The 1,153,433-nt window shown below is 31.5% G+C and overlaps 31 protein-coding genes, 4 long non-coding RNA genes and 2 other non-coding genes across 50 annotated transcripts in view; 20 read left to right on the forward strand and 17 right to left on the reverse strand.

Annotated features, from left to right (window-relative positions):
- Positions 1 to 8,847: 8,847 nt before the first annotated feature.
- Positions 8,848 to 41,874, reverse strand: LOC126736765 (uncharacterized). Its single transcript, XM_050441296.1, has 19 exons — positions 41,638 to 41,874; positions 37,399 to 37,525; positions 37,203 to 37,346; positions 36,983 to 37,145; positions 36,816 to 36,931; positions 36,561 to 36,765; positions 36,212 to 36,504; positions 35,968 to 36,156; positions 34,815 to 34,956; positions 34,698 to 34,733; positions 15,537 to 15,627; positions 15,353 to 15,479; positions 15,145 to 15,288; positions 14,757 to 14,919; positions 14,568 to 14,698; positions 14,318 to 14,510; positions 9,363 to 9,643; positions 9,121 to 9,309; positions 8,848 to 9,065 (listed from the first exon to the last, which is right to left on the reverse strand). The coding sequence occupies exons 1-19, from the start codon at positions 41,752 to 41,754 to the stop codon at positions 8,911 to 8,913; spliced, it is 3,006 nt and encodes a 1,001-aa protein (XP_050297253.1). The 5' UTR covers positions 41,755 to 41,874; the 3' UTR covers positions 8,848 to 8,910.
- LOC126736500 (monocarboxylate transporter 12-like) lies at positions 28,825 to 34,472 on the forward strand. Its single transcript, XM_050440878.1, has 9 exons — positions 28,825 to 29,033; positions 29,088 to 29,214; positions 29,268 to 29,411; positions 29,468 to 29,563; positions 30,360 to 30,545; positions 30,603 to 30,696; positions 30,749 to 31,035; positions 31,092 to 31,280; positions 34,334 to 34,472. Exons 1-9 carry the CDS (start codon positions 28,923 to 28,925, stop codon positions 34,456 to 34,458), a joined length of 1,359 nt encoding a protein of 452 aa, XP_050296835.1. The 5' UTR covers positions 28,825 to 28,922; the 3' UTR covers positions 34,459 to 34,472.
- A 21,832-nt stretch (positions 41,875 to 63,706) lies between the features above and the next one.
- LOC126736170 (cilia- and flagella-associated protein 298) lies at positions 63,707 to 65,971 on the reverse strand. Its single transcript, XM_050440407.1, has 4 exons — positions 65,697 to 65,971; positions 65,435 to 65,644; positions 64,072 to 64,328; positions 63,707 to 64,013 (listed from the first exon to the last, which is right to left on the reverse strand). Exons 1-4 carry the CDS (start codon positions 65,875 to 65,877, stop codon positions 63,786 to 63,788), a joined length of 876 nt encoding a protein of 291 aa, XP_050296364.1. The 5' UTR covers positions 65,878 to 65,971; the 3' UTR covers positions 63,707 to 63,785.
- A 124-nt stretch (positions 65,972 to 66,095) lies between these two features.
- LOC126736171 (neo-calmodulin-like) lies at positions 66,096 to 67,179 on the reverse strand. Its single transcript, XM_050440408.1, has 4 exons — positions 66,876 to 67,179; positions 66,578 to 66,813; positions 66,380 to 66,501; positions 66,096 to 66,319 (listed from the first exon to the last, which is right to left on the reverse strand). Exons 1-4 carry the CDS (start codon positions 67,033 to 67,035, stop codon positions 66,121 to 66,123), a joined length of 717 nt encoding a protein of 238 aa, XP_050296365.1. The 5' UTR covers positions 67,036 to 67,179; the 3' UTR covers positions 66,096 to 66,120.
- Positions 67,180 to 72,942: 5,763 nt separating this feature from the next.
- LOC126736447 (ribosome-releasing factor 2, mitochondrial) lies at positions 72,943 to 84,427 on the reverse strand. The gene is made up of 8 exons (XM_050440793.1): positions 84,260 to 84,427; positions 83,938 to 84,204; positions 76,729 to 76,917; positions 76,390 to 76,643; positions 74,173 to 74,520; positions 73,515 to 74,123; positions 73,365 to 73,460; positions 72,943 to 73,310 (listed from the first exon to the last, which is right to left on the reverse strand). Exons 1-8 carry the CDS (start codon positions 84,417 to 84,419, stop codon positions 73,002 to 73,004), a joined length of 2,232 nt encoding a protein of 743 aa, XP_050296750.1. The 5' UTR covers positions 84,420 to 84,427; the 3' UTR covers positions 72,943 to 73,001.
- On the forward strand, positions 76,198 to 77,950 carry LOC126736448 (uncharacterized). The gene is made up of 2 exons (XM_050440794.1): positions 76,198 to 76,359; positions 76,977 to 77,950. The coding sequence occupies exon 2, from the start codon at positions 76,994 to 76,996 to the stop codon at positions 77,906 to 77,908; it is 915 nt and encodes a 304-aa protein (XP_050296751.1). The 5' UTR covers positions 76,198 to 76,359; positions 76,977 to 76,993; the 3' UTR covers positions 77,909 to 77,950.
- Positions 84,428 to 84,610: 183 nt separating the features above from the next.
- Positions 84,611 to 85,455, reverse strand: LOC126736449 (ADP-ribosylation factor-like protein 6). Its single transcript, XM_050440795.1, has 3 exons — positions 85,132 to 85,455; positions 84,812 to 85,075; positions 84,611 to 84,758 (listed from the first exon to the last, which is right to left on the reverse strand). The coding sequence occupies exons 1-3, from the start codon at positions 85,307 to 85,309 to the stop codon at positions 84,631 to 84,633; spliced, it is 570 nt and encodes a 189-aa protein (XP_050296752.1). The 5' UTR covers positions 85,310 to 85,455; the 3' UTR covers positions 84,611 to 84,630.
- Positions 85,456 to 87,409: 1,954 nt separating this feature from the next.
- On the forward strand, positions 87,410 to 175,845 carry LOC126735914 (intermembrane lipid transfer protein VPS13B). Its single transcript, XM_050440037.1, has 59 exons — positions 87,410 to 87,648; positions 87,699 to 87,876; positions 87,932 to 88,013; positions 88,065 to 88,249; positions 88,301 to 88,421; positions 88,472 to 88,561; positions 88,611 to 88,753; positions 94,405 to 94,571; positions 94,627 to 94,852; positions 94,906 to 95,140; positions 95,189 to 95,504; positions 100,219 to 100,487; positions 100,545 to 100,759; positions 102,909 to 103,092; positions 103,145 to 103,312; positions 103,365 to 103,560; positions 109,057 to 109,186; positions 109,247 to 109,408; positions 109,468 to 109,656; positions 115,638 to 116,039; positions 116,109 to 116,327; positions 119,012 to 119,153; positions 119,223 to 119,416; positions 119,475 to 119,602; positions 125,488 to 125,644; positions 125,707 to 125,850; positions 129,831 to 130,047; positions 130,106 to 130,289; positions 130,343 to 130,498; positions 130,550 to 130,768; positions 135,589 to 135,735; positions 138,965 to 139,133; positions 139,193 to 139,447; positions 139,501 to 139,775; positions 139,855 to 140,118; positions 147,482 to 147,748; positions 147,799 to 148,192; positions 152,356 to 152,668; positions 152,737 to 152,935; positions 152,985 to 153,171; positions 155,997 to 156,157; positions 156,222 to 156,351; positions 156,406 to 156,619; positions 156,680 to 156,832; positions 158,632 to 158,747; positions 158,798 to 159,050; positions 162,030 to 162,210; positions 162,381 to 162,547; positions 162,597 to 162,718; positions 162,791 to 162,939; positions 162,999 to 163,100; positions 166,506 to 166,718; positions 166,771 to 166,896; positions 168,681 to 169,065; positions 169,121 to 169,331; positions 173,981 to 174,165; positions 174,217 to 174,401; positions 174,858 to 175,044; positions 175,130 to 175,845. Exons 1-59 carry the CDS (start codon positions 87,562 to 87,564, stop codon positions 175,762 to 175,764), a joined length of 11,850 nt encoding a protein of 3,949 aa, XP_050295994.1. The 5' UTR covers positions 87,410 to 87,561; the 3' UTR covers positions 175,765 to 175,845.
- A 250-nt stretch (positions 175,846 to 176,095) lies between these two features.
- Positions 176,096 to 179,660, forward strand: LOC126736766 (tigger transposable element-derived protein 4-like). The gene is made up of 2 exons (XM_050441297.1): positions 176,096 to 176,158; positions 178,626 to 179,660. The coding sequence occupies exons 1-2, from the start codon at positions 176,096 to 176,098 to the stop codon at positions 179,658 to 179,660; spliced, it is 1,098 nt and encodes a 365-aa protein (XP_050297254.1).
- A 2,300-nt stretch (positions 179,661 to 181,960) lies between these two features.
- LOC126736685 (diuretic hormone receptor-like) lies at positions 181,961 to 403,899 on the reverse strand. 5 transcript variants are annotated; one of them, XM_050441183.1, is made up of 13 exons: positions 403,635 to 403,898; positions 301,232 to 301,553; positions 292,118 to 292,308; positions 274,423 to 274,600; positions 273,804 to 273,894; positions 268,660 to 268,756; positions 250,232 to 250,312; positions 249,881 to 249,969; positions 230,572 to 230,844; positions 188,826 to 188,992; positions 182,879 to 182,971; positions 182,463 to 182,803; positions 182,267 to 182,406 (listed from the first exon to the last, which is right to left on the reverse strand). In XM_050441183.1, the coding sequence occupies exons 2-12, from the start codon at positions 301,357 to 301,359 to the stop codon at positions 182,488 to 182,490; spliced, it is 1,704 nt and encodes a 567-aa protein (XP_050297140.1). In that variant the 5' UTR covers positions 301,360 to 301,553; positions 403,635 to 403,898; the 3' UTR covers positions 182,267 to 182,406; positions 182,463 to 182,487. The 5 variants fall into 5 exon arrangements, with proteins under 5 accessions (XP_050297142.1, XP_050297140.1, XP_050297137.1 ...); XM_050441180.1 differs by having other exon boundaries at positions 182,463 to 182,971; XM_050441182.1 differs by lacking the exon at positions 403,635 to 403,898 and adding an exon at positions 302,310 to 302,449 and having other exon boundaries at positions 182,463 to 182,971.
- Positions 191,017 to 191,596, reverse strand: LOC126736689 (uncharacterized). Its single transcript, XM_050441190.1, has 2 exons — positions 191,353 to 191,596; positions 191,017 to 191,295 (listed from the first exon to the last, which is right to left on the reverse strand). The coding sequence occupies exons 1-2, from the start codon at positions 191,552 to 191,554 to the stop codon at positions 191,141 to 191,143; spliced, it is 357 nt and encodes a 118-aa protein (XP_050297147.1). The 5' UTR covers positions 191,555 to 191,596; the 3' UTR covers positions 191,017 to 191,140.
- On the forward strand, positions 192,457 to 192,978 carry LOC126736692 (uncharacterized). The gene is made up of 2 exons (XM_050441192.1): positions 192,457 to 192,727; positions 192,784 to 192,978. The coding sequence occupies exons 1-2, from the start codon at positions 192,493 to 192,495 to the stop codon at positions 192,882 to 192,884; spliced, it is 336 nt and encodes a 111-aa protein (XP_050297149.1). The 5' UTR covers positions 192,457 to 192,492; the 3' UTR covers positions 192,885 to 192,978.
- Positions 198,009 to 198,629, forward strand: LOC126736695 (uncharacterized). The gene is made up of 3 exons (XR_007660740.1): positions 198,009 to 198,141; positions 198,195 to 198,375; positions 198,469 to 198,629. It is a non-coding gene; the product is annotated as an uncharacterized LOC126736695 (long non-coding RNA).
- LOC126736696 (uncharacterized) lies at positions 200,984 to 201,636 on the forward strand. The gene is made up of 2 exons (XR_007660741.1): positions 200,984 to 201,437; positions 201,497 to 201,636. It is a non-coding gene; the product is annotated as an uncharacterized LOC126736696 (long non-coding RNA).
- On the forward strand, positions 203,157 to 203,752 carry LOC126736697 (uncharacterized). The gene is made up of 2 exons (XR_007660742.1): positions 203,157 to 203,547; positions 203,607 to 203,752. It is a non-coding gene; the product is annotated as an uncharacterized LOC126736697 (long non-coding RNA).
- LOC126736694 (uncharacterized) lies at positions 208,640 to 210,170 on the reverse strand. The gene is made up of 2 exons (XR_007660739.1): positions 208,869 to 210,170; positions 208,640 to 208,807 (listed from the first exon to the last, which is right to left on the reverse strand). It is a non-coding gene; the product is annotated as an uncharacterized LOC126736694 (long non-coding RNA).
- On the reverse strand, positions 215,353 to 216,443 carry LOC126736693 (serine protease HTRA1-like). The gene is made up of 3 exons (XM_050441193.1): positions 215,772 to 216,443; positions 215,549 to 215,711; positions 215,353 to 215,489 (listed from the first exon to the last, which is right to left on the reverse strand). The coding sequence occupies exons 1-3, from the start codon at positions 215,802 to 215,804 to the stop codon at positions 215,377 to 215,379; spliced, it is 309 nt and encodes a 102-aa protein (XP_050297150.1). The 5' UTR covers positions 215,805 to 216,443; the 3' UTR covers positions 215,353 to 215,376.
- Positions 218,696 to 220,379, forward strand: LOC126736687 (uncharacterized). Its single transcript, XM_050441187.1, has 3 exons — positions 218,696 to 218,940; positions 219,974 to 220,110; positions 220,176 to 220,379. The coding sequence occupies exons 1-3, from the start codon at positions 218,756 to 218,758 to the stop codon at positions 220,277 to 220,279; spliced, it is 426 nt and encodes a 141-aa protein (XP_050297144.1). The 5' UTR covers positions 218,696 to 218,755; the 3' UTR covers positions 220,280 to 220,379.
- LOC126736688 (uncharacterized) lies at positions 260,454 to 261,062 on the forward strand. 2 transcript variants are annotated; one of them, XM_050441189.1, is made up of 3 exons: positions 260,457 to 260,559; positions 260,602 to 260,782; positions 260,838 to 261,062. In XM_050441189.1, exons 1-3 carry the CDS (start codon positions 260,485 to 260,487, stop codon positions 260,954 to 260,956), a joined length of 375 nt encoding a protein of 124 aa, XP_050297146.1. In that variant the 5' UTR covers positions 260,457 to 260,484; the 3' UTR covers positions 260,957 to 261,062. The 2 variants fall into 2 exon arrangements, with proteins under 2 accessions (XP_050297145.1, XP_050297146.1); XM_050441188.1 differs by having other exon boundaries at positions 260,454 to 260,782.
- Positions 371,463 to 375,937, forward strand: LOC126736690 (uncharacterized). Its single transcript, XM_050441191.1, has 3 exons — positions 371,463 to 371,598; positions 371,654 to 371,840; positions 375,720 to 375,937. Coding segments are annotated over exons 1-3 (336 nt in total). The 5' UTR covers positions 371,463 to 371,596; the 3' UTR covers positions 375,867 to 375,937.
- Positions 393,045 to 393,770, reverse strand: LOC126736686 (uncharacterized). The gene is made up of 2 exons (XM_050441186.1): positions 393,379 to 393,770; positions 393,045 to 393,276 (listed from the first exon to the last, which is right to left on the reverse strand). The coding sequence occupies exons 1-2, from the start codon at positions 393,737 to 393,739 to the stop codon at positions 393,158 to 393,160; spliced, it is 480 nt and encodes a 159-aa protein (XP_050297143.1). The 5' UTR covers positions 393,740 to 393,770; the 3' UTR covers positions 393,045 to 393,157.
- A 5,439-nt stretch (positions 403,900 to 409,338) lies between the features above and the next one.
- On the reverse strand, positions 409,339 to 610,755 carry LOC126736684 (1-phosphatidylinositol 4,5-bisphosphate phosphodiesterase epsilon-1-like). The gene is made up of 33 exons (XM_050441179.1): positions 610,578 to 610,755; positions 571,602 to 571,644; positions 517,632 to 517,827; positions 491,218 to 491,351; positions 483,423 to 483,563; positions 482,949 to 483,094; positions 469,827 to 470,103; positions 462,157 to 462,332; positions 453,856 to 454,039; positions 453,622 to 453,741; positions 453,393 to 453,565; positions 444,382 to 444,579; positions 435,153 to 435,306; positions 434,851 to 434,982; positions 434,601 to 434,791; positions 434,426 to 434,542; positions 433,280 to 433,637; positions 433,164 to 433,225; positions 432,944 to 433,109; positions 427,153 to 427,377; positions 426,802 to 427,102; positions 422,576 to 422,931; positions 422,326 to 422,524; positions 422,134 to 422,275; positions 421,475 to 421,640; positions 421,251 to 421,420; positions 420,455 to 420,597; positions 420,200 to 420,400; positions 419,952 to 420,096; positions 419,751 to 419,895; positions 419,492 to 419,698; positions 419,245 to 419,385; positions 409,339 to 416,581 (listed from the first exon to the last, which is right to left on the reverse strand). The coding sequence occupies exons 3-33, from the start codon at positions 517,714 to 517,716 to the stop codon at positions 416,306 to 416,308; spliced, it is 5,631 nt and encodes a 1,876-aa protein (XP_050297136.1). The 5' UTR covers positions 517,717 to 517,827; positions 571,602 to 571,644; positions 610,578 to 610,755; the 3' UTR covers positions 409,339 to 416,305.
- On the forward strand, positions 575,806 to 576,540 carry LOC126736767 (piggyBac transposable element-derived protein 3-like). The gene has a single exon (XM_050441298.1). It carries the CDS (start codon positions 575,806 to 575,808, stop codon positions 576,538 to 576,540), a length of 735 nt encoding a protein of 244 aa, XP_050297255.1.
- A 92,494-nt stretch (positions 610,756 to 703,249) lies between the features above and the next one.
- On the reverse strand, positions 703,250 to 730,097 carry LOC126736273 (F-box/LRR-repeat protein 6). 2 transcript variants are annotated; one of them, XM_050440552.1, is made up of 11 exons: positions 729,932 to 730,097; positions 728,887 to 729,479; positions 724,115 to 724,532; positions 719,034 to 719,203; positions 718,847 to 718,972; positions 718,622 to 718,789; positions 715,450 to 715,526; positions 715,247 to 715,389; positions 710,847 to 711,006; positions 710,543 to 710,792; positions 703,250 to 705,769 (listed from the first exon to the last, which is right to left on the reverse strand). In XM_050440552.1, exons 2-10 carry the CDS (start codon positions 729,397 to 729,399, stop codon positions 710,558 to 710,560), a joined length of 2,010 nt encoding a protein of 669 aa, XP_050296509.1. In that variant the 5' UTR covers positions 729,400 to 729,479; positions 729,932 to 730,097; the 3' UTR covers positions 703,250 to 705,769; positions 710,543 to 710,557. The 2 variants fall into 2 exon arrangements, with proteins under 2 accessions (XP_050296509.1, XP_050296508.1); XM_050440551.1 differs by having other exon boundaries at positions 703,250 to 710,792.
- A 3,667-nt stretch (positions 730,098 to 733,764) lies between these two features.
- Positions 733,765 to 862,019, reverse strand: LOC126736792 (uncharacterized). The gene is made up of 17 exons (XM_050441333.1): positions 861,506 to 862,019; positions 858,619 to 858,889; positions 832,491 to 832,664; positions 830,393 to 830,708; positions 828,403 to 828,513; positions 828,031 to 828,346; positions 818,419 to 819,400; positions 813,959 to 814,285; positions 803,691 to 803,819; positions 803,189 to 803,587; positions 791,260 to 791,642; positions 785,373 to 785,540; positions 746,909 to 747,668; positions 744,453 to 744,581; positions 736,005 to 736,321; positions 735,430 to 735,817; positions 733,765 to 735,375 (listed from the first exon to the last, which is right to left on the reverse strand). Exons 2-17 carry the CDS (start codon positions 858,752 to 858,754, stop codon positions 734,990 to 734,992), a joined length of 5,421 nt encoding a protein of 1,806 aa, XP_050297290.1. The 5' UTR covers positions 858,755 to 858,889; positions 861,506 to 862,019; the 3' UTR covers positions 733,765 to 734,989.
- Positions 862,020 to 862,915: 896 nt separating this feature from the next.
- Positions 862,916 to 864,010, forward strand: LOC126736791 (protein TEX261). Its single transcript, XM_050441332.1, has 5 exons — positions 862,916 to 863,083; positions 863,140 to 863,219; positions 863,284 to 863,505; positions 863,564 to 863,666; positions 863,732 to 864,010. Exons 1-5 carry the CDS (start codon positions 863,014 to 863,016, stop codon positions 863,845 to 863,847), a joined length of 591 nt encoding a protein of 196 aa, XP_050297289.1. The 5' UTR covers positions 862,916 to 863,013; the 3' UTR covers positions 863,848 to 864,010.
- Positions 864,011 to 867,448: 3,438 nt separating this feature from the next.
- LOC126735845 (E3 ubiquitin-protein ligase UBR4) lies at positions 867,449 to 954,346 on the reverse strand. The gene is given in 71 exon segments (XM_050439928.1): positions 867,449 to 867,765; positions 867,825 to 867,981; positions 868,041 to 868,188; positions 871,089 to 871,256; positions 871,323 to 871,481; positions 871,557 to 871,779; positions 873,410 to 873,686; positions 875,221 to 875,647; positions 877,687 to 877,820; positions 877,883 to 878,024; positions 880,229 to 880,790; positions 883,623 to 883,925; positions 883,986 to 884,166; positions 884,225 to 884,616; positions 886,858 to 887,193; positions 888,277 to 888,586; positions 888,644 to 888,736; positions 890,606 to 890,941; positions 891,026 to 891,250; positions 893,247 to 893,412; positions 893,468 to 893,640; positions 893,703 to 893,911; positions 894,076 to 894,385; positions 894,438 to 894,601; positions 897,422 to 897,699; positions 897,770 to 897,989; positions 899,432 to 899,623; positions 899,676 to 899,850; positions 899,902 to 900,242; positions 902,475 to 902,579; positions 902,636 to 902,810; positions 905,607 to 906,108; positions 907,331 to 907,619; positions 907,674 to 907,835; positions 909,426 to 909,726; positions 909,964 to 910,083; positions 912,563 to 912,707; positions 912,896 to 913,061; positions 913,118 to 913,295; positions 913,357 to 913,565; positions 913,622 to 913,778; positions 917,282 to 917,437; positions 917,491 to 917,750; positions 917,943 to 918,083; positions 919,530 to 919,811; positions 919,870 to 920,012; positions 922,473 to 922,730; positions 923,622 to 923,789; positions 923,903 to 924,246; positions 926,657 to 927,105; positions 929,214 to 929,374; positions 929,426 to 929,745; positions 929,797 to 929,961; positions 930,021 to 930,194; positions 930,363 to 930,557; positions 933,134 to 933,496; positions 936,555 to 936,716; positions 936,771 to 936,997; positions 937,056 to 937,182; positions 937,243 to 937,427; positions 941,233 to 941,410; positions 941,616 to 941,779; positions 944,911 to 945,142; positions 945,200 to 945,385; positions 946,485 to 946,640; positions 946,694 to 946,819; positions 948,108 to 948,485; positions 948,545 to 948,723; positions 953,534 to 953,779; positions 953,944 to 954,041; positions 954,177 to 954,346. Coding segments are annotated over 71 exon segments (15,729 nt in total). The 5' UTR covers positions 954,308 to 954,346; the 3' UTR covers positions 867,449 to 867,700.
- Positions 954,347 to 956,069: 1,723 nt separating this feature from the next.
- Positions 956,070 to 974,677, forward strand: LOC126736207 (peroxidase-like). 3 transcript variants are annotated; one of them, XM_050440457.1, is made up of 12 exons: positions 956,070 to 956,173; positions 961,974 to 962,104; positions 964,467 to 964,636; positions 964,695 to 964,825; positions 964,877 to 965,083; positions 965,144 to 965,352; positions 967,628 to 967,821; positions 967,874 to 968,548; positions 971,241 to 971,408; positions 971,507 to 971,654; positions 974,131 to 974,287; positions 974,354 to 974,677. In XM_050440457.1, exons 2-12 carry the CDS (start codon positions 961,984 to 961,986, stop codon positions 974,448 to 974,450), a joined length of 2,277 nt encoding a protein of 758 aa, XP_050296414.1. In that variant the 5' UTR covers positions 956,070 to 956,173; positions 961,974 to 961,983; the 3' UTR covers positions 974,451 to 974,677. The 3 variants fall into 3 exon arrangements, with proteins under 3 accessions (XP_050296414.1, XP_050296412.1, XP_050296413.1); XM_050440455.1 differs by lacking the exon at positions 956,070 to 956,173 and adding an exon at positions 961,593 to 961,696; XM_050440456.1 differs by lacking the exon at positions 956,070 to 956,173 and adding an exon at positions 961,595 to 961,754.
- A 3,840-nt stretch (positions 974,678 to 978,517) lies between these two features.
- On the reverse strand, positions 978,518 to 1,005,275 carry LOC126736391 (protein vav). 2 transcript variants are annotated; one of them, XM_050440720.1, is made up of 15 exons: positions 1,005,077 to 1,005,275; positions 1,004,490 to 1,004,763; positions 1,004,265 to 1,004,440; positions 1,003,851 to 1,003,916; positions 1,002,339 to 1,002,459; positions 998,082 to 998,240; positions 997,831 to 998,031; positions 989,419 to 989,538; positions 989,210 to 989,364; positions 989,033 to 989,156; positions 988,780 to 988,973; positions 985,805 to 986,185; positions 983,019 to 983,174; positions 982,782 to 982,953; positions 978,518 to 979,185 (listed from the first exon to the last, which is right to left on the reverse strand). In XM_050440720.1, exons 2-15 carry the CDS (start codon positions 1,004,727 to 1,004,729, stop codon positions 979,120 to 979,122), a joined length of 2,331 nt encoding a protein of 776 aa, XP_050296677.1. In that variant the 5' UTR covers positions 1,004,730 to 1,004,763; positions 1,005,077 to 1,005,275; the 3' UTR covers positions 978,518 to 979,119. The 2 variants fall into 2 exon arrangements, with proteins under 2 accessions (XP_050296677.1, XP_050296676.1); XM_050440719.1 differs by lacking the exon at positions 1,002,339 to 1,002,459 and adding an exon at positions 1,002,594 to 1,002,735.
- An 818-nt stretch (positions 1,005,276 to 1,006,093) lies between these two features.
- LOC126736049 (40S ribosomal protein S23) lies at positions 1,006,094 to 1,007,631 on the forward strand. Its single transcript, XM_050440246.1, has 4 exons — positions 1,006,094 to 1,006,249; positions 1,006,584 to 1,006,743; positions 1,007,120 to 1,007,318; positions 1,007,509 to 1,007,631. Exons 1-4 carry the CDS (start codon positions 1,006,246 to 1,006,248, stop codon positions 1,007,575 to 1,007,577), a joined length of 432 nt encoding a protein of 143 aa, XP_050296203.1. The 5' UTR covers positions 1,006,094 to 1,006,245; the 3' UTR covers positions 1,007,578 to 1,007,631.
- Positions 1,007,632 to 1,013,237: 5,606 nt separating this feature from the next.
- LOC126735863 (probable E3 ubiquitin-protein ligase HERC1) lies at positions 1,013,238 to 1,125,223 on the reverse strand. 3 transcript variants are annotated; one of them, XM_050439953.1, is made up of 56 exons: positions 1,124,801 to 1,125,223; positions 1,124,505 to 1,124,703; positions 1,124,170 to 1,124,384; positions 1,122,393 to 1,122,565; positions 1,122,186 to 1,122,337; positions 1,121,962 to 1,122,122; positions 1,118,589 to 1,118,754; positions 1,118,322 to 1,118,534; positions 1,118,061 to 1,118,257; positions 1,113,646 to 1,113,897; positions 1,109,700 to 1,109,933; positions 1,109,441 to 1,109,643; positions 1,108,972 to 1,109,376; positions 1,104,519 to 1,104,675; positions 1,104,244 to 1,104,460; positions 1,095,028 to 1,095,265; positions 1,094,668 to 1,094,971; positions 1,092,407 to 1,092,825; positions 1,087,502 to 1,087,962; positions 1,084,415 to 1,085,083; positions 1,082,434 to 1,082,553; positions 1,082,188 to 1,082,379; positions 1,081,930 to 1,082,130; positions 1,080,279 to 1,080,584; positions 1,067,957 to 1,068,067; positions 1,065,726 to 1,066,160; positions 1,058,995 to 1,059,340; positions 1,058,809 to 1,058,940; positions 1,053,944 to 1,054,267; positions 1,053,637 to 1,053,875; positions 1,051,472 to 1,051,652; positions 1,051,109 to 1,051,285; positions 1,050,834 to 1,051,058; positions 1,048,344 to 1,048,711; positions 1,048,083 to 1,048,248; positions 1,047,872 to 1,048,023; positions 1,044,870 to 1,045,055; positions 1,044,603 to 1,044,815; positions 1,041,992 to 1,042,222; positions 1,041,610 to 1,041,806; positions 1,041,415 to 1,041,547; positions 1,040,656 to 1,041,178; positions 1,040,440 to 1,040,602; positions 1,036,026 to 1,036,209; positions 1,035,731 to 1,035,966; positions 1,032,389 to 1,032,527; positions 1,032,228 to 1,032,332; positions 1,032,034 to 1,032,176; positions 1,031,847 to 1,031,978; positions 1,020,261 to 1,020,526; positions 1,019,584 to 1,019,923; positions 1,018,406 to 1,018,604; positions 1,018,116 to 1,018,354; positions 1,015,111 to 1,015,218; positions 1,014,769 to 1,015,056; positions 1,013,238 to 1,013,563 (listed from the first exon to the last, which is right to left on the reverse strand). In XM_050439953.1, exons 1-56 carry the CDS (start codon positions 1,125,062 to 1,125,064, stop codon positions 1,013,348 to 1,013,350), a joined length of 13,215 nt encoding a protein of 4,404 aa, XP_050295910.1. In that variant the 5' UTR covers positions 1,125,065 to 1,125,223; the 3' UTR covers positions 1,013,238 to 1,013,347. The 3 variants fall into 3 exon arrangements, with proteins under 3 accessions (XP_050295910.1, XP_050295909.1, XP_050295908.1); XM_050439952.1 differs by having other exon boundaries at positions 1,084,415 to 1,085,053; positions 1,121,962 to 1,122,337; XM_050439951.1 differs by having other exon boundaries at positions 1,121,962 to 1,122,337.
- A 310-nt stretch (positions 1,125,224 to 1,125,533) lies between these two features.
- Positions 1,125,534 to 1,127,483, forward strand: LOC126735864 (leucine-rich melanocyte differentiation-associated protein-like). 2 transcript variants are annotated; one of them, XM_050439956.1, is made up of 5 exons: positions 1,125,534 to 1,125,837; positions 1,126,302 to 1,126,529; positions 1,126,618 to 1,126,757; positions 1,127,084 to 1,127,304; positions 1,127,361 to 1,127,483. In XM_050439956.1, exons 1-5 carry the CDS (start codon positions 1,125,790 to 1,125,792, stop codon positions 1,127,438 to 1,127,440), a joined length of 717 nt encoding a protein of 238 aa, XP_050295913.1. In that variant the 5' UTR covers positions 1,125,534 to 1,125,789; the 3' UTR covers positions 1,127,441 to 1,127,483. The 2 variants fall into 2 exon arrangements, with proteins under 2 accessions (XP_050295913.1, XP_050295911.1); XM_050439954.1 differs by lacking the exon at positions 1,125,534 to 1,125,837 and adding an exon at positions 1,125,918 to 1,126,231.
- A 1,625-nt stretch (positions 1,127,484 to 1,129,108) lies between these two features.
- LOC126736575 (2-acylglycerol O-acyltransferase 1-like) lies at positions 1,129,109 to 1,138,902 on the forward strand. Of its 2 annotated transcripts, none has more exons than XM_050440973.1 (6): positions 1,129,109 to 1,129,543; positions 1,131,204 to 1,131,474; positions 1,132,847 to 1,132,983; positions 1,133,038 to 1,133,288; positions 1,133,340 to 1,133,565; positions 1,138,543 to 1,138,902. In XM_050440973.1, exons 2-6 carry the CDS (start codon positions 1,131,224 to 1,131,226, stop codon positions 1,138,701 to 1,138,703), a joined length of 1,026 nt encoding a protein of 341 aa, XP_050296930.1. In that variant the 5' UTR covers positions 1,129,109 to 1,129,543; positions 1,131,204 to 1,131,223; the 3' UTR covers positions 1,138,704 to 1,138,902. The 2 variants fall into 2 exon arrangements, with proteins under 2 accessions (XP_050296930.1, XP_050296929.1); XM_050440972.1 differs by having other exon boundaries at positions 1,129,112 to 1,129,520.
- Trnai-aau (transfer RNA isoleucine (anticodon AAU)) lies at positions 1,131,559 to 1,131,632 on the forward strand. Its single transcript has one exon. It is a non-coding gene; the product is annotated as a tRNA-Ile (tRNA).
- A 4,030-nt stretch (positions 1,138,903 to 1,142,932) lies between the features above and the next one.
- On the forward strand, positions 1,142,933 to 1,148,627 carry LOC126736292 (2-acylglycerol O-acyltransferase 1-like). The gene is made up of 6 exons (XM_050440579.1): positions 1,142,933 to 1,143,108; positions 1,143,230 to 1,143,508; positions 1,147,532 to 1,147,668; positions 1,147,725 to 1,147,975; positions 1,148,027 to 1,148,252; positions 1,148,308 to 1,148,627. Exons 2-6 carry the CDS (start codon positions 1,143,258 to 1,143,260, stop codon positions 1,148,466 to 1,148,468), a joined length of 1,026 nt encoding a protein of 341 aa, XP_050296536.1. The 5' UTR covers positions 1,142,933 to 1,143,108; positions 1,143,230 to 1,143,257; the 3' UTR covers positions 1,148,469 to 1,148,627.
- Positions 1,143,586 to 1,143,659, forward strand: Trnai-aau (transfer RNA isoleucine (anticodon AAU)). The gene has a single exon. It is a non-coding gene; the product is annotated as a tRNA-Ile (tRNA).
- A 1,648-nt stretch (positions 1,148,628 to 1,150,275) lies between the features above and the next one.
- The window catches only part of LOC126736285 (pyridoxal phosphate homeostasis protein-like), a 3,963-nt gene continuing 805 nt past the window's right edge, over positions 1,150,276 to 1,153,433 (reverse strand). Inside the window, exons 2-3 of the mRNA XM_050440571.1 lie at positions 1,153,111 to 1,153,433; positions 1,150,276 to 1,151,137 (exon numbers count right to left, since the gene is read on the reverse strand). The exon at positions 1,153,111 to 1,153,433 is cut by the window's right edge and continues 26 nt beyond it. Of these exons, the coding sequence (XP_050296528.1) occupies positions 1,150,885 to 1,151,137; positions 1,153,111 to 1,153,433 (576 nt within the window). The 3' untranslated portion in view covers positions 1,150,276 to 1,150,884. The remainder of the gene's footprint in view (positions 1,151,138 to 1,153,110) is intronic.

The raw sequence follows: 1,153,433 nt of genomic DNA on the forward strand, positions 1-1,153,433 counted from the left end.
TTCCTTTTTTTTGAGTCACAAGGTTAAAGACCAGAATCTGCACTACAAAAATCTAAATTTGTAGGCCCTATTATTTGCATATATATATTTTTATTTTATATATTCAACTATTTTATGTATTCTATATTTGCAAATAAAAAAAAAACAATAATTTAAACAAAATTATTTAATGGAAAACTAAATAGGTTAGGACTTAACTTCTTTCTAGTCCCCTTTATTTTGTGAAAAAATAAATTTAACAAAGTCACATAACTCTAATCTTGAATTTTTCTGTTTAAACACCCCTCCCCTAGTAAATCATTATTTATGTAAGAGTAGTGTTAGTGCAGCACCGTATCTTTATAGCATCTAATCACTTACCGGGGGTATTTCTTTTGCAGCCCCTTTTGTCTCGATCATTTCATCCTACCCCAACAAACACCTGCTCTGCCTCCTTGCCGGATCCCCCCTGGACGTTCTCCTTCTTTTTACAGGTCCGGAATTGTGCCTGGTTTATATTGGGTAAACAATTAGTAGATTGGATTTGAATTGATTTAATTTGGATGATAGGGGTAACGTTAAATTCAGAGTGACTTTTTAGAGGTTTATGTTCTGATTAGTTATGGTTTTATTAGTTTTTTTTTAATAATTTTAATGTTCCTTCCTCAGGAATTTTTTAATTTATTAAGCTTCCCAGTTTTTGATCCAGAATTAAATTAATAATTATTTAAAAGCCATTAAATAGCATTTTATTGTGTCCATTAACAACGGTTTAAAAATTTATTAAATTTATCATAAATGTAAAATAATAAATCGTTTCTCTACAAATCGATCAGGAAAAGAAATTATTAATATTACCGAACATTAGCTTATGGTTTACATATAAATTAATTCGGGTTTGATTGCGAATAGGAGTGACGAATTTACATGTGAAATAATTTGAAATTTAATTAGGTAAAATATATTTCTTATTTTCTTTATTGTAATTTCAATATCTAATCCTTTCAAGCCGCAGACCATTTTTTCTAATTAGTTCGAAGAAACAGTAGAATTTTTTTGGTTGAAAATTTGATTTTATTATTTAAGGGCTAATAAATAAACGTTTGAAATCCCTGATATATTAAACATTTGATAATTTTCATACTAGTAAAGAAATAGTTATTTATGTAGAAAGTGTGTAAAATGATCAATGAATGATGTAAAAACAGTAAAATTAAAAATACCAAATAAGTTTACGCATTAAAGCATGAAAAATGTCAAGAACATTTTTGACAATAAATTTCTAAAAAAATTTTTTGTGTTTCGTGTCAACCAACCTAAAAACTCACCGCTAACTAAAACTATTACCGTTTCTATGGCACTCAAAAATATAATTTTTTTTTTTTATATTAATGAAATTTTCAAATCACTGTTGAGATAATTAAAAAAAATTGATTTGTAGGATCCTGTAATAATTATGAAAAAAAACTACTGATATGACTTGAAAAATAATAAAAAAGTATAGAATTATATAGCAAAAACCAGATTACATTCTTTGTGATTAAAAAACATAGAGCATCTGACGACTCTGTATCCACGAGCTCGATGATTTCCTTATTCAGTTATATAATAAACTGAAGACAATAGTTGTGTTTTCCCTTTGTCTTTCTATTTAAAGGCCACTTCCTGGCTATTCTGCTGGCTAAGATACCAGGAAATTGAATACGGTTATCCTATAAAATATGTATATATCGATCTAGTGCAGTAATATAAATATTTTTATAATAAATATATAAGGTGATTGAGGACCGATGGTACGTAAGCCGTATATGGAAAACGGAATATACCTTATAGCAAATGAATTTGTTTTTAAATCATTGATGAGATAAATATATCATGATTTGTATGCTGTTGAATTAAAAAATATTGTTTTCCTGATAGTTTGTGAAATTACTGCTGAGATAGATATTTTACTATTTTTAAGCCAATAAGGAAATTATTTTATATATTTATTTATTATATTTATTTTATATTTTAATTTATGAATTCATGAACCTTTAGAAAATCACTCCTGAGATGCATTTTTTTATTTATTGGGAAAATGGTTTGACAGACAATAATTTTTCTCTGGATAATGAGGAAAATCTTTCAGAAATATTAAACTTATTAAAATTATAAATTAAATGCTGTGACAGATATGTGTCATCTTTAAAAGTATTAGATTAGAAATGGTTTAAAATATGTTTGTAATATTCCTTCTTTGTTTGTCATCAATAAACATTATTATTATTGATTGCTATTCATTGTCAATGCTATAATTGAAATTTAATGTACTTTGTTTCCTGTAAAAATAAGACAGCACATTTAGAGTGCTAATTCTAACTTTCTCTAGATCATTAACAAACAGAATAAAAAGCAGATAATAATAATAGACTTTTAATAATTATTTTAAAAACTACAAGAAACAAAACCGTTGATAAGCGAAGTCTAGCAAATCTTGCTATTCTCACTTAACTGTATCGAATTTTACATAATTTGATAAATTATAAGGCATTTATGTAAAAGCTACCTTCATAAAAAAATTATATGAATTAAATTGTGGATGCTGATAGCGTTATATATAAATGGTCTGTCAACCATTTCAGTTTGTTGTGTCGGTATAGTATAGCGATGCCAGTATCTTCTATTTCTGTAGCTTGAAAAACCATAGATAAAGCAAAAATCCCAAGTTTCCTCCAGACTTTCCAGATATTTCCAATACAACTTAAACATGCACACTTTCTTTTTATTTTGAACTACCCCTGCTCAATCTAACCACAAGTGTCAATCAAAAGCACCCCTCACTCAACCCACTCCCGTGGGTTTTGAAGGGAATGAGGAACGACGCCTCCCTCTCCCCCCGCACTCCCGAATATGTCGACGTAGCAGCGTCGTCGACATCACGTCGTCGGCGTCGGAGAGGCATCAGATCACATTTCGAGCCTGAAGTGGGTCAGATACATTAACGTAAAATTGATTTCCATCCATGCATAATTCAGGCCGCAATCCGAAAATTTAAATGGCCGGATTAGGATCGATCATCGGCGCTAAAATTCGGCTCGAGCTTTTACCGAATTATTATTTATTGGAGCGGAGTGGAGGTGGAGGAAGAGGAGGAGTAAATGGAAGCGACAAAAAGCGGCGGCGGTTTGCCCTTACCAACTTAAATGACACCATTTTACTATCATTGTCTTATGCTTCTATTTTAATATCGTTCTTTTTCCCATCTCCTTTGCTCTTTATATCATTAACCTCTAATAGATGCTCGAACTAAAAGTTGGTCATCTATTTGGCTTCCATTCACTGCATTTTCTATAATGACGATGAAGATGATACGATGGTTCTGACATCATAAATGCCAGGAAATGCTGATCTGGAGATATCAGAAATTTATATTTTAGAAATAATAAGAGATAAAGAGAAATTATGGAAAAAAACATTCAGACCAAATCAGAGCAAACTTGTTGGAAAATTTATCAATTTGTTTAGTGGAATAACCAAGGATAAAGACAAAACGGGGATTTTTCTTCCTAATCATCAAATATTCAAGAGGAATATTACTGATTGGTCACCTATTACCGAGAACATAATAAAAGTGACCATCGTCAAATATGGGTGAAAAATCACATTACTTGGAGTATACGCGCTATTGGAGGATGAACTTCTGTATCAGCAAAACATGATTTTTTAAATAACTTAATGAAGTGTTGTCAAGTATAAGAATCACGAAAAAAATTAATTCGTTATAAAATTATATCGTTAGTGTTATTCATTTTAAATTACTCTTTGATCCTTGTCTTGATAAAATAACCCTGCAACGTGTACAAAATACGTGTTGTCGATTTGTGTGTAATTTACGAAAATTTGATCATGTGTCTACATATATCTATCGATTGCAGTGGCCAAAAATGTCATAACTTTTTAAGTTTCATTTTCTTACATTTATGTATTAGCTCTATAAAAACCAAAAGTCAAAATATCTATTAGAGAAATTAATTCCAAGAAATGCAATTCACGATAGACATGTAAGACATAGAGTCTTATGCCATTGCCACACCATAGCACAGCTCTTTTCTTACAATGCCGTAACAATTTATAATCGATTTAGACCTAATTTTTCAATTGTAATATCTCGCGTTAAAAATTATTACAAAACTTTGTTCTTGAAGGACCAATTGCATAATTAGTTTTTATTTTTTCTCTTAATTGGTTCTTTGGTTAATTTTTATATTACTATTACTGCTTGTTTGTCAAAACATTTATAATTATTATTATTATTAGGGTTAAGAGATAAAAGTAGCTTTAGCTAATCTTCGCTTTTTTGGGCAAATAACGGGATGTGACTAATCGACATCTATGCACAAAAACGATTGTGAACAATGAATGGTTTCTTCAAACATAAAATGATACATAAATATAAATGGGTACAACTCGAAAACTGAAGTCGATAATAGATTATGTGATTATGAAGCAGTCAACGCACCTAAAATTACAATTACGACGAATTACAATTAGTTTTATCGCACTTCAGAATTGATTTAAACATTGATGCCTGGCCACAATGTCAAAAGGTAAAATTTCCTATATGCCGGCTTTTTATTATTATTAATATTATTAAATATTGAAGCTTATTATAAACATAGAGTAGCCAAAGAGTGCCGTTTATCCAATGGATGTTTAAAATCAGTCCAATTATTATTCCAGTATATCCAGTGAATATTCATTGAACATCCAATTTTGAACATCTAATGGATTACCGGCTGAGGGTATTCATTTGTATTCTTATTATTGTCCAATGTTAAAAGTATGGATTTCTAAAAGAGCATTAAAATTGCTTTTGCAACGGCTGATCAATTTTAAATTATTTTCAAACAGTGATTATGGCTGTTTGACACGACTATATTTTTATAAGAATTCTTGAAGGGCAGAGAATTAAGTAAATTAATACATTAACTTTTAGTTCACCGTCATGTTGTTTTCGTTATGTATTAGAGCTGAAAGTACAAGGAGAGTTTTCGAATTACGAACCACATCCTAAATGGCGGATTTCAATACTAAATGTAAAAAAGCGCCTTAGTTTAGTTAGATTAATTATTAGTGTGCTGTTTTGTGATTAGTAAACGTCCATTGAGTCTATAGTACTATTCTTTGTAAAAGGTAAAATAATAATTACTTGTCATGCCAAAGATTCATTATTAAAAATCTAAAGGACTTATTTGTTTAATATAAAATGTAAATATCCAGACACGTGAAATACTTAATAATATATTTGTAAAAATTAAGAAAATCTTACTAAAAATTAATTTATTCAGTTGCCAATAAGAGATAAATTATTTTATTTCTTCCAGGTACTCCAGTGAGAAAAATGTCAATATCTTAATTTTTAGTCCATGAATTTTAGTAATTTTTTCAAAAACTGCTATAAATAAAGTTAAGTTAGAGCTGATAAGAATTCCATAGAGACAGCCATAAGAAAATGGCTCCGAGCTGCAAACAAAGGATAAAAGTAAATAGAGAATAAATGATATTTACTAATTCAAATGCATTTCTTTGTTTAATTTTAAGGAAACTCAAAAAATGTCATTAGTGTAGTAATAGTAGTAGTAGTAAGGGTGGGGGAGCAAGAGCTCGGCAAGTAGGCCTAAACAGTCCCTTTTCTCCAACCCCAGAATCACCCACCCCTAGGCCTCCATTCATTCCTCCATAATATTCTAAGATGGACTACCACAAGGAAAATAAGGAACACTCAGTATGAAATAGATAATGGATTCGTGAATTACCCGAAATATAAATTGGAAAGTCTCTTAGAAGACCGGCAAAAGACCTAGATAAATAAGTACTTAAACTTGTCTAAGAATATGTCTTCTAAAGAAAGATACAATAGCATAATACAAAGCATTCACAAAGCTGCACAGGAAGTATTAGGCATTAAATAACAATAGGAAAAAACCATATAACAGGGCTAAAAAAGAAATACTACAGGAAAGTTAAAAGAAAATGTACAGAAGCATGACGACTCATCAATAGAGTTAGATCAACGGGCACTGAAATGATACTTTTGAATGATACTAACAGTGGTTGTAGCACTATAAGAACCTATTAACAGAAACAAGAAGACAATATAGACATAAAAAAATACCAGTTAACATTGACGGAGAACAAGTGCAAATAGAAGTAGAAATGGTAAAAGCAGCTATTAACGAACTAAAAAATTAAAAGTCATGCGGACTAGAAGGAGTGTAGGTACCCTGAATTGGCATAAATGATAACATTTTTAACTCAAATGTTAAACAAATGTTTTAATGAACAGGAAGTTCCTAGCCAATGAAAAGTGACATAGATATCCTCTGTTTTAGTGTTTACCTATAGAAGAAAACACGAAGAGATAGAAACATGCTTCATTTTCTTTTAAAAAATATTAAAATAGTTGTATTAGGACTTGTATGTAGTTGTATGCCTCTGATATTGGTATTTACTAATTGCTCTCAAGGACTCTCAAATTAAAATTACTAACAAACTTTATAAACAATCTGTAATGATATCTTAGAACTATGATTTGTTGATAGTCGTATTATCTTATCTTATTATCTTAATTAGATGATGAATTCATTGGAATGAAATGAAAAATTTTACTAGACCACAAATTAGAGCTCTGCTTAAAATTTTTTATTTCCTACATTGATAAGTAAAGTTACATTATTACTGTATTTTTATATGGTATTTAATGTACTCTTATATTTTAAGTTGTAAATGTAATTTGTATAACTGCTATGGATACTGTAACAAATAAATAAATAAATCATTAGTACCAGGCAATACTGATCTTGAGATATCAGATATTTTTTGAAAAATTAAATTTTGGGAAAAATGTAGAAATGGACGACTTTTGCGGAAAGAAACTTGATTCTTAAAATTTAGAATTAAAAATGTTACGATTATTTTTCCGTATTTTTTTGTATACTTATTTCCTTCGTTTACTTTCTCTTTTCAGACTGTATAAAATGTAGTTTTATTTTAATCTTATTTAATTTTTCTTTGTTTTTCATCTCCTTTCTCCTTGTCCTTGTATCGAATTTGTCTATGATTTGTCAAGAATATTTTTTTCTGGACATTTGATATTTTCTTTTTATTGTTTAGCACTTAATAATAATTCAAAAAAAATTACACATTAGGAGTAAAAAATTTACTTACTCCTTTTTATATTAGATTTTAATATTAGAAAATGGACAAAAATTGAATAACAACCTTAAAAAACGAAAGATTTGTAAAAAATAGAAATTTGAAAGAAAACATCTTCGAAACTGAGAGCTTAAAAATTGCAACGAAATAAAAAAGTGATTTTTCAATCGCAACAAAGTTTGAATCAATTATCAGTAATAAATTCGTCATATTCTCAAAATAAGAAAATGAATCAGAAAGGAACGAAGAAAAATCGATAAAAATTAAATATCAAAAAATATTATCAAATTGATATACCCAAATTGCAAAAGAAATAATTAAACTAATATAAACTAAACAAAAAACGATCAAACACGTTAATTAAAATACGAGAACATAAAGAAAATTTACCAACAATTTAAAAACAAATTAAATTCCAATCGCAATGGAGTCAGATTCAAAAATAAATAATCACAATGAAATAAATGTAATTAATTATTTATTTATAAATTTATATTAATTTGCCCTAAAGAAGTCGGTATATTTAGCGAGTTTCTTTTAGGTTATTGTATTTTTAATCCAACAAATCAATCACGACAGATTAATCATACAATGAAGAAATAAAGAGATAAATAAATACAAAATAAAATGAAAAAATGCAAATATTTAAAAAGTAAAAATTAATAAAGTGACTAATAAATATATAAACGCGATGCCGTAGCTTGCCAGGGATGAATTAAAAAGTCGCGTTTATAAGAAAAAAAAAATCTTATTCTCACTCCAGGAATATATTCCTTAAATATTTATATTGCATTTTATAATACTCTATGTATAAAATATGTTATAGTAATAAAAATTAAATTCAAAACTGAAAGACGCAAATGAATGATGAAATAACTAAAGTCCTTAAAATTATACAAAAAATGATCAAGAAAATTATTAAAATACGAGAAGAGAAAAGAATTTCAACAATTTAAAACAAATTTAACTCAATAATTATTCTAATCAACCCACTAAAATTAAATAAAATAATTATTTATTTATGAGTGTGTTTAACTTGCCTTAAGGAAGAAGATATATTTGGCGAAAGGTCCGACTTTTAATAATTGATCGTGAATTAAATCCTTAATCTAACAAATCAACTGCTATGACAGATTCATTTTTTAGTAGCAATCAATAATAGGATAAAATAATATGGAATAAATAAATGCAAAATTACTTATAAAATTAAAAAAGTTTTCTAGTTGCAATGACGATTAATGTTTCACTGGTCTGTTAGACACTCTGAAAAAACAATATGGAAACAACTATATAATTAAATTAAAAGAAAATTTTAATGTATATAGCGAAATATAAATAATTTAAACGTTTATGACTTTACAGAGCAAACAACTAAAAACGTAAAACTCCCTCGACTACCATTAAGGCAATTTAAAAGCAAGTGGAGTAAGAAAATATTAAAAAAGTTTCCTCGCAGGCGTACGTACACGGGGCGAGCTCACAAAGACTCTCCATAGAAAAGTTTTGGCAACTAAATGATTTTTTTATGAAAAGAGAATGCAGAGAGAAAACTTTCTAATATCCGCATTAAAAATTAAAAGTTTCTCTTTATTTTCTTTTTTTTGGTTTTATAGTGTTTTTTCGTCTACGTAGCACATTTGCACCTGCCCCAGTAGGAAAACAACAAAAAAATACAAAAATAGTGATTTTTAATTAAAAAAAATAACCTAATATTTACAGAATGTATATCAATACTCATATTTTGCTATTAGGGCTTTCAGATGCACGTTTATCCTTCTTTTTCGCATCTAAAATCATCTCTGTTCCCCACAAAAATATACAAATAACGTAGCAGCTGGTTAACAGATAGCAGACCATTTCATTACTGCCAGTCAATGATTTGGTTATACCTAAAAACATAAATAAATTTCTCATATTGGTTTACAAATGTGTATTAATACTGACTTATTAGGGGCCCAAAAGCCAACATTAGGATCCCAGTGAAGACCATAAATAAAGAAAATGCGGTGCTAAAATTGTCAGGATACTCCTCGGCCATAACCAATCCAAAAGGCGTTTGAATGAGACTTCTTAGGAACCCCAATATGCTTAACATAACCAGTTTCGTCACAAAAGTTGTGCTTAAAGCGAAACCTAAAAATTATGTATTAAAAAAAATGTTTTAAATGAAAAATACACATATCTACCAAATCTAAATATCACAGATAAAACAGATCCATAAAACACCAAATGTCTACTTTTTATTACGGTAAAACTGGATACGGCTGCGAGGACGATCCTGGAAACCAAGTCAGATCCAAAGAAAATTGATACGGTATTAGCTATGGTAGTGTGCTCGAATCCCAAATCACCCAATACCACCGGCAGTATCGTTATGAAGTAGATGTCGCTTGTGTAACTTAAGGCCAGGCCTGTACAAATGTTTAAGTACTTGCCTGACTTAAAGAGGGAAAAATCCATTAAGTTTCTGAAAAGAAAAGAAAGATTAATGGTAAGATTTAGTAACAGAAATAGAAAAAGTAAAAGAAATTGATAGAGAAAAGAAATAATTGAACTTATTCAGAACATCGAATAAATATGATAAATCTATACGGCGTTTAAAAAAAGTGTGGTATAGGCTACAAATAGGAAAAAACAGATTACTGAGAAAGTGAAAGTGAGAAAGATTAAATCGGAAACATGGACGAAATACTTTGAAAACCCATACATAAAAAAGGAAAGAAAACTTAATAATAATTTTAAAATCATAAGGCTACTGACCTCGGTATTTAAGATCTTGATTAAAATCTTTGCTACAATGCTCGTGAGAAAGGTGCCAATATCCAAAAAACAGTAAGGTTTTATGTTCAACAGATCAACGGTGGACGCAATATTTGTATTACGCTAAATGACTCTTGTTTGTCTGTTTTGTTAATTTAACCCAAAAATTCGATAGGGTCCCACTAGATGATGCAATAAAGATTCTAGACCAGGACAACATCGATTACTGGTACTAAAGAATTAAACAACGATAGACTATCTGAGGAAGAGCAAATCAATATGGGCATACCACAGGGTTACAGTTTTAGACTTACCTTTTAATATCATTATAGACCAAATCATTAAAAGTAAAAAAAAATTAACACCGGATATAGGATCAGCAATCGCACCAATAAAATATTATGCTATGCAGACGATGCAATCCTCATAGCAGAGAGTGAGGACGTCCTACCATGCCTATTATACAAGACGAAAATAACAACACACAAATTTAACATGAACATCGCAAGAGGAGAAACACAGTCAATGCTTTTCTCTTAATAACCCATAAGGAGCAAACTGGCAGTTGACAACAAGATAATCCAGCAGGTGAGAAGATTCAACTAGCTTGAAGTAGAGGTATAAAACGAAAGAAAGCTTATTGAAGAACCATGAATGCAAGCCATAAAAGCAACAAGAGTCAGCGGATACCTGAGAGATATCTTATGGAAAATTTAAATGATGAGTGCAAAAAGCAAGCTGAGGATGCATGTTAAGACCTATTTTAACGTTCCCTACAAAAACCAGGGCTGAAACACCAAGAATTATCCTAAATAAACATATAAAGAACCACCAACAAGGGCATTACCCTCGATGAAAGAGTAAGAGGCGAGGATATAATGATGAGTTAGTTATAATGTGGTAGAACACATAAGATCATATGGAAAAGATGCTAGATGAAAGATGGACAAAGTTAGCCATGTGGCAAAAACCAAAAAAGAAAAAGAAGACGAAGAAGACGAAGAAAAAGAAGAATTATTATTTTGTCTCCCTTTAACATATATAATATAGAGAGTTCTTATAGGAAAATCGACTAATATAAATTTTTCAATAAGAGCGATGCATGGTTAGTTTACGAACGTAAACTAGTTAAGAATAGGAAGCTTTCAGATTACAAAATCAGCTTATGATGACAAATTTCTTATTAAATTAATTTAAGAAATGATTAAAAAAACAATTCAGAACCATTCCTCCCACTTTTCTCTAATGCGCTTATAATATTATGCAGTTTTTTTAAGGGCCTTATTAATATTTTCTAAAGGCTTTAAGGAAATGTTCTTCTTTAATCTTAAGCTTTATAATACACAAATTCATATACAAAATGTTTTGCAATTATAATACAAATTATAATAGTATCTCTGACACTTAAACTAAATAGTAGATACACATTTAAGGTAATACAGACTGATGCTCCCAAATTAACGCATATTTGAAAGTAGTTGCAGAATTCTACGTCGATATTAACAGAGCTCTGCAGCAGACCCCTTTTTACTACACCTTAATTATATGAGATTTCAATGGGAAACTAGAGTAAAAGCAAAGTGACTGTAAAACTTAGCTGAGAGATCATCGGTTTGCAATATGGAACCACAAAGGATAGACACTGGTTAATTTCATGCAACAATACAACTTATATGCGATGAAAAGCTTCTCTAAAAAGACTCTTCATTGTACAAGATATCATAGTTCTAACAATTTATCTATAGAAAGCGATCAAAGAGCAGTCAAAACAAAAATCTTAATAAATTTAAGAAAAGGATAGGTCGAAGCAAATAAGGAAAAGAGGAGACAAATCAGTGGCATCAATGAAGAAAGCGAAAAATAAATACAACTTGGCTAGAATTGTAAAAAGAGAACAGATGAGCAGTGATTCTAGAAACCTGATGAAGAAAAACAATCAGGGAACATACTACATAGCTTAGAGAAAATATTAAAGAGGTATACAAAGTAATTCGAAGGCTACATAACACTGCAGAAATAACCAAGGTAATAGAGGAGAAGAAAGTTATCAGAAGGCAAAAAGACAAATATACAAGATTACAGATAGTAACCCTGGACTGATAAATAGGAACTATGAAAATTATAAGAGAATTCCATGTGGATCTCTACAAGAAAACAATAGTATCGAAGGGCACAGTACAAAACTATCAGGGGTCAGATATTCCAAATATCACACAAGAGGAAATTAACAACATCGGACATGAAAAAACCAAATTACCAGGTGACAACGGAGTAAGCATTGAAAATATCAAAATCGGAAGAACAGCACTACTAAAAATACTGTACAAACTTGCATTTATACAATACATGCCTGAGAAATACGACATACTAAACTATAGACCAATCAACTTAATTTCGGATCAGATTCTTCTACTACCAAAAGGCTAAGAATGAAAGTTGATCTCTACCAATCAAACGAACATGCAGGACACCGTAAGAATTCTGACAGCAATGATCACCTCCCCATGATAAAAATTCTCATTTAAAAGTTAACAGAGTACAATAAGCCTTTGGTGCTCATTTTCGTGGACTACGGAACTAAACTACGGACTAAAAAATTTTCGATATGTGGATCATCGTAGTATGCTCCAACATCTCGTGTAGTATTGAATCAACCATCGTTACACCAATCTTATAAAGCATATTTACATAGAAAGCGAATGCTCTCATTAGACTCCCTGAATATACTCCTGACTTTAAAATAGAGCGAGGTGTTTGGCTAAGTGATGTTATCTCTCCCAAATTATTCGCTAACCTGTTGGAGTATAAGTTCAACTTCAAGCGTTATAAGATCGAAAACTTTTGTATAAACATATATGGCGGAACTAATATCCCTCAAAGTTGGGCCAATTATCAACATCAGCAAGACCAAGTGCATGACCAATTGAGTCACCAGTGAGTTTTACTGCTGACTTTTACGGGTTGAATATTGAGCAAGTATCCTTCTATAACTGGGCCACAAAATTCGATTGGGGATAGACAATCAAACTTGTGAAATCGACAGAATATCACCCGGACGGCCTTTGGAAAATTGTCTATTACCAGTTTCCGAATGCGAAGTTGAGAAGAAGTGGAGTTATGGATGCCATCGCAATAATATAAAATCTCTAATGGAACTGGTGGCTAGAATAAACAATGGCAGATGGACGATAAAAATAACCAAATGAAGAGACTTATGTCCAGCATGTTGATTATTAGCTCACAGATGAAATCACATTTGAAAAAGGAACTAAGATATTGGTTCCTCTTTTCGGACTGCATTATGTTTAAGAACCATTTTAACTATGATGTACAAAGATTTGCAGATAATTATTTGATGAAATATACGCTGACAGTATGCTCTACTATTTTATGTACTTGGTGAAAAACAACAAGATTATAGTTTTATAGATTTTTTTATATTAGTGGATAACTTGCACTATATATTGCATAATTGGATTTGATATGCATTTCAACATATTGTTAATTTACTTTGATTTAGTGTAATATTGGTATAAAGTAAATGTCACTGGTGTAACTTAAGACATGCGTGTATATATTTCTACTTTTTCTTTCTTTTTTACGCATAAAAACCCATCACACGTACAAACCTGAAATCCAAATAATTGTATACTTTTCCTATGAAAAGAGTGAAACTGCGTCAATAAATAACGACCATAAGATTATTCAAGCAGTAATGAATAAATAGAATGCGATAAAGGTAAATACAGTTCTGTTATTTTTCTCTTCATGTTTTGTGTTTTTTTTATTTATTTTTTTAGCTATTTTAGCTCAAGCTGGTGAGACAAATGTTTCGAACTATATCACGATAACCATTTTTTTTTTAAATTTTTTTTAGGTGTATGCTTTTGCTCTTTTTTTAAAAAAACAATAAAAAAATGTTTTAAATTTGTTTCTAAATCCAAGAAATAATTGGACTAAATAAATAAATGTAAGTTAAATATATAAAAAAAAACAAATATATGTGTAAAAATACTAACAACTAAAAATTGAACGTGTTGTTCCAACATACTGCAACACCACGTCATACGCTCACCTTTGGCGAATTTTTTATTATTATCGAGTAGGTAAGTATCATACCGAATCCTCTAGCGCTATTGTCAAATCATGCGAGAAGAAGTGGTATTTTTTAAATTTTATTTACGTTTACTTATATACTTACGAAAAAATACGTATCAGATAAGAAACCGCAGTCCAACCTTTAATAATTTACTCCATGTCAAGAAATCTACTTAATAATGTATAGATTACGTGATAATTTCACAAATTTCTTAAAATTTTTCCCAATTCACTAATAATACTTAAATTGAGCATTAATGACAGTCACAACTGCAACACTCACCTTTTATTACAGGAATTCTCAACCCCTCTATTGATTTTTAGAGCCGATATGGCTTTATAAGGAGACCTAACATCTTGCTCAAAAATCAGCTCCTTAAGACTGTTGTGCTTCTTCAATAGAGGATCCCTCGATTGTTCTATCCTAAGATCAATTACAGATTTGCTTTTTACCGACAAATCATACTTCCTCCCAGCTGAAACGTTTAGAGAAACCTCTAATAAACGTTAAAGATCTCCAAAAAAAGCCTTACCAGAACTTTCCCTAATATTACTTATTAAATATCTGCCTCTACTACCCTCTTTGCTGCATTTAAATTTAGTTAAGAACATGGCTGACGGTATTGACAAAACGGTCAATCCGGAGAGAAACAATACGGTTGTCCTGTAAACGAAGACTTAAGTAAAATCCGGATCGATACAGGTGCATTAATAAAACTGACCTGTAGCCGCAGGTGGTGATTATGGCCGAAACACAGGGTGGCAGGACCATGCAGCAGGCCACCATTATAGCCTGGGACAGACTCATCATTAACGTTAAACGTTTGTCGAATGCGTCCGTTAGGGCTGTAAGGGACGTTGGCAGTAAAATGCCGTATCCTAAGCCTAAAATCAATGCTACTGTTTTAGCTTAAATTGAACAAAGAGAAGAGAGGCTTTAAATATTTTATTTCTATCCTATTACCTCGATTTTTTTAAAATTTTGACTATGACACAAAAAATAAATTAGTTTATATAAAGAATGCGATATAAGAATAAAAATTGACTTTTTACACTTTCGAAACTACTGTCTAAAAGCAGCACTTTTTTCGCGTAGTTTTTACCGCTTACCTTGAAAAAATCCATACATAACCAAAAACGTTATAAAATCGTTCACCAAAAGCAAACTAAAGCTGCCAATAAGACAAAATAGAGCCCCAAGCAGTCCTACGTTCCTACAGGACCAAATATTCAATAACACATTAGTTAATAGACCTGAAAATAAAATTATAATAATAATAATAATAATAAAAACATTGAAAATTATAAAATTTTGTACCTGCCATAGACATGACAGTATTAAAGGCTGCATTGGCTAGTGAAGTCCCGGTGGTTTCATCCCCTAAATTGGCCAAAAAGGGTCCATAAGTTATACCAAAAATGCATAGAGGCACTGCTCCTAGAATCTAAGAATTTTAATAAAAAAATAATTATTTTTCTTTTAATTTTTTTATTATACTTACAGCAATAATAGTGACTGAAATAAATACGGCATAACTGAAGATGTCTTCCTTGGACATATTTTTTTTTAAAGAAAACCTCACAAACCTGTTTTACATATTCACAATGTAACAACTGGAAGCTTCTTGTTTATATATAAAAGTTGTTATCTTTAAGATCTTAGATAGAGATTTCCATGATATCACTAATTAGGGAAACATTTCTATTTAAATTTGCACGTAAGCCCCCCATAAAGATATTATAGCAGGTTTTCGAAAGACAACAGAAGTATAATAAAATTATTGATAAAAAGACCAGATGTCTGGTGTCAACGATTAGCCTTAAGTAAATGTTAAATTTGTCGTTAATCGTTTGTTTTCGAACAATATATTTTTTTAGGAAAATTCTTTTAAAGTTTTGTAGATTTCTTTGCCTGTACAGATAAATTAAAATTATTTTCTTTATCTATAAAATCTGCAATTGATGATGATTAAAGCTCGATTCTGAGCTTGTGTTTTGGTTTGTCCAGAAAAAATTACGAAGGTGGATTAATTAGGAAAGTGACGCATTTTTCTGCTGTTTAATAGCAATAAATTGAACGTCATGTTAAAGTGAGACAATATGAAAAATTACATGAGTTTTTAATTTTTTAGTATGCCTAAGACACATCGGTTCATTGGTTTTATCAAAATATGAGACTACTTTTTATAACTAAATGATAAGTGTGTAGGGGAAATTAAAACCAAAACTAAAATAAATTATGAATGTGTTCTAACTGAAATTATTGACAGTAGGCTTAAAAGAAATCTACTAATTAAAAAAGCATCATCATATTTATACAATAGTTAAATATGAAGTTAAGGTTAGATTTTTATAGATAAGGTTTGAAGGATAAGTAATTATTTGTTAAAATTAGAAAAAACGGTTATTATACATATGTACTATACATAGTTTATGTTCATTATATGCACAAACTAACAAAAAATTTTAATATTTGTGTAAAAACATAAACATCAATAATTCTGTATTACTAATAATGCCATATACGATTTTATTTTATTACCATTTGTTGAAATATCCATTTTTTCTTAACATATCTAACCTCGATTCTATATGATGAAATATAAAGTAAATTGAATAATAAAGTAAATATACAAAACATAACCAAAATTGAATATTTACTCCCCTTAAACTAAAAAAAAATATTCCGAAATAGGTGAATAAAAACGTTAGGAAGACGGTGAACTCAAAATTGGGCGCTTCTTTTTTTATACGGTTTGAAGAAATACATTTTTAAAGAATGTATCTAGATATCTGTTGTTTCACTTTTTTGAATTTTAATTTTTTTTTTATTCAAACAGAGAGTCTAAATATAGAGTCTAAAATTAAAAATTCAGATATAAAACCACAGATGGCTTTTAAGAATATACCCTCATTGTAGATTCACATATTCATTTAACATATTTTATGTCGAATGCACCTTTTACACCCATATGACCTATGGCAATTTTATTTAATAAGATATTAAACATAAATTTGTCAGTGATAAAAAAATCCTCTATGGAAAAAACATTATACTAATAATTCATCTTATAGTCCAGGCGACTCAGTAGTAAAAAATGGTTATTTTTTTATCAATTTATTTTTCATTTGGCACTTGGATTATGTAAGAAGAAAACGTAGACTACGTTTTTGCTTATAGTCCAGGCGTATCAAAAGTTCAAATCCATTGATAAAACAAAATTAAGACTTTCGTCCTCAGACTATGATCGCATGGTCTAGGTGTACTTATACTACAAAAAGCTTAATAATGTCTATGAACATATAATTTCCAATAATTACCAAAAAATTATTCTTGGTAGGTATACTTGGTTTTGCTAAAAGTCAAATATTAGAAAAAAATTAGACCTACACATGCATAAAATAAACTTCTAGTTCAGATGTGCCTATACTAAAAAACTGATTTTTTTCCTATAAATTTAATAATTGAACCTACATTCTTAGACTAATATTTATGATAATAGCTTAGGTGTGGCATTAGTCCTATGGTTAGAACCTTTGGTTTGATATTCAAGAATTTTGGTTTGTGGTAAAACTGTCTGCAATCTGGTATTTGCAAACTTATAGTGCAGGTATTCCAGTACCAAAAAAATTGAAAAATTAAAAATTGAAATTATTTAAATTAATTTAAAATTTCTTTAAATTCAACTTCTATTAATGAATAAAAGTAAGAATTAGACACTGAGTATAGTTGTAATTAAAAAAAAATCCATTAAATCAAGTGAGAAAAGCGAATTAAAAGTTTTTTTTTGTTTTTTGATTTTAAATGCTCTGTCTTAAGAGCCGATCAACTGAAAAACTTTCAAAAACTTCAAACGAATTTTACTGCTTAATTACCTGGAATTCTTAGTTTAAATTAATTCAGTAGTCTAGGTAGTTGAGGCATAATTTTAATTAAAGTGCCTGACATCACTAATTAATTAATAAATTAATTACTCCAGGCAATTGAGGCATAATTTTTATTAAGGTGCCTAAGAACTTTAGCAGCCAATTTATACGGCTGAACTGCCGGGAATTCTCATGACCTTTACATTAAAAAATTAATTAATTATTCCTGACGGTTAAAGCATAATTTTAATTAAAGTGTCTGATATCAATTAATCAAAACTCTCTCATTATTTTCAGATAGTAAAAGCACTTGAAATATGTCTTTGTTTATAGTCTAGATATGCCAAAAATTAGGAAAAAAAGCATTAATGAGCAAAATAAGGTCTACACGCTCTGTTTACAATTTCATAGTTCAAGTGTTGCAGTACTAAGAAATACAGCAATTTCTAATTAATGGGAGATAGTTGGAATTATGCACTGAGTATATATATAGCTGTAATCCAAAAAAGCTATTAATTCTACTATTAATAATTAATCCTATATGTGGGTAAGTAGAAAAAAAAGTAGGAAAAACTGCCTGAAGCTTCAAAGAAATTTTAATGCTCAATTACCTGGAATTCTTATTTTAAAATAATTTATAAATTAATTAATTAGTCCAAGTAGTTGAGGCAAAATTTTAATTGAGGTAAGCGAGTCAAAATTTACACAAGAGTCATTAATTAGTTAATAAATTAATTATTCCAGGCAATTGAGTCACAATTTAATAAAGATATCTGAAATTTTAATAGATAAAATTTTTGACAGCTGAACTGCCTGGAATTCTCAATTAAAGGTAATTAATTAATTATTTTAGTTAAAACGTAATTTTAATTAGTGCTTGACATATCAAAAAAATAGGCCAAATATGCTAGTAATAAAAATAATAATAATTTTAATAAATTTCACAAAATTCAATGAACGCCTCAGGACTACATTTATGACCAGAATTCAGACGTGGCAGTAATAAAAATATTAATAATTTCCATGAATTTACCTTTACACTTGGACTAAATTTTAAATTGCATTCCGTTTGTGCATGTATTAAAAAATGCTTTAACTCTTCTTATAGTCCAGGCGTCTCAGTGTTAATAAATCATCTATTCAACTTTCATTAATTGAGTAATTTATACTTTTGGATTATCTAAGGAATTAATCTATCTAATTAGATTACAGCTTTGTTTATAGTCCAGACGTACGGTGTTAATTAGCTATAAATCTATAGTTCAGGTGTGCCTGTACTAAAAAACTGATTTTTTTTTTAATAATTTTAATAATTGAACCTACGTTCTTGGACTGTAATTAATGATAATAGTCCAGGTGTACCATTATTTAAAAAAATCTATTGACGGAACAAAGTTTGATTTACCCATTTTGATTACAATCTTATATAGTCCAGGACTAAATAGGTTAGTATATCCTCTTAAAAATTTAAAATATTGTATTCTGGATAGTGACGGCTTAATCAAGATATTTCCCTAGCTGGTTTAAGAATGAATATTAAACTGACTTTTTCGATTAGAAACTTAAAAGTACCAAAAAAATACAGTAATTTCTTTAAATTTAACTTCTATTAATGAATGAAAGTTGTATTGAAAAAAATCCATTAAATCAATAAGTGAGAAAAGTGAATTAAAAGTTTTTTTTTTTTTTAATTTTAAATGCTCCGTCTTAAGAGCCGATTAACTGAAAAACTTTCGAAAACTTCAAACGAATTTTACTGCTTAATTGCCTGGAATTCTTAGTTTAAATTAATTCAGTGGTCTAGGTAGGTGAGGCATAATTCTAATTAAAGTGCCTGACATCACTAATTAATTGATAAATTAATTACTCCAGGCAATTGAAGCATAATTTTTATTATGATGCCTAAGAACTTTAGCAGCCAATTTATACGGCTGAACTGCCGGGAATTCTCATGACCTTATTATAGTCTAGATGAGCCAAAAATTTGAAAAAGAAGCATTACTGAGCAAAATTAGGTCTACACACTCTGTTTACAATTTTATAGTTCAACTGTTGTAGTACTAAAAAATACAAAAATTTCTTTAAATTAATTAATGGGAGTTATATCCAAATTGAATCTATTAAAGGTTCGCTTAGAGGATCTACCTAGTGTATGTTCCTACTTTGATACCTTGCAATTAGATATTTTATCTTGTTCAGATGATGACAAATAGGATGAGCAATATTCCATTAGACACAACTTCGATGAAATCAAGTATACAGTTCATTCTTTAATTAGAGATTTAAGTACTCTAGTGGATGTTATCCCGAAAAGTGGCTGTAAGAGCAGCAATACTTTTGTTGGTGAATTACCAAGTAAAGATCATGAACATGATCTTGATCTACGTAGAATCAGAGTCCCTGTGTTTTCTGGAAATAGAAAAGATTAGCCTGCCTTTTATGATCTATTAAGAACCCTTGTACATGAGAAAAGATTCCTCTCCGATATACAAAAATTTCCAAATGGCTGTTCAAGGTGAAGCAGCTGAAATTATTAAAAATATTACTATAACTGAAGCCAACTACCATGTAGTATTTAATGCTTTTATTTAACCTTTTTTAGAATAAGAGAGCCCTAGCAACTGATTATTGGCTTGCTATATATAATGCACCTGTAGCAAAAACTCATTCTGCCTATGATCTAACACAGCTTATCACCACATTTTCTCAAAATATGGAAGCTTTAAATTCTTTGCAGGGAATTGCTTTGTGGGATTTCACCAAATTAAATTTGCTATTGCAGAAGATTGATTCTTCTATAAAAACCCGATTTAAAGTTGAGTGCAGTGACAAACCCATTCCTAGTTATGTTAACTAAATTTCTAATTAAAATGTAGGGCTTTGGAAAATATTGTTCTTCTGAATGAACCAAAAGTATTCTCCAAACCCACTTTAAGACAAAGGGAATCTTATGACCCCAATAAATTAAAACAAGTGGTGCCAACGAAAACTTTTATGACCAGTGTCGATCATGGATGTTTGTTTTGTAAACTAGATTCACACCCCTATATAAAGTATGAAAAGTTTATTAAGGCAAAAATTTCAGAAAGAAATTCCTTTGTAAAACAGCCAACGTATGTGTTTCAATTATTTCCTAAGACTCACACACGTGTGTCTGGATGTCCTGGAACCTGAAAGTTGTGTAAAGTTTGTTCCAAAAAACACCATACTTTGCTGCACTTTCAACCATCAAATAATGTTCCCAATGTATATGAATCCCCTACTAATAGTACGTACCATTTCCCCTGTTGTTCCTTGTTTGACAAGTCTGATTTCCCGTGAAGATTCTACCTTGTTAGCTACAGCTGAAATATCAGTATATTCTTGCCATTCTTGATTGTGCTAGTGTAACCAATTCTGTGACCTTATCTTATGTAAAGCGACTTGGTTTACCCATTACACCCAGCCGTATTACTATTCAAGGTATAAATAATATGTCTACATCTTTATAATTAGGTTCTGTTAACCTAAAAGTATTGTCCAAAATTGGCGTATTTTTGGAGTTTGAAGCCATTATTGTGCATTCCATCTGTGAAAATACACCAAACTATCTCATTAATACCACCAAGTGGAAATATTTGAAGGGTCTGGACTTAGCAGATAAGCATTTTAGTTTATCTCACAGTGTTAAAATGCTCCTAGGTATTTCGTTGTTTTCTCAGATTATCCTTCCAGGTCTTCCAGAAAAGGGACTAATGGTGGTCCATATGCTATTAAAACCATATTTGGATGGGTTTTAGTACGTGGAAATACTATTCCCACCAACGAATTTGTGTCATTGTGTACCTCTGTGCCAAGTAGCATCCCAATTCCTAATTCTCTCGATGTAAATTTGCATAGATTTTGGGAGCTTGAGAACATACCTGATAGGGTACCATCACCCGTACCAGTTGGAATTATACACTGAGTATATATATATATATATAGCTGTAATCCAAAAAAAATTAATTAATTCTACTATCAATAATTCATCCTACATGTGGGTAAGTAGGAAAAACTGCCTGAAGCTTCAAAGAAATTTTAATGCTCAATTACCCGTAATTCTTATTTTAAAATAATTTATAAATTAATTAATTAGTCCAAGTAGTTGAGGTAAAATTTTGACTCGCTTACCTCAATTAGTAAGCGAGTCAAAATTTACACAAGAGTCATTAATTAGTTAATAAATTAATTATTCCAGGCAATTGAGGCACAATTTAATTAAGATTCCCGAAATTTTAATAGATAATTTTTTACAGCTGAACTGCCTGGAATTCTCAATTAAAGATAATTAATTAATTATTTTAGTTAAAACGTAATTTTGTAATTTTGTTAGTAATAAAAATAATTTTAATAAATTCCACAAAATTAAATGAACGCCCCAGGACTACATTTACGACCAGAATTAAGACGTAGCAGTAATAAAAATATTAATAAATACCATGAACTTACCTTTACACTTAAACTAAATTTAAAATTGTATTCTATTTGTGCATGTACTAAAAAATGCTTTAACTTATCTTATAGTCCAGGCGTCTCAGTGTTAATAAATCATCTATTCAACTTTCATTAATTGAGTAATTTATACTCTTGGATTATCTAAGGAATTAATCTATCTAATTAGATTACAGCTTTGTTTATAGTCCAGACGTACGGTGTTAATTAGCTATAAATCTATAGTTCAGGTGTGCCTGTACTAAAGAACTGATTTTTTTTTTAATAATTTTAATAATTGAACCTACGTTCTTGGACTGTAATTAATGATAATAGTCCAGGTGTACCATTATTTAAAAAAATCTATTGACGGAACAAAGTTAGATTTACCCATTTTGATTACAATCTTATATAGTCCAGGACTAAATAGGTTAGTATATCCTCTTAAAAATTTAAAATATTGTATTCTGGATAGTGACGGCTTAATCAAGATATTTCCCTAACTGGTTTAAGATTGAATATTAAACTGACTTTTTCGATTAGAAACCTAAAAGTACCAAAAAAATACAGTAATTTCTTTAAATTTAACTTCTATTAATGAATGAAAGTTGTATTTAAAAAAATCCATTAAATCAATAAGTGAGAAAAGTAAATTAAAAGTTTTTTTTTGTTTTTTGATTTTAAATGCTCCGTCTTAAGAGCCGAGTAACTAAAAAACTTTCGAAAACTTCAAACGAATTTTACTGCCTAATTACCTGGAATTCTTAGTTTAAATTAATTCAATAGTCTAGGTAGTTGAAGCATAATTCTAATTAAAGTGCTTGACATTACTAATTAATTAATAATTTGATTACTCCAGGCAATTGAGGCATAATTTTTATTATGGTGTCTAACAACTTTAGCAGCCAATTTATAGGGCTGAACTGCCGGGAATTCTTATAACCTTTACATCAATAAATTAATGAATTATTCCTGGCAGTTAAAGCATAATTTTAATGAAAGTATCTGATCACAATTAATCAAAACTATCCCATTATTTTCAGATAGTAAAAGTACTTAATATGTGTCTTTGTTTATAGTCTAGATGTGCCAATGATTAAGAAAAAAAGCATTAATGAGCACAATTAGATTTACACACTCTGTTTACAATTTTATAGTTCGAGTGTTGTATTACTAAAAAATACAACAATTCCTTTAAATTAATTTTAATTTAATCCTACATGTGGGTTAAAAGTTTAACTTTGTTGGATTTTAATATGCCCCGTTTTATGAGCTCAGATTAACTGAAAAACTGCCTATAGCTTCAAAGAAACTTAAATGCTCAATTACCTGTAATTCTTATATTAAAGTAATTTATAAATTAATTAATTAGTCCAAGTAGTTGAGGCAAAATTTTGACTCGCTTACCTCAATTAGTAATGAAAGTTTTTTTTTGTTTTTTGATTTTAAATGCTCTGTCTTGAGAGCCGATTTAAAAAACTTTCAAAAACGAATTTTACTGCCTAATTGCCTGAAATTTTAAAGTCATTTGTAAATTAATTTAGTAGTCTAGGTAGTTGAGGCATAATTTTAATTAAAGTGCCTGACATTACTAATTAATTGATAAATTAATTACTCCAGGAAATTGAGGCATAATTTTTATTAAGGTGTAAAATAGGCCAAATATGCTAGTAATAAAAATAATAATAATTTTAATAAATTTCACAAAATTCAATGAACGCCTTAGGACTACATTTATGACCAGAATTCAGACGTGGCAGTAATAAAAATATTAATAATTTCCATGAATTTACCTTTACACTTGGACTAAATTTAAAATTGCATTCCGTTTGTGCATGTACTAAAAAATGCTTTAACTCTTCTTATAGTCCAGGCGTCTCAGTGTTAATAAATCATCTATTCAACTTTCATTAATTGAGTAATTTATACTTTTGGATTATCTAAGGAATTAATCTATCTAATTAGATTACAGCTTTGTTTATAGTCCAGACGTACGGTGTTAATTAGCTATAAATCTATAGTTCAGGTGTGCCTGTACTAAAAAACTGATTTTTTTTTTAATAATTTTAATAATTGAACCTACGTTCTTGGACTGTAATTAATGATAATAGTCCAGGTGTACCATTATTTAAAAAAATCTATTGACGGAACAAAGTTTGATTTACCCATTTTGATTACAATCTTATATAGTCCAGGACTAAATAGGTTAGTATATCCTCTTAAAAATTTAAAATATTGTATTCTGGATAGTGACGGCTTAATCAAGATATTTCCCTAGCTGGTTTAAGAATGAATATTAAACTGACTTTTTCGATTAGAAACTTAAAAGTACCAAAAAAATACAGTAATTTCTTTAAATTTAACTTCTATTAATGAATGAAAGTTGTATTGAAAAAAATCCATTAAATCAATAAGTGAGAAAAGTGAATTAAAAGTTTTTTTTTTTTTTAATTTTAAATGCTCCGTCTTAAGAGCCGATTAACTGAAAAACTTTCGAAAACTTCAAACGAATTTTACTGCTTAATTGCCTGGAATTCTTAGTTTAAATTAATTCAGTGGTCTAGGTAGGTGAGGCATAATTCTAATTAAAGTGCCTGACATCACTAATTAATTGATAAATTAATTACTCCAGGCAATTGAAGCATAATTTTTATTATGATGCCTAAGAACTTTAGCAGCCAATTTATACGGCTGAACTGCCGGGAATTCTCATGACCTTATTATAGTCTAGATGAGCCAAAAATTTGAAAAAGAAGCATTACTGAGCAAAATTAGGTCTACACACTCTGTTTACAATTTTATAGTTCAACTGTTGTAGTACTAAAAAATACAAAAATTTCTTTAAATTAATTAATGGGAGTTATATCCAAATTGAATCTATTAAAGGTTCGCTTAGAGGATCTACCTAGTGTATGTTCCTACTTTGATACCTTGCAATTAGATATTTTATCTTGTTCAGATGATGACAAATAGGATGAGCAACATTCCATTAGACACAACTTCGATGAAATCAAGTATACAGTTCATTCTTTAATTAGAGATTTAAGTACTCTAGTGGATGTTATCCCGAAAAGTGGCTGTAAGAGCAGCAATACTTTTGTTGGTGAATTACCAAGTAAAGATCATGAACATGATCTTGATCTACGTAGAATCAGAGTCCCTGTGTTTTCTGGAAATAGAAAAGATTAGCCTGCCTTTTATGATCTATTAAGAACCCTTGTACATGAGAAAAGATTCCTCTCCGATATACAAAAAATTCCAAATGGCTGTTCAAGGTGAAGCAGCTGAAATTATTAAAAATATTACTATAACTGAAGCCAACTACCATGTAGTATTTAATGCTTTTATTTAACCTTTTTTAGAATAAGAGAGCCCTAGCAACTGATTATTGGCTTGCTATATATAATGCACCTGTAGCAAAAACTCATTCTGCCTATGATCTAACACAGCTTATCACCACATTTTCTCAAAATATGGAAGCTTTAAATTCTTTGCAGGGAATTGCTTTGTGGGATTTCACCAAATTAAATTTGCTATTGCAGAAGATTGATTCTTCTATAAAAACCCGATTTAAAGTTGAGTGCAGTGACAAACCCATTCCTAGTTATGTTAACTAAATTTCTAATTAAAATGTAGGGCTCTGGAAAATATTGTTCTTCTGAATGAACCAAAAGTATTCTCCAAACCCACTTTAAGACAAAGGGAATCTTATGACCCCAATAAATTAAAACAAGTGGTGCCAACGAAAACTTTTATGACCAGTGTCGATCATGGATGTTTGTTTTGTAAACTAGATTCACACCCCTATATAAAGTATGAAAAGTTTATTAAGGCAAAAATTTCAGAAAGAAATTCCTTTGTAAAACAGCCAACGTATGTGTTTCAATTATTTCCTAAGACTCACACACGTGTGTCTGGATGTCCTGGAACCTGAAAGTTGTGTAAAGTTTGTTCCAAAAAACACCATACTTTGCTGCACTTTCAACCATCAAATAATGTTCCCAATGTATATGAATCCCCTACTAATAGTACGTACCATTTCCCCTGTTGTTCCTTGTTTGACAAGTCTGATTTCCCGTGAAGATTCTACCTTGTTAGCTACAGCTGCAATATCAGTATATAATACTACCTGCCATTCTTGATTGTGCTAGTGTAACCAATTTTGTGACCTTATCTTATGTAAAGCGACTTGGTTTACCCATTACACCCAGCCGTATTCCTATTCAAGGTATAAATAATATGTCTACATCTTCATAATTAGGTTCTGTTAACCTAAAAGTATTGTCCAAAATTGGCCCATTTTTGGAGTTTGAAGCCATTATTGTGCATTCCATCTGTGAAAATACATCAACCTATCTCATCAATACCATCAAGTGGAAATATTTGAAGGGTCTGGACTTAGCAGACAAGCATTTTGGTTTACCCCATAGTGTTAAAATGCTCCTAGGTATTTCGTTGTTTTCTCAGATTATCCTTCCAGGTCTTCCAGAAAAGGGACTAATGGTGGTCCATATGCTATTAAAACCATATTTGGATGGGTTTTAGTACGTGGAAATACTATTCCCACCAACGAATTTGTGTCATTGTGTACCTCTGTGCCAAGTAGCATCCCAATTCCTAGTTCTCTCGATGTAAATTTGCATAGATTTTGGGAGCTTGAGAACATACCTGATAGGGTACCATCACCCGTACCAGTTGGAATTATACACTGAGTATATATTTATAGCTGTAATCCAAAAAAAATTAATTAATTCTACTATTAATAATTCATCCTACATGTGGGTAAGTAGGAAAAACTGCCTGAAGCTTCAAAGAAATTTTAATGCTCAATTACCTGTAATTCTTATTTTAAAATAATTTATAAATTAATTAATTAGTCCAAGTAGTTGAGGTAAAATTTTGACTCGCTTACCTCAATTAGTAAGCGAGTCAAAATTTACACAAGAGTCATTAATTAGTTAATAAATTAATTATTCCAGGCAATTGAGGCACAATTTAATTAAGATTCCCGAAATTTTAATAGATAATTTTTTACAGCTGAACTGCCTGGAATTCTCAATTAAAGATAATTATTTAATTATTTTAGTTAAAACGTAATTTTGTAATTTTGTTAGTAATAAAATTAATTTTAATAAATTCCACAAAATTAAATGAACGCCTCAGGACTACATTTACGACCAGAATTAAGACGTAGCAGTAATAAAAATATTAATAAATACCATGAACTTACCTTTACACTTAAACTAAATTTAAAATTGTATTCTATTTGTGCATGTACTAAAAAATGCTTTAACTTATCTTATAGTCCAGGCGTCTCAGTATTAATAAATTATCTATTCAACTTTCATTAATTGAGCTAAAATATACTCTTGGATTATCTAAGGAATTAATTAATCTAATTAGATTACACCTTTGCTTATAGTCCAGACGTACGGTGTAAATTAGCTATAAATCTATAGTTCTGGTGTGCCTGTACTAAAAAACTGATTTTTTTTTAAAAATTTTAATAATTTATCCTACGTTTTTGGACTATTTATGATAATAGTCCAGGTGTACCTAAAATGTTTAAAAAAAAATGGAACAGAGTTAGATTTATATTTTTTGATTACAATCTTATATAGTCCAGGACTAATTAGGTTAGTATATTCTCTTAATAATATAAAATATTGTATTCTGGATAGTGACGGCTTAATCAAGATATTTCCCTAACTAGTTTAAGAATGAATATTAAACTGACTTTTTCGATTAGAAACCTCAATTGCCTGAAATATATTTTTTCCAAATAATTGGCCATTTCGTAAATAGACTGAAACTGAAACCTATATTCAGTATATTGAAGGACGTTTTATGCTTTAACTATCTAAAAGTTAATTAATATTTAAGTTGACATTTTTATTGAGTCAACTGTCTAGGACTATAAAAAAATAAATATTTTATTTCTTAGTTAAAAATATTTGATGTATCTTGATTTTGGCATTATGAGTGAAAATATCCATCCCGAACGAATTTATTGCGATACAATTCCCACTAGGTTTTAAAAATGTGCAAAAATAATTCGCATTTAATATTGACGTCACCTCAAACTATATTTGATTTTCTACTCAAAACTATACAACAATGGCAGGTAGGACTTATCTTTTCAAAAAATATAGAATCAGGAAAACAACCTTATAGCCAAACTTTGTTTTGTTTATCGCAATATCTTTATTGTAATCAAAAAATAAATATAACTTATCGTACTTCGATGTCTACGCGAGATAAAATATATACAAGATGCATGCGAAATTCAGTCTACACTACAGTTTTTTCTTAAAAATTCGAGGGTACAGGAGAGTACAACTTCCCTGAGAACCAATTTCCATGTGACCTCTTGAAAATGTATCAAATGGATAAAACACACCTACATAATGAAGGCCTATTATCCCTATTATCAGATACTTAAATTAATAAAACAAATACCCACTTGACACATACAGTGATATTTAGTCTAATCATTCTATATAGACACCTCCCATAGGTAAACATTATAGTTATCCATAAATAAAACCAATAATTTACAAGTGTAACTTATGGGTGAAAAAGTCTATAAAAAAATCACCGTTGATGGGGTAGTTTATCAGATTCAACCTCCTGATGGGGGTTGGGGTTTATTAGTCGCACTGGCCACCACAATTATATATGTACGTAAGTAATTATATATTTTTTAAATTAATTTCTTATCAACTTCTGAATAGATTTGCACAGTGGTTCCCATGGCAGGTTTCGGTACAATTTTTAAAGATTTTCTTAAAAAATTCGGGGATGAAACCAGTAATGCCGCTTTAACAAATGGCTTATTTAATACCGTAAGCTTTTTCACCGGTAAGAATATTAATTGAACATTAAAATGGTGATTTATTTAAAGAATGTTCCAGGTTTATTAGCGACCATCTTACTGAATAAAATATCATTTAGAAAAGTCGCTTTGTTAGGATCAATGTTTCACTTAATAGGGACAATTGGCACCATATTTGCCACCAACATGCCGCAACTGATCACGTTTTTAGGGATTTTTCAAGGTTTGTAAAACGATTATTTTTTAAAGTGGTAAATAATAGTAATTGGGGTTCGGTAGGCATGGGATTTGGTTTGCTTCTACCAGCAGCATTGTCAGCATTTAATGCTTATTTTGATGAGAAGTTACAGATGTGGATGAGCATTTCCCAGACAGGTAAGATTTCTCGTGAATATTTTCATAAGTGATTTTTACATTTTAAGATATTTGATAATAATAATATGTAGTATTTTTTTAGATAATGCACCTAATGACTCATAATGAGTCAAGTAATAGGTGTTTATGATTGCAGGAGAATTTGTGGTTTTTAGTGTTTATTTGTTATATAATGTTTTTTTTCTATAGAATTAAAATATAGAATATTCTTTTTTAAAATTTTTATGAAAAAAGGAAAAAATACTTTCTTAATTTTCAACAAAAAATATTTATTTAGTTGTTTTTTCAAATATACAGGGAGAGATATTTAGGAAATAAACTAAAAGCTGATTTAAACCATAATTAGGTTAATTGTCATCTGCTAAATAATGCAAACGTACGCACAACTGTCGGATAATGGTATTTTCTTATCTGTTATCAGTTTTATTTATAAAAGCTGACTTTTCAATTGAAATTTCCTAGACAGATATTTTTTTGATATAAAAATATGATTTTACACTCCTAAGTGCCTATTTCCATATATGATTTTATTCAATTAATCTTTTATGACGAATGAAATATTAAGATTATTACACGTTCTCGTAAAATGTACTCGTGATTAACAACCTCGTAATGGATTTATATTTTACGATATTTATATATTTTCTATTTAAATAAGTAGAAGATTTATGTGTACTTTACGAATTTTATTTTGTAATGAAAGGGTTGTGTTTTTAAAAATAGATTTTAGTGGTGTATTTTTATAAGCAATGTTATCATACATAACAAACTCTTGTCCTTTTAAATACATTTGTAGGTATGGTAATCGGTTACATTCTAATGCCCCCGATAGCAGCCTGGTTCATTAAGGCACTGGAATTCCGGGGTAGTTTGATCTTTTTGGCGGGACTTAGCGCTCTGACTGTTCCTGCTGCCTTAATTCTACAGCCTGTCAAATGGCATATGAAAATGACCATCCATAAAGAGACTGATAAGGAAATAGGTATAGAAATCTCAAAGAAATCAATTGTTCTTTAAATTATATTAAATTAAATTGTAGAACTCTCTGTTATTAATAAACAAATAGAAGAAGAAGAGGAGCCGCTTAATAAAGGGGAAAGAAAAGTGGATAAACCAACTAAACCATCCTTATGGTAATATTTTTGTCATTAATATAATATTCGTATATTCCTTATCCTTCTCTAGGCAAGCAACCAAGGTCTCACTGTCTCTTCTTACAGACCCGAAGTACCTGAACTTAAGCATTGGGCTTGCGCTATGCTTCACAGCTGACATACAATTTTACCCAATCATACCGCTTATACTTGGCAACGTCGGTTTTACTAGTTCTCAGATTGCCCTTATACTGAGCGTGTATTTTGGGGCGGATTTGGTAGCCAGAATCTGCATGTCAATTATTTCTATTTTTGTCAAGTACCAGTGTAGGCGTCTGTTTTATTGGGGGGCCTTATTTAGTGCCCTTTTGAGAATTGGTAATAGTTTTTTTGTTTTTTTTTTTTTAATTTTTTTTAATGCTTATTTTTCACAGTTTGGCTCCTAAATGACAATTTTTGGTATAAAATAACCGTTATGGCAGTTTTGGGCGTTCTAAGATGTTTTATAGAGACCCTGGTTTCTTTGGTGATATCGGAGGCGTATCCAGATAAATTCTCGTCGGCGTTCTCTTTGTACATGTTTGTCAATGGGTTTACGTGTCTCATATGTGGATTTCTCATGAGTAAGTTTTAATTTACTTTATTTTCTTTAGTATACTGTTTAACAGGAACACCCCAGTTACAAAGCAGAAGAAGAAATCTAAAAAGTATTAAAATAATTAATATTTAATATTAATCACTTAACAATAATTCACAATTTATGAATATATTATAAGGGACAACCAACATTAAGGGAAGGGTTAATATAGGAGCATGAGGAGTAAAGATCTAATTCTTCTGATTAAAAAGGATTGTATAATAGTTTAGCAAACTCTTCTTTGGGGTATAGCAGCTTCCTCTAAACCCTTTCAAGATATTTAATATGTTGATCACATTCAGGTGATCAGACTTTTGAGCTATATACTCCAGTCCAAATCTAATAAAGAAAAAAAAAAGATATTTAAGAGTTGCTACATTAATAAATTTACAAATCAGAATAGAGATGAAGCCAAATGCCTTGCTTGACTCAGATATTTTGGATCCATAGTACTTGGTGAACAATAGTTTACTGCCAAATGTCACTCCAAGATCCCAAAAAGAGTCTGCCCTAGATAATCTTACATTATTTTAAGTTACAGAATGGGATTTGTTTTTAATGACAATAATAGAACTTGACACTTGTTACATACAACGATAATCTGTTATTGTTACACTATATAGTTAGAGTATCAAGATCTTCTTGGAGTTTTCAGCAGTCATTAATTGTCTTTATCTGAAAGAGGAGTTTAAGATCTTCAGCATAAAGAAGTACTCGGAGTTAAGCCTGACACACCTATCATCAATAAAAATACCAAATAAAGGTGGGCCAGGTATTCACTTCATCTGTAATCGTTCTGATAGCCATCAACCTAACACCAATATAAGACCCTTAAATAGACCAAATGGCTTTAGCTTATACAACAGGATTTGTGGATCAAATTTGTCAATTGCTTTTGACAAATCTTGAGCTATAGTCTGTGTGGTTAGTTATAAGGTTAGGTGTTGTGGAGCGACATTTTCGGAACCTTTGTTTAGAAAAAGATAGTCTGTTGATTTACTGGATGGTAAATTCTATTGTGTTTTGTAGTAGAAAAGCTTGTTTTATCGAAAAATGTGCATTAAATCGAAGATATAATCTAGGATTTAGCAAGTTTACTTTCATTTAGGGATATAAGTAATGTTTTGCGTCAGGTAGCACATACCATCGTTGCCTTATTGTGCAAATTATCTTAAAACACATAGTAACTTTTCCCTGACAAAATTTCTAGATGGATTGGACGACAATACACCCACTTTTTTAACACCAAAAGTTAACCATAAAAGAAAGTGCAATAATCGTAAATAAAGAAATTTGAATAATTGTGCCTTTTACCTCAGAACTTTTCGCCTTTTTTCCTCAATTTTGATCTAAACTTCCAAGTTCAGTAAGAAAAGAAACTTTTTAAATTTCCCTCGGTAAATTAAAGGCGGAGTCTAGTTGACCTGACCGGTCACGTAACATGGGCTATTCAAAAAGGATTTTTAAATTCCAGGACCTTTTAGATAAAGTTTGCCTTTATTTTGGTATTTTAAATATATATTGCTAATTTTCGAGTTAAACAGCGTAAAATATCAGCAAATTAAAAAAAAAAACAGAATAAAAAGAAACTATTTGCATTTCCCCGGTATGTCACTTTGAAGCGCCATCTTGGATCGTCATGTCAAAATTGTAGGCGGAGTTTAATTTTGATAAAACAACCACGTGACCGCCTATTTATTACCTCGTAATTGGTCATGTGACGTTTCTGCTTAATAGAAGGCCATGGATTTGGTTCATTTTTTACCAGGGTTATGCAAAAAGAATCATTCAATTATTTTAAGTGTTTTCTTTGCTTAAACTTTGTTGAAAATATTTACTTTACTTTGCTTTATAACAATTAGGAGTTGAAATTTAAAAAAAAAAATGTATCTGCATAATACAACTCTTTTCGGATCCCTGGTACGTCATTTTCAGACGTTCTTCCTTATTAACACATGATCGGTCACGTGACGGATTATTCAAAGAGTATTCTTTAATTCCAGAAACTTATAAAATAATGTTTTAATTATTAAACGCTCTTTTTCATGCCAGTACTAGCAAGCATTTGTCGTATTTTCAGGATATTTTCATCTGCTTTTAATGTCTTTGGGTCTTTGTCTTCAAGCACGTATTCTTGTAATTTTATATCTTAATTCCATTTTTTTCTACTCAGTGTCTGCTGTTGGTATTCAATTATATGTTGCGTATAATTTGGACCTAATCTGATCTGCCAGTCTTTAAGTAGTTGTGGAGATTCCAAGCTTTCCAATACAACGTCATAATCGTAGGCGGGGTTTAGTTTTGACAGAACGATCACGTGACCACCTGTTTAATATTACATGATCGATCACGTGACATATATGCTAAATGAAAGAGAGTGGCTTGAGTTTGTTTATTACAAGGACCATGCAAAAAGTAATTGTGAAGTTCGGACTTTGTAAAGTAATATGGCGAAAACTTTTGGGTTTATTAGCTTGGAATAATTATAGCGATTTTCAATTTCACAGAACATTTTTTTTTGTTAATGTAATAAAAAAAACCTCAACGTCATGCACGTCCCTGGCATGTCACTTTCGTGGATCCTCATGACTGTTTATCACCACATAATTCGTCACGTGACTTACCTACCTAATGGGATGACTTGAATTTGGACTGGTTAATAGAAGGGTTATGCAAAAGTGATTTCTAAAATATTTTAACTATTTTTTTCTGAACTACGTCAATTTGTTTTCTGGCAATTTCTAGACAAAAAAATAAACATTTTACAAAGTTTCCGGCCTAATAGAACACGTTTTAGGAAGAATACAACCGTTTAATTTTTGCATGTCCCTGGTATTCTTGGATCTCACGTCATAATTTTAGGCGGAGCTTAGTTTTAACAGAACAATCACGTGACCAATGTTTTAGCAACAGCTACTCGACCACGTGACGAATCTACTAAACGGAAGGCGTGGCGTATGTTTTATTACCGGGGTCAATAACAATTCTTTTTTTGTAATTTATGATTTATTTCTTCTAATAAATAAATTTTTCTTTAAGGTGGTGTTAAGGACTACACCCACAGCGACACCATGGTTTGTCATGTTCTGACGGCAGCGTTTGCCATTAGTGTCATTAGTTGGACAATAGAAATGTTTATCCTAAGGAAGAAAAATAAAAAATAAGAACAAAAAATGTTTTTTAATTTATATTTTAATGCCAATATAAATAAAATTAAATTTATATTAATAAAATATTTATTTTAAAATAATAAAGTATAAAAAATGGACAATTAAGAACATTTGAAAAGTCATTACACTATATGCTTTCAAAGGAGCTATGCTCAAGTAATTTGACTTTTCAGATTAAGGTTACAAAGAAAACTTAAACATTACTATATATCATCTATGGACTGCATGTGAACTTCTGAGAAAGCAAGCTCTTCGTATGATAATCACCACTTTATAATATGTAATACACTCGGTTGCTCATAAAATTAAGCAATTCACTACTACTACACCAGTCTTCTGATATATTTCACTATTTGCCCTCCTTAGGATGTTCTTCAGTCTTCCTTTTACAGAATGTCAGCTCTACAACCCAAGCGATGACGCATATGACATAAGCTACAGTCAAGATGTGACACACCAGAAAATCACTTCCGGTCACCGATTTTACCACACCTAAAAAAAATATTTTAATTATAAATCACATTAAAGAGTCAAAGGAGTTTATTATTGAGTGGTCATCATTAACAGCCTACTTAACATCTATAGAGCTTTGAGACTCATTTTTCATTTACAATTTACTATTTAAGCACGAGTTTCTTTCATATCAGTGGAGTTCCATATCCAGAAACTAAATGTGATTCAGTAGTAAGAACGTATCAGTAGTATACGGTAGTAAGAACTTTGGATTCATCAAAAATTGCTGATGAAAGTTGTTTTCATTAATGTTTCATCTGGATCTTCGTCCTGATCATTAAGAAGCCTTAAAATTCAATATTTCAACTTTACCTATTATTCTTTTTTATGATTTACTTGTCCTGCTTCTGGATAATGGTCATCTAGATATTTCCTAAAGTGAGTTTCTGAAGGAAATTGCATTGTCTCTCTATTTTCCAATGAATTTAAAAAATATGGTCTGGACAATAGGTTGGAGTATGAATTTATAAAATATAAAACACGTTTACCCCTTCTTTTCAAAATATCCATTATAATAAATCAAATTTTAAAAAGAAAAATTGAGAAGTATCTTCATCCGATTGACCCAAGTTTTTACATTGCCCTGGTACATCATACTTGGATGCCATCTTGGATTGCCACGTCAAGATTGTAGGAGGAGTTTACTTTTGGTAAAGCAATCATGTGACGCTATATTTAGTAGCAGATGCTTCGTCACGTGACATCTACAAAATCGATAGAAGTGGCTTTTGTTTATCTATTACCAGAATCACTTAAAACGGACTTTTCAATTTCTTCTTCTTTAAAACTCATCATTGTTTAGTATCTCTTTTTCTAGTATATCCTTTAACTAGCATTTTATTCTAATCTTCATAGTTTTCTGGACATACTGTTGTTTACATACTATTTAATTTGGAAAGAAAGTTGCTTGTCTTAGTGTTAAACTGCTGATATCTTGAAACACTTACTAATTATTTATTCTTTACTATTGATTTGGCTAAGGATACTTACTCATGAGTGGTCCAATAACCAAACTAACAACTCCATTAACGGCCATAAACAATGAGTAAGCAGTGGAAAATTGATCCTGATACTCCTCAGAAAATACTAATGGCAGCGGAGTTTGAATGAAACATCTCAAGAATCCCAGGATACTTAGAACTGATAAGGTCCACATGTAGGTGTTGTTCGAAAGCAGTGCTATAGAAGTTCAATTAATAATTAAATAAATTCGATAATCTTTTAGGAGACTTACCAATTCTTCCAGCGATAACGCACACGCATGTTGCCAAAATTAAGAATCTACTTCTAAATTTGACTAGGCTGGAAACGATTGTTAAAATAATCCTGGCGACTAAGTCGGACGCGAAGAACACTGACATCATTGTGGCGATTTCTGCTGGATTAAATCCACTATTTCTTAAGGTTAGAGGGATTATTGAGATAAAAGTCATATCTCCTGTAAAGGCTAGAGCCAATCCTATGCTGATGTTAAGATATCTGCAGTCTTTTAGCAGAGACATGTCCATAGAGCTTGCAAAAGATTGCCTAAAAAGTTATATTCTTCATACAAACCATATAGGGGAAATGCATGGAAAACTTACCAAAAACTCTCAGTTTCTTTATGATCATCATCTTTTAAGTCGTTGATATTCGTAACAGAGGCTCCGTGATCTCCAAGAGATACAATGGACTTCCTGGCTCTACCTTGATGGGAATGCAAGCTTCTTTGGCTGCTACCAATATGATTCTTCTGATAATGTTTCAATAAAGGTTCTTCATGTGGTTTTTCAGCATCCATTGAAACAACTTTAAAACAACGATTATCTCTCATAAATGCTTAAGATGTAAAGACTTACCAGTGCTGTTAATAACCTCCACACAAACCTTCTTCATGTGCTTTTTAACTGGTTGTAAAGTAACTGATGCCAAGATGGTGAGGGATGCAAGGCCTGATAAGCCAATCAAGGTTCCTCTAAAATAGCCTAATTAAATAATAATCAACGGAAATAAATAGTTTTTATACCTGAATCCAAAATTTTTCATACTCCACTCTGCTAGCTGTGGAACGGCCATATTGAAAGCGATCATCAGAGCCTGACACACGCTCATCATAACCGCCATTTTCTTGTTGAAATATGAATTGAAGGCGGAAAGTGACGCTGGCATAAGCAGACCGAACCCAAGCCCTAACAAGAAAAATTCCATATCATATTTATGAAGGGCATTTATTTTGGAATCATTACCTTCGATTATCCCGAAAAATATAATAAGGTGGATTAAGTTTTGAGCGAAAATTAACCCAATAGTACCAGCAATGAACAAGAATGAGCCCATAAAGCTTACTTTTCTGTAAGAGAACTTGTTCAGTAAGCCACTGGCAAGTAGACCTAAAAAAACTCTTTTTAAAAACGAATATTGTAAATTTGTTAAGGGTTTTACCTGTAAAAGAGTTAATAGTGTTGAACATGGAAGTACTCATGGTGGTACCAGTGGTCTCGTCGCCGATTTGTCTTAAAAATGGTCCATAAACTATTCCAAAGGCTGCCATTGGAATAATGGTCACACCCTGTAAATTAGTACGAAATATGTAAGAAAATAGGTAAGTAGGAGATGAGGATATATCACTGGATGTACAGTGTTGATTTAGTGAGGATGGATTTGTTTAGTTTAGGTTTAAAATGCTTGGATTGAAAGAATCTATAGCACGTGAAAAATTATAACTTCTGGTTTGTGGAAAGAACTCAAACCTTGCATTCTTATGTAGTACCAATAATTCAATTTGGAAAATACAAATACTGTGGAAAATTTCCAGTGCGTCTACCTGGATTTTAAGAAGAATGTTCTTGGATTTGATCATCAGAAGATTTTCGCATAATTTTATAAAAAGAATGATTTCAAATGTCTGGAAGAAAATTCTACATACAAAAGCTCCTTAACAGTTAGATAATAGAAGTTTATGGATTCTGGAAGAAAACTTTTGTTTTATCGATGATTTGTCTTAAAAATGATTCATAAACCATTTCAAAAGTTGCCAATGGAATACTGGTCACACCGTGTGATTTAGTACGAAATATAGCAAATAGCATTAGCAGGTGAGAATGTATCACTACACTGATATCGATAAAAGCATATTTATCACCTTTCCTTCTGCTTACGTAGATCTAGCCAAGGAATATGGTTCGGAATCAGAATACCAATAGTTGGGGTTGAAAAATATGCCCAATATAACAAAAGATATTGATTTAGAGATGATGGATGTTACGGTTTTTACTTAATAAATGATACACCGATGCATCTCTAAACTCAACTGTTTTTATTCTCTAGGCTTATAAGATATTTACAGCCAAGTAGAAATTAGATATATAGTCGCAGGATCTGAACTGAGATGCGCATATTATGAGAATGGATTTAGTTAAGTTGGGTGGCAAATACTTGGATTGAAAGAATCTATGGCACGTGAAAAATTGAAACTTCTGGTTTGTGGAAAGAACTCAAACCTTGCATTCTTATGTAGTACCAATAATTCAATTTGGAAATTACAAATACTGTGGAAAAGTTCCAGTGAGTCTACTTGGATTTCAAGAAGAACGTTCTTGGATTTGATGATGAGAAGGTCTTGGTATAATTTTATAAAAAGAATGATTTTAAATGTCTGGAAGAAAATTCTACATACAAAAGCTCCTTAGCAGTTAGATAAAAGAAGCTTATGGATTCTGGAACAAAACCGTTGTTTCATCGATGGTTTGTCTTAAAAATGATTCATAAACCATTTCAAAAGTTACCATTGGAATACTGGTCACACCGTGTGATTTAGTACGAAATATAGCAAATAAGATTAGCCGGTTAGAATGTATCACTGGATATCGATAAAAGCATATTTATCACCTTTTCTTCTGCTTATGTAGACCTAGCCAAGGAATATGGTTCGGAATCAGAATACCAATAGTTGGGGTTGAAAAATATGTCCAATATAACAAAAGATATTGATTTAGAGATAATGGATGTTATGGTTTTTATTTAATAAATGATACACCGATGCATGTCTAAATTCAACTGTTTTTATTCTCTAGGCTTATAAGTAATTTACAGCCAAGTAGAAATTAGATGTATAGTCGCAGGACCTGAACTGAGATGCGCATATCAGGACAATGGATTTAGTTAGGTTGGATGGAAAATACTTGGATTGAAAGAATCTATGGCACGTAAAAAATGGAAACTTCTGGTTTGTGGAAAAAACTCAAACCTTGCATTTTTATATTGTACTAATAATTCAATAATTTGGAAATTACAAATACTGTGGAAAAGTTCCAGTGAGTCTACTTGGATTTCAACAAAAAGGTTCTTGGATTTGATGATCAGAAGGTTTTGGTAGAATTTTATAAAAATAATGATTTTAAATGTCTGGAAAAAATTCTACATACAAAAGCTCCTTAGCAGTTAGATAATAGAAGCTTATGGATTCCGGAAGAAAACTCATCGAAGTTTCATCGATGATTTGTCTTAAAAATGATCCATAAACCAGTGGTCACACCATGTGATTTAGTACGAAATATAGCAAATAGGATTAGCAGGTGAGAATGTATCACTGGATATCGATAAAAGCATGTTTATCACCTTTCCTTCTGCTCTTATCTCTTCTGCTTATGTAGACCTAGCCAAGGAATACGGTTCGGAATCAGAGTACTAATAGTTGGGGTTGAAAAATATGCCCAATGGGTCAAAAGGTTATGATTTAGAGATAATGGGTTTAGTTATATTGGGTGGAAAAAGCTTGGAGTGAAAGAATCCATAGCATTGTATTCTTATGTAGTACCAATAATTCAATTTAAAAATTAAAAATACGTTGGAGAATATTTCCAGTGAGTTTACCTGGTCTCAAAAAAAAGTTTCTTGGATTTGAAGATCAAAGGGTTTTGGTACAATTTTATAAGTGTGAATATCTAAGAAAAAAATTTACATACAGAAACTCCTTACCAGTTGAAAAATAGAGACTTATGAATTCTGGAGAAAAACCTTCGTTTCATCGATGATCTGTTTAAAATGGTCGATAAACTATTCCAAAGGCTTGCAGTTGAATAATCATTTTTTTTGTGCACAAGAGGTGAAAAAAGCTATATTTTAAAATTGTTTTGACTCATACAAGGTCTTCACAAAAGGCATAGCAGTTGAAATTTATGTTTTTTTTACTGGAAGACCGTATATATTATTTGATTGTAAGATTCTTCGTAAAATTTAAAAAAAAATGATGTCATGCATGTCATATGTTAATCAAGTACTTTTTGACAGTTGAAATTTGGTTTTTTTTAACTTTAAGACGCTTCAGAGCCATATCTACTTGTCATAGAGTAAAACGATTGTTACTTTCCCAGCTTAACTTTTTAAGCTAAATTTAATTTAAAAAATGCTACTATCACTTGTCTTTGTTTTTCCTTAAATTATCAAAAAAATTTAAGATAAGAATGTAAAAATCATTTTATCCTATAATGAATAGTTATAGATCTATAGATTCTTAAAGCTAAAAGAAGTCAATTTTCAACTGTCTCTAATTCAAAAACTACTTTATTAAAGTATAACATCAAATTGTTTTAATTTTAACGCAGAATCAGAGAATCAAATATTATATAGGATGTTCCATTTAAAAAAGCATAAAATTCTTTTGCCACACTTTTTGTGAACACCCTGTATATATCACACAACACCCTGTATATAATAATATTAAAATATAGCTTTTTTCACCCCCTATCTACAAAAAAATGAATTTTTTTGCATCAAAAATATAGCCACAATGAAGGAAGGTAGTACTAAAGCAAATACGTGATTAGCAGATGAGAATTTATCACTGGATATCGATAAGAGCACGTTGCTCTCATTTGCTTGCATACATTTAACCAAGAAATGTGGTTGGGAATTAGGATACGAGCAGTTAGGGTTCAAAAATATGCCCAATGGGTCAAAGGGATAATTTAAAGAGGATAGATTTGCTTGGATTGGGTGGTAGAAAATTCTTGGAACGAAAGAATCCATAGCATGTAGAAAATGTAGTAAAGAACTTAAACCTTGGATTCTTATATAGAACTAATAATTACTTTGAAAATTATAAACACTTTGGAGAAGTTCCAGGGAGACTAACAAGATTTCAAGAAAAAAATTCTGGGATTTGAACATCGGAAGGTTTTGGTACATACAGTAAGTTCCAAGCAGTTGAAAATAGAAGCTTATAGATTCTGGAAAAAAAACGAAAACTTTATATTGTTAAGAACAAATACCTAGAAGAAAATCCTTCAAAAACTACACAAAGTATGAGAAAATAAAAAATTTGTATTCTGGAAAAATGAATTGAATTATGTGCCACTAAGTTTATAAAAATATTTAAAAGCTAAAAGATTGAAAATAAATAATTTCACCTTAAAGATGGTTAAATAATAAAGATGATCCGCTCTCCAATTCTGGTAAATACCACTTATAGGCAAAGAGTGCCTCTAAATCAAAAATAGATTAAATGCCTGGAATAAAATTTCCAATTCTCGACTCTATTGGGAAACAGAAAACTTTTAACCAATATACGCATTATTTAACAGCCTGAGGGAGTAAAATAAGCTCCAGATTATGCAATAGAGTGGATCCTCCCACCATTACACTCCGTTTAGAGATTTAACTAAAACAAGTAAAGTTACTTACAAAGATCACTACGGTTGCCAAAACGATCACATACCCCCAACCCCCGTCGGGGGCCTCCATAACGTAGTTTCGCTCCGCGGTATCTTCAGGCTGTTTACTCTCTTTCCTGGATACCATTATGACCTCCCTTAAACCAAAAACCTTAATATGGTATTAAAGATCCCGCTCAGTCAAGTCAAGACTGAAGCTACTTTCAAAAAAGAAAAAAAGTAGGTTTCCGATATTATCTTATATCGGCCACCGAGATGATGGGAAACAAACAATCTTTGCATAAGTTAAGTATTAAGAACTATTTACTCTTATCTTGTGCTTTGTCTTTAAGTAAACGTAAAATTCAATGTAAATATATCAGAGAATAAAAGTAAACAACGTGGAAGATAAGTAGATAATATTGTTGCCGCTAATGTTAGGGCTTAATGTGACGTTTAGTTTTAATGTTATTTATTATATCATTTTAGTAGAATTTGCTTAATGGGTTTACCGAGCATATTGCTTTATCTTAATTAAGGGTTTTGCTAAATGGGCCTGATGGTCTATAGATAAGAGATTTATGAATGAATGTAAACCCATTCCATTCCGATTTCCAATACCCTTGATATGAAGCACGTGAGGTCAGGTATACTCTGAGAAAAGATAAAAGAAGCTACTTCAGAGACGATACACGTTCTTCAGTTGAAATTCATTATCATATTGAAGATGTTACCTGTCTTTCTTTGCTTTTAAAGAAACTTTGATTGGCTTTTCAAGATCTCGATCCCTCACCATCTTCACATCAGTTGTTTTACAACCATTGTATATAAAGAAGGTTTATGTAAAGAAAAGTATTTGGATTTCAAATATTTATTAAAAATAATCATGATTTTATAATTGTCTCAATAGGGGTTGCAATATGACATTAACAACCTTGATTGAAACTTATGAGAAGAACTGTATCAGTAAAACTGCCAAAGGAGCTTGTACTTCTATCAGGATAGAGCCATAAAGCGTATTGTGGCCTTTGGAAACTGGAATTTATTAATTTTTTAGATAATGAATACTTATTGTATAGCTAGATATTTTTTTCGATAACCTACCCTAACGTTTCTATTCATCGCTAAATTTATTATTTCACTTATTCATAGTCCTACACTCGATATACTTGGGTCGGAAATGATTTGAAATCTCTGAATTCATCCAAGGACTATTTATGATAACCATTAACTATTTGTGATATATGAGCTTTTAAACCATTCGGATCTTCTTGTGATTAGAAGAATTCTTTAGGTCTATATAAGCAGAAGAGTGGTCAGTAAGAAAAGTAAAGAACAAGTGAGATCAGGTCTGAGGAAAGGTAAAACAAGACAGAAACCCACTGCAGAGATGACACGTGCTCTTATTGATATCCAGTTTTATCACATTAAGGACGTTGCTTATATTCATCTCGGCCAATAATTAGTCAAATAGATTTGCATATATAATTTGTACTTATTTGAATGGTATACAGGACAACTTTTGGAATAATCTTTAAGGGCACTACCATGACTACTTTCATGGTTGCTACTATTAACTGATTCTCAAGTAAAATGATCACTGTTCGCAGTTAGCTTGATATTTTATTTTATTTTGGATGTCGTGTCCTTATACGAGGGTTGCTTCCGTCTTCAATTCTTATTTCAACAAGGAATTATGTGATCCTTGATCCCAAAAAATGATGATCGCTTTCAATTTGGCAAGCTTCCACTCCTGTCAGTCAGTTGAGCAGACCCTTGGGGCTCCTTGAAGATTGAATTTTGTTGTTTGATTTGATTTTATAAATAATGTATACCTACTGTATGGTTGTATATTTTTTCTCAATATCCCTCTCATTCTTTCTGTTTATCACTAAATTCAATCTTTCAGTTATTCAGAATGCTACACTTTACACTTTCCCCAATATGGTATCTAGGAGGAAATTCAATATCGTCATCGCCTTTTGTCATGTTTTCATAAATCTCCTCTTTAGCACCGATGTGCATCTTCATGTGATTGATCAATCACCCCTTAGCATCAGAGTTTTTCATAAAGTTTCCAGAAAATTGCAATAATTTCAGGTCAGTCTTTTCTAAAGATATTATAGTCTTCAAAAATAAAGTTTAGAAACTTATTAGCATTTGACTCTTATCTTCTTACGAGTTTTAAATGTGACATAAATATTGGAATCCTAAGCACGTTTCCTCAATGTCTCTTCAAATGACTGGAATGTGATTTAAGTATAAATTAAAAAATTACACTAACACCTGGAAGAAAATGCTTCAAGTAATCCGCTGCAATATACTTTAATTTATTTCTTTACGTGAGGAGTCAGGAAGGCATCAGCGCATGATTTGAACCAACTCCTGGAAACCAGTCTGGTCATAGCTATGACTTGATGGGAAAGTGAGACAAAGAAAGAATGCAAATAATATAATAGTATAAGGATAAGTATATATGGTGGATTTATAAGTGAAGTTCAGTTGGTTGTTTCAAGTTCAACAGAAAACTTAGAAATCAACTTATCAATTTCCTGCTAAATTTTTATAACTTCAACTTTATAGTCAAAAAAAGTGTAACTGTGGGCTAATGCAACGGAAATACTCTCGTACCCCTTTGATTTAACTGCCAATAATTTTTGCCGAGCTTCAGGTTTATCCAACTCTTTATTTACTCAGAATTGTTGGCCACTTTTTCCAGTGATTCGCAGGAAGTTCACATTTTCTAACCAGAGTTGATATTAGTGTACAGGCGATTTCCACCACTTTAGAGTAAAGAATTTCTGGCTGAGGAATGTTCTGAAAAGGAGTTTTTGAATAAGTTGAAGCCTCATTCCGCTGCTACTTTCTGATCTTAAAAGCTACTTAATCTCCTAAGCTACTTAAGTAAAGAAGATCATTTTAGAAGATAATGTAGGAAATTTGAAAAATTAAAGCTTCAGGATTGTAAACAAAAATACTTGGTCCTCCGAGTCTGCAATATTAGGAAAAAAAGATGCTGAAGAGAAAAATGATATTTAATTCAATGGATATGATTTAATTTGGGAAGTATGAGCTTCTGGCCTTTCTTGGGACAATTAGGTTGGATTATGAAAAAAAAAATTTATTACCTGGAAGAAGGTACTATAAAAATTCTGAAAATAATAGCAAAAACCCTAGATTAGAAAATTAAAAGTATCCCTTTTAAGATAAGGTTTTATACTCTTAGGTCAGTCTCTTTTCTGGATATAATATTTATAAAAAAATTTTAGTTAAATTAAAAAATGGCATTAAACGCCTAAAAGAAAGTGCTCCAAGAATTCACACAATTATTGAAAACCTCAGGATTTTGGAAAATAAAACAAAATCCTTGGTTCAATGAGTTTACAATATTAAGAAAAAATCTGGATTCTAGAGTGAAAAATTTATTTTAATTGCCTGGAAAGAAATATTCCAAAGTTTCAGCATTTGAGAAGTATGAGTTTCTGGATCTTCTGGATCTTCTTGTAATTGGTAATGAAAAAACTACTATAAATTCCCGGAAATGTATACTTCTAATATTCTGGAGAAAGCTACAAAAAATTTAGATCGATAATAAGAAGACGTAGTAAGATTATGTGATGCAAAAATGGAATATAGTATAACTACACAACTGGTATGTCTTTGGATTCCAAACATTTAGATAATAAATAAAAGCTTCTGGACCTTCTGGTTATTCTTATGATGAGAAAAATTGGGTTCGTGGGTGAGAGAAATACATCAAATGCATGGAAGAAAATACTTAAATAATAATAAAAAAAACTGTGTCAAATTCAAAGAATCAAAAGAACTGAATTAGATTATGCAAGGATGGACGTTATCAACAGAACGGGTAAGCCTTTAAATTTCAAGCATTTATTGCAAATACTCGTGTCTTTATAGTTGTCTCACCAAAGCCTAAAGAACCACCTTTAATAAGATGAGAAAAATATATCCGTGGCTGCCAAAGTAGATTGTACTTCTAACAGTAAAGAGCCAGGAAGTCACTTGGAGATTCGTGTAGTATCTGTTACTTGTTATTGAAATTTTTGACCATTCAAATATTGATAATACATAATAGAAAATACACCATACTCACCTCCTTTGTTGCGCTATCTCCAATTCCTCCTTAGCATAATTGATTAACCAGTAGCAACTGATTTACATCTTCTTATGACTGATCACTGATTACTTACCACAAAAGATTTTCATAAAGTTGTCAGATAAGTTCTAGAAAGTTGGAATACTCTCATTTCATTCTTTTTTCTGAATATAGTCTTTATAGCTGTCTTTAAAGAGATGTCTTATTCAATCAGCATTTGACTTTTATTTTGTTTTTTGTATAAGAGTTTTTGCGTGAAATTTGATCCTACTTGGTCTTGAGACAGTAAACAGGTTTCTAGAATGTTCCTTCTCATGAAAGTGGTACTAAAAAGGAGATATGTTCAAGTAAATGTTTAGGAATACGCAAATTAGAGTCGTAATTTTCTTGGAATATTTAATCGAATATTTTAATATTGAGTCAAATAAAATTGTGTGATGCAAGTGAAAAAATATGACTTATGGAAAATCCTGATGAAAATGAGTGATGAAAAATGACAAAATTATATTAAATGCCTGGAAGAACACACTCCAAAGATGCTAGCCCATTTGGAAAATTAAAACTTTTGGATTCTGGAGAAGAAGCATAGGAAAACCGTGGAAAATGACAGTGATCCCTTTCAAAATCGTCAGAGGAGTTAATTTGGGTTATGCAAAAAAAAATTACCCTAAATGCCTGAAATAGCTCAAAAGACCATACAACAGTCTGAATTTAAAAAAAATAAAAAATTACACTTAAAAATAGTAAATTAAACATTTATTGAGACTATTATTAGGAATAGAATTCAATTAACTATCATCTGGTTTAATTTACAAACTTACGCGAAATTAATTAACTACCCTTTCTGGTATACAATAAACAAAGGCCTCCCCTCCCTATAAATATTTACAACGCAAAACCCCAAACAGCACTAAATCGTGCTGGAATTTACGCTGTCAGAAGCATAATGAAAATTCCTGGTAAGGTACATATTTTACAAGTTGCTTCACATTTTGTTTTGATTTAAGGTTGTCTAAGGGACCCAAAATGGTATTTTATTGTCTACATTAACGTTTTACATGATTCTTGGATAAAAACGTCTTGTTTTATTGTTGGAAAGCCAATTGAAAAGTGAGATAATGAAATGTATAAAGGGATTCGAGTTAGATTGAAGCTAGAAAAAAAAAGAATGCTTTGAAGATGAAGAACAAGGATGAGAGAAAGGTAAAAGACGGAGAGAAGAAGAAGATGGTCTTTGGAATTTAGGTGTTCCTATAGGAAGAAATAGAAAAAATTACACTAAATAAATATTGGGAACGTTCGAAGGAAAAGAACATAAAAGCTCTAAAAGCATCTTCTTATTACGATGATTTGGTCAAGGATTATTGACCTGCCAAAAAGAAAAAATTAATAAATTTCAAAGAAGAAGAGGAAGAAGTTCCATTATACAAAACAACTTAGAATACAGTAAAGAACGAGAAGTAGAAGAATTATTTTAAACAAATAAATATTATACAAATCTTCAACAGTTAAATAAAATTGTCGTTTCAAAGAATCAAAGAAAATGTTCTTCGAAAGAAATTTCAAGAAAAAGAAAAATCAGGCAGTATGTCAAATAAATTATAGAATTATTCTGAGAATTATTGATCATCACTGAAAATAATTTCCTACGATGTGATGATTGAATCATCACAATGACCATTAAGTGAAAGTGGTCTCTAAACTAAACTATATAGATTCTAAATCTTACTGACCAATCAGCTTTACCAGTATATTTAGTGGACCTTATGGCTGTTGTATTTAATGTTAAAATAAAACACTTGAAAACAAGTTATGATAGCAACAATAATACACTCTGTTTACATTTATGTTTGCTGAAACCTAAAGTTAGAGTTAGCTCGAAAAATAGAATCCTGATATCCAGATTTATTTTCTTTGGTGAACATTTTTGGTCCTAACTTTGCAGCCACGTCAAATATTTTCAAGTTTTCTTTACGTCGATATAAAGGGGGTTTCTGGGAATGAATTTGATGAGTAAAACGTGATTTTAGTTTTAAAGATTTAGGAAGTCAGGATTTTAAGGATTTAGGACAATTTTGATTAGGAGTTTTTCGATGCGCATTTTCATTATTTTATTATTAATAAATCAATTTTAGCACCCTTCGATATTTATTATCAACTACTATAGTTTCTCAAGTCAATTCCAAAACAGGAATTAGGTAGACATTTGCAATAACCATATTGATTATTTAATTAATTTCAAGATCTCTAAATCAAAATAACTACTTAAGTGATTACGAAGCAACGATCATTTAAAATCAATATGTTATTTTTTTAATAAATTCCGGGTTCAGGAAGACTTTATTTCAAAGTCAATTATCAACCATTCTATTTATTATTATTTAATCAACTCCAAGCTTGTTCAGTTTTGAATTGATAAAGCAACATGAGAACTTGAATCTAAATTTAATCGATCAGGCTGACGAGAACTTATCTAAATCGTATTGATTATTTTATTGATTCCAGATCGATAATCTTTTCAAATGAAAATGTCATTTTTAAAATCAATGCTAACTTTGTCCTGATGACCATCAAAATTATTATTTACTCAATATCAAGGCTTTTAAAAGCCTATCATTTTTATTTAATAATCCTTCAACTTAGTCATCAATAATTATGTTACACTAGATCATACATTTTTTTCATTGATTCTGACCATTTATTGCTTATTTAAGTCTACATAAACTAATATGAATTATCAGAACTTATGATTAATAGAAACATAAAAGAAAGTATCTTGATTAAAAGACTGTGGCATGTGCCTAGCCTACCAGATTAACAAATCTATGGACACTACAGAGATATAAAATTTCTTAAACCAGAGCACCTCATTTGCTGTTCCAAGGCTTTTGGCTTCTGAAGACCCCTGTGTCTTGTCCCTCCAATTCTATTCACTTCAAATTAAAGAAGCTTGAAGAGAAAGAGGAAGAAGAAATGAGGTATATATGTAGTAACCAAATGGAATAGAGTACTCCTAAGAAGAAGAAGAATGAGAATGATTTTAGAGATATTACTCAATGATTTGTAGATGAGGGATTTGATATAAAAATAATGTTGAGTGTTGCGTTAATAAGACCATTGATCTATAAACACGCAGTTAAAAAACTAATGAACTGAAAGGAATTATAAGAATAGGAGCAATAAAAAAAGAAACAAGAAAAATGCTTACACAATAATTTTGAAGAAATAATAAAAAAGCAAAAGTTGAGAAAAGTAAAAAAAATAAGAAGAAGGAGAAGCGCTCGTAGAAAAATAAGCAAAAATAGAAAATGATTCACATATGATTCATATCACAGATTTTGTGTGAAGTCATGATGCGTCAGTTTCGAATAAAGTATCCATAACACCACTTCTTTAAATTCACTGGATTCAGTCAATTATTTGTTCCATTAATTACCTTAAAGACGTAAGAGACGCTAATCTATCTTGTCTCTCAAACTCTATTCATTTTAAGTTAAAGAATCTTGAAGAGGAAGAAGAAGAAGGAAAAATATATGTATGTAATAACGAATTGGAATATAGTGTTTCTAACTGGTAACTTTCTAGAAGGTTTTTCAGTATTGCGTTAATAAGACCATTGATCTAAAAATAGGCAGTTAAAGAAAAGAAGAAAAATGCCTACAAAATAATTTTGAAGTAATAACTGAATTATATTCATGAGCAATAGAAAATAAAAAGTAGAAAAAGGTACAAAAAAGAAGAAGTGTTTGGATAATTATTCACAGATGATTCATATCACAGATTTAAGGTAATGTCAAGATACGCCAGGTCCGAATAAAGCATCCATAGAACTACTTCTTTCAATTCACTGAATTGAGCCAATAGTGTTTTTTGTAGAAATTATATTTTTAAGTGTCCATCTAGTTGAAAATAGGATAAATTTTCGTGTAATGATTTTTTTAATTGAAATATACCAAATATCAATATCGTTTCCTCCACTTCTCCTAAATGACCTGAAAAACCTAAAGTTCATATGTCCACTTTCTATGAGCATCAGTAAATGTATTTTTATATTCTAGTTTAATTTTTTTAATAATGTAACAACAATAAAACTATTTAGAAAGTCAAGACTATTCTCACGGATATGGAGTGGGCAGAGTTTTAAATAAAAATATCAACCAATCAAACAGAATCTTAATGGTACAACTAAATACAAAGCCAATTTGTTAAATTAAAAAAAAAATAAAAAAATAAAAAAAATAAAGAATTAATAATTATAATTAATCAATAAAAATTTATTACTTTAATATTGCTTTAATTATACTTGGATTAAATGAAATTTGAATGGAGGGATGGGGAATAACAGGAAGGAAAAAGGAGAGTAAAGATATGGGGAGTGAGGGTTAGAAAGTGGGTTACATGGGAACCAATGGAAGGAGGGAGACTTACCATAGGCTATAGAGACAGCTCAGGGGATCTTCTCAAAGGGAAGCCGACTAGCACTAACCACTTTGGTAGAGTGGCGTGGATTCAACAAGAGATCAATAAAATATAAGCGCCACCTGTTTTATCCCAGATGGATAAGAAAATCCCGATGACCAAGAAAACAGGAAATTACTAAAAGCACTATACCTATAAACCTGAAAGAAAATCTCACAAGGAAGAACAGACAGTTTTAAGTGAATCTATATTAAAAGAAAAATTAATAATCAAACTTATTATTTTAAAAACAAGTTATGTTGCCCTTCCTAAATATAGTGTTTATATCAAGACTAAAATCTTATATTATGTTGTTTGGGGCTAAAAGTTTGCGTGAGTACTTTCGAAATAGGCCTATTTATCCAGTTTACAAGATCTATACGGTCTATTTCAATAAAATAACTAATATGCACCTAGTTGTTATGAAACTATTCAAAACAATGGTGTGGTAGTAAAATCTAATGATGAGATTGGTAACAATGTAATTTTGAGGTTAGTATTCAGTCTAATATACTACAGTAAAGCTAATGAATGTTGACAGGACTTTGGTTTACTGGTTAGGTTGTTTTACTGACTGCATGGTTCACTAAACGTCACAAACATTAATCAAACCTGGCTCCAAAAGGGCTGCATGATTGCGATGGGGGACCTGGGTGGATCGGTTTAACAGTGAATGTCAATGTAGATGTTGTGGACGTTATTGGAGTAGATGAGTGGAGATTTCTACCTCTTATAATCGTGGATAAAGACTATACCGGGGGATAAGGGACCTTATTGTAAATACATAATATTACGTTTTTTAGGAAAAAGTTTATTTAGGAACACGGGTTGTACAGCACATGTACAAGTAATCTATGTACTTGCATGTGTATCGGTTTTTTTTTAATAAAAATCGCGTTGCACTCCGGTTACCAAATAAATTGTTGTAATTTTGTATATTCATGGAATTTTGTTTTGTATATTCTGTAATAATGTTTAATAATTTTGAATGGTAATAAAAGTTTTTTTTTTTTTTTTTTTTTAATACAAGTAATACAAAAGTAAATATCATATAAGTTTATGCTCCTACCACTGACAAACCAGACAACAACATAGATCATTTTTACGAAGATTAAGATAACGTCCTAAAATCTACCAAGACACCAGATGTGACAATTATAATTGGAGACTTTAATGCCAGGTACGAGGTGGGGAAATTACATGAATGCACAAGTAGTTATGGACTGAAAGTTAGAAATTAAAAGAGTGATAGACTTAATGAATTCTGTCAAAACAACAACGCAGACTGTCAGCAAATAAAGGATAGATCGTAAGAAAATAAATTGACTATGGGTTGATTAGATATAAAGATACAAAAACACATCCAAGTGACCACATAGGGTAAGAGAATTATCCGGTAATAACAAAAATTAGGCATAAAGTGAATCAAATAATAAGAAGATCAGAAAAGGACTCGAATCGATACTACCAGACTAACAGATACAAAAACGAAACAAGATTTGACAGAGGAAATGAACAAAGAACTAAGGAAGTAATAACACCAAAAATATACAAAAATTAAAAATGGATGACAAAGGAGATCCTGGCATTGATAGACGAAAAACGACAGTTCAAAAACAGAGATGATGAAGAAAACCAGGAATACTCAGAGATGCGAATGGGAAGCTAACATTGGATACAAATTAGAAACTAATAAAATCGACAAAATATATTATCAATAAGTTGTTTGGAGATAATACAACAGGGCAAATGAAAATCGCGAGTTTCTAAAAATATTGAAAATGGCACTGAAAAACAGCAAAAATAGGAAAGCAGTAAGTCCAGATCAGATCTACGTTGAAACATTAAAATGCATTACCTTGGATATACTACTAGATTTATTTAACAAAGCATACAAAACGGGACATATACCGGAATAATTATTACTTTTCACCTTCTACCTTATCCCAAAAATCACAAACGACTAAAGAACTTCACTGTTGTGAATACAGCACAAAATTTATTAGGTTATGCACTCAAGGTATTTCTAAAAATAATACATGGACGCATTCATAAAAAACTAGAAGACGGAATCGATGACAGTGAATTTGGTTTCAGAAACGTACTAGGTACTAGAAATCTGTTATATGCACTAAATGTGTTAGAACAGAGTTGTCTAGATATGAATATGCATGTATGTTACGCTGACTTCGAAATAGGCCTTCAATAAGGTAAAATACGAAAAACTAATTAAAATCTTAGAACAAAAAACATAGATAATAGAGACTTTAGTTTAATAACAAATCTTTACTGAAATTACGGGCACGAAAAATAGTCAACAATGAACAAAGCCCAAAAATAGAAATAGGGAGAGAAGTGAGAGAGGGAGGTATTATGTCACCTCTGCTTATTAATATATAGAATGGCCAACTTTTGAAAAGACAGTACTATTTAAAGATGAAGGAACAATATAAAATGGAAAACTATCAAACAATATAAGATTTGTGGATGACACAGTGATTATGGCAAGCTTTGCGGAAGAGGTTCAAAGATTATTAAATACAACCAGTAGATTTTGTGAAAAATATGGATTAAACCTAAACATAAAAGAGACTAAAAATATGATAATACTAAAGAAGTCAAGCATACAATCAAACATAAACAAAGTGTGTAGAACTAAAAACAATTCTGTGTTCTAGAGACTTCACAATAAAACTAAGAATGAGAACATTAATGTGCTGGACACTTAAGGGATTGATTTAACTGTAGCTCAATAGAACTTTTCAGAGTGGCGACAAATAAAGTAAGAATAGTTGGTTCATCAACCGCTAGTTGAAGCCAACAATATTCATTTAATATCATCACATCAAAGTTTCTATGAGGTTGAACTTTATATTATTTCAGTTCCTACATCATTCTACAATATTTTATTTAAAATTTGTCTAGATTGATCCAAACTTATTAAAACACTTTAATCATTTATGTCATGCATATAAATAGTAAATCAATTTACTACTAATTAAGCCCCTAGAGAGATAGATAGCGTTCCAGTTCCCATCTCTGTCGGACGGCCTATATTCTAGGATAGCGCTAGATGCTGGCCGTAGCTGAGATGGAAACTAGCGAGTAGGCGCTGACAAGCGGTCAATGACGTAAACGCTGGTCGTCAGGGAAACCACGAGGAAGCGTAGTACTCGTTGGGAGGAGCGGATACGCGACGGGATCCATTCAGGATGTGGAAACAGGACCGTAGTTTCCAGTTTTTTTTTAAATTTTTGTCTCGAATTTAAACATTGGTAGCAGGGAGTTTATTTAAATTAGATCGTTTAAGCCGTCCTCCTAAGATATACCCTGAATAAATTATGAATAACGTAATTTATCATTATTCAGCCGTCAGAACTCATTGGTCTGGCTCTATTAAACTTCGAATAGCTTGAAGCTATTTATTACATAATATGAAACTCTGGACATATTTCGCCTACAGGCAGTTCTGTTCCGTTCTCGGATTAAACTCGAATTTCTGGATGGAGGCGAATCAAAACCAACAAGTAAATAACTGCCATTGTAGCAGACCGGATTCTGTGGCCCGAAGTTATATTTTATTTGTTTTTTGGATTATTTCTTTTGTTTGGGTATAGAGAATATTTTTCTGTTCTTTTATATAGAAAAATAAAAAGAAAAAAGAGTTGTTTCTTTAGCTGAATTGGCTAGGCATAGTAATTTAACTCATAGTAAAGATCATTTTATTACGTCTAAGATTAGGCCTTAAAATAAAAAAAAACATCATTTACAAACGATTGAAATATTGAACGTTTTATTATTTGTTTATCATACCAAATTTAGTTTCTTGCTTATTGGTTAAGGAAGACAATTTTCTTTAACATTTACAAAAAATAAACATTTCGCAAAAAAATTGGAAAATTTTCAATTTGACCACATGCAATAATTATCATCATTAACATCTCTTACGTAAAAAAAATATAAACTGCTCTATCTGTAATAGTTATAGTTACAAACTTGATAGTTATAAACCATTTTCCAATGGCAATCTTCTGCATAGTAAATCAAGGCACAGGAGTCAAAGTTTTTCGTTTTTTCCACAATTGATCTTTTATGTAATAAAAATTAAATCAAATATCTATCTATAATATAGTAATCAAATTACAAGCGATTTTGTAATGGGAATTTTCTGCAAAGCAAGAAGAGTCCTATGCAAAGGAGTCAAACTTCCTAAATTTTTCCCAAAAGTGGTAATTTATCAAAAAAATTATAAAATTTTTGAAATATTGCATAATTGATATCTTATAATATTGATAATAATAAATTATTTCTTTACTAGTACATTTCATTCTTACAATACATAAAAAAAACTTCCATACATACTATATTTTTGTGTATTAACAAACACATACACTTTTTATTAACACACAAAAATAGAAATGACTAAAAGGAGGTAAAAGGCAATTTTAAAAAGATGCTATGTTTAAGATCCTATTAAAGTAAAGTAACTTAAAATAATAAATTAAATATACAAAAAATTATCAAATTAGCAGCCAAACCTTTGACTAAATACCATTTCTCTTTTATCAAAATATGTCAAAATTATATGCACTCTACGAATTATTTTATGTACGTTTGCTCAAACCCAAACCTTATATTAAATTAGAGTCTACAAAAACAAAATCTTAATAAAATACATAATACATTGCATGATGCAAATATACCTGCTAAAGTTTTTCGCATTAAAATTTATTTTAATGACATTTAGTTCCCCCCACAGATAAATTCTTAGGCTCTGTTGAAATTTGATTATATAGTAAGTAAATATTGTAGGTATAATGGTAGGTAAAATATTGTATTATGCGGAGGGGGAATGATAAGTCCTCTATGACTAAAAGACTAAATATCTGAAATAAAATGGAAAATTTCTTAAAATATGAAAAATTATATCCAATGCCTGGAAGTCAGAAGAAATCAACGTCAAGCTTCTGGAAAACTGAAACTGTAAATCAATAAAAAATTATATTTTAAATCCCCGGAAAACTTGTGTCATATGCCTGAAAAACATGAAAAATTACAACAAATTTCCGAAAGTGTAATACATCTAAAACTCATATAGAACCACTGTCAAATTCCTTGAAGGTATGCAAAATTAGTCAGAAGGCCTAGATATGATAAAAAATCAGATTTCTGGATAATATAGAATACGATATTGACTGCCTGACAGGAAATCAAAATTACTTTAAATCGTCATATAAAAAAGACTGCCAAATGCCTGGAAGTCAGAAACAGTGACGTTAGAATTCCGAAATAAATTAAAAATAGTTCAAATCCCTAAAAAAATATCGTCAACTGCATTGGAAAAATAAGGTAGTTAAATCATAGAAAGTAGAAAATCCTTTTGAAATTTAATGTGAAATGCTCGAAAAACTAGTGAAGTTCCTATGGAATATCTAATCTTTTAACCAGAAATAACTTGTTTTCTTTCAGATAGTAGAAGAAAGATTACAGACTTTGCCTCTACGCTTTGTCGTGAAAGATTGGCATCAACTCTTTCGAAGAAGTTTATTGTTTTTTTCATAATGTTTTTCACACTTGGTGAGGGTCCTGGGGAGTATCTAGACTCCAGAGAACATTTTAGCTTTCGTTCAGGCAAAAATTTCAAGTTGAAATTCTTCCTCAAGACTTCTTCTCTTCTGCTTCTTCTCTTGTTATTCGAAGCTTTGGAGTTTTTAATTCATGAAAATATTTCAGTTACCTGGAAGAATTAATTAATGTTAAGCTATAAATAAATATAAATACAGTATTTGTTCCGTAATTTTAATAAATAAATCACCATAAAAGTCCCTAAGCAAAATTCGCCCTTAAGTCGAGATTTGGTTCTAAGAAATCTCCTCTGTCCTCGCTCTTCACATTAATCGTCCCCGCTCTTCAAGTATATGTAAACCACATGTATGAAGCTTGTATGGTAGTTATCGGAATCGTATGTCGGCCATCTTGCTTGGCAAAATTGACAGAATGCTGACAGAAATGACGTTGTTGACATTGACTGATGGAACATCATTTGTCATATCATTGGAGTTTGTTTTCCAATGTATGTCATAAGCGTGGATTAGGTTTGTTTTAAGTCTCTTTTAATATCAGGGTAATGTTTTAATTGATTTGCAGCAATTCCAGGCTTCCGGTAAGAAAATGTGATGTTATTTATTGTGTCTTTTTGTATTGTCAATTTTTAGTCTTTAATAAAATCAAATGCACTTGGTTTCAATTAAAAAGTTTAACCCAAAGACTTGGAGCTATAGTATTTTTTCTAAACATTTCTCTCCAACAAATTTTGATAACGCTGATGCCACTGATAGTGCTGGCTTTACACTACAATAGGGAATAATTATTTAACCATTAGTTTTGTGAGTACTTTTCGCATGAATCATTTAACGAATTAATTTATAAAGTTTGACCTGCCTGTCTTTTAATTTTATTTTATGCTCATGAAACGAGACGGATGTATATAGACTAAGCTAGAGAGCTGAGCACTCAGAATGGATCAGATTGAATGTTTTTGTTAAAATTTGTTTTTTTTTAAGAATTTATTTTTATTTTATGTACAAATTTGTCTTTCAATTAAGTTTTTTTTGTAGTATTGAGTTATTTTTATTTTCAAAGGTTTTATTTTGTATTGCAGATAGATATATTGTTTTTTTAGATATTGTTTTTTTAGATAAGTACTTTGTTATAGAATTTTTAATTAGGTTTTAAAGCCTGTTTAATTTTTCTTTAGGAAACAAAAACAAGTGCATATTGATTGAGCAAGATAATTCATCCTCTATTGAATCTATGTTTGTGTTAATAAAATAGGGATATCTTAAATCTAACGGTAAGGTTTTTAAATGCATGATAAGAAAATTGCACAAAAATCTTTACAACTTTTTTTTATCTGTTTTAGTTAAGGTAGCTCAATACTTTTGAAATTTTTTGATTGGTCCTATAGTTTACGTTTGTTATATTAAATTATTATAAATTATGTGGATAATTTTAAATAATATTTCTTTAGAAAAATTAAATAATAAATATATTAAAGAAAAAAATTGTTTTATTTCCATTATGAAAAGGATAATATATAGTACCCTATTTTTAACTGATTATGCTGCAGTACATTAACTGAATTACATACGTAAAATAAAGCTGATCAATTTCATTTTATCCTGATTAATATCTGATGCTAAGGCTGACACCTAATCAAAAAGGCCCTATTTCCTAGCAGTAACCTTTTTGATTAGATGTTTGCTTTAGATATTGCAATTTGATTTTCTTTTGAATTTTGAATGGTCCAATTGGCACCTCAAACCGTTAAGTTAGTTGCAACGGTTTCCTTTGCCAAGTGGGAGGACTCTAGCAGATCTGTCAGAAGAATTTCTATCAGTTTGTACGCAACCACCACTTCTCTATAGTTTTGTATTTTGTGATGTAAATGTTTAGTTCGGTATTAACGTTTTACGTCTCGGTTGTTTGTGAAGCAGCGGTTTTTTAATTAGCGTAATAAAGCCCGAATTTCCCGCGTTTAATTGAATTGTCAATTTGCATTTGCTTGACAAATGGTCACGCCTTCCTTCAAATCTGATTGGTTTGTACAAATGTCAAAATTAGTTCTAATTATTGCACCTTCATTAGAGGGCCAATTTCTCCGAGTTAACAAGGCAACCCGCATTTCTCTATATTTGTGTTATGTCGTAATAAGCATGCTCGTCAGAATATAAAAATATATACTGTTAAAAAAAGTGTAATAAGTTTGATTATTTGTGTAAGTTATAAAAATTAATAAAAAGTAACATTTGGACTTTAAATGAAATAATAAGTAAATGCGAGAAATAGCAAATAGAAACCAGTGCAATTTCGGTTCAATCTTGCACAGTATTTTAAATTATAAATATAAGTACTTTAACACTACTTTAATTGTATATTTAATCTTCAATTTTTTATGAGCAGTTTGACACAACACTATTTCATAGCATTAAATAAAATGATGTGCTTATTCCAACTTAAGCGTTGACTCAAAACAGTTTTTAAAAAATGTGTTTAAAAAGTTGAAGATTAAATAGTGTTAAAGTACTTAGTATATATCTATAGTATAAAATACTGCATTCATAGTTATTTATAGTTTAACAATAACTAAATATTTGTGTGCAACTTTTCGTAATTAAATATGTATGTTATTATGAAAATGTAAATACGCTAATTGTTCTTCTAGGTTTTGTAATACTTTATTCCTAGTTTGTAGTTAAAATTGATTAGTAGGGTTAATATAGGGTTCTACTCACGTTTAGTTTAATATTTTCATTCGACCTAGTATTCTCTTGAAATTATTGTTCATTAGGCAAAAACATTGAAGAAAATTCTAAACATTTCTAAATTGTTTCATGGGTCTTTAAAAGGGCCCGTGTCACGACATATTATTTTTAATTGTATCCAGTTTTAATATTGTTTAGTCAGTTTTTACCTTGAAAATAATTAAACGACAATCAACGCGAGTCAAATTAGAGGTTTTGACTTTGTCAATAAAAGCGTGTTCCTGAATTTCGTTACAAAATATAATATTAAAAGAGAATATTATTTATTTCCAATATTCCTAGAATATTTGCCTCTCAAATAATAACAAAATATATAAATAAATAATGCTACTAGGACAGTTTCTATCTATAATAACAATCAAGTTACGGGCCATTTTGTACTTGTACTGAAATCTTCTGCAAAGCAAGTCAAGCTAAAGACAAACGAACAGTTTGTACTCTTACACTCTTAATCAAGGCACAAACAAAAAATTTTGTTATTCACTTTGTTGTTGACCAATAAACCTAACGGCAAAATCCACCCCAAAAACCATTTTCAATCCCGAAATCCGAATCGACTTATTTTTAAATATAATGCGCCTGCACTTGAGAGGGCGGAAAGCCTCCACTTGGAGAGGACCTTATTCTTTATTTCCTCATGACGACGTCGACTGGATAAAAGGGAAGGAAGTGGGAATCATCAAGTGGCCTCGGAATCATGGACGGGCGTCAAGAGGCACACGTTCTCTTTTGTTTCCTTTGGACGAGGTGGCTGGCGCTCTGGATGCCGAGATGTGGATAATGTTTGTTATATGGAAATTTCGCATCGGGAAACGAAAGGACTGGATTTATGACCCTTTGTACGTCGCTGGAACGAAGTTATGGAGGTCGATTTTGATTTTTCGAACTTTTGTGTTAAATAAAATATTTATGTTATTAAACGAACATCTTAAAGACAAATCACAAAACAGATTTACCACTAACCAAAGCTCTTTATTTTATTCTCGATACTAGAGTGCGTTTTGAGTGTCACCCGAAAGCTTTTCAGCCACCACATTCTCTCAAGAGTAAACTGATAAAAGGGTATAAGAATGCATAAGTCCACAAAAGCTGTCTATGATTAGCCGTATAACTGAGACCAGTCAAAACCCTAATGGTCTTACTTTGAAAATCGACAGCACGTTTAGCTTCAGCTACATGCCAAAATGGCATATGTCAGGTAACAATTAAGAACAACGATTTAAATTCCATAATATTCTTACTCAAATACACTTACTAACAATGGACTAAAATTAAATCCTATTAACTCGGCAATTATGTCTTTTTGGACCTGGGTCTGGATTAAGGATAATGTTATAATAACTTTAAATAATATACCATTGCCAAATGCAGATACATACAAAAAATTAGGTATTATTGTTGATGACAGCCTAAAGTTTGAAAGTCAGGTTGTGAAGGTGGTCCAAAAATCTTTCTGTGCATTGAGAAATTTGTACAAGAGTAGAGAAATTATTAACACAAACCTGAAAATAAAGTTAACGAAATCGCTTGTTTTATCACACTGCAATTATGGTGACACAATTTATTGGCCTTTTCTTATTAGAAATTCAAAATACTGGCTTCAAAAAATACAAAATGCTTGTGTACGGTTCATCTTTCGAGTGAGTGTAAGAGAAGGTATCACTTCAAAATATTGGGAACTTGGTTGAAAATATGCGATCGTCAGAGGTTTAACCTGAGTTGTCTAGCAAAACGGTTACTTGATAGTTCCTGTCCAGGCTAAGCTTTATAAAAAATACTCTTCATAACAGAGACATACACTTTAATGATTTATTTAATGTTCCTAGGCGTAGAACAGAACTTTTCCAACGTTCGTTTTCCTATTTGTTACTTAAGTTAGCCAACACTGATATTTTTCGCAAACTGTATGACCTACCATTTTTGACATTTAAGAAAAAATATTAGCAACATTTACTTAGCCAAGTTTAAATTGTTAGTTGGTAAAAGCAATATACTTACGCCATAGAATGTCAAAATTTTTTAGTGATTTTATAAAATGTTATTCCTACGCTTGTGTTACCTACCTTGTGTATATCTTTAAAAATTATAAAAGTATCATTGCTTAGTTAGTACCTTAAGTTGCCAATATGTAAATTTAATTTTATGTATTTTGTATGTATGCTCGGTTAATAACAGCTTTTTCAGAACTTCGCCAAGTTAAAAATAAAGGCTTATTATTATTATACTTATGCTTATTAAGGCAAGATGATTTTGCTATGGTAAATTTAGGAACCCTCGAACAATGTTGCATGTGTTCAGTATAACAGATTTCTGTATAGTGACAATCATCCAGGAGGAAAGACCCAATGCTTTAAGATTTTTGGACAGTGTTAAAGGGACAATTCCAGTGGATGAAATAACTAGAGGGAGTATACATTATCTTGCCTCCATTGTTGTTTTATCTCGTGTGCCAGATCTGCGTATTTAGCTTTATTATTATTATTAAAGATTTCGACAAAGAAATACACTGCTGGAACACTCAGGAAGCTAACTAGTTAACATGACCCTCTAACATGATCATGACTGATGATCCAGGTGAATCTACAGAATATTTTTAGGAAATTCCTCCCCATATAGACCCCGCATCGAGAACACTATTTTATCAGCATTCACCATATCATATCAATCACCTCTCAATTCTTTCATTGGCCTTCAACGATCAGCATGAAAGGATGTTGGAATTATTAGCAAAGAGTGTGAATTTTATGTGGTAGATCATTGGTGAAAGATGTTTGGTTTCTATAATCTTACGAACGCCCTTCAGTTATTCCGAAGTTAAGTGATGTATCTTTTAAAAGTAAATCTCATTTTGCCAAAAAGTTTGACCGAACATTTATATAGTCAACGTAGCATTTTAGAGTTGCAGCATGCACACATTTTAGGAACCCCACTTTTAGACAAATTGATTTGGAGTATCAAGCATGGAGTTATTTTTAGAAAAACGAAACATGTGAATGATGGAATTTAAACAGTTGGTGAGTTCGAAGGATAAACCAGAAAAAGAAAAACCAAATAACATCGTTGAAAATCAGTCCTCTCAGTTTTTTAATGAGAAAGAACTTGATGGGTATTTTATTAACTTTGCACCAGTTTCAAATTGCAGAAACAACCTAGAGAAGATTATAGTAAGTGTTAAATCAATAATTTAATACTTGCCAGTCTTTAGAAGGATTTGCTAGAGGAACGATTCACAACCAAAGAAAGAAAAGACCTCTGAAAAGAAAGAAATCTGACCAAATCGAAAAACACATCAGGTTCTAATATTGTTAAACGACTGAGAGAAAAAGGTTGTTTCTAGTTAAAAGCTAACAAAGGAAATGACGAGTTAATCTTATTGAACATGGCCCACATAAAAAGATTCTTAAAAATCCTTTATCAAAAAGGATCTCGCAGGTTATTCCACTAGCATAGCATTCAACAATTGCAAAATTTAATTGTTTGCTAAAAATCTAAAAGCCTGGCAGGAAAATGAGACCACTATAGGATCTCTAATTTACAACATTTTAAAGTATTTCGTAGCACGTTTCAGACATTAAAATTACCTTATGAATGTTTGTCAGACAAAAAAGGTCAACAGTTTCTTTCACAAGTCAATAATTTCATTTTAAGTGAAGATAAAATTCTTGTTTCTTTCAATCTATCTTCTTTATTCCCAGGCATAGATTGACATGTCACAAAATATTTATCAATACCACAATTTGTTTTATGAACAACTTAAGGTTACAGCCATAGCAATATTTAAAAATCTAATAACCATTGTTAATAGGAATAAAGGTCCAAGCCTTTATTGGATTATTTGGTCAATTAGTTACATCTTTAGTATATTATAAGGCCACCTGTAAGTAGTTTTAATTTAGTTTTATTCCTCTCCCGACGATGCTAGCAACGTTAGCGCAATACGTGTCGAGAATAAAATAAAAAGTTTTGGTTAGTGGTAAAACTGTTTTTTTAATTTGAATATAATGGGGAGGAAAATAAACTCGAAGTCAAAGTCTCACAAATGTAGCGTCTGATGGCTAGGTCTGAAAATAAATATAGTCTAGACGCTGAAATAAATGCTTGATAATTTTATTTAAGCAATTTTCATATTTTCGTTATTTTCAGATTTTTCCCAGAGTCGAATGAGCAATCCCTGTATAATTTTTCAAGAGTCTACTGATCAGTCTCCGTACAAATTTTCAAGAGTCTATTGATCAATCCCTGTACAAATTTTCATTAATCTAATGAGAAAATCCTAGACAAATTTTTGAGAGCCTACTGATCAGCCCCTGTACAAATTTTCATAAGTGTAATAAGAAAATCTTTGACAATTTTTCAAGACTACTGATCAGTCCTAAAATTTTTTATGAGTCTAATGAAGAATTCCCTTTCTAATTTTCAAGAGTTTGCCTTTTTTTGGATCTTCTGGTACAATTAGGAACAATTCAAGGGTCCCGTAAAGTTAAAAGACGTCTAAAACCGATTTTTTTTGAAAATTTTACATAGAATGTTGACTGTGTCAAAATATTGATAAGAAGGTGAAGATGATTGGAAAAAATACAAAACTTTGGAAATTATGAAGATTTTTCTATATACGTTAAATACATAATTATTGCATAATATTTGTTGACGTAAGTGACATTTGACAGTCTTTTTTATTTATGGATTAATCCGTATTTACATATTTGATATTCCTGAATTGCGAGTGAAAAACTGTTTTTTGATTGGAATATAGCAGGGAGGAAAGTAAACTCGAAGTTAAAATCTCACAAATGTAGCGTCTGTTAGCTAGGTCACGCGTTTCGCATTTTGGCATCATCAGACTTTATTTTAAATACAGTAACACACATTAAAGAATACTTATGATAACATACAGGTAAAAATTAAATGGTAACTACATCGTGTATCGCTATTAACTGAGGTGTGATGATGAAAGTGAAAAGCGTAACTTAACTAATAAACGCTACATTTATGAGACTTAAAAATGGCTTCAAGTTTATTTTCCTCCTTGTTACATATTACATAAATCTCTTTGAGAATAATGAATGAATATTTTGAATTTCAGTGTCATTCCAAAGGTGCCAACCATAGGACTGTCTATGTTATTAAACGATCATCTTAAATACGTCTTAAATGCCATGTGCAGAACATCTTTATATTCTTTGAGCAGAAAAACAACAGCCTTGTTCATTTAAATCATTTATTCCATACATCAAACTATTCTTATTTTAAATAAAGCCATTAAAAAAATGGACCAAGTTCTTATTTGGCTCTCCAAGAAATATTATGAAGTCCGTGGAACGACTTCTTCAAATTTCCACTATCCGCCCACTCGGAGTTCAAGTAAGCATCATCGTCGTCCTCGTTTAACTTCTTCAACTCTTCCTGTCTCCTGTAGGCGTGCAACATCAGCTGTTTCCTTTGCTCCTCCGACATGATCGGCTCACGGCCTGGAGCACCTTGTCCCCTCTTCGTCAACTTAATTATCACCTTTGACAAATAACACTCAATTCAAACTCCCTCCCAGAACCTGTTTTATAGTACCAACCTTGCAATTTTCAATTTTACCCACGTAATCTCCAACGGTTTTCCGATCCCTGTACATTTCCTTACCGCAGAACCATACTTGAGCGGTTGTGGGATCGATAATGTCCAAGGAGGCTTGCGTACCTGAGAGATCCTCGATATTCTCGAACTCCTGACGTATGATGTCGTGAGGAGGCAACTTCATTGGATACACGATGGTTACTGCACCTTTAAGGATGTTCATTGCTTCCTGGATCACTTTCATTGTTAAGGACTTTCCTGGAATATCATATAAGTAGTGAGGATGTAACCAAACAATAATGTCCTAAGAGTATCAGGACCTGAACGCTGTGTATAGGAGGTCAGTAAGGTTTTCAATTGGAAAATGTTGGTTTTTGATGGTACAGATGAAAGGACGCTTCAAAGGTTTATGTGGGATTTTTTCTTTGGAATTGGAAAAAGGTTTTTCCAATACCCTGTATATTTTTCAAAAAACGCTGAAATAAATGCTTGATAATATTATTTTAGCAATTTTTATACTTTCGTTGTTTTCAGAATTTTTCCAAAGACTAATGAGCAATCCCTTTATAATTTTTTAAGAGTCTTCTGATAAGTCTCCGTAAAAATTTTCAAGAGTCTATTGATCAATCCCTATAGAAATTTTCATGAGTCTAATGAGTAAATCGTATACAAATTTTTAAGAGCCTACTGATCAGTCCCTGTACAAATTTTCATGAGTGTAATAGGAAAATCTTTTACAATTTTTCAAGACGTTACTGATCAGTCCCTCTAAAAATTTTTATTAGCCTAATGAGAAATCCGCTTTCTAATTTTCAAGAGTTTGCCTTTTTTTGGATCTTCTGGATCCCTTTACCTTTAATTTTTTGAACACCTGATAAATGTGTTTTGTTTATGTAATGTAAAATCTAACTATATTATGCCTTTATTATCTAAAATTGAGTCCACAGCCAACCCATCCAACTACAAAGTGTTCCAGGCAAAATCAAAAAATACTACTGGGGACATAGTAAAGCCGCTCCTATTTTTGTCAATAAGTTTATTGTTTTATTTTTCGTGTGTGTAAATTACAAAATATGTAATTATAGGGGTACAAAGCGTTAAAAAATCCTATATATTTACAATTTTAGCTCCTAAAAAGTCACGAGCTAAAAAATCTTGTGCAAGCCGACAATAATTACGTATATAACGTATGTAGAAAAATCTTCATAATTTCCAAAGTTTTGTATTTTTTCAAATCATCCTCACTTTTTTATCAATATTTTGACCCCGCTCAACATTCTATATAAAAATGTTTAAAAAAAATCGGCTTTTAGACGTCCCTTTAACTTTACCGGACCCCAAATTATGAACAATTCAAGAATTACCTTGAAGCACCAAATTTTTATGAACCATTTCCTTTGCATCTTTCACTGCCTTGGTCAACACCTCTTGCATGGCTTTTTTGGGTTGTTTACCATTTCTTCTACCAACTGGATCCTTATTCATGGTAAAACCCCCACTAGGGATGCACTGATCGCCCCATTCGTCTTTCAGCTTCAGTTCGTCCACTTGGTCTTCTGTTAGGCCCAAAATTTCTAAAAAATCACCCACTTAAATAGTTTTTTTTTTCAAAATTCAAAACCTCACCTGGTGGTAAAAGTGTTCCATGCTTGGCCAACTCTTCCATCTCCATCCCAACCCTGTTAATTTTCAATCTTCCATTATAAATGGCCACCACTTTCGTTACGAGGTCATCGACTGGTGTGGCCAAGGGGGTTTCATATAAAAACTGACTTTCGTCGCCATGTTTTATGTGGATGATCACCATTTTGAAAAAATGCGTTTTTTTTCTCGTAAATACCAAGAAACCTTAAGTTATTTGTCAGTTTGACTTTGAAGAAACAGCGTAAAATGATGATTGTTTAATCGATTATCAAAACGGTTTCCATGGCGTAACTCGACAACACAGAACGTTCAGCACTGTAAAGCACCTTTCCATCATTTTAAATGTTTAATACGTCATTCATACGTGAAAAATGCAACTGATAACAAGGTTAATTTAATTTATTATTTAATCAATAGGTCGTTCCCATCCGGGCGGCATCATCATTTCCATAAAATCTCCTAAAGTAACTTGTCCGTCGCCGTCCAGATCGGCGGCCCTCACCATGTCCTCGTACTGTTCTTCTGGAATTTTTTCTCCAAGACTGGATAAGGTCTCCATTAGATCTTTTACTGTTATATATCCTTTTCCGTCCTTATCGAACACTCTATAAATTAAACCGAGATCGTAAAACCAACTTTACAATACAAGCGAGAACAGATTTCACCTAAATGCTCCCTTGATATCATCCTCGTTGTCACATTCTTTAATAATATTTTTCATAACGTCCGTGAATTCTTCAAAATCTATTAGGCCGTTACCGTCCTTATCCACCTCAGTGATTATGTCCTTGAATCAATGACAAAATGAGAAGAAAGCAGATATAGATGAATAAGAAACTGTAGAAGTGCAGTATGAAACTAACCAACAGCTCGGCCTCTGTAGGGTTTTGCCCTAAAGCTTTCATAACGGTTCCCAGTTCTTTTGTAGATATAGTGCCGTCATCATCTTTATCAAAAATCTTAAAAACTTCCCGGATTTCTTCCAAATGCTCGGCAGACAATTCCTCCTCCGGTTGAGCCGTGGAATCCATTGAGTCTCTTTTCATGCTTCTTAAGTCTAACTTGTCTTTTGATCTACGTTTTACTGGCTGAGAGGCACCTACAACAGTAAAAAGAAATTCAGTTAATAAATCTACTGTTGCCGGAACTAAAGTGATCTACTTTGTATGATGGTCGGTTTTGAATCGTTCTCGGTTACTGCCGGAATACTTTCTTCTTTGGTAAGATCCGGTTGGTCTGTCGAAGCTGATGGTGCGCCTGCGGCATCTTTTATACTTACTTTGGGTGGATGCAGGGTAGTTTCTTGACTTGTTTCAGACATGGGTGTTGTATTGAGTGCGAGAGTAATCACGTTAAATGATGATTAATATGTCAAATGTGTCATAATATGTTCCGTTGTTGGTAGGTGTGGAGGACGTTTAATGCTTATAGTTGAGATGTTTCGCTTACAAGTGGTGATAAGCATTGGGTGATGACTGTTGTCACAGCAGTAATTTTGTTCGTTAGAACGTTCACTAAATGTCAATTGTCACATATCTAGGAATGACTTGACTTTTCCACATTGTCCTGCGTACCCATTCACTTTTGAACAGAATTCTGATGCAGTCGATTAGAAAATATTAAAAGAGGTTACCGTATTGGTGAGCAGGTGTAACAAAATGTTTAAAAGAACCTGGAGATATAGGCAGATAAAGAAGTACTGATTTTCTAGGATAAGCGTGTTAATTATACAATGATAGAATTTCAAATAATCCCTTATATAACCTCGAACAATCTAATTGTGGCAAAAGGAGATCTTAAAAGCTCTTTTAAATGTTTTCAACCTTTTCCTTAAAAAGTTTATTTTCAAAAACATAATGTTTCGTTGATATATTTCAGGAGCCTTTGCAAACTCAATTTCTTAAATTTTTCTAGACAGAGAAATTATTGTCCAGAAAAATCCAGACATGCATTTAATAAACATCAATTAAATTTGGAGTGGAGCAAAGCAAGGGAATTTTGTTATATTTGGAGAAAATGCCACATTACATATATTATGACTGATCACAAAAGCATTTGAAAGAAAATGTTAGGGAAAAAAGAACCAATAACGAATTTCATATTAGGTTGTGGATACATTAGTACACTGGAAAATCTTGAGGATATAAACTACTATACTGGTGTCCTAGAAATGGATTAATACATGTTGTATACATTGAGAAATGTATTCAAGTAGTCTTAAGGTATTTGAGTGATGTTAAACATGTAAAAAGTTGTTTAGGTCGTAGGTATGGAGGACGTTTAATACTTGTAATTAATATAATTCGATTACAAGTAATAATAAACAACAAGTTTCCTAATGGTTACTGCAACCACAGTAATGATTTTGTAGATTTACAAGAAAGATTTTATTGGACCGTTCACTAAATCTCAATTCTCATATGTCTAGGCATCACTGCTGACTCTTCTACCTTATTATCTGATATATATGATTTATTGTTTTACAACACATAAATTATTATTAACAAATCAAAGAGAAATAATGTACTACAGAGAATAAAACAATAGATACAAAAGCATTTAGAACCTAATAATCAATAATCCCTCAATACCTCAATAATTTCTAATGAAAGTCATGATATAATATATGGATTATAGCGACAACATTAATTTTATTTATTGGTGGAAAATTTATGTTGCAAAAATGAGAAACTTGCGTAGATCTATAAACACAGCACAAGGTTCTTGGCAATGATATCAATCAGATCCAAATTTGCACTAAGCGTTCTACTATTTTTGTGAAAACAGTACTGATATGGGTCCAATTTTATTTAACAAACCAACAAACCAAAAACTCTCGTTTTACGCACATTTTCTATACTATTTTTGAAAAGACACTGATGAAGCTTATAAGTCTATAATAGCTCGAAACCGTGGCATTTCTGACTTAAAGATTGGACATTCTTTTGTCACCTTAAGCTCCTCTGGAAAGGTACCTCCAGTAAATACTTTATTGATAAGGGGCCTGGATCAGCATTATATTTCTCTAAAGGTCTAAAAAGAGAAGCCCAACAACGTAATTCCGTAATATACCAGCCTACACATTTATTTTTTCTGGGTATTGTGTGTGTGTTTGACAAAATATGTAGAGATTTACGTCCCTCTAATAACGGACATTTTCTCTATGAACATAACCATTAAAAAAAAAGTACATTCATCACTGAAACAAATGTTACTTCACATTGGCAGGTTGGCGTCCTATTCTTTCGATCATTATTACTTTGCAGAATTCCATACATATGGAATTGGTCGTCGAGGGCCTACCGAGTGGCCAGCCAGGTCACCCGATCTTACACGCGAGATCGGCTTACGGGCGAGATCTTCAATCTAAGTCAAAGAATGATTGATGCATGTCGCAATATTGATGTTGCCACTTTCCAAAATGTTCGTCAAGTTCAAGTTCTCCAATAGATTATTTTACTGTATTGAAGTTAATGGTGCACATTTTACACATCTTTGTAGTGAAATAGTTTAGTCTTTTGTAGTGAAATAGTTACAGTCTCTAGTCTAGTCTAGTCAGAGTCTGTTACCTACAGTTTAATTATTTAAAATAAAAATGCGAAAAATAAGATTTTGAAAGGCTGCCATTTTGCATGGGTAGAATTAATGACTTAATATTCTAGGACTATAAAGCGTTCAGTAAGAGCTTTCAAACGATGTATCTCATGACCCCCTTAAATACTTTGTACTTAATAAATCATCTAGAAATTCTGACATATTTTACCTATCTAGACCTAGAACGAATATTTGTAAATATTCTCCAATGCGTAGAGCATGTGGCACTTTTAATTCTGTTCAGGATTAATGTGACATATTCAACTGCAGTTTGTCCGAAATTAAAAGAGTACGCTTTTCCTAGATCGTAGACATAAACAAAATTATTTTTTATTCAAGTATTGTATAATATTGTAGGAAACTATTGCTATTAATAATGTATTCTTTTTTTTTCTCTAGTTTTGGATTGTAATTTGTATAATATTGTATTTTTTTTCCCCACTCAATAATTGGAATTTCTTCTGTGGAGTGGTGTAATTAAAATAAAAATTAAATAAAAATAAAAAAATACAAAGATATTTTGAAATAAATAAACAACGCTCTACTACTTAGAATATTTATTATACATATGACCACCTCACGTATATTGAACACAGGTATATTAAGAGAGCTGTTGCAAATTTTCAGTTCCCTGCCTTTAAAGCTTCTTATTCAATATTTTTGGCAACATCAATATTAGGAAGTAAAATGTTACTAAACCTAGATTGGAAAATTCAACTTCGTAGCCACGTTTTAATTTTTCGCATTGTCGAAAAATGAAAATGATCTTTTGCATTTGATTTAATAAGATGTATCAGTGCTACTTGAAGCAATGTAAATGTGTTGAAAAACATGCCTTTCGTCACAATAGATTTTAAGTTTGAAAACTTATCAGTTTCACTGACATTATCCTCCATACAGTTTTTAATTACCTGCATCTTCGCGATTAGGAAATATTTCTCAATATTAAATAATTTTCTATGGTACTGTTCTATAAAAGTTTCATACTCTACTGGATTCTCATATTTCGACTACTCATTTAAAAAAATATAGTTGTTGCGATAGCGAGACTTTTTGACTGATTTCAGATAATCGTATAGTCGGTATACATTCAAATTAGTTGAAACAGAGTTTTTTCCCTTGGATGATCTTCCAGTTTCAAGAATTATAACATTTTCATGCAATTTTTTAATATATTTTTCCTTAGTTTATTATATAAATCCAAAATTAACTTGTTGATTCTCATAATTAATAAAAAGGAGACCAAGGGCTTGAATTTTCTTCGACTTCGTTTTTTAAAACTAAAATCATTGAGGAATATTTCTTTTAACTGCTTGACAGTTATTAGTTCTACAATCCCATCTTGGGTCTGAAATCCTACTTAATTTAAGTGTACTTATTTCCAATTCTTTTTTTATATCTTTGAATGCCTTATCCTTGTCCAAAAAGTGACCGAAAATTAGATTCTATCACATTAAAAAACTCTTCGGTTTCCTAAATGTCACTTCAAGTACACACATCCACTACAGCGAGATTAAGTCCATAGGCCATACAATGAATACGAGGTCTGGCTATTAAATAACGAGACTGGTTACGAAAAAGGGTTTTATTATAAAAATTATTATACATTCGAATGCTCCCTTTCAATATACTTCCCTCCCCTCGGCACACATCTTTCCATACGTTTTTTCCATTGATCGAAGCAGTGCTGGAAATCTCCTTTGGTGAGCACCTTTAGGAGCTCTGCCGTTTTTTGGTTTACCGCTTCCATCGACTCAAATCGGGTCCCTTTCAAAGCAGATTTTATCTTCGGAAACAAAAAAATAGTCGCAGGGGGCCAAATCTGGCGAATACGGTGCGTGTTCGAGCACTGGAGTGAGTGCGCTTACCGGCCAAATACTGTTTCACAGATAGCGCGTTATGGGCAGGTGCGTTGTCCTGGTGCAAAATCCACGAGTTGTTTTTCCACAACTCGAGCCGTTTCTTACGAACTCGTTCTCGCAGTGTTGCCAAAACTGACAAATAGTAAGTCTGATTGACAGTCTGACCCTCTGGAACCCATTCAGTCATCACGATACCGTTAATGTCGAAAAAAGCGATCAACATTGCCTTGAATTTTGATTTGGACATCCTTGCTTTTTTTTATTCTGGGCGATTCAGGCGTCTTCCAATGCATCGATTGCCGCTTGGTCTCAACATCGTATTGAAAAAAAAAACCTTTCAAGGAAATCTGAGCAGACCGGTTGACGCGAGAGCTTTTTGTCAGGAGTCAGGTTTTTGGCACCAACTTCGCACAGACTTTTGTCATGTGTAATTCCCCGTGTAAAATTTTTCTAACCGTTTCTTTATCGGCGTTAACAGCCTCGGCAATCATCCGGGTGCTCATTCGACGATCTGCACGCACAATTTGGTTGATTTTGGTCACTGTTTCCGGAGATGAAACAGTGAAAGGGCGACCTGACCGCTGGTCATCTTCAGTGCTCTCTCGGCCCTCACTAAAGCGCTTACACCACTCCAAAACACGCGCACGAGAGAGAGAATTTTCCCCATAGGCCTCTTGCAACAATTTATAGCACTCAGTCGGAGTTTTTTTCAATTTAAGGCAAGTTACTTCTTTTTACAGCCAAACACACCGCACAAATTATGGTCACAATTCTTTTCTGGCAAGGACTGTTAGGCAGGCTAATCAGTATTTTGATGTAATTGATTGCTTTGAGGGGCGCACAGGGTTCATTAAGAAATTAAATCTTATTAATTGATAATGCTGTCTTCAACTAGAACTATAAGGTGTTGTGAATTGTGATGGTAATTGTTCCTTTGTCATAGGTAATCTTTATATTCTAAGCTTTAATTGTATGTTAGGTTAGGTTAGTTTAATCATCCAACTATTATTCTTATATTTTTTTGTAATATTGGGCCAAAGCCCGTTGATATATTAAATAAATAAATAAATTTACCGAGAAATTAAGATTGATGCGTTGCTCTTGTTTTTCGTCACGAGAAAAAAACACCTTCATTTCAAACCGCTACTGCACGAATACTATAATAGTGACGAAAACGTGTTTTGGTACGTGCATAGACAAGATATCTAGATACCCAACGCACTACTCGTTTTTTTCCCCACCCGTCTAGGGCACCCAGTCTCGTTATTTAATAGCCAGTCCTCGTATACACCGCAGGATATCTTTCATCATTTACATCAGGACATTTTTCTTTAATCTTGGCTTGTAGGCCGTTAATATTTTCTAACATAATACTTGCACTAGATTTGCAATGATTGCTAGATTTTTTAACATTGTGCAATTATTGGTATACCCACTTTATCCAAAAATTCTATAATTAAATTACCCAAGCTTGATGCGTCATGTTCATTGTTGGGAACATTCGATGAATCCCAAAAAGCGTGCTTCATCGACTAATACCTATTTACTGTTTTTCTTTTTGCTAAAATTGAAGTATTTATATGTGCCTATGTTTCTTTAATTTTTTTTACTCCTAACTCCGGACCACGGTTTTACTCTCAAATCCAGCCTCAAGAATTCCTCTACGTTGTTGTTAAAAGGAATAAAAGCAGAAGAAGGAATAAAAGGAACTAAGAACTGAAGTTTAATTATGAGAGCCGATAACGCAAATAAAAAAAGAGGAAAACAACGAATAAAATAATAACAACATGAAAATATATTTTATATACACACACACTATCCCTCTTAAAATCTAAAATCCTCTCACGCTTTTAATCGCATTTTCCTCATCGGAGGGTGACATCCTTTGGTACTGCAAGAATTCGGTAGTAAAAACCGCTGTGCCGGAAGTTATCGTTCGTAAATCTGTCGAATATCCCATCAATTCTGACAGAGGCGTTGTTGCCGAAACGACTTTCGAGTTCCCGCGCATGTCCACGTTGTTTATCGCACTTCTCCTTCTGGACAAATCTGACATTACCGCTGATAAATGCTCGGGCGGAGTGACTATTTCTAGTAACATCACCGGTTCCAGTATACAGGTACCTGATTCTTTCAGAAGCTGAAAAACACTAAAATTATTTTCAACTAAAAAAAAAAGCAAATGTAAAATTACATTTTGTATTAGTTGAGTCACAGTGGACACTATAATAGTGTCTGATGTTCCCCGTCCGACTTCAAACCAATGCAACATCACGGTGGTGTTAATAACCTAAAATATTATTACAACTACTTTTTTTGTGGAGATTATTCCATAATATTTTACCGGTGAGCTAATTTTTGGACCTTGGCCTAACCCAACCGCAATTCCTTGCTTTATTGCCGTCAAGTTCCTACGCGACAACCCCGATAAATTGCTAGCGCTCTCAGGTGACTTGTCAAATTTCAAACTAACACCTCCGACTCCCTCTTCTGGTATAATAGACAACTTCACAAAAACCGAATTTCTTATGCTGCCAATTTTAACGTCCGTCCGCAGCTCTTCGGTTAATCGTTCCAGTGGTTCCTCCCTATAAGAGATCTGCAAGGGTCCCAGATCAGCATCGATTTTATACTCCCTAAGGATCCGTTCCCGTATTATTTCCAAATGAAGCTCACCCATGCCGCCCAAAACAGTTTGCGCCGTCTCACTGTTATAAGTAACCCTGAGACTCGGATCTTCTCTCTGTAGTTCGGCCAATGCTTGATCCAAAGCGTTCTGGGTGGCCATAGAGGGCGGTTCGATCGAACAAAAGAATACCGGCTCAGGTACCCTAGCACTAATGCCAAACTGAGGCTCTAAGGAATCCTGAGATGATGTTTTTTTCAAGAAGTTTTTTTTGGCTTTTTCATATGCTGACTGGGAAGTTGTCAAGAGGTCACCGCATATAGTTTTCTAGAAACAAATAATTTTAGTGCCATAAAACGTGACATAACTGACTCACCTTAAGTCCACCGAGTACAGCGATATTGCCATTTTCCACCTGGTCGACCTCGCGATAGTCGTCCGCGTAAGCTACGTATAACCTGCTGACTTGTTCGGATTCGCCCCGTTGAACGCTATGGACTTTTTGTCCTTTTTTTATTAGTCCGTTGTACATGCGGACGAATACCAAGGGACCTCTTTGTTTGTCATGTTTCACTTTGAAGGCTCGACCACAGAAATGGTCCTCGAAATGCGAAAAGACTTTCGTGGTGGACTCCGGGGATGGTAGGTAGAGTATTATGGAGTCCATCAGCGTTTGAACTCCGAGGTTTTTGTAGGAACTTCCTAATAGTACCGGAACGGCACGCTGAAAACGAAATCTTGGAAAAAGTTGCTTGTGGTAGAGGAATTAAACATTTTTTTAATCCTTGGAGAAAGTTGTATACTGTCTAGTTCTCGCCAGGGAAAAAACGAATTTCTTATCCTTATCGCGGTTACATATGTAAAAGGGCCTTTATCTGAGTGACAAGTAAACTGTCAAAAGAGTAAGGCTATATCAAGTAAGTTTTTTTTTAGATTTAAGAACAAGAAAAGTAAACATTTTGAGGAACTGAATAAACCGCTGCGTCTTATAAAGCAGATAGCGTAAGCATATTGCAAATATAAACGTCGCTGCACTGCGCCTATGTAAAACGATCTTTAAATACATGACAAGTATGATTGGTAGATTGTCAAAAAAAGTAAGGTTATGTAAAAGAAAATTTTTCTTTTTCTTTTAATGAAGTAAAAAATTTTAAAGAATAAAATAAGTCGATAATATATACCTTATTGGCGTTATATAGTCTGAATCAAGGTACATCATAGAAACTATCGCCGCGAATAAAAGAGAGCGCCACGATAGTTAGTCGCCACAAATCGCACGTGTAAAAGCAACTTTAAATGAGTGACAAGTATGACAAGTGAATTGTAAGAAAAAGTAAGGTTATGTCGAATAAAGTTGTTTGGTTAGATTCTCTTTAGATTTAATGAAGTAAAAAGCAAAAATTAACGGGAACTGAATAAGCCGATATCTACATCATGGGTCTTAGGAAGCCTAAGTATATAGCAGCTATGGGCGTCATTGAACTCTTCCTATGTAAAAGGACCTTTAAATAAGTGACAATTATGACACGAGAATTATCAGAAAATGGAAGATTATGTCAAATAAAATTGTTTATTCCAGTTTTATTGAAATTAAAAGTAAAAATTAAAAAAAAAGATGAATAAGCCAATATCTACATCTATAAGAAGTATAATGTATAAACTAAGTCAAGGCAAATAAGAAGCAGCGCCGCAATAGTTACACGCCACACATTGCACGTGCAAAAACACCTTTAAATTAGTGACAAGTATGACAAGTGAACTGTCAAAAAAAAGTTGTTGAGGTTATTATATCAAAAAAAGCTGTTTTCAATTTTTTTTTAGAATTTAATGAAGTAAAAATTGAAAATGTAGTGCAAATTGAATAATTCGATATTCACTATAATTATGCGTTTTATAAAGCTAAGTATTTGGCAGCTATCGTCGTCGTTGCACTGCGACTATGTAAAAGGACCTTAAACTAAGTGACAACTATGACAATTCGAGTATCAGAAAAGGTAAGGTTATGTTAAAGTTATTTGTTCTTGTTTTCTTTTTAGACTTAATTAGTTGAAAAGTGACCATTCGAGAAACTGAATAAACCAATGCGCTATCGTAAGTATATTGTAGCTATCGTCGTCGTTGCATTGCGTTTATGCAAAAGGACCTTTAAATGACAAGTATGACAATTCAATTATTAGAAAAGTAAGGTTTAGAATCAGATAAAGTTGTCTTTTTAACGAAATAAAAAGTAAACATTTTAAAAAATGTAATAAGCCGATATCTACATTATGGCCCTTACATCGTCTAAGTTAAGGTACGTCATAGAAAGTATCGCGGCGAATAAAAAGTAGGACCACGATAGTTACTAGCCGTGCGTGTAAAAGCACCTTTACATAGGTGTCAAGTATGACAAGTGAACTGTCAGAAAAAGTGAGGTTATGTCAAGTAAATTTGTTTATTGTTTACGTTTTGAAATTATTTTAAAAAATTCAATTTTTTAAAGGCTAAAGCATCTAAAAATACAAACCATACAAAAGTAGAACAATATCCGCATTGTTGGCCTTATAACACCTTAATAAGTCAGGTACAGTAAAACAAATAATGCAGTACATACCCTTTCCTGTGTAACATTCCGTAGGGCCTTAACAACTTCTATGGTAGAAATGCTGTCAAATGATTCTAATGATATTACTTTATTAGCGAGTTCATCATCAAAATCACTAAGTTGCTCTATAACCTTTATTCGGGCTTTTTGTGCCTTATCAAACAGTTCTGGATGCTCCTTCTTTGATAATTGTGTTCTAGAGATGTTTTTATTTGTGGTAGATCCATAACTAATTAGTTCTTGGGATAAAACATCTATTATACCTAAGTGAATGAAGTAGGGTATTACATAAGGCTAAGCATGCATCATTTTGAATTGAATTTCAATTCTTAAACAGTGTTAACTTACCAACTAACCTATTATTCTCAACCACAGGCAACTGTAACAAAATAGATGAAACATCCAACTTTTTCTCTATAGATTCACAGCACATATGAATATTTGAGTCAGTTCTATCCATTTTATTGACATAAACTATCCTAGGAATATTATATCTATCTGCTTGTCTCCAGACTGTTAGGGTTTGAGCTTCTACACCTTTAAAATAGAAGCCAAATAAATTTATTTTAAAAAAATTTTAATATTTTATGTTCTAGGTTTGGTCTTCAAAAAAATGGATCCTACAAAAATGGCTTATGAATGTTACAAACCACGTAAAGAATCTCTATATATTTCATACTGTATAGCCTTATATACAGCAGTAAAAGAAGATATTGACACATTGCTTGCCCAATTCACCAAGAAGCAAACCCTTAACTATGTAGATTTTGCCCTTGTCTGGCAGTCCATGCAAATGACTTGCATATTTTGCGACCAAAAAAACCTCAGGGCCCTAAAAGTGCTTTGTGATGTATGTTTTACTTTACTAAAAAAAGGAATCTTTGATCATCCCGATATTTATAATAAAATTGGTTGTTTTTATTTACTATATGGTTTATACTACAAACAACCCTTAAAGGATTTTGTGAAAATAAGATTGACCCTGGAGGAATACCGAAGTCTAAAGGCATTAATGCAAACCATGTGTGATAAAGGGCAATATGATGCCTTGTATATATTCGCCAAAATGAAGTCTGATGAAGCATTTGTCTTTGTGGCACATCCAAAGCCAATGGCTATAGTGTCAGGGCAGAAATTTGATATGCCTGAAGAAACTGACAATATTGTACTCCAAACGTTTGACAGGCCAGTAAATTCATTTAAAGATATTGTTAAGAGTGAAAATATCCAAAATTTAGATGAGACATGTAAGATTTACAATGCAAAAATGCAAGAGTTGGCTAAAAAGTATCCCAGTGTGTCTACATTTGAGTCATCCCTAGTAAGTGAAATAAAACAGGAATATGATGATTTGTTTGGTAGCCTTCAGGTAAAAAGTGAAAATGAGGGTAATCCTAAAATTGATAGTACCATAATGAATATAAGGCAGAATATTAGAAAACAGGCTTTTAAGAAAAAGGGTGACTGGTTAAAGAAGAAACTGGGGTGTTCGTCAAATAATGAAAGTAGTGATGGTGATAATTTTTGACCATAAAGTGTTTATTTTGTTGTCAATAACATTTAGGAAATATATATAGTTATAGTTAAATAAGTTGCCTATGAATTTTTTTTTAATTATAATTTATTTTATTTATTTAATATTTAAAGAGAAACATAAAGTAATTTACATCGAGTTTTAACAAAATAGAAAAGCTATATAAATATTGGCACCTAGGCACGCAGTACCTGTATGTGCTTGAAAAATACAACAAATACTCTAAAAATTACAACAATTGCCTTATTTTCCAAACGCTCTAGTTACTTCTAACGCGCTTAATAAATTTATAATACACAAGATAAACTTAATTTTGATTTATGGTAAATCGTTTTTAATTATTATTGAAAATTTCTAAAAAATTTAAGATGTTACATAAAATGTATTCTTTAGATTTCTTCTTAAATGTGCCCAGGATTTCTATAGTTCTTATATTGTGAGGTAACAAATTGTAAAGTTTCGATATTTAATATTTAGATATTTCTTTTGAGTATAACTTGTAAGTAGGGTAGAGTTTTGGTTTTTTCAAAATGATCTTAATTATGTAATTTTGTATAACCCTTAACTGTTCCATATTCATATTGTACATACCACCCCACACCAACATACCATACCTAAGCAACGGTTCAACAAGTGCCTTATACACTACAATTAAATTTTTTTTGTTTGAGAACTGTCTAAGCAAATAAAACTTAGTAATATATATAACATGTTGGTTCCATTTTAAATTGTTATCTAAAATAATTCCTAAGTATTTTATTTTGTTTTGCCCTTTTATTAAATTGTTATCATTTATTTTAATGTTACTAAAATTTGGTATATTTGCTGCTGTAAGTGAAAAGGCTACATAATATGTTTTAGAAATATTTAAACTTAGTTTGAATGTATCCAGAAAATTTTTAATTTTTTTGAAAGCAACCTTAAGTTTTTCTCTCACCCCTTCCCAAGTTTTATCCGAAAAAATTATTACCGTGTCATCAGCATAAGCTATAACCTTCCCACCCACATTAAGATTACAAAGCATGTTTATGTAAAGAATAAATAAAATTGGTCCGAGAACAGTACCTTTAGGCACGCCATGTTTAATTTTTTTGGGAGAGCTTAATATTTATTTTGACAAATCGAGTACGATTTGTGAGATAATTCTCAAAGATGCTCAAAACCGGTCCCCCCACACCATTTCTTTCAAGGACCTTAATGAGGAGGGGGAATGGGATACGCTATCAAATGCTTTTTGCAAGTCCAGGAATAGAGCTATCGTTTTTTTGCCTACTTTTAAATTACCAGTAACATTTTTTACCAATTCATACATTGCATCAGCTGTCCGCTTACCTTCAAGAAATCCAAATCTTGATTTTCTGATATGCCGTCAATGGTATTCAAAAAATAAACAAGTCGTGATTTAAGGCATTTCTCGTAAATTTTAGCAAAATTTGAAATAACGCTTATTGGCCTATAATTTCCTATATCAAGTTTATCTCCTGATTTATGAATTGGTGTAACGATTGAAGCCTTAAAGTAAGATGGTACAATGCTTCTTTTGAAAATTTGGTTTATTATATGTGTAATTGGATCCTTAAGTTTTAAAGATAAAAGTTTTATTGTTTTAGAAGTAATCTGATCGATACCAGGGGAGCAATAATTCTTTTATAGGGGTTGGCGTTTCTGGGATATTAAGGGCACCAGAAATTTGAGCACCAATATTAACAAAATAATCATTAGCATAATCAGCAATTTCATTGTTTTTAGTCAGAATCATATTTTGCTTTCTAATTTGTAATATCTGTGGTTTTTTGTCATTTTGATTTGTGGCCTCATTAATTAATTTGTACAATTTTCTAATGTCATGTTCATGCTTAAAAACTTGATTTTTATAGTATTCATTTTTGGTGACAGTAATTAACCTTTTTAATTTATTTCTGTAATTAGTATATTCTAATTTATTTTCGTCAGTAGGATTTAATCTCAAATTTCTTAGAAACAATTAACCCAGTTGAAATCCATGGTTTTGCTCTTTTGTATTTTAGTTTTATTTCAGTTTTTTTTATTATGTCAGTGAGGTTGTTTATTAAATATTTGCATGCTTCTTCTGGATCATTGATGGCTAAAATAGCATTCCAATCAACTAACTCAGCTTCATGTCTTAGTCGTGTGTAATCAGTTTTTGTGTCAGTGCTGTCTATATTTTCTTTGTCGTGACTTGAGATATGTATCATAATAGGCAAGTGGTCAGTAATGTTGTGGTTAATAATAAATGTTGTGGCTTTTTTTACCTTGGCTTTCATTTTATTTCTCATAAATATATGGTCTATACAAGTATTACTAATTTCTCTTGTAGTTTTGTTACACATGGAAACAAATCCAATTGAATTCATTAAGGCTAGGTATTTTATAACTTTTTGATCACTACTTTTCAAAAAATCTATATTTATGTCGCCCAAAAACAGATCTATGTTAGATTTTTGACAATTTTTAAAAAATAAATCAAGGTCATCCAAAAATTTAAGTACATTGGTTGACGGGGATCGGTAGGTAGAGAATATATTATAATCTAGATGATCTAAGCGAATTTTCATAGTAGTGACATTACTACCTGATTGCAGTTTGTTATTTGAAAATGCAGGATTTAGATGATTTTTGTAGTAAATTACATAACATTAAACATAGAGAATTTGACATTTATCTATGTTTAATGACATTTTATTTTCTCTGAACCACTGGGCCACCAAGTTCAAATCAATTTGCGGCTCAAGACAATCAATCAGAGATGTTATGTGCATAAATAATTTAAAATCATCAGCAAACACGAGACATCCAGCATGCTTTATAGAGTTTGGCAAATCGTTCAGAAAAATTAGAAATAAGAGAGGCCCAAGGTTACTGCCCTGAGGCACCCCAGATGTTACTATATATATTTTTGACAATTTTTTACCAACTTTAACTTATTTATTTATTTATAATACGGGAAAACCCCATTAACTGTAAATTTTACAAAGCAATAATATTTACATAAACAACTGTCATAATCTAAACCTACTTAAAAAATTAATACTAGTAAAAAACACCTATACTACATACACTAGAAACAACCTTAATAATTTATATGCAAGAATGTAAATACAAAATTTTATGCACAATTATGAAGTAAGTGACCTCTTTAGATGCATTAAGGAACTTATGTTAAACACATCAATATTCGAATTGTTTAACAAATTCATATACCTATCCATAGGATTATTAATTCCATAGGATGTTCTGTGGAATTGAATGTTAAAGGTTACATTATGGCGCAACCCGTGATGAGGAACATTAAATCGTATGCGACCCAACAGAGCAGGGCAATCAATAAGCCTATTAACGATCTTATATATAAAACTAGCACCAGAAATATTACGGCGTTGCGACAGTGTCGGAATAGATAATTGACTTTCAATATAAGAATAGTCATGGTTCTCAATAACAGTTAAAGTTCTATGAGCACAATATCTCAGGAATTTATGTTGAACTCTTTCTAAAGCATCAATATTAATCTGGTGGTACCAAAACTGGGAGACCAAACTACAGAGCAGTACTCCAATATAGTTCTTACTAGGGAGCAATAAACTCTTCTTGTTGAAGAGACTGAGAAATATGAACAGTTTCTCATAACAAACCCTAGCAATTTTAATGCTTTTACAGAAATTGAATTAATATGATCAATAAATGTGAGTTTCTTATCAAAAATAACTCCCAAATCCCTAATAGATGCAACATAATTCAGTGGCTCATTAATAATGAAGCAATTGGATTGAAACCAGTTGATCCTGTGAGTGAAACTAATAACACAACATTTCTTAACATTTAAATGAAGATTGTTTTGTTCACACCAATTATTTAAGCTATCCATATCTGCTTGTAGTAATTCTTGATCCACAATACTACCAACCACCCTCCAAAATTTTAAGTCGTCTGCAAACATCAAACACTGACTATACAGGAAACAGTTAACTATATCATTAATAAATAAGTTAAATAATAAGGGTGATGTATGCCCTCCCTGAGGGAGACCTGATTTTACGCTGATAGGATCAGAAAGATGTCCACCTACCCTGACCCTTTGAATACGGCCAGTTAAAGAATTTTTAATCCAACTCACAAAATCAACATGAAACCCTACGGAGATCAGTTTTGACAGAAGAATTTGATGATCAATACGATCAAACGCCTTACTAAAATCGGTGTATATAGAATCAATTTGTTTATGATCCTCTAATTTACTCATAAGATCAGATTGATAACAGATCAAGTTAGTGGCAGTAGACTTATTCTTGCAAAACCCATGCTGTGAATCTGATATTAAGCCTTTGCATAACCAAGAAAGTTGATTAGCTATAAGGCTATCAAAAAGTTTAGGTATTGAAGATTGAATGAAAATACTTCTATAATTATCTATGACATCCCTATGGCCAGCTTTAAACAATGGCACAATAAAACTTTCCCTCCAGGCAATTGTAAATGTGGATGTTTGTAAGGAAGCATTAAATAACAAAGATAAAGGAATGGCAAGAGTACATACACATTTCCTCAAGAGAAAATTCGGAATCCCATCTGGGCCTGCAGTAATCTTGTTAGGGAGTGAGCTAATACCTTCAAATATATCATATGTTAAGATCTTACTAATGTTTAAATTTAAACCATTAGCGGGACCATTTTGCAGCTGATTATTATCAATACCAGGAGAATAAACAGTTTGGAAAAATTCTTTAAACATGTTTGCAATATCCAAACCACTGGACGCTTGCTTGTCACCATAAAAGAGGGTATTGGGAAGGGTATAATTGGACCTCTTATCATTGATATATTTCCAAAATGATTTAGGGTCATTCTGTAAGCCGGAATCTATCCCTTCAATATATTGTCGAAAGCACAAATCAGACATACATTTGCATTCAGACCTAAGGCAAGAAAATTTTATATAGTTTTCGTCTGTATTATCTCTCATAGATAATGAATGAGCACTCCTTTTGTTCCTAGTTAACTTTCTAAGTTCAGGGGAGAACCACTTAGGAAATGAGGAAGTTCTATATTTCTTTAAAGGAATAAAATATGCAATCCCCATAGAGAGATATTCATAAAAAACGCTGATTGATAAGTTAAGATCACTATGAGATAAACACTCGTTCCAATTAATTGAGGATAGAAAGATATTAAGCTCATTGTAGTTACCGTTTCGGAAATCATAAAAAAATTCTTCATAAGCTAGATTTGAAAAAATTGAGTTATTTGCTGTTGAAATATTCAAATGACACTCATATCCAATATGATGAAAATTAGCTTCAAAAAGAGGGTCAGAAGCTTTAAGAACACTTAAGTCCTTAACATTAGAAAAAACTAGATCTAAAAATACATTTCTTACTTGCTTAGGCCTTCCGGTAAGATAAGATACCATAAATCTACATGCTTTCAGCGAGAAACCAAATTTACCCAACTTATTCACCAACAGCCCATGGTCAACCCGATCAAAAGCCTTTGCACAATCTGTCAAGACAACATCTAGCTGCTCTTGGCTATCTACTGCATTGGCAGCTGCCTCAGTCAAAGTGCTGAGGTTGGTGACAGTTGAGGCATCTGGTAGAAATCCATGTTGTTGCTGAGAGAATTTATTCATGAAAGAGCTCAAAATATCTTGGTATAAAATGTTTCCAAAAATTTTTGCGAGTGAATTAAGAACTCTAATTGGTCTGTAGTTGTCAACCAAAGAATTATCTCCTGATTTGAGGATTGGAGTAACCAAAGCATATTTAAGCACTTCTGGAAATGTGTTTGTTTTTAGACACACAATTAAAAATGGTTTTTAATGGAGTGCACAAGATATCAGAACAACCTTTATAAATGTATGTATAAATGTATAAATTTTTTAGCTATAATGGATTTTTGATATTTTATAGTCTAGACAGAGATGAAAAAAAAATGATCCTTTTAATTAAAAAAAAAATATTTAAAAAATTAAAAAAGAAACCCTGTTAGTTCGAATTCTTTCTTACCTGCAGATCCATCAAGAATAACCACAACTCCATCTAGCACATTTAAAGTTTGTTCAACTTCCATGGTAAAATCTATATGACCTGGCGTGTCTATTAAATTAAACTGGTGATTCTTCCAAAAGAAAGATACTGCCGCAGAAGTTATTGTTATCCCTCGTTCCCTTTCTTGGTCCATAAAATCTGTAACAGTGTTCCCGTGGTGCACTTCACCCATATGGTCTATAAGCCCTGAGTAATAGAGCATCCTTTCCGTGGTTGTCGTTTTTCCTACAAGGTGTTAGGGCACATTTTTTCTAAAGAGAACCTAATGCAAAAGTGGTACCTGCATCAATATGAGCGCTTATTCCAATGTTTCTTATTTTAGCCAAATCGTGTTTCGGTAATTTGGCTGTGCTGAAGCGCAGCTTGGTCATGTGGTGGCATTTTAGGCATAATCGCTGAATTTTTATGTTAAAATTCATGTTTTCCAAACAATTGGACATAACCTAAAAAACACAAATGTCAGCAATATAATGTAAATACGGGGGTGTCAAGAGTTCAAAATGATTTCACGTCTACGCATGTGTTTCGATAGTGTGACATCTAGCGACAGACAGTATTACTAATAACATAATTTAAATTTATAATTAATTCTAACAAATTTTGGATAATCAATAATAAAACACAACATAAATAAGTTTGTATGCGATTTTATTAACTTCTAACACTTAACATCTCCCTTATTTGTTGCGTTAACCATTCGACTCCTTCTTGTAGACCCTCGCCTGTAATAGCATTACTGGCCGCTATATGCCATGGCTTATCCATTATTTTATCCAAACCTACAATGTTTAAATCATAAAAAAATATTTTTTAGCCTTCCAAATACTCCTACCTAAAGCAGCAGCAATTTTAACACTACTTAACGAGTCCTTACAGTCCATCTTGTTAGCAAAAAACAAAATAGGGGCTCTTTTCTGGCAAATATCTGGATGCTGTAAAAGTAAATCTAATTCCTCTTTTACCACCACCAAACGTAAACGATCGCTACTGTCTATAACGAAAATAATTCCGTGGCAATCTTTGTAATAATGTTCCCAAAGATCCCTGTATCTTCCATGCCCTGACATATCAAAGGCTGTGAAGAGCAAACTTTGATCTACGAATAAATTATAGTGCACCCCCTATCAATTAAAGTACAAATAATTAACTTACTTTGAAATCTCTCCACACTGAACCCAACCGTGGGCACAATTTCATTAGTTTGGTTCTCTTCATTTTTAAAACTGTTTACCACAGTTGTTTTACCACTATTATTCAAACCGACCACCAAGACATTGACTTCTTTCTTTCTCACTCCCAGGAAATGTGCCAATTTTTGAAACAGTCCCATTTTATCACATTATGTGCAGGAATTGTTGGTAAATATGTAATTGCAGTATTTACCTTTTTTTTTTTTGTGGTCAGTGAGATACAAACATCAGTTGCCATGCCAACAACCTTATACCTTATATATGAGTATATAAGGAGATATGTGCAAAATAAGGTGGCAGGACGATAAATTAAAATCTGTATATAAAAAAACCAGTGGTTGTTTATTTTAACAATAATTACTCATCACAACAGTCTCCCACAAGCGAAACATTTTATTATGTTACAGGTACTATAATAATTAGTCTAATCATATATATAAACTGGAAATTCCCACTCTAATCACTTATGGTAGTCCAATAATTCTGTTCTAACAGTCTCACCTTTTTCCCTAAGTATTTCCTCAATATTCCTTTTACCATTCAAGTCTGTAAACCATTTTAAATTGTCTGCTATTAAATGGTTATTTTTGCACCCGCAGCACTCCACTATAACAACTCCCTCCTTGTAAGCCACCTTGGAAATATGATGGTGGTTTCTTGCATTGCACACTTTACAAGTGTACTCCAAACGTAGTCTACCCTGGAGTTTTCCTAAGGGGGTTGAACAGGTTGGCAGAGGTTTTGTGGAAAAAACCGCTTTTCGAAGGGCCTGGGGTCCCAATTGGTTCGGCAGAATGGAACATACGTGACGGGTTGTTATTAGGGCTGCCAACCGGGCAAAAGCCATATTTGTAGGGTATTTATTTGTTTTTTTTTGAGGATTTTATGCACAAATGGTAAAATTTGCCAATTATACAACTATAAACAAACTTTTCAATTGACAGTTTTTTGACATATGGCCGTACATGAAATGTCAATATCATCAAGCCTCCCTTATTCTGCTTTTTTATAGCGTTTTCCACTTGTAAGGAGAGTGAAGGACTTGGAGGGCACTGCCACTTTTTTTGTGCTGTAAAATTGTGAACGAGTGTGCCGTAAATGGAACGCTATTAGTAGAGTTTAAATTGTCCCTTTTTCAGTTTTTTGGTTAGGTTTGAATTAATTTGGCAATTAATTTATCGGTAGGTATATTTCCTTTCCAATCTGAAGTATTTTTAAACCTTAAAACGATAAACGCTGATATATAAAAAGGTAAAAAAACGAATTCTCATTTATATATCCTTATCGCACTTCAAAAATTAAAAGAGGATGGAAATGAAGTGATGTTTTTTGAGTATAATTAGATACTTTACGCTAGTTCTAGGCGATTCCGACAATATTCGTAACATGAAACTATGATATTAAAATAAGAGGAAAATCCGTTCAAATAGGTGAGATTTTGCCTCTTCTGAGACCTATATCCTGGACATAGTTTAAAAATGGGCAAAGAATTATTATAAGATGAGTGTTTTTATACGTAATTGGAAAAACCACAATAGAAAAGGACATTTTTAGAATTATACCGAGGATATTAAAGAACTAAGACAGGGATAAGTCCGAAAAACCGGCCAAAAAGTCGAAATTTTGCCTCTCCTGTAAAGTTTTTCTTTTGCATCTATACCGCTGTTATCTAGCAAAACGTTTAATCAACATATTTCTACATTATATAATTCTAACAACAGATACTACACACTAAACACACTAAAAAAATTCATATGGAAGGAATAACAAATTCTTTAATCAAGAGACATGTATGGCAACGCTGTCACCTTGCGGCGTTATGTCAAACGTCAAACACGTCAATAAAAAAGAATACTAACAGAAAGATGAAAGAGAATTTTGTTTTTGTTATTTATATGAAAAATGAATTTAATTTTATCCTATTATTCATATTATTTTTAATTCGGACCGAAATCTAAAAATTACCAAAATAATAATACATTATGGGTGTCTTCGGTATGTTTTTTTTTCAATAATAAATATCATATTACTTTATTTTACGCATAACACAGAGACTAAAAAAATACAGAGTGAATTATCCACTTTAGAGAAGGCACTCATGAGTCAGCCACTCTGGGGACAAGGCTTAAACTGCAATTTCCTTATGTGACAACACTGTGTTATTTCCCCCATTTAGCGGTTCCTTGTACATATTGTCAGTTGTCAAAGTCATATGTTCTCTATCAATATTGTCAACCGGTTTGTTTATTGTCATCAGGAAATCAAAAATAAACCACAATTTTACCAATAAATTATCCGTTTTGCATTTATCGTCTTTCCTTATCATTAAACACGTAAATTCCATCTTATCGGCCGAGTTTTTTAAAAATGTTATAAAAACCCTCCGTTTAAAATGTTCAAATTGGAGTCTTATATTACTCCCATTATCTTGAGCTATGTAAACAGATACATTAATAACTTTAAACCAGAAGATTCACAGGTAATAACTCTATATATCAAAAAAAAGAAACGTTTGCAATCCTCATTCAGGTCTCATTATGGGGTGGAGATGCCACATTCCACAACTTGGAACTTAACCTAGAAGTGCTTGAGCAAGAATTACAATTGCCATTCAGTTTTATATCCGGCAGCATCAGGGAACTAACTATTCATGTGCCATGGACTAAAATTGCCTCTGAACCCATAAGAATCACTATAAATACTATAGGTATTAAATTAATCTCAATAACTGAATTTGACCCTTCATTTATCCTTCGTTTTAGAATGCATTTTAAATTTAAAAGGAAAGGGAGTTAGGCCTTCTACCCCAAAGAAAAAAGGCAAAGAAAAAGTGGCAGGACAACAGTAAGTCCATGCTGTTTTTAAATTAAACTTGTAAATTATTGTTTTTTTTAGCAAAGATTTCAAAGAAGCCCCTCCAGGTTACATACAATCTTTAATAAACAAAATAGTGAGCAATATTAGTATACATTGCAACAATTTAATATTGAAATATGTAGAGGAGGACATTGTGTTGTCAATTAATGTTAAACTATTGAAGTTTGAAAGTGCAAATGAAAAGTGGGAGCCAGCATATACAGGTAATAAAACCATTTAAAAGGTTTCTAATGCTCCCTAACTATCACATTTAGATCTTTCTCCCGCTCAAGTGATCCTCAGGAAAGTGATAAGTGTTAACGATCTAACCCTCTGCTTGGACAAAAGAAATGCTTCTGGAAAAATTGAAGTTTACCAAGAACCAATGCTTTACAGGTACAACACTATAAAATCCTTTATAAATAATTCTTAATTGGTATTTTTAGATGCTCAATGACTATGCACTTACTAAGGAACTATCATTCCGCCACTGCCAATGTGGCCTCAACAACAAGACTAGACATTTATTGCAACAAGTAAGAAATGGTCCATACATGAAAAAAAAATTATTTTTTTAATTTTTAGCATGGAATTCAGCATGACGGAGCAACAAGTGCCAATGCTCATGCGGTTATTAATGCTCCTCTATGCTTTGCAACAGAAACAGCTGAAGCCAGAGAGTGAAACTGCCATCGATGGGGCCACTACTTCTTCTGAGAACAAAGGTGGTAAGTAGATTTTAATAATTGTTTATTTTCTAAATATTACAATTGACAATATTTAACAATCATAGAAGAATCGTCAGTACATCATTTAGCTGAAAAATCAAAGAAAAACTTAAACTAATAATCCTTACAAATCTAAGTTTATGATTACAATATATATTCAAATTTAAAAAGTGCTTTATCATCATAAAATTTTGTTAACAAAGCATAGTATAATAAAAACCTAAGCACTACACACATAAATACTAAAACTAATTTATTAAAATTTACTATACAAACATACCTAAATTAAATCATACACTTAATGAGCACTACACACATAAATACTAAAACTAATTTATTAAAATTTACTATACAAACATACCTAAATTAAATCATACACTTAATGATAACAAGCAATCAAAGTTTAAATATTAGAGCTCATCCTGATAGAATTCACCCAAACTGTAATAAGCCCTATTTAAAAGTAGTTTTTTTAGTTGACAGTGAAAATTTTTAAGAGAAAAAGTTGTTCTTAAATTGATTGGCACATGGTTAAACATTTTTCGACCCTCATAAATCAGAGACTTTTTTACTAGAGAAGATTTGGGAATTGGTAAAGGAAAACAGTGAATTTGATGTGTTTTGTGTTGAGGAATAAATCAGATCAAATCAAATAAAGCTTTATGCGTCTAAAACACCAAGGTGTTGTTATCAAAGCTGTGGTAAAAAATACATATATATATTTCTTTTTGAAAACAATCAACAACTGAGACAATCAATCATTTATCCAAAACATATTAGTGTAACATCAAAATAAATAGCACAACACAAATATACAAGTAAGAAATCAAAATCTAAAATATGTCCATTATTATTGCCTAAACAGTACTTACATTACAAACTCAAACAAATGACATTACATAGTGTATATTAAAACATAACTAAGTTTAAAAATGCTCTGTGAAGTATTCCTCCAAGCTATAAAATGCTTTATAAAGCAGGATTGTTTTTACCTGCTGTCGAAAACGTTTTTATGTTTGAATCTTCTGTAATCACATGTGGGAAGATAATTAAATATTTTTTTGCTCTTCTAAAAAATTGAATTTTGTGTCAAACCAGAAGTAGGTATTGGCAAATGTATGTTAAAAGATGACCTGGTATTATTTAAGGGTTAGAATTAAGCGCACTTTAAAAAAGAGTAAAATAACTTTAAAAAGAAATGAATACACATCAAAAAATATTTCAAACTTTCATGAAAGGTGATGCACAAAAATTAATATATACCACTTTTCATAAACAAAATGCACTTTAAGAAAATAACATTAGCTCGAGATAAAATCTGATACAATACGAAAATAATCGCAGCCACTTATTGTAATAATTTTCGACTTTAAAAAAAAAAATTCACTCTTAAATTTTTTAATGCACTTTTTAAATACGGTTTACACGAAAAAACGATACATTGCACTTTGAATAATAGGGCCGAACGTGAACGAAAAACGCTAAATCGCAGATGCTCGCAGTCCGGGCCTTTGCATGGGCGTGTAAACACTAGACATTTTTATAGGTTAGTTTCCGACAACAAACAAGTGTGGGTGCGTAAAATAAAGTAAAATAATGAATAATATGTGTAAAGAATTTATCGTCGATCCGCAATCCGATGACTCTGACAGCGACAATGCAATACCTCTAAAGCGGAAGCCAGCGAAAAAAAAAGTGTGACGGCAACAAATGACCTTCAATAAGTAAGTCAAAGTGCGAATGTGCCATTTTATGGTTTGTTTGTTTAAAATAGAGTTACGTTCACTCCGTAGATAGTGGAAGTGTTATGATAAAGTCAGAAATCAAGAACATTTTTATGTGGTTACATTGGTGCGTACGAATCACAGATTTGTTTTTGAGTCAAAAAAAAATGTAAATGTGAAAAACTGGCCTTATTCCAAATTTTCTTCTAGTTGTATGTCCTTTTCCAACAGACTAGTTATTTTTACATCAAAACTTATGTACATAAATCCTAAAACCAAAGTTTCGGGGTAGGGATTGGTATAGGTGGTAAAAAGAGGGATCAGTGATATCTCGTTTTAATAATTTAGGGTTTTTTTGGATATTTATTTTAGGGGAAAAGGGTAAGGATCTGTCATAATTTTCAATTAAAGTTGAATAATTTTCGGGAAATTTGTCTTTTAAAATTTTTTAGATATCCCTCCCTTTAGGTATCCCTCAAAAAAAGTACTAGTACGGAGTGGAAGTACTGATTCCATCCATTGGCAACAGTATTTCTAATGTGTAACTCCCCTTTTATTATAGTGGAAAGGATGCTGAGAACTTCATTCAAAGCGAAAATATGTGGAAAAAAATTACTTCTTATAAATCAATGGAAGGATTAAAGGTTACTTTCAGATGTACATGTAGATATAGGAAGAATGAATGTCCTGCAGGAAAGTATCTATTGTATCACTCTGAATGCATGAAAGTGAGTCTTTTTTAAACAGAAGATGAGCATGCAAATCACGAAGATAACAGCAAAGCGCTTTCATCATCAGCAAAGTTATTAGTGCGTCAGCTCTATAACGATGGCATCAAAAAACCTAATGCCATAATTGCAGCCTTCCGTAGTCGGAATGAACAATCACCTGTAAAATCACAGTTGAAAACATTTTTGACTTAATTATGCTCAAAAGCTCTTGGATCATCTACTATTTCTGCAGGAGAATTACAGAGCTGGTGCATTACTAATTCCAAATAATGAAGATCAACCGTTTGTACTAGATAAGTCTCTTATATAATTTTGATATAAAAACTAACATATTTTTATCTTCAGATTTTAAAATTGAAGTTGATGACACGGACTCTCAAAACCAGGATTTGAAAATTGTTCTATCCACCAAGAGACTTCTACAAATATTAACGCATATCAAGAAAATCCAAACTGATGCCACATACAAATTAATTTGGCAAGGTTATCCAGTTCTGATAGTTGGAACATCAGATGTTTGTAGAGTATTTCACCCACTTGCTGTTGCAGTTTGTTATAGCGAAACAGAAACTGATTTCTCCTTTATATTTAATTCACAAAAAAATCGTGTTTAAGTCTACATGGAACAATTTAAGAACCAAATGTGCTGCTTGCTGATGCTTCTGTTGCAATCACAAATGGATTTAAAGCAGTATTCGGAATACCAGATCGAAGAATTCAGTGTTTTTTTCATGTTTTGAAAAACATTGAGTTAAAAATTCGAAATATAAAAGAAAAAAATGAAATTATTCGAGATATTCATGCCCTACAAGTCAGTATAGACGATGAGACTTTTACAGCTGCTGTACTTCTATTCCTAAAAAATGGCATGGTGTGGGTGACGATAACCCAAGTATAAAGAACTTCGTAAATTATTTCGAAAAGACGGAGAAAATCAATTTTGGTACGAAGGTGCCAGTGATCAATTTCCAAGCACGACTTCCGACTTCCTGTAGGCCAGTTTCTGGAAGTTTTGAGAGTTTCATTAGTTGAAAAATGGTCATATGAACGTAACCCATCGAACCCCAATCACAAACCATTTGCTGCAACCATTAAATTAACAACAAAAATATGGACAGAAGTTTATCAGTGGGTAAAATTAAAACCGAAAATGTTTGAAGAAAAAAAAGATGAAAGAACTTTTTTTATTATACAAAATCAACGAATGGAGCAGAAGTGTTAACCCAAGAAGACATGGGGTATTTTTCCGCAATGTGGAAAAATACCCACTTGAATTGGGAATGTTTTGAAAGTTTTCGTAAATTTTAGAAAATAGTTAGAATAACTGTCTATTCTGACAATGACAAAGTAAAATCTCAGTGTACTTACTCAAGTTTCTTGAAACAGAATGTATGCCAACATTCTTTGGGTTTGTTAGTCATTTTGAAGCGAGAAAAGGTGCCAATCGAAGCGAAAAATCTACCCTTGGCCTAAAAAGAAAGAGAGGAATGCCGTCCGGAACAAAAAAGGCTCTAATAATTCAGTAGTATTATAGCCTATTTCACACATATTTGTTTTATGATACTTTTTTATTCATACATAATATACATAGTTATGTAATAATGCCAGTACCCTTTTATTTTTTTTTAATAAAAATATACAGAAATTATATTATAAACACGTGTATATTATATACAAGTCCATTAAACTTTGTTAATTATTATTTCCAATCGAAACTTTACTTGCTTGCAAAAAATTTGTAAAGTAACTTTCTTGGCAATGTGGAAGCGCTAAAATTCGATATAGATACAAGTGAACATTTTTATATATTTTTTTAAATAAAAAAGATTGGCTCTTTGAAACAATCTACTTAGACTTACATAGAATTTTAACTAAATAAACCGGGAGAGAGAGGCTGAGAAAGTCACGCTACAAATTATGTGCAAGTAACCCAGCCAGCCTAATCCAGAGTGCGATTCTGTTATTTTATAGTGCGCAAGCCTTAGGTTTAAATGTACCCATTCCATAGTGCGAATGTATCATTTTGCAATAAAAAAGGTTAAAGTTAAAACGTATCTAATTCAAAGTGAGATTATATCATTTTATTAGGCTAGGCTAAACGTTAACATTCGCCTACCGCAAAGTGTGAATCTGCCTTTTTTTAGTTTGTAGGTACAAAGTTAGAAGAATTTTCAAAAGTGCAATTATATATTCCCCATTATTTAAGTTAACAGAGTTAAATACAGAGTAATATTTCATATACATTAAGTAAGCAGTCTCAAGAATAAAAATTGAAGGGAGAGTCAATATATTTTCCTTTATAAAATAAGGCCTACATGAGTCCCTTAAATTAAGTCCACACAGATATCGAACTGCACGCTTCTGTAAAATGAACACAGAACTAAATAAAGAAAGAGATAAGTTGCCCCAGAAGCAAACCCCATAAGCCAGGTGAACCAATCAATTAAGGCAAAGTAAGCTTTTCTAGCAATACTCTTATTTATCTTGCTTACTTAAATGTTCTAATCGCAAAACAGTCAGATGCCAATTCAGTGCAAAGCTTCTCAATGTGTTTATCAAACTTTAGCTTATCATCAATAAACACCCCTAAAAATTTATTACAATTTGTGACATTAACATGGATGATGAATAGGCCCTTGGAGTTCATCACAGTTTTTAAAGATAAGGGAACATGTTTCCAGTATGAAAACGGATGTAAGAGTTAAAATTCTTTGAGTCACAAAGTGTAATCTACATGATTCTCTTTGTGTTATATTAACAATAAAGCGGACTGCTTCTATTTGAAGAACAAAAACTAAGTTTAGTAAGCCCTGATTAGCAACACCCCAGAATGGTATACCATACCTAAGGTGAGATTCTGAGAGAATCATGAGAGAATAAATTATCTTTGATACCAAATAGGACTTTTTTAAGATTCGTACATTCTTTTATATTTGGTGGCAAGGTATTATACATTTTAAGGCCACATTAGGAGATTAAAATTTTATTTGTGTGCTATATGGAGGTATACATTAACTATTTGCATTCCTGGCATTAAGAAAATGCTTTTGTCCATATATTTCATAGCTGTTTTAATGTTGATGAATATTTAAACTTGTGTCTATCAAATGTTTTTATGACTAAGTAATATAATGCAATTAAAAAAACTGTAACATTCATGATAACAATAATATTTAAAATTGTGTTTTTTACAAAGAATACCATGATGATAATGTTTCCTGGACGGGCTGGGCATGGTCCTATGTATCCTCAGTATTACCAGCCCCTTGGGAGGACGAATGGGACAGTGAGGACTTAAAAAGTCACCGGGGACATACTTTACATTTTGGCATTTATATTGACAGAGCCCTCATTACTTTTAAGGTCATTTTCCCTATGTGTTTTAGAGTCTTTTAACTTAGTTTTGGACTTTTAATAGGTCTCAGAATCAAACTCAGAAAGGGGCTATTATTCACACAAAAAAATTAAGTACCATCCAATGCTTACTTTAGACCTGACGGGCATTTATAGTGACACATTAATCCATGGGATCCAGTGGTTTAATTGCACCGGAGGCATTAGCGAGGCTCGTCTGGTTCCCGTCGGCAATTGTAGCTGTGGCAATGCTGAGGTTAACGAGAATACTGTGCCTTACTTGAAAATTGGTGAGGGATTGGTAATTTCTAAGTAAAGTCTTTAAATGTGAGATTTGTTTCAGGTGCATTAACTAATACACATAAAATTGACTCGCTTTTTGACGCACAAGCTATTGAAAATAAAGGGGGTAAAAGGGAGTATAATACTTCTTGGGAGTACCATATGACCACCACAAACGAGTCGATTTTATTGGAGAAAACGCCCGCTTTTGCTTTTGATTATGTGTATCAGCTGGAGATACCTAATGATTTTAGTAGTGAGATGATTTCGGACTTGGGAAGCAATTTCGAGTTTAGGTAAAAAAGTATTATAGAGGTCTCCTCAAAATAACCGTTTTTCTTTAGTAACCTTACTGAAGAATCGTCTTTACGCCTGTGCTTCGGACCTTTCAAACTTCGTATCTGTTCTGGTCTATTGCACCGATTTGCAACCCTCAATGTGGCCGCTTCTTACTACGATTATCCTCCTTACTATGTTCCTAAGCCAGATCTCCCTTTGGAGGACTTACTCCCGCCCTCCTCAGAAGATTTCGATGCCCTCAGTGAGTTTATTCCGCAAAGAAGTATAAGGATCACGTTGTTCGCCCCTATGATCGAGCTGGAACTGATGGACCATCAACTTTTTGAACCTGTTAAAGGTTTTTTGTTTAGAAAGAGTCAGGTAAGTGTAATATTTCATGATTATTCCGGAAATGTTGAATGATGTGAATATTTTTAAATTTTTATGAGTATTTCTAGGCAGATTTAGGTAATAATTTGGGTTACATTTTTACGCTGTTAGCTGTTTTCAGGAAGTTCTCTATATTAATGTAATTAAAATATGCACATATCTTAAGTAGGCCAAAAATCCCAATATGCGTTTCAAAACTACACATTTGTTGTGTCTCAGATCTTGATCGACTATAAATCTCTCTAAAGTTTTTAAGATACAAAAGGCGTTCTTACATCAGATTATTCGGTAACAAAAGCTCTTTTATTCAAGGTTCATACGAGGCTTTTAGGTGGGTTTTTAGTTTTTACATATGTGAAATTTTATATTATCTCAAATTCAAATAAAAAATTATAAATATTTATTATTTATTTACAAGTATGCTTCTTAGTTAACTAAGATTTTTTAATAACTTTGGTATTTATAGTTAATTAACACGTTGAAGGACAGAGACGCTGAGCAGCGTCTTTTCGTAAAAATGTGATATGACACAACGCTGCTCTGCGTCCTTTGCTTGATGGCTAAAAATGGCAGGACGCGGTGCAGCGTTTTGCTTTATCGTATATATCGTATAATATAATGGGTTTTATTAGCCACTGTCACAAGGCATTCGAATATTACCAGGGTACTGTCACCCTATTACAGTACCCTGCAGCGTCCCAGGAAGCACTTATGTTGCATTTAGTTACCCATTTACTGCCGTACTGCCATGTTGATAAACTGATTTGTGTTGTGATTAGTGTTATAAAATAATAATATCGTAGCGTGGTGATTTGTGTAAAATAAGGTTAGTATTGTTAGGAATTATTTATAATATGTGTTAAAAATAAGTGGGTAAATGGGGAAATGGATCTTTTCATTAATTAGTTTTTATATATTTTAGATGGAAGACACAAATAACTATGATCCATACGAAAGAGATCAGCAACGGCTTCTTCAGCTTTTCGATGAACTATCGACAGATGAAGAACCAGATCCATTTGCAGATGTTGATGGTGATGTGCTATGATTCTGACAAAAATTATGAACCATCTTCCGAATCTGATGAAAGTGATGAACTGTCTTCAAGTGCTCCAAATATGGAAAGACAGTCACGTACAAGCAAAAAAAAAACACAGTACCTGTATTAGATGACGAAGTTGTTCCATCAGAGGATTCTCCATCACACACGCCAAGACCTTCTTCACCATTAGTCTCGGATATAGATCCCTGGGAACCTACGATCGCTCCAATTCCTGATTTTAACTTTGATGAGGGCAGCAACGTTTTAAAAATAAATATTGGACCACACTCAACAGTTATGGAAATGTTTGAATGCCTGTTTACTTCAAGTATATTAGACTACCTTGTTGACTGTACAAACAACTACGGTATATCATTAACAAATACTAATAGACCTAAAACAATAGCAGATATGCAAGTTTTCGCCCGGTAAGCAACCAAGAAATGAAGAGGTTTTTGGGTCTGTGCCTATTACAAGGACAAGTTTTTACCAAGAACATGCGACGCTATTTTTCTTATTCGGATACATTGTATTTTCATCCCATATTTTCATATTTAATGTCATCCAGAAGGTTTGAGCAAATTTTAAGGGTTCTATGTTGTTCTCCAGTGAATTCTAAAGGCAAGGATAAAATCCAGCCCCTAATAGACATGCTAATTCAGCAATTTCAGAGTGTTTATAGCCCTTCCAAGGAACTTTCAATTGATGAATCGTTATTGAGTTTTCGTGGAAGATTAAAATTCAGAGTTTACATAAAGAATAAGAAGTCCCGATATGGACTTAAATTTTTTGAACTAACAACATCTGACGGCTACCTCCTAAATATGGAATTATACAGTGGTCCAGTAAACGAAGATGACGAGTCAAACAACACTAAGACTGAAGCTCTAGTGCTAAGGCTGAAGAAACCTTATTTAATAAAAGCTCATGAACTGTTTATGGATAACTATTATAATAGCTATGAGTTGTCCGAAAAATTGCTAAGTTTCAAGACGCACACCAATGGCACTTTACGTTCAAACAGGAAAAGTAACCCAAAAACTTTAATTAAAAGAAAACTAAAAAAGGGCCAACATTTTTGGGTTAGGAGGAAACAAGTTTATGTGTCTAAATGGCGGGATAAGCGTGACGTGTTGGTGATTACTACCCGAAACCATCCTCAGATGGTCTGCGTAAAAAATCGTTATGGAAAAGAGCAAATGAAACCTAAAGAAGTAGCCACGTACAATGATCATATGACCGGCATTGACCGCTGCGATCAAATGACATCGACCTACTCCACCCCAGAAAAACCATACGGTGTTACAAAAAGGCTCTTTTTCATTTACTTGATGTAACGGTGTGGAATGCGTATTATCTTACTCGTAAATTCGGCAAAGGCAACTCCAGAAAATTCCGATATCTTCAATTTAGAGATGAATTAATAAAATGTTTAATTCAATTGCCTAGGGACATTGAAGCAAAAGATTTAATACGTAGTCAAAAACATGACAATCGACGCTCAGAGAAAAGTTTCTCTGAAGTAACTTATGCACAGGAACCTGCACTAAGTTCAAATGGCCACTGGCCAGAAAAAAATGCAGGTGAGCCTACCGCAAAATCAAACAAAATCTGTTTTTTTTTTTTAAATGCAGGTTATGCACAAGCAAGAAAATACGTAAGGAGACAAGTTACCGGTGCAAAGGCTGTGCTGAGAAGCCACCATGATCCAGACTGTTTCGAGGAGTGGCATGAAAAAAAATGCTAATTAGTATAAATTAGTCTTTCTTAAGCCATTCCCATGTATCTTTTCAAATAAAGAAATTTCTCTTGAAAGTGTTAACTTTCATTTAAAAAGAAAAACAAATAAAGCTGATCAGCGTTGTGACACAGTCACATTATTATGTGGAATTATGATGTGGCTCGACGCTGATCAGCGTTAGACGCATATCAGCGTTGTGTCATTATCGCCTCTGGTAAATTCTTAATATTGTGACAGAACGTCCATCAGCGTCAAAATTTAAACTAATTTAAAATGTTTTTTTTTTACTTAATTCAAAGTGTTAAAAATATTTTGGTATACTTAAAAACATGATATCTAAAAAAAAATAAACTGCCAAAATTGACAACTTCTAAAATGTGTTAGTGTTCTTCAACGTGTTAATACCTACATTTTAATAAAATTTATTTTTGGTATCCTATATCTGACTTGGCTATTTACGATATTTATTGTAAAGTTGTAGAACAATTAAATGAAATAAGTTATCCTGGTCATAGATTTATTTTGGCAGGTGATTATAATATGCCAGAAGCAGTTTGGTCACATCGAGAACTAATTGTCTGGTGTGGTATGATTGCAATATTATCAATAAAGACAAAAAGGAGCTTTAGCACAGCACCATTCTTCATTGGGCCAGAGTAAATTGTAGAATAGACACCCAAAACCTTATAACCCAATATACTCAGTTACTGTACATCTATAAACATGATATTAAGCAATCAATGAAGGGACATAATTCTTATTACACTATAAAACAAAATCTACAATTTTAAATAATTTTACTAATAATATTCAGGCATTTATTGGTATCACTGGTGCATAGCTCGATGGATTTCAACAGCAGTTTCCGCTGAGCGTATTTACGAGCTGTTCTGTTTTGTCACAAGTGTTTTTTATTTATTTTGTTAAATTTGATAACGTAGATGTAAAGCGCAACACTTCATAATGTTTGCTTATTTTATCACTGGACATATACTGTAGGTACTTCTTAACACTATCCTTTACTGTAAATATTTGGGATTGAGATACATGCTTTCGCCTCGTTTTTTTTTTAATTGTATTAAATAAATATGATGTAATTATTAATTCTCCAGCATTTATGGTAATTTTCCGTATTTAAATCTTGGGAAAATGAACAGGATTTCTAACAGACAAAATAGATTTTTAGATGTTAGACTAATGTTGTCCAATTTACCTGCACTTAGTGTAAGTGTAGCTATTAATAGCCTTATTGAAAATAGTCATCATCACATATTAATGTAAAAGTTAAAGTAGATTCTCCTTTAAAATTTGATATTCAGGATTAAGATCTTAGAAATGCCAAATATGTAGGGTTAAATGACTTTTTGCATCTCAGAATAGGAGTGAAATTCTTGACGTAGATAACGTAGACATCACTTGTGAATGGTTTTATGATTTAGTTTATGCTGCGCTTGATACTTTCGATTCCATTGAGTCATAAAAACTTTTTCTACATAATAAAACTTTCGCAACATAAAAATGCCAAAGATTAAAATTGTATTACTTACTTGGCAATATTAAGAAAAGTTTATTTTTGTTATTATATCAGAAAAAGTTTCATTTAAATTTTACTTTTGTATCTATTAAAGCTGTTAAAAGCTATTCTTTCTGTAGTCCTGATTTTTTTTTATTTATTTATTTTAGGTAATCAAGCTAATTAAACGTTGGTTGTCCCTGTATTGTCCTTGATATATTTCACCCAGTTGTTTTTTTTAAATATTTTTTTAAGCAGTAAATTCATTCTTTTCTTGCAGGTTTTTGTGTCAGTAGGATTTTGTGTCCAAAATTAGCAAAAATACGTTAGGTAGAAATTGTTTTATGCTCCCCAAATAATCATTAAAAAACCATAGTAAATAGTTAAAGATCTTAATATTCTTTTGTAGAAACTGTCGACGTCATCGAGCATCCCCATCAGTACTGCGGTGTTGCCGAAAGTAACCCTCGAAAGTCAATTTATTGACATAAGTCAAACCTATCCGATGTACGTGAACCGTTTGGTGCACACTACTTGTCAACTGCCCGAACCGCCCCAGAAATTATTCGATGCCTGTTTTGTGAAAAAATCGGTCAAAGTTGTCGGTTTATTAAGCCGTTTGGTGACCAATCCGGTTTGTCAGAGCATCATTTTGGCCCCGAGCAGTATATCTTATGGGTGAGAAGGAAACATTGATTTATCAAGAAAATTACATGAAACTTTTACAAATTTCAGGGCAAAAACGATTTTAAGCCCACAGTACTGGACCAATTCGGATATCCCGCACGAGGACGTCGTTTTCGAAAGCGAAAGTCTGAATTTGAATGGCACCAAAGCGAAAATGTTGGTGGTTTATAATATTGTCGAGCGGTTTTTGGCTCGGGAACCGGACGCGTTTGGCAAGAGCATTTATAGTTCCAGTTTGTTAGCGGATGCCTGTAAAGATTATGGTAAGTAGGACTTTTAATTCATAAATGTTATTATTTAGTCCTTCAAGGAGTCTAAATCCTGGAAGACGTTCTGTCTTAAATGCGACGTTATTCCCTCATGAAATAAATAAAATATATAATAAATATATTTGAAATAAATAAATAAAAATAAATAAACCCCTGGATTTTTACTAAAAGTGGCTGAAAAATTTAAGAATTTTAAAAAATCGATTAATGAAAACGCTAGGAAAAATCATTCATTTCCATAAAAATGTTTCTCCTAAATTATTCCAAATACCAGAGGAAGTCTAAAGGAAATACGAAGAAATTCATAAGAAACGCTTATGTTTTATAGGAAATCCAGCAATTTTTTTTATTCATTCACGATTTTCTTTAATTCGGATACTCTACATAAAATTTCTCTGTTATTTGATGAGCAGCACTTGCCATTCGACCATCCAGTTCAGCACCTTCTCCTTTCTACTGTCTTAATTTTTCAACAGATCAAGATATTGCAGTCATATCTGGTAAGTCATTCCTGCAAGGCAGTTGAGATTTTCTTCCACGAAATTAAAATAATTTTAAGTCACTTCAGGTAATTTGACGCCATTTCGGGTAATTAAAATCGTTTCTTCGAGGCAATCGAAATCATTCTTTTTATTTCTTACAGGAATTTAAAGTAATTTCCTATATATTCCAGACTCTTGGAGTAATTTCGTAATCCTTCTATAAACAATAGAGACTATTCATTTTCTCTTATTTATACAGGGTGTTTCATAACTATGGGATCAAACTTTTAGGGGTTCTTCAGTGTAACAATAGAAAACATTTTAGTATAGGGACCCATGTCCGGAAAAGTGTCAATACGGCCCTACGACGCGTTCAAATGTAGAAAGACGATGAAGTACCTAAATAGGATTTAATGCATATAATTTTTCCCATTTGTACATGATAGCAACATAACAATTGTTTAAGTTGTCAATGTCAATGTTTAAAAATTTTGGCGCTTGTGAGTTGTGTATTTTTAAAAACGATAACATTGGAGCAGTTTCTTGGCCTCCTAGGTGACCCGATTTAAGGTCGCTAGATTTTTCCTGTGGGGACATATAAAGTCTTATTAGGTCTACGAAACTCCAGTAGAAACAGAACGAGACTTATTTGGACGAATTATATCTATCTGAAATCCTTCAAAACGAGTATCAAATTTTTAGTCAAATCCGCCGAAATCATGTGCGACGGATTAAATCGGTGTAGTGAGATTTTGAACAATTATTGTGACGGTACAAACGGCAAAAATTAAATGGATTAAATCATATTTAGGCCATTCATGGTCTTTCTAAATTTTAACGCGTTTTAGGGCCGTAGTGCGGTAGTGACACTTTTCCGGACATGGGTCCCTAGTCCCTAGAAACATACTAAAATGTTTTCTACTGTTGCACTGAATAAACCCTAAAAGTTTGATCCCATAGTTCTGAAACACCCTATATACTCTATATAAAATTTCTATTCATTTCATTGCCATTCCACTGTCAAACTTGGCACCTCATCGTTTCTGCTCTCTGAAACTTTTAGCAGATCAGTAAAACCTTGGTGCCGAATTCTATGGCAGAATGGCAAATATAATTCCAATAAATTAAAAAGAAAAATTGTGTTTTAGGAGTTTTAAGCCAAGTTTTTATTAGTTAGTTAAGCAAACGTTTCGAAAATCCACCAGAATCCCCTTTTTTTAGGAATTTTAAACTAAAACTGACTGAAAAATTTAAGAATTTTAATAAATCGGTTAATCAAAACTTATAATTTTTTTGATATTAATAGGACAATCTTCTTTTCCATAGGAAATCCAGGAAAAACCATTCATGTCCATAAAAATGTTTCTCCAATTTGATGTCTGTAAAGAAAGAAGAAGTCTTGGATAATTTCCAAAAAACTACCAAAAAGTACTTTGTGTTCACATTTTCTTGACCACTGAGAATTTTTACAGTAGGGCATTCATTTTTCTATACCTGGTTTGTTTACTTTAGATTAGAGCATGATCAGGCAAAAGACAAAATTATACCATGAAATAAGTATGTAAATCTTCTACTCTTGTTTGATTGATTCTTACCAGGACCCTAATATTAATGATTATTAATCAAATAATTCGTATTTTAAATTCAATCTTCCTTCACAGGTTTCCCCTATATGGAGATATCAATAGAAGGCATCCGATTTAAACGAGTAGTAACAAACTCAACCCAAACCCTTGACGCGAGCGTAGACTCAATAAAAGCATTTATATTCGAATCTGGCGACATAAAAAGTAACAATCTCCAGCAAGTTTTGTTTATTAGCGGCCCAGAAACCACCGTACCGCAGTAAGTTTATTAAACGTTTCAGATATACCATATAACTTAATAATTTCCAAAGCAACTTAGAGAGTTCCCCACTGCTGACGGCAACAATACAGTTCCCGCTAAAACCCGAACGTCAAGCGCATCCCCCCATAGTAATTTTCAATTTGCAAGAGATTCGGATCTGTATTGACCCGTTACTATGCAAATGGCTACTGTACGTGCCAAGGAGCTACTTGTTCAGGTAATGAAAACCCCTTCTCTCCTCCCCATTAAATCATTAATACATTTTTTAGCGATATATTATTGGATCCATGTCTAGGCAAAACGAAAAATTACTCAGAAGCGAGCGGCAGCATAAAGGACACATCCAGACGGCTCAGTGGGAATCACCTTGAGTCCGTGCACAGCAGCTCAGACCGGGAACACCATAGGGTAGCTCAGAAGCAAGTTGTTTCTGAGCAAGTTGCAGGGAAACAGGAGCCGATTGACGTAAGATTTACCCTGTATTAAAATAGTAATAATATTTACTTTACTCAATTTAATTGGAGGAGAAGTCTATACATTATATTAATTAATTATATTAATTAATTTTTCTCAGTAATGTTTAATAACAGACACAGAGTGTAAAAGTTAAGAATAATTATTTGTTTATTTATCATAACTTTTAATAATAATAATTGTCTCAAAACTGCGAGGTGATAAAATATTTTTTTTATAAGAAGTCAAATGTTAGATTCTCCAGTCAATTTGGAAAAAAAAGTTACTTTTGCAAAATTATGATTTAAGGCACTGTTTTTCACAAAAAAGTCCCTCCGTATGTTACGCCACTGGCAATTTTTTTCAAAATTAGCTTCATCAGTAATTGACATTTTACTACAATAATGCGATGCATGCGAAATTTATTTATCATAACTTTTAAACTACCAGCTCAATTTTAATTAAACAAATAATAATTCTTAACTTTAACACCCTGTATCTTTGTTATTAAACATTTCTGAGAACAATTTTATAATGAAAGTCTATTTCACCCTGTATAAAGTAAGCTGGTTAATAGGATATAATTAAACTTAATAGGATTATTGAGAATATTTTGTTTCTATTATTAGTGGACTCAAATACTTCTTCAAATACTTCCTACTTCAAAGGACTTCAAATACTGATTACATACAAAATAAGACTACGTTAAATTCGTTGAGATATAAATCTTGTTATATTGAAATATTAGTTGGATATGGAGTGTGCAAATGGCTAATTTAAACAAATGGAATAAATAATAGATTTTATTTAAGGATGAGATTGTTGGCTAGATGCTATCACACTGTAGGTAGAGGTATTCTGGTGTATATAGAGGATATACTAAAACATTCTGTTCTAAATAACTTCCAATGCAATTTTGCTACACAAATATGGATTGGATTTAAATGATGAATGGCATTCTAAACGCCTTAGGGATCTTTTGTAGACCTCCTAGCTTTACCAATATAAATTAATTTTTGACTGAGTTTTAATGTAATGTTTATTTATTTCAATATACGGCAGAGCCAGTTTATAAAAATAATATTAGATAATACAAAATACTACTAGATTACAAAAAAAAACATATCAAGATAAAACCTTAGACGCCTAAATCAGAACAAACAATCATTAACAAAGCTAAAAACTTAACACTATACAAGGAACGTAGGTTACAGTCTTAGAATAACAATTTTTGATTTTGAATGACTATAAGCTGTTGGATAATGAATCCAAACTATTTTCGTTAAAGAAACGCAACGTTACACATTTCGTTAAAGTCCTAGTGAGTGGAAAAATAAACCCATAGTTGACAGAATGAAAAGGTAAACGAGACAGGTCTTTGACAGGTGTTAAAAATAATTACTTGCAATATAGAATGCCAATGATGTCAACCATTCAAGAAAAAAATTTTAAAGCATCAGAATGATGCCATCTGACGTCAAGATTAGGGGTATTAAACTGGACACTGATAGCATTATAGTAGTTTTGAAAAATATGAATATCAGCTCTATGAGCAAGGTATCTTAAGAATCTTCTCTGTACACCCTCAATACGTCCAATATAAGAATCATAATAAGGGGACCCAATTACAGACGCACACTCAAGCAAGGAACAAACCAAAGCCACAGCATAAAGAAACCAGCAGTCGCACTTCAATAAAAATACATTGGCTTGAATAAGCGAGTTTGGTGCATGTGTACTAACGCAGGCGCGGCATATTTGCTTATAGTAGGGATGCCGCTGACACTCGCTACGGTCCACGCGGCTTTTGCCTTGGCTAGAGCCGGACTTAAACATTTTTTTAGATATTATTATCTTGTAAAATAAAAATACCTACATAGTACAAATATTTATTTTTTAATATTAATAAAGTTCATACATTAACAAAATATTTAAACAAAAATAAACATCGCATTTCTACATCTAACAACGACGATATAGAAGAATACGTGCAGGAAGTTAATTAGGTATGTACCATAAATTTAAGAGACCATTCTTTGAGTAATTTTAATCAAAATCACAAAAGTTTTTATAAAAAACACTACGCTTTGTAAAAACGCTATCAAAATAGTCACTAAGTACGGCGCTGAACTAGGCGATACACCTATGAACACAGTTCGATAAACAGTGAGCTCGGCATCGGAAAGACAGACTCGGAAAGACAGATACTATTTCTAGTAATAAATTTAAGACTAAGCATACTCTAATCCTATTAATGATATCCAAAATGTGCGGTAAAAAAAAACATCTAAATATTGAACTGTAGCAACTGGCCTAGGTTCATTATTGTTGATCATGTATTGATTTTTAATGACCAAACGAAATAATTATACACTTATATACATTGAGTTCCAAACTACTGCTATTACACCACTCAGCAACACTATTTAAATCCAATTGACGTAGCTCAACATCTTAATGCTTTTGTAATTACCTCAATTTTATATCGTCATTTATAATTTACACATTGGAAATTTTAATAGTAACATTATTATTATCATTACTATCTGCGATTTGCTACAGGATCAAGGCTTAAATTATGATTTTTTCAATGTAAATCACGATTTAAGTAATTTTTATTCATTTTTTGGTCAATTTTTGTTCTTAAGTATCGAATATAGTTCAATTATCTTATTAGCAAGTTCAAATAATTTCCCAGCCTTTTTTTCGCCGTACTACCAAGGTTAAAAAACAAGATATTTTAGGACGTTGGTTTTTTAAGTTTTTTCTTACATATTAAGTCAGGGAATTAATTTAGGATATGAGGCAAGCTGATCAACTAATTAATAATAATTAGTTGATAGAAGATACAAAAATTTGAACAACTAAAAGATAAGGAAATTATATAGGGTGATTCATGAGGAAATCACAAATCCTCGTTTCCGAAATGCAGTTTTTATTTAATCTTTCTATTTTTTAAATAAAATTTATGATAATGTAAATATTGGAGTAAACGTTGGTATCCGGAGGCGCCACCTACACGCCTTTTTACTATTTTAAACGATCACAACTTTTCTGGAACAGTCCTGTATACCATTTTTAAATAAATTAAATAATACTTTTTTGATTTTTAGGTCAAAAAGGTATACATGTTAATAGTTGATAAGAGCAACCGTTTTCGAGATATTTAATTTAAAAAAAATAGGACGCATCTGATTTTATACCGCAAAGTTTAAAAAAGAATTAAACGAAAGATATAACTAAACAATATGTATTTTGATTTTCAATTGTCAGTTCTGTAGATAGATTCGGGAAAATTTCTTAGAGTTTGTGCTGCGTTTGTTATCCGAATCAGTAATGCTTCTCTTGTATTTACTTAACTGGAAGTCACCAGTGAGTTGAACCACCTCCAAAGGCATAAATCCAAAGGGTTAAGGTCTGGCGATCTAGGTGGCCAATTATACGGATCACTCCGAACAATCAGCTTAGAAAGTTTTGCTTTAAAAAATCTCTTACATATTAATTGTAGTATGCAGGGGCAACGTGTTATGCTGCAAATGAATGTTTCATCTTCAATTTTCAAGGCAGTTGATTAGTTGTTATTGCCAATTTTTTTCCAGGCAGTTGAGGTCGTTATTCAAGCAGTTTAACGTTTTTCCTGTTTTAGTTTTATTTTGTTAAAAAATAATATCAAGTTTCTTAAAAAAATGTCGGGAATCAATAATAATGACTGTGGAATCGTTGATAAATAACATCCTGTTAATAATAAACGATATCGATACGTCTAAAAATAATGTAATTTGCCTGAAAAAAGGAACTAAAAAATTATTTAAAATGTCTGGAAGTAATTGACGTCAACTATCTTTAAATAAGTGAAAATGAAAGTCGGAAAAAACCACTTCGAAAGTTCTGAAAATACCGTTCTGAAAGTAATTGAAAACCGATTTTAAAAATAACGTTAAATTATCAGTTTTTGAAAACAGTTATTACCAGGTAAAGTTGTTTTTCAACTTTTTCTACTTTCCTAGTCTCTTCCAGGCAGTTGACATTAGTTTTTAATTTTTCCATTAGTTTCAAATTATGATTTTTTAAAGATTTTTTATCACTTCCAGGCAGTTGAAGTCATTTTAAATTTTTACTACCTAGTTGACTTTTAATTTCGTCCAGGCAGATGCAGTTAATTTGTTTTTCAAATAACCAGATTTTTCTTAATTGAAATAATTCGCCAACTGCATGAAAAAAAAATTAGGAAATAAATTAATATAGCCTGAAAAAAATGGTGACAATTGCCTGAAACTGTCTATGAAAACATTGAAAATGAGGTCTTGGAAGTCACAAAAATCTACTTCGGAACGCTGAAAATGTATTCTAATATATTTCACAAATGATTTTCTAGAAAGTCTAAATATTTTTCTCCTGTAAGACTACCGACGATTATAAATGGACCAATTAAATGACCATTTAATATTCCACAGCACACATTAATGTTAAATTTATCTTGGAAATGATGTTCTACGATAGCATGAGGGCTTTGTGCTTCATCAGAGCATTATTGTAATTACAGAATTGCATTGTCAAACTTAAAATCATCCTGTTGCAAATGATGAACCGGTTGTAAATGAAATGTGTATAAACAGTTCATGTGAAGATTTTTCAATACTGACGATTGTGTAACCTGATAAGTATCTACAAGCCATCTAGAGTTTATACTTGGATCTCGCTTCTCTTTCAGATACAATTTTCATACTTAGAAATATCACAGGTTTGTTGAAAAATTCGTTTTGTTTGGCAACCTTCTATCTGGAAAACGACGCTGGTACTAAACGACTACTTGAATTGAGACTCCGTTGCAGACTCACGATGTGATAATTTTGCAACCATAATAACATACTTAGATCTAATGTTTCTTAAATAATAATGTAATAAAAGTTTTGAACAGAATTTGATAATGACAAAATTTGATCTTTGAACGCCAGTCAATAGTTGTTCTGGCAGGCAAGGCACATTTCTATTTTTTTACAATACATGCATAGGCACTTTATGTGTATTTGATAAAAAAAAATCAGATGCGTCATAATTTAAAATCATGTAGTTTTAAAACCTCTGGATACCAGTTTTTACTCCAATATTTACGTCATCATTGATTTTATTAAAAAAATTAAATTCTTAAACGAAGGCCTTGGGGACCCATATTTGTATATACTTTTATGTTTATTTTTGGGTCCTGAATACATACCTGAAGAATTGACATTTCCTCATGAATCACGGAAATAGAAATATGTTCTGTATAAAATTGTCTTAAAAATTGTATGCAGCACCCTGATAGAGTCTAATTTACGTTTTCTGCATTATAATATGGGGTTGCACTTATAATAACTTTTTAAAAAAGGTATCAATAACAAAATGCTGCTTTATAAAAATTATTTGTGCAGGCCCTTTTTTTTGTAGCAATTTATAATAAGATAATAAAGCTATGGGAATTCACACTTACAATAACATTATACATATAACACAAATAACCATTTACAGATGCAGGAAAAAATCTACAATTTCTTAAAAGTGTGGTTCGAAGTGTGGAAGGGCATGTACTTATACGGAGACGTTTCTCAGTGCACCGTTTATTGCCCCATGGACTCTTTATCGGCCATTGGTTCTCAGGGTAAATTACACCTCGTTCTCTATTATTATAACAATAAACATTCCTTAAAATATTTTAAAGGTATTCAAGAAGCAATCGAACAAGCTATAAACCGCAACGACCCTCCGGACATACTGGTCATCACTTTACCGTTCGCCAACATTCGCAGTGCCCAAAGGCAAAACGTCGCCGAATATTTGAACAAGCTACCGGTGACCCTACCGGACTCTATATGGACTCCCGGTATAGTACAAAGTATTTTTCTGATTTGTTTTTGTTGAATATTGTCCGTATTGTTTAAGAGAAGTCCAGTTTTCCCTGGACAATGTCTATATCGGAACTGAGCTGTTTCACGATGCAGCGTGGGGAAAAGTTGATTTTTTTAAAGCCGGTTTCTCTGAGTGCCACCGTGGGACTCTCGACCAGGCCTTCTAAGGGTGCGAATCCCGCTCAGACCCCTAAAAGTCCTGAAAGTACTGCCAAAAAAGTTGGTAAGATCGTATATTATATATTATTACATTAGGAACATATATTAAATCAGCGAAATTCTTGTAATTTTAACACAAAGTCGACAAAGCAATTTCGATACAATAGTTCTAAAAATAAATATAAATATATATATATTTTGTTTACTTACAGTTTACAGATCGCCCAAAGGTGATCTTAATATACTTAAGAGTGTAAATGTAATAAGTAATTTTAATGTAGTCTTTCTGTGACTTACGATCTACGATACTACTTGTAGAATGTGTTATTTTGTTGTAACTCGGTTTGTAAGAAAAAAAAAGGCTTTGAATAAATCATTTAAGGTGGTACCATTTCAATTAACGAAAACATTGTAGGTGGAAGAGAACATTTTGGATTTTTTACTAAATCAATTTAATGGGCTGTTATAGAGTTTCCAACTTTTCATTAGTTTACTCTTCAGAGGAAAGTGTAAACAATTCTGCGTTTGTTATTTCATATTTGAAAAAAAATTTGCATTCACTAGTCACAACTTTAAATACAAGAAAAATGTCACCATCAGTGTTCTTTCCTAAGTACGACCTTGTTTTTTTCGTACAATACGATATTTTTAGTTTTATTTTTTTTTATTAAAATATCTTTGGAATTATTAAACAGCCAACTTATTAAGAAAAGAAAACTTATAAAGTCTTTAAAGTTCAAATTTAAATTACTGCGCCAATATATTTTAAAGTTTCTTATGTTTCGTGAGGATGGAATATATCCTGTTAGGGGACATGATCATGATCTGATGTTAGGTAGATTTAATCTGCAATCTCTGGCCATGATGAGAACAATTTATTTTGTAACATTCTTATGGAAGTTGGTCAATAATCAAATAAATTCTCCTCCTCTCTTGAACGATATTCTATTTCATGTACCACGATTTGCTTCTAGAGCAAATATCACTTTTGCTTTAGATCGCGCCAGAACTAACATTAGGTTTCAGGATCCCGTATATCAAATGTGCAGAATTTTTAATTCAGTATCATCAACCTGTGACATATTTGTATGCTCCATAAAGGATCTAGTTTTGTCTCTGACAAACCAACAGTTACCATAATTCCTTTTCTCTTCCTTTTTTCCCTTGTCCCATGAATCCCTTTCTTTGTTCATTCTAATGTTAATTTACATTTCCTTTAATTTTGATATATACATGATGTTACTATAGTAATTTAAGTTTTCCTTATTTTTCTTTATTTTTCTTTCTTTTTGTTATTTAATTTATAGTAATTTAATACTTGTTTACACTTTCAAAACATTAATTGTAGATTTTCCTGTAACTGGGCTTTGCCTGTTGGAAATAAACTGCTAAATAAATAAATAAATAAATAAATGACAGGAGTGAATATCCCTGAGTTTAGAGTGATTTCTATGAAAAATAGTTGCTTTTGGAAAAACCGTTGGTGGTACTAACAATCTGATTTTACCATTAAAAGTAACTTAAAAAGGGTACCATATCTATGGGTTCATGTTGATTTTTTCATACTATTGGTTCAGTATACAGTTAAAAGAGCTTTCCTAAGCAAATAAATCCCTTTTGATAAATTATATGTGTGTTTGCATTTTGTACAGATGAAAATGATTTAATTTAAGTACCTTACAAACAGATTCATGAGAAATTTCTGTTTACTCCTAAAACCTTTAAAAGCCTTGTGTTAAAGGAATAACAAAATGTACTAATACTTTTATTGTCGGACAAGGATTTGTAAGTCTCATAAAGAAATTGGTAAGTCGTCACAAATTTTTAAACAAAATAGTCAAATCAACACTCTACACCGCAAATTCGTTTTTTTTTAAATATATTTTCCGTAATGTTTCTTTTAGTATCTAATTCTTTTAGTATCTAACTACTCTCTTAGTATCTAACTAATTTTTTTTTTACTATAAGAGGATAAATGGTGTCTAACATTTCCAAGTACAATTACCGTGATTGAATAAGGCTCAATAATAGCATCGCCCAATATTCCCAGTAACAGATTTATGAGAAATTTCAAATATTGTTACCTTTTATAATACAGTGCGTTTTTTTTAATGCGATACATAGGATTTTACATGGTAAAATGTCAAGTGCATGTTAGGCACATTTCTACTGTAGTTATAAAAATTAACACAGGCCAAGTTTGGACTCTTAGCAGCATACTATTCCCAGCTCTTAGAATAAAAATGCTTAAATTTATTCTAAAAATTAATTTAAAAATTTAATCGGCTCTTTTGAAATACCCCGTACAATACATGACCACCGGCTACAGACATTCATTAGTTGTCAAATGTTTTGACATAACAACAAATAAAAGCTCAATTTTTTAAAATTATTTATTAATTTTTAAAATTATTTATTAAAAAATGACTCTTGTTTATACGATTGGAGTAATATTGAAGATTGTATCAGTCTCATATCAGGAAATGGCAAATGTATTTACTGGCTTTTATATCCAGATCGCCCAGTTCTACGCAAATCAATTAGAAAGCATGTATTAGAAAGATTATCAATAAGTAGTACAAAGATTTCTTTTAAGAGTAAACAAAAACCCTTCGTCAAATTTACGGTCCTTAAAAGAATGTGATGTAATTTGTTCCTGAAGTAGCTGCTTAAAAGCATTAAAATATAAATTATTAATTTAATTTCTTTATTTTTTTTATATGGATTTATTTTTACTAAAATTAAATGCTTATTTTGTAAAATAAATTTCGTTTTTGACATCCTTTTTGACATTGTCAATGTAATGATGAAATAGCTGGTATTAAATCAATATACAAGGCTATGAAAAAGTGTTTATTTTCTAAGATTAAATTTGATTTTTCTGAAAATCTAGCAAGTTTTTAAGAAGAAACTAAAGCTTGTTATGTTTCTAGAGACCTAAACTTTGCCTATGTAAATTTTGGTCTGCATAAGCTTAGTAAAAATAAACTTAACATGCACTTGAAATTTTACCATGTAAAATCCTATGTACCGCATTAAAAAAACGCACTGCATAATAAAATCTAGTGTTTACTCAATAGATCAAAAGAGTATACTGTAGCCAAGAATACCAAAAAATGAGTCATGGTAATTGTTTTTAAAATAAATTGGTTTAACCTTGGTCAAAGAGAACATGCTACAAAGGGCAAAAAATCCACATTTACAAAAAGAAATTGGAACTGTTGCCCAAAAATTAAGGAGACGCCCTTCAAAACTAGCTTGAACATAAACGAGGCCGTTGTGCCTACTGCTCAAAAACAAAGAGATAAGGATGTTTTTTACTCATAAGGAATGAAAAAATTAATTGAAATAAAGAGAGAATTAAATAAAATAGTTTAAAAATAAAATTGAAAAGATGTATAGTTACAAGTTATTAACATATCTATCATAAAATACACACAGTGACCACTCGATCTTATCAGTTACATTTACCAGCCGAATGAACAAAACACTAATATCCAAAGATCTTTTAAAAACTATGATTGCGAATAATTACAACAAGCTGATGTTTGGAGGGAATATAAATATATCTGACGTAAATATATTAGCTGACTCTTTTGTCAATGATGTGAAAAATATCATAAATGGCATGTGTCCAATAATAAAAATTATACAAAGCTTAAATATTTGCACAAAAAATGGATTACTGCGGAAAGGGATGATAAAAATGTGAGCACATGGAATGAATATAATGCTAAAAGAAATAACATTTTTTAAGAAAATTAAACCAGAAAAAGAACAATTTTACCCACAAACTATAGACTTAAATATAAAAAATCCAAAGGAGCTATGGTGGAATCTGAAAACATTCAAGGAATCAAAGTAACATTTAAAATATTGATAATATGTCTCAAACAGCTAATTTGATACCAGATTTTCTTATGACGGAAACTAATATTGTATTGTCTGATTTTAAAAAAAATATCAATGGCAAAATTGGAGGAAACCTTAAAAGGTCTGAAAAAGGCATAAAAGTGCAAGTGAGAAGCGTAATAAGTACTTTGCGATACTTTACACCTCCCTAGAAAATGCTATTTTTCCAGAATTTTCAATGATTATTCCTGTTTCTAAACTCCCAAATACTAAATGCTACAATGAGTTTTGCCCAATTAATATAGTTCCTATATATAAAAAATTACTGTAAAAGAGCAATTGCATGACCTTTGTTAAAAAATTAATATATTGGTACCCAATCAAATTCGGTTGTTGTTGGTATTTGTGATGATTTCCTCGAAGCAGTTGACTGTGATAAACTGGTGTTTTTAGATTTTTTTTTTAAATCCTTGAGAGAGACTTTGAGATGTTGCAATCGAGCCCAATGTATAGTGTACAAACGTTGTGTGTTTGAATCTGTAAAGATACATTATGGAGTAGCTCAGGGTGCGGTATTGGCCCCATTATTATTTTTATTGTACAACAATGATATGGCACATACAATATGTAAACTGATCTTATTTGCAGACGATACAATGTTTTATATAATTAGCAAAGATGTACAAAAAAAAATTTAAGAATTGGAAAAATTAAGTAAGTAAGTATACAAAGCAAATCACATATACCATTAAATGTTTGAGGAAAAAGCTAAAAAAGAGTACCATGTCGATGGGTCGATAAATATTTTTAAGGAAAATGGTTGATTTTGGGAAAACTCTTGTCGGTACTAACAATCTGATTCTAACATTAAGCCTTTTTTGAAAAAATTAACTAAAAATGAGTACCACGTCAATAAGCCTATGATCATTTTAAGAAAAATAGCTGTTTCTAAGAAAACCCTTGATGAAATGGAAAAAATGTCTACCATTAAATTATTGAGGAAAAAATATCTGAAAACGTGTATCATGTCTATGGGTTCATGTTGATTTTTTCATACTATTCGCTTTATATCCACTTAAAAGAGGTTGTTTACCATAATACTGATAAAAATTCTATGGCATTGAAATTAGTTTATTGCAAAAAATGTCTATATAGAAATCCCACTGTAGGTAGTAGGCAAACCTACCTTCCAATGCCATAGAAATGAAAACATACATTCTAGAATCTTAAGCTACTTAATAATAATAATAATAATAATAATAATAAACGACTTTTATTTGCAAAAATTCATTACATAATATTTGTATAATATGTTTCTTAACCTATCAGTTGGCGAAGTCTAGCCTAGGGCTATTCAAACTCAACCCTCTAACAGATTTCAAAAAATGCTAAATAACACACATGTGCCAAATAATTATGCACTTGAAACGCACTTTAAATAATGTAATCTTAACTTATAGTTAACAGTAATTAAAGAAAAAAAAATGCTCAAAAAAGCAAATATAAAGGAACCTGAAAATGTTTCCGTAATACACCTAACAAAAAATAAATAAATAAACAAAAACATCAAAAAGAAATAGTCACTTTGCTGAGAAAATCTTTTACGCTTCGGGCAGCAGGCAACAGACTAGCGGTGGGTCAAATTATAGTCCTGTACTTGCTTACTCATTATTATAGACTTTAACACAGATTTAAATTTTTTTGTTGTAAATACTTTCATATAATCGGGCAAAGAATTATAAAGATGAACAGAGGTATACAAAGAACTTTTTTGAAAAAAGGCTGTTTTATGTTTAGGAATCACGAACTTTGTTTTATTTCTAGTATTTCTAGAGTGTACACTGTCATTGGTCTTGATTTTTTCTATGAAGCACGTTGAAATATATTTGCGTTTATTTATAAGTTCATGAAAAAAGATTCCAAGATGTAATAGCCTTCGATTTGTCATATTTAACTATTTAGTTTCATTAATTTTATAAGATATGCTATCATATTTTCCAATATTGAATATTAAACGGCAACACTTAAACTTCAACTTCATGAAAAAAAAACAAATTGGGTTTTACTGGCCTGTTTTTCGCTGCAATAGAGACTTTTTCTCATTATTCTCAACCAAAACATTACTATTATTTACTTATTATATAATTTATATGTTATAAAAGCTATTATCGTATTAATAAATCCTTATTCTAGGCTCCGGACCTAAAAAAGAACCTTCGACGACAGACCAAAAACGTAAATTAACAAAAACCTCCGCAATAACAGTGCCCCAAAGCGGGGCGAGCAGTTCAAAAGCCCAATACAACAAAAGTCACACGAGTAGCCCCCCAAACAGCCCCGTCGGTAGAAAGGGGCCACCAAGAAAACCGCAGAGCAGCCCTAAAAGTTCCAAAATCGAAATCGGCTATTTAGGGGTGTGCGTCCATATCGACACCACTCCGGTAGTAATATCGACCTCGGAGGTGCAAGTGTATTTATTCGCGAGCATTTTATATGGAATTATGGAGGTTTTTAGTAATTTATTGCCCGCCGGCGGGGGTGAGAAGCAACTTGGTAAGATCGCGAGGGATACATCCGCACCAGTTTTCACTAAGGGTAAGTTTACCATTTTTACAAAACTATTGTTGACTTAATACACAAAAACTGATTAATCGGAATTTTTAGATAATTCCACCTTATCGGCTTCCCTGCTAAGAGAAACCGCCACTGCGGATGACGTAAGCGACAAAAGCCCCCCGCCACTCAACGTGACGGTGACAAGTGACAGTTTTGACAGTAGCGATTCGGTGAAATTAACGGCGTGGGTGCAATGGACCATCACCAGGTTCACCGTGGAGCTGTTGTCCAGCGAGTTTATTGGTACGAAATGTAAAAATACTCAAAGTAAGCTTTGCAACTTTTCTGTTGTCAAATGGGGAAACATGGGCCTGTTAACTAACTTTTTGGCCAACAATTTTTTAAATTTTTTTGGTAATATTTGGCTTGTAATAAAGCACCTGTTAATCTCGAACGGACCCTTGTGGAAGTACCATATTCATTAATTAGGATGATACTGTTAGTATTATCTTGTCTGACATATTGTTGCTTTTAAGTTTCTTGATTAATAGATCTAGCCTAACAACATCGAATGCTTTTCGCAGGTCTACAAACACTACTATACAAATCTCTTTATTTCTGGGGGCTCTGGATATGTAATGTACAAAATCAGTTGTATCGCTAAGAGTACAGCTGTTTTATAAAAAACCATACTCATACTGATACTGATCAGTTAAATTATATTTATTTTTAAATGAGATCCATCTTTTTTTTATATAATTTTTGAAAATATACTATACTTGGGTTACCGAACAGATGGAGTGGTCACGTGATCGTTCTGCGCCGGAGGTGTGGCCTAGAGCCTCGAAAGGGTTCATGACTTGGGGTTTTATTTAATTTTATTAGTCGAGCGGCTTTAGATCGTTTTGGTTGAATTTTCTGCTATTCGAAAGTGATTATGAACATATATAAAATATGTGATAACGAGCATCCACCATACAACAAAGTGCAAAAAGTCCAGTTTATAGCAGAAGCAGCAGGTAATAAATATTTTTAATATACAGGGTGTCCCAGGATGAGCGAATTTATACGTGAAAATGACAAAAAATGTTGTGGTTAAAATTTGACCGTTTGGCATCCAGCCCTGCTTGATTAAAGAATGAAATTTAGCATATTTTTATTTTTTTTAAATCAAGCCTTAGTATGAGCATTTTTAAAATTTTATGAGTAGGTAAAGTAGTATTTCTAGGCATGATGTAAAAAAAGTTTATAAGAAAAAGTTGTTTAGAATGCAACATTATGCCCGAATACCGCATTTTATAACCATAGACCTACTTTGATTTTTACGTTTTGTGTACCAATGAATTTTTTTATTCATATTTAATTATTAGAGATTGAAATTTATTAAAATTAAAGTAGGCCTATGGTTATGAAATTTGGATGAAAACCCCAATATATTAAAATAACTTTGCATAGCAAAATACTTAAAAGGGATTATTATATCATTACCTGGCACAACCTCAAAATCGGTTTGGACCCATTTTACAGGTGACCGTATTATATTTTAAAAAAAGCTGCTTACAAAGCAAAGCTGTACGGTAAAATAATTTAAAATAAGTAGGCATAATTCTCCTCGTCTAAATCTGCCAAGGTTGCATCGATGGGCGGCCTATATTTCGCGTACATCATGTACTCCATCTGTTCGGTAATCCGACTATAATAGTGGCTTTTAGTCTATAGTTATTCATATCCTCTCGATTCCCTGACTTTAATACAGGACTAATTCTAGACACTTTAATTCTGTTGGAAATTCTCCATCTCTTAAAACATTAATAAATAATTATTCCACTAATATATTTATAAGGCAGTCTTTAAGTTCTGATATAACGTCGTTAACTTCATGCTCACTAGTATCCTTAATATATAATAGTGTTATTACAGAAAATTACATCAAATGTAGGATTTTGAGCCAGACTATGTATATCATTATTTAATTGCTTTACTATATTTTTTCCTACTGTTATAAAGTGCCTGTAAACTATTTACAATATCCTCTTTTGTTTTTATAATTAAATTATCAACTTCTCGTCAATAATACCCTCTCCGTCTTTAAAAAACTTATTTATAAAATTCCATTGTTTTGTTATGTTATTACCAATTTTTTCCCTTTATTTCTAAAATGCTTGTTTTTTAATGTTATGATTTTTTGTTATGTTTGATTGTGTGTATACTTAACTTTTTTATATAAATTACTTTCTCATATAAATTTTCTCTTTTTGTAATCATTTCAATTAATTCATTATTTATCCATTCATTATTTTGCCTAATTTTAATTCTTTTAGTATACTCACAATTTTTCTTACATGTAAGTATTAAATTAATTGGATCTTCAAATCATTTAAAGTGTTTATTATTAGTTTTTTCTTCAAATGTTTGTTGACATTTTTTATGGTTTAATATTTTTATTTCATGATAAAATTTAGGTTTGAATTTTTGTATGTAAAATTTTATGGAAAATCTCATTAACTTTTAATCCGAAAGACAATAATCTTCAATTTTAATTTGGCTAAAGCTAATAATCCCTCTATCTAAAATAACGTGATCAATAAGTGTTTTTGTACACAGGTTGTTCTGTTACACAGGTAGTCTGCTTCTCAGTAATATTATTTAAAACTCTAAAATTACTAAAAGCTAAAGCATTTAGGATGATTTAGCAAGGATTTTCCACCATAGAGTTGTTGTTTGCTTTGTTTGCCCTAGTTTGAAATTAATCTTTTTTCCTTATTTGGGCCAAGGTTGTCTGCCAAGAGTCAATGTTTCCCCATTTAGCGGTACTGTCAAAACATCTTGGGCGTATGCCCGCCCTCCTTTTATCTAAAATTTCTAAAGCCTACTTCGTCTACATATTAGTTTGTTGTTGGTCACCCTGTGTTTTTGAAATATCTAAGACGTTGCCAGACAAGTCTTTTCGCTGTCAGGCAACGTTGCCAATATTCAAATTGATCGTTTTTTTTTACGTGGTTTAATTCTAGGCCACGAAAGGTCGGGTCCAATTCAGCCGAGACTAAAACTAGTCCTGGACGCCGAAGATATCGTCAGCTCATTGGACTTTCAAAGCATCTACTTAAAAGTCAAAAGCAAAATCGGATCAGCTTCGATACAGCACTACGAAAGGTAAAAAAATGAAACGAGGTTAAATAATTCGGGTCGCTTATTGGCTATTTTTTAAACGGGAATGTTTAGATTATCGCCGGTGTCAAAGTGGCAACCGGGCGCCTTTTCCGGTATAGTGATGCGGCTGCGGGACGATCTGGCAACGGGACGTCATCATCCGCAACGTCAGGAGCAGGACAGCAGTTTGGTGTCGGTAACGATCACTAGGGCGAGCTGTCAGCACACGCACACCCTCTGGGGCGCAGTACAAAAAAGGAACAAAGGTAAATAAGGGAAAAGTAAATACGGGAGTGGATTCGATTTACGTTTCCTGTTTTATAGAGAAGAAACCGGAAGCGGATCCGGAACTGTTGTCGAAACACCGATACATTACGGAAATTGTCGTGAATGTGCAACCGTTGGATTTTGTCGTCTCGTTGTATACTTTGAGGAGTTTTTATATGGTTTTGGTGAGTTTACCAATGAAACGTATGTAGGAAAAAAATATGTTATCGAATATTCTAAATTCAAATTCAGCATTTTATGCATCAAAATTTACTTTTTAAATGGACAAATAAAAAGTGCCGAGTTCAATGGCAGAATGACAAATTTACGTTTGGCAGCCAGTCTATGGCGTTAAAACATATACTAAATATGATACAGGTTTAATAGAACAGAATATGGAATTTATAGTTGTACTTTATAATAATTATCTATTTGGATCCTATTTCTTACCAGAGTGAGTTAATGGTGAAATTTTTAAAAATTTCCAATGGCAGAGCATGCCAATATGAGTTAGCATGGGCTGCGACGAGTAAAGTAGTTTATACGTCAGTTCTTTAAGGATTTAAAATTTTAGGCCAAATATTTTGTGAGAAAATATTTAAAAAGTGTTTATTCTGTGACATTAAGTGAGGTAAAATGACTCTAAGAGCTATTAAACGGGAGGAATCCTCTAAAAAAGCTAATATTGCTAAGAAAAAGTTAAGTGATCGCATAGATGAAATGGCAGTCAAGTTTCTGCTGACATTGCAGTATCAAGAAAGAACTGCAGGATGAAGCCAAAATAAAGGTGAGTCTTGCAGTAATTGCAATCTTGGGTACTGTATTAATTTCGAAAATAATTTAGTGTCTCAACCTAATAACTTTTGGCAACTTATTCAGAGTTCACAAAACAATAACTTGTTACCTCAAAACATGACCGATCAACGTGGAACACTGTTGTCTGATTCTCAAACAATAGCAAATGCGTTTGCAGAATTTTTTCAAAGTTCATACGGTTCTTCCACACATACTCAATTAACCACCTGTAATGATCAGGACATATACAGGGTGTTACAAAATTCGGTGCAAATATTTTAAGAGCGTATTGTTGGAGTTAAAATAAGACTTTTTTCCTATAAACATGTGTCCTATAATGCACTCCCTCAGAGCTACAGCCCGCGCAAATTACTTGAAGAAAATCGATTATTTGGAACACTGACCACAGTTATACGTCAAATCTTTTGGAAATATGCTAGTTTTCGAGTTTCGTAAAAGTCCTAATTGTCCTGGGTCTCTTGATATTTTCTGCCGCAAGAATGGTATAAACCCAATTTTTGGAAAGGATTTATTTTTTTATGGCCCATATCTTATGTTTCCCATAAGAAATTTTAAAATGTAGAACACCATCTAATTAGCCATGAAAAAATCTAAAATTATATTTTTTGCATTTTTGGATAAAATTAATTTGATTTGAAAAAAAAAATAAAACGGTCACGGCCCAGTTCTTTTTTTTTAATTTAATAGTTTAATCGGGTTTAATAATGCTCCCCTTCCGTTTATCACCGATTTTCTCGAAAACGCTTAATTATATCTATATAAACTTATTATTATTAAATAGATGGTGTTGCTAGATTTTTAAATTTCGTATGGGAAACATAAGATACGGACTATAAGAACAGTAAGCTCCCCTGAATCCTCCCCTAAAATTGGATTCATATCATTTTTGAGACGGAAAATAAAAAGAGCATCCAAAAAACAAAGACATGCAAATTTTTAGAAGAATTGATACATAATTGTAGTTAGGGTTACAAATAATCGATTTTCTTCAAGTAATTTGCGCGGGCTGTTGCTCTGAGGGGGTGCATTAGAGGACACATGTTCACAGAAAAAAAAAGTCTTATTTTAACTCCAGCAATACGCTCTCAAAATATTTGCACCGAATTTTGTAACACCCTAGTATAATTTAACTATAAATAATTTTTAAGGGCTGAGATGTTAGGAGACCTTTAGACAATTAAGTCAAAAGCAACCGTAAATTTCCTGCTTTTCTTATAAATGACTCGTGCTTATGCTTTTGTGAAACCATTGATTGTTCTTTATAGTTTAGCGTTATAACAAGACTGCTTTCCTGGAAACATCTAAAATTATACTGGTATACAAAAAATATGATAAAAATCTTTTTGAGAATTATCGACCTATAACAATAATTATTAACTTTTCTACATGTCTCGAACGAGTACTGCATTCTGCTTTATATCCCTTAATGGAAAATCTGATTAATACGAAACATTATGGCTTTGCGAAAGGTAGATCTACCATGACAAACCAGTTCTCTCTAACGGAATTTAATTCTAATTATGGCTTTTCCACGTATTTAATTTTTTTTTCGTCTTACTTAACTCCACGACCTCAAAAAGTCTATTATAGGACGATACAAAACTCTATCATAATAATTTACAATATAATAAATTGTATACTTCAAATTGACCTAAACATACCTAATATTTGGTGCAAAAATAGTAGCTTAAAAGTAATAAGGTGACTCAGGACGTCACTTGTCTTTTTACCGAAGTCACTGTCATTGAGAGTAGAGTTTCTCAAAAACGACTGGAACGATATCAATGAAACCAATTGCATTGAATTTTGAATTAAATTCCTCAAAAATTATTCTCAGGGTTCAACAGTCTCAGAGTAATACTTTTTGAATTATCCAGGCTTAAACTTACTAAACCTGATTTGTCTTTTTACCGAAATTACTACGATTGAAAGTAGGTTTTCTCAGAATTTACTAAAGCGATCTCAATGGACCAATTTTATTAAATTTGAAATTAAATTTCCTAAAATGACGTTTAGGGTTCAAAAGTCTCAGACTAATATTGTTCCAGTTATCCAGACTTAAAGCAGATGGTGACTCAGGACGTCACTTTCCATCATTCAAAGTAAATTTACTCAAAAACTGCCAAAGCGATCTCAGTGAAACTAACTGCAATTAATTTAGAACTGAATTCCTTGAGATTGTCTCTTAAAGAATTAGCTAATTCTTTACCATTATACTATTAATAATGTAAATGTACCCAGATCAACAGTTTTTAAAGACTTGCGGGTATTTTTTGACAGTTCCCTTTTCTTTGAATAACATATAACAGACATTGTCAAACGTAAGCTACAGAATGCTTAAAAACGGTATAGTAATTTAAAACCTGTATATTTCTCTGATGTCAGATCTATACTCCAGTATGCTTCTCAAGTCTGGTTCTCCCATTTTCAAAACTATTAATGATATTCAAATTTCTATAGTTCAAGTGCGACGAAAGTTGTCTTGAACTGTTGGAAAGATTTTTATTTTTTGCTCTAGGGAAAAGGGGGACATTTGCTGATTTGCAGTTTCTATATAAAATGGTAAATAACTTGATTGATTTGCCTGAAATGTTCGAACTGCTTTATATTCATGTGCCTCGCATCTAAGCCAGACACCCACAAACACTTTACTTATCAGGACCTAAAAGAAACATCAATTAATTTTCGCTACTGCGTAAAGTGTGCAACACACATATTCGATCAATGTCACATTTTTAACTGTATTATTGCAGCTATTAAAAATTACACTTTTCTTAATCACAAATGTTTTTATTTTGTATTCTTGTTTTTATATAACTGTAATTTTATCTAATTAATTTCGTTTTTTTATGTGGAGCTTTTTTTGTATCGATAATTTTTAAGTTGTTTCATTAATATTCTTTATTGTCTTTTTTCTTCACAATTGGATGTGAATCTGTGGAGAGATGTAAATAAATAAATTCGCATTTGAGTGTCGCTGTTTCGCATTTCATTTGAGTGTCGCACGTTTTTTTTAAGACCATCCGCGAGGTCGTAGCTCTTTTATAAGCTTAGATATCGCATTTTTTCAGCCCATGTTTGGCCTCAAAAACGAGGTCGAAAAGTGACTTTTTCAAAATTTTCAAAGTGCTCTCATTCAGTTAGTTTTGCGCGAATCCCATTATAACCCGATGTTTTCATGATGTGGGTGTTAAAAGCAAGACGATGGTATAGTTAGTTCGATTTCGAAAAAAATAAATTTTTGGTGAAAAAATTCGATACGGGGGAGTATACCCGAAAAATGAAAAATCCCAAACTTTGGAGGTCGATATCTCGGCTTCTATGGCTACTATCGGGAAAATTCCAACGGTTTTATCCTAGTGTCCTCATTCTGAATTTACCGAGACCATCCGCGAAATCGTAGCTTTTATATTAGCTGAGATATCGCATTTTTGGAGTCCATTTTTGGCCTCAAAAACGAGGTCAAAAAGTGACTTTCTCCGATTTTTCAAAGTGCTCTCATTCAGTTAGTTCTGCTTGAATCCCATTATAACCCGGCGTTTTCGTGATGTGGGTGTTAAAAGCAAGACGATGGTATAGTTAGTTCAATTTCGAAAAAAATCAATTTTTGGCGAAAAAATTCGATACGGGGGGGTATACCCGAAAAATGAAAAATCCCAAACTTTGGGGGTCGATATCTCGGCTTCTATGGCTACTATCGGGAAAATTCCGACGGTTTTATCTTAGTGTCGTCATTCTGAATTCAACGAGACCATCCGCGAGATCGTAGCTTTTATATTAGCTGAGATATCGCATTTTTGGAACCCATTTTTGGCCTCAAAAACGAGGTCGAAAAGTGACTTTTTCCGAATTTTTAAAGTGCTCTCATTTAGTTAGTTCAGCTCGAATCCCATTACAACCCGGTGTTTTCGTGATGTGGGTGTTAAAAACAAGACGATGGTATAGTTAGTTCAATTTTCAAAAATATCAATTTTTGGCGAAAAAATTCGATACGGGGGAGTATACCCGAAAAATGAAAAATCCCAAACTGTGCAGGTCGATATCTCGGCTTCTATGGCTACTATCGGGAAAATTTCAACGGTTTTATCTTAGTGTCCTTATTCTGAATTCAATGAGACCATCCGCGAGGTCGTAGCTTTTATATTAACTGAGATATCGCATTTTTGGAGCCCATTTTTGGCCTCAAAAACGAGGTCAAAAAGTGACTTTTTTCCGAATTTTTAAAGTGCTCTCATTCAGTTAGTTCTGCTCGAATCACAATATAACCCGATGTTTTCGTGATGTGGGTGTTAAAAGCAAGAAGATGGTATAGTTATTTCGATTTCTAAAAAAATCAATTTTTGGTGAAAAAATTCGATACGGGGGAGTATACCCGAAAAATGAAAAATCCCAAACTTTGGAGGTCGATATCTCGGCTCCTATGGCTACTATCGGGAAAATTCCAACGGTTTTATCTTAGTGTCGCCATTCTGAATTCAACGAGACCATCCGCGAGATCGTAGCTTTTATATTAGCTGAGATATCGCATTTTTGGAGCCCATTTTTGGCCTCAAAAACGAGGTCGAAAAGTGACTTTTTCTAAATTTTTAAAGTGCTCTCATTCAGTTAGTTCTGCTCGAATCCCATTATAACCCGGTGTTTTCGTGATGTGGGTGTCAAGATTAAGACGATGGTATAATTAGTTCGATTTCGAAAAAAATCACTTTTTGGTGCAAAAATTCGATACGGGGGTATACCCGAAAAATGAAAAATTACAAACTTTGGAGGTCGATATCTCGGCTTCTATGGCTACTATCGAGAAAATTCCAACGGGTTTATCTTTTTATTAAGAGATTTTATTGAATGGGAATTTCAAGAAGTAATTTCTATTTTTGGAAAAACCAGTGGCCTATCATTTTTTTTTCTAAAACTATTCAATCTCGATGCAATACGCACGCTACTGGTAGAATTGCAAAAAGTGGTCCTTGATGCTTAAAGGCTATGTCCCAACTTTCATAGAAATATTTCAAGCAAGTTATAAATAAAAAACTTTTTTTCTCATAATTTTAAGACCATGTATCTCTAAGAAAAAGCATTTCTCGACATACGTTTATATGATAAACTAGAGTCTATTTTTGATGTGAGGCTTAAAATTTCTTAGTTAAGATCTGGACAATAAAATAACTCGAATACATTTTTCATGATATTCTCCTTCATTTGCAAGAGGCTTGTAAAAGTGACACTACAATTAATATCCATAAACCTATTTATAAAGGTTCCGCTCCTAAATATCCCCGGTCATACACCAGAACTTCGAAAGACCGACTCAACGAACGTCAATTTTCTGTCGTCTGTTAGCAATCAAACGCTCCCGCTGGCCTATCTTGATTGTCAGGATGTCAGGGTGATCATGCCCTCGAAAGAACTATGCGGTAAGAACTTGGTGTGAAAATAATTGTCGTTATTGGAATAAATTATAATTTTTTTAATGCAGGTAGTGGTACTCTACACGACGTGCTGGTGTTGCAATTGCAAAAAATCAGCTTGAACCCTCAGGCGGTGAATCCCATCTGTCGGAATCCCATAAGGCCCGATATTTATGATCAGGCGGCTCATGCACGGATTTTACACGTGCCAGGTATGCGTAAAAAATATGTTTTTTATCTCCTTCATGATTTTACAAATTAATAATAACAAGAATTCTTAAAATTAATAGTCCACTATTTAAGACGTTTTTACTTTTGTGGTTAGTTTTGAATTTTAATATTGTCAAGACTTCTGAAAGACTTTTTTACTCTTTCAGGCATTTGAAGCTATTTCGTACTTTTTCTTGAGTTTTTGGTTCAATGCAAAAGTACTATTTAGTTAAATTATTCAAAAATCCCTAATCATCATCACATTTAATCTTAACAATTTTTGGATTAATTTTCAATTTTATTCCAGGCATGTGAAAACACTTGTAGGACTCTCTGGTATTTAAGCTAATAATTGATTTTAGGTTAAGTAGTATTTTCCAGGCTTTTGAAACCGTTTTTCATATTTTTTACCCTTCCTAAGCCATTTTGTATGCCTTGTATAGATTTAAAATAATTTTTCATATTTTTAAGCTTTCGGAAGCAATTTCTCTATTTTCCAATGATTTTTTACGTTGGCCACTATTTTAGAATAAATTTTTATGTCTTTCAGGTATTGAATATATTTTTTCATGTTTTTTTTTACACTTTTGGAGTCTATTTTTGTGTTTTCCATGGATTTGAGGCAATTTTCAATATTTTTACGCTTTTCGAGTTATTTTCCATATTTTCTAGGCTTTTGGACTAAAGATCTAGGTCGTCCTAGCAATGAAAATAATTTTTCTTTAGTTATTAGGCTTCAGGAGCATTTTTTTGTATCTTACAGAAATTTAACATAATTTTGTATGTATTCTATGCGTTTTTATGATTTTCAGGCGTCCGGGGTAATGTCTTATGTCGTCCAGGAATTTGACGTATTGCAGGGAATTTATAAATATAAATTTTCATTATATCAAGTCCTTTGGATAATTTTTTATTACTGTTAGAAATTTGACTCTATTTTTTGACTTCCAGCAATAAATTTAACTTAGTGTGTGTCTATGGCCATTATCGGGAAAATTCCAACGGTTTTGTCTTAGTTTCGTCATTCTAAATTCTATTTCTAATCTATATTCTATAAATTTGATATATTATGAAATATATCAAATTTTAGCGATTTCTTCATGCATGAGAAGTCATGAGATTTTATTGAATGGGAATTTCAAGAAGTAATTTCTATTTTTGGAAAAATCAGAATTCTTAAAATCAATATTCTACTATTTAAGACGTTTTTACTTTGGAGTTAATTTTCGATTTTAATATTGTCAAGACTTCTAAAATACTTTTTTATTCTTTCAGGCATTTAAAGCCATTTCCTACGTTTTCTTGAGTTTCCGATTCAATGCAAAAGTACTATTTAGTTAAATTATTCCAGATTCCCTAATTATTATCACATTTAATTTTAACAATTTTTGGACTGATTTTCAATTTTATTCCAGGCATGTGAAAACACTTGTGGGACTCTCTGGAATTTACACTAATATTTGATCGTAGGTTAAGTAGTATTTTCCAGGCTTTTCAAACCATTTTTCGTGTTTTTCACCCTTCCTAAGCGAATTTGTATACTTTGCATAGATTTAAAAAAAAAGTGTATTTTCAAGCTTTCGGAAGCAATCTCTAGAAAAGCAATTTCTTTCGTGTTTTTAAAAATGTAAATGTTTTCTACTATTTTAGAATAAATTTTAATGTCTTTCAGGTGTTGAATATATTTTTTCATGTTTTTTTAGACTTTTGGAGCTATTTTCCATGTCTCCTAAGCTTTTGGACTACAGATCTAGGTCGTCTAGGCAATGAAAATATTTTTTTTTAATTTATCGGCCATCAGGAGTAATTTTTTATATATTACAGGAATTTCACATAATTTTGTATGTATTCTATGGATTTTTCATGATTTTCAGGCGTATGAAGTAATTTTTGATGTCTTCGAGGAATTTGACATATTCCAGGGAATTCAAATAAATATTCATATATATCAAATCCCCGGAATTATTTTTTATTACTGCCAGAAATTCGACTTAATTTTTTGACTTTAAAGCAATAAATTTAACGTACTGGGTATCTTCTAGAGATTTAACATAATTTTTCATGTATTTCGTGGATTTTTCATGTTTTCTGAGCCTTCGGACTAAATATTGACGTTTTTCATGAATTGGCAACAATTTTCTATATTTGTCAGGCTTTTAGTGTCATTTTTTAAATCTTCCAGAGGTTTTATGTAATTTTGTATGTGTTTTATTAATTTGAAATAATGTTTCTAGTTTTCAGGTTCCTGAAGTTATTTTTATAAGCTTTTGAAAGTTTCACTGTATTTTTTGATTTCCAGCAATAAATTTAACTTATTGGGTGTAATCCGAAGATCTAAAATAATTTTCGTTAATTTAATAATATTACCACAGGTTTATAAATAATGGGATTGAGTCTGTCTTCAGAAAACGATGTATTAACCATACAACATGTTCCATCATTTTATTCAACTAAATGTTTATGTAGACCAAGAAAAACGTTCTAAGAATATCCTTGAATATTTAGGAGACTTTGTCATTTTGCATATTCAAATGGTTATCAATGCTCAAAAAAATATTTTGTGATGTTATGATATTATTCTTACATGGTATTATTGGGTGAGAAATGCTCTTTCTTTAACCTTTAAAATTAGCAAAAAGATTACCCCATTCAAAACAGCTACAACTGCCCAAATCCTGAATTAAGAATCACTTTTTTACCTTCAAATCAATCTTCAAGAACTCCTACTCTATACAAATGTAGAAATTCAGAGACCATAAATACCTCCCGGGCTCAAATTTTCAAGAGAAATTATTGAGTATAAAACGATATTTTTCAATTTGTTCATAGCGTTTTTTTGTGTGTAAATGTCGTCAACATTAAAAATGGTCATATTTAGTCTTGGACAAAAGATGGTGACTTTTTCAAAAGCTTGTTTTGAAGGAGAAAAAGGCATACCCTATACATAACCTCCAATGTAGCTAAATCCTTATTTTTGCAGTACATTGGCTTTAAATTGTTGGACTCAATTAGCTTGTTGTTGCTTATTGGATAATTCAAATTAAGAGATTGGTATACTTATCATAAATAAGCTGTACTGGATCTCATCTCGCACCTATACGTCGAAATTAAGTTGATCATCAAATATCATAATTCAAAATCTACAAAATCTGTAGCTACTTCTTTTAGGTATATTTTTATGGTTTCAAACTGATTTAAGTACTGGAATTCCATGCTTCTTTGCTTCATCTTCCTTCACTTTCATTATTTCTTAAATTCCAATAAAGGAATGTAGAGAGGCATATACATATACATTCATCTGTAGTTCTTGCATCTTTTTTTTTGTTCTTGCCCTAATTCTTCTTTAATTGTCACAAAGTTCGTTTTTGTTTCGTATCAAGATTTTCTGTAAGTTGTAAATCTCGTCCTTCTTTTCATGTTACATATGTTACTAGTAAGTAGTCTCCGTCCGATTTTACCAATTTGAACTTAATTTCTACCCTTGATTTGTATCATGTAGTATTGTTCTCTGTTTCTTTTTTATTGTTTTTTATTAGTGAATACACAAGGTAGGAACTAGCTTGTAATTTTAGTGTAAATTAGGTTTAGCTGGCAAGTTTTTATAAAGCCTATTGTTTCTGTTCCTTTTTACAGTGGATCTGATGATGCCTAGTATGGGCAAAACACGTCTAATCTCTGACTTTAATTTAATAAATTTGAGACCTGTGACTTGGAGTTTGTTTTCATTGCTATTTAATTTAATGATCTTGTTTCGCTATTCTTATTTACAGTCTCATTCCTCTTGTTTCTTATCCTGTCCGTCAATAAACTTCTTCAACCTTAATTCCATTAGCTTCTCCATCTCTGGTTAATCTTCTAAATTGAGCGCCCAGATGTCCTTACTTCCGATACTCTCTGAAGCATACTTACCACCCAATTTTGAAATTTTTAATCAGAAAATTAATAGCTATTGTTTAATATGATATTCTGATGTTACTCTCAGGTAGTGAAGTGGAAGACAGACAATACCAACTGGACATAACGGGTATATCAATCTGTACCGGCCGATGGGAAGACATAAGTGCGATTTTAACGCCCTCAAGTGACTTATTATCGAATTTGCGAGGCATGAGCGAAAACCCCGCGTTAGAATGGAACATTCTAGAGCAAGGTCAACCTAATACGATGCCCTCTTTAAATTTGAAAAGCATTTTAGAGAAGTAACTCTTCATATATGACGTCAAAGTGTTCTCTATATATAACGGTGGTTTTTTACAGGTTTGACTTGACGATAGTGGTGGCTCCCTCTATGGTATACAAGGATAACACCACGATATGCGGCCACGCGACGGAAGTGAATTTAGTCAGCGATATTTTCGTTTATTTGTCCCTACAGCAGATCAAGTTGGTTTCGACGATTTTTACCGAGTTTGTTTTACTGATTACGCCTTTAATAGTCGAGGTAAGCTCAATGTTATATATATTAAAAACGTTTAAGGTGGGTCTTTAATATAGGATGGGATATACAAAAAGCCGACCATAAGATTTCCATATTCACGATTTGAATCTGCACCGAGCGACAAACTGTCCGAAAAGGAATTGGTTGTGGTGCGGGCCAGTAAAGATTCCGGATTCGAAACGTCCGACGTCAAAAGTGTCCAATCGTCCAAGGTACAGGTGGATTTATCAATTCAATTACTCAATAATCACGTTTCATTTTAGGTTATAAACTCCCTGACGAGACAACTGAGCGCCGACAGTAACAATGAGAAACAGCAGATTTTTCCACGACCCCCGAACACTGTTCCCTACGTTTTGTCTGTGCCGCTAGAGGTCACCTTTACGGCGGGAAAAGTTGCTGTTACGTTGTACAATTGCGAGGATGAACGTAGCGGTGGTGGTGTTGTCAAACACAGGCGGAGGAAAAGGATATCGAAAAGGGTATGGCGTTTATATTGTACGTCAGAAAATATTAGGAAGAGGGTTCTAATAACTTATATGCCACTGGTTTTTGATATATCGCGGGTGTTTCACGGCTATCTAGTGAACTGGGATAATAAAGAATAGTTTTGCTTTTTTAGGGCCTAGGGTATAAATCTTGGTCAGTAGCTTCCCATTTTTAGTAGGAGGCGTTTTATTGTACAACTTATAGGTACTTTTTGGTACTCTGGGATATGTTTTATACTCTATTTCAGAAGTGTGTAGAGCAATAAAACCTCATTAGGTATGCAAAAGTGGTACCTGGTGATCCACCAATATTTTATGCCACTACCTTAGTTGGGTATTAGTTTCAATGTAAAATTCTTTCTTTTCGTTGATTGCAGGTAGTGCCACCCGGTTTTGGGTCAATTTATGAGTTTTGCCCATTGTTACCCACTGATAAACATTGAAAACGGTTCGCCAAAGGCGTGCAACTGGGACTTGTTTTTTACCTTATAATTAATGTACTTAAATGCTATTTTATTTTAGAAAGTTACTTTTGTTTAAATGGAATAATATATTTTTTTCACAAATTTATTGAACATAATATGTAGAGTAAAACAGTTGAAAATGTCACTTTTGGATCTGGCACTTTTTGAACAGTGTATAACAATTTTAAATTATAATAGATTGTAGTCTTCTTCGTCATCTGACGAACTGTCATCACCTCTTGACATTATAATTAAAGGATCGACTGTCTGATCGATGAGGTTGTCAAGATCCCACATTTTGTCCTCTTGCTTAATTACATGCTGGACTGCTTTTCGCCAATTCTCTGGTGTCGCTTCCGTAATGGCTTGATCAAACAGTAGCTTAACATATTTCATTTTAAAAGTCGTGTTTTGTCTTGCTACAAATCCTTTTACCTGCGCCCATATCAGTTCTTTAGGATTTAGTTCGCAATGATATGGCGGTAAGCGCAGTACAGTTATATTATATTTTTCGGCTATATCTTCCACGGCGTATTTCATGAAACGAGTTTTGTGTAAGTTTGCTATTGCCAGCAGTTCTTTTTTTATCAAATTTGCTTCAAACGCAATACCTTTTGCAGTCAGCCAATCGATAATTTCTTGCTTTCTCCAACTTGAAGTTGGCGTCTTCTCTATTCGCCGTGAATGATAGCTTGCGTTATCCATAACCACCACCGAATTAGCCGGAAGAAATTTTATCATTTCACCAAAATAGTCCTCGAAAACGTCTGAGTTCATGTCTTCATGGTAATCTCCTGTGCGAGTCGACTCAAAGGTTAGCAGACCTTCTTTTAAAAATCCCTCTTCGCTTCCAATATGTGTGATTATAAGTCTTTTTCCTTTTCCCGAAGGTACTTTAATACCCGTAGACAGGCCTTCTATGAAAGCTTGGCGAGCACTGGTTATATTTTTGTCTTGCCACATTTTTTGGACTATATAACCTTCGTTAATCCACGTCTCATCAAGATAAAAAACTTTCTTTTGCTCCCTGCGGTACTGCTTGATACTTCTCAAGTATTGTCGTCTCCAACAAACAATTTCGTCGCTCTCCAGTAAAAGTGCTTTGCGGTTATGCTTTTCCCAGGCAAAATCCATATTTTTTTATAATCATAAGTTTTCCATAAAAGTTTTCTACTTATCAACGGAATACTGTCATCTCGGCCAAGCTCCATTAAAATTTTGTCTAGGGTGGGTATTTCCTTTTTAAAATAAAAAGAGTGAACTTTTCTTCGAATTATACATTTAGCATTTTCATCAAGGACTTTTGTAGGTCGTCCTGGCTTTTGCTTGGGAGATTCCACTTGACCTGCTACTTTTCTTTCCCGCAACAATATGAAAATGGTGGACTTTCCAATTCCACTCATTCGAGAACATTTTTCAACAATTTCTTTCACAGTAAAACTAGGGTAATCGTATTTTATGCAATCATGTACATTTAAAATAATAACTTTTTCACTCAGCGATAGTGGAGAATTTTTAGTACATCTTTTCGTTGGACTGAATAGCTCCATTTTTTAAATATTGGGATAATAATATTGTGATTACACTACAGCGTAGCAGTGACTACTAACGTTTAAAATATGATTTAAAAGTATTTATAGTCTGTATATATTACCTGACCCCATTTTTGCATGTTACAAAGCGTTAAAAGATAGGTACCTATACAAAAGGATTAAAAGTATTTATTTAGTATTTAATCTCTTTCAAAATAAAGGCATTTAATCCGTGAAAATTAAATTCATAAATATTATAAGTACCTGCGCCTATGAACTACCACGAAATGTAGCCAAACAGAACGGAATTCCCCAGTTTATTGCTCTATACACTTCTGAAATAGAGTATAGGTATTTTTATGTATTTAAGACGAAAGAAGAAACCTTTGATAAAATTAGATGTTTTTGGCTATTTTTTGTAAAGAAAATCGCTTTTTTGAGTATAAACTTTCGGCAGTAGTTCAAAAGTGCAAAAAATGCTGTGGTATTTTATTGTACAATTAGTAGGCAATTATTGGTTTTCTTGTGTATTTTTATGTGTCTTTTGGTATTCAAAAAGAATTATTGATGAAATTGGGTATTTTTGGGCAATGTGCACACCTTAGGGAGTGGTTTCTTTAATGGAAGAAAATGCGTAAGTCAGTAATTGAAAATCTGTACGCAATTTTTAGTATTTTGGGTTATTTTTATGTATATTCTCTAATATTCAAAGGAAATTGTTGATAAAATTAGGTATGTTGCTTAATTTAAAAAAAATATTGACAGAGAAAATGTTATTGGATAACAGTTTTGGTGTTTATGGATAAGTTTTCGTTTTCGCAAGAACCAGGATTACCCAACAAGTGACCTAGTACTAAAGTATTCTAAATGAATTAGTCTTAACAGACTGAAATGCACTATTAAAAACATCAAACCTCACTTCTCTTTTAAAAAAAAATGAAAACTAATACAAAACAAATCGTGTTGTCTCAGTGCTCTCTAAGGAATAGCAAATTCAACTTGGGCAAATATATCTGGACAGGATTTAATTTAATATTTTATACATAAAACAAATGTTAAAGATGGTTGGTCCTTCTTTTGATCAAAGAAAGTAACTTTAGATATTCCAATATTTAAGAATTATCATAGTTAGCAATGAATTTAAAGTCAAATAGTATAGACACGTCTTTAGCCATTACATTCAATTTAAGTTTCTATAAAGTATGGTTTTTTCTACGTTTGTTCCTATAAAATTAAGGAAAATATTTAATAACACTGGACTGAGGTGTGTGGATGAATTTTTTTTTGGATATGGTGTCATGGTATTTGTGTCCAGATTTAATCCAAAAAATATTTTTCAACCCAAATAAGCCAATAAAAAATAATACTTTTTGGTGAATAAGAAAGATGAAAAAATATTTTTCCGAAGTATTTATGGATAATTTAATTGGATATTATACTTTTTTTACCATCTATGTTTAAATTATCACTTTTGTATTTTCCAAAAATTAGACTATATTTTATAATTCAATGCAGTTGTGGTATAAGTGTTCCCAAAGTTTTTTTTTTACATATCTTAGGAGTTCAAACGATAATTGTAACAAGATCTAAAATATAAGAGAAAATGTGTTCTTCCAAGCAATTAAGTTTAAGAATGTCATTTTTTCTGTCAATATTTTCCAAAAATTAGGCAATATACCCAATTTCGTCAATAATTCCCTTTGAATTCGAAAAAACCACTAAAAATGCCCCAAAATTACAGAAATTGCCTATATATTATACAGTAATATACCTCAGCATTTTCGCCCAATAAGGAAACTACTACCCCAAGTTTGTACAATAAAATACCCTAAAATGTGTTTATTTTTTCAAGAATTGCCAAAAAAACATTTATATTCATCAATAATAATTCCTTCTGAATAAAAAAAAATCTATTTCCCATTAAAGAATCCATCTTGGGAAGGATTTCAGTTTAGCTAAAGTTATAAAAAAAAGCAATAAAATACCCAAAAATATGAATTTCTTTTCAAGAATTGTCCAACAACATTCAACTTCATCAATCATTCCTTTTTTATACCAAAAATTACATAAGAATAACAATAATTGCCAATAGATTGTACAATAATTTACCACAGCATTTTTTGCACTAAGGAAACTACTGCCTAAAGTTTGTACAATAAAATAAGTATGTACAATGTAATATAATAATTATTATTTATAGTATAAAGATTTAATACCTCCCAAAAAAAACATTTAAATTAATTCAATCTATTAACAAAAATAAATATCAAATTTTTCTCTAATTAAACATCTTTCTCTATTTCCTTTCTCGTGCATTTATTGGAACAAAATTCATATTTTGAGTACTATATTGCACAAACTTTAGGCAGTAGTTTTCCTAAAGGCAAAAATGCTGTGATGCAGTCTATAAAAATTAAAATGATTGAAAATAAACCGAAATCCCCAGCTCGCAACTCCAGAGTATACTACAGACAATAGAAAATTAAATAAAAAGTTTATATAGAAAGAGAGATTTCATCAAACCATTGCTGAACAAAGTAATTTAGATTAATTAGGCTATTACATAACGACTGTCCGACCTTTTAAAGTCTTTTCTTTTGACTTAATTATAAAACAAAGAGTTTACAAGGAAGATGTAACAACTTCATGAATATGTTTGTTAAATGTGAGTTTGTTTATTTATTATGACCCATTCCATATTAATATTATCGTGGATGTTGTCATCGATACGGATTTTTGCGTGAAATTCACGTATGAAACTACACCCTTAAAAGTAATCCAGTATTTTCTTCTGAGCCTGGTGGTATTTTGTTTTTAGACAGACGAGGATCAAGGATACGAGGCGTCTGAAGAAAGTACGGACGACAAAAGTGACAGTTTTAACAAATACGAGCCCCTCTTGTATCTTTGTTTTACGCAGCCGAACGCGTTTTATTCAAAACAACAACTGGGAAGAAAATTTCAGGTAAAAAATGCAAGTTTTGTTATAATTTTTTGTATTCACCTTTAGGAAGAATAATATATTTTTTTAAAAATAATATATTGTGTAGTGAAAAATACTGTGTATAGTATAGTATAGTGTGTATTCTAAAGTGAAATATATACAAGCTTTTACCTTACTTTATTTATATTATTATAAAATATTACTCACACAAAATAAAATTCAAATGAATCAAAAAAAAAATTAAAAACACATAACAATAGTTGGCTATAATAAGACTATAATATCAGAGAAGATTTCTTAGACATTTTGATTTAGCAAATATGACTTAATTTTTTGTTTAAAATGTTTAATATTTTATGATTTAGACTGGTCAGGTATTCCCTTGTACAAGCGAAAGGCATTATAGGATAAGCTTCGTTGGAATAGTGGTATGCTGAGGAGGAGTTATTAGCCCTTTAAATATGAGATTTAGGTTGTGAATATCCGTTCGATATGTAATTTTTTTAGCAAGATATGGAGGAGTTTTAGTTTTAATTATTTTATGGAAAAAATTTAAACAGTGCAAGTCTCTTCTCTTTTTCATATCCAACCATTTTGCCTCCTGTAGTTTATATGTTACTGGTTGATACTTCTTTAAAAAAAATAAACCTAAGACATGATTTCTGGACTTTCTGTATCCTATCTTGCTGATCCTGATCTAAACAAAAAAACCCAAAACCAAACTATCTGTAAGCTCAATTTTCTGCCGCATTGGCAGTAAATGTCGATGAGGGTAGAGAAGTTTTTAATGACGCGTAGGCTTTTCTTATATTAAGGCTGTGTGAATAAATTATGAATTTCCCTTAATTTTCACAAGTTTGGGCCTATTGGCGCCCACTTGTAATTTTCAGTTTTGTTCTGTCATTTAACTGCACAATAATTTCTAATAATTGGTATTTATAATACGTAACAAAAACTAGTGATCGATCAGTTACTTTTTCAATTTCCTTTTAAAATGTTTTTCAATGGTAAAATCATTATCTGGCTTGTTATATAATCGCATGTTGTTCATATAGTATTGATCTGTGTCATTGGTAAATAAGGCACTGCGCTCTTGTATCATAATTATGAGTAAAAATTAGATTTTCAAATGTATTTTTGTTCTTTAAAACAAATAAAATTACTTCAAATATGTATAGAACATAAATAGTTAATATCCCCTTAATTCTAAAAATACTTCCAGATGATTGAGTTCTGAACATTTTATAACTTGTTTCTGTATTACAAAAATATTTTGTATCTTAGCAAATGTTTTGATACTGTACTCAAACAGTAACAGATTTTATTAAGGCGATACAAAGATATGAAAATCTTGTGAGCAGTGCTTAAAATAATCTATATGACTTCCTAAGAATTTAGTTCTATTCAATATATATTTATATATAATATTTAAAAAGATTATAAACAGCGCCTTGAGGAATACCCAATGCACTTTCTGATATCTCTGATTTATAACACAAACCCAGTATTATACGTTTGCTGATAGTAATTGTGATATACGAATAAGCTTTAAATCAATTTGGACCAATTTATCTTCCTAAATAAATGTAAAATTTTTTTTTTGTTTTAGAAATTATTCTTTTTTAACAAAAAAAATCAATTTAATATAAATCTAAATTTGGGTTTTGACTAGATGAGAATCTGATTGGAGTAACCATATTGAACATACGAAAAATAAAATAATATCTTTCACTAAAGCTTTTTACAAATCTAAACATTTCCTAAGTAATGCAGTTAAATATAAAATATATAACGCGTATTAGCCTTTCAATTTTGCGATATCTTGTACCAGTATGGGGCATCTGTTGTCAATCAATTTTCAAAAAGTTGAAATATTACACAATAAGCTACATATAATTTTGTTTGATTTAGATTATCTTATGCTTTCAAATTATTATTAAAAATTAATTGTATTGAATAAATTCTTAAATTAGAATAGGCAAAACTAATGTGTTAAGCAGTGCTAGAACAAATGTTGCTCTAAGAAACTCTATTGATAATGTTGCCATAGATAACATTCTGGATTTTTGATGTTTCTTTTTCTGATTTGATTATGCAACTGTTGCTAAAGATCCAATACTAGAATTTTATCTCAATTACTTGAATTATACTCGAATAGTATATTATCCATGACAATTGTAGATCCTTTCCATGCGACAACAAGTTACTCTCCAATATGTCAACATAGTTTTGAGTATTCATACGTCTTTCAATTCTGACTAGTGAGTATTAAAGCCCACTGATTTAGCGTCCAGTCTTTGTAATATTTATCAAACTTTAATCTGGTCATTCTATGCCTTTTCAACAGTGTTTTTTTAACGGCACGTCCACTATGAAGATTTCCCTTTATAAGGCAACATCTAGCACTTATGTCATTAAGCTTTACGTGCAGGTATCCCTCCTTAAGTTCTTTATTTTTTGTCGAGTCCCTTTTGGGCCTTAATAAATTTGCTTGGTCTATTTCTTTCACTTTTAAGTGCAAGTTTACAGTTCCTCTTTATAAATAAATAACGCTTAATATTAATATCTACAGTACCCTTTTTATGTTAAGATATTTAGAAATGTCAATTTGTTTTACACCTTTTGGAATAGTATAATTATTTTCTGTTTAACGTCAGCGTCATAATACTTGCACTTTGGCATTGAACTTGCTAATACTTCAATAAACCACAAGTGATTAAGGTGGACCAATAACCAAAGAAAATTTTATAGAATTAGTAAAATGTTTCCACTCTTTTGTATAACAAAATCTCAAGACTCTATGACAATCTGCAAAAACAAGTTTTAATTTTTTTATGTTTTATCGCTAAAATTTCTGATGTTAAACAAATATATGTAACTATCAAAGGAATTAGGAGAATAAGTTTAATTGTTTTGAGAATACATGCATTATTTAGTTATTAAATAATAAATAACTGTAACAGAAGCGGGGAAAGCCTGACGAACAAGACTTGCAGGAATTTCACTCATCATCAACAAAACTATGCTTTTTACTAATATTCAAAACTATTTTTTTAGTTTCATTTGGCCTTACTGGAGTTAGTAGGATAGTTCTAGGGTTTTCTCTAATATTTATTTCAGTAGTGATATTAGGAATATCCCTAAGTAACTTTGGTATTGAGTCCAATAAGTGTTATTATATTTGTTTGCCTGCTCGTCAGGTCTTCCCTTTTTATAACTTTACTATATTATAATATAAAAACCATTTTAGGTGTCCTGCTTTGACATAAACTTCAAACTGAGCGGTCCGGAATATACCTACGTGACTCACATCCCTTGCCCGAACGATTTCCCAATAAGTCTGTTGGAAACGAAACTGGGCACTCCGAATCCCCAGAATGGCATCCTGCCCGCCTTTTTCACCCTAAAATACATTAAAGGTTCTAAAATCACAAAACAATTATAACCTTATGACTAATAAATTCTGGATTGTTTACAGGCGTAGGTAAAAACTCGAAAATCGAACTGGAAATCCTGAAACCGACCAAGGTGCTTTGCCAGATGTCCAAATGGAGCCATCTGTTGTCGATTAAGGATAAACTGGTGGATACTTTTAATAGCGGCGGGGGTTCTGAGAGTTTTTTGGCCCTATTAAAGGCTGCCAATAGCATGAAAAGAGAGGAAACCGCGTCACTGAGAGCGGCGAAAAACGTGGAAACTTTCAACAAGTTTTACCGCATTAAAACCTTATTAGGTAGGAGGGAAAAGTTTATTTATTGATTATGACGTTATGGAATAACATTTTAGGCTCGACCAACTCCCTCTCACTTAAATTCGATCAACTAATTTTGGCGGTTACGTCAGAAAGCGGCCACGAGTTGCACGTGGGCATGCGCGAACTGAAAAGTCAACTCTTCTTAGCCACCAGACCGGAAAAGTTATGTTTGATGACCACATTCGATTGTTTAACTTTGACAGTTATTTATGACAGTTTTCGCAAGTTACTGCTCAATCCGTGGACTGTCACTTTCGACGTGTGCGTTTTTTGGGAGTCTTGGCAGGACTCTGATAGCGAACCGCAGGTAATAATTCAAAATTTCCTCAAATATGATTTACATACAAACATCAAATTTATATTTTAATTAATTTATTAAAATATAGATTCAGCTGACCGCGGAGAGCGAATGTATTTTAGTAGACGTCACGGCTGAACAGATCCGATGTCTGGAAATGGTCATAAAAGATCTGCAAGAGTTCACGGCCATGTTGCCAAATCGCGAGGATAAACCTGATGAGGAGCTGGCAACGTTTGATACCAAAGCTGTCGAGAAAGATCAACATTATAAGGACGATTTGAGGGCTGGGGCGTTCCAGTTTGTCGACTCGAATAGCGATAATACCGATGAAATGCCTTTGCCCTATCAGGTAAGGTAAAGTCATAATTCTAAGGATTTAACGTCTGTTTTATTATTAAACGAGCAGTAATTTTAACCTTCTTCTAGGTCATTCCTTAACTCGAATAGATTCCAAGAAAAATCCTGTGGAATCCCAAAATATTTCGAAAATTTTCCAGAAAAGGCATGCGCCATTAAAATGGACGCTCCTGGAATGATTTTCCTTCAGAGTTCTTCCAGATTTTTGAAAAATTAAATTTTGATTCGAAATTTCTTACTTCGAATTCTTTTAAATATACCCAATTTTCCTTAAGAATTCTTATTGATTTTTCTGGATACTTTGGAAAACTTAATTTTTATCGAGCATTTCTCAAATCGAACGAATTCGCCGGAAAATGTAGTAAAATTCCAGAATACTTGAAAGAAAAATGGCATGTGTCCTTAAAATATACGTTACTCGAAACATTTTCTTAAATATTTCCAATGTCTCTTCATCCCCTTATTCCAGTTTTTCATGAATAAATAAAAAATCAATAAAAAATGTCTTTTTTTTTAATGAACTCCCAGGAAAATCCTATAAAATCTCCACATTTTTTAATGAAAAAAATGAAAATGTTCCAGTAGTACATCTGAGATTCATCTCTTATGTTCCATAAGGTTGCCTTACAATACCATTCGAGGATTTAAAAAGGGAAAACAAGCATAGACACGCTTCTCGCTCTGTAGCTTTCAGAGCATTACAGACTACTAGCCAGGATAAAAAGGACATAGCTAATAATTCAAACAATCAAAAGTTGTACCAGCATTATATAATTACATGCAGAGCAAAGCAGAATTTTTGATTCCATACGGTGCCTCATTTATTTATGAAATCCAGGTGTCATGGATATATATGTCTTGGAGCATTCTCCTATATTCATCCTAATTTCCATATTTAGTAGTCCTGCTGTGGTTGGATAATTTGTTGTACTATATCAGTCTAGTCTGAGGATTATTGGGAGGATCACTACTGCTAGGATCTTTATGACACTTAAAGTGTCAGTGGAATGTGTGCTGATGCCATTGTGAGGTCTGGACAATTCTTTCCATCCTGTGTAAGTCTTGCTCGACTGCCATCATTCAGGATAACCATAATATTTTGAAGGTTTGCAGCTTCCATTTATGCCTGTGCCTCCATGTCCTGGTCCATTTGGTCTGTCCTGTCTTTCCAATGTATAATTCCTAAGATTAATAGTTTTTCCTAATTTGAGTCTTTATCAGCGCTATATCCACTTGACATGTATTCATTATATTTTTTAGTTCTTTTTTCGTTTGTGTATAATACCATTTATATTTGAAGTAATAAGTTTAAGGTTAAGTTTGTTCTTGTCAATGTTCACTGTGATCATCTCCTACTATGGGTTCTTGTCATTTCAATATCGTACATTAATTTCTTTTTAACATTTGTTTCTGTCCCTGTTATTTCTGGATTTTAAATAAGCCAGTTTGACTTGTATTCGTTTGACCTTTATTTCTAGTCAACCCTGTGAAATTTTGCTGTGATACAATTTGACATTCTTTCGTATCCTGCTCATGTTTATTTTGTGATAGAAAGCTAAAGATTGATGTTGGTGATCCAATATGGGATGGTGACTTCTTTGATTGACATTTATTATCTATTGGTGGGGCTCTATTTGAGTTTTCATAATGATATGTGCATAGGCTAGGATTCTGCTTAATTAACATAAAGTATTTCTTTTAATTTTCAGTTGAACCGGAAATACCTACAACTTTCTTATTTTTAATGAATCCCTATTTATTTGTTTATGCCATTCGCCCCGCATTAAAATTCTATTTTCATGGACATATCACAATTGAAAGAAGTCGTCCATATTCTCAAAGAGTGTCTTGAGTGTGTTTGTATATTTGACACAGTCGGGAGTGAAACACCACTTTCACAAATAAAATAATTTTTTGAGACCAAGACTTTGTGTTGTTCTCTTTTGATTTATTGACATGACACAAGTTGACATTTATTTGACAAGTGAAAGTTAAAAGTGATTTTAATGTAAATCATCTAGATGGTCATGGACATCGCGTTATTTTAACTAAATATGCTGGTCTTTAGAAATTGTCGATATGCGTGTTTAATTACCATTTTTTGTTGTTATCAATAACCATTAACTGTTTTGACTTAGCTGGTAGAAGCTGAAAAATTTTATTTAATATACCTACATAAAATGCATTTAGTAGTTATAATATTTTAAAAGTATAAAATATTATAAAATTATCTTAATTTTTTAATATTTTTTTATAATTAATTTTTATGATAATTAATCTAACCCAAAAAAATTAAAAGCTGTTATATGGTTGCTGTGCCACCCGGTATATGTTTATAGGTTGTTACAGGTTAAAATTGGCATTTTATACTCTTTATTAAAAGCACTGATTATAGTTATATTTTCAAAATAGATATTTTACAAATATTAATGATTGATACTAGTAATGCCCTCTCTGTAATAGCCTCCCAAGTAACCCATGGTTCTGTTCTCTAGCCATTTCAAATTGCAGTATTCTTTTTTTTAAGGACACATTTAGTTTTGTACATTTCAGCTTCATATTGTACTGGTTGTCAATGAAATTTTATTTATACTCTTATAAAACCCTGTTCTGGACTAAAGAAATATTTTAGAATTTAAATTATGTCCCATATTGATTATTCCATACTTTATTTAATTATTTTATAACGAATAATGATTAATTGGGCATGTACAATTATTGTGTATGTTGTACTGTTCATAGTACAATATCTGATTTTGGTTTGACCATACCAGATATGCTGGTTGATTTTACTCGGACTGACCTATCTAATTTTTGTCTCTTTTTATCTAATGTAAATATTAGTTTTCTTGGAAGATAGCAAGAAGTTGCTGGTCTAGGCAAAATCGAAATTGATTGTCATAGTGACACATATTTTCATTGCCAACTTCCTTGGGCCACAAATTTTGTTATTTATTTTTTATAAAAGGTTTTATGGTACTTATAAAAAAAGTTAAGTTATTTTGTTATATATTTCGATTGGCAATACACTTTGTGCGTGATTGCTTAAATACGGGTTTGACCTCTGCGGTCGTTCCTTTTTCCCAGACCGCCGTCATGAAGTGAAGAGTGCTTTAGTTCTTTTTGAAATTCGTGTGAATTTTACCCATATGGGGATATAATTGACTAAATGTGGTGATAGTAAATCAACTTTTTGGGCGTAATGCTATAATTTGTTGTTTTGTTGAATTTACTGGCCTTTATGGCGATTTAAAACCTAATAATTTTTCACGTGCCCTCGAACATCGGCAAAATAGCGGTTCTGATTGGCATTGGCAGGGGACAATTTAATTAGCAAAGCTACATAACATGGATTTTGGACGGATTTTTTTTGTACGGACCTGATTTCTTCAGGCCACATGGTGCTTTCGTTTTGGGGTTATGTACTCTACTGGCTCTAATCTAGAAGGAGATTTTAAGCAACTGTGAGCTAACGTCTAACCTAGACCACTACCAGAGCTTGTGAAGTGGAAGAGGTGAAGCTTGGAAGCCTGCAGTTTTTCTTGGATGTCTGGGAGAGTCTCGAATCTGAAGTAGTCTGCTGTGTGTGGAGCTAGGTGACACAACATAACATTTTTTTTATTCACTTATTTTATTTTTATTATCACAACTTTTATCTTTTGAGTTGAGATACATACATAAGCTTATTTAAAATTTTATTGACATTATTTAATCGATGCTATTTTATTATTGAATATTACTGATAAGAGTACATATATATGTGACAAGTGACTCCTGTGAGGTAAGACGCAGCCGGCTTCGTAGTACTACGAGTATATACTTGAGTTATATTATTTATTTTCAGACTACTCCTAAGATGTCAAATTTTCTCAGATTAGCTAGTAAATATTAGAGTAAACTAATAAAAGGGTAATTTTAAGTGGGGAAGCTTCAACAGTTAGGGTTGTTATTTTTTTTTTTGCTTAGGTCAATGTCCGTGGCGGGATATACCGGGCCATGTAAGTTATTAGTTTAATTGAATTGAAGCTTCATTCCCCAAAGTTTGGGTGTAACATAATTTGTTTTATTTCGACAACCACACTTTGATTGTGTATTTTTTGTGTGATGTTGTGGTTCCTTATTACCAACTTAAATAATTATTCCTCTTAACAATAAATAACATAACATAATTCTCTGTGATAATCAAGACTTAAATAAATTGTTATTTTCTGTTGTTAATTTGTTTTTCACTTGAGTTGAGTAGGTTGGAATATCATAGGTAATTTGGAAACAATAGTGTATACTGATTTGACTTTGATTTTGTTTTCCAAGTTTCGTTTTGAACTTGCCTAAATAAATTTTGATAAATATTGGGCGTCCTTTGGGATTATATAAAATCCAAAACTTAGTGGCGCCATACTGATTTTGACATTTAGTTGGGTAACTCTTGGGTAGTTACTACCTAAGAAATTTTGGTTCATTTGGTTGAGAAAGAAGCTAGAACCCACATCGGCTTGAGCTAGCAGCATTGTGAAGGATTCCTTCTCTGGGCGTTTCAGGTAAGAGGGGTTAAGTTCCTCCGGGCATCAACAACTTTTGGAGACCCTCTTAAGGCTATAAACTTTCAGTATTTTTAGTACTTCTTTGCTTTTGATTAACTTGGCATTCATCAAGGTGACAAATAGTAGTCAATTATAACCTCTCTTGGACGTTTCTTGCTCTCAAAAGTAACTATTAGTGTTTGTGTCGGCATATATCCCATCTGTCCCTGATAATTTATTTTTCTTTCGTTTTTTCACGTTTTTTCTTGCTGACGTAACCCTGACATCTGATTCGACTTCATTTACAAAATCGTTTACTATCATGTCAATTAGGATTCCTTTAATGACAACTTAACTTGCTGGAATTGTTCCTTCAACATTTTTATTTTCTTAAAAATTAGATTACAAAAACTCGTTTGCTCTTATGTATCTCTTGTATATTTGCTATTTTTAATGCTCTGCCTTATTAGTTTTATCGAATGCATTTTTGTTTTGAATAAGGACTATGAAAGACCATCAACTGCTGTTTGCTAATTGTCAATTTTTTGGTGAGTTTTATTGACTTGTGTGGTTGTATTTGGTGCAGAGCGTGTGTTGCGGCCGGCATTATTGCTGCTCCCTCTATCGGGGTCCGTGTCAAGTATCAGCTATTTATAGTCGTCGAAAACAAGAGCAGCTTAAATTTTTATTTAGATAATTATAATAGCATTTACACACACAAATTGTCGCTCTTATACATAAAACCAGTACATGTTAATAAGAAATGCGTACTGGTTCCAAATTTATTTTGGGGGGTACCTTTTAGCCTACGGAATATTTGAAGCAGCCTATATCTACTTTAAAGAAAGTTCGTAGTCAGCGAAATTTTTTGTACTTAAATTGATATTGATCGACGACGGTACAGAGGTCGCAACACTGAACGATCGATTTCTTTTCGACCATTAACGTTGCCGTGCCGAAATTTGTTATAGGTCGACAAGTTATCTGAAGCTTAGGGGTGTAGGTGAGACGGGAGATAAATATGACCACTCCATTGGCCTGCTATTTTTTATTTTTCAGAAAATTTAAATAACTTAAATTTCATAAAGTCTCATAAACACGTGTAGCACAAAACAAATAATAAATATATCTACGTCTCTGTTTGTCGTAGCGGACCGCCTCCAAAAAAAACCCGAGGATGACGTAAAACACATACGTCTCGAACACATCAGGGCCCCAATTCTTGAAAACCGGGGAGTAGAACAGCTAATAGAAAGGGGCGTGGCTCTACTAAAAACACAAAATCAGTATTCTTGAACTTGGCTCTACTGAAAATCGATAGGAAGGTTGCTCCCTGGAGATCAAAATTTCTTCTACTGGTTTTTTTGCGGGGAACGATTTATATATCGCATGTAACGCAAGCGCACTAATTTCACTTTGCATGTCATGTGTAATTTTGGTAAATTTTGTTTTGTTTTTATTATTTTATGGGGTGGTGGTGTTTATGAATGTATATTGTTTCTCTTGTCTTTGAATGCGGTTATTTCAAGTAGTTTTTTTTATCGCATTTCTGCTTTTCTAATTTGCTACCAAGATGAACTTAAATGCTTGGTGCGTGATATTGTTGAGCAAAACCAAGAAGATGCTAATGAATATTGGAGAATTCCGAGAAATAATCTTTCACAAAGTGACCCCTTTTTATCAGTCTTAAAAGATGAAAAAAAAATGAATAAAAACAAGAAAAAACACCAAACTAAATAAACAGCCTTAAATGAAAACACTAAACAGCAAGAAAACCAACAGCCCATAAAACTATCCCCACTACTAAAAAACAAGCTCGCCCACAATCTGAAATGTCAAAAATACCCTTCTATAATTGGTTCGAATATTTGGCAACACGGCTACGCTTTCCCTTGAAATTTGCTCTGTCCTTTTCTGTCGAGAATACAAATTTTAAGATGTGACGCGAGGGCGTAGAGATAAGTTAGGGATCGATCCTCAGGGATGCTCTATTAATCGTTCTATTCTATCGCCGTCAAGAATTGGGCCCCAGGGCCAATCAGTTTAAAAATTGGCTCGGCGCGAAACGGCCGTGATTTTACTGTTGTAGTAACCGAGCCAATCAGATAACCTGTCGATTGCGCGACGCACCTCTACCGTGCTATGTTGTCATATTGGTTTTATTTTAATAGATATGCGAAAATAGTTGTCGTATACAGCATTGGCAATCTAAATTATTGCCAATCCAATATCATAATTTTTTTATTCAAATTGAATAAGATTGAACCTATAAAAAGATCTTTTTTTTTAGTTTTTAAAGAATTAATTAGCATATACAATGATAAATTAATTAATAGCATATACAAGATTAAAAAAATATTGTGTTTTTAGGGGATCAATATGACAGCTTTGCTTTAAAACTTTTTAATAGATACGGCACGCCCCATAAATTCCTTTTCGAGACACAGATAAAGTTGTCGAAGTATCATAGGTATAATAATTAATAATTAAAGAGGAGAAATTGTTGCCGCCATTGAATTTCGTTCCCTCTTTTTTTGCCTCACTTGGCGCATCCTAATGCTAAGAATGAGTCACTGGCTATTATAAATGACTTCGACTATAGATAGATTACATGCAAAATAAGAAATAACAGAAAAAAATCTATGTAAGTATGGAAAAAGCTGAGTAACAAAAAGGGTGTTCACTCTTACCGACTTAGATTTTCTATGCACTTTTTATAGCGCTCTAAATGGGTAAATTCTAATAAAGATTTAACCCCGCCACGTGCCTACGTCTTATCGCTAAGATGGCGCTGATCACTTCCTGGACAATATTTCTAGGTTCTTTTTTTTCTAGGTCATGTTTTGGACAAAGAACATCTCGGCAATGGCGTGGCGCTACCCCCAACCGCGGGCCCTAACAAAAGTCCGTATTTTCCCCGTGCCTTATAAGATGGCGCTGAACACACACGACAGTTTATCCGTTTTATGTCATTTGGAGTATTGGTCCGAGTGCCGTAATTGCTACTTACCCTACACGCAGTTTTGCCTCTCCGAAAGCGAAATTTGCCACTTAACTTTACCCGATGGCAACCCAAAAACCGTAGTGGCTAGCACCTGGAGGGTAAATTAACCAAACTCATTTTTAAACATCATTTAATTAACCCGTTTTAGGTGGTAATAAACACCATCGATGACACCTCGGATGAGCCGATTTTGGACAAAGGTCAAATTTCACCCAGAGCTTTGGCCGCTTGTATGAGAATCGACTCGTATTTCAATAAAACTCTCATTCCGAATCTGAATGTCGCCCTCTATATCACCAAACTGGAACTCGCTCTATATAATTACTTCCCCAAAGGCACCAGGGTGAAACTGCCGGAGTGCTTAAGGAAGTACACGTGCGACAACAGTTTTCCGGAAAGTCAAAAGTTTTTGACGGTCAGTTTGGAGAATGTGAGTTGCTACACGAGCACGTGGAACTTTGAGGTCGTGTTGAGCGAGTTGAGTTGCTCGGTGAGATCGGAAGTGTTGGATTACGCTTATTTGACCGAGCAGACTTTCATTGGTAAGAATATTGCAGAACATTTCTGTAAATGCCCTGTTTTAATATTAGTTCACCAATAGGCCATAAAAAGTGATATTTTTTTTTTACTCAAGATAATTGAAGGGTCTTGAGAGAAATTGGGTTAAGTACGCCATCTAGTAGGTTTTTGCTATCTGCTAATTTATGCAGAAGGGGAGAAAAGTTTGAATGAGTTAAGTTGAGTTATTAAGTATTTTAAAATCGCTATGCCAGAAAAATCCGTGCATATCCGCTCGTAAACGGTTGAAACAACGAATTTCCATTCCGCACCTGGTCAGTTCAGTGAAGCTATATAAGTGTATTAAAATAAATTTTATTAGTTGTTTTCATTCTTTTTTACAGTATATACCTTATGTTTTTTTAGGACAATTTAGTGTTTGTTTTTGTTTAGTTTCAATATGGCTGATAGTAAAAGTCATAGACTTATAATCAAGGATAAGGTCAACGTATTTAAAAAAATCAAAAATATACACACAGATATACCGTATCAGATTGCACTCCCTATAAGAAACTATATCATAATTTGAAATGTATATTTATTAAATATTGATTTCCTAATTATTCAAGCTTTACTCTAACAATTAAAAAATAGCTAATTATATTTACTATAAGCCATAAACCTAAAAATTTTAAATATTTTATTTTAAAAATAAATATATTATGAAAAAGCATATAAAGTCACCGCCTATGTCTATGTTGTGACAATGTTGCCATTACAGGCGAAATTAGATTTCCTAATTGTCAATGACTGATGGTCTTAGATTTATATTTATCAATGAGTAGTTTGGTCTACACTTTATACTTTATGGTTTCTACTTTGGATTATATGGTAAAAACCTTAGTGTTAAAAAGAAAATGGGCCGCTTAATAGTGGCGTGTCGTGAGGTTTGTGCCAGGAGGGGCACAGTAAAAAAATAAATTTTTGCAACGCCACGCCTAAAACTCGTTAAAAGATGGTCTCTTTTTTTTTAATAATGATATCATATGAAACAAAAAAAACGAAAACAATGGCACGTTTTGAATAAAAGTTTACCTATCTCTTTTACCTTAATTAAATCCAGGATTGATTGAACTCAACGAAAAAAGAAACTGTAATACCAGAGTAGTCTTTTAATATCATATAAGTCAGTTCACTAAGAATAAAGGCATTTTCTTAGTACGAAAAAGGAGGCATAAAAATAAGGTAAGTATTTACTATTTACATGGATTATTGTTATGTTTAGGTATATTTTAGAATACTAATTTCGAGATCATTTTATTATAATAACATATTTACACATTATAAACAAGCGAGAGGAGCTATTTTTTAAAACAGAAATCCGCTCTACGGTCCTTCATGGAAATAAATTTTTCTAATACTTTGTCATCAAAATTATTTATTTCATGCACCAAATTTCGATTAATGGACATCATAGCCAGAGCATTTAGTCTATCATTAAGCATGGTATTTCGCAAAAATGTCTTTATGCGTTTAAGCGTAGAAAAAGTACGTTTTGCTTCTGCCGTGGTCATTGGAGTTGTCACGATAATTTTTAATATTTTTGACGTTTCAATAAACGTCTCATGAAGGGTATTGTCCATGATAAATGAAAGAAGATTCATTGCTCCAACAATTTCTTTTCAATCATCTGTCGAATAGATTACCTCTAATTCTGTTCTTAGCCTTGATTTGGTCAGCATTGGATAAAATGAAGCTACATCATCTAAAACTGCTACAGGAAACTTTTTTGAAAATTCTGAATATTTTTCTGTATTAAACAAGTAAGCGGCTTGGAAATGACCCCGATAGGAAAAACGATCCTTCATTTGAGTTGTAATTGTATCACAAATTTCTTTGGCAATAACACTTCGAAAATTATCATCGGTTCGTCTTCTCTTAGGCGTAGGAAATTCGGATTCGATAATTTTTTGAATCGAATCAGTTTTATTTCGGATATTAGAAATATTTTTCTCAAAAATTAACAATTCTTTTTGCAACTGAACGCTGTCTTTATTTTTAGATTGAAGCTGATTGTACAGTATATCAACGTGTGGTAAAATTCTGTGAAAAAGTGTTAACCAAAATACAAACTCTGGATCTTCCAATGCTCTTCGTAGACCGGAAGCTTCATTTGACGTAACGCCTTTTTCACACCTACTTTCAATTTCTTCAAACACTTCTATAAGTTTTTCGCGATTTTCATAAACAAAATTAACTGTGCGAATATTATAGTTCCATCTAGTAACAACCGCCCTTGGTAATCTTTTATTTATGATTTCTTGTAAAACGTCACACCGATGAGATGAGTTTGAAAAAAAAAAACGGGTATTGCTGAGAGATTACTAAAGAACACGCGAACTTTAGCATTTTGTGATGCCGATTTCTGCATTATTAGGTTTAATTGATAGGCATAACAATGAAATGAGCATTTGGGTATTTTTTTTTAATTTGAGCTTGAACACCGTTGTTCAAGCCGCTCATAACATTTGCATCGTCATAAGTTTGTGCTATCAATTTTTGAGGAGTTTTTAAAACTAGGGGATCAATTTGATCTTCTATGCATGTTTTTAATCCAGTGGCTGTTTTATCTGTAACCCTTAAAAAACCACAAAAATGTTCACGGATAGATCCTTCATAAAAATACCTTAATATTAACACCATTTGACAATAATTCGAGACATCGGTGGTTTCGTCGTATTGGATTGATAAATAGTCAGCATTTTCAATTTGCTTGCAAATTTCTTCTCTACATACTTGTAACATACTATCGAGAATTTCGTTTTGGATAATATTTGAGGTCCCTTTAAAAACAGTAGCCGTACGCAAGTGTTCCTTTAATGTATTGTCGAGCTCTGCAGTAAAGTTAATTAGCTCTTTAAATATTCCTTGATTTTCTGAGAATTCTCTTTCATCATGACCTCTAAGTGCTAGTTCAAAAGTACTACAAAATTTTACACAACTAATTATCCTTTTTAAAATATGACGATTTTTCTCGACCTTATTATTATGTAAAATAATACTTTCTCTATAAGCAGAGCTTAACTGTGTCATAATATTAACCTTACCGAGTATAGCTAAAGCAGTGCAAGAATTGATGTGGTCACGAGACGATTCATGTTTTCTCATTTTCTCAGGAAGATGGTGTAAATCACTGATTCCTTTCCTTGCCCAGTTGGAGTCCATTCTAGAGTCAGCTTTAAAAAACAACAGACACGGGAAACAGAATAACAAATTTCTTATTTCACACCCACATATCCACTTATTTTTTTCATAAATATCCTTTGAAAATCGTCGGGTAAAAGATCTGTTCTCGGCTTTTCGCGTACTAGTTTGCGTTAAATTTAAATTTGGCAAGGGCCTTCCCAGTTCTTTAATTTTGACCTTATCGGCCAACGGCAGTCTATCAAAATTGATTTCAATAATATTCATATAATCCTCAAGGCCAAATAGGTATAACGATACCACCAACACAAAAATTGATAATATCGACAAAACAGTACCTCGTTAACAACGAATTGCCGAATAAAACGCGCCTTTCCTTGCAGAATAAAAACACCAGGCCGCAGAAAATCCGCGCCCTAATTGACCTTATGCAACCTGAATATTACAGGGCCTCGTGCATGCTCGCGCCGCCGAAATCCTACATCGGTACATGTCGAGGCGGGCGGCGCTGTTTTCGCGCGGCCAAGCCATATGATTCAATCTTCTCACGTGCGCACGTGCCAACGAGGACGAAGAGTTAGAGATAAGAGCGAATGTGATGGTTAGATACGATTTTTTTTTTGTTTAAATTTTTACTTAGTAACACAATGTAAAATGAAAAAAAAAATTGGTGTTGCACATTGTCTTGGAGGGGCGCGCGGCCACGCGGCCTTATGGAGCAACCGCCACTGCCGCTTAACATAAAGCAAGTGGACATGCAATGATATCTCCCATTTTTATTAAAATTCATGTAACCAATATGTTTATTTATAACTAGTACTTTTATTTTTAAGTATTACTAATGTCTATACATGTTTTGTATTTATACGCGCCATCAGTATGAATATATACAGTATTAAACTTTAAAAATCGATTTTCTCAAAAGCAAATGTTTGTGACATCCATGGTTTTCTCCTGAGATTCTTCAATTTCAAAATAAAAGCCAGGTGGGTTTCTATTTCAGAGCCATTCACCTCGAAGTTAGAACTCTGCCTCTTCAAGGGTCTACAAGTGAACTTCATTTCCAAACCGGTTCAAATGAAGTTCGGCCCGTCCATAGCCCACACTTTGGCCATCAGCGGTCAAATGTGGACCCAAAACTACATCAACGAAAATCAGGACTTGGATTTTGTTATCGTTACAAGATACGCGGTGTGTAACGACACTGACGTTTGTATACGTTTCGGGCAAGAGGGGACCGACGAGAATCTACTGGTGCCTTCCAGAACGTTTCACTTGTATGCCTGGAAGAGTCAAAAACAAAAGCAAACATTTAGGTAACGAAAAAATCGACTTTTCTATCGACTATGAGATTGTCGCGTATTGCTAATTTATTTTTTTACAGGATCAGTTTGGAACAAACCAACTGGACATGGTCCAAAGGTTTTTCCATTTACAGCGAAGGAACGCGCATGATTCACTTCCCAGATAGAAATTTGACGGTTTTCGTGACGGTCAAGAATGTGTCCAAGACGCAGAAACAAATCACGTTTTTCGGACAACTAGTCGTTTGTAATATGTTGTCCGAGCATTTCGAAATGAAGGTCAGTTAACACTTGACGTTTGTATGTTTTCGAGCATTTTCTATCGTAGATAATGGAGGCGGTGCAAGAAAACAAGGAGCAAGAGTTCAAAAACGCGCCCAGTCACATCGTGGGCGGTCGTACCGCAGCCCCCAGCATGTTCGTCGATAATCGGAAAAATTACTTTTTGCGATTGCGCTTTTTCGGCTTGGAATCCGCATGGACCGGGGATATACCATTGAGAGAACACGCCACTGGTATGTATCGTTTTATGTTAATATTGAAACGAAATTCAGGAATACACTACTTTCTGGACCACACTTACTCCATATGTGTCAGGAACACAGTTTTATTGGCAACGTCAAAACTCTAACCTGACTTCGGGTTGACTATCGTTTAAATGTTTCTTAGGTAAAAAACGAAACTAATTAAAATGTTACGAAGCGTGGTTCCTTTTAAAGAACTATGGAGAAATGTTTAGAATTTTCTGCATTGTTTTGGTCAGTGGAGACCAATAATTTTAAGAGAATACTTGATACAGTCAAAGCAAGTAAGTATACAAATTGTAAAAAATTTAAAATACATAGATTTACAATAATATACCCTTATTAACCAAAAAGGGGAGATATTTAAACAAGATATACTATTTAAAAACTAGACAATATACGTGAAAATAATGAACTAAATGTAAGTACAACTCTAAACAAACTTAACTAATTAACTTAAACTACGAAATACGAGTAAAAAAACAGTACAAGAACTATGAAAATAATAACTAATGTATTTACATTTTCAGTATATTACTTTTAATAGCTGCCAAGAATACGGTCGCTTAAATTTGTCATGTGTCATTTTGGTCCCGTTAAATGAAATAAACAGATAAAACACTGAAGCAACATAGACGCCGTTTGTTAGTGTTTTCGTAGTCGTATCCAGTTATAGGAGTCTATTTGGGATTATAAAGTCAATTCTAGGTTCACGACACAATCATATTTAAGTCACTTATCGATTTCTTTTACACAAAACATTTTTTTTTCTTATTACCTAAATAAGCTATACCTACTATAAGAAAATATTAAAAGCTACTCGTTCAGATATAGCAATATCAATCTAGGGCAGTGTTTCCCAACCTTTTTTGTGCCATGTCCCACCTTAGCTTTTATAAAATTTGTATTTCCTCTTATGTAACATACATAATTTTTAATATTAAAAAAATTGAATTGTTCACTTAAGAAACTTAAATGATAACGTCTTTGGTATGAATTGGAAAGAAAGTTTCCTAGGTTTACTTCTTTAAATAAAACTGATTTTATTTTAGAAGAAATGCCGACGTTTCGGCCTTTATTTAGGTCATCTTTAGAGCTGGAAATGGCACGTTACAGTTTACACTTAAATAAAGAAATAAACGAAGAAATTGAAACATTAAATAAAAAACACTATAAAACAGGCAGTCTTATTTTTTATGTTTACATGTTTTTATAGATTATAATTTACAAAATAAATTAAAAAAGAGGAGGAGACAGGATGTATTTAAATCTCGAATACTTACACTAAGGGATACTGTTAAGATCTACATACCTTAAAAGTTTTTCAAAATTTGCTAACGTAGATGTAAAACGTCACACTTTATAATGTTTGTCTACTTTTTTACACGAGAAATAGGCTGATTTTTTAAATAGAAATAGATATGTACATCTTAACGCTATTCACTACACTTTACTATACTTATTTGGGATTTAAATACGTGCTGTGTCCTATTTTTTTGCTGCAAATTATAATCTATAAAAATAAACATGTAAATATAAGAAAATAAGACAGTCGGTTTTATAGTGTTCTTCATTTAATGATTTAATTTATTTGTTCCAATAATTGTAGTCTATTGTAAACTGTAACCGTTCATTTCCAGCCTAAAAGGCCTCGCATTTCTTCCGAAATAAAATCAGTTTTATTTGAAGTCCTTAACATGTGACACTTTCTTTCCATATCTCACAAATGGTTTTTTACCATTGATTGTTAACAGATACTTCATTTTAGGTTTGACTCCTAAAAAATCACCAAGAATATCAAACTGTTTCATAATTTTTTTTTGAAGCAGTTTCCCTTAGATTTCCATTTTACTTCAGTATAAAGTAAAAGTCTCACATGGTCTTCATTTTGTTCTTTATAGAATAGCTTGAAGCGACGCTCACACTTGGCACTACCGTAAATAGCATTAAGACACTTTATTACTGAACGTACTACTTCATTTATAACAGGCAAGATGTTTTAGCTACCAAGTTATCCTTATGAATACCACAGTACATAAGAACCATTTTTGGATTTGCATCTTTCATCTATTTTAAGCAGACTTTTATATTAGGAACACCATATCCAGCACAAGATGTTATATGTTCCATTCCTATATCATTGACATTTAAGTGTAGCTCAAATCTTTGGAGGTTGTAGTGCTTTTCAATCTTTAATAGAACAACATTTCTTCAGCAAAATACCATTTATCAATATATCTTACGTAAGTTATTAATACTGCCTAACTGTCTCTCAAAGTTGATTTATCCATTTGCACTAAGAAATTTCTTGTTTTCTGTTTTTCAATGAGTTGGTTTTCAGCATCTTCACCTATTTCATCTCTTGTTCTGATAACAATATTGTTATTGAGTGGCATAGTTTCTTTTTCAAGAAACTTGTTGCTGTAAATGCTGATATTGTCGATCTTATTACATCCTCTCCTTTAGTATGTTTTTTCCAGTTTTAGCGATGGATATAGAAATTTGATAACTCGTTTTAAGAACTCCATTATTAGTGGTGATAAATATTTTTTTACTTTCATTATTTTTACGGACTTTAGTCTTATTGTCTTTTCAAAATCTTTCTATAAAAACGTTGATTTAGACAAATGTTGGTCCCGAGTAAATGTCAAAAAAATATCAGCTTAGTCCCGTTATTCATGACGATAATATTAAATTTGACCACTTTATGTCAGTGTAATCTCGTTAACCTTGCTGGAATGGCATTCACACACTTAAATATTAAGCAAAATTGTCCAATTTATCGATATCTTTATTTATTTGGTAAATTATTCCAGGTTCACAACCCTGGCTGGTAAAAGTCCCATTACAGGAACGCGGCCAATTCTTATCGATCTGGTGCCGCATCTTGATCCAGGACTTCGGTAAATCGCGCAGAGTGTTGGCCATGTTGTGGCCCCTGTTCATGGTCAAGTCGAATTTACCTATGAGCGCTAAGGTATTTACCCCTCTCTCCCTAGCAAAAAACAGAAATTTGCTACAATAACCTTTTAAATCATTAGGTGCATATCGAAACTCCCACTTTAGGGGTGCATTTGGACTCGATGGTGAACGGCAGGGGCGAATTGCAGCAGTTGTACTGTCCCGGTACGATAGATCATTCCCATCAAATCACTTTTCAGTTGGAAGAAGGTGAGTGGAATTAACTGTGACGTTCTTAAGGCGATAATTTAATTCTTTTTTCAGGGAATTCTTCAACAAGCAACCCTTATGTGCCTTTGAACTATACAGTGGTAGACCAAAGGGAATTTTTCAAAAAATATCCCAACGAAGACGTGGAAGTCATCTTGGAGTCGCTAAATCACTGTTTCGAGTCTAAATGGCCGTACTTTGAGGATGAATTTAATAACATAGAGTGGATAATGGACGATAGTCAGCCGTTAACGCACGTACAAGTTAGGTGAGAGGCAGTTAATTAATTATTGAAAAGATTGGAAAAATCTGTTTTTTTTCTCCTCAGATATCAAAATGCATGTCAGTATTCGTGCGCCCTCTTAGTGGAACTGTTACCGTGGTGTCTTATGGTAAACACCCTGGGAACCCCCGTGTCAGTGATGTTAAATGGTATCGAACTCTGCAGGGTGCAGCATCACGGTATTATTGCGCCACCTAGGTGAGATTTATTAAAAATAATTTTAAAGCGTGTGAATCAGGTTCTTTTGAAAATTCTTTTGTGTTTTTTTTTGGGAAAAGTGCTATCATATTTAGTTGGGATAAGTATCTTTCTGGGCACTGAGGTTTAATATGTTCTTTTCTGACTTATAGCACAATATACGCCAAAAACATTCCAGTCGAATGTTTATGTTGCTGGAGTATTTTATTGGAACATACACTAAATGTTAATTGTTACATGTTGGGTTAATAACATAATGCTCTTTACTGCACAATTAAAAATATTCCTGAAAATAATATCGAGGATAGTAAAAATTCGTTAAAGAAAATTAGGAAAAAAACTGACCGAACCAAAATTAGCGAAATGTTTTAACCCAGAATCACATTTTTACCCTCTGATTCATTTTCAGGAACCTCCATGTTTTAATGTAAATGCTCTTAGTGAACAGATTCAAAGAATGTTGATGCTGTCAAAGATTCAACTATTCAATGTAGAAAATTTCAAATATTTTAAAAACTTATTTAGCAATATTATTCATTTTAGTTTCATCTGAAAGCTGATGAGTTTCTTTAACAAAAATTTCCTCATAAGTTTCCTTGGAAATTCAGCTGTTTTGGAGTTACTGAGTAATTTATCAACGAGTTAAAAGAATCTTGATGCTTTCAAAGGCTTTACAAAAATTTAAGTATTTTGAAAACCCGTATAAAGATTTTATTGATTTTAATTTTATATTAAAGTTAATGAGTTTTTTTACTAAGAAGTTGAATATAAAATTTTATTAATTTTTTTCGTTTTTTTTTTCGGCAATATTCGAAATTTTTTAACGGCCTTTTAATCATATTCTCTTTGACTTTTCCAGTACATTTTGGGTATCGTTTAAGAGCCACTAATGCATTTTCTTGTTAAATTGGGGCATGCATAAATTAAGAATATAATAATTATATAAATATAGCGAAAACTTTGTATAAAAATAAAACACATTATCAAATATTTATATATTTGGAAAAAATCCTTATATATACAGGTATATACTCTTTTACATAACAAAAATTTAAACTCATTATGTATGTATAAATGTCTACAAAAAAAATAAATACAAGTATGTATAGAGTGCCTCCGATTAAGTCGGTACTACTGGTATCTTTGTTAATATTTAAGATACAGGTCGGGTAAATTAGCTAACTAGTAGATTTTTTTCTGCTGATTAAAATGGTGAAAAATGAACATCATGTTTTCGAGACAATGTCAAAATTGTAGTTTTATTATATGGAATCCCCTATATAGCCATAAATCAAAATAAAATAATTTCGTAATAAAAAAGGTTATTTACACTAATAGCCTAAATCTAAAAAGAATTAAGTTACAGCAATATTAATAATTTTACCACATTTAGGCCAGTTGGCTTTGAGATATAAAAATAACGTCAAGTAAACCTACTCAATTTACAATAAATAAGGAAAAACATCGCCATCTTTTGAATACATTTCTGAGCACACTTAAGTACGGGTCTTGTAGCTTTAAATATTAATTTTTCATCTATTGACCCAAGTATTGGGCTAATATTCGTTTAAAGCTCATCAACTGTTCTCTATTTCTTTTTATATACCTCATTCTTTATGTAACCCCAAAAGTAAAAGTCCAGAGGGGTTAGTTCTGGTGACCTAGGTGGCCAATGAATCGCACACGTGTCGCAATCCATTTATCGTTAAGCAGTTTATTAAGTAATATTCTTATATCATTTAGTTAATGCTTAGACACCCTGTATATTTCTTTAATTGGGAATATTTAATGCATTCCAGACTAGACGAAAACTTCCACTTGGGCGTATGCAGCAACAGCAACTGGTTCTTCTCCGGCCCGTTACAGCTGGCCAAAAGTGATTGGGCGCAAAGCTTTTACATGCCAAAAATCACTGGTAAAGTTGCCACATTAAAATTTCCATTAATTTCCTCCTGAATTTTTAAGGAAACATCCCGTTGGAGGGCACCATAAAGACCCACATAAAATGCGACCTACACTTGTGCATGCTCTCGATAACCAGCACGGTATCGAATGAAATCCGACTGTTACGTGTAGGATCGACGCACGTGCTGTCAAACCATTTGGCGAGTCAGGTGCACGTCGTTTGTTACGCCGTGCCTGATTCTAAAAGCACTTTTGACGTGCCCAGCGATGTGGAGCAACAGTGTTTTACTGTGGTGCCCCATTTACAAAAAAGGTTGGTATTACTCTCTTAGATTACTACATGTACCTCATTCTATCCTCTACTCATAATACTACTATCATACCATTAATTATCCTAGTAAATTGATCAAAATTATACAAAATTCCTTGTAAGAATGTTGGCAAAAGTTGTGTAGAACAAATTGGTAGATATATTGAAGAAGTTATTAAAGAAAAATGTTATTCACCCTACAGCACTAGTTGAACTGGATCATTCTTTCGACTTTAACAATATACAAATTCTTGACCGAAAAAAATCTGGATCTTAATTAAATACAACATAAGTTGTGCTACATATTAAAAACATTATACTGATAACTTTGGACATGAAACTGAAAACCAAATTTAATATGTAAATTATTTTCATAGCTCAATCAAGCAGCAACACTGCAATCCTAAGATCTTAAATCATATCTATTTATATCAGTTATTTATATATATAAAGGGTTATACTTTATAGTATGTCATAATTTGAAAGGAACATTCCTGGATTGATTTTAAGTCGAGGTTCACATACAGGTGGGCACTAAAATCAATAGTTTTTAAGATACAGTGTGCTAAAGTTTTATTTAATTTCTAATTTTGTATAAGTTTCTCAAAAGGATATGTTTTTAAGAAATGGACTGGATTTTGTCACAGGATATTCTGGTGTTAAAACACTCTTATTAAATGTTCATTCGCTTTTTTTCAATGACGTAGCTATGACGAATTTTTAATACAATTTTACAAAAAAAAAACTACGCCATTAACTAAAAAAGTTATGATTTTATAATAAATATCAGTCAATTATTAATTAAAAGATCGGTGTTTGAGCAATTTAAGACTCAACGATTTTCCGAAATTTTGTTTGTTTAATAGAAAGGGTACAGCCTATAGAACATTTTAAAACGAAATTTTTGGATAAACCATATTTTGTACTAAAAGCGACAACTCTCAAGTATGTCAATTTTCCACAAGGATATTTGGCCATACTTGACAAAAGTTCATGAACTTTAGCTAAAAGTTGGCAGTTATTAACAAAGCTAATGATACATTCTTATTTTCACTTGAAATTTCTTTTAAGTCAATTTTTCTATTGTTCAATCTTCGTATTACTAATAAAAAATTATTAACATAATTACTCTATTTTAATATGCACTAACTGATTATATATTATTATATTATTATATAATATATTAATATATATTATATTATTATATTTAATGATAAATGGTAAGAGTCCCTGATTTAATATTTAAAATTGAATCCAATCCAACGAACTCCTACCTTATTCGTTATTCATTCAATTAATTTTGATTTAAAAAGAAATATTAGATAAGAGTAGTAAGTTACTATAAAGTACTTGTATAAAAAAATCGATATTGAAATAAAACTTTAAATTTAATAAAATAAACCCATTCACCTAACACATTCATGTAATGAAATAATATCTAAGGAATGAGACCTAAGAAAATAGCTTTACAATCCGGCAGAGGTAATTAGTTTGATTCGCCTGAATAGATTATGTGTATGAAATGTCAATATTCTGACAGTTAATTCTTAACGTCAACGTTCTTAAATAAATCAAGGCAATTTGGTAAATACCTTTAAAAAAGTGTTAAATTGTTAATTATTTTATTTTTATTTTTTTAATACAGGACAAAGTAAACATTTTTTTAGATCAATATAAAAGATATTAGCCCGCAATAATACCATAGTATATTTTCAATATTTGTGTCTATAAGTATATCAATAGATTTAAAGTGTAGTAAAGACTAAATGTCGCATATCGCTCAATAACCTAAAAGATCTTTTTACATTAACAAAAAAAAATAAATAAGCAAAACAAATAGTGTTACAATAATTACAAAAATAGTGTAACAAACAAAGGTAACAAAAAGCAATAACAATTAAATACAATACTATTTCATAATTTACAAAAAAATGACCAGCTTTCGCGTCTATGGAGGCTTCTGCTATTTTTCTCATAGAATTAGGAACTCTTTCCAAAATTCATTACGTATTTCGTATAGTTTCACATCCGTCAATAATTCTATTTCTTAGTTCTTGTAATGTCACAATAAGTGTATGCTAAACCTCCACAAAAAAAATGTTAGGCTTTTAGATTAGGTGATCTAGGTGGCGACAATTGTAATACAAAAAAACTGCGCAGTTGATTTGAGTTGAATTTTTCGATGTATTTATAAATTCATTCGATGTATCTTGAAATGAGGTAATTAAACCGTTTTTTACAAAATTGCGAAAAAATATAATGGTAAAGTTAACAAAAAAGTAAACTTAAAAAATGGATATATCTACTACCTCAAAAAAAAGATGGTAAATTATTTTCATAAAAAAGTACAAACTTTTAATAAACATATGAAAAAACATGAAAGTTTTTCTGGCACCAAATCACCATCTTCAATCGCCCACAAAAAAGTTCTTCATAAAAATTTTATATTTTGTGTTCACCAGATAAGTATCTTTAAAAATTTTTGATAATAATTTTTTTTATTCTTAATAAGTATTTTGACATTAAGTTAAGCCGGTCGATCCTGTACAAACTCCCCGAGCTTAGAATATCTAATGCCAATTGCCATATTATAATATAACCTATATTATAACTGTCCCTTTTAAGTTTTGAATGTAAGAAAGCTCATGAATTTGGATACGTTAAAAGAAACTTTTTCGCTTTTTACAGGATTTGTACTTAAGAATAAAAATACTCTTTATAATATCTAGACAACCAAGATTAAAAATATTTCCATCGTAAACAAACTTTGCCTCGTTCATTACTAAATCACCATAAGTTTAGAGCTGGCAATTTGTTTCAGAAACCCGACAAATCCTGGACAGATCGGGTTTTAAAAGCAAACATAATATTCAGTGGTGATTAACTGTGGTTTATAAAGCAAATGATGCGTATAAATAGCAACGATTTATTGGATTTCTCAAACCAGAGATTCATTTAAGAAATAATTAAATTGTTTTTTAGTTACTCGGGGATTCCTATAATGCAATGGTACATGTTGAAAAGTGACAGCGAGACCTCCGGCACGGATTATGTGTTGTACGTTAGTTTTTCCGCGGATCCGGAATTGGGGTGGTCTAGTCCTATCAGTGTGGATAAGCCTTTAATTCGGAAGGCCTTCGCTTTGAGCTGTAAAGGGGTGTCGGTGAGTTTTTTTTGCATATTTTTTGTGTTTTTGTGTATTTATGGTCCTATTGTTAAATTGTTAGATCAAAAAATAACCTTCTTCCTCTTCTTAAAACAGCTATTAAGATGTTTTAAGACAAGGAAGTAACTATACTTATTATTAAATAATTTTACTTAAAAAATTTTCAGATGCCAGTAGTACTAACTGCCCAGGAACAAAAAGGCCAAATTTTCCTCTCCTTACACAACGACCCCAGACCGCAACTTTTAATTGATAACAAAACAAACGTGGACTTTTACTGTGGGCAATCTTTACCCGACGACAGCGGCGTATATAAGGAATCCGAACACTTTAAGTGAGTTTTTCTATGGTCTACTTTAGAATTTCATTCATATATTTTTTAGTTGGATTTGCAAGCTAAACAGCCACTTCAGCACTTACTACTCCATGCCAAAATTATCCGAAAAGTTTCCGGAGTTGCCACAGGTTTATTTTGCTGAGAAAATTTCCTTGGCCTATGAAACTGGTACGATCCCTAGATATTATAAATCGAATTTTTTGTTTTTAACTGAAACTCTTAACCAATTGTAATTTTTAGGTGACAATCTTTCCCTAGAATGGTCCGCTGGTGTAAGCATAGTGAATAATAACGACTTATTCATACGTGTACCGTATTACGGAGACGTCAAGTTGACTATAGTCAACACGGCTTGCACCACTTTTTTGACCATAGAGAGTGTTAGTCAAGTAAATTACACTCATCCATTAAATACTCAATTTTTTTAAAATTCAATAACCATTTTAAGGTTGAAATAAGTGCGAGGGATATCAGGGTCAGATTATCGATGAGGGAAATGGAGAAAATGTCACATTTGAAGGGCGGAAAGGAAGTCGAGACGATTGTTAAGGTAGGTTTGATTATAATGCTTGATTTGGGTTTTAAATTAATTTGGTCAAAGGGCCATTAAAGTGGAAGAAATTTATCTTAATGGGATGGTACTACTGGAAGAAGCCCTATCTCAAGGAAACATATTTTCACCATAAATATTATATTATATAACTAAACACCTTATTACACATTTTAATAAACATTTTAAATAATTTTTTGGGAAATTATCCCTTATTTTCCAACTTCATTTGATTACTGTTTCATTTCTAACTGTTATTTTTTCAGTAAGTTTTAGGTCTCAAATGGGTCTATTATTAGAAAAAATATGGAATATCAGAGCAATTTATTTTTGGGGGCAAATGATATTCTTCAACACAAATAATCTGGGTTTAGAGCTGGATACAGTTACAATACTGCCCTAATTGATATCGTTGTAATGATTAAGATCATAACGTTGCTTTTATACTCATTTTATTACACTAAAGCATTTGATATGATTAATTATCAACTATTGCTTGCAGTCTTACGTGATATTAGTTTTGATGAGTCTGCCATTGAACTTATTTCACTACAGAATTAGTGTTAGTGAACGCTTAAGGTTATTTTTTCTTTTGATTTCTTAAGGTTTTATTTAGTTTTATTCCAGGTATCTGAAGTAATTTTATTCTCAATTCAAGAGCCACTTTTTTTTTAAGTAATTAAGGATTGATCTCCTCGAGGCATTTAAAGTCGTTCGTTTGATTGATGTTCAATCCACATTTTTCGAATTATTTTCAATTTTATTCCAAGCATCTAGCTACTAATAAAGCCAGCTTTTCTTTTGGATCTCAAAGTCTTAGACTAATTTTTAATTTTATTTCAGGTGTTTTAGATCATGTTCTATTTTATTCTAAGCCTTTGAAGCCATTCTCAGTTTTTTACTTCTATTTAAAGCCAATTCACTTAGGCATTTGATAACATGGCCAATTTATTCCAGGCATTTAAAGTCGTTTATTAGATAGATGTTCCAGACTTCTAGAATAAATTTTAATACCTTCCAGACATTCAAAGCCACTTTTTCTTCTCAGGTGTATAAGGGTCGATGCCTGGAAAAGGCATTTAAAGTCATTTATTTGATTGAGGCTGCAATCTTCTACAATCAATTTCAGTTTTATTTCAGCATTTATAAACTATAAGAAATTGCTCTAAGAGCATAAAAACCAAACGAAACCTTATTACATGCCTTGGAAATAATAAGTACAATAACATGTCTTGAAACTTAAGCCCTATCATCAATTGTTAGACCCAAAAATTTGCTAGAATGGTGCCTTGGAATAGGCTAGATTAAAACAGAGATTATTTACTTTACACCACTCCTTAATTGTTTCACAATCAGTCTTCACAGTAATTTCGAGATCTATCAAATTCCTCTCATGCCATAAAATGTGTCACCTGCAAACATTGTCACCTTGCCTTTTATTGTTAGAAGTAGCAAGTCATTAATATATAACAGGAAGAATAGTTCCAAGACAGAACACTGGGGATCTAGAGTGGAAACTTGCACGTATTCCTGTGAGGCACAATTGTCGAAGTTGACCGTCTGAACACGACCTGGCAAGTAGGATCTGAATCATTCCAAGGACGACCTTAGAAAGCGATATCTCTCTAGTTTCGACAGCAGTATTCAGTGATCCATATAATTAAATGCTTTGGATACATCGCAGAACACGAGTGTAGCCACATCATCCGCATTGAGACCGGTGTAGATTAACTCGAGAAGAGTAAACAAAGCATCTCCTGTGCATTTCCCTTCCTGGAATTCAAACTGGTTAGGATTTAACAGATTAAACCTGCTCAAAAATTAAACCATTACATCACTAATCTCTCGACAATTTTAGACATGGCAGTTACATGTTTCGTTCAAAGAATTGAGCATCATCAGACCTGAATGGCGGAAGACTAATAACACATACACATGCTATCAACCAGCTATATGATAATGCTGGAATGACTTATATAACTTTTGATACCGAGACTTTGTGTTTTTTTGCCTATTCAAAATCATATTGGGGTCTCTTTGAGTGAAATGGACGAATTTTTTCAATTCGGACATGCCAAACAGAAGAGCTATGGACCTAAAGTTAGATGGATTGTTGTGGTCACCGCCTTTATACAGATGAACAATCATTGCTCTTTTAAGACAGACAGGAAATGTATTTTTTGTAAAAGAATCATTTATAAAAATTAAAATTTTTGTTTCAAGACAATTCTTCAAGGCAGTTGGAATAATGTCGGATGTCTTCCAGGCATTTCAAGTCATTCATTTAATTGATGTTCCTGAATCAATTTTAATTTTACTTCAAGTACCTGAAGTAATTTTTTATGCCTTGCAAGCATTGAAAGTCATTTATTGAATTAATATTCCACGCCTCTAGAATCAATATTAATTTTATTCCGGCCATTTGGCTACTATTAAAGGCACTTTTTTTGTCTGTATCTCAGTGAGTCTTAGACCAGCTTTTAATTTAACTTATATTTAATAAAAGTTAAATTAAAAGCTAACTAAAATTATACTTACCTTTATTTAAAGCCAATTTTCTTAGACAATTGGTTAGTTCCTTCCAGGCATTTAAAGTCATTTATTTGATTGATGTTTCAGATATTTCAAGCCTAGCACTCGTACTTTTCAACTGATCTTTAAAAATATTTCAAGAATTTGAGGTTTTTTTCAGTGAGTTCCAGCCTAGTCTAAATCGATGCCGTTTTTTATTTCCTTTGGCTTCTTGGAACCTTTAAAGAGTCTCGGTCTTTCTAAGAGTATTTTTATATATTTTTCAGGCATACAGAGTCAATTTTTCTGCCATGCCCTTGTCGTAATTTTCCATTTTATCCAGGTATTTTTTTAACGCTTAAATAAGTCCCAACACTTCGCGAATACTTATCCTTGGGATCAAAATGCAGGTACGTTCAAAAAATATTCAGCTTGTTAAATTAAGCAAGATTAAAAATCTTATAAATATTTTCTGTCTTAATTTTTGAAATGTAAATTTTTGAGAATATTAATTTATGAAACAAAAAAATATAATTTTTAACGGCTAATATCACTAGAACTTACCTTCTTTTAAAGGAGCAATATTAATAAACTGATTCGGCCGATTAACGGCCTCAAAAATGAAAAAGTCTACTTCTTTGATAATATAGCGCCGGAACTTTGGGATACTAATACTAAAACAACACCAAAAGAATAAAAAACCTTCTCCAGAACCTTAAAAATCTCATTAATATCACATTTAAATTATTTCTTTATGGCTAACAAATCAAAATTTAATACAAATTACTATTAAATATCCAAGTAAAGTCACAAAACAAATATATTGCTGCAGCAAAACAGTTCCAAGAACCTTTTTCACCCCATTTTAAGAAATACTTTTAATCAATTTTCCAGTCACCTAACTACACAACCGCTGAGAGCAGTTCGTTCCTCAACATAAACGAACCGATTGTACCATTACCATGTATTGCGGAACGACACCAATCGATGCCAAACTTACCATTAAACTCCCCTACCGCCGAAGAATTACAATACAGGGTGTCCTCCAAAATTAGCGGACTAGTGGTGAACACTTTGAGTCTAAAGAACGGATGGGAGAGCATTAATGTAAGTTATTCCCTTTTAGTTATGATTTTTGCTTAATGACCTTTTTTTTTAGCTAAAAATATTCGTGAAAAGTTTCGGAATCACTTTAATATCTGACATAGACGAGGCCAGGGACGAACATTGGGAGATCGCCAGTCTGGTCTGCGATGACGTGACGGTTATCGCCAACCAAACGCAGGTTTGTCCTATACTACGCTTCACAAATGTATAGAGTATGTACACAAATTGGGATAAAAAAGCTTCTAATGTATGAATTCTTTTGATTTTTTCCAATGAGAGCTAAAGAACATTCCGAAAAAAATTTAAGATAAAAATTATCCCGATCTCAAGACTAGAAGTCAAGCTATGAGTTGCTACTTGAAACTGTTTTTGGTCTTGGACATGATTTTCAAAAATTTGAATAAAGACGCGTTCTAGTGCATGGATTTTCGTAACTTTGTCAATGAAAGCTTTTAAAACACTTAGTGAAACTTTTAAAATAAAAATCAAGCCGATCTAAGCACCAAAAATTTAGCTATGACTGAAGTTACCTGAAACTGCCTCTATTGTTGAACATAATTTACAAGAAATTAGATGAAAACGCTTCTAGTGAATTGATTTTTGTAATATTTTCAATGAAAGACATTCCATAAAACACTCTAAAGAAACTAAGATAATCAAGCTTTTCTGAGCCCTAGAAGTTCAGCTATGACCCAAGATATCTGAAATTATCTTCTACTTTCGGACATAATTTTAAAAATGTAGATAAAAACGCTTCTAATGCATGGATCTTCGTGATTTTCTCAATGAAACCTAAATAAACCTAAAAAATTAAGTCCATATGAGCAGCAGAAGTTAAGATACCAGAAACTATCTCTACTCTTGGACATAATTTTTTTAAATGTAGATAAAAACGCTTCTAGTGCATGGATTTTCGTGATTTTTTTCAATGAAAGCTCAAAAACACTCTAGAGAAACTTCTATATTAAAAATCAACTCGATCTGAGCACCAGAAGCTTAGATGTGACTCAATTTACGTGAAACTACCTCTCTATAATTTACAAAATTCTTAATAAAAACGCTTATAGTGCATGGATATCGTGTTTTTTTCAAGGAAAGCTTAAAAACCTTAAAGGAGTTTCATAAACAAAAATCAAGTGGATCTAGCCACTAGACGTTCACTTATCAATAGACTTACCTGAAACTGCATTCCCATTTGAATATAATTTACAAAAATTGGGATAAAAACTATTCTAGTGCGTGAATTTTCGTGGTTTTTTAAATAAAAGCTAAAGAACACCCCAAAAAAACCTTTTAAAATAAAAATCAAGGCAATCTGAGGACTAGAATTTCAGTTACGGCTTCAGTTACTTAAAACTTTCTTTTTTCTTGGACCTGATTTTCACAAAGTTATATAAAAAAAATTCTATTACATGGATTTTTGCTGTTTGTTCAATTAAAGTTTAAGCTTAACACCCCGAAAAAACGAAAAAGCTAATCTGAGCACTAGAAGTTTAGTTATGCCTCCAGTTGAAGCCTGAACTGCCTCTTAAACATAATTTACAAAAATAATGATAAAAACGCTTCTAGTGCATGGATTTTTGTGATTTTTTCAATGAAAGCTTAAAAACACTCCAAAGACATCTAAAAATTGAAATCAAGCTGACCTGAGCGCTAGAAGTGGACTTATGACTCAAGTTACATGTAATGTAAACAATTACTTGTGAATGTAAATAAAGAAGCGTCTAATGCATGGATTTCCTTTATTTTCAAATGGAATTGGTGTGAATATCTATTTATTTATTAATATTCTTATAATACTATTAACATTAAGGCAGAATAGCAAATACTAACATGTTTAAGATCAAAAAGTTTACCTACTTGTACGGAGGACACAATTCCCCATTATTTATTACTCGATACATTTCTGAAATGTACAATAATAATCGTAATTTTTCTCTTTTCACCCCATTTGAATTTTAGCAAATGAAAGTCAAAGTGACCCTCTCAGACATCCAGTTAGACAACCAACTGTACGCGAGAGAATCGTTCGATTTCCCAGTGGTTTTGGTGGGTCAAGACAAGAAACCCCCCAAGAAAATCAACATCCTCAGTGTACCCATAAGCACTTTAACCGAAAATACCGATGAAAACGCTTTAATAGTTGCCGAGTTCATATTGGAAAGTTGGAGAAGTCACTTGGCCAGTTCCAAATGTCATACGGGTATAAAATCCCTGAAGTTGTCCATCAATCCGATATCCTGTTACGTGGAAGACATTTATGTTACCAGACTGATGAATTACCTAAAAGACTTGAATATTATCGATTTAGTTATATGGCCGAAACATACACAAATTAGGAAAATTGGTTAGTGGTACTAAAATGTTAATAATCGTTATAATAATTCTTGTGCGCTTTCCAGGGTTCAACACCATAGCGGTAAATGTACCGGAATTAGTACAGTGGCAGTGCGCCCTTTTGGCTTCACCGTTAACAATAAAATCGCTGTATATTAGTCCCGTATCGATGCTGTTGTCTGTACATAGTTCGGTTAAGCTGTACATCGCGCTGGACCAGAGTCCTTTGAATTTTGCAAGGTTTGAGAGGAAAAGACTGTTTACTTCGTCTTACAGGTAATTGGATTTGAATGGTTAGGTGTGCGAAAAAGTGTATAAATGTGATAGGGTTGAAATACCACTAACAGTTTAACCCTGTCCAATGGGCCCAGTGGCGTGCAGTGGCATTAAGAGTAGGGTAGGCACTAGGCAATAAGGTAGCATAATTTTTTGTAATGTACTTACCATTAGAAAATCGTCGAGAAGAATCGTTTTCTTGATGAAGTGGAACATTGTCTTTATTTACACAAATTTATTTAAAAATGTCTGACTAACTGAGAAACAGAAACAATCATTTTTTATAAATTAGTTCAATACGACGATTTTTCACCAAAAATGCATTAATAACATCCTCATAAAAAGTCAACCAGCTAGCGGGTATTGTTACGATTAATTTTGCTAATTTGATTAATTGAGGGAACACTTCGCACATTTTTTTTCTTGGCAAAAACGTATGACTTCATAAGCATTTATGCCTTTGAATTCTGATAATGAATACAAACAATTAAGCTCATTTTTCAATCTCTCAAAATCAAACTTTTGTCCGTATTTCAATTTTAATCCATTGAATATTTCATCTGGAAATTTATTTCTAAAAGTTTCGAAACAATCAGAATCCAAAAGACGGAAAAAATCTAATAGTCTAATTTCCCTGTAGCGATCATCAATTTCGCTTTTGATGTTGTCAACTATTTCTCTGAAAATTCGCTTGTAATGCGTTTTAACATCATCCATATTTCGTTTTCTTCGACGTTCGCCATAAGCATTCGCACATTTACTATATATTTTTTCGAATTCTATGAAGAAATTCTCCAAAAATGCTTTGAAACTCTCATTTTTTTTTAATACAATAGCCAATATTAGATAGTTTCGACTGTATTATATATATTATACAGTACATCCGTCTAAATAAATGTTTGATTGAAAATTTCCAAAAAATAATTGAATTCAAAATCTTCTAGTGTCAATACTAGCTGCCGAAAGATTCTCCTCATCCCAGTTTGATTGATTTTCAAGCATATCATTAAATAGGTTTTTCAAATTAAAAAGTTCACTGAAAATTACGTTTACAGTTCTGGAGTTATAGACCCATCGAGTCTGTACTACACGTGGTAATTTTTTTAGAACAAAATCTAATTTAATTAATTTCGTTCGCTTGTCGCGTATAAGCGCTATAATAGGTGCTGCCTTCGCATCTCCATATATTTTTCTTATCAAGGCAATGTCCACCTTACGAAGCCCGCATATGGGCCACCTACATGGGGAATAGCAAGTGCGCTTAAAAGCAAGATTGCACTATTTTGGATTCCTGGAAATGGTTGCGTTTGCTTTATAATGCAGATGAAAATGATATTTGATATTTTTGATAAAAGGAAGAAGTGAATATTATATTGTAATTTATTTCTCTAATTTTACAAATATTGCTAGGGTAGGCAATGCCTTTTTGCCTACATTGTTTGCACGCCACTGAATGGGCCTTAAAGTGAGTTTTAGTGTTTTTTAAGAGTAGTTTTTTGAGAAATTTCGGTTTCTCCTCCCTGTATATTTTGAGAAATTTTTGTAATAAGAGATTAATTAGCCCTAAGTATCAACTACCTTATCCTAAAAGTCCCACCTTGTCCACTGGTTCTAAATATGAATTTTAGGGCTTTTTGAAAAGCAGTTTTCTGCAAATTGTATTAGTTTTCAATGAAGTCTAAGATTACTTGTGTAACTTATGTTAGAATTCTATTTTAGAGTAAAGGGAGGTGCTACCATTGCCCTGTACTTCATAGTCAATATTTTTTTATTCAAAATTTTTGCAAAATATAAGATTTATAAATTAAATTTTTTTTGCAAATAAAGTGCAGTACTTAAGATGTGTTGAGGAAAATGCAATATGTTGACTTTTCCAATGTTTAGAAATAGTTTAAATATTTCTAAAAGATTTTAAATATTACATAATATATCATTATTTGACTATTATAAATGAAAATTGCATAATTCCACTTCTTATTTTCTATATCCCCATTTTACCTGTATAATATTGTCTAGACCGTCTAGTAAATTCTGTTTTTTTTTAATACATAGACAAAACATATATTATGTTATAAATTACATATAATACTTAACAACTAACAATATAATACTTTATGTTCCAAAGATACACTTAAGAATAGATAACTATGGCTTATTTTTCACCAATAAAACTCATTGAATATACCAGTAAACTAAATCGTAGAAGAGTATAATAATGTAATAAAAAAAAATTTATATAGACTTTTTTAATTCCTCTATTGAACAAATTAAGCAACCATTTAAAAGGAACTGTTGTTTTATTTTAATATTTTTATTTGCTTAACTGTGTAGCCTTAACTGATAATTTTTTACTTCACTTTTGCTTTTTTAATTCTTTTATTTTAGATTAGATATTGATTATTTTCTCTTTTAATAATTATTTATTTTAATTGTGTTCATAAGTATAGGTATAACGGTTTTTAGATATATTAATAGTTAACACTCTTTTAATGTAATTACCAATGATTTCGTAATTTAAATGAGTATGTATAAACAAAACATAAATTAGTTTACTTTTACTTGATTTTAGTTACTTATGTACTCCGCAAAATGAATTGGCAGGGATTAAAATATAAATTCCTGCTATTACACATACTTCTAGTATCTCATTCTTTTCTAGCATACAAGAAATAGAAAAATGTAAAAGTAAGCATTATGGGTCATTGATAAGGTTAAATATTGGGTTGAAAGAATATTCCTGATATATTCTAAATATCCTTATGATATTTTTGGCACATATTTACATTATATAATATAACATATGTTAACTCGTTAATGGTTAGTAATAAATACATACAAGAAAATGGCTTAAGGGATAAGGAAAGAATGAACAAATTTTATTTTTAGAAGAAAAAATTATCTATAAATTTTGGTTCTTTTCAGTGGGTTGTTTTGGCTCAATTTTCTGAGACTTCCTGTACAATGTGGGAAATATTTGTATTAAAAGACAGTGTAGCTCTAGCTTACATTTCATCGTCACTTTCAAGGAGTACAACTCCGACTCAAAATGAATATGAGTATGCGCTAAATATGAATTCTATAACTTTTAAAAAAACAGTTTTCTGCTATTTGTAGTAGCTTTCAATGGGCTAGTAGCCTAATTTTTTGCAACTCCCTGTATATTTTGAAAAGTTTTAGTTTCCAGAGATTAATTGGTCCTAACCTTGAATTTCTCCATCCTAAAGGTTGAACCCTGTCCATAAGTCCTAAATATGAATTTTTGGGTTTCTTGAAAGGCAGTTCTCTGAAAATTGTAGTTGTTTTGAATGAGTTAGTTTAGCTCAATTTTCTGAGAATCCTTGTACATTTTGAGTAATTATCATTGTAAGAAATTAATTAGCCCTTAGCCTTAACTACCACATGCTAAAAGTTCAAATATGAATATGAATTTTAGTCTTTTTTGTAACTTGTGGTTGCTGGGTTAGTTCGGCCCCAATTTTTGAGACTCTATGTATTTAGGGAAATCTGTGTAATAACAGATTAGTTAGCCCTAAGCTTCAACTACCTCATCAAGTTCAACCCTGTCCATAGACCCTAAATCTGAATTTTAGGGTATTTCACAAAGGAGTTTTCTGAAAATTGTAGTTATTTTCAATGCGTTTTGGTAAATTTTCTGAGATTTTCTGTACATTTTGGGAATTTGTCATACTAAAAGAACCAATAGCCCTAAACCTTCACTAGCACAACCTAAAAGTTTAACTCTATCCATAGGTTTTAAATAGGCATTTTAGGGCTTTTCGAAAAGCACGTTTTTTCAAGATGTGTTAGTGGTTTTCAACGAATTAATTCGGCTCAATTTTTAAGACCTCTGTACCTAAACCTGGACTACCATATCCTAAGAGTACAAACTTTTCTAAGGAGTCTATATTTTACAAATACGACAAAAATTTACTTGAATTGTTGCAGCGACGCGTTACACGATCTACGTATGATTTGCGTATGCCAAAACCTACCTACAGCGAGAGACTTTCAAATGCAAACTAGCTAACTTTTGATAAACGAAAGCTTGGTGGTTATTTAATTTTTATATTCAGAATCATGTATAATTATTTGGGTGTGATCTAAACGAACTATTTGAAATAAATTAATATATTACTTCGCGGTCACACTTCAAAATTTAAAAAAATAGATGTATAAAACAAAAACACGTCAAACGTTTTTGCCTAATAGAGTGTTTGATGTTTGGAATTCGTTACCCGTAGATGTCATAACTGCTCCCTCTGTAAACTGTTTCAAGAATCGTGTGGATACATTGGACATTTTTAGTGTTTAAATTTGGAAGCTGACATTTGGAGATTTATTCAAATATATTGTAATGCCTACTTAGTTTATAGAGCTATACAGAATGTAAATTCTTGGCTGTTATCCAATAAAATAAATAATAATAATAATATTATTATTTTAGAGTTTTTTGAAAAGTAGGTTACCGTAAAGCATGACTATATCAATTTGTACTTACATAGGTCCCAAATATAGATGTTTTAGCACTGATCATGCACTGTTGTCATATTTTGCCAGAAATATCCACACTAAATCAATCCATTAAGCTACCTACAGACCACGTAAAAAGGCGAGAGAAAGTTTTTAAATTGAAATTAACATTTTTCTAGGTTAGGCCACGCCCTAACGATGCACTACCTCTCCGGCGCCATCTTTGGAGCCGGTTGGGTAGTGAGCTCCCTAGAGCTCCTGGGAAGCCCCGGCGGGTTGGCCAGAGCAATGGGAACCGGACTTAGGGATTTCGTTAGTTTACCATATAGAGGTCTCGTGGAGGGACCTATGGCCTTTTTGAGAGGTACATAACCTATTAAAACCTAAAAGGTGGTTTATTTAAAACGTTTCATAGGCATTACCACGGGCTCGGCCTCCCTTATGAGACACGTTACAGCTGGAACGTTACAATCGGTAACGAAATTGGCATCCAGCGTGGCCAGGAATTTGGATAGACTGACGCTGGACGAGGAACATCAGAAAAGGACGGAAGAACAGCGGAGGCAGAGACCTCAAGGGGTCGCCCAGGGATTTATGCAGGTAAAACCGATATTGCCTGTAAAATTTAATAAACATCTTGTAAAATACTCCGAAATATCAATCAATCAATCATATGTTCTATTGTCAAAAAATTACAAAATTTTGTAGACAAAGCTAATAAAAAAAAACATATAAAAACAAAACAAAACACACAAAATAAAAATAGAAATAAATATACAAGCAAAATAAATACATGCAAAACTATACAAAAACAATGTACCTGGTCAATATACATGTATATAAATATCTGTTAACATTTAGGGAATGTTTTCGTTATGCTTCATACATATTTGCTAAAAATTTGCCATTCCTCTACTCAGAATCACGTGTTTACCATGACAAGGAATCTCTCTATTCTAATTACTAGTTTATTCAGGAAGACTCTTGCTTATCTTTTAACTTTCGCAACTGCAACTAAGTAAAACCTGTTTGTATAAGATTTGATTATTCTTTCAGGGGATGACTAGCTTTGGAATTAGCCTCCTGGGGGCTGTAGGGGGCATAGCCCACCATCCCTTACAATCCATGATTAATTCAGGGGCTTCACCAAGATCCATAGCGGCCGGAGTCGGTTTGGGTTTGGTGGGTGTGATTACGAAACCGCTTAGCGGAGCTGCGGAGCTTGTGGCTATGACCGGTCAAGGTTAGTGTATTTTTAACGTAATTACCCAATCTATGGTTATATTTTTTTCTAAATACCCATCATTAAATCCCACTTCTTCTTTTAGGTTTGCTTCAAGGTGCCGGTTGGAATCCCCTTCCTGATCCCCGTGCCCGTCCTCAAATCCTGAAAATCCAATTGTCCAACAATTCCACCCTGAAATATCCCTGGAAACTCGTCGACGTAATCACCACGCCGATTCTGTTGGTCATTGAAGCAACCAGCATCACGCAAACGTCGATTTTCGCTGCCGTCGCCCTAATTTTAACGGTCGACAGCGTGTTCGTTATAAATCTGGAAGACGACGAAGTATCCAGGGTGTTTCCTTTAGAAGAAATCACGGTGGTGCCGAACAGTGATCCGACCATATTGGTTCTGAAACAAAAACCTCCGAGAGTGGCGCAGAAAGACTTGGAAAAGATAGAGGACGAGTTGGCGGTGAATATGGATCCGGACATGCGGGCCAGGGTGGCGGATTACGTCAGGAGTACCGTCGGACTGTTAAATCCACCTGAAGATGTTTCCGTGCATTCCGGGATCAGTATCAGTCCATTATCCAGTCCGGAATTAACGGAGGAGCAGAATGAAACCGAGGGGAGCGTTATAAATTTTTACGTTAGCGCACAGCAGTCGCGTTATTTTATTTGTTTACTTAATTTGGCAACGCAGCAGCGGAGCGGCAATCATTTTCCCGTTTTGTAGTAGGGGCGCTTTACCAGGGAGTATTTGCTAGTGATATGTATTTTTGATACTTTTGTTAAAATATATGATAAGTTGTTTTTACCAGTTTGAGGACTTCTTGTAGTAGCAGTTGGCTTTAAGTTTTACCTACCACATCCTAAGAATGCAATTCTTGTCTTTAGACATTAAATATAAATTTTACGACAGCATTACGAATCCCAAACTAAAATTTAAATTAAAAGTATTATTTTATGGATATATTGGTTAATTGTTACAGAAAACTATTTGTTTCTGGCCAACGTTTCGAATTATATTTAATTCATCTTTAGGGCTCTACAATAGATGTAAAGAAATGGGGAAAGATACTGTACAGCGACCCTACTACAGATCCGTTAACCATCACCAGAGCCACAAAGTAAGCGTACTTTAGGATTCTGTATATTAAAAGTTTAACGGATACTCTCAACTGCGAAAAAATTAAAATCATTTGCAGTAATATCAATACTATAGGATGCAGATTATTTAGCAAAAATAAAAGTAAAATTTCTTTGTATTTGCAGTCAGCTGTTATATACAAAATTTCTTGCAATAACTATGGCAAGAATTATGTAAGAGAAACTGGTAGATATCTCGAAGAACGTATTAAGGAACCCAAAAGAGATGTCCTAAAGAAAAAAGGTTATTCACCCTACAGAACTAGATGAACATATTAGGAAATTGGATCATTCTTTCGATTTTCATAACATACATATTCCGAACCAAACAAAAATTATTAATTAAACGCAACATATGTAAAATGTTACATATTAAAAAGCGTTATACTGTTAACTTTAGACAGATGAGACAGTGAAGCCTAAATTATATTTATTACCATATCCATACATGTAGTTTTTACAGCTAGTACTAAATTTAATAAATAGTCTACCAGTTTGTTCCACTTTATATATTTTATTATATTTCATTATATTTTAATTGTAATATCTCTTCATTGTAACATCTACGTTTTTAAATTGTTATTTAAGTGTTTTTGAAAACATGCATACCGTCATTTTATGAGAAAAAAATGTAAAACACCATTTCTTTCTAACTATTGTAGTCCTGAAGATGAATTTAATATAATTGTTTTCTTGAACAATTGACCAATAGACCCACAAAATATCACTTTTAATTCACGATATCTGGTCACAAATTCGCAAGGATTGAATTTGAATTCGAATTTTTATTCTTGTGAATTTGTAACCAAAACTTGTGTAACAATTTTCTCGATTTTAGATTTTTATTTAATGTAATATTAAGGGTATATCCAATGGAGATCAAACAAAATGAGACACGTTGAAATCTCCCAATTCTTCCAGTTTTACACACGAAAGAAAGAGAGAGAGATAGTCTTGGCATTAGAACGAAAGGACCAATTACAAATAATTAAATATTCATTTCAATCATTGTACGAGCAAAGTTCCATTTTTTTAAGGAAATGAAATCGGTATTTACATGATACATAAGAAGCTTTAAAGACTTGTTTTGATGAGTGCGCATGCTTCATTTTGTCATTCTGTAATTGATTTCGGCACTTAAGTAGTAATAATGAATGGCAGAAACTATTTAATAAATGAAAGTAAAAGTAGGTAGGTGTAGCACTCAAGTGAATATTAATGAAATAGAGCGTAGCAGAGGCCACTAGAAGGTATGGTCCATGTAGAGATCGCATCTTATTTTATCTTTATTCAGTGTGTTAATTAGAGTAGATATAAATATATTTTAAGTGTAACGCCTGTTTACATTACGTCATTGAATTCCGCACCTACAAATTGCAATGAGATTAGACAAAAAAGTGAGGTTTTAGAGTTTAACACAAGCAAGAGAGAAAGATGATAGGGTAATAAAAATTCATAATTATATCAAAGGTTATTTTATCGGCACATAAGTAAATCAGGCCTCTAACTTTTAATTCCTCTTTAGCAGTTCATGGATTGCGGTCGTGGATGGAAGCATCTGAGAAATAGTCAACAAAAACTGATTCTCTCTTTGAAATGTTAGCGACATATTCATCTGATATTTATGTCTCTGTATCCAGAAGCAGTTGCAAGAACATATGTTATAAACATATTCTTTGATGAGGAGTTCCGAGGCTTTGTGCAAAATCTGAATAAGCAATTGACGGTATTTTCGCGGATAATTTTGGAAAAATCGGTCATTGAAACGAGAGTTGAAGAAGAGCATTTGTGGCAAAGCAATATGCACAACCCTTATGTTCTTTTTAACACCATTCTGTACCGCAATATGAAATACAGTGTACTCCGTCTATAACGTACATGGTATGTAACGTATTTCCGGTTATTACGTACTTATAATTCGGAACCCGCCCAGATAGTCTTTTCATTTTACTGGATATAACGTACCAACTAAAATTTTAACACCGGCTATAACGTTCAATATTTTTGCCCGATTGACAGTAATTTTTCGATTGCAACGTACAAAGGTACGTTATAAGCAGAGTAATTTTCCACCTCTGTCGGGGATTCCCATTAATCTGAGAAGTTTCTCTGTCGTCGCGCGTTGGCACCGAGGCCGCCGGGGATTTCCAGTTCTCGACTCTGAGAATTTTTATAGAACATGCAAAATGAGATGACCGGTAGTTTTAGATTGGACATTGCGTGTTATGGTGCGAGTGCGACTTTTAGTAGTTTTTTTGGTAAAATGACGGATAAGCGCAGAGCTATAAATTTGAAAGAAAAAATAGACATCATTAAAAGTATTGAAAGTGGCATAACAAATCGGAAATTGCGAGAAGGAAAAATATGGCAAAAACAACAGTTTCTACAATTTGGAGCAATCGTGAAAAAATCAAGCAAGCAAGTGAAAATAAATCGCAAAGAATTAAGAAAATTAGGAATCCCGTACGCCTAGATGTGGATCAAGCTCTTATTCGATGGTTTGAGGTGAGAAGAACCGAAAATATTCCTATAAGTGGACCACTTTTAAAAGCAAAAGCGGAAGATTTATCTAAGAGATTACACGGTGGAGATTTTAAGTGCTCTACGGGTTGGCGTTTTAAAGTTCGTCGCAACATCAATGTCGGCAAAGTGTCCGGTGAAGCAGGAGATGTTAGCAGGGAAGCTGTGGTGAACTGGTTAACCGAGAAATGGCCAAGTATTGCACAAAATTACAGCTGTGAAGATATTTTTAATGGGGATGAGACCGGACTATTTTACAAGATGACTCCAGACCGTACACTGAAATTTAGAGTAGAAAAGTGTGTGGGAGGCAAACAATCAAAGCTAAGATACACCGTTTGGGTTTGTGCAAATATGACAGGTAGTGAAAAATGTAAACTTCTTGTCATTGGTAAATACGAGCGACCGAGGTGCATGAAAAATATTAAAAACCTGCCTGTTATTTATAAATCGAATAGACGCGCATGGATGACTTCAGACATTTTTATTAATTATTTGAAAGAGTGGGATGAAAAACTAAGACGTCAAAAAAGAAAAATATTGCTTCTAGTGGACAATTGTGCAGCTCATCCAAAGAATGTAGATCTGACAAATATCAGATTAGAATTTTTGCCTCCCAATTGCACTTCTGTCATACAACCAATGGATCAAGGCATAATAAAATGCCTGAAAACCTATTACTGTAGATATTTTATGTATCGCCTAATTCAAGCATTGGATAGTGAGGAAACGTTCAATCTAACAATTCTAGACTCGATAAAAATAATTGCGAAATCTTGGAATGAGGTTTCGCAAAAAACGATTCAAAACTGCTTTCGACATGCTGGTCTAGTGAAATCGATCGAGGAGTTTGATTCAGATGATGACTTGCCTCTGAATCAGTGGTACGAAAAATATAAAAGTGTTGATGATGATGATGAGTGGGATATTCCGCTAAGTTATTGGTTGCAAAATCACTGCTAAGACGTAACTACTGTAGAAAAATAGCTTCCTGAACTAGATAATTTTACGACCATCGACGATAATCTGGTAGCAATGGAGACCTTAACGGATTGCGACATTATTGCCGAAGTTATAGAATCAAACTGTTCATCGAATGATTTAAGTTCCGATAACGAAAGCGGCGATGATGATGGACCAGTGAACGAACCCATTCCAAGTTATTGTGAAGCACTTTGTGCAATTAAAACTGTTACGAATTTCTTACAATATACTGATTACGGATCTGATGATACAATTTTACAAGCCTTGTTAAAAGTTGAGAAGCACTTCGAGAATTTCAAATTGTGTAAAAAAAATCAGCAAACTAAAATAACACGTTATTTTTTTGAAGAATCGTAACTAATAGTACAGATTTATTTTGATTACATATGTATATGTATCCTATTTCAATGTTATATGTTACATATTAAGATTATATCTTTTTTTGTATTTAATACTTAGAATGTATTTTTTGTTAATTTAGTCCTTTAATTAAAACAAATAAATCTTTACATATTTATTTTTATGGGTTTCTTTCATAGCGTACCTCCGGTTATAAAGTACTAATTTTATTTACCCTAGAGGGTACGTTATAACCGGAGTTCACTGTACTTCCGAATGGTAAACAAGTCGGATAATGATGGCAAAAGGTTCAGCGTGAAAAAAGCGATTTTTTTGGGGCTGTTGACTAGTATGTTAACAATCTAGCGATTTTGGCATTCTGCAATTTGATTCGGCACTTTAGAAATGTTATTAAAATATTCATTAGGAAAAGCCATTTGAAGAGTTAAAAATGTAAACATACGAAAGTAGTTATGGCATTCCGTTATTAAATTCGGCACTATGGAAGGCATTGAAACCAGACAAATAACTTGCCAATAAGAAAAAGGGAGAAAAAAAGATAAAAAGGTGCTTTACTAATAATTAAATATTTTCTTCAATTATATTAAGTCGATATTTTATTGATACATAAGAAGCTTTAAAGCCTTGATTTCATAGGTGCGTATGCTCCGCTTTGGCATTCTGCCATTGGATTCGGCACTCAAGAAATTCTAATGAAATATTCAGTTGGAGAAGCCATTTGACGGCAAAGGAAAGATATGAAATCTGATCTGAAGTTTCTTTACCAAAAACGTCCGTACAAGTTTTCTTATAAATATAGCCGTTTTGGAGTTGATTGACTACCTTGTCAATGGATTAAAAGAATCTCGATGCCTGTGAAAGGCTTTACAAAAATCTAAATAATTTAAAAACTCGTTTAAGGATTTTATTGATTATTTAGTTTCATATAAAAGCTGACTAATTTCTTTAACAGAAAGATCCTTACAAGTTTCCCTGTACATACGGCCAGTTTGGAGTTATCGAGCAGTCTGTAAACCGATTAATGCAGATCTTGATGCTGTTAAAGGCTTTATAAAAGTCTAAACATTTTGAAAACTCGTGTATCGATTTTATTAGTTTTAGTTTCATATGAATGTCAATGAGTTTCTTTATCAAAAAAGTTATTACAAGTTTCCTGATATATACAGCCGTTTTGGAGTTACCAACTAGTTTGTCAACGGACTTCAAGAATATTGCTAGTGTTAAAGGCTTTAGAAAAATCTAAATATCTTGAAAACTCGTGTAACGATTTTATTGATATTAGTTTCATATTATAGCTGACGAGTTTCTAGACTCAAACAGTCCATACAAGTTTCCTTGTAAATATAGCCGGAGTTATTGACTGATTTGTTAGTGGTTTTTAAAGAATTTTAAAGAATGTCAAAGGCTTTAGAAAAATCTAAATATCTTGAAAACTCGTGTAACGATTTTATTGATTTTAGTTTCATATGAAAGCTGATGAGTTTCTGTGCCAAAAATACAAGTTTCCTTGTAAATACAGACCTTTAGGAGTTATTGAACAGTTTGTCAACGGATTGAAACCATCTTGATCTTGATGCTCTTAAAGCTTTACAAAAATCTATATTTTTGAATACTCGTGCAACGATTTTATCGATTTTATTTTCATATAAACGCTAATAAGATTTTTAGGAAAAAAATATCCAACAATAATTTGGTTACTTTCCATAAGATGAATGATTGATAAGATGAAAAAGGGAAGAATGAATAAAATATTTTATGAATAATGTTTGTTTTCTTTTTGAATTTCTCATGAAACATTGGACATTTTAATCATATTCTCCATGCCTTTTCAGGTACCGTTTAAGTGTACCTGACACATTTTTTTTCTTAAATTGCGACAAACATGTTTATGTAGCGAAAACTTGTATAAAAAAAACACATTTTAAAACATTTAATATTAATATAATTGGAAAAAGTCTTTAAATAGTTATATACTCTTTTACATAACAAAACTTTGAACTCATTATAATTTATACAAATCATATAGGTATTTACAATAAAAAAAATACATGTATATATAAAATTATTTGGTTGGGAAAAGACGACACATATTTTAATATAAAATACGACGACAGTACAACGGCAGGAGAATAATATTGCCACATTTCGAAAAAATCATTTAGCTCACCGAGAAGTACATAGAGACATTTATGAAACATTAATAACACATAATAAATTTTAAATGATCAGCTGTTGCTGGGGCTTAGGGTGATAATAGGGGCTGCGATTGAACCCCTGACTGCTCCCGTTCATAAAACTGGTCGTGGTAATGTCTGACCTGCACGATTCCCTCTTGTAGTAAATGTTCATCGGTTGCCCGTTAATCCTGCAAACAGAGTCTTGATTTACGTCGTTTTATACTTTAGTCGCGAAACCCATTACCATGCAGCATAATCTACCAAAAGACTTAAGCGTCTACGAATCTACCAGAATCATCCCTGTTCCTCCCCCCGGTTCTCATTGGCATCACATTAACCGTTCCGTTTTCTTTATACGACACCATCACAGCGATCTCAAACAGTTTCATCTCAGTTTCCGGTGATGACGATTCTTCGATTTGTTCCAGCAGTGGCTGATTCGCCTGTGATTCCTTCCTCAACGGTACTGTTTCCACATCGGGTGACAACGAATCTTCGTTTTGTTCCAGCAACGGTTGATTCACTAGCGACTCTTTTCTCTGACTCACCAGCAGTAGTGACTCTTTGGGGATCACGTTCGTCTCGCTGTAGTACTTTTTAGAGTTGTGGGTCATTGGTGGGAGAGGATGATGATGATTGGGTGAGGTTGGGGTACTGTACCTGCGCTCCGGTACGGTGAGTTGCGTACGCTGATTGTTCGCCTGGGGGTAATCGGCGAGATCTTCGGGGGCGACCAGGGTCCATTCGGTGATTCTGCGCGATTGTGGTACATCGAACATGCAACAACATGCACAAATTAGAATATACTTGTTTTGGTGGGTGGTAAGGGGGATTTACTGGGGTTTGTTATGTACTAAGTGAGTCAACAAGTATGAACAGCAATTATCCATAATATGCTTCTCCACGTTTACCCAAAAATAAATATGTACATATTATGCGGTATAATAAATTGAAAAAATATACCCTTATCCGTGAGCCAGTTGAAGGTTATAAAACACAGCGTGTTCTAGTTGACTCACCCTGCACACCTATATGAGGTGTCCCAAATGTTTTGAGCTTTTTTATTTATTTCAAGTATCGTACAATTGTTACAGAATAAGATGCTTATCCTTAAGAATGTTAATCCTTAGGTAATTTTAAGAAGAGAAGGTCACATAACTTTTGAGCTACAAAGGTGTTAAAATCTTAAAAAAAAACGTTTCTTCATCATAACTTTAATAACTTTCTAGAGATGTTTATGACATTTCGCACACACCTACTGAGTATCAAGGTTTGATATTCTTTTTAAAGTTTAAACAGTGGTGCAGAAATGCGGACTAAATATTTTTGAAACATATTATATTATATTACGCCACTGCGTTTCTGTCAAATAAAATAGTTATTTATGTAACAAGTGTGTAAAATGAGCCTTTTTTGATTAATGGGAAAGTCCCATGGGAAAGCCGTAGGCGAATGCGACAATTCTCATGAATGAAAGAAAAAAATACTTTTTCCACTACCGTGCGTAAAGTGCTCACTTTACACACTTCCCGGGGTGTGTAAAGTTTTTTACGCACTAGTGCGTAAAAAGTAATTTGACGTTTATTTGAGTGCGTAAAAAGTAATTTGACGTTTAATTTATAATTTGTCAACAAATGTTTTGACTTTTTTTTTACCGTAAAGTCAATTAAGTGCGTAAAGTAATTTGATATTTTTGACTTTTTTTAATGTTTTCTTCGGAAGTAGAAAAAATTTTGTATGTTACACGTGTGTATAATCCCCTTTTTTATCCAATTAAAAAGTTTCCCATTTATCAAAAAAGGGTCATTTTACACACTTGTTACATAAATAACTATTATGAATGGACTTTTTTTCGCGGAAAAAAATAAAAAGAAAATTTTCTACTACCGTGTGTAAAGTGCTCACTTTACACAATTCCTGGGGTGTGTAAAGTTTCAGTTTTTACGCACTAGTGCCTAAAAGAGTCTATATGTTTAATATGTTTTCTTCGGTAGTAGAAATTTTTTTTATGTGTCTCGCCTGTAAAATCCCCTTTTTTATTCATGGGAATTGTCATGCCATTGTTTTATTCATGACAAGTTTCCCATTCATCAAAAAATTATCATTTTACACACTTGTTACATAAATAACTATTTTACTGCCGTGCGTAAAATACTCAATTAACACACTTCCCAGGGTTCATAAAGTTTCACTATTATAGGATATACATGTATTTAAAAAGATTACCAAAGTAATTTGGTATTTTTGTTTCTTTTTTAATATTTTTTCTTCGGTAGTAGAATAGTTATTTATGTAACAACTGTGTAAAATGATACATTTTTTATGAATGGAAAACTTGACAATTCTCGTGAATAAAAAAGGGGATTTTACACATGTAACGTACAAAATTCTTACTGCCGAAGAAAAGATAAAAAAAATCAAAAATACCAAATTACTTTTCGCACTAACGCGTCAAAAAATTGTTGACAAGTTATAAATTAAATGTCAAATTACTTTTTAGGTACTAGTGCGTCAAAAATGAAACTTTATAAATCCTGGAAAGTGTGCAAGGTGAGTACTTTACGCAGGATAGTAGAAAAAAATGTTTGTTAGTTATTTATGTAACAAGTAAACACTTAGTGTTTACTTGTAAACACACAGTGTTTACTTGTTACATAAATAATTATTTTATGCATGATCAATTTATTTATTTAAAAAAATTAAATCTATTTTTTTTAAATAAATATAATTATGTACAGACAATATTTTACCATTAAATTAAAAGAACAATATGTGAACAAAAATAAAAATTGTTTAGATTAGTTGTTGAAAAGTGGCCACCACTTGCTATTGTGCATGCTTCAGGTCTTCTCCTTATTGACTTTCGTACCCTTTGAAAAATGCCTGCAGTATTTCTGATAGTGTCACAACAAGCTGTTATGCGGTTTCTTAACTCCTTCTTAACTCCTCTTTGGTATGTACCGAGTGCTGTAAACCAGCGTCTTAAGATGTCCCACAGGAAAAAAAAGGAGATTGCTTAGATCTAGGGATCTAGGTGGTCACTATTTTGATCCTCGACGCCCTATCCAATGATTATTATAATGTTCATTTAAAAACTCATGCATAAACCACATACGATATTTCTACGATCTAGCCCAATTCCTGATAAGAGCATATTTACTCATTTTAATAGTAATACATTATTTAATTGATCACTTGCTTATTTTAAAATATTATTTTTAAGTTGCAGCACTACAAGCAGGAATTGGAAGCACAAAGAAAATTGAAGAGTGTATTTTACAATGGTTGCAAAGAATATATGTTTTTTTAAATTTTCATAAATGTTCATTGTTTGTTATGTTTTTTAGACATAATCATGTTTTGTTTTATATTCTTTTCTTTTTATAATCAATATATTTTAAGTTTTTATAAATGAGTTATATTTTCTCCCAAATACATTTTACCACACAAGAAAAGAAGTTTTTTAAATATCCTAGATATTTCATATTAAATATACATAAATTTTAATTAATCTTTTAAATGCATTAAAATTTTTACATTATAAGATATTTTTTGGCAATCGATTAAACTCTAATAAACCTTTATTCAGAATACTGTTCGACAACTGTCAAGTGTTGCATCGATTGACTAGGATAAAATCATGGAATCATTTCAGGATTGGGCGCATTGCTCTGTTTTGTACTATCTGAAAATCAGCTATTTCATAATTGGATATAATTTCGTATAAGTTGGTAAATTTATGCCTATTCGAGATATAAAACCAATTAATATATCATAATTATATTAATATTAAAATTTTCTATATTCACTAAACTTAATATTTTTGTTTGCCATACACACAAAATTTCGATTTTGCGACATTAATACTAAGACTATTTCTACACAGCTATAAAAACACTCGACTCTAGTCATTATTTATATCTTGTTGCATTTGTTCGATATTACTACCGACGGCTCATATTATTGTATCGTTATAAAATGTAATTTTACTATTTTTTACAACTTTGACTATATGATTTAAATACAGAAGAAGCAACGATGGCCCTGAAACAGTTCCCTATGGTACCCCATATTTCTCCAAGATAAATTCAGACACAGCTGACTCATACTCTTCGTGTCCTTTTATTATGTCCAATAAATAGGATATATATATGTATTTCAACTATGATCAAATGTATAGACTTTGGTAATACTTCTTTTGGGGCAGGTACTGTGTACGTACATTATGGTGTACGGTCAAAATACGTCTTCAGTATATATTGTTTTTAATTTCGCCATTTACCTTTCTTTTTACAAAAGGTATGGGGCTTATAAACTTTGTTAATTTTATTAGTCTTCATGAGTGTGATAAAATAATCTCAGCCCAACACAAATTGTATTGATTGAAATATTTATATTTTATAATTGTATTTATAAAGTCTTAAAAGTTAGTAATAAAACAATAATATTATATTAATAAAATAATTTTTAAATGTTTTATTATGGACTGGAATCGATTTTATAATCTTATATAAAACTATTAAACGAGTCTAATGAAATGAAAATATTTTATTAGCATAGGTCCCTTTTGAGCTTATATATATAAATACTTATAAGACCAAGTTTAATGACATTTTGATAATGTTGTATAGCGTGCTATGATAATTTCAAGCATATCTGTGCTGCTTGGGCTGTAGATACTCATAAAATGGCCATATTTCTCGTTTTTGGTAAATATCTTCAAAACGGCCTAGATTTTTAACATACTTGTAATAAAGTAATAAATTTATATTTAAATTCCGTAGGTATACAGAGTGACGCAATTGAAAATCTTAACAAAAACCGATTTGAAAGCTGTCACCAAGTTTGGGATACCCTGTATGAAATTTTTAACAACTATTTAAAATTAAAGTACCGCTAGCCTTCTAGAATTAGAGTCGTTACACTGTTATGTTAAAATAATATACATATACATATGTTTATATTTTTACCTATGCATGTTAATGAAGTAATTAAATTTAATTTTTTTTACGAATAAGCTGACCATGTCAGACAAAAAAAGTAAAGAGATTAAATTGGCCCTAAAATGAATGGGTAACTTTAAAAAAATCTCCTATATCAAAAAAAGGCTGGAGTGTATTAAATTTCATTAAAATAAGTTGGAGGTTACTAAAATTATGATAAAGAAACGATATTTGCTTAAGATTTTAACACTGTAGCTTATTTGAAATTTTCTTCTTAAAATTATCTAAGGATTAACACCCTTATTGATTAGCATCTTATTCTGTAGTACCCTATATATATCGTCGCTTCTTCTGAGCAGCATTAAAATCTGAAAAAATTTTCTGAGGAAAAGGGACAAGGAAGCACAGTAAGTTAGAAGAATGAAACATAAACGCTAATCCCGCGCTTAAACCTACTATTTCATCCCATTTTTCTCTCTTTTTATCATAATCCATTATAACGATATTATGAACTGAAAAATATGATAATTGGTGGCACGAAAAAAGAAGCTGATACACTAAAATTAAACAAAACCAAGATAAGAAACTTAATTTAGTAACATAAAATATATAAAAACAGGAATGTTGTAACGACATTGACGAAAATGCGAACCAACCAGTGACACCAGTACTACCTACACAACATAGGAGTTCAAGATAGCCCTAACTGTATCTGTGGACAAGTTGGAACACTAAATCAGATCTTATTCAACTGATTGAATTGATTGTTATATAAGATGCTGAGCAGTCATCAAAAAACTAAAGGGAATAATAAATATAGAATATATTTTAGCGAAACTTCATAATTTATAGTAGAGTACCTATACAAAAAATATTCTATAACTTTAAAAACAACATGAAACCATTTGCACTCGCTTGAATAACAAAGCATGATAACAGTTTAATGCAGGACCCATATGTATATACCTACAGCGCTATGAAAGGCATCGACAAGTAAATATTTACTCTCCATGTTTGACATATGTGACATTGACGTGGATATTGAATTTACTTTTTTTTTAATCTACAGAAAGTTACTAAAAACAGCATTTGTAGCTGTTTGAAAAAAAACTCATACCTCATTGGCTAACAGTCCATTTTTTCCCATCACAATTTTTACATACTATTCGATTGGATGAGTCACAGTTTTGCACCAAAAAAGGTTGCTTTATGTTCCTGCAATCATTTTTGCAAAAAAAATCACTTCATTGCTTCTTTTGAGGTTAGCTTTTTACTTTTCCTTAAGCTTGGCTCACTGTCCATACTTTTTCATAGAGTTATTACAGTTTCTCAGCATTTTTGCTATTTTTTTATCTACAATAATCTCTATTAAAATAAACCATGTATTCACGTTGAAAGCTGATAACACTTTAAGGATTAAATTTTAATTAAATCAGCAATGGCTGGAGTAGAGATGCTTTATGCCTATGTTTTATCTGTTTTATTTTCACGCGCAATAAAAATTAGATTTTCATTACACCTGTGACCGATTTCACGCTAAAATTGTCCAGGGACACCTCGTATAAACAACCCAAGTTAACCCAAGCTGACAAAAATCTACTTAAATAATAAATAAATCCGCTCTAATTCTACTAAAGAAATAAATCTCTTCTATGGATACATACCTTAAGCTCTCGGTTCTGGATCGGGGCGACCAGTCTTTGCTGCGGCTGCTGGATCTCAGTCGGCTCGGGCCGAGGCTCCTTTGGGTTTTCCAGTTTTCAAAGTGATGCTTCACGGTGTTTTGGACTTCTGCGTTTAGGAAACAGTAGAAGATCGCCACCATAAAACCCTGAAACCAAGACAAAAATTTAAATAAGTGAAGAAAACTTTACAACTTCCAGGGAAAATTATTGTCTGTACTAAAATGAGATACCGTGTTTGTGGTAGTTCATATGGTAGTTGTGTGATCAGCAAACTAAAAGAATTTTAAGTCAGGACAAGAAGGGAGGAAAGGTATATTTTTCCAAGCAAGTGAGTAAATTTGAAGAGAGCGTTAGACCGTAATTGAACTACCTGGAGAAATACTTTTATTTATTCCAGACACTTAGATTGGTATATAGAAAATGTCAGGTTAAAATTGAACTGAGGACGTTTTTATTTATTCCACGCACTTGAGTAAATATATAAAAAACGTCAGGCCAAAATTAAACTGCCTGAAAGAATTTTTTTTTTCCATGTAGTTGAGTGAATATAAAGAGAACTTTTAATCTGTTGTGCTAGTGGCTAGTTTAATTGTGTTGACGATTAGGTTGGATGTGTAGTCCATTAAAATCCAAGCTGTTAATACTTTTTTTTATTGCCAGCGTTTCGGCCTATATTAGGCCTTCTTTAGGACTAACAGAAATATTACAGTTTTCATTATATTCGGTATAATGTTCCACTTTATGCTGCATTTTTTGGATCATTCCATTTAGCTTTTGAGTATATCAAATTTATTAATTTCATCAATTCAAATTTATTAATTTCATTAAATTGTTTGGAGGACGTTTTTATTTAGTCCAGACTTTTAAGTAATTATATAGAAAACGTCAAGCCAAAATTGAATTCCCTGAAAGATTTTTAAAATTTTTCTCTAGGCAATTGAATGAATATAAAGACAACGTTAAGTCATAATTAAACTGCCTGAAAGACATTTTTATTTATTCCAGGCACTCGAGTGATTATATAGAAAAGGGCAGGCTTAGATTGAACTGCCTGGAAGAGGTTTTTAATATTTTTCCAGATAGTTGAGTGATTATAAAGAAAACGTTAGGTCATAATTGAACTGCCTGGAAGAGATTATTATTTATTCCAGGCACTTGAGTGATTATAGAGAAAACATCACGTAAAAATTAAATTCCCTGGAAGAGGTTTTTATTAGTTCTTCAAGTAGTTGAATAAATTTAAGGTCTACGTCAGGCCAAAATTGAACTCCCTGAAAGAATTTTTAAATTTTTTCCAAGGCAACTGAGTGAATTTAACGAGAACGTTAGGGCATAATTAAATTGTTTGGAGGACGGTTTTATTTATTCCATGCACTTGAGTAATTATATAAAAAAGGTCACGTAAAAATTGAATTAACTGAAAGAATTTTATATTTTTTTTCAGGCAGTTACGTGTTTATAAAGAAAACGTTAAGCCATAATTGAACTGCCTAAAAGACATTTTTATTTATTTCAGGCAGTTGTATAAGAAGATCGTTAGATTATACTTAAAATCCCTGCAGAAACTTACTAGCGAGCTTGCTGAAATCAAGAGAAATTAACGATATTAATGAAATGCATATACTTATTTAATAAAATATATAATATTCCTAGAAACATATAACAAAATTAACATTATAAAAAAATATTTTTAAATCTTTGAGTAATTAATCAATTTTTCTAGGCAGTTCAGGTATTTTAATTATTTAATTGACCTTTCCAGGCAGTTTAAAATAAAAAAGAACAAAAATTGCCTTAACTGATTAATGCATTGAAGTTGATAAATTGACGTAAACTAAATGATTTCAACTGCCTGGAAGGGTCAATAAAATACCTAAAATGTCTGGAAAAATTCTTTAATGATTCAAAGATTTATATAGTAACTGCCTGAAATAAACCATCTATTTTATCCAATTTAAATTGATCAAAAAGTGAGTTTATCATCCACTTGCCTGAAATATTTAAATAACAATAGCTTTTAGATATTTGAAAGAGAGAGACCACCTTAGTTTTGACACAGATCTGAAGATTGTCTCTCAATTATCTTTTTCCTAATTGGTTCAAAAATAAAGAACATCAAAATCGAGACATATCAGTGAGATAACCATAACCTAAATAAAAAATGGCGAACTTAAATCACACACCTCGTATATTTAAGACTTTATTGTTTATAGAGCTTATACAAGAAGACACGTGGGACGCATTTGAAATTTTTACATCCACCTTTAAAATACTTCCTACAAAACATTATGATATTATTGACCAGTAGTCCTAATTGGACAATGCTTAAGAGCATCAATGCACTTCTTCAAAATGGCGCAACATTTCTGATCTTTTGCGCATGTGATGTTCTTCACTTGGTCACCTTCGGTATAGTAGCAAGTGCTTGGATTACTATCTACTTCAAAACCTTCGAAACAACAAGTTTATTAAAAATTAAAAAAAATATAAAAAAGGAGAAACTTACTCTCCGTGAAAACGCAAGAGTTACAGCAACGTCCACATCGTCCATTATCAGCGGGTATTAGCACTTGGCCATCTTCGGAGCAAGAAGTGACATTTTGACAGTCCACAGTGTTACAGTCAATTGTTGCATAACAGATTGAATTTACATAGCATACAGAGGTAACGATGGCCACTAAAGTGGCTAATAACCTTCCGAAAGACATGGTGAACTATATCGGTATAGACCATTTAAACGCTTATGCCAATAATGGGGGTAATTATTTGGTTAAAAGCAATATAATTACAAAATGTTGCTGATAATATGTGGAAAGTAGTTGATTGGTTTTAGAAAGGGTGTATACAGGGTGTCTTTCAGGAATTGCATCGATGAGTTATAGGAAATGCTTTGAATATAAAAATTTGGGTCATTAGGAGATATTCCATTCAACCGAATGTGAATGTAAATAAAAATAAAAGAACATTCTATATAAGCTAAACTAACTAAGAAAGTAAATTTTATTTAAGGCGTACATGTAGGGAGTTCTGGGACACTTTAATTGTGACAAACTGCATCGAATGGTCAAATAAACAGCATTAAATAAATATAGGGGGTCAATTTAAAATTCGTAGTGAGAATATTGCCTGTAAGGCGGCATTGATTGCTTTAAATTTGTACGTAAGATTTCCAGAATTAATTCAAGTATTTTTGTATTTCTCTTATTCAGAAGGCGCCTTATTTTTTTTGCTATATTTCAGGCGCTGAGACACCTTTTTCTATAACCAACTGCGCCAAGCGGTCGAATATATAGCATCAAATGGTCGAAGATTATTACTTCACCAATCATAATGGGAATTTTGCCTGTAAATCTGCCTTGATTCCTTTAGATTTTTGAGATAGGTAAAGTCACATTTTCCAGAAATTTTTTGCTGTTTAATAATCCTTCACAAAATATTAATTTAAAGAAACATAAATTTTGAATAAAAAACAGATTTTTTATTCAAATTGAATATTTATTTAGCATTAAAAACTCCCTATTATGAATCAGACAAATTTTATATTGTTAAAAAAAAAAAGTAACGAGAAGCTAATCTCCGTCAAACACCATAAAAATATATAAATAACCCAAACAAGCTCTACATTAAAATCAGTGTCGGCCCGACCATGAACCACATTATAATCATAGGTCTCACCATAATTTCTTTGTGGCAAACCACGTTTGCAGATGATACCATCTTAATTCCTGATGATACCACGTTGATTCCCGACGATGATAACAATTGCGAAATATGGACCTGTGCTGCCACCCTGTGTCTGAATGTGCTCCCATGCCCTAGTGGGACTACTTTGGTCGGAGGACGGGGCTATTGTGGATGTTGTAATGAATGTGTTATCCCACGTAAGTATTTTTAGGGAGGAATTTTGCATCTTTTTAATTTTTTGTTTTTTTTTTAGAGTTAGGTGATCCGTGTTATGAAGACGGTATTACTAGACTGCCTACCTGTGGTAAACTGCTAAAATGTGACTTAAGGAGCAAGACTTGTGTGCAGAGATAAACCGGGAAAAATAATGCAAAATGTCATACGTTCTTATGTAAATAATTATTATTAAAAATTGTAAACTAATAAAGATTATATATACGCAATTTTATTTTTCTGTTTTTATTAATAAAAGAGTTGTAGGGTCAAATTTCAGAAACTAAAAACTTTGAAAATTGAACTGAGAATGAATTGAATTGAAAGTCATCTTCAGTCAATTTTTTATAAAGAATTCAGATATTTTAGTTTTTGGTTATTCATGGGTACCCATAAAATATGCGATCTATTAGAATCTAAAAAGAAATTTAGAAATAGGAGCATTTCGAAGTTTTTTCATCGAAAATTTTACTAGTTTTCGGGAGTAATATCTCACAGACTTAAACAGATACCATCTTTTCAATACTAGGAATCGCTTCAACCCTTCTAAAAAGGACATCAAACCTCCTAAAAACGTTAAAATACATACCTAAAAATGATATTTGGGTAAAAAACCTCAAAATTGGGTAATTTTCGACCTCAAATTTCCACTTAACGTCCGGTTTTATGTCACTTTGAATTGCCATATTTTTGAAAATAAAAAAGCTACAATTTTGCCATTGGGACCAATCAATTTAAAATATGTTATAGAAACTTAAGAAATAAAAAATAAAATTTATCGATTTTCTCCAAAAAAAATCACCCATTTTTACTACTATTTTTGTTTAATTGTTCATAAGGAATTCAGATATCTTAGATTTTGGTTATATGTCTCTCGGCTATTTATACAATTCAAACGTATAAAAAAGATTGGGTTTCCTAGAAAAAAGCCTTAATTTGACTTTAATTTAGTCACTTTATAGTGTCATATTTTAGAAACTAACTGAGATACGCCTTTGCCAATGTAACTCATCGATCGAAAAGCATTAAAATAAATAATTGGAATTAGTTGTTCTCTAAAAAACTGCCAAATTTAAACCTTTTTTTTTGATGTCTTATTTTTCCTAATGTCAACAAAATTAGGCATTGTACCAGTCACACATTTAGTTAGGAGAACAATTTTCAAGGGTCTTAAAATTGCCTTTATTGTATAAGTTATTTATTTTAGTTTATTCTGAAAAATGTTACATCTTATTCTAAAACTTTAAGCATTTAACGTTATTTTTTATTTTTTTTGCAGGAATTTAAAGAAAATTTTCAAGGGCTTGGATCTTCTAGAGTCCTGTTGTGTCTTCCAGATCTTCGAAATAACTTTTAATGCCTTTTATGAGTTTAAGGATAATGTCCAATTTATTCCAGACATTTGACGGAATTTTTTGTATCTTCTAGTAATTTGGAGAAATCTTCCATTTATTCCAGGAATCTGACGCCATTTTTACTTTCTTTCAGACTATGAAAACTGATTTCCACCCCTCCCAGAAATTTAAGGAAAGGTTCAATTTTATTCCAGGCATTTGACGTAATTTTTTTATTTCTTCCAGGAAGTTAAAGAAAATTCTGATGGTTTTCGATCTTCTAAAGTCTTGCTGTGTCTTCCAGGTCTTGAAAATGTTTTTTGATGGCTTCCTAGAATTTGACGTCAATTTCCATTTGACGTAATTTTTTGTGTTTTCCTGGAGTTTAGAAAAACATTTAATTTTACTCCAGGCGTTTATTTATTTGACGTAATTTTTTATTACTTCTAAGAATTTAAAGAAAAATCTAATAGTTTTCGGACTTCTAGAGTCTTTTTATGCTTTCCAGGACTTAAAAATGATTTTTGATAGCTTTCAGAGAATTGACGTCAATTACCATTTTAGTCCGGATATTTAACGTAATTTTTTGTGTCTTTCTGGAGTTTAGAGAAATTTTTCATTTTATTCCAGGTATTTGACGTCTTTTTTTATTTCTTCTGGAAATTTAAAGAAAATTCTCATAAAATTTGATTTTCTAAAGTCCTGGTGTGCCTTCTAGGTCTTAAAAATGATTTTTAATGGCTTCCAGGAAATTGATGTTTAATTGCATTTTATTCCAGGTATTTGACGTTATTTTTTTTTCTTCTGAGTATTTAGAGAAAATTCTCAGTTTTCGGATTTTTAAAAATGATTTTTCATAGCTTTCAGCAAATTGACGTCAATTTCCATTTTATTTTGGATATTTGACGTAACTTTTTGTGTCTTTCTGGAATTTAGAGAAATCTTTTATTTGGTTCTAGGCATTAGACGTAATTTTTTATTTCTTCTAGGAATTTAGAGAAAATTCTCATGATTTTCGATTTTTTAGAAATCATTTTTGATAGCTTCCAGAAAATTGACGTCAATTTCCATTTTATTACAGGTATTTGACCTGCTTTTTTATTTCTGTTGGGAATTTAGACAAAAATTCTCATAAAATTTGATCTTTTAAAGTCCTGTTGTGCCTTCTAGGTCTTAAAAATTATTTTTAATGGCTTCCAGGATTTTGACGACAATTTCCATTTTATTCCAGATAAAATGATAATGTAATTTTTGGCATCTTCCTGGAATTTAGAGAAATTTTTTGGTTTATTCCCGGCATTTGACATATTTTTTTATTTTTTCTGGGAATTTAAAGAAAATTCCCATAGTTTTCGGTCTTCCAAAGTCCTGTTGTGTCTTCCATGTCTTGAAAATGTTTTTTGATGGCTTCCAAGAATTTGACGTCAATTTCCATTATATTTTAGACATTTGACGGCCTTTTTATTTATTTTCCTGGAATTTAAAGAAATTTTATTCCAAGAACTTGCCATAATATTTCTTGTTTCTGCCAGGTTTGAAAAATTTTTGTCTCCGCCTTCTATAAACTTGAGAAAATGTTCCAATTTATTCCAGATATTTGACGTAATTTTTTGTGTTTTCCTGGAGGTTAGAAAAATATTTAATTTTGTTCCAGGCGTTTATTTGACGTAATATTTTATTTCTTTTAAGAACATAAAAAAAATTCTAATAGTTTTTGGACTTCTAGAGTCTTTTTATGCCTTTCAGGACTTAAAAATGATTTTTGATAGCTTTCAGAAAAGTGACGTCAACTACCATTTTAGTCCGGACATTCGACGTAATTTTTTGTGTCTTTCTGGAGTTTAGAGAAATTTTTCATTTTATTGCAGGTATTTTGACGTCTTTTTTTTATTTCTTCTGGGCATTTAAAGAAAATTCTCATGAAATTTAATCTTCTAAAGTGCTGTTGTGCCTTCCAGGTCTTAAAAATTATTTTTAATGGCTTCCAGGATTTTGACGATAATTTCCATTTTAATCCAGATATTTGATGTAATTTTTGGCATCTTTCTGGAATTTACAGAATTTTTCTTTTATTTCAGGCATTTGATGTAATTTTTTATTTTCTCTAGAAATCTAACGAAAATTGTCATAGTTTGAACTTCTAGAGTCCTGCTGAATTTTCCAGGTCCTAAAAATGATTTTTGATGGCTTCCAGGAAATTGACGTCAATTTCCATTTTATTGCAGGTATTTGAGTTGGTTTTTTATTTCTTCTGGGAATTTAAAGAAAATTCTCATGATATTTGATCTAAAGTCCTGTTGTGCCTTCTAGATCTTGAAAATAATTTTTAATGGTGTCCAGGATTTTGACGTCAATTTCTATTTTATTCCGGACATTTGTCGTAATTTTTTGTGTCTTTCTGGAATTTAGAGAAATTTTTCATTTTATTCCAGGCACTTGACGTAATTTTTTATTTCCATCAGAAATATTAGGAAAATTCTCATACTTTTTGATCTTCTAGAATCCTGTTGTGCCTTCCAAGTCTTGAAAATAATGTTTGATAGCGTCCAGGAAATTGACGTCCATTTCCTTTTTATTCCAGACATTTAAAGTAATTTTTTGTATCTTCCTGGAATTTAGAGAAATTTTCAATTTTGTTCAGGCATCTGACGTCGATTTTTTCTGTTTCTTTGGAATATAAAGAAATTTTTTATTTCATTCCAGGCACTTGACATAATTTGTTGTTTCTTTTAGGAATTTAAAGAAAATGTTCACGGTTTTCGGTCTTCTAGACTCCTGTTGTACGTTCCAGGTCTTGAAAATTATTTTTGATAGCTTCCAGAAATTTAAGGAACTTTTTCATTTTATTCCAGGCATTGAACGTAATTTTTTATTTTCTCCAGGAATTCAAGTAACATTCTCATAGTTTTCGGTCTTCTAGGGTCCTTTGCTGTCTTACAAGCCTTGGAAATTATTGTTTATGACTTTCAAAAGTTTAAAAAAACGTTTTATTTTATTCCAGAGATTTGACGTAATTTTTTTAGAATTTTCTGTAATTTAAAAAAATGTTTATTTTATTCCAGGAATCTAACATAATTTTTTATTTCTTTCAGGCCTTGGTAATTGTTTTTTTATGTCTGCCAGGAATTTGAGAAAATGTTCCAATTTATTGCAGATATTTGTTGTAATTTTTAATTTCTTCTAGGCTTTGACAATTGTATTTTACTACATCTTCCAGAAATTTGACGAACTGCTCCAATTTCATCCAGTCATTTCGCGTACAAAATTGTCAACAAAATTGTTCATGCGCACAATATATGTACACGTACGCACAGTCTTTTAATGTTCTGTCCTCGTCATGGACAAAATTTATATAGATTACTCTAAGGCATTTGATTAGGTGAAACCCCATATTACTTTTAAATAAATTAGAGCAAAAATTTAATCTGTTGTAATAAGAACTGCCTGGTTCAAGTAGTAAAAATACATTTATGCGCTTTTAAAAAAAAAATCGACCTCGGTCAATCAATCAATCAAAAAATGCTTTGTTATAAAAAATAAATGATTTCCAATTGACTCAAATACAAGCTTAGAATTTTGATATTGATTCTTTTCTTCCGTTAAAAATATAATCTACAATTAGAAATTATAAACCACATTTAGGTTCTCGTGAAAAGCATTGGGGTTTAAAATAGTTTTTCAATCAAAGAATTAAAAAAAAAAATTCATTTTATTTCAGGTATATGATTACTTTTTAAACTCTCCAGGCATTGAAGGTTTTATTTTTTACCCTATAATAGACATGTAAGGAAGGTTTTTTCTACAGTCTCTAGTTATATGGTGGTAAGTTTGAAGAAATTTTTTTTTTGGACTCAACTTGAAGAGGAACTACTGATATAGAGTGATGCAAAAACTGACAATTTGATGGTATTGTTGTTGCTGTGTTATGAGTAAAAAAGCACTTTAAATTATCTTTAAATACACTTCTAATTATTATAGGCATATTTACGCACGATTAAAGCCGTTTTAAAAGCAGTTCTCAGCCAATTTACTTTAACAGTCGTCACATAATTTTACCAGCAAAGGTACTAAAATAAATAATATTCCCTTTAAAAATATTTTACTTGTAATTTTTCAGATGTGCCGTTTTTACATGATCCCACTGCTACTCATGCTAACTGTAGCAATAAGTTCAGCTCATCAACCTATACCATGTTTGAAAATTAAGTGTTCCCCAGATTGTCCTATCCCGGAATGTCCTGAAGGAACGGTTTTAGGACGATATTCCGATTGTCAATGTTGTCCTTCTTGCGTAACACGTAAGTAGCATTTTTCACCAATGTATTTTCAAACCTTTTAAATCAATTTTTCTAATGATATTAATTAAATAATATATTTTCAAATTTTTATAGCTGAGGGGGGAAGTTGCCCAGTGGAAGACCACCCTTGCGAACTGGGTTCGCATTGCTGCAAAGAAAAATGTGTCCTGGATTCATCGTGCCCAATGAATCACTGAAGTAATTACTTTTGCTATAAACCTCGTATGTGCAAATAAATATAAATGTAAACTTTATTTAATTTGTTATGACTTGTTATGTCCTTCAGTTGTCACCTGAAAGCTTACTTTAAAGATCTATTTTTTAGAAACTAAAGAAGGTACGGCTTTATTTATTATAAAAATTTGATTATAAGATACTGATATTGAACTATTCCTTAATACCTTAAAGGAGGTTTAAGAGAAGAAGTAGACTATGTAAAGACCCAGTCCTAAAAATATTAAGAGTGAGTAGAGTGATTAAACTTGCAAAATAACTATACAATTTTATTACAATAAGACAAAACCCAGTTAATAAGGCAAAAAAATAAATAAAAACACCACTAAACCTATTATCTTTAATTCATTTCCAAGCAATGATGAAAAGTCCATTTGCATCACGTCTTTAAAAAATTAAAAGTTATGTGAATAGTGTTAAAATCTCAGTTAAAATACTAAAAATATAGAGCATTATTGATAGCTAAACCTTTAACACATATCACCAATAACAGAGAAAGGAAAGATAGAAAACTACAGACCAGTATTATTACTGTCAAATGTTAATAACATTTTCTAGCGATTACTTTTAAATTTAGTTCTTTCCAGGAACTTTAAAAATATAAAAATTCAAGAATTTAACAATCTACTCAACAATTGAACCAAGTTAAAAAAATTCAAAAAAATTTGACTTTTTGACTTCTGCATATGCTTGCTATTGTAGGAATTGAAATTCAAACCATTAAATTCATCAAAATCGATTTTTCCGGAGATGAATATGCAAAAATTTGAAATTTTTGAATAGCTGTCCATTTAATTTTTCTTAGATTTCAAAAATTCAATAATTAAAATATTAAAAAAAACTGAATTCAAAATATCAAAAATCCAAAAAATTTTTATTAATTTGCTATGGGTTTCTTACAGAAACTTTAAGAATATAAAAATTCAAAACTGTTGCAGGAAACTAAATTCCAAATTTTTTAATTTCTAACAAACAAAATATACCAGCAAGCCAAATTTGAAAATTTAAAAAATTGAATTTCTGGCTTCTAGACATTTTCCTTTGGTAGATTTTTAATTATCTAAAGAAATCACAAAATTAAAAATTCATTCCAGGAATTTTTGAATGACTGTTTATAATAACTGTCCACTAAAAATTCTATAATCTGTAGATTTTGAATTACTGAATCTCAAATAATCAAAAATCCAAAAGTTCGAATCAAATTTCTATCCATCTCTTACAGAAATTTCAAAAATACAAAAATTCAAAACTGTTTCAGAAAATTAAATCCGAAATTTTTGAATTTTTAATAAACAAACTATACCAGCAACACAAATTCAAAAATCCAAGGAATTTTAAATTTGGATTTTAGACATATGTCATTGATAGATTTTTTAAATAACTGGAAAAATTCACAAAATTTAAAAGTCATTCCAGCAATTAAAATTCAAACTATCAAATTTATTATTGAATATGCATTTAATTCATGAACTTGAATTTAATTTGATTTTTTTCCAGGGATCAATATGTAAGGATTTTGAGTTTTTGAATGACTGTCCATTTCATTTTCTTTATTATATTTCAAAAATTCTGAAATGAAAATATCAAAAATCCAAAATGTTTCAATCAATTTTCAATTGATTTATTAGAAAAATGCCAAAATTGTACATTGTTGCATAAACTGTTCCAGAAAATTAAATTCGAAATTTTTGAATTTTTAATAAACAGACTATACCAGCAATACAAATATAAAAATCCAAATTTTTTGGTTTTCGACATACGCCATTGATGGATTTTTTAATAACTGGAAAAGTTTACAAAATTTAAAATTGATTCCAGGAATTCAAATTCAATTTATCAAATTTAGGAATAAATCTGCATTTAATTCATGAGCTCGATTTTAATCGATTTTTTCCAGGGATCAATATGCAAATATTTTGAATTTTTGAATTATCGTCGAAATTTTCATATTTCTTATTTTAGACATTCATGTAGTTATGATAATCTATACTTGTAAATTTGCAGAAGTAAGTCTAATTCCATAATTCTTTTAAACTCTTTTATTATTTGTCTATTTGATTATTTTTCTTTCCATCTGGTCATTTGCTCTTATTTCTTTTGCTTTTTTTTTAATGATTTTACCATCTTAATTCAAACTCAGTGGGATTGGTGAAATTCAGCTTTTCGGTTTCAACTCAGTTCTTTAATCTTTTCAATCTCAACGTTTCAATGTTTTATCCTCAGGACAATATAAACACATAAAACCAATTTATATTAACTATTTTATTAAAACTAATTTATATTAATAGAAGGAAATTATTGAAATCCTTTGTGTTTTTGTTTTTACTATTATAAATTAACTTTAAAGGGGCATATATCAGGAACTACTATCTGTACGATTTTTGCACATTTATATATAACGTGTTATCTATACACCTATTTACGTCAACTGTTTTTAATATTCCTGGGATTTTTTTATCTGGGAAAGTGCACTTTAAATAATCCATAATTAATGTTGCCGGTTGTCAATTGTTATTCTACTTATAAATAGTTTAATTTTTTCATTTAGCAATCGTGAATCAGTTTTCTGAGAAGAAATAGCGAGAAAACTTATTATAAATTTTTGTTCTCTTGAGTTTGTTCTCTCTGTTTTCAAATTTTATTTCAGATGTGCAATTTTTACCTCATCACCGTGTTACTTACCCTAACCATATCACCGACTTTAGCACTTCCACCTATAAGATGCTTATTTATTTGCCCTCCCGATTCTTGTCTAATACCTGTCTGTCCTGATGGGACGGTTTTAGGACGGCAATATGTTTGTCAATGTTGCCTTACTTGTATAATACGTAAGTACAGTCAAATTTTGCACTAATTAATAATAGTATTGAAATATTAAATCTTTTAGCCGAAGGAGGCAGTTGCCCATTGGAAGATTTCTCTTGTGAACTCGGTTTGGATTGCTGCGAGGGAAAATGTGTTAATGGAACAATATGCGCTTCTGATTAACTTGATATATATAAATTAATAAATATGATTATGCACTAATTATTTATTTATTTATTTATGGTGAAGTTTCTTAGGTGTAAATTAATTATTAGTTTTTAGGGAAAATAAAATAGGTATTACGATTACTTCTACATCATCCTGACTTAAACTGAAGTCGGTTTAAGCTAAATCAAAAAATATTGGCCAAGGAAAACGTAAACTTTAATTTTGCTAAGATTATACAATATTCTGATGACACAGTTGTTGAAGAATTTATTATTTATTCAGATAAAAAAGATACAGAGAATTATACTAAAAACAGAAAAAGGCAGAATTATCTGGAATAGAAGAACTAAATGAAGATGATCAAGTACAAAGTTTTACCAGTAAAAACCATAAGGCTTAATTGAGAAGGTAATCAAGAATCCAATCTGGAACCAGGCAATATTATAATAGTTCTAGATGAAATGGAGCATTTTGTTTCTAAGAGTAATGAAAGTAACTTAATCCTAAGAATAGAAGTACAGTTAGTGCAGGCCGTTTGTGAAGTTTCGAAAGGTTATTCGCACTTTAGATGATAGGGCTTTAGTAATTACACAGGTCCTAGAGAGGTGGTTGAACATGCTGATGTCAAATGTTTTCAAAACGAAGATACAAGAAACAGTTTGAAAAGTTACCTCTTATCGTACAGTTTCTAGGTTCTCTCAATCATCTGCATAATATAAGTGGCTGAAGTTTTCAATTAATACAGTTTCCTAAACACGTCGTCCAAAGCCAATGTGAACAGTTTGGGTGCTAGAGTGTCACCCTGTTTAATTCCTCTTTATTTATGGAAGCTGATTTCGAATTTCGTATATTCGGTTTTCGTATTTTGCTATTGCTTCGTTGTTAGTCTTTTGTATTATTTGCGAGTATCTACTATCGATCCTGCAAGTTGGCAGTACTCTCTGAATGGCCAAAAGCCAACACAAATAATTTAATTTTTTTTTAATCCAAAGGCCAATACAAATAATTTATATTATGTGTTAATTATATAGCTAAAAATTTTCTTTTAGAAAATATATATAAACTTGTCAACCGAGAATCGGTAAATATGTTTGTAAACAAAACAGCCCCTTGCCTCTGAGCATATATTAAATTCAAAGTTGTTATTTACTGATTCTAGTCTTTTAATGTTCTAAGATTTTAATATTTCTTAAAACGCTAAGATCTTCAAGCTCATCTAGAAATAGTAGTTACCTAGATAACTCAGTTCATAGCTTTCTATTATTGCAATGGATTTCATTTCAATGTTACTTAAGATAGTATAAAGATTCTTTGTGGAAAACATTCCTAGACAACCATTTTCATCTATAATATCAATTTTTCAACCTCCATAAGTTCATCCTCAGGACAATATTAACACGTATAAATTTAAATTAATCTGAGGATGGCATAATATAAGGAAATGCTTGTTATTATTGGAAATCGTAGGTTTGTGTTTTTTCTACAATTGCAATTAACTTTGAAAGGTCATACCTCAACTACGATTTGTACGATTTTTTCTATCGTTTAGATTAATATTACGAGGTATTTATACACGTACGTACGTCAAATGTTTCTAATTTTCCTGAGAATTTTTTATCTCATAAAGTGCACTTAAATAATTCACTATTATTGTTACTAATTGTCAACAGTAATTCGACTTAGAAATAGGTCAATATAGCAGTAGTGAGTCCGTTTTCTGAGAAAAAAATAACGAGAACAGTTATAACAAATAGGTAATTTGTGTTAAAATTTTATTCTAGATGTGCAACTTTTACGTCATCACCGTGTTACTTGCCCTAACCATATCACCAACTTTAGCGCTTTCACCTATAAGATGTTTATTTCTTTGTCCTCCCGGTTCTTGTCCGATCATCCCTGACTGTCCTGACGGGACGGTTTTAGGGCGTCAGTCCATTTGTCAATGTTGTCCTTCTTGTATAATACGTAAGTACAGTCTTATTTTGTATTAATTAACAATAGTATTGCAATAATTAATGTTTCAGCCAGAGGAGGGAGTTGCCCATTGGAACACTATCCTTGTGAACTCGGTTTGAATTGTTGCAAGGGACAATGTGTATATGATGGAATATTATGCGAATCTGATTAACATTATTTGTGAAAATAAATAAATATTATTATGTATTGTTTATTTATTTCCTATTTCCTACTATATCAGCAGTTAGTGTTATTTGCATTTCATACAAATAAAATATTTTTTTTTTACATGTTGTTGACACAATTTAATTCTTTCAATATGATTTTTTGAATTTGCCTTCATTTTCGGGAAAACCATTGATGATATCCAAAAATTGGATTTTACCATTAAATTAGTTGGGCAAAAATAGCTGAAAAAAGTATCATATCGATGAGTTTATTGTAATTAAAAAAAATATGAAAAAATCGAAATTATTTGATCAGCATCTGTTCTGAAATCTCTGCTTACTTTTTTATAGTTAGTACAATTGTAAAAGTAGATTTGTTGAGCCATATCTCAAAAATGATCTAGTCTATTTAGTATATTTTGAACCATAAAAAAGCATTAAAATAAATATTTAGAATCAATTAGTTTTTCCCTCAAAAAATTCCAAACTTTTTTTTACCACCATGTCCTATCAATTTTAGAGTCTATACTTTTAAAACTAAAAGAGACTTTCCCATTAGTTTTTTTAATAAATATTGATAATATGCAATTATTATATATGGTAACTTAAAAACGGCCCATAAGTTTCTTTTTTCTATAGAATCTAAGGACCTCTATCTATTTCACAGTGATTTATGGTTTTGTTGTTGCGTTTTCCGTGAGTTAAAACCACTTTAAATTATCAAACAATTAATGGCGGCACTTACTGAGTATCATCTAATTAGTACTTGTTTTCAACAATCACCAGTCGTGATATGATTTTACCAGTAAAGGTACTAAAATTCCCCTACAAACACACTTTTCATTTTTAAGAGATTTAAAAAATTATATCTTCCAGATGTTCCACTTTTACATGATCCCAATACTATTCATCTTAACTTCAGAAGCCAATTCGGCCTATAAGGTTCCGTCTATATGTGACATTGCTTGTCCGTTTTCTTGTCCAGCAGTCAGATGTCCCAAAGGAACAGTTGCGGGACAGTCTCACCCTTGTCAATGTTGTCCATCTTGCGTCATACGTAAGTATACAGGGTGAGAATTACATCGGAAGCGGATATAGATTTATATTGATCAGACTTTGTAACTTATTGTTAAAGCTGAGGTATCTTATTTGAAATATTAGATAATTTGAACAACATTTGAAGTTTATATTGAATTCCAATAACTTATCATATTTTTATTTAATTTTTATTATACAAATTTGTTGATAAATCAATAGACTATTGCATATGTTTTCTTGAACAATTTATAGTAACCAGGCCTGGTAACGTTTTGTTCCAATGCATTTTCAATGATAAATTACGAGGCCTGACCAATATATCGATCAATTATTATTTGAAATAAAGAAAAAGCAGAAACGTTTATTTTGTATTTTTTGATATGTATGACAAGAAATGCAAGAATACAATTTTTACAGCTGATGGTGGACGTTGTCCATTGGCGAACTACCCTTGCTCACTCGGTACGAATTGCTGCCATGGACAATGTACTAAGACCTAAACTTCTTAAAGAACTTCTATTCTATTGAAATAAATAGATGAATATGCAATTGTAAAAGATGTAGTTTCATTTGAGGTTTCCTTCGATTCCAGTGTATTAGGAAAAAATGAATGGTTAAAATAGGATATGAAATCGAAAAGCATATTTAAATGATTAAAATGTTTGTCTAGCAATACTTTGTTTTAAGATACAGGGTAAATAATTTAAAAAAAAATATTTCTTTTTGGCATTAATTAGCTTTTTCCTCATCCAGGTAAAAATTATTATATCCAGTATCATCATGGTTCTTAAAGCACCTCCTGGATCTTAAGACTTCTGTAAAGTTATTTATTACCTCTTTCAGAAAGTTCCAATTTATTCGAGATATTTGGAGCATATTTTTGATTTCGCTCTAGGTATTTGAAGTCATTTTAGGTATCTTCCTATTTTTTTAAAGCCATTCAGTCAAGGCAATTGAAATCATGGTCTATTTCTTCCAGGAATTTGATGTCATTTATTGTTACTTCCAGGCAATTAAAACTATTATTAATTCTTCCTAAATTTTGACAAAAGGCATTTGAATTTTATGCTATTTAAAATTTTAAAGAATGACCAGTTAAAATATTGATTTATTTTTGTTCAGATCGCATGACAGATCTTTTTTAAATGTTTTAGTCTATTGGAGTCATATTTTATTTTTTTCTACTTGTGTAAATGTAAAGTCATTTTAAATTTTATTCTGCTATTTTAAACCGTTCTCTTAAGGTAGTTGAACAGATGAAAAATACAAGAAACATCTTGTTACATCCGTTGAAACCACTAGTTTGTTCCTTTATATACTTTGCATTATGCTCAATGCATGCCATGTAATATTCAATGATGATCTACTAGTTATTTTTAGAAACCTCTAGTTTTTTTCATGATCAACTCCCTATCTTTCAGATATTTACACTCATTCGAGTCATTTCTTTTATTAACTAGGGGTAAAATAATCCGTAATAATAAAATAATAACTAAGAAGTTAAGCTACTAGTTTTGTTCAGAAACTCCTAGTTTGTTGCTTCATATATTTAGAATTGATGACCTACTAGTATTTTTTTAGAAACCCCTAGTTTTTTTCATAATCAACTCTCTATCTTTAAGATATTTACATTCATTCGAATCATTTCTTTATTCTAGGCTTTTAGTATTTTTTTAAATTCTAGGTACTAAGCTATTTAAAGTTCCCTTACTATTATTAGGTTTCATCAATCATTGAGTATCGAGTATCGAGTACGAGGGAACAAACCCCTGGTTTCGTCTTTCATACACTTTTGCATTATGTTCGATGATGACCTACTAGTAATTTCTAGAAACCTCTAGTGTTTTCATGATGAACTATTTTAACTAAAGCTAAAGGATCTACTAGTAATTTGTTTAGAAACCTCTAGTTTTTCTTTATGATCAACTCCCTATCTTTCATATATTTATACTCATTCGAGTCATTTCTTTTATTAACTAGGGGTAAAATAATTCATAATAATAAAATAATAATTATTTTATTATTATTAAATAGAAGTTAATTTACTAGTTTTTTAACTCCTAGGTTGTTGCTTCACATATTTAGATTTGATGACCTACTAATAATTTTTTAGAAACCCCTAGTTTTCATGATCAACTCTCTATCTTTCAAATATTTACACTCGTTTGAATTATTTCTTTATTCCAGGCTTTTAGTATTTTTTTAATTCTAGATACTAAACTATTTAAAGTTCTCTTGGACTCTTGGACAATGCTTTGGCTAGTGTAGTTATTATAGGGTGATACGAATGCATTTCTTTTTTCAATACAATTATAATGTATTTCAGAAATTTAAAGATTTCCAAAAAAAGCCACTGGAGCATATAATCCAAAATCCTGCTCTTTTAAACTTTTGCTTCCATTTATTTGAAGGGATTTTTATTTCTTCTGCATTGATATTTGGACACTTCTTACTTATGATATCTCTATGATTGTCATTTGGTCCAGAAATTTGGATTAATTTTGCATTTTATTCCAGGCATTTAAAATCGTTTTAAGCATCTTCCTTGTTTTTGAAGCCATTTGTTCAAGACAATGGTTAATTTCTTCTAGGAATCAGAAGCCATTTAATGTATCTTTCAGGCAATTGAGTCATTTATTGAGTTATTTATTTTTCCCCGTGTGTTGGTCAGTCATTTTTTATATATTTTAGTCTACTGGAATCATTCTTTACTTATTTCGAGCCTTTAATTTGAATTTCCATTTTTTTCGACCTATTTTAAGTCATTTTTTGTATCCTGGTATTTTAAACCGTTCTCCTAAGGAACTTAAAATGATGAAACATATGAAAATACGGAAATATCTAGTTATATCTGTATGTTTGTCTACTTACTTGTATGACCTACTAGTAATATTTTTAGAAACCCCTAGTTTCTTTCATGATAAGCTTTTTTAACATTTCAAATTTTTTCTTAGAACATAAGGCTTAACACTTGAAAAAATGTTAAGCCTTATGTTCTACGCTTAGCACTAGAAAAAATAAATCACAATCGTGATTTATTTTTTCTAGATTATCAGGAGCCATCTGAAGTGATTTTCGCCTTTATGCCAGTCATTTGAGCTTAATTTCCATTTGCCTAATTTTAAATTTTATCCTGGTTTTTTAAATCGTCACCTTAAGGCAGCTGAAATGATGATGTGCTTCTTCCAGGTATTCTCAGTTAGTTTTAATATGCTCCAGATTTTTAGTCTAATGTGTTTTTCTAAGAATTAAACTTCATTTTTCTAGGCTTCCAGACATTTTAAAAAGTAGTTTCCTCCTGGTAATTGAAATTACCTCTTTTTGTGTATCAGACCTTCAAAGACATTTCTTATATATTTTGAGTCATTTTGTCTATTAAAGATATCCTCCTTAGCAACTCTAAAGAATGACATTTTTATTTAAAATTCTAAATAAAACTAAATAATAATTTTCAAGTAAACAACTGAAACATCTTTCTTTGAAAGAACTTATTGAAAAAAATTTTTACATTTTCCACACCCTGAATCAGAGGGTTGTTGGTAACATAAGGTTGTTAAAATTCCGAAGACATCTGATTATTGCCAGCTATAACATGAAGGTGGTTTCATCGAAATTTTGATGTTATTGTTTTTTATATATGCCAAATTCTTCTAAATAAGACAAACCAGGAGCAAATATATATTTAACATGTACCACCGAACGGGATCATTATTGAACGGGTCAATATAATCGCGCAGTAAAATACACAGTTGTATAGAGCCTATAACAACCCTGGAGCGTAGCTCCTTCATTTCCGGTTACAGCAAAGTACATCGTAACACTTCCGAAGTAAATACCTGAACTTACAAGAACGATAAAAGAGGTGGAAAGTAGTCTTGGGTTAATAAAAACCAATATTTAAATGAATACTTTTATTTTATGATATGTTAATACGTATTCCTTTTATAAACATCTTTAAAGGGGCATGGTACCATCCAGCTAAAATAACGTAGTACATTTATTATTAAGGCACACATAGGGGTAGGCACATCTATAGTTATCCAATGGGCATTTGCCCCCTCTAGCTAAAATTTTACAAAAAATAAAGAAGAAATAAAATCAATAAATTATACAAAAACTACTTACGTATGACACATTCGTTATTGCAACAATTACAAAAAGAGCCACTCCCCAGAACAGATCCTGGGTTACATTTAGGTACGTTCCTGGGGCACACCGTAAAACGGCAAATTATTGGGCAAATAATTGGGGATATGGGGGTAAATGCGGTGCCATTATTCGGTTCAGTTGTTGAAGACTCCTGGCCCCATGTTGTGGATAACATGATCAATAAGAAATATAGTGCTAACATCTTGACAGTTGGATCAAAAAAGAGTTTTCGGTTCAATGGTGCTACTGGTTTGGATATTCTATTTAATGCGGTTTATATAATAAACCAGATGTGATAAAGATTTTTTTTTGATGGTAATTAAACACACTAATCAATCGGCTTAACTAATGTTTTAAGTGATTTCCGTTTGGTTTTTAACGCGTTTTGCGTCATTTGAAAAAGAAAATTGTGACTAATGTTTGTATTATCAAGCCATTACTGTAATATAAGCCGCTGAAAAAATTTAAATTACTTATCTTTAAATGTATTTTTAGATGTATTATGCCGTTTTATATACTATAAGACAAAAACGAAAACAGGTAAAAAATTGTACATTTGCGTTATTCAAATAAGTATTTTTAATACAATTTTTAAAATAAATCTTTTACTAACTGAGAGTAAAGGATAATGACAAACTGGGATTATTTAAATTTTACTAAAACTGACCTGTGGATATTCGATGTACATTTCAAGTAAATAGGCACTACTATAAACATTTTAAAATTTTTAATTAGTTTAATATAGAAAAAAATCAACTTTTTATAATTAACACAATTTAGTCGTAAATAAAAGTATGTCAAAAATTCTGGCTACGCATAAAGCCATTTTAGTACAATTTTAAAAATTTTAAAAAGTACAACACGCCTAAACCATTAAAATGAGTAAAACACGATTAGACTCTTTAAAAACAGCACAAAGGATGGCTTTTCTATTTCTTTGAAAATGCTTCGGAATTTTTAAAAAGTAAGTGCGAAAAATAAAGAGGATAACTATTACTATAGAGGGAAATACTGTCAACCATGTTTAAAACCTAACAATATTTCCGAAACCAACCCCACAACATCCACTAAGTAATGTACAATTTCTGATAAAAAAAATTAATGAGCTTGAAATGTTTATTGTAGACAAGGAATTCCAGATTCTGTATCCCACAGACCATTGGTTAAAAGAAGAAGAAATAGTGTCACTTCATCTAAACGGGTTGAGTCTTGCTGCCTACTCTACCAGAACAAACTCAGATGATCAGTCAACTCAATTTATTAAATGTGAAGGTAGAAGAAGTTATCCAACCCAACCCAACCCAACCACCTCAATTTTTATTTTCAAAAATAAGCTACAATACTGTAAGAGATATTATTTATGGATCAAAACATATTATAATAATATAAACAGTGACATATTTGGTCTAAATACTACAGGGTGTTTCAGAACTATGGGATCAATCTTCTGGGGGTTGTTCAGTGAAACAGAAGAATCCATTTGAGTATAGGAACCCATGTCCGGGAATGTGTCACTGTAAATAGGATCTGATGCATTTATTTTTACCTTTTGTATATGATACCACCACAAGAATTGTTCAAAATGTCTTCCTCCAACCTCAATACACCGATTTAAACGCCGCACATGATTTCGACGGACTACACTAATAATTTGATCCTCGTTTTGAATGATTTAAAATGCTGCTGTTATTCGTCCAATTTAGTCTAGCTCTGAATCTACTGGAGTTTTGTAGACTAAAGACTTTACATGTTACAAGCAAAATCAAGCGACGTTAAATCGGGTGACCTAGGAGGCCAAGAAACTGCTCCACCTCTGGCAATCCAACGGTGCCCAAACCGCTGAGCCAAATACTCGCATACTCGTACAGCAAAGTGAGCCAGCGCTCCATCATGCTGAAACCACATGTTCTGTCTAATGTTTAGTGGAATATTTTCAAAGAGTTGTGAGAGAACTTCCTTCAAGAAACGCAGATAAATAGGTTCTGTTAACCGTTCCGGTAGAAGGTATGGCCCAATTAAATAATCATCAACAATTCTTGCCTATACGTTGACACACCAACGATTCTGATGTTTTCTAGGAAAAATTGCATAAGGATTTTCTTCGTCCCAAACATGGCTATTCCTACTATTAAAAATACCGTCTCTTGTGAAAGAGGCTTCATCGGTCCACAAAACATATCGTAAAAAATTTGGTTGTGCAATGATGTGATCCAGAAGCCATCGACAAAATTGAACTCTAGGATGATAATTGGCTGCAGTCATTCCTTGAACTTTCTGGAAGTGGTAAGGATGGAGTTGTTGCTCGTGTAGTACCCGCCAGACAGAAGCGTTACTCGTATTCATATTCTTAGCGACGTCACGTGTGCTATTTGATGGTTCATCGGCAACTCACTGAAGTCCCTCTTCTTTAAATTTGACCGTTCTTACGGTTCGAGCAACACCAGTATCATGCATCTTGGTCTTAAACATGCCTGTCTCAGCGAGCCGCCGATGAACCGCAATAAACTTTTTGTATCCAGGATGCTGTCGTTCGGGATAACGTTCATGATACAACCGCGATGCTACTCGTGCATTGCAGTTTGTTGCTCCGTATGCCAAATGCATATCCGCCAATTTATGATTGGTAAAGTTTTCCATTAGCAATAAATGTTTAAAAATTGTAAGCTATAACATTTTTAAACATGACATTTGGTGATACTCGTAATATTATAAATTGACATTAATAAGCGTTGATTTTAAACAATTGTTGTTATGGTATCATGTACAAAAGGTAAAAATAAATGCAGCAGATCCTATTTAGGTAATTAATGTTTTTTGATAAATTTTAACGCGTCTTAGGGTTGTAGTGGCGTAGTGACGCATTTCCGGACATGAGTTCCTATACTCAAATGGATTCTTCTGTTGCACTCAACAACCCCCAGAAGTTTGATCCCATAGTTCTGAAACACCCTGTATATTAGTAAAAACCATAATCCCTCTTACCAAGCTAATAAACTTATGCTATTCATCTACAAGATACAACTACAGACCGATTTAATCACTACCTGTTGTTTTTAAGATAGTTGAAAAGTCCATGGTTCTACCAATGAAAACAAACATTGAAGATAATATTCTATTATCAAATAATCAGTTTAATTCAGAAAAGGCAGAACTACGACTTTGAGTATGTTATTGTCCTTGTTATAATGTTATTATTGTTCTGTTCCTTTTTGCGATTTGAGTAAGGCGAATGCCTTACAATCACACTATTCCAAATCAAAAGACATTTTAATAAATTACCCAACCTCTAAGGGAAAGTGGTAGGCGAGTCCACTTAATAAAGTATTATTGACGTTCTTTAATGTAATTTTAGGATGCTTTGAGAAGAAAAGTACTGATGCTGATCAAAGAAGAACAGTACTTACGGTACAAGAAAATAATTTGGATACTGTAGCTAATACTCCTTCAACGAGCACTCGAAAATTGAGCGGTTAATTATACATAGCGGTTGTTATTAACAGCTTATTTCACCAAAAACAATAATACATAAAGTACTTCAAGAACAGTTGTTATATCCATATCAACTACAAAAAGTGCAAGAACTAATTCCTGAAGATTTTTGTCGTAGAATACAGTCTGAGAAAAATTCTCATGCCGTTGTGTGTCATTATCAACGTCATATTGTGAACGAACGTGTGATTCATGACATCCTAGTAAAGGAAATTAGAAAAGCATGAATTTTCCAGACAGAGTTGTCAGTCAGTCAAATACACTCTTTTTGCTGATTACGATCATATAGGTCCATTGTAATACTGGTAAAGTAGCTGTGTTCCTTGAGGGTTCTGTGGAGGGTAAAAAAAAAGCAGGGATATTATTATAAGCAGCAAATGCACTTTCCCTTAAGGAAAATTCATGAGAATGGTTTCTCACTGTGAAACCTAGAAGAGGTAAATGATGCAGTAATTGATAATGAAACTACATTTCTTGGAGTTTTCTTCTAGGTGTCTCTTCTAGATGTCTCTAAAAACTGCTTACTCTGCTTCATTTTATTCTCATCTCTGATATTCCTCATAATGCGGTCAGGCAATTGACGTTCAACGCATTTTTTCGATGCAAAGAAAATCTCTTAGAGTCACTTAAAGCCATTTCTTTAAGCCATAATGATATCCACCAATATGAAACAAGACACAAGGATAATCTACTCTCTTTGGGTTCCAGGCTAAGGAAGTATCAAATGGGCCCGGGGTATTGGGCAATAAAGCTTTTTAATATTTTACCACCGGACATTAAAAACCAGAATATGAAAGAAATATAAAAGAGGTTCTATTAAAGAACGCATTTTATAGTGTCGAAGAGTTCTTAAATTTCAATTTTTCGATTTTATATAGTAATTTTAACCAGTTATTTCCAAGGCCATTTTAATGTATTTATATAAATATACTTTTTCCAATTATTTTCATTTAATTGTATAGGTATATTTCATTTTATTTTTTCATGATAAAAGGAACAAATTAATGTTTTATTTTTCGGACATGCTCATTAGCATTATCACTTGCGTGTTTTTTTGCAATCAACATTTCCTACACAGGGTACCTCAAGTAGAAACTAAAGCGTAAACATTAATTTGTTTAAATGGAACACCTTGTATATGATGACGTTTTGCAATTCTACCATATATTCTGAATACTTTTTGTATAGCATATATCTATAAGTCAGCGGTTTGTCAGCAATTTCTTGTCGAATTATTTGCTTTAAGTCATCAATATTATTCACATACATTTTCGATTTTAAATAGCCCCGTAAGAAAAAATCTAATAGGGTTATATCCGGTGACCTTGCTGGCCACTCACTTCGTCCTTTTAAGAAAGTTGACGTTAACAAAAATTTTTTTTTTAAAGAAAAGTTGCCTCAAAAAATTGTCGATCGGCGATAGCAAAGTGAGGAGTCATTGTTATCCTTAAGAATCTGCTCACAAAACGACACTCGGCAATCAAAATCGTCTTTTTAATACAATTCATGTATTACTTGTACTTTATAAGGATGATATTTATTTATACGAAGTATTTTTACCACTAGTGATAAATTCCAACTCCTGGAAATTGTACTAATCGCAACCATTTTTCCACGCGATTAAAACATTTTATTATTTCTTCGAGTTGAAGAAATTTCTTGTGTAATTAAAGGGGTTAAAGACTTTGATTTCTTCCAGACACATGAGGAAATTTCTGATATTTCACAGACAGTGACAGAAATATCTTGCTTATTCAAAGTATTCCTTTAATACCATTAACAAAATTTCTCATCTTTTTAAAACACTATAAAAAATATGTTATTTCTTTAAAACTTTTAAGAAAATTCCTCATTTTCTTCAGGTATTCAGAGATATTTCTTATTTATTTAAAGCAGTTTAAGACATGTATTATTCTGCTGGAAGACTTAAAATGATTTCTTATTTATTTCGGTTACTGGAAGAAATTTCTCAATATTCAGATAGTTACAGAATTTTTTTGTGTATGAAAAGTAGTCAAAAAAAATTTAAAAAGTGAAACAAATTTTTTTCCAGGCATCCGAAGTAATTTTTCTAAATTTCCCAATCACCTGAACAATTATTTACTTTATTCCAAGCACTTGAAGAAAGTTCTCAAAACTACCAAGCGCTTAAGGAAATTTTTAATTTACTTCAGATAGTTGAAAAAATTTCTTGTTTATTCAAAATGGTTAAATACCTGAAAATTTTCTTATTTCTTCTAGGCGTACGAGAAAAGTTCTGATATTTCACAGATAGTTGCAGATTTTATTTGCTTGTTTATTTAAAGTATTCAAAAAATAACTAAATCGTATGATATTTGAACATTTTTTGTCTCTCTTCAAGGTTTTTACAATTTTTCAAAAAATTTCTTTCTGGCATATAAGAAAATTCCTTAATTGTCAGGTATTTAAATATTTATGGCATTCAATAATGTCCAATGCTAGTGAGAGATTTAAAACGATTTCTCATTTATTCTAGGTACTAATAGAAGCTAAGGAATGTTCAAAGAGCATATAAATTTTTTCAAAAAACATACCCTAACTCCTTAACTATACCCACAAACTTTATTTATTAAAAAAAAAACTAGTGCCACTCAAAACTGTCAAACCCCAATAGCTCCATTTACAACCCAAAAAAGTAAAGTCAATTTAACACGGTGGTACTAGTAGCGAATTTATAAACTTAATTCCCCTATAAATTACAAAAAAAAATATCTTAAATGACGAGTTTATACGGCCAAACAACCCAAACCATAATTACTAAAACAGATTCATTCAAGTACTTTTTTTTTTAAATTGTATATTTCCTACGCCTATGTCCCAACTTTGCTCACTCCGCCCACTATATTCGTTCAAACGCAAACGCTTAGACTAATAAACGTTTAGCAAGAACAATAGGGGCGGAGCCAACTAGGCAGTGCCGTACATATTAAAACATTAAAATTTATAAAAATTCAATTAAAATGTTTAATAATAATTAATTATCAGGTTTACATATTAACATACACTTGCCTTCGCAGCACGTGAGGCCCTGCTCACACGCACCTTCACGATATCCTGTAGGTGTAGTGAAGCAACTTCCACCTTCGGCTAATAAAGTTAATTATTAATTTAAATTAAATGATTTTTTTTTAGATTGTATTACATACGTATAACACATGAAGTGCAACAACCACAATTGGCTACGCCCAGCACCAAATGACGAGGGCATCTATACACATGTTTACACTTGGCTGGATCGCACTTTGGACAACCGATTTGCGCAGACGCGTGGGCACAGATTATGGCCAAAATTGTACAAAAATAGTACATCTAAAGTTTTTTTTTTAATTTTTTTTTTTATATATTCATATTAGTATTGATATAGCTTACCTTGCAAAGCATATCGACGGTATATTGCGACATTTTTTTTTTATAAACTAAATTGGGGTAATTTTTTACCAATTTACACGCAGATACGATAAAAGTTAAATTAAAAGCGTATTAGCGATAGTAAAAAGTTAACTAACATTTTTAAAAGTACCAATTAATTATTTAAATATTCAAGGGCGGTCCTGTTGCTTTAGATTGCACCTGCATGGGCGTATAAAGACAGATCTTAAAGGGCAGAGCGGTACTAGGATTTCTTTGAATTTCTTTTTCAGAGGGAAATTCTCATTTTTCAGGAGAGTATTTAGAATTTTATGGAATGTTGCAATCAAATAGTTTTTAATTAACCAAAAAAAAATTACTGCGCATATTTCATTGCACGTAAAACAGTACATTTATATGGCGAGGGTGGCAAGGACAGAGGCGGAGTTGAAAGGGTACTGTACTTTAAATTTTGTTATTTTTTTTTTCTATTTAATGGATATTCCAAGCTATTTTTATCTAAAAATAGAATATAAACTTCCAGGGTGGTACTCGAACATTTATTTTTTTTAAGTCGTTTGCCACTTCATGTCCGTCAAATTGATAATAAATTTGATTAGTAACAAGTAGAACTTAAAAGTATGAGAACGGAACTTGAAAAGCAGAGCAGTACTTTGGGCAATTTAATTTCTTCTAGATTATCTTAATATTATTAATATTTTTTTACTTCACTCTTATTTTGGAAACAAATAAAAAGTACTATTTCTTTTCATTAAATGCGTTTTTCTAAATCATCGAGGAATCTTTCCAATCTGAGATTTGTTTAATTTAAGGTGTTTTTAAATTTTTTTAGATTTTTGAATGAAATAATTTTATATTTTTAAATTGTAATTCTTTTCTTTCATTTAAAATTTTTTTTTTAGTTCGAGGAATTTTTTCAATTTGTTTGAATTTCAATTTTTTTCTTTGAATTGAAGATCTTGTTTATTTTAACAAATAATTTCAATTTAATTGTTTTTTTATTCTTTGAATTTGAGGAATTTTCTTCAATTTTAGTTTGTCTTTCCTTGAATTCTAGAATTTCCTTTAATAAGGATAGTTTCTGTTAGGAATTCTAGGTTTTCTGTTAATTCAATGTCTTTTTTAATTCACCAAAATCTTCATTTTAATGAACTTTTTTAAATGCAATTTTCTTTCAATGAATTTGAGACTTTTTAATTTGAGGAATATTTTAAATTTAAGTTTTTCTTTTAATTTAATGAACTGTTCCAATTTAATACTTTTTCAAATTCGACAAATTCCGTTGAATTTAAGATATTTTTTTTTTAAATTTGAGGAATTTTTTAGAATGTGAATTTCTTTCTATTATTTGCAATTTTTTTCTAAAGTATTTTTATTGTTGACGAATTTTTTCAATCTAATGTTTCTGCGAATTCAAGAAAATTTTTTGAATTTTAGTTTTTTTCTTAAATTCCAACATTTCTTTAAGTTGAATTATTTTCGTTTAATGCATGCAATTTTTTTTAATAAATTATGAGGCTCTTTCAATAAGTTCGAATTTTTTTTAATTTGAGAAACTTTTAAATTTTATTTTTTTTAAGTTTCAATTTCTTTTCTTAAATATAGCATTTTTTTAATTCGTGGATTTTTTTTATTTAAATAATATTTTTTTCAATTCAAGGAATTTGCTATTCTATTGATTTTTTTTTAATTTGACTTTCTTTTAATCCAAATTTTTTTTTATTTGAATAAATTTTTTAATATGTAATATTTGAGAATATGTTTTTTTCAATAAATTCGAGATTCTTTTTGATTTAAAGAATTTTTCAAGTTCTTTCAATTAAATGTTTTTTTTTAAATAAAAGCGTTTTTTACTGCAAAATTTGAGGTTTTCTTTAATTTCTTTCTTTAAATTTAATTCTTTTTAATAAGATTTTATTTTTTTAAACGATAATTATCTTTAAATTTAATTTTTTTTAATTCATGAAACTTATGATGATAGACCATAGTCAATTCAACAAATTTTTTAAATGTGAGTTTCTTTCAACGAATTCGAGATTTTTTTGAATTTAATGAATTTTTCCAACATTATGAGAGAGGCGTTAAAGCCTACATATTTAAATAATTTTTTTATTCCAGGCAATTCTTTAATTACGTATTCAGGATGTTCGAACCTGGAAAATACTTTCCAGGTATTTGTAATAAATTTTTTTATTCCAGCTATTTAAGATCATTTCTCATTTTTAGGAGTTTTTTTAATAAATTTTTCGGTACAATAAATTCAGTCTTTAAAATCTTAAAAAATTTTTAGTTTGGTACCAATGAAATTTTATTTAAAGAAGTATAAAAAACAGGATTGTACTGCGACTTTTTATTGTTTTTAAGTTCCAATACCAAGCGTTTTTTTTATAGAAAGATTTCAATAACATAGGGTGTGATATAAAGAGCAAGACCTAACTCGAAACTTTTTTTATTCTGTATTTCTTTTTTACCATGCTATTTTTATATAAATAAGCAGAGACGGGGGTAAAAAGAATTACCATGCTTACAATTTTTATTACATCCTTTAAGAAAGAACCGTTATATAAAAAAAAAATACAAAAAAATAGAGAACAATTAGGTTTCTTTTTCTAAAACCCTTGTTTCTCAGAAAATAGGTATTTCTGCACATTAACCAAACCATAAAACAACTTTAAATTTACGACGAAATTTACTTATTCTTTTTTTAAATGCTGACCTGAAACCATAAACACGAAAATAGATAATCCCAAGTAGTAAAATTAATTTTCTACTTAAAATAAAACCGTAATAATTCAACAATATTTACTGGCAAACATCATAAATTACCAGAACAATGAACGAGTTGCTAGCACAACGAACCGTAGCAGGTAAAACCCAGGCAATGCCGGTTTTTTTAAAATACATTTTCACCTGCATAATCTCTTAATTATCGTCGCATACGCATATAAAAACCCCGTAAGCAAAAATATAATCATTGTAAAAATATGATGAAGTCTACGTTGGTGGTGTTCTTCGCCATTTTGGTGGCCATGGTGGCCTCTCAATCGGCGCCATTTTGTCAAGACTGGACCGTTTGTATGAGGGTAAGATGTGCCTCACCACCGGACCCTTGTCCCGCAAATAAGCCCAATTTACTTTATGGTGAATGTGGATGCTGTCAGTATTGCAGGTAAGTAATTTTTTAATTTATTACTAATGCAATTCGCCCAAGGAACTTGTTTAAATACCAAGTCAGGATATTTTTATTTCGCTGCTTTGCCAAAGTAAAAAATTGTATTAAAATTAATGAAAACGGTCCTGTTATTTTAAACTGCGCCTGTGTGGGCACGTTCGATGGGCGTGGCCCAGCTGATAAAGGTGGGGTTAAAAAGGCAGGGTAGTATTTATTTATTTTTCAACGGCCTAATGCAATTTTACAAAACTAATTTGATAAAAAGGAATTAATACAAGATGCACTAAACTTTCCCCATAAATTTATCTAGATATTCCATAATAATTAAAACAGCAAAAAAAGAATTATTACTATACAACAGAAATAAATAACTAATTTATTACTGGTGATAATAAAGGTACTTAAACGTTTAATAATTTTTTTATTATTGTAGGAAAATCCATTGAAAACAACAGTAATCTAAGTATTAAGTATGAAAATAACTTAGATGCAAGGTTTTTTCCCTCTAACAATTAACGAACTCATTAAACATATAAATTCATTGAAATGATAAAATTACCATAGTGTTAATTAAAAGTTTCATTAAAATATATCTTAAAATCTTTATAACATGTAATTAATTTATTCTATAGCATCTCTGTTATTTTATCTGAGTGGAAAACACGTACATATAAATCTGTTAATAAAAAACATATAAATGATATTTGCCAGTATCTGTTAACAATTTTGCGAAATATGAAATTTTTAGCATCCAAGAACTTGCTTTACTCTAAACAATTTAGGTTTATTTAAAACAAAAATACTAAAGTTGCCATTTTTAAACTGGTTAATATAATCCCAAAATAAGAAAAATTTGTCGGTCTTAATGGACCTAACAAAGGCTTTCGACACATAAAATACTTTTTATTAGACTTAGAAATATTGGCATCAGAAAAGGCCCATTACACTTGCTAAAAAATTACCTCTCCAACGCGTTAAAATAAATGACATAATGTGTTAATACAGGTGTGTAATGTTTAAATTTTTTTAGTAAAGAGCCAAGAATAGGTCCTTGTGGTAAGTGTAACGTCGATGTAGTATGCAAAGAACCAGACCCAATTTGCAGCGAAGGACAAATAGTGAGCTTGGACTATTGCGGCTGCTGTAGAGTGTGCATGGACGTATTAGGTAAAATAAATTACTTACCTTCGAGCCTTTTAGTAATAAAAAAAATCGTTTTTTCTTTAATTTAGAAGCCGGCCAAAATTGCACCGGTGGCACCGAACCATACTTCTCCGTCTGCGCATCGGAGCTCAGTTGCATCGACGGAACCTGTCAGATTCCAGACTCGGACTAAGAATTCTCCCAAAAGGACCAAATAAATTACAAGAGAAATGTATATAAAATAAAGCCTATTTAATAAACCCTAACCTTAAACATAACGATTATTATAAGAGTTTAAGATCTACACATCTGTGATTGACGCATTCCAAGCCGGTTCTGCACATGCCGTAAGTTTCAGTGTCCCTGCTGCATTCTTCCCCCTTTTCTAAAAAAGGAAAAACTCAAATAATGCTTAATTTTTTATTTTTTTGTTGACTTACCCAAAAGGCTCATACACACCAAACAACACCCACAATAATCCAACGATATCACTTGGTGTTTGGAGCATATGGGATAATTATCTTTACAGATTCGATCGACCCCACAAATTCCGCAATTCGTTTCGCCCCTAATAGCCAAAAAGTGCCCGCTGATAAACAAAACTGCTAAAAGTCGAAACAACATTTTCGTGCTAACGGTTGTTTTATTATAAACAATTCAAGGGTATAACGTTCAAAATGATTAATAATTGTTCATTCTTTAGTTGGGATGATAAAGGCTTCTGGGTATTTCGAGGAGTTTTCGCAAATTATGTTTTTTTTTTCCGTAAATGTCGACAAAAGTGTGAATTGAGGTTATTTTTTGAGATTACGAATTTTTGGTGAGCTGAAATGTAATACACAATAATTTCATAGAAAAATAATTTCTAAGAACTCTGACATTCGAAATATTGAGCAACGCTTGACAAAGACCATTTATAAAAAAATATTCAAAATATTTAAATTAAAGTGTCTGCAAAAAAAAAAACAATTTTGGCGCTTGATATCCCGTGAATAGTTCAAATATAATTTTATTAACATTTCTACAGAGAATCTTTTCGGTCAAATTTTAGCTAAATACGTTGCTTAATGCTGATAAATATTATCGTTTTCGAAATATTTGCTGAAAAGGCAAGCAAAGTTTAAAAAAATATATCTAAATATAGATGGTAAAAACTGTTTTTAATTGTCATTGATAATTTGATACTTATCGTGGAAAATATATACTTATTCCTGGTTAAGATCAACTCGGTCCTTTGGAGGTGGATCCCTATTACCCTATTAAAATATTTATTGCCCTTAATGAATCCTTAATATCATGTTACGAGATAGTGAAAACCATTTTTAATTATTGTTGATAATTTGATACTTATCATGTAAACTATGTGCCTATGGCCAATTAAGAGCAACTCGATCTTCTGAAGATGGGTCCCTATGAATTAGGATAAGTTCAGAAACTCGTAGCTCATTAAAATATTTAATGCCTCTGATGAATCCGTAGATATCATGTTAAAAGATAGCGAAAGCTGTTTTTAATTATTGTTAGTAATTTTAGACTTATTCTAAAAACAATGTGCCTAGATCCAGTTAAAAGCAAGTCAATCCTTTGGAGGTGGGTTTCTATAACTTAGAATAGCTTTAACATGTCGCAGCCTCTTAAAATGTGTAATACCTCTAATGAATCGTTATCATCATCTTAGTATAGTTTAAGATTTATCATCGAAAATATATGCCTATGCCCAGTCAAGAGCAACTTGATCCTGTGGAGGTAGGTCTGTATAATTTAGGATAAGTCCAGGAGATATTAGCCTATTAAAATGTTTAAGGCTTCTAATAAATCAATAAACATCATGTTAGGAGATTATAATGTGAAAGTATTATCTTTTCATGAAATAAGATTAAAATAAATTATCAACATAAAATTAATGCTAAAGTGAACTACTTACGTGATTTGGGAATTATATTGGACTCTAAATTGATGTTTGACATTCATATTGATCTAATATTAACAGAATCCTCTAGATTTTGGGTTACATTTTTCATAAATGTGAAATGTTTTCTAGGTCTCGAGCTATTAAGTGCTTCTTTAATACATTTATTCTTGACAAATTAAACTTAGTATTTTACATTGATCGATTGGAGAGCATCCAAGTGAAATTTTTAAGATTTCTTTATTTTAAAACCCGCTTCGGTTTATATCAAGATGTCAATTCAGTTCGAGAGCATTTTGGCGTGATTTCACTTTTCGACAGACGTTTGATAACTGATGTTTCATTTTTATATAGAGTAATGAGTTGTCAGCTGAACACTCCTCCTATTTTATTATATATCTTCTTAAATTTAACTCAAGTCAACATCAGATAAAGCCAATTATTGTTCCATTTAATTATTATTCCACTAAGATCGTTAAATGTCCTAAACTCAAATGATAGCAAGTTATCTCCTAATTTAACAGATCCAAACTTAATAAACCAGCATTTTTCATAAATTTTTAACAACCGATCTAATGACTGTCATGAAACTATAGAATTTCACGAAAACAACAAAGTCAGCGCATCGAAAAAATTTAAACTTTTCATGTGTTCTATAGAAGATGTTCATAAAATTATTCAAAACATGAAAACTAATGCTTGTGGCAGAGATAAAATCACGTCATCTATGTTAAAATATTGCAGTCCATTTATTGATCCTTACATAACTAATATTATTATCAGTTGCATAGAACAAAATTATTTTCCTCAATGTTGGAAAACTGCAATAGGAATACCTTTACCAAAATCAAAAAAACCAGAGACATTTAATGACTTACGCATTACAGCAATTTTACCTGCCATTTCAAAAATAATGGCGAACATTTTTTACAGCCAGATGTACTCATATTTAAATGATACTGGTATGATCTCAGAATTGCAAAACGGGTTTCGTAAGGGGTATTCCACATCCTTCGCCTTGGCTGTGGTAACTGATGATATAATAGAGGCACTGGATCATGGACTTGAAAGTATTCTTATGTTATTAGATTACTCCAAGGCATTTGACACTATAAATCATCGACTCTTGTTGGCAAAGCTAAGATATTACGGTTTTGACTCACTGTCACTCATCGCCTCATACTTCTCTAACAGGTCACAAAAAGTGTTTGTTAATGGTGTGTACTCGGAGTCTAGAGCCATACTATCAGGAGTACCTCAGGGCTCTATCCTTGATCCCCTTTTCTTTATTATTTACATGTCTGAACTTATAAGCTCTCTTCATGTCGGAAAGATACAAGCTTTTGCTGACGATACCCAGATGTACTATCACTTCTCTTTAAAAGACTTTGTTACTTGTTACGAAACTATTAATCATGAACTAAACAACCTAAAAGATCTCTCTAAAAAACACGGCCTTCAACTGAATCCATCAAAATCGAAACTTATGCTGTTTGGCAAAAAAATCAAAACGAATATTTAAAAAATAATATTAAAATCAAAATAGGTGACCAAATATTACCATTTTGTAATTCTGCTCGTAATTTGGGTGTTATAGTTGATTGTCAGCTTAATTTTTCTGATCATGTTAAGCAACTTCTACAAAGGACATATATATCGCTTAAACAACTATATTCCAATAGAACCCTTTTAAGTACCAAGTTAATGACAATGTTATGTGAAACTCTTGTACTTTCCCACTTTAACTATGCTGATTTTATTTATGGCCCTTGTCTTCGTCAAGCGGAACAATATCGTATTCAAAAGGTGCAGAATATATGTATTCGTCTAATTTTGAATGTAAGAAAATCAGATCATGTATCACATAAAATTAATGATTTGAACTGGTTGAATATGTCAAATCGTAGAACTCATTATTTGGGTGTTTTTATGCATGGTTTAATTACTAATTCAAAATTCATATCTAAATCTCTAAAAAATAAATTTACAACCAACTTGAGCGTCCATGATATAAATACCAGAAATAAATGTAAATATATTTATTTTTCCTCGACATAATACAAGAACATACAAGAAGTCTTTTACTTACCATGGGATTAAAACATGTAACTCCTTGCCAAACAATGATTGACTACTTCATAATTTAACCAAGTTTAAGTCAGGATTTAGGTTGTATTTATTTAGAGAACAGTTGAGCTCCTATTTTTTAACTCACTAGTATCGTGTGCTCCAGAGGTTGATGATGGTTGTATACGATTGCATACAAGGGTGTTTGCTTATGTACAGTATTGTTTTGGTGTAGGTTGTGAGTTATATATCTCCCCCGTGTTGGGTATAAAGAAGGGTATAAGTATTTTTTTGGTGGGAACAATAACTTTTTTATAATATTTCATCTTTGTATTATTTTTTTAAATTATTATTATGTATGTTTACAGAAATTTATTTATTATTTATTAGGGTTAAGTTTGAGTAGCCTTAGGCTAGACTTCGCCTTTTTTTCATTTGTAATATTTGTGAATCTGTTGTTTTTTTTTAAATAAAAAGACGATTATTATTATTATTATGTAGAATAACAAAAAGTTATAATTTGTACCGCCGTTCATGTTTATGAGGCTTTTAACTTTAAGAACTTACTTTTTTTTTAAATCTTTTATATTCAAGTTATTTTGATTTATCTACTTAACCATTTAGTCTTTATGTCTTTATTTAGTCTTTACTTCTGTTAGGAGATAATAAAAACTGATTTTAATTATCGTTGGTAATTTGAGATGTGGCTATTCCCAGATAAGAGCTACTTGATCCTTTGGAGATCGATTTTTATTTCTTAAAATAAGTGTAGTTGTATTTTGTACCCTAATAAAACTAAAGCTAATAATCTTCTTCTCAATAAGTCTGAAAGTCAGCTTGTGGTCTTTGAAAGTGGTAGACTTAAAGTATTAATAAACTGTAGCAGAAATCTGGGATATGCACCAAAATTTGCTTACGTGAGCCATTAATTCTATTGCCTGCAAATACGATCTTATATTCCTTCTGTAATCCGCATGGCTAAAAATCCATGAAAGATTTAACTTGCATCTAGCCTGCTTTGTTTACATAATTAATAGTCAAAAAAGCCGCTCATATTTGTATAATAAACTGCGGAAAATGTCTGACTTCCATCAAATGTTTACCCGCTACAATAATCTCTACAGTGTTCCTAAGCATAACCTACAAATTGTTCGATCGCTGCTTTAGTTATACGGCTGTTAATATATTTAATAATCTATCTGCACTGGGCGACAAAGGAAAAAACCGAACACTCAATAACTTTTTTACTTTTCGTGATAAACAAATGAAATTTGACCTATTGATAGAATGGTTATAATAGCATCTTTTGACATATTCAGTTGTTTTCCGTCTCTAGCCTGTATGTAGAGTAACCGAAAAACACAGGTACAAGTACAACCTTCGTCAATATCTTTATGAAGGCATCTTTGAAAGAAGACTAGAATTCTGCAATTGCCTTATAAACAAATATCAAAAAAATAAGAGTTTTCTTTAATTTTTTTGTATACCGATGAGTTTTGATTTTTAAACAATGCTGTATTTAATAGTCAAAATAACAGATATCGGTTTTAAGAAATCCAAGAATTGTGTATTCTGGGCAGTTTGGAATAAATGTTTCGTAAAGAATTCGATTATATTGATTAACTTGACTACTTTAGATGTTTTTCTGTGATCGTTGTGACTATCTGGATATCGTGTTGAGAGATAGTGGAAGTATTTTTTAATTATCACATGACTTATCATGGAAAATATGTGCCTATGAAAGAGGAGCAACTCGATCCTTTGAAGGTGGGTGTCTATGACTTAAAATAAGTCCAGGAATTCGTAGCCTGTTAAACATTGAAATAGGATTGTAAAAACCGTTCTTAATTATGATTGATAGTTTTAAATTTATCAGGGAAAATATATGTGCCTATGCCCAGTTAAGAGCAACTCAGTCCTCTGGAGATAAGTTCTTATGACTTAGGATAAGTCCAGCCTAATTACCGAAATTGTAAAAGCTCCCTATGAATCCTTAGACATCATGTTGGGAGATGGTGATAATGATTTTTAATTATCATTGGTAGTTTAAGACTAAAAAAAAAACGAAAACTCTCAGTCTCAAAATATCTTTTTATGTAATTAATCAGGTAACATGTTTCGCTAAAATTTTCTCTAGTTACGTAGGTCTCTTTGAGATAATCGACGAGTTCTTTCAATTTGAAAATGCTAGTCAAGCCAAACTTGTCCGACTGTACAGATCCCACCTAATTGCAAGAAAGAACCGTTTACTGAAAATTTGATTCCTACAAAGTTGCCTAAAATCAGGTTTAACGCCAAAGTTCGTTAACATCAGATGCGGCTCACAAACTCCATCTTCACAGAGAGCTTTAAACAGGGGAAGACGGATTTGGATTAAGGAGGTAATAAAACAACATTACAAAATACTTAACAGAGTCAACTCTAAACTCAAGTACTTTTATTTTACATTAACGTTAACGTTGTCCTTTGCGGAGTTTCTATCCTTGGATTCTAAATTGAGAGAAGATGTAGAAAATGTTGGTGCCAATACTTGCCGTAGGCTTAGTAGGAAATTGTACAACTTAAGAATTTCACAAAGACCAAAGAGTCCTGACCATATAATAGAGCAGAAGCGAGAGCTGGGTAAGAGCAATACTAACTTCTTTCATAAACGTTTTCTTAATTTATCTAAGGTTTCTTTTACCCCCGAGGAGGAAAATATCCTAAATTTAAATTTAAAATTTAATTTTTCGCAACAAATAAATCGAAACACTAGAGAGGTCCTGGCAGTGGAGGCTGAGAACATCATTCAGTCTGTTAATATTCCTAACAAAAACATTTTACGATCAAAAATAATTAATTTTCTTAACTCTGATAGACATAACTCTGTCCCTAATAATTACAACAAACAACACCTTAATTCTGTTAAAAACAACATTAAAACGCATGATCTTTTAATTTTCAGAGCAGACAAAGGCTCTTGTTTGGTAGTCATGAATAGACTTGACTATGTGGCTAAAGTGACGAAATTTCTATCGACTGACGACTTCGTGGCTATTACTAGGGATCCAACGATTAGTTTTTTCTCAAAACTTAAGCATTCTCTAGATCGATGTCTTATAACTCTGGAATACTTTAACACCACTAAATCCAACCTATACCCTATGAACCCACGTACTCCTGTGCTCTATGGCTTACCTAAGATTCATAAGTAGGGGAACCCGATAAGACCAGTAGTTTCCTTCGTAAACTCTCCTTGCTACAAATGATCCTCTTGGCTTAACAATACTTTAAGAGAAGTAACTGGTTTTCGGAACGAATTCTCCATTAAAAAATCAATTGAATTTTCCAATTATCTAAAGCAAATAGATGTTCCAAGCAATGCCATTTTGCTTTCCTTAGATGTAAAGAACTTGTTCCCTAGCATACCCTCGTCAGATTGTTTAACATTGGTTGAGATCCTGCTAAACAATAATAGTACTTTGCCAAAACTGGTGGTAGATAATCTTATCCACCTTTTATCACTAGTTTTGGAACAAAATTTCTTCAAATTTAATGATCAATGCTTTAGGCAAAAATCTGGTCTCGCCATGGGTTCTTGTCTTTCACCTTTTTTGAGCGAGGTCTTCATGAGTCACTTGGAGGAGAAAATCATGAAAAGTCGTTTTGCGGGTTTTTTGAGAACTTATAAAAGGTACGTGGACAATGTGTGCGTGTTATGGATTGGTGATGAGAATGATTTATTGGATTTCTTGTAATTTATTAACTCCCTTCATAATCAGATCTCTTTTACGCTGGAAAATTACCCTTTTTAGATCTTCTTTTATATCGAAATAATAACAGTATTTCTTTTGAAGTATATCGCAAACCGTCTGCAACAGATAATATAATCCAATTTAACTCCAATTCCCCTTATCAACACAAATATGCAGCCTTTAATTCAATGTTCTAGCGTTTATTTAAATTACCTCTATTAAGCCTTTCCATAGCTTTCAAAACGACTAACTCGCTAAGAAAGAACCTGGTAAAGACGTTGGATAAAAGTGACCCTTTATCTAAATCGGGTGTATATTGTCTTAATTGTAAGGATTGCCCTGCTGTTTATGTGGGACAATCAGGAAGGAGAGTATCCACAAGGGTACAGGAACACCTAGACCTCGTTAATAAGTTCAGGGACACCAACACCACAGAAACTAAGTCAGGATTTGTTAACCATTTATTATCAACGGGTCATAGTTTTTCCGTCCCTAAAAATGTTTCCATTGTTCACGAGTGCCCTAAGGGTAGAAAGTGGGATCTCTTGGAGAAAATATAAATCACCAAAGCCAAAAAAAGTCCAATTTTGACATGCGTTAATGATGTTTTTACCTTTGAGCCTGGACTTATCTTTAATAATCTTATCTAACCTCTTGTTTCTGCTCACGATACGCATATATGCCTTTGACTCTAATATTCATAAGCAGGGCTGGCCGAGATCAACTTTAGAGCGTGGGTTCTCAAATACTACACCTGTCACGTTTTTCCCTTTTTATATTTTTTGTTGAATTTTTGTGCCGTGTTATTATTTTTATTACAAAATATGTAGGTATTCTCAAATTTAAATTTTATTTGTCAGTACTTAGCAGGTCATCTAGCTATAAAGGTAATTTTAACTAATTTTTAATATTTGATTTTGTTTTAGTGTCGGGTTTTATTGTAGTTACGTGTGTTTTTCTATTTATTGTAGGTCTGATGATGCTTTATTAGCGAAACCTGTTACCTGATTAATACATAAAAAGATATTTTGAGACTGAGACTTAGAGTTTTAATTTTTTTCTCGATCCTTTGGAGGTTGATCTTTATAAGTCCAAGAATTCGTAGCCTATTAAAATGCTTGATATTCCTGATGAATTCTTAGATATTATGTGAGCATAACTTTACCGTTTTTGAAATATTTGCTGAAAATGCAAGAAAAGTTCTTAGCAGGTCACCTAGCTATAAGGTCTGATGATGCTTCGTTAGCGAAACATGTCACCTGAATAATAAAAAAGACATTTTGAGACTGAGACTTGGAGTTTTCATTTTTTTCTCTGGTTACATAGGTCTCTTTGAGATAATGGACGAGTTCTTTCAAAGCGAGAGAAGTTAAAAACTATTTTTTTACCTTTGATGATTATCAACAATTGTTCTGAGAAAAAATAACGCATTTATGTTTTTATAAGAAATTTTCATGGCTCTAATTTAGCCTTATACATATGAGCTGATAAATGTTTTCGTTTTCGAGATGTTTGCTGAAAAAGCAAGAGAACTTAAAAAAATATATTTTCCAACTTTGACTCTCTACATCTCTGACAAAAAAAATTAATCTTAATATTTTTATAGAAAATCTTTTCGGCTATCATTTATCTTTATACCTATAAGGTGATAAATCTTACCGTTTTCGAGATATTTGCTGAAAAAGCAACGAAAGTTAAAAAAACATATTTTCCAACTTAAATGCTCTATATCTTCGTGAATAGTTAGTCTGAAAAAAAAACTTGTTCATGTTTTAGTAGGAAATTCTCTTGGCTATAATTTAACCTAATACATGTTTTTTTTTTAAAAGATAACCTTACCGTTTTCGAGATTTTTGCAAAAGAGGCAAGGAAAATTAAAATTTTTTTTTCTTACTTTGGAGCTCTATATTTCGTGAACAGTTATTTTGACAATAAAATATATTCTAAATTTTTTATAGAAAATCTTCTCAGCTACAATTTATCTTTTTATATATAAGCTGATAAGTTTTACCGTATTCGAGATATTTGCTAAAGAAGCAAGAAAAGTTGTAAATTGATTCTTGTAAAAATATATTTTTTAACTTTGGAATTTCATATCTTGTAAACAGTTGCTTTAACAAAAAAAACCATAATTCTTTTTATAGAGAATGTTCTTGGCTTCAATATAGCCTAAAATATCTAATTATAAAAATCCCTTAATTTTTGAGATATATGTGAAAAATCAAGAGAGCGTCAAAAACCAATAACTGTAAAAAAAAATATTTTTTTGGTTGCTTTAACTAAAAACAATATACTTAACATTTTGTCGGCTCTAATATAGCTTAATTACATAAGCTAATACACCATTTTTTATCTCGAAAATATCCGCTAACGTCTTTCGTGCAAGTCATCTCTATTCACCAACTATTACGTATATAAAACAAAAGATTTATTTAAAAAAAAATAATTTATTAATACTTTACAATGTTTCGTTTATCTGGCGAGTCTATTTATATGCCGTTATCGCGGAAGAGCGATTTATATAAAAGAGTCGTTGAAAAAAATTAATGGCTATTTTCGTATATAATAAAATATTCACGGTTCAAAGGTCAAAAGTAGAAGTAATAACCTTTTATTGAAGCCATAAAAGACAGGGACAAATCAAACTTTCTTTTGACAGTTTGTAAAGGAATTCAAGCTACGGGGTTTATAAATATATAAAGGCAAAAAATGAGAAAGTTACTATTTTACTTATTGATCGGCCATACACAAGTAGATTGAACAAAAAAAACTTACCTGTACAGATAACAAAGCGCTCCGCAACATGTCCCATATGGTCAAACTGGGGGCGTAAATGGTGATGGCATAAGTAACCCCTAAAAGAGGAATCAGCACCGCCAAAGCTTTCACAGCTTTCCTATACTGCTGGATTTCCACGGTGTTAGCTGACCGTAGCTTAGTAACCAGCACTATCATGATGGACACCATGAAAATTAGATTTATCACCAACACTAGGACCGTCGGCACTTGGAAGATGTAGTCTATATCGTGGCCTATGAACCAGGGACACTGTGAAAAAATAAAAGAAAATTCGATATGAAAGGGTTTGCAATAATTTATTGGAGCAAATTAAGGCTTAAAGGGTGGCATTCTAAAAATATACAGAAAATAAATCAACGAGACGCACCCCAACAGTGAGAGCGGCCAGTGGTTTAACCGAAAAACTGTTTTTCTCGGTGATTAATCGCTTTTTTATTCGTGTAGGTTGCAAGAATGAACCTCGTCGGTTTTTGCGGTTTAGAAAGCGGATAATTCATTTGCCACTAAAGGCTTTGATGAAAATTCATGAATTTGAAAAAATATCAATGAGTCGAATGAAAGAATTTCTTAAAAGTTTAAAAAATGTTGGAGGTGGAGACAGTGGTATTTCTAAACAGGTTCTTTGTGACGTTACTTCTGCCATTGGAGATCGACTATTAGATATAATCAATACATCACTTGGATCAGGTGTATTCCCAGAGACGTGGAAATTTTCGACCGTAATTCCTGTTCCCAAAGTCCACAATACTAATCTTCACAATGAATTTAGACCAATAAATAATACAATGCCGGTTTATAAAAAGCTATTAGAAATTTTTGTAAAATAACAGCTACTTGAGTTCTGCGTTAGTAATAACGTCATTGTCCCGAATCAATCCAGTTTTCGCGAAGGGCACTCCTGCGAGTCTGTTGTTTTTGGTATCTGTAATAGTTTCCTTAGAGCCGTTGACAATGGTAATTTTGTACTAGCCGTATTTTTAGATTCCAAACGAGCATCTGAAACAATATTTATTTGTGTGGAGTTGATTGGGACTATGTTTTGAATGTAATTAATATTGATAATGCGATTTCAGAGTTCTATCATATATTGAATATGGCTATAGCTTTGTCTGTGCCTCTTAAGAGATTCAAAACCTCGTCTTTTCCTAGTTGGTTTTCAGGGGAGTTAAGGTACTTGATCCAGCAAAAGAAAATTTCACACAAAAAATATCAGTCTAGTCATACTGTTGCAGACTACGAAGTCTTTTCAGATCTTAGAGCTAGGTGCAAAACTCTAACGGAGACTTGTTACCAGAATTTTATTTCAAATTTGGAGCAGTTACTTTATACAAACCCCAAAAGTTTTTGGTATAAGTTTAATAACAGGAGAGCAACGAATAGGCTTCCTGATTTGATGACCTATAATGATGGGGAGTTTGTAGGTTGTGAACAAATTGCAGAGAGGTTTGACAGGTTTTTTTCTACTGTCTATAATAGAGATAATAATGTCTTACCTTCTCGGCAGGCTGGTGTAAACATGACTATTCCAAATCCTATAAATTATCTATTGGATTAATTTTTGATAAGATCTTTCGATTACTCCCTAAACTAAGTGATGGCCCTGATCGTATTCCCAATTATTTTTTGTGAAAATGTGTATGTGCCCTCTCTTATCCCCTCTTTGTTTTATTCAGTAGGTCTTTAGACTTGACAGTTTTTCCATCCGAGTGGAAACTCAGTTTTATTACGCCTATATTTAAATGTGGTGCTGCTAATGAAATGATCAATTACAGGAGTGTGTGTGTACAGTCTGCCATCCCAAAACTTCTAGACAGTCTTATTTATGACCAAATTAATTTTTATTGCAAAGAACTTCTGTTAAGTGAACAGCATGGCTTCAGTCGTGGCAAGTCTGCTATTACAAACTTGTTGCTGTATCAGGGTGCTCTGTTAAGTGCTTTGGAGAGGGGTGAACAAGTGGATGTAATATATACAGACTTTTCCGGGGCATTTGACAGTGTCAACCATAGCTTATTACTAGAAAAATTGAGACTTTTTGGTTTTTCAGATTGTTTGGTGGCCTGGTTTACAAGTTTTCTTTCTGACAGATTTCAGCAGGTACAAATTGGGGATGCTAGGTCGCATCTTATCAGTGTGACCTCTGGGGTTCCACAGGGTGGTCATTGTTCTCTCCTGTTGTTCAATATTTTCATTAATGATATTTTGGTTTGCTTTAAAAATAGTAACTTTTTGTTATTTGCCGATGATTTAAAGTTTTATAGGGTGATCAGTTCAGAACAAGACATGGTTCTCTTGCAAGATGATCTAAATAGATTGTGTGAATGGTGTGTTGGTAATAGTTTGGCTCTGAATGTGGGTAAATGCAGTTACATTAGTTTGTACAAAAGAAACAAACGGGTAACTTCCTCCTATACTATTGATAGTGTTAATCTTAGGTACACTGAAGTAGTAAAGGACCTTGGTATCTTTTTTGATGAACAATTGAATTTTAATACCCATGTAAATACTATTATAACTAAAGCATCTAAGGTCCTTGGTTTTATCCTGCGCAATTGTAAGGATCTGTCGGTTGAAACTTGCAAACTTTTGAATGGCCTTGTAATTTGTCCCGAACTACTTAATAGGATTTCATTCAATATTCCATACCTTAATCTGAGGGCAAATCGATTGTTTTCTTTGCCTTATCATCGTACCAACTATGCTATGCACTCGCCTGTCGAAGGACCTTGAGGCTAGTAAACTCTACTGGAATTGAAGTTGAATTGGGAATTTCCTTATTGCATTTTAGGAGTCTTATTAAGAGTTTGTAGGATTTTGTTTTTTTTGAATTAATTTTGCTTCATGATTAATGATTTGAAATACATTTGATCATTGTCATTGATAATAATATATATTTTGTTTTTTTCTTAGCTAATTTTGCATTGTTAATCGTTCTGATTTTGAGAGAATATTGTTACTACTTGTAAAACGGTTTAATTATCCTTGGTATTAAGATTAAGTCTAATAATTATTGTTAATTAGTAATTAGTGGTTAGGTAGTATAGCTTTTATTTCTTTTTCAGAAATATATATATTTTTTGTAATGGGGTTGATCCCGTGTATATAAATAAATAAATATAAATAAATAAAATAAATAAATAAATATAAATACAATTGATAGGACTATTTTATTGAAAAAATTTTATAGTCTTGGAGTTAGAGGTAGTGTGTTGGACTGGTTTAGGTCATATTTATCTAATAGGGTACAACGAGTTTTATTTAAGAATAGTATGTCTGAATTCATTAATGTAGAATATGGTGTGCCACAAGGAACAGTTTTGGGGCCATTGTTTTTTCTGTTATATATAAATGATATAGTTAGAGTAGCTACTAAATGTAATATTGAGTTGTTTGCTGATGGTATAATGCTTTTTATTAAGGGAAATAACTTGCAACAAATGCAAAATGAAATTAATAGTGATCTTAAAAACCTACATAAACAAATGTAAATTTTGTGTTTTCACAAAAAAAAACTAAAATGGCACAGTTGGACATTCAGGGTTTGCATATTATGGTAAATGGGGAAAAAATCTTATACGATAAAGAAATAAAGTATTTGGATTGTAATCTAAGTTTTTATGGGCATTTGATTACATATTAAGAAAATTTTCTAAAAAAGTTGGATTTATTAGCCGAATAGGCAAAGAATTATCCATAAACACAAAATTGTCCCTGTATAATGCAATAGCATTACCCCATTTGCAGTTCTGCTCAACTTTATTGTCCAATTTGCCGAAATTTTAAATAAATTGGAAGTAATACAAAACAGAGCTTTAAGAGTAATTTTGCGTTGTAATCGTTATACTCCTATAGAAACCATGTTAACTATCCTAAATGTATTGTCAGTTAAGCAAAGAATCGCGTATAATTCATGTATTTGTATTTAATTCGAAACATATCATACACCCAAAATATATCTGTGATAAAGTTAAAGTTTGTAGTGATGTCCACACATATAACACCAGAAATCGTAATGATTTTATATTACTCGACAGATGCCAGACAGCCCAATTCGGTGCTACATAAGGGTATTATTGAATTTGACAAGTTACCAGTAAATATTAAAAACTGTGATAACTTAAACCAGTTCAAACGGCTCTTGAGGGCATATGTTCAAAATAACTATTAACTGTTTATATTTATTTTTTAGCTTTATTTTTTAGGTTTAAGTTTTATGTTCTTTATTATGCGGTGATTGTTATTGTTAACATTTTATTTATTAATATGAATATTTTTTTCTGATTTTCATTAAAATTTTATTTTAGAATTAAGTTTTTATCTTATTTTTATGTTTAATGTTAAGGATATTTTATTTAATTTTTTAGGTTTTATTTTTACAATCTTTTATTTGTTTAAGTTTAGGTCTAAGGTTTATGTACTGTTTATACAATGCACCTTTATCGTATAACATTTATTTTTATTTTAATCTGTGTCCACGTTAGCTAGGCCTCCTTTTCGATTCGACATTTGCACATACGTAGATTGATTTTTTTAGTTATTAATTATTAATCAAACATCTTTGTATATTTTTATTTTTGTTTTTTTTTGTATGTAGCACTCTTTGCTAAATAAAGAAAGATTATTATATTATTATTTTCTATATGCCCGTGGGCCTAGAGCTTTTGTGAATTAAAATTTCATTGTTTTAATTGTAAATTTATTAATATATACAGTGTGGTGACTTTAACTGGAATAAATTCAGTTAAAACTAATCAAATTTTTTCTCGCAAAATTCCTGAGACCCGTCGATTTTTGTTTATTTTTTTTCACATTTCAAGATAGTTTTTGTATTTTTTCACCTACAGGAAGAGTTCAAATTAACCCAAACTTTTTTTTTTAAATGGAAAGCCACTTTTTTTAAACTATCATTGAAAAGAGCCCTTTTTCCTGATTAAATTAACCTATTTACTTTTGTGATTATTTAAAGGAAAAATACGATATACGAGATAAATTTTGATAAGTTTTAACTGAATTTATTCCAGTTAAAGTCACCACACTGTATATGCCTTGACTGTGCTTAAAATAATATTACTTACACAAACCACTTAAATAGTTAAAAGTTGAATTGAATTTTTAGAAATATCCTATCGATCTTTTGTTTTACTTATTTGAAGACGTTAATGTTTTTAAGGTGACGGAAGAAAATTATTGAAACAAAGTGATGTTTTTCTGGTATTATTTGATGAATCTTGAAAGAAAAACACCATTTTCGATCCAAACACTAATAAAAGAAATGAAACGATGATATAGGCAATGATACATTCTCATTAATATATCCGCATCTCAGTCTGAGCATTAAAAAAGTATTGGAACAGAATGATGTTTTTCTGGTATAATTTGAGAAACTATGCTAGAAAAACACTAAATCTAGGGGATTTAAACTCTATTAAAGAAATAGAACGATGATATAGGAAATGAGTCGAAAAGCTGCATTTTCATTTATATATCCTCATCTCAGCCTGAGTATTAGAAGAGTATTAGTATAAAATTTTATTTTTCTAGTATAACTTGACAAACCATGCTCGAAAAGCACTAAATCAAGGCGACCCAAACACTATTAAAAAAATTAAACGATTATATAGCAAATGGGTGGAAAGGCTGCATTCTCATTTATAATTCCTCATCTTAGTCTGCGCATTAGAAGAGTATTAGTACAAAGTGATGTTTTTCTGGTATAATTTGAAAAACCATTTTAGAAAAACACTAAATCTAAGGGATCCAAACACTATTAAAGAAATGAAAGGATGATATAGAAAATAGGTGGAAATGCTGCATTCTCATTTATATATCCTTATCTCAGTCTGAGCATTAGACCAGTAGATATTGGTACAAAATGATATTTTCCTGGTACAAATTAACAAACTATGCTAGAAAAACACTAAATTCAGGTGACTCAAAAACTAAAAAAAAATTAAACGATGATATAAGAAATGGGTGGAAAAGCTGCTGTATTCTCATTTATATATCCTCGTCTTAGTCTAAGTATTAAAAAAGTATTGGTATAAAATGATATTTTTCTGGTATAATTTGACCAACCATGTCCGAAAAACAATAAAGCCAGGGAATCCAAATACTATTAAAGAAATAGAACGATGATACAGGAAATGGGTTGAAATGCTGCATTCTCATTTATATATCCTTATCTCAGTCTGAGCATTAAAAGAGTATTGGTACAAAGTGATGTTTTACTGGTATAATTTGACAGACCTTGAAAGAAAAACACTATTTCCAGACAATCCAAACACTAGTAAAGAAATGAAACGATGATATATGCTCTTGATATTTAAATGACTATATAATTGCATTATTTGTTGACATTGAATTAATTTTCAAAATGGCGGTATTGAAGATATTACCGCTATATTGGAATTTCAAATGTCAACTTGACAACATCATATGTAAACACAAAATCTTCATCAAACTTGTAATTTTAAGAAATATTTGACTAAAATTGCATTTTTATTAGGAGCTTAAAAAGTGGAAATTTAAAAATTTTTGGGAATACCAATATGGCCGCCGTGACGTTGATATTGAAATGACATTTTATTTTAATTATTTGTTGAGATTGAAGCTATTTAACTGGCATGGGTATGATACCGACTCTTTGAGAATAGCCATGTTGGCTGATCTTCAACTTATATATGAGTGGTTCAGGGCAAATTTACTATCATTAAATCCAGAGAAGACCAAACTAATTTGTTTTACAAATAACTGTAGTCTTGATAATATTCTTATTGGTAACTGCCCTGTCCCGCCTTATTCTAACAATAAGTTTTTGGGTCTGGTGATTGACAAGGAACTTAAGTTTGAGGACGGAGTCTCAGCAATAGGGTTTCTGCGGGTTGTTTTGCTGTTAGGGTGGCCTGTCGGGAGCTTGGCATGGGGATTGGGAGAGCCGTGTCCTTTTCCCTGATTGAGTCCCATCTCAGGTATGGTGTCTGCTTTTGGGGTAGTGCAAGCAACTATCTTCTACAGATGTTGTTTGTTCTACAGAAACGTGCTGTGCGTTATCTATGCGGGATATCACCTAGGGAATCATGCCGACCATATTTTATGAGGGAGGGCATTCTTACAATCTACTGCCTATACATACAGGAGGTGGCATGCCTTATTTTCTCCCATCAATACAGGTTTGTCCTACAGAATCCACGATATGTCACCCGCCAGCGGATAATTTGCGGCTTCCTATTCCAACATCTGCCTTGGTAAAGAGATCAATTTTTTATGAAGGTATAAAAATCTTTAACCACCTACCAGAGGACATTAGAGGGGCAAAATCTCTCATCAAATTTAAGTTTCTCTTGAGGAGATTTCTGAGTGGTCGAGCTTATTACTCTGTGGCTAAATATTTCAACGACAATCAGATTTTAATTAATTAAGGGAGACCTAGCTCTTTTCCTAACCTGTTTGTTTTAAATGTTTTTCTTTTTTTTTATCCCTAAATGTTAAACTGTACTTAGTTAAGAAAAGTTAGATATAGTTGATTTTATTAATTCAAAAAAAAAATGTAAATTTTAACTGTTTAACTTTGATTCGTCATTGTAACTTGTATTTTTAAATATAATTTTAACCTTGTAACTCTGTCTCTTTAGGATTAGGTGAAGCTTTGTTTATAACAATATTTTGTTCAATAAAGCATATTTGAATTTGAATTATTTTCAAGATGACCGCATGTGAAATATTACCGCCATATAAGAATTTCAAATGTCAACTTGACAACATTCTATGTAAAAGACACAATCTTCTTGTAACAATTAAAATTGTATTTGTATGTTTATTATATGTTTGTCATATGTATGTCATTATATGTTTAAAAAATGTATGAATGAATATCAATATGGCCGTTGACATTTATATGGCGCCGCCATCTTGGTTTTTGTTTCTATCGCCATTAAAAAAAAATATGATGGTTTTGTTAGAAGGCCACAGGCGGTTGTTTGTTTTAAAAATATCTTGTTGTTGTCCGAAATTTGTTGTAAATATTGAATTGTGTTAAGTTTTTTACATTAAAGTTATTTTGTCAAGATGGCGCTATTTGAAGACATCAGAACACATTTTTTAGAATTAAACTAAGTTTTAGTGGTCGCCATATTGGTTTTTTAAGTATCAACTTGACGTATATTCCATTTTATTTATATCTATTATTGACGTTGAAGTTGTTTTTAAGATGGCGGTATCTGAGATATTTTTGAACTTTGTCAACTTAACGTACGTCAGCATATTAAGTTCATTTAAATCTTGATCTAACCCTTTATTTTTTAAAATTATTCGAATAAAATTGCATTTGTATTATTTATTTAAAAAGTGGAAATAAATTAAGTTTTTGAGAAAAACAATATGGCTGCTGTAACGTTGACATATACTGTCACCATTTTGTAAAAAAATTATATGGTGGTTTTTTTATAAGGCCACAGGGGGGAAAGTTTTAAAACTATCTTCTCTTAATCCTACATTTTTTGTAAACATTGAATTTTGTTTAGTATTTAAGTTAAAAACTGTTTTTTAAGATGGCGATAAAGAAGATATTTTTTCAAATTAGTTTAGTTGCCGCCATATTGGTTTTTCAAGTGTCAACTTAGCTTAACGTATATTCCATCGACATTTTATTTTATTTAATTATTAAACATTTTATATAATTATTGTCGTTGAAATTGTTTTTAAGATGGCGATATTTGAGATATTTTCAAACCTTGTTAACTTGACGTGCGTCAACATACATATTATGGAAAAATGTTGATGTACTCTATTTCTTGAAAATATTCCATTAAAATTGTTAATCATGTTGTTTAAATGGAAGAGTTTTTTGGAAAAAAGCAATATGGCCGTTATGACATTTTGCCATTTAATAAAACTGTCTCTTTTCATTTTATAAAAAAATTAATTTTTTATAGGGCGTTTTTTTCAAGAAAATCTTGATCCAATCCTATATTTTTTTTTAATTGATTTTTTAAGATAGGTGCATGGAAGACATTTTGCTAAAGTAAAAGTTATATTCGCCGCCATATTAGACTATTAAATGTCAACTTGAAGCACGTCATCATAGTAAAAAAAAATAATTGTATTATTACTCTTTTAATTACTTTACTAAGGAGGCAATAGATTACAATATGGAAAAATATTAACAGCTGCAGTTGACATCTAAATAGCAAAGTTATCTTGGTTTTTAAGAAATTATAAAACACCTTAATCCAACTGTGTATATAAAAAGAATATATTGCATGTTCATTATTCCTTAAAATTATTTTAAAAATTTGCCGCCACAGTTTAAACTGGTATACGTAATCTGTCAAAAAAAATCAATTTTTTAATTTAATTAAGGGTTTAGGGTCTAATATGTTTCAAACACAGCAAACATACCCGCGACGTTAAACAATGGCGAAACTATAACAGGACATGAAATTGAGGTTAAATTAAGCCATAAGTCAACTAAGCACTCCCCGAGTAACTTCTCAAGCGTATCCCATTAACAATTAAAAGTTTCAATTTAACTTTCCGGCTTAATAATTTCCTTTGTAGCTAGCTGCTCGTGTAGAGCTAGCCCGAGGGCAAATTTTCCGAAACCGAGATTCTTCCGATCGCAAAAGTGATTTTTCCACAAGTGGAAATGTATTGAGAGGTGTCAAGATTGGGAAACTCGATATCTATTTTTCCAATTTCCCATTCTAGCAGATAAACGTATCTGATATGTGCCAGTCAGTAAGTTAGATTTATGTCGAAGAACACAGCAGGGAATTACTTTGTCGAGTATAAAAGGGCAAAATCAATTAACTTTTTGCAATAAGCGTCTTTTTTCGTCATAAAAGTTTACAACCTCCGCTTAGTAGTTTTCGCATCATATAATGGAAATTTAATTTTTATTTATGATGGCTAGGATACAGCAGGAGCACGAATTTCCATTTTAATTAAAAAAATTCTCTTCAATGTGATCTTTTCCGTCCAAATATAAAATTAAGCTAGTGAAAACGAATAGTGACATCACGAATAGTAGTAGCCAATCTAGGGAGATCTAAATAATTTCATCACATATCTTAAAATTTAATAAATTATTCACAAGTACTCAATTATATATGGCCTTGTCTAAATTACCTCAGGCTGGGTGTAGTAATGATAATTATGACTGTTGATTATAAACCTAATGACTCAGTAAATATTATTGCCAACTACTTTATTTTAATTTTTTTTGAATAACTCTCTTTTGGATCTGATATTTATTAATTCAAGTTCTATTGATGTGTTACCTACTAAAGAAACAATTTTTTTAAGAAAAATCTTTAAAAAAATATTTATACATTATTATTGTTTGGCCAGCTTAGATTAGGAGGTTGTGTTTAGCAATAAAATAACTAAAGTAATCACTGTGTAATATAATCAGTAAAAGATTCATCCCTCCAAACAAATTTAAAACTTCGACTTTTTTATCAATGTTTTCTTCACAACTTCGCCGTTTGATTATAAAGACAAACAAATATATAAGAAGTTGCTTTATACTGTAGAACTCTTTTTTGAAGATTTTTTTTAATTGACTGGAAGATAAGCAATTATTTAAGAGATTAGAAGTTATTTTAAATTTTTGAAAACATAAAAAATTTACGTGCACTGGAAGGCATACAAAGAGACTTAAAAAACAAATAATCAAATATATCAAATCTGTAGAGTTACAAAAAATCAAGAAAATTAAATGTGTTAGTGAGTTGCTAATTGATCCAGGTACAATCACGAATTGCCAACATATCGCTTTCCACTAACCCCTTCTTGAAAATATATCATTCAGGTGCGTTTCCAGACTACGCGGTATTCCAGTTTCCCTCGAATGCCCGTTTAGCATTCTAGGATTTGTCCTATGTAAATGAAGAGTGTTGATTTTTAGGCTTATTGTCCTTCAGTGGTCGAATAATCTCCAGCTGAGGTATGTACACAGAAAAAGTGCAGTTTCCTTTTCATTGTACAAAAGTAACACAGCTATGTTTTAATGCTTCTGGCTAAAATTCCAGTTGAATATACTGTAACTACAAATATTACATATAAAATTACTAACAACGTAAAAACTCTAATTTAACCGTAAACTACTCTCTAATTTAACCGTAAATTTTAGGACACTAAGTAGATAAAGTGTAGATATGACCTATATGAGAGTCGTTCAAATCAGGCCAATAAGTTTTTGACTGTTTTTGAACTTGTTGGTCTTCAAAGATCCTTGTTTAAATCTTCGAAAAATATTACACCGTCATAAAACAAAACTGACCTACTTAAGATATCCTCCAAAAAATCAAGAAAGTTAGATGTATTTGTGGTTCACTAATTATTATTCTAGGTACAATCACGAGTGCCCATCATATCGCTTTCCACTAATACCTTCTTGAAAATGTATCATCCGGCTGCCTTTCCAGGTTACGCGGTATTCCATTTTCTCTGGAATGCCTATTTAGCGTTGTAGGGTTGGCTCCATTTAAAACAAGAATGTCGATTTTTGTCTTATTGTTCTTCTTCAGTAGTCGAATAATTTTTAGCTAAGGTATAACTAACTAATTACTAATAAATATAGACTGATAAAGAGCAGTTTCATCTTTTTCATTGTTTAAAAGTAACACAACCATGTTTTAATTCTTCTGGCTGAAATTCCAGTTGAATATACTGAACATTAAATGTATTGCTCAAAAGTGAAATTTTGAAATATATGTTTTATTGCATATAAAATTACTAATAACGTAAAAAAGCTGAGTACAGATGCATTCTATGGTATATATTTGATTTTATGCATGTGCAATATGATACTCTCTAATTCAACCGTAAATTTTAAAACACTAAGTAGATAAAGTATAGATATGACCTATACGAGAGGCGTTTAAATTAGACTAGAAGTTTTTGACTGTTTTTGAACTTATTGGTCTTAAAAGATCTTTATTTAAGTCTTCAAAAAATATTACACTGTCATAAAACAAAAGTGATAAAAATAAAAAATCAAAAAAGTTAGATGTATTAGTGGTTCACTAATTATTAATCTAGGTACAATCACGAGTGCCCATCAAATCGCTTTTCACTAATACCTTCTTAAAAATATATCATCCGGCTGCCTTTCCAGGTTACGCGGTATTCCATTTTCTCTGGAATGCCTATTTAGCGTTCTAGAATTGGCTCTATTTAAAACAAGAAAATTGATTTTTGTCTTATTGTTTTTCGTCAGTAGTCAAATAATTTTTAGTTAAGGTATAACTAGCTAAGTACTAATAAATCTAGGCTGATAAAGAGCAGTTTAATTTTTTTTATTATTTAGGAGTAACACAACCATGTTTTAATGCTTCTGGCTAAAATTCCACTTATATGTACTAACCTTTGAATGTATTGCTTAAAAGTAAAATTTTGAAATAAATGTTTTATTGAATATTAAATTACTAATAACGTAAAAAAGCTGAGTATAGATGCATTCTATGGTATATATTTGATTTTATGCATGTGCAATATGACACTCTCTAATTTAACCGTAAATTTTAAGACACTAAGTAGATAAAGTGTAGAGATGATCTATACAAGAGGCGTTCAAATCAAGCCAGAACTTTTTGACTGTTTTTACCTTGTTGGTCTTAAAAGTTCTTTGTTTAAATCTTAAAAAAATATTACACTGTCATAAAACAAAACTGACATACATAAGATATCCTCCAAAAAATCAAGAAAGTTAGATGTATTAATGATTCACTAATTATTAATCTAGGTACAATCACGAGTGCCAATCATATCGCTTTCCACTAATACCTTCCTAAAAATATATCATCCGGCTGCCTTTCCAGGTTACGCGGTATTCCATTTTCTCTGGAATGCCTATTTAGCATTCTAGGATTGGCCCATTTAAAATAAAAATATTGATTTTTTTAAAAACAAAGGTAAGGACACAAAGTCACGGTCTCATCCAATCTATATAATTTCTTAAAAAAGCTTAAAAGCTACACGTGTTTCGCTCCTGTCGGAGCATCATCAGGCCTAGACCTACACAGATCACATTACAACTCTAGGCCTGATTGGATGAGACCGTGACTTTGTGTCCTTACCTTTGTTTTTGTTTTCGTTTGGTCTCTTACAGAAAAATGGATGATACGTTTCTATATTGATTTTTTGTCTTATTGTTCTTCTTTAGTGGTCGAATAATTTTTAGCTAAAGTATCGAGACTGAGAAAGAGCAGTTTCATCGTTTTTATTGTTTGAAAAATAACAAAGAGCCAAGTTTTAATGTATCTAGCTGAAATTCTGGTTGAATATATTAAATATTGAATAAATTACTCGTGCAGTAAAATCAATATAATAAAATCATACTTGAGCCAACATCAATTGGATAAATTAGCAATTCTAGAATTAAGAATGAAGCGGCACTATTTTTAGATCGACGAATACGCGAAAGAAAAATCAAAAAGTGAAATTCAGAAGTATATGTTGCCTCGTCGAATATATTGCATATGAAATTACTAATAACATGATTTTATGCATGTGCAATAGGAAAACTACACAAAGAAAATCATTTCTAATTTTTCAAATCTTATATGGCAACACGTTCTTGGAGAAATGTAACTAAAATTCCCTAGAAGATATTAAGTAAAAGAAAAAATTTGAAATAAAAAAAATGAGATAAAAGTTATGTTTAATTTAAAACCAAAAAAAAATACCCCTTTAAAAGCAAAAATAAATTTTTATGACACATTTTCCAAGAAAAATTCCCCCATAGACCAGAGTTATTAAACTTTACGGTCCATAACAAGTCTCCCAGTGAGTTATTATAATGGAAAATTGCTTGAGTGCTTCTGAAAGGTTATTCTCAAGTTTATGAAAAACACTAAATTTTAAATGTTTTCCTATAATTAATTCTGTTATAACGCAATTAAGAAAGTGTATATATATATATGTTCCCTGGAAAATGTAAACATATTGTTAACATTTGCTCTTATTGCTGAAATGTTAATAATACAGTGTTTCCTGATATGTCCGTACATGTCATGCTGCGTTATTGGCAAAAGCGAATAATCAGGGAATAATTTGAACCGACTTGTTGTCCATTACACGTCCTGTTATATGCCTTGGGGCGTTTGAAAATATGAAAATTTATTAGAATTTTTAGGAACAATAAATCTAATATTAAAGGTTTGATTTCACTTTATAATTTATGGAACAAAGTTAGTTAAAAACCAGTACGAGAACTTTTAATATTTCAAGTATTTGTCTAAATGTGCCAAAATTCTTATATATGTATAATAATATACTATCAATAAATTTTCCGTTAAAATTCCAGAAAAAATGTCAACATATCCCTGAGGCCCTTTCTATACTCCCCCGTTAAAACCAGAGAATCTTTTGGCCCTTTGCCAAGGAAAAAAATAGGGCTTATAAGAGCCCTTTTATTAGCACCCTCCCCCTGAAATGAAAAGGAACAAACTGCTTATTTGCTACTTTCTAAACAGGGATGTATGAGCTGGACTCGAACCTTTCAATCGGTTTTTTATTTTCTTTTTTTTAAAAAAAGACACAAAGGGATAAGAGTGTAGAAGCAACAAGTCGGTTTAAATTGACCTAATTCACTTTCGCCATTATTGTAATATGATATGTGTACGTTATTATTTTTATTTCAGCAGTCTTTACATTTTAAGATCAATAAAAAAAACACTTTTTTTAATGAAAGTAGATCTATCAATATGGTACTTACCTAAAAACATCTGCGATTGGTACTTTATTAGTAAAATAGGTAAAAAAATAGTAGAAAAATAGGTACTTTCAAATAAATATTACTTACTCTGTATAAGTGATAGCGTTAAGGTTAATACGCTGTTGTGTTCAGAAAGAATGCAGTTTTATTTAAACAAAACCATTTTTTATCTAGCGAAATTAGGTAGATTGTTTAGTGTGGTTATTGATGAACACAGTATTAGTGATTAGAAAGCCATCTGTGGAGTAGTGCAGTACTTTTTTAAATGCTTTCTCTGAATATACCTTAAATAATTTTTGTAATATTAAAAAAGATCAATTGTTATAATAGGCAAGACAATACAGATCATTCTAGTGATAGTGAAGATAGTGCACCTTGTGTTACTTGGCAGTTCAAGTATTACGTTGGATAGGGAAAACGAAGAAAATTAATATAGTGACACAGATGAAAGTTATGCTGATCACGAACAACTTAAATCTGATAAGGAAGAAATGCCAGGTCATGGAATGATGAGAAAATTTAAGAAAAAGGTCAACATTAATGTAGTTGTTGTATTTGTTAAATAGGAGATAATTGTAAAGTGTTTAAAAAGAAGCGGTTAATATTTTGCAAATGAATGTTCTGTACTGTTTGAATAACGATGTTTTAATTATAATTTTTTGTGTAGCAATCAATTTCAAATACATCTTTTTTTTCAACAACCAACATCAATAAAATTATGCAAAAAAATTTAAATTCGCATGCAGTAAGTAACAAATGTATCTTTTGAATTTTCTATTTTCTACTTTTACGGTAAACTGTTGCATTTCACAAAAAAACACAAATATACTTTTTTTTTAGAAAATTGGTCTAAAGATCTACAAAAAAAAATTTAAAGAATTTTTTTGCAAAAAATATTAATTTTGCAATTTAATTTAGTAATAATAAATTATATGTACCTCGTATGTTCGTATGGACTATAAGTTCGTGATCTATGGAAAAAAATACAAAAGAAAATATGTACAATTAAAAGTACTTACGAATAGTCCATTTTAAATGTACTATATATTGACCATAAGAGTATGACATTCGTTAATTACCAGTATTAATGTGCAAGGTACACGACATGTAATAAAGAATGAAATACAGCTTCTTCTGTATTTTTTCCTGTAGAATTCAATGGTGCAATCACTTTCCTCGTTTTTTGCACCTTTTATTTGCATACCTATTTTTTTTTAGTTTTTTTAAAATCTAAAGCCAAAAAAATGGGTAATTTATAATCTTTTAATTTTTTCCGAAAACTGAATTTTTTCCGAAAAAATTGAATATCTCGGAAACTTTTAATTTTACAAAATTCGTGGTTATTAAAGACACAAAAAAAAACTATTTATACCATGTATCACAAAGATCGCAAAAATTTTTTTACGTTAAAAATTCAAAGCTGAAAAATCGGTTTTCCACGTTTTTCTTGGAAATTTTGAGGTTAGATTCTAAAGTCACGTCTTCAAAATTCGCAGATCTCTGTATTAATTTTTTTTTAACTTTAAATCTCGTAGTAGTTTAAGTCGTAATTCTTAAAAATGATGACGAACGATTAAGTTGAGTGATTAAATGAAGATTATCTGGACCTGACTAATATATTTACGATTAAATAAAGTAAAGCGGACGATAATTTGATGGAAGCGCTATTTATTGATGTTGAAACGTCTTTAATATGCTTATAGAAAAAAACTTAATTGAATTCTTGCTATTTTATCGCAAAATACATATTTGGACCAATAAATTATACAAAAACCACTAAAATGTATATGTGCTCATATTTTTCTATTGTTATGTTAAAGTAATCGAGGAAAAGGGTAAGGGGGTTAAAGCAGATGTGACAAAAAAAGTTGGTAAGGGTTGGTCAAAAATAATTGAAATTTGCGTTACGTAATTTACGGATATCCCTAAGAATTTTATTTTGTAAATAGATTTTAGTCACTTTTTCAAAAAATATTAAAAGGGTCCTCAGAGTAGTCCAGAAATTCATATTAACATTTGACTATCAGAACCCGAGATATTAACTTGCCAATAAGAGACAAATTATTTTGTTCCTTACAGGCATTTCTGGAACACGAATTCCATTATCTTTGTGAATGGATTTTAGTCATTTCTTCAAAAGAGACTAAAAAAATCTTCAGAGTAGTCTACAAATCAATAATTTTTGAGATTTGACTACCAGAACCTAAGATATCTGCTTTCCAATAAAAGACAAATTTATTTGTTCCTTACAGGCACTTCTGGAATAAGAATTTCATTGTCTTGACTCTTTGTAAATGGATTTTAGTTACTTCTCCAAAAGACACAAAAAAATCTTTAGGGTAGTCGATAAATCAATAATTTCTGACATTTGACTCCTAAAATTTAAGATATTCACTTGCCAATAAGAGATAAATTATTTTGTTCCTTACAGGCACTCCTGGAATAAGAGTTTCATTGTCTTGACTTTTTATGAATGGATCTTAGTCATTTCTTCAAAAAAAAAACTAAAAAGTAGTCGATAAATCAGTAACTTCTAAGATTTGACTAACAAAAATCCAAGATATTCACTTGCTAATAAAAGACAAATTATTTTGTTTCTTACAGGCACTCCTAGAATAAAAATTCCATTATCTTGACTTTTTGTAAATCGATTTTGATTATTTAAAAAGTAAATACTAAAGGAGTCTTAAAAGTAGTCTACAAATCAATGATTTTTCAATTTTGTCCATTAAAACACAAGATATTCACTTGCCAATGGGAGACAAATTTACAGCTACTCCCTTTCTTTACAGCTACTCCTGAAATATAACTTCTATTATTTTGTCAATTTTTGAATGAATTTGAGATACTTCATCGTAAAATACTTAAAATGTCTTTAGGATAGTCAAAAAAACAATAATTCCTAAGATTCGACTTTTTGAACCCAAGATCTTCGCTTGCCAATAAAACACAAATTATTTTGTTTCTTACAGGAACCCCTGGAATAAGAATTCCATTGTCTTGACTTTTAGTGAATAAATTTAAGTCACTTCTTCAAAAGAGACCAAAAAAGTCTTCGGGGTAGTCCACAAATCCATAATTTCTAAGATTTGACTACTAAAACCCAAGTTATTCGCTTGCCAATAAAAGACAAATTATTTTTTTTCTTACAGGCACTCCTGGAATACGAATTTCATTATCTTGACTTTTTGTAAACGGATTTTAATTATTTGCTGTGGAGTAGTTCACAAATCGATAATTTTTAATTTTTTTTAGAACCCAAGATATTCACTTGCCAAGAAGAGAAAATTATTTTATTTTTTTCAGGCACTCCTGGAATAAGAATTTCATTATCTTGACTTTTTGTCAACGGATTTTAATAATTTTTTCAAAAAATACTAAGAGTCTTCAGAGTAGCCCATAAATTAGAGTAGTCTAAAAATTAATAGTTTCTAAGCTGCCTACGTAACGGAAAATTTCAAAATAGCTTGAAATTTGTGTTTTTACTTTTATATTTTATCAATTTTTCACCAAAAATTTCAAACTTTTCCAAAAAACGAGTTAACCCATTGATACTGTACTTTTTTTGACATTGTATTTTTAACATTATATTTTTTTCAAAAACTCTCGCAGAAATTTTATCGACATGGTCTCTAATTAACTTTTTCTCACTAATTTAACGGTAAATTCATACTTTGTTAGTATCAATTTTTTCCTACAAAATCAAAAAAATTTCTCAAAAATGATCGTTACGAGTACTATACTGGTTTTCAACCAACACTTTCCCCCAAATTTATTATCAAACTCATTGCCAATACGTGCTATGTATAATTTTTAATACCAACTGTGTGACCCAAATACCTAAAAGAAATTAATAACGACTCTCGTTTGTAATACGTCAATCCGAACCCGACCTAAACAGGAATCGAAACCAATTTTCAAGAGTATCCAGATATTTCACCGGGGCGTTTTGTTGACACATTCCAGATAACGGCTCCCTCTCCCACCCGTTGTCCCTCTCACACTTTGTAGAGAAATTCGATGAACGTCCAAAGTTTATAAGTAAAAGGACTTGCTGACTTGACATTTTCCGAATTATCTTTCATAAGTTTGTTTTAAAATTTAAATAGATAAAGAATATATGTATTGTAAAAGGCAATAAATAACCCCCTGAATCTCTCTGTTCTCCCCAGTTTGACATAATTTATTTTCCTGTAGTTCCTGTGGCTTTGGGGATTACATCGTTGTTTTAAAACGCCTACTTTTTCCTCCATTTGATCCGATTCTAAGGTGAAATATAAAGCAATCCCTTTTATCACAGACAAGTTTACAAGTAAAAGGAGATGCTGTCTTGACATTTTGTAAATTATCTTATATAAGTTTGAACTCGTTGTTTTAAAATTTAAATAGATAAAGCATATATATATTGTAAAAGGCAATAAATCACCCCCGAATCTCTCTGTTCTAGCAGATTTATTGAGGAAAGACTCCCTGGTTTAGTCGCACTGGGATAATTTATTTTTCTGTACTTCCTGTGGCTTTTGTGGCATGGCAAATATGAAAATTAGATTTATTGAATATACCCACCTTTTCTCCCATTTGATCCGGTTCGAAGGTCGCATCTAATGCAATCCCTTTTATCACAGCCCATATAATGATGAATAGCAAAGGAGTTCCTATAAAGAAAAAATCCATATAGCAATTTTTTTTTATTAAAAATAACAGATAAATAAATAAATATGGCGCAGAGAACTTTTTCAATTTAAACAAGTTGGCCCAACTACGGACATATTTTTTCCACATCCACAGGATCCGGACACTTTTATTAAAAATATCATATTTATCTTGCAGAGTAAACTGTAAGCGACAGTGTAAAGTTTGTTTTTCTTTCGTTATTACTTTTTTAATTAAAAGAGAAAATGAACTCTAGGTACTCACCCCAACCTATAAGAGCGTAGACCCTTAGTTTGAAGCTCTCCCTCGTCAGCGTCCTCACCACTAATATGTAGAGGTACAAACCTAAAAAATAGAAACTAGACTTTAGTTTTTGTTTATATTTAAATTCAATTCACTATAACAGGTTAGAGCTTTTATCCCTTAAGAGCCCTGGGTTATGAAGGAATTTATGCCAGTTGGATAAAATGCTGCAAAGTAAATTATTTTTGGTTTTTTCAATGTATTTAATTATTTGATCCTTTTTTTAGTCATTTAGGGTGATTATTTATTCATATAATATTTTCTTTTTAATTTCAATTTTTCTTCCGGTTTTTTATTTGCAATAACCAATATTATCGCTTTTTTGATTACTGTGTTATTAGACTTAATTATTAATTGCATTTTAGTTCATTTTTTCTTTCCATTTGCAGAAATTCGACTAATAAAAAAATATAAGAAATATATTTTTAATAAAATAAGAATGAAGATAAAAAAATTACATACGATGCATAAATTTAAATAAAAATAATCCAAAAGAACTCTTGAGAAATTTGAAGCCCATAATGCACAGAAAGATCCAAAATATGCTCAATTAGATAAATTTTGATAGTATCACTTGCACACATGAGGCTGACATTGCACAGAGATTCAATAAATATTTTGTAAATAGTATTGAACATATTATTAGAGGTATTTATTGCTCAAGTACTTAATAAGCTAATGGTACAAGAGTTATCAAATAATTTAATAACAAAAATTTGAAAAATAAAGAAATACTTAAAGAATATCTAAAACATGTTGGTGAAGTGGAGACTGGTTATTTAAAGCAGGTTCTGTATGATGTAGCTTATGTTGTTGGTAGTTTAGATATTATTAATACTTCCTGTAGTATTGGTATCTTTCTTGAACTGGTACAGGAATAATAGTTGACAGTTTGCAGGGATTATCTACTGTTGTTCCTGTTCTTAAAGTACAAAACCACAGAACAAATTTAATATTTGACTGCCATAGCTCAAGATATTTATTTGTCAAAAAAGTACAAATTATTTTGCTTCGTACAGGCACAACAAAAATAAGAATTCCATTATCTTGACTTTTTGTCAATGGATTTAGTCACTTCCTAAAAAATGAATAAAAGAATCTTGAGAGTAGTTCATAAATTAATAATTTCTAAATTTTAACTACTAGAAATCAAGATATTCACTTGCCAATTATGGACAAATTATTTTGTCCCTTATAGGCACCCCTGGAATAAGAAATCCATTATCCTATTTATTGTGAATGGATTATAGCCACTTTTTTAAAAAAATTCTAAGGGAGTCTTTAGAATAATGCACAAATTAATAATTTCTACAATGTGACTATAAGAACCTGAGATATTTACTTGTCAATAAGAAACAAATTATTTTGTTTCTTACAGGTAATCCTGGAATAAGAATTCCATTATCTTGACTTTTTGTTAATGGATTTTAGTCACTTCTTTAAAAAAGAATAAAAGAATCTTCATAGAAGTCCATAAATCAATCATTTCTAAACTTTAATCATTAGAAATCAATATATTCAATTATTATTTTGTCCAAATTTTTTTGTCCCATACAGGCACTTCTGGAATAAGAATTCCATTATCAAGGCTTTTTGTGAATGGATTTTAGTCACTTCTTCAAAAAAAATAAAAGAATCTTCAGAGTAGTCCATAAATCGAGGGAGTCTTCAGAGTAATTCACAAATCAACAATTTCTACTCTGTGACTATAAGAACCTGAGATATTCACTTACCAATAAGAGACAAATTATTTTGTTTCTTATAGGCAATCCTTATATGAGAATTCCATTATCTTGATTTTTGTAAATGGATTTTAGTCACTTTTTCAAAAAAAATAAAAGAATCTTCAGAGTAGTCCATAAACCAATCATTTCCAAATTTTAACCACAAAAAGTCAAGATAATCACTTGCGAATTAGAGGCAAATTATTTTGTCCGTTACAGGTACTCCTGGAATAATAATTTCATTATCTTAACTTTCTGTCAAAACATATTAAAGCCACTTTTTTAAAAAAATACTTAGGGAGTCTTCAGAATAATTCACAAATCAACAATTTCTACACTGTGGCTAGAAGAACCTGAGATATTCACTTGCCAATAAGAGACAAATTATTTTGTTTCTTATAGGCAATCCTTAAATGAGAATTCTATTATCTTGACTTTTTGTAAGTGAAGTTTAGTAACTTTTTTAAGAAAGAATAAAAGAATCTTTAGAGTAGTCCATAAACCAATCATTTTTAAACTTTAACCAATAGAAGTCAAGATATTGACTTGCAAATTAGGGGCAAATTATTTTGTCCCTTACAGGCACTCCTGGAATAAGAAGTCTGTTTTCTTAACTTTTTGTGAACGGATTATAGCCACTTTTAAAAAAAGATACTAAAAAAGTCTTTAGAACAATTCACAAATCGACAATTTTTACACTGTGGCTACCAGACTCTGAGATATTCACTTGCCAATAAGAGACAATTTTTTTCGTTTCTTACAGGTAACCCTGAAATAAGAATTTCATTATCTTGACTTTTTGTAAGTGGATTTTAGTCATTTCTTTATAAAAGAATAAAAGAATCTTCAGAGAAGCCCATAAATCAGTCATTTCTAAACTTTAATCACTAGAAGTCAAGATATTAACTTGCAAACTAGGGGCAAATTATTTTGTCCCATACAGGCACTCCTGGAATAAAAATTCCATTATCAAGGCTTTTTGTGAATAAATGTTAGTCACTTCTTCAAAAAATATTAAAATATTCTTTAAAGTAGTACATAAATCAATAATTTTTAAATTTTAACCACTAGAAGTCAAGATATTCACTTGCCAATTATGGAAAAATTATTTTGTCCCTTACAGGCACTCCTGGAATAATAATTTTATTATCTTAACTTTTTGTGAACAGATTATAGCCACTTTTTCAAAAAAATACTAAGGTAGTCCATAAATCAATCATTTATAAATTTTTAACACAAGAAGTCAAGATAATCACCTATGAATTAGAGGTAAATTATTTTGTTCCTTACAGGCACTCCTAGAATAAAAAATCCACTATCTTAACTTTTTGTGAACGGATTATAGTCACTTTTTTAAAAAAATTCTAAGGGAGCCTTCAGAATAATTCACAAATCAATAATTTCTACAATGTGACTACCAGAACCTGAGATATTCACTTGATAATAAGAGACAAATTATTTTGTTTCTTACAGGCACTCCCGGAATGAGAATTCTATTATCTTGACTTTTTGTAAATAAATTATTGTCTTTTTTCAAGATGTATTAAAAGCGACAAATTACTTTGTTTCTTCTTTTTGTGAATGGATTTTAGTAATTTCGTCAAAAAAACTAGAGGAATCTTTAGACTTCTGTTGACAAATTAATCATTTTTAACATTTAACTACCAGAACACAAAATATTCACTTACCAATAAAAAAAAATTGTTTCTTACAGGCACTGCTGGAATAAGAAATCCAATATCTTGACTTTTTATAAATATATTTTATTCACTTTCTCAATTAGTACTTTCTCAGAGTAGTCCAGAAATCAACAAATTTTAACATTTGACTACTAGAATCCGAGATATTTATTTGCCAATAAGAGACAAATTATTTTATTTCTTACAGGCACTCCTAGAATAAAAGCTTATTATCTTAATATTTTGTGAATGGATTTTAGTCACTTCTTCAAAAAAAATAAAAGAATCTTCAGAGTAGTCCATAAATCAAGGGAGTCTTCAGAGTAATTCACAAATCAACAATTTCTACTCTGTGACTATAAGAACCTGAGATATTCACTTACCAATAAGAGACAAATTATTTTGTTTCTTATAGGCAATCCTTATATGAGAATTCCATTATCTTGATTTTTGTAAATGGATTTTAGTCACTTTTTCAAAAAAAATAAAAGAATCTTCAGAGTAGTCCATAAACCAATCATTTCCAAATTTTAACCACAAAAAGTCAAGATAATCACTTGCGAATTAGAGGCAAATTATTTTGTCCGTTACAGGTACTCCTGGAATAATAATTTCATTATCTTAACTTTCTGTCAAAACATATTAAAGCCACTTTTTTAAAAAAATACTTAGGGAGTCTTCAGAATAATTCACAAATCAACAATTTCTACACTGTGGCTAGAAGAACCTGAGATATTCACTTGCCAATAAGAGACAAATTATTTTGTTTCTTATAGGCAATCCTTAAATGAGAATTCTATTATCTTGACTTTTTGTAAGTGAAGTTTAGTAACTTTTTTAGAAAAGAATAAAAGAATCTTTAGAGTAGTCCATAAATCAATCATTTTTAAACTTTAACCAATAGAAGTCAAGATATTGACTTGCAAATTAGGGGCAAATTATTTTGTCCCTTACAGGCACTCCTGGAATAAGAAGTCTGTTTTCTTAACTTTTTGTGAACGGATTATAGCCACTTTTAAAAAAAAATACTAAGAAAGTCTTCAGAATAATTCACAAATTAACAATTTTTACACTGTGACTACCAGACCCTGAGATATTCACTTGCCAATAGGAAACAATTTTTTTTGTTTCTTACAGGTAACCCTGAAATAAGAATTGCATTGTCTTGACTTTTTGTAAGTGGATTTTAGTCACTTTTTTAAAAAAGAATAAAAGAACCTTTGACTTGCAAATTAGGGGCAAATTATTTTGTCCCTTACAAGTACTCCTGGAATAAGAATTTCATTATCTTGACTTTTTATAAATTTATTTTAGTCACTTTTTCAATAAGTACTAAAAGCGTCTTCAGAGTGATTTAAAAATAAAACAAGATATCAGTAATATTATCAAATCAATAATAAATACTCCTAGAATAAACATTTATTATCCTAATATTTTTTAAATCGATTTTAGTCACTGCTTCAAAAAAAACTGAAAGCGTCTTCAGAGTGATCCATAAATAATTTCTTACAATTTTTACAAATTTTGTCATTATGTAGTCGTCGTAAACCTGAAAATTTAATTTCACTCAGATATTTAATATATTTTTCATTAAGAATATTTTTATTACTATATACGTTTTACTATAAAAATGTATATTGTCAATGTCCTCTTGACTTATTTTTTATTTCTTACTTATTACTCCAAACTTTATAATTTATACGTTGTTAAGTTTATTGTTTATTATAATAGTTATTGACAATTCATGTAGATTTTATCGAGTTACTTATATCATTATGCCATTTGCGAATAATAAAATTCTATATATTTTAAGCACTTACAGTTGTGGTCACATAAATAGCACACTTAACCTTTTCATATATTACTTACAAAAAACAAATTCCTGACTGATAAGAAAATATTTAAGCAGTTACTCTCCTCCTAATATGCAAGACTTTGTTTATTTTAAAAATATATGCACATACAGAATTTCATTCCAATATTAACGTTTTAAGGCTGGACACATAAATAGCACACATTTCATTCTTATTAAATATATCGAGTGTTAATTAATAAGTATTATTTTAACTTTTAAATTTTTGAATATTGTCAAGAGTAGTTTTGTTTTTAGTGGGCAGAAACATTGTGGACCAGAGAGGAGAGCTCTTATTATAGAAAAGAAAAATCAAGGCTTTTCTATTTCTGCTATAGCAAAAGATTTAAATTGCTCTAGGAAAATGGTTTATAATGCTCTGGCTCTCTATGAGACCACTCAAAGCACAATGAACAAGAAAAGATTAACAAGGCCTCGAAAAACCACGTATAACATGGATAAAATTATTATTCGAATAAGCAAGGGTAATCCATTTTTAAGTTCCGCCCAAATAAAACGTGAAATAGCAGACCAATATAGCGTCAATATTTCTGCAAGAACAATAAGAAGAAGATTATATGAAAAAGATCTCAAAGGTTGTGTAGCTAGGAAAAAACCACTTGTTTCAAAAAGAAATATTAAAAAAAGATTGGCATTTGCTAAACAACATATAAATAAGGACATTAATTTTTGGAAAACCATATTATGGAGCGATGAAACCAAGATTAATAGATTTGGAAATGATGGAAAATGCTATGTTAGACGTCCTCCCAATCGTGCCTTAAACCCTAGGTACACAATTAAAACTGTTAAGCATGGAGGAGGATCAATTATGATATGGGGAGCAATGTCATGGCATGGTGTTGGACCTATTCATCGTATAGAGGGAATAATGGACCAATACAAGTATAGGGAGATTTTGCAGAATGTTATGGAACCATACATGGAGCATTTTATGCCAATTACATGTAAGTTCATGCACGATAATGATCCAAAACATTCTGCAAAATCAATAAAACGATGGTTTACTAAAAATGTGGTAGATGTTTTGGAATGGCCGCCACAAAGCCCAGACCTGAACCCTCTGGAAAATTTGTGGGATCACGTTAAAACCAAAATTAAGGTATTAAATCCCTCAAATCTGGATGAACTATGGCAAAACTTCCAAGAGGCTTGGAACAGTATTCCGGCAAGCGTGTGTGCAAAATTGGTGGAGTCAATACCCAAGCGATTAAGTGAAGTTATAAAAAATAAAGGATACCCAACAAAATATTAAATTGGTTTTGAAAGTAAATATTTTTTAAGTGTGCTATTTAAATGGCCAGCATTTCTTTAGTTTTTTTGTTATGTTTCTTATATATTTAAAATAGTCTTTTAATTTTAATTAAATACAACTCTTCGTAGAACATCTAAGCTAAATATATTATAAAAAAAATAGAAAATGGTATTTAATATTTTTTATCGCAATTTAGAAAAGTGTGCTATTTATATGACCATAACTGTATATAACTAACATTCATATAAAGCTAAAATCCCAAATCTGTTGGAACACCAAAGATTACACAGATAATATCAGACCTATAATTCATAAACTTAACACGTTGAACTCTATAAGATAAATAAGACATAAATAAACTACGTTAAAACACTTCCCCTGATTTCGAACGTTTAACGACGTTTTGTGTTTAGAACTTAATAATAAAAACAAGGCTCCAGAAAGACTAGTTTCCAAAACTCCGGAACAAACCATTGCTCAAAGACGCATTAATAATATCCAAAACCTAATTTACTAACAGGATAAGATATAGCACAGGTTTTTGAAATGGTTTGATCTCTTTATATTTTTATGAGTTTAGTTTCTATTTTTCTTCAAAATGACAATATACCAATATATAATATTCACATAGTCTTTATATTTAGCTAACCTTTTTCTATTAATTTTAAATAAAATAATAATTTTCTTTCAAAAAAAAAAAAATTATAAGATCACGGTAAACCCATGTACATGGTACTCATTTTCAACTTACTTTTTTCCACTAATTTTGTGATTGATTGATGATTTTACTGATTATCTAAAATTGTCACATCCTTCCAATGAAGTCAAAACACCTTCATACAAATCACAATCAACTCCTTTTTTTTAACCTTGTTTTATTGGTTACTCTATATTTTAATAATATTTTTAATAGTGGCTTTCTCTCTTCTATCTATGTAAATATTTTTTCTTCAAATGACGCCTCCATTTACGTTTGTCATATTATTTAAAAAATAATTTCCTCAATTTATCATTAATAATATACTCTAAAGATTTTAACTCCTAAACAATAAACCAGATAATCTAAAAAACTGTAGACTATACTTCTCAATACACGATATATAACATTTAAAGTGAAAATTCCTGAACGTAGGCTCTGGCATTTCGCAAGCAACGCGAACCTCATAAATAAACATACAATAGAGGACGTAAAGAGTGAATATTTCCTGGTAAAAACACCCTTCTTTTACATAAATATGTATTTTCCTTTACAGCAGCTCAAAAGAGTGCATTCGTTTTTATATCCATCATCCATATTAAATCCTACCGACTGCGCCATTATCATCCTACGCCTTGAAGAAGTCCAGACATTATCCTGTATTTAATTTACCAGGTACAACGTAAATAGAGGGTCTTAGAGACGTTTATTAACCGGTGGATAAAATTTAACTGCCCGTATAATTTTAGCATTAGCCTCTGTGTATAAGCACTACAGTATGTTTAGCAAAGAATGGCTTAGGGAATAATGTATTTTTACTTTTTCGTCGAATGAAAGTTAAAGTTTTTGTAAATAAACGTTTTATCCTTAAACTGCCCAGTAATATGGTTTCTTTGTCCTGTTTAAGAAGCATGAATAAAACAAAAATTGATATTTAAATTATATGTTCTTATTCATAGTTAAATATTATAATTTCTCTGTTAGAAATGCGAGGAAAAGTCAAGAAAGGACGAAGGAAAAAAGAAAAGCTTTCTCGTAAAAGAATTATACGCCAACGGCGAAATGCTACGACAGTTTATTTCAACATTTCATGATTATTCAGTGACTGAATCCAAAGGAAGAAAAATATTGTTCTTCCTCATACTAGTTCTGAAATCTCCGTATTTGGTTTAAAGACTCGTATGCAACATCGGTCTAAATAATATTTAGTTTTACTTCAGATTGATGATCACTAAACTTACTAAAATTATAGTGATTATTTATTTAATGAGAGCTCCATGAATCAAAACAATTTTTTTAATGCTTGAATTGAGATTGAATTCTTGATATAAGTCGGCAAGAAATGCAACCCTCAATAATAGGGTTGGTTAGTACATTTGCTAAACTAAAAGGTAAAATTCACTAGATGCGAATTTTTAAAGTGCTCGCACACCCTTAGATCTGCTCATACCCTGTTATAACCCGGTGTTTTCGTGATATATGGGATGAGAATAAGCCGCTGGTGTAGTTGTTTTGATATCGAAAAAAATACATTTAGTACCTGAAAAATGAAAAATCTGAAATTTTAAAGGTCGATATCTCGGCTTCTATAAGTAATAACGTGAAAATTCCAACGGTTTTTTTTAGTTTCATCGTTCTCATTTCAATGAAACTATCCGCGAGGTCTCCACTCTTTTATTAGCCGAGATCTCGCATTTCTAGAGCCCATTTTAAGGGCAGAACATATAAATTCAATATGTACACAAATCAAACAAGAAATTTATAATATGTAAAGCAAACAACGCAACAATTCATTAATAATCCAAAAGCCTATATAAAAAATCACCACCCGATAAATTAGTTATGATTGCCAATAAACAATAATGATTTTCATAAACCAACAAGATTCTTATTATTTTATATAATTTATTTTTTAATCATATTTGATACATATTTTAAATTGGCTCCTGCATCTATAACTTTATATATTCTTTAAATTTTCTTAATATTAAATTAAAATACGTATTATTTTGTTAATCTCTCCCGACAAAATTCTATAAACCTCATTATTGTTATGTTTATCCTATAAGTATTATATTATAGTTTTATAAAATAGAACCTTGATTTTATTATTGTTAGGTTATGTAATTAAAAAAAAATCATAATATGCTATTTTTTCTTTCTAGTAGCCCTTAGGGCTAGACTTCGCCAATATTTTTAAATCTTGTCTTTATAATGTATATTTATTAAAATAAAAGTCTTTATTATTTTTATTATTATTATTATTATTAAAGTTACCAGAATATAATCGAGTAACTTTATTTTTCTCTCAGGTAGTCGAAGTTCATTTTTCTTTTTTCTAGGTAAGTTGTAGGCTGTGGGACACTTCTTTTTTCTATAACAAACTGCATCAAGCGGTCGAATATACAGCATCAAATGGACGTATAACATCAATTTAACAATCATAATGAGAATTTTGCCTGTAAATCTGTCTTGATTCCTTTAGATTTTTACGTAAAGTTACCAGAATTAAATCAAGTACTTTTTTATTTGTCTCAGACAGTTAAAGGCCATTTCTATTTTTTTGTTAAATTTCAGGTTCTGAGATATATTTTCCTATAACCAACTGCACAAATTGGTGAAATATACAGCATCAAATTAACGTAAATTATTGATTCAATAATCATAATCGGCACTTTGCCTGTAAATCTGCTTTGACCTTTTTAGCTTTTTGAAGCAGTCAAAGTCATTTTTTCCAGACATTTTTTCTTATTTCGTAATCCTTTGCAAAATATTAACTTAAAAAAACATAAGCCTTGAATATAAAGTGCATATTTTTAATCAAATTGAATATTTATTTAGCATTAAAAATCTCTTATTAAATATAAGTCAAACATCCTTATTATTATTAAAAAAAAAGTGACGAAAAGCTAATCTCCCTCAAACACTATACAAATATATAAATAACCCAACCGAGTTTCACGTTACAATCAGTATCAGCCCAACCATGAACCAGATAATAATCATCGGTCTCACCATAATTTCTCTGTTGCAAACCACGTTTGCAGACGATACCACTTTAATTCCTGATGACACCACTTTGGTTCCTGATGACACCACTTTGATTCCTGATGACACCACTTTAATTCCTGATGATACCACTTTGATTCCCGACGATGATGACAATTGCAAAATATGGACCTGTGCTGCCACCTTGTGTTTACATGTGTTGCCATGCCCTCGTGGTACTACTTTGGTCGGCGGACGGGGCTATTGTGGATGTTGTAATGAATGTGTTACCCCACGTAAGTATTTTTAGGGAGGAATTTTGTATTTTTTAAATTTTTGTTTTGTTCTTAGAGTTAGGTGATCCGTGTTACGAAGACGGTATTACTAGACTGCCTACCTGTGGTAAACTGCTAAAATGTGACATAAGGACCAGGACTTGTGTGCAGAGATGGATAAAGTGGGAAAAATAATGATGTATGATGTTTCACTTGCTCTTATGTATATAATAATTATTGTCTTAAATGCATTATATTATGTACCTATAAGGGTAAACTAATAAAGATTATATACATGCAATTTTGTTTTTTAGTTTTTATTAATAAAGGAGCTAAGATAAGAACAATGTATCATCTTCTTGTCAATTTTTCATAAAAAACTCTGATATTCTAGTTTTTTGTTATAAATCTCTTGGTTATTCTTGAACACCCATAAAATATGAATCTAAAAAGAAATTTAGAAATAGGAACATTTCGAAGCTTTTCATTTAAAATTTTACAAGTTTTCGAGAGTAATATCTCAGAGACTAAAACAGGAGTCGATTAACAAGGTATCAAATCTCCTAAATACTTACCTAAAAATTATTGATATTTGGTTAAAAAACCCTAATATTGGGTTTTGACCTCAAATTTTTTTCTTAACGTCCAATTTTATGTTATTTTGAAGTACTATATTTTTGAAACTAAAAAACCTATAGTTTTACCAATGGTACCAAAAAATAACAAAAAACTATCTTTTTAGGAGTTTTCAATGAGCTCGCATACCCTTAGATTTGCTCATACCCCTTTTTAACTCAGTGTTTTAATGATGTACAAAATTAGAACAAGACGCTGGTATAGTTAATTCGATATCCAAGAAAATGTTTTTTTTTCTTAAGCTTTGGAGGTCCATTAGCCTGTGTGTATGTATACTACAGTATGTTTAAACAAAGTTTTAATCAATGATTCAGAGCTATTCTTTTACTTTTAATAATAATTGAAAGAAGTCGTCCATATTCTCAAAGAGACCCTGATATAAATAAATCAAGTCTCGGTCTCAAAAAAATTTCTTTAATTTGTTAGAGTGGTGACACGTGTTTCGCTCCTAAGAGCATCGTCAGATCTAAAAAATAATGTAAACAAAACCAAATAAAATTACAAAAAGACCTTAAAGTAAAACAAAAAAGTATACCTCAAGAAGGTTAAAAACACGCCCGACTGGGTCAAATATTCACACACTACTGAATGGTAAAATATAAAATAAAAAAAAATGACGTCACAAATATGTAAAAAACAATAACATAGAACTTGAATACAAGAAAATAATAGAAAAGTAAAAAGCAACTATCGAGATTTGAACTTACAACCTTGCAGCAAGACTGTTACCGTTTGCTGCGTTGACCGCTAGGCCACACCATTCACGCGATAGCTTGAAAAGAAAGGAGGGAACCACAAGATGTTATTAAAAATGAGTCCCGGCTTAAAATTGAACACGTTGTTAACGCAAATTAAAACTGGACTCTTCTTCGCTCTTGTAAACGTTAGCTTCTCTAGAAGATCCAGCTTTTTGCCCTTCTGGCAGTCATGAACCACTGCCACATTATTGGGGTAGGAAAAATTATGACCTGTTGACAATAAATAATTGACAAACGCTTACTGGGTCTCGACAATATTGGTGACTTTAAACTTGTTCACCAGACCTAGATGTTCTTGTACCCTTGTTGAAATTTTCCTCCCGAACTGTCCCACATAAATCGTAGGGCAATCGGCACAATGCAAACTATAAACTCCCGATTTCGAAAGCAGATCTGGCTTATCCAATGGTTTAACCAGACTTCGCTTTACGGAATTAGAAGTCTTAAAAGCGATTGAGATGTTAAAAGGTTTAAAGAATTTCGCCACCCCCTGGGAAATACCTCCAAAGTAAGTTAAACATCTAAAATTTTTATTATTACGTTCCCTTTCCTCCTGATGTACAATGTGGTACGAAAGTTTATACTTATTAAAAAACTTAAAATATAGTTTTTTGAAACTTGATAGAGGGAAGTTATTGTTGATTGCAATAGATTGTATTATATTGTACTCTTTTTTAAAGGCTACATTGGAGAGAGGTAAATTAAATAATCTATAAAAGAATGAGTTAAGAGCAGCAAACTTGTGTTGGCCAGGAGAAAGGGAATTAAATTGGATCATATTATCCGTAGCGGATGGTTTTCTGTATATGGTAAAATGAGGTTACTTTGCACTGCGCAAGGAAACTTTGCACCGAACATGTAAAATTATATTTTCTGTAATCCTCCTCATAATTTTGTTTAAATATTTCTACTACCTCTAGAACACATAGGCAACATCGCAATACGTCACTAACACGCGCGCGAATATCCTCCTGGTCGCCAATTGTTTATCAGCAACCGTCCGAATATTAACCTAGAAATTCTATGATTTTCTGGCTTTGCAAAATCATACTGCGCAGAAAGTCCAAGAGTACAAAAATTGGTAAGTAAACGTCTAAAGGCTTATACTATAACCGATTGCGATTTGTAGTTGTTAAAATAACGGGTTTAAACAAGGATAGCAATTAAAAAAAAACATTGTTGACATGTGCACTTATCACGTGGAATTGGGTATACTTTGCACCGCTCAAGTGGTGCAAAGTATCCCCAACTTGTTACGTCCAAACTATTTTCATTCGCAAGAGTAAAAGTTAAATAGGTAAATGGTTTTCAGAAAATGCCCAGACGTTATAAAAGGAAACTGGGATCTCGCAGATATGCAGACTACTCAGAAGAAGAATTGAAGGCATGTTTGTCAGCAATACAAGATGGCATGAGCACAAGAGTTGCCGCTGAATCCTTTAACATTCCAAGGAGAACTATTTTTTACAAATTAAAAGGAACACACGCTAGAAAACCTGGATACCCATCAATATTCTCTTATGAAGAGGAAAGATGTTTCGTACAATGTATTCATAGCCTTAGTAATTCTGGTTTTCCTGTTACTGGAATGGAATTGCGACAAATAATCAAGGGCTATTTAAATCGCAAAGGAAAAAAATAACTCGTTTTAGGGATAATACTCCAGGTATTGATTGGGTCAAATCATTTTTAACTCGTCATAAGGACCTTACTGCAAGGATAGTCTCGAACATAGAAAGAAGTAGAGCAGCACTCAATGCAAACCAAATGACTGAATACATAGAAAATCTAAAACAAACATTAACTGGTGTAGAGCCGCATGCTATTTTTAATTATGACGAGACAAACTTAACCGATGACCCCGGTCAATAAAAGATATTAACTAAACGTGGTGTTAAGTGTCATGAACCAATTTGTAATTCCTCAAAGTGTAGCATTTCTCTTATGATTTGTGGAAATGCAGCTGGTGAGCTTCTACCTCCTTATGTGGTGTACAAATCCAAGCATTTTTGGGATACCTGGATTGAGAATGGTCCCCCTGGTACGCGTTATGCAAATACTGCATCTGGTTGGTTCGAATAACAGATATTTGCAAATTGGTTCAGCACTCTCCTATTGCACAGGCTTAAAAAAATTCAGGGAAAGAAGGTCGTTTTAGGAGACAATTTGTCTTCTCATATTAATGATGAAGTCCTCGATTTATGTCGAAGACACGACATTGATTTTGTATGTTTGCCTCCGAACAGCACCCATGTTACACAACCGCTAGATGTCGCAATATTTGCCCTTATGAAAAGAGCGTGAAGAGACATTTTATCTCAATATAAGGAAACCCATGTGGGGAGTAGATCAAATGTACTTGAGAAATAGCATTTTCCAATGCTTTTACGATCCTTAATGGAAAAAATTCACAAGAATAGCGCTGAGATATTAAAGTCGGGACTTAGGAAATTAGGCTCTTGGAGCGGTTAAAAACAACTAAGCAATCTAATATGACAACTGCTAGCGACACAAATAAATGAAGTTTGTCGGATATCGAAAACACTTTCATTAAGTATTTAGAAGATAAAAGACAGGAAGCCACACAGTTTAAGCCACGTAGGAAAAAGAAAATAACGGTTTCAGCAGGATACAGTATTGCCCATTCTGAAATTAGCTTAACAGATCTAACTGGAGCATCTACATCCACACCTCTTCAAGCTGTTGAACCAGAAATCGTAGATGATTCAGAGGAGGACATTGTTTTGGACGACCACTTTCCACTAGGCAGGGATTCATTAGATGATGAAATAAATGAGATGCAAGAGATGGAAGAAGAAAAAGAATTTAATGAAAAACTCGTCTTAGGTTCTCTTGGAACAAATATTGTCGAAAAAGTAAAAAACTCTGGATTAGATGATGTTAAAAAAGTTGTTGGTGAGTACGTTTTATTTTCCTATGAAGATCGTGTTTATCCTGGAATGATAACAGCAATAGAAAACGATGGAGCGATGATCAATGCTATGGCCGGATCGATAAAGTTTTGGAAATGGCCAGAAAGACGTGACGAAATATGGTATTCGTGGGACAACGTAATTAGCGCCATTAGCTCTCCCAAGAAAATGTCCAAACGAGGATTGTACATTGTCCCAGAATGCGACAAATTGTGGTGGGATTAGTTTCAAACGTTGTTCATTTAAATTGTAGCAATTTTCTTTACTTTTATGCTTGTTTCATAAATATCTGTACGTAGGTAGATTTAAATTCACAAAACTTGGCCAAGAAAATTTTTTCAATAAGGGTCTTCTATGCACCAGCAAGCATTTAGTAGCCAAATATTAATAAAATATTGAGTGGTGCAAAGTATGACTTTTTTGGGGTATACTATGCACCACTAATAAAACTAGGTTGTTCTCTTGATTAGGCAATATACATAACAAATAGCTATAATCAGAGTTATATTACAACCTGCTCAATTGATATTTATAATAAGAAGTTCAGATCTTCTTTCGAGTGACGTTACATCCTAACCAATAAAATAAAGCTAAAAAAAATGGTGCAAATTAACCCCATTTTACGGTACTTCAAAAATTATTTAATTGTTGTACCTAGTCAGAAGTAAATCCAACAATGGTAAAGTTTTATTAACTCCTTTTTCCAAAGTAAAAATTATGTTACTATGAGGAGAATTTACGAAATTCAAAAATCCCGCCAAATCATCGTCGTTTCCTCTCCAGACTAGAAAAATGTCATCGACATACCCTTTGTATGTAAATATAAATTTAAAAAACTAACCATAATTTGATTTTCTAAATGGCTCATAAATAGGTACTTCGCTTAATAAAGGTGAAAGGCATGAGTCCATAGCGAGTCCTGCAGCTGATTGATTAAAAATTTTCCATTAAATTTAAAAAAGTTTTGTTCCAAAACCAGCGATAAGAGACATACGAGGTTGTCTATAACTAACTTAAGGAGGTTGGCAGTTAAGCAATTAAAAGTGGAGTTAAGCAATCTTTCAACTAACGTTACACATTCTAAGGCGGGTATGCTGGGAAAGAGATTTTTTACGTTCAGGGAAATCAAAATAGCATTATCGGGTATATTAATATATTTTACAAAATTTGCAAATTCTATTGAAATTTATTGAGAGTAGTGTTAAGCCAAGAGGACAGTCTATACCAGGGCGAACTGACGAAAGAAATCACTGGTCTCATAGGAATACCTTCTTTATGTATTTTTAGTAAGCCGTACAGTGAGGGAGTTCTAGGGTTCATAGAGTATAGGCTGGCTTTATTGGACTCGAAATATTCTAAAGTTATGAGGCAATGGTCCAGACAGCTCTTAACTTTGTTAAGAAAGCTAGGAGTGGAATCTTTATTTCTCGAAACAAAATCATTGCCAGATAGAAATTCCGAAACTTTATCCACATAATCAGCCTTATTCAAGACCTTACCAGACAAGCGCCTTTGTCTGCCTTAGTTATTAAGAGATTGTGTGTTTGAATTTTATTTTTAAGGGAATTTAAATGTCTTTTGTTAAAGTTATGCGGTGTTCTATTTATCCCTTTTGAATTAGGCAAATTTATAATTCTGGCTCTAATTATGTTTTTATTAGGTATATTATTAGATTGAATTATATTCTCAGCCTCCACTGCTAGGATTTCTTTAACATTTTTATTTATATTTTGGGTTAAATTAAATTTTAAGTTAAGGTTAAGGATATTTTCTTTATCTTTGGTGAAAGATCCATTAGTGAGGTTAAGAAAGCGTTTATGAAAAGAAAAGCAGTTCTTTCCCGGCCCCTCCTGTTCTTCCAAGTTTACCGTTGCTCAAAGATTATTTGATGTTACCAACATTTTTAGATTCCTACTTATTCTATTATAAGTATTTCTACGTCATCTCTACACTTGTAATTAAAAAAAGAAAACTCTATAAAGGATAACCTGAGAGTCAAAGTAAAACATAGGTATTTCAGTTTAGAGTTAACTACATTAAGTGACCTATAATGTTGTTTAATCTCTTCCTTAATCCACGTCGTTTTTGCTAACTTCAGAGCTTTTTCGGATGCTGTTGTTTGTGTGGTGCACTTGATATTAATGAATTTAGGTGTTAGTTTCTGAGAAAGGCATCGCTGTAGGAACCATATTTTCAGGCAGAGATTCTTCCTTGTAATCAAGTTTGATCTGTACATCTGGACGAGTTTGGCCTGACTGGCATTATCAAATTGAAAGAAGTCGTCCATATTCTCAAAGAGACCCTGATAAGCAAACTAGCTGCAGCAAACGGTAACAGTCTTGCTCGAAGGTTGTAGGTTCAAATCTCGATAGTTCCTTTTTACTTTTTTATTATTTTCTTGTATTCAAGTTCTATGTTATTGTTTTTTACATATTTGTGACGTCAGTTTTTTAAACTTATATTTTACCGTTCAGTGTGTGTGTATATTTGACCCAGTCGGGCGTGTTTTTAACCTTCTTGAGGTATACTTTTTTGTTTTACTTTAAGGTAATTTTGTAATTTTATTTGGTTTTGTTTACATTATTTTTTAGGTCTGATGATGCTCTTAGGAGCGAAACACGTGTCACCACTCTAACAAATTAAACATTTTTTTTTGAGACCGAGACTTTGTGTTGTTCTCCTTTGATTTATTTTTTAATAGCGAATAATTTATTTGTTGATTGAAAATTGAACTCTATATGAAGGTATTTTGTTAAAGAACTCATGTGCAACATATGTCTGATTAATATTTAATAAATTTCTCATTAATTCCTCGAACTATCAATAATTTTTAATTAACAGGTGGACGAACTCTTACAATAATCACTTCAATATTCAGTAAGACTTCCTTGAATCGTAATATTAATTTATTGATTTGTATCAAGAATCACTAACTTAAAACAGGGTACTTAAGCAAATCTAAAGGATTAAATCCAGTAAATAAAATCTCTAATTACCCTCATATTGCGACAAATAAGTTTCTACAAAAAAAAAATCCCATTACCTCCGCCAGTAAACTTAATATTTTCAAATAAGTTTATTTAAGTCCCGGACCGCATAAAGTCAGGAAAACCGACGACTTTACCCTCTAAATAAGTAATAAGCCCCCAGGGTCGGAACTGCATTAACTGCCGACGGGGATTTTAAAAAGGAAAATCTAGAAGGCAATTCCCCGTTTTACCCTGTAATCGCCTGGAAATTGCTGAAAAATTGAATGCACTTTTATTGAGCAAGAACATTTTAGCGTGGGAAATGTCGGTTTATGCACAAGATGATGTCCCGTTAATAATTAAAAATCACAGTTTATTAAAAAGACAATAAAAAAAGTACTAGAAACAAGTCTAAGCGAGAGGACTATAAAAAGGAAACAATTAATAAAAAAAAAACACTTCTATATCCTCGGTTTTAATGTTATTAAAGGTGTATATCTTCTACAGGTCATTTACTGCTCAAAAACCAACCCTGAGCCGTGTTTTTCGCCCTAATGCACCCCAAAAAGAGAAGTAATAAATTCACAGAGAAATCCACTTACCTTCGACGAACATCCAGAAAAAGGTAGTGATGTGGAAGTAATGGAGCAGGGTCACGACAAACACACACGTTACGGCAATATGGTCCGTGAAATTTAACTGGAAAAAGAAGAAAAATCGTCTGAAAAAAAACTTATAATTAAAAAATAAAACGGTCGCATATAGTGCGATTTCACTCGTGTTTCCACAGTTTCAGGGTTCGTCATTTAATGTTTTCTTGGGCAATATGGGGTTAAATTGGCGAGTGGCCAACGTGTAAACGGGCAGTGTTTACCCGTTGTTTCTTTTATTTTAGGTTTGGAAATAAAGGAGAAGAAATGGAAAAAATAGATGTTATGGTAATTTTTAGACTTCAAATTAATCTTCTCAGGAACAATAGACAATTGGGTGTTTGTAGTAGGGATAATTATGTAAGAAATAAATTTTTTAAAGAGTTTTAATAGGGTAGAAGTCTTGTCTCTCTTTGGACATAATAATTTATAAGAAAATTTGTTATCAACTATCGTCTATTGTGATTATAATTTGATGGGAAAAAGGACATTTAATGCAGATTTGGGTTGAAATTGAGAAATTAAATGCAGTGAAATCGTAAAAGAATATAAAAAATAAACAACTTTAACCCATTTGTGGTTATGTAAATCTCAGAGCCATTTATCCTTGTGAATTGTAATAATTAGATCATTTTTGTTAAATATCGGCCTAACATTGTCGAAAGAGCGCTATTTTAATATCATGTATTTCAAACAAGATGATAAAACAAATCTCTACTTTGACCATTTGTGGTCATTATCATCTATTATCTAGTTATTTTAAATTATGTAACAAAAATGAGGGTTTAAAAATTTTTAAGTAGTAATTGAGCAAAAATAAAACCCAAGGTTTTGTCAAGTTTTAGTCAGTATTGTTCAAATAAGAGCCAATAATCCTTAAGGTTGCAATGTAATAACTTAATTATTGTCGCCTATAGTAAGGGAAATTCAGTTGAGAAATTAAATGCGGTCAAAATCGTAAAATAGTGCAAAAAAAAAAACAATTTTTGAAAAAAACTATTTTTAGTTATCATAGAAACAAGAAATTCTCAAAATTGCAATGATTTGGAAAAATTACGTTTTACTCTGATTTGTACAAAATTTCTTATTAAAACTAATTCGAAGTAATTGTAAATAATGTTTATGGTTATATCTAGTAGTAACGAAAATAATTAGAAAAAAAAATGAAAATAAATAATTTATTACAAAATATGCAAACAAAATTTATTTTCCCTAAGAACAAAAATGGAGAAACTTTTTATTTTTATGACATAATTATGTTATAATACAAAATGTGGATAAAAGCACACTAATACTTTGTGGCATAACCATTATTCTTTACAACTTCACTACACCGTCTTGGCATAGATTGAAGAAGATTGTGTATAATATCTCCGGAAATTTCACTCCATGCTTCTTTTAGGACTTGGAATAATTCGTCTTTATTTCGGAACTTATTCGGATTTTTTTGTCGAACTTTTTTGTCTAGGTGCTCCCACAAGTTCTCGATGGGATTTAAATCTGGACTTTGAGCTGGCCACTTCAGAATTTGTTGAGAGGTTAGAAAATTTTTAACAATTTTAGAAGTGTGCTTGGGGTCGGTATCATGCTGGAATTTCCAAGTCACCAGTGGACCAACGCCATGCCCGGAAAAACATCCCCACACCAACACATTACCGCCTCCATGTTTGATTGTGGGAATAGTGTACTTTGGGTTGAATTTTTCATTCTCGGGACGTCTAACCCATCTCATAGCATCTGACCGAAATAAATTGAATTTACTTTCATCTGACCACAAAACGTTTTTTCATTGATTATAGGTCCAATGTAAGTGTTCTTTTGCGAATCTTAAACGAATTTGTCTATTTTTCGTTGAAATGAAAGGTTTTTTTACCGGTCTCCTACCGGCTTTTAGGTTGGCGTCACATAAACGTCTTCGAATAGATAAAACTGAAAGGAAAATGCTGGGATATGCCTTTTTTATATCTTCGGCGGAGAAAAATTGATTTCTTATAGAAGATCGTCTAATTAGCTTGTCAGTTGCAGATGTTGTTTTTTTGGGTCTACCTGGCTTAAAGATGCTGGCAGTAGTGCCTCTTGTTTGTCACAATTTGATTTGTTTACAAATGATACTTTTATGAAGATCAAGTTCTCTAGCGATTGTTACTTGTTTCACTCCCGCATTGTGCTTCTCAATTATAAGTTTTTTTATTTGTTCCGATAAATTTATACCTCGGGGCTTAATACTAAACAGGCTTCTTCACAATCGAACACGAACTGCTTCAAACGACCTATTTAATTTAAAATATTTAATACAAAGAGTTTCTTTATTTATGTCCTCAAGTAAAAAAACATTGGTTACTATTTACATTCTTATTCATCTCTTTCTCTCTATTACATCTTCTCATTCTCTCTATTACATATTTTGAATAGATTATTAAATTAGAAAATAAATTTAAAGTTGCTCTACTTTTGGCCGGGACTGTATATTATTATTGTTAAATACATATTTATTCAACGACTTTTCACAAAATTTTTGGTTTTGGTATATTTAACAACCATACATGGTCAAGTAATGTTTATTAAACTGTAGAATATACGTATATCATATACGATTCTGTTTACAAAAAGAAGAAAATTTTGGCATTTAAAAAAATTTACATAGGATTTACATATCTAGTTTTAAAACTCGATTACTACACCTCAAATAATGATGAAATTCTTCTGAAAAATAATTGTTTTTCATCAATATTATCCAATCTAATAACGCTGTTTTTATACTAAATATTTATATGTCAAATTATATCAAATTTAAGCAAAGTGTTTTTGATCCTTGTTTTGAATGATTTCAAATGCTGCTATTATTCGTCCAATTAAGTCTAGCTCTGATTCTACTGGAGTTTCGTAGACTAAAGACTTTACATGTCCCCACAAGAAAAAATCGAGCGACGTTAAATCGGGTGATCTAGGAGGCTAAAAAAACTGCTCCACCTCTGGCAATCCAACGGTGCCCAAACCGCTGAGCCAATACTCGCGTACTTGTACAGCAAAGTGAGCCGGCGCTCCATCATGCTGAAACCACATTTGCTATCTAACGTTTAGTGGAACATTTTCAAGGAGTTCTGGGAGAACTTCCTCCAAGAAACGCAGATAAATAGGTCCTGTTAACCGTTCCGGTAGAAGGTATGCCCATACGTTGACAGACCAACGATTCTGATGTTTTCTTGGAAAAATTGCATAAGGATTTTCTTCATCCCAAACATGGCTATTTCTACTATTAAAAATACCGTCTCTTGTGAAAGAGGCTTCATCGGTCCACAAAGCATATCGTAAAAAATTTGGTTGTGCAATGATGTGATCCAGAAGCCATCGACAAAATTGAACTCTAGGATGATAATCGGCTGCAGTCATACCTTGAACTTTCTGGAAGTGGTAAGGATGGAGTTGTTGCTCGTGTAGTACCCGCCAGACAGAACCGTTACTCGTATTCATATTCTTAACGACGTCACGTGTGCTATTTGATGGTTCATCGGCAACTCACTGAAGCCCCTCTTCAAATTCGACCGTTCTTACGGTTCGAGCAACATCAGTATCATGCATCTTGGTCTTAAACATACCTGTCTTAGCGAGCCGCCGATGAACCACAATAAATTTTTTGTTTTCAGGATGCTGTCGTTCGGGATAACGTTTATGATACACCGCGATGCTGCTCGTGCATTGCAGTTTGTTGCTCCGTATGCCAAATGCATATCCGCCAATTCTTGATTGGTAAAGTTTTCCATTAGCAATAAATGTTTAAAAATTTTAAGTTATAAAATTTTTAAACATGACATTGAGAATTGACATTGGTAAGCGTTGATTTTAAACAATTGTTGTTATGATATCATGTACAAAAGGTACAAATAAATGCAGCAGATCCTATTTAATGTTTTTAATAAATTAATGGCAATTAATGTTTTTTATAAATTTTAACGCGTCTTAGGGCCGTAGTGGCGTAGTGACGCATTTCCAGACATGGGTTCCTATACTCAAATGGATTCTTTTATTGCACTGAATAACCCCCAGAAGTTTGATCCCATAAGAATAGGGTTAATGAGAACCCGTTTTTTTAGCAGAAAATAATTGCCTGAAAAAAATGATTTCTAAAGAAATTATAAGTAATAAAAATCTTTGTAGTAATTGTGTCATTTTTCATAGCAAACCCTATGTATTAAAACATCGTTGAATAAATAAATATTTAACGATAGTAACATATGACGGGTTGCTTGGGTACTATGTAAATTTAAAGTTTTTAAAATGCAAAAAGTGCAATAGGAATCAAACTAATGGTTGTAGACCTTTATTTAAATAATTAAAATTTTTTACAATGCTGGGCTTGTATATTTACCAATGCCTATTGTATATCAAAAAAATCTGAATTTGGTATAGTTGGAGTTAGATATGTACATTATTGCTTCCATAAAATCAAACAACTTCAAAAGAGCTCTACAACTCCTTGTCACCTGTTATGCAAAGTTTCTTACTACTAATTTTTACGAATAATATAAAAAGGCATCTCTTGCATTTCTCCCATATAATTTAAAAAAGTTTCATTCACATTTATTTCACTCACAAGCTTAATTTCTTAATTATTAATTTTTTCAAGTAACACTTTGAAGTGTTCCTGGAGTATACAAGGGACTCCATATAACTATAAACTAGAAAATAAAAAAGAAATAGAAGAACATATAAAAAAATAAGCTCAGTAATTTCTTTTAAGAAAACAAGACCTATATTAAAAAAAGAAAGAAATAATAAAAAATAAAATAAAAAGAAAACATAGACTAAAACAAAATTTTTATACATAAATTTATTTAGCTGATAAGCGCCTTCTTCGTTTTCTTCTTGACACTCCTTTACTATTCCCGCAAAATCACTCCTCCCCTTATCAAAACTTATATAACTTAAAACCCCAAAGTAAACTTTCCTTACAAAAGAAAAAAGTGGAAAAACTTTAAATTATTACATCGCCAAAACCCGCAACTGAGATAGAAAAGTTCCAACTTAAAATGGGATTTGACAAACTTTTGAAAAAAATTTAAATATTCCAGTAGTACGTGAAGTTTTTGTTTACTCACCTCTATAAGAATAATAATCCACATGAGGTAAGTAAGTAGATAGGACCACATTAGGTTCATATGGATTTTATTTCTCAGACATCGCAGCTCCCTAAAAGCAACAAAAAAAAACATGTCATTCGGTTTCCTTATCTAAATTGCACGATAAACTTGATGAAAAAAAATACGCTTTTTAGGTAAACATAAACACTGTAGAACGTTATCGAGAAATCCAGGGAGAAATAAACCCGTGCCAAGTGAGCCCATTACCCAGGAATTGCAGGGGTACGTTCCAACGGTAATTTCCTGCTGTAATAAATTTAATTATTCATTGGACAAAGATGTCGGTTTATCCAGTTTAATGTTGCATTAAAGCTTGATAAAAGCACTAATTACTAGGAAGGGTATTAGACGGCATATTTCTAAGGATGATCCAGAGTAGAGTTTTTCGAGTGATAAGGATAAAAGGGCGTTTTATTGTATGTATCCTTATTTGCTACGACCAAGAAAAATAAACGTTTTTATTAGACGATTTATGGCTCCGACAATAAACGAGAGAGTCCATATTGGCGCCAAAAGGGTGACCCTAATAGTTATACACAAACAACAGTAAATCGTATCAATCGACCGATATACTTACTTGAAATAGGTGAATATGAAAATGGCCAGTGCTAGTGTGATGGAGCTTATGACGTAACCTATTAAGTAAATGTTACTTTGAGTGTCCACGTCCAATGAGTAAGGATTTAGGGCGGTGCAGAAGTCGTAGAAAGGGGTGCTCCATGTGCCGTTGAAGGTGCATTCTCTTGTGGCATTCTCTGCAATAAATATATAGAAAAAAAATTCAAACAGCTAAAAGTATACGAGGGATAATTATTAAAGCTGTCAAAGAAGTAAATTTTGACTTTTTTTTAAATGTTTCTGAAACCTAAAATATTCAAAAAAATTTGACCTGAAATTTGACTGAAAGTCTTTATTAAAATATAGTCTTTTTAAACGAATTTTCTATTTATTAAGACACTAAGATATAACAGTTCCAACACTGTTTGGCTATTTTAAATTATTGACGGGAAAAACTGATACTTCCAGAATTAATTTCGAGAAAATTTTCTCAAGGAGAGAATCAAGCATTAAAAAATTTTTAATTATTTCTCTTTTTTTCCTCCTTCAAGTAATATCACCCATTAGAAGGTTGACTTTCATCATAGCTATTTTCACTTCTGAGGCTGTACCTTTAAACAACTTAACAGAACTACAGTTGCATCATTTTCTTCATGATTGATTTTGCTTAATTTTCCCTTTGCAATCTTTGCAATAATACAGTGTTGCTAACCGTAATAGTATGTGTACTATTATGATTATGTACTAAGTACTATTCAGACCCGTAATAGTACGCCAAAAATACTAATATTTTTATACATGCGTAAAAATCTTTAAAAATGTTCGATATCAGCAGCAAAGCTTTTGTTTCGTGTTAAAAAATACACTGTACATTAAAAAATAAATAAAGACCCTAGAAGTAAAAAAATTATCATGACTATCTCGTTCTCCTTGCATTTTTTCTGCGATAAACCAAGATAGATATATATGCCAAGCACTTCATGACATTTTAGTTAAGCGATGCTGAAGAGAAAATAATTATGATTAAATAGATTATTATTACAACACCTTAGTAATCTTAATATATATCTTAATATGTATATGTCAATATATAGGACAGTTGTAAGTCTTTTACTTTAATAAATACTTTATTTTATTTATATGAGGTAAGTAGTGAGGGTATGCTACGTTTGTATCTTTAGTTATAGTAAATGGTAAAACATTTGTCTTTTGGTCACCAATGAAACAAGTTTTATTTTTGACGTCACGAATTTAATAAATATACCTGGACTGCCAATTTAATAAAAAGTAAATGACCGCCATTTTGCGTGATTGTGTCCTTTTGATGTTGGTCACTCTGACAAATTTCAGTTGTGCCAATTGTAGGGAAACAAAACAACTAAAGTTTGTTTTTGGTAGGTTATGTTTACGAAAACAAAATAAAAAGTTACATTTAGTTAAGAATTTAAGATAGTTGCATTAAATCTGAGATTTTTCTTGTACTTCAAGAATTTTGTTAAAATTAATGAAAGAAAGTAATCCTCACTTAAAATGAGACAAAGTTTCAACTTCGGATAGATGCATGAACTTTAAAATAATTGTTTTATTATTTTGATTAAGTTGAAACTTATAAATCCTAAAACCATGAAAATAATGATCTTCTTTTTGCTTGTATTTACTTAACAAATTTAGTTAAAAACAGTTTATTTTCTCTCTGTTTTTACTTTGCGACTTTCACTATCCTATGTACAGTGTTTCTACATTAATAGGTACAACCATCTATAAAAATCAAAATATAGATGATTTTATGAGGGTACGTAATTAGCAAGGGTTTATATAGTAAAAATAAACAACTCTATATATTATTTTATGATAGTGAATAATACAGTATTGTGCATAAATATAGCAACAAGGGATGTTTTCAAAAATATTATTTGCTCCTTTATTTATTCCATATTATTTCTTTACTTTTAAGTACACGCCTCTGTATTATTTATAAATATACCGAGATATCATAAGAATGCCAATGCAGAGTAAGGAACTTTATGTTTGTTTATTTAGACAATGTGCATAAATATAGCAACATTCTTGTTTCGCATTTATTTTATCAGTTAAATATCGATTTACCTGCTGTAAAGTTGTTATTTTAGAATCTCAGAATCAACTTAAAATGGGTCGCTCAAAAACCGTCTCTGGTGATGTAAGAAAAATTATTGTGGAGCATTACGAAAATGGTGTTAGGCAGAGTGACATTGCAAGAAGCTTACGGCTTCACAGGTGAATCGTATCCAGAGTTTGCAAAAAATTTCGCCTTACTGGAACAGCTGCACCGGCGCCCATTCCTGGTAGACCCAGAAAAACAAATTTAAGGATGGATAGGCAGCTGCTACGAATTTCCAAAGAAAATCCTTTTTTGTCTTCTTCCCAAATTTTGGCAAAATTAAAAAAGGGTGGAGGAGTAAACCTCAGTTCCAGTACCGTAAGGAGAAGATTAATTGATGCCAACTTACCTGCTCGTCGCCCCGCCAAAAAACCGTTACTCTCAAAGAAGAACGTCAAGGCTCGTTTTCACTTTGCCCAATCTCATATCTACTGGTTTGTAGCTGATTGGAAGAAAGTCGTATTTAGTGATGAATCTAAATATAATTTATTCAGAACTGATGGAGTGAAGTACGTCAGACGCCCCAGTGAACAAAGATTAAATAAAAAGTACATTTGCCCCACAGTTAAACATGGAGGGGGAAATATTCTTACTTGACCCATAGTAAGAATAGTGGGCAAAATGGATCGTTTCATGTACAAAGACATTCTGCAAATACATTTAGTGCCATATGGATGAAGTCATGCCAGTAACAGCCATATTTCAGCATGACAACGATCCAAAACATGCTTCTCAATTTGTTAAGAAGTTAATTAATCCGATGAAAAAATAAATGTAATGGTCTGGCCATCTCAATCGCCAGACCTAAACCCTATAGAGAATTTATGGCATTACATTGACACCAAAATCAGGCACCTAACATGCTCTAATACAAATATTCTCTTTGAAATAGTGGAAAAGGCTTGGAAAGAAGTGAATGACTATATTATGAAATTAATTGAGTCAATGCCAAGACGATGTGCAGATGTTATAAAGGAGAAGGGGTACTACACGAAATATTGAATTGATTTTAATTTAGTTGGGTTATATTTTTTTTAGAATCAAAACTATTTTTTGTTGCTATATTTTTGAATAATAAATTTGCATAAAACAATTTGGTGTTTTATTTATTATGATACAAAAAATATGATAATATAAAAATATAAACAGGCTCTAACTATTCTTGTAAATAATATATAAACCTTACTTATAAAATAGATACTAAAAGATATATAACAGGAAAGTTCAATGTTGCTATTTTTTTGCACAAAACTGTATATAGAGAACAGTGAATGAAAAAAATAAATTTAGTTCGTGATAGGTCACACGTCAAATGTCAGCATCATCAACTTCATTACCATTATTTACTATATTTTTTGTTGCCAATACTGAAAATGTTTAGAGTGACCAACATCAAAAAGAGACAACCACTATAAAAATGGCGGCCACCAGACAGCGGTCATTTTTGGGTATGGGGGCCATATGAATTAGCAGTCCAGGTGTATTTATTAAGTTCGTGGTAAGAGTCTTATATCCAATGAAAAATGTACAATTTTTTTACCATCTGTACCATTATTTTATAGGAACTTGTCCTATTATGCTCAACATATAAATTGGCAACACTGCGACCGGTCCTAATTATATCAGTTCGAAGTTAATCTATTAAGAGCACGTGTACCATAGTATAATTATGGTCTTATAATTATATGGTGATTTTTTTTTATTTTAATATTTAATATACAAGTGACCTAGAAAACAGTTGTGTCATGAAGAATATGTATGTAGTATGCATTCCTAAATTTTTTATATGAAGTAAAAAATCTAAACAATTGAAACAAAAACTTTTTTTTTAATTTCTTAATTTTGGGCTAGACTCAAAGTTACATATCCCGTAAAATCCCACATATTTTTTTATTTCAGAAAATAAGGTCAGTTTCTGTACTTTACGTCATGAAATTCTGCCCCAATTTGTCCCCCTAATTATAAATTAATTTATAACATTATGTATGACTTCTTTAAATGCTTACCATTATTATAATATCATTCTAAATTTAAGTCGAAATTACTATAAAATGCTTTGACCAAATTTATATGATTACAAGAAAATCAGTTATTTAAAAAAATCAAGTTCAATCCAAAATGGCCGCTGCCACAAAATGGCTGACTGCACATTTTTGTAAAATCCACCCAAAAAAGGGGTATCAAAAAAAGAGCATGAACAACACACTAATTCAAGATGTTCGCCATTACAAAATGGCTGATTACATATTTTTGTTTTATTCACTTTAATCTTGTTGTAATCTCTTCACAAACAATACACAAATTTATTAAATCAAATTTAATTCAATAGTTAACTTAATTTTTAGCAGAAAACATTTATACCTACTTTAAAATGCTAATTAATCATATTCTTTTAGGTTCCTCATGCAAGCAGTTGCATTTCATTAGAAAATTTGTCTTCGAATATTAGACTCTATTTGCAAACAGATTCTCCAGAAATAATATTTTATTTTCAGGCAGCCATAACTGAAATAAGCGATAGTATTGTTAAAATAAATCCAGAAGCAAGACAAGACTTTTCAAAATTGTTTTGAAAAATGCCACTGATTTTCCAGAACTAGATTAGGACGAAACAGCGTTTTTTGCGAAAAACAAGTCTCGGCTGAACAAAAACCTCGTATTTTTATTTAAAGATACTACCAAAAAAATACTACCAAAAAAATAGAAGCTATAAGTCCATCTTATACTGCAGACACATCACAATTTATTAAAGAAGCAGCTTTTAGCACTCCTTTAAGAGCAACCAAATTTATAGAAGCCTTTGAAGCAAAAAGTGAATCAACATTGCCTAAAGAAGCAGAAGCGCTGTCAATGATTATTGAAAGGGGTTAAGAACAATAAGTTTTTAAAATTACTGAATTATACCCATCTTATAAATAAAAAAATTTGTATTATTAATAGTATAAATGTCACAGAGAGAAGTAAAAGTACAAGGCTTATTAAATCAACGCTTACTGCTCCACGAATGTTATGTCTCAAAAATTAGAATTACTCTTGAATTTAGGTAAAACAGATATGTATTTAGAAGTCATCTGCAAATGGGGATCTGATGGTACTTCAAGGCCAGCAACATATCATATTTCTCTAAGCATGTTCTTAATATCTCTAGTTCCTTAACAAATTGTCTTTGTTAGCAAACCAGAGCTATTGTTTGAGAAAATCCACGAACGTCTTCACCTCGAAATAAAGAAGATATAGAAACAATTAAAAATTATGTTCAATATATCGACTACGAAATCAGTCTCTTAGAACCATTTCAATTTATCATGATTGCTTACAATGATTGATGGAAAAGTCTATTAGTTAGGTTACTCATCTTGTCTTACGGCATCATCAGACTTAAAATAAAGATTAAAACATGCAACTATTATTTTAAGTCTGATGATGCCATAAGGCGAAACGCGTAACCTAAATAATAGACGCTATATTTGTGAGACTTTTTAGACAGCAATTTTTCGACTCAACAACGTGGCACATTACAACGCAACGTTGCGTTGTTACGTTGTCTTAATCATAGAGTCAACCACGTTTTACACCAATTTGAAAGAGATTTTTTTGGTTGTCTCAACGTTACGCAGTGACTACCCGTTACATTTTTAAACGCTTTTGCAACATTTTAGAGTTACTGATTTTTAGACGGATGATCAACTAATAAATAAATCCAGTAGGCAGCTACTTAAAAAATAAAACCTCTTTGAACAGTATTTAATTAATATTTGTTTTCTATGTAGTTTATTATAGTAAATTATATGGGTAAAGTAGCCGTTTTGAAGGATTTACAAGCACTTAATTTATCAACGGAAGGTAGTTTACTATGAAAAAAGGATGTTATTTTACCCCTAAATAACACAAAATACATAAGAAACATACATAAATACAATCCTTTTCATTACTTTAAAAATAATAAATTATAAGAATAAAAATGTAGATTAAGTAGGTTATGTTGAGTTGAATATTTTTTTTTTCTCTTATTTTCTCTACCTTTGTTTTTCATCTTCTTCCTTAAATTCTTAACGTGTCAAAAAGCCTCTGCAGCGAAAAATGCTCAGCAGGCAATGTAATACCCATTCGCTAACGATGAAGTAACGTTGCTGTTACTGGGTTTTTGATTGAAAAATTGTACACGCTTGGACGTCGTTGTTTTAAGTGTAAATTACTACTGCTACCATCTATAGTAAAAAAATACGTTGTAAAAACATCAGAGTTCTACAACAGTTGCGACACAGGTGCAGTACATTGAAGCTTGGTCAAAAATAAACGTCGTTGCAAAACCAACTAAATTTTGCAGCGAAAACAACGCTGCAGCAAGTGAAAATAAGAGTAATCGCAACTTAGGTGACTACAAATTGTTACTTGGGTTCGACTTTGAGTTTGTTTTCCTCCTTGTTACATATTATTATTGATTCTTTGAGAATAATTGATGATTTTTTTCAATTTCTTATCTTAATTTCCATTTCATTTCTCATTTTTCCCACTACCTCCTCATTTATGACCATGTCCACTCAACTTATTTTTAAGATCCTTTTATATGACCACATCTCAAATGAGTGCTTCCACTCGATATTCTTTTTTAACATTCAGACTTCCATCCCATATAGCAACACCGAGAAAACGTAGCATCTTATTATTCTGACTTATTCTGAAGTTAAGATCTCTACTGCATAACGCATTTATCATTCTCGTAACTATAGTTCTGGATTGTCTAACTCTTGAGTTAAATTTCTCATTTACTTTTATTAACTAATTTATATTTACTGACTTTTCTATTAGTTCTCCATTTTTGATATTTAAGGTAAGTCTGATCTCCTCGCTGTTCGTCATTTTTTGATTAACCAAGCTCTGTAAATTGTTTCAGCCCTGAGTATAGTGTAACCTGCATTCAGGATATTGTAAAAAGGGATATCATTAACCTTTACTCCCATTGTTGTTTCATTCAATTCTCTGAATGATTTCTTCTGAATAAGATTAAGTAATAGCGGCGATAGTACACATCCTTGCCGTCGACCACATTGTATTTTTATTTTATTCTGAGAGTTCATCTTCTACTTTGATTGTAACCGTTTAATTAATATTTTTTAAGTCTATATTTTTACTTTTAAGTAATTGAATAGGGTGATTATGACGAACTTAACAGGATATGCTTGATATGGGAGCTGTCAATAACGTTCCTTACTTGAACATGATTGATTGGAATCCCTTTAATGTAAATTGATTTTTCGTGTTATGCAAATTTAAAGGGAGAAACTGTGACTACAGAAGGGCGATGAAATAAATATCCGAATGCTTGAAATTGCTTGAAATGCGAGGCTTGAAACTCTCTTATTGGCTTTCTACTTTATTAATAACTCTAAAAATTCTCTGCTCTTTAAATTTAATATTAAATAAATATTTGGAAAATGGGAGATATTAAATAATTTATATCCTCATGCATTATTAGATTCTTCAGACTAAGATGGTATAAATATAAATATGAACTTTAACTTCTACTAAAATTGTTCCTTAAAGGGAAATTTTAAACAAACAATACTCCTTTAGAAACATGCTTAAATCACAATTAAAGGTTCAACGAAATTTAAATGAATTAAATTTACACGTGGATACAGTAAAAAGCTAATACTTGCATAAAATTAGTTCGTCAAAGCAATTTATATGTATCTATTTGCTGGAATAGAAATTAAAAAAGAAGAGTTTACATGTACATTTTTATTGTTTATTCAGTTTGTTAATGTTTACATGAAAAAATAATGGATTATGTGTGGATATTGTAAAAATTTGTGTTCTATAGGAAAAGCTTTGAATCATGGCCTCAAAAGGTGCCTCTTAAGGGAAGAGAGGAAAATGTGGGAAGCAAAGGCTTCACTTTCTCTATTACAAAGGGTCTCAATTTGTTCTCTCATTACAAACCCTCTCAATATAAAAATAAGAGTATTTTCTTTATTTTTTTAGGTACCTCAGAAATATTGAAAGAAATAATTGATTGAAAATTAAAAAAACCTAATTTTTATCAGGCAAATAATTTTTTTTTCAATATAGAAAAAATATAGTAATCACCTGTTTCGAAGAAAAAAAATTTTTTCTAGATTTAAAGCTGTTTTTGATACACTTTGAATTATCCTCTATATATGAACCACTAGAAACTTTTTTACAAACCCATAGTTTGTTTATTCATATATTTTAGATTTACATATATACAAGTACAAAATTTTCCTAGTTATATCTAAAGAAACCGCCATGCCAGTTACTTTTTAGGTAAGCTAATTTTTATCCACAAGCAATTTTTCTACAAACACATAGTTTCTTTTTGCATTTATTTATATCTTTTTATAATCAAGTACAGTATTCAAGACTTATAAGCATCTATATGTTTTACTACCCACGTCTACTTTTTTCTCTGAAGCGTTTTATTTTCAATGATACAATTACGGACCTATACAGTGCATTTTTTTTTATCTCGGGTCATAGGGTTTTACGTGTAATATTTTCAACCCCATGTCAGAACCTGTTCTATTTAATTGATAGGATTGAAACTTGGAACAAGTGAAGTTTAAGTTAACAGACTTTAAAAAATCCCATTATTTTGCAAAAAAATTTGCGAAAAACCTATTTAAAATACGTTTTTTTGATGAAAAAGTTTGCTTTTTCTGCACCTCGTAACCTTCATTACCTTTACACTTCAAAGCAGGTAGACAAATATCTGACAGTGACACAAAATAATTTCCTCAAAATCTCAAAAATATATTTTCAAAAATCAACAATAAATAAATAAAACCTTTCAAATAAATTGTTCAAAGTGCCCTCCAAATTGAGCCAAACAAAAGCCCAGACAGTTGTATAAATGTCTTTTAACATTTAGGAGCTGCCGGAGAGTTCTTCGATATTGTTGAGTCTGCCTCTAACAATATCAAACACTTTCGATGATAGATAGCCCCAATAAAAATTATCTAAAGGCGAAAGATCGGGGTTTCGCGCCGTCCATTTAGCTGATGGCCCAAAACGTCCAATCCAGCGTCCTGGGAACGTGGCATTCAAAAACTCGGTAACAGTCGCTGCACTATGAGCGGGGGCTCCATCATGTTGAAAAATTATCCTGCCATTTTGAACAGCGTTTCCTAATGCGGGAATGACCTGCACCTGAAGAAATTCTAAATATTTTGCAGTATTCAGGCTACCCTCTATGAAAAATGGTCCAATTATTCGATCTCCAAGAATTCCTGCCCACACGTTAAGTTTCTGTCTTGTTTGGGTATGCGTTTCCTGGATGACGTGAGGATTTTCTCGCGCTCGTATTCGAGTATTTTGTTTGTTGACTGTACCATTTGTACAGAAAGTACTTTCGTCTGAAAATAGTATTTTGTTTGTAATTGTGGTTGACGTGTTCGACCACAAATGTGTCGTTAAAACGTGTAACGTGTTAATTCGTTCCATCCACTGTTCACAAAACGGAATTCTAAGAAAATAATCATTAGGCAAGAGTTCTTGAACATTTCTAACTTTAAAAGATTTGTATTTTTCTTTTCTAATTGCCTTATAACAACTACTCCTACTTTTTCCGGTAACTTCAGCAAACTGAGTAAGACTATTTGTTGGATTTTCTTCAACGGCCAAGCATACCTCCATTTTAAATTCTTCGTCTACTACAGTTTCGGTTCTTTTTCGTTTTAAGTGAGAACTGGCGATGCATCCAATCGTAATAAATTTTTTATGAAACCGTTGTACAATTGATCTAGACGGGACGGGATGGTTAGGATAAGATACGGCAAAATTATCTACCACTTCTTGCGCCGACATTCCTCTAATGTAGTTTGAAACCATCTCAATACGTTCCTCCGTAGTGTAAATCGACATTTTAAAGAGTTTTTGAACAATTTCAATGGAGCAATTTAAAAATTATTTTGTGTCACTGTCAGATATTTGTCTACCTGCTTTGAAGTGTAAAGGTAATGAAGGTTACGAGGTGCAGAAAAAGCAAACTTTTTCATCAGAAAAACGTATTTTAAATAGGTTTCTCGCAAATTTTTTTGCAAAATAGTGGGATTTTTTAAAGTCTGTTAACTTAAACTTCACTTGTTCCAAGTTTCAATCCTATCGATTAAATAGAACAGGTTCTAACATGGGGTTGAAAATATTACACGTAAAAACCTATGACCCGAGATAAAAAAAATGCACTATAGTTATTTTAATAGATACTCCTACTTATAAATTTCCGACCTATTTTATCCGATGAAACCCTATTTATTTTATTACAAACCTCTGCATTTACTGATAGGTAATACTACATATTTTTTTCAAATTTGTTTTGTTGTATGTTGGAAGTTGTAGTTTGGAATGTACCAAAAATCATATGTTCAAAGAGTAAAAAAGTTAGTTACTACGGATCGTTTTTAAGCTGTTTAATTTTTTTTGACATGAGTAATTAATTAAATTTCCACCTGAATGAAAGGACAAACATTTTAGGCAATTCAACTTAATTTTTTTTAATTGTTTTTTAAATGTGTGTGTAAAAAAAAAACTTAAAAAATTATCTGCCTGGAAGGAAAAAATTATTTTTCAGCTTAAATCTTTTAAATTTTAAAACTATAATAGAATATTATTTTTTTGACAAAATATGTTCATGTTCAAAAAAAAATTTTTCAATTCAAAAAGTCAAAATTTTTGTTTTTACCAGGAAAAAATTTTGAGGCTCAATTTTTCATTTATTATTTTAAAAAGTTTGAATTAAAAAAAATGAAATTTTCAAAAAAGTGGAAAACTGTACCGAAAAAAAATTATTAATTTCCCAGATTAAAGTACGAGAATGTTTTGAGAATTTTTTTTTTAATTTCTACTATTTGGGGAGAGAATAGTAAATTTAGAAGCAAGATCCCAATAAATTAATTTTTGGTTTTTAAACAAACTAAGCCCTTGAATTCAAAAAAAAGGAAAATGCAAAAACAATTCAAAAATGACTTAAAAATAAACAAAAAATTTGTCAAAATTATGGAAAATCTCAATCTTTCAAAAATAAAATAAAAATATTTCTCAGAGTTTTTGATTTTATTATATGTGAAAAGACTCTTTTGAAGCCCAACTTTTCGTCAACTATATTCAGAAACTTCGTTTAAAAACTGAAAATTTAAATCTAATTCGCTAATTATTTCCAAACGAACTTTAACTAAGAACTGAAAACAACAAGGCAGAAACTACTCAATCGAGCGCAGAGAAACTTCCGAATTACCCCGGAAGTCGAGTGGGGGGAAACTTTTTAACAAATTTCCTAGGGAATTCTCGGGCCTGGAAATTTGCAAGTTCCACTTTTGGGACTCCAATCATAAGTAGTCTTAACTCGGTTATATTTATTACTCGCTCCGGTTCACTGTTAATAACCTTTAACTCGACTTATGCTGGTTTTTAATTTTATTCTTAACTACAATAATCTCCTTGAATATTGCGAAGCGAAGAAGATGTTTTTTTAATTTTCCTTCTAACTCCCGAAGTTCAATAAATTTCTCTGTCTGGAAATCTATTTAGTCAGGCTTCTGACTTTATTATCTAATTCCAAATTAGCCAGAAGTCAAGGAATGAAATACGTTTTGAATTATTTAATATATACATTGTAAGTTGAGAAAACAAACCGTTTTTTAAGTATTTAAGAAAGAATCTTATTTGAAATTTTTGGGATATTTTGATTTTTATACGCAATATGTTCAGTCAAAAAAGTCCAAACTTTGGACGATGTTTTACATGGAAAAATAAGAAAAGTGTATAGATTCAAAAAATCTTAAGAAGGAATACCATAAATTACAGAAAATTAATGGAAAATTTAATAGAAATAAAAAGTGATTTGTTTCCAACAGATAACTCACCCAGTTACAGTAATAATTTTTAAATACAAAAAAAATAAGAAATTTTAGAAATAATTTAAAGTTATAATAAAAGAAAGAAAAGAACAAAAATAATTAAATAAAAAAATCACAACATATATCCAAATCCATAAATATTACAATAAATAACCTAAATAAAAATATGTCTAAAAAGAAGTACAGTTTTAAGTATAGTAACTAATAAGACAGGTCATATCCATAGAGCGCAAAACTTGAACTGAAATAGAATTACTTAGCTAGGTATATTGTAAGTATTTAAATAATGTTATTAATTATAACTTTTAAAGAATCATTAAAAACATCATAACTGTTTATTCAAATATTAAATGTACTACAACAAAAATTTAATGAGGCTTTATTAAGCATATTAGATCTGGGACGATTGCAATAAAAAGTTAACGAAGGTCTAGCGTTAAATTTAGGAACAATATATTTTATATAACTTAAAAAATTCGTACAATATTTGATTGTGTATTAGTTAATGCCGCTTCATGTTTTCCTATTTACTAATATGAATTATTATTCTCAGTGAAATCTCAGTGAGTGAAAAAAAGTGGAAATAAGTGAAGACTCTTGAAAACTCAACTAAGAAAATTTAGGCAATCTAATTGAACCTAAAGGCATTTAAAAGACCATCAAAAAAATTGGTGGAAATTAAAGAAAAATTCAAGAATGAATGTGAAAAATGAATTTGAAAGAGAGAATGAATATGTCAATTAATAAAAATACATAGATAACATTTTTCAAAATTTGCTTGATATGTACTTGAAGTTCATTAAATAATTAAGGCAACCTTTTTTGGGATTTTTGATTCTTTCACATTAAAAAATGTGGTCAAAATTCTCCTGAAACTTTAAGTTTATTAAACCTCAGAAAATTTAAAGAAAATCGATATTCTGAGAATAAGTCCAATTTCTCTTCTATTATTTAAAAAAAAAATCGAAATAGTTCGAAATTATAATGGAGTAATATAAATAAAAATCATTCAGTATATCGATATAATTAATTAATATGCTAAGGTAATTGATATATTTATCAGTTTACGCAATTTTGCAAAGTAAGCAAGTGCGATGTCCGGTCGACATACGGTTAATGTTATAAGCAGATAGGTTCAATAAACGATGTAGAAAAGTTGTTTTAGAATTTTATTTTGATAGCCTATAAAAGAACCTGAGACCTAAGTTATTACAAAAATAATCGAGAAAAAAGAAATATGTACTGTGACCTATAAAACCACAAAACTATGCCTAATTTACCTAAAGAAAACGTGCCACAGATACATTTAAGTTATGCCAACAAAAGACCGTTACGTTAATTTATACAAAACCATAAACAAATTTAAACTAAAGTTAACAAACTTACCCTCCTAATCTAATTAACCCCATTTGTCATAAATGCAAATAGGTTGAGCAATTTCAGGTGATTGTCTTTAAGATTAGGGAAACTGCTTGGAAATAGGGCGGTTAACTTCACTGCAAACTGCTTGAAAGTTATAATTAATTTTTTAAAAACCCTTATAAAATCGTTAAGGGGCCTATAAAGTTTAATTGGATATTTTCCAATCAATGAGTTTGTTTTTTACAGATTTAATTGTTAAAAAAGTAATTTTTATTTTAATAAATTCCAGTTATGTTATAGGTAAAAAAAAGGCAATTTTGCAAATATTTTACTTATTCATCCTGGGCTTCGTACATCCAATACATTTCGTGACTTGTTACCGTGAGGTATGAGCTATGAATAAACGATTTCTTCCAGACGACACATACATTTTTCCTGGATTTTACGTAAGGAACAGTAAAAAAAGTCCTTGTTGGTATTTGGCCATTAATTTTTAGAGCTAGAGTAAATAAATAACTCAAAACAAGATAAAGAAACGTAAAAAGTCATAAAAGCACATATCGCAGACACACCCCCGCAGTTTTACAACGGAGGACGTAAAACCCAGATTCAAATATTCACGTTTTATAGTGTAATTTGGGCAAATTAAAGATTTTCAAGACGCGGGTTTATGTCTTTGTGGTTACGTGATACATTAAGAGCAAACGGTCGAATTGAGAAAAGTAGGAAAAATGCAACAGTGAATACTTATGTTTGTTTTGGTCCTTCGAATCGAGAAAATCTAGTTATGTTAATTATTTGCTGCTATTTATGGTTTGGTCCTTTGAGCCGGAAGATTTGCTGACTTTTTCTTTAAGATGTTAAGGACACGAATGTACAAAAAAAACATTTACAATACTTAAATAGTTTGACGTTGGGAATATTTGAAAATTTTTCCGCATCGAAGAACCAACTAATCAAAGTTATGCACCTTATTTTAAAAGTTAAATTAAAATCTTAAAGCAACTTAACTATTAAGAAAATGTCAAAGTTGTACCAGACCGAAGGACCAATTTATAGAAGAGTCATTTGAGAATATTTATTATAAGTTCAGAAAATTGACTAAAATTTAGAGGAAAAAACATTTTCTTGTCAAACTAAGTGGAAAAATGGGGTTTAAAGCCTGAAAACAAAAAAAAATATTTAAACAAGTTATAAACTTTTTTCCGATATTACTAAAAACGTCTGATATTATCAAAATTTCATTAAGATTCATTTGAACTTAATACAACATTTTTTTTAAACATTATGTGTTTTATTTGATGAGAATATTCCTAATAGTTTTAGAGATTTTGGACACTAGAATGAGTCGTCACCTAGTAAGTCAAACTTCTTCCTTAGACCTTAAAAGTCTGAGCTTTCTTAAAATTTGGCCTAAAATAGTTTGAATCTTTGACGATATTTTTTAAGAATGTTCTTTTGAATATTATGTTATTTGCTTGTTAAGAATATTCCTAATAGTTTTTGAGATTTTGGACTTGGTATTGAATGGTCCCTCTGAAGATCAGCGTTTGGCCCTCGAGCTTACTACTTAATACCCCCAATATTTTCTATGCTTTTTAGTTTATGAGAATATTCTCAATCATTTCTGAGATTTGAGACAATGAGACTACAATAACTCGTTGCCTGAAAACTCAAACTTTGCCCTCAGACCCTGCCACTGAAAAAGCCTGATATTTCTTGAAGTTTTGCCTGAAATAGTTTGAATATTTGGTAATATTTTTTAAGAATAGTTTTTTTAATATTATGTTCTTTGTTTTTTGAGAATATTCCTAGTTATACTATGTTAAAATAGTTTTTAAGATTTTAGACTAGAGGAAATAATATTTTTTCTTTCAGGCACTCTAAACACTTTAACTGCCTGAAAGAAATTAAAAAAAAATTCTTGATAAAGAATACTAGTATAATACTATACAATTTTTCGATAATAATAATTAAAATAAAATTTACGAAAATCTAAAAAAAAAAGGAGGAAAGCGTAAAAATAATAAGAAAATCGAGAAAGCCAACAAAAATTAAAGAAAAGTCACAATAAAATTAAAAGAGAAGGTCTAAAGCGACGATTTTAATGTTTTTGGATTGTCAAGTGTCATTTCTGTAACGCAGAGGGCTCAAATTTCTTAAAAAATTCAATATGAGTCTAATTTTCTGTTTTTATTTAGGCAACTCAAAAATTCCATCAAGTGGTATTGGAAATTACTTAAGGTGATGAAAAAGTGCTCAAGAAACTAAGTTAAAAACCGAAAATGTATAAAAACAATAATAAAGTAAAGAAACTTTAAATTTTTGTGGTTTTAAGGACCAAATTATATTAAAAAATATATTCAAAGGTATTCTATAACTCGACACTTTTGTAATTTAGGAAAATTATTAAATTCAGAAGCTGAGAAACTTAATTTCAATATACTGGAAAAAATAGGCAGACCAAGAAGTCGTATTTTCAATTCTCTGGATAGCATAACGAAAAATTCTGGATAAATATAACTATTTAAACCAAGTAAAGTGTAAAAATAATAATAAAATTAAATAGAAAAATCAAGAAAGCCAACAAATATTAAAGAAAAGTCGAGATAGATCAAAAAAGAATTCCTGAAGCGACAATTTTTGATATTTTTGAATTGCTATATTTTTGTATTTTTTTAATTGAAATTTGTTTATTTTTGAGTTTAATATTTTGTTTTTTGTCCAGCCGTTCCAGGATGTCCTTCAACTGCCTTGAATAAAATAAAATATAATCTGCTGGAAGTGCACAAAGAATAACAGGAGATAATCTAATAAAGTATGAAAACAGTAATTTTATAGTTTCAAGTACCTAGTTCTTCTGGGTCAATCAAAGGACCAGAATGTATTAAGATTTTCAATATTTAAATTGAAAAGCGTTGCAACTTATAAAAATTATATTTTTTCTTCCAGGCACTCCAAGTACTTAAACTGCATGGAAGAAAATAAAAAAAATTGGATAGAAAATATTGGTATAATAAAAAATTTTCTAATTCCATTGACTGAATTTTAATAAAGCTAGGTAAAGTATAAAATTAATAATAAAATTAAATAAGCAAATTGAGAAAGCCAACAAATATTATAGAAAAGTCGCAATAAAATTGGAAAAAATGACCTAAAGCGACGATTTTGACGTTTTTGGATTGTCAAGTTTTTCTTGTAATTCAGAGGGCTTAAAATTCTTAAAATAATTAATATGAGTTTAATATTCTGTTTTTGTCTAGACAACCCCATAATTTCTTCAACTGCTAATAAAAATTACTTAAACTGCTGAAAAATTACATAAAAAATAAGATAAAAACCAATAAAAAACTTAATTTTTCTAGCTCGAAGGACCTAAATGTATTAAAAAAACATATGTAAAGGCATTTTATACTTCGAATTTCTTTATTTAAAAAAATTATTAAATTTAGAAGTCCTAAAAATATGGAGAAAATACGCCAAAATTTATGAGTTTTTCCGGCTCAAAGGACCAGGAAAACTGTTAGGTTGTTTGCACAGATTTAAAAAATTATTGAATTTTGTGCTTGAGAAATAAGATATTATGAATATTTTAAAATTTTTAGAATTTTAAGGTTTCTAAAAATATCATTGCTAGCTTACAAGTGTGAAAATTACTCAAAGGACCGCAATTCATTAAAATTACATTTAAAGGAATATAAGTCCTATAAACAAGAATATTAACAAATATACTAAAACATTGATTGTAATTTCTTTTTCACAAATTAACACAATTATTAAATTATTGAATTTCGATGCCTAATTTTAAAACGAATAACGTCAAAAAATATAAAAAATAAAACATTTTCTTCAGCTTAAAATAAAGAAAATCAAAATTGGTCTCCGCATTAAAAGAACAAAAATTAAAGAAAAAAACAACCAAAATATTCACAAAAAATTCTGTTCAACGAACGCACTCTATGAACAAACAAATTCAGTTTAATTACCAACTAAACTGATCGAAAATCCTGTTCAATCAATTATTCAAAAATTATCAACCCGGGGACAGAATATTAATAATAAAACAATTAAATGGTAAATTTCAAATTTTCTGATAATAAAGTTAAAATATTTGTCAAACACTGTATATCCCGGCAAATATCAAATTTCCGTATCGTTTAATTAAATTATTCCTGGCCCATAAAACTGCATACAGAAAACAACATACTCGCATGAAAACTCGTGTTTTCTCTCCATAAACGTCACGGATAAACCTCAATAAATTACCATCACCACCTTTGTTTACGATCGAGTTTTCTTTAATGAAAAATTTTCGCAATATAAAATGTGTTACTTACGGGTGTCGTCATATTTAACTCCATAAAACTCGGAAAAGCATTTGACCTTCGCCAACGAGTTATAGGGGGTAGGAGGCCAACACAAAATGTTATCGAAGGCCACCCTACAGAAACCATCGGGGTGGGTTTTTAGCAGTTTGATGGTTTCATTAACGTAGAGCCGTTCGCAGTCTTCTATTGTCTTATTAGGCCTAAAAATTAAAAAAAAAGGAGCAACATAAATATTTGGAGGCGTTTTATGGCTTGAATTTTGTTTAATTGGAGAAGTGTATTAAAATCAAATAAACTGGACCATAAAACAATTATACCATAAACCATAAAACAGTTATTAATATAGGAGAAAATAGTGAAAAATTATTGTTAAAATACAGGATCAAAAAACTGGTTGAAACTTTTAAAAGTTTTTTAAAAACTAGTGATTTATCTTAAAAAAAAAAACTGAATTTCCACTTCTTTGCGATAAAAAATGGCACAACTACTGCGATATTCATAGCGATACGTTTTGCTTTCGAGAAATAAAATGGAGTTTTTTCACATTTCACTCGAATACCTTAAGGTTATGTGAGAAAAGTATAGATATAAAAACTATGGATTTCGTTATCACCTATAATTTTCTTGAAACGCATATTTTTCAGGCAATTATTTTCTACAAAGAAACCATTTTTAATTAACCCTACCCTTACCCCCCCCCACCCACCCCACACAACTTACCAGTAGAAAATTATTTTCAAAATTAATTGCTTTCCAAAATAATACGCATGAATAGCAGCTGGTTTCGTCGTTAATATATAATCTAATAACACAGTTTTATTATCTAACTGTGATATAACTAATTATATTCAAATTCAAAAAGTCAATTCTTGATAAAGAATAACTCTCTTTTTTTGGATATTTTAGGATTAAAAGATGAAGTCATTATATAGTATCATTTCAAAGATTTTTGCCAAGACAATTATCAAACTTATTGGACGATAATTTTTGATATCTTTCTTACTACCACCTTTAAATATAGGTGTTATTTGTGCTGTTTTTAATGCGTCAGGAAACTGATTACTAGCCAATGAAAGATTAAAAATATTTGTTTTAGAGGTTTCACCATATATTCAGCAAGCCCTTTATAAATAAAAACAGAAATTATGTCTGGCCCAGTTGATTTCTTAGGTTTTAATTTCTTTATACTATTTAATATACTGTCTTCTTTAATTTGTCAAAAATTAAAAGCATTATTTGTAAAAACTGTGTTGTTTATGTCATTATTTGATGGTTTTTCAAAAATGGACTGGAAATTCTCTGCAAAAGCATCAGCAATACTTTTAGCATTGGAGTATGTATTTTCATTATTCATATTTTATTGTTGATCACTTCACTGGGCAAGTCATCTTTTTTTGATTTACTGCGCAAAAACTGCCAAAATGCATTTGCAGGGTCTAAATTTAAATTGTGCTCAATATTCTTTTTATAATTATTGTACTTTAATATTGTTTGAGATTTAATGATTTTTCTTAAACTGGTTTTGCAGAGTCAAGTCAGTCTCTTTCCTATTTTGTCTTTTTTGCCTATTTTTTTTTCTTTTTTGCCCTCACAATTTAGTAAAACCATCCTTTTTCTTAACTAGTAACTTTGAGATGGTTTTATAGTTTCTTGTGTCCTCACCTCATTTCTGAAAGCATTAAGGGAACTTTACCCTGTTTAGGTACCATAATCCTTCAAAGTGCTTATTTTGCAGAGCACTGTGATTAATTCGATTCTTCACCAAATTAGTACTTGTTTTCAGGTCATTATCGTCAAGATAACATAACTTGATTTTTTTCAACAAGAAGTTGCAATTTACTCCTCTGGTCCATAGTCAAATTGGCAGAAGATTCTTCAAAAACGTTTTGAACATTTAGGAATAGATCTGCTTTAATGACGAATTCCATCTGCATTTGTCAAGACTGCGACTACTTAAGTCAATGTTCACTACTTGTTTCAAGTGTTGATCATATATAGCCTCTAAGTTTACTATTCACTACAAAACAGTAGATTCGTTCTGGGTGAAAGAATTCCTTAACCATATACTTTGCAGGTTTTCATGAGTACAATCAAAACAGAATTTCCATCTTTTCCCCTAGTCGTGATATTAGCCACATCCTCTGAATAAGTTAGTATGGTAATATACTGTTTATAATGTAACGACTCGGGCATTTCCATTACTTTCATGTATCTTCCATTGAACGGGTGTAGCATATTTTTCTTATTTCGTGCGATATTATAGTACCTACATACTTGGCCTGCCAGACCACCTGATTTAACATACCTTGACTTTTTATTATGGGGTAATGTAAAAGATATTGTGTACCAATCTCTACCAACAACTAGACATGATATGGAAATGATTGCAGTTGGAGAGTAGTTTGGACATCTATTAAGAGAATAAATACCTAATATGTTTGGCTTTAAAATTGATCGTTATCAAGATCATAATTTAAATATAAAAAGAAATTTGTTAAAAATCATTGCTTTCATAATAACATATATCAGATTCAATAGGGTTGCTTTTAGAGTCGCATCTTTTTACTATCTAGAGCTGGATTTTGAATGTTCTTCTACATCTAAAAAACTTTAACTTCTAGAGCAGAAATTAAATTAGTGAATATATATATATATATATATATGTTACGGGTAAAGTTAGAATAACGGTTAAGCTTAGGTTTACCCGGATAAACTGCACAATACCCATAAAACATGGGTAAAGTTCAAAATATTAATAAAATTGTACACGTTTCGGGCTTTACCCGGGTAAACCGCGTTCTATCCGCCTTGGCGTGGTTAATGTTAAAAAATAACGCCATAAATATTTGGAGAAGTTTCTTTAATTAAAAAAACAGATTTTACAAATCAAAGGTAAACACTAAAACTGTATCCTAACAAAGTAAAAGATAATATAATCTATTTGTTCAAACAAAACAAGCTGCTGTGACATTTCGAGTTACAAAGATTTCCAATAGCTTTACATTTACATTTATTGGTCATGCACTTAGTTTTACAGTTGCATCGTTTATAACCTTGACCTCCTAAAAGTGACTGTTCGTTTGCAAGTTGTCTTAAATTTTTCTTTTCCGGTGATACACTTTCCATCTCTTTCCATATCAATAAGCTTCTCACTGCACACAGAAAATTGGTTCCTGGAAAACATTTCTTCGATAGTTCTTCTCTGGTTCGCTAGCTTATACAAATTGTCGTTAATTTTCTTGATAACTGTCATGAAATGTTTGTCTAAATGTCTAAAATCACCCCTTCCTCGATCAACGTCTGAAATTTTTACTCTCACTGTATCTTTAACAGAACATGGGGAAACTTTGAATTAGATAAAGCTTTCATCTTCTTTGCTTGATTTTCTAAATTTCTTTTTGCGTCTAGTCTGTTTGACTGTATATTTCTTTGGTACAAGCAAAGTTCACACCATATATTCCCTAACGTATTTAAATTGTCACATTCTACACACTTGCTCTGATTGTCTGAAGTTTCTGTATTACTAGCGTTTTCTCGATAATTATTGTTGCCATTTTCCATATTGCCACCTTCAGTAATATCTTCTTGCAAATTGTCTGGTTCTGGGTCACTATCCATAGACTGGTTTATATTTATTTCTTGTTGAGGCTGTTCACCTAAACCAAATTCCCTTACCACTTTCTCGAGTTCTTCTTCGGTCGTAGATCAATAGCTTCTTTTGGAAAAGCTGATGTGGATAGGCCGACTAATATGATTACTAATGATTAGTATCATGCCCAAACATGGCAGCATAAGGAGCTTGATTTATCACATCATGGTATGCCCTATTTTTCATTAACTGAACAAATCTTAGACCTTTTGATCATCGCGTGCAGTTTTCATCGTCCATCCACGTCATAAGCATGTTCTGTATATCTTGAAATACAAAATATGTCTACCAGGCTCTTAGCTACTTCCTCAGCTCTTTTCGACGTTAATGGACGTGTTTAAACAAACTTAGTTAAGTGGTCCTGATAAACCATAATAAATTTGTATTATCTATCCGGATGGGATTGCATGTCATTTAGATCCACTTGACAACGGCTGTTCATCTCCGAAAAAACCATTGGTTTAATCACAAGTCCTTTTTTGGCAGATTTCAGTTTCTTTTGGCACCCTTCACACAAGCGCAGATATAACTTAATAACATCTTGAGTTATATTCTTGTACTTTTTTTTACATTCGCTTTCCATACGGTGCTTACCGCCATGTCCTATAGCTAAATGTGCATTATGCAAAATGTCAAACATTTCGTCGTTTGTAACGTAATATTTAATGCTAGATTCACCTGACGATAAACGAGCAATAAGCTTTTTAACGCCTTTAACAGAACATATGTCAAACCTCTTTAACCGCCCATTTTGTAGCGTAGTCTTAGTTTTAAAGTTTTTTGCCAACTTGACTGATTCTAACATTTCTTGTTATTGTTCATTATTAAAATAAAAACTATTTGCACTTTTCGTAGACACCAACTCGTTAAAAACTTCATAAAAACGCTGTGCTAAACGCGCACGTCCACTCTCTTCAGTTGCCATTTTAGAACTGAACTGAACGTGGTGAAAGATGATGCAATAATAATTCCTACATCCAACTTTACCCACGCAAAAGCAGATAGAACGCGGTTTACCCGGGTAAAATCTGAAATATGTGTAATTTCAATATTATTCGGGTAAACCTAAGTTTAACCCTTATTCTAACTTTACCCGTAACATATATATATATATATATATATATATATATATATATATATATATATATGGGTGTCCCGAAATTACATCGCAATATTTTACCAGCTGCATCTTTGTCTAAAGATAAGACAAAAACTTCATTTACAGGAATCTTGAAGAAGAAAGTGAATCGTTTTCATGTTACAGGGTGTTTTATAATTCCTATTGAAGATGGTTTATTGTTAATATTTTCGAAACGCCTAGTCATTACTTTTCGAAATTTTTATCGTATACTACAGTTATTGTTGCTAACTGATTTTATAGCATTTTATGCTAAAATGTATACAGAGTCGATTCAAATTAGTGGTCAGCAAAGATAAAAATGTCATAACTTTTTTTCTGGTTACTTTTTAATTATTTGGATAGTAAAATTAAAAAAAACCAACATTTTTACATAAAAAAGATACTCTTGTCCTATTTTGATAGGAGCGCTAATTTTTGAAATAATCAGACATAAATGTTTTGCAACCTACACTCATTAAGTATTTTTGATCATGTTTAATAAAATTAAAAGGTATGTTAGAAATCGTCAGGTAAAAACATGACATAATACTATTACAAATACTTAATTTTAAGATCAAAAACTATTTCAAAATTGTAAATAATCGAAAAAAATTAAGACAATTAACTCATTAGCTAAGAAAAATAAACTTAAAATACCAAATAAAACAAACAAAAAATTAATTGAAACCAGAGGCGTCTAACGAAATAAGACTTCTTTAGAGTATCTTTTATGTAAAAATATTGGTTCTTTTTAATTTTACTATCCAAATAATTAAAAAGTAACCGGAAAAATAGTTATGACATTTTTATCTTTGCTGACCACTAATTTTATACGACCCTGTATACATTTTAGCATAAAATGTTATAAAATCAGTTAGTAACAACAACAATAGTATCCGATAAAAATTTTGAAAAATAACGACTAAGCCTTTCGTAAATATAAACAAAAAACCATCTTCAATAGGAATTATAAAACACCCTGTAGCATGAAAACGATTCACTTTTCAAGATCCCTGTATATAAAGTTTTTGTCTTATTTTTAGGCAAAGATGCGGCTGGTAAAATATTGCTATGTAATTTCGGGACACCCTGTATATAAGCTACGATTTATCCCTCGCAGCAATATTGTACTGTTAATAGTTTTCCTTGATATTAATTGAATAACATTCCAACCTCCAATCTAAAATTCCACTTTCTCAACTGCTTATATCTGGAAAAACCGTTGTGCAAAGTATCAAATTCATGAGAATTTCATATCGATTCCTGGCTTACCAGTGTAAACCCATAATACCCCTCTGTCAGTTCTCTAATAACCCAAATATCATTTTAAAAAGTTGTTTTTCTGTTGTAGCTTATCCAATCACGTACGAAAACAATCTTTTTATTGAGATTCGTCGCTTATTTTGCGACTGCGTCCCAGATATAGGTCTAACAAGGGAGAACTTTCGATTTATTTAGGGAGTTTTTTTAAATTTATATACATTTCAAATATGCGTGTAAAAGGACATTTACAGGATCAATTTTATTTATACTTTTGTCATCCTACCGGAAACTGCACGTATAAAATATAACGAAAAATAAATATAAATTAAATTGGAATTTACAATTGTGATTTATAAAGGATTCGGTTATAAGACAGAGAGAAAAAGATAAATTCAATTCAATATGTATATTTTGGTTTAATATTTAAATTTTTTAGAAAAAAAAGAAACCGTTAACAGCAAAATAATTTTTGTAATGTTGTATTGTTTGTTAACTTTTAATAATATTGGCAAAAGCTCTTTTTAATTATACTTTATCGCTATCCATACCTGTGGCACAACCTTGAATAAATAAATTTCAAATACATAAATAAAAGAATATCAGTTTACACGACAACACGAATTGTGTTTTTGGCATGCTAATTGTGTTGGAAATAATTAGTGTAAACAACGCAAAAACGAGATGAAATAATTAAAAGTTAGAGTGGAATTTTCAATTATTAAATTGGTTGTAAGATAAAATGGTAGAAAATAACAAAATTTTGTTTTGATTGGTTTTTATTAAAATTTTGTTACATTTTAGGAAAAAAGCCCATTTTACATAATTTTTTAGCTATATTTTTTTACTTCTCCGACTGAGTTGAACAAAGTGTAAATATTTCTATTTATTTGGTATGTCATTGTATAATTTTCCTATAAGTGGTAAGGCACTTGCAGGAGATACGCAAAGATAACAGAATCAAATGAATCAAATGCATGAAATCCAGCAATAAAGTAATAAAAGAGCAAAGAACTTGGAATTAATTGGAAAAGGGAAATTGGAATTTATTGGAAAGAAAATGAGGCCAATAAAATCCGTCCTTCGAAATGAAATATTAGAAAAATTCCACAATTTTTCGCAAAATTTCTAGAAATTACTGGCTTAAGTTATAAGTCTAAAAACTCAATGAAAATTGGGAAAGTTTTATGGCTTGAATTTTTTTCTTTAATTTGGGAAAAATTATACCTAATATCAAAAGTCTGGACACTTCAAAAACATTAAAAAATATTTAATTTTTGCCAGTTCAAGGGACCTAAAAAATTAATAAGAAATCATAAAAAAATTATTAAAAGGCCTTCGGAGTATGAAACTCCAACAAATCTAGGAAACTATTGATTGCAGTTCATTTTCCATGAGTTATTGTTTTAAACCTAAAAAAAGAGAGAAGTTAGATGCCTAAAATAAAATATGCTGCCAAAAAATGAATTTCTTATCTTTAAAATACAGAAAATAAATAACTTTTTTGGGTTAAAGGACCAAAAAATTATATTTACACAAACGCAAAGTAACGCACTTAATCAACAAACAAATTTACTTTAATTACCTACTAAACTAATCAAAAACCCTTTTACAATAAATTATTAACACATTTTTACCCGGGTTCCAAGTATTAATAATAAAACAATTAAATGGAAAACTTCAAATTTTCTGATAATAAAGTTATAAAAAGTAATAAAATAGCAAACAACCTTGTTAAACTGATGAAAGAGGTAGATAGCCTAAAAGAATTTATTGGAAAGAAAAAGAGGCTAATAAAATTCGTCCTTCCAAATAAAGAAGCAAACAAGAGAAAACTTGATGTGAAAGGACCAGAAATTTACATAAAATCTAACTAAACCAAAAGCCAAAAGAAATATTTAAAGCACGTTTTTATGAAGCTGGATGAGCAAAAGAGTCAAAGAACACCATACCTAATTATAAAATATTTCAATAAGATTCCTAAAATTGTAAAAAAGACTTGTATGAAAAGTAAGCAGCTTAGGGGTTAAAATAAATTTTTGGTACACCAATCAATAATTAATACCAAATAAAATTGATAAGTGGAAAGTTAGAGTTTTGATAATATATACAACAAACAACAATCACGCTTACAGAAACATGGCTTAGTAATTATACTAATGACAGCCTAGTAAGTCTAGAGTCAAAAGAAAAGTAAATAGTTATAGTATGAGCTGCCTACTTTTCAAAATGACCCTATTGACGCACCAGTAGATCCTACTAGTTGGATATTTAAGTAGACAAAAAAGCTAATTTTTAAATTGCATGCATATATTTTATTGAAACAACATAGAAAGAATCAAAAATATTCCTTTACTTGCATTTACGTGAACACATTAACTAGAAAAGTACCGTCCAATCAGTCCATGTTGTAATCCACGTAGATGCATGAAAAAGATAGTAGCCCAATAATTAACAATATTCATCTACAACATTCCATCAAATATTCTACTACAACAAATTTATTAAAATGTCTAAATGATTTGACTGAATATCATTATAGCGATTAGCAAACAGACGTTATGTGTTTGAACTGTGAGGAGGCATTTTACAAAATCCCACAAAACTTGTCATCAATAAAACACTCAAAAACTTTGGAATAAAAGGAAACCTACTGAGTATGATTGATGATATACTAATAACCCGATACTACCAAGTAAAAGTCAAAAAAACATCTCGTAAAAAGCGTAGTTATCCAGGAGTCGGTGCTGGGACCATTACCTTTAATCCTGTACCTTATTGACCTTTTATTTTAAATCTTATAGACATATTAATTAAACTTATTGCTGATGATATTTATAAAAATCCTTAAGCAGAGCAGCTGAAACTAGATCTTCAGCCGATAGAAGCATAGTCAATGTATAATTATGATCCACTATACTGTCTAGTATACAAATACAATCTTTAAGTCATGAGTTACTGATTTTTCTGGGGTTTCTTCCAACACACTTTCTTAAATATTAGAAATTGTAAGGACTGTTGCACCAAAGTAGAAATATGATCCACGCAGAATTCCATGTAGCAATTTTTATAATTATTGACTTATTTCACTCACCTAAATCTCATCATGTCATCCAAACTACTACCATTAACTCCATATCCCATATAACTGCTACCTTCCACCTCGTGGTCCATTGGCCCTTGGTCCTGTTGCCAATTGGCACCATACCAGTTATAACTCATTATTGTTTACAATTTTTAACACTAAATTAACACTAATCCAATTGTTTTCAGATTAGCATCCCTCTGTTCCTAAGGCTGTAGTAGACCTCGTAGAGAAATGGTCGGGAACTAAACTCTTTGAAGAGGGTTGATGGTGAAATTGCTTGAAGTTGACGTTTAGGCATCGTTGGGGCTTAGTAAGGGGTGGTTATTGTCTACAAAAAAAATTGTTAAAGGTTAGAGTTAAAGAAAAACGAATTAGGGTAATAGTTAGTAACGATGATATTGCCGCCATAATTGTGAAAAACAGTAAATAATTTGCATTAAGTCTTATATTTTATATTATAAAAGTCTATGATGAATGAATGAATTTTGAAGTTGAAATTCTTGTTCCTTTCAATATATTTACTTCACTTCCACGTAATATATAACAGAAACTTTGGAATATCTGATTACATTTTTGGAAAGTAATGCTAGCATGCATTCCTTAGTATATGGTTTAGTCCCATTTCCTATATGTAGTAACAGATTTAATAAATAAAAAAAAATAATTAAAAGAATTGTTACATTCGATGGTTATAACAATGTATATTGGTTATAAGCTGTTCAGAAGACAAAAGTTTAAAATTAATCTTAAAATCTCTACCACATATCAAAATGATAAAAATAAACAACGATTGTGATAAGAAATACATAGGGCAAATAAGAAGATCAATTATTGATTGCAGGAATCATTCTTAATAGGGATAAAGGTCCGATTCCTTAAAGTCAATTGTATTAGTTAATGTTTGAGCTTCGTTAGCTCAGTCCTGTCAAGAATAAAATAAAGGATTTCGGTTAGTAGTAAAACTGTTTTGTGATCCAAAACGTTTTAAGCAAAATTGGACGCCATTTTGTTTTTTTTATTATATTATTTTCCTATGTAAACACTTGACAACTGATTCAAATGGTCTAATAAAGTCGAAACTTACTGAAAAGCCATTGTTTAATATGATCCACTAAAAATCCATAAAACTGGAAAAAAATTATTGCCGAAATGCACTAAAAATTTTAATTCATACTCGCGTAGTAAGTTAATTAAGCAAACTGAGCGCGTTATCGTTATTAAAACATTGCGAATCCGTTTAGTATATTATCAGATGTTTATTGTTACAAAATTGTTTAAATATTTGAGCGACTAATTCGGTTCAGGGTAATACAATGCTCTTCTTTTCTACTATCCAGGCGTACTACGTTTTATTTGGACACGACTTTCTTTATTTTGAATTGTTTGAATTTTTATCGTTATTTTCAATTAAATTATGGTGAAGTTTTATATGTAGTTTAGGAGCTTTAGGGATAAAGTCAACATGAACTATATGCAACTATATTTTTTTTATTAAATTTAGTTTTTTCTTTCAGATATTTGAAAAAAAATTAAATTTTTTTTACTTTAAATTTAAGTTTAAAAACGAAAATATTTAGAGATAAATTACTCATAACTCATGACTCTTGTAATTTTTTCCTTTTTTTTCTAATTATAAACTTAACACTTGTTACATTTGGCGTATTTAGAATTAGGAGAATATTAGTCTAAGAGGTTTAAAGAAATAAATACATTTAAAATCAGGCAAACTTTAAAACTATGTAAGTTATGAACAAGTATTAGTCCAGGAGCTTTGTATAAATAACGATTTTTTCAATTCTACATTTAGATAAACCAAAATTTAAATTGTATTTAAATAATGAAAAAAATATTAAGTTAGGAACATGAGAGAAAAGGAATTCATTTTATTTAATTCCATCTTTATTAACACAATTACAAATGTAAATATTTACCCTCCTGGTCATGTAAAAGCTACATAGAAAATTGTGTAAAAAATCATAGTAAATCTGTGGCTAGGATTTAAGTTTCCACCAATAATTTTTGTAAATTTATACTTTTATTTATTTACAGTAAAGAAAATCACCACGGGTGTATGTAAAATCAACTTTTTTTACACGAAATATAGAAAAATTTACGTCTCACATTAATCAACAATAAACTATCATGGAAATGTACCTTTCTTTGTTAAATTAAGAAATCATAAATATAATTTAGCTCAAAGGTTAACGGCCTTTAGTAAAGGTTAAAATAATAAAAAATGTAAAGATTTACATTTTTACTCATATATAAATTACAAATAAATTCTGTAAGTTTTCATCAAGAATTTATATACTAAGACTCTCAATGATGCTACATTAAAATCTGATCAAATTCAAAAAAAACACAAGTATAACTGACCAACGTGGAAAGCATATGAATCGCCCAAAAAAACTAACAGATGCAGAGAAAATATGTGAACATATTAATTCATTTTCACAGCAGGAAAATCATTATAGCAGAAATGCATCCACAAAGAACTGCCTCCCAGCTGATTTGAGCATCTCAAAAATGTATAGACTGTTCTTGGAAAAATACCCACAAAGTAAAGTCTCATTAAGGACTTATCATGATATATTTAAAAGTAAATTTAACCTACGTTTTGGACTTCCCAGATCAGACATCTGTTCATACTGTGACAAGATGTTCATGAAACTTTGCTCAACGAACGATGAACACGAAGTAAAGGAAATCGAAAATGAAAGTAAAATCCATCACATGCGAGCTGAAGCAGGCTACCAGGCATTAAGACAAGATACCGAAATGGCTAAGATAAATCCTAATTATGTGATTTTATGCACAGATTTGCAGCAAGTACTTTTTTGCCCAAACCTAACTCATTCGTCCATTTTCTATCAAAGGCAATTTTCTACCTATAACTGTTGTGTTCATAACATGGAAAATAGTATAGCTACAATGATGTTATGGCATGAAGTAATGGCACATCTAGGGTCTACTGAGGTTGCATCGGCATTACTATTTTATGTCATCCAAAATTTCAATCGTCTTGGTCGAGGGCAGGAAGGAAAACTTGTGTTTTCTTTGCTAAAATTGTTTGAAGTTATTGGAAATTATATATTTTTTAATTCAGTTATTATTATTTTTAGGTATATAATTTGTATTCATTTAATTTTGTATTAGGCAATAAGTACATTGAAAGATTTATAAACAAATAAATTTAATCCAGAAACTTTTTAATAAAAGCAAAAAAAATAATTTTTTTAATAATTATAAATTAAAATTACAAATTTTAAAATAATTATAAATTTTAGGACAATATTGGTCTAGGAGCAAAATGCAGTTTTTTTTTAATTTTAAATCAAAATCTGGCAAAATTTGAAAATATATTTAAGTTTTGTAGAAAAAAATCTATTTTTTAAAAATTTTGAATTGAAATAAGCCAAATTTTGAAATTAATTTAAATTATACGAAAATATTAGTCCACAAATTAAAAACTTAAATTATCCAAATTTTAAAATTAAATTAAAATATGCGAAAGTATTAGTCTAGGAGCTGTAGGGAAAATATTGGCCAAATAACATTATGATTATTGATTCATTTTCAAAATATTGACAAACCCTTAATTTATCATTACTAAATTAATTTCAGGTTAATATTGATGCATCTGAATCACAATCAATTCTTTGTGGAAGAGTATCACTATTTATAAAAATCTTAATCAATACTTCATTTAGCATCACTAAATGAATTCCAGGTTATTATTGATGCATCAAAATCACAATCAATCTAACATTTTAGTATCACAAATTAATTTTGCTATGTTAATTTCATTTCTTTTAAAACTACCTTTTTTTTAAACAAGAAATTTTTTTTTTTAAAATATAGAAATATTTTTAAATTATTGGTAATTTTAATGGTATTTTAAAGTACGGTAATAGTCCAGGAGTTTTAGGGATAAATCTAACATCAACTTAATGTGTAAAGGTCATTGAGGTCGTAAACTCTCCATTTGGGAACAAAATGTTGTCCAAAATCATGAATTAATGAACCAAATTTTGATCGAAATTTATATAACAAAGTATATTAGTCTAGAAGCTTTCAAGATTTTTTTTCCAGGGTATGAATTAAAATCTAGTCAAATTTTGAAATTAATTTAAATTATAAGAGGCTATTAGTCCAGGAGCTTCGTCGAAAAAATAATCATTATTTCGAGAAATAAAAAAAGTAAAATTTGGCCAAATTTTTTAATTAATTTATAATTTAGGAGACTATTAGTCTAGGAACCGTAGGGAAATATAAATGTTTTTTTATTAAATTACGTTTTATGAAAATATATTAACTTTTTTACATTAATAGAAATTGTTAACGCTATTTCAAATTCTGATGATAGTCCAGGCGCTTTGTAGACAAATTTAACATCAAGTTAATTATTAGCAAATGCAATCTTCAATGTATCAAGGTCATTTAGCTCATAAACTTGCAATTTATGATTAACATATTTTTATCAGAGATTCTCAAAAAGAAAATATTTTTTCAATTATAAATTAAAATCTGCTTGACTTTGAGTAAATATACATTTTTTTCATGGTCAACTCTAAGCCCTCGATAAACAACCTTAACTTATTTCAGAAATTAATAAAACTCTAATGCTTAATTTCCTTCATAATTTTCCCCAAAACTCCTGGACTAAAAATCACCTTGTACGGCAAATATTTAAGTCATATAGAGCTTTAAGGCTTTATTAGACAAACATCTTGTAAGTATAAATAAAATTAACTCTCTTTACATACCTTATAATAAAAGCACGTCCTTCTTCAGAACATATGTTATCAAGTACAACCAAAAGATAAAAACCAAGTTTCTACGTTTTATTATGTTTATCATACACGCCGGTCTTATGAATAAATTTATGGTTTTTCTACTGGGATAATATGTGAATCGCTAATCGCATGCCATTATATTGAAACGCTAATTAAATATACTGAAACAGGTATTTTAGAATATTATTCATATCAATTAACTATTTAGCTTGATAAATAAAAAAATTAAGTAAAAGTTTTTAATAACTCAGTATTGGTGGCCCTTGAAAGTTTAATCTATTGTTTGCAGTTTCAATTATCCTAAAAGGTTTTGTGAACTCATAATAACAAACTTCATTTTAATATAAGCCGTTTTGAATTTTCCAGAGAGGCTTCTTACTATTGTGTGTTATTATTGTATTAAGCTATTACAGTCCAGGCTGGAAAAGTTCCTCCGTTTTACATTGACGGAAGAAGATTTTATGCATTAATTAAGTGCCTTTGAAAATCCTTTAATTAGAAGGATTATTGCGATGTTTTAGAGGTATTTGCCTCTAAAATTTGGCTAAAAGTCGATAGTTATCAACGTATTTGTATGGATAGAATTTTATTAATATCAATGCGGGGATCATTTAAGGTCACTTTTAAGGTTTTATCATTGTTAAGCTGAAAGGGAATAAATTGCGGCTAAGATAAATATTCCCCTAAGAATTTTTGTTGCTAGGATTTGGTTCATTTTAAATCAGTAAGGGAACAAAATTTTCATAACAATAAATATTTTTAAACAGCTGCTTTTAATTTGTGTAAACTTTAGTTTTTTAGTAGTGTTTATTGTATCTTAACTCTCTTTCCCTTTCGTTACTAACTCTGTATTAATTTAGACTCCCTTCATTCTTCTGATATATTTTTGACGCGCTTTATCTCTGAGTTTCATTAAAACTTTTATATTGCCAATAATCCATAGGTGTAAATGGTCTTTCTATTATAAGATTTATATTAACAGGGGCATATTTATTAATTAAATAAGTAAAGTAATATCATTGATTAAGGTCACTTTTTCTTTAATATTATAAGTATAGTATACATTATGCCATGGTAGTTAATTATCAGTATTGTCATAGTCGCTATATTTTATGACTTGTATGTAGGGATATTTAAATTTTCATATATTAATTTATGATCAGTAATACTTTCAGGTATAAGAACAAATTCCGATGTTTAACATTCAATATTTTGATTAATAGTTATTATGTCCAAGAGAGTAGCTGTATTTAAAGGAACATTATATTAATATATTATAATAATATTATATTGCAATAAAATGGTAGTGACATACTTAAGATATCCTCCAAAAAAATCAAGATAATTTAATCTATTAGTTATAAGATTTTTTTATAAGTTTGTAGAAAGACTATTTTTATTATTTAAATTAAGATATTGAAAAACTTGTGTGGCATTTTCAAATACTACTAATGTATATTTTATATACTTGTTTGCATAAATATATCCTTCTTCACGACTATTTCAGTCTCTTTTTATAAAATTATATTCATGGATTTTAAAAATCAATCTGTAAAATGAGCCATGTCTCTGAAACCTCAAATATGTCAAAATCAGATACGTAATTTATAAATCCATAGAACCCCATTTGAATTGAACGTATATTTATATGACCTTGATGTTCCAAATTAGAATTAATACCCTCCATTATTAAAAACACACCGGTTCCCTTTAGGTCACGCTCATACACATCAACGAATACAAAGATATAGACACATTTCATCCATATTTATAATATAATAAATAAATATACTATGAAAGAAACCTATAACAATAAAGAAAAAGACAATACCTCTACTATGACAACAAAAATCATTAACGATTTTGCTTTTCCCTGATTAAATTTATTTATTTTAATAGAATGAACTACAAAAGAAAATTAAATACAATAATTACTTTAAAATAATCAATATTGACTCGAAAAATTTGATGTGATGTGATATGATATGATACCTATAGTCCAAAAAAAACTTAGTCCAGTCTATTTAAATACTTACAAGGTGAAACCATGGGTATGAAGGTTGAAAAGTCTGCTACACAAGATGGTTTTTGACGCCTATCAAGTATGACAATAATGACGTAAATGACATTTTATCTATCGTATTTGACAACTGTTTTTTTATGTTCCCTTTAGGTGGAAAATGCTAAGCCTCACGATTTTCTTCTAATTTAAAGTTTTTGATTAATTCTTTTGACTATTTATGCAAACATTAAATCATTGTACTTCTACATAGAGCAGAAGACAGGTACACTTTTCAGTTATGACATAACTAAGTGGTTTCTTATAAGGTTGAAATGCATTTTAGATGCATTATTATTTTCCAAGGTAGAATTACAGATGCAATTTTATTTTAGTCATATCTATGTCATAGTTCTTAATTTTTTCAATTTAATTCTAATTCTTAGACCTCTATCTTCTACCGATCAGAATTTTGGAAATAGATTAAAATATTCTTGCAATTATTTTTTATACATATTAGTAATTGCCCATATAGTCATAGATTTTTTAAATTTCCGTAGAATCCCCTTTTAAACCCACTGGCATCTTTACACTATTGTGACTAAGCAAAACCATCCTGTAGGAATTTGGCAATAATGCAAACTTTTAAGGTTGCATTTAGAAATCTTTATTTCATTTATTTTCTTGTTAGAGTTTCTATTTTTTTTATTGATTTGTGTTTACAAAAATCAAAAAAAATATAATGGTATTTACATCATTGTATATATTTATATACCTTGTGAAAAACTTGCATATTAATTTGTACATATGTGTTTGTTTTATATCTAGTCATTATTAATTAATTTATTCACAAGCAAAGACAGATTTATTTTAAGAAATCGTTACAGTTTTTGTTTTTGTTATATGAATTCATATTTTGTTTTCATTCTTATTAGTACCATGCTTACAGTATTTAATTTAGAATATATAAATGAGAATTCGACTTATGCACCTTTTTATATAGGGTGATTTTCAACCTATGTGCATAAACTTGGGAAATGATAGATCAAGATCAATAATGAGTAATAATGAGAAAAAAATGTAGTAAAATATTTTTGGTTTCCGAAATAAAGTTAAACAAATGTCAACAGAACGTATACCAGACGAACTTATTTTGTTTATTAATAACTGATAGTAAACAAGTCATAATGTTTGAAATCTTTAGCAGTAGTTAGTTTGTAGGTGGACGACATTTAGATCGTGTGTTTCCCAAACTATGGATAGACCGTGATGGTCCAGTTGGGTGGCCCCCTCGCTCGCCTGACATTAATCCATTATACTTTTATTTGTGGGGTCATATGAAGACAATGGTGTATGTAAACGAAGTTGATACTGAGCAAGAGCTACGCCATCGCATAAACGCTGCCAGTGACGCAATTCGCCTACAGTCTGGTTTGGCCCGTGCATGTACGTCTTCATGGATTCGACGAGCTCAAGTCTGTATCGAAAATAATGGAAACAACTTCGAACAGTTGCTTAAAATGATTTTAAATTAAACACGTGTAAAAATACACGTTCTTTATTTAAAAAAATATGGATATCTCTAAAACTAAAAATATTTTACCACATTTTTTTTTCATTATTACTCATCAGCTATCATTTCCCAAGTTTATGCGCATAGGTTGAAAGTCACCCTGCATATCATCGCTTCATTCATTTAACAGTGTTTGAATTGCTTGGAAAAAGTGTTTTTCTTTTTAAGTTTATCAAATTATTTACGAAAAATATCACTTTATTGCGATACTTTTCTAATTTTCAGACTGAGATAGGGATATATAAATGAGAATTCGACTTTTCGACCTTTTGCTATATCATCGCTTCATTTTCTTAATAGCGTTTGGATTACTTGGAAATAGTGTTTTTCTCTTTTAATCTGTCAAATTAAATATGAACAAAATTAGTTCTTTCCGATATTTTTCTAATTTTTAGACTAAGACTAGATAGGGATATATAAATGAATTTATTATAAATATAATAAATTCGACTTTTCCACCTTTTGCTATGTCATCGCTTCATTTTCTTAGTAGCATTTGGATTGCCTGGAAAAAGTATTATTATTCTCTTAATAGTATTTGGATTACTTGGAAATAGTGTTTTTCTCTTTTCATTTTTTAAATTATACATGAACACATCACTTTATTCCGATATTCTATAGAACTAACTCTGACTATAGGATTAGAAGATGAAGTTCATGCTTCTAATTCTTAAATGGGTAGTTGTGAGTTGATCTTTCTGGAACTGCTAATATGGACTTCAAACATAAATAAAGAAGGAAAAGTTAATATTTTATATTTTTTTAAGAATTCTTGATAAGAAGTCCTACTATTAAGTATCAGTAAATAACGTACAGCTCTCTTTTATAGTTTAAAAATGCGGCTCTAAAAAAATATATTGTTTTTAAATTTTAAAATTAGTAAATTTATTAACCTAAGTTCTAGGGATAAGAGAAAATGATTTTATCCTCCTTGTGAGTAATTTTGAGCCCTTTAGAGTAAAATTACTAAGTATATGGATTAAAATAGAGCAATTTGACGAAATTCAAAAAAAAATTATTTGTGTGAGGCATTCAGATCCAATTTAGACTCTTAACAAAAACCAAGTCCTTTAAACAATTAATTTTTTAATACTAAAATTAGAGCTTTGTAAAGTAATTTAAGTTCTAAAGTTCCTAGTACAAGCAGAAATTTATTTAATTTTAAGACCTTTATGTATAATTAGGAGTAACCCAAGAATTACAAGGATTTGGAAATAATATTTAATTAATATAACATTAATATTTTTAAATATGTAAGTAATTTTATTAATTAAGAGCAACTCAAGAAATGCAAATGATGCCTTTAGGAGTCATTTAGCAAAAACGTCTATAGAGAAAATAAAGCAATTTGAACTAACTAAGAAATTGATTTCAATCTAACCAAGTCCCTCAACCAGTCAATTTCTTGTTACTCATGGAAATTGGAGAGATTTTTAGGTTTTAAGGTATTTATGGGTTGATAAATAATTTTACCAACATGCAAACATCCAATCGTTGTGGTAAACTTTTCAATTATGACATAATTAAGCGTTTTCTAATAAGATTGAAATGGATTTTAGATGCAATATTATTTTCTAAAGTAGAATTACAGAGAGAACTTAAGAGCACTATTAAAGTCACAAATGGACTTTATGTATGTTAATACACACAAGCTGAAGCAAATTGAAATTGCCTAGGATTATACAATGAAAGTTAAGCAAGTTGAACTCGACACATTGGTATAATCTACGATAAAGGTCCCGCCTAGAACTAAGAGCAAAGTAAAAAATAACCGCATATACGAGCCCTGTCCCACTTCAGTTAACCCAATTGAAAATTCTTAATAATTTCTGTTTAAACCACCAAAAATAGACAAATTTTATAGTGTTATATAGTTTTAAACAAATAATAAGCTTTACTTATTCTATAAACACAACAAAATGGGAAAGTAAACACATTTATATTAAACATATTTTTATTTTTCAAAACAGCCGCAATTCTTTAAGGCATGGTGTTTATTAAGTTCTGGTACTACCCCTGATTATACTACCCAACTACTATAGGGGTACTACCCCTATCCCAAATTTCTTGCTAGTGGATTTCAGACCTTATGAATAGAACCCTTGTATATGCCTAAAGAGTTAAAATAAAATAAAAAATAGAAACAAAAAATTTATTTCTACTATTTTAAATATGATTAAAAAATTTATCAATCAATTAAAATCTAATTTTATACATGACACATAATGTTTATATGAGATACTTTTTGGTATTGTAATATTGTGGAATAAAGATTCGATAAAAGAATAATAAATTCGTTTTTTACTAAGTGGGCCAACTGAAATGAGACGGGGCTCGTATGTATCTATAAAATTGATAATTTTAATACGAAGTTCCTGGAAGAGAAAAACCCATAAAATGATTAAATGTCATTTAATTTAGAGGCAGTTGGGATTATTTTGGAGCAACTTGTATTAACTCAAATGCCTGGCATTACCATATTATTAAGTAAGACTAAAACTCTTTTAACTGTAGATATTTAAAGTTTAAATTACAACATTCTAGATCGGCCTCTATTAACCCTGGCACAAAAAAATACTTTGGAGATCATTTTGCTTCTTAGAGCAATTGTGTTTTTTAAGAGGAGATATTGAGGACCATTATGGCGTAAGTTAAGGGTGGATTAGGATCACTTAAGACTTTAAATCAATATTGAATTGCTACTTCCAAGTTCCAAGGGAAGAACAAAATTGATTTTAAAATTAAAGTTTATTTAAAATGAAGTATTTGACGACACTTATATAAACCGTAATTGGTGGAATTTGAAAAAAATATTTAGAAACTTTTTTAGGTTCACAAAATAAGCCGCATAAATTCCTTTTACTTCTTAGTAAAAAGAAATTGATTTTGCCACGCCCTATCAATTTTTCAGAAGTGTATAACTTTTTCCTAGCCTTTAGAATAGTTTAATAAAACTTCATTGATCCCGTCATGGGAAAACTTTACAGTTACAGTTTTATAACTAAGCAAGTTTATTGTCAGACGGAGCCTTAAACATAATATTTATTTTTCATGAAAACTTTTAAGCGTTTCGTAATAATAATAATAAAGCGAAAACTCACTGCATAGTAAAAAATATAATATTAACTCTTAATTAAAAAAACATTTCGGTTAAACTTTTTTTTGGGTAAATAAAATGACCTTTTTGACTCCACGTGCCTCAACCTCTTTTCATACACTCTGAAGGAAATTAAATACACGTCGAGTCCAAGTTTTATCTGTGGAATATTTCCGGATATCTGGAAACGGCAATTAATGCGGGAAACGCCAATAATTAGCGACACCTGTCGAATGCCGATCGTACGCCGTAATACGGGTAATTATGGAATTGCATTTCGGGATTTAATTGCTAGTTCACTATTCCCTCTGGATGGGACCGGGCTATTCATGATAATAATTGAACGATGGATTGGAGGATGTTTTTTTTGTTTATAAGTTTGACGTAGTAGCTGGATTATTTGGGACAATATTAATAAGGGAAGGTTTTTACAGTGATTGAAAACTGAGATTAAGGGATGAAGAAGTTGATTGGAGTGCAGTAGGAGTATCGGAAAAATCAATTTTGTGCGCCTTTTTTTATGTTTTTTGAGAAGAAAAAGATTGATGCTTTAAATTGCTCTAAATTGTGCCACAATATCTCAAAAACCTCTATATATTCTAAGAAGATCAAAACTATTACCAATTATTTCAGGGTTAATAGAAGGCAATCCAGCAAATTCAATCTTTAAACGTCTAAAGTTAAAAAAGTTTTAGTTTTATTTATTAAATCTGAATTGTTCCAAAAATGCACCAAGAAGTTTAAAATAATTCTTTTAAATTTTTTTTTAATTCCAGGAATTTGGGTTAATACAATTGCCTCTCAGATTAATTTTTTTTTGAGAAAATCGTTAAAGGATAAATTTTGAAAGCAATATTAAATCATAAAATTTTCTTTGTAAACTATTAAGCACAAGAATGCAATAAAAAATGTCTTAAGACAAAAGTCTCGATTAACCATAGTAAGGTTAGGAACAATGTATTAAGGTAAAAATTAATATATTTTTATTGCATTATTTTAAATTGTTTTATGGAAAGTCTACGGGTATAAAAGAAAAATTGTTTATTTAAAAACTATTTAGAATAACAAGGGCGACCACTGGCAAAAGAAATTTTGATATTATTTTCCATACAACCAGAGAAAATCGTGAAAAATCGTGTTTTTTTCAAAACCTATGGAAAATTTTATAATTTGTATTAATGAAATATATGCCTCCTTTGAGACCAAACTAGAAGTAATTTAGACAATTTGTTAAAAAATTACTAAGAAAGAAGTTATTGCCATTTTTAACATACAGTGGGAGTAAATCATGAAAAACTAAACACAAAAAAGCCAATTTTTTTAAAATGTAATGTTTGTACTAGATAGCTTTGTCAAGTACAAGATAAAAATTATTCTAGCCTCTACGTTAAGTGAAATCTAATGATTTAATTGAGTTTTTTTTTCTAGGAACTTGGAAAATATAAATTGCTTCAAATGTCATAAACCATTGCTCTGAGTGGTGTTAAAGGAATCCAAGAGGCCTTTAAGTAACGCAAATTTTAATTTAATTAACAATTGTTTCAAAAACTCAAAACCTATTAGGTTCTAAGTAAATTTTTCTTTTTCCAGGGATAACGCAGATCGATCTAGGAGGCTCTAATTTAAATATTCAAAGCTCTTAAGTTACAAGAATTGTTGTTTTATTTATTAAACTTAAATTGTTCTAAAATTGATCCAAGAAGTTTAAAATAGTTTCTAAATAGATGTTTTTCAATTGCAGGAATTTGGATTAATACAAATTGCTCTAAATTAAAATACCTCTAATTGAAATGACATTTAAACTTTTACTTGATTTTTTTTTCAGAGAAAATCGTAAAAAATTAATTTAAAAAATCTCAATTAAATACTCTTTTTTGCAACTAGGCACAAGAAAATAAAAAATTTTTATGACATAAGTCTCGATTAACCATAGCAAGGCCAGAAAAAAATAATTAAGGCAAAAATTTATATAGTTTTTTTTAATTATATTTTATTTTTTTATAAAAATTAGTTAAAATAATAAGGACCATAACTGGCAAAAAATATTTTGATTTTATTTTGTATACAACGGGGGAAAATCGTGATAGACCTCTAATCCAAAAAAATATATATTTTTTTAAATTTATGGGAAATTTAATAATTTTTATTTATTACATGGATGCCTCCTCTGAGGTCAAACTAAAAGTATTTTACATATTTTTGTCAAAAACGACCAAGAAGAATTGCCATTTTTAAGATACAGTGGTTCAAATTCATAAAAAACTAAATACATAAAAGCCAATTTTTTAAAATTTTAATGTTTGCACTAGATCGTCTTGTCGAGTGCAAAAGTAAAAGTATTCAAGCCTCTAACTTAAATAATATTTAATTATTCAATTGAGTTTTTCCTTCTAGGAACCTATAAATTGCTCTAAATATCATGAACTATAGCTCTAAATTGTTCTAAGGGAATCTAAGTTGTACTAAGGGAATCTAAAAAGCCTCCAAGTAACACAAATTTTAATTTTAATTATTCCAAGTTTTTCTTATTCTGAGGTTAACGAAGGTCAATTCAGGATGCCCTAATATGAACCCTTAAGGCTCTAAAATTACAAGATTTTTGGTTTTATTTTTAATGAACTTGATTTAATCCAAAATTGCTCAGCGTAGCTCTAAATAATCTCCAAATATAGTTATTTAAATTCTTGAATTTTGGTTAATATAGCTTGCTTCAAATTAATTTTAAGTGCTTCTAACCTAAATAATATTTAAACTTTCAAATAATTTTTCTTTTTCATGAATTTAAAACCCCTTAAATGGCTTTGAATGACATAAATTGTTGTTGCAACCACTCTAAGTTGCTTTGGGTTATTTCAGGGCATCCTAAAAGCCTCTAAGTAACATAGATTATATTAGAATTTGCTCCAGAAAGCTCTAAACTATCCTTATGGGCCTCCAAATATTTTTTTAATGCCAGGAATTTGGATTTATAAAAATTGCTCTAAAATCGTTCCCCTATGTAAAAGTTCTTCCAAATTAAAAGACTTTTAAATTAATTCTTCTTTGCCAGGAATTAAAAAGGGATAAATAATAGCTCTAAATAACATGAAATTGTTATGAGCACTGTGAGTAACATACATTTTAGTATAACTTTCTTTAAGAAGCTCAAAATTGTCCTTAGGTAATATTTCTTGTTCCATGGTTAACAGAGGTCAATTAAAATTAAAAGCGTTTTAGTTTTATTTAGTGAATTGTTGTAAAAATGATCCAATAAGCTTACACATTTTTTTTAAATGCCAAGAATTTAAGTTAATACAAGTTGCTCCAACTTAACCCTAGGAGCTTAAAGATTAAAAAAAATTGACTTCTAATATTTATCAATTAATTTATTTAATTTAAGGCATTTTAGGGATTTCAGATACAATTTATTTACTCGTAACCATCAAACGAAAAATCTAGAAATTTATGGCATATTTTAGTCCACCTATGCGGCAATTTCCGTCAGATTATACGTTAATTAGCACACACGAGCGACGAATTAGATCGACTAAATGCATAATTTAAATGGTCACGTAGCACCGCTTTCTATCATCCTGCCGGATATGAATTATGAAAGGAATTCGGTTCTGACGATTTTTTTTTAATAAAAAAAATAATAAAATCTCCCCTTTTTGGACGAGGGATGAGAACGAACAGCATTAGCCTTATTAAAGGCTGTGTTTTCTCTTTTATTTTTACGTTTATTTTAAAGAGGGTCATTGTGTGGCAGGCCTTTTAAATAATTATACAGCTAATTGACAAACTATTGTTTGGTTTAAAATAAATTGTTTTTTTAGCAAAATAATTTTTTAAATTGCTCTTCGTTTCACTGAATGCATGTTAAATGAGGAATAAAAAAAACACGGAAAAATTACTTATTCCGGAAAGGCTGTTTCTTGTTTAACCAAGATAAAATTTTAATTAGAAAAGTTGTTAAGGTAGGACGAGCTACGATTACACAAAGGTCTCATGACTGAAAGGCAGCTTTCGAAAGCCCACATAAATATTAAATTTGCAGGCACGAATTTTTCGTTTTAAATAAACACGAGAAAGTAACAGCTCTTTGCTTTTAAGCTTTTTTTAAAGGAAAAAATATTTTTTTACGGTTTTTAAATAATATAGGTGAAAACGGAGCGGCCCAAAGGCTCTTATGGCCTTAAAATATTTTTTTTTATTCCAGGAATACGGATGACTCCTTAGAATTGTAGCACTTTAGTTTTAACATCTGGATCTTTTAAGAATTGTGTTTTATAGTGTAGTTTATCTGTTTAAGATGCTAAATCAGCATTTTGTTTCTACTTATGATGAGTACTACTATTCACTCTTTTTCTATATCACACTTTCATTTCTAAATCATTGTTTGGGTTTTTTGAAACAGTATTTTTCTAGGATAATTTACCAAATTACAATAAAAAAGCATCGTTTCATCACAATTCTTTATAAAATGGGTATATAGTAATGAAAATTAAACTTTTCCCCTTTTCTGTATATCACCATTTTATTTCTAAATCACTATCTAGATTTTCTGGGATTTGCATATTTCTGATGTAGTTTATATAGCATAACTTCATTACTATTCCTTAAGAGATTCAAAGTGAAATATCAACTAAGAAAACGGCTTAGAGAGAATCTGAAAATTATTTTTAAGTTTGAAATTCAGCCACTAAGGAGCGTAATTAAAAGGTCAAATACATAATTCTAATTTTCTCATAAAAATGTCAGCCTAAAATATTTTTTTAACATAATTAGAAACTTTGGAATATTTTTATCATTTTGGTCAAAATCTTATAAGAGAAAATAATTTTTTTCGGTTAATTCTGGATTTTTTGTGATCGGCAATAAACCAAAGAGAGTGGAAGTTTGGCGCCCAACATGTGGGTATCTCGAATGGACTATATTCGACAAATATCTCAAAAAGCTTGAGAAAAATATTCAAGTTTAAGTATTAAAACTATAGGCAAAAAACATCCTTTCTCCACAAAAATTACTCCCTATAAAACATCCTTATATCCTTGAAAAAGTATTTTATTCATCGTTGCAATATTCAAATACACGAGAAAATAACAGCTCTTTGCTTTTAAGCTCTTTTTAAAGGAAAAAGCATTTTTTTACGGTTTTTAAATATTATAGGTGAAAACGGAGCGGCCAAAAGGCTCTTATAGCCTTTAAGTATTATTTTTTTATATTTATTATTTTTCTTTAAGAGACTCAAAGTAAAATAGCAACTAAGCTTTTAATTTACTTATTAGCCTACTGATTTTCTCTCTCAGTCCTTTGCAATATTGATTATCTTAATAAATTTAAATCAACCAAAATTACTTTTATTGGTCGATTACCTGAACAAACACCTTGATTAGGCTGTATCAATCAATATGAGCATAACGTACATGACTATGGCACTTACTAAACATATGCGTTTAATATGTCTTATACAGGTTATTTCACTATGCCTGGATCTCAGGAACTGTCAATGTGATATCATTGGAATTTTTTTATCCAATATAAAAGTAGCTTAGAGAGAATCTGGAAACTATTTTTAAGTTTGAAATTTAGCCACTAAGGGGCGTAATTAAAAGATCAATTATTCAATTCTAATTTTCTCATAAAAATGTCAGCTTAAGGTACCTTTATTTTTAACATTATTAGAAACTTTGTAATATTTTTTATCGTTTTGATTAAGGTCTTATTGGCGTACTGACCGATACGGGATTAGCATTTCATAAGCCCTGGCACTGGTGTCATTTTCACAATATAATATCCTGAATTATTATTGATAATTATTTAAGGTATATTGACATTTAGCCACAGAGTATTTAACTGCTTGGAAAAGAGAAACTCAACTTTAACTGCCTGGAAAAAAATTAAAGTGGCTTCATGTGCCTTGATATAATTTTTTAAAACCAGGCAGTTGAAAATGCTGACTCACCATTGGCTGCAACTGTGTAAAAACTAGTTTTGTTGAGAAAAATTCCATGTGAAATATATTTTTATTACTGGAGAAATATTTCTGGAGTCCTCTAAAAGAAAACATTATTTTTCGGTAAATTCTGGATTTTTTGTGATCGACCATTTACCAGAAAAAAATGGAAGTTTGGCGCCCAACATGTGGGTATCTTCAATGGACTATATTCCACAAATATCCCAAACAGCATGAGAAAATATTAAATTTTCAGTATTAAAACAGTATAGGCCACAAACACCCTCTCTTTAAAAAAAATACTTATAAAACATCCTTATCTTCTTGAAAATGATTTTTTTTCATCATTAGGCGTTTTATAGATTTGAAAAAAAATTGTTAAACTTTGTCAAGTACTTGCTATAATAATTAGCTAAAAAAGGTGCAATCATATTTTTGAGAATTGCAGCTTTTAGCTTTTAAAGGTAAAAACATAAACAATTCTAATTGATTAAGAGTTTCTTACGAAGGGTTACTGATGCAGTTAAGGACTGTTCTCTATTATTCCATTATTTTAAAAGCAATAATAAATAGACTCTGCCTTAATTAATTATTGATGTACACTTGTAACTGTTTCTTTGAAAATATTGCGATATTTTCGTATTATGACAGTGATATATCAAGGTGAGATAACTTGAACTTTCCCCTTTCTTTCTATGATATCCTTTTTAGTGTATGATTTTTCTATAAATACAATTTTCCTGGCATATTTGACCCAAGTACAATAAAAAGGCACATTTTATTACCAAACTTTTTTTTTTTATTTTTCTTTATCAAACACCACACTGCAAAGGCCGATATAAGATACAAACCGAGCGTTTTCATTTTTTCTTAAATTATTTTACGGTAACATTATCCTTATGTGAAATTTATCGAAATACGAAAAAAATTATTAAAAAAAAAAACTAAAAAAATATAGGATACAATAAAATCAGAATTTTGTGTAAGGAAGCCTTCTAAACTCCTCTAAATAAAATCAACTTTTACGTTGCTCCCGTGGCTTTAAACTGCCTCAAATGAGTTTTTTAGAAACTTAGAGTTTAACTTAACAAACAACCAATCCAATCTGAAAACTGCCCTCAAAATATTTTATAAAAAAAAATATTTTTTCCAGTAACTTGCTTAGAAAGTTCTAATTGAAATATTCTTATTATTTCAGGTACTACGAATTGGCTACAAAAATTACTACGAATATTTTGCAAATAGTTAATTAAATTTTTTGTTTGTCTTCGAAAAGTTTAGTTACTTGTAAATTGTTTAAAAAAGCTTAGCTCAAAAAATTCACGAAAACTTAAAATATTCCAAATTATCCAGACTAGCATCATGCATTTTCATATCCTCAATAAAGTTTCAAAGATGTTTGCTCTTTTTCCCATTTAAAACCAACATAAAGTTTACATGTTCGTTGCCAATTACCTGGTCTCCATTAGACTATTTTATCGCATCAGTTTAGCGAAAAGGACCGTAAAATAAACCGTTTTAATTCGGAATAAACTTTTATAACTGAACCAAATTACTTTGTCATATAATTTGATCTATAGTATTAATGTTACTTTTTAACATCTTACTTCCCGTAGCTTAACTTCAATTTAATTTAATAGTAAGTTATTTAACCTAGATACGTTTCGAAGATCGTTTATCTTCATTAGGTCTTAGACAGAGCCTTGGAGACTTAAAAAGCTTACAGGTAACGGTTGAGTAATCGAGTTTTACTGTATTTTTTAAATGGTAACAAAATTTAAATATTTATTTTCAAATTATTATATATTACTTCAAGACATTAAAAGGCATCGCAGACATCACACATCCTCTCGAATGAATAACCATGTACCTACGATGGAGAATAATTTTGATCAATTTATTGAACTTAAACGTAAATAAAATGGAATGCTTTGAAAAGTATAATTACTTTACTGGAGGCCAGGGGATTTATTTTTTTAACCATTATTTAAGATGTCGATCTCTTGTCGGATAATGTTTACATCTGTAAACAGCACAAAATCCTAATTGTTTTTTACAAATGTGTTAATTTAAAAAAAAAGCCGGTTTTATTACGAGCTACCATTTATTTTTATAATTTTTAAGGTATGTTTAAATAAGCAGCAACAACTTATATTATATTATAAACCTCTACTTTTTTTATGGTTCTATTACGATACGAACTTTCATATTTATTTGTAATTTTTAAAGAATAATCGAATTATCCAAAAAAAAACTTTTAATTTTTGGATAACCGTGGTCGAATAAGTAGCAACAAATGAATTTTATTTCAAAATTCTACTTATTTCGTTAAAGATATTTTAATTAAAAAAAAACAATTTAAGGAAGGTCGAATAAGCAGCAACAACTCGGTTCTATTACAAACTTCCATTATATTTTTGTGCAACTTTTAAAGACCAGTCAAATAACTAGCAACAAATTAAATCTATAATGAATCTCCATTACTTTTTCTTCAACTTTTAAGGAAAATGGTCAAATAAACAATTTTTTTATATTACACACTCCATTTTCTTTTTCCAGTTTTTGGATGGTCAAGTAAGTAGCAACAAGTGAATACTATTCCGAACTCCTATTTATTTTTTATACATTTGTTTCAATTAAAAAAAAAATTATTCTATTATAAGCTTCAAGTTATTTTTGCAATTTTTAAAGGCTATTTTAATAAGCAGCAACAACTTGATTATATTACAAACCCCTACTTATTTCTTACAGATTTTTAGTTGTTAAAGAACGGCGGTCAACAAAAGAAAAATCTTAACATCCCAGACATGAGGAATGACAAATAAGCAGCAACAAATCGATTCAACTGTGAACCCCTATAGATTTTTTATTGATTCTTATATTCCATATATTCTTATAGTTCCATTTTTTTGCAACCTTTAAAGAATGGTAAAATAGGTAGCAACAATTGAATTCCTATACGAACCGCTAGTTATTTTTTATAGATTTTTCAACTGCCTGTAAGATATTGAAAATTACTTAAAATGCCTGGAAGACCCGCGGTCAAATAACATGCAACAAATTGATTCTGCTATACATTTTTAACGAGTTTTTGTAATTTGCAATAAACGGCGCGGTCGAAAAAGCAACAACGTCATGGTTTTATTACGAACTTCCATTTTTGTTTTTAACTTTTAAAGAATAATTCGATTAGCAACAATGAAGCATTTATATTATACACTCCAAACTTTCTTTTAAAACTTTTTTTCAATTTTATGATAACCTTGGTCTAATAAATGAATTTTATTACGAAATCCTAATTTAAAAAAAAACGATCTTATTAAGAGCCTGAGTATTTTTTTAAATAATTTTTAAAGTTAATTTGGTCTAATAGCAGCAACAAGTCGATTATATTACAAACTCCGAATTACTTTTTATTAGTTTTCAAGTGTTGAAGACCCGCGGTCAAATAAGCAGCAACAAGTTGATTCTACTATGAATCCCTATATAGTTTTTATTGATTTTTGCAATTTTCAATGTACGTCGGTCGAATAAACAGCAACAACTCGATTATTTTACAGACTTCTACTTATTTTTTTTTATAAATTTTTATATTTTCAAAAACCATTATCTATTCTAGGCATGTAAGATGGTGAAAATACCTTCAAATGCGTGTAAGACCCGCGATCAACTAACCAGCAATAAATTGACCCTTCTATGAATCCCTATGCATTATTTATTGTTTTTTGTAACATTCAATAGTCGAATAAGCAGCAACACCTCGGTTCTATTACTCACGTCCATTTTTTTCTTCAACTGTTAAATAATGGCCTGAAATCTAAAAATTCTGAAAATCTCAAAATATATTGTTCGAATATCTTGTATTATTGACGAGACAAAATTTGCTTCATGTATTGGATGACTTCATCTAGGCCCCTGAAAATGCTATTTTATATGTCCCTTTACATTGACAAATTATTCGTCCAGTAGACAAGTTTATTCAATAGTCTTATGGCAGTCTACTTTTGTGACATTTGAATGATCCTATGAACATCTATTAAATTTTTAAAAGAAATTTACGGATGTCTATCGGATATTTATATTTTCAAAAAGAGAAAACCTTTGGATGTCCATAGGACATATTTGTACTGTCTTTGATTTTGGGGCATATTGGGGAATTGGGTATGGTTCCTTTATAATATGGGATAGGGGGTCATTTTGGGCATTTTGAAATTTCTGGATAAAATGCAAAGTGAGTATAAGTAATATATTATTCTTATACTATGTTTTATTAAAAATTTGGAAAAGTCTCTGTTAAATTTTCCTAAAAACTTATGCTAAGCCAACTTAACCCAACCCAACCCAATGCAACCCGACCCAACCTTACCCAATCCAACTTAAATTAACCGAACGAAATTTAACAATATTCATTTAAAACCAACCCAGCCAAACCCGACTAAACCCATTCATGCCTAAGCAAATATAACCCAATGCGAAATAAATAAATAAAAATGATAAAAATATCACAGTCTGGCAACATCATCTTCTATAACTCCGCCTTGAAGGCAGGTTTGTAAACCCGAGCGTTTCCGATCTTTGGGTTCAAGTTATTTCGATTGACTTTTTTTAAGCATAAATTCCTTTGATATTTGGCAACAATGTATTTGACATTAGCTCCACCTTGAAACCGTGTAAATATGTCAGTCTGCTCATTTCATTTAGAAATATATGGAAAGTGCTAAGAACATAATACAGCCTGGCAACGTTGCTTAAATTCTGACTCCAACCAGAGGGAGGGTTTTAACGTAAATGTTGTCAAAAAAACCATTTATAATTGGCAACACGGCATCAAATCTCCGCGATTAATGTTTAAGATTCACCCACCAGTTTTATAAGGATAAAAAGCTGCCTTGAAGACAAAATAGCTTTGCCACTCTAGTAAATCTAAAACAATAATTAATTTTTAATGCTTTAACTATTTTGTCATCATAGTGTAGTAACAGTGTTAATAACTTTAGCCTTGCCCAAAAGGCTTATTTCTTTAATTAATCCAAAATCGTCCAAGATTATCCGATATCTCTTGATTGTCAGGCTAAAAAAAGCACACAATGTTGTCATTTTAATACACATTGTTGTCGTTATTGGTGCACCACGAATACTGTTTCTCATTTTTCCTTCTGTGTCATCATAGTTTGGCAACAGTGTTTACAACCTTAGCCCCGCCCAAAAGTCTGGTTCATCCAATTAATTCCATGTCAGGAGCTTACCCGATCTGTCCCGATTGTCAGGCTCCACCCATATAACCACACACAGTTGCCAGATATCTAAAAATTCTCACATTTTTCATTCTATGCACTTCATGCAGGTTTATATTGTCCATTTTCATCTCTTGAGTGATATTAAACAATGACGCGCCGTGTTCATTTAAGTTATGCATTTGAATAGTTCTTGGATGCTAATTACTGGGTATTTTCCTGGATATTATAAATACATAAGAACAATAATGTTCAACTGAATAAAAAGTTTGCCTTAAGTCAAGTTTTTTTTTTTAGGAAAGATACAAAATTGGATTTTTCCAATTAGGGCAAGTAAGCTTGGGGCAGTGCATGCTGCAAACTAATAAATCGAACGCAACCGAGAGAGACAGAAAGAGTTTAAATTACTTTGTATATCCGGATTTTAAGCTTAAGTCTGTTCGACATAAATTTAATTTGTTGTTCCGCAAATAGTCTTCAGGGAAAAACGGGTTTTCTTTTATGAAACTATTGGAAAATCTGTTTTTTATTAATATTTATAATAGGAAAAAATTATTTTCTATAATACCTAACAGAACATAAATAATACAGTAACATAACCATTAATATTCCAAAGTAGAATATTTCACTCAAATTACTTGCCACAAGGCTGTTTGTCACAAAAGCTTGGATGGATTACGATGTTTCATCAAATTAATGAATGCTTTATGAGAATCCGTAACAGTATATTTATGTTATCATGATTGTTAATGATAAATATGCTAGCGAGCATAGTTTAATACTATATGATCCCCTAGTTATTTCTAATGCTTAAAAAAAAGAAAACGCGATTTTTCTTTAAACTTTTAATGACAAATAAAATTGCTGGCTGTCGATAACGTTCTTTACAAGAACATGATTGATTGGCATCCCTTTCATCGAAATTTGTTTTTCATGTTATGCAGATTTAAAGGGAGAAACTGTGACTATAGAAGGGGATGAGTTAAGTATCGGAAATTTTTTTTTTTGCCTTTCTACTCCATTTCCTTTTTAAATTTCATAATAAATGAATCTTCGGATAATATATTATTAAAGACGGGATGAATATAAATATGAAACTTTTTTCAAAATTGATTCTCTGAAAAACAGGAAGTTTTGAATTAACAATACTGCTTGGGAGACATGCTTAAATCCCCAATTAGAGGTTAAACTAAATTTTAATTAATTAAATTTCCACGTGTATAGGGTAAAAAGCAAATATTTGAGTAAATGGAAATTAGTTCGCCGAGGCAATTTGTATGTATCCGTCGTCACTTGATGGAATAGAAATTAACATGCCTGGTACAATGAATGTTAAGCAATAGAGATAGGAATTCAAAAAGCAAAGTTCACTTGTAGATTTTTATTCTTTATTAGCTCGTTTATATTCGCATAGAAAAATTATTAATTACGAGTGAATATTGCAAAAGTGTTTGTTCTATTGAAAAAGCTTTGAATCATCGCCTCAAAAGGCGCCTGTTAAGGGACAAAGAGGGAAATGTGGGAAGCAAAGGTTTCAATTTCTCCATTACAAAGGATCTCAATTTATTCTCTTATTACAAGCTATGTCAATATAAAAATAAACATATTTTGTTTGGGAAAAAAACTCTTTTATTCTTTTTGCCACCACAGAATAATTGAAAGAAATAATTTGCTAGAAAAGAAAAACATTTAATTTTTTCAGACAATTGAAATTTATTTATTGAATTGTTCCTTTGTTGGAAAGATATATGCCTAAAAATTATTCCAGATTTAATTTTTTAAGCTGTTATATTATATTGAAACGGCATTGTTTTTTAATAGATTTATTAATTACATTTCCACCTGGATAAAAGGAAAAAAAAATCAAGCAATTGAGATTCATTTTTGAATTCTTTTTTTATATCTAATAAACAACTGCTTGCAAGGAAAAAAACGAATTTTTTTCCAGGTACGTTTTTTCAATTTTTAAACTATAATGGAACACATATTTTTTGACACGAGGAGGCAAAAATAATCGGTCGAAATATCGTTAATTAAATTTCCACGTGGATACAGCAAAAAGCAAATAATTCACTTAATGAAAACAAACGTTCTCGATGTAATTTAAATGTATCGGCTGTCACTTGCAGAATATTCAAATTCGATTAGAAATTGGAATAACCATATTGAGATAATAAAAATTCAGAGATTGGAGGGACACAAAGTCAATGGTCTTAAATTATGTTTATTTTTAAAAACGATTACACGTGTTTCGCTTTAAGGCATCGTCAGATCTAAAAGAAAGAAGGCATACTCCCTTAACTGCGGGGACTGTAATGCCGTTTACATTGGTCAGTCTGGAAGGAAAATAAAAACGAGAGTGCCGGAACACTTAAGAGAATATAATAAACACAAAGATACCGAAATATCATCGAGATGAAATCGGCTTTGGCAAGCCATTTATTGTCCTCAAAACACTATCCTTCCATCCCGGAAAATGTAAAAATCCTTCATGAGTGCCCTAAGCGAAAGAAGCTTTACTTATTAGAGAAGATGGAGATCCCAAGGGCAAAAAGGAGTCCTGTACTGTCCTGTGTGAATGATGTTTTTACCTTTGAACCGCATTTAATTTTTAACAATATTCATCACAACCTGGATAGCACGTAAGTTTAGCGCTTGCCTACGAACCCGATGGTCGCTGGTTCATTTCTCGACCAAGTCATATTTCTGCTTTATTTTCTGCTTTATTTCCGTTCAACTTAACCTCATTCTGCTTGTTTTGTTTACCTTTATTTTATTTAGTTTTGATACCGGATTTAATGTGAACGTCAGCATTATTTTTTAAGTAAGTAGTAAGTCATATCTTAACATTGTTGCCTTGTCTCTTTTAGAACTGACGATGCCTTAGGGCGAAACACGTGTAATTGTTTTTAAAAATAAACGTAATTTGAGACCATTGACTTTGTGTCCCTCCAATCTCTGAACTTTGATTATTAAGAGGTCTCTTTGAGTAAAATGGACTACTTTTTTGAATATTTAGGTAAATTTAAAAATAAAAGTTAAAGGCGCTAATTCTGCTTCAAGGGTCTTAACTTAGGAAACTTTATTTTTGGTATATATCAAGCAACACTCGATAGTTTAATAAACGTTTATATTTAGGTTACACCTAGTGTACATTTTTTTAAATTTAATATTATTTTAATTCATAAAAGTTTAATGTTAAAGTATGGTATATTAGATACTAATTAAAGATGTTAAATAATTGTTGATATGGAATATATAATAAAGGTATCTATTTGAACTTGTGGTATACTCCGGATATACAGGGTGTTAAAAAGTAAGAAAAAAGTTTTTTTTTTAATTTGCAGATGTGTTTTATGCATTAGGGAGCAATTTTTGACGTGAAATTTGTACCAGGTTTATCGTAAATATTTTTTAATAGCAAAAAACTACAACCCATAATTTTTTGTTTATTTTTTTTTTATACCCTTGTTTAGTTTTAAGCAAATTTGTAGTCTTAAGTTTTTTTTGTTTGAGGCGCTATTTTTATGTAAGTTAATAAAAACCAATTTTGGAATGGTGTTTATATTTACTATTTTAAAATCTATCAACTTATAAGTTAACTTTTTTTAGTTTTTAGTTTTTGTCATTTTATTTTTAGCCCACTAATAAAGTTAAATAAAAAATTAATGATAGTGAAATATGTCGCTATAGCGATATGTCTTTTGATACTTTCTATATCTGGACAATTTTGTTTTCTAGGGACGGACTAGCAACAACTTGATCCAGGCAATTAAAAATTAATTTCTTTTGTATCTAATGCCTCAATAGAGATTAGAAAACAAATTACCTACAAAAAGTGATTTTTGTAGTGTTTTTTCTGGAAAAAGTAATTTTTCAACACCCAAAAAAAACTTAAAAAAAAACAACTTTTTGTATTATGGTAAAAATTTGCAAAATTTTCTTTGCATTCCACTTTTTCTTAAATATATGAAAAACGAAATGGGCATACTAGCTTACTAAGTTATGCACAACATATTAATTTTATAGTCATTTATTTTTTTTTAACCATTAATAATCCTGTCTAAAATACATTAATCTTTGATCTCATGCACTTTTATAAAAGGTAAAAACACGAAAGATTAGATTTCGTGTTTTTACGGTTAAGGAAAATGGATGAATTTTTCGAGTTTGATCTCATGACTTTTATGAAATAGTAACTTATGAATAAATAAAATACGGTTTTAAACAACTCGTATTAAAAAAAGATAAACACAAATACTTCCAGGTAATTAAAACCAGTTTTTATTGTTGCACTTTACCAAAAAAAACTACCCGAAATAACTCTATTTTTAGCTCTAAAATGGCTGGTAACTGGATATCGCAAAGCTATAGAATCGATGGATCACCCCGGACAGCTTTTGATATCCACTCCGATTAAAATAACCGACTGGAGGGATTATTTTATGGCGTGTACACTTTGGTTTTAGTTTTCCAGCCCATGCAATAACGGATTGCTTTGGGTCATAATAAATTGAGACTCGTAGCGTATCAAGTTATGCATCGACGATTTAAATTCTCGTCAATTTTATATGAATATATAAGATCTATTGAGTTATATTGGGTATTGAGAGTTTATAAGGCTGAAAATAAAGTTGTTATTAAATAAACTTGTTAAAAGTTAGTTGAGTTAAACTTTATGAATATTTCATATTACTAGGAAGTAACGAACTTTAGCGGGTAAAAGCATCAAAACAACACACACGTGAAAATCGAATAATTGATTTATCAAGGCTGTTCTGTAATAATTGCAAAATTCAGTTTGATATCTGGGTAATTACTAATTGGATTCTGTTAGAAACTGCTATGGATTGAATTAGACTTGAATACATAATAAATATTTATCAGTAGGATAAATGGGTTTGTGCTAGTCAATGGTTGATTGGCTAATACAGTTTTTGTTTTGGATAGTTTCGGTAAGAGTGATACCTGTCAACTCTTAATTAGAAGCCCACGTATAGCTCAATGGGAAAAATTATATAACTATTGAAATTAGAGGTCGAGCTCAAAATGCTTGGAATAGGTTGAAAAGAAATAATAAGAAATGTTGCTTAAAAATTACGCTGCTGACATAAGATTTCTTTAAATAATTTTGATGCGATATTCCGAATAATATGGAAATGAATGGAATTCTTAGAATGTCTTTTATAAAATATTTTGCAAATGCTATACTTTAAAATTGTATCAAATGTTTGTGTAAAAAAAATTTCTGGATCCACCAATGCATCAAGCACCTGGAAATAATTAAATATTAATTTACCTAGAAAAAACTCAAAAATTATATAAAAGTTATAGAAAAGCACGTATTTACTTTTTCTGATGATTTACTTTATCAAATATCTAAAAACTATGTTAAATACTTAAAAACGACCAAAATTTAATTTAAAGCTTAAAAAAATTAAAACAGTTTTTCATTTACCTAAAATAATTTAAACATTGATCCAATTTAGATGCTATTTAAGATGGCGTATACCGAGTAGTGTATATGTTATTCGCAACGGCCGAAATCGCCCCCTGCCCGATTTTTTTGCACACATTACGAAAATAAAAATTTATCCAAGATGCGATCAGCTACTTCTTTTTCGAGTACTAAGTAGACCTAATTATCCAGAATACGTTTTGGATAAATTACGTCACCCACAATGCGAATGATGGTTTCGTCCGCCGTGGTTTTGCTTTGTGGGCAATTCTTTTGCCCACGTCGCGTTCTGTCTATTGCGCTATACCCAGAATACGTTTCAAGTAAAACAATGAACAATATAAAACGTTTATTAAAAGGAACACACCTATCACAGAGTAACAGTATATGATAAATATTATATTGAAAACAAAACACTAAACGAAATGTAGAAATAGGAAAATAACAATTATTTCAAAAACACTATTTATTCTTACAAGAATTACTCTTGTGGCATTTGGAATTACATTTTATATTTAATTTTACACATGCACATGCCTTAGTTTGACAATCTTTCAAACAGTTACATTTAACAAAACCTTATCCCGAAGACAACATGGCTTTCTGGCGCACATTGATAGAAGAATCTGCAGCGATCTCACATAAAGATAAAAATACTGAAGGAGATAATTGCAACTCATTTCTGCTGTATAATCGTGTCAATTTTCCGTTTTTGGTACCCAGAACGTACTATCCTTGATCGTTTTTTTCCATAATGACTTATAATACGTTTCGAGGAGCAAAACGCTTGCGATCTACCTCTGGTACGTTTATCAAAACATTGTCACCTACATTAACAGGTGGAAATTTGCTTTGCGATTGGTTAAGCATTTTATCAGCTTGTTGTTCAAGCCCCCGTTTGCAATCTCTTCTCTCCGTATCAGTTGCCTTTTTATTACCACAAGTTTGCATAATGGTAAATCCCAATCAGTGGCATAGGACATATGCAATGACTCATTACATTCAATGCACTTATTGCGTGGGATGTACATATTATCACAAACAAAACAATTCATCATATCGATATTTCCATTTACCAACCTTCCCTCGTTCGTATTATTTTCGACTTATATCTAACTTAACTTATATCTAATTCGGTTTCCACATGAAATTGCGTTTCGTTTTCTCGTTTCTTTTCGATATTAAATTCGATGTCGTTGTCTTGTTCTATTTCTAAAGATTCTTTTATTAATTTCAGATGCTCTTCAAGGTGTTCTTCAGTCTTAATTTCAGTTGCTACACAGGTGTCCAAGCATGAATCCAAAAGTCCATTTCTCTGTGGAGTTCCAAACATGGCTTCATAAGGTGTTCGCTTTATACCTGTATGGAAACTGCGGTTTTTTGTACTCTGAATAATCCGAAGACCTTTTGCCCAATTTTGACAGTTATTATCTGACATCCAGGCTACAAGGCTATCGTGAACATCTTGATTTGCTTTTTCAACGGAGACCTGACTTTGGAGTGTCGTAGTTTACCGTGAATGATTTTTATAGCTGACCAACTTGTTGCTAATTGTTTAATGACCTAAAATTTACTCAAATAATGAAAAGCTTTTGTATAATGCAATCAAATTTACCTGGTTGCTGAATTCTCTTCCATTGTCATTGTGCAAAATATTTGGGTCTCCAAACAAACAGAATATATTGAGAATAACATCTGCCACATCATTTGCTGTCTTTGTTTTAAGTGTGTTTTAAGATCTTGATAATTGAGAATAAATTTATATTCTCCATCAGTCTCACTTTGCATATCGATAAGGTCAACCTAAAGAAAAACATTAAGTTAGTGGTACTGTGATAATAAAGTAACAGCAAATCACAATGTCATCAAGGTAAATACGATACGAGTATAACGTAACAGAACACAACCATGGAAATAATAATGAGAAATGTTAATTAACATTACCTGGCAATGTGAATTCATTTCACTCATAATCATAGGTTTCACAACTAATCCTTTACTTTTTGCCTTTTTCTTTAGAGCACACGATCGACACAGGTCTAAATATGTATGAATTTCCTCTCTAGTAACATTGCAGTATTTCTTTTTTATTTCATTTTCCATTGCCTTTTCTCTTGTGTGTCCTATTTGTAAATGAGCTTATATCATACATTTCACTTGCTGCACAATAAAAAATTAAACCTGATTTCCTAAATATTCCTTGTTAACTAGTTTATCTTTTTCGCCAACTGTTAATAGATAATATCGTTTTAGTCTATAATATTGTTTGGACGATAATTTTAGGTCATCCCGTCTCCTTTCAAGTTCTACTTTTGTCTCATTTACAATTTCTAAGTAACGTTCGGCTGATAATAACAACGACCTGTCTTTGTTCTTTGACATTAATTCCCATAATCTTTGTTTAAACTTAGTTTTCATCTTGGCATATTCTCAAAGACACACACAATGAATCACAAATCACAAGACATAAAAACACAATACTTGCATCTGTCATCTATCCATACGTGTCACACACAGACTGTCTCCGACAACCGCCAATCACTTCCAACGCATTCTGAATAAATCTTAATACCCATAACGCGACGTAGGCAAAATGAATGGTTTACAACGTGAAATAAAAGCGCGCTAAAACTTCATTCGCGTTGTGGCTGATGAAATGTATCCACAATACGTTCTGGTCAATTATCTTTACTCTAAAAAATATATCTGGTTGCATCGTGGGTAAATTACTATACCCACAACGTGTTGTGTGTAAAACATCGGGCAGTGGGCGATTTCGTCTATTGCGAATTACATATATACATTGCGCTCTATAATATTGTATAAATTCACAATTTTAACGTGCTTATTTTGTCTGATGTTTTATATGACCCTATACAATAGACCCCCTAATTTCAAAAAAAGACAAAAGGTTATGTTACAGTCACAAATCGTCCAGTAACATAAAAAGTGCCGAAAAGAAAGACATACGTGAAATTTAAAAACACCGGAAATAATAATGAACAAAAACAACGATACAGTCAAAAATTGAGGGCCAAATAGAAAACATGACTGAATAGTATGTGTGTTTACAATCTACCAGAAGTGGTTATTGAAAATACCAGCAAACCTTTTTCGGAGCTGTGTAAATATCAGCTCTAAATTACATTTAACAGTGACAATATTGTGAGGTGCTATCGCATGTGTGCCAATAGAAAAAATAACAATAAATCACGGCCAATTATCAATATCACATGAAAAGGAACATTTTCAAAAATGTAAGTAAAGTTAGAGAGCCTCTTATCAAAAGAAGACTATATAAAGAGGCTCAAAAAAAGCTTGAGAGGAAGAGCGTTTTTACTAGATATGCGAATATTTTTGCTAAAATAAATGGAAAAAATCAGAAAATTTTTAGTAATATGAATTTGATAAGCTTTAAGTAGTTTACTAGACTTTATAGATATCATAAGCTAATCGGTTAAGAAAAGGGAGAAAAAAATTGACACGATATTTATGTAAGGTAGGACAAGGCTTGTTGATCCACGCACCATATGACAAAAACCTAACACTTTTTAAGGAATCCGAGTGAACACGAAGCTACGTAGACCGGCCGTATTTGTTTATCTCATGAATTTAGTAGAAGTTAAAGCGGAGGTATCGTCAATTTTCTATTTGTGCACGCGAAAGTAAAAATCGATATTGAATGTGTTTTTGGTCCTACTTCGTTATTTTAAAGTTGTGGACTTCAAAGTAAGTACAATATTTGTTCATAACCGTGTTATTTTAATAATATTTAGTTAAAAAATAACAGTTCTGAATACATTTTTTATTATGTGTTGAATTGTTCCAAAAACGAGTGTGGGGTTAGTTGAGCCAAAATTAACGGGGCAAGTTGAGACATGGCTCAACTAACCCCCTTTCATGTATTTGTTTTATTTTATGTATAAAATAATATTTTTGCTATATTCCTGTTTTATTTTCAGATGTGTACTTACAAGAGGACGACTGCAGTTGCAGCAAAAGCAGTTGAAAATGAGGGAAAAAGTATTAGAACCGTAGCAACTGAATTTGGAATTGATCGAACGACACTGGGCAGATATATAAAAAAATTAAAGAGTGGAGATGGACCAGACGAAGTAACAATGGGATATGTTGCATCTTGTCAAGTTTTTTCTTTAGACCAAGAAGAAATTCTTAAAGATTACTTGCTCAAATTGGCATCCATTTTTTATGCTCTATCGCCAATTGATGTTAGACGCCTAGCCTTCGAATATGCAAACAGAATATAACTTATACGTTCCTGAACCTTGGAAACCCTCAGCTCTCAATAAGAAAACCAGAACCGCAGCAAGGTAGAGCAACCTCGTTCGATAAACATAATGTTAATATGTTTTTCGAAAAACTTGCCAACGTTATGGACAAAAATAAATTTTCGCCATCAAGAATTTGGAACACAGACGAAACGGGCGTGTCTACAGTAACAAAACCTTCAAAAATAGTAGCAGCGAAGGGAAAAAAAAACATAGGTGCTGTTACTTCAGGAGAGCGTGGAACTAATGTAGCTCTAATTACCGCCGTATCAGCAATAGGGAATACAATACCGCCCATGTTGTCTTTCCCATAAAAAAATTTAAACCCTATTTTATTTCAAACGGTCCTCCAGAATGCATCTGCGCAGGAAATGCAAGTGGCTGAGTGACTGATTTAGAATTTTATGATTTTATGAAGCATTTCGTTAAACATACAAGCCCTGCTAAACAGTCTCCTGTTTTACTTTTGGACAATCATTCATCACAATTATCAATTGAGACCGTAGAATATGCAAAGAACAACGAAGTGGTAATACTTTCATTCCCACCACACTGCACCCACAAACTGTAACTGGACGTGTCAGTCTTCGGGCCTTTCAAGGAGTATTTGGCTTCTGCCCAGGATGCATGATTTCGTAACAACCCCGGACAGACAATTAGCGTATACGAAATACCAAAAATTGTTGCCACAACTTTGCCATTAGGAGCTACAAGTTCCAATTTATTAAATGGATTTTCAAAAACGGGTATATATCCTTACAATCGTGATATATTTTCTGATACAGATTTCGCGCCATCATATGTGACTGATCGTCCAGTTCCTGAATCTATATCTCAGCCGGTGTCGACAGAAAATAACAGCACTTCCCAAACCATAGCTCCAGAAACACCTGATGACAACGCCATACCATCTACTTCTACTGGAGTTTTTTCGCCTGAAAGCTTGCGGCCTTTGCCTAAGGCAGGACCAAGAAAAACACAAAACCAGAGAAAGAAGAGAGCTTGCGCGATTTTGACAGACACGCCAGAAAAACAAGCACTTGCTGAAGAACAAAGGAAGGGAAAATGAAAAGTTCTGGTAAAGTAGACAAAAAGAAGAAAGAAGCTGCTAAAAAAGCTATTTTAACAGATGTGTCCTACTCAGGTAATACACCATTGAAAACTAAAGAACGACGGTCCAATTTTACTTCTTCACATTCAGACGATGAAAAGACTCTAGGAGCCGTTGCTAGAGAAAAAGAAAATGAGTTTTCCAAGAACATAAAACAGCATAAAATAAATAAGAAATCTTTTTTTCCATTGCCGTCAGCTGAGTCTGAAGATGATGAATGTTTATGTCTGATGTGCCTAGCAGCATTTACAGATAGCGTTCCGGGTGAAGAATGGATACAGTGTTCCAATTGCAAAAAATGGGCTTATTTAAGGTGCACTCCGGGTACTAGTATATATTATATGTGTATAAACTGCGACAGCGATTAATTTTTAATTTCCAAAATGTTTAATTTAGTAATTCTAAAATTAGATTTTTATTTTTCATCAGAAAACTGACTTAACCAACCATTATGCTAGTTTAGTTTGTGTGGTTCAACTGATCCCATGTGTCGGTTCAAGTTGCCCCATATGTGGGGTAAGTTAAGTCAAATGTACCCAGCCATATTGCAGTCATCTTTACCTAAATAAAACAATATTTCGTCAAACTTATTAATTGCTTTTTAAAAACAAATATATACATCAATAATCCCTAGAATGTTTAATTATTTATATTAAATAATAACAACATGACTCTTAATTTTTCCAAACGTGGCTCAACTAGCCACACCCTACCCTATTACTACACTTCAAATATTTTATAAATTTTCCTATAAAAAATCACTGTTTTTCTTCCATATTAGCTAATCTAAGAACGATTTTTTAATAGTAAATATTTAAATATAAATTTATATCAAATTTAAATAAATAGTGTTATTATGGCAAATACTGCATAATATATATTTTCTGCAAAAATATTGTTTTTTATCAAAAGAACCCTTAGCCCTCCACCCACCTAGTAAGAAATTCTTTTGAAAAATCACTGTTTTTCGTTCATAATATCCAACCTAATAGCACTGTTCTTGTATTAAACATTTGTTAATATACGTATATGTATATAATTATATCAAATTTAAATAAACAAACTGTGTTATTATTACATTGTATATTAAAGACGACTATAACTAGCTTTTAGTCATACGTATTATTTTTGAAAACAAATTCTTACTGATGAGTTGTGTAGGGTCGGGGAGTATTTATTATAACCCGGTGTTTTCATGATGTAGGTGATCTGAATAAGCCGCTGGTATAGTTAGTTTGATGTCGAAAAAAATCAATTTGGTGAAAAAGTTCGATAGCCAAAAAATTAAAAATCAAGGTAGATATCTTGGCTTCTATAGACACTATCTAAAAAATTCCAATGGCTATGTCTTAGTTTTATTCGTTTGAATCCAAGGAGATCATCCCGAAGATCTTACTTGCCTAGTAGCCGAGATATTGCATTTTTGACCTCAAAAACGAGCTCGAAAAACGAGTTTTTTCCGAATTTTCAAAGTGCTCTTATTGAAGTAGTTCTGCTCGAATTTCATTATAACCCGGTGTTTTCATAAGGTAGATGATGTGAGTAAGCTGCTGGTATAGTAAAAAATCAATCTTTGGTGAAAAAATTCGATGAAATAAAAATTACCTTACCCGAAAAATGAAAAATCCCAAAGTTTGGAAATCGAGATCCATGGGTTCCATGGATACTATCTGAAAAATTCCAGGTACTTATTATTAGTTTTGTTTAAAACTTATTGCTTCCTTTTTCTATGATTCATATTTTCCTTGGTGAAGAATTCCATTTTGATTCATTTATTCTATAATAAAGTTTTGTTTGTTAATTTCTTGAGAAAACACATATTTAAACTATGATCAAAGAAACACAAAGTAAAAAAGAGCCTAAATAACTTAAAAAACTTACATCACACACTAATAAAATGCATAAAAAAATCCCCGGATGGCTGTAAAAGGCCATAAAAATTACCTGAAAAAAGAATACTTAAGTTATCTGAATTCAAAGCAAAAATTAGAGCTACTGGCTGAAAAAAGTGAAAAGTTGATTTAAATGCCTGCGACATATTTTTTTTAATTAAATCTTTTAAAAAAATTACGACTGAAAAAAAACACAATCAATCCGAACTGTCTGTAGCATCCCAAACGAAAAAAATAATGATTGATCGCCTTTCATGTAAATTTGTTTTCGATTTCGACAGAGCTCAGAGGGGAAATTCGACTTTAATAGGATGAAACCCTATTGTAAGATTTAAGTACCAACATGACCCGAATTTATTTTTAATTCGACATTAAAAAACGACCGAATGAATTAATTTACCATTAAATATTACCTTAAAAAAAGAATTTGCTTATAATTGCATTTTTATAGGTAACAATACATGGCTTGACTGATTAATTAAGGTGACACAAGTGAAATTTTATAATTTTTTTTTTAATTTGATTTTTTTAGATTTTATTTAATTCCCAAATAATAGAAAAGCTAAAAAAAAGCCCCTTAGCACTAAATAACTTTATAAGAAAAAAGTGAAAACTGCCTCGAAAAAGGGCAAAAATTACTTCAATTAATTAAAAAATATTCCATAGATAGATTTTTTAGTAGATATTTTTAGTTAGATATATTTTCTTTCCACTATTTTAGGGACCTTTACTATATTTTTAAAAATAATTTTCCCTTAGATAGCTAATCTGATTATGGACGAGTTTTAGTAAGATTTTTAGTAATATGTTGGACTAAGATGTGGATGATATGTTAGAAAAACAGAAAACTGACTTGATTCCAAATTAATAGCGACCAGAAAAAAATACAGACTGCCCTAAAAATATTAAAAATAGCTTAAGTTCAGATGAGATATAATAATATATATTTAAAAAAAAATCCTAAAAAATAAAATAACAACTTCAGTTTCCTGGAAGTAAAAAATCGAAAAGGACTTGGAAAAACACATAAAATTTATCATTTGCCTAAAAAATGTAAGTCAAAATATGCTTTATTATATAATTATTTATTAACATTTAAATTAAACTTAATTTTTATATTATTGTTAACAAAGCCCAATAGAGTACTAGTCCTATACGTATATAAATATTACAAAATTTTACCCAAAAGGGTATAAATTAAAAAAAAACAGTCATAGAAAACAGTAAAACATACATTAGAACAAAGGCTTATAATATTTACAATTGTATCACTAAACAAATATAATTTATTCTTTTTTAAACACCTATGTATTCATGTGCAATTAAAATTTCAATATTTCAGTAAAACACTCTGTAAGGCTCTAGTAGCCCTTTTTTAAGAAAAAATCATAGCTTCTAAATGCCAAGCTGGTATTAATTTGTCGTATAAAGGTAGATAATTAAAAGGCGTCTGACCATTGTATACCCTTGTTTCTTTTATTTGGTCAAACCTAGTTTTTTTTACATAGGATCAATGCCGAATAATATAACCTACATTTGCCTCAGTAAGTATATAAGGCGACAAGTCTCTCGAGAACCAACCCTAAATAAACATCCAATAAGCCTCCTTTTATCAAATAAAAACCTTATTTAAGAGGAGCACACACCCCAAAAATGAGACTCTCTGAACTATTTAAATTAATGAAAATAAGAGCATAACAGTCAGAAATTTTTTTTTATTTATTACATATTGTGATTATATGAGTTTCAAATTTTAACCCAGAATCAATATACAACCCAAGAAATTTGCATATATTAGGAGACGACATTAGATCATTACTCAAAAAAAACGTCATTTAAGGCACATTTGAATTGTCATATATTTTTTTCAGAAATATTAAAGCATAACTTGTTAGCATCACACCACCTATTTAGCTTTCATAAATCTGTCTGAATCTTTGCTTAAGCTTTTTCCCACAAAATGATAGTATCATTTGCAAAGATGATATTAGATACTATTATTGACAGTTGAAAAATACAATAATTTTTTAAAAGTATTTGTGAGAAATAGATTATCTAAAAATATAACAATAAAAAAAATTTCAACCATATTGCAGTTATTTTTGTAAGTTATATTCAATTTCAGAAATGTACAAGGTAATGAAAAGGGAAATTCCATTAGTTTGGTTAAATTTGGTGATTGTTTTATAGTGAAGATTCACTGCAACTGCAATAAAAAAAATCACAAAAAAACTGCTTCAATACTCTTCATAATTCCAATTCTAGTATTCAGATCGGCTTTATTTTTCCTATTTTTCTTAAATTATTAAAAATTATGCCCAAGAGGAAAATCAGTTTTAGGTCCCTTGTATCGTAACTCGACTTTCTTTGGAGTATTCTATAGCTTTCATGAAAATTCATATACCCACTCCCAAGCTGTTAAAGTGACATTCATTTCATTATAGTTGAGGTTTTATTTCTCTAAAATTGTAAATCAAACGTGGTGTTTTATGCGTAAATTGGTCAGAAGAAGGAACTATGTTTCATTTTTTTATAAAGTTAAACCTATAGTTGTTTTACCTATTTTTTACGTTTTGCAGAACCTTAAGAAAAATATCCACTGACACCTTCGTAGTACTCCTGATACTGGAATCTTGGTAGTGAATTGGGATTGCCTTTTGTGCAAAAGAGCTCTTGTAAAACCCTATAGACAAATATGCATTAACTACTTTATATTTTCAGTCAAAGTTGATTTTGAATGCAGTATCCTCACATATACTAAGTAATACTGGCTTTATAACATTATTTTTACCCTTATATATAAAGTAGTCAACATTAAAAAGATTTTTTTTAATATACGCTGGATCGATGGAAGTATATTCAAAGAGAAAACGTGTAATAAGTAAAAAAAGAAAATGAAATGAATTTTTCCTTCAGTTCGTTTTAAAAATGGGACGAGCCAGGAACGATGAAAATATGTCCCGGGAAACGTTTAATTTCACGCCGGGATAATTAGGTTAGCGTTCATTTCAAAGGGAAAGAAAATGTGTGTACACGTCGGAAATTTATTTCGCCTATAAATCGATTTACAGATATTTCATGGAAATTTTTGAAATGCAATAAGTGAGAAAATAGAGAATTTTCTTTGTCGTAAAAGTAAAAAATTACTGACGTTTCGATGGTTCACTTGGTGATTTTCAGGATACTAATATTTAAGAATTATACAGTATGTCCATTTAGTGCTCCCTTCTTCGATAGTGACTATATTTTAAAAAAAAAATAATTTTTTTTCATTGACAGGAGGTAAAAAAAGGTTCATTTTAACATTTAAAGGGTATTTATAAAAGGCGTCGCAGAAAAATTTTTAATTTTCTTAAATGAAACATCCTATATAATATTTGATCTACTGATTCGGCGTCAAAATTTAAATAATTTGATATATTACATGTTATACTTTAATCAAATAATTTTTGAATTAGAGACAGGTGAAAATCCACTTTTTTCAAGCACGATAGATCCATAAGTATTCCATATAGGATAAAATGATTTTCACATTCCTATCTTAACTTTTTAAGATTTATCTCATGACGTAAATTTTTAGCTAGGTTAACTCTGAAATTTTTTCAATATTTTAAGGAAAATAAAGACAAGTCATAGTAGCATTTCTTTTTTTATTAAACATATCTTAAAAAATTAAGACAGAGTGTAAAAATCATTTTATTCTATCATGGTGAAAATGTAGGTAGCGGGATTAGGGACAACAAATCAAACCTCAAGTTTTTAATTGGCTAACGTTTCGACGATATATATTTTTCGTCTTTATTAATGCTAAAAAGAGATAAATTTCCTTTGTTGGTTTTATCAAAAATAAGTTGCTTTCATTCTTTTTTTCCCTTTTTTTTCCTTTCCTTAATAAAAACATAGAGTTAGCAAAGACACAAAAAAAACAACGAAAGAAAAAAAACAAGAAAAAAAATATAAATGATAATAAATTATCCTACAACTCATACCCTTTGTACATTAAAAAACACAAATTAAAATTAAATAAACATAAATGTAAATAAATTGGATGCTGAGGTTAATTTTCATCAATAATCTAATTTGCTATGTATATTAAAAATAAAAATAAAATGTTGATATTTTATGTATATACACATAAAAAAACAAAAAATCACATAAAAACTATCCAAATCTATGTTCAACGCTTAGGAACTTGCGAGTATGCAACAAAACAAAACATACACATTAAAATAAATGAATAATAAAAAAATAAACACAAATAGGCAATATGACTACGAGCCTCCATTGCACATGTAAGAATTGGCAGATAACAACGACCAGGAACATTAATAACATTAACGTAAAAACAAGAAAGATCAATAAAATTGTATATACATAAGGCAATCTGCGAACAAAAATTATAAAATACTACATGCAGACAATAACAGATAGAGATAACTAAGTTACCATAATCTCAAACAATTTGGGTCTTATCAACAAAATTTTTTTTTACTTTTTTTTTATGACAAGCAGTTATGGCTTTGTAGCCGCTTAAACTTGGAAAAAATGAAATATCAACTGTCTCTAATTCAAAAACTGCTTGATTAAAGTATGACATGCATAACATCAAATTTCTTAGAATTTAACGAAGGATCTAAAAATCAAATGACATATCTACTACCACGAATAATAATAAAGTCATGCTTTTTCATTGTAGTTGCATAAACTATGAGTTCCAAAAGATCCAAAGAGACGATCGTTAACGGGTGCTTATTCTGTCCTTTAATATTTATTTTTGTTTTTATATGTAAGTTAAGAAAAACGTATTTTCTTAAATAAAAAATTATTCAGGAAACCTTGCTGTAAGTTTTCATGTTTTTTAGGTAACTGAAGCCTATTTCTGTTAATTCTAGGTCATTTTTGTATTAGTTCCAGACGAAGCTATTTTTTGGCTTTCTTCCAGAAAATCATTTTATATACATATTTCCAAGTTGGAGTTTTTAAGCTTTTTTCAAACAACTGAAGTTATTTTTGAATATTTTTCAGACTATTGATACCACCTTTAGATTAGCGGTTCTAGGGTCATATGAAAAATCACCAAAAATTTGATCTAAGGGCCATTTTTTATGTCACGGATTTTTTAGAGAAAACTTAATAATAATAATGTATTTATTTAGCTTGAGCTACAAAAGGTAATACATAATATATAGATAACATAATAAACATTTAAAAAAAAAACCTAAAAATTTAAATCAATAAAAATAAAAAATGCAAATAAATTGAAAAAAGTGTGTGCTTGTACAAAATGACATACATTTATACAAAAAACACAAAAAGTCCCACATACAGAAAATTTATAAATAAAATTTAAGCCTAAAATAAAATAGCAAAAATAAAACAAAGTACGAGTGGAATTGTAAAACTAAAATAAAATAAATATAAATACAAAACAACAACTACACAAACAAGAGTAATAAGGATAAAACAGTAAAAGAAAGTATGTATAAATGAAATTTAAAAATAACTTAAACTACCGTTTAAAAATGTATAAATAAAATTGAACAACTAAAACTAAGAATAAAATGTTAACATGTATAAAAATAAAAATAAAATAAGATATTCACATACTGATAAATTTTCTCAATAGCCTCCTAAACTGGTTTAAATTATCACAGATTTTGATTTCAGTTGGCAACTTATTAAATTCAATTCAAGTCCCTTGCTGAGTACAGAATTTAACATCTGACTAGTATTGCATCTATCAAGGACAAAGTTTGTATAATTTTTGGTGCAATAATTGTGGACGTATCCGAACACTCTTATTTTATTACAGATATATGTGGGTAGCAGACGCCGTTTTAATTAAAAAAAAATACATTCACACTAAACATAATCCTTTGCCTGACAGACATCATACCTAGCACACTTAACATAATCATAACAGGAGTGTATCGATTGCATTTTAGGATTAGTCTCATTGTTATATTTTGAATTAATTCAAACTGTTTCACCTTGTATTTAGGCAGGTTGAACAATAATGTGGAGCAAAACTTCAAATGGGGAGCAGCAATGGCATTATATAGCAGGAGCTTTGTATGCATCGATAAGTTTTTTCCAACTCTATTAATAAACCCAACTTTCTTGGAAAATTTCTCATTGCGTAATCTGCATGTGCGATAAAATTCAAATTTGCATCCAAAATTGTACCCAAATACTTTATTTCTTTTTCATAAAAAATACTCTCCCCACCTGCACTGATGTTCACATATTTATTTGATTATTTTTCGATTTTTTTCTAAAAAGGCAAAATTTAGATTTACTTGTATTTAAACATAATTTGTTGACACAAAGCCAGCTGAAAATTTTGGTTAAGTTACTATTTATATCAGTTACCATCTGATCAATATTGTTTCCTATTATATAAATCATTGTGTCATCATGCAAATAACACAGTTTTACTTTTTTATATAACTTTTACAATATCATTTATATATAATAAGAACAATAATGGACCCAATACTGTTCCCTGGGAAACACCAAATACAACATTAAGAACCTGAGAGAGACTATTCCGATACGTTACACGTTGGACTCAATTACGCAAATAAGATTTAAACCAGTTCAAGACATCACCTCTAATTCCCAATTGGTTTAATTTATATAGCAGAATTTCTCTGTCTATCGTTTCGAATGCTCGTTTAAAATCTAAGAATACCGCTAAAACATATTTATTATTATCAATGGCTCTGAGAAAATTATCACATATATTAACGACAACAGACTCACGCGAGTGACACTCACGAAAACCAGACTAATTTTCAATAATTATCGAGTTTTCGTTACAGTAATTTAGGAGTTGCTCTTTTACACATATCTTAAGGAACTTTTCATAGACAGGTACCGTATTAATTGGTCGGAACTCATTATGGTCGATGGTATTTGCCACTTTGGGAACAGCAACAACAGTAGACAGTTTCCATTTTTTAAATTTTTAAGAATTTCTTTCATTTTCTTCATTGATACTTGACCAATCTTGGAAAATAGTTTACTAGGTTCAGGGGCTCTAGTACCATTATTTATTACATTTGGTGACTGTGAGATATTGGTGACAATAGTGTGTATACTTTCTATAAAATATTTATTAAATTCTTGTGGAATGCTTGCTTCAGCGCTGACTAATTTCCGTTGAAATTGATTTGTTTGGTCAAAATATGCTTTTTACCTGGTAGTAGAGCTTTAAGATTTTTCCATAATTATTTAGACGTTATCCATTTTTTATCCGCATATTTTTGATTCTGGATAATCTGAACCTTAGGGCACATTTTGTCTACAATAATCTCAATATCAGTGATCAATGAGTCAGCTAGTAGATTTATGTCCGAGCTATTCTTGTTCCAATCAATAGCAAGAAGTTTTTCTTGTAGTAGATGCGAGTCGTAGTTTTTAAACGATCTTTAATGTTTAACGGTTTTGATAGTTTGCTTGTTTTCCCGATTAAGAGATATAGACAAAATTGAGTGGTCACTAATTTTAGGTGTTAGATGTACCCTGTGCGCCAGATGTTTGTCATTGGTGACTATAAAATCGATTAGTGTTTGGATCGTAGGAGCTATTCTGGTAGGTGTTCCCACAATTTGTGTAAAACCATTTTTGTAAATTATATTTTTTATTTTGTTACTATAAAACATATTTTTAAGAAGATCAATTTAAGTTAAAATCCCCAACAATAATATTAATTCCACTAAAATTACTAACTTCATCCAAATGCTCAGAGAAAAAATCTAAAAAATTGGCTTCTTCTTTTTTAGTTGGATGATATAGTACAGAACACAAATATTTCACGCCACACACAGAAAAGTCTAAAGACATTAACCAGACAAAACTATTAACAGACAAAACATTTTTAATTTTAACGTACATCAGATCTTACCAATGCCATCACTCCCCCTGTTCTACTGTTGTTACTAATAGATTGTTCCATTCTGTACCCATCAATGTCCATCTCACAAAGTTCAATTTCAGCTGTAACGTGGGTCTCACTTAAAAGCAGGATCTTAGGTTTCTAGTCATTGACTAATAGGGTAATAATATCCTTATTATTAAGATAACTCTGATAACTAAAGTAGACAGTGGTCGTGTTAAGTACAATTTGAATTTAATTGCTGCTTTATGTATTTATTTCTCCAAATATCTTCATTTTGTTTATATGACTCGCATTTATTAACATCCCAAGAGACATGGTTAATATTTAAATTAAGACCATACTTTTCATTGGACAACACACAATTAGCACATTTGACAATATTTACGTTACATTCCTTTACATCATGATTACCGCAACACCTAGCACACACTTTATTTTGTTTACAATCCTTAATAATATGACCGTAGCGACAACATCTAAAGCACCTACGTATCCCATACTCATTAAAGACTGGACAACAGTTTCTTGACTAAAAAATTTTTTTTTACGTTTTAATTCTTTACTTGCTTAATAGTCAATATGTATTAACTTTAACGCACTTTTATGTATGACGTCGGTTAAAATGTTTTTTTTACACAGTCTACTAATTTACTACTGAAAAAATTAAAAAAAAACTCACTAGTTAAAAACAAAAAAAATTATTTTTTAAATTTATATATGCATTTTTCAAATATTTAAATGGACACATGTTTTAGCGTTTTTTAAAATATGTAAAAGGTGTCAAAAAAAATGATTTTGGAGGAGAGTATTTTCATCTAAAAAATTGAAGAAAATGCTCGTAACTCAAAATCTAGTCAGAATTTTAATTTTGAAAATTTGTATATGTATTTCTAAAATAATTCCACTGGATAACTTTTTTAGCATTTTTCAAATTAGGTACAGGATATTTCACAAAATGTCTATAACTCAAGAACTAGCAAAAATAAAATTTTGAAAATAGGTACACATATTTCTGAAATAATTTGACTGGATAGCTGTTTTAGGATTTTTCAAAAAAAAAAAAACAGTAATAGGAAAAGAAAGTTTTTTTAAGGAAGGTAATGTTTTTTTTCTAAAATTATTACAAAATGCCCATAATTTATTAATTAGCCAAGAAAAAATTTTAAAAAATTGTACACATATTTCTAAAATAATTTGTCTGGATAATTGTCTCAGTATTTTTCAGAAAATATATAGAATAATGAGAAAAACATTTTTTTTTGAGAAAAATTATGTTTATTTTCTGAAAATTTTACAAAATGCACAGAACTCAAAAATTGGCAAAAATAAAATTTTAAGATACGGTCCACGTATTTCTGAAATAATTTAACTGGATTTCAGCATTTTCCAAAAAATATATTGTACTGTCGTAAAAAAAATTTGTTTAAGAATATTTTTTTTCTAAAAATTTCACAATTTTACTTCTTTACTGGAAATAATTAGAGCCCATTTCAGTTTATTGCAAATTTAGCAGATGACTTAGTTTCTTCACATTTACATAAAAGATTTCAAATGCCAACGCTACAAAAGGAAAATTAAAGAATTAATAAAAAGCATTCTTGATCTACTCGCAGAAACAATTTTTGAACATAAAGAAAAACTTGCGTTATGAAAATTCGCATGATATATCCATTAAAATTAAGGAGAAAAACTTTATATTTACGTACTTATTGTCAGAAAACGAAAATGAAATGTTCTCCAAAAATTGTGTATAAATTACACTAAGAAAGAACGAGAATAATTATTTTGTTTATATACAGATTTCCTGAATTTATGTTTTGATGTTTTCTTATACTTTTTATATTAAATATATCAAGGTATTAAAATATATTCTAATATTTAAGATAAGAAGCAGAAATAAAACAGAAGTAAAACGTTAAAAATGGAAAAATAATATTAATCAACTCAAAGCCTGACAAGAAACTACATAAATATTAAATAATTTAATAAGAAACAAAGGAGTAAAAAAAAGCACATTTTTATATTTTACCAAGGCGATTTTTTTAAATAATACTCACAAAATAATTTATAATTACGCAAATGCATAATTTAAACGGATACGGTATATAAGTTCTTTTTAATGAAATTGTGTCTATTAAAGTTATGCAAATTTTTGGCCTAGATTCTCTTATTTAAACCTAAATTTAAGGCATAAAGTTAGCCACAAAAACACACTAGAAAACCACAACAAAGTTAAGGAATTTTTTCAACTTATTATTTAATTTCGTTGTTTGGCTGTAAAAGGCACTCAAATCCTATTAGGAACAATTTAATAGATTTACCAAATCATCCATTTTTTCTTCATATTTTTTTTGTACTCCCATGAACAACAAATACACTTTAAAGTATAAGAAACTGCGATAATTAAAAACTTAATTAAATGAATGTATAATTTAAATGGACACAATAAATGTTTTTGTTTTTGTGTAAATTTGGTTCCATTTTTATATAAATTTTTTATCGTTCCTGCTCTTCTTTTCAATTTTTTTTTCTTTTTATTTTACATTAAATCATTTATCATTCATTTGCCTCTGCCAAGCATTTGACGAAGTTTTTCCTTCTTTCTATACAAATAAAGTAATCATTAATTACTCCCAATGAAAATGCAATATTTGCTTTTATCAAACTTAAGTAACTTTAACGTTCTTCTAGGTAGAGTCTAGTAAGCTAAATTCTCTTACATTTCATACATTAAATAAGTTTTTATATAAATATTAATATACAACAATGCATATAACGACAAATTTCAATTCCGCGGTAAAATATTAACCGTTCAACGGCGTAACGCATGCAAAACAAATAACTGGCAACTGATGATACAAAATTTGCATGAGAAAACAACCGGACTCGTTTCCGCACGATTAAATAACGTATATTCCAGTTAAATTGACGTTGGGCAGTTATAAACATAATGGGGGTAATTTGAAATAATATTATTTCAATTTTAACTGGATTTTTATAGTGCTAGAAACGGGTTGAGACCTTGTGTGTTGATGTTCTTAAAGTAACTTTTGTATTTTCCAACTGAGGCATTTTTTAAGCAATATAAAATAAGTTATGACTATGTCCAATATTTTAATTATTAATTAATCTTAAATAAATATTAAAAAAAATTAATTTGATGATATCATTAATTATTAGAATCAATATTTACCTAAAACCTTATCATTACCACTACTGCAAATCCTTTTTTTTAATTAACGAATATATTAAAAGGGATTCTTTGATGCACATGCCTCAAGTTTAAATTCCTTTCATGTAACTTTTATGATAATAACGTCAGCCCTTTTTCTAATTTAACTAACAAGGACTTTAATTCAGTTTTTTTCACGATGCATATAAGCTTTAATTTTAGATACTCAAGTTATGATATTCAAAATTTGATAAAATTTACATAAAAGGCGCTAAGAGCTCTAATCTTATTTTTACCACCACCTATCTACGTTTAATAATAACGTATTTGAGTTTATATAACTGTAGCTCTTCTTTCATTTTCTCTCTAACATCTTTCACTAATTTGCTAGATCATACTTTTATATTTATCTTTTTTTTTATAGTAAATTTAGATTTACCTTTAAATCTTGTTGATATTGTGGCCTCAATAGCCCTTATCTTGGTTAGGATGCTGAGGAAATGGTTTTTTATTCTACATATTTTGTTCCACCGATGTACGGTTTATATGAATTAGCGATTCAGTTTATATGAGATATTTCGTTTTCTGTATATTGATTTTTAGTTCTCAATTATTTTATTTTTCCTTCAATTTTTGCGCCTTATATTGTACGTCGTCTTTATCACATTCTTAATTTGGTCAATATTGTATCACCCTATACTATCACCTATATAAGTATGTTGTACAAATATTCTTTAAAGTCTTTAGTCACAGAGCTTTTGATAATGATCGGTCCATTTCTTTGTTGATATTTGCCTTTTAAGTTTTTATGAATTTTCAGAATTCTGAACAATTTGTTCACACTTAATTTTCCTATGTTTTTTTATCTCATTTGTGAATGTTTTTCTGGTTGTTCTTTTAATTCCTAAAAATTGGTCTATGTCTTCCAAAGTGCTTTTTGACCACTTTTAATATAGTTTTTTTTTTATATACCAATTCTTCAATCTCATCATTACAGCAGAGTTTTATATTACGCTATGCAGTGTTTATTCTAATTCACTGTTGTTGATGCACGGTTTACATCGTTTTTGTCTTATGCTTATATATTCAATAACAGATTTAAGGTTTCTTGTATGTTATATCTATTGTTATTGTTATATCTATATGTTGTATGTATCTATATCTCACCACTATTATTCGCATTAATTTCTCCGAGTGGACCTACTCTACTATTAGTTATTAACCTTCCGAATAATCTAAATTCTAGAACTTGTTTATTTCCTGATTTGTCTATTTTAATAAGTTAATCACTTAGCTGCTCAATTTTTAGCAAAAAAAAATATCTTTTTTATTACATTTCCTTTTTATTAATTTTATTATTTTTAAATCATATTAACAAGTTAATTTAAAAAAAAAACTAAGCAAGTTCAATTTACAAACAAATAACATGGGATGTACAGGAACTGCTTCTAAAACGACATCATAAGTTGATTAGTAATTCTCATCATTAAAAATAATTTTTCTCTAAGACAAGCCTCAAACAGATAATAAGATATTTAAATCAAGTCCAAATTACATGATAGTAAGATAAAGCGTACAGGTATAGCTTGCAAATCTATAGAGAAAAGCGTCAGTCAATTGGTATATTTCTTTTCAGGATGATTAAAAAAAAAAAAAGCGCTTCAAAATTTAAGATAATGAATTTATTTAAAAAAAGATTTATAGATCTATAGAAAAAACTGTAAGTAAATTGATATTATAAATCGACAAAAAAGACTAGTCAGTTAATTAACAAACTAAAGACAATCTAGAATTCGTGCTCGAAAATCAAGTCCCATTTTTATAAAAACTTATTTAAATATTGACGAAAAAGATTGCTAGTAAATAAGTCTTTTGTTGTGTTTTGAGTAACAAAGTGTACAAAGCTAAAATTTCTGCTTGAAAATTCATTAAAAAATCCAATCAAGTCCAATTTATATGAGAATTATAAAAAAATCTCCATAAACATTAAAATTTTTTGTTTTCATACTTGAATATGTTTTTTTTGTCTTTCTATTATTTATTTTTTTATTTTTTGCATGTAAACTATTAACAGAAATAAACACAAATTACATAAATAATGAAGAGCAAAAAATACTGGAAGAAAATAAGGTAAATATAACAGAAAAAAAACATGTTTACCATTAGGAAATAATAAAATATAAATTAAAAAAGATAAAAAAAATTAAACGAAACTAATATATGTTTCGCTATTTAACAAAATATTTAATTATCATTTTTTATCTATTTAACAGTATCCTTTCTTGTTTTTCATTTCTCTTTTGTAAAATCTCTTTCATTTTCTTTAATCTGTTTATGGATTCTTTAAACGTTTTCTTCTCTGTATTTAAGAGGATTGTGTTACAAAAACCAGGTAATAAAATATAAAATAATTATTAAGGCAAATAAATCCAGGAAAATTATATTATGCAAGAATAATTAATTTAAAATTGGTTATCAAAAGAGCTAAAATTCCTTTGAATTTCATCCTGTTTTCCAGTTCAAACCTTGACAATTAATTTTCAACCTAAAATTAAATATTAAGGGAAGCTTTCAAAGTACTTGACACAGCAACTTTAGCCCTTACACCCTCTTAAGACATTCAAAAAGGGTTCCTGACATTTAAGACCTTTTCAACTGAAAAGACCTTTCTTTGTTATTTACATGAAAAAAAAAACAAAGAAAAACGAATAAACTAGATATTCTTGGCAAGTCTCTTCACGGACTTCTATATCATGCCTTTGACAAATTCTTTTATTATTTAATGATCATACTCGGATACCATAGAAATCGTGACTTTAATACAGAATCTCATAACATTCTCGTTAATTTCAAATTGAAGTAATATAAAGTTAATCTCGTATAAATTGCCACTTATTAGCGGGCGTCCCATTAAGGGACGCTTAAGCCCTTATTTCACGGTTTAATGGAATTTAAGTTAATTGCCGCAGTCTTAACTTGAAATTAAAGTGTCGTTTTATAGGCCCTTTGGTTACTCAAATTACTAATGAGATTTAATAGGAATAATTAATTAATATACTGGGTGTGACTTTAGGTGAAAGGTTATCGCAATTATTAATACAAAATTTACAGAGATAGATAATATAAGTATTCTTCTACTATTCCTTTTACAATTAAATTAATTTTTTTAATACAATTAAATTCCTATTTATTGATCGAATAAGTATACAAAAATAATGGGCTATTAAAGGTTACAAAAAGAGTCCATCTAAGACTCAAAAGCGAAAATCAGGCATCAAAAAGCTCTTAGCTTACGCTCGAATAAACTCGATATTCCCCACACGATCAAACCGTTTTTATACCGACACGTTTTTCTCCAAAAAAAAATTTTTTTTCACACCTCACTAGAAACCAAAACGAAAAATACTCAAAGGGGAAAGAAACGAAATCAAATTGAACCATTTTCCACTTTTATTGGCAATTTGAATGAATGAATATCACGCATATGCATTGAGTTGCGTGTTAATTGGTTCACATTTTTTATCAAATATCCTTATCATGTCTTATTTTAAGCGTTGAGAGACTACATTTAATATCCTTCCTTGGAGATAAGTAAAGCGTTTTAAGAATGTTATCATTTAGTCGCGTATTAGCTATTTTTCAAAGATAAACCTAATACCCTTCTTAAAAATCCTTTTTACAAGGCCCTTTTTGGGGATTTAACGTACCAAATATGATTTAGGAAAAAAAGCAAAAGGACATCTTTTGTGCAAAGATTATGGGGGAAAAAAATGGTTTGGAGCAGAAGAATTTAATATTATATAGGAAAATGAGTATTGTATTTAATAATTTTTTATTTATATCAGTTTTTTTACACTTTTAAATATATTTTTTATTCGTGGAATTGCAAGTGAAAAATGATTTTTAGAATAATTTATCAAATAATTTATGTTTCTAAAGATGTTTTCATCTTTGATGTTAAATGATAATATTGGGGCTAGAAATATATTTTGGTAAATCTATGCATAACTTTAATAAATATGAGTACAATTTCGTTCTTGTAATTATTATATTTGTGAAGTCTCAGTTTATTTTTCTGGCTAAATGTATGCACCAAATTTAGGTTTAAATAACAATATCTTTGCCAGAAAAAGTATACATATATAAAGTACATAACTATGATATCCATTTAAATTATGCATTTGTGTAATTATAAATTATTTTGTGAGCATTATTTTAAAAACTCGCTAATTTAAATAAATAATTATAAAAATATTTATTTATCTAAATTAGGCATAATTATTTACATTTCTAATGAAAATTTTTTCCCTGGTTTGTTTGATATTAAACTACTTAATTTTTGCGTAATTTAAAAAAACTTTTAATTTTTTTTCTTATATATTTAATCTTGTTTAATTTAATCCTACATTTTTTAAGCCTGTTTATTTTTTTTTTAAATTAACAAAATTAAATGAAACTTCAATTTCTTGTAAGAAGATAAAAATGAACATATTAAATATTAAGTATTTCTTGAATTTCTTCTTAAATGGAATTGTCTATTAAAAAATATTAAAGAAATATAAATAACTCAATAAATTAAAAAGAGTTTCAAGAAAATAAAGAACATATTGTCAATACAAATAAACTGCTTAAAATATTTAAAAAAAAGATTTAAATAATTTTTAAATAATTATGTAAAATACAATATGATTTAGTTTCAACACATTAAAGCTTAAAAAATTACAGAACTTCCTTTTCTATCCTTAAGTAAATAAGAGAGAAAAATATTAAGGAAATAAATAAAGAGCCCAATAACAAAATCTATTAAACTAACGTTAAATTGCTAAATGTTGATTATAACAAGGTGCTTCAATCAATTTAAGTGAATCAATTTAAATTATGCATTTATTAATTTTTTTTCCAATGTATTGTACTCAGATTATAAAAGAACTAATTTAGCAGAGGTTATAAGGTAAAGCAAAATTAATAAAACCTAAACTAAACTATAAAGACAATTACATTTTTATAACGCGATAAGAGTGAGACAAAACTAAATAATATAAAATAGGAAAAGTAGAAAAAGAAAAGTTATTTGAAAAGAATAACATGAACGACGAAAAAGATTTATATAAAAATTGAGCTAAATTTATGCTAAAGAAACTTAAATAACAAACGGCTCATCGAATCCATTTAAATTATGCATTGATCTAATTGCATTTTTAATATATATTTAATTTATGTAAATATAATTTTTGGACCTTTTATAGTATCCATTAACCTAAAATTCAATGTTCTATGTAACTGAGAAAAAAGATTATTGGGAAAATAAAAAATTTAAAGGTTATTAAAAAAAAATTAAATATCCTTATATTTTCAAGGGTCTTTTTAATAAATTTAAATTATGAATTCTGTTAATTTTTTTCTTTTAGTAGTATTTAAATTAAAAAGAAAAACAGAGAAAGCAGAAGTGATAGGAATAATAAATAAAATTGAAAAAAATAATATAAGAAAACAATAGTGAAGTGTAGTAGGAAAATAATTTTAATAGAAGAACATGATAAATTGATTTCTTCTTCTGATATCTTAAATTGATCAAAATTATTTTTAGGAGTTATTCGAAAAATTGACTAAAATATAAAATGATTATTGCATCTTTTTCAATTATGCACTAATCTAATTATATTTTTAATATATATTTAGTTAATTTAAATGTAATTTTTAACACTTTTCAATATCTATGAACCTAAAATTGCCTGTTTTATCTCTATGAATAAAGATAAGGGAGGAGTTTGTTTCTTATTAAATTTAATTTTTTAAATTAATTGGAATATATTATTATACTTTGTTTCTTGGATATATTCTTAAATGGAAATCCATGTAAAGAAATACTGATAATATATTAAAAACTAAATTAATAAAAATAGAATTTTAAGATAATAAGAAAAGAAACTTATCACCATTACAAGTAAAATAAAGTAAATAGAAAATAATGTCTAAAATAAAAAATACTATTCCTATCCATTTAAATTATGCATTCATATTATTATTTTTAATATTTATTTTATTAATTTAAATGTAAATCTTTACACTCCTAATCTCTATTTATCCCTTTTATCCCATATTAACAAAAGAGAGAAAGACGAATATATCTAACAAACAATTATGAGCCCAATAAAAAAATCTCTTACCATAACATTAAATTAGTAAATATTGACGATAAAAATATGTTCGTTTAATTTTTGTTCTTTTTTGTATCATATAAATTATAAAGAGAAACAGATAGAGAGAATAAATTAGATTTAAAAAAATATTTTTTTGTAAAAAAGGAAACCAAACAACGGAAGCATAAAAAGGCAAATAAACTATATCATATTTTTTTAAATTATGCATTTATTTCATTTGACATCATTGTAAACTGGCTTATGCTCAAATCTTAATTTCTCGAAATATTCCGCTATTTTAAAATCTTATACAAATTTACGTATTTAATTAAAAAAACACGGCAGAAATTCATAATTAAATGTTCAATTAGTCGTTGTTCCGTTAAAACCCCAATCCGGAAAATTAAATTACAAATCTGGTCGCAAAAATAGCAAAATTTAAAAGCGAGTAATTGCTTTTAATAAGTAAAAATAATAAAAGGTTTTAGCCTAATTTAAAAAATAAATAAATAAAAGAACACATAGTAAAACTGTATACATTTTATATTTATGTATGTATGCTATAAAAAACAGTTTTATCTGGGAAAAGATAATAACAGTAAAACCCTGTATAGAGCCAAAATTAAAATCGACCATAGGGGAGTTTGTTGGCTTTATCAGGGAAAATACACACACATCGTTTGTATTTTGTAAAATTTTTTGTACCTCATATGTGGGCGTAAAAGTTTTTTTTAATTAAAGCAATTTTACTAATTAGATTATAAATAAATGGACCTTAAAATAGCATTTTAAACTTTCACAGGTACATGCTTGTGCTAAGAAATCTTGACTCATTTTCTCACTTTAATATAAAGATTGACGTAGGAAATATATCTATAATACAAACACATACACCTTAAGTATAGTATATGAATATGAAAAAGAAGTAAAAAAAAATAACCTACCTAAAATTAAATATTTTTACGAAACATATTTTAAAAATATTTTCTATAATCTGGTAGAGCTTTGGATATAAATTAACATGCATAAGGAGCACTCTACTTTTCTCGAATTTACTTTAAGCTTGAACCTGCATACTAAAAGTCCTTAAGGACCTCAAGGGTCCTTTAAAATGCATAATTTTGACCTTGCATCACTTTTAAACCCTCTTCAACTTTTGAATAATATTTAATTACATTTCAAGTAAATTTGCATTAGCTATGATAGGTCTTCTGTGATGGAATAACTCAGAATTTATTAAAAATAATATGAAAAACATAACAAATTTAAATGAAAATAACGAAAAAAAATTTATTTTTCTTCTTCTGTTTATTTTTTCTTGACTTTTATTCTGTATTTTTTATTCATTATTGATTTGTTCGATTGTTTAAAAAAATGTGTTATATTTTACTGTTTATACCTTTAAAAAGACAAATATTAAAAATATAAAAGGTGTGTCAAATCTGTTTTAATTATGCATTTATTTAATTTCATTTTTATTAATTTTAAAGGTATTTAGAAAGAGAATACAAATCTTTTTGTATATAGCAGTCAAAATATGCTATTCTGTCTGTAGATGCAAGAAAGAGCGGAATATTAGAAAAAGAAATCATTGAGGCTACAATTTAAAACAAAAACTTTTCATATAAATCATTAAATATAAAAAGGGGTAACAGGGCCATTTAAATTATGCAGTTATTTTGTTACATATTTAACATATAACATTTTTGTACTATTTGAGTAAAAGTACAATTAATTTGACATTAGTAGTTCTTGGTTGTTTTTTCAATAATTTTATTATATAGTTTACTATCCTTTTCTTTAGCACTTCTATTATGATTTTTTTCTTTATTGACACGTTTCAATATTATTTAATTTTTTAATTCATATTTGTTCCAAAAAAACAAATTTATTTGCTTAATTAAATAAAAAGAAGTTTTTGTTTAGTAAAATTAAGTAAAATTAATATTCAAAAAGGAAATTATAGAAATACATAAAAAATAAAGTAGGCAAGCAAGACACGTATTACTTATTGACGTAAAAAAGTAATTACAGGAGAAAAATCACAAAAAAAAATGTTTAAGAAAAACACATCATTTAAATTATCTATTAAATTGCAATTAAACAAGAAAAAGAAAAAGCAGGAAAAACAGTGCACTGAATTTTTTTTTACTCATTTTCATCTCCATTTAATTTATTCTTTTAAAATAAAATAATTTCTCGATGTCCAAACTCATGCCTACTAAAAGAACATAAACCCTCCAGGCCTTGAATATTAAAGTACACAAATACCACCTGCTGCTGCACCTTATTTACGGATATCGTCTCTACTAATGCAATATTTACCCAGTTTTATTGAAAGTAAACTGCAATTTGTTGCACATTTTCATATGGGGAAAATTGGAATTTTATTGCAGGACAACGGGTGCAAGATAAAAAAAAAACTTTTTAATTGATTCGTTAATCTGACAATGGATTTAAAAATTAATTAGATACATTTTCAAACGTGTTTTGAATTAATTTTCATATTCAAAACACGTTTTGCTTGAACTGATTTGTTAATTTTCTTCCTATATTTTTATATATTCTTTTCTAAACCCAATATTTTTTAAACACAATTTTATTTTTTCTTCTGTTCTGTCTTTCTATTGTTTTGTTTTTCTTTGTAGTTGCTTTAGTTTCTTTTTCAATATTTAGTTTTATTTGTAATTGATTTTTTTTAATTAATAGTAATAAATGTATTTTTCTTAATTCTTAATCTGCTTAAAAATATTAGTAGATCCTACAAAAATTAGCATTAATTTATGTATCAAATAATAATAGAGGAACCTTGTAAAAATTAATGTTTTAAATATTAAAAAAAAAATTATGATTTTTTTTATTGACAAAAAAATTACAAAGAAGAAAATATTAAAAAAATTAAAAGTGTAAAAAGGAAGAAATTATTATAAATAGAAACCAATGGATATCGATTTATAAAAAGTTTCTTAACATACATATCAATAGGTAAACTGTTCGCTTACTTTTAAATACAATTTAATTACATTTACGCATATAAAATATAAAAAGGTATTTCGGATCTATTTAAGTAATGCATTTATTTGGATATATTTTGATTAAATTTAAAAACGAATTAGGGTTTTATACACCTTTCGTAGCGATTTTGTATATATTATTGATGATTGAAAATACCCTATTTTACCTCTAAGTGCAACAGAGAGGAGAAAATTAGCAAAAACGTTCTAAGCAGGATAATGCAAAAAAAGAGAAAAACTATTCACATACCTTGAAATGGACTAATATTAAATATTAAAACGTGCATTATATCCATTTAAATTATGCACAAATTTAATTAAATTTTTATGTTCTTTTTTAATTTAAAATCCTATTGAGATATGTTTTTTCATAACTTTTATAGTGATCGTACTGGAACGCAATATACCCTATTTTATCTATATTTATTAAGTGCAAGAGAGAGGAGAATATTGGGAAAAGAAACGTAAGTGGTCCATGAAAAAAAATGGTGCACTTAACTTGACATGGACGATTATTAAATATAAAACAGTTCATCACATCCATTTAAATTCTGCACTCATTTAATTACATTTTTATTATTTTTTAAAATATAAAATTTTATTAATATAGGGTGTAATATAACTTTTATAACGGTTTTTGTATATCCCATCCGGGACTCATAATACCCTATTTTATCCCCAAGTACAAGAGAGAGAAGAGTATTATAAAAATAACCATTGAGAGTACAATTTACTGTTCACATACTTTGAAATGGACGAATATTGTCCCCTTTCTATCACCTTATTGATAAATCTTGACCTATATTTGACATTCTACCTTTAGTTGCAGGTCTTTTTTAATGTTTTGTTATATTTGTTATAATAGTATTGAATATCGTTTTCTAAATTCTATCTGCTTGTTTCTAGGTTCTTATTTCTTTCCATGTCAATTTTATTGCCAATTTTATAATTTTTCCTTTATTTACATATAAAAAAAATCATTTTAAAAGCAAATTCTCAAAAAAACTTATAAGATTTTATATTTAAAATGAAAAAGGTGAAAACAAAGCACAAAATATAAAAATCAGAAGAAACCTATGCAAAACGATATTATAAGATTACCATACATTTCTCCAGGGTGAAGTACCATTATGCAAAGCAAAATAATAGACGAAGGGTCCTGTTTATTACTTCACAATCTTTATTTCAAGAATCCATGTTATGTGTGTGCCGTTTTTTTTGACATTTTTATGGACATTTTGTAATAATATCATTTTTCCCTTGACAATGGTTTAACAACCGAAACGCGTCGGGATTCTTGAAATAAATATTGTGAAGTAAACAGGACCTTTTGTCTATTATTTTGCTTTGCAAAACGATATTATTTGGTACAGTAATTTTAGACATAATCATAGTTCTTTGAAAGATCTGAAAATCTGCTAGTTTACTATTTTATTAAAGGTTTTATTGAGGACTTTAAAGCAAACGTATTTTGCGGTATTTAACCAAACTTCTATTAATTTTTTTTCTATTATTAATTTTTTGGTATTTAACTTAAATAATGTAATAAAAAACGAGATGAGAAAGGCAGTGGTGCTGCTTTAAATTAATGTTTAAACTGACAGATAATACAGTTAATTAGACATGCTATAACTGATCATATGAATTAATATGGGTTTGCTAAGTCTAAATTAAGTCAAGTTATCGAATTCTTTGAAGTTTTTGATATTTTAAGCAGAATAATATATAAGAAATTTTAGAATTTCTGGCATCTTTGTAAGTTTTTCTTAATTTTTTTTAATAAGTCTGAAATAATTGATAAACAATTTTCCTTTTTTTTTTCGAGAAATTTAAACCTTCTTTTATAAAGTTAAAAGTGTAAGAAGGAAGAAAATATTATAATAAGAAATAAAAAAGGATACATTTTATTAAAAACTTCTTACATATTCTTATTATAAAAGGCTGTATCGGATTCATTTAAGTTATGCATTCGTTTACTTAAGTTTTTTCTATTTAAAAAGTAACATATACTATTTAGTACAGGGTCTAGCTTATCTTAAAGTGGAAATAGTTGAAAAAATTGAAAAAATAAATCAGTTTCATTTATGGATATTAAATATAGAAAGGTGTATTCAATCTATTTAAATTACGCATTTAATAGGTCACATTTTTATAATTTAAAAACGAATTTAGAAGAAGATTTTATACTTTTTTTATAGTGATTTTTCTATATCCCGTATATGATCCAAAATTCCCGATCTTATCCGTAAGTGCAAGACAGAGAAGAATATTGGGCAAAGAAATACTTAGGGGAATTATGGAAAAAATAGTTCACATATCTTGACGTCGAGTAATAAAAGATATTAAAAGGTTCATCATATCCATTTAAAATATGCACTCGTTTAATTATATTTTTAATTCTTTTTTTTAATATAAATTATATAATTTTTATACTAGTTTTTCTTTATAAAATATAGGACCTAAAATACCTTATTGTATCCTTAAGTGCAAGAGAGAGAAGAACATTGGGCACACAATTCCTTAAGAGGACCAATAAAAAAAACACTACATGCCTTAAATTAGACGAATAATAAATTTAACGAATATTTTTATTAATTTTTTTAAATTTATAACTCTATGAGGATATTATAGGGTTTTTTTAATTTTATATAGGACTCAAAATAACCTATTTTACCACTAGGTGTAAGCGTGAAAAGATTATTGGCTAAGGTAGTCGTTAGGAGGACATTAAAAAAACTGTTCACCTTTAAATAGACGAATATTTTAATATGAAAAAGAGCGTCCTCTCAATTTAATTATGCATTTACTTAATAGCATTTTTATTATTTTTGAAATTTATAACACTCTTAGGAGATCATTTTATATATTTATGGACTCAAAATATCCTATTTTATTCCTTAGTACAAGAGAATATTACTGCTTTATCTTTTACACATTTATCTGTACCATGTTCTAGCTGCTTCGCATATTGAATGAAATAAGTAGTTGGGCATCACATTCTATTGAAGCGTATAGATATTTATTTTTTAAATGCAAATTACCAATATTAATTTTCCATAGGTTATTATTAATTAATTGTTCCTCATTAATTAATATTGTTTTTAAAACCACTGTACCATTAAAAATAAATCGGAAACGAAGATATCCCCCTTGGTACACTTCTGAGATCATTCGCTTAATTGAAAATAAAGAATTAGCTTACAAAAAATATAAAAAACACAAAACTATCTATTACTATGAAATATTTCGAAATGCTAGACTAACTCTTGATAGTACATTTCTAAATTATTTACGTCAATTACAAAATAATATCCACGCTGACAATTCTCAGTTTTGGACATACATACAGATGAAAAAGGGCGACTCCAGAATATCAGGAGTAGTGAAAGATGGTACTAATGAGTTCTCGGATCCCAAGACAATAGTCGAGGCTTTTGCTAATTTCTTCCAGAACGTTTCCATTGATTCAGATGCAAGCAACTTTGTTCCTCATACTTTACTGCATAATCAAAACACAGTCTTAATTAATCCTGTTCAAGAGTCCGATATAATCGAAGCATCCACAAAACTCAAAAACAGATTAACATGTGGTACCGACTCTATTCCAAGCTTTTTAGTTAAAGACTGCGTTACACCTTTAGCGAAACCATTAGCTCACATTTTTAACTTATCCATCAAACAGGTTCGTTTCCGTCTTGTTGAAAGATCGCGCGAGTTATTCCAGTTTTTAAAAAGGGCGATAAGTCAGAACTTAGAAACTATAGACCGATATCAATTCTATGCAATTTTTCTAAGCTTTTTGAAATTTGTATACACAAACAATTACACGCACAAGTAAGTACACTAATATCGCCCGATCAACATGGTTTTATGGAACGAAGATCATGTATCACTAATTTATGTGGTCTTTTCGAATACATATGTCAAGCCCTAAACAACAGAAGTCAAGTGGATGTTCTGTACATGGATTTTCAGAAGTTCCACAGGGTGCAAACTTGGGACCGCTTCTTTTTTTGTTGTTTATCAATGACCTTGCACTGACTATTTTATATCTTAAAGTGCTTTTTGCAGACGATTTAAAAATTTATAGAAAAATAGAATGCAGATATGGTTCTGATTGCCAACTGCTTCAATCTGAACTAAATAATATATATGACTGGTGTCGGAATAACAGACTTTTTCTTAATGTGTCAAAGTGTTTTCAGGTAACTCTTTGTAGAAACAAAAATTTTATTCAGCATAATTATGAAATACAAAATTTTCCTTTGACTAGATTTGGGTGTCACTTTTGACCAAAATTTCAACATTAAAAATCATATCCATGATACAGTTATAGCAGCATCCAGATCTCTGGGTTTTATAATTAGAAATTGTCGCAATTTTGATAAAGTTAGGGTGGTGCAGTTCTTATATTGCTCATTTGTTCGCTTCAAGCTTGAGTACGCTTCAATTATATGGCATCCAGTATATCAGGTGGAGATTGATAAAATTGAGTCAATTCAGCGTAGATTTTTAAAATATTTAATGTACAAGACCGATGGTGTTTATCCAGCAAGAGGAATATGTCAAGATATAATGCTTGCACGTTTTAACATGAAAGCCTTAGCCGACCGCCGCGCCGTGTGGTAGCGGCCGTTATTACTTCCAGGCATTCAGAGTAAGTTTTCAATGTTTTCCAGGTAGTTGATACATTTTTCTTTTGTTTTCAACTGCATGGAAGAAACAATTGATTACGCAAATAGTCTGGAACATATTAAAAAAATAGTTCTTCAATTAATTCCAGGCATTTGAATAATTTTTCTCTTGTTTTCAACTGCCTGGAAGAAATAATTGATTACGTTAATTGCCTGAAAAATCAAGAAACACTTTTTTGACATTTTTATCCAATTTATTGCAGTGGTTAAAAAAACTGATCGTTTCTAAGCACTTTAAGTAATTTTTTAATTTTTCCAGGCATTTTTTTAATTTTTCTATTTTTTCCAGGCAGTTGAATAATTTTTCTTTTGTTTTTAACTAGACAAAGGTAATTAACGTATTGCCTGGAAATTTAGGAAGAACTTTCTTGACATTTATTACTAGATTTATTCGTGGTTAAAGAAGTGGTGATTTCCAGACACTTTAAGTAATTTTTTAATTTTTCCAGGCAGATGAATAATTTTTTTATTATTTCCAACTGTCTGGAAGAAATAATTGACTATGCGAATAGTCTGGAAAATAATAAAAAAATAATAGTTTTCTACATAATTCCAGGCACTTGAATAATTTTTCTTTAGTTTTCAACTGCCTGGGATGAACAATTGATTACTCGAATAATCAGAAAAATATTTAAAAAATAGCTTTTCAATTTATTCCAGGCACTTGAATAATTTTTCTCTTATTTTCAACTGCCTGGAATAAACAATTGATTACGTTGATTCTCTGGAAAATCAAGAAGAACTTTTTTGACTTTTTATATAAGTTAGTTAATTATAAAATCGACTGTAGCTCATTGTTAAATCAAATTTACTTTGTTGTTCCCAGATTAAAGTCTAGAAACTCTCAAACATTTCAGTGTAATAGAGCAATAAATAAAATTTTTAGAAGGTCGCCGATTTATTATATGTGTAACTTATATAATACTCTTTGTAACCACAACTTGGACCTCTTTGTTGCTTCAATGTCTTTCTTAGTAGGATTTTTTTAAACAATAATCTTAAATCTTGAATTTCTCTTAGAGATTTTGTGAGTAGGTAATGTTTTGAGTAAATGTTTGTTTTCAAAAATTTTTATTAGCCTATAAGCCTCTTCCATAACTTTTCCTTTAGCTTAATAATATATTGTACAATGTTTTTTTTATTTTCTGTATTATGTAACAAACAATTAAGTTATATATATTTTAATATTTTATGGCCATTTATGAATGTAAAACAAAACATACCCACACGGGTTTCAGGACTTCGAAAGCTTCATTTATTTACATGTTTACTTTTTTTAAAATCTAAATCAGTATTGTTGTATGCCAATAAATAAATGTAAAACTGCAAGTAATTATGCATTAATTTAGAGAAAATTATATAAAAAAGATATTGCTAAAGGTACAATTAAACAAATTATCTCTTCCAATTGAATTATGCATTAAGTTGTATCCAGTTAAATTATGCATTAATTTAATTAATTTTTTTATCAAAACGCTATCGCCAAGAGCTAAATTTATATCTAAATAAATTTAAATACAATTCTTTGCACTCTATATAAAATTAAAAAAATATTTAAATACAAGATGAAAATGCAGATTACATCCGCATACATTTATGAATAAAAGGGATAACGTTATCTCCAAAGCATCCCTTGAACCCTTTGACATAAAAGGGACGCGTCCGTTGAAATTCTTGAGATATGGCCGGTCATACCTCAAGGGATTTTGCGAATTAGATTGGGAGATAAGTCTGCGGTTAAAACCTTTCAAACCGTGGCACGTATATTAAGATTAAGTTGTCGCGTGTTTAAACTATTAATAGCCCTTTGTTGCTAAAAATACCGATTTACCCTATATATAAGTTTGGTTTGGGTCAAGGGTAGATTTTAAGTCAAAACCCTATAATATTAATCAGGTAAATTTCCAGGGTGTCACGGGCAGTTATACATAAGTGGGCTTTAATGGATGTTTATTTTACGCAGGTCTGCCATGCCGGAGAATTTATCGAGGCGATCGAACTATTTGTTATTTAAGATTAAATAAAGCTCCATTATTATTACTTAATGGAACATTTTGCTATAATAAACGGCTTGATGTGATAGGTAATAAATTAAATATAATAAACTAATATATTTATGACAGTGTTCGTGCGATATAAATAGTAGAAACTGAATATGGAATCGATATTTTTGAGAAATGAAAACATACATACTACACTTTGTTTTTTCTTTCACTTAACCTAAATATAAGCTTTCTGTTATTTCTAGCTACATTAAAATGTCCCACACGTGTACCAAATAAACGAAAATTAAAATGATAACCTGAATAAATCCAGAGCATGGACCGCTTTATGCAACGATGCACTTTCCAAAATAAACCGCTCGTATCTCTTAACTAAGTTAATCCGGTTTAAGTGGCTCCCCTAATGCACTTTCAATGGGAAAATTTATGTTTCCATTAAAACTACCGAAAATATGATTTTCCTTTATTAACTCGCTACCTTCTTTGTTGATCTTTTTCAGCTGTAAACTGGAAATTTATTCGGCGAGAATCCCAAGAGTGTTTTGGAAATTTAATTGGTTCTGGATTTGCATCGCCATTAGCACTAAAAATTGACTAAAACGCCATTCGGTTGTCTGGACAGATGTTCTGAGCCTTCAATAACTGTCCGAGGGTGTTTTTAGGAATAAATCAAAATGCACTAAAGCTGTTTCCATAGAGAAAAAAATGGTTGAGAGTTAATTGTCAGATGCTAAAATTTATTAAAGTCGGTGTTAATTTTTAAGGAAAAATTCGTTAGGTCTATTTATTAAGTCCGGGAGTGCTGGCTGGCATAAAAGGTAAACCCAATTAGCCAATATCAACTTTGACTGGAAGAATATTCAATTTTGGCGCTCGCGAAATTAGATTTCGATTTTATTAAAGCAAGGATAATTGCACCCGGAAAATGAACGCGTTAAAAGGGAAATTTAATTATGAAGCTTAATTTTTTTTTTAATTTTTCGCTTTTGAGAAGATTCTTCTTTCTTATGGAGTAAAAAATCCATCTTTTTACGTCATTTTATATTTTAATATTTATCTTTACTTTGATTCATCCTATAGCAGAGCCAAAAAAAATGTGTTGCTTTTTTATGTAATATACATAGTGCTTAACAGGATATCCCAATTATAAAGAAAGTAGTAAATAACAAATTAGACTTGATACCAAATATGAAAGTTAACAAAAAAAAACTTACATGGTAAAAAAACTTAAACACAAGTCATCAGACACTAATACAGACAAAAATACTGACAATGCACCAAAGCAATGGTGATCATATTAGTATAAAAATTAGACTTATATTTAAATTTCAATATTCAGGACACAAATTTAAAACAATTCAATAATTATAACAGACAAGTTATAAAAAAACTCAATCTAGGTAAAATGCATTCGGATTGAGCAAATAAATGTGTTAAAAATGTCAAGGTAGTTACTTTACACATAGCATGAATAGGTAAGCTTTTTCGTTTATCGATTTTAGGTCGAATCAAAAAGATTAATGGATTTTGGTGTTTTATTTTTTGCAAAAGCTAAGGGCAGTTTGGCTATTCAACAACTTAAATAAGAAAACTGGCGAAAAAAGGTTTCTCTTTGTTAAAAGTGACTGCCTATTAAAGAACTGCATTAAATTGTCATCAGGGTCTTTTCCCAAGGTGAATAAATGCCCTGAGTTTTGAGGAATAGTTGAAGAGACTTAAACCCTCTCCAGAGCCTCCAAAACAATGTGTGTTAACTTAATGAACTATTATGAAGATTATGCATTAGAAACTTTTTTATTCAACTTTTTAAAATATTGTCCAAGAGGACAGAGAGTCCAAGAGACATTTACAGGTAACTTGAGTCCTAGATCCCCGTACAGTCTTAAGATCGGCTAGATTTTTGTTTCAAAAGTTTCTTTGGAATATTCTTAAGCCTATATTAAAATAGTCATAAACATCTATGCATTAGAAGCTTTTTTATTCAACTTTTAAAAGTCTTGTCCAAGTGGAAAGACAGCTGCAGCTTGGGTCATAACTTCACGTCTAATAGTCGGATCATCTTGATTTTCTTATTTTTTCTTACTTTCTTTATTTCTTTAAGTTTCCCAATGATACAAGTACCCCCATGAAATTAAAAATATTTATCCAAAATTTTGAATATCATGTCCAAGAAGAAAGACAGTTTCAGGGTCATAACTTCTAAATGGTCAGATTGGCTTGATTTTTGTTTTTAAGTTTTTTGTGATTGTTCTTCGGCTTTCATTGAAAAAATCATGAGAATCCATGGATTGAACGTTTTTTATCCAAAATTTGGAAAATCATATCCAAGAGAAAAAACCTCTTCAGCTAACTGCGGCCTTAACTCCACGTCTAGTGGTCAGATCAGATTGTTTTTTATTTTAAAAGTATCCTTTTAATGCTCTTCAGCTTTTATTAAATGAATCAAAAAGCCTTCGAGTTCAATTAAATCAAAATATAGAAAAATACACTTACTCTATCGTACACAACCTGAACATCTAATGATTTCCCGAGCCCTTGGTGCTCTTTTAACATCTGTTCCGTATAAACTGGTCTATTCTTACTTGGTCATTTTCTGACTATGATTGACCCTCTCTGAAGTCGCTAAAGAGTTTCCTTCCATATTTTTTTTTATTTTTTGCTTCAGTGTTGCTAAAATTTCTTTTCTCTAATGGAGAAATTATTACTCATTTATTAAATAGAATATGTAACGGCACTAACTATATGCAAGTGGAAGTTCTTAAGAAATATGAACCAAAATTGAACATACCAAAAGCACATATATACGGATAAAGAGATTTTTTTGCTACCAAGGTTTAGGACTAAAGTTAAAAATACGTCGCCTGAGATGTTATTTTAATTTCTTCAAGGCAGTTGAACTTAGTCATTTTTCAGTAAATAGAGAGAAATAGACTTAACTTCCCAAAAAAGTATTTTAGTAGTACTCAAATCGGCTTGATTTTAGTTTCTTTGGGATGTTCGTCAGCCTTTATTGAAAGAATCACGAAAATCCATTCATTAGAACCCTTTTTATCAAAATTTTTAAAAAACTTGTCTAGGAGTAAAAACAGTTTCAGGTAACTTTGGTCATAACTTTACGCCTAGTGCTCAGATTGGCTTAATATTGGTTTTAAAAGTTTCTTTGGAACATTTTTAGCGGTCATTGAAAAAATCATAAAAATCGATGCATTTGAAGCTCTTTTATTCGAATTTTCGAAAAGCATCTTCGTTTCTAAGGGGAAACAGTTTTACGTTAACTCGACATTTAGTGGTTAGATCGGGTTGATTTTTATTTTACAAGTTTTTTTTTCTAATTTTCTTCAGTTTTCATTGAAAGAATCGTAAAAATCCATAAATTAGAATCTTTTTTATCATTTTTTTTATAAATCATATGCAATAGAAACACAAATAAAAAAACGCGCACTAAACATAAAATGGCCAAATACAATTGAGCTTATTTTTTTGACGACACTAATTTTTAATCATCCTATACAACATAGAGAAAATCTTCCTAAGAATAATTAATATACAGGGCTTTTAAAAGTGATAGTGATTTGGGATCGTTCACTAAATAAGAAAAATTTACAGCAAACCAGTGTGAAACGAACCTGCGGTTCTTGCAAGAAAGATACTTTTAACCTTTGCTTATGTAGGCGAATGTGGGTGTAAGCTTTATTGGTGGTATTGAAAATTTTTAATCTTTTGGTAACACCGGCCTGGAACGTTAACAGTTTTGGCATTTAATATGTATTTGAGACCTGATTTTTTCTTCAAATAACTGTCGTAAAGTATGTAAAATATTATGAACATAGAAAAAATTTCTTAAGGCACAATCAGTTTTTAATGTTTTTAAACTAAGTTTTAATAATTTAGATGCTACCGATAATATAAAACGCCTAAATTAATGTTTTTTGCTATGCATGGCTCCTGAACTTTCTTACGATTATTTTCTTTAAAGAATATGATTTCGGTGTCTTAATACTGCTATTACCTAATTCCGTCAACTACAAGATATTTAATTTCATCTGTTTTTGGCTATTAAATGAAATCCACAACATATATCTAAGTAAGTCTACAATATCAAAGCTTATTTGGTTAATTTGCAACAAATATGTTAAAAATACTTGTAAAGGAAGTTTAATAATTACGAAATTTTTTTAATAAATCAGAGGAAATAAACTGGAAAATATAGGGACAAATTTGACGTTAAAGACGTTCAATTTTTGCTTGGACAGGCAGAAAACGATAAAAATGATAAACTAAGAGATTTGTGTTGATTTGTAAGAATTTCTCTCACTAGATCGCCTAGAAACAATTATTGGATTTTATTATGAATAATTTATTATTATGCTGAACTAAGCTGAGTCGACAAGAAATCGTATTAGATTCAAATAATCTCAATAATTCCACCTGCTCTATAGTTCATAAAAATGCAAATGTCTTATATCTGATTTCCTCCATACCAAGAATTCCAGTTAAATTTATTAAGATGAGAAACTCAAATATAACTGACCGTTATGACTTTTCTTTCGCAAAAACTGCCTGAAAATCCATTCAATTTCAAACTTTCAGTCTTATCCTAAAATCCCAACACTTATAACCTTGAAATATTAACTTATTTCAAGGAAAGACATCACTGGAGAGTCAGATAGTGCCGCTATTAAACTATATGTTGCAAATACTGACTATTTAATAGAGAATCAACAAATATTGCTTTATATGCCTCTAAAATGCCATTAATCATCAATCTGATAAAAGAAGAAAGAAACTCTTCGGCAGTGACTCCTTTTTTAAGGTCATCTTCCACCTAAACATTTTGAAAATTTTTATGCCCTTATAAATAATTTTTAACCTTAAAAAATTACTTTGTTCCCTTCAGAAATATAAATGATAAGTTTTAGGAAAAAATCACTATAAAACATTTATCAAAACATTTAATAAATATGTTATATCAAGTCGATTTCTTCAGTAAATTATTAATAGAATTAAATCCACATTCAACGAAATATGAAGACGACAATTATAGTAAACGTACTCTTGCAGATTTGGTTGCATTTTGAGTATTTAGTTCCAGTTTCTTCACAAAGCCACGCCACCGCTCTTTATTTATATTAAATAAAGTTTTTAGTCACAATTCTGTGAGTTCTTTTTGATACGACATATTTAATATATCAGAAAAATCCACTTATATTGGCTCCACCCAAGTGCAATCCAACCCAATGCAACATGAATTGCACTTTCTTTGATCTTTACCGACACCTAATATTTAACATAAAATATGCTATATAGCAAGAAAATTGTTAAATAACATTGTGTGATATAATGTTTTTAACAAGGTTATAGTTTTGTCACATAGTCCGGCTTAAGAATTTGTCATTTTTGTTAAGTTTGTCACCGATATCAAGCATTGCATTTAAATAATCCAAAAAGTTCATTTTTATATTTTCCCCCTCAACTATCAAATTGCCTCCCTGTGGGCCGTGGTCCCACGTTGAAAAATACTGCTTTACAATATCTATATTGTGAAATGCACACCCTTACTCTAGGGTATACCCTAGGCTTACCCTAGAGACAAAGCCATAGGTTTTGGTTGATTCAGATATAATGGTTTTAAAGTGTTTGTGATGAATAAAATTTTACAAATAAAAACTACTCTCGGATTTCTAAATGAGTCCGATTTAGATAATACCACATTGCTTATGGAATAATTGTATATGGAATAGACGTAACACCTACAAACCAATATTTTTATGCAAAAGAACTAGGGGGAGGGTATTGGTTTAATGTTTTTCCTATTTACTCAAAAACTATGCATTTTTAAAAAAATGCCATGAGATATTTCTTAAAGAGAATTTAATTCCCTGTAACTTGACATGCATTACAACTAGAAATTAGAAGAATAATATTTTTAGGCAAAAGAACTAGGGGGACGTATTGGTTCAATTTTTCCCCATTTACTCAAAAACTATAAATTAAAAAAAAAAATCATAAGATAATTCATAAAGAGAATTCAATTCCCTGTAATTTGATATGCATTACGAGTTACAAAAGGCAGACAATATTCTTATGCAAAAGAACTAGGGGGACGTATTAGTTCAGCTTTTTCCCATTTACTCAAAACCTATAGATTTGATTTTGTCATTAGATATTTCTTAAGGAGAATTCAATTCCCTGTAATTTGATATGCATTACAACTAGAAATAAGGCAAATAACATTTTTAGGAAAAAGAACTAGGGGGACGTATTGGTTCAATGTTTTCCCCATTTACTCAAAAACTATGCATTTTCAGAAAAAAAGTCATAATAAATTTTTTAAAGAGAATTCAATTTACTGTAATTTGATATGCATTACAACTAGAAATAAGGCAAATAATATTTTTAGGGAAAAGAACTAGGGGGACGTATTGGTTCATTATATACATTTACTCAAAAACTATACATTCAAAAAAAAAGAGCATAATATACTTCTTAAAGACAATTTAATTCCCTGTAATTTGATATGCATTGCAATTAGAAACAAGGTAAATAATAGTTTTATGCAAAAGATTAATGGGGACGCCATCTTAAATTGGTTCAGTTTTTTCCCATTTCATTAAAAAGTAGACATTTTCAGAAGAAAAAGTCATGGTATATTTCATAAAAAGAATTCAATTCCCTGTAATTTAACATACATTACAAGTAACAAAATGCAAATAATATTTTTATGCAAAAAAACTAGGGGGACGTATTAGTTCAATTTTTCCCCATTTACTCAAAAACTATACATTTTTATTTAAAAAAATCATAAGATAATTCTTAAAGAGAGTTCAATTCCCTGTAATTTGATATGCATTACGAGTTACAAAAGGCAAATAATATTCCAAATCAAAGGAGAACAACACCAAGTCTCGGTCTAAAAAAAATTCTTTAATTTGTTAGAGTGGTGACACGTGTTTTGTTCCTAAGAGCATCATCAGACCTAAAAAATAATGTAAACAAAACCAAATAATATAATAATAAAACAATAAATAATATTCTTATGCAAAAGAACTAGGGCGGACTAGAACTAGGACGTATTGGTTCAGTTTTTTCCCATTTACTCAAAAACTATAGATTTTATTTTGTTATTAGATCTTTCTTAAGGAGAATTCAATTCACTATAATTTGATATACATTACAACTAGAAACAAGACAAATAATATATTTGTGAAAAGAACTAGGGGAACGTATTGTTTTAGTTTTTTTCTTATAATTCTAAACATTTTTCATGTAGCATGTGCTATAAGTCCAAGCGTTTTGGAGCTATTGTAATTGAAAATTGAGAAAAGGTCGTGAAGAAAAGAAAAAACAAAATAATTTTTATAAATATACCATAGTTAAGTGTTTAACTTTTATAAAATAATAATTGTATACTACTAGCATTTAATAACTCTTCTTGTTAAACAAGAATAACATAAACATAATAATAGATTCCTTAACGTATAACACGCGAACATTTTATCCGATATTTATCGTTGAAATGCAACTTAAAATATATCCCTAATATCGTTAACTATCATGTTGTGTGTGCATACATGTTTTACTGACAACTGTTCTATATACCATACATAAATGTTTTTTTAATCTCTATTTTAACGGTAAATTGGAGGTACTGAAGTTGTTTCATCCATTTACATATTACTCCATTTAGTATTGTTTATAAAAATTTTATTTAATAACTTAGAGAGCCTGTTTTGACTTTGACACAGAATGGGTAAAAAGACCATCTTTAACTTAAGAAAAAAATTAAACATTTTCTTGGTTGCCTGGAAGCGAACATTTAATTCAACTAAAAAAGACCTCTAATGGGTTTACTCTATCCACTCAAGAAGAGATTATTCTGGACATAAGGTTAAAGTAAATCTAACAAAAATCAATAAATCCACCACTGTATAAGTTACATAATTCCCCACTAATCACCCAATTAATAACTTTTAATCGTTTTAACCAAAACAATGCATCAATTTACTATTTAAGAAGATAAAATCCGTGCTGCAACATCATTACGGTCTGCTGTTTTATACCATGTAAGTACTATAATTATTAATGTATCATTTAAATGCTGAATCTTGTTTTTTATAGGAAATCGGTTGTTTTTTTATTGATGTTGACGTGGTTGGGGTGGTCAGTCGGTAGTCAACTGGATTGCCGTTGTTGGCCCGACTGGAAACCAGTGCTAACCGAGGAGGGAGATTGGATTTGCAAAGATGCCAATTTGGATAAGACTTTTCATTGTAACATCGATGTTCCACCCAAGTGTGTTTGTAAGGTAACGAAAAATCATTAATATGTTTTATTTTTAAGAATTTGGGAAATATATTAATTTTTGATGTTGCCTAGACATCTTTTTCAGGCAATTGTAATATCAGATTTTTCTATATAATTTTTTTTTTCAAATATTCGATTATCATAACGATATGATCCCTTAGGGTGATTGTAAGGTAAAATTACATTTTTTCAAAAATAAATTATAATATTGGTATTTTAAGTTTCTCTTTGAAGTATTGAGACGACATGACAGATTATTCTCAAGTGTCTGAAGTACAAAAATCCCTCAGTTGTTCAAAATTTGATTTTTCATTTATACAGATATGCGTCAACTGCCTGAGATAAAAAGACGTAGACGTATTCCAGGCAGTTAGGACAACGGCACCCATTAAGTTCAAGTACCTGAAATTAAAAAAAAAACACTCAAATGCCTAAAATTATTTGTCATTTTAAATGATTAGGCCTTCAAATTTTTTATTTATGACTCCAGACAGTTGAGACAATATTTGTAATATTTCAGGCACTTCATGAAATTCCGAGGTTTGACTGGCAGGAATTCCAAATTTTTCTTTTTATTTCAGGCACTTAAAACAACGTTACATAGATAAACTTTAATTGCTTGAAATACAAAAAATCACTTGTATCCAAAATTACGTTTTGAATTCAACCACTTGATTTAACAAAAATATCCCAACTATCTGAAATGAAAGATTTTTTTTTATTCCAGGCAGTTGAGACCACGTTACAGAATATTCTGAACTGCCTGGAATAAAAAAAAATCACTTAATTGTCTGAAATGTTGTAAAAAAAATATTTTTTTTTATTCCGGTTAGTTGAGACAATATTTCTGTTATTTCAGGAATTTTAAACTTTTTTTTAAATTCCGGGCAGTTGAGACAACGTCACAAATAAAGCTCAAGTGCTTGGAGTAAAAAAAAAACTCTATTGCCTGTAATTTTAATAAAAAAAATTTTTATTCTAGTTTGTTGATCACAACATTGCTGTTATTTACGGCAATTCAAATTTTCTCGTAAAGTATACTTAACTGTCTGAAATTAATTTTTTTTATTCCAAAGACAACGTCACTAATTAGCCTCAAGAGCCTGGAATTAAAAAACCACTCAATTGTCTTAAATTTTATTAAAAAAAATATGTTTTTTATTTGAGGCAGTTGATCCAACGTCATAGATTAACGCTAAGTGCCTAGAATTCAAAAAATTACTCAAGTGCCCAAAATTTTATTTTTAATTTAGCCCTGTTGAAACGACTTAACAGACATGACTCAAGTGACTGGAATAATGTATGTTCTTATGCTCATATAACTTATTATTTTAACTACTTAAATATTTTTTTAATGACATTTTAAGTGTTATTTTATATTCCAGGCATTTTAGCTTATTTTGTGAAGTTGTCTCGATTACTTGGAATGAACAAATTTTTTTGAAATCCCAGGCAGTTAAGCCTACGTCACGAAATTACAGCAAGTTTTTTTTTAATTGTTTAAAATGCCAAAATAAATGTATAGTCCAGAATAATAATTAATTATATAATTTAAAACAATTGACATTAATTAAGCCTACGAACGCCTAAAAATCTTATCCTAATTACCAAATATAATAACAAAAAACCCGGAATAATAAAAAACTTGTAATTATAGGCAGTTTATTGCTTTTTTTATTCTAGGCACTTGACCTAATAATCTTGACATAACCATCATCTTAAATGCCTGGAATGAAAAACCGGTTTTGTTTCGGAAATTCATTTTTATTAATACATTTTTCTTTTTATTCCAGGCGGTTGAGACCATGTCACAAATTAACCTCAAGTGCTTGGAATAATTTTTTTTTGTAATTACAGATAATTTATTGTTTTTTATTCCAGGCACATAACGTAATAATATTATATTTACAATTCCAGGCAATTAACATTTTTATTATTTTAGGCATTTGACGTAATACTGTAATGTAGTCTTAACTAGTAGGAATTCTGAATTTCTTCCAGACATTCAAGGCGTCACAAATCAACTTTAGGTACCTGGAATACATTTTTTCTTTGTAATTAAAAGCAGTTTATTGTTTTTTTAGTTCCAGGCACTTGACGTAATTATTTGATATAAGCATCATCTTCTTCGCAAAATTATTTAGGCAATCAAGTGGTCTAATATCTGCACCATCACAATAAAGTGTTTTTTTTTCTTGCAATACCATCGTTTTTTAAAGGTTTTTTTTTGTTTCATTTAAAATCAACTGCCTAAAATTAGAATATCTAATATTGTATTTATAATTCCAGGCAGTAAAGGTAATATTTTCATTATTTCAGCAAGAAGTAGGCTTAACTAGTAGAAGTTCTAAATTTTTTACCGGAACATTTCTGTTATTTCCCGTACTTCAAATTTTCTCATGGCATACACTTAATTAACTGAAATCTTAAGTTTATATTCCAGGCAGTTGAGACAACATCGCTGATTAACCACAAGTGCCTGAAATAAGAAAAAAATCACTTAATTGTTTGAAATTTTGTTTAAAAAATATTTATTTACTCCGGATAGATCAGGCAAACTTTTTGTTCTTTCGTGAACTTCAAATATTTAGAAAACATCATAAATTAATCCCAAGTGCCTGGAATAAAGCACGTCACTTAAATGTCAAAAATTATTTGTCATTTCAAACGATTAGGTCGTCAAATATATTATTAATGACTGCAGACAGTCAAGTAAATATTATTATTTCAGGCACTTATATAATTTTTTTTCAGGCACACAATATAATTCCGTGACGTAGGCTTAACTGGTAGAAATTCAAAATTTTTCTTTTTATTTTAGATAGTTAAGACGATGTCACGGATTAACCTGAAATGACTTACATTTACACTGCCTGGAATAAAAAAAAATTCTAGGATTCCAGGCACTTAACCTTAGGCTACGGAATGCTTGAAATCACATAAATATTATATCAACTACCTGGAATACTTTTTTTTCTAGTTACAAGCAGTTAAATGTTTTCTTTTATTCCAGGCACTTGACCTAATCATCTCAAATGCCTGTAACAAAAAACTGTTTCTTTTTTGGTAATTCAAGCAGTTAAGTGGCATCTTAAAATGGTATTGTTCTTGCAGATCTTACTTTACGAAAGTTTTATTTTCAGGCATTTGTAAAATTGTTTATCCTGTATTTTCAAAAACTGGAAATCAAAAGTTTTACATGCTAGTAAAATTACTTAGACTTTAACCAAAAATCATCAAGTTTCTCAAGCAATTTTTTATTTATGTTTCGAGTTACTTAAAGTCACTTGTCGAATTATCTGGACAATTTACAATATTAACTAAACACACTGAAACAACAGCACTGAAACGTTGACACAAAAACTGATTTTATTGATTTTTTTTCCAGGCAGTTGATGTTTATTTATTTCAGAACTTTAATATGATCTCTGAAATAGAGACGACGAGTATGAAAAATAGAAATTTTCCATTTCATTATATATCATCTTTTTTTATTTTTAAATTACTGTCTGGATCTTCTGGATTCTGAAATTGTCTTTTTCTACCATAATTTACACAACTTTATAAAAAGAATTATTTACTGGCTATTTAGATGCATTTAACATAGTTTTTTTTGTAAATATATGATTTTTGATGATTATCTTGAGCTTCTTATGGTATATAAATACTTTAAGAAAAAGTAATTTTTTTGTTAAAAAATTTTAAACTCTCCATTCTTTTTTTTGTTCCAGAAATCCTTGAATTGTAAAATAGCGTCAAATAGGTTCTAGATATTTTTAATAATTTTTGGATCTTCTTTTGGGACAGGTATTTCTTCTAAGAGCTTATAACTGAAATCCAAATTACTTAAAAAAAAAACAGTTTTTCATGTCTTTTTTAGGATAAAGGCGTAGAAGTGCAACTGCCCCTAGGGGAGATCAACTGCGTGGGCGACATCCAGAAAACCTACGACAACATCAATTGTAACAGCAATCCAGAGTGGGAGGCGTGGTTTGGAAAATACCCTCAATACAGGCTGTACCATTAAGTCAAAAACTGTTAAGGCAGCCTTAAGTAGTCTATTTTTAAGTAGTCTTAATAAAAGCAAATTATTAAGTAGCTATCAATTTTTTTTTTAATTAAGATAAGATGCTAATTAAGGGAGGAGAAACGCTGATATGCTGGAAACGTTATCTATAAAGGCAAGGAAAATTTAAGAAAGTGCTCTTATCTCAGGCATTTATGGCACCTGAGCAGATAACCTAATAATCACCTCATTGGTCTTGAATTTTCCATTAAATTGTTTACTATCCTGATACGATATAGCAGGGAAAATCTCATGTTTTGCTGTTGACCTCCGGTTTAATCTGTGTCGCAGCAACAGGGTTTAAATTAACGACAATAGAGTTGACTTTATTAAGGGTTTGCGGAAAATAAAGAAAAAAAATTATGATTATGGAAAGCGGATGATCAGACTGCTGCATCCATCGCTCCGATGTCGTTAAATTCTCGTTAGCGAATGAAAAATCCATAGAATGCCGATCTGTCGGATAATTGGATGTGCTAGGAGGGTCGTCCTTTTTATTTTCGTAGAGGATAATATGGAAATTTACTGGATTTTTAATGAGTTTGCTTAATAGGTGTCTTATGGCATATTACGGTTTTAATTTGATGAGGTTATTCCTGTTTGTTTTTAAGGTATTGGACTTTGAAGCCACCGTTTGGATCTATTATTTTTAGACGCTGCTAAAGAATACTGATATCTAAGTTTATTCTATGATTGGTTTACAATTATATAAAATATTTTTTTATATAAGTTTGTTTTTGTTCCTGCTTTGATCAATATTGAATCTGTTGTTCAATAAGAATATTTTATTGGGTTTTTTATGTATTAAAGATTCCAGGCAGTTGAGTCTTTATTATTTAGTTAAGTTTTTATTATTTCAGGCACTAAATGTAATTCCGTGAAGTATCCAATTCCAATTTTTTTAAATTCCAAGCAGTTAAGTCAACGTTGCAGATTAACCTTAAGTACGTGGAATAAAACAAATCGTTTAAATATCTAAAATTTCATTTTTAATTTAGCCAGTTGAGCTTACTTAACAGATATGCCTTAACTGCCTTAATCTGTGGTGTTGTCTCGACTACCTGGAACAAACAAAAATTTATGGAATTCCAGGCAGTTAAACCTACGTCCCGAAATTGCATAAAGCGTTTGATATAACGAAAAAAGAGTCCCAACTGTCTGGCATTATAAAAAAATGTATCCTTGTCCTTATGGTCTGAAATAAAAAAATAAGAAAGTTCAGAATAATAATTTTGTAATTTTAGGCAACTGAGTGTTTTCTCTTTGTTGTTCAAGACATTTTACGTAAATGTGCACCATTGTCTCGACTGCCTGAAATTAAAATAGAATACGTGTGATTTCAGGATATGGATTAAGGATACTTACGTTATGAAGTTACTTTAACAGCCTGGAAGAAACATAAAAGTTTGGGATTTCAGACAGTTAAGGTTACGTCATAAAGTGGCTTTAGGTGCCTACAATTACAAAAATATTAATTTAACGACCTTGAATAATAATTTTTTTTTGATAATTATAGGCAGTTTATTGCCTTTTTTATTCCAGGCTCTTGACGCAATAATCTTAACGTAAGCATCATCTTGAATGCCTGGAATAAAAAGTGGTTTTGTTTAGGACTGACATAGGAACCATCTTGAAATGGCATTTTTCTTGTAGTAACAATGTTTTTCATAAGCTTTTTTTGCATTTTATGTCAGCTGTTAAAAATTAGGCTATCGAATATTTTATTTATAATTCCAGGCAGTTGAAACAACATTTTATTATTTCAGGCACTTCATGTAATTCCGGCGTAGGATTAACTGGCGGAAATTCAACATTTTTCTTTTTATTTTAGGTAATTAAGACAACATCACAGATTAACCTCAAGTGGCTTAAATAAAAGTAAATCACTTAGCTCAACTGTCTGAGATTTCATAAAAATTAAACTTATTTTTTTGTTCCAGGCAGTTGAAACAGTATATCTGTTATTTCAGGCACTTCAAAATTTCTCACATAACTCCCTGGAATTCTAAACTTTTCTTTTTATTCCAGAGAGTTGACTCCACGTCATAGATTAACCTCAAGTACCTGGAATTAAAAAAATCACTCAAATGCCTAAACTTGTTTTTGTCATTTCAAACGTTTATGTCATCAAATATTTTATTTATAACTCCAGACAGTTGAGAAGATATTTTTATCATTTCAGACACTTGATGTAATTCCGTGATGTAGGCTTAACTAATAGGAATTCTAAATGCCTGCTGAAGTCTAAATTTTTTCAAGTGCCTGCACAAAAATATTATCCTAACTACCTTGAATAATATATTTTTTTTATAATTACAGTCAATTTATTTATTTTATTTATTCCAGGCACTTGACGAAATAATCTTGACATGAGTATCATCTTGAAACCCTGGAATGAAAAACTGGTTTTGTTTCGGAAATTCAGGCAGTTAAGTGGCCTAAGGTTTGTACCATCTTGTAATGGTATTTTTCTTGTAATATCACAGCTTTCAAAAGGTTTTTCTTCCATTTTATGTCAGATATTTAATATTAGGCAATCGAATATTTTATTTATAATTCCAGGCAGTTAAGACAACATTTTTATTATTTAAGGCACTCGATATAATCCCAACACGTGGGCTTAACTGGCAGGAATTCTTCATTTTTTGTTTCATTCCAGGCAATTATTATAACATCACAGATTAACCTTAAGTGGCTGAAATAAGAATAGATCAACTGTCTGAGATTTCATAAAAAAATACAATTTTTTTTTATTATTAATTTTTTTACTTAACTCCTTGGAATTCCAGTTTTTTCCTTTTATTCCAGGCAATTGACACAACGTCTTAAATTAACCTCAAGTGCCTGGAATAAAAAAAATCACTTAAATGTTAAAAATTATTTATAACTTCAAACGATTATGTTATCAAATATTTTATTTATTACTTTAGACAGTTAAGACAATATTTTTATCGTTTCAGGGACTTGATGTAATTCCGTGATGTAGGCTTAACTGGTAGGAATTCTAAGTTTATTTTTTGATTCTAGTTGAGGTGACTCAACATATGTCTCAACTGCCTGGTATAAAAAATATTTTTTTTAATAAAATTTTTGGTTAATTTTTTATTCCACGTACTTAAGCCTAATCTGTGATGTGGTCTCCTCTACCTGGGATGAACAAAAATGTTTGGAATTCCAGGGAGTTAGGCCTACGTCACGGAATTACATAAGTATCTAAAATAACAAAAAAATTGTTTAAACTAGAATTAAAAAAATGTAATTGTTTTAAATGACAAAATAAAATATACACCATCTTGACTGTCTAAAATTAAAATACAATACGTGGGATTAGAGATAGTTAACCCTACGTCACGGAGTTACCTTAACTGCGTGCAATAACAAAAATATTATCTTAACGACCAGTAATAATAAATAATTTTCATTTTGTAATTACAGGGAGTTTATTGGTTTTTTTTTTAAATTTCAGGCACTGAACGTAATAATCTGGACATAACCATCAACTTAAGTTACTTTAACTGCGTGCAATTACAAAAATATTATCTTAAGTACCAGAAATAATAAATAATTTTCTTTTTGTAATTACAGGCAGGTTATCGTTTTTTTTATTTCAGGCACTGAACGTAATAATCTGGATATCAACGATCAACTTAAAGGCCTGAAATGAAAAACTGGTTTGTTTCAGAAATTCAAGCAGTGAAGTGGCTTAAACCAATTTTAAATGGTACTTTTCTTGTAGTATCAGAAACTTTAAATCAACTGCTTAAAATTAATCTGTAAAATATTTTATTTATAATTCCAGGCAATTGAGATAATATTTTTATTATTTTAGGCACTTAATGTAATGCCGTTACGTAGCCATAACTGGTAGAAAATTTAAATTTTTCTATTTTTTCAGGCACGTGACACAATGTCAAAATATAACCCCAAATGTCTGGAATTTAAAACAATTACTCATTTATCTAAAATTTCATTAAAAAAGAACATTTCTTTAATCCGGGCAGTTAAGACAATCTTTTTCTTATTTCAAGGACCAATTTTTTCTTGACGTATGTACACTTAACTGCCTAAAATTTCAATTTTTTCATTCTTTTTTAGACAGTTAAGACAACGTTACAGATTAACCTCAAGTGCCTGGAATTAAAAAAATCATTTAAATGCCTGAAACTATTTGTCATTTTAAACGATTAGGCGATAGTTGTTATTATAATTTTATTATTTCAGGCACTTGATATATATCCATGATGGCAGCTTAACTAGCAGAAATTCTAATTTTTTTTTTATTCCAGGCAGTTGAGGTGACGTCACAGATTTACCTCGAATGTCTAGATTAAAAAAATCACAGAAATGTCCAAAATTTTTATTCCAGGCAGTGACGTAACTCAATTATTCCAACTTTATTAAAAATATTAGAAAAATATTTACATTGGCAGCTCTCTGACTACTTCGTAAAAAAACTAAATAATTTGCAATTGGCAATCTGGTTTTCAACAATCAATTAATGTTGTTCGATAAGAATATTCTTATATCGAATATTGGTTTTTTAGATATTGAAGCAGTCTTTGTTCAAAAATCAGACCTTGTCTAAAGTTTGTATTTTTGAACTAATTTATACCTTAAATATAGTTTATAATAACTTTAAAAAAAAACATTGTTAGTGTCTTAGTCTCTGAAACTATCCCAAAACCAACAAAAACGTAAATTACCTAAAAATAGACCTCACTAATGGCATCTAATTTATCATGAGTATTCCCACAGATATAATCGGCTTCCATTACCAATAATTAAAGCGACTATTTAACAATAGTTCATTCATCAGAATATTTAATACATCTTTGACCTTCAATTGCAATTTATAAATCGTTGTGTTTAGACGTGTTATGGATTCACGTGATTGTCCGATTTCCTTATGCCAATTAATTGATTATTATTATTATTATCATTATTATTATTACGATAATAGTTGACCAAGATAGAGTTTGATCGGATGCACACTGTTTAGTTAAGTGAACCATTTATTTGAACTATTATTGCGAATTTATTTTTGTTCCTGATGTTTGTTGCTTTGATGAGAACGAATAATTGAGAACAATTGAAAAAATTTCGTCTGTTAGGTAAAAGTATGAAAACTTAGGAATTGTGGAACCACGTGCTTAGATTTTAAACGATTTACTTTTGATGATTTTTTTTCGTATAAAATAAAGCACAAAAAATAATAAATGTGCGAATAATGGATCGGATAGAAGTAAACCGAAATAGCTTTAACTGCCCCGATGAATTATTTTCTCAGCACTTAACGTTAATGGACGGCATAATAAAATTTCTGTTTAAGTGTAGATTACGTTAAAGGTGTAAAAATTAACGTTCAGAATGTCAATTTTTTACCAGTAATTTTTTTGCGAAATTTAATTATTTCATATGTAAATTTATATAGGGTGGGCTTTTTTGTTTAGTACAGGTTTTCGGTAACTATGGCACATGGAAAAATGTTTAAGTAGAAAGAATATTAGTTTTCTGTAATCTAGACGGCCGGTAATAGATATTTGAAAAAAAAAAATTTAGTTTTCTTATGTTTCCATTACTTTATTAAAAAAAAGAATTATAGGAATTTCATTTTTGTTTCAACCTCAGTATTACAATCAAATTTAATATTAAGCTTGTTCATGTTCACAAGTTCATATTTTCATATTGCATATCATATTTCATATATATCATTTCATTGTTCATATTTTTTTGTTTATTATATGCTTTTTTATTTCATTATGAAGTCGTATAAGACATACTTCCAGTAGGAAACAGTTCTTGCACTTAAGTTCTTTTAATTTTTATAGTTTTTACGTATTACTCAAGTTACACAACCTACATTTTTCTCTCGACCTGCCGTTGTTTTTAATTGCCTATTTTTACTTCCTTTTATCAATCTTCTCCTGTATTTATTCCTATAATAAAATATAAAAATAAAGGTAAATTAAGAAAAAGACTCAATATCCTTACTGGGTGAGTCGAATTTACATTACTATTTATTAATTTTTCTTTATACAGGGTGTTTCAGAACTATGGGATCAAACTTCTAGGGGTTGTTCAGTGCAACAGTAGAATCAATTTGAGTATAGGAACCCATCTCCGGAAATGTGTCACTACGCCACTACGGCCCTAAGACGCCTTTAAATTGAGAAAAAATATTAATCACCTAAATAGGATCTGATGCATTTCTTTTTACATTTTGTATATGATACCATCACAACAATTGTTCAAAATGTCTTCCTCCAACCTCAATACACCAATTTAAACGCCGCACATGATTTCGGCGGACTACACAAAAAATTTGGTCCTCGTTTTGAATGATTTCAAATGCTGCTGTTATTCGTCCAATTAAGTCTAGCTCTGATTCTACTGGAGTTTTGTCGACTAAAGACTTTACATGTCCCCACAAAAAAAAATCGAGCGACGTTAAATCGGGTGACCTAGGAGGCCAAGAAACTGCTCCACCTCTGGCAATCCAACGGTGCCCAAACCGCTGAGCCAAATACTCGCGTACTTGTACAGCAAAGGGAGGCGGCGCTCCATCATGCTGAAACCACATTTGCTATCTAACGTTTAGTGGAACATTTTCAAGGAGTTCTGGGAGAACTTCCTCCAAGCAACGTAGATAAATAGGTCCTGTTAACCGTTCCGGTAGAAGGTATGGCCCAATTAAATAATCATTAACAATGCCTGCCCATATGTTGACAGACCAACGATTCTGATGTTTTCTTGGAAAAATTGCATAAGGATTTTCTTCGTCCCAAACATGGCTATTTCTACTATTAAAAATACCGACTCTTGTGAAAGAGGCTTCATCGGTCCACAAAACATATCGTAAAAATTTTAGTTGTGCAATGATGTGATCCAGAAGTCATCGACATAATTGAACTCTAGGATGATAATCGGCTGCAGTCATACCTTGAACTTTCTAAAAGTGGTAAGGATGGAGTTGTTGCTCGTGTAGTACCCGCCAGACAGAAGCTTTACTCGTATTCATATTCTTAGCAACGTCACGTGTGCTATTTGATGGTTCATCGGCAACTCGCTGAAGCACCTCTTCTTCAAATTCGACCGTTCTTACGGTTCGAGCAACACCAGTATCATGCATCTTGGTCTTAAACATGCCTGTCTCAGCGAGCCGCCGATGAACCGCAATACACTGTTTGTATCCAGGATGCTGTCGTTCGGGATAACGTTCATGATACAACCGCGATACTGCTCGTGCATTGCAGTTTGTTGCTCCGTATGCCAAATGCATATCCGCTAATTCTTGATTGGTAAAGTTTTCCATTAGCAATAAATGTTTAAAAATTGTAAGCTATAAAATTTTTAGACATGAGAATTGACATTGTTAAGCGTTGATTTTAAACAATTGTTGTTATGGTATCATGTACAAATGGTAAAAATAAATGCAGCAGATCCTATTTAGGTAATTAATATTTTTTATAAATTTTAACGCGTCAAATGGATTCTTCTGTTGCACTGAACAACCCCCAGAAGTTTGATCCCATAGTTCTGAAACACCCTGTATTTAGGATTTAAAATTATTTGATATTACAATTTTGCGCAATCTATTTATAAACGAAGGGGTTCAGATTAAAGAATGACTGAATTTAGATAAATGGCTAAGGCTATAAATTATACTTACCACAAACTAATTAGCTTTTTAATTATTTAAGAAGTTTCTTCACAATTCGATTCGTTTTTTACAAACTGGAAATCGGGAAAAAACAGATAAAACTGATATTTTGAAAAAGTTTGAAATATTTAAAAATAATTTAAATTCTCGAAAAAAACTAAAATTATAGAAAAATCATATGAAATTGGCACTGAAAATATAGAAGAAATTAAAATATGGTAATAAAATTAAATAAAAAAAAAAAAATGTATGTGTATTTTTTTATGGCACCTGTCTTTTTTGACGTACTGAAAATCATGATCTAAAATTTATTAATATTGACATCTAAAACAAATACCAAATTAAAAAAAAAAATGTGTGCGTTGTAATTTTTACAAGTTATAATCAAAGCTGAAAATTGTGAAAAAATTTACATATGGAAAAAATTAATTTTAAGAATTAACCTTTTTGCAAATAAAAAACTAAAACTTTGAAATTTATAATTGGTACAAATTTTAATCAGCACTGAAAATCGGAAAAAAAATAAAGTTTTGAAAAAATTTCAACATTTTGAAAAGTAAATTAAGTTCTGAAATCAAAATATAATTTTTAAATGTAATTCATATTATTTTTTGTTTTTAATTAATAAAAAAAATTATTTTTAATTCTAGGAAAAAAACAAATTATTTGGCAAATTTTATTTTAGGAATAACTAAAATTTTTAAAAAGGAAAACCCCTTTTTTGAATTTTGAAAAAAACTTGAAAATGGCACAAGTTCCAGTGCGATACTAAAAAATGTAAAAATTATCAAAATTAAAAAAAATTTTTTCTTTATTTTTATTTATCTTAATTTTTTCAAAAAATAACTTTAAATTTCTTGGAAAAAAAAAGAATTTTTAGAAATACTTAAAGTTATAAATGACACAACTTTTATTCAGTGCTAACTAGCAATTGAGAAAAAAATTTAACATTCTATAAATAAAAGAGAAATTTTCAAAATATTCCATATTTTAAAAAATAACTTACATTTTGACAGCAAAATTCTTCTAAAACTTTAAATGGAAATTATGTTAATTAATATTTTTATAAAAATTATCAAATTTCCCTTAACAAATATTTAGCACTTACAAATTATTATAAGTCGTACTAGAAATTGTGAGAATTATTAAAATTAAATAAAAATTAATTAAAAGAATTAAAGAAAATTGAAACTTTAAAAAATAACCGAAAAAAAAATTCAAATCACTTTGAAACTTGAAGGAATAACTTGCAGGAAACTAAGTTTTAACGAGTAAAAAAAATGCGGAAAAAATTCAACATTTTGAAGAAAAGAAGGATATTTTGATAACATTAAAAATTTTAAAAATAGCTAAAGTTTTGACAGCAAAAATAAAATTTTCATATGGAAACTGTTATATTTTTTGTTTTTATTAAATAGAGAATTATTTTTTGATTCAAAAATTATAGCTAAAATCCTAAATATCATAAAATTTTGAAAAATGCTTAATAAGCAAAAAACAGTTAAAAGCGTTAATTATTAAATGAGAACTTAAAAGAAAAACCTTAAGTAATGCACTGACAAATAAATTAAAAACAACATCACCTGCCAACCTGTCATTGCCTTCTCAGTGAGTATTGAATAAATAGCAAAAAATCAACACATATTTAAAAAAATTTAAATTTCACAAAAATGTGAAAATTTAGATATAGGAAAAAGAGTTCATTGTCACATTTATTCGTGACATAAAATGCAGGGTATTTAAATTAAGCAACTTATCGCCTTGTAAAAATGTAATAAATAGTAACTTTATTATAGATTAAATATAAAATTTAATGATTTAGTTCTCATCAGTGCAAATATGGTAAAAAAAATAGATATCAAGGAATTTATCATTGAAATTATCTAGAATTTTTAGAAAACACAAAATATTTCTGAAAAATTTAATGTTTAGGCTGCATAAACCTTAATAAAACCTTATTTTATTTACGATGTAGAACCAAACAATCAAATAATACACAGGGTGTTATATAAAAAAAACATAACTTTGATATGTTTCTACTTCTGGAATGCCTATGATAATCGCCTTTTTTTATTCTTTTTCCTTTGTAGCCATAATATTCCGAGTCCTATATAGTCAATAATTAAAACACGTTTGAACCTTCTAAACAATAACGAAAATTGGAAAAACATGTAAAATAATTGAAATTATTAAAACTGAAAAGCAACAATGGTTCTACTAAAATTTTTAATAAATATTCATTTTTGAAAGTCGTATTTAGCAGACATTAGATCCTCGTAATTAATATTGAAAATTGGGAGAAAAAGTAAAAAATGTTGGAAAATAATTAAAAATAAATTTAAAAAAAATCTGTATGGATAGTAAGCAGTAATTGGAAAATAAATGCGAATAAATTGGATTTTTGATAGTTGAAAATAAATTAAAATGTAATAAAATCTTTTTAAAAATTTGAGAAAAAAATTGCAGAATTATGTTTTTTTTTTAAATTTCCCAATCAATAAAAATTATTCAATTTAGTGAACAATACATTACTAATCAAAAACTCTTCATACTAAAACCACTTAGGCTATGCTTACCCCAAAACGGGCCACATGTGCTATCCAAAAAAAAAAAAAAACACCAAAAAAATCCACACAAAAAAAACCGCTTTTTTCCCTCCCTTTAAAAAGAAAAAAACTTTTTAAGAACTTTCTCCGCAATCCGTAGCGCCGTCTTAAATCCCTCAAAGAAACCGCAAGCGTCTATGTATAAACTGGATGGCGTCGCGACGCCGACTGCATAAACGGACGCGTCGCGTCCCGACGTTCCCCCCTAGTAAAATCCGAAGGCTCGTGGGACGTTTTCCCAGGGAACGGACGCTCCGGGTGGCTCCGGGTTCCGTCGTAGTCTCACTTGATACGAGGGTTGTAATTAGAAATTTGTTTTCTTTACACCTTTTGGATAAGGGAATTTAACCTGCTACTGCTGCTACATGGATTTCCTCTCAAGGAATAACAATTGACTAATTGAGATTTTATTTATTTTAATAGCCATAAATTGAAGATAATTATAAAAAAAGGCAATATGCCTTAAGCGTTACATGAGCCTAATAAGGGGTTGCAAGTTTAAAAAAATAGTAACCAAAGCCGATTAAGACACTATTAACGGGTTACCAGAATACTAGTTTCAATTCAGTCACCAGAGAAAATCGTAAAATAATATTTCTCCTGTTCATAGACGACCAAGACTCCTCAAAATACTTTGAGCTGCAATCGCTATGATTCAAACCCTTTGTCACAGTTTATGCCTCAAATATACCAATAATTTTTAAAAGGAAGATTAAGGGTTACAAATTTGACCCTTGTAACTCAGTATACAGTGAGTAAAGTTCCGCATAAATTCGATAAAAATTAGAGGCATGATTTTTTGAGAAAACGCTCGGACTCGTCAATTTTTATTTTAAGTTGCCCATTATTTCACATAAATTTTTGTATACAGGGTTGAAACAAAAAAAAAGATATGACGTCATCGGTCATTTTTTTAAAAGGAATTTTATTTTTTTATTGCATATATGAAATATAGCAAAATTCCAAGCAAGTTTCGTATGACACATCTCTCAAAACTCAACTGTTTCCGAAATATTTACATTTAAATAACAAGAAAACAAATAAGTACGTCTATTTACAAATTAAGGTAAAATCGAGGATAAAAATAATCTTATTAACACTGCCAATTGTTTCTATTTCCATGATTGCACTTGTAAAGAATCTCCATTTTCGAATGTCACTGTCAGTTCGAAAATTAGTAGTTTTTATCAGAATAAATTATGGCTAATTTAACGGAAACCCAACGAATTAAAATTTTGATGATGCTAGGGTACGTGGATCGAGTGCGCACGCAAAAAAAAAGTAAGTGAACTGTTTAATGCCAAATACCCAAACCATCCTATTTCTCAGTCAACATTTAGTAGAATAGAGCGCAAATTCATAATTTCAGGTCATGTTAGGGATTTGCCAAGATCAGGTCGTCCAAACATTTTTGAAGGAACAAAATTAAACGTTCTGCTCTCCGTCGAAGAAAATCCAAACAATGCAACTTCACAAATTTCAGTTGATAATAATATAGTCAGAACGTCAGTAAGACGCATCTTAAAAGATCTTAAAATAAGACTAATACACGAATTAAATGAGGACGATCCTGATCGAAGATTGGATCAGGATCGTCCAATTTTGCGAGCAAATGATGAACATTTGCAATAATAACCGTCAGTTTGTGTTACGAGTTTTGTTTTCGTATGAAGCAAATTTTTGTTTAAACGGTGTCGTAAATCGACAAAATTGTCGGTACTGGTCAGTGTCAAATCCTTACTGGGCAACTGAGGCTCATACACAGTACCGTAAATCTATTAATGTTTAGGCTGGTATCGTGGAAAATAAAGTAGGGCCATACTTTTTCGAAGAAAACTCAACAGGACAACGCTATTTGAATTTTCTTCAAGAAGATCTTATCCAGGTCACCAGACCCAAATCCCTGCGACTATTTTCTATGGGGGTATCTGAAAAGTAAAGTTTATATTGAGAAGCCAAACAACGTAGAAGATTTGAAAAATTGAATTAAATATGAAATTAGACGTATATCACCCGAAGTAATTGATAGTGTTTTACATGAGTTTGTAAACCGTCTTGCTTTCTGCCAAGAAGTAAATGGGGGAACACTTGATACATTAATAAGAGTTTTCACAGTTTATAAACATTTTATCCTCCATTTTATCTTAATTTGTAAATAGACGTACTTAGTTTGAGTTAAGTTGTTTTAAGATGTTGTTCTAAGGTGTGTTATACGAAACTTGTTTAGAATTTCGCCTATATTTCATAAATGCAATAAAAATATAGCATTCCATTTAAAAAAATGACCGATGACGACATATCTTTTTTTATGTGAAATAATATGCAACTTAAAATAAAAATCGACAGGTCCGAGCGTTTTCTCAAAAAATCATGTCTCTAATTTTTATCGAATTTATGCGGAACTTTAGGTGGTCACTGTATAGCGGAAGCATTGGACAAACAAAGCAAAGTAGAAATAATTTACCTGGATTTTTCTAAGGCTTTTGATCGATTGGATCATAGTCTTCCCTTAAAAAAACTTTAAAGCTATGGTTTTTCCTCTGATTTTAACTCTTTATTTGAAAGTTATCTGTTAGGCAGAAAACAATATGTTTTTCACAGGGGCTTTCGTTCACATAAATATATTGCATCTTCGGGGGTGCCACACTGCTCTAACTTGGGACCGTTATTCTTTCTGGTATTTAAAAATGATTTATATACTACCCTTATCAATAAGAAACTCCTCTTTGCCGATGACCTCAAGATATTTTCCACTATCGAAAACATAAATGATTGTTATTCTCTGCAGAGCGACTTGAATTGTATTGGTTTGTGGTGCACTAAAAACAATTTAAATCTTAATGTCTCGGAATGTAAAGTGCCTACTTTTTCACGGAAAAAAAAATCCAATTGAATTTAAATATAGTTTATCAACAAATCTAGATCGGTGTAAATCCCTTTTTGGATTTGGGTGTACTCTTTGACCCTAAATTAACATTTGTGGATCAGGTGGAGTCTGTCTCTGATCGCGCTGGTAGGGCACTGGGCTTTATAGTACGCAACTGTCGGGGTTTTAATAACATAGAAGCAATAAAAACATTATTTTCTATCTTTGTACGTTCTAAACTTGAATACGCTTCTGTTAAATGGAGCCCTTACTATGAAATTCATTCAAGTATTCGATGGAAAAAGTTCAACGAAAGTTTCTTAAGGATATATACCTTTCAGGTTGATGGTCTTTACCCTCCACAGAGCATTTCATATAATCTGCTTTTAACTCGATTCTCCGTGGAATCACTTGAATTCAGGAGAAACAAAGCCTCAGTTGTGTTGTTGCATAGAATTCTGCGCGGGGATATTGACTGTTCTGAATTGCTAGATAAATTAAATTTTTGTGTACCACGATTAAATTCTAGGAATACTAAAACATTTTACTGTACCAAGGCAAATACGAATATACTCTTATATTCACACCTGTATGTAATGTGCAATAACGCTAATAGAGTCTCACAATATTATGATTTATTTGTATGCTCCGGTACTGAAGTTGTAAGAGTGTTTTTGGTATTATCCAATTAACTTTGCTGTTTGTATTGTTTATGTTTTTTTTCTCTCTTTGAGATTTAGGTATACGGTGTTTATAGTTTGTGGTTGCTTATTTTTATATAGGAAGCTTAAAATTGTTGCTATAAATTGTTACAACATAGTTTATACTATGATGTCGCGGCAAGTATTTAAGTTTTAATTTATGTATGTCTTTATTATATCTTAAAAATTGTTAAAACATTATTGTAACCTTTGGCTCTGTAAATGGTTTATATTGTTGGGCTGTATTGCTAAAAATAAATAAATATTAATATTATCTGACTTTTATTAAGAAAGTTTATGATTTTCAAAATAACCCCTTTAAGTAATTAAAATAGGTGAGTAAAACAAAACTTGCATACCAAACTAAAATATAAAAACAACTTCAACGGTTTATTTAATATTTCCGGCAAGCGACAAGTAGTGACATTCAAGAAGTTGTTTATAGAAATCCACCTACAACGGCAGTAGACATAGAGCAGAGAATACGAGATGCTCATGTAATTTCACAAATGTTAAATGAAGCAAAAAAAAAGTTTGTAGGATTAATTTATGTTTTGGATAAAACGAAGGACATACACAATGACTAATATTTTTAATATGCCTTTAGGCATATTTTAAAAATGACTAAATTCAACTTTGGCAAAACTAAGCAAATTAGGGAAAAACTAATTCCAAGTATTTATTTTAATGCTGGTTGAATCGATTGGTTACATTGGCGAACGCGTGTTTTAGTTTCTAAGATATGGCACTTCAAAGTGACTACATTAGGGTCAAATTAAGATTATTTTCTAGGAAACCCTTTTTTTTCTATATCTTTGAATTGTATGAATGGCCGATAGACTTAGAACCAAAATCTAAAATGTTTGAATCCTTTATTCGATCAATTGATTGAGTCTCTATCTTTTTAATGGTCATCCTATCAGAGAAATCTACCTTCAGTTCTTACAAATTAATTGCTTAGTTGACTTGCGAATATTTTATTAATTACTAGAAACCGAATGTGGTTTCAACAGGACGGAGCTCCTACACATTTTTTTTTAAATGTCAGTGAACTTTTAAATGAATTATTATTTTAATCATTAAATGAACATTTATTTAATTATATCAAGTGCCTTAAATAATAAAAGTCAAAATTATTCTGTCAAGTGCTTGGAATAAAAAAAATAAAAAAACTGCCTGTGATTAAAGAAAAAAAATTATTATTAAAGGTAGTTAAGATAATATTTTTGTAATTGCAGGCACTTGAAGTAACTCCATGACGTAACCTTAACCGCCTGAAATCCCAGACTTTATTATTTCTTTCACACAGTTGAAGTAACTTCATAACATAAGCCTAACCATCTGGGATCCCACATATTCTCTTTTAATTTCAGGCAGTCGAGACAATGGTGCGCAACTACGTAAAATGCCTTAAACAATAAAGAGAAAACACTTGATTGCCTGAAATTACAGTATTTTTATTCTTGACTATAAATGTATTTTGTTATTTAGGACCATTAATACATATTTTTTTATATATCCAGGCAGTTGGAGGACCATTTTTACGTTATATCGAGACACTTTATGTAATTCTGGGACGTAGGTTTAACTGCCTGGAATTCCATAAATTTTTGTTTATTCCATTATTTAGGTAGTCGAGACAACATCACAGATTAAGGCAGTTAAGGCATATCTGTTAAGTCATCTCAACTGGCTAAATTAAAAATGAAATTTTGGACACGAGCAATTTTTTTTATTCCGCATTCTTGAGGTTAATCTGCGACGCCGTCTCAACTGCCTGGAAAAATAAATGGGAATGCCAGGCAGCTAAGTGTACGTCACTAAATTACATCAAGTACCTAAAATCTTAATACAAAAAATCTAATAAAAATATTTTCATCAAACAAAAATCAGGAACAATAACAAACTTATATAAAAAAAATTATATAAGTGTAAACCAATCATAGAATATACTTAGATATCAGTATTCTTTAGCAACGTCTAAGAATAATAGAGCCCAAAGGTGACTTTAAAGTTCAATACCTTGAAAACAAATAGGAATAACCTCATCAAATAAAAACCGTAATATGCCATATAACACCTATTAAGCAAACTCATTAGAAATCCAGAAATTTTCATATTTTCATATTATGATGGATGCAGCAGTCTGATCATCCGCTTTCCATAATCATAATTTTTTTTTCCGCAAAACCCTTAATAAAGTCAACTCTATCGTCGTTAATTTGAGGGACCTTTAAGGAAAATGGATTGGACCACTTCATTGGCCTGCCAGATTGCCTGACTTAACAAAATTTGATTTTTTCATATAGGATTTTAAAAAAGAAGTAGCTTATAGAAATCCACCTACAACGGCAGTAGACATGGAGCAGAGAATAAGAGATGCTTTTGCTCAAGTAACTCCACAAATGTTACGTGAAGTAGAAAGAAGTTTGCAGGAACGTATTAATTTATGTTTTGAATAAAACAAAGGACCTATTGAACCCTTGATATAATATTAATAAAATGATTAATATTTTTAATATGCTTGTTTAATTATTATCGGGAATATTTTAAAAACGTCGAAATTCAACTCTGGCATTTTTTTAAAGAAAAACTAGTTCTAAATATTTAATTTAAGCCCAATCAATAGGTTATAGGCATAACTTATTTATTTTCTAAGATATGACACTTCAAAGTGACCACATTAAGGTCAAATTAAGGTTATTTTCTAGGAAACTAATTTTTTTTTATACGTTTGAATTGTATGTATGAAAAGACTTACAACCAAAATCTAAAATATCTGAATCCCTTATGAACAATTAATCAAAATTGGTAGTAAAAATGGATTAACTTTGATTTGCATGAAAATGTATGATTTTTTATTTCTTAAGGTTCTATATAGTTCAGGATGTTTTAAATCGATTAGTACTATTGAAAAAATTTAGGTTTTTTTAGTTTCAAAAATATGGCACTTTAAAATGACACAAAAATTTTACGTTACTAGAAATTTGAGGTCGAAAATGACACAATTTTGAGGTTTTTACCAAATATCAATAATTTATAGGTATGTATTTTAATATTTTCAAGAGATTTGATGCCTTAATTGATTCCTATTATTGAAAAGATGGTATTTGTAAAGTCTCTGAAATATCACTTTTAAAACCTAGTTATGGGTGATCGTCATATCAAATACATGAGACATTTAACTAAAACCTAGAGTATCTGAATTCTTGTGAAAAATTTACCAAAGATGATAGTTCTCAAACGTTCTTAGTTTTTGGACTATGACCCTCTAACTTTTTTATTCGTAAAAACTGAAAAACAAAATTGCGTATATATATTCTTTATTTGTTTACTCTCATAGGCACATAACATAATACATATAAGGCATTAATAATTATATACATAAGAGCATGCGAAGCATCATACATGATTTCACATTATTTTTCCCACTTTATCCATCTCTGCACACAAGTCCTGGTCCTTATGTCACATTTTAGCCGTTTACCACAGGTAGGCAGTCTAGTAATACCGTCTTCGTAACACGAATCACCCAACTCTAAAAACAAAACAAAAATTTAAAAAAACTACTCCTTAAAATTCAAAAAAACTACTCCTTAAAATTCCTTAAAATCCAATATTCCTCCCTTAAAATACTTACGTGGGGTAACACATTCATTACAACATCCACAATAGCCCCGTCCGCCGACCAAAGTAGTACCACGAGGGCACGGGAATACATTTAAACACAGAGTGGCAGCACAGGGCCATCTTTCGCAATTGTTATCATTGTCGGGAATCAAAGTGGTATCATCAGGAGTTAAAGTGGTGTCATCAGGAATCAAAGTGGTGTCATCAGGAATCAAAGTGGTGTCATCAGGAATTAAAGTGGTGTCATCAGGAATCAAAATGGTGTCATCAGGAATCAAAGTGGTGTCATCAGGAATTAAAGTGGTATCGTCTGCAAACGTGGTTTGCAACAGAGAAGTTATGGTAAGACCTATGATTATAATGTGATTCATGGTCGGGCTGATACTGATTGTAACGTGGAACTTGGTTGCGTTATTTATATATTTGTATGGTGTTTGACGGAGATTAGCTTTTCGTTACGTTTTTTTTAATAATAATAAATATGTCTGATTCATATTTAATAATGGATTTTTAATGCTAGATAAATATTCAATTTGAATAAAAATATCTGTTTTTTCTCCAAGGCTTATGTTTCTTTAAATTAATATTTTATGAAGGATTATTAAATAGCAAAATATGTCTGGAAAAAATGACTTTGGCTGCCTCGAAAAGCTGAAGGGGCCAAGGCAGATTTGCAAGCAAAATTCCTATTATTATTGTTGAAGTAATATTTGACATCCATTTGATGGTTTATATTCGATCGATTGGTTATAAGGAAAGATGTCTCTGAAATTTAGCAAAAAATATAAATTACCGTCAAGTGTCTTAGAGAAATAAAAAAATACTCGACTTAATTCTGGTAATGTTACGTAAAAATCTAAACGTATCAGTACCGGTTTTCAGGCAAAATTCACACTATAATTGTTAAATTGATGCTCTACGTCCACTTGATGCTGTATATTAGACCGATTGATGCAGTTTGTTATAAGAAAAAAGAAGTGCCTTCAATTTATCAATAAAAAATAAATTGCCCTCAACTGCTTGGAAAAAAAAATTTTCACTTCGACTACCTGAGAGAAATACAAAATTATTCGATTATATTCTGGCAACATTACGTAAAAATTTAAAGGAATCAAAACAGGTTTACAGGAAAAATTTCCTTTTTTATTGTTAAATTGATTGTATACATTTGTTTGATGCTGTATATTCAACCGGTTCATACAGCTTGTTACAGGAAAAAGAAGTGCCTTACAGCCTCTAATATAGCAAAAAACATAAATATCAGCTTTAGAGTGCCTGGAAAAAAGGAAAAAATTCACATCGACTGCCTAAGAGATATCAAAAAATTACTCAATTTAATTTAGGAAACTTTTCGTAAAAATCTAAAGACAAATTTACAGGCGAAATTCCCACATTTATTTGATGCTGTATATTCGACCGATTGGTTCGGTTTCTTAAAACAAAAAGTGTTCCAGAGCCTTCGATTTAGCAAAAAACTTAAATTGCCTTCAATTGCCTGGAAAAAAAGGAAAATCTACTTCGATTGCTTGAGAGAAATTAGAAAATTAATCGATTTAGCTCTAGTAACTTTGCATAAAAATCTAAAGGAATGAGGGCAGGCTTATTTAAGGTAAAACACTTATTACAATTGTTGCGTTGATATTCTACGTGTATTCGATGCTACATATTCAACCGATTGATGCAGTTTCTTAAAAGAAAAAATTGCAGGTTCCAAGCCGTCCATATTTAATGCATATACTAAGTAGCCTAAGATAGTCCCAAAAATGAAATAAATAGAATGGCACTCCATTTTAAAAAAATAGCGTTTATATCGCCACACCTGTATATTTCAATATATTTTCGAGACAAGCGCTATCACGTCCCCAAAAGTTTTAAGAGAAAATGTTAACCTTTTTTTTAGGATGTATGGAATACCGACGCACTATTGCGGGATATTGTATAATATTTAGGAATAAGGTTCATTTAAATATTAATCATTTCTAGGTATCATGCTTTAGAGAACCATGATGAGTTTAATACGCTCCTCTCCTCAGTAAAAAGTAATATATACTTTCAAAACCTTTATATATTAAAATTATGTCAGTGTTCTGAAATGTATCGGCAAATCCTAAACCAAATCAATATTGCAAATTGAAATTGAAATCCTGAAAAGAACTTTATTTTTCCAGGCGTTTATTTATAGTTCCATCTGAAAATCATATCCTCTATCATTTCCCCTAATGGGTATCTGCAAGAAGCTTCAAAAATATGGAATGTTGAAATAATGCATTTGACTGCCTGGAATAATTTTAAAACTTTCTTTCAGGCACTTAAAAAAATTTTTAAATGGATTGAGGTGAATCTTAATTACAAATTATTAAAAATACTTCTGTTAATATAATTTTATTTATTTCATGCACATGCTTTGACTAATTCTTCAGATATTGGACTCTAAAGTCTTCACTAGATAAAAAGTTAAATATATTTAAAATTATCATTTAAAATAAAGTAAACCTTTATTAAAAAATGTTAAGAATACTTCCTTTAATATATATTTTTTTGATTTATAGATATGGTTTTGCTAGTTTTTGAGATATTGAATTTTAAAGTGAGTAATTTCATTGAAAATCAAACTTATTTTTTTTTTTCAACTCTGGAAGCCTAGAAAAATGCATTTAATTGCCTGGAATAAGTTAAAAATTTCTTCCAGGCACTTAAAAATATTTTTAAATGAATTCACCTAAATTTTAAATAAAAATGATTAAAAATACTTCTCTTAATCTAATTCTATTTATTTCATGCAAATGCTTAGGCTAATTCTTCAGATATTGGACTTTAAAGTCATCACTGGGTAAAAAGTTAAATATTTTTAAAATTATTGCTTAAATTAAAGTAAACCTTAAATAAAAATTGTTAAGAGTACTTCCTTTAATATCTTTTTTTTGATTTATAGAAACGCTTCTGCTACTTTTTAAGATATTGAATTTTAAAGTGAGTAATTTCATTGAAAATCAAAATTAATTTTTTTTAACTCTAGAAGCCTGGAAAAATGCATTTAATTGCCTGGAATAATTTTAAAAAATTCTTCCAGGCACTTAAAGATATTCTTAAATGAATTGACGTAAATCTTAAATAAAAATAATTAAAAATACTTCTCTTAATCTAATTCTATTCATCTCATGCAAATGCTTTGACTAATTCTTCAGATATTGGACTTTAAAGTCATCACTGGATAAAACGTTAAATATATTTGAAATGATCACTTGAACTTAAGTAAACCTTTAATAAAAATTGTTAAGAATACTTCGTTTAATCTATTTTTTTTATTTTATGGGAATGCTTCTACTAGTTTTTGAGATATTGGATTTTAAAGTGAGGACTTACCTTGAAATCCAAATTAAATTTATTTAAAACTCTGAAATCATGGAAGAATCTTTTGACTGCCTGGAAGAATCAAAGTATTTCCTTCCGGGTATTTGATGAGTAATTGTAGATGAATTGGAGATTATTTAAGTTAAGTTGCTACACAAAGGCAGATTGTCTTGGAACCCTGGAAAATGTATCCAATTGCCTAGAAGAGTAGAAAGAGCTGGAAAATCATATTCAACTGCCTGGAAGAATCAAATAACATTTTCTTTTTAAAGTCTATATGCATGCACTAGAGATCTATTGGGTCAAACTTCCTTGTACCACTACCTGGGAAAAACGCTGGCAAAATAAAATTCTGCCTGGAAAAATCAAATGATTTTTTTTGAGGCACTTTTGGTGTATTATGGATCGTTAAACTTAATATTCTTTTAAGGACTGACTGGATAAAACAAATCTGATAAAATGTTTAAAAAAAAATAAAGTGTTTTTACTTATAGTTTTATCTGGAAAGTTAATTTTTTTTTCTTTTAAAGTCATTTTTGATGCATTAAAAATCTGGTGGTTCAAATTTCCTTTCACCTCTAACTAGAAAAAAAAACATAAAGATTCATTCACATCTGTATATTTCAATATATTTTCGAGACAAGCGCTATCACGTCCCCAAAAGTTTTAGGAGGTTAGAAAATGTTAACCTTTTAGGATATATGGAATACCGATCCGCTATTGTAGGATCCTCTATAATATTCAGGAATAAGGTTCATTTAAATATTAATCATTTCTAGGTATCATGCTTTAGAGAACCATGATGAGTTATAATATGCTTTGCTCTTTAGTTAGTAAAAAGTAATATATTATACTTTCAAAACATTCATATATTAAAATTATATCAGGGTCCTAAAATGTACCGGCAAATCCTAAACCAGGTCAACATTACAAATATTTAAAAAAAGTTGATTTTGTCCAATAAAAAAAATTATTTTTAGTCACCATTACTCGGTAATAAATATAAAGCATAGAATTTAACGCTTAAGCATCAATTAAAATTTATTGATTAATTTTTTCCTCTAAAAAAAGAATTTACAACGTTGGAATTGTTTGGCAGGTAAACAGATCAATTGCTTTATGTAAAGCCACCTTAACATGTTTTTGCATGCATATCACTCCCACGTCACGATTGGGCAATGATAAGCAAAAGCCTCGTTTCCTCTAATTTAGTTAATACTTTCCAACTCAACAATTCCAACATTATATTACCTATAAAAAATTCATAAACCTGGTAATAAAATAAGACCAATATAGGATCTTTATCTTATAACATTTCAAAGTTTTTGGTACAGCAATTTAACTCCCAAGCATTCCTATACCAGAAACTTTGGATTATCTAATAGAACTTATAGAAAGTAATATTTTTGATAATATCCGAGAAGTAAATATTAACAAAACTGTGCATGTCAGAAAATATTTTATTATACAACAAGCATTTCTATTTTGCACAACTAGACGGTACATCCATTGGTTATTGCCCCTCTTACTTTCTAGCAGAGCTGCATGAAGCGTTTTGAGTTAAATGAAAATAATACATTTCAATAAGTTTGATTATGATATGTTATCACAAAAAAGTTTCGCAAAGGCAAATGCATTATCAAAAATTTTGTAAAACGAGAATCAAATAACCAACTTCCATTTTTAGATACCTATGTCATCAAAAATAATAGTCGATTGGAATTTGATATTTATAAATAATACTCTAAGATTCATAACTAATAAAAATTTATAAAAAGACACATAGGCTCCAAGTTAAAAAAACTTTGATTAAACCCAAAAAATTTAACGAAGACTAATGAAAAGTCCGGGATCTAAGAGATTAATTGAAAAGATTGTGATAATTAGAACATAGGGGCATATTTAAATATTAAATAGGTAATATTATTATTAATTATCGTAACTTTTTCATTAATATTATAAGTATAATATACATCGCCATCACAACCCTTAATAAAGTCGTCGTTAATTTGAGGGACCTTTAAGGAGAATGGATTGGAAGGAATGGACCATTTGATTGGCCAGCCAGATCGCCTGACTTAACAAAATTAGATTTATTTTAGGGGGTTTTAAAAAAGATGTTACTTATAGAAACCCACCTATAACGACAGTAGACATGGAGCAGAGAATAAGAGATGCTTTTGCTCAAAAGAAGTTTGCAGGAACGTATTAATTTATGTTTTGAATAAAACGGAGGACATATTGTACCCTTTATGTAATATTACTAAAATGATTAATATTTTTAATATGCTTGTTTAATTATTATCGGGAATATTTTAAAAACGTCTAAATTCAACTCTGGCTAGCATTTTTTTAGGGAAAAACTATTTCCAAATATTTATTTTAATGCTGGTTTACGATATGCCGAATCCATAGAATTTGAATTGTATAAACTGGCCGAAAGACTTATAACCAAAATCTAAAATATCTGAATCCCTTATGAGCAATTAACCAAAATTGGTAGTAAAAATGGATTAACTTTGATTTTTTGAAAGAAAATCAATAAATTTGGTAGTAAAAATGGATGATTTTTTATTTCTTAAGGCTCTATATAGTTCAAGATGTTTTAAATCGATTGGTACTATTGAAAAATTGTAGGTTTTTTTAGTTTCAAAAATATGGCACTTTAAAATGACACAAAAATTGAACGTTACTTGAAATTTGAGGTCGAATATGACCCAATTTTGAGGTTTTTACCAAATATCAATAATCTATAGGTATGTATTTTAATGTTTTAAAGAGATTTGATGCCTTAATTAATTCCTATTATTGAAGAGATGGTATTTGTTAAAGTCTCTGAAATATCACTTTTAAAACCTAGTTATGGGTCATCGTCATATCAAATACAAGAGACATTTAACTAAAACCTACAGTATCTGAATTCTTTGTGAAAAATTTACCAAAGATGATAGTTCTCAAACGTTCTTAGTTTTTGGACTATGACCCTCTAACTCTTTTATTAGTAAAAACTGAAAAACAAAATTGCGTATATATAATCTTTATTAGTTTGCTCACATAGGCACATAACATAATACATATAAGGCATTAATATTTATATACATAAGAGCATGCGAAGCATCATAAATGATTTCACATTATTTTTTCCACTTTATCCATCTCTGCACACAAGTCCTGGTCCTTATGTCACATTTTAGCCGTTTACCACAGGTAGGCAGTCTAGTAATACCGTCTTCGTAACACGAATCACCTAACTCTAAAAACAAAACAAAAATTTAAAACAAATACAATATTCCTCCCTTAAAATACTTACGTGGGGTAACACATTCATTACAACATCCACAATAGCCCCGTCCGCCGACCAAAGTAGTACCACGAGGGCACGGGAATACATTTAAACACAGGGTGGCAGCACAGGGCCATTTTTCGCAATTGTTATCATCGTCGGGAATCAAAGTGGTATCATCAGGAATTAAAGTGGTGTCATCGGAAATCAAAGTGGTGTCATCAGGAATTAAAGTGGTGTCATCAGGAATCAAAGTGGTATCATCAGGAATCAAAGTAGTGTCATCAGGAATTAAAGTGGTATCGTCTGCAAACGTGGTTTGCAGCAGAGAAGTTATGGTAAGACCTATGATTATAATGTGATTCATGGTCGGGCTGATACTGATTGTAACGTGGAACTTGGTTGCGTTATTTATATATTTGCATGGTGTTTGACGGAGATTAGCTTTTCGTTACTTTTTTTTAATAATAATAAATCTGTCTGATTTATATTTAATAAAGGTTTAATGCTAAATAAATATTTAATTTGAATAAAAATATCTATTTTTTATCCAAGGCTTATATTTCTTTAAATTAATATTTTATGAAGGATTATCAAATAGCAAAATATGTCTGGAAAAAATGACTTTGGCTGCCTCGAAAAGCTGAAGGGGTCAAGGCAGATTTGCAAGCAAAATTCCTATTATTATAGTTAAATTAATATTTGACGTCCATTTGATGGTTTATATTCGATCGATTGGTTATAAGGGAAAGTATCTCAGAGCCTGAAATTTAGCAAAAAATATAAATTACCATCAAGTGTCTTAGAGAAATAAAAAAATACTCGATTTAATTTTGATAATTTTACGTTAAAATTAAGTAAAAAGAAATAAAAAGTGTCTCACAGCCTCCAATTTACCAACAAAAAATAAATTGCCTTCAACTGCTTGGAAAAAAGAAAATTTCACTTTGACTACCTGAGAGAAATACAAAATTATTCAATTATATTCTGGCAACATTACGTAAAAATGTAAAGAAATCAAAACAGATTTACAGGCAAAATTTCCACTTTTATTGTTAAATTGATTGTATACATTCGTTTGATGCTGTATATTCTACCGGTCCATGCAGCTTGTTACAGGAAAAAGAAGTGTTCTACAGCCTTCAATTTAGCAAAAAAAACATAAATCGCCTCCAACTGCTTGAGAGAAATCAAAAATTACTCGATTTAGTTTTGATAACTTTACATAAAAATCCAAAGGAATCAGGGTAGTTTTAAAGGAAAAATTCTCATTACAATTGTTGAATTAATAATCTACGTCAATTTGATGTTGTATATTTAACCGATTAATACAGCTTCTTAAAATAAAAGTCCCAAAACCTCCAATATAGCAAAAAACATATTAAATTAATCGCATTCAATTGCCTGAAAAATTTAGGGAAAATTTACTTCGATTGCTTGAGAGAAATTAGAAAATTAATCGATTTAGCTCTAGTAACTTTGCATAAAAATCTGAAGGAATGAGGGCAGGCTTATTTAAGGAAAAACTCTTATTACAATTGTTAAAATCGATATTCTACGTGTATTTGATGCTGTATATTCAACCGATTAATGCAGTTTCTTAAAAGAAGAAATTAAGGAAAGTGAAAAAATTACCTGTTGAGGTTCCAAGAACGTCGACATCTTAGCCTTTTATTCTGTATAATATTTAGGAATAAGGTTCATTTAAATATTATTAATTTCTAGGTATCATGGTTTAGAGAACCATGATAAGTTTAATGCGCTCCTCTCCTTAGTTAGAAAAAAGAATTTAGAATTTACAACGTTGCAATTGTTTATAAGGTAAACAGATCAATTGCTTTATGTAAAGCCACCTTAACATGTTTTTTCATTCGTATCACTCCCACGTCACGAATGGGCAATGATAAGCAAAAGCCTCGTTTCCTCTAATCTAGTTAATACTTTCCAACTCAACAATTCCAACATTATATTGTCTACAAAAAATTCATAAACCTGGTAATAAAATAAGACCAATTGTATCCACTATAGGATCTTTATCTTATAACATTTCAAACTTTTTGGTACAGCAATTTAACTCCCAAGCATTCCTATATCAGAAACTTTGGATTATTTAATAGAACTTATAGAAAATAATAAGTTCACATAATAAGACAAAACTGTGCATGTCATTATATTATTTAATACAACCATTTCTATTTTGCACAACTTAACGGTACAGCCATTGGTTATTGCCCCTCTTATCCTTAAAGAATCAAATAATCAACTTCCATTCTTAGATACTCTTGTCATTAAAAATAACAGTTGATTGGAATCTAATATTTATAGAAAAGAAACAAATAATACTTTTAGATATATAACTAATAAAAATATATATAGACCATTAAAAAGCTCGTGATCTATGAGATTAATTGTAAAGATTGTGATAACAAGAACATAGGAAAAACAAGAAAATCAATCATGTCAGATTTAAAGAGCCTATAGCTCATGTGAGAAGGTTGAAAAGTTAGGTTTGGAAGAATGTGTTTTAAATACTGGCCACTTTGTAAAAATAGATAGCAATCGAAAATTAGAGGCATAAGAAAGGTAAGCAATTTTCAAAAATCAAAAATCTATTCTTAATAGGGATAAAGCTTCAATCCCTTATAGTCAATTGTATTATTTAGTTATTGTTTAAATGTTTTTGTGATTTAAAGTACAAACATAACGAAATAATTCAAAGACAATAAAATGATTTACTTCTTATGTTAAATTATATTTAAATTAAGTTACTATTTAAATAATATGAATGTTTTCTCCATATCGGTAATTAAACCAAAAAATGTTAATTATAGAGACATTACAAAAAAGCACTGGTTTTTTCCTGTTATTTAAATAGTTTTTCGATAACCGTAATAGCTTCTACGAAAAGTCACAGAATTTAAATAAGAAAAATTTCCACGTTAATTTCCGCCTTTTTATATCGCGAGGAAATGACTGCAATCCCACGTAATTTCCCATTTTATGAAAAATTTCATATTTCATCCCCATCAGTCGAACATAAAATTTTCATCTTTTTTACAATCGTTCATAGGCCATTTAATCGAATACGCCTGCAATTAAAACGTGCAAAATGCAGTGAAATAAATAAATTAATTAATTTAGTAATAAATAAATAAATAAATCTACTGGAATTATATTTGTTTAAAATTTAATCGTGACCATGCAAGAGAAGGGTTTATTAATTGTTGTGTGTGAATGTGCCTTTTAATCAAGGTTATAAATGTAATTATGGGTTAAATTACAAATTCTAAAGGTCATAGACTCTTTATTGAAAATTTATTAATTTTTATTTAAAATAAGTGCTTTCAAGAAAAAAACTCAAAAAATTTCAAAACAATCACATATTAAGTAAGTGGTAACTTGAGCATGTTTTCCAATTTAATTAATTAATAAGACAAACCCAATAAAAAAAATAATCCCAAACCGACACAGTGGAATTCTAAAACGAGTACCGTGTTAACAATAAAAAAATCATTTAAAGGAAGCAAGGCGCTATACAATTTTTTTAATGTTATGTGACATTGGTATTAATTGGCATACAATGTAACACGGTAAATTGTACTAAAAATAACTCAATTATGATTGACAATTACCTGTTTTGGACTTTAGTAAACATCCCTGAAAGTCACTTAATCACTAAAACACAAAATCCACTTTTTCACAATATTAAATTTGGCGCGATAAACCCGCACCAATCGGACAATACCGACGTAGTGACCGTCACATCCAAGTTTTATTATTATAGTGCGGACTAGTTCGATTGTGAACGAATCCGTTTTGTGCGTATGAATGGAGCCCTTAAGGCAAATTGCATGGTGTAAAGTACAATTCCTGTTTACAAGTTAATCAGGGACAAAATGCATGGATTATGTTTGTTTCTAAGTCGTTTGACCGGAACCTTGACCCGCGCCGTTATCTTTTTGTTATTATTTACGATTTTAAGCTATGGTCCAAAAGTTATTATTCTTAATTTTGTAGTCCGGACTATTAATGATTTTTAGCGACATTTTCGTAATATTTTTGTACAAAACGTAGTACAAGATAACTCCTCTTTGCATTTTGAATGTAGTCAATAAGAAAAGGACCTTAGCACTCAAATTATTTTGAAATAGATAACCAACTTTCTAAGTTAAAATAATGAATAAAATATTTGATTTTGATACACATTTTCCCTATTTATAGCGAATTTTAGCTCTGATTAAATAATATTTATCTACAAAATGTTGTACAATGCATCTTAAACCTAAGTGTTCTGCCTGTAACTTTTGAACCTCCCAGTTTGCAAAAATTCAGTGGGGTCAACATAAAAAGGTACTTAGACCGTATTAGTACTAAATTTTGTACAATAGATTTTAAGTAAAAATATTGATAAAAAATGTATTTATTAATTTTTTGTGTGTTGCCACTAACTAAAATTTTAAGCTAGTCTTTGGATTATGTACTGAACTCTCTCCTGCTTAATGTCACTTCAATTGCTTTTTTTTATTTAAATAACTTCCTTATTTGTTTGCTACAATTTTCCATGTCATCTGCAAAGTTTCGTCCAAGAGAGTTTATGAAAACAGAAAGAGCAGTATCTATTGACTTATATAATTATAACAATTTTGTCAGATTCCATTCATTGATCCTGATAAGTACCTTCTCTATAGATAAACAGGAAAACCAATAATAATAAAACAATAAGACGCTTTAAAGAATTTAATATTTTTAAAGAGGTAATAAAGTAGTGGCAACTCGAGTGGAAAAGTAAACGTCCCTGTACTATTCACTGAAGTTCTTATTTTTCTATTTAAAGCCAACCTAGAAAAATAAATGGATATAATCTTTTAAGAAATAATAGAAAGTCAAGAGGTGGAGGTGTGTGTTTTTATATTATTGATTTATTTTCGCTTAATAATTTATCTACACGATTCCATAAGAGTTTTGAACAGATCTGAAGTAGACATCTATAAGTGAAAGGACGCTCTAGGTTTCTTATACAGGCCACCACATAAGAGCTTTTTCGAATTTATAGATGTTTTCGAGGATAAGTTGACAGAATTGTTGTTGACATTTAGTCTTGGCTAATATACATTTCTTAGCATTTTATAATAGCATGTCTTCTTTTAGTTTGAGACAACTAATTATTAATCCGACTCGAGTACGTAAGTACGACATCTATTACCTTGTTAACGGCAAAGCTCTTATCTTAGGGTGTCCCTTTTTTCGCCGATTTTCAGAACTTTCTATAGCAATTTTTTTTCTATTTTTGGTGTTGGATTACAGCACGTGAAAGAAAAACAAAATTATCAGCTTTTTTTGAGAATTTTTTTTTTGAAAAAAACAGTTTCTTTGAGAAATTTTCAATTACGATTTATTTGCTTCGGTATGGCATTTTCTAATTTTTTGAAACTTACAGGCATAAAAGCCCCCGATAAAAAGATTTTTTTTCGCTTTTTTAGATCATCCTCCGGAAAATTGCTTTTTAGGCACTATGAACTTTTCAAAATTTTCCTCGGGTACTAAAACGGCTCTGAAGCCTAAACGGTTTAAGTTATGATATTATAAACTACTGGTATGTTTTCTACGTAAATGTAGCTTTCTTTTTTATAAAAGTAATTTTTTACAAAAAAATTTACTTCACGAGATAAACAGTTCTAAACAAGAATTTTACTTTCCAAAAAAAAGTGGATTTATACAGAAATGATTTTTTTTTCAATACAAAAAAAATTACGTAAATCGATTTGTTTACATAATTTGAAAGCCTAATCCTTTAGATTTAAATGGAGGTATCATTCATGGCGCTAGATAATATATAGGGTGAGCTGCGTTAAAAAATATGAACCTCTTTTCGACCCAATTTTTTTTCCTAATAACTCTTTATTGGCGGTAGTTAAAGGTTTCAAGCTACTAGCATTTTAATAACATTTTAAAACTCATTTTTTGACGTAATTTACAACCCTTTACATAGGGTAATTTTTGGTCTATACCTTTTTTGACTTTAACGCCTAATACTGGCATGCCTATGGCACCTACGAAAGCCATTTTTCCCTCAGACACCTGTAATTTATCTGGCTATTATCCACTGAAACCGTTTTTATTTAACTGTTACCGTTTTAGTGAAAAACGCAATTTTGTACAAAAAAACCCAAAAATAGCGATTACAATCACTCAGTCATTCCGTCAACACCACATGAACCAGCGTACCAAACAATAAATTAGTGGTTCAGCACCCAATGTAACAGCATATGGACGACGTATCTGCATGGTGCAAATGGCGGCCATTACTAAATTGGGTCGGAAGCAACTTTTTAATTTCGAAAATTAGAGGCTTAACATGGGTCGAAACGATCAGGGAATGGTATCAACGATATCCAGAAACTTTGAATTTTCCGAATAAGTGCGTATCTTTTATCGAATGGTCTTTATTAAAGCGGAAAAATTCGCTGTGTGATGACGATATACAGGATTACATTTTCAAGGGCAATGAGTGGAAAAAGGACAACTATGAGTTTGAGTGGGAGTAGGATGGTAGTGTGGAAAAAGGATGGTGATGTTTAAGCGGCTTTATAATATATATTAAAATAAGTATAAATATTTTTAAGATTTAGGTTAATGTCAAATGTATATCAAAACTTTCTTCCTATTATTCCGATTTGAATGAAATTAGGTATTTGAGGTTTATTAGGAAAACAATTATTGACTTTTTGCAAATTTTTGAAATATTAAAGGTCACGTGACTATCAAAAGTTTTTCTTATTGGTCCGATTTAATTAAAATATGATATTTGATGTATTTAGGTTTATATATCATAAGGAAAATAATATTTATAACAGCAAGTATCTGTAAAATAAAATATCATATATTAAATCTGCAAAACGTCATCACAGGGCGAATCTTTCTGCCTGTAAATTCATATTTGAAATTATTTGTAAAGAAAACACCAATAATAATAGTAATAATTTAAGTGTATGGAGATCTTTTTAATAGAAGTTGCTAAGCATATTAATAATGTGAACCCAGTTTATAAATTATGTGCATAGTTATAAACAATTTAGAAAAAAAAGCTGTATAAAAAAACGTGTATTTTTTGCTTTTTTTATATATTTACTGATATCTCTGCTTCTATAACTTCCATTCAATTCGTTAACGGTTTCTTAAATTCTTTTTATATTTTATTTTAACTGCTTTTTAAAATATAAATAGAAAATTTAAAAAATATCGACGTAAAAACCCTTTAGTCTTATCCCAGTACATAGATTCTTATAGGACCTAATTATTTCCCTTTATATTGTAGCACTCGTATGAATCATGGAAAATGTTGTCATAAAGCTTTTTTACTATTTTATAGAAGGTCTTTAAGTAGAAAAAGAAATTTTGAATTCGGAGCATATTTTGAAAAATGCTCGGTTTAGCCTCGATTTTATTCCAAAATCGAAAAATGCAAAGGAAATAGGTTTGCCGTTCATCTTAAGGTCAAATCAATAATAATCTTTTTTAAAGGAACTCTGCAATAGTACAAGTTACAAGAATAGAATATTGAAAATTTTCTATGTATTAGTGTATTAGAAAGAGTATATGTATTAGAGTTTCTTAAAGCAAATTTAATTCTCTTTGACTTAAGATAATAAGAAAAAAAAAATCATAGGAGTAACAGCAACTGATATACCAAGCAAAATGCCCAGGTTCAAGATTCAGGTCAGGATCCACTTCTAAACTTAAATTTAGGTTATCCAGACAACGTTTACTGTTAGAGTAGAGTACCTGTATCAGAGTTTTTAAAGTAATTTTGATACTCTTTAACTCTGATAATGACAAAAATTCCATATGATCAATAGGAACTGAGATATCAAGCAAAATATTCAGGTTCAAAATTCAGGTCAGGATCCACTTCTAAACTTCAGGTTATCTAGATAACGTTTACTGTTAGAACGGGGTATATGTATCAGAGTTTATAAAGTAATTTTGATTCTCTTTAACTTTGATAATGACAAAAAATTCAATAAGATCAACAGCAACATAGATATCAAGCAAAATCTCCAGGTTCAAAATTCAGACCCGAATTCATTTCTAACTTTAGATCTAGGATATCCAGATAATTGTTTACAGTAGAGAGTAATTATATTAGAGTTTTTTAAAGTAAATTTGATTCTTTTTGACCTTGATAATAACAAAAAAATTTATATGATCCACATCTACTACAGCACCGCATAAATATCTAACATCACGTTTTTGAAATAAAAATATGAAATTCAAAAGATACTGACTACAAAATCCCCAGAAGAAAATTTCATATTTTATCCTAGATTTCTTAAGGGTATAATACACATTTTTTCCATGAACGTTCCTACTCAACTAAGTAGAATAACTCTGAGTTATTTAAAAAAAAATCCTTTTTTTTAATTTTTAACACCCTGTAGATCCAAAAGTAAGACGTTTAGAACATACATTAATAAAAAAAATTCTTACTTTTTTGTTGGAGAATCACCTTGTAAAGTTTGTTGGTGAAATTCCTGCACACCCGGTATAATATACCATAATTTAAACTTAAATTATAGATTCCATTTCAACAATTACTTAACGATTAAAATAAAGGTTTTATTAATTATGGTTTTCTATAACTAAAAATTCAACGTCTTGTTGATGGTAAGTATATATTTGCTCAGAAAGTCATTCTATTAAACGTCTTTAAATAGTATATATACCATACTTAAACGTTTAATTGTTATGAAATAATAATTGTATATTAACATGTAATAAACCTTATTAAACGTGAATAACAAATCACGCGGATATTTTATCCGATATTTATAGTTGAAATTCAATAAAAAATTTACACCTGGTGTAAACCAAAAATAAACGTTTATTTAACTATCGCGTGTTGCTTGAAAAGTGTATACTTTTTTGATTAATATTGCAATTTTGACTCATATCTAAGAAATTAAAATGTCCTTGCACATAACGATAAAAATATGTTCAAGTTTGTTGCTATATTAATGAACCTTAAAGCACCTTGTCTAGATTTGCTACTATTATCATTGATTTTTGTTATACCATATTCTTTTGTACAAAATGTTTATATAATTTTACTATTGTTGGAACCACGCCCTAATTAATTATCATTCTGTTGCAAATGTCCTAAATTTTCATTACCTGCGCATCGGCCACGCCTATATTCAAAATGACTCCACCCATATCAAAGATATTTTATATTGAGCGCAGTGTTGTTAAATAGACTGAAAAATCCGAGTCTCTACGATATGCTCATTAACCATGCCTTAAACTAAGTACTTCAGGGTTGCCAATAAGACTTCAAAATCCTTTAACATTTGTTTTATTTTTATAAATTGTTAAATATTAACAATATGTTTTTTTTTTTAATTTGTTTAGTTGTACAATAAAAACAATAAAATCTCCATTTATTTTGTACTGAAGTATACAATAGTGACGAGACTTATTATAAATGATATTATTATAGCAAATTTAAGGTTACGTATACTTTACAACAATAAAAACGTATTTAAATATTATCTTTTATATCATTAATAGCAAAAAGGACACGCAAGATGTATTAATAAATAAATGAAATACTGATACGTACAGGGTGGCTCGAGTATATAAGACACCCGGTATATAAACAAGACACTTGGTGACGTGTGTAATTAAAATCAAACAAAGATATGACAGTTATAGGATAAAACCCTTAATTCTATCTTAATGAACTTATTTATAGTATGTATGGTGGAAAATTAAATTGACCACACTGTTTAGTATTGAAATGTTCCTTATCAGCATATACAGGGAAACTTTGAATGACAAAGAATGAATTTCTTTGTTATTCTCCCTGTATATGACTTTTAAAGTGCGTAATATGTTAACAAATTTCACCCTAATATTATGTACGTTATATAAATATTATACAATTATAGGTAACATTCAAACGTAACTTATATGTATTTTTTGGTTATAAATTTAACGAGTTAGATTATATATATAGTAGATTGGGGTTTTGAAATTTAAAGCTTTAACTTAAACAATTGTATTTGGCGTTTTATTTATGTAAAAATATACAGGGTGGTTCTTTGATTCTCGCTTCCTTCCTACCAAAGTTTTATGTCTTTGTAATTTATTTGTTTTTTCTTCTCTTATAATTAATAATTGTGTTTTTTTTCTTTTTATTCCTTTATGTATTTCTCTCTTTATTTATACTAAAAAAAAATAATGTGTCCTTGTTTTTTTATTTATTACTGGTCGTTTTCTCAGGTGTTTTTTGTGAATTGAGTTTCTCAAACATTATTAATTATTTAAAAAAAAGTAGATACGCAATTAAACTGCCTTGAAAAAAGTCAAAAATATCCAAGCAATAAAGAAATGACTTCAAATACCTGGAAAGAATGGCTTCAACTGCCTTTAGCAAATGAATTCGTATAATTGAAAGCCATAAGACATTGATTTCTAGATAGTTAAAGCTGTTTCTTACTAATTTCAGGTACTGGAAGTAATTTTATATCAATTATAGTAAGCATTTACCCAGATAGCACACCTCATCCTATAGATTTCAGTATTGGTCCAAACTAAAGCAAACTGTCCATGGATTAATGGACATTCTATGGATAATGATTTTGAGCCATCCATTGGACTTCAAATATTTTCATAAATTTAAAGCGTCATAAACGACTTCCAATGACTAGAACATATTAAAAAATTAAACTTTTTCAAATGCCTGCAACAAAATTAAAAATTATTTCAAAAGAAATACATTTTTGCAATTATCATTTCTCTGTTTTTTCCAAATTAAGCACGTAGTTTATTATCAAATTTCAAGACTTTGCAAAAGCTTTGTAATTAGAATATCTCATATACGATTACGAGTAATACAGTTTTTTTTTAATTTATGAATCTGCGTATTTTAATGTAATTTCAGGCATTTTAATTTATTTTAAGTTCCTTCCAGATACCTAAAATTATTATGCCAAAATAAATAAAAAAAGGAATAAAGTTAAAAGTCTGGAATTTATAAGACATGAAAAACTATTTACAATGCCTGGAAGGCATATAAAAATAAACCTGATATGCCTGAAATATATTAAAAAATATCTTTCATCTATTTTATATTAGTATTTATATCTCTGAGAATTGCAAATATTTGTTCATGCTTGTCAGGTATTTTATGTAACTTTTTATTAAGTTTTTTATACTCCAGGTCTAAGGTTAATTTCAAATTTTATTTCAGGCCTTTGAAATAGATTTTTCCAGGTTTTTATGCATATTTTCAATGTTACTATAGATTTTGACATATTTTAGAATTTTTGTCAGTCATTCACAATACCTGGAAGGTATGAATAATGGCACCAGATGCCAAAAAAAAATATTTTTCAATCATTTTTCATTTTATTTTTTTTATGTTATTTTATTAGGTCTCTGAGATATTGCAACTATGCTTTCATGGCGTTTAGGTATTTCCAAAAAGTTTTTGGGTTTAGTAAAAACATAAATGATGATATTTGTGTTAAAGAAACTTTTATTGTTACATTAATATAAACTTAAATATTATAATGTGAATGAATATGCTTAGAACAAGCTTAGTATTTTCTCTCTAAATATTGAGTCTCTAAGACACAAAACTGACGATCTATTTCTTTTGTTAGAAGAGCTTCATTTTCCTGATATCGTTGCCATATCTGAACATTGGTTAAAAATCGATGAGCCCGTTTTTATTAACAATTACTCTACAGTGGCCAGATTTAATAAAACAAATGTATCTCATGGAGGTACTTTGATAATGTCTAAAAGCAACGACTTTTAAGTAGTAACCAAGTTCGATAATTTAATAACTGAAAAACTATTTGAATTTTCCATTATCTATAGTAATAAATATGATCTTCATATAATTTGTATATATAAACACTTGACGCTGATGTAAATATATTCTTTCAAAAATTACTAAGCTTGCTCGAGTCTCTGCCTTTAAACAGCAAAATCATTTTTGTGGCGACCTAAATATTGATTTTTCCAGTGTGTGTGCGGCTCAAGAATCTCTTCAGTCCATTTTCGATTCTTTTGGCTTAATCATGCACATTAAATCACCAACCATAACTAAAATCAGCTCGAGTACAATAGACTATATCGTATCTTCCTTCGATCCGGATTTCGTTGGCTGTAAACTCAGGCTTTTCAGATCATGAGTATTAACAAAGTTTTCCATAATATCAAAAACTAAAAATGTTTCCCACAAATTAGGCCGTATCTTCTCAGATCTAAATTTTCTAAATTTTAAGCACCTGTGTCTAACTACTGACTGGAATGTCCACTCTTCTGATGTTGATTCAGAATTCTCTGGATTTATAAAAACGCTATCTAATCTGTCTCACAAATCCTTTCCTTTAAGGCCTCTCAAACTGAAAAAACATAAACCTTGGTCTACCCAAGGCTTACGTACATCTACTAAGAACTTGCGTTCATTATTCAATTTTGGAAAATTCTCGGACAGCGCTTTCTTTCATGACTATGTAAGCCTATATAAGAAAATTTATCAAAGGACTCTAAAAGCGGCAAAAGACATTTACTATAACAGGAGACTGGCAAAGTCTGGTAATGTCGCTAAAGAATCATGGTCGATTGGTAATAATCTGAGAAATAAACCTTCTAAGTCCAATACTATCTCTACCTTTCCTGAGAACCTCAACAATTATTTTGTAAATGTAGCGAAGAATCTAATGAGTACCATAGCTCCTACCCACGATCCACTTTCTTATCTTTCTAGTGCAGATGAGAATTTAGACAGTTTTTTCTTTACGCCAATAGTATTACCTGAGCTTCGCAGTACGATTAGGGAAATCAAAAAAAAGAGCTCTTCTGGAACTGATGGACTCACGTTAAACATGTTTCTAAACCTGCCAGAGTGTACATTAAACCATCTTACAAATTTTATCAACCTGTCGTTTCAAAAATGAGTTTTTCCCAACTGCCTTAAGAAGGCAATAATAATCCCTCTACATAAAGGAGGAGATAAAGATCAGTCTTCCAACTACCGCCCAATTGCTCTTCTTCCCACACTATCAAAAATTATTGAAAGATGAGTGAAAAAAAGGCTCCTATCATTTCTACTGAAAGTTAAAATACTCACTCTTCAACAATTTGGATTTTTTAAATAACAAATGCACAAAAGATGCTATGTTTTCCCTTTTTAATAATGTATTCTGTAGCTTAAACCACCAACATCCTACGGCAACAATCTTCTGTGATTTTTCTAAAGCTTTTGATTGCGTAAACCATGATATCTTAATAAAAAAGTTGCAACACTACGGGTTTAGAGGTATGCCCCTCGAATGGTTTAAGTCATATTTCAATAACAGGAGTCAGTTTGTGAGGATTGATGCTACGATGTCTTCTTGCAACCCAATAGAATGTGGAGTGCCTCAAGGTTCAGTGCTTAGCCCTATTTTATTTCTCATATTTATCAATGATATCGCTAGTCTGAATATTAAAGGAAGAACCTGCCTATTCGCGGATGATACTAATTTTACCTGGAGTAATCCGGATATTGCCGAACTTCATAAAATCATATCAAGTGACTTAACTTCTATCAAAGCATGATGCGACTCTAATCTTCTCTTCCTTAACATCTCCAAAACTAAATATTTGTCCTTTAAAAATAATTTGCAATCTTTTGTACTGGATAACGCAACCATTGAAGAAGCCGACTTAGTGAAATTTTTGGGGCTTACTATTGACAAGTCGTTAAAATGGGACATGCACATTAACCCTTTAACAAGAAAATTAAGCTCCGCTTGTTTTGCGCTAACATCAATTTCCAAGGAGCTTAGCCTCTCAACCTCTATAACAGTGTATTTTTCCCTCTTTGACCTTTTGACCTCTCACACCTTCGTTACGCCCTTCCTTTTTGCGGTGTGTGTAGTGTCACTCAATTTGACAAAATTTTCAGACTTCAAAAGACAGCTTTGCGTTATACACTTAGACTTTTAGATATAGAGGTCATTGCCAAGATTTCTTTAAAAAATTTAATATGCTAACTTTGCCGTCACTACTTATATATGAGTCCGTTTGTCTAATTCGCAAGCACGTTTCATCAAATTCAGATAGGCCATCCCATAATTATCCTCTCAGAAACGCGGAGTATGATTTATATCTGCCTACTCCACATTCAGAATTGGTAAAAAACTCTATATTGTACAAAGCAAAAAAAATGCACAATCTTTTGCCATTGAACATCAAGTCCATCACATCTTTTCCTACTTTCCGTAAGGCATTAAAATCATTCCTACCGGAGAGAGCCTTTTACTCGGTAAACGATTTTTTTAATACTTAATTTTAACTTCACACACACAGACTGACTTATTGTTTTTATATGTACTATTTTATGTAGCTATATCTATATCTTACTTTTCTTTCATACTTTTTTAATGAACACTTTTGTATATTTATATATATATACTTTTTTGCTTTCTTAGGTTTCCCTTTTTTTTCTTTTTTTGACATTGTATACATGCAATTGTATATTTTTTAATTTTTAATTGTGTTTTATTTATTTATTCATACTTTTGACCACATACAATTATTGATTCGTATAATATTATTATTTTTTCTATATTTGTTTTACTAGTTATAGTTAGATAACAAAATTATGTTTGTCATTTTTTTTTATATAAAAATTTGCAATATTAAAATAAATACTTTTTTGAAACCTCAATATTGTAAAAAAAAGAGTCTAAGGTTTTCATTTTTTGCTTTATAATAATTTAGATACAATACACAAAATACATTTGAACATCCTGTATTATAGATAAGACAAAGTTTGCCTTTGTATTGACAATTATTCGTCCAGTGGACTAATTTCTATTTTTGTGACATCATCCTAATAACGTCCACTGTATTTTTTGAAGAAATTATTGGATATCCATTGGATCTTAATTGGAAGCAATAAGAAATTAATTTCCAGAAAGATAGAGCAATTTTTCACCTATTCCAAAAAAATATTTAAAATAATTTCTTACTTATTCCAACAATTTGAATCTATTTTATTTAATTTTTTATAGTCGTTTCATTATTATTTGTTATTTTTGTCTTATTTTTATTGATTTTTGGCTTATTCTTCGTAATTTGTCTGCCCCACATGTTCCTAATTATTAAAAATATATATATATTTTTTTATTATAGTTATTATTTCTACGCTTATTCTCCTTTTATTTTTATTATTTATTCGAGTTTGTTTAATAATTTTGCACTTAGTTTTGTTTAATTTTCATTCTTTCTTTTTACTTCTTTGCACAATCTATTTGTTTTCTTTGCTTTCTATCATTTTTGAACTTAATTTTTTAAGAAAAATATTTATCATTATCATTACCATCTTCAGTGTCAATTTATTGTCATTATTTATTCTTAGAATGTAACCTGTGTAAATTGTTGTTTTTTTGTTCTTTTTTTCAGTTCTTACTTATCCAAAAAACATAAAAGAAATTAAAAAAAATTAATTTTTCTAAAGAAAAGGACAAAATGACCAAAAAAAGGGGTTTAAGGCTAATTAAGATAAAAACGGAAAATCTATTCATTTTATAATTTTTCATGATTTTTTCCCATTTATTTTATTTATTATTATTGTCTCTCTTATTTTTGATTTTACTGTTTAACTGAAATCACTATTCTTTTTAATTTATTTCTATTCTCTTTTTCATCTTATATTTTTTTTAATGTAAAAATTTGCTATTTTTGTCTCACCTTTGCTATAGTTTAGTTATCTCACTTTTTTTTTTACTTTTTGTATGTATTGTTTTTCAGTGTCTCTATTTTTTTTATTCTTCAAATTTTTCTCTTTTTCTTAATTAATTCTTATGCTCATTTTTTACTAGTTAATAAAAAAACGGAAAAGATTATTAATAACAATATATTAATTAAAAATTGTTGAAAAACAGCTTAGTGTAAAAATTAAAATTCTAAATAAATTCTATTACCAATAAATAAAAATAAAAAAGACAGAAGAAAGAAAGAAGAGAGAAAAAACAAAATGTTGTAATAAATAAGGAAAGAAACTACAAAAAATACATGAAAAGTCACACCGAAACTTACTAAGAAAGTTATAGAGAGGAAAATCGCTCAAAGAACCACCCCGCATATACAGGGTGTGACAATTTTAAAATTAATCTGTAAACTTGTTACACTCTGTATTCTAATGATACAATTACTCAGAAAAAAAATAGTTATTTACAACAGTAAAAAACAAACTCTGTGAGTATATTGCCGATCGCACTCTGGTACCTTACTCGCTTAGTCAGGACTTCCACTCTTTAAATTTCCTGAGGGAAACTTTCTTTAAACGTGAGACGGCCGATAAGACTTCGACGTCTCGACTCTGTAAGTCTTCATCTGAAAGAGTTTCACCTTCCGAGTGAACCTCTCGGGATTTCTTTGAACTTCCTCCTCCTCCTCCTCCTCCTCCAATAGCGGTAGTGAGGTCTTTGTCCGAGTGAAGTTTCGTTCTGGAGGGAGTTCGGGTAGTAGCGGTGGGAGGATGGTGCTTGGAAGTAGTCGGATCGCTTAGCGCCACCTACGGAGGACCCGTGAAACAGAAAAAAATCATTTTGAGTGAGGATTATTTTGTGAGAACCTTGGCGTGGGGTGGAACATGTTTTCGCATATTGTGAGCAAAACTGGTGCTTTCTGAAGTGGGGTTTTGATTAATTTTCTCCCACTGCATGAAAGAAGACATTGACGTGAGGGGTTTAAGCGAGTAAAACTTTTGCACTAAAGGAATTATTAATTATTAAGTCTAGTGTTTGACTACTATAACCAAGTCGTCTGCAAAGCCCTAAGAAAGCATTCTTTCATTTCTTATTTTTATTTGTAGGTAGTCTAGAATAACTAACTAATAAAATACCTCTGATGACAGACTTGGATCACTCTCGTTAATAGCGTGCTTTCTTCAAGGTTGCACTTGTTGTCTTGGAATAGCCTCAATGCAGTTGTAAAAACTGCATGGAATTCTCATTCGCTTAAGTGCACTAAGAAGTTACATATTTGCGACAATACTGAATGCCCTTTGTATGTCTACCACTGAGTCTATAGATACCTAATTTCTCCAGTTTTTATGCTCTCCTCGACATAGTATATATACCATACCGTAATCCTGATCTCTTTGATCCGATCCGTATAGTCCAGACGTTTAAGAATTTTTATAGCCTATATAACAATATTAATGCAAATACCAATTATACAGTGGTTCATAGTTCAGATGCTGTCTGAGCGATTAAAAAATATATTTTTTGCCTTTTGTCTTTCTAAGCAAATAAATTTTTAATTTAGTCGAGGCAGTCAAAAGCAACCGAAATTTAACAATATTTAACCGTTTGTAGCTTGGGAGCTATTATTAGAATTTTCTGGGCATTAAAAAGAAAGTTTTAGACATTTTCTTGCTCTACATTTTGTTTCTTGTTTTATGCCTCTATCATGAATACTTTCTGAGTAAACTAGTTTTTAATTTAGTCGAGGCAGTTTAAAGCAACGAAAATTTAACAATCTCTAACCGCTTGTAGCTCGGAGGCTTTTATTCAAATCTTTCTGAGCATTAAATAAAAGTTTAAGACATTTTCTTGCTCTACATTTAGTTTCTTGATTCATGCCTCTATCATGAGAACTCTCTGAGTAAACTAATTTTTAATTTATTCAAGGCACTTGAAGCCAACCAAAATTTAACAATATTTAACCGTTTGTAGCTTAAAAGCTATTATTCAAAACTTTCTGAGTATTAAAAAAAAAGTTTTAGACATTTTCTTGCTCTACATTTAGTTTCTTGATTTATGCCTCCATCATAAGTACTCTCTAAGTAAACTAATTTTTAATTTAGTCGAAGCACTTGAAGCCAATCAAAATTTAACAATATTTAACCGCTTCTAGCTCAGAAGCTATTATTCAAATCTTTCTGAGCATTAAAAAAGAAGTTTAAGACATTTTCTTGCTCTACATTTTGTTTCTTGATTCATTCCTCTATCATGAGCACTTTGTGAGTAAATTAAATTTTAATTCCGTCAAGGCAGTTTGAAGCAATCAAAAATAATTAATTCTTAAATTCATCAATGTGGTTAAAAGCAAACAGAAATTTAACGGTCTTCAACCGCTTGTGACTCAGAATCTTTTATCTAAGTCTTTCTGAGCCATTAAACAAAGTTTTATGTTATTTCTGGCCTTATAAATTGTTTCTTGTTTTATCCATTAACGGTCTTCAACCGCTTGTAGATCAGAAGCTTTTATCTAAGTCTTTCTGAGCCATTAAACAAAGTTAATTCAAAATCGTTTTGAGTCATTAAAAAAACATTTTAGATTTTTTTTGCTCCTCAATTTGTTTCCTTGATTTGATAAGTACTTTCTGAGTAATTTAATTTTTAGTTTAGTCGAGGCAGTTGAAAGTACCCAAAATTTACTACCAAAACTTTCTTTAACCATTTGTAGCTCAGAAGCTTTTATCTGAATATTTCTGATCCATAAAAGAAAGTTTAGGCATTTTCATGCCTTACAGTTTCTTCATTGTTTCATCTATCTGCCATAAGCACTTTCTGATTAAGATAATTTTTAATTTTGTCGATGCAGTTGAAAGTAGCTATAATGTAACGGCCTTCAACTGTTTGTAGCTCAGAAGCGATTTTCTGAATATTTATGAGCCATTAAAATAAAGTTTACGCTTTTTCTTGCCTTATAATATATTTCTTATTTCATCCCTCTACTATGAGTACTCTACGTAAATTAATTTTTAGTTTCGTCAAGGCAGTTGAAAGCAACCAGAATTTCGATCTTTAATCGTCTGTAGCTCAGAAGCTTTTATTTGAATCTTTCTGAGTCATTAATAATTTCCCCGCCCTGCGATTTATTGCCTTATTGTTTTATGCCTCTACCATGAGTTCTTTTTGAGTAATTTACTCGAGGCAGTTAAAAGCAATCAAAATTTACCAGTCTTTAACCGTTTCTATCTCTGAAGTTCGTATCTAACTCCTTCTGAGCCATTATGAAAAGTTTTAGGCATATTTTTGTCTTACATTTTCTTTTTTGTTTCATCCATTTACCATAAATACTTTCTGAGTAATGTAATTTTTAAGTAAAACTAAGAAGTGCAAATGAGTGAGACTATTGAACTAGGGAACAAAAAATGGACCAAGATGGAAGAAAACACTTGGAAACAATGGAAGAACGTTCTGATAATACAAACTTAAAAAAATCTACCTGTACAGGTACTTTGATGCTGTTACTAGCCACATTTCTTGCCACACTGAGCCCCCTACTGATCCGATCCAAAGTGGCTAACCTCAGGCTTGAGGTTATCTTGTTCTTTCTTAAAGCTGTCGGAGTAGCGTTCGCTCTTTCCTGAAATAAACATATCCTCCAATATCCTCTCTGCTAACAAAAAAGCATCGCCATATGATTTTGAACTGTCATTTTTACGGCACAACCATAAGCCACGCCCTATTACCTGCAAAATGAATCTTCCGATAGTCTGCCAGGACGACTGCGCACTATAAACGTTTTCATAATCCGCGAGCGCCCTCTGCTGTATATTATGGGAGGCGCCTCCCCACTCTAACTCCTCTACGATGACAAAGTTCATGGGATCTTCGAGTCTACGCGCTTTCAGTAGACCTTGGGCGAGCACGTCTTGCGCGCATGCATTGACTGGAACCTAGAAACCAACATTTCTCTCTCTGGTTTGGTCTAAGTTTTCTGCTACTTACCTTTAAAATGGCATAAGGTATTTCCGGTGAAACGTTGTAGATGCACACCAGAAAAGTATCGTTTTCTTCCCAGGCGTTACTGGGTGCACCCTCGGATTTTCTGGCTTCTCTTGCCCTATTGGCCACACTTCTTATAGAAGTTAACCTGGAAATTATTTTGATTGTTTTTTCTCATGAACTCGTGGATTATAGATGACTTACCAGGCCCTACTGCTGGGGTCATTACCCATACGTTTCAAAATGAACTTGCCCTCGCCCTTCCATTGGCTCTGAGCTTGCAGGGGTCTCTCTTGTAAGTCTAGGATTCGCTGTGTGGCCGGTAAGTTGTGATCCTTCTTTTCCCATCCTAAAAGAATACGTTTCACACTTAAGTACTTAACAAATTGTGCATAGAAGAAAATGTCAGTGTTCATTCCTTCATCATCTTATCTTATGATTAAGCTTAGTACCTCTTGCAACCTCTTCTACCAATATGTAATCGTTGACCTTCTCAGGAGGGATACCAGCCTTTTGCAAGCAAAGTAACAGTACGTCTTGCGTGGTGGACTCCTGAGTGATCTTCAGGATCGTGGATGGTTCGTCTGGAATCACCCCATACACCATCAAGAAGAACATTTTCCTTTTCACACAAATAGGGGTTCCAGAGGTTGCTGTAATAAGAAACCATCCGAACTATCTCTACAAATAGTTGCTTAAGCACTTACCGACGTAATTGTCCGTTTCTTTGGAATCACTCTCGGTTTGAGGATCGTCTCGGTTCTCAGTATTTTCCAGGCTTTCCTCCTCAATACGGGAGTAAATGAACAGAGTGGACATGTTAAGAAATCGGTTTTGAGGGTTCTTCAATCTGAAATGTGGGGTTGGGATATATTTAGAGCTGCTGGAATGTGTGGGGGTGAGATGGAGTGGTGGTTACAATAAAGGAGAAAGAATACCAAGTAGAAACTCTCAAGTTGCTTGATTTCGTTACAGTTAAAGATTCAGATAGCAAAAGTTCGATAGAGTAAACTAAGCTGGGAATAGTAATAGTATAGCGAAAGGAGAATGAAGGCAGTTAGGTTAAAGAAGAAGGAGAAAGTGAGAAAAGGTGTTTTTTTAAATGGACTAGTGCTGATGAAAAAAGAGAAAGAATACTATGAAAAAATTGACAAGTCATTTAACGTTGATAGAGTTAAAGGTCTAGATGATGAATGTTTTATAAGGTTAGCTAAGAAAAGATGGGAATACCAATAGTCAAAAAAGATTGTCATGTTACAGTCATGTTAAAGAGAAAGGAGAAAGTAAGAAAGGAATATCTTTAAATGAAGTAGTATTTATAATGGAAGAAAAAGAATACTAAGTAAAAGCTCCCAAGTCATTTAATTTTTATTAAGTTGAAGAAATATTGATAGAGTGAGCTAAAAAAGGATGTGAATACCAATAGTCAAAAGAGAATAAAGCTAGTTAGGTTGAAGAAGAAGAAGCTAAAAAACAGAATTACTGATGGGTTTGAAGGGTTACCTTAAGTGTCTGTATCCAGGTTTTAAACCCTTCAAAGGCACCACTCTCTGTGACAGCAGATGATTATTGGTGGAATCCAGGACGGAAAACCTTAAAAATGCCAAATCCTGGAACATCACCCTGAAGTGAAAAGTCTCGTTCCAGATCGGATTTAGGGCGTTTTTATGTACCTTAAAACGATCAGTTATTGCACACTAAAATTGAAAATTAACTTTTTTACTCACAATTTTGGTTCTTTGCTTGGCACAGTCGATCTGGATCCCGATTATTTCCACTTCGACGTATACGTTCAGGGTGACATTGTTCTGAGCTACATACTGTCCAGAGAGGACACTTAGGACGAACTGTGAGGAGTGTATGCCATCGAATTGTTTGTCCCAGGGGTTGAATCTGGAATAAAAGTGTAACTTGTCAAGAGAATAACCATTTGTATTAGGAAATGTATTGTTGCAAATGTTGGTATAAGTGCAACATAACAACGTTGGTATAATAACAACTATTGTTGTTGAAAGTTTGAGTTGTCAGTTGTCCTTTAGACGTAAAAACTGATTTCTTTTATTTCCCAGTATATTTCGTTAATTTTGTCGTTACCAAGTTGATTAAACTAATTAAACACTACCGAACTCTGTGAAAAACATCAAATATGCTTTACATGGATACAATTTTCAATAAAGGAAGAGCTTCTTTCAGCATGCAGTACGATAATTTCATTCTCGCATGTAATAGGTACTTGTTGCACCATCTAAAAGTCATGCTTCGAAACGCAAAGTTATGTTTTCACTTCCATACCCTAATGCCATCTAACTATCACACTTTAAAGCATATATTAAGGTAAGTAGAATCAACAAGATGAACACGTACAAAGTCTTCCTGGTTGACTTACCTTCTATACATCACGTGACTCTTATCCCACATAACCCTTGGCTTACTGACATATCCACAAGTGCCGTTGGTCTCAAATAGAGCATTATTAAGGGTCATGGCGGTGTCTTCAGTTTGATAGTTAAGGGCCGCCATCTGGATGCCTACCAAAAACCCCAAATAACAAACAATTAAAAAACCCTGATTGACTTACCAAAAGACCAAAAAATCACCGGATTAAAGTTACTAGAGTCAATACGCATGGGCGCAGGGTACGTCCGCATCAGCTGCGTTTGCGTGTGCGCCACCAGAGCCAACGGTTGTTTCCTGCACAGTTTCTTGGCGGTGTTTTCATTGATGGAGGAACATTGGTAGCAGGGGTAGTTTGTGTTGGGACGTTGAGACTTTTTGTCCTATATAAAGCCATATTCAAAAAAAATCCAAACTCCCTTGAAACCTCATACCTGAATCTCACTTTCATACAAGGTACTATCGGACTCGCTACCGATACCCGAGGTTGATATGTTGGAGGCCGAGCTACTACCAGTGGTAACAATCGAACTCCCTGATATTGATACGCATGTCTTTTGTCTCTGCTTCACAGAGCTACTTGGCGATATGTTGTTCAGTCCACGGAATTTGATCGCCTGGATGTACACCACCAGGTCGGAAAGTTCTTTGGATATCTGACTGCCTTTCTTTCGTAATTTGTCGTCGGTGGGTAGTGATCGCTTTGTGGAGCTGGTTTTCGATATGGGGTGTGGTCCGTAAGGTCTTGGTGATTCGTTCGGTGTAGTCAGGATTGAATGGATGGTCTTTTCTATATAGAAAATTATCATTTAGTCGTTAATCGGTCTAGCGATAAGTAAAATAATTGGGAGGAGTCTGGGGATGGACTTGAAGGTATGAAAAGACAATAGGTTCATCAAGTGGATACAATTTATACTGATTTCTCCAAGGCATTCGACAGGGTATCCCACAATATTTTGTAGCATATACTAAAAATGAATGCTATTGTGAGTGTCTTAAGGTTCTCATATCGGATCACTTCTTTTTATTAATCATCTAGATGAATGCTTCAATATATGCCTATATTTGTTGTTTGCTGGGGATCTGAAATTGGCTGTATAATCAAATCCCTTGATGATTGTGACGAATTACCTTATGATCTTAATACCTTAGTAATTTGGTGCAAAAAAATGATACGGAACTTAATCTAGCTAAATGTAAAATTATGAATATTTCTCGTTGTAGAAATACTATTGATTTTAATAATAAGATATCAATAAGGCTTTCTAAATGCTCGTTTTTGTTGGAAAGTGTACTCAAGGCTTCAGAAGTACTGCCGCTGTAAAAATACTCTACTGTCCTCTGGTCCGTCCTTATCTGGAGTAAGCTTCTTGTGTTTGGTATCCTTTCTATGGGCTACATATTGATTCTCTTCAGCTAACTGAACAAATTTTAAAATAAATAGCATACAAATTGAACATCATGGATAATTACGATGATGCAGATATACTTAATATAGCTCTCATCACTACCCGCTATAAGAGGAAGGAGGGATCTTATTACTTTTTACAATATACTACATGGAAAACTTGGAGCTTTATAGCTACTTCAAAAAATCAATATGCTCCACTGAGAACAAAAAAAGCTTCTGATAGTTTTTATTTAATAAATAAAAATTAATAACAACACGAGCCAGAGCTAATAGTTATAGAAACTGCGTTTTTCAACTTTCTCTCAGTTTTGCAATTAGGAATTCATTGAATCCTATCTATGGAAACTAAATTTTAATATTAAAAACGCACTAGAAAAAGAACAGCTGAAATCAAACATTTAATGAGTAAAATGCTCGAAGAATATACAAATTTATATATTAATGAAGAAAACAAAGAAGAAGAAAGAGGAACAGGGGGCGAAGAAGAGGAAGAAGAAAATGAAGAATAAATTTAAAAACAGTCAAGAGTTGTCATCCAGATTGTTTTCTTCAGAGAAAGTGACTTGATAAGAAAAAGAAAAAGAAGAAGGAGAAAATAAGATGACGAAAAAGAAGAATAAATTTAAAAAATAGTCTGTTAAAAAAAAATTAAAAAGAGCTGTTCTCCATATTCTTTTTTTTAAGATCGGTTTCAAAAAATTGATATTTTTGGAAATATTTTGCTTTCTTGATTTTTTCCCATTGTATATTGAATTAAATTAAAATGCTTTTTGTTTGGGTTTTCAGGTAATTTTTACCTATCCTTTCTTATTATTCAATTTCCACAAAAATCAGTGGGAAATTAAGAGTTATGGCCAAAACACTTTATTCCCGTTAAATTTTTCTTTATTATTTATTAACTAGGAAACTATTAGAACAATAAAAATTTTTATAGATACATTATTTGTTTAAAATTAGAAATCCTTTCGTACCATTCAAATTTTATGAAAATCGGTGGGTAATTAAGAAAGTTATGGTCAAAACACTTTATTCCCGGTAAATTTTATTTATTATTTATTAACTAGGAAACTCTTAGAATAATAAAATTTTTTATAAATACAATATTTGTTGAGAATTAAAAATTCTTTCCTATTACCTAATTGTTATGAAAATCGGTGAGAAATTAAGAGAGTTATGATCAAAACACTTTATTCCCGTAAAATATATCTTCATTATTTATTAACTAGGAAACTATTAAAATAATAAAATTTTTTATAGATACATTATTTGTTTAAAACTAAAAATCTTTTCTTACTACATAATTTTCACGAAAATCGATAAAAAATTAAGAGAGTTATGGCCAAACACTTTATTTCCGTTAAATTTTCCTTCATTAATTATTAACTAGGAAACTATTAGAGTAATGAAATTTTTTATAGATACATTATTTATTTATGAATAAAAATACTTTTTTATCACGCAATTTTCACGAAAATCGGCGAAAAATTAAGAGAGTTATGGCCAAAACACTTTATTTAAGTGGACAAGCCTTGATCTCTCTTATACTCGAGTTTCTTGTCTTTCTCTTTTATTTTATTCGTCTTCTTTTTTTTCTTATTTAACCTAACAGTCTTCATTCTCCTTTGACTATTGTTATTCAAATTATTTCTTAGCTCATTCCATCAGCTTTATTTTATCTGGACCTTTATCTCAATTACAGTCAAATAAATTGGGAGTTTTTACTTTCTTTCATTGTAAGCACTCCTCCACTTAAAGTTTTTCCTTTCTTACTTTCTCCTTCTTTTTTAACCTTTTTTTTACTTTATTTAATTTAACCATCGTCAGCCTCTTTTGACTATTGCTATTTACATCCTTTTTTAGGTCACACTATCGGCCTTTCTTCAACTGGACTTTCAATTCAATCAAATTTAAATAACTTCCTTAGTATCCTTTCTCTTTCATTGTCAGCACTACTTCATTTAAAGGAATTTCCTTCCCTTTTTCTTCTTCTTCCTTTTCTTCAACCTAACTGTCTTTATTATTCTTTGACTACTGCTATTCTTATCCTTTCTTAACTCACTTTATCAAACTTTATTCATCTGGATTCAATCAAAATTTAATGACTTAGAGGTTTTTGCTTAGCATTCTTTCTCTTTCATAGTTTTTATTTAACGCTATTCCTTTCTTACTTTCCCCTTCTTCTTTAACCTAACTGTCATCATTTTCTTTTGACTATAGCTATTCACACTTTTTCTTATGATCTTGAATTTAATTTATAAAGTAATATAAAAAATTATACAATATTTCTTAAAAGTCATTTCAGCAAGACATATTCAAAGGTCCCTAAGAATAAATTGATAATACCATAAATAAATCATTCATTATTATGTTGAAATTATTACTGCTTTTATTGCAGTGGGAATGCTTTTTCTTTTTTCATCTAAATCTTTAATTCAATCAAAATTAAATGCCATGGAAGTTTTTACTTAGCATTCTTTCTCTTTCATTATAAGCACTACTCCATTTAAAGGTATTTTCCTTCTCACTTTTTCCTTCTTCTTCAACCTCACTAACTTCATTCTTCTTTTAACCAATGCTATTCCTGTTCTTTCTTAGGTCACTCTATCAACTTTTATTTATCTAGACTGTAAATTTGATTAAAATCACATGACAGCAAGTGTTTACTTAATATTTTTTTTCTTTCATTCTAAGTACTTCATTCTTTTTTGACTACTGCTATTCCCTTCCTTTCTTAACTCTTTCTATCAACTTTCAATCTAGACCTTCAATTCGATCAGAAATAAATGACTTAGTATATTTTTTGTTTCAGTGTAACAATACTCCATTTAAAGCTGTTTCTTTCTTACTGTCTTCATTCTCCTTTAACTGTTGCTATTCCTTTCTTAGCTCCAATCTATCATCTATCAACTTTATTTTATTCTCTCTTCTTCAAGCTATCTCCCTTCATTCTTCTACAAGAGAATCTATCTCTCGTTGCATCTATGCTCTCAGGACGTCTGTGATATAAGAATAGATTCAGAATAGAATGTGGCTCACAAAACAGAGAGTACAGCAACTGCCATCGAACTTAAGAAAGGGAAATCATTCATGAAAAGGTTGGTGTGGAAACTGACTCAAAATATAAAGGACCTAATGAAAGGAAGTGAAATATAAAAATATTTTTGAAATCAGAGTTAAAACTAGCAAAGAAGCAGGATCTGGATCTGGAAGAAACTTTCCGAAAAGTTCTTTACGGATCTTTCCACTTACCATCAATATTGTCCTCATCATCATCATCATCATAATCATCATCACTAAAATCATCATTAAACGAGCTGCTGCTGGCGTTACTGATGATCGAACTGGTCCTACCTGGAACCGAATGTCTCATGCCACTACCAGGTCGTATTGGGGTGGACATGGCGGACAACGGAGCCGGTATATCAACAGACAACTTCTTGTTCTTTATCAATATTCGATTCCTCAATTGTTCCGGTGATGGTAGTGACGGTTCGTCGCTGTAGTCGCTTTCAAATAGGAAATTCGTGACCAGACGTTCACCAAATACACGCTTAAAAACCTTTAGTTAGTGAGAGTTATGATTTATAATAAGGGACTTACTTGGAAGATGTGAGCCATCCTGGATTGTTGCTGTAGAGAGCAGTGGTTTTCTATTGATAGAATCACCGGATATGGTGAGGTTACGAAGGCGTTTTTGTAAATCGTCTCTACTACTGAGGTGAAGGGTATCTTGGTCGTAAACGTGTGCCCATGATAGATCATTGGGTAGCCATCTTCGCCATCCCAGCAGTCGAGTTCGACACAACGGCAACCCGAAAGTAGTACCTGCAATGAAAGACATAAGAATTAAAACTTCACAGTAATTTAATGTTGATTGAGTGGAAGGTCCTGACGATGAAAGTTAGAATAAGCTAAGAAAGGATGGGAGTAGTAATAGTCAAAAAAGAATGAATACAGTGAAGTTGAAAAAGAAGGAGAAAGTGAGAAAGGAATACTTTTAACTTGAAGGTTAAAGGAACACCTATATTAGTTTAAGCTTATGATTTAATGAGTCAGAGACAACAGCAAGTGAATAAGGTTTAAAAGATATATACAGTTGAGTGTCAGAAGCATAAGCCAACGTGGCATTTTTTCAAGGACGTTAAAATATCGGAAGTATAAATTATAAGAAGTAGTAGCCCCAATATCGACCCCTGTGGTACACCGGACGAAATATCGAGTTTTTCCGAAATATTCTCTTTGATATATCTCAGACAAATATGACCCAATCAAAAAAAAAATACTCTTTTAAAAACCCTAAATATTTAATATTAAATACTAAAATACAATGGTTGATTGTATCAAATGCCTTTGACTAATCAAACAGTGTAAGTACTGTAACGTTGCCCTGATCTATACTTTCAAAAATATCATTGATTACTTAAGCAATAGCTTTACTAAGCCCACCGCTAAATTCACTCTATTAGGTAACAGTTTGTTATTAAAAAAATAATCGAAAATTTATTTTTAGAGACTAAGGATTCTAAGAGAAATATCATCATAACCTATGCAATCGTTTTTTAGCTTGTGCAAAATTTGTATTAATCTTTGTGTTTTAACTTTTTTTTAGGTTAGGGTGAAGAAGTAAAGCAAAGAAAAACTTTTAAATGAAGTAGTGCTTATAATGAAAGGGAAAGAATATTCAGAAAAAACTCCCTAGTCATTTAAGGTTAACTTGGTTGAAGGTCTAGATGATGAAAAATTAATACAGCGAGATGAGAAAGGATGGGAATATAATAGTTAAAGAAGACAGTTAGGTTGAAGCAGAAGGAGGAAGTGAGAAACGAATAAAATCTTTAAATAGAGTAGTGCTTACAATCTTGAAAAAGAGTATGTAGAAGAAACTTATTAATCATTTAATGTTTATTGAATTGATTGGAGGAAGGTCCAGATGAAGAAAGATTGATAGAGTAAGCTAAGAAAGGATGGGGAATATCAATAGATAAAGGAGAATGGAAATAGTTTCGGATAGAAATAGGAGGAGAAACGAATACTTTTAAATGGTGAAGTCTTCACAATCAAAGAAAAGGAATATTGCTATACTAGAAGCACAATATAATGAATATGGATATCATTATAGTAGAATGCCATTTATTTTAGAACTTAATTATATTTTAAGCTGTTCTATTATGATTATCGTTACTGGTGTGAGGTGGGGATCTTGGTCTGGCACAGGAGCTAATAATGTCAGATCTAGAAGCAGCATCTTAGAAATTAATAAAATAATAGCGCCATACGCGTAGCATTTGGGCAGCAACCTAATGATTTATGCATGTTTGCGCATCTAAATTTACGCTCACTAAATATGGGTTTCAATGAAATTTGTCACTAATTTTTTTGTTACTATGTTTATAACAATAAATTTGATTTTTTTGGTGAAATGATTTTTGTTTGAATCTTTCCATTTAGGCTAAATGAATACCAATTTACAGAGAGGTAGGCAGAGGTAGAGGTGTGGGTATTCACTTAAAAAATCACATTAAATATCAAGTTCTTTAACTTCAACTAAACTCAGAATCATGCGAATATATATGTATTAAGTTTAATATTGGTTAAAAAAGTGCTATTTTCACCGCTATATACAACACGTTCTTCGAATGTTGCCAATTTTTTAGACACATTTGAGAACATTTTGAGCCTTACTGTACCTTTTTGTGATCACCCTACTTTTGCTGGAGATTCTAACATAAACTTTCTTAATCAAAGCACAGGCAAAAATGATTTTGTATAATATTGATAAATATAACTCTAGTCTATTGGACTTTATCATATCCAGAAAGGCAGTGGCTTCTTAAAGTTATGATGCACTTTATATTTCAGAGACGGTTTCTAATGATTGTTTCATTTACGCACATTTTAGGATAGAATCAGATAAACCACCTAAAAAATTTATATCTTTCAGAGATTACAATGATGTTATTGGAGATGCATTTGAGAGGCTCTTGTATTAAATTGGGATCTTATTTATTACAATGATCGGAATAAAACAAAATATTTTTTTGAATAAAATTTCAGAAAATTAAGTGATTTATTTTATTCTAGGCACTTGAGAATACTCTGTAATGTTTAGCTGCATGGAATAAAAAAAAAAATTTATTTTAATATTTTTTATAATGTTTTCTAAACATTTGAAGTTCACGAAACAACAAAAAGTTTGCCTGATCTAACCGGAGTAAATAAATATTTTTTAAATAAAATTTCAAACAAATAAGTAATTTTTTCATATTTCAGGCACTTGAGGTGAATCAGCGACGTTGTCTCAACTGCCTGAAATATAAATTTGAATTTTCAGTTAATTAAGCTTATGCCACGAGAAAATTTGAAGTACGGTGAATAACAGAAATGTTTCGTTAAAAATAGAACTTCTACTTGTTAAGCCTACTTCTTACTGAAATAATGAAAATATTATTTTAACTGCCTGGAATTATAAATACAATATTAAATATTCTAATTTTAGTCAGTGGATTTCAAATGAAACAAAAAAACCCTTCGAAAAACGATAGTACAACAAGAAAAATATCATTTTAGATGGTAGATATTAGACCACTAAATTGCACAAATTTTCCGAAGAAGATGATCCTTATATCAAATAATTACGTCAAGTGCCTAAATTTAAAAAAAAAAGCAATAAACTGCTTTTAATTATAAAAAAAAATTGTATTCCAGGTTGATTTGTGACGTCTTGAATAAAAAGAAAAATTTAGAATTCCTACCAGTTAAGACTACATTACGGTATTACGTCAAATGCCTAAAATAATAAAAATCTCAACTGCCTGGAACTGTAAATATAATATTATTACGTTATGTGTCTAGAATAAAAAGCAATAAACTGCCTGTATTTACAAAAGAAAATATTCCAGACATATGAGGTTAATTTGCGATATGGTTTTAACTGCCTGGAATAAAAAGAAAAATGTATTAATAAAAATGAATTTCCGAAACAAAACTAGTTTTCCATTCCAGGCATTTAAGATGATGGTTATGTCAAGATTATTAGGTCAAGTGCCTAGAATAAAAAAAGCAATAAACTGCCTGTAATTACAAGTTTTTTATTATTCCAGGTAATTAGGATAAGATTTTTATAATTCTAGGCACTTGAAGTAATTCCAAGGCGTAGGCTTAATTAATGTCAATTGCTTAAAATTATATATTTAATTAATATTCTAGAATATACATTTATTTTGGCATTTTAAACAATTAAAAAGATACTTGCTGTAATTTCGTGACGTAGGCTTAACTGCCTGGGATTTCAAAAAAATTTGTTCATTCCAAGTAATTGAGACAACTTTATAACTGCTAAGAATTTTGGAAAAATGCTCGTAAACTAATCTTAACTAAAGATACCAATTACAACTGCAATATTCTTCAAAAATTTCAGGATGCTATAGTTCACATATTTGCATTTCCATAATAATATTCAGAAAAAACTCCCTAGTCCTAAAAGTTAATAAAGTGAGATAAGAAAAGATCGAAATAGCAATTATTGAAGAAGAATGAAGACAGTTAGATTAAAGAAGAAAGAAAAAGGAATACATTTAAATGAAGAAGTGCTTACAATTAAAGAGAAATATTGAAAAAACTGTCAAGTCGTTTAAAGTTGATTAAGTTAACATTTAAGATGAATAAATGTTAATAGAATAAGCTAAGAAAGGATGGAAATAGCAATGGAGTATGAAGACAATTAGGTTAGGGAGGAGAAAGTAAGAAAGAAATATATTATGATACTTGAGTAAAAGTGAGATAAACAGAAATTCCAATAAATTATCATATAATATTGATGGAATTGATGAAAAGGTTGTTACCTGTTACCTCCTATAGAAAATTGTAAATTTTTGGTACCCAATATCCGTGGAATATGCTAGCTATATCTCATTTGACGAAATATATTGCAATACACCTGGCATATCCCACGAACATACCAAATATCGTGTGTGCAAAAGCAACATTCCTTATAGAAAGAATATAATATGGAATTTGTTACATACTATTCGTACACAGTCGTTGTTTCTCAATCCCTTTATGTAAAGTAAGTAACATTTAATTCTTTTTTGTGCTTTAATTCTGCATGATACTTTTTTTAATTTTTATTGCAAAAGAGTATTGACGCGAAATTATCTTTAGGAAAAGAATAAGAAATTGTCTCATAAATTAAAAAAAAAATAAGAAGGAAACTCAATTTGACACCTGTCAGTTCAGAAAATATTTGAGTTAAAAATGCAGTGTGCAATAAGTTTTAAAGAAATTGGTGGAACTGTAAAACCAGCATATATTTATAATAGCCTCTTTTGTCAAACCTTCAATTAAAGGCCTCATTGAGTTCATATTCACTCAATACAAAAATCATGTCAACAAGTTCGTCCTTTTTAAAATGCATTTTATATGCAATTTTGGTTTAGAAATCTGTTAAAGAAAACTTCGTTTAGAAGCAGCGTTACGAAAATTTAAATAGGTACCTGAATATTTATTTGACAATAAACACACAAAAGTGGTGTTGTCATCAAAAATGTCTCACACAAATGTCAAAAATGTATTTAGAAAAACAGTTGAAATATTTTGCTTGGTAACAAAAAATACTATTGAAATACCTGTTTTGTTAAGAATGCAGATTTGCTGGTTTTTATTTTATATTTTTATATTTACAGATAATTATCCGGATTATTTTAAAAAACGAGTAAAGATAGCTAATATGTTTACGTTATAAAAAATTAACTTATTAAATTTTTTAAATCTGCATTAAATGCATAATATAAAATATATAGAATGTCCGATATGAAAAAAGCGAGAAATGAATCTTTGAAATTTAAATTATGGCTTCGAGCAGCCTGTATATGACAGAAAAGAACCATTTAAGTCAAAGTAATCCTCCATTCTTCTAGAATCCGAATTTAACTTAATATCGACACTACACATTCCTGATGGCAGGATGAAGTAAAATGATGTAGTGACTTTTTATTTTTTTTTTGTAAAAAAAATTATTGCAGTCAAATTGCGCATGACAAAGTAGCCATGTTTAGCACGTATACTAATTAGCCTAAGGTGGTCCCAAAAAATGAAATACAAAGAATAGCAGAGCTATTATCGCTACATTTTTTTGAAGCACCCTGTTTATTTCAAAATATTTTCCAGACATGCGCTATCACGTGCCAAAAAAAATTTAAGAGGTTGGAAAATGTTAACCCTTTTTTTCGGCTTTACGGAAGACCGACGTACTGTTACAGAACCCTCTAAATTATATAAAATAAAAAGAAATTCATGGGATATATGTATATGTCAATTAGATATTCTGGGCATATGCATGCAATGTGTTTGTGCTGTTTGAATATCCGACAATTTTTTTTTTAATTTGCCTCACCTGACTATAAAGTTCAATCGAAGATTCTCCCTTAAGCTGATGTCCAGTCAAGTAAGTGTTATGCGAGGAGGCGATGTAGTAAGTAGACAACGGCCTGCGCATGTCCTCCTCATTGGGAGCCTCACACTCAGGCACAAAAGCGAAATTATCCTTGTCCATAAGGTACCTACGAAAAAGGCCATTGAATCACATTTAAAGCAAAAATAAAAATTATTATTACCTGGCAAACCCTTCGAAAGAGAGACAGTGCTGGGCCCTTAGGGATGCATCTGGCTCATGCCTCTATAAGAGAACTTCATTAAAAAAAAATCCCTAAATGGAACCTTTATCACTTACATCTATCAACGCTTTCACTTCCTCCTCAGTTCTCGTCTCCATTTGTCTAGTATCCAAGAACTTGGTGAACGTGGACAAGGTGATCACTTGGGAGTTATTGGTGTCGATACCGGCGCAATTGGTGAAGATGCTTGCTGCGGCAATGGCATCGAAAACTTTCTTTTGGGTGTTCACCACTTGGCCTTCAAGTTCTTGCGTGCTATTCCTCGTTAACAGTCCGAACTTATTAGGTTTCCTCGGATGGTGATCGGACGTTTTCGACTTAACGCCGTTTAACTTACTAGTATTCACAGCCATACTTCTATATGATATTGCTAATTGCTCGAATAAATCTCGGAGATCCTTTCGTATTAACAAACTGAAAGAGAAATTGAAAGTTTCTATCGGGCGTCAGGAAACCTCAAAATGTCTTAAAGTGAAATTTATAGGGTCCGCTTTCGCCTTGATCTATTAAGAGTCAAAGGCATTAATTAACTAGGATCGTAGAGGTTTATCTTTGGATGGAGTTATTTATTGAAATTGGGGATTGATTTGGGGTTATAGTTAAAGTTAGGGAGACCCTTCAATTGTTTTATTTTGCTTGATAAGATGGAGTTTCTTGTTCATCAAAGCACTTAGATTTATTACATATAAAGTGCAGATATCAGTGTAAGACACCCAAAGTTTTTATTTATTATCCGTATATTTATTTTCACATTTATTTTTTGAAGTGGAAGCATGGAAAACTACCTGGCTGTAGGTGCGATTGAGGAGGTTACTTTAAGTCTTCTTGAGTTTGTTATAGGGAAATTTATAGTTTAAAATAGCTTTTTTTTTGCTTATTTTTAATTCTACATCATGTTTTTAATTTTCAAAAAAAAAGTTATCTTCTAAACCAAAATCGGACTAACTATAACAGCGTTTTGTTTTTATTCCATACATCACGAAAATACCGTATTGACATAATGCATGCCCAAAGGCACCAATGGGTTATCTAGGCTACGTAGCTCCTATGCGCCTATATTTATGATCCAATTTTGCAACATGATAAGCTAAATGGAATAACTTCGACTTTAATAAGAAATAAATAAACATGTCTTTAGAGAGAGAGACACTGAATGATATTTTAATGATCACATAAATTACGTTACAAAATAAGAAACTTACCTAAACGAACGAAATAACGTAACGAAATCTACAAAATCTAGCTGAGTATCATACAAGATCGAGCCGACCCTGGGGTGACGTCCATGCCACAGGTGCTCAGTTGAACCGTGTCTATCCCTAAATTAAAAAAGTATATTGAAAAACTGGAAAATTGGGAAAGTGCTAAAAAAATCACCTCTCAAATTTAGCCGGTCCAGAGGTCGCAGTATAAGCCAACTGTCCTAAACTGTGATGCCTCGCGACATCCGGTTGGTGTTCCGCGAACGTGGTGGGGGTAGACTGTCTATGGTGACTCGGATTCCGCCAATATGAGCTCTCCATTACCATCGTTGCCGGTTCTATGAAGGACGACTTCAAACTTTTATCCTAAAATCCGAAACATTCATTATGTACCGTAAAATCTCCCCTAAAAAGGCATCACTGACCTTAAAAGCTTGATTGCTTAAGATCTGTTTCTTTTTAATTTTCATTGAGACTTCGCGCCTTAGGCCTGAGGTCTCTCCTGATTGGGTGCCAGGTTTCGTGCCGGCCAATGACCAGTCTCTACCACCAAAGGACTAAAGAACAATAAGGGATATTTATGTCTTTTATTGTTTTTAACTAGTAAACCTAATAATAAGTTATCTCATCGAAATACGTCACTCTTAAATCAAGATTGTCATTTATTTTGTGGAAAAAATACTTTATTTTGAAAAAAAACTCATCCCTAGTTTACTATTTTGCTTACCCTGATAGCGTCAGCAGCCAAAGGTCCGCAACAGTACCCGTCTTCGTGGTAGAGTTGCAAATATTGTTCCCTTAACCATAACAATCGTTTATCACAGAGAGAATTAAGTCTAGATATGCCTCGGATTAACCAGTAGAGACCTGAGTACCATACCCTAAGAAAAAAAGCTACTTTTAACTATTTAATCTATGTTACGCATGATTTGCAAAATTTATTTTCAGCTTCAACACTAAAAGTCAGGAAAAATCAAGCAGATCTTAAATTGTTTTACAAACTAATTAATTATATGGTTGTCTGCTCTACATTAATTTCTTGTCTAGTCTGTAAGTTTTAACAACTATTTAAAGGGACCAATGTTAGGTATAATTAATTTATTCCAAGTGAGTCTTTTCTTTGATATTAACTTTGAAAGATTTTTGAGGTTGTTGAGGATTAATTTTTTTTTTGCTAAATCAAAGTTACGGAAATTACATTGAAAATGTATTAGTCCTTATATTATATCTCTAGACATAAACTATATACATTTGCAACATATGTAACTTATTATTCCTATGCAATATGGATTTTTTCTTGGCAGATAACATGGACAATCGAGATCCCCAGGTAGATTTTGTTTACACTGACTTCACTAAAGTGTCATATAAAATTGATCATCCTTGGATCTTGGCTTGTGGAAAAATCGCCTGACTTGGTATTTCTGGATGGCTCCTTTTTTTCTTAGAACACAAGTGGTCTCGTTTGGTGGATCACAATCAATGAGTTTTTTTTTTGGCAATAGGTATGTGAAAAAATGGTGATGGACTCGGGTGGGATGAATTAATTTTATATGCACAGTTATTATGCACAAATATTTGCTTTATTTTTTATAAATATGTGAAAGATTTGTATATGAGAAGAATGTGTGAACATTGTGAAAGATATACTTGTAAATAAGAAGAATGTGTAACTTTATGAAAAAAGTTTGAAAGCCATTTGATGTTAATGTATTTAATTTGAAATAATACACAACCTTAATTTACGAGAGTATATTTTCGACTGGCCTGAGATAAAATAAATTCCGTAAATGCCGTCGGTTTCAAGCCGGCAAAAAAAAAGGTATTAAATAATAATACAGCTATGCGGTGTAATGTAAATAAACAGCGGATATGGAACACCCTCCCCCAATAACAAAAAAAAAAAACCATCAACCAGTCAAACATCAAACTGTCATCTAAACTAAGACATTTGCAAACGATCCGGCATTTTAATTTTGCTACGTCTACGCAACACACGTGTACCCGAATCACTTCTTCTAAATCAGATTTATATATATATCTGATAAAACCACCACTTCATCTTCACTAGAGCTAAAACTATTATTATCAATCGAAGTAGATCTTGGAATTATGGTTGTATTTGTCTTATTATGTTCAGGCTGAAATGTTACATAATTTTTTTTTAACTGGCTGAGGTGCCTCTTCCATTTTATTCCATCATCTACCTCTATTACGTAAGTTCTTCGACCAAGAATATCTTGAACAACCCCTTGACACCACTTACTTTTGTCTGCATTTGGACGATAATCTTGAGCCCACACTTTTTCTCCAATACAAAATGATATATCTCGAACCTTTTTAAAAATTTTCTCCATTTTATGCTGTTTATTTTTAATTACATTTTCGGTGAAAGGAAGCAATAAGTCAAATCTAGTGCGTAAAGAGCGACCAAAAATAATTTTGGATGGACATTCTTAAGTGGTTGTTTGAGGCGTATTGCAATATTGAAAAAGAAACGTATCTAAAATAAGTTGCAGATCAGTTTGCAGATCAAAGATCATAATCTTTGTAACCTTTAATAAGCGCTTTTTTTTAAATTTTAACACCGGACTTCGCCAATCCATTAGTCTCTGGATGAAAAGGAGCACCCGTCTTGTGGATAATACCCAAACTCTCTAGAAAAGAACTAGATTCAACAGACATAAAAGTTTGTGCATTATCTGTAGCTATTTCTTTGGGCAATCCAAACTAAGAAAATAACTTTCTTAGAATTTGTATTGTTTTAGAAGAAGACATATTTTGCACAATAAAACATTCCAACCATTTGGCGTCTTCAACAACTAAAAATGTTTTATTGAACAATGGGCCAAAAAAATCTACATGCAAACGAGTCCAGGCATTTTTAGGGCAATCGTAAATTATCAAAGAAGGTTTAGGTGAATTATCCGCATACATTGAACAAATTTTACATCGCCGAGCAATATTTTCGATAGCCTCGTCGATTTTTGGCCACCATATGTATGAGCGAGCTAAAGCCTTCATTTTGACAATGCCAATGTGGGTTAAGTGTAGCTCTTCCAAAATACTCGTTTGAAAACTTGAAGGTACAATTAAACGATACCCCCACATTAAACAACCGTGTTCAATAGATACTTCGTTTTTTCTTATAAAAAATGGCTTAAGTTCTACAGAAGGATAAGTTTTAGGCCAGCCATTTTTAACATAAAAAAAAACTTTGCTAAAGATTGGATCTTTACCAGTTTGCTCTTTAATTTTTAAAAAATTTACTGGAAAATCGGAATTTTGAATATAATTTAAATATGACACTTTATCATTGTCACTTGATGAAAACACAATGGAACTACTATTATAATAATAGTGAATATTTTCAACACTAGTTCCTAGTCGAGATCAAAAATCCGAGTAATTATTTTTTGTGTTGACGTATTTAATTTCAAAATTAAATGATGATAAAATATACGCCCACCTTTGTAGGCGATTAGCTGCAAAAACTGGTAGCCCTTTTTTATCTCCAAAAATGGCTAAAAGCGGCTTGTGATCGGTATACAAGGTAAATTTTGTCCCATACAAAAATTGAAAAATTTTTTTTACTCCAAAAATGATGGCTAGAGCCCCTTTTTCAATTTGTAAAAAACCTAATTCGCTTTTACTTAATAATCTGGAAGCAAAAGCTATTGGCCTCTCAGAACCGTCTGGATAAAAATGACTAATAATCGCTCCAAGCCCTACACTGCTAGCATCCACCAAGAGTTTAATGGGTATTTTGGGATCAAAATGAGCCAGAACCGATGGAGAAATTAACATTTCCTTGATTTTAGAAAAACTATTTTGACATTCTGCACACCATTCCCAAGGAACGTTTTTTTTTTTAACAAATTATATAAGGGGAAGAGTATTGTTGATGCATTTGGTAAAAATTTAACATAATAATTTACCCCCCCCCCCCCCCCGTAAAAATGGTTTCAGTTTTGTAATATTTGAAGGATTTTTAGTTTTAATGACGGCTTCTACTCTTTCTTGGGTTTTATGTAGCCCAAATTTATCGATTCGATGGCCCATGTACGTCAAAGAGTCTTGCATAAAGCTGCATTTGTTTTTTTTTTTACTTTAAGGCCGCGATCACTTAATTTTGTAAAAACCCCTTCTAACCTCTCTAAATGTTCAAGGTAATTTTTTCCGTTATTAGAATATCATCAAGAAACGCTATAACGCCCGGTATCCCGTTAAATAATTGTCCCATAATAACTTGAAATATGGAGGGTGCACAATGAATGCCAAAGGGTAGCCTCTGATAAGAAAATAAACCTCTATGTGTAGAGATTGTCACCAACTCTGTAAAATTTTTATCCAGAAGAATTTGCTGGTATGCTTCTGACAAATCGATTTTTAAACCCCCTTCCAGCCGACTAAATAAATATTCTATTCGCGGAAGCGGAAACTGTTGAAATTCCAGTTGTGGATTCAAGGTTACCTTAAAATCTCCACAAATTCTTAGACCACCATTTTTCTTTAATATGGGAACAATAGGGGTGGCCCATTTAGAAAATTCTGTCGGAATTAATACCTTATTTTTAATTAAACGATCTAATTCTTCGTCAATTTTTGTCTATTACTATTGTTACTATCTATTTTACATAAACCAATGTTCAACAGTTTTAAGCCGTTACGACCTATTAATGAAGGTCCTCCATTTTTAATGACATATGTTTTTAAAATGTAATTGTTGTCGTCATAGATAATATTTAGGTTAAGATAACCTAAGGGGTTAAATGATACACCCACATAATCTTTAAGAGACAGATCATTACAAATGAAATCATATTTTGTAAAATAATGTTTATACAAATTTTCAGAAATAGCCGCATGAGCAAATCCAGAATCAATTTCAAAATCAAATTGTAAACCGTCAATTAATAGCTTAATAATTATAGGTTTTTCGTTACCTTCAGGATTATAACGCAACTTATTATAATATGATGAAGAATCTTGCAAAGAATTACTCTTAATGTTAAAGCACATCTCGTCATTCTCATCAAATGAGTCTTGCAAAAGGTTTTCTTGCAAAAATTATGACCAGATACCTTGCCAAATGGTCTTTGATTCCACATTTGTGACAGAAACAGCTACGATAAGCACAGTTAGAAAAAACGTGATTTGCACGCCCACACACCGAACATTTTGGTAGGGTCCCTTTTTCTTGGTGGTCTCTTTTAAAAGTATATTTAGATTTTGACTTATTGCTTCTTTCCACCGAAATTTATCCAAAATGCGGTGTAATGTAAATAAACAGCGGATATGGAACACCATTACTTTTTTTATATCCAGTAAATTATTTTAATTTTTTTATTTTAATCGTTAAATTAAGAAATGACTGAAAAATACCGGGTATAAAATTGTAAATCTTTTGATGATAATATGAAAAAACATGGTGAAGGCAAAGGAATAGAAAAATAATTTTGTAAATATTTCAAACAAAATTTGAGAGCCACAGATGTTTGTTTTAAATTTTTGCCCCTTAGCATTTCCAAAATTTTCTAGATCAGTTTCAAACATATTACCGGTTGAAAATTTTATGTGAAAAAATAGTGAAGGCCTTAGATTATGTAAGATAGTTTTACGAAGAATGCTTGAGAGCCACTGTTTTTTTTTAAATCCTGTTAATGATTTCTTATTGTAGTATTTAAACTGAGAATTATTATCATTAAGTAATATAATACTGAAGAATATTATGTAAAAATATTTGGAAGATCCAGGAATAGAAAAATACGTAAAACCTACCAATATTTTTTTAAATATTTCAAAGAAATAAAACAGAAACCTGTTTACTTAAATGTCGACGTTTCGACTTATATTTAGTCATCCTCAGGACACTAAGTCTAGGTTTCTTTAGTTATATTTAAAACACATTTATAATAGGAGCGTAGAATAATTTTTAACATGATTACACGAAACTGAAAATTTCAAACAAATCCTTAGAGTTACTGATTTTGTTTTAAAATTAATTTTGATTTATACCCTTAGCATTTCCAAAATTTCCAGACCATTTCCAAACATATTACCGTTTGAAAATTATATGTAAAAAAATGGTGAAGGTCTCAAATGAATGAATTTATAACACAGTTTGAGGGCCACCGATTTTTTTCAAATGATTTTATGGCATTAATATCTATTTCGGCGCATGTTTATTATTTCTACTGACTTTAGAGCTTTGTTTAATTTTACCTTATACTTGTGTAAAAAATGGTGAATGCCCTCGATTATGTAAGTTAATTTTACGAGGAACGTTTCAGAGTCACCGATTTTTTTTGTAAACTTTTAAATGATTTTTATTTAATGTTTTAAATTAATGCCTATCGCTAAATAATATAATATTAAGCACAAAATTGGAATTCGTTTGAGAATGATATGTAAAAATATGGCGAAGGTCCAGGAATAGAAAAATAATTAAAAACTCCAGATAATTTTTGAAATATTTCAAACAAATTTTTAGAGTTTGAACATTATACGCGAACAAATGGTGAAGGTCTAGGATTCGATAACATTAATTTATAAGCACTGTTTGAAAGCCATTGATTTTTGTTTAAATTCTATTCACGATTTTTTCTTTAATATTTAAATTGAGAATTAATGACAATCACTAAATATTATAATACTGGGCGCAAAATTGTAATACGTAATTGTACAAATTTGGTGAAGGTCTAGGAATAGAGAGACAATTAAAAACTACAGATATTTTTTTAAATATCTTAAACAAATTTTTAAAGGCATTTATTTTTGTTTTAAATTCATACTCCTCAGTATTTACAAAAATTTCCAAATCATTTCGAAACATATTAGCGTTTGAAAATTATATGCGAAAAAATTGTGAAGGTCTCGGATTGGATGAATTAAATTTATAAGCACAGTTTAAAAGCCTCCAATTTTATCTCAATGATTTTGTGCCTTAATGTGCTTAATTTCAACATATATTTTTTATTTCCAGTGTTTTTAAAAATTTGAAAAAATTGAAAGCCACTGACTAATGACAATCACTAAATATTATATTACTGGGCGCAAAATTGTAATACGTAATTTTCAAAAATTTGGTGAAGGTCTAGGAATAGAGAGAGAATTAAAAACTACAGATATTTTTTTAAATATTAAAAAAAAAATTTTTGAGGCATTCATTTTTGTTTTAAATTCATACTTCTCAGTATTTCCAAAACTTTCCAAACATATTAGAGTTTGAAAATTATATGCGAAAAAATGGCGAAGGTCTCAGATTGGATTAATTAAATTCATAAGCACAGTTTGAAAATCTCCAATTTTTTCTTAATGATTCTGTGATATTAGTGTGTTTAATTTCCACGTAAATTCATTGTTTCCAGTCCCTCTAAAAATTTGATTTACAATATGTGAAAAAATGATGACGATTCCATATTATGTCTTTTACCTATGTTTAAACGCCACTGTTTTTTTTAAACTGAGAATTGCATATTGGAAACAAAAATGTAATTTTATAGAAAATTGCATATGTATATAAAATATGGTGGAGGCCTAGAAGTAGAAAAATAATTCAAAGCTACAGATAATTTCTTAGAAATTTTAAACAGGTTTTGAGGGCCACTGATTTTTTCTTAATTTCCAAACATGTTACAGTTTTGGAAATTATATGTTAAAAAATGGCGAAGGACTTGGAATAGAACATTCAATTTATTACATCTCATTTAAATCAAAGTGATTCCGAAATGATTCCGTTTTTGGTTGCGATAAAGTGCCTTCAATCATTTCCTATTTAATTTGAAAATTCGTAATTATTGATCAGTAAATTATTAAAGGAATACACAGGTAGTGGAAACAATATGTGAAGAAATGGTAAATGACTTGGGCTAAAAAACTAATTTAGTAACCTATTAAATAAAATCTGAAACAAAGTTTGAAAGCAATCATAAATTTTTTGGTAAAATATTTAATTAATTTATTGCAGAATTCGTGTCCTTCGTCAATCAGTATAATATTGTGCAGAGAAAAACGGTGACAAACTTGGAACATTTATAAAATTTGGCCTAATTTGGAAGTTTGAGAGCCACTGATAATTTTTTTTGCAACATATAGAATGTTTTAAAAGTAAAATCATTTTCAAAATTGTCTCCACTTGCTCGATTAACACCCACTCTTGCTCCGCGAATCCACCAACTCTCTACAAGCTTCGAAAACAACATCTTGGTGTCAACGAATTAAATTACAAGACTTTTCAATACGTATTTGGTGTTCCTCCAAAGTATTTACTACTCTATGCTAATACACCAACTTTTTCAAATAATCCTACAGAAAAAAATTAAAAGTCGTTAAATCTGGAGAGCAAGGAGGTCAAGAAATAGGATCTTTGCGCCTTATCCATCTATTCGGAAATTTATTTAGATGTTGATGAATTTCTCGCCTAAAATGTGGTGAAACTCCTTCACGTAGGGATTACGTATTATGTGCCACATTTAAAGAAATATCTTCTAATATTTGTGGCAGATTGTGCCGAACAAAATCTAAGTAAATTTCACCGATTAGTCGAGGTGGAAAAAAGTTGCGTCGAATAAGCATGCTAATGTCCATGGTATTGGACCAAATATTTGACGAAAAATGAATTTTCTAGTGCACAAGCGTGATTATTGTGAAAATTTTGCATTCTATCTCGTGTAAATATAGCCTCGTCTGTACAAAAAATTAATTTCTTGAAATTTCCATTTGTGCTTAATTGTTCTAAAAGCCATTGGCAAAATACTCCAGTATGATCTTTCGTATATAACGCTTGTACGCGTTGGTATTGATAAGGATTAGACTGGTTTTGGTGTATTGTCTTCCATAGTTTACTATGAGAAACATCAACTTTAGCTTCTATAGCTCTAGTACCCATTGTTGGGTCGTCTTTGACCACTTACCAACATACGTGGATGATTTCTTAAAGGAAACTTTTCCGCATACAACCCTCATGCTACGGCCTCATTTTGTTGGTTTTCTTCAAAGATAAGTATTATGTCCACTAGTACATTATTTTCGTAAACATAGGGCATTTTTCTGCTCCAAATAATCAGACATATTAAATACGTACTTTTAAACGGCTGATCGAACCAAAGATTTGTACTGAAAACCATATTATAACAGCAATTTTGATAAACTATGAGAATTTACACGCCATTCGCCAAGAATATGAAAAAAATTGTTTATTCAGATTCTTATCTTTTCAAATTTTTAATGTTTTACTTTCTCTTTAATTACGCAACTTTTATATATATGTTTTTTGTTATATTAACTCCTTTAACGAGTCCTACAAGCATTTAAATTAAATGACGAGGTCTCCTCAATTAGTTATTGGAGAATTCAAATCCTTTGTCGATCAGTATAACCTTCTAATTTTATAAATAATTTGAAAAAAATGGTGAAAAACTTGGAAAAAAGAATATATAAAAATCAACTAAATTAGAAATACTATGGAAGCATTATCATAAGGAGCACATTCATATTTTTTTTAAGTTTACCATAACTTTTCCAGGGAAATTTATTGCGAGATTTAGCAAAAGGAAATTTTAAAATACTTTCATAAAATTGAAACTATTTGCTTTGCTCCTGGCAAATATAAGTTATTTATTATAACCCGAAATACTTTCCTTTCAAAAGCCTTTCGGCGGCTCCCAAAAGTTCTCGCCGCGAACTTCGCACAACTAATTAAAAGGCGAGAGAGTAGGAGTCTTCAAAAACTTCGCCAACTCTCTACGGTTTATTATACAAAATCGTGCGGAAAGTATTTTTCGCTAAGAAGTTTCCCCTATAAAGTTTCGATGGGGTTTTACTTTACGGTTTCTGATGACATCCGATGGCCTTTTTGACTTGAAAATGGTTAAAATTAGGTTTTGCAATGTAGCGCCTATAAAACTATCTGATAAAATGGTGAATGTTTAGGTACGTTTTTTTGTTCTTCTTACCTGCATTCGGCAGGCGGACAAATAATGTACAAAAGTCGATTATCACTCAAACCATTTCCGTGCAAAATGGTGAAGGCGCACTCTTTTCCAGGTTCGTGTGTTAATCCGTATTTCCTGGCAACGGCGGCCAATTCGCTGTCCTTGTCTGAGTCCCGTCCACCTAAATGGACTTCTTTGATGGACATCAGATCCAAAAAACTAAAAATTAAAAAAAAATATATTTTTTCCAGAAAAATTGCCAAAGATGATATAATAAATTATCGTTTTATTCTGTCGTTTATTAATTGACATTGTTATGCCCGAAGTAATCCAAGGTTTTCTTTTTCTAATTTTACAATTGATTTTAGTTGTTTTAGTAATGATATTAAATTTATATAATTTACAAGTTTATTTTTAAATTATACATTGAAGCACGAAGTAACATTTTCCAACACTTCAGTTTCACAAGTTAGTACTTTATAATGAATATGTTTTTTTTTCATTGTTTTATTATTATTATTATTATTATTCTGTTAATTTTTATATTTCGTCGCCCTAAAGTGTAAACCTGCCAAGTCACATTTTACCTATTTTACAGGAGAGTCAAAAAACCGCCTAAATCAACTATATTTTACCTAAATTATTGTATGTTTGCCTTGTTTTATTGGTTTTTATTAAATAAATGATAATATAATAGAAACAATACAAAACTGTGTATAACAAACTGTTTTAAGTCAATAAATAAAAATAGGCAGGTTTGCATTTTGTGAACTCAAATTTTGGCTGGACTTGGCAGGTTATCCCCATAATAATAATTAATACCCTAATATTAAAGAAAACCAAAATACTAGTAATCGTTTAATATTTTATTACAAAAAAATACTAAAATAGTTTGAATTAACAAAGTAAAAAATAAGTGAAAAATAATATTATATTCTTAACATAATTATATCCTAAATTACTTTGTTTTATGGGGCAAGTCATCATAAAATGTGTGGTAGTCCCGGGGCAAAGTTTTTTTTATAGCCTGTAGATTTTCATATTTTCGGGAAGCTATTTTAACTCTCTCCAAGTAAAGTGGACTTAAATCTATTCATAAATATGTTCTAGATATTCGGCTTTTCCTTTGTGGAAGAATTTCCCACGATCCCACGAGTCCGGCACGAATATCAGTAACTTTCAGGTCTCCTTTAACATTACCAGGTCTGATTTTTTTATAATATTGCACACAATTAAAACTTTTAAAAAAGTCGTAAGTAAGATAGTTTACATCATACGGCGCAGGAATTTTTCTTGCCTGTTTGCAAACAGAAATATAATCAGCAGGTATATTAATTACTCTATCTTTAAGCTTTTGCTCAATTTTAGCATGTACAGAATCAACTTCCATCTGCGCATGTCCAGGTTCAAGATATTTCTGCTCTATTATAATGTTATGGGCAATAGCAATGTTAAGTAAAACATTCGACATAGTGCAATTGCGATTTTGGTATCCGCATCCATCAGAATATATAATAAGGGTGACTTTTTCATTAGGATCTTCTGGAGGTGTAATATTTGGCAATTTTTTTTTTCTAAAAAAAATTGTGCACTTGAAGTTTTGTTTTATAATATAAAGTAGACACTTTAGATACGGGACACATTAGCACAACTTGCAAATCCATCGTAAATACATATTTTTGTGTATTTTTATCCTTTTTCTTTTCCTCCCTTGCTGCATTTTTCTTTTGTATGTGACTCTTGTATTCATCTTCCGAGATGTCGCCAACCTTGTAACTAACGCATTTTTCGCATTGATCTTTTGTCGGGTGAAAAATGGCATAATTTTTTTCTTCAAAAGCCTTGGAAAATGTTGCTATAGAAAGCGGCTCCACATTTTTTGATTCGCACCAATTATTGATGTAAAAATCATAAAGACTTTGTTTAGATTGCCACTCAGCTAAAAGTTTTTTTTTTCTGATGTTGATCTGCAGTAATGAGACTCCATGACTGGCAATGATTTTAAAAATTGCAGTAAACATTCACGACGCAATTCGAATGGCTTCTTTTGACCTTCCATTGACGTTTCTCTTTGAACATTAGGCGAACGGGAATGAAAAGACCGTTTCCAATGGAGTATCGTCCAGCGACCTATTCCTAAAGTGGTAATGAACATTGTCCTACAAACTCTAAGGTTTTCTTCTCCTACACTTAAAAAATATTGAAGGGTTTGTCCCCTTTTACTTTCATTTTCTTTTTGTCGGTTTTTGTGTCTTTTAGATGGCATAGAAAAGACAAGAGTGTTTACATAAACTTTCTTTTCCGCCCAAGTAATTTTCCAAAAATTGTTAAAAATAAGTTGCCTTTGACCTTCATTTACTGCAGAGCATTTTAACATTCCTTTAGGGTTTAGTTTACATTTGCACCTTTCCTTCATTGTACGAGGTTTTTTTTGGATTGTTATAGGTCCATTTTCCATTTTTTTTGTTTCGTCCCAAGTAACTTTGACCCCTTTCTCTTAACTTTCTATTTTTTTCAGCAAACCACGTTGATTCTTGTACTTGAAAGCGCTTTTTACGTTTTTTACTTTTTGTCGGATAACTATAAGATGAGCCTGAGTCGGAATCCGAATATGGTACCAACCTGCTAGCTTCGTCATCGGAAATATCAGAAATTGTAGATTCTATATTGGATTATTTTTTAATATGATTGATTCCTGATGTAGAAGCACGAGGAGCTTCATTTAAATTGTCCAGTAAAGGAATTTTATTCAGTACAATAACTTCTTCACAATTATCTAATTTTTGCCCATTTTTATCAATAAAATCAATTTGCACATTTTCGGCTATTTGGAAGTTTTCAAAGAGTTGATTTTCTTTTATAGGAGAGTCTAATATATCCATTGGTAACTCCAACGACAGGGGAATTGAGTCTACACCACTGCTTTCCCCAAAAAAATACTCCCAAGTATTATACTCAGAGTCTTCTCCCAGCTCTGAGTCTTCGGTTTCATTTGCTGTTTGGCCGATGGCCATATCAAGGATTCGTTTGGCACGTGACATCTTAAATTTAAAAAAAAATCATTTATCACCTATTATAATTTAAAAAGGGTTTACATAAATATATATTTTTTTGGCAAACAATTCATTGCTTATTGTGGTTAACACGCTTTTCTATAAAAGTAAATATCATAACACTAACTTATTGCTGTACTAAAATATTATATTTTATTTAATTTGTCTAATAAATTGTAAGAAAATTAATTAATAATATTATTTAATTTTGTAAGTTTTTTGGTAAGTAGAAAAACTGTTTTCTCCTCATGATATTTAAAAAAACATTTAAGAATAACTGCCAAGTCCTATTAAAACAATAAAAAAAAAATATTTCAAACACCCAAAATACTAGAAGTAACTTAAAATAATACACATTAAACTCAATTGTGACACGTTCTCACAAGATCACCATTGAAAATGCATATGGCTGTGTGGACTTGGCTGTGTTTACAAAGTGGATTTGAGTCGGCGGGAGTTAGCTGTTATTCTCATCGTATAAAATAAGGATTATTATTACACATTTGTAGTTGGCAGGTTAACTAATCAACGTAGAATATATAGTGCTTCCGGTTTTTCGAAAAAACGCATTTTAGTCAAAAATGGACTTTTAAGCAGGTTTACACTTTAATAATAGATAAACTTATAAAGTATTATTTAAAAGTTTTTCTGGCGTGGTTTGTCAGATTATGCCAGAAAAATATTATTTCGTTGCATTATTTCTTTTACTTTTCTAATTATTAAACTGACATGAGGATATATAAATGAGAACCCAGCTTTTCAACCCATTTTCTATATCATTGTTTCATTTATTTAATAGCATCTGGATTGCCTTAAATTAGTGTATTTCTTGTCTGGTTTATCAAATTATACTAGAAAGACATCACTTTCTCTCAATACTTTTTTAGTTATTAAACTGAGATAATGATATATAAATGAGAGCCCAGCTTTTCAACCCATTTCCTATAGTAATTTTTGACGCCGATTTTCGATACAATTGCTTTATAAAAATGCAATAAAAATTATTTTTACAAACAATGAAAAATATGTAAAAGCAATTCCGAATTACAACGTGGGTATCAACAGTTGTCACAGAAATATTTACAATTAAATCCTAATATTGTGTCGTCAAATCAATCAGTTCATGAGCATCTCATAATAAATGATTTCAATGAATATTGATCGATACAAGTAGAAGAATTTGCAAAATTCCAGTCGATAAATAATAATAAAGTCTGTTAAATAATAATGAAGCTGCATCCCACTTGGAATTTTGTTCGAATTTTTTATACAATTTACCGAACTACAAAATTCAAGAGTTTTAAAAGATTCAAAACAGAGCTATGAGAGCGATTCTGAACTGTGATTGATATATATACATTAATAGGTAAGATGTTACATATTTTAAATATATTTTTTAATAAAGAAAATATTGTATTTAATGTTTTTATTCTTGTTTTTAAAATTATAAATAATTGGTTTCCAAGTTATGTTTGTGTTAGAACTAAATTATTTAACACGTTAACCCCTATGTGTATCAAAAGTAATACGCAAAAAGATTTGTATATTAGCCTGTGTGTATATTTTTTGATACACGGATATTTGGCGTATTCAACGTGCTGTGTATTTCATCCGAACACAATTACCACGTATTTGTATGAGCTTTTAGTTTTTTTTTCCTAGGTTGTTAAAAATTGTTATGTAAGTTCGGCACCATGGCAAAAATGTCGTTTAACCTAAATACCGGCAAATATTATTTTTAGGATCAGTGTTTGTTTACTGTTCGGTGATCGAGTGTTTGTACGTCTTGCTAGTGACGATTTTCGCGCGCAAATATGCCGGGTAGAAAAAAACGTGCTCTTTTGGAGTTAGAACTTGCCAATTTAACTGAAGTTTAAGCGATGTTAGCGATATTGACGAGCCATTTGATGATTCAGATGCAGATCCATGGTACGCTGAGAGTTCGGAATATAATAGCGAGGAATCAGCCGAAAATAATAATCAAAAATATAAAAAATTTAAATATCAACAGCAACCTCAAGTACCGAAAAACCAAGACCAGCACAACAGGTAATATTTGTATTTTTATATTATATCCTCAATAATAAAAATTATATCTATTTTTAGGGTACCAGTAGTGATGACGAATATCAAGATATCAATTTAGTTGGTCCCCAAGTTCAAGCGGCCAACCAAACGTAATTTGGAATGATGTTGATGAAGAGAATCTAAATAAATTTCCAAATCCACAAGAGGATAGTACATTAGGTCCGATTGTCGAAACGCGTCATGACGACAGCCCGGTTTCTTTTTATAGGCTATTAGTTTCTGATGAATTGCTTGACCTTCTTGTAACCGAAACAAATCGGTACGCCCATCAAAAGATTATTGCTGGTATTGTCAATGAGTCTATCTCAAAAAACTCAATTCTCGCCAACTGGAATGACGAGACAAGTGAAATTTATTGGAATCCTTATATGGATGGGCCCAAAACCTCGCCTAAAAGATTTTTGGAATACTAGTTTTATCAATAAAACTGATATATATAAAGTTACACAGATATCACGATGTGGATTTGAAGCTTTGCTGTCTTGTTTACATTTTTCGGATAATGAGTTATGTCCAGAGGGAAACAGATTATTAAGACTGAAAACACTTTTAAAAATTTCCGGGCAGCTTTGGTTCAAGGAAACTCCGTTTGTATAGATGAATCCATGGTTCCTTTTCGAGGAAGGCTATCATTTTTGCAATATATACCTGGAAAAAGCCAGAAATATGGCATAAAAATTTTTAAGCTTTGTGCTCAAGGTGGTTACACGTACAACTTAAAAGTTTATGCTGGCAAGGAAGTCCGACCCACGGATCAACCAGTAGCAACTCAAGTAGTAATGGAGTTAATGCAACCTATTTTGAACAGCGATAGGACCTTAGTCACCGACAACTATTACACTAGTGTTAGTTTAGCTCACCTACTGAACGACAATGGGACTCATTTAATTGGAACACGAAAAAATAGAAAATACAATCCTAAACGTGTCTTTGAGCAAAAATTAAATCGCGGAGAAATGCTGTGTCAAGCAAGCAACACGAAAGTTGTTGTTGGCAAATGGGTAGAAAAACGAGATGTTGCTTTTTTGACAAGTAAATCGCCTCCAGTAATGACTGAAATCCAGACAAAAACTGGAATAAAAAATAAGCCATCTACCATAATCGAATATAATGCTGTTAAGTCCTACATTGATGTCTCGGACCAAATATCTTCCTATAGTAATCCCGTGAGGCGTTCTTTGAAATGGTATCGGAAAGTGGGGCAAGTACTAGCGTTGTCAATGCACTAGAACTGTGTGATAAAGCATTAGACAAAAAAATGGATATTACGACTTTTAGGGAGAGCCTTGTTGAGAGTTTATGCAAGGACAATGAAGATGTTCCTCTCCTGCCAGCATTAACTCATTTTTGAGATTGGAAGAACAAGCAAAGAGAGGAAGATGCGTGGTTTGTTATAACTATTACTCAGAAAGATACGGAAGAGCGCATGCATCCAAAAATTCGAAACAATGTAACACTAGATGTTCAGGATGTAGAGACAAAAAAATTTTATGTTTAAATTGCTTTTTTAAAACACATAATGTATCCAAAAAAATGTAAATTTAAGTCCAATGTAAGTTTTTCTATTTTTTGAATAAACTTATTATAAAAAAATTGTGTATTGGTTTTCATACATGCAGGTTAATATAACCGTAATGAGTAAATTTCAGCTTCTGTAAACTGCGTGTATCAAAAATATACACGTATTCTAAAATCACTACTTTAAAAAAAAATACTCTTATTGTATCCTTATTGTCTTGACAAGTAATTTTCAAAATAAATTTATGAAAAAAAAAATTTAAGTTCGGGTACATAATTTTTTTGAAACCGGGTGCAGGGGTCAAAGTGTTAAGCAAGGCAAAATATATGTGTTCCTATAAAAATCCCTGTTTAAAAATCCTCGAAATAGATGAAGGAAATCTATAGTCTCTTTCAAATAGGTAGAGAGTAATAAAACCTTATTAAGTATGCAAAAGAGGTATAGGTGCTCCAATTATGTATGCTACTTCCATCGTTTGGATTCTGAAGTCAATTTTTTTTGCGGAGTTACTACCTTTAATCGGGTTTGACCTCTTTTTCTATTGTTTATAAAGAACAGAAACAAATAAATCAATTTTTAAATTAAAGAAAAACAACAAGTGAAAAAAAAAGTATTCCTACTTAAAGCGACCGATACAGATCAAAAGCAACTTTGCTCCATCGATACGAAGTAAAGTAAAAATTTTATTAGTCTTGGGTTATTTCAGGATCCATTTGAATCACTAAATTAGGTTACACAATACTTGATTACTAGTTTAACTTAAATGCACAATAATCCCGGCAGATTTACCTCTGTCTTTAACGTTTTATTTAGGAGGGCAACTAATCACAAATCATGACACTTGATCTGTGTATTATTTAGTGATGTATTATTAATTTAATATTTTTTCTCGGACTTTGTTTATATAACATATTACTAAAATAATAATCTTCATAAGATATAAAGAATTCTTTTAGACAGTACAAGAAATCTTTCATTATTTAAGAATATAAATAAATCTTCTATTCCAGGCTTCTGAAGTTAATTTTAGACATTACAAACTAGTAGAATACCAGAGAGTTGGTTTGGGCACTGAAAATTTAAGTTTCAAGTTGTCATTTTATTGTTGTTATTTCAAATAATATATTTTCAGTTGTGCAATATAGAATTTAGGTTAATATGCATAATACTCGATTTAGATTTATTCTGCTCGGAAATATTTTTTTAAGTAATATCAAGAGGTTTTACAACACCAGATAAACTACCTTAGAAAATTATTTAGACTTTTAGTGTTTGGACCATGCTATTCGTTATTTAGGTTATACTTCAAAGGTTGGCAATGTTTTAGATCTTCTCCATAAAAAGGTGAAAGTATTCTTAAGATTCTTTTGTTCCGGGTCATTTTTCCCCGATACCTTTCCTTGTATTATGGTTTGTCATAGGGAGTATCGATATTTATTTCTCACAGCATGCCAAGGTATTCTAGTTTTATTTTTTATTACTTCCAGATCTTTTTTCATTTTAGCACATCCATGTTTGTAATGTGAGCTGTCCATGGTATTCGGAGCATTCTCCTATACAGCCACATCTCAAATACTGCTAGTTAGTGAAGGCTTCTGTGAGTGTTCAGGCTTTTACGCCATACAATAAAACAAAAAAAACATAGCATCTTAAGCGCCTTACCGTTGTTTTAAGATTTGTGGCGACTTTTCAAGATAGCACTCATTTTGTGAAATACCGTCCTTGCTTTTCCTATACGATATTTCTTGTGCACTGTTCCATTGTTTATTTCGAGTTCAATTCGTGTAAAGCACACGTTCAATTCGAGTTTCATCGACAAATAGGTGATCTTCTTTAATATCCATTTTGCTTATAATTATTTGTTGTTGAATGCGATCAAATGCTTTCTCATAATCGATTAGACATGTGTATACATCATAGTTGACGTTTCTGCATCTCTGGTTCCAATTGCATTTATAAAACCAAACCGGTTTTTCCCATACCTGTTAGTCGATTTTGGTGTAAATTCTTCTGTAGATGATTTTAAGAAATAATTTTAGCATACGACTTATCAGACTGATGGTACGATATTCCTCGCACCTCTTTGCTCCAGGTTTTTTGGGCAACGCTACCAATTCTGATTGCAGCCGTTTGTCGGAGATGTTTCCAGAGTTATGAATTCTGTTAAAGATATCGGTAGTCCATGCTATTCGTTTATCCTTCAACAGTGAAACTTAAATTTTCAAGGCAATTTAGAGAATTGCAAGGTCAATTTTACTCTCAAGCAATTTTGAGATCATTTCTAAATTTTTCAAGGCAATTAAAGGATTTTATAAGACATCTTCAAGGAAATAGTTATATGAAAAAATAACATCTTAGAACATAATCCTTACCCGTCGTCCAAAGTAGTCATTGTACTTTGCTCCCCACTACTCTGTAACGCCAGTTTGGTCAATAGTCCGGGCGCCAAGGTATCCTCAGGGTTAAAACTCAAATTGAAATCTTGAGAAAACGGGTCGCTCTCGTTGGTGTTTCCTGCCTTAAGGGCAGACCAACTGGGCCTAACCTAAATTTAAAAAAAAAATGCATATTCTTTAAATTTTACATCTAAAATATAGTTACCCATGTAAGCACCGTAGAAGATCGATCCAGTCTCAAATAAAGAAAGGTCCCTTTGGTGGTTAAAGGGGTCTGATTCTCTTGGCTTTCCCACAGGACCACTGTGCTGCCGTGGTGTAAAATCTAGAAAAATTAACTGAGTCCGGAAAGTGGGTCAAGGTCATTTAAAATTGTGCCAGAAATTTTCCATGTTCTCACTTTTATCCCTCCCCCCCTGTTCCTAATTTGCTGACATACCTGCATGACATGCTGGTCAATTTTCGTATTGGGGGATGAGAGACACACAAAACTGACCCCATGGTCATGCACTAAGGGTTGAACAGGGTGATAATCATCCACGTCAATTTCATATTCCGTGTCGGATTCTGCGGTCTGTGGTGGAGCTGACGACAGCACTCTGGGTTCACTTGGAGTAGAAGACCTATGTGAAGAACATACTAAATGAATCTTAAAATATATTTCAGAACATAAAAATATTGACAATGTTGTAGTTTATAGACACCTTGATCGATTGAAATATATTCTACATTGACTTAGTGGATAATTTTTACGTGATGATCATGCAAATTTTGAATTACAATTTTCATCACCAGTCCTGCTTACATTTTAAAAGCAAAGTAAAATCTACATTAATTTAGTTTATAAGCGTTTACTTTACTTATAATTTGCATTGACAGTTCAAAAGTATGAACCATAAGAGGTATAGGAAATAGTTATCAAGCCTACTCTATATAAGGTGCTTTTCATGCATAGTCAATTGATTAGTAAAATAAAATAAATTTATCTATTTTATAAACATATGTACATGCATTATTTTACTATTAAATTAAAAAAAAATATATGAACAAAAATAAAAAAAGTTTAGATTAGTTAAGATTGAACATTTTTTCTTAAAATTATCTAAGGATTAACACTCTTAAGGATCAGCATCTTATTTTGTAACACCGTGTATAGAGTCGACTTAGCACCTATTTTCTATACTTCTTATGATCCATATTTTTGAATATTGAGGTATTAAAGAAACTAGAGAAATGTCATTGTAGATTATAGGCAAAGTAAAGGTTTATAAACTAAATCAATGAATAATCTGCTTTGCTTTAAAAATGTAAGCAGAACTGGTGATGAAAATTGTTATTCAAACTGATCACGTAATCATCATGTAAAAGATTATCAATTTTTACATTGGTTTAAAATGATGATTTGATTTTTGTTTTAATGGTGAACAGCCATTTTTTGATGTAGAAGATTTTTAAGATTTAACCAGTGGCGTCCGTCCACGTATCTAGACTAATTATTTTTGAAAAATATACACACACTGCTTTTCCGTAAAAAAAAATTGTTTTTATAATTTTATTAATATTATTATTTCACTTTTTTCATCTAATATGCTATTACCGCAGAAAAAGAACTTTTTTATGCACGGTCAATTTATATATAAAAAAAAATTTAATTTATTTATTTTATAAATATATGTACATACATTATTTTACCATTAGAATCAAAGAAGTGGCCACTACAAAACTTCAACGCTCTGTAGTTTTTTTAATACTCTTTAGTTCAAAAGTGAAGGAACTATTAGCTTATTTGAACTTTTCTTCTTAAAATCATCTTACCTTTAAGGATCAGCATCTGATTCTGTTAGACCCTGTGGATTAAATAAATCTCAACATTTTCCCCGGTCTATTAAATGTAGCTACTGATGAAGAATCTTCTATTGGTCTACAAATATATACACTAGGTCAACTCCATTCATTTTCTTATTGAATACTCTTGAACACTTATTGTAGATTCCAAAGTCATAAGTAATAGTTGGTGTATGAAGATGTTTGGAAAGAATTTTGACCCAAACTTATAGTTTCATTGACTTCAGTGAATATTCCTTCTGCTGTTTTTATTCTTCAAGTCAACTTTATTTTATTACAGATTTCTTGTTATATGTATCATATAAATTGTAGTTCTAAATATGACATCAGAAGACCTTCCTAAAGTTGCATGTGAAGGCGTTAAATTTGGATTTTTCGGACCATATTCAGTAAGCTATTATTTATTCTAAAGTACGTCTTTTCGAGGTGAAAAATATAAAACAAAATAGATTGCACCCATTCATCAATACTCTCATCGTTTATTAAGTTCTTTTCTAAAACTCTTAGTTCACCTCTATTATTACTTCAGCTTTTATGGCATTAATTCGAAATTTTTTTAGTCGTTGTCTTCGTCTGACACTTGTATTAACGGCAATCATTCTTAAATAATAATATGTTAATAACAGCCTAAGGAGTAAGTTTGACCTAATTTAAAAGTAGGAATTCAAAAGTCGGAAGTTAAAGATTCCCAAAGAAGTTACTAAGTTACTTACTGAATACTAAGTTATTCTAGTGACGTACTTTGGAATTTTAAAATCGGCAAGCTTTAAGGTGGTTCTAATTAATCTTATTTAGCTTCCTTAGATCAATATTGCGTAAAGAGCTATGGAGCAAGATAACTGAGTTGTATCAGAGTTGAGTTCCCCTGAGTCTCCCCTTGGATTTCTTTGAATTTTTGAGAATAGTCGCCTAATTTTTCTCAACGATGCAGCAAATGATCACACTTTCATTGCATTTCACGAGGCTGTGACGTCTTATGTAAAAAGTACGTAAAACTTGAAAAATTATAGTCGCTTTGGCAACGTCGCTTTCATATTTTATGAAAGGAACATTGCCAAATCTAATAACATTTTTTTCAAGTGTTTTCGATTATTTTGATACAAACAGCATAAAACAGATACAAAATTGTATTTTTTTCTAAAATTTTCTAAATATTTAAAAAAACACTGAAATATGTGTGCAACTAAATTATCCAGAGAATATTTGTACAAAATTTTAAATTTGTATTCAAGAAAGTTTTTGAGTTGTGGAGTTTTGTACAATTTTTAGAAAATAAAACATTTTTTCCAAAATAATTGTTTTTTATATGTAATACGTATCTAATCAAATTAGCTAGAGAATATGTATACAAATTTTTAAATTTTTATCTTGTCAAGGTTTTATGCTGTGAAGATTTTGAACAATTTTTAGAATGTTTTTTTTTTCCAAAAATATATTCTTTTCAGAATTTTGTAGTACTTTTTTTTTGTACTACTTTTTGTAGTATTTTGTAAGTACCTTTCAAAGTATTATATACTTTGCTAATATCAATAAAATTTTATATTATTTTCTTCTCTAATCTAAAAATTGCAATAATTGAAAACATTTGTGCAAAAAGTCTAGAAGAACAGGACTTTGATACAATCATAATAAGTCACTATTTTTACAGTGTTCTTTACTTTACTCTTGAAATTCCTTGATTCATTTATAAATTACAAAAGTTGAAGATTAAGAAGAAAGTGGAAAATAGTAAATGATACTAGCTAGTAATCCTACATCGCTAAAATGAATCATGATGTAACACAAAATTCAAATATCTTTTAAGTATGTAAACAACTTACGAAGATCAAGCTCTTATCCCAACAGTATGCAGCTTAATGGTTTATTTGCTGAAGATGGTCAAGATACAATTCACATACAGATTATGGTCAGTAGTTGCTTGGCCGTCACTTTTTAGACATTTACAAAAAACATTAATATTGATTCCCAAATATAATTTTGGATTCTATTCTTATTTGGTTCCCTAACCAAACATTATCTATTTTGTCTAACTTTTAAATCAGTATATTTTCCAGACTTCTGGAAAGTAACTTTCTTGGCGCCTTTATATAAAAGTGGAAATAGACATTACATTTCTAACTTCAGGAGTCTAAGCAGTCAATCTGAAATTGCCAACATTATTGATAGCATTTTAACCAAAGAGCTCTCAAGGCATAATCGCAATATACATGAGCAATACAAATTTTCTTAGGGTAAATCTACCATTACTAATTTGCAGTACTTGTTGGATGTGTTTAAGCAGCATAGTGAAGTAGACAGTATTTACACTGACCTCTCAAAGGCCTTTGATAGAGTGAGCCATAGACATCTCATTTAACGGTTGCATGCGATGGGTCTTAGTGATGGGTCTTTTGAATTAGATTGATAGATTTTTGTCGAATCGTATTCAATTATATAATTTCTAAAGAAATTATGGTCTTTTCCGACAGATCTCTCTTTTGTCGTGTTTCTCGGAATTTGTATTATTTGCAGGTGACGTGAAATTGTACAAGGTAAAAACTTTTACAAGCTGATGTGTTATAATCAGTAAATAATGGTTTGGAGCTTAATATTAAAAAATAATTAAGCATTTCATTTGATTGTTTCAAATTAGCTCTTTCATTCTTTCAAATTAGCTCCAAATCATTACATAATTAAGACCCTAGTTCTCAAATCTATTCCCATATTGCACATACCCTCCAATTGATGTCCAATATTAAAGTCGAAATGTCTATGTATTAATAATATTACTAATATATTTAATAGTTTTAGGCAATTCAATAATTGACTTTAAACCAACATTATCCAATGGAATTTCATTGATCTTCCAAAAGATGCTTTGACAAAGTATAATTAGTTTACTTGAGTTATTTCATTTCATTTCATTTCATTTATTTATAATCCAAAAATTTCGTTACATAAATTTATATAAAAATGCAAAATAAGCACCTAGGTAACTTAATACTTGTATATGCATATATATAAATATATTATTAAAAAAATCTGTTAATCTTTACCATGTTTGGATTCCAGGTCTTTAAATGAATAATTTAAGTATAATAAAAGGACAAGATATAAAGAATTCAATATAAGGTAGAAAAGAGAAACAATTCAGAAATTAGTTGGTAATCTGCACTATAATCTATTATTTTTTGAATAATAAAATTACCCTAATAATGGCCTAAAACTATTAAATTTTCATGAATATAATTCTTGACCTTCCGATTCGAGACTTTTTGATTTGTTATATTCTTAATATCAGAGGGGGTTAAGTTATAAAATGTTGCTCCTAAATAATCTATAAAATGAAGGTTACTTTGCTTATGATTCTGTGGCAAAGTAAGATTGTTATGCATATTACTCCTGGTACCTTGGAAATGCGTGATTTGTTTTTTTGAAATATCAGTACTATGTGCAAAAGAACATACTTTTTCTATATAAAGATGATTTATATTGCTAATATTAGAGTTGTATAGTAGCTCAGTTGAGTAAAGTCTCTATTTTTCTTATAAATTACTTTAAGAATGTAATTTTGGACAACTTTTAACGGTTAAAGAGTATACTTGTAAGTACCACCCCATACTATTATGCAATAAGAAAGGAGAGACTTCACTAAAGATTTATACACAAGCAAACACAATTTATTGCCCAGTATTTCTCGGAGAACTTAAAATGTTTGTGTTAGGTTTCGGAATTTACCACAAAGATAATAAATATGATCATTCTATTTTAAGTATTGGTCAATTATAATTCCAAGATATTTTATTTTGTTTGTTTCTGTGATTACTTCGTTTCTTGTAGTGTTGACAATGATACTAGTAAAAAGTAGTCTGCTCTTATTACTTAAGGAAAAAGCTATATAATTTGTTTTTTCCATGTTAATTGTGAGTTTCTGGGTACATAACCAATCCTTTACCTGCCCAAAACCCAGTTCAGTGGATAGATTTTTTTAAGCAGTTAATGGATTTATAATATAAATAATTGTTAATGATAATAATTTCTGGTAAAAAAAAATCTTAAATATACAGGAAATACGATGTATTTACGAATTTTTTAATGAAAAAAGAAAAGCCAATTACAATTCTAAAAATAATTTAATTGAAGATTTCAGGATAGAAAGAGAAAGAACACCAGTGATCCATAATAAAAGAGCGCCCAGCCCACAGGCTATGGTATATAGAGGAGATGAAAGAACAACTACCTCAACACCTACTTTAACGCAGCAACTTATATCCCCTAAGGACATTCTCCCCCTTACGATAATCAAAATACAGTTAAAAAAGCAGCAGTCATTTTTAAAGGAAGTGTATTGAAAAACAAGAAAAAGATTTTAAAAAATGCAAGTAAAAGAAAAAAGATCAGCAAGCGAAATAATGATAACACAAAAAAAAGCAAAGAAAAGTAATAAAAGAAAATCAAAACGGTCAAGCTCGTCAAAAATTAAATATTATAAGTGAAGGAATGGGTTTTTTTGAATAGACTTAAGTGCTGTCTCAAATCCGGATCCTATCTCAAATAAGGACCTATCAAATTTAATAGATTCGCTAAAAATTATATTTTTTTTCATTTTAGGTTCTTTTAAATGCATTTTCTTACTATAGCTGATATTCGTTAAACTTCAATAAAAAGTTATATTTTTTTCTCTCTAAAAATAGTATTTTATTGTTGGTTTCAAAAAAAAATGTCTCAAATTTGACTCTCTTCTACCCTTCTGTCTACCGAAACTGTTTTGCCCTAGGACCACCGAATGACTAGATTCGAATGTAAGTACAATTTAATGCTAAGATTTAAAAAAAAAATAATTTGAGACCATTGACTTTGTGTCCCTCCAATATCTGAATTTTTATTATTAAAAGTTTTTTTTGAGAAAATGTATTTAATGACTACTTTTTTGAATACTAGCTTTTATGATACAGTGGTTTCATGTACACCTGCAAAGTGTTATTATTTTAAGAAAACTACAACAAGAAAAAAGTTCAATGATAATACTATTTGGAAATTTGATATAGTTCTTGGTGTATCAAAGCTTTATAATTAGAGATATCACGTACCTATTTACCTATGTGTAGGAAAACAGATATTGAAACAGCATTAGAGTTCCATTTTTGCTTAATCTACATCTGAAACTCATGATCATTCCACATCTTAAAATGACTTTTTTCATCAATTTTTTAAATTAGCGGAATTATATACAAGGTGTCCAAATAGGGTATCAGCACTTTATTTGTGCATTTAATCTCAGACGTGGCAACGCTGCCACGTACGGTGGGAGTCAAAATGTAAACGGGTTCAAGGAATTTCAGTTGCAATGGAGCCGTTTACTGGAGAGCGACGCGCTTTTTGTGTACGTGCATTTTACCAAAACAATAATTCAATCGTGACAGCACGCCGTCTATATCGCGCTCATTATCAATTACATGATATTCAATTATCACCTAGCCCTGATGTTATTAGAAAATGGATCAGAATGTTTGAAGCTACTGGATCCACAGTGAAAATTCATAATCCAGGCCGCCCATGAATCGTAAGAAGTGCAGAAAACATCGAACGAGTACGTCAATCAGTCAGAGAGAATCCAACCTTATCTGTACGGAAGCGAAGTCAGACGACTACTCTCAAAAGATCATCTTTACATAACATTTTGACCAAAGACTATCTTATATGCATCTGCATGCATATAAGATACAGTTAGTGCAGGAATTAAAACCAAGGGATTACAATACACGGTTAGAATTTGTCAATGAAATGATGGAACGATTCGTCGATTTCAATAACATTTTATTCAGTGATGAGGCTAATTTTCATGTAAATGGCCACGTAAATAAGCAAAATTGCAGGTACTGGTCTGACGTTAATCCTCGCATAAAACACGAACATCCACTGCATAGCCCCAAAGTGGTCGTATGGGCTGCTGATGGCATAATTGGGCCGTATTTTTTGAAGATCAAAATGGATGGCCACTTACCGTTAATACCGAGCGATATTGTGCAATGTTACAAGATTTTCTTGCACTATCTCTTCGACAGTTTCAAGGTTTTAACTTAGAAACCTGGTTTGGTGCAGGATGGTACGACATGCCATACGTCAAATCGGGCAATTATTGAAGCTGTTCAACAATTATTCCCCAATAAAGTCATTTCAAGAAGAGGCAATATTAACTGGCCTCCTAAGAGCCCGGACCTGTCGCCACTTGATTATTTCTTATGGGGTTACCTCAAAAGTAAGCTCTACGAGAATAATCCAGCTGATACAAATCAATTAAAGCAAAATATCCAGGAGCAAATAAGATTAATATCAAGGGAAATGTGTGGACGGGCTATCAATAATCTTCGTTCTCGATTGGACATTGTTTGTCATTAACAATGTTTCAATTCAAACAAATTTCCATTGAGTGTACATTAATTTGCCATAAATAAATGATCATAGAAATATAATGTATTTGGTTTAGGCAAACATCACATTGCTGATACCCTTTTTGAACACCTTGTACATAAGATACAGTATGATATGATTAAAGAATGATATACAGATTATGTCAATTATCAGGAAGTTCGGGTTTACATTTTACATTTTACACACAATTACATTTTATAAAACTTTAAGTAGAATATTTTATTATTCGGATATTTTAGAAATTATTTCATTTAATGTCGATATCATTCTAATTATCATGCTAAATTAAACGGTTTTTTTCTCCAATTACCAGAATGATAAGAGTATTTAATGAACTTAATTTTGACCCTTTTGTAGATGATCCTTAAAGAACTTGAAAGACTAAAATTGCTAAAAGGTTTCGTTTCGGATTTTTTGTTTTTTTATTAGTTTTGCTATAATTTTATACAGCATTTCCATATTAACAATTATGGTTTGTACTTACTTTAAATAATTGATAAGGCAGGTAGGACTGATCCGGTTTCTCGTGTGATAGTGCTGATGACACAAGGAGATGTGATCCATCACCGCTTGGGTGCGGTAGATCTTTTCCAAGTTGATCAGACCTCCCGGTCCGATTTTCGTGAAGTGATGATCTTCCCCGTTGTAATCAGATATAAACTGAAAATAAATAAATTGATAATCCATTGAAGAAAAAATACTCCAGATTTAAATCTGAACGGTGACGTAATGCAATTTTCCATTGTATCCCGTAAATTCGAATTTATTCCCGCCTCGGGCGTCAATAAAATTCCCAAAATGTAACGCGAAGCGTTTTTATTATCGTCGTTTTTATCGCGCTCGCAGTTCGTCATTTATTCATTCACATCAGATTTTTATCCAGACTTACAATGTTGCCGAATTGAATCTGGAAGAGTATTATTTCTTGTAATTTTTCTTGCTGATTTTTTAAGTGTTCTCTCGTCACATATTTACTGCTATGGCAGCACAAAATGAACTTTTGAAAAACTGGCATGAAACGAACGATATTTTCCAGCGCGGCTGGATCGTAAATCTTCATAACGGCCCCCCCGGCTTTTGGAAGTATATTGAAATAGGTTAGCGGAACAACGCAACGCGCCATAATAAAAATAAGAAATGATGTTGCGGCACAAAAATTAAGATCTAACGGCTGTTGTTATACAGCTTTGTTTGGCCGAGGGTTTATTTCAAAGAGAGAGAATTTTGCTACTTCTGGGTTATAGCACTGATCAATCGTTCAGTCCTCCGTGCGCTTAAATCTTAATGTTCAAATATTAATTGAAAGACCACTCAATCTTCGGTCAGACACATTTGATAGTCTTAAAAAAATTACCGTTCAGTTCTCCATTCGACCTTTTAATTTAAAAAAATATCGGTCGGTTAAATAAAGGCAAAGCTGCGCAATTTGGAGCTTAATAAAATTACGTTTAAAACATTTTAAAATTCCTGATAGTTCCGGAATTATCTAAAAAAAATCAAAAATTGTCAAAGTCGTTTTTACCTTCTTTCGACTTTATTTAAAGATACTCGGAAAACTAAAAACAGTTTTTTATTGCCACTTTTTATGTCCTACAACATGACGCAAAAAAAAAATTAATCCGACGTTTCGTTTTTTTTTTCGATTATCATCAACTTTATTTTTCCTTATGGGCGCCATATGGGATTTTTTCATTTTTAAAAAGTATTTATAATCGCCTTTAAATAGAGGTATCGCACTTGCATGTCCTACTGCTCTTTTTTACTACTTCCCATAAGTGCAATCTCTCCATGAGTGCAAGAGAGAAAAATATATCAATGGGATGTACAAATAAATTAATTTTATATAGACTGAAGCTATAAAATACTCTGTATTTGATAGAGTTTTTTTTAAGCCAATTCAATGAAAACATATCATTTTCTAACCTAATATTTTGATTTTTTTTAATTTATATAGTAGGCCATGACAAAATGACATTAGCCGGTTAAACTTAATATAATGCAAGAAAAAAATAAAGTTGATGATGATGAAAAAAAACGAAACGTCGGATTAATTTTTTTTTGCGTCATGTTGTAGGACATAAAAAGTGGCAATGAAAAACTGTTTTCAATTTTCCGATATCTCTTTAAATAAAGTCGCTTGAAGGTAAAAACGATTTTGACAAATTTCGGTTTTTTTTGGATATCTCCGAAAGTATCCGGAATTTTAACATTTTTTAAACGTCATTTTATTAAGCTTTGCGCAACTTTGCCTGCATCTAACCGACCCCGTAACTCTTACGGTTTCCGAGATTCCGATGGTAATCCTCGAGTTTTAAGAACACATATCTATGAGAAGCATTATTTGTAACTAGACAAAGAGGCCAAATGTAGAAAATAAGATAAAGTTGGCGAATGTATTGAACATATTGCAGGAAGAATCGAAGCTTTAACAACCACGCCTATTACAGCGAAGTAGCAAAGATTCATTTTAGGCAGTATGAGTCTACTGAACTTGTTAGCTTAGGGATTTTTTTGAAATTCAAACAGTTAACTCACTAAGTTTCTTAGATTAAGGGACTCTTGATAATTGAAACTTAATTATTAAATTTCAGGCAAAAAATGTATGAATTTCTTAGATTACGTGGCTCTATTATTTCAAGGAAATGATATCTGCTTTTGAACATTTTAGGTAAGCTATGCATGAGTTTCCTAGATTAAGTGATCCGATTATTTCAGGCAGTTAACACTTTTTTAATTTAAGACAAGAAATATAAGAGTTTAGAATTTCTTAGGTTTAGGGATTCTATTATTTCAGGCAGTTGAGTCTTAATTATTTAAATTTCAGGCAAGAAATGTATGAGTTTCTGAGATTAAGTGGTTCTTTTATTCCAAGCAAATGAGACTTGATCTTTTATTTAAGGCAAATAATGTCAGAGTTAAGAGTTTCTTCAGAATAATATAATACTAAGAATACACTCCTTTTATTAAGTCAAATTATACATCATAAAATTTTAAAAGTAAGTTACAATTATCTTCCGAGAAGGCGAAGTCTTAATCTATGCCTTCTCAAACTTAACCTCCAATGGAGTATTTTAGTCTCAATTACAAAAAACAACTTAATACTATATCTTAGAAGTCCCACATTAAAGTAAAAATTTTTTTAAATAAATTTTTTACTAATTTTAATCCTTGAGATGCCGCAACAGGGCCAGATGATAAGTCTCTTATTTTAAAAAAAAAATATTGAGTCTTTGAATCATACTTTAATCTGCTTGTTTTAAATTACAGGATATTAGAAGATAATTAATTGTATATCTTTGCAGCATTATATAATATAACGGTTTTTTTGAAAACTGTAGTCCTGTGCCTTGGAATGATAAACTTTTCTTTATTTCTAGTATTTATACAATGGATATTTAGGTAGGTTTTAATACAAGTCTCTATCTTTGGTTAAATGATTCATTTATTACAGGCCACTGAGACTTGAGTTCTTAAATTTTAGGCAAGAAATTCATAAATTTCTTAGATTAAGTGATTTCAGGCAGTTAAGACTTGATTTTCTAAAACTTCAGGCAAGAAATGTTAGGATTTCTTAGGTTAAGTTATTTTATTATCCTAGGCAGTTGAAAACTAAATTTTTTAAATTTTAGGCAATAAATATATAGATTTCTAAGTTAAGCAATTCCTGGTAATTGAAACTTGATTCTCAAAATTTCAGGCAAAAAATGTATGAGATTTTTAGGTTAAGTGATTTTATAATTTTAGGCAAATAAGACTTATTTTTTCTCTTAATTTTAAGGCATTAAATATATAATCTTGTTAGGTAAAAGCATTTTAGGCAGTTAAGATTTAATTTTTTACATTTTACGCAAGATATGTAAGACTTTATTAGGTTAAGTCATTTTATTATTCTAGACACTCGAGACTTGATTTTTTAAACCTCGGGCAAAAAATTTATGAGTTTTTAGGTTAAGTGATTCTATTATCCCAAGTACTTGAAATACAATTATTTGAATCTTAGGCAGGGGCTGTATAATTTTCTTAGATTTATTGATTCCAGGCAGTTAGATTAATTGATTACTTGTTTTTTTAAATTGAGTTTTTAAGCTAAATGATTACTGATATTTTCACAGGCGATTAAAACACAATTTTTTAAATCTTAATCAAGCGATGTACAATTTTCTTATATTAATTGATTCCAGGTAGTTGATACTATATTTTTTCAATTTCATGCAAGAAATGCATGAGCTTTGTTAGGTTAATTCCAGGTAGTAGAGACTTGATTTTTGTTTAATTTCAGTAAGAAACGTTTGTCTACTGCTGTTTCGGATTTGTTGATCTAAATAAATTTGTATATGACTCATAAGCCAATGCTTTTAATTTCCACGATCGGGTCTTCTGAGTTTTCTATTAATTATGAAACCAGCGCCCCTCACTACAGTTTCTTCATGTGGCAAATAAATGGTATTTGCTGATTTGAGTTAAATCCTGTTTTCTCCTATTTGTAGGACTTCACTAATAAATGCCTATGATACTATGACTACTATGTCCCATAATACCTAATTAATAATCATAATTTGATCTTAATATTAAGTTCGTGTTATGCATCTGGCTTGGATAGTCCTAGTCAGTTTTAAAATAAGCGCTTGTGTTTTCATTTATATATGTTTTTTTTTATTCGTAATACTTCCTTTATATTTTCTTATACGTTTATTAGGTTAAGTAATTCCAGACAGTTGAGGCTTGATGATTTGTTTTAAACTAAAGACTTGTTTTTTAAAAATCAGGTAAAAAATGTATTACTTTTCTTATTTTAAGTAATTTTATTATTCCAGGAAGGTAATACTTGATTTTTTTTAATATTTAGGCAATAAATGTATGAGCTTGTTAGGCTGAGTGATTCCAGGTCAGAAAAGTAAGAGTTTCGTAAGTTAAAAGTGACTCTAGTTCCGGCAATTGAGACTTGATTTTTTAAATTTAAGGCAAGACATATATAAATGTATTAGCATAAGCAGTTCCAGATAGTTGAGGCTTAATTTTCTGAATTTTAGGCAAGAAACGTGCTCCTTTTAAAAATTTAATGATTCCAGGCAGTTGAGACTTGATTTTTTAAATCTCAGACAAAAAAAATTATGATTTTTTTATAAAAGGCAAAAATACAAATTGTACAGCATCACAGAACCGTAAATTTTGTGTTTTTGCCTTTTATGCCATATGTTTTTATGATCAGCATCTTTGGGAAAATGGATCAATTTTTCGAGTTAAAAATTGTATGAGTTTTTAGGTCAAGTGATTTTATTTTCCCAGGCAGTTAAAATATAATGTTTTAAGTGACAATATATCACAATGGAATCAAAGCTGTAAACTTATGAATTTCTTGGGTTAAGTAACTTAAATGCAATTAACTTTTTTCGTAGGTTAAGTAATTTTATTATTCCAGGCAGTTGAAACTTGATTTTTTAAATTTCAGGCAAAAAATTTATGAATTTTTAGGTGAAGTGATTCTATTATCCTAAGCAGTTGAGATTAAATTATTTAAATTTTAGGCAAAGGATGTATAACTGTCCTAGATTAATTAACTCTAGGCAATTAGATTAGTTGATTACTTGATTTTTTAAATTTCATGCAAAGAATGTCTGATTTTGTTGGATTAAGTAGTTGTATTATTCCAGACAAATGAGACTTGATTTTTAAAATTGTAAACAAGACATATATGAGTTAGATCAAGTGATTCCAGGCAATTGAGACTTGATTTCCTGAATCTCAGTAAGAAATGAATGAGTTTCTTAGGTTAAGTGCTTTGAGGCAGTTGAGGCTTGATTTTTAAAATTTTAAGCGGTACATGGACTTTCAGAGAGTTGAGTCATACACTTAAAATTTTAGGCCATGACTCAGTGAACATGGTAGGTTAAGTGACATTATATCACAATGGAATCAAGGTTGTAAACATGAATTTCTTAGGTTTAGGATTTTGAGTTTTTTAAATCTCAGGCAAAAAATGTATAAGTTTTTAGATCAAGAGTGATTCTATTATCCCAAGCAGTTGAGATTAAATTATTTAAATTTTAGGCAAAGGATGTATAACTCTCCTAGATTAATTAATTCCACGCAATTAGATTAGTTGATTACTTGATTTTTTAAATTTCATGCAAATAATGCCTGATTTTCTTAGATTAAGTGGTTGTATTATTCCAGGTAAATGAGACTTGGTTTTTTAAATTTCAGGCAATTAATTTTTTTCGTAGGTTAAGTAATTTTATTATTCCAGGCAGTTAAAACTTGATTTTTTAAATTTCAGGAAATAAAAGTATGAGCTTGTTAAGTTAAGCGATTCCAGGCAGTTGAGACTTGATTCGTCAGTAATGATGGTTAAGTAACTTAAAGGCAATTAATTTTTTTCGTAGGCTAAGTAATTTTATTATTCCAGGCAGTTGAAACTTAAATTTTTAAATCTCAGGCAAAAATGTATGAGTTTTTAGGTCAAGTGATTTTATTATCCCAAGCAGTTGAGATAAAATTATTTAAATTTTAGGCAAAGGATGTATAACTCTCCTAGATTAATTAACTCCAGGTAATTAGATTAGTTGATTACTTGTTTTTTAAATTTCATGCAAAGAATATCTGATTTTCTTGGATTAAGTGGTTGTATTATTCCAGGCAAATGAGACTTGGTTTTTTAAATTTCAGGCAATTAATTTTTTTCGTAGGTTAAGTAATTTTATTATTCCAGGCAGTTGAAACTTGATTTTTTAAATCTTAGGCAAAAAATGTATGAATTTTTAGATCAAGTGATTCTATTATCCCAAGCAGTTGAGATAAGATTGTTTAAATTTCAGGCAAAGTATGTATAACTGTCCTAGATTAATTAACTCTAGGCAATTAGATAAGTTGATTATTTGATTTTTTAAATTTCATGCAAATAATGCCTGATTTTCTTTGATTAAGTGGTTGTATTATTCCAGGCAAATGAGACTTGGTTTTTTAAATTTCAGGCAATTTTTTTTTTCGTAGGTTAAGTAATTTTATTATTCCAGGCAGTTACGACTTGATGTTTTAAATTGTAAACAAGAAATATATGAGTTTGTTGGATCAAGTAATTCCAGGCAATTGAGACTTGATTTCCTAAATCTCAGTAAGAAATGTAATAAAAATGTAAATTTCTTAGGTTACGTGCTTTCAGGCAGTTGAGGCTTGATTTCTAAAATTTTAAGCAGTACATGGACTTTCAGAAAGTTGAGTCATACACTTCTTAAAATTTTAGGCCATGACTCAATGAACATGGTAGGTTAAGTGACATCATATCACAAAGGAATCAAGGCTGTAAACATGAATTTCTTGGGTTTAGGATTTTGGATTTTTTAAATCTCAGGCAAAAAATTTATAAGTTTTTAGATCAAGTGATTCTATTATCCCAAGCAGTTGAGACACAATTATTAAAATTTTAGGCAAGGGATGTATAACTCTCCTAGATTAATTAATTCCAGGCAATTAGATTAGTTGATTACTTGATTTTTTAAATTTCATGCAAATAATGCCTCATTTTCTTAGATTAGGTGGTTGTATTATTCCAGGCAAATGAGACTTGCTTTTTTAAATTTCAGGCAATTGATTTTTTTCGTAGGTTAAGTAGCTTTATTATTCCAGGCAGTTAAGGCTTGATTTTTTTTACATTTTAAGCAGTACATGGACTTTCAGAGAGTTGAGTCATACACTTCTTAAAATTTTAGGCCATGACTCAATGAACATGGTAGGTTAAGTGACATCATATCACAATGGAATTAAGGCCGTAAACTTATGAATTTCTTGGGTTAAGTAGCTTTATTATTAAATATTTTGTGACATCTATGAAATAAATCAATAAAATGATCATTTCGTCCTTCACTATATGCGAGTTATCAAAGTAGGTTAATTTTGCAAATCCGCTTAGTCCTCCATCCGACGAATACATGACTTTAACATTAAATATTTTGTGACATTATATCTGTAAATAAAACTAACAAGGTGACCGTTACGTCCTTGGACCGACAACATAACCTATAAGCAAGTTATTAAATTAGGTTAATTTTGCAAATCCGTTCAGTCCTCCGTCCGATCAATATAAATGACCTTTTTAAAAAAGGAGCACCTATGCAATCACGGAACCTTTAAATGATCTTCATTTCTTTTCTTACCTACCACTTGTCTCTGTTGCGCTTGTTCTGCCCTACTGCTGCCCTTCGGGGGTTTCCCGCAGGTGTTCGGCTGCCCTTCCGGAGTGTTACTCGCGAGTATCTCACGTAGTTCTCTGAGGAAGGCTCCGAAGAAGGGCACCACCGGACATTCGGCCATTGCGAGGGCTCGACTAAGGGCTCGTTCATATTCGGCAGATAACAAAGCGGCCGACAGGAAGTTGAGAATCGGCAACGTGTCTTTCTCGGTGATCGACAGCCAGAACGGTTTGAGTTTGTTGGATCTAAAACAGAGGGAAAAAAATTAAAAGAAGAAAAATAATTTTATAGAATATCCTGGGAATGTACGCAGTACATGGCAGGTCCTTCGAAGTTGTTCTGTGAAAAAGCAAGTAGTTTCCGCCGGCCTACAACTTTCTTAATCTGCTGGAGGCCGAAAGAAACCCCTACTTTTCCGGAACAGATCCACATTAGGTCCAGGGGTGTCTGAATTTTTAGTTAAGTTTTTATTATATTCCAGTAAAGCACAGGTTGCTTCTGTATGCCATGTTTCTATGCCTATATACCTAAGAAAGTCATTATTAATCAGTACTTAAAAGATCAAGCTTCGACAAAATGGGGGTACGAACGTCGAGGTTTGCTCCACTTCTAAATGGCAAAATATTATCTATAAATATTACTATTTTTAATTTAATTAACCCTCGTAATTGAAAAAATATGAATCAATCTATTCTCCCTCACTGTTCGTCAAAAAATAACTTTCCTTTTGTCGATACACGCACTCAAGAATTCCTTAACATTCCTTTTTATTTTGGATAAATTGTAGATTTGTAATTGTAAATTGTTGACATCAAATCTGACCTGTGTCAAAACTCAGTCAACTTTTGGCATTTATTTGATGCCTCTAGATTCTTTCTAATATTTTATTATTTGTCAGTACCATAAAAAATACGTCGTAAAGCCGCCTAATTTAACCTATTTATTGACTTTAAGAAGGTACTAACATTATAAGAAGGACCATCATTATACTTCTAAATTTACTTATTACAAATGAAATCTTGATTGCTTGCAAATTGTTTGCTGGTGGCTGGTGTCTGGTTTTACCTGAACCGAAAATTTGGTAATTTTGCAATTACATTTAATTGAATAATTCAAGATTCGCTTATTAAAACTTTTTAAAACTTCGCACGAGGGTTTGCCAGATTAGTCTCTTTAAAAAGTTATCTTACATTTTTTCTGTAAAATGTACAGGGAAGCCAATAATTGACCCCCTTAAAATTTACATGGTATTTCCTATGTTCCGCTCGGCGACGCACCACCCGGTATAAGAAAGATTAAGAAAAAAAATTGTACCTTGAAAAGGGTTTTTATTTTGTCTCTACTTACGTAGGTCTCTTTAAGATAATGGACGAGTTTTTTCAAGATATCATCAAAGTCTATTCTTAGTTGGTTACCCGATACAAATTATAGTTATAAACCAAGAACATTTTGAAATATGAGCGTGGAAATGTTGTCGGAAAATGACTCTAAATGCCTCCCTTATAAGAATCCAGACATAAAAATGAATGGGAAAAATTAAGCAACCTCTCGCCACTCCTCAGATTAGTATTTATCTCGCCTTAAGGCGCGAACGGGCCATTTTTCACGCCCTTAATAACGTTTTCCGCACGTTTCCTCCTCCACTACTTAATCAGAAAAGTGTCTTGTAAATATTACCGGGATCCTGAGAGCTTTAAATTTCTTACACGTGCTCCCCCTTGTTCACCCTCCCAGATGATCCCACTTTTATGGTTGATCGATGGAAGGACTGGGGGGTGTCTTTTTTTAACGGTCGCTTCGGTTTTTGTGAGCCATAAATGTTAATCCTTTTCTACGACCTGAAACTGACAAAAACGTCCCGAAATGACCGACAGGGGTTGAATGGGCGGACAAAAACTGGGGTGGTTAGGGATTTAGCCAGAGTAAACAGTTTTACTCAGTTTTACATATAATCCATATTTCATGAGGGGTGGGTGTTGTAAGCGTTCGCTCGTAAAGTAGGATGATACGTGTCGTGCTACGAAACGTACGTGTAATGGGTTGGGTACATAAAGGGTTGCTTTGTGTAGTTATGTAATAAATAAATATGAAATTTTCAGTTTTTTTTTATAGGAAATTGGATTAAACGTAACAATTTAAAGGGTTTTAGGTAATGCTTACAACTTGTATGAGGAACTGATGGAGGTATAGCCTTAGCAAAATTTATTTGGGACAGTGAAAAATTTTATTTGGAGTTTTGATTAGGGTTTCCACACAGTGGAAAAAAATTTTGAAAATTCCAAAAGAAAGAAATTTTTTGTAAAATGGATTTAATAGAACTTTATGTATTTCTTCAAAAAATTAAAAAAAAAATCCATAGGGCTTTTTTTTAACTCTGACTGAGCCAGCATAAAAAACTGGATATTTTCGAAAAATTTGCCAAATTAAATAAAATAATTTCTTATAGAAAAGCGAGGAAAAAAATATGAAAAGCATATAAAAATTTGTGTTTTACCAATTTTGGAAAAGTTGTCAAAATTCCAAATATCAACGAATTTTCTTTGAAAAATATATGGATGTCAATTCTTGTTATGAATACTTCATTTAGAAACTCTCTGTGTTGTACAAATTTTGTATATCTTTTAAAAATTTCGCATACCACCGATTTTTTAAAAAATATTTGGAGGAAATATTGTGTGTATTCATTTAATTCTTGTCATAGTCAGTGTTTTCCTAATATTTTGTCTTTACTAATTTATATTATCATTTTAAGTTGAAAATTGTATCTTTACCTTTTGATATTTACAATTTTAAGCTTTTTTATGCTTACAATTTTTAATCTAGTTTGTTTAATTTTTTAATATTTAGTTTTACGTGCTTTTCAAAATTCATGTATTTTTTTCTTGCAATTATCTTATATAGGGTATTTTACAATCTTTTTTTATAACAGTTTTTGTATGTATGCTAAATAAACGATATTATTATTATGTATGAAATTTAAAAAATGTTGATTCTTGTAAAATATTCTTCATTTAAATATAAATTAAAACAGTTTTACATACTTTTTTCAAAAATTACCAAAAAAAGGACTTTTTTTGGTTTTTTTTTGTACCTAAGACAATGTGGAAACAAGATATTTTCAAATCAAAATAATTTCTATAAATAATGTTTAAAAAAAAATATTAAATTTCCATAAAAAATTGTGCTTTCCAGATTTTGAAAAAATTAAACGATGCTTTTTTTATATAAATGAGAAATTTTAACATTTCTAATTCTTACAACTTAAGCTTTTTCTAAAAATTATTGAAAAGTACTTTACATATTTATTCAAAAATGACTAAAAAATTGTTTTTTGACCCTCAATTCGGTTTTTGACCGAACCAGTCTAGGTAACTGAATATTTTTCCAAAAATTGATTTAAACAAAGAAAATATTTCCCACAAAAAACCTAGGAAAAATTATTAAGTTTTCACAAAAATCTGGATTTTATATATATTCTGATTTTTCCAAATTTCTAATAGCAACCAAATTTTTTGAAGTATATGGCAATTTAAAAATTTTTCATTTTTGCAATAGACGCTTTATTTAAACCTAAATTAGAGCCAAACTACACGAGCGGAATAATCGCGGCGTATTTCACGCGGCGGGATTTCCGTTGGAATTGGCAGCAAACAGAAAGCGTTTTCTCCGTCGCGGCATCGGGCATGTACATCCACAGTTAAAAAATAAACCCCAATGTGTTAGGTTGCGCTGCTGTTGTATGTGCAAGTTTATATTTAAAAAAAAGAAAAAAGAAGCGACGTTGGTGGGTCCATCCAATATTAAGAAAGACATTATCAACAGGATATTTCCAGCAAACGTTTCATCAGCACAGAACGTATCCAGAAAAATTTTATTCATATTATCGAATGTCCATAAAAAGCTTTCATGAACTTTATGGCCTTCTACGCGAAGACTTACAGAAAAATAATACCAACATGCGGGTTGCAATTGGTCCAATGGAAAGACTTGTAATTACATTAAGGTAAGTATGTTTTATTTATTCATTTTCATAGTTTTGTGAGTTTGGATACAAATCAAATGATGTAGAGTCTTAAGACATATACATATAAAATGTAGTAGTATTATTTGACACTTGACTTTGTACTGACATTTGCGATTCAAATGCATCCGATGCTGTTGTTGATGGTCTATCTGTAGCATAAGACTGAGGCTCAGCAGGCTGAAGCACTATATAGGAATTATAGTCCATTTCTTAATCCGTAGGATCACACGAAAGGGTCTATAGCCATAAAACGGTCGTAAACCATTGGCGTCCCACTTTTCAAGTACATTAAGACCTGAATGTTTTCATTTGTTGGGTTTATTAGTGCAAGAAATAGGCCAATTTTAGCCATAAATTCTTTGAATTACTTAAGTAACTAATGAACAAGTTCTTTTTAACCCTTATAAGTAGATATTGTCTAGGTAGGTAAATATGGAGGTATAAGTATTATAGGTACGTAAATTGTGCAATCTTAAATGCAAACAGGTAGCTATATTTTATGGTATATAATGTAGATATATCCTAAAAACTTAATTTATTTTTCAGTATTGTTGCGCATTTGTTGTAAGAATGTCAAAGTTTAGCCCCGTAGTGTGTAAAGGTGTTTTAGATTTTAAAGCAAGGACTATAGTACTAAACGTACATGATGCACAATTGTGCATTAAATGCCTCTAAGTACTGTTAGAAATCTAGTTTCTACATGTGCCAATATGACAGGCATAAGTAAAGCAACAATTTACAGACTTCTTAGTGACAGAAAAAGTGAAAACCGTGAGAACTTGCCTAAGAAGAGTGTAAAGAAAACTGCCGGTAGGAAGCCGATAGCAGTTGATGAGACAGCAAAGCATATCATCAGGAGGACAGTACATTCATTTTATTTTAAGAATGAACTCCCAACTATCGACAAAATTTTGACACTTAGAAGACGAAAATGTACCAGAAATGGGAAGAAAAAAATTATGGAAAATTTTACACGAATTACATTTTTCTTGGCAAAAGCAAAATAGAAAATCTATTTTAATAGATAAAGAAGAAATAGTCTGTTGGAGAAGAAAGTATTTAAGGCAAATTAAGGAGTATCGAAAGGAAGTAAGAAACATTTATTATGGACACACCGTGAGCAAGTGCTGGCAGGATAAAAATGTTGGAAGCTCCCGTCAGGCTTTTTTAGAAGGTTTATCGACTTTGGCTTGAAGTCTCTTTCTGGAAACTTCTCCTTTCTTTTTCTAAAAATCTTTATCTAATAGATAATAGATAAAATCCAACATTATTTATAAATTTTTCAGATAATTATTTAACCTAAAAATTAAAATCAATATCCATAGTCGGGACGACACTGGCAACCCGTTTGTCATAAAAATGAACTCAAAACCATTGTTCCGAATTTTACGACCTATTGTATTTGAGACCATACAGGACTTGAAATTGGTAAAAACAGCCTGGTTTATCATTTTGTTACATGTAGAAAAATGGAAGACTCACCCTTTATTTATGCTACTTCTGCATAAATAATAAGGCACTGTGCTCTCACCAAAAAGGAAATAGAGTATAGAAACCTTTGACATCGAGCTTTGTACTAAACTTGGCGCTTGGAATGATGCGTCTGATCCTGGTGTTACTGGTCTACTTCTAGATGGAGACTTAAGCCCAGCAAACTGAAGCACCCCATATGAAGTAGATGTATTTTGCAGCGAATGTTGTACTGGACGCGGAGACCGGTATAATCGAATAGTGTCCATAAAAGACACCCTGCACTCGAACATATTGTCTTCTGATATCGCATCTAAGAATGGCACAAGTGACATTAAAAATGCTTTGTTGCCAAACGTATCTTTCTGGTCGTTCTTACTTTGAAGTGCAAAATTGTCAGACAATAGCTTCGTCATTTCCCGAATCTCAGTTACACCCAAAGAATCATTCCTTGGTCTTTTTCTTGTGATTCCCTTAGTTGCGGCTGTAGGTGTCTGAACAGGAGATGAATGCAATGGTGGTGTCTCATCTGGAATAGCCAGCTCAGTATCAACCTTTTGCACTGTTGTTACTATTTTATTGCTACTTGTATCATCGCGGAAGTTAGATGCAGTTTCTTTTATATCTAATGTAGGCAATAGAAAAAGGAGGTTATCAAAATAAACATATTTCTTCTTTTTCTTTGCTGATTGCCCACTTTGGGTTAGTTTCATCGCTCTTACCTCTTTTCGAAATTGATCTCGTAACGATTTCCAGCTCTTTTCCTATAACAATAGAGAATCCGTTTTATTTATTGTTAAAATCTATATCTATTATGCAGTGTGGCCCAATTTTTTTTTTCAAAATATTCCAGGAAAATTACAAATAATGGTGCCACATTTTTGTTGGCCCACCCTGTACTTATTAGCGAATAATATTTTACATTACTTAATAAAAACAAGAATTGTTTTAAATATGTTTTTATTGTTTTAGGTATATTGCAACGGGAGCAGATTTTGCAGCTTTGGAATATGTATTCCAAGTTTCGAAAAGTGCAATCAGATTGATTGTTCGGCAAACTTGTGTGGCAATATGGAATAAACTACAGCCGTTGGAAATGCCACAGCCCAATACTGAATTGTGGACTAAAATAGCCGAAAAATTTTACAGAAAAAGTAATTTCCCAATTGTGTGGGAGCCATCGATGGCAAGCACATCCGACTTGTTTGCCATCCGAATACAGGGATGCACTATGTTAACTTCAAAAAATATTTCTCCATTGTTTTATTGGCAGTATGCGATGCAGATTATTGCTTTACCGCAATTGACGTGGGAGCTTACGGCAGAGAAGCAGATAGTAAAATCTTCGGTTTTCGGTCGAAGGTTGGCACAACAGAATCTTGAACTACCAGGAAACAGACCGCTTCCAAACGCCCCAAATAATTCAATCCCTTATGTTTTTTGTAGCTGATGAAGCATTTGGTTTGGGTGGAAACCTGATGAGACCTTATGCACGAAATAATCTATAAATTGAAAAGAGAGTTTTTAATTATCGATTAACTCGGGCTCGCCGATATGTTGAATACCAATAAGTGAAGGGTTTTTCATACCAACATACTGGTTTCTGAAGATTTTGCCACTGACGTTACAAAAGCTGCTTGTGTGTTACACAATTTTGTACGAAGAAGAGATGGAGTTGATTCAAATAACGAATCGAGTTGCTTGATGGAAAACAATTCAGCCATTGGCACAGGAGGGCCGTCTGTGGGGATTGCGATTAGAGAAGAATTTAAAGATTATTTTGTAAGTCGAAAGGGAGAACTTTTGTATCAGTATGACGTAGTGTAATTACTGCTTTTACCGTAATGTATAAATTATGCAAAAAAAAGAATAAAGTATACCTAGTTTGTACCTACCTAAATTATTTCTTTCCTGAACCGGTAACTCGTTCCAGTTTTCGTACATAACCATGGCCACTTCTTCCCACATTTTCGCCTTAACATCACTATTGCTATAGTCTTTGCTTTTCATATCGTAAATTCCAGGCCGTTTTTCAATTTCGCAAATAAACATTTCCATGTTAAACATTGTCTTCGCCTGTACTCTTAACGAATCCGTCGCACGCACCCTCACCTCGTCTAGTTTACTTCGTACTGAATAACGTGTTGCGTTGCGGCGGCGACGATATGAACGCAATCAAGAGCGTTCTATACGCTCACCGCCGACGAAGGTAAACACAACGCGACGGATTTTCCGTTCGTCTAGTTGCGCTCGTTTGATAGCACGGTTTTGATTACGACGTGCAAATCGCCACGTCCCGCCGCGTGAAATACGCCGCGATTATTCCGCTCGTGTAGTTTGGCTCTTAAGATACTTAACGTATTTTTTTCAAAACTTTCCAAAACAGTATTTTATTTTAGTCTGTCAGGATGTTTTCAAAGATAAAAATTATTTTTCTTTAAATTTCTTTAAAATTCTTCGTTACAAACTTGTGAAAATTTTTTAAAATTTTGAGTAAAATCGATTTTTTAAATATACGGAAAATTTGACATTTTCGATTCTTGCAATAAATGCCAAAAATGACCAAAGCAGGTTTTTTTGGCTTTGTTTGATATACCTCATTAGACCTTGTCTGGAAAACTGACAATTTCCATTATATTATAGATACACATAGAATTTAATATATTTGTGATACTATCAACAAAAATATTTGCCAAAATATTCACATCCGCACTATTATTTGTCCATTTAGTATCATAAAGATAATCATGGAGTTGGTTTACATTGTAGCTCTTCATACACCTACGTTTAATACGAATATCACGATTTTCATTTATTTTCAGAGCAGGATGTACAGCCAGAATGCAATGATCACTTATCTTGGGTGTTAAATGAACCTTAAATGACAAATTCGCATTATTTGTTGCCATATAATCAATTAATGTCTGACTTCTATCTGTAATACGAGTAGGAGAGTCCACAATTTGAGAAAAACCATTTGAGTATATGGAAGAATTTTTTCACCATAAAATGAAGGTTTAAGTAAATCAAAATTAAAGTCTCCTACAATAATGTTGACACCCTCAAACGCACTAACCTGATCAAGATACTCATTAAAAAAGTCCACAAACTTTGCATTTTCAGTTTGAGGTTGATGATATAAAACAGTACAAAGATATTTGACTCTTGATATTAAAAATTCTAGCGATAGACACCATACATAACTTTGAACACACTGTACATATTTTAATTTATATTTGAGATCACTTCTTATTAATGCCATGACTCCTCCAGTTCTTTTATTATCTGTCAAGCACTGTTCAATATGGTAACCATCGACATTCAACTCACACAAATCAATATCTGCACAAACATGAGTTTCGGATAAAAGCAAAAGCTGTGGCTGCCAATCACTTACAAATACATTAATATTATCTTTATTATTTAAGTATCCCTGGCAATTAAAATATATAACACTCGAACCTAAGATTTCAGAATCTAATTGCTATTTATTAAATTTATTCTTTTGAATATTTTTGATTCTTTTAAGAGTGTCACAATTAGTTCTATCTCAAACCACATGATTAATATTAAGAGACAAGCCATATTTTTTATTCGACAACATACAATTTGAACATTTAACAAGAGTATTATTACATTCTTTACTGTCATGATTTTCACTATATTTTGGACAAACTTCGCTTTGTGTATAGTCTTTACTAACATGACCATTTTGACAACACTTGTAACACATAATAATGCCATATTCATCGAACACAGGACAGCGATTCCATCCTATATTGATTCTTTCTCTTCCTATAATCAAACTGTATGTATTTTCATCCACCTCAAATATTAAATTAAATCTATTTCTAACAATATTTGTTCGCCGTATTACCCTCATATTAAAATTTTTTGACCCATTATTTAAATCATTTTGCTTAATTACCTTTGTTATTATATCACTGTCACTATTTACATTTTCATTTTCATTAACACCTACCACTTTAATACGTCTTTGTAACATTTTGGGTCTATCAACACTATAGCTTTCACCATGTTTGCTTTGAATTTCTGATTGGATGTTGGTAATTTCTTTTTCCGTACCACAGTTAAAGATTAATCCACCTTTCTTTGTTGCTCTCCCCAGTGTTACTCCGATTCCGATGTCTGTTGGATTTACTTTTGTTTTTAAATCTTCCTTTATTTTTTTAATATCCTTTGGAATCGCGCCCTTCTGACTAAGAACTAGGACCTTACTTTGGGTGATCGATGCATATGATGGTTTCTCAGACACCCTTTTTTCAACAATATTATTTTTTAATTACATACTTTTTAAATACGCAATTTCTTCTTTAAGGCTGATATTTTCAGCCAATAGTGTATCAACTTTTTCATTAAGTGCATTAGTTTTACTGACTAATAGGTTTAAGTTACAATTCATATGATCTATCAAGTTTTGGTCTATGAATAGATCCTCAACTCGGCTTCTTTTTCTCGACCTCTCGGGTCTGTTACTACTGTCAGTACATGTTTTGCATTTCCAACTTGTTTTCTTTAAGTGGAATCCTCTTAAAACAACATTTTCACATTTTTCATGGAAAAACTCATTACACTCTGTATACTCGATAATTCCCTTAATATCATCAAAACCTTATTTACACTTGTAACACGTAGAACGGTGACACTCGCGTGAAGCACCGGTCCCGCCATGGTCGGCGACCGGAGACAAAAAATATCATAAAAAAAGTTTTATAAATATCTTCATCTTATAAATTTTGGATAATTTTCGACGATATCGAATACAACGAATTATCTTTTGAATATATGAGAATTTCAACATTTTTTATTCTTGTCATCGATGCTTTATTTCGTATTTTTCTCCAAAAAGGACCAAAAACATTTGATGACATTTTTGAGGATTTTTTTGTTTGTTTTTAACTAGGCTAGTCTAGAAAACTAGATAATTAAAATGAGACATAAAAATTACTTCGCATAGGACAGTCCGCAAAAAAAATCAAAATTAATTAAAATTTTTTTGACTAAATTTTAAATACACACTTTTTCTAAAAATTACTAAAAAATAAACCTACTACTTAAAATTTAAATAAAACTACTTTTTGATTTATGACCAGTCTAAAAAACCAGATATTTGCTAAAAATAGGCCACATAAATAAAAATTATTTCCTATAAAAAAGCCGTAAAAAAATGTAAGATGTCAATAAGAATTTGTGTTCTACACATTTTTAAAAATTTGCCAAAATCAAGATTTGACTTCTATGGACTCATGACAAATTACATGAAAATTAAAAAAAGATCGTTTAAAAAAGTTAAGGGAAATTAAAAAAAATATATTCAGCAGAAGTACATTTGAAACTTTTTGAAAATTCCTACTTTTGAAAACTGTATGAAAAGTTTAAAATTTCGATTAAGATCTTGCAGAATATAAAAAAAATATTTGTTTTTACGTTCAATTTATCTATGCAGCTTTTTGCTAAATAAAGAATATAATTATAATTTTTTTTCAAAAATGGCCAAAAAAGGGTTTCTTTAGGCTTATTTTAGTACCTAAACAGATCAGCCAAGCTGGCATTGTAAAATCTGGAAAATATATAGAATATTTATAAAAATCTATTTTACAAATTTTCGGAAAATTTTTGAAAACTCACCAAAATTGAGATTTTACATCTATGGGTTCATGAAATTGTGATTTGTTTAAAAGAAGTTAAAGAAAATCACCATTTTCTTTTCTAGTCCTGGCTTGTCCTGTGAGGAATCAATTTGTTTTTGCCCAATTTTCATCAAATTTCCAGAGTCAGGAACCAAAAAAAAAAACAAATTAGAAAAAAATATTTTAATTTTGTAGAGAAAAGCCAAAAACAAAATAAAACAAAGGTAAAAACACAAAGTCACGGTCTCATCAAATCCATATAATTTTTTAAAAGCTACACGTGTTTCGCTCCTATCGCGCTCCTCGAGCATCATCAGGCCTAGACCTACACAGATCATATAACAACTAACAAACTTGTTGTGTTCTTACTATTGAGATTTTTCTTACTAATTGAGATTTTTCATCTAGAATTTCACGAAAATTGTGAATTCTTTGGAAAATATTATTAGAAAAAGTAACTTCGATATTTTCTTTCCCTTACAGTGGGTGGAAATTCTGAAAAGTAAGGAAATTATTTCAAGATGTTTCGGGAAAATTTTAAATCAAATTTTATCCAAAAATGTGTAAAATTACAAATGTGCGTAAAGTGTTTTAAACTATTTTTGAAAATTCATCAAAATCAAGTTTTTACTTCGATGGATCAACGAAAATTGTAATTAAATTAAAAAATAGTTGGAAAATTAAAAATTCTTTCAGAAAAATTAATTCCGATATTTTATCTCCTTTACAGTGGGCAAAAATTTTAAAAATTAGGAAAAAAAGGACATTTTTCAAAACGTTTTATGACAATTTTAAATCATATTGTAGGCAAAAAGGTCCAAAATTACAAATGTGTATCGTGTTTCAAGCATTTTTTTAAAATTCTTCAAAATCGAGCTACCATCACATCTATGGGTTACCGAAAATTGAGATTTATTTAAAAAACATTAATAAAAGTGAAAAACATTTTTACAAAAGTATTTTGATTTTATTTGTCTTTACAATGAAAGAACATCGCATACAAAAGTCAATCGTATCCACTTTTGTTATGCATAATAAACGCAAAACATTCATTGAGGGTTTTGTTTAATAGTAATATATAATTTTGTCACAAATTCTGCTATATGTAAATTATCAGATCCTAATATTATATTACGTAATAACATTAATATAAGAGTTAAATATAAAAAAAATTCAGGTTATTATAAACAGTAAATACAAATAAAAAACGCACTACTAGTGTTAATATAAAATAACAAAATTAAGATACTTAATTAATAAAACTTAAAAATAAAATGTAGATTATAAAAAGCCATAAACTAAGAGGACAATAATTAAATATAAAAAACGAAACATGGGTCAAACATTACCATGTAAAAATATGCTCTCTTAATAATCTTTTAAAATAATCAATATTATCACAAGTTTTTATATTGTTAAGTAATCTAATTAACTCTAGCAAACCTTTATAGAAAACGGAATTAAGCATTATCTTATCACTTATATATTTAGCTAAAAGTCCTTTCTTTAACTTTAATATATTAAAATAAACATTAAACAAAATTCTATATACATGTATTTTAATACAGATATATTTTACACCAGACAATTTCAGAGAAAACAACTAGACCAAATTTTCGATAAATTGCATATTTTTTAACTTATAGCATTTTAGCATTTCTTACTAAAGCGAAAAGAAGGAAGAGGAATTTTCCAGATTTATTATTATCTATCCTACACTCTATATTTTTTAGCCTTAATACCACAATATTAAGTTCACTGGGTTAATTATCTTCTGACGCGTGAGTTTCACTGAGAAACAGGATCCTATATTCGCAGTTCTTTACTAGAATAATTACTTTTTACTAGAATACAATCCCCATTGGTCAAAAAACCATTCGAATTTAAATAGACCATTCTTGAGTTGTATAATTGCTATAAAAAATAAAACAATCAAAGGACTTACTTGAGTCCCGCAATAATCTCCATTGCTCCATTAAAATTCCCGATATTCCACGAGGAAAGGGCCACCCGAAGGACACAGGACACAACCGCCCTTCTGGCATCGTGGGTGGGTTGGGAAATTATCAATTGAGTCACCCAAGCGCTAACCTAAATAAAAAAAACAAAAACAAAATAAGCCCAATAAAAATCACTCTCGATCCCGTTTGTAAAACTGAAATCATGTAAACAAATTTTCCAAGGTATAGAGCAAGGAGAAAAAGGCAAAGAACGAAAGGCGGATACATGATTTTTCTTTCAGTCATTTCCAGCTGTTTTCTTCTGGGTAATTGAATATCTTATGTGACTTTGACTGAGTCCCTTTCATATTTTATCAAGGGAAATTGATTTTATTTGAAAGGTGACAAAAATGGGGCGCGAAGTAGGTAAAAAAGCCACTTTGTAAGAGTTAAAAGTTCTATGGCATTTAGTTACTTACCTCGTTAAATCGCTTGATAAGTGTGGCAACAGAGGATTTGGCTGATTGGGACGCTGTGTTGCCAGATAGACTGGGCTCAGAGGTGCCGGTGCTGCCCCCTAAGTCAGCTGTCACCTGTCGTAAGTAATCGATAGGTGGAACCTGAAAAAACCAACAGACTCCTTATTAAATTTCACCTCTTTAGGTATTAAGATTAAATTAAACTAAAGACCTTTCAATTAATAATTTTTTTAATAATAATTTATGTTATCTAGACAGTTGCTATTTTGTGAAGAAAATGCCTAATGCACTGGCTACTTGTCCTAAAAGTTATTTTTTTTTATTTGACTACTCAGGGTTAATATAAACATAAATATTTAATCAATGCATAATTTAAATGAACATGAATGTTATTTATTTATTTTCTTAAACAGAATTTACGTTATAGCTTTACAATTAAGTTTTTTTGGATTTATTGTTGAAAATACTGTCTACAAAGGGAATAATGTAGATTCACCTTTTAATGCAGTTTCGATATTAATTGGCTCATCTTAAAATTTTAAGAAGTTAAAACTTTCATGGATTCCCATCACTTATCCCGAACTTTAAGGGGGTAAACTCTTTAATGTAGAAGTAATTTTGCTATGCCCTCGGAAAAGTAAGAAAGTTTGAACGGGAGGTTGTGCCGCGAATACGAAATTTCCCCCAAAATAAAAATAATTAAAGGAAAAATTTATTCTGCATTTTCCATACGCAATTTTAAAAGTTGTATAAGAAAGTGTCAATTTTTTTTACTTTAGGCCGAAGTTATTTGGAATAATAAGAAATATTATCGGAAAAATGAATTTTGAAATTTATAATATTGCAAAGTTTTGGAAATTGAGATAAGTTCTTTTCTACATTTTTTTGGTACTAAGATCTACGAGGGATAAAAATAGCGAAACATAAAGAAAAAGTATGTTTTTTCTATTTTGGTCTTTTTTTTACTGTATCTCTAAATTGTCTTAACATATTACGTTTCTTATATATTTATATGCACTACATACAATAAGTATAATTTCAGTATGATCCCTTTAAAAACTGGAATCTGAAAGGTGTGAAAATATTCAAAAGTTAAGAAAAATTCAATTACTAACTATTTCTAATTTAATTTTCTGTTTACGGTCCAAATAGTCTTAAAACAAAAGTTTTATCACTTCTTTATGTTCACCGAATGCTGAAAGCATTATTTTATAACGATCTAAGTAATATTGAAATCTGGGAAAGACTTACAAACTTAAAATTTAAAAAAGAAATTTCTAAAATTGTCTCGAAATTCATATCTCCTGTGAAATGTTAAAACCTAAAAACTCCATTTCTGTAAATTTTATAGAAGAAAAAAAAACAGTTACAGTGGTGCCTTTTCAATTACATGACTTTTATATTAATATTTTTGCCGTATATAAATCTAGGATGGCAAAATTGTTAATAGTAATATGTTTTGTTTAAAGAATTATCATTTCTTGTATATAAAAAAAACAGAAAATGATAATCACTATAAAAAAAGTTAATTTTCAAAGGGAAAATCTTACAAAAGGCCATGACTTAAGAGACATTTTGGGTAAAAGCAAAATCTTTTGCATGTCTTGCATGTCAACCGAATTCTTGTGACATTTTTCTTTAAGGAGTTTATTGAGTTGACAATACAAGCAACACATCATACAGATCGTGTTATCGTGAGCTACGTATTACCCAAAATAATGGCAACACCGCTTGGTTGCGGCTTGTAGGCGGTGGAATTTTTCGTTTTTATTTTTTGAACCGGGAGTAAGCAGACCTCACTTTGCTGTGTTACTGCACGTTGCATTAATAATTTTTGAGCGTTATTTTCGTGTTTTTTTCACTATGGCTGTTTATACCCCTTCCGAAAGAGTTCAACTAATTAAATGGTTTTATGGAGGCAATTCCGCAGTACAATGTAGAGATTTGTTTTCAGTGACATTTGAGAATAGACCGATTCCTTGTGCAAAAACGGTTTTAAATGTGGTTACAAATCTTTTTGTCTTCAAGAAGAGAAGAAAAATGCGACACAAAACGTCAAGAACCACCTGTTGAAGTGGTCCAGGATATAGAATGGCGGGAAGAAATGGTTTGCAGTACCCTAAAACTTGTGTTGGAGCGGAACTGGGAATAAGCAATAAAACTGTTGCTCGTATCTGGAAAAAATATGGGTACAAATGTTTCAAGTATTCAAAAACTCAGGAAATATTTCCTGAAGACCAGTAGCGAAGAATGGAATTTAGTGAAACCATGATGGAAGAGGCAAATGAAAACGAATATTTTTAGAAAATATTTTGTTTTCTGATGAATCTTCTTTTCCATTACATGGCAAATACAATCCTTCCATTGTTCGTTATTGGTCTCAGGAAAACGAGCACAGAAGTTTTCAGTTTCGTACTCAGTATCCTCAGAAATTGAATGTTTGGGCAGGTATTTTGGGCGACAATGTTATAGGGGCATTTTTTATTGATGGCACTTTAAACGCCCAAAAGTACCTTGAGTTGCTGGAAAACCAAGTTCTTCCTGCCATTCAAATCCTACCTGATGTAGACCTGGAATCGGTTTATTTTCAGCAAGATGGCTGTCCTGCTCATAACGCGGCTAGGGTAAAAGAATTTTTAACAAATACTTTTCTTAACCGCCTTATTAGTGGGACTGACGATTTTAATGGCCTCCTAGATCTCCAGATTTGTCTCCAAATGACTGTTATCTGTGGGACAGATCATTTACAAGCATGAATTTAGTAGGCCAACAAATTTAGAGGAGTTGCGAAATAAAATTGTCGATTCCATTTTACCTGAAACTCTTTTGGAGGTGCGAAATAGCTTTTACGATAGGTTAAGTTTTTGTTTAGCGAAAGAAGGCGGTTTATTTGAGCCTTTTATTTAAAAAATGACATGTTGTTAAGTTTGTTTATTAGAGTTTTAGTTCTGATTTTTTATTATATTTTTATCAAAGTTGATATTTTATTTTTTATTAGAATAACGCTTTAATTTTCGTTATGCAAAACACAGCATATTAAACATTTTAAGATTACAATTCTATGCGGATAAATTATTATAATTTTTTTTCAATAATGACCAAAAAATGGTTTCTTTAGACTTTTTGTTAGTACGTAAGCAGATCAGTCTGGCAAACTGACATTGGAAAGTCTAGAAAATATTTATAGAAATCTATTTTACAAATTTTTGCAAATTTTTTTAAAACTCACCAAAATTGAAATTTTACATCAATGGGTTAATGAAAATTGTCAATTGTTTAAAAGAAGGAGAAGAGCACCAATTTCTTTTCTAGTCCTGGCTTTCCTGTGAGGAATTAACCGTGAGGAATCAATCCTGTGAGGATACAATTTTGACATTTAAAAAAATTGACACGGGACTTACATATCTAGTTTTTAAACTCCATTACTACACCTCAAATATTTGATGAAATTTTTGTGAAAAATTACTGTTTTTCGTTCATATTATCCAATCTAATAACGCTGTTTTTATACTAAATATTTATATATATATAAAATTATATCAAATTGAAATAAACAGTATTATTAAATTAAATATTGAATATATAGTTTCTGCAAAAACATTGTTTTCCATCAACACAATCCTTCGATTCGGTAGTTATATCTACTACCGTTATCAAGGTAATTAAATTATATTTTAATAATTTAATACCAAAATGTTTAAGATTACACACCATCATACAAAAATAATAAAACACATAAAATCTTAGAAAGAGCAAGTAAAGCGTTATTAAGAGAAAGAATTCAATTTCATAGATATAATAAAATTAATTTAAATAATGAAATACAAAAATTAAAAAATGACTTATTTAATTTAGTTAATTAAAATGATTTCAATCATATATGCTTCTGTATAAATAAGAGTTGTTTAAATAATTTTCAAAAACCAAAACAAATTCACATAAATAAAATAAATCTACTTTAAAATGAAAATATAAATCAAAAAATTTTAAACACAAATAATAATCATTTTATAAATAAAACTGTTATTAATTTGTCAGATAGAGTTTTATCTGATACAGAAAAACTTGTTCTTTCTAAAGGTCTCAATTACTCAATTACTCCAAAAATTCTGCCTAAATTAAATATCATTTCAGCTATAGAAAACGCAACAAGAAACTTTCCAAGGGATCAACGAGATGAATTTAGAATTAAAACAAAGATAAAAATTGAAAAACCAATTAAAATTGAATAAAATTTAAACTCGTTAAAATTAAAAGCTTTAAGGACACTTAAATTTGATAACACTATTAAAATACTTTCAGCCGATAAAGGTAGTGCTACTGTTCTTTAGAATGTCAACACTTATGAAAATAAATTAAATTTATTAATTAATGATTATAAATATTCTAAATTATCTAAAGATCCTACAGAAAAAATTAAAAGACAAATTTATAATTTACGTAAAAAGCATAAAAACCAACTTTCTGATATTGATAGATTTAAATTAACTCCACATAATAGTAAAACAATACAGTTTTATGGTTTACCAAAAATACATAAAATAAATGTTCCTTTAAGACCTATAGTTAGTAGCATAAACTCACCTACTCACCCTCTTGCAAAATATCTTTTAAATATTTTAATTATTTATTATTATAGATTCTTACATTAAAAATTCTCAACGCTTTTTAGAAAAACTTTCTACAATTTCTTTTAACCCTCATGATCTATTGGTAAGTTTTGATATTGTAAGTCTTTTTACTAATGTTCCCGTTAAGAAAACTTTAAATATTGTTAAAAATATATTAGGAAATAATAATAATTTAGCAGAACGTACAACACTAAGCGTTAGTACAATTTTAGAACTTTTAACCTATTGTGTAAAAACTACTAATTGCCAATACAAAAATGAATTTTATCAACAAAACTTTGGTATAGCTATGGGTTCTCCTATTTGACCAATTTTAAGTAATATATTTATGAAAAATGTTGAATCTGAAATTATTTATACATTTGATAAAAAACCTAAAATATGGTGGCGATATATTGATGATATTTTTTCAATATATCACCATGATGAAATAGACCTTATAATTTATTTAAATTACATTAACTCCAAAGTATCTACTATAAAATTTACTTTTAAAAAGGAGGCTGATGGTCAGCTTCAAGACAACGAGATATTTTAATTAAAAAAGATTTACACAATTTTGAAACTAGAATTTACCGTAAACCAACTCATACTAATAGATATCTTAATTTTAATTCTAATCATCCAATATTAATAAAAAGAGGAGTGGTAAAAAGTTTATATGATCTCTCAAACATTGTTTGTAATAATCAATATTTAACAACTAAAAAAGATTTTATTAAAAATATCTGAATACAAAATAATTATCCCAAAGAATTTTTGGACAATTGCTTTAAAGAGTTTGATAATCCATGTATAAAATTGAATTAACCAATTTTTACGACAAATCTTATTTTACCATTTATTCCAGGTTTTTCTAATAAGATAAAAAGAAGTGCTAAAAAATGTAATATAAGAACTATTTTTAAAACATATTACGATATTTATTAACAAAAACTAAACCTTTTAATGAAAATGAATTTAATAAAAATGTAATATATAAAATTCATTGTACTTGTGGTAAATTTTACATAGGTGAAATTTGTAAACCATTATCAAAAAGAATTAATGATCATAAATCTTACATAAAAACAATGATTTTCAAAAATCCAAAATTACACAACATGCATTCGAAAATAACCATAAAATAAACTGGACTGCTTTCTCAATTTTAGCAAAGGAACCAATTTCAAAATTACGTAAACTAAAGGAAAGTGCATTTATAAAGTTAAATGAAGATAAATGCTTAGCTACTTGTTCGGTTTATTTTAGTAATACTTGGAGCCTTTTGCTAAAAAGAGAGGTAGAACAGGGCATTTTCAAAATTAATTAATAATTTAAAATATTTGATATTTATATATTCTTTATTATTAAATTACATTAAGATTACACCCCTTTAATTTTAAAGAAGTAACCTTTGAAATTTTCAAAACAGTTTGTCAAACTATTAATAAACCGTGACATTATATTAAAAAGTATTTACAGTATTGTCGAATTAGGAAGGAGTTTTGAAGAAGCAGAAAAGATAGCAAGAAATTTGAAAGATAAGTATATTTTGTTTATATTTTTAATTTAATTTAATTCTACTTTAACTACCTTGATAACGGTAGTAGATATAACTACCGAAGTGTTGGTTCAAATAGGATATTTTAAAAAAAAAATTAGGTCTTCTAGTCTCGTGGTTTTTATTGTTTTTTAATTTTAATATTTATAACAAAGTTAGGTAGGATATTGAAAAGAAGAAATAAGCTGAGAGATTGATAGATTAAACCTCAGCTCCTAGGTATATAAAAAAATCTATTATACCTCAAATAAATTGATGTATTTATTTTAGATAAGTATATCGAACGGTATCATTATAGATTTGACTTAATATTTCTTTTAAATACGTGAATAAGTCTATTTTCTTTTTCTTTCCAATTTGTGAGCGTGTGAGATAGTAATTTCTAAATTGATTTTTGCTCTAAGTGACGTAATACCCAATAAAATAAGTAAGTCATTATAATTTCATCACAGCAATACAGATTTTATTTGACTTTCATTGCTACATAAGTTGGAACTTTTAAAAATATGAATCAAAATTTAACCTCGTTAAGAAATGAAAAAATTAGGTTAAATTAAAGATGGGTTTCTTTTAAATGTTCTTAGTTGTTTACTTTCTTTGAGCTTCCACAGGAAGATCAATTCGTGGTTCACCTAAGATACTAAGAGACAGTAGAAAAACATAGCAAAGTGCACTACGTCAAAAATTCCCGCCAATTTCTTTAACTGCGTTCATGAATTAACTACGGAAGAACCTAGTAAAATTATAAAAAAAATTATAATACTATTTTTCGAAAGGGATATACCTAGCAAAAAAACGTACTGTATTTTTCTTTTAAAAGGCAAATAATAATTATATTTTTTTTAAAATAGTCATGTCAACTCACTATGATTTACCATTAAACATTTTAAATAAACTAATTCTGGAATCAAAGAGAAAAAAATGGTATATTCATTTACTATGTTCTAACTTAAATTAAAATAGCAATGTGAAATACAATTTTTTTTTATTTTGAAAGTAAACTTACTATGTTTTACCATTGGAAAACGACTCAGTGACGACTGACTACTAGGAAATTTCACAGGCCAGAATACGCTTAAATTTAGGAATTGTTTACTTTCAGTTAATAGAAAATACCTAGTAGATAGGATTACCGCAAAGAAATATTTTTTAGAAAAAAATTAATTACTAGATTTTTTCTTTGGAGATATAGAGATTAGTTAAGATTAAAATTATTTAAAGATACAACATTAAGTTTCTAGTTGTTAAATAAATTGTCATTTTAGTTTAGGGTAAGATAGCCAAGCCAAGATAAGGAAGATAAGGAAGCCAAGCTTCACCTTCACTTTTTGTATTAATTTTATTACAATAAAGTCATTATTATTATTATTACCATCCTCCATGATCCATGGTCGATAATAAAGTCGAAAATGTACATTTTTTGGAATTAAAAATTATCGTATTTAGAGGAGATAAATATTTCATGTTTTGCAATGAAAGATCTAAATGATCAATTTTCCCATTTTCTAACTTCTCAATTCCCCTGCTTCTACCAGTAATTATCTATCACTTTTTGACCTGTTTGAGTATGCCTTGAAGAGACTGAATATGATCGAAATGTTGCTTATTTCATTCTTTTTACCTGGTAAAACAGTTGATACTCGGTATCGGCCAATCGTAGTGCGACTTCTTCGGGGAAGTGTAGCAGTTCCTGCAGCTCCTCCAGTTCTGCGCAGTGGGGCGTCTGCGCTGTGAGAGGACTCCTCTTCTCCAGCTCTACAATTAAAAAAGAAATACTTAAGATACATAGAATAAAATCCATACAATAGAACGTATATAAAATGATTATTGGACCGATTTTTCAATTAACCCTCAGACTTAACAATGCGGAGGATGTTTAAAGTTGTCTCGAATTTTCCAGTTTTCTACCCTTTTTGCATGTCGCTGTCAATATAGCGCCGTATAACGTCTGACCTCTTTACGACGCCCTTAGAATAAATTTATTCGGCATGTGTGTAAGTCGGCCCTAAATATTTATGAAATTTTTTTCTGATGACGGGTTCGGTTTGATGTGAGTTCCAGGGGTGGATTCTGGAATAGGGATAAATATTTAAAAAAAATAATTATTATCATTCATTCTTAATCATTTTCAAAGTTAAGCGATCAGGAGCGATCTTGTCTCAGTAGCGATTTTAAAGAATATGATCGGGTAACTAAAAAACATAAAGAAGTTGTTTTTCTTTTCTTATTGGATTGCGAATTATGAAATAATTATTACAGCAGTGATTATTAAAGCGACTTTAATATTTTTACAAATTGTTTGTTTTCGTTTCTGTACTGTAATTACTGGAACCTGTTAAATGTGTTTATAATTTTTCGAACCTCATTAACACAAGTAATAATATCGTCGACGCATCTTTTAAAACAGGGGATTTCGAAATTAAAATCTGATAAACATTTCTATTAATTTCATAATTATATCTGCACATATCGGTGATAAACAGTTTTCTATACCTAGACCGAAAATCTGTTTATATTATTTTCCATTAAAATTTAAATAATTTTTATCAAGTATAAAATCTAGAAGTTAAATAAATTATTCTTTTGATAGATTACAATGCGGTTGAATGTCTGACCATTTTTTCTGAATAATTCGTATAGTGAGGTCAGTTGTAAATAGAGAAATAACATGTAAAGGAATTAGTATATAATTTTGGGAAATAATAACATTTTAGAGGTCAGAGACGATTTCAAAAAAGTTCCGTGTGTAATATTGGTCTATCAAATTCATACTGTAACAATTCAGAAAGAAATTTTGAAAGGTTATATAGTGGGCAAATAATAAAACTTATAATAGATCTATGTGGGCTAGTTTCTTTATGTATTTTAGATAATAAGTACATTTTGAGGAAAATATTATTTGAGCATTATTTATTTTGGGTGTTAAGTGTTAGATATTTGTTTTAAGAATTACGTACATATTTATATAGGATGAAATTGCTTTTTTTAGAAAATCTTCTTTGATCATTGCTACAGTAGTACCTGCTCTTTTTATAATTACATTTGGTTGATTTTTTTCAGATTGTTTTGCGTTCTTAAATTTGCCAATTAGAATTTTGTATCGCAATAGTTTATAAGATTTTAGCTATAATTAACAAAAAAACTATATTTGTATTTTGTTTCTTTATTGACTGGCAACCTGTAAATTTTACCATAACAATGATTTTTAAAATTTAGCCTTTTAAATCAATGATAAATTACTCGTATCTCTAATGATATCAAAAATATGATAAAAATATTTATCTTAGCATTAATATTTATTTATGAAAATTTATATTAATTTTTACGTAAAGATAATCATTTTAAGTGTTATTCTTCTTATCAGCGAGCAAATAAGAAAATGTTTATCCCAGCAGTGTTTTCTGGAATGATATTTGAAATGCTCAAAAATGATAAGATACTTATAGCATTTTAATCTAAGTAGTAACTTAATAAAAAAAAATATATTTGTTTCCTTATCGGCAGGCAACATATAAAATATTTATCACAGCAGTGATTTTTAGGATTTGGCGTATTGAAACAATAATATTTAACTTGCATATGTACTAATTGCAAAAATAAGTAAAAAATATTTATCTGAGCATTAATTTTTTAGTTAACATGTATGGAACAATTCATTTCAATATTTATTTTAAAACAATGATTTTGAGTTTTATTTTTTTTGTCAGCAAGCGAATTTTAAATATGTAATTACAACAGTGATTTTTAATGCTACGAGGGCGGGTCAATAAGTCCGTGACTTTTTGAATTTCCCGCCTCTGATCAACAGAGAACTGTCAGTTGACGCCTGTCAAAATTTGAACAAGCTGCGTCATTTAGTTTATGTTTGACAGCTGTTGATAGCAGACTACCACTCGTTTTGAGAAGAAAATGGAAAAAAGTGAATTTCGTGTGCTCATTAAGCATTATTTTTTAGAGAAAAAAACCATCACTCAAACCAAGGCTAAGCTTGATAAATATTATGGGGACTCTGCATCATCCATTTCCATGGTAAAGAAGTGGTTTACTGAATTTCGATGTGGCCGTACAAGCACGGAAGATGTTGAACGTTCTGGACGCCCAGTCGAGGTCTCTACATCCAAAACAATCGAAAAAATTCACGATATGGTTTTAGCCGATCGGAGATTGAAAGTGAGAGAGATTGTGGAAGCCATAGGTATCTCACATGGTTCAGTAGTTTCAATTTTGAATGATTATTTGGGTATGAGAAAGCTTTCCGCAAGATGGGTACCGCGTTTGCTCAAAATCGACCACAAACGCAACCGTGTGACAATTATCCAGGAGTATTTGGCGTTATTCAACCGCAATATGGACGAATTTTTGCGTCGTTTCGTCTACGGTGGATCTATCACAACACGCCGGAGACCAAACAGCAGTGAAAACAGTGGATTTCTCGGGGTGAATCGGCGCCCAAGAAGGCAAAGGTGGGTTGTCAGCCAATAAAGTCATGGCGACCGTTTTTTGGGATGCACGCGGTATAATCCGCATTGACTATCTTCAAAAGGGGAAAACAATCAATGGAGAATATTATACCAACTTATTGGATAGATTCAATGAGGAACTGAAAGAAAAAAGACCACATTTGGCCAAAAAAAAAGTTCTTTTCCACCAGGACAATGCAAGGATCCACACATGTGCAGTTTCCATGGCAAAAATCCATGAAATACGTTACGAATCACTTCCTCATCCGCCCTATTCTCCAGATTTAGCCCCCAGTGACTATTTCCTATTCCCAAACTTAAAGAAATGGGTCGGCGGAAAGAGATTTGACTCCAACGACGAAATCATTTCTCAAACAAATGCCTATTTTGATGACCTCGACAAATTATATTTTTTCCGAAGGGATAAAAAAATTAAAGAAACGTTGGACTAAGTGTATAGAACTCAAAGGAGACTATGTTGAAAAATAAAATAACTTTTTATAAAAAAACCTGTCTTTTATCCAAAAAGGCACGGACTTATTGACCCGCCCTCGTATTTAGAATTCTTAAACAGTAGCTTTTTCTATTATCCACTTACACAATAATCGCTGTAGTACTTTTTATGATAATTTCAGTAATAATTTATAAAATTAAAAAAATTATATTTCTTTTTTGGCTGAAAACTTGTAAGAAACTTATCACAGCAGTGATTTTTAAGCTTCAGGCACTTAAAGCAATGATATTTTACACTTATCGATGTAAGTCAATGATTTTAACAATAAGTGAAAAATATTTATTTATCTCAGTAGTGATTTTCGAGTTTAAGACTACTTGGTATTCTCAAGAAATAGCCTTTGTCTTATCGGGTTGTAAATTTTAATTTATTTATTGCAAAGTAAAAATAAGACGAATATTTTGAATTTTATTCTCCTCGTAAGCAAGTAATTTATAAAATATTTATCATAGCAGTAATTTTCCTGTTTGCAACTCTAGTATATAAATAGCATGATAGTCTCAGCAATAATTCAGTGAAATAAAAATAATATATTTGTGATTAAAGACAAGTAAAATACTTATTGCAGCAGTGATTTTCGAGTTTAGATGTCTGAAACAATTTATCGTAGTATTTATTTTAAGATAGTGAATTTAATTTTTATTCTGCTTGTGAGCGAACAATTAATAAAATATTTATCACAAGAGTGATATTAAAAACAAATTGGAATTTACAAAAGGTATTTTTCTTTGTCGGCTTGCAAATAATAATTTATGTATTGCAGTAGTGATACTCTTAGCAATAATTTAATAAAAGAAAAATAATATATTTGGCATTAATAGCTAGTGTTTTATGTATTTATTGGCTATTAAAAATTTATCACAGCGGTGATTTTTATGGTTCAGCATACATGGATAATTTACTCATAGCGATAACGATTTGAAAATGTAGTCAAAAAATATTTATGTCATTATACATATTTAGGATAAAATTGTTGAAAAAAATAATTTTAACATTAAAAGACATTATTTATTAAAATGATTTAATAACTTATTTAAAGACAGTAATTCTATTTTTCTTGTCAGTGAGTACATAAGAAAATATTTATCACAGCCACGATTTTTGTTATCACAGCTGTAAAATTAATTTGCAAATTATAACCTATTTTTCTCAATAGCAATTTTATAATTGCAAATCCAGGTTACTTATAGGATTTTACTCTATGCAGTAATTTAGTAAAAATGTATACATATATCTGTCTTTTGTTTCCTGATCGGTAGGCAACATATGAGATATTTGTCGCAACAGTGATTTTAAGGTTATAATGACTGTACCAATTCATCTAAACATTTATTTTAAGAAAAATATTTTGAATTTTATTCCCTTCATCAGTGAGCAAATTTTAAATTTATTATCAGAGAAGTGATTTTCAAGGCTATTTTAAATTAAAAAAAAATTATATTTTCGTTTGTCGGCTTATAAATTATAATTAATTATAATTTATTTATCGTTATAGTGATCTTTGTCACAATCTCAGTAATCATTTAGTAAAATAAAAATAATGTATTTGTTTATGAAGCTAGTTGTTTTGTTTTCTTATTGACTGACAACTTAAAAAAATTTAAAATAAAAAAATTTGTCACAGTAATGATTTTTCAGGCTGCTTGGAATTTTTAAAAAAAAGCGTTTGTTCCTTATTATGTTACAAATTGTAAAATATTTATCGCAGCAGTAACTTTTAAAATTAAATTACTTAAAACAGTGATAGTTTAAGCATATCGATAATATTTTTAAAGATCATTCAAAAAATATGCTTAACAGTGATTTTTAATTTTAAATGACTAAAGAAATTTATCGTAGTATTTATATTAAGAGAGATTTTAAGCCATATGTTCCTTGTAAGCGAACATATAAAATATCACAGCAGTGATTTTTAGATTTAGATATCTGGAACAATTCATCTAAATATTTATTTTTTATTTTCTTTGTAACCGAGCAAACTTTATAATATTTATCATAGCATTGTTGTTAAATCCGTTTGAATTTTTTTTTCGGTTTGTGAATTATAATTTATTTATTGCCATGGTATTTTATATAATAATTTCGGGTATAATTGAGCACAAAATATATATTTGCGTTTTGTATCATTATCGACTGACAACGTTTAAACAATCTATTACAGTATTCATTTATAAGGTTAAGCCATCTTAAACAATGATAATTTACTGATATTTATCATGGTTGATTTCAAATATTATTAAAAAAATTATTATCTCATCAGTGATTTATAAGAAAAAATATATTGAACAATTTATCTCATTATTTATTTTAAGACAGTGATTTTAAGTTTTAAGTCTACTTGGAATTCTTAAGGAATAGTTTTGTGTCTCATCAACTTGCAAATTATAATTTGTTTACCTCACTAGTGATTTTTATGTTTAGATTTTGTAGCAATTATTTTTTTATTAAATTACTGAAACTCAGCAGTAGTTTATTAAAAAAAAATATATTTGTGTTTTGTTTCCATATCAGATGTCAATATATCAAATATTAATCACAACAATGATTTTTTTATCACTAAAAACTCAAAAAAATCGACTTTGATGCCATTTTCTGCCATAAAGGCCTATTTATATCAAAGCCTTTTAAACGATTTAAATAAAATGATACTTGTCCTATAAAATAAACTAAACTTTACAGAAAAATATAATTTTTGAACGACCTATGTCGTAATTATGAAACTAAAATCGGTAGAGATCACGAAAAGTTTCACATTTTTATTATAAGAAGTGATCCAGTTATACAATTAAAATACAATTTTACTGACAAAGATGTATTAGAGAAACGAGATGCGAGATAAAGGAAAAATTTAAATTTTTTCCCACAAAATAACCCTTTTTGGCCTTTACATTAGAAACCACCCTTCCTTCTGCCTGAAAAAATCCATACAGGTAACGCAGCAACCAACAATGTTCCCTATTAAAAATTTAACCCTGACACACTTTTTACCCCCCCGTAAATGCAAAGTCACCCTAAACTTCTCGTGTTACCAAGTTTCAAAAAGTATAGCAGGGAAAAAAACTGGGATATCCCCGAACCATTTGTGCCCGACGAGATTTACCTTGAAAAATCGAGTTTTTTTTTTATCTGTCAATGGAACAACGTTCGAAAGGTTTGCCATTAGGAAATGGAGTTTACGTGTCGCACGTTGTTCCGCGTGCGTTTAATGGTAAAACTTGTTTTTTTTCCATCAAAGGTAACATCGATCACACACACAAACGCACACATAAATCCAACAAATTTCCATTTTTCCCTCGTCGCGGTGTCTTTGGGAATTTAAATTTCATTTTTCCGGTGTGACTGCCTGCATAATTCAAAAAAATCGCTTTTGCATTTCCGGAATTCTTACGACGCGTTAATCCACCCTGGGATGTGCAAGCGCCGGGGTGTGATTATCTCTCGAATCGGGGGCGTATGTTTTTTTTTCTTTTTTTTGCATGGTATATTACAGGGGTGGATTCTGTGTAATATTTTTAAATGCCAGAGTGTTATCTATAAAACCGTAAATAATGCAAAAATTAATACTTGAATTGAATTATCCGTTTAGAATGAAAAATTTAGTGATTTCAGGTGAATTTGTTTTATGTTCATCAATAAATTCCAAATCCTGAAATTATATCAAAACTAAATCTTATTTCTTTAATAATAGTCATAGTTAATTAGTAATAAAGTCGAAGTTAACATTAAGCTTCGGCTCCTTGGGTAATTATGTGTATTACTGATTTTTTTTTTCAATTTTGAAACAATCATGTCTAAAGATAATGTCTTAATAAGGATTCTAAGTTTTCTTGAAGACAGATAATAGAAAGTGTACTTGATCTGCTTCTATTCATAATACATATAAATGATATTCATAAAATTTTAAAAAATTGTTTAAGAATTTCGGTCTTCGGCACTAGTTTTGAAGAAGTAACGATATTATTGAATGAATGAATTGAACTGTCATTGATGTTAAACTGGCTATGTGTAAACGAATTAAAATTGAATTCACAGAATACTAAATGTATGATATAGCTACAAAGCTGATATCCATTCATATAATGTAGGATCAAAGAAAAATTATAACATATAGTATAGGTAAATAAAACAAATCCTTGCAAAATCAGTATTCTACGAGGAATTAAGGCCTTTTCAATATTTTGATAAAACGTAAAATTATCGGCAAACACTAAAGTATACTCGATTATTATAGATCAAATGATAGTATCTTTTAGGAGTATAGTTACATATGCTTTGTGAAAGAATTATTGATAATTGTATATTCAGATTTCACTAGCCAAGTGCTAGATAAACAACATTTAATTTTAATACTAAATTTTAGTGGAATTTTTTGGATAGTAGGACCATTCGGCATGATCAGTCTATAACTCGCCCTAATGAAACAATTTATTCATCATTCTCTAAAGAAGTTTAATTAAGCAAAAGGATAATTTTGTTTACACCAGCATAACATAGAAGATCAATATTGTTTCGCGTCTCTCGTAAGTCTTGTGAAGTGACAAGACCTCATTCTATATAAGGATCTTTGTTTCTAGGGGCTTAATTTTCTCCGGATTATACGTAGATAGAAATTTAACGCAAGGTTAACTGCAAGTATATAGGAGAAGGGATTATGCATTTGACTGGTCTAAGAGTTAAGAAGCTACAAGGAAATGCACTTCTTATTTTGAAATCTAAATAGATTTTGGAATTATCCTTTAATTACACTTGTCATCGTATTTTTTTTTATTATGCATATTCTAACTAAAATTGATATACTTTCTATAATATTTTTTTAATGTTTGAAACAGATGCTCATTTTATACCCAAGATAACGACTAATAAGGCAAGTTTTATGGGAAAAAGCTAATTTTTGAACGGTTCAAGTCGTAATGGCAACATAAAATGTGCTAGAGACAAAAAAGGGTTTAAAAATTTTTTTTCATTAATACCCACTTCAGATCTAAATTTCATAGATGATTGTAATAAATTTATGCCTGTCGTATGTAATGAACCGAATTACGTAAAAATCTAAAATGAGGTAAGTCGTAATGGAAAAATTAAATGCAGTAAAGAGTCGAAAGCTTCAACTTTTCCAATAATTTTGGCTATAGGATAATCCAGTACAAATTATTTTATCCTGATTAAAAAATAAACTTTTTATTCTATGGAAATTTAAGCTTGTTTTCAGAGGCTAATCCAGAAGTTCTGTAATAAATCAAGCTGAATATAAAAAAATAGATGAATAATAAAGTGCTTGGCATTCATTTAAAATTACACGAAAAAATATATAATTTTTCTAAAAGAAACTTATTAAAATTAATTAAATGTTCCAGTTTCCTGGACGTGATGAAAAATTAAAAAAATTACTTGCTGAAAAAAACTATAAGTGTCCTTAAATAATATTTTGTATTGCTTCTGCTATTTTCCAGAGGCAACTAAAAGGATCTTCAATTGCCTGGAAGAAATCAACAATTATAGTTATCCCTTGATTTTTAACAAAAAAACACGGAAATTTATTTTTTATCGAAAACCGCTAGAGATAGGTATGGATAATTTAAAAGTTCCATTTAAAAAGTCAAAGGTATTGCCATTTTTCTATATAAACGGCAACGCTGCAGAGATGAAAATATTTTAGACCGATAAGGCATTGTCTGTTACCATCGCTACCAGATTTTCAGAAAAATGCTACGTTCCGTTTTATATAGGGTGTCCCATTAATATAAATAAATAAATAAATAAATAATATCTTTATTTAGCAAAAAGCAACATTTAATAAAAACATAAATGAAAAATAAACTAAAAGTATAAGTTGGTCATAACTGTATCAGGACACTCCGGTTTATCCATGGATGGTCTCGGTAATCCAGAAACAGCATCCCGGTTCCAGAAATATCCTGTCAGAGGTAGACCATAAATTAAAACTAGACTTAACCTAAACATTATTTCCTTGCCCCACTTAAGCACAGTTAATTGTTGTTTGCTTTAAAATAACAAAAATAATGTCGACTCAGGTTGATCGAGTCGGTTCGGTTGCAAGCAGCCGATGACACACATTTGGAACTTGGTTGACCTTGCTGACCAGATACATTGGTCCCCCCGTGTAACAAGATGATGATTGGAGCGGAAACAATGCATACTATAGTAAAACTTAATAAACTACATAATTAAAATAATATAATAAAATAACAAACACAATATTACTTATTCATGATAAATCTTCTCAAGAGCCCTCTGAATTGATTTAAAGTAATACAATTTTTGATGTTAGCAGGCAAGTTGTTAAATAGAATTAAACCTTTGTATAGAACTGAATTATGCATTTGGGTTGTGTTACAGCTGTCGACTAGTATGAAGTCTATGCGATTTCTCGTATTATAGTTATGTATATCTCCAAGAACTCCTAATTTATTACAAATATAATCGGGGAGCATCTGATGTTTTAATTTAAAAATAAACAAATAAATGTTATATAAAATTCTTTGATGTACAGACAACATATCTAGGACACCCAACATAGAGACAACAGGCGTGTAACGATTACAATTTTGAATCGGTCTCATAGCCCTATTTTGAATTCTTTCCAGTTGGTCAATTCTATACTGTGGCAAGTTAAACAATAATGGTAAATATTTTAACAGCAGATTCCTTTGATAAAAATATTGAGGTTAGGTTTAATTTTCCTATTCCGAAAATGAAATGCAACTGAAATACAGGGTGATAAACATTAAGTTTTTTTCTTGAATTTTGTCTATAACTTTAGCAGTTGTTTTGTGTTTTTAACTAAATTTGGCATTTGGAGGTTTTTTTTATATGCCAAATCGAATTTCATTAGTTTTTTTAATTATCTCATAGAGTCCTTAATTTCCTAGAGAAATCTATAGGATTTTATTTAGGGATTTAAATGTACTGACGTTGTGCTCTTTGTTTATATGGGAAACAACATGCTTAATTTATTAAAAATGTAGATTACATCTTACCAGTGATAAATCTAAAAAGCCCTATGATACCAGACAAAATCTCTATATTACAATGACTAGGAATTAACTTATTTATTATTCAGTTTTTAATTATCTTCGAATTAATATAAGGTGCACAAACTTATATTAATTACCCTTTAAGTGCTGAATGTTTTATCTAGTAGGAAGCTTTTTCCACAAATAGTCTATATTTTACGATAACAAAGCGTGCTCTGATGAAGTATATAAACCCAAATATTTTTTTTTATCCTTGAATAAATTACCATTAAATTAAAAAAAACACAAGGTTCCTAGCTCTGATTGTAGCTAATAATAGTCCACAATTGAAGTTGAAAACCGTAACTAAAATTGTATTTCGTGTAATTTCCCTTGAAGGGATGAGATTCGAAAGACGAGTCGTCGCTGTATAAAATCATTATCAGCTCCGCTATTCCCTTATCTCGCTGAAAGTTTGGTAGAAAGCCCCGAAAATGGAACGGGGACTCTTTGTAAGCCCGAGCTTTTATACAAAGACTTGCTTTAGAGCTTAATGGTAAAAATGACTACTGAAGAACATAATAGGGTCTAGGCGAATTTTGACGTTTTAATTTTAGTGCCCTCCATGATAGTGTTTCGGACATTTTCATTTAGATGTTAAATCGTGTGCTAGGATTAGTTCAATAGGGTGTTTTGATTAAGATTAATGATCGAACTTAACCGATATTAGGCAAATATGGAGAAATTAAGTGCCGAAGAACCGACGAAAATTTAAAGTTTTATAGGCGATCGTAATTTAATGATGATGCACTGAAACAAATTAAATAATAAAAATATAATTGTAGGACGGTTTTATTTGGGAGCAAGTTAATTAAATCTAATTTATTACACACTTAATGTAGATACAAAAAATACATTTTCACTAAGAATATAGTGTCTTTAATAAACAAGCATGCTCCTTTTTTAATTGAAAATATATCTTCTACGCCGTGGGTTACTAATAATATCAAATTGCTCATAAAGGAAAAGGATAAAGCCTACTGTAAATATTTTAAACAAGAAACTGACGTACCGTTGCAATATTGTAGAGAAGTAAAAAATTGCACAAAACATACCCTAACTAAGGAAAAAATTATTTATTTAACTTAATGTCTCAAAAACGCGACAAATATTTCTGGAGTGACGCAAATAACTTAAATCTGAGCCGCCACAAGGATTCTGATCTTTCTGATACATTTTCTTATTCAACGGCTCCTAATAGCTACTTTACAAATTTGAGTAATACTGCTAATCTAAAATCTAATGAGAAAATACAATTTTAGAAATCACATAAACATGGAAGATCAAATCTGAATTAATTGCTACTTACAACAGTTAAAACCATTCACTCTAACGCAGTTGTTAAAAATGCTTTTTCTTTAAAAAAGATTTACATCTTTATATGCCTTCTTGTTTAAAACCATTACTTAATATTATTAACATAGTACAGTCGTGCTGTTATTAGAAATAGTCGAATGGATGCAAAAATTAGATAGGGGATGAAATTTTGACAATAAGTTTTATGGGTTGAGAGAGTGCCAAAACCAAAAAAGCGAACAAAAATTCCGAGGGTTTTTTTTTAGGGGATGATTGAGGATGGTCTTGGTTCGAAACCTGCTTTGCAGATTTTTAAGTCCACAATCAGCTGTTCCTAAATTCTACATTCAATAACTATTACCTTTGTTCAACCAAAAGTGGCTTATTATGTTCCCTGATGTGAATCAATCGAACATAACAAGCAGTCCGATAACGAGATAATTTTGTGTCCAAAAAAGCAGGAAAAAAGGATCCTCTTACATTTGCAATTTAGGAAATTGAACTGGAGACTTTTAAAACGAATAAGTAGTAACGTTGCCCTCTGTACGGATCGGAAAGTTTTATTAATGGAAATGCGCCGCGGAACATGTCTTAAAAGCTCGTATGAATGAAATGCAAGTTAGATTTTTGAAATTAAATCAAGTTCTATTAATTTAATTACTAATTTTTTCCAAGATGACCAGTTTGCCTCCCCTGTCATTAACTGGTTTGATTTTTTTTTACATAATAAAAGTTTATTTTCTGCATTGAGCCAAATAAGTCAGGGCCACTTTTTTTAAATCGTGCTAAAAGACTTTAAGGGCTTTTGAATGTCCAGCCTATGCCTAAAGATAAATAAGGGAGGTTACGTATGAAATTTTAATTAAATAAGTAATTTTTTGGCTTATTTTAAGTAAAGAACATAAATAATTTTCCTTCATTTTTCATGTAACTATTCAAGTACTTCTACAACTTCAGACAACACACCTAAAAGTCCCTTTTCCCCTCTTGTGAGTTTGATTTATTTTTTTCTTATTGAGGCGCTATTTATTTTTTGACGTATGAATAACGGTTTTAAAACTCAAAATGGTAGATGCCCGCCATGTTGGATAAAGCTTTTAGATGAATTAGTGCCCCTTAACCAAAAAAATTAAAAAAGCTTTTAACTAAAAACTGAAAACGTCGTTTTCAAAACATTCCAATGCGAAAATTATCCAATATGCTAATTTTTACAAGGATATTTGGAAGTGTTGCCATACTTAACAAAAATTAATTAATAACAACAAAATAAGGTTTATAAGTTCCATAAGGTAAATGTTAGTAGTTAGCATTAATTTCCACAGTCAATGATAATATTTAAGTATAGTTGCAATTATTATTTATTTAATTATTTAATTAATTTAGTTTAATTATTGGCTACGCATTAATCGTACGGAGTAAAAGATGTTGATATTTTCTTGCACCACACCATTAATTAAAAATGTATACTAACATTGCTTTGTAAATGGCCAAACCACTAAATAATCCTTATTGCTTAGGCCAAAGTAATTTTTCTTTTTATTTTATTTAAATAAAGACGTTTAAGTAATTCTTAATGATCAGTAACCTCTGGGCACAGATAAATCACGAATATACAATTTTAAAAATTAAGAATTGTAATGGCTAAATATCATAGTTGATGATAGACCTACATTTAAAAAATTAAATTTTTTCAACTATAATTAGATACATTATGTGAGAAAAACACTGTTTCCAGGCGATCCAAACACTATTTAAAAAATGAAACGATGATATAGAAAAAGGTGGAAAAATCGAATTCTCATTTATATATCCCTATCTCAGTCTAAAAATTAAAAGAGGATAAGAATAAAATGATGTTTTTCGGGAGTTCCTGAAATTATTAAGTGATAGTTAATTGTAATTAAAAGTTTATAGGGGGATTTTGTAGGTTAACCTAAAATTTCGGTTTCTATAGTCTTAATTTTGGTAATTGAAGCTAGGGAATTCCTTTCAAAATTAGGATTAGACACCCTTTTATGGGAAAAGTAAATTTTTCAAACTAGGCCATTTTTGGAGAACTTCTTTAAAATCAAAAAAAAAATGGCGGTATTTTAGTCTATATAGAGGAACCGGTTCTGTAATTGGTAATCCACGATTTGACCAATTTAATTTATTAGTTTTCATATCGTTGTAGTTCAAATATTTTCTAAGAGCTAATATTTTCAATGCTTTGGAGAAAAAAATCAAATCAAGATGTAGCTTATAGTTAAATAGAAATGGGTTACAATAAATAAATTTAAACGGAGATCTTTTTTTTAATAAAATTTTGAAGGCGAATTAATTTAGTAATTTTTTAAAAATTTTAAAAATGATTTGGCTCTAAAATATGCACATATTGCCCGTCGCTTTTATTTTAAAATGAAATAAATCGTAACAAAGTCGAGATACATTACAGAAGAAAAACGCCATTTTCTGGCGATCCAACTACTATTTAAAAAAGGAAACGATGAAATAGAAAATAGATGGAAAAATCGAATTGTCATTAATATATCTTTATCTCAGTCTAAAAATGTGAAGAGAATGAGAAAAACGTGATGTTTTTCGGGTATAACTAGACACATTACAGAAGAAAAACACTATTTCTAGGCGATTCAAACACTATTTAAAAAATGAAACGATGATATAGAAAAGGGTGAAAAAATCGAATTCTCATTTATATATCCCTATCTAAATCTAAAAATTAGAAGAGGATGGGTATAAAATGATGTTTTTCGGGTATAATTAGACACATTACGAGAGAAAAAAACTGGTTCCAGGCAATCGAAGCACTACTTAAAAAATTAAACGATGATAAAGAAAATAGATGGAAAAATCAAATTATCATTTACTTATACCTATCTCAATCTAAAAATTAGAAAAGGATGGGAATATTAGACTAAAAATTAAATTATTCTTAAATAATTTCGGGTATAATTAGACACATTACGGGAAAAGAACACTGTTACCAGGCAATCCAAGCATTATTAAAAAATTATAGGAAGATATCGAAAATAGGTGGAAAAATCGAATTAAGTCGTTAAGTCGAAAAATTAGAAGAGTATGGAAATAATATGATATTTTCTGGGTATATTTAGACTTATTACGTGAGAAAAACACTATTTGCCGGCGATTCATATACTATTTAAGAAATGAAACAATGATACGAAAAAGGTAGAAAAATTGAATTCATTTTGTACTGTTTTAAAAATGGTGCTGTTGAAGAATTCTTAATAATGCAATTAATAATAATTAGTCCTTGGCCACCAAAAATAGTATTTTAGTACAATTTAAAAAATAGATCATTGGTTTGTAAAAGATGTTGATACATAGTGCCAAACTAAATTTTGTACTAAAACCAGTTAAGAGAATGAAGGTAGCCTCTGACCACGCATAAATAATTTTTGTATGATTTTAAAAATAAATCCTCGCCTAGTAAAGGGTCAGGGATGTGATGAATAGAATTTTATTCCTTTAAGAAAATTGTACAAGCAGTAGCATAATTCGTGCTTTGTACAATTAACTATTGAAAGACCCTGCACTAGAAAAGGGTAAAGGATGTTAATAGAATTTTCTAGCAAAAATTGTACGTTGTACAATTAACTATTGAAAAACTATAGACTGGAAAAAAATTAAAGATATAAATAGAATTTTGTACCGTTTAAAAAATGTTCTATTGAAGAATTTTTAGTAATGCGAAACCTTAGACTAGGCATAAATCACTTTTTGTACAATTTTGAAGATAAATCTTTGGGTAGTATAGAGTAAAAAAGGTTAATGATATAACTGTGTGCCATCTAGAAAATTGTACTCTTAATCGTATTTTGTACAATTAATTACTAAGGTAAGTTAAATATGGATTGTTGATAGAACTGTCTACTACTATTAAAAATTTTTACACAAAATAATTTTAAAAATAAATACTATTGACTAGTAAAGCGTCAAGTATGGTTAAGGAGTTGATGTGAGAATTTTGTACCATTTTAAAAATTGTACCCTTGAGGAATTCCTAGTAATGCTTCTGGATATACATAAGTTTTTTTTTTGGGCAATTTTAATAATAGACGTTTGGTTAGTAAGGGGTAAAATATGTTGCTGAACTTTTGAACTATTTTAAAATTTGTCCTAAAAATGCTTTATATGTGACCATGCATATATAATTTTTTATATAATGTTAAAAATGTACATGGCTACTAAAGAGTAAAAGATTTTTTAGTAGACCCTTGTATCATTTTAAGATTGTACTAAAATACATTATGCGTGGACCAAATGTGTACGCATAATAGTTTTAAAAATAAACCATTGACCAGTAAAGCTTTGAGGATGTTACTGAGTTGATGTAAGAATTTTGTACCGTTTTAAAAATTGTACCATTGGAAGGTTCCTGGTGATGCGTAGCCTCTGGCCATACATAATTTTTTTTTGTAAAATTTTAATAATAGACGTTTGGTTAGTAAAGAGTAAAAGATATTGCTGGACTTTTAAGCAATTAAAAAATTCGTACCGAAATTGCGAAAATGCGTTATATGTGACCAAAAGCTACGCCATGCACAAGTTAACATGGATACTAAAGGATAAAATATGTTGAAATACATTTGTATCATTAAAAAAATTGTACTGTTGAGAAATTCCTAGGCCATATAATTTTTTTTTGTTAGTAAATGAAGAAGTTTCCAATTTAAACTGAATTAAATTGGGAACACTATCGCCAACTGCAGAACCAAGTGACAGCGGCTGTTGAAATAGAGAAGAAGTGCTATCTCAATAACACCTTACAAAAGGGTGACTGCAAAAATAACTGGAAGGTACTACGTCAGCTGAACATACATTGCAAGCCTCAAAACACCATTCCTGACCACTTGGGTGACCCTGAAATCATAAATACCTTTTTTATAAATGCTGCATCTTCCAACACGCCTAATCCAGAAACGTTGTCTTATTATCTACTAAATGTTAAGGAAGGGGTAGGAAACTTCGAGTTTCAGCTAGCGACGCTTGAAGAAGTTAAATCTACTTTATTCTCAATGAAATCTGAGGCCATTGGGACAGATGGTATAGGCTTGTCGATGCTGCTCCACTGCTGTCCATATATTCTTCCATTTCTAGTGCATCTTGTAATTGTTGTATTAAATCTTCAACTTTTCCCGATTCTTGGAAGTCCTCATACCTTATCCCTATTCCAAAAGTCCCTTCTCTAACTGAAATATCCGACCTTAGGCCTATTAGCATTCTCCCTGTCATCTCAAAAGTTTTAAAGAAGGTATTGAAAAGCCAAATCAGAACATACGTAAACAGATTTGATATCTTGCCGGTTATTCAGTCCGGGTTTCGAAAAGACTTCAGCTGCTCTACTGCTCTTCTAAAAGTAACTAATGATATTATACAGTCAGCTGATTGTAATGAGTTAACAATCTTGACTCTACTTGATTACTCCAAGGCCTTTGATAAGTTAAATCACCAACTATTACTGGCTATACTAAAATTCTTAGGTTTTGGGGAGAGTGCTCGCTCTCTAGTTCGGCAATATTTGACCGGTCGAACTCAGATAGTGAAGCTCAATGGGAAGCAATCCTCGGCTATATATCTCTCTTGCGGAGTACCACAAGGGTCTATTCTTGGTCCTCTATTCTTTACCCTGTATACGTCTCAATTGTGTAAGAGTCTCAAATATTCAAAAGTCTATCTATATGCCGACGATACACAGGTTTATTTCTCTTTTCCTCCTAACAAAATCTTGATGAAGCTAATGATAAGGTATCTTACGACCTTAACATGCTGGCAAAGGCATCGGAATATTGAAGTTTGAGTTTAAACCCAAGTAAATGCAAGGTTCTTCTTTTTGGTAGGTTGCATTCCAGAGACACATATGAGAAATTTGTTCAGATTAAATTGAATGATCAACTAACTAACTGGTTTTATTAGATTTTAAGTTAAGGTTCACTGAGCACATTGATCAATGTATTAAAAAAGCTTTTATTAACCTTAAGCTACTTTATAGTCAGAGACAGCTCCTTAATAAGGAACTAAAAAAAGTTTTATGTAACAGTCTTGTATTGTTCCATTTCACTTACTGTGATGTTTTGTATGGCCCCTGCCTTTTGACAAGTGATATAAAAAGAATACAGTACATTCAAAATTGTTGTGTAAGGCTGATTAATGGAATGAGAAAATTTGATAGAGGTGTGAGTAGTGAGTTACGCTTGATGAGATGGCTAAATATGAGTGAAAGGAGGTTACTACATAGTCTTGTTCTCTTTAGTAAAATTGTCTTTAAAAAATGTCCTAATTACCTTTATCAGAAAATTAAGTTTAGATATGACGCTCATGTTTTGGACTTAAGATATAAGCATTTTATTACACCTCCTCTTCATAAAACTGTTTTATTTGAGAGGAGCTTTAATTACTGTATTCATCTGCAATATAATAAAATTCCTCCTGAGTTAAAATATATTTCACCTTCTATATTTAGACTAAAGATAAGCAGTTATCTTACTGATTTCGGTTAGCCTAGAGTGTTGTTAAATATCTATTCTTTACCTTATTGTAAATTTCATAAGTCTGTGTGGTTATCAAACGTTGTAATGTTAATCGGTTGTGCATATAGGCAGTTAGAATTTAATATTTTGTAACTATGCAATTATTTAAGATACATTTTAAAATTCTTTGTTATATCTAACCTCAAGCTGATTTGTATGGTTAAGCTAGGAAGTAAGCTTCAACTTCGCCATTTAGAATTTACCAATTGTAAATTTTAATAAAGACATTATTATTATTATTATTATTATTATTATTATTATTATTATTATTATTATTATTATTATTATTATTAAGTATAAAGAATAAAATTAAAAAATCCGACACAACCACTCCACTTAATTTACTAGGAATTCTCTTTAGAATTAAATAAGCAAATATGAAATATCATTTGGGTTGAATATGGATTGATGTTACTAGAGGATTTGCTGGTACAAAGCTATCAGGATACTCTAATAAGCATGAAGCTTGTAGGGTTAAAATAGTTAAGGCAAATAATATAAATAAGAGTCCTACTAAATCTTTGAATGATTTGAAAATATAGGTAAAACAAAATAATTTTTGACGTTTAAATTATTATAAGATGTAGCTAAAATCTTGGATTATTTAACTAAGACTACTAAAAAGTTTGTACTAAAATCCCTTACTATACCTACTTTCCACACCCAAATAAGTGCAAAACTACTTTATTCGTAAACAGCCTCGAGACAGCATAAATTTCACCCCAATTTCCCGCATAATTCCCCTCAAAAGGAAATATTCTTTCTCAGACAGAAAAAAAAAGGAAACTAGTGAGTTATTTTTTAGCCCGAAGCCGCCGCAACAGTCATTACGAATAAATTACCGTCATAATTCAAACTAGACCGAATTCAACTTTTAGTTGTACGCCCTTTATTTAAATTTTATGTTTTTGTTCGGGATGGTGAGTAATATTTGCCGAACAAAACCGCATTTCCATGTAATTTCTGTTTGTTTACCCGCATGCTTATCCAAATATCATTACGCCGCAACGATTCCTCTATTAAACAAATAATATCAGTGTAAATATCGGGAAAACCCATTAGGAAAAATGGCATATAAAAGAGACCATTTAGCATCGCAGCGTATCCTCAGAGCGTACAGATTTTATGTAATATTACTACTTTTATTGAGGTCTTAACAGCTTGGAAAACTCAATTGTGCGGTGGGGATTTAAGAACCCACCCTTTAGGCTATTTTCCCTTTCCATTGAAAGCTATTTAATAACTCAAAATTGGCTGTATCTACAAAGAAACCTGTAATAAACTTTTTGGTGTTAAAATTCAGTAGCTTTTATATGAAACTAGAATCAATAAAATCGGTACGTGAGTTTTCATTGTATTAAGATTTTTTACAAAGTATTTGATAATCATAGGAGCTTTGTAAATTCATTGAAAAGGTTCGAAAGATCTGCATTTACAAGGTAAATTGTATGGGCCTTTTTGTTAAAGAGCTCTCATATAAAACAAAAAATTAATAAAATCGTTAAAAGAATTTTCAATCTTTTAGGATTTTTGTAAAGCCTTTGATGGAATTAATAGTTTTTTTAATTCATTTCACAATCTCATATTGCCTGAAGTGTTTTTTTTATCAACTGCCTGGAATAAATAAATTGTGATCTAAGATCTGCGGCTTCTAACCTGGAAGAAAATATATAAAGAAGAAGAGAAAGAATAGTTCGCGAGAATTATTAAAGAGAAAAATAATTTGCACAGGCAGTTGAAACTCTATTCTTCCGATCCCATGAAGCTATACAATATCAATTACCTTAAATATTTTAATTTTAAACTGCCTGAAAGAAAATTATGTATGATCTGGACCCAAGAACTTATAGCCTGATCAAAAATATGAAAAGGAGACGAAAGAGAATTATTTAATTTACTTAGACAGTTAAAACTATATACTTTTGAGAGCTTTACAATCGAGTATTGCCTAAAGTGTTTTCTTTTCTTCAGCTGTCTGGGATAAGTAAATTATGATCTAAGACTTCAGACTTAAAATCTTATAGAAAATATGAAAAGGAGAAAAGGAAGAGTAACCTATATCGTCCAGGCAGTTAAAACTATATTCTTTCGATCCCATGGATATATGCAATCTCAATTGCCAAAAAGTTGTTGTAAAATTTCATTTTAGGCAATTGAGTTGAGTTAAATTCAGATATCGACGAACGGTCTATTAAAAAACATTTATTAACACGAAGGGGCCTTAAACTAGGTGAACAAAAATATGAACAGCAACGGTATAAGCCAAGGCTTTTAAGTTTTTAAGATCTGTTGATCCTATTAAGGCATCGAAATCTTTATGCCAATTTAATGCTCTCATTTTAAATTCGTTTTTTATACCTAGCTCTTCTAGCAAAGAAATTTTTAAATATTTGGTCTCTTTATAAGTATTCTTACATGCTGTTACTTCGAAAGATTCGATACATATTTTGTCGGAATATTTGTTTGCAATTTTAGGAGATTGATAGAGTCAGAGGCACCGGAGTCATTTAAAATTGTCAACTGCTTTTGTGGCATAAGAGTATGAAAGCTCAATTTGTTGTGCTTCGTTATTTAAGTTGATGGCAGGTCTGGGCCTATTTGCGGAAAATTTGCGAAATTATCAATTTCAAAATTTTGTTCGGAATTGGGATTCGTTAAGGTGGGATCAAAAGAGGTTTCTTCATATTGAAGGTTTGGCTCGTAATATTTAGAATAATTCTGAATTTAACTGCCTGAAAATAAAATTAATTTACTTACAGCCCAGACTTATAGCCTGGCCAAAAAATATAAAAGGGGTAAGAGTAAGAATGATTTAAATCGTCCAGGCAGTTGTATAAACTATGATTTAAGGCCTGAGGTTTATAATCTGGCAGAAAATATAAAACAAGAAGAGGAAGAACGATCTAAATCGTCCAGACAGTCGAAATTGCATTCTTTTGATCCCTATAAAACTCGATAATCTCATGTGCCTGAAATGTTTTCACTGCCTGGAAAAAATAAATTATTACTTTAACCAGGGGATTTACAACTTGATTAAAATCCAAAAGGAAGAATAGAAGGAATGATTTAATTCGTCCAGGCACTGGAAACTATTTTCTTGCGATCTCAAGAAGCTTCACAATCTCATATTGCCTGAAATACTTTCTTTCTGTCAACTGCCTGTAATAAATAAATTATGACCTAAGACCTGAAACTTGACCTGAAAGAAAATGTAAAAATCAAGAAAGGTAGAATAATCTTAATGGTCCAAGCAGTCGAAATTGTATTCTATCGATCCCATAAAGCTCCGCAATCTCAATTGCCTGAAATGTCTTCATTTTCAACTGCCTGGAAGAAATAAATTATTATCTGAAGCCAGGGACGTCCAACAAAATATAAAAAAAGAGAATAATAAGAGTGATTTAATTCGTCCAGGCAGTTGAAATTATGTTTGATCCTATGCGGCTTAACAGTCTCAAATTGCCCGAAATTGTTTCTTTTTCTGCTGCCTGCAAAAAAATGATCTGAACCCAGGGACTTATAACCTTGACGAAAATATGAAAAGGAGAAGAAGAAGAATGATTTAGTTCGTCCAGGCACTTGAATATTCTAAATCGTCTAAGCAGTCGAAACTGTATTCTATCGATCCCATGAAGCTCCGCAATCTCAATTGCCTGAAATTATTTTATTTTCAACTGCCTGGAAAAAATAAATTATGGCCTGAACTCAGAGACATTTAATCTGGTCAAATATATGAAAAGGTGAAGAGGGAGACTGATTTAATTCATCCAGGTATTTGAAACTAAGTTCTTTTGATCTCATCAAGCTACACGATCACATATGGCCTCAAATGATTTTTTTAGCAGTCTGAAATAAATAAATTTTGTTTGAAGATATAAACCTGAAAAAAAAATATAAAAAAGAGAAGAGGCAAAATGGCCTAAATCGTCCAAGCAATTGTAACTGTATCTTTTCGATGTCATGAAGCTCCAAAATCTCAAACACCTGAAATGTCTTAATTTTCAACTGCCTGGAAGAAATAAATTATTATTTGAACTCAGGAACAAATAACCTCAAAAATATAAAAAGAAGAAGAGGAAGAACGGTTTAAAAAATCCAGGCTTACTGTAACTGTACTCTTTTGATTTTATGCAGCTTCATAATCTCATTATTGCCTGAAATATTTTCTTTTTTCAACTATCTGCAATAAATAAATTATGATTTAAGATCTGAGGTTTATAACCAGGAAGAAAGAATGAAAATGAGAAGAAGAAGAACGTCCTAAATTGCCCAGGCAGTTAAGACTATATTCTTTTAATCCCATGAATTTCATATAATCTCAATTGCCTGAAATATTCTCTTTTTTTAACTGCCTGGAATAAATAATTTATGATTTAAGGCCTGAAGTTTATAACCTGGCAGAAAATATAAAAAGGAGAAAAGGAAGAACGATCGAAATCATCTAGGCAGTCGAAATTATATTCTTTTGATCCCCGTAAAGCTCTATAATCTCAAGTGCATGAAATATCTTTATTTTTAACTGCCTGGAAGAAATAAATTATTATCTGAACCAAGGGACTTGCAACTTGATTAAAATACGAAAGCGAGAATAGAAAGAATGATTTAATTCGTCCAGGCCGTTGAAACTATGTTCTTGCGATCTCATGAAGCTTCACAATATCATATTGCCTGAAATATTTTCTTTCTGTCAACTGCATGTAATAAACAAATTATGATCTAAGACCTGAGACCTAAGATCCAAGACCTTAATCTGGTCAAATATATGAAAAGGTGAAGAGGGAGACTGATTTAATTCATCCAGGTAGTTGAAACTAAGTTCTTTTGATCTCATAAAGCTACACGATCACATATGGCCTCAAATAATTTTTTTTAACTGCCTGGAATAAATACATTTTGATTTAAGACTAAAGGCTTATGACCTGAAAGAAAATATAAAAAAGAGAAGAGGAAGAATGGCTTGGCCTAAATCGTTCAGGCAATTGAAACTGTATTCTTTCGATGTTAAGAAGCTCCACAATCTCAAATGCCTGAAATGTCTTAATTTTTAACTGCCTGGAAGAAATAAATTATTATTTAAACCCATGAACAAATAACCTGGTTAGAAATATGTAAAGAAGAAGAAAAAGAACAGTCTAAAACGTCCAGGCAGTTGTAACTGTACTCTTTTGATTTCATGCAGCTTCATAATCTCATTATTACCTGAAATGCTTTCTTTTTTCAACTATCTGTAATAAAAAAATTATGATTTAAGATCTGAGGTTTATAACCGGGAAGAAAGAATGAAAATGAGGAGAAGAAGAACGTCCTAATTTGCCCAGACAGCTAAAACTATATTCTTTTAATCCCATGAATTTCATACAATCTTAATAGCCTAAAATATTTTCATTTTCAACTGCCTAGAATAAATAAATTATCATCTTAGACTTAAGGCTTATAACCTACTTGAACATTTAAAAAAGATAAGAGAGAGAATGATTTAATTCGTTCAAACAGTTGAAACTATATGTGGAAATGTCTTCTTTTTTCAACTGCCCGGAATAAATAAATTATGATTTAAGACCTGAGGTTGATAACCTGGAGGAAAGAATGAAAATTAGGTGAAGAAGAACGTCCTAAATTGCCCAGACAGCTAAGACTAAATTATTTTAATCCCATGAATTTCATTCAATCTCAATAGCCTGAAATATTTTCATTTTATACTGCCTAGAATAAATAAATTATGATCTTAGATCTAAGACTTATAACCTAGCTGAACATTTAAGAATAAAAGAGAGAGAATTATTTAATTCGTTGAAACAGTTGAAACTATATGTGGAAATGTTTTCTTTTTTCAACTGCCTGGAATAAATAAATTATGATTTAAGATCTGAGAAGAAAGAATGAAAATGAGAAGAAGAAGAACGTCCTAAATCGCTCAGACAACTAAAACTATATTCTTTTAATCCCGTGAATTTTATACAATCTCAATTGCTTGAAATATTTTTATTTTCAACTGCCTACAATAAATAAATTATCATCTTAGACTTAAGGCTTATAACCTAGTTGAACATTTAAGAAAGATAAGAGAGAGAATTATTTAATTCGTTGAAACAGTTGAAACTATATGTTGAAATGTTTTCTTTTTTCAACTGCCTGGAATAAATAAATTATGATTTAAGACCTGAGGTTTATAACCTAGAAGAAAGAATGAAAATAAGAAGAAGAAGCACGTCCTAAAGTGGCCAGGCAGTTAAGACTAAATTCTTTTAATCCCATGAATTTCATTAAATCTCAATAGCCTGAAATATTTTCATTTTCAACTGCCTAGAATAAATAAATTATGATCTTAAACTTAAGGCTTATAACCTAGTTAAACATCTAAAAAAAGATAAGAGAAAGAATGATTTAATTCCTTCAAACAGTTGAAACTATATGTTGAAATGTTTTCTTTTTTCAACTGCCTGGAATAAATAAATTATCATTTAAAACGTAAGCTGTTTCTATTTTCAACTGCCTGGAAGAAAATATAATAAGGAGAAGAGCAGGAACGAATTAAATCGTACACGCAGTTGAAACTGTAATCTTTTGATCCTACGAAACTTCACAATCTCACTTGCCTGAAATGTTTTTATTTTCAACTGCCTGAAATAAATAAATTATGATTTTAGACCTAAGGCTTATAACTTGGTTAAAAATATGAAAAGAAATAAACGAATGAATAAATTTAATTCGTCCAGGTAATATCAATGGATAGTATCAATATTTTTTTAAGTTTATTGAACTTCAAAACAGCGATATCTGCAAGGAAACTTGCAGGAATCTTCTCAATAATTTTTGTAAAGCCGTTGATAGTATCAGGGTTTTTTTTATTTATTGAAAAATTCATCAGCTTTTATACGAAGCTTAACTTAATACCTATAATCTGACCCTTAAAAACTGCCCTAATTATGTTCTTTTACAATCTGAATGGCATGAATCAATGGAAACTTCATTAAAAAACACATCGACTAGATAAAATGTAATATTTAAACCATGAAAGTGCTATACTTTGAAAATAATGATAAAGCTTACTTAGAAAAATTCCATGATTAACTCTATCAAAAATTTTTTGATAAATCACAAAAAACTATTACTCCTTTAGCATAAATTCCCGAATATAAATCCCGAAGTTCTTGCTTGATGTATCCACTCTTAAGTCACAGAAGAATTAGCAGTTCTAGTGGTTTATTGTCTATTACTTTACACCTTACTGGATCTTTGGAAAAGTTTTACGGGTTTTGTTTTATTAATGGAAATTGACATATTGTATTTACGACTACTGTAACAAAATGTATGTTTGCGTTTGCAGATCGTTTTCCATTTCTGCTAGGATTACCGTATCATCCGCATAATACACCATGCTGATTAGTTAGTTGTTCAGTCTGTATCCCTTGATCATTGTCAAAACGACAAGAAATGGACTATGGAAGTCTATCACACTGTCTTATTCCTCTTAGTCTGATGGTCCAGTTTTTTGCTGTACTTTGTTCAATGCTTTTGTTAGATTAATAAAACATACATTATCAGGGTAACTGAATTCGATGTCTCAAAATAAACAGGACATTAGTTATTAATCTATTCTTCACAATTCTTTGTTGTTCATCTTTGTTTTTGATGGTCTGTTCCAAGATGCTTTTGATAATACTGGTGAGCAGTAATAATGGCTTTCATTGGGAATTTTGTCCACTTCCGAAGCTTTTCTGTTATTCAGGTTTTTAATCCTCACAATAACTTCTTCCACTGTAACCATTAGTCTAATCGTAACTTCTTTCTGGGTTCCTTGTTACTGAGGTTCTCCCTGTATCGTCAAGTAAGTTTCTAAAATATGTCTACCACTAGGTCAGAGGAACCTTTTAGTTCGGATGTATTTGTTTACGGATTTCTCTCTTTTTTTGACAATCATCCAAAGTTTTTTCTGGACTTCAGTTAAAACATTTAATTAAATTAGTCAGTTTAATTATTGCAAATTGAGCGGAGTCAGAAAAATGTGTACTAAAATCTCCAGCCAGCAGTATCACAGTTGAATAAATAGAAAACAGAGATCATAAGGCTTCTAATCTATTAAAAAACACAGCAATTTCAGAAGTGGGAAATGTTTTCTCATTCATCTAATCCTAAACATACACACCAATTAATTTTAATTAAATTAAAACTTATCTTACCGTCAGATTGAGGCAGAGGGTGCACATGAATGTAAGGCCCTTCTATCTGGAATCGTTTCCTTAAAGGGCCGTCTAATTCACGCATTGCCCCAATAAAAGGGCAGGCCGGACTCCGACGACGGGAGCCCCCGAGCTCATTGGCCCCACCCAAGGAGGCCCCCTATCAATTTAGGGCTCACTCGGAAGGACCCGACACCTGAAACAGAGCGGAGGAGCATGTGAAATTTTTAAATGAAAAATTCCATTGTGCAGGGATGTTTTATAAAGGGAAGCCGATGCACCGCCGGGGGCTAAAGGGAGTAAATCTTTTTCAGTCAGGGTGAAATTGAGGCTCTCAAATGGAGTTCGTGACCTTTGAGCTGTATGATAATGGAGCGCCCACATGTAGTGATTTTTTGTTTTAGGGAGGAGTGTGGGTGCCGTTTGAGGGAGGAATGCGAATTCAGTAATAAGTTATTATAATATTTAAATCGACTGTAGAGGGGTTTTATGAGGTTTCTGGCTTATGAAAAGAGATTTACCGTGCTATTTTTTAATGAAACTAAAGATACACTAATCAAATTTGTTATAGCTATTTTAGGTTTTATGCTACAGAGTGATTTAGAAAAAATATCATTTTCAGTCATCCCCTCTGAATATATTAAAAAAGTATGAACTGATATTGCTAGATTTAGTTTTTTGCGTAAAATTCAATTACTTAATTTTCTTTTTGCGGTAGTGCATTGCTAGTATTTCTGTTTATCTCGTATTTATACCGTTTAACATTTATTGACAGTTTAAATATTGTCTTGTCCATTTATGCAGAAAATTTCGTTTTTTTCAAAAATTTAGGGTTTTAAAAATAAAAAAGTCACTCGTCATACATTACTAATAAAAGAATTTTGCAAAGATTTTAATCATGCAAAATCCAATTAGGCGTCCATAAGAAATAACAAAACAGATGATGGGTGGTAAAAGACGAAACATCGAATTAAAAATATAAAGACACCGTCATGTAGCATGAGAAAAAGTGGCAATGTCAAAGGGCAAACTACTTTAAAATCAAATAAGAATTAAGTTGAGAAAAAAATAAAATCAATTTTCATAATTTCGTATTTTTTCGAATATCTTCGAAACTGTTCGGAATTTGTGATTTTTTTAAACAGCATATTGTTAAGCTAAAAAACTCTCAACTTTATCCTAAATTAACCATCTTCGTATCTCTTATAGATTCCGAGATCCCGATGTTGAGAGTCGAATTTGAAACACCTTTTATATTTTTATAAATAACGTGACAAAATGACTAACGTTCAACTTATTAATTAATTAATTTATAGGTACCGTTCAAGTTAAAAATATTTAAGAAATCAGGCATTCCAGGCTATTTCAGGCACTTTACTTTAATTTATGTCTCAAATGCCTAGAATAATGAATTAATTTATTAATGACGTTAAATTAAAATTAATTTACAATTCCAGGCAATCGAGCTGTAGATTTATTACTGTTTTATGTATTTTAATTAAAAATTTGCCTCAAGCGCCTGGACGCATTAATCAATTAATTTATAGTAAAAATTATTTTTTTAATTCCAGGCAAACCTGCTATAGATTTCTTTCTATTCCAGGTACTTTAAATAAAATTATGACTCAAATCTCTGGAATAATGAATTAATTTATTAATGTTTAAATTAAAATAAATGTACAATTTCAGGCAATCGAGCTGAAGGTTTCTTACCATTTCAGGTGCTTTAATTAAATATTTGCCTTAAACGCCTAAAATAATTATTTTATTAAGTAATCACGTTTAAATAAAAATATAATTTTCAAATCCAGACACTTCAAATGTTTGTACTAATTAATTAAATGATTTATAATTAACATTTAAGGTAATATTATTTTACAATTTCTTATGACTTATGACTAAAGTGTAAGAAATTAGGAACTTATATATTAAGGATGTTTAAGTTAAAATTAATTTTCAAATCCAGACGGCTTAATTATAATTATGTGCCAAATGCCTCGACTAATTAATAAATGATTGATAGTTTAAGTGAACGTTTAAGGTAATAATATTTTACAATTTCAGACACTTAAGTTGAAACTATGACTTAAATGTCTGGAATAATGAACTAATTTATTAATAATGTTTAAATTATAATAAATTCACAGTTCCAGGCTGTCGCGCTGTAGATTTTTTTACCATTTCAGGTGCTTTAATTAAATTTATGTCCCCAATGCCTGGAATAATAAACTAAATTAATGATATTTAATTTTAATTAGATTTACAGCTCCAGGCAGTCGAGCTGCTTTAATTAAAAATTTGCCTAAAACTCTTACACTAATTAATTCATTAATTAATTTATAGTTCTAAATTAATTATATTTTATAACTACAAATCAAGTTAAAATTATTTTACCATTCCAAGCAATCGCGCTGTAAATTTCTTACTATTTCAGGTAATTTAATTAAAATTATAACTCAATTGCCTAGAATAATGAATTAATTTATTAATAACGTTTAAATAAAAAATAATTTTAAAATCCGGGCACTTCAATTAAAATTATGCCCCCAATGCCTGGACTAATTAATTAAATAATTTATATTTAATATTATTTTATAATATAAGATACTTTAAATGAAACTATGACTTAAGCGTCTGGAATAGGGAACTGATATATTAGGGATGTTTAAATTAAAATTAATTCATTAATGACATTTAAATAAAAATTAAATTTCAAATCCAAACACTTTAATTAAAATTATGACCCAAATGGCTGCGCTAATTAATTAAATAATTAAGGTAATATTTTAATATCTTACAACTTTAGACACTTTAGTTAAAAATATTACTTAAATATTATATGTTTTTCATTATTCCAGATGAACTAATTTATTAATGATGTTTAAATTAAAATTAATTTACAATTCCAGGCAGTCGACCATTTAAGGCTTTTTAATTAAAAATTTGCCTCAAGTGCCTAAACTTATTCATTAGTTAATTTATAGTAAACTTTCAAGTTAAAATGATTAATTTAATAATGAGGTTTAAATAAAAATTAATTTACAATTCCAGGCAGTCGACCATTTTAGGCTTTTTAATTAAAAATTTGCTTCAAGCGCCTAAACTTATTCATTAATTAATTTATAGTAAACTTTCAACTTAAAATGATTAATTTATTAATAAGTTTAAAATAAAAATTAATTTTCAAATCCAGGTACTTTAATTAAATTTATGCTCCCAATATCGGTACTAATCAATTAAATGATTTATAGTTAGCGTTTAAGGTAATAATATGTTACAATATCAGACACTTTTGTTAAGACTATAACTTAAAAATCTGGAATAATAAACTAATTTATAAATAACGTTTAAATTAAGATTAATTTACCACTCCAGGCAGTCGAGCTGTAGATTTATAATGATTTCATGCACTTTAATTTAAAATTTGACTTAAACGCCTGGACTTATTAATTAATTAATTTATAGTTAAAATATATTTTTCTAATTCTAGGCAATCGTGCTATAGATTTCTTACTGTTCCAGGCACTTTAATGAAAATTATGACTCACATCTCTGGAATAATGAATTTATTAATTAATCGTTTAAATAAAAATATAATTGTCAAATTCATACACTTTAAATAAAATAATGCCCCAAATGTTTGTACTAATTATTTATATGATTTTTAATTAATGTTTAAGGTAATAATATTTTACAATTTCAGACACTTCAGTTAGAACTTATATATTAGGGATGTTTAAATTAAAATAAATTTTCAAATCCAGGCAGCTTAATTAAAATTATGCGCCAAATGCCTCGACTAATTAATTAAATAATTAATAGTTAACGTATAAGGTAATAATGTTTTACAATTTCAGACATTTAAGTTAGAACTTATATATTAGGAATGTTTAAATTAAAATTAATTTTCAAATCCAGGCATCTTAGTTAAAATTATGAGCCAAGTTCCTAGACTAATTAATTAAATGATTAATTGTTAACGTTTAAAATAATAATATTTTACAATTTTAGACCCTTTAGTTAAAACTATGACTTAAATATCTGAAATAATAAACTAATTTATTAGTAATGTTTAAATTAAATTAGATTCACAGTTCCAGGCTGTCGCGCTGTAGATTTTTTTACCATTTCAGGCACTTTAATTAAAGATTTGCCTCAATTATTAATTAAATAAGTAATTTATAGTTATAAATTAATTATATTTAATAACTACAGTTCAAGTTAAAATTATTTTACAATTATTAATGATGTTTAAATTAAAATTAATTTACAATTCCAGGCAGTCGACCATTTTAGGCTTTTTAATTAAAAATTTGCCTCAAGCGCCTAAACTTATTAACTAATTAATTCATAGTAAACTTTTAATTTAAAATGAATTAATTTATTATTGAGGTTTAAATAAAAATTAATTTTCAAATCCAGGTACTTTAATTAAATGTATGCTCCCAATATCGGTACTAATCAATTAAATAATTTATAGTTAGCGTTTAAGGTAATAATATTTTACAATATCAGACACTTTTGTTAAAACTATAACTTACATATCTGGAATAATAAGCTAATTTATTAATGACGTTTAAATTAAGATAAATTAACTCCAGGCAGTCGAGCTGTAGATTTATAATTATTTCAGGCACTTTAATTAAAAATTTGCCTTAAAGGCCTGGACTTAATGGAATAATTGTAATTAATTAATTCATTTGCAGCTAACTTTCAAGCTAAAATTATTTTTTAAGTCCAGGCAACTGTGCTGTAGATTTCTTACTATTTAAGGCACTTTAGTTAAAATTATAACTTAAATGTCTGGAATAATGACAGCAATGCCACAGAAACAGCAGAACACCTGCTCTGTGAATGCCCGACCCAACTCTGCAAGAGGCTCAAGTACCTGGAAGGGGTACAACCAACACCTCAAGAAGTGGGACAACTACCTCCCAAAAATATAGCTTTGTACGGCAGAAGTCTAAGACTTTTTGAGACAAACTAAGACAAGTAGAGTTATGCACAAAATATCTCACAGGTAGCAGTGCTGAGCGGCGGATCAGCCGAAACGACTCCCTTCTCAATCTACAATCTACAAATCTGGAATAATGAACTAATTTATTAATAATGTTTAAATTATATTAGATTTACAGTTCTAGGCTGTCGCGCTGTAGATATTTATACCATTTCAGGCGCTTTAATTAAAAATTTGCTTCAAACTCCTGTACTTATTAATTAAATAAGTAATTTATAGTTAAAAATTAATTATATTTACAATTCCAGGTAATCGTGCTGTAAATTTCTTACTATTTCAGGTAATTTAATTCAAATTATCACTTAATTGCCTAGAATAATGAATTAATTTATTAATGACGTTTAAATAAGAATTAATTTTAAAATTCGGGAACTTCAATTAAAATTATGCCCCCAATGCCTGGACTAATTAATTAAATAATTTATATTTGATATTATTTTACAATATAAGATACTTTAAATAAAACTATGACTTAAGCGTCTGGAATAGGGAACTAATATATTAAGGATGTTTAAATTAAAATTAATTTACAATTTTAGGCAGTCGAGCTGTAGGTTTTTTACCATTTCAGGTGCTTAAATTAAAAATTTGCGTTAAACGTCTGGATTTAATAATTTAACTTATAGTAACTATTTCTTTTATTCCAAGCAATCATGCTATAATTACTTACTATTTGAAGCATTTTAATTAAAATTATGAGTCATATGCCTGGAATAACACATAATTTATTAATGACAATTAAATAAAAATTAACTTTCAAATCCAAACACTTTAATTAAAATTATGACCCAAATGTCTGCGCTAATTAATTAAATGACTTATAGTTAAAGTAATAATATTTTACAATTTTAGACACGTTAGTTAAAAATATTACTTAAATGTCTGGAAAAATGAACTAATTTATTAATGATGTTTAAATTAAAATTAATTTACAATTTCAGGTAGTCGACCATTTCAGGCTCATTAATTAAAAATTTTCCTCAAGCGCCTAAACCTATTAATTAATTAATTTATAGTAAACTTTCAAGTTAAAATTAATTAGTTTATTAATGAGGTTTAAATAAAAATTAATTTTCAAATCCAGGTACTTTAATTAAATTTATGCTCCCAATATCGGTACTAATCAATTAAATGATTTATAGTTAGCGTTTAAGGTAATAATATTTTACAATATCAGACACTTTTGTTAAAACTATAACTTAAATATCTGGAATAATAAGCTAATTTATTAATAATGTTTAAATTAAAATTAATTTACAATTCCAGGTAGTCGACCATTTTAGGCTTTTTAATTAAAAATTTGCCTCAAGCGCCTAAACTTTATAACTAATTAATTTATAGTAAACTTTTAAGTTAAAATGAATTAATTTATTAATCGCCTGGAATATAAAATTCGAGAGCCTGGACGAAATAAAAAAATTGATCCTATTATATCCTGGCAGACATCAAAAAAAGTCCGAAAATGATCCTGGAATCATATAAATCCGAAAAATAATTTCAAATTTATTTAAGACAAGAAATGATTTAAATTCCTGAAACAGTAAAATAAAAAGACGCATGCATCTGAACATGCATTTTATGAAACTCCTTTATGCAATAAGACTTCAAAAACATTTCAACTTATTCCAATGTTTTCCTGGCATCTACCCCATCCAGGCTATTAAGGCTCCCTATATAAATTAGAACAAAGACCCCGCAGGTTAAGAACTCCTTTACTGCGAGGCAATTTGGAAGGATTTACTCCTTTTTGAGGTTAGAAGGAAATGTGTGAAGGTTTAATATATGTATCTCTGTTCTCTAAAAAGGGGTCCTTTTATGGAGTAGTTTATTACTGTGCATTGTTTATGACTGAAAGAAGGAGCGAAATGGTAAGAAGAAGTAAGGAAAAATAATGAGTAATGTGGGCGGTAAAATTGTAAATATGTGGGCAAATTTTTGTATTTAAATTAAATAAAAAAATTATCGTAGGAGTTAAATGTATGTATATTCCAACATAATAAAACTCCCTAATTCCTGGATTCTTTAACAGGTTTTTTGGCATTTAAGTTAAAAAAAAACCCCTGCTAAAGGGCCTACGTTATGATTACGTAATGGGATGTTAAAGGCCCCAGGGACGACTGGAAATAACGTGTAAATGTTGCTTTTAGATCGCAAAGGGTTGATATCGAACACGCGTCCATTAGCGTTATTATGAGCGTCGCGACGCGTAAGGTAATTGGATTTTACGCGCGGTAAAAATAATAAAAGCTAGTCTTTTGATATGTGAACGTTGAAATGAGTGAATGTGAACGTTCGATTTGACTTATAAATTGGAAAAATACAATTTTTAGGCTTTAAAGGATACGGAATATGAGATTTTGCTTTTTAAAAATTTCACAATTTTCCTTAAGCTTCTTAAAAAAATTTAAAAATTAAAGATCTTTGAAAAAAATCCTGGAAAAAATATTATGTTTATTAAAATGGCTCAAGAATTCAAAATTTTAACCTTCAAACATATTATTTGATTATTAAAGAATTTCAGATTTTAGCCTAAAAAATTAGAAATTCAAAAATCCTAAAAATTCCTACCTGAGAGAATCTAGGATCATGAAATCACAAAAATTCCCTAAAGTTTGAAAATTATAGATATATGAAAGTTTATGATTTAGTTGGAAATTACGGAATATTTTTACAAATTTTGATTTAAAATCATTGAAACTTCTCGAGAAGTAAAAATTTCCACTATAAATGTCAAAATATTGATACTGACATTCTTGGCTTAAGAATTCATCCAAAGTTTACAAAAATTTCGTAAAATTCAAAAAATTTCAAGGATTTAAAAGTCCCATAAATTTAATTTTTTTTTTTAGAACTCCTGGTATATTTACAATTTTTTTTTAATTCTTAGATTTCTTTTAGGAAATTTTTGAAATCTCATAGATTTGACTTCAAAACTTTTTTAAAATATGAAAAACTGAAAACCGAAAAAATTTCTGTTCTAGAGTTCCTTAATGGAAAAAATCTAAAATCATAATTTTTAAAAATCATGCATAGATATCCGAAAGTATAGATCATGACAATTCAAAAAATAAATTTCTTTAGAATTTTAGAATATTTCAAAATGTTGATTTAAAATATTAGAAATCATTGAAACTTTTTCAAGGAGTAATTTTTTTATTTAAAAAAATCTCAAAATTTGTAAGAATCTCAAGGACTTAACGAGTAAAACATAAGTTAAAGATTAAATCCAAGTTTTAAAGTCAAATGTATTCGAAAATTTCGAATTCTAGGCTGCAAAAATTTAACTTTATGGTTCAAAATAATCTATTATAACTATGATAGAAATTTTTGAAAATTTCACCAAATTCCTTTAATTTCAAAAAAGCTCCAGTGTTCCTTAAAGGTAATTTTAAAAATCTTCTAGTTTTTAAGAAATGTATTTTTAAACCTTCTTTAAATTATAAAAAATGCCTAACTGAAATACCTTTTTTGGAATCCTTTACTAAAAAAAACCAAAAATAATTAAATTTTAAAAACTACCGAATCTTTAATTTCTAAATTAAAAAATACCAAAATTTGTAGAAATTCCAAGTATTTTTAATCATTCCTTAAGTGTTTTTTATTTGGTAATTATTCATTATCGAATTGAAAAAATATTTAATGCGTCAAAAGCTTCTTTAAGTAGGTATATTTGCATTTTTCTAAGTCCTAAAAAATTCTGCATCTGTGCATTTCTATAGTTTAGAAAAGTTATTAAAATTTCCATAAAATATAAAAAAATCTTTGATAAAAAATTTAAAATATTGAAAAAATGAATATTTTTGGTTTAAAATAACGGATTGTGAGGGTCATGTCTATATATTTTAACTTTAAATATTACAGGATTGGATGAGGATACAGTGACTGACAGATGAGGGTATTAAAAATATTTGAAAATTCAGCAAATTCCATCAAATTCAAAAAATAATTAATACTGTAAAAGCTTTAAATTTAATTATTTTATGTATATTTGCAACTTTTTTCTTTAAAATTCTGGTATTCCTTAAAGAATGATGTTACCGTAGGCATTACCATTTTTCAAAAATTTATTTTTAAAATGTAAAACATTCATAATCGCAGAATCCAAAATATCAGAATATTTTAAATTTAAGGCTGTAAAAAATAAAATTTCTGGTTCAAAATAATTAATTATAAGAGTGTTGAAAATTGCATAAAGAAATTACCAAGAATATTTTAAGGCTTCAAAGGCACTTAGAATTCTTTTTTTTATAATTCTTTAGAAATAGCAGTAATTGTTTTAAATCCTCTTTAAAAGGTTAAAAATACCTAATAGTAAAGACCATTTAGGAATTATTATTTTGAAAAAAACTTAAAATTTCAACTAAAGTTAAGAACATTTATATACATTTTTAGATTGCAAATCACAATATCTCAAGCAGTTGTATTCTTCTTGTGAATTCTCTAGAAATTTTTTCGAAATTTAAAATAACCATAATTTAAAACAAAAAATGGTCAAAATCGACCTTTTAAAAATTCTGGAATTAAAATTACTTCCAACTCCTAGGTATTCCAAAAAGTGTTTATAAAATTTAAGCTTCAAATAATAAAAATTTACGATTTGTTTTCTTGCAGATTTTTTACAATTTTGACATTTAAAGATACCAAAAGAATATTAAAAAGTCTATCAATATAACTTCTAGAAATTCTGAAATAATGTAACATTTAAATTGATATAAAATTATAAACACACTTTTGGGTTCACACCACCGGACCTTTTTTATATATTTCTTTAGATTTTCAGAAAATTTAAAGAAAAACTGAAAATATCAATATTGAAAAATTAAGAAAAAAAATATAATTAATTTTTAAAAGGTGAAGAATACAAACATTGAATATATTCAAAAAGTTTTCTATTTCAATCAATTTAAAAGCAGAAGCCTTCATCTTCTCTATTACATCAAGCCTCAACGAAATGTGTCCCATGATCGCAGCTGTCACAGAATAAAAATATCAAGATAAGAAGTGGATTAACCCGTAAATTAAAAATCTAATGCGTGAGAGGGATAGTCTGTATAAAAGAGCCATTTTACATAAAAGTGAAGACATATGGGCAGAGTATAAATCAAGACGAAATGATATCTAATACTGTTCCTATATATGAAAAGGTCTTAGAGGTATGTGTAAAAGAGCAATTACTGCAGTTCTGTGATAACAACCAAATTATAGTTCCTAACCAATCTTGCTTTCGTGAACGTCATTCATGTGAATCTGTACTTCTGAATATCTGTGATAATTTTTTAAAGGCAATTGACTCAGGTAATTATGTGCTGGCTGTGTTTTTGGATTTTAAAAGGGCGTTTGAAACTGTTGATAGAGATATATTGTTGGGTAAGTTAGAGCACATAGGAATTAAGCTGAACGTTTTAAAATGATTAAAGTCTTATTTGTGTAATAGGTTACAATGTGTGAAGTTTAATAATGCTATGTCTGAAACTGTAAATGTCGATGTCGGTGTGCCCCAAGGTACTGTTCTGGGTCCATTATTGTTTTTATTTTACATTAATGATATGGTTAGGGTGGCTCAAAAATCAAATATTATTTTATTTGCTGATGATACTATGCTCTATATAGTTGGTCAAAATCTACAGCAAATGGTTTGCGACATGAACATAGAACTTGGCAATTTGTTTGACAGGCTTTGTAACAATAAGTTAGGCTTAAATACCACAAAATCAAAATTTTGTATATTTGGTAGACGGTCGAAGACATCTTATATTGACATTGAAAGCGTAAGTGTTTGTGTGGATGGACAGAAATTAGTTTACGAGGATCAAATTAAATATCTCGGAGAATTTTAGACTCGATCTTAACTTTTCAGGCTCATGCGGATTATATCATGAGAAAGTTTGCTAAAAAGGTAGGGTTCATTAATAGGGTGGGACAAAACTTATCAATGAATACAAAAATAACGTTATTTAATGCTATAGCTCTTCCGCATTTACAATTTTATTCAACTCTTTTACATAATTTACCGCATTATAAAATCTCTCCATTGGAAAAAATTCAAAATAGGGCAATGAGAACAATATTGAGATGTAACCGCTATATATGTTTGAGAGACGAATTATGTTTAATGTTATTGTATTTATATTTAAGTTGAAGAAAGGCCTTTTACCTAGTTATTATATATGTGATAAGTTAGTGCTATTTCGTGATGTCCATAATTATAATACTAGGAATTGTACTGATTTTATTTTAACTCATAAGCGTAACACCGTTCAAATGCTTAATTCCGTGCTCTATAAAGATTTGCTCGAATTTAATAAATTGCCTAATGACTTAAAAATCTGTAATAATATAAATAGTTTTAAACGATTATTAAGAGTACATATTTTAAAATTGTATTATTAGGCCCATGTTTTGTTTTTTATATTTAATTTTTGTTGTTTTAACCTCTTTGTATTTTATATGTAGCAATTTGCTAAATAAAGATTATTATTATTATTTTTGACGAAAAAAGTTCGTCTTCTGAAAAAAACTCCATCATTTTAAGTTATATTAAATTCCGTCAAAATCGTCTTTTTAATACAAAAACTTGAATTTATAGAAATTTTCTAAAAAAAAAACCAATTTTAGTTCTTAAATCACGAAAATCCTTAGAACATTGAAAGGCTTTAATATTCTAAGCAAAAATCAATGAACACTTTTTCTTATTTTTTTAACGATATTATAATTTTAAGGACCCTTCTATTTTATTTAAATTTCAAGATATTAAAAGAACATCAAACTTTAACTCCCAAAAATTCTCAAAATAGTTGAATAAATTTGTTCTTCAAATAGCAAATATTCAAGAGCTTTTTGTTGCTATTTTATATTTACAATTAAAGATATTTATCAAAAATTTCAATTTATCAAAACTAAAAATTTTATTCCACCTATACATAAAAACGTACTGCCCTCACATAAAAAGTAAAAGAAAAATATCCAGATTTAACCGCGATTTAAGCACATCCGTTGACCTTTTAATATTAAAAACGGTTCGTTTTACTTTACTAACCGTAAGGTATTTTAAAATAACACGCCCTTAGTCATGAATAATTTATTTTAAAAAAAGATCAGCCCGCCTTATTAAGAATTCAAAGGGCACTTTTTACCGCTCATCCCCCAACAGATTACAACAAAGAAACTGAACTTTCTTGGAAAGATGCCCGGGGATATACATAAGAAAATCCCACCCCTCAGTTTTTTTTTAAATTTGCCTTTTTTGTTCAATGAAATGTTGGGTGTTTAGTTTTAAGCAGATTTCGCTGATTTGCGCGGTTGTAAATCATTAGGTCATTAACCCCTAATATATTTTATTATTATACATTATATATATTTTATTATTACACATATCCTTATTACATTGATTAGTAACAGGTAAAACCCAAATAAAAATTAGATTTAAAAACATTTTTCAAAACGTTATTTTTAGCGCTTTATGGAAACCTATATCGCTCATAATTCGTATACACAAGGTTTAATATAAAATCAGTAAACGTTTTGTTTAAATTTAAATATCACCCAAATAGCCCAAAAAAAAGGTTATTATAACATTTTTTTTAATCCAAAATCCAATCACTAAGAATGACCCAAAGTTTTAGATAAAATCTCCTTCAATAATTTTTTTTCTAATACATTTTTACACTTTATAAAATAAAAATGTCAAATAAAAACCTAAATAGTTTCATTATATTTACTATACAATGTGTGCACATTACTACAATTCTGAAGCCTCTAATAACCCTGGATCCTATAAGTTTTATTTTTTGGTTGATGATTAGGATGGTAGGATGGTGACAACATAATTGTACAATTTGCTGTACTCGTAATCATAAGTTCAATAGTCCTACGAAACTGTAAGACAATAGATCTTGGAAAGCTGCAAATCAAAAGAGAGAAATGGACCTTACAATAATCTCGATATTTTAGGACTATCATAAATACATCGGCGAGGTAATGCACACTTTAGAACCGCTGAGGTTAACATAACTCTGTTATTAAATACAATGCAGTGGATAACAGAATAGGTTATATCAAAATTAAATTTTATACGAATCTATGCACCAACATCGACATCCCAAGAAGCCAACATAGATGTATTCTACAGTCATCTTGAAGAGGTCCTCTCTATCTCAAACCCTGACCTACTATTTATCTTGGGGGATTTTAATGCCATTTTAATGTTAATGCCAGAGTCGGAAAAGCCTTTGAGAGAATTTTGCATATAATAGAAGCTTCTAGTTATTACTTACTAACACTCTCTTTAATAGTTCACTCAAAAATTCAGGTAGACATGGAAAAAAAACTCTGCTCGGATCAAATAGGAAATGATCCTAAAAAAAGTTGGAAATATTTAACGGACGTATCTCCGCTCTGATAACTTTGTATCCGGATTCCGCAGAAGCCGACATGCACCAACGTGATCTTTTTTTCAGGAAGATGCAGCCTCGCCACACTATGCTTTACCCGTTCGCAATTATCTAGATGAAGTTTTTCCAAATCGGTGGATAGGTAGACGAGGGTTCATTGAGTGGCCACCCAGATCGCCTGATTTAACTCCCCTTGATTATTTTTATGCGGGTACTTAAAAAGGAAAGTGTATGCCACTAAACCAGCGAGTTTAGAAGATTTAAAAGAACAAATACGCCAGGAAATTAGAAATATACTCCAGATGTTATGGACAACGTTCAAAAAGAATTTTTAAATCGCCTTGGTTATTGTCAGGTTATTAACGGTGCTCAATTCGAACATTTAATTTAGATAGGTATTTTTTTAATTTTACATTTTATCATCATTTTTTGTTCAAAATTGCTTATGTAACCACTATTCATTTGTACCATATCCTTGCGTAAAAAATGCGTTCTTTCTGCATTAAAAAATGGTAGTTTCCATTTAAAAAACATATTGATGACGTCATATCTTTTTTTTGAGTCGCCCTGTATATTGAATTCCCATGTAGAAAAACCCTAAACCAAATATTATAATCGACGGGTTCAGACATTTTTTTCAGAAACGGTCCATTTAATTTGATTGAATTTATCCGCTACTTTACGGATGCACTGTATATCCATATTGTTTTATATTCTAAGTGACTTCTGATAATTGCCTTGTATACTGTAAGCAGTATTTTTGAGTCTGTTTCCCTCCATACTCTACATAGATTTTTCATCACATTAAGCTTATTTAACTAAATAAAGAGTTGTGATCCTAATGTAATTTCATGATAGAAGATATAAAAATAAAATATATTTCAATTAATTTTAAGAATGCCTTGTTCTACTTCTCTCTTTAGCAAAGGAGTCAATGTATTATTAAAATTAACCGAAGAAGTAGCTATTGATAAACTGGCACCTTCCCAATTTTTTCCATTCGCAATCCAAGGTCATAAACAAACTGCATAATTGTACATGTTGCTGTACATTAAACCGATTTATTCTTATAGAGTCAAAGCAAATAAATTATGTAGGAAGCAAATCATCGATAGTAACAATAGCCCTACCATAACGATAAACTCCGGACCTGCCAACAAAACGACTTTTTCAAATTTATCGTGGCAACAAAACTACCTTTTGTCGGATTAACGATTATGGCCCGACAGCGTCGATAAAGTTGCAGTCACCATAAAAAAAAACCATCTGAAATTCCCGAAATGGGTAAAAATCCGCGTAGTAGTCTCGGGCCGCCCGAGACCCCGTTCGAATGTTAAATAGGTAAAATGGCAGCCGTGGCGCGAAAATGACTTTGCATTTTAAATTTTTAAAAAGTCGAACTTAAGGAGCTTTTTTAGGTCAGCCTTTCCAGTTTTCGGGTTTGCCAAGTGGAAATTCCAATATTTATCGACGCGGAATTGGCCCGGATAAACCGTATCCATTAATTTATCCTCTCTGGCACTCCAAGAATCGTATCATTTTTTTTTGCTGGATTTTTTAATTATTCTGAAATTCGCTTTTTTAGTAATTCAAATTTAAATTCATTTATTGCTCTTTTGATTACACAAAGTAATATAACTGTCCACTTATGTTTATTTCCAAGCAGGATGATTTATTAGCTTTGCCACTTTATTTTTTTTTAAATATTCCATACACATTTATTTTCACACACGTTTTATTTTCAGAATTTTTGATATGAGAGTCATAAAAAAATTTCTTATTGTTTAGTATTTGTCTCGTATACTCCTTTTTTCCAATGTATTTTTTATTTATTTCAGCATTATTTGCATTTTTTTTAGCCAATGAAGATTTTTTATTTCTTTAGAAAGTCGCAATACCTTCTCTATCTAGTAATGGATAAAGTTATCAAAAAATGATCTAAACATGTCATTTGTGGTGGTATGGCGAAGAATGTCATTCCAGAGTTCATTAGTTAGTAAGGAGGAAAAATATTGCCTTTCCATCGCCATTCTCACAATCCCCAATAGAGAAAGAAAGAAATGAATTTAGATATTTCAACAAGATTTCTCTTACAGGTCATCCATAAATACAGAATTAATTTCGAAAAAACTTAAATGGTCATAGCATGCAAAGTCAATAATTGACGAATTTGTTAATAATTTAAATCCAATCCAAACTATGCCAGAGCTATTTGGCTAACCGGATCGCGTAGTCGAATACCGGAAATGGCTTTCTTAGCGTAGCACAGGGAGTTCCGGACCTCCCCGAGTGGGAATGTCGAATGTTAAATATGGTTATCCATGCGGGAATTTCTGCATTTGTGCAAATGTGATATTGGAATCGGTTTTAGATCGAAAAGGTTATTCGATTTTTGCAAATCGAAGTTTTTTTCATATATTTTTACCTGTTTTAATTGAATTTTTTAGAATGCTCTTTTTTATCCTGTTTTTGTCTGTCAGCTTAAATTAAATTTTTCCTATATACCTCATAATAAATTTAATATAAAAAATAAAAAATTATCCACCTCCATCTCTCTCTGTCCCATAGAAGTCTTATCAAAAGCACATAAAATATTTAATACAATGCAAATATAATACATTGAAAAAATTATTAAATATGCTAGTTATATCTGGTATATTAATATTAGGGCATCGTAGATGATAGTTAGTAAATAACGAAATGTACTATTACCAATTTTATATTACCATAATGTATGTTCTATATTAAGTATACTTGGTATGCTGTAAGTCAACGTATAATGTTTAAGTCTTTGGAGACTTTCAATAAACTATAGAGGAGAGTTCATATTATCTATCATTAGAAAAAGGAGATGTTACAATATTTATATTTTTTTATATTATTAATTTGTCCTTAGCTTAAGCTCTATTTATTAAGTTTTAATTACATCTATTTATTCTCGTTTTCGTGTTTATATTATTTGTTTTTGCCATAAAAGATTGTGTTTTCTTATTACTTTTTACACTCCTGAACTATTGTATATTATTCAGTTATTTATTACCTTGTTTATAATTATTTGTGTAGCATTGATGCTAAATAAACACCCCATTCATTCATTCAATGCACGGCCAAAAAGTGTCTGAGAAAAAAATATTTTTTATTGAATTTATTTTAAATGACTTCGAAAATATTCCGATTTATTTTATATTTTCTAAAGGAATTTTTTTAGGCTTCAAATTACGTACATTTACTCCAATTAAGACTTTATATTGAGAGCCACCCTCAAATTTGGGACACCCTGTACATAATATACTCATTTTGTAGCATTTAATTTATGTTTTTTTCATCCTTAATATGGTTTTCTTTCATTATTTTTATGCTTAATTATATTTTCTCTTAGTATTTTCGTTTTTTTTTCTTTTTTGTTTTACACCTTTAATTAATCTTTTATTTTTCTCTATTGCTCTACTTGAGCTTTATTTCCAATACAATTTTTCGCTTAGGCTCCTATAACATTTTCGAAAAGTAAATAAGGAAAAAAAATTTTAAAAATGCAATGCAAATATTATCAGATTAAAGCTTTTAATATTCTCGTTATAATTCCTTGGTTTATTTAATTTGCCGTATTTTGTATCTTTTTCTGTCCCTCTCCTGTTAATATTTTATTGTTTCAGTTTTTCATAATTTAATTTTATTAGATGTCTCTATTTGTTTCTCTTCTTCATATTTTTTTTTTGAATAATATAATTTATTTTTTATGATACGATAGATTATTTTAATTTACATATGTGTTTATATCTTGTATTGGTTTTTTTTATCTTTTAATATTTTCAATAAATTTTTATGGATTAAAGAAATTAAAATTTTTGAATAATTTCATTAAAAAGTTAAAAAAGTTGAAAATGACAGATCGAGAAAAAATTTAAAAAATACTTTAAAAAGAAAAAAACCTGAAATAAAAATATTCAAAAAACAGTCAAGAACACAATAAGTAATAAAAAGAGCTGAAAAAAGATAGAGGGAGGACAAGAAAAAATCAATAAAATTACGTAAGAGAACAATAAAAAAATTATTTATCAAGGGAACAATGTAATATATAAAATATATATAGAGAGAAGGTAACATTTTTTTTTTTTTTTAATATACTTATTTATATCAATATTTTATAACTTGTTCGCTTCATTTTTTAATTTTTATTTTTTTTTATTTATTATGCTTTATATTATAAGCTTTATTTTATTATGCTATTTCCTTATTTTTTTTCTTGAAAATATTCCTGATAATACCATATATTGTTTCAGTTTTCCTCTTTAAATATTTCTGTTTTATTTTCCACCTTTTTTAATTTAGTTTTGTAATGTTTCCTAAAAATTAAGTAAGAAAAAAAATTTATTGAATTATTTAAAAAAAAAGTATACATTAATAAATAAGAAAGAAATGGTAAAAAATATTGTAAAAAAATTAAGAAGTAAAAATAATAAGAGAAATACTATAAATATATGTTAATAAATACTCCAGATAAGAAAAATATAGTGAAAACAAAAAAAATAAAAAATTACTGTAGGAGAACATTTAAAAAATTAATTATCGAGGGATAAATCTAATAATATCAATTAGATAACAATTTATATAAAAAAAACAAATTTTTCTTAACTTTTTAAATTTATTTTACTTTGTATTATTTTCGATCTTCTTCCCAAATCTCCTTCTTTATTTTAAACCTTTATTTGCTCTTTAACCCTATTTAAAAAAACCAAATAAAAAAAACTAAAAAAATAAATAAATGCACAACAAATTTTAAAATTGGAAAAAATTACAGATTAAAACTATTATTAATTATAATAATTTCTTTATATATAATTTCTTGGTTAATTTGATTTTTTTATTTGTATCTTTTGTTTTTTCCCTTTTCTTTTAGGTCCTAACTGTTAGAGTTATTTTTTTCAATTCACTTTTCTTCTTAATTTTGTCATGCCTATATGACGCTATAAATTTATTTTTCATTTTTCTTTTTGATAAAAAATTCGTTAAAAAATAAAAATTCATAAATAAATAAAAAAAGATAAAATAATACAATTTATTGGATGACAAATAAAAAAAAAATTAAAAAGAAAAACAATTCTGAAATAAAAATAATTATTATGAAAAATGTCAGTAATGGCAAGAAGTTTTCTTTTTAATTTTAATTGTTATTTTTCTTTATGTTATTTTCTGTCTTTTTCATTTCTATATGATTTTCTCTTTTGCAATTATTTGTTCAAATTTTTTCACCTTTTTTTTAATCCTTTAGTAACTTCTATTTTTTATTCAAAATATATCCTAGAAATTAGGAAAAAAATAGTAAAGGGTAAAATTAATAAATAAAACAAATTAAAAATTGAAGAAATAATTTAAAAATAGAAAGACATTGAGAAAACTAATTAAATAAGGAAAATGAGTGATGTCAGCACCTGAGATATACTTAATGAAACTAACAATTCATATATTAAGGGGAGACTATTTATTTTAAAAAACCATTTAGAAACAATTATTTAAAAAATATACAGAACTAAAAGCAGATAGAAGATTAATATCATCAATTTCTAGAAATACATGTCAAAAAAGAAAGAATAATTCCAATAAAAGGAGCAATCTAAGAAATACGAATAATAGATACGGCAACAAAATCAAAAATAAGTGATAATTTAAGAGAAATTAAGAATTAAATATGTTGAGATAAAAAGAGAACGGAATTGGTCTTGGTCTTGAAAATGGTCTTAAATAAAAGCTTTAAACAAAAAACAAAAATAATGATCCTGGAATGAAAATGACAATTTAGAGTCTTCTATGAGTAAAAAGAAATGTAAAAATACAAATGGAAACTATATAGCTTTTTAAAAATAGATATTTTTCCCAGTTTCAGTCGAAGATTTTCGCCCCCTATCCTTTGTAAAATTGCCTTTTTTTCTCCCCACACAGCACCGTTAACTTTCCAACCTACGAGAGTTTTTTTTATCTCTTTATCGTTCTTCTTCGGCTATAAGTCACAAGAGATGTTTAATAAAAAAGTTTGAAAGCGATAACCTTTCGCATCACGTAATAAAAGTAAAACAGGTTTATCCAGAGCGTTTTTAACTCATGTACAGGGGGGAAAATTGAACTGGAAATAACCTATTTAATTTGGAGCTCACTTTTCAGGCAATAATTCCACAAACGCGAACTATTTCTAAACTATGTTAATATAAATCGCATTTATATTATTATTATTACATAGTTCGACATGCCTATATAGTTCCCTCGTTATCTTATTGAACGAACCGTCAGCTCTAAGCTCTTAAAATAGCTGACACGAGGGCTGACTCTGTTTATCAGCCTATACGAGCTGACATCTCCGGTCGCGCTTAATATTCAAATTTCCCCGCCGTTTATACAGTACCTTTCCAGATTCCTGGACAGTGTAAAATGTCTTAAATTATTAAAACGTACACCCTGATTAAATAAACGTACAATGGACGTAATGGATCAGATAACATAACTCACAATAATTGGGATTTGTTTCCCGATATTGGGACGGCGCCGCTATCCAGAGTCCATTTGTTATTTTGACAGATATTGAGTGCCGACGATGATAAATTGCCGATACAACGTTTTGCATTAATGCAAATGGGACGAGATTATCCTTCGCGTCTCATATACCGAGTGTTCTTTTTAGAAATTGAAATGTGGAGTTTATGCTAAATTATGTAAAAAAGTGAAAAGTAATTGGCAAACTCTATTATCACTCCATAAAAATAAATAAAGACATCCAGTGTTAATTAACTTTCCATTAAATTAAGTGAACGGCGAAGAGATAACGGCCCCAAGGTGCACCATTATGCTCATCTCGTAAATTCAATTTTCAAATGGCCGCTTTAAAGTGTATCTTACGAAATGAAGTTTTTTATATGCTATTAGGACGCTTATATATCCTGTTATAATGTATATTTCCCAAAAAAAAAAAATTATCCTCATTTTGATTAAAACTGAATTTATGAGGAAAATAAATCGTAAAACCAGTCGATTTACTGCCAGTAGAGTTGTTTAACTGGGGTCTAAATATACGACTGTAGTGTAAATATTGGCGGTCGTGCGAATACATTCAGTAAAATCACGTTAATGGATTTTTCTTGATTTAAGAGAAAAATTCAGTTTATTTAAAGAAAACTGGCTCCCAGAAGATTTATTCCCCACTTGGAACTATATAAAATAAACATTATCAAAAAATTATGAATAAAACATACTAAATGACATTAAAGACCTAAAATAATAATGAAAAAATTGCTTAATGGGTTTAAATGTTTGGAATAAATCGAGTATAATTATCCGAAATATATAAAAAAATTGTTAGCGTACATGGAAGAAATAAAACTTGATTTCAGCTGGTCTCCAAAGCAGGTAGGTACAAAGGAGGTACTTGAATGGACTTGCCAATTATTTGTCATAAGAAGCAATGTATTTGTTATTTTGTTGTATTTCAAAAATCTGATAATAAAAATCGTAGAAGTTGAATGTCTATTATCATAGTAAACAAGACACAAAAGACCAAAAAGTCGTGCATTGGAGGGTGGACATTTTGCTCATTTACTTTAAGGTCGAAATTGTTTATCGAATTAATTGGTTTTTATTTCATGTTGTCGTCCATGGATAAATTTTAGAATGAGTTAAAGATACTTAAAATTTTTTTTTCGAAAACAAAGCCAGATATGAAGATAATATAAGATACGAAAAAGTTGTGTTTTCAGTTGCTTAAATACAAAAATAAATAAAAAGCTGCAAAACAATTATTGGCCTTGTTTTTTCTCAACAATAAGCATGTGGTGCCCACTGACACGCCAGTGGACCTAATAATTTCAATCTAGTTATAGCTAAATAATCATCTTATAACTTCAAATAACTGCACCAAATTTCAACCAAATCGGTTTAAGGATAGTTATAGTATTTTTAAAATACCGTTATTTTTTTGAACCTTCATCGCCCTGTATCTTAGAAACAAAGCAACTCCCGACATACGTTCATAGAAACTTTTTTTCATAAAACGACCTAACGATTCACCCTGTATAATTTCGTACCAAAGTTAGGAAACACCCTGTATTGACTTTAAGGGTCCATAACTTAGAACATTGAAAGACTAGAAATAGTAAACAACAACTTTGTTTAAGTTCAACATGTTCACAGGGGCAAGGGGGTTGTTTTGTTTACAAAAATATTCATTGATTCTCTGTTAACAAGTTTACACCACGCATTTTCAAAAGAGGACATTTTCAGCTATATAGCTAACTTTTTGATGTTAGATTTTGGATTAGAAATAAAAAGTAGAATTAAATATATGTTATTCTAAGTGCAAAAATAACATCTTCAAAGCAAAATTATAAACGTTCTCATTCCTAAAGCCAGCATCAAATAAAGACAAAATTATATGGCTCAAACATTGGATCTTTCCATCTATGGAATTTAAGTACAAAATTTGATCGAAAGGTGCGTTATTTACATGATAATTAAAAAGTACTTTATCAATTCTTTTAAAATTTCTTAATTAAATGTAAAAAGGAGTTTCTTCTGTATAAGATGGTGATCAGACCCATTTTCTATATTTTTTACCTTTTTCACATAATTATCACAATGTTTAGAAATAACAATCCAGTCTATTAAAGTTCTTTACCCTGCACAAATTCTAGTAGGGCTCTCTATTATTTGTTTTAAATCAAGTATTCAAAATAAAAATTAGTTTTTGAATATTACTCTTATTAATATCCAAGAAGTCAACATTAAAATCTCCTCCACAGATGACCTTATCACGCATTATAGAGAACTCGAATAAAGAATCTTCAAGTGTCTCTAAAAATAATGAAAAAATTCCCTTTGGAAAAGATAAATCGAAGCTATACAATAAATGCATTTGTTTAATTTAAATTTGATCTAAAGTTGCTTAATGCTTCCGTTAGATGTACAATCGAGAAAATCAAAACATATCCAGTTTTTAACGCAATCTAGCAGCGTTGCGATGTTGTTGACCTTTTCTCTAAAATACGTTATCTACATTCATTTAACTTTCAATGTTGACTTCTTTATAGAGCATCTTATCATATTTCATGAAAAAAAGCTTTATATTTTATTAAAGAGGAATAGTATTGTTTTGCAAAATAAGTGACGAATTTTTATGATATTATAAAGCGTGTTTTTTTTGCCATTTTTACATAAGCATTTGGCATCATTGCATCAGAGATGTTGCAAGCAAACAAACTATAGTTCCATGGCAATGCTAATTCTAGCCTTTCAATGTTCTAAGATCCATAAACACAAAAACTGCCTTAACAATACAGAAGAAAAATTAAAATGACTTCAAATACCTGGAATAGAAAAACTTCAAAAGCGTAGAACATATCGATGGCTTAAGCTGAAAACCGGGTAATTTTGTATGTAGGAGAAAGACATAGCTTGATTTCAAACACTCAGCATAAAGAAGGGCTTTTCTAATTATTATCTCAATCTAACATTTAGCCAATAAAACACATTTACTTAATGTGACATTTTTTGTTTTACTAGGAAAATTTCGAGTTACCTGGTTTACGAAAAACCATGATTGTATTTTTGAGTTTTAATATAAAATAACGTTGCTATGATAGTCTGGAGGTATACCACTTTTTAGTGGCAGTAGATCATCATATTTTCTATTTTTCTTGGAATTGGGTATATGCTATGCAATAATCTATATTATCAAAAGCAGCTTCAAAATTTCCTAGTTTAATCACAGAAAAGGCAGATCATTGATTCGATATTACTTATTGAATTCGAAACAATGTCAGCCTCATAACTTGTTTGACCAATGGAAACACAATTAATTCTAGTTCGGAAAAAATTAAAATATTAATATCATTTTGGTCATTTGTAAATTCAATTGGTAGCGAATTTATAAAGTCTGGTTAATTTTTTAGACGATCAATGAATGTTAGTTCTCTTTTTTGATTTTCGTGTTGACTTAACTCCATAATTTTCTAGTTAGATTCATGTTCATTCAATTTTCATTTACTTTTCCTTCAGAAGGTATCACCAACATCTTAAAATTAATCAAATGTGGATCTAGCTAGGGTTTACAGTTTAAGCCATCGATATAAAACGTTAGCGTAAATGCAAGAAATAAACCATACTTCCAACTATCATAGTGGCTCAAATGTCTGGAATAAATAGGAAATTACTATAAAAAGAAGAAACTCAAAGTATTTAAATGCCTGGAAAAACTAAAAAAAATAATTTCTGGAATAAAAACACCTGAAACGGGAAAAAATTAAAACAGAAGAAAGAGAAAATATCCTCGAATTCCAGGAAGAAACTAATAATTGCCTCAAATAACTGGAAAATGTACAATATAACGTAAAATGTCTGGAATAAAATCTGGAACATGTAAAAACTTACTTTAAATTCATGGAGGTGATTCTGATGCCTTAATGTCTTCAAAAGTTTGAAATATCTAAGCAATGACTTCAAATATCCACGAACACACAAATTACCTTAAAACCAAAAACAAAAAGTTACCTCAAATGCCTGGAAGATTTTTTTAAATTATGTTAAGTTCTATAATTGTTATTGTTGCCAACTTCTTAATTGGTCCGTATTTACTTTCACCTGGGCTAACTGGTAACATCTACTTACATTAACTTCAAGACATTCTCAGACTTGGTTATTGAACAATGCCCACGTCCCTGTAGTTAGTTAGAATGCGGTTTCAATATGTCGGTGCACCGATATTTTTTTTAATTGCACAGGATTACTTTAACTAACAATTTCCTGAGCGATGGATTGGAAGAGGAGGGGCTCTCAGGTGGCCAGCGCGACGTCCGGACTTAACCCCATTGGACTTTTTCTCTGGGATTACATAAAGTTGTTGGTGTATGAAACGAGTTATGTCACCGGGTTGTTGGTCGTCATTTTAAAACATTATTATAACTTTTATATTATTATTATGTTGATAATAAAGTACCAGGATATTGAGGTTTTTTTTTATTATTATTCAAGGGGTAATAACTTTTGAAGCGAAAAGTTATTTTTGACTAGGGGTTCCTATGCAGATATTGGTTACCATATGATCCCAAGCAATTCCCTTAAGTTTATCACCACCTTTTTGGAACACCCGATATATATTGAAATAAACCAGAATTCCAAATGCCTGGAATATATACAAAATTAGTTCAAAAGACTAGAAACAGCACAAAAAGTGTCTTAACAATACAGAAAAAAAGCGTCAGACGGCTGGATATTTTTTGAATTGCGTCAAATATCTCGAATAAAAGAAAGAAATCACCTTTAACAGTATATAACGTAATACTTAAGTCACTTTGAGCTTTTTCCTAGTATATGAAGTCATTTTCTCCTTTTCTGTATTGCTTAGCCACTTCTTGTTATCCTTTTAAAGTGATTTATTGTATATTCTAGGATCTAGGCAATTGGAATCAGGGTATTTATTTTTTCCTTTCTTCGAGGCAGTTGAGGTCAATTTATTTTTTCTGTGTTATTAAGGTACTTTTTGTGGAGGTTTTTGAAATTTACTAAAACGCTGGTATCATGATTTATTTAGTCCCAGAATTTAGAGGAATAATTTATACATTCCAGATTCAATTTCGCATAATACTCATTATTTTAAAAATTTTTCATGCATTTGAGGTTATTTTTAGTTTTTTTTTCCATTCATTTGTATTGTTTCATTGATAATTGGTAATGGATTACCAGGGGTGGCCATTTGCTCATGATACTATGCTTCTTTGGCACAGGAAAGAGCCCTCTATTCTTGAGGATATGGTTAGCCAGGATTTGGCGAATGTTGAAAAATGGTACGCCTTATTTATTGTTAATTAACGTTTGTTAATTAGTTGTATAACGTTTTGTTGTTTATTTTATAATTTAAGTGTATTTTAGATAATATCTATTTGAATGCACAATATCTTACTGTAACAGATGGTAGATTGAAGTTTGATAAATATATTGAGCGCCTATACTCTACGTTGCCATTAGGTTGTTTTGCAATCAGAGTGATTAGAAGCAGGTTAAATATAACAAAGGCCAAGGATGTTTATTATGCTTTGATTGACTCACACCTAAGATACAGTTTTTTTTTGGAAAAACTCTTCGGCCCACTCATTAAATTCAGTGTTTGGACTGCAAAACCGTGCCATAATATTATTAATCGTCTCGGATTAATATCAGCTTACAAATATTAAAACTCTCATCGATTGTTATACTTAAGAGTGCTTCTTTGTGCATAAAAAGTATTCTTCATTATCATTCACTCAATAAAGGCAAAATTGCCAATACCATAACCATAACAAGTACCCATAGTAAAAAAGAAATTAATGTCAGAAAAATTTTACCAGAGTATTGATGAATATTTACCAGACAAATTGTAGCCTTCTTATGTGTCTAAACAACCAAGATTATTTTTCTACCCATCACTAATCTGTTAAAAAAAAACGCTTCTCAAATCCATTAAATTCACTTTATAAAAATGATAACCGTATTAGTAAGGGTTCAAACTTTCTAACCCCTTTTCGACTTTCACTCTAAACAATTCCACCTTATTTAGACATTTACTAAACTCATATAGCGCGAAATTTGAAGTTTGAGCGAAAGTCGATTTAGTATTTGACCGTTTTACCTGATTTCCTTTTTATGTTTTCCTCAAATTTCAAAGACCACTCCGTCCTTATTTCTTGACCTCGCCGATGCACGTTGGTGCAATTAGTGCATCAGGAAAAAAATCCAATTAACCGTTCCAGGTTGAGTTTTGTTCAATAAAAAGGCACCGGAGGGCCTCATTATAACCGGAGCTAAAACTAATACCATTATCATTGTTTGATGTTGAATTTTTCAGTTTACTTTTTCCGATCGGCGCGGGTTGGGGTGCACCACTCGAAAACATCGCAATTAACGTAACGAATGACAAATAATTGGATTGCCACCCTAGCTTTTCCATTAACCCTATTCTAGGGATGGTTGATAGATCATTTAAATGACGAATTAAAATTTTAATCTCGTCTAACGCCCCTAAAACCTCCCTTTTTTTTTCTTATAGTAATATACGTGTAGATAAGAAAAAGTTTTAGCACGTCTGAAGAAGAGGAGCTGATAAAGGGCGTAATAACCTGTCTAAATGAGTTTTTCCATTTTTATGTGACGTAGTCTTTCAAGGGAGTTTATTATATATAAATGGGGCTATATCGGGGCTTATAATAGATTTACTTACGGAGGGAATTTTCTTTTTTGGGCAAAAAATTATCCTAATATACAATGGCTAGAAGGTCTTTTTTAGGCGTGGTTTGTGACCTTCTAGCAGAGTACTAATAAATAGCTTCTGTACATCCGTTGTTTTATTTTTTAAACGAAATTGATGCACATTCTTTTGCTTTTGAGATACAGGGTAAAAATGAAAAAAATCACTTTTTAAAAGATCGACAATATTCGCCTCTATTATAACCACATTCTTCTTCTTATAACTTGTTTTGGACACGTTCTATTGCATCAATATAAGTTATATAACTAGAGATCCGGATATTGGTATTTAAGAATACTCCGAACAAGTGTACCATAGAGTTTCTTGTAATAAAAATCAAAAAGTCTTTTGCAATTCTAGTCAGCTATTCTAGCAACAACAAATTTCAGTTTGGAAATTAATTTTAAACCACTAAAAGTAGTCTCGAAGATTTTCTCAATATGTCAAAACTATGTTTTCTTTATTTCGACAATCATGAAGAAATATGTACCCGATATGGAGTTTGATCTTGTGGTTTAATCACGTTTTATTGTGTAATATATTTAATCCAATTTTTACTGCTGTTAAAGTGTTAAGGCTAGTTCTACAGTTAATTTGCTACTATATTTAGTGAGTATCTAAAGATAGGTACATAAAGAATTCAATACTATTCTGAGGAATCTTACATTGTTGGGTATATAAATTTATTTTAATTTTTTTTTATTACGAGTTTTAAGAAAATCCAAAATGTCATCAAAGTCTTCAAGTTCAAATTCAAATCATGATTTTGATTAAAATTTATCAAGTGTATGTCCTGTTCCAAGGCCATAGGAGACCAAAAAACGAAGGCTACCTACCGAAGTTACTGTACCATCGTACAATAACCAGGAATTATTGAGCATTTTCGAGTTAAAAGTTTAAAGAAAGTGAGTTTTGTAAGTCACCATATGGTGGAAATTGCAAATTATCAGCCTATGCTTGCTGGTCAAGAAACTTCTTCATTTAGAGATGATGCAGATCATTTCAAAACCATCGATCTGTCTATCACTGCCCATGTCAGTGTTGCGGTAAATTAACTTAATTTTCATATAGTTAATGTTCAACGAAAGACCATGTTTTCTGCTGATCATGTTTAACTCATCCCATGATTTTGATTATTTTCCCGAACGAGCTATTATCTGCACATCTAACGTTAGTAATTCTTTTACTTCCATGTATGATATAACTAGGCAATAATATAATAGAATTTAAGGACTCAGTTAAAAATCTAGGCTTAATATTGAATTATAAATTAAAATATAAAGAACATATTACTTTTTGTTTAAAAAAAGCATATTCGATGTTGAAACTAATTTATTCACATAGATATTGTTTGTCGCAAAAAACTAAGGCTATGCTCTGTGAAACACTCGTTCTATCATTTTTCAACTTTGTTGATCACGTATATGGCCTTTTTTGAACAGCCTGGACATAAAAAGGGTTCAAAAAAAGTTGTCTGAGACTCATATTTGGTATAATGCGTAGACAAAGAATTTCTCACAAATTGTCCGAAATAGGATGTCTTAATATGAGTGGACGTCGCAATTTACATTCAGCAGTATTTTTTATAAAATTATTAAATTTCAATGTCCTCCATATCTCCACCGCAAAATTAAATATCGCACTGATGTTCATAACATCAATATCCGAAAATTAAACCTTTTAACTATACCACCTCATAAAACTGAAACATTTAAGAAGTCATTTACCTATCAAATTGCCTTTGTAATTAATCAATACAAAATAATGGACTTATCTTTATCGATACCAGTCTTCAAAAGAAAGTTTAAAGCCAAATTGGTTGAAGAGCATTATTTTGCACATCATCTCATTTCTATGTGATCTTACTTATCTTCTGTTTTATTTTAATTAATCTCTCTTCTTCTTTCTCTTCTCTTTAATTTCTCTTGTAATTTGTAAACTGAAAACTATATTGTTTTTTTTTCGTTGCTCACTGCTTTGCGGCCATGTATTTTTTTAATATAATTTTTTTCCTTGCTCTAGCAGCTGCCTTTTTTTTGGAGGTAAGCTGATGTAGCTTTTTATTCCGAATAGTTCTCGATTATCTAATGGGGGCATTTAATATACATATGCATGTAAAAGATTCTAATAACACAGTCAACAAGCTCCACTATTGACTATATTTGTTCTAATTTTCCATATGACTCCGTGAAGTGTACAGTCGCAAATTCTGCTTTATCCGACCATGAGTTTATACTATGTAAAATAGCAAATATACAAAAGGAATGTAGTGTATCTGCACAGCGATATGGTCGAATTTTTGGTATTAATAACTTTAATAAGTTTCGTCAACTTTCAGCTCTTGAGTCCTGGAATTCTATTTTCGATTTATCTTACTTTCACACAAAAATTGTTAAGTTCTTTGATGCTTCCTTCCCAATGATTAAAATCAAACCGAAATCCAAACCTATAAAATCTTGGTTCACGAGGGGTTTGAAAGTATCTTCAAGAAATCTGAGATCTCTTCACACAATAAGAAAGTTCACTGACTCTCCAGTTTTTCATAACTATTTCAATTCTTACCGAGCCTTGTATCGTCGTCTGATAAGAATCTCTAAGCAAACTTACTACTCCAACCGTTTAAGTGGTTCATCTAACAAATATAAGGAGAGTTGGAAAATTATTAATGATATTCGTCACAATTGTGGTAAGCAGTCAAGACAATGCCCTGAAGTCTCTCCCAATGATTTTAACAATTTTTTTTTTAATATTGCTCTACAACTTTAGCAAAATTAGAACCCTTCAGTGGATCCTCTTTCCTTTATGCCAGCCATTCATGTTCCAAATTCCTTCTTCTTTATACCTACAAACCTAAACGAACTCAAGGATATTCTGTATACTGAAAAAAATAAAAATTCAACTGGAGAAGACAACCTTTCAGCTAAGATTTTTCTCAACCTTCCAGAAACGGCACTAAAGGCACTAGTTGACGCAATTAACCTTTCTTCAAGGGGATATTTCCATCTTGCCTAAAATCAGCTAAAGTTATCCCAATTCACAAGGGTGGAGCTCTGGATAATCCTTCCAACTTTCGTCCCATCTCTCTCTTGTCTACGCTATCAAAGGTAATCGAAAAACTGGTTAAAAATCAAATAATGTCCTTTTTAAAGTCCAAAAACATCCTCACCAGACTTCAATTTGGCTTTCGTGAAAATACCAGTACCAATGATGCCATGTTTAATTTTTTTCATGAGCTTTCCTCCCGGATAAATGATGGTGGAGTTTCGGCGGCAGTTTTTTGTGATTTGTCGAAGGATTTCGATTGTGTCTGCCATAGGATTCTGCTGCAGAAGCTTCATCATTATGGATTTCGGGGAGTTTGTTTTCTTCTTGGTTTGCTTCCTATCTGCAAGATCGGCAACAACGAGTGCTTGTAGGATCTAAGTACTCTGATTACCATCCTATCACCTTGGGAGTTCCTCAGGATTCAGTTTTGGGGCCTATACTTTTTCTCCTATACATAAATGATCTTACCAATCCTAATGTACGGGGGAAATCTACTCTATTTGCCGATGATACCACACTTCTTTGGCAGGGCCCAGACACAGATACTCTGCGAACTACATTAGCAACTGATCTTCAGGCAGTAAATCTCTGGTTTGAATCAAACTTGCTGTCACTAAATCTTCAAAAAACCATTATTGTGTTTTAAGTGTGCTCTAGACCACGTGCCTTTTTCTAATTCAGTAGTTCAGCAGTTTGATAATACAAAATTGTTGGGTATATTCATTGACAGAGAACTCAGATTTGAAGAGCATATCCTCGGTACGTACTTGCAAAAAGGTGTCTGCAGGTTGTTTGGCAGTCAGAGTGGCTACCCTGGAGCTTGGCATGGAGTTTAAAAGATCTGTATATTTTTCATTAATTGAATCCCACCTTAGGTAGGTCATTTGCTTCTGGGGTAATGCAGCTGCCTAATGTGCTTGTTTTACAGAAGCGTGCTGTACGTTACATCTGTGGGGCTAAACCAAGAGATTCCTGTCGCCCATTATTTGTTGGGCTGGGCATACACACTGTCTTCTCCCTCTACATTCAGGAAGTGGCCTGCTTACTTTTTGCAAATCGCTTTAAATTTATAACCTTAAATCTAAGATACTTAACGCGTCAAGTGAACGATCTAAATCTTCCAATCCCCTCCTCCACATTAACTAAAAAATCTATTTTCTACGAGGGAATCAAAATTTTCAATCGTTTACCAGGTGGAATCAGGGAGGCAACATGTATTGACACTTTTAAACGTAAATTGAAAATACTTTTGACCGAAAAATGTTACTATTCACTGGATGAATACTACGTCGATACTATCTAATTTTCCCTAAGTGTAAGTTCACAGTATTTGAATTTTATTTGATTTGTTTGTATGGTTAGAATTCTTTGCTGTCTTATACTTGAGGGGATAATTATGGAATTTAATTTACTTTTTATGTATTTTTTTTCTGCTGTTCTTATGTATTGTTTGCTGATGTTTGTTTTAGAACTTGAGTGTGTATGGGGTGTAGTGGTTAAGTTTAGTGGTAGTAATTTAGGGTAGCTTTGTTTAGAACAATTTTTCTTTGTTAATAACAATAAAGCATGTTTTTTTTTTATTATTAATATTATTATTATTATTATTATTATATGAACAGTATATAATGAGAAAAAAATCTTCGCCAGTCTGGCAGAACTTTTCTCATTAGATACCCTTCATATACAGGGTGAGTCATTAATATTGCACGAACATTTAACGGCGTAAGTCAAAATATTGAACTCCGAAAATGCTTCTCTACGGGTAGAAAATAAACGAGAATAGCCATATGAAATTAGGTACAGCGAGGTTTTCTAAAGGTGCTAAATTTTTTGATAGTTCTGATGTCACTAATAGAGGGCGCGACGTATTACATTTTGAGGGTTTAAATACAACAATGAAAAAAACCATTTTATTTATTCAATTTAATTTTTGTAAGAGCAAAAAGGAAAAAAGTGCTTAACATGACGTAAGACACAAACTGGAAGTAGAGGATTTGAAATCACAATTAGGTGCCTTTTTTACGCTCTTAAACTGATGGACTGCGGGTGGAATGTCATCAAATATCATCAAATAGCCATCTGATCTTGAATAGCCATATATTAAATGACTTTTTACAAAAAATGGGTATCTATGGAGTCATTGCGGCTATTGATGGTACTCATATAAAAATTAATAAGCGTAAGAATGATCCAGACTCATATTTGAATATAAAGATGTTTTACTTCATCCAGGTCAGTTAAATAAAAAATACCTATTTATAGTTCTAAGTTAAACTTTTAGCATATTTTGATTAATATAATTTGAGGATATTAAGTCTATTTTTTGACCTAAACAACTATTTTGTCTCAAATTTTCAAAATTATTTTTAGATAAGAAAATAATATTTCTTACACTTATAACAAAATAGTATTTTTTTTGACAAATAACACAAAACCTAAGCAACAAATAAGATTAGCTCTAGAGGGGGTTGCGAAATATCAACGTCATATCTAAAAAAGAGTGTTCTTGGAAATATAAGCCCGGAAATTAAACGGACGGGACACAAACACGGCATCTCAGGACACACGTGGAAAATCGGCGAATGTTTCGGAATAGTGGTTTACCCAATATGTATAACGAACACTCGCTACCGCTAGGAGGCCAGTTTATTTCTCAATATTGGCGCGACTTTTAAATCGAAATAAAGTGCACAATAAATTATTTAATTTTAGCAAGCATTTAAATTTACACCGAAAAAACGCTAAAAGAACTATGAAATCCGCTTTAACGCTGTTAAATTATGCACTAAAAAAAACTTAAATTAAATCGGGACGGCAACGAAATTTAATACGGGAGCCAGTCAACGTTGAACGAATTAAATAATTTCATTTCTATTGACTTTATCAGATTACGAGGCGATTTTCAGTCAATTTATTTTAATAATATTTTATTGCCGTGTGTTATTAATTATTGCGATACACGTGCGCGCTTTAACAAAATTTAATTATTAGCTTAAAATTGAATAACTTTTACTGAAAATATCACTAAACCCGGCAGGTTCCTGGAAGTGGAGCTGTTATCCATCAAATCAATTGGATCCAGGAAATACCCTTCGGGTGTAAACCGTTTAACGCCATCCAGGGATAAAGAGAGATAACGTCGCGAAAGGCCTCAAAAGTGGCGGAAATCCAAGTATGTCAAGTCCCATCTAAACGGGCACGTGTCAGTAACTGGCACGAGGGTTTTTTTTTTTTAAAGAAAAGTATCAGGTGTCATTATTATTCACCCTTAAACTTAGGGACTGAAGTATAATGTTCGTCGAAAGTGCTTGTCACGCGAACTAATTTTTAACGAGTTATTTAACGGTTTTATTGGTCTACAGAGGGTAAAAAACTTGGTGATGGAAGTTGCCTCATAAAGTCAATATAAAACTTAGAAAACATAATGTACTTAACCTCACCCACTCTACCCCAAGTGGATAATATATGTACATGCCGAGATTCATAAATGGTCTATAATACCCGTCTTTGTTGCGCCTATTATAGGAGTAAAATTTAATAATTACAAAGCATACGTTAGAAATTGAACGAGTCTAAATTCCACTTAAATGCAACGAAATTGAATCAAATTTCTATTCAACGTTTTACTAATTGTTTTTTTTTTATTTTGTTGATTTGTGTATTTTTTTTGACTAGAATATATACATAAAGTAAACCAACCAGTTACTCATACATAATACTGGTAGTCTACAAATAGACTAATTATATGTCCATCTTTGTTCCAACCGTTAAAAAATAGTTGAATTTAGCATTTGCGAAGAATTTTCTAAATATGAACTACTAAAGAATTTCCTAAGAAATACAATAAAGTAGGATTGCATCTGCTTTTATAGACCTTTTGTGCCTTGGAAAAAATTAACGTTTCAACAATCGTCATAAAAAAACAGTTTAGGCAGAAAATTCGGATTTTTATTTAAGAAATTGACGCAATTATCTATTTCAGTACTTTTATTTAACCTACTCTAAAATCTCCTTTCCTAAAGCCATAAACTCGCAAACTTTGAATTTTAAAACGTCTTTTATTTCTTAACAGTTTTCCCTAGGGACAAACTAAACCGAAACTGGGCATTTCCTTAAATTTTTCACATTCCCAACCGCATAGTTTCCCTCTATAATTTGCATTCAAATTAAACAATTAATTATTAAGCAATTTAGGACTTACTGCTCTAATGGCGTAATTTCACCACAACAAACAAGACGCTATGTCATGTATGTTTATATAGGAAGTCGGTGAATGTAGTACGTAATACATAATTTACTAAGGAGTGGAGATATGGGATGTTAAGGGGGAATAGGAGCGTATGCTGTTAATTTATGAGCTAATTTAATCGTTAAATTATAATATTCTCTAATGACTTGCATTTTAAAAAATTCTAAGACGTTTAGAGTATATGTTCGCAAGAACTTTTTTGCTAGGAATAGACTATTTTAAGGCGATAATAAACAAACACCCTGTGTATAGCAAAAGGTTATATAAAATGATTATATACTCAAATGCTCTCTAAGGGTGGTTGTCTCGGAATGATTAATTATTATGTCAACGATCAGTAAAGGATCACAACTTAAATTAAATACCCTGTACATTTAAGTAATTAAGAAAAGAAGCATAAGAAAACTAGTAAAAACTCAAATTTCCCACCGAACTGCGGATTTCCTTAAATAGAAATTCGATTCGATTTATTGTCATTCGAGTGGAATTTGGACGCTTCCAACTTTTAAAGCCTGCTTTGCAAGTGCTATATTCCTCGCTTATAATGGATGGGACAAAGATGGGTTTATTATTGGACCATTTGTGGATTACGAATATCATGTACGAGTATAACTACTTGGTCTACTTTATGTATAAAAAAAAGGATTAGTTAAAAAAATTCTAACGTTAAAATATTAAATTCTAGCATTAAGTTGCAGAAATTTTTAAATAGGATTTTGACTAGATTTCATGTTATTCGAGTGGAATTTGGACGCTTCCCACTTCTAAAGCTTGCTTTGCAGGTGCTAAATTTTATTCTTTTATAATGGGTGAGACAGAGATGGGTATATTATTAGACCATTTATGGATTACGGATATCATGTATGAGTAGCTACTTTATGTATAAAAAAAGCAAGTTAGAAAAACTAGCAGTAATTCAAATTTTCCGCCAAACTGTGAAAATTTGTTTAATTGAAATTTGACTCGATTTCAAGTTATTCAAGTGGAATTTGGACGCTTCCCACTTCTAAAGCTTGCTTTGCAGGTGCTAAATTTTATTCTTTTATAATGGGTGAGACAGAGATGGGTATATTATTAGACCATTTATGGATTACGGATATCATGTATGAGTAGCTACTTTATGTATAAAAAAAGCAAGTTAGAAAAACTAGCAGTAATTCAAATTTTCCGCCAAACTGTGAAAATTTATTTAATTGAAATTTGACTCGATTTCAAGTTATTCAAGTGGAATTTGGACGCTCCCCAATTCTAAAGCTTGTTTTGCAAGTGCTAAATTTTACTTTTTTATAATGGGTGAGACAAGGATGCATATATTATTGGACCATTTATGGATTACGGATATCATGTATGAGTAGCTACTTTATGTATAAAAAAAGCAAGTTAGAAAAACTAGCAGTAATTTAAATTTTCCGCCAAATTGCGAAAATTTATTTAATTGAAATTTGACTCGATTTCAAGTTATTCAAGTGGAATTTGGACGCTCCCCAATTCTAAAGCTTGTTTTGCAAGTGCTAAATTTTACTTTTTTATAATGGGTGAGACAAGGATGCATATATTATTGGACCATTTATGGATTACGGATATCATGTATGAGTAGCTACTTTATGTATAAAAAAAGCAAGTTAGAAAAACTAGCAGTAATTTAAATTTTCCGCCAAACTGCGAAAATTTATTTAATTGAAATTTGACTCGATTTCAAGTTATTCAAGTGGAATTTGGACGCTCCCCAATTCTAAAGCTTGTTTTGCAAGTGCTAAATTTTACTCTTTTATAATGGGTGAGACAAAGATGCATATATTATTGGACCATTTATGGATTACGGATATCATGTATGAGTAACTACGTTATGTATAAAAAAGCAAGTTAGAAAAACTAGCAGTAGTTCAAATTTTCCGCCAAACTGCGAAAATTTATTTAATTGAAATTCGACTCGATTTCAAGTTATTCAAGTGGAATTTGGACGCTCCCCAATTCTAAAGCTTGTTCTGCAACTACTAAATTTTACTCTTTTATAATGGGTGAGACAAAAATGCATATATTATTGGACCATTTATGGATTACAACTATCATGTATGAGTAACTACTTGGTCTATTTTATAAAAAAATAAATTAGTTAAATTTGCAACATTTTAAATTTTCCGCTAAACTATGGAAATTCCTTAAATAGAAAATTGACCTCATTTTATATCATTTGAGTGGAATTGGGATGTTCCCCACTTCTAAAGCTTGCTTTGGATGTTCTAATTTTGACTCTTCTATAATGGGTGGGACAAAGGTGGGTATAATATCAGAACAATATGTATGGATTACGAATAACATGTATGAGTATCTACTTGGCCTACTGTATGTTTATAGTGTAGTCTAAATAGAAATATATAATAAATTATTAAAATAAGAAACCAACTAGTAAAACTTGCAAATATTCAAATTTCCCACCAAACTTCTAAAATTCTATGAAAGTGGAATTCGAACGAACATCTAAAGCTTGCTTTGCAAGTGCTACATTTGACTATTTTATAACGGGTGGGATAAAGATGGGTATATTATTTTGGGTATAACCATTTGTGGATTACAAAAATCATATATGAGTAGCTACTTGATATACTTTATCTATAAAAAAAACAAATTATATTTGTTTTTATATATTATAGTAAGATAGTAATAAATTAAATTTCCCGACAAACTATGGAAAATTCTTGAATAGAAATTCGATTCGGTTACATAATTTTCGAGTGGAATTTGGATGTGCCTAACTTCGAAGCTTGCTTTGTAATTACTAGATTCACATTGTTATAGGGATAAAGATGGGTGTATTATTAGATCATTTGTGGATCACGAATATCATGTATGAGTAACTACTTGGTCTACTTTAAGTATAAAAAAAAAGAAATTTGTTAAACCTGCAAAATTTAAAATTTCCCGCTAAACTGTAGAAATTTCTGAAATAGGAATTCGATGGGATTTTATGTCATTCAATACACCATTTGTGGATCACGAATATCATGTATGAGTAACTACTTGATATAATTTACGTATCATTATAACTAGTAGGATTTGCAATAAGTCAAATTTCCCGACCAAAAGCGGAAATTCCTTAAATAGAAATTCGATTCGATTGCATAACATTCGAGTGGAATTTGGATGCGCGTAACTGTGAAGCTTGCTTGGCACTTGCTAAATTTAACTTCTCAAGCTTGTTTTTCAAGTGCTACAATTCACTCTTGTACAATGGGTGGAACAAAGATGGGTGCAGTGTGTAGACCATTTATGAATTGCGTATTCTATGAATGAGTATGTTATTAATCTTAAAAATAATCTCCAAAAAGTCCTATTGTTCATCCCGTATAAACCCGAAAAATGTAATAAAGTTGTACAACATTCTACTGCCAAGTAGGGTTCCTTTAGAATGTATTACCTGTTTCCTTATTATTAAAAACCCTAAGGCTTTTTAATAAAATCCTATATAAGGGACTTTGGAAAACACAGAACCGTTTCTACCTTATAAAAATATGAACCCTTTAGTCGATTTAACTAAAATAATTCAATAACCTCAAAAAATATAATCCTAACCTAAATCTTCTTAATTAAAAGAGAAAACAATGCTGCCACGTATTCAAATCATGTGCGAGCATCGACAACTTTATAGATTAGAAAAGTTATCTAATTAAAATATTCCCCGTGCGGAATGTCGTCGAATGTAACGAAAAATTTGAAACGTAATAAAGTTGAGGTAAAACGTAAAAACGGTAGAGTTTTCGGTCCTTCGAGAGTCGCTTTCAAACTAAACCCGGTTGTTCTGAAAACATTATCCTATACGTTCTTCGGGTAAAATAAAAAGGATATAGAAAAGTGCTTTTGCCGCACGAAAATGTCCTCAGATAAGCCGCTCCTCGGTTTTTGGGGAAAAGCTGCCGCTATCCACCTCCTCTCCTCCGAATAAATGGGAATTTACGCCTTGCAATTTCCTCGCTGCTACGCTCGCTTGAAAATTAAGAGGATGTTAAAAAATGGAATTTAAGCAAGAACAAGTGGGATTAAATCGCTGAAATTCTTGGGGTGGGTATTACAGATACCACATTCTATTAATCTTGGTACCCTGGAGGGCGAAACTTACGTATAAGGAAGTTCTTAGACGCATCAACAAAGAACGCGAACTCTTTTTGCTGAAGTTAAAGAAACCGATTCTTGCAGTTTATGATTGAGGAAAGAAAAGGAATCGGAAGAAATTAAATGTCATGGCTAGGTAACATTACACAGTGGACAAGGATAGAAGACAATAGATACCCATATTTGTTATACCGATTGTAAAGTAGAGAACTTGCAAGGCAAGCTTTACTTCTATGGAGTTCAAACTTTACTTCTATGGAGCTAGTTGGGAACTCCTTAATAAATAAACCTAAAACCAGAATTATGTACGTGACAATAATGATGTTTCTTTATATGGCTTTGGTATCTTTGATAAGCATGAAAATTCATTGAAATATGGCCTTAGGTTCACGTTTCAGTCGTGGTCATAATAAACAAGTTTCGGCGGTAAATTTGAATTGCTGCTATTTTTTGTCTGTTGATATTCCTGCATCGTCAATTACGCAAGAGTATACTTTGGATTTTTTTTTAAATTTGGCATCTAAGCTTAAAGATAAAAATTTGCAATGTTGCTCCTTCTGTATAATGCTAGAAACATTTTGGTTACATTAAATGAAACACCCTGTATAATTTTTTTTTTACGTTCCAAATGAAATTCTACACATATTTTGTATATAAATTTCTATGTCTAAGTCTGGTCGTTTTTGAGTTATTTAAGATTTTATATAAAAAATTACGTTTGCAAGGCTAATTCATAATCTAAAATATCTTCAAAAATTAAAGCTTTTAGATTAGATTATTAATTATATATAATATATTATTATTAATATTATTAATATTAATATTAATAATATTAATATTATTATAGAGTTTTTATCTCTGGAATTATGAAAATTATTTTTATCAACCACCGTTTTTAATTCTTTAGTCATATTATATCCCTTATACATGGAAACCACATGCGTTCTAGATAATCTACCCATCTTTGTTGCACCCATTGTAAAATTTAGCATTTGCGAAATATGCTTTATATGTCAATGCGCACATCCAAATTCCACTGGAATAATTTAATTTAGGTTGGTCAGTAACAAATAGGCTTTATAAAATTTTAAATTTTTCTTGTCTTTAAAAGGCAATTTTTATTAAGACTAATAGATTTTTGTTAAAAAATTGATAATAGACACTTTTGTAGAAAAATGGGTGTTTACGTTCTAAAATTACCACTACCGTTACCTTACAAATAACTAGACTTGTCACCAAGCAATATCAAAAATAAGAATTTTAATAATTAAAATTAGTCAATAAAGTTCCAAAAGACGAAATAATTGCGGAGTTCATTGGATTGGATTAATATTATTATTCAGAGGATGTTCATATGGACATTTCTTTTAACTAATGTAGGACTTCTATTGGAAGATTGTGCTGTCTGGTAACAAATCGTCTTAAGTGATAATTTGAGTTATAGAATCCATTTTTAAATTCTAGGCAGTTGAGGCATGATTTTCATCCTAAAAGTAGCATCACATTTTTCTTAGTTTGAAGTTAATGCAATAAATGCATTTTTTAATTCTAGGCAGTTGGACAAAGGGTGTTTTTCAAGAAAGTTGCATCATAATTTAAGAATTGTGATACATTGATATGGTTTTTTTTTTATAGAAGTTAAGCACAATATCATTTTTTAAGCCCAGGTAAATGAACCATCGATTTTTTTATTTTTTTTTTAAATTTTAATTTGTATTAAGTGATTAAAATTTTTTTATAATTTAGCCATAAAATCGTTTTTTTTTTAAATTTCAGGCAGCTCAGCCATGGATTTTGTACCTAAATTCCATTATAATTTTCCATTAAGTTCCATAGCTGTTTTGCACCATAATTTGTAATTTTAATAAAAAATAAAATGTTATCTTAGAAGTTATGCACAGAATCAATTTTTTAAGTCCGTGCAATTGAATTATGATTTTTATTCTAAAAGGTTGCATCACAATTTGCAATGAAGTAATTATTTTTTTTTAGCAAAAGTTAAGCATTTTTTTTTATTCTTGGCAGTTGAGCAAAGGATATTTCCCAAGAAAACTGCAACACAATAGGCAATTTTGATAAATTGCTATGTGATGATAGAAATATGCACATAATCAATTTTTTATCCAGACCATAGATTTTTTTCCTAAATTCAGTTATAAGTTGCATTAAGCGATAAACTGTTTTTTTTTTAATTCAGCCATAGAGTAAATTTTTTAATTCCAGCTAGTTAAATTCTGATTTTTTTTTAATTCTAACATAATTTTCAATTAATGCAAAAGCTGAACCATAAAATAAATTTTTGGATTCCAGGCAATTATCACACCATGAATCGAAAAAATTACACATTAATCAGTATTTTAATACACTGGAAAGTTATTCTACAAGTTATAGACACAATATTTTTTTTCTTTTCAGGGAGTTAAGTCGTGATCTTTATGTCCAAAAATGTCCATCATAACAATTAGGTGATCAATTTTTTCCCATTTTTAAATCCCAGGTTGTTTTGTAGAAATTGAGTAATTTCTTAATTGCAGGCAATTGAACCATACGTCTATTTCCTTAATTACATTATAATTTGCTATTGAGTAATCAATTGATTTTCGTTCCTAGAAGTAAGCCCTAGAATCTATTTTTTATTTCTATGTAGTTAAACCATAGATGTTCTTCAAAAAAGTTGCATCATAATTTCGTAATAAATTGATTTGTGTTCGTTGAAATTAACTATAAAATCAATTTCTTAAATCCAGGGAGGGCAGTCATGGATTTATTTCTAAAAAATATCCCTCATAGGTTTCCATTTACTGATATTTTTTTTATTTTCTAGATGTTGAGCCTAGAAGCAACTCCTCAATTCCATGCAATTGCACTAATCGATTTCTCAAGAAGTTGGGTTTTTTTGAAAACTTTGCAAGTTACTGACGTCCAGATTCCATTAGAATGACTTCTACTTAAGACTTTTTTGAGACCTTAGTGAAATTTAATATTTTTAATGGTTAGACAGTTTAGTAAAAAAAAATTAGCATTTACGCCCTAGAATGTCAAATGCTCAGAAACTCGAAAATTGCAATTGAGTTCATTAAATTGGATTAAAATTGTTATTCAGAGGATATTTATTATTCTTCTATGGACAATTCGACATAATTTCAACTAATCTGGGACTTCTATTGGAAGATATGTGTTGTCTGGGAACAAAATATGCTTAAGTGATAATTTGAGTTATAAAATGCATTTTTTAATTCTAGGCAGTTGAGGCCTGAGGCATTTTTAATTTTTTTTAAATTTTAATTTGCATTGAGTGATTAATTTTTTTTTTAATTCAGCCATAGAGTCGTTTTTTTTAAATTCCAGGTAGCCGTGGATTTTGTACCTTAATTCCATTATAATTTGCCATTAAGTGAATTATTGATATTCGTTCCATAGATGTTTTGCAACATAATTTATAATTTTAATAAATTAATATGTTATCTTAGAAGTTGTCTATAGAATAAATTTTTAAGTACAGGAAATTGATTTTTATTTTTATACGTTATATCACAATTTGCAATAAAGTGATTATTTTTTCTTAGCAAAAGTTGAGCAATTGAAGCAATCGTTCCTAGAGGTAAGCTCTAGAATCCATTTTTTTTATTTCTAGGTAGTTAAACCATAGATGTTCTTTAAGAAAGTTGCATCATAATTTCGTAATAAATTGATTTGTGTTCGTTGAAATTAACCATAGAATTAATTTCTTAAGTCCAGGGAGAGCAGTCATGGATTTATTTCTAAAAAATTGAGGTTTCCATTTACTGATATTTTGTTTGTTTTCTAGATGTTGAGCCTAGAAGCAACTCCTCAATTCCATGCAATTGCACCAATCGATTTCCCGAAAAGTTGGATTTTTTGAAAACTTTAGAAGTTGTTGACGTCCAGATTCCATTAGAATGACTTCTACTTGAGACTTTTTTAAGAACAATAAAACCAGCATTATGTACTTTAAGAGTTAGGTTGATCTTGGTGAAATTTAATATTTTTAATGGTTAGACACTTCATTTTTCAAAACAATCGTTTTTTTTTTAAAATTCAGCCATAGAGTCGTTTTTTTTAATTCCAGGTAGCCATGGATTTTGAACCTTAATTCCATTATAATTTGCCATTAAGTGAATTATTGATCTTCGTTCCATAGATGTTTTGCACCATAATTTGTAATTTTAATAAATTAATATGTTATCTTCTTAATAAGTTATGCATAGAATTAATTTTTAAGTCCAGGCAATTGAATTTTATTCTAATAAGTTGCGGCACAATTTGCAATGAAGTGGGTATTTTTTCTTAGCAAAAGTTAAGCAATTGAAGCATTATTTCGTTCTTTGAAGTTGAGCAAAAACTGTACCACAATATGCAATTTTAATAAAATACTATGTGGTGAAAAAAATTAAAACTCTAAGTCTCAGTCTCAAAAAATTTTTTTATGTATTAATCTACCAAGTACTTGGCAGGTCATCTAGCTATAAGGTCTGATGATGCTCTATTAGCGAAACATGTAAGCTGATTAATACATAAAAAGATATTTTGAGACTTAGAGTTTATATTTTTTTCTCTAGTTGCGTAGGTCTCTTTGAGATAATGGACGAGTTCCTTCAATACTATGTCGTGCTAAAAGTTATGCACATAATCAATTTTTTAAATCCAGACCATGGATTTTAAGTTCTAACATAATTTTCAATTAGTGCAAAAGCTGAACCATAGAATAATTTTTTTAATTCCATGCATTAATTACATCATGGATCAAAAAAATTGAACCTTAATTAGTATTTTAATACACTGGAAACTTATTTATTTTCTTTTCAGGGAGTTAAGTCATGATTTTTTTCCATTTTTAAATCCCAGGTTCTTTTGTAGAAATTGATCAATTTGTTAATTCCAGACAATTGAGCCATGCGTTTATTTCCTAAATTCCAATATAATTTGCCATTAAGTAATCAATTGATTTTCGTCCTCATCATGAATCATCCTTGCAATTGACCATGGAATCAATTTCTTAAATCCAAAAAGTGCGACCATGGATTTATTTCTAAAAATATCCATTTTAGTTTACCATTTACTGATAAATTGCTTATTTTTCTGAAGTTAAGCTTTAGAATCAATTCCATGCAATTTCGCCAATCGATTTCTCGAAAAGCTGGATTTTTGTTTAAGTTGCTGATGTCCAAATTCAATTAGAATGACTTCTACTTAAGACTTTTCTAAGAAACTTAAAAGCAGCATTATGTACATACTTTCAGAGATGGATTGCATCGAACTCAGTGAAATATAATATTTTTCAAAAATTCAAAAATTCGAATTTAAGCTCTACAATGTCCAACGCGCATAAACTCGAAAACTGCAATTTAAACGAGAACAAGCGGGCTTAAGATTAGAGTAGTCGGGTCACAACGGACCCTCCCATTGTCCACCCTATTACACAAGCCAATCCGTTATTAATATAATTTGCATCCAAATTGGACAATGCAATTTAAGATCTTACTCGTACTCTAACCATGTAGTTTGCTAACTACAATAAACAAAGGCGCCATGATATGTAGATAGAGGCCCTATGTGTATATGTACCTAATAATACACCAAAGGGCTAAACTGTTTGCTGTCGACAAAATGGTCATGTTTTGCCTGCTTATTTAAGCTCTAATTAATGTTTACTTTCTGGTCCTTCGAGCCGTATTTTCAGAAGAAAATAACTCCGATTAATATTAAAATTTCGTAATATATAAGCTTTATGGCTCGTGCCCTTTTGCAAGCAAATTAAAGCGGGAGTAAATCCCGCGTTAAATTGCTTTGTAGTTAAAAGGAGTTCGTAACCTGCGGCTCTCTGTTTTAATTTGTATGGCCTGGATATGGCATCCAACAGGGAAATATTTAATCTATTTTTTTGGGAAGGGTTATTTTAGTAACGAAGGGGTTATTTTAGTTGTTTTGGACAAAAAATTCAGTTTAGGCCACGTATAGTTCACGAGTTTCCAGGGGATATTGACAGTTAAAGCGTAAGTCTTGTTAGAGTTTCATCAAAATGCGAAATGAAAAAATTGCAGTAGATGGATTTGCTTCATTTTATTAATGGAAAGACAGGTGTATTCTATGGAGCCTATTCAGGCAAAAATCAAGCCGATCGAAGTGCTATGATTCAAAGTTATCTGAATCTGTTTTATTGGACAAATTTTCAAAAACGGAAAAAATTGAGGTTCTAATGCATGGATTTTCATAATTTTTTTAATGCCAACTGAAGAACAGTTCAAAGAAAATGTTGCAGTAAGAAACAAGTTGATTTGAGTAGTAAAAGTCAAGCTATAGCTCGAACATGATTTTCAAAAACTTGAATAAAAGGGCTTCTAATGCATGGATTTTTATCACTTTTTAAAGACAGCTGAAAAACATTCCAAAGAAACTATACAACTAAAAATCAAGCCAATCAAAGCACTAAAAGTAGAGCGATGAGTAAACCTGGATTTCTTTTTTTGCATATACATGCTAATCAAATATGTTGTCTTTATTAACTGGACGGAATTTATTAAACACATTTTATTACTCTATCTGACTCTAAAATACACTAAAATCTATTACAACTGAATAAACTCTTCTAGTATTACATTAAACCCCACTAGTTTCTCCAGTAATAAAAATAAGCCCTCGACTAACAACGAGAAGACAGAAAATAAGACAAGGACACAAAGAGTAACGCGGTCGCTCCAAACCGACTTTTTTTTTATCATTTCGCCACACTTTTAACGTCTCTTCTCTCTATTTTATGTTTTATTCCTACGGAAAACCGGAGTTTTTTATCTGGGCCCTTAATGAGCGAAGGGCGCGTACTAGTAGGCAAATAAAGGCGGAAAAAAATACTGTTTTTCATGCAAAAGGGTTTTTATGTCTTTCATTTAAAATGAGCCTGAATAGAGGAAGATGCGTGGAACGGTAGAACTAATTCACAGGGTCGTAACAAGGAGCTTTGACCTTATAGTCGTAAATCAAGTCAAATTAATTACAACTACAGCATAACATATATAAATAGTCAATGCTTAATTGTATGTGATCGAAGCAGTGTGTCTTATTAGAAATTATTTAAATTTATTACATTTATTGTAGTTTTGTATGAGAGCTAATGAGTTTTCCTACAAGTCTCTTTGTAAATATCACAGTCTTCGAGTTAATAATCAGTTTTTCTATAGATTGAAAAAATCTTGATTTTATCAAAGGCCTTACGAAAATCGAAATATAATAAAAAGTTATTAAACGATTTGATTGATTTCAGCTTCATTTGAAATCTGATGACTTTTTTTTCAAAAAGTATTCATGCAAGTGTAATGATTGACAGAATGTTGATACTGTCAAAGGCTTCACAGGAATCTAAAAGTTTTAAACCTTTGAATTGAGGAATATTATATTTCCTATTCTAAGCATATTGCACGTACAGTTAAGCATTTTTAACAAATTTAATTTTTTTAAGGTCAAACTGTCTTTCGTTAATTGATTCAAGCCAAATCACTAAATATGTCGGTTATTATTGGTCAAATGAAAAAATTCTTTTTTAAGTTGAGATTAAGTTCTATCAATAAGTATATGAGCGTTTTTTAGGTAAATCAAAGTGTTATTAAGATATTTCTCCTCACAACACTATTACTTTCTAAATACTAGGCGATATAAGTTTTCTTACAAATTACAGGTTCAATTAAAAATTTTTAAAGAGAAAAGCTGTTAAGCAAATTACGCTCTGCAAAAGTGATTCTAAGCATATTGCCCGTAGAGCAAAGCATTTTTAACAAATTAAGGTCTACAATTTTTTTAGGGTCAAATCGTCTCTGTTTGATCAATCCAAGGCAAATCGCTAAATATTACGGTTATTGTTGATCAAATGAGAAGCTTTTTAGAGGGAAAAGTTTGAGATAAGATGAATGTCTATTAAAGAGTTTCTAAGTATGTTTTATTTAGACCTAAGCGTTATTTGATTAATACTTAGTTAATACAAGGCGTCAATGTCAATACTGGGCTATATCAATTTTCCGATGGACTTGATTTTTACTCTAGCAGTTTCTTTGAAATATTCTTTAGCTGCCATTAAAAAAATACGAAAATCCATGCATCAGAACCTCATTTATTTCTTTTTTTGAAAATCGTGTCCAACAAAACAGTTTCAGATAACGTTTGAGCCATAGCTTGACCTCTAGTACTTCGATCCACTGGATTTTTACATTCATATATTATAATTCATCGATTTAGTTGACATTCTGTTGAGTTTCTTTTACAAAAACGTTACTAAAAGTTTCCCTGTAAATATCAGTCGTCGAGTTATTGAGGAGTTTGTCTATGGAATAAGAAAGTCTGGATTCTATCAAAGGCATGATAATAATCAAAATTTATTGAATGCTTACATAACTATTTTATTGACTTTAGCTTGATGTGAAAGCTTATGAGTTTTGTCCAAGTTTCCATGTAAATAATCGTTTTTTAGTGATTGAGTAGTTTTTCAATGGATTGAGTCAATCTTCATACTATCCAAGGCTTCACAAAAATCTAAGAGTCTTAATACGTAAGGCTTAGGTAAAGCCTTTGATGCAAGTCTATTCTATTTCAAAGTATAAGAAGATTTCACGTAGTTACAAACATTTTTCAATGTCAATTGGTTAATCCAACACAAATCACTAGATATCTCGTTTATTATTGATCAAATAAGAAACCTCTTAAAGGGCAAAGTTTTAGATAAGATCAGTCAAAAAATCGAGAAGAATAATTTTTTATGTAGCCCTAAGAGTTATTGAGATATCTCTATTCAAAACATTCTTAACTTCCCAATACTGGGCGACATGAATTTTCTCCATAATGTCGAGTTCTAAATAGAAAATGAGATAAAAGTTGTTAAACAAGTCACGTTTTACGAAAATTATTCTAAGGATATTCTACGTTGAATCAAGTATTCTTGAAAAATTTAGGTTTATGCATTTTTCAAGGTTAAACTGTCTTTCACTGGTGAACCCAAGACAGTGGAAACTTCTTAAAGGGAACAGTTTTAGATAATATCAAGCTCTATCAAAAAGTTTACAAGGATTTTTTATATACACCTAATGGTTATTGAGATATCTTAATTGAAAACATTATCAGTTCTTCAATGCTGGGCGATATCAATTATTTGAAAAATCTTGAGTCCAAGGTATGCCTAACTTGTGTAATTTTTGAGCAAAAATATGTCAAATGCTTTTGCGAAGACTGTATATGTGACATCCAATTGTTATTTGCAGCTGAGTGAAAAAATATCATTAAATTGATACTAGTCGATCTAGAGTGAAAAAAACCATGCTAATATTGGGATATAAGATGTTTGACTGGACGAAAAGGGTGTCATATATACACACTTCAAAAACCTTTGGGAAATTGGTCAATATTGAGATTGGACTGTAGTTTTTGACCAAACCTTTGTCATCTGATTTAGAAATAAGATTTTTGCCAACTTTCGCTCCTCAGGACTAGTCCGAATCGATAAATTAAAACCGAATCGATACTCTATGGAGAACATATGATACATTATCAAATCCAGCAGTTTCTTCCAGCTTTGTAAGTGTTGATATATTGATGTTCTAGGATAAAATTTATCTTGATAATCTGGATGCTCAATAGTCACTCCCGAAGAACTGAGCAAAGGCATTCACAATTTTTTCTGGACAATCTAAGCGCGTTTCATTATAAGTTAGGTTTCCTGGAATTCGAGATGTATTACGTTTATGCTGAATAAATTTCCAGAATTTCCCCGAAATAGATCCGATGTAATTCTCAGTTAGATCAATAAACGCTGCATACGCAGTATAGTAGTAAATGCTTAATTGTAGTGATATAATTATCTAAAGCCTTCGAGTTATTAAGTATGTTTTCTTTGAATTAAACAAATCTTTATGCTTCAAAGGCATTACGAAAACTTAGATACAATAAAAAACTTACATAACGATTTTATTGATTTTAGCTTCATATAAAATCTGTTGAAGTTTTCATGTAAATATATTCGTTCTAAATTTATTGACAGTTTCTCAATTTTCAGATTGAGAGAATCTTGATACTGTCAAAGGCTTCAGAAAAATCTAAAAAATTTTTGGTAATGCTTTTGATTCGAGCACATTCTACTTTCGATTCTAAGTATATTTCACATTTCAAAAATCTCGAGTCCAAGGTATCAAAAAAAGACATTTTTAGAAAGAAAAGTTGTCAAGCAAATCACCTTCTACAAAAATAATACTTAGCATATTATAGAGTATTTATAGAGTCAAGCATTTTTAAGAAACTTAATGAAAAACAGTTTTCAAAATCGAACTGTTTCTGTCAACACAAGACAAATTGCTAAATATCTCTAAATATCTGAAAAGTTTTAGGTAAAATTAAGAACTATCAAAAAGTAACTAAGCATTTTTTAGGTAAACCTATTCATATTAAGCGATATTATTTTTGCTAATAATTTCCAGTTCTAAGCCTTAAATCAAAAAAATCCTAAAGGGAAAAGTTGTTAACCAAGTCACACTCTACAAAAATGATTCTTATCATAACTTACGTAGAATCAAACATTTTTGTTTAATTTAGATGTAACCATTTTTTAAGGTCAAAATGTATTTTGTTGGTCAACCCAAGACATATTTTCAAACATCTCGGTTAATATTAGTCAAATTGAAAACTTCCTGGAGAGCAAATTTGATCTTGAGATCAAGTTCTTTCAAATAGCTTATAAAGATTTTTTACGTAGCATTTAGAATTATTGAGATATCTTTATTCAAAATATTCTTAGTTTCTAAATACTAGGCGATATACATTTTCTAAAAAATTAAAAGAGTCCTAAGTATCAAATCAAAAAATTTCTAGAAAGAAGCTATTAAATAAGTCTCGTTCTACAAAAATGACTTTAAGCATAATCCACGTGGAGGAAACATTAAGACAACTTAAGACAAATTGCCAAATATCTTAATAACATTGGTTAAATGGGAAACTTCTTAAAGTGCAAAGTTTTAGTTAAGATTTAACTCTATCAAAAACTTTTAAGCATTTTTATGTAGACCACACGATTTTTCCGATATCTACACTCAAAGCACTTCACAGTCAATAACAAGTTTAGATATGGAACTGTTTGCACACTTTTCAGTTCACAACAATTGCCAAAATCCAATGAATTGAGGTCATTAGGTTACTAAATACACTTTGTTACACTATTTCAGATTTCTGTATCTTTTAAGAATGCTTCTCTTCATAATATCCTTAATAAAAAAATGCAAGTTCAAAGTTCTATTGCTTCTATTAACCATCTGTTTCCCTATTTATTATTTCTCACACGATGTTTTAAAAATGAGCATCCCTTACGAGTTTATTTAGGTCACAACCGTCCACGCCTACCTCACCTAGAATATTAAATTTTTAAACAACGACCCTCTCGTGCCTGTAGAGAAAAAAAACCAGAACGCGGTGGGGGATGAAAATTCACCCTAAAATGTGACCTATTAATAGTCACCCAGTACGGAAGTTAAATTTATTCAGGACCGCGGGTCGTCCCGAAATTTGAATTTCGTTAATCCGACGTTATTTGTGGACCAATTAGGACATTACTAATGCATCGACTCTGCCCGCAATTCCGCGGATTTAGGCTCTGGATTCAGATTATGTACCACGGTCCTTTGCGTGGATTTAAATAATTATTTTCGTTAGATTTAGGGAATGTGTTTAACTAATCGTGTGTCCAATGAATATAAATGTTTTTTTTTTCACTATAGAGCATTACGTAACTAGGGTAGAAGTTAATAGAGTCCATACCAGTATAATTTTTTATCATATAGAACTCAAAAGTATTGTTATGTTCAAATTTTATTTTAAGTGTAAAGTATGTACACTTAAAAACCCAAAACTTGTACCGGATGACCAATTAAGAATTTCGGCGATATCTCAGGCCCTAATAGTCAAAAAACATTCTTAGAAAATTGGCCCAAAAAAAATGCTGGAAATTATTTTGAAGTCAGTTGCTAGAGGGCGCTACAACTTGTCAATTGTCAAATAAAGTGGTGAGAGAAGTTTTCATCTTGAAATATAAAAACAGCTAAAAATCGGCATTGACTAGACCGATTTTCTTTTAACAAATTTTGTTTAAAAGTCCTTTGTTGCTTATTTCTTTATCAAAAAAATATTGTCAAAATAATTTTCTTAAAATCTGCTGGAGGGCATTGACTTGTGAGTTGCCTTTTGACAGATTATTTCCAAAAACTTAAATACAACTACAACTAAAAGCAGGGAAAAAAAGCAGGCAAAAACGGCATTTCTATATCACTTTTTATTATCAGTTCACGTTTATTATCTGTATCAAGATGAACCAAATTAGCCTATTACCTTGGGAAAACTACGCGTAAAAATTTTCTGAAAATTAGAGAATTTGGAAAACTCAATAAAGGACAGTAAAATAATTTGACAGTTTTGACACTTTTGACCATTTCGGATGTAGATGTAACCTGGCTTATTTTAAAAAGCACACCGAATATATTATCTGATATTTAAATTCTACATACAATTTTAAGAAATCTAAAGTATTATATTTATGTTATGCACATATTTTATTTACTGCCGCCTTAAAGGTTCAAAATGCCGTCCATCATTTTCAATGCACTAAAGCATCTTTTTTTGGGTAGACAAAACTCCTGTCGCTACTTCAGCAGCTGATAGAGTTTGCATACAATGCCTAATCCGGCTAATCATGTTTTGTCGTATCGTAGGTCTTGCTACCTTGCAATAAAAAATGCATTTACTCGACCCCATAAATAAAAATCCAGGTATGTTAGGTCTCGTGATCTAGCCGGCCATGAAAAGTACCGCACTCGAATATTTAGGGCAAAATGAGGTGGAACAACAGGATTCGTCGCAGAATTTCAAGTGGCATTTCCTCTAATATAATTGGTAATTCCTCTTTAAAAGAGGCTGCAAATAATTTAACAATTTACAGACCAACGACCTTGATGCTGGACTTCTCGCATCCAGTGAGGATTTGTTGGTGACCAGTAATGAATATTCTGAAGATTCACGCCTTCATTCTTGTAAAATGTAGCCTCATCTGTTCACAACATATTTGAAAGCACTTGGGGATCCTCTGAAATCAAACCCAAAAGACAGTGACAATGGTCTAGCCAGGTCAAAATGTCGTGGAGTTAATTGGTAAAGGACCAAGTTATATGAATGAAACCTAGAACAAATTGATGACTGCTGACTCAACAATAGAGCAACCTGATGCTTTTAGTGTAAAAACAAATAATTATTTTTAAACTTAAAGCATCATCATGAAAAAATCGACTCTTCTTAGAAAAATTAAGTCTTATAGTGTAGTGGAGGCTTAATATCCAAAAGATCGCTTATCTGTTCTTAAGAATACTCTGAATAATAGTTCGATTTATTCCCAGGTCGTGCGCAATAGTTCTAGTACTTAAGTGAATTCTAGTAGGATGGCGTCTGTCAGGAGATTGATCCGCAGACACCCTTGCAGCAACTGTGGAATTTCTCATGCATTCAAAATAAACGCCATATCAAATATCAACCATCATAGCAAATAACCCTTCGTTTGTGTAGAGCATTGTGTAATAACATTGTGTGGTAAGAACTCAAGGAATAAAAAACTGGAACAATACGAGCAACACGAAAGCCCAAAATTTGTTTTGTTAATATATTCAGTTTGAAAACAAGCAGTTAGCTGTGCACACTTTTTGGAAATTAACCGAAGATGGTGCTAATTTACATGTTTTTTACAGAGGATGTTTAACGCAGAATTAAGTTGATTTATTATGGAAAGTTGTAAACATTTTTAAGCCTGACAGAGTTATTTATGGACTCATGACTAAAATATTTTAATAGTTGTAGCAGTTTCGGTTATACATTGGACCAAAGTATAACATATGTATGACATAGAATCGAATTATTAAATAATATAGAGGGTGTTCTATTGAAAATAAGCAAGTTAACGTCTACGTAATACCAGATATTACCAAAGGTATCAAAACTGTCAAATTATTTTAGTGTTGGTTCTTTATTGACTTTTCCATGGTAGCAAATTTTCAAACTTTTTTGAGGTTATTGAGCCTGGCTAAGCAAATACGAATTAATAGCCATTTTTTAATGGACCCTTTTTTTAAATAAATGTAGTTTAAAAAGTGATATCGAAATGTTGTTTTCATTAGCTTCTTTGGCTTTGTTCTCTGCTTTTAATGACGTTAAAAATATATATTTGCATTTAAGCTTTTTAAAATAAACCGTTGAAATATGTAAGTCACAAATCAACGCCCTCTGGCGGATTTTAATAAAAGTAGTTTAACAATTTTATTTCGTAAAAAAAATAAGACAACAAAGAATTTTTAAACGAAATTTATTAAAAAGAAATCAGTCCAGTCAGTGCCGATTTTCAGCTGTTTTTATATTGCAAGATAAAAAATTTTCCACCACTTTATTTTCATATTATTTTAAGATGTATTTGAAAATCTTTCACGTACCTTCCATGAATAAAAATCAATGGTATTGTAATCGGGTGATCTTTGTGTCCAGGCAATAGGACCACCTTGTCCAATCGATCTTGGATAGTAGCTTGGACGCTTGCCCAATTTCGGACGGACAGCAATAATTTCAAAATGCGGTTAAGGTCCATCCAAATGGAACCACATTTGTAGGCGAATATTCAGTGAGACATCCACCAAAAGTCCTTGCAGTTCTTTCATAGAAATCGAAGGCATTTAATTTTGCAGGAACCATAACAGGCCCAATCAATAAGTCATCGATTAGGGTAGCTCAAACGTTAACAGAAAATTCATGTTGAAAATTACAGAGATTTACAGCTTTTAGATTTTTTAATTCCCACTGATGCAGGTTTCTCAGATTTTTAATATGACGGCTTGTGAGTGTCGCTTCATCTGTCTAAAGGACTGTTTTTTAAAAATGAATATTAAGATCTGACTGTCTTAATATCCAGGTTAAAGTACTTGAACATAGTGCCTCAAGCAATGTTCAGAGGCGGGTAATTTGGAAATAAATAAAAATAGATATACAAGTTTCGCTTTTTTTACCTGAAAAAAAAGTGTACTTTACGCTGCCAAAATTTGTAACATAACGATACAGGACACCTTGTATATATAAAAAAATTAACGGATTATCTCGTCTGAATATACTGAATTATCTGACTTTTTATTGTTCTTAGTTTATTTTAATGTATCAAAAATTGAGTATCTTCCTTCAAAAAGGTAAAAATTGACTGATTTCCAATGATAATAATAAAACAGAGTAAGGCAGCAAAACCAGTTGGGGAATTAATGTATTTATTTAAATATTCATCCTATTGTTTCCTCATCTTCGAAACTCAATATTATCCCCCCGTAATGAACTCATTAAGAAATCCGAACCTAAACGGGTTATAAAAAAGGGCCAACACTAATGAATTATTATCAGGAAGAAGAGTTTAACCCTCCGTCCCGAATCCATTCCGGAATGCTAATTTTTGTCCCGTTTAAATGGTAATTCGGTCGAAACTGAATGAACAACACGAACGACAAAAAAAAAAGGAAGAAACTTTCTTTTGTTGACGAATTGCTAAAAGTTTTCCTTGTCGCGCTATAAAAATTCAAATTTTTTCCTTCGAAGTTTCACACGTCGGTCAAATAAAACGAGTCTCTTTACTATACAGTACATATTTCAAATAATCAAAAATGTAATAAGAAATTATGAAAAAAATCATCCATTTAATGTCAGAATAAATTGCACCTGGTCATTAGTTTTTTTTCATGCTACATATGAATTTTCTTTATTTAGCCATTCACTTACAACATCGAAGAAATTACTTGTTTCCTTAAATATAAGGCAAACGTGTTTTTTTGCCTTTAAATTGAATTAAAAGGTTGAAACTCACCCCGATTAAAGTCAACTGCGGTCTCCTAATTGACGTTGATGTACTGAAATTGAAAAGGGGTTAATTAGTTTTGAAGTTAGAAAGGCAATTTGTACAAATATTTTATAAGTAATAGCTTAGAAATTGACATTTTTGGAACTAATCAAGTTTGAACCCTGATAGGAGGGTTATCTTTCCCTTTACCCTCTGTTAGAATACTGTTAAATTCTAAAATTTCTCATATTGCTATATTTAAATGCAGAAAAAAAAGTAGAAATATTATCCGTAAAAGTCGAAAAAGTTTAGGCTGGGTAAACCTTAATTCATACCTTTATTTACGATGTAAAATACAAAAATTAAATAATATAAAGGATATTTCATTTAAAATTGGTATGTTTCTACAGTTTGAAACGCCTTGTATGTCATAAAAATTATTTTAAAAGGTACTTCTGGACTACATCTTATGTCCTCTGATATTACCAATTTTTTATCTTGTAGTTTAGCCAAAATATTGCGTTTCGTATATCGTAAATAAACCCCTACATAACTATGAAAATTATTGAAAATATTTATTATTTATATAGGGACATTTAACAGCCAAGTGACTGCTATTTCCAATTGTGAAAATTTACTCGATTGTGACCCTTTTCAAAAGGCTTTTTAATCTTATTAGCAGAATTACTTCTGCTTCAATATTTGTTATTTATTTTCTGGAACAATGTAAAATATCCTGCGGAAACACACAAACAAAGTTAAAGCCATAAGAAGATGTATACATTATAGGATAGTTAAAATTATATTTCAATTAGTGTCCGAACACTAAGAAGAAAAATAATACTTTAGAGTTGAATTGTTTTTTCCAAAATGTAAAAATAAATAAATTTCTTTTATTTGGGGCTTTCATTGCATAATTTCAATGGATACGAGGTTAATGTTTTTAAATTTAATATAATATCAATATGAAAAAAGGCGATTTATTTCGCATTTTTATGCTTATATTGGTTCTTTTTTTCTCAAAGAATTCATTGACTGAAAATCTTGTTTTTTTAGGGTTCTATGTCTAACTTAAATAGGCACCTTGTACGCAGAAAACAAAAATTTATAAACTAAAAAATTTTTAGAGGCAAAATGCTGATGTATCGAATATTAAAAAATAAATAAAAATATGAAAGAACCACCAGAAATTACTATAGACGCGCGATTTTATGACCAAAAGACCCTAAAAAAAGGCAATAAAAAACGATTTCTTTAATACTCTTAATGAAAATTAATAAATAAACAATCCCACTCCTCCTTTCCCCAATTTGGCATTTTCGCTTATACAATTTGAAAACCCAATTAACGGCCATAAATAAACCGCAATGACGGTTTACCCTAATGGGATGACATGTCGGCAAATGACATCAAATTATCGGATAACATAAGAAAAATCCCGGGAAAACAATAATGGCAGGTCTCCCGCATCGATCGGGAATTAAAAGCCAAATCGCCGAAAATTAATTCAATTTCCACTACGAAGGCAGCGCCCCCTAAATTTGTTTAATCAATTACACGGTAATGAGATTGTACCGATAGAGCACATATTTGGACGATTAACTTCGATTAATTGGAATAATAATTTCGCTGTTCTTTGGATCCAGGAAGTACACTGGTAAAAAGCATATTATAAATTTTCATAATATTACGTTGGAAATTTTGTGGCATATGTAAATTCTATAGCAAATGTAAAATATCTAAGTTTATTATACTGTATAGCTTATGTAATTTTAACACGGTATGTTCAGTCGAATTCTCAAGTAAACTCACAAGGAGGCTAATATAATGTAATTTACGTAGTTTGCTATGTGAAAGTAAGTAGTAAGATGTAACCTTTTTTTTGCAAAATGTGTAATGTAAAATGACTCTAATCGTTTATGTAATATTACAGGTTATAATTATTATTTGCCAGGTATTTTTACAAAGGAAATTAATAGGCTTATTCTCAAAAACAAATTCTTTCAATTTATTATTTATTTCATTGTTTTAATTTATGGGTAAAACGTTTTTTAAAAATGATTCATTCCACTATTGGGCTCAGAATGTTTCTATATGCATGGAACCTCATGCTATTAATTTTTTTAAACTCATTGTTATGATTACAAATATGTTAAAGGCTATCCTAATTACGAGGTAAATAGTGGTGCAATTCAAATTTTCTGATTGTCGAACACTTAAATGAACAAAATCAGCATTATAACATTATAAAAAAATAATGTATTAAATGGCACAAATAAAGACTTATTAAAATATACTTAAAATAAAGAGAACGCGGTCAACTGTAATTTTACATAATAGATTATGTCAAACATTAACATAACATATCATGTAGAAAGAGAACTACATAATATAAGGTGTGCATTATTTGTTATGTGAATTATTTATTCACATAGTTTACACAAGAAAATGTAAGTTTTATAAAAAAAATTTACCCAATATATCAAGTAAAAAAATGATTAAATTAGGTAAAATTTACATGACTAATTAGTTATATTACTGCCATTTTTATCAGTATAAATATTAAAAATGTTATTTATTTATTGACATTGTGTAGCAAAATAAAATGTTTTTCGCTTCGGGGAAAACGTAATGGAAAAATGGATGGATCGGTTATAGAATCTACAATAAATTTTGTATTTTGAGAATATTGATATTTAATAATGAAATGTGATTTTTTCATATATTTTTTTAAAAATGGAAGTTTATTTTTTAGGAAATTTATTGGTTTAAAGGCAATTTGTTATTTTCTGTTTAAATAATATACGGTTATAATAAAATCAATACCAGATGGATTTGATGGGTTTTCGAATGTTAGGGAATCACGTAGAAATAAATGAATTTATTGGGAGAATTCTATTCCCAATTTTTAAATTTCTAACTTGGTTTAGGAGATATAAACATTTTGTCTATGGAATATTTACTTTTTGTTTAATTTTTTTTCAAATTCCAAAGCAATTTTTTTTATTATCGCATATTTAAGAAAAAATGCTGAAATAGAAACTAATGATTTTATTGGAAAAAATGAAATTCCGATTTTCTTTCTTTATTACTTGAAAAGATGTGAACATTTTGTCTATGTTGAATATTTAATTATTTTTTATATTTGTTAACAAAATTCAATTTTCAAATTTTTCACTTTTTTGGCGTGATAGTAATATAAGCAATAATTTGTCACGTTAATATTAATTTTTTTTTTAATTTTTTCTAATATAAATCCTTCATATAGATATTCTAAAGTTATTTTTTTTATTTCTGCATGTTAGTAGATATTTAGTGTGTTTTTTTTTTTAAATATATGAAATACCTGTGTAATTATTTTAATGGAATAATTAAAATTACAATTTTTAAACTTCTAACTTTCTTGGTTTAATGGTAAAAGCACATGCGCACTTCTAATGTTTTCATAACCTCGTGCATTTGTCTAGACGTTCGCTATTTGTTGCAAAATCAGTTCATGTGCAGAAATCGGGGATAACGTTTTGATTTTGTATTTTTATGTGACAATGGATCCGACACGTTACTTTACTCGAAATGGAGGTTAAGTTTTAATTTTTTATATCGATAGGTTTTGAAACCAGGGTAAAGAAATTCAGTAAATATGTTGTGTTTGAGGTTAGAATCATCATACAATTTTGTCTGCAAAACAAAAATGTGTTCAGCAGAACTGTGAAGTAAGAGCCAAAAAACAAAAGGATTTTGACGAAGAAGATCTAGTTCCTCTAGCCCAACTATTTCCAAAGTCTAAGGGTTTATCTCGTCAAACCTATAAAGCCCCACCTAATGAACAAGGTGATTTTGATGAAGAAGATCTAATACCTTTAGCAGATCTGGGTCAAGTATCAAGGTAATTTTTCAACCCCTAAACGTAGAAAGCTATACGAATGGAACGCAGATCCCCCCCATTTTTTCTATTAATACAAACTATGTGCCATGAGAGCTATCTCAGGAAGCAAAAGAAGCCCAAAATCCGTTAGACTTTTTAAAACTGTTTTTCGATGAAGATCTCACATCGAAAATTGTTGGGGAAACCAATAAATACGGCCAACAAAAAAATAAGGAGCTAAATTTCACAAAAGAAGAGTTATATGTACTACTTGGAGGAATGCTTCTTTCAGGTTATGCAAAATATCCGAACAAGAGGATGTTTTGGAATCCATCAGAAAATATACCAAACATTTTAAAAAATAGCATGCGACTAAATAGATTTGAAGTGTTACTTCGCCACATCCATTTCAACCATAATGCTAATATTGATCGCAGTGACCGACTTTACAAAATTCGCCCTCTACTGAACTCACTGAATGAGAATTTCAAAAAACAGAGAGGTTTGGATGAACATCTTTCAATTGATGGCAAACACTATGCCAAACAGTACATCAAGGGCAAGCCAATAAGATTCAAAAACTGGGCTCTATTATGCAGTAGTAATGGGTACATGATTTCTTTTGAGATTTACACTGGCAAATCAGATGCAGAAAAAGTTTTTGGTCTTGATGGAGACGTAGTTATGTCCTTACTACATAAATCGGAAGTGCCTTCTAACCAGGGATATAAAATTTTTGTTAATAATTATTTTACAAGCCTGAGTTTACTAAACCATCTCTCGGAAAATAAAATTTGTGCAACGGCAACAGTAAGAGATATTCGAACGGAAAAGTGTCCATTTCCTGAAAGTACTTCATGGAAATCAAAACCAAGGGGAAGCCACAGTTTTGTTTCTTGTGATAACGTTACTTTTGTACAATGGAAGGACAACAAGGCTGTGACATTGGGTACCAACTTCGAAAGTAATGACATTGTTACCACATCTAGATGGTGTAAGGAAACTAAAACTAAAAAACAAATTCCACAACCAAAAATTATAGCTGGATACAATAAACACATGGGAGGATTTGATAAAATGGATGGGCTGATTGCTTTGTAAAGGACAAGAATGCGACAGCGAAAATGGTATTGGCCAATAGTTCATCGAAGGTGCCAAGTATGCAAGAAGAAAAGTAACTTTATATGTGTAAAATGTGACTGTGGACTTCATCCAAAAAATTGTTTCAAAAATTACCATATAAACAAAATAATATTAATTTTATGTATTTTATGCATGGATTCCCTTTTGAGGGACGGATCATAACGCACTAATAAAAACTAATATTTGATTTTTGTATTTTTTTTATATCTTTTTTAAGTCATTTAACTAATTCATAAAGAAAAAATACATAAAAAACAATTTTTATAAGTTCATGCACTAATGTGTTAAGAGATATGAGATTTTTTCTTTGGAATATTCAATTTTTGTAAACATATTTTTTAAATTCCAAGACCGACTTCTTTATTTCTGCATATTTTTGAAAAAATGCTGATATATTTAGGTATCTAATTATTTAACTGAAATAATTCAAATATTAATTTACAAATTTCCAAATTTTTCTTGGTTTCGGAGATATCAGCAATTTGTCCCTGAAATATTATATTTTATTTTAAATAATTTTTTCAAATTCCAAAACTGATTTTTTATTTGCAAATTTTTGGAAAAAATGCGAAAATAAGTACTTGAGGGTTTTATTGGAATTGAAATTCCGATTTTCCTACTTATCTAAAGAAATGTCAGCATTTTACTGTATTTGGAAGATTTAATTATTTTTTATATTTTCTTTAAGTTCCAAGGCTGTTTTTTTTATTTTTGCATATTTTTCATAAATCCTGATGTAGGTGTAATTATTTTATTGGAAAAATTCAAATTCTAGTTTTTAAACTTCTAACTTTCTTTTATTTATTTATTTATTAACAAGTCAAGCCCCAATTCAAAATTATGTAAGTAGCTTAATACAAACTCAAGTAATAAAAATCAAAATTAAACAACAAAAAAGGTATAAAAGGATTCATTGACAATCAATTTAGTTGATAAATAAAGGCCAGATAAATGTTGATGTTTAAAATACATATTGGCTGATGATTCTTCATATATATGATGTCGGGGTCATTTTATCACATATTTGGATACCGCTTATCTAAAGGGAACCAAGCGACAAAACCAAGTTATCTTATTAATGCAAATAACTTGGATACCTCCTATGAAAATTATTGTGGTCAATCTTCTAACGTGGCTATTCTTCAAGATACTGAAAATTACATAGATGTAAGTTTTGAAGTTTTACATTTTAACTAGTAAGATAAAGGGTAGTTAAAAGCGTAAAAACTTATTTTGATTTTAATGTTCTCTTGCAGGAATCTGAAAACATTAATGAAGCGTCTGATCAAACTGATGAAGAGATTCCACAGCCTGAAAGACAGATTATTACTACCTCTTCAGATTCAGAAGAGGATTACCCTTTAGCGGTAATACGCTAAAATGAAAAGCTACAAAGTGTTAAGGAACATGGTGAAAGGAGGCCAAAGAAAGGAAGAAAGGAAATATCCAGAGCAAACTTTTAAACTACGAAGAAAATTAAAGGACTCTAACTTGCCACATTATTCAGTAACAGGAAGACATTGAATGCAACTGCAAAATGAAATGTCAGGAAAAAGTTCACCAACAAAAATGAGCTGAACTTTTGGGATTTAGGATCTTGATGTTCAAACAGCATTTTTAGCAGCAACAGTTCAAGTTAATGAAATAAAAAGAAAAGGAGTCTGAAAAGAGCTTACACAAGAGTTTAAAAATTAGGAAATGAGAATGTATGTCGACAAATGTTTATTAAAACATATCAAATCTCAACAAAAAGAATTCATACTGCAGTAAAAAAATTAAATAATGATTACATTAAAGTTAAAAGGGGCAAGAAATCAGGAGGTTTAAATAAAATATCCGAAGTTACTAAGGATGCTGTTCTTGGTCACATAGCTATGTTCCCAACCTACATAACGCATTACACTAGGGAAAAATCAGATGCAAAGTACTTAAATCCTGATCTTTCAGTTCCAAAAATTCATTCACTATACTTGTCTGAAAATAATCCTTTTGTTAGTTTAAATACCTACAAAAAAATATTTTATGAAAATTTTAATTTAAGAAGAAAGCCTCCAATAAAAGATACTTGCAATTTATGTGATAGCCAGCAAGTAAAACTACAAAACCAGAAAAGTGAGACTTTGAAACAAGAAATGAATCTCGAACACATTGCTCATTTAAATAAAGCTAAAGAAGCACGTGAGGCAATGAAGGTAGATTTCGCTACAGCAAATGTGACCCATGACGTTATTAGTTACAACATGCAAAAAGTACTAAGCTTACCGAAGCTGCCGACAAATGTAACATACTACAAACGACAGCTCTCTGTGTACAATGAAGGAATACATAGTGCGTCAACAAATTTGCCTTACTGTTTTATCTGGAAAGAAGGAATCGCTGGTCGAGGAGCACAAGAGGTTGGATCATGCATAAAATACTTTATTGAAAATTATCTAGATCCAAATATTGAAGAACTCATTATGTGGTCCGATTCATGCGGTAGGCAGAATCGTAATATTAAAATAATTCTTCTTTTAAAGGCTGTCCTTAGTGGATATAAGAGTCTTAAAAAAATATATTTTAAATACCTAATCCCTGTATACAGCTTTTTAGCAAATGATACTAATTTTGGAGAAATCGAACGAGCTATGAAGCACCAATTACGTGTCTATACCTTAGATGATTTTAAATCAATTATATTATCAAGCAAGAAAAATAATAAGTTTATTGTAACTGAAATGGACACCCACCACTTTTTCTCTATTGAGGATGTTGAGAAGGCTATTTCAAACAGAAAGGTATTTGAAACAGGTGAAAAGGTTGAAGAAATTATAATCAAAATCGAAAAAGAAAATCACTCTTTTTTAAACACTCGCACGTCGAAGTCGATTACAGGGAGCTAAAAATAGACAAAAGATCTAAAGGTATTAAACTCAAAACTTTAAATGGAGATTTTAGAACAAAACTAAAAACATTATATCCAGAGGGAAAACCGATTTCCGAAAAAAAGGCAGCGAATATCCGAAGCCTCATGACTTAGAGTTAGTTCTCGAAGCGTGTAAGAACTTTTATAACACCAAACTCCAAACAGCAAATTTTGAAGAAGACTTGGAAGGATTTGGACTTTGAAATTGAAGAAAATTATTTTTTTAATATAAATAAAAAAAGTTTTTTTATTTATATTTATAGACAACTTGTCTAGAAGCAAAAAAAACTGATTTTTTTTTCAAAGCCTAATGACTTATCATAAAAAAACTGAATTTCCACTTATTTACGATAAAAAATAGTATCTGTATAGCAGTTTATACATAGCGATACGCTTTGCTTTCAAAAAATAAAATGAGGGTTTTTCACGTTTTACTTGAAAACCTTAAGGTTAGGTGAGAAAAGTTAGAGCATAGATTACTATTAAATATAGATTCTTTTAGATTAACTATAAATTCTTTCTTAAATTCTTTTACCATCTATATTTTTTTCAGAAAATATTTTTTTGCAAAAAAAATGTTTTTTATTAACCCTATCCTTAGCCCCCCACCCGCTCCACACCACTAACCAGTAAGATAATGTTTTCAAAAATCATTGTTTTCTAAAATAATACGCATTAATAACAGCTGGTTTCGTCGTAACTATGTAATCTAATTAAACAGTATGTTAATTTAAATGTAATATACTTATATATATGTATATATGCTAGTAAATATTTAATAAAACAACAGTGCTATTAAATTGGATATTATGTGCCAAAAACGGTGCTTTTTTAAAAGAATTTCTTACTGGGAAAATGTTTAGGGTGGGTTGGGTTGGGTTGGGTTGGGTTGGGTTGGTTCAACAACACAACCCTTAGCCCCCCTAAGGGTTGTGTTGTTGAAAAACATAATTTTTGCAGAAAATATATATTTAATATTTAATTCAATACCACTGTTTATTTAAATTTGATATAATTTCATATCTAAATATTTAGTATAAAAACAGCGATATTGGATTGGATAATATGGACGAAAAACATTCAATCTTCAGAGGAATTTCATTAGATATTCAAAATGTTGTAATCGAGTTTGACAACTAGCGTGTAAATCCCTTGTCAATTTTTTTAAATGCCGAAATGTTCTCTCTTTTGTAAACAGAATCGTATATGATATACATATATTCAACAGCTTAATAAATATACCTTGACCAAAAAAAATCGTTAAATATGACGTGGTATGATCATTTCTTTGATTCTAAAATTATTATAATCATCTTATTTGTTAATAAAAGGCACGTTAAAAACATATAAAAAAAATTCCACCGACCTACTTCTTACATCAAACGAACGTAATCTATAATTACATCATTTCTTCCATCCATAGAATCTGTTAATACAGCAGTAATTACAGCACATGGCTCAGATTATTCAAGCAAGGATAAATTATGATCCGACAATTAGGGCAGGCGCTACCGTCATCCCTTTAATTACCTGTAAATTTCATTAAAGGCACTTCACGATCGTTCTAATGAACATTTAATGAGAAATCCTGATACTAACTAACATCGGGAAATTATGAAACTTTAATATGTGCGACATTATTAAGACGAAAAATAGGATACGCCTAAAAAAGGAAAATTCTTTCGTAATGTGAATCCTAAAGATAAATAAGACATGAAATATGGCTGGAGTTTTCCACTAAACTGAAAGCAATTTCGGCTTCGGATAAGATATGTTTTAACATGGGAACGGTTTGTTTAAAATATATGAAGGAATTCCAGAAGTAGGTCGGGAACCTTAAGATCTATAGGTCTTTTGTAATTTCATTTTGTATGTTACGGCAGGATTTTTCTTTGGGTTTTACCAGAGGATAAGGGTTGAGAGAATAAATTGGAAAATAATGAAATTTTTCTTTTGTTTCGTGAACGAACTGCAAAAAGCCTCATAAAAGAATAATCAGAAGCATGTTTTCAAATATTAAACATCCTGTGGTTTTGGTTCACTAATCTTATTGAGAAAATAAACATTAACACGTTGAGCACCGGTGGGCATTTGGATTTTACTTCCAGGGACCAAATTTTCATTCTGGATATTTTTTGTTAATAGTTATTTTTTTGCAGTTTATGTTGTTTGTGGATCAATACTCTGTCTCAGAATGCTATTTTACATTTTGGGACCGAATGCCCACCCGTGGACACTAGCTTTAATGTGTTTTTTTGTTTCAGAGTTAAGCAAATATGGCTAAGAAATATCTATCGGATCAGGAGTTGGCAAAGGAGCTGGAGAATCTGTCCGACGACGAGTCAAGAGATATAATAGAAGACCAAATTACCGGATTTTTAGATGATTCGCTCGTAGATAAAGATTTTATTCCTGTTGAAAGTGATCTATCATCCGATAACGATTCATCCGGTAATAATTCAGATAATTCTGCCATATTATTATCCGAAGACGAAGATCTAGACGATAACGTACCTCTAGCGACTTTAAGTGCAGACTTTGCAGGTCCAAACCGGAAGGCCAAGGTACCGAAATAGATAGATACCAATCCCGTGGAAATGCGAAAATTTTTTGGCATTATATTATGGATGGGGCTGCTTCCAATGCCTCAGTTACGGGATTATTGGTCAACCAAATCGTTTTACCAAAATCCCATACCCCGTACGTTAGTTATAATGTTTTCAAAATTCACTTGCTCGACCCCTTCACCAGTTATTACTACATTTTTATTCTCGTATATATCTAGTATATATCAAAAATTTGACATTTATCGGATGTTAAATGAAAAATATGTGTGCTATTTTTTTTTATTTAAAAAGTATATAGTGTACCATGATAGAAGATAAAAATCCTTGAGAAGTATTTTTTCTGATAATGAATTATTCATTTCTTAGTCTATATATAATAGTTCCATATATAATAGTTTCCAAACCCACTTTACCTCTGCAGTGAAGAGAAATACAATTTTAAGCTGACTGCGCTGCTGCTCTAGTGTTAATGGAGTCATAAAATGCACTAAAAGCAATATAATATCTTTTTAAATCATTTTAAGATTTCTCTCTTTTTCAACTAAACACAAACGTGCAAATACCTTAAACAAACCATTTAAAACAAATTAACATGTTGTCATCTCAATTAGGCATCAGCCTTCGATACAAGTTCGTATTTAATGTAATTCACTTGTTCTAACCATGTAAGTATCCATTTAAGTCAACGTTTAATTGAACGTTGAATTATAATTGACTAGATTTTGCAAACATAAGGGAAAAGTTCACCTACCTCGATTTTTCATTAAATATTGATTTATGTTTTGTTTTATAAATTCAATCCAACCCTAAGGGAAATGAATACTCGTTTTCATATAATGGGAGTCGAGTCAAATAATTCCAATCATCGCCATCAGGAGAAATTATGGATCCATAGTTTCGTACAAGCCATAGGAGTATGCTCGAGTAGCCGGACACAATGGCGACCAATATATGGACGAACGACACGTTCGAATTGGCACATGTGGAAATATGACCTGTATTGTTCCTTCAGATCGCGTTTATTTATGGGGATTTTTAGCCGTTATTGTGTTAAATTAAAAATAGTTGCTTAAAGCTTTCTCTGTAGGGAAAATTATTGTGAATTTGTCCTTTATTAAGTTCTCTTTGTGCTGTCAGTCAAAGGAAGTATAGTCGTTTGTTTCTTTTAGACACTTGAAACCTAAACACAACCTAGGCAATGGAAATTAAAGCAACAATTTTAGGCATGTTTTAAATAAAATTCATCTTTTTCAGGGAGGTTCCAATTAAAGTCAGCTTAGAACCTTTTAAATGGAATAGAATTCTCTATTTATTCCAATCAGTTGATACCATAATACAATTTTAAAAAGTCATCGTTTTCAGGCAGTTACATGAGTTACTTATTTTATACGTATTACGTCACTTATAGTAAAAATCAATTTAGAAACTTATATCTCACATGTTCAAATAATTTAAAAGAAGAAGAAAATAGACTTATTCACGTATTTAAAAGAAATGTGAACTCAAATCTGTAATGATACCGTTCAATATACTTAATTTAATTTATGTTCAATATTCATCGGTCCACAAAACATATCGTAAAAAAATTGGTTGTGCAATGATGTGATTCAGAAGCCGTCGACAAAATTGAACTCTAGGATGATAATCGGCTGCAGTCATACCTTGATCTTTCTGGAAGTGGTAAGGATGGAGTTGTTGCTCGTGTAGTACCCGCCAGACAGAAGCGTTACTCGTATTCATATTCTTAGCGACGTCACTATTTGATGGTTCATCGGCAACTCACTGAAGCACCTCTTCTTCAAATTCGACCGTTCTTACGGTTCGAGCAACACCAGTATAATGCATCTTGGTCTTAAACATGCCTGTCTCAGCGAGCCGCCGATGAACCGCAATAAACTTTTTGGATCCAGGATTCTTCTGTTGCACTGAACAACCCCCAGAAGTTTGATCGCATAGTTCTGAAAAACCCTGTATATATACAAACTTTAAAAATCAATCATTATTTTACCCACAACCAATTTTTAAAAACCAAAAATAGCATTAAGTTACTACACCATAAAGAAATAGCAAGAAATAAAAAAATAATAATATATTAATACTAAGTAAAAGCAACTGGTTATTAAAGTTATTAAATTTGTTTTAATAACTTTAATACTTAAGGTACTTGAGTTCAGAATTAGGTTAAAATAGGTTTAAATTACCTAAAACAAAATTAAATAGTCAGTAACTTTTATGTTTTTCTGGTAGTTTAAGCCATTTTTAAGTCCTTTAAGGAAACCAGAATTTTTAGAATAACAAGAATTTTAGGCAACTAAATTTTGAAGAGATTTATTGGCTTTCAGGCATCTAAAAGTATTTTTAACCTCTTAAAATGAGGCAGAAGTTACTGATTTTTTCAGGCAGCTGAAACTAGATAATTATTTCGACTGCCTGAAAATTAAAACAAAAATTTTAAATAAAGTTTATATTTTTTTCCAGTTAAAGAAAATTTTAAAATCATTTAAAATAGGCACAAGTTTCGATCAAATTGCAGTTATTTTCAAGGCATTTAAACATGTCAGATTTTTCCAAGTAGTTGATGCTAAAGTATTTCTTCCAGGCACTTGTAACCAGAATATTTAAATATCTTAAAAATTAAGACAAAATTTAAGTTCTATTATTTTTCTGTTATTGAAACTTGTTTCAACTGGTTGAAAATGAAAACAAAACTTTGAGGAAATTCAATCCCAGATGGCACAAATCTATTTAATGGACATCCAAAGGTTTCCTCATTTTTGAAATATCGATGTCCAGTGGACATCCGCTTAAGTGCTAAAAAAACCGAGTTCAATGAAATTAAAAATGGCAAATTATTGGGTCCAAGTGGGCGTCATTTTGAAAATTAACTCGTACATTATAAATTAAAAAAAAAATAATTTATAATAAATTTGTTTCAAAAAATTCGAAGGTGCATGACTCTCTTTAGTAACTAAATGGCAATTTTCCAAAGAGTCTTTTAAAGCCAAATGAGAAAAGCTGAAATTCATAAGGTTCTTCGTACGTACATACTTATGTCGCTCCCCATGAACACTTTTATTTTACTCAGTTTTTATTTATTTTTTTTGGTTATATGAGGAATTATTGCCTCGATTATTCTACTCGGTAAAGCGATTAATTAAACAAATAACCCAATAATATTTGCCGGAAACGATTGCGAGCTAATATATTTAGGCCCGGGCAATTTGAACAGCTTCAATTAATATTAAACATCTGAAATACAAACCTACAATAATATATCGAGTTTAGTAATTAATAGTAAAACGATTTAATTATGAGAGGGCGTGGCTCATTAAGCCAATTTTCAAAAACGGATTTTTTCTAGATGGTCCTTAACCGCCATATTGAGCACTCGGAAAGATGATGAGCACACAGTTTTCAATAATTTGATGTAAATTAAGTAATAAGTTTTAACTGTTGTAGGGGCTTAAAAAAGTAGGGGCTTTAAATGCCTGAAAACCCTAGAATTTCTTCAAAATTTATTTGCCTATTTTTTTTTATTTATAACCAGTTGAAATAACACATTAGATTCAATAGTCTGGAATTTATTCTAAAACTTGTATTCATTAATGGAACACCATTTTAATTAGGCTGACTTGAAATATGACTAAAATTGTTGTTCATTACTTTCAGTCAATATTGTTTTAAAATAGAAAAGTTATTTTAGGCAGTTAAAGTGTTGAAATAGTGAAAGTCTAGTAGAACTGCCTGAAAAATACGAATATTTCTGTTTTAATTTTCAGGTAGTCAAACTAAATATCTAGTCTTACCTGTCTAAAATAATCAGTAAGTTCTGTGCTATTTTAAGGGCATAAAAATAATTTTAACTGCCTAAAAATCTTCCCAAATAGCACACATCCTCTAATGGATATCCTACAATGGTCGAAATGTCATCCATTACTGGTCGATAGATGTTTTTTCATTTTGATGAATATGCATTTAGGAAATTGTTAATCCTATGGGTTAGAACTAATGAGACAAATAGTAATGAACAAATAAGAAGTCATTAGGTGAACAGAAATGAAAATCCACTGCACTCCTATTTTTTTAGATTCATTAAACGTTTCTGTCTCCGAAAATCGTATCTTCATTTTAATGAAATATATTCAAGCATGAACCTCTTATGGATTTACTTCTATGGATCTATTCTTAATCGCAGGATCTCATTAGTCAAACAACAACAAAGAGTCTTTGGACACTGGATAATTCCAATGGATCCTATTATTAATTTATATTAATCTAATGGTAATTAGATTAATATAAATTATTTTTTTGATGCTAAATATGCATCTCGATATAGTTTTTGATACAAGAATATCGTCATTACGTAACCAATGCTCGAATATGTATTCCTCTATTTCTTTTCATTAAATAATTTTTTTTAAATGCATTTATTTTATTTATTATTTATGCAATTAGTTTAGGTCATTCCTGTTCTTCGTCATTCCTGAGTGACACAAGCGAGCACTTCGCACGTCATCTTTGGAGAAGCATTAAAGGTTAGCGAATCTTCTGCAGAGTGTTCTACCGAGTATACAAGGAACTGTGTCGCCGCTGGGAGGTCAGCTGACAGTTCAGTGCAGTGCAGTTCGGAATATTGGCGCGAGATTTAAATTATAAATTACACGTATGATTCATATTTCAAAAAAAAGGAAACTTTTGGATGTCTATTTAATAAATAAGAGCCTAGCTTTTCAACCCATTTCCTATATCATCGTTTTATTTATTTAATAGCGTCTGGATCGCCTGGAAATTGTGTTTTTCTAGCGTGGTTTGTCAAAATAAACCAGATAAACATCACTTTATTCTAATACATTTTTAGTTATTAAACTGAGATAAGGATATATAAATGAGAACCCAGTTTTTCAACCCATTTTCTATATCATCGTTTCATTTATTTAATAGTGTCTGGATCGCCTGGAAATTCTGTTTTTCTGCCGGGGTTTGTCAGAATAAACCAGAAAAACATCACTTCCTTCCAATACTTTTCTAATTATTAATCTGACAGAAGGATATATAAATAAGAGCCCAGCTTTTCAACCCAATTCCTATATCGTGCTCCCTGGAATTAAATTTCCTCAAGGTCTAATTGCCTCAAAGTTTTGCAAAATTACCCGGAAAGAATAAAAAATTCGGATTCTTTTGAAAATGTCCTTAACAGAAAAACTTGGAATCTAGTGAAAAATTAATTTTACCTAATTTTTAGGCAATTGAAATATTCTCAATTTAAGTGCCTAGAAAAAATTTGATAACTTTAATAACCAGTTGCTTTTATTTATTATTTATAACTTATTATTTTTTATTTCTTGCTTAATTATCATTAGCCTATGTTTTTATGGTGAAAACGTAAGCCTAATGCTATTATTAGTTTTTGAAAATTGATGTGCGAAAAGTATTGGTTTGATTTTTAAAGTTTGTACAGCTTTTTGATATTCATGAACAAAATGAGACCTCTCGGAAGGTTCCAGCTACTATGGCTTTTAAGACATAGCGTTTTTGGTGTCTGAAGATTCCTCAAATATAAAACTTGATTATGAAAAAAGTAAGGCCTCAACTATCACAGTTTTAATGGTCGTTTTCCAGGATGTTTTTAATTTTTGTATTGCTTAACTGCCTGAAAGTGAAATATGTATATTAGAGACATTATTTTAGGCAGTTAAAGGCAAATTAATAATTTTAGTTTAGTTTGGGGAATTGACGTTGAAAAACTTATTTTAAGTTAGTGTAAAACTGCCTGAGAGAAATGTTTTGATTTTTATCTTTCTTAGGCCCGATTTTCGTCTCTCACTTCACTTTCCATTGCTCGTTATTAATATAAAAGCTTATATGGGATATAACGAAGGTCGGTAAAATTACATATTTTCAAAAGAAATCAGCAAAAAAAAAAACAAAAATTACATGCTAAACTATTACGTTCACTTAAACTCAAAAACAACCGAAATTACCTGTTACCCACCTAAACTGGCAACCGCATATCCAGCCGCACCAAAAATAACTCTCATCCAGAAACGCTATTCCAAAATTAATGGCCGAATTATCGACGGTCGTTTTCCTGACAAATCGGTACGTGTATGTCACACTATTCCATTAAATAAAAATCGCGCGTTTATCCAGAATCGCTAAAATTAAACTAGAGACCGTCGTGGAAATTAGCTTTTTAAAAATTAACGTTACGATAATAAAGGAACGTGCGACGGACGGTTGTGGGATATTTTTGATTGCATATTAATTACTCAATTTAAAAAAAACGATTTTTATTCATTCTTTTTTGTGGTAGCAATACAGTCGAAATTTAAAAAAGGCATTTGATTTATAGTTTTTTAAAACTGGAAAGTTGCCAGAAATATTTGAAATTGATAATTTAGTTAGAAGCATAGTAGTATTATGAAAATTGGTCCTTTGAGCCGGATTGGACTCAAATAGTCGCTTAATAATGGGATATTTCTAATTGGCTCTAATGAATAGCAATCCAGCTAATAGAGTATTGTAAACTTCAGTATATAAATTTTAAATTATCAAATTCATCTGTCAAATCAATTTGTTTTAAACCAAAATATCGACAGCATTATTTTATTATCAATTTAAGCATTACCATAATTTAATTTTTGGCAACATTGGAGTTACCTTATGACATAGCCGTCTCTACCTAAATGCCCAAAACTGATATTATTCTTCAGCATTTTTCATAGTTAAATGCAATTGACTCGGCAACGTTGGAGTTGATTACTTTAGATAGTAAGATAATTCTAATTGACCTTAATAGATTAATCTGATGTTTTATTATGCACCATCAGTGCAGTGTTGCCAGATTGAAATAACAATCCAGCGAGATAATAGAAAATTAATGGTGAAAAGGAAACTCTAGTATTTAGATTGGAAATTGTTATATCGGTCTGTTAACTTATTTTTTTTTTTATTTAATAATAAAAAAATTAATATTTATAATTTAAAGATATTTATGCATAAACAGAATTAATTCGGAAACATTGGAGTAACCTTATGACATAGCCGTCTCTACTTAAAGGCACAAAATCGATATTATTCTTCAGCACATTTCATAGTTGAATGCAATTGACTCGGCAACGTTGGTTTTGATTATTTCAGATAATCAGAATAAATAAGATAAATGGCCTTAACAGATAATTTGATGTTTTGTCATGCGCACCATCGGTGCAGTGATGCAGAGTTGCCAGATTGAAATAACAATCCAGCGAGATAATAGAAAATGGTCTTATTATTCGTAAAAAGTAAACTTTAGTATTTAGATTGTAAATTGTTATATTTGCTTGTCAACTAATTTTTTTTAAATCATAATAACAAAATTAATATGTACTATTAATTTAAGGATATTACTGCAGTCATAGAATTGACTTGGCAATATTGGAGTAAGCTTACGAAATAGATGTCTTTAGTGCTTTTAAATGCACAAAACCAATATTATTCTTCAGTATATTTGCTAGTTGAATGCAATTGATTCGGCAACGTTAGAGTTGATTACTTCAGATAGTTGCTTGATAGTAAGATAGAAGGCCTTAATGAGTTAACTTGATCTTTTGTCATGCGCAACATCGGTGCAGTGTTGCCATACTGAAATAACAATCTATCAAGAAAATAGAAAATGCTTTAATTAAATTCTCGAATTCATTTGTTAACTAAATTTTTTGTTAAATAAAAATTTATTAAGTATTCATGCAATAGTAGAATTTACTTGGCAATAGTGAAGTTAGCTTGGATCTGATAAATAAATCGATAATACGTCTCACTATATTTTTATTGCTTAATGACATTGACTTGGCAACATTGGAATCTATTCATTCCATGGATATTTTGTAATTTTTCCAGTCCCACCATCAGTGTTGCAAGACTGAAACAGTATTCCAATGTAATAAAGAAAAACGCAATTTAAAATAATGCCAAATCATCGTGATTCTTTTAATAAATAAATAATAATAACATCGTATGGCTTGAATTCATTTGCGTATAATGTTCGGGACTATTTGTGAAAGCTTAGCCATCGTCAATGTTGCCAAATCGTCAAAAAACGCCGTGGATTTTTATTTTGTATCTGTTATTATAAAATAAGTATGGTATTTAATAAAATTGTTTTATAGGGCAAATAGCTGATGATCTGCAGCATTTCCAAGCAAAATAATTTAAAAACTATTCAAGGTATTAAAATGGGTTTTTCACTCATAGTTAAAGGGTTCTCTGATGAACAATGTAGTATAGCAACGCTTTTCGTGTCTCAAGAACTCATTGAGTTAAAGTGAGCCATGGTCCTAGACCAATCCAAGGGGCAAACCAAGAATCTTTAGCAAGTTTTGACTCCAGTTAGAAATTTTGAGTGTCACTGTAAAATTATTTGGGATATTATATCTGAGTATCGTTTTATTATTTATAAAGCATGTCTTTAGCCCAAATAGCTAATGAGCTGCAATACTTTATACTCCTAGACAAAATAATTTAAGAGCTAATCAAGGTGCAAGCATTTATATAAGAACCCAACTTTTTGCCTTTCTATTTGTAAGATGGCGTGGTCGTATTTATTGGCATTGCTTCATAGACATATTTTTTTGGAAAACTCCCTATTATTAATTAATCATGCAAAAATCCAACGTTGTGAAAAAAAATGTCGACAAAAATACAAAATTTGATTTTGTCGCATAAAATGTCGAAAAACACGCATCTTTTCACTTTTGCAACTTTTTTATATGTTCAATACTTTGAGAAATATTATCCGACAACTTTCCAACATTTGGTCCTTCAAGCCGGATTTTTGGCAATCAAACGTCCATATCTCAGCAACGAGAGATAACTCTATATACTCTGTTTTGACTCATTTTACTTAGTACAAAATTCCCTATAATTTCTATATAAATTCAAGCACCTAAATGATTTCATACAAAACCAAGCATTTATAACAGTCAAGTTAACCATCGAGCATTCAAACATTCGACTTCAATTTAAGCTTAACCAAATGAATTTTAAGTCGAATCTAATATTATTATTATTAAATGCCAGTGATCTTATCTAGTGGCATTTCTTCATAAAAAATGTGCTAGCAATGTTGGATACCGTACAGCACCAAATCAAAATTAAATTCCAACATTGCCAAGTAATAAGCAGATTAAATCTAGAATCAAACATTGTGACTATTTAATTAGGGAGACTGTATAAAGCAATAAAAGGGCATACATCCGAGGCACACAAAGGACAATATGTTATTCTGTCCGGACGAATTTCGCGAATGGCAGTCAAATTTAGTAGTGCGTTATTGTCCGAAAATTCGACAAACAAAGCCCCCGATGACAGGTTCGGTAGGTGATAATTCGCGAATGTTCACCCATTTTTTCAATTTTATGTGTAATCATTTTAGCTTAAATTTGGGGAAATTAAACGTGAAAGAAATTGGACGTTTCCACCCCCAGGCCGTATTCCCAAACATAATTAATATTTCCCATTTTTCTCGGGGAAAACGGAAAAAATATAGTAAATGAAATTAAACGGGACCCTGGTGCTCATAAAATGTGTACTCATTGTGTTTCCTCTTATTAAAAAGGAAAAAAGATGCCTCCGTAACGACCCTTAAGGGCTTGGGCTCAGAACATGGAGTTCCATGATATATCCATGAGCAATTTTCGGTTAGTTCTCTTTTTTCTTCTTTTCCTTCGTGTTTGCAGGTAGAGCAACTATTATAAGGAATTTCAGCTTCTTTTTAAACAAGATTATGTTAATTTTTTGATATTTAAGGAGGAAATATTTCTCAATATATGCTTTTATAAGTGTTTAGTGTCTTTTCAGATAAGTCTGAAATGTCATTTAAATTTGCTCTTAGTTTACCGTCGAGACAAACAATTGTCCAATTTTATAACATAATAAATACCCTTAGTAAAATTTCCCTTTTCTAAGAAACACTGAAGAACAGTTACAAAATATTGAATTAGAAATTACATATATATAATATTTTTTCATCCATAACACGTATTATACCCATCTTTGTTCCACCTATAGTAAAATCCAACTTTTGGAAACGAAGGGTGCCATAATTCCACTCGAATGAAAATTTTACTGATTATCATGTACTCGCTAAAGATTACCAACATAATCTAGGGATTTTAGACTTTCCGAATGCGTCTTTAGTAAGCCTGTAACGGCGTTTAAATATGGTTAAATCTTAACGTTAAATTATTGTTGTTAATAGGTTGTTAACAGGTTTAGGCAGAAAATTCATTTTTTTAACAAAAGTGGTAAAAAATTTGATACAGTAGAGAAAGAAGTTGAAGAACCTTGATATTCAGTAAGTTTAAATTGGTTTAGTTTCTCAAGGAATTTTTTGATATTCGCCTGGAAATTTAAATTCCTCTAAAATGTTTATTTGTTTATTTGTTTTATTTTTTAAAATGTATTTAAAATGTCCACGGTATTCGGCAGTAAATTTAAATTCCTATAAGTTTAACGAATTTGTTTAATTTTTTATCAAATATATTTAGTTTCATAATTTAATTAGGAATAATTCATTAATGATAAAAACTTGAAAAAAAGCACTACCTGTGTGTGCAAATGTCCATAATATTTGGCGGGAAATTTAAATTCCTAGAAGTTTAACGAATTTGTTTGATTTTTCATCGAATATTTTTAGTTTCGTGCCTGTATCATTTAATTAAGAATAGTTCATTATTAACAAAAACTTGGAAAAAAAATTAACTCTTTGTGTGTTAAAATTTTCATAAAATTTGACGGGAAACTCAAATTCCTGTTAAATTAAAGAATTTGTGTTATTTTTTAAAGTGTTTTTTAGTCCCTGAATCATTTATTCAGAAATAATACAATAATAACAAATATTTCAAAAAGAATTCCCTATTTGTGCGTGCAAATTTCCATAATATTAGGCGAGAAATTTAAATTCCTGTAAGTTATTTTATTTTTTATCGAATATTTTTAGTTTCGTTTCTGTATCATTTAATTATGAATAATTCATTAATAACAAAAACTTTAAAAAAATCGTTATTATCTGTGTGTGTGTGTGTAAATGCCCATAATATTAGGTGGGAAATTTAAATTCCTGTTAGTTTAACGAATTTGTTTTAGTTTTTTAAAATTTATTTTTAATTCCGTCCCTGTATCATTTATTTAAAAATATTACAATAATAACAAATACTTGAAAAAAATGCCCTGTATATTCGTGCAAATGTTTATGATATTGGGCGGAAAATTTAAATTCCTGTAAGTTTAACAAATTTGTTTTATTTTTTTAAAGTGTATTTTTAGTTTCGCTTCTGTATCATTTATAATTAGGAATAATTCATTAATAACAAAAACTTAAAAAAAAAACTCACTGTCTGTGTGTGTAAATGTTTACAATATTTGGCGGGATATTTAAATTCCTGTTGGTTTAACAAATTTGTTTTAATTTTTAAAGTATATTTTTGGTTCCTCCCTGTTTCGCATTCAAATTTCTTTCGGTTTGATTTGAACCTAAGACAACATTTTTTGAGAACATCCCTATGAATATCATGGTTTTGTTTCATGAGAATTATCCCAATAGCTTTTGAGATTTTGGACTCAAAGTCAAACTTCGTCCCTATACCCTGCTAGTGAAAATGTATATTTCTAAAAATGTTTACCAATAATTAACCAAAATATTTAAAACAATAATTTTAAAGAATTTTCTTCTGAATGTTTTTTGTTTCATAAGAATATTCCTAATAGTTTTTGAGATTTTGGATTTTGGACTAAAGTGTGTGGTCTCCTTGATGTCTAAAATATTTACCCTTTGGAGAAATTTCGTTTAACACTATACAGTGCTTTCATTTCAAAACGAGCCACCCTTAATAACTTTCTTAAAAAAAAAACACGTCAAATTAGATATACAGGGGGACGTTTAATTATGCATTTACTGAAGTTCTGTCAATCACCTCCTCACCTCCAGCTAACCTCACTTTAATATGTCAAATGGGAACCCCCATCGTGTGATACATCATAATAAGGAGCGTAAAATTCTCTATTCAACGGTACCAAAAAAAATGAAATCGGTAAATGTGTAAGCAAATAGTTAATAGAAATAATGAATATTTTATTTACGCCAAACTTTGGTATGTCAAATGGCTACCCCATGGTGTCATACAATATTTTAAAGGGCATTCATTATGCTATCAATGGTTGTAAAAAAAAATAAAATTGATTGACCAAGAAGCAATTAAAGTGTAAATGGGTAGGGTAGAAAAACAAATTTAATTAATTTAACAAATTTATTTTATTAAATGTTCAAAATGCGCGCCGTTATTAGCAAGACAATAAAAAAGCCTATTTTCAAACTCCTTACGAACATTGGCAAGGGTCTGCCCGCTAATTTCTCTGCATTCTTGAAATATTCTATTTTTTAAATTCTCAATACTCTCAGGTGGGGTTTTATAAACTTTGCTTTTTAAGTAGCCCCAAAGAAAAAAGTCTAGTGGGGTTAGGTCCAGAGACCGCGCAGGCCATTCGATTGCACCACGTCTGCCAATCCACTTTTCTCGAAAATTTTCATCAAGCCACTCTCGAACTACCAAAGTGTAGGGCGCGGGAGCTCCATCCTGCTGAAAAAGTATATTATTTTCATTCAATAATATAGCACCATGTTGATCTACTTAATTTTTTATAGATTGAATGATGGAAGGGTATATTGCATTTTCTAAAAGGTTTAAATAAATTTCGCCAGTCAAATTTTCTTCCAAATAAAATGGCCCGATTATTTCATTCCCATAAATTCCTGCCCAAACATTAATTTTTCGGAGATATTGGGTATGGCCTTCCCAAAAAACATGCGGATTTTCATTATCCCAGTATCTACAGTTATGTCTATTCACCAGGCCATTTAAAAAAAAGGTCGATTCGTCACTGAAGCAAATGTTCTTTAATAAATGGGGATCGTCGTCAATTCGCTGGCACATCACTTCACAAAATTGAATTCTCCTATCAAAATCATCTTCTCCGAGTTCATGAAGAATATGAATTATATAAGGAAAGAACTTTTTTTTTTAAAACTTTATGTACGGAACCAGTGGAAATATTTGTTAGTTTTGCGGCCTTTGGTATAGACAAAGTTGGATCCATAAAAAATTGTCCTAGTACTTCAACTTGGCATGCTTCATCGACAACTCTATTTTCATATTTTTTCTTATTGCAAATCGATACCGTCTCTTCAAATTTTCGTATCAATTCTAATAAGTATTTATGGCTCACGTTTTTATCTTGATACCTTTCATTAAATGCTCTCGCGGTTCTGCGAGCACACCGATCTTGAGCTCCATAAAGGAAAATTATTTCTGTTCTTTCGGCTAGCGTATACACCATTTTATTAACTTACTGTTTTAACTAAAATTGAAAAATTGCACGCGTCAAACTGACAGTTTTAACGATAATAAATCGCCTGCTTTTTAAACGCCTTCAAAATGTAAGGTATTGCAGTATTTTTTTTGTACCTATTAGGTAGGTTTCGCAAAAAATATAAGTGAAATAAATACACATACAAAGTTATAAGACTGCAAAGATTTTTGCAAAAAATTTGAAGACACTCTTTTTTCTCGCAAATAACGGTACACATTCTTTACTTAAAAAAATAAATGTGGCGTAAATAAAATATTCTATATTTCTAGACATTTTCGCTAACTATTTGCTTACACATTTTCCGATTTTTGGTACCGTTGAATAGAGAATTTTACGCTGCTTACTATGATGTATCACACGATGGGGGTTCCCATTTAACATATTAAAGTGAGGTTAGCTGGAGGTGAGGAGGTGATTGACAGAACTTCAGTAAATGCATAATTAAACGTTCCCCTGTATATCTAATAAGACGTTTTTTTTTTTTAAGAAAGTTATTAAGGGTGGATCGTTTTGAAGCACTGTATATGACGATTCTTATGCAATCTTAGCACAAAAACAAAACAAAAATTCTTAACAAATATCTACCCAAGCTTTTATAGAACAAAGGGTTAGGAATGGAAAAGAAAAAATAGCTTGACCTACAATATTCGAATTATTATTCTTGTAGAATAGTTTTAGAAATATGTCAATAAGATGTATATGAATTGATTATTTTAAAGGCAAACATTTTTACTATAACTTATCATTATAAATAAATTAACATGCTTAAATAAAATACTTAAGAACTTACGTTCAATATCTTAAAAACAGACACTTTAAATACACTTTTTAGTTATTTCAATGCAATACTCACTTAACAAAATCATGGGGTGACTGTGATATACCACATACTAGAAAAACAAAAATCAGCAATTTTTTACGACATATGAGAATAGGCGCAAAAAAAAATATCTTTACCAAAACTTTTTTATGATATGTTAGATTTAGACGGGATAAGATCTATTGGAATAATATTTATTAAAAACGCTAAATCCAAACAATTATGGGATACGTCCTATTAAAATATTGGTATCAGTATACAAATCTACGTAATATACTCATCTTTGTTCTGTCCATTTATAACAAAATATAAATTGTTTTAAGATCTCTTTGAGCAAAACTGACAAATTCGTGCAATCCAAATTTAGCCCTTAACACAAGAAATTAAAGTTTTCTAACAAAAATCTTGTTTTTTCTGGAATTTCCTGGAATTATTCTAAAATTTATTTACGAGAAACATACAATCAGCCTAAAACCTTAGTTTCATTTTTCCAGGAAAATTCCAGTTGGTCTTATTTGCTGTCCACTGCACATTCGATTCTATAAACGTTCAAGTCCTTTATGGTCCTTCGAGCCGGATTTGCATCAACTCATAAAAAAACATCTCATATTGTTTCAAAAAAGAAAAAACAAAATATATAATGGCGTATTAATATTAAGGCTGGATTTATAAAAGTCGAGCGGTTCCATTAATTGTCCGGCTTTTGTAGGTCGTCGTTTATTTTTTGACGGGCCACGTCCAGTCGGATCGGGTTAACGGGCAAACGAAAAATTTACGAGGGAGTATCGTAAATTTCGCGTCAAATAAATATCAAGTCAATACGTACACCTTTTTTTATGACGATAATACGCTTTCTAATTTATTAAAATGAGAGGGAAACCCACGTGTTTCTCTTTTGGGGTGCACCCTCATAAAAGAAAAATAAGCATTTTAAAAAGAGGCGGATTCTGGAATTATTATTAGAATTTCTAAGATATCTCTATGCTCAAAAAGGGTCGCGTAAATAGCCCATTGTTTCCTACTTTAAAGGCTTTGTTGTTATTAAACGTTTACAACTCGAAAAGGGAAATTTTCCGGCTTATTGGAAATACTTCGTCGCTAAATTGGCTCTATAAATATCTCGACAGAAACGATAATTCTTTCGACCGTGAGCTGGATACGAAGCAAAAATAATTAATTCACTGTGAAAACTAAAACTGTTTTCTTAATCTGGTTGCGTATTGAGAAAGAGGATTAATTACGAAATCAATCTTTAGCTAAGGAAAAAGACAAGACTTGAGCCTAATCCGGCTCGAAGGACCAAAAAGCTTTTAAAAGTACTTATTAGCTGCTGTTATCTTTTTTAAGGAAAATAAGTAGCGGCTAAGAAATTTCATTTATTTCATTATGAGTTCGGACCAAGTGGGCTCGAAGGACCATAATCCATTTTGAAAAAGAGAAACTTGTTTTATTTTATTATTAGAAGCGTAGTTTCTCGCAGAAAAATATGAGTTGTAACTAAGAAATGTAATTTCATCTAATAGTAATTTATGCTACTTCGACTCGTAGGAGCGTAAAGATTAAGAAATCGGTACATGTAATTGATTATCTTGCTTTAAAAAGAAATACAACTTTTGGACATATATTTATTAATGTGAATATTGATTATTTTATCTTTACTTAAAAATCGCAAATTTGTACATATAGACTCATCATCGTAATTTAATTTTAGAATGAATAAATACATCGTACATGTATTCATAGAATATTCCTATAATTAGAATAATAATAAATAGGTTTAGGATTAGAGAGAGATTCATTCATTACACAGATGATTTGAAAAACAGTTAATTTAGCGTCAAAAATTAAAAAAATTACAGCGACTAAAAAAAATGTAGAGAAAATGGAAGGCGTGCTAAATTTTTAGGGTCAAATCTACATTAAAATTAAGTCTAATATAATTAATTTTATTATATAAATATTGCTAATTAAATCAAAATGTAAAGGAATAGCCTCATCGACAAAAATGCAGCCTCACATCACATCACTCACATTCACAAAATGATGAAAGGTAAAAACGAATTAAATAAATTTTTAAAAAGGCTGATCCATAAACTCTATTTAAAATTGTAAATGGAGATTATACATATTCAAATCTTTGAAAAATCGTAAAATAAAATCGTAGTAAGATGGTAAGGAGCAAGTCTCGAGATAGCTTTTGAATGTAGTTTCTTTTTATAATTGCATTATGTGATCAATAAAGAGTAATTAGTAGATAAAAGAATTATAGGATTTAGTAAAGGAGTTTCTAGCGGGTTAAAAGTAGTGATTTGTTTTGGCGGTCTGGTTTCAAAGAGTTTAGGTAATTTGGAAATTTTTCCAGGCAATGGAAGCCATTTTGTGATATCACCTTATTTAGTTTTTAAGGTTATATCAGCGAGTCTAAAACTAACTGACAGGTGTTCAACCATAGTCTCAGTAGAAATTTGTGGTGTACAGTTTTCTATAATTAAATGTCACATTATTTGACAGCTGACATTCAAAAATTGTGAGTTTGACAGCTCTTGTACAACGTTTGATAGCTGACATTCACTACTGACAATAATTGTCATGGGCTGTAACTAATTGTGTCACAAATTTAGAAAATACGAGTATAAGGTCTTTTCAGTAGATGAAGTGTTATTTGACCAATTTGTAAACGTATATATTGATAAGCTTGTCTTAAAAAAATTACGAATTTGCACATAAATTCATTGACAATTTTATTTTAAATTAACTGGCAAACTTCCTAATGTAATAACTGATTATTGCACAATTTTAAAAAAATTACTATTGACTATTTCTGTACAAATTTTAATGACGTTTTATGGACAGTACTCCCATCTGGTATTTTCGACTATGAAGCTATTCTTACTAAAATGCCATATAATACTGTGTTATCTTCATCTCATTATATGGGAAGAATTTTTAGCAGGAGAAATTTCAATGCTTTTTCTGCTGCTACAGCTTCGGTAAATTGGAATGCACTTGAAACGGCTTTCGACCCACTTACTTTATTTTTTTAGTTCTGTGTGCTAAGATCAATCACTGCTTTCCTAAAATGAGGCTTAAAACTAAGAAACGAAAACCATGGGTTACAAGAGGCCTTAGAATTTCAGCTAAAAACCTCCGTTTTTTGACTAAATTGTGCAAATATATCACAAATGAAAATATCCTTGTATATCATCAGAAATACCGTAGTCTGTACAGAAAGACAATTAAAGCAGCAAAATCTAATTATTATAGCGATCGCTTAAATATGTCATCAAATAGGCAAAGAGAGTGTTGGTCGATTATTAATGATTTTAGACATTGCCATAGAAAAGTATCTGAACCGGAGTTAAGACCTGACATTTTAAACGACTATTATTGTGATATACCTAATATCTTGCTCAAGGGCATTCGTAGTAAGATTGATCCCTTACACTATCTTCAACAAGTGTCGGTTGAACATTCATTTTTCTTTCATCCTGTCGATCTTACCGAAGTAAAAAATGAAATCAAACGCCTAAAAATAAATCATCTGGAGCTAATGGGATATCTTCGAGGTTGTTACTCTTTTTGCCTGATTCAGCCTTAAATGCTTTAGTTTCTGCCATAAACAATTCTCTGATGTTTGACGAAAATTCCCTCTTGCAGAATAAAGAGTGCTGCAAGTTCCTAGGAATTACCATTGATGGTCGCCTTCGGTTTGAAGATCATATTTTACATTTAGCTGGGAAATTATCTTCTGGATGTTTTGCAGTAAGAATGGCAAAACAAGAGCTGGGAGGGGAGGTTGCACGTTCAGTGTACTTTTCACTTATTGAATCTCATATTCGGTATTGCTTGCCTTTTTGGGGTTTAACCAAACGAACAATAAGGGGCTACTTAGCATTGTCTTTGTTATTCAAAAAAAAAAAAAAAACTCATTCATTTACATAAGTAAAAAAATATACAATCATATTCCTCTATGCGTTAGACATATATCGGATGTTAAGAAATTTAAAAGAGAATTAAAGACGCTTTTATTGGCTAAGGCATATTATAACCTGGATGACTTTTTTAATGATAGGTTTTAACCTTGGACATGTTGGAAAGTTTTTTTTTCTCTAGTTTTGTCAACAAGTTTACCTTTATTTAGCAATTGATTGTTTTATTTAGTTATCTTTAATTCAAGTATGTTCAAAAAGTTTTGTCTTCTTGTGTTTAATTTTGTTCATTGTTTTGTCAATTTTTGAAATTGTATTTTTGTTTTGTTTTTTTAGCTTGTAGGATGCTTGTACACAAGATTATTCTTACGTAATATAGCACATTTTCTTTCTTCCTTTCTTTCTTAAAAAAAAAATAAGATCCAACTCAAAAAGAAAAAATTAACAAATTTTTAAATGTATTTAATGATTATATCTTAAGAATCTCTTTAAAAATTGATAAATTTGTACATATATTTATTTATTATCTTATTTAAAAAAATACAAATTTTAAAGGTACCTTATTGAATAATTTATCCTAAAAAGTATTTTTTTTTTTTAAAGTGAGTAGCTTCTGAAAAATTAATTTTATTTTATTACGATTTTAAGCCTGTGCGGATCGTAGGACCATAAAAATTCACAAAAACACATCAATAAACCCGGCAGTAGCTAACTGATGGCGCCACTTTTGACAAGTATTAACTATCGACATGTTATACATATATGTGTATAGGATAGTTGACATATGCTTTCCTTAATATAAGAAACATGTGAAGCGTTTTTTTTTTTATAATCGATGAACTGTCCTTTTTGTCATGCTTCTTTTTTCATAAAATTTATTCTTAATTTTTTTCTTTTCACAAACAAACGATTTTGTATTTTGTATTTATGTTAAAAAAACTACAAAGAATTATTGTGGATCATTGGAAATGTTAAAATCCGAGCTTCTTATTTTTTTTCTGAATTTTATTTCACCTATCTATTTTTTGATATTAAACAATCTAATCAATACACGATTGTACCAAAAACAATACAACCGACCGCATATGAACTTAAAGAAAAACAAAAATATAAAAGGATTTCTTCTCATTGATGTAATTATTTATGTTTTATTTTTTTATAAGATATTTATGTTGGCTTTTTCATCTTTCTAAACATTCGCAAATAAATCAATAAATTTATGAGCAAGCTTATCCTCCATTGCCTCCTTATGTTTGTATAGGTACATGTACATATTTGCTAAGAAATTTAATACGATCTAAAGCTTTTCCGGCTCGTAGGACCGTGTTAAAAGTAGAACAGTTAAAGATTAATTAACTTTTTGCCTTAAACTCGATACAAACAAGAAGCGACTAAACAATTATACGTATCTATAACATTATTAATTAATGCGAGATCGGCTCGAAGGACCGTGAAACATTAAGAAACGTATAAAACTTACTTATTGGGTTATTATCGGTTGTACAAGCCAGTTCTGCTAGGACGTCTATAAACTTTATTAATAAATATAGTCCGTTATAATCCGGCTCAAAGGACCATAATGTACATCATAAATTATGAAGCTATTTATTGGATTTTTATCTTAACGCATATCATATAAATGAATATTAGCCTTATCGCAGTTATATATTCTATTGCAATAAGTTAAATCTCCAAGCACTTATTGAATGGAATTGCCAGACAAAAAAACTATATAAATAGATTAATAAATTCCGAAATACAATCCGATCTGAACTGATGGCCTCCAGACATATGAAATTCCTCGGAAAATACCCCCAATAAGTAAGCTAATCAATTATTAAATAAAATATGGTCCTTCGAGCCAATAAAATATAACGCAATAAATAGCTTCTAGACAGAAACTAAATAACGTAATCTTTTGACCTTAGGAATTGAAGCCAGTCGGAATCTCATATTCGACTGGGCAGTTTTTGACAAGGACTCCCTTAAAACTTTTCAGCCCACTCGATACTTAGGCAATAAATCAACCCCTCGGGTCCCTCATAGCCGCACTTAGAAAACTTTAAATGGACTTGACACGTACCCTAAACCAGCCCTTAAATAAACATCCAAGACAGTTCGAACTTTACGAACTCAAGTTTCCACTTACCCTATAAAGTCGTGTCGTCCCCAACTCGGTTTTCTCATAAATTTTCATACATTTTGTTTGGTCGACACCTCGCATACGCGCGCGCGCCATCTGTTAGTTATTTCGGGTTCTATTTTGTTACGTCTTAATTAGGACTTTAACTCGGAGGGTAAATAGTGACAGTGTGTGCTCAGGGTAAATATTATGCGTGTCTAAGGGGGAAGATTTCGGGAAATTTATTATAAGGGATGATTTTAAGTGAGATGATTTTGATTCAGGGATGTGAGTATACCTGGAGTTTGTATATTTGCTATAATAATAAGGGCCACTTGGATACAATCGAAGGATGTAGAGCTAAAACTATTTACGATAGATTAAAATAGTTTTTAATTGTTCATATAAGTTTTTCAATATCTCTCTGTTCACATATAATTTACTAATTAATACTTCCAATAAAAATGTCAAAATATGTCATATCGAATAAAATTGTGATTTGAAACTATTCGACCAGTACATGTGACTCATCAAATTATATGGAATTTAAATTAATTATATTATTTTTTATAAAATTGCATTTTTTTAAATATTTGCCAAATCATTTGGCAAACATCAATTTTTAAGGATTAAAAAAATTATTCATTTAGTCCAGGCATTTGAGGCGAGATTTTACTATTCAACCACCTGTAAGAAACTAAAATTGACAAAATTCCTCTTATTTACTATCTTTTAGGCAATTGATACTTTTTAATTAATTCCAGAGTCATGATAATTAAAAAAAAAGTTCAGGCCTCTAGGTGTAAGAGGCCTTTGCTGCATGCTTTAAGATACCTTTGAGCTCCAAGGCATTATAAAGTTTAAGGCTTGACCACATTTTTTCCAAATAAATAAATACCAGGAAAAAATTAAAACGTTTTTTTTTTATTTTCTTTTCACGCAGTTGATAATTTTTAATTTATTTCAGGCAGTTAAACCATAAAATTAAAAACAATCCTTAACTGCCTGGAAGAAATAAAACATGACAACAATGCATATTCTTTTATTTTCTTTTCAGGCAGTTGATAATCTTTAATACTGTTAGCTTCTAGGCAGTTAGGAAGACATAAAACATTTCTACTTTATTATCAATATTTTCAAAAAAAAATCCGAAATTTTATGAACATTTTCGAAAATATAGTAAATCTTCATTTTCTTGGCACTTCAAAGTCAGAATTACAACCTTAAAAAATTCCTATAATTTGATAAACAGAAAAGAAAGAAAAAACATATATTTACCAAAAAAAATGTTACAGATTACAATATTCAACATAATTTAATTTAATAAAAAACCCAAGACTAAAATAATCAAAAGCTTTGCTGGAGTCAAGAAGGTGCAATCCAGTTAATTTCTTTTGGTCCTCATTGATTCTTATATCATTAACTAAGTTAATTAGACAAGATGTAGCACTACATACTTGCTCTTTAAATTCGGGTCGACAATCAGGAATTATATTATTTTTATTACAAATTGAATGATCTAACTATAAATATATTTTCTAAAATTTTACAAGTCATAGGCAATAAGTATTTACTTATGGGCCTTAAATCGTTGGGTTCTGTAGGCGTAGATATTTAAAGAAAGGTATTCTGAAGCATACAGGACTTAATGATATTCAACAGAGGTTTGAAACAAAATAGCGAATATATATAATTTTAACTGTCTTTTGTGAATTTCCATTTTAATGCATCATCCCTGGCGTGCAAAAAAGTGCTTAGCAAACAGACACGAGAGACAAATCTTGATTGTTTTTATAAGCCTGTTCCGCAATAATATTTACAAAAGAGAGAGAGAGAGAGAATTGAAGCCTTATAAAGTGACTTCAAGTGCCTGGAAGAAAGAATTTAATAAATACTTCTACAGGATAAAATCTTCTTTAGGAAGTTGAGTAATTTTTTTAACGTTTTTCGAGCCTACATTTTAAAATGACCTAAAATGCCTTAGAGAATAAAATTAAATTATTTCAGGCAAGTGAGGTTTTTCAGATAATCAAATAATCGAAAAACTAAAAATAATTAAAACAATTTTTCCAGGTTGCCACATAAAATGAATTGCTGGAAAAAATATATTTAATATTTTAACGCATTCAGGCCAGTTATCTTGAAAAATTTGTAGCCTTATAAGAAGGCCTCCAGTGCCTGGAAGAAGGAAAATATTGCATTTTTCAAGCAGTTGAGTTTTTCCAGAATAACAAAAAAATCGATAAACTCAAAAATCTTATTAATGATTCATCATTAAGAAATATAATTGATTACAAAAAAAAGTTTTTTTCAATATATTGATTTTTTTTGAAAAATGCTAAAGCATTTAATAGATATAGGTAAAGAATCTATGTGGTTTTGAAATCTGTATCTAGATTAGTTTTTAAGGTATTGGGTTAATTTCTTAATAAAAAAAACATTGTTCCCGAAATGATTTTTGTTTTTGAAAAACTCTTAAACATGTATCTAATAAATGTAAATAGAGAATCTATATAGAATATTTCTTTATAATAAAATTAAACGCACAATCTATGTGCAAATTTTTAAACCTGTATTTAGACTAATTTTTGAGCAATGAACATTTGTTGATGAATCTTTCATTCATCTTGTTTTCAACAGATAGATCTAAAAAATGAAAACTGACAAAATTGATTTTATTTACTCTCTTTTAGGCAATTGATACTTTGATACTTCATAATTCAGGTTTCAACATCATCCTAGGTTTAAACTTATTATATATATATACTTTTTTTATATGTACAAATATGTTTATATGTTATACGTCTATTTATTTATAGGTTCAGAGGTACCTATGATAAACTTCTTTTTGTTTATTTTTTCTTAGATTTCATACTTGTGCCCATTTAACCTAATTTAGAAGTTTTTTTCCTTTTTTTTAATTTGATTTGTTTTTTTGTTTTTCTTTTGTTTTGTTATAATTTGTTGGTCTGCTGTGTATTTTTGGTAAACTGATATGGAAGCTAATACGGTTAAAAATGTTAATTTTGGGCATCTAAATGCCTGATCACTGTTTACAGGCTTTGATCATTTTGTAAATTTAATTGCGTTAACCAATACTGACATTATGTGTATTTCTGAAAGCTGGCTGAGCGATTCTGAGGCTGATAATTTTCTGATCCCGAACTACAAATTATTTGTAAAGAATAGACGTGGTATGGGTAGGGGCGTGGCTGTCTATGTACGACAGGTTTTTGGAAAGCTCTTTAGTTTTTGCTGACATTGACTTTTCTGATGATTTAGAGTGTTTGTTTATTAAAGTAAATATAGACAAAACAATTTTTCTTGTTGGAACAGGCCATAGACCACCAAGGTCAGATTTAGGGCGTTGTGTTGAATATTTTGATGATATATTATCACATGCATGCTTACAGTATGAGAATATTATCATCCTGGGTAATGTTAATGTTAATCATTTTACAAATAATATTTTACTTGATTGTCTTACAGCTTATGATTTTACTCAGTTAATAATTGAGCCGAGCCTACTCGTATTGCTGCTATGGCACAAACACTCATCGATGTTATCTATTTTAATAAACCCTCAAATGTTACAAGTAGAGCAGTACTTAACGCTGATCTAATTAGTGACCATCAAGCTATATTCTGTAGTATCGAGATTGCGGCACGGAGTAGGGAGATAAAAACGAAACTCTATCGTAATTTGAAACATTTTAATAAAAATAATTTTTATAAGGACCTGAATAAAATTGTGTGGGATAATGTGTACTATATCAATAATCTAGACGAAAAAATTACAGTATCTTACTAGTAATATTTGCTCTTTATTTGATAGACATGCACCCTTTACGACGTCAAAAATTTCTAAGCCTTATACCCCGTGGTTAACTGCAAATGTGCAGCTTTTTATAAAAGAAGAAAATAAGGCATTGTCAAGTTTTAAAAAATCTAAAAATTTGACTGATTGGGCATATTATAGACAGATGCGTAATCTTGTGGTGGGAATGATTAGGCGAGAAAAAAGAAAGTATCTGCAATTTCATCAGTACATCAGAGATAGTAAACAGTTATGGAGAGCTATTAATAATCTAAGTCTAAAAAATGTCTCTAGTCGTTCTATTCCTTTAAATCTCCGAGATCCAAACAAAATTAATGACTATTTTGCTTCAATTTATAGCCCGTTAGGTAGTTGCCCCGAAGAAGTTGCTAATTTTCAGAACAAACAGTTTAAGCATGATCTAAATTTTTCATTTCGATTAGCCAAAGTTGAGGAAATTTTAAAATAGTATTAAGCCTAAAATCAAATGCACACGGTTGTGATTCAATATTAGCATTAATGTTGCAACACTGTATTCCAAAGCTATCTCCCCATATTACGCATATTATAAACTGTTGCCTAGAAGCTGGGTATTTCCCGTGTATGTGGAAAATTTATCTCTTAACACCTTTGGCTAAAATTAATAATCCAACTAATTTCAGCGACCTTAGACCAATTTCAATTATTCCGGTCATCGCTAAAGTTTTGGAAAAGTTTATACAGCCGCAAATTTATGACTTTCTCACCTCCAATAATATTATTTCGCATAAGCAATCTGGGTTTAGAAAACAACATAGCACGACATCTGTCTTACTAAACGTTACCCAAGAGATAATTTCTGCAATGGATAAAGGTGAGTCCACAGCACTTATAATGCTTGATTTTTTCAAAGTATTTGACACCTTGGATCATCATTTGCTTTTGACAAAATTGGCTTATTATGGCTTTGATAATGTTTCCCAAATGTTTTTTAAATCCTACTTATCCAACAGAAGGCAAATGGTGGTCTTGGAAGATCAGACTTTTTCAAATATCAAATATATAACATCTGGAGTACCGCAAGGATCTGTTTTGGGACCTCTCTTATTTCTGATGTATGTTTATGATTTGTTTAAAGTTGTAAAATACTGCCAGATCCAGGGATTCGCAGATGATATGCAAATTTATAATTCTTTTAAAGCTGAATCTGTATTGGAGGCATCAAATAAAATAAACGACGATCTTTCTAGAATTTCCTTCTTTTCCTCTCAAAATAATTTAAAACTCAATCCTTCAAAGTGTTGTGTTATGTGCTTTACTTCTAAGAACAAAAAAAGAATAGCATTGGACGGTTTAAAGCTTTTTGCGGGAGGTAATCAGCTAAGTATGGTTAAATGTGCAAAAAATCTTGGATTGCTTTTGGATGATGAATTGCGCTTTAAGTTACACGTTTCTAATGTTATTAGAAAGTCATACTATTCTTTAAAGCCATTGTATGCAAACAGAAATATAATTAATTTTAGGGTAAGGAAACAACTGTGTGAGTCTTTAGTATTACCTATTATGAATTACTGCAATATTGTTTATTTTCCATGTTCAGACAAAATCACTGCGTACTGTTTGCAAAAGCTGCAAAATCAATGCTGCAGATTTATTTATGGACTGAGAAAGTATCATAGAGTCTCTGCAAGGCTATGTGAACTTAGTTGGCTACGCGTGGAAAATCTATTCTCTTTGCAATTGGCGGTTTTTGTGCATAGACTGCTAGCGTCGTCTACTCCTCCCTACCTCCGCAAAAAACTTACTTTTCGGAAAAATTTACGTGAAGCAAATCTGAGATTTATAAATAAGTTGTCAATTCCTAGATATCAAACAGCCTTCTTTCGTCGTAGTTTTCTGTATAATGCTGTGGCAATTTACAATGACCTTGTTCCGAATCCTATAAAAGAAATGTCAGTAGCGGGTTTCAAGAAAAAACTAAAGCTGCATTTTTTAATAAAACAGAATAGCTAAATTGTTAGTAGGTATTTCTTATTTTATAATTTTTTGATTTTTAAGGACCAATGGGTGTATATCTGTTTATTTTTATATTATTATTAGTGTTACCATTACAAATGTTAATTTTTTCTTTCTGTTGTGCTATCTAAAATAATTTTGCTTACTTTTTTTAAATAGGTTAAGTAGATTAGCCTTTGGCTAGACTTCGCCTATGTACACTATTGAAAAGTACAAATAAAGCCATTATTTATTTATTTATTTATTTATAATTTATTTCGGATAGTTATAGTAATTTTAAAAAAAAATCAAACCTCTAGTTTTAGTAGGTCTTTGTTACATGCTTTAAGATACCTGTAAAATCCAAAGCGTTATAAAATTTAAGGCTTGACCATATTTGTTTTTTAAATAGACATTTGCTAGGAACAAATTTAAACGTTTTTTTTTTAATTTTCTTTTTAGGCAGTTGATGACCATATGTAATGCATAAACATCCAAAGCATAAAACTGAATAGCCTAAAAGTTCTTTTAGCTACAATACTGTTAAATAATTTAATATCCTTCCTAATGAACTTAAAACCTTGACCTCACTATCCAACTTTAAGCACAATATTAAAAAAATTATGCTTTCGTAACGTTCGTAAGTGCCCCCTGCTTTTTGAAACACTTTGATCTTGATTACCATGTTCTGATGTTGAACACATGATGTAGATACTTTGTGATAAGCTTTTACTGAAACTCTATATGTAATAATTAATATCTTAGTCGCTCACGAATGTTTTGTAGTTTTATAGTGATTTTTTAGTTAAAGGGCAAGATCATGATAATTTTCTTCCAGGTACTTGAAGTCCATTGATGACTTAAATGAGATCGAAAGGTTGAAGGTCTTAACAGAAAAAAAAAATTTTTTCCAGACAATTAAAGGTAATTTTCAAAGTAGAGTTATTCAAACTGTAGAATTATTTTTGCTTAATTGAGAATATCAAGAGATTGACCTGATCAACTTTATTTTCTGGGCACTTGACGAAATTTTTTACTTCAAATAGATCAAAAGGTTGACATGATTGCCTGCCTGGAATAAAAACAATTTTTTTCCACATACTTAAAATCATTGTTCACTTAATTGAGAAGGTTAGAAAGTTGACGTAATCAACTCTCTCGAATAAAAATCAAATTTTTCTAGACACAGAGTTACAGTTCATTTTTCACTTAAATAAAATTAGAAGAATAATGTGATCAATTGCCTGGTATAAACGCAATTTTTTTCCGGATACCTGAAGTGCACTTTTCACTTAAATGAGATGAAAAGGTTAAAGATTTCATTCGAAATTTTTTTACAGGTTTTTTAAAGCTCATTTTTCACCTACATGAGGGTATCAAAAGGTTAAATTCATTTTTTATTTAGATAGGAGAAAATTAGAGAGAATTTGGAGGCAATATTATGCAAGAAACTGCATTTTTTCTACTTAAAATTGAGCTTTAATTACAAAAAAAAATTGTCGTTAGTATCGTTAGTATAACTTATTTTAACTAGCTAGAAAAACTTTATTTTAGCTAGTTAAAACAAGTTTTGTGTTTATTCCAGTCAGTTGAAAATATTGTTTGCCTTTTGGAAGCAGATTTAACCAAGAAACTACAGTTTCTTTATTTAAATTGAAATTCAAGTGCCAAGAAAAAATTAAATTTTTCCAGGTAATTGTCCTCAATATATTAATGTTTCTTGACGCAGTTGTGATAAGTTATCGTTCTCTTAGTTATTGTTAGTTATCTACCGTGGAGGTCTGGCGCAAAACAAGAAGGTAATTCAAAATAATGAATTTTAAGAGTTATTTGACACAGTTGGAATAAACACTTTAGTTTATAGCACAAAGTTAAATGTTTTTATGCCAACCTGTCAAATTATTGTCCTATACTTTTTTACTTGACTTGTTATACTCGTTTTAGGAACATTCTATTTACAAAGTGTTTTCAAGGAAAATACACCTTTCTTAAATTATATAAATGTTTGAATTAAAGAGATCTAGTTTCCAATATAATTTCTGTATGCATTTTGAAAGAAATGTTCTTCTAAATATTTATTAAATATTCAATTTGTGTTTAATCACAATAAAAAATGGCGTGAGACTTTGTCAAATATTCGAATTTCAATATTTATTTAATAGTTTAAGGTTACTAGGGCAGTTTTTACACAATCCATCCTTATAACTTATAGTTAATTATTACCTAATTAACATTCAAGTCTTTTCGTCAAGTTAGAGCCTCAGATAGAGCATTAAATTTACATAAAGTTTATTTAAAAAAAAAAGTATGACTCAAATCGCAATAAATGTTTCCTCATAAATCCTCGACCATAAAATCATCAATAAAAATCGAAATCACCTCAACATCAAACAAACTCCCATAAAGACCGAAACGGACATGCGTCAACAAACCACAGTAAAAAAAAACGAAACTTACGATATATTTCCCCCAAAACTCGCTCAAACTTCCAGAAAACCACTAAAAACTCTTTTTAAATAAACGCATCGTCTTAACACAACTTTTTGCGTACGCCCTGTATACAAAAAATCTCGGAGGCGTCGCGACGTCGAGAGCGTGCTCGTCTGAGAGAGAGAGTCAGGCGTCTCGACGGGCGTCGTAACGGAAACTGTCGGGAAATTTTCGACGCGCGTATCTATGATACGTTACCCCCACTGGAGGGGGTCGCGACGCACCCCACCACTTTACCGAAGGGGTCGTCATGGTGACGACGCCGACGCCGACGTCCTCGGTTAGTTTTCTTTACTGGGGTGGTGGAGGCGTCCATCGATGGGTTAGTTGGGTTAACCATTGAAACCGATAAAACTGGGTTATTAGCTGGAGGGTGGTAAGGGGTGTTTTGTTGATTGGGAGACGACGTTTCGTCCACTTGGTAATCATCAGGTGATCGGATGGTTTACTATGGGCATGTTGGTTTTTGAAAAAACAGTGTATTTAAATATAGGGAATTTTTGTGGAAAGTTTGAAATCCGTATCTAAACTCATTTTTGAGTTATAAGCGTTTTGTGAAATTCTTATCAGAAAAATTAAGTTTTCAATTTTTTGGATTATCGAATAATAAATTTCAATAAAGAATTAAATTCTGAAAAATTAATAAATTTATTCGCTGAAGATAAATAGAAATATAGGAGAATGTTGGATTTAAAGAAAGGGTTTGAATAGATAGAAAATATTATTAATAAAATATGTCCCAGAGTTAATATAAGTCCAGGATCAAAAGTATTAAAAGTATTAAGAAAAAAGAAGGATTAGTGCAGAAATAAGGGAAATAGTACAAGAAAGGGATGTATGAGGACCGATGGTACGTTAGCCATATATGGAAAACGGAACGTAGCATTTTTTTCGGTCTAAAATATTTTCATACTGCAGAATTGCCGCTTATATTGAAAAATGACACCTTTAATTTTTTTAAAAGAACTTTGTATGTATTTTAAGATATTTTTTGAGAAAAAAAAATTTTGCTTGTTTTTTGGTAAAAACCAAGGGATCGCTAATTATTTATTTCTCAGCCACCACTAAAAAGCTCAAACTTTAAACATCACTTTAAGAGTCTATCTTGATTAATTTCACATAGCCCAATTTAATCAGCATTATAGAGTATTATTAATAACAGAGTGTCGTCGAAAATTAAATTAAAATTATTCATATACTAAAATTGCAAAAAGTCAATTTTTTAAATAGAACTCTATAAATTTTATTTTTTTATTCTAATAGACAGTTAAAATGCCTAAATTTTTTTTGGTATTTTAATTTAATATAACACATTCTTATACCTATGAAGCCGCATTCTAGATAAATATTTATTTTCGTGAAATTTGATAATTTTAAACATTTTTATTTTGTAAATTACTTAGTTTGTTATTACTTTAGCTATAGATAAAATATAACAATGGTTTAATAAATGACATTGACAGTTTTAGTTATAGTATTATTAGTATTACCAATATGTTTAATATTAAACATAATTAAAAAAAGGAACATTATTATTAACTACATAAATGAAACTTTGATGAGACTATTAATTTTCTATAGAAAATGTGCTCCAATAATAGCAAGAACTTGTAACACGTTTTATCTAGATTTACAATAAATTAATAAGAGAAGCTTATTTATACTACAAAATACTTCGTTAATTATACGTAAAAATAACAAAAAAAAATTATTATTACACGAAAATTTTCAAAATGATTACCATTGTTCTCTAAACATTTACAAAATAATTTTCTGGTAGATATATTTGTCGCTCTTCTAATTTCACTTTAATTTAGCTCTTAAAAACTCGCAAGTAATAACTCGCTGACGTAGCTCTTACTTACGATTTATTGGTGTTGGATATACCCTTTTCTTTTTATTACACCACAAATAAAAATCAATAGGTGTCAGATCTGGCTATCTCGCCGGCCAATCCCATGGTCCCATGCACCTAAACTCAGTGGCGGTTCGTGGAATTTCTGATGAAACAATATTTAAATGTGACGCATAACTTAAGGCGCAATTCACACAGAACGGGCGTATGGGGGTGGCGTGGGACTGGAGTGGTAGACGCATGTGCCACTTGCATGTTCGCTTAGGCAGAGCGCCCACCAAAGTGGCGTGACATGTAACATGGCAGTGACATAGCATGGGCATAGCACTGGCGTGGCAGGTAGCGCACACTTAAGTAGCATGACGTAAAAAAGGCTAGTTAAATTCAAAATGTCGTCCTCTGAGGTTGAAGTTATGCTAACGGTTTTAAACGTCAATAATATGAACAAAACTTTTCTTCCGCAACGTCAGTTTTAGGTACATCTTTATTGGAAAGAGATGCAAGGACATAGTGGATTTATTGTATTTAAAGAATTAAATATGTATCCTTTCGTTAATTTTTTTCGTGTCAGGTACCAAGCTCATTAGGAAGGAAATAGCAAGGATCTGGGTCTTCATATGGTGTTATGGTCGATACTTTTTCTACGTTTTTTTAAACTGAAAGTATTCTAGCGCGGATTTATTCACTTCTAACGATATTGCAGTTTTAGGGATTATACGAGATTTTTTGGCTACTGAGATTTGCTGGGAATTGTGCATACTCAATGAAGTATTGCCAGTCGAATAATTGCTCTCGGTTGGTGACAGATGGGTGACTCATTTTCTAAAGCCGTTACATGCTGGAATACACTATCTTTCTCATTTTCACATTGCGACTCGTTATCATTGCAAACCGCAACTACAACAAATACATATTATTAGTTGAATACTTTCTTGAAATATTTTTATTACAAGCATTATTTTTTTCTGATATTTTGCTACTGGTAGTTCGTTTCAAGCATTATCCCACTATTTTTTAAGAGGGTATACTACTGTATGCAAAATTGTGAACGAAACATCTACAGCAATTTGGATAGCACTTCAGCAAGAATATCTGCCCAAACCAAGATAATTAAGGCTTAAACCAGCGAGTAGGTACTGGGAACTTTGGAATTTGCCTAATTGGTGTGGTTCTATTGATGGAAAGCATATCAGAATTAAAGCCCTTCTAAAGTCTGGGTCAGCATGCTTCAACTACAAAGGATATTTTTCTATTGTATTGTTAGCTGTGGCTGATGCAGACGGGCTATTGTTGTCGGTTGATTTTAGGGAATATGGACCAGGAGAAAATGATAATGCAAGTTTTTCTTAATATTTTGTAGCAGACGATACTTTACCCCTCTAAGATCGCGTCATGAAACCATATCCAAGGAAACAATTAACAAATGACTAACGAATATTTAATTACACACTTTATGGAGGGCGAAGGTCTGTTGAGTGTGCATTTGGTTTGCTAACTTCAAAGTTTGCCAACTTCAACATATTGGAGTCTTCAGAGTATTGAAAACTCCAATATGTTGCAATATTGACAAGAATGATAGCATCATTCAAGCTCTTTATGTGTTACACAATTTTATACGTGTTCATGATGGAGTTTTACTTATCCGATATTCCAATTGAAAGAACATATTATAGCATTAAAAAATATATTGGCTTAATGTTAGGTTAAACGGATTAGTTTTGCAACGACTTGTGAGGTATGACTCTAGTCTAGGCAAAACTCCTAACTAGACAAAAAAATAAGTCCAGTCGTGTTTAGAATATCTAGATAAAAATTGGATATGCCAATAAAAACTTGTCATGTTTTTAGCCATTGGAGAATTGAAACAGATAATCAAAAAAGTTATTACTAAATAAATAAATAACGTTTTCTTTACCTGTTGCCTTCATTTTTTTTTGCAATTTTTTGCCATGCAAGTTCTTGGACAGTTCTGTTCGAATATTCTGGACTTGTGTTGTCATAAATAACTGGGAATTTCTCAATTAATGAAACAAAAATGTTAAATTCTGGAATGTCTTCCATATTTAAATTTATCAACAAACACACATACAAAATGCAAGTAGCACGTGGCAAAAAGTAGAACAAGCTCTATTTTTATTGAAGTGGCGTAGCAAGCTGCAAGACGCCACTGCCACTCTCATTGGTGTGCTCTGAATCATTCGTTTGCATTGGTTACATTTAAAGTAACATGCTAGACGCGCGCTACTTGCTACTTGTCACTTGTCACGCCACTTTGGTGGGCGCTCTCCCTTATGGGGCAATACAGATAGAAATGGCGTGGCACACGCGTGATAAGTCACGCCACTGCCACGTCACTTCGACGCCACGAGTGGCCTATACTAGTGGTAAATGCCATATACCAAACAGCGCTTTATATTGCTTCTTTTTGTCTATTTGGTAAAATGCGGGATGATTATTTATTTAATACGAGTTCTGTGAAGACGTGCAACTGTGTGCAGTTCTATACGACTATAAAAGGTCAGATTACTGCAATAGAAGTGCACAAGATCAAGCATGGGAAAAAATATCAAATAAATTCAGTGAAAATGGTAAGTATGTACCTGTTTATTAACAAAAGATGTTTAAACTCGTATTTACATTAGAAATTATACCTTTGTTTCAGTAACCGAGTGTAAAGACCGCTGGAAAAACATACGAGGAAGCTACTCAAAATATAAAGCCAAATTAAAAACAAAATCAAGGAATAAAACGAGTCAAAGAATATTATTTGGCCCCACATCTCTCCTTTTTGGATCCTCTCTTGAAGTCTTGTAAGAGCAAAGGCAACGTGGATCAAGAGTCTGCCAACGCATCATCGCAGCTAAAACGGAGTCACAATCTAATGAGTCTAAAGATAATCTATCGATGATCATCGTCTATCGATGATCAACCGATAGCAATGAGAGCACCTAAAACACTACTACAGAAAGAAGATGATTTTAGAAAAAAAAGAAGTTAGCAGCCTCAACCGCTATTAATGAACTCAACCAGCAAGCTTACCAGTACTTTGAAAAAAAGCAACAATTGCTGGAGATCCAAAACAGCACGAAAACGAATGCCACAATCGATCCTCCTGACTCAGACCTGGCGTTTTTAAATCCATGAATTCTGTTCAGAAGCGTCGTTTTAAAATTGGGATTTTAAATTTAGCCGAGCAAAGAATATCCTCAACCATTCCTGAAGCCTCTACTATCCCAATGGATAGTTCTCAATCTTGGATTGAAGATTCGGTAAATAGAAATCTAGATTCAGTACCGCACAGGAACACGGATGAATTTCATTTGAGTAAATTTATACAATACAATAATTAATATTAGGGTAACATTATCGTTATTGTTTTTTGTTTTAGATTAAACAAAAATAAATTCACTTAAATATATTTTCTTCGACTTACCTTAGTACATTGTTAATAACAACCTTTCCTCTGAACTGACAAGTTCTCTTCAATTTGTAGGTTTTTTCTCAATATTAACCCTTACTAAACCCTTACTAGTATTTTATAAAAAAATTGAACAGACATTCGATAGAAACTTTGAAAACATTCAGGGTACATATTGAGCTTCCGCATAACATTAAACGAACCACCAGTTTTTTCTTTATATAACCACAAGGGATGTATTCAGTAACTCCTTTGCCTTTGAATGTTAGCTAAATTTACGAAGTTCAATATATCTTGAACATCTTCGTACGTAACAAATAAATGACAATAATCACATTGAATCCCTTTCTATGTGAATTGTGCGCGCCACGTCCGCTCCATTCCAGCTCCATGCCAGTCCACGCCCGTTCTGTGTGAATTGCGCCTAATAGACGCAATTGCCTTTATTAGTCAAATGCCTTACTGGCAGAGAGAAGTGTGGGATTGTAAACGTTTATTTGATTGGTCCTTACTGCTTTTAGGGTGATGTTGATCAATATGGCCCGCAAACTCACCCTATATAAACTCTCTAGATTTTTATTTGTGACGTTATTTGAAGAATGTTGTTTTTCAACGACGATTTACGGCGAAAGAAAAAAAAGAAGAAAAAAGGAAAAAATGGTAGCTTCTTTCTTGGTAGAAGCTACCATTTAAATGGAAGTTTTTGACATGAGGCTGTTGCAGAGAATGCTTAGAATACCATGCTCACATTAGAAACATAAAAGCTCTAAGAAGAATGAAAAAAGCTCTGATAGTAGATGTACACTTTTAAAAAAAGAAAACTAGAATACCTGCAGCATGTTATGAGTATTAAAAATCGATGGACCCTATTGCAAAACATAAAACAAGAAAAGGTATTGAGTAAAAGAGGGCCTGGAAGAAGAAGGTTTGGGAAAAGCTCAGTAGAACTGATTTGAGCTATTATATAAAAAAAAAGTTATAATTGGCAACATTCGAAACGGATAGCTACCTGAAGAAAAACAAGAAGAATATGGATATTAATGAGCTGGGAATTTTTTTAATACTATTTAAAGTCGTATTTTTAGTACACAGTGTCAATATGGTCCATTTTCTAAGTCAATTAAGTGAAAAGTTTTGAACGTTCTTAATGAAGTTCTAGGATCTGAAACAATGCAATTTAAAATTATTTCTCTGATGAAGATGGCGCTCTAAGTTTCTCACTAAATATTTGAATTCGAATATATGACTGTTTAAAATACTTTTCTTTATTTTCCTATTAAAATTGCCCGATTTGTTTATATTTTTCCTTAGAAAAAATACCCATTTGCCATTGTGACAAAAATTATACTTCATAAATTTAAGTATTGGTTTGCAATAAAAACAAAACCGATTCTATTCTAGAAGATATCCTAAATTAATTTAAAGGTTAGCCTTCAAAAATATGTATTTTATAAAAAAAAGTCTTCGTTTATCTAATATAACTTACTACAAAATCTATATGAAATGATTTTATATCTGTTTTATAGATGTTTTAAAATAATTACAAAGCAACTAAATCACAAATTTTACTTAATACAATATAGTTATATAAGATTATCTTAAAAATGCTTTATATCAAATTACTTATTGCATTGTTAAGATATTTTATTAAACTGTCAGTGTAGTTTAAAATATAGTTAATAAGACAGAATTATTTTAATTAAGTAATATGTTAAGCTTCAGTACGCGCTTAATATAACTGATATAAAATAATTTTGTTTAGTAGTAAACTTGTGTGCTGCTGGGGTTGTTTAATAAATTTAAATAAAGAATATTCCTCAAAATTTTCAAACCTTTTCGTTAAATGATTTTCGAATTAATAATATTGTGTACATTCTCAATATTTTTAAATAATTTCGAAAAATGCTAACATAAATATAATATGCTTACATGAATATAAAATCTAAGTCCTGTTTTATACGTATTTCAGTTATAACCATTTTATGAGTTTCTTATTAAAAAGAAATATTTTCCCAAAAAAAAAAATTTTTTCTCAATTTTTTTTGGAAATTTTTTGAAAAACGCTAAAATGGGCACAATTACAAAAATTCTGATTACCTGAAATTACTAGAGGTCGACACTTAAACTTTACCACATAAAACCTAAAAACAAATAGAATCTGATTTGGAGTGTCATTAGTCATTCGCCATTCTCGGGTTACAAGTTAATTGCCACAGCTTAAAGGAACTTTCGGATGAAAAATGGTCGAATTTTGCCAAAAGTTACCCACATCACTCCGGCCGATTTATTAGTTGAAAGGGGGTGGATTTTAGGTAAGATTAATTAAGGGTTATTGTGGCGTAAAAAAGAATTCTCGCTGATATTGAACTATATCCGCCCTACAAAAAAAAACCCTCCTCCGTATGTTATGTAACAAACGGAAATTTAATATAAATCAATTTGCATCAGTTTGCATAATATTTCCATTCGGTCCGTAATATCAGGCCCCGGCCTTTTTCGGTCGAAAATATGATTTCGTCGAGTTCTGGTCGGTTTGATGTTGCCAAACATCAGAATTTCAAATTATTTAGAAATCTGTTGATGTATATTTTCAAATTTACTTAATATTTTTTGAGCAGTGATCCTTTACCAAATCTCTTTCGCTAGGGGGTTATAGGTCAACATTAGCTCTATAATTAGAATATTCTCAATGCGAAGTTCCAGTGTCATCCTCTGTTAACTGTCTAGTTCGGTGTCAGTTGATATTTCAGAGAATTCCTAAGGGTACTTCAAAATTCAATATGAGTTTTCCTTGTTACTATCGAATATGCTACTAATAAAAAATGTTTCCAAATGTAATAAGTAATACTTTTTTTATGAGATTTAAATAAAAAGTGCAGATTTCAAAAATCAGTATACACAGACGTTAAAATGTTCACCTGGTTTGTCTATTTAAATTCTTTAGATATTTTGGCATTTTATGAAAAATTTAAAAAAAGGAGGAAAAAATGTAGTAGTCTAATGAGAAAATTACAAAATGACCATATATTAAAACTTAGTCTACGTACAGATTTGAAATTTTCGATACGGATTCTTTAATTAAATTTATCAGATATTTTTCCATCATTTTTAGAAAAGTTTTAAAAAATCGATGAAAAAGGGCTTATGGAAGCAATGAGGTTTTTTTTGAGAAATAAATAATGGCTTCTTTATTTGTAAATAATGGCTATTTTATCCTTCTGCTTCTTTAGTTGTGTCAACTGTCTAAAACAAATTGTTGATATTACCTTTTACAGGCAATTGCTTACTTCATCTCATAATTATTCTTATCCTTTAAAAAAATTACTTCGTTTTTCTTGTACAGGCAGTTGGATCGAATATTCTTCATCATTAATGATATTTTTCTTACACGTAATGGAGTTACTTAAGCCCACATTTCTTCTTCTTCTTTTTCAATCAGATCAACAAATTATCGAGTTTTTTTTACATGTAATTGAATTACTTCCTCTTCTTTTTTTCTTCCTATTTGTTAATTACATCGACTGACTGTAAACATTTTTTACAGGCAGTTGATGTTTGTTTCAGCATATAATTCTTCCTCATTTTTAATATCAACTGCCTGGAAGATGTTATCGATTTTTCTTACATGCAGTTGAATTACTTTCACCTACTCTATTATTTGTTTTTCTACTTCTTCTTATTTTTTTTAAATTTTTTTCTATTTTTAATTAAATTTATATCACCAAGAAGAAATCATTATCTATATGAATCGATTACAAATTTATTAATAATAATTTTAGAAATTTACTAATAATATTTTTTTCGAGCTGTTGCTTACTTCAGCTCACAATTCCTCTTATCCTTGGTTTTTCTTGTATAGGCAGTTGGGTCGATCATTCTTTAATTATTAATGACATTCCCACATAGCATGCGATATCCACTGTATATACTTATAAAGTCCAGAAAGTGCAAAAAATATCGTGTATGTTCTATGTATTACACATTGAGATTAACTTAATTTTTTAAGTATAAATAATAAATGTATATATTTTGTGAACATTACCGTCGCCTATACCTTCGATATATACATCGACAATGACGTCTCTTGGCGTCATTTTAGGAAAGTCACTAATTTGATGTCTTTAATAAAAAAGAACAGACAATGTCGAGAATTCAACCGAAGATCACCTGTACCGTATTTGCTGTACAACAACTTTTATTTTGTTACAACAACAACAATTTGTTGTACAGTAAATACGGTGCAGGTGATCCCGGGCTAAGGCGTATTGTGTAATGTTTGTTTCACATTTTAGGTGTTGAACCTACTTATCATCTTAAGAAAATGCCAAATTGGATTAGATCAGGTATATTATTTCATATTTTAATAGTTTAATTATAGACAATAATTATTTTTTTAATGACTATTTTACTTGCTTCTGCCATGTATTCATGAACAAAGTGGGAGGCCATATTGTGCAATAAATCATTTTTTTATAGCCTTTTTCAGTTGCAGTCTATGTTGACACTCTCCAAACTCCGTTTGGCAAAGGGAATCATCCTTTTCACATTTTGTTATTTGATTTAATTTTAAGTTAAACAATAAAATCATTAATTTCTATTAAAGTGCCTGAAGAACAATAGATAATTTTAAATATTTGTCTTATAAGTGTAGGTATGTAAAAAATTACATTGGTTATAATGTAATTGTAATATTTACTTCTATTTGTAATGTTCTGCCGCCCGAAATATACCGTTTATATACAAAAAAACTTTAATTTTATACAGCGTTTATATATTGATCTAATCTTGTTGCGCGAACTTCCTTTTAATAAAATTAAAAGTTGTCAGTATTTTTGTGCTGAATGTTTCCTCCTATTCTCCTTCCTCATTTTTTAGAGTTTTCTTGACCAACGAATATGCATATGCTTTATTTTGTTATACTTACAAATGAATAAATAAATATATATTTGGAATTTAAATAAAAATATCTTCTCAATATAAAATAATAGAAATAAAAAATATTTTCTCAATATTCCTTAAAAACTATTTTAAGACCTTAAAGTTACTTATACTATTTTAGGTCGTTTTAAATGACCTAAAATAGTCTTTAAACGCCGTCCTATGTAAATATTTGACGTCTTCCAGAAGCCTTTATCAATTCCATTTAAGACGTCTTTTAGCTTTTATTTAGGACTTCATTTTTGATGTAACATTTGTACGTTACTTTAAGGTAGTAAGGACGTCAAAATGACTCGTCATGTAGACCAGAAAGTACGAAAAATTACGTATTTAAGACATTATTTTGTTACCTAGGAAATTACGCATATATGGTATTTCTAGAACATCTTTAAAGGATATAGGTACATATATACCTTAGAAATATTTATTATATATCCTGGATATATGTAACAGATTCATAGAATATAATAGATGTTTATGAGACATCCATAGAATATAACCCTTGAATATAGTTTAAATATCTAGTATATTCAGGATATGCACAGTACGTACTAATAGTATATTCCATGTATTACCTTGTGTGTGACAAATGTATATTTATTTCATATCCATAAAATAAACAGAGCATTAAAAATAGACATTGTATGTATATACGTCAGGATATTATGAATATACATAGCATTTACATATAATATATGTTTGCTATGTGGGTTTTTCTTACACATAATTGATTTACTTAAACTGACATTTTTTTCCAAAGGGATCAACTTACTCTGTTTATTAATAATGATGACTGGAGAAAATTCAACATTTTTTACACAGCTGTTGAGTTATTGTAATTAATAATTCTTCTTCTGAAGAAACTATTGATATTAGTTTGTATAGGAAGTTGATATTTGCTTCAGGCCATAATTCTTCTTCATCTTTAATGTCAACTGCCTGGCAGAAATTATCAATTTTTTCTTACATGCATTTGAATTACTTTCTCTTCTTCTTTTTCTGCTTTATTAATGACTTCAACTGTCTTGAGAAGATATTTTTTACAGGCACTTAAGTTACTGTATTAAATAATCCCTGTTCTGATTTTTCAATTGTGTCAACTGTTGATAATATTTTGTACAATAATATCAACTATTGTAAAATATAGTTGTTACTATTGTTATGATTGAAACTTTTTTCAGCAAACCTCCGAAAATTATCGGATGTTTGCTTCATCAAATAATTCCGACCTGGAAGAAATTACCGATTTTCTCTTACATGCAGTATTAAATTAATCTAATTACCTTAGAACATTGAAAGGCTAAAATAAGTAAACAACAACTTTATTTGAGTTCAACATGTGCAAAGGGGCAAGAGGCGGTGTTTTGTTTACAAACATATTCATCGATTCTCTGTTGTCAAGTTTACACGCATTTTCAAAAGAGGAAATTTTCAGCTATATATCAACACATATAATAATGTTAATTTAACTCATTGATGTTAGATTTTAGATTAAAAATAAAAAGTAGAAAAAGATTTATGTTATTCTAAACGGAAAAATAATATCTTCAAAGCAAAAAAAAAATATTAACACTCTTATTCCTAAAACCGCTTCTAAAAAATTTGAAATGGCAACACCGCTTGCAAAATCTGATGTCATCTTGCGAAATGTCAACTTGACATTCGACATTTGTGAAGTTCTGTGTTTTTTTTTTGAGTTTAAATAGCTCTACATGTGCGGAGCTATTTACATCTGTGGTTGTTACGATAGTAAACTTGTACCGCACCATGGGAAAATTGCGATTTAAGCCGATCTTTTCACAAGTAAATACCGATATCGTCATAACATCATATCAAAGGACTATCGTCATAAACGTAGAATAATAAACACTTATTGAAAAATCCATAATAATTATAAAATATTTAATTTGCATAAAAATGCTTTTTATTAGAGAAGTACCTTTAAGCCAAGTCCAGACTGTATAACAAAACATGTTATATGATAATGTTATAGAACCAATTTGTTGTACAACTTGTTATAAAATAGCCGAGATATCCAGACTATGTCACAAATCAAATCAAAACAAAATGAGTGTACAATTTACTGCCTGGTAGCTTTAGTATTTAAACGTAGAGTGAGATGTAATTTGGGCAGAAGCAGTTCGCATTATTTTATGTAGGTGATGAGTGAAATCTAAACAAAGATCTTGGGAACAACTCTTTTACAGGATTTCGAAAGTGATGAAATAGACCCATTGACAGGAGACATTAATTGTTATGGTAGTTTTAAAAACCTCCTAAGGATGACGAAGTTCTGATTTCGAATATCTTAAAAATCGAATTCGGTAATAAAATCGGCAATAAAGACACGACATTTTAAGATACATTACCAGTAAAAGAAGGATTGGATAGTGTGTGAAGATACCTCTAAAGTTTTAGCTATTTATTAAAATATTCTAAACAGAGTATTTCCAATATTGTGCCAAAAATCTGCGACGCTTTCATAGACTTTTTAAGGAGCAAAATCAAAGTAGGTATATCGAAAAAATCAAGACAAATCCAGAAGGATTTGGATAAAGTTAATTCACCCTCGATCATATTTATATTTGCCTTTTAAGAATAAAATCGTTTAGAAAAATATTCATTTTGATTTATATGGAGCATCAGCTCCATCGCCACTCCTCACTTTTTTGAAAATTCGCTGAAACTGCCCAATAACCAAAGGCATTCTTTTTTCAATTTTATTCTTAACTTTATTCCTAACTCTTTATTTCTAACTTATTTTTAATCATCCAGTTCAGTCCATGAATCGTGTTTTTTATTTCTCATTTTGACATCTATGAAGGTAGGATCCCACAATACTCGTTGCTCATAAAATAACTCGATTAAATGAGTTGGAAGTCCTTTTGACCATTTCATCGCGTAAAAAAAATTGAAAAAAATTAGTGTGTGCAAAGCGTTCTGGCGGCGTTTGAAGCCGCTGTTTTGTTTAATAATATAAGTGAGGACAAGTCGCGGCGCGTTATAAAACAAAGTTTTACAACTTTCTTTGATCTTCACCGATACCTAATGGATAACATAAATATATAGCAAGAACATTGTTGTATAATATTTTGTTATATAACTTTTTTACTTGACTTTTTCTAACAAGTTATATAACTTTGTGAATTAACGAGTTTTAAGATTGAGATTAAAGAGTTTATAAACGGTAATATTGTTTATAATTTAAAGCATATTCTATTAATAATAAATATTTATCGTGTAAATATTTTTTGACGACGTCACTGGTAAATTACTTGTGTCGGTGGAATCAACAATGCGATCGAGCGGCGTTGCGATGTTGTTGCCTTTTTCTGTAGTACACATTATGTACATTTATTTAACTTTGAATGTTGACTTCTTTATAAAGTATCTCATCATATTTTATTAAGGAGGAAAAGTATTGTTTCGTGACTGTTAAAATAAGTATAACTGTGAAATTTTTATGATATTATAAAGTGTGTTTTTTTTGCTATTTCTACATAGGCATTTGGCATCGTTGCATCAGACATATTGCAAGCAAACAAAATGCCTATAGTTCCACGGCAATGCTAATTCTAGCCTTTCAATGTTCTAAGGTTTACTTTAGTCTATTCTATTTGTTGTTTTTCTTCTTTAATTTTATTAAATGATTGCTGGCTTCAATCAATAATTCAATTTCTTTTATAATAACTTCACGTGGCTCGAATGAATTGTTGCATTTTTCTGTCACATCGTCATTCTTCAATTTAAATGGCATTAACTATTTGAAAGAAATTGTCGATATTTTCTTAGTTGCAGGTAAATTGTCTTAGGCCATACTTTTTCCTTCTCCTTCTTACTTTTCTCTTCTTGTACTTCTTCTTCTACTTCTTTAATAATGACATTAACTACCTGGGAGAAATCTTAAAAAAAGTTTACCGTTGAAAACGTCTTCTTGGAACCTGTCCCCCATATTATAGATACGAGTGACAAGCAGCCTTAGAAACACCTACACTGGTACTGAGATTAAGCCATAATGACAGATAGGACAATTGACCCAATATTGATAAAAACAGGAAAGCTGGTCTTATTATCGACGTAGCAGTACCATTGACTTAGAACCTCAGTAAAACTGAAACGGAACAAATCACAAAATACGAAAACCTAGCTATAGAACTGAAGCAAATCTGGCAGCCGAACAAATTCTGTACAATTTCACTGGTAATTTCGGCAGAGAGAATAATATCGACAAAGTTCTCCAAATACATTCAAAAAATCGGATTATCACTGACCATTATAACACATATGCAGAAGGGAGAAATCAGAAAAGCAATTTAAAATAGTTGGAATTTAATTCTAAACTAAAATTTAATAAATCTCAAACGACATCTATGGCCGAAATTGGCTTTCCAATAATACTACTAACTTCAATCCAGTGAAAAATATCCCGTACATATCGTAGTTATGTTGTATGTCCGGATATCGATTGGGGTCGAGAAATTAGAGTGGAGCACGGTAGAAATATAGGGCGCCTAAATAACCCGTCGATTATCGTTTTTCGCCCTCACAGCGATCAAAATGCATCCCCCATATCCGGACAATACGGGGTCGTTTTGTCCCCGGATAACTCGGATAGAAATAATAATTGGAATACGTGTCTTTAGGATTTCCAGATTGCGGATCGAGATAAATAAAAAAGTTGTAGAAATTGTTTAGGAGTTAGATTTGGGATAGTACTGCTCGTTTGTGACAGTTTTCAGACAGTAGAATTATTATTTTTTGTATTTGTTTCAGCTCGTTTAAGTCATTTTAACAGAAAAATCTAATTACAGAGCAAATAGAATATTAAATTTATAAATAACAAAATATAATAATAATACGACTAATTATTAACCATGTAATAGTAGTATAGTGTTAACGCCTAAAACTATAAAACGTTTTAACCTTAAATTATATTGGTGAAAAAAAGAAGTTAAAAACTATGGACAACCAACAAGATTATAATCTTATTTATAGAATACATTTAGAGATACAAGCATTCTTTTAAATTTTAGTGATTGAATACTAAATTGTGATACCAGAGCAATATTATTAAACCCTCCTTCTTGATAGACGCCACAATCTTTAAGATACACAAATTTCAGAAATATCCTTTGAATACTCTCCAGTGCATCAACCTGATAAAACTAAACAACAATACTTAAGCTTTGAATAAAATAAGGAATAATACAGAACCATTAGAGAGTAACTCAAGAGCTCTACTAACAGATGGACTGAATCTGCGACAGATTCATTCCAAAATTTCTTCCAAAAATTCTTTCTGATTCCAGGCAACAGAATTTCGTAAAAGAAATAAATTAAAAAAAATATTTGTCTAACTTTCCAGATAATTGTAATTATTTTTTATTTATTCCAGAATCAGGTTCAGACTGACAGAAGATGGCCAGCAAGTCATTAACCTTATTGGCACAGTGGCTGTTAAAGGAGACGCCATGGTTCCAGAATCGAGATGTAGTTTTACGTTTCATCAGATCTATCTATAGTAAAATATAATGGAACAAAAATTGAAAATTTTCTGCATTCTCTAGACCCCATCTAATGAAATATTGATCTCCCAATTAATGAAAGGAAAGAATTTCCGAAAATATCTGTAAAAAGAGAATAACCAGTTAGGATGCAAAGACTAATTAAGAATATTGGAAACGTTAATTTTGAAGGTAAATTTCTTTATTTTATATTTTTCTTCTAGAAAAATGCTAAAATACATGTCTAATGGTTTTATGACAAGGTTCTATAATTTTCAAGTCTCTATCTCTCTTGGTTGCACAAATATGAGCATTTTATCCCAACTATATAAATTTTTCTAGAAAAAAAAATTGCACAAATTCCAAGGCAAATTTCGTAAATTTCAGTTCTTTTTCTAGAAAAGGCTGAAGTAGGTATTTAATAATTTTATGAAAGGAATCTGTGTACTACTTCTTAAGCCTCTATCTCTCTTGACTGCAAAGATATGAGAATTTTGTCCCTAATATATCGTTTTTTTATTTTAAAAATATTGCACAATTTCCAAGGCACATTTCTTCGATTTTAATTCCATTTTCCATTAAATGTCCAGTGGTTTTATTAGAGGATTCTATGGTCCAACTTTCAAGTCTCTATCTCTCTTGGTTCAAAAGATATATCATTTTGTCCTTATGATATAATTTTTTTTCGAAAAAAAATTCACAACTTCTAAGGCGAATTTATTCAATTTAAGTTTTTTTTAAGGAAAATTGGTAAAACAGATATTAAATACTTTTATAAGAAGAATTTGTGTACCAATTCTTAAACCGGTGTCTCTCTAAGTTGCAGAGATATGAGTATTTTGTCCCTAATATGTCGAATTTTTTATTTAAAAAAAAATCATAATTTCCAAGGTATATTTCTTCTTTTTTAATTTATTTGTGAAAAAATGCTAATATTCATGTCCAATGATTTTATCAGAATATTCTAGGGTCTAATTTTCCAGTCTGAATCTTTTTAGGTTGCAAAAATATGAGCATTTTGTCGCTATGATATACATTTTTTTAGAAAAAAAATTCACAAATTTTAAGGCAAATTTCTTCAAGTTCAATTTTTTTTATGGAAAAATGCTGAAATGGGTGTTAAATAATCTTATGAAGAGAATTTGTGTATCAATTTTTAAGTCTGTATCTCTCGTGGTTGCAAAGATATGAATATGTTGTCCCTAATATATCGAATTTTTTTATGTTGAAAAAATGCTCAACTTCTAAGGCAACTTTCTTGGTTTCATAATTTTTTTCTGGAAAAATTCTGAAACTGGTGTCCAATAATTTTATTAGAGGAATATATGGCATAGTTTAACATTGGAAAAATTTGTAGTTTTTTAAAAGCAGATTATTTATCGAGAGAACACCAATTCCCTTATAATAATAAAAAAAAACTCCAAATGCCTGGACATTTTTTTTGCAATTTCTACGCAATAAAAATAATTTTTACGTATTCCATGCAGTTAAATAAATTATTCACTTTTATAAAAAAAATTATTTCTAGGCATTTAGAATTATTTTCTTCTAGACCGTATTTGTTTGTCTTTTGACAATATTTTTCATAACTATTAGTCAAAATGCCTAAACAAAAACGTTTTTTTGATTTCCTGCTAATGGAATTCCTTTTTTAGTTGTTCTAGGTAGCTGAGGTAATTTTCTATTTATTTCACCTGTCGAAGACACTTTTCAGACAACAGACTTCCTTGAAAAAATTTGTTACAAACAATAATTTTTTATATACTTTCTCTTAACTAGACCTAATTATTTTTAACAGTTTCCAACTTGAGAATCTACTTGATAACGGTTTGTCATACATTTCTAAGTATAATTGTCATATTAGTTATCATTTCACACATAATTTATTAATAAAACGCATTTATTTGGAAAAGAACGAATTGAAATACTCGCGCTACTTGGACTTTCTACAGTTCAAACTTATCCCTGCTTAAGTTATTTCATTCCCTGATCTACAAGAGACTGACGTACTAACGAGATATGGTTTCAATAAGATCTCACTTTGCTATCGCCGTCGGTTATTGACTTGATGCAACCTTTCCTAACAGATGGATTGGATGAAGAGGGCCGATTGAGTGGCCACCAAGATCACCGGATATAACTCTATTAGATTTTTTCGCATGGGGCTATTTGAAGACCAAAATTTATGTTAATATACCAAATAATAATATTATTATAATATGATTTAAGGCAAGGAATTCGACAAGAAATTAGACGTTACCAATCGATCCGCAGGTGATTAAAAATGTGCCATTGGAAGTTATTTATCGACTTCAAAAATGCATTGAAGTAATTAATAAACCAGAGAACTAAAAATAGTTCTAGCACAATCGACTACATTGTGTCATCATTTATTCCATCATTCGTTGATTGTACTGTCTTAAATGCAGGGTTTTCTGATCATGAAGCTGTGATTTGTAGATTTTCTTTGGAATCTAAAAACAAAAATACTTTACGTCGATTAGGCCGTGTTTTTGGTGACAAGAATTTATTAAATTTCAAGAATCAGTGCCTTGAGTGCAATTGGGATTTTCTTTCTGATGATGAGTTTTCTAGATTTACAAGGACTTAATCAAATATTTCAAATAAGTGTTTTCCTTTGAGGCCTATAAAAATTAAACATCATAAGCTTTGGTCTACTTGTGGCTTACGTATATCAGCAAAAAACATGCGCTCATTATCGCATCTAAAAAAATTCTCCGTCAGCGACGTTTTCCACAATTACGTCAGGCGATACAGAAGAGTTTATCACAAGACAATAAAAGCTGCAAAGGATGCCTATTATAACAAAAGGCTTACTGATTCTGGTAATGTGTCTAAAGAAACATGGTCTATTGTTAACGAATTTAGAAATAAATCTTCCTCGCCAAGCACTATCACTACTTCACCGGAAGACCTTAACAATTACTTTGTAAATGTGGCTAAGAACCTAATGACCACCATATCACCTTCTCACGATCCACTTTCGTATCTCTTTAATGGTAATCTGCACAGTTTCTTTTTCACTCCTGTATCATTCACCGACCCTCGAAGTACAATTAACAAAATAAAAAATAAATCGTCGTCTGGTACAGATGGCCTAACTCTCAAAATGTTTGCAAACCTGCCTGATTGCACCTTAAGTCACTTGGTGAACCTTATTAACATGTCATTTCAGAGGGGAATCTTTTGTCATTTTTGCTTAAATATAGAATTCTAACACCAAATCAATTTGGATTTTTGAGAAATAAATGCACCAGTGATGCTATGTTTTCGCTCCTAAATAGTCTAGCCTAAACAATCAACACTCCACAGCTACAGTTTTCTGCGATTTCTCAAAGGAATTTGATTGTGTTAATCATAATATTTTAATTAACAAACTGCAACACTATGGGTTTAGAGGATCTTCTCTTAAATGGTTTAAGTCATCTCTTAGATTCAGAAGTCAACTCGTGAAGGTTGATACGACAACATCTTCATGCCAACCAATTGAATGTGGTGTGCCGCAAGGTTCAGTTTTGGGCCCTATTTTGTTTCTCCTATTTATTAATGGCATGGCCAAACTGGATATCAGCGGCAAAATTTGTCTGTTCGCCGACAATACTAGCTTTACTTGGAGCACTCCAGATATCACGTCTCTGCATGTAACTATATCTAACGATTTACTTACCATTAAGTCCTGGTGCGATTCCAATCTTCTATGCCTCAATATCTCTAAAACCAAGGTTGTATCATATAAAAGTACCATTCAACCTTTTACTCTACAAAATACCAGTTTGGATATTGTTGAATCTGTCAAGTTTTTGGGACTAATTTTAGACAGCTCTCTAAAATGGGAACCTCATATCGACACCTTATCCACAAAGTTAAGCTCAGCATGTTTTGCCATAAGATCTATTTCCAAAAAATTAAGCTTTTTAACATCTAAATCAGTTTATTTTGCCCTTTTTGAGTCACTTATTCGTTACGCCATTCCATTCTGGGGATCATGCTGTGCCACCAATTTGAGCGCGTATTCAAGTTGCGAAAGAGAGCGATACGCTATATACTAGGACTTGACAGTACAGCTCACTGCCAAGAATACTTTAAAAAACATAGAATATTAACTCTTCCTTCACTGTTTATATTTTAATCTGTTTGCTTAATCCGAAAGCATGTGTCAGAATTTACAAAGAGGCCTTCTCATAACTATCCACTTAGAAAAGCAGAGCATGATATCACAGATATAACTAGCTAACGCAAGTTAGCTTGCGTTAGCTAGTTATATCTGTGATGATATTTATCTGCCCACGGTCGGAATTAGTAAAAACTTCTATACTCTATAGAGCAAAAAAAATGCACAATCATCTTCCTTTTACGATTAAATCTATGACAACGTTTTCCTGTTTTCGCCATGCCTTAAAAGCTTTACTATTGGAAAAGGCTTTATACACAGAAGAAGACTTTTTTAATCTTTCCTTTTAAATACCACACACACACTGGCCCTATTTACTTTATAGTCTCCATCCCTAGAATTATTAGTTACCTATTTTGTATAAAATCTAAATGTCTTGTGTTTTTGTGTTTTTGTTTTTTGTGTACTCATGTGTTGTATGTGTTTATACTTGTATGTGTTTATTTATTTATTTATATTAGCTTTGTCTACAAAATTTATAATTTTTTGATAATAAAGCGACTGTATTGTAATTGGACAACAAATTGCACATCAGTTGCAATAAATATTTAATAATTATTTAAATAGTTTATATTAGTCTTTTAGGTCAAATTTGTTAAACCGCTGACTTGTGACTGGCGTATGGTATACTATATAAAAAGTTTTCAGAATAGATCGAAGAATTGTAAAATGCCATGATATATAGGGTGTTCCATTAAAAAAAATTAATATTCACACTATACTTTCTACTTCAGGTACGATTTATAGCAAATTTTTATTGCAAAAAACGCACAAGTGACAATACTATTATATCCGAAAAATCACCTGAATTTTAAATGAATTTGTTCCTTTCCTCGTGAATGCACTGTATAGTTACCGTGACGCAGAAAAAATACAGAATGTTAATTAGAGAATTCATGTGAAAATGTTCAAATCTGTACTTTAGATTAATTTTTCATTTATGCATATCATGTAATTTTCTCGTTGAAAAAAATCATTACTTCCAACAAAAAAAAATTTTTAGAAAATTAAATAAAAACTGTAAAAATCTAAAATCTGTACCTAAAATGATTTTAAGTTTATAGAAATGTTTCTAAAATATATGGAAAACTGAGTGGTGCCTGGGCGAGAGGCGCGGGACTTCTAAAGAAAATTGTCAAATAATTTTTTGCCTGTCCTAGCATATAAATTTATAAAGACAAACTACCATCGATCTATAAATATAATAATTATATAAATAATATGCTTTTAACGTCCACTCGACTGCAACAAATCCTTGCTTAAAGGCCTCCACCACTTTAGATCGCATTCGATACACCGCAACTGTGCTTAATCAAAAGTAGCAACACACACACACACACACGCATCTACTAAATCCTTCCTTTGAATCGTCAACGAGCCGCACTTAAATCCGCAACCCTTTGAACTACCCTTTCGAACGACGCACCGACGTCACGTTTCTAAATCCGTCGTCACCTCAGGTGTGAAACGGACCCGTTCAGACATTATTAAAACAGATTAAAGTATGAGCGAGAGACCCTTATATTTTAGTCGGAGGCACGGATGCGTAAAATCTGCTTTTTTGACCGGATATTTTTCGATTATCCCCATGCTCAAATAGTCAAAGGACGGATCGGGATCAAAGGGAGGCAAACAAACAAGTCTTTGGTCAATTTCGTCCTATAACCGTGAAATATGAACGGTCAAAGCGGACGACGGCCGTGTATCTCTCGCCTTTAATACGTTCAAATGGACGTATTAAAGTTGTGTGAGCGCGTGTCAAAGGATGCGCCCTAAATTAAGTGTGAGGAGTTCAAAGGGGTGTGAGTTAGAAAGGAGTTTTATTAGAGTGCGTTTATGCTAGAATGTTGTTTTTTTTTGCTCGTAATCAGGGATGAGGAAACTCTTTTTTTAAGTGTGGGAAATGGGTTAAATAAGGGTGCTCGCTTAGTAACTTTTCAGTGTGCGAATTTTTCTTTTAAAAAATTAATTATTCAAATAACATATCAAGAAAAAATCCATTTTGCTGTAAAGGTTTCCCAGTAAGAATAATCTGAATTTTCAGACCAAGTTTAAAAAAAATTGAAAGAAAAAAGTCCCATTGCCTGGCAGCAGACAAAAAATCGTTGGTTACAATACAATACAATATACAGTAGGCTCGCGTTAATGTGAACTCAAAAAATGTCGACTTAGTTCGCATTACTGAAATGTTCACATTATGGAGATTATATTAAAAATAGCTAAAATTAAAATAAAAGGGAACTTCTTTGTACTTTATTTTTGTTTGTATTTATTTATTACAGTTTTAAGCATTATACAAAAGTTTTATTTAAAAAAAAGATGTAATTTTTGTTTGCACTTTTTTTGCGACAGGTTTAAAGCTACAGCCTTTGTAATAATGTCCTTTATGTCGACATAGTTTTGATTGGCCCATTGTGTGACAATTTTCAAGGCTGCAAGAGCCTCCAAATGCGTAACTTTTTTTTCTTCAAAAGTTAATATCTCGCAGTCACTATCTTCTGAATCATTGCTATCGAGATTTTCCTCCACTGCGTCTGTATTCCATTCCTCAATGTCTTTGGGATTATAATCAATCTAAAAACAATCATATCTTAATGAAATTCTGAAACTATTACAGACTTTTTTCTTTTAATTTCCAAAAATCGAAAATTAAAAGGAGTAACTAGCACTAAATAATTTGTTCAATTGTTTGAAGCCATGTAAAGGTGTGATTTCCTAGCGACGTCCAGCGTTCGCGGTCCGCCGCCACGTCTGGCAGTTACTAACACGTACAATGTATTTTGTATGGAATCGTTTTCCTTGAAGCGTCGTGACTCGAAGTCGCTACGTCGCGTCGTCCGGCCGTCAACGGCTGCGTCTCGACTGCTCAAAAAAATGTCGAGGCGCGAACGTAGACCCTAGCCGTCTATACATCAGTTTGATATAAGCAGAGTTTAGCTTTAGATATTAACACAAAATGTCAAAAAAATTCACAGATGCTGAAGATGAAATATTGATTTATCAAGTATGTGAATATCCTTGTATTTATGACCATGAAAATAAAGACTTTAAGAATAAATTCATTGTTTTCCGCTCCATATAGATGAATCAAGTTTTGTGAATAGTAGGGTTGCATTAGGTCAAGTAGGTCGATTAATTTTTCCCAATGTTTCAATTAATATTTTATACAGTGTCCACCATAATGTTCGCTACATATGGGAATTTTTTTACTTGTAGGATATGGGAAAATGTATTATGCTTGATCAAATGCTCGAATTTCCCATAGTCCCATGTAGCGAACATTATGGTGGACATTATATAATTGTTCGTATTGACAGTAAAACACAAAACTGTTTTTATCTATAAACATCTTTTATTATATGTATGTATATTTTTCAAAACATTGGCTCAATAATTATCAAATTGTGTGTAAGATTAAAATACAAAAATATGGACACACCTATTAACTAGAAATTCTAAAGACTCTGTCGTTTTGCCACTTTGTTAAATTAGTATTAGTAAACAAATATTAATGCTAACGATAAATTACAAGCGATTTCTTAAATATAAAAATAGTCCTAAGCTAAGCATTTTATAATGTAATATAAACAATTAATTGTGGTTTGAGGATATGTCTCCTCCACCCTCAGTTCTGTCAACGTCCTCGTTGACAAGTCTCTGCAGGATTCTCAAAGGGATGGCCTTCTTTCTTCCTTGTTTTTGCCAATGGTAGATGATCAATGCTAAGCAGCATAAAAGAATGATTGATATTGTCGTAAGAACATAATTGTGCATTGGAACATGTTGTGCTAGGTCATGGAAATGTATTGGTTTGATGATATCTTCTTGGATTTTCTTAGGGTCTTGAAGATGTCTAATTTCTAGATTGATTGAATTATTGGTGTTTGGGACTTTTATAATTTTTGGAATTATGACTGAAATATTGTTGATGGCTAATGAGTATTTGTGTTGATTAATTATTACGTCACATTGACTTTGAATAAGGTTGCAGTCTTGGAGTATAATCTTCTGAAACTGGAAGCAATCTTCATAAATTGTTTCAGGGCTTTTTGTACAAAATAGGAGTGCATTTCTATAAGTTAAGGTATGTACCTTAAAATTGTTTAGAACAGTGGCATACTGACAATTTTTGGGTAAAATACATCCATTGGCAATTGGTCCAGAGCAGATCCATTGTGAGTTGACTTCTTCGCATTGGCTATACCATAGTTCGTTGCAATAGTATCTACTAGGACTTATAATTAATTTTGATTCATTATTTGGCACAGGATAAACCAATTCTAAATTACATACATTTTGTTCAAATATGGGTATCTTAATTGCTAGAATTGCCATTTCATTTAAAATTAAAAGGCCGGTTTTACAGATTAAGGTTAATTCCGATAAATGCTTAATTGGCCATAGTGCATTTTTAGGATAGTGAACTTTCAAGTATTGCCATATTTCATTGATTTGTTTTAATGTTAAAATTTCGAGATCTAAAGTTTCTAGGTGTCCAAAAGATAAAATACGTAATATTTTTTCTAAAAATTGATTTAAGTTGGTAATCTGAATATATTGACTTTGCAGATTTAACATTAAATTAGACTGGGTATTTGATTTAGAAATTTCATTACGTATGTTTTTCGAGTTCTCGTTAATCGTGTGAATATTATTTTTAAACTCTTGCATTATATTTCCTGCGAATGAACTAAGGTCGTTGATTTTGTGCATAGACTCAAGCTGATTAAATTTCAATATTTGCAAATTCTGGGTAATAACCTCTAGGTCATTGTTATCTAAGTTTCCTGTAATGAACTTGATACCACTTCCTAGGTAGTTTATTAAACCTCGTTTTTTTCGATTCTGCATAATATTTAAGTTATTTTCGTCAAATACATTTAACTTTGCGAAAGTGTCATATGTATCATTTAATGCTTTAGAAGTCAAATAAAATTGTGATTTAATTAAAATACTATTTTGATTATTTACAGAGGGTTGCATAATTAATAAATTGGTAAATAATTGGGATAACGAATACTTAAGGCTACTTATATTAAAGGGTATATATGTAGTATGATATTGACTTATTACTAAAGAGGGAGCAACTTCTTCTATATAATATCCATTATTGTGGAGTTTGTGCACCTGAAGTGCTTGGCAAGGGCTCGTTTGATTGAGTAGGGCCAGGATCAGGGTCGGGATCAGGTGGCTGAAAAGGTATAGATTTTTTTCTAAGTCTTTTGATTTTTCTAAGATGAGTAGATATTGGTTTTTTCTTAGCGGTACCTGTTATTTTATTTTTGTCTATTTGAGATACTTTTAGGGGTACGTACTGTGGGTTCATTTTATTTCTAAGGGTAGTTTTCTTATATACCGTATCATCTGGGAGTATTTCTGGAGGTTTTTCTGTGTTTTTATTTTGTTTTTGAGTATTTGTAGCTTGCTTGTTGTAAGCTGTTTTATAAATTTGTTCGTGGAATGGTAGTAACTCCTTTTTTCGTCTGTCATTATATTGCTCAAATAAGGTTAGGTCGTTATCGATGTTCGGTTCGTTTACGTAAGGGCCATATAATATGGAAAAGGGTGAATGACCTGTTGTCGAGTGAATACTTTGATTGTAGATTAAGACTGCGGAAGTCATGAGATTTTGAGGGGTTTCATCGGGATTTTGCATCTTCAGAATTCTTAGTTTTTCTAAAAGTGTGGAATGCAATCTTTCTACAGGACTGTTGGAGGAAGAATTTCCTGGAGTAGTGTAATGAACTTCTATACAGAAAAGTTGACAGAATTCTTTGAATAAATTATTTTGAAATTCCTTACCCTGGTCTGTGACGATTTTTAAGGGGGTGTTATGATGTGAAAAGTAATGACGTAGTTTGCTTAAAATAGTAAGGGCGTTTTTATCAGTTATAAAATAGGCTTGGGCATATTTCGAGAATGAATCTATTATTGTTAGAAACTGACAATTTAAAAACTGAAAAATGTCTAAGTGAAGTGTCTTAAATGGTTTTTCAGAGAGCAAGGGTCCTTCGTAAGCGATTTTGTAAGGGTGTCTTTCATATTTATTTTGAAGGCATATTTCACATGAATTAATAAAATTAGTTATCGAATCTCGTAGTTTAGGCCAATAATATTTTTGTTTAATATGGTTATATGTTTCTGTTATACCGTTATGGTTACTTTTGTGATAATTGGCTAAAATTTCCTTTTGTTGAGTCTGGTCAGTCACGTCAAGGACGTAAGTGCTGGCAAAAACTAGTTTAACGGTTGTATTTAGATTAGAAAATACTTGTCTTCGAAACTCGAGTTTTAATTCGTCATTTTTAATAAATATAGTAAAGGTAACATCTGGTTTAATTATGTCCTTGATAATTTTTAAAATGTGTTGTTCCTGATTTTCTTTTGAAATTTTTACAAAATGATGGTTTTTATTAAAAGGTTTAGTGTAGGTGTGTTTAAATTCATCGCCGTAGTCGATGACAAGACGATTTGATGCATAATTGAGGGGTAATTCTGATATTGGGATATTCTTTCCTTCTGTATCATTATTGGAGTGTGCAGTGACGTCAGAATCGTCGTCGTTTGCGACAGGGTTAACAGGGTTTGAGATGTTTTGGGCTGGAGCGTCTTCTTTGTATCTTTCATTAAAGACAAAGTCGGCTAAGTCAAAATCGGATAAGTTGGCAACTGTATTGTCAACATTTGGGACATTAGACTGTGAATCGGTATCATTTGTTTCAAGAGTGTTAAGATTAATGCGGGAGAGAGCATCTGCTACTAGATTCTCTTTTCCTTTTTTATAGTGAATTTCGAAATTGTATTCCTCTAGTTTTATTTTCCAACGAATTAATCGGGAGTTGGGTTCTCTGATTTTTGAAAGCCAAACTAGGGGATTATGGTCAGTTTCAATTAGGAATTTTTGGCCATATAAGTATGGACGAAAATGTTTAGTCGAGTCCACTATTGCGAGAAGTTCTTTCTCTATAGTTGAGTAGTTTTTTTCTGCCGAATTTAGGGTTCTGGAAAAGAACGCTATTGGGTGGTCATTTTGCGATAGCACACTGCCTATGGCTATGTTGGAGGCGTCGGTGGTGAGCTTAAAGGGTTTTGTGAAATCAGGGTATTGCAAGATAGGGGAATTGGATATGAGTTCTTTGCATTTTGAAAAGGCATTTTTATACTCTAAATTCTCTATATCAATTTTAGTATTTTTCCGTAGACATCTCGTTAAAGGAAAGGTAATTTTGGCGAAATTTTTGATAAATCGGCGATAGTAGCCTACAAGCCCTAAAAAGGCTTTAATTTCTTTCTGATTTCTTGGTATCGGGTAACGTTGGATTACTTCAATTTTTAAAGGATTGGGTTTTATTCCCTCGGAGGTAATGATGTGTCCTAGGAAAGCTACCTCTTTACTCAGGAATTCTGACTTATCAGGCTGTATTTTGAGATTAACTTCCCTTACTTTTTTAAATATCTGACGTATATGATCTATGTGTTCAGATAGGGATTTAGAAAAAATAACTATGTCATCCATGTAGACAAAGCAAAATTTGTATAAGTAATCACGGAAAACTTCATCCATCATACGTTGGAACGTAGCGGGTGCATTTTTGAGGCCGAAGGGCATTCTGAGGTATTCATAGTGACCATTGTTGACAGTAAAGGCCGTTTTTTCAATAGAATCGGGATCCATTTCTATTTGATGGAATCCTTGGGCGAGATCTAGGGTCGTGAAGTACGTGCATTTTCCGAGATTATCTAAAATTTCATCTATTCGGGGAAGAGGCCATTTTTCTTCTATTGTCTCGTTGTTAAGGGATGTATAGTTTATCACCATCCTATGTTTCTGGATGCCTGAAGCATCGGGCTTTTTTGGGACTATCCACACGGGTGCGGAATACGGAGATATTGAAGGACGAATTATTTTGTTCTCTAGTAATTTCTGAATTTGGGATTGTATTTCAATATTCATTAGAGGGGGATGTCGAAAAGATTTTACATAAATAGGTCTGTCTGTTTTAGTTCGAATTTTATGTTTGGTTTGACTGGTAAAACTGAGGTCACATCCTTCGTGATACATTATGTCTTTGTATTCATGACATAAAGGTAAAATTTTTGATTTTTCGAGAGGGGATAAGTGATCGAAACGTAAGATGTTTTCAGGGTTGAATTTTTCTAAAATTGGGTATGATGGGTCTAGTATATCAAATTGATCTTGGGGGATGACTTTCATCCTTTGATGAAAATTTACGTGGACGGTAGGCGTGGGGTTGGGAATAGTACAAAAGCCATTTTCAACTTTTACTAAACTGTCAGGTATAATATGATTTTTTATGTCAAACGAGGGCAAAATAGCAACACCATTTTCGAAATTTACTGGTATTTTTAAAAAGTTATTATTAAAGTTGTGTATCGGATGCAAGAGGGGTTTATTGTAAGCCAAAGAGAAGGGTATTATTATATTTTCCAACTTAAGGGTTTTGCTTTCATAATCTAGCAAGGCTTTTAAGTTTTTAAGATCTTTTGATCCTATTAAGGCATCGAAATCGTTATGCCAATTCAGTACTCTCATTTTAAATTCGTTTTTTATGCCTAGTTCTTCTAGCAAGGAAATTTTTAAATTTTTGGTTTCTTTATAAGTGTTCTTGCATGCGGTTACTTCGAAAGGTTCGATAAATATTTTGTCGGGATATTTGTTTGCAATTTTAGGAGATATGATAGAGTCAGAGGCACCGGAGTCAATTAAAATTGTCAAGTGCTTTTGTGGTAAATAAAAGTATGGGAGCTCAATTTGTTGTGCTACGTTATTTAAGTTGATGGTAGATCTGGGCCTGATTTCGGAAAATTTGCGAAATTATCAATTTCGAAATTTTGTTCGGAAGTGGGGTAGTGATTTTGGTCATTAGGATTCGTTAAGGTGGGATCGAAAGAGGTTTCTTCATATTGAAGGTTTGGCTCGTAATATTCAGAATAATGTTGGGGTGAATAGTCGGTATAATGTTCAGACTGGTTATCTTCGACATAAGGCACATCGGGATAAGAGTTAGCGTTGGTCTCAATGTTAGTTAACTCTTGGGACACAAAATTTCGGGGGCCTGATGATTGGAAAAAGTTTGGTTGTCGAAAAGGCATTCTTTGTTGATACTGCCTAGAGGGTCCAGTTATGGAGATTGACATTGGAGTAGGGGGGTCTAATTTTGGTTTATTATGATTTTGGGGAGCGAAGACATTTCTTGGTTTTCCAAAAACTTGAGCATTTGTCGGATAATGTCTTTGAACTGGTCTAGGTCGAATTTGTATGGGTTGACTGGGAAATTGTTGCTGGGGGAATGTCATGGGGGGTTGATTCTGGGGTAGTAATCTTACGGGACTTTGGAAGCTATTTTGTTTTACATAGGAATTATGGTTATTATTATTAGTAAATTGGTTATTATGAACATTAGACAGATTTGAAAAATTTACCTGTGATTCAATCATATTATAGTTAATTACATGCGTATATGCATCATCAAGTGTATTAGGGCGTTGTAACATTAACATCGTTTTTAATGTCTGAGGCGAATTGGCTGTCAGAATTAAAACCGAAGTTTTTTCTATTTGATTAATTAAAATTAATTTCGCATTTACATCTGAGACTTCGCAATGTAATTTGGAAAAAATTCTTTGTACAAAGGATTTGAGTCTATCTACAAATTGTAATATGCTTTCATTTTTATTGATCTTAAAGTATTGTAATTGTTGGTGTAAAATTTGATAAGTGATAGGATCACCGAACTTTATCCTTAGGGCCTCTTTAATTGAAGGCCATGAATCTAAATCTGGTCTAGAAAGTAAAAAGTCTCGAGCATTGTCAATTAACTTTGACTTAATAGCTGCTAAAACAACTTTATTTTGATCAATACCATCAATTGTAAAATATAATTGGTAAAATTCATCTATGGATATTATAAAACTTTCCAAATGGTTTTGAATTCCAGAGAAGGTTGGTAAGAGAGAAGTGTGGAATCTTATGTTTTCCATTTTAATATTTAAATTAGGTTTAGATAAATTAGAATCTAAAGTTAAGTTATCTAATAGGTTACTTATGCTATCTAAATTATTTTGATTAGAAATATTTTGACTATTTAAATTAGAAATATTTGAATTTTCGTTTTCAACTACTAATCCTAAAGATGCCCTATTTCGTATTAATATATTTTTTAATTTTTGCGACGGATATGGACTAGACATTAAATAATGGCAATTCAAACAAAAACTTACAGTACAATCAAGGGATGACCCATAGAGCTTGCACAGTAGAGGTTCACAACCAAAGGAGTCCCTATAAAGGTGTGGCTTGAATCGTTCTGGTCCAGATGAGATGCTTGGGAAGGCAGCACTTGGATCAGCTAGGTCCCTGACAACACGGTAGGCGGCTTAGCAGTTTCTCGGTTTGGTCTTCTCCAAAAGGGTCGCAGTACCAAGGGTTGCGGTACTTGGGGTTGGTCGATGTCTTCAGATTCTTGATGGATAGTGCACTAAGATTTGACAATCACTTTTACACAACGGTAAACCGATAAAGGGTAAAATTGCACTATCCTGTTCGCAGCGCCAGTTAAATTCAGATATCGACGAACGAACTTTTAAAAAACATTTATTGATACAAAAGGGCCTTAAAACTAGGTGAACAGAAATATGAACAGCAACGGTATTAGCCGAGGCTTTGACACAATATTAATGCTAACGATAAATTACAAGCGATTTCTTAAATATAAAAATAGTCCTAAGCTAAGCATTTTATAATGTAATATAAACAATTAATTGTGGTTTGAGGATATGTCTATGTATACAGTTGCATCAGCAAATCCTCCACCTCCTGTTAATGGAGTAATGTTCTTTGGCAATGGAATATTTGAATCATATCCGTAATAAGATTTATTGTTTTTTTCCAAAAATCCATCTCTTAATAGATTATGAAGACAACAAGTCACCATAATCAACTTATCGCATACTTCTGCTTTAACAGCTATTGGTGTATAATAGATGCGAAAGACTTGGCACAACAGACCAAATGCATTTTCAGTGATACGTCTGGCCCTATACAGTCGGTAGTTGTAAATAGTTTTTCTTTTATCGCCTCTAGCCGATAACTTGCTGTATGGTTTCATTAAATGTCGATGTAACCTAAACGCTTCATCTCTGATTACTACAGAAGGTAGCTTCCTGTTTGTATTAGGTAGAAATTTATCATTTGGAAATAAATTTCCTGAATACACCTGATTGCCCATCGGTGAATTAGAAAAAATGGAACTGTCTCCCTCTTTACCGTAAGCACCAACATCAACAAACAGAAATTTGCAGTTTGCATCGACCATTGCTAACAGAACTATTGAAAAATAATCTTTGTAATTGTAAAATAGGGAGCCGCTATTGTTGGGGCAAAAAATTCGAATGTGTTTTCCATCGATTCCTGCAACACAGTTGGGGAAATGCCATTTTTTCCAAAATTGTTAAAAATAATTAAAGTGTTCACTACTACATAGTCACAAGAAAATCGGTACCAATGTTGAAGGCAAATGATAGGGATCTAAATGTCTCTCCAGTAGCCAAGAATCTAAAAAATAAAAAATATCTCATAAACTCTAGGTTTCTAGTTCCTACTTATAGAAAGATATTTGAGATTTAAAATATTTTTTTTAACCGAAGAATGCAAAATTCGCTGGAAAAATATTCGCGATAATTATTTTAAAAATAAAAGAAAGCAAAAGTTAGGAACTGGTTCGGCGGCATCATCCCGACCTACCGAGTGGACACTGTTGGAACATTTGAAATTTTTAGAATTGGTGAAGACTCAACGAAGGTATGATACTTTTTTGTGTATGGATAAATTTTATTTTTAAACTAATTGTAGGCGACTTCAAAACTTTGATGAGAGTCAAAATGACAATAATTTACAGTCACAAACTTTTGATCATAATACGACCGATTCAGAATTACAGATAGATAACGAAATTGATGACGTCGCATCACCGGAATCTATCGATTTGAATATACCTGCAAAAAGATCAAAACCAAATATGGGCACAAGTTGATCAAATACTCCATCACTATCAGGAAGATTTGTTAAATCCACAACAGCAAAATCAAAACTACTGCACAATTTAGAAGAAAGGTCAAAAGAGCGCATGGAAATGTATTCGAAACTCGTAGATAATCAGAATGAAGACGAAGTTGATTTGTTTATGAGAAGCATGGCTCTAATGTTAAAGAAGTTACCTCCTAATTTAATTAATGAAGTAAAATTAAAAATTTTGGCCATAATAACAAATCTCCAGGCATCAATGACTAATCCAAAGCAGCCACAAAATCCCTGTTCACCAGTGCAAATGACTTTAAGTCCTCAACAACTGGTATATTTTCAAATGCCAGGTCAACTAGAAGATATTCCAAATGAATCAGTTAACACTCCTCAACCATCAACATCTTCAGTGAACCCACAGGACAACTACACAACGAAAAACAAATATTTCCAACTATGAAGAATATATATTGTATTGTTTATTGAGTTTTCTTGGTGATAATAAATAGTTTTTGTTCTCATTTTAAATTTTTTTAAAAATGTGTCTTACCTTAGTGTCAGAGCCAATTTTTCTTTTGGAGAAATAAGAGTTTTTACTCTGTTTGTGGGTTTCTTCTTTAATTCATTTTGAACTAGGCATTAAATTGATCAACAGAAAATTAAATTGATCCTTATTAAGCCTGAAGAAGCTGCGAAACTTTTCATCGTCTTCTTCTTTCAAGGATCTTGTAATAACCTTCTTCGTTTCGAGATTCATACAATTCACTTATTTTATCACGCAACGACAGTAATAACCTCATGTCATCATCATTCTCTTCTTCTAATAACGTTAACCCTAATAACTTATTTTTATTCATGTTGACGACCTGCAACTTTTGATTTGCAGTCAACTTTGCTATGGCGGGTGTGCTCTCACTACTACAGAAACGCGGACGCCAGACGCTTCAAGCAAATCCCAAAATCGCCGCGACCAGTCGTTACTGCTAAACGTCGCGAACGCTGGACGTCGCTAGGGAATCACACCTTAATGGTTTCATTAACTGCAGCTGCTCTAACGTCATTTTCCCACATCTCTTTTAGTCGAGCTAAAGGTAGGTCTTCCTCCTCCAAATTTTTTCCCAAAATATTATTCCAACATTTTGAAATTACTGAAAGCTCTATTTTTTGCCAGGCTATATGCAATTGCATAATAGCATCTCTTAAAGTTATAACTTTTAGGGCCTCAGCTACTCCTTGACCCTTTGATACAATTGAACTTAATAGGCCTTTTCTGTAAAATGGTTTGGTTATTCGCAAAACATTTTGGTCTAATGGTTGAATTAATGGTGTAATTGGTGTAACATTTGGGGGCATGTAGACAACAAAAATGTGTCCATCAGAAGTTTTTAATTCTTCTGCCGGTGGATGCGAAGGGGCATTGTCTAACAGGAAAACGGCTTTTAAAGGAAGGTTTTTGCTTTGTAAAAATGATTTAGCCTAAAAACCCAATTTAGTCTTAAAAAAATTAAAAAGCAAACAAAACTTTCACTTACCTCTGGAACAAAATGCTTAAAAAAACTATTTTTAAAAATTTCCTGCGTCATCCAGGCATTTTTAGTACTTATATAGATGACTGGATTATCAAATCCTTTAAAACATCTAGGTGATTTTGCTTTTCCTAGTACTAAAGGCGTTAGTTTGTGTGATCCTGTAGCATTTGTGCACCCCAAAAGAGTTATTCTTTGTTTAGCTATTTTTAGACCAGGCGCCGTTTTTTCAAAAATTGCAACATAGGTTTCATCTGACAAGAACTTCCAATATAAACCCGTCTCATCTGCATTATAAATTTAATCTTCACTAAGATTAAGCTGCTTCATCTTTTTTCTTAAGCCTTCAATAAAGGAATTTACAAGGTGAGGCTGCGAGGACAACTTTTCACCTGCAATTTTAAGCAGCCTTATACCATATCGCCTATAAACTTTTTGAAGCCATCCATCGCTTGCATTAAATTTATCGTTGAGTTTTAATTTTCTATGTAAATCTAGAGCCTTTTCTTTAAGCATATCATCCGTAACTATTATATGGTAAACCATTTATACAGCAAAGTTTCCATCTTGGGGTTTTTTGCAGGTCTTAAACTCTCTCTGGTTCTTCTGAAATCTTTTTATTTTGTGTGTGTTTTTTATGAAAGCAATAATTTAGCATGTTTAAAAGGTTAATTACTAGGGTATAATTTAACTTTATGAAACATGATTCGAAGAAATTTCTGACTTATTGTTACAGGATATAATGCCTCTAATAATTCAATAAGAGCTAAGTAGACTGATCTAAAAGTCTGAAAAGATAGTACATCTCTAATTGAGTAGAAACTTTCCATTTTTAATTTGAGTAATTTATTATATCAAGATATTTTATATCTCTTACAGAAGTAATTGTTTGATGGAGTGTTAGCGGGATAATGTGGAAATTAGCTAGATTTAATTTTTAAATCGTAAAACACACTAAAAAACTAAAGACAGTATTACACTAACACAAAAAATAAAAACTAAAACACAGGCAAATAGTTTGTTAAATGCACCGTTATTTGAGTTCCAACCTCAAAAATTACCTTACTTGCTGTTTCACGTGTAAATTCTTAATGTACCTACTAATGCAATCTTGTCGTTTTTCCAAATCCAAACTCGCACGTGTCCTATATATCGTCACGCATATATCGTCACGAAAAATGATTCCCATAACGCAAAAATCATTATATTTTATAAAGAACGTTACCGAATATTCATTCTTAATATTACAGAAATACACTCTGTATGACGCTAGCTCTAGTATACACTAACGAGGCGCACGAGTTCTCCAACAAAACTTAACCGCAACCGGTGGTAATAAATCATAAAAAAGCCCAACCAAAAGATACGGAGTTATACGTATATATATACAAAACGCGTGATTTGTATTCTAAAGATAAAAACAAACAAGGATCGAGGGAACTTCCGTGATCCCAAAGAACACCGTAAATTTCTGGGACACACGTTGAATGTAAAATGAGGTGCAAAAGTTTATTTTCTAGCCCTCCATCCCATACTTTCCCCATAGTTTATCGATTTTTGTTTTGTTTTGATTAAAAATATTTTATACTTCTCAGAATATATCCAGTATATACTATATATGGTCTAGACTGTATATCCCAAAAACAGTAATAATTCTGGAAACATTATTCTCTCTCTTTCACCACAACAATTTCGTAGTTATCACGGTAACGACATCACGTCTGGCATAATCCACTTTCCGGTCACATAATTTCCAAAGGGTGAAGTTTACATACGAAGTGAAGTGGCTTAAGGGTTGGGCACGTTCCCTCTGTGGCTTTGTTTCGCCCTTTGCTGCATTTATCAGTAGGTAGCTTGTTTTTGGTCAGATTTAATTAAATTCGTTTGTTTTATTTACTACGCGAGACGAACAGCTTCATTTAGAAACCACATTTATGAGGTGAGGATGCTGAAATATGTGTGTCTAAAAAAAACAAAAGTTTAATGAAAAATGAAGAATTTTTGGTGCAAGCAAAAAGTTGGAAATTGATAAAAAAAATACTTTTTAATGAAAAGTGAGTTCAATTTCTTAGAACATATACAAAAACAGTTCTAATTCTTAGAAACTGGTCTCACGAAAAAGCATCTTTTTTCATATATGAATATACACTATTGCTCAAAAGTATTTGCCCACCATGTATTCTTTTTAATATTTTAAATTAGATACAAAAATTATAATATTTTAAATTGCATATATGCTTAAACAGCATACCTATCAATTATGGTTCGTTAAAAAACACTGAGTATTTAAAAATTTTGTGTAACATTGGTAAATTATTTCGCTTGCTTATTGACGATTGTCACTGTTTCTTTGCTGGTTTTTCAACATTCTTTAAAATGGCTAAAACAAAGAGTTATCGGTAGAAACAAAAGGTATTATCATTGGACTTCATAGGACTGGAAAGACTAACCGTCAAATTTCGAGGGGTTTGGGAATTCCAAGGCGGACTGTCGATTATAATGTTAGGAAATTCACCAGAGAAGGGACTATTAGCAACAAACTTCGAACGGAAAGGCCAAAGGCAATAAGTTCAAAAGTGGATTTAAATATTATAATTACAAGCAAACGCAATAGACGCCTTACCGCCCCTGAAATCATAGCAAAAATCAACAAGGAGCGTAAAAAAGCGGTCAGTGTTTCGACAGAAAACGGCGACTTTATAATGGTGGTTTTAAAAGACTTTTAGCTGTATGAAAACCGCTACTGAAGGATGTTAATAAGAAGAAAAGACTTGAGTGGGCCCAATCACACAAAGAATGGACCATTGATGACTGGAAGAAAGTTCCCTGGAGTGACGAGTCGAAATTCGAGGTTTTTGGAACGAAAAGGCGAGTTTTTGTTCGCCGTTATGCCAATGAAAGAGTCGCTGAGAACTGTACGGTGGCCTCTCCATAAAAAATGGGTAAATTCTCCATAAAACCCTAAGTATGTTACTTTTTCACGTTTTATTATTTCGAAAAGCTCACGATCCTCTATTTATGCTCCTAGAAGAAATTTTTCATATCTTATGTAGTCTACCCAAGATATTTTTAGTATTCTTGTCAGACACCAAATCTCAAATACTTCTAATTTGTTTATGGAACTTTTAATTATTCTTGTAAATTTGTGACCAGAACGTTGAGATTGAAACGTAACCTTTTAAATTATTTTTTTTGAGTGGCATTGTAAATTTAAGAGCAAACTTAATTCTTCTCATTTGCTCATACAGGCATTCAGTTGTCTATGTGCAAAACTATATTAAAGAGTATAAAAGTAGATTTTTGAAATTGGTTAATGAATGTGTATCTTGAATATATTATTAATAAAGCGTTGTTATTATTATTATTATTACTATTTTCTCGGCGAGATTTTCTGTAATTTGAGATTGTAAATATTAGAAGTGCAGCTTTTTAGATTTGCGATTTGTAACTATGCATTTTTTAGAACTTAAGTCTAATATTAATATATTTTAATCTAATTGCGGTTTACTTTTTTGTGTTTTGGTCTTTTAATTGAGTAACTATATTGTGTTTTTTGTTTTAGTGAATTTTTTTTTATTTTAACTATAAACTGTACTTTCTGCTTTGTTTATGACATCTTATATATGTTAAAATAATAAATTATTTGATTTGATTTATGTATCTTAGTTTTAAGTTTATATTTTTATTTGTGTGGAATTTCTTGAGTCTATGGAAGGTTGCTTTTGATTATTCTATTTTACATTTAATCTCTTGTTCTGAATGTCAAATTTGGTTAAATATACATCCCAGATACTTAAATTGCGCCACTTGCTCAATATTCTTTTCATCTACCTGAAATCTGATTCACTCAGTCTTACTCACAACCATAAACTTTGTTTTTTATATTAATTTTCAAGCCTAATTTGGAGCTTGTTTCTAAAGATCGTTTGCATTATTTGCCATTTCATAGGATCATTTACATAATATCTGATCTTGTTGATATGTATCCCGTTTACGTTGTTCAGCTTATTCACTTCGTTTAATAATCCATTTTTCCTTTGTTCCTCTATTCTTCTTTGTTGATGTTTGTACTTATTATTGTCATTCCGACTTTTGCACATCCTTCGTTCTTCTTGACTTACGATAACGAAAAGTATATATTCTTATCGTGTTCGAATTAGAAAAGGTCCAGTAAGAAACCATAAAGATGTTATAAACGTTTTTGCATACGTTGATGCTGTACCGTATTTAAGCACAAGAGAAATTTCTCTTTTTTTTTTTAATTATTCGTTTTTTGATATTCCGATAGCTCTCTCAAAAAATGATTTAGACAAATAACTCGATACCGATAATATTGTCAGATATTTAGCATTGCACCCGAGAGCCTGGAAGAACAAAATTATTTTTTTCTTATTTATGAAAGATGTAAAGTTACCTTAGAAGCCTAGAAACCTAAAAAAAATACGTCACACATCAAAAAATTGCATTGCAAAACCATGGAAAAATTGATTTTTTTTATGATTCATGGAAAACGTTAAAATGACGTCAAAAGCGTAGCAAACGGAAAAAATTATTCCCATTTCCTAAAAAAAAACGTCAAAGACATAGAAAAACGACGAAAGCCTGGAAAAATAAAAAATCGATTTCCAGTTTCTGGAATACAAAAAAAAATTCTTCCAAGATATTTGCTAATTTTTGACGTAAATGTATAAACGCACTTAATTTATTTTTATAAAAGGCAAAAACACAAAACACAAAATCTACAGCATCACAAAACGTAACATTTTAAAGTTTTTTTTTGTGATGCTGTAGATTTTGTATTTTTGTCTTCTATAAAAATGTATGACCAGCATCTTTGGGAAAAAACAGATGAATTTTTCGAGTACTTAATTTGTACAAACACTTTTATACAGGGTCCTGCAACAGAGCGTCGGTCTTCCATAAAGCCTAAAAAAATTAGATTTAAATTTTCTAACCTCTTAAAAATTTTTTGGTACCTAATAGCGCATATCTGGAAAATATTTTGAAATATACAGGGTGCTTCAAAAAAGTAGGGCGATATAAGCAGCATTTTTTTTAAATAGAATGCCATTCTTTTTATTTTGTTTTTAAGACTGCCTTAGGCTACCTAGTTTATGCGCTAAATATAGCTGCTTTGTCACGCGCAGTTTGACTGCAATAATTTTTTTTATAAAAAAAATCTAAAAATCATTACATTATATAATTTCATCTTGATACTAGAAATGTTAATTCAATGTCAATATTGGACTTAATTGGGATTCTAGAAGAATAGATAATTACCTTGACTTAAATTGTTTCCTTCTGTCATATACAGGGTGTACGTAGTTAGCAATCATATTTTACGAATTTCAAAGCTCCATTTCTCGCTGTTTTTTAATGGAACACCCTGTATATTTTTTATCCATTTAATGAAGATTTAATACATGAACATTTTTTATGTAAACATATTAGCTATCTTTTGTCGTTTTTAAAATATTCACGATAATAATTAAACAAGCATATTAAAAATATTTATCATTTTTATTAATATTACGTTAAGTGTTCAATGTCCTCCGTTTTGTTTAAAACATAAATTAATACGTTCCTGAAAACTTCTTTCTACTTCATGTAGCATTTGTGGAGTTACTTGAGCAAACGCATCCCGTATTCTCTGCTCCATATCTACTGCCGTTGTAGGTGGATTTCTACTATAAACAATTTCTTTTACAAAACCCCATAAAAAAAATCTAATTTTGTTAGGTCAGGTGATCTGGCTGGCCAATTAAAAGGTCCATTCCTTCCAATCCATTTTTCGTCAAAGGTTACATTTAAATGTTCAGTGACATTTCGAGAAAAATATGAAGTAGCTCCGTCCTGTTGAAACCACATTCGGTTTCTAGTAATTAATGGAACATTTGCAAGTAATTTAGGCAGTTCATTTTGTAAAAATTGAAGGTACATTTCTCCATTGAGAAGACCATTAAAAAAATAGGGACCGATAATGGTGCTTCCAATAATTCCACCCCACACATTTAATGACCATCTATGCTGGTAGTCGAACTGCCATGCCGCATAAAATGGGGGTTTTCGGATGAATAATAATGAAAGTTATGTCTATTTACTGATCCGTTTTTATGAAATGTTGCCTCATCCGTAAATAGGACATTATTAAAAAACGTGGGGTCGTTTTGTAATTTATTTCTGCTCCAAGTACAAAATTCAAGTCGGTTTTGTATATCCCTATCAAAAAGTGCTTGATGTTCATGGATGTGGTATGGATGAAAATGATTTCTTTCTAAAATTTGTTGCACTGATCTTTCACTTATTCCAACTGCTGCTCCGATATTTGACTGACTTAGGTGAGGATCTTCGGTTACCGTTAATAACACATAATAATCTTGCTCCTGATTAGTAACAGGCCTCATTCTATCTTGCTTGGGGTAACAAACACTCCCTGTCTCCACAAATCTTGCTAGTAACCTTCTAAAAAGATTTTTCTTCTGGACATCTTCTATCAGGATAGCGCGCCCCATACATTCGAGAGGCTAAGAAGCAATTCTTTTCAGATTCCCCCATCACAAATGTCATGTCAACAAGTTCGTCTTTGCTAAAATGCATTTTATAAGTATGCAATTTTCGTTCAGATTAGATTTCTGAAACAAAACTCCAAATTTCTTTTACAAACAATGTTACGATAATTCAAATAACTGAATACTTAAGCTGATAATACACATACAAAAATGATATTCTCACCAAAATGTCAAAAATTTATTTAGAGAAACAGGCGAAATATTTTCCTTGGTAACAAAAAAGGTATTAAAATACCTATTTTGTTAAGAATGCAGATTTCCTGGTTCTTATTTAAACATTTTATTATCTACGGATAATTATCGTGAATATTTTAAAAACGACTAAAGATAGCTAATATGTTTACATAATAAAAAATGTTCATGTATTAAATCTTTATTAAATGGATAAAAGATATACAGGGTGTTCCATTAAAAAAAAGCGAGAAATGGAGCTTTGAAATTCGAAAAATATGATTGCTAACTACGAACACCCTGTATATGACAGAAGGAAACAATTTAAGTCAAAGTAATTCTCCATTCTTCTAGAATCCCAGTTAACTCCAATATTGACATTGAATTAACATTTCTAGTATCAAGATGAAATTAAATGATGTGATGATTTTTAGATTTTTTTATAAAAAAAATTATTGCAGTCAAACTGCGCATGACAAAGCAGCCATATTTAGCGCATATACTAGGTAGCCTAAGGCGGTCTTAAAAATAAAATAAAAAGAATAGCATTCCATTTAAAAAAAAATGCTGCTTATATCGCCCTACTTTTTTTAAGCACCCTGTATACTTCAAAATATTTTCCAGATATGCGCTATCAGGTCCCAAAAATTTTTTAAGAGTTTAGAAAATTTTAACCTAATTTTTTTAGGCTTTATGGAAGACCGACGCACTGTTGCAGGACCCTGTATAATCAAAAAAATATTTCCAATATCTGGAAAAAAAACAGGAAATTGCGTCATATATAAAAAAAGTTGCTCCTAAAGAGACTTAAAAAAATGGATTATTGTCCTAAAACTCCCAATTATGGATTATAAGTCCTAAAACTCCCAATAAAAGTCTGCAAAATTAGAAGAACAGTTCCAATTTTTAGAAGATATAAAAAATTACGTTAAAAACCAGGACTAATTGGAAAAATGTCTTTAAAAACTTGGAATAAAACTAGGTTTTAATTAATAATTAGTTGTAGGTAATTAATTAATAAGTATTTATTTAGCACCAATGCTACAAAATATTTACAACAATTATAAAAAGTATAGGGGCCACTTAAATACATAAAAAAAAGTAAAAGTTGGAATTATTTTTAGGGGAGAATACTACTATCTAAAACTAAACCTATATTAATAAAAAACTTTAAAAATTAATTAAAACTGTAGAAATAAAATTAACGTAGTAAATAGTAGAAATAAAATTAAGTAGATACATAATGTTAGGAACATAGATCATTGAAAGGCTAGAATTTGCATTGCTGTAGAACTATGGGCAGTTTGTTTACTTGCAACATCTCTGATGCAATGATGCTAAATGCTTATCTAGAAATGGCAAAAAACATACACTTCATAATATCATAAAAATTTGTCACTTATTTTGACAGGGGCAAAATAATATTATTCCTCTTTTATAAAATATGAATCTTTTTTTTTTCATAAAATATTATAAGATACTCTATAAAGAAGTAAACATTCAAAGTTAAATGAATGTAGATAACATATATTAGAGAAAAAGGCAGCAACATTGCATCACCGCGCTCCTCGATCGGATTGTTGATTCCACCGACACAAGTAAAGCTGCGTCCACACCGAGTCGACACTGTCGATCGACTATGTCTATCTATGACTATCTATGACTTAGTGTGTACGTTGGGATCGATGATGTCGATCGAGAAAATTAGTCGATCGACATGTCGATTTGTTTTCCATCGCTTGTCGGTAAGCATGAAAGAGCAGTCGATCGACTTTAGTGTGTGGACGTGTTTTCGACGTTCGACATTCGACAAAGTGTTAAAGTAGGAGTAGGTTACTCAGTGACGTCTTGCCTTGTTGACATCGTGGCCATGTGTTTTCGTTGGAGAAATGAAATAGGAACAAATTAAAGTCATAGCCTTTATTGAGGCATACAAACTAAAAACAAATCTATAGGATTCTAATACCAAAAACTATAAGAACAGGAACCTGAGGCACGATGCCCTTATGGAAATTGGTAAAGAATTTAACATCGAGAAGCAAGCGGTAGAACAAAAAATTTAAAACCTTCAAAATCAATTTGCAGGAGAAGTAAAAAAAATAAAGGACAGCAAGAAATCTGGTTCTGGTACGGAGGATGTGTATAAAAGTTTGCTTTTGAAAGTATGAAATTTTTACTAGATAAAAATAAGCCCAGGGAAATGTTGGATTCACAGGTACGTAGACTTTGAGTGCTTATCTATGTATTTTTATTTTTAAACGACAGGTTGTTTAGAACACTGTTACGCCTTTAACATATTTCGTATTGCCAAGGAACTTCTCCTTTTGGTGTCATAAAATAGTTTCTTAATATGTTTCTCACTTGTTGGACCTGCACTGCACTTCTTCTGAGTAAATCTGCTAAGCCAGGCTCATTACCATTATCATTTCTCCAAGCTCCTGGAATAACGTCAGTTGAATCAGAGCAGTCAGAATCGAATGTTCCAGGGAGATTATAAATGCACTTTTTCTAAGAAAGTTGTGCAAGTAACATCCTGCTAACGTTACCTTGCAGGCGGTGTGAGGTTCCAATAGTAATGGTTTGCGAAATATTCTAAATACATTAGATATTAAGCCAAACACATTTTCTGATATTCTTCGAGCTCTGCTGAGGCGATAATTAAATATTCTTTCACTAGAACGTTTAGTGTGACTTTCTGCATATGGTTTCATTATGTTTGTTGACAAGGGAAATGCGTCGTCTGCAACAAAAATATATGGGCTTTTTAGATCATTATTTGGGAGTTGATTTTCTCCAGGTAAATGCATTGTATTGTCCTTTAGAAGCTTATTAAACGTAGTACTACTAAACACGCCTCTATTGGAAATGCGCCCTTGGCATTCAACATTAGCATAAATAAAATTGTAGTTTGCATCGACTACGGCGAACAAAACAATACTAAAAAATCCTTGGTAATTGAAGAATTTACTGCCGCTATTTATTGGAGCCTGCAACGATATGTGTTTTCCAGTCCTAGCTCCGGCGCAGTTTGGAAAATTCCAACGATTGTAATATTCCTCGGCAACGGCTTTCCATTTTGCTTCATTTTTAGGCGTCTGAAATTAAAAAATATATATATTTTATTTTTTCAACTTAAATTAACAAACTAGCAATAGTACCAACAGAAGTAAAATAAAAAATCTTTCTATTACAGGTTTCATCAGGGGTGGGTGCAGTGGAAGATGCCAACGATGTGGATAATACTGCTGATGATCATGAGAATATTCAAGATGCCATTTTAAATACTAGAGAAGGCAACTCTGAAAACTCTACGAGGAGTAATGTAAATGTCGATAATGTTGAAAAAGCAAAGGAAACTTTAACTACAAAAAAACAGTTTAAGTCGCAAGCTCTTGGCCACGTACCTTCAAGAAAAAGGAAATGCGATAACCCAAGGGTCAATAAGCCTACGAGATAATGACGCAAACATTAGCGATGAAACAATCATATCGTTTACCATATTTGGCGAAGAAGTGGCTGTGACATTGCGAAATTTGCCCACTACTTATGCTCAAGCTACAGTGCAACACAAAATAAGCACACTTCTGTTTGAAGCAAAATTGGGAAATTACAATAATCCCGTAGCACAACAACCACAGCAGCAGTATTTTTCTCAGGCTCAGCAACAACACTATTATCCTCAATCTCAGCATTCTCAGCAACAGCAATATTTTCCCAGTACAGCAAATTCAGGTGGCTTACTGACGACCTCACCAATGCACTCCCCGGAATCATATTCCTCATGCTGTCCTTTTAGCAATCCCTTTACTTCGGCACAATCAACTACTGCCCTTACAACTAATGAAGATAAAGCTGCAGATCGTTTTATGACCCAACTGCAATCTCCAGGAAGTCATACCTCATAAGCTCGGTTAAAGGTATAGATATGCGCACAACTATTCTCATTTAGAGTTTAAATATTTAGTTTTGTTTTAGTTATAGTTTATTTTCACTACTGTTGTGCTTATTTATTCTTTATTATGGTTATGAAAATTCGATTTAACAAGTAGCTATAACTATATTTTCATATTTATATAAATCTCGTTAAATCTTAATAAATAAAGTGCTTACCTTAATATAGTAATACATCAATAAGGGGATCGCACAACTCCACAACAATTTTGGAAATTGCCTGTTTTGAAATTTTGAAAAGATACATTAGTGACTGGTACGAATCTCCAGTTGATAAAAATCGTAACGTTACAGCAAGACGCTCCTTTATGGGAATGGCAGGTATATATTTATTGGTGTGTTCTTTACAAATTTTTGTCCCGATTTTTAGTAATAAATATTCAAATTCACCTCCTGACATTCGAAAAAAAATTCTAAAACCACCATTGCACCTGTATTCAAGGCTCAATATGTTTATGTCATCTTTTTTTAAATCGTCTATCAAATTACTAGCATTGTATCTAGTTTTACTTTGAAGACTTGGTCGAACCCAAAATCTTTTTTGCGCGCAATTTTTCTTTTTTTAGTCGCGATAATAATATACGCGGCAAGCAAGCAAGAATTACGTCTTCTTCATCGGACATGTTAATTTGACTGATCGACAAACATTTGTGTCGACTCTGGTGTGGATAGATGCAGTTTTTATCGCTTGTTGATCAACAATGTCGATAAACATAGTCGATCGACAGTGTCGACTCGGTGTGGACGCAGCTGAGTCGTCAAAAAATATTTATACGATAATTATTGCGGTGTTGGCATTTCAAATTTTTTAGAAGCGGTTTTAGGAATAAAAATGCTGATAATTTTTTTTGCCTTGAAGATGTTATTTTTGCGCTAAGAATAACATATATCTATTTGTCCTTTTTATTTTTAATCCAAAATCTCACATCAATAAGTTAAATTGACATTATTATGTATATGTGTTGATATATAGCTGAAAATTTTCTCTTTTGAAAATGCGTCTAAACTTGACAACAGAGAATCGATCAATATGTTTGTAAACAAAACAGTCCCTTGCCCCCCGTTGTTTACTAATTCTAGCCTTTCAATGTTCTAAGGTTTAAAAAAATAAGACCTATACACTCACACATAAATCGAGATATAATAAATAAAACATACAATCTATCTTAAATAAATTTCAGCTTTAAAGCCTCTTAAACTGTATTAAATGATCACAGGTTTTAATGATCACATGTAATTTATTGAATTCTATTGAAACTCTGTACAAGACAGAGTTGATCAACTGATTTGTGTTACATCTGTTTGTGGCTATAAAATCTGTGTAATTTCTAGTACCATAATAATGTACAAACTCTTAATTTATCATAAATGTAGTTCGACAAAAGATGTTGTTTTAAATAAAAAATAAACAAATAAACCCTAAATATAATTCTTTGGTTAAAATACAGCATATTTAGGACACTTAAATTTCACATAGTTCTTTCAAACTAGCTTAGAGAACTATAAGGTAATAAAAAATACATAGCGCCAAAATGATTGACTAAGGTCTAACTCTATTATTGTTTTTAATTTGAAACTGTATAAATATTTTTTATAGAATTTTATACATTTTCCTCTATACCTAATCAATAAGACTGCTTGCAAAAGTTGAAAATCTTGTTATTAAAGGATAAAAACGATATGATGCCATTGCGAAAACTTTTAATGCGAAAATCCCTTAACCGTAATTAAAGACCGCTCAAACTTTTGTTAACGTTTAAAATCCAATTATAAAGACCAAAATGGGCTTTGGCATTAAATTAACTGTTTCTTTATTCGACTTATTTGGTTACAGGGCGGATTCAATTAGGCTTCAATGTAACCTTAAAAATTAGTCGGGGTTTTATTAAGTTATATGAAAAAGTACAGTTCTTTCCATCGTTGTGCGTAAATATAATAATTTATTTGCACGAAGTGGGAAAAACCTTGACAGTTGTTGGTGGAAACACGCAACTTCTAAAGTACATGAAGTAATAAAAAGGGAAACTACACTAGCAGATATTTTATTACATAATGTTTTTTTTTGTTTCAGTTATTTTATTGGAAGTCTGTTAAGAAAATAGATTTTAGGTATTTTAAGTCAGACAACAGAGTTTTTTTGTCAGTTTCTAGAAAATAAGAATTATTTATTAATTGCTCTAGACAATATTTATTATTCATTGAAAAAAATATAATTTCATGAGTTTCCTGAGAATAGAAGTATTATTTTATTTGTTTCAGAAAATTCAAGTTTTTTTTTATTTAAAAATATTAAATTTACTAGTTTTTTAAGTATCAGTCTTATTTGTTCTTACATGGAATACAAATAATATATTAAAAAAAATATATATTTTATAAGTATTAAAGGAATTTTTCTATTTCTCAGGCGCGTAAAATTATTTATCGTTTAATAATCACTCTTTTTTAAATTGCAATTTTTATTTAATAGGGCCATTTCCAGGCAATATTTATTTTGCATTTTTTAAAAACAAGGACAACCGAATATCAAAAAGAACTTAAGAAAATTCCAGGTGGCAGACGTAAAATGTCTGAAATAATTAAAAGCAACTTCTTTGAGAATTATTCAGATAATCAAAATAATTGTTCACTTTTTCAAATATTCTTTTTTATTTCCATGTATTTTTTTTCAACTTTCCAGGCATTTTTTAAGAGAAAAGAAGTAATTAGGTCAGTAAAAATTTTTAAATTTTCAGGCTGAAAATGCCTGAAATAATTAAAAACATTCTTCTTGACAATTTACAGGCAATAAAATGTTTATAGAAATTCAAAAAGAGAATATATTCCAGGCAGTAGAAGTACATTTTTATTTAAGCCATAGAAGTGAATTATTTTTGTATTGAAAAATGTACATACCATGAAAAGTTCCAGGCCATAGAACTGATATTTTATTATCCAGGTCCTTATACAACTAATATACATTTAAAAAAAAATCGTTTTTTAATTCCAGGCATTTTTTATAGAACTTATTTTTTATTTTTCTTTTGAAAAAATAAGCGATGTTTGTAAGTTATCAAAATGCCTTTAACTATTTTGAAAAAAAAAGGTTAATTATTAATTATAAATACATTTTTAAGATATTTTAAACCTAACGCAAGGAAAGTTGTGGTTTTTTGAAGACCATTTTTATACTGTTAAATTAACTACGACTGTCTGAAACTAGAAAGAATTACCTGTAAATTAGTAAAAAGTATAACAAGAGAAATAATGAATAAAAATCAGAAAAAATCAGGTTTGAAGGAAAAATGACAAAAGTCTTGAAAAATGCTTAAAAATATAATAAATAAATAATTATACGGCAATGAGTAAGACAAAAGTGAGTGTATGACAAACTGAACGCATAAGACTGAGATGATTTATTGAATCCTTTATATATTCCATAGATCTCAAGACTTTCTTTCTATTTTCTTTTTGCTAAATAAGGGTTATTATTATTATTATTATTCCTATTTGAAGCCAATAAAAACAGCTTAGTCCAGAAAGCATTATTTTCCGTTTCTTTTTCATTAAATTTTTTGCCAGTTCTTAGGTAAATATACAAATTCTTCTTTTATTTCACACATTTTCTAATATGTGACATTTTCGTTTTTATAAAAACCAATTTACGTAAAAATACAATGCCACCGTCTAATACGACTCAACTTAATTTCAGCCCTTCGAACATAATAATTTCACCCCCGACGTTTTTGTTTGCCCCAATAAGAAAACCTTGGGTTTCCGAAGAGTAAAAAAAACACAAGAAAAATGAGTAAACGGAAATTAGGTCAGAGCAGGTGGCCCTTATACCCCCCCAAAAGGACCCTCACAGTTGAAAAACTTCGTCGAGTGTTGTAGTAGACGAGCATCACTCGAAACGCGACACCTTTAAACAAATTTTTCCAGTTTTTTTTTTAATAACTGAATTTCCAGGGTTAAATGTAGGGTGAGAGGGTTCTTGTGGGTTCAAACGCTTTTTTTGAAACGTCTATGAATAATAAAATTTGGATTCAATTATGAGAGTTACTCCTTGAAAAATCCAGTTTTTTTTTTAATTTATAGGAGAACAGAATGTTTAGAAAATTTAAGGAATAAGTTGTTTTGGTAATTTCCATACATTGAAGTAGACTTTTTATCATTTTACCTGGAAGTCGATCAAATTTTTATTAGGCTCTAGTCATTATTGCGTATAAATTTCCATAAAATAAGTTATTTCTTAATTTTTTAATGCATTTCAATTGTAGCAAATAGGAAACTGCCTTTAAGCAATGAATGAATTATCAGGATGCTTTTATATTTTATGTCTAATTTTGCCATTAAAGTTTTTTTCTATCAAATATATTTTCTCGAGCAAAAAAATTATTTCAACTACCAGGAAACTGTAAATCATAAAGTATTCCAAATATTCTATTGCTTAATAGATCCGAAACAACTTACGGGTATTATACATTTATTTCTTTCAAAATTTTATCCAGAAATTCACATCTTTGTTCGTAAAACAACAACGACATCCGCCGAAACAAAGGGATAATTCAAATAAGCGCCAGGCACTCGTCGAACTTCCGGAGAATATAAATTTCCAGTTTTAAATTCAATGGTCGTATGGAAAAATGGGAAAACGACACTCTCTTGTTGACGGTGTTATTTCAGTTTGAAACTGAAAACTGGTTCGGTTCGTTTTGTTCATTTGGGCCACACAAATCACTTTTTTTTAAATTAGGAATTGGTTTTTTAAACACAATTGATTATAATAAACCAGGTGGATAAAGTAGAAATAGGAATTTTCATTACCTATGGTTAGCAAAACTATTAAATTTCTAGTCAACAATTTTGCTTTTAGGATATTGTGCCTGGACTAAGAACGAACGTTTGCCAGGAAATTGCCAAAAAATTTGTTTTTTTTTTAATAAAGTTTTCCGGGAATAGTTTTATTGCCTAAAAACTGGAATAAATATGCAATGGCAATAATACAGAAATATTCTTTTAAAATTGTAATTTAGCCATGATTATTATATAGATTGTGATATAAGCCTTTCACTTGTCTTATTGATCGATTAAAATTTTAAGTTTTTTTGACTTTTTATCGGTTTGTTTTCTGGAATTTTGTTTTTCCTTTTCTGTTTTTCCTTATTGTTTTGCTTAATTTCCAGACAATAGTATTTTTAGTCCAGGCAGTTGAAGGCAAATTAATGGCATAAAAGCATCTTTTTTCAAGAAACTAGATAAAATACCTAACCCGTTATTGATAATTTCCAGCCAATGGAATATCTGGAAGAATTTTTTCTTTTAATTACTTAGTATTTGATTTTTTTTTACATTTTATTATGACCTCCAGGTATAAAATAGAATTTCCAGGCAAGCGTATTTTTTTATTCCAAGCATTTGGAGTCTTTAAAAATGTTTCTAAAAAATTATTGAAAATGTTAAAAGTCTTATAAAAGCTAGACATTAAGATCCCTAGAAAACTGCCTGGAGCAAGAAGTAACCTTTGACATAACCAAATTAATTGTTTTTTTCTTAAAAATTCAATTGTCATAGAAGCCTACACTGGTCAGGCTATTAAAATTGTATTTTTAAGTTTTATTCAATTTTTCTTCTACAAGTGAAGATATTTTAACAGAATAAAATCATCTTTAATAATAGATTTATTGATAATTTCCATGCAGTAGAATTCCTAGACAAATCAAATGATTTTTTTAGAAATTTCCAGACAATATCAATAACTGAACTCAATTTAATGCCTTACAAATCTCTTGTTCCGAAACTAGCATTTTTTGTTTTACAAGGCTTAAAATTCTTTACAAATACAGTATTTAATATGCAACAGGCAATGGAATGCCTGGAAGAATCAAAAAAACTTATAAAGTGAGAATATAGAATTTTAATGTTATCGAGGTAAATTCTTAACAATTTTTCCAGGCAATAATGTAAGGTAATAAGTCCAAGTATTGTTTTCCACAAACTATGCTTGATGAACTCTGATCCAATTTGTCCTTTTCAAATTTTATTTTTCCTTTCCTGTTTTTCTAAATTTCTAGGCAATATTATTTTTGTCCTGATAAGTAAAGGTATTTTATTCACATCTTTTATCAAAAAACTTAAAATTCTTTACAGGATTTGTAGGATCTTACTAATAGTTATTGATAATTTACTCGCAATGGAATTCTTGGTCGAATCAAATGATTTTTTAAAGAATTTCCAGGCAATACCAGTAATTGAATTTATTTTAAAGCCTTACAAACTTGTTTTTGCCTGAAACTCACATTCTTTCTTCTGCTAGGCTTAAAACACAGGATTTGATAACTTCCAGGCAATTAATTACCTGGAAGAATCAAAAAAAGCTTAAAAAAGTGAGAATATAGAATTTTAATGTTATCCATGTAAATTCTTACCAGTCAATTTCCCAGGTAATAATTTTTTTCCAAAAACTAGACTTTTGATGAATTTTAAATAATTTCCTGGTAACAGAGTGCCGTCAAAGAATTTCTTGCCAAATTCCAGTTTTTTAAATTATTGATTTTATTCCAGGCAGTTTTTATGGTTTTGCCCATTTTTGTGTCTGAAAATACTTAGATTTCTGGGGCATTATTAACTAATAATTCAAGTAACAAATTAAATGCAAAAAGTGCCAATTGCTAATCATCTTGTGACCTTAACTTCTTCTGAATGAAATGATATAAACACACTGTCTTTGAAAAAAAATATGAAAAAATATAGAAAAATTAATATATACGCCTGAAAATTAATAAGAGAAAAAAAATTCTATTAGCTGGAAATAAAAACAAAAATCGCATAAAACGATAATGTGAAGTTTTGGTGTAGAAACGTTGCCTGAAAAATAAATAAATGCCTGGAAATTGTTAAACATTTTATAATTTAGTTTAGGAACATTTTTGCAGATATATTTCTTATGTGTAATTAAAACTAATTCTAAATTGGTATTAAAAATGAAAAATCCCTGGGAAAATAGGAAGTTTATGCTCGCATTTCTCGCTAATTATAAGGGACTTAAAAATTATGTAAATTGCTGGCAAGACCCAAAAAAAAAATTTAATTTGCCTAGACGTAAAGGAAAATGCCCTCAAATATCTTGGAAAGTGACTTCATTACTTGGAGAGGTGAAATAATGACTTCGTTGGCTTGGAAGTAAAAGAAAATATTTTTTAATAAATAAATAAATTTAATATTTATGATGCCTGGAAGAGACTTAAAAATGGTGTAAGTAATTTGGAAGAGTTAAAAAATTACTTCATTTGCCTGGAGGTAAAGGAAAATGTCTCTAAATGCGTTGAAAAGAACTTTATTATGCCTAAAATACCTTGCTGTTCAGTGTTTGATTTTTCGAGAAAATTTATGATGTCCAGCTAAGAAGTCAAATTTTCTGGCAATTTTTATTTATTTCTTTTTCATTTATTCCACGCATTTAGAGTCCTTACAGGCCTTTTTTTACAAAATCGAGACCTCAAAAGGGCTAAAAAACTACCTGTAGCAAGAAATAACCTTTGACATAAAATTCGTAAGAAAATTGTTTTTTTTTTATAAACTCTTCTATTGTAATAATGGAAAAATTGAATAAGTAAGGAATCATTGCTACTTAAAATATAATCTACTAATATGGAAATAATCATTTAAAATTGTAATTAATACATATAGCCATCGCTGTTTTATACCTTAAGTTTATCATAAAAGCTTATACTTGTCTAATAAATTTTTTTTGGGCATTTTGCTTTAAATCCGATTTTTCTTTTTCAAATTTTATTTTTCCTTTCCCGTTTTTCTTAATTTCTAGGCTATATTATTTATGTCCTGATAAGTAAAGGTATTTTATTCACATAAAAGCATCTTTTATCAGAAAACTTAAAATTCTTTACAGGATTTCCTGCAATGCCTTACAAACTTGTTTTTTCCTGAAACTCTTATTTTTTCTTCCTCTAGGCTTAAGATACAGGACTTGATAACTTTCAGGCAATGGAATACTTGGAAGAATAAAAAAAAATTGCAAATATAGATTTTTAATGTTATCCAGGTGAATTCCTAGTAGTCAAATGTCCAGACAATTATTTTTTCTTTTTTCCACAAACTAGACTTTTGATGAATTTCAAATAATTTCCTGGTAACAGAATGCGTCAAAGAATTTCTTGTTAATTTCCAGTTTTCAGAATTATTCACTTTATTTCAGGCAATTTTTGCAGTTTTGTCTATTATTGTATCTGAAAATGCCTGGATTTCTGGGGTATTATTACCTAATAGTTTCCAGTAACAAATTAAATACAAAAATTACTAATTGTTAATCCTTATAGAAAGAAAAAATAAATACAATTTTCTGAACATTTTAAAAAGAAAACAAATTCTATTAGCTGGAAATAAAAAAAATCGCATAAAATGAAAATGTGCAGTTTTGGTATAGAAACATTGCCTAGAAAATAAATAAATGCTCGAAATGATTAAAAAAATGTTAACTGAATTTAGGAGTATTTTTGCAGATACATTTTTATGTGGAATTAAAAATCCGTGGGAAAATCGGTAATTTATGCTGGTGTTTCTCGCTGGTTGTAAGAGACTTAAAAATTACGTAAATTTTTTGAAAGAGCTTAAAAATTACTTCGTTTGTCTGGAATTACAGGAACGTGTCTTCAAATGCCCTGGAAAGTGACCTCATTACCTCGAAAAGTGAAAAAAATGACTTGAACAGCCTGAAAGTAAAAGAAAATGTCCTCAAATGCCTATAAAAGATATAAAAATAACGTAAATTGTTGCTTAAGTTAAAAAGTACCTCATGTATCTGGAAGTAAAGGAAAACACCTTCACATGCCTTAAAAAGTGATGTCATTATCTTGAGAGGTGATAGAATGACTTAAACTGGATATACTATTTTCTTGATGAGATAGAAAAAAATTGTCTTTAACCCAAATATTTATTTTTATTTACATAAATTATAATATAAAAGATAAAACTAAAAAAAATATATTATTCTAAAGAAAATTATAATTTTTTTGTAAATTTATTTTCCTTTTAATAAGTAATCTGATAATAATTGAAATTCAGTAATATAATCTTTAAATTGCTCCCCAATTTACAAGACAGATCAGGAAACATGAGGCGGATTAAGGGAAAATTTTGTTTGTTTAAAGTTCTTTGTCAAGGAACTTGAGAAAACTTAACGATATACAAAAGTGATCGAAAAATATTCCTGAAATTAGAAAATCACGCAGCATAGGTTTACTTCATAGTGAATTAAATTAGGTATAAATATTTTCTTGAATATAGGTAAATAAAAAAAAGTTGGATTTGCAAACGTTTTGACCTCAATTAAGCCATACTTGAAACAACAAATTTTTCTGTCCTGAGAGAGGGTTTATTACTTTAGATTTTTAGCACTTTAGTTAAAAAAAATAATATTTCTTTTTTAGATTTTACTAAAAACCAATTTTTAAAATAACACATTTTTATATAAATGTATTTGGTAATAAAATTATAACATAATAGTATACCGATGGTCCTATGGTTGGAACCTTTGGTGCGACGAATCAAATTACGAAAGACAGTTTTTCCACTAACCAAGACTCTTCTTTTTACCAAAACGCTGAGTTTTGGTTAGTTATAAAACTGTTTCGTAATTTAATTTAATAGTAACAGTTTTATAAATAATATGAGACGTCCTATTTCATTAGCTTATGGGCTTATTGTCATTGTCTGTTAAATATATAGGTTTAGTAAGCAATTAATTAGTTTATATTATTTACTGTCCTATTAAAATTTTAAAAAAACAGATCTAAACTATTTTTAATGAATAACAGATCAAGAAAAGTAATATATAAAATGTAACATATGTGCAGACAAACATACAAAACCAAATTTTTTACATAATTTTTTCCCTTGTAATTTTTCTTTTTTCTTCTTTTTTTTTAAACCATGTTAAAGTAATTTATTTGGTAATTTTTTTCTTAAAATTTATTTTTTTTTAAATTATTTATTTTAGTTCGAGTAGTAATTTATTAGAAACAACTTGTCCAGCGTATCAATAGCTTTGTTGTCCAATACCTCTACTTTGTCTACTTATTATAATATTTAGTTAAGCTTGAAATCGGGTTTTGTGTTCGTGGTTTGAAGTTAAAGATTGTGCTAATATTTGGATTTCTATTAACTCACATTTAGAACGTCTATAAAATATTGGTCTATGTATTATAGTAAGTATGTGTGTATATTGAAAAAGTTCTGTTGAGAAAAATCGTAAATTTAAATTAAAAATGTGTTTAACTGTTCTCTTTCTGCAATTTGCAGAGAATTTAAGTGCTGGTATTAAAGAAAAATAAATATTTTTTAAAAGTTTAAGGAATTGAATTTCCCTAGGTTTTTTAAAAACATTAGATTAATGATCTTAATTTTTAGTAAGATTTTCTGTATGTACACGACATTTTAACTGTAATTCGGTTTAAAAGGAGTAACAGTTTTGTTCATTGAAAATTCAATTCACGCTTATTGATTTTTTATGAGTGCCAGACCCAAGCAATACATGATATATTATTATCATAAAATATATATTTATTCAACGATTTTTTAGTAAATTTTTAGTTTTGGTATATTGATCAATAACCGTATATGGTCAAGATATATTTATTAAACTGTAGAATATACATATATCATATACGATTCTGTTTATAAAAGGGAAAAAATTTCGGCATTTAAAAAAGTTGACACAGGATTTGCATATCTAGTTTTTAAAGTCTATTACTACTCCTCAAATATTTGATGAGATTCTTCTGAAAAATCACCCTTTTTCGTCAATATTATACAATTTAATAAAGCTGTTTCTATAGTAAATATCTATATATAAAGTTATATTAAATTTAAATAAACAGTGTTATTTAATTAAATATTGAATATGTATTTTCTGCAAGAATATTATTTTTTATCAACACAACCCTTACCTTAGAAATTCTTTTGAAAAATCACCGTTTCTATAATGTCCAATGTAATAGCACTGTTTTTTGTATTAAATATTTATTAATATACATTTATATATTTATAGCAAATTTAAATAAATAAACTGTGTTATTAGATTAGATACTAACGACGAAACCAACTGTTATTTATGCGTATTATTTTGGAAAACAATGGTTTTAGAAGACAATTTCTTACTGGGAAGTTGTGTGGGGTGGGTGGGGGGGTTAGGGTAAGGTTAATGAAAAACATTTTTTTGCAGAAAATAATTGCTTGAGAAAAAATGCTTTTTAAGAAAATTATAGGTGATAAAAAAATCTAGAGTTTTTATATCTATATAATATCTCACATAACCTTAAGGGTTTCGAGTAAAACATGAAAAAACCCTTTTTTATTTTGCGAAACCAAGGCGTATCGTTGTGCAAATTTTTATCGCAAATAAGTGGAAATTCAGTTTTTTTTGGTTCTAGACAACTTTTAATTACCTAGATTCCAGAGTACAGTTTTTAAATTAAGACTACTAGTATATTTGTCAACGATTCTGTTAACACAAGGGAGAAAATTTCGGCATTTAAAAAAATTGACAATTTAAATAGCTAGTTTTTACACTCCATCACTAGACCTCAAATATGTGATAAAATTACCCCAATATCACATATATGCCAGTGTGTAGGATAAGATATACTTTTATAACACGTATATATTTTATAGTCTAATATATTTAAATATCGTACACAAAGAAATCTAGGAAAAATAGGAAATCCATTAACATATATGAAACAATAATTATACCAAATAAATTTTAAGAATAAAAAAACTCAAAAATACTTATTGGCTCAAAACTAAACAAGGATTTAAAAAATAAAATTTATTTTAGAAAGATACAGTGGTGTACTTTTTTTTATTAAATAATATTTACGGTAAATCCCTTTGGAACCTAAGAGACGCCATTGGTAGAAAATTATTTTTTTCTTTGTAGGTTGAAAAATGCCCCCTGATGGCTAAAACATATCTGCAAATTAAAAAAATATCTACATTATTAGTAAAGTTATTTTTAAAAAAATCTCATTTAATTAAACGCATTTTATAAACATCTTTAAATAGTATACAATATACCATACTTAAATATAGGGTGTCCCAATAAGAGCGCACGTTTTAAATGGTAAATAAAAGTCATAATTTATTTTAAACTGAATATTATTTATATTTTAATGTAAAGCTAATACACTGCAATTAAACGTGAAAAATAATATCTGGCAAATTGCCGCCTCGACTTTCGTGACAGACTCTTATTCGTTTTGAGAAATTTTCAATTACATTTTCACATAATTGCGGCCCACTTTCGCTAATAATACGTCTAATTTCGTTTTTCAACTGTGGAATTGTTGTTGGGTTATTAGCGTATACGAGGGATTTTAAAAAACCCCAAAGAAAAAAGTCACAAGGCGTTAAATCACATGATCTTGCGGGCCAGTTCTGGTCTCCATTCCGTGAAATGACACGACCGGGAAACTTTCTTTGCAACAATTGAATTGCTTCACGTGTAGTGTGACATGTCGCACCATCCTGTTGGTACCACATACCGCCCGTATCCATACCATCGAATTTAGGCCATAAAAACTCAGTGAGCATATTACGATAGCGTTCGCTGTTCACGGTAACTGCATTTTCAGCCTCGTCCTCTAAGAAGTACGGTCCAATTACTCCACCTGTCCAAAGTACGCACCAAACAGTGACTCTTTTCTTTGCCCCAAATGCGGCAATTTTGTTTATTAACAAAGCCATTAAGGTAAAAGTGTGCCTCATCGGTAAACAAATTTTTTTTCGAAAAATCGACATCCATTTGTTGTTTTTGCAATACCCAAGAAGAAAATGTACGGCGCAACGCATGGTCCACTGGCTTTAATTCTTGGGTCAATTGAATCCTATAGGCATGTAAATGAAGATCTTTTGTTAGAATTCGGTGGGTAGTGCTCTTCGAAATGTGCAACTGCTGTGCACGATGACGGATAGATGTTCCCGGATTCTCGCCAACACTTTCACGCACTGCGGCAATATTTTCAACAGAACGGCTAGTACGGTGACGCACTGGTGTTTTTACATCCACGACAGAACCATTTTGTTCAAATTTATCAATTAGTCTTGACGGTCGTGTGATTTGGTGCATCGTGTCGACCAAAAATGCCCCGCAATTTACGAACTGTTTCCGCAAAACATTCTCCATATTTGTAGTGTGTTTTAACAATAATAATTCGTTGTTCGACCGTATATCGTTCCATGGCTACTAATCGCCAACTGTTTACATTATTCTTTTCAGTTTTTTTTTGACATACTGCGATAAAAAAAGAATGCTGCGCAATTCAAAACGTGCGTTCCTATTGGGACACCCTTTATTTTTAACATTTAATGAACCTTCTTGCTAAGTAAGTAGTCAATGTTCATCTATCTATGAAACAACTTTTTGTAAATCTACGTGTTCAACTTCTCCCCAGGTTTTTCCTCTTATTCTTTTAATCAAGGTTAACAAATAACCTTGACAAACTTTAATATAAAAACTGAAAAAACTAAAATAAATGTTTTAAAAAAATTACAATCCTGCCGGAAATAAACGGTGTTTTTATGCGAAAATTTATGACAAGACTTTTACGTTCCTCTCTCCCCCCTGGAGGCAATTTAATCAGCCGGCGGGGTAATTTTTGTTTCCAAAAACATCCCGCAACCTCCAAAGTTGGCCGTGCCGCATCAAAATTATCCGGGAAATAGAAAATTTAATAAACACGGCCCACTAACCTGGGACCGGAACTTGGACCGGAACTCAAATTGGAGTTTCTGATTTTCCCCATCGGCTTCCGCCGCTATATACGTACGTACACGTAATACGATGTGGCAATTTTACCTCGAGCACTTTCGCTCGGAGGGGCCAAAGGGCGTAAACAAATTATTTAAAAAAAAATAACAAAAATTGAGTTAATGTATCTCGTAAGAGTCGGTAAAATTAGAAAAGTGTCTTGGAGATTTCTTTTGGACCAGGAAGCATTAATAAATTTAGTAATTAAAATAGTTTTTTCTTACAAAAACTAGAATATTTTTTCCCAGTTCAAGGGCACGAACTTAAGCTTTAATTACCTTAATTTTAAAATGCCTTATGTTTTATTTAACATTAAAACCTAAAATAACCCCACAATCGGGGCTCTAATGCTTAGTAGGCTTATGAGAGTCTAATAATTTTTGTTTACATGACTTGCCGCACGAAAGAGGCCATAATTCTGAGAATTGGCCAGGCATCGGCATGAGTGATATCTAAAAATAAAGGGCGTTTCAATGTCTCTATTTTTTCTAATAAGTTTACACAGAAGCTTGAAATTGATCATATTTTTATTAATACACATTAGACAAAACAAAATAAACTTTGAAACTCAGATACTAATTGTAACTTGCGCTCTATTACCGTTTAAGTGTGAAATTTTGGTATTTATTGAGAAAAATGCAAAAATTGCCATAAAAAATGTATAAACAAATTTCGACCTACATATATTTAGCTTATTTGAAATTAAATCAGCTATCACCCCCTTAAAGGAATTCATCTAGCTTCCGGACACCCTGTATATCCCTATCTCAGTCTGAGACTTAGAAGAAGCTGGAAATAATAAGTTATTTTTCTTATATATTCAGACCAATTAAGCCCGAAAAACACTATTTTCAGACCATCCAGACACACTGAAAAAAATAGGGGGAAATATACCAAATAATTTTTATTATCAATCACCAATTGTATTCTGTAGAAGCCCAAACTTTAGTAATTTTTTAAAGAATATTGAACTTTACTTTGTAAAACATACAAAATACAAACTATCATTTGTAAAATTTATTTTGCATGTAATTTTTACAATATACAAAGTAATATTTTAGTTTACACGGTAAAAATACGTAAGCAAAACGGGAAAATACATATATTTTGTAAAGTTACATAATTCGCTACGTAAATTAACAGACGCCACCAAATACGCCATACCTATACTCAGCTAATTTAGGCTAATTCGGCGTTTGCCGTTTCTTTAGTCACACCTCGTACCAAAATTATTAAGGGAGCGTGAGCTCAGGCTCCTATGGGATAAAGTATTGCGTATTAGTGCATTGGTTAAGTGAATTTTGTCCATCTTGTTTGAGTTTTTGTGATAATACAGGTAAGTAAATATTATAATCATGTTTTTCTGTAGTATTTGCTCGATTAAATTCATTAATATTCAAAGTATAATAAGCATTTGTATATACACCGAAATCTTAATGGATTATTCCGAGATAAGGAAATTTCCTAATAATATTCCTATAATCAGGGAAATTAAAGAAGAATGGCCATTACTATTTTTATCACCATCTCTCTTTTGGCATTTTCAAGAATTAACAGGTGCTGATATTCACCTACTCAATGGAATAAATGAGAAAGCTGATAAAATCACAAAGTGCCTTAAACTCCCCAAAGACGCTGATTTAGAAGAAAATGTATTAATAGAACAGCAACTAATTAATAATTTAATACAGCACTTCAAGGAAGATATTGAATTTTTGATATTTCAAACAGAGGCAAGAAAAATTTTTCTAAATAAAAAAAAAACTAAAAACTACATGACTCCAACTTTAATTACAACTGTAATATTATTTTTTATTTTAAATATATTTTTTTTTATTCCAGGTCCAAATAAATTTAAACGACAACGATGTTTATCCCGACAGTTTGCCACTAACGCCTATAATTCTAAAGCAAGGTAAAAAAAAGCAAGGTAATTTATGCCTTAGAAGTATCAAACAATAACATATACTTATCTTATTATTTTAGAAAACAAAAATTGCTTTTATGTTTTGGTTGAACGTCAAATAATACAGGCAGATGGCTACACCACTTTTCTGGAGGCCCTAAAAGTTCTTCTTGCGTTGAACTTTGTACTAATCTTGGTTTACCCGAAAAAACTAGAAATTACCCTCCAAATTGGAATTTCTTCAAAAATATTTTCTAAAACTTCAGCCCGATCAGGGAAGTAAAGCCAGGCAGGTATCTAATAGCCTAAAGAAGGTTTTTTTGTCAAATGATTTCAATAAAAAATAAAAAAACATAATAAGTACCTATATAATATATAATATATCTTTGTTATATTATTATGCATACTATGTATATTTTTTATGTAGAAAAACATTTTTTTTGTTAACATGTTACATGCCATGTAATGTTATTTATTTCGTTTACGTATAAGTACCTACGACAATAATTTGATGGAAGAAGAAGGTACATATTTCCTATATTTTGTTTTATTATTTTTAGAATAATAGGTTTTTGTTAGACAGTGTGATTTTAAAGTTGATTTTTTGTTCTTTTAACAAAAGATTAGGATCAAAAAAAGTTTATTCCTTTTACCGCATTTTTAAAATATTTAACTTAATGGTGCTGGGTATTAAAATGTACAATTAAAAAGTAATCATTTTGTAAAATTAAAATTATTACTCGCAATGGAAAATCACCTTACTCGCCTGTTAAAAGGAAAAAATTAACTAAAGATTACCTTTTTGTTAGTTGTTTATACCATTTCAAATTATATATATTTTTTTATACCCTTATTTAACTATATAGAGGCCATATATAGTTAAATAAAAGAAGTAAAGCGCGCGTTTTCTGTTCGTACGCTTAGAAGTTTTAGCTGATGTCTTAAAATCTCAACACTCTACATTTAAAATGAAATCTATAGTTAGAACGCTATTCTGGTTAAGTGTTAATGTACTTCTTTAAGTGTTAATGTACCTTATATGTCTCAGAATGTTAAATTATTATTTTTTTAATATATACTTAATTATATAAAGTTTAAAGATTTTGTTGTTTAATTTCATACGTACATATATGAAATGTATCCATTTTATTTTATTATATTTTTTAAGTAATATTGAATTACCAAATTTAACAATCATATCCTGTTTGAGTTATATAACATAAGCAGGATCTGATTGGTAAATTATGTAACTCTATATTACTTAAAAGTATAATAATTTAAATTCAGTATAAATCAGTCAATTATAGATTTTAAAATTTTATTCATTTAAATGTTAAATAATACAATATATATTTTGTAATTTTTACCAATAAAAAAATTAATTTCAAAGTATTTAAATGGACAATTTACTTGCCTAACAACTAATTATTCATAACATATTTTAAAATTTTAATAATTGTATTAATAAATAGTACAATATTATTTTGTAATTCTTACTAATAAAATTGGTAACATCGTTTTATTCTTTAAATTATTATTAATTTTTACAGTATTCGAACGGAAAATTTACAAATTTTAATTGGTAAATTTACATTCCATATTACTAATGATTATTACTTAAAATATTCTGTATTTTCATATTCACAATTGTTTTGTAATTATATGGAATAAGGATTGGTCACAAAATTACCTAAACTAAATACTGAATTTTACGAATCCTTTTTATCAGTGCACTTGTAATAAAATGAAACAATGATATATAAATTGGAGGAATAAGCTGAATTATTATTTATATATCCCTATCTCAGTATAAGAATTAGCCTTACCAACAATACTTATGACGACCTGGAACGATAGATTAGTATTCTTAAAAAATACAATTTTGTAATAAATTCATCGAAATCAAACTTTTTAATTTTTGGTAAGAATCAGGGAGCACCTTATCTAATTTTAGCGGCTTTTTTAGAACAACTTCCACATTCTGATTGTTTTCGTAATTTGGAACTTTATATTGACGCCAACCTTTGATACAAATGGCATGTAAGTAAATATATTCAATTATCCTATGTAAATTTAAAAAGGTTTTTCTTTTTAGGCGTTTAGTTTTGATATCACAAAAAATAAGTTTACTATTATTATTAACAGAATCTATTTTTTTCCAATTTTTAGGCAATACAATTTTTTTTTAACTCTCCCAACATATTTAAAAAACATATTTTTTTCTAAAATTCAGTACCTTTTTGCCAATTTCCAGGCAAGAGAGCTGTTTCATACTCCAGATAATTTTCTAGATATTTTCATATTTATAAAAGTAATTCCTTTGGGAATTCGGGAAAGTAGATTTTTCTTTAATAGTGCTGACAAACAAAAATTTTGTCACTTTTCAGGGAAAATAAATAATTTATTACTTTTTTATTACCTGAATATTCATTCAGGTATGTTTGCCAACATCTCTTGTCAGAACCTCGAATTAAAATATAAAATTCTTAATAATTTATAAGCAATCAATAACTTAGTTGACTATTCCAGGCAGTTGAAGTATTTTAATGGCAGAAAAACATATTTTTTTTGAAGTTCAAATTTTCAAAAATTTTTTTTCAAAAAATTTAAATATTTTAAAAGGTAAATTTTTGATCATTTCCAGGCAATGCTTAGAAGGAATTAAATATTTTTTCCAATTTTCATTTCATAATTTTTTTTCTCTATTCCAAACAATTCAGGTCATTTTGATAGCATACAAACATCTATTTTTCCAGCAACTGTAATTGAAAAACTGAATGAAACAGAATTTTTAACGATTTTCAGATAAGCGAATCTCTAGAAGATTTAAAGAAACGTTTCCAGGCAATATCTTTGGTATTTATTCCAGGCAGCTGAATTCATTTTTTTTTTGTGTATTTTAGTGACCCAGTCCAATTTTTTTATTTTTTAAGATTTTTAGCAATTTTTTCTTCTTTGTTCCAGGAAGTCATTAAAACATCTTTTTTGGAGAAACTACGTTTTTCTGTAACTAGGCTTAAACTATCTAAACAATAAAATTTTTCGTAATTACAGCTAAGGTAAAATTAAGAGATTTTTCACCATTTTCCAAGCAATCATTTTTCTTTTTTATTCCAGGCAGTTGAAGTCAATTTAATAGCTTACAAGCTTTTTTCCAGAAACGAGTTGTTTTCCTTAAGAGGAGTAAAATGCCTTAAAAAATCTAAATATAAATTTTTAACAATTTCCACACAATTAAACCCTTGAAATAATTTTATAATTTTTTTACTTATACCCAGGCAATAAGTGAAAAGAATTTTTGCCAGGCCACATTTTTTCCTTTTCAGACCAGACAATTAAAGTAATTTTGATGCCATACAAACACCTTTTTTTTCAGAATTTGTTAGTTTAGAGTTTTTGGGGCTTATAGAGCTTTAAAATAAGTAAAACTATTGATTTTCGACGTTTTTACAAATTTTAAAACTGTAGAGAAGTAGAATTTTTTACAATTAAATGGTGTTTAAGTCCAAGGTTTTCTACGTCAAAACTTCTAAATATAAGCAATAATTTTTAAATTTTCAAAATAGCTTCATAAAAAATTAGGAAAAGTTTCGACTTTTTTGTAAATTTCAGTATATTAGTATTATTTAAATACAAGATTTTCTTTATAAAATCTCTTAAGAAAAATCCAAAATTTGCATCAGTATATTTTGTTAAATTTTAATTTATAAACCTTCGGCGAAATTAGGAAAACTGAAAATTTTTAACTTTTTAGCAAATTTTATAGATAGTTGCCCCATCATTTTTTCCAATTAAATATTATATAAATCTACGGTTTTCTACATCAAAACTACTGGTAGAAAGCGAGACATTGGTGACTTTTTAGACGATTTTGACCATAACTTTTTTAGACTAATACTAAACTTTTTCTTACTAATCTTAAAATACTTTAAAAGATGTCAATATAGAATTTTTATCGTTTTCCAGAAAATCAAGACCCTAAAAAAATTTTAAAAACTTTTTACTCATTTCCAGGTAATAATTTTGTTGTTTAGTTCAGGTAATTTTAATAGTACAAAATATCTTTCCCAACAATGAACTAAAGCAACAAAAGCCACTTTTTAACCACTTTGTAACCGGAATTCCCTCGAGAATCAATTTGTGATTCCTAAAAGATTAACCGCACCGAATCCATATCTCAATCGTGCTAATGTTTCCTCTTTCGACCAGTATAAATTGAGTTTTATGGGTGTATAAGAGCCACTTAGTCGGATCGGGCTTTATAGCTTTGTTAGATAGTTGTGCTTTTTTTTTTATTTGTGATAATAATAAAGGATTTGCCAACGTCCTAACTTATGAGTTATTTATGTGAAGGCGCGGCCCTGGTTGTAATTAAATAAATGCCCTGACTCACGTTACTTTTAAAGGTCTAGGGATCGAATTATTTGAACTGCGGGTAGTCTTACACGATCGGATTATGGATTATATAGTCATTACGTAAAAGTAATTTTTCTTTATTAATGAATCTGAAAAATGTCATAAAAAAATACCTTCTCGAACTCCCTCTCGTTTTTCAATCCCTTTATGTTCTAAATTTAAATTAAGTGGCATTTAACTCCCCTTTTTACTTTCCACGGCGTTTTTTTCATCTTTCTTGCAAAAGATTAACGCGAATTTATCTTTAGGTAAAGGAAAAAAATTGAGTCTCTATAAATTTGAAACAAAAAGGGAAACCTATAAATGGGGTGCCATTTTGTTGATCAGTTAATATGTGATTTACTTCCAGAAAGTGAATTAGGCGATTAAAGATTAATCATATTTGTCTATAGTTATGATTAATCTATAGGATAAGGATCTTTCCCTCCTTATTTTTTTTTACCAATCGGTAAAACCCAGACTTTCTTTAGGTACAATGGGAGAAAATCATCAAAGACCTGTACTTCAAGAAAAAGCAATTTTCTCGAAACCTATAAAAATTTTCAATTTTTTTATTTTTGCCAAAGATGCTTTCAAAGTCAAACAAAAAAAAGTATTTAACAGCAATGTTTCTTTATTAATGATTTTAAAAAATGATATAGTATGAAAACTTAAAAAAATCCTTCTTTTTAAATTTGGTTTAATTGACATTTTCTACAAAATTTGGCGGTAGATTATAGACGAAAGAAAAAATTTTGTATTGATTGTAAAGAACAAAATAATTTTAATAGAAAAAAATTATTTTTCTTCATACAGCGCAAGTATTTTATTTATTTCCTAAAAGGAGTGCATTTCTGGTATTCCAATTAAATGTATTTAAGTATTTAAGGAGTCTGGTCTGTACTATGCAAACCAGACGTGTTTTCTATCAACGCTATCATTTTAGTGTTTTTGAAGTTGAATTAAGATGTTTTTATGCATTTGTCTGGTATCAATGTGTGCGGAAAAGTGTAAAGTTTTCACGTGTATAATTAAAAATCCGAAATAAAACCAGAAGAAAGTGAAAAGTGGGAAATTAAGTTTCAAATACTAATCAGGCTCGTTATCGGAATCAACAGTAGTAAATTCCTAACTGATAAGCAGTATACGCTTATTTATACATTTTTTTGTTATTGTTGCAGTAAAGGGCCAGGCTTGGACTTAGAGTTTATTTTATTTATGAGCTTTTAAGTGTTTTGTTTTTTTTTTATCTGTATAATCGAGACTTCCAACAATGTATTTGATGGGGACCCCATGATCAGTTGTATTAAGTGTAAATTGGTCTTTGAAGATGTGAAGTCTATTAATCAATGTTCTGCGTGCAAATATTATTAACATGGAAAATGTGCTAATGTGGACATGCGTGGTTTCCACATGAAAAAAGCCACTTGGAAATGCGAGGGATGTGAACCTTTAGGTGAAGGTAGATCAACTACCGATGCACCCAGAAACGAAAGATCTAGAAAACGTAGCCGTGTCAATGATTTTATGGATTAAGACTCTGCAAATGAAAAGTAGTATGTATTGAAAGTTATGTCTGGTTACTGTCTTTTGAAATGTCTGTGTCTCGTAATAAGTATTTGTGTTCTGTTTTATATCATCCACCTAACAAAGATGATGCTAAATTTTTGGAGTTTTTTGATCAATACCTAGATGAAGTTAGTGACTTTAATGAAACAAATGTAATTGTTGGTGACTTTAGTCTTAATCTGCTTAAAAATACTTTCTACGGCAACAAAATTAAGGACATAATATTTAGAATTTGGATTGATTTACACAGATAGTCAAAACTCCAACTAGAACCGTTTCTGCTAGCCAAACTTTAATTGATTTTATAATTACCAATGACAGGCACTTATCTCATAGTGTACATATAACACCCAAAATTAGTGATCATTCCATTTTATTAATTCTTCCAAATGAAAAAAAAGATCAAAATATAGAACTTGTATCATATCAAAGATCATTTAAGAACTATAAGATAGATGTAAATAGATGATGATAAAATAGATGTAAATAGATTGGCTAATTCTTTTGTGAATGACATAAAGACTATTTTAGATAAAATGTGTTCGAGGACTAAATGTTTACAAATATTAAAATATAGGGATAAAAAATGGATAACCGAGGAGATAAGAGAACTTATGCGTGAAAGAGATAATTTATATAAGAGGGCGATATTTGATAAAAGTGAAAATACTTGAAATCAATATAAGGCTAAAAGAAATGTTACAGTTAACAAAATTAGAGTAGAGAAGGAAAATTATTTTTTTGAATGTATAGATTCTAATAAAAAGAACCCGAAGGAACTATGGAAGAATTTGAAAACACTGTTGCCGAGTAAAAGTAGCACACTACCGGAGCAAATGAATTTTAATTTAGAAATACTCCAAGATGAAGAAGTTATATCCCACAGATTTAATAAATATTTTATAGAGAGTGTGGAGGATATTATAAATAATATACCACAAAGCGGAAACAGATTAAATAATGTTGTATGTCCCCTCGTGTTTAACATTTTTTCTAAATTCAAACCTGTCTCTATGTTAAAAATGAAAAATACTCTAAAAAACTTAAAAATGTTGGTGGTGGTGAATCTGGTATATCAAAACATGTCCTCTGTGATGTCTCTCTTGTGGTTGGTAATAGATTATTAGATAATATTAATACTTCTTTGTCTAACGGTGTTTTTCCAGATGATTTGAAACTGTCTACTGTTATTCCTGTTCCCAAAGTACAAAACACAAATTTGCATAATGAATTTAGACCCATTAACACGGTACCTGTCTATGAAAAGCTCCTTGAGAATTGTGTTAAGGAACAACTTGTTGAGTTTTGTGATAAAGGCAAAATAATTGTTCCTGGACAGTCGGGATTTTGTGAGCATCATTCTTGTGAATCCGTTGTCGTTAATATTTGTGATGATTTTCTCTAAGCTATCGATTGTGATAATCTTATTTTATCGGTATTTTTAGATTTTAAGAGAGCCTTCGAAACGAGAGATTTTGAACGATAGAGACAAATTTTAATTACCAAACTACAGCAATTAGGAATTAGGGATAATGCTTTGAGTTGGTTTAAGTCGTATGTATCCAACAGAGTCCAACGTGTAATGTTTAAAAAGAGTATATCTCAGTGTGTTTCTGTTAATTATGGTGTGCCTCAAGGAACTGTCTTAGGACCATTGTTATTTCTACTATACATTAATGATATGGTAAAAGTTTTTGAAAAGTGTAGGGTGGTATTATTTGCAGATGATACAATGGTGTATATATATTATACAAAAACTTACAGCAAATGCAAATCGACCTAAATAATGAATTGAATAGTTTATTTGTCTAGCTTTGCACTAACAAATTGTGTTTAAATACAGCTAAATCGAAGTTTTGCATATTTGGCAAAAAGTCACGACTTAATCAAATAGACATGGATAGTGTGAGCATTACTGTAAATGGAGATAGCATTCTTTATGAGAGTGAAATTAAGTATTTGGGTACTATTCTAGATGCCAATTTAAACTTTTGTGTCTGTATGTAATGAACTTTTATTGGTTTATTGTAATGTATGTAGCTATTATGCTAAATAAACTTCTTTATTATTATTATATAAAAACCTTTTTTGCCTATTTCCAGGCAGTATATTTTTTATAGATCTAAGCAGTAGGTTCTCAATTAATTTTTTTCAATTTAAAACAATTTTATCAAAGGACTAGAGATTGAATTATTGGAACTCAGGGTAGTCCTACACAATTGAATTATGGATCATATAGTCATTATTTAAAAGACAATTGTTATTATATATGCCCGTAAATGATTATTCTTTTACAGTTTTGTTTTCACAAAATTGAGGGTGTACTATAGAGGTCAGAAAAGGTTTTCTGTTATTTTAATTTTTTTCCAAGCATTGAAATATTTTTTTTATATACAGGCTACAAATGCCTTGATTGAAATATTCTCCAATTTTTGGACAGCAAAGACTAATTTGTTTCCAGACACTGTAAGTCTATTTTGTTGCCGAAAAACGATGTCTTTTTAGAAATTCAATTATACAGTGCTTTCATTTCAAAACGATCCACCCTTAATAACTAAAAAAAAAAAAAAAAACACGTCAAATTAAGATATACAGGGGAACGTTTAATTATGCATTTACTGAAGTTCTGTCAATCACCTCCTCACCTCCAGCTAACCTCACTTTAATATGTCAAATGGGAACCCCCATCGTGTGATACATCATAGTAAGGAGCGTAGAATTCTTTATTCAACGGTACCAAAAAAAATGAAATCGGTAAATGTATAAGCAAATAGTTAGCGAAAATGTCTAGAAATTATGAATATTTTATTTACGACAAACTTTGGCATGTCAAATGGCAAATGGCTACCCCATGGTGTGATACATTATTTTAAAGGGCATTCATTATGCTATCAATAGTTGTAAAAAAAATAAAATTGATTGACCAAGAAGCAATTAAAGTGTAAATCGGTAGGGTAGAAAAACAAATTTAATTAATTTGACAAATTGATTTTATTAAATGTTCAAAATGCGCGCCGTTATTAGCAAGACAATAAAAAAGCCTATTTTCAAACTCCTTATTGGCAAGGGTCTGCCCGCTAATTTCTCTGCATTCTTGAAATATTCAATTTTTTAAATTCTCAATAATCTCAGGTGGGGTTTTATAAGCTTTTTAAGTAGCCCCGAAGAAAAAAGTCTAGTGGGGTTAGGTCCGGAGACCGCGCAGGCCATTCGATTGCACCACGTCTGCCAATCCACTTTTCTCGAAAATTTTCATCAAGCCACTCTCGAACTACCAAAGTGTAGTGCGCGGGAGCTCCATCCTGCCGAAAATGTATATTATTTTCATTCAATAATATAGCACCATGTTGATCTACTTGATTTTCCATAGATTGGATGATGGAAGGGTATATTGCATTTTCTAAAAGGTTTAAATAAATTTCGTCAGTCAAATTTTCTTCCAAAAAAATCTCTCTTTTTTGCCAATATTTAGGTAGTATACAAGTTGTAAAATTTTTTCAGACCAATTTTTCTAAACAGTATTTTCTTAAATTTTTTTTCTAGACAAAAAATTATTTTTTTAACAGAACCCCAATTTCGTTATTATAATATTGTATAAAAGCATTTTTTTTACTAATTTCTAGAACAGTATCATTTATCATACAGGCTTTTATCATAATTGCAAGTATCAAAATTGTTAACGTATGACAGTTATTTACCAAAAAATTTTAAATATCAATGTCGTTTCACGTTTGCCAGTGATCTGTCAAATAATTTGAAATTTGAGTTGTCACTACTATAGTAAAAAGGATTTGCAGGCGTATACAGTAAAAAAACCTTAACCTAACTTTTCGACATTTTTCCACTAACATTATAAAATTACAAGTGTCAAAATTGCTGACACATCATACTCTGTCAAATAAATTCAAATGGCAACTGTCAATGCTTCAGTAGAAAGGTTTTTTGAAGTATATAATCTCTTCTGCAAATTCCTAACCTTACTTTTAAATACTTTTGTTTTGATACTATATAACTGTAAATGTCAAAATTTTTGAAATGTCAGTTGTTGCTACTTTAGTCCATAGGTTTTTAACGCGTAGAAAGTTGAAAAACTTGAACCTAACTTTTCAATATTTTTCCACTGACAGTTTCAAATGTCAAAATAGCTGACACATGACAGTTATTTATCAATAAATTCCAAATGTCAATGTCATTTTATGTGTGCCAGTCAAATAACTGTCACTAGTTTAGTCGAGTAGTCTTCGACGTAGTGGCAAAATATGTTCTTCCAATTATTATAAACTAACTTATAAATATTTTTATAAATATCTGTATGTGCAGTTATAATCACTTTCTAGATTTATACATTTTAAAATTAGTAGCTAACCTAACTAAAATCTGTAAACAAAAACTAGTTTAAATTAATATTCAACTACAGTAAAAACCAGAAATAAATTTAAATTTTCAAATGTAAAATCTAAACATTGGTGCTTCAAAATATTTCTCCTGTGTATGTTCTTAATATTAACAGACAACAAGTTGTAGAACTTATTCTTTAATTATCTAATGTAGATAATTAAAGAACCTTAAATTAATATTAAGATTACTACTTGGTACAACAAGATGTTTATTGACGTCACACACAGAATACATTTACAGAGTTCTAACATTTGCAACATCTTCATAATACAAGAGAAATGTGAAGTACCTTTTGTTCTTCTTTTAAATAAGCTTTTTAAAATAAGCATTGTATATAATTCGATGATTGATTGATATGATTCTACTATATAATTTAAAATGTCATTTGACGTTTGCCGCTCACCTGTCAAATAATTTAAAATGTCAGTTGTCACTAATTTAGTGGAAAGATTTTTGAGTAGACAGTTAAACAACTTTAACCTAACTTTTTAACATTTTTCCTGACATAAAACTTTAAATGTCAATCAAAATTGTTGATTCATGACAGTTAATTGCCAAAAAATTTATGATGTCAATATTCAATTCAGACAATGCTTGATACAATTAAAAATTCTAAAGTAGAATTTAATTTATTACAGACATTAAAATAGTTTTAAATTTTAAAAAAATATGTTGTTTTGCAGTTTGCAGACAGTGGAACCAACTGATTGTGAAAAGATTAACTTAAGGTACAAATTGCTAAACCCAGTGGCTGCATGGAAAATGCTTCAACCAATAGTAAAAAACAACCTAATTCAACAAATCTCATTTTTTGGCCAAAAATTGCTGGTTCCTTCCTACTGATATTTCAGTTAATCCTGCAAATGGGTTCTTTAACTCCCAAAAATAATGCAAAATAAGAATCCCCAGGGATCAGGCGATCCAGAAATTGGACAAACAAAAGTTGTAAGTGTTTTGAGCAATTTAATCTTGAATGGGTGTCTCGGGGGAGTGTGGGGGGAGGGTGAAGGAGGTGGTCTGGGCGACACGAATTAATAAAGGGACCGTTGCCTCTTTTAAAGCGAGGAGAGCGGGTCATAGAGACGATAAAAGTGAGCAAATAGAGCAAATATAGACCGGACTCGAGTCGGGGCGAGAGTTGAGGCCAAAGGACGCGATATTGTGGATAAACCTTTGTGTGTTTATCGAATAAAATGGTTTAATAAGTGGAAAAAAAAAATTTTTATATGGCGTTTTCTCTTTCTGGTTTACATCTCAATTTATAGAGAAAGTCCATGATATGATGGAACTTTTGAAAAATTCAGATTTTGGTGTTCTAATTAATAGAAAGGAAAAAAGAAAAAGATGTGTGACAGGAACATGGACATAGATTAAAGTTACAAGTAGATAATATGTATTTATCTATATCCTGGTAAATCACTGTTAAGATTATTATTGCACGCATTAAATCTGATGGAAAGCCAGGTTGTCAAGAAGCTAAAAGTCTTAATCTTTAATGAACTAAGTAGTTCATTCGCTTCAAGTAGATAAAGAAAAAAACATTTTTTTATTAACATCATAATTAATATTCAATTACTTTTAAGGTGTTGATAAGAAAAAAGATTTTCTGTGGCAAAAATGTCAAAATCATCATTAAGATTAAAATGCCATCAGATGGAGAATATAAATAAGCACATTTTTAAGCGGTTTTCAGACTCTTGAATTTCTTAATCACTTGTCAAGTAAATATTTTATTACTTATTAACTATTTCATAAAAAATCACACCGTTCACTGATTTTTTTAATTCGTTGGAAGCGAAAATCACAGTTGAGATTAATGTTTTATTGCATTAAATTGAATTAAAAACCATATTTTTTAACCGGCTTTCGGGCTGTTAATTTAATTCCTTAACCTCATTTCAAATAAATATTTTATCAGTTCCAAAGAAAAAAACTAAATTTAATTTATCTTAGTTTTTTATTTTAATTTGGGTTGGTTAAACAGGACTATAAAAAATATTGCTTTGCTGATTGTTGGATAAAGAAAGGAAAAAGAAATCACTGTTGAGATTATCAAAATTCAATGGTTTTACATGTTTTTACATTGAAACTCGAAAATCACTATTAAAATAACAATTGTATTGCTTCCAAGCTATTGAAACTTACTACTGCTACAAACTTACTATTGAGACTGGAAAATTGACTGAGAATTTTAACTGGAAAAAACATTTTTTTAGAGTTAAAAATCACTGTTGAGATTAATATCTTATTACATTTAAGCCGATGAAAAATTAAGAGTTAAATTTCATATATTCAAATTTAAAAAATTCTTTTATAATAAGCATTTTATTACCTCCAAGCAGAAAAAATACTTTTCTTAAATCACTATTGAGATTAATATGAAAAATAATTTTTTATCGGTTTTCCAGTTTCTAGCGGTTAAAACCAGTTTTTTACTGGTTTTTAGTGAATAAAAACTAAAAACCACAATTAATATTCGGTTACATTATTTAAAAATTAATTTTTTTACATGTCATATTGAATCTCAAAAATCGCTGTAAAAATACAAAAAATGAAGACGATGATAAAAATAATTATTAAAATTAATATTTCATCAAATTTTTTTACGATTTTCGATTTTTATTTATTAGCATAATTCTTTATTACTGGTTTTTGCTTATTTGTTAAAAATCACTATTGAGATTAATTTTTACACACATTAAAGCTGATCAAAAATCAGATTTCTTACATATTTTCAGGTTTAAATTCAAAAATCCCTGTTAATATAAAAATCTAATTAATCTCAAAACTTTGATCAAAAAAATAATTTTTTAATTGGTCTTTAGATTTTCTCGGTTTTAAAACATTTTTGGTCAATGGAAATTAAAAATCACTGTTAAAATAAAAATGTTATTAGTTCTAGGCCAATGATAAAAAAAAATTCTAAATCACTATTGAACTTAATATTTATTGGTGATATTCCCTAAATCAATGCGAAAATACATATTTAATTACTTCTACGCTAAAAATTAAAAATCATTGTTGAGATTAATATTTCATCAAATTTTTTTACGATTTTCGAGTCGTCCAGAATTTTAAATTACTTCAGATCGATAAAACGAGTTCAAATAAATAATTTATTGCTTCTAATAGGGCACATTTTTTTTACGTTTTAGGGTTATTTACTGAAATAAACATTCTATTACTTCCAATACCATAAAGAAGAAAACATATTTTTCTGAATAACTATTGAGATTAATATTGAAGGTTTTGCTGTGTAAAATGTAATTTTTACTGGTTTTTGGTAAATGAAAATCACTCTATTATAAAGGGAGAGATTATTATAAAGTCACTTTGTAACCTTAAGTTTCAAAATTACTTTATTATATTAGAACCGATTAAAATATATTTTCCTATGAGTTATTGGGTTAAAAAAAAATCTAAGTCTATGATCAAAATTTACCACTTTGCTGGTAAAAAAAGGGTTGTTTTCAAGGATGTTTTAGCTAAAAAATAATTTATTGTGACGATTCAAACCTCTTCTGCTATAAAATAAAAAAAATGTTTATCGCAACAGTGATTTGCATATTAATAACTTTTATTATTTAACTGCTTGCTCAAAAATAAGCAAACTAAATATAATTTCCCATGACACCAACTTCAAATGTACCAAAACTGATTAATTTTACGCCGAAATTCAAAAAATTCCACAATTCATTAATTAATAATGGAATTATTTTCTGATGAATATTTTCCCCATTTTTTTTTAATGTGATTTATGGAGAATTTGTATATTTTTCCCTCTCTCGAGCCAGATAGAGAAGATAAATAACAAAATGAAATTATAAAATATATGCGATCGTATATACCTTTCGGAGCGAGTGGGCGATAATAAAAATAAAACTGACTCTGGCCTGAGAGAAAACTCTTTTATATATCTTTACCGGCCCGGGAAAATTCAATATACTATCATTTCCTTTTCTTGATGATATAAAAGGGAATTACGTTTTCCTTTACAGATATATAGAGCCCACGTGGGAATATGGGATTAATTCCAAACGGATTAAATACGACTTATTATTGTGCCAATTTCAATTTACAGTTTTTTAAGCACAATAAACTAAAAAGAACCCCTTTTATAACATATTTTCCACCTTTCCGAGCAGAAATTAATAATCTCCTAAACAGAAAGTTCCACCCTCGTAAACTTGATTTTAACGTAGATAAATTTAGTTTACGACCCCTTATATATTTTATGAGGCTTATTAAGATTTGCACTTTTGTAGAGTGAATTTTATGGTGATCTGCCACTGGATTGTTAGGCTTGGTCACGCCCCCACCTATACAAATCGAGACGCTTGAGCCAATCAGAAGTTGCGAGAGGCGGAGTCGACATAGGCGTACTATACTAGTCGGAATAACATGTTTTAGTTGAAATAAAATATAAATAAAAGTTTAAATAAAAGATTATACTTGCATATTTATTTATTATAAAAGGAAAATTTACCAGACGTTTGATAATTATTCCTTTAAAATAACCTAAACATTACAAAGAATTTCACTAAGCACCTAGATGTTTTGCTCATCTTTATGTGGCCTTATTTAAGACTATCTATAATATTTTTAATAGTAAACTATGTGTGTTTTATGTCTATTATTTTGCGGATTTACTTGTAAATAAGTATCAATAATAAAACTGATAAAGTAAAATATACGTATATTCCAAAAAGAAACATTTTTAACCATTAATTCCGTCAGAGAATGACTTCTCAAACTGATTCCGTTTTTCAAAAATTATTTGCCCACTATACTTTTTAAATTTATTTATATTTTTATAGCCTCTGATTCCTATAAGTCAATATAATTACCTACAATTTAAATTATTATTAAGGAAGTGGAATCTGTTTATCATGTTGGACTTTTATAACAGATTTTTCATCTTTTCAAACTAAAATTAATATTCTGCTAAGCAGAACTTTCCACACTCGTAAATTCGATTTTATCGTAGATAAATTCGGTTTAAAACCCCTTATATATTTTATAAGGCTTATTAAGATTTGCACTTTTTTAGAGTGAATTTTATGATGATCCGCCACTGGATTATTAGGCTTGGTCATGCCCCCACCTATACAAATCGAGACGCTTGAGCCAATTAGAAGTTGCGAGAGGCGGACTCGCCATCGGCGTACTTATATAAATTTTTAATAGTAAACTATGTGTGTATTAAAACTGATTTTATTTTTCAAAAATTATTTGCCTAATATACATTTATATAAATTTTTATAGCCTCTGATTTCTATATATTTTATGAGGCTTTTGAAGATTTGCACTTTTTTAGAGTGAATTTTATGGTAATCCGCCACTGGATTATTAGGCTTGGCCACGCCTTCACCTATAAAAATCGAGACGATTCTGCCAATCAGAAGCTGCAAAAGGCAGAGTCACCATAGGCGTACAAATTAAATTAAATCAATAATGCTTTAATATCACAGAACATAAAATGTTTTTGACAAAGTTGAATTAGCTATAGAGTAGGTAAAAATGGTAACTGTGCCTTAAATTAATAGATAAAACGTGTATAACAAGGTCCTAAAAAAAGGATAGTAATTCCTAGAATTGGTCAAACTCTGTGTCCTAAATATTCATCAATACTGTAAAAACTAAATGAAATCATGTTCTAAGTTCTCTCAAGGCATGTGGCAATGATTGGAGATGTATGAGTTCTAGAAACATTGGTAGAAAAGATAATGGAGCAATATTTTTTATGCTTTGAGCAGACGGTTATCATTATAAAAGTCCATGCCAGTATCAGAATTTTACTACTGATAAAAAAATAAACGGCATTAATCTCTAGTTGCAAACTATATATTTGTAACTATATCTCACTACTCTACTAAATAGTGCAGCAGAACATAAGCTCCAGCAGCATGCAACATATCTCAAATGAGACTCAACGAAACAAAACTTTTTTTGCCACAATAGCACCTATCTCACTCTGCACAATACGGATTGTATAACATCCTGATCTTGCAGTCAATGATAATACATAAAAACTTACAATCATTTCAATTATGGATTTGTTTGTTATATTGTCAATGTTACATTTAAAGTTCAAAAAATTTTTTTAGGAGAAATAAAATGTTAAAAGATTGGCATCATTGATCATATACTTTAGAAAATGGGTATTCTTTAGATACCACAAAATAGTAGTATCATCTGCAAAAGCTGAACATGAGCCATAGTGCAATATACTAGGCAAGTCATTAACATACAGGAGCAGACCGAATGGTGAACTAGAAACGTATCATCCATTTTTCTCTAAGAGACCAAACGAAAACAAAAACAAAGGTAAGGACACAAAGTCACGGTCTCATCCAATCTATATAATTTCTTAAAAAAGCTTAAAACAACCAGTTGTTAGTTGTAATGTGATCTGTGTAGGTCTAGGCCTGATGATGCTCCGACAGGAGGGAAACACGTGTAGGTTTTAAGCTTTTTTAAGAAATTATATAGATTGGATGAGACCGTGACTTTGTGTCCTTACCTTTGTTTTTGTTTTCGAATACTGAACCTTGAGGAACTCCAGAAATAATCTCTATATAACCTACTAAACCTGTTCTAAAACTATACCTCTCTACTTCTAACTTCTTCAATAGAATCGAAGGCTTTAGATACGTCGTAAAATACTACAGAAAGACATTCCTCTCATTGATACTCAAATATAACTCTTCAAGCATCTGAAACATAGCATCATCTGTACCTTAACTGTTTTGAAAGCCAAATTGCAAAGAATATTATGTTAATTGAGAAACTGTAATATTCGGCATTTCAAAAACTTCCACTTGTAAGTGAAGGAAAAAGAGAAATTGGTCTGTATTCAGATGGTGTTTCTCTGTTCCCTCCTTTAAAAAGTGAAGCAACTGCGGCTTTGTTTAGAAAAGGTGTAAAAATACGATCTGCACGAAAAATTGTACCTAATCATTTTCGATACAATACCACTGAGACATTTGTCTATTTTAATAGATGCAACTCCTAAAGGAGAAGAAAAAATCTTTAAAATTTCACGTTTTTTCCTAGCAATATATTTCATGGTGATTCGCCACTGGATTATTAGGCTTGGTCACGCCCCTACCTATACAAATCGAAAAGATTGTACCAATTAGAAGCTGCGAGAGGCTGAGTCACCATAGGCGTACTATACTGAGTAAACACTAACAACATGTTTTAGTTTAAATAAATACAAAAATTCATAAATTTTTTTTATACTTTTAATACAATTCGTAGCAACTGTTTAGATTTGCATATATTTATTTATATAATATTAAGTCTTTAATAATTATTACTTAAAAATAATCTAGTAAACAATAGATAGAGTTTCACTAAGCACCTAGAGGTTTTGAACATCTTTAGAAACTATCTACAATATTTTTAATAGTAAACTACATGTTTATTATTTTACGAATCTACTTGTAACTAAGCATCAATAATAAGACTGATAAAATAAAATATACATACATGCAAGAAAGAAACATTATTAACTATTAAATAATGGAGAGAATTAGTGGTTAAAAATTATTTACCTACTACGCTTTTTAAACTTATTTATCGTTTTATAGGCTCTGATTTCTATAGGTAATATATTATATGCTTTTGGGCCAATATATATAATGTATCTAAAAATCAACCTTATATTACAAAGGGGAAATGAAATCCGTTTATCATGCTGGACATGTATGTTATGATAGTGTGAACATTTTGTATTTCTTACAGGTAGTTAATGACATAATTGAATTATTTTAGGCAGTTAAGGTACTCAATATTTTCTTATGTAGATAGTTAAGCTAAGTTCTGTATTTCGAGTAAGTAGTCATTACATTTTTTGAGTTATTGCAGGTAGAAAAAAAAATCCAGCCAAATGACGTTTTTAACATTACAAGTGCCTAAAATCTACTTGAACCCCATCGAATAATTTAAAGAAGGTCAATAATTATCTAACATATATACCATAAAACTACCTACAAATAGCCATATCAAATATTTTAATTGTATCGAAGAAATGTGAAAACTGCCAATTTTAACTACCTGAAAACTGCAAATGCAAGAAACATCGAACTCCCTAAAAGAGGTAGTATTTTATATCTGAACTGCCTGGAATGATTTTAAAAAGAAAACACTTTTTAAGTTCCTGAAAGTAATTTTAATATTTCTTCAGGTAATAACTGACCTTCTAGAGTTACTCCAGATAGTTTAATTTCCTAATATTTTAGTGAATTGATATATCTTATATTTCCTCTTTTGGGTAGTTTAGGTAAAAATTCTGTATTTCTTACAGGCAGTTACTAGCCTAATTGAATTATAGCATGAAATTAAGGCTTAAGTTAGTCCAGGCAGTTTAATTTCCATATATTGTAAATTGAAATTTTTAAATATTTTATCATTTGGATTGTTAAAGTAAAGTTAAGTAGTAAAACTTATTTAAATAATTTTAAGCTGTCGAGGTATTTTTTGGTAGTATTGAAAATAATTTATATAGGTTTAAGTTTTTTATATTAACTGAAAGCCTAAAGTTTAATTTAACTTCCTTAAATAAATAAAAAAGATCAATATTTGACTGAAGAAATGCAAAACTATAGAAAATATGTAAAGTCACATGTACTTCAATTGCCTTAAATGAATAATATGGACACAAAGCTGGAATTACTTCAGAATTTTGACTTCCTAACCACAACTGAAATTTGAAACTCCATGAAATGGTGAGATCTTGCTGGCAGTGTATAAGCCAATAATTTTTCCATTGTAAGAAAGAAAAAAAATCGTTAAAATTTTATAGTGATAAGGTTTTCCAGAGAATTTCGAATACTTATTAATCTGGAAAGGTAGATTAATATAATATTTTGAAAAGAATCTTAGTGGAAGCATACATTGTTTTCATTGTTAAATGATCTTTACTAAGGATTTACCAAAGGACGATATTTTGGTTTTTAATAGAAATAACTTATTAGGGCTGAGAAGAGCCTGGAAATGTGTAATTTCAATCATGTTTTCTTTGCATTATCCATATATATCTCTTTTTTGAAAGCATACATTTAATTTCAGAGGGCGATATGTTGGTGATAAACTTTTCACATCAATGGTCTATGAAATCAGACAAACAAAAGAAAGCTATGACCTTTTTTTGTGGTAACACTATTCATTAATAGTTTTTTTCAATCAATTAATTAGGAATTGGATTATAGAAACTAGAGCACTATACAAAAAATAACAACGGTATGTTCACTACAACACTTCGTAAAGAGTTTATTTTTCGAATTATTTTTAAATCCCCAGAGTTAACCCCAAAAAAAAATTTAATTGTCCATCCCCTATCGTGGAATCGGGACAAGGCCATAGTAGGGAAACAAAATTGCGGTCCGACAAATTAAAATCTCCACCGGAGGAATAAGATCCATGTATCCCCAAGGGGGGCGAAGACCGACTAAGCCAAGAAACTGTGTCAGTGTTAAACTGGGGAGGCCCCGTTTCATCCGCTATGATTTCCTTTTGCATTATTACTGCATATAATTTAATATGTGTGCGAGGGTAAGATTGAATAAGCCCCTTAGGGAGAAGCGTTATTGGGGGTAGGCGATTTATTAAATTATATTGCACTTCCTAAAGTGGGTCACCCCTTAAGTCAATCCTGTTTAACAATTAACATAATATAAGATTTAATTGGTTGTTACAATGATACGCCATTTGATTATTTGCTTAGTCACGTCCGTAGTAATGGAAATGGAGGTGGTTGGGACAATTAAAAATTATCCGAGTTAATGGAAATTTATTTTAATTGTACTAAATATGTCTGTATGGTTTATATACGAAAATATTAATTATTTGGTTAGTGGCGCCAAAATTGGACCTATGGGAGGGGCTACTAAGGCTGTTTTTGATTTAAATTGAGACTTATTTTAAAAGATGACTTACCCTATAATTTTTTTCAAAAATTCACAGATATTTTGTAACGTTTCTAATCGGAGACGAGCGAATAATGCGCGGACTTACTACAAAAATGGCATAAGTGTGTAATACTCATTGAATTCGCTTAAGCTACTTCGCCTCATTTGGCCGGTCGACTTTTTCGCTTATTTATTTATTGCAAAATCGTAAAGTTTATTGTCGTCCGTCGCGGATCTAATTTATAACTTATTTTGTTGTTCATATTTAAAAAAAAAAGAATCCCGCATCGGTTTTATGTTATACGATTTACGATGAAACTATTCAGCAAAAAAGAAAATATATGTGCATTAACTCGTTTTTTTTAATATGTTTTTTGCAATATGATCTGCCACTGGGTTATAAGTTTTGCCACGCCTAGAGCTATGATATTCAACGAGCCTGAGCCAATTAAAAACTGCCTGAGACGGATCCACCATAGACGTACTATATTTGTTTGTAAAATTACATTTCAATTAAAACAAATAGTCAAAATATTAAGGATACACATTAATCAAGCAGATATGTTGTTTTGTAATTTTTCTGCATTTACCAACTTGCCAGGAAACTGCTAGGAATATTGGGGCAGTGTTCTAAAGGGTTTTTTGGTTTTTTCAAAACAAGAAATCTTGGATAGCGATACATTTAAATTTGGAGTTTAATAATAGCTTACATTTTAAAGCACTAGAACATTGTAAATGATAAAAATTATGTCTAAGTTAAATTCATATTCGTAGATTGAATTATCTAAAAGACCGAAAAAAATTACAACAAAATTTATACCTGGCAATGTCGCCTGTAAATTCTAAGAATATTTTATCAAAGTAAAGATCTCTTCATGCCTAAGTAATAGAAGAGTATTGTCAACAGACTTAATCAGAGCCCACCTTTTCGATTATTAATATACATTTATACAGTGGCGTACCCAGCAAGAATCTCTAAAAGAGAGTCACCTATTTTAACACATTGGCTTCTAGTTTCTAAATAAGAGATGAAAATATTGTGTCTCTATCTGTCACAGCAGAATAAGGTATGAGACAGTAGTCGGAAAGTCTTTAAGATATTTTAAAAAATAATGCATCCAGCATTCGCTGGACCAATAATTTACCTTCAATTAAAGGTATAAAGCGTCTTCCTAAATTGACAATTCCTGAACTTATCCTGAGTCATCGACTTACATCTCCAAGGACCCTAATGTCTCTTAACTGATATGGACACACCTTTTTCCTTATAAGTCCAAAAGTTCTTAAAATATTTCAAAATAATCTTTAGCATTCACCTTCAATTAAGGTAGAAAATATATTCCTAAGTTGAAAATTCCTAGACCTATCAAACGTTATCAAGTCAGACCATAATATCTCTTAACTGATATGAGCACACATTTTGCCTCATAAATCCAAAAGTTTTTAAGATACCTTAAAATTATCTTTAGCATTCGTTGAACCAATGTTCGACCTTCAATTTGAGGTATAAAATGTCTTCCTAAGTTCAGAATTCCTGGACTTATCATACGTCATGGAGACACACCTCCAAGGATCCTACTGTCTCTTAACTGATATAGGCAGACATTTTGCCTCATAAGTCAGAAAGTCCTTAAAATATTTTCAAATAGTCTTCAGCATTCCTTGATACAATATTCCACTTTTAATTTAAAGTACAAAATATATCTCTAAGTTAAGAGTTCCTGGAATTATCATATGTCATCAAAACACACCCCTATAGACCTGAATGTCTCTTAACTGATACGAGCACACATTTTGTCTCATAAGTTCAAAAGTTTTTAAGTTATTTAAAAATGGTCTTCGTCATTCGCTGGACAAATGTTCAACCTTCAATTTTAGATACAAAATATCTTCCTAAGTTACGAATTCCTGGACTTATCCTAAGTCATCGAGACAAACCTCCATGAACCCGAATTTCCAATCTCTTAACTGACATGTATATCGAACGCCTTTTATAAGAAACATTTTGTCTTATATCTAAATTTTATATTTTTCTAGATCTAGTTTACTAATTCGGTCCAGATTTGAAATTCAATTTTCCTTGCTGTGCCAGTTTTAATTGGACCATTAATTAAGGATTCCACTCCAATTCCGTTATTAGAGATAATGATTTAATGGCCTTTTTTATGGCATTGTAAAATTACTTTAAAACAACTTGATTAGGATTTTGTTTCTAATGGAATTGCACACATTCGTGAAGGTTCAAAAATAAACGAGTGGAGGCAGACTTCATTTCTAGAGGAACAAATTCAGATATTTTGTCAACTTCTTCATTATGGTGGAATGGGCTTTCTTGGTTAGTCAAAGGTAAACAATTTTGGCCTAAACGAAAGTATACTTGCAACGGAAGATATTCCAGAAAAAAATTCCAAATATCAATCATCGACTTTTACTACACACATTGCACCATGTGATCTAATTCAAAAATATTCAACCATACTAAAATTGCAAAGACATTAATTTTCAAAATCAAACATAATTGCAAAACTAATAAGAGTCATGGTTCTCGGTCTATAATTAATTATACAGGTCGTACAAAGAGAATGTTTTAAAGCAGACATTTTAGTATTTAAAAAAATAATAGAGTTAGCATAAAAAGCAAATTTCTTTCACTTGTCCTCATGATGGAAGATAGTATACTTAGAGCTTAGTTTTTCTCAAATGCATCTCATAATTTTACATTCGGTTCATCATATTACTACATGTTTAATTCGAGATGAATGATGAAACATGTATTACATTTTAGTTTGGTTAAGGTCACATACTGTGAATCTTATATATCCTTGGTACCTAGTGTGTTTGTACTGTTGCTATTCTAAATTTATAAAAAAATTAGGTTAATAAAAGATTCTGTCTGGGATTGCCTTAAACATACTTACCGTCGTTTTTTTTTTTTTATTTTTTAGAGAGGTTAAAAAAATCTGCAAACAGACACCCCGGGCCGGCCCGGGGTAGTGTGGGGTTGAGGCTTTTTCCAGCCCCGACCCACTAAAAACCATTCCTCTAAGTCAAGAATTCAGGGTAAAAGCACACTGGTTACATGCTTTGTCAATTTTTCAGAGGAAAGGCACACTGGTTACATGCTTTGTCAATTGTTCAAGGGAAAAAATTGCACACTTATACATGCTTTGTCAATTTTTCAAGGGAAAAAATTTCACACTTATACATGCTTTGTCAATTTTTCAAGGGAAAAAATTGCACACTTATACATGCTTTGTCAATTTTTTAAGGAAAAAAATTGCACACTTATACATGCTTTGTCAATTATTCAAGGGAAAAAATTGAACACTTATACATGCTTTGTCAATTGTTCAACGGAAAAAATTGCACACTTATACATGCTTTGTCAATTTTTTAAGGAAAAAAATTGCACACTTATACATGCTTTGTCAATTGTTCAAGGGAAAAAATTGCACACTTATACATGCTTTGTCAATTTTTCAAGGGAAAAAATTGCACACTTATACATGCTTTGTCAATTTTTCAAGGGAAAAAATTGCACACTTATACATGCTTTGTCAATTGTTCAAGGGAAAAAATTGCACACTTATACATGCTTTGTCAATTTTTCAAGGGAAAAAATTGCACACTTATACATGCTTTGTCAATTGTTCAAGGGAAAAAATTGCACACTTATACATGCTTTGTCAATTTTATTCAAGGAAGCACACTAATACATGTTTTGTCAATTGTTCAAGGGAAAAAATTGCACACTTATACATGCTTTGTCAATTGTTCAAGGGAAAAAATTGCACACTTATACATGCTTTGTCAATTTTTCAAGGGAAAAAATTGCACACTTATACATGCTTTGTCAATTTTATTCAGGGAAGCACACTTATACATGCTTTGTCAATGTTATTCAAGGAAGCACACTGATACATGCTTGGTCAATTTTTCAGGGGAAAAGCACACTGGTTACATGCTTTGTCAATTTTTCAGAGGAAAGGCACACTGGTTACATGCTTTGTCAATTGTTCAAGGGAAAAAATTGCACACTTATACATGCTTTGTCAATTTTTCAAGGGAAAAAATTTCACACTTATACATGCTTTGTCAATTTTTCAAGGGAAAAAATTGCACACTTATACATGCTTTGTCAATTTTTTAAGGAAAAAAATTGCACACTTATACATGCTTTGTCAATTATTCAAGGGAAAAAATTGAACACTTATACATGCTTTGTCAATTGTTCAACGGAAAAAATTGCACACTTATACATGCTTTGTCAATTTTTTAAGGAAAAAAATTGCACACTTATACATGCTTTGTCAATTGTTCAAGGGAAAAAATTGCACACTTATACATGCTTTGTCAATTTTTCAAGGGAAAAAATTGCACACTTATACATGCTTTGTCAATTTTTCAAGGGAAAAAATTGCACACTTATACATGCTTTGTCAATTGTTCAAGGGAAAAAATTGCACACTTATACATGCTTTGTCAATTTTTCAAGGGAAAAAATTGCACACTTATACATGCTTTGTCAATTGTTCAAGGGAAAAAATTGCACACTTATACATGCTTTGTCAATTTTATTCAAGGAAGCACACTAATACATGTTTTGTCAATTGTTCAAGGGAAAAAATTGCACACTTATACATGCTTTGTCAATTGTTCAAGGGAAAAAATTGCACACTTATACATGCTTTGTCAATTTTTCAAGGGAAAAAATTGCACACTTATACATGCTTTGTCAATTTTATTCAGGGAAGCACACTTATACATGCTTTGTCAATGTTATTCAAGGAAGCACACTGATACATGCTTGGTCAATTTTTCAGGGGAAAAGCACACTGGTTACATGCTTTGTCAATTTTTTCAGGGTAGAGAATTACACTGCGAACCAGCTTGGTCAATATTTCAAGGGCTTAAGTGCATTTTCTACTTGTTAGTTAGTTAAGTCGAGTGAAGTCACGTCAAGTTATAATGTTTTTTTATTAAGACAAATTGACTGAAAAATTACATTTTAAAATCTAAAAATAATGCTTTCAATTTATGAAAACTAACATTTGAAACGAAATTGATACATTAAAAATGCTTTCGCTGCTTATCTACGATTGGATATTTATTTATTTGTTTATTAAATTTAAGTTATAAAAACTTATATTTTAATTATAATATGAAGAGAAAGCAATTTCAATAAGGAAATTTAACGCATACATTTCCTATAAAAAACCCCAAATTTTTTGATAAATTCTAAATTCCTTTCTTTAAAAAATAAATATTTTTTTCGTTTACTAGAACCTCCATAATGATGTTTTACTATCGTGATTTTGTTCAAAGTACAGATTTAACGAATAAATCTGCTAGCTAATCAGAGAGAGACATATCAATAAAGAGGAAATTTAACGCATACATTTCCTATAGAAAACCCCCAAGATTTTAATAAATTCTAAATTTTCTTTTTTATGAAATAAGTTCGAAGTGCAGATTTAGCGAATAAATCCGCCACTAAATATTTTGGTCGTTATTTATTAGAACCCTCCCATAATGATGTTTGACTATCATGATATTCTTTAAGTGCAGATTTAGCGAATAAATCTGGTAACTAATCAAAGAGAGAAATATTTGTAAAGAGGAGATTTAACGCATAAGTTTCTATAGAAAAACCCCCAAGATTTCAATAAATTCTAAATTTCTTTTTTATGAAAGAAGTTCGAAGTGCAGATTTAGCGAATAAATCTGCTAGCTAATCAGAGAGAGAAATATCAATAAAGAGGAAATTTAACGCATAAATTTCCTACAGAAAAACCCCCAAAATTTTAATAAATTCTAAATTCTTTTTTTATATAAAATAAATTTATTTTTTCATTTACTAGAACCCCCATAATGATGTTTGACTATCGTGATCTTGTTCAAAGTGCAGATTTAACGAATAAATCCGCTGGCTAATCAGAGAGAGAAATATCAATATAGCGGAAATTTAACGCATAAATTTCCTATAGAAAAAACCCCAAGATTTTAATAAATTTTAAATTTTGTTTCTTGTTATATTTTGTTCGTTATTTATTAGAACCCTCCCATAATAATGTTTGAATTTTTGAAAGTGCAGATTTAGCGAATAAATCTGCTAGCTAATCAGAGAGAGACATATCAATAAAGAGGAAATTTAACGCATACATTTCCTATAGAAAACCCCCAAAATTTTAATAAATTCTAAATTTCTTTCTTATAAAATAAGTTCGAAGTGCAGATTTAGCGAATAAATCTGCCAATAAATATTTCATTCGTTATTTATTAGAACCCTCCCATAATAATGTTTGACTATCATTATATTGTTAAAAGTGCAGATTTAGCGAATAAATCTGCTAGCTAATCAGAGAGGGAAATATCAATAAAGAGGAAATTTAACGCATAAATTTCCTACAGAAAAACCCCCAAGATTTTAATAAATTCTAAATTCTTTTTTTATAAAATATATATTTTCTTCGTTTACTAGAACCCCCATAATGATGCTTGACTATCGTGATCTTGTTTAAAGTGCAGATTTAACGAATAAATCTGCTAGCTAATCAAAGGGAGAAATATTAATGAAGAGGAAATTTAACGCATAAATTTCCTATAGAAAAAACCCCAAGATTTCAATAAATTCTAAATTTTCTTTTTTATGAAATAAGTTCGAAGTGCAGATTTAGCGAATAAATCTGCCAATAAATATTTTATTCGTTATTAATTAGAAATTCTAAATTCTTTTTTTTATTAAATAAATATTTTTATCGTTTACTAGAACCCCCATAATGATGTTTGACTATCGTGATCTTGTTTAAAGTGCAGATTTAACGAATAAATCTGCTAGTTAATCAGAGAGAGAAATATCAATAAAGAGGAAATTTAACGCATAAATTTCCTATAGAAAACCCCCCAAGATTTCAATAAATTCTAAATTTTCTTTTTTATGAAATAAGTTCGAAGTGCAGATTTAGCGAATAAATCTGCCAATAAATATTTTATTCGTTATTAATTAGAACCCTCCCATAATAATATTTGACTATCATGATATTCTTTAAAGTGCAGATTTAGCGAATAAATCTGCTAGCTAATCAGACAGGGAAATATCAATAAAGAGGAAATTTAACGCATAAATTTCCTATAAAAAAACCCCCAATATTTTAATAAATTCTAAATTTCTTTTTTATGAAATAAGTTCGAAGTGCAGATTTAGCGAATAAATCTGCTAGCTAATCAGAGAGAGAAATGTCAATAAAGAGAAAATTTAACGCATAAATTTCCTAAAGAAAAACCCCCAAAATTTTAATAAATTCTAAATTCTTTTTTTTTATAAAATAAATTTATTTTTTCATTTACTAGAACCCCCATAATGATGTTTGACTATCGTGATCTTGTTCAAAGTGCAGATTTAACGAATAAATCTGCTAGCTCATCAAAGAGAGAAATATCGATGAAAAGAAAATTTAAGGCATAAATTTCCTATAGAAAAAACCCCAAGATTTTAATAAATTCTAAATTCTTTTTCTTGTTATATTTTGTTCGTTATTTATTAGAACCCTCCCATAATAATGTTTGAATTTTTTAAAGTGCAGATTTAGCGAATAAATCTGCTAGCTAATCAGAGAGAGAGGTATCAATAAATAGGAAATTTAACGCATAAATTTCCCATAGAAAACCCCCAATATTTTAATAAATTCTAAATTTCTTTTTTATGAAATAAGTTCGAAGTGCAGATTTAGCGAATAAATCTGCTAGCTAATCAGAGAGAGAAATATCAATAAAGAGGAAATTTAACGCATAAATTTCCTATAGAAAACCCCCAAGATTTTAATAAATTCTTAATTTCTTTTTTATGAAATAAGTTTGAAGTGTAGATTTAGCGAATAAATCTACCAATAAATATTTTGTTTGTTATTTATTAGAACCCTTCAATTATAATGTTTGACTGTCATGATATGGTTAAAAGTGCAGATTTAGCGAATAAATCTGCCAATAAATATTTTATTCGTTATTAATTAGAACTCTCCCATAATAATGTTTGACTATCATGATATTCTTTAAAGTGCAGATTTAGCGAATAAATCTGCTAGCTAATCAGAGAGAGAAATATTAATAAAGAGGAAATTTAACGCATAAATTTCCTACAGAAAACCCCCAAAATTTTAATAAATTCTAAATTCTTTTTTTTTATAAAAAAATTTATTTTTTCATTTACTAGAACCCCCATAATGATGTTTGACTATCGTGATCTTGTTCAAAGTGCAGATTTAACGAATAAATCTGCTAGCTCATCAAAGAGAGAAATATCGATGAAGAGAAAATTTAACGCATAAGTTTCCCAAAAAAAAATCCCGCAAGATTTTAATAAATTCTAAATTCTTTTTCTTGTTATATTTTGTTCGTTATTTATTAGAACCCTCCCATAATAATGTTTGAATTTTTTAAAGTGCAGATTTAGCGAATAAATCTGCTAGCTAATCAGAGAGAGAAATATTAATAAAGAAGAAATTTAACGCATAAATTTCCTATAAAAACCCCCAAGAATTTAATAAATTTTAAATTTCTTTTTTATGAAATAAGTTCGAAGTGCAGATTTAACGAATAAATCTGCCACTAAATATTTTGGTCGTTATTTATTAGAACCCTCCCCATAATAATGTTTGACTATCATGATATATTTTAAAGTGCAGATTTAACGAATAAATCTGCTAGCTAATCAGAGAGAAACATATCATTAAAGAGGAAATTTAACGCATAAATTTCCTATAGAAAAACCCCCCAAGATTTTAAAAAATTCTAATTTTTTTTATAAAATAAATATTTTTTTCGTTTACTAGAACCCCCATAATGTTTGACTATCGTGATCTTGTTTAAAGTGCAGATTTAACGAATAAATCTGCTAGCAAATCAGAGAGAGAAATATCAATAAAGAGGAAATTTAACGCATAAGTTTCCTACAGAAAAACCCCCAAGATTTTAATAAATTTTAAATTTCTTTTTTATGAAATAATTTCGAAGCGCAGATTTAGCGAATAAATCTGCTAGATAATCAGAGAGAGAAATATCAATAAAGAGGAAATTTAACGCATAAACTTCCTATAGAAATGCCCCCAAGATTTTAATAAATTCTAATTTTGTTTCATAAAATAAATATTTTTTTCGTTTACTAGAACCCCCATAATGATGTTTGACTATCGTGATCTTGTTTAAAGTACAGATTTAAGTAATCAGAGAGAGAAATTGGAAATGTATGAGATTATGCTTCTGTTTAAGTGTGAATTTAACCGAATAAATTCACGAGAAAGGTTTTGAACAAATGTTTAAAGAAAACGACAGTTTTTATTTAGATTTTAACACCTCCCCTTATTAATTTTTGCTTAAATGTGTATTTTTATTTATATGTTAAGCCCCTTCTTTATTTTATTTAAATGTGAATTTAGCGAATAAATTCACAAGAAACTTTTGAGCAAAATATTAAAGTTTTTCAAAGGAAATGTTTGGCTGTTTTAAAAGGTGAAAATTTAAAAGTTTTCAGAAGATTTTGAAAAAATATAAGAATTTATTGAAATCTGTATTTCTTTTATCATCCCTTAGTGATTTTAATGTAAATATGAATTTAACGAATAAATTCATATAATTTGTGTTATTTCCCCCTACAAACTAAGGCGAATCCAATATCCAATCGTAAATAAACATCAGCACTAACAAGAATTACCCAGAATTTATGTAGTCATTAGTGTAGTCGTAGTATTAATTTAAAATAGTAATTTTTTAAAATTTGAATTGTTTTTATTTCTACTAGAATTGTTTTGTTATTTAAATGTGAATTTAGCGAATAAATTTACAAGAAACTTTTGAGATAATATTAGAATTTACTAAAATTCGTATTACGAATGTATTACAATTCCGTAAATTTAGCGAATCAATCCACAATATATTTGAAGCTAGCATTAATTATATTCTTATTGTCATGTAAATTTAGCGAATAAATTTACTCAAGAATTGATACTAATAAAGTATGAATTTTTCCGTAATGTTTGCTTTAATGTTAAATATCCATAATACAAAATAAATTGCATGCAATTGTAAAAGCAAAATTCAGTACTTACCTTTTACTCCTCAAACTGTGCAGGAACCACAATAAAAAAAAAACACCACATTAAAAACACTGACACTGTTCCATCACCGGAACCACAAGAGAACTATTTCTTTCTGACCTTTCTTCTACCGCTGCAGGAACAAGACTGAGGTATTGTACTGTACCTGCCAAGTGGGGCGAAATGTTCTTATCCCCTCCACTCGCCCGAATCCACCCGAACCCATCCGAAAGACTCCACGCTGTCAGTAAAGGATGCGTGCGTCTTTACTTTCACTTTTCGTATGCATTATAAGTTAGTTTAGTTCTTAGTCCAGTGAAATTAGAAATTAAATTTGGACACACAATATTTTAACTCTTAGTAAATTTAAAAAATATATCAATGTTTAAAGCTTAATTATTCGAAAATTATGTCCAGGCTGCCAAAGTCTGATTGATTTTTCTTTTAAACAATTAAAGGCTAAAAATTTCAAGCCTATAGAAAATTTTCAAAAATTAAAAAATGTGAGTAATAACGAATTATTAACATCTTAGAACAAATAGACAATGCCATTAACTGCCTTTGAAAAAAACAGGAAAATGCCTGTAAACAACCAAATTAAAAACCTTAAAGATGCCAGGAATTAAAAATTAAATGTATTTTTCAGAAAAAAAAATTACAGAATTAAAATTTAACAAAATATTAAAAACTAAACAAATCTAATAAGTAGAAGCAAATGTATGACATAGTTTACCCTAGAACTAAAGATCCACGTCGCAACTGTCCTATGCCTTCAAAAATGTCCATAAAAATCCTTCTAGTGCACGAATTTGTTTGTCTCTTCTAACAGAGTGTTAAAAAGAGACAACAGGAGCTTAAGAATTAAAAACTAAACAAATCCAATAAGTAGAAGCAAGGTTATGACACAGTTTGCCCCAGAACTAAAGATCTACGTGGCAACTATCCAATGCCTTCAAAAATGTCCACAAAAATCCTTCTAGTGCACGTATTTGTTTGTCTCTTCTAACAGAGTGTTAAAAAGAGACAACAGCAGCTTAAGAATTAAACACTAAACAAATCCAATAGGTAGAAGCAAAGTTATGACACTGTTTACCCCAGAACTAAAGATCCACGTTGGCAACTATCCAATGCCTTTAAAAATGTCCATAAAAATCCTTTTAGTGCACGGATTTGTTGGTGGCTTTAAACAGGACGGTAAAAAGGGATGAAAGCAGCTTAAGAAGTAAAAACTAAAGAAATCCAATAAGTAGTAGCAAAGTTATGACATAGTTTACCCCAAAACTAAAGATCCACGTGACAACTGTCCTATGCCTCCAAAAATGTCCATAAAAATCCTTCTAGTGCACGGATTTGTTGGTTTCTTCTAACAGAGTGTTAAAAAGAGACAACAGCAGCTCAAGAATTAAAAACTAAAGAAATCCAATAAGTAGAAGCAAGGTTATGACACTGTTTACCCCAGAACTAAAGATCTACGTGGCAACTATCCAATGCCTTCAAAAATTTCCATAAAAACCGTTTTAGTGCAAGGATTTGTTGGTTTCTTCTAACAGAGTGTTAAAAAACAGCTAAAGAATTAAAAACTAAAGAAATCCAATAAGTAGAAGTAAAGTTATGACATAATTTAAGCAAGAATTGAATTGGTCAGTCAGTTTATCAAAGACTTTTTTATGGCATTGTAAAATTACTCTAAAACAACTTGATTAAATAAATGCATAATTTAAATAGATACGATCCAGTATTTTTCTATTTAATGTTGGCTCATTTAAAGAAAATCATATTTTATGTCTTTCAAGCCTGATGAGTAAAATAAAAACACAAAATTAAAGTCACAAGAAGTGTGTAATTGTGTGGATTCCACGTGTTTCGCCATTTATTGGGGCATCATCAGACATATTCTAATAAAAGATATATTGTTTTAAAGCTCCCATTTTTCATTTTATTTCAGGTACTCATTGAGGTAATTTTTTATGTTTCTGAGAGTGTTTCCTTATATTTACAGGCATTGTACGTAAAATGACGTCAATACATCAAATATAATAAAAAATGATCCCAAAAAGACTCGAAATACCTGGAATCAAAAGGAAAAAAGTTACTTTCGGGGTCCCAAGAAGTGAACCAATTTATATTGAAGTTACTATTAAGATGCTTGAAATATATCCATAATAATTAACTTAAATTGATGATCTAAGAAATGTAAAAAATATCAAAATATCGCCATTAAAAAAATACCACAAAAACGAAAGTGGAACATTCATAAGATTTACACGTCCGATTGGAAAATCGAACATCATCTATTCCGATTTGTTTAATTACACCCAACCTAGAAATCCATTCTAAAACCCACGTAAATTTTAAATATATTTTTTTAAATGGTGGCCTAAAGATTTAAGTAAAACAAACCTCCTCCATGAGATATTAATAACCTAAATTATATATTTATATATAAATATACAATAATATTAGTACAGATATATCTTCTTAAGTGCACAAATATGAATTTATAAAATCAAATAACCCTTAATACTATACAACGTAGAAAAAAAAATCACTTGCGAGGGTACCTTATAAATTACGTTAACAATAATTTTTTCCAATTTTTTTTTTTTACAAAAACCTAAATTATATGTTTTTTTCACACACGGTGTGTTAAAGTTATTGCTTTCGTAACTTAAAAACCTAAAAAAGGGGGGATATTTTTAAAATACCCTCGTGTAATATGTTCACAAAGAAGAAGAAAAAAAACCCCGATAAAGGAATCTCTCTAAAACATTTACTTATATATATAACATTAACAAATTTAGCTTATTTACAGGTGTGTTTTTTTCCTAATATTTTGACTCTTATAAATGGTTTTTCCAAAATGAAAAACCACTTTAGTTTAAGCGGTGCGGACCCAAGTCTCAAGTTTTAAAAAAAACATTAGGACTCAAGCTGGCTTTTTACCGCTTATTTAAGCCTCATATCACTTTGATTCGCCGAGTTTAATTTTAATGTGCAGCTGCCATATGTTAAAGAACATCCATTTAAAATGTTTTGTCTTGGTTGAAGTGCAGTTTAGATTTTTGACAAAATTTCAAGAAAAAAAAGCAAAATGTTCAATAGTTGCGTTACTGGATAGTTTTTCAAATGAATTTTTTGACGTTCCTGAGTAAGCATCTAAACTGGCAATTTTTCCCTGAATTGATATCCATATAAAATCATATAAAATGATATCCATACGTTCTATATCTATTGTTTTCATTGTAATTTTATCTTTGTCTAAGTTGCTTCAGTGGGTTTACTTCTAAGCAATTTCACCATATGTGGCGAGTAATTTGACGACCGGTTCAATATTTTTTTAAAAGAAAACTGGTGTTTTAATACGTGAATTATGCGTACTACTTATATATGTGGGTGTATTCAAAAAAAAATCTGTTTTTGAATTCCTTGCTAAATCCGTAAAGTAAACGCATTTCTTTTTTGTGGTAAAACCTAAAAAACAATTATACTTTTAAGGTATTTAAAAGAAACTGACAGGAACACCATTATATACCATTAGACTAATCGATAATAATGCTGTAGTTTTTACTATAATTACTTAAAACTATTACATTTGACTTGAACTGTTTACAATTTTATCTAAATTCTTTCGTAGGAGAGTCAAGGCTGAATTTTTAAAATACAAAAGGGCAAGTTTTGTCTAAATACAATCTAACAACTGGGATAACTAAACCCTTTCATAAACTTTCTACTTTCTTTTCTAACATGTAACTCAAATAAACTCCTGGACACAATTATCGCACCACTAATTATTCTGTCAAGAAAATTTAAATAAAAATAAATATCAGTTAAAACAGTTATAATATCTTTTCTCGTATAAAAAGCAGAACTGGACAAAAACTATGTTTATGCTTTATCATGGAACATGCTGCTCGTGAGGAGTGAGAATACATCTGCAGGAAAGTTTTCATAATTTGATACGAGGAATGCTGCGAAGACTTCAAGCGGTCATTGCAGCTAGAGGTTGCAATACACGTTATTAAGAATTCATTATGGGTCTATTGTTTTATTTTTGTATCAAAATTGAAGTTAGTGAAAATCGATGCTTTTCCTTGTATTGAATTTAGTTACTTAAATCTCGTTTTGTTAAATAGAATATAATTGTTTTTGTTAATTAATAATGCATAGTTAACAATGCTTATTTTTTTATCTTTATTAAAAAATAATCTCTAAAAATCAAGTGGTGCGATAATTTTGTCCAGGAGTTTATATCAATATTTTTATGTTTTAATAGCAATTTATCTAAAATTAACACAATAAATACTTTATGGAATTTAATTGAAAATTCGAAAGTATTGAAGTTCGAAGTAGAACACGAGCGTACTGACGTTCAGTTAAATACATCAACTGAAGAAATTGAGAACGAACGCATTGCATTGCATGTATTCTCCTAACCATTAAACTTAACTAAGTTGATGTAAACCTTTAGGCAACTAAAAACTTTTCTTCCAAATAATTGATGATATTTCCTTTCATTTCCAGATAATTGAGATCATCCCTCAATTCTTCCATGAAGCTGAAGTTATTTCCTTATTTTTTTCCAGAGGTTAAAGTCTTTTAAGACAAGTTATTTTTGAACTGACTGTAAGTAATTTTAGATTTATTCCAGGCAGTTAGTGCCAATTCCTTTAACCTCTAGGTAAAAAAAAAAACGGTAATTCATAAATTGTCGCGGCTTTCTTATTTCTTCCACGTATTTGAGCCTGTTGCCTTTAACTTCCAGACAAATAAAAAAATCCACTTTTGTACCTGAAATTTCTCACGTTTTTGAGCTTATTTTTCCTTCATTTCTAAGCAACTAGTAAGAATTTCTGTTTCCCTCAAGTCAAAGTCCTGTACTTGAAGTCATTTCTAGCTCTTACCAGGGAATTCATTTTTCGACGGCCTGGAAGTAATTTTACATTTATTCTAGAGATTGGAGTAACTAAAGCAGTACTTAAGTATTAAACAACTTAAAACATTGTACTATTCTCTAGTGCAGTCTTAATTAAGTTATGGCCTTGCAGATTAGAATGGCGCAAGGTACTATCACTTAAAACAACTAAATACTATACAATAATGGATAATTAAAGTTTTTTTTGAAAAAGAAAAACCGTTATTTTCAACTCAGTTACTTCACGAGGAAGCAAATATAATGGACATACGACTGTTATATTAATTAGCTGTTTTAATAAACGTAAAAAAGAATAAATTTAAAATAAGTCCTCTAGCACATACCTACACCACCAAAAGAAAGAAAGAAAATAAGCATGCTAAAATTCCGAAAAACAAAACAGCTATTGGTAAAAGGACATTTTAAATATATCGCACCGGAAATGTTAAACGTAGTGCCTAAAACTCTACAGGATAATATGAAATATAAGTATTTTAATAATGAACTTAATAATTGGATGCAAAAAACAGAAAGTATCACTCAAGGATGCAGTAAACATCAGTATTCCATAATTTCGTGAATAACTCTTGAAATGTATTGTCTCCATCGGAATTATAAGGATTAAAGTTATAAAGTTTTAAATGAAATTTTAGGCTTATTTATTGCGTTAGTGTTACTAGTAAATAGTAAAAAAAACTTCAAAACCATGACAAAAAACTTTCAAATGTGACTACAATTCCGAAAAATACCCTATACTTAAATGTGACTTTATACTCAAATGTGTCTGTCTTTAAAATACGTATAAATTTTTTCGGACTTGTCGGACTTGACAATTAGTGCAGCTTATTTGATTACCCGTTTATTGTCCTTAGGTTGATGTAATTTCTAGATATTTTTTTATGTTAGCACTTGAACGTATTTATTATTTAGTTAAAGCCAATTCCTTTAACTTCTAAGCAGTCAAAAAACTAATTCCTAAATTGCCTGGAATTATGAATTTCTTCCAAGCAGTTGAGAACTTCCACTAATTATTCCACGAAACTAAAGTAATTTCTTTTTTCTAGAAAGTTGATGCGATTTCTAGCTTTTTCTACAGAGTTCATTTTGGAACTGTCTGGAAGTCATTTTATATTTATTCCAGGCAGTCGAAGGCAATTTTTTTCAACTTCTAGTCAAAAATAAATATTTCCTAAATTGCTTGGACATTCCCATTTCTTCCAGGAATTTCAGCTCATTTCCTTTAACTAACTATGCTGGTAAAAACATCATTTTTTACTTGCCTGGAATTTCTCATTTCATCAAAGTATTTCAGGCATTTCCCTAACTTCCAGGCAACTGAAGTTATATTATTATTATTATTTTATTCGATAAAAGCCAAGAATTTACATTCTGTATAGCTCTATAAACTAAAATAGGCATCACAATAATTTTATTAATTTTGAAATGTCAATTTGCAAATTTAAGCACTAAACATGTCTAATTCGGCCAGACGATTTTTAAAACTGCTTACAGAAGGAGCAGTTATAACATCTTCGGGTAGAGAATTCTAAACATCGAATTCTCTATTTAGTAAAAACATTTGACGTGTTTCCTTCATTTCATAATTCGTTTAGATCACAGCCCAGATAATTATTAAGTTATATTATATAAGTCCTATTTTTTTCCAGCAAGTTGAAGTCATTTAAAGCTTTTTCCACGGATTCCATCTTAAACCATGTTTGACACTCATATCCAAATCCCTAGCAGCATAAGAATCGATATTTGATCTTTTATCCAATGTGTTAAAAAACTTCTAAAAAGAAAAAAAATCACAGAACCTCAAAGGGTTACTGACATAACTACATTCTAAAAAAATTATATGAATATGCTTTTGATAAAAGATATTTCAAATTGATATATATTTCATGATATATTTCATAAGTTGATACATCTGGAAGAACTTTAAAAGCATATGACAACCGTTGCAGTGAACATGTCATAGAAAATGTGATTCTTTAAGCAATTGTCAAGGTTTTCTGTTACTTCCAAATAGTTTAAGGCTTCTAGGAATGAGAAGAATAACTTTAACTGCCTGGATTTAACAGATAATAACGTCCAGGCAGTTGATGATTTGAAACAGTGAGAAAACTGTGACTTTAACTGTCTTTTGAACGGCCTGGAAGTAATTTTACATTTATTCCAGGCAGTTGAAGCCAAATCCCTTAACTTATAAACAGTCAAAAAAAGTAATTCCTAAGTTGACTGGGATTTCTCATATCTTCCAGGCATTTGAACTCATTTTTTCAAACTTTCAGGAAGGTAAAAAAGCCAGTGTTGGTTGGATTGGCACTTCTCCCCTGTTTAAGGGATTTCAGGTCGATTTCCTGTTCAATTGCCTGGAATTTTTAATTTCTTTCAGATAGTTAAAGATATTTCTTTGAATTTTTAGGCAACTGAGATCTTCTACAAAGCTGAAGTTGTTTCCTTATTTTTTCCAGGAAGTTCAAATAATTTCTGGCTTTTTCCAGGAAATTTATCTTTGAACCGCCTGAAAGTACTATTACATTTATTCCAGGCTTTATTTATTTAGACAGCTTATAATTATTCCGGTTAAAGTCAATTCCTTTAACTTCTAGGTCTATAAACTTCCATGCTGGTAATCCTGGAATTTCTCATTTCTTTAAGGCATTTCTAGGCAATTAAACAAAACTGTTCAAATCACCTAAAAAAACTTCTTTTTTTCAGGCAGTTAAAAAGTAATTCTGGAACTGACAAAAAAGCAAACATCATTTCTATCATTTTTTGTCATGTTACTTTGTATTCTAGGTTCCTTTTTTTGCTGGACTTTCCATAATTGAATTACAGTATCTCAAGGTTCAGTATTAGGACCACTATTATTTTTGCCGTATATAAATGATTTGGGCTCATTGAGAATGCAGGACAATGTGGTTCAGTTTGCTAAGGATACTACCACATTGTGAAATCATAAAGATTCTGATCACATTAGAGCTTAGGTTTTTGAGTCTATCTTGCAAAACAAAGAAAACTGTAAGTTCCTTAGCATTACCATTGATAGTTACCTTCGATTCGAAGATCATATCCTAAATCTTGTATGAAAGTTATCCTATAAAGGAAATATCCTTGGAAACAGCTACTCTTATTCATAAATGTCCTTAACCTTCCTCTAACACTGGTCATATGACTCATCAAGCAGATGATTTCCCTCTACCATCCTTCCTTACCAGAAACTCGCTCATATGCCTTTAAAATTTACAATCGTATTCCTCTACGTTACATTAGACAAACATTAGATATTAAAAAGTTCAAAGGCAAGTTAAAATCACTTTTATCAACTAAGGCATATTATAGCCTTGATGAATTTTTTAACGATATCTTTTGACCTGTGCTCTAACATCATTTTCATATTTTGTAATACCTTTTGTTTTGTATCTATTATTGTTTAACTTAATTTCTCCAACATCTGTTTTTGTTAGCAGTTGTAATTCTTATTAATCCTCTTTTGTTTATTTTTTGATAATATATAGTTTCTTTTTATTTTAGTTTGTTTAAAAATAAGTATTAGTTCTTCTATGAATTGCACCCAAGATTTTGTCTTGTGTAATATAGAACATTTTCTTTCTTTCTTTCTTTATTTCTTAGCTACATTCAGCTTGGTTTAAGCTTCTTGATGCATATGCAATTTGATCTTATCCTATTTTTCCTTGACTTGCTATATATTGCTCCTACTTTTATATTTGTGGCACTATAGTATAGGATCCTTGCATAACGAATTTTCGCATGTTCCAAAAGCTTGTATGTATTCCGGTGTGTTTTTTCTGATGATAATATTACCAGTCAGTTGAGATCTTCCAGTAATTCTTTATCAAATTAATGTAATTTCTTGTTTCTTCCAGGGTTAATTTAAACTTAATTTTCAACTGCCTGTAAGTAATTTCATGTTTCTTCCAGGCAGTTGATGCTAAGAAAACATGATTGGTGTAGATATGTGTGACCAAATGATGGAGTACTATCGTTCTTTTTCTAGAACATGTCAGAGCCATTTTAAATTTACTTCTTATTATATCAAATTATTTGCAGTAATGAAATTGGAAAATCGTATTTTAGAGGAAAATTAAGAGGATGCAAACATTAATCAAGGAAATGAAGAAAGAAGGGAGTGTGCCTACTAATCTTCCATGTGCAGATAAACGATTTGACGGTTTTTGAACCTTGACTCAGATCATCAGATTTTCCTTAAACCACACCTTCTGTAAGTGAAAATTGCCATAACGTCAACAGTTACCCTATTTAAACACATATCTGCGTTAAAGATGTTTGGAAAAAGGCAATTATTCGATTGCAAGTGGAGAGTTTAAATGCCAATCAAACTTGGCAAACCCTGAGCAATTTCCCATTTATTACCAATAGAATCGAGTGCGGAAAATTTAAATTTATAGGACCAGTTAGCGGTGCCGAAAGTGTATAGGATTGGCAACGCATTACATCACAGGCAACGTGGCAATAATGCAATTTCCTTTGTAATAAAATCTACCTGCCTAGGACACTGAAAAACTTCCTTAAACGCGGTTAATTAATAATCTTTTCTTGTTCACCCTGTACTACCACTAAAACACTTTTGAATTTTTAACATATGGCACCTCCACGTATCACACAACAAACCCACTAATAAAAAAAAAACAAAATTAAATCTCCCTTGCGTCCTAGAAAGTCTATTTACACCGTCCGCGTCTCTCGATAACTTATTCTCGTCTCCTAACCAAACAACAAAATTTCCACTTTACATACCCGCCCGCACTATTATTAATCCTTGGGCGATAAAGTGTTCGATTTAGTCTCCTCGGAGTCGCTGCCTTCAGTCTTTTTCTCGCTCAAACTCTTTCGCAGTTCGTCGACGGCCGCCCCCGTATAAAGTCTCTTGATGCCCCTCGGGAGCGCCCTACACGATTGCAAATTGATCGAATAGAGAAAAGGGCATTTGGCTAAAACGGCTTTGATCGGGTCGAGGGATACTGAGGAGCCGCATAAGTTTAAAACTCTAAAAAAAAACAATGAAAGGGAATTGGTTAACAAAGGAAAGAAACGTATTTACCGTAATTTCGATTCGGGTCCCTTTTCGGCCAAAGCGAAGACGGCCGCGTCCAGGGAAGCGGTGGCCGTCGACCAGGCCAGATCCACCTCCAGTAGACTGTGGCTCCATTTTTGCACGATTAGTTCCAGGCCGGAATTTTGGAGTCTCGTAATGTAACAGGCTAAAAAATACATAAATTAATGACTCAACTTAAAAACTATTTTATTTAAACCTGTTTTACCACTGGTGTTTTTTCCGAATATTCTAAATACTGGAATTATAATACCACTATATATAGACCGGTTTTCTTGATTTCTAATCTGTCCAACATCATAGAAAAGATTTTAAAATGTCGATTGGTGAAATTTTTCGCAACATTTTATTTCATTTCTGATAACCAGTTTAGTTGCCGACTAAAAAAAATCAACTGAACACGCAACTTTCAAGTTCACTTCAGATTTAAATAATGGTCTAGATAAAAATATACCTGCCCTTTGCATCTTTGTAGATTTGATAACGTAAACCATAAAAACCTATTAAATAAAGTCGAGGTTTATGGTATAAGAGGAACATTAAAAGATTGATAGAAAATTACCTCACCAATCGGTATCAGTATCTAAAAGTAAATGAAGTACAAGGCAATAGCCGAAAAGTAACTTGTGGGGTCCTCTACTTTTTATAATATACGTTAACAGTCTTTTAAAAATTAATTCCAATAGTAAGATTATAAGTTATTGTGATGATAATGTAATTTTGTATTCGGCAAATGCGTGGCAAGATTTAAAATACACTGAAAGAGCCTTTCGTTCCAAAATAGCAACTTTCACTTAATATAAAAAATATATATTAGTTTTTCATCTTAAATCAACTTCCTAGAATGGACCGTTAGTGGTTAGTTCAAAAATTTCAATACCCGAAATAGAAACCAATAAATATCTAGGAGTTATTGTAGATCAAAATCCTAAATGGAATCTTCACATGAAATAAGTAATTTAGTAGGTTTTAGGCAGTTAGGTGAATATCTTATTCCAGGCAGTTATAACTTAACTAAGGCTATCTTATTTTTTTTTCAGACAACGAAGATTAATTTCAGGCAGCTTTGTGAATATTTTAGGCGCTTAAATGATGTCTTTTTGTAATAATAGGTAGTTAGGTCATAGATTTATATTTATTTTTTACATAATAAAGCTCGTAATTTTCCTCAAATTTCAGGCAGTTTACTGGAATTCTTATTCCAGGCTGTAGATACGTTTTTTTCCAGGCATTTTTTCTCATAAATTGCAGATAGGTGCCAACGGTTTTATTCTACTGTTAAGTAGAATAAAACCAAATCAAAAATTTGTTAACAATTTCAGGCAGTGATCCATAAATTATTGTTTTTTTTTGTAATCATTAACTGGGCTTCTAATTCCAGGCAGTGAAACCCTAAATTCTTCGTTTTTTCCAGATAAGGAGGGTTCTTTCGTGGGACTTGCAAACAAATTTATGGGTGAATTCAGTTCTCCCAAAACAATTTGAGTCATTTATGTTTTTAAAGTTGCAGAACGTTATTCTTAAGCTTTTAAGATCAAAGTCATGCAAATCTGATAAATGGTTAATTGCATTTACAAAGTTATTGCACTTTGTAACAAGAGAAGGTTCTCTCAGTGGACTTAAATTTATACATAAAGTCTATCTATGAAACTATTTATTTTTCCATAAATTTACACTATCGGCAAAAAGTGGAGAAACAAACACTTTTTTGTTAAATATTTTCTTTGTTTTTGTAATATTTTGTTCTTATTTAGCAAATCACTTTAGTGGGACACAATGAAACTTTACTTTAGATTTTTTACACTGTAACGGGATCCAAGCGAAAAATTTATAATTATATATTTCATTAAAAGGTAGGAAGTAGAGAAACAACTTATTTATTTAATTTTTCCATAGAGTACAATTAATATCGGGTTGCAAACCTCTTAGTCTTAATAACTTCTATACACCTAGAACTCATTGACAGCATTAGTTTGTTAATATATTCTGGACTTATGGTCAACCATATTTTATTTAATTCTTGAAATAATTCATCCTGGTTTCTGAATTTGACCTTGTTTTGTCGTAGACGTCGATCCAATTCTTCCCAAAGATTTTTTATAGGGTTAATATCCGGGCTCTGAGCAGGCCCCCTCATGACATTAACTTTATTGCTAGGCTCACTACTGTTTGACAAGTACTGAGGTATGGTTTGAATCGTTATCGTGTTGAAACGTCCACAATAATGGCATGTTGTCTTCAGAATGTGGAAACATTTGCTGCTTAAGAATGCGCAGATATTTAAAACGATCAATTTTACCTTCTACACGCACTAATGGACCAACACCTCTTCCTGAAAAACATCCCCGCATCATAACATTTCCGCTGCCATGTTTTATGGTGGGAAAAGTGTATTTAGGATTGACTCTACAGCTCTTCGGACCCCCTTCTTACCCACTTTACACCATCGGATCCAAACAGATTGAATTTGCTATCATCCGAAAATAAAACATTTTTCCACGGTCCATGAAAGATGATCCCTTGCAAACTGTAGTATGGTAGCCCTGTTCTTAAGGGAAATAAAAGGTTTCTTTGATGGACGCCGCCCATACAGTCTGATTTCACTAAGGCGATACCGAATGTTTTGAATTGAGAGTGAAACTTCTGGAAAAGCTGAAGCAAATGGGTTACTGGTTACAAACCTCTTAATTTTTCTATCTTCAGCATCATTAGTTTTCCTGAGTCTTCCGGTCTTGGGGGGGGGCTTTTAATAATTTTTCTGATCTTCCAAAAGCAAATAACCTTACTTTAAATTGATCTATTAAGATTTAAATCTTTTGCTATTGAAACTTCTTTTACCCACTATTAAATTTGTCAACAATTATTTTTTTTACATCGTCTGATAAGCTATATCAGCGGGGCATTTTTAAACCAATATACAATACAACCTAAGTTTAACTAAACTGAATTTCAATCATACAATTTGCAAAATTAAAAAAAAAAACAAGGAGATAAGACAGGATTGTTTCTTCACTTTTTCCCTCTGCTAAATCATTTAAATAAAATTATTTATAAAAAAGGCGGGTATTTCAATATTTATTGGCAACAAAACAAACAACATTCCAAAGAGATTTAATATTAGACCTCGGTAAGAAAATAAGTGTTATACAGCTAAAAATTATACAATATTTTGAATGTTTCTCCACTTTTTGCCGATAGTGTATATTGTGCCCTAGTTAAGCCTTGCAATAGAATAATACCTTCCTTAACTTTCAAGATAGAACCTTGAGGTTTTTACAAACCTAGGCCATTTTTCCATCAAAGTCTGAATGCAGCAAACAAAAGTGAGATTCCTTCATTGGAAAATTAAAAACATATGATTTATTTGAAAATACCAAGGTGGGCTTCAAAAAACCACTAGTATCCTAAGAGACTGTAAAGAAAAATTAGCATACCTGCATTTAACGAAATCCCAGATACATCGGAACATTTTCTAACGCTTTTTTTGGGATCGACTTCAGTACTCGCTGCAAATTTTTATTTCGTCTATCGACTGAAAATAGGAGCTTGCTGTAATTTAATTATCGAAAAAAGAAAAGTCGGCCAGGACCATATCAGGCGAATACGATGGCTGTTCGATAAGATTTTGACCAGAAATCTGTTCATAACAGGTTCATTTGCTTAGTTTTCATCGATTTTGAGTTTTTTTTTGGTTACTGTTCAGTTGGCTTACGATAATAAATTCATAAAACGCATATTTCAACATAATGGCACTATGTGTGATTCGGGAATTGTATTTCCTCCTTTATGTAATTCTTAGTTTTGTTATTGTCTATTTTGTTAACGTCCCATGTTTGTGAACTGGATATTCTTACTATGTAGATGTCTTTATTTTCTTTACCATATTCTATTTTTGTTTAATTAATGTGTTACTTAGATTCATGGGCATAGAGACTTCAAGATCTATCTCTCTCAAACTAAAAACAACGATTTTCGTACACCCACCAAGGCAAAACAAATCTTCCACCACATCTCTTAAATAAAGGAAATTTTATGCAACATGTTTAGCTTGTTAGAATACAAAATTTCTATTTGCAATGTATTGTAAAAATCGTAAACTCAGCACTGTAAACGAACTAAGTGACGTATGGTTGTCAAATCCATGTGAGTGTAAGGGACAGTCGTGCCTACTTAGGTATAAAAAGCATTTTAACAATCCCTTTATGTGGACTTCTTAAATAATCGATTTCAGACATATCCTACAGTAAACCCCACAGGTTCCCATATGAACCTTCGATATGCTCTAAGAACTTTAACCTTAACTCTCTTTCCCTCTATTGCGTTTCTTAGTTACATGAACCTTACAGTTGATCTTGGATTAAAGCCACATTGAAAAAGCGAAAACTCACCACTTAAAAACAAATGTTCCAAATCCCAAGCGGGCACCCGAACCAATCCGGAATCGGTCAACTTGCTGCACCCTCGTACGTCCAACAGGCGTAATTTTGTACTGGTTTTTAAGAGGCGTTCGATCCCTTCATCGTCCATGGACCTAAGTAGAAATACATTTAATTTGGAATTAAAAATCAAATAAATAAATCAAATCGGTAACCTTGAAGTTGTAGTTTGGTCTTCTTCCAGGCCGGCCAAGGACAGTTCCTCTAAGTTGGGAAAACCTGGCGATTGAACCTGGAACAAGCATAGAGTTATATCATTTATTTATTGAATTAAGAAGAAACTGTATCTCTTAAGCTTGTGATTTTTACCATTTTTTATGTCTCAGGGAAATTTCAAAATCGTGGATAACTTTTTTACTGTTGTAGGTAAAAATTTGATTCAAATACTGAAATATGCACCAAGTGAGACAGAAAGTTTTATGTCTAAAGCATTTTTGTCTTGGATGAATAAATTTGTTAACTTATTTAAATTTATTTATATAGATAAGGATCTAGAGTGGACACAACAAGTTTTAACTGTTTGCAGCAGAGTAAATGCCGCTTGTTACTCTTTAAGAATTCATAGGCATAGCAAAAAAAATACTTAAAACTTGAACAACCTAAAAACTGTTTACTATGCAAACATATACTCAATTTTAAAATATGGAATCATGTTCTGGTGAGGAAGTGTAGACTGTGACAGAGCAGAGCCTTCATTAGCACACAAAAGAGCAGTCAGACCCATGCTGAATTTAAGAAGGATGGATTCATCTAGAAGCCATTATAGAAAGCTGAACATTCCAACACTTTATGGACTTTATATTTATGAATATCTTTTGTTCATGTTTAAGACCAGGGAGAGGTGTGTCAAATATGAGTCGCAAACAATCTTCCCTACCAGATTTATGGATATCAATTATCCCACTCTACTAAGAAAGGTCCTGCCTACTTGTGTATTGAATTTTTCAATAATATACCAAAAAATATCAAACAGCAAAAAACTATTTCTGCCTTTAAAGGGTGAATAAAGGAATTTCTTGTAGAAATTGAACCACATTCTGTACAAGAATTTCTTAATTATAGTCCTCTAATTCCTGATATTTTGTTTTCATTAAATACCTGTTTTTAAATATTTTTACATTTTAATATTGTTTTACTATTTTAATCCATAACCAGTTTATTATTAGCTTGGTATTTTAACTGTTTCATTCATTTAAATTTTTTATACATATTGACCCATTACATTTTAATCTGTTTTACTTTTTTTGTTGTCAGTTTTTTGTTTTTTATTTAGCTTTTAAGTATATGTAATTGAGTTAAATTACTGTATACTGTTTGTTTGTTATTATTCTTAGTAATTTAAAATAGGGAATGTGTATTTTTTATTAGCATAAGATAATTAAGCCTCAAATAATCTTTATTAATCATTATATATTTGACTCTATTCCGCTCAACTGAATTTTTATGTACAATTGTACTTTGATTTGCTGAATTTTGAAATTTTGGATAATTTTTTTAATATTGCATACAGAAAATTGATTTTTTGTTACTACAAAAAAATTTGAGAAATCAAAATTTTTTAAGAAAATTTGAAATTTGTAATTTTTTATCATTTGTGTCTTGGATGAATTTCAAAATTATGGAATATTTTACAATTGCAGATATAAACTTAATTTAAAGACTCAAATATAAATCAAGAGAGAGTATGTTTTATGTTACTAGAAAAATTATAGAAATTAAAGGTTTTTGAAAAAAATCGAAATTCGTTATTTTTAACATTTTTATCTCTCAGAGGAATTTCAAAATTTTGGATAACTTTTTTACTATTATAGATAAAAACTTAATTCATAGACTTAAATCTGCACCAAGTTATATAGTACGTTTCATGTTACTAACTAGGATATGCTTTATAACGATATGATTTATTGACCCTAAGAGAACATTGCTTCATGTTTTTCTTCCGGAAAAAGACATAATGGTAAAATACCGCTCGAATTTAAAACATCGGTAATAACACCCATTCATAAATCAGGTTTCAAAACATCCATTAATAATTACAGGCCTATCAGGCTTATAAGTAATTTTGCAAAACTCTGTGAAAAATTTATAAAGATAAGACTAATGAATTTCTTAAGAATAAATAATGTTTTATCCTCAAGTCAATATGGATTTCTTGAGGGGTGCAGTAGTACAGAAGATGCCATGCATCAACTAATAACTGAGGTAGTAAATAATTTAAATTCAAACAGAAAATGTATGGCTATATTCCTAGATCTTGCAAAGGCCTTTGATACTGTGCCTCATAATGCCTCATAACTTCTTAATGTTTTTGAAAGATACGGAATTCGGGGTACTGCTTTAGAGTTGTTTTCAAATTATTTATCAGGGCGACTACAAATGGTTAAGCTCAATTAATTATCATTAAATTTAGCTAAAACAACATACACCTTTTCACTTACTAATGCGAATAGACCACATTATAGTTCTATTTTAGTAGATAATCACTGTGTTAAAGAAACTTCATGTACAAAATACCTTGGAGTTGTAATTGATAAGTTTCTAAAATGGCAACCACACATTGATTATCTTTCCAACAAAATCCGAAAACTAATTCATAAATTTTACTTATTGAGGGAATTTTTAAAAATTTTTAGAAGACTTTAATAATGTTGTATAAAGCATTTGTGGAATCAATTATAACATATGGTATATTGGTGTGGGGAGGACTTTATAATAACTGCCTGTTTATGCTAATTATGATACAAGAACTAGGTGCAATAGGCAAATTAAACTACCACTAAGTACTAATAATCTTAATCTAAGATACATAAATTACTTTGGACGTAAATTGTATAACTTGTTGCCGGGTGCTTGTAGAGGTTGCACTTCTATAAAAAAATTTAAGTTGTTGTGTAAGAGTGTAATCTCTGAAAGCGCTTACCAATTTGAAAAGTTTTTCGTCTGAGCATTTGATCACAGATAGTGTCATGGTTGGTTGTATTTTGAATTTTTTAATATATATGTATGTATGCATAATTTGTAATTATGTTTCTCTCTAACTTGCTTAGTCTCTTAATCTTTCTTATCTTTGTGATAATATTTATAATACAAAATATTATTAGTTTATATCTAAAAGTAAGTAACATGATTTGATACCGCACATACAGATGTTTCACATCTAGGTGCTTGATTGTATCAATATTAAAACGAATCATAATTCGATAAAAACTATAATATATGATATATGTTAACTAGTCTATAGTAACTTTATATATAATATATAATTACTGTTATATGATGTTTGTAAAGTATTCAATAATTCAATAAAGGTGAAAGGGTTGTACTTACTTGTTCTGTTAAAGTAGCTGGCGCCAACCAAATCTGACTGTTCGTTATCCTCAAAACCCTCATTTTCGGACAACCGCTTTGCAGTTTTTCCACGTGCAATAAGGCCGTATTGTGCGCGAACGTTTTGATATTCGAAATGTCCAACAGTTGCAAGTTGGGACAATGACTCTAAATAACGCAAAAAAAAACTTATTTTTTTTTAACCAAATCGATCTAATGACTTACCGAAAGGGCGGAAACGATTTGGGTAAACCCGGCGATTTTATTGTGAGCCAACACCAAATGCGTTAATCGAACGTTCATTGCTTGACAGAGGGACATGAGCGGTTGTGCATTTATAGCAGAAGTTGCCTGAAAATTATTAGTAAAGACAATAATTATTAATAACAGCACATTAAGCAGAATAATTTACATTGATCGAAGACAAGTCGAGCCTCTCGAGGGTTTTACACTCGGTACTTAAATATTTAATGTTGTCCTGGTTAAGGCCCTTCCAGCCGCTTAAATTTAGCCCTTTTAGTTTGGGACAGTGTTCGCATAGGGCTTCCAGGACGTTCTGGATGTCGCGTACTTTCCATTCACCTTTAAACAGAAAAAATTTGCTGATTAGCAAGCTTACTAGCTTTCTTCCTCAATGTGGTATCATCCTTGAATAAGATAAAATCAGCAGCTGGATCAGTACACTCAAGATGATTGATATCAGAAAGAGTAAAGGTCGCAGCACCGATCCTTGAGGGGCCCCATGAACCTAGTTATTTAAACCTGATTGTGTCGAGATCTTCCAGAGAGGTATGATTCCATTCACTTTTTGCATTCTTTTATGGTATTGTGAGAGAAAATGTATGGTATTTTAGTTTCATAGCAAGAGTTCTGAAGTCAAAAATGTCCCCAATGAACTCACATTATTTATGCCCTCATTCATTAGATATATCAATTGATTCATTGCTAGTGTAGTAAATTTTTAAAGCTTTTTTTTAAAGCTTTTGAAAAAGCTGGCACAATTTATATGGGTTGATAATTAGTTAGGATATTGCAAGGATCTTCGTTATACACAGGTTCAACTCTAGAGATTTTGAGCACATCAATTAATCAGTCATAGGTTTGATCAATATGATATGACACACAACATGTTTAATTAGTGGGGCATTCAAACCATAAAAGTCCTAACTATTTTTGTTTTTTAAAGATTTAATGAGGTCCTGTAGGTCAACAGTAGTTATTTCCTGAAATCCAAAAAGTGTATCAGGCAGATTTAAATTAAATATTTATGTTGAATACTCTTTAGAAATTATATAAAACGGGGGTTGGCTATTTATAATATTAGATATAACAGACTCGACCATTATAAATAGTAAAAATGTATTAACATCTTTAAGAGTTAATTAGATTTCTGTAGAATTTACATGTACTACATTCTTATTTATTTATTTATATCAATATACGGCAGAGCCAGTTTACAAAAACAAAATAGATTATACAAAATACTAGACAATATAACAATATAAATACAATACTAGAATTAGAAAAAAAAATATACCAAGATAAAATCTCTGAAAAAACAATCATCAACAGGGCTAAAAACTTAACTAAAAACACTATCTAAGGAACGTAGGTTAAAGTATAAGATTATTTATTTTTGATTTGAATGACCGTAAGCCGCCGGAAAACGGATCCAAACTATTTTCATTAAAGCAACGCAATTAACGCAAGGTCCTAGTCAGTGGAGAAAAAAACCCATAGTTGGCCGAATGAAAGGGTAAACGAAACATAGAAGAGTTGATCCTTCTTCGACAGGTGTTAAAAGCAATTGCTTGATAAAAGATGATAGAACAATGATATAAACCATTTAAGATCTTATAAAACGTTAAAGCATCAGAATAATACCGTCTGACTTCAAGATTAGGGATATTAAATTGGACACTGATAGCATTATAGTCGATGTAATAATTACAAAAAATATAAACTTCAGCTCTATAAGCAAGGGATCTTCTTTGTACAGCCTTAAGGCGTTCAATATGAGAATCATAATAAGGGGACCAAATTACCGGCGCATACTCAAGCACGGAACGTACCAAAGAGTAATAAAGTAATTTGAAACAATAAGGTGAAATATGTACACTATTTCTAGTGATAAAACCAAGACTACGCATACTCCTGTTAATAATATCCAAAATGTGCGGCAAAAAAGTTAGCTTGGTATCAAAAAGAACACCTAAATCTTTAACTGTATCAACTGACTTGAGTTCGTTATTGTTGATTGTGTATTGATAATTAATAATTTTATTAGAACGACCAAACGAAATACACACACTTCTTTATATTCAGTTCCAGACTATTGCTATTACACCACTCAGCAACACTATTTAAATCCAATTGAAGTAGCTCAGCATCAACATATGACTCAATGGCTTTATACCGTTTAAAATCATTAGCAAAAGCAAGACGTTTTGAATGAACAATTACATCACTCAAATCTCTTATGAACAAGTTAAAAAAGACCGGTCCAATATGCGAACCTTGAGGCACGCCTGAAGATACTTCAATACCATTACCAGAAATATAATTACTTCTCTTGACCAACTGTGTGCGACCAGTCAAAAAACTCTGACAAAATTCGACCAAAGTCCTACCAAGGCCCATAGCCCCAAACTTCTGAACCTTTGAATGAACCTTCTGAGGCAGCCTTTGGAGATTAATGATATGTATCATATTTGGGTTTCTTTAGACTCTTAAGGAATGAGTGCCCTAGTTGTTTTTTTTCAGATGCTTTAGCAGATTATAATTATTTTGATTTGCTTATATATAGTTATTTTGTTCTGTTCAACGTAAAGTGTTCATTCAAAAAGCACCAGGTAGCAAAACATTAATATGAATGATCTACAAAGTTTCAAAGCTCTACTCAAAAAAAAAAACAAAATTTTGGAGAATTTTGATTTTTTTCACTCAAATAGCATACGTTTCAGGACCCAATTCCTGTTGAATTCAACTTACAGTATTTGTTTAAAGGTAGCAAAACATTAATGTAAATGATCAGGTTTCAAAGCCCTACTTCAAAAAAAAACAGTTTATGGGAATTTTGTTTTTTTTTTCACTTAAAAACCATATATTTTGGGTCTCAATTCCTATTCTATTCAACTTAGAATGTTCATTTAAAAGCAGCAGGTATCAAAACATTAATGTAATTAATCTATAAAGTTTCAAAGCCCTACCTAAAAAAAAACCCAAAATTTTTGGCATATGTTTCAGGACCTAATTCTTATTCTATTCAACTTACGAGGGTGGTCCCAGAAGTACCCGACCCAAGAAAGAAAACACGAAAATTTTTTTCAACATAATCTCCTTTCAGCTCTATACACTTTTCCCAGCGATGTTTTATAAATTCGATACCCTTTTTATAAGGAGAACTGTCTTGCGCCACTTCTTCATCGTTGGAAAATCTTTGACCACTAAGCCAATTTTTTAAGTTTGGAAACAGAAAATAATGTGAGGGGGCTAAACGTGGCGAATAGGGTGCCTGAGGTAGCAATTCAAACTTTAATTCGTTAATTTTGGCCATTGCAATAACGAATTTGTGAGCTGGTGCATTGTGTTGATAAAACAACACTTTCTTCTTAACCAAATGCGACCGTTTTTGCTTGATTTCTTCGCTCAAACGTTGCAATAAGTTCGCATAATATTCGCCGTTGATAATTTTACCTTTTTTAAGATAGTTAATGAAAATTATCCCTCGCGCACATCAAAAAAACCGACGCCATGACCTTGCCTGTAGATGAAACGATTTTCGCCTTCTTTGGAGCCGGTTGTCTCTTTTGAGTCCATTGTTTTGATTGTTCTTTTGTCTCAGGTGTGAAGTAATGGACGTAAGTAATAAACGACGCAAAAATTCTGCTTTGTTGCTATTAAATTTGGTTAAACACTCAATTGAAACATCTTCACGACACTCTTTTTGCTCGAGTGTGAGCAAACACGGCACCCATCTTGCACACAGTTTTCTCATGTCAAAATTTTCAGTTAATATGCGATGTACCGCACTTTTTGAAATACCTACTATGTCCGCTAGCTCGCGCACTTCAGTCGACGATCATCCAGTACCACTTTGTGAATTTTCTTTAAAATTCCTGGAGTCGTCAGCTCATTTGGTCGATCACTGCGATGCTCGTTTTGGCAGCTCGTACGGCCTCGTTTAAACTGTGCTACCCAATATTTTACTGTTGTTTTTTTCACTTAATAACCGTATGTTTCAGAACCCAATTATTGTTCTATTCAACTTAAATTGTTTATTCAAAAAGCACCAGGTAGGAAAACATTAATGAAACTGGTTTATAAAGTTTCAAAGTGCTACTCAAAAAAAAACTCAAATTTTTTGGCAATTTTGGTTTTTTTCACTCAAAAACCATGTGTTTCATATCTCAATTCCTGTTCTATTCAACTTAGAATGTTGATTTAAAAAGCACCAGATTGCAAAACATTAGTGTAAATAATCTATAAAGTTTCAAAGCCCTACTTAAAAGAAAACCCAAAATTTTGGGCAATTTCCGTTTTTATTTCACTCAAAAAAGAAGTATCTTATAGAACTGTATCCTCCACTATAAGGAAACTAAATTGGCCTAACATCTCTCTCAGGCTATTATATGAAAATTAGTTTTTAGACCTGATATACAGGTGGTTCTGGTAAGATATACCTTTTTAGAAATGCTTTGACATTTTACCTCATATCTTTATAAGAAATTTGACTTACAATGATGTCAAATTTTATCATAAGTTTGTGAATATTTCCTTTAGTAAAACAAATATAGAAAATATTAGAAAAAAGGCTAAATGAACCTATTGTCAATACAGTGGAGCCAAATAATGTTAAATTTCTTATTTTTTTTCTTCAGTGAAAGTTAAGTTATCATTAATTATATGCATAGTTTTTATTTTGTATATGTAGGTATGGTTGTTGACTAGCTAATATAGCTGGACTGGAATTAGGAGATTACTTTGCCTTTTTGTATTTATAAATAACTACATTTTATTTATATATTTATTTATTCCAGGCATTTCAAATTTCTTCCTAGCACTGCTACTTCCAGCCAGACTAGTTTGTTTATGTCTTTTGAAAGATATAAACAAATTATGACACACTTTTATGCCTTCTAAGGAATTACAATTTTTGTTCCATAGACATTTTCCATTTGCCTCTTTGAGGATTATGAAGTGACTTACTATGCTTTTTGTCAATTTTTCATCATGTGCCAGTAGGAATTCAGAAAAATATTCTCTAAACCTTCTTCAATATATCAGTAAACCTGAGAATTTCAGTTTAAAAGAAAATCAAAACCTAACCAACAATTCCATGGCCCTATTCCTAACGTAGTCAATATAAAATCACCACAAACATATACTTTTGTGTTACTACATTTGCAGTGAAATATTACAGTTTTCTTTTGGCAAAACTCCAAATGTGACCAAGCACATTAAACAAAAGAATAAAACTATTAAAATACATACCCATACTGAGATCCTCACACTCAGTAAGCCTGTTCAAGATCAGCCAGTGCAACCTCAAATCCGTCCTGTTCTTCTCTTTCACATAATTCAAGTCCGCCTTCTTCCACAGTGAAGGTTTTAAAGAGACGTCCCGCCACAGTCTGCACACCTTACATAACCTCACCAGGGTGGGTAGGGCGCCCTCCTGGGCGCACGTCTCCTCGAAAATCTTCTCGAGAACCTCTGTGGGCAGTTTGGTGGGATCGCCCCACGCGCTTTGCTCAACTGGCTCCTCACTTTGCGTACTGGACACGTCGTTTTCCATCGCGGTATTCGATCGGCTCCTTTTCGGTTTTTTCTCGTAATCCGAATTGTCCGTGTCCTCCGTGTAGTTTTTGTGTTTTTTCCGTCTGCCCGATTTTCTCTTGCTCGGAGGAAGCTGAAGAGAAATTAAATAATATTAATTGATTGAGTTGATTTTTTAGCTGGCAAATAAGGAAGCCTAAGACTATAATGTAGGATCGAATGCTAGGCTTTAACTCACTAAATCCTAGTGATTCCCATATGGCACCAGTAAACATGGCGGCTTTAGAAGGATGGGGAAGTGGGGTGGTACGATTTTTTGCACATTATATGTATCTTTGCAGTTCAGTAAGTAGTACGTGGGAGTAGCGTCAATGTTATAGTATAAAAAAGAGCATATAATATTTGGGGTGGAAAACACAGACTTTGCGCTGGTGTAAGTATTATTATTGATATGAATATCTTTACAAGGAAATAATAATTTATTTACTGGATCAATATTAAAAGGATGCTTAGACTGTATTGAGTGAATTTGACCATTACTTTATATGTACATCACAGTTTTTGTGTAAACCGAGGTGCTCCCATATGGGCTCCTTAGGCGTTTCTGCAGATGTGGCATTTTTATTTATCATACACTTTATTTCAGTGGAATAACTCTTCAGAAAGCTGTGGATATTCCTTATGATCAAAGAAATGTTTTTGAAATAAATATTGAGCCACTAGATAGTACTTTTTTAAACAACAATGTGTTGGCAGACGAGGATAAGGGGGGGACTGGTGGAAAAATTGAATCACACACTGCTGAAATTATGTTTGCTAACAGTGAGATGATGGGAGGATTAGTTCAACAAGACAATGAAGCTGTAATGTTGTGCCAACTCATTCTACAGGCATCTGGAATCACCCATGTAGAAGATGAAGTGAACCTAAAAAATAAACTGTGAAACTAAGACCTACTGAACCGAAATTTATTTAAGGCAATTTACAAGCCCAGTAACAAAGAGTTTGTATTAAGCGACTATTCTAAGTATAGCCAAATAAGTTGTGAAGGCATATTTCAGCTGTTTTTCTCCGATAATTGGTCGCAAAAAACTATTACTGAATCCGCCAATTAAGTTTACTAAAAAACAGCACAGACCCAAAAATTTCTATCGACGAATTAAAAGTTTTCATATTGATACTTATCCTTAGTGATATAAGCGTTTTACCGTCCAAAAATTACTGGGAAAATCCAAATGGCATGAAAAACATTATGATATCAGATGCTATGAGATGCCACAGATTTTTAAAAAAATTTCTAATATATTCATTTTGCCGATATTTCTAAGATTGACCTAATTGACAAGACGTACAAACCTCGTACGCTTATAGATCATTTAAAAACAAAATTGGTTCAGCATTTCGTTCCAGAAGATACCTTATAAACTACGATATTTATCAAGGAAGAAATCCCAGATCTAACCGAGACTATGAACAAATAGTTGAAAAGCCGGCAGCACCTCTGTTACAAATGATTGCCGAATTAGTTAACAAGAAAACATTCAGATACAACTTTTTTGTCGACAATCTTTTTACCACTGCAAGCCTTTGTAAAATTTGTATAGACGTCGTTTTCAAAAATTTCATTGTCGATAAAAATATAATTTCCATACACTATTTGTTAACATTTTTGTTTAGTTTGTATATTTAGTAGACTAAGTGTCCCATATGGGAACACGTGTTTTTTTATTTAGTTTATACACAAATTTTATAAAAAGCTTTAAATCATGCTTTGGACACTTAATTTAAGAAGCTAAATGCTAAGAAGCATTAAATTGAAAAAAAAGTCTTTTCTGTGGTTTATAGGGTTAATATGTTATTATTGTAAATAGATTGAAAAAAAAAATTCCCATTCCAAGAAAATGCCTCATTATTAACTAATGACCTAAGTAAACACAAGATGTAGAGTGTATTTTCAAGAACTTATCAACCTGCTTTATATATTTTTTTTTATTTACCAAATATTGTCTAACAGAAAATTCCAAATAATAAAACAACTTATGCTTGCTTAACAGATCAAGAAGTAATTATAGTAAACTTCAAAAAAAAAAAATCTATAAATTGAAATGACTTAAAACACCAAAAATGCCATACTCACAAGTACAGAGTATACAGGCAAAAGAAAATTAAATAAAGGTTTATGTAGAAAGAGAGATTTCAGAGTAAGCTGAATGTAAGGGTGCATTCCTTGATAAGTTCATAGGTCTATTTTCTAAAGACAAAATAATGTTCTGTATAAAGTCTTAAATCTTAATTTCGAAGTTGGTCAATATACAAAGCACATTTATTATTCTTTTATTTTTAAGTTGCATAAAAAATAATAGAGGGTAAATTTAATTTAAAGTGATGTCGGACATGTGAAGATTAATTAAATAACATAAAAAACATTTGAACAAAATTATCAAAAAAGCATCATACATGTATTCAACCCTATAAGCTAATTGAGTCATTAAAATATTCCTGCAAGGCATAATATGCTTTCTTTAATAACTGCTTTAAGGTTTTTTGAAATTTCCTTGCATAGTGGTGACATTATTAATTTTTTTTTTAATTATAACTTATGTTTTTCACTCAACTAGACCTCAGTAAGTAAAGGGAGTGAAAAAACTCTTGTGTTATATGACTGAGTAAAATAAAGTTCCTCTCTAAACATTTTGTGAATGAGGCACATAGTCTCCATGTTAGGACAAAGTGATTAAGGAACAGTGGTCTACGCGGCTACCGCATTTTAACCCAACACATCCCACGCAGTTCCCGTTTTTGTAATAAGAATACTGAGTGAAACAAGTAGTCTGAACAAGTTCCCCAGAATGGAATACCATAATGTAGATGTGATTCGATTAGATTAATTAAATGTGCCACTGTCAATCCCAGGTTGAGTGATGCAATATGAAGAGCATAGCAACTATAAGAGAATGTTCTGTTCAACTGAATTATGTTTTCTATTCAAATTTTAAAGACTCACCAATTTACAGGCCCAGGAACTTTGCAGTACATGAATGGAACAATGTTTTATTGTTTGAAGATATGTCACCTAAGTTGCATTTAAACTGTAGAATGACACTGAGCTGACCAAATAAGCAAAACGAGCAAATGAGGTTGAGGATATCCTTGGCCTCACAGAACACTGGATGAGGATGGATGAAATAAAAGCTATGCACATCAAGGATATTCATTGTCAGCTTTCTCTGCCAGAACTGGGTCAATTGGTGAAGGTATATGTATTTTTGTAAAGGATTAAATTAATATAAGTATAGTAAATATGTAAATCAAAATTTATAAAATAATGTAAGTTTTAATATTAAATGTGCAAGCTGGGAGATATTTTAATAGCTTATAGTTTGCAAGAAATGATTTTTGAGCCAACTCAAGAAGAAAACTGCCTTGATATATTTTTCTTGACTAACATTAACTGCATATTTGACTTTTATTGTTCATGAAATGGGTTTTTCTGACCACAGAAGCCAGCTCCTGAAAATTTTGGTTTTTACACATTAAAGCTTTAAACAGGAAAAAGTAGAGTTTGGATCAACATTGCAGAAAGATTTGTTTGACTTTTATAATGAGGTATATAAAATTGACTGAAGTTTTACAGAACACTTATTTGTCATTATTCCCGAAAAACGGGTATAGTGGTAGATCTGATCAACCACAAAATGTAAATTGGTTTTATCATGAACTAAAGCAATTGAGTGATAACTTAATTTTTTTATCAGAACTGAACAAGCAGTATAAGCAAATGTATATTCAAAATGCATATAAAAAATTACAAAAAAGTATAAAAATGCAAAAATCAATGCCAATGACAAAATGATCAGATCTATTAATCTCCAATTCTATTAAATCCATGTCGAAAAATCATCTGATGATAATGAGTGAACTCACCGAAATGCATTACTGTTGATTAAAAGATTGGCATTTTCATTAATGGGGAAAAGTCTTTTTTAAAAAAAAAAATGTTTTTAGTTTAGTATTCACTAAAAACTTTTATTTTTCATCTAACTTACTACTTCTTATTAGAATCAGTCCATACTTGCAGTGAGTCATAGATTAAGTTACAATGAAAATCCTACAGTCCCCCTTCACTTATTTTTAAACATTTCAAATCAGAAAAAAAGTTAATTTTTTTTTATCCTTGTGAACAATAGAATGTTAATAAATAAAACTAAAAATAATAATAATATTAATTAATAAAGGGTTTTTTGACATGGACTCAAACCCTAGTGTGTACCTATAACTTATACCAATTTTACCAACTTTTTATCCCCTGATCATGGGCACTGCTGTGTCTGAAACATCTTGGGAATTATAAAAACTGAATGATATTTAATAAATAATTAGAGGAAGACTGTAGGATTTAAATGTACCTTCACTTTTCTTTTGATGAGTGTGAACAACATTGACACAATAAATTGATTTGATTAAATAAAAATAAGATTTAACCTTACCGCACTGGGATTCCCTTTCTTAATCCGGATCTTAATAGCATTCTTATCCCCGCTTATCTGACTGTGGTACATGGTAACCAAAGCCTTGGGCCTTCCCCGTCCAGGTCCACTGGAAATCCTCTTCTTTCTCCCTTTCTTAAATGCCCCATTACTATGCTGCTCCTCTGGCTCATACAAATGATCCTCCTCGCCTCTGTCCTCCTCTCCCTCGGGTGGATCTTGGCTTGACTCTGTTGTGGTGCTGTGTTCATTTAAACTGTTTGTGTCACCCTCGGTTAGTCTCTCGTCAACACTGTTATCTCCTTTTTCCTCCTCACTACCGAATGATGCCTCAGTTTGGTTATCACAAAGGTTATTATTGGGTAAGTAGTCCTCTTGGAGTCTGTTTAGTTCACCATTTAATAAATGGTCTCTGAGATCCAGTTCTTGGGATTGCAAATCCGTTTTGACTATGTTGTTTGAGGTTCCACCCGTGTCAGGGAGGTTGAAGCACTCCTCAATGGTTTCTGACATGATATTAGTTTAGTTTGGGTTGGATTTGGATCGTTTTACATTGTGTCTTGAGGGTTGATTAAGGGTGTTAAGTGATTCACCTGAAATTTATAAATAACTGTTTGGTTGGGTTGGGTTGATGAGTGAAACATAGTTTAAAAAGGAAATTGCTATATGAAAATTAAGGTTATTGATTGAAAATTGGGGTTTTATGAGAGGATGAGGCATAAAGTTACAGGAAAAAAAAGAAATTCAAAAAAACACAGCGCGGTGACATTTTAAATTCCGCGCTATTTTACTGAAGAACCACAAGTCGTAAACAATCAAATCTGACAGGTCTGGAATAAAATTGCTATTATCCAGATTTCCTTGGGCATTTCTGGCATATCCAGACTACATAGCGACCGCCGTTGCTAACCGTATGAATAAACAATCAATCCGTTCTTCTGGAAGATCCAGTTTTATCCGTTCTTCACCCACAGAGAAGAAAATCGTTATCAAACACAAAGATTTCCCTCGCTGGGCGGCCGTAGGACGCGATTTTCTCACTTACCAGGTGGTTTTTCACGTTTCACGGCCTCGCAGCGACACAATCACATCACATACGCACTGTTTTCGGGAAAATTACACCGAAATTTTCGCCTTTTTCGAAAATTAAAGTTGTTGACCTTGTTATACGGCTGCAAAATGCTTATTTTTTTATTTTTACTAGTGGCCGGAGACGGTGGCGACATCTGGTTTAATAGCAAGAACGCTGTCGCCATCTGTGTCACACGTACGATATCTCATACTGAAACGCGTATTAATTGAAAATTAAAATTATAGGTTCCTTTATTATAGATACAGGGTGATTCAAAATTGAGTGCAAAGATTTCAAGGGCGTATTTACCAGCCAAAAATAAGAAGTTTTTTTCATATCAACGTATGTCCTAACTTGTTTCGTTTTCTAGATACAGAGTGTAAAAGTTTTTTAATAAAAAAAAAGTTTTTTTTTTGTTATGAAAATCTTCTTTGAATGGAATTCTGGAAACAAAGCTAGATACGAGTAAAGCTTAAGAGGCAAGAAAGTTACATTATACACCGATTATTCTAAAAAAAAAAAAATTAAATTGCCAAAAAAGCGGTGGCGTACCATAATTTTACCTATAAGTATCAAGTAGGTAGCCCCCTGAAACGCCACTGGAATTAATAAATTTATTTTATTCCCACCAAAGAGGGCCTTTATGACGTCAAATAAGCCTACTAAGTTTTATTTAAATCGGCTGAAAGAATTTTGAATAATTGATAAAAAAAACGATTTTATTAAAAAACTTTTTCACTCTATATCTAGAAAACGAAGCAAGTTAGGATATACGTTTATATGAAAATTTTTTTTGCTGGTAAATACGCCCTTGAAATCTTTGCTTTCAATTTTGAATCACCCTGTATATTCAAGAGAAGCCTAAGCGCATGCTAGCTCCATCTGTTATGTAACGTGTTAACTTGGTACAGTGGCCAGGGTCGGACTTAGGCACACCAGATTAGTCATAATAAGTGAAATTTTTGTATGTTGTCATAAAGCCGCAAACAGATATTTTTGTATTATTTTCATAGAATTGTGTGAGTAAAAGTGAGTAACTAACTTACTGATTGCGGTATTGACAAGAAAACCGTGTGCCATTTAAAATAATTCATCTAGCGCCATCTGTTGGATTTAGATAACGTTAGATGGATTGTTTTATTATCCAAAGAAAAATAAAAACGCACACGCCATCTGCAATGATTTACCAGAGGCGCAACCCGTTTAAAACTATTATTTGTAATTATCCACTGTGAGAAACAATCTTTTAATTTTTTTAACATAAAAATTCAAATTTTAAATTGCTTAAAATATACCAAAGACTATTTCCGAACTTTCGGCACGCGAATTCTGAGACGCGACAAATGTTCTAGCGCCATCTGTGTTTATGTATTGGCTTTAAGCAATGAAATATGTCGCTTGCTTTCTTTCTTTTATTATCCAAGACACGCACCACTATGATAAATAATGAAAACTACTATTATGTATATAGAAGACAGGGGCGGAGTTAGCAATTCCTTTACGGTAATAAAAATTACATTGGTGTCCGACTTGGTAATTGTTAAATGTAGATTTCTCTAATTTTTTATCCAATATGCAAGCTACTAACAAGGCACCATATAAGGGTAATTTTGTATAGGAGACAGGATCGGATTGGGATCATTCATGTAAATTTTTAGAAAAAAATTAAATTACTTTAAGCGTTGATAGAATATTTATACTCAAATATTCAATCAAGGCTTTAAACTAATTTACCATTTCAAAAACCCCAATTCATGTGGCGCCATCTCTTTTTAACTATTGTCATTGTTAGTTACAGATTTCTTTATTTCATTAATCAAGCCATAATGTTCCAGAACGCCATCTGTGAAGTGTGAAGGTAAGTTGATAAATTTTATAGGACTGTATAAGATATTGAGTTTGCAAATAACGAACCTTTTTAGAAAAAAACAAATCATATGACGTGATGTGTTAGGTGTCCAACTTAGTAATTGCGTGTAGGTGTCCAACTTAGTAATTGCTAGATGTAGATTTCTGTAATTTTTTATTCAGGTCGCAAGCCCCTAACAAGGCGCCATCTATGCTAGATAAAGGTAACTTCTTATAGAAGACAGGGTCGGATTTGTGCAGGCGAATAACAGACGTGTAATTTTTAAGGGAAATGTTTACTTACATTAAATTAAATTAGCTGAACTATTTCAAAATCCGATTCATATGGCGTCATCTCTTTTTAGGTATTGCCATAGTTAGATTAGGACTTCTTTATTTTATTATTCAAGCCGTGTTGCCTAAAGCGCCATCTATGAAATGTGATGGTAAGATAATAAATTAAACAGGGCCTAACTAAGAATGAAACTTCCTAATAAATTTCAGTATTGCTTTATTCCGTATTATTCTGACAACTGTTTTTGTGTATTGACATTAAATACATGTAGAATTGTTTCTTTTATTATTCAAGACGCGAATCATCCATAAGGCAAGTGATAAAAACTATATAGAAGACAGGGTCGGAATAAGACCATGTGGTATAAAGTAATAATGCTTAGTTTTCAAATTTTAGTTAGTAACTTCCAAAATCAGTTTAAATAAAACCGTCGCGCGCGCCATCTATCTTAATATTGACTTAGCAGAGCACAAACCTTTGACAAAAAAAAACAGTTCATGTGACGCCATCTGTTTGTAGGTGTCCGAGTTAGCAATAGTTAGACGTAGATTTCTTTAATTTATTATTAAAGACGCGGGGCTTTATCAAAGGTAACTTTGTATAGAAAACAGTTTGTGTGGCGCCATCTGTTTGTTGGTGTCCGACTTAGTAATTGTTATATGTAGACTTCTTTAATTTTTTATTCAAGGCGCAAGCCACTAACAAGGCGCCATCTATGATAGATAAGGGTAACTTTGTATAGGACACAGGGTCGGATTTGGGCACTCAAATAATATACATGTACTTTTTAAGGAAAATATTTAATTACATTAAATAAATTTAGCTGAGACGCGAACATTTCAAAATTCGATTCATATGGCGCCATCTCTTTTTACGTATTGCCATTGTTAGATAAGGATTTCTTTATTTCATTATTCAAGCCATATTTTCCAAAGCGTCATCTGTGAAGTTTGATGCGGAGTTTATAAATTAAGCAGGGTCGGACTAAGAATGAGACTTCCTAATAAATTTTCATGATCGCTTAATACCGTGTTGTTCTGACAACAGTTTTTGTGAATTGGATTTATGCCATGCTACATGTAGAATTATTTCTTTTATTATCCAAGACACCACTATTAAGGCGCCATCTCTGATATGTAGAATAATAAAAAGTGTATAGAAGACAGAGCCGGAGTTAGAGAAGTTCTTAGTAATACTGCTTAATTTTCAAATTTTAGTGGAGCCTCTCAAAATTAGTTTTAATAAAACGAACGCGTAAGCCATCTATCTTGATATTGACTTAGCAAAGCACGAATCTTTGGCAAAAAAAAACAGTTCGTGTGACGCCATCTGTTTGTAGGTGTCCGACTTAGCAATAGTTAGACGTAGATTTCTTTAATTTATTATTAAAGACGCGGGGCTTTATCAAAGGTAACTTTGTATAGTAGACAGTAGAGGTCAGATTTGGGTACGGGAGTGCCATTCATGTAATTTTTAAGAAAACAATTAAATTAATTTAGCTGAGACGCGAACCACTTTAAAATCCAATTAATGTGGCGCCATCTCATTGCCATTGAAGGATTTCTTTATTTCATTATTCAAGCCATAATGTCCAAGGCGCCATCTTTGAAGTGTGATGGTAAGTTATTAAATTAAACAGGGTCGGAGTAAGAATGAAACTTCCTTTTAAATTTTCAATATTGCTTTATTCCGTATTGTTCTGACATTTCCACATGCACATGACAACGATGACGAATAAAAGTGTCGCTAATATGTTAAAAATGAAACCGTTCGCGGATCACGTGAATAACCCTAACCCATCTCATCTATAAATAAAAAAGTCTTAATCTCAGCATTATTTTTACAATATAGGCTATTATATAAATATTTAACAATTCATTTATTTAATAAAAAAATCTAACGTAAATTGCAACAATATTATCGAATATCTGCCTATATATGTAGGGACTTATATTAATTTATTTATTGTATAGTATAAAAGGGAACTATATAATATTAAAAACAAATTCGTAAAATATTTGACTAAAAACAACGAGTTTGTACAATTGAAGCAAAACGTTCAAAAGTCCTATAGTTTATATAAGAATATTTGCTTTAATGTTATATATTTTAAAAATCACAGAGGATGAAAAATTATATAAGTATATATGTATATGTCAAAATATCCAAAGTAAGCACACCTAACCCTACTTTTTACATCATATATTATTAAGTATAAATTTCTAAAAAAAAAATTATAAATTGTATTTTGTACAAACCTTTGAAACTAAGGGAGGATTTTTAGCCTTTTCTAAGATAGCTTCGTTGAACACTGTCAACTGTCATTCTTGTCAATATTTGTAAAAACTAGAATTTTAGGTTATGTTTATGCCTTTAATTCTATTATGTAGTTAAACTGATTTTAATTAGCATATGTGTATGGTGTATGGTAAATCAAAAAAAAATTAGTTTTTACAAGAACCTTAGATATTCCATTAATTTCGGAAAATTATAAATAAATATTGCGGGGAAGTTGTTACTGTCAAATGTCAGAATTCATAACCTCTTCTGGATTCTTGCAGTAAGGAATTGTGTATTTTAATTTAAAGGTTATGTGTGTACCTGGCTTTGATTTATAGCAAACCAAAGGAAATTAATTTCAGAAATCCTTAGATACTCCAATAAGTCCGTATTTTATATAATATTTCAACTGGTAAAAATCTATCAATATATCGAGGGCCAATTCTCTCTTGACGGCATCTGTCAAATACATGTTTAATTTGGATCAATCAAGTGCAACATTTTCTAGGTTAAGGTTGTTTCTCCAACAGATGGTGGCAGGAGCAATTCTCCAATAACCTATTTCAAACTTAAACAATAGCAACATAGAGGTAGTAATCACCTAAAGACTACATATTAGTAGTAGTCTCACAAGATAACAGACAGTCCACAGTCCGCACCTTAACTCCAGCCTTCTCCACCTGCTTCAGAGTCTCCAAATCGCTCTCCAACATGATGATGCACATAAAACTCTTATTCGTGGTGGCATTTCGGGGGTAAATCGTCTGCGCCACCGGTTTAATCGTTAAATCCTCGCAGTATTCATCGATTTGCTTGTAAATCTCCGGGTACTGACGTTTCAGGGAGACCCCTCGATCCCTCAATTGAGCCTGAAGGTTATTGAAAGCGATTAGGCGTGCCCGCATGCTGGTTTCCGGTGTGGGCAGTCTGATAGGAGGACAAGTGAGGATCAGGGTTTCTGGCGGTTCGATTTCGCGTGGGGCAAGCTCCGGACCTGGAAGTGAGGAGGTTATTCCGGTATAAAACGCGCTATGTGACATATACTGACCGACAAAATTAAGATCTTTGCTCAGCCTCAGTTTGGCACACCTGGAGACGAGCTGTCTCTCCCATTTGACCGCTCCAGAGGCGGGAGTCTCCGAGATAACGCACAGCGATATATAGAGCACAAACTTCGTCTCAGGGTTATAGTTCTGGCACATCTCCACCAATTCTTTGTAGAGCATCGGACCCATTTCTGTAGGTAACAGGTCTTGCCAACGGACAAACGTCAATTCCCCCAAACTTTGCAGACCGTCGGCTAAGAACTTTTCGGCCGCCTCTGGGTTTGGATAGAAACATTTCACCGCCCCCAGGCCGTGTGAGATGTAACCTCTTCGTCCCACCTTCGAGAGTTCTCTTAGTGTGTCCTTTTGATCTCTTACCGCTTGAATCACCTGTGAAAGAGTGTTTAATTAACATATATGACAACAACGTGTTCAGCCTTTTTTTTCCTCAGTGTCTCGTTGATGACCACAGTAACCAGAGTACTACCACAAGTTCTACGCACGCACCAAGTACTATATCTAGTTTGTCGGAAGCACCATTGTTGCAATATTGTGCTACAATAAAACAGTGTCTTACCTGTCGACACAACGTTCCCATCCTCGAAAACAAACAGGTTTTCCGATGCCGTTCCCAGTGGCTCCTGCGGCACGTCCTTGAGCAATACGTATACGAGCAATTGTGGCAGTTCTTGAACGAGCGTGCCTCCTTGGACGTCGGCAACGCCGTTTTGTTGCAACGCGAGTAGCGGCAACGTAGCATCGCGACCGCCGGTAGCGACGGGTCCAATTTGACCGCGGCCGGTTCTGAACCTTCTGAGCGACGTCGGTACGCTGCGCCGTCGGTTTCTGCGTCGCTCGCACGACGCTGCGGGCTAGTGCTAGCTGACACTGTCTCTGTAAATGTCGTTTAGGGAGTGGAGAGAGGGGGGTACTGGGAGTGAGTGTGTGCGCATGACTTTAATCTTTTTTCTTAAAATAGTTTAAAAGCCCTTTCAACGTATGAGCCATCATCAGTGCTAACTGAAAGTGAGTTGTATGAGTTTTTTTTATTTTTTATAGGAAAAAGGATTTTAAAATTAAAGATAAAGAGATAAAATGTACTTATTTATCTGTATGCACAGGAGTTCCACATAGTAGGAAAAACATTTTCACAAATTAAAACAAAATTTAAGAACATTGAAGACTACAAATAACACGCTTCTTAAAGTGAAAGAACGTACAATATTTAAAAAAAGGGAGAAATTAGTATTTATGTTTAAATTGTGTTAAAAGGCGAAAAACACAAAGTTAAAATAGGTTAGAGTTATTCTACTGTCACCTTTACTTCAAAATCAGAGTCAAACCTCTCATAAGGATAGTGGCGACAAATCGGTCTAGAAACATTGACCACAAACTTCTCATTAAAGTTTGATGCCACATGTTTAAAGCTTTTATGGTGAAGATCGGTATCGTATATCGGACATGTTGCTTGGAAAAGTTGACAAAAATGACATTGTTGAAATTGACTGATGGAACATCATTTGTCATATCAGTTGAGTTTGTTTTTCCATGTATGCGGTCAGCATGGGTTGAGTTCGTTTTAAGTAAACCCCATTACAAGAAAAACATGGAGTGGGATATATATATATATATGTAATATAAATTTTAGTAACGCTGATACTGCTGGCTTTACACTACGATACATATTTATTTAAATATTTGTTTTGTTCTAATTTTTGACATGAATTTAGCGAATTTATTTATAAGGTTTGCACTGCCCATTTTTTTAGTTTTATTTCATGCTCGTATCTTACTATATTATCTTATTATTCCTGTATTCACTGAGACAAGATAGAGGTATAGAGACTAAGAGAGCTGAGCACCTAGAATGTATTTTTATAAATATTTTTTTAACAGTTTATTAGTTTTAGAATTAAGTTTTTGATACCTAATAATATAGTTTGATGCTACATAAATGATATATGTTATACTATAAAAAGTTTTTTCAATTTCAAAGAGTTTATTTTGTATTGCAAATAGCTATATTGTTTTTTTAGATAATAGTCTGTTATAAAATTTTTATTAGTTTTTAAAAAACATTTTTAGATTATAGTATAATTAATATATTATTATGTTGTAGACATTATGAATGAAACTTAACAGACTGTACATATTGTGTATTAACTTTAACAAAATTGACAGTGTAGATAGTACGGAGTATTTATTAAAAGGCTAATCTAAATGTGTAGCAAAAGTGTCGAAAACCCTGTATAATATTGTATATAGTATAAATTTAGTGTAATTAATATAATCGCAAGTATTTTATTGGCAAAACCCCAAATTCTAGAGCCGAGTGACGGATGTGTTGGTTCTACATTGAGTTATCATGAAAAAAACAATAATGTCTGTTATAATAAATTATTGTTTATAATTTCAAGTAATGATTTTTTAGGCAAATTAAATAATAAATGTATTGAAGAAAAACATTGTTTTATTTCCATTTTGAAATTGATGATATGCGAAATAAGACTGAAGAGTTTTATTTTATCCTGATCAATATCTGCTTCTCACACCTAATGAAAAAGGCACTATTTTTCTATCAGTAACCTTTTTGATTCGTCGTTTACTTTAGATACTGCAATAAAATAATAAAATTATGAGATTATTCAAATGAAATTTGATTTTGGCCACCTCTTTCTACCCTTTTTATTGGTCCAATTAGGCAGGTAAAACTGTCAAGTTCGTGGAATTAACCGTGTAAAGGCAAACTTACAATAAATAGCATCAATCAAAAAAGATGTTAATTATAAAATTGTTAATTGTGCAGTCTCTTATGTAACGGAACGTAAAGTCTATTGAGATTAACTTGTAAACAGCGTGTCCTCAAATTAGGCGTCAATATTTTAACCACTTATTTTATGACTCTAAATAAGATTAAAATTTTATATAAAGTAAGGTCCAACTAGTCTATACAGGGTTTTAAAGATAAGCAAGTGATGGCAGTATTTTGTAAATATTTTCGAAACACATACAGATTTTTAAATAAAATTTGTTAAAGTTGCTAAACTTTTTATCATCTATTTAGGGAACTAAAACTTAGTAGTAGATTGTCTTCTGTCTTGCCCCAAATTCGTGTAAATAAGGTAGTCACACCTCGCTAGAACTCCGTTTTCGAGAAAAATGCTTTTCAAAATAACATTACAAATTAATTTTTTTACGTTAACGTTTACAATCGAGGGGCGGAAAAAATTGCCTATTATGTTCATTAGTCCTACAACAATTTGTTTTTTAGGTTCGTAGAATATTAAGAGTTTTAGGGCTTCAACCATATAATTACCAACGTGTCCAAGACCTTAGACCCTCAGGACTACTTGCCAAGAATCGGGTTTAACGAGTGGATTAGGAACCACCAACCAACCAACTATTATGTAGAGCGACCAAGTCACATTTACAAGAAACAGTGTTTTTAATATTCACAATCGCAATTTCTATTTACAGGAAAAGCCTTGGATTGTGCGACATGGAAACTTTAAAAATAAATTTTCTGATAATGAATGGAGAGAGATTTAAACGGTACACTTTTCGGTCCGATTGAAATTCCAGCAAGTCTTAATACAACCTCAACTTTTAAGAAACTCACTTTGAAAACATTTTACACCATCTTCCCTTGAATGTTCGAAATCAGCTTTATTTTCAGCATGACTGATCACCAGCTCATTCCGTTGTTAATGTTAGAAACTGACTGAACGAAGTGTTTTCGGGTAGATTGATTAAAAGAGGTGGCCCTATTCCGTGACTACCTCGTTCCCTAGATTTGAATCCATTAACTTACTATTTTTGGAGTCGTATAAAAGATATAGTAAATCGGCAGTGAACAGGTGTTGTGCGAAACGACAGATTTCTAAATTTCACATGCAGAGCCCGAATTTGTCTTCGTGAGCTTTATATGTATACTTTTTAATAGAAATACTATTTACTGGCTTTACTGATTAATTTGTCTTGACAAAAGGATTTATTTATAAAAAAATAGTTCCTGTACAAGTATATTTTATTTCCTTATCTTTAAATTGAAAATCCTTTTTTCTATGTTTAGCTAAAGTTGGCCAGGTACCATATATATGCAATGAATGATCCAGGAGATTTGGGGAAACGTTCGGTTAAAAGTGACCATACTAAATAGCAGGATATATAAGATTTAACTTATAAACTCTGCTGCCAGTAGGCGTACAATTGTAGAACTACTAATGAAGAAATCGAATTAAAGCTTTTAGAATTGCAAATTCATTAATTATTCATTGCTAAGTACCTATGCTAGTACCTACACTTCATACCTATACTTCATATACGGGGTAATTCACTGAATAATTACATTAAAAATCCCAAACAAAATCACACCCCTTTTATGATAATTCAACCAAGAATATCCCACTTTTAATTATTTTGAATGGGAAAAGTGTACTAATCAGACGTCACAAGGGTTGTGAGTGTATAATCCCCAATAAACATTCATTTTGCTGATAAAAATAAGCGACACTTATCTACTGCCCTTTTTTTAATATACAGGGGGCGTATAATTGCATCCTGTATATTTTTCGCAACACAAAAGCTTTTGTTTTTAGGTTAAAAAGTAATGTTTAATTAAATTTGGCTAATATTTCTTTCGGTGTACGTGACCAGGAATGACGTGACCATTGGTGAAAATTCAAGTATGGACGCATGGAATTTTAGATCAAAATATAGTTTATCTTTATTAGTGTACAATCAGATAAACTAGATTTCGATGTAAAATTCGATGTATAAACCGACAAGTGAAACACGACATTTCTAACTTTTATAATGGAGTAAGGCGTTACCTTATCGTTTAACCGCTGCTAAAAGACAAGCAAAATCAAATGTTAGAAGGTAGTTTCAGGAGGCAACTTTTGGCTAAATAATTTTTTTAATGAGACTCCGTAGACAGAGACCGTATTAAAGATTGAACAAGAAATAAGCAAAAGAACATAGCCCCCACTCTTTTTGCAGTAAAAATGACAGTTTCAACTCTCAAAATGCCGGAGGGTACCAACTTGAACTTGTGCCACAAAAATAGTTGGTTGGTATAAACACGCTCAAATTTTTAGAAAAGAATTAGTGCAATATTAAAAATGGGTCTGTGGAGCCAATTTTGTAATTTAAACTCAAAGTTTTATTTATACCTTTATTCGAAAAACAGTCAAGCTTGTCAGCATACTGATTAACAAGAACGCTTTGAAGCTATAGTCAGAGAGGAACGTAAAAAGAATGGTTATGTCTTGTACATACGTTAAGATGGTGCAGAATGTTAGTAATTCCAGTCAAATCAGGGTTGATAGTGCGAAAACTGAGTTTTCACTTATTTGCGATAAAAAATGTCACAACTACTGCAATTTTCATAGCGATACGCCTTGCTTTCGAGAAATAAAATAGGATTTTTTCACTTTTTACTCGAAAACTTTAGATATTTTATAGATTCTTTATCACTTATAATTTTCTTAAAAATCTTGTTTTTTTCAGACAATTATTTTCTGCAAAAAAAACAGTTTTTATTAACTCTACCCCCCACCCACCCCACACAACTTACCAGTAAGAAATTGTTTTCAAAAATTATTGTTTTCCAAAATAATACGCATGCTGGTTTCGCTGTTAATATCTAATCTAATAACACAGTTTGTTTTATTAAATTTGATATAATTATATATATCTACATTAATAAATTTTTAATACAAAAACAGTGCTACTGAATTGGATATTATGGACGAAAAACAGTGATTTTTCAAAAGAATTTCTTACGGGGCAAATGTTTGGGGTGGGTGGGGGGTTAAGGGCTGTGTTAATGAAAAACAAAGTTTTTGCAGAAAATATATATTTAATATTTAATTTAATACCGCTGTTTATTTAAATTTGATATAATTTTATATATAAGTATTTAGTATAAAAACAGCGTTATTAGATTGGATAATACCGACGAAAAATAGTGATTTTTCAGCAGAATTTCATGAAATATTTGAGGTGTAGTAATCGAGTTTAAAAACTAGATATGTAAATCCCGCCATTTTGGCTAAAAATTAAAAAAAAATTGAATGTTAGAAGTAAAAAATGGAAAAAATCTAATAAAAAAAGGAAAAAATATATTACTCCTTAAATTTGAGAAAAAAACAAAAAAATACTATGCGTTTTAAATATCTAGTAACCTCACCTATTCACCATTTCTGTTTGGCTACTCGCTTTCCAAACACCCTGTATATTACCCAGAATGTATTTGTACAAGTCAAAATATAAGTCTAATGGCTAGGGATATATATAAACAATAGAAATTTAAATTATTACACATTAAAATCTGAACACAATTCTTATAAAATATATTAAACAGAATACCTTAAGTACCGAAAGGAAAACAAACTTTTATACAGAATCAGCGGATAAATGCAGGCCACAGTCTGACCCCAAAATATAAAACATAAAAATGTACACCTGGATACAGATCCATAAAAGAGTAATTTAATGCAATAAGAACAATATTGAGAATCACTAATCAAAGAAAATTAAAACTGTTTTCTAAGTATAACCTCAAAAAAATAAAAGGCACCATTTACAAGCTTCAAGGCTTCAGGATTTCTTATATGGATTGAAATGACATTAAAGAACTTGATTATTATTCGTATGTTTGGAAGCCTTATCACAATGTTCATATTTGTGATATGATATGATAACATGATATATTTTATTTAGGGAACATTGAGCTGTAAATGACATAAATTATCCTCAGGTAGAAGAATCTCTTAATATTACAACTCTCCAGATCCGTCGTACACATAGAGATCTGGACATGTTTTATAATTTATTGCACACTTTTAGTCTTAAGTTGACTGGAATTACTAACATTAATGCACCATCTCGACGTACAAGACATAACCATCCTAAGCAACACATTATATATTATTATCGTTAAATATATATTTATTCAACGATTTTTTAGTACATTTTTGATTTTGGTATATTTATCAACTATCAAATATTTATTAAACTGTAGAAGATGCGTATCTCATATACGATTCAGTTTAAAAAAGGGTGAAAATTTCAGCATTTAAAAAAGTAAGAAAATCCAAAAATGAAGAGTCGTGTCCTTTCAAAGGAAATTCTCAGTAAACGTTTGGGCAGGCCTAATTGGTAATACACTTATTGGTCCACATTATTTACCGGATAATTTGAATAGGGATAATTATCTAGATTTTTTTATTAAATGATCTGCCCGAACTCTTGAACGGGGTTCCAAATTTTCTCAATGAAGAACAAATAACGTTTCAACACGATGGGTGCCCAGCGCACTGGAGATTGGCGATCCGGAAGCACCTAGACAATGCATTTCCCAATACTTGGATTGGCAGAGATGGCCCTATCCCATGGTCTGCAAGATCACCGGACTTGACGCCGCTTGATTTTTACGTCTGGGGCCGTGCAAAAGAACTTGTGTATTTCGAACCTATAAAGGGAACAATTGATAGGAAAAATTGATGACGCTTTTGTAATAATGAGACGGGAACTAACATTACAGTATACCACAAGAGAAATAAGAAAGCGATGTTACGCGTGTATTAGAAATAATGGCCATCAATTTGAGCAAGACTTATAAATAAACGATTTGAAGTAAAAAATATGTTTTTTTTTAATCAACCTGTAAAGGAAAGGGTCATGGAAACGAAAGGGCACAATAGGTTTAGCTGTTTTAGAACGGTGAAAGAGTAGCGCAACAGATTTAGCAGTGTTAGAAAGAGACATAAGTTTATACCTGCTCAATTAGATTAGGTTGCTTTCAAGAAATTGGTTCACGCGTCCTTGAAGACAAACTTATTTGTTTTTCGTAAGTTACCTAATTATTTTTGTTACTTGTGGTGGCACATCGTTAGAAAGACTATTAACTCGAGAAGTTTTTAACACATTTTAAAACCACACAACTTTTTTATTATTAGTTTTACCATTGTAAAGTTAACGTAACATTTTTTTTTCTATTGATTTGAGAAAGTTTGTTACTCCCCTATTAGTTTCTCTTTAAATATTTTTCTCACTTATTACCTAAATCTGAATGAGACAACATTAGTCTTTGAAATAAAATTAATTGTGCGCTATTTTGGCCAAAAATTAAAAAAAAATTGAAGGTTAAAGTAAAAAAACGGGGAAAATCTAATAAAAATAGGAAAAAAAATATTACTTCTTAAGTTTGAGGAAAAAACCAAAAATATACTATGCGTTTTAAATAACTAGTAACCTCACCTATTCACTATTTCCGTTTGGCTACTCACCTTCTAAAGACACTGTATAAATATTTGATTTGAATTCACTATTTTTTTCGTATCTGTCGCTTCGATTCGTTCCATATTATAATAAAACAACTGGAGTTCAGAGTATCGGGAGTAAGAGACATTTTCGAAAAGTAGTACGCAGACTACCAACATTTTGGAAGTACACAAATAACTCCGATCCAAATGTTGGTAGATTTACAGAAGGACAACTCAGTTTTTTGCTATTATTTTAGAAACACCATTAACATATTTCAATAAAAGATCTTTCTTGCCTTTACCTCAAGTTCCTTTTTAAATGATTAATTTCGACCCATTGTTTTGATGTTAAATCTAATGCAATAAACACTTTTTGACCTCTGCTTAGTTTTGACTTCAAGGATAATAATATGCAGTTTTAATAATACAGATGCATCATTGGTTTTTTTCCTAGATGACACTCGTAGGTCCCTTTGAAATTAGGAACTGTTAATTTAATATGAAGAGACAATTTACCACTTTAGGTCAAAAAAAATTGTTATATTCTTCCCCACTAATTCAATTTTCATGTCCACCGAAAGAAATAAACAAGAAAAACACCGAAGAATCACCAAATGTTCAATCATTACTTTCTTACCCAGTGACTATTTTACTTACATAGAGCTAAACTAAAAAAAAAATAAGGGGTGGTAGAGGCTGGGAACCCGTGACCGAAAAATGAAAAAATCAGAACACTACTTACACATGCCTCCTACCTTGCAGGCAAGGGCTCGTTGCCCTCCCGGAGGGTGGCAACCCTAAGAGCGAGTCCAACACGTCCTCGAGGGTAGTTGAGCTCGGGGAGGGACGCACCCTGGTGTCGTTCGCTGACAGGGTTGCCAAGTCTAAAGCGGGAGGTTTTTCTTATAATATACACCGTGGAACAAGTACAGTTTTTGGAAAATATATACACATCAGTTCGAAGTGTCTATTCACCCTTTAAAGCTTAAAGTAAAACAAATATATTTACCTTTTTTTCATTTACACAAAACAAAGGGACTAAGCTAAAACAAACTAAAAAAAAAACAAAAAAAATATAAAAAATAAAACAATTTTATTAACTAAAATATAATAAGGTGAAACATATACTCTTTGTACACGCATGAATATATAAACGTATCATCTAACTATACAGAAATAAAACATAAAATTAATATAATCTATGCCAGTAAATTCGATAATAATAATAATAATAATTAATAGTAATAATAATAAAAATCTACAAGAATATATAGGGTATCCTAATTAATCATTACGTCAAAAGAAAACAATAAATAAGGCAAAAAATATCATAACCTGTCACAATTTACAGGACGTAAACCATGTGGTGACACATTTATAGATTTAAAAAAAAAACATTATTTTTAATATAAACTACTCTAAGAATAACAAATCTGTTAATAAGGCAACTATTAAAGCTCTTTCCGATCGTAAATAAAAAAAAAATTACATACAAACATACATTTAAGCACCCAATTTGTGAATTAATATACAGTGGTGGAGAAAGAACATTTTTACAAAAAAAAATCCACCATGTATATATTACGTAAAATTACTACGACTACATATTATGTACAAACAGACAAGCATCATTCATATAGAAAATTATTTTTTTCAGCACCCAAAAAAAAATTCAGAAAATAAGTAGAGAGGGTGGCTTAAGGGCAAAAAAGTGATTAAGGGCAAGTTGGTAAGACAATGACATATGCGCAGTTTAATATGACAGTCCTGTCAAAGTCAACTGTGACACATGTTTTGATTTCAAAACTGGTCATGTTTAAAGCACTCTAATGAGAGCGACATTGAGAAAATATTGAAGCATGCGTAGTTCAATAAGGCATGTCTCAAAAGATTTTTCAATTAGTCGATTTTTACAAATCTTCAAAAGTGTGTAAAAAAGCATGAAAGAAGGAAAGAAGTTTATGAATAGAAATTTAAAATTAAAAAAAAATTAAAAATGTATAATACAAATTAAAATGCACATGTGACAGCTGTCACTGCCATTTCAATACGTACCATCAAAAACAATAATGAACAATGTTATTTTTATCTGCCATTTAAGTTTCCGCTTTCGAAACTGGGCCACCCTGTATATAACCTACTTCAGATATTTGATATGGAAATTGGGCATGAAATACCGAAGATTAAGCCTTTCTAGGTTATATTTTGATTAATACATAGGGTGTTACAGAATAAGAGCTGATCCTAGCTGATGGGTATAAATCCTTAAATGATTTTAAGAAGAAAAATTCAAATAAAGTTAAATGCAAAATATGTCCTAAACTCCTTAACTTTTTACTTACAGAGTGTTAAAAAAATACAAAGTGTTAAAATGTTGTGATGGACACTTTCAACAATAATTTCAAAAATTTGTATTTTTGTTTACGTAATGTACATATGTTTATGAAATAAATAAATTATTTTTTTTTTACTAATAAATTGACCATGCATAAAATTGTTTTTATTTTTTTCGCGGTAAACGCATGTCGGACGAAAGCACGTCCAGAAATCAAATTTGCCCTAAAATGAATGGAAATTATAAAAATAGTATTTATTTTACGGAAAAGCAGTGGCGTACATATTTTTCAAAAAGATTTAGATTACGTTCCTGTACGGACGCCACTGGATAAACTTTTAAAAAAACTTCTTCATCAAAAAGTTGTTAAAATGATACTACTAGAGAGTGTGTGCTAAATTTCATAAACATAAGTAGAAAGTTATTAAAGTTATGATAAAGAAACGATTTTTTTAAAGATTTTAAGCCCCTGTAATTCAAAAGTTAAGGGGTTAAGGTCGTAGCTTTATTTAAACTTTTCTTTATAAAATCACCTAAGAATTAAGACCCTTAAGGATCAGCATCTTATTCTGTAACACCTTGTAGTTTAAACAGAACGATAGATGATCTTCCTCCAGTATAAACGCCTGGCAAATATTTGTCAGTTCATAGGCAAAGCGTAAATTGTAAGTGAGAGTGGAAATGTAATGCATCGCATGTCTCATATTGTTTTTTGCAAATTTTGAAACAATCGACAATTTTTGTACAAAAGCCACCCATAGACCCCACTTTTTTATTAAATTAACAAAAGAAAACTAAATGTGATTGATGTCCATAAAATAATCATCTATAGCACACAATCTACAGCCTACACCCGTACAGACTCACCGTTACTACTATGATTCTGTAGCTCCAGCCTCAAACTCTGCGTCGGAGGCGGCACCGGACTCTCTGAGCAAGTAACCGGAGTCTCCGGACTATCCAAAGGTTTCGTACCAACAAAAGAACTCTCCAACCAACAAAGTTTCTGACTACCCCTCGGAGACACCGAACTGGACCGGCTGTTCTCTTGATCCTCGCTCGGTTTCAATCCGCTTACGTAATGTACGATCGCGGAAGTAACCTCCTTGATCGAAGTCTGGATCTCTGGATTCTCTTGGGGTTGTCTCGTAAGCAGGGTGCTCGCCAAACGTTCCGCGGGGGTCCTAGGCCGATTGAGACGCTCCTGCGATCTCCACCCTAAGTATGGCTGTCTGTAGCTGAAGCTGGATCTGACACTGCTGGGTGAAATGCTACCGTTCGGTTGTCTACTGCCCTGGTTGAAACTGCTGCGGGTGCTCTGGCATGGGGAGGAGGCGGTGCTGTTCAGTTTCGAGGTGCTCCACCTGACGAACGGTTGACTGGTCGGTGTGGGGCTGAGTATTAAGGGGCTCTGGGTGCCCGAACCCAGTGAACTTAAGCTGGTGGTCTTGGAGCCGGTGGTGCCCGTCCATCTGGATTCTCGCGGCTGTTGGTTCTTCTTGAGCAGGAACCCCTGGCCGGGTATTTGGGAGTTTTTGTACCAGTCGGGCACGGTGAGTTTTTGGAGGCTGCGCTGTACTCTCAGTTCGTGTTCGGACATGACGCGTTCGGTTTTTTGGAGTTCATTTTCGGGAGGCTGTAAGTGGAGAACAAAATGATTTTTTTAGATGTCAAAGCGAGATTGTCGGTTTTAATAAGGTAAGTTGGCAGGTGGGTTGTCTATTTTGTCAGTTTACCACCTAGACTATGTTTGATGTGTATGTGTTAAGTAACTCAAATCTTGGCATTGATGCATCCATCACTCCTGAAATTAGAGGATTAGCATTTTATTTGTGGAGAAAAGACTTCCTCTACTAACTTTTCAATAAGTTTTTTTAAATTTTTGCACACGGCAGAATTTTTTTTTAAATTTGATTTTTTTAAATTCATTTCCAGAGAAATTTGTATATTTTGATCCTTTTCACCAGCTTCCTGTTCTGAACCTAATGTATCACCATCACACGGAGCTTATTCAAAGTAGAAGACTAGGGCTAACTTGTCAGAGAGAATAAGATAAATATTGTTATACTATAAGTAGATTAGTAGTTTTGAAATTTCAGAGAATTTTTCTCCCTTAAAAAAGAGAAAAAGAAGAGCCTGGAAGAATATTATTATTTCTTCCAGGCAGTTGAATGCACTCAATTATTGGAGGAAGATAAAAATACATTTGATTACCTGGTACAGACTGTTATTCAACTAATTGGGAGAAAGATTGTATTTCTATAACGCAGTTGAATGCATTCAATCATTGGACAGAGAGAGAAAAGAGAGGAGAGTAAGACATTCTGAACCAACTGCCTGGGAGAATATAATTATTTCTTCCAGGCAGTTGAGTATACTAAATTATTGGACAAAGATGATAATTTCTTTGATTACCTGATACACTTAAGGAAGGACTCTTAAGGAACTACTTGGGAGAAAAAATGTATTTTTTCAAGGCAGTTAAACGCATTCAATCATTGGACAGAGAGAGAAAGTATAGGAGAGTAAGACACTCTGAACCAACTGCCTAGAAGAATATTTTTATTTCTTCCAGCCGGTTTAGTGTGCAACTACTTGGGAGAAAAAAACCAGAGAGAGAAGGGAAAGGAAAGTAAGACACTCTGAATCAACTGCCTTTGAGAATATTATTATTTCTTCCAGGCAATTGAATGCATTCAGTCATTGGGCAGAGAGAGAAAGGAGAGGATAGTAAGACACAGAATATTTTTATTTCTTCCAGGCAGTTAAGTGTACTAAATAATTGAACAAAGATAAAAATGTATTTGAATACCTGATACACACTCTTAATAAACTACTTGGGAGAAAGATTGTATTTCTATAACGCAGTTGAATGCATTCAATCATTGGACGGAGAGAAAGGAGAGGAGAGTAAGAAACTCTGAACCAACTGCCTGGGAGAATATTATTATTTCTTCCAGGCAGTTGAGTGTACACAATTCTTGAAGAAAGATCAAAATGTATTTGATTATCAGGGACATACTCTTAATCAACTACTTTGGAAAAAATTTTTAATTTTTCAAGGCAGATGAATACATTTAATCTTTGGACAGAGAGAGAAGCGAAAGAAAAGTAGGACACTCTGAATCAACTGCCTTTGAGAATATTATTATTTCTTCCAGGCAGTTGAGTGTACTCAATTATTGGACAAAGATGAACATACATTGGATTATTTGACAGAGACTCTTAACCAACTGCTTGGGGGACAAATTGTATTTCTTCAAGGGAGTTGAATGCATTCAATCATTGGACAGAGAGAGAAAGGAGAGAACAGTAAGACACTCAGAAACAACTGCTTGGAACAATATTTTTAATTCTTCCAAGCAGTTAAGTGTACTCAATTATTGGATTATCTGACAGAGACTCTATATCACCTGCTTGGAAGACAAATTGTATCTAGGCAGTTTATTACTATTTCTCAAACTTCAATTTTGGGAATGCCATTATGTCGAGGCATTTACAGTGTCTTGTATTATCATTTATTTATGTAGCTCAGATTTTTCTAGGAAAATTTAATTAATTCGTATTCCAGGCAGTATTTCTTGACGTTTAAATAATATTTTGTAAATTTTTAAGGCACATCAATTAGGGTTTCCAGTCTCATCCAGGCAATTATAATAATTTTTTCAAGGCATTTGAAGTCATTTATGATTTTTTCCAGGCAATATTGAACTATTTTTTAGACTAAAATTTCCTCCTAAATTATTATTTTTTCTTTTCTAACTTAAACTTAATACTTGGAGCTTTACCTCTAATGCTCATATAGTATAGATCACCAAAGGCTAAAACTTGTCTTACATTTAAATCATCCTAATATAATTTTTTTTATTTTACCATATAGACTTAATCGAACAAAGGAAAAAAGATGGTGACTATCAATTACCAACCGATTGCTTTAGTCTTTCATTTGTGGATAACTTTTTGTGGCTTTATTGACACTTAAATGTTTTTTTTTCATTGTACAATTCAGTAAATAAATAAGCCTCTATTATTATTGATTTCAAATTATTTGGTTCTTTGAACCGAGAAAAAAACATTAATTTTTCCACTAGAAATTAGTTCATAAAGGAACAAGATAGTTTTAATTGTTTTTAGTCCTACGAGCCGGATCAATTTCTCTCAATTTTTAACTACGCCTGGGAAATAACATTTCGAATAAAAAATGTGTTTTCCTCTCAAATTAAAACGAAGAAAATCACCAACATTTATTCGATCCGGAAAAAAAGTGACAATTTTCTACTTTCTAGGCCTCTAAATGTAATCAGTCGGCGGCATTGGTACGTAAAAACGTATACCTCGGTCCTTCGAATCCGTAAAACAACGTAAAAACGAGTAATTTATTTAAAAAGACGTCACAGCAGAGAATTAAAAATAAAATTTAAAAAGTGTTATTTTAAAGCATAGTTGGCATTGTTCTTACCATAATCAAAACCCAATGAAAACGTCACTTTTATCCCCAAAAACCTTAAGAAAACAACTCGCAAATCCACTATATTATTCTCGACTGTAAGCAAATGTTTAGCCAACAAAACCTTGATCCTGCATTTGAAAAAAATCTGATAAAGAATCGCACAATTTTCAATGTTATCAGGGATTAATTCCTTGATAAACCATTTATGAGGACACTGTAAAAATTTTTTTTTGCTTGACAAATTTTTACAAAAGGCTCAAAACGATTCGTAATTTTCACTCATTTAATTGAAAAACTCAACTTACTACTTCCTCCCATAACATGCTGAGCCTGACCCACTGGTGCTTGTACGAGTCCTCGTACAAGTACCCAGGTAACTCGTGCACCATCAAATTCATAACTTAACCCTCACGTATTAAAAACTCAACGAAAACTAACGTGGAAATAGCACGCTCTATTCATTTCATAATTGAGCTGACACACCTCAATATATTTTTAATTAATACATTTCGGTACAGTGGCGTGCAACTTAATGGGGGTGTGGGCTAGGAATCTCGTTTGCCATAATTGCACATTTCCAAGGAAATTGATACTCCTGCCGGAAAGCAGAGAGAGAGAGAGGGAGAGACATTAAACGGGAAATTTAGTTAAACCCCCTTTGAAGACGATATTAGTGTAAGTGGAGTTGCAGAGATTTAGCAGGAGTATAGCACGTATTACATGTGCCATGCATGAAGTTAATTTTGAGGTTAATTCTAACAAAAGAAAAGTTGGATTTCATTTTATTTGTCAATACCAACAAAAATGTTTTAATTTTTACGGGGTATATGCATCAAGTAAATTTTGAGCTTATTTCTGAAATTCCAGACATGGATTGTGTCATTTTTATCGCGTCAATTTTGAGGTTAATTCTGTCAAAAGGCAATGTTGCATTTCATTATTGGTCAACTGTCATTTGTCAACCACATATCTTTACGTCATTTATCAACTGTCGTTTATCATTTACCAATATATATATATATATATATAAGCATATTATGTGGAGTGCATGCATCAAGTCAGTTTTAGAATTATTTACATTGACTTCAGCCTTATTAAGCAATTAATAATTAGAATTTTAACTGTCAAATACATATTGGCACGAGAGATTTTAGAAGGGCTACAGCGCTATTTTATTCAAGGTTTTCGTAATCGTGTCCAAAAGGACAATTTCCAATATATTATTCCACTTTTAATACTCAGCTTTTACTTTAAATGTTTCTTTGGACTGTTCTTTAGCTTCTGTTCAAAAAATCACGAAAATCCATGTATTGAAAACTGTTTTATCAAGGTTTTTGGAAATCGCATTCAAGACAAAATACAGTTTCCAATAAAGAGCCAGAACTCCAATTCTGGTGCTCAGATGAGCCTTATTTTTACTTTTAAAGATTCTTTGAACTGTTTTTAGCCTCTATTGAAAAATTCACAAAAAAATCCCTGCAATAGACAACACAGCAGATTTATTAGCAGGTTTATTCAGGTTTTTGGTAATCGTGTCAAAGAGGCAAGGCAGTTTCCAATAAAAAGCCAAAATTCTACTTCTGGTGCTCAGACAAGCTTGATCTTTAATTTAAAAGATTCTTTCGACTTTTTTCTTTTATTGAAAAATTCATGAAAATTCATGCATTGAAAGCTATTTTATCCAGGGTTTCGGTAATCGTGTCCAAGAGGAATATTCTGCAATCGCAGACATTGACTTAACACTTTGAATCGTGTCATTTGTCAACTGTCGTTTGTAACTGTCAATATCATATCAGAAAGAAATGTCAGAAGAGTCACGAATTTAATTGCGTCAACTGTCACTTGTCACTGTCAACAGGTTACGAATTGCATTGCGTCCTTTGTCAACGGTCATCTGTCACAAAAATATTATAGCAACATGCGTCAAGTCAATTTTGAGGTTATTTCTGAAATTTTAAACATATGGGTCTTTTGTCAACTGTCATTTTTAACTATTAACAAGAGATTGGAAAAATAAATTTCAAAAATTGGATTGTGTCATTTGTCAACTGTAAACTCCCATAAGCCATAAAAAAAACTCACTTATGACGTTACGGTTCTTAAGACTATGAAAATTTTGACGCAAAATTACTGCTAAAGTAATTGTAGGCTTGTTGGCAACATCGTAATCAAGTTGCCAAATGAGATAGACCTTATAGGAGAGCAAATCGCTGGTGTTAAGTGCGCTCATTTTTTTTATTTAAATTTTACTTAACGATTTTGTCTCTAACGTTGTCAAGCAGTATAAGTTTAAAATTGCTTTAATTTGATATTTTATTAATTTCAGTAAAAATTTTTCAGAAATTCATCCTCGAACAGAATAATTGTTCGACTTGGCAACGTTGACCTGCTAGAATTTTTTTTTCAAACTCCCACAATTTCTTTGCATTGGCAACATTGTAATGCTTTTGCCACGCCTACTACGTATAAAGTGCGCGCAGTAGGAGGAGCTGCGGTGCGCACACTGGTCACTTGAGCATAAGTGGGCGGAGCAACATTAAAGCATTGTTGTCAAACCTCATTGTGTTATTTGTCGTAAACCAGGACAAGCATTTTATTTAAATTTCAAATTACATGCCACGGTTCTTAAGGATGAACATTTTAGGTATAATAAAGTAACTGTAGACAAGCTGGCAGCATTGGAGTCAATTTTTAAGCAAATTCAAGTTATCAACTCACTTTATAGGAAAACATATCGCCAAAGTTGCCAACTCCTCAGGTGTTTCTTTTTGTTTTGTTTTCTTTTATGTTAGTTAACTGTGAAGATGTAAGGAATGAATCTCTACGTCTAATGGCCGACTAAATAATGTGCAACATTGCAAAGCAGTAAGTAGATCTCATTCTCGTTGCTAGTGTTAAGATCGCTCCCATTCAATGTTTTATTTATTCCTGACAAGTAGGAAAAAGTATTTCGTTGGCAACCTTGTTTTGCCTTATCACGCCTACCTTCACTACTGTTCGCTTCACCTTGAGGGCAGAGTTACTGTAAAAACAGCGTTGCCAAACCTTTCAGTTTGTTTTATAAATTTAAATGAATTAGCGTTTTGAATAAAATCCTGGAATTTTAATTAAAATGAAAATACCTATGCCTCATCATCACCGCTACTATGCACAAACTGGTTGGAGAAGGGGGTAGGGAAGGGATGCAAAAGCAGGCTTGCCAAGTGTCCTTTGTAGAAATATATCTAAATAAAAAAAATTGAATAGAAGCTTCTTCTACGCTACTGATAAAAACTCTTTCTAATTACCGACCATGGCTAACGCAATAATCCAATTAGAAAAAAAGGAAGGCGTTGCACGGTAATTTTTTCCAGATTAAGCCCGAGAAATTCGAATTAAGCGTGGGGGCGATTAAACACCGATACGTTCTGGATATAAATAAGTGGGCTATATTCGGGATACAATTAACCGTAATTACTTCATCAATTTATATAAATAATAATACGATAAGTATCGCATCGCATGGATGTATGTCATCTCTTAATATGTACAACAATCGAGTAATACACGATTATATAATGAGACTCGACGATTTAATGAGACGACAGAGTCGTAAATAAACTAATGAGTTAAGCATTGGCAACAATATTAGTCACTGTTTATTACTTAAGATTAACGTTAATAAATTAATAAGTTTACTCGTAGATGCTTATGAAATGTTAAGTAATGTGAGAATATAATATTAACCCTGAAGACGACAGCGATAAGGGGAGAAACGTTGCTTCATGTCGCTAGTTTATCCTTTTAATATTAATTTTTGTCTTGGTCCTTCGAGCCGGAAATATTTCGAGAATTTTCTCTCAGAAAATATTTGCTCTCACGCCACTGGAAAATTGAAAACTAGTTTATATATACAAAATACATAATATATACGAGTTAGACAAGATTTCCTTTAGTACATCTGGCCGTCCGGTATTTATAAGCCGGGCATGTCGATTACCTTTTTCTTTATTTTTTTATACATATAAAGCTTCAAATGGAATTTGCCTGATGCCATTACGCTTTTACATAAATACCCGGTTATTTATTATCAATTTCGAATATTTTGCTCTCTCTTTCCTTATTTCTTATGTAAAATTTGTCAACTGTATGTGTAAAAAATCGTTGACAGAGGAACATAGAAAACACACACTAGAGTTGAATCTTTGAATGTAAGAGATTCAACTTATATAGGATGTATCAAATTTCCATTAAAAAAATTGGACAACAATTTTTTTTACTTTGAATTTGCGTCCTTGTCCTAAACAAAAAAATTAATGAAAATTTGTAAATAATCAATTAGTAGGCTTGTATTTCTAGATTATAAAAAAGTAAACGTCTTTTCTCTACCCCAAATAGAATGAAAGTTATAAGCACTTCTGTCCGATAGGGCCGAATTTTGGGCGAAAACCCCCAGCGGGACAGCTCTTTCATTTATTGTCTCAGTACTAATTGCAGATAAAAATATAATGTTAGGTTGGCTACAATCTTTTACTTTACCATTAATTAGTCTTTAGACGATTCAGTTGCGATTGCATTCAAAAAGTTAGAAAGTTAGAATGAAAGCTTTAAAAAATCGACCTTTTTTCCGGTTCGAAGGGACAAAACTAATAAATCACCTCTGGATTAAACTAGAGACATTCTGTTTCTAATCTTTTTTTATTGGCTTAATTTAAGAAAATGATTATAGCTAAAGGTGAAAAAACCGGTTCGGAGGACCAAAATGTACATCTTTAGATAATTGAGTTGTGATTGCATTGAAAGGGTTAGAGTCTAAATAAAATCATTAAAAATCGATTATTTTTCCAGATGGAAGGACCAAAACCAATACCTAGCTGATGTCCCTGGATTAAACTATACGCATTCTGTTTTTACTCTCTCTATTGAATTAAACTGTATATTTAATCGTTTCCAGGTTTTATTTATAGCCGTTTGATGTCGCACGTCAAAAGCAATTCCCTCGGTAGCGCTTGGAACAATAAATATAAGCCTTTCCGGGATCGAGATAAGGATTTGTTTTACGTTTGTTCGTGTTTCTGGCTTTGTTATGTAAATCTATGGCCATGTACTATATAGAAACCAGCGGCTACGAAAATGATCCAAGTTGGGGTAACATTGAACTATTTTTAAATAGAATTTCTGACTCGAAAATTGATTAAAATTCATTAGGTATACAACCTTTAAAAGAATTCCTACCTGCTTGTAAAACAATGTCCCAAGGCCTCTTAAGTCGCCTGCCCCCGAGTCGAAGGACCCAAATAAAAAAATGTGATTTACATAATTTTTTGGCTTCGAAAAACCAAAACAAAGGCTAAAGGGACGGACTTATTGGCTACCTATTAGTTTTCTTTATAAACTTAGTTGCAATGACTATTTTGAATAAAATTAACCCTAAGTTACCCTACTTTCCTCTACTTATGCAGAGCCTGTACCACCTATTCCTAACTTTCTGTGTGTCCTCAGGGTGTTAAGTGTTAAATGTAGTACTATAAAAATTAGATTCGGTTAATTAAATGGACTCGTGAATAATTACATTTTAGGAAAACTAGTTAATTTTTTAAAATAATGTAAGCACCGAAAATTGCTTAAAATTCTTAAGGTATATAACCTTTCAAAAAATGCCTACCTGCTTGTAAAACAATGTCCCAAGGCCTATTAAGTCGTCTGCCCCCGACTCGAAGGACCAAAGTAAAAAATGTGATTTACATAATTTTTTGGCTTCGAAAAACCAAAACTAAGACTAAAGGGCCGGACTTGGCTCCCATTAGTTGCCCTACTTTCCTCTATTTATGTATTTTTGGTTTTCGCATTTGATAAGACTGTAAGGGAGGCTGGAGTAAAATAGGACACAATTTTAAATAATACATTTATTTTATTAAATGAAAAAATCAGTGCGCGGGTTTTAATTGAAAAAGTGTCTTTTGCAACGTTCCTATATTGGAAAACTGATTAAGTTCACAGTAAAAAATAAATAATTTTTTCAATTGGCAGGCCTAAATCTCCTAATATATCAAAAAGCAGAATATGACAGCGTTCCCAGTTAAATTGGGGGGTTCCCAATTTAAATTTGGGGCTAAAAAATAGGCGTGAAAAGGACTAATACATGTGAATAAAATGACAGGTACTTTCGTAATTATTTGGTTGCTCAAAACTCTTGTTCTTGGATAACTTTGCGACAAACTAACTTCCTAAACTTCTTAGTTACCTTTTTTTTTTCTTTTAACTCTTTTTTTTTATAATCTTTGTTACATATAGTTTTTTTTTCCATAACATCTCTTCAAACGCACTATTAAGTTTTTTTTTCTTTTATTTTTGTTTTTACTTATTTACTCGGGTTTTAATATATACATTAATTTATGTCCTTGGTAAAGGTTTCACATATAAACTGTAGGTCGCTGTTGGCTCATTTTGATGATTTTTCTGCGGAATACTGTTCAGGGGATTTTAACCTTATTACAATTACAGAGTCATGGCTGACTCGCGATATTGATAGTGATCCCTAATTACCAACTAATAAAAAATGATCGACAAAATTATAGAAGTGGCGGTATTGTTGCCTTTGTTCACAGCAGATTAACTTATGAAATTCTTTTGTCTGAAATGTATGAATTTTTAGAAAGCCTTTGGTTAAAAATTAATATTGATGGTGAACCGCATATTTTTGGAATAATTTATAGACCTCCAAATTCTAATATATAAAATTCTAAAATATTCAAAGTTTTTTCTTAACATTAGAGGAAACACTAATTATTGATATGTTTTCTAGTTTTAACCATATAACCTGCCTCGGAGACTTTAATATTGAAGTTTCAAAAGCTTATGACAACCATGCACGCCAATTAATATCTTTGTGTGAGACTTTTAATCTAAAGCAGGTTATAGCTGACTCGTATTTTTAATGGCACCAGCTCTATTATCGATCTTATTTTTACTAATCAGCTAAATATTTTAAAAACTGGCATTATTAACTGTACGTTTTCCGTCTTCACTTTGGCATTTTCTTTGAATTTAGTGTTATGGTGCCGGAAGTGCTTCCTAAAGTCGTGATAGATCCCTAAAAAATATAAACTTAGATAACTTCCAGGCCGATCTAGAGGCCATTCCATTTCATCTTATATATGATTATCAATCTATTGACGACAAAGTAAAATTTTTAAATACCAACCTAATAAAATTGTTTGATACCCATGCTCCTGTTAAAACATTTACAGTGCGAAAAAAGAAAAACTCTCCTTGGTTGACAGACAAGAGATAAAGCGCTAAATGATTTCAAAACAAGTAAATTGCCTGCAAAGTAGGAGTATTACAAGCAACTTTGAACTATACCACCACAGCCGTTAGAGCAGAAAAAAAAGCTTTTTATAGAAATAAATTTAGGAACTGTACATATGGGAAAAAATGGAGTGAATTAAGAAAAATATTACCTTGTAAGCAAAAACAGATTCCTGGAGCTTTTAAGAATCCCGATAATTTCAACAATTATTTTGTTGACAGCAGTAAGGTACCTAGCAGCGTTAATAGTCAGGAAATAATTAATTTTTAAAAAATAATTCCTTGCCCGTTTCAAATTTATTTTTATTTCGCACAGTGAGTTATAATGATATATGTTCAATTTTATTGAGCATTAAATCCAAAGCATTTGGTATCGACAATCTTAATATAACATTAATTCATATGTGCTGCCCTTTTATACACACAGAAAAATCCCGATGGATTTTTTCACATTTTGTTGTGTAAAAAAAAATGTTTAATTTTAATACACAATTGTTAGATAATATCTCACAGTCCTGTATAAAAATTCTCAGGCATTTTGTATATGTTTTAATGTGTATATTTTATACAATTATTGCATATTAAATTAATACACCATAAGTGGATATTAATTATTAAGATAATGTGTATAAATATTCCACATTTTTTTTTTTAAATCCAATGCAGTTTGGTAAAAAAATCTAATAACCAAGTATATTTTTACTACAATTTTTAATTATTTTTTTATTCTGGCTTGTGTTGATTTTATTTACAATTGTGTAGAATAAAAAAGATTCTTGCTAATAGCCCTTCACAATTATAGAATTTTAAACTATGTATTGTGTAGTTATATTACACAATTGTGTATAAAGAAGGACGCGCCCGACGCCCTTGCCACCGTCTATAGATTACAACTATAGTTGTAACACATTGTTGTTATAGTATACTGTGGTTGTAATCTATAGACGGTGCCCTTGCCTTTGCCGCTAGATCTTCGTTGTTAGTGTCAATGTTGCCAGATTCAATATTAAACAGTTGTAAAGGTATGCATCAAAATTTGCAGTCGATTTAAAGTTGTTAATTGAAAATGATTTAATAGGATATTTAAAAATAAGCCCAATCAGCATAAGTTCTAATTTTATTTATTTAAATAATATCGTGATAATAACACGCGTAAGGAAAAAGGAAACGTAACTTTTTTAATTGGCGGTGTAATCTTTAAGATACATTTGATGGCAGCATTGCTATAATTCCCAGTGCCACAGGTGCTCAACTGTTCATTCTTCAGTCCTTCAATCAATCGGCCGGCATTAATTTGTTTTAAGGTTTTTTCGTTTCGTTAAGTGTTAAAATTACATAAGAAAAAAATGGATATATTCGTTGAAGATAAACTTAAGGAGTGGGGTTTATTGGACCAACTCCAGGAGCAGTTTGTAGGTAGGTAATTAGGTAAGCACCATATTTTTTTTTGCATTTATTGTATACTTTGGAATTTACTGGATATTTTGATGTTTAGACAGGTAGCTGGTACCTATTTAGTTTTTCAGTGATAACTGATAACTTTACTTATAGAATAGATAAGTAGGTATACTTACTTTTTTACATCTTTTTTTATCTTTGTACCTATCCAATTTTTATGTAGAGGTCGGTTAAATTTGTAACCTTTATTGCATTTGTATTTCAATTTGTATTACAAAATGGTATCTACTTAATCATAGCACTGTCTGACAGTCCTGTACCGTCCTTTTCAAGTCCTGTAGTAGTATTATAAGGAAATTTGAACTCCTATACCTACATATACCTACTCACTGTGGGCAGTCACTAGCTCTCACACTCTCGTCCTTTGGTTAACTTGGTTTAGAAAAACCAAATATTGTCATTGCATTGAAATGCTTTATGTAAGTCTTTATAAATGTGGTTTGTTTAAACTTAAATTAAACTTTTCATAAAAGTGAACCGCAGCCCACACATACTAAATCTAGCAAGTATAACTTTCACAACTATATGTAGGTAGAAATATACCTACTAAAGTTCCTACTAAATTATTAAAACCTTAGAGAGGGGGAAAGATACGATATATACAGGGTGAGCTTTTTTCGATGTTTAGTATCGGTACTAGTATCCATGGTAACTAAATTATTATCAACAAACTAAAAACCCTTTAAAATTAAATTTTAAAAATTTATTAAAAATTACCTAGGCTATTACTATTAAAACAAATAATTAAGATTTTTTTTATTGGATAGGAAGGAAGGCTTCTGTAGATATATCGTGTCCACCAAGATCCCCTAAACTTACATGGAGCTATAAAGGAGACAGTGTAAAATATCTATGGAAAAAACTTAGGTTTGAAACGATTGAAGAAAAGATTTAATATATTGCTTTAATGTATTAATGGTGGAATTTTCGAAAATATTTCATACAATTAAATAAATTGTTAAAATAAAAAAACAGCTTTTTTTTATCCTGTTTTTCCCAGGCGCACTAGAATTTATTATTACACAGATTTATGACGAAATTCTCTAAAATGTATTTTAAATTTTTAAATAATTTGTTTATTTTTTTTTATACAAATATATTGAATATTTCTAATTTTTTATGGATATAAATACAAAACATTGTAATAAAAAACTCCAGTTCTTATGTTAATTTGATATACAAACCTAAAATAAGTAACCTACACTATATTTAAATTTATAAAACAATATATAGTATTATTATACACAATTTGTAATAAAATTTAATAGTTGAAATGAAAGAAAATAAAATATATTGTTAAAACAACCTACACTAACGTGTGTATAAAAAACACAAATTGTGTTTTTTTCCTGTACATACCATGTTAAAAAAACACTAAGAGTTTGCTTTTTTACTGAACAATTATATTAAATAAATATAAAATATTGTCGAATTTAAGTACACAAATAGTGTACTATATATACAAAAAAATAAATCAAATTGATACACAATTTGTTGATTATAGAACCACAGTTGTTTAAACACAATAGCATAGAGAAATTCTACACAAATTGATTCTGTACCATTTCCAGAATCAAATTGTTTGTAAAATCTATACAATTGTTGAATTTTTATTCATCTATTTTTAAGAGTGTGTTGTAGATAATTGCAAAAGTTTGGGCTTAATAGTGGATAGTGATTTGCGATTTCATCAACACGTTTCTAATGTTCTAAAAAAAGGGTATTTTGCTTTAAAATTAATTTACTTGCATAGGCATTATCTAAGTGAAGATATTAAAAAATGTTGTGTGACTCTTTAGTGCTGTCACAATGCAATTATTGCGATGTTGTTTAGGGTTGGTGCCTAGACTATAATGACAGGTGCCGATTGCAAAAGCTTCAGAACTCATGTATTCGCCTCATTTTTGGCATACGCAGACATAATGGCGTTTCCCATAGACTTTCCGAGCTGGGGTGGTTAAATATGCAAAATCGTAGGGTTGCTCATTCACTTACTTTTTTTTATATAATTCTTAAATACCGTAGTCCACCTTACCTATACCTTAAGATTACTTTTAGAAATGATGTTCACCATTTGGGCTTAAGAAGAAACACAATTCATATTCCAAGACGTAAGACTCAATTATTTAAAAGGTCCTTTTCCTATAATTTTGCATATCAGATGAACTCTTTGGGCATAAATTTTGAGTTGGGTTTGGTGTCTGTTCAGACTTTTCGCAGGGGAATGATGGTGCATCTGATGAGTCAGCAGCTGTCTGCGTAAAGTATTGAAGGGTCAATATTGTTAGTTTGGGTATGGGTGTAGACTGAAAACTTGTGTTTAGTGTGGGTAACTAATGTGCGTGTTTTTCTTTTTTTTTTGTGAGAGGTACTATGTTAATGTTAATGTTCTAAATTTTTTGGGTAGGTGTGTATAATTAAACTTAGTCTGTTACAAGCTCTTTTTTTTTTCTCTATTTTTTTTTTCTAGTTAGTTTTTTTAAGTTTTGGCCACAATGTTAAAGACCAGAATCTGCCTTGGCAGAATTTTGAATTTGTCGGCAAATAATAAATGTGTATTTCTTTCTCTTTTTTTATGTAGTTATGTTGAGTTTGCAAATAAAAAATATTTATTATTATTATTATTATTTATTATTATTAATATCAATTATGTATTTTAATATATTGTAATAAAATCATATTAGAAGTAAATCAGAATATTACCAAGCTGTTTATAATATAGGAAGCTTGGGCAAAATAGGATAGAGTTTCCAGTGAAAAAAATATATAGGAAAATGTACTCGAAGGACCAAAAAGTATAATATATGGAGCTAAAGATTCTGAAGGTCTGTGGCTAGAGTGGAAAAATGATTAAAATCGTGTTAATTAAGAAGTAAACGAAGTACAGGGAAATGTCAATAATTTTTCCGGCTCGCAGGACCAAATCCTCTAAAATATAAAAGTTTTACCCCCTGTTTCTCTATCAATAACTTTTTTCCTATACAGTTGATAAATTCCACCTTTAAATATGGGAAGTGGGGCAAAATAGGACAGAGTTTCCAGTGAAAGAATTTTTATTTCCCATATTACGAAAATTGCTTGAAATGGAGCTAAAGATTCTGAAGTATCTGGCTAGATTTCCAGATTGGGAAACCTGTTTGAAAGACCTAAGGTTATACAAAGGTATATAAGGAACAAAATATTCTAAAGTCGTTTTTTTTTAAATCTATTATTATTTTTTCCTCCCATCTTCTAAGTAGATATTATTTTAAGCCCGTGAAATAAATTAAAATTAATTTAAATGAATAAAAAAAAATTGGAAAGCCTTCAGGTACCATTTATAAATTAATTAAAATTTAAGATATTATACACTCTGTAGTTCCCAGAAACAGACCCAATAGGCAGTGGAATTTGTATATTACATTTTATACTTATTAGGTTATGTAATGTTGTTTCTATTAATGTCAATTAGTTAATATGTTATAGCTAGTGTCTGTAATTGGCCTCTGGCTGTTGATACTAATAAATCAATAAATAAAGTTTTATGTTTTGGTCCTCCGAACCGGTTTTTTTCATTTTAGTTTCTACGCCTCTGACTATAATCATTTTTCCAATCTGGCAATAAAAAACGATTTATAGAATGTCTTCAGATCTCGAGGCGAGCGGAGCATCAGCGCCCGATTATTTTTAATCTTCTTCCTCGTGCACTTGACTTCTGACATTTTAAGTATCTGCAAAAGTTCTCGAGAATCTCTTCTTGTCTCATCGTTATCAGGCAGGGAGGAATGGAGGAAAAGGGGCTGTTCTGAATGCGATAATCTGTAAGAAGCGGACGGATGAGAGGCGACATTTTTTAAAACAATGAACTGAGTGCTTTTTTTGGTTGATATTTCGCTTAGTAATTATGCGATTATAAATTCACTTAGTTACTTTATTAGGGTAAAAAAGATGTTCAGTCATTTTTTCCTAGAAGCTATAGTTCTTGACGTACGGTGCATGCAATTTTTGTTGCTTGAGGTTGCTTGTGGTTTTTTGGACCGTATCTCAAAAAGTAAGCACCCCATTTTTAGGTAATTTACTTTTTGAGATATAGGATGAAATGCAGTAAAAAAATTATTAAATACAATTTTTCTTTAGATAGAACCCCTGCAATATATAATAGATCGCAAAAGTTCTTGTGGCCGATTTTTAAACAATAAAAAACCCAAAAGAGTGCCCCAAAATCCTCTTTAATTAAACACGTCCAAACTGGCCCAACCATTTAAATTCACTTATAAAACATTCAAATCATGAAGGAACAACACTAATTTATATTCATGCTATGCGAGTTCTCGTTCGTGTGAAAGCATGATCGGCGTCATAAATGGCGCGTTTATTAGTAATTCGAATATTAAAAAAAAATAGACAGGTCTACCTATAAACTAATCAACAATAAAATGTTAATCACTAGTGAACAAAAAAAACCATAAACGCAGTGTACGGGTTAGTCGAAAAAAAAGCTCAGTTTGGCAACACTGCAATCGCTCTGTTATGGGCTTACCTATCTATTTTTTTTTGTACGGCCTGTACAACCGATTTCGAATTGTCTGGGTGGCCTCAGGGTGTTAGTGTTAAATGTAGTACTATAAAAATTAGATTCGGTTAATTAAGGACTCCTGGAATAATTAAATTTGGGGGAAACTAGTTAATTTTTGAAAAATAATGTAATATATATTTTCTTAAAATTTGGGCAGTTTTACTCCACCTTCCCTCAGTTTCTGTGTTCAAACTTGTCATTCGTCAAGAATTTGTTTTAATAAAAAAATACAAACGAATGAAATTTTAATTTTTTTTCTTAAAATTTGTGCAATTTTACTCCATCTTCCTTCAGTTTCTACGTCAAACTTGTCATTCGTCAAGACAATAAAGCATTAATAAAGAAACGAGGAGTAAAAGATAATTTAGGAATATACAGGATGAGGGTAAGATACTCGAATATTTAAATTTTAAAACTAGTTAATGTTTAAAAAATAATTTAATACTCGATATTTTAATAACAAATCAAATTCCAAAATGAAATCCTTAAATAATTTTTTTTTCGAAAAATTTGTGCAATTTTTATCTACGTTCCCTCAGTTTCTACGTCAAACTTGTCATTTATCAAGACAGTAAAGCATTATTGGAGGAACGTGGAGTAAAATGTAATTTGAATATACAGGGTGAGGGTAAGACACCTGAATTATTAAATTTAACGAAAACTAGTTAAGTTTTATAAAATAAAGTAATACTCGATATTTTAATAACAAATCAGAAATCTTCAAATTTTTTTTTTTCGAAAAATTTGTGCAATTTTAATCTACGTTCCCTCAGTTTCTACGTCAAACTTGTCATTTATCAAGACAGTAAAGCATTAATGGAGAAACGTGGAGTAAAATGTAATTTGAATATATAGGGTGAGGGTAAGACACCTGAATAATTAAATTTTACGAAAACTAGAATTAATTTTAAATTTTTTATCAGTGGTGTTCGTACGGGATTTTGAATTGAATATTCTTAAAGAAAAAATGGTATGCTACTGCTTTTGCTTAAAACAAAATTTCTTTCTCAAATCCTCATTCAGTGTGGAGCAAATTTGAGTTTTTACTTTTTTTCAAATCTTGCCTGGTTTTCGAGTAAAAAAATAAAAACCATCTCCTGCAGGTTTTACGTCAGTTAACACGTAAATAAATTTAATTTCTTGATCCATCGTATCCTGAGAAAGAAACTCATAATTCACTGTCAAAAACGATTACTTCATTGATGAATTCTATTCATTGGCAAAGTGCATCAAGACGGTTGAATATCCGAAAATACTAAAGCTGAATTGTCAATTTCTGGATATCTTGGAATCTTCAGCTCTATTCAAAGGCCTAAATCATTTGTAGGAAAGAGATAATGAACGGTTAAGGACCCTTAGGACTTTAGGACTCTAAAGACTAATATAGACTTAGAATAAATCACTGGAAAGTTCTTATTCATTCCTGGATTTCATGTCATTGAGCCAACTGTAGAGCGTAAAGCGTGATGAAATGAACCAGAAGTTCACATAAGGAAGTAATTTCTGGAATCTACAGTTATGATAGGCCGAAGAACTTTAAAATAGCAGTAAGTCATTTTGGTTGTACGTCTTGGACTAGGTCAAAAGAGCTTAAGTCATCTCATCCTTCTCTGAATTAAATCAAAAGTTTTCTTACAAAATATTTATCTTGTTTATTCTTACTTATCCTGAAAGGCAATCTAGGAAACTCAGGGATTAGGGATTTTCATGGCAATTGGTGACAATAAAACTGAATCTTTTCTTTATCATCCACTATCAACAGACCAGCCAAAATTTAACTTTAAGGGCATTTTAACTGGGTAAAATAACTAAAAGTTGGCGCATTCATCATTTCTTCGTAGCAAATTTTAAACAGCTTGTTAAACCGATACTATTTAATAGATTTTCTTGGCAATTGGTAATAATAAAACTGAATCCTATATATTTATGGCACCACTATCAACAAACCAGTCAATATTTATTTGCATCTAATATAATTTTTATTAGGGCTTTGTGCATTCACCATTTCCAATTTTAAAAAGCCTGTAAAACTTATACTATTTAATGGATCGGTATATTTAATAACCGGTCGTAGAGGCCTGTAAACTCCTAAGAGGTTTTTCATAATTTTCTGGAAAACTGTTTAATCTTTAATCTGGAAAATTATTTTTCTATTGAATCTAATGCGTATTTAAATTCCAAATAACTTTTGTTTTAACAATTTTTTTCTCCAACCAACGAATTCCCAGAAAAAAAAAACAAAATTATGAACATTTGGATTTTTTGAGCAAGACTTTTTCAGGAAAATTGGGTATAACTTTTTTCTGGTATACTTTTCAGAAATCTCTTATGAGTTCTTTTTAGCTTTTGAGCGCTTAATCAATTTATGAAAAAAAAAAAAATCTCAAATTTTTTTTTCCAAATTTTTCACTTAAAAATTTTCAAAGATCCTTCATAACTTCTTTATTTTGAAGTTTACGACTAAATATTGTTCTACGTGATTTGTTTTATTTTTGATAAGAATTCCAATGCTAAAAGAAAATTTTCCATTGTCCCAATATTTTCGAGAAAATGAGGAAAAACTCCTAAGAGGTTTTTCCCAATTTTCTGGAAAACTGTTGGACTTAAAAAATATTTTTCTATTGGATCTAATGCGCAATAAAATTTCAAACAACTTTTGTTTTAACAATTTTTTTCTCAAACCAACGAATTTCCAGAAAAAAAATAAAAATCAACACTATGAACATATTTTCCATAGGGATTCCTTTGGATTTTTTGAGGAAGACTTTTTCGGGACAATTGGCTGTAACTTTCTTCTGGTATATTTTTCAAAAATATTTTATGAGAGTTTTTTTTGAAGCATTGTGAGCAAATAATAAATTTATAGTAAAAAAATTAAAATTTTCCAAACATTTTTTACTTAAAAATTTTTCAACTTTTCAAAAATCCTCCATAACTTCTTTATTTTAAGATTTACCACTTAATATTATTCTATATGATTTGTTTTATTTTTGATTGGGATTCCAATGCGAAAAAAAAAATTCCATATTCCCAATATTTTCGAGAAAATGAGAAAAAACTCCTAAGAGGTTTTTACCAATTTTCTGGAAAACTGTTAGACTTAAAAATTATTTTTCTATTGGATCTAATACGCCTTAAAATTCCAAACAAGTTTTATTTTAACAATTTTTTTCTCAAGCCAACGAATTTCCAGAAAAAAAATGAAAACCAAAATTATGAACATTTTTCCATGGATTCAGAAGGGATTCCTTTGGATTTTTTGAGAAACACTTTTTCGGGACAGTTGGGTGTAACTTTCTTCTGGTATATTTTTCAAAAATATTTTATGAGAGTTTTTTGAAGCATTTTGAGCATATAATAAATTTATAGAAAAAAAATTAAAATTTCCCAAAAATTTTTTTTTTATTTTTTACCTAAACATTTTTCAAAAATCCTCCATAACTTTTTTATTTTAAGATTTACCGCTAAATCTTATTCTATATGATATGTTTTATTTTTTAATAGGATTCCAATGCTAAAAGAAAATTTTTCATATTCCCAATATTTTTTTAGAGAAAATAAAAAACCGCTAAGAGGTTTTTCCCAATTTTCTGGAAAATTGTTGAACTTAAAAATTATTTTTGCATTCCATCTGATGCGCTCTAATATTTCAAACAATTTTTGTTTTAACAGTTTTTTTTCCAACCAATAGTTTTCCAGAAAAAAAATAAAAACCAAAATTATAAACATCTTCACAAGCCCTTCGCGGAAGACGTTTTTTGGGAAAATTAGATAAAGTTTTTTTCTGGTACATTTTTCAAAAGTCTTTAATACGACTTTTTTGAAACTTTTTGAGCAATTATTCAACTTATAAAAAAAAAAATCTCGATTTTTTTTTTAATTTTTCACCTAAAAATTTTTAAATTTCTTAAAATCCCTTTAAAACTTGGTTATTTTTAAATTTACGACTAAATGTTGTTCATTATCATTTGTTCTATTTTTGATAAAGACTCCAATGCTACAAAAAAATTTCCGTATTCCCAGTAGTTTTCCCAATTTTATGGGAAAATGTTGTACTTAAAAATTATTTTTTTATTGCATCTGATGCGCATTCACATTCCAAATAACTCTTGTTTTATTAGTTTTTTTCTTCAATCAATAGTTTTCCAGAAAAAAAAATTAGAACCAAAATTATGAAATTTCCCATCTCCTTGAATTTTTTGAGGAGGACTGTTTTGGGAAAATTAAGTATAACTTTTTTCTGGTATATTTTGAATGGTATATTATGAAGCTTTTTGAGCGATTAATCAATTTATTAAAAAAAACTTTTCAAAAATCCTTCATAACTTCTTTATGTGGAATTTTTTGACTAAATATTTGTTCCATTTTTGATTTAAGATTCCAATGCTAACAGAAAATTTTCCATATTCCCAACAATTTTCGAAAAAATAACGAAAAACTGTTTACAGGTTTTTCTCTAAATGAGATTTTTGCCTCTTTGACTGGGAATTTTGGCAATTTTGTTCCTAGAATTTTTATAATTGAGCTGGAAACCCTGGAATTTTTATCGACATTTTCTCTCAGAAATCAAGTCTGCACACTCAAAATTAAAACCCTTAAACCTCTTGGAATTTTCAACACTAAGGACACTATATAATTCTTAAAGAAGATCCGTATATAGGACTAAAAAAACAATCAGTACCTACTTCATATCAAATATACTATATACCATCTTCTTGTTGTTGTAGTAGATCTAAAAAATTAATGACATAATAAATGAATGCATTCTGTCAATTGGAACTACTCACAGGACCATAAGTTGACTTAAGAATCTTTACGAATTTCTGGCGTCTCACCAAGAGTTATCAGAAGCCAAAGGAATTCGAAATGTTAATAAGTTACCTTAGGCCAACGTTTATACATTAAGTGTAAAGGTGTTAACTTCATCTCATCCTTCTCTGAATTAAATCAAAAATTTCCTTGCAGAATATCCGAACTTCCCGAAGGAAATTCTAGCTAGAACTCACATTGATGGATATGGATGACATTCTGAAAGGCAATTTAGGAGATTTAGAGTTCACTCTTAAAAAACACCTGATCAATAAATGAATTTAAGTTCAATGGAGGTCCTGATATGAACCAAAAGTTTACGTAAAGATCTTGATGGATTTTTGGAACCTCACCAAGAGAAACTGAAGGCGGAATTTGGAAATATTGTTTGTTTTTAGAAAAAGATAGTGGCGTACGATCTTTTCCTCAATAAAATTAAGGATTATTCTGAACACAGAATGCCTCGCTAAAGTTTAAAACACTGCAATTCGGGGAACCCTCTATAATTTTAAAAAATAAGTTAATTGTCATAATTCAACTAAAAAATAACATTCAGGAAACCATATAAATCACTACGGGCTTCAAAGTAAATTAAATCGGTTTCTCGAGTGTTTATCGGCCATTTTAACACTAAAACCACGCTTAAAAGCAATAAACAACCGGGCAAGAAACCGCGCAAATACCGCGAAAAGTTAAAATTAACTTTGTTGATTCTAAATATACAAGTATATCGGGGAATTAATGCGAAGCAAATAGAACATTTAAGTTGATATGATATGTTGCGTCGAGATCCCTATTACGGTCCAGAGCTGAGGTCAAGTGGGAGGATGTTGTGCATTCATTGTGTATCATTGGCAATTATATGGCATGGCGGAAAAATAGAGACAAAAGAACATCGCGACGGATGGGAATGACTGTTTGGTACCAGTCGCATCGTCTAATCGAAGATAAACGACCAGAGAAGACAATAGTAATGAGGGGTGTCATCGCCATCTCGCTTCTACCGAAAGAGAAAAAAAAATAGAGAGAACGAGAGGAAAAGTGGTTTTATTGAACAGGGGACCGCGGATACACATTTAACTTTTCCACTAGTCCGTATTTCTCTCTCACTCTCACCTCTTTATCGTTATCTTTTCAGACTATTGACGGGCAGCCAAAGGGCAATCGAAACTAAAATATACTTCAATAGGTCCAATAACTCTGAAAGCCGGAAATAACGGCGGGATACATAATGCGGAACTAATGGTTGGAAAAGGATGGCGAACAAGGGTCAAAGGTGGATTTTGTTTAGTCGTCGTAGTCGATTCACGTCAATGGCCGGAGTTTCATTCTTTTAATGACGGACGGATTCCGGTATGAATGGGTGTCATATGGTTCACGTTACGTGACTTTCGGTTTACAATACCAGGAAGGATGTTATGGGAGTTAAAGAACGAGAATCGTTTGTTAAGATGGTGTCAATTTTGTATAGTTAATAGTATAATAGAAAATTGTCAAGCTTCTTACTTATTACAGTTTTTTTTGTTAAAGTAGTAATTTGCAAGTGACAGGTCAAAACGTGACTTTACTAGGCAAAGTTGATGTTTCTTAGTACTCTAAAGTTATAAACTAATTGTCTCAAAAACTATCAAATTTACGAAAAAAATCCTAAAATACTTTCTGATAGGAAATTTAATGCTTTAATTAATTTGACTGTAACACTTTTTTCGATTAAAGTACTACTTTGCAAGTTTTGTAGCTTGAAACGTGATTTTACTAAAATGCATTCTCTCAAAAAGACCAAATTTACGAAATTTTGACATTTAAACCCATCTGAGATCCATGAATCCTTGACGATCACGATGAAATGATGCTTCACGTCTCTAGTGGATTCAGTTACTCAAGAAAAGTAAAATTTCAAGATGATTCAAGGCATGCCTGGACTATGAAATGGGGTCGAAACCGAAAAAATGCACTTTATACTTACTTCATGACATTTAAACTCACCTGAGACTTATGAATCTTTGACGATCGCTATGAAATAATGCTTCACGTCTCTAGTGAGTTCAAGTACTTAAGAAAAGTGAAATTTCAAAATGATTCCAGGCGTAACTGGATCATGAAATGAGGTAGAAACTGAAAAAATGCACTTTTTACCCACTTTTTGGCATTTAAACCCATCTCAAACCCATGAGTCCTTGACGATCATTATGAAATGTTGCTTTGCGTCTCTAGTAGATTCAAATACTTTAGAAGAGTGAAATTTCAAGATGATTCAAGACGTGCCCCATGAAATGTGGTAGAAACCAAAAAATGCACTTTTTACCCAATTTTTGACCTTTTGAGCCATCTGAGACCCATGTATCCTTGACGATCGTTATGAAATGTAGCTCCATGTCTCTAATGGGTTCAAATACTTAAGAAAAGTGAAATTTCAAAATGATTCCAGGCGTACCTGGATCATGAAATCATGAAATAAGGTAGAAACTGAAAAAATGCACTTTTTAACCACTTTTTGGCATTTAAACCCATCTCAAATCCATAAATCCTTGACGATCATTATGAAATGTGACTTTACGTCTCTAATAGATTCAAATACTTAAGAAAAGTGAAATTTCAAGATAATTCAACGCGAGTCTGACCATGAAATGCGGTAGAAACCAAAAAAATGCACTTTTTACCCACTTTTTGACCTTTTGAGCCATCTGAGACCCATGTATCCTTGACGATCGCTATGAAATGATACTTCACGTCTCTAGTGGATTCATTTACTTAAGAAAAGTGAAATTTCAAGATGATTAAAGACGTGCCCGGACCAAGAAATGTGGTAGAAACCGATAAAATGCACTTTTTACCCACTTTTTGACCTTTTGAGCCATCTGAGACCCATGTATCCTTGACGATCGTTATAAAATGAAGCTCCACGTCTCTAATGGGTTCACATACTTAAGAAAAGTAAAATTTTAAAATAATTCAAAGCGAACCTGGACCATGAAATGCGGTAGAAACGGACAAAATGTACATTTTACCCACTTTTTGACATTCAAACCCACATGAGACCTATGAATCTTTGACGATCGCTATAAAATGATACTTTACGTCTCTAGTGGGTTCAAGTACTTAAGAAAAGTTAAATTCCAAAATGATTTCAGGCGTTCCTCGACCTTGAAAGGCGGTAGAAATCGACAAAATGCACTTTTTACCCACTTTTTGACCTTTAAACCCATCTGAGACCCATGAGTTCTTGATGATGGTTATGAAATGTCGCTTGACGTCTATAGTGGGTTCAAATGCTTAAGAAAAGTGAAATTTCAAAATGATTCCAGACGTACCTGGATCATGAAATGAGGTAGAAACCAAAAAAATGCACTTTTTACCCACTTTTTGGCATTTTAACCCATCTGAAACCCATAAATCCTGGACGATCATTATGAAATGTCGCTTTACGTCTCTAGTGGGTTCAAATACTTAAGAAAAGTAAAATTTAAAAATGATTCCAGACGTGCCTGGACTATGAAATGTGGTAGAAACCGAAGAAATGTACTTTTTCCCCACTTTTTGACCTTTAAACCTATCTGAGAGCCACGAATCCTTGACGATCGTTATAAAACGATCCTTTACGTCTCTAGTAGGTTTAAATACTTAAGAAAAGTAAATATTCAAAATGATTCCAGACGTACCTGGATCATGAAATGTGGTAGAAACCTATTAAAGCACTTTTTACCCACTTTTTGACGTTTAAACCCATCTGAGACCAATAAACTCTCGACAATCTTAATAAAATGATGCCTCACGTCTCTAGTCGGTTCAAGTATTTAAGAAAAGTAAAATTTTAAAATTATTCAAAGCGAGCCTGGACCATGAAATGAGGCAGAAACTAAAAAATGCACTTTTTACCCACTTTTTAACATTTAAACCCATCTGAGACTCATGAATTCTTGACGATCGTTATGAAAAGATGCTTCACGTCTTTAGTGGGTTCAAATATTTAAAAAAAGTAAAATTTCAAAATGATTCCAGACGTGCCTAGCCCGTGGAATGCGGTAGAAGCCGAAAAAATTTACTTTTTACCCACTTTTTGACCTTTAAACCCATCTGAGACTCATGAATCCTTAACGATCATTAAGGAATGATGCTTCAGGTCTCTAGTTGGTTCAAATACTTAAAAAAATGGAAACTTCAAGATGATTCAAGGCGTGTCTAGACCATCACACGCGGTAGAAACCGGAAGAAATGCACTTTTTACCCACTTTTTGACATTTAAACCCATCTGACACCCATGAATTCTTGACGATCGTTATGAAAAGATGATTCACGTCTTTAGTGGATTCAAATACTTAAAAAAAAGTAAAATTCCAAGATAATTCAAGGCGAGTCTGGACCATGAAATGTGGTAGAAACCGAAAAAATGCACTTTTTCCACACTTTTTGACATTTAAACCCATCTGAGACCCATGAATCCCTGAGGATCGTTATGAAGTGATCCTTTATGTCTCTAGTGGGTTCAAATACTTAAGAAAAGTGAAATTTCAAAGTGATTCCAGACGTACCTGGATCAGGAAATGAGGTAGAAACTGAAAAAATGCACTTTTTACCCAATTTTTGGCATTTAAACCCATCTCAAACCCATGAATCCTTGACGATCATTATGAAATGTTGCTTTGCGTCTCTAGTAGATTCAAATACTTAAGAAAAGTAAAATTTCAATATAATTGAACGCGAGCCTGGACCATGAAATGCGGTAGAAACAAAAAAAATGCACTTTTTACCCACTTTTTGGCATTTTAACCCATCTGAAACCCATGAATCCTGGACGATCATTATGAAATGTCGCTTTACGTCTCTAGTGGGTTCAAATACTTAAGAAAAGTAAAATTTCAATATAATTCAACGCGAGTCTGGACCATGAAATGCGGTAGAAACCAGAAAAAATCCACTTTTTACCCACTTTTTGGCATTTTAACCCATCTGAAACCTATGAATCCTGGACGATCATTATGAAATGTCGCTTTACGTCTCTAGTGGGTTCAAATACTTAAGAAAAGTAAAATTTTAAAATGATTCCAGACGTGCCTGGACCATGAAATGTGGTAAAAACCGAAAAATGCACTTTTTACGCACTTTTTGACCTTTAAACCTATCTGAGACTTATGATTTATTGACGATCGTTATGAAATGATCCTTTACGTCTCTAGTGGGTTTAAACACTTAAGAAAAGTAAAATTTCAAAATGATTCCAGACGTACCTGGATCATCAAAGGTGGTAGAAACCGATTAATGCACTTTTTACCCATTTTTTAACGATCCAACCCAACCCAACCCATCTGAGACCCATGAACCCTTGACAATCGTTATGAAATGATGCTTCACGTCTCTAGTGGGTTCAAGTACTTAAAAAAAATTAAATTTGAAAATGATTCAAGGCGAGTCTGGGCCATGAAATGAGGTAGAAACTGAAAAAATGCACTTTTTACCCACTTTTTGACCTTTAAACTCATGAATCCTTGACGATCGTTAAGGAATGATGCTTTACGTCTCTAGTTGGTTCAAATACTTGAAAAAATTGAAACTTCAAGATGATTCAAGGCGTGTCTAGCGTGTGTAGAAACCGGAAAAAATGCACTTTTACCCACTTTTTGACATTTAAACCCATCTGACACCCATAAATTCTTGACCATCTCTATGAAATGATGCTTTACGTCTTTAGTGGTATAAAAAGATAATTTACGTCTCTACTAGATTCAATTACTTAACAAAAGTAAAATTTCCAAGTCGTGTCTGCACCATGAAATAAAGTAGAAACCAAAAAATTGCATTTTTTTACCTTTAAACCCATCTGATCCATAAAATGCGGTAGACACCGACAAAATGTATTTATTATATTAAATATATTTTTCATTTTAAAGCTTTTCAAATTCAAATGCTTTATTAGCCCAGATAAAAAAAATATAAAATACAGTTATAAATCTTATTAAAATTTTGACAAAAAGGATTAAATCTCGATTATAAAAACCGTTAATCTGTTAATACAGACGAAATAACCCTTACAAATAATTAATTTATAACAAATAAATTAAAAGAAAACAAATAACAATAATAATATTAATAATAATAAAGAAAATTAATCCAGAACGGGAAAGCGGTAGATGCGGCAGCGGATAAAAGAACCAAGGAGGGTAACGCCTAATATTTAAGACCCTAAAAAAAGCAAAAATGCCAAATGTCGATGTCCACAAGGGGTAAAGACAATTTTCAACTAATGCCAATCAATAATGATTTTTTTTTTTAGTTAGATTTTTTTCCTAATTTAAATCTGATGTTAATTAACCCATTCTTTATTCAACTAGCAACTGTGATTCAATTTTTTTAGAAAATATGTTTAAAGATAATTGTTTAATGCTGAATGGAATACTATTCCACATTTTAACCCTCGCAAATTTACAAGAGCGTTGAAATGATGCGGTTCTATGACGTGGCACAACAAAAAATCATTGTTTCGCGTCATGTGTTCATGCTCAAAATCCAAAAATTCATCTCGCAATTTTGTCGGTTGGCCTTCCTTTATAATCCGATAAATAAACATATGGTGCTTTCGTCTATTTGTCATATTTAATAAATTTTTCTCATTAAGATACGGTGTTATATGGTTTCTATATGGGATATTGTATAGGCAAATCGCATACAGGAATTTTGAATTTTTTGAATTGCGTTTTTGGTACTTGAACGCTTTTGATAGTGATCGGTCGATTTCTTTATTGATTTGGACATTTGCTTAATTTTTTAATTCGGACTTTTAAGTCTTTCATGAATTTCCAGGATTCTGAGCACTTTTTTCCACCAATATAGGTGTTAATTTCCCTACACTTTTTGTCCCACATCTCTTTCTATTTTATAATTGCTATATTTATAATTCTTCTGATTGTTCTTTTAATTTTTAGGTATCGGTCTCTGTCTTCCTGGTGCTGGGTGTTCAACCATTTTTAATACAGTTTTTTCTTCTAATTCTTGAATCTCATCGTTCCACCAGAGTTTCTTACTACGCTGTGCAGGAGGTAGAAACCCAAATCGTCGTTAACCCCTAATTAATTATCATATGTGGACCCATTCTTTACTGACGATCGCCAACTGAATGGTCGAAAACAATAAAATCATTTAAAATTAGACACTAAAACTCAAAAACCCTATTTGCTTTTTCCAATTATGAATGACAAATAACATATTAAAGTTTCTTAAGTTTTTGTCTTTGCATCACTGAAATCCTGAGGTAGAAATGGGAATTAGGGAATCGAGAATTTTGGCATTTAACAGCTGATTAGCAACAATGGCAACTTAGGGCAAACCCCACCAAAAAAAAACGAGGAGTCTATATAGAGGATTCTATTTCATTTTAATTATAAATCAGATCAAATAAAACAGGATTTTTTCCAAATTGACTGACAATGACATTGACAGGTTGTCAAGTTCTTCACTTGCTCGACTCTTAACCTTTGCAATCTGTCCATCTTTCTTTTCTCTCATGCTCTCTCTTTTCTAAAGGATTATTTAAGTGGATTAGACTGTTTGGCCTAAAACAAGCAGCAGAATATTGAAAGTAGTATGAATTCTTCTATTTTTCTTCCTGATGGTTTCAGGTTCAATTATAGCTATTTCTGTGATTAGTGAAGAAATTTAGTGGAAAATAAAGAAAAAATCTGCAGCTGGTTAAAAACTCAAACCAACACTAATTAGAATTACCGGAAGCAAAAATATAAAAAAAAAATGCCAAACATCAATCCACTTTCTCACCTCTTTGACTACTATTAGACGATGGTTTCCCTCGAGTTTCCTTTGGGTGCGGGAAAGCGATCAGAGGTTTCCTTTAAAAAAAATTTTACAATTTATATCACGGATTTCCTATATGGGCACTCTTATAGAAAAACGTAATCGAACATCAAATAATTGCATGGCCTGAAGCGCCCTCGAGATCTGGGTTAATGGAAAACGTATTCAAATGATGGACCGATGTGTATAGATGTTAGAGGGCAAATTCCTCATTAATAAAAAAGGCCTTAAATTGGAAAGGAGGCACGGGTTAAATAGAATAAGGACGTTTTAGGTCTGATGACTCTTGAAGTTTAATAAATGAGAATAAACCTTTTGAAGAGTCTGATTTAAAATCAGAGAAGCGTGAGCTTAAGGGTTTTTGCTTCATGAATTATACTTAGTATTTTCATTATTTTTCATATTTTTTATTTAAGACCCTTCTCAGATCCAGGATCTGACAGGTGTCAAATGTAACCACGTCACCTGTCTAATGTCATTATTGGTAATTTTAAGCGTTTCTGCTGTCAAATGTCATCTTTCAACTATCATTACCCTCGTGCACCCTTTAGATGTAAGATTTTCAAGTGTTCATTTAAACTGATGACGCCACTTTTAGTTCTTATACGAGTCTGTATTGCAGAATTCTGTATTGACGTTACTTTAGATTACATCAGAATTTATTGCTAAATGCTATTACTAATTCATAAGATATTACCACTTAGAGGGCACACAAGATGGTATCACGTCATCAATTTTAACTTCATTTTAGGAGTTTTTGAAGTTAAAAATCAATATTTTAATTTAATACTTGTCATCTGTTTAATACCATTCATGATTTTATCAGCAACATTGCCAAGTTTGCCATTTTTCTGATTATTAGTAGGTTTTATTAAAACTTATGGTATACAATGAAGTTCATACCTTACCATCGCATGAAACAGTTTGATATCTGTCATCTCATTATACGATTACGAGAGATTTTCCACTTTAAAGGTGATTTCTTGATGTTTGAGATAACAGTACTGGCATTTGACAGATGACGTAGAGGCTCATGGCATTTGACCGTTGCGCTATCAAAAAATAACATTAATAACATGTGACCGTTAAACCGTTGATAAATAATGACGTGTAACAAGTGACGCAAGGATTTTTAGTTACCATGTTTAAAAAAGAATTTTTGGGGTAAAAATTGTTTTTTCATTTGAAAGCTTAGTAGAGATCTGATAGCTGTCAATTGTGATTACGTCATAATTTATCAACGGTTTACACATTTTCACATATTCATTCATGTGATTTTTTGTTAGCGTAACAGTCAAATGTCATAAGTCACCAAATTTTAACATTCACAAAGTTTAAAGCGTGTTAATTTAAGCCCCAGTAGATAAATTCGAATTTTCCGCTTTTACTGTTGATGCGAGTCGGTATTGCAGATTTTTGCATTGACGTTATTTCAGGTTAAAATATTTACAATTAAATGTACAATTTTATCAGATATCAAGGGCAACAGGATATTAATAGTTAATACATTTAATATATCAGCACCTAGAGGGCGCACGAGGTGGTCAATCAATGGGGGAAAACGGTTGATAATTTTGACGTTTGAGCTGACAGTTGACGTTTGACATTATAAGAGCTATACTACAAATTGTTTCAAAGTTACTTTGGCTTAATGTTATCAATAATTATTAAAGAAGTTCCTTTAGGATGCTGTGGAGCTAAAATTGACAGTTCAAGCTCTCACGGATGTCAACTGTAATTGCAATATCTGTCAACTGTTATTTTCTCCATGTACCCTTTAGATGTAAGATTTCAATCCCAAATTTCAAGCGTGTTAATTTAAACCCCCGGTCAGTATATAAATTCGAATTTCCCGCTTTTACTGCTAATGCGAGTCGGTATTTCAGATTTCTGTATTGGCGTAATTTTAGATTAAAATTACAATTAAAGACAACATTACTATTTTATCAGATATTAAAAGTGTGCCTGTTAAAAAAATTTTTTGGCAAAAAATCGTTTTACCATTGACAAACTTACCTGAGATCTAACAGCCGTCAATAATCATTACATCATGATTTTTCAAAATAGAGCTGTCAAATGTCAACTGTCATTTCCGCCTTAAACCCTTTAGATGTAAGACTTCAATCACAAAATTTGAAGTGTGTTTATTTAAACTTCTCGCCAGTATATAAATTCAAATTTCCCACTATTTTTATTTCTGATGCTAGTCGATATTGCAGATTTCTGTATTGACGTTATTTCAGAGCAAAATTTTTACAATTAACGGCAATATTGATCAATATACTGTTTCATAAATTATTAAAGGCATCAGAATTTATTGTTAGATGCTAGTAATAATTAATACATTTAAAATATTACCGTCTATACTCTATTTCAGAAGTGTGTAGAGCAATAAAACCTCATTAGGTATGCAAAAGTGGTACCTGGTGATCCACCAATATTTTATGCCACTACCTTAGTTGGGTATTAGTTTCAATGTAAAATTCTTTCTTTTCGTTGATTGCAGGTAGTGCCACCCGGTTTTGGGTCAATTTATGAGTTTTGCCCATTGTTACCCACTGATAAACATTGAAAACGGGTCGCCAAAGGCGTGCAACTGGGACTTGTTTTTTACCTTATAATTAATGTACTTAAATGCTATTTTATTTTAGAAAGTTACTTTTGTTTAAATGGAATAATATATTTTTTTCACAAATTTATTGAACATAATATGTAGAGTAAAACAGTTGAAAATGTCACTTTTGGATCTGGCACTTTTTGAACAGTGTATAATAATTTTAAATTATAACAGATTGTAGTCTTCTTCGTCATCTGACGAACTGTCATCACCTCTTGACATTATAATTAAAGGATCGACTGTCTGATCGATGAGGTTGTCAAGATCCCACATTTTGTGTGATAAAAGTTTTCTACTTATCAACGGAATACTGTCATCTCGGCCAAGCTCCATTAAAATTTTGTCTAGGGTGGGTATTTCCTTTTTAAAATAAAAAGAGTGAACTTTTCTTCGAATTATACATTTAGCATTTTCATCAAGAACTTTTGTAGGTCGTCCTGGCTTTTGCTTGGGAGATTCCACTTGACCTGCTACTTCTCTTTCCCGCAACAATTTGAAAATGGTGGACTTTCCAATTCCACTCATTCGAGAACATTTTTCAACAATTTCTTGCACAGTAAAACTAGGGTAATCGTGTTTTATGCAATCATGTACATTTAAAATAATAACTTTTTCACTCAGCGATAGTGGAGAATTATTAGTACATCTTTTCGTTGGACTGAATACCTCCATTTTTTAAATATTGGGATAATAATATTGTGATTACACTACAACGTAGCAGTGACTACTAACGTTTAAAATATGATTTAAAAGTATTTATAGTCTGTATATATTACCTGACCCCATTTTTGCATGTTACAAAGCGTTAAAAGATATAACCTATACAAAAGGATTAAAAGTATTTATTTAGTATTTAATCTCTTTCAAAATAAAGGCATTTAATCCGTCAAAATTAAATTCATAAATATTATAAGTACCTGCGCCTATGAACTACCACGAAATGTAGCCAAACAGAACGGAATTCCCCAGTTTATTGCTCTATACACTTCTGAAATAGAGTATAGAGGGCGCACGAGATAGTATGACGTAATCAGTTGGGGAAAACTGTTGAGCTGACAGTAATGACATTATACGTTTGACAGGTGACGCAATAATAATGACAGTTACACTGCAAATTGTTTCAGAGTTACTTTGGTTTATTATTATAATAAAGAATTATTCAAGAAGAGACTAATTTAAGAGACTTTGAAGTTAAAAATCAATATTTTAAAAATTTCGGCTGTCAAATGTCCATTCATGAGTTCATCGGCAACATTGCCAATCCAATAATTTTTTTTATTATTAGTAGATTTTATTAAAAATTATCATATACAATGAAGTGCATATCTTACCACCTAGACAATTTAACTCGATTTATAACGAGAATCTACTTAGTGAGGAAACGCCTTTAGTGGTGACGTTTGAGATGACAGTGACAGCAGTTGACTAATGACATTTGACCGTTAGGCCATGGGAAGACAAGATTATTGACAAGTGACAGTTATACCGTTGACAACTGACTTAAAGATAATCAGTTATGTTTAAAAAACATTTTTTACCGAAAAATCGTTTTCTATTTTTACATTGGCAAGCTCGTAACTCTAGATCTGACAGCTGTCAATTGTCATGACGTAATGATTTTTCCACGGATAACTGGTAAATTTCATCTGTTTTGAGAATTATATAATTCTCAGATGTTTTTATCCAATTTTTTATTGTTTAGGCTCTTTTTAGCTTGTCATGTTTTCATTTCCAACTGCCTGGAATAAAAAAATTCAACTTTTCAACGAAGAATTTCGTAATCAACTTCCGGATACAGCTTGGAAGAATGTAGAATAATTTCGTTTTTCAAGACTTCAATTTTTTTATCCAGGAATTTCTTTGTAACCTTCAGTATTTCAAATGCCTGGAAAGCTCTTGATTTTTTCTAACTCCAGGCAATTAATGGAAGTTCATTTTCCAACTACGATACGCTCTTGATATTGTCCAAGTCCAGGCAATTAATGCAAATTGGGAAATGAACTTCCATTAATTGCCTGGACTTGGACAAAATCAAGAGCGTATACGTCAGACAAATGAAATTTTCATAATTGTCATTCCATGTAGTGGTAATTGTTTCTGTTTCTAGGTGTAAGATTTTGATGTGACGTCTCTGGTATTGACATTTGACCGTTACGCCGCTGATAAATAATATTAATGCCATATGTTGATGAATTATGGTGATGACGTAATGATGATGGCAATTGCCAAAATGAGTTTAAAGATAAACAGGGGAGCATAATAATAAATGAAGAATAAATATTTAATTTTTTTATTATTGTGACCCTAATCGACAAATAACCGCCTGTAGCTAAAAATAGTAGAAAAAAACTCGAAAAAGCAACAATAGTAATAATTCATGCCAACGGTATCAAGGTTCAATGCCTTTGTCAATTACGTATTCATAAAACTCATACTTAGACTAACGACCAAAACCATTAATTTTAATTGAAAAATTGAACTATCCCTTAACTTAAGAGAATCGCATCTGTTGCGTCACTGCGGCATTTTCATCCCTTAACAGCGATAAATCACTTCAATTTCCGCACACTTACGTTTATCAGTAGGGTATAAAACATCATGGCTGCCAAATTGTTGGTACACGGACGCACACTTTTCCACGGTTTTTCCCGTTCACGATCCGGTTACATCGTGCCGATTTCCAGATAAAACTGACGACATTTTCCGGGATACGTCACGGAAAATAGATCTGTTGCAAAAGGGTGGCGTTTACCCGCCCCCGTTTCCCATTTGCCGGGGCGGTATGACGCGACGTTGCCGAAATAATAAAATGAGAAGGAAAGACGTAAAATCACCACCCTATTAGTGTGTGTTAGTACAAAATGTGGGTGTTTCGTTATGTGCTTGCTACAGCATCCTGTACCTTATGCATATAATATAGTTGAATTGGCTGGAGAATATCTATGTATAATAAAAAGTTCTTAGATCAAGGATATGCAAGCGGCTTGGCAACGTTGGACCAACTACATCACGGAATCGGCATTGTCCTACTAAAGGCTGTAGGATCAATCGAGTCAAGGCCAGGCGAAGTTCAAGGATCGCCGCCGGCGAATAATTTTAATTTAGCATATAGTTCATTATCATTTTATAGGTTTCTAATGTTAAATTCATCATCAGGATATATGTGGAAAAAATTTTAAATAATCAGTAACTTACATGTGGTTAAAGAAATATACAGGGTGTCCCAACGATAGCTATACAGGGATTTAATTTGGGCGTGGCACACACGTAATGGCTTATCACATTATCTGGCACTCCGCATATTTTGACCATATGTCGTGCTAAGTGTTGCTAGATTTAAATTATAACACAACCTGTAAATGATGTTAATTTGTTTTATATATGGCAACATTGTCGAAAGAAAAAGCATTGTTTATGTGCGCATTTCAGTGTTGCCAAATTATAGCAAAGTCGTAAGTATCAATTTTTCAGAAGTAAATACTTTGAGTGGCATGGGGTCATCAGTCAAAAACTGGCAACACCGGAACGAGTAAGTAAAGTTGTACATTTAGCGAACGCGAGCATTGTTGCCATTTTAACCATTTACTATTTTCTCAAAATTTTTATTTTTTTGCAGAAAAACTGACTAACAATTTATTATAATTAAAATTTCTGATACATATTCTGGTCAAGATCTACAGTCTGAACTAACAATTGATCGCCGTCAATTGCCTTTTGACAAATGTCATACAACGTTGCCATATTGCTTATGTAATTTGATAGGTTACAACATTTGAAATGTCATAAAAACTATTGAATTTTGATACTTCATAGAGCGTTGCGATTCCAATGTTGCCTAATTATATGAAAAAGTGACGGATCTCCTAAACTTAATATGCCATTCTGGTGGGCATATTTTTAAAAATAAAAATCTAAATTTACAATGTTGCCAATGTTCACGCATTAATTGAGAAATCTCTTTTTTTTCCTATATAATATTGATGGATGTCGTGATGATTGGGCGCTCCCTATATATATTAATCATTAAAAAGTCAAAAACAGATCCATATAATTAACGGTTTTTTAATTTAAACCCTGTACTACATTCAACTTTTCATATTTTTAAATCAATTTAGTTAACGTAATGTGTTTAATTATACCCGAAAAACATCATCTTATTCCCATCCTCTTCTAATTTTTAGATTGAGATAGGGATATATAAATGAGAATTCGATTTTTCCACCTATTTTGTATATCATCGTTTCATTTTCTAAATAGTGTTTCGATCGGCTAAAAATAGTGTTTTTCTCCCGTAATGTATCTAATTATACCCGAAAAATATCATCTTATTCCCATCCTCTTCTAATTTTCAGATTGAGATAGGGATATATAAATGAGAATTCGATTTTTCCACCTATTTTGTATATCATCGTTTCATTTTCTAAATAGTGTTTTGATCGGCTAAAAATAGTATTTTTCTCCCGTAATGTATCTAATTATACACGAAAAACATCATCTTATTCCCATCCTCTTCTAATTTTTAGATTGAGATAGGGATATATAAATGAGAATTCGATTTTTCCACCTATTTTGTATATCATCGTTTCATTTTCTAAATAGTGTTTCGATCGGCTAAAAATAGTGTTTTTCTCCCGTAATGTATCTAATTATACACGAAAAACATCATCTTATTCCCATCCTCTTCTAATTTTCAGATTGAGATAGGGATATATAAATGAGAATTCGATTTTTCCACCTTTTTTGTACATCATCGTTTAATTTTCTAAATAGTGTTTTGATCGGCTAAAAATAGTGTTTTCTCCCGTAATGTATCTAATTATACACGAAAAACATCATCTTATTCCCATCCTCTTCTAATTTTCAGATTGAAATAGGGATATATAAATGAGAATTCGACTTTTACCTATTTTGTATACCATCGTTTCGTTTTCTAAATAGTGTTTCGATCGGCTAAAAATAGTGTTTTTCTCCCGTAATGTATCTAATTATACACGAAAAACATCATCTTATTCCCATCCTCTTCTAATTTTCAGATTGAGATAGGGATATATAAATGAGAATTCGATTTTTCCACCTTTTTTGTACATCATCGTTTAATTTTCTAAATAGTGTTTTGATCGGCTAAAAATAGTGTTTTCTCCCGTAATGTATCTAATTATACACGAAAAACATCATCTTATTCCCATCCTCTTCTAATTTTCAGATTAAGATAGGGATATATAAATGAGAATTCGATTTTTCCACCTATTTTGTATATCATCGTTTCATTTTCTAAATAGTGTTTCGATCGGCTAAAAATAGTGTTTTTCTTCCGTAATGTATCTAGTTATACCCGAAAAACATCATCTTATTCCCATCTTCTTCTAATTTTCAGATTGAGATAGGGATATATAAATGAGAATTCGATTTTTCCACCTATTTTGTATATCATCGTTTCATTTTCTAAATAGTGTTTTTCTCATGTAATGTATCTAATTATACCCGAAAAACATCATCTTATTCCCATCCTCTTCTAATTTTCAGATTGAAATAGGGATATATAAATGACAATTCTATAATCATTAATAATAAATATTATATATCTATTTTGCTCTAAAGGAATTCATATAAAATGTTGGGATGCACAACGTTGAGAATATAAAAAAATATGGTTAACTTGTTTGGATTATTGTTGGGTTTAGGGATGAATAAAATAAAAGTTTAAACCTATTTAAATACGCCGACGTTTCGCAAAATATATTTGCATCCTCAGGGCACTAAAATACAATTATTATAATTAAGATAACAGAAAAAACTTAATAATAATTAAATTTAAAAAATAATCGTCCAAAAAATAAATAATAATCCCACATATTGAATTGTAAGTTTTTTTTTCTCATTGTTGTAATATCTGTCCCTTTTTTTTTCTTTTTTCTCTCGTTTGTATTACAGTTGTGTGTCTAACGTTGGTTGTAGTGAAATTAGGAAAATCAAGTTTTATTTATCTTAATTTTAATTATATTTAAGTTTTAACTGAACACACACTTTTTTTTCTGTTATCTTAATTAGTATTATTGTATTTTAGCGCCCCGAGGATGCAAATATATCTTGCGAAACGTCGGCATATTTAAATAGGCTTGGACTTTTATTTTATTGATCCCTAAACCTAACAATAATCCAGGCGATATAATCTTATTTGGATCATTAAATTATAAAAAAGTTTGGTGTATTTAAAATTTTGATTTTGTGCAAATGGGGAACCTTCCATGATTAAACTTTAATCTACTAATCAGTGATATATTTGCTCTATTGACGTGACTATTTTTATACCAGTGTTTCGCCAGTATATTTTTTAAGAAAGTTATGTGTAAGGTTCACTTACCTCGACCACTTTCAAATTCTGCTTATCTAAAAGGAACTCCATAGATTTGTGAGGCCTACCGGAACCGTTCTGCGACCCATCCGGATTGTTGGGTACTTTTAGGCGTGGCTCGGCCACGCCCAGATCTAGTAGGCTGCGCGCTTTCGCGTTTGCGCCATTGGTTATAACCTAAAAAAGAAAAAAAAACAAGTTGGAGAAGTCGAGTGGGGACTTTTTTCTAATATTTAAAATTACTGAACAGGGCTTCAGAAAACGGTATTTTTAAAGCCCTCTTACCCACATAAAAGCGAGTTTTAGTATTATTTAATGGACAAATTCCATTAAAGCTTTATTATGATGAATAAAACGATATCCAATAAAGTTTCAAGGGTTGCTTTATGTGTGTATTCTTTATAAACTGGATTGTTTAGCTCGTAAAGTTTCATGAACGTTTTCTCAATGTATTTTTACTATTAGAAAATCGATGCGGGAAACTTTTCCAAAAAAAATAGCTTATAAAGGATTGGTGCCAGCCGTGTGGATGGAAACTTTGCCAAAATTCCAGTATGGAAAACCTATAAATCTTGTTCCAGGTGTGTGTGGCGTAGGCTTAATGGGTTTAGGAAGTATATTTAAGGGGGGAGAGAGGAGGAAGCTTAAATTTGCTATACCGGAATGTTAAAAAAAAAAATCAAAATTACTTTTTATTGGTTTTTCCTAGTTTTATAAAATTTCGGATTTAAAATAATTTATTCTTAATTTGATATGGAAGGATTTTCAAAAAATTACAAATTTCATTATTTTTATTCTAAAAATTGCTTATTTTAGAAATAAAAAAACGGGTCTAAAAATACCTATATTTTTTTCAATAGTTAAAGAAATTGGGAATTTTTCTTTTTTCTCATACTATCAAGTATAGAAATTCCAAAAAAAAAACAGTATTTTTTAGTTCGATAAGTCAGGAAGTTTTGAAATTTTCACAAAAAATCACAATCTTTACTATTTTTCAAATATTCCAGATTTTGTAAGGTAAAAAAAGTGCCTTTTTTTTCTGGTAGCGCCAATCATAGAAATTCGAAGAGAAAATTTAATTTTTTTTAAATTCGATAAGGGAGGTACTTATAAAATTAATACTTTCGAATTTTCTTAAAATACTAAAAATTATTTTCTTATTCAGTAATCCAGAAATGTGCAAACATTAAAAAAAATCTATTTTAAGAAATATCAATTTAATTTATTTATACATATGTATTTATAATTTATTCAGGAAATTAATGGTATATAAAAAAAATATTTCTTTTAAATTCCAATTATTTTTTTGTTCAATTTTAAATATATATTTATAGATTTCTAAAAATTGAACTCCTGAGGAGGACCGCATCTTGGTCGAAACATCGTATCAAAAGAGAAGTTGGTTTTATTGAATTGAACCCTACTTGTTCTACAAATATAAAAAAGAAAAAAAAAACAAAATTATTAATAGGAACTAAAAATCCAAGAAAAACTTAATTTTTTTTATTCCAAAATTTGGGATTTTCCATTTTTCTAGAGCCCGTATAGAATTTTAAAAAAATCCTAATAATAGACACTTCACCGCATAAATTTAATTTATTTATACATGAGAGAAAGTGGTGTTTTTCACTTAAATTATTAGAAAATAAATGACATTTATATAACGAAAATAAAAATACGAAAACTATTATTTAATAACGAGATTATACAAAAAATAAAATAGAAAAATACAGTAATGAAAATTAATTAAAATAATAATAGTGTTTTTTATTACAGCACCTCAATAAGATTTAAAAATTAAATAATTCTACATATTCTCAAGGATATTAGTTTCATTTACTTGTACAAAATAATAATTTATTCAAATAAAAAAATTTAAAAAATTTAAAAAAAAAATACCAAAAATATTTTTGTAGGTTCAAATATAGAAAGTTAAAGATTTTTAACCAAATTAAAAAAAAATATATATTAAAAAACAAATTTAAACAACATTTTCATAAAAACAGATTCCAAGATTTTTTTTTGGAATTTTTTAAATATTCCAAATTATTATTTTTTTCCTATTCCTACAAATTGATGAAGTGTCTAGAGGTTTCTCTGATTTTTTAAAATTGAGAAAATTAAAAAAAAAAATTTTAAGGTTGATAAATTAAAAAATTCAACATTTTTAAGAAATATTTAGGATATCACATCCCATATATTTCTTTTATTTAACCCTGGAATGCTACTTGGGGTACATTTTGTACCCCAAGTAGCATTCCCAGTGTAGCAGTTTAGGTTAAATATACTCTGTGATTATTTCGCTTCTCAGTAGATTTTGGTGATTATTATTATATGAGTAAGTATCTTTTTTTTGAAAAATATTTCTAAAATATGTCTATAATACTTTGAAAATATTTTAGTTTTTTTTTTTAAGTTATTATATTTTTCTTTGATTTTTAAGTTATTATTGATTTTCTTTTTTAGGCTGCACGAATAGTGGCTGGGCAGAAAAAGTTCTTCGACCTAACAAAGCCTGAAGATGTCGGAGAAATTCATCGCATTCTCTATGAATCTGATTCAGAAAGTTTTTCGGATGACAGCGAGGAGGAAGATGCCGTTATACCTGATTTTAGAGAGGAGCCAGAAGTGGATGAAATACGCGGCAATCAAATCAACCTTAATTCTTTTATTGCACCAGAACAGACTCAGGATACCTTTCCATCTGATACAGATTCGGAAGATGACAATATATCATTGGCAGAAATACAGGCGATCAACAGAGATATGGTGAAAATTTTACCAGTGCCTACCAGATTAAGGGGTAAAAATGGGTTTATGTGGTCAGGTAAGAAAGGCGTAATTCATCGTTCACGAAAACGAAATCTGGTTTTGCATTTACCTGGAAACAAAAACGAAGCAAAACATATAACATCGGGAACTAAAGCATGGAAATTATGTTTCACACAAGAAAATCTCGATAAAATTACCCAATATTCTAATAACGAGATCCAAGTTCAACGATTGAAATATAAGACACAGGAATTCCAATATTCCGTGCTACCATGCCCGAGGCACGTTTCAGGTTTTTGATAAACTGTCTTCGCTTTGATGATAAGCAGTCCAGAGCTGAAAGAAAAGAAACTGATAAGCTTGCAGCTTTTCGAGAGGTATTTGAGAGGGCAATCGTTAAAATGAAAAACCTATATACTCCTTCAGAATATATTACAATTGATGAACAATTGGTTGGTTTTAGAGGGCGATGTCCTTTTAAAATGTACATCCCTTCAAAGCCCAATAAATACGGAATCAAAATTGTGTTGTCCTGTGATGCCAAAACAGCTTTTGCACTGGATTCTGAAATTTATATAGGAAAAGATTCCACACTAACTGATGTTCCTGTACCTCAGTATTACTGTAATAAGCTAACCAGTTCTGTCCAAGGAACAAATAGGAACTTGACCATGGATAACTGGTTTACTTCTATTGAGATTGCGAAACATCTTTTGGAGAGGAAAATTACCATTGTTGGTACTGTGAGAAGAAATAAAAAAGAAATTCCTGAGTCGTTTTTGGAACTCAAAGAAAGGAATCAAAATTCTGCCATGTTTTGCTACAGTGGACATCAGACACTGTTATCATACTGTCCACCCAAGAGTGCTAAAAAAGCAGTAATTATGCTTTCGACAATGCACGAAAAAGGTGATGAGCCATTTACGACCAAGTTACCAGAAATTATTCAATTTTATAATTCTACAAAAGGAGGAGTGGATACTTTAGACCAGTTGTGCCACACTTATTCTACTGGTAGAAAAACACGTCGCTGGCCATTATGTCTGTTCTATAATTTGTTGGATATTCTGGGATATAATTCAATGATTCTTTTGCGTGGCTCTGGTGAAGTGAATAAAGAAATTGTAAAGCACAGGAGAGAATACCTCAAGAAGCTTGCCCTTGACCTGGTCAGACCGCACATATAATGATAAGTCGTTTGGAAGCTCCAACTTTGAGGCGCGAACTCTGTGAAACTATATGTAGGGTCCTCAAGATAACCACTTCAGAAGAAGTACCTACTAGGCTTACAACAGTGGGTAGGTGTGTGCTTTGTCCCAGAAGAGAGGATCGAAAATCGAGAGTAAGCTGTGCTGTATGCAAAAAGTTCGTGTGTTTGCAACATCAAAAAAAAATATGCTCAGTGTGTGCCGCATGAACATTTTATTATGGATGTGCGTTAAAAGTGTTCTTAGAGACTCGGTTTAAGTTATTATTTTTCTATAAGTGAATAAATTGTTTGTTTTTCTAAAATACGATGTGTTTTATTTGGGGTACGGCTGTACCCCTGTGTAGCAGATGCAGAGTCGGAAATACGTGTAGCATTCCAGGGTTAATTATATCTCATAAATGACAAATTTGAAAACAAATTGACAACTCCAAAAAAAATAGATATTTTTTAATTCAAAACATTGGGAATGTTAAGAAAAATTATGGAAAAAAAATATTAAAAATAGTGCAATTTAAATAGAAAAAAAATACTGACGAAAACCATATCTTGACCGAAACGTCGACTATAATAATAAATTCAGCAGTAAAAAGTCCATTGATATAAATTAAACCGTATTTGGCTTAAAACAGATACTTCAAGGATTTGTTTTTTAATATAAATTTGGTGTTTTGACAAATTCAAAAAAATCCCAAATTTAATTTTTTTTTCCAAAAAATTTCATATTTTATAAAGTAGAAAAAGAGACACGTCTAGTTTTCTTATTTTAAAAATGAAGACAGGTTAAAATTGGAGTTAAATTTAAAAAAAATCAATCTTAAATTTCATTTTTTTAATACAAAAATTCCAGATTTCAGAACTGGAAGTGCTTGGTTTTTTTAAAAATAGTTTTCAAAAATTTAGGATTTTTTATTTTTCTGATACTACCAACCAAAGTAATATTCCAAATAAAAAAAATTTTTTTTTAATACAGTAATCCAGAAATCTGCAAAAATTTTAAAAGAATCTATTTTAAGGGATATCAATTTAATTCATTGATATATATGTAATTATAATTTATTAAAAAAATTAATGGGAAATTGAATATTTATTATATTTTTTTTAAATCCCAAAACGAATATTTTTGTTTAATTTAAAAAAGTTCTAGATTTATAAGAAAATTTCAAAACATGTTAAAAATTATAAAATTCGAAACTAATAAAACTAAAAAAACTAATGAAACTAATAAAACTAAAAAACTAAAACGAAAATTAAAAACTACTATTATAATGGATATTACTCCACATATAATTATAGTTTTGTATTATAATATGTATTATAATTCTGGGACACACTGTATATTCATTTCTACATAAATCGTTAAAAATGTTGAAAATGATTTCCAAGTATGTACGTAATATTTGTATGTAGGGTAATATTAAATAGTATATGGACTACATTTTAGCGAGAGCACAACTAAAAATGGACGGATCCAAAGATTCTTTTGACAAAATAAAAGTATATGAACTACTGAATTTATTCCAAATTATAGGACACACTGTATATAATAGGCTATCAAACTATATAAAATAATTGAACTCAAGAAATGCTATCAAGCGTCAGTACTAGTTTCTAAATGAATTTATAGTTTAAGTAAGTTTCTTCCGCAATCTTATGTGCCTGTTATACTTAATTTTTGCTTTGTTTTATATTTTTCTAGACTAATTAGTTAAGTATTTTTAAAGTTACGTTTAAATAACTTTTGCCTTCTGACTATTCCAGTACAATTTTTTTATTGTTACACTGAAAAATGAATAAATAAATAAATACTCCTTTTACTACCCCTTTAATTGAATTAAAAGTCACCATAAAATACAACATATTTTCAAAAAAAAAATATATAAAAAATATACATACTATTTAGAGAAAAAAACTTACAGTAACTTCAGTGTCCAGGTCAGTCTCGATCAACCCCATCGGTCCGTCCATAGAACCATCCCCGACGCCCCTGGGCACCGCCGCCGTGACGCCGTGGCTGCTGCCGATGGCGGAATCGATTGTGCGTCGTCGACGTCGCTCGTCCAATGACGCGGACGCATGCGCCGCCTTTTTGACGCTCGCGTGCACCACTCGGGGGGGCGGCTGTTTGGGCAGGGGCGGCTTCGCCGCCACCACCACCGCCCCAGGGTTGGACTCCCCTTTATGGACATTATTGTTTTCCGATGGGGTGCTGCTCGGTGGACCTTTTAGTGGTATGTAGATGTAGCTCGGGTTCTGTTGTTGTAGTTCCGGATTAGGCAGGGTGCGTTGCTGCGCAAGGGCTGAAATAAGAGACGAGAGTTTTTTATTTAGGGTGCTTGAGTAATTTAGAACTCAAAGATTTACCGAAAATTTAGAAAGGTTACGGTGTATAGAAACTTTAAAAGAAATAAAACACTTTTTACCACATGTATGAAGCTTGTATGGTGAAAATCGGAATCGTATGTCGGCCATCTTGCTTAGCAAAATTGACAGGGAGCTGACAGACAGTTGTTGACATTGACTGATAAAACATCATTTGTCATTGTCATACCATTTGAGTTTGTTTTTCATTTCAATTAATGCAAGCGTGAGTTGAGTTTGCTATTTGTTTTAAGGCTGTTATTTTAAATTCATGACTTTTTTTCTAAAAAGTTCTCTTTCAATATTGGGCAATATTCAGCAAGCAATTCCAGGTTTCTGGTAAGAAAATCTGATTTTATTTATTACTATTGTTTTTGTATTGTCAATCTTCAGTGTTTAATAAAATCAAATTTAGTATTTCAATTAAGAAGTTTCACTTTTCAAGTATTTAATTTTTAACTTGATTATTATAAATATATACCATATCAAAAAAATCCCAGATGTTAATTTTCGTTCAAATATCTGCATAACTACCAAAATTATTAAGAAAAAACAAAAATAAAAATAAAAGTGTAACACCCTCTATATATTAGAAATTAGGCATTTGCGGACATAGGTTAATAAGGACTTTTTTTATTATTTTTAAGCAAGAAAACTTCCCCTGACATTTTTCGGAATATTAATGAAACACCCTGTACTGCTTACAGAATGAAAGTATGCAGAAAATCAAGATTTTTGCTTTAACTTTTAATTTTCAATACTATATCTGTGTCCAAGATAACAAGAAGTATTTCATCATAACCCAGTAACACTAATTACAGCTCTCATAAACCCAAAAAAAGTTAAGGCCAGGACTGTAGCCTCTATCGTAAACAGCAGAACAGAAATGGTTCCATTACAATATTCACGGTTCACCACTCTCGCGAGCGTAAATGTGCTAAACGAGACGTTTTAGCGTAAAAACCGTTAAATGTAAATAAAGGTTTAAGCATATAGGAAATTAGTTTAAAAGGTACCACCAACAAGTGGTTCGAGATAATTGCGAGATAAGTCGCACTTGAGACCAATTCATTATTTCATATTTACATAAATGCGAGATTTACGTGCGGCACTTTCCTTGTTTATTTTAAATGGCCCGGAAAAAATTGACTCTAGTTTACATAAAATACGGTTATAAATTTTACTTTCTTTACCAGGTGTTCCGTTGCGATTAGTTTATATAATCAAAGGCCAAGACATTCCATTAGGGGCTATTGATGTAAAAAAAGAGAAAAACTTTTAATTTTCAGCCATACCTACTTATAAAAAAAAAGTTATATATTTAGGGCTTATAATGTATGTATACTGATAAATTCGTTAAATATACCATAAAAATTTAAAGAGACCTGATTCACCGTCAGACCTGTTGACGTTTATAAGTAACTGTCAAAAATTGGTGATTTCAGTCATGTTTATGTATTACTTTTTTAATTAATCCTCTACTGGCTTACTATACAGGGTGTTTCAGAACTATGGAATCAAACTTCTAGGGGTTGTTCAGTGCAACAGTAGGTTGGAAAGCTCTTTGGCCCAAGGAATATTTTTTTAAGCATAAATTGGACGGAATTGGAATTTGGAATTGGAATTTTTCTGTATTTTTGCGTCAAAGCTGCCAAAACTATCGAGGCAAAAACCAATTATCTTCACATATATTTATATAAAATTAAATTCCCTTCAAAAAACGTTTCTTTGAAAATTTTCACCAAGTGAACCCTTTCCAAATTATCTATATTTAAACATTGATATATTTTTGAAATTTCTTTATTAATTTGGAATTTTGTAACTAACAAACAAACAAATATATAAACATGATTAATATCGATTGTTAAATGAAATTTAATGCTCTACAAATAAGTCTCTAATTTAATATTTTCGAGGTTTTTTCTCAAAAAAAATTTGTTGACTTTTTGGCCCAGTACTTATTCAGGACAGGGTATCTAAGCGTGTAAAAAAACTATTTTTTTTTTAAATTATAAGTCGGTGGCTTTTATGATGGCACCTAATTTAAATGTTAACATTTAATTAGTTATAGTACCTTCGTAAAAAAATTAAAAAATTAAACTTAAATTGCGAAAATTACTGAAAAATAATATTTTAAAGAAGAAAACGGGTTTCTTTTTACTATTAAGGATAGTTCCTAGATGTAAATTTTTTCCCAAAAAAAAAATATTGTCTGTGTATGAAAGTGTAAATTTTTAAATCATAAATAGTGCGATTTAATCTCTTAAATTCAGTGGAAGACAATTAAATTGTATTAAACGTGAAACATTATCAAAGTCATTTAAAAATATACGATTTCTATTTATAATAAACGTTAGTTTAAACAAGTTAATCCGCGACCCGACAGCGCCAACCTTGCCCCGATTTCGAAAGAATAAAGTTACAATTTAATGTGAAAAATTATTTATTTTATTCATAAATTATTTGTCGCAAATATATTATATAATATTTTGCGTTAAAATAAATATAATTTAGTGTCACATCCTGTAGTACTAATTTTATTATTTTTTTTTAACATTCATGACGCGTATGGGACATATGTGAACGCACAAAAACAAATAAGGCATTGTATAGTAAGTAGTAGGCATCGGATAACGTTAAAACGTCGTCGACATCTGACCCACATACCGTGACTTTAATGGTTTTTATTTTTAAAATTACAATAATAGTTTAATTTCTTTTGTAGAATGTTCTATGTAATCATATTTTGGTTTATAGAATTTTTACCCAGTAAATTTTTTACTCTTTTAAAGATTTTATAGGATTGTTTAAGGGATTCCAATATGAACAAAGAATTTTTCAAAAATTTCTCAAAAATTTAAAAATATATATTTATGATTTTTTCTTAACAGTTTAAACCATTTTTAATATTGAATTTTCCACATAAAAGTCTTGAAGTAGCTAAAGTTTTACAAAAAAACACCGATTTTGGCAAAGGAACTTTTGCAAAGTAATTCCAAAAGGAACGGTTTTTGGTAATGATTTAGAATATCAAGCCGATGATCTAATTTCGCTAAAGCAATAACAGGAAAAGCTACGAGCTTTAACGGATGTTTCGGTTAGGCTCCAAACACTAAGTGAAAACGAGATAAATCCTAATGAAGTGAATAACTGGATTGAAAATGATGACAACTTGGTATTAAATGAGATAGAAAGCAACGAAATGCATTATAGCAGCAGCGAAGAATGTGAAGATGATGACGAAAATCAAGGGAGAGAGAAAGGAGTCAAAAATGATGAATCAGTGAAGGGCTTCAATTTATGCTTAAAGTGGGCTGAAGAAAATCGAGTGCCATTGCATGATATTCTTGTTCTTCAAAGACTTAAAGAAATGGCTTTTATGAAAAACCAAGAAAAAGTAAAGCAAGCAAAAATTACAGACTTTTTTAATTAGCTTTATTATGTACCTACTACATAGCAAACATGTAATTTAGTTTATCCTTTTAATTTGTATGTTTTTCTCGTTTATCACATATTTGTAGGCAATTTTTTAGTTATATACATACAATATTCCCTAATAAAAAACATATATGTATGTAAAAAGACATCATGTTTCAGTAGTCCGAATTTTTCGTTAATCCGGATCACCGTCGTTTTTATTACTCCGGACTATCGAGGCTTTACTGTATTCTGTTTCGCAGGTATTTAAAGTGCAATTTAAGTTTAGAAAGAAACTGCCCCTATTAATAATTAACTGCCCCTGTTATTATTTATGTTTGAGTTCTCCCAATTACCTATAACCATTTACTTTGGCATTTTAATTTAATCAATAAAATTTGCAAATCCTTTGAAAGTGTACCGCTTACTGGTGATAAAATGAACAACGACAACTGTGATTTTTTATTTAAAAACTTTGTAGAACTGCCAGAGGGATCAAAGTTTTATATAAAACAAACAGGCTGAATATGTGGTGAACTTTAATGCTGTTACTAACTTTAGGATGCCAAATTAATATTTTGACTCAGTCTCGGATACTAAAGGTTAGTATCCGAGACTATATTAATGATTAATTTACGATCAAATCTTTAAAAATACTAGAATACTATAAAAGAATAAACACTATATACCTGAACGCAACATTTCGTGTCGTCGACGTGCATCAATCATTTTAAACGACCTGTTTAATGCCTAAAAACTTTCACTTAAAACACCCATTAATCCTCCCAGGAGTCCAAATAGCACCCACTTAAGATATCACTACGAATTTAACACCCGCATACAATTCACTCGAGTTATCTAATCTTCTTCTGGGTTCATTATAACCAGCATTACAAACAACATTTCTTCTTCGTTTTATCTTAAACTATAAACATCTGCCGCTGTTAAAGAGTTAATAATAATTATACAGGGAGTTTTAAATTGGAAGCAGTGTAGCGTGGACAAAGGCATCTGCGAAACTGTATTTTTGGGAGGGTTGGGTGGTGTATGGTCAACAGGTAGGGGGTATTTTGCACCCTTATTGAAGGTACGTCACGTGGAAAGGTTTAATGGGTTTTACACCTGGGGCATAATAAAATAGATATAAAGGGTGTTAAATTTGTGAGTAAAAATGAGCAAAATTTACGTTATTTCTTTTTTATGCTTATCCTATAAATGCTATTTAAATTAAGGCTTTTTCAAAACTCCTTCATGGGGTTTTCTTTTTCCAGAAGAACTTGTTAGAAAAATGGCTTTTCTGTCCAGTTTTTTTTCAATTTTTTACTATAGAAGTAATAGGAAATTATTCCAGGCAGTGGAACCTCTGGAAACAATAGAAATGCAATTTTCTTCTTCCAGCTAAATAACAATTTTTTTGTATGTTTTTCAGGAGAACTTTTTCTGCTTCTTTTTAATTTGTCACTGGGAGTATGGAATTTAAGGTTATATCTCCTTATATCAGGGATTTAATGTTTTGTAATGTAATTTTTTCCAGGAATTTCGAGCTATTTTCCTCGTTTTTTGACTGCCTGGAAATATATAAAAATGATCTTTAATCCCTGGAAGAATGACTTTTTTTCCCTAATTAATGAAACCAGGATTTTATTGTTCTTTCTTTGGATTGTGAGAGTCAAACTATATTTCCTTATTTCAGGCGTTTAACATTTGAAGCTATTTTAACAATTTTTTGAAAAATATGCTGGAAAACTGTAAAAAATAGACTTTTGAAAAAAAAACTTCTCTTTTAATAAAGTGATTTAGCGTAATGAGAGTTATACCTGGAAAAGTAAATTCTGGTTTTACTTTCCTTGGAAGAAAATCTCAGAAACTGTAATTTATTATAACATTTTCTTAAAAATTACTGAAATTACAACAATCCATCTTTTATATCAACGATACCATAAAATCAGGTATAAAGAAATTACATTGTAGTTCGAAAATCCCTTTACCTTCCTCGAACCTCTTCTACTATATAGACAATATAATATACATAAATATATAAAAATTGTTCTTAGGGGTACTTAAAGTACCAATAAGTATAATTTAATAACAATTTATACCTGCATTCTGAAGCAATTTAGACCACAAATTACCTGGGAATGTCATAAAAACCCAAAGGATTCCTCGTCAACGACAATTAGTCGAAATATCTCGAAAATTCCTTCAAAATAATTCCAATTAAACCCCTTAATGATCCAATTTAAGCGGTTTATCCACCCGAGAGAAGAAATAAGAAAACGGATTATTTTCTGACGACTAATAGCACGTTTGTTAGGAAAGAGGAAAGGTTATGTAGGTCACGGAGTGTATGGCTGCTTTGTTATTATAATTTCTGAAAAGTGCATAATTGATATGCCATGTGGGTGGCAAAAATATGCTGAATACATTTTGCTCGGATTGACAAACCCATTCAGTAAGAAGGTTTAGCAGAAATCCGGTTTTATTTTTGTGAGAAAAAAATTGATTCTTCCAGGAATTAAAAATCATATTTATATAATTCCAGGCAGTCAAAAATGAAGAAAATAGCGTCAAATCCCTGGAAAGACTAACGTTGAAGGTCTGAAATAAGGAAATATAGTTTGAGCCAGTTTCCAGCAAAATATTCGAAAGAAAGAATATTAAAGTCCTGTTTTTATTAATTGGGAAAAACGTGATTTCTCCAGTGATTAAAGATAATTTTATGTATATTTCCAGGCAGTCCAAAAATTAGGAAAATAGCTTGAAATGTCTGGAAAAATTTAAAGTCAAAGGCCTGAAATAAGGAAATATGGTTTGATCCTGTTTTTATTAATTGCGAAAAAAATTGATTCTTTCAGGGATTAAGGGTCATTTGTATATACTTCCAGGCAGTCAAAAAATGAGAAAAATAGCTCCAAATGCCTGAAAAGACTAACGTTAAAGGTCTGAATTATAAGGAAATATAGTTTGAGACAGTTTCCAGCGAAATACTCCAAAGAAAGAACATTAAAGTCCTGTTTTTATTAATTGGGAAAAAAATTAGGAAAGTAGCTTAAAATGCCTGGAAAGTAAAATGTCAAATATTCGAAATAGGGAAATATAGTTTGAGTTTTTTCCAGCCAGATACACCAAAGAATGAACAATAGAGTAAAGTTTTTATTAAATGGGAAAAACGTGATTCCGCCAGTGATTAAAGATAATTTGTATAGCCTCCCAGGTAGTCAAAAATGAGGAAAATAGCTTCAAATGCCTGGAAAAACTAACGTTAAAGGCCTGAAATAAGGAAGTGTAGTTTGATTCTTGCCCAATCAAATACTTCAAAAATAAGAACAATAATAAATGTCACATTTTATTATTATATTATTATATTGTATGGAAAGTAAAACAAACATTTTTTTCAGGCATGACTCTTATGCTAAATCACTTTCTTAAATAAAAGAGTTTTGTCCCATTTATTTGATCGATTGAACCAGTGGATGAAGTGGGTTGCCTAACAATCAAAATGGATATATCATAATGAAAAGTGAGCAGTGGAACAGTGGTCAAAACTAATTGGACAAAATTTCTTATTAATTTTTAATATTTTTTTAAAATTTTGTGGTAAAAACTCACGGAGTAGCTTTTTTAATTTAAAATTAAGTGAGTGTCTCTGAATAAAAATTAATTTTAGGGCCAAAAAGAAGATCTTCGTCAATATGTAAACTTAAATTTCTTGCGGAAGCTCCGAAAAGAAGTATGATCCCTCCTAGGTTAATATTAACATTATTTTTGAAAATTATTTTATGTTTTTTACTGGTTTTTAATGGTTTCTAAGTCGTGATTAATACGCTGTGTTGCATCGTTGCAAGTTAGTGGCATCAAAGTTATATACCAGTTGCGTATCGTCAGCAAAGGTGGTAGCTGTACAGAAATTAGTAGAACGAAGAATATCAGCGGTCTATATTACAAAAAGCAAAGGAGATAAAATAGAGCCTTGAGGAACACCGGAATGAATACTTGGGGTCTGAGAAGAAGTTCCATTGTATGTTATTTTCTGATATCTATTATTAGGAAAAGATGAGATAATATTTGAGGCAGTCAGATGCAAAGTCAGACCCAACTTTTTACAAAAATCGGGTTATGTACACCATTACATTATTAAACTAAATATTATTTGGTGGCAAAGGGATATATGTGAATTCTTTTCTAGTGAAGACATCTATCTGCAGAAACAAAAAGTACTAAGGCATAACATCAATTTACTTGGAGGCAATGCGATATATGTGCACTTATATCCCTTTGCCTCCAAATGACACAACAAATTACGTTTTTTGTTTACATGCATGCGTGTGGTACTGCGTATTTGTGACAGTTTTCTAAGCAGTATTATTGTTGTTTTTCGAATAATAACTGTTTACAGAATATAACAGTTAATTACTTGGTGTAAACTAAATATGACGGATTTTGAGTTAGATGGAAAGTACGATAAAATCAAGTAAAAAATACATATTTAGTATAGTTTTTAGGTTATGGAGTACAGTTTTATTTTCGTTATAGAATTTTGATGCTAGTGAGAATTTTTATTCTTTGTACATTGAGAGTCCTTTTATTTTTGTTCCAGAACCTGTTGATGATAGCGATCTAGATCGCGATTACCACCCAGAAGAGGCATCTACATCGACTACTGAAGGAGAGTCGAATGAAGGTGACACAGACAACAACCAGTCAACGCGTAGCAGGAAACGGATCAGAAACGAGTCATCTTGGGCACGGAATAAAGCGAAGAATGCCAGGTGCTGAATTTATCGGCCATAGAAAATTGCTAAAGCCAGCAAACGCCGTTCAAAATCTGGCAGATCATCAATGTCGATACGAGTGTAAGAGTTTTTCAAATGAAGATCGCCAACAAATCTTTGATGACTATTGGAATTTGGAGTCATGGAATCTACAAACGGCGTTCCTTACCGCATGTATGAAAAAACACATGCACCTAAAAAAGTAACTGTTGAGCCACGTAAAGAAATGAGCGTTAAAATATTATTAAAGGGAAAAAGAGTGTGTAAACTCTTTTTGTTGAAAACTCTAAATATAAGTCAGAAACGATACGATAACGTTTTAAAAAAGAGAAAGCCCACAGGGGTAGCACCAATCGACCAACGTGGTAAACATATTCCAGCAAATAAGATTCCGGACAACGATATTGCAGTAATAATGGGCCTCCATTGGATCATTTCCAAGGTACTCGAGCCATTATTCACGTGTAAAAAATCCAAATACGAAGTATTTATCAGGCGAACTAAGCATTCACAAAATGTATACCCTTTATTTGCAGTATTGGCGGGACAATAACATTCAAAACCCTGTTAAAGAGAGCTTCTATAGATATATTTTTACAACGAAATTTAATCTGCGTTTCAAACGGCCCTATACTGATACATGTACAATATGCGATACACTTGAAAATAAAATCAGTAATGACATTAATCCTGAGGTTGTGAATGATAGTAAAGTTCAGAGATTCACTTACGAAAAGCTGAAAAGGCTAGATCAGCTAAAAATGATGCTAAGAAACTTGCTAACGATAATCCTAATACTGTAAATGCAATATGTTTTGATCTTGAAAAGACTCTTCCTACGCCTGTATTAACCTGTAGTAAGGTGTACTATCTCAGGCAACTGTGGACTTACAATTTTGCGATACATAATCTTGCAAATGATCAGGCATCAATGTTTATGTGGCACGAGGGTGAAGCGTCTAGGGGATCCCAAGAAATTGGATCATGTCTATTGAAATATGTTCAGCAACTTCCTAATTCAATAGAACATATCATCGCATTTAGCGATAATGCAGGGGGTCAAAATAAAAATCACAACATCATAAAATTCTGGAGACATATTGTTCAGACAACATCAGTTTGTAGAGTTGACCATAAATTTTTAGTTTCTGGTCACTCCTATATGGAGTGCGACCAAGATTTTGGACTAATCGAAAATTCAAAGAAAAAAAACCAATATATTTTTGTCCCCGATGATTGGAACAAAGTAGTAGCTCAAGCAAGTCGAAAGTTCACTGTTGTACGAATGAGAAATGAAGATTTTGTGTCAGTTGAAGAAATGAAAAAAGGGATAAAAGACAGTATTCCAGGAATACGTAGTATTCAGTGGTTCCGACTGGAAAAAGATAAACCTCACATACTTCAATACAAAAACAGTTTGAATGAGGACATGGATTTTGTGTATTCTGACCTTAGAAAACAGAAAAAGGGTCGTCCAAATATCCAATTTGAGCTTGTTGCGTCCTGAGCCACCATCTATAAAAATCGCAAAATACGAGAACCTTCAGCAACTCCTTCAGTTTATTCCCCCTATATACCATAACTTTTATTCATCACTAAAACACCAAGGAACCGCGAAAAAAACTGTAGCCTCAGCAACAAACGAAAATGGAGAAGAAAGAAGCGAGGCCACCACTAGCCAAAGATACACAGTTGCAGAAAATTCTGAAAATGTTTCAGCTGAATAGAAATCCGATGATGAATAGAAGGAGCGAGTGTTGTGATCTACATTAAAGCTTTTAAAAATGTTTAGTTTTGTAACTTTTGTATTCATTGACTTTTTGTCAATAAACTTTCGACTTCATCAGTCTGTTATTTTACTATTTTATAATAATTTACGATCCCCCTTTACAAAATGGCTTGCATTCATTTTAGCAATCATAGGTAATCATAGGTAAAGAAATAAAGCAAATTATAATGTAAGTAATATTCAAAAATAAAGTGTTAAATAAAAATAAAATTCCACTCTTGGATGCAAAGGGGTGTAGGTGATACACACCTTTACCTTAAGCCCTGTATTCATCAAATTACCAACTTAAATGCATTGAAATATATGCAAATAATCTCTACATACATTAGAAAGTTAAAAAAAAATAGGCTGATTCTATTTAAATCGCCGTGATTTTTTTACAGAGCTTAAACTTTGAACAAGTTTTTCTCAAAATGCATAAATGTGTACTTACACCCCTTTGCATCTAACCGCCTCATTTAAAGAAGCATCTGAGCACCCATAATAATGCAGTTTGGAACACAAGTATTGTGCATGGTCCAGGGTATCAAAAGCCTTAGAATAATCTAATAATATTAAGAGACTGGCCAGGCATTTATCGTTTGACTCAAAAATATTATCTGTTACAGACACAAGTGCTGTTGCTGTATTTGACCCTTGTAAAAAGCCACATTGGTTTTCAGGTATTATGTGACTCTCGATTACAAAACTATATGATTGGTTGTATAAAATCTTTTCATAAATTTTAGATAGTACTGGCAAGATGCTAATTATACGCAGATCGGACAAGGAAGATGGATTAGCAATTTTAGCTAGAGGTTTACCAATAGCGGTCGTTAGATCTCTTTCCCAAGAAAAAGGAAAATATTGTTTTTCGATAAAACAATTAATTATGTGTAATATATAAGTGTCGACTAAAAGGCTGCATAGTTTTAACATAGAACCAAAAATATCATCGGTTCCTCGCGAATTGGTTTTTATTGCATAAATAGCATTATGAATTTCCTCAATAGTGGAAAGTGAAAAATTAAAAGAAACATTTTCGTTTCATTTATTACTGTTATAAAAGTCGATTCTTTCTTTTCCTTTAGTAGAAATATTTTGTAACGACGATCCAAAAGAATTATTAATGGAATCAGGATTAGATAAATGTGGTAAATTATAATTTTTGTTGGTCTTAGCATTCATATTAGAAAGAGTCTTCCACATTTTGGCTGGATTGTTTTGCGAACATAGATAATTGATCGCGATTTTTTCCCTTAAAGATTCTTCGATGAGTCCATATGAAAACATTAAAAAAAATTTTTCAGGCCAATTTCCACAATTTTTCCAGGCATTTCCTATCGAAAACCAAAAAATGCCAACAACTCCTTTCTCGTTCGTTTTTGGAGAAAATGTGTAAAATACTTTTAATCTTGGACTTCTACCTATCTACTAGGTAGATTTATTTACCTATAAATCTACCCTGCTTCTATAGAAATCTTTATTTAGGGAGGCTTTTATTAAGGATTAAATCAAAATTACTAACCTGAATTGGTAGTTCCATTCTGCACCTTCCTCTTCACTTTATCCTTCTGGTCCTGACCCTTTTTGGCGCCCAACCGAAAACTCGCCAACCTTTGCAGAAAACCACCGAGTCCCGATTTGTTTTTCCTCTTGGACGTCGTCGTACTGGCAGCACCACCCGAATCCACGAACGCGCCAGTACCGCCGGTGGTCGCCATGATCTTCGCGCTACTCGACTGTTTTTGTACGTGCGTCGATTGTTTCGCCGATGCGACTTTGTTTTCTTCGGTGTTATTGGTGCGGGTGGCGGGCATCAACGGCTGGGAGAGGGGGAACTTGGACGTGAAACTATTTTTGTGCGTCGCGACGCCGCCGCCCGACGTCGCGTTTTGATGTTGCACGACGCCCGTGTGTTTTGCATCTGGAACGGAAGATTTGCCCGGTTAGTTTATAAATCGGTTTTATTGCCGTAGTAACTTTTAGTAGAAGTCATTTTGGATAAATTAGACGGAACGAGGACTTACTTGGATCATTCAAAGAAGTCTGACTTAAGCTGTTAAGATCCAGATGGGTGTGTTTGTATTGCACTCCATCTACGTCCACGTAAGCCTTAACAGTACATCCATCCTTGTCTTTTTTGATCAATTGCGAACCTGCAACAAAAAAGTATATTGTACTTTTGGCCAGGGTTTTTAGAAGTATAAACCACTGGGGTGTTAGGGTGGTTGCCTAACGACAGACGCAATTGTCCAGTGGGTAATAAGTGAAAATTTAATGGGCAAAATTTCTGATAATTGTGTGATTAAGAAAGTGGTGAAGGACAAAGATTTTTTCCAAACATGAATTTTTCTTGGTTTTTGAAATATGCCAAAACGGCATATTGCTCTCAAGGGATTTGAATGGAGAAATATTTCAAAAATTGTTTTAGAATATACAAATTGGATGAGCTATAACGAACTTGCCAAGTCTATTAATTCCTTATAAATATGATTCAACTTAAAAAAGAAAAATAAATTGCAATAACACTGTCACTCTGCTGGTGATTGCCTCAAAAAGGACGTCGAAAACGACTTTTTCAGGATTTTCAAAGTGCTCTCATTCCCTTAGTTCTGCTCGGATCCTGTTATAACCCGGTGTTTTCGTAATCTAGGTGATCAGAATAAGACGCTGGTATACTAAGTTTGATTTCGAAAAAAATCAATTTTTGGTGGAAAAATTCGATACGGGGGGGTATACCCGAAAAATGAAAAAACCCAAACTTTGAAGATCGATATCTCGGCTTCTGTGGGAGCTATCGGGAAGATTCCAACGGTTTTGTCTTAGTTTCGTCATTCTGAATCCAACGAGACCATCCGCAAGATCATAGCTTTTACGATAGCCGAGATATGGCATTTTTGATGCCCATTTTTGGCCTCAAAAACGGACGTCGAATACGACTTTTTCAGGATATTCAAAGTGCTCTCATTCCCTTAGTTCCGCTCGGATTCTGTTATAACCCGGTGTTTTCGTAATCTAGATGATCAGAATAAGACGCTGGTATACTTAGTTTGATTTCGAAAAAAATCAATTTTTGGTGAAAAAATTCGATACGGGGGGGTATACCCGAAAAATGAAAAAACCCAAACTTTGAAGGTCGATATCTCGGCTTCTATGGGAGCTATCGGGAAAATTCCAACGGTTTTGTCTTAGTTTCGTCATTCTGATTCCAACGAGACCATCCGCAAGATCGTAGCTTTTACAATAACCGAGATATGGCATTTTTGATGCCCATTTTTGGCCTCAAAAACGGACGTCGAATACGACTTTTTCAGGATATTCAAAGTGCTCTCATTCCCTTAGTTCTGCTCGGATCCTGTTATAACCCGGTGTTTTCGTAATCTAGGTGATCAGAATAAGACGCTGGTATACTTAGTTTGATTTCGAAAAAAATCAATTTTTGGTGAAAAAATTCGATACGGGGGGGTATACCGAAAAATGAAAAAACCCAAACTTAGAAGGTCGATATCTCGGCTTCTATGGGAGCTATCGGGAAAGTTCCAACGGTTTTGTCTTAGTTTAGTCATTTTGAATCCAACGAGACCATCCGCAAGATCGTAGCTTTTACGATAGCCGAGATATGGCATTTTTGATGCCCATTTTTGGCCTCAAAAACGGACGTCGAAAACGACTTTTTCAGGATTTTCAAAGTGCTCTCATTCCCTAAGTTCTGCTCGGATCCTGTTATAACCCGGTGTTTTCGTAATCTAGGTGATCAGAATAAGATGCTGGTATACTTAGTTTGATTTCGAAAAAAATCAATTTTTGGTGAAAAAATCGATACGGGGGGATATACCCGAAAAATGAAAAAACCCAAACTTTGAAGGTCGATATCTCGGCTTCTATGGGAGCTATCGGGAAAATTCCAACGGTTTTGTCTTAGTTTCGTCATTCTGAATTCAACGAGACCATCCGCAAGGTCGTAGCTTTTACGATAGTCGAGATATGACATTTTTGATGCCCATTTTTGGCCTCAAAAACGGACGTCGAAAACGACTTTTTCAGGATTTTCAAAGTGCTCTCATTCACTTAGTTCTGCTCGGATCCTGTTATAACCCGGTGTTTTCGTAATCTAGGTGATCAGAATAAGATGCTGGTATACTTAGTTTGATTTCGAAAAAAATCAATTTTTGGTGAAAAAATCGATACGGGGGGTATACCCGAAAAACGAAAAAACCCAAACTTTGAAGGTCGATATCTCAGCTTCTGTGGGAGCTATCGGGAAAATTCCAACGGTTTTGTCTTAGTTTCGTCATTCTGAATCCAACGAGACCATCCGCAAGATCGTAGCTTTTACAATAACCGAGATATGGCATTTTTGATGCCCATTTTTGGCCTCAAAAACGGACGTCGAAAACGACTTTTTCAGGATTTTCAAAGTGCTCTCATTCCCTTAGTTCTGCTCGGATCCTGTTATAACCCGGTGTTTTCGTAATCTAGGTGATCAGAATAAGATGCTGGTATACTTAGTTTGATTTCGAAAAAAATCAATTTTTGGTGAAAAAATCGATACGGGGGGTATACCCGAAAAACGAAAAAACCCAAACTTTGAAGGTCGATATCTCAGCTTCTGTGGGAGCTATCGGGAAAATTCCAACGGTTTTGTCTTAGTTTCGTCATTCTGAATCCAACGAGACCATCCGCAAGATCGTAGCTTTTACAATAACCGAGATATGGCATTTTTGATGCCCATTTTTGGCCTCAAAAACGGACGTCGAAAACGACTTTTTCAGGATTTTCAAAGTGCTCTCATTCCCTTAGTTCTGCTCGGATCCTGTTATAACCCGGTGTTTTCGTAATCTAGGTGATCAGAATAAGATGCTGGTATACTTAGTTTGATTTCGAAAAAAATCAATTTTTGGTGAAAAAATTCGATACGGGGGGGTATACCCGAAAAATGAAAAAACCCAAACTTTGAAGGTCGATATCTCGGCTTCTATGGAAGCTATCGGGAAAATTCCAACGGTTTTGTCTTAGTTTCGTCATTCTGAATCCAACGAGACCATCCGCAAGATCGTAGCTTTTACGATAGCCGAGATATGGCATTTTTGATGCCCATTTTTGGCCTCAAAAACGGACGTCGAAAACGACTTTTTCAGGATTTTCAAAGTGCTCTCATTCCCTTAGTTCTGCTCGGATCCTGTTATGACCCGGTGTTTTCGTAATTTAGGTGATCAGAATAAGACACACGTATACGTCCCGTAGTTCATAAAGTAAAATTTACTGGGTAAAATGTCTGATATTTGTGTATATTTGTATGTGTTTTATTAAATAAGGTAATTAAATCACATTGCTCTCGAGACATTTGAATGATAATATTATTAAAATGGTTTAAGAAAATGAACATTGCCTGTAATTGCCTGTAGTTTACAACATATATATTCTTATAAAATTATTTCTACTTACAGTATACATTTATTTAACTGTATACATTTATTGGCAATTAGTTTATTATCTTAAGGTTTAAATGTATATGCCAGTACTGGTAATATCGCAAGAAAAGTAAAGGCAACATACAGAGATAGGTATATTAGAAATTCATCTCACAGTAAATAATACGCGCATGCTTATAAAATTCTTAGGCCATAACTTAAAGGATTAATAATTCTTATTTTAGGATAATGGCGGCTGAGTATGATCAGCCAGTCAAATATCACCATATCACTTGTGAATGTTGTGCAAACTGTTTATAGAATTTTATCAGTACTTTAGTATAATGTGGTATACGCAAATAAAAGTCTAAGATTTAAAAGAAAAGATGAACTGAAACACCATTACTCTGCTTTTGGCCAAGGTTTTTACTGGTATAAAACACTATGCTCTTATAGTGGCTGCCTAACGAGAGACACATATATCCAGTGGGTCATAAAACAAAATTTAATGGATAAGATTTTTATTTCTTTTCACAAACGTCCTGTCATTAGTAAGAAATGGGCGGAAATAAGGTATTCCTTATACAAATTGTGTTCTCTTGTTTTTTTAAATATGGCAACAAAGCATATTGCTTTTAAGGCATTTGAACGGTACAATATTTTTAAAATGGTTTAATAATATCATAATTGAAAGGAGTTATTAACATTATCCACTTATACATTTTCTCTACTTTTGGCCAAAGTTTTTACTTGTATAAACCACTGTGGTGTTATGGTGGTTGCCTAATGACATACGCACCTATCCAGTGGATAATAAAAGAAAATTTAAGGGGCAAAATTTCTAATAATTTTTTTAACAGAATATCTTGTCATTAGAAGAAAATGGCGAAAGAGGGACATATTTTTTTTCAGAAATGGATTTTTCTTGGTTTTGGAAATATGGCAACAGAGTATACTGCTTTCGAGAGAGTCGAATATTGAAATATTTCTAAAATTAATTAATAAAATTAATTAATAATATAAACATTGAATGAAGCATGATGTTGTCAAGTTTACTATTTTTAATAGTGAATAAATAGCACATACCTGCAATGGAGTCGTAGATCAAGGTAAAATGAAAATCCTGCAGTCTCCCTTCACTTATTTATTAAACATTCAGTTTTTTTAAATTCCCGACATGTTTCGGACACAGTGGTTTCCATCATCAGGGGATAAATGGTTTAAAATTGGTATTGGATATACGCTCCAGGGTTTGATTCCATGTCAAAAAAACCCTCTATTTATTATTATTGTTTTTTTTTATTTTATTATTTTTAATTTTATTTGTTAACATTCTGTTGTTGACAAGGACCGAACAGTATGTTTATATTTGAAAAAAAACAATAATAATAAATAGAGGCGGTGGCTAAATTTCCTGATAAAACATTTCAGAATTTCCTTATAAATTTAAAAAAATAATAAACTTTACAACAAAAATTAAAGGAAAAAAAAATAAAAAGGGTACTTCTTAGGGCCTAAAATCTGTTTTAGGCTTTATTATACACCCGAAGCAAATGGCAATTTTCAATTACGTTTATCTCGATGAGTCGTTCCCCCAGGTATGATTCATTAAATTGCTTAGAAAAAAAATTTCGCATAGAACCCAAAAATATATAGGATGTCCCATTTAAAATAACGACTGTAGTGCGCTTCTAACCTGTAAATATTTTTGCTATAAAATAATGAACTTATTATAACCTCCTTCTTTGGGTTGCATAAACCGAATCTCCGCACCTCGAAAGACTCGTTTAATACATACTCAAGCCTCCTTATATTTATTTAAAAAAAAGACAAACTGGACTTAAGGTATCTCGTCTCGTAGGCAATCGGTAGGCGTGTTTATAGCATATCAACACCTTGCGTCCGACAAGTGCGGGGGCAAGAATTGAAATAGAGATAGACGACAACAATTTAATTGAGCTAATCGCCCTGTATATATAAATCTCCAGTAGTCCCACCAGACTGTGGATAACCTTAAAACTAAATATAAACTTTATATACGTCGTTTGGAGGAAAAAACACAGACGGAAAAACACGCGAAACCGCGTTTGAAATTGTGCCAAATTCGTAAAAATCATTGAAGATTTTCGGTCCGAACGTTTTTCTACGTGACATTTTTCGCTTTAACACCCACCATTTTTTTTGTGTGCTGTAATAAAATTTGTACTTACCTTACAAATTTAAAGAATAATAATAATATTTTGTCATGTTTTTTTTTTATTGGTTGAACCACTGTGTCTCCTTGGTTGCCTAACTTGTGCCTTTTTGGAATATGTCAATATTTTTTCTATCTCTTTTTGGCGAAAAATTCCGAGTTGTTACAGAAATATATTATGTTACAAGACAAGCTGAAAATGCATAACTGACAGGAGTTTAAAAAGTCTGTTTTTGTAGTTTTCAATTTCGGACAAGGTTGACCAAATTCATTAAAAAAAAAATTAAAAAAAAGCTTTGTCCGGTCTATTCGCAGTTTGCAACCACTGCGTTCAAGTTGGTTGCCTACCAGCCTAAGTTTTTGTCCTAATTTAATCGGACAAAATTTGTTACTACTTTTTCAGATTTTGTTCTTATTTATTGGAAAATAATACAAATTACGTGTAGATTACCATGTAAATAAATAAATAAATAACCTCATATAAAATTAAAAAAAAAAATTTGATGTTCATAGGAAAAAACGTGCAGTGTTTCAGTATACAAATTTAATTGGACAAACTTTGTTATTAATTTTTTTAATTTTCTATTAATTTTTTAAATTTTGTAAAAAATAGGTATAGATTACTATGAAAATAAATAATTTTTAATACAATTAAAACATATATACGGGGTGTCCCAAAAGTATGGACACACCCAAAAATCTTGGGAAATATGGGCGCTAGAAAAAATCTTTAAATACAAAAGTTTCGGGGAATCAATCGGTGCATCTGATGGTGACCTTAAGGATTTCCATTTGAAGAAATGAGGTCGATCTTCAAATGACCTTAAAATGAGGTTCAACGTCAAATTCAAGATCACCGTTGGGTTCCTCGTTAAGACTTACCTAGGGTATGACCTTCATTTGTTTTCTTTTACCACTGAACTCGCGAGATTTTTAAGAAGTCATTATTTGACCTCTCGGGATTACTTCAGCCTCATACCTCAATACATACCCGGACGTAAAATTTTCCGCTCTTTCAGAATCCGGTGTCAAAAATAGGGATTCCCATTTAAAAAAATCGCTTTGACCTTTAAATTACCTTGAAGGTCAAGGTCAAGGTCAAGTTTAAGGTCACCATCAGATGCACCGATTGATTCCCCAAAACTTTTGTATTTAAAGATTTTTTCTAGCGCCCATATTTCCCAAGATTTTTGAGTGTGTCCATACTTTTGGGACACCCTGTATATTGAAATATTCTGAAAAAAATATTATCCTGCTTATTCGAACAACTGAACCACTGCCGATAAGCTGGTTGCCTAACAACCAACGCTATGATTTCTGTACAGTGGGGCAGCAATATACCCATTTTATTCTTTTTTGGTAAAATATTTGAAAAAATTAGGTGTTCACTGGCAAAAAATATACATAAAATAAATTCACTTTATAAAATTGGAAAGTGAAACTGAAAAAATTATTTTAAATATCCTACAATGAAATTTTTTTTGTCCCTCTTATTCAAATGACTGAACCACTGCCGACAAGTCGGTTGCCTAACAACCAAAGCCGTGATGTCATTAGGAAAAACGTGCAGTGGTTCAGTATATAAATTTAATTGGACAAAATTTATTATTACTTTTTTAAATTTTGTTCTTATTTATTGGAAGATAATAAAAGATAGGTATGGATTACTATGAAAATAGATACTTTCTTATAAAGTTAAAAAATATATACAGTGCGGCTCCTAATTGTTTTCCCTCTCTTATCTTTTGAATGCGTTTATATAAAAAATCCGAAATTTTGCACACATCATTAGCAACCTAAACACTACTAGAGTTTTTTAATTTTTTTTTGACATTGACAAAAAATACAAACTCTACAAACAACATGACAGCTACAAACAAATTACACCTGAACAGGTGTCAATAAAATCAAAATAAAAATGCGAAAAATAAGATTTTGAAAGGTTGCCATTTTGCTATGGGTAGAATTAATGACTTCAGTGGGACCCCTGCTTACTATTTAATTTTATTTTTCAAAATGGCATCCCGCCGCCATTTTGAAATTTTGCAAAATGAGTTAGGAACTAAAACGTAGTATTTAAGTTGCTAATAATGTGTGCCAAATTTCAAATTTTTATATAGACGCATTCAAAGCATAAGAGGGGAGAAGGATAAATAAGAGCCGCACTGTATATTAAAATTCTTTAAAAAAAATTGTATCCTACTTATTCGGACGACACTGAACACGGACGACTATTGAACCACAAGTTGGACCAAGCCATGATGTCATTGAAAAAAGGGGCAATGGTTCAATATACAATTTTAATTGGACAAAATTTATTATTAAATTAATTTTGCCTTTATTTATTTGAATTTTCAAAAGTGGGTATGAATTCCTATAAAAATAAATGATTTCTTATAGAAATAAATATATATACATATACCGGGTGTCCATTTATAAACTGACACATTTTAACTGCTTATAAGTCGAGAACGAAAAATGACAACAATGTGCGGTTTTCACAGAACTTCATCAATATTTTTAAAGTTTTTTTTGACAGTGTTGCCAAGTTTCAAAATTTACCTGAAATAGGAGGAAAAAAATTGATGATTTTCAAAGGCCAATTTCTCAAAAATTTTAAATGTATCACCCTGTACTTTTTAATTTCAGATGGAAGCCTGTTAAATCCCCTTTCCGAAAATGTATAAATTGTCTTAGATTCATTATTTTTTTTACAGAGCCAATTTTAGTAAATGACACCTTTTTGAAAATTTTCCTAGAATACATATTTGGTGATTGATGAACATTTTCTCGTAATTGCCTATGTATCGCTTTAGCATGATCATAATTAAATAATTTGCGCTATTGCCATGCCTATAAAAAGTATTTATTCTATGTATTGAATTACAACTCTTTACAACCATTTTAACTACCAACAATTGAAGAAATTCATTTTAATTTATAACTAATAAATTAGCTGCTGAATATGAATATGCCCCCATTTTGCTCGGAACACAAATGTAGACGGAGAAATAAGTTGCCGAAGGCGTTTTGTAGCATTCGCGGGGTAATTTGGTTGAAAACGTTTACTATGTTGTTGCACAGTTCATCCAAATTTCTTGGGGTTGGATTGTAGCAACGGTCTTTTACATATCCCCATATACAAAAATCTGGAATGGTTAGATCGGGAGAATAAGGTGCCCACTCGATTGGACCTGCTCGCCCTATCCATCTGTTTCCAAAAGTAAGTAGTTTTCTTTTAACTGTTCCCTCCTGGGAAAATTGGCATACCCAATGAAGTATAGAATTGCCTGAAGGTGAAGCCCTTTCAAAAATCAGTCTAAATCTTCTCGTCTGCGTAACTGATTTACATTCACTAAATAATAATACGCAACCTGCCTTTTCCCGGGTGGTAAACATTTAAACCTTTCAAAATCTTTAAAAAATGCAAAAATACATATAGAAATCAAATTATTGGGACTGCCCAACGAATGACGTTAAAAAGATTTGACAGTAGTTGAAGCCCACAAAACAAATTGTGCAACTCACAGCCTCCTTGACAAGCTACAATTCTTATTGTTGTCACTTGATACCGATAATATTATTTAATAGGTGCTTATTGTAGGAAAATTTTCAAAAAGGTGTCATTGACTAAAATTGGCTCTGTAAAAAAAATTATGAATTTAAGACAATTTATACATTTTCGGAAAGGGGATTTAACAGGCTTTCATGTAAAATTAAAAAGTACAGGGTGCTACATTTAAAATTTTTGAGAAATCCGCCTTTGAAAATCATCAATTTTTTTCCTCCTATTTCAGGTAAATTTTGAAACTAGGCAACACTGTCAAAAAAAACTTAATAACAACAAAAATATTGATGAAGTTCTGTGAAAACCGCACATTGTTGTCATTTTTCGTTCTCAACTTATAAGCAGTTAAAATGTGTCAGTTTATAAATGGACACCCTGTATTAAAACTGTCTTAAAAAAATTATATCCCACTTATTCGAACGGTTGAACCACTGTATTAAGTCGGTTGCCTAACAACTTGCACCATGACATCATAAGGAATAACGTGCAGTGAGGTAGTATAAAAATTTAATCAGGCAAAAACTATTTTAATTTTTCCAAATTCTTATTCTTATTTAGTAGAAAACATTGAAAATTCGGTGTCAACTGAATGACATGTTTTAAAATGAAATTTAAAGGAAAAGCAAGAAAAAAATTAATTAACAGGTAATATGTTGTTAATTTTTTGAAACTCAGGTTTTAAATGGTAATATTGCAAACGTTTCAGCCTATATTAGTCCATCCTTAGAGGGATAAAAAGTAAAGACCGATTGTCCACTTTTTATCGACCTGAGGATGGCCTAATATAGACCAAAACGCCGGCAATATTAATGTTTGAAAATTACGTTTTATTTGACTCTACATCCAATTAACTCCAATTAATAAAAAAAACAGGAAATATAGATTTCGGCACATTTGCTTATTGCAGATTTAATTATTGAATTTTGAAATGGGGCATAGATTTAAAAAATAACATTTTCTGACATATCTGTAAATGATTTTGAAGTTAAAATAACGCAAATTTTTTAAATAAATTGTAGCACAAACAAAAATATTCAAATCTGCAGATCCGAACAAAGAAATACGCCCCAAACAACCTAAACAAAAAAAAAACCACCTTTGCCACTCCTCACACTCACTCACCTCTCCTCTTAAACTTGCTCACATCCGGCTGGCTCTTACTCAAACTCATACTCCCAGCCCCCGCCTCATACCTCCTCAAATTATTCAACGAGTCAATAAACTCCCTCTTGCACTCACTGTCGCTCAAGTCCGGTTGACTCACGCTCCTCCTGCTGTGCGAGTTCGGATACTGAGGGCGTGGCTTAAGAAGTTTCGGAGACTCTCTTCTCAATGGTTCCGGTGAGGAGGAGTTTAGTGAGTAAAGTGACTCACGGTCGGGAGTTACTGTCGAGGTGCTGACGTCATCGCGCCAGTTTACTTCCGCGACCACCGGTGAGAAATGGACACCTGGAATGGAACGATTTTTTTATTAAAAATTATTTGTTATAATTAGAAAACTATAAGAGTGCTTTATGACTGGAAATTATTGGGTAACTGAATTTTCTCAGAAAATTAGCATCCTTGGACGTGAAATTTGGCAAAATGACAACATTTCGGTATTCGGTTTTTTGGCCTGACTTTAAATCATGTGCAATGCTAAGAATTTTGGGATCAATATGAATTTTCTTTTTTTCCTGCTTTTATTTGTTCCAGTAATAAAAAGTACGATTGATTTGGGGCATTTTGGTCCTTTGGTTTTTCTTCATTTTGCACCCAGAATGAGTCAACGGTAATAAAAGTATCAAAAGTAGCAATTTTTAGTCATTTCAATTGGTACTGCTGGACAACAGTTACCATTATCAAAAGATATTGCAACGTCATTAGTAATTTTTTATAGAGTAGTTGCACCCGACTAATATCTTGGAAAAAAAATATCACATTCTTAGATAGTGTTCTGATCTCAGACTGAAGCGGAAATAAAAGAATGAATATTACTGCATCTGGACGTAATGTAAAGGGGATGAACTCAAAAATATTGTTTACATAGCATAGTCCAAAGCCTTGCAGTACTTTAACCAAGATGAAGACCAAGCGGTATAGGTCTTTAAAAGATCAGACACGAATAAGAACAACTATCTCATATTCGAAGGAACCTGAGCTAGACCATGCTTTGTCAAGATCTTGTAAAATAACAGAAGAAGCCAAATATTTTCTAAGCTCTGCATGTTTTTTTGGAAAACTTCATAGAGACTAATAGTAAGAATCAAACTTACAGATTGAACATTTGACTCTTCTAGTGAGTGAAGAGGAGGAGGATGGGAATACAAATCAGATCAGAAGTAAGTACAATAAGAGAAACTACTTAAGCCTCAGGCTGAATATGAAGAGCATATTGCTGATTGAAATTGCGTTGCAGGATAGAACTGCTTTTATGGCACCCTCTGTGAAAAAAACATGATTTCTAACTATTCTTTATGGTACCTTAAACTGAGACAGCGTAATGAGGTCTTATTACTATCTTAACTCTTACTTCTGATATTTCTGCTGAACCTTTTATAATGCAGTTCTTAAGCAAGGCCTTCGACTGCTTGCCCGATAATCTTAAGCTTATATATATAAATTTATATTATGTACAATACTTTTATTTATTCCTATTTAAGAGGCCAATCTGAGACTGTCAGGGTGGTTGGGGGGTGTAATGAATAGATACATTGAGTGCCTCAAAAATCTGGTCTGAGCCAAATTTTGTTCCTAATTCTTATGAATGAACTTTCAATTAAATAGAGAAGAGAAAAACTACATCTTTTTTTGTGGATGACACCACTGGTCCACTGTCAATGCGATCGGTTCACCAGGCAATTAGGAGGCTTAAGAACATGCAAATAATTTTAAAAATCAAAAAAAAGTTTGATGCTAGTACGCTCCTTATGAAAAACAGAAGCAACATAGATTCTATCTATGATATTTTGCTTTGGGGTTTCTTAGGTTTAGCATTTAGACTCATTGGATTTCAGAGAAAGGGTATTAGAATTAGGGTTAACTTTGGTTTCAGGTAGGACTAATAAATACTAGACTAGGAAATATGCTCATCCGAAGTTCAAATATAAAAAGGAGCCATACTGCCTGGAATAATTAAATATATACATAAACTCATACACATTAAAATAAATGTTTAGGCCATGACTCCTGAATTAAAAAGTGAATATGTGAAATAAATATAAAAATCATCTCTGAAAATAAATAAATTAATAGCCTGAATTAATACGATATTAAGGCGACTCAACTGTCTGGAATTAATTAAAAAATCAAGCATCAATTATCGATTTTTTAGTATTTTCTTTTATTGATTTAGGGCTTTAAATAAAGAATTTTTTGCCATTTTGGTAGAAACGATTATGTTTTGGTCCTTCGAGGCGATCAATTTTTAGTGTTTTTTTTTGGCAGTTTTTCACCAATATGTTTAATGTGTATTTCTGATAATTGTGGTCTGTTTTATTATTACGTTTATTTTTCAGGCTAGAAATGACTTTATATGCATGAGTTTTCGGTTTTATTTCTTAAATTCTCTTGGTTTTCACTTCACTTTCTAAAACTTCTACCAAATAATAATAAAAATTGTCCGTATAAATTTGTACACTGAACCACTGCACGAATATCTTAATGATGTCATGGCTTTGGTTGTTAGGCAACCAACTTGTCGGCAGTGGTTCAGTCGTTTGAATAAGTAGGACAAATATTCTTTTTATGATAGGATATTTAACTTTTTTTGTTTTTCTTCTCATGTATCGCCTTTTAATGTTTTTTTTCTAGCAATTTTGGTTTTATACATTTCAGCCATTAATTTATTTTTTCTTTAACTGAGGTGTTATTTTTTGAGGCTAAAGATGACTTAAGATAATTTTTCGGTCTTAAATTCATTGTAACTAAAGAGTTCTTCACTTTCTTAATTTTCCAAATCTTACAACGAATAATAAAAAAAAAGTTGAAAATGATTAATAATTTTTTTCCAATTAAATTTGTATACTACCTCACTGTACGTGATTCCTTATGATATCATAGCTTTGGTTGTTAGGCAACTAATTTGTCAGCAGTGGTTCAGCCGTTCGAATAAGCAGGACAACATTTTTCTTTCATGGTAAGATAATAATTTAAAAAAAAATCAGTTTAATTTTCAAATTTTATAAAGATAATTAGTTTATATTATCTAAATGTACAGGGTGTCCTAAATTCGAGGATGACCATTGGAATCTCGGAAACCGTAAGAGTTACGGGGTCGGTTAAATAGAGGCAATGTTGCGCAATTTGGAGCTTGATAAAATGACGTTTAAAAATTTTTAAAATTCCGGAGACTTCCGGAGTTATCCGAAAAAATTGTCAAAATCGTTTTTACCTCCTACCGACTTTATTTAAAGAAACATCGGAAAACTAAAAACAGTTTTTCATTGCCACTTTTTATGTCTTACAACATGACGCAAAAAAAAAATAATCCGACGTTTCGTTTTTTTTTCGATCATCATCAACTTTATTTTTTCTTATGGGCGCCATATTGAATTTTTTCATTTTTAAAAAGTATTTTTAATTGCCTTGAAAATGAGGTATCGCATTTGCCTGTCCGATTACTTCTTCTAATAACTCCATAAAAACTCCATGAGTGCAAGAGAGGAACATATATCAATGGGATTTCCAAATAAATTGATTTCATGTAAAGTGAGGCTATAGAATACTCTGTATTTGATATAGTTAACTTGTCGGTAGTGGTTCAGTCGTTCGAATACGCAGAATAATTTTTTTTCTTAGGAATATTTTAACTTTTTTTTAATGTTGATAATCAAGACCCAATTTTTATTATCTTTCAACAAATAAGAATAAATTTTGAAAAAGTAATAACAAATTTTGTCCACTGCACGTTTTTTCCTTATGACATCATGGCTTTGGTTGTTAGGCAACCAACTTGCCGAAAGTGGTTCAGTCGTTCGAATAAGCATGACAAAAATATATTTTCTAATTCATATTTAAATATAGAAAAATTTACTTAATATTTCTGGATCAAACAACCAAAAGGTAATAAATAAAGCATTTCATTAGTCGTTTTTACTAAAAATCGCATTATTTTAGGCAATTAACGAGCAATAAGTTCTTTTTTAATTTTGGGAAATTGAGTCATGAATACCCGTTTTTTTGTTCAAAACAGTTGACTGGACTTCAGATTTTATTATTCCAGGCAGCTGAGCCATAAATTGCATTATATTGCATGCTGTCAGGTCATAAATTGAATTTTTATTTCTATGGAATTATGCGAGGCAGTAGGACGAGATTTTTAATATATTAAGCAGCTATACTAAAAAGTCAATAATTCATGTCCGATTTTTTATTAATTCTAGGTAATTAAGACGTGAATTTTTTTGTATTCACACACCGGATGAACGCTATTTTTGTTTCAAATGCCTGGAAAAAATACAGCCTACGGAACGTTACGCTAGACACATTTTTGCCCTCAAAAATGATCGATTTTTCACTATATTTCTTTACCTTCTTTACTCATTGAATTAAAACATCTTACACCAGTACTTTGATCTTACTTCCAATCAAAATTCACTCACCTTTACTCCCACTGCTTCCGCTGAAACTCCTCACGGAATCCTTCAGGCTCTGATACTTTTCCTCGATATCGCTCATACCGGAAGTGCTGGTGCTACTTTTAATTATCGACCCCTTCCTCCTGAAACCCTCCTCGCACTCACTGTTGCTACAGTCTAACAAGATATTTTTATTCCTATCCTCCTCTATCTTACTGGTGTCATATTTAACAGCGCTTATCTCGTGAGTACTTTTCCTCCTGTCGTCATCGAAATAGGGATCTTTAGCACGCTGAACCGGTTGAATCCGGTTCAAATTGGGCGTGGACACTGCGCAAGACTGAAGTCGTTTTACCGGAGTCGAGGTGTTAATCACCTGATGGTTCACCTCCATCTTATGTAGACTATTGGTGCTACTTATCAAACTCTGAATGGACTGTTCCGAGATGGCTTTTAGCACTTTTTTATCGAAATCAACGATCGGATGTTTGGGCAACCTGCGGTTGAGCAAGGAGTTCTCGTCGTCGCTCAGGTCGACCCTATTGGTCATCGCCTCGCTGTAGCTACCCTCCCGTTTATAATTCGCCATGGCGACGTCACCACCACTATGGACTACCACCAGATCAGCTAAATTCCAGTCTTTCTCAGCTACCGAACTGTTCTCGCACTGGAACGCGACAAAGTTCAAATCCTTCGGCACGCTGATGAATATTTTACGTTGGTCGAACGGCGATGTTGGAACTGCGGTGTGGTGCAGAAGATCGGGAACGCTGGCGGCATGCGGCCCGTCGCTAAATTTAGCGTGTTCCCTATTGATGTCTAATTTTATATTTAGGTTGATCGCAGCCTCATGCTGATGGTTACTAAGCAGTTTTTGCGCGTGTTTTTTGCGCAAGAATGCGTCCGTTAGGGGCGAGGAACTGGTGGTTAGGGGCGGATCGCGGTGGTGCTGGTCGAGCCGCGTTAGGTCTTGGTAGGAGATGCCAAAGTTGTTGTTGTTGAAGTTCTGCAATCGAAATATTAATATTAATTTATTTGCTAACAGAAGAAAACTCTTTTTTTTTAAGTCAGTGAGTCATTTATATGTCATTAAAAAAGTTCAATCCAAGAAACCTTGTGATTGCCTTATTTGGATTATGAAATATCAAAAGGCTCAAGGTTGTCACAAGAAATTCGTTCATTTTCACATATTTCATAGTTAATTGAAACATCTAGAGTAATTTTTGGTCAGGTGTAACCAATGGTGATGCATAAGTTGATTTAACGAATTAAAAAAAAAATGTTACGCGAAGTTTTTCCATTGTTTACTTATTACCGAACCAACCAGATACAGACGAAACCCAAAACCATCGAAAGCGAAGAACTTTAATCATTTCCGGCGCCATTCCTCTTTTATCGTTAGTTACATAGGAAGACATAGAGACTACCATTCAAGAAACTATTAGGCTGCTAGAAGTCTTGATATCCCATCTGAAGGTGAAAAATGCCCCGCCATGTTAAAGAGGATAAAAACCTTGATCAAGTGCGTTGGGGATTTTATTTATTACCTGAAAAGGCGTTTCTAAATAACATTGAAGACATTAATAAACGAATTATTGACAGTTTCGCTAGTAAAGCAGCGTTTTTTCTTTCGTCTCGTTCTTTCTGGTGAACATTTTTCATATTTTTATACTTTCGCGAAAAAAAATTTTCACGCTTAAATTTATGCACTGCTTCTCTTACAAGCTACGAGCCGCCACTGCAGTACTTGCTTATTACTAACAAACGAGGAATCTCTTGTTTGCAATAATGAAATCGAGGACCTTATTGGAAAATCAGATCATAACGTAATCAATATAGAACTTCAATGTTCTACAAAATCCTACGATGGAAATCGACTTGTCTAAATAAATGCTTGATGTGAAAATAACTCATATTAGTTTGAATTCTCAAAAAAGGCCAAAGCGCAAAAAGCTAAGAAACCTTGCATAAACAAAAACTTATTTAATATGGTGAAACACAAGAAACATCTAACCAATAAAATATAAATGTCTAAGAAGTGACATTTACGTGAGAAATCATCGTAATTTTTTAAAAATGCTTACCTACTTAGAGCATTGAAAGGCTTGAATTAGTATTGCCGTGGAACTATGGGCAGTCTGTTTGCTTGGAACATCTCTGATGCAATGATGCCAAATGCTTATGTAGACATTGAAAAAAAAAACACACACATTATTATATGGCCACATATACTGGTTTTTTTCATTTCGAACAGTATGTTGTAGTCATCCTCTTCTTAGCAGTGACTGTATTTTCTCGGGCCTTTTTTATTAATGTTGTTTATTAATGTTATCTTCAGGAGGTTCTTCACCCTCACTTCCTTTTCCCAGAACATTCTCAATAATTTTTTAAGCATAATTCTGCTCATATTTTACTTTTAGGTTTTTACTTAAATAAAACACATTTTGTGTAATAACATGACAAGACAGACTACAAGCTGATAAATCCACTTAAGCAATCCAATGTTGTCAAGATTACGTAAAACTTCCGTTCAATAAACTAATCAATCGTTGATATGTAGCTGAAAATTTCCCCTTTTGAAAATGCGCGTAAACTTGACAACAGAGAATTGATGAATATGTTTGTAAACAAAACACTCCCTTGCTCCTGTGCACATGTTGCACTCAAACAAAGTTGCTGTTTACTAATTCTAGCCTTTTAATGTTCTAAGCTTACATATTGCAATTTAAAAATTCTCGCCAAAATTTTGAAGGTAATATACTAATATTCCAAAAACTATTAACATTTTCAATTAAATCAAGGGTATCAATACCGTTGCTAAAAATGGCCAACAGCTTGTGCGAAAATGCAAAGAGTTGGCGAGTACTTTTGACCAGGCTTTTACTAAAGACTCAGAACAAGATGTATTACCTAGCCTACTATAACTGAGGAAAAAATTAAACAAAAAAATTAAAACAACACAGTTTGTAAAAATCAATCGCCAGTTGTTCTCTTTCTTAGTACTTGTTTTCGTCGTGCCACAACCAACTTTGGATCTTTGTTTTTCACTTTATACATTTATATTCACTATACATTTATTATATTCACTATACATTTATTATTTACATATTTATACATTACATTCACTTTATACAGTTTATACTTCGCAACTATCTTTTTATATCAGATACTCGTTGCTCCATATATTGCTGATGACACACAAATTTACTGCTGCTTGTCACAGCCTCCAAAGATCACTGTTTAACCTTGAATCCAATAAATATCAAGATAGGATTCAGAGACAGTATAAAAATTGATGTTAATGTTGAAACAATAGAATGTACTACTGTAGCTAAAATCTTTGTATGTTAAATTAAAATTTCCAGAACATTGACAATTGAATTAAAAAGGCATTTATAATAATAACATACATCTACTTAATAAAGACCTTCAAAAAGTTCTGTGCGATAGTCTTGTATGTTTCCACTTTACTTATTGCCATATCATATATAAAACTTGAGAAAAATTTCATTATTGTTGTTTCTTGTTTAAACTTTTCAAAAATAATTATCCAGCCTACATACGTAATAAACTTAAAACAGGAATCTCTAGACATAACCGAACAACACGCACGGTTTTAAAATTTGATATACCCCGTCACAGCACTGCAATTTTTCAAAGGTCATTTTCTTTCTGTGCATCAAAGCTAATAAATACATAATATTAGTGACTATGTTAGCAAGTCTTTTCAAAGCTTCAAAAATAGATTGAAAACAGTATTGGTTGAAAGTCTATAATAAAATAGAGTACTTAATGACTGTGTTCAACTTAGGAACAATTTTAATTTTATTTCATCAATTTATTTGTTTTTGGATAGTTCTTCTACTTTTATTTTATTTATATGGCTATTACTGTAGAATGTCATTTATTTTTTTTTAGTATTTGTATTGTTAAGTCAAGTCAGTCATGTGCTAGGTAGGTTTTTTTTCTTTTTTTAAGTCTAAATTTTTGTTTGTTTTTTTGTATATTAAGTTAGATAAAAATTTTCTGTATGTTTTATTTGCTGTTTTAAAAGTAGTTATAATAATATTGTAATTTTATGTATACTCGGTTAAGTTAACAGCATTCGCTCTCCTTCGCCGAGTATAAAATAAAGGCCTAATTTATTTATTTATTTTATTTTATATATGGTCCTTGACTTTTGGTAATGGATTCAAAGCCTATTCAATATATCCAGAATTGTTGACTAATACTAATAAATGAAATGAGAAAGTACGACAGAGTGATGAGATGCGTTAGATTGAAGTGGCTGGTTACAACATAATCTTTTGATATTTAACAAAATTATATTAAACAAATGTCCAGGGTACAGATATGTCAAAACATGTTTATTTGAGAGAAGTTTCATTTATCGTATCCACAATATAATATACACAATACAATGTATGTACACAATATACAGGGTGTTTCATTGATCGTATTACAAAGTTCTAGGGTAGATAGATAACGTCAAAAAAAAAAAAATTTCATATGAACATGGGTCCGGAAATGCTTCCTCAGTTTTCGTTTTATAGCTTCGGAAGTACTTTAGCTACCGCAGCCAATTTTGGGACATAAACTATTGCTAGTACGTTTATTCTTTTGAACCTAACTAAACAAAAATAATTTTAACCAGGGGCGTGGAAACCAGGGGGATATTTGGTAAATTTAACCGCATTTCTCTTAAGACTTCAATTTCTGTTCATTTGGGTATCAGAGTATGATGCTCCTATGCCTTTTGTATAAAAAACGTGCTCTCAGCAAAAGTCGCAATTTTTCAAAATCACCGTTTTTGTAAAAATTGACTAAAATTAAATTAAGATACAGCCCCAGAATTAATTATTTGATTAATAATGCTAAAGTTCATTTAGCATTATATCAGCCAAAAAGCGATAGTGCATGATAACAAGGTCCGAGAATGAATCAGGACTCGACTTCTAATTTCAATAATTTTAAAAATTATCAAAGCAATCAAATAATTTTAAAAATTACATAAATTTATATCTATCATATCAAAAATTCTTTCAACCTTTATGTATTTTACATCTTATTACTATCTAGTTGGTTGATAAATCTTTCGTGTAATTTTTTAGAGCTCCAGTCTTGGATTTTTCCTTAAATGCTTTAATCACTGACACAAAAAACAACCAATGAATATTACATCTACCGCAACTTTCCTAAGGTATTTGATAGAGTTCCTATGAAGCCACTGTTACATAAGCTAGAATATCCAGGCATAAGAAGAGATTTGTGAAATTATATAGGAGACTTCTGGAAAAACAGACAGTTTTTCAAAGGCTCTTAGGGCTCCATCGTCGGTCCTCTCCCGTTCCTGGCTTACATGTGTAATTTAGCTTCAGAACTAAAATGTTGGTCATTGTTTGCACACAACACAAAAATTTACGTACTTAAGGGTCTCTCTGGGTCCCTGGCATATTGCATCAATTGTGAAGTTTTATACAAGGTTTGTACGACCTATCAGACATTTTGCGTTTAATGAAACCCTCTAGAAAAATATTAGTAATATCTCACCTCTGGCCACGAATAAGTTGATTTAAAAAATTTTTTTTTAATGTTTACTCCATGAATAAAAAAGAATGTACCTGAAACACCTTATGCGTCGCCAGAGGCTATGCATCACTGAAAAATTCCCGTATTTCCACATATTTTATTATAAATATTACTGTATATTGATTTGTTGTAACAATATTATTATATTTTGGTATAATCCCAATCCCTTGGTATAATCCCAATTTTATAAATAAATGGTATATTTATTGATAAAATTGGGCATACCAACGCTTTGTACCGCAGGGGAACAATGTGGTTGCCAGTCGGTAAAAAGTCTTTAACCAAATAATGTTATTATTACAATAATTTTATGTTCTAATATATGGGTTAGCTATAACGAAAATAGAAATTTAATTTACCCAAGAACAATACATGGCGACGAGGAAGTTTTCTAGAAATAAGGATTTCAAGTTAAATACTCTCTCGAAAGCTATGTCGCCTATGTAAGAACTGAGAAAATATCTCAGTTATAGTAAGAAGTTTTTATTTGTGAAGTGAGTAGAATTTTCTTGCGACATCAATAATGGCAATAGAAATTATTGGTCATATTGAGATTTTCAAAAATTATGCAAAAAAATCTCAAATAGCGCCTTCATCAATATATAAAGCGATAGTAAAGATAAAGTGGCAGTTCTTTACAACGATCTAGATTACGTTAAAAAAAATTGCAAGGATTTTGTTAATATTTAAAATCTTCAGAGCTTAATGACGCATTTCCGCAAGCTTTTAAATTTTCAAATTTATTCAAACAATTCCGGTTACCAGTGCATCCATTGAAAAGACTTTTTTAGGCAATGAAGCGGATTAAGGCATGCCAATGAAATTACTAATTGCATAATCGAATATCATCACTTTCTCTAATTACCATTGAGAAACGCTTTTTAAATGGATTAATGAAAGAACTGATTCTGTTTGTTGAATATTTGATTTGATTTAAAATATAAAAAACAGTTTTCAAAATATGTTTGTTTGTGATTTTATATATTATTATCATAAAATTTGGGAACAATGATTTGTTTTATTTTATTTGTTTTTATTTATCATAGCCTTGAATTAGTCAAAGCAAATGATAAGGGTATCAAGTGCTACAGTCGCCTGATTAGGCAATTTTTATTTTAAATAATTTAAAAAAAAATCCAAATCAGATATTTGAGAGCTTCCAAATAATAGTTTTTTTATATACATTTTCGGTATCCTTGCAGAAATTATCCTATTTTTTGATACAGGTGCAACCTGTAGTGTTATTTTTCAGAATTTATTATAAATATTTTAATAGAAATACCTGATATCATCAAATCATATTTTAAATTTTTTATGTTGAAAAAATTATTCCTTTAGGCTATACAGGATGATTGATGGTTGATGGTACCTTAGACGTTTACGGAGAACGGAAAATAGAATTTTTTTGTAAATTTGACATCATGGGTTTTAGCTACCGATCTAACGAAGAAAAATATTTTTAGCGATGCAGCGTTGCCGCTTATACCAAAAAGTAGTAGCAACTTTGTTATTTTAAATGGAATACCCTGTATATTATTTATTTTCTGATCCGCTCTCGCTTTATGATTGTTTTGTATAAGGTATTCCTATACCTGTTTTTAGTGGTTTTCGAGAAATTAGAATTATTTTCTTTATTTTTTGACCAAAACATAGCTCCAAATAAATTTTTATTACTACGGCACTGGAACGCGCAGAAAATTGAAATTATGAGCGTAATTTACGCAAGTATTGTACATTAGTCTCCACTATAAAAATTTGTTCTACATTATACAGGGTGTCTCACGACGAATAGACGCGATCAATATTTCGGAAACTAATTTTTCAAAAATTTTGAAAATTTGGCAACATGGCACTGTCGAGGGGGGCTACACAACTAAAATATTTTGACAGTTGTGACGTTTCCGGTTATACCGGAAGTAGGTGTCAACTTCGTTATTTTAAATGGAACACCCTGTATATTTTTACTTTTTTGGCTTTTACGTGAAATTCTAAGTATATTTTGTGTATAATGTCCTATACCTAAGTGTAACCGTTTTTGACATATTTTTAATTTCATGTGAAAAACTATGTTTATAAGCCCTAACATAATTACCGATTACTCCCTTTTAGTAGCCTTTATTTATTGGTTAGTTTTGGTTTTATTTTAGAGGAAGGACCACTTTAAAAGACTATTTTAAAATTTGGCTAAAAAAAAGATACAGGGTGGTCAAAAACTAGCATTAAAAATTAAAATGAAAAAATCATTAAAAGTCAATTTTTTTAAATGGAAACCCCCTATTTTTATAATTTTTTCATAAAGATAATTAAAAATAAGGTTAACTTTGTATAAGGTTATCTAGTCCAAAAATTGATAGTTTCCGAAATATTGGCAGTTTAAATTTGGCCTAATATTAAAACCCGTATAAACACGGCTCAAGGATTGTTGATTAGTTGGGCATGACGGTTGTCATAGTAACCGCTAGAAGCGGCAGTAAGATAATGGATTATAACAGAAATGTACACTTTTTAATTAAATTACACTTTTACGAAGAAAACTTAAATAGCAAGTAACTTATAAATTTAATGCCTATAATCCATTGTCTTACTGCCGCTTCTAGCGGTTACTATGACAACCGTCATGCCCAACTAATTAACAATCCTTGAGCCGTGTTATTATACGGCTTTTAATATTAGGCCAAATTTAAACTGCCAATATTTCGGAAACTATCGATTTTTGGACTAGATAACCTTATACAAAGTTAACCTTATTTTTAATTATCTTTATGAAAAAATTATAAAAATAGGGGGTTTCCATTTAAAAAAATTGACTTTTAATGATTTTTTCATTTTAATTTTTAATGCTAGTTTTTGACCACCCTGTATCTTTTTTTTAGCCAAATTTTAAAATAGTCTTTTAAAGTGGTCCTTCCTCTAAAATAAAACCAAAACTAACCAATAAATAAAAGCTACTAAAAGGGAGTAATCGATAATTATGTTAGGGCTTATAAACATAGTTTTTCACATGAAATTAAAAATATGTCAAAAACGGTTACACTTAGGTATAGGACATTATACACAAAATATATTTAGAATTTCACGTAAAAGCCAAAAAAGTAAAAATATACAGGATGTTCCATTTAAAATAACGAAGTTGACACCTACTTCCGGTATAACCGAAAACGTCACAACTGTCAAAATATTTTAGTTGTGTAGCCCCCATCGACTGTGCCATGTTGCCAAATTTTCAAAATTTTTGAAAAATTAGTTTCCGAAATATCGATCGCGTCTATTCGTCGTGAGACACCCTGTATAGGGTGGGTCAAAATTAGTGATTTTACCGCTAGATACAAAAATTGTGAAAAATGCATTTTTTTAAATGAAACACACTGTATATTATAACATATTCTAAAAGGAAATTTAAATCCCTTTCTAACGACGTATCATGTTCAGGTATATCTTAAGTAGTTCGGTTTCTGAAATAAAAGCAAGTTTGATATGTCGTATATGATGCAATTGATAAGTCGTGGACGTAGTTCCTGTTTACTGTTTACCGGTACCTTGTATACTATTTGGCTTCAAATTACCCCAAAAGTAAAAATCAAGTGGTCTAAGATCAGGTGATCTCGAAGGACAATTTTTTTGTATTAATTATATATTTTTGTTAAAATATTTATCTTTTTTTAAGCAGCGCTTAGTTACAGATTTTGTGTTTTAAGTGATTTTGTACATAAGTTTTATTTTTTATAAGGAATAGACTTTTATGCATTGTTTTTTCTACTTATCACATAAACCCAAAAAGTTTGTAAACCATTTTTACTTAAGGTCCATTTTTATTAAACAAAATTAATGAAACTCAAAAAAAGTTTGATGATTTAGGGACACTTAAAGTTTATGTGCTCTTGAATCAGCTTACATTGCCAAAGGATATCAAACGCTTTAACCAGATCAATGAATGAAGCTTTTTTTCCAGACTTTATATGCTTCTTTAGTTAAACACACCATTGGACCTTCAGTTGTTCCCAAGAGTAAAAACCAAATATTTTTTACTACTTCTTAAGCCACACTCACCTGATACACATCACAATCGTACGCCCCGAACCCCACATAACTATTCCTCTTCTCCCTGACGTGTCTGCCACTTCTAGCCTCAGCCATTTTATAATTACTCTCCAACTCGGCTCTGCCCTTATCCAAATGTCCAGCGCTACTGCTTAGAGCACCTTTAGTCTTACTGTAGCTACTATTCAACGAAGTCAGCAGCAGTTGATCACCATAGCCGCTATCCTCGCTCAGATTTTCGCTGGAGAATTTCTTCGGGGGGCTGTGGTGGTTTGACAGCGGCAAGTTGTCGAAGCTGCGCCATGTTTTTAAATTGTCACACGATCTGAAGCAAAAAAAGTTATAGAAAAGAGCTAAGTAACTTCAATAAACTTAATATACCTCGAGTTCTCTACGGTGTTGTCGGAGTCAGTAGAATCGGAGCTGCTGCTGCTGCTATAACGCAACGAGGCATTGTAGAGCAAAGAGTCTCTGCTCTCACTCTGTTCTGACCTAAAGAAAATCAAATTAAAACGAGTTATAGAGGGTGTTCATTTAACATCGCGATGCTCAATTGCGGATAAATCTTGAAACGAAAAAGTCCTTTATAGGGGGAATGTTAATTCAGTTACAGGGGCTACTTTTTAAAATTAGTTTGGTTGATACAGGGTGCCCCAAAAAAGCGTGGTACATAATTTGATTTTTTTTTAAATGGAACCCCGTATATTTTTTTTTCGGAAATGAGAGACTTTAATCCTAAAACTGTTTTGCCCTAAAATGCGACGTTGCTTAGTTATTAACAATTTCAAGAAATGTTCACGAAACTCAATGTATCACTTAAATTTTAATAATTTCCACCAACGTTTTTTATCTTCTTGAACAATCTATGTAGAGGCTTGGTTTATTTTATATTTCAAAATTCCAAAATTAATTTTTTTTATACGAGGGTGATCAAAATCGTTACTCAACCAATGATATTTTAAATTCAATTTTACGCTATTTTTTTAAATAGAACACCCTGCATCTAGTAATACGTTTTGATAGAGCCTTTCTTTTATCTTCAATTTTATAGTAACAAGTTTGCTGTTCCATCTTTACGACGGAAAACAATTAATAGATATTTTACGAACAAAGCGCTTGTCACTGCTATTTCGAACACTTTTTAGTAAGAAAAAAATTAATAGTTGTAATAACCATAATAAAATAATAGTAGTAAAGACAAGTTATATTAATCCTCGATGCTTTTAAATTTTAAAATAATAAAATTTTTCCTACAAGTAAAAAGTCGGCCATGATTCATTTATTCTTTGTTGTGTGACATACAGGGTGTTAAAGACGTGCTAATATTTAAGAGGGTGATTCCTGGACCCATTTTAAGAAAAAAAGTTTCTATGAACATGTTCTAAAAGTCTTAACTTTTGAGATACAAAGAGTTAAAGTTTTCAAAAAAAAATCAGTTTTTTAATAAAGTTAACAATATTACAGACATTTTTATGAAACTTGCTACATGTATTCTATGTATCAAGACGCATTTTTTTATGTGCAAAAAAATATTTTCTTCGCCAGTGGCGTCCCTACAGGTCTTCTATTGAATATTTTTATTGAAAAAAATACTACGCCACTGCTTTTTCTTAAAAAAAAAGTCATTTTTAAAATCTTCTATCACTTTTTAGCAAATCTAATATCTTGGTTTTCATTCGTCCGACGCATGGTTTTCGCTTAAAAAAATAAAAACATTTGTACTTCCTTAAAAATCTGATGCGGTGTGAAGATGTTTGTTCGTCGATTGCAAGCAAATTAAGGGATCAGATTTATTACAAGAAGTATGAAAAGTTAAATAATTTAAGAAATACTCATGTTTAACACATTTAAAAAGTAAATGGGAGTAAAAAAGTGCGGTAACGCGTCTTTATTTGACGCAAGTGCTGTGATTTTAAATGTCAAACTATTAAAAACCATCACAGCGCGTCATTTATTCGATTTTATTGAAATTATTCCGTTTCCATGCTATTTTTCTGAATATCAGTAATGGCAAATTATACCAATGATGAAATGGCAGCAATGCATTTCGTACATTCGCATCTCCGATCCGTGTCCTACCAGTATCTTTTCAAATATTCATCGTCGACTTAGGGCAGCGTTACTGATATTCAATTTTTTTCTGATATTCAAAAATTTTCATGTTTTCTCTGGTTTGTGTCTCGTTTTTGTTTGTATAATATATGTACATTATGTTTATGATAATTATACAGTGTTTGTTAGTTATTCAATTCTTTTTTAAAAATGTAATATAATAATTATTATTAAGTAACCTCGTTGTATAACTTGTATTAGTTTTTGACTAAATAAACAATAAATATTAAAGGTTTTTTCCGCAAATTGTTTTACGTACTTGTCTATATTACCCCCGAAGCTTCTAAAAACGCTGCCATCGTAGTCCTGACTGAAATCCTCGCTGGAAAACCTCCTCCTGCCGCCCTCGATGTCCTCCAAGAGGTCCAAAGTGAATTGGTTAAGTAAATTCGGCGAGCTGGTACTGTCACGACACTGTTGCTCTAACGATTCGAATTGCAGTAAACTGCTCGATCGGCTCAAGGACGTTTCGTCTTCTTGGGCGTCATCAGGAGGCAGTTGTAAATAGTTTGAGTCTTGTCTGCGACGTTTTGGCGGGCAGGCTAATTCACGGTCTGAGTCGCAGTCCAGGTCTTCTATAGAGAGAAAGATAGAAGCTCGTTTAGTTCGGTAATAAATGGTTAGGAAAGAGTAGGACTATTAATTGGTTATGGTTGATTACAATATTTTCACCCTATCTATTATTACATAGTCAGATTATTTTAAATTTATGAACGACAATAGATAGATTTTGAAAGAAAAAATCGTTTTTTTTTATATGAAAAGTACTTTTGACCCTATAACCTCAGAAAGCCAAATTTTAATTAAATATATCTCCAGAACTTCTTAATCAAAGTATAGCGTGTGGTCCATCAAATTTCTTAAAATTTTATTTACAATCTAAAAATGTAACAATCGATACGATCTTTTCTTATAAATAACAAATATAGTGTTTTATATTGTGTATTTACTATTGTGTCAAACTTCAATTTTTAAACTAACCTCAACTATACGTTACAGGAACACAAACACGAGTTGACTCTAACTATAGACCCTTTAAACCACTAAAATACAAACGGTGAAAAGCTCAAAACAAAAAAAAAACAATTTTCATTCAAACCCAGTGCCAAAACACGACGATTTTAATTGTGTATTTGAACTAAAACTAATTCGGCCGGTGTGTGTATGTACGTGTGCCAACCCTAGTCCGGATTCAATATATATGATGTCGAACAAGTTATGCCGATAAAAATAGAAGAAAATTGTTTATGTGACGGCCATTGGGTATTCGAAAGTGTAAATTACTCCAAACAATCACGAAGCTATTGAGGCTTTAAGAATAGGGGAAAAAACCCGGCTCGTTCGCCAAAATGGCATAGTGCGAAAAACAAAGCTTTAATATCGCTTTATATAGAGGAGAACGTCATCGACTCAAAAATGAATATATTAAATGTGCTCGATATATTAAATATGACAATTATTCTATTGACAACTGTCTATGAGAGAAGAATTATGAAAATGAAGTAAAATGCACCGCACGCTTTTTACTTTGATTTTAATTATTCTGTTAATAACTTAAATTTTATTATGATTTTTATTTGAGGTAATTAATTATGATTGATTGTCCGACCTTCTACTATTGTAATAAAAACTCTTTGTAATTAAACATCATTTTCTACTTTTTAGTTCGATTAACAATCACTTGACTTTTAGAAACCAGTGAAAATTAAGCTCAAAGATTCCGTTACATTAATACATAGAAACAACCCGAGCTAATAAAAGCGTGTTACAAACAATGATTGTTTTTTATTTCAAATTTATGTTAGTGTCACAAAATTATGTTAGAGAAGAAAGACACAAGTTTCAATCAATCATAAGTTTATCAATTTAAGAGTAAACCACAATACTAAACTTGGAGGCCTACCCACAATAAAAGCATTTAATTTACCTGCAATAGTAAATTAATACAAAAAAGTTAAAGAAACATTAATCTTTAAACCATTATACTGATAAATATTGATTTTTGAGTTATGACGTTCTTCGATATTGTGCAAAAACAATCATATAAAAAGTGTTCCTGGCTCCTTCGCCAAAATACTGAGGGAGTGTATGAAGCGCGAGTGTTGAAAAAGCCAACGACAAATATAATATACCCATGTGCAATTTAAAGACTTACGTTCTAAAGAATCCTTATAGCTGCTAAAATAAGGGTTATTTTTGTAAAGGTAATTATAAATTTATAAGAAAAATGGTGGGTGTATGGTTTTTCTGCACGGTCTGAGAGAAAGGCGGCCAAATTACTTGATTATTTTTATTTTGGCTTTTTTATATATACTCGATTACATTCGGATTACATGCCTACATTATAACACTCTTACCAATTCTGCTGGTAAAAATGACACTTCCATCTTCGGAGTCGGTCGCCAGCCATCCCACCGGTGAGTTTCTGGATTCGCCGTCGCTGTCGGACCTGAGATCGTCGGAAGTCTCCTCCTGGATCGTTTCCAGGTACATGTAGTTGGTCGAGGCATTTTGAAAGAAATATTCTGCATCTGAAAGTTGAGAAAAAAATTAATTGTTTAAAATTGCCCGGCTCCTTCGCCTACTTACGCAGGTGTTTATGAGAGAATTCGACTTGGAACATTTGCCTTAATTTTTGTACACCTGTATTGCCAAAATTTTGTACAAGCCCGCCTGTTATAAAAACAGATTTTTATTACTGTAAAAAAAATATGGTGCATTGGGCTATAAGATAACAAGAACGACATAACATCACGATTTTTCACTTAAAATAATATATATTGCCGAGCTCGATTACCGAGTAAAAAAATAAAAAATAATTACATTATAAAAGATAAATCTAAACTAAAGATAAAGCTACAGTCTTTGGTGAGTTTTACTATGGCTAAACAATTCTATGCGAGATTTGCAAATCCGGCCACAAACATCTCACGGAAATTCTTGCAGAGCCGGTCTTTGGGTTCTTCTAGTCGGTTGAGGAGCAACGGACGTCGCTCTTCTCCATTGGGCACGATTGTTCACTATCTCTTCCCAGTTGTTTTCAATTCCCAATAGCTTTAAATCATCGTGGACGACATCTTTGAAGCGTTTGTATTGGCCTCCCGGCCTCCTTGCACCTTCTGTTAGTTTTCCATACAAAAAGATTTTGGTAAGCGCCGTTCGTCCATTCTGTATACATGACCCAGCCATCTCATTCTTGCCCTTCGTACCATAGTGTCAATATTTATACAGTTTGATCTTTGCAGAACCTCATTATTAGAAACTTTATGAAACCATCTGATTCTCATCATTTGTCGCAGTTGCCGTTGCTGAAATTGTTCAAGAGCCTTTATATGTCGTCTGTATGGGATCCATGATTCGCAGCCATATAATAGCGTTGGTACAATTATTGCTCTATATACTGCCGTTTTCGTTTTAAGACTCAGATTATGATGAGAGACTGATGCAGGAGTTATAAGAAGCTTGGTTTTTGGGACCTTGGGAAGGCTTGGTATGCCCAGGCATAAAAAGCAAGAATTTCCTGAAGAGTTTCTGCTGTGTACGCAATCAGCGCACAGTCATCTGCATATTGAAGATCCGTGATAAAACGCACTCTTGTTCTAGCTCTAAGACGTTTTAAATTGAAAAGCCCTCCATCATATCTATATCTGATTCCAATCCCTCTAGCAGTTAGATTTCTGTCAACAATGATCGATAGCGCCGCAAGGAAAACATTGAACAAAATAGGAGCCAGGACGCAGCCCTGCCTAACTCCCGTCTCAGTGGAGAACGGTTCGGAAAGCTCACCGTTTACTAGCACTTGTACTTGATTACTTGTATGTAAATTTTCGACCACTGAGACGAATTTATTTGGGATTCCGAAACGTTTTAAAATGCACCAGAGGACCTTTCTGTTAACCGAATCAAAGGCCTTCGCCAGATCTATGAATGCGACATGTAATTGAGTCTGATGTTCTCTCGCCTTTTCTTGAAGTTGGCGAAGTGCAAAGATCAGATCGTTGGTTCCCCTGTTTGGCCGAAAGCCGCTCTGGGTTTCTAGAATAAGTTTTTTCACTACTGGTTGTAGTCTATCCGCTAAGATCTTTGATAGAATCTTTCCCACTATCGACAGTAATGAAATGCCGCGATAGTTGTTACAGTCATACGCGGAGCCTTTATTCTTGTAAATGTTGTCCATTAGATTTTGATAATGTCCATTAGATTTTGTTTAACTAAATCCCAGTGTTCTTCTAGATCTTGTGAGAAATTATCGGCATGAAGATTTTCCCTAATTTCGCTACGAAAATGCGAAGCTACTGCTGTATCCTTGAGTTTTTCTAGGCAAAGCTTTTTGTTGACTTTCTTACTGTTGCCACGCCTATACCTTGGTTTTAAGTTCATTTTTAAGTTAGCCAGGACCAGGCGGTGGTCCGTCCAGCACTCTACGTCAACTCTGGCTTTAGTAACTTGCACTTCGTTCAGATTTTTCTGGAGTACTATTATGTAGTCCAGCATATGCCAGTGTCCCGATCGAGGGTGACACCAAGTACCTTTGAATTTATCATCCATTTAAAAGAAGGTATTTGTTATGGCTAAGTCATGTTCTGTGCACAGTTCCAATAACAACTCTCCGTTTGAATTTGCTTTTCCGATTCCGTGGGCACCGATAACCTTTGGCCATATATCAGCTGCTTTACCAACCCTGGCATTGAAATCTCCGAAGAGAATAACATGTTCTTTCCTTGGTATTCTTTCTAAGATGTTGTTGAGTTCTTCATAAAATACTTCCTTTATTTCAAGGTCTGCGTCCAGTGTTGGTGCATAAGCCGATATGATGGTAACATAATTACCATTAGCCACTTGGTATTTGAGCAGCATAAGTCTTTCGGAGATGCCATAAGGCAGTTGTTGGAGTGATTTGGCTATATCGTTCTTTATCGCGAAGCCTACTTCGTGCAGTCTTCTACCATCCTCTGGATAACCTCTTCAGAAAAAGGTATAGTTCTGTTCGGTTAAAGAACCTTCATCGAGCAGATGGGTCTCAGAAAGGGCGGCTATGTCCACATTAAACCGGTTTAGTTGATCTGCTATAACTGCCGTTCTTCGTTGTGCATGAGTAGCAGTGTCCGAGTCGTGCAAGGTGCGGATGTTCCAGGTAGCTAAGGATAAGTTTTTGGTTTTACGTTTGTGATAGTCTTTCTGATAATTCGTTCGATCAGGCACCCTCCCCCGGAGATCCGAGTGGGAGCGTATTTTACCTCCGGATTGTTTTGTCCTGTTCCAACGATTCATCTTCAAATGTAGGCTGCGACTGTGGTATTGTCGGAAACAACCAGATCAGGGTCGCCTGCTGCCCAGTTGCTATCGCATGAAGGAGGTCTATGGCACAGACGGTCTGCGACGATAGTTCCTTCCCAATCAGGACGCGATGAGAGTCATTTCCTACTCTCTCCTTGAGGACGATGATGATGGATTGTCCTAAGGTATTCTGCTTATACCGGCAGAGACTCGGTTGTCTTTTAGTCGCCTCTTACGACAGGCAGACAATACCTTGGGGCTATTCTACAACCGTACCCGAACCCCACACGGGCAACTTTAAATAATATTTGATGCTTGGCGTAAATGAAAGCGCCTAGACAATCGTTATCTGGCTCCTTCGCCACAAAATTATACTCAATCATTTGAAAGAAAAATTCCCCTTATATTTGTGTGCTTTCTTGAACACAACAAATAAATATTTTCGGGCTCCTTCGCCGAAAATGTTCATCTCTTGACTATACTTTCTACGTATATATTAGATGTTGCCATTAATAAACTGATAGGTACCCAAAAACAGTTTAAGGTGTGCCATTATACTAAACCAGTTGATTTTTTTTCAACATAATTACATCATCCTAACTGTATAATAAAAGATTCGCTATAAATGTGATTGCTTTAAATTAAAATAATGCCCACTAACGTTTAATATTTAATTTTTCTGCAAATATTTAATTGGACCACGTAATCAGACTTAAATCATTAATTATTAATAAATGCGGCATTACACAACCAACAATAATAATTTATTTATAATAATTTAATAGCCTATAAATAGACGGTGGGTATGACACATTCAAAGAAACATATATTTCACCATTTATACATAAGTTATATTTATTTTAAATTAAAGCATCTTTTGTTTACTTTTTTAACCCAGATTTACTGTGGTAAAGTGCATATTTCCACATAAATTTTACTTATCGCGGGCATGCATGAGAATTTTCACACGTTTCAGCATTGTTGTAGCCTGAGTAATTGTTCATTGAAACTGTTATTAATAGACATGCAAAATGGCTATTTAAAAAAAAAAGGCCTTTTAACTTAGAAGATTACCAGATTAGCATTATCAAGAATCATTTCACCGATAAATGTATTTAGGGAAATGATTTTCATAAGTTTATCATAGTCTGACAACGTCGCATCTGAACGCTGGCAATGTTGCCGCAATGCACTTTATGTCGCTATTTAATATAATTTAATTCTTTGAAATTCCAAGGCATGAAGGGAAAATTTACTACGTAGGATACCAATTACATTTTTTTGACTTTTTCGACCGTTTTTAAAAATAAATAAACTATTAGATGTTGATAATACTTTCTGTATTTTTGACGTGGCAACATTGACGTTTGTCATTATCCTTGTTTGGATTGGAAGATGTTTGAGGGGTTTTTAAGAGGCTTTATTCATAGTAATACCCTGTATGAAACTTGTATGGTAAAAATCGGAATCGTATGTCGGCCATCTTGCTTGGCAAAATCGACAGGGAGCTGACAGAAAGCTGTTGACATTGACTGATAGAACATCATTTGTCATTGTCATACCATTTGAGTTTGTTTTTTATTTTAATGAATCCAAGTGTGGGTTGAGTTTGAAATTTGTTATGGATGTTATTTTAAATCCATTATTTTTTTCCAAAAAGTTCTCTTTCAATATTGGGAGTAGTTTTAATTGATTTGCAGCAAGCAATTCCAGGTAAGAAGATCTGATTTTATTTATTACTATTATGTTTTTGTATTGTCAATCTGTAGTCTTTAATAAAATCAAATTCAGTTGATTTCAATGAAGAAGTTTCACTTTTCAAGTATTTTAATTTTAATTTGATTATTATAAATACATATTACAAAATGTCTTGCCTCTCATTTTCTGGTCCAAAAATGGATTAAAATTTTCCTGAAAATTTTCTTGATGTAAGAGTATTTAATACATGTATAATATATTTTAAATAGTTCTGAGAAACATAATATTAAGAGATTTTTTTAATTTCCTTCAGTTCCCATTACAAGAAAAACATGAAGAGCGATATGCAATGATTATTTTATTAAGACTTTGAGCTATAGAATTTCTTCTGATCAGTTCTCTCCACAAATGTTAATAATGCTGATACTGACGGCTTTACACTACAATACATATTTATTTAAAAAATTTTTTGTCTTTTTTTCACATGAATCGTTTAGTATCATACCACTTCCTGTGATCACTGAGACGAGACATAGGTATAGAGACTAAGAGACCTGAGCACCCGGAATGGATCAGACTTAATGTTTTTCTTACGACTTGTGTTTTTTTTTTAAGAGTTTCTTTTTATTTTATGTAAGCATCTGTCCTTGCATTAAATTTTTATTAATATTATAGTTTCAAGATATGTTGCTAGTATTATAAGAGACCAACAAATATATACTATGTATCTTATCTTAGAATTTTTTTTGCTCAAGTTATACGCACCTCGGAGTCTGGTAGACTCCGTGTCAGTGTTTACGTTAGTAATATTTTTATTATTATTCTATTATCATGGCTAGTTCAAAGCCTGGCACATCCAAACAAGTCAGTGTTCTTGACTCAAAATGTGAAGAAATCGAGAGAACACCATAATGAAACTCAAAAGATGGATGTTTCTAGCAGTGATAGTGATAGTAAAAATAGTAGTGATAAAAAACTAGACAGTGACCATTTATGTAACAGAAATGGAGAAAAAAGAAAAAAATACTTCTATGGGAAAAATAGATTCAAATGGAGTACAAATGAACCCACAAGAAATGTACGTACTTTGGCGCATAATATTGTACGTTTACCAGCGGTACGTGTTGTTGTAGGTGATAACACTAATCCAAAGGCATTTTTCAGTCAATTGTTTCCTGCCCAGATGTTTGAACTGATTTTAAAGTGGACAAACAAAAAATTAGCTTTCATGCGAACAAAATATATACGGCAAAATAAACTAGACCTTGTAGACATTGGCATAAGGGAATTAGAGGCGCTTTTAGGTTTATTGTTATATACTGCGATTTTCAAATCCAACGATGAAGACGTTAGAAGTATTTTTGCGACTGATGGTACAGGCAGGGATGTCTTTCGAGCAGTAACGTCTAAAGAGCGTTTTCTCATACTATTAACAGCTTTACGATTCGACGATTCAGATGACAGGGAAGAACGAAAGAAGGAAAATCCAGTAGCTGCTATAAGTGAATTATTTGACTTATTCATTGAAAATGCCAGAAACTCCTATACGATAGGTGCGAATGCTTGCATAGATGAAATGTTGGTGGGATTTCAAGGCAGATGTAGATTCAAGATGTACATTCCCTCTAAACCAGAAAAGTATGGCATAAAAATAATGGCACTAACGCATCAAGAACCCAATATTTATACAACGCCTATATTTATGCAGGCAAAGATAGTGACGGTCGTGGATTGACGAATGAAGAGAAAAAACTTTGTAAACCAACTCAGTCAGTCATAAGGCTCGCCAAATGTTTGTACAATTCCAATAGGAATATAACTGCTGACAACTGGTTTTCGTCTGTAGAACTTGCCGATTTGCAAATAAATTGACATTTGTGGGGACCCTTAGAAAAAATAAAAAGGAGATTCCTCCTGAAGTTCTTCCTAGAAAAGATCGCAAGCAAGGTGATGATTAACCTAATAAGAATGCCTTTAGATGTATGATGAGAAAATATTACAAACATTTTTGACAACCTTTTCTAATCTGGTTAAAGTTAGGGTAGTTCAGGGCTAACAAAATTCTTTTAAACATTTTTAGATTAATTCTAATTTATATAATTTCCTTTATAAATTATTGTATATTATGTATATCATTTTAAGTAATTTTTTTTCAGGAAAATTAAATAATAAATGTATTAAAGAAAAACATTGTTTTATTTCCATTTGTCCAATATTGGTGATATGTCGTACGTTGCTTTAGATATTAAGATTAAATGATTGTCAGATTAAATGAAATTTGATTTCCCGCCTTAATTTGGCCACGCCTTTCACCATTTTGATTGGTCCAGTTGGGCACGTCAAACTGTCAAGTTAGTTACAACAGTTTTCGTTGCCAAGCGAGAGGACGCTAGCTGATTTGTCAAAAAAAATTATATCAGTTTGTATGCAACCACCACTTCTCTATATATTTGTGTTCTGTGAGTAATACTAAAAATCATATTCAAAGAGATATTTTGTGATGATTTATGTATTTAAGAGTTACTTATTAGAATTATTGTAGTGGTATGTGTGAACTTTAGAAGGCGTTCTAAGAAAAGGTAATTAAGACGTTTTTTGATAAGTAGTATCATAATATGCACTAACTGACCATGGTTTTAGCACTCATTGACATCCACATAAATTATTCTAAAATTATTTAACATACATATTAATGGCTATAATAAATTCGGTTATTATTAATATTATCGACACAATACTCACTTTTTCTGACGTCACCAGTTAGCAATTTTTTTGCATTTTATTTTGGATACTGACAACTTATTGAACATATAACTTAATTCACTAAAAATAATTTAGAATTTTGATTTTAGATACAAAGTACATAACCTATAATTTTCAAATAAAAAAGAAATGTCTACCATGTGTCATCTGTCCATTGTCAATTCTTAGATTTGCAACGTTGCCATAGGCATTTTATTACAAGTTGCATATAGCTGAATTAAAAGTAAAATGCAAATACTTATCTTAAAATTTTCGATAATTTTGTAGATAAACACCAAAATTAATTTTTAATTTTCAAAATAATATAAATGAATCTGTCAACGTGACATCTGTCATTTGTCATTCGTCCCATGTTTATTGACAAATTGCAATGTTGCCATATGCATTTAAGTCCACCTTAATAATTCATTAATACCAATTAAATTTACCATACCAGAAATTCCGAAACGTCACAGGGTCACTCCTGCGTAAGTATGTAAATAAAATCCGCATAACTCCGGTGTCATTATCCATCAGATTTAAGGATGGTTTGGTTTCTTTGTAAAGCTATAACTGATTACCATAAATTGTCGCCATGTGATTATAGAAGATGAAACTTGATCAGTCTTATGATTTTAAAGACGGACACCTTTAAAATGAATCAATTAAATGTCGGAGTATGACGTCATATTATAAAAGGTATTTTGTGATGATTTTAATCCATTTTAGTGAATTTGAGAGTGTAAACGGTAGTGGTACTTGCGAACTTTATAATATTAAGTCCTACTGAGCATTCAAAGAAAAGGTAATTTAAGCCGTTTTTTGATAAGTAATCTCATAATATACACAAATTGACCTTGGTTAGTGTACTCATAGACATCCACACAATTATTGTAAAACCATTTTATACGTACATGAATGTTTCGAAGTGTTCCGAAGGAGGTGATCGGTTAACAATTTGTACGCACTTTATTTTGCATACTGGTAAGTTATAGAACGTATAACACGTAATTCGCTAAAATTAATTTAGATTTTTCATTTTACATCTATTACAATTTAAAAAAAAACTAATTATTAATTCAAATATTTGTGTAGGTATAATATCCATTTAAATAAATAAATCTGTCAAGGGTGACATCTGTCATACGTCACCTGTCCCGTGTTTATTTATTGACAAATTGCAAGGTTGCCATATGCATTTTAGTCCAACTTAATAATACGACCCATTCACGGACACGTCTACATATGCAGGGACACGGCTGCATATGAAGATGCACTTTGATCGTCCCCAGAGGACAAGTCTTTAATTGCAGTCGTTGTTAGCGTGTACTAAGGTTTAGAAAGATCTGTTGTGCCCCACTAAATACTACAATAATACTGAGAATCGTCCCACGAAGCATATAGTATGCATATATGTGACCTGCGCATGTGTTGATCAGCTGATCTTTTGGCGGCAAGACTGCAAGTGCAGACAAAATCTACATAATGTTAGACAATCAGACGTGGTTTGTGTCCCAATAAAGTGCACCTGTGTTCGGTAAGTTTTAGAGGTGAAAAATAAGTAGTAGGGGCTCATTTTTTTTTTGAAAATTGTATTTACATATGGTTAGAGATGTTATGGAATAGCTTTTTAATGTACCTAGTCCGACCTGTACCAGTTCTACATTTAAACCTATTCCAAATACCTATTACAGCTCCAACCTATTCCTAACAAATAAATTGCAAGACAACCGTGGCGCTGCTGACGGTATCACAGGTTTTCGATGAATTAGCGGTTATGTTTTTAAATTTTATTATTTTTGCGGCATGCGCGGCATTTTGGATAGCGCGCGGCAGTCACTTTGATCTCCGCCGAAAAGAATCATTGAATGAAGGGGCGGCGAGTTTTTTTTGCATGTATTTTTAGTTCTGTATTTTTTAGTTTTTGTGGACACCGCCAGCCAGCGGACATCCACCTGCTCATCCAGTACAAGTATTATGTACCACATAGCAAAAAAGGAAGCAGGAAACCATTTTTTAAAAAATCAGTCAAAAATTTCCTCATTTCTACCCAAAAGATTGAATACAGCCTGAAAGAAAAAAAATTGACGATTTGTTATTAAAACAATTTTATAAAGATTTTCAGCCATATAGCGTAGTTGAGGATGAAGGGTTTCGGCAATATACAAAAGCCCTAAATCCATCTTACGAACTTCCCAGTAGACAGGTAATTTCTAGAACAATAATTTCAAGTATTTACGAACAATGTTTAGTTTAACGTAAAGAGTTGGTCAAAGATGTAATTGCAGTTGTTTGACAACAGATTGTTGGACTTCGGCAAACAATGAAAACTTTATGGGAGTCACAATACACTTCATAGATAAAAAATTTTATATTCAAACCATTCTTCTGAAATGCGCCGTATTTGACCAGTCTCATACAAGTGCCAATCTAAATGCGGAACTAAGAACCATAGCAGAAGAATGGGATATTGAAAAAATATATTTTAGCAATATCTGATAATGCGGCTAATGTGAAAAGTGCCATTACAAATGGGCTGTGATGGAAGTTTTTCGGATGCTACGCCCATACTCTTAATCTCCTAGTTTGCGATTCACTCACCGAAGTAGCAGGCACTCTAGAGAAAGTGAAAACTATAGTTTGATTAATGAAGTTTCAGGAGAATATAGGTTTAAAAACCCCTAAGAAACTTCTACAGGATGTGGTTGCGAGTTGGAACTCTACCTACTACATGATCGAGCAATTTATTGAGTTAGAAGAAGCTGTACGGATTACAATAGCTATACTCGATATTAATCTTCCTCAATTGACATTGGATAAATGGGCCCTTGTAAAGGAACTGAAAGTTATTGTGGAGTCCTTTGAGGATGCTAATCGTGTTATTCGTGGACAAAAATATCTACTAGCTTCTTTTAGATGTATGCAGTGAGCTTCTAAAAATTGACCTGAGCCAAAACAAATCTGCCAAGACAAAATTGCAAAGCGGCCTTCGTAATAGAGTGGGAAACAGTTTGGCATTTAAAAATAATGACCCCGTATCCCGATCTCGTAAAAATACTTAAGGCTCAACAACCATCTACAAGCAATGTAAAAGATAATTTAATTTTAAAAACAACTTTTTCAGTATGGGATATATTTGACAAAATTACTTAAAAAAAAAATTCAAATACCCAGTAGTTCTACCTCTAGGGCAATCTTAGAAGTGCAGGTATATGGAGGACACTATTCTGGATCGAAAAAAGGACCCATTGGAATGGTGGAGGGAACATGGGTATATATGTATATTCCAATTTAAGTGTACTTGCTAAACAAAAATTATGTGCTGTTGCAACGTCGGTCCCATGTGAAAGTTTATTTTCAAAAGCAGGTGAAATTTTAAGTGACCGTCGCCGTTGTCTTAAGGCAAAACATCTAGAAAACTTATTATTTTTGAACTTTAACGCCATATTTTGTGAGAAGAAAAAGTCAAAAAAATTTTTCCAAAACTTTTACTCTTTTATTTTCGAATTTTTGTTTTTGTAACTTTTTTAAATATTACATATTTTGTATTATTTAGTTTTGTTTATTTTTATTTAATATTGTTCGAAATTTAGCGCCTTTTTAGCATATAGGTAGCTATACTTATTATCTAAAAATAAATACTGACTCAAAGTAACTGTACTAATTTAATAAAAAACTCGGAATAACTTTGCTATTGTGACTTTTTCTACGATACAATATCCGCAGAATTGCCAAGTCAAAACTAATTCGATAATCCGAGTATTAAAACTGATTCGTATTATTCGGAACCAAATCGCCATCATTATTTTACATGGACTGGCGCACTCGGAACAGGTATTTCTGATTTCTGGTAATAGGTACGCGGAATAGCCCGCTGAAACTTATTCCAAAAGAACAGGTCCAGTTCCACTGTAACAACTCTACATATGGTTTTGGCCAGTTTTAATCCAGATTGGTGGTGATAATAGAAAACTAACATTGAAAAGTAGTGCACACACTAAATAACTAGGGCACAGTATAATATTTTGTTTTTACACGTTTTTGCTTATGTAGCTGCAGCTGTGTGGCCCGAAAATTCGTTGTGTGGTAGTTAGGTTAGGTTCAAAATTTTTTTATGTGTATAGGTTTTGGTAACCAAGACAGATAAAAAACATCTCATTGCATGAGCCCCTCCTCGCCAGAAAATCTAGGCAAGTACATACTGTGAATGGACATTCTGTATTATATTAGCTACTTGTCTCGGCAGTACCAGTAAAATTCTATTTTTTTTGCAGAAAAATGGACGAAAAAGAAGAAGCTACGCTGTTGAAGTTTTATGATGAAGTCGAGACTGCTGAATCAGCATCGTCTAGTTCGGATGAGGCTAGTCAACAAAGTGATGAGGATCCTTATCATAACTCTGAAAGTGGGGATGAAGACTATGTTCCATCAAATAATAGCTCTGATGAAACTCAAGAAAGTACCGCTTCTGAGAACGAGGATATCAGTTCAGCATCGAATGACGAAGAACCTTCGTTACCATCGCCAAGCTCTAATAAGTCAGACAGCGATAAGGAATGGCACAGCGATGTTGAAGATATTCCGGATTTCAACTTTGACAACGCAAATGCTGGGATCAAATTAAGATTTGATCATGTACCATCACCGCTGGAAGTTTTCAAAACTTTGTGGGATGATGAAGTGATGGATCTTTTGACATCATGCACTAATGAGTATGGGAAAAAAATGGAAACGACCAACAGACCCCATGCAAGGTATGCGCGAATGGCATCATTTCCGAACACCAATTTTGAAGAAATGTGTAAGTTTTTTAGATTGTCACTTCTTCAAGCCCAAGTACGTTTTCCAACTCTGCGAAAAATATTCTCCTTGGATCCCCTTTACTATCATCCCATATTTTCCAACGTAATGACTGGAAGGAGGTATGAGCAATTACTACGGGCGTTCAACTGCACCAAGGAAAAAGGAAATGTCGATCGTCTGAATAAAGTTACTTCTCTGCTACAAATTTTGATACGCAATTATCAAAAAGCCTTTTCCCCGGAAGAGGCATTAGCACTGGATGAGTTGCTTTTATTGCACCAAGGCAGATTGAGCTTTAGGCAATATATAAAAAATAAACGTGCCAAATATGGAATTAAATTTTTTGAATTCTGCTCTCCAAATGGGTACAATCATAACATTGAAATATATAAAGGAAAACAGGACGATGGAGAAGTTTCCAAGCTACAGGCATTGCTATTCAGACTAATGCAGCCATTTTTAGATAAAGGTCATCACTTGATAATGGACAATTATTATAATAGCGTAGGGTTGTCCAAAATTCTCCTTCGTAGAAAAACTCACACGACAAGTACTTTGAGATCAAATCGAAAACAAAATCCAAAAGTAGTTACCACAAAAAAACTCAAAAGAGGCGACCATATTTGGAAAAGAAATGGTAAAGTGTATGTCAGCAAATGGAAGGACAAGCGCGATGTTTTGTGCATTACTACCAAATTTCACCCAACGATGATAGAGGTTTCGAATTCTTATGGGAAAAAACTACAAAAGCCAAAAGAAATTCACGAATATAACATGAATATGTCAGGGGTAGACAGATGTGATCAGTTTACTTCCTATTATAGCTGCCCCAGAAAATCAATCAGATGGTACAAAAAGGTGATATTTCATCTGTTAGATGTTACAGTTATAAATAGTTTCTTGCTGTATCGAGATATCACAAAATCAAAAACAAATTTACTTCAATTTCGGGAGAGTATCATTAAGGAAAACTTGGGATTCCAAACAATTTGAGAGACGGAAGAAAACTGGTGTGAACCAAGGTGCAGCAAAAGCTGCAAAAGTTTCAGTCCCTGCGGCACACGTTACAGCTGAGGAGACAATTGTACCTGAAGTTCTACATGTCTTAGAAAAAATACCAATCCCGCCCAACTCTAAACGCAAAAGTCATTTCCTGCGATGCCGGGAGTGTTCATGACAAACGCGGGCAGACATCATGGAGATGTAAGGTTTGCGAAACGCATCCCCCATTGTGTGTTGGGCAATGCTTTGAAAATTTTCATTCCAATAAATGAATTTCGGTTTTTGTAATACCTATGTTATAAGCATATGAATTAATATTTTTGTAGTTTCTTACTTTTGTGAATAAAAACTTTTATTTTTATACATGATATATTATTTCGTAGTACCTATGCAACCTTTCAATAAATATATTGTCTGCATAAGCAGTCTTGTCCCTATATAACGCAAGTTGTTATCCAAAGGGACAGGTCTGCAATAGCAGTCTGGCTGTTTCTTTACGAAAAAACACCACAAACAAAAAAATTCTAACTGACATATAATTTATGGCCTTAAAAAAAATGTCCCAGGAAGACCCCAAAAAATTCTGTTTTGTCCGCGAATGGGTTAATCTGAATCACATTTTACCATACCAGAAATGCCGAGACGCCGCAGGGTCACTGCTGCTTAAGTATGCACATAAAATCCGCATAACTCCGGTGTCATTATCCGTCAGATTAAGGATGGTTCGTTTCTTTGTTTAGGTATAATTGATTACCAGAAATTGTCGCCTTGTGATCAGTTTTTAGACTTTAAAGACACGGACCTCCAAAATATATCAATTAAATTTGGAACGGGTTGCTCATAAGTTATTACTTGCCCTTAAAACAATAATAATTATAATTCAAAATGCATCTAATCAACTTGAAAGTAAAATTAGGTATTTCTAAATGACGGTCTCCTTTCTCCACATTAAGAACCAAAAGATTAACTTGTATCCAAGCATGTTTTTAAGCCGTTTCATGTTAATCAGCTTGCACGACGGATGTGGCTAATTACAACTGAAAATTCCGAACATTTTTCTTTTTTTTTTGTCATCTACACGTGCAATGCGACATAATGAGTTAAAAAATGTAAGACTAATTAAATAAATTAGATTTCGGGATATACGTTGTACGGGAGGGTTTCACAAAGCCTTTGTCACAAAACCAGAAATCGAAAGTAAAATCTGCTAAGCGCGTTATAGCATAACAACTGTTGTAAAATTTTAAAGTGAGAGATCGATAGATTGTTTCAGGTAAGGAGGTCAACTTAACTATTTACGCTTTTAGTAAATGGCTTTTCTATTATGTACTTTTTTTATGGTTTATTGTATTAACATATAATTTGAAATATATATACGTTAGAAACGTTATCATTAAAATCTGTTCTGATATTAGATGGAAATTTCTAGATTTAATCCTTTTTAATTTATTTGCTTTGTAAGTCCACCCCTGTTATAATTTGCACATGTTACCTCATTGACAAGTGTGACAGTTAATACAAGCAATGTCTGTTACTTGTCAACCAGCCAAGTGACAAATGACACTAGTGGCTAAATTTGCAACGAAATCTCAGTATTGCCAGATTTTTTTACGTTTCATGAAGTACTTTACTGACACCAAGAAATAAAAAGACTTAAGCTTAGAGGCAGTCAAGGACATGAATTAATTCACATGAATGTCCAGACAATATTTTATCTAAATATACACCCGAAGGCAGTAAAAATCAAGCTATAATTAAACAGGAAACTTAAAAGGATTCGTGTATATGTGTACTTTTACTCACGTCACGCCGGGGCTTGTCTTATTATTAACTTAAGCCACGACAAAACCTTTTTTTTATAATTCTAAGAACCTTGACTTATCTAGGCTTTACATAAAGAAAACCCGCAATAGTTTCGTAATGATTATTATACGAGTGCATTTATATATTGGCACCCATAGAAAACATTTTTTTTGTGTTTAATTACGGTGCGTTGTAGTTCTTCTCGTCATTGATTGTTCCGACCTAAAACACCTTAAGGATGTCGTAATTTTGTTGGTTTTTTTTTTGCGCCGGATGAATCGAGATGATCACTTTCTAAAACCTGATCGAGTACTACTACTGCCGGTGTAATTTCGCTTATCTGGGCCTCGAGATCTGCCTTCGGATTTGCATGGCCTATGGACTCTCTCTTGCGTAGGTTGATGATGATATTTCCTTCCTTTCTACAGATTTTTGGTATCTACATATTCTATATCAGTACCCCAGAGCCAGACTATGTTAAGTCCAAAATGTTAATTTTTCAGTAGAGTAATTTTATTCTAAATATTTTACAAAATTTTAAATTATAAAAAACCAGTTTTTAAAATTTAATTTTTTATTGAATATTTAAATTTACTTTAAGGATAAGAATAAAGAGTAGAAAAGCGATTTTAGCATTTACCTATTGTTTTTGATTTTTGTGACTTAACATAGTCTTCTTCGGATAATTTTAATTTTTTTTGGATTTAGTTTATATTTTAAGTCCCAAAGAAGGGACTTAATATATTTTTAAAACATGTTAAGTCCACTTATCGTTAATGCATAATCCATTCAAAAAAAAAAAACTACAAATATTTATTTAAATATTCAAATAGTTGTAATTGAGAAAAGTTGGGTTAAATACAAAAATTTTATAGTATTAGAAATATTTAGATTTTTATTCACTTTCTTCGTTTTTGCCATATTCTAAAATCTTATAATTATCATGGAATCTTTTTGGTACCCATTTTAAAAGTTTTTGCAAATGGTTGTACTTTTTTGCTGAAAGTGGTTTAGGCCCTGCCCTAATGGGGGCAATCAATATGGGCATGCAATTACTTCATCTGGTCCTTCTGTTAAAGTCAACTTCCATAAACTCTTTTCCAAAGTCTGCTTTATAGTATAAAATATTAGGGTTATCTTTTCTAGCTTGCATATAAACCGCATGCGATATTAAAAAGTATTTTCCCAAGTTATCCCTTTTCTGCTGAATATATGGTGCCGTCGAGCTATTAAAAAGTTGCTTAAACTCCTTAAAGTCAGAGGTTTCCATGTTGACAACAATAAAGGGCTTCTTTGTTCCACACAGCCGAATTACCTGCTGCCAATCCCAAGGAGTCATAATCTGAAATTTCGGAAGTTTTTTTCTTTCACGCTCGATCACAGAATGAACAACATCAGCCTCCAAATGAGTGTGTCCTCTCGCTAGAAACTTATGGTTAATGGTATTTGTTTGGTTTAATCTGAAGGATGTAAAAATATGACATAACCATTAAAATGTTTCTGTTTTGGCTGGAACAGTTATCGGATCAAATCGTTATCTCTTTTATCTCATCTGAAACATGTGTCTCTACCCATTTTATTAAGTATGAAGCTACTTTATTTCCTCCGCGACCAGCTACGCTCTCATCCCACATCATGCAAAAACTTTTTTCATCTGTCACAACTTGTATTGTTAAGTTATATGTCCACAGCTTAAGAGAATAGAAGCTTTGAGAGTTATGTAGATTTGGTGTTGGTAGACATTTCTGGAGATCAATCATTATAACTTTTGTTTCTCGTAAATTTTCCCTCGACTTTTTTTTATCTTCAGATTTAAGCTTTTATCTATAGTTGGTATCTGCAATTTGCCTGTCATAGTCAGTTTCAAGAGATTTCAAGAGTTTTCAAGAGATTCAAGAGATTCCGCTTCACGGATATTAAGCCGAAGCTCATCGCATAGATCACAGGTGCCGTTGTCAGGACTCTTAAAGGAGTAGTTATATTCATAGTTACATATCTCTGAATATAACCACTCCTTTGCAATGTTTTCGGCTCCAAGACCATTCTCTTGAGATTCTTCTAAATAAATAAAATCCTACTTATATTCAAATGATTGCCGAGATATTTCTTTTTTGTTTTTTCCCGGGAGTAGTGTGACTCGTAAGCTCGAAATTTCGAAATATGGGCTCAAACAGCGTTTTGAACCTCCTCTGAGATTTTGTTGACAGGTACGTGTTTTCTTTTATCAGTGTACTCTTTTTATCAGGTGTACAATGCCTCCATCCTTTTTCTTTTTAATTGCAGTATCCACTGTTTGCTGAGAGATGCTCAGTGTATTTAAAAAAACTTTTTGCAAACCTTTTCTTTTCTGCCTGTTTCAAAACTATAGTTATTAGTAAAATTTCTTTTTGCCCGTCTTTGACCAGTTACCTCCCTACATCTTTTTATTGGTATTTGAGAAACGTTGGATGTTATGTATTGCCTTCTTACATTTATTGTTTTTGATGGGCTCTAGAAATTCTTATGAATAATTTCACGACGCTCCTGGGAAATTTTATTTCTACATAAGAGTTTGCAAGTATTACCACACGGTTCCTTAAGAGATTTCGATTTCATAATACGTTTGCCACTGTCCGTTTTGTATTCTAATCCTGAATACCGTTTCCTTTTTGTTACATTTTTTTTTCCAAATTTTTGGATCTCGTCTTCTTTTTCGGGTTAGTATTTTAGCTTGTACTTCGCATTGATCTAGTTCAGCATTAAATACACCTTCATCTTCATTTTGCTCAGCTTCATCATCAGATTCATCTTCTAATTCTGATGATGAATAATTAGGATCCGCCACATCGTCATCACTGTCAAATTCTAATAATTCTCGGTGTGGAGTTCTATGCGATTGATGCTCCTCATCTTTTGCCGTTACATGTTTTTTTAATCTCCCTTCTGAATTATTCGAATCTGCGCTTAAACTAAATGCTGATTGCGATGGAAGTACACATCCTATTTGGGAATCCCCGTTTTCACGACTGGTGTTTTCTAAAAAACAAAAACATAAATTTATGATAAATAGGATGAAATTATTGGATTGATTGGATAAAATGTTATGAAATATTAGTCAAAATTATTTAAGCTAGATAGTTTATAAAATTTAAGTGCTTTACAAACTTGCCAGGTGTTTCCATTTTATTGAATCCTATCTCTAAATTCATTTAAAGGTTCTCTGGATATTCAGGTTTACACCCACTAGAAAGATCATCTTTTTTACCTTCGACAAATTCTAGAAAAATTATATTTCCTTTCTAAAATACCTATCACATTTTTTTTAATTTAACACAAATATGTTAAGTCCTAATTATTATGCTATTTAACGCTAGGGGTAAACTATGTTTTAAGTCCATTCTATGACTTAATTAATGCAAAAAAAAACTATTAATTAGGACAATACGTTATTTAGTTTGTTAAAATAATAGGTGCCTTCTATAGTAACAAGTATTTTTTACGTACCTGATTTTCTTATTCTGTTTGGAGCTTGGTGATTTTCATCCTTTCCAGGTACTTCATCATGTATCACCTTACCTAATATTTTAGCGGTCCTAAAAGACCATGGGGTCGTTGAAGTTGACGGTGTCGATGACATTACTACCTTCCTCAAAAATTACACCCTTAAAACAATTTTAATCAAACAATAATTTTTAGCACTCCCGAAAAAAATGTTTATTTACGGACTTAATACATTAGACTAAATACAAAATCCCAAGCCAAATAAGGTTAATGCGACTTAACATTGTTTGGGTTTGTGCGCTATGAGGACTTAACATTTTTTAAAATTGGCTATTTACAGTAATTTTTAAGATATGTTAAATCTAAAAATATCAAAAGATGCGGGGCATAATGTTATGTGATTTAACATATTAAGGTTGATTTTTGTTAATTTGGACTTAACATAGTCTGGCTTTAGGGTACAGATATAAATTTGATATTAGGTTTATTTCATAGAATTAAATGGTTATTTGGGTTGTAACTTGCAACACTGCGAACGTTGTACTAACTGTCATTCGTATTTGCAAAAAGACAACAGGCAAGTGGAGCTTGAATGTAAATCTGCTATTCCTAAAGCTGATAAAGTCAACTGTCCAGAAAAAAAATTATTTCGTCCAGGCAGTACGATGAGCTATTACAACCAAACAAAAATGACAGTTGGTTAAAAATTAAAAGGGGTCGGAGATATGAGATATTCCTTTTTTCTAAATAACCAGATTTTGGTTTATATAAATGGCAACACTGCGAACGGTTTGTAAATTTAGCCGCTAGTGTCATTTGTCACATTTGCCAATCGCATAATTTGCAAAACAGGAACAGACTTAAGGCAACTGAAGCTCAGAGTTGACTTTAACTGCCTGGAAAAATTTTTATATTAACTTTTCTTCCAGGGGAGTTGACAAATCCAGAGCATGTTTCTAATCGGGGTAGATTAAATTTAGTTTTTTTTTCGGTGTAAACACCTAGGACCTATTTTGAAGTACCAAAATGACAAGTTTGACATTTTATTGGATGTTAGCTTGCAAGGTTTTTATTTTCGTACACAAAAATAAAGAAGGAAATACAGAGGACAAGCTTAAGGCTTGAAAAAGAAATTATTAGTTTATTTTTATTATCTTTAAACAATAACACTTAAAGATTTAAAGGTTATGTCCTATAATTCTTCGTCTAAACTCACTTTAACTGACATTTTGATCCTAGAGATAATCCTGGACTAATTTAACCCTCAAAATCAATCCTTGTAAACAGGTCATCGATTCATGCCACTTGTCATTTGATCCATGGACCTAATAGATCCGCGCGTTGTAAACGTAGCTATTGAAACAATAAGAAACTAGGGGAAGGTGGGCTCGAATGTCTTTGGTTCTAATAGTGAACATTTTGGAACTATTGATTTATGGACTACTCTGAAGACTTTTTTAGAACCCTTTTTGGAGAACTGACTAAAATCCATTCATAAAAAATCGAGATAATTGAATTCTTATTCCAGGAGTTCCTGTATGCCTGTAAGGAATAAAAGACTTTGTATGTTATTGGAAAGTGAATATCTTGGGTACTCAAAGTCATAATTTAAAATACCTTAAAAATATAACACTATTCAGAGTCCGGTCCTCTGTTTCTACAAATGTCACTATTTTCGACAGGACCGCACTAAGATTTTTGTAAAGATTTATTACTTAAAAGAAAAAAAAGGTAATAAAAAGCAACTTTTTTAATGCCAGTTCTAAAAAGTCTACAGAACGCCTACATTTTGTAGAGCAGGTCAACTCCCATTTATTTTTAAATATTGCTTCAAATATAATCGGCTCAAAAACATGGTTTTTCTAATTTTTTAAATGCGGCCCTGGATTACTTAATTTTTACTTAAGAAAAAAAACAACTGCGAAACAACTTAAACTATCGTCACAAAGAGGTGACAACAATAAAACATTTTTCCGTAAGGAAATAAAAAATAGTTTCCAAAAATGACAGTCAGTCTAAACTTTAATAAAGGGGTGGCATGAGAACCCGATGATAACATTTCTTCCTTTCTTTTTTTTATATAGCCATATCTTGGTGTATATAAAATTTGGGTTGTAGATGTCAACACTGCGAACGGTTTGTAAATTTAGCATATTTTTCTTGGATATTGGGAAATTTTATTACATTCTAACGAAATAGCGTTTTGTAACTGGTTTAGATACTCAAATTTTACACTTTTATAGATGACACTTTTTAAATGACCCTACAAAAAGTTATTTGGTGAAAGATCAGGTGACCTGGCTGGCCAAAGTATTCGGTACCGTGGACCAATAATATTGACGTTTAAAGCACTTTCCAAGCACTCTCTAACCATACGGGCATTATGGGCCGGGCAACCATCCATTTGGTAATCATTTGATCTTCCTGAACAACTTCTTCCAAGGCGGGTCCAATTTGATCTTGAAATAAGTCCAAATAGGTTTCAGCTGTTAGGTTATAGTCCATAAAAGAGGGTCCAATGATATGGTGTCCGATAATTCCCACATTTGTTTTTTGGGGATATTGTGTCCGAGTATGGACAAAGCCATGTTCATTTTCTTGGCTCCAATACCGGCAATTCTGAACATTTGGTTCATTCTGAAGACTTTTTTTACTCCTTTTGGAGAACTGATTAAAATCCATTCATAAAAAGTCAAGATAATTGAATTCTTATTCCAGGAGTGCCTCTAAGGAACAAAATATTTTGTATCTTATTGTCAAGTAACTTTGCCTCTTGTTGGCAAGCAGATATCAAGTTCAAATAGTCAAAATTTTAATATTATTAATTTATGAAATACTCTGAAGACTTTCTTGGTCTTTTTTAAAGGAATTGTTAAAATCCATTGAGAAAAGGTCAAGATAATGGAATTCTTATTCCATGAGTGCCTGTAAGGAATAAAAGACTTTGTATGTTATTGGAAAGTGAATATCTTGGGTTCTCAAAGTCAAAAATACGTTCATCAGTTCTAAAATACGTTAAACATATAATACTATTCAGAGTCCGGTCCTCTGTTTCTACAAATGTCACTATTTTCGATAGGACCTGACTGGATTACTTAATTTTTACTTTTACTTAAAAAAAAAGCCGAAACAACTTAAACTATCGTTATAAAGAGGTGACAACAATAAAAAAAAAATTTCGTAAAAAAATAAAAAAATGAAAATTTTCAGTTTCCAAAAATGACAATCATCTCAACTTTAATAATGGAGATTAGTAAAGCTTTTAAAAGCCCAGATCTGTCCTGTGTTAATGAAAGGTTTGATTTTGATGGCCACCTAGTTTTTAATAACCTCAAGTAGTTCTAGACTCTTAAATGATGGTTAGATTTCTGAAATGTATAAAGGATTTGATTGTTTAGTTGAGTTCTTTGTACATAGATAGTGCCACTTTATTGTAATCTTTGTTTACTTAAATATTAGGTGTTTTGTGTATGTTATGGTAAGTTTTTGTTGAATTCTCCTTTTTTCGGGTTACATAATTTTAATTATTGTTTAGGTCTGATGATGCTCTAGTCGAGCGAAACATGTAACCTTCGTTATTTTATTAAATGTATTTGTGATGCTGTAGATTTCGTGTTTTTTACCTTTATAAAAGTGTATGACCAGCATCTTTGGGATAATGGATGAGTTTTTCGAGTTTAATAAAGGGGTGGCACAAGATGATTATATTTCTTCCTTTTTTTTATATAGCCATATGTTGGTGTATATAAAATTTGGCTTGTAAATGGCAACACTGCAAACGTTTTGTAAATTTAGCCGCTAGTGTCATTTGTCACACTTGTCCATCGCGTCATTTGCAAAACAGGAACTGACTTAACTACTTTTTCTTCCACGAAGTTGACAAATCCAGAGCATATGTTGGATCTCACATGACACCTATCCGCGATTTTGAAAGTTGGAACTGTCATTATTGTTAGGTTATATTATAGTTTAATCAATACTATAAACCAAGAGAGAAAATCTTTATAGGCACACCCGTTATAAAAATATCATGAGAACGATCTTACCTACGTTTCTTTTTTAATTATTAGCTAATAAGCTGTTTATTGTAACATTCGTACAAGATTCTATTTAAATGGTTTCGAAACAATACTAGACCACAGAACAGATTATAATACAAAGTAGTCGCTTGGGTTTAACATTGAAACAATAAAAAATTAGGGGAAGGTTGTGTCGAATGTTTTCTTGAAAATGATTAAATTGATTGTTTACTGTCTACTTAAGCGACGCTCAAATTTAAAATAAAAATATTAATAAAGGGTGATCCTAAAAATCAAGAATCCTTCACATAAAACCAGACTTCTACTGAAAAATTTCAACATGAAATGACCCAACGTTCCACTACTACACCTATACTATGCAAGTAAGTATATTCCATCTCATGGTAATGACTAAAGAATGCGTTCACTGTACACCTTTAATCTGGATTCCAAACAGGTTTACAACAGTTTTTTTTTCATCATTATTACTTGCCGCCATTAGTTTATATCTTTGTTTGTGTGGTATTACATGAAAATAATTATAAACCGTCATTTATTTGTTAAAATTCTATTGAAGTCCGTTTCTGTATTCCGTGGAAGTTCATCTTCACCCATAAGGTGTGTCTGTTTTTTTTTGCACGATGCGAGAAATGGCATCTATACAGGGAGGGTGCGGTTTGAATACCAAATTAGGCGTCGAATTCCGGATTTAATGTGAAATTATTTTTTTTGTCTGATGCCCATCTCTTTCTTTTACACTGTTTTGGTCATAAATTCGTGTTTGTTCCACACGTTGTTTTATCGATATTTCTCTTTTTATTAAGTTCCTTTACTGTTTTATGTATTAAATACTTACTCTATTAACTAAATACTCATAATACTACACGGAAAAAAAGGAAGATTAAAATGTTTGATTTACATATCGAAATTTTATATACATATATAGAAATTGTATTCCAGCATGCCTGTAAGGAACAAAATAATTCGTCTCTTATTGGCAAGAGAATATATTGGGTTCTAGTAGTAAAAAATTAGGAATTATTGATTAATGGACTTCTCTGAAGACTTATTTAGTCGTTTTTAAAGAAATGACTAAAATCGATTCATAAAAAGTCAATCAAATTGATTTTTTATTACCGGAGTGCCTGTAAGGAACAAAATGATTTATCTCTTATAGGCAAGTGAATATCTTGGGTTCTAGTAGTCAACATTTAGAAATTATTAATTAATGGACTCCTCTGAAGACTTGTTTAGTCGTTTTTGAAGAAATGACTAAAATCGATACATAAAAAGTCAATAAAATTGATTTTTTATTACCGGAGTGCCTGTAAGAAACAAAATAATTTGTCTCCTATTGGCAAGTGAATATCTTGTGTTCTAGTAGTCAAAATTTAGAAATTATTGATTAATGGACTACTCTGGAGACTTGTTTAGTCTTTTTCGAAGAAATGACTAAAATCGATTCATAAAAAGTCAATAAAATTGATTTTTTATTACCGGAGTGTCTGTAAGGAACAAAATAATTTGTCGCTTATTTGCAAGTGAATATCTTGAGTTCTAGTTGTAAAAATTTAGAAATTATTGATTAATGGGCTTCTCTTAAGACTTGTTTAGTCATTTTTGAAGAAATGACTCAAATTGTTTCATAAAAAGTGAGTAAAATGGATATTTTATTCCAGGAGTGCCTATAAGGAATAAAATATGTTGTCTCTTATTGGCAAGTGAATATCTTACATTCTAGTACTCAAAATTTAGAAATTATTGATTAATGAACTACTCTGAAGACTTGTTTAGTAGTTTTTGAAGAAATGACTAAAATCGATACATAAAAAATCAATAAAATTGATTTTTTATTACCGGAGTGCCTGTAAGAAACAAAATAATTTGTGTCTTATTGGCAACTGAATATCTTGGGTTCTAGTAGTCAAAATTTAGAAATTATTGAGTAATGGACTTCTCTGAAGACTTGTTTAGACGTTTTTGAAGAAATGACTAAACTCGATTCATAAAAAGTCAATAAAATAGATTTTTTATTACCGTAGTGCCTGTAAGGAACAAAATAATTTGTCGCTTATTGGCAAGTGAATATCTTGGGTTCTGGTAGTCAAAATGTAGAAATGATTGAGTAATGGACTTCTCTGAAGACTTGTTTAGTCTTTTTTGAAGAAATGACTAAAATCGATTGATAAAAAGTCAATAAAATGGATTTTTTATTACCGGAGTGCCTGTAAGGAACGAAATAATTAGTCGCTTATTGGCACGTGAATATGTTGGGTTCTGGTAGTCAAAATGTAGAAATTATTGAGTAATGGACTACTCTGAAGACTTGTTTAGTATTTTTTGAAGAAATGACTAAAATCGATTCATTAAAAGTCAATATAATGGAATTCTTTTTTTAGGAGTCCCTGTAAGGATCAAAATAATTTGTCTCTTATTGGCAAATTATTATTTATGGTTCTCATAGTCAAAATTCAAAATACGTTAAAAATATAAGACTATTCATAGTCCGGTCCTGTGCTTCTACAAATGTCACTATTTTCGACAGGACCGCACTAAGATTTTTTTGAACTTTTATTATTTAAAAGAAAAAGTAAATATTATGCCACTTTTTTAATGTCTGTTCTAAAAAATCTTCTACAGAACTACTACATTTTATAGAGCAGGAAAAGTGCCATTTATTTTAAAATAATGCTTCAAATATAGGTTCGAGGAAAAAAAATCGTTTTTCCTTACGTTTTTTAATACGGCTCTGGATTACTTAATTTTTACTTGCAAAACAACACAAGTTGTCACCATAAAATCGTCACGTCATTATAAAGCCATAAAGAGGCGACAACAATAAAACATTTTTGATTATCAAACAACAAGATTTCCCCGCCATGCTTACGGTACCGTAAGAAAATTAAAAAGTGAAATTTCCAGTTCGGCAATGAAGAAGAAAAAACCGCGATTATAATTGCGCAATTGCAAGTAAAAAAAAGTGAAAATTAATTTAAATTATCAGAAATTAAGTTCTTATAAGAAATTTAGAATGAGATGCGGTTAGTTTAATTGGCCAGTTATTGTTATTAAGAGGGAAAGTGATGAAGAATTTCTTAATAACCATGTATCTATGTATTTTCGCTTTAAAGTTATTAATAAATACAGGGTGGTTCTATTTTTTTTGTTTATTTAAACCATGCAAGACTCATCGTCCCAATGGGTCAATCATCGTAAAATTGAAAATAAAAAATTTGAGATTTGACCGAGATAAACCGAAAAGATGAAACCGGTACCGTCTAGACATTCCAAATCAGGAAACCAGGTAGAAAGTTTTTAAAGAACGAGCCTTTTGGGCTCTTTAATTAACACGAACGATTTATTGTTAAATTTTTGATTATGACCAACGTGGACCGTGCATTAAACCACAATTTTACGAAATTCGCAATAATCCAAAAAAACAAACAATATTATGGGAAGGTTATCGCTATTTTGTTTAAAACCTCATCGGCTTACGTCACACGACAAATTTATAATAACAGATATTGTCTTATCGTTTTTAATTTTTCTTTTCATATCAGTAATATTAATTAATAAATTGTCGTATGTTGATTTATAATGCTACGTACCTGCTAGGGAGGATTAATTTTTTTTTAAATATCTTTTAATAAAATGCTATTACCTGGATTCCCAATAAAATCCTCCTTTTCCAGCAGGGCGTTTGGCGTTTGGTATCCGTATGCGGGCATCCAGGGATTGTTTCCCGAATTTAAATCCAAGGGAGGGCCAGGCCAGTCCTGGATCGACACTTCTTCCATTTTTCAGTCCACTTTGATATATACAAATAGTCTCTTTTTATGTTTCTTTTTAATTACGAGGACATTTTTGAATGTTTTTGCGTTAGAGCGCTTGATTTGATCTTAAAAACCGTAAAAAAATTCTTCAGTCCGTCCCTGCCGTTTGGCAAATTTTAAAGGGTTGACAAGTGACAGTTAATATATAATGGAACTGTCAATTGTCAACCAACTATGATGGAAACGTTACCAACTCGGTGTATTTTTCACCAAAAAAGGAGAATATTAGTGTTTCAAAGAGATTTTTAAGGTGAATTTGAGGGGTGACTCAAATGGGTGTATTTTCTCGATTTTATTTGAAAATAATCCAGTTAAATTAAGCATTTACTTTTTTTTTCCTTCTAAATAAGTACATAGAAAATTATGACTTATCAAGGTAGGACTACGTCCGTATGTTGTAATGGGATTCAGTGGATTGTGGAAGTCTAATTGTATAGGTGTCATTGTCTATTTAATGAACTTTTAAATCGACTAAAGAAAGACCACATCTAATATGCCCTAATCTTGGTGAAATATGGAGAATTTTAAGGTTAACTTCCAAGAATTCTGAATTTTCGTAGTTGGCAACACTGGCAATAGTGAGGGAACAGTCAAGTTCTTGTTCTAATATTATATTGGCCATACGTTTGCCTTTGTTCGACACATTGTTTAAATAAATTTAATTAAAAAGTAGTCAATCATTTATTTTATCGTCTATAAAACATCGCAAGTGAGTAAATTAATATAATTTGGACCGTAAAGGAAATGTCACTATAACTGGTTTCATAATTCTTTTTTTCTACCCATCTTTCTTTAATGCACTGTTATGGCCATAAGTGTGTCTTTGTTCACGTGTTGCAGAAAAATTGTAAATTACTTAAAGTATTGATGTGTTAAATATTTACTCATACGAGTGTATCAGAGAGAGATTAACACTTAATACACTGAAATGACACTAGGGACTAGACTTCCAGACACCGATTTAAGTCTTTAACATAACCTCAAATTTTGATAATTTTTCCTTTAACAAAATATCGATATATGCACCAAACAAATTCAATTACTTTGATGTTTAGCCGCCGGTAAAATGGAATAAATTACTATAGAATTATAATTAAGAGATATTTATGGTCATTTTATCTTAAGTAAAAACTAATTTAACGATAAATAAACTTAAAATCATTCCTGGCCTATTGGCCAATAATTTGTCAATAATTCAAATAACTAGAAAATTCCCAGAATCCGGTTCTGTACTCTACAAATGTCACTCGATCGACAAGTGATATACAAGCTGTCACTTGTCAATGAGTTAAGGAAGATGTGACAGCTTTCAACAGAAGCACCCTAAGATTTTTGTGTTGATGTAATTGGCAAGTGACAATTAACATATGAGTCAAGTTGTTTTTCTACCCATCTTTTTCTAATACACTATTTTGGCCAATAGTTTGCCTTCGTTCCACATATTAACAGGCTTAAATAAAGTTAAATAAGTAGATAATTATTTATTTTATGGTCTTTATGTATTTCTTTTATTAAATAAAGAGAGGTATATTAATATAATTTTAATGTAAAATTGGCCGTACATGTAGTGTCACCCCAACTGATTTAACAGATTTCTTTTTCCACTCATCCTTCTTTAATGCACATAAAAAATAATGCGCCTAGCGTTTTTGCTTGCAAAATACTAAGGAAAGAATTGTTGCACGTATCTTTTTGGTTTATGTAAGTTGAATTATTAGAATTTACTTATTATACCGGTGCATATGTGGGTGTGGCTATAGTGACAGATAAGCAATCTTTTGATAGCTACAAATTTCAAAATGGCGCCTTCTAGTGAACGGAACATTCTTAAATATGAGGAACATGACATAAATGAAATTCTCCTAGGCATGTTTATTACATTTACTACTATTTACAAATCTGTCATTGTTCACAATGCGTTGAACAAAGACTTACATATGACCAAAAGAGTGTATCAGAGAGAGATTAACGTATTGATATAAATGGCATTCGGGGGCTAGATTTACAAACTCACTCCGATGTTGCCAGTTTAGATCACAATTCAAGATTTTAACATAACCTCAAATTTTTCTAATTAATCAGTGACAGAGAAAGCGTGTCAACTATCACTTCTAATTACTTGGGCTTGAATGACAGCTGTCATGAAAAGTAATATATAGAGCGGTTAAGTAGCACAAGAAAAATAATTAAATTAATAATGATTAAAAACAATTAAATTAATAATAATTAAATTAATAATGTCAATAACTAAATTAACTAGAAAATTATTAAAGTTCGGTTCTGTGCCTTTACAAATGTCACTAGATTGACAAGCGACGTTTAATACACGGGACAACTGTCAGTTGTCAAGGAGGCAAGAAAGATGTAAGAACTTTCGACAGGACCGCACTACGATTTTTTTCTTTAAGTTTTAAGATGAAAAAAAAAACATAAATTAAAGAGTTTTTTGTCACTTTTAATTTTAACTTGAATTACTTGATTTTTGTTTAATGTTTAAAAAAATATTCCCCTGAACTGCTTATAGGTATTTTCTCATTAAAATATTCATGAACCTTTATGCCAATGCCCAATCATTTACCACATGCAACAACAAAGCCTCATTCTTCTTTTATTCTTCATCGATCTCTTTGATAAGGACGTTTCTTAAGCAAGGCAAGTACATATATGTGTTCTTTTACGGTACCGTTCGATGACCGTGTTAAAATGTGAACGTACCTTTACCTACATATTTTATATACTGCTAAGATTAAAGACCATACTACGCCTGTGCTTGCCTTTTAAATCATCATTTTTATATACATTATTCCTATTAGTCTATGGAAGTACCATTTTTATACTCCTGAGTATAAAATTGAACTTTTTAAGAAAGTCCCCAATCTAATTACCAAATTTTGACGCTAATTAAACGGCCGTCCGTCAGTTGCTATGACAACCTGTAATTATACCAGGGGTGGACGTAAACTAGGATATATATAATTCAATAACTGCCACAGCAAAAACATACAAATTTTTTTGTGACCCGCACAAATCACTGAGGATGGTTCGGTTCGAAACCCGCTGACCGGCTCGAAGGACCGAATCGTATATTCGCGTTATTTTCCACAGCAATAATAAAAACTATTCGATTCGCGTATTATTACGTCGAATGTTTGTATACAGGCGGCGGGTACGTACGCTACGTACCATGGCAACGGTATTATAAAAGTGTATATTTTAGCCAAGTTTGGCCTCACCGAGTGCATGTATCTAAAATCCGATTTACACCGCGAAACGAACGGAAACCTGCTTCGGTTCACAGATTGTCGCAGCGTTGTCAAATTGAACAAAAATTGCAGTTTTTCCGATTTTTATGTGTTTATTAAAAAAACAGAGGTGTTGGGTTGATCTTATGCCCATAAATAGTAAAATGCATCCAAATAAAACGATTTATTCGACAAACAACTATAATGCGGATTAAGTTTCCGTGTAAACGCTTATTGCAATGCAGTATCTCTTTTATTCAAATTCCCATACAGTTTATACGCTCATGTAAACGTGGTTAACCTTGGGGAAATATGTCGAAAATGTCCAAAAAGATTTTATTCATTCACTCTTTTTCCTCAATTACAATGGACTCGCGTCTCTGTCACTTTCATTCATTCACCTAAAGGATTTTTAATAGAAACGTATTGGCAACACCGCCCGCGATCTATAAGCGATAAAAAAAACTAACGAAAGGCGCTTGTCGTGGTACCCGCGATGGTCACGTGGACAGATTCTGACCATTCGCGTGAGCGAGTCAGGTACCACTCCACTATAATACGAAATGAATAAATATTTTTTCGTCCGAGAATAGATTCCATTTATAGTGGAAATTGGCCAAGCACGCTGCTTTTATGCGCCCAATGCCTTTGTAAAATACCTAATTCAAGTGAATAACACAATAAAACACTGAAAAAACAACTATACCTATAGCACATTCTTAAATTACTCTTAGTACGTATAACACATACTATACATGTTATACCACACATTGCTTGCAATATTGTTCATATTGCAAGCAATAGTTCATATTGCAAGCAAATATGAACAATATTGCAAGCAATGTGGGTTGCCTAATAAAGTTCCCTTTGGTTGCACGTACGAATGCCAACGTGGAGCTTGTCAAATGTCAAAATCATGACCTAACCTCAAAATTTCCGATGTCTCAAAAACATAAATAAAAACAAATTTTCTTTAAAAAAATGTGGTTTTTAACCCTTATTTGCTATTTTTCTATGCTAGTCCAAGTTGTTTTTATCACAATTTCTATAGGTAAGTGACACCATATCTCTACTTTCGTATTTATTGCATAAAATTTTATATTTTAGCTGCAGGTCTCTATTACTTGGCAGAAATAGTTGAGGAATACTCTTATGCTGCTAAAAAAGCGATTTGGTGGATGAATTTTGTAATAAAAAGACCCTTATTTACCTTATCAACAATAAAGTACCAATAGATACATTTTCTTTCAGACAATAACAACTCTATTTATTTTCCTGTGGTTGTTCGAGAACTTCCCTCCATCGATGATCATCTGTGGCATCCTTGCACAAATATGCCATTTTGCTATACTAAATAATTTTCCTTATGTGGCATTTAGTTCCCCTTTTTTCATATTTGGGGTGGTGTTTGTCATCGTCAATCACTACTTAGCTTTTAGTTATTTCGCTTCCACTTACCATCCATTTTCTGAGGTAATCCCAAGTTAGATATTTTCTTGAAATGAAAAAATTAATATATGAAACATTTCAGGTTATAGCATATTTCACTTTGTATTTGTGGCTTGTACCATTTGCTCTTTTTGTATCTTTGTCGGCAAATGATAATGTGCTGCCTACAACAGCTGAGAGATCAGGTATGGTAAACAAATTATGACATTGTCCTATATGTATTTTTAATCCATAAATCTGTATTTTTTAGATCTGGACGCTGTAACAAACTACCTTTCTAAAAGGAACAAAAAGTACGGGCTCCTAACTCTTTTTACTTATGCAAAAGAGTCATTGCTGCCAATGAGAACAAAAAAAGGATTTTAGACCGTGAAGATACTCTTGTACATAAAACCATATTTATTTATATAAATTAGTTAGGATAGCAACTGTTTAAGACTAATTTTTTTTTCAATGCTGTGGTGAATAATATGATGGTGATATTTTGTTGCTGTGGTATGTGAGGTAATAAAACTAATTTTCCCTACTACTTGTATAGTTAGTGAATATATCTTTTCTATATTCCAAAAACCTAATTTTTGCTCAAAAAAGTGGCTACAAAATAAAAGTATTTTTGTTCACTTTGTGAATAAATTTTGCCCTTTTTCTCAAATTTATTAAATGGAACAAAACATTTGTTTAAAGTGGTTTTGATGAGTCAGTATTAGTATTGGGCTGGAAATAAAATTGACATTAACCAATAATATTACCGATGTTTTGGCTTGTATTAGAACATCCTCAGGTGTCCATCATGTTTATTTATTTATTTACGGGATGTCCCTATTCTAACAAAATTACAAAATAAATTATATCCTAACCCTAAATGTATATAAATTCTGCCATCAACAAATATATTAATAAGATATTGTATAATGAACTTAATCTATTAAATATCCATTTTTCTATAAATCAATAATATATCTATCTAAATGTATATAAATATGTAGCAGCCCAAGATATACAAATAAGATAAAACTTCCAATAACTTAACCAAAAACTTCCAAAAAAATATAAAGCAACTAAAAACATACCATTAAAATAATCAAAATAAGAAAAGTAATAGCAATCAAATTTATTTGATACTTAACACACTTACTCAATGAGTAAACTCACTCAGACACCTTTTAAGTTTTGAAGGCTTTAAATCCACTAAGTCAAAAGCCTGATTAAATCTATTTCCCAACATGTGGAGTCAATTAATTAGAGAAAATTTACCAGAGTTTGTATGGTGATATTCAACCAGAAAAAGGGTCGTCTCTCTAAGGACTCTGGTATTGCATCTAAAGTTTATCCGCGATAACAATTCAGGGCAATCAATAGCATTATTAATGAACTTGTGAAGAAATATCATATCACACCTAGTTCAATAGTCCTCAAGAGAAGTCATGTTTAGCATTGACGTAAGTTCCAATAAAGACTCATCTCGTACATTTAATCGCCAGACACAAGTCTTGAGAAATTTATTTTGGACCTTATCAAGACTGTAAACATGGTTAGCATAATAAGGGGACCAGACTATGGAAGAATAAGACATGACACTACGAATAAGTATAAGATATAAAACTCTGAAGGCAGCTACTGAAAAGTCTTGAGTATTTCTAGTTATAAAACCAAGGGTATGAAGGGCTTTACTAGACAAACTATCAATATGGGGTATGAAAGTCAGGGAACTGCCAACAACACCCCCAAATCTTTAATTAGCGATACTCTTGAAAGTATCTTATCATTTATGTGGTAGTCAAATGGGACAGCTTTTCTAGATTTAGTAAAAGAAATGGTAAAACACTTATCCTTATTAAGATGTAAGCCATTAGAGACAGACCAATTATATAGAGAATCTATGTCTGATCAGGCAATCAGACAAGTTTAAAATATGTAAAAATAGCTTCAGGTCTTCTGCAAATAATAGGAATTTGCAAAATTTGATAATACTAAAAATATCGTTAATAAATAAATTAAAGAGTAGAGGCCCCAAATGTGACCCCTGAGGCACCCTTGAAGTAACCAAAATAGGATCTGAAAGTGAACCCCTTACATTAACAAATTGTATCCTTTTATGTAGGTAACTATTTAGCCAAGAAAGAAACCACTTAGGGAAACTTGTTGATTAGAAAATCTTGTAAAACATAAACTGCATGTAATATAGAGATTGATATTCAAATACAATATATTATGTCCAAAATACATAAACCAAAATCAAGAAAAGTTAAAAAAGTGTGAGAACCATAATATTTTAAGGAAGAATGCTAAAAAATTTAATTGTATGCATTCTGGGCCATTTTGAAATTGTTTCAGCTATCAATATGCTGGCACACTTTTCTCTACAGACTCTCACAGAGTGAGAGGGATGACCTCCAAGGCAATACAGCAAGACACCAAGAAATAAGCATGTTGAAAGAGTACAGAGGGTAACCAAGGTTAACTTTTTTAAAAGATCATCAATATGGCAGTCCCACTTAAGAGAAGGGTCAATATCCTCACCGAGGAACTTTATACTTTTCAGACCCCATTCACATTTTCCATATTCCTGAGGGAATAAATAGTTGTCTTAGTTTTCTCATCATTCAGTAACAGCCTATTTGTATCAACTCCCAACCTCTCTACTGCTTGCTCCCTTGAACATGCAGACAGACGTAATATGGTGAGATATCTCTAAGGAGGTTATAGCTTAAGGCATAATAATGGACTTTAGATTAAACTTTGTGGTACTCCTATATCTATAATTCTCTCAGATGAAGATGACACCCAACTCTGAGTGTGTGCAATTTGTTGTTTGATAGTTAGGATTTTAATAGTTCTATGCTCCCTTTAAAAAAATTGTAAAATTAAAGTTTTTTTATGGCGGGACCGGTGGTCAACCCAGTCGAATGCGACTAACAGATTTAGATCCTATTGGTTTGGTCATCTTGGTTGCTGATGACAGTCTAATTTGTTTGATTGGTTTACTGCCAATCAACTTAACCTAAAGACCAAAATAATCCAAGACGCAGAATTTAAATTTCTTGAAGTTATTCTTGTTCCTTACTTGAGAGACTTCTCCCAAGAAAGTCCAGGAAGTTCAAATCTCTTACTTTAGGGATTATCAAAAGTTATTTATCTTATTAGAGTACTTTCTCACAATGTGTCTCTTCCTACTATTTTGTTGGCCTATCATGCTTATTCCTCATCCCAAATACTCCGTGCAATTCTAAGTTGGAATCATGGAGCTCATGCATCCAATTTTTGAGAATGCTGCCGTCAGTACCTTGACACTCTTCATATTCTCACTTTGTCATCCTTATTGAACACTGTCTTGTCTATATTAGGGAAAACATCTCCAATTTTTCAAAATATCTATAATCACCAAACTCTGCAGGGACATATTCCCTGCCATTCACAGACTATCAAGAAGACAGAAAGGCACTGATTATTTCTTCATAAAATTCTTCAATGTCCTACCGAACTGTGTAAGGGATCTAGAGTCTAAGCAGTTTGTTTGCAAAATCAAAAAAAAAATTAACTAATTGAATTTTATTCATTTGAGGATTTTTGTGACCCGTACATTTTGTTTTAAAGCTATTTGTTTGTTTTATTATCTTCATTTTTATTATGCTTTGTTGTAAGTGCCTATCATAGTTTTATTGTCTTCATCTTTATGTGTATATGTACTTATGTACTATACGTACTAGAAAGTTTTGACAATATTTTATCTTGTAGTGGTTGGAAAGTTTTTTTTTTTAAATCCAACAATTTTGTTCCTGTTTGACTTGTATATGAGTTTTGTTCTGTGATACTGCGTAACAATAGATATTTGATATTATAACTTTTCACTATTACAAGTTAATCATTGTAGCGCCCCGAGGATGGAGCAACATAGACTTAAACGTTTAAGTTGCAAGGCCTCAGTTTAATTCAATTCCAACCTAACTATAAAATAAAACACTCATAATAATGATTTTAAAGATTTCTATTATTTCATAACACAATATCGGTAAATAAGATACAAGTAAATTAAACTCCCACTCAAATAAGACAAAAAGAATAGCAAAAGGGTAATATTAATTTAGTAACAGCAATATTAAATTTGTTGACTAAGATATTACATACAAGGTTAATAATAGTGTTTTGTATAAAGCGCCACCATGCTGTGAGTGATTCAACTTGCAGCAAGTCGTGGATTGGTCTTGGGTGTTTAAGAGGGTCATTTCACTACAGACAGAACTGAATTTATGTAACTATCCGGGTCAGGAACCACATCAAACAAACCTAGAAGGAAAAATATGAGAAGCTTAATAAAAAAAAAATAAAAAAAAAAACAAATTTACCGGCAACATCACAGAACTCGCCAAACGAGGCGCAGGGCAGCAACTCTTCTGTAAAATACCCGAGTAACTTTTCGGAGTTTTTCATCAGCGCCTCGTCGTTGTGTCTGATGTAATCGGCCAAATTGGTCGGCCACTGTTCAAACTCCCCTTCTACATCCTAAAATAGTTTCTCATTTAAATTCAGGAAATCTACAAAATTACCTTAAGGTTTCTTACCTTAAAGAAATACTTATAAATAGCGTCGATCAGTCCGAAGAAGAGCAAATAAGGCTTGTACACGCTATAATCTTTAACCGAGCGGTCGGTTAAGGTTGTACTCGGTCCGGTCGGTTGCAGCAACCGTTGCTGCGCTATCACAATTAACCTAAAATTGGTTGTTATGCAATAAAATCAAATCAAAAGTGAGGAATTTATAAAAAATCTAGTAACCCTTAACAAGCTGTATGGAAGCATATCAATAGCAAAAGAAAAAATTATTCATTTATCCCAAATTCCCAACTCGATGCAAAAAGTTGTAATAACCAACCACTTTTGTTTAACCCCTTACAATGTGACAAATAAATTTGAAAATTCTCAACAGACATTTACAGACTACCTAAATTCTATTCCGATAAAAAAATATGCCATCTCTTAAGTTTAATTTTATTAGGTTTAGTGATGTCGCTCGAGTTGAATCATTAAAGCAATAAAATTTATAATGGTTCAATATCCATTTTATTAATGAACTAATCTATAGCTTGCAATACATTTTCTAAAGTTTTCAAAACTGTGAAGGTGGTCCCTCTCTTCTAGAATAAAGGCTTTTGATGACTGCAACAATTATCGTCCCACATGACTGTTGCTAATATTGTCGAAAATGTAAAAATCAAATTAATAAACACTTCAATTCAGATCAATTTGGATTCCGAACAAACAAATCCACAACTTTAGCTATTGACCATCTTCTTGAAAGGTTTTGAGAAATATCTTGATGAGAAATACTCTTGGAGTATTTTTAAACCTCATAAAGGCATTTAAAGGCCTCACACATATCATCCTCTTAAAAAAAATATCTTTCTACAATTTTCAAGATGACGCCATTCAGCTTCTTGACTCGTAACTCTATGATCGAGATCAATCGGTCCATTTCAATCCATGCAATTCCAAAAAACAGCCTCTGAAGTTTGCGGCTGTTGGTAATAAAAGGATCGGTATTAGGCCCTACGTTGTTTCTCTTTTTTTACAAATGGCCTGGCTCATTCTTAAAGTGAATGAGTCTATACCCTGTTATTTGCTATCATACAACTTTTTAAATGGAAATCAGAAGTTGATAATCTTAATTACAAAAGTTTTATTTCGATGGTTTTAGGAAAATCTTTAAACAATTCAAAATCACAAATTATTAAATTTACTTTAGGAACAACATTGAGATTGTACATAATTCTTGCCTGAATATGGAGGGGAATCTAAATTACTGGGCGCACATTTGGAGGCTTGATTAACCTGGAAACAACACAAAGGGTCAGATTCCTAATATTAGTATCTACAAAAGATAATACACTCGCGAGGGCTACTTTGCCAACTTTTTTGGTTGAAGATTTTATTAAAAAAGAACGATTACCAGATCGCCTATTAACAGGTAACCCTAGAACCAGTTGAAGTTCTAATAGTCCTGCCTTCTATGACATTCATAGAGGTTTTACTAAATCTTTCCGGCACCCACATCAGGATCATAGATGTCAAATGTCAAGATGTAATAGTCATGACCGAATTAAACAACCAAAATCATCTACGATTTTGCATCCAAACGTAAACGCCATAGAAAGTTTTCGACGGAAAACGATTTATCAAAATCATCCTAATTCTGATGATGATACTGATGATAAATTAACTCGATTTCCAAAATATTTCATTCTAAATATTAGGCACACATTAACCCTCAAAATAGTGGCTATTTTTGAATGTCTCAAATCGCAAATATATCTCACTTTAGACTGCAAAATTTCAAGATCAAGCTTTACGAAAATTTAGAAAATATTACCTATTAATAAAAATATAAATTTAAGTCCAATTTATAGATTTAATTTATTTGAAATCCTTGATATATTACTAAGCCAGAAAATGAATGTAATACCAGGACTTTTGCATGCAAAATGCGATACCACAAAAACCATGCCAGGGATATAGAAAACCAAAAAATCAAGTTTATAATCCCAGAGAAGTGCGTAAACAGAATATTTTATTTTATAGAAGAAGTCCATTCTGGAAGTAGAGTGAATGAGTAATAAGGACAGGAGGAGGATTGTACAAGACTGCAATCACTTACAAAAAGAAATAAACAACATTTGCAGCTGGTTAAAAAATAATAAGATGCCTATTAATGTAAAAAATGGTATCATAACATTTTCTAGGAAAAACAATATTATTGAGTTTATTATAGTTACAACATTGAGGGTACTAATTTGAATCGAGTTAGTGAGATCAAGAAGTAGTGTGTCAGTACGAATGATGTGAGGTTGAACTCGCGCTATATTTCTATAGCTAATAAAACATACAGATCTCTGGGTTTCCTTATTAGGAATAGTAAAAGCTTTAAAATTGACACAGTTATTAGACTTTAGAATTTTTAATATTTTATAATTTTAATACTTTATAATACTATAGTGAGACCACATTTGGAATATGCTTCTCATATTTGGATGCCTTCAGCTCAAATCCATATAGATCACATTGAGAAAGTTCAAAAGCTGAGATATATTTATTTTAGATTAAATAATACATATTGAAGTATGTTGGATAATTTTAATATAAAAGTTTGTCAAATCGAAGAAATTAATAAACGGTGTTGTTTATTTACCAAATCCTTAAAAACATAAAATATAAAGACTGTGATTTAGTTAAGTATATAAGTATAATTGTTCTAAAGTAAATCTAAGAATCTTAAATTTTGATTTAAGCATATCTCCAGTAAACAGAATGATATTGATTTTTAATTAGATCCTCAGGCAAATCATAATTGATATTTTTAACACAACCGATAGTGACTTGATTAAGAATTTAAAGCAATTTGTATATTAGTTTAGGTTAGGTTTAGTTTTAGTATTTTACTTTTCTGTATCTTCCTTCCTTTACATGTTTTTGTTAGCTATCTCGTTATATTTTATTACATGTTTTCTATTTTATTACTTATATTTAGGGAGCATTTCGATGAGATAACTAATCATCATTGAACTTTTCACAACTCGGAGAAGTCGATTTTTCATTTAATAAAAAATAAACAGTTACCTGGACAAATGGGACAATCGGTCCTTTTCCCACTCGCTGCGGCTTTTAAGGAACACGGCCAAAGTGGCCATGTACAAGGGTCCCTCCGCCTGATATGCCAAATCGCCATTCAGATCTGCACTACCGTATGCCGTTAAGGCAGCGAATTCACGAGAATACACCCTTGTCCTATCCCGTAAAATTATAAAAAATGAATCGTTTATTGAAAAATTACCTTAAGAAAGGGAATCTTACGTATTTATCACATAAAGACCGACGTGGATCAAATAAGGCACCATGTGCATATTGCTCTGGGGACCGCCGCCCCCGGTGTCTTCGTGGAACGATTTTTCCTGCGCGAATCGCCACAGTAACAGTTTTAAATCGTGGATGGTTGATGCGTGGCCCATATCACTAAAATAAATTGAAAAATTGAAAACCTAGACATAGTACTGTTATGTAGATTTTAAGTTATGCAGAAATTCATACCGATGGTTGGTACTTTCTTGCAAATAAGTGTTATGCCGGGCCAAACAACTGGCAAACGCCGATTCCGGCACTTGCGGACCCCAAAGCGGCAACAGCCCGTTACACTTCGTATTGGCATTTTGCAACGCAGCCGATTCCCACTCGTCTCTAGCTCGTGCGAGTCGGACCGCCGACATATGGCAGTCGATATGGACCACATTGAAATGGGTAACAGTCGAATAACCTAAAAGAAAAATCCCACTTAATGAAAAATTACTTTATTATATTTCAATATGATAGGGACGGATATATTCGATTTAACCAAATAATTTTTTTTTTACTGAGATCGAGACAAGGTTCGGGACCTACGAAGGGGTTAACAAGGTTCTGTAACAGGTTCGGTCTCAGTAAAAAACAAATCTCGCAGGAACTTAATAATTGGGCCTGGGAAAAAACAAGGAAGAATTGGAGGACAGAAGGATTTAGACAGGCCAAGGAAATGATACCAGACCATGACGGCTCTAAAGCGAGGCGACTGAATTTAAGTCACAGAAACAATGCATGAACAAACTGGGATAAATTTTGATATCAATCACAAACGAAATTTAATTCTATCGATTCTATAAATATATCGAAACATCTCGTCCGCAGAACACCTTCAGAGCTATCGTTATTTTCGTTCCAACAATTCCCCGGTTTTCCCCATATTTTCTTCCACCCTCAATTTTCAGACCATGTTAACCGTACATCCAGTCAGGCAAGTTTTGTGATGATTTAGATACCACCATTATTATTGTTATTTACTGATGTTAAGTGACATTCTACCATTTTGTTAATTAGTATCTGAAGATCTTCTGGAGTTTCTGCAATTACAACCGTGTTATCGCCAGCAAGTTATTAATTGGGACGCCATTTATTTTAATACCTATATCTTGCTCTGAATGTGCTCTGTTTATGATATCTTCTGAGTATAGGTTGAATAAGATTGATGAGAATATACATCCCTGCATTACGCCTTTCTTAATCTCGATTTCCTCCGTTACCTATCTATTGGAATATTCGCTTTTTGGTTATAGTAAATCTTGGAAATAATCCTGATGATCGCGACATACTTTATCAGAACGCTTTGTTATAGTAAATGATGCACATATACAGTGTGGCCCAAATTGGGTATTTATGTACGAGTATCTTGAAAACTATAAAAGATAGACCATTGATTAAATGAGAAAAGTTGTAGGGTATTCAATTGCCAATCCAATGCTCCTTTGAGAATGATTTTATCTATTTTCTACATCAGAATCTTGTAGGTTCATTGCAAAGAAGATGTAAGGAAGTTATTAAGGCAAAGGCTTTTTCGACAAAATATTGAATTTTGTACTTTTAATTTGTGTAAATTCAAACGTTTTTGTAGTCTTTCTATACATTTGTCCACAGAGTTTTTTTTAATGTTTCATAAGGGCCCATTGTTTTAATGTGTATTTTTATTTTTCGAATAAAAGTTCATTTATTTAATTTTTTTTAATATAAACAATTATGATAGATATAGGCGAAAAGAAAATCTTTCCATACTTTTGTCCATGACTGTATGCCTTTAGGAACGGCAATTGAAGCATCAGTAGTATTCTTGTTCAATGAACTAAAAAACTGTCATTCTTAGCTTATTAACGATCTAAGTGTTAAGAATATAGAGAGATTGTAGAAATCAGGAAAAAATCTCCTCCTTTAGGAAGTGGAATAAGGAGGACAGTTTTAAGATTTTCAGAGACAAAAAATTATTTATACGTTCAATAAACCGACCTGAGCAGACACACCTGAAGTATTATTCTTCCTTTTAGGATTTTCTACAAATTTATATATTGCTTGTATATACTTACCGACTATTTTGCGTTGTTTGCTCTCGAATTCCTCCACGTTACACCGTTTCGTAAACGTATAAATGCCCAACACTTTGGTCGGTTGATATTTGTAGCCCTCCCGGCAAATGCAACAGACCAGACCGGATTCCTCGCCTAGTTCCTCGATTTGTTGTAAAATCGTCGACTTGGCCGTCACCTGGCCCTTATCGTTTGTGCGCATCCCTAACTGGCCTAATTGTTTTTCCCTCATTGCCATCGCCAAACGTTTCTTTTCAGATCTCGTAAACTCTCTTACCTAAAATATACAAAAAAAAAAGATTATTTTTATTTAATGACGAATGCTTTTAGGTTTCTCCATTTCTCATGAATTTTATATAGATTATTGTGAATATAGTTTAACTCAGTAGACAGGGTGTTATATATACATATTGCGATTGACCCCAATAATGCCAATTTTTTTATTCATTTATGTAACTGGCAGAAGCAGAATAAGAAGGGACCAAGGTTTAATTTAAATGTTTAAGTAATTTAGTGGAATTTAAAATTTGGGGTTTTTGATGCGGGAAATTTAAATCTGATTTTGGTTGGTAACTAATTAATAGAGGACTTCAAGCGCTTAATTTTTTTCAAATAGTTTTACCCCAATTACCTCTTGTTTGAATTAGAAAATGAGTCCCAAAAGGTTGGTACTCTATACGCAATTAATCTCAACCATTGTGGACTTCTGGAAGACTTTAAGAAAGAATTTTATAGATTTAGAAAAAACATTTCTAATGCCTGAAATAAATTATAGAATTTTCTGCAAAAACTTCTTCAAATATCTATAAGAAATGTAAACTTAAATAATACAGAAGTCTAGTACTTTAAATACCCGAAATATGAATTATTCTAAAATGAACCCAAGGATAATAAATCGTTCTTAACAATTTGGCATAAAATGCAGTAAAAAATTTCGATTAATTTGCGTTTAAACAAGTGCCAGATTTTCAATTGGCGTGATATTCAGATATAAACAATTACAACAAAAACAGTGGTAAATAAACAAACAAAAGAATAGGGCCTGACAGGGAGACGTTTTAACATGTCTGTATGGTTATAGTTGCTTACTAGTTATGGCACTCTTTATGACTAAAGGAAGGAATATACTAACAAACATATCTTAAATTTTAAGACAAGAAAAAAACTGTCGGTATCGTTAGTGTCATCTATTTTCAATTAATGTTTTAAGGTTTATTATTCGTGTCTTGACAAAATAAACCAGCAAAGATTGCAACGTATACAAAATACGTGTTGTCGATTTGTGTGTAATTTAAAAAAAATTGCTCATATATGTATGCGTTGTATCTATTGATTGCAGTGGTTAAAAATATAATTCCTTCATAAGTTTCATTTTCTTATATTTATGTATTGACTCGTATAAAAATTAAAGACCAAAATATCTGTTAGAGAAATTAATTCCAAGAAATACGTTCATGATAGAGATATAAGACATAAAACTCTGACATTGCCACACCGTAACACAGCTCTTTTCTCACGTAGCTATACTTGCTCTAAAAATAATTATAAAATTTTGTTCTTGGAGGAAAATTTGCGCAAATAGTCTTTTTTCTGCTGATTTACAAAAGTATTTAATTATTTTTTTTTTCCTTCAATTTATTCTTTGATTAATTCTTATATTACTACTTTGTCAAAACATTTGTAATTATTATTAAGGTTTAGAGATGAAAGTAGCTTTAGCTAATCTTCGCCTTTTTGGGGCAAATGTAATGTAATGTGCATTTCATATTTGTTACTTTAATTCAAAAATTGTTGCATAATTGACTTCTTACCTCTTCAATTTGTTTAGCGACTGCGGCATTAGTACACAACGCCTCCAACAAATTCTCTGCGAGAGAACCGACATGTTCGTCCGAAGAAACTTGCTCCAAACGATGAATAATCGGAATTGTATCCGCTTTCGATATTTCCAGTTGGGTGTTCTCGTGACTGTGCGCCAACCCGGTTAAAAACCTCAAAATGTACTTGAGAGCCGGCTTCGAAATGAAGTCTTTTAACTCGTCACTATCTGTCCTTAATAATGTGGGCTTTACACATGGTGCGTGGATCGCGATGTACGCCAAGGCTTCTTTCACAACGCCCAAGGATAAGATGTAGTCTTTAAGGGTATTCCCTATGGCGTTCCTCTCGATACTGTTGGTCAGCATGCAGAACATTTCTAGTTTTTGTTGGTCTTCTGAACTGTGCTCGGCGTCGTATCTGAATTATTGAGAGAGGATTGTTGTTATTGGTGTTCAATGATTTTAATGGAAAAAACTTGCATTTAAGAATTTCTTTAAATTCAAAACATTTTATTCCAATTACATTTAGCAAGAATTAGATGTCTTTGAGGCAAAAACCGACACCACCTTAATATTAACAAAAAAGAAAGAATTAGGCAAATGAAAACAGAAAAAAAATTGTATTACAAATGTTGCTGAATATAAAAGATAGATTTTATTATGACTCTGACAAATAAGTTTATTTTTTGACATATGTTGAACATACCTAGGAAAGCTACTCCATAAGTTTGTGGAATGTTTGGGTATAAGAAAATGATTTTTTAAAATTTGCTGTTCGATGGTGTGGAATTTGAAATAGTTCAGCGTTTCTTGCACCATGATGGTTATGGACGTAAATTTATTAAAAAAGATGAATTTCCTTTTCAGTTTTAATAGTATTATACAAGGTGTCCCAAAAATGATGGATCAAACTTCAACAGGAGATAGACGGTATAAGGCATTATGGCTGCAGATAAATCGGTCAGTATTAGAAATCGACATATTTTTAAAACACTTTGTGAATACCTTTAATTATTCTTTCGTACAATAATAAGGCAAAATCTTGATGTATTCATGGAATTTTCTGGCTTACTTCTTGAAAGAGTCAAAATTTTATTACGCAATCACTAATAATGCAGTCAACTTGTAACTTGATGAAATCAGTATGAATCGTAGAAGTTTTTAGGCTACAGGATCACTCTTATCCAAAAATCTCATCCATTCTTCTCTAAGAGACCAACATACAAAATTGACGAAAAACAAATAAAAACACAAAGTCACGGTCTCACAACATGTAATTCAACGGGCTACACGTGTTTCGCTCTAGTTAGAGCTTCATCAGGCCTTTAGAAGCCATCTACACACTTCACAGTACATTTTTATTATTAGGTGTACTTACAACTTAAGTACTTATTTTTAAAGTTGTAGAAAGTCTAAAATGAATTTTTTCTAGCTCCCTCGAAAACTATAATGTTTAAAAATAATATTTTTATTAATCATATTGTTTAATCAACTATATAATTTTTTTAAAAGCATTTATTTGACAAGGTGTTGGAATTTAGAAAATACACGAATATCGCTGTAACTTTTAAAAGTATTCACACTTAAATAACAACATAGGAGGTGATTTTGATTAAAAATTACTTTTTCTATCCCTTGTTTGAGTTTGATCGATAAGTTTTGGGACACCTGGATATAAACTATATGTATCCTATTTCGTCTATAGCCATATTTATAATTAAACTTTCCTTAAGATAGGGTGATATATTATTTCGGTACTGTCCTGAGAACATAAACCTAATGCATCAATTTTGTATTTTAACTTTAGAAATCGATTCTGAGTAAACAACATCTGCATAATCGAAAAGCTACATAATAAGATTCACAGAGCAAATATTTAACCTTGAAAGGGAAATCTGAGTTTTAATTCTGATTGCTGATTTTTTTTTAAATTTAAAGGTAAATACAGCTGTGAGGCGTCAGCTTACCGTGGGATTTGTGAGTACCATAGGATTGTTTACCGACTCATATCTGCTACCTAGACTAAAAAAAGTATCGATGATAATATTTACCCTTGTCGAACTACTCTCTTTAGTAACCTAAATTTTTATTTTAAACGATGATTTTCATTTTTAACAACTACATAGCCACTTCTATTAGAAAAATTACTTTGACATAGTTTAATAGAGAGAGAAACTAAATTAATATGAAAAAATTAAATCGGCCATTTGGCTATATAAGAATTTTTCCAATATATTGGACACAACTGCTAAAATACTTATTGGCCTGAGATCCTTTTTCTTTTTGGAGTCATTATTTTCTGTTAAAGGTTTGATAAAAGGTTTTTCATATATCTGCAAAGACAGCGTTTAAAATAGTAAAATAACATTAAAATAACAAAAATATGTTTTCAATACCACCCATTTCTGTTATTCATTTCAAACTACGACAAATGCCTAAAAAATCAAAATGCCTTACTTGTTGAATTCCAACACGTTCTTGAAGTGATCCAATAAAATCTCCATTTTCTCTTTGTTTCCGTAAACTAGGGCCGCTAAGACTCGCGTCAGGTGGGCCAGCACCGCCGAGTTATCCCTTATTGCAGGGTGCGTCTATCACGTTAAAGAATTACGTGAATTTTATTTCAAATTTTCAAGGGAATTAATTTACTTACCGTAAACGATAACAGAGACTTGACATAATCGGATCCTCCGAATGTCGCGGAGAGCTTCTCAAACACGTCCAAAGGTCTACTGGTGGCCCTCGACATTAAAGTCTCCATTATTTCCAAAATTTGACCGGCTATGGCCGATTGACTATAATAAGAGTTGAATTATGTGTTTTTATTTATTACTGAAGACTTAAAACAGAAATAAGTGTGTCCAAATATAGTGTGAATTCTCGGGTGATTTTTATTAAATTTTGTACCCACCTTTTTATTATTTTTTGTCGTAAAAGAGTTGACGCTGACAATTGAAGAAAAAAATTCACATTTATTTTGGAGAAAGTTTGGACCCTACACTAATTTTTTTTTGGATAGACTTTTTTTGGAGTAGACTCTAAATTAAGCAAAAGACTAAAAAGCATCTTATTTTATATATTTTGCAATGCTGAACACGATTTCAGTGAAAAATTTGATAAAATTGTATTAAAAAAAACTTGACAATTACGGTATCAGAGAAACTACCCAAAAACTATTAAGAACTTACTCATCAAATAGACGCCAAATTAAAAAAGTAATTGGAGTTTAAAGCATGCCTCAGATTGTCACTTGCAGAGTGGTGCCTCAATGAACTGTCTTTGGTCCGCTCTTATTTATACCATATGTAAATATCTTATTAAATCTTAACAACGTCGTAAAAATGATTAGTTATTGCGATGATGATGATGATGTAAGTTTTTATAAACCGCAGACATGGCAACAACTGATAATCCTTGCAGAAAGAGACTTTTTGACTATTTCTAACTGGTTTAAAGGCAACAAATCATCACCTAATGTCCAAAAATATAAATATATTACTTTTACATCCTATAATCACAATCTTCCTAAAATGGGACCGTTAGAAATAACTCAAAATATTGCTATATCCGAGATCTAGGAATTGTTTTGGACCAGCATCTAAACTGGGCTCTTCACGCTAAACATGTGACTGAAAAATTACCAGTATTAATCTTAAAGTTTAAATATTTAAAGTTTTATTTGCATATAAAACAACTCTCAGCGATTTACAATGCACTGTTGCAATCACAACTACGTTATCGTATATCTACGTCAGAAGGAGTAAGAAACTGCCATCTTGATTATATGTGCAACATGCGCTATTGTGTATTAATAAAAATAAAATAAAGTTTGTTCATATTAAGCATTCCCAGGGTGCAAAAAATCGACAAAATAGACTGCAGGTCCCAAAAATTAAAAAAAGTATTGGCCAACGATATTTTGTTATATAGTTTCAAAAGCTTTCAATTTACAGTGAACACTAGGTTTGTTCTACAAGAAAATATAATAGAAAAAAGTTTCAAATCTGCATCTGTTAAACTCTGGATCCAGCGAATAGACTACATTATTTTCCATAAGTTAGTAAATTAACAAACAAAATTGATTTACCTTAGAGAATATACATATATAACATTTTCCAAGCTAAGACATAAATTACCAAGCTATGACAAAATATTATATTACAGCACTCATTACTAACAAGCTACAATATTGTACAGCTTAAATTAAGAAATTTGTATTTTTGGCTTAATAAACATATATTATTATGGTAAAATGAAAATCCTGCAGTCTCTATCCACTTATTTATTAAACATTCACTTTTTTAAAATTCCCGATATGTTTCGGACACCTTGGTGTCAATCATCAGGGGATAAAAGGATTAAAATTGGTATCAGATATACGTCCCAGGGTTTGATTCCATGTCAAAAAACCCTCTATTTATTATTATTGTTTTTTTTTTATTTAATTATTTTTAATTGTATTTGTTTACATTCTGTTATTGACAAGGACCAAATAATACTACCGAATTTACGACCGAATATACTAATCGGTCCTTGTCAATAACAGAATGTAAACAAAATAAAAAATAATAAAATTAAAAAGAAAACAATAATAATAAATAGAGGGTTTTTTGACATGGAATCAAACCCTGGGGCGTATATCTGATGCCAATTTTAAACCTTTTATCCCCTGATGATGTGTCCGAAACATGTCGGAAATTTTAATAAATTAAATGTTTAATAAGTAAGTGGAGGGAGACTGCAGGATTTTCATTTTACCTTAATCTACGACTTCACTGCAAGTATGGACTATTTTCTCAATATATTATTATATTATATTCAAATAAAACCTAATTTTTTAAAAAAATCTCTACTTTTGTGCGATACTGTACGTTGATATAAGCTTTCCTCCTTAAAATCACCCGAGGATCCATATCCTGCATTATCGACATTCCATTAATTAACGGGAATGTTTCAGAATAAGATACTACTCGTTAAGAATATGATAATACGAACGTACCTAGCACCCGACTCGCCTTGCAAACACAACTGTAAAATCTTCAAAAAGGCCTCGATGGCCCCCTGTTCCGGCTCAATCAAAACCTCCTGACACTTGTTCACCTTCACGCACAACTTGAAAAGCTTCAGGAGCACCTGAACCAACGGCTTGGCCCGCCACACATTTTGAATCGCACCGAGTCGCGTGACCATCACCTTCAGTCCGCCACAATCGGCCAACACGTTCGCCATCTTGTACACCTCCTCGTTGTCCACGGCGCTTTGTCCCTTATTGTCCAGGGTTTCGATGAATTCCTCGGTGGCGTCACCTAATAAACCGCGCATCCTATAAACCACTCGCATCGTGTCCAAGTCGCCCCCTTCCGACAGCCAGATTTTCCGGTAAACGTCTTTTACCGGTAGATCTAAGCTCATGATTTTATTGTTGACTAGTAGCTCCATCCCGTTGTCGTCTTCCAATAAGGCGACCAGTTCGCAGTCTTGACAAATTTTGTTTTTTACGTCGCGCATCAGGGGTCCCATGCCCGTTTCCGAGTGGTGGTATGGATTGCCCAACATACGACCTGTACAAGTAAGAATTTTTAAACCCTTTATTATGGTATACAACCTAATTGGCGGTTCTACTATAGAAGCACATGAGTACGTGTACCCCAAATTAAATAATAAAAAAACCCTTTAATAATTATTTCAGAAATAAAGTCTGAGCCTCCTTAGTATTTTATCGCATACTGTCAAATTAGTCAAATGTAGTAATAATCGCATATGCGATCATGTAGGCGGGATATGCGACGTTATTTTTTACTATTATGGTGGCGGTTTTAAGTAGAAGTCGCACACTTTTGTTGTGCGTCAGCTACCATCATTCATGCTCGTGCATTATATGCATAACAGCTGCAGATGTCATTATATTTGCAGATGACACATTTTTCCTTGTTAAACAAAGAGAAAATAAACAGTGATTTCAGAAATTTACAGATGGTGTATATACAATGAAATAAAAATAAATTTTGAAAAAACCAAATGCATTGGTTTTCAAAAATAAACCACAGCCTCAGAAAATGTAGTATTAGAATAAAAAATTATAAGACTATTAGGATATATTTTAGACAATCAGGTAAACTGGAAAAATTACATTGCAGATCTTAATAAAAAAATTAGAAGAATTATTTGAATGAGACAAATACAAACTGCTATATTTAAAACTGTGTACTATCCATGTTTTGAAGCTCGCCTTAAATATAGCATTGTGTTTTGGGGTGTCTCAACTGATTGGCAGCATTCAAAACCCAAAAATATGCTATTCGACTCTTAACAGAAGGACAAAGATGCAAGGTTTCTTTTTAAGCAGTTCAAATTCTTAACTGTACCTTCTTTATATATACTGGAATGTCTTATGTTCGTATATAAAAACAGAGACCAGTTTACATTTGCAAACTCCTCCAACAAGCAAAGACGAATTGATTTTACATCCTAGGCATCAATTCACCTTCTTTCAAAAAAGCCTTAAATATATTTTAGCAAAACTGTTTAATAGTTTATTAAACAGCTATAAAAATTTAAGCATCAGAAAATTCAAAAATATAATGGAGGCCCTGTTGATAGAAAGGCATATTCTCTATATACAAGAATTCGTGTACGATACATGGCAATTTTAACTGTCTTTACAGTTTCTAAATTTTTGTAACATAATTACTGCAGTCATATTATTTTGACAGTCTTCGTTTTTAATTTTATGTATAGTATAAGTATAGGTACATGATATTTTATCTTTCTTTTTTTTTGTTCTTTGAGTTTTAGGTTTCTATAGGAATGTTCTTTTCTGAGAAAATTCCATACAACTTATATAGACTTCTGTATTTATTTTTTTTAAATTGTAACCAAACTGCAGTGAAAATAAATTGACATTGTAATGAGCGGACAGCTTGGAGATGTTCAAATCTTGATTCAACGTGATTGATTATACTTATGCTTTTTTAAATGACTGTAATTCCCAACAGCTAAATTTAATTTTATCTCAAGCTACTAGCCAAAATCAACGACGAGTTGCAATTTTGGATAAAATTGTTGGTGCAAGATAGTCTGCTACAAGATGGCATTTTAAAAGTAGAGGGATAAATATAGTATACGAATATTGCAAATTGTTAATAGAATGCTTGACTGACTTAATGCAAATACACATACAACCAACTGTTTGGAAAACTGCAAGCAAAAAGCGAGAGAGACGGTTTAAAAACAATTAAAAATGAAATTTCTGAAGATACAACTACTTCTACGACTCAAACTAAAAAGAGCCGTACAAAGCAAGACCCGCATAGAAGCCAAGGAAGTTTGTGGTAATATAATTACACACGTAAAACATAGTTACAAACATTTTAATGATTTTCCTTTACAAATCATTAAAAATGCAGCTATTCTTTTTCCTGTGACAAATTTCCACATTTTGAAAAGCATTTTCCATTGCAATATTTGGAAAATGTAGTAGAAGCATATTCGCCATATATATAAAGTTCGCCTTCAGACTGAATTAGAATTAATTTACCAAAGACCTGAATTCGGAAATATAAGTGGTGGTATTAGTTTATTGCAGTTTTTTATAGAAAATAATTTTCAGAGCAGATTTTCTGTCACTTTTGCACTTTTACAAATAATTGTTACCATAACAATGAGAACAACCGAAGGTGAGCGATGCTTTTCAACATTGAAGAGAATAAAGAGTTTTTTGCGAAGCTCTATGAATGAAAAAAGACGATCAATCCAAGCAATACTAGGCAATCTATCGAAAAACACCTTATAGAGAATATTCCAGACTTTAATGAGGCTGCTATTGAGAAATTTTCGGTGAATAAAAATAGAAAAATGGGCTTTGCCATTAAGCATGTGCTAATAAGAATTTTTTTTAATATTTATTTTCTTGTGTAAATTTAAGAACATGTTTACTTCAAGCTTTTTCTTATTAGTATTTCCTTTTTCTTCTACGTTTAGAATGCCTAAACAGATTTTTGGTAGTTGCAAAAAAATTATAAATATATTTTGTTTTACACTACTTGTAAACCCCCTTTATCATAGGACACGAACCACCACTGATAAAACCTCGGCAAATTTATTTCTTGGAAGCGAGAGGGTTAAGATAACGACAATAACCGCTATTTAGGATTTGGAGTTTCTCTCTTTCTATACGTTTATGCTGGGCCAAACTCTAGTTGGTAAGGGGGAAAATAGCAGAAACGTATCCGTTCTCTTTTTAACTTATGCCTTAGACTCGTTATTGTAAGTTAAAACATTGACTTCGGATCCAAGGCTTCCGTTGGGCAGGCAAGTATAATGTAAGAGGTTATGCACCAATGGTGTAATTTTTTGAGGTTAAGTAAATATTTACCTTGTATAAAAAAATATACCTTGTAAAAAGTCCTCTTGCTGCGGATCCTTCTCCAAAGTCAAAAAGAATTCGCCTATATCGTTCTCCTCTGGATAAATGATGGAGCACAACCGCTCAAAAATAAAAACGGGCGTCAGAATGTCTTGCAAACTATAATCCTCGACGGTTCGTATACAAACTGACATAAAAGATTTAGTTTCTTCCTCAGTACCGGTCGTCATGTCCTCCAACAATTCCAGCAATTTATCTTGAGTGTCGTCGATCAGACGGGTTCGTTGAACGACCAGCCGTCTTAGCGACAAATACCCGTTCAAAACCGCACCTAAATTGTTTGTTTTTTTTATAAAGTCAGTAGCTAAAATTAATTATTTGAATAACCAACCAACTAATCTGGACTTGTACTGCCTTCTGATGGCGTTATCCTCCAAAAACTCAGCCAAAAGTTCTGTAAGTTGATTCAGGGCGTAACCCTGAGCCAGATCCGAGGTCAGGGTGGTCGTCTCTAGTCGGTGAATTTGTTTGATCTCCTGCGTCATTAGATTGGCCAAAACTAATGGAAGACCCTGTAAAAGAAACATATAGCGATCTAAACTTTACGTTTATTCAACGGATTATATTCACCTTGATGGTCAAAAACTGTTTCCAAGGAGTGTTTTGCACCATGCTCTGGTACAATTGTAAAAATTCGGCGGCCGCCTCCCCTGCCTCATTTAAGTTGGTTAAAAAGCACGTGAGTAAAGTGATTATTTCTTTTTTCCTCTCGTAAGTGTTCGACATTGTTTGCACAATGCTACAAGCGACGGTACGGGCTTGCCGCGAACTAGGATTAAATAAAACGGTTTCCAGCCACGAGGTGGCGCTCAGGACCGGATGTCGAGTCTCGTGCAGTTTTTTCACGCGTCTACGCCATTTGCGCGCATATTTTTCGGTTAGGTACAGTTGACGCACTTCCTCTTTGCTTGAGAGAACGTTCAGTTTGGCTTCGGAGCGTTTTGTTAAGCGAGTTTTCCATCCTGGAATATTAGAAATTATGTTTTACTTATTAAGTTTAGTAAAGAGTAACGTTTGAGAGATGTTGGTTTTTTCCCTTAAGACACGCATTTTGAATTAAGCCTTTATTTAAGGATATCTTAACTACATTATTAAGAGTCAGATTTTTAAAGTTGAGTTAATTAAAGTTTAAAAAAAAATTTTTTTTTGGTCGTGCGCGATAACTTATTCACATAAATTTTTAGTAATATATTAACTTTATTCACATAAAGGTTTCTGAACATGCCATCGACGTCAGACCCCGCGCATCTAGGCGTAGAATTTGATTTATTTTATTACGTTTTGTGATTTCATTACTGGAAGTTAATACATTGATTTCAGCATTCAAAACCTTCATTGGTCGAACCCAATAGCCGTGATCCTTTAATAGAATCCCTTGACAAACTGTTTTGGATACAATTAAGAAGCACAAATTACTAAAAACAAAAAATTAACAAGGACAAAGACACTGTTTTAAGAAGAGATTATGATATAATGAGTAAACAGGTTTTTTGCATGATTTGAATTCCTTCTACATCCACAGGGTTTAGGAAGGAACCATAAACGACATCCGCAAAATAAAAATTTTTATTATATATACAGAGATTCGCATAAAAGAGCTTTTGTTTTTGAAGTAAGTGAATTTTGCTGTGCGTATAATTTAAGTCAAGAAAATGCTTTTCTTAAAACAAAGATTTACATGTTCTTTAAATTTAAATTTATAATCTAAAACAAGTCCCAAGTTTCTGCCATATTTAAAAGTAGTATTTCTATTCCCCAACATAATTTTTAAAATTTCAGTGTCAGTTGTTTGAGGTTATACAAAATTATAGTTGTTTAGGGCAGAATAATATAAAAACGCTTTTAGTGGAATTCAATTTAGGCAGATGATGCAGTGGGTAAGTTACTAAGATCATCTGAACCTTATTTATGGAAAAAACTTTAAATATCTGTAAATCATGGGCGTAAATATGATATAGACAGGATCGTACAACCGTACAAATAATAATATATAATTAATAATTCTGAAGCTAAATATGCTATAGAGTAAGAGACCTAACATTTAGCCCTGATGAACTACAACAGTCACTCTTTGTAAGTCTGAAAATTTGTCATCTATCATTGCCCTCTGTGCCCTGTTATTAAAAAATGATGAAATAAGTTCAAAAATAGCGTAAAATTGCAAGCAATAAGTGATGATTGGACAAATCAATTGCTTTAGTGTAATCTAATAAAATGAGTATAAATTAATGGTATCATCCACGTTTGTATATCCCATGTTTGCTTGGAAGAATATCATTTCCCCCCAAGAATAAATTGACCTGATATTCTATAATTTTTTCTGATACTTTCAAAAGAATAGGCAAAATAAATATTGAGCGCAAGTGACTATAATCGGTGGGATTATTTATTTTGAGCAAAGGCAAGATTTAATTATACATAATTATACATTAAAAAACCAAAATTTAATTATACAGAAATTCGCGATATTAATTAAATCAGGAATTAAGGGAAAATAGAGGAATACCAATTTCATAAGCGTTAGATTTTAAGAATAATATTGGAAACCTGCTATATTGAAAAGCAGGTATATGTAGGCTAAATTAGCAGGTATATTATTAGATTTATTATTGATTTTTTTTAATAATTATTTTTATTATTTACCATATTTAATTTCTTTAATTCTCTCCACTTATACGACTTCCTTAACGTCACTATTTTCGATTTTTTTTTATTTAAATATACCCTTTTTGCAATCTAATATCGCTAGTTCTCAGTTGCTTATAATAATTCCGTTGGTCAGCTTGTTTAGTACATCTGCAACGACTTAGTGCCTGATTTCTTAACCATATTAACAGCCTGACATCGTCAGCTAACCAAGAACAATATTTTTCATTTGTTATCTTCCTTTTCTTTAATTGGTGTATGTATATCAAAAATATTCAGAATAGAACTGGTAAGGACGTTTACTTTTTCATCTATATGTTCTGTTAGATAAAATAAAACCCAGTTTATACATTCAAGGAATTCAGTGGAATTAAGTGTCCTTAGTCAGTGTACTTTGTTATATTTTGTTTAAAATTAAAAATTGCATAAATTAAAAAAAAATCTAAGATGTTTACATCTTGTATATAAGGTCAATCACTTCAGAATAAGTCAATGATGAGCTGCAATTTGAAGTCCTCGTAAAAGTAAACCTGCTCAAAACATTATTTAGTACTTACCACTAAAACTATGGTCCGGCACTTTTTTCAAAAACTTCTTAACTTCAACGGGTGCTTGCAGCGGCACCACTTTTGGCGCACCGCCGCTTTTATTTTGGTTCGTTTTTTCTTTAGTTTTTTTGGTAGCGGGAGGCGCTGGAGGTTCCGGGATCCTGATAAGACTCTGTAAAATCTTCAGACAGGGCAATATCACGCTCTCCATCACCGTGGGACTCTTCGAGTCCTCGCAGGCTTTGACGAAGAGCGACATCAGGCAGCCGAGTTTCAGTTCCCAACAGTCGTCTTCTTTTTGAACCATTGCGGCTAAAAGGGCCATTTCGTGACGGATACTTGCACCTAAAAATCAGAGAAAAAAAATGATGCATACGTTTTATATTTATAATAATTTATTGGTATTAGACTGGAGAGGCATTATTACGAGTTTTGCTGATGGTATAGCCATTTTTTAATTCAGCGAATATATGGCATCAGGTCAAAAATTAATCAGAATCAGATCTAAGGGGAGTATTTTAGTGGTTTGAGCAAAACAAACTCACCTTAAGTCGAAAAATTCATCCATTAGGACTATCCTTAAGGACTAACATTTCCAGTGGGATAAAAATGTAGAATATATAATATCCAAAACTAAGTACCTTGTATTCCGTTTTTATCACTTAAAACAATATTTGAAGTCGGTTAAACAGTATTTATTACGTCTCAGTTAAATTAAGTCTTTGGATTATTAGCTTTTCAATGTTTACGTAATGTACTTTGAATGTATAGTCAAATTACAGTATCCTACTAGAAAAGATTTGAACCTTGTTTTCATCAGATATAATTTTGGCAGTTGATTCCTCATTATTGGGTGTGGAGAGCCTAAAAGTTATTGATTTATCAGGAAAATTTAATAATGTAGGATATCTTTTCAGATAAACACGACAATTTGACAAACAATTTTTCAGATTTTTAAGTAAATAACCTGAAGAAAGACAATTGACATTACGGAAAAAAAAACTTTTTCCGGGCGATCTAAATACTATTTAGAAAATGTAGAATAATCGAATTCTCATTTATATATTCCTATCTCAATCTGAAAATTAGAAGAGGATGGGAACAAACAATGTTTTTCGGGTATAATTAGAAACATTACGACAGAAAAACACTATTTATAGTCGATCCAAATATTATTTAGAAACTGAAACGATGATATAAAAAAAGGTGGAAAAATCAACCAACAAAACAATTAAAGTAGCATTTTAAACCTCCAGGGAACCACATTTTCCAGGTCTTGCCTAAAGAATTAGCAAGTAATAGTAATCCTTTAAAACTCCTTTAACCCTTATCCTACGTACTGGGTTGGGTTGTATAGGTCATCGACTTTGATCGAATATAGCGCTTGGGTATTTAAAAAAATATTAGTGGTAAAAAATGGTTTCATACCTAAATCGGTACTGTTTAGATTCCCGCTCAAACAGTTACTGATCCTGGTCATTAAAATGTTGCATAAATGCTCGGTAGCTTCCGGGTTATCCCTGGTTAAAGTGCACAAGAGCAATCGGACGTCCTCTTGATTACTAATATTTCCTTTTCTTAAATTATTCCACACTAATTCTTGGACTAAACCGTAAGAGCACAACGTTTGTCTTGTGGTTCTATTTAAGGCCAATGCTCTCAGTAAGGTGAGACAGTGCTCGGTGGATGCCGTAGCACACCCGTAACATTTGTTCACCACAAAAGGCTCAGAAGATTTCTAAAAAATTAGTTACTGTGATGATAAATTGAAAAAAAAATATTTCAGTGTGCTTACGGGCAAATCATGGAAAACCGATGTGCTTTGAGGTAAATCCATGTCATGGTGTTTCCTTTCGTAAGTGACCAACTCTTTTCTGGATGCCAATACCTAAAAATGTAAACAAATTGGCATCATTACAGTACATATAGACTTAAACCACGTGGCCTGTTCGTGTGAGTAACTGTATACTTAGCTAAATAAGGACTGCATTAAGTTTACAAGAAAATTGTAACTTTTGCGAAGCAGGATCAGATCCACAATTTTGTCCAAGAAGTTTAGTGTAGATGAGTTTTTTAGAAATAAATGTGGATTTTGATTGATACATCTATAATAAGTGTTTTTATCCGAACACCAATTTCTCTTTTGACTGGTGATCAACATTATGCTCATTTAAATTTTGCAATAATTTTATGTTAGTGCAAAAACTAGTATCACACTAACTTAACTCCTGGACAAAATTATCGCACCACTAATTATTTTGTCAAGAAAATTTAAATAAAAATAAATATCAGTTAAAACAGTTATAATATCTTTTCTCGTATAAAAAGCAGAACTGGACAAAAACTATGTTTATGCTTCATCATGGAACATGCTGCTCGTGAGGAGTGAGAATACATCCGCAGGAAAGTTTTCATAATTTGATACGAGGAATGCTGCGAAGACTTCAAGCGGTACTTCAGCTATTGTTTTATTTTTGTATCAAAATTGAAGTTAGTGAAAATCGATGCTTTTCCTTGTATTGAATTTAGTTAATTAATAATGTATAGTTAACAATACTTATAAGTTTGCTTATTTTTTTATCTTTATTAAAAAAAAATATCTAAAAATCATGTGGTGCGACAATTTTGTCCAGGAGTTTATATCATATAGTTATTCTTATGCGGCAGATAATCAGTAAATTGGTAGATGTATCATGTATAATAATTTATAAATAAACCAATTATTTTTATGGCAATGCAATTTATCAGTTACTTCTTGCCTATGTGATGAGTCATGAAATTAGATTTCATTCTCTAAAAGTACTACTTTAAATAAAGTAACACATACATTAATAGTATCTTAGCAAATAAACTTTCGTATTTCTAAAATATTAACAATAAGTTATTATATATATTCTATATATAATACTAGAATTATATATAGAAATCATTCCTCCTCCTGAATTACGCTTAATGACAGGCATAGTAAAACATTTATTTTAAAGGTAATCTTTTTTAGGTAATCATCTTTTGCAGGAAATCCTTGTAAAACTCTTTTAGATAAAGTTGATCTTTTACCATAAACCAACAAATATGCTGCTTAAAATATGTGCAATGTTTCCAAGGTTTTCGGATGTCGTCAATTCTTGTTGTTGACTTGAACTTGACACTAAATTCGGTAGTTAGTTCTAAAGTTCACTAAGTTCGGTTAGGTCTAGAAATTAGTGTTAATCCAAAGGTGCATGTTGAAATACATCATATACCCTATTTTTGAAAAAAAAAACGAGGCCTTGGATTTTATAGGTAATAGGTATCAGTACATGAGGATTTTAAGAAAACGTGGCAAAATTTAAAAGTAACAAAGTAACAAAAAATTTGCTGTGGAAGAATACAATAGTGAACATGTTTAATTTTGTTAAGTGTCAATTGGTTTAATAATTTCCCACTATTTTAAGCTATAAATTCTATACGACAAACTTTTCAATTATGAACTTTTTACCATCTATTTTTTAACCCATCTACAATCCTACGTCGTATAGTTTGGGCGCTATTCTTGCATATAGATAGAGAAAAAAGCCTTTTCAGGTATACTTCGCCTGACTAAAGGGTTTTGCTTCTCTTATTATAAAAAAAATTATTCTAGATACTTAATATCTTTCGGTTTTTCTTTTGATGAGAATATCGCTATTAGTAACTTTTTTTTATATCTTAATTAAGTATAGGCGCTATTTATTTGAAAAAACTGCATAAAAACTTGAAAGAAACTTTAATACCATACCTTTTGAATAATTTTGCTCAACTCCTCGAAGCTCGTCTTGCACTCGTTGCAATACTGTTGCGCCAGCATCTGTATGGTTCTATTCACTTTTACTTGCGCCATTTGGGCCACCGGGTTTTGCGCCGTCGGGGCCACCGAGTTATTATTATTATTACCGGTACCATTGGCCACGTTACTCGATCCAGTTTCGTCTTTCCGGTCGCTCCTATGCTCCGTGATTTTTAACACGAGCGATTCCAGAGTTGGTTTGTTCGAAATCAGCTGTTTATAAATCCGATCCGCTTTTTCCAGTAAAGAATTGATGCTAGAGACGGTTTTCTTACGATCCTCGTCATTCTACAAGTAAAAGTTTTATTATTATAATCATTATACTTAGATACTCTTGTAATTATTATTTTTATATTGTCAAATGACTCTTACCTCGATAGGTTCTACGGCACAACACGGTTTTGCTTGCAGAGTGAAATCGAACTTGGCGTATTTACAAAATCCGCAGGCGTGACATAAGAAGGGATCGCGCTCGTCGTAATTGATGGCGCGGCATTTGTGACATTGGAACACGTTTTCGCCACAATTGGCACAGACTCCCGGATTGGCCGGTACTGAAGCGGAACATCGGGGGCATTGTAAAGTCTCGCTACTTGCCTGAAATTAGAAGTCAATTAGTGTCAACTATTATTATGATAAAAGTCATACAGCATTCCAGGCATAATAACATTACGTTAAATTCTATAAGGAATTTCTGGAAGTATATGAGATTACATGTCTTTGAGACAGTTTAGAGAGGAATTACATTCAGGAATTAAAAAAAAAATAATAGTATAATGATGTGAACCCTCAATTTATAGATTACTTAGGGCCAAAACTTTATAACTTAATTTCTTTTGAAATTGAAAACAAAGAATAATACAATTTTTAATGGAAAGGTCCAAAACTATACTTTCAACAATTTCGATAAATTTAGATCTCTGTTAGGTGCGATTCTAGTATTCAGTACCAAGTTTGTGTACATATTCTAGTTGTAGTTGTTTAGTTAATAGTTGTAGTTGTTTAGTTATTTATCCACTTTTTAATATTTGTTTGGCTTTAAGTGGGGTTAGAATTTGGACATTATGAAATATGATATTTTAGTTATTGTACCATTGTATCACTAAATTAATTGTATTATTGTATTAGTTTTTTTTATTTATTGTATTATTAAATAATTAATTTAATATATAGAAGCAAAAAATTTATTAAAATAGTTCTACCTGTTCCTGGCAATTGATAGAGAAAAAGAACTAAGTCTAGAAAGACTTGTTCTGGATTGGGAATCTCGGTAACAAATAGAACACTGACTATCAGCGGTTAAGTAAAAATTATTAAATTCTCTTTCAGTCACTTAAACCAAAAAAGCCCCGAGATTGTTTCTTTTAAAAATTCTAGAAAATGATTAGGATATTATTAGAAATTTAATTTTATTCATTATTATTCAATATTTTTATAGAGTTACTACAAAGTTAATCTTATCTAACAGATGTGCAAAAAATTAGAGTTATTTCATGTAATGAAGCCAATTCATGGAATTTTCTCCTTTTAAATAGCTAAACTATTCGAGTCAAATCTTGGAATTAATAACATTTTTTATTATTATATATAGCGAACTTTCCAAAAAAAAAACATAATTTAACCATACTTTTCTATTTCTTAGATTGAGATCAGAATATAAAATTGAGAAATTCAACTTTTTTACCTATTTTATAAATCTCCGTTTCATTTCTTTTATAGTGTTTGAATCATCTGGAAATAGCGTTTTTCTGGTGTACTTTATCAAATTATACAAGAAAAAAATTATTTTATTACTATACTTTTCTCTTTCAGAGACTGAGATGACTATATCAAAAACAGGAATCAACTTTTCCACCTAGTTTATATATCACCATTTTATTTCCTTAATAGTGTTTGGATCATCTGGAAATGTTGTTTTTCTGGCATAGTTTGCCGAATTATACAAGAAAAATATCACTTTATTACTATACTCTTCTATATCTCAGACAGAGATGAGGATATAACGTAATTTTCCAAATTAAACAAAAAATACATCACTATATTTATTGCTAATGTCTTCATTTTTTTAATAAAGTCGATAGATAGACAGAACGTGTCGATATTCACAAAATTTTATCATCATATTGCTATAAGTAGCGTTAGTGTAAAACGATAATTATCAAAAATATAAATCGTCCCTAAGTGATTTATTACGGCATTTCAGAAAAAATTATTCTCAACCCACATACATTATTATAAGGCTGAATAAACTAGATGTGTAAGTCAGATTTTTAATAGATAAGTTTTGCATTATTGTTAAAATAGAATTAGGAAATTAATATTATAAGTGATGGATATGCGATTGCTGTAAAATGTTAACACACAGATGTTTATCTAGCTACACAACTATTATTTGTGTAATGTGATAACGTATCTCTTTTTACGTAACATATAATTTTGAATAAAAATAATAACTAGTTTTACTTCATACCTGATATTACAAAGGTAATTTCGTCAAAAAGTCAATTTTTCCTTCTTAATCTATTTAATACTATCAATATAATGTCATAACTAATAGCTCGTCAATTCAATAAAAACCTAACTAAGTACCCACCTGAATATTCTCATAAAAGTCTCCATATTCCACCATAATATTGCAAGCGACAATCGGTAAAGGAAACTCGATTTTCACCTCAGTTTGTCCGGACTGTAAAGTCACTTTTTTCGCTTTATGCCATAGGGCCGGCTTGTTTTTCAGTTCCACTACCGCTTGAACGCTCCTAAAATAAGAAATATTTTATCTCCACCAAGCAAGCGTTACCATAACCCACTCACCTGTTATTATAATAAATATTAATGGTGCGCACCATTTTTGTTTTCTTTAAATCCCCGATCCGTACGGTGATTTTGCTGATAATGTGGCTGCTTAATAGTTTTACTATTTGAGTGGTTGTAGTGAACTTCGAGTCCACTTTGATGGATGAGAGTTTTATCGTACTGAATGGTACCTAAATGTTCAAAGTTGGCATAAGATGGCCATTTTTTTAAGTTCAAACGCATCAGTTCTTACCTCAGGGTTATTACATACCAAACAAGGCTCAGATTCAAGATAATAACCGTCTAATTCGACGAATTGAGACATGTGGGCGTACAGATTGGCGTTCGGATGGTGGGCCAGCAGTTCGTTTTGAGTTCTGAGCACCGATACCGCTTTTTGAACGTAATCGTCGATTTTGCCTTGTCCTTCAGGTTTTTCAGTGTATTTAAGGGAGAAGTAACCTAAAGATGTATTAGTAAGGACCAAATTAAAATTTGAGAGCTTCAAACATTTTGCGATTTTGGGACTGTAAATTTGTATCCATCAAATTTCACACAATTGTGCGCTGGATCAACGATATTTGTGTTTAATTTAACGGGAATTTCCTAAAAATGCTCCTACTTACCCAACAAATCGACAAACTGGGCGGCTTTTTTACCATAAGCAGGTAACAAAGGCCAGAGTCGCCACAGCAGCTCCAATAAGCTCTCCTGCTCCTTCGGTTTGGAATTTTGGTACAGAGCGAGAACGAACGCGTGCGTCTGCCATCTCACGGTCGTTGTATTATTTTCCAACAAAAACGCTTTTAAAAACCGCGCCAGAGTCTCCCTGGACACCTGCTTATTGATTTGGTCTACCAGAGCAACAGAGTTTGACTCTTCAAAGAGGGCTTCCACGGCCGAATCGTCCGATTTTTCACGCTCTTTTCTGCTGGACTGAATTTACGGTTCAATTTATGTCTATATTGGGTTTACAAATTATTATTACCTTGGACCCGTCTGATTTTTTATTCTGTTGGTTGGAATTATATACTAGGGCGCTAGTTAAGAGGTGGAGAATTGTTGGGGCCACTCCGTCGTCTAATAAGAAGCTCACCCTAAGCAAATACGGTAAGATTTCTTCGGTGTGTAAGCAAAATCTCTGCCAATTTCCTATGAAAAAAAAATGTTTTTAATTTATCATTCTGAAATTATATATTTAATGTTGAAGGTCGGGAAATCTTGAAACTAGAGTTAGTCCTTAGTTCAAAACTTGATTAGCATTATTTGAATTAATTGCTTGAATGTTTATGTTGGTCTTAATTCTCCAAGTAAATTTTGAAAGCCCCTATATTTAAGTATGTCTGCTCACTGAACACCAAAATTCGTCATTCTTCTTCTAAAATAAACGAGGAACAAGAAGTGGGAGTGTGACAAGATTATAAGAAGGAACGACTTCGTGTATGACGTGTGCGTTCTCGTATTTTCGTGTATAATTTACGAATACTTAATATCAGTAATCAATCACGTAAATTTACCAAAAGCATCGCGAGAATACCGGTCGGTAACGGGAGCGAAGGGCAGCACAGGTGTATTTGGGAGAAAGGAATCAGCAACCTATGGTACATTCATTTTTCCCTCATTTTACACCTCACATATATTTATTAATTCTCCATAATTATTGCTCTTACCTTCACGGTGTTACAATTTAATTTTCTATTTTTCCTTATTGCTTGAGAAGCGTTTCAGATTTTGCTATAAAACTCGGCATAGAAAAATTTTCTAACGTAAAAAATAAGACTCCGTTATTTTTTATGGCCAAACTTCTAGAAGGCGCCACTTACAGCACCATTTTGATAGATAACTCATCATAACTTTTTTGTGTTACTCTGTATACAACAACTGACCGAACAATCTTATTTTTTTCTATTTTCGTAACAAAGAAGGTCCACTTATTAGAGCTGTCTAAAGTTAATAGTTTTAGAGCTATTTGTTTTTAAAATTTCCAATGTATTATGCATACCATGATGATAAAATATTTTTATAACATAATAATCGACTTGCTTTCAATAATATATGAGTAGTGTTGCTATGATTTCTAATAAATACTCAAAGCTTAAAGGGACACAAAGTCAACGGTCTCAGATACGTTTATTTTAAAAAAACTATGATACATATTTCGGCCCAAGTCATCATCAGATCGGTAAAACTACTAAACATCATTATAGTTAAAATAAAAGATAAAATTAATAAAAGATTATAAAAGTTAAAATAAAAAATAAAATAAGTCTAAGACTTTTGTTTTGAAAGTATGTAAAATACAGGACGAACAGAAAGGGTTCATACCAAGTACACGGAAGCAGCTACTCGATGCCCGACAGATCACTGAAAAAACGATGGAGCACAACTTAAATCTACAAAACAAACGCTAAATAATGATCATCAATCGGTAAATAATCCCATAACAAAAACAAGATTGTATACCTGGGATCGTTGATAATCAAAGATGGAGGCTGTTCAGAGGAAATAAAGATAAGATTGGCAATTGTCAGATCAGCAACAACTAGACTCACAAAAGTGTGGAGAGATGAACCCATTACAAAAATAGTAAAAAGAATGCAGTCCAATTGCTGATTACTAGACTAAAACATGGACACTAAAGAAAAGAGATCAAAAAAGAATTGAATCCTTCGAATTATGGGTATGCATACCCATGACGACGCCCTTTAGTCTGTACCTAGCGCGATGAGGTCCAAAGAACTATTGTCATATTGGCATTAACCTTAATATTCAATTTACTATTGATCAAGAAATAGATAACAGGCTGCCATTTCTAAATTATTGGTGATGAGAACGAGAAATAAAATAACTACAGATTTATACGAAAAACCAAATAGTTTTTTTGAATTACCACTCTTAATATCCATTACACCAGAAAAAATTAGTATTGCCAAACAGTTTGTGAATAAAATATTTAAACTCAGTAATTCACACCAAAGAATTCCATATTAAAACAAAAACTCCTAAAAAATAATTTATCCGCGTCCTCTTGTCAAGGCATTGCTCAATCAACAGCCTCCTCTCAAACAGCCTAATTTTCAAAAACTCGAGATAGAGGTAATTTCGAAAAAATGTGTCAATAGCATTTTATAGCAACACACAAACTATTAGTAAACAGATTTTTGCCAAACTCGAACACCCCCAAAAAAAAAGAAACGAATGTCATCTACCAAATTCCTAAAAATCACATTTAGATAAATGATATATTGACATGATGTCACAACATCAAAAAAGGCATTTATCAACATAAATATGAAGCGTATGTAACAAATATAAATAAAGCTCAAAAAACAGCGTTAGGTTTACATAATTTTATCTAAGGCGTAATTTTGATTCCGGACGCACTTGGGCAAGCATAAAATTGATCTAAATCAGCGTGTAATGAATACAAATTCTTGAGGATACTTGAGGATTAAGCAGACACACCCAGAGTTTTTTTTACTGTGATGATCAGTAAAAAAACCTACCGACTAAGCATAACAGAAAGGTTTGAATTTAAAAGTTTGATATGAGGCATATTTGCCTCATATTTTTTAGAATTAGGTTTGACTGCGTTTTTTATTATTTAGAGATTTGTCACGTTGAGTTTTCAGTTTTGCGGTTCTTAACCTTTGGAAAATGTCTTGCAGACTCTTTATACATTCTTTAAAGCTCGCTGAGAATGCAATAATTTTGTCCATATAAACTAGACAAGTTTTTAGTTGTATATGTCTGATTACGTTATTCATTTTGCATTGGAAGGTGGCTGATGCTTTAGTTTTTTTTGTGGCCTAAGATAGTCGATTCGTGTAAGTATATAACTCGTTAGTGGGAAATCTTAGATTTAAGATCTAAATAATCTTAATTATTATCTTCCAGGCTACTGACAATTGCTTTATTAATGTATATATACCATTCATTAGTTACTTCGGTGCGTTTTTACTGATTCAATACCTGTTCTAAACGTTGCAATATCCAGGCAGGCCTTAAGATGCTCCACCAACTCGACCAGACTATCATAAGGCAAACTGAGCGCGTGTTGCATGTCGGAATTGACCTGATAACCCCCTTTCGTGCAGCACTGTTTCACCCCCAGGCAATGCGTACTTAAGGCGTGCAAATCCCTTAGCTGTCGGTATTTTTCCTTGTTGCCGCATATGTACAGTAGCAGTTTGCGGGCGTTACGTCTCGAGGCGGGAGGCAGCGAGGTCATCATATATTCGCATAGAATTCTAATTAATTGAACATAGAATTTGAAATTTAAAAAACAAAATAAGAAATCAGGTTTTGGGATCAAACTACCTGTACCAGGGACCATCGAAAGCAGCGGTGGCGCTCTCGTTAATCTCCGATAGGCGTTGCACTTGATATGGTAGTCTCAGAATGATTTCGGTGATTAGATGCGGGTAATTGGTAAATACGTCGGTCGAGTTCTCTTTCAGTTGGGTTTTTATGAAAAACGGAGACATATCCGGTAGTGGATGGGTCAGATGAGGCTTGAGGAGGTTACCAGTCGTTGTGGCTGTAATAAATAAAATAAAAAGAATCATTTTACGGGTTTCGAAAACGGTTCAGTATAACTACTTATCTTGTAAAGCATATTAATAATATAAAACGCTTGTATCTTCTGGACTTTAGAGTAAAGCATTTGATACACTTAATCATAAGATGTTACTTGAAATATTGCACTATATTGGATTTTTCAGAAGTCAATAAATATCTGAACTTTGTGATTCCATTGCGTTGTAATTAAAACTCAACTGCAAAATCAAACTATAACTCTTCGATAGGCTTCGAATAGATATTCGAAGGCCAAAAGGCTCTATTCTAAAACCTTTATTATTTCCTTGCATGTGTCTGATATAGAAATAAAATTGACTTAACTTTATGTTTATTACTTATTATGCTCCACAGCTGTATTCGGCATTTTCTCCCAATTGCTTACCTCCTTCCCAAGCACACTTTATCTAAATACCTCAACAATACTTTTTTGACCTATTTCATTATTAACTAAAAAAATTTTACTTAAAAGTATTGAATAATATATAGATCTATGTAAAAATCACATTTATTTAACAGTTTTGACATTAATTTTATAAAAAAGAGTACTGAATAAAAGAGCAACTATTTATCATAAATGAGGTATCGGTTGTAGTCATTCTAAAAATTTTGGAGCAATTTTTTTCCTAATTCTTATTTTACTGTAACTAATCTCTCTACAATAATCTAACTCTTATTGTAACTAATGGAAGCTACATTATTCTTCTACATTTATTTAAAATACAAAAAAAATATTTTTTTAATTTACATTTGTTAGTTGAACCACTGATTTGCCTAGTGCTTATGCATCCGTTCTGCTAAAATCGGGAAAATGAATATTGTATATATTTGTTGCTAAGTTTTTCATTTAAGTTTTCCAGTTTCCACGCCAAAACTATGTATATTTGTAGGACTGATTATGCTACTTCAGCGAACCATGTGAATTTGTAATCTCTGTTTTACATATTCTATTATGTAGATTTTGTTTATACTGCAATAACAAATAGTCCGTTGAAAGACCGAGGGCGAAAGTAACTTCCCCAATCTATATGACGTTAATCAATTTATAGAGAAAGCATAAAAGTCTTGCTAGATAAGGATTTAAATTAAATAAGGTTTAAAACCCTTTCAGGTTGACCAGAAGACCTCTGATATACTTTTGTAATACAGCTTTAAACTTGCAGAGTAATTACGACGGAAAAATTAGTACATAGGGTGTTCCAGGAATTAAGCGATCAATTTCGCAAATAACAGGAATTAGAAAATTTGTACAAATTTGGCAACGTCAACTATTTTCGGTAGTCCTTTTCCCAAAAATTTGCAAAACCTACTTTTTAAGAAATCGATAGCTGCAGTTGGTCGTAGGACAACTTGTACTATAGTTATATATCCAAAAGTTCTTGTAGACACCATTATATTTCTTACCAATATTATTCTCTTCCTCGGTCTGATGTTTCCAATAGTCATGAAGTAAAGTCTGGCATATTTTCAGGCAATAATTAATGATTCCGTTCTTGTGTAAAAACGTCGCGGCAGTCCGGGCCACGTAATTTAAAACGTCACTCGATCCACTCGATTTGGAGCTCGAAGATGACTTGTTCCTTTGCAACAAATTAGCTGAAAATATTTCATTAATAAAACTTGATTAAATTCAAAATTAACAACCTACAAATTAATTTTAAGAGCAACAGATGGACCTCTCCTTGTTTGGAGCGTGCGCAAACGCTCTGGATATTCTCGCCAGTAAAATTCAACTCTTCGCTCACGGCGGTCATAAGTGAATTGAGGCAACTTTTATCGCGGTCACACGTGCCGTCCAGATCGCTGGTTAACTGTGACATAACCTACAACAGAATCCGTTAATTAAGTGATTTAGCAATAAAGACGTCTTCTACCTGGAAGAACGGTATAGTGCGTCCACCCTCTGCGTTTTTCAGCCTCGGCAAGTATGCGACGAGCTTCTCGAGTAGCTGTAACCGTAGTCCGTGCAGTTTCGCGGCGCTTTCACTCTCGCATTCTAATTCCTCTTGAATCTGAGCTAATGTGTCGCTGCCTTGCGAAGGCCGTTGAGTTTGTTCCGTTGCTGCAACTAAGAATGATGATTCGGATGAGGTTATTGGCGAAGGCAAGGGTGTTTTACCTTGGGCCGAGGCGGCTCCAGTGCTTGTTTCACCCGTTCGAGCAATATTGGCTTCGTCACCGTAAGCGGACGATCTTCCAGATACGTTGTGTTCACCTAAGAAAGCTTATTTTTGAGTAGTGTCTTTAAGAATGTTTTTTTTTTTGTTCATGGCAAAAGCAAAAAATCGTAGCCATTTCAGATCAGGCAGCATAAGATGATGTAGAATGGGTTTAAGTTACTTTACTATTTCTGGTTTTCAACCAAAAATTAAATATCTTTTGAATTATATTAATATAGTTCTTAGAATTCTTAATAATATTCATTTGCCAGTATGCTATTGCATGCTTTAAAAAAAACTATGTAACTCATTAGTCAATAAGCGTTAATAGTTATAATTTTTAATGAAGTATAGGTCACATGGTTAAGACCAGAATCTGTCATGGCAGAATTCTGAATTTGTTGGCCTTTTATTTGCATACTTTTGGTTACTACTGTTTCATATTTGTAAACTTGTTTTGCCCAATAAAGAATATTTATTATTATTATTATACATTTGTTTGGTAGAAAGCGTTTGACTTTGAGTTCAACACGACTAATTAATAGAAATATTTGAAAGGAAAAATATGATACTTGGGATATAAGATCAATTGCTAACCTGTTCTGGGAGCAGAAAGCTGAAGTTAGATTAGATGACTGTTTATCTGAAGGTATAGAAATATAGAGTGATATTCGGCAAGGGTGTATATTGTCTCCCTTTTCGCTTTTTTAACGTTGATAGATAAACAATCTTTGAGTAAGTTCTTGCAAAAGGAAACGAAAGAATAAAAATAAACGGTCAACAGTTTAACAATTTTCGATATGCCCGTAATACAGTAGTACAACACACTTAATACCGGGCTAACATGCGATTGAATGAAAATACATTTGATTTTTTTATAGGATATCCACGGATTAAGGCTTAGTTTAAGGAAAAGGAAAAGAAATTAAGAAAATATCGTAGTATAATAAAAAAAAAGAGAAATCCTCAAATTAAAAAAAAAAAGGATCACATAGCCTTATCTATTTATAAGGCTATTTAAGGTAAATTCAAAGTCATGATGATGATGTGATGTATTTTTTTTAATCCTTGGCATTTTAAAATGCACTACAAGACTAAAAAAACTTCTAAATTGCCGGTATTTATTTAAATGAAACAATAACCAGGTTTTAAAGGACTAAAATAAATAAAAACATCATTGAATGTTAAAGTCAAGGCCATTACTAATCAAAAATATATAAAATGAATTAAATAAACGATCAAAATAATAAAAAAGACAATCCAAGGATTAAAATATGACTTGTAGATTATGTTCAAATTATGGACAGCTGTAAATGACTCTTATAAACGATATGAACTCAATATGAATTTGAAAATAGTATATGGTTATCACAAAACAACAAAATATAGATGTAAACCTAACAACCAAAGAGTCCAATATTACAAATATTTAGGTGCAATAATAAATGCACGAAACTGCTGAACAGTTCCAAAAAATAAAAATACAAAATTGAGATAGCTAGAAAATTTGTTATCAAACTCGAGAAGTTTCTTTGGAACAAATAAAAAACTACGAAAGGACAAGAATACTTCAATGCTATGTATTTTCAACTCTATTATATGGTGCCGAAGCATGGACGCTTAAAACAGCTGAAATAAATAAACTTGTAGCGTTTTTGAGAGATGGTGCTATGGTCGCCAGAGTTAAAAACGTCAAAGTGCTTCGTTCTAAAAGAAAAAAAATGCGAATGTTTTGCACTCATTATTAGAGGCTCAAAATATCAATTGCTGCAAAATATTGTGGAGAAAATTCAGGGAAGGCGTCGTCATCAGGAAGTTGGAACAAGAAAAATGGTTTTATAAAAATTTGATACATATTAGACCATACTCCGCCTTTATTCTACCAAGGCCATATAAACTCGGACTGGGAAGTTTTGAGCGATTAAATGGTTTAACCAATTTCTTCTTAATTTTTTTATGATCTAAAAAACTTTGCACCTATTTATTAGTTTTAAAAAAATAGGTTCCGTACTCTTATTTACTTGCGTATGCCCAATTATATTACAAATATTACTTTTAGCTTGAATCTCGGAAGTCAATCGTTGTAAATTGTGTATTAAGCATATAGCTCTTTGTCGTGTAAATCATTTGATCCTGTTCATTCAAAATTTGAGGGATATTACTTGGTGACTTTTTGTATACTATAAAATTCTCATCTTTAAAGTCTACATTTGATAATAAATCTAGTAATTTTGTATTATTTATGGTTAATATACTTCTGATTGAAGTACTAATTCCTTAAATTTTACCTGTAATACTATCTACTCCGCTTCCGCCGCTTTCTGAGCCCGCGCTTCCACCTTGTTCTGCGGGGGAAGTGCGTAAGGTCGACCCGTCCGTGGCCGCTGTAGAACCTTCAAATTTACATTTAATACACGAAATGTAAGTTAGGAAAAATATGATTACCGACCTTCGTCGTCTGATCCGGCGGCCGAGGCGGTGGTATCACTAAAATTCGCGGCCTCCTGTTGAGCCTGCGCCGCCTGTCCTTGCACCGCCCCTCTCAGTTGCGCCTGTAAATTTTGCAACGCTTGCACCTCGGGTGCTGCACCTCCTTGTCCGGCCGCTCCTCCCATTTCGTGTTCCTAAAAACAGGAATTTAACTCCATATATACCAGATGGCGCGTCGCCGAGCGAAACAGGAAATCTCATGTAAATTTTAAGGGGGTCAATTATTGGCTTCCCTGTACATTTTACAGAAAAAATGTAAGATAACTTTTGAAGAGACCAATCTGGCAAACCCTCGAGCAAAGTTTCAAAAAATTTTAATATGCGAATCTTGAATTATTCAATTAAATGTAATTGCAAATTTACCAAATTTTCAGTTCAGGTAAAATCAAACGGGCACCAGTAAAATGAATATTGTCACTGACGTGAGGAAAAGTGTCAATAATCAGTGACAGTCGACATTTGAAATCAAGTATGAATTATTCAATCGACGAAAAAATAGCCATAATTAAGTGGCATTATACGGGAAACAGTTTTAGAGCAGTATCTGAAATGTTTTCAGTTTATTTCCCCACCAAGCCCATTCCGCCCATTTCAACTATTAAACGTATTGTCATTAAGTTCGAGTCCAAAGGTACCGTAATAAATAATTGTAAATGTTCAACTCAGAATATCGAAAATAGAGCCGAAGAAAGAGAGAACAGAAATCTTAATATTCTACTGAGTGTGGAGGAAAACAAGATGGTTAGTACGAGGGTTCTGAGGCAAGAGGTAAATAAACATCATACAACGGTATTGCGCACTTTAAAAAAACACAAATATTATTCCTATAAATTCGAAAAACATCAAGAGCTGCAGGAAGGAGATGAAGAGCAAAGAATGGCATTTTGTTGTGAAATGATGGAAAGAGCAAATAATGATTTTAATTTTTTAAGAAATATTTGTTTTACCGATGAATGTACATTTACCCTCAACAATGAACCAAAAGTTCAGAATTGCCGGTATTAGAGCCAAGAAAATGAACATCGCTTTGTTCATAAGCAATAATCAAAAGAGTCTACAACAACTTTAGTTGACTCAAGAGTATAACACATATAACAAATAAAGACTCAATGTTGCCAACCAGTCAGATCCTTGTTTTATATCGGTTTGAAATGTCCTTATAAAATCACCTTAGTACAGGAATTATTTCAAGATGACTTTGATTGCCACTTAAAATTTTGCGATATCATGATGAAAATCCGCACTGGACGCGCAAAACACGTACCCTGAAAAGCTAAATGTTAGAGTGTAAGCAGGTATATTTAGTAATAGGATAATAGGTTCATTTCTTACTGAGGACAATTTAAATGCCACTCGATATCTGAATTTGCTGGAAAATCAGATAGGAAATATAAGGAAACATGCTAATGCTAATGTTCATCAAATATGGTTTCAACAAGATGGCCTCTTCTCAGTTTGGAGTTAATGTAAAAAGATTCTTAGATACGAGTTTTTTAAATTATTGGATTTGCATAAGAGATGAAATTAAATGGCCAGCAAGAAGCTCCCATCTTACACCCCTAGAATACTTTCTCTGGAGGCATTTAAAAACTAAAGTTTTTGCTACAAGGCCTAAAAATATTAACGTATTACAAGGCAGAATTAGAGCAGAATGCGAAGTGATAACTCCAGATATGTTAGAAAACATAGAAAATGCTTTTTACTAGAATTTGGCATAGTGTCAAACCGTTTAAGGAGGCTATTTTCAACATTTGATTAAATAGGTTTATTGTTTAAATACTTTTTTTGGTATAATTTAGTTTATTTTTTTATGGGTCAGTATTTGAAAGTTTTATTTATCAAAAATTTTACATAATAATTTTTTAAACCATTATTAAAGTATCTTTTAATCTGTAGAAGTTAGGTATAGCATACGTTACATGAAGTTGTGGTAAAATTTTGCGTAAAATTGTAAAATGCATAAAAAATATACCATTTTATTAAAAAAAAAGGTAACTTGGGTCTCTACTACTGTTGTGACGCATTTATGTATATGCAAAGTTATCTTCTTAATGTAGATCTGAAAGAGATCTGTATTTTTTATTTGCGACACTTTTTCATAAAAGAACGGTTCTCGAATTTTGAAGGGGGTCTGGAACGTTTTGAACATCCGGTATAACAAATACAAAACAAATAATATATCGGCGTCACCAATTGGATTTGGAAGCCCATTAAGTACAAAAAAACTGAATGTTTTAGTACAAAGATGCAGAGACATACACAATCCACTTGTGCTTTATGAATTTATCCTAAGAGTTTAATTAAGTCAAACAAGTCAAGAACATGGCCTAGGACTAAATACAATCAAAGCTAAATGCATGCTCATTAGCAGAACACAACAACCTCCGATTCAATTGACATTAAACAACCAAAATATAGTGCAAGTAAACATACATATACCTCAGTCAACAGAAAATGAGATCAGTCAAGATCAAGTAAAAAAATGAGAATACGAATTAAAAAAGCACGAAACGCCTTCGACAACATGAAAAAGTGCCTCACAAGCAAAATCTCAATGGAACTAAAATTATAATTGATCAAGGGTTATTTTTTCCACGTTTTGTTCTATGAAACTAGCTTGAAAAAATTACAATCCCTTTAGCTGTGATATCTTGCCGAATTCTTCGAATATCCTGGACTGACCACATCATCAATGTAGAAGTAATGCAGATAATAGGAAAAAGCAAAGAAATAAACTTCATACGGAAGCTTCAATACTTCGACATATCATAAGGGTACCAGGAAGAATATGACATTCATAGATGCACAACTTACGATAGAACTGTTCAGAGGTGCCGTAAACAAAGTCAAACTACGTCTGAAACGGATAAGGCAAAGGACGAAGAAGTTTAGTCTATATTTGGTTATAAGTTTATGGATTTAATTCTTACCTGCAAACTTAAGGCTATGGCCAACTCCACAATCGTTTCATCATCTGCATCCGGCGGTATATCCAACAATGGTGAAAATCCGACCGCCCCGCCCAATAAAGCTTCCAACGGGTTTAAACCGGCCGCCCCGCCGTGTTCTAGTAAATCGATGGCCGCTACCATGTCGACGTCGAAACCGCCGGCGGCCACCGGGGGCGGCGGCGCTTGTGGCGTCGCCTCGTTTTGCGTGGGCGGCGTAGGGGCGGCCGCTTGATCCACACTCGAGGACGATTTGCTAGGCGGGGGACTGTCGCAACGGACCGGCGACGGAATGTAGACTTTGCGCCGTTTCACTCTCGGTTTTAGTACTTTACATAGGCCTTGCTTCGCGCTAAATGCAATGGTGGAGTCGGTACAGAGTAACAGCTGTAGATATAGAGCGACGCAGATGTTGCTGTAGGACTCCGAGGTTTGGAAGGCGTGGATTATTTCGATTAGGGCGTGAATTACTTGTTCGGTATATCTAAGTTAGGAAAAAGGGATTCTGATGACTAAAATTTGAAGATTTTGCACTCTTTTAATGATAATAATAATCAACTTTCTTTATTTTAAACAAAGGTAAACATACATAAAATTACATTTCGCAAAAAAAAAAAATTAAGTTAAAATTGGACATATCTAAATCAGCAAAACTGCAGGGCGACCTCGATCTTGCATAAAAACCCACAGCGACGCCTACTCTATCCTACCTGTCTTTTCGGAAAAATGAAAAATCTGGTACCAAAGTCATATCAGAACTTATTCTATTGTTGAACCTATGTCAAGTGACACATTTTTTCTCAGTGTCAGCCTTTTGTGGGTCCGAAGGATGGAAACGAAGAATTTTTATAAAATTAGTGTTTTCATACGTAATTGTACATTTTAGGGCTCAAAAAAATTGTCAAAAATAGCTTTTTTGCGAATTTTCAAAGGATATCATTCCCTTAGATCTGCTCATATTTCGTTATAACCCGATATTTTCGTGATGTAAGGGATGACAACAAGACGCTGGTATAATTAGTTCAATATTAAAAAAAAAATATTTTTGCTGAAAAAAATCCTGGAGGTACCCGAAAAATGAAAAATCCTATACTTTGAAGGTCAATATCTCGACTTCTAGGGGCACTATCGTGAAAATTCCAACGGTTTTTTCTTAATTTCGTTCTTCTGATCTCACAGAGACCATTCGCAAGGTCGTATCTCATGTATTATCCGAGATTTCGCATTTTTAGAGCCCATTTTAGGGCTCAAAAAAATCGTAAAAAATTGCATTTTTGCAAATTTTTTCAAACTGCTCTCATTACCTTAGTACTGCTCATATCCCGTTATAACCCGATATTTTCGTGATGTACGGGATGAGAATAAGACGCTGGTATAATTAGTTCAATATCGAAAAAAAAATATTTTGCTAAAAAAAAACCATGTCTGGAGGTAACCGAAAAATGAAAAATCCCATACTTTGAGACTTATACTAGACACACTTTAAAAATAAGCGAAGAATTATTAAACTGCAATAAAAAAATACAATTTTAAATTGATACTGGGGAGATTAAAGAACTGAGTCCGAATAACCGGCCAAAAAAGTCAAAATTTAGCCTCTTTGTAACTTACATACTATTGATTAGATTTATACTATAAATTTAGGTACAAAACTTTTAAAAGACAAATGAAAACCAGAAAAATATTTAAAATTCGATCGAACTTACTTCAATCCAGGTACCACAACCGGAGCCAAAGCTGGAATCTCCGGATTCAACTGGTGCAACATCCACAAAACGTCCATCAGCTGCAACAAGAGATGCCCCGATTCCTTTTTCTTGTCCTTTTCCCCATTTTCTGGAGAGTCCAGAGGATCGTCCACGGTCACATCCTGAATTGACGCGTGACTGTCGGCGAACTTGATAAGGTTTTGAGGCCTCGATACCGCTATGCCGCGTACTATTAATACGAGCCGGTAATAAGACTCCGCGTCCAAGTCCGTTGCTCCTTGTGAATCTGTAAGATTTTGTTTAGAACCTTTGCGAGAAGGTTTCCTAACGTTTCTCCTACCTTTTTTCTCAGTCATTGCCGCTAATTCGCTCAAAACATGCTCCAAAAGTGCCTGGTCCTTATAGCTATGATACTGAGCCTTGGTGGGGTGCAACGTCAACATTAAGGCTTTAGAATGCACTTGGATCGAAGCCGGTGTGGGCAGAGTCAACAACCGAGTGGCTAAAAACAAGAATTTTGGAAAATATGTGTTTTTTTTGTAACTAATATGAGAAAATTCCGGGTTCGTTTGAGAAATTTTGCAGAAAACAAGCCTATGATCTAAAATACTAAAGGTTGTTAAATAAAAAAAATATTGGATAAACTTTCAAGGACTAGACTTTGGATCGATGACAAAAGGAAGAAAAAAGAAAAGGCAATTTAAATGAAGGAAAACAAAGGAAGGAGGAGAAGAAGGTAAAAATATGGAAAGTGAGTGCTGAGATGGAGACTTAATAGAGGTGACTGTTTCAGGAATCTTCTCAAAGAGGAGCCGAATGGCACTAACCAACTTGATAGAGTGGCAGGGATTTAACTAGAGTTCAGTAAAGTTTACGTATTATATATATTCAGTTTAAGAGCCACCTGTTTTATCCCGATTTATATTTTTATATCCGAACAAGAAGATTCTGAAGATCAACAAAATAGGAAATTACTAAAAGCACAAGCCTGAAAAAAAATCTCACTTGGAAGAACAGAGAGGGAAAATAATTAACAATAAAATAAATATTAACCCTTTGGACAAACATGCTATTAAATTACAGGCTTCAGTGTAAGAGCACCTTAAAACTCATGGAGTTGCCATTACACCAAAAGTCCCTTATCTAACTTAGAAAGTTAGGTTATCTTTAAAAAAAAACTTTCTAACAATTTAGGTGAAATTATATTAAAAGAAAAGTTAGTTAATAGTCAAATTTATTATGTTACAAACCACACACAAAAAAAGGCCTGAAAGCAGTATATCTCCAAGATATTAAGTACGTATAAGCATTGGTGGTTAAAATTTAACTTTATCCTTAAATATATTTATATAAAATTATATGCATATATGTAGAGTATTATAAACCCAGATGCTAAATGAAAATCCTAGGACTTACTAATGGAATTGGCCTTTTTTCTGGAATACAAAACTGGTCACTGAGCAAAGAACCATCAAAAAGTTGGGATATAATTACACCACTTAAAATCCTGAATTATTGCAGTATGGTTTTTGTTATGCGCTATACCCAAAAAGATTATTTTTTTGAACTTTTCATTGAAGTAAAATTGGCAAAAGTACCAAGAACTCAACCTTCTTTAAAGTCTTGTTCTTCAAGACTAGAGGTCAAAGATTTTAGTGAGGTTTTAGTGGGGACATGAGTGACAAAAATGAGCTGGTACATGGCTAGGATATCACTTTTGTTATCAGTGAAATAAAAACAATAAAAAAATATTATTAATTAATAAAGTGATAAAATAATAGACTGATAATATTTGCAGTTTCATCATAAGGGTTGATAACTTTAGTATCAGATTATTCAAAAATTGCATATTAAAATTCTGAAAGCCAGTATGTCTTTGCCAAGATTTTGCGCTTATTTTATTCTCTCATTTTTGATGTATCAACAAGATTTCACTCACGCCTCTGCAAATGTTCCATTAGAATTAGAAATAAGAATTACATGTTCCAAAGTATACTTAAGAAATAAAAACTTTTGCGTTTTTGCACCTCCACATCTAAGTTAAGTAAAGTTAAGAGTAATTTGTGGTTTTACAATCAAAGATTTTGCTCACCAATTTTCAGTGCGACAGGCTTCAGTTTGGTGAATTTCTCCTCGTTGGCGTAAACGTACAGTGAACTGTCCAAGCTTCTAAAAACGTCCATGGCGAGGCGCTCCAGTTTAGAGAGTTGCTGAGAGGCCCCCGTTTGACCGTCGGAGTCGTTACTTAATCCCAACGTGTTACCTGAGGCGCTTCCGTTGGAGGAGTTCGCGTTCGAGTTGGCTCCCTCGTCCGTATCCTCTGGCCAACCGAATGTGTCTTTGGTTTTACCATACACTTTTACGCAATCTATCATTGTCATTAGTTCTGGGTCCTGCGGAATCAATATATTTTGTAGTTTTTAATAAATTACTGCCTCTGAGAGGTTTATATTATATAAAATAGTATTATATCAATTTTGTAAGTCAATTAAAAGTATTTTATTATTATTATAAGCTCAGATTGTTTGACTGATTAATTCATTGACCCCAATCTAATAACCATCAATTTATAGTCAAAGTATAAATCTTCCGGGAAAAACACTTGAACAACCTTCATTGTTAGTTCTTACCTGACAAGGTCCAAAAAGTATCGTTAATTTCTTATCGGCCTGAAGACTCTCTTCTCGCGAGAACGGAACATCGTACCAGCGGCTCCTCGTAACCGCGGTCGATATTATCCGACCAAAAATCTGAAAATGGCAGCGAATTATTGTAATTGTCGCGATGTTAAATTCAAGAGCATTAAAAGATTAAAAAAGATAATAATTCAGCCTACAACATTATTAATAAACCAATCTCTTCATTGCCATAAATTTTCATTAAGCCTTTGATATCGCTAAGGGTCTAATGAAGACTACAACAATTATCAACCAATATCTCAACTGCCCAACCCTTCTACAGTTCTTGAACGCATACTAAAAAATCAAACCATTTTGAATTTAACAGAGTATTTCCTTAGCCATTGATCACTTTACGAACAACATTTTTTTAGACCACACAAAGGCCTTTGATTGTGTCTGATCTATTATTTTAATCAATGTGTCTCTAACACCAATATTTAAGATATGGTTTTAAGGGTCTGTTTTGGGCCCCACTTCTTCCTGATCTATATATGTAAACGATCAATTTCATTTTCTGGTTGGCAAAAACCCGGGTTTTTGAAAATTCATCATTGAGGTTTTTGGACATGTGACATTTTACAGACCCTCAAATTAAACATCCTAGAAAAAGTTGTATTTCCTCACACCGTTTTAAAACACCGGTTATTAAAGGAAAGAAAAGGACTTATGCCTCAAACTCCGAATAACACACAATGGAATTAAAATAATAATATACAAATCTTGAAACCTATCAAGCAGGTATTAAAAAAAATTAAGGAAGTGATGCAGCCATTCCATTTTATTTGTTTTTTAACCGATCCAAAAATTCTAACCGCCTGCTTATGAGTATGAAGAAAGTGCAGAGAAATGGTAAGTAAATTTTGTGAGGGCTTTTTACAAGGTTATTTATTATTGAGAATACAAGATCAAGATTTATACCCTAGTTCTGTGTTTTCACAGTCAATTATTAAGACAAAACTAGCACATAAAGCTTATTATAGGTGCTAAATTTAATGCCCCAGAAAAGGGAAAAAAATTGTCAAAATAATAAAACTTTCGCTATTTAAAAATGCCAAAGATTAAATTTTTATTTTTTTAGTTATTTACTTGACAAGGAAAGTTTATTTTTGTTAGTATATCAGAAAAGGTTTCTTTTAATCTTTACTTTTGTACCTATTAAAGCTAAGAAGGCTGTTTTTTCTTAGTGTTTTTTTATTTTGGTTAATAAAGCTAATTAAACACTGGTTGTCCCTAAATTGTTGAAATTGTAAATTATTAAAAACATATTAAATTGTGAAAAACTTTAGCTGAAAAACTTTTGATTAAAAATGTGCAATATCGAATAACCCACTAGAGTCGGAATATTATGAGAAAATGCCAGTAACCTGAGATGCGCCAAAATCCATTTCGTACCATATAAATCGACACTTGGATGCGCGAATGTTGACGCCTGTTGATGTCTCTGGCATTTTCTCATAATATTCCGACTCTAGTAGCTAAAATTCATAATCTGGGTATGTCTTATTTAACTAATAAATATTGGTTAAATAAAAACAGTCCTCCATTGGCTGAAGCTTATACTGAAACAAAAAACCGCCATCAATTCATTAATGAAACAAATATACTATGAATGTACGAATTATCTTTTAGGGTTAATTTTTGTGTCATCACAATAATATTTTCTACATTTACGAACTGTCATAAAGCCAATCAAACTATTCTTAAGGATACTTTAAATAAATTTTAAAATTACTTAGAAATATACACAGATGGATCAAAAACTGCGGATGGTACAGGTTGTGCCTTTATTATTCAGAAAATTAATATTAAAAGAAAATACAAGTGTGAGATATAAGAGTGATATATTTCACCGAGTTGGTTTTTTAATATTTTTTAAGGGAGTGAACTAATCCTTTTCTATGATGTCAGTATTGATGCTGATTTTGTAAAGTTCATTTGCATCCGTGGATTTTTGAAATGGGTTTTTGTGTATGCCAACCCTGGTGTCAAAACTATTCTATTTGCTGATCACATAGCATTTTACATAAATTACCATACTTGAAAACCTTGACTCAGTTTTTGGCAAATCGTTCCTTTTTAAATAATTCAAAATCTCAAAGCATAAATTTGACTCTACGTAAAAAACACAGATGCTGTACAGCCATTACTTCTCCAATGCAGTTTGGAAGCCAAGTTTGTTGGTTTATTCTAGACGCAGGATTAAATTGGCAGATACATCTTCTTAACCGTTCAAAAAAAACTATCCGCAGCTTTTTCTTTTAAAAAATCTTGCTCAGGTGACTCCTAGGGAAACACTTCTTACAGCGTATCATACATAGCAACTTCCTTATATCAAGGTAGGTAACCAGAAACGGATCTAGATATTTGGGTGTATACCAGCCAGAATAAGGGCTCTTAACTAAATCCACCTAATCGAAAACCATGTTATTTCATTTCAGTCTTAAAAATCAAAGCAGTTTTACAATCAGAATGTGAAACAAGAACTGTATTCTGACTTACTAAGTACAAATCTTGCATATTATTTTATGAATTATCAATATTATCTTACTTCAATATACGAGGGTGCCTTCTGAGGGTCCTGAGTGCCGACCAAAACCCGAATTCCGCACATCACCAGGTTGGGATCGTTGTTTGTCACTTCCAGTTGGAATTGGGCCTTGTTACAGACCACGTATAGTCCGGTTGAGTTTAGCCTGAAATGGAAATTATAAAGAAATTGATGCAATCTACCTAGAGAAAACAACCAACTACTAGTTATAAATATTTGTATTTTAAAAATCTCTATTTTTACAACCATAGAAATAACTACAGTTAGCTATAAATCCTGACACAATCACTGTCTGGCATGCATCCCTGTATTTTATATCCTACAAACACTTACCGATGCTTTAATTGGGCCGCATTGTAAATTTGAAGCAAATCGTTCCCGCCAAACTCGACATCGTTCATCGGCGTGCAATGCTCAAAAAAGTCAACGGGAAACACGGGGGTGCTCGAGGTCTTGCCCGCTTTAATCGGCTTCTTTTTCTTCGGTTTTAGTGAGGTACCTGGCCGTTCTCATTATATTAGTTTACGATTAAAATAAATTCAATTTGGTTCTTACCGACTGGCACGGTCGCTTGTATACTGCCGGACATCCAGAACCCAGTTTGATCCATATTGGCGATGAACATCTTCAAACTGCCGTCCTCGCATAACAGAATTAACGTGGTTCTTTGTTCGCTTCCGGAATTGTGCCTTATAGCCACCATGTCGGTTATTTTCGACTTAGACGGCACTACCTGTGAAAAAAACCCGCAGAACTTTAATAACAGTTCTCAGAAGTAACTGTTTTGCTTTTACTTTAATCTCTTGTATCAAAATCGAATCTGGTTTAATCATCAACACCACCGGTTGATTGCTGGACTGCATGGCGCAGCAAATCAAACCGGGATGATTGGGAATCTCAGTCCATTGGCACAACGGCTGCGGATTCGGGCTTCTTGTGCTGTTGCTCTTCGGGTTTGAACCGTTCGGCGGTGCCGAGGTTTGCGGTATGGTTATAGGAAACACTAAAATATTTATTTTATCATAAAAATAACCAGAGGAATTTTAATATTCCAGTTACCCGTGGATAAGCAGTTGCTTTTCGGTACAATAGGGGATATGAAACTTTTGCCTTGGGCGTAACTGTAAAATAGTAGCCTTAGGGTGTGGGAGTAGTGGATCGATACTCCGCCGCCCGCCACATGACCGTTGACATCTGTCACGTCCAAGTGGAAGACCTAGAAACAGTAGAATAATTTTAAAAGACTCTTGTTATACGTAAAATTATAAAACCAAAACAAAATATTGGTTCTGAAAATATCAATAAGATTACAATATCAACCAAAGTACTAATAAAGTTCCTGGATTTTAAAAGACGGGTTTTATGTTTGGGTTATATCCTGGGATGTATTTTTTAATGGTTAAACTAATAGCAGTATTCTTATTTGTTATTAGGTGATTTTAGGATTCGCTTAGTTCTTCTAATCTATTGGTATGTTTGATATATAAATACTTCAAATTATGGTTATGATCTCTGAAAATAGACTTTTTTTTAACAAAATGGGTATAAATTTACATTGCTCTCAATGTTAGGAGGTTATAAAGTTCGAAATAATAAGAAAACTATGCGCTAGGGAAAATGATATTCCAAAATACAAGCAATAATAGAATGATCTGCTAAAATGATTTAGGATAGCAGCCTAAAGTCAAAATCTATAACTTTGAGCAGTCTTAGGCTAGACTCCGCCTTTTTGATTTACATTTGTAATATTTTTGCAATTAATGTAGGATTTTTTTTAATAAAAGGTGATTTAATATTATTAATATATATATATTATAATGTCCAACATCCCAAAGCCAAAGGTTTGACCAATCAGTGATAAGAACTGCAGTCCCTTTATCCCTGTGGAAGATTTTATAAGATCCGACCATAATCTAACTCCCTCGAATCTAATCTAAAGTACTAATTAATTGTTTTTAGTTTATAAGTTTAGTTGGATATAGATCCAAATAAAACTCTAAGCCTTTTCAATTTTTCCTTTATACCTTTAAACTACTTTAGAAATATTTTCACTTTAAAAATGTGCTAGGTGCTGCGATCTATGCTTATTCAGTCTAGTCCCCGAATTAAGACGTTTAAAAGTATCTCTGCTAGAAAAGATACATAGACGTTTCATTAGATATATGGCCTATAGAGCATCAGAAGGATCTAGAATTTTTAAGCAAATTTTAATGTAATTGATTCTGCTTAGATTTGAAATACGCGAATAAATAAATCTTGGCATATGGTTTCTCAAGTTTCTTGTATGCAATTGACTTTCATGTGCCTGCATGATAAGGCGTGTATAGAACTGTTTGATGTTCCGTTCCTCTTCAATCATAACATCTTTACATATGTTTCTAAAGCATATAGAAAGACCAAGGTACTTACTAGATTAATTTTAATTACCTATTTACATACTTTATTTAACTGTGTCATTACCCAGAGTCTCAGGGTAATTGTTATGTTTTCTATCACTTAACTTTAATTTATATTTAGGCAGTAAAGAACACTGATATCTTTAAGTCTCCTCAGGAGTTCCAGAATCCAGAAGGTCGTATCATCGGCAGACCTTCAGTTGGACAATTTTGTGCCGTCATTATTGATGCAAATCAATCGCCAGGGAAAGTAATTTCTTTAATATGTGTTTAAATGTTATAATTAATCATCTATTAAATATATACTATTCACCTGCAAGTCTAACTTGCTTACAACCCACAAAAGAACCACTCAGACATTTTTTGCCTTTTTTCTGGATGGTTACATTATTAACAGAAAAACGAGATAAAACTGGAAGAAATAAATTCAAATAAATGTCCAGTTTTTTCCAGGCAGCTGACCTCATATAAGAACCATGGATCTCTTTCCTTTTTCGTATAGGAATACATCAGCTTTAGTGTTTTTAGATTTTGGTAAGGTTTTTGACACCTTGGACCACCGACTGCTAAGTAAAAAACTATGAATATCGACGTTCCATTTAAGGATTATTTATCAGGACGATAATACAACAAGTACAAATTGGGACAAGAACTTTAAATTCCCTGCTGCTGTCTAAAGGGGTGGTGCTTCTCTTAATTTATACATTTGACATGAAACATCTTGGAGATCGTTGTGAAATGCAAAGATACGCAATTTCGTAATAGCTCTAATCTTAAAGATGCAATTGATGCGACAAGTCAATGAATGAATCTTTTCAAAATGTTTAGTTATGCATCAAGAAACGGCATAAAAATAAATCCATCTAAGTCGGCAGTGATGTTTTTTGGTCCGAACACAATTTTGAACTTCTTTCTTCGTTCTTTCTCACAGCCTCTATGCAAACAGAGTTTATGGACCATGTCTTGATTTGCAGTCAAAGAATCGCTTGCAAAGAATTAAAAACTTATGTATCCGTCTAATTTTTAATCTTGACATTAGAGATCATGTTTCGCATTTGTTGGTTAATCTTAATTGGTTAAATATGGAGCAATCAATTAAGGGTGAACATAGCTTGCTTCTTGCATAAGCTTTTATAATCAGGTCGTCCGATATACATACGTTCGCAAAAAGTGTATTTTTAGATCTGCAACGCATAGTCTCGAAACTCGATATAATAACCTAATATATTTATCAGTATTCTCTTATATTGGACCTAGTCTATTTAATACTTTAAAGTTTTGCCACTTCTTAATTTTTCTTCTTCTTTTCCACTTCTCGTTTTTTCCTGTTTCCTAGTTTTGTCTGGGTACCTTATTGTCATTATTTTTGTTAATTTTTCTTAAGTTTACTACTAAGTCTTTTTTTTTTCTTTTTTAAATTGGTAATTGTTGCCAGTCTTTCAGGAACAAAATTACTAATAATAAATCATTTAAATTTAACTTTATTTTATTTTGTACATGTAGGTTAGTAATGACTTGTAATATGATTACTATATGCTGGGTTAATCAAACAGAGATGCGGCCCTTCGCCAAGGTTAAAATAAAGACGTTAATTAATATTATTATTATCATTATGTTGAAACAATAAACCTTCCTCTAAGGAAGGACCACATATTTTGTATCCCGGCTCTCAGAACTCCAGTTTATTTCATGATCGCGGGCAAAATTTCGTAATTTGATGATTTAAAATACACAATATTGTGACAAGTTATGGAGAAGTTATATAAATAATAATGAAAATTATGATTGACAGAAACAATTCAAATTCTTGACGTTTAAAAACGTAAACGACGTAAGACGTAACCCCTAACAACACCTTTTATCCGAAACAACCGGTCATTCAAAAACTAAATCAATCTCTTCTTACCTACAAATGGATAAGGAACATCACGAACTTATTGAAGAAATAAGATCGAATAAAAAGAATGATATGATGAAGCCAAACAATTCATTTCAATTCTTCAACTAATTCAAATAACAATTATTATAAATGTGTTTTTAATAAATATTATTAATTTTTTTGTTTATATAAGAGATTTGTTAATATAAATTTGTTTTAATTGTTATTTGAGTAATTTTCTCCCTAAATTACACTCGTAAAAATTTTAAGATAATTTTGCATTCAAGCGTATATTCTTTGAGAAACAACTTTCGGTCATATCGTCAAAATATGAAAACGAACTCATGTTCTTTTTAGAAAAACACGCCTTCATGCAAAATTACCAAACCATGTAAGAAAACTACATTGTTTAGAACTGAAAAAGCTAAGTTATTCCCAGCTTACCTCTAAAGTATTTGTCACATAAAAGCTTCCAAACTTAGTGGAACTTTCCTCGTTTAGCACCTCGGTATAAATATGCCCCGGTGACGACATCAGCATAATATGATAAATCCCGTCCTCGTACATAAAAGTACAGTCGCGTATCTTACCGCTCGGAACCTAAAAATTAATCCCATAATCATCGTTAAAACGAATTCAAATTAAACACTTACTAAGAAGTGATATTGCGGATTGGCCGCGTCCTTGCTCAAATCGAAAATTTTAACAAAATCAGCGGTCACCAGGGCCAGTTCGACTTGCGAGCCAGGCAACCAAAGGGCTTTAATAATAAAATTCCCAGTTTCCAGTTGAGGGTGCAGTACCAAATGATCGGTCACTTGGCCGTTAGTATTGAACGTTAACACGTGGCAGTCTTTCAAACCGCAGACGGCTAAAAAATCTTCGTTGCACAGGTTAGACGTCATAGAGAGCACTGAAATAATAAAACCCGGTATTTATATGTTACCTTTACGGGAGCCAAATAATCCGCCGTTGACGTTCCGAACGCCGTTATATAAAGTACAATCAATAAAAAGCGTTATATGGCTTTTTATATTGACAGTACCTGTTATAAAAACGCTGTCGGGGAGTTGATCCGTGGGAGGTGCCTGAAAAACTGACTTACCTGTGAAAGGTATCGGGGCAGAGCTGAGTCTGTTTAAAGTCAACTTTCTCGTAGCTGAGTCGGCTTGTTTCAGTAGGGCGGACAGTTGGAGGACCGTTATTTTGCCCTTTTCGTGTGAAACCGCCAGGTGTTGTCGTTTACCTGTTAAAATAATTTAGCTGTTAGTTAAAATGTACAATGAAATATGTAATTGGAAAATTAATAAAGATAATATTCAAGGTTTAACATATTAAGTTTTATTTAGTTATTGCTTATAGTAACTGTACCTAATGTTTGCGTTTTTGCTCGTTAAGTGTTCTTATTATTATAAAATAATTATCATTTTAAAAAAATTGCTAGAATCTAGCCAAAGGAAAAATCTGTTAAAAGTCACAATAATTAATATGGACAACAACCCAAAAAAAGAATATATTGACAAAAGTAGCTCCGAGATATCAGTCAATATCTACTCCTCATGTATTTTTTGCCTGGTACTGTTTTCAGTAAGGCTTTTGACTTTATAAACCATACATGCTTTTAGCTAAAATGAGCTTCTTTGGTTTTTCAGTGAATGTTTGCAAATATTTCCAAAGTTATACTCAACTAAGGATACAGATTGTAGAACTTGATGGAGCAAGATTTGAGCATGTTTGTTACTGGTTATGAAGTTCCCAAGGTTAAGATCCTTAAACCCTTATTATTTAGCGTCTACACTAGAGAACTTTATGCAGATGATATACCTCCTTAAAAGCAGAAAATTAATGAGGACTTAGATTCAATATTTAAATAACCAAGGCAGCGTGAGATGATTTTGAATGCTGATTAGAGCACGTACTTACTCATAGGTTCTAATTTTAGTATTATTACTATTAATTTTAGTACTTTAAATATTCAGCAATTCATGCTTCAGCAAAGAATCTCAGAATCAAGAAGCCATTTTGGATGAGGTCTTAAACTTTCAAGTACAAGTCAATAAAAATCATCCTGCATTTGTGCTTTACTTAAAAGTTTGCATCAATTTAAATATAATATTCCCAAAAATATCATATTAATGCTTGTGGAAGCTCTTGTTTGGTCATATCTAGATTACTACTACATTGTTTTTTTACAAATACCTCACTCCTGAAGATCCAATTAACTTAAAATGCTTCTGTGATATTTGTTTTCAACGTACGATTTCACCACATTCCACCAACATATTTTCAAAATAAAATACTAAAATATAAACCGAGAGCAACTTTGCATTTTGGTCAGATTCTTTTATAGTTAGAAAAGATTTACACTGTCTTTTTTGAAAAGAATTTGAATCTAGAACTAAAGGTTTAAAAAACTCATTTGCCTATCAGGTTCAATTTTTGATAAACTCTGAAGTATTAAGCTGTAACATGGTCATGCTCACTTATCACTTTCAAGAAGAAGTACAAGGCTTTTTGTTAAATTCATATATACCATTATTGTAAGTAATTTTAAGTAATGAATTTAGCATTAACTAGTATTCTATTCGAACTACCAGTTAATACTGTATTTTTCAGGTAGAACATATTATGTGAATCTTACCTTTTATGTAATATTTTGTTGTTGCATAATAAATGTTTATTATTTATATACCTTGTGTTGTGGTCATACAGCACATAGCGACCCGCCTGATAATGTGAGCGGATAGAAGTTGCCTTATGGTCTGTCCCTGGTCTCCAGCATAAGACATCCTCACATTTTCAAAGGCTCCCTCCTGCGAACCCAACGTGGGCAACATCAGTAAATCCGTATGTAAATATTTCTTGTCCGGGCTGAACAGTTGCTCTAAAGCCTTTACGCCGCGCACGTGACAGCCTACGGGACTGTTCAGGTTACAGGTGGACTCGATGGCGGGGATCAAACCCTGTAGGAATTCTATAAACATTTTGTTAATAAAACTGGACAGATTAGCTTTAAAAAAAAAAAGAGTTACCTAGTAGGGAAGAGGTCACTTGGCTGTTCTTCAAATAATTCATTAAGAACTCTTTGGATTCGTCTAGTTTCTTTTTTTCGTGGTCCGCACGCTTCTCTTCAAACAGGATCTTGTCGGTGCTTATGGGACTACTAGCGCGACGTCTAAAATTAATAATTTATAGAAAGTTAATCAGTATTTTTCGCACTTCATTATAGGAGATACTAACTAGAAGTTACAGGGATGACCATAGCTATAGCAACTTTTAAAAATATTGAATATTTGGCTGCAACAAAACAATTTTAAATTAATAAATGGTTAAGTGCCTTTTCTGCTTAGTAACTTCCGCACACCTTCGTGGCACAGATTCAATTAATTTTTTAATACAGTAGTGGAAGAAAGTATGGAAACTTCTTAAGATGATGAATATATTTGGTTTCTGCCTATTATTGCATCCTGCACATATTTGGAATATAAGTTAAAGTTATATTTATTTATTTTTAAACAAAATTATTTTTGTTCAGATTTTTGCGGATTGAGATAAGGAATTTCCAAGTAAAAACAAAAAATAAATATGCAAATTTTTATTATTTTATATAAAAAAAATTATAAACATAATAAACTCTTTTTTTAGTATTTTGTAGAATATCTTTTAGCATTTAAGGCTGCCTGCCATTTTTTAGACATAAAGCCAACCAATTTTTGGGAACTTTCAAGGGGAATTTGCTACCATTCTAATTTTATGATATCAAACACTTGCTATTGATTTTATTGAAGTATCAGAATGGGTCCGAAATTAGATCTGGGGATTGAGAGTAGTGCAGTTATGATTTTCTAGTGAAACCCATCTTTTACTACCTTAGCAGAATGTTTCGAATCATTGTTCTGTTAAAAAATCCACCGCAATGGCATATCCTCTTTTGCAAATGCTAGCATTACATGTTTCAAAATTTCTTTGTATTAGAAGCGGTCCATTTTACCCTGCACTTGAATGATTGAACCTGTGCCAGATCGACAAAAACATCTCCAGAGCATTATATTCCGTCGTCCATACTTTACAGTAGGAATGTGGTCTTTTGGTTCAAATCGTGTACCTGCCGTACATATTTCCTGCTATCAGATCCAAACTGTGAACATTTTATATGTTCACTCGGCAGAACGGCATTCTATGTTTCTTGAGACCAAGTAAGATGAGCTTTTATATTTCTCTTTGATAAAAGCGACTGTTCCATAAAGACCTCCAACAAGTAGACGGTTTCTTATGGTTCTACTGATCACATTTCTATTATTTTCGTTTCAGCGCCTTTGGAAATATTTAAAGATTTTGCAATCAACGACCTTCTTCTTTCCATTTTAAATAAATGAACAACTTTTTGTTTTAAATCACATACAAAATATCAAGTGTCTTGATATGCTAAACTAAAAAAATTAATTCGTTAACACGATGTTTGCTCTGTAGGACCAAGACAGAATTCTTAAGAGATTTAATATAAATATTTGTTGAATTTTTAAACACAATAATTTGTACATCAGTGGCATTCCTACATCTTATTTAAAAGGTTCCTCAAAAAAAGTGTGGGTTTATGTTTGGGATCGTTATTGAGCTCAAAAATCTGCCTCAAAGATATAGATGGAAATATATGGAAGTAGTAGATGTTCTTCTATTCTATGGAGAGCCCCTAAAAGTGATGAATTTTTTGTTCAGCTTTGGCCATACGTCAAACATAAGAGACCCCGTTAATTCTAAATGAATTAAACTTTGATTCGTTGCTAAAAAACGACGCGTTTCCATTCGACAGTTTCTTCAGCAAAATGTAATCGCGCCATTATATTCTCTTTTGATAAGTGTTTTTTTCACTAATCATACATGTTTTTTTCACTAATAATGTCCTTATGGAACTTATGAAAAACTTTTTGTGTATGTTTGTTAAATTATAGTTTTTAAATGTTGGATAGGGTAAATTAATTAAGTTCTTGTTTATATTTTGTGTTATTGTTAATTTGGTAAAAATACATTATGTATTATGCTCGAAATAAATATCGTTAGAACTTCCACGAACAAATCCTAAACAATTTCAGTGGTTCTTTCTTATTTATTTCTATGTAGGGTTAAACTGTAACAATAGGAATCTTGAATGTATTAGAAATAAATAAATTTTGAATTTGGACTTGAGTAAGCTCTGCCGCGATATTGGACCAAGGCCACGGAGCGAGTCGGGCTGTCAGCTACTGAATGTATACAAATAGTCGCCGCTAATATTTTAAATGTGTATGAATTACGCTTCGAATTGCTTCCGCACCCACCGTATTTACCAGACCTGGACCCCAGCAACTACTGGTTATTCACAGACCCCAAAATAGAGGTTCAAGGGAAGAGAATTGGCTCCAATGAAAAAGTGATTGCCGAGACTGAAGCGTATTTTGAGGCAAAAATAAATCGTTTTATACTGCTGGAAAAGCATTATTATTGTGTTACTCTTGAAAGACTCTACGTTGACGAAAAAAATTGAATTTTACAAAAAAATTCAGTGTTTTACTGGAAGACCTTGCGTACCTATTGACGGATGTGTTAAGTTATATAACTTGTAAATTTTATTTAAATAAACAACAACAGACTAACTAACCTTAACGAGCTGGCTAACACATGCTGCTGTTGTTCCTCCTCTTTGGCGGCCTTCTGATGATGCCCCCCGCTACTATCCGGATTTTGCGCGGGACTTCTCTTCACCAACGCCTGACACGAGCCGTCCTCCTTCGCCCCGCAGTCGCAAAAGAAATTACCGTATTTCGCGTAAGTTACGTCGTGGCCCTTGTGGCACACTCTGGCACATATCGAGCAAACGCCCACGCCATCTAACATGCGACAAGTGTGACAATGATACCTAGAAAAGAGTACTCGGTTATTTAGGAATACGTGTTAATTTCGATACACCGAAGCCTGTATGTAGATCGTTAGGTTTCAATCAATTATTGACTATTAACAAGTTAAGAAAGTCCATGTAAATATTTTCACCCTCTGTTTCTACTTTAAATTTTTGAGCTTGTAGAGCCTCTCTATGTTATCGCGTTTCTTAACATGTCCAAAAATCGTGATTTATAAATATAAAATCGTTAATCGAACGGTCCTTTTTAAAATATTCAAAATGAATAATGAAAGAAAAATACCTTTACTGGTGAACCCAGTTTATTCGAAGGCATAGAGGTCAGATAAGTACACTAGGCAGATAGAGTTAAATATGGTGGAAGACTTTCATGGCTTGGGAATGTTTTTCTGCATTATTTATAAATTTAAGTATATTTATACCGGGATATTTTAAGAGATATTCCGAAGATAATTCGCCTTTAATTCACACCTTTTTTAGAAGACGCTCCGCTTTTTTGTTTGTCATCGCAATTTCCCCAGCTAAATTAAATAGACAATCTTTGGGTACCTACCGATAGAAACATTTGACATCATATGAAAACCTTGACAAATTGTATACAAGTATTTATAACTTACACCTCCGTCAAAGATGTCTATGTTGTCTAAATATGCATGACCCTTACTATAAAACTTCCACGTTCATAGGAATTTTTTGACTTAAAATCAATCCAGGATACCCTCTTTAAATTATGACATACAATTGAGTAGAAATTGTATAGTTATTAATAAAGAATAAATTTATATTTTTTAGTAGGCTGCGGATAGAGAAACAAGCCGCTTTATTGTGTACAATAAAAAATGTAAAGTATTATACATAATAAATAAAAAAATAAAATTAACTATAACTTACCAATGCTGATTCATAAATTCTTTTAAAGTCACTGTAAATGTGCACAATTTGTTGCAAAGCGAGTCCTCGTCCGAATCCTCGCCACTGTCATCGTCCTCGTTCGACTCTTCTTGCCAATCTAATTCTAGGTCCAGTGGACTCTCGTGCTCCCATTGGGGAGACACAGACCTACGAATGGTTTTTATAGAAATGCATGTATAACCTTATTAGCCTAGTGAAATTTGAAATTATTTAAGAGTTAATTGAGGCAAACGACGTAAAACTTAGTATAAACATTTTACCTCGGTGGCGGTTCAGTAATAGACAAAACCACGTCGCTCAAATAATCCAAAACGCAAGAGGCGGCGTTCAACATGCTGCTGTTCTTCATTAAATCGGGACTGTTGGAGATTTTCTCGCTAATTTCCGGGTTTTTTACGTATTTTACGCATAATTCGACCCACTGTGCGGCGGCAGGGAATAAATCAGCGTGACCCCGTCCGGTACCGGCGTCGGCCAGCATCACCATCACTTCCATTAGCTCGGTGAAACCGACACCTTCGAGGGCCGGGCTCAGGATGTGATTTCCGAGGGGTATGAGGGCCTTGAGGATGGTGATCGAGACGTCTTCTGCAACGTTGCTTGTCTAAAATAGGGCGATAGGAAATTACTGATCAAAACCTAGAGGAAGTTGGCAGCCAAAAATAACATATATTTATTTGTTTATCTCGCACCAAAGACAGGGTCTTTTCGTTAAATAATCCACAACATTTAGTTTTTATATCTTTTGGTAAATATTTTTTATTGCTGATGATTTATTATCGCTGTTTATAAAAGGTATTCCAATAAGAGGTTCGAATGTTTTTATTTGCCATTATTCTTATCTCAAACCATGTTTATGTTATACGGTTTTTATTTCATTCCTTATTTCACCACATATCGGCGAATTCGTGATTACTTTGTTGTACGCAATCGTCTCTCAGAAGTAACCATTTGCAAAATAGTGCATAAGTTCGAAACTACCGGATCGGTGCAAGACATGAAAACAAAAGAATGGGAACGTCCAGCTCGTTCAGTTGAGAATATTGAAGCTGTTCGTGAAAGTGTAACTGAAAATTCACATGTCTGTTAAAAGGCGTTCGCAAAATTTGGGCACTAGCAGGTCTACATCCTTACAAGACTCAACTTATTCAACTTACACAAGAGCTAAAGCCAACCGATTATGAACAACGCCGTACTTTTTGCAGTTGGATCCTAAAGAGCAAAACAGAGGACAATCATTTTTGCAATAAAATATTGCACCCGGGGCTATGAAAATCCTAAGCAAATCCACGAAAAGCCAATGCATGTTCAACGTGTCACAGTTTGGTGTGGTTTTGGGGTTGGGGGAATCATTGGACCATTTTTTTTTTTGAAAATGAAGACGAACAAGCTACTACGGTAAACAGAGAGCGATATCAAATGATGATTGATTGATGGTTTTTTATGGAATGAGATAATGGACATGAATTTAGAGAATATGTGGTTCCAGTCTTGCAGATGAGAGTCAATTTTTATTCCTAGGAAATTTTTTGACTTATTTATAACTGGTTCATTTCTAAATTAAGAATTAATAATAATTTGGGTATTTGTTGGAAGGCCGGTACCGTAAGCTAAAGAATGGAACATAATTGATTTGTGCCTAACCAATGTATAATTTTTATTATGTCTTATTCCACCTCTTCGCATGTATCACCATTTGTGTAGTAAACCGTATCATCTGCAAATGACCCAATTTTGACATTTAGATCACGTTTTAGTAGGTCATTTATGTAGATTACTAATAATATTAAAACGATTATATTTGTGGGACCCCGAAGTTTTTTTGACTAAATTCATTTCCTCTTTGTACCAATTGCGTTCTTTGGTATAAGTAGCTTTATATTAATTCAAGCGCAATTCCCCGGATTCCGATACTTTTTAGCTTTCGCAAAAGCTCTCCATGACACACAGTGTTCAAAGCCATTGCTAAGTCTATAAATACTGCAGCCCTTTTTTTAGATGCGTCAATTAATTGGTATATTTCCTCTGACAGGCAAGCAATTTCGTCGTTTCCGAAATCCAAATTATTTGGGTGACAAGGTATTGTATTTAGTAATAAAGCCAATACGAGGGCGTTTTCATTTCAACAAAATTTTCGCAAGTTTGATATTAAATTTGATCGGTAAATTTTAACTATATATGTTTGCCTTTTTTTAAATATAGGTTTTACGATTATTGATATAAGTGGATTTTTACGGTTATTTTGTGAAAACCTGCATCAATTTTAAGTGATTTTATTCTGTCAATTAATTCTGTATTTGTTATTGGTTTAAGGTAGATGAATTCGGTAGATAGATATCAGTGGAATTTTCGGTTGCTCTACCTTTTCTAATAATCCATTAGCCATTTTTTCTCCAACCGTCATATGACAATATATTTTAATTTCTGTTGGTGTTCGATTTTTGGTATTTATTGTTGCATTCATTTATTATTTGCCACATTTTTTTGTTGTTATTTATAATCTTTTTATAGTGTTGAGCTTTTATTTCATTTATAAGTTTACTAAGTTGATTTCTATGTTTCTTATATTGTCCATAATATTGTAAATTTGGGAGTTCAGTATTATATAATAATTATTCTCCACTATTTTGTTTTAAATATGTAGTAGTTAATGTATGTTTGCTAAAAGTTGTTTTATTCTCTTGGTTTATATTTTATATGAATATTTTCAGTATAATTGGTAATGGTCGGATACTTTGGAGTCAAGAAGCAACGAAACAATTTTTATGTGATTAATTTCGTTTGTTTTTTCGAAGTTATGATTAATGCATGTTTTGGAATCATTAAAAGTACGATTTAATTTTCTTCCTGCAATTAAATTAAATAGTCATTGCTTATTTCCGTATTTTCAAAGATTTTAATATTTATGTCTCCTATTACTAATTCAATGACTTTATGTGTGTCTTGTGAAAACTATTAAACGAACATCATATATCGAAGAAGAAAATTGATTAAAAAAAAGGTTATAATTTTACCTGTTTTACTATATAGCTTGTCAGGGCTTGCAACAACTGACTATTTTCCTGCACCAAAGACTTTTTATCCTCGTTACCTTCCATGGCGACATACAGTTCTTTCTCTTCGGAACCAGTGGCGTTTTTCGGTTTCAAAACCGACTCACTACAAAAAAAAACACCCCAAGAGTGAACTTCATCAAGCATTTGCTTAACTTTGGGATATTACCTGGTAGCCTCGGCATCTGTGGGCCCCAAAATGATCTGCCTGAGCCACCTTTGCAGTTTCTCGCTCTCCACTTGGGCCAGTTTGCCCATGCTCGAGCACAAATAGTTCAAACTGGGATCGGTCGAGCTCTTCTCTGCCGCTTGGAACAGTTTGTTGAAGAAGTGAAGGACCCTGGTGCTGTATTGTTGGGACATGCGCGGACTCGATACGGACATTAGCACTTTTACTAGGTCTTTTTCGCCTAAAAACAATACGAAATTTTACCATTTTATTCGGGTTTAAACTTTGGGCAGACATACAGGCTGTTACTAAATGGTATATAATAATAATGAATCATACGTATCGTAATAATTTAGAGTATCATATAATTTATACATATGGGCCATATAAAGGGAAAATAAAAGAGGGCCCAACATAAAGCTTTGTGAAACTCCTTTGTTCACCGGTAAATAATAGGATTTCTTAGTTAAATCGTCACGCGCTGGAGAAAACACAAGAAATAATGTAATTTTGCGAGAAGCAAATTATGATCTACGGTCAAATGCCTTGCAAAAATTCAGAAGCCCCAAGCATGTAACACTATGATTTTTTTGATTTAATCTAATGTCGTTGGATTAAAAAGACACATAGTGGTACTAAAATTTTTGCGGAAACCAGATTGGCGACTAGGAATAATGAAGAATTTACCTAAACATGACCGCATTTGTTTCACAAATATGCTTTTCTAAAATCTTAGACATTACTGATAAAGTACTTATAGCCCTTAGATCTTTGAATTCTTTTAAATCATTGACTTCTGGTAGAGGAAAGATAATAGTTTTTTTCCAAAGGTCAGGAAAAACGTTTTCATGAATACACGCATTGATTTTATTTAAGAGAGCATTTTACAGAAAGGCAAACGTAAACGTCTCCACTTGCTTGACTTTTAATGGAATTTATGTAGGGATACAAACTAGACCCATCTGGTAGATCAAAAGTCAAGGGTGTAGTTACATTCTCGTGCCGATTATGTCTATACGAGGAAACCCTTAAGGGTTGTATCAACAGCTGTATTTCAATAAGTATAATATTTATTTTGTTGCATTAGTCAGCTCTGATGGAATTTCAAAGTTAGACTTATGAACCAGATTTTTATTTGTTATTTTTAAAATAGTTCGATTGTTAATTGCTAATGTATTTTGAAGAATGTTGTGCATACTTGATATACTTTATATTCTTTTAGATTTTTTACTGCCCTCTTTTATATTCCTTTATATTTATCTACCTACAGAGTATTTCTTTATGTAGCGCAATAAGTACAAAAATCGCTAATCCACACCTCATTAAATTTCCTTTAGTTTCTTCATCCATTCTATTGCTATATTTACTTTTAGGCCTATTAAAAGAACCAAACACACCAAGATTTTTATTTAAAGTTTTAAATAAAGTATGGTGCGGTTGCTGTCACTCTTGATACATCAATAAATACATTTTTGACTTTATAATGGAATTTCAATCGTATTTATAATAAATTTTAATTATATCTCTTCTTATATCATATCTTGTTTTTTTTTGCTAACTTACACCCTACACCCTAGTAAGGCAAATTTAGTTTTTTCCAAAAATTTTGATTTTTAAGAATAATAAATATTACTTGTAATACATCGTTGAAAAGGTAGTGTTACTGAAGTTTTAAAAATGCAAAAATCCAATATGGCGCCTATAAGAAAACACACCAACATGTAACACGAAAAAGGTGGCAATGCAAAAGCGCAAATTATTTTAAAATCGGATAATAAATAAACTAAAATAAAATAAAATCAAAATATCGAATTTTATCAATCGAAACCATCAGGAATTTTTTAAGCGGCATATTGTTAAGCTCACCAATTCTCACCTTTGCCCTAATTTAATCATCTGCGTATCTCTGATGTTAAGTGTCAAATTTGAAACACCCTATATAAATTTATAGTTGTTGTAATCTTTAGTTGTATCTTTGTAATCTAGTGTTGTATCATTAAAATCCAGTATAAAATATGACTTGTTAGACTATGGAAATTGATAAATTATTGTATTCTGAGATTCATAGATGCAATAACTAAATTTTGAAATTTTTAGACTTGCTATTGAACTGAGGTATCATTATAAAAGATTAACAATAAACCACGGACAGTAGGGTTTGGTATCAACTGGTTGTCAGTTTATAACACAATTTAGGGACTGTATGCCTAGACTGTGTCTTAGAATAAGTTTTTTCCCCAGTTATATATATGTTTGTTTTTTAATATATTAAAGAAAGAATCTTAAAAATTTCGAAAAAACTGTTTACTTACTAATAAAAAATATAAATAAATAAGAAACTACACTTACCGGTAAAGAAAGTCTCTAATGCCTGCCTCCCCGAACTCTTCTCGATAATTTTCTCATAAAACATCAGACAACTGTGTAATATCTTCTCGTTTATCAAACTCTTTTGCTCATGTACAGCATTAGTGTAATTCATCAGCAAATTATAAGTGTGATCTAAAACTCTGAGAACATCCCAAATTAACATTTTAACATACAGAAATATCGATTCTTACCGAATATAAACTCTCTTCTGCCTCTCGTCGGTCTCGGCATCCCCGATCATCTTGTCCAAAGCCAGGATGGCGACGTGATACAAATATTCCGTCCTCGCATCGGTCGTGATCGATATCAGCAATTCGATCGCTTTATTTTTGGTGTCGGTGTTTTCGATTTTCGGGGCCCTTTGCACCACGAACTTCACCAAATTTTCCAGGGTACTTTTCAGGCTTAGATCGATGTTAAATGTTGAAGATTTGGACAGCGAGGACATATGAACGTCTATTATCCTCAAAAGGTAATTTTCTGAGGGGATTATATCGTTGCGGTACTGCATCTATAAAATACTGATTAACATGTATGTTTTTATCGGTTTTGAGGCTCTTACCGAGTATATGTCGTCCAAAAAGGAACATTTCCACTCTTGAAGCACCGTGCTGACACTGGAGGGCAGATTTGCCTCAATCTCTGTCGCCAAAGTGCTCAGAAGGGCGTTATCTTTTGAGCATATGGCCAAAACGTCGTGTAATGGTTGCAAGTCTCTCAATTGAATCTTAAAAGTGGACAAATTAATAGTTTTAGTTGAAGGAAGATTTAGGGTTGAAAACATACTTTTTCGGTATTTTCATTTTGATCGACAACTGAATGGAACATGGTCCATCTGGTACAGTGAAGGATTGCCTTGGCTAATTTAATGACTTGCGGAACCAAATCCTGGATGCAAGAGGGTTCTGGAACGGTGGTGGACGGGGGTGCATCTGGATCGCACGTATCGGTCAAAGAAACCTATTTTTTTTTAACAAATAATTTATTGAGGTAAATAAAAACCTTGTTAGTCTCAAGTGAACACAACAGTTCAAAAAACCATGAACTTGATTTATTAATGGGTGTGATTTAAAAATGAACTTAAATTAATAATGGGTTAGGCTTTTACAGTCTAGAATCTTGTCTTACCTCAACCTTGGCAATAAGACAGTCCAAAAGGATCAGTTGCCACAGGGGCGGCAAGTCCTCCTTATTCAGCACCACTTTCGTATCGGGCATTAAAGCTGTAACGCAACTCTTTGCGACACTTGCGTCTGATTCCAATGTGTTTACCGCATCAGAGACCGCTTTAAGCAGCTTGTCGGTATTTTGGGTGTACATACCCTAAAAAATTTGGTATAAATGCAATAAATTACTGAGAGATCGGGTTCTAATCCTACATTCCACCTTTTGGCGCTTAATTTAACTCTAATCTTCTAGAATATAGTTTCGATAAAAAAACTATTTTTTCGTAGGAGGATATTTTTAGAAGTGATTCTTGCCATCATCAGACTAAAAAGTTACTAATTGTCTTCAAATGTTCACAAAACATAAACAAACAATTACATTCGCCCCACTTAATAGAACTCCACAGACTAGACTTTTTTCTTAATAATACTAAATTAATTATGCCGTACGGGAGATCAAGAACTGCGTATACCAAATCCCGTGTCAATATGGAGTGTCACACATCCACCAGACAAAGCGACCACTAGAAGTCGGGACAAAAAAAAACATAGAAAGTGAAAGATTTGAAAAATAGCAGAACACACTTGTTCCAATGGCTACAACATACATTGAACAGAAGGGTTGAACAGAACCGTGGATAAAAAATGGTCCAATAGGATGGCTTTCCTGAATGCCTAAATATTTAGTTTTTGAGGATACTGGGTACGATATTCAAAGCTTCTATTACTAAAGCTCCTACTCCTCATTTTCCTGGGACTAATATCGAACAATGAAAGGGTTGAATTTGCCATATAATGGAAAAAGAACAAGAACAATTCGTCTGAAAAGAAAATATTTTTTTAAAACAAGCTCAACGGTATCAGCTTTTTTTATAACGAATTCACAAAATTCCATTCGCCGCCATCAGTGATGAATACATAAACAATGTAGATAAATAAGCTAATTGTCTACGCATAGACAATATATTAATGTTAACAAATCATTTACATAAACAATTGTTTTTATTTTTGTTTATTTATGTATATTTTTGTATATATAATTTATTCACAAAAAAACAAAAATTTACTCTCCAAAGTAACAAAATCAGTCAAAAGTCCGTCAAAATTCACTCAAACAATAATTCCGACTACTGTTTAAAGAATTATTCTTCCTCAAAAGTCTTTTTTATTTTTGAAGCGTAATACACATGTAAGACCTCTGTCTGATCTGTCCAACGTTAGCCTATTGACTTTTGCGGCGTGTTTATTACCCTAGTTGCAAAATGCTCCTTTTTTGTTTTAGTCAATGCATCTAAACCATCTATTTCATCACTATCTAGATTAGGTAAGATAAATCTAAAAACTTCTTTTTCCTGTTCCGTTTCAAGTTTATCTTTTTTGTCTACATAGTTTATATTGTCTACACATAGTCTACGCACGTCTACGCTTAAACTATCACATCTCATGACAAAGAATATCACAGTTTACGTATAAGATCCCATTACTGGCGACATTACTGGAAATTAAATAGTATTGAAATAAACTCTCAAGTCAGAGGTCGCAAATTTATTAAAGTCAAAGGATTACACGTGTTTCGCCCATACTAGGCATCATCAGATCCACTTGTGTATTCACTAATAAAAAGAACGAAAAAAGAAGCAGAGAACAACACTACATGACACAAGTCAAGACTAGAAATTAAGTTGATAAAATCGGACAAAGACTAGTTACTACGTATTAAAATTATATAAACAAACCGTGTTTGTTTGTTTATTTCATTACTATGGTAAGCCGGTCTCTTTGAGAAAAGATAGACTATTACTGGATATATCTTTTGAATTTTGGAGTATTAAAAACATTTGTAACCACGTTTTCCCCAAATTTTAGAAACAGTTGCATTTTTATTTAGAACGGATAAGGAGTTTAAGCAAATAGATCTATGCAGAAGAAAAGAAAAATAATTCCAAATACTCTATAACAGGGCTACTAAAGTGAACTTTAAAGAGAATAAGAAAAAAGATCACATTCCAAGTTGATATTCAGCATTTTATAGCTCTTGCAATAAAAAAATAACTTTTTTTTATATGAGAGTTAAATTAATAACTTGTTTTAAAAAGGCGTCACAATACTGATGTATATTTTTTAAAAAAATACCAAAAACTATTTTTTTTTAACAAATAACTGCACCAATAACATAAAGCTAATTATATTTTTTTACACTAAAATATTATTTTAACTTGTATTTTGTTCTAGTAACTCAATATGAATGTCTGAAGTGAATTTAGTTCTTTAATATCAATTTTCTCAAAACCACGTTTCTTGAATTGTGACACTATGATATGTTATTCAATTTCGCTTACATATTGCTGCAGTAATATCGCGTTTAATTTTGGCATGTTAAAGTTTAAACCATAATGTCTTTAAACCATTTCTATGTGATAATGTCTTTATTTTAATCTATAGACCTTGTGTGATTTACACTTTGTAGGGAATATAATGATGTTCAAGGAAAAATTAAGCAATGTCAATTATGTGTCTATTAGTTTTCCATTACAAATTCTACTAGATCTATTACCATTTAGTAGATTTTTCGATAGAAAATATGATACAGTCTAGTGCATTTCTAAATTCATAGTTGACATACAACACTGATCACACTCTCGCTTGATCTTACAGATGCTCTCCGAAAGTGTGCATGAAGCGTCACATGGTGAAAACATATTAAATAATCGAGTAAGGCGCTTTAGTTCTTACCTGTTTAACAAGACAATCCTTCAACCAACGAGTGAAATTCTTATGGGCGGCCCTCGGACCCCAAATTAACGAGTGCATAAGCAACGGTCCGGGACTGAGAACCTCTCCGCTAGCCAAACGTTCCATATAAGGTATCGAGGGGGGCAAAAGATGCAAAAGCCTCCAGCAGATGGTAAAACAGTACTGGGTACCAAACAGTCCCAAAGTGGTCATTTTGGTGGAGCTAGTGGCGTTTATGTTGTGCGTAACGTTAAGGATTTCGATCAGGGCGTCCAGGAGTAAGGGGTAGCGGAGCTTGTCCGGCGTACCCAAGATAAAGTTGCAGGCGAGTCCGTCCAGTTTGGGAGAGTCTTGGTTGTTGATCTACGGTTAAAAATTGAGAGGGCCGATGAATTTTTAATGGTTTATCTTTAGATAAGATTTTTCTCCAATACTGATTCATTTACCGACCTTTCTTAACGCGTATCTAAGAAAACCATTAACTTTTAAATAACATTAATTCCAAAGAGGCTACTATAAGGTTTACTCTCGAAAAAGAGGCTGATGGTCAGCTTACTTTTCTTGATTATTTAATAAAAAAAAACAAAGTTTTGTGAACTAGAATTTACCATAAACCAACTCATACTAATAAATATCTTAATCAAGAGGAGTAGTACAAAGTTTTAAGATCCTGCAAACATTATTTGTAATAATGCAAATTTACCAACTAAAAAAGATTTCATTAAAAACGTCCTAATTATCCAAAAATTAAGAATTTTTAGAAAATTGCTTTAAAGAGTTTGATAATCCGCGTATAAAATTAAATCCACCACTTTTTGCCACAAATCTTATTTTACCATTTATTCCTGGTTTTGCTGATAAAATTAAAATATATTGCTAAAAATTTACCATAAGAACTATTTTTAAATGTCAAAATACATTAGGATGTCTATCGACTAAAACTACACCTTTTAATGAAAATAAATGAAATAAAAATGTAACATAGAAAATTTCTTGTAATTGTGATAATTTTTACACAGGTGAAACCTGACGATTACCAACAAAAATTAATGAACATACATACAATGTGTTTCCTTAAGTTGCCAGCATATAGGAAGCTTTTTTATTATTAGTTTTATTAAAAAAAAAAAAGTTATTTTTGTAAAAAGCTCTGCATGGTCCAAAACCTAAAATGCAATAATGAAATACCAGATTTTATTAGTCGTATGTCAAAAAATTTGATTTTTTTTCAATTTTTGTCAATACCGAAAATTGTTATAAAGTTGGTTAGAACTCTAAACGATGTTCAAATATGCAATAACATCCTAGTACTTAAAACATATTTTTTTTACAAATTTTTCTCAAATTACCTAGAGATGCCGAACATTTATATTTTTATTTATTATAAATATGATAACCTTTCCTTTCAGAAACTAATGAGCAAATTTTCACAAAACAAAATAATTAATAATAAGAAGTAATATCTTAATTTTTATTGATCACTTATTTTTTTATACCTATAACCTTTCAATTCCTTAATGTCCATCTTGAAACACAGAGATTTAAATCAATAATACCGATTCTGTAATGATTATTTCCAAATAAGCAGCATCTGTAAATGGCCTTGGAAGATATACCTCTTGCTTCAGGAAAAAATGAGTGGCGACAAATCAGGAAAGCGAGTGGCCAAAAACTTTCCGAAAACCGATGTATAACTTAGCATTAAAACAATTTTGCCTAGGTATTGCCTTACATCTAACCTACTGTGGCAGGATATCACCATCTTGTTCAAATCATATTTTTGAGTGTTAAAGCAGGGAAACGTTGTCAAGAAAATCTTATTAATTCTCTAAAAAAAGTAAATTACGGTTTCCATTCAAATATTCATGAAGTAAATTGGTCCAATTATTTCATTTCGGTAAATTCTACACCACATATTTACTTTGAATACTGTTGACGTTATAATTTGGATTAGTATCACTCCACCAACGGCAACTTTGGAAAGAGATTGTTCCATTTAATGAAAATGTTGCTTCATCCAAAAAAAGAATATGTCTTCCCATAAATAGGTTATCTTCTAACATTCCTTGGATATTATGGATCTCCTGGTGTTAACGTGTGATTAAGAGCTGGCTTGTATGGGTAAAACCAGTTCTTTTTTAAAATGTTTATACCGTATCTTTGTTAATAGGATATGACATGAAAGCTGTCCTAGTTCGCAAGGATTTTTTTAGAATGTTCGATTATTGAGAGCATTATTTCAAATTCCATGTCCTCATTGACAACCCATTGTTGGCGTTTCTTGGTACTTACTACATCTCAAATTCTTGAATTTGGTTAATATTCTTCTTACTGTACCCCAATGAAGATATTTCTCTGGATACAAATTTTATCTTCAGTGCTTAATGTTGCTGGCATTTTTACTGAATTTTTTAAATTTTTGTCAAATAATAAATAGAACTGATATTTTCAACTTCACTGTCAAACATTTCTTGCTATAAACAAATCATTTGTTTGTCTGTGCATCCTAGATTTCACATAATTACACTTACATTTTGCATTATTATGGTTAATATAGAAGAAAATTTAAGGAGCAGGATATTATTGCAGATTTGAATGTCTTTTTAATTCTAAACAACTTCTTTTTCTAACAATTTTCATTATTGTCAAAAATAAAGGTATTTCACTTAAAAATCAAATTTTTGACAAACCTCGTATGCGACAAATAATTTGATATTTGATTATTGCATTTTAGGTTTTTTTCCATAAAACTAATAATAAAAAAGTTTCCCATATGTTGCCAACTTGAGTAGACACACTGTATGTATGTTCATTAACTCTTTTTGGTAATGGTCAGGTTTCACTTACGTAAAATTTACCGCTATTAGTAGTATAAAAAAAGTAACCTTTGTATATCCTTTGTTACTTTTTGAGAAACTTCAAAGCCAAAGTGTCAATTTAAAAAAAAAACTGATTAATTGTTCTAAGAAGCATCAGAGAGATACAATAAAAGTAAGTAATTTTATATATTTAATTTAATTTACCTCAATAACGGTAGTTGATTTAACTACCGAAACATTGGTTTAAATTTAATTTTCTTATTTAATAAATAGGTAATTGTTCGTTTTTTTTTTAATTTTAATAAAAAATAAAGTTAGTAACAGTAGAATTTTTAAAAGAAGAAACTAACGCAAGGGTCGATAGATATTAGAAAAATATTAAAAGCTCAGCTACTGGGTGTATAAAAAAGTCTATTATACCTCAAGAAAATTATTATATTCTAGACTTTTTCGACATAGATTGAATTAATATAATGAAGGGTGTCTTTAAGATTTAAGTTCATATTTCTTCTAAATGCGTAAGTCTATTTTCCTTTTTAATAAAGGAGGGTATGAGTATTATCATACCCTAAGAAAACCAAAATAAAACAAACGATTTATACCTCTAGATTCGATAATTTATAAAATCTGGGTGTCGGGTGGCTCTCGTTAGTAATCCTCCTGTAAGGCGTCTCGATTTCCTTCCAAATCGCATCCGGTTTGGGCGTTCCCGGATCTTTAAAGTCCGCGTTCAGGTAAGTGAGGTCAAATAAGTTCCTTTGAATCTATAAAATAAATTAAATTTCAGTTTTAAATCCCTCTTTAGGGCGTTTACATACTTTCTCCAATAAACTGGTAGGTACATCGTACAAATGCTTCATAATATAATCGAAAAGCAACAAAAGCCTAGATAAGTTTAATAATTGTGAATCTTTCAGGCTGCTACGGGCTATTTCGGAACATCTGAGCACACCGCCGGCCATCAGAAGAACCACGGATTTTTTTTGCATTAAATTTAACGTGTGGAAAAGGTAGAGGAGAACCTCTGCGTGTTCCACGTTCAAATCTAAAAACAATCCAAAAGTTCGGCAAAAAAGTTTTAAAACACTTCAGAATCTATTTACCTTCGAAATCGCCCTCGGAAGCGGTCGATGGAGCATTCAATACATTTTCAATCAACGTGTTCACTAATCGATGCCAAATGCTAATCACAGATGCCTCCTTCTCGTTCTGGGGTCTTAAAAGTAGCACCTAGAAAGAGCAGTTATAATTATCGAATTATTAAAAAATCAAAAAAAGAAAATATCTCACCTGCGCTAAAACCGTGAGGGTCCTGGGATAAACTTGCAAGGGCCACGCGTGCGGTACATCGGCGTTCCACGGGGAAACCCCTAAATGATTCAAAAGACACGCCTGCAATGACGTCAGATTGTTGCTGGTTATCAGGTTATGGGTAAATTTCATTAAGGCACTCGAAAACTCCGCATATTGGCCACCTGGAAACGGTAATAAATGATTAAAAAAAATTAATAAATTCAATAGCTTTGTTGATTACAATTTTATATATACAGCGTGCTAATTAAGTTTGTACAATAAATTCTTTAGACGATTTTATGAGTAATTTTAAAATAGAAGGTTTAAATAAATATGTCTGCAACAGCTTTGTTTACGAGATATACGGTGTTAAACTTAAATAAAAAAATGGTTTTTCTCGAATATCTTAAATATCCTTTTATCCAGTTTTGTTGTAATTTGGAGGTGTAATTTATACTAGTAAGGTGTTGTGTTGATTTAATCTTAGCGGTGTCTAAACGACTATGTTTGACTAGAAAAATGCACGTCACTGACTTTCATGAACTTTTTATAAGATAAACCTATTAAAAATAAAGCTTTTTTGTTTCTTTAATTTTTTTTTGTCTTGCTCAGTTTTCGAAAAATAAATTAAATGCACTTAGTTGCATACCTCTAGAACACACAACCATTTTTGTACGTTACTACTTTCCTAGTTTTAAGCACCAAGTCCCAGCCCAGAAGTTTGATTTTTCTTTATTACTCTTGGATATTTTCTTTCATAACTTCGAAGCTTTTTAAGGAATTTAAGTAGTTCTTTTACATGATTATAGGAGGCACTCCGTAGATCATTTCTATATAAAAACTATAATCCTAGGTCAAAAACTGCCTTAACTGGAACAATTTTGGTTCCAGGGTAACTTTTTACCAATAGATCCGTTTATAATCCCTGAAAGTTTCTTGAAGAAAATTTTTGATGAATTTTTAAACTCAAGACTAAATGTTATTTGAAGTATTTTTAAGAAACTTTCATAACTTAAAAAGTAATGGATCAATTTACTTCTGGTTTTTTCCATCGATTGCCAATAGAACGCTTTTTACAATTCCAGTAAGTTTCAAGTGAATTGGTCTTGATTTTAATTTTTGTGACTTTTTAAACTTGAGAGTAATTTTTTTGGACAATTTTTTGAAAAACTTTGATGATTTAAAAAATAATAGTTCAAGGCTAAAATGTTTCTTTTGAAAATGCTTATCTTTTATAATTATTATTAACACTACTTTAATATTTAAAAATATTATTTAAAAACCTATATCTCATAAAGGAAGCCGTGGCGAGACATTTACTTGAACCTTTTGTCCTAAAATTATTTAAAGAATGGCCTGTCAAATTTATTGTACATATTTAATTATAACACCCTGTATATAACTGTTCTTGTAATTTTTTTAAAACTATTTTTGTATATGCATAAGTGCCAGTAAGGTTTTAGTAGTATATTACATTTTTAAACTCGAAACGTAAAAATTGAATCTCCTTTTCGACCTTTATCAAAGGAAGTTATATTTGAAATTTAGAAAAGGTCTGGATCATGTTTCGAATGGAATTAAAGGAATGCTTTAAAGAGATTAATGAAATTTTAATGTTACCCCTAAAAAAATTGGTTACCATTGCCATATAATGTTGAATCCCAAGAAATATACTAAATTTGTTAAAAAGAAAAGAGACAAACCAAAAAAAATAAAAATAGGCTGCCAGTATTTCGTTAAAAATCCTATACAAAAATGCATGAAAAATTGTGGAAAGTCGCAGAACTTAATTATTTTAGAATTCAATTGGGTCATATTCGAGATAAGCTTTAAAATTCATCTAAGCACTACTTCTCATTCTCATCCCCGGAACTCAAAGCGATGGGAGCGTATACTACTTTTTAAACTTTATATTGGGCCAAATTACATTCTTTCTTGCGATATGGCATTCTTAACGGGGAACTAACTACACTAACTTGCAGAGTATTTGTCATATTAACCAATTCAGAAATATTTCATCACAATAATTAATAATATTAAAGCGAGAGATTCATAATTTGATTATGATCGTCTATAATTCAATACCACATGGGACGAAAAGTTAGTAAAAAGTCAAGTTGTTTATTTTCTATCACTCTATACTTCTGTTAAACCTGAATCCCTTTGAAAGATTACATTTGTTATGTAGTAATACTCCCTACATATTAATGATGTAAACTTGATTACGACCGTCCATGATTTAAGGGTTCTAATGCCGGGGGTAAAAAGTCAAGTTTTTCACTTTATAATTCTGTTTTGCCTTGGAACTCTCTAAAATATTACCTTTCTAACCTAATAACATTTTAGTCAAAGTGTGACTATTCACCATTGAAAATGATTATTGTAATCCCAATGTTTTTCTAGAAGCAAAAGAAAATCACATCATATTAATCTTTAGTAGGTATTAATGAGGCCAAACCAAAAGGCAAATACGTATATCTCGACTATTTGTAAGTAATTATTAAGTAACTATTAGTAAGTAACTATTTGTTAATAATTCCAGCCAAATTATATGGTCCAAAGTACCTGGAGGAAAAAAACTATTCAGGGCGGACCATTTCATCTTTACATGTCGAAGCAACAATTTTAATATCCACACCAGCCATAAAGGTACTATATGTACATTCTTATCAATTAATTTAGGTCATACAAAACTCTGATTGTAACCCTTAATATTGCCGACGTAGCCCATCATCAGGGTAATCATAGGCCAAAGAAAAACCATTGTTAACGGAGACTCAAAAAAGGAATCGTTACATTTGGGCCAAATCAAAACTCTCGTGGACCAAAGAAAATTGGAACAAAGTTATTTATAGCGACGAAAGCAAATTTGATGTCTGTGTCGGAGATTATCGAAAGCGTGTGATTCGGGACAAAACAGAAGCATTCCATAAGGATTGTCTTAAAAGGACTGTAAAGTTTCCACAGGGCATCATGGTGTGGGGTTGTATGTCAGCTAAAGGGTTGGGAACGTTACACTTTATTGATGGTATAGTAAATGCAGAAAAATATCAAGACATTCTCGAACATTGGCTTTTACCAAGTGCACCCAATTTATATCCATCTGGAGATTTTATCTTTCAACAGGACGGTGCCTCATGTCATACTGCTAAATCTACCAAAAAATGGATAGGGGAACATAATATGAAAGTTTTGTCACACCCCTCTAGCAGCCCGGATCTCAATCCAATCGACACTTGGCCCAAAAGCAACGCCTAAGAAATAGTCCGCAGCGTACTTTGCCACAACTACGTGCTAAACTACAGGAAATATGGGATAGTTTCACCCCTGAATTTTGTGAAGGTCTAGTTGGTACAATGCCTCATAGAGTTCAGGCTGTTATTCAAGCTAAGGGCGACGTTACGCCTTACTAATTTGTATTTTCCTTTTTTAAAACTCACTTGTTCCAATATTTAGTTGTCAGCATTTTTCAATTATTTACCAAGTAATTAAATACTAAATAACTAAAAATATATAAATAAATTATAAAAACAATATTAAACATTATAAAAAAGCTTGTTCATTTCATATTTATGATTAAAAAAAAAATTAATAAAATATTTTCGCTAAATGGGCATTTTATTTCAAAAGAACTACTTGTTCCAACATATAGTTGTTAGGGCTCGTAAATATGTCGTCCAATAGGTCATTAGAAATATCGTCGTAAATAAAAAAACATTTTTTTTAATTAAAATAATGGCATCTATCACAATGAGCGTTTGTTTGCTCAAGAACTTCCTCATTTTAAATAAATCGTTGTCCGTCAAGCTATTTTTGCAAGTTCTATAAGAATAAAACTTTAATGTGATAAATACCATCCTATCACAAATTCCGGATTTTTCAGTATAATGCCGTGAAATGTAAACTTTGATGTAAGATGCTCCTTTCAAATATTGTATTTGACTTTTTATCACTCAGAGAACTAAATTGAACTGAATCGAAACTTACCGAGCTCGGATTTGGCCCACTCCCGATCCAAATCTCGAATAATCGCGGCCAAAATGATCATCTGTTGCTCGGTTAGGCCGGTTTTCACGTAACGCTGCACGAAAGTCGATTTTGTGCATAAGAAGTGTTTGTTTAGGAAGACGAAAATGCTTGTGGCTAAGGATATGTAACCGTCCACCTAGAAAAGAGTTGATCAGTATGAACCCTCAAAGATTAAACTATTTTATAGGAATTTAAAAGTTACATATGTCATTGAAAACTTCAGAATAAATTTCGTAAGATCTTCTCATTGATCAAACTGAATCTTACAATAGTCCTAAAGATTGTAAGTGATAAGATATAGACCCATAAATGTTACCCTTCAACTCTTAAAAAAAACTTACCTCTCCTTTTTCAGGTACAACCGAACTCCCCCGATTAGTATTCCCTTGATTATTCGACTTCGTATCCGCGTTATCGCTGCTTGAATTCGACTTGGTTTCCTCCGGTTCTGGCGGGGCCAGAGTCTCTTCGAACCACTGTCCCAAAATCGGCTCGCTATCATCATCTAAATATTCAAATGGGGCATACAATACAGTAGATTACATAATTATTAAATGTGTATATGTTATTAATGTGTAAGTAATTCTAACTTGATATTTTAATATTTATGTTTATGTTAAAATTGTGTTGGAAACAGTAGCAAGTAAATGAAAAAATAAATTATTATTAAACCAAGTTTCAATTTTGCATTTTATTATATTATAGCCTTTAAATATAAATCTATTTATGACTTAATTATATTATAGTCAGGTCCTTTGGTAGCATATTATATATTTTAGGTATTCCATAAAAAAGCCTTTTCTGACATTTAGAAAGTATTGGTTTTTGATTGACAGTCAATTTATTACAGTTTGCTCTGGTATTTACATTACAAGGCTTATTAAAGGCTCTATACTTATTTTATTTGTTTCTTTCCACACTGCAATTCAGTAGTTTAAGGTGGATTCTACTAGAGACAAAAATGTTTTAATAATTTACAGGAACTGTCTTAATTGGATAGGCTTGTTCGTATTTATTGTCAAATAATTAAAAATCAAGCATGCTCTTAATGTTTCTTATAGCAATTTCTGCTTTCTGTCCTATACTTTTCAAACTACTTTCTTTGATAAGCAAGCGAATTACTTCTTGTTTGACAGTCAACAAATTTAGTCATCCGTTTACATATATAAGGAATAGCATGGCATACTGAACTCTATCAGACAAGATTCACTCAATGTGTCATTAAGTTTTACTCTTTGGGTTCTGCTGCTTAGATGGGACTCAAATAATCATCTAATTCCTACTTTGTACAATTTGTCAAGCAGAACTCGATGTGTTACAGTGTCAAATACTTTACTTAAATCCAGAACGTGGAAATCAGTGAAATCACGGCATCCTCAGTACTGCAATTATCCATATTGCTGCTTTGAGATTACTTTGTTTTTCCGAAGAAACTGGTTTAATCTAGTTTGTATGCAGTTCTCAATTAATTTAGAATGATTACTAGTTAGTGCTATTGGTCGATAATTATTGGAAAGTTTTTTGCCTCCAGATTTATATACAGCGCGATTCATGAGGAAATGTCAATACTTCAGGTACATATGCAAGACCCAAAAATAAACGTAAAAGTCTATACGAATATGGGTCCGCAAGGCCTTCATTTTTCAAACACAGGGCGTTAACGATTTTATTTAATTTTCAATTTTTTAAATACTTAAACTACATAATTTTAAAATAAGACGCATCTGATTTTCTTATCAAATACACATAAACTGCTATGCACGTATTGTAAAAAAATAGAAGTGTGCCTTGCCTGCCAGAAGAACTACTGGTTGGCGTTGTCATCGTCCTGTTACTTAGCAATAGTAACACAAGTTATACTAAATATGATTAAATTTTGTTACTGTCAAATTCTGTTGAGAAATTTTATTATCTTATCATTTAAGAAACATTAGATCTAAGTACGTTATTATGAGACATGATATTTGTCTATAATAGCTTCTGCAATTTTGTAGATAGAAGGGTGCCATATATAAGAGTTTTTCAATAAGTTTACGCTACTGCTGAAGAATCTGAGAATTATATCTGAAAAAAAAAGCGGAACCTGACGTTAAATTAGAAGAGGCTATTCTTAGTGCTGTCGAAAATGATCCAACTATACGGATTGCAGATACTTATAAGTTATGCAATCGTCTGTTTGGAGAAATCTTTATGTCAATTTCAGGAGAATCGAAGGTTGTGTAGCTACTTGTTTTGTTTGCTGATAAAGCACTCTTCACGCCTGATGCTTTAACTAATTTAACTAATCTTCACAATGAACACCGGTGGTCTTCTGAAAACCTTCTATTTATAATCGATGGTAGTCTTATAGGAGAAAAACATTTATACTTTCTTGAAAATCACAGGAAAACCTATTAAAAAATGTCACCTTTAATGTAAGACGATTTATTTGCAGCATAAAGGAGCCCTTGCACATTATACAGTTTAAGTGTAAGAGATTTCGTAAACCAAAACTTTACAAACCGATGGAATGATAGGGGTGGTTCATATAACTGGCCACCTAGATCACCAGACCTTAATCCTTTGGGTTATTACCTTTGGGGGTGGATAAAATCACTGGTATATTCCACTAAAGTAAATACACGAGAAGCATTACTGGATCGGATAACAAATGTAACGCAAACTCCAAGAAATTCATCCGAATCTATCCAGAGAGCACCCGAGCTACTCACCACAGAGCTGACATGTAGCGCTTAGAAGTAAACTGTGGAATTCTTGAAAATTATAAAACCTTATGTTTTTTTTGAACTAAATTTAAGAGCAATAATTTTATTGTAAATGAAAATACATAATGTTTAGTTATACATTTTGTTTATTTTTTTCTCAATTTTCCTATAATAAAATCAAATGTGTCGTAATTTTTTTATTTACTATTTAATTTTTCTTATGATACACATAATATGGTTTTGGTTTATGTAATTATATATTGTTGTATAATTAAATTAGCGATTAGTTTATATAGCTTATATCTATAGCCAATTGTTTACGTTACCGTTTGAGTTTTTTATATTATATAATTCTGCGTCCTTACCCATTTTATAATAAAAAGTTTATATTAAAAAATCCGAGTATCTCGAAAACAGTTGCTTATATCAAGTTTTAACCTTCAGGTATATCTTCTTGACGTAAAAATGACACAAGAATTAATTATTTAAGACTAAGATTATATTCGAATTCGCCTTACCAAAAAAAAAACCGGATACAAATTTTTACATTACTACAGATTTTATTTAAAAAATGAAAATATTAAGTAAAAACTTTAATACCCTGTAATTCGGAAACGAAGGTCTTGCGGACCTACATTTGTATAGACTTGTATGTTTGTTTTTGAGTCCCAAATGCGTACCTAAAGTACCGATATTTCCTCATGAAACACCCTGTATAATGGCGTTTTTAAGCAAAGTAAAAATTGACCCGTTTCAAAAATAAGATTTATTAAATATTTTAAAGGCTCAAGGCAGATATAAATGATTGTATTTTAATGTAAGTACGGTAATCTCGTCGGTACCAAGGGCAGAGTTATTTTTGAGATTTTTTATTTGTTTAAATATAAACCATATATTATAGTGACGAATTCCTCGTTATTGTTTTTCTTACCTTCATCGGTGGAATCGCTACACAAAATCATATCTTCAAAGTAAACAGTCGAATCGGACTGACTGAAATTATCGCCCTCCGGCGGCATAAGCCGTTTTAACGAACACGCCTTACGGTAACTCACTATGGACAGGTAAAATAGCAGATGGTTTAACGGGGCGGCCCCTAAAATCCGAGCGACCCTTTGTAGGGCAGTAAACTGGCCTAAAATCGCCAATGGTGCCGGCTCGATCTGAAAACCGATTAACTAGAAACGCCCCAAGATTTAATCAAGCAAATCGCGTTTTACCGTCACAACGTTCCCTACAGAACCGCCGCACACTTCCAGGCCGAGATCTTCGAACAAATCCGATAATAGGGCGAGGGCTTTTGTAGCCAGGGCCACACTGAGGACACCGAAACATTGCTGGAACTTTTGGAGTCCGGATCTGGCCGAGCCGGCGCTTCCTGGCGCTGAAGATGGGGCATCTCGACTCTGGAAATTTCGTTATGTATAAGTTTAAGGGTCAGGAAAATTTGCATTTAGGGTGTATTGGCAGCTGTAAAAATCCAGGTGCCAAAGTTTCGTATTTGCAGAGCAACTGGATACTTGTTTCATTTTATTTATTTAGGATAGAAAACCATAATACAAAAGGAAATAAAACAGTCCTTAAAGCATTAGAGTTTATGTCACAATAAAATAATATAAATACAAACGAAAACAAATAATAAACTACATATTTGTACAAACCTTTAAGTGTTTTGTTAGGATTTATATTTATATAATTTGCAGCATCTAATCAAAAATATGTTTTTTTTTAAGTAATATTTTAAAACTTTGCAACTGTTTGAGCATTGTCAATGTTAAAAGGAAATTCCTTAAATTCGTGTAAGCATTTCAAAAATAATGTTTTCATTGTAGATGCGAATCACGGTGAGACTATATGATAATACGTCACGTGGAAAGGTTTAATGAGGTTTACACCAAGATAAAATCGAAATAAAAGCTATCGTAAATTTATGAGTAAAAATGATCAAAATATACGTTATTTCCTTTTTATTCTTATCCTCTTCTATTTAAATTGAGACATTTTCCATGCCATAGAACTTTGTTTTGATGATGTCTTTTCTAGAAGAACTTTTGAAAAAATGAGTTTTTCCGTCCATTTCTCTTCAATTTTTAAAGAAAGTAAAAATATAAATGCTTTATTCTCCCTACAATAATCATTTTTGCGAAAAGAGCACTTCATTCTTCAAAAGAAGTGATTTGCTTCTCTTTAAGGTTAACTTTTTATATGTCTCCAGTTTGGGTATAAAAGTAACTATTTACCACAAACCCATACTCTTCCATATCTTTATTTCACTCTCTCACCTAATGACCTATATATAACACTGTAGGATTATTAATGTATTCATTAAACTTATTTAGATTTTCAAAAATAAATATTTTTGACTTTTTATTAAGTTTTTACTAAGGGGCTACCCCATGTCAAAATAGAGACTGAAGTAAACATTTTTAAATATTTGAAATAGAACCAATATAATACCAAATTCTAAGCTAATACCATTTTTTAAAAATAAAATTTGTCACTCACTTGTCCTTGTTTACTGGGACTCGGCCGTCCTTTCTCTGCATTATCCCTTTCCCTTGAGGGGTGCGCGGTTGGTTTTTCGCTCGTAGTCTGGTTAAGGTGAGTTTGCAATCCGGAAACCAAAACCCACGCCCCGGCTAATAAGTAATTCTGATAGGCCTAAAAACGAACCGTTAATACCTTAAACAGGACAAAAAAAGGGCTTTCCTTACATGTCCTCCAGCCCTAGTGGAGCCCTTCACCACACTTCCAATATAGCCGTACATGCTTAACGCCTCTTCAACCACCTTTACGGCATTAGAATCCAGGTCTTCTTCTTTTAAATTGGCTGCTTGGGCCTGAAAAATATTAATTACAAAAAAGCCAGTGACTTAAATAATCGGACTTTTTTAGTTTTTTTTTTTAATTAAAAAAATATTTTTATGAAAAATCAGTAGAATAAAGAATATTGTTTTGTTTATAAAAAAAGCGTCGAAAACTTTCGATTTTTTCAGTTTTTTATAATCTTCGTTAAATAAAAACTGTTAAATAGGCAGTCGAATAAGGGATCATACGAATTTAACTGCTTGAAAAAAAAATTTATAATGATCTTGAAATAAAAATAATACTTTTTTAATTTTTTGTTTGTTTTTTAAAGGTTCCAGCCAACTATTAAGTACATCCTTTCCATTATCAAATTTTATAGGGCGATTCACCATTGACTAAGTTTTTTATGGAAAAATTGCAATTTGAAAAACACTGAATATTTTGAAAGGTACTTAACTTATAGGGAGAAATTTCACTAAAATATATTTTCTTTTTATATTGTACTTTCGGAGGCCATATAACAGTTTTTAACATGAACGAAAATGATTTTTACTATAGTTTAATTTTTTTTCTACATGACCTAATGAAGTCGATGGTTTGTCAGAAATGACGTAACAGACCAAAGAAACATATGAAACTAAGACATAAACATTTATTCTAGATTTATTGCAACTAATGTTTAGTTTGTTGTCCATTTGATTCAATGCGTCCTTTGCAATAAAAATTTTGGTCACAGGTTGTCTCAAGTAGAAACTATGACGCCAACATTAATTTTTTATGTAGCTTCTTAGAAAGTAAGTAGACCTTATTTTTTTTGAACAGTTCTTGATGCAACTTTTCTTAACATGGATTAGACGAAGAGTGGCCAGACAAAGGTAACGTTATTAGATTTTTTATTATGGCGCTATTTTAAGTCCAAAGTTTATGTGAATAGACCAAATAATGATGATTTAAAGGAAAGAATTCGACAAGAAATTAGACTAATCGATGCGCAAGTGATTGAAAATGTGCAATTGGATCAAAAATGCATTGAAGTAAATGGACAACAAACATAAATCTTTTTATAATAAATATTGTAAAAACTTTTTTATTTTAATGTCAGATGTTTCAGTAGCCAGTCAATTTTTATTGAAAAAACACGAAAGTGATAATGCTAATCGACGTGTCCGAAAAATAAAAGAAGAAAAAAACACCTCAATTTTAAATGAATTTTTCCTATAATCGTGAATAAACATGTTTATACATTAGCCCCCACAATACCTGGCCAAATTTTTAACCTATTTATACAATAAAGCATTTTATGACTTGATTTTCACTTACTTGTCCTGTAACTTTCGGCGAGACCGCGCTGGTCGTGCTAAGACACGCGCTTGCCGCGGCTTGAGCCACGGCGCAATACAGCGCCGCCATAGCTAAGTTGCACAGCTTATCCAGCTTCGGGGCGCTAAGGGGTTCCAGTACCGGCAAATTGATCGCGGACATCGCCAATTGGATTTCCGATACGGTCTGCGGCAGGCTGTTCCTATGTGCCAAAGCCTCCGCGTGATTGGACGGAATCGTGAACTGTCTGCCCGCCAAAGCCTCTTCCACTTTGGCTTTCGCTTTTTTTAACATCGGCAAACTGAGACATAGGTCTATCAGGGTGTCGCCCGCCCTAAGGGCTTGTAGGCTCTCCGTGTTGGCTCTCAGAAATAGTCTCTATATTTAAGAATTGTTTTAAAGAGAATTGAAAGCTATTATAGGAATTTAGGGCTTACATTGATTTCTACTGTAGGGTCTGAATCAGTGATATTTTCTGGTAAAGGGGGGATGACTGTTGAGTCACTGATTTGGGGACCATCTCTGATCGGTAGGGTGAGACGTTCGAAGATGGTGACTGATAAGTCGGGTCTGTTTTTTGGTGATTCTTGTTTGTTGGTGGTGTCTTTTTCGTTTCCTGCAGAAATTGAATACTACCTTAGTTGAATTATTATAGAATTGGGTCCACAGGTATACTCACATAACAAGGGACAGCTTAAATCTAATAGAACACTATTATATTCAAGGGTAAAACCTAGTATGAAAAAACACAATAATAATAGTGATAAGCAGTTTATCCAGAACGAGTGAAGAAAATGTTAATTGTATGCAATTGTTCGTGATAAAAGCTTTGTGAAAAATTAATGACAGAAATGTTGTTGTCTTATTTGTTTATTTATTTTGTTATATATATCAACAACTATGAAACCACTTACAGATACCTAAGATACCATAAAATGTACTTATGAACTAAACAGAAAAAAAATCCTAAAGTGATTCAGACTAGCTTCCTCATTATCATAATATCGAAAGGATATAGGTTAAAATGTTCACAAAATTTATAAATGGGTGAACTTTTATCATGGATAAGTCAAATAAAATACTTTTGGATGGCAAATGTTTATTCTGCTTAAAGCAAAAGTAAACTAAGAATTTCAGGGCAATCTACTTAGTTTTTCAGTATTTTAAGAAGAGTGCACAAAAATGTTTGTATTCTTGTTTTACTCAAAGACAGCCTATCAAAAATTCCTAAAAAATGATCATTATTCATAATGTCTGTGGGGATATATATTAAATTTCCAAAAAGACATGCACTCCAAAAACCTCCTTTGAACCCCTTCAATCATTGCTATCCAGGCACCGTACTGGGATAGATTAATAGAATAATAGACCCATATTCCAGGATGGGCAAAACCAATCTATCAAAATGATAAACACTCACTTTGACACTTGCCACACAGCCCCTTGATCATTCTAGTAAAAAATACAGAATTTTTTTGGGAATTTTCTCCTTTAGACAAAATGTTTACAGAAAATTAAAGAGTGGAATCAAAACTCTTAGATCCATCTGTTTGAAGTTGTCCATTATTTAAGGTGAATGATAAATAAGCACATTTACTGACAATTCACCTGAAGCTATGTAATTCTTACCAGCTCGCAACATCACAAAATTTACCTTGCAATGCCTGACAATCATAATCTAATTGAATCTGACAAAAAAACTTTTTAAATTGTCAGCAAATGCATTTTTATTATGGTTTGCTTAACCATTAACAGTATTGGCCGACAACAAGAGTGGTCCAAAATTGGAGTTCTGTGGAACACCAGAAGTACTTTTAAAGACACATTACTTGGAACCTTTAATTTCAACACAAAATAACTGAGATATGACTGAATTAGGCAAGTAATATATGAAGATACATCTAAGTCTGACAAAGATTTTAAAATTATACAGTGCCACACTCTATCAAATGCTTTTTTCATATGTTTATAGAAAACAAAATAAAAAGATGACTTTTTTGGTAAGAAACCATGCGAATATGAAGTAATATGAGCAAATCAAAGATAATTAATTCAAAGACTTTAGAAATAGAAATCATAATAGTAATTGAGTGATAGCTTAAAGTTATAGGTGATAAGATAATTCATCAATTAATTTGAACCTTGAAAAATATTTTGTTCACCAGACTCTGAGAACAAGAGACTGGATGCTTTATGCCTTTCACCTTTCTGAATCACACGCTTTGTAGCAGAATCATAGTTTAGCTATATATATGCTACAAATAGTTCTTACAATAATATGCAAGCAAACCCATTAAAAAAGCATATTTTTAGTACAGTAGCTATCTAAATATAAAATGAAATATGCACATTAAGTTATGTTTGTCACACTATTTATCAATATATGTTAATTAATTATTAGAACCCTTATCTATATCATAAAATTCCTTTATATCAATCAACTTATTAATTACTACTAAATTTAATGTTGGTTGGACACATTCAGGTAGTAAATATATGTAGCAAATCTTGACATTGAAATTGCAATAATTTTATTTTTATATTAGTACTACTAAGAATTACAGAATTAAGATATATTAAGTAATTAAATTTGTAATAAATCATGAGTGTATAAGCATAAAACAGATTTTGACTTATGCCTCCTATTTGTCACAATAAAATCAAAAAAATTAGCAAAAAAGCTTTAGAAGGAATCAATAAGCTAAGAAACTTGTTTCTGGATTACAAAGAGCTCTTAACAAGTTCAGTGATATATGAATATTTTGGATGAAATTAAAGTGAACACTTAAGGCTGGATCATAATCAACTTGGCTGTTTACATGGCAAATTTGGATAAGTTACTGAAGGGCCAAAAGAACCACTTTGATCAAAGCTCCTTTAACTGCAAATGTTGGATAATGTATTGTAATAATGAAAATTATTCTTAAAAAAAAACAGAAAAGTGTTGATGTATTTAGCATGTTTTTGTAGAAGTAACATTTAAGTGACATAAATCGTTCTCAATATGTAATTGTTGAATAAATAAATCAATCTTATGGTAAAAGGTAAAAGGATATAAAAAAAACTATGATCCAATTTCCTAAGGTATTCAAATCTCTTGTCACAGATTATCTAACTATCAGCTTCAAAAAATGTTATTACAACTAGAAAATAAGAGAGCAAATCTATTGCAACCAATCTTATGTATCTTATTGCTCAATATACACTGACTTCTCTAAGGCATATGGTGTCAAAGGATGCATCTTACAATGGATAAAATCCTATTTAGATAATAGGACACAATTTGTTAAGATTAAGTCTTATTAGTCATCAACTTTCAATGTGTCATCTGGATTTCCAGAAGGTGTGAGAGTATAATAAATATTTTTCAATAGTTTCATCAATGACATAACACAATGTTTTCCTCCGAAGACCTTAAACCTGATGCCGCAGTGCAAGCAAGTTACCTAGAGGGTAGTGGGTAGCCAGGCACTAAGCAACCCTCCAAATAACCCATAAGATATGTTTCCGACAAGCAGTTTTAACCAGAACAGCCGCACTGCGATCTCCCACCAAGTTAAGCAGCGTAGCAACTCGCCAAGCAAGCCACTTGAGTATCAGACATCAGTCATGTTGGATATTTTCAACCAGACGCGAGGTAGTGTTTGTTAGCAAAATAGAGGAAAAAGTTAATTGCGGCTGTTTTTAAACGCAAACCTATATGGAACCCAGCAGACGAATTAAGAAAAAACTCAAAAATGTAGGGGCATGATTTATGGGATCATGTAGGGATGGGAGCTACAATTTATGACTGAACTTGATTAAATTGGTCATTGTAATAATATAGTGTGTGTAAGAACTAGTGAGTCCAAGGTATAAGATCTTTATTACCATAGATAGACCTGAGGCAGTAGAAAATCTTCAAAATGACATTAACAGATTTAATTAATGGTGAAATGCTAATTATATATTTGTTAACTTTCAAAATTGTCAGTATATTCAGTTTTGAAGGAACAAAAACTAGTGTTAAACTCCTACAAGATTGAAGAACACCAATATGGTCAGAGCCCTTGAAGTCTATTTTGATTCAAAGATATGTTTTAATTATGACATTGCTGTAACAAAGCATATAAAATACTTGACTTCTTAAAAAGACATAATAGAGACTTTACTAATATCTATACCCTAAAACTTTTATACTACAGTTTAGTAAGATCACTATTAGAAAACTGCACTTTTGTTTGATCCCCTTATTATTTGACCTACATAGAAAAAGCTGAGTGTATTCAAAAAGTTTTTGCTTTATAATGTCTTTATTCCTAAGGAACATATTAGTTATAGAGACCTGTCCGTTTAGCTTGAAAACATTGAAAAAACGACGGTTTAACTTTGATGTAATTTTTATATTCAAACTTATTAAAAACACTATTAAATCACCAGATATGTTATATGTGTATAAACCTTTATGCTCCAGTGGTTAATCTTAGATAAAATAACACATAGAATAGAATGTCACATACAAATCGATCAAAACTTGATATATTTAGTGTGTCTCTCAGCAAATTAAAATCCAAGTTGCAATGAGTACCTATTAATAACAATTTATTATTTTAAGTTCAGCTAACTAAGTTAGTTTGTCTAAAATCGTAATTCATTTTTTTATCTTAGTATCTAAGCTTTTTATTTTGTCCTATAATTTACTAGTGCTATATGTAATTTTTTTAAAAAGTAGCCTGAAAATTGTAATTTTAGTTCAAATTGTTAATTCAATAAATAAGTACATAAATCATCAATAATGTTTCAATATTTTCAAAGAGCTCCCAGGGCTATGTGACTAAACCTATATTATCTTTTTATATGGTCATAAGGTAGATCTGTTATGTTTTTTCCAGTAGTGATATTCTAACCCAAGATTTAATAATTGTTTACTGGTATTAAGTAGTCTCGGAAAAAAGACATTTTATGATAATCAGAATATTAGGTTATAAATGATTTCTGCAAGATTACAAATCACAAGACATATAACACCTTTTATCAGCTGATCAATTTGTGACCAAAAATTTAGTTTCTTATACATTCATTCTCATTAATCTGAATGATCTCATCACTAATATTAAGTATACAGTATTTTTAAGGCATTTTCTAAATATAATTCCTACTGACTATATTGAACTGTATAACATTATCTTTTTAATTAGGCCTGATGATATTCTTGGAGAGCATTGAGGTATTCTTATAATGTGAAAAATTCTTTAAATATTTATATAACAAATCTAAACAAAGTCCTAAGTATTATTAATTATTTGTGTGGTAGTCAAAACCTGAAATATGCATTGCATCGCATCATTTTATTTAGTTATTATTAGAACACTGTCATTATATTCTGACAAATGATTATTTAAATTCTCTTATAATAAAACTCTCTTTCCTATGATTTAACCACTTACCAGTAACAGACACATTATTAGTTTGCTGGGGGAGTTGTTCGCCCTTCATGGTATCAACTAAATTGGACACCTCTGTGGTACTAAGCAATCCTGTTCCACTACATAAGACTCTTACTGCATTTAGGTACCTTTCAATGGCAACGCTGTCCTGGTACTGTTCACTGCTTGCACACTGTAGTGCATTAAGCAAGTATTTTAGTAGTACTCTACATGCTGCATTGGCTGTTTCCAATTGACTGCCAGATACTGAAAATTTCACAATATTACCTAGAAGGGCTGAACTAGTTATACCCCCATGAGTAAATATTGAACTATAAATATCCCAAAACACACCCACATAGTAAAAAATTTAAAACATGTACACTATGCAGCATACTGAGACTGCACTTGCCAAAAAAAACCCAACTTACATTTGGAGATGCTGCTGCTGATATAATCGGCCGCCAAGACCGTGAAGGTGTTGTAGAAGTTCTTGTGGGTCTCCTTGTGCCTCCAGATCTCCGTCTCACTAAAAATATAACAGGAAAAAGCGGTCAATAAAACGTTTTAACGAATAAGGTGAAAAAAAAAAAGAACGGGTCGCAGTGCGACTGTCAACCGAGCCCTTTTTTGAGACGACCAAAAGGGTTCCGGGGAAAATTACCTTTTGACGATCGTAGAACATAGTTCAAAGAGTTCCGCGCTATTCGTATTTTCGTAATTCGGGGACAAAAAGGGCCTTAAAACTAAAGACCAATCGACTCCGCCGCTGCTCGCTGCCATCACTTCAACCATTTGTAATTTTTTTGATTTTTTTTTTCTGCAGGTAATGGCATTTGTGATGGGAACGGTGACAGCTGAGAAGGCGAGAACGTAGGCAACCGGCTTGACATTCTTTAGTCCGGTAAAATTAGGATTGCGATTCGGCCGGTACGGTTTTAAAAGAAGTAATATATTAGTCCTATACTAGAAGTCGGAAATAATAGTCAGTGACGTTAGTCAGTTCGGAAACGAGAAAACAGGAGCGGCTTAAACTTATGTTTTTAAATTTTTAATCGCATATACACATACAAATTGCCGCATGGTTAAATAAAGCCAGAGAATTTTGTAAGAAAACGCGCACTGGTGCCAAATTTATTTCGGGCCGTGCCTTGCAGCTTACAGAATATTTGAAGCAGCCCCTAGTTTAAATAAAGTACCTAGACGACGCAATTTTTTGTACTGATATTGATCGACGACGGAGCAGAGGTCACAACACTGAACGATTGATTCATTTCCTTCATTATGGTCGTCGTGCCGAGACCTGGTACATAGGCGTGCTCGCGCAGTTTTTGAGTTTTTGAATTAATAATAATCCAAATTAATGTTTAAGTAAGTGTTTTAAAATAATAACCTATAACCTACCTGAAAATTAAAGTGGGTATACCTTCATAAGGAATAATTTAGGGATACAACCCTTGTACCTAGTACTGCCAACTATAGGTAACCTAGCACTGCAACTCATAGAGAAATATAATAAAAGGCCTTTATTTTAGAGAAATATAATAAACAAACCTTTTATTATAGTTCTCTATGCTGCAACTTATAACCTACCTGAGAATTAAAGTGTGTATACCTGTGTAACGGATATTTTAGGGATACAACCCTTTTAGCTAGTACTGCAGACTATAGGTACCTGACCTACCTGAAAGAGTTTTAGGGTTTGCGACGCTGATTATTTACTAAAAATTCTACCCGTAATTAGAATAATAGGAAAGTAATAAATAGGTTCTCGAACTTGCAATGCCTTTATTTTAACATTTAACACGACGTTTCGGTTGGTAGTATCCCCTAACCGTCACTGACTATTATTTCCGTCTCCTTGTATAGTATATTAATTTGTATAGGGCAAATTAAGTAAATATTTTTTAAGGGGCTGTCGGCCTTATTTAATAATAATAATCGATCCAAAAAAGGTTATATGGTTTGTAATATTCTTGGGTTTAGGGATCAATAAAATAAAAGTCCAATGCTATTTAAACTTGCGGATGTTTCGCAAATTATACAGGGTGTCCTATTTGCTATGCTTATTCTAAATCCTTTTACAGCGGTATAAAATGTTTTAGTTCTAGTAAGTTTAGTTATTAGTTTGTAAATTACAGGGTGAGTTATAAAAAACGCCAAATTTTATTTTAATTATTATTTCCATACCTATTGGTTTTAGAAACTTACTTTTAAATACAAAGTTTCATAATTTTTTATGCTCTACAAAACTTACTACTTGTTTTTATATTTTATAATCAGAAGCATAACAATGCAATAAAAAAAATTATAAAAATCAAAAGGATTGTATTAACTTAAAACTGTAATAAAATTAAATATTTCGCTAAAGAAAAAAGTTGATAATTTCTAATCATCAAAGGTAAAACGTTCGATGCCGTGATGAGAAACTAGTCTAACTTGACCGGACTATAATACGCAATGTAATTAAAGTTGCCTACCCACAAATCAGTAAAAAGAGGCAATAAAAGTTCCTGGAAGCTAAGCATTAGACAAGGACAGAGGAGAGGTTAAGTTTGTTTAGGTTTGAAATTGTTTTGATTGAAGTTTTGGGTAGTGATGGTCCACGATTTTTGATAAATACAGCCTAATTTGCCCTATTAATAAGTATCGAAAAGTGTGGTAAGTAGATGATAACTGTTGAGCCATAAAATGGTATTTTTAAATTGGGTTTTTATGTCAGAAATGGCGAAAAAAATTGATTTATATTGAGTAGTTCTTTGGGTCAATAATAGATTGTTCTAGAGTAGCCACAGTACTATTATTTTGACCTATCGTTTATCGCATATACGCATATTGAATGCGAATTCAGATTAAGTTAATTTTAAAACCTTAATCATTCTATTTCACCCCTTAAAATTAAGCCACAAGTAAGACTACAATGTCAAAAGTATTATTTGAAAAGTACGTCCTATGTAACCCCCGTATTGTATTTGGTTTTGGGGTCACGTGACTTTTTAAACCCTATTTAGGCCCTCTTATTGGCTAAAACTCAATTGTATAGATACAGGGGTAACTCGGAAAATTGATTTCACCCATATTCTTTTGATAAAAAACTTGTGTATATTTTCATTTATTGAAAAAATTGAAAACAGGACAGAGGGGTCATAAATAAAATGGTTATATATAAAACTCCATGTATTAATAGTAATTTGAGTTACAAAAATACATTTTGGAAAGTAGACCCGCTTTATCTTCATCTTTGGACCAATTAATATTATTTATAGTAATCTCTTTATATGAATAATATTTTTTAAACAACTGATAAATAAACAAGGGAAATCTTGACTTTTGACCCTGATTGACGCACATCTTTCCAACCATTGCAACCTCTCTTATTTGCTGATCAACTTATTTAATTTTTTTTATTGGTATCCAGAATTTACACCCAATTAATTTTAATCGACTAATATTACTGTTAGCTCAAAAAATAGCATAAATACGTAAAATCAATATGGGTAATCAAACAACCTTATTTACTTAATGATATATAATTTTAAAAATAGAACAGATCAATGCATATAAATACTTATACATATATTTTAATTGTGCTAAAGCTTAGATAGAAAATAACACAATGACCATACTTTTTTGAATGCGCAACAATTAAAACTAAACCGATATGAGGTGCAGTCACGGTGTTTTCACGTGAACTTTTTTTTAATAAAATTACATATATCTAAACTTTCTCATATGGGAAATATGGTGTAATAGTGTAATAAAAATTGTATAAATGATAAAAATAAATTTTATAGATGAATATATACGTGAAAAAAAAAATAGATATTAAACTCGATAATAATAATGCAATACTTAATTATTTAGTACTTATTGAAATAAAAGCTATTGTATATTATGTCAGATTGGATTTTGAAATAGACACTTTAGTCATTATTTAGAAACACACTCACAGTTTTTATTATCAATCCATTAAAATTTGCTTAATACATGATTACAACACCTATCTAAACTCAAATAAGGGCGTGGCGACACACTATATTGTGATTCCATTCGGTTCTTTGTTCTACTTTACAAATAATACGCTGTACTATGTTAACAACAAACATTGGAAGGTGACGGAAAATGACCTTCAAAATTTGGGCCAAAAAACTTGATTTTTTTAAACCTAGAATTTGCCTCTAAAAATGCGAGATCTTGACTAATAAGAGAGCTACGGCCTTGCGGATGGTCTAACTCCGTAAATATCGTTGCATGTTAAGGCAGCCACACACATACAGTTTTTCCTCAAGGTTTGGACTGCGCAGTTCAAGCCTTGAGTTTTCCTCAACGTTTGTGGTGAAAACCTTGAGGCTGCCGACGGACTGTACAGTCCACAAAATCCTGATCGAAAAACCATCGTGAATAACTGCGCAGACTTGTCTGAACAGGCCAAACTCGGCATGTGTGGTAGTATCGTAGGGTAATTTATCAGTATATGATTAGTTTTTGCTAGATTAATACCGTGCGTGATTACAAAACTATGAGCCGTCAATTTGTAGAAGATTTTATTAAAATATATGAAAGCTAGTCTTGTCTTTGGCAAACAAACTGCAAGGAATACCACGACAGAAATTTAAAAAAAGCGGGATATGCAAGATTGGCAGAGAAATTAAAAGAAATTGAGCCGAATGCTACAAAAGATGCTGTGATCAAAAAAATAAATAACCTGACGTGCCTATAGAAAGGAAAATAACAAACTTAAAGACTCTTTGAAGTCACGAGCGTCAAGTAACGACGTATACAAGCCGAAACTGTGGAACCAGTCACAGGAAGTTCTGCACCGACACCTCGCTCTCAGTTACGAAAGTACCAAAGTACTTCTGCTAATTATGAAGAAACATCATCTGAACCAGTCGCAGGAAGTTCTGCACCGACACCTCGCTCTTAGTTACGAATGAAAGGAAGGGTTCAAACATCACAACAACAAGTTTTGGAAAATGAGGTATTGCAATCGGTAAAAGATCACTTCAAAAGGCCACGACTTGAAGAAGACCGGTTTGATGTTATTGCAAAAGCCATTGCTATAAAATTACGAGGGCTTCCAAAACAGCAAATGCTCATAGCTGAAAAAATAGTGAATGATACTTTGTTTCAAGCCGAAATGGGTCAGTTAACTATGACGCATAAACTTGTTGATGAGGCTACAAATATGCCAATTCGACGTCAATTTGACTGCTACTATCGTCCAGACACTAATCTGCAACCCTTATCAGTATGTCAAGAAAGTCCGTTAAGTTATTCGAGTTCGCCCAGCCCCGACCTAGGACGTGTACAAAATAACCAGCGTCAATCATCAGGCATAAATAAAAATTTATCAGAAGACCATCAAAGCGTAGGATCATTTTTCTCGAATTTTGTGGAGAACATTAATAATTGAAACGATTGTAAAAAAAACATAGCTATTAAATAAGTTTAATGTTGACATATTAAAGCTTCATAATATGTAATATATTGTTCGTTCTTACCTTTAAGAAATCCCTGTGGAGGGCTTGATATATAGCTCTGCACGTTTCTAGTATTATATAACCAAGTGCCTGAGGAGAAACTATTGTTGAATACGTGAGGTCTTCGTACGTTCTGCCAGTAGCCTTTTGGCTACTGGCAGAAGACTTGAGGTTTTTACCTCAAGGTCGCTGTAAGCCTTTCATGGGGGGAAATGGCTCGTCGCATTACTGTATCTTTTTTTTTAATCAAAGGGGTAACCAATGATAATAAATTTAAATAGCTTTGCCCGTCCATTCTCAAATAATTGTGCCAATCTTTAGGACAAACCTTTAACTCGGAAAGGAGATTTATATAGGAGTATTTGTTTCTCTTCATTAGCCATCCTTTTGCCCAGACACTTCTTTGATTATGCTTTTTTTTACGAGTTTTGGCCCACTTTTTCACCATAAGCCAACCAATTAACGCCAGAGCACATCGTCGGTAGATGCCATAGTTGCCGAACTGAACTGACGTAAAATTTTAGTCGGTGTGTGTGGGGCATCCGCATTTAAAGGCAATCCTTAAGACCAAACTGCACAGTTTTGCCTTAAGGAAAAACTGTATGTATGTGGCTGCCTTTATGCTGTAGGTAGTTCAATAATTATTATAACTAAACAAAAAGAAAATATGGTCGGAATTACATTGTTAATTTGCCTCCGTATTTTTGTTTGTGCCGTCAATAAATTGGCGTATGTAACGATGAATAGGTTAGATAACGTCTTAAATTAGATTCGGTATCTACTATACATTTTAGTTGTTTAAAAACATCTATTGAACAAAAAAGAGTGGGTTGTGTCATCACGTACCTATCTAATTTATCTATGAATGTACGTATACTTAATTTGTACTCTTAGGTAAACATGATTGATGCTGTTAGTTTTATAATACGTAATTTTTATTTACAAATGACCCTATTTCATGCTTCAATAGGCTAAATAATATCGTGTAATGGCAATCGAATGTCAATCATTGAGAACTTCCGTCGCAACGTGTATTGACTTGCAGGGGTTGTATAACTAATTATTTGTATTATTTTTTATGAAGTAAATATTGTCTCAACTAGCAAAATAAACCGCTAAAAGAATGTACTTACAACTCATATTATAGGATAAAGGAATACTGTAAGAATATAAATTTTATGACAATTGCATAACGTCTTATATAAACCTTATAAAATTATTTTAAAAGAACTTTATACAAATTATATTTTAATTGCTTAGCTATTTTATTACTTTTAATGGCACCGTTAAAAGTTAATTGTGATAGAAGTAGTGTAAATGATTGTATTGAAGTTTGTTAAGAAAAGTAATAGGAATCTTATTTTTCGCTGAAGTAAAACCTCTAAACAATATCAAAGCATTTTAAAATCATTGTATAACTACAAATTACAGTATGCAATCTTATAAAGAGTTTGTAGGATAAATTTATCTTAAGTTTTTTTTCTCAACTTTGTGAAATCACAGGTAACTCTTATAAGTGTAACAACGAGGCTAATTACGAAGGAACAACCATTTTAGACCCAACTGCCAACAGCGACATTAAAGCAGTAGCAGCAAACGAAATCGCACAAGATATAGATAAGGAAATAGAAAGTGGCATTAGCAATGCAAATTGAGAATACCGAAGATAAAAATTTGATACCTTCTCTTTCTGAAATTGAAAAATATTAATTATTCTGCATTAAGTGAGCTCTTCGGAATATGGAACCTGAGTATAATCTTCTTCCTACAGATCCCAGGATGTTCCTCCAAATACTCCAAAAGAAGTTAATTTAGAAAGAACTATAGGTATGCTATACAGCAATTAAGCGAAACGCGATATAACTAAATAATTGTCTACTGCTGTGCATCACACGTACTGTTTATTACTAGCTACTATATACTGTAAAATTTTGTCTGTTTTTGAATTATAGCAAACATATTTCTTTATAATATTTTGAATATGGTGACCAGCTAGATCCACCATAATGCCCGATTAATCTTAAACTACATTTTTGTTTATGTTTGTGATCAAGAACAACGAACGAGTTAAATATTCTTGCAATAATTTTTCTGTTGTACAAAATTATTGTACTAGCGAATTTGACTGCGTTATAAGATACTTAAAAACTATTTTCTAAATCCATTGTATAAAGAATCCTAAAAAGCTACTTATAGGATCGTTCTATAATTGTAACATTGGGTGTCATATATCGGTTATGTAATGTATTAAAGGATCTCATAAAATGACTGAACTGTTGTACAAACTGAAGCTCTTTTTGGTTGTAAAGATATTGTAAAGTGCCACATTATAAAATTTTTACGTTTCCACAACCTTTATGAAATTAGTTTTGGTAGTTGGGTCACTTGGCAGGCAAATATATACATTTAAATAACATAAACCATAGTAATCACCTGGGGGTTATGACTTGAATGTACTATTTATGTATCTAATGCAAATGAGTAAATTACAAAACAAAAACAAACTTATTTTCAATTAAGCGGAGATTAGAAGTATCTATAACCGCATTGAAAACATACATTTCAATCAAAGTGACGTAGAGTGGGCGTTTAAATTAAAACTTGGCCGGCTGATGAATAGCGTTCAGTTCGCGCTTATTACTTGCCGCACTAACTTGCTTAGTATATTCTTGGATATTTTACAAACTGATGACAGTTTTCAGTGAGTTTTTACGTGACACCTTAAACACGAACGTTAATTAATTTAAAGATTTTCCAAGGTATTTTTGCTTCTTAATAGTGGGCATTAGGGGAAAATCCAATTAGTCAAAGTTCACCACGTAAATACATGAATAAACGCGCACTTTGACTCAATGTATTTTTAATTCAATTATATTGTTCTAACGAATCCGCCGATAAGCATATGCATGAATACAATGCTACAATTACATTTTTCTTGACTCATATAAATACCGATAAATCAGGAAATTCCTTTGTAGATTCGACATTATGAAAGTTGAAAGTGCCAAGATAGCCATACCGCTCTTGGGGGTGCTTTTGTGGGTGCTCTCGATACATGCCGGTATATTTTCTGATGCCGGCACTTTGTATTTACGTTTACCATTCCACGGTAAGTTCATAAATTGAATTACATAATTTATTCGGGCCCATTTCGGTATTTGTCCAAACGTGTATTGACCTTACTATTTCACGCATTCTTTGTCATAATATTAATTATACATCTCATAACATTATTTATTTCAAACGATTATCATAAAATTACCATTATACTTGTTGGGCAAGAATGTACGATCACGTCTGTTTTTCATGATCCGAAACTATGTTTGGCCTGCGGAGTAAAAATAGACTTGGCGCGAGAAACACATTAATTCGATTTGTTTACCCAGAATGTTAGGAATGGTTATTGTATTTTAATGTGCATGACAAATAATAAGCTTTTTTTACACCGTTCCTTTTAGCAACATAGTCATATCATGTTTAGATTTTATTCTTTTATACTTATTATCTACTTTTCATACAGCCCTTGTAATATTCTTGATCATGTCACGTGACTTTTTGAGAGTTCAACTGAACCACTTGTCCTTGTCAAACAAGCTTATATCACTACGATAAAAAAAGACAACAATATACTTCCCTGGTTACCGTTTCTTCTCCGTAATTTAAAAGTAAGGCCCCAAAGTCAGGTAGTGTTATGGCAGTCACGTGATTTTACGAGGGCTGTATCAAAAGCAAAAAGGAAAAATCGTAGAATTATTTAATTACAGGATTCCATGGTATAAGTTTTACAATTACAAGACATTTTTTTGAAAATATCGTTAAGTGCTAAAATGTAATTGGTAAGAGCGACATTATCCCTAGTATCAATAGTTTTAAAGTTCTCAATCAACCTCTGTAATTTCTTCATCACGTCACGTACATTTTTGTAAGTTCAACTGAATCTCTTGTCCTTGTCAAACAATCTTAATTCACATATCGTTGAAAAACAAAATATATACTGTCCTGTTACCGCTTTTCTTCCATAATTCAAAAGTAAAGTAGTATTATGGCAGTCACGTGATTTTACAACAAATTACGTGGGTTGTATCAAAAGCAAAAATCACATATAATTATTTATTACAGGATTTGATGGTATAAGTAATGAATTTTAAAGGTAGAAGAATTTTTTTTCAAAAGATTGTTTAGTGCTAAAATGTAAAGGGTATACGAGACACATTATCCCCAGTATTAACAATTTTAAATTTCTCAACTAACCCTTGTAATTTTTTTATCAGGTCACGTAACCTTTTAAGAAAGAGTTCAACTGAATCCCTTGTCCTTGTCAAACAAGCTTAACTCACACTGCGATAAAAAAGACAATAATAAACTATTCTGTTACGTTTCTCCTCCATAATTCAAGAGCAAGACGCATGGACTTTATAAGAAATTACGAGAATTATATGAAAAGTACCAAAAGAATTATTATGTGCTAAAATGTAAAGGGTATACGAGACACATTAGCCCCAGTATCAGTAATTTTAAACTTCTGCACTGTAATTTCCCCTTAATTATTAATAATTTATATTTAATTTTTATTTTTAATTTCTTCATCACGTCATGTAGCTTTGAGAATTCAACTGAGTCACCTGTCCTTGTCAAACAGGCTTTATTCATACTGCGATAAAAAAAGACAATAATAAAATCATATTATGGAATTCTTTTTTACTGAATTCCATGGTATAAGTAATGAATTTTTATTACAACTGAATTGCAAGCTTAATTGACACTGCGATAAAAAAAGACAACAATATACTGAATAAGGGTCTAACTGAATCATCTGTCCTTGTCAAACAAGCTTAATTCAACTGCGATAAAAAAGACATAGAAATTATTAGAAATATGATAAATGTAGAATGTGCATAGACCACTGTGCATCCAACTTTAGGCGGAAGAAGACCATAGTGCTGGACGATGTTTATCCATGTTTTTGCCATCAATGTTTTATTTCTATTCACTATCCAGACCCAGACTATTAATTGAATAGTTTTAATTTATAAGTGAAGCGTTTATTTAATGTTGATTAAGTCGGTCTTCGATGTAAGAAACACCGATGTTTTAAGGCATCGATGTTTCATTGCGATTTTCCAGCACTAAACCATACAAATGGTGGCCGTGGTCATAAGACAATCGGCGCAGGTCTTGGCCCATTCTACCCTTTCTCTGTTTCTATGAAAAAAACTATTCTGTTACGTTTCTCCTCCCTAATTTAAGAGCCAAACGCGTGGACTTTATAAGAAATTACGAGAAATATATGAAAAGTACCAAAAGAATTATTTATCACAGGACACCATGGTATAAGTAATAGGTATTTATTTAAATCATATCTATCATGTTCGAAAAGTTGCCTACCTGACTTTACATGGCGGTAATCAAATACCCCTCTAGGCAACCAGCTTGTCAAGTCTTATTTTATATAACTTTAATAATATTTTAAGGTGGGCCCATTAATAAAAATGCCATCTCTTCAACGGCCAACAAGCCAGAGGTCCTTAACATCCTCAACAAAATCACCGTAGGAGACCTAAACGACACCGTCAATTTTGCGGAAAATGTGATCAGATTCTTAAAGAGACTGGAAAACAACCTGCTCTGGTCCAACATAAAAGTAACAAAATCCCTTGCAATAATATCTAACCATTTTAACGAAAAAAATCAATATTCAGGTGTCCGATGGTACTCCCTCTCATGGTATGCTGATCTCATTTGGTCCGGATAAGGAGGCTTTGGACCGAGGCAAAGAGGCTCTAATAGCACTTAGGGCCACCAGTCAACTAATGAACACTTACTGCGGCAAGTAGGTGCTGAATTATATCAGTGTTTACGTTACTTAATCACTTATTCTTAGGCTTTCGAAAGCTAGCGGGCACACAATGTCTTCGCAAGAATGCTCAAAATTATTATCCCGATTCAGCTTTCACGGGACCCCATTGGAGGGCGCCTGTATCGCACTGGAATCTCCTTGCGAAAAAGGACAGTATCAGTCAGATTATAGGAGTATCAATGGCAGCTGTAATAATTTGAACAAAGGGCATAGAGGAGAATCTTTTACAGGGTAAAGCTTCACTAATTATGCCTTATATCTAATGTATTTCTTATTAAAATGACATTCTAGGTATTCGAGGCTGCTTTACGCAGATTATTCAGATGGAGTCCACGAGCTGCGTAGATCCGTAACTAAAAAACCGTTACCCAATGCCAGAACTATCGTCAGTTCTCTGATAAAAACCGACAATAAGCCTTCCAAGAAAGCCACGTTGGCCTTATTGCAGTGGTCTCAGTTTTTGGAGCATGATTTGTGTAGATCTGCTACTGCCGTTGCCAGTAAGTATCTAAATTAGTATCAGGGTTATAGCAAGTTCGCTGCCTTTTAAAATAGGATTTGAAAAGATTATGACGAAATATGACTAAGGGGTTAGGCAGAAATTCATTATTAAATAGATTGAATTGATCTCTCAATCCACAGGAGCTTTACAATCCCAAATTACCTGAAATGTTTCTTTTCCAACTGCCCGGAAGAAATAAATTATGATCTAGACCTAGGAGCTTATAATATGCAAGAAAATGTGAAAGGAAAAATGATTTAATTCGTCCAGGCAGTTAAAACCGTGTTCTTTTGTGAGCATAACTAAAGACAACAAAACTCTTAAATTTCCTAAAGTTTTTTTTTAACTGACTGGAAGAAATAAATTATGACCTAACATGCAAGAAAATGTGGAAAAAAGAAGAGGAAGAATTATTCAATTCGTACAGGCAGTTGAAACTTTGTTCTTTAAGTCCTCTAAAACTGAACAATCCCCATTTGAAGTTTTTTTTACATCCAAAATATATCAAAGTGGGCTTTTATTGAATGTGTACCTGTACCAAACACCTAGCAAATATGTTTAATACTTTCTTTACTAAATCCTTCTCATTTTCTTTAACCAATTGTCTGTGTACACTCAATAAACATAACTCTGTAAAAAAGAGTATGATATGCATCAATAAAGCATATAGTCGATTAAAATTAAAACCAATTTCCACCATCGTTGATCGAAGCCAAGCTTTTACTCTTTTAAATGTACTGAATGTCCTTTCGATCGAACTTGTTGTTTAAGATAGTGCGATGACAATGTGTAGAACTAACCTTGTAGTTTGAAAAACACTCTTTCTTCTCAGACAATATTGCACAAATCTATTTTTAGTTTTAGAATTTGTCTTTCCAATGATGATACCACAATTCAGGCTCTCCTGTGAAGCTTTCAAGAGCGTAGAACTTGTGAATAAAATTCTTAGAAAGATCTATAAAGTCTTGAATTTCCATTTTAATAAAGACATAAAGAATATGCTGGCAAGTTCGCTAGTCAACCGATGAATAAATCTAAAAAAGAATGCGTCCTTTGACGATTAACCGTTCTGGGTCTTCGCAGTTTCAATCCTCATTTTTCTGCAATTAACTTGAAATCGATCAAAAGTTCTTCAATTCCAGCATTTACATTTACTCGATGATCTTTTGCCAATTTAATAATTTTGCGAATTTGCTTTGTTCAACCAAGAAATTCTAGCTCCTTTGATAGCAAAATAATATGGAAGATAGTAGGCATAATTTGACATTAGAGAATGACAGATAATAAAGGTTGTTTGGCTGAAAGGCAGTCGCTTTTATTGCACTGTTCCCTTCTGTAGAATACAGATAGTACTTTCAATCCATCGACAATGGTGACAAATTGTTATTTAAAAGTTACAATATTCTTGTACTTTTCCGACCATCTTGTTTCATAGAAAGCAGGAATGTTAGGCACACATTTCCTTCTTTCAAGATTGAAAAAATTTATGACGTCTTTGATTGTTGCTACTGTATTGCGAATATATGGAAATTCATTCAAATCGCTAAGAATTAAATTCAAGTTGTGACTTGCATAATGAAAGTACAAAGCTTCATGATAATAGTTTATCAAAATAGCCTGTACGCCATTGTGCCTTGAATTTTATGATATCGATTTATGCTTCTATTATAAAATTATCAATTGCTGAGGCGATTAGTGTGCATCCATGGCTTCTAATTCGAATAAACCTACGTTAAAGAGGGAGAAAAGTAAAATAATTTAACGTTTCCAATTCTATTCATAAAGCCCATTTCACACTTAAGAACCATGCACGATCATAATGAAATCATGTTTATCGTATTCAGTGACCCAAATTACGTCACAAAAATACAAATATTAAGATAACTCAGGATGTAATAAAAAAATGAACTGCGGTAGAGACGATGAAAACTGTTTTTCTATGTGCTACCAATAAAATTCATTTCAGACTTAAAGCTCATCGAATGAACTAAATTATCCATAGTTTTTGGGGCAGTTAAGGACGTATTGGTGAATTGAAATACCTCAGGAACCACGAAAAAAAAAAGAACTTTTTGCTCCAATTTTAATCTGTAAACTAATCTCAGACTTGAGAAGCGTGCACGATCGTAATGAAATCATGCTTATCGTATTTAGTGATTCAAATTACGTAATAAAAATACATATTTAAGATGATTCAGGATGTGGAATGGTGAATAGAATGTGGTAGTAAAACTTCTATTGCCAACGGGTTTTAATTCAAGTAATTGTTCCAGTTCACACGGACAGTCCAATCGAGTGTTGCAGCCAAGAAGGCGACAATCTATCGCCCCGATTCATGCATCCCCTCTGCTCCCCCATATACGTTTACGACGACAAAAAATACGCTCAAGAGGGCGTCAGTTGTTTGAGTTTCGTCCGATCCTTACCGGCCACCCGGGCAGATTGTAGCTTCGGACCGGCAGATCAAGTAGGTCCAAAAAGTCTATTTCTGTACAATTTTTTTTACATATCTTACTTAGGTTAACCAGGCTACCCATTACTTGGACGGCTCGCAAATCTACGGATCCACCCACAGAAGATCCAAACAATTACGCTCATTTAACGGTGGCAAACTGGCAACGTCACAGTCCGAATCGAGAGAATACCTGCCATTGTCGAGAGACCCCACCCGCGACTGTCAACTGTTCTCAGCGAATTCGACGTGTTTCGAGAGCGGAGATGCGAGGGTCAATTTTCAACCCCAACTGGCCCTGATGCACACCATCTGGTATCGGGAGCACAACCGTATCGCCGACGAATTATCCAAGTTGAACTCGCACTGGGACGACGAGAAGATTTTCCAAGAGACCAGACGAATCGTGATCGCGGAAATGCAGAAAATCACTTACGGAGAGTGGATGGAGATGGCGTTGGGTAAAACCGCTCAAGAACACATCCTGGCTACCAGTTACAACTCGAAAACCGACTCGTCCGTATCCAACGCTTTCGCCACGTCAGTAATGCGCTCCCTAAAATCCCTTTCTGACGGGATGCCGAAGTTGTACGACGAAGATCGAACTGTCAACGAGTCGATTTTCATGCGCAACTACTTTCATAATCCGGGCTTGTTACGTCACCGGGGGGTGTTGGACGCGTTGACGGTGGGATTGGCCACGCAGCCCAGTCAACAGTTGGACATTTTTTATGCGGACGATGTGAGTTTTTAGAAAATTTGTTTTTTTTTTATACATAGTTCTCAATTATACTGATTGCTTGGATTTTTGAGATTAAACAAAATAAAAAAACGCAATCCGCAGAATAAAAGTAAATTTAATAAAACTTAATCAAATGGGGTTACGCATGTTTCTCCTTAAGGGCATTATCAGATCTATAAATAATTGAAAAAAAAACCTCAACTCTACAGTATACATTAGAAAACTATAATAAAAACGCTTACATAATGAACACTTATGACTATCAACATTTGTAGATATAAAAATTAATATTTGAGTTTAAAGAAACGCTATTATTAGTAGTGCTATGGTTGGAACCTTTAGTGTGACACTCAAATCACATAACTAGTTTACAACCACTAATCAAAAATTCTTATTTTATTCACCATACGTGTTTCGCTAACAGAGTAAACATCTTTGGGAGAAGGTTAAAACTAAACTAAAGCTACTAACAATTGGCTTTATATACTAAAGAAATAACTAATTGAGGGAAAGAATTTAATGCATTATTGCTGAACAAAGTTTAAACACTAACTAAACTATACAATTGACAATAAGGGTTGGATCTTTATATTATATAGACTAAACTTTATTAAGCATCTAATTTTCGATTGTTGTTATCTGGTTTAAATAATTTTAAGTTGTCTATGCCTACACAGTGGCCAGCAAACTTCAAACATTCAGCCAAATTTGACTTTTCAACTCCTCAACATGAGCTACATGTTCTTTAAATCTGACATTAATTGATCTTGTTTGCTCTGTGTACTTCTTATCAAAATCGTTACAACTAGTCTAATAGATTCGGCCTTTTGATGTTGTATACTAGTTGCACAACTGAAAAACCTAAAGGTAAGGGCTGATTGGAAATATTTAAAAAATCAAAGTATTTTTGCAGTAGTGGTTCGACACATAAAAACATTTTTACTCAAATGAATATCGTCACTAAATCATGGAAATGGCCGGATAAAAATGATATTTTACACACCTTGCATCATGTGCATGAAACTATAATATAACGCCTTATTTTGTCCACTTTTTATGGGTGCAACTACTTTAATGTAACCCAGTTTAATGCTAAAGAACTGTGGTTTTATTTGCTAAATAGGCAGAACAAAAATACCGATAAGGTTTCTGTTTTTATGGCAGTCCATATTTAGTGAATAACTTTAGGCTTATGGTTAGTGGATCAACCCCTTTATCAAAACCTTCATTTAAGTTTTAGGTAAATATTTCAATGTATATTATAAGTTAAATAAAATTTGGGATTAAAGGTGGTATGTAATCGCTGGCCATCAACGTCTTCATTTTATAGACGATAGATTATATCTTCATTTTTTAGGCCATTCTTAGACCTTAAAAACACTATGAAAGCCTTTTGTCAAGATATGGTATTGCAATGAAAGTTGTGCAAAAAGTATTGCAATACTTATTTTCATCTTTTTAAAATGAAGTTAAATTTTTAAAAGAAGAAAGGCATAAGTTTAAAAAGAAGAACTTTAAACCTATGCCTTTTAATTCGCTTATCAATAATCTTAACAATTGTTTTAATTGTTTCCTTTTTTAATTAAATCTGTTACTAATTGGAGGAAATGAGAACCAGCGATGTACCAAAAAAATGCATGCTACCTAATCACTAGTTATGTATCTAAAAGTATGTATTTATTTTTTATAAATATCAAAGTTAATTACCCATATTTGTACCCTTAAGTAGTTCATAATGCATTTTTAGTATTTACCATATAAGGCCGCTTGTAAGTGGTTTCACTTTAGTTTTAATTTTCTCCCGAAGATGCTAACATCCTTAGAGAAACACGCGTGGAGAATAAAACAACGAGTTTTGTTTAGTGCACATCTCTAAACACATATAAAAACTAACAGTGCATAAAGTTTATACAAACTACACAATACTATTCAGTTTACTTCACAAGATAAGCAATATCTACTATAATTTTCGAGCGAGACATCTATAATATACTCATAAAAACACATTGTAATAAGTATATTAAAAAAGAGTAGGACGAAAATAAAATAACATAATAAAGGGTGTGAAGAAAAGCTTACTCAACTAGGTTATTAAAAATGAAATGTGCGCTAAATGGTTGTTGGTCATTTACGCATGTACAGTCCGGACTTTTATATCAGATGAGCCAACGCGGGTGTAAAAATTTCATAATTAAAGTGAAAGCATTCTATTGACACTCCTGTATAGAGGAGCAAAATGTTGTCTTAATTTAACTTGTGTATTCTCAGGAACTATTGCAACGTGTTTATGTGTGTGGTTATATGCGTTTTTATGATTATATTGTAAATGTCTCTACAATTTATGAGTTGTATTAAATATTATTAATAAAATAAATTGAGTTAGTGTAGTTTGAAGCTTTATGACCTATTACTTTATGTATTTATAGATGTCACCAACGATACCGTTGGCTTAAGCGTAAATATGATTTTTTTTATTTAAAAATGTTGATAGTTACAAGTGTTCATTATGCTATTGTTCGTCAAGAGTTTTAATTTTAGTTTTCTAATCTATTTTATACGGGAAATTTGAGGTTTTTCGTTTCATTTAATTCTAGGTCCGATGAAGCGTGACACCATTTGATTAGGATTTATTAAGTTTACTATGATACTGTCGGTATGTTGATAATGCTATAACTCAACCGGTCGATTTTAGTTAATCAACAAGTTGTATACCAACGGCAAGTTTGGATTTGACGTGCTCAGTTTCGACTTGCAAAGAGGAAGGGATCACGGGCTGCCCAGTTACATGAAGTTTAGGCAGTTGTGCGGCCTTAAGGCGGCTAACGGGTTCAGCGATTTTTTGGATGATATGACGGAAGAGGTGAGTGACTTTTTTATAAAGACAATATTGAAGTTATTCGGCCTGAAGTGCTTAGGAGCTCATTTAGTAAATTGCTAAAAATTGTTCCTTTTTTTAAGGATGTTCTTGCTTTACAACAAGTGTATTCGAATGCCCAAGACGTGGACTTAACAATAGGCGGTTTATTGGAGAAACCAAAGGAGCACAGCATTTTTGGACCGACATTTTATTGTATAGTCGCCGACCAGATGCTTAGAACTAGACAAGGTATTTTTATAAATTGTACGAATACGTCATTATAATCATACGCTGGCGAGGCAAATGCTTGATTTCAGGTCAAAGATAAATTGAAGGATGGTCAATTATATTTGTCTCACTTACTCATGGATATCTTGTGAAAACTATAAAAAGTTATAGTCTATAAATAATTATAGTATTTCTAATAGGTCGAGAGTCATAAAACCTCATAAAGTATACAAAAGGGGTACAGGGTGACTCTCCAATAATGTATGCTAGTTCCAAGGTTTGCATTGCAAAATTAATTCTTTTTATGAAGTGCAGTTAGGACCACATGAATTTGCCCGGTTTCGAGTTGGTTTTTGAACTTTTTCTATTGTAATCCCACAAAGATCTGCAGACAGGGTATTATAATATAAATTAAACCAATTATTATAATTTTATTCAAAGTTTTTAATTTATAGCACATATTAAGTTTTTAATCATAAAAAATTGTATTTTTCATCTGATTTAAATAAACATAAATAAAATAACATAATTAACTTTAAAAAATATTAGAATTACATATGATACATTATTAAATTACAAAAATTGTAATCTTTATTTTATAGCCCAAATAAATTAAATAGGATTTAATTCGCAATTATAAACACAGCACAGTAATTAAATGTTTTTCCGTTATATCTTTTAAAGTGATCCATAAGAGTTTTCTCTCGAGTACCATCTCGGCTAAGCTCCATTAACATTTTGTCTAAATTTGGTTTTTATTTTTTGAAATGAAAAGATGAAACTTTTCTTAAAACTGCATGTTTAGTGTTTTTATCAAGGATTCAGGCTGGTCTCCATGTACTATGCTTTGGAGATTCTGCTTGTCCTTTTCTTTCCCACAATAATGACTATTCCAATCATTTAGGAACATTTCTATACAACTTCATCTTTGATGTCGATGAAGTTGTATAGAAATGGTTGAATAGACTGGGGTGGTTTTGTTTTAAACAATCAAGCACGTTTAAAAGTGGAACTTTTTCATTAACGGACAATGCAAGATGACGAGTATTAGACCTATTATTAGAACTTATCATTGAAATAAATATGATCCATTTTTTATTTTTTATCTTTTTATTCACTGTGTCATATGTATATCTCTCTATGTTATATATAACACTACGGCGGCGGGGAACAGCAAATACTACCATGTTTAACACTTTTCAAGGAATATTTATACTCCGCATTTTTTCATTAGCAGCGCTATTTATTTACTTACATCACAATGTAGTTTACATTACCTTCTAAATTATTACATTAAAGAGTATGCTTATCTGAGTTACATTGAAAAATCGCACCTACCTGTACCCTTCTTATAGCATTTAAACCTTACCCTTTTTGTCGCTTTATGACCATAAAACTCTCTGAAATTTACATTTTATTACTCTACCCATTTGAAATACAGTACAGAATTGGAAAGGCAAGTGGTCACTCTCTCAATATGAATAAGAACAACCCAGGTTGTGGGGGGTGTATTTTATTGAAGAAATAATGCTTGTAATTTTTTTTTTTTGAGAAAAATACGGACTTTTATCTTGTTACGATTTTTTTGGTAAAAATCGTGATTATAAGACAAAGAGTCGTATTTTTATTGAAACTTGATTTTTTTTGATGCGCACTCCTGGAAAATTACAAAAAAAACATTTTTCCAAGCAATAACTATTTTGGAAATAAAAACCTGAATTTTCTTTTAATTTCTTTGGATTGTTACTTGGAGATGTATGAAAAATTAAAAAAAAACTTAAACTGTAGCAATATTTCTAGGCAGTTTAAAAACTGTTTTTTAAGGCATTTTTTACAGAAAGTTTTTTTTTTAATTTGAATTATAACTATTGTACACTTCTAACTATTTTGAATAAGAAAAACTGATTACTAATAAAAATAAAACTAAACTATGAATGGAAAATAAAAAAAAAAACTACTAAAAGATTATTTCCATGGAGTTGAAATTATTTTTTAATATTTCCCAGGCAGTTAATTTTTCATTTCATCAGGTGTTTTTTTAGAAAACTTTAATTTCTCTTGTTGTGCACTGCCTGGAAAGTTACAAGAAAACAAAAATTTTTTCAGTCAGTTATGGCTTTTTTAAATATAAAGTGGATTTTTTTGAAAATGAATAAAATTTTAAAAAAACCTTAATTGGAAAAAATGTTCATGCAGTTGAAATTGTGTTTTTTATTATTTCCAGGCTGTTGTAATTAATTTTTCATTTAAAATGTTTTTGTTTTCAGAAAACTTCTTGTTGTGCACTGCCTGGAAAATTTAAAAAAAAAGACTTTCCATTTTTTTAAAAATTATTTAGATTTCTGTAAAACCTTTGACAATATCAGAGATTTTTTGGTAAAGAAACTTATCGGCTTTAATTTGAAACTAAAATCAATAAAATCCTTACTCGAGTTGTTATTACGCCGTTGACAGTGTCAACAATTTTTCAGTGAAATTGCAAAAGATTATTTTTTAGGCGACAGATATTTCTATGATAACTACGCCCAACCAAAACCTTTCACCAGAAATCAACTAAAAGAAATCGAGAAAATCACGTTGGCCAGAATACTTTGCGATAACACCGACAACGTAAAACATATGCAAAAACGCGTTTTCGAAAAAGTCAGCACAAGGTAAGCGCAGTCAAAATTCCTGGCTTTTAATTTTCTTTTTTAAACATTTCAATTTTTTTTCCGTAGTAATCCGCTGTTCGAGTGCCAATCCGAGGCTTCCATCCCGAAACTGAACCTCAACCACTGGCAAGAAGACGAGTCCAACTCGGTGGTGTCATTTTAAAAGAAAAAAAACCGAATCTACAGGGTCCCCCATAAGACTGATTAATTCTTAATGGCTGTTTAGTTTATGTATTTTGTATATAATAAGTATTGTACGTACCTAATATTCAATGCAACACGAATAACTTGAGCTATATTAGTTCAAGTCATTGGTTTCTATTGTACTTATATGTTTATTGTACTTAGTTTATGACGGTTCTCTGAATAATAAAAGAGTTTATTAACTAATTATTAGCTGATTAACCAAAAAATCGTTATTTATAAATAGGCCCAATACGATTAGAAATATATTCAGTGTTAACGTACAAAGTTTTTACATTATTCTGAAAAAATGCACGATACAAGTTCAGGCTATGTAAAATATTTATTTATTTCAACGCCAGAACACAATGATAAGTGGCAAAGAATATAACAAATAATTAATAATATAGAAATGAACAAAATTATAAAAAATAGCAAAAAAGGCAAAAAACGTAGAACGTCACCTTACAGACAATTTCAATCTTTAGTTTTAATTTAAATAAATTAACAGTGTTAGCTACGAGGAGGTCAAGATTAGGTTCATTAAATGCTCTCTTCATTCTGGTAATTGAAGAAAAGAAACCGTGATTAGCATAATGAGAAGGCAAACGAATCATAACAGGATTCTGACATCTATTATTGATGTTGACATTGAACACTGATATGTAAGCAAATTAGTAACGGTAAATTTAACCTTAAAAAAAGCTTGTTGATGTATAATTATATGCCCACTACTTCATACGAGAGTTTTTGGGCAAAACGGATGTCAATAATTTTGGGAATTTTACTCTTGGAGTTTTTTATTTCCACTTTTATATATGGGTGTCATCCTGATTTAAAAGTGAGGCAAAATAGAAAATGTAGTGGTTTAGGTAGGGAACACACATAATTTTTTAGTAAGACTGATGGTATGGCATCAGATCCATGAGAATATTTAGTTTTGAGGCCGTCAATCGCTCTGAAAACATCAATTAAAGAAATTTTAATAAAATAAAAATGAAGATCGTAATCGAAATAATAATTGGGAATTGTACCTTCATATTTTTTGTTTCTGAGTTTCTGAAGAATGAGGGGAAAACAAATTAATTATATCTAGCAAATCTCCTATTTAGCGTGCTATATTGGTACAGGACTCGTAAGTTTTGGTTCTATGAATTTTTTACATCATGATTCATGATAGCAATTATCGCTTACAACTTTGCACCTACTGCTTAAAGTGGAAAATATTATATTCGACTTAAGGTTTAGAAGTTTTTTTTATTTTCTATGTGCTGTTCTTTTCTCTATGATTAATTGTTTTAATTCAAGACCGAACCAGGATTTAGATGATTTATAATGCTTAACTTGAACAAGCTTTTCAAGAGCAAAGGAGAGAAAACTGTAAATATAGTTGTCACACTTATTAACATTAGTTGTATCAAATCCCTGTTCTTAAGGAATAGAGACAAAAACTTATTCGTAGAATAATATCTACAGTTTTTAAAATTTAAATAACAATAATCATATTTGAGATTACTGGCGTTATTGACAGTAATTGATAAGCTAGGTGACTGGCAAAAAAAGATAAGCATTCAATACAAATAGTGACCAATAATCACTTTATACAAAACTGCCTTCTATTTATTCCAGTCAATTAAAGCATCTAACTATTTATTTTAGGTAGTTGAAGTATTTTTTTATTTATTCGAGGTAATTAAGGGTTCTAGCAATTTTTTTTTAAATTTTCGACAGTTGAAGTAATTTTTAATGTCTTCCTAGTAACCTGAAGCCTCTGGTTCTTAATTTTTAGGTAGTTAAAGCCATTTCTTACTTTCCTGAGGCAGTTTAAGTAAGAATTCCAGCCAATTGAACTATCTAGTTATTTATTTTAGGGAGTTAAATTAATTTTTAGTTTTTTCCAAGCAACTGAAGCCTCTGATTATTCATTTTAGACAGCTTAATTAATTTCTTCAGAGGTTTGAAAAAATGATTTATTTTTTATTTTCATTGCATCTCTCCACATACCGTTGGATTTATTAAAAAAGGGAGTTTAATTACTAAATTAAGCTACCCATTTAAAATCCATAACAGTTTTATCCATTTATTTGGAATTTACATTAGAACTACTAACATTTCTTGAATTCATTAAAAAAAATATAATTATACTCCTCAACGCTAAAGTTTTTTTAATTTCATTCAAGTGTTATCCATTAATTTGCAATTTCCATAGGAACTATGGAACTTTCTTTCAATTCATTTAGAGAAAAGAACATTGAAATTCATTGCAGTTTTATTTATTCTTCTTGAGTTTCAATTGAAACTATTCAAATTTATTTAAATTCATTAAAGGAGAGTTTTATACACCTTTAGGCTAGTCATTCGAAACTCGTACAATTTTATTTATTATTTTGAAGTTGTCAGTGTAACTATCCACAATTCTTAGAATTTATGTTGAGAGAGAACTATAAAGAAAATACTAATGTAAACTAAAATACTAAATAAATACAATCTGTCTTTAAAGTCGGGAGTATTTCCTTCTTTGTGGAATAATTCGTATATTACGCCGATATTTAAGTCTGGTAATACTAGTGATGTCAGTAATTATCGGGGAGTTTGTATACAGTCAACTTTGCCTAAACTTTTGGATGCACTTGTCACCAAGCAATTGTCATGGCAATGTAAAAACCTTATTATTAACAGTCAACATGGTTTTCAAAAAGGTCGTTACTAACTTAACATGTTATGAAGATTATTTGTTTAATGCTTTTGGTAAGGGTTCACAAGTTGATGCTGTTTATACGGATTTTTCGAAGGCGTTCGAAAGAGTTAATCATGCGCTTCTACTGGCAAAGCTCCAAGCTTTGGGTTTTGGATCAAATGTTATTTGTTGGCTAAGGGACTATCTACTGGGTAGATCGCAATGTATACCGCTTAATAACTTCTTATCTAGCAGCTTTTCTGTGCCATCTGGCGTTCCTCAGGGGTCACATGTGGGTCCGTTGCTTTTTACAATCTTTGTTAATGATATAGGATTATTTGTAAGAAATTGTGAATTTTTATTATTTGCTGATGATTTAAAATTGTTTTTGTCTATTGATTCTAATGTTCAATGTCAATTGTTACAGGATGACTTGCATAATCTCGATGAATGGTGCAAACTTAATGGTTTATATTTAAATGTTCCGAAGTGTTATTCAATAACTTTTCGAAGAATTCGCAATCTGACATTGTTTGATTATAGTATAGGTTCCACTATTTTAAAAAGGGTAACGGAAGTTAGGGATCTCGGAGTAATTTTCGATTCTAAGTTGACATTTTTGTCTCATGCTGAAAAGTTAGTTCAGAAAGCGTATAGAAACCTAGGATTTATAACTAGATGTAGTCAAGACTCTCAAGACTCATGCTCTGTCTATAAAGTTCGTTAGTCCGTTCGGGTTTGGAGTATGCTAGTCCCGTATGGTCTCCATTTTATAAATCGCATATTGAAAATATTGAGAAAGTCCAAAATAAATTCTTAAGAAATTGTTCTTTTAAACTTAAGGTTCCATTAGCTAATGGTCATACTGATTACAAGTCGGTCATGTCAGTTCTCTCTTTGGACCCACTTGAGTTAAGACGTAATAATTCAGACTTGTATTTTATTTTTAAATTAATATCTGGCATGACTGATTGTGATTATCTTTTAAATAGGCTGAATTTTCGGGCGCAAAAATTTACTAGACTGAAAAAACTCTTCTATGTAGATTTTGATAGTAGTTCTTATGGACAGCATAATCCTATAACTAGAATGCAACGTTCTTTCGATAGGTATAGTCTTGACTTGCACGTTTCTTTTAGCAGTCGGAGTTCTCTTAAATTAATTAATTAGTGACTCGTTACTTTAACAGGTTTCTTTAAATTAATTTGTAACTTTGATTGATTTATGTCTTACTATTATCTATATATATTCTATTATTATATTATCTATTATTATATTAAATTAAAAAAAAATAAAATAAAAATGAACAATAATAGAAGAATTCGTTATATACCTTTATTGCAACATATAATCTTGTATAAATGTGAACAATATTTCGGGTACTCGTATTCAGGTATACAGTCACAAAATATCTCTAAAATAAGCAGAGTCAGTGAACCTCTACAACAATAAAATAAGATCTATCGATATCACAAAATAATCATAGCAGTTTGTGTACTTGTGTAAAAAATGCTCCTAAACAACATCATCTTCAAAAAATAACAGTTTTATTACCGGGACGAATGAATGAGATTCGTATAAATTTGGCACCTAATCTCGTAAACCAATTACAAATCTTAAAATAATAATAATAATAATGATATGATTCAATCCATCTTAATAAAAAAAATCTCAATAGAATCTTAATCGCTTAACAAATGGCACATATCTACTTAACTTATTATCTTTTTTTTTTCTTATATTATAAAGTACAGTTTGCAAACTAATAAAACACCTTTCCTCCCTAATAAAAATTGTTAGCACCGGAACGCAACAATAACGGTTATTAGGCCACAAATGAGCAAAACATTCACTTTTATTCGATTAGAATACTGTAATAAATTTCCGGTTTCTGGCGTTGATGTTTTATTAAACAAAAAATAACCCCAGAAACTTTGACGCGGTGAGATTCGATCCGTTGTGTGTGCAGGTTTTAATTTGATCCGTCAAACACAACTTCGCCGTCTAGTTTTATTATGGTAACTGGAAAGTAGCCGATCTGAAATAAAAGAGTTTTATTACGTATTATTTTTTAATTAGAAATTGTACTCAAACATCTTTGAATTGATAGATATAGCGTTCAACAAGCGTGACCATAATCGTCCTACCAAGAAAACTATTGACAGTATGATTGATAAATGTGTAGCCACTAGTTCAGTAACAATAAGCTAATAACCCGAACATCGACAAAACTCTTATCTGCTGAAAAGGTCGCCAATATCCGTGTAAATGTGCAGGGAAATCCGAAACACTCGATTTCGCCTAGAGCAGAAACTGACCCTAATTTCCATCGAAATTTTTATATAAATCATTCACCTTTAGGGAAGTTAGCCCTTAATTCCCTGGAAGAACGTCAAAAATTAATTCACTTCTTGGAATTAGACTAAAATAACTTTTAGGAAATTGGAAAGAAGTCAACGACCTGGAAGGAGATCGAAATATCTGAGAGCTGTACTCTTAATTAAGAATAAATAAGGAATCAGTCGCCGAACACGTTCACAAACCAAATTCAGCACTTCAGTCAGAAGTTTGAGCATCCAAGTATCAAACCCGAGATGAAAATCAGCTGAACCTTATTTTTATCATTAAACTAATCCAGGTTGATCGACATCAAAGAGGCAAATTTTATTTTGAACAAATTTTCTCACAGCTTCAACATTTTCTGACGTGAATTGGGTTCAGATTATCTGATATTAGTATTACACATGCTTTTGTATTTTACGCTCCCACGTTGATTGCCTTAAACTAGTCTAGGAGGTTGCCTATAAAGCGTTATTCTATTATTACCGCCAATGAATTTTATTAACTTCCAATTCATTGGTTTCGACTATTTGAGCTGATTCCTATCGATTCAACTCGCCTAGATAATCAAGTTGGTTGAATATAATGCTTACTTAAACTAGGCTAGCAGGTTGCCTATAAAGTGTGATTCTATTAGCTATCTGCGAATTGATATCCTCCGATAGATAACCTTCTGGACAAAACTGCTGACGGTGAATATAAATAATGAAATAAATGGATTTAAATTGAAAGTTTAGCCTCAAAAAAATCTTTCTTTTTCACTTGGCATGAGAAGACAATGACTTCCAGGACCTGGAATGAAGGAAAAACTGACCTCAAATGCCTAGAAGATTAAAACTGTTTCCTTCTGAAGTCTGGAAGGAGGATAGTTAGACCTTAACTGCCTGGAAGAACGTCAAAAATTAATTCACTTCTTGGAATAAGACTAAAATGACTAGGAAATTAGAGAGAATTCAACGACCTGGAAGTAGATCGAAATTTTGTTCACTTCTTGGAATGAGACTTTTCGAACCTGAAATGAAAAAAACACTAATGTCAAATGCCTGGAATATTAAAATCTTTTCTGTCAGAAGTCTGCTAGGAGGGAGTTAGACCTTAACTCCCTGGAAAACGTCAAAAATTAATTAACTTCTGAGATTAAAATATCTTTTAGAAGATTTTAAAGAAGTTAAATGCTTGGAAGTAAATTAAAATTTCGTTTACTTCTTGGATTAGAGAAAACAATGACTTTCAACTTAAAGTAGATCAAAAATTGATTCACTTCTTGGCGTAGGAACAAGAAAGATCAAGATTAACTGCTTGAAAGATCGACATTCAATAGAATTTCAACGATATGGTTTTCAGGCGCCTGAAAGAAGAAAACCTTACTTTAACTGCCCGGAAAAAGATCAAAAATTACAAAATCATCTTCCAGCCATGAGGCATTTCTGGATGGAATGGAAAACAAACAAAAATTGGCGAATTTTGGATGATACCAATCCACGTAAAATCGAAAAGCGTGCAATATATCCCAAAAATTTGTTGTAACTGTTTAGTGTGGCGGCATCATCGATCTATATTGGTTCTTTGAGCACGTCGTTGGCAGATCATAGCAAACGAGGGCTATAGGACGATCATTATCAACTTCTTTTGGCCTAGATTGGATGATATGTCAAGTGGTTTTAACCGGACAGCGCTACGTATCACACAGCTGCCAAATTGAACATTTGCACGAGCGATTTGAAAACATAGTCTGAGGTGATGTGAACTGATTATATTTTGTCTTGTGTGTTTTTCTTATGTCGCAGATCTATGCGAGAAAGAGCCTAAATTACAGCAGCTTTAAAAGTTAACATAACCCGATACCTTCAATCAAATTCATTTTTTCGCCCGATATATGAATCAGGAGACGAAAGAAAGGAAAGACTGTCTACAACTGCCTAGCAGTATGAAAGGAGGCCTCAATTTTAAGCCTGGAAGGAGGGAAGTTAGATTCTAACTGCCTGGAAGGATGTCAAAAATTAATTCACTTTTTGGAATGAGATTAAAATAACTTCAAGGAGATTGGAAAGAAATCATTGAAATTCCGTTTACTTCTTGGAATGAGAAGATAATGATTTTCAGGACTTGGAAGAAAGAAATACCAAGAAATCTCAACTACCTAGAAGATCAAAATTCAACTAGGATTTCAACAATATGATTCTAACAAGCCTGAAAAAAGAAAACTTTACCTCAACTACCCGGAAAAAAAATCAAAAATTGCAACATCATATTTAAGCCACGAGGCATTTCTGGATGATTGGGCCACAGACAATAATTGTCAAATTTGGGACGATACCAATCCAAATAAGACCCAGGGGCGTGCACTATTGGTACAACGCTTTTCAAACGCATACAAAATTTCGATGATATTGCACACATACTGCGCTGATGATTGCCTAATATTTATTAATAGAGCAGTTTTTTTTATAGAGCTAAGCCTCATTATTCTTAATCTCCCCATATAGGGGTACTACTATTTTAACAACTATAAAATATAACTTACGCTACGTTAATGTTATTTAATGCTTAAATCCCTTTATTCCCAAAGATATGTGTTGAATGTTGAACAAGAAAGACGCGATTCTCTGATTCTTCCACATCTGAATTTCTGTGATACTGTTTATGGTCCTCGATCATAGACAAGAGGCAACCGTAAAACCTTCAAAATGCATGTGTGAGATGCATAATTCGAATACGACGACCAAATGGGGTATCACACAAATTAAAGAACTGGCACTGAGTAAGCTAATGTCTTAAAAAATAAAGTTAAATTACACTGTATTTTGCTATAGAATCTTATTCTCCTTAAAAAAATCCGCCCTACCTAATAGACAGAGTTAAATGCATGGTTGTTACTCACGGAGTCAATATAAGACATCGAAATCCTCTGCACAACCCAAAGAAATTATTAAACGCAGCTTTTCCTATTATATGTGCGAATAAACATATACCGGACCTCTCACTCATCTATAAATGCTTTTCGAAATAATACAATAAAAAGGCTTATAACTGCTTTGTCTTAATATTAAGGTGTTAAGCCCATACAACTTTCTATGTTTGTATACCTATTGCTTATAGTGAATTAAATATTAAGTGACAAGAGTTAGGTTTAGTTGTTACTATTATACAAATTATCTATGAAATTTGCCTTTTAATCCATTTGCCTATTTTCGCTTACAATTATGTTAATATTTTCTTTAGGATTAATAAACGTTTTTTTAAATTATTATTATTATTATTAATTACCTAGTAAGGTTTACATGATAAACTTACATTATTAGCCTCAGTCCGTCCTTTCCACCATCCCTCCCTATATCCATCCTTGCCTATCACACTTAACACCCAACCCTCTTTCACAGTCAACTGATTGCGGTCCTGCGCGTCATGGTTTTTTAATACGACCGCCTTCAATTGATAAAATGGATAGAGCAACCGCTGATCTAACCTAGAAACGATTGAAAGGCACTAAGATATGGACCGGGGCGAGGGATGATTTTATTTTTGGCTTACCTAGCAAAGTTCTCTTTTAAACTATAATTCTCGTAATGCACGATCATTTCTTCGATACTATTGAAAAACCTCGCTTCGGATAAGTAGTACTTCTTCACGTCCCCGCATCCGTCGTTTTTGGACATGATTCGCATGTGTTTCATCTCGCCATCGGCCCTAAAATCCCGATTTTTTTTAATGGTATTTTAACTGACTTATTAATGGCATGTGTCAATTAAATTAGTGTAAAATAACAAAGAACAACACATCAAAATAACAATACAAACGATAATTTGAATAAAATGAATTTTTGGTCAAGAAAACGGGGGGTTTTATTTCCCGTCAAACCTATTAGTTATGATGAGTCAGCCATCTCTTAATTTTATTTAGTTTGAAATAAAAAATACCTACGTGAGCGACTCTATTAGAAATTTCATTACAAACTAACCTGGTGTCTAAAAATGTGTTTAAAGGATAGAACAGTAATCCAAAGATTTGTAACTTATATAGGGCCAAAAGTAATGAATATGCTTCCAACTTTAATTAAAAATATCAGATGTTTTCTATTAATATTAAACAGTTTTTAATGCAAAAATTTAGAATATTGGTATCACTGTTGTAGATGCAGCTCTCGTATCTACCCTGTAATACGTATATAATTATTATTGTTTTTTTTCTATAAATATCATATAAGTGCTTTTTGTTAATAAGTTGTAACTTGGAGAGAGAGTAATTTTCTTTTACACCTGTCTTAGTACTACATTGTAGTGACACATACAGGATTTCGTTTTCCTAGGTGTATGCTATCTTTCATATTTACTAATGTAATTTTATTTGATTAGAATTATGTATGTACATTTATACTGACAGGATTCTGACAGGATATTGACGGAAAATTGCGAGTCTTCGAGACATTTATTGAAAAGAATAGAAAGTGGTCATGCCAATACATAAGCGCATTAAAAATTAGGGATTTTATCTGGGTCCACTATTCTGTTAGGTTTCATTTTATTTATACAATCAAATATTTCAACCTCAGTCACATTACCAATCGCAATGCAACATTTAGAGCACATCAACATTGAATCGGTGTTGATGTAATATAGGCAGTTTGAAAAAAGTTTTCGAATACATTTGGAATGTCTATACCATTTTTAAATTATTTACCACTCCAAGAAACAATCTCAGGCAAATTTTCATTATTTCTTCGAAGTAATAAATTGTCAGAATTTAGAAGGAGGATATTCTATGCTCTCACGATAATTCCTATTAGTTATTGCAAGTGAATACATTAATTTCTGCATTAAAGATCTCTGCTTAGGTAACCGTTATATATCACAAAAGGAAATTTTTAAATTAAGGCGCTACTATTGAGAATTTAAATGTTTTCTTTTTGCAATGTTTAAGATCTCTGGAAAATATTCTTATTCAATCAATGGTTCTACACCTGTTATCCACAATTTCCCAAAGATTTTCTATTGGATTTAAATCCGGAGATTGGGAGGGCCACTTCATAACATTAATTTTTTCATCATGGAGAAACTCTTTTATTAGCCTTGAAGAATGTTTTGGATCATTGTCATGTTGAAATTGATATAACAGCGGCATATTTTCTTCAGAATAGGGTAACATAACATTCTTTAATATATCCTTGCACATAAATCGATCCATAATCCCTTCTATTCTGTGAAGAGGTCCCATACCATACCCCGAAAAACAGCCCCACACTAAAACTGAACCACCACCATGCTTAACTGTAGGAGAAGTGTACCGAGGATTAAATCTTTTGCCTACAGGACGTCGAACGTATGCAGCACCATCACTTTTAAATAAATTGAATTTTGATTCATCGCTAAAAATAACTCTGCGCCACTGATCAATAGTCCAGCCCTGGTGTTCTCGAGCAAATTCAAGTCGGGCCTTCACGTTCTTCTTGGAAAGAAGAGGCTTTTTGCTGGTCTGCGTCCAAACAACTTATTTTCAAATAGACGCCGCCTTATGGATCGTTCACTAAGATCGGAACACCCACTGTCATCCAAAAGCCCTTTAATTTTTGAAGAGGACAAAAATGGGTTTTGCCTGGAAATCCGAACAATCATTTTGTCACTTTTTTTTTAAGTTTTCCGGGGACGTCCCGAATTTTTTTTGGGTACTACCAACCCTGTGTTATTGTATCTTTTCACTATACGTGATACAACTGATCTGTGAAGAGCAAAATTTTTTGCAATGGATGACTGTTTGATGCCTGACTTATACTGATTAATTATGTTCTTTGTGATTATTAAGTTGCCTCACTTCAACAGACACGGTTTTACCACGACTCATACTGTTATTTAAATAAGTTAATAACTACCAAGAAATCACGATATAAATTGTTTCAATATTGCACTTCAACAGATTGAAAGAGCACTAAATTTCAAATGTTGCTATAATTATGACCAGGTGAAATATTTGCAATTACAAATATTTATTGTCAGCAAAAAAACAGGTAGGCTTTTTTTTATTTGAATGAGAAATTTTGTTTAAATATTAAGAGGCCATCTAAACCAGTGGCGTACTTTTACGATTAAAACATATATATAATAGTTATTATTAAATATTAGTAAAATTCAGATTTGTTGCTATAATTTTGGCCACTACTGTATATGCTGATATTACATGTACATTTCTTTACAATTTTTTTACACCATTAAGTGATATATATTTAAAGGTAAATAAATCCCATTCACTAGTGTCAGAGTGACAGTGTGAGCCGTCAGACGCGTTATACACTAATGCAAACTATGTAGCCAAATTATTAAACTTACTTTAAAGTAACCACATATGGATCCTGTCCTCTCCTAGTGCTAATCCTAACCAAAAACGTGCCGTTCTCCCTCCGTTCCATCTTCTCCTGCACCACCGCCCTGTCCATTTCGCCCACGTACCACAATTTATTCCGCAAAGGGTCGCGTTCGTTAATCCCGTTCGGGATTTGGGGTTGAAGCCTTAATGATGGCACGCCACATTTACCGCTGAACTGGATACACTCCTTATGAACCGCGCTCTGACATTTTTGACACAGGTAACCTTGAAATATGAGCCCTTTTAGGTACTTGCAACAGTAGAGGCAAGTCACCGGTTTTTCGAACTTGTGCATCTCGAAGTTGTGGTTGGTGTGCGAGAGGGCCTGCGGCCTGATATTGTCACTGGAAAATTTAATGGAATTTTTATTAAAACTTGATGGGTCGGAGATGATAATTTCTTAGTGGGTTTTGCATAAAAACATGAATTTTCTTAGTTTAAATGAGTTCGGGTGGTTGGAAAAAAATTTTGGTATTTACAGTTAACGGTCTTGAAGAAAGAAAAATTCTCAGGCACTTTAGTATATTTAAAGTCACTGTTATACTCAAAGCATTATTTAAATATATAAAGCAAATTATTATTTTCATTAAAAATATTACTTTTATTTCCTCAAATGTGAGTCTAACTACTTGGAAATAAAAATTCCCCGAACTGGTACTCAAACTCAACTGCCAATATTAAATGGCGTTTATTACATTTTATATCATATTTAGGATAAATTAAATACCGGAAAATCTCGGAACCTGATGCCATTATAAGAAAATAAAAGTATTCTGTACAATGGCTTATTCATATAGAGTATATAAACCTATTGAGAAATTATTGATATAAACCTACGCCATCAGACAAAGTAAATCAACTCTTATGAAAATATCAAAAATAAAATTAGCATTATCGAATATTAAACATCCGTCAGTTTAAAAAGTCATACTCATGAAAGGCTGTATATAGTTGTTGTCAAATGTCAGAGAATCTTGAGTTCAATAAAATGTATGCACAATACACTTTATTAGCGCGACAAAAGTAAAGCAACCTTTTGAAAAGTTTGCGAACAATTAATTAAAAAAGAATGATAAATTTCTTATCTAAATTTAACCTAATATCAGACTTGTAATTTGGCTTTAGGGAGGGAAGATCTACGCGGAATGCGATTAAATTTTTCAACATCATAAATATAAAAACATCACAAATATCTGAACCTGGATCATGTCTGTCCGTAGATCTTTCAAAAGCATCTGACTATCTGTCACATACAAAAAATTACACAGTTGTTGACTTACACAAACAGAAAATCATAAATATGTCTTTTTCAACACACAGACCCTTTTTCCTTCTAAAGCTTGGCAATATTAAGCTTGCGAATAATAAAATACCAGAAGCAAAATCTTTTAAATACCTTGGTATCAAAATTGATAATTTATTTAGATGGGAACTGAATGTATATCACGTAGTTCAAAAATGAAGGGAACTTAAAATTGTGTATCTCCGAGAATTTTTGACAAAGATAGAGCATATCCAACTGATGAACGATGATGAATTTTTCTGAGAATAGAAGATTAGATTTGCGTCAAGTCTATTTCTTAGAAATATTAAAACATATTAAGAAAGACAATATACAGGTAAATATGAACCTCCGAAATCTGTCCACTAGACAATACGACGTGAATATCCAACAATAACCAATAGCCAACGAAACTTAAAATATATATGTTCCAAGATTGTATAAAACGCTCCCAAATGATGTAACGTCGGTTAAAGGTTTTAAATCTTTCAAATGTAAAACTAAAAAATGCTTGATTAATTCTTAATGATTTAATTAATACAATTAATGTTTTTGGATCTAAACTGCTTTTTGAAATGTTAATTTGCACATATTAAATCAAACACTGGAATCGACGTTTTAACCCGACTATAGTTTATTCACCCGATAAGGAACCATAAATTACACCCAAGTGCTTAGTGTGCTTTAGTGATATTTCTCAACGTTTATCTTTGTTTTTCATTTATTGTATTGGTATACATTATGTAATTATTTGTATTTAATAATTAATAAACGTTAGTTTTATGATTATTATAGTCATTATTAGCTTTAACCTTTTGGCAACGATGTGTCATGAAACAAATTTTTAATAGCAACAATCGAATCTGCATATTGTCCCAAACCTTATTGATTTTAACAAAAAAAGTCTGTTTGTTTAAAAATGTCGTGGTACGAATATTGTTCTTCTAAACAAGACAAGATTTAAGCTTCGGAACGTTGTCATACTCAAAGACGAATCGCCAGGCGTCATTCTAAGCAGCATAAGGCAACATAACATTTTGCAGCATGAGTCAATATATGGGCGAGGATCATTGAAATTAATGAAAGAACCATCCAATGGCCCCCGCGCTCACCTGACCTGAACTTTTTTCTATGGGGAGATTTTAAAGAACTTATTTTCATCAATGAAAGCTAGACTGAAGTAGAACTGCGAAGTAACAACGTTATTAACAACAATGAAAGACCCTGAATCAAAGAAATATTTTTCTCGGCAATGATACTAAAGCCACAACTACGCAAAACTAGTCAAATTGGTTTGCAAAAGATCAAATGATTATCACAGCAGAGATTTTAAGAAAGACATCTACCTGAAACCACTACGATTTCCAACCAATAAGAAACCAATAAGATTAGTAAAAAAATATGTTTGCCCTTATATCGTCCTAGAAATTATGGAAATATTGATCTCGGCAGTGGTTTTAAATGTACAAATATCTTCTGAAATTTTTTTCCAACTGATCAAAAAATCCCTCTAATTTTTCAAACAAAAGTGGCTGATTGATTTTGTCAAAGGCTTAAGAAAAGTCTAAAAACTAGTGCAATAAACAACTTCTTATCAATTGACATTTTTCCAAGGCGATATCACAGTATATTTTATAATAAAGTGAAAACACTTACTGTGCTTTAGCGATGGCGGCTATAATCTGCTCTTTCATTTCCATAGTCCTTACATAAATATTATAAACCATTTGGTGTCCATTTTTCACTAATAAAAAGTGGTGAGACCACCTCGGTTGGTTAGAGACCATGGAGCTCTCTTCCACGTGATATTCCAATATATTAAGTATATCCCTATAAGCGAACTGATTACCCTGAAAACATATCGGCTTAATCTCATTTTCCTTAGTTATCGAGTGCGTACGAAACTTACCTTGCTTTTGCATATTAAGATGCACTTATCGAAAATAAACACGTATCTGTTACGATTTTTAATGTCGTTGTGTCCCCTTATTTTTAATTCGGCATCTTTGATCAGCTTTCCGTAGTCAGACAATCTAGAAAAAGAAAATCCATAAATCACATCAAACATATTTTTAGCAAAACTGACCTCATATCCATGTCATGATCCCATTCGATAATCGTCTCTTGTAAGTTATTAATAACATTTAAATGCTCTATATCCCTGTTGGCCTCGTTTATGTATGCCGCGACATCTTTCATGTCCTCCCAGGCTCTTTTCAACTCAGAATGCTCCTCGTGAAACTGAAAATGTCACTTATAGGTACGTTTAAAAAATATATGTTAATAGTTAGTTACTTCTTCAGTGTTCTCCACCAGCTTCTCCAAAAGCAAATGATACTTAAGAATTCGCTGTACAGGTACCGACAGTACGTCTCTCAGCTTGAATTTGCCGTTGTTCACGTCTTTTTCGTATTTCTGTAACGAAACTTATATGAAGAAGGAATCGGTAGAAATCGGTAAATTAATAAATACATGATAGACCAAATGAGGAAATGAGGAATTGCCCAATCAAGTGTCTTTTAAATACTCTGTCATCTACTTCTTTGAACTCGGAATAGCAACGGATATACAGGGAAAAAAGAAGAAAGTGCGTTTTATAATCCTTTAAATCTTGTTTGTTATAAGAGATTTAATAACGAAATTTTCAGGGTTGGGGTAAAAATGAGCCAGGTAGGCGGGTATCCACTACCTTTTTCTCTTTTCTTTTTTGACAATCAGTTGAATGCAATACGAACAGATGGCACGCTACATGGGCCCGGAATAACCAATGATTTATCAGTAGACCGGATCAACTTCAATGTTAACATAAACCAAACCAAAAACACGGTTTTGAGATACAAAACCGTGTTTTTCCAAAAATACCATTGCGGTGGACACGAATGCCAAAAAACAATACAACCGATTTGTTTATTTTTTTTTAATTGTACGTCATTAATGTCGTCACTGTCGTCGTCAGTGAACTTAGTAAGCGAATCGAAATAATGTATATAGTGATCGTTTACTCTATACTAATTGAATTTTTCTGAATCTTTGATGTCATTTGACCATCGTATTTTTTGTAGACCTCTTAAAAAAAAGGTTTCGGGGAAAACGCCATAGTTTCAGGAATTATTAATATTTTTTATTAACAAATGCTCTTTGGAATATAAAAGCTTTTATTTAATGGAATAATTGCTATATATCTTTAAAAAATTCCAAACTTTCCTCAATTTTTCAGGCATAAAAAGTGAATTACCCCTTAAAATATACACAACCAAACTTACATGGAATCACAGTATCAATATAAAAGATTCTTTTTTTTTTGTTACAAGCGTTGAAAGAGTCTATGTGTTTACTAACAGGGACAGGTAAATAAACAAAATATAATATTTGTCCTGGCAGTCGCATTGAATTAATATTTTTTTAATTTTCTGTACGTGTGGTTATCCGAAGCCAAAAGAAAAGAATTATTGTTCAGCCAGAACAAGGCACGGCACAAAGGAAGAACGCAATGACAGCGGGGCCGAAAGTTTATTTCAAAAAGTCAGTACAAAATAAATACAAATTTTGAATGATTAGATGCACAACTAATTATACGTGTGTCTGTATGGAATAATAAAATATATCTATACCAGAGAGATAAACAATGGTATGTCCATAAAAAGAATATTTAAAGTACTAAGGAAAATAAGTTGTTACGTTAATTCACTTTAAGATTTGAGTGATTATTCTACATTGTACGAAAGTGTAATTGGGGTATTTAACTTATCGTTATGAAGGTTTTTATTAACCACTATTTTTAATTTATTTGAATTTGTATTTTAATTTTAATTTAGAAACTGTATCTTAATTTTGGACTTACGACTTTTTACCCCTATTTGAAAAAACAGGTAATCATAAATTTAAGGTTTATGTTGCAAAACCAATTTTATTTCTTTAGGTTAACATTATAATTGTACATAAATTTCTTTACAAAAAATATATTTTTTTTTAATTTATTAAACAAATAAATTGGGATTCATAAAAGATAAAAAATCAATCGCTATCTTCTTCATCGGAACTATGTTGGCCTTTTGCTTTAGAAATCGGAAGATTTTTAAAAAAAATATGAAATTGCTTAGGAACCCACTCCAAACTTTTTATTAAAAAATCATGTTTTTTCTTTGTTATTCCCTTTAAGTTCCTGCGCAGACTAGGCAATTCATTGGGCAGTGGCATTGGATTTCGAACAGATCTGGGGCCGTATTTTTGAAACCATGCGAGAATCCTCGAATGCGAATAAAGTCGAGCGGCAAAATTCGCACATGAATTAAAAAGTGCATTTTTGAACAGCATTCGAAATTTCATTCGCATGCGAACATGAAATGTAGTGGCAACGTAGCAAAGTCGAGTGCTATTGGAGGCCGTGTCAACCGGGATGGATTTTTAACCTAACCTAAAGTTTAACTCTAAAAACATTAGGGAATTTTGAGGTTTTCTCATGCGTTTCTTGGGTTTTTGCAAATTGACTTTTTTTTTTAAATGACTTCAAATAATAAAAAATATTGCGGTTTTGTGTCGAGTGAGCAAAAGAAAGAACTATTTTCATTTATGGAAGAGCACCCGAAATTAAACTCGGGCAAATTCACCCAAAATTTTTTGGCTAAAACTGCACAAGCCTTGTGGATAAAAGTAGCGGACAGATTACAGTCTCTGGAGCACATCAATTCTATCGTAATAGTCTTGCTTAATCTATATAATTTATTAAATTGAGCATCTGAATACATTTCAAATGGGTCAAGAAATGAAGAGTACATCCTATTCCTTTCGACGACGTTTCTTTGCACAAGATTGTTTAATCTTGCCATTTGATTATAATTTTTTTTTTCAATAAATAACAAAAAAACACTACGAAAATACTTAACCAACAAGACAAGTGGCAGAATCGCACACGAACTTTGAAATTCGAATGGTATATACCCATTCGAGACACCGCATGCGAAAAAGTTCGCATACGAAGCGGTCGAAAATACGAATATCGATTTTTCGTGCGAAATCCTCTAATTTCGTATGCGAATCAACGTCGAATGGTTTCAAAAATACGGCCCCTGGTCACATTTAAAGTTTTAAACTCTTCATCGTTAAATTTCAGTTTGTAAAGTATAGTGCTAGGATGATCAGCTTTAATTTAAAAATATACCACTTTAGATATCAAAAAGTCTTGCTTTTCAGTATTTTTCTTCTTATTAATAAAAGGAGAGTTAGGTTGACTATACAAATAGTCAACATGTTTAAAATCAGAAATATCTAGTTTTATAATAGCTGCGCCTGTGGATCTTATTAATTGCTGCCAGTCCCAAGGAGTACATATTTCCATGATTTGTTGCTTTTTTAAAGTCCTTTCAATAAGAGCGTGTACGTGATCAGCTTCCATGTGTGTATGACCCCTCAGTAAAAATGTGTGTTCAAAACGTGTCAGGAGATACGTTTCTTTACTCCACTGATATGTGGAGATACTACATTTTCAAATCTGAAAATACAGGCAAACCACAACGCAGGACTTACTATCTTTTACCATAATATAAAATTGAAGAAGTTCAGTCCAAAAATGATATTAACTCCATATCGAGTAAAAATGGAGTCACGACTGTATTCTGTACCTCTCTGGTACAGAATACATTAGCACTTCTACATTACTAATGCCTAAAGACAAATACTGTAAGAAAACCATCTATTAAGAACTAAACTAAGTTTTTCAAGATATTCTCCTTAACTTTAGTTCTAACAACCAGTTGTTTACATTTCTTTTAATTTTTAGGTAATTTTTGTTTTTTAGATGTTTTGGTAGGGCATTATATATTTTGGGCGCAGCAAATAGCAGAATTCATTGTACTGAAGAAAATCCCACAGCAGATATTTGCATCGACTGTTTCCATATAGATCTTGTATTAATTTGGTGATTGACTAAGGTTTTTGAAAGTTTATCGATACACAGCAACCTGACGACGGCTCTTGATATATAGCTTATAAATGTTGAGCACTCAAGAGTCTTGAAATAAGTTAATAGTCGAATAATATTAAAACCATCTAAGTCTTAACGAACAAAAAATACGAAGAATGTATTTTTCTCTGAAGCCTATAGAATATAGTACCCAATCTTGGGGCTGTCAGATATCTGGCGTGGTAAATTTTCTCTATTTAGAGAAGGAAGCGAAGAGACAAAGATCGCTTAATGCCTTGGCACTCTATAAACAATTCCTTATAAACTTCGTTGTTGCTCGGGCATAGAGAATTTGATAATTATCTATTCTAAAAACATCAGACAATTGAGCATAGTCCAGCTGTGAATACAAGAAGAAGAAGAAAATGACATTGACAATATTGACATTTTGACTTTTTTTTTATTTTGCTTAGGTCAAAAGTTTGTTGTGATGTGAAACTTAGAACTTAGTTTTTGGCTTTGTTTTACATTAATTTTTATTGGTTCTAGCGCCTAAAATGCTTAGTTCAGGCACTTAAAATTTTAAAATGCTTCCTGTGCAAAGATTTTTAATTAACGAGTTAGAAAATCGGATTAACTTAATATTAACGGAAATAATATTATGATGTATACCCACTTTTTATCTATAATGATTTGCAATTGCAAGGTGTAATTTTACATAGGATATTATTTACTTGAGGGAATGGATGAGTACTCACCTAGTAAAATAATTTGATTTCTCCTTTTCCTTTTACCCTAAATCACAGAATACAAATATAAATAAAAAACGAAAAACAAAATAAATCATGACATAACACTTAAAAAAATCAGGTAGTGACTCCCGTCCATCGCACGTTAAATTGTTTCTCCCTCCTAATAAAATTTCCCCGTTCACGGCGTACGGACGGGGAGTCGGTGCCAAATCGAAATAATTAAGCCAATAGTTTATTCTTTCCCACAGTACACGCTAAAAAAGGAAGAAAATAATATCTTTACAATAGAAAGGTCGTTTTCGTTGTCGCTTAAGAAACCGAGGTCGTCTATATTCGTTCTGTAACGAAAAAGCTCGAACGGCGTTACAGAGTACGAAATACCGTAGAGATAGAGAATAAAGAGTTTATCTATAGTTATTTGCGTTACAGAGTCCCACCTCTGGGAGTATCTTAACCCTAAGCTATCACGGGATAAACACACTGAGCAACTAGCTAAAGAATTATGATCTGGAGCTCACTTGATATATAATTTATCAAAAAAACCATAAAAAAATGTTTTTTTAAATATATTCCATGTTTATGTAAAATTTCTAAGGGGAAGAATGCAAGGAGAGTTATGTAAAAGTGGGCATGCTAACATTGCCATATTTATTTATTTTGTACTCATTAAAATATGTCGTAAATAATTAAACAGACTACACAACACACACACAATAATAAACACCCACATGACTAGAAATTCAAAAAATATATATCTTGAATACCATATTACTATGGCCCAAAGGTCTTCAATAAATTAACTCCAGAAATACGTATACTGTCTCCATAGATTTTTCAGGATACACTAAAAAACTACCTAGAATCTAACGTTTTTTTCAATTGAGGAAATACTAAGCGATAACTTTACTAGCGATTTATTAGTAAATTAAGAAATATGCGTTTTTCTCAGTAATGCAGCAACATAGTAGAATCAGGCGGCGGTGTTAAAACTGTATACTAGTATTTTTTTAATTGTGTAACCTATTTGTCCAATAACCTATATTATCCAATATTTTTTAATTGGGTGCTTGTGTACGATGTATGTATTTCTTGTTTTATTTAACTGCCTAGCATTTTAATGTTTTATACTATTGACATGTGTAAAAAATTTGTATTTTCATAACATGAGTAAACTAATACTACTACTGCTATTTTTAAATAAAACATATTTTCAATATCCTTTTGTGTGTTATAAGGGCTAATAAGTTAGAGCTGGTAGTTGTTTCCCAAATACATACAGTATTGGCCATAAAAGTTGGAACTTTTGAAAATTTAAAATTTTTCCAATGTTTAAATTTATATTTTATTTTTGTACATCCAATCAATGAACATATTTATAAATAAAAAAAAAGCATACCAGAATTTCAACCTTGTGCTGGACAAAATGCTTGGAACTTTTTATAAAAGATATATTTTACAGGCAGTCTTTGATACACCAGTGTGCAAGTGGGTTCTTTTTATTAATTTTATTTTGTGTTACCATGGGAAAAGGCAAGGCCTATTCCAGCGACATTCGCCAAAGAATTTTAGATTTTTACAATCAGGGTGCTGGGCAGCATAATATTGCTCAAAGACTAAACGTTCCTAAGAACACCGTGTCACGGATAATTAAGAAATATCGTATATTTGGAAATGTGGTACCAGGTAAAAGCACTGGAAGACCTAAAGCCACTACTGCCCGTGTAGATAGGCGAATTTTAAATATTTTCCAGAATCACCCATTTTTGTCATCCTCCAAAATTTTACAAAAATTAAATGAAGGTGAGCCTTCCAATATCTCTGCAAAAACGGTAAGAAGGCGATTTTGTTCTGGTGGACTAACAGCTACAGACCTGCTTAAAAACCTTTGCTGCGGAAAAAAAATGTCAAGTTACGCCTACAATTTGGAATGGATCATCTTAACTGGACTGTACAAGATTGGAAAAAAGTGCTATTCAGTGACGAATCTAAGTTCAATCTGTTTTCCAGTGATAGAATACTTCATGTAAGACGACCGAAAGGTGAAAGACTCAAGAAAAAGTTTATCCGACCTACGGTTAAACATGGGGGTGGTAATCTGATAGTATGGGGATGCTTTTCTTGGTATGGTACTGAGCCAATACATAAAATTGTGGGGAAAATGGATCGATTTATGTATCGGGATATTTTGCGAAATATAATGGAGCCTTACACATTTGAGTCTATGCCAGTAAATTTTGTATTCCAGCATGATAACGATCCAAAACATTCGTCAAAATTGGTAAAAGAATGGTTGGACCAAGAAAAGATCACAGTTTTAAAGTGGCCGGCCCAGAGTCCAGACTTAAACCCGATTGAAAATTTATGGGAACATCTGGATCGCAAAATTCGGGCATCTGGAACAGTCAAAAATGCTGATGAACTATTTCATAAGCTTGTTGAAGCCTGGACTCACATTGACAGACAAATAATTGAAAATTTGATTGAATCAATGCCCAGAAGAATGCAGGCAGTAATTAATGCTAAGGGTTACCATACCAAATATTAATTATAATAATATGGTTTCAATAAGTTATGTTTTATGTCATTTTTGAATAAAAATCATTTAGTTTTTGGTCCAGCTTTTTTTTTAATTTTTATTCCGAACTGCTACTGGTGCTGAATTTTTGTCAACATTTAAATTAATTAACACTAGTTTTTTGTGTCCAACAACTTTATAAAAGAAAATAAAATGCTAATTAAAAGTCACACAAAATATAATAAATTTTCAAAAGTTCCAACTATTATGGCCAATACGGTATGCCTTAAATGTAGCACCAACTCAACTAGTGACTGATACATACACATAATGCGACTCGTTAACATACTTTGCCTTAAAATATGGAACTTATGCATAAGTTTAGCGTAGTTTATGGGAGACATATTGTATATACATATATGACAGCCCCATTTTAAGTGATTATCAAAAAATTCAGCAAGATATTTCATTTTACTCACTGCGCTAATTTTAGCATTGTAGGCCCTACTTTCTAAACAATCATTCTGATGGATTTTAATTGTTTAAATGGTGTGTAAGCCAGTTTTAGTAATGAGCATAACATATAAAGTGCGATCTATCAACATTGAGAGATAGCAAACTGAAATCCAGTTTTTTTAACAATATTAATTACCTTGATTAATATTAATATTAATTACCCTTAATGCAACTTTAGCAAGTTACAGGTTCTGTCGAAACTATCAGAAGACTTCGCACTCGGGAATTACAATTTTTAAGGCAAAATTAAACTGACCGTTTAACATTGGATAAATCGTTTAACATTGGACAAATCTTATTTTCGAATGAAACCAGAATCCATCAGACCAGATCTGATTATCAGGCAATTCGGCATTTTAAGACCTAGATGGAGACATATATTCCAAAATACAAAGGTGGTACTGTAATGTTTGAGGGTGGAATTAGGATTGGTTAAAGAACTCCTTTAATTTCCACACGACAAACCGTAACAGGTCAAAGATTTAAATAATGCACCTTCACATACCAGCAGAGTTGCAAAATGTTTTTTATAAGGTGATGGTGTTTCAGTTTTGGAGTAGCCTTGTTGCTCACCAAATTTTAATCCTGTAGAGCACTTATGGATCGAAAAAAATTAGAGCTCGTCAAAATAACATTGGTAACATAGATCAACTTTTACAGGTGGTTTAAGAGACAAATGCTTCCCAAATCTAACAGATAACATGTCTTGTCGAATTTGTGCTTGCATCGATGCTAGATTATCAATTAAATGATTTAAAAAGCATTATTTGTTGTGAAATTGAAATGTTCAGAAAAACTATATTTCTTGAAATCTTCCCTTATTGTTATTTCTTGCATGATTAAGAAAATTGTAATTATTTTTATTTATTTTCGTAACTGACTTGGTTTGGAAAAACTGCTCTTTATTCCTTAATGAATGTTATAATTTAACACCCTTCGAATATCTTTTATTTGATTCACTTTGTTGGTGTTTATTTACATTATAGCCCGTTACATTGATAACTTAATACATGCAAATGACTTACTGTGACGGCCTGATTGAAACTCTCATCCTGATCGCATAACTCTTGTAGTAGCGCAGTAGCTCTGGTTAAGTTCGCGCAATAATCACCATAAATCAAGAAACGCTCTTTAAACTGCTGAAAAATCTGGCTCAGCCGTATGTTTGGGTTCAAACGCATCTTGGTCAGCTCAACTAGGAACGCCGAATGAACCTCATAAAGCTCCTAAAACGGTATTTCGTAAATTTCAATACAGTTCAAAATAGTGAAATTACCTTAATTTTATGAAAAACTGTGGTGTGATCTTCGGTTTTCATAAGGCCCTGAAGGGGCATCATGAAGCTCATTTTCAGCTTGTTTAGTACATCCACGTAATTCTTCTCGGTGTCCAGCAGTTCCTTTATAACGAAATCGCGTTTTTCTCGGATCGGTTCCTGAAAATATCATCTTGGCATATGAGAATTTGCTGCAGTATGAAACACCCAGAAAACTAAATAAGTTGATCAGTTTTCTGTATAGGGTTGTCAGACCTAGGCATTTTTATTAATTTATTTGTTAGAGTGTCCACAGCAATGAGCAATGACAGATAATTATATAATAATACATAACTAAGCTTCTAAGTCAGTATTACAAAAAAATAATATGACAATCATTAAATCACAGTTCCAAGGTAACATTGCAGAGTGATGTTGATAAAGCCTTCTGGTAATTTTAATTTTGAATTCGTTCAGAGAAATTTGGTAAATATCCATATCAGAGGCATATTTATTGAATAAGAACCACACTTTATGTATAGATAAATCCTTAAAACTATTAATGCGAGGGAAATCTAGGTAGAAACTGTTTTGTAATTTAGTATTTTTAGATTTCAATGAATAATTTCAGATAAAATTCTAGTACAATCCACCTCATTTATAATGATTTTAAGCAGATAAATGATACGTGGTATTATTATTCGTTTATTTATATGTTTTCTGTAGATAAACACTCAAACATATGAAGCAGAGTCAAATTATCAAAGCCTTTTCCTGAGTAGTAACCAAAGTTTTTAAAATAAAAGTACAGGGTGTGGCATAACTGTCTCCCTATTTTTAACCTTTCCTCGTAATGCCGTGCGGCGTCGCAGAATAGTGGGGGTACCGCCACTAAGAGCCGTATGGGAAACAGTTTTGTTAAAACATATTTTAGTCTGAAGCATCATGTGGCGCGCATTCGCCGTGGAAGTGTACCTCCGCGAAAATCGGTCAGTTATTGCTGCGCAACGAGCGTTCCGGATAAGGTTTCAAATTCCGCGAAATGAAGGAGTCCCGGACCGAAAATCAATTGTGTTGTGGGTCAAGAACTTTAGAGAAACTGGATCTGTTATCAAAAAAGGAGGTGGACGGCCACGGACAGCTCGGACACCCGAAAACATCGAGACTGTGAGACGCTCATTTTTACGGTCACCTAGACGTTCTGCACGGAGACACGCAGCTGCCCTTCGTTTATCTGACCGCGAAGAATTCTTTACAAGGATGTTTGTTTTCATCCATACAAGATGGTTCTGGCACAGGAATTATCAGAACGTGATTGGAACAATCGACGTGCTGCATGTGAAATTATGCTTCAAAATTTACCTCAGGGCGCAGTTTTTTTTAGTGACGAGGCACATTTTTACTTGTCTGGCTGGATAACAAGCAAAACTTTCGGTATTGGGCCGCTGATAATCCGAGAGAGATACACGAGAAGCCTCTACATAGTGAGAAAGTGACAGTTTGGTGCGCCGTGTCTGAAATGGGGATAATCGGCCCTTACTTCTTTGAAGAAGAAAATCACGCTGTTACTGTCAATTCGGAACGCTATATAGCGATGATTCACATTTTTTTCGCCCCAGCCTTTGCAGGACTCAATGTGCAAGATGCCTGGTTTCAGTAAGATGGGGCAACAGCTCACACATCTCGAGCTTCAATGCAAGTATTGAGAGAAACGTTCCCCGGACGTTTGCTCTCCCTGAGAGGCGATATTTCTTGGCCGGCACGCTCGCCCGACCTAACGCCCTGCGACTTCTTTCTGTGGGGTTACCTAAAAGCTGAAGTCTTCAAACATCGTCCAACGACTAGTAGAGAACTAAAGGATGCAATCCGCCTGGAAATTCGCAGAATACCCCAAGAAATGCTTGCAAGAGTTATGCGAAACTTCAGAAGTCGCTTGCACCAGTGCTTCGATAATGGTGGACGGCACTTGCCAGATATTCTCTTCAAAACCACATTAGACAAAAATGTTTTAGTTGTACTTTTAAAATAAAAAAATAAAATTTTTGTATTTCAAAAAACCTTTCTTTTATTAAGCCTTAAAAACAGGGAGACAATTATGCCGCACCCTGTATTTAGGAAACTTTTTGGCTAAAGTTCTTAGTGGTTCTAATAATATACACCAAGATCCAAGATTGGCAAAAGTTAAACCAGCATGAAATATTACAACCAAGTCTTTCTGGCACAGATGTTAACCGTCAATATTGTCTATGAACATTTTTATTCAATTAACTCATGGAAGTGCATTTCTGTGTATTGAGGGAATAATTATTTTCTGCATACCACTTAACCACTCTATTAAGATAATTTCGCAAGAGGTTGCACTTGCTGATGTCCATCAATTTCAAAGGATACTTTGAAGTCATCAGCAAACATAAGGGCAGTAGAATATGTGTATTTCATTGTAAGTATATAATTTGTACATATTATTTATTCCCGCAATAAGAAGTAACAGTCCCAAACTTGACCCTTAGGAATAACTTACTCATTAGGAACTTACTTGTTAGGAATAACTGACTCATGAAAATAAGGATTAAACCTAAAACCACTGATCTCCATAATATTTTGCCTCTATAATTAACATTAAGGCAGGTGCTATATTTAGCTGTTGAAGGGCATTAATTATGACAGTGTGTTTAACTTTGTCTAAAGGTTTTTCCAAGTCGATAAATACAACAAGTTGGGACTAGTTGTTTAGTGAATTATAGAAATACTGAGATAAAATTTTGTGATTTCCATAATGTAGATTTTGGCTCCATTATGTTGAATAGCCATTCAGAAGAACACCATTAAAAAGGAACTCTGAGCACTTATAATTCCATCAAAGGTATTCATATTTTAACTATCTATTCTATTCATATTTAATTATAAAGACTCCTCAAACCGAACGATTCCTCAAGATTCAAAACGGATCCAATCAATGTCAACCTTCAATTGTACACAAGCCTATCATCAAGAAGATGAAATGCAGAGGATGGATCGGCAAAGATCCAATATCCTGGTAAGACCATTTATTTGACAGTACCTGGTTATCCAGGCTATAGCTACACTTTTACAATCACGTATAAAAAACTCAAGATTTAACGGATTTCAGATCTGTTACTATAAAGCAACAGAGAAAACAATTACATAATTTCAAAAGACGAAGACGAAAATGTTTGGAAAGAAGCAGAAAAGGTTTTATACAAGGCTCGACCACATTGAGAAACCATCCAAAAAAAGCCCACTAAAAACAAACAATGATTGAACTTCAATAAAGCTACAGTTATTTTAACTACTGTTATTTTACAACCTTTGCTATAAAATGACTAACAGATAACAACCGCAAATAGAAACTTACTTGAATGACAGGCAGCCAGATTAGTCATAATTTTTGAAGGCTTAGCACATTGAGTATTAAACCTTGTTGTTGCTTGGATATAATATGTCTAACATACCCATACAGCTTTTCAAAAAGAACAATCTAGAGCACTTTGGAAGCACAGAAATGTCAGTGGCTACCACAGCCTTTTAGAATATACCCTGGAACACCATCAAAGCCAATAATGAATAAAACCTTTTAATTTATTCAGTGCACTGATCCATCCTTCTCCAATATGGGTTCATGATATTATCCTAATAGGAAAAGATATCACGAATGTAGGTAGCAAAAATGTTTGCCATGTTTTGAGAGCCTGTGTAAGATACCTACATATGTTATTGTAATTTAAAGTTGCAGGGATTTGAGATTCATTTCTATGGCTCTTGACAAAACCCCAAAAAAAATTGGGGTTATTAGCCAAGGCAGCATGGACCTTCAATATATACTCCATTTCTCACAATATTGAAGGGATTTCTTTGGTGAGGGAAATAAAATCATATTGGTTTAAGTGATTTAAGATTTCACTAATAAAATTAAAAGCTTTTAAATAATTAAACTGAGAGCCTCTGGCACTATAAATTACTAAATCAAATACAATAAATTTGATAGTATCTAATGATGAATTTGATATTATACTTATCCTGAAATTTGCCGTTACTGCAACATTCAGTTTTTGTAGGTTGAATTTCAAAAATAATAGTTCTAGGGAATGTTTAATATTTCACTGTGGAGATTTCAGATTTTATAGCAGTAAAAGTAATAAACTTTTTGCAACTTGGTCTGACAACCCTATTACCCCATAAATCTAAATCGAAGCAATCAAAACTACCTGAAAAAAAGGCACAACAAAACAAAAAGAAAAAAAAACAAACAAACAATACCTCGACGCTACTGCGCACTACAAGCAAATCCTGGTAAATTTCCTCGGAAGTCACACCGCTCGCCGTCTCGAAATTCGGATGAGCCAGGTCAAAACTGCTCCTGTTCGGCGTAGTGCGCTCTCTACGTGTCAAAATGAAAAAAAAAAAAAGTAAAAACATGCAAAAACCAAAATTGCCTACTAGCAGCCGTTAATGGAAAACAAGTAAAGAAAAGAAAGGAAATCGAAGGCGCGTCTACGGTCACAAAAACCTAACCTCCTCCTGCGCGTTCGGTTGGAACGTGACGTAGCACAGGTCATCGTAAACGTCTTCTTGGCTCTCGATACGAGGACACGGGATGGTGAACATTTTCCATGGTTGGTTTTCGCCGTTGGAGGAGGTTGAAGGCGGTAGTGCACTGAGATAATCACCATATTGATGGGAGTTAGTTTTTTATGTACAACAGGTTGTTTTTTAAGGCTTAAACTTTTACTAAACCTATTTGTTAAGCTTGTTAAGTTTTGAGCTACAAAGTGTTAATATTTTAAGATTTTATTATGATTTTCGAGAGCAAAACATTCTGAAAAGTCCATATAATTTAATTTTTTAAAATAGAAACTAAGTTTCATCATTTAAATGAACACATTTTCAAGCTATTCATGTGATTTCTTCATTTTTCTAACTGCTCTTGAGATTTTTTTTTCTTCCACTTTATCTGACTTGATCTTTTTTTCATGGAAAATAAAATGATATATAAGTCTGGCAAATTAATGGAAACTAAAGTTGTTAAGCCTAAAAAGGTTAATTTTGGATTTCTTCTAGGCAGTTGAAAACAAATTCTTACTGGAAGTTAATAAGGCCTTCCTTGTAGCTTCCTCAACATTCCAAATGCTTTTAAAAAATGGTCTTTATTAATTATTCAACTTCATCAGCCTCCTTCATAGGTAATGAAGTGTTTAATGAAACAATTTCTAGGCAGTTATTAAAGTCATTCAGTTTAGACATTTATATGCAATTATTTCCAAAATAAAGCACCTGGTTATACCAATATGTACATGAATAAAATAGGGGTTTAGAAATAACCCAAATAGAAAATAAGTTTTAATTTATCAGGCATTTCAAATAATTCTACCAGATTTTAAGAGATATATGAAATTTTTTTTCAGAATAATTTATCAGGTGATTTCAGGCTTATTTATTCATTTCATATGTCTTTTCTACATTAGATGTAATGTCTCTCGATCATTTAAATTAAAGTTTATTTCTCCTCAAAGCAATTTTAAATTTATTCCTACAGTTTTTAATTGTAAAGCAGACAGATTTTTCAAAAAATTCATTTGATTTTTTAGGGTCAATGACCCAACTTGTAATAATGCTTAACTGCATTATCTAAGATGCAAGAAATGACTAATTTAGTGCCCACATGTAGCTTAAAGTTATAATACCAAATGACACATTAGTCAGTTTGGAATAACAATCACACTGCACATCAAATATGGTTCAGTTAATTGATTAAAATGAGCAAAAACTTACATTTTGGTTAGGCTTTGGTAAATGACCTCCTCCTCGCTCCCTCTCTGGTTTTGAGCAGAAAATCCCCTAAAAAAATCACTTTCAGGAACATTTTTCAAACTACACCCGGGACATTTTAAAAATTTTGTTTGTACATTCTTTACTTCCAACATTGTGCACACTTTCATACTGAGGATCTCTACTACCATACTTTGCTCTGATAACTTAATAATTATGCAAAAAAAAATTTATCTAAGAGAGTAATTAATTAGTTTTTAAGGCCAGTGAAGCGGTTCCTTAATAGTGGAAACATAAAATTATATGTGCTAACAATGTAAAGCAACTTATATTTCACTTTTGTAATGGTCCAGTGGCCTTACAATATAAGATTATTATTAAGGTAAAATTTCTATTATTTGGTAAGGTGTTACTTACTGGATGCCACTTCTTAGAGCCTTTTCTGTTCGAGACAGCTTCGATAGTGTACAAAGAACTTTATGGAAATTTGACAAGTCGAAAAGCATAGTATCCTCAAACAAATCTGCCTGACTAAGACCAAATGTGGCCTTGCAAGTCTTTAAAAACAGTCCAATATTCCTGAGGCACAAAAACTACAAAACAAAATTATTATATAACATAAAGTTGGATTGTATTACGTACCTGTGCCATAGTAGGTCTTAAACTAACATCCTTCATATCAATACAGCCTGGGTCCATTTTATTTAATAGTTTACAAAGCAGCACTCCATCCCTCAGTACCACAGCAAAGTCAGCTATAGTGCTGCCCTCCCAATGGGCTTTATGGTCTGGCCTGATCATTTCCCAGCGGGTGAGCCACTTGCAACATTCCTTCCATAGTTCATCATTGGGGTCTGGGATAAAGGCCAGGGAGAGGGCCATTTTTTAACTAAGAAACACAGTTCCAATGCTTCACCTAAACAAGATTTTATTTAGGTGCTCACAAAGTTTCCATCTAAATATTTAGAGTAATAAACACTAATTGAAGGCAAATATTTATGATGCCACTAGCTAGTTAATAGCATGTAGAGAGTAATTGTTTTAATTTAGTATGATGTTTTGATCAACAGTTGAACTTTTATTGACCCTGTTGCTTTTTGATTGGGAGGGGCGGATTTAAGTATTTCTGAAGTAATGTTCTATTGGGCTTTCTATATGTTTATTGTTTTAATATAAGCTCTCAATGTTCCATTTTAATTATTATAGAAAAACAAAGAGCCTTGATTTACCTTATGGATTGTGTGGCAAACCGATCACGACCAAATTATGGTTTTTACGAGAGAGCTACATATTAATGCATTAAATACCGCACATATTTGCTTATAAAATAAACATTCTATTCATTCCTAATTATAAGAAAACAAATACATTTTTGTCAAGATAAAAAAAGCTTGTTTATGAATTTTATCAGACTGAGTCTGTTTTAACCGTAACTGTCAGCTGTCATACGTCTTTTTTTTACGTTGACAGATACAGTTGACAGTTAAAAAACAGGCGCTGATGCCGATTGGTTAGCAATTGCTGTGTACGTGTGATCAAACTTTTTTATTTCTTTCTTCGTAACGTATATGCATCAAAATCTAGAAACTGATTGCCAAAAAAAATTAACTTTTGTAAAAGTTAAAGTGGCAACGCTGGCAAAAATGATTTTTTTTGAGTTTTCTGCACTTTCTTCTGCCTATAAACACAAACAATAGATGGCGCTTAATGTTAATTGTTAATTTAAATGGTAATAAATTGACGTTATTTGCAAATGTAATAACATAAATACAGGAGAACTGCTTCTTAACGCTTTATGCTCATATATTTTTTTATAAATGATCATTCTATTCATTCTTAATTATAAGGACAAATTGTATTTTTCAGAAGATACATAAAGCTTTTAACTTGTGTTACAGTATGTTAAATTTAATAAAAAAAAGTTGTTTCAAAAAGTCTAGGCACGAAAATCTAGGAAATTGCTATTGTTTGGCAAAAAACTAAATATTACGGAATGCATTCTAAAATTTTCGTAAACCTACTTTTATAATGCATTCGGTAAGTTTATCTGGCAACACTGGTAAAATTGGACATTCATTCGCAGGTTTCTGCATTTTCTGCTACTTATAAACATAAACAATAGATGGCGTCCAATGTCAATTGTTAATTTTAATGCTTGTAAACGATAAATTAATATTATTTGCAAATTTAATAAGATAAATAGAGATTTAAGGTAATAATCAATTAAAACCATTCACTTTCATTTAATTTTCCTATAAAAAATCTAGTTAAAGGGCGTGGTCAGCTTCTTAATTGGCTAATGGACGCGTCTGCGCTAAAACGCCATTGACATTATTGACAATCCGGCATCGTTTTCCTTTTGACAGTTCTTTTTCGTCTCCGTTAAGCATTCGTCAACATGGGTGAGTGTTCTGGCGAAATTTTTTTAATTATTTGATGGTAAATATAGTTATTTTTTGGCTAAATATTGCTATTTTATACCGAATAAGTGTCTATTAACGTGTAGTGGACAATATTTGCATGAAACGGTTTTTTTCCCTAAAAAATATCGATGTTTTTAGGGCGGGTGTATTGAACTTAACCTTTCGCTTTTCGATTTTTTTTATCTGCAATCATCGCGAAAACTAGTGAATATTTCGGAAATAAAACGCTTCTGCTATGTAATTGGGGCCCATATCAAACCAAATCCGTTAATATTTTCACGGGAAATTAAAAGATGGACTTGTTTATTTGCAGGTAAGCCCCGTGGGTTAAGGACCGCTAGGAAACACGTTAACCACAGAAGGGACCAGCGATGGGCCGACAAAGATTACAAAAAGGCTCATTTGGGTACCAGATGGAAGGCCAATCCTTTCGGAGGCGCCTCTCACGCCAAGGGAATTGTACTTGAAAAAGTGTAAGTTTTGACCGTTTGATTATTTTCATTCATTCAATTACATAAGGCATTTTGGGGCTATAAACATCTGCTTTATATAAGGTGCTTGGCCCGAAAGAATGCCAGATAAAATTGGGGCTCTGAACCATTGTGTAGTCGCCTAAATCGATTACTCACTCTGATATGCGCCCCACAGTTTATATTTAGGGATTCTTCATGAGCTGCTTTGCCACTCGCAGGATTTCCTGGTGACTGGTTATTTTTGAAAGGCCAATCACAGGAGAATTCTGTGCGTGGCTCGGTGGTACCAACTACTAGAACATTTTGATGGAGGCTAAAGAAAAAAGCAATTGTGATTTGAAAAAAATTGTTTGAATTATATTTTGCTTATTTTTAGAGGTGTAGAAGCCAAACAGCCCAACTCTGCCATCCGTAAGTGCGTCAGGGTGCAACTGATCAAAAACGGCAAGAAAATCACGGCTTTCGTACCCCGTGACGGTTGTCTCAACCACATTGAAGAAAACGATGAGGTCCTAGTTGCAGGTTTCGGTAGGAAAGGTCATGCCGTAGGAGACATTCCCGGAGTTAGATTTAAGGTATGTGAGGTTATTTATTTGCACTAATAGGTCTTAGATATGCATTTTGTGATGAAAAAAATTCAGAGCCAATCCCATGACTCCAACTGTGATTCTAACTTACTTATTTTCTGATTTTAATTGAAAATTATTAATGATTTAAATCAGTTTTAAGATTGCACTGTTTGAGTTTTTTATTTGTTTTTTACAGGTCGTGAAGGTGGCCAATGTGTCGCTCTTGGCCTTGTATAAAGAAAAGAAAGAGAGGCCCAGATCTTAGGTTTTAAGTTTTTTAAATATGAAGTGGACGTTAATAAAAAAAATATAAAACTCCTATGGTGTTTCCTTTAACCTTATAGACATTTTTGGTGTATTTTTTAAATAAATTAAAATTAATTTATTGATTAATGTGAAAAACTGTTTTTGAGTTTCATTTTTTGGGGAATAAAAGTCCTAACCTAGTTAAGTTTTATGTCTTGAAATGCCATCACAATTTGAGACATATTTGAGCCGTAATATATCTTGTCTAAACATTTCATTTAATAATCAAATTAATTCAGGTGACTAAGAACTTACTAATAGCTCCTTTAACAAAATGAATGAATTCCTGTTTTTAATAAAGGTACCAATATCCCTAAAAAATCCCTAGTATCATGAAGAGTCATAAAGGTAAATGCTACCGATTATAGACGTATTTCTATTTCATTAAAACTTAAGTAATTGTTATTTGGTCCGATATAGAAAAAGTTTCTATCAATGACTTATAAGAAGAGTTCTTTAGATGAGGAAATCGCTGATCTATTTCTAACAGTCAATTCTATTCTCGCCATATGATTTCACTAATCATCACCATCATTTTAACACCAATAAAGGCCAGAATACTTTTTCATTGAAGTTTTACTACATTTTTTCATTGAAGTTTTAACCTTGACCGTTGCATTACATTTTTAATCTCTCTTCAAATAGGAGTGATTTCAGATTCTTGGAAAAAGAACTTTATTAAACCTACCTCTAAGTCAGATGATATAGCCTCTATCATCATCTCATATCGTCGCCTTGCATACAAAGGGGCGTAACTCATAATTTGATTTTTTTTGGATTTCGCCCGGAGGTTGACAAATTTGGTGTTTTCTAGCTGCTCTCAAAAGGGCGTAACTCAATATAATTTATTGCCTGGGTTATGCACGCAAACTGTTTAGGCGTATCTCATCAAGTCATTTTAAAACAGCAGACAAAAAGGCGTATGTAACATGGTAAACTACAGTGTGAAAAAGACTCCAGTTCAGAAAGCTCAACAGACAATCTACCATTAGACCTTGTTCGAGACATGCTGAAAACGAAAGAAGCAGCTGTTAGTCAAACTTTTTGACGTAAATTAGTTTGTTCCAAAAGATATGTTAAAAGCTACAATGTGACAGGAGACGATCAGGAAGTAAGAGAGCCCAATGAACCAAATAGCACATTGTTATTTGGTAGTGATAACTCAGATACAGATCCAGCCTGTGTACAGATGTGTTCATTGAAAGGATGCAAGAGAAAAGGCGATAACCTCTGCAGGTTTTGTGAAGATAATAAGTGCGAAAGTCATTTTAGGCAATTATGCCGTAGACATAATATGAGTCAACATGAGCCAAGTAAAATATCGCTTTCAGCTCAAAGAGGAACCAATGAAAAAGCACCTTTAGAACCTCAAACTTGCGAAACAAAAAATTGTAAGGAGGAAGTGTGGAGTGCATGCAATTGTTGTCTTATCCTTCTTTATTGGGATCATTTTCTTGAAGACTCTCCTTGTGAAGAACACTGTCCTGCTTTTACATATTCTAGCTGCATTGTCTCTCCAGTAGAGCAGAATAAAGAAACATCAATAATTCCGCTCAGAACACCTGAAGAGTATACGATGGACGGATCCAGAAGGGAAGCTGAAACAAGAAAGGAGAAAAAGCTGCCAGTCTACAAAACTGCTTAAAGTTTAAAAAGATCTGGCCAACCTTACATAATACCAATATGTAAGGTTGATAGCTTTTGGTTTATTATAAGCATGAGTTTGGTTTATTATGGTTAAGGGCGTTAAGGAACCTACGTTTATTTTTTTGCGATAAGAATTTTTTTTAAGGCCAGGCCAGGATTTCCATTTTATTTTCTTTGAAGTACTAGGTTAATTTGAAACTTAATAAATGTTTAATTTTTCGAATAAAAGTTTGATTACCATGGGTTGTTGTTATTTTGCAAAGGGCGTAACTTTTTTAAAACATTTCGATTACAGCACACAAAAAGGCGTATCTCAATCTTTTCTTGATTTTTGGAAAAACTGGAAAACTTATCTAAAATGTTATATTAGCAAATTGTTCTAATCATAGATGCCCACATGAGCACAAAATTTAAGCCGCAAATTCCAAACCGTTTTCTCACAGCGAGAGGTTCTCTTGAGCCAACATCTTAAAATGCTTTTCCTGTAAAATACAAATATTTCAGATACGCCCCTATGTGTGCAAGGCATACTGAATTGATTATTGTTGCAACAACAATTTGAATAGCCTTGGATGCCTTGGGGAAAGATTTTCAGGTGGATACAATATACATTAAGTCAATTTCATGTTTGTGACCCAATATCTTCAATATTGCGGAGGGTTGTTGGGTGGGGTCAGAATTACAGAAATATTGTATGGGGAAAATAAAATTTAGGTTACCATTTTTTAAAAGATTCGTTGACGACATTGCCACGTGTATTCCAAAAACTGAAATAGAAAACATAAAAAGTACATTTAACAGTTTCCACCCTAAATTACAGTTCACTATAGAGTGTAAAACAAATAACAAACTTCCATTTCTAGACATTCTATTAATCAGAACAGAAGATAATACAATCATCACTGATTGGTATCACAAACCCACTTTCTCTGAGAGATTTCTTAACTACCAATCAAATCAAACAAATTAAAACTTTTAAACAAAAATTAAACATAATTAGCAACCTAAAATCCCGCGCAATAGCCTTATCTCACTCCAGTTTTCATAAAAAAATGTTAACAAAATTAAAGATATTTTACTAAAAAACAATTTTCTTCATAAACTATTAAACAAAATCCTAAACAACAACCCTACACCTATTAAAGTCAAAGAAAACCAAAACCATAAATTTGCAAAAATTCCTTATGTCAAAGGTTTGTCTGAAAGGCTATCAGGAGTTGTTTCTGATGATGAAGTCAGAATAGCGTTCAAAAATGAAAATACCATCAACAAATACTTCTCAAAACTCAAAGATAAAACACCAAATGAGTTACAAAGTGGCGTGGTTTATAAAATACCCTGTTCTGATTGTCAAGGTCTGTATGTGGGTCAAACGGGCAGGTACTTAAAAACCAGAATTAGCGAACACGAAAGAAGCGTAAAACCAACAAACTACGCAGCATCTAGGAAGACTGCTCTAGAAGAACACTCCTTCAATCAGCAACACCAATTTGATTTGAACAGCACTCGGATCATTGGCAGAGAATCAAATTATAAAAAAAGAATTTTACTAGAAATGGTTAATATAAAAAAGTATAAAGAAAGCATTAATAAAAAACAAGACACCGATGATCTAAATACAAGTTACTATAATTTAATTATATACTACCAAAAAGATAAAACTAAAACATAAAATTTATTTTTGTCAAAGAGTGTATTTTCAAATTTAGATCACACAGTGTATTAACAAATTAAGTTTCTGGTTTTGAACGTATAGATATATATATACATACATCTTCCTTATCTACTAATCCTTAACTTATTAACATAACATTGAATCATAAAAATTAAATAAATAAACGCTCGGAAGAATAAAAACATTTGTTTCTTGGCTTATTGTTGATTCTAGTTTGCCCACAATAACACCTACAAATTAAACCCATGTTAAAATAATTCTACGCTCCTATTATAAATGTGTTTTAATTATAACTTAAGAAACCTAGACTTAGGTAAGAGGTGTAAGTATATAAAAAAAAAAAAAAAAAAAAAAAAAAAATAATTTTATACTGTTTTTTTTTATAAATTTTTTTTTAACGGATTGTACCTGAATGTAACTTTAACTGTGTCGTGGTTTTTGTTTTTTGTTGTTTTAATTTTTGTAACTTAAAGAACATTTATTTTAATAGTGTTTTTTATGTACTTGAAATTACTTTGTTTTATCTCTGTAATTACTTGAATCCATTTCAGTGTCCTGAGGATGACTTAATATAAGTCGAAACGTCGACATTTAGGTAAACAGGTTTCTGTTTTATTTCTGACCCCACCCAACAACCCTCCGCAATATACATTAAGTCTTTTAAGGCATTTGATAGAGTACCACACAATATATTGCTTCATAAATATTATAAGCTGTTTAGAATTGATAGAACTGGAACTTTATTCTTTTGGTTCAGGTGCATATTATATGCAAGAAAAAGTTTATTGCCATAGAAAGCATCTGGCGTTTCTTAGGGGATCACACCTTGGACCCCTGCTTTTCAATGTTTTCATAAATGATAATGAATGTCTTTCTTGCTGTAAAATCACTCCCAAGACTGAAAAATTCCATTATAATCTGAACACTATTTGACTGGTGCCTGAGACATGGCACGTCACTGAATATCTCTAACTGTAAAACTATGAGAACAAGATTAAACAAAACAGTCTCAGAGATCTTAGTATTGCACTGCATTTCGATAAGATTGTTGCTAAGGCCTTTCAGATGTTTGGATTTATTAGAAGATGCACCCTGGAATTTATGCATATAAAGTCTTTAAAAATCCTTTACTGAAATATAAAGGATTTGTTACCAATTTCAAAAATTAGTATTCTCAATATGGTCTACGAACTGATAGGAACGCTACTTTGGGTATTTTAAATGTTACTCCAGAAATTTTTCAGTTTAAGGCTGTTCTAATGTGTGACTTGATTAAAGCATTTGACTAGGTGCTGCATGATCTATTAAGTAAGCTAGCATACTACCATTTTAGTCATGCTTACTGTACTTGTATTGATTTGTATTTAAGAGAGATCCCAGACCTTTAAGGTGGGTGTGTCCGAAACTAAACTACTCGACTTAAAAATTACCCTTTTTTTTAACAAGGTTTTAATATTCTGTTAAGACTTTAATGAGAACTTTTTTTCTCTTTGAATTTGATTTTTCTTGCAGAATGGACAAATATCCTGCCGTACATTGAACTCTGATGTATTAGAATCGCAATCTCTAGGTGTTTCTTCATCCTCGTGTGCAGAGGTACAAGATAAGTACTTGGTGTTGGTTGATTTGTTTAAATGCAAAAAAAAATTACTTTGATTACGGTTTGAATACTTTTATTCCTGTTTCTATTGATACTAACGATGATGTAGACTAGATTTATTTTTCAAAGTTGGCATAATTTTAATTAAAATCACACGGTTTTATCAATTGTTTTTGTTTTTTGAGATTCAGGTGGTTCGTTACTGTAACTGATGAATACATATCGTCTGGTTACAAGCGAAACCCAATAATTGTCTAATTTTTCATTTTTAACTATATTTTGATGTCATATGACTTTCAGTTTGCAGATCTAGGACAAGAGAGAGGGCAATAACCATCTACATTTCTGAAAAAGTAAATTATTTCGAGAAAAATGCCGATGGGACTAAATTTTTTGTGATAAGACTAAATTTGAGTCAACTGGGCTCAAGGCTTTAAAATTGCAATTTGCGACCAAGTTACTTGCGTACGATTTAAATCCCAATAATTTATAAAGACCCCATGTATTTCTCATCAACAGAGATACGAAATTTGTTTGAATAATCAATATACCTATAGTTCTGTCTTGAGTATTACCTCTTTATTGTTGTTTAAGCGTGTAGACTGGGGTAAATCAAATATAATTTTAACCGAGGAAAAATTCCCGATTATATAAATAAGCCCCGCAAATATACAGGGCGGTAAATTAAAACCATACATTAATTTTATTTAACGCATTTTATTAATAAATACACAGGTAACTTAACAGAAAAAAATATATATAGTTTATATTTAGAGCAGCCTTTTCGGTATAAAAAATTCCCTAACATTAACTTCCGTGAGACCAATCTTCCTCGGACATGCTCTCTTGCTCAGTGTTTCTGGCAAGCATATAATTGTCCATATCGATCGACCGGCAATTATTGATTGAGTATCGCAACTTTTCCGCCATCACTTCTTGACTGGAATACGGTGGCAGTCTCAATTGGAAGAAGCAAGTTTGCGCCGTTGGAAGACCGTTTATTGCTTTGTCCACCTTCATAACCTGGAAAATATTATCAGTACAGTTTTTATTGAAAGAAATATTGTTCTTTAGGATATACAGTTAGCATATATGAATATCTCAGTGGGGTAAAATGAAAATTACATTATTTTAGATTCCCAAAACAGCCATTAGAGGACCCAGCTTCTATGGCAAATAAAAAAATGGAATTTTTACAACATCTGCTAAAGTAAAGTGTAGACCAGAGTGAGAGAAGGTTGTTTAAATAGGTTAGGTTATTGTCTATATTGTCATTTAAGTAATTTGTAAAATATTTAGACAAGAGATTTGGTATTCATGTGAACTTACAAGCATACCAAAGCATAACAATTATTACTAAGCAATACTAGTTTTAAAATTCCCTCTCGTACCCTTAGAAAACCTGAAATATTTGAAAACGAATATCAACATACAAATTATGGCTCTAACATGACATTAAGATGATCTTTTTGGAAGCTCCCTGCAAGTTTTTAAGAAGAAATATAGTTTTAGATATAGAATAGAAAAGACTAATTTATACTAAGTTTTGTTCATGGGTTTATATATTATTATTATTTTATGATTTTATGCTCTTGATTTCAGATTACAGTGTAATTACTTTTATATACTTGAACCTGTTTTAGGTCGAGGAGAAATCATGACATAATCTGAATATAAAACGAAGCATCTGCAGAGCTTTGGAAATGATAGCTGAGTACAACTTTTTAAAACAATATTTTTGGTCAAAAATTACCCGAAGATTAACTGCACCTGCAACTGAATGCCGCCTACGCAGTTTTGTAGTTAGATTCAAGACTGCTCAATCCCTGTATAAATGCAAAAAAAGTTACATTTCATTCATAGTCATTACTCTAATTTTATTATTTTGAAAAGTTTTAGGATGGCACTGGCTCTCTAGGCTTGTCATTCTTTAACGCTTTTAAAAAGACCCTGAAGGCCTAAAAACATTTTTCCTTGCTAAAGCATTTTATTCCTTTAAAAAAACTTTTAAAAATACTTTAGCTCTAATTTTCATTTAATATAATAGTCTGTTTGTAGTGTGTAGTATAAGATTTAAAAAATATATATTCATTATTATGATTCATGAACTTTTTGCCAAATCACTCGAAATATAAAAATTGGCAAAAAGAGACAAATTTTATATCTTGAAATACTGTTTTTCAATCAAGTGCTATTGTTATTATCATCCCTGGAGTAAAGCGACTTACTTGGAATCTTTGGGATAAATCTGCCAAATTAGCAGGCAACCTGGACCTCCCCGATACAAATCTCATGAACAGCACCCTCTCGCTATCGGTAAAACTTTCCAAAATGTTCCACAGCCATTTGACCAATTGGTGATTCTCGTCTAGCTCCCTATACCGAACGATCTTCCTAAGAGCACTGATAGATATATGTGACATGCCGCAAACCAGTTGTTCCAAGTGTTCCGAAGTAGTCAGAGATAAGAGCGGTACAGGGATGATGCCTGACATTCCTTCTCTTATTGCAGCCACCTATAATAATCCATTTGAGTCCTGTAATTTAAATATTAAAGGGGAGCTTTTTACCTGGAGGTCGAATTCTTGCAAACGGTATTTTACCGCTTGTTCGTAGTATTGTGCCCTGTTGGCGAAGGTTAAAGGGATGTTTTTGCCTCCGTGGGTAATTGGTACGATCTGGAAGGAAAATGACAGTCGAATAAGATATTTTTTGTATTGAAATTTGTCTTTATCAAGTCGAAGAAGGAGAAGAAGAACAAAACGTTTTTGCGATCAGACATAAAATATAACTATAGTATCGCTCGACAACCAGATGTTATTATAGTTTTTATAATTAAAACCATTGTGTGACTAATAAATTAATTATTTTTGTTGCTTACACACTAGCAGTGTGATATCCTCAAAAACTAATAAATCAAATGGAATCATAAAAAAATACAGTTCCACTTTTTACAGTGTAAAGAAAAGCTTTAATTTTTCTATTCGACCTGAAGAAGGCCTAGATAGGCCGAAACGTTGATATTAAAAGAAAAAAAGTTTTGAAGAGCATTGAATTTTACTTCACCCCTTATCTAACTTAACCCTTAAAAGTTAACACAATTGAACTCGGTCACAAAAACAACACATAACAATCGACTTATGTTAAAGAGCCAGAAAGACCACTGTTGACCAAAAAAATTTGTTATGGTTCACTACTTTTTTTGTCTGCTTGTACGTGTAATGTTTATGGACAATGAGTTTTTACTTTTTATCGTCCTGAAGAAAACGGTTTGACCCCACATCCAACTGACTTAGTAAGAAGCATAAAGTAAGATGGTTATCTAAAGGGAGCTGTTAGATACTCTTGGTGTACTTTTAAGCGACAAACCTGAAATAAAGTAGCAATCGATGGTAAAGCATTTGTGAGTTACTTAGCCGATATCTTTGAAAAACTAAACATATTTAATAAGTAACTTTAAGGAACAAATAAAACTCTTGTTGATGCAAAAGCGATGATATTTGATTTCACTACTCATATTTTTATTGAGTTATGTCAGAAACATATTAATAACAAAAACTTTGAATAGTTTCATTGGCTTCAAAAATGTGAAGTAACTACTGATACCGCTTTACTTGTTATTGTTAATCATTTGAATATTCTATTGTCCGATTTAAAAGAAAGATGTTGTGATTTCAAACAAATTGATTTTCCAACATTGATGATGTCAGTGGACTTGTCTGATATATGTGAGGTAACAGAAATCAAATACCTAAAGTCAAACAAATTTGCAAAAAACTATTGCTACCGTTTCCACCTTCATTTTTAGCTGAATGTAGATTTATTGCTGTAAATAAAATATTACTGGGAAAAAAAAAAGAAATCTGGTGGATATGACATAACGTAGAGACTTGAAACTGATGATATTTCATTTCATTACCCATATTTTTATTGAGTTATGTCAGAAACATATTAATAACAAAAACTTTGAATAGTTTCATTGGATTCAAAAATGTGAAGTAACTACTGATACCGTTTTACTTGTTATTGTCAATCATTTGAATATTCTATTGTCCGATTTAAAAGAAAGATGTTGTGATTTCAAACAAATTGATTTTCCAACATTGATGATGTCAGTGGACTTGTCTGATATATGTGAGGTAACAGAAATCAAATACCTAAAGTCAAACAAATTTGCAAAAAACGATTGCTACCGTTTCCACCTTCATTTTTAGCTGAATATAGATTTATTGCTGTAAATGGAATATTACTGGGAAAAAAAAAGAAATCTGGGGGGTATGACATAACGTGGGGACTTGAAACTGAAGCTAGCCGAATTGGAATCTACTATAAAATCTCTGTGCAGTAAGCATCAAGCGCAAGGACCTCACTAAATTAAAATAATAAGTTAATCTTTATTAAAATTATTTGGAACTTAAATTTCGTTCGTTTTTTATACATAATCACTATGTTTCGTTAACAATTTACATCAATTTACATTTGTCATTAAATTTCTTAAGTGAACAATTCAATTTTTTAATAATAAAAATGATTCATAGTACATAAGGGGATACATGGCACAAAAAACGTTAGGAAACACTGGCTTAGAAACTCTTAATATATATTGATGTTGGCTTTCTAGAAGAGGGAAAGCTTATTTAACAAACCGTATACAAATTATGATTCTGAATAAATACATAGTGCTTAAAAAAATCACAATGACTAAATCCTGGTTAAAAAACAATCGAATTAAAAAAACGGCGGGCCACAAAAATCACTTTCAGGAAATAATTTGCTCTTCTCATTAAACCAGTAGTAAGTGGTAAGGTGCACCTCAAAGGGAACTTCTTTACCGGCCAGGAGGCACCGTAACTTGCACAACTCAGACTTTTTTTTTTAATTAAATAAATAAATCAAGTTTTTGGGGGGAAATTAGATTTTTTTTAAGTAAACAGTTTTTGCCCGATTTTAATAAAAATTGGATAAAAACTAAGAATCTTGAAAATAAAAGTTCAAATGTCTCCATACTTTTCTGTATAAATACGGAAGTAATTTTTTTAAACGGAAATTGCACTTTTTTATTATCTGGTCTCTAGTTACAGTGGGGTCTAGATAAAACAACGAAGACATTTCTGGAAGAGATTTTTACCATTAACGGACGTGGCCAAATTTTGAATCCATACTTTTCGACAAAATCGATCTCATTTCGTCGTGTGACCTGTAGAAGCTCATCTCTCTTAAGGGATGAATTCACCTCATTATAATAGATTGAAACTTGTGAAATCTATAATTTGATTAAGGGTCTATGAAACATTACTATGCTTTGTTTATTATAGTCTCCACAATTCTAAAACTGAAACTTCTACTTCAAAAGCATTTTTTCAATACTTTAAAATACCAGTCTTTGACCTGATAGGGATGAATTGTTTCTATTAAAGTGACATTAACTACTTAAAATAGTAAAAGCCCAACAATAACTTCAAACCGGTCATAACCGGAGAAGTATAACTGACATTATAGCCTTGCTAATAGATAACTAATAGTTGTTCCCACAAACACTCGATCTAAATTTGAATTTATTTTGCTTTTCACTGACCTTTCCGGTGCAACTCTGGCCCTCGAACACCTGCAACGGAATCACCTCAGAGAAATAATCGGCAGTCACGCCCGACTTATCAATGTCCCGAATGCTGCGCAACGTTTGCACGTACATCGAATCGGTATCTTCTAAATCTTCGACGGCGACCGATTCGCCCACTATTAGTTTCCATATCAGAGGCGCCAGGGGGATCGCTAGCGGTTTTTTCGTTCTTATTGCCACCCCAAACAGGATGCCTATAAGAAAAGGGTCAGTAATTCCTTATCAAGAATATTCTCAAGACTTACCTACGAACTTGAACCAACTGAGGTGCTGAACCGACGTTAATTGGGGGTTCAGTAGGTACTTGTCTCTATTGAAACCCTCCTCGTTGCGGGCGTTAGGGGTTGGTACCAGCAAGGGAACCGCATTACTGGTGATTTCTTGGCACATTTCCGTTATCGTATCGTCAAAGACCCCGCCGGCGTCATCGGCACCTTCGCCCACCTAAAAACCAGAAAATTAATGCTGGAAATACAAGCACTAACCCAGATGGCTTTCAACATCCGTGTCACCTATATCTGATTTCTTTCATTTATTTATATTTTTGTTAAGAGTTTAAGACACAGAGCACCATTTTTTATTATTCAAATTACACCAGCTTATTAACTCTTTCTAAATTTCTTTGTAAACCATGACAATCCTACACTGAACTTATTTCCATGTATATTTTAAAGTTATCAGGAAAACATAAGGTATTTGATTACCTACAGAACTTAACATGGCATTTATAGAAATTTAAAACAAATAATATCCTAAATTGGAGCCTTGAGAAACCCCAATGGTTCTAGAATAAACATTTTACTTAGCACCCTTGTTGACTTCAACATATTGCTGCTTGTCATTTAAATAGGAAACAAAGAATTTAATTAAAATTGTCATATTACTTTTATATAGAGAATTTACTTTATCAAAAGCTTTTTCCATATCAGTATAAACTACATCAATCTGCCTTTTATTAAAAGCATTGTGTATATATTGGCAAAATGTTATTAAGTTAATGAATGTTGATTTTTTCGTTAAAAAATCAGGTTGATATAGTTTACTATACTTTACTTTATCACATAATCGATCAAAAAAGATAATTTTAAAAACTTGAGACACTAAGTTTAAAAGAGAAACAGATCGATAGGTGATCACTTCATTCCTGTCTCCCTTTATCTTGGCCTAAATCTTATTTCACTGCAACATCCCTGGAATGAAGAGAAAGTGTAGCAGGTTTATAATCTTAAATAAAACTGATTTTATTTCAGCCGACTTTTAGCTCATATTCAAGGCTGCTCTTGTTCAACAAGTAAAGTTACATTTTGTAATAATTTTATAATGTAAATAATAAACCTTATTATTACTATTATTATTATTATTATTATTATTAGACCTATGCATGCAATGCGTTTAAGCTATCTGAAAACAAGATCTCACTTACCAGTTTCACTTTCCACGCCCTAGAAGGTAACCTTAAGTCTTGAGGGTTAATATCCACCACTTGCTTAGCGATTTGTAGAAATATCGGCTTCACTTTACGACCCTCTTGTGATATTCTGCGTACGACTATGGGAGGTCCGTAATTCTTGCCTTGCACCATCGTTTTACCGATGCATCGTACGAAAGGCAACGTGTACACCCTGGGTGCAAAGAGAGGGCGCAATTTCGGCGAAATCAGGCCTTCGAGGGGAGGCACGTTGAATTCCTGCTGTTGAGCACTTAAGGGCATAAAGGTCCAACAAGAATACAACTTATCCGAGAAATTGTAGAGAAATTTCAGTCTGGAAGGTAGAGAGAAAGTCTTAAATTTTGAAGTACGGGGCGGTACAGATTATTTGACGAACGTTATATGTTTTTTTGTAAATCGTTTATGTCGGAACTTAGGAGTATTAATGAAACATTATTAGTTTAGTGCGACGTTTCGCCGGTTTAATTTCAGCTTTCTTAGGCACTGAAGTAAAGAAATGGACTAACAAAACAAAATAGGGAGCAGGAAAATAGGAGACTACAGTTATATTTTTTTTATAAAGATAATTTCACTGCAAAGTGGAGCTTAATTTCAGCTAAATTATATAAAATAAGATACTCATCTCAACCCAATAAACTAATATATATTACCTGGCTTGAATAGATTCAATAGGTAGCCCCACTAAATGATCGTATTGGGGTGGTATTTCGCTGGGTAAGCCGAAAGTCAAGCTTTGCGTGACACCCGGTATTCGTTTCGGCAATGGGGTGGCCGTCCAGGCCGCACTGTGCGTCCTACCAGTAGAAATCTGCTTAATCCCTTTGTTAGAGAGCACGCTAATCACTTCCGGTTCACGGACTAGGGAAACAAATGGCAAACCGCATTGTCCCTCCGTGTTCATACCCCAACCGAAAACCTAAAATAATTTAAAATTGTAAATGTTCTTTCTCCTATATTATGATTCTCAACATAAAGAGCCAGATAATGTTAGGGCTTTTCGAGATTTTTTTGACCTATATCTGCCTCTCAGTTGCTTAAAATGACGGTTTTAGTATGTAACCGAATAAACTTTGAAATAAAAACGCAATTTTTCGATTCGATTTCGCGATTTTAAGCTATGTGGGGTTTGATTATAATGCACTTTCTCTCATTAAAAATTATTTAACAAACCGGAAACAGTTTGTTGAAACCAGCAAAGGTGTATCATCCGAAGGTACACTGGTGTGTGGGGTACCACAAGGCTCTATCCTGGGGCCAATTTTGTTTTGCATTTATACTTGTAACCTTACTAGTTGCCTAAAACATTGCAAAGCTCATTTGTATGCAGATGATACACAACTATATTTTTCAAGTTTTCCTAAGCAAAAACAAAGTGCTACCAGCAAAATTAATAACGATCTGGAATGATTGATTAGTATTTCTACTAAACACAATTTAGTTATAAATGCATCAAAATCAAACTTTTTAATTTTTGGTAAGGATCGGAGAGCACTTAAAGAAGATCTAATTTTAATGGCTTCTGCGGAACGACTTTCGCATTCTGATTATTCTCGTAATTTGGGGCTTTATATTGACACCAACCTTCGATACAAACAGCATGTAAGTAAATGTATTCAATTGGGCTATGCAAATTTGAAAAGGTTGTTTCCATCTAGGCATTTACTTTCAATATCACAAAAAATAAACTTATGTGATGCACTAGTGCTGAGTCATTTTAATTTTCCTGATGTAGTGTATGGGCCATGCTTGGATCAAACAGATAAAGACAGAATACAACGGGTTCAAAAATCTTGTTTACGATTTATATACGGTATTCGTCGCCGCGAACCGGTAAGCTACAAAATGCGTGAAACCAAATGGCTCTTTAAGTCTCTAAAAGTTTCTTTCATTCGGTAATTCATTCTAATTGTCCCTCGTATTTGACAAACAAAATTCTATTCCGAACGGATGTTCATTCCTTAAATTTGAGGCATAGAGGATTAATCTCTCCGCCGCTGCACACAACATCTTTTTACGAACGATCTTTTTCATTTAATATATATATCGTATATAACCAAATACCTGAAAGATTCAAAAAATTATCATTAGACGGATTTAAGTTTTAATATAAGAAATTTTTACAAGAATAGAATGATTCCCTGTTTTTATCGCATTCATTTGGCACTGAGCGTTATTGTGTTGTTATAGTAGTTATTATTACACTAGTAATGTCAATATACATGTTATATCCGATTTTCCCACAACAAATGTCACCTTCACAAAGTCACCCAGTCCTTGGTTCTCACCGGATCAAATAACACTTATCTAAACCAGATAAGTCACTTCCCAGACGCCGGATCAGCAGACACCCACACACACGGTCAACCAAGATGCCTGTTCCCACTGAATCGGCATATTTTACGTATAAATAGGATCACAAAAACTATTGTATAAGATTTAATTAGATTAGACTCTTTAAGTTAAGTCATGATACTGTAATTTTTGATTTTATATAATAAAAATATTTTTTAAAAAGTTAATTTTAAAATCAGTGATATAACAATTGGCGCAGTCGATAGTAGGATCTGACAACGTTGCTAGAACACGAGCATTCTAACTAGTAACGGTGGATCCCTATCCTTTAACAGAAAAAGAACCATAAAAGAATCCCGAAGTCATAATTCTTCACGTCCTGACGTCCTCACTCACGGCGAACTACGGAAGGAACACCTGGTGAAGCCCCTGGTAGTTAAATCGGCGTAGAGAACAAGACGATCAACTAGATGATTTCCTTACTGTAAGTACAATATTGAATCATCACGTGTTTATATTTTATTGTTTTATAATTTTATTGATTTGAATATTTAATCAAAGTTAGTCAAACTGCACGACTATTTAATATTTATGATTTGATTATTCTGTTAATCAGAAAAAGAGAAACTAAACTTCAATAAAAGAAGTATTTAAAAATTTTAAATAACAATACATTTATCTGTAATAACAAATAATTACTTTTTCAATTATTTTTAAGTTAAAATATTTACAAATTGCTTGTAGTTTTATTTTATTTACTATCGATTTATTGATCACCATGACAGACAACGATAATAATGTTGCGAATAATGCTGCAGAAATAGAACCATATAAACTATCAGAAATTTTCTCAATAATTCCTGAGTTTGAAGGAGATCAAATTTTTCTTCAAACATTTCTTAATGCTTGCGATTGTGCTTATAACATGTCCACCAGAAATCAGAAACATCTATTAGTAATTCATATCAAAAATAAATTACGCGGAAGAGCAGCACAGCTAATAAGCTCTAGAAACCCTTTATCATACTCAGAAATAAAGCATCTACTTAACTCTCATTTTGGTGATACTAGAGACCTATCCTCACTCATTCAGGACTTGCAACGCGTTAAACAAATAACAAACGAATCTCCTTTAACATTCCTAAATCGTGTTCAGACCTTAAATGCAAAAATGCATGCAAATATTCAGAAATCTAATTTGTCAACTGACGAAAAACAAGCACAAATAACCCTAATCGAATCAATGGCACTCAGTACCTTACTAACAGGATTAGAACCCAGAATTGGTCATATCATTCGAGCAAGTAACCCAAGAGATCTTTTAGAAGCCCAGGTTCGCATAAGACGTGAACTTCAACTGTCTTACTTTGAAAATCAAAAAGCTGTTAAACCGAACCCTCCTAAACCAATTTCTAATCAACCAATAAACAAAAGACCCAATCTTCAACCACCCAAATGTCATTCATGTGGCCGCATTGGTCATTATGCTAATGAATGTCGCTCACAACAACGACCAAATTATTTTCAAAATGGCAACAACAACAATTTCCAAAGACCCCTCTTTAATAACAATCAGCCTAATCCTATTCAACAAAATAGACCCAATGAACAAAGACCCCACTTTTCATCTTCTAACCCACAACCAAATAATTTTCAATCACGTCCTTCAGTAATACAAAGAAATCCAAATTTAAATCCCGACAAGTTTAGAGCCCATTTTGTCAATCACGATCCTAACTATGAAAATAGCTACCCTAATAACTATTATCAATCACACGATAGATATGATTTTCCCTCAGAATTCAACCAATACGATCAATCAGCAGATCAGATCGATATCCAAAATTATCAGGATTTTCTATCCCTATCCAATCAAAACCACCCACCAGACCTTACGTCCAATATGACCCACGAATCAGAAAACCAGTCAGAAATGACAGAAATCCAAGACCAAATTCAGACATTGAATCTAGACGATTTCGACCCGTCACTGAATTTCCCGGAACAGAATTTTATGTAAACCCCCTTTTAACAGTCAATCCTAAAAACTTATACTACATTACAGACGCAACAAATACCTTAAAACTATTAATCGATACAGGTGCAGGTATTTCAATATTTAAAGAAAATGCCGTGAAAAATTTTAAACAACGTTTTCCCGAAAAAGTTTCTATCCAAGGTATTACCGCTGAAAAACTTCTTATTACAGAATCGACCCTTGTACCCTTTAAAGTCGGAGACCCACATAAAGTCTATATATACAATTTAGATATTGATTTTGACGGAATCTTAGGTCTTGATTTTTTGGAACATTATAAATGCACTATTGATTTAAACAACAAACAATTAATAACTTATTTTAAAACCGTGCCACTTTACAAAATTGAGAAATCTACAGAATTTAAAGAAGAGAGAGGAAGAACTCTAACTAAAAGAAATTATCCAAATAAAATTAATATTCCAGCCAGAACAGAACAAATATTCAAACTTAAATGCAATCTCTCAAATACAGACGCTATTTTATCTAGACAAGAAATCGAAAAAGTCCACATCCCTAATGCTTTAGTTCACATAAATACAAATGGTGAATTTTTTACGTCAATAGTCAATGCTAATGCTATCCCTAAAAGTATAGAATTTTCCGATATTCAAATTGAACCTTTTGTTTCACATACCCTACTAAATTACAATACTTCTGAAATTCAATCCAATTCTTCCAGCAATCGAATTAAGAATATCAAAAACCAACTTCGCACAGAACATCTAAACGAAGAAGAAACTGAACTTATTACTAATCTTTGTCTTGAATACGAAGACATATTTTATCTCGAAGGCGATATACTTTCTTTCACTAATGAAATCAAACATCAAATTGAAACAAATAATGCCAGGCCCATTTTCACTAAGTCCTATAGATACCCTCACGTCCATAAAGAGGAAGTAAAATCTCAAGTAAGCAAAATGTTAGATCAAGGCATTATCAGGCCCTCTATTTCCCCATGGTCCTCCCCAGTTTGGGTTGTGCCAAAAAAAATGGATTCTTCTGGAAAACAGAAGTGGAGAGTAGTCATCGACTACAGAAAACTTAATGAAACTACCGTGGATGATAAATACCCACTACCCAACATCTCTGATTTACTTGATCAACTTGGAAAGTGTCATTATTTCACTACACTTGACCTCGCATCTGGTTTTCACCAGATAGAAATCGACCCCAAAGACATTCCGAAAACAGCATTTTCTGTTGAAAACGGTCATTATGAGTTCATCAGAATGCCGTTTGGTCTTAAAAATGCCCCGTCCACCTTCCAACGCGTCATGGACAATATCCTCCTTGGCATTTTAAATGAACGCTGTCTTGTCTATATGGACGATATAATCGTTTACTCATCCACAATTCATGATCACATTAACCGACTAACCGATGTTTTCAAACGCCTAAGGAAATCCAACCTTAAAATTCAACCAGACAAGTGTGAGTTCCTTAGAAAAGAAGTAGCTTACCTTGGCCATTTGATAACACAAGAAGGAGTAAAACCAAATCCCGAAAAAATTAAATGCATAAAAAATTTTCCAACATTAAAATCTCCGAAAGATATTAAGTCCTTCCTTGGTCTTACTGGCTATTATCGACGGTTTATCCCAAATTTCGCCAAAATTTCTAAACCATTAACAAGATTACTCCAAAAGGATGTACCTTTTGACTTTGATGCAGATTGCAGACATGCTTTCGACGAGCTCAAAAATGCGTTAATTTCAGACCCAATTTTAATATATCCAAATTTCGATGAACCATTCCTTCTAACCACTGATGCGAGTGCATATGCAATAGGCGCTGTCCTATCTCAAGGCCCCGTTGGCAAAGATTTACCCATTGCCTTTGCGTCAAGAACACTATGCAGTGCTGAAACAAAATATTCCACCATTGAAAGGGAACTCCTTGCAATTGTGTGGGCAGTAAAGCAATTTCGTCCATACTTATATGGAAGAAAATTTACTCTAGTCACTGACCATCGCCCTCTCACGTGGCTCTTTTCAATTAAAGACCCCGGAAGCAGATTAGCACGCTGGCGTTTAAAGTTAGAAGAATATAACTACAAAATTATTCATAAACCTGGAAAAGTAAACAAAAACGCGGACGCCCTTTCTAGAATTAAAATTAATCATTTTCAAGATTGCTCAAATTTTCAAAAGAAGATTTCAATTTTCGCTTCAAACGAAGACGATTCTGACTCAACCCTAAGTGCTGATGAAAAATCAGATGAAGTAATAGTAGACGATAAAAAAATAACTGAAGAATATAATAATTTTGCCCATTTATACGAAACAACATCTTTAATTGACTACTCTAAAATCGAAATTTCAAATGAACAACTTTTAGAAAATACTCATAAAAGAATAGTCACCTTTTTTTGGCAAAACAAACTAGAAGAGCTTCATCATAAAATATTAGATGATATCTTTGAAGAAGACGCTAACTTTGGAGCAAACCAAATTAATATATTTTCTAGCAGATCTGTCAAAAATCGAAATTATTTAATAATTCCCCTTCCTTTCGATCCTGAAATGGTAGTTCAGCATTTGTTTTACGTGATTTATACGGGACAAAATAAATTTGATATGTCAATCACTTACTACGTTGAAAACCGCCTTGAATTACCTATTTTAGAAATTTTATCTTACGTTTTCGCCGACAAAGACATTAAAATCAAAATTTGCCAAAATCTCATTAAAACTCCCGACGCTGACGAAATTCCCCAAATTCTAGATCATTACCATCGCGGTAAAACTAACTTACACCGTGGCATTAATGAAACGACACGTCGAATAAAAGAAAAATACAATTGGCCAGGTCTTTCAAAAGACGTTGAAAATCTTATAAAATCATGCGAAACCTGTCAAAAAGTTAAAGCCTGTAGGAAAAACCTAAACAACCCTCTTGTAATAACCGAAACTCCTAAAACACCATTTGAACGTATTAATCTCGATATTTATGAATACCCAACTAGAAATTACGCACTGACCATAAGAGATGAACTCACTAAATTTACGCAGGCATACCCTTTAAGTGACAAAACTGCCAAAACAGTAATCAACACCCTTCTATTATTCTTTCAACATTATGGCACTCCCTTAAGGATCCATGCAGATTATGGCCGTGAATTTGACAATATCCTTATGAAAGATCTTTGCGAACTCTATGAGATAAAACTAACATTTTCTAGTGTAAGCCACCCTCAATCCAATGGCTCAATCGAAAGATTTCATGCAACTTTAGGAGAAATGATTCGGGCTAATCAAGCCGAAAATCCAAACGATCACCCTTTCAACATATTACCATATGCTGTTATTTGTTATAACAACACAAAAAATAAAACACACGGATTCACACCATATGAGCTTATTTTTGGGCATACGTCCTCCAGACCTCCTGAAACCATCTATAATGAAAAAGCTTTAATATCTAAATATGTACGAGACTTAAGCAATCGAATGCAATACTTCTATAAAGTTGCACGATCTAAAACTGATAGAAAAAAAGAAAAAGCTAAGGAACGTTTTGATCAACATCTTTCCCAAAACCCTCCAAACTATCAAGTAGGTAATAAAGTATATATTAAAGAATCTCAAATTGCAAATAAAGCAGCGAATAAGTTTAACGGACCCTTTGAAATTCTCGAAATTCTTAAAAACTCAGCAATTGTATTAAATCCCCAAACAAATCAAAAATCAAAAATAAATTTTGATAGAATGAAACCCTATCATGAGTAAATTCTCTTTCAGATTCTTCGGACTGTTTCCAGTCATCCTTTGCCAATATTCCATAACACCGATCAACAATACCATTGGAATCTTCTTTCACGAAGAATCAAAATTAAAAATTTCTAATAACAAATGGACCCTTCTTGTTTATAAAGATTTAGAACTAATAAAAAATACAATAGAAAATAATGATAAAATACTAAACAACCTGTTAAACACCCTCGATGAAGACGTACCTCGAATGTTAGCTTTTAAGACGGAAGTCCAAACTCACGTTAGTCTCCTTAGACAAATATCAAACTCCATAAATCAAAAATACTCAGACATTATGGTTGACACACGCAAATACATTTTTAGAGAAAAACGTGGATTAATAAACGGTATGGGATCAATTTGGAAATCCATAACTGGAAATCTAGATGCCTCAGACGGTGAATATTTTAATGAATGGATAGACAAACTAGCACGTGACGAACATGAACTAGAGAACCTCTTAAAAAATCAAATTTCCGTAACAACCTCAGTAATAAAGAACTTTAACGCCACCATCCAAAAACTTCAAGTTGACGAGGAAACATTTAATAAAGATATAGAGGAAATTAGGAATTCAATAATGGATATTTCTGATCAGCTTAAATACTACTCATCCCAAATCGCAATTTTAAACATTTGTGAATCATTAATGGAGAGCTATTCATTTATTGAAAACTATCTTAATGATGTCATAAATGCAATAACTTTCGCAAGATTAAAAATACTACATAGTTCAATCATCACCCCGCAAGACTTAATTGAGTCCTTAAAGCACATATCACAATCATTACAAACCAATAACCTTCCATTACCAATCTACACTTCTAGTGTGGCTCAATATCTCGATATAATAGAACTACAAGCATACCAAATAGATTCTAGAATAATTTTTGTTCTCAACATACCACTGGTAGATCCTGAAAAATATACTTTGTTTAATTTGTATCCAATTCCAATATTGGATAGTCGAACAGGTCTTCATCATATTTTAACTACATCATATAAACACATTGCGCGAAATGATGATTCACTGTTGTATGTAACAATCCGGAACCTAGCAACATGTAAATCTCTTGGAGGAAGAACAAAACTATGTTCCAGTATTCTTCCATATCCAATAGACACAGACGCCATCTGTGAAGCCCAACTCCTCAGACAACTAAGTAATCTACCCAGGACATGCCAGACTTCCATAATACTTGCAAAAGATTACAACATCCAAGAAATTAGCCAAAACTTATGGCTAATAGCCGTTGCTGACCCTCTTCCCATAACAATCAAATGTAGTACCAGAGATATCGTCACGAAAATCACTAACAACAATACACTCTTGAAACTCCAACCTGAATGTAATGCATTTGTTGGCAGCACGAGAATCCACGCCCAAAAACAGATTGACACACATGACAACATCACTTATAGCAGTCATCCAGTTATTATACCCTATAGCTGCTGTGACCACATACCAGAAAAAATACATTTGCCCGATTTGAAACCACTTAAACTGAATAAATTGAACGTAGAGGACCTCAACATAGCACAACATAAGCTAAACCAATATTCTGACGAACTGGACCGGCTCATAAAGCAACCTTTTGTTAACAAACACATAAGCTGGTTTACTATTTTAACAATAATCTTGATTGTAGTATTGCTCATCCTCTACATCACCTGTAAATGCAAAAAACGAAGAAATCTCAAAATAGGAATCGCCACTTCAAGCGATGACTATCCTCCTTCACCACCTAAGCATCCAGGCAATACTTTTACCAGACAATGGAGGAAGATCCTCCCCAGAAGAAGACCAAGCATCCATATTGGAGATCTCGTAGAAGAGGGAGAAGAACTAGAGCTCAACCCGAACAAACAGATGTGTTAAAAAGTTGCTGTCACCCATCAACTTTTTTCTTAATGGGGGAGCTGTTATATCCGATTTTCCCACAACAAATGTCACCTTCACAAAGTCACCCAGTCCTTGGTTCTCACCGGATCAAATAACACTTATCTAAACCAGATAAGTCACTTCCCAGACGCCGGATCAGCAGACACCCACACACACGGTCAACCAAGATGCCTGTTCCCACTGAATCGGCATATTTTACGTATAAATAGGATCACAAAAACTATTGTATAAGATTTAATTAGATTAGACTCTTTAAGTTAAGTCATGATACTGTAATTTTTGATTTTATATAATAAAAATATTTTTTAAAAAGTTAATTTTAAAATCAGTGATATAACATACATATATGTGTATGGCGTGTGTGTGGAATAGTAAAGGATTGTGTTATGACTAATATAGATAATATTGTATTATTTTGTAAATATGTATATTTATAGATAATTTAGACTTATTATTTTGTTTTTTTCTTTTTGAGATTTGTAATTTACTTTGCACAGGGGGTTAAACCTGTATCTTTTTAAAATTGTTTTTTAACCTCCTTTTTGCCATTTTTGTAAATAGATATAGTTTAAGATAAATAAATCCGTTAAATAGTATTATGTAATTAGTGGCAAATAAAAGACTTATTATTATTATTATTTTCACAAAACTCTGATAGTAATAAAGAAATTAAATGAGTATATACAGGGTGTCTCACGACGAATAGACGCGATCGATATCTCGGAAACTAATTTTCCAAAAATTTTGAAAATTTGGCAACATGGCACAGTCGATGGGGGCTACACAACTAAAATATTTTGACAGTTGTGACGTTTCCGGTTATACCGGAAGTAGGTGTTAACTTCGTTATTTTAAATAGAACACCCTGTATATTTTTACATTTTTGACTTTTAGGTGAAATTCTAAGTATATTTTGTGTATAATGTCCTATACCTAAGTGTAACCGTTTTTGACATATTTTTAATTTCATGTCAAAAACTATGTTTATATGCCCTAACATAATTACCGATTACTCCCTTTTAGTAGCCTTCATTTATTGGTTAGTTTTGGTTTTATTTTAGAAGAAGGACCACTTTAAAAGACTAATATAATATTTGGCTAAAAAAAAGATACAGGGGGGTCAAAAACTAGCATTAAAAATTAAAATGAAAAAATCATTAAAAGTCAATTTTTTTAAATGGAAACCCCCTATTTTTATAATTTTTTCATAAAGATAATTAAAAATAAGGTTAACTTTGTATAAGGTTATCTAGTCCAAAAATTGATAGTTTCCGAAATATTGGCAGTTTAAATTTGGCCTAATATTAAAAGCCGTATAGTAACACGGCTCAAGGATTGTTGATTAGTTGGGCATGACGGTTGTCATAATAACTGCTAGAAGCGGCAGTAAGATAATGGATTATAACAGAAATGTACACTTTTTAATTAAATTACACTTTGACGAAGAAAACTTAAATAGCAAGTAACTTATAAATTTAATGCATATAATCCATTGTCTTACTGCCGCTTCTAGCGGTTACTATGACAACCGTCATGCCCAACTAATCAACAATTCTTGAGCCTTGTTACTATACGGCTTTTAATATTAGGCCAAATTTAAACTGCCAATATTTCGGAAACTATCAATTTTTGGACTAGATAACCTTATACAAAGTTAACCTTATTTTTAATTATCTTTATGAAAAAATTATAAAAATAGGGGGTTTCCATTTAAAAAAATTGACTTTTAATGATTTTTTCATTTTAATTTTTAATGCTAGTTTTTGACCCCCCTGTATCTTTTTTTTAGCCAAATATTATATTAGTCTTTTAAAGTCGTCCTTCCTCTAAAATAAAACCAAAACTAACCAATAAATGAAGGCTACTAAAAGGGAGTAATCGGTAATTATGTTGGGGCATATAAACATAGTTTTTGACATGAAATTAAAAATATGTCAAAAACGGTTACACTTAGGTATAGGACATTATACACAAAATATACTTAGAACTTCACGTAAAAGTCAAAAATGTAAAAATATACAGGGTGTTCCATTTAAAATAACGAAGTTGACACCTACTTCCGGTATAACCGGAAACGTCACAACTGTCAAAATATTTTAGTTGTGTAGCCCCCATCGACTGTGCCATGTTGCCAAATTTTCAAAATTTTTGAAAAATTAGTTTCCGAGATATCGATCGCGTCTATTCGTCGTGAGACACCCTGTATACAAGAAAATTCAGTACATATTAATTTTTCACAACTTACCTTTCCACATTGGCTCAATATGAGCACGTGTTCAGTTCCTATAGCAAAATCCTCAATAAAATACTCTTCTAATGTGCTTAACTGGTGTGGCAGGTAAGAGGCTCTGTCTCTGGCCAAAGTATACCAAGGAACCTAAGTTTAAATAAAATTTAACCCCTAAACGTTGGACTTTTAACAATTTACTTACCCTATCGATTCCGCAGACGAACAACTTGCCCTCCCTAGTCAGAAACACCGTCAAATTGGTGCCGCATCCGACTTTTTTAATACCTATACCGCAAAGCGATTCCACCTTTTGCGGTATGGATTTGGTTGTCGTATGACCCAAACCTAAAGCGATTTTATTCAAAACAAAAAAAAATATAAGACAAATTGACTTACCTAATTTTCCGTAGTCTCCTTCGCCAAAAGTCCATACGTCCATGCCGTCCTGAGACACGCAGGCGGTATGATTAAGTCCGCAGGCCACTTGTCCAATTTTGTATCCTGATTTGTTAATCATTTTACTTATGCAGGATTATTATTAAATTTATCTTAAATACCTTCCAAGGCATGAACCCTTTCAGGAAGTTTCTTATTCGAGGTCGAACCCAAGCCGAGACGTCCGTAATCACCGTTTCCGAAGGTAAATAGTTTTCCATCGCTTGTTACCACCGCGCTATGTTTGAATCCACAAGCCACCTTAATAAGAAATTTTAATTATAAAATATCTTAGTACCTTTAATGTAAATACCACAGCTATGTAGTGTAAGAGATGCATGAGTGAAATGCATCTCTTCACAAAAAGATTGGCATTTTCATTTGTGGAGAAAAGTCTTCCCGCCCTTCCCAACCCGCTATATTGAAAACACTATATTATGATCAGATATATTTTCCGATATATTTATAAAACCCTAAAAGTTTTTTATTATGGAGAAATGATGAAATATTTAGATTATTAAGGTTTGAACTGTTCGTGGTCAAATTATGCTGCGTAGGTTCAGTAATGACCTACTTTAATTAAAATATCAAGTAACTGTTGACGGTTAATTTTATCTGTACATGCATAAAAATAATTCTTTAAAACAAGGAAAAAAACTTTCTTGTCTATTCAGTGTTAATGCAATGAAATGGGTAATTGACATAAGTCACTTTCTCAAAACAATTTACACTTATATTTCTTTATTTAAATAGATTCATTACTTTAAAATATTTTATAGAAATAAAGAAATGACATTAATTCAAAAACGCCTGTTTTTATTTCAATAATATGAAGTCTTCAAATTATGAATATATGAAAATATTAAATTATGAACGCGTGAATATTGCATCAAATTTTAAAACCAGAGGTATTTGGTCTTTTAACTTAATAAAAGCTTTAAACATCCCCCATTATTGCAGAATTTGTACCTGTCCGAAAGGTGCATGCTCAAAATTAGTAAAAGAAATATAAAATTGAATAAGCCTACGACAAAATTATATCGCCGACTTTGAAAATAAAATTGAAATTAAAGAAAATTTTTGATTAAAAAATCAGTCATTTTTCAAAAAATAAAAAATACGAAAAAATATTCAATGCAGGTTTTTGTTGGATTCCTTGCTAATACCTTATAAAATATAATAATTTACATAATGTTTTTATATATTGTTTTTTTTTTCATGATAATTGCGGTCGTAAAGGAGCAGAATAAGATGTCATTTTTCATAATATGTGTGTATTCAAAATTGATTTATCCTTATGAATGTTACTACAATATTTTAAAGAAATTTAGAATTCGAATCTGATAGGAGGTTAATTATGCAACGAAGTCTTTTAACAATAATTAAGACAATTCACCCTGTAAAAGACCTGCTTAACAATGGAGTTAGTAGACACCTGCGCCAACTGAATAAACTTAGTCTTTCCAGTGTTAACTTTGTATACTTCATAAGGTAAAAGTATCTCTCAAAACAATTATAATCGTCTACTTATCTTTCTATAAAAAGAGAAGTACTTGAGCCATATCTATTATGTTTAAGCAATACAAAATTTGATGTAAAGAAATATTTAATAGATATATATCAAAGTGATAAAATATCAATATTATAATAGCCTAAAAATATAACATGGTTACAAACAGGCAATTGAAATGATCAATATTAGAAGTTGGTGGACAAATAGTGATGAATTTCCTAATCAGTTTTAACCAAAAGAAAAAACAGATAACTGCCAATAACTTCTATCTCTCGACCAATAATTTTCTATACCTTATAACAGCCGTCGATCGTTATATAGAAAATATTGTATAATGCAAGGCCACACTTTCCACGATCGGGCTCAGTTTTGTCTGTATATATGGGATTTAACGCCTCGCGTTCCCTGTCAATTTAAAGTTCTTTTAGCAGTAGATTGGCACCTCAAACTGATGAGCTTATATTAAATTTGTTAAGGGATGTGTTCGATCAGTAAAACTTAGTTTTACATAGGAAAGGCACGGAAAAATGCATGGAGTTCCTTGGATTGGAAAAAGGTAAAAAAAATGGATTGGAATCGAGTAAATTATGTACATTTTCTGAAGTAAATCAAGCGGACCAGTCAGTTTTAAAGCGAAGGAAAATCAATATCAAAATTATTCGTTTTCTTGGATGTTTTTGGCATTCTCAAAACCTGGCATCGTAAAGAAATGATCGTTATCATTCAATGGTAATCATGTTTCTGATAGCCTCAGAATATCGCAGTTATATTCAAGAATATAATAAAGTGTGCTACAACAAAATCTCCTGCAACCCTCGAATATTTTTGAATGATTTATTTATTTTGTTAGTTATTCGTTCGCCAAGTAAAATAAATATCCTTCGTTTTACTTGGCGATATACACATACGTATCCATTATTTAATCTACCCGCAAAATTGAAGAACTAAAAAAATTAAGGTACACAAGGAGTCTTTACAAACAGCGTAAAAATATTGAAAAAAAAAGTCGTGGTATTACATGTATTAGTGGGTCAGCCTAATTAAGAAATATGTATACCTATAAATAAACCTAACTTTATATCCCAATATTGCAACACCACAAGAAAGAAACAATAATGCAGATGGTGCCAAATTATGTCAGAAAATACCTACATAAAGACCAGACATATTTATTATCTCTTATTTAGTTTTCTATATGAGGAGCCATAAAGCAAAACCAAATAAATCCTCAAAATAAAATTGCGATTCATATTTTTCCTTTTGTAGTATTAAAAAAATAAAGAATAAACGTGTGAACATATATTTTTGCTTTGTTTTTTTTTTCGTAAGTAAATATAATATTATTTAGCTTAAAAGAAATGCGACTAACATCATACGTACATTAAAACAATCACTTTTACATTATAATATAATGAACTAAATATATTCAACTCAAGCAAAATCAGATAAATCAATTGTTTAATTAGTAACAATTGTTATGGTAAATAGCTTATAGGGACCAAAATATTGTCCAAGTCTATAATATTAAGCCTTTTACATATACTATAATTTATTATGATAAGCTCACGAACGTCTTATTGGCACGTTTTTTATAAATATCTCGGAATTTTATATAATGGATTTATCTGGTTTTACTTGATCGCCCTTTTAAATGTACATTCATATAGAATATTTTAGCAATAAATATATTTTTTTAACCAAAAATAATAAGTGTCTATGAATCATTCAAATGCACACACCTACATTAATTTATAGATATTGTTGTATTTTCAAATTAAAAGCAACCACTTTGGACGTATTATATAAAATTCTAAACAAATAATTAACCCTAAAAAATTAAAAAATAATTTATTTCAGTAAAACATGCATAACTAAAAACGACTGCATAATTCCAACTTTCTTAGTGGGTTAACTTGGACTATACTTGGTATCCCACTTCAAATGATTTTACCTGTATAACTTCCTCATTTTGCAAGGCTTCAATTTGCCTGGGTCTCCGTTGCCTGTCGCTGTTTCCGTGTCCCAATTTGCCATAATCGCCGTCGCCCCACGAAAACACTTCGCCACTTTCCGCCAAAGCCAAACTATGCCCGTCCGAGCCCACCGACGTCGCTAAATCGGTGATTACGAACCCTTGAAGGCTCGAAATCACACTGAGGGAGTGTAGATCGTCCGAGTTACCTTGACCTTTAAAAGGAACATTTATTATTGGGTTGTCCAGGGAAACATTAGACGTTTTTTAATACCCAATCGGCCGTAACTGCCCTCACCGCAAGCCATTACGGTACCGTTGGTCAACAGTACAAAAGTACAATTTTGACCGCATATGATTTTTCGCGCTATGGAGAATGAGTTGACCAATAGGGGGGCGGTGGCGCTGAATCCGAGCTCGGCCAGTTGACCGTGACGATCTGAACCCCACAAATAAGCCTGAAAAGAAGTAATAAATAAACAAATAGCCCTCTGTTTCTAATAATCACCCACTTACGGGAAATAATAATAAACAATAATAAGGCTAAAGTTATTTTAATTTTACTACTGAACTACAAAATAAAATTAAATAGGAGGAAGAAAAAAAGAGAAAAGCAAAATATTACTGCACCTATCAAATATAAAATAAATCCAATCCAGCATAGTGATAACAGTTAAAAACATCTCAAATTAGTGACACGTGTAAAAATATATATATACTTTCAATTAACTGATACAACGTTTCGATACTTATACATATATCTTCAGGATATAGGCAAATATTGTGCAACTATTCAAAACAGTCATTCGAATTAGGACTAAAACGTGTCACACCGTACGAAAAATAACATTTTAAGTCGATTTATAGAAAGAAAAAAAGAAAATGTGCTATATTACGTAAGACAACAAAATCTTGTGTACAAGCATCCTAAAAACTAAAAAATTCCAAATTCACTTTAAATTTCAAACAAACATAACATCTGAAACACTTTACCATAAAATTTACACACATTACCAAAATTAATCATAACAAAACAGAAAGGTATCATTAAAAAAATCGTCAAGGCTATAATATGCCCTGGATAATAAAAGTAATTTTAATTCCTTTTTGAATTTCCTAACTTCTAAAATTTGTCTGATACATAGAGGAACATGGTTGTATATTTTTTTGCTAAGGTATATAAGTGAGTTCTTGGTGAGGGAGGATGTAGGGATTGGTAAGGGAAAATCGTTAACCTGGCGAGTCATATGACCAGTTTTCGAGGGAGGTTTAGGACATTTATGAATAAGAGTAGCTGTTTCTAAAATAAAAAGAGAAAAAAGAGTTAGGATTTTTTGAAATATAAAGAGTTTACAAGAATCTCTTAACCCAGCGGTATCTAACACGGAACATAGGTATCTAACTGCCTTTTTTTGAATCACAAAAGATAAAAGAAAAAAGAATTTTGACACTTGTTGAATATAACGCAAAGGATGAATATTAGTATTCACATCCTTGAGCAATAAATGAGGAATATTACAGTAATAATCGTTTAAACTATTTGGTCTTACTTTTGGTTCTGAAACTTTCTTGTGAGAATGCCTGAAGTCATTTATAATTGACCAACATTCTCTCTGCCTATTTGAGGACACATTCAAGCGGTCACTATAATATTTAACCTTTGCTGCTTTTATCGTCTTTCTGTATAGACTACGATATTTCTGATGATAAAGAATAATATTTGCATTAGTTGTAAACTTGCACAACTTATCCAAAAAACGGAGGGTTTTAGCTGAAGTTTTGAGGCCTGCTGTGAGCCATGGTTTTCTATTTTTCATTTTAAGCCTCTTTTTAGGAAAACACTGATTGATCTTGTCACATAGCACATGAAATAACAAAGTAAACGGGTCAGGAGCCATTTCAACTGCATTCCAATTAACCAAAGCTGAAGTAGAAGAAAAAGCATTAAAATTTGCTCTGCTGAAAATTCTTCCTATATAATGAGATGAAGGAAATACAGTGTTGCATGGAATCCTAGCGAGAATGGCTTCATGGTCAGAAATACCAGATGAGAGTACTCTACATGACACATCATTTAAATTTGTACACAAATAATCAATAGTAGTTGCAGATGAGGATGTTATACGTGTGGGTGAAAGAACATGCATCTTTAAGTCATAAGATTCCAATATACCTAAAAGGGATGTATGATATGATAGCAAGCTTACATCAGTGAAGTTAATATTAAAGTCACCAGCCAATATAACTATGGAGTGTAGAGACAATTGGGATAATAGAGAATCAAGTTTGTCCAGGAACATACCAATATCTCCTGTGGGTGGTCTATAAACACAAAGAACATATAAATTAAATCGCTTACAAAAACAAAGAGAGAATTCAAAAACCTTCTACAACAGAAAGCTATCATACTTATTAATTTTACAGAAAAAAGCTTCAATTGTTTGTTTAACTAAAATAGCTGTTCCTCCATGTATGGAGTGTTGCCGACAAAAAATTAATATAGGAATATAATCAGATATTAAGAAACATTCGTTAGGCTTTAACCAGTGCTCAGTTAGTAATACAATATCAGGAAAATCACACGAATAACTACTATATACTGAATATATATAAATAACTACTACTACTATATACTATAATTGGAGAATGAAATGCGATGATTGTTCCCATATAAATGTCAATATCAAATCCAAGAATCAGGGATGATCGCAATAAAATGATAATATTCATCTTTAATGATCATATGTGAAGGAAGATTTCGTGATTTCCATTTCCTGGAATAAATTTAAAGCAGTGTCTGGAAGAACAAAAAAAAAAAAGGTTTTAACTGCCTGGAACAAATTAAAAATGGGATTAAAGTGATGTGAGAAAACTAACTTATTAAGTCGATTCAAACCGTTGAATATTCAAATACCATAGAAAGTAATTTCTAAAAAAAAATCAACAAAATATAGAAAGTAATTTCTAAAAAAAAATCAACAAAATATAATTAAGGCCTTTTACTGCCAGAAGTTTTGCACTGTAAGAAAACAATCTCGTACAAAAAGCGGTTCGAAATTAAGGCATTGCAAACTTAACGTCATGTTTCTTATATTTACTGGATACAGAACCTCGTATTATAAAAATATTGCGCAAACTAGAGAGTATATCCAATTTCTCAAAAAATATCTACTTGATAAATATTATTTAATTGAAGAAGCTGTTTCTTCAGAAAACTTAATATATTTAAGTTTAGATACTATATAGAGTCAAATGCTTTAGAATAGTCAAGCAGCATTAGCACTGTGACGTAGACACGACCACATCGGTTATTTGGAAACAATTATTTAGACAGAAAATGTTCATAAATTTGTTTGTACTTAATCTTTGAAATTTCTTAGTTGTATGTAGAATAGTCATAATACGCAGGTGAGAAAGTTCATTTAGATTTGCAAGTTTTGCTAGTAGAACTAGAAATATATCAATATGCGGATACAATATAATACTTAAGGATTCTAAGAGAAATATCGTTGAAGATCATCAACGTTATGGAAAAGTGTCGTTGACTTCTACAGTATCCGTTAATTTAAAACAAAAATTGTTACTTACACTAAAACATTTGAAGTGTAAAAATTAATGTTGTTCAGAATTATTATTAACCATTTAAAAAGCTGAGCAAAATAATTGTTATTGCGTTAGGATCGGGTATAAGAAGTGGTAAATCTTTTTTTGTAATATTTGACAAATGTACATCTAAATTTCGACGTGTTAACCCAGTTTTATGATTATTGTTTTAAGATGCAATAAAATGTAAATAGTTTTGTGTTTCACGGCGAATCATAGTAACAGATAGTTTTCTAAGGTGTTCATAATGATTCCAGTCACGTATATTTTTTATTTTTGGCACTAAAAAGCATTCTTAAATTAGGTGTAGTCACTTAGCTGTTGAACGAAGTTGTTTAAAATGTATGATATTTTCTCATAATAGAATCCGAATGTAGTGAGTGAAAATCAGTTTAAAAAAATCCTGATTAAATGAAAATTTTTCCGAAAATTTTAATATTGGGTTTTTGTTAAATAATGATCAGAGATAAGATGTGCATTTATTGTACCCGAATCCTTGAGACTTAATGATTTAGAAATAAATACAGGGTCCACCAAAGTACTTGAAGTAGAAGCTATGGGAGTCGGCTCATTAATTATTTGTGTTAAATCGTATCTTTCGAAGCATGTAAGAACAAGATAATTACATGAAAATTACTAATACAAATAACATTATCAAAATTTACCCATTTCTGTGGCAAAACAGGTGATCACTTGAAATGAAATGAACAAGGAAATGAATGAAACAAGGAAATCACTTACCATCAAAGACAATTTTACTATAACCAATAATATTCTTAGTATGAGCCTCCACCCTGCTTTCTGTCCTCACGAATAATATTAAAATCCTTTATACTAAAAACTGCCGAATTTGTGTTTTGAGTTAACCAGTTCTCAGTTAAGGTGACTATATGAATGTTGTTTTATTGAATTATAAGAGGAAGATCAAATGTCTCAATCAAATAATATCTCAAAAATACTAAGAGCATGTAATTTTTTTTTACAAAACTATATTATCCGACAAGAACTTATTGTAATATGAAAGCTTTTAAGAAATTCATTTATAAACTCTTTACCCCCACTTGACCCTAATTAAAAGTCTTTACCTTGCATTTACCGCCAATTTCCCAATCCTGAGGTCGCTGCGATGCCCATTGCATAATTTGCTTGTCCTGCTCTATGGTCCAAAAGACATCCGGCACCACCGACGGTATAAACTCCTCGTCTACCAGTTGACTGAGATTCACAACGTCTCCCGGCAGTTCAGTCCTGAAATTTATTATCATTTAAAAGGAATACACATACACAGCAAAATAAATCACCTCTTGAGAAGGCTCTCTGCCATTTGAGCACCCAAACTGAACGTATGCAACCAGTGGTACTCCTGCACGATCTCAATTTCTTTACTATCGTTAAAAGGGGTGTATTTATAGCACACCACCTTGTCCAAATCTAAAATGATGGCCAGCGAGGCGAGACTCTTCAAATATGCGCTGTGCATTAGCTGAGTGCCGGTGGACACGTGTAATTTTTCACAATTATACTGGTCGAGTAACAGTTTCGGTAGCAAGGTGGCGAAATGTTTGAAAAACGGTAAATTCTTGATGCCTCTGACGCCTTTTTTTAGTAACGCGCACCGTACGGTGGCCAGAGGGAGGTTTTTCGTTAAATCGTCTACGGTGTAGAGTATTAAATGCACGGCTTTAGATCGGGAAAAAGCGACGGCCAGTTGCCCGTTAAAGTCGATCCATTTTAGGCCGTTTGTGTTCACACCGCCTGGGCCCGTGCAGGTGTAGATCAGGGTACCGTCGTGGAGGGACCAGATGTTCACTACGCCGCTAGGACCTAACAGGAAAGACAAAAAAGTGATGCTTTTTTTTTTTTGCATTACATATAAGTTGAACTTATACTCAGGGCATAGTAGTTTTCTGTATTTGGTACAACCCTTGAGGATGAAGTAATTATAACATGAAACATTGGCAAGAATTAAGTGATATTTTTCTATTTTTTATTTGTCTAAAACACTCAGAACAAATCTATTTATCTTTTTCTATCTTAGAAAACACAAAATGTCATGTTACCTTTAAGACATCCACTGGCAAGTAACAGCCCACTAGAGTCAATAGCCAAACTGGTGACAGCATTATACGAATGTCCTTGGGAGGAAAATATAAGATTCGGGACCTCATTTTTAACGTTTTTTTCATCGGGAATCTGCAAAGAGACACAACGTGTGAAATTTCTTTTTATTCTAATACTAAAAATAAATTTTATACCCTCCAAACATTAACAGTTCCATAATTGGTGCCCAAAGCTAACAATAAAGGCGAAGAGCCCTTGCCTACAACAGGGGACCAGGTTATACTAGTGGGTTCGTGTGCCAGCCCAATTGTATGCATCAAAATCAAGTTATTTTCCGAAATTTTCCATAGTTTACAGGTTAGATCCGTTGATATTGAAGCCAACAAAATACCTGCAAAAATATCCATCAATACTTTCTCGCAACTGAGTCTCATATAAATTTTATAATTTCAACAAATTTCGTCACTAACTGAAGAAAGTATGCAACCCTGTTTCTTGAACAAGAACCTTAAAGATCATTCGAAACACTCCTCTTACTTAACTAGTATCCTGTATAATAGTAATTCGATATCTTACCTCTCGGATCCCAAGACGTCGCGGTTACACAGCTTTCGTGCGCCTGCACAGTGATAAATCCAGCACGACAATTCAATTCGCCCAGTTTCACGGTACCATCTACGTATCCGACCGCGAAATGTTGATTGTCCCGGTGCCAATCCAGGTGAACCACCGGGTGTGGTACCGAAAAGTTCATTAGAGTCTCGATTTTGTTTGTCTCTTTGTTTATTAATAGGACTGATACGGTACCTAGACAGTATTTTACATTTTAAAAGAAATCAAAGGAGATTTTCATGTTTGATTTCAACAAAAACCACAGAAACCAAAAGATCCAGATGTTTCCACTCTAAATCTACTTAAGTTTTGTCGTCTCGATCATAAAATGCTATTTTATGTTTCTTCGTTAATGATTTAAATTTAGGAAGGCAAGCTTACACTATAACTGGTTTTAATATCAGACTCGTTAAATCCCTAATTTGCCTTTGCCAAGAACAAGTTTAGTGAAAAAATCACTAATCCTTGGGTCAAGTAATAGTTTCTGTCGGTTACAGTAAGGATTCTTAATTATTAAGGGTATTTTATTATAATAAAGTTATGTGTATACCATAATATAGTTATCTATATGTCACTTCGTCTTGTGGGCAATGAATGAAAAGAAATGAAGACAAAACTGGCTTCAGTAGTCTAGAAGAAGCCAATCATTGACTTTAGTTTCTTGGAATAAACTTAAAAAAAGCTTTAAGTGCCTGGATAAAGTCAAAGTGGAAATGAGCTTCCTGGTATAACGTACAAATAACTTTAAGTGCCTGGATGAATACAGAAATGGTTTCAACTACTTGGAAGAAGTCATAATTCACTTCAATTTCCTCAGATAATTTAAAAACTTTAAATATTTGGAAAAACAAAAAAAGGTTTTGACTGCTTGGAATAAACTAAAAATGAAGGTCAAGGTGATGAATGAAAAGAAGTGAAAAAACCGGAAATAACTTCGAAAATCGAAATAAGTCATAATTGACTTTGATGTCCTGGGATAAATTACAAAAAGGTTCCAAGTGCCTGGAAGAGATAAAAATGGGATGAACTTGCTGTGGGAAAATAAGTGAAGAATCCAAAATTGCCATCAAGCATATGAATTAAAGAAAAAAATGGTTTATTGACCTGGAAAAAATTACAAGCATATTAAAAGGTCTGAAAAAAACCGATAAATATTTTGTTTAGTCTATTGTTAACTTTTTGACTGATTTCTTCTATTTTAGTACAGATTCCAGATTCTTATAGCTACTTGCACTTAATTCTATTTTTTTTATTTAAATTATTTATGCATACTATTAAAACAAAAATATCTTATTTTTTAGAAGAAGTTGTAATTGATTTACATTTCTCTGGAATAAATTAAAGACTGCTTTAAGTTCCTGGAACAGCAGAGAAATAAGTTCAGTCGCTTGAAAGAAGTAATAACACATAAAAAAAAATCCAAGAAATAGTCCATCTTTTCTAAAAGAGACCGGCTTACATCAAATAGTAATGAAATAAACTCAGGTCTCAGGTCTCAAATTTAAAAAAAATTAATTTAAATTTAAGACCTATGACTCAGAGTTTATTTCATTACTATTTAACATAAAGACAAGTTATATTACAGAACCAATATAACAGAAAGAACCTATATTACAGAACCAACTAATACTGTTTTCATAAGATCATCACAACTGTTTTCCTAACTCTGTCAAATTGCTTTCCAGAATAATGTTGGATAGTTTCCTATAAGTGTTTTCAAAGTACTCTTAAGCTGGTTATTGGAGAGTCTATTCCAGGAATTGAGTGCCTGAAATAGACTTAATTCCAGACACTCAGAATTAGACTTGTATCTTCTGAATATTCATAAAGCTCTTCCAGTTATTTAAGGATAATCTGAGAATCTATTTAAGGAACTTAAGTCACTTTTAAAGCCTGTAAGTGTCTTCTAGATACTCTTAAGACTCTTTCTAACAATCAAAGGTTATTGGACACCCAATTCCAAAATTTGAGCGCCTGGAAGTATCTTCCAAGTACTCTCAATGCTCTTCCAGTCATGTAGGGGTAATCTGAGAGTCTATTAAAAAAACTTGAGTAAGTTTTATTACCTATATGTGTCTTCTAGATACTCTTAAGACTCTTCCAGGCATTTAACGGTTATTGGAGAGCCAGTTACAGGCATTTTGGTGCCTGGAAGTATCTTCTAAATATTCTTAATGCTTTTCCAGGCACTTAAAGGTAATCTGAGAGTTTATTTAAGGAACTTAAGTAACTTTTATTGCATGTACGTATTTTAGATAACCTTAATTCTCTTACAGGCACTTAAAGGTTTTTGGAGAGTCAATTCAGTGATAGATAAAACTGCATGGCAATAGGACAACATTCTTATATTTAAAAATCTGTAGCTTTTCTTGGAAAACAAATGTTTTTTTCTTTTTCTTTCTTTCTTGATGGCATTGCCTACTGTTTTTTTCTGTGTATTGTTAAGATATTGACTGATTGCTTTCGCTTAATTGTATTGGACTTATTTAATTTAATTATACATGCAACATGTTTTAGTCAAAACCTGAAACTTTAAGTTTTTTTTTAAATAAATAACTAGGTGTACTTAACCTACCATCAATCTTCCCAACGAGCAAATGCTCCGTATTAACTGTCTCCTCGTTCTTCTTATTGGGCCAGCAGATCACAGTGATAAACTCCTGCTGGGGTTCGATAAACCACTCGTAGCCCTGCGCATGGTCAATTTGACGCTTAATTGGCCAAATATTGACGACGTTGTCAAGGGAAGCGGCCAAGTAGTCCCCTGTCGAAGACCACCGCAGATGACCTGATAATTAAGAATTTTGAAGACACTTCTTGTAAGAATTATTAAATTAAATACCAATCAGTTTGCCTTGTAAATCGTTCCCGAACGTATTGACATTCAAGCGGAACACCAAAGTCGAATCCAAACTGGGTGGTTTATCCGGTTCCATGTTCCATAGCCTTACGGTACCGTCGTAACCAGCCGAGGCTAATGTGCAACTGTTCTCGTCCCACGCCAAGGTACTTACTCTATTATCATGCCCTAAAGTCAAAAATATGTATTAAGATATTACCATTAAGTTAAGTAATCATTTATACAGTTACCTGCAATAATTTTAACAAAACAATGTTTGCTTTCAATCTTTGAATTTTACTCTCATCTATACGGTATACGATTGTACAAGAATGTATTTCCCATAGACCAAGGATAGACTCAACATGTTTAGATAAAAGGAAATGATACACACATATATATATATTTATGCGATAGTGACAAGACATGAATGAAGACATTGACAATTTCTCGAGTAGGTATAAATATATTTATATATCATATATTAATTAAATACAAAAAATTTGGCCACTATACACAAAAGATTTACAGCAAATTTTTATCACCCAATAAGGGAAATTCTTTTAACAGATAAGAACGCAGTCGACAACGGCAACGCAGTTGTTTACCTTGTAAAGTTCGTAGTACAAATTCATTCGTTGCTTAATTGCGACGTTGCAGTAAGACGTTATTGTATCGTGTGGGTATTTTTGCCCAGTTTTCACCGTTTTTCCAATTTTTTTGTGTGCCAAAGGAGCAGTATTTCGAAACGAAAAAGTGTCTTTTCATAGGTAAGAAACTATAATTATTTAAAACGTCAAAAAATAGGTTATTAAGACACAGTGGCGTAGTCTGACGATCCAATTCCAATTGGGTTTTCTCCGGTTTTAAATACAATTCAATTTTTTATGAAGGAATAAAATTTTAAAAAAAAGTAAATATATAATAATACATAGTAAATATATATATTTCTTTAGATTTCCATCCAATCTTGAAGTTAAGAAGATTTGGTTAATGCTGCTTGGGTTAAATCATCCATTACCAAAATCAGCCAAGATTTCCTTTGACCATTTTGACAAATCTAACTTTTTTCTCAAATTGGCAAGAAATGTCTTAAACCAGGATACCTCCCTAAGTTTGGGATCCATGTATCAGGTCAGATTCATCTCACAGGTAAGCATCCTTCTCTAGTTTTTTTAATATTTTTTTAAGTCGATTATTAAATCAATAAAATTACTTACTGCTAACTTTCTATATGGTACTGTGGTTGTATCTATGTAATAACAAAACAGGCAAAAAACTCTTTCTAGAAATATTCAGTTAGGCTGAAATATAAATCCAGGGGCATTCAGGAGAACGTAGCACTCCTATAGATTGTAAATAGAAAAACAGTTCTGTACTATTTTGAAAATTGTTAAGTGTTAACTGCTTCGAAAGAAAACCGAATTTTAGGTAATGATTAAAAAAGATTGAAAAATGAAAATATATGTTATTTGTTTACTGTTAATTAATGCGGCTATCTACCGCAATGAATACTACTATTGTATGACTACCGCTTTGAATTTTCATAAATGTAGAACATTAATATTGATTTTGCTGTTGATAAAATACTATTTTCCAATTGTTTCCATAAGACATTTTCTTTGTCAAATATTCATCCAATGGCTATATTTAGTTTTTAAGTTGCAAGTTAGTATTTTGAAAACTTTTCAATGTTTTTGTCAATATCAACTTATTAGTTTTAAATAATTCAAATCATCATTTCAAACATCTGTCATTTACTTTAATGAACATGTATCACTACATCAAGCAAAATGTAGATGAAAACAGTTCACCAGGAATTTAGAGACAGAAACAAGTTTATTTTATTGGCTTTAAAAATATATAATTTTTTTGTATTTAAGGAGGAAGTATTGACGAAGTCTCTTCAATTATTCCTTTATGCGGTTATGGTTCTCTTTTATATTATATTATCTATTTACAATAATGTCACCTGCGTCATCCTCAGGAATAGCTACGTCATTTGACAATTAGAGGCACTGATAAATAAGTCTCAAGACTTTAAGCAAAAAAAAAGGCATGCTTTTAAACTTTCACTTCATTTTCAAAATAAAATAATACCTAAATTAAATGTGGCTTAAACTTTAAAAAATCGTTATTCTTCCATGCCCGTAGAGGAATCTTTAACAAGAAAATCACTGTTTTCCTGTTACCACCCATAAATCCACTTCCTAATATATCTCTAAGCAAATGTTTAAAGAACTTATGATAGAGGTACCCTTCCTATTCATTGGGTGCATATTCTAAGATCTTGAATTGAATATTATGTACTTTTTAGTGTTTAATTTATTACTTTTGTCACGTTTTTTATTTTTCTATTTAGCGCATGTTCTTGACTGATCTACTAATAGATTTATGTGTATTTTGAAAATGTTATTGATTCTTTTTTTAGTAGTATATTGTTTACAAGAAATTTTAGTTGTTCATAATAACAAATTAAATTATATTTCTTGTATGAATTATTTTACCTTAATTGTTCTGTCAAATATAAAATAAATACGTAGATATATCTAATTTTGTTGCCTTATTTTATAAATATTCAGCTTTGAATCTCAAAGTTTTTCTATTTTAATTTTAATGACTATCAAATTGATTGCACCGTGCCTCTATCAAAAACTATATCTTAATTTAAAATCCATATTTAATAAATATTGATTTCTCAAGCAGTACTTCAACAAATAAAAATAGCAATATTTAATTAAATTAAGTATAAGCCATAAAAGTAAATTTTTAAAATTTTTGATTTCAAAAATAACTATATTACGAAACAGCATGTTAAAAGTCACCTACACGTATGTCTATATTGTGACATTAACTAATCAGATTAAAATGGATGATCGTCTTAAAATTTTATTTATGAACGAGTAGTTTGGTCTATACTTGGTCACACACTAAATAAGGTCCATTTTGCTGTAATGCCTTTTCTTCTAAATATTTTGTATTCATTGCATTAAAAAGAAACTTACCTTCTAATAAAACCACCTCCTGCTTGGGCATCGTACCAGACAGATCGGCGAAATTAACTTGTTCCAAACTAGACCCGGACATAATTTGCACTTTGGTCGCTATACATTTAAAGAGTTGCTGGGCCGCCCATTCTTTATCTTGTTTATTCACCCTGTAATATTGATTAAAGAAACACTTGTATCCCTCTATTTGTATCGTTGACAGGCTCACCTATTGGACAAAATGTAAGCAGACAAAGCATTCGCCAAAGTTAACGGATTGACCCCTTGTCTCTCGGGCGAAGAATTTAAGCAAATTTCTTCTTTTGGTAGATCCAGTAAGGAACAACCACCGTGGGTGGATAAGATGTTCACTAGGGCTTGAGTGACGGCAAAACCTATAGAGAGATTATAAGAATACCAAATACCATTCGTACAACGTACAACCGTTTCTGAAATACTCAGCGTTGGTTTTCGATTTGGATTTACTCACCCGGTTTAGGTACGGCCACCCCAAAAGCGGACATCAGTAAATCCTTGGTGCAAATGTTAATCACCAAGTTGGAGGCTTCGACCTCGTTTTGCGACAGGGCGGCGATGCTGACGCTCAAATACTTCAGGCAAGAGTTGGCGGCCGTCGGTAAACTGGTCGTCAATTGGGTGAAATCCTTCGACAGACGGAAGTTGGTGAATTCCGGGGAGTTTTGTAGGCGGTCAACCTCGACTCGGTTCATGGCCGTTAGGGTCATTAGGCGGACGACTTTATTGATGTCCCCTAAACCGATCAATTCGAGGCAGGAAAGGAGGTTCACGTAGTTGGTGGACATCGAGAGGAGCGAGAGAACATTTAGGACTATTTGTCTGTGGAAAAATATGGTGTTAAATGTTTGAAAAATACAGAAGTTTTCTTATTCCAGGCAGTAAAATTTCATATGACTAGAAAAATATTAAAAATAAATAAAAACTGATTAAAAAACAATTTTTTTCTTATTCCAGGCAGTAGAGGAATAAAATATGTTTAACTGCTTTAGATAAGATATAAAATCTGTATCAGATATGTGGAAAAATGGAAAAACGTAATTTTATTGCTTCCAGGTAGTAGAATAATAAAACTGCTGGAAAAAACAAGAAATGACTATCATCTGCCTGACAAAAATATTAAAAGTTACCATAATCTGACTGAAAAATGCAATTTTTCTTATTCCAAGGAGTTCAGGAATAAAATAGGCTCAACTACCTGGGATAAAATAGAAAATATGTATCAACTACCTAGAAAAAACCTAATTTTATCTATTCCAGGCAGTAGAAGAATAAAGCTGCTTCATCATCATCATCTCTACCATCAATTTCCGACCCGAGTATACCTACTTCAAATACAAAAAAAAATTCTTTAGTATTCAATGTTCCCTGAATATTAAGCGGTTGAGGTGTAGTTTTTAGGTAAAGAAGTTTTACTTCAGTCGTGTGGTCTCAAGCGCACTATTTTTTTTTTGTACACGAGAAATGAAGATAAAGCTGAAAGTCTTGGAAAGGCTATCGATACAATGAGGTGAAAAATAAAGGATTTACGACGTCACCTCAGAAAAGCCATTGTTAACAATATTTCAATATTTTTACGCTTAAAAACCGAATTTTCCAAATGTGAGTTTGTTTTTAAGAGCTTTTTTTTGCCTGGAAAAATAGTAAAAGTTTATGGTAAAGCCCATGAAAAAACATAAATTTCCAGGCAGTTGAGGGATAAAACATATTCTGGGAAATGAAATTGGAAAAAAATACTATTAACTGCCATCAAAAGCATAATTTCCTCAGAAAATATAGTTCAACTGCCTGATATTTATAAGAACCCTAACCTAACTATATTTTATTTTGCTTCAACCGACTGGAAAAAACGAATTGTGTCAAGCAGATTAAATGATAAATATAAATGTAACTGCTTACGTCTATTATCTACCTATATTACGATATTTTTCTTCTTTTTCAACTGCCTGGAAAAAAGCCATTATGTTACTTACTTGCAGTCGAAAAACATACTTTAACTGCTTGATATTCAGCAAACATTGAACACTAAAATATTTTGTCTTACGAGTATTTTTTGACTAGAATTTGGCGGGATAAAATATAAACGACAAAAGTAATTCGCGATCCCGAAAATCTGGAGATGTCGGACAAAATTAAGTGTCCAAAAATATCAGGATTTTACAGTTTAATCCCTGGAAGAAAAGGAATCACTAAAATTATTTTAATCTACTTTTTTAAGTGTAATAGTTTAAGTTATATCTCTATCAAATATCTGGTGAATTTCAGGCCAACCAGGCAGCTATACATCGTATTATTATGACCAACATAGCCAATCTGAGTAAAGTGTGTTTGTTTTATTATGAGGGTGTTAACAAATATATATATTCATTCACATCCCAATTTAATATGGATCTGAACCAGCAAAATAACCAAGGAGGTAGCACCCAGAAGAAATTTTCTAGGGATACTTCGCCATTTAGATGATCCAATAAATGTTAGAAATTGTTGAAATAAAGGCTATAAATCAATCTGGAAAATCAGTTTTTTAAGGAAAAAGTTCAAAGTGCTTTAAACCAAGTCGAGCCTTTTAAGGAACTCTATGATGTTGTGTCTCAGAAAATAGAGTTATTGAATGATGGTAATGATTGAATCTTGGCATGAATCTTAAATTAGCCTCTGACTACTTAAAAACTACTCCACCGATAGGCGTTGTGTCTGAAAGATATTTTCCTCAGCAGGGTTAATTTGTTTGAAAATTAGATCCAAATCAGAAGACAATACTAACGATGAATTAGTGTTATTGCGCCACTACTTTCGGAAATAAACAATACGCGTTTGATGTTAAGTAGTTTTTGTGGTACCTAGTTTATTATTATTTTATGATGTTTTGCTAAGTTTAGAAATATACTTTTCCAAAAATAGCAAATTTTTAATTTAATCCTTAGCAATCATTTTGTTCATTTACCTGCAAAGTAAAATCTTAATAGACGCAGTAAGATCCTCTAACCCTAAAGTGCGTTGCAACGGGGTATTTAACATCATCGCTTGCGCCCCGATCGATTTCGATTTCGCATTATCGGCCCGCTCGGTCTCTTGCGGCACCTTCGGTACCGCCGCGGTTCCCAAGGGGTCGTTCCCTTGAAAATCGATTGTTTTGATCTGGAACTCCTCGTCTGACATACCTAAAAACCTAGATCCGACATTAGAATCATGTACGCACACTGTGTAGACCAATATTACCCTTTAATTTGGTCGACGTCGTCACAAATCGGCACCGAAAACGGAAAACTTTGCATGTCCGCCTCGGTATTATCGTCTCTATCGATGATTATGTTGGGACACTGCTGGGACAGATAATTTTCCGTTTTTTTCTTGTTTAAGTACATGCCGTGGCATTTAGGGCATATTATGTAAAACCTGGAAAAGCGTTTTACATTTAAATGTGATAGGGATGGTGTAAAGTGGTAAAAAATGGTTTCTTTTTATCGCAACAATGATTTAACAAAGTTTATCAGACGACTTTGAAGGAATTAGTGCGATACTAAAAGGAAGAAGTCGCCTTTTCGTGCTGATTTCACGGATTCTAACTTGTAATGGACGTACTTGTCGGATACATAACCGCAGACCCCGTTGCCGCATATCGTACCGCATCCGGGATGGTACTGCATCATGTGAGTGACCAGAAAAGTGCATTTCACGCAGTAGGGACACATGCCGCATTGCTCGGATACGTCCACGTTTCCGGATGGTTTATCTGTGTTCGGGTCGTTAGAACTGGAAGAGCCTGTAAAGAAATATGACTTTATATGTCAAAACTTTACACGAACATAACGTCATTAAATTTCAAAACAAAAGTAAGAACTCCAAGTCACGGTCTCATTAAACATACACATAATTTTGAAAACTTAAAAAGCTTAAAAAACTTAAGCATCATCAGACCTGAAAGAAACTAAACATTGTACTAAAAGAACGCTTATAAAATATGATAAAGAAACTTTTACCTAGAAAGATCACATTTCAACTAACAACAAATCTAATGCTAGGTTAGGTTAACAGTATTCACCGTAAATAAAAATAAACATATAAAAAATAAAAATGTAAAATGTCCCAAGTGAGGAACGATCCAGCAACTTTAAGATTCACAGACGCGCATTTAATCCATAGGCCGCCAAGTGACGCAAAAAACTATGAAAAGAATCCTAACTATATCAATAATGTATATAATCATTTAACAATAAATTTTTTAAAAGAAAAAGACTTAAATTCAAACAGAGAGGTTGTTATAGATAAAGTGAGGTTCAAAGGTGAAAATGTCATTAACACAAACAAGGACAGGGCTTCTTTTAGCTTTAGTAATTTCCATTTTCTCTAACAGGTTTTTTCATAATGTCAGTATTACTTATCCACCAACGTTGTGTGTTCCTTAATTCTGGTGGCAATTTCACGCCCCATGGCCCTATGTAGATGGCATTACAGTCATTACATTTTAAAGAATATATCTCTGGTTTAGAAAAAAAAATCAGCCTTATCATTAAATTTCTATGAAAATTTTATCAAAACCAGGTTTTAATATGAAAGAAACCTACAGAGGGTTACGATAGGTTGTTTGGTAAAACAGAGTTATAATTTTTGTATCATCATTTAAAATCCTAGAGTTTATAGTGAAGAATACAAAGAAATTAGGATTCTATGCATTGATACAGTTTAAAATTGTATGTTAAACAATAAAAGATATAACACTTAAAAAGCAATTAAAAAGCGCTTAAAAGTTATTATTCATAATATAATCATTTTAAACAACAAAACAAGCTAAAAATTCTGACACATTATAAAAAAAACTTGATAATTTAAAATCTCTTGACAGTAGCCTTAAACCTATTGCGGAAAAATTGAAAATCCAAGAAATTATCTGGCTAATGCATTTGTAAAGGTTCTTTTTTAGTGGGGTGATCATGAGTCTCCTCAATAGTACTCTATATTGATTCTTATTTTTAAAAGCATATAGAAGTGATTTATACTGTGATGAAATACTAAAATCTCAAAACATCGAAACACAGATTTTGCATTATCTCTGTACACAGCTCCAGCAGCGACTTGCACTGCTCTTCTTTCCAACAGCGCATGCTTGAATACATTATCAAAATTTTTACCAAAAAGCCTAAAAGATTTCCATCGGAGTTACTTTATAAACAAATTTAACAATAAGAAAACTATTTATGAAAAGTGTTCTTCGACACATGAAAAAGAGAGAAAAATATAAACAATCAATTTTACATACAGTTGATCATATCCTAGGGGGCGCCACTGGCATACTTAACAGCTTTACAAAGATATAAAATGTTTATTGGCCCAAGAATTTACAAAAACTTGCCAATACAACTAAAACAATTTCCTAGACTAAATTCTAGTTATTTAAATAAAATTTCTACCTGCATAAAAGATCAAGACCAACAAATATTTTCAATTCTCCCTATATAAGGATGAATTGATGTAGGTTATTATTATTTATTACTTTTAAGTTAATTTAGTTTATTTTTGGTTTGTATTTTCAGAACTTTCTTTTCTGTAGTATTTTTTTTCTGAAATGTAGTACAACATTATTAAGTATAATACAAATAATTTGAATTATTTATTTAAACAACTCTTTGATCGCTTTATATTGTTAAGCTTTAAAAAAGCAATTAATACCTAAAATTCCTTAACATTTAGGGACGTTTTGTACTCCTAGACTTTTTAAAATATTACACCAACTAATTTAAAAAGTTTACCTAAATTGTCTTGCGTACTAGATGATTCCTCCGAGGCGTTAATCGTAACGGCAGATGCGCCCCTCAAAGTAGACGGATCACGCGCCTCACCCCTCTCAAAGAACATGAACTTCCTAAATTTGCCCGGTCTATCGCCACCCACTAACTCGTGGCCCCTCTCCGAGAAACCTCTGATCTTCTGCGCCAGTCTACTCCTCGGTCCTAAACCCCTGCGATGAATAAATTCGACCTCTTGAAACCTTTTAGCAAAACCCAAAAAAAACGTTACAATTCGCAAGCGAAATCTGAATGTTATTAAGCGTATTACCATTCAAGGTGGTTGTTCTGTCTCTCGACCAAATCGCACGTGGAATTCCACAAGTCCCTTAGCGATATGGCGTTACCGGTTGGCGTTTGTTCCACCCTAGTTTCCAGGTAGGGATGCTCGCACATCCAGGTGGCCAGCACGTTAATTGATCTGGCACTTACCTCGCCGGTACTTTTGGTTTCTTTTAGGGCTTTGGAGATGTGTTTCAGGGTAAATCCCATTTCTAATAAGGGAAAAGCTACTGCTGGCGGTGGTGGGGATTCTGCACGGTTCCGGACGTGCCATACGTTATCTTCCGATTCGCTCGAGTTGAATATGTTGTGTCTAAAAGAGATAGAACTTGTTCACATAATAATAAATTTACATCATATATAGAATAAACCACAATATAGTCTAACATATACAGTCTGCTTCTATGCTAAACTGTATCCATATTTTGCCAAATATTCAAGTTCAAATGCAAAATAATTTATTAGCCAAATTTAAAATTACAATTTTACATAAATTAATGTATAAAGATGTAATTTATAGGCAAAAAGGATCAAATCGCCAATTTAAACAGACGACTATACATAAATTAGCCGATTGTGATACGAGCGATGAAGCTGTATAAAAAATAACACCATTTAAACCAATAATGAAACATATACTAATAGATACTAGATACGATGAGACCACGACAGAAAGACGGACTTATCGGATCTATTAGCAAATAATGGGGTCCTCAGTTCGAACACAAGTAAAAGCCCTCTCAGAGGACACTAAAAATGAAAATATTGTACTGAAAGTCAGGATTACACTCCTTTCTAGAATACACTTACTCCAGGAATACGCTTTTATGTCAGAAACATACTTCTAATCACAACGTCAAAAACTCTAACCTGACTCTCGTTGACAATTTTTTAATTGTTCTGATTAAGGTAGGTGCATGTCATGAAACACGGTCCCTTTTAAATTAAACCCATGGAACAATTTAGAAATTTCTATATTGTTTTGCCGATAGGGATCAATAATTTCAAGAGAATATTGATAAGTCAAAGCGAGCGAGTATACAAATTCTAGAAAATTTAAACTACATGGATTTAAAATAATACAACCTAAATTGGGGCCTTCAATTAAGATGAACTACTAAAAAAACTAAACACTTTAGGTAAAAGTAATAAACTAACCGTAAATCGAACCCTAAACAAACTCAACTAATCAACTTAAACTGCAAAATACGAGCAAAACAGTACAAAAACTATGAGATATTTAAAGTATTTACATTTTTATAATATATATTAAAAAATGGTGTGTTGCCAATCATATTTATACTATCATGGTTGTGGAAAAAATGAAACAATTTTATTAAAAAGGTAAGGCGGTTTTTTATGCTTCTTGCTAAATGAGTTGGATCTAGGGTGAAATAAAACTAAGATTTTAATACTGCTGACGTTTCGGTCTCTATCAAGCAATCCTTAAAGCGATAAAAAGTAAAAATCTTTTGTCCACAGACATTATACTTTACAATAATAAACGTAAAAAAATACTTATAATATACAACGGTCTTTTCCTTTCAGTCTGAAAAGAAGTGAAACCAACTAATGACTGTTTTTTTATTTGACCCCAGATCCAACACACTTAGCAAGAAGCATAAAAGATTTTTGGGTCACAAAAAACAACAAGGAGGTTTTTTTTTAATAGTTTTGTATGCAATGAACTTTTACATGATGATTATATATTTATATGACGATTAAAACAATTATATGCAATAGTTTTAAGGTGTTATGAATTTTGCAGCTTTTCTTACGATATTTATTGGAAATCCATAGTCAAATAAAGAAATAATGAGATTTACAGAGAAAATATTTAACCGATATCTTTTTAGGTGCGAGTCACTTTTTAATCTTAAATACGCTATTGCTAATTTTGTATCTAAGTGACTTTTAAATTTTAACTATCTATTAAAATTGCTAAGTGTTTTACTTTATCGGAAAAGAGTACTCGCTCGTCTCCAATCTTAATATTTATAATTCATTTTGCATAAGGATTTGAATGAAAGATTAAAACTTTAGATTTTGAGGCATTAATTTTTAAACTGTGTATGTCTGTCGTCATATTAAGTTCCGATTGTTGAATGTTGTTAAAATTTAGAAGAAATTAAGTGATTTATTCATATCCGCGACATATATTGAAAAAAGAAGCGATGACAGTATTGAGTCTTGAAGTACACCTTTTATTATCGTAGTGAAATTATATTTTATTGTGAAATTATTTTTTTATGCTAATTTTTAATAACCACACAGCAGAGATCAATTAAATTTAACGAAAAGGTATCAAATAATCCATGGTGTCGAAGGCTTTGAGGTCAACAAGCGTAAGATATGCAAAATTTTAATTTTCTTAATTTCTTTAAATATCATCTGTAATTTTAACAAGGCGGATAGTTCTGCTAAAGATGTGTTTCTACGACGGGACTGGCAATCTGGAATTAAATTATATTTTTCCACAAATTCAACTATTTATTTGCTATTAATTAATTACTTTTGAAATGGATAATAATATATTTATTGGTCTCCTGCCGTGTTTATACTTTGGTTCATTATTTTTGACTATAGGTTTTATTATGGTTGTTTTCTTTATTATACAGGATGTTTCTTAATCTATACGCATAAACTTGGGAAATTATTGCTAATGATAAATAATGACTAATAGTGACAAAAAAATTAAGTAAAATATTTTTAGTTTCTGAGATAATTCTTTTTTTTTCACAAAAATGTAATAACTTTATCAGGTGGAATTTTGTTTTCAAATTAAGAAGTAAACAAGTCCGGATGATGTTTATTATGTTTAGTAGTACCTACTTTGCTATCAGTTGATACAGTTGTGGTCGTATTTCGTTTTTTATTAAAATTATGCCGCATAATTTTTCAAATAAGGAACTAATGGACATGTTACTGGCATACGGGGAATCAAGACAAAACAGTATGGCTGCAGCTAATCTTTATGCACAAAGGTTTCCTGATAGGTATCATCCATCGCGTGAAGCTTTTTTGCGTGTGGTTCAGCGGGGTAGAGAAACTGGAAATTTGCGGCCGAGGCCAGGGAAACATGGTGGAGCTATTAGACCTAGGCGCATTTTAAATCTGGAGAATTTGATTTTAGATATCATCGAAGAGCATCCTGATATAAGCACTAGAAAAATTGCAACGCAATTTGGATTATCACCAGTCACAGTTTGGCGAATTTTAAGGCATGAATTACTGTATCCATTTCACGTCCAAAGGGTACAAGCTTTACTTCCAAGGGATCATGCGCCTCGAGTAAACTTTTGCGAGTGGTTGTTACATCAGCAGCAGTTAAACCCAAACTTTACCAGGAACATTTTAGCTACGGATAAAGCAATTTTCACACGCAATGGAATTCACAATTTTCGCAACACGCATTTTTGGGCAGTTGAAAATCCGCATGCCATTCGGCGAACAAACTTTCAACAACGATTTTCAGTAAATGTGTGGGCTGGAATTGTAAACGGAATACTTATTGGCCCTTTCATTTTTGATAATCGTCTAACTGGTGCTCTTTATTTACAATTCTTGCGCGACAAAATTTGCCGGTAGTTCTTGAAGAAGTCCCTCTTCACATTAGGCAGAATGTGTGGTTTCTTCACGATGGTGCTCCACCACATTTTGCGCGACCAGTGCGACGGCATTTGGATCGAATGTGCCCCGAACGATGGATAGGCCGAGGTGTGTCCAATTGGATGGCCTCCTCGATCATCCGACCTTAATCCGCTTGACTTTTATTTTTGGGGCCACCTAAAATCTCTAGTGTATGTAACCGAAGTTGACAATGAACAAGAATTAAGAAATCGGATATTTGTTGCCGCCGAGGCAATTCGACTACAACCTAGATTAGCTGCTGTCTGCAACTCTTGGATTAGGCGTGCTCAATTATGTATTGAAAGTCATGGAAATAACTTCGAACAGTTACTATAATAGTTAAATAAACATTTATTTTGGAGAATTTACATTTTTTTTTAAATTTAAATTAATAAGTCGTTTATCTCCGTAACTAAAACTATTTTACTAATTTTTTTTCACTATTAGTCATTATTTACCGTCAGCAATAATTTCCCAAGTTTATGCGTATAGGTTAAGAAACACCCTGTACAGTTAATTATGTTAATTAAAGCCATTATATACTAAGGAAAACAGATTTTAAGATATTTAATAGAAATATTATCTTCTCCGATCGCCTTTGTTTTTTAATTTTATTATTAAGTCTTTGACAGTTTGTTTACCTATAAGATTAAATGATAACTCAGACCTATTTAGCCCAAAATTTTCCTGAATATTTTATTCAAAGTATGTTTTTTTTCTGGTGATACTATTGTGCCTGTGTTATTTGAAGTTATAGAATAGTTATGTAATTTTTCAAGGTCCTGTATTTCATGATTATCAGGAATGTTTACAGGATTTAGCCATTATGCTGCAGCCCAAAATGACGGACCATAGTGCCGATTTTTTGTGTCATTTGGTTGAAGTAACTTATTTTTCGAGTATTATTGCATGTTTGGTAAAGTTTTTAATATTTCAATATGCCCCTGTTCTATTTTTAACATAATTACGCCGACGTGATTTATCTCTTCCTTTATTAAAAGTTTGCTGCTATTTGTAATCCACGGATTAAATGGTTATTGATACCGGTATTAAAAAGATTTATTTTTTTAGGTATATGACTCCATGCCTTGTTGAAATCTTCATATATTATGTTATGATCTGAAAGACTGTAAAATATGTATTCCTCTTTACATCTGTTATATTTTTATTCTTGCAAATAAACCTCTATTATTATTATTATTAGAAGACAACAACTAAATTTACCTGCTAGGATTGGCCGTGTTCGGACTAGACCCCGAAGAAACCGTTCGGCCACCTCCGAACTGCCCCGAGGCCTGAATAGTGAGCGCCGAAGGTGGAGGCATCAGTCTCAATCTGTGCCTCTTCAATCCCCGACTAAAAAATGCACGAAAATAATAAGACCCCTTAAAATTTCCCATTAATCAGTACCTTATCGTGGGCATTTCTTGGGTGGAGGTACTACATCCGGGTTGATTAACCGAACTCTCGCTACCCCTATTAGTCGATTCGTTTCCCGGACTTAACATGCTCTCGAACATCGGCGTGTTCGCGTTGTCCGGGTCGCATTTTCCCTTATTTTTCAAGTGGTTCATGTGGAGGACCGTCATGGCGCGTTCGGTGTCCGCCAAACTGATGATGTTTTTCAGTTTACACTGTTCGGTGCTTTTTTCGACGATGTAATACATGATTTCGCGGATACAGTCCGTCTCCTCGGCCGATTTTTGGTTGTTTATCAGGAATAGTTCGGTGAAGGTGGACGTCATCAGGAAGGCGGCTGAAATAAGGTTTAGGCGTTTAAATAATAAATTTAAATAAGATAATGATTGTCTAGGGCCTACTGATCTTAAATAATATAAGAAAATTGTATAAGAAATAAGAGCTGTGAGTATACCGGTTTTCAAATGTTAATTTAAGTCAATCCGTTAATCACATGGGGTTTCAATATAACATTTTCTTGTCTCTAGACTCTGCTCATATATGATAAATATGCAGTATTCACTCTATGCATACTACTTCTACAGTCCATTTCCCAAGAAATAAATCCTATCCAAATACCAATATTCAAAATAAACTAATCTGTATGTCTAAATTGTTAATATTTATCTTAATCTGATTTTGCATAATAAATCTTAATTTTCGTATAAATTTCATTCTCGTCATCGGATAATGAATTCTAATATTTTGGCCTAATAAATAAATAATATAATATCGGCTAAATAAATATTAGAATATTGATTTTCAGATCTATATAATTTATATTTATTAGAAGGAAGGCAAGCCTAGAAGAAAAAATTATTTTATTTCTTGCAAAAAAGCAATAAACCTATTAAAAAGATATTTATTTCAGAAATGTTTTAAAAATAATAACTTTAGCGAATAGCGAATGGTGAAAATAAAAGCAGATTCAAAATACGGATAAGACAATTTGTTATTGCTAGGGAGGGAAAAACGCTTAAAGTTTAATAGTGGAGGAGTTTTTTTAGGGAAGTATCTATGATGGATGAGTTCTTGAGTGGTGGCCGGTAATAGATGCGCCAAAAAGCAATTCTAGGTTAAACTCGTGAAAATATCGATATTGAGCGAAATATTCCTTAGTAAATTGTTGTTGATAATTACGATACAGGTTGTTAAAATTTTATGAGATTTATTTTTATAGTTTGACATAAAATGTAGAGGACGCTAGTTACATCATATTTACACGCTGTTTAATGCCATAACTTTCTTACTAGTACCGTTTTATTCTTTTTTTTTAATTAAAGTAACTGATAAAATAATGACTTTTAAGAAAAGAAGGTGTACTATATTTATTTCGGTTACACAAAGCATTTTCGAAATATATGCATTTAAACGTTCTGTTGCACAGTAAAAAAAATTGTTTCAACACTAAATTGAGATAACATTAATAATGAATAAAATAATAGAAAACATCACATTAACACATGCGCAAAATGTTCACCATTCACTTCCACGCATTTTCATAATTCTTTCACTAAATAGTACTTTACTTGGAATAAAGTTACTTGTTTATTCCTGATAACATTGATGACATCATAAATTTTTTTATATACTTTATAACCCCAAAAGAGAAAATCCAAAGGATTAAGATCCAGGCTATGCGGAGCCTATGGAAATTCACAGCCAGGCTCAAACCAATTATGAGACAACCATCTGAAAGACAATCATCTAAAGAAAACTACAAATTAATAACGCGGTGGAGTTCCACATACTATTGTTAAAAACCAACAATGGAAGTTTGGAGCACTCAAGGTATCTTGACTTGGAAGTTGGTGTTCCTCAGGGCTCCTTATTGGGACCTCTTATATTTTCGATTTATGTTGCGGATATGCATAACTGTATTGAACATTGTAAATAACAACAATATGCTGATGATTCTCAGATATACATGCCATTAAATTTTTTAAATTTTAATATTTCTGAGCAAAAAATTAAATCGGATATACTAAACATAGTTAGTTATTCCAATTAGCATAACTTAAAAATTAACCCTGCTAAATCTAACATCATTTTATATGGCTGTAAGTCAGGAATTCTGAGAGACTTATATGAAAGTATAAATATTGAGATTAATGGAGAAAAAATTCCAGTTGTCAATGAAGTGAAAATATTAGGATTGACTTTAGATTCTAACTTTTGTTTTGAGACACACATTAAGAACAAATTAAATATAGGCTATATGCGTCTTAGAAATCTGTACAGATTTAAAAATGTCTTAAAGAGTAAAACCAAATATTATCTCTGCAATAGCCTTATTCTCTCCTTACTCGACTACGGTGATATCGTATATTCTAATTCTATAACATCTGAGCTTTCTAGATCTATACAAAAATTGCAAAATAGCTGTATAAGATTTTCTTATAGTTTCTACCTATCGGGAGCATATCACACCTTATTTAAACATAAATTCTATTTTAAATATGGAAAGGAGAAGAAAATTACACATATATGCCTTTATATATAAAATAATGAAGTCGGGTCAACCCCCTTATTTAAATAACTCTCTCGCATTTACACAATACTCGTAATGTTGGAAATTTTAGGATACCTCAACATAGAACAAGTAACTTCGGTTGTCGGAGTTATAATGTGGAATAACTTGCCAAATAATATTAAAGATTTGTCACTTAATAAATTTTACACCAAGGTTAAATTCTTCTCGACTCCCAACGAGATGCCTAGTAGTATGACTAGTAGTAGATACATAGTAGTATAAACTGCAAAATCAACTAAGACCAAAGATAAGCTGGCCTGTTCAATCTTTCTTTTCTGGTTCTCTTTTGTCTATTCTTGTTGCTTTCCGTCGCATGCCAGCCAAATTGCTTTGGATTATTTAGGATTTTTTTTTTTGTTTATTAATTATGTTTTCAAGGCCTGTTTCACGCAAATTGCGCTATCGGTTTTATATAATCGCGAAGTAGTTCCTTTTGCCAAAAATTGTCAATTTTTTTTCTCATGTAGCTAATTATATTTATAACTATGTTTTTGGTAATAAACTTCTTTGACTTTGACATACTACATGTTCTGTCGTAAATTGAAAGAAATATAATCGAGTAGATCTGGCAAATCATTTTGTAAAAACTGCAAATACTGGTTACCGTTAAGCCTTGCGGGTAACTCAAAAGGTCCAATACTAAAATCATCCATTATATGGGTGGCGTTCTCTGGTTAAGTGTGGATTTTCCAGTTCCCACGTACGATTATTTTGCCAATAAACACACCTAGTCTGGTGAAGATCGCTTCGTTCGTCAAAAGGATTTTGTTAATAAATGTGGGATCATTATTAAATTGACAAAACTGAAGCCTGGTTTCGTAAATCAGTTGATAAAAAATATGGAACGATGGAAATAGTAAGGATATAGTTTTTCAGTGTGTAAAATTTCTTAAACTACGGTTTTTTTTCATGAGTAGTATTTGCCAAATGTCTTGTATTCACTAAAATGTGTTCTTCTTGATCGACAGATACTGTCTTAGGACGAATTTGAGGGCGAAAAGACCCTGTTTCTCCTAGTCGACTATATAATCTTTGAAAAATACTTCGATTCGGGTGCCTTCTATTTGAACATAGATGTTACTTAAAATTTATTTGAGGTGCAAATCATATCTCTCATTTTACTATTAGAATATTCATTATGCCTAGGCATTAACATATTTTGAACTTTAAAGTGCGTAAAAAATTATGTGACACATATCTGAATCAAAAATAATAGTTTCCGGGATACCGCAGGGATCTATATTGGGGCCACTTTTGTTCCTAATGTATACCTCTGATCTTCCTAACGTAGCCTTAAACTCGGACGTTTACCTGTATGCGGACGATACTCAGGTTCTTCACCTATTTAATCCACATAATGTTCAGCTTGCAGCAGACTCCATTAATTTTGATTTGGAGCAGATAATGAATTTCTTCAGTGGACATAATTTGCAGATTAACCCTATTAAAACTAAAGTTCTATTGTTTGCGTGTCGCAATCAACGGCATAACATAGAAAATACACTTAATATTACGCTTAATAATACTACTCTCACTTTTTCAAATCACGTAAAAATTTTGGGTCTCATTGTTGACACATCTCTCAGATTTAGGGATCACTGCAATATGTTATTACAAACATGTTATTTACGCTTGCGAATGCTTTATGCAAATAAAAGTATTTTAAATTACAAAACAAAAAAAAAGCTTTCTGAATCCTTGGTTATGTCTCCCATTAATTATTGTATAATTGTGTATTACCCATGTCTAGATAGAATAACGCAAAATCGCTTGCAGCGTATTTAAAACACATGTTGTCGTTCTATTAATAATCTTATATATATATCTATCTATACTACAACATAAATGGCTAAAAATTGTGAATATATTTAAGTTGTATTTATTAGTATTTTTATATCGCCTATTTAAAACACGCACACCTGTGTCTTTGTGTGAAAAGATGATTTACAGAACTGAGGTTCATAGTCGTAATATAAGGTATAATATACTTTCAATGCCACGTCATACTACATCAATGTTTGAACGTTCTTTCACCTATCAAGCTGTCATTCTATTTAATCGTTTCAGGCCAAATTTTCATTTTACCATTTATTTTTATCGAAGATTCTATAAAGAACTATTCTTGGAACAGCAATGATTGGTTGTTCTCGGTTAATTTATTTAATCGTTACTTAGCTGATGGAACATATGTTTTACTTTAAAGTAGTATTAATTGTAGTTTATTTATTTTTTTTTAAACTGGATAAGTTAAGAGATAAAGAGTAGCTTTTAGCTAATCTTCGCCTGTTCAGGCAAATGCTGTAACTTGCAGGGTTTGTTAAATAAAGACGATTTATTATTTATTATTATTACATATTTTTTATCAAAATTGACTTACGGTTTAATTCTCTTTTACCCATGTCTTACTCAGGTTGAAAAAATCAGGCTTCAAAGGATGCAAAATAACTGCCGTCGATTTATTTATGGACTCAAGAAATTTGACCACATTTGATTAAAGATACAAGAGTTGAGTGTCGAGAATTATAATTTAAGTATCTTCTTTTAATGTTTATTTATAAAATTTTAGAAACAAGCTTGCCTTTATAGTTAAGATCTAAATTATTATTTAGGTATAAGACCCATCAGCGCTCTTTGAGAGTTACAAATAAGTTAATTATGCCACAACATACTACTGCATTATTTCAGAGAAGTTTTTCGTTCGTAGCTGTGTTATTATATAATTTTTTTTATAATTATTTTCATATTTCTAAATCTCAATTTTCCGAAAAAATATGAAGAATATGTTGTTGTTTTATCAAAATGTATAGAAAGTTTTTTTTCCAGTTGGACTAAGATTACAGTTTTACATTGCACATTATAAAATTCATTGTTCAACTTTTAGTGGATTGTAGTAATAATTATATGTATAGGAGGACGCATTTGTATTTATTTAATTTTTCTTATAGACATCTAATAAATGCGTGTATAATTTAAGGCTAGAATTCGCCCTATTAGATTTAATAATGTAATAGTGTTATTATTCTTAATAAAGACATTATTTATTTATTTATTTATTATTAATTACCTAAAGTAATTTTATTCCGTTTTTAATTAACTTATAAGACCTATTTTTCAATGAATAAAACAATAAAAAAAATGACAAGAAAATAATAGAAACTATGAAATTTGATGAAAAATGAAACTACGAAACATTTTAAATATTGCTATTTTTTATAAAAATTAGAAGCTTTAGGTATAGGAAGTCGTTATTAAATTCGAAAAAGAATTCATGGTAACTTTTATTGGTGATATAAAATGCAGCGTGTTCCATTTAAATTAAGCAACTTATTGCCTTGTAAAGGCTATAAGTAAGTATAAAGGCTTGTAAGCTAAAAATTTAAACCTAATTTTTCAACGTAATGCTTAAGATAGTAACTATTTTAAAAATGAAATTTAAAATTTAATAGCTTAATGCTCCTCAATGCAAATACGGCGAAAAAAATAGAAAACACATGTTAGGGAATATTTAATTGAATTGTAACAGTACTTTCACAAAACACAAAATATTTCGAAAAATTTAATGTGTAGGCTGGGTAAACCTTAATAAAACCTACCTAAGTACGTAGAAAAACAAAAAATATACAGGGTGTTCCATTTAAAAAATATAATTTTGATATGTTTCTGCACTTTGAAACAGCTATGTCATGAAAATAATTTAAAAAAATAGTTCTGTAACGCCTCTGATAATTTCTTAATTTTTTTTTGTTTATTATTTTTTTACCCTTTAGTTTAGTCATAATATTCCGTGTCGTATGCTGTGAATAATTCCGTATAGCAAAAAAAATATTTGATTTGGCCATAGTTTCAAATGTCTCCAACCACTAGGTGGTAAAAGCCAAAAAATGCCAATAACTTCGTTACTGTACTTTTTTCGACAAAATACGCTAAACACTTTTTTGTTTATCTGTGAAGAAAGAAAAAATTTTTTGCGTAAGATGCTCTTTACGCAAAAAATTTTTTTTTCACATTTTTAAAGAGGGTATGACAAAATTGCTTTTTTAAAGTACATATGCAACTATAAATTGATTATCCAAAAATAAGTTTTCATTGATTTTTTTTTGCACTTGATTAAGTAGCATTTCACTAGTATGAAACACTCTTAGGGCCTTACCCATCGTCTTCAAAGCAGAAAACTGGATAAACGCCAACTTAACAAACTTCTCTTCTACCGCGGCGCATTTCCTCTCCAACATCGACTGTTCCTCGTCCTCCCTCACGTCCACCTCCAGGATTTTCTTCATCGCGTCCGCGTTCGGTTCGTCCCTTAAAACGGTTTCGCTTCTGCTACTCGCGATTCTCGTCACTTCGTTCATGATATTCGACACCAGTTCGTCGGTGAGATGCTCCACGGTTCTCGGAGAGTCCTGTCGAGCTCCTCTTCCATTGTTCAATTGAGAATCAGAGTTTGAATGTTGTACAGTGTCTCCAACGTTGGATTTTTTACGTGTCAAGAGTAACATCTCTTCTTCGTCAGGCATGGGAAACGGAAGTTCATCGGTTAGACCCGATAGTCTCGTCAGTTGATGGAGAATGGCGGTTGTAAGACCTGGAAATTATCACGATTATTTAAATGTGTCACACACTCTTTGGCAATGTTTTTTCCTTAACTTAATGGGGAGGATTCGTCAGGCTATGACTTCGTTTGTGAGATGCAGAAAGTCGAAGTTTATTATTAATACTCTAATGTGGATGTCTTAAAGTATATATGACATTAATTTATTTATTTAACAATTTCGGGCTTCCAGGTCAAACAGACCCATCTACCAGGCAGGAAATACACAAGTATATAATGAAAAAGCAACTTAAATAAAAGGATAATGTAAATGAAAATAAAAAAACCTAACATAAAATGTTTTAAAATCTAAACGTTAATAGCGAAGACAAAATTAATTACCGCTTAATATTAGGTATAACTTTATTTAAGTGAGTTAAAAGAAATAATAAAAAACACAGGAAACAAAACCAAAATAAAGGAACGCACACAAGACTAACTGATCCTAGTGATCAAGAACACAATATTAACAGACGTTTGAGGTAGACAGATAAAAAAGAATATGATGTCTATTACTAAGTCGGGGAACCCCAATTTCCCATTTTGATAATAACTATGAGCAATCTATGTCATTGTGAAAAAAATTATATAAAAGCAGAAAAAAATGTTCTACGAGAGAACAAGCATTAAATATTCGAAATAAATCTTCATATAAACAATTCTGAGGTTGGTACACTCGATCACAATTATGCCATCAATATTTAAAGAATCTCCTCTGAACCCGCTCTAAATTATGAATGTGAACAACATAGCCTAGACCAAACCACCGAAGCGTGCTCCAACCGTGAGCCCACTTATGAAAAGTCAATTACTTTCACAGCTTCTACATTCTTAAAGTCATAAAGATATACTATCTCTATGTAGAGAAAAGGACAAAAGTCCAAACAAACGCCAAGATCCCTAAAATAACTCGCTCGTATCGTATTTTGATTTACAATGTAATTGAAAGCCATATCATTAGATTTAACTGTAAAACATTATCAAGGCACATATTGCCATTCAAATTAAGATTATTTTGAAGTCCCATGAATCCGTGTTAATAATTTTATAACATCTGCGTAAATAAAAAAATCACAATTGACTTTATCATCAATACTATTACTAAATTAATTAAACAATAGTGGCCCAAGGCAACACAGGAACCAGCGTTATAAGGGCTAGATTAAGCACAATACAATGCAATAAACAGACTACACCCACGCAGGTACGATTGAAAAAGAGCAACAATTGAATTTGAAACTCCAAAATGCCTGAGTAATGTTTTTCGATACCGAACTTAAGGGTTTCCAAAGGGACAGTAATAGAGGCAAGGCATGACCTGAGATCTGAACGTGATCACAAACTAAAAGTTTTGAATGTTAATAGTTTGAGACACATTCAACAAATGTCCATGGTAATCCATTGCAATCTAATTGGCAACATCGAGAAACTTGTGTACACAAGTAATATGTGAGGCATTCTTACCTACACTACATGGCAGTTTTTGCGTGTTGGTATAGATTCATTATAAAAAATTAAAAACAAACGCAATCACTAGACTCGTATATTCGCGAACTATAAGTAATTAAATGTTCATCTTTTTACCAACAAATTGAACTACCTAAAACTGCAGAGCATAAAATGTACGTACGTTATCAACAACGATGATATTAACAATTTTTTATTTTTTATTCAACTTTATAAAATAATTTTATGAATAATATTTGCATTTATTATTTTCATGCGAATTGAACCACCCTCTGAAATTTCTTTTTTAGAAAACACCATATATTACAAAAACAAATATTTACCGGCAAATTTGCTCGTATTAAACGGCTCGGGTTCCATCGGCTCCAAATTGCTAATGGCCACATCCGAGACGCCATAGTCGTGCTCCCATTGCACATTAACCGTTGTTACCCCTAAAGAAACATATTGAAAAAAATATCCTATTCTAAAAAAAAAAAAATCAAAACTTCAAAATCTACAGCATCAAAATTTAATTTTCTGATCACATATGTTTCGTCGTAATAGGGCCTCATTAGACCTACAATTATTAACGTTAAAATATGCACAATATGTCACATACCACTCGAACCCATATTCTTCAATTCTGGTTAAAAATAGGTTATGGTCTATCATGTCTAAGGCTTTTGACATAAAAAAAAAAACGGAACTTACAAGGTGGCTTTTGTCAATCTATTGCATTATATTGCTTACAAAACAATATACAATACATCTTTACCGTCAATCTTTTAGTTAGGTATCTGGTAAAGTAACCTATCATAGATTGCTTTTCTATTATATTTAAAAATACATATAAAAGTCAAACAGGTCTGTAATTATTGCAGTCCTGGTTATCGCCTTTGCTTGTATACATCGGGATAACTTTGGTTTTTTCAACGCATCACGGTTTTGCGAAATGAAATGATCCAAAAATGATGAAAAAACCCAAATTTAGAAGGCCAATATCTCGGCTTCTATGGGAGCTATCGAGAAAATTCCAACGGTTTTGTTTTAGTTTCGTCGTTCTGAATTCAACGAGACCATCCGCAAGGTCGTAGCTTTTACGATAGCCGAGATATGGCATTTTTGATGCCCATTTTTGGCCTCAAAAACGAGGTCGAAAAAATACTCGATTTCTTAGTTCTGCTCGGATTCCCTTATAACCCGGTATTTTCGTGATCTACTTGATGAGAACAATCCGCTGGTATAGTTAGTTCGAATTCGAAAAAAAAAAATTTTCTGAAAAAAATCCAAACGGGGGGGTATACCCGAAAAATGAAAAAAACCAAACTTTGAAGGCCGATATCTCGGCTTCTATGGGAGTTACCGGGAAAATTCCAACGCTTTTGTCTTAGTTTCGTCGTTCTGAATCCAACGAGACTATCCGCAAGGTCGTAGCTTTTACGATAGCCGAGATATGGCATTTTTGATGCCCATTTTTGGCCTCAAAAACGAGGTCGAAAAAATACTCGATTTCTTAGTTCTGCTCGGATTTCCTTATAACCCGGTATTTTCGTGATCTACTTCATGAGAACAATCCGCTGGTATAGTTAGTTCGAATTCGAAAAAAAAAAAAATTTCTGAAAAAATCCAAAAGTGGGGGTATACCCGAAAAATGAAAAAAACCAAACTTTGAAGGCCGATATCTCGGCTTCTATGGGAGCTACCGGAAAAATTCCAACGGTTTTATCTTAGTTTCGTCGTTCTGAATCCAACGAGACTATCCGCAAGGTCGTAGCTTTTACGATAGCCGAGATATGGCATTTTTGATGCCCATTTTTGGCCTCAAAAACGAGGTCGAAAAAATACTCGATTTCTTAGTTCTGCTCGGATTTCCTTATAACCCGGTATTTTCGTGATCTACTTGATGAGAACAATCCGCTGGTATAGTTAGTTCGAATTCGAAAAAAAAAAAAATTTCTGAAAAAATCCAAAAGTGGGGGTATACCCGAAAAATGAAAAAAACCAAACTTTGAAGGCCGATATCTCGGCTTCTATGGGAGTTACCGGGAAAATTCCAACGCTTTTGTCTTAGTCTCGTCGTTCTGAATCCAACGAGACTATCCGCAAGGTCGTAGCTTTTACGATAGCCGAGATATGGCATTTTTGATGCCCATTTTTGGCCTCAAAAACGAGGTCGAAAAAATACTCGATTTCTTAGTTCTGCTCGGATTTCCTTATAACCCGGTATTTTCGTGATCTACTTGATGAGAACAATCCGCTGGTATAGTTAGTTCGAATTCGAAAAAAAAAAAAATTTCTGAAAAAATCCAAAAGTGGGGGTATACCCGAAAAATGAAAAAAACCAAACTTTGAAGGCCGATATCTCGGCTTCTATGGGAGCTACCGGAAAAATTCCAACGGTTTTATCTTAGTTTCGTCGTTCTGAATCCAACGAGACTATCCGCAAGGTCGTAGCTTTTACGATAGCCGAGATATGGCATTTTTGATGCCCATTTTTGGCCTCAAAAACGAGGTCGAAAAAATACTCGATTTCTTAGTTCTGCTCGGATTTCCTTATAACCCGGTATTTTCGTGATCTACTTGATGAGAACAATCCGCTGGTATAGTTAGTTCGAATTCGAAAAAAAAAAAATTTCTGAAAAAATCCAAACGGGGGGGTATACCCGAAAAATGAAAAAAACCAAACTTTGAAGGCCGATATCTCGGCTTCTATGGGAGTTACCGGGAAAATTCCAACGCTTTTGTCTTAGTTTCGTCGTTCTGAATCCAACGAGACTATCCGCAAGGTCGTAGCTTTTACGGTAGCCGAGATATGGCATTTTTGATGCCCATTTTTGGCCTCAAAAACGAGGTCGAAAAAATACTCGATTTCTTAGTTCTGCTCGGATTCCCTTATAACCCGGTATTTTCGTGATCTACTTGATGAGAACAATCCGCTCGTATAGTTAGTTCGAATTCGAAAAAAAAAAATTTTCTGAAAAAAATCCAAACGAGGGGGTATACATGAGAAATAAAAAAACCCAAACTTTGAAGGCCGATATCTCGGCTTCTATGGGAGTTACCGGGAAAATTCCAACGGTTTTATCTTAGTTTCGTCGTTCTGAATCCAACGAGACCATCCGCAAAGTCGTAGCTTTTACGGTAGCCGAGATATGGCATTTTTGATGCCCATTTTTGGCCTCAAAAACGAGGTCGAAAAAATACTCGATTTCTTAGTTCTGCTCGGATTCCCTTATAACCCGGTATTTTCGTAATCTACTTGATGAGAACAATCCGCTGGTATAGTTAGTTCGAATTCGAAAAAAAAAATTTTTTCTGAAAAAAATCCAAACGGGGGAGTATACATGAGAAATGAAAAAACCCAAACTTTGAAGGCCGATATCTCGGCTTCTATGGGAGTTACCGGGAAAATTCCAACGGTTTTATCTTAGTTTCGTCGTTCTGAATCCAACGAGACCATCCGCAAAGTCGTAGCTTTTGCGGTAGCCGAGATATGGCATTTTTGATGCCCATTTTTGGCCTCAAAAACGAGGTCGAAAAAATACTCGATTTCTTAGTTCTGCTCGGATTCCCTTATAACCCGGTATTTTCGTGATCTACTTGATGAGAACAATCCGCTGGTATAGTTAGTTCGAATTCGAAAAAAAAAAATTTTTCTGAAAAAAATCCAAACGGGGGGGTATACATGAGAAATGAAAAAACCCAAACTTTGAAGGCCGATATCTCGGCTTCTATGGGAGTTACCGGGAAAATTCCAACGGTTTTATCTTAGTTTCGTCGTTCTGAATCCAACGAGACCATCCGCAAAGTCGTAGCTTTTACGGTAGCCGAGATATGGCATTTTTGATGCCCATTTTTGGCCTCAAAAACGAGGTCGAAAAAATACTCGATTTCTTAGTTCTGCTCGGATTCCCTTATAACCCGGTATTTTCGTGATCTACTTGATGAGAACAATCCGCTGGTATAGTTAGTTCGAATTCGAAAAAAAAAAATTTTTCTAAAAAAAATCCAAACGGGGGGGTATACATGAGAAATGAAAAAACCCAAACTTTGAAGGCCGATATCTCGGCTTCTATGGGAGTTACCGGGAAAATTCCAACGGTTTTGTCTTAGTTTCGTCGTTCTGAATCCAACGAGACCATCCGCAAAGTTGTAGCTTTTACGGTAGCCGAGATATGGCATTTTTGATGCCCATTTTTGGCCTCAAAAACGAGGTCTAAAAAATACTCGATTTCTTAGTTCTGCTCGGATTCCCTTATAACCCGGTATTTTCGTGATCTACTTGATGAGAACAATCCGCTGGTATAGTTAGTTCGAATTCGAAAAAAAAAAATTTTTCTAAAAAAAATCCAAACGGGGGGGTATACATGAGAAATGAAAAAACCCAAACTTTGAAGGCCGATATCTCGGCTTCTATGGGAGTTACCGGGAAAATTCCAACGGTTTTGTCTTAGTTTCGTCGTTCTGAATCCAACGAGACCATCCGCAAAGTTGTAGCTTTTACGGTAGCCGAGATATGGCATTTTTGATGCCCATTTTTGGCCTCAAAAACGAGGTCGAAAAAATACTCGATTTCTTAGTTCTGCTCGGATTCCCTTATAACCCGGTATTTTCGTGATCTACTTGATGAGAACAATCCGCTGGTATAGTTAGTTCGAATTCGAAAAAAAAAAATTTTTCTAAAAAAAATCCAAACGGGGGGGTATACATGAGAAATGAAAAAACCCAAACTTTGAAGGCCGATATCTCGGCTTCTATGGGAGTTACCGGGAAAATTCCAACGGTTTTGTCTTAGTTTCGTCGTTCTGAATCCAACGAGACTATCCGCAAGGTCGTAGCTTTTACGATAGCCGAGATATGGCATTTTTGATGCCCATTTTTGGCCTCAAAAACGAGGTCGAAAAAATACTCGATTTCTTAGTTCTGCTCGGATTCCCTTATAACCCGGTATTTTCGTGATCTACTTGATGAGAACAATCCGCTGGTATAGTTAGTTCGAATTCGAAAAAAAAAAATTTTTCTAAAAAAAATCCAAACGGGGGGGTATACATGAGAAATGAAAAAACCCAAACTTTGAAGGCCGATATCTCGGCTTCTATGGGAGTTACCGGGAAAATTCCAACGGTTTTGTCTTAGTTTCGTCGTTCTGAATCCAACGAGACCATCCGCAAAGTTGTAGCTTTTACGGTAGCCGAGATATGGCATTTTTGATGCCCATTTTTGGCCTCAAAAACGAGGTCTAAAAAATACTCGATTTCTTAGTTCTGCTCGGATTCCCTTATAACCCGGTATTTTCGTGATCTACTTGATGAGAACAATCCGCTGGTATAGTTAGTTCGAATTCGAAAAAAAAAAATTTCTGAAAAAAATCCAAACGGGGGGGTATACATGAGAAATGAAAAAACCCAAACTTTGAAGGCCGATATCTCGGCTTCTATGGGAGTTACCGGGAAAATTCCCACGCTTTTATCTTAGTTTCGTCGTTCTGAATCCAACGAGACCATCCGCAAAGTTGTAGCTTTTACGGTAGCCGAGATATGGCATTTTTGATGCCCATTTTTGGCCTCAAAAACGAGGTCTAAAAAATACTCGATTTCTTAGTTCTGCTCGGATTCCCTTATAACCCGGTATTTTCGTGATCTACTTGATGAGAACAATCCGCTGGTATAGTTAGTTCGAATTCGAAAAAAAAAAAAAATTCTGAAAAAAATCCAAACGGGGGGTATACCCGAAAAATGAAAAAAACCAAACTTTGAAGGCCGATATCTCGGCTTCTATGGGAGCTACCGGAAAAATTCCAACGGTTTTATCTTAGTTTCGTCGTTCTGAATCCAACGAGACCATCCGCAAAGTCGTAGCTTTTACGGTAGCCGAGATATGGCATTTTTGATGCCCATTTTTGGCCTCAAAAACGAGGTCGAAAAAATACTCGATTTCTTAGTTCTGCTCGGATTCCCTTATAACCCGGTATTTTCGTGATCTACTTGATGAGAACAATCCGCTGGTATAGTTAGTTCGAATTCGAAAAAAAAAATTTTTTCTGAAAAAAATCCAAACGGGGGGGTATACATGAGAAATGAAAAAACCCAAACTTTGAAGGCCGATATCTCGGCTTCTATGGGAGTTACCGGGAAAATTCCAACGGTTTTATCTTAGTTTCGTCGTTCTGAATCCAACGAGACCATCCGTAAAGTCGTAGCTTTTACGGTAGCCGAGATATGGCATTTTTGATGCCCATTTTTGGCCTCAAAAACGAGGTCGAAAAAATACTCGATTTCTTAGTTCTGCTCGGATTCCCTTATAACCCGGTATTTTCGTGATCTACTTGATGAGAACAATCCGCTGGTATAGTTAGTTCGAATTCGAAAAAAAAAAATTTTTCTGAAAAAAATCCAAACGGGGGGGTATACATGAGAAATGAAAAAACCCAAACTTTGAAGGACGATATCTCGGCTTCTATGGGAGTTACCGGGAAAATTCCAACGGTTTTGTCTTAGTTTCGTCGTTCTGAATCCAACGAGACCATCCGCAAAGTTGTAGCTTTTACGGTAGCCGAGATATGGCATTTTTGATGCCCATTTTTGGCCTCAAAAACGAGGTCTAAAAAATACTCGATTTCTTAGTTCTGCTCGGATTCCCTTATAACCCGGTATTTTCGTGATCTACTTGATGAGAACAAACCGCTGGTATAGTTAGTTCGAATTCGAAAAAAAAAAATTTCTGAAAAAAATCCAAACGGGGGGGTATACATGAGAAATGAAAAAACCCAAACTTTGAAGGACGATATCTCGGCTTCTATGGGAGTTACCGGGAAAATTCCAACGGTTTTGTCTTAGTTTCGTCGTTCTGAATCCAACGAGACCATCCGCAAAGTTGTAGCTTTTACGGTAGCCGAGATATGGCATTTTTGATGCCCATTTTTGGCCTCAAAAACGAGGTCTAAAAAATACTCGATTTCTTAGTTCTGCTCGGATTCCCTTATAACCCGGTATTTTCGTGATCTACTTGATGAGAACAATCCGCTGGTATAGTTAGTTCGAATTCGAAAAAAAAAAATTTCTGAAAAAAATCCAAACGGGGGGGTATACATGAGAAATGAAAAAACCCAAACTTTGAAGGCCGATATCTCGGCTTCTATGGGAGTTACCGGGAAAATTCCCACGCTTTTATCTTAGTTTCGTCGTTCTGAATCCAACGAGACCATCCGCAAAGTTGTAGCTTTTACGGTAGCCGAGATATGGCATTTTTGATGCCCATTTTTGGCCTCAAAAACGAGGTCTAAAAAATACTCGATTTCTCAGTTCTGCTCGGATTCCCTTATAACCCGGTATTTTCGTGATCTACTTGATGAGAACAATCCGCTGGTATAGTTAGTTCGAATTCGAAAAAAAAAAATTTTTCTGAAAAAAATCCAAACGGGGGGGTATACATGAGAAATGAAAAAACCCAAACTTTGAAGGCCGATATCTCGGCTTCTATGGGAGTTACCGGGAAAATTCCAACGGTTTTATCTTAGTTTCGTCGTTCTGAATCCAACGAGACCATCCGCAAGGTCGTAGCTTTTACGATAGCCGAGATATGGCATTTTTGATGCCCATTTTTGGCCTCAAAAACGAGGTCGAAAAAATACTCGATTTCTTAGTTCTGCTCGGATTCCCTTATAACCCGGTATTTTCGTGATCTACTTGATGAGAACAATCCGCTGGTATAGTTAGTTCGAATTCGAAAAAAAAAAAAAATTCTGAAAAAAATCCAAACGGGGGGGTATACCCGAAAAATGAAAAAAACCAAACTTTGAAGGCCGATATCTCGGCTTCTATGGGAGCTACCGGAAAAATTCCAACGGTTTTATCTTAGTTTCGTCGTTCTGAATCCAACGAGACCATCCGCAAAGTCGTAGCTTTTACGGTAGCCGAGATATGGCATTTTTGATGCCCATTTTTGGCCTCAAAAACGAGGTCTAAAAAATACTCGATTTCTTAGTTCTGCTCGGATTCCCTTATAACCCGGTATTTTCGTGATCTACTTGATGAGAACAATCCGCTGGTATAGTTAGTTCGAATTCGAAAAAAAAAATTTCTTCTGAAAAAAATCCAAACGGGGGGGTATACATGAGAAATGAAAAAACCCAAACTTTGAAGGCCGATATCTCGGCTTCTATGGGAGTTACCGGGAAAATTCCAACGGTTTTATCTTAGTTTCGTCGTTCTGAATCCAACGAGACCATCCGTAAAGTCGTAGCTTTTACGGTAGCCGAGATATGGCATTTTTGATGCCCATTTTTGGCCTCAAAAACGAGGTCGAAAAAATACTCGATTTCTTAGTTCTGCTCGGATTCCCTTATAACCCGGTATTTTCGTGATCTACTTGATGAGAACAATCCGCTGGTATAGTTAGTTCGAATTCGAAAAAAAAAAAATTTTCTGAAAAAAATCCAAACGGGGGGGTATACATGAGAAATGAAAAAACCCAAACTTTGAAGGACGATATCTCGGCTTCTATGGGAGTTACCGGGAAAATTCCAACGGTTTTGTCTTAGTTTCGTCGTTCTGAATCCAACGAGACCATCCGCAAAGTTGTAGCTTTTACGGTAGCCGAGATATGGCATTTTTGATGCCCATTTTTGGCCTCAAAAACGAGGTCTAAAAAATACTCGATTTCTTAGTTCTGCTCGGATTCCCTTATAACCCGGTATTTTCGTGATCTACTTGATGAGAACAATCCGCTAGTATAGTTAGTTCGAATTCGAAAAAAAAAAATTTCTGAAAAAAATCCAAACGGGGGGGTATACATGAGAAATGAAAAAACCCAAACTTTGAAGGACGATATCTCGGCTTCTATGGGAGTTACCGGGAAAATTCCAACGGTTTTGTCTTAGTTTCGTCGTTCTGAATCCAACGAGACCATCCGCAAAGTTGTAGCTTTTACGGTAGCCGAGATATGGCATTTTTGATGCCCATTTTTGGCCTCAAAAACGAGGTCTAAAAAATACTCGATTTCTTAGTTCTGCTCGGATTCCCTTATAACCCGGTATTTTCGTGATCTACTTGATGAGAACAATCCGCTGGTATAGTTAGTTCGAATTCGAAAAAAAAAAATTTCTGAAAAAAATCCAAACGGGGGGGTATACATGAGAAATGAAAAAACCCAAACTTTGAAGGACGATATCTCGGCTTCTATGGGAGTTACCGGGAAAATTCCAACGGTTTTGTCTTAGTTTCGTCGTTCTGAATCCAACGAGACCATCCGCAAAGTTGTAGCTTTTACGGTAGCCGAGATATGGCATTTTTGATGCCCATTTTTGGCCTCAAAAACGAGGTCTAAAAAATACTCGATTTCTTAGTTCTGCTCGGATTCCCTTATAACCCGGTATTTTCGTGATCTACTTGATGAGAACAATCCGCTGGTATAGTTAGTTCGAATTCGAAAAAAAAAAATTTCTGAAAAAAATCCAAACGGGGGGGTATACATGAGAAATGAAAAAACCCAAACTTTGAAGGCCGATATCTCGGCTTCTATGGGAGTTACCGGGAAAATTCCCACGCTTTTATCTTAGTTTCGTCGTTCTGAATCCAACGAGACCATCCGCAAAGTTGTAGCTTTTACGGTAGCCGAGATATGGCATTTTTGATGCCCATTTTTGGCCTCAAAAACGAGGTCTAAAAAATACTCGATTTCTTAGTTCTGCTCGGATTCCCTTATAACCCGGTATTTTCGTGATCTACTTAATGAGAACAATCCGCTGGTATAGTTAGTTCGAATTCGAAAAAAAAAAATTTCTGAAAAAAATCCAAACGGGGGGGTATACATGAGAAATGAAAAAACCCAAACTTTGAAGGCCGATATCTCGGCTTCTATGGGAGTTACCGGGAAAATTCCCACGCTTTTATCTTAGTTTCGTCGTTCTGAATCCAACGAGACCATCCGCAAAGTTGTAGCTTTTACGGTAGCCGAGATATGGCATTTTTGATGCCCATTTTTGGCCTCAAAAACGAGGTCTAAAAAATACTCGATTTCTTAGTTCTGCTCGGATTCCCTTATAACCCGGTATTTTCGTGATCTACTTGATGAGAACAATCCGCTGGTATAGTTAGTTCGAATTCGAAAAAAAAAAATTTTTCTGAAAAAAATCCAAACGGGGGGGTATACATGAGAAATGAAAAAACCCAAACTTTGAAGGCCGATATCTCGGCTTCTATGGGAGTTACCGGGAAAATTCCAACGGTTTTATCTTAGTTTCGTCGTTCTGAATCCAACGAGACCATCCGCAAGGTCGTAGCTTTTACGATAGCCGAGATATGGCATTTTTGATGCCCATTTTTGGCCTCAAAAACGAGGTCGAAAAAATACTCGATTTCTTAGTTCTGCTCGGATTCCCTTATAACCCGGTATTTTCGTGATCTACTTGATGAGAACAATCCGCTGGTATAGTTAGTTCGAATTCGAAAAAAAAAAAAAATTCTGAAAAAAATCCAAACGGGGGGGTATACCCGAAAAATGAAAAAAACCAAACTTTGAAGGCCGATATCTCGGCTTCTATGGGAGCTACCGGAAAAATTCCAACGGTTTTATCTTAGTTTCGTCGTTCTGAATCCAACGAGACCATCCGCAAAGTCGTAGCTTTTACGGTAGCCGAGATATGGCATTTTTGATGCCCATTTTTGGCCTCAAAAACGAGGTCGAAAAAATACTCGATTTCTTAGTTCTGCTCGGATTCCCTTATAACCCGGTATTTTCGTGATCTACTTGATGAGAACAATCCGCTGGTATAGTTAGTTCGAATTCGAAAAAAAAAAAATTTTCTGAAAAAAATCCAAACGGGGGGGTATACATGAGAAATGAAAAAACCCAAACTTTGAAGGCCGATATCTCGGCTTCTATGGGAGTTACCGGGAAAATTCCAACGGTTTTATCTTAGTTTCGTCGTTCTGAATCCAACGAGACCATCCGCAAAGTCGTAGCTTTTACGGTAGCCGAGATATGGCATTTTTGATGCCCATTTTTGGCCTCAAAAACGAGGTCGAAAAAATACTCGATTTCTTAGTTCTGCTCGGATTTCCTTATAACCCGGTATTTTCGTGATCTACTTGATGAGAACAATCCGCTGGTATAGTTAGTTCAAATTCGAAAAAAAAAAAATTCTGAAAAAATCCAAACGGGGGGGTATACCCGAAAAATGAAAAAAACCAAACTTTGAAGGCCGATATCTCGGCTTCTATGGGAGTTACCGGGAAAATTCCAACGGTTTTATCTTAGTTTTGTCTTAGTTTCGTCGTTCTGAATCCAACGAGACTATCCGCAAGGTCGTAGCTTTAATGATAGTCGAGATATGGCATTTTTGATGCCCATTTTATATTGTGTTTTTTCGGAGAGTCCCCCAATAATTATTTTTGTGTGTGCTGTTTTTTCAATGGAACATAGTAGCCATTTTCAGTCAAAACTTCTTTTATTAAAAAAAAATTATACATACTATACTATGTTAGTTCCTAGAAAACTATACTTTCCAATTTTAAAAAACACAAAGAATAAAATACAACACTATAAATTAAAATATGCAGTCCAAAAAACTCTCGAACTGGGTTTCTAATTCTATTAACCGCCTTTTTACCTTAATTTTAAAAACATTAAAAGACATTTCTAATTTAATATCACCAGGCAACTTATTAAGAACTTGTATGTAAGAATAAATGGAGACCCCTTTTTCTGTAGCTGTTAATATATGAATGGGAAAATTGAGGCATTTGTCTAAATATGCCTCTACATGAGTGATTCTCACGGAGATTAAGCATAGGTCGTATAGCTCTTTTCTGTGAAATAAAGGATCGATTTGCATCTATGCTTCTACCCCAGAAAATGTTGTTACACCTTAACGCTGAGTAAACATTAACAACATAGACAATTTTAAGATGTTCTAAATTTAAATATCCTGCCATAACTCCTAAGAAGTAACAGGACGTGTTAACAGCCATGTTAGCCGCCGTGTTAGCCGTTGAAAACAAAATTATTTTGACCCGTAATCTTATCATTAAACTAGGAAAAGTCCGAACTTTTTATTGCCTCAATAATCTCTTTTCTTTTTTTTTATTTCTTTCATATTAGAATGTCCAATATATACAGTTGGACATTCTGGCACCCGATTTAGTATACTCCAGAAGAAGTCACGAGACCTAGGTTGCCCTTAACCCCGACAAGGTGGCTTCTAAGGGTGTTGTTGCTGTTAATATTATATTTTGCAAAAAACTGGCTTAATGTGTTAGAGATGCCACCAAAATATAACACTCTGTATGTTCTCACTTCCATCCTTTCAGTAAATTGAAAGACAATTTATAGTTGTTAACCAATCTGTAATACATTCTATCTATTATTTCAAGATAATAAGCTATTACAGGCAATTTTTTTGATGATAAGTTCCTTAATGAACGCTTCCCTTGACAAGGGAATATTAAATAAACGCTTGCGTAAAAAGCTGATGCTAGCAAATTTATAGGTTGTTGAAAAAATTAGAACTGAACTATATGACTGAGACATTGTCTGCAACGCGATTAAACCATTTTTCAATGTTAGTAATTGTAGGTCTGATGATGCCCTTATTGGAACGAAATATATGTCACCAGCTTTGATGTTGTAGATTTTTTGTTTGACTTATGCCCATTCGTTCCTTACCTTTTTTCAATACACCGAGGACAATCGCCCGTTTGCCTGTCACCTTGTGTTTACAAAAACCGCCCATTTTAAAACCTCTGTCCAGGCCGCCTATGACGGTCAACGCAGGCCACACCACGTGACACAACTCCTCCAAATTGACGTCAACGTCAGTCTTAAGTTCGTCCAATTGGTCAGAGGAGGCGTCGTCCATGTTATGTGTGTCTATAGTAGGGAGAAATTCTTCGATGCTGTTTAGACGCTGTTTCAGTGCGGAATTTACATCGGCAGTCCATGCAGACGAGTTGTGTAATTTTCTTATCAGGCCTAGTGTAGAAACGAGTGTTTTTAGTTTTTGGCAAGAAGATTTGACTACGGTCCACTTGTAAATCAGGTCAAGTTTTCCGGATATTGCGAAGAATTATTTTTGCACTTTTGCAAAAATGTAGCATTTTATTTGGCAATAGTTTTGCAACTTTTACAATTAACAACATATAGAATCGAGTCTCTACATATGCAGAAATATAATTTAAAAAAATTAGGGTGTTTTGATTTAACATGCTATGAGAATAATGTAAAAAGTTATCAAGAACATGTTTTTTTCTCTATTGTGAAATAGAGAAACGTTTGTTATTTATCAAACATAATTATCTAATCCTTTATCATTTTTTGCATTACAATAAAAATTATCGATATCATACTTAAAGAATTACATCATTATAGCAATCAATGAAAATCAATAATATAAGCTGGTCGAAGTCATACTAATGATTCTTATTAAAATTGTAATGAATTAATTGTCCTATGGTCAAAAAATATGGGCTTAGCCACAAAAAAGAGAAAGAGAAGTTTAATTGTAATTGACTTTTGAGATTGCTTGGAAGATACTTGCAATCAACAAGGTTTTACTGTTATTAAGGAAAACATTGATAAATATTTATTATATCACTTTTCATTGACACATTTTGTCAATGCATTTTATTCGACGGCTTTGAAACTTCTCTTTAATGATCTTTTGGAAACTAATGCACCTATTAGTCACGCTCCAGCAACCATGTAAGGATAGAAACTGAAAGTATTGCATTGGTTGTCAACTCAAAACTATGGGAACTGCATCTCGTAACATTTACATATATGCTAATTGTTATAACCCTAGTTATAACAAATAAAGAGTTAGAAGAAAGAAGTAGAATTAAGAAGTTATAAGAAAGAAATAAATTAAAATATAGAGATGAGACCCATGATATGAGAATTCGTAGCAGCTTTCAATGTATAAATATAGAACAGCTCTATTTCGAGGGAGTTTTTCGTATATGTATATTAAATTTTACAATAATATAGAAAACTCAGCTACTTAAAAGTATTATTTATAGTAATATAGTAGGTTATATGTAAGAATAGCTATTAAGCTAACTATCGCCTCCTTCCATAAATTTGATGTATTTTTGTATACTTGTAATAATTTGCTATACGGAAATAAAGACGTTTATTGTTGTTGTTATTATTTTCGCGATCAGCGACCCCAAGTGACCGTAGAAAATATATTCAAAGCTTTGCGCCAAACCGAATATTTTTCTTGTATGCCAGTGTTATTTAAAATTAATCTTTCGTCTCAATTGACTAAAAACTTATCCGGAAAATTTTCAGACAAGTAATTAATAAATGTGCTTACCGACGTAAGATTCCACCAAAACAGCATGCAAAGGTGCCAAATTGGGCTCTCCGGGAAGCACATCCCTATGAGTGCCGTACACTTTCATGTCGGTAATTTTTACTTTCTCCCCGGGATTAGAACTGTAAAACATGACGCAAGGGTACAGCTCGGTCGCATCGATATTTTCAAAGGCCACCCTCGGTTCGTCTCCATTTTTACCTGGAGTAGCGCGAATTAAATTAATCCTAAAAAACTGTTCTGGCCTATCAGACTTACCAAAACTTAAAGTTTTGGCATCCATATCCAAAATAACGGTGATGTAATCGCCCTGAGTGTAACTTGGAAACGAATGGTCGCGCTCACCGTTATAATACAGGCAGCCGCTGTAAGCTCTGTACAGCCACATGTCACTGGTTGATCGATGGCTAAAGTCTCGCACTGGGTATTTCGATACTCCGATGCAAGTTCCTGCAAGAAATTGTCATTTAGAACGGTTATTTTATAAAAGCGATAAATTGGTACCCTCATTGCCTCTGTTTTCTTTAACTATGAGCATTTTCCATTGGTAACAACCGGTTTTTATGGGTTGCAGGCCTAAACCGTAGCCGCGACCTCCTGGAGCATGTACCAACGTTAAGCTACCTAAAAGAATTAATTTACAAAAATTAGTAGAGCAATGGGATAACTGTAATCAATTAAATACGAATTGCGTAAACATATGAAGACTGTTATGTAAATTACATATATTAATAAAATTTTAGATAAACTCAGTGGGCAAGTTCCAACTTTTTAGGAGGATGAAAAGTCCGAGAGTAAACCTTCAAGTGAATTAACCATAATGACAATAGAACAGAAATTAAGTACTTTTTTACTTTTTTTAGTCGAAATTTAGATATTGGATTATATTTCTTTTGTGAAAACTGATGCAATTAAAAATTTGATTTATTTAGGACAATTATTGGGACAATTTACAATTGATACTATGGCAATTTGATAGTCTTTTCCGAGAAATTATAAGTGGCAATATTTGTACTGTGATCCTCTTGAAAGTCCTACTGAAAATTACTAAAGACGTTATTTGATTTGAGGCCCGACATCATATAAAATTTTATCAGTTTTTCAATTAGCTTTGAGAGAGTGAAAAAAGATTAGAAATACTAAGAGAAATTCTTCTAGAAAAACTTTCCATTTTAATATGTAAGGCAATGTATGGTTGAATCACTGTTGCGATATGTGAATATAACTTGGGTAACTTTAAAACCCTTATAAACCATACCGAATTATGTGCCTTAATATATAAAAAAATAAACTGTACCCTACAAAACAGATATACCTACAACGAAGGGTTTATTTCTTTATCGGCCTGCTCATTTTTACATAAAAAAGAAATAAATAGCGGCTTTAGTTGCCCCTTTTTGTCAAAAAAACCTTAAATCCAAAGTATTTAACTTACTAGTTCAGTTTAAGGTTTAATTTATAAAAAGTTCATAATAACGTTTCCTAATATTTAGAGAAAAGGAAAAGAGTAACGATCGCAGAGAAGAAGACAGGGATATATTTACTCTAAGACTTTGTATTTATTAATCAGGCTGCCACATTATAAAAAAAAACAAATATTTCATTATAAAATATCATATATTACAAACGTTCTTTATTATGCTTTGGAATATCGACAAGATAATAATATCCATGTCTAATATTTACTGTATGTTCTAATGTTCTTTATTTTGTCAAAAAGATTTTTTAGGATTTTGTAGTAAAATGTAAAGAAATGCAATTCTCTGAGTCTTCTCTGAGTCTGCGATAACAATATCTGTGTAAATATAACATTTAGAAAATTGAATAAGCTATTTTTAGTTTTGCGGGGACATTTTCTTTAAAGCGTAATTTACGATCTATTATTAAACCCAAATTTCTTGTAAATTTTTAAATTTAAATTACTCATATTTCACCTTTGCCATTTGAGTATCAATAGCAAAGAAAACTGCATAATGGATTCTGTAGGGTAAAATCTCAATAATAGATTGTTCGATATTGCTAACAGCCCCCGTTTATATTTATCTTGGCTTCCTGTATTTTCAAATTATTAAAATTCAAAATTAATCGTCGATATATCCGCATACACATGATAATCACAATATTGAAAACACTTGTATACGCTGGAAAAATAGATATAATAAAACCCAAGAATTTCGTTGCGGAAGTTTTGCTTTATCTAAAATACAATCTACAATACTAACCCTCGGTACTCGATTAATTAAATACGAGCTCATTAGATCGAACACCAAAACAGACAACCCAATATATCTTGTAAAATAGAAGGTAACATCTTATGATCTAAAGCATGGAAAGCATTTGAATTATCTAACATTACAAATACCGACGCTCCTTTTCTATCAAAAGATTGAATATGGTGAAGAATAATATTCAATATTTTATGTTGTAATTTAAGGACATAGAAATGTGGTTTGCTGTATAGATTCTAATAATTAAGTAAACTTACCCTCAATCGTGCACTTAAAACACTTGTCAGGATCAAAACCCATATTGTGTACAGGCACGTTTTCCTCATTAAAATCCTTGGTCGGAATATACTCCTCACCGATAAAAAACTTCACGCTCTCGCTCTGTACATTCGGCCCCACTTCGGCCCACATCTCCGTGCCCAATTGAGAGAACAGTTTCGACACGACGCACCTCCTGAGGGCGTCATCGATATGCGCCGGCTTCAATCCAGGCAGGGCCACTTGCAAAATTTGCACTATCAACAGTTTCGACTTGAGAATTTTGATTTGGCTCTCGTAGCACAGGCTGTAGATCGAACTGTCCAGGATCCCAAGCAGATCCCACATCCACCTCTTGGTCACCAGGAGGCGCTGGAAGTGTCCGCTGGACGCGATCACCCGTAAAAATAACAGGAAATCGGACATTTGACGGTCGTCGCATGCCTTGGGTACGTTCCCGTCGAACGACTGGCAGCACTCCTCGTGGATCTTGGTTACTTTAAGGAATTGGTCGTGGAGGACGTTCAGGATGATTTCCGAGGGGATTATGTCCAGTTTTTTCGAGTGGATGCAACACGAGACGCCCAAGATGTGGATCAGACGCAGTGAGGAGATGCTTAGCATGTCGTTTTGGACGACTGTAAAGAACGGTACGGTGGCCAGGTTTACTAGAAGTATAATAAAATAAACCATAAAATGATTATTTTTAATAATCAGGTTATAAATTTTTTTTTGGAAATAAAGTACTCATCTTAAAATTGTTTTTTTTTCAAAACAATATTCCCACTAATTTTTAAAATTTTGGACTTTGAGGCCAATTATCACTTTGAATTTCAAACATCAGGCAATTCAATAAATAACTATGTTATTATAATTTTTATTTAATAAGTCTGATAACTCTCAAAATAGAATTAATTATTACATAGAATCAATTTTTGTTCTTGTAAGGCGACTTTCCACAGCCATGGCGTGAGTTAGTTGTGTGCCTTGTACCCAAATCTCGAATCCTTGAGATACTTGTGCCCTTATCGAAGGTCTTGGAAAGGGTTGTCTATGCACAGTTGTCATTTTACCTTATTAACAATAACATACTTCTCATTTTACAGTCTGGCTTTAGAAAAGAATTTAGTACAGCTACAACCCTTTTGAACATCATGATCAACATAATAGGCTCTCGATAAAAAGCTGGCCAAAATTTACTTAAGTTGCCTTACATTTTCCTAAGACTTTGTAATCTGACTGATGTAATTCATGATGTTAGCCGCAAAATTAAAGTTTTATTTATTGCAATAAAATTGTTCTTACTTTTTTGTAAGTCCTATCTCTGGACATACATAGTGACCTAAACTTAATCTTGCTCTACTCGAAAAAACACAATCTTAATATTAATTCCAATAAAACTAAAGTATTACTCTTTGCCAAATAAAATCGTCCTGTTAATATTGCAAATAATATATAAATTCAATTTGATAATAACCTCCTTGCTTTTGCTGAGATTCTAGGTTTAACTATTGATTCTTCTTTAACATTCCAAGGACATATTAGTGCTGTCTTGCAGAAGTGTGATTTGCGTATGCTTTTACTCTATGCTGACAAGCATATTTTAAATTTAAAGACAAGAAAAAAACTCTCAATATCGTTAGAGTTTAAATTACCCTTTTATCATTTATTATCCTTGTTTTGATAAAATAACCCAGCCAAGATTTGTACAACATGTACAAAATACGTGTTGTCGATTTGTGGGTAGTTTAAGAATATTTGATATTTCTATCGATTGTAGTGGCTGAAAATGTCATTCCTTTTTTAGTTTCATTTTCTTAGATTTATGTATCGACTTTATGAAAATCAAAGACCAAAATATCGGTTGGAGAAATTAATTCCAAGAAATAAGATATGTCGGGTATTTTGAATCGGACCTCCATGAGAAAGAGAAAAGGGTACATAGTTTTTAATTTTAAAGGGCAATATATTAAATTAAAAATATGAAACGGAATTCAACTACATTTAGTATAGTTCAGGGTGCCTATAAGACAAAAAAGTACTAACAAAAACGAATTACTAATTTTTCTCTACGGCATTAAATAACATCAGAATTATTTTCCATTATCCGGTTTTCTTTCAGATTTATTCATATTACATAATTTTATTATTATTTTATGTTGATATGCTAGTATTTCTAAAGTATATATTTATATAATTTTAAAAACATTACTTCTTTTTCCTCACTTAGTAATAAACTTAATATTCTTTTAAAATAAAAATTAGGCAAGATATTTTAATTGTATTTAATCAAGAAACATTTTTGGCATATAACGAACCTTTCTTACTTTGACAATGGTAATTATTGCATTGGAGGTGGTAAGATGGATTTATTATAGGTATATATTTACGACATAAAACTCTGACATTGCCACATCATATTCTTATAATGTATAGTTATTCTTATAATGCCGTATCAATTTATAATCGACTTAGACCTAATTTTTCAATTTCAATGTGTCGCTTTAAAAATAATTATAGAACTTTGTTTTTAGAAGAACAATTGCACAATTAGGTTTTTTTGCTCCGGATTTACAATTGTAAATACATAAATAAGGTCTTTATTAAGAAATTACCATAATATGTAGCAATAAGATTGATGTAAGATGTGGAAGCATTTCTAAAAAGTTATTTCTTACAAGAATATATAACCACCCGTATATCAGCTCGAAAAACTAAATTTAATCTTAAATAGTCTTGGAGAGATGTTTTTAATATTTTAAAAACGAACACTAACATTAAATATTTGAAACAGATATTCAACTTCGTGCCAATTCATTTTTCTTATACTGGAGGATACATAGTCATAAACCATTAACCAGGATAGTATAAAACAAGACAATAATGCTTGTTCATATACAGAACTTTAAGTGGAAGTTATGTCTAATGTGTTACGAGATAAAAGTTGCTTTAGCTAATCTTTGCTTTGATTTCCAGCAAGGTTGGTCTAAGTGATTTGAATTTGATAACCTAATGTATAAAATCAGCCCTTTATTTCCAATTATTTTCTCTAAGCAATTTCTCGCTTGCCATAAATTAAAACTCACCAATCTTTACCAACTGCATCAAATTCTGCACCAAATCGTTATTGATCACCATATTGAGATCGTTCGGCTGATACCTTGTGCTCAAACAAAACACCGTCACCAACAAAATCGGTCTATTAATCGCATTGGCGGCGACTTGTTTCTTAAGGGTGGCAGTTAGAAAGTTGTAAATCCCTTGTACGACCGTGCAGATTTTCTCTTGGATTTCAACGGGCGCACTTTGTACTCCGTCGAGATAATGATGAAAGGGAGTGCAGGATTCTTGCCGATCGATGTGGCACAGGCCAAAACAGCCTTCGAGCAACTGCTGCTGGATACAGTTCAGGACAGTAATGCTGGACTCTTTGTTCACTAAATGGGATAGAAGTTTTTCGAAGCCCTCGTGGCGACTTTCCGCACGTTTTTTCTGGTCCAGGAGGGCTTTTAGGAGGGTTACAGGTTCGTTGCACCATCCGTTTTCCCTAGAAAATATATACATATTGAACAAGTTTAAATAAATTAATAAATATTGCGTTATGACTTAATAATGTCATTTGACCTATTTTTCACCTCAGACCTCAGACCCAAGAAACGTGGATTATCGTAATGAACTTATGCTTAGCATCTATATTTGGATTAAGTACATCATAAAAGTAACTTTTCAAGATGATTTAAAGCATTACTAAAATGTGCGATGAAGTATAAACTCAAAAAGGGGTCATTTTACCCATTTTTGGTTCGGATTTTCGATCTCAGACCTAAGAATTATGAACACTCGTAATAAAGTGATGCATCTATGATTTTTTTATTAAATTTTATTAAAAAAAGAAAATGTTAAAAGAATTGCTCTTCTATCTGATTCAAGACATAACTGAAACAAGACATTTTTCTATTTACTATCAAAATGTAAGTAGATTAAGAACCAAAACAAAGACATTAAATACTGAAATTTTATCAGAAACTTATAAAAACCTAATAACCTTTACCGAGAGATGGATAAATAAAAATATATATGAATTCTTCGATGCCAGATATACAGTTTTTCGTAACGACAGAGGATAGAAAAAATCCTTATTAAACTCAAACAAAAAAACTACTGTGATAGTGACTGTCTGATACTTAAATTAAATTTAAAAAATAAACATGTCTATTTGTTTATTGTCTATTTTTAACCAAACTCACATGTTTTATTATATGAAAAATATTTTAGGTTATTTGAAAATATATTACTATTTTTCTTATTAGATTTTAATTTGCCTTATTTCAATAATTATACAGAATGTAATAAGAGTGTTCTAATGCAGCAAATTCTTAATATGTATAACCTAAGTAAAGTAAATAACATCTTTTCGTCTTTTGCTTCCTGAAGATGCTTATTAACCCACCTTAATTTTGGGCGTTTTAACGTGAGTGACACGCATGATAAGGCAGTTAATAAAAAAATTTCATCACAACTATGCCAAAGATAGAATGCGACTGATCTCAGGTGTTTAAATATCAGGATGTTTGTATGAGTTTTAATATAATTTATGAGAAAATGCATCGATTTTTAGAAGAAGAATTAAATCAAATATCTCCGCTAAATTTTTTTATTAGTTTAAAGCATAAAATTAAAAAGAAAAATAAACTTCACCGGCAAATAAGTAGTAAAGGAAGCCCTGACTGTGTTGAATATCACCTCCTTAGATCTGAAATTGAAAGTCAGACAAAATTTGAATACAAATTAGACCTCAATAAAGAAAAACTTAGTCGATGATCCAAGCACATACTGGACCTTCTTTAAATCCAAATTTAAAAGTTCAGTGGTAATGGAGACCTATATCCTGGACGCTGTTTAAAAATAAATGAAGAATTATAATAAAATGAGTGTTTCCCTAAGTAATAGGATAAACTGCAATAGAAAAACACAATTTTAGAATGATAACCCTGGAAAACTCCAGGTATCATTTGCTCAATAAAAATTAGAGATAAATTAAAAACACAATTAAAAAAAAGCTTTTAGTATAGAAAAAGAACAACAATACAAAACATATAGAAACTTATTAAATAAACTAATTAGTAAATGGGATAAAGGGGATCCGGGATTTATGTTACTGATTTAGAAGAACAAGTGTTAGTTCTTAATTGTTCCAGTCGGTTAAAGCCTTTAACATTTTCTTTTGGACAAAGTTGAAAATTCTTCTTGTTGTGAATTCTTCTTCATTCTACACAGTTGAATTGAAATCTCTAGAAATTCATTTTGGATAATGAAGAAAAAAATTTAAAAACTTTTTTATCAGATTTGAAGGTGAATACTACATTATTTCAAGCAGTTAAGGCTTTCTTTTAACCTTTTATACCTTATGTTACTTAACGTTACTGTACGTTAACCTTTTTTTTCCAGGCACGTAAGGTCAAACTTAAAACGGACTTCAAATCAATGGATCTCAAAAATCGTTTTTTCTATAGTGTTGAAATTGCTAGACAATTTTTAGGACTTTCAGGTCAACTCTTCTTTATTCCACACAATTGAAGTCAGGACTTTCAATAATTTAAAAAAAAAGACTTTCATCAGTCTTTTAAGATTTGGGCGTAAATTTTACCATATTCCAGGCAGTTTAAGGCATTTCTTTATGGATACTTCAATACAAACTTTAAATCAAATGGATTTTTTTTTTGTAGTATTGATAATATTTGACATTTTCCAGAATTTTCATATCCAGTCTTATTCTTTCCAGGGAATTGAAATCTCTAAAAATTTCTTTTGAAAAAACAGAAAAATATTGAAAATGATTTTAATTAACCTTTGAAAGATTTTAATGGAATTTTCCATTATTCCAGGCAATTAAAGCCCTCAACAGTTTTTAGACAGCTAAGGACAAACTTGAAAATGGCTTTAAGGCAATCGACTTTTAATGTTAAAGACTGTATCAATGCTGCAATAGAAAAACACAATTTTAGAATGATACAAAACTATTAAAATGTTGGATAATAAAGAGGCTAACAAACTATTAAGCATGCAAGATTGGACAACTGAGGTATTGAATGTAAATGATGCTGAAACATTTTTTTTATTCTATTATAAAAAACATTATAAAAGAGTCTGAAAAAACTAAAGTTATAAGATATAAAGCAACCAAAAAAATAAAACCCTGGAAAACTCCAGATATCATTTGTTCAATAAAAATTAGAGATAAATTAAAATGACATTAAATGGTATGAATCTCGATAAACCCCTTGATCTCGCAAATGCCTGTCCCCAACATTTTAATTCTGTGTATGGCATGTCTGACTCTTCTGATTTTCACATACATAACAAAGAATGGCTTACTTTTGTTTTTAAGGAGATTGGTGAGAGTGATGTAATGCCATTAAAAAGTTAGAAAATTACAAACAATGGTTAGCACGAGTTTCTTAGTAACAAATCTACAATTACAAGTATTTGCATCCTCTAAGAACAAATCTTTTAAGCAATCTAGTCAAAGGAGTAATTGGATATCCTGCACAATGATTGCGAGAAGGCATTTGACAAGGTGAATTATTGGGTGCTTATAAATAAATTGGTTAATTTTGGTTTTTCGGAGAAAGCTTTTAATTTAATTAAATCTAATTTATCAAGGAGAACTAACGTGGTTAAAATTGGTAATTGCCTGTATTCAGAGTCCGTCAGGGTAATAAAGTTTGATGTATGCTCACGATTTTAAACTACTTACTATAAAAGAAATCTAAATTGTTAAAAACGATACTGTAAAGTTTAAAAATAAAGTCTTCTATTGTGGATTGGTTTAAAAATAACTAGATTTGCAAAAAATGTGCAGTGGTCACTTATACCCGTAAAGCCAACCATCTTATTAAGGATTACTATACTCGTGATGCGAAAATTGATATACAAAACGTTATCACAAATTTAGGTGTAACATTTTAGACCAACAAAAAATTTATTTCTCACTATAACAAAATAGTTAATAAGGCTCATAGTTCATTGAGTTTTATAATACGGAACAGTAAGAGTTTTAAGATTAGTACCATCATTAAACTCTATAATACCGTTGTGACGCCCCATCTAGAATATGCCTCAAACATCTGGTCACCTGTAGAATCATCACGTTCGAATATCATTAAAAAGGTACAGTAATGTTCTCGTATATTAGAAAAATAAAAAAACTTCCCTATGTGGTGTTATACAGGGCAATTTTGAAAAAAAATTGAGTTCCAAATGTTAATGTATTTCATCGTAAATAACACTAAATACCAGAGCTGTGATTTTATAGAAATCATTTTCTTTAAGGTACCAAATAAAGATCTATTTTATATAAATAACTGTAATACTATGCCTCCAATAAATAATATATTACGGATTTGTAATAATGTCTTAGGTGTCTTGGAGGATGTTGACATATTTAATATTAAAATAAAAGAAATGGCTTGCGTATCGGAACACTGCACAGGATGTAATGAAACAGGGTTTATCATCTATATTATGGTGTATCTGATGTACAGTCCATTTTTAGGTTTAGCGTTAGTATTTCTTGGGTTTAATTTTTTTGTTTAGCCTTTTCCTTATTATATACTTAACATATAATGACTATTACTTCGTTAATAGTGTTTGTGAAGTTTTTTTAAGTAAATAAATAAATGAAATCAGGTAAAATCCGAAAAAGTGACCAGTGTATTCATATTTCAACATGAACTACTACACAAATGATATAAAAGAAATTGTTCAAATATGTAAAAATGTATTCTATACCATTCGGATCAACTACAAATAATTTAATTCTGTTTAACTGAATATCACTCATATTTTTAGTACCAAAGAGAGACTTAAGCCTATGAATACAAGAAAGTTAGTTTTTTTAGTTCCCAGGGTCACACCCACATGTTCTCGAGCCTAGCAATCTTTTAATGAATTTTAATATACTTTAACAATTGTAATTTGAATAAATTTACCCGACGCTGTATCCGTGGCTGCCTCTATCCTGATTGTCGCTGATAACGTAATTCACACAAAGGGTGGCGACGTGACGTAGTTCACTCAAAAAGGGGTCACTAGTCGCCTGGTAAAACTCCACGTAAGGCTTCTCACTGGCGATTTCCTCGTCAGATTCCGTCTCCTTGGCGGATAGAGTAATTTTTTTGCCTCTTACGAAAATTAATAAAAAGAGACACCGGCGCAGCACCTTATGCAAGTAAATTATGAAGTCAATCTCGTCTAGGGCCTCGGTACCGCTCCCTTCTTCCTTTTCTTTGTCTTCCGAGAACGCTTTCGCGTCTTCCTTATGCTCTTTTTCATCTTTCGCTTGGTCCTCTTCTTTGTATTTCGAGGTGTACATGAGACTGAAGAGTTTTTGGCGGAGGTTCAAGGAAACCTAAGCAAAAAAAAGACCTTAAGAAAGTAACAGAGAAGTAGTTGCTTGAGTTATATTGGGACCATTTAATATTATTCGAGTTTAGAGTAATCCTTAGCAGTCGGGTAACTCAATAGATAATAATGGAAAAACAGTAAAAATTGATACAGTGAAATATACAGCGTGTCCTAAATTCGAGCCTCACCATTGGGATCTTGTTAACTAAAAGGTTAAATAAAGGCAAAGTTGCGTAATTTGGTGCTTATTAAAACGCCCTTTTGAAATTTCAAAAATCCCGAAGAGTTCCGAAGATATTTGGAAAAAACCGAATATTGGCGATTTCATTTGTATTTTTTTACGACTCTATTTGAATAGATATAACAAAATAAATTACTCATTCTCATTCTATTAATTCTATTTTTTCCATATTACAAAATGGTGTCGTCAGATTTTCAAACCAACGTTTCGTATTTGAGCTGTCATCATCAAGTTTGTTTTTTTAAATACGGCCCTGAATTTTTTATTACGGATTTTAAGAGCCCCTTATCTTCTTAAACCAATGATGTATCGCACTTATTCAAAAATTTTATATTAATGGATATTTCCATAAGGACTCATGTGTTAAAAAGAAAGACAAAAAATATATTTTTAATAGAATTAAAAACGTTTTTTTACAGTGCTAGTATATTTAATCTTCTCCCGAAGATGCTAACATCGTTAACGAAACACGTGTTGAGACTAACACTATTGGTCAATACAAAACCCAAGGCAGTATCAAGAAGACCTCAGGGACAACAATCATTTAATATATGGGTCGGTATGTAGCATAATAAAATTATCGGCGCGTTTTTTTCTTGAAAGAAATGTAACTTCCGAAAGATATGCAGAATTAATAAGGACCAATACAATGGATTCCTTAATGGAAGAACCTTTGGATGTATTACGTCAACTATGGTGGCAACAGGACGGTGCACCACCCCATAATGGACGATGCGTCACCAATTTATTAAATAAATTGTTCCCTAGCAAATGGATTGGAAACCAAGGACCCGTACGTTGGCCCGCTAGAAGCCCCGACCTAAATCCTTTAGCTTACTTTCTTTGGGGATTTTTACAAAACCGTCTTTATCCAAATACGCCACAAAATCTTGAAGCCGTACGTCAAGACCTAACAAGGGAGATCAGGGCTATCCCCGCAAGGCCTATTCAGCGTGCGATCCATAAAATTTACAGACACTAAAATGCATTTAAGCAGGTGGATTACTATAATTATATTTGAATATTTGCTTTAATTGTGTTATTTTTAAACCTCTGTTTATGTTAGTGTTTAGGCTTTTTTTATTAATGCGTTATTATAAAAAAAGGTGTTTGTTTTTAATCCCATTACATTTTTTGTCATTATTATAAAATTTTTGAATAAGTGTTGGTTTAGGAACATAAGGGGTTCTTAAAATCATGAAAGATCATCATTAGATGACAGCTGAAATACGAAACGTCGGTTTGAAAATCTGACGACACCATTTTGTAATATAGAAAAAGTAGCAATGAGAATGAGTAATTTATTTTGTATATCTATTCAAATAGAGTCGTAAAAAAATACAAATGAAATCGCCAATATTCGGTTTTTTCCAAATATCTTCGGTATTTTTGAAATTTCAAAAGGGCTCTTTAATGAGCACGAAATTGCGCAACTTTAATTTAACCGACCTCGTACCTCTTCTAGTTTACGAGATCCCAACGGTGAGGCTCGAATTTGGAACATCCTGTACAGCTGTTAATACAATTCAGTAAAAACCGTTAACCACTTATTATTAACTTATTTTCAAAATATATGTTGGCAGCTGTAAGTTAAAAAAAACTTACCCTGAAGATCTCCTTACAAGCGGTCAAATCGCTTCCCTTATCCCAAAGTCCCGTAACTTTAAGCAGAGCATAAAAAAAGCATCTCGTGATCCGATCGAATAACTCTCGATCCCCGACGTTATACTCAAAAGTGTCCATAAACGTGTGATTCTGCTCGAGTTTATCGAACAGTTCCTCCTCGCGATCCTCGCTGGAAACCGCGCACGCCTCGTCATACAAATAGGGCAACCCGTAAGCTTTTTTGCACAAGTTTTGCACCTCTTGCGGTAAATTTTCGAATGTCACCAAAGTAGTGTTCACGCAACTAAAATAATTTAATAATTCTCATCCGGTATTTTTAGAGACTTTCAAAGTACTCACTCGGTAACGTAAGACAGTTCGCTTAAGCATTGCACGTCCAAATCCTCGTTCTCCACTCCGGAGGAAAATAAGTCGCTGGACAGCCAATTGCGACACAGCAATTCCTGTTTAGTGGGCGCTTCGCCGATTAACATTCCGCCCAAGCAACGGCCGATGAGGAGAGAACACGTTTTTTGCATATCGACGATCCAGATCCAGGATTGTTCGGCTAGTTGGGATAGCGTGGGTGTCTCCGATCCTGGAATACAAGAATTATTTAGTGCTTACCATAGGGATGGCAAAGATGAAAATATAATAATAATTTTCTTTATTTAGCACTTGGTTAATACATTAATTTGCTGATTTTAGTAGTATAAAAATAAGTAAAACCTATCTATGCGAATACATAAACTGTACATCACATAACAATTATTTCTGTAATAAAGTCGATCTAACTCTTGATATGTCATAATCATTTCTTGATCTTGTATTATGTTGTTGAAAGTTCTATCTTTTCTCTAAAAAATTATAAGATGGCGTAAATTCGTGTCCTATTTTATAAATTAAAATTAAATTTGTCTACTTCACAGGAAGTTATTTTAATATTTGAAGCATCTGATTGATACGTGCATATTTATTACAATCAAGAACAATTTGCATTACTTTATTTTGTGGAAGTTGTATTTGATTTATATATTCCTGAGACCATGATATAAGTAATGAGGAACAGGAATTAAATGCGTTAAATTAATTTTACTGTTTATTAAAATTTTACACCTTTTACAGATATTCTTCGATATTGTGACGACAGACCACCTATTTGAGAGACCACCCTGTACGAGCTAGACATCCGAAGCGCACGTGGGCTGGGAAACAACGACTCAGCATAATGTGTTATTGTAATTGCATATCTAATAAAATGTACTAATAGGGAGTTGTCACGTAGACACCAGAATTATAACATCTAGGCAACTCAATATACCATCTGTTCATTAAAGCCCAACACAGTAGTATTAATTAAGCTACAACCCCCAAAGAAAGTACTGGTGTCACAACTGATGGAGGCGCCGCGTAATCCTATCGTACAGAGTAACTTTCGCGAAAACTGATCTACATCTACAGTTAAAGTACTAGTTTGCGTGGTTGATCACTCGTAACGTAACGTCGGTCGTAGAAAGTGTAGAGTACGTGTTAATGGTTAGAAAGTGTAGTGCGAGAGTAGTGAATGTTCTTGAGAAGTCACGCTAGAGCCAATAGACGCCGCTCATCACTTCTACCAGTTAGAAGCAATCAAACATGCCTAACAACCAAGATAATGACGAAGTAGGAGAAAATCCCAGAGGCCAAGACCGAAACGCAAGGGAAGTTTATACTTCTACTATTCGCAGGAAAAGAGGGTGAGAACGTGGCATCATTTATAAAAAATTTAAATAGAGCCGCAAGAGCAAACCGTTGGTCTAAGGAGACTAAACTTCTCCAACTACTATGCTATTTGGAAGGTGCAGCTCTAGAATGCTTTGAAACGATAGAGGAAGATATAGAGACGTACGACGAAGCAATAGAGTCTTTAAGAGCCAACTTTACAAAAACAAAAGACCAAGAGCAGGTGTATGTTCGGCTATTAACTAGAAAGCAGCAGGATCTCGATGAACTGTGGTCCTATTATCATGAGATGTTGAAATTGTGCCATGATGTAGATCCAGATATGGAAGAACGAGAGCAAGTTGGTTTCATCATAAGAGGTCTGCAACCGAAAATTCTACAGAAAGTAAATTTAATGGACAACCCGACAGTAGAGGCTCTTCGAAGGAACTTGCAGAAAGTAGAAACTACCGAGTTTTTGGCGGGAGAGTCGTACCCTGATGGAGCCATGCCGAGTACTAGCAGAGGACCTTACCCTGAAACAGCCAGAGGAAACCATCACCAAATGAATGATCTGGTGCAGAGAATCCAACAACTGGAAAGACAATCAGGTAGGCAACAGTCAAATTTTAATAACCCACGTTATTTTAATCATAATTCAAGAAATAACGGATTTAACAATCCTAGCATTAAAAGAGAGGTACGAACGCCAGAAGGAAAAATAAGGTGTTATAGCTGTGGAAAAATTGGCCACTATGCAAAAAACTGCTATGCAAAAAACGGCAATACCCGTCGATAAGCGACGGTCAATCTACAAAACAAATTCAATCAAATTTAATGCTGAATTGTTATTTCTGTAAATTAGATAGCCATAAGAAAAATAATTGTAGGTTTAAGAAAAGGCAGTTAAAATCATGTACTTATACTGTATCTGACATAACGACATTTATAGAGCCAGTAATTATTAACGGATGTATAGGTCAAAATAATGTAAAATTTATTATAGATACCGGGTCAGGAATAAGTTTAATTGATTACTCTTGGGTTAGACACTGTAAAATAGAAAAGGTAGGAAGCGTGATAATTAAATCAGCCAGTGGACATTTATTGTGGGTTTTAGGTAGGATTAAGTTGAATTTTGCTTTAAATGGTGTAGAGTTGTCATTTGACTTCATCGTTGTTAAAAATTTTGGAGAAAAAATTATTTTAAGAAATGATTTTAATGACAAATTTAGAGCTGATATTAATTTTCTTCTAAAATCCATAAAACTGCAAGTAGGAAAAGACTCGCGTATTATTAAATTCGGTAAATTAGATTACGAAACTCCATCGCAAGATAGTGTTGTACGCAGTGTCTGTTTTGTTAAAATACCTCCTAAAAGTTCAGTAAAAGTTTCAGTGCATTTCAATAGAGCGTTAGCAAGAAACTATTTTTTTTTTCACCGTCCACTAACTATTTTTTTAATCGAGCTTGTAAAATTATCAATTTTGACGAAAAGAAGACGATAATTTGCATAACAAACACCTCTAATGTAACTGTAGACATTTATAAAAATACCGTGTTGGGCGAATTAAATAAGGAATTCTCGCGCGTAGGCGCGAATGATTTTAGTGAGTATCATAAGGATACACTTTTCGGGAGTTACCCTGTATTTTTACAGGAAGACAATGTAGTATGTGATGTTAATTTATGTAACATAAAAAATTCTGTTGTTCTATTAGAAAGTAGTAAAAATAACTCATTAAAAGCCATAACGTTGCTTATAGATTTAAATAAAAATTTAGAAGAGAATAATTACAGAGAACTACTAATTTTGTTAGAAGAATTACCCGTGAGGTCATTGAACTCGATAAATGTTAAACAATTACAGCAGGAAGATTCGTTGCTAAATCAAATAAGGTGTGCACTTGAAAATCCTGACGCCGCAGAAAGCAAAATACGTAAAATGGCACGAAGTTATTTACTACAAGAGGATTTGCTGTATAAAAAAGAATTTAATTGCAAAATCGGCTCCACCAAACTTTTAGTGATACCTGAGAAAATGAAACTTGATATTTTAATATCGTGTCACGATGATTGTTTGAGCGGTGCACATTTAGGTTTTGCGAAAACATTTGGTAAAATAAAAAGTCGCTATTTTTGGCCTGGAATGTATAAGGAGGTTGAAAAGTATGTAAAATCATGTCTTCAATGTCAACATCATAAATGTCCTCCTAAAGCGGCTCAAGGGTTAATGCAACCTATAAAAGTAGGATTACCATTCTCTAAAATAGGTATTGACATCTTGGGACCGTTTCCAAAAAGTAATTTGGGCAATACGGTTATTATAACTGCAATTTGTTACGCAACAAAATGGGCTATAGCAAAACCAATGCAAAATAATACAGCAAATTTTATGTTAGACAACATCATCTGTCAGCATGGATGCCCGTATCAAATTATAACAGATCGAGGAAAATGTTTTACATCCCAATTAGTAACCGAACTGCTACGAGGAATAGGCAGTTATCCCTCTACAACCACGGCCTACCACCCACGTACCAATGGGTTATGCGAACACTACAATGGTACGTTAGCGAACATGCTTGCAATGTATGTGAGTACGAACCAAAAAGACTGGGACACATATGTAAATTTGGTAACTTTTGCGTATAACACCGCACCTCAGGAAACAACGAAATGCTCGCCATTTCTTTTAGTTTATGGAAGAGAAGCGAGGTTGCCAATTGACGTTGCATTAGGAGTCGAAAATAGTAGGGATGAGGATGTTCAAGAGTTATTACGAAGAATTCAGAGTACGAGGGAGGAAACCCTTAGGCGAATAGCAACAGAACAACAAAGACAAAAAGAAAGATTTGATAAAGGCAAAAGACAAGTTGTTTATCAAAAAGGGGATATGGTTATGGTATATACCCCTATAAGAAAAAAGGGCAAATCTGAAAAATTATTACATCGGTGGTTTGAACCCTACGAAGTGATAAACAAAATTAGTGACGTCCATTATCAGATTAAAATTAAAAAGAATAATAAAAATGTACAAGATACCATCCACGTGGAGCGCATGAAGAAATATGTAGATCGATCATAATTAGGTGTAAATATAGTACAGGTCATTTACGTTTAAAGTAAGCATAAAATTTTATTTTAGTTATGTTGAAATCATAATTATGGCGTATTATAAGTAGGTTTTATTTATGCTGATTGGAAGCAATTATTGAAATAACAATAAGGTAATTATTATTGAGTTTTGTAATTTGTATTTAAAATAATACAAATGAATTTATTAAAGCTGCCTAGTAAGATGACTGGAGTAATTTTAAACGATAATTGGAAGCAGTCTTTACCAACTTTTGAAAATCCAAATATAAGCAAAATAATGCCAGATATGCTGGAAGCTAAGTATGTAGGTAGTGATAAATTGTATAGTTTTAGGTATCATTATACTGGGAATTTACTTACGATTATAAATGTTATAACAACCGCTTTGTTTTTCGTAGTAATTATAAGAAATCCATATTTATTAGGTTTAGGGTATACTCCAGTAGCAACGGCAATGAGCGAAGTAAGTGTAATTTTAAATGATGTAAACGCTGCCGTTCTAATTTTATTGGTAATTGTTTTTATTTTTTGGGCTTGCTTTAAATATGTGAAAGATAGACGTTTAAGAGAAACGAAAGGTAACACGAAGGAAATTGATACGATTAATGAAATGACCGGGATTTCATTGAGGGCTTCTCAGTCGTCCGTGGCTACCCAGACGTTAGGGAAAAGTCAAACTAGGTTTAAGTTATGAAATAAGTTTATTGTTTCTTTTTTTTATTTTGTGTGTTTTAAAGAAGTATACTGCTGTTTTTTTTTCTTTTTGTTATAGATGTTGATCGTTGCAGTCCAGAACACAAACGCTGACGAGAGGTCGATGCTCATCAAACGTCGAGGTCGACGTTTTTCTTTCAAGAAGGGGGTGTGTGACGACAGACCACCTATTTGAGAGACCACCCTGTACGAGCTAGACATCCGAAGCGCACGTGGGCTGGGAAACAACGACTCAGCATAATGTGTTATTGTAATTGCATATCTAATAAAATGTACTAATAGGGAGTTGTCACGTAGACACCAGAATTATAACATCTAGGCAACTCAATATACCATCTGTTCATTAAAGCCCAACACAGTAGTATTAATTAAGCTACAACCCCCAAAGAAAGTACTGGTGTCACAATATTTTACCATAAGAATTTAATTGTTGATCTAAGAGTACCCCTAAATATTTAATTTCAGTGACAAACTGAAGTGTTGCTTTATTAATTTCAACCCTTAAACCTTGATTTACAGTTTGTTTTGGTGCCTATTAGCATACACTTTGTCTTTGATTGATTTAATTTTAATTTATTTTTACAAAGCCATTGATACAAAATATTAATAATAATAATAATAAATATTTATTTAGCATCAAGGCAATTATAAAAAGTATAAAGGCCACTTAAATATGAGAATAAAAATAAATTTGCTCAAAAGCCTCTTGAACTGTTTTAGATTATCGTAGGTTTTAATGATCACAGGTAATTTATTGAATTCTATTAAGCCTATGTACAGGACAGAGTTGAGCAACTGATTTGTGTTACACCTGCCTGTCAGTAAAAAATCTGTGCATTTCCTAGTACCATAATTATGTTTATCTTCAAAAACTCTTAATTTATCACAGATGCAGGTAGGTAAAAGATGTTGTTTTAACTTAAAAATAAACAAATAGACACTAAACATAATTCTTTGGTTGACAGACAGCATACTTAGGACACTTAACATAGATTTCATAGGAGTATACCGATTACATTTTAAAATCAGTCTCATAGCTCTGTTTTGGATTATTTTCAATTGGTTAATCTTGTATTCAGGTAAATTTAACAGCAATATTATGCAAAACTGCAAATGTGGAAGTGCAATGGCATTATATAACATCAATCTTATGTGCATTGACTTCGATTCTTAAAAAACCAACTTCTTTTGCGAATTCTCTCATTATGTAGTCTGCATGTACATGATAATTTAAGTGCGCATCTGAAAGTACCTCCAGATATTTCATTTTTTTCTTGTAAGGAATATTTTCCTGATTTGTACATTACCAAGTCCTCCCGATTAATTTTTGATTTTTTACTAAATACACACAATTTTGACTTAGTTGCATATTCTATTCGGAATTTAAAATACTTGTACCTTCTTTGTAATTTTTACCTGACTCACACATTATTGTATCGTCTGCAAATAAATTTACGAAAGAGTTTTGTAAAACAGTATAGATATCGTTTATATAAATTATAACAGTCCAAGAACAACACTACCTTGTGATACACCTATGATAATATCTATTTTATTTGAAAACATTTGCCCTATACATACTCCATTGTACCTCTTATCCAGGTAATTTTTAATCCAGTCCAAAGCTATATTACATACACCATAAGATAACCGTTTTTTAATAAGAATATTACGATCAAAAGCACGAAGATCCACAAATACATTAAAAAGTAATTTGCCTTTATTAATGTATTTTCGCCATATTCCATACACATACTGAAATTAATGTTGTTCATGTTAATGTTGTTCAAGTATTATCGCAACTGTTGCCATCCAATTGTCTCTATAAGAGGGAATAATTGAATTTTTTTCGAGTCGAAAATCTACATGAGACTGACTGGATAATTTTGGTATTGGAATCATTGCACATTTTAAATCACTTGAAATTTTTTCAGTTGATAAGTCCGAATTAATTAAATCTAATAGAGGGTATGCAATGACACTAAATAAAGCTAAATGCTAAATTTGTAGATTCGGAAAATTAGTTGTATTAGAAATCCATTCTATTGTTTCAATACTTGAAGAAATATCTTATCTGACTAAATTTGACTACAGTTTCCCTCTATACTGCCTGTATAGGTATCAAAATCAACATTCGTATAATCAGTAGATTGTTTGTTATTTCCCAGTAAACCTGTCCTGCGACTATCACCTTTACATTGATGAATTTTATTATCATAATATTAATAAATATTAATTTTTCGCTTCGTTCAGGCGCGAACTTACTTAAAGCTGTTTACATTATGCTTATAAAATTATTATATAATATTTACATCTTTCGAGGTGTAAATCGCATTCGCTCCCTCACTTATTTGGTTAATAGTCTCTAGATCTACAGTTCTTTTCAAAGTATGCAATTTCTTATCCCTGAAAGTCATAATGCAAATTTGCACTCAAATAATTTCGTGATCAATTATTACAGGAAAATTACGTCTATGGCTTTAACTTCATTTGTATAGATATGATCAATAAGTTGTGATTCTTGTAAAGGCTTTCACAATCTACTTCACTAGTTTCTCTAATACATTTCATAAAGTTCGCTTCATTGATTTCTTTTAGGAGGTTTAAATTAAGATCACCTAAAATAAATGTTTTCTCCTGATGTATTAGATCCTCATTTTATTTAATTTTTCTTTAAACTAGTTTAAGAACTGTCTGAAATTTGAGATAGGTGATCTATATATAGATTCATGCAACAGGAGCCAAAGACACCAATACTCATAACACTGCATCATTCTATATAACATGTAAATTATAGTACCACCAGTTCAACTGTTCGAATACCTGTTATTATGCAGTATACCTTGGTATGCCATACCAGGTCTGTTCTATGTCGGATGTAAGGTGCGTCTCACTATGAGAGGGATGCTGTTATATAATAGATGTTATATTTTTTGAAAGTGCAAAAGAAGGCTTTGAGCAATAATACTAACTATTAGGTAATTCTCTTATTATTATTAGTTAGACATTTAAAGATTTCCGGCGATACCACGAATTTCAGTACCTACGGTAGCAGGCAAACGACTTTGGTTTTTAATTTTATTTATAAAATCCTTTTCATTATCTATATACATTATTTCGAATAACAACTATCTTTGGGTTTGATATTTGTGGAATCTGTACCGAATAGTTCTCAGATAATTTTGTCTCGACTTGTTTTCCAACTTTTTAAGGTCTTTTCATAGTTTTCTAATGCCTCGTCTATTTCGAGGATTTTCATGTAGGCATCCCCTAATAGGACAAAGAAATTGGCCGAGGCCTTCACTTGGGCTATTCGATGGTATACTTTTTTTATTGGTTGATTTCGATAAAAGAGCAAAGAATCTAAGTGGGATTTTCAGTTAAGCCAGCTGGTTTTCTTTTTGACTTTCATTTTAATTTAGGCAGAAAAACAGGGAGAAACTTTTCAACCTGAATTAATTAAACTATAACTCACCTCACTATCGCGATCCCTAGATATTTAACTCAATTTTACACACTAAATTACAACAGTATCACGACCAATAAACAGCCTTTACTCTTTTAATTTGAACAGCTAAATCCGATGGTATAATATTGTCACAAATGGCGTTCTTAGCCGCGACGCTGTCCAGTCTGGTCTTTTTTGGTTTTATAATTAGTGGTGGAAATGTTTTTAGCTTTCTAACAACTTCGGTCCACTTCGTCTTTATTATACCTTTCTCCATTAATCAGTTTTCTTAGAATTAAAGACGAATGAATATTGTTTCCGGCAATATACCGCTCCGGAATATTAATATGTTTCACTACATCAAACTTCCTGAACTAATTTTACAGTCATCATAGTGCCAAAATATATTTTGACAATCAGAGGTAATTCAACATCTGTTTTGACAATTAGAGATTGTTATAAACGGCAAACTCTTTATTTTCAAACATTGAGAATTAAAACGACATTCACAGAATTTGCAAGTAACTGACTATGAATTAACTAAAAAATTATCTGAGCAATAATTCTGACAACTATTTTGTAAATACATCTAAGATTTTCCTCTTTAACTTACTTGACCCATCCTTGTTTGTTTCCACTAGTAACTCCTCTGGTAAATTCTGATTAAACTTGTCCAAGGCATCCAAAACGTCCAATAAAGGAGCATAAAGCACTTTAACGTAATTTACAGGCATCAAAAGCAGGGAATGTAGGATTTTAAATAACATGGACCCGGCTATGGAGTCTTGAAGTACGTTGTACAAAAGTTCTAGAGAACTCGGATATTCATCCTGAAATTGGCACTTAATTATTGTCTATTATATATTTTTTTAAATTATTTAAATGTACCAAAATATTAGCAGCTTTCTTCAGTACTTTTATGGCAAACTCGAATAAAGTTAAAAGATGTTTGACCAAAAAATCGTCCTCCGTCAACGGTTTAGCATCGTTTTGTATGGAAATTATGTGATTGGCCAACATATGGTTTTGCAGGGCAGATAACAACCTGAAATATTTACAAAAAAAAAAGGTTTATTTTCCAAAAAAAAGTTACAGATTATAATATTCGACATAATTTAATTTAAAAAAAGACACAAATTGAAGTGCATCTCGATTCTAAGAAACCCGTTCCACAGTAACACCTTGGCAAGGAGTTACGTGTGATGAATCCTTAAATTATTACTTAGGAAATATATACAATACAGTGGGATTGAGTTGGGTGTCTTATCCTTTAATTTAATTAATAATCTTATGTTATTTAAGATCCAAGACAAAAATTGATTTTTTTAAGCTCAATTAATGTTTGTTGTACTCAATATTTGAATAAAATATGTCAAGTCTATTATTAATACTATTTTATAGATAGATCGAATCATATGGTAGGGCGATTAACATTATCATAATTTATAAATTAATTATATCTAAATTCACTTATATTAATTTTGATTTGCAAAATTGCATAGATTGCAAAAGCAGTGATCAGAAATTGCAGCAGAAATAGGAATAGAGCCATTAATAATAACTATTAACTCTTTGTGGTGATGATCAGGTCTAAAAGAGAATTTGAATTATTATGAAATTAATATCGAGTTGGTTTTGTAATATTTTGCATAAGATTAAATGCATCGAGTAACAGAATAAATGTATTTAATATAGTTGATGACTGTAGGAAGTTTATATTAAAACCCCCAGTAAAATCTCTCAAACATAGAAAGGTAGTATTCATGAAAATAAGCTTTTAAAATATCAAAAAAAGATCAATATCAGTAGAAGGTAGTTGATTTACAGATAGCAAAATTTTATTTTTAATCTAATTTAAGATGTAAACCGATAAATCTGCAAGTAGTAGAATGAATATCAAAATTAATTGACTGGCGTTAAATATTGGAGATAATATAAATACCCAGCCCTCCATCTCTACCAATGAATCTATTCTATTCAATATTCTATTCAGTATTTCAAATATGTAAAAAGTAATAAAAAGTAAATTTCCGAGAGTTTTGTAGTAGACGGAGAGGCAGAGCCAAAAAAAGTCTCTGAATTTATTAAGCCTGGTTTTTTGTCAGGTGATCATAATTTCATCTTCATCAAATTCACAATCATAATTTACAATAAAATGCTACGGTCAGTCAAGCGAATATTAGAACAGGTGCCTCAGGTGCGCGGTCAAACATGTCGTGATCACCGACATAATAAAATCGATTTCTTAAGGCTGAAACTTTATGAACTTTTGTTTTTTTTATATGTACATCAAAATTATGATAGTCAGTCAACGTCCTATAGGGACACAGCTGGTCAGTCAGCTGTGATGTGCGTAACGAGATTTATAAGGGTGCAATTCGTGTATTAAGCTTGAAACTTTTTTAGCAACTACTACTGACTATATTATTAATGAATAAAATGGTCAGTCAACCATTCCATAGAGCAACGCCCGTCAGTCAGTGGATAAGAAATTATTTTTTTCGCTCTGTGTAGATTTTACACGCGGCAACTCGTCTTTTATTTATAATTTACTTAGAATGAAATAACATTATCATACGACATTTATTTTATTAAGGCACCGTGTCGCAGTTGTTTTAATAATCCCTAAAATAAAATTCGTTCGAATTTTAACCAATAAGATTTTAAATTTTTCCACATGATCGAGCAACTAAAAAACCGTACAAAACAACCAAAAATTGAATTTTTGCCTCTTAGGGCCTTTCTCTCGTCTCGCGTCACATATAATATAATTTTTGATCGTAATATCGATTCAAATTTATTGTTGAATATATCAAATGGCCAAGCAGCATCAGAATATTTACTAAATATAGAAAATCACGACAATGAATTGCGAGAAGCATTTATTTCTGGTTGCAACAAAGAGAGTACGCGATTCGAAGCAAAAATCGTAACTAATAAAGTCAAAACATTTGTCGACTCATTGAAAAAAAAAACAGATCAATGTAAATGAAAAAGTTCAGGAAATAAGAATGCAACGTGACCTTTTCGGCAGACTTCTCGCAGTTTCAGTTGAGCGAAAAACTCCAGTGCCACTTTCTTTGTGCCATTTAGATGGCACGCACTGTAAAACAGATAAATCTGTATTAATGAAAATACTAGAATTGTCAATCGATAGAGATGCACCAGTATATACAGTCGTTGTGCTAATAGATGGATTCTTCTTTTTAAATTTGATGAAGGATGTTCCCATGACCTTCGGAAATATTTTAACAAAATTTTTACAGAGTATTTTAAAATATAATGCACAAGACATTGTTATAGTTTTTGATCGATACTTCAAGCCATCTATAAAAGATTGCGAGCACGTTCTACGAGGAAACTCCGAAAATCGCGATTATAATATCTCTGGGCCGCAACAAAAACACACCACCGATTTTTCAAAAGAATTGCGTAATTTGAAATTTAAAATAGCATTTGTAAAATGCATCATTAATCACTGGGCTAGTAATGAATTAGTACCATATTTTAGCGTTAAATCCGTCAAATTAAACTTTGATAAATGCTACGAATACGCTGTTTTAGATGGCAAAATACATAAAAATATCAATGAAAATTTAACCTGCGAAGCACACGAAGAGGCTAATCCTAAAATAATTTTTCATGTTTGTAAAATCATACAAGACGTAAACGTTTTAATTAGGTGTTCGGATACAGACATTCTCGTTATTATGCTAGGAAACATGGAAAATTTGTCAAGTTCGTCGACAATTTGGATAGAAGCTGGGACTGGAAATCATCAAAGGATGATCAATGTCACTAAAATGCACGAAAAATTAGGAAATTCTGTTTGCAATACTCTTCCGGGACTACATACTTTGACTGGATGTGATTTCAACCCGGCATTTTACAAGAAAGGCAAAAAAAAGCCTCTGCAGTTATTGATGCAAAGTGAAGATTTTCAAAAAACATTCGCTGACCTTGGACTTATAGATGAAAGCAACCAAAATAATATATTTAAAAAAGTTCAAGAATTTGTTTGCCATTTATACGGCTTGAAAAAAATTAAATCAATCGACGAGTTATATTTTCAAAGACGTATAAATGTTTTAATACTGCAAACGATTCTTTTAAAATTAAAATAAAAAATGTAGATGGGTTAAGTATGCCACCATGCCAATCAGAACTAATGCAACAGTTTTTAAGAGGGAGCTTCATTGCAAATATTTGGTGTAATGCTCATCCTCAAATTCCAACAGAGCTACTGATTACGGCTGGAAAATTGGTAATGACAAATATGAGTTTGATTGGTTCAAAGGCGATCAATTACCGGAACTTGTACAGGATGTTATTATTCAACCTTCAGAAGATAATAAAGGTAAACAAAAATTTTTTTACAGACATAATTTTTGTAAATGTATTTATTTATTTTTCAGATTCAGAGATTTCAAAAACAAATAGGATAAAAATTATTGTGGTATCATAAAAAAAAGATGTTTATAATAAATTGGTTTTGTTTTTTAATGACCTTATGCCGAGCTCATTTAGCCACAAGTTCCAACGGGAAGAACGGTATTTATGATGTATAATGGCTCATATCACCTGTATCTCAAACAAATTAAAAAACTCATTGAGTTACTTAATTATCTAATGATACATATATTATAGATATATCTTTGTATTAATTATTTTAATACCTGTATTATTTGCTTATTTATTTTATTTATTTTTATACAGCTATTACTAAATAGGAAAGTATAGGACAACTTTTGGAAATTTTAGACAATACAGGGTGACGCGGATAAATAGGTAAATAACACCTGGGAAAAACATAAGTAGCTTATATTTTACATCCTATGTATAATTTTATCTCTCTTATCCTAAACTAATATACTATTATTATTTTACTATTCATTATTGCAAGTCTAGTTTTTATGTGAATTATATTTTATTTTCACATAGCATTAAAAAATAAAGAAAAATTGCTTCTAGTTTTTTATCTGTGGTAACTTGTGCCATAAGGGTTATGTGGCACATGGATATTTTTCCAAGTTTCAAGTTTAAAAATTGAATGGCTTAATAACTGTTTTTACAAGAAAAAAGTCTATGGTTCAGATAGTAATTGAAATTACCATGTCACTACTAAAAATCTAAATCAGCATATTGACAAGTATCTTGGAAAATTATAGCTAAGGACTAAAGTATTTTTATTCAGCCTTTTTTTAATTGAAGTGTATTTATTTTTGTGCTTGATACATATTTCAAAAATGTGTTTTTTCAACATTCAAACGCCTTTTATAAATAGATAAATATTTAAATTTTAATTGAAAAAAAACATATAAAACCCTTCAATATACTTTACCTCTGTAAATGTATAGTCTTAAAATTTCCAGGACTCTGCCACTTAAACCGCGTAGTAATAGCCATATATTGCAATATCGACTCCAAAGTCTCTTCGGTATTTTTAGTAAAAGATTCGATTAAAGTATGCATCAAAGTGGCGGTCATCTTCCCATCAAGCTCTTTGCCCTTTTCAGTTACAGTGGTGTAACCCAACAGGGAGGCGATATGCATCGGGTTTTCTAAGCTGCTCAAGATGATGGTCAAAAGCATTTGCTGGCCCTGTGATAAGGCGTTACCGCTGCTCAAATGTTGATGCAGAAATTCCACTCTTTCGTTCAAAAAAGGCAACAGTAGAGGCGCGCCGATGTTTAACACCTCTTTGGCGAGGTTGTGAATGTCTTCTGGAGCCTCCAGATCTACTAATCTAAAATAGAAAAGTACAAAATGAGATGATTTATTGATTAATTTTTTATGCAAACAGTTCGTACCTGAACAAAGAGGTCCTGAGAGCCGTCGCGTACTTATTTAGCACGGCAGTGTCCAAATTTCCCTCAATGCACAAATGAAAGTGGGTGCAGAGCAGTTTGAGGGACAACAAAACAAAATTATAGTGATCCGCTTGAGTTTTGAAGGGTTGCGGCGGCTTGTCAGGTTCATACGTGAAACTCACGGTGTATTTCTCCAAAAATACCTTAAAAATTAAACATTAAGCGTCACTGCTTTATTAATTATTTGATTTCAACTAACTTTGAAATAATTAAACGTTTTCTCGTTCAAGTCCAAACAAAACGGTTTGTTACGCATCATTTGCGGACTGCCCCCGGATGGCTGCGTGGTCCAAACGATAGAATGTGACGTGCCCGCGCTGATTTGTCTCACCATGGCACAGTCTAAGCCGGGGACTTTTAACGGTTTCGTTATGGGGCTGGAGATGTGCCCCAGGCCGCACTGTCCCATCGTGTTTGTACCCCATGCAAAAACCTTCATTAATATTAATAAAAATTAATGATATCATTTTAACGATCCAAGTTTTGTGTCATATATTGATGACTATATAATTTGGGGATCTAATAAAGAAGAACATGATTTTAGATTAAAACAAGTTGTTGACAATGTTCTAAATTAATTATCTAATGTGAATTTGGTGTACACAAAATAAAATTCATGGGCCAAATTTTCTCATAAAAGACAATGATGAAGGCGTCTGATGAAGAAAAAATTTTAGCTTTAAAAAACCTGAATTTTACTTACAAAAAACTATTTGGCATTGGGATCATCCTCAACAAGAAACATTTAATCACTTAAAAAATATCTCAACTAAAAAACCAATTCTGCAGTTTTTTAATAAAAAAACCTATTCAACTATCGATTGATGCATCAAAAAACCCAATCGTAAGTGTTTCACTTCAAAACAATTTACGTGTTTACTACATTGCAAAATATTTAACAGATATGATAGATGGCAAAACAATGCCCGATGAGTTTACAGCGTATGCTTACTCAAATTCAGCGTTATGCTATTAATTTAATTTATAAATTTGGTACGAAATAACCTATAGCTGATACACTGTCAAGAAGTCATGACTTTTCAATAAGCAATCAAAAGGATGATTATCTTTGTGATAAGAAAATTGAGACTCAAGCTCTATTATTTTCCTACAGCAATTTCTTAAGAACAAATGCAAGTCATAAACAGTCAAACAAAAACCAACTCAGTTGGCTACAAATAATAAACTTTATAAAAAATGGTTGGCAAAACAGCAAAAAATTAAATCAACACGTAAAACTATATTTTGTTATTAAAGAAAACTTATCTCATTAGAACGACTTGCTATTTTTCAATGAAAAAAATACCTAAATCATTGCAAAAAGAAAGGTTAACAAAATTGCATAAAAGTTATTCGCGCTCGTACCTTATTTAAATAGCCAATTATTTCACAAGATATTGATAATTTCATATAAAATTGGAAATTTTACACTATATTTTCAAAATCAGAAGTGGCGATTTGATTGCATTTACTCCTAGGTAGAAAGGAAGATACAATTAGAAAAATGTTAATTAATGTTTTTTTGATAAAAAAGAGAGATTTTTTTAGCTCTATTAGAATAACATAATACTTCCATAGACAATAAATTATACTCTACAGGGTAATTATTGCTTAGTAGGAATTTAAAAAGTTTTTACCAGTTATGTCAAAACATTTAAAACGACATTTTTTTTATTATAATTATCATGTAAATAACTTAGAACCAAAACCTAAGAAAAGTTGTTTAAATTGATCGAACACCTCATAAATAATTTCCTTTGTAATTAAACTAGCAAGTACTGTTAAAAAAAATAGTTAGATTTACCAGAAGTTACCAGATTCAACTGTATGCATTTGGAAAAATCGTTACTAGAAATAGGCATCATATTAAGATTGATCCAGAACCGCCAATTAAATTTCAAAACTAAAGAAAATGTAAAGTAAAAACGAAAAAATGAAAAAATAAATTTTAAAAAAATTTGTTAGAACATCAAAACCTGCAGTTCACTTTAACGTGTAATTTTTTCGATTAAAGCTGTTTAAACCAGTTGTAAGTAGGCTAGATAGATATAGGTTTATTACTAATTTTGTGTGATTTTATTATTTTTATTCCTTGAACATAAATTTTATGAGAAAAAATGCTGTATTGTAGCTGTAAAATTCTCAATTTACAGTAATCAAATTTCAAGGTGTTTGATTTCAAGCCCAAATCCTTTACACTAAATATAACACTAATATTAGTTATATTTTAATATAACTCTCACTATTTTGAATATTGAAGCCTATCAAAGGTTAATAAGGATGAAATACTTAACCCATATTAAGTTCTTATAATTAGGTGTTTATTCTCTTAATTAAATTCTATTGTTAATAGCTTTTCCTCTTTCTCTAAGCTTAGATATCCTTCTAATAATTAAATCTTTTTTTGCTTATGTTTTCTTGATGAAAAACTTGGGACTCAATGGTGTGCTCAAATCGTACTAACACTACCCTTTTATCCAATAACTTATTTTTCTCCAACATCTGATGATGTAAGAACATGCAACCCTCCGGTAGGACTTCGTTTGTCTGAGGAAAGTTTTTGGTCCTGCCTCCTGGTTTCTTAACAATAGTACTTTTGGCCAATGATTCAATGTTAGTTAACCGTTTTGGATTTATAGACTTTTGTAGAAATGTTGGTGGTCATCCATCACTTACATTCTTGGTTAATGATAAATTATCATAGGTTTCTCAAAAGAATAATGTTTTTATAAGTTTCTATTCTCACTCTATTTTCGTTCTATTTCTACTGGAAAAAAATTCAGAAGTATCATAATTTTCGATATCTTTTTGTTGGTTATCTCTTGATTCATCTATTTTCTGTTTCTTAGGACTGGGTTCAGGTTCATTGGGTCTGCTAATAGAATTAGGTGGCTATCCTCAGATACAAACTCCTACTTTTTTATAATAAGATTTCTATGTTAGACTTTGTCTAGCTAAGGAAAGGTACAGCACGTGTTTTTTGTTTACGCCGCTGCCAAAGCAACGGTATCGATCGCCCCGATTTGCATATAAACAGTGCCGTTGCGTTAATTCTTATATTTGTGTTCGGTGCCTTTTAGTGTTTATATCTTTTTAGAGTGAATAATTTTTATATTATTTTTTCATAGTTATTTTTGTTTGTGATTATGGCTCCAAAAAGGATTGGTGTGAAAGGAAAGGTTTTAAATAGCCAAGCAAGAGAAATTATTTATAATATTTCCAAATTTATGGAAAGAGAAGCAATGGAGGGAATTCAGATCCCATTAAAAAATTACCGGTATGTATTAATTTATCTAATATTTGGGTTTCTATATCCTAATCCTGATAATAATATAATTATAATTTTTCTAATTTTGTTAATTATTAATTCTATGCTTTGCACAAAATCAGAGAGGCAGCCAACAAGCTGTTTTAAATTTTAGTTAGGAAAATTTAAATATTAATTTGTCTCATATTCCAGACTAAGCAACGCACCTAATGAATGTAAACTAAACACAATACACTATTATTTAAAATAATATAAATTAACTTTTCTCAAATTAAAAAAAGGCGCGCTACTGTCGCTAATCGCGCGTTATTAGGGGACAAAACTTGGCGCAGCTTTGAAACAGATGGTGTACCTTTCCTTAGCTAGACAAACTCTAAGAAGAACTATATCTGTCGGTGTTGAACCACAGCCTCCTTCAGTTAAATATAGTTTTTTAGGTTCTACCAACTTATTTCGAAGACGAAAATAAAAAGAAGATTATTGTTGTACAACTTTTTCAGCTGTTCTCGATTTCGAAAGACTAGGATAGGATTAAATTCGGCTTCATTTTTTTGTCTTCGTTTTTTTATACTCTAATATTATAGCGTACTTCATGACAATTATCATTAGAGACTCTTTTTCGGCCAAAAGTTTGGTATTCTTGACGTCAATTTCTTATCTTGCTCAGCAAGCGTACTGGATTATTTTGATATAGTTTTTTGAAAAACGACAGGCAAAATCACGTTGCCAAATCCCTAATCTAGATTACAAAATTCGAGTACGGTGCATTGCAAAGGGAGGAGATTGATATAACGCTAACTATGATTAGATTTTAAAAGGGTGCATACGCGTGTTAGAAACATTAACAAGCTAAAAGAATTAAGTGATTTTAACTTACAGTATGTTCATCGGTTAAGGCCAAGCAATGATTATCCCCAACAGAAATATCGACGATCCTATGAACGAAAAGGTCCTCGATGAGAAGAGGTTGGAGGGCGATCGCGTCTGCGGTGCCCATTCCTAAGACGGGACCGCTGCCCCACGCGTACACTTTGCCAGCGGTGGTCAGGGCGAGGGAGAATGAAGTGGCGGCGCATACTTTTTGCACCACCAGACCCTGTAGGCCTTCGATTACTTTGGGTCTGCACACCTACAACGTTAAATTAAAACGTGAAGAGTCAAATAAAGAAATAATCATTTCAATATTTTCTCATACAAGGCACAACGTTCCTTAAAGAAATGTTACGTACATTTATATGATCCATTAAGATATAAAATATTTAAGGTGTAATGGTTTTTTTTTTTTGTAACTAGCACTTATTTTATATCAGTTAGTAAAGGTAATATTGGGGTTACGTTCTACAGAGTACAAATTCTTAAACGATTTTTATCCATTTGTCTTCGTTCCATTTAGTTAGAGTATTGTATAATTCCTACAGTATTTGTCTGGTTTGGCAACAGTACAGCTAGGTATCTTCAACCATAAGTAGCAATTTATAGTTTTAACGTTTGATTGGGGTTTCCACTGATTTGGAAATGGGATGTAAACTGTTTGGGTTTGATCACTCAACATTATGTTTAAAACTAATGTGCTGATTGATTTATAACATGAAAAATAAAATTATCTAATAATATATTTTAAAGATATCCCAGCGATTACTTAAATTTTTGAGCAACTTATCTCAACTTACAAAGAGTTTCTTTGAAAATGTTCTTTAGCAAAGCTCTTAGAAATGTTACACAAATTATTTATTGGTCTTCTTCTAAAGGATGAATTATGGAGGGAAGGTTTTGCATATTGGTAAACGTGTTTAAGAGTGCTTTTAGCAGTAAATCGGTTTTTTCCATACTTTGATGGCTTCTTTCTTGGGTATGTTTCTTATCGATATGACTTTATAAGCTTGGCTAGTGATAATAACATTAACTATTTAGGTAATAGTCCGTATTCTGCAAGATTAAAAAACTAGAATAAATTTATGAACAAATCAAGAGGGGTTGATTGATATGATTATATGTAGTGAATCTCTTAAGATCGTAGAATCTAGCTTTTTATCTGTTTCCCAATCCATCACAGACCATAACTTAGTTTTGTCATCCTTTTCGATATCATCGTTATCTAGTTCAACCAAAACAATTAATTACAGGTACTACAAAAATATAAACTTTCAAAACTGGGAATTAGTATACCGTACGAGAATTCGATTTCTTTCAATGAAATCTAAACATTGACCATAAAATCGCAGTAGTTGAAATTGGACAAGACTAAGAATTTTAAAGTTAAAAACTAACTAAAATAAAATCTGAATTCTTGGCTCAATCTGCCTTTGGAAAAGTACCGTTATTCAAAACAATATTCAGATTAACCTTAAGAAAATCTTTTTTACGGCCAAAAATCGTGATATATGATTAAGCAAGGTTAAGTTTAGGATTGTGCTCTCAGGCTAATTGTTTAAATAAATTTATATCTTGATTAATTGTAATCATAGTTGTCAAAGTGAAAATAAATTTAAGTATCATCTACAAAACCTTGTAGTTTACAGTACTTTAAAGCCATAATTATAACAAAGGCGTAAAAAGTGGGACAAGAATCGACTCCTGGGGCACTCTAGATAATTATATATTTAACATCAGAAAGAGTTTATTAGAAAATATTTTTTGAGTTCTCTCTTTTAAAATAAGAATTTATAAGTTGACTGATCTAAAAAAAACTTTTCTCATAAAATTTCATGATTAATAGTACCAAAAGTCTTTGAGGAGTCCAAAAATACCAGTGCTGTTGAAAATTGCTGTTATTATGACATCAGTGACGGTAGTCAAAGCCACTCCTGTGCTTAGATCTTAGACTTGGTTGTATAATACGTTTTCAAAAATCTTCAATTTTACCGGTAAAATACTAATTATTCTTAAGCCGTTAAAACTAGATGGGTTTTTTTGCTTATAGATACATTCCATTGATCAGGGAAGTAGCTATGCTCTATGCAACTCAATATGTGAGTACTCTAAATGTCTATAAAAGGACTGCAAGGCTCTAATATTTCGAAAATAATTTGATCATTTGTATGAATACCCTGTATTATTTTATTAATTTAAGGGACAATTAAGCCATATTAAAATTAAATTGCATATTATTATTATTATCTAATATACTAATTTTGACTATAAAAATTACCTTTTTATAGCAAAATAAGAAATATTTTCAGATATTCAATAAAAAATTAAATTATATTAATAGAATCCAGTAAATGATTGGGAACATTTAATGAAGTTCTTTTAGGGGTTTCCAAGTTTTTAAATATTTTTTTTCATTATATGGATTATTTAAGTAGTTGCTTTTTTAGGTAGTAAGTTCTATTATAGCAATAGTGTAAAATTTCTTATAATTATATTATTATTCCTTTAATAATATAATTCCTTATATTCCTTGTCTTTTAAAATTCTGCCACGCCTGTATATTTATTTTTAGATACCTCCAACATACAGAAGTCCCTGTTTCAACTTTAATATTAGGTGTCAGAGATATAGTAATTCTGTATATTTAGTTATTAATAGTAGATGTATTATTATTATTGCCGTCGTAATAATAAAAGAGCAACTAAATATATGTGGCGGAAATGGGAGTATAATCTTGTGACAAGCAAAACGATAGAAAATGCTGAGCATTTTATAAAAAAGTTTTATTAAAATTAACCTGGCTAGGATCCCACAGTAGGAAAAGATTTTCTGGCAATGATGCCTTATCCAATAAAATGGTAAAAAACCTCCTCATAAATTTCTTCCTATAGTCCATTTCTTAATCCGTAGGAGCACACGAAAGGGTCGATAGCCATAAAACGGTCGTAAACCATTGGCGTCCCACTTTTCAAGTACATTAAGACCTGAATGTTTTCATTTGTTGGGTTTATTTAATAGTGCAAGAAATAGGCCAATTTTAGCCATAAATTCTTTGAATTACTTAAGAGTTTGAAGTACCTAATGAACAAGTTCTTTTTAACCCTTATAAGTAGATATTGTCTAGGTAGGTAAATATGGAGGTATAAGTATTATAGGTACCTAAATTGTGCAATAATGTCAAAGTTTAGCCCCGTAGTGTGTAAAGGTGTTTTAGATTTTAAAGCAAGGAATATAGTACTAAACGTACATGATGCACTTATACATCAAATGCCTCTAAGTACTGTTAGAAATCTAGTTTCTACATGTGCCAATATGACAGGCATAAGTAAAGCAACAATTTACAGACTTTTTAATGACAGAAAAAGTGAATACCGTGAGAACTTGCCTAAGAAGAGTGTGAAGAAAACTGCCGGTAGGAAGCCGATAGCAGTTGATTTTTGAAATTTTACAACAATTTTTTAAACATTAAAAAAACAATCAAATTGTAGTATTAATCAAATTTTTATATTTCATTTTATTTGCCATAGTTTTATAATGAGGCTTTTCCACTTTTAAGAAATGTTTCTTGTTAATTTAATAAATATAGGTTATACCTACCAACCATACTTTTTCTAAAAATCTTTATCTAATAGATAATAGATAAAATCCAACATTATTTATAAATTTTTCATAACAGATAATTATTTAACTTAAAAATTAAAATCAATATCCATAGTCGGGACGACACTGGCAACCCGTTTATCATAAAAATGAACTCGAAACCATTGTTCCGAATTTTACGACCTATTGTATTTGAGGCCATACAGGACTTGTCCACTTAAAATTGGTAAAAACAGCCTGGTTTATCATTTTGTTACATGTAGAAAAATGGAAGACTCACCCTATATTTATGCTACTTCTGCATAAAAAATGAGGCACTGTGCTCTCACCAAAAAGGAAATAGAGTATAGTCTACTTGTATAATAAGTCTACTTGTAGAAAATAGCCTCAGTAATTTTATCCCGAAATCCAAGAAAAAACCCTCACCTTTCCCGAGAATTGGCGATCTATCCTACTCCCTACCCTAGTTTTTCTGCTAACACTAATCTGAAAACCAAAATCAGGCAAGTTTTAATTGTTTCTGCCACTTTGAAACCTCTAGACCAAAAGCAATAAAATAGGAATGCTGAAATGCCACTGAAAAGAGAATTGATTGTCCTTTAAAACATTGTACCATTTGACCCCCATTTCAATTTAAGATTTTAAGTCTATAGGAACACCTCCTAGGGGGCTGAAGCAAGAAAGCTAAAAATATCCATTTAAAGTATGTGTCCCGCTTACAAATAAAGTTCATGTGTCTTTCTGATTTTTCATACTTCTAACTGCAATAAAGATATTAAGAGGGTTTTCAGATTGCCACCCTGTCTATAAATAACCCTGTACCTTGGCGATTTCTCCATGTCCCAACTTTCCATTGTCTCCACTACCGAAGGACCAAACTACTCTACCGTCACGTGATACGGCCAAGGTGTGCGAACTGCCGCAGGCGACTTGTCCCACGTCTTGGATGTCAGGAACCACGGTGGGGATTTGTCGGGTGGTGTAATCCCCATGACCGAGCCGTCCATGGTCACCTTCACCTAAAATTAACAGAAGAGATAATAAATCAAACAACACCATGTTCTCATGTTTGTTTTTACGTACCCCAAGTCCAAAGCCGTCCGTCATCGGTAATGGCCGCGCTATGCCTATAACCAGCGTGAATATAAATAACTTTTTCAATTATAAATGGTCCTCCAATTCGTCTTGGTGTCTTATGGGTGGCGCAAGTGCCGTGGCCCAGTTTACCGTAGTCTCCGTCGCCCCAACTGTACACGTGGCCTTCCTCCGTTAGGGCCAGCGTATGACCGTCCGAACCTGGACAAAGAACATTTTACTCTCTCGCGGTTTTTTTTTCAAGTAGGAACGCACCTCTTGAGCTGGACAGTTTCTTAACGAAACCGTCCAGTAAAATTTTCTTCGGGGTGCTGTGGTTTAACGATTCGCCCAATCCTAATCGACCGTAACTACCTTTTCCGCATGCGCTTACGAAACCATCTTTGTGGATTATAAAGGTACAATATTGACCGGCCTCAATCTAGAAACGAAAAAATTGGAAAATATTTAAAAAATAGGAAAGGCAGCATACACCTAGCTATCTATCCGAATACAACATCCATGTATAAGCAGTAACTTACTAACGAAAATCTTTTATATGGTACTTAACATATAAGAATTATACACGTTATATAGGATACGAAAGCTGTATCTACAATAGTGACACTGATATTCTAAATTTTTGTCCCCTACTATCAATCTTTATCGTAATTTTCGAGTCAAAATTACTACTGGCATTTGGTGCTTTAGCTACAAGCTTATATAAATGTTTTATGTCCTTTTTATTTTGATTAATTTTATCTGAATATTTTGCCTTGGTGTTTGAAATTATTTAACATATTTTTGTGTATCTTTTATAGTTGTAGTATTCTTTAACTCAACATTGTCCTTATTTTTTTTTAAATCTTTTCTTAAGTTTATCTTTTTGTTTCATCGACTTTATTATAGCAATCGTTATTCAGGGTTTTAATTTATGTTGTGTGTGTTAAAGATTTACAATTATTACTTATATTTGTGACCACTAATAAATTCGGTATATGCCTTACTTGGGCATATTTATCTTGTAATTTCGAACCAAATTTGTTGTTTAAAAAAATTGTATCAATCTTGTTCCCTGATCTTGTTCCTGAAAATCCGCAGAGCAATATATATTTTTTGTCCCCAACAATGTATGAATACGCTCAAATATTTTAAACATGTTTTTCTTTCTATTTGTGGTGTACAATTACAGTATGCTTCCAATCTATAATTGGTGTTATGGAGCTTGATTGCTTAAGATCCAGAAAAAAAGAAAACAAAGAAAAATTATGCAAATTTTATTTTATCAACAGTAATTGTTAGTAAATTGCTATCCATCAATTTATTTAAAGCTACCTCAGCTTTACTTTTAGCTATATGCCAGTAGATCCCTTTCTCCTGAAATTCTAGTGCTCTGTTCTTTCTAAGTCTAAGTTATAATCTTTTCTAGATAAGATTTCACTAGATCATTAGGTATTCCTCTAACTGCCCTGTTCGATAGTCTCCCTAAAAGTGAGGCCACAGTATCAAAAGCCAGTTTGAGGTCCAAGAACATACCAATAAGTTGTTGTTTGAAAAAAGTTTGCTTTATTCAGATTCTTCAGAATTGTCTCACATACTTCACAAAGTGCAGCTTTATAGGTGGAGTTCCAGCTCCTCGTTTTTCACACCTTTTTTTAGACTTTTTCTCTATTTGCTCAATCTGGAACTGGGCTTCGCCAGAAAAAACGTATTAGTGTACGTTTACATTGTTGGTTAAGTTTTTAACAAATAAAAAACAACTATTTTGTTAAAAACCTAAGCCATTTTCTTCGTATCCGTTATCTGAAAGTCGGGACTTTTTATTTAAAAAATGTTAGCTTGATCATTAGTTACTTCTTTATCTAATTTTTCGACACTTTTTTGAGATCATTCGCATTATTTTGTGTTACTGACTTATAGTATGTATATTTGCACCAGTAAGTAATCCAGGGTTTTATCCTTTGTTTCTTGCATGTAAACGACTTATTAAAGTTAATTGTGGAACTCAAAATCATGCTGTTTACTCTATCAACAAACATACTATAGAACAAAAACCATGAAAAAAACCCTATATTATCCCACATTTCCCTGTTAATATGACTTCGAAAGAATTATTCTACCTTGGAACTGACTGCCTACAGAAGATGGAATGGTTTGTTTCTTTGTCAGTTGCTAAAAGGTCAATATTTATACCAGTAGCAATTTAAAGAGAATACATTTTCATAATGTTATAACTGATTAGTTGCATAACTCTCTTACATACCCAATAAACCCATCGCATCTATTGAACTGGCTTTCATTAAAAAAACAAAATCATTTACATTACAAATGTCATATGTCCCTGACATAAAACAGTTACATCTAATTTTATAATATATATTCCTTCTATATATAGTCCTAATATTTATATGTATTACCACTTGTATTTATATTACCACTTGTAATCATCAAATAAGTTATTAAATCATTAAATTTGAGTATTAAGTTGACTTTATATACATATATAAGAAACAATCTTCGTCTAAAAGTCACTTCGATCAATTTCCCACCTAATCTTAAAAGGGAGTTCCTGATCTGATGTTTTAAAATAAGTCGATTCATTCAGACAGTTATTTTCTTCTTTAGTACCGAGATATCATCATTTAAGTAAAACATTTGATCCCTACTTGACTGTGATTCCTTTCATTTGCTTAACCCTGCTAAGTGCCTGCTTTTTCATTTCTGTGCTCCTTAACTCAACCAAAATTTCGCTTTTCGCTCTTCGCTCTTACCCAGTCTTACAGTTTCCAGGATATCACTGTCTGCTAATTCTGTTGCTTTAATTTCCATTGCTGCCATGATTTTGACAGTTACCTTCCTGTTATCTAAGTCCGATTTATTTGGTACCCTATTTATTGTTGCTTTGTCTCCAAATTATTAAATTTACCTTGCAACTGAAACAATCTTCCTTTTCAGAGTATCATTTCCTTTCGGAGAGTTCTATTTCTTTCAGAATGCTTTCGAAATTATTCGTTTGTGCGTCAAAATCCGACATAAATTGCACGACTTCTCCAGTTAAATGAACTTGTGTTTGAACAATATTTGTAATCCGATATGCCTATTTTGGAGGTGAATTATACCAAATTGTCCTTTGCTGACAATTTAAAGGTCTTTCATAGAATTGATACATTTGCTGACTGTGCAGTTCCTCAGACTCACACTGATGGAACTTAATCAAAATGCAAGGTTGTTTGTTATAGTATAACCGAAGACCTTATTGGTAGCATCTAAATAGATATACATATATTTTGAAAACAACGTTTCGCTGTGAGATTAAAAATTTACCATATGTATGTAATTTTATTCAACTTTTTAACATCCCCATATTATCTTTTACAATATTTTTTTGTCGATTTAGGAATGACCTTCTACTTAACATGCACCAAAAAAAAAAAGAATTAAAAAAAAAATATGTAAACTATTAAAATCCAATAAAATACCCTATTATTGAAAAAACACACTGGTCTGCCATAAAAGCTACCTTATCATAAAAATGAGTTCATTTCGGGTCAAGTTCACTCGATTACGTTCCCGACAGTGACTTGCACTGGCCACTGACCCCCCTTATAAAAATCACACATAAACCGTAACAAATCACAAGGTGACTCACCTCTTGGACTTCTTGAAAAACCTTCGATTTAACTGGCAACAGAATTTTTTCGTTCTGCCCCTCGGCCAACTGATGCGAGGAATTGCTGCCCCAGACGTACACTTCCGATGAATTTAATTGGGAATACGTCAAAGACTGTTCCAATTCTGAATAGGTGAGACCTAAAAAAATCAAACACATTTTACGTAATTCTGATGCGATATTATAATAGGATGTAAACCGACCACAATTAACAGCCATGAATGATAAAACCTCCAATAAATACAAAGCGGTTTGATACATCGAAATCGAGTCTGTAGGGTCCTGTTTCCAATCGGGGTACTTTAGAACGGGTTTAACTCCCTCCAGTTGTATTATCGCCTTCGAAAAATAGTCGCTAATAAAAAAGTTTATATTAGGTGAAAATAAACTTAAAACCGTCAAGTGGGTACCTCTCGATGCTTTGCTTGCAAGAAGCCTCCAAAGCCATATCGATCCACTCCAGTAGGTACCTTAGGGAGCCCCTTAGGAGCGCTATGCCAAGCAGGATTTCTGCCGCGAGGGTTTTTCCTTTGGTGTCGGCAGAAGCCACGTGTAAAACCGAATTTTTTAAAAAGTCGGACACCTACAGTACATATGCATGTAGTTAAAAATACATACTTTGTGTAAAGTTGCAAAACTCCTCAATAATTTGATAACGCGGCCTTATCTTATCAAAAAGTGCCGAAATACAGTTTCTCAGGGTATCCTGAGGGGCATTAAAACAAAGTATAGCCTTTTTTAAGTAGAATTGTTTTTTCATAATTCTACACATATTTTCAAAATTATTTCATGTACCAGGTGTGATCTCTGTTGGTCTCAAATCATGTATAAAGGATTATTCCAGAATTATAGACAATATTTTTACTTCATTTGATAGTGACAAAATAAAGGCTTTAACTATAAAGAGCAACTCATCTGGCCATTGTATGCAATATGCTATTTTACTACTCAAGTCATTAGTAATAAAAAACATGCAGTAGAAAGGAGGACAATATATTAAATGTTAAGAATCTCTTTTTGTTCAATGAGGAAAGTATACTTTATTTTTTGACAAAATTATAAAATATATTGCTCTTTCTTTTCCACTAATTCTTTCCATGAATCTGAGTTGAATCGCAAGTCAGATTGGTTTAGTAATGAGATTGTAAACAAGACGAAAATCTGCATTTTCTTTTTATGTGTTACCAAAAATTAAATAGTGAACAAATGTGGGAAAACTATAAACTAAAATTAAAGGAACATAGAGTTAATTATTAATAGCAGGAGTAGTGCCTACTATCAATTTTATAATATTGAATTGAGTCCTTTTAGACAACAGTCATATCCAACTTCTTCTAAAAATACAAAGAATAATAATATTAATGATTAAAGTGTTGCAGCGGAAAAATGTAAACACTAATCAGTCAATTTCTGTCATCCATTCTAATGGAAAAAGCTTAAGGTAAACTAAATAACTCAATGTTTCTTCAACCAGATACTGAACTTAAAGTCCATGCAAACCTCATGCAAACTCTCAAGTGATGTTGATAAAATTCCTTGATCTTTGTTAATTAATTGTGAACATATTCTTGGTAAGCTTGCTACTACATAACTTGGTTATTTGGAAACCGAGAACTGTTGTTGACAAAAAAATTGTTATGTCTTATTATGCTATTTATTCATTGTTAAATTATTCCATAGTATTCTGGGGTTTTGCACAAGAATGAATGAAGTGCTAATTGCAGCAAAAAAATCATAAAAACAATGCTTTTTAAAGGTTCAAGGGAATCCTGTTGTGAACTATTTCCCAATCTAAAGATCCTTACAGCTATTTATATTCTGCAGTTCTCTTTACATTCAAGAAAATTTACATTATTTTGGGCTAGTCAAGGATATGCATCACAACTATCCACTCAGAAGTAATATTAATATAAATATACCTGCTGCTTATTTAACTGCCATTAAGAAGAGATCCTATATTATGCCAATAAAAATATGTAATCACCTAACAACTTACTGAACTCTGAAGAACTGAAAACCCAATGTCTTTTGAAGTGAAACTAGCAGATTTGCTTTGCAAAAAGCCAATTTATAATTTAAATGAATTTTCCTCAATCATGTTTGTATAAAGTCAAGAAAATGTTTACTTTTTGATAGCAAGTAATTTTTAGAACATGTTTTACTGGTGTATATTGCAAGCATTCTCACCTGTTCCAAGCTGGTGATTCCCAAACTGCTCAATTGGGCATCATTTGACAAGCATAACGCTGGTAATTCTTTTATTAAGTCCATGGTTGTTTCAAGAACAGAATTGCATAGGGAAGGAATCCCTAAAATTTCGCTCACCTGCCAGTTTTGCTGCAGTAGGGAGAACAAGAGACTAAGGCCTGTTCTGACTCCCATTTCTAGTAGAGCTTGGTTACCTTAAAAATTGCTTTTTTTAAAGACATGAAATTAAAGTAAATATTTGATATTATTGTTAGGGTTATAAGCTATATTTCTCACTTTAATGCACCCAAATAACTTAGAAATTTTACAATTACCTGTAAGTAAATAGTCTCTTGAAGATTTATTTGGAACCAAAGCATTTTTACTGGCAGCCCCTTGACTCTCGGTTCTCTCCTTGTCATGTTGTTTTACTATATATATTATGGCATGGTAAAATCGCTTTAAAATAATCATGCGTTTCTTTAAAAGAACTGAGAACTGGGTGGACATGCATACTTCCTTTGCAAGTTGAAGCTGCAAATGATAAAACATGATTTAACAGCAATGAATATAAGATTAATGGTTAACTTATTTTAACATCTTTATCTGATTTAATCTTAAAGACTCTTACCTGATTTGTTAGTAAAGTATTCAAGAAAGTGTTAAGCTCGGCACCTGTTGGAGCCTCATATTGAAAGCTTGGCAAGGTTTGGACATCATTAAGACTGGGAGGACTGGTTGGTATGACCCTAACCTCCTTAGCTTGAATCAACAAGTTATATATTGAAGGGACAGTGTCCTGGTTAACGATACTATCTGGATCTATGACAGCCCACTCTGAATTATGGCTGTCCTGCCAATCTAGCTCTATGTTATACATAGAGGTACTTTCCATTTTCTTCTATTTAATTTAGGTCATTAATCGCGGTGTTATGGAGACATGTCGTTTATCATTGATACTGGCACACTTTCGTTAATTTTGCACAAAAGCTCTCGATCAAATGAATTTATGAATTATTTTTGTTTATATTTATCACTTCAGTGGGAATTTACTTAACTGTCATCTGTCATTGTCACTGCAATTGTGACAAAGGCCGAGCGGTATTAGGGATGTCATTGTCACATCGATATTTATTTAAATTGTGCAATGTTATGCCAGTAAACGATTTCTTGTTATAAATAAAGTATGCTGTTTAAGGATAAATAAACTGAAAAACTGAATTGGCGAAGATAAATCTATAAATAAACACAATATTTCTATTATCAAATATCTGGTTTATGGTAAACAAGATGGGCCTAATACGTGACGTTATCGGCCGGACTACTCAGATAACAATTCGCTTATCAGGCAAAATATTTGCTCAGTCAACACTTGGGACTGTGCGGTAAAAACTTTATAATTTTCTTCTACTAAATAAGCACATTAAAGCCATATTACCTTAGTTAAATACAATTTAAATCTTTCAAAATTCCCTGGCCGGGCTTACCCATAGAAAGCGAAAGAAAACTGATAGTGTCTAGAAGAGGAATGTAAAAGGAAACCTTACAGAACAAATAATAACATTGATTTGCTCTTATGGGTGCTCTTAGGACAGTCTTATATAATTTTCATCGTGAAAAATGGACGTAGAGATGTTGCCGAGCACTGTGTCCTTTGTGGAAAGTAGGGTAAGTAAACATTTGTGAATTTATTACGTACAACTTCTGGGGAAAAGCTTCAAATCCCAAGCATTGATTTAATGTAAAACCAAGATGGCCGCCTGTCATTCTTGTCAATGCGGATCCAGATGTTTATTCAGCTAAGATTAAACTGACCTGATATATTTCTGCTTTATATAAGGTTTCCCCAATCCAGAACTAATGTGAATAATTAATTTGTTATGTAACTGCACATAAAAATGCCATGAACAGCTGCTATAAGAAAGATGCTCCCCTTAAGGCAAAAGTTTTTTTTTATTCCATGATCTTAGAAACTAAACCTTCTGGTAAAAATAAGTCGCAAATCTCACAGTTGCTTAGGGAGATCCGATTTAGTGCTGATGGCGAGAAAATGTTTGAAAAGGTACTAGAACCAGCCTTATAATTAATTTTTCTTAGGAAAATCCTTTCGTTAGTACAGTTTTCTTTTTCAGTTATGTTATTGTGGACAAAGTTGCACAAAAATCCCAGAAGCCCTAACGAAACTTTACGCCCCAAAGGTGCACAGCTTGGATCTCAGCTACAATGAATTGGTGACTTTAAGAGGCCTAGAACACTATACGGGCCTTAAGGAACTTGTTTTGGATAATAACCAGCTGGGAGACAATTTGGTTTTACCCCATCTGGAGAACTTACACACCATGTCTATGAATAAAAATAAGGTAATTCGTAAAGTGAGACTCTGCCTTAATATACGTGAAATCCACCCTTTAGGCTGCGTTGCCATGCCATGTAATTTTTTGTTTTCAGATTAGTAATTTAGAGGGTCTCCTGTTGCAAATCAAAGAAAAACTGCCGCAGTTGAGCTATTTAAGTCTTTTAGGTAATCAAGCGTGTCCCAACCAGCTGTCCAGTACGGAAAACGATGATGAGGACTATCAGAGATACAGGTTTGACTATTTTAATGTAATTTTTTTCCAAAAGATCCTACAAACCAAGTGACTTCAATCTGACAGTGACAAGTGACAATCCATCTAGAGCCGCATGCAAGACAATGCATTTGGCATGCATTATTGGTATAATTATATGTACTTCTTTAATAATTATATTCTGTTTTCTAACCCTATAAATAATTTTGCACTTTAAAAATAGCATGGTTGGCAACTTTTGACACGTGACTTTAATCTGACAATGACAAGTGACAACTCTAAAAGCATCGCTGCCGAGGGCGGGATATTCAAACTTAACCTTTACATAAAAAAAAATTATTTCTTAGATACTTCGTGTTACATCACCTTCCTAACCTAAAATTCCTTGACTCGACCCGCGTGACGAGCCACGAACGTACGGAGGCCAGAAGTCGAGGCAAATACATGAACGTGGTTACGCCCTCTGGCAACGTGGAGGTTAACGTTAACGTAAACCAGTTTAACGTTAGTGGTAGTCTTAAGTATACACCTCTGCCAAAAGCCCTAAGGAGTCCTGAGGATTATAAGGGTAAGAAACGAGGCGAAGGGTTGAGTTTCGATGTTGATTTTTTTTTGTTTTTTTAGGTGCTTATGGGAAATGTCGTTATAGATATAGCGGTAAGCACTCGGAGGGAAACAGATTTATTTTGAATAATGATCTTTAAAAATATGTAATAGAAAGTTAATAAATGTGTTTTATTTACTGGGGTTCGTTTGTTTTTATGTATTTATTAGCAAATTTTGCAAGGTTATACCGGGATTTAACCCAATGACGTTACACGGTAAGCCTACTTTGATTTAATGGGTATGTCATTATCACTTATAATAATATTGTCTCTAAAGTCATATAATATTTTTTTCAAATCCAGCAACCTCCTGTAAATATTATAAGAATTTTTAATATTCTCGTTTAATTGGTCGTTTGATGTCAACTTTGATAATAATAACACAATAGGTAATATTGTTTTAAAATGTCATCTGTCGGCCATTTTGTAATTTGGAACTGTCACTGTCAGGTATACTTGACGAAATTGAGACACACTCGTTGAAACTTAGGCTTTACTTATTAGAGATTTTGATTTCCGTTAAGTTTGATTATTCGTTACTCAGCTATTATAAGTAATCATTTGGAATATTCGTTATTTTGATTACTGTGTTGTTTTCATTAATATTTGGGTATAACTTACTGTTGTTTTGGTGTTATTATATAGAGAATCGATAATAAAAAACTACATTGTTTTATTGATTTAAGAATATTTATTTAGTATAATATTACTGACCAAATAAAATAAAAATTACTTACTTAAAAAAATAAAACTATAAATTTTTACTTTATAACCGGTTTCTCTTTTCCGATATTTGGCTAACGACTAAATGTCCTGTAAGATGGCACCGATGTTGTTACTTCACATACGTAATTTCTTCTCAACTTGAGAAAAATGAGGGTATCATATAAGCGAACGACATTTTAAAATTGCTTCTGCTTTTGCATGGATTTGTTTTCGCAATAAGCAGATGCAATTTTATCGAAATCTGTCAAATTTAATTTTCTTGTTCATTTACCATGTTTACACACAATATGTCGATAATTATCTCGCTGTAACGCGCATTATAACGTGTATACAAAGGAACATTCAAATTCACAACTAACAAAAATTTGAAAACCTTTGAGAGGGAGGAAAAATGTTCACTTTAATTTTGTTGTGCTGTGCCTTCTTCATTCATTCATTAGATATATTTTTACTTAATCTTCTCAACCTAAGTAATTTATCAATAAATTATGTAGGGTGGCAATAAAAAACAGCTGCCAAAGCGTTTTTACTCTAATTCGCATTAGCCGCTAATTCGCATTAATGTCACGTGTAAACTTTGTAAGTAAGTGATTCATATTATAATATAGTAGATATACATAATTAGTATATTTGCATTATGGGCTGATACTAATTAGTGATTACTATAACCGAAGTAGTCAAAGTAATTATTTAATTTTTAAATCGATAATCGTTACTACAAAAATTGACGAAGAATAGTTACTTATTCAACATCTCTATATAGTTATATACTGAGCTTTTCGACTATAATCATGCTACCAGAAAACTGAATAAGAGCCACCTTTACGTGAAAACAATATAAGCCGCTTCCAAAATAAAGAAAAATATGAATTTATTAATTCCCAAAAAAAAGATGTGCTACTTCTTGATTAACCCTCGTAACCAAACATGTAGGTGATCGACCTGTTCATGTGGTTTATAGGAGCCACGACATACTGCGCACACTCGCGGCTAAATAGAATTATTTAAAATAATATTAATGGGTTATCACCCGTATCTCTCATTAAATTCGGTTTATTTATTTATTAAAATATTCCGGTCTATCTGGCATCAGTGTTGGAATCGATAATGAGCCAACATGGCGGTGAACCATAACAAATAAACATACTTCAAAATATTCGTCGCGTGTCTTCCCCCCCGTGTGAACCGTGTAGTTAGTTATCATCGGTACAAATGAGCCCGGTTTTCAACGTGTTCTGGGTGCCAAAACTATAAGAAAACCGGTTGAATAAGTGACATTTGATGGTTTTACTAGTATTTCCGTAGGCGTTTTAATTGGGAAAAGTGAAATCTCAGCAATAGAGTCGAAGTTTATTGAGAAATCACTGCATTTATTTGATCGTGAACAAATCCACAGAAGGTAAAAGACCTGCTCTACGTGATTTGTATGTGACAGTTTAGCAGCAGAACCGGAGTAAGTAAATTTTTTATTGTTGAGTACGTTTTAGCTGTTTTGTCGTTTTTAAAAACGTTTTCAGTCAAAATTTGATTCTAGGGATTTTAAAACCTTTTATCGGTATTAATTTACATGAAGTTTGTATAAAATCGCGTGTTATCGTCCAGGTTAGTCATGCGCATGTTGAAATGGTGATATAATAAACATTTGACAGCTGTCAATTGTGACATTTCATTGACATTGGCAATGGAAGGCAAAACAGTTTTAAAAGCCAACTGAAAACTTTAAAATGCAAATCAATTATATAAAATGGAGTCAATTTCCATGACTAATGTCCTACTAATTATAATTAATTAATCCATAGGGCTTTCGCAAGAATCACTAAATTTAAATGTTTTTCAAGATGGCGTCCCTCGGCCATGTTGAAATTCATTATGCCATAGCCAGATATAGGGTATGTACCGTTTTCAACTGTCAGTACAGGATTGTACTGTGCTGATTTTACTGTAATTTGTCGTTCCGATTTTATACAGCGTGCTGTTTGCAAAAAAGGAACAGTTTTCAGCACTGTTTTCACAACCACAATATAACCTATAAAACCTAACCTATAAAACTTTCGAACAAACATATTTCCTGTGAGAAAGTAAAATACACATGTACTTTTGTGCCTTTTACTTTCTGCAGTGCAGTATGTGCACAATTACGAGTTTTCTAAAAAATTTAAAGGGCTAAAGAGCGCAAATTTGTGCTCTTAGGAAAATTTGTGTATACCTACATTACTCATGAAAAAAGTAAATTTCAGACACTCGTGTGAATTTCAAAAACATCAACAGTTGAGTGAAAAATATCACTTTCTTCACTAGTAATGTACAATATACTTTTAATATACTATATTATCTTTTGAATTTGTACCTAGGTACATGAAATGCATCCTAAATTCCTCTTCGGAATATAGGTTTATTACGTTTTCCAAATAATTTGGAACGCGAATACGGGCCTGTCCTTAAGCCTGTAATTGGGCAATATAAAAATCTTCTTGGTCCAGTTCATCTTCCTCATCATCAGTTAATAATAAAACGGAAACGGTGTTTGCCACTATCATGGCTGCTACATTATTGAGGTTCATAGCCATAGCTTTTATTTTGAACAATTTATGTTTTGAACTTGGAAAATAATTCCCACAACGTAAACAAGAAGATTCAAGAAATCAACATCAACAACACTTCTGACAGCTTTGACATTCGCTCACTATTTTACTGTACCTACAGTAGCTTTTATCCTCAGTTAATCGAGTAAAGATTAATGACGTCATTGACGCATTTATGACGTCATTCAGTACTGAATCAGTAAACTGAAATAAATATCGGAACGACGTCCAGTAAATTCAGTACTGACAGTTGATAACGGTACATACCCATAGTATAAATCAGAAGTTATAAGGACTGGGAGTAATTAACTTATTTCATTAAACTGAACTTTAAACTTAAAATAATAAATATTTCTTGATTGATTATTACAAACGATGATGAGTATAAACGTTTCAATAATTTATATTTCATCATTATATTTGTTTTTTGATATCACAAAGGAAATAAGCCATTAAGTTTTTCTATACGGCTATTTCAAATAATAATTACATATAATTCGATAAAATTGCTGGGTGCCTATAATATAAAACGAATCGTAATACGGTTGTTTCAGGTAAGAATCTGCAAAAAAAAATGGAACTTGCCGGTATCCAATTCGCCCCCCTTTCCGTCCCCATGGAGAGACGTCTCCAGACCTTAGCCGCGGGAGTCGGGTTCGTCTGGCTAATATTTGGCGGATTTATTTGCCTCTTTTTATCGATATATTTAATACTTTTCACACGTTTTTGGTGGATCACCTCGCTGTACCTTTTGTGGATCCTTTTATGGGATGTGAACGTTTCCGAAAGGGGCGGCAGACAAATCCAATGGGTCAGAAACTGGAGGTGAGTATATTAAATAAATTCTTACTAATACGCTCCTGTAGTAAAATAATTAAATCACTGCCAACTGAAAATGTTTTGTTATCAGGCCCATTAGCTCAGTTGGTTAGAGCGTCGTGCTAATAACGCGAAGGTCGCGGGTTCGATCCCCTCATGGGCCAAAAAATTTTTTCTCAATTTTCGTTTTATAATGATAATCTGGTTTATTGGCAAAAAAATTATATAAATTTTGTAAACAAACCTAATAAGATAATAAAAAACATAGAAAAAACAAAAGATCACAATACAGAAAACAAAATATACTATACATACTATAACTCTTTGTACAATAAAATAAAAATTATAGGTTGACACAAAATAGTATAGTACGTAGTCTTAATAAAAAAATTTAAAAAAAAGGAAGAAAGTTATAAACTTAAAAAGTTGAAATAAATAAATATTTATAATATTCTAAAATTATTTGATAAAACAATGGTTTACTGCATGTAATGTTCTCTCCAGCAAGTAAGATGTTAATTCCCTTGCAAAAGGTAGGAAAAGATGACATTTCAGGTGGCATTTTTTTTGCATTATATAATATAGTATGGAGCTTTAAACTCTGGCCGTGGGGTTGAAAGATAAAGATCATGCTCCCATTCCTAAATGGGTAATGGTGAGATGGCCTTTCGGGAATTGCTGATACATGCTTGCAAATTAAGCAATTATACATAATTGCGAATATTTTATACAGATAAAGGACAACTGCGCGATTATAATAGAACCGATTCATAACTCTATAGAAGCTACATAGCTATATAGAGCAGCCAAAATTAATATTCAAGCCTCAAAAGTATAACATTAATTATTATCTTAAATTGACATACACAAACTGTAATACGGCGCATCGTCCAGCCACTCAATTTTTTAAATTAAGCAACGTTTAAATAATTAATCAATACGAAAATATATAAAAAAAATGTTTAATATATTCTGAGAATTTCCTATAAAGATTTTGCTTCGTTGGAAATATGGTGCCATATTTTTCTTGCCATAAAATTGAACAATTTTTGAAAATTTGTTGAACGATGTTGAGGTATTAAATAGTCCTTAACATGGCGATGGTTTGATAAGGATGATGCCTGGATATAAATAGTTGATACAAATAAAGTAGTATTTTGGTTTTAAAAATACGTCTTAAGGTCAAAGCAACTTATAATATATAAACTTTGGTCAAAGTTCACTAAATTTCAAGTTCAGTAAAACAGGAACGGAGTCAAAACAAAACGGACATTAATATCAGCAGAACCGATGAACCAAAACACTACTTCTTCATATGACTGCTCGATATTAATTGAACTTATTTATTACGTATCTTTGATGCAATACGTCATTTTAGATGGTGGAAATACATGAAAGACTATTTTCCGGTAACCTTGGAACGCGTGCCGTGGGTCGAACTCGACCCCAAGAAAAACTACTTGTTTTGCGTATTTCCGCACGGACTGTTATCCTTAGGGGTGGTTTGCAGCTTCGGTAAGTGAAATAACATTATCTCTTCATACCCTAAATAAAAATGTATGGTTTTAGGCAATAACTATGGGGAATTTAAGACGTATTTCCCGCATCATACCGCGCACGTGGTTACGCTCTCGCAACACTACGTGATGCCGTTTTTCCGGGAAATGGGGTTGGCTTTGGGGGGCATTTCGGCGGAAGCGAGATCGATTCAGCACGTGCTCGAACGCCCTGAAGGGGGCCACGTGTGTGTTCTGATGCCCGGCGGGGCTCAGGAGAGTTACTATTGTAAACCCGGACAGTACCGGATCATTCTGAACCGAGTAAGGTTTTGCCGAGTTGGTTATGCATAATGTATAAACGTTTTGTTACAGAGGAAGGGCTTTATTAAGTTGGCGTTGAAAAATGGCACCCCTCTCGTTCCGGTGTTGTCTTTTGGGGAAACTGACACTTTCGATCAAGTTGAGGGGGAAACGTTAAAGAAAATCCAGGAATTCATTAGAAAGTGGATCGGTATCGCTCCGGTGGTGCCTGTGGGACGTGGATTTTTCCAATATACGTTCGGCATGGTGCCTAGAAGAAAACCCATTCATGTAGTTGGTAAGTTATTTGAAGTTTAAGGTGTTCATCCTTTTCCCAGATAACCCACCCGAAAACTTTTTAATTAAACTTTAATTTTCTTCGAAACATGCACCGAATGTTCACGAAGAAATATTCTATGAATGGTCAAATATTTAAATGTTCTATAAATGTTCCGAAAAACTTTTTGAATATTTAGGATTTATTTAGTAGCTTCTATAGTGTGTTTTCGTACGTTATCATCGTTATCGTTGTAGTATGATTTGTTTAATAAGGCTTTTCCTATGCGTCGAATTAAAAGAAAGTTGAAGAATAATCAGCAACTAACCTTGGGTTCTCTGAACAATTTTTTTTTTTATAGATATTATAGCGTTCTTTTCTATTGTAATAAATAGCGCAGTGTTTACAGAAAACTTATTATTAAAAACGATACAAATATGTACTATAGCAATAGAATTTCTACAACTAAAAACAAGCTAAAAGAAAGTTGGGCCATTATTAACGATTTTCGCAATAACTCGATTCCTGCTAATTTTGACATAGATCCAAATGACCTAAATAAATTTTACCCACGGTTTCAAAGATTCTTGAAAAAAATGGTAAAAGGTCAAATTGTTGAAAATCTTGACATTATAATAATATCTTGCTTACTTCCAGTCTAGTTTCGAACTAGAGAAGGCTACAGTTTTACTAGTTGCACTACAAAGAATTACAAATAACATTACGAAGTTCTCGATAAAGACAGTTGCTGCCCTGCTATATTAATTCAATTAATTGACATGTCAAAAGCTTTCGATTCTATTAGCATAAATCTCGTAGTTGCAAAATAGAGTATAACATTAATTTTTTATTATTTGACAAAAAGGAGTCAAGATCCATTCTTGGACCACTGCTGTTCTTACTTTTTACTGATCATAGCATAAGTGTTGTAAAGGACTGCTTATATCATATATAAGCTGATGATGAGATTTATTTGCCTTGCACTACTACAGATATTATTAAAAATGTAGGCAAAATCAGTGATGGCTTAATGGTCATATCTTAGTGAGCAGAGCCTAGTCCTTGTTAGTTCATCCACAAAAAACGCAAGCTATCTTATTTTGCAAAAATCTTAAATAAAAGAAACTAATAACTTAAAAAATAGAAACTAATAACCTTTATATAAACATTAATGTAACTGTGCTAAATTGGAAAGTCAACAAGTGCATACGGGTTTCGTCGTGTATAAAATAGTCATAACTTTAAAATCTGAATATTTAGCTGAACTTATTAAATTTCGTAGAGACCCACATGCAGTTAATATCAAATATAATAGAGAATTTTAAAATTCTGTTTTCACTACCAAGGAACGGCTATACAGGGTGTTACAGAATAATATGTTAATCCTTATGTGATTTTAAGAAGAAAACTTCAAATAAAGCTATGTTCTAAACTGCTTAACTTTTGATCTACAGAGTGTCAAAAAAACTACATAGTGTTAAAATGTTGTGATGGCTACTGACTACGCAGCTAATCTACACTATTTTCATTTTTGTTCACGTATTATTCTTTTAATTTAATGGTAAAATATGTTACTATGTTTATAAAATAAGTAAATTTAATTTTAATTTTTTTCCGCGGTAATCGCATGTCGGACGAAAAAAAGAAATCAAATTTCCTCTAAAGTGAATGGGGATTATAAAAATAATCTTTATTTGACGGAAAAGGAGTGTCATACATAATATTTTTCTAAAATATTTAGTCTGCGTTCCTCTACGGGACGCCACTGGTTAAACTTTAAAAAAAAGTTTTTATTTGTTTAAAGATTTTATTTATTAATTTTTGTATTTAGAGGTTTAGGAGCTTTATTTAGTTAAGTTTAGCTTTATTTAAACTTTTCTTCTTAAAATCATCTAAGGATTAAGACCCTTAAGGATCAGCATCTTATTCTGTAACACTCCGTATATATAATAAAATACTTAAAAATGTAGAAACTTTGAGCTATCCATGATTTAAAAAGACATTAAGAGACTTAACTGAATAATAAAACCAATTAAACATAGTATGCAACTGTTTTACTGTTTGTAAGTTATAAATATAGTGGGTTGGCTTTTTATATAAAAAATAACTTACAATTTTCTAATATGGTTTCTGTTAGTGAAGAAACTTGTGAAGAGTTATGGTTTCAACTACATTTTTTCATAAAAATTATATGGTTGGTGTCCTCTATAGACCTCCCAAAGGTAATATCAATAATTTTCTACAGACTTTTGAAAAAAGGTTGGCTGATTTTCAGCCTTTGGAACTCATATGTAGCGGTGATATAAATTTAAACCTTCTAAATATGGAACATCATTATGTATCAACTTTTTATGATTGTATAGAGTCTTTAAATTTACAACAAGTTATAATGGAACCTACAAGAGTTACAGGGACATCATCTGCACTTCTGGATTTAATTTTGATTCCAAATGACGAAACAAGCTTTGAGGCGGGAATTAGCGATTCAGAAATTTCTGACCATTTCTTGACGTATTGCAACATAATAAACAAAAAAACTAACAAAAACCTTAAATTTATGTCACGAAACCTCAAAAACATTGATAGAGAAAAACGTTGCTTAAAAAATTAACGAATTTTTACAGGTCACCCCATTTGAACACATTATTTATTTGGAAACAGTTAACGAAAAAGTCGCTGCTTTAAATAATTTTTTGATAAATTTGTTCGATGTTTTAGCACCTCTAATCCAGCACAAAATAAAAAAACAACAACCTCTATGGTTAACTTATACCATTAAAAAAATGATAAGTTTGAAGAACAAAGCCTACAAAAAATATCAAAAGACTAAAACTGATTTGTATTGGGACTATTACAAACAAATTAAAAATCAAACTAGCATTGTAATACGTGAAGAAAAAAAAACAATACCTTGCACATATAGTAACTATGGGTTTTAAAGATAAAAAGATTTTTTGGCAAAGGCTAAAGAAACTTCCGTCATAGAATGTCCCCAATTCTATAAATAATCATTTTATACAGGCTTCAACGCAGAACAATTCAGTGCATGCAGATCTTTTAAATTTGTATCAAAATAAGCAAAGGCGTCAAATATTATCAAAATTTAATTTTTATACCGTGTCCACTGATATTGTGAATAAATATTTATTCGAAATTAAATCACTTGCTACCGGGGCGGATCAAATAAATCTAGAGATGTTGTTGTTGTGTGTGGACCGAATTATACCTTTTGTAACTAATATTGTAAACTCATGTATATTAGACAAATGTTTTCCTGATGGCTGGAAGGTCTCAAAAATATTTTCACTTTTAAAAAAGCAAAACATTTCCGATTTTAATGATTTAAGACCTATTAGTATTTTGTCAGTTCTTTCTAAAATCATGGAAAATTTATTAAATGTCCAAATTAGGGAATACCTAGATAAATATAATATTTTACCGGCATTTCAGTCAGGGTTTAGATCGGGTCATAGCTGTACCACGGCACTTTTAAAGATCACAGATAATATTATTAAAGCTACTGATCAGGGTAAGGACGCTGCTTTAGTACTTATCGACTACAGCAAAGCGTTTGATCGTATCAATCATACATTACTCTACGCGATTTTAGGCTATAATGGGTTTGACTCTGACGCAATTGATATTATTAAAAGTTATTTAACCGATAGAAATGAAACGAATAAGGGCATTTTAGTTATGTGGAGTTCCACAAGGTTCCATATTGGGACCTGTTTTATTTTGTATTTATACTAGTAATCTCACCAGTTGTTTAAAATATTGCAGTGCTCATTTAAATGCTGATGACACGCAACTCTACTTTTCTTTTTTTCCTGAAAGTAAAGAAATAGCTGCCCAGTAAATAAACGATGATCTAAAAACCTTAATAGATTTTTCAGAAAAACACAATCTGGAAATAAACTCGTCTAAATCTGCCTTCTTGATTTTCGGCAAAAATCGCGAAGTATTGCATCAGAGTATGGCTTTGGAAGCTTCCTCAAACAAGCTTTTGCATTCGACTTGTTTCCGCAATTTGGGACTTCACATTGACACCAATATGAGGTATAAACAGCATATAAGTAAGTGCATTCAATCTGCTTATTCTAATTTAAAACAACTTTCTCCGCATAGACACCTGCTTTCAACATCTCAAAAAATTACCTTATGCGACGCTCTGGTTTTGAGTCATTTTAATTTTGCCGACGTCGTATATGGTCCATGATTAGACTCTATATCGACAAAGGTCGAATTCAGCGAGTGCAAAAGTCATGTTTGCGATTAATTTACGGCATTCGTCGTAGAAATTTGCATGCTGCTACTGTATTTCACCAAGTAATAACTTTAAATCGCCCCTCGTATCTATTAAATAAAATATATATACGCTATAGAACTGACGTACATTCTTTGAATCTCCGGCATAGAGGTCTAATTTCTCCGCCTTTGCATACCACTATGTTCATTATCAGCGGTCATATTTATTTAATTTACAACCAGATTCCGGAGGACTTTAAAAATGAATCAACAAGCGTATTTAAACATAAATACAAAAAATATTTATTGCGGTAGAATGGGTATATCTGGCGATCGTCGCGTTTATTAAATATGTATGTGTTGGGTATGTTAAAGATTATTGGATGTTTGGCACTTGCTGGGGGATACCTAGTAATTTATTTTGGATGCAACAAAAGAGACAAAAAAGAAATTATAACTTATTTAATGAGGGGGTTAAACACGAATCTTTTTTAAATTACTTTTAGCCTCCTGTTTGCCTATATTATGGTTAAGATTTTTTTTAAATTTTAAAGCATATAATATTTATTATCTTTGTATCTAGTTAAGATATAGTATTTTATTATAAATTGGGCAAATAAACGATTTATTATTATTATTATATTATTTGAATATTCCTGGAAGAGTTTCGGAATGTCAGCTATAGTATATTTACTACCACTGTTCTATGCCTTTAAAATTTGGTTGACATTTAATATTTAAATTTTCCAGTTGGTAGTCCAGTGGATGTGCCGAAAATCGAAAACCCCACACGCGAACAAGTAGAAGAGTACCACGGAAAGTTCGTCGAACATTTGCAACAAATGTTTGAAGAACAGAAGTTCCATTACCTCGAAGACCCCGAAAACACGAAACTGGTTATCGAATGCTGAACTCGCGTTGAATATGCTCAATACTGTTTTACGTATTATATAATTATGTATCAAAAAAAAAAGTATTTTAAAGACTGTTTTTTAGTAAGTTAAGGAGTCAAACACGATCGTGCCTTTATTAGTTCTTTAAGGACATTTTTAAGTGTATTTTAAGTACTGTTTTTCTTGTTATTGAATGCAATAAATGTTTTTAAGAAGACCATTGATTAGTTTCGATTAGAAAATCCATGAATAATTTAATATGCAGGTGTAGCACCATCTATCGTACCAGTGTTGCAAGTTTGTTACATTTATAATAAATCTGTTACATTTCAGCTTAATTAGTTACATTGTTACATTACCCTCTAAATCTATTACATTTTACTATTTTTAAAGCTAAGCACATAAAATTCTTTCATTTTTCGCCTAAACACTTAAATAGTTTGATAAAAAAATCGAGTAATTTTAAAAGTGTAAATCCCTCAGCCTACAGGCAAGCGACGCCGCAAGCTGAAACGCAACGGAACCGTGAATCTTCGCGCTAAGGCTACGCGCTACGTTTTGTTTTCTATCCTTGTTCCTTCTCTTTACGGTCGTTGCCTTAGACCATGCGAGAAAGACAAGGATAAGATTATTTTATACTATAGAGGTTATGTTTATGATAATTCAGATATAAATTTTCGTTAAATTTTGTTGGTCGTTTTTCTTAGTAAGCTTTAGTCGTTTCTATTAGAGGAGTTGTGCGTGTGATAAGATTTTAACAAGGAACGGACATACAATAAATTCCTAAGACACTCCATTATAGTTATTTTGCAATGGACAGGTAGGTAGAACTTTAAATGTTACCTACACCGACTTTTTTTTTTTAACTTTAAAAAATATAATGGCGAACCAATTTCCTTAGACTCCCGGTATATTTTAATGCAATTGTATATGAAACTAAAAAATATGAATATTTTAGGTTCCTAATAAAAAAACCCAAACAGTTTGTTAAACCACAAGAGACAGCAGAACAAGAACAACAAGAAAGCTCAAGTTCTAAAAGTGTCACAGAAGTGATAGAAGATCCTGTTGCTGGTTGCAGTCGTGCCGAGGAAGCCAGAGCAAGTACCAGTGAGGTAATCCCTGCAAAGCAGAAGAAAGAAAAAATATACAAACAAAATTTTAGAAAGCAATGGACCATAACATTTAAATGGCTTGATGTACATGAAAATGGGGACTTTTATAACAAAGTGTGTAATAGCACCCTAAAAAGTGGTGTACCTTATTTTAAAAGGCACTAAGAAAATTTTTTACACAAAATGAATTTGGAAAAAGCGAAAAATACCCCAAAAATAATAAATTTTGTAAAAAAAATGATCAAGTGGAGAGGTCTGTTAGGCGGGCTGAGCTTAAACTTGTAGCATTTATTAGTGAGCATAATCTATAACCATACTAATAACATAATCTATAACCATATTATACCACTCCTCGTAATGGATCACTTAATACTATTATTAATTTCAATTTTTCCTGATTCACATGTGGCTAAAAAAACTTAAATGCAACAGAACAAAAGCCACAAAATTGACTAAAGATTGTTTAGCTCAGGAAAAAAATAAACTTGATAACAAGTATATTGCAGAAGCAGCACTTTTCACTTATAATTGATGGGACCACAAACATAAGTACCCAAAAATCATTAGTTCTTATAGCTCGGTATTTTGACAAAATACACCAAGGATCTAGAGACACATTTCTGGGTCTTTTAAGGGTGCAAGACTGTACTGCCCAAAGCATTTATAATTCCATTTGTGAATATTTGGGAAATATACAGGTGCCAATTCAAAACCTACTAGGTTTTGCATCTGACAATGCTGCTGTAATGATGGGGAACATGGGAGGTGTGCAAAAGCTGTTAAAAAATATTTTACCTAACATTTTTGTGCTTGGCTGTGTTTGTCCACCATAGCTTCCACCTTTGCTCTTCAGCAGCATCAAAAAAGCTTCCAAGGAGTGTAGAGGACTTTACCCGGTCAATATATAATTACTTGTCACACGTGATGTCATAGTGATTTATTTTTGTTAAGTTTATGTATTAGTATCTGCCTGAAGTATTATATCTACATATTAATTTTTAGGAAATGTTCTTGGTTGAAATATTTTTTTTGGAGTTTTTAATTTTTGTTTGTAAGTTAAGTTTATGGTTTATGAACCTATTAGTGGCTTAAAAGTGCATTTAAAGTATTATACATATAATTAGTCTAATTTTCTTAAGTCTGATGTACCAAAAGTTTTTTGTATTATTACCTAGATTATTTGTATTCATATTAGTTCTTATACTTACAGTTATGTGATTTTTTTTCATTAGGTTTGTAAGGTATCTAAGAATTATCTTTGGTGCGTTCTGTTTTTGTTGGTATTTTTTAGATCTATAATAATCCTATATAAATAAAGAAATAAAAGGCGTTAAATGAGTTTTTTTATTAATTTTATTTTCTAATAGTAATAATATTAGGTAATATATCCATAAGTTTTCGATAAAATAATGACTAGATTTTATTCATAAAATGGTGAAACATAAAAAAAGCATCCTTCGCTCGGCCACACCCATTGCTTCTTATATTTGGGTGTATTGAGGGTTGCAGGAAATGTAGGAGCATACCATATATGCGTTTTTTATTTCACCTTTTTCCTATCAATCATTTTGTCCGTTAAAAATTGCTTTTATGTCTTTACTAACTCAGCGACACGAAATTTTGTGAATAATTTGTATTTTTAGTAATAAGTGATAATCTGTTACATTTGAATGGCATTTTATTACATTTTGGTTGGCTTGTCTGTTACATATACAAAAATCGTTCTGGCAACACTGTATCGTACTCATTTTAGTACACCAAGATTCGATTACAGCGATCTGTAATAATTTCTTAAAGTAGTCCAATAAGAATCCTTCAGATGTCGCCAATTTACGTAAAAGGAATGGGCACTCGTATCGATATCGGTTTTTTTAAAAGCAAGTAGTGACACCTTTGAGTTACGACAGCCAACACTACAGAAAACTGTACTTGCATATTATAATTCAACAAATTCATTTAAGAGGTCGCTACTTTACAATAATAGGGATGAGCAAACAAGCCGATATTAGTACTTTTAATGAACATCGAAAATTTTGACAGTAAAAAACGTTGTATATACAGTGACGTATAAAAGATTGTATTATTTTATTTTTATGATGTACAACGAACAGGTTGTATTAAGTCATATTTTGTCAATGAATAAATTTGTTTGTAAATGAATATCGTAATTCAATTAAAACTAACATATCGACATTTTGAGATTATTATAATATTGACTTTTGAATAAATTATTAAATGTATGCCCTCTATATAGTAGGAAGGATATATCGTGAAGTCCACAGAACACAAATATGGTGAAGTCTATAATTTGTAAAAAAGCCGACACTAGGATATAGAAAATTCTAATTGAGTATCGAAGTTTACAAAAAAAATTCTTCTAGATGGCGTGACTTCTAACATATGGAAAAATGCGCATATCGATTCGAACGATATCGAAATATCGATATGGCTATTCACAGACGGCTTAAATTAACTTAATTAGTTAACTTAACTACACCTGAATATGTAGTTTATGAGAATATGAGTTAGAGGTCGCTATCATACGCTCATAGAGAGGAGGAATAGAGTCGATATTAGTTAGTGCTTTTAACGAACGTTGAGGGTCTCGCTTATAGATAACCCGAAAATAAAAGTGAATAGAATATTATGACTCCAAACATATTTTGTCAGGTATAATATTTTGCAATTACAAGTGCCTAAATTATAGACACTTGTAGTTAATTTACTAGTGTAAGGGTATATTGACTATTTAAGGTTTTAGTAATAATCATAATTCCTAAATTTTAAATAATTCTTTAAAGACGAAAAATGTAATTCTAGTGCGTGTTTACTAAATTTTCAGTTGGAAGTAGTGATCTAATAAATTGTATGAAAACAGACGCTATAGAAAACTGTAATTAAGTATTGTATTTTAGAAAGAACCTTCTAGGTGGAACCACTTTTAACGAATAGGAATGTGTAAAATATTAACATCGCCATATCGATATTGGTTTTTGAATACCAAATTTCGATATTTTTTAAAGAACCTCTAAAAAATACCGATATATTGCATGTTTATTTCATTATACATATACATTACATCGTAATCACTATTACCGGCTAATTAGAATGACCGCCAACAAATTGTCATTAGCATTTAACTAATTGATAGTATATAGTATAAATTAGGTATATATTGTATATAACGATATTTTTTGCTTATTTACAAGAAACAAAAACTTGTTTTTTGACACTACTGTAATTAAATCTATATGTTTGTACTTTAAACAAAATAAATGTGATCTCAGATATATTATACGGTGTACGAGGTAAGCAATAATTGACGTAAAAATAACGGTTTCTTGAAATTCCAAAATGGCGCACGACCGCCCTTTTGAATTTTACGTCAAAAGACGCGCTGCTATATATCTTTTTTACTTTATTTTATAGACGGAAACGGAAACACCCCATAAACATTATGAATGTCTGCGGTATTCAATTCGCCCCCTTTTCGGTGCCCACGGAACGCCGCCTCCAAACTTTGGCAGCGGGAGTCGGTTTCCTCTGGTTGGTCTTTGGCTACTTCGTTTGCCTCTTTTTGACGATTTATTTAATATTATTTACCCGTTTCTGGTGGATCACTTTATTGTACGTGATATGGATTTTTTTATGGGATGCCCCCATATCCCGGAGAGGCGGTAGACAGTCCAAGTGGGTAAGAAATTGGAGGTGAGAATTTAAAAATTCACTAATTACGATTTTGTTTCAATAAAATCACCATATGTACTGGGATAAAATTGACATCAGGCCCATTAGCTCAGTTGGTTAGAGCGTCGTGCTAATAACGCGAAGGTCGCGGGTTCGATCCCCTCATGGGCCATTACTTTTTTTTAAATATTTATAGTAAAATCTCTCATAAACGGACAATTAGGGAACTAGAAACAAATGTCCGATGTGCCACCTTACTTCTGTATAAATACAGTAAATCTCTGTATTCTCTTTCGATGTCATCAAGGAATTGTTTGAATTGTCTGTGATTGAGTTCTCGTGATTTTATGAAATTTACAGTCGAAACTGTCACGAAACCACTTTCAAGACATTTTCATTTTTTTCTTTCATTTTGAAATTCAATTTTTTTAGAATAGAGGGCTTCTTGGTGTATAATGCAGTGAAAATTGCATGATATCTTCAGCATTTATGTATTTTTCTTGCAGATGCTTTTTCGGCAAAGTAACTAGCCCGGAATTGACACCAATCATCGAAAGAGCACTGTCAGTCATAACTCCCGATAATTTTGATAAGTCCAAATCAGTTTTTGAACACTCATCCAAAAGTACATTGAGTATATCAACTCCTTTGGTTTGACCTTTCTTGAGCACATTCCTAATAACTCTTCTAAGACCTCAAAATCTTAAGTATCTAACACCTCGTATGAATATGAGAAGTTGAGCTGTGGAACTAATATCAGTGGATTCGTCGAGTGCTAATGAAAAAATTCAATGATCTTAGTTTTTTCAATTAATTGTTCCTCAATATTACCTGACAAAGATATAATTCGTCTTTGGATAGTCATACGATTCAGTTGAATTTTCTCAAACTTTTTTGCTGCTTCTGGACATATTTTCTTAGCGGCAATTCTCATTCAATCAATTATTGAAGGGGAGACTTCGCTTTGCTATCATTCGGGAAATTTTATAGCTAACTTCTGTAGCTATTTCTGAATCTTGAATACTTAGGTTTTGTAAACATAGCTTGCTGATCAATAAGCTCCCGTTTTAGAGACAACATTTTTTGCTTTCTTAATTCGCCTGTAAACTTGGTAAAAGAAGGATGCTGCGTTTAATAATGCCTTCTTACATTATGTATGTGTAAGTATAATATACAGAGTAACAATTTAAAAACTTGAACTGGCCATATATTGGGAACGCAAAACTGGATGAAAAATGTTGAAAACACTTTCTATAAAACGACGGGGAAACAAAGACATGCATATTATTTGACTATTATCTTCAACCCCTTGGACCGGGTGAGATACACCCTTAAAATTTTAAATAGAAAGGAGGGGTCGAGTGACCTATCATCTTAAAGCTCTTGAAAAATGCTTTCCAATGATTCAATAGAAACCAACATTTCAGAAAATTCTTCTTATTAAGGAAAGCAATAAATGAAAACACATTTTTGTAATTTTTTTATTATTATTTAATTAAATGCTCAAAATGACATATTACTGGCATTCTAAATATGTCAAGCCCGTTTATAGACAACATTTTCAAACAAACTTTATTTATTTGCTATATGATTCCCAGGATAAATATTTCTTAGGATATGGAAACAATTTAAGCCCTGATTATGTTCGCCAACTAGTAGCCAAATTTAATGAAACTGGTTCTGTCCCAAATAAAAAAGAAATCAACCGAGATTAGTCTACGAAACAGCGCAAATTGAAGTTCTGGGTCAGTTTGCAATTGCTCGTTAATCAATAAGAAAGGTACTTAAATTTCATGTCTTATCCCTATAAACTGCAAATACTGCAAAAACTTGATGACGACGACTCGGACAGAAGAACCCAGTTTTGTGAAATAATGACATCTTACGGCAGAACCTCGACTAATTAAAAAATATTTGCATCATTATCCTAATCAGTGGATTGGAAGAAGAGAATAGCCACCTAGATCCCCGGATCTAACACTTCTTGACTTTTGTTTGTGGTGTCAGCTAAAATCTTTGGTTCTAAAACCCAACCTGAGTCACTAAAGCAACTCCAACATAGAATAGTTAAAGAATACCGTGCTATATCCATCAAAGAAACATTTGTAAATGTACGTAAAAAATAGAATAGAATATGAAAATAGGTTTCAAAAACATCTAATTAAATAAAAATTAAAATTTCATGATAGTGTTTTTATTCATTGTTTTCCTTGATAAACAGAGAAGAATTTTTTATATAATATTCAGAGAAGAAAAATGCAATTTTCATCATATCATTGGAACGCATTTTTGAAGAGCTTCAAGGTGGTGTTTCACTCGAACCCTCTTTTTATTTAAGATTTTTGGGGTATATTCTTACCCTGTCCAGGGGTTGCAGATGGGTCAGATAATATGCTTGTTTTATGCTTGTTTGCATTTTAATTATTTTTATATAGGATTTGGAAAAATCTCCCTAACCATCAAAAAATAAACACTACATTTCTTTGCAAAGAAATTCATCTACGGTTGTCTGCCTGGTTTTCTTTTTTAATATGGGAAATGCTTATCGCAAATATTCCTGGCTGGAAATGCTTCGATAATATTCCGAAGGCTTTATGATCCCCTTGGTTTTCTAAAAAAAATTTAACGGACTTTTACTGCAGACATAGCCGCGTTATAGGTTTTAATAAAATTTTCCTCCTTAGATGGAGCCTCACCTCCATCAGATTCAAAAACAAATTTCATCTGAAGCAAGTTCGTCTACAGATACATTTTGGTCTATATTAAAGAATTCTTGGATATCTTGTTGACGTATTCTGAGTGGCACCTTGTTCTTATAAATTTCTTCCAGTAAAGAAAGAGGAATTTCATCATCGGGATCAACTTGCTCATCCTCTAAACATTTTTTGTTTGTCAAACAGACAAAAAATGCTTTTTGAAAACAGTGGTATTAATAACTTTTGGTAAAGTATTTTTTTTTAACCACCTCAGTGGTAAAATACCAAGCAGATATTTTAATAATAAAATTCTGTAATTTGTCTTGAAATTCTTAATAATGCCTTAGTCTAACGTCAGTTGGGAGGGAGGAAACATAATATAATAGTTCTAAGGTGCAAATTTTTGGGATGGGAGCCGACGTTGTGAAGGAATAAATAAAAAAAACGATTCATTTTTCAAAGCCTATTTTTGATCGATATCATGTAACCATTCTCGCATTACTTCACATGTCATCCAGGTTTTCCTCTTAAATTTCCATGCTCCAACTTATTTGAACTAACGTTTTTAAATCCCTTGGTCGAGCAGATTTTTTCAAAAGCTTTTCTTTTTCTCCTTTCATAATAACGCAATGCAATATCGTTATGCGCTCTGTCGAGAGATTTCTACCTATGCAGTTTTCTGTCTTGAGGATTCGCACAAGCAGCCTCTGCTGGTATAGCTTAAAAGAAATGTAGATACTGACAAATAACAACTTCTTTTACCTTGGCATGTGTATTAAGGGACCTAAAAATAAATTTACACAAAGTAACATACAACGGCCTAAATTTTGGAAGGATGAGTTATCACACTGGTTAATGGAATTCCTTTCTTCCGACAAACGCGACAAACCACTCATAGCAGGCTCGGTCGATCCTTAAGTCTGCAGTTGTTGAAAAGCTCCCTTTCTTCCGCCATATTTGCCTTTGTATCCCATTTTGCTATTAAACTTTCTTTATTTTTAACAATATCAGCAGCTATTTTAAAACGCTATAATCATTTTCTTACCCTTAACTTTTCTTAATTGTACACTTCAATAACTTTAACTTTTTGTTGTAATGTAAAAAATTATTTTATTGACACCATTATTATTATAATAGTTATAAATTTGCCGTCAAAAAGTCCAAAAGAGAGATTTTTGTCGTAAAATATACTAAAAGCAGTATGTCCGAGTCCGTTCAAGAGAGTGTCTAAAGTGAGTCAGGATAATGGTTTTCTTATAGAGAGCTGCTTTAAGGAGTGTCCGTTAAGGGAAATTTTACTGTATAATTTTTTTCATTTATATATTTACATCATAATTTACTATTTTAGATGGTGGAAATATATGAATAATTATTTTCCAATAACCCTGGTGCCGCCTGCCGATCCAAATCTCGACCCCAAGAAAAACTATTTATTTTGCGTATACCCACACGGCACCATGGCTTTGGGGGCGATCGGCACTTTCGGTAAGTAAAAATTATATTTTTCCATATTATAAACATTAAAAGAGATCCCCCTTTAGGGAATAACTACGGGGGATTTAATAAGTACTTTCCGCACCATATTGCGCACGTGGTCACTGTCTCTGCCCCTTATCTAATGCCATTTTTTCGAGAATTCGCTTTAGCTTTGGGAGGCATTTCTGCCGACGCGGACTCAATTGAGCACGTGCTCCAGTCTCCCGAGGGAGGCCACGTATGTGTTCTAATGCCCGGGGGAAGTCAGGAGATTTACTATTCCAAACCTGGACATTATAGAATCATTTTAAATCGAGTAAGTATGTCTTTATCTTTTAAATTCATACATCAACATTTTTTTATATAGAGAAAGGGATTTATAAGGCTGGCGTTAAAAAGTGGCACCGCCATTGTTCCGGTGTTATCCTTCGGGGAAATCGACTTATTCGATCAAATGAAAGGGACAACATACAAGATATTCCAGGAGTTCGTTAGGAAATGGACTGGGTTCACCCTTGTAGTGCCCGTGGGTCGTGGATTTTTCCAGTATACGTTCGGTTTAGTGCCTAGAAGAAAACCCGTTCATCTTGTTGGTAAGTTGTTTCTTTTATAAATTTCTTCATTTTAAATTAATTCTAAATTTTACAGTCGGTAGTCAAATGGAGGTGCCGAAAATTGAAAATCCATCCCCCGAGCAGGTGGAAGAGTACCACGCGAAGTTCGTCCAACATTTGCAACGAACTTTCGAAGAGGAAAAATTTCGTTACCTTGAAAACCCCGAAAATACGAAACTGATTATCGAACGCTAATAAATTCATCGTTTATAGCTAGTTCTGATAACGTTAACAACGCACCATATTACATTGATAACATGGTTTTAAAGCAAAGTGTTTATGGTTTATAGTACAGATGTAGTCTAGGATAAACAGAATAAAATTATTAATAAAATTGAGACACACAAAAGCAAATGAGTGTTTTTTATTGCCCTCTGACAAATCATTATTTGTAAAGGTACCATCTATATATCTTTAAGCAAAACAAATGCCACAGGAAACTGTAATTACGATTTAATAATTGTTTTCTAGATGTCGTGCAGGCGGTTTTATCAATTTTTGTTTAGAGAATCCTTTGATTCCTAAGTCTACCACTATTTTGCTTATATTACTGTTACTAATAAAATGTCAGTTTGTTGTGGACGGAACATATTAGCAATGTAATAAAGAAATGAGTATCTTGAGGTGCCCAACAAGAAATATGCCTAATATTTTATAGATCTTTTGTTCATTGGATAATTGCTTATGGAACAATTTGTAAGACTAATTTATTAAAGATGCAATATATAGCTCTAAAAATTTAGGATAGGATCAATAAATTATATATATAGTCTTGGTCGAAAGCTTGGAACAACCACTATGCTGTCTAAGGGAATATTTATCAGCAAAATGCTTGATAAGGTTACAAATGTCAGAAAATCAATTAATATCTAAAATATACCAACTCTGGATTTTGTCTCAGAGAAAAATATTGGCAAAAGAAAAACTCAACACCATTAGGCAATGCATATGAATTATGTAATTCAACTGCATTAATGGACAATAAAAAAGTTAGAATTCGAAACCTATATGAACTTGAATATAAAACAATACTCTATAGGATTCCATATAGAAAGAAGCCTAATATAATAGCTCCACAATATCCTTCTGAGGGGAGACGTTCTCAGATTTTAAGAGAAAATTTGGATAGATTCCCTCTATCTGGGGTAACAATATTCAGAACTGATGGAACAAAATATGATAATATTGTGGCAGGGGCTTTTTAGGTATCTTCAGTAAATTATCATTATATTTTTACAAATGAAAAATCTAATTTTATCTATTTTTACTGCTGCATATATATTACCCACTAGAATGGGCAATATCCAATAGACACAAAAACGTATTTATACTGGCAGGGCTCTTTCGGTATTGTGAAAGATGAAGAGTTTTGGTTACAGAAAGGCAACAATTTCAATCATTATATAAATGACACTATGTGTTTAATATCTACCAAGTTTTTCTGTAATATTAATAACTTTATTTGGGTAAAGGGACATAGCGATGTAGCAGGAAACAATAAAGTTGACAAAATTGTTAATGCTGATGCAAATTCTTTAAAAGTTCAGTTTATTGAAAGTCCCATATTATATTGGACAGTGAATTAAAATTATTTTACATGAGAGATGGAAAAATGATTGAAAAAGATTTGGGCAATCGTCACCCAGTATTATCAAATTTTCAAAAATATACCGGTAAAACACTGCTATAAAAATGATGGTAATATAAATGGAGCAAATGTACCTATCACTAATTAGTAGAAAGTTAAAGATGAAAAAATATCAATTTAAAAAACCCGTAAATGAATTAAGTAAAGTATTAAGTTTTTTTCATTTTATGCTCCCTCTGATGTCAATTATATATACAAATGATTTGGCGATAAGCCAGTGAGCCGGATCTATTATTCCTACCTCCCTTTAAATATATAATCCTTTACTTTCCTATATCTATGCAAATAATTCGTGGCTCAAACACAATGTATAAGGCTAATTTAGGTACTAAAGAAAAAAAATGCCAGTTTTCCAGTAGGTAACACATTTCTTTATTATCAATTTGGCAACAAAAATGGGTTTAGTTTGAATTAAAAACGTGCGGGAAATATTTGAGTTCATCCATATACAAAAATTGATTTTTAATGGCATATTGGCATGAAGCAGAAACCATTGGCTACATATTATTAATGGTACACTATGGGACTATAATAATTGGCACACTTATTGTCAACTGTTTCGAAATCACAATAAATGATATATGTATTGTATACATATATTATATATCTAATAATCACTTATTTAGCACCTTGCTAGATTCAAACTAATTTAAACAAAATCCTACTATTATTAAGACTAGTTAGATATTTTTATTACGTATGCCTGCAAAGTTCTTGCACATTTAACCCATTCACGTAGAGTTGCAGAACCGAATTCCATTAAAAAACACTAATTTTGTTAATGCAGTTGTTTACCATGAAAATATTAAAATGTTAGTTTGATCGTAATTTGTGTTCATGCAAATTGTCTCGAGTTACAAGATAATAGATCGGTGAACAACGATTTTACAAGAATTTGTAATTTTACTTTCTCCCCAATCATAACAACAAAAATAAATAAATAAAATATCGGCAAAAATCACACTAGTCCTTCTTCCACATCGCCTTGTCGGGCCTTTCACCAAAAATTGTCTGTCCCACTCGCACATGGGTGCTGCCCAACTCTATGGCTTGTTCAAAGTCATTGGACATGCCCATGGAGAGATTAATCTCCTTGGAATCTAGGTTAAGGGCGTCACAGAGGTCATCTCTACATTTTCTAAGGCATACATAATCGGGATTGGGGCCCAGAGTAGGGTCGTATCCGTACTTTCCTATTGTCATTAGTCCATCCAGCCTAAAAAAACCGAATATATGGCGTAAAGTATATAATATGCAAGTAAGATCAGAGATGTTGGTCATGACAACACCTTACAACTATTAAATTTAGCTTCATTGAGTAAGGGAAGAGATATATTTGGCTGAACTTTAATATTTACAATTTTACTTAGTCTTACTTTTTTATGGCATATTAGATTAAACGTACAAAAATCTTTCCAAATAGTGCATTAAGGTTTAAAAACAAAGTCTCCAATAGATAAGTGTAATAATGTCTTTTTCAGTCTATTTGTAATAAAAGGAGCAAATTTAAGGCATAAATTGGCAAAATAACTAAAAAATTGGCCTGTTTTGATAAATAGTCCAATTGAACTTGTCAGTGAAATTCTCAACTTGTCTGAGAAAAATCTTAGATCCTCAGATTAAGTATTCCTCACTATCCCATAAAATGTAGTATTGTCTCCTCATATATTGGGCTTCATTTTGCCACACACTAAATATGTGGATTGTTGGGGATTGATTTAAGTTCTCTTAAATATGCATCCATTACATGTATCTTATTCAAATATATATGTTTTGATTACCATACATAACTTACTTACAAGGATTAAATGCACAGCACTCGCAGAAAGGTTCAAGAAATGAATTGAAAACTTTGAATTTTATTATCCTTGGACATTATTCAATATCCCTTTCAAGCTATTTAAAAGATATTGCTGCAAATTCCTTTACATTAAAATAGAGGATATTTGTTCCATTAGTAGGGACCATTTTCAAACAATGTGGAATTGTGTCTTTGTACTTGGTAAGTTTTTGACTATTTCAATTTATTTTTCTATTGCTTAATAATGTTTTTTTAACAAATTAAATTTTTTACCTGTAAAATAACATATCTTATATATATAAAAAGAGTAGGTTCTATCTATCTAGATCGAATTGATATCTTCTTTTTGATTGATCTTCTACAGTGTTTCTGCAGAGGAGCCATAGAATATTATGCCATAAGCTATGCAGGAATGGATATAAGCATACTAGAACTGGATTACAGAGCTAATATCAAAGAGTTATAGATTGCAAAGTTTGCTGATGATATTTTCTTACAAACATAATTTTCATGACTTTGCTAGGTTTATTTATTTTATTTATAGATGGAGTCCTAAAAACGTAGTCTTGTCCGATTGCTTCAGATTAATTTAATTAAAAGAGTCAAAGTAGGTATTCATATTTTTGTTATTCTTACTTTGAAAGTGAATAAGGTTGGTTTTAATAGAATTTAGATCATACCATATTTGCATTTTGAGAGCTGTAGAACTTACAACAAACATAACATGATTTATAATCAGCAAACTGTACAAGGAATAGACCAGAAATATCAAGAACACTGCTCAAGTCATTGCAGAAGGAAATAAAAAGAATTCGAGACAATAAGGATCCTTGAAAAACTTGGAGTATTATCCTGTATTGATGTATAAGTATTGATGGAGAAGTACACTCTTGGAATGACTGATTTATTAATATGCCCCGAGAAAAGCATGTTTCATCAGAAACTCTCTTCAATACACTACTTCATCAACTCCTTCAGACTGTCAGGTTTTTTTTTAATTAACTGGTTCAAGTGTAATAGTCACATTCTTAAAATGCAAATGATTGAAAACAAAACCTGAGCCTATATCAGAGAAAAACAAACCACCTGTTTGGTGGTTTGTTTTTCTCTGCCTATATGTAAGGAAGAAAATTGAAAGAAAAAGTTTGAACAAAATTGAAAGAAAGAAGAAGAAAAGGAAGAACAATTAAATGATTAGTCTCAAGAAACTATTTAAAAAAGTGCCTTAAACTTCATGGTCACAATACCAGAACAAAAGAAAATGATAAATTTAAGTTGGTTCAGACTTTCTGTAAGGAAACTGAATAAATCTTTGAGTGTTTCCTTTTACTACATATAAAATCCCATTCAAACCCTCTTAATCTAACTTAAGTCATTACACAATTTACCTTAAATTTGGGCATTCATTTAAAATATGCCTGGCCAACTCAGTTAACTCAGAAGTTTCACATCCACTTTTCACAGTCTCTCGACTAGTATTCACCTGAATCATAACATCAAGTTTGGAGTCAGGCAGCCCATAATTGGGCCAAGCCTTATTGATTTGGGTTGCTAATTTAATTGAATCGATACTCTCTATCATCCACAAATTAGGTACAGATAGGACTTTGTTCACTTTATTTGACTGCAAATGGCCAATCAGGTGCCACTTGATATCTTTGCAGTGTTCAAGTAGTTTGGGGTCAGTGGCTTTGTCGTGGAGCTCCTGCAC

Source organism: Anthonomus grandis, chromosome 5 (genome assembly GCF_022605725.1).
Source record: "Anthonomus grandis grandis chromosome 5, icAntGran1.3, whole genome shotgun sequence".
NCBI lineage: Eukaryota > Metazoa > Arthropoda > Insecta > Coleoptera > Curculionidae > Anthonomus > Anthonomus grandis.

What these genes read in the sequence shown, in the direction of transcription:
- LOC126735863 (XM_050439951.1), bottom strand. Translation starts at nt 1,125,064, where the DNA reads ATGGAAAGTACCTCTATGTATAACATAGAGCTAGATTGGCAGGACAGC. An exon ending in TTTTAAGTGCACGATTGAGG is followed by an intron (nt 1,082,554 to 1,084,414) that starts GTAAGTTTACTT and finishes TAATTCTTTTAG; the next exon opens with GTAGCTTAACGTTGGTACAT. An exon ending in AGAAAACAGAGGCAATGAGG is followed by an intron (nt 1,082,380 to 1,082,433) that starts GTACCAATTTAT and finishes AATTTCTTGCAG; the next exon opens with GAACTTGCATCGGAGTATCG.
- LOC126736273 (XM_050440552.1), bottom strand. Translation starts at nt 729,399, where the DNA reads ATGTCAGAAACCATTGAGGAGTGCTTCAACCTCCCTGACACGGGTGGA. An exon ending in TCGACTTGTCTTCGATCAAT is followed by an intron (nt 718,973 to 719,033) that starts GTAAATTATTCT and finishes AATAATTTTCAG; the next exon opens with GCAACTTCTGCTATAAATGC. An exon ending in CAGCTACTTTAACAGAACAA is followed by an intron (nt 715,527 to 718,621) that starts GTAAGTACAACC and finishes TGCTTGTTCCAG; the next exon opens with GTTCAATCGCCAGGTTTTCC.
- LOC126736765 (XM_050441296.1), bottom strand. Translation starts at nt 41,754, where the DNA reads ATGGTATCCAGGAAAGAGAGTAAACAGCCTGAAGATACCGCGGAGCGA. An exon ending in ATTTTTCGGGATAATCGAAG is followed by an intron (nt 37,146 to 37,202) that starts GTAATGATTCCA and finishes TTTTCTTGTTAG; the next exon opens with GGCTTGGGTTCGGTCTGCTT. An exon ending in GGCTTTTGGGCCCCTAATAA is followed by an intron (nt 9,066 to 9,120) that starts GTCAGTATTAAT and finishes TTATGTTTTTAG; the next exon opens with GTATAACCAAATCATTGACT.
- LOC126736767 (XM_050441298.1), top strand. Translation starts at nt 575,806, where the DNA reads ATGCGACTAAATAGATTTGAAGTGTTACTTCGCCACATCCATTTCAAC.
- LOC126736447 (XM_050440793.1), bottom strand. Translation starts at nt 84,419, where the DNA reads ATGTCCAATTGTTTGGAAAACATGAATTTTAACATAAAAATTCAGCGA. An exon ending in TGAGAATAATAGGTTAGTTG is followed by an intron (nt 76,644 to 76,728) that starts GTAAGTTAACAC and finishes TCATTCACTTAG; the next exon opens with GTATAATAGATGTTTTATCC. An exon ending in CTGTACTCGGTGGACTTAAG is followed by an intron (nt 74,124 to 74,172) that starts GTGAGTCAGTTA and finishes ATTTGTTTCTAG; the next exon opens with AAAACTATATGCGGTGACCT.
- LOC126736575 (XM_050440973.1), top strand. Translation starts at nt 1,131,224, where the DNA reads ATGGAACTTGCCGGTATCCAATTCGCCCCCCTTTCCGTCCCCATGGAG. An exon ending in AGGGGTGGTTTGCAGCTTCG is followed by an intron (nt 1,132,984 to 1,133,037) that starts GTAAGTGAAATA and finishes GTATGGTTTTAG; the next exon opens with GCAATAACTATGGGGAATTT. An exon ending in ACCGGATCATTCTGAACCGA is followed by an intron (nt 1,133,289 to 1,133,339) that starts GTAAGGTTTTGC and finishes GTTTTGTTACAG; the next exon opens with AGGAAGGGCTTTATTAAGTT.
- LOC126736449 (XM_050440795.1), bottom strand. Translation starts at nt 85,309, where the DNA reads ATGGGACTGTTTCAAAAATTGGCACATTTCCTGGGAGTGAGAAAGAAA. An exon ending in CAGTGTGGAGAGATTTCAAA is followed by an intron (nt 85,076 to 85,131) that starts GTAAGTTAATTA and finishes ATTTATTCGTAG; the next exon opens with ATCAAAGTTTGCTCTTCACA. An exon ending in TAAAATTGCTGCTGCTTTAG is followed by an intron (nt 84,759 to 84,811) that starts GTAGGAGTATTT and finishes TAAACATTGTAG; the next exon opens with GTTTGGATAAAATAATGGAT.
- LOC126736448 (XM_050440794.1), top strand. Translation starts at nt 76,994, where the DNA reads ATGGATCCTACAAAAATGGCTTATGAATGTTACAAACCACGTAAAGAA.
- LOC126736693 (XM_050441193.1), bottom strand. Translation starts at nt 215,804, where the DNA reads ATGTCGCAATATACCGTCGATATGCTTTGCAAG. An exon ending in CCGTCGATATGCTTTGCAAG is followed by an intron (nt 215,712 to 215,771) that starts GTAAGCTATATC and finishes AAAAAACTTTAG; the next exon opens with ATGTACTATTTTTGTACAAT. An exon ending in TTGCACTTCATGTGTTATAC is followed by an intron (nt 215,490 to 215,548) that starts GTATGTAATACA and finishes TAACTTTATTAG; the next exon opens with CCGAAGGTGGAAGTTGCTTC.
- LOC126736500 (XM_050440878.1), top strand. Translation starts at nt 28,923, where the DNA reads ATGGGTGAAAAAGTCTATAAAAAAATCACCGTTGATGGGGTAGTTTAT. An exon ending in GTTTTTAGGGATTTTTCAAG is followed by an intron (nt 29,412 to 29,467) that starts GTTTGTAAAACG and finishes GGGGTTCGGTAG; the next exon opens with GCATGGGATTTGGTTTGCTT. An exon ending in GATGAGCATTTCCCAGACAG is followed by an intron (nt 29,564 to 30,359) that starts GTAAGATTTCTC and finishes ATACATTTGTAG; the next exon opens with GTATGGTAATCGGTTACATT.
- LOC126736766 (XM_050441297.1), top strand. Translation starts at nt 176,096, where the DNA reads ATGGGGAAAGATACTGTACAGCGACCCTACTACAGATCCGTTAACCAT. An exon ending in ACCATCACCAGAGCCACAAA is followed by an intron (nt 176,159 to 178,625) that starts GTAAGCGTACTT and finishes CAAAGAATTAAG; the next exon opens with AAAATTAGGAATCCCGTACG.
- LOC126736792 (XM_050441333.1), bottom strand. Translation starts at nt 858,754, where the DNA reads ATGGAAGAAGTGTCGATCCAGGACTGGCCTGGCCCTCCCTTGGATTTA. An exon ending in ACCTGGACACTGAAGTTACT is followed by an intron (nt 785,541 to 791,259) that starts GTAAGTTTTTTT and finishes TTTCTTTTTTAG; the next exon opens with GTTATAACCAATGGCGCAAA. An exon ending in TGGGAACGTTGTGTCGACAG is followed by an intron (nt 735,818 to 736,004) that starts GTAAGACACTGT and finishes ACTCTTTCACAG; the next exon opens with GTGATTCAAGCGGTAAGAGA.
- LOC126736292 (XM_050440579.1), top strand. Translation starts at nt 1,143,258, where the DNA reads ATGAATGTCTGCGGTATTCAATTCGCCCCCTTTTCGGTGCCCACGGAA. An exon ending in GGGGGCGATCGGCACTTTCG is followed by an intron (nt 1,147,669 to 1,147,724) that starts GTAAGTAAAAAT and finishes ATCCCCCTTTAG; the next exon opens with GGAATAACTACGGGGGATTT. An exon ending in AAAACCCGTTCATCTTGTTG is followed by an intron (nt 1,148,253 to 1,148,307) that starts GTAAGTTGTTTC and finishes TAAATTTTACAG; the next exon opens with TCGGTAGTCAAATGGAGGTG.
- LOC126736791 (XM_050441332.1), top strand. Translation starts at nt 863,014, where the DNA reads ATGTGGTTTTTAACCCTTATTTGCTATTTTTCTATGCTAGTCCAAGTT. An exon ending in TTTTATCACAATTTCTATAG is followed by an intron (nt 863,084 to 863,139) that starts GTAAGTGACACC and finishes TTTATATTTTAG; the next exon opens with CTGCAGGTCTCTATTACTTG. An exon ending in CTTACCATCCATTTTCTGAG is followed by an intron (nt 863,506 to 863,563) that starts GTAATCCCAAGT and finishes GAAACATTTCAG; the next exon opens with GTTATAGCATATTTCACTTT.
- LOC126736689 (XM_050441190.1), bottom strand. Translation starts at nt 191,554, where the DNA reads ATGTCTTTCGGAAGGTTATTAGCCACTTTAGTGGCCATCGTTACCTCT. An exon ending in CTCTTGCGTTTTCACGGAGA is followed by an intron (nt 191,296 to 191,352) that starts GTAAGTTTCTCC and finishes GTTGTTTCGAAG; the next exon opens with GTTTTGAAGTAGATAGTAAT.
- LOC126736688 (XM_050441188.1), top strand. Translation starts at nt 260,485, where the DNA reads ATGAACCAGATAATAATCATCGGTCTCACCATAATTTCTCTGTTGCAA. An exon ending in TAATGAATGTGTTACCCCAC is followed by an intron (nt 260,783 to 260,837) that starts GTAAGTATTTTT and finishes TTTTGTTCTTAG; the next exon opens with AGTTAGGTGATCCGTGTTAC.
- LOC126736049 (XM_050440246.1), top strand. An exon ending in GGAATTGTACTTGAAAAAGT is followed by an intron (nt 1,006,744 to 1,007,119) that starts GTAAGTTTTGAC and finishes GCTTATTTTTAG; the next exon opens with AGGTGTAGAAGCCAAACAGC. An exon ending in TTCCCGGAGTTAGATTTAAG is followed by an intron (nt 1,007,319 to 1,007,508) that starts GTATGTGAGGTT and finishes TGTTTTTTACAG; the next exon opens with GTCGTGAAGGTGGCCAATGT.
- LOC126736170 (XM_050440407.1), bottom strand. Translation starts at nt 65,877, where the DNA reads ATGGTGATCATCCACATAAAACATGGCGACGAAAGTCAGTTTTTATAT. An exon ending in TAAAAATTTGGTGCTTCAAG is followed by an intron (nt 64,329 to 65,434) that starts GTAATTCTTGAA and finishes ATGATATTCCAG; the next exon opens with GAAAGTCCTTAACAATGAAA. An exon ending in GTAAAATTGAAAATTGCAAG is followed by an intron (nt 64,014 to 64,071) that starts GTTGGTACTATA and finishes TATTTGTCAAAG; the next exon opens with GTGATAATTAAGTTGACGAA.
- LOC126736690 (XM_050441191.1), top strand. An exon ending in CACCCAAGTGTGTTTGTAAG is followed by an intron (nt 371,841 to 375,719) that starts GTAACGAAAAAT and finishes TGTCTTTTTTAG; the next exon opens with GATAAAGGCGTAGAAGTGCA.
- LOC126736207 (XM_050440455.1), top strand. Translation starts at nt 961,608, where the DNA reads ATGAATAGCGTTCAGTTCGCGCTTATTACTTGCCGCACTAACTTGCTT. An exon ending in TGGATGATATGACGGAAGAG is followed by an intron (nt 971,409 to 971,506) that starts GTGAGTGACTTT and finishes CCTTTTTTTAAG; the next exon opens with GATGTTCTTGCTTTACAACA. An exon ending in TTCGAAAAAGTCAGCACAAG is followed by an intron (nt 974,288 to 974,353) that starts GTAAGCGCAGTC and finishes TTTTTTCCGTAG; the next exon opens with TAATCCGCTGTTCGAGTGCC.
- LOC126736686 (XM_050441186.1), bottom strand. Translation starts at nt 393,739, where the DNA reads ATGAATCACATTATAATCATAGGTCTTACCATAACTTCTCTGTTGCAA. An exon ending in TAATGAATGTGTTACCCCAC is followed by an intron (nt 393,277 to 393,378) that starts GTAAGTATTTTA and finishes TTTTGTTTTTAG; the next exon opens with AGTTGGGTGATTCGTGTTAC.
- LOC126736684 (XM_050441179.1), bottom strand. Translation starts at nt 517,716, where the DNA reads ATGCGTGAATTAGACGGCCCTTTAAGGAAACGATTCCAGATAGAAGGG. An exon ending in GAGATTATTGCGGGACTCAA is followed by an intron (nt 470,104 to 482,948) that starts GTAAGTCCTTTG and finishes CCTCTGTTTTAG; the next exon opens with ATCCAACAAACTCAAACCGT. An exon ending in TGTATGAAAGTGAGATTCAG is followed by an intron (nt 422,525 to 422,575) that starts GTATGAGGTTTC and finishes GGCTTTATATAG; the next exon opens with GACAAAAAGTCTCAACGTCC.
- LOC126736171 (XM_050440408.1), bottom strand. Translation starts at nt 67,035, where the DNA reads ATGTCTGAAACAAGTCAAGAAACTACCCTGCATCCACCCAAAGTAAGT. An exon ending in CTACAGAGGCCGAGCTGTTG is followed by an intron (nt 66,502 to 66,577) that starts GTTAGTTTCATA and finishes CATTGATTCAAG; the next exon opens with GACATAATCACTGAGGTGGA. An exon ending in GATATCAAGGGAGCATTTAG is followed by an intron (nt 66,320 to 66,379) that starts GTGAAATCTGTT and finishes TTTAATTTATAG; the next exon opens with AGTGTTCGATAAGGACGGAA.
- LOC126735864 (XM_050439954.1), top strand. Translation starts at nt 1,126,073, where the DNA reads ATGAACAGCTGCTATAAGAAAGATGCTCCCCTTAAGGCAAAAGTTTTT. An exon ending in GCGAGAAAATGTTTGAAAAG is followed by an intron (nt 1,126,232 to 1,126,301) that starts GTACTAGAACCA and finishes TTTCTTTTTCAG; the next exon opens with TTATGTTATTGTGGACAAAG. An exon ending in GAGTCCTGAGGATTATAAGG is followed by an intron (nt 1,127,305 to 1,127,360) that starts GTAAGAAACGAG and finishes TTGTTTTTTTAG; the next exon opens with GTGCTTATGGGAAATGTCGT.
- LOC126736685 (XM_050441180.1), bottom strand. Translation starts at nt 301,359, where the DNA reads ATGAGTTATAACTGGTATGGTGCCAATTGGCAACAGGACCAAGGGCCA. An exon ending in GATGACATGATGAGATTTAG is followed by an intron (nt 292,309 to 301,231) that starts GTGAGTGAAATA and finishes TTTAATTTTTAG; the next exon opens with GCCTAATAAGACAATAGAAG. An exon ending in CTACGCTCTTATAGGTTGGG is followed by an intron (nt 249,970 to 250,231) that starts GTGAGTACCTAG and finishes TTTTCTTTATAG; the next exon opens with GAACTCCTTTGCTATTCATC.
- LOC126736391 (XM_050440719.1), bottom strand. Translation starts at nt 1,004,729, where the DNA reads ATGGCCCTCTCCCTGGCCTTTATCCCAGACCCCAATGATGAACTATGG. An exon ending in TACCAAAGCCTAACCAAAAT is followed by an intron (nt 1,002,736 to 1,003,850) that starts GTAAGTTTTTGC and finishes TGATTATCTCAG; the next exon opens with TGCACTACCGCCTTCAACCT. An exon ending in GCCGCCATCGCTAAAGCACA is followed by an intron (nt 986,186 to 988,779) that starts GTAAGTGTTTTC and finishes TAAATTTTCCAG; the next exon opens with TGACAATATCAGGCCGCAGG.
- LOC126736692 (XM_050441192.1), top strand. Translation starts at nt 192,493, where the DNA reads ATGAACCACATTATAATCATAGGTCTCACCATAATTTCTTTGTGGCAA. An exon ending in TAATGAATGTGTTATCCCAC is followed by an intron (nt 192,728 to 192,783) that starts GTAAGTATTTTT and finishes TTTTTTTTTTAG; the next exon opens with AGTTAGGTGATCCGTGTTAT.
- LOC126736687 (XM_050441187.1), top strand. Translation starts at nt 218,756, where the DNA reads ATGATGAAGTCTACGTTGGTGGTGTTCTTCGCCATTTTGGTGGCCATG. An exon ending in GGATGCTGTCAGTATTGCAG is followed by an intron (nt 218,941 to 219,973) that starts GTAAGTAATTTT and finishes AAATTTTTTTAG; the next exon opens with TAAAGAGCCAAGAATAGGTC. An exon ending in AGTGTGCATGGACGTATTAG is followed by an intron (nt 220,111 to 220,175) that starts GTAAAATAAATT and finishes TCTTTAATTTAG; the next exon opens with AAGCCGGCCAAAATTGCACC.
- LOC126735914 (XM_050440037.1), top strand. Translation starts at nt 87,562, where the DNA reads ATGTTCAAATTGGAGTCTTATATTACTCCCATTATCTTGAGCTATGTA. An exon ending in CACTTTTCAGTTGGAAGAAG is followed by an intron (nt 156,352 to 156,405) that starts GTGAGTGGAATT and finishes TTCTTTTTTCAG; the next exon opens with GGAATTCTTCAACAAGCAAC. An exon ending in CCATAGAGAGTGTTAGTCAA is followed by an intron (nt 162,940 to 162,998) that starts GTAAATTACACT and finishes AACCATTTTAAG; the next exon opens with GTTGAAATAAGTGCGAGGGA.